The following is a 1,153,433-nucleotide window of genomic DNA, read 5'->3' as shown; positions in this document are numbered from 1 at the left end:
CCTCAAAAAATTTTCTTTTGCTCCATTAGGTGCATATATTCCAATCACCAACACCTTTTTTAAATTCCATATAATTTCCACTGCTAAATATCTGGCTTCCACATCGCTCACTACTAATTTTGGCTGTAATTCTTCTTTTATATACAACACCACACCTTTTTTCTTTTTTTTTGAAGCAGCCACAAATTCACTTCCCAATTTTGCAAATTTTAAATACTTTATATCTTGCTTTTTAATATGGGTTTCTTGCAAACATACAATGTCACATTTTTGTTTTAATAGCCAGTGGAAGATATTTTTCCTCTTATTAGGTGAGTTAAGTCCATTTACATTCCAAGATATTATTTTGCACTCCATAATCATAATCTTGTTGTTGGTAAGTCCTTTACATTGTCCCTAATGAACTTTTCCATCTCCAATTCAGATCTGATGCGCTTTTTAGCTCCTCCAAATTCGAAGGACAGCCCTTCTGGTATTTCCCATCTATATCTTATCTTCATGTCCTTCAAAATCTGGACTAAATCTTTATATTTTTTACGATCTAACAGCACCGACCTGGGCAATTCCTTCATAATAATCACCACCTTGCCGTCGACCTCCAATGGGTCCTGGAATTGTTTACTCACAATCATTTCTCTTGTGTTTCTAGTCGTGAATTGCACAATCATGTCTCTTGGTAATTTCCTCTGGGTCGCAAATCTTGAATTTATTCTGTATACCACATCTAGGAAAGCCGCAATTTCTTCTTCCTCTTTCCCCAGGTATCCAGCCAAAACTTCTGTAATCTGTTCTTGGGCAGATTTTCCTTCACTTTCCGGCAAACCACGAAATCTCAGTTGTTTCTCCATATGTTTACTTTCTGCTACAGCCATTCTGCCTCTCATCGCCCTCATCTCAGTTCGTTGCGTGTCTGCTAAAGTGTCCATTGCATTTTCTACTACATTAACTCTTTGCTGTGTGGCTTGCAAATCGTTTTGTATTTTTTCCATACCTTTCGTCAGTTCCGCCAATTCCTTCTTAAGTGTCTCTTTAAACTCTTTTGCCATCTCTTGTATCATATCTTTAACTTCTTTGTTTCCTTCTGAAACTTTTTTATCCAAACTTTCAATTGCAGCTTGCCACTCCTTTTTCGACATCGTGGGGCTAGTTTTGCCTCGCTCCCACGAGTCCGCTCTTTTTCTTAACTCTGTGGCGTTTAACTTTATATACTTTTACTTTTAAAAGTCCCAAATTTGATCTATTCCTTTAAGAAAAAAAAACACATTTACACAGTCCAAAATGTCGGGCGTCTTTTCTCTATGGTTATTTCAACTATACTTCTAATCCAAGATGGCCTACTTCCTCTTCTGCTGAAGCCACGACCTTTCCCTTCTTCAAAATGGCGATTTTCTACTTCCTGTCACATAGAAAAGGCCGCTTCTCTCCAGCTTCTCTATCGTTCTGACGTACTTCCTGTTCCTCTGCCACACACAGTTCTCGCGATGTTGAGACTTTCCCACAGTCCACTATCTCTTACTCTCCGCAGGTATGTAAACAATAATCAGCTTTCTCTACTAACTCCATTATACATAGTCCTTTTTTAAAAAAATTTCTTGCCGGAACTTCCCCTCGTTATAATCAATCTGTGGCAGTTTTTAAATTTCCTTTAGTACTTTATTTCTTAAAGCAATCTGTCCCGTTTCAAGAGATAGTAATCTTTACCTTCTTAGTCGTTTTCGCGGGTTGTAATCACTGTTTCTATATTCAATTCACTTCAAGTCCCCTTGTCCCTGTATGAAGCTTGGGCATGCAGGTCTTATGCCAACCAAATTGGCTCCAAAACTGCTGTAGAGATCTTGGCAAAACCTTTCTTCGGGTGGGACCTCAAGGGACGGGAGAGAGTCCGTTGCGCAGGACCCCCCCTTGCCCGAGATCAACGCACCCTCAGGTTCTTGAGCGTTCTACGCCTGTTCTCCGCCTGAGAACAGTTGGCTACGGGCAAATCCTCGCCCCTCTAGCCTCCAAAACAGCAGCCCGGACAGCTCAGCTCTTAGAGCTGCGTTAGACCTTCATGGATCCCAAACCGGAAGTCCCACCTAGCTCTATTTCTCCTTAACAGCTAAGCCCGGTGAGTCTGTGGAAGTCTTAAAGTGCCTGGAAAAGGTAATTGGATGGATAAACTGAAAAGGGATCTGTTCAGTCAATCCAAATAAGATTCAGGTGCGATCAGCTAATGGAGAAGCTGTTTTGGGGCTGAGGTTCCATCTTGTCCTAGAGAGGGGTGAAGTTCCCCCTGAATAAGCCTGTTCATAGGGGGTCCTACTAGATCCTGGTCTACTTTGTGGCCTGTAGCATTATTTATCAGCTACAGCTGTTTTGTCAGCTAAGGCTGTTTCTTGAAAAGCATGATCCAGTCACTGCGATTCATGCTCTGATCACATTCAACACTCTTTACTTGTGACTGCCTTTGAAAATAGTTCAGAAACAGCAACTAGTTGAAATTGCAGTAGCCAGGCTACTGTCAGGAGTTAGTGAAAGATCTGGCTACCAATCCGTTTCTGGGTACAATTCAAAGTGCTGGTTCTTTCTTTTAAAACCCCAAATGTAGCAGCGTAGCGTGCCTGTAGAGTGCCGTGGGCTTTGCATGCACACGCTCCCAGGCCCGCACTTTCAGTGCAGGACATGGCTGCCCCATCCACCACAGCCACCCGTGCCCTTTGGGAGGCCACTTTCGCCATTTGCAGCTGACGGGGCTGCTGATTCACTAGGCGCTCACTGGGTGCCGAGAGCCGGCTGCCCCATCAGCCAAAAGTGGCCTCCCAAAGGGCACAGTGGTGCAGGCGGCTGCAGTGGAGCAGAAACTGTGCCACATCCTTGGGGAGAACACCCGCACTGCCTGTGTGCTGCCAGGACAGCCGGCTCACTGGGCACTGAGCCAGCCTTCCGGCAGCGGGCTGAGCTTGCTGCGGTGGCGCAGGCGGCTGCTGCAGAGGGGGACGGCTGCATCCTGCACTGCCTGCTGCAGGAAAGCCAACTCAGCGCCCAGCGAGCCAGCCACCCCATCAGCACGCTGGCAGCATGGGCAGCCTCCCCAAGGGCATGGCGCAGTCTCTTGCACCCCCCACAAATTTTGCACCTGGGAAACCGCCCCTCTTGCCCTCCCCACACTATGCCACTGCCCAAATGGCTTGGGGCCAGGATGTCATGCTTAAGATATATCAAGCAGGCCTTCAGATATCAAGTTGGCCTCTAATTCAGCTTTCTACCAAGCCTGGGAAAGTGGATCTCTTCTCAGGAAGGCGGGTACAATAAAAGCTGGCAGAGCAGTGCATCATTTGCTCAAACTGTCAACTTAGGATGGAGAAATGGTTGTTCTTCTATCCTTTTGGTGCCATCATAAAACTAGCTCTCTGGCCTATGTGCTCCTACATGTCTAAGGGCAGCCTGGGCGTGCCCAGCCTAACTCTCTTGAAGGCAGGGAAATTCACTCCTTCAGGGGAGGTTTAAAAGGCTCCACATGCTTTTATGTGTGTGTTCCATCTGCAAGGGAGAAGGGGGTGGTGGTAGAGAAGGGCTCCTCTCTACTCTCTTCTGACTCTCCACCAAGAGATGTGCATACATCCTTAAGGGATGTCCAAGTTTTTGTTTTTCTAAATCTCAAGTGTTACAGCTAGACTTAGTAACTTTCTGTTCTTTTCTTATTTAGCTGCTAGCCTACTGTATCCTAGCTTCCTGTATATTGTGTGCTGTCTGTATTTTTATATTCTTCTGCAATCCAATAAAGATCTTTCTTTGGACATGTAAAAGCTGTATCAAGGATCCTCCTCACCCATCCAGCTACCCTCAGCCATTTGCTAGTACTTTGCACATGATCAGAAGTTCACCACTACCCAAATGGCTGGTGTGCAGTTAAGCCTATACATTTGGTGGTAGCAGAGGAAATAAAGGGACTAATGGCTAGCAGGGTGTGAGAAGCCCACTCCAGTTGCAATACCGGGTACCTGAAGGAATGTCTCTTTCCATGCTATCCAGCCTACCAGTTAAGATCTGCCTCTCAAACCCCACTCTCTGTGCCCCCACCTTCAGAGGTGAGTCAGATGGTGACTAGAGTCAGGGCATTTTCTGTGGTGGCATCTTGCCTTCAGAATGCTTTCCCCCTTGATGTTCATCTGATGCGTATGTTACTCTTTTATTTTTCAAAATATTTTTATTAGTTTTTCCGGTAGGGGTATGTTACTCTTTTTTAGGTGCCAAGCTAAAACACAACTTTTAATTCAGGCTTTTCATTAGAAATTTTATCTTATCAGCTTTCTAATGATTTGTTCTGTTTTATGGGCAGTTTTTATGCAATCAAAAATAGTTCTATGCTTCTAGATGCCACTGAAAACAATCCTACCTCCAATCCCTTCTGGCAGAGGCAATGGGACCTCCACAGATCAGCATTCTGTGGGTGCACATACTTCATGAACCAAGTTTTGCTTGTTAGATGCGAAAAATGAAATATTTTCAAACTTTAGAAATGCTATTACATATTTCTCAGTGCGGCTAGGCAACACATAAAACTCACATATATGATAACATATATGTAGGATAACAAACGGCCAGTGTTCTCCAGTGGTTAGCATATCAGGTTACGGTCGGGGGTGGGGGGCAGGCTCAAATCCAATTTCGGGAGTTGTGCATTTAAAGTAATTATTTGTTAGCTGAAAATGATCTTAATATTCCTTCACATAATGTATTTTTTTCATTTCTAAGTAAGTGGATCTGTTGAGAATGTATGCAGACTCATTTATTAAGAACTCCCCTTTGTTTTCTTTTCATAGGTGATCTTTTTCCTAAAGGTGAGTGAGCTTTTCTAGCCATTTTCTATAGCATCCTATTCACTTGTTTTAAATTTATTGGAAAATGCCTTGAACTCTGCTAGGGTTTCTAAGGCACATTTTGAAAACTTTTTTTTTACAACATCTCATCCCCCTTCCCCATTATCAGAATCTTTTCCCCCTTGGTTTGGCTTTGTTTCTTTTAAGCCAGCTACAGTCAAACTTTGTTTCTATTCACTGTGAAGCCACATCATGAATTTTAAACCTGGCCTCTTCACCAGCTCCCCTCTGCAACCTCTTCCGCTTCTTCTCTGCTTGGAAAGGAGACAGGCCTGGGTTTAAAAGTTTATTTTAGCTTTGATTGTGTGTATCTGCTAATGCATGTTAATTAGCTTTCACAATGCATCCTTGTGAGACACCAGAGAATGCAGACTTGGGTTGTGGGGGCTTTTTGTTCTCAGGTAATTGTGATGGTGAAGGGGAGCTTGCTCTAATTAATTTAGTTAGTGTATGTTTTGGTGAGGGAGAAAAGGGGGTTGGTGATTTATAGTGCAGCACTTTTATTCTCTTTAACAAGCAAACTCTGAAGTGCATATAACCATATTATAGCCAGTAGGTGAAAGACTGAATGCATGAGCCAGGGCCAGCAGCACCCCCTGTTCTTTTCTGTCCTATTCTGAGGCTGATTTCTGCAGGAAGAGGAGAGCATTTGCATTACCATGCATCTTTGGCTGCCTTCAATCCTGTATGCAGTGTGTGTCTGAATGACCGTGACTCTATTTTTTTTCTCCTTCTTGTTTCAGCTTAATCCCAAAAGAATGCCCAGCAGATTCAGGTCCCCTTTGGCTTCCTCAGTAGTGATTTCACAAGACATACTAAATTTTAAAAGGATCAACAATAACAAAGGGACACCCCAATCTCAGAAGAAAACGTTTAAGTATTATTTTTATTCTTTCTTAAGGGGAATGCCTTTAATATTCAAATCCTTGTAACATAGCAAGGAATAGAAATTTTTTAGCAGGGACAGAAAGTGGAAAATTTCAGGCTGGTTTATAAACTTCTGAGTGATACCAAAGTGGGTTGCAAATGGATGCATTCAAGGCTTCAATAAAGCCAGGGCTACTTTGATCGTAATCACAAATTTACATAAATGGCTGATGGAATCAAAAGCAGAACCCTGCTTAAGTAAGGGATAATCTTTCCTTTACCCTGAGCCAGTCTGTCTGAGAGTGATGTGTTGTTGGTTATAACATTTGAACACCAATATTCCACAAACACTGTAAAACCTCTGGGTATGCATTAACTTAAAGCCAGTGAGATAGTGGTTAGGGTTGATCCATCAAGCTCTTTAACTGACTCTGAACCAGTCACTTTCTCAGGCTTACTTACCTCACAGGGTGGTGGTGAGGATAAAATGAAGGATCTTACTATATAATTGAGTAAGCGTGTTTCAGAAGACTTACTTTATACCCTGGTGCACCACCAGAGGGCACTGCTGCAGAGGAAAGCCCAGGGCCGTCGTCACACGGGCTTTTATTTAGCGCTAAAATGGTGCTATTTCCCAGCAAACACCCACCTTATTCTAACACTGTAGTGATTTTCTCTCTTCTGCTTTGTGCTTGATAGTCGCGCTATTTTGTGCCTCAGTGTGAATGCCTCACATCGATGTATTTCGCCTCGCAATGCCCTATGCCCTCCCTTCAATCCCAGAATCCATTTCTTCCCGCGACTCTCCTTTTTTAAATTTTATTATGTCCTTATAACGCCATAATGACATAACACAATGCAAACTTTCTGCTGAAGTAAAAATGACTCAATCGCCGTGGCAGAGTCTTCAGCGATGGGGATCACGTCAGACAGGGAGTTTTCTGTGGGCAAAGGGCTATTTATATAATTTCAAAGTTGGAAAAACAAAAGGGTCGTAATGTTTTGCTCTAACGGAATGTTTATATGCTGTTATTCCGTTATAGCGGAATTAAACGCCAGAAAAATAAAAAAGAAGGGGGGAGGAGCTGCTTCTGTGCGGTTAGAGAGAACAGAACAGAGTGCTTCGGTGTGGACAGCTGGTGGTGCGAAGAGCCGTTAGGTGACCCAAAGAAACGTTACTGTGCCGATAACAGGTAGGACGCTATATGCTGTAAATTTAACGGAAGAGATGCCCGTGTGACGATGGCCCAGGCAACTCACCATATGGCTCCAGAAAACATGCCGTGGTGGGAAGCCCAGGCTGGGAACAGGAGCAGAGCAGGTGGCAATGCCTTCCCCGCACCTTAACCCAGCTGGTATTAGGTGCGGAGCAGGTAGCAATGCCCACCCCCACCTTAACCCAGCTGATATTAGGAGCAGAGCAGGTGGCAATGCCCACCCCCCTTCAGCCAGCTGGTATTAGTAGCGGAGAAGGTGGCAATGCCCACCCCCTGCCTTAACCCAGCTGGAATTGGAAGTGGAGCAGGTGGCAATGCCCACCCCCCAACTTAACCTAGCTGGTATTAAGAGCGAAGCAGGTGCCAATGCCCATCCCCCTTCACCCATCTGTGATCAGGAGCGGAGCAGGTGGCTATGCCTACTCTCCGCCTTAACCCAGCTGGTATTAGGAGCAGAGCAGGGGGCCATGCCCACCCCCTTCATCCAGGTGGGATCAGCAGAATAGATGGCAATGCCCACCCCCTTCACCCAGCTGGGATCAAGAGTGGAGCAGGTGCCATTGCCCACCCAGCGCCTTCACCTGGGTGGGATCAGGCACAGAGCAGGAGGCAATTCCCTTCTTCCCTTCACCCAGCCAGGATAAGAAGTGGCACAAGTGGCAATGCCCGCCCCCTTCAGCCTACTGGAATAAGGCACTGAGCAGGTGGCAATGCCCACTGTCTGGGGTCTGAGCCCCAGCCCCCAGATTTGACAAGAGGGAACAGCAGGTCAACCGGGCTGACGGGCAAACAGAGGGGGCAGCCAGCAGCCAGCAGGTCAACTGGTCAGCCAGCAGACAGCAGGTCAACTGGTCAGCCAGCAGACAGTAGGTCAACCGGTCTGTCTGGCAAGCAGAGGGGGCAGCCGGGGGACAGCAGGTCATCCCCTCCCACGGGCAAATGGAGCCAGAACCTGCCTGTGCCAGGGGCAAGGGGCAAAGGCCCAGGGCCTCAGGAGGCAGGGGGAGACAGAGAGAGGCCAGCGAGTCCCACTCCCCTGGGGAAGGAAAGGGGACTAAGCAAGGCAGAAGGGGGCAAGGGCAGAGGGATTGGGGGCCCAGCAGTCACCCACCCAAAGACCTTACCTGAGGAGGAGAAACAGCAGCAGCCCCAACAACCCAAAGCCACGCCCCAGCTAGAAAATAGTAGCCTGGTCCAGGAGTTGCCAAAAGCCAAGCCACTCCAGGTGGGGCTATTGGAGGCACTCTGCAGGAAGCCCTGGGCAACCAGCCAAGGAGCCGCAGCTGGACCCACCTTCAGCCATCAGCTCAGCCAGGGAGGCCGGGCTGCTAGCCAGGGGACTGCAGCTGGACGGGCCTTCAGCAATCAGCCAAGGCAGGGAGGCTGGGCAGCCAGGGAACAAGGCACAGCTGGTGCTGGTCAGTGGGGCCAGATCAGCTACCCCAGCTGCAACTGCTTGGTGCAGCCCAAGACCAGGCTGGAAGAGGGGTGGGGCAGTAGAAGGAAGCCCTATAAAAGCTGGCTGGGAAGAGCCCTGTGGTGGTGGGTGTGAGTGAGGAGTGATGATGTGGAGTGAGAGCAGTAAGATGCAGGGGTGGAGGCTTGGAGGAGAGTTTGGGAAGGAGGAGATGAAGGAGGATGCAGAGGGTAAGCAGGCCAGGTTGAGCAGGCCAGCGAGTGGACTGAGAGGGAGTCAGGGTGAGGTATACCGCCCCTCCTTCCACAGAGCAGGGTCCTGCAAAATCCCTGGACCCCCTGTGACATCAGGAGCAGACTGCCCAGTGCCACGCCCAGCGGCAGCTGCGGCAAGCCCTGACACCCACCCCATCTTCACCCTGTCGGAATCAGGTGCCAAGGAAACAGCAATCTCCGCCACCCTTCAGCTTGCCGAAATCAGGAGCAGAGAATGTGGCAGTGCTCACACCCCCTTCACCCAGCTAGGATCAGGCTTGGAGCAGGCAGCAATGCCTGCCCCCTTGCACGTAGCAGGAAGTAATGCCTGCTCCTCCCTTCACCCAGCTAGGATCAGGCTTGGAGCAGGCAGCAATGCCTGCCCCCCTTCACCCAGCCGTAATCAAGTGCAGAGCAGAAGGCAATGCCCGTTTTCCCTTCACCTGGCTGGGATCAGGAGTGGAGCAGGTGGCAATGCCTGCCCCCCTTTATCCGACCTGTATCAGGCATGCATCAGGTAGCAAAGCCCACCACCCCTTCAGTTGCTGAGATCAGGTGTGGAGCAGGTGGCAATGTCCACCCCCTTCCTTCACCGGCTAGGATCAGTGACGGAGGAGGAAGTAATACCTGCCTGCCTGCTCTCCCCTTTCTAGAGCCCGTTGTATTTTTTTCCCACAACGGGCTTTGTTTCTAGTGACATATAAAACCAAAGCCGCTGAGCATGGCTCCTCAGTGAAAGGGTGCAATTCAAATGGATTTACAGATAAACAGTCAAATTACTTCCAAGTAAATCTCAAGGAGTTCAGTAGGAACTACTGCCACAAAATAAGTGTTGATAATATTAGAGGCACAGTTTGAGCCATGGTCTACCAATTCAGCCTGGGAACTCTTTGCATTTGCCACATCCACAAGTCTCAATGCCTCAGCTCTGAAATACATGAAGAATAGGGTTGCCAGCTCCAGGTTGGGAAATTCCTGGAGATCTAGGGAGTGAAACCTGGAGAAACCTGGAGAAAGTGGGGTTTGGGGAGGGAAAGGACCTTTGCATGGCATAATTCCATAGAGTCCACCCCCCAAAGTAGCCATTTTCTCCAGGTGGACTGGAGACCAGTTGTAATTCCAGGAGATCTCCAGCCACTACCTGGAGGCTGGCAATCCTAACGAAGAAAGATTATGGAAACATAGGTCATTGAGCCACAGAATCATAGAATTGGAAGGTACCTCCACGGTCATCTAGTTTAACCCTCTGCACAGTGCAGGAAATTGCATTGAAACTACCTCCCCCCCCCCACACACACACACACTCAGTGACCCCTGCTCCAAGCCCAGAAGATGGCAAAATACCCCAAGATCCCTAGCCAAACTGGCCTGGAGAAAATTGCTTCCTGATCCCAAGGTGGCTATCAGCATTGCCCTGGGCATGTAAGAAGGAGTCACAAGAACTAAGACAGTTTCTTTCATTACAGTTTCCACACCCCTAGGAGCAGGTGACAGGCTACCAGACTACAGGACATGAATTCTAGTCTGGCTTCCATCTCCTTATTTTATCACTGGCTTTTCTCATAAGAGCAGATTAGTAGACTGAAGGAACCAGTTTCAACTGGCAAAATGGAATGGGGGGAAGAATTAAGCTGCTCCTTGCTCACTACTTTGCCCTTATTCACCACTAACTCCCATAGAGTTTAAAAAAAAAACACATATGGAGCCTGTCACAGATCTCCAATGTAATATGACCCAAAGAGAAATCAACAATAATTTAGGCAACGCAGATAAAAGATTTCATATTAAAACCATTGGAAAAGTTATGAGTACACACAGTGTTTTCTGTTTGACTGATTGGGAACTGGCACCTTGGATCATTTGGCATGCTATATGAATGTAAGCAAAATGGTCTATATTTTGTTTTCAAGGTCACACTCTTCACTGATATATAATCCTTTCAGGAATCCTCTGCTTAAGTCCTGCATTGCTAGGGGAGGATCCTGCTTGGAATTACATTTTCTATCCAAAATAAATTTAACCACTGTTAAAAGGAGGGGTGGAAAGATGAGGTTCTTCTTAGAACAAAGTTTCAATGTCATAATTCAATAGGATTCATGACAGTGTGCACCCAATAATCTTGCTAATTGCATTTATGAATTTGTTCAAAAAATTGCAGGATATTCTCACCACAGATGCAGATGTATATCCTTGAAAAATATATTCCCTTCAGCAATTACTTGACCTGTTAACAGAGTAGAAGCTTATTTTGGGAGGATACAGTTTGGTGTATGGGAGAGCCAGTTTGGTGTAGTGGTTAAGAGTGCGGGACTCTAATCTGGAGAGCCGGGTTTGATTCCCTACTCCTCCACTTGACCTTGGGCTAGTCACAGTTCTCTGGAGCTCTCTCAGCCCCACCCACCTCACAGGGTGTTTTGTTGTGGGGATAATAATAACATACTTTGTAAACCACTCTGAGTGGACATTAAGTTGTCCTGAAGGGCGGTATATAAATAGAATGTTGTTGTTGTTGTTGTTACATTTTTCAGTTGTTTTTTATTTTAATGGCCAGTTCACCAATATTGGCACGTATAGGAGAAAAAACACTGTTGCCCAATTACTTCACTAGATATTAGGAGTGAACACTTGCATTGTTTCATTTACAACAATTTCAGTTGTTTGAGTTTTATTCAGAATTCATTTGTTTTTGTTTTCATTTTCCATTAGCTATGTAAAGAAGTATTTTCCATCCAATTTGAATGAAATGTTCAGGACCTGTAATAGTTGCTGAAGGGAACCTGATGGCAAAATTTCAGTCAAGTAGAATAAGGATTTCACTTACGTAGATAATTTCAGTAAAACCATATGCCAGAAAAAAGATCTGTTTTGATAATTTATGGACTGGTTGGATGATTTCTATATGTCAGTTTCATATCTCTTGATCTGTCTTACATCTCTTTCTCTCCCTCCCTTCTTCTAACCACACATACCAGAAATAAAAGATCTATTTACTTTGATGACTAACTGAATGCTTCCTATTTATGCAAGAATCCCTTGGGGTACAAGATGTCTAAATTTCATGGTAAGACCCATGATATGATCATAAATTTATCTTGAATATTAGATCAACATTGGCTAGCAAATGTATTGGTAGATTCTAGCATAAAAGATTCCCATAAAAAAGATGCAGAGGAGTTAGCCGTGTTAGTCTGTAGTAGCAAAATCAAAAAAAGTCCAGTAGCACCTTTAAGACTAACCAACTTTATTGTAGCATAAGCTTTCGAGAATCACAGTTCTCTTCGTCAGATGCATGGAGGGCAGAAAGAAACTGGCCAGATATGTAGGTGGAGAGGGGAGGGAGGAGTAGGTGGAGATATGTAGGTGGAGAGGGAGATATGTAGGAGATATGTAGGTGGAGAGGGGAGGGAGGAGTAGCTTCTGATATGGAGATCAGTTTGCTTCTGTTAAGGAAGTCAGTTACTTCTGATAATGAGATAACCATTCATAGTCTCTATTCAATCCCAGCCTGACTGAGTCAAATTTACATATGAATTCCAATTCAGCAGCTTCCCATTGGATTTTGTTTTTGAAAGGTTTCTGTTGAACTACAGTGACTGTTAAGTCCTTGATGGAATGTCCTGGTAGATTGAAATGTTCTCCCTCTAGTTTCTGGATGTTGCCATTTTTAATGTCAGATTTGTGTCCATTTATTCTTTTGCGCAGAAGATTCCTTGTGTTCCTTTGCTGATTTTGATGCTTTGTAGAGACTATAAAGCTAAATCCCTTGTTGGGCAGATACCTGGATATTGAGATCAACAAGATCCTGCAATAATTTGTTGATAATGTTCTGTTATAAAACTACTGTGGGCTGGTTTGGCTCATACACAGGCCTATGCGTGGTAGGGATCCACCTGACTCCATAACAACGAGCCATCCACCCAGTGGAATAACATGCAGATCAGTTCATCTCCAGTACACATAAATTCCATACGCATTGCTGAAAAATATCTGTAAACTAACAGCTCAGAGTTGGACTAGATGTGATGTGAGAGGTACTTAAAAAAATCATACTTGTATGTTTTCCTTTGAAGGGGAAATATCAACCAGGGGATTTCGACTGAGAAAATTGCTCCTCCCAAGTGCTGCTTTCTCAACCTGATTCAGCCTCCGCCACCCATTGCTGCTTTAAACTTGCAAAAGTATAAACAAAAGCTTCTTGTCACAGATATCCTGCATCATATTTAGTTAAGGCCTAAGCCTACTGTAACCAAGTGCAGGTACACTTTATACCAAAGGTATAAAACCAAGTAAATGGCATGATCAGCTACTGCTGAGATTCAGGCCTCTTTGTGCACTCTGGCTGGAATTTCAGGAAAAATTGCAGAACCTTTAACAAACTAATTTTGCTACAGGACTGTTGGACCTAGTTAGCTGTGAGCATTAAGACAGAAAACCCTTCATGAACTTACTGATTAAAATCTTGCAGTTGATCCAATATTTAGGCATATGTTTCTAACTGATTCAGTTTTGACAAAGGGCAACTCGTATCCCATATTAAATAAGGGTCCTCATATAAACTAGTTGGCTAAACTTAATTTCTAAAGTGAGTTTGCTGCCACCTGCAGGCCTTCTTCAGAAAGGACAAGGTAGAACAGGCAACTTGGCAGTTTGGGTTTAAGCAGATGCTTACAAGAGAGATGGAGCTGCAACTTTTCCACTGTTCCATATCTTGTTGCCTGTTTTCTCATAATTTTTAAGTAAATACAATTCACATTTTCATTTGGAGGATGCCATGTCTTTCTGTTTTTCAGAATGCCCACAGTATAACCTAATAGCAGCTCTACACAGTATCAACTTATCTTTTCAAATCTACTCAGAATTCTACAACGGATGCAACATTTTGCCAGAAGGGTTGATATATGGGCATTTATTTAGTTAAATATATTGACTTAAATATCTTTTCCACAAATGGATAGTTCTGAAGCCTGAACGTTGAAGTCTGTGCAAGGGCTGCTCAGCACACAGTTCAAGGGGGCATTTTTAAAAAGGAACAAGGGCTCTAATTTGTATCACTAGTTATTGTTTGTATTTACTGGATTGCATTTTTACTGCATTGTTTTATAATTTCTGTAATCCAAGATTTGCATTTCTTATACCTTATACTGTTTTTATTGCTTTTTCCTAACTTTGCAACCCAATCTTATTATATTATTTATTTTTTGTCTTTATACTGCTCCTACTGCATTGTTTTCAGTTTTGTAATCTGCCTTGAGCCTCAGTGAGAAAGTCAGACTATAAATAAAATAAATAAACTCTGATAAACTGTTAAGTCTCATCTATAGCTGCAATTTAACTAAGGAGCTTTTGCAGCAGCTTGATTGAAGAAGCAAATGGGATCTCTTAGTCTCTGAGTTCCTCTAGTGGACAAAGGGAATTCAGATCTGATTTTCTTTTTGATTGCTGTTACTGTAGAATTTATAGGGAGGAATGAAATGGAAGGACAAAAATGATTTATATACCTCCTCCCCCAATTTAAATGTTTTCTTCCTAAACCATTGTCAAAAGCAGTATATTCTTTATTATGACCTCACCCACAGCCATCATATATTTGATTTGCTACAAAGGAAAAGAGCTTTTCAAATGTATAAGAATTTTATATAATCAGATTTGCATTCTCATATTTTGACAATGTAACGTTAGCATTCATTTGCTACAAATGTTTCATCTTAAGTGCCCACAGCAGCAAACCATCCTATACAACTAAGGTAAACTATTTTATAATGCATTATTATGACATGCAAAGGAAACTACCTTTGATCATAGCTGTCCAGAAGGGCCAAACTACGCATGAAGCTTCTTCTGTGATGCTGGAACAATGGCCTCCACCTCTCAGGCAATTTGCTGTGACTACCAAGATGTGAGAGCTGGAAATAGTACACTAGGATCACCAGCAAAATGTGATGCTCAGTTATATGTAGTTTGCACTCAGTGGGCCATCTCACCCCAAAAGGCAGATTCCCAGCACTGAAAAACCAAAGTGGTTCTTGGTGCTTCCTCTTGTGCCATTTTTCTTCTAGAAATCATAGCTCTGTAGTTACTTTTTGCCTTACATAGAGGACATTCTCTGATGACTGCCAAGTATACCCTTAGTGAGATCTAGTTCCCTGCTTGGACTTTCTGTGAGAGTGGGGACTTTAAGCACATTTCTCATGCCAAGAAGAAATAGTCAGTTGGGTTTTAAGTTTTCTTTCCTTATAAAGTTTAGTCAGTAGAAATTTAAAAAATGGAAAAATAATGGTCTCCAAAGTTTACACTCTGTATCAGTTTTTGGACCTGCATTCAGTAAATATTGCGAAGGCAGCTGACTATCACTTTGCGGGCTAATGGCTCAGAATGATCTGCTAATGGCCCTAATTGTTAGGAGATGGTTCCCCAATAGCTCGTGAAGCATCCATTGGAGCTCGTAGGAGTTGATTTCTCTCAGATGAAAGGGGAGGACAGGTGTGGGTATGAAAAAAGAGTGTTTTGAGTTTGGAAGAAACAGTAAGAACCAAAGCAGTCTGAATATTACAAGTTGACTGAAACACTTTGAGAGCGCAAGAACTCCTTTCCATCTCTGCCTCTCTCAGTGTGTGTGTGTCTGGATTTAATGTGAGGGTACAGATCTGCTGCTCTGTAGGAGTGCCTCTGTCTCCATCTGTGCCCTACTTGTAAATTTGTAAAGAAAGCAAATATTACAAAAATGCTGTACGTTTCCAATAGTCTCTCTTTCAAATGACCCTTCCCCCCCCCCAAAAAACGTATTCCTGAATTTTCTTGTTGCTCATAAACATGAGAAGTACATAACAATATTCTAATTTTTAATGCCATCTCAGGGAGCTGTGATCCCCAGTGTCTCTTGTGATCATGGAAGGAATGTACTATAGCAGCCAAGATGTGTGGCCTGAGATTTCTGTCTGCTATATCAGAAGGGATAATGGAAAACACCAACCAAACTGTCTGCAAGGCTCAGTCAGGCACTACCAAAATGACTTTGCCTTTTCTCTGGCCACAATCCCTTTCCTTGCTCCCATCCTTTCTTCTGTGCACCTCCATCTGATGTGCCAGCTTCCTTCTAGAAAATGCCAAAGGTTATAGATAAGCAGTTTCTAGGGTTTTTTCCTTTGTATTTGTATTTGTGACAGATAATATTTTTAATGCATTGGGTCCTTTTTACAGGAGAAAAGATAGAGATGTTTTTCCCTGAAAAAATAAATACACAAATTAATGTTTCCTCTAGTGATTTCCACTGTTGAAAGAATGTTTTAGCTGTAACTGAGATTCATTTGAGTCTTGCAAGTTTTCAGGACGCAAATTTGGAAGATGGAGCAACACCCTTTCTCATACTTGCAGTCTGTTATTATGAAATCCAGTTTTGCTTACTGTATTTCTCATCATAGACATGGTTTGGTTTTGTGCCTTCATAGTTCTCATTCTTCTTTGGTTTATTTATCATGAAACCAAGGCCCTTGCCTTGTTCCACATAAGCTCTTGCTCTTGTATTTGTTAAAGATGTTAAATAAGTTCTTGCTCTCATATTTGTTAAATTGATCCATGGATGGACTTGTTTTCTGACATGAGGAGGTGGCTAGTTCTCCATCAAAAAACATCAGGCACTCATAACCCCCTGTCTGACCAAATTACTCCCATGTCAAATTCAGGCTCTAGTTCGAATGATAACCCTTGGACAATACCACCATTCAGCCCACAATTTAGACAGGGAATATAATAAGGTCTGCAGCAGTATTAGAGAATTCCGTCTCTTGCTTCTTCCTGGATAAGGATCCAGTATCCTGTTCATGCTTTGTGGTCACTTACCGCTTTGTCCTGACTTCTCAGCTATGACCTTGGGCTAGACCATGCTAAGTGCCATGTTCAAAACTTTCTTCCAAAGAAGCCTCATCCTGCCACACTTTGACAATCCTGAAAGTAAGTTTTCAGTCCAAAATATTTGTAAGTCCTTTATTTGACAGTGGGAATATACATCATGTGAATCAGATCTAAATGTATAGAAAGAAAGAAAGAAAGAAAGAAAGAAAGAAAGAAAGAAAGAAAGAAAGAAAGAAAGAAAGAAAGAAAGAAAGAAAGAAAGAAAGAAAGAAAGAAAGAAAGAAAGAATCCCAGTACTTGATTAAATATGTCTGTAACACCAAACAATGCAGCTGCAGCCTTTTTGAGAACACTCAAATGAAATTGAGAATGTTTTAGATGTATCATTAAAGAGTGTATTCTCTTGGAGAAGCATAAATGTAAATTATTAGTACAAACTTTAGAAGCAACGTTACAGGACTACATTTCCCAACATGCAGTGATGCAAGCACTAACTGAAAGCCAACCCTTCTCAGCAAAGTAATTTCCAGTAAGCAGCAAGAAGAGGAAGGCATGGGACAGAAATGCTGTTGGGTCCAGGCTACCAAGTGCCAACTGCTGGTGGCCAGTCTTTTTGTCATGGTAAAGAAGTGGGGAACTGTGCAGAAATTGTGTTGACTAAACAGATTATCTGTATTATTCATAGAGGTGTTAATTTAATTTTCTTAACAAACATTTTAATTTCAGTTTTGCAAATGTAGAATGTTACACGGCAATGTGTCTTGAGCTGTTATCTCTCCGTTGCAGAAATGTCTTTTCTTCTCAAGTTGCACTATCTCTCATTCTCAATATGCTAAGGGGGTCCTTGAGAACACCACAAGACCTCTTTTGCTTAGAAAAAAATGTGTTGGAAAAGCTTATGGTGACCTTTACTTCTGAAATATTTTTCCTGATATCTGAGGAGGTACAGTCTTAGATTATTTGTTTTGTTTTGTTTTAAATCATCTAAAACAAAACTTTGTCCTGCATGCATTTGTTTTGAATAGGAAAGTGGACCATATTCTAATCTTAGTTTTTCTATATTCTTAATGTCACTATAGTGAAATAATTTGATGATTTTGTCAAAGTGTGCAAGATAAGCCTGTCCCAGGATTGTGCATTGGTATGGGAGAGAATACACACTCCTTCCTTTTCTCCAGGGCTTTTTTTCTGGGAAAAGAGGTGGTGGAACTCAGCGGGTTGCCCACACAGTGGGCAACTCTTGGTGGGAGGTGGTGCCCCTAGTACCACATGTGCGCATGCAAAGTGCACACACGCTCCCAGGGCCAATGACGTCACTTTGGGTAAGCTGGAACAAGGAGGGAGTTTTTAAAAGTTTAAATCGTCCTCAGTGAAAATGGTCACATGGCTGGTGGCCCCACCCCCTGATCTCCAGACAGAGGGGAGTTTAGATTGCCCTCCGTGCTGCTCCAGCAACGCGGAGGGCACTCTACCTCCCCTCTGTCTGGAGATCAGGGGGAGGAGCCACCAGCCATGTGACCATTTTCAAGAGGTGCCGGAACTCTGTTCCACCGTGTTCCAGCTGAAAAAAAGCCCTGCTTTCCCCTAATCTTTACACAAACAATAGACAGCCATGCAGGTAATTAAGGGACTAAAAGATGTTGCATTAACTGGCAAGGAAACATAGTTGTCTCCTTTATCCTCGTGACCCACATCCTTCGTAGAGCTTAGGAAGAGTCCCATTATTGGTTCAGTTCTGCTAGTCGGCACACACACACACACCCCTAGTTGTGACAGGCAGCAGCACAGGATGGAGAGATCAGACTGATCAGGCAGAAGCTCCAACTTTGGCTAGTCTTTCAGGTCATGCAACTGGGGCTTCCTTTGATATGACCTGCAATTTTCCTTATACTTGCAGGGATTCCTGTTTCTCCAAGTAACTGTGTTTGGGGCTAGAAAGCTGGAGTATGTTCATATGTTGCATAATGGTTCTGCTCCAAGACTTCAGGTGTGATTAGCATCATATTAGCATAGCATGAAATAGGTCTGGAAAATACTCAGGCTAGACCAACACTGAACTAGTTAGAAAGTGGAGTAACAGTCCAAGTTTGTGTAGGTTTACCTGTATTTACTCAAAAGGAAGAAAATCTGAGTGTAAGAAGATCCCCCTAAAAAGTTTCTACACATAACTGTGTAAGTTGTATGTTAATTTTTCTTTCCGGTAAATAGATAGTCTGAAGAAATATATTCCCAAATACGTATCTATGAGATTGCAGCCTGTAATTCTTGCTTTCCTTTCTTTTTTCAGCTGCTTGGGCTATCAGCAGCGATACTGACCATTATTACCTACTATGAGAAGCGCTTCATTGTCATAAATGAAGTCTCTTTGGAAGCAAACCCCATCAGAACGTTCCACAGTTTAGGTAAGTGCTGGAAATGCTGAGAAATCATAAACCTAGAGGAGCGTTTCTATTTCATACCATGGAGGAAAGTTGTTGGATGCTGAGACAGGAAATGGCAGTGCCATTGGTATGGGGGTGACAGATATGACATATGCCAATAATTACCTCCACAGAGCTGCCAGCCAGGTTCTGGGCCTGGCTTGCTCCCAATGCGGCTGGCTAAGTTCTGCCCTCATCTCTCTCCCCTGTTTCTGATCCCTGGCACTCCCAACGACTCCACATGCTCCTGTTGTGGAGTTTTGGGCACGCAGGTCAGAAAGGTTACCTAGCCCAGTTTAAATGAAATTCCTGGATGTATGGATACAACATGGGGCAAGTCTTGGATATTCTCTGTTTTATCTCCATTAGAGTTGGTGTATTACATTAGTTTAGAGGATGTATTATGATGTAGCAAGTTACTGGTTCAAATGTCATCTCAGCTCAAACACACTAGGTAGTAACTTCAAGCTCATCTCGGTCTCAGTCCCCCGCCTGCAATATGTGAATAATAATACTGGCCTACTTTACAGGGCTGTTGTAAGGTTAACTGTGACAATGTAGATGAAGTGCTTTGAACACTGAAAGTGCTATATTAATTAGAAGTATTATTTTTAGAGCAGCAAACTTTAATCCCTTTAACTAATAGATTCATCAGCTGAAGTTTTGACTGATTGATTAATGCAGTCCAATTTTAATTCATGGACATACATTTTAATTGGTGGAGTTGAGATTTATTTTTAAGACTATTTTGGATTTGTGGTTCACTAATATAGGGAATGGGAATTAATAAAATCATCTTTCCTTCTAATACATAAGTAAGTGCCATCAAGTTGCAACCGACTTATGGCAACCCCGGCAAGGGGCTTTCAAGGCAAGCAAGAAGCAGAGGTGGTTTGCCTTGGGGGTTGCCCATCCAAGTACCGACTCTGCTTAGCTTCCATGAACTGATGAGATCAGGCTATACCATGATGCAATCCCGCCTTTCGTTCCAATACAGAGTGGCAATTTTCTAAAGTCTCAGAAAGACCGCCACACTGAAGTTTAGTAATATATAAATATACTTCAGTTGAATCAGCTAAAATCCTTTAAAATTAAACAATCAGTAGGCAGCGCTAATCTTTTTTTTCCCTTTCATCTACCAATTTCTGTAGGCCAAAAGACCATAAGTGAGAGGAAACCACAGTTAGCCAGGTGCAGATCTGGGAAGTAAGGCGGGGCCTTTCATTTGGTAACTAGAGCGCACTCTGCCACACGTCCTGTGCAATCATTGTTCAGGGCATTCCTCTGTTTACAAGTGGGAAAATATTCAATTTCTTTCTCTCCACTGCAAATAGAATGATTTTGTTGATAGCTTCACTATCTCCTCATGCACCTCAGTTAAGTAGTAGGTTGTCTTTCTCAGAGAGTCAGAGTATTAAGAAATTAATCTCCCTTATATGCAACTGTTTCTTGGGCAGTTATGCTGAGGATTGGACAAGACAATGGAAACAAAACAGGCTGTGACGCCATAGGGGGAGTCTTTCTGTAATGTAGCTCTGTCTTTGGTGAAGGTAAAAGTTGCAATAGGATAGTAATCTAATTTTTCAAATATGCCAGTGCTTTGGACATTTATTTGTACATTTACTCCACTCTTCAGTTTTGTATGCTGGAATATGTCTGAGTAGCATCCTGGTCATTGCTGCTATATTGAGTGTTGTTGCCACATGGAGAGACCTGGAGAGTGCTATGGCAGTGGTAAGTAGGCTTAACGTGGGTCAGAACTGGGGACTGGCAAACTTATCAGGTTAGGACTTGTATTTGTTTGCCATCGTGCACAAAATAGAATTTCAGTGTTCTGGGAAATTCTAGTCAAGCCTCCTCATTAATACATGCAAATTAAAGGTGCATTGCACAGTACTAGTGAGGAACAGCCAAAATATTAATTAAAACTGTTAGAAGGATTTATGTTTTACATCTTTAAAAATTCTTCAGTGCATAAATGCAGATGTGTCCAGATACTTGTCTAGATCCTATCAGTTCTACTCCTCAAAATCCCATTATAATAATTGTAAGTTTTCAGACACAGGTGTACATATATCACCCTGTGCAACCTGTACTGTAACTAAAAACAAACTGCTTCTTATAGAAAAATTACACACTACAAATTAATTTATGCCTGTTAAGGCATAGTAGAGGCAAGCTGGAAGGAGCTTCTCCCCCCACCCCAAACATTTCTAAAACATAACCTTACCTATTAATGTAAGCTTGTGTGTTATTAGAACAGGAAAAATAAAGGATTTTATATACAAGAGTCTGGGAAAGTTTCTTGTGCTGCGTATACAAAGGTGCTTGCATTGCTAAGGGACTGCTAAATTTTGTGAGTCAAGGAGTTCATCCAAACTGCATGGCTGGTTTCCAGTTCTGCCTCCTAATGCCTCATGCCAAGAAGTTATTTGGATGCTTTAACAAGTCCTTCCGTTTTATTAACATCTGCCACCCAAGATGTAAAGTTTTAAACTGCATATAAAACTTAATAAAATATGCCTTTGGTACATCTTGCTTCATGTCATTCATACTTTTTATGTAGGTTTAGTTTTTATTCTTATGTCCGTCCAGCTCTGATCATAAACTTTCTAAGTTCAAATGATCTGAGAGTTGGGCTTTTTCATCTGATCAAATCTGAATGTGTTTTTGTAAGATAAAGGTCTTCTCAGTTGTTTTAGGCATCTGGGAAAATGTTTGCTATCCATTTTCACACACCCTTAAATCATGATAAGCATGTGCCGATAGAGCCACTCATCAACATCCATAGATGGCAGAGTGCAGAGGCCTGTGCTGGCAAAGAGATACTCAGGAGGACAGGGTATGTAGTGCCACTGGCACCCATGTGCAGCCCTCCCAAAGCAGCATGAGTGGAGCTTCTGCCTCCCCACCCATGGTTATGTGTGACACAAACTTTTCCAAACATTTGTGGCACATCAGGGAAGGCTCACTGTGCCTCCCAGCCAAGCAACAAACAGGTCATACCCAGGCCTGCCCTATCTTACCTCCTGCCGCAGCTTGGACAGGTGCAGTAGTGGCAGAGGGGAAGGAGGGGAATCTGTGCCAGGAGAGGCAACCCTGGGTTAGGGGACCCTTGACCACAGCAGGGAGAAAGAGATGGGATGTTCTATGGAAAGTCCAAGAGTGGCCCTAAAGAAACCAACTGGCACGACGTTTTATTCCTACATTTAAATCTTCATATTCACAGGCATGCGAAACTTGTAATCACAAATTTTACATAGACTTTGTTAAGATGTAGCAGGAACGAACTATCAATTTTTATATATTTTAAGAAGTTGTTTCAAATAGATAACCTTGTATGATGTTTGAAGTTATAAGATGACTTGTCAGCCGAGAATGTGATCCCATCTCAAGAGGGACAGTTGCTTAGTGTTAGGAGATTGTTTTGAAACACTAAAATTTGAGGAACTGAATCAATCAGGAGCTTCTTTGTGGAAAGGGCTCCTTGCCTTTGAGTAAGATACTTTCTTGACTGTCTTTCTTGACTCATGTAATTGCTCTCCTTTAATGATCTGTGTAGTTACAATGGATGGTATGATCTTCTGTTGATTTTAACAAATTATGAGCCACTGCCCCACCCGACACCCTGCAAAGACTTCCACCGTCTTGTCACACCCAGGAAACCTTCCACCACCTGGCTTGGGGGCTTGAGGAGTTCGCCCTAAGCCTCAGATATGAGGAGGGGAAGGGGTTCTGTCACTTGTTCCTCCTCCAACCCACTAGGTCATGACACACCACATGCCAGGTCATGCCAGCACTCTCCTCCCTGGCCTCACTGGGAGAACTCCATTTACAGCTCTCTCCCCTACCCCTTGGCCAGTGCTTCCCCACCACCTTCCCCATCCCCACCTGCCATGTGTTGGTGGGATAGGCTCATGGCCCATTGCACTCCCCCATCCAGCCTTTCCCCCAAGCCCCATGGCCAATCACCTGTCAGCCTGGCCCCTAGGCCCTCCAACTGCCTCCACTGGGGCTCTGCCCTTAGTCAGGGCTGTGCCCATCCGGACACAACCTGGGATGGTCATTCCTGGCCTCCCTCACCACCACCATGGTCATCATGACTGGCTGGCCCTTCCCCAGCCAGTCAGTGGTGGAGGTTGCCTCCAGCCGCACCTGAGCCCTCCTTGCTTCCACCCTTCCCTGTCTAGGGAGCTGGTTCGGCAGTGACAGCTCTCTCAGCCCCTGAGCTTGCCAGCCAGCAGACTGAGCTGGCGCTGCATCGGTTGGGCTTGGTTGGATGCCAGGTTGGCCCGTGTGGGTTTGCTGCAGTGGCGAGGACTTGATTGGCGGGTGGAGGGCAGATGCACTCAAGCACATTCCCTCTTCCTGCGAACAGTTAATTTATAACTTAAGGTCTCTCTCCCCTTGGGATCTGATTGGCACTGTTCAGGAGAGTAAGCCGCTGGGCAAGCCTGCAAAGCAAGCAAGTCCAGCGCCAAACGTATGAAACAAAATGAAACACACAGACTTTTTAGTGGAAGGGACTCATTTCACTTTCATTTCCCAGTTTTGGTTCACTATTCCAGAAACTGCTTAAACAAGCCAAACTAGTGAGTTCTGTGTGTATTTTCAGTTCATTTTTTCCATTATGCACCTCCCCACCAGCGCTGTTTCACACAAAAGCCAACCAGATGCCACCAGAAAGCCCCACAACCGGGACAGAGATGGTGTCTTGTCCTCTTTTTGTCCCCAGCACTAGCATTCAAACATTTACTGTCTCTCAACATGGAGACATCTGTCAGGGACTGCCAACTTAGATCCCAGGAACTTCACTGCATGAGCCCTTGGATATATGAGTTAAAGCTTTATTGAGAATCTAATAGTACAGCACTGCAGACATTTCTTGTCAGGAATAACTTTTCCCTCCCCCTACTAGGCATATTAAACCTTTCAAGCACAACCCACTCTACTCTAACCTTCCCCTTTAGCTAGGTTCCCATCTATGCAGAAAAGGAAAGTAAAGAGAAAGAAAGTAGAATTGTTATGACTAGTTCAGTTCTTCTCAAGCCATCTGGCCACATCTCCTTAGCAACGCTGATAACCGCATTCTTCTTGGCAAAACTGATAACCGAACTCCCAAAGTGCTGCTTCTCCAGCATTCCCAAAGTATGTCACAGAAGATCAGGTCTGCAGCTCAACAGAGAGCCCCAAATCCCCAGAGTATGGCAGGGACCACAACCCTGACAATATCATGGCTAACAGCTATTGATGAAATTAGCCTCCATGATTTTTTTCTGATCTCCATGTAAAGTCAACTAAATTAGTGGCCATCAATACATGCTATGCTGCTGAATTCCACAAGTTAATTAGATTACAAGTTAAGAAGTACTTCTTTTTGTCTGTCCTAAATGTACTAATGATCAACTTCATTGGATGCCCATGAATTCAAGTATTATTCATTTATTTACATTATTTATAGTCTGTGACTCAAGGTGGGTTATGCAGAGTAAATCAATACAATCAATGGGATTCTAATATCCGATAAACAAAGCAATAGTATTTTTATAGTTGAGATTTAGAGCCCGCCAGAGAGAAACAGTTCTCTCTCTCCAAATTCACCACCCTATGCATAAAAAGAGGCATTTCTGGCACAAAACTTTTATGAGGAGTACACACACAAAATCCCTTTTGCCAGAATACAAAATCTACACGAGTTTTCTTTGAAAGACCCAAGACATGCCCATTCATATTTATGTAGCTTTCCAACAAAAATGGAATCCAAAATTGGATTGAGCACTCTGACATGTATTTTGTCTTCCAGTGAGGAAAGTCATGATTTTCCCTTCCCTATTCTTATATTGGCACCTGAAACTTATAGGTAGACAAGTAAGGGATCTATTGCTGTGGCAACTCAAAATGGCACTCAAGCTCTGGTTGCTTTTTAAAGTTTCAGGATGTGTAGACATTATTATTGAGTTGGGAGGGTTCCCCTAAATTATGCTGCTTTGCTTTTTCTGAAAACCTGAGAATTTCCCCAAGTTTTCAGAATCCCCACTGCATAGATTTTGATATCTGCATGGTGGCCAGACATTAAAAACGATGATACTAGTGGAATTTTGTTCTGAAATTCCATAATTTCCCCCCATCACTCTATTCTTGTATATTTCTATCCAGTTTAACCATCTTATGAATTCTTCCATGGAGGAAAATATTGTATTTGGGAACCAGCCATCAGAAGATGGCAAGCATGTTGTAAGAAAGTAGCTACAGTATAATTTGATTTTTGGAAAGTGGCTGCTATTGCAATCTGCAATACAATTTGAGTGGGGAAGACAGTTATCTTTTTTGCTAGTCATAAGACAGTAAAACTGGAAAGGGCCTGAATGTTATTGAGTCCTATCTCTTGTTCTGTAGCAAAATACTTCATATCTAAAATATTTGTCTACAACAACCAGACTTTAATGTACTGCAAACAGAAACCAATGGGAATACTGCCCACAGGATAGATTAGTAGACATGCATGTAATAAAATTGGCTATTGAGACAGATGACTAAGATTTAAATCAGTCTTTCCCAGACTGTTGATGCCTGGGGCAGAAGGATATTTTTACAGAATAAAATTAGAAGCACACAAGAGACAGACAGACAGACCTCAAATTCAAACAATGGATCAAACCCTTCTTGCAATTGCAGGATAGCTCATTTAACATTGTTCTTGGCATTTCCCATTCCCTTTTTACATGGTCAATTAGAATAAGAGTGGGAATTAGGGATTATTGCAGAATCTTGATTCTTGTTCCCCCACCCACCCACGTTTCTCCATACATGATGATTCTCGAATGTATTTTTTTTTAAAAAATCACATTAGATAATCATTTCAAATCACTATATATCAGAAATCTTTATTGAAAATTTGGTGTTCTGATTATCTCTGACTCATGGAATGACACAATTAAAAGAAAAATTTCCTTGTGTCTATATTGAAGAACTTCAGTAAACGATTGGGTGATTTTGTGGGAACCTGAAAGAGTATGCTAAAAAAATCCATTTGGGCCTGTAGTCTGCCTGGATTGTGGAGAGGTGAGGGACAATCTTCACTGGTATGAAAGAGACCTTTTTCTTCTAACTCAATTAATTCTTCTCTGAAAAAAATCCTCATAATTCAGTGTAAATTTGTGGAATTGAATCTGCAGGAGTCGAGAGAGAGTCAATCCCAAATGGGATGAAATTAGGAGAATCTTCTCTTCCTTTGTGAGGTCCTGCTTTCTGGATAATGATTATGCTTTCTGGATTCACTCATGTCTGTAAGCTGCAGTGCATCTCTTATTAGGGAATCCAAGTGCTTCCTTCCTTACATCATCATCCTCACCTGAAACATACACGTGCATTTTGTATATTCATGCCCAGTTCTTCATTCCTTTCTCTCCCTTCCATTGAAATTTAGATTATAAATTGCATAGAAAGTGAAGTTTTGCTAATGTTATTTGTTACAGCACCACATACATTGATTATGCTATATAAATAAGTAAATCTTACTATATAGTTGAGTAAGCGTGTTTCAGACGACTCACTTTATAACCTGGTGCACCACCAGAGGGTGCTGCTGCAGAGAAAAGCCCAGGTAACTCACCATATCGCTCCAGAAAACATGCCATGGTGGGAAGCCCAGGCAAGGAACGGGAGCGGAGCAGGTGGCAATACTCTCCCCATGCCTTAACCTGGCTGGTATTAGGTGCGGAGCAGGTGGCAATGCCTACCCCCCCACACCTTAACCCAGCTAATATTAGGAGCGGAGCAGGGGGCAATGCCCCACCCTCATCCAGCTGGTATTAGGAGTGGAACAGGTGGTAATGTCCACCACCACCTTAACCCAGCTGGTATTAGTACTAGAACAGGTGGCAATGCCTGCCCCCTTCAAGCAGCTGGGATTAGGAGTAGAGCAGGTGGCAATGCCCGCCCCTGCCTTAAACCAGCTGGTATTAGGAGCAGAGCAGGTAGCAATGCCCGCCCCCTACATTAACCCAGCTGATATTAGGAGCAGATCAAGTGGCAATACCTGCCCCCCTTCAGCCAGCTGGGATCAAGAGCGGAGGAGGTGGCAATGCCCACTCTTTGCCTTAACCCAGCTGTTATTAGGAGTGGAGAAGGTGGCAATGCCCACCCCCTCCTTATCACAACTAGCATTAGGAGTGGAGCAAGTGGCAATGCCCACCTCCCACTGTAACCCAGCTGGTATTTGGAGTGGAGAAGGTGGCAATACCCGCCCCCTTCACCCAGCTGGGATCAGGAGTGGAGCAGGTGCCAAGGCCCTCCCAGTGCCTTCAGCTGGGTGGGATCAGCTATACAGCAGGAGGCAATTCCCTTCTTCCATTCACCCAGCCTGGACAAGAAGAGGAGCAGGTGGAAATGCCCACCTCCTTCAACCTACTGGAATAAGGCACTGAGCAGGCGGCAATGCCCACCCCATCTTCACCCTGTCAGAATCAAGAGCCAAGCAATCTCTACCCCCCCTTCAACCTGCCAGAATGAGGAGCAGAGAAGGTGGCAATGCCCCCACCCCCTTCACCCAGTTGGGATCAGGAGTGGAGCATGTAGCAAAGCCCACTGCCTGCCTTCATCTGTCGGGATCAGGTGAGAAGCAGAAGGTAGTGGTCACTCCTCCCTTCACCCAGCAAGGAACAGGTGGCAATGCCCACCCACCCCTTCACCCAGCTGGGATCAGGCTTGGAGTAGGCAGCAATGTCTGCCCCCCTTTAACTAGCTGTAATCAGGTGCAGAGTAGAAGGCAATGCCCATTTTCCCTTCACCCAGCTGGGATCAGGAGTGGAGCAGGTGGCAATGTCTGTCCCCCTTTACCTGGCCTGTATCAGACCTGCAGTAGGTAGCAAAGCCCAAAACCCCTTCATGATGCTGAGATCAGGTGTGGAGCAGGTGGCAATACCCATCCCACTCCTTCAACAGCCAGGATCAGTGACAGAGGAAGAGGGAATGCCTGCCTGCCCACTCTCCCTTTTCTAGAGCCCGTTGTATTTTTTCCCCACAACGGGCTTTGTTTCTAGTAAATAAATAAGTCAAGAGCAGGTCTCCACAGAGAAAAATGGATCTGAATTCCTGCACAAGTATTCTCCATTCGGTCACTAGAGGGCATTTTAATTCCTTTTTTTAAATGTCTACTGTATCTTTTCCTGCCCTCTGCCACCACTAATTTCCTCTGTTTACTGTAACTTCCAATGTTAGACTTGGTTATACTCTGCAGATGGAAATTTATCTGTGTGCATGGAGAAAGACTACATATTACATTTTAACATGGGAGTTGAATTTGCAGACAGATGAAAAACAACATTTAAAACCTTTTTGGAACTGCACTTGTTGGGCCATTGAAATAAGAGGCGCCTATGGAGCAATCCTAAGCATGTCTTCTTTGGAGTAAGTCCCATGTTGTTAAATGGGGCTTACTTAGGGTTGTGGGTTAGGAAATAACTGGATCTCTGGAAGAGGAGCATGGGGATGGCAGAGTTTGAGGGAAAGAGATGTGATCACAGCAAAAAGGATGTGGTGCTAAATAGAGCACCTTCCAAAGCGGCCATTTTCTCCAGGGGAACTGATCTCTCTAGTCTGGAGATCTGTTGTGATTCCAGGAGAATTCCAGGCCCACCTAGGCTTACTCCAGGGTATGTGTCATTAGGATTTCATTGTAGGGGCACAAAATTCTGGGGACCCTTGTGTTGGGAGGACAGAGAGTTGAACAAGACGTGGCTGAAGAAAAGTAGAACAAGGAGAGAGAATCGCGGTGAGAACTGGCAAAAACCAAATAACCCGCGATATACGGACTAAGATGTAATAGGACACAGTCAATAGAACAATAAAGCGAAAAAGACAATAAATCCTTCTGTGGAAAATATTCTAATATAGAAATGTTTAATTCTATGTCTGTCTCATAAGGTCTCTGTACCCAAAGTGAGTTAATTCTTAAAGTGCAACTGCAAAATGGTGAAGGATATACACACTGGAAACACAGAAGGATTTATTGTCTTTTTCGCTTTATTGTTCTATTGACTGTGTCCTATTACATCTTAGTATATCGCGGTTATCTTGTTTTTGAAGAAAAGTAGAAGCATACCTGTAATCAAGTAACTTATGTGTGTTCTTCTGAACCTTGAAGGGGTATAGAGAGCACCTTTCTCTGGGGGTCCATGGTGGCTCTTACCAGTAGTGTGTACTAGCATTGTGGTTATCAGTTAATGTATTGCATTTTACAGGTAGACAGGTGGATGATTTATGCCAGGGGTCCCCAACATTTTTCAGCCTGCAGGCACCTTTGGAATTCTGACACAGGGTGGTGGGTGCAACCACAAGGCATCAGGGAGTGAGGTTATACATAAGTCTCATTGTAAATCTTCAAGATTTCAAGCAGAAGCCCTGTTAAATGGGATACCTTTTAGAATTAACATGTTTAAAAGTATTTTTTTGCATACACACAAAATAAGTATACATATTGAACTAGCTAAGAAATCCTCATCTGGCAACATCCGTCTTCATTTTACAGGTATCTAACATACTTATGCAAACAGAAAATTTTAAAAATGCTTCTTCTCTTGGCTACCATTTATTTGAGCCCATCTCTCATAAGCCCAGCCATTTTTAACCTTAACTGTTACTTGTAACAATGACAGCCAGTACTGAAGTACTGAAGAGCTAGTGAGAGTTCCTTGCACATGGGTACCGTATGAGAGAGATTCTGGCTAGATTTTGACATATTTTGATGTATTGATGTTATTTTCAACTTCCACCTAAATTATAAAAATATATTAAAACTGGGAAGATCAGATGGTTTCAACAGCAGTTCCAGTTAGGTACAGTAAGCGTTTTAGCTGTGCAGCCCTATTGTGTTTAGTCAGAATCAAGTTTCACAGTGTTTATAGAATATTATTCGGCTATTTGCACAGGTAAAGTACTTTACATAAAGCCAATGTCTGTAATATACCATAAACATCAGAAACTCAAAAAGTGACACCTGTCTCCACCCACTTTCTAAAAACACTTGGTGAGTTCCAGGAAAGGTACCAGTGGGTGCCATGGCATCCATGGGTACCACATTGAGGACCCTTGCTTTAGACAGTTGCAATTCTTTATTTCTAACCAGCCCTACAAAGACCAAGTCTGAATTAGAGGCACGTTGTTTGAATATTCTATATACAGCAACATGATTAATACTTTTCTTGGGAGGCTGCAGTAAACACAGCTCACATTCTTGTCCACAGTGGTGTGCAGGTAAATCCCATTAATTTCAATGAGACTAACAGTCCCATCCTAAGAAGAGATACACCCTTCTGAGGTTCTTGACTTCAATTGACTTAGAAAGATATGACCATGCTTAGGATGGCACCATTAGTTACATATATCCCTATGCAGGTTTGCAGGGACCTGTCATCTTCACAGTGTAGGATTGCCAGCTCCTGGTTGGGAAATTCCTGGAGATTTGGGGGGAGGGGCTGGACAGGGCAGGGCTTGGGAGGGAGAGGGACTTCAGCTGGCTATAATGCCATAGAGCCCACCTTCCAAGACAGCCATTTTCTCCAGGGGAACTGATCTCTGTCACCTGGAGATCAGTTGTAATTCCAGCCACCACCTGGAGGCTGGCAACCCTATCACAGTGGTGTGACGTGTAATTCCAAGCTAACAGATCTAAGGTGGCTAGTACTATTAACAGCTGTCACAGTCAAGTAATAATCCAGATCTGGAACATGAGGGGCCAAATACTGGTTTGCATCAACAGGCCTCTTCAAGACCGTGCATAGATGTTGTACCTGCCCACATGCAGAGGGGGGGAGGCTGCTGTTCCCTGTCCTTGCAGTCCTTGTTGCCCACAGTTCTGATTAGAGAAAACTGGTTCTTGACCAAATGGTGTTCAGTGCTTTCTGTGCACAGCTAGTGGCAGAACTGCTAGCTTTGTGAGGGGACCCTTTGTGTACTTATTGTTATGCATTGCTGGCATTAAATGAGGATAGATGTACAGAGTAGCAATGTAAAAAAAAACCCTCAGGGTGACCATTTCAGCAGGCGATTGGAAGTATGAGATTGGGATAGGAAGTGGCTGTCTTTCTCATGTGTCTGGCCTCAAGCACTGAATGCAAGTTATGGAAACCCTTCAGGCTGGATCTACCTGTGCAATAGAATGAGGTAATTTTGAAGCCGTAGAGTTCTGAGATGGTTGGATGAACAGTAGGATTTTAGGCTGCAGAACCTGAAAATTCTCTGATGTAAGAAAACTAGCACAATACTGAGAGGGCTGGATTGGAACCACGTTTTAAGGTATGTTAGTTTTTATATCTGTGGAGAGCTGGTGGGGTACACAAAGAAATGTTTTTTAGAAAGTTCTTATCACCTACAGTCTGAAGTGGTACTAAATTTTTAGAAAGCAACTTCACTCCCGTTACTCAACGTGTTTGTAGACAGTTTAAAATCTTTTCAGAAGAATTGTGCTGTTTGAAAAATCAATTCTATTTCAGTGATTAAAAATTAAAATCCACAATGCCTAACTGTTGACAAAGTATACCTCCTGGCAGATGATTAAAGCAAGCTGTCTTTGCTTTAGAGCTCCCAGAGGTGTAACTGGCGGTAAATGTGTCAAGCATTGGTAATGGCATAAGAGCCTCCTTCAGCATGTCTTATGTATGAGAAGTGTTTCTCAGGCTGCCTGTGTTCACATTAGTTATGCCACCCTCTTTGTCTGTAAGAAAATCAGCCTGCCTGTGTGCTTAAAGCAACAGTTTTGAAAACAGCTTGTGTGAAGATAGCTCTAATCTTGTTCTCTTTCTATGGATAGTTTGAGACTGAGCCATCTGATTGATTGATTGATTATTTATTTATTTATTTATTTATTGATAGTCCACCTTTCTCAGTGACACTCAAGATGGATGGCACAGTTTAACTCAATATGATTGTCATGATCTAGCTGTGCCAGTAAGGCCTAGCAAGGCCTCAGAAGCCTGTTAGCAGTGGGAGTAGGCCTGCCTACAATTCCCAGGAGCCCCAGGGCCGTTTGACACCGTTTTTGGCCAATCAGAACACAGGGGGTGGGTGCTATATAAATCTGGGAGGGAGAACAGGGAGCAGGCCAGAGGAGGTTTCTGCTAGGTGGTTTCTTTTAGGGAGAAAGGCCTTCATCCAGGTAGGGTGAGAAGACAGACCTGGCAGACAGAGGGACAGTGAGTTCAGTTGCGCTAGGGCCTTTTGTTTATTTTGCTTTCACCCAAGGCACCTTGCTTGTTTGTTTGGTATTAACTGACCTCCTTGTAAATAAACCCTTTTGTTTGTTGTTACTCTGCTGGGTCCTCACGCCTGTTTATTGGCCATGCTACGGAGGTCAGAAGGGTTGGGAGGGTACTCTGGGCCTTCCCAAGGGTCCCTAAATCCCAGAGTGGTGGCAGCGTATGGTGGCTCACCCTACCTGAGGCATGACAGTGATCAACAGCTGGGACATTCACTAAACAGTGCAATAGGGTGTGTAAATGCAAATTTGCAGAGATTCAAAAACAAGCAGCAGTTTGATACAGAGCTGTTTCAGCTGAAACAGAGCATAAGCAATAAAAGCTGACATATTAAAAATGTGGAAACTGTTTAGTAGAAACATATTTACCACAACAGACAGTACACTGTAGTATAGTCCTTATCCTTTTACCAGTGCATTGTATAGCTTGCAGAATGCCAGGAGAGTGGGAGCCCTCCTAACCTCATCAGGCAGGCTATTCCATAAGTGGGGGCCAGAACAGAGGATGCCTGCATACAGTGCCTGTTCAAGCTGTTGTTACCCTGTGCAATCAGGAAGACACTCGTATACTAGACACATGTCTGTGTGAATGATGCCCACTTCCTACCTAGATCCGAATGTGCTTTGAGGGAGCCAAGTATAAGAGAGGCTGCTTCCACATGGAGATTTTTTTTTCATCTTAAGCATCCAAACTGGGGCATGTAGGGTTGGGAGACATCCACACAATATTGTGCTTTAATTGTTTTCCACTCATCCTTTCCCCATCTTCAGTGTACTCTCCCAAGGCTGGTTTGCTTCAATCTTTTTGGAAAGATTATCATACCATCTGGACAGGAAAATGCACATTTTCAAAGGTCCTGCTCACCTCAGATGTATTTTCCTTCTGTCAGCCTCTCATGGCTGCCATTTTCCCCATCATGCAAGAATTTTTTAGAGCTTTTTAAAAAAAAAATGGTTGCCCTGCCCTGGATAACCAAGGCAAGCCCAAACTTTTCTATCTCAGAAGCTAAACAGAGTTGGCCTTGAAATCCCAGCAGGGGTCGCCATAAGTCAGATAGGACAACACTCACCATCACTTCCACCCCCCCCTCCAAAAATAGTTAACTGTTATAGTGCTATAACAATATGGCAGTTTACAATTTACTCATTTTTTTACTTTTAAATATAACTTTATTTAAATATGGATACAGGAAAGGTATACAGCACATATAAAAATACAGATAGTAATTCAACTTATATGATATAATCATAACTTGTTGACTATGATAACTGTACATTATTCCTGACAAAATAAATTCAATACAAAGATCTTGCCATTAATAAACAATTTGTTTGGATATGTAGAGATGACAGTTAGTTATTATCTACATATTAAAAATATTTTGATATAGTTGGTTTGGAGGTTGCAGCTCTTTACTAGTAATATATTCAAAAAAGGCCATCATTTGTCATAAAATTGTGTTGCATTTGTAGATATAGTTTTTCGTTGCAGATTTTTCATTAATTTTTCAATTATGAATTGGTCCAAAACTTTTTAAAACCACTGACTAGTAGTAGGGGGTATTTGTTTATTCCAATGTGAGGCTATTAATGTCTTTGCTACTACAAGCAGGCTGTTTATTAGATCACATCTTATTGTTGGAATGTTGATATCTTGCCAGAATCTAAAAAGATTATCTGAGGTTTTAAAGGGATTTTATAATTTATTTGTTCAATTTGTTGTAAAACTTCTTCCAAATTATATATTGATTATGGGGCACTGCCACCAACAATGTGCAAATGTACCAATGTTACCACACTTCTTCCAACATGTGGGTAGACTGGATGAGAAAATTGCAGATAATTTTTTGGTGTGAGATACCAACGTGTCATGATTTTGAAAGTTTGGAGCTTCATGTTTATTGCTTGAGAATTAATCAGATTTGAAGACCAGATTCCTTTCTTGCATAATAGTTATATTGCAGTCTTGTTGCCATTTATTTTGGAAGCTAAATATTTTGGTTTTATTAAGATGTATAAAAATTTTAGAAATTAACCCTTTTTTCTTTGTACTATTCAAGTCTAAGATTTCTTCAAATTTTGTCTTTGGTTTGCGTAGTATTTCTGTTAGTTTAATTTGGTTTGCCATGTGTGATAACTGAAGATAAGTGAACCATGAAATATTTTTATTCAATTTCTTTTCTAACTCATTTTTAGTTAAGAGGCCTATATGCATCATTATATCAATTAATCTTGTAGTATCAAATAGATTCCACTGATTACGAGTGGATTTTTTGTTTCCTGGAGGAAACTATTCCTGTGATAAGATAGTGGAGAATTTACTCATTTTTAAAGCCCTCGGTAGGGGAAAGTACAGGGGGAATGATGGCTGACGAAGAAGAAAGAGTCCACAACATTCCCATGTGGAATCTGCATTGTCAGTGCATAGGCCTCTGAATTTGCAGCTATGATAAATGCAAAACAGTAACTCCTCACCACATGGCTGCAGCCAGAGAATCTTCATCCTGCACCTTTCTTTCCTGTCCTAACACCTGGTGTAAGAGGAATGACACACATGCTTCTAAAGGAACTCCAAATGAAAGGGATGCTCTGAGACAGGTTTGAAAATGAAAATGGAGGCTGGAATTGGTGCCCTCACAGATCTGTTCATTCAGCTGCCATCCAAAGTCAGGCTTCTGCTATCGTTGGACCAATGTAATATATTGAATAGCTTGCCTAAGTAGATGGGAAAAGCACTTTCCTGGCTGAGTTTCAGAAAGGCCTTGAAAACAGTTCAAGAGCTTGCTGTTCGTATTTTAACTGTTATGTTGCCTTGGAAACAGTGTGGTATGGATTCATTGAGTTCTGGTTATATGATTTTGATCATTCCCCCCCCCCCATATGTAAAACATCTATAGCTGCCTTATCTCTTCAGATTCAAACCTATCAGACATAGGTGCTATAATAAATTTGTATTTCTAAGCCTTTGATTCTCTTTTTAGATTCCTTTGTAGAACCCCACTTTTTCTTCTATTCCTGGCCAAGGCTATGAAAATGAATAGATGTAGAGAGGCAGATGGAAAGTGAGGAAGAGAGAGGGAGCAGCTGAGAGCAACACACCCAGGACAGCCTTCTTATTTGTAGGGATGCAAGATTAACCCACTAAAACATTACTGGTTGAGGGAAATTGTCTTGTGATTCATTCTCACTTCTCTGTATGGCAAGAACTGCCCAGGACAGTACAACTTTCATGGACCAGGACAGGCTTATCAACTTCATGTGGGGCCTAGAGTTTTCCTGGAAGTACAAATGATCTCCATACTATAGAGATCAATTCTCCTGGAAGAAACAGCAGCTTTAGAGCCTCTCTAAATGTGACGAATTTCACAAGGACACTCAAGTGAAGAGAGGCACAATGTTAACCTGGTAGATGAGTTTTAAAAGTCAGATCAGAAGGCTCTGTCAATTTCCCCTCTCTACAGAGCCAGCGAAGATCTTCAAAGGGTTTGTTTATTTCCTCTTGGGCTCCCAGAAAGGCTCTGTCAGTTTCACCTCCTTTTCTGGGAGCCTAAGTGGAAATAAACAAACCCCCTGAGCAGAGATATTTGCAAGCTTTGTAGAGAGGGGGAACTGACAAAGGCTTCCATTCTGTCTTTTAGAATTCATCTTCCTGGTTAACATTGCACCTCTCTTCACTCAAGCATCCTCATGAAATTAATCTCATTTAGAAAAACTCTTAGAGGACAATAGCATCACTGAGTTCCCTCCCCTCTCTGAACCCTGCTCCCCAAGCCCCTGCCCCTAAATCTTCAGGAATTTCCCAAGCCGGAGCTGGCCTCTCTAGCCAGGACATTGACAATGTGCTATTAAGAGGGGAGGGGAGAGAAAAACTAAAGACCGAGGTAGAGGATTCCAGAAGGAATAGCCACCCTTTCAGGCACACATGAAGCTACCTTATACTGAATCAAAGCATTGGTCTTTCAAGGTCAGTATTGTCTACTTAGAGTGGCAATGGCTCTCCAGGGTCCCTGGCCCTTTGAAAATGCTAGGGATTGGACCTGGGACATTCTTCATACAAAGCAGATGCTCTAAAACTGAGCCACAGTCCCTACTTCTGTAGAAGACCACCAGGAACCCCCAAAGGCAGGTAACATTGGACAAGCCAGTTCCAAAGGAAATAACTCTGCCCTCTTCCTAAGGAAGAGTCTCCAGAACCCCCTGCTTCATCAGCAAGGCTAATCTCTGAGACAGCCTTGTTGGAGCATGCACTTTCATCACCATCCGTGGCTCTTTCATTCAACAGTAGCCCTACTCCTTTCACAATCAGCAGGGTCTGAACTATCCCCTGACCCGCAGAACTATTTAATCTCTCTCAGCTAACTCCAGATTAATGCTGAAGCAACACTTTAAGCTTTCTGTTGTGAGTGATTTTGCATCCAACTTGTATTCAGAGCTAGCTGTGGCTCTCACCTTACCTTTAAGTTCATTTGTTGTGTGTCATTTTCACCTGTGCTGCCTTTTCCTGCATAATTTGATTTACCTTGTTTGCTTCCTTTTGCTGACTGTTCTCTGCTTGACTTCAGCTGCTGGATGTAGCATTTCTCCAGGGTCATTAGTCAACCAGGAGATCTGGGTCAGTTCCCTTTGGAAAAAGAACACTGGAAAATTATCAGGATGGATCCAGTGGGAAAGTACACAGGAGGGGCTGGTATATCTTCCCCCATCTTCTGCTCCCACAAATGCCTAAGAGAGCCTTACAAACAAACTGCATGACAGTATGGGGTGCTGCAGCAATGAAGGGGAATCAGATAAAATTACCAGGTGTCATTGTTTACCTTCATGCCATGAAATGCTTCCACTGTCCGTTTCCACACATGAAACCTCTTCTCCAGACTGTTTGCAACCCTATTGCTTCAACAGAGGCATCAGGAAAACGTCTTCCAATTTTCCCCCACTGAGGAAACATTCACAAATAGTTCAGGAATGTAACCTTCTTTTCTTCTTGGCTACGGTTCCAGTCTTTTTCGACCAACCCCATAACTCTGTTAAGTGAGACTATAAACTGAAGCATCATGTGTTTAGTTATGAAGCTGTTTTGGTTCTACTATGTCAGTTAGGATTGCCAGGATCCTATACCCTCCCACCTGGAGGAGGGGGACCTGGCAGTTACCTCATGCCAGTAGCAAGATCTTCGCACACACACTCTAGTGCCTATGTGATGACATCACTCCCAGAAGTGATGTCGTCATTCTGGCCACAGGAGTGGTCCCACACTCTGTCCAGAGCTGATTCAGCCCATTTGGGGCCCAAATTGGCCCCAAATGAAGTGTAGGAATGCTCCTGCAGCCGTCGCGACATCATTTCCAGAAGTGACGTTGCTGTGCCTGTTGGGACCATGCACACAACGCACATTCCTGAGGTGACTGCCAGTGGTGTGCAACCTCTAGGAGCTTGCTGCCTCCTACCAACAACTGGTGGGTCAGTGGGCAAGGTGGCAAATCCCCAGGAGTTTGCCTGCCATTGGCAGGCACCTGGGAACCCAAATGTCAATCTATTCAGGAATAGTAAAGAAAGTGTTCAAGTTGTCCTTTCTTCCTAGTAATCAAATGGCAGCTTTTGTTTATTCAATTATAAATTACCATTCACTTTTTGCAATATTTCCAAAAAGCAAATTGAGGTTTTGTTAATCAGCAAAATTATTTAAATCTGGTTATTCAATCAATTGATTGATAGGTAATCAAAATAACATTCATTAATTGGTTGACAGCGCTAGTTATTTGATATAGATGCAGAAGAGTTAGCCGTGTTAGTCTGTGGTAGGAAAATCAAAAAGAGTCCAGTAGCACCTTTAAGACTAACCAATTTTATTGTAGCATAAGCTTTCGAGAATCAAGTTCTCTTCGTCAGATGCCTGATACAGAGACTGGTCAAATACAGAAGAGCAGGAGAGAGAAGAGGCAATTAGGGGGGGAGGGGGAGGGAGCAATCAAAACATTCCTTTGCTAGTATATGTAAACATCTCCTTTTAGTGTGTGTATCAGTTGGCTTCAAAGGAGTTTGCCCTGTTAGTTTGTAGAAGCCAAACAGCTAGACCATCCAATTCCAATGCAGTATGGGCCTTCGAATTTGGTGACAACTTATATCTACAGATTAATGGCACAGCCATGGGCACACGCATGGCACCACAATATGCTAACATATTCATGGCGGACTTGGAACAACGCTTCCTCAGCTCCCATCCACTGGAACCACTACTATACTTAAGATTCCTGGATGACTTCTTCATCATTTGGACCCATGGGAAGGAAGCCCTTGAGAGATTTCATCAGGACTTCAATAACTTTCACCCTACTATCAACCTAAGCCTGGACCACTCTACACAACAGGTACACTTCTTGGACACCACTGTACAACTACATAAGGGACGAATAAATACCACCTTATACCGGAAACCAACAGACCGATACTCATATCTACATGCCTCCAGCTACCACCCTAAACATACCACTCGGTCTATTGTCTACAGCCAAGCCTTACGTTACAACCGTATCTGCTCCAATGCTCTCGACCGAGACTCACACTTAAAAGATTTACAACAAGCATTTTTGGGACTACAGTACCCACCAAATGAAGTGAAGAAACAAATCAACAGGGCCAGACTAGTACCCAGACACAGCCTACTCCAGGACAAACCTAAAGGAACTAACAACAGAACACCACTGGTTGTCACCTATAGCTCCCAGCTCAAACCCATCCAACGTATCATCAGTGAGCTACAACCCATCCTGGAAAATGATACCGCTCTCTCAGAAGCCCTGGGTGGAAGACCTTTCCTTGCCTACAGACAGCCCCCCAACCTTAAACGACTTCTCACTCACAACCATGAATCGGCCAGCAGAGTCACCAGCACAGGTACCAGGCCCTGCAACAGACCCAGATGCCAGCTCTGCCCCTATATCTACCCAGGGAATACAATTACAGGACCCAATGGCATCAACTACACTGTCTCTGGCTCTTACAGCTGCTCATCCTCCAATCTGATATATGCCCTCATGTGCCAACAATGTCCTTCTGCTCTGTACATTGGACAAACCAGCCAACCTCTACGCAAAAGAATAAATGGACACAAATCTGACATTAGAAATGGAAACGTTCAGAAACCAGTGGGAGAACACTTCAATCTACCAGGACATTCCATCAAAGACTTAAAGGTCACTGTAGTTCAACAGAAACCTTTCAAAAACAAAATCCAACGGGAGGCTGCTGAACTGGAATTCATATGCAAATTTGACTCTGTCAAGCTGGGACTGAATAGGGACTATGAATGGTTATCACATTACCACAGGTAACAGATTTCCTTTACAGAGGTGGGGTCTGGGGGAGCTCAGTGGCACCTGGCGTGGGCTTTCGGGAACCACAGATCTCTTTGTCAGATGCATCTGGCAGGGAGAGCTGTGGTTATCGAAGGCCCATACTGCATTGGAATTGGATGGTCTAGCTGTTTGGCTTCTACAAACTAAAAGGGCAAACTCCTTTGAAGCCAACTGATACACACACTAAAAGGAGATGTTTACATATACTAGCAAAGGAATGTTTTGATTGCTCCCTCCCCCTCCCCCCCTAATTGCCTCTTCTCTCTCCTGCTCTTCTGTATTTGACCAGTCTCTGTATCAGGCATCTGACGAAGAGAACTTGATTCTCGAAAGCTTATGCTACAATAAAATTGGTTAGTCTTAAAGGTGCTACTGGACTCTTTTTGAGTTATTTGATATGTGAGTGATATGATTAGGAAATGATTTTGAAGTGTGTTTGTCTTTGTGACAGTATATTAAACCAACGATTCATTGAATGCTGAACCTTCTCGTCTTAAAATTCATGAAACTGCACCTAAGTACAAATATCAGAAAACTCAAAGCCAAACTTCAAGTGACAGCAGCCCCAAGTCCACCCAGATGCCATTTTAGAAGCATTTGTAGTTCTTTTAAGATTGCCATGAGGGCCTGACCTAGGGAGTGTGTGGTATGGCTGCCCCAGAAGCTCCTGTTCCTCCCACCCTGCACTTTTCAGGTGCCAAGGCAGCAATGGGGAGCTATGTTAGAACTTGAAAAGATGTGGAGGTGACCTCCTGGGGTCACTACGGCAGACACACATACTCCAGATCAGGGCTTTCGGGCAAATTTAAAAGAAGTACAAATGCCTCCCAAATGGTGCCGGCTGCGACGGGATGGATCTGTGGCCTCTGTCACTTGTAGTTTGGCTCTCAGTGACAGCATTTTCCAGTGCCTAAGAAGGAGCAGTACTTGCTGTAATGATGACTTCTTTTGTCCTTAGGGGTTCCTCTGTTTCGCTGTGGTGTTCCTTGCATCCGTTCAGGCTGCCTACTGGACAATAACTAGAAATACTGAGGTATGCTTAGCTTTAAACTTGATTGAATTTGCTGAATTATTGATAGTGACTAAAACATTGTGGCAAAATGTATTTGCAAGGATCCAGAAGTTGAAAACTTTGCACTGATTTCAAGAATTATATGTATTCTCTTAGAAGGGACCCCTTCCTTGGTGGATGAACAGATACTCTCTTGCATCAAGGACATGCCTCCAAGAAGAGGGGGCTTGTCATGCTGGGAGATCTGATCATTAGACATGTAGACCGCTGGTTTTGTGACAGGCATGTGGACTGCAGGCTGAATTGCCTGCCTACTGTGAAGGCTGGTGACATCACTTTTCATCTAGGTAGCTTGGTAGATTGTGCTAGAGAGGAGTAAATCATCATGGTGCATGTTGCCACCAATGGTGAGGGGAAGTGTAGTTGTCCTGGTAGCCAATTTTAGGTTGATAGATAGGGACTAAAAGCCAGGAGCGCCAAGGTAACTTTGTTTGAAATGCTGCCTGTTCCACATACAGGACCGTCTAGACAGGCATAGTTGGGGAGCCTCAATGCATGAATAAGATGATGGTATAGAGAAGGGTCCTTTAAATTTGTTAGGCACTGGGGATCATTTCAGACAAGCTAGGCCAGTACCAAAAGGATGGGCTCCACTTGAATGGGACCAGACTGCTGGCATATAACATTAAAAAGGTAGTTGAGCAGCTTTTAAACTGAACCTGGGGGAATGCCAACAGGAGTTGAGAAGTATCCAGTTCAGACAGATTCATCCAAAAGGGATGAAGAGGGAAATGCTTCCAACTGCCCAAATGAAAATGGAGAAAAGGAAGATAAGATGAAGCAGGATAGCAAAACATGGCCAGAAACTGGACTGGAAATGGCTCCCACCAGAGATGTCTAGAGACACACTATGTGACTTTGTTTCTATACTAATGTCAGAAGCCTCTGAGCCAAAATGGAAGCATTGGAGTGCTTGATTTTAAGGGAAAATATAAATATAGGAAGCATAATAGAAGCCTGGTGGAAGGGAGAAATCCATTGTGATACGGTCACCCCTGGATACAGACCTATAGGTATGATGGGCACAGGCATACTGGAGGGGGTGTTGCTATGTACATCCTCCGCAGAATCACTGTGGGTAATAACACGAGGGCCCAAAACTAATTGAGTATTAGGGATGTGCTATTGGCACCATGACCAAAATGCTCAGGGTAATCTTGAGATGGAGAATTCAATCAGGGATGCATGCAAATGAGAGGAAGTTGTAATAATGGGCATCTTACCTTTGTATTGACTGTAAAAATATGTGTTCCCGGGCAGCGCAATCCTGAGTGGGAGGTGGAAAGCGCTCAGGGAGAGGTCTAAGGTTTACGCAGGTATAACTCACACTTACATGAGCGTAACCCCCCCTGCCTGCGGCCACCCAAGGCATGCTAATGATGCCAGCGGTCATGCTTGGTAGCTGGATGGAGGCGTAAGTGCGGCACAAGTTCCTGCACCAGTGCTGGAGGGGGTGGGGCGGGACGCGAGTTAGTTGGCTTCGAAAGCTTCTCCAGGTCTGGGAATGCCCCCTGCAGTGGCAGAAAGTTACACCATGAAAAAAGGTGGTGTAGCCCGTATGCGCCCATTGAACAAGAAAATTTGGAGCCCTCTCCTGGCGTCCTGCCCTGCCCAAACAGTCTGATGAAGTATCAGATGGCATTTAACGCGGGGACCAATCAGTGTGCGCCCCTGTGGAGGCTGAGCCCCCCCCCCCACATGCCTAATCAGCTCCCCAGATACCCTACATAACCTCTGGCTGCTCTGCCCATGAATCTAGGTAAGTAGGGAGGCAGCTGGAGGCTTTGCCTGGCAGACTACTGCCGCAGGGTCTTAGAGAACAAGGCGGAAGAGTCGGTGCTTACAGTGGCAGGCCACAAGTGCACTGGGGGTACTTGGCGGAAAATAGGGAGTACTTTACACTCACTCAATGGAAGCAGAGCCCAGAATGTCTGACTAACAACAACCATTCAAGTCCCCTTGCAGGTTATCTGACTCCAGAGTCTCGGCTCAGGAAGGGACATGGGAGCACTGACGGGTAAGAAGGACCTGGGACGGTGGCTACCCTGGCTTGTTGATTTGTGCCAGCTGCCCCCCTCATCTGAACCCTCCTGAATGCCAGCCTCTGCAGGTGAGGCTCGCCGTTGGGGAGGGTGGTGGCATCACCTGCCTGCCATGGAGGCAGTTGCCCAGAAAACTGCTCTTAACGCAGCCATTAGGAGGGCCACCAGCTACCCATTTGGGGGCTCTGTTCAGACTCCCTCAGGTGGGGCCTCTTCCGGCAGAGAAGGAAGTACGGCCATAGGTCAGGTTGACTGGGTGTTCATAACTCCCTGTTGATGGAGGGCACTCAGCCCCTTGACTCTCCCTCACAGGATAAGACCATCATGATGTAGGGCGCTTTCTCACCAGAGGGTCATGCATCATCTGGTTGCAGGCTGCACCTGTGACACTGGAGCTACCACCGCGGTCACTCCTCCCAACCATGGACACCCTCCCCGAACGTTGCAGACTGGGCTTGGCCTTAGACCAGGCTGGGTCCCTTGCAACACATATGTCTGTTTCCCTTGCAGGCAGGTCACATCTCATCCAGGAAACCATGCAGCATGGCTGTTCCAGCCCCCAGTGATCCTCCACAAATGCCATTCAGGTCTAGCCAGGGAGCAATTCCCCGAGGCAGTCTGCATCTCAAAAGGGCAGGACGAGGAATGGATTTTGCGGCTCTGACTGCTGCACAAACTGCCTTTTGGTCCCTTTCCAGCTGAGGGACATTGGTAAGATACATGTCCAGACAACCTCTTCACTTTTTTCAGTTTAATAAAATATGTGTTGAAAAACAACAAACTGTCTGTCTGTTTGCTTGCCGGTAGCTGACGGTAGCCCCCCCCCCCACTCCCCATGGGGATGTCTTTTCACACATCCCAGCGAATGATTCCTGGCTCAGGGCTGGGATGGTCGGGGCGGGCTCTGCTGCCAGAAGGAGCAGGAGTCCAGTGGTGCCTTGGGGCCCCATCCAGCTTCCCTGCCCCCCTCCCCCCCTCAATATAACTTCAGGCAGTGGGGTGGGAATTGTAGTGTGGCCCATGTATGTTTGGCAGGGCAGGGGAGCACCACTGAGGACTCTCATTCTCTGACAGACAAAGCTGCTGGCATCTGAAAAGCCAGGCAGATGACTGCTGCATGAGAGGGAAGGGGGAGGTTGCTGCCAGGAGGTGGAGTGACCTCTTGGGATCTCTGGGGCTCCTCCTCTGGGAGGATGGACCACCCTCCTTTTCACTGTTTGCGGAGGCAGAGATGGACTTGGCAAATCTGGTGTGCGGGGGATTGAACACACACACACCCCACCGGAGCAGTTTCTCTGGTCCCGCAGGCTGACTGCCCACTCTGGGAGGCGTCACCCCAGGACTGGGGCATGGCATTCAAGGTCCAATCCATGTTCTCCTTGCATCTTTGTGATGCAGTGATGTGTTCAAATGGCTCCGCTGCAAGTCCATGGGTGTTTGTTGCTCCCATTGCCTCCAATGGGCCTTCTGGCCTGTCGTGTGGTTTCCAGTGAGCATTCCTGTCATTCATTAAAGAACACGCCCCCCACCTGCCTGTCCGGGACCTGGGGGCTCATCCTGAGTACTGCAGGCTGTGAGTGAGGCCCTCACTGTGTCCTGCCACCTTTCTGGGCTGACTTTTCAGCAGGTGCATGTTCCTGGGGGCAGCAGCGGTGGTGGTGGTAGAGTTTGCAAGCAGGCAGTTTTTTTGCTTCCAGCCTGCCCGTTGTTGGGAATGGGGTTGGACAAGCAGATGGGCGAGCACCCTGTCTGCACCATTAGTGTGCCACCCCCTGGGGCAGGGCTCCTCTTAGGGCAGGTGCTGCTGTTAGTGTGCAGCAAGCCCGATCATGGGGGTCTCTCCCTGTGAGGTGGGGGCATGGCAGCTGGTGACAGGAAATGCAGCCCGGGCCTGCCACTCTCGGCACTTTCAACTGCTGCCACCCTGCAATTGGTCGATCCTGGCAGCATTGCCTGGGCAACAATGGTGCATTCACTCCTAGCTGTGCCTTGCTGGGCTTGGCTGGCTGGCCCAGCTCTTCCGCGAAAGTCTTTAGGAAGCAGACGAGTGGTGATGTATTCACATTGACACGCGGCCGCAGGCCCAGATGGGGCCTTGGGGTTGCACAGTAAATCAGGGGTCCCCAGCGTGGCATCCATAGGCATCATGGCGCCCACTGACAATGGTGCCCGCCATTGATTTAGAATGTAGGTGGGGTCAGGTGGGGCTTTTGCCCAGCAGGGCATCTTATTGACAATTAGCGATCACATTGGCTGCACAGATTTCTAAAAATCTTTCAGTGGCAGATGCCACCACAGTGTTAGTTTTATTTTTTCTCTCAATTCTCTTTGCTAGTGCTTTTTTTTTTAATTACCTCTCTTCTCCCCTGGGCTTGGATGTCCTCTGCATGTGTATGTGTGTGTACATGCACTTGCATGTGTGTGGTTCTACCTCTTGCAGCATCCATTTTGCGGCTGGCTCTGCCTCCCGTGAAGCAATTTGTGGTTCATCCCACCACCTGTGTCAGAATCCAAAAGTGCCCACAAGCTTAAAAAGATTGAGGACCCCTGCCCTAAATCATTAAGCTCTAGAACAGCTGGTCACAGAAAAGACTGGAGGGGAGGCCATCCTGGACTTAATTCTTAGTGGTGCTGCCCAGGATAGGATTGTCAAGTCCCCATACCCTCCTGGTGGGAGGGGTGAACCCATTACATGGGTATTCTCATGTGTGTGCTAAGTGCACGCACGCTCCTGGCACACAGCAATGACATCACTTCTACAAGTGATACCATCGTGCAGGCCCCAGAAGTGCTCCTGGGCTTCACACCGCTTGGGGCCCAAATCAGCCCAGTGCAAAGCATGGGAGCACTCCCAGTGTCTGTGCAATGACATTACTCCTGGCTAATGATGTCATCACACCGCACCAGGAGCACACCCAGGAGGCCTGTTTCCCCACCTTTTCCCCCGCTGGCTAGGTGAGTGGTGGCGGGGTGTGTGTGTGTGTGGAGACTGGAGCAAGGGATCCCCTCTCCCACCAATGACCAGCAATCCTAGCCCAGGACCTAGTGTCATGGATTTGGTTGAACTGATTGGTAACAGGGACCACAATGGCATCAAATAACAACAATCAACAACAACAACAATAATATAGAATCATAGGGTTGGAAGGGACCTCCAGGGTCCTTGTCCAAACTCCTGCACAATGCATGAAATTCACAACTACCTCCCCCCACACACACCTCAAGTGACCCCTGCTCCATGCTCAGAAGATGGCAAAACACCATCAGGATCCCTAGTCAAACTGGCCTGGGGAAAATTGCTTCCTGATCCCAAAGTGGCAATTGGCAATACCCTAGGCATGTAAGAATGGGCCACGAGAACTAAGCTCTGATGTAACCATTCATGCCCTCACGCTCATGATTTGCCCAGGTTCACAGAATCAGCATTGCTGTCAGATGGCCATCTAGCCTCTGCTTAAAAACCTCCAAAGAAGGAGAGCCCACCACCTCCCAAGGAAGCCTGTTCCACTTAGGGACCACTCTGTCAGGAAGTTCTTCCTAATTTTTAGCCGAAAACTCTTTTGATTTAATTTCAACCCGTTGGTTCTGGTCCAACCTTCTCGGGCAACAGAAACCAACTCTGTGCCATCCTCTATATAATAACAACAACAACAACATTCAATTTCTATACTGCCCTTCAGAACAACTTAACACCCTCTCAGAGTGGGCGTTGTGTGGTGTTGTTATCCTCACGACAATTACCCTGTGAGATGGGTACGGTTGAGAAAGCTCCACAGAGCTATGACTCGCCCAAGGTCACCCAGCTGGCTTCAAGTGGAGGAGTGGGGAATCAAACCCCATATTAAAGTCCTGCCTCTCTTACCCACTACACAAAACATAGAAATTTATATGTATGTGGGGACATGCCAGGAGGTAATATTTGACTTTAAAAAGAGAAAACTTCTCTAAAATTAGGAATCTGGTAAAAAGGAAGTTGAAAAGAACAGTTAAGAGGATAAGATCTCTTGACAAGGTTTGGGGGTTATTCAAAACCTCAATACTAGAGGTCCACTCAGAAAGTAAGACAATACAAAGCCAAGAGGTCAGCTGCATGGCTAAGAAGCAGGGTGAAGGAAGCTGTTAGACAGAAAAAGACTTCCTTCAGAAAGTGGAAGGCTAGCCCAAACAAGACAAACAAAAAGGAGCACAGACTTGCACAAAGCACATGCAAGCAGACAATTAAGCATGCAAAAACGGAGTTGGAGGAACATCTCTAAAAGCATCAAAACAAACAGTAAAGATTTTTTATTAAATACAGCATGAGCAGAAAAATCTTGGTCTCTAAGGTGCCACTGGACTTGAATCCTTTAGATCTATTTACAATCTGCAATTGTATAGAATATTTTTTATCTTTCCAAAGAGCAGTGCAGCTGAAAAAGGAATAACTAAATGACAGCCAATAGTGGTGGTTAGCTAGGCAAATGTAATTAGAGATTGTGCAGGCAACTCATATAGTTATGCGGAAAACAGAAGCTTTCCCCCCCCGCCCCCCCCCCCCGAAACAATGGTTTCTACTGCAGGCCAGGCTGCAAACAACTTTATACAAGCATACAACTTTACCCATTTTTATATGAATGCAACACATTCACATTTGTAGATACATATCATTCAGGTACCTTTCCCAGGGAACCTGATTAGCTCCAGCTCCAACTACAACAAGGGCTGGGCCTCCTTGCTCTTACTGTATTTACATGCTGTTTTTGATGTGGCGGACCATGTTTGTGCCCCTTCCTAGCTGCAGGAAGTGAGAAGGGGAAGGAGGGAGGGCTGTGACTGCTAGTTCTCCCCACTCCCTGCTCGGGGTTCTTGTCTGCTGCAGCATCCTCGGAGGCTCCACCTCCAGCACCACATACTGTGTTGGCTGGGTGTCCAGCCAGACTGCCACCCTCATTGTGTGCTGTAGCCATAGGATACAAGGCTGCCATGCTGCTGATCCCACCATGCTGCCTTCCAGCTGTCTAGTAGGTTTTGTTCCATAAATGCATGGATTCCTGCAGTTGCATCCCGTTTAGGATTCAATCCTGCTCCACTCCTGGGGATCCAGTTTGAATATCTTCCTTTGAAGAGGGGGGATGGCCCCCCTGCTTCCCCTTGCCCCATTTTACTAATGTTTTTCTTCAGTGACTGTAAAGATTACAGATATTGCAGGCGGGGGATTCTGATCCAGGCACAGGGAGATCGTTTTGTAAGTTTATCTCAGGATTCAGAATTGCCCACTTGGACTGGAGAAGCAAACCAAATACTTGCAGAACAATCTCTTAGGTCCATCTTCCAATTTGTCATTGAATTGCTCATGAGCAGAACTTTGAAACGGGATTTGAACTGATAAGCAATCTGAGGAAGTGGGAAGCTTGTTTTGATTGTGGAACCCAACCTAATCAAATTTTGCAATTATCTCTAATCAGAGCCACAGGTTTTTTATTGATATAAAAATAGCTCCTGTAGACACTGTAGAGTGCTGAATTTCAAAAGGCTTCAATTTGCCTACTTCAGCCATGCAAATATCCAATGGCAAGTTCTTTATTTTTGTGTAGACAGAAGACTAAATAACTATGCTTTAGAAGTAAATCCCACTGAAATCAACAGCTTCCAAGAAAGTACGTAAGATCAAGGTGCTCCTATACCTATGCCCACCCCTTTTGGTTTGTGGTTTTCTCTGCTGCTAATAAAATATCTGCTACTTGCATGCTTTCTTTGAGAAGTGAATACAGTATTCTTATTTCACACGTTTAAAAATTAATCCTCAAGAACTGCAATAGTCTCAGATGGTCATTCGAAGATGCATGTTGTTAAAAAGGTTCCAAATACCTTTCAAATGTGTGATGTTGTTAAATGGTTCAAAGTGCCAAGGAATCAATAGAATTCACACTCAGCCTTGTAGTTCAGTACTGAAATGGGACAGAGAACCTCCCTATACCTCTTTATCATTAGCTCAGGTTTTCTTAGCAACAATGCAGCATTAAAAATGACAAATCCAGTATTAGTACACAATGCATTTATGAGTTATTAAGGAGCGAACTGGCTTGAATCAGTGTTTAACTGTTTGGCAAAAAAATTATCTAGATACATACAGGGTACAATGAGAATGTGTATACGTTTTCGTAGCACAGTATGAGATCTTCCCCCAAGTTCTGTTTAGAAGCTGTCCTTATACACCCACTTACAAATGTATAAGAATTGGCCAAGCATTATAAATCTGCTTCTAGAAAACACAATCTACACTTATCAGAAGATCTTAGTATCCTGTAATGTAACCATGTTTGTTGGTTAATATTTATATCAAGCCTCTGGGAAAAGCCATTCAGAGCTTCAATGTGGTGCTATCCATGACAATCAGCACCACTTCAATTTCACCTTCAACCCCAAGTCCTGCTGTTCTAGTTCTGGAATGATGCTTGGAGAAGAGCTAACAAATCAGGAGATAAATCAAGGCCGAAATGATAACCATTGATGGCCTGTGCCCCCATAAGGAGATGGGTTTGCTTGTGTCTTCTTGAATTCAGATTCATAGTTTGGGTGTGTCTGGTAGATAACCACGTTGATCTGTAGTAAACAAGCAAGATTTGAGTGCAATAGTGCCTTAAAGAGATTTTCCAGGGTATAAGCTTTCAAGAGTCAGTCTTCCTTTGTCAGGTTTATTGGTATATTGGTTGTATTTCTGCACCCAACTCTGGTATGAGACACATCTTATTAAATATGATTTGCTAACGGAGCCTTTTCCTGGAAGACAAGGGCCTTGACACTGCAGTCCAGTCTTTCTGACTGACTGCTATATTACGGTCTATGGGGAGCTGCTATGGCTGGTCCAAAATGGAGCTGCACAACTGTAGATGGAGGCAGGTCACAGGGAATACATAACAGTAAGTTGTCGCTCAATTGCTTTGCTTACCATTTGGCTTGCAATCACGTTTCAAGTAGCTGGTAAATTATCTTTTCAGCCTTAATTCTCTAACAGCCCAGTCCTAAATTGGGTGGTTGTGGAAAGTGCTCAGGGAGAGGACTAAGGGTCACACTGTCATAACTCACACTTAACATGGGCATAACACACACACCCTTTGCCGGTGGGGGCAGGCCGCGAGTTAGTCAGCTTCCAAAGCTGTTCCAGGCTGAAAGTTACTTCAGGAAAAAAGGTGGCATAGCCCATAGATGCCCATTGAATGGGGAAACTCAGTTCCCCCCTGGAGCCCAACCCTACCCACAAGGCCCAGCAGAACATAGGATGGCAACTACTGCAGGGACCAATCAGCATCCACCCCCATAGCAGCCGACCCCTCCCCCCTCCAGGTGCCCAATCAGCTCCCAGATACCCTACATAACTTCCAGCCGGGACACCCATGAACCCAGGTAAGTAGGGAGGCTGCTGGAGGCTCTGCCTGGCTGCCCCCTGCCACGGGGACTTAGAGCACAAGATGAGAGAGGGTGCTCAGGGAAGCAGGAGACGAGTGCATTGGGGGGGACTTTGAGGAAATCAGGGAGTACTTGGCACTCACTCAAGGGAAGAAGAGCTAAGTCCAGAATGTCTGGGTAACAACTATCACCCAAGTTTCTTTGCAGGTCATCTGACACCTGAGTCCCAGCTCATGATGGGGCGAAGGAGCACTGACAGGTAAGAAGGAGCTGGGGCGATAGTGCCACAACTTGCTCATTTGCACCAGCTGCTCCCCTACCGTCACCCACACCCTCTCAAACACCAGCATCTTCAGGTGAGGCTCGCTGGTGGGGCGGGGGGTGGCATGGAAGCAGTTGTTCAGGGAACCACCCTCGACACAGCCACTGGGGGGGGGGGAGTTCCAGATTCCCATTTGGGGACTCTATTCAGACCCCCTCAGCCAGGCGTCCCCCCACCCCCGGGAAGAGGAGGAAGTGCAGCCACAGGACAGGGTGACTGGGTGTTCATAACTCTCAGTTTGTAACTTCACAGGATCAGACCATCCCGATGCAAAGTACTTTCTTGCCAGAGGATGATGTACCACCTGATTGCAGGCTGCACGTGTAACACTGGAGCTGCCACTGCCACTCCCAACCATGGACACCCTCCCAGAATGTGGCAGACTGGGCTCAGGCTCGGACAAGGCTCAGTCTCTTACCACACATGTTTCTGTTTTCCTTGCAGGCAGGTTGCAACTCATCAGGGAGACCAAGGAGCATAGCTGTTCCAGCCCCTGGTGAACCTCCTTGAGTGCCATTCCCTTTCCAGCTGAGGGACATTGGCAAGACACATGTCCAGACAATCTCTTCACCTTTTCCAGTTTAATAAAAAAAATGTGTTGAAAAACAACAGACTGCCTGTCTGTTTGCTTGCTGGTAGATGACAGTAGCCCCACCCCCCAACTCCCCATAGGGTTGCCTTTTCACACATCCCTGTGAATGATTCCTACCTTAGGGGTGGGAGGGATGGGGTGGGCTCTGTTGCCAGAAGGAGCAGGTATCCAGTGGTGTCTTGGGGACCTGTCCAACTTCAACATCATCATTATTATTATTTCACTTTTCTCACTGATACTCAAGGCTGATTATACCAAGTCAATATAATCAGCAGCTAGAACATTCAGTGAACAAATAAATAGAGCACTGTTTGCAGAAATTTGAAACAAACATAAATCAGACAACATAGAGATGAAACAACACATAATTAATTTACATAGCATGTTTAGCAACTTGGAAACTCCCTAGTAGGTGCATGTCTACATCAGCAGATAATACCCAGCTTAGTATCAAATAGTCCCTGTCCCTAACGAGGCATCTCTCTGAGCTACTTCTTGTCAGGGCTTGCCGCCGCTGCCGCTGGGCGTGGCACTGGGCGGTCTGCTCCTGACGTCACTCCTACCAAGTCTGGGGGCTGGGACCCAGACCCCGGACACACACCCCCACTTAGCTTTGAGTTGTGGGGGTCAGGGTCAGACTCAAACATGCGGGACATGAAGTCCGCATCCACATGCTGTGCCCCCTTGCGGTACTTGATGGTCAACCGGAAGGGGAGGAGGGAGAGGTACCACCGCAGCACACGGGGGTTGTGCGCCTTCATGCAGTGGAGCCACTGCAGGGGCGCATGGTCCGTTAGTAGGACAAAGGGATTATTGGCCAGGTAGTATTGCAGGGCCCCCACTGCCCACTTGACCGCTAGGGCCTCCCGCTCCACTGTTGCATAGCGCCTCTCTGCGGGCTGCAGCTTCCGACTCAGGAAGAGGATGGGGACGTCGGTTCCGTCACGTTCCTGAGTCAGGACTGCCCCAAGGCCGGTGTCAGAAGCGTCTGTGGCCAGCGTAAAGGGTCGGTCAAAGTCCGGGTTCCACAGGGCTGTGGTATTAGAGAGGGCTGACCACAGGTCCTTGAAAACTGCTTCTAGTGCTGGGGTCCACCGGACTTGGTGGGGCAGCCCCTTCTTTAAGCAGTCTGTCAGGGGGGCGGCTCGGGAGGCAAAGTGGGGGATGAACCGCCCGTAATACCCCAGTAGTCCCAGGAAACGTCGGACCTGCTTCTTGGTCCGGGGCTGGGGGGCATCAGCTATCAAGGCCACCTTGTCTGGTGGTGGGCGAACTCAGCCTCCCCCGACCACAAAGCCCAGGTACTGGAGTTCCTGGAACCCCAGGTGGCTCTTCTTTGGGTTAGCCCGTAGTCCGGCTCGCTGGAGGGCCCTCATGACAGCTTCCAAGTGTTGGAGGTGGGTGGGCCAGTCCGGGGTGAAGATGATGATGTCGTCTATGTACGCCATTGCATACGCCCGGCACTCTCCCAGCACTTGGTCCACCAGCCGCTGAAACGTGGCAGCTGCCCCGTGTAGACCAAACGGCATCTTCTTGAACTGGAAGAGGCCTCGTGGGGTGGCAAAGGCCGTCTTCTCCCGGTCTGCTGGCCGCACGGGCACTTGCCAGTAGCCCTTCGTCAAGTCTAGGGCCGACAGATAGCGGGCGGACCCTAGGTGGTCTACCAACACATCTGCTCGGGGCATGGGGTATGCATCGAACTGGGCCACCTTATTCAGTTCGCGATAGTCAATGCAGAATCGGATGGTCCCATCCGGCTTGGGCACCAAGACTATCGGGCTCCTCCAAGCGCTTCGCGAGGGCTCGATTACCCCAAGCCTGAGCATCTCGTCGGTCTCCTTCTCCACTGCCTCCCACCGCTTCCTGGGGATGGGGCGCCAGGTAGCCCGGGCTGTCTGCCCCGGGTCCGTTGGAATGGCATGTTGGATCAGGCTCGTGCTGCCCAGCCTGCGGGAGAAGACCCCGGGAATCCGAGCCCAGAGGTCTTGTAGCTGAGCCCTCTGAGCTGGGTCGAGCTGAGGGTCCACCTTGGGCTCCTCGAACTCCGGGGCATCAGTGGTCCAAGGCAGCACACTGTCAGGGAGCTCTAGCGGGTCCTCAGCCACGCCGCACTCCTCTTTTGGGCGCTCGTGCCACTGCTTTAGGAGGTTCACATGCAGGGTCTTCCGCCGACGCCGGCCGACCCCACACTGGACTTCGTAGGTGGTGGGGCCCAGCACCCTTCGAATCTGGTAGGGACCCCTCCATGGGTCCCCTTCCTCTCTTGGGAACACCGAGTGGTGCACGAGGACCTTCTCTCCGGCCTGGAAAGTCCTCATCCGCGCACCCCGGTCATAGGCGGCCTTTTGCTTTGACTGGGTGCGAGTCAGTCTGCGATTTGCCTCCGCTTGGGACTGTTGCACCCGGTCACGGAGCCGGCTCACGTACTCCTGTATGGGGGGCGCGGGGCTGCTGGCCCGGGGCCCCCAGCGTTCCGTCAGCCGGGAGAGCATCCCCCTTGGCTTGCGCCCATATAGCAGCTCGAATGGGCTGAAGCCGGTGGAGGCCTGCGTGGTCTCCCGGAGGGCGAACATGAGCGGGTCGATGTACAAGTCCCACTGGTGAGGCTTGTCCCGCGTCATCTTCTTCAGGGCCTCCTTGACGGTCTGGTTCAGCCGCTCTGCCAACCCGTCTGTTTGAGGGTGGTAAGCCGAGGTGAACACCTGCCGGATCCCCAAATTCCGGCAGAGCTGGCGCATGGCTGTGGCACGTAACGGGCCCCCCCGATCCGTCAAAATTTCGTCTGGCAGCCCCACCATCGTGAAAAACTTGGACAGGGCCCGTACCATCCCCGGGGTCTGCATGGTCTTCAGCGGGATGACCTCGGGGAACCGCGTGGCATAGTCCACAATCACCAGGGCAAAGCGATGGCCCCGGGGTGTGCGTGGCAGCGGTCCGATGAAGTCCATTGCGATGCGTTGGAAGGGCATCTCCATGACGGGCAGCGGGGAGAGGGGGGCCTTCGGCAGGCAGCGGGCTGCCACCCGCTGGCAGGTGGGACATGAGCGGCAGTGGGCCTTCACGTCTGCATTCACGGAGGGCCAGAAGAATTGCTCAAGAACCTTCCTCAGGGTCTTGTGGTGCCCCAGGTGCCCGGCCCAAGCGTGCTCATGGGCCGTGCGGAGGACTTCTGCCCGATAGGCTGCTGGCACAAGTAGTTGGCGGACCTCCCCCTGGCCATTTGGGGCACGAGCTATGCGAACCCAAACCCCTCCTTGCTTCTCGATGCGAGGGAGTCGTTGGGACCTCCGTTCATCCCGCACTTGCTCCTCCTCACGAGCGGCTGTCTCTCGCAAGCGCTGCAAGGACTCATCTGCCCCTTGGGCATCACGGAATGGGCGGTCTGCCAGGGTTCCAGCTGGGCCTCCAGTCCATGGTTCTGCCCCTGGTCTGGTGGAGGGACCCTCTCCTGGGTCGTTGGCTTCCTCCACTTGCAGAGCGGTGGCAACTTGTGGGTCTGTCAATTCTCCTGCCGCCTTCAGCCGAGACCCGGCGATCCCTGGGGTGTCTCTTCCCAATTTCTTCGCTGCCTGCTGGAGGAGCCTGAAGAACCCCGGGGCATCTCTTCCCAGCAGTATTGGTACGGGTAGGTGAAATAACTGGGCAACTTCCATTTGGTGGCGGACCCCTAGGTACTCTATTGTGATTAGGGCCGTAGGGTACAGCTGGGTGCGGCCCATCACATCCGTCACTGGGATCCAGCGGTACACTGGGGTGGCAGCTGGGAGGAGCTGGGGCCGAATTGCTGAGACTGCACTCCCAGAGTCCAACAGGGCTTGTAGGATCAGCCGGCCTATCTTCACGGTGGCGCATAGACTCTGCACCTGCTTGCCAGGCGGTGGGTTATTTTCCCAAACGAGGGCGCAAACCCTTGGCAAGGCCTCAGTGAGCGCGCCGGCTTGCATCTGCAGCTCCGCTGTCTGTGCTAGTTTCACTGGAGCAGTTAAAGAGAATGGCCGTTTCCGTAATGAAAGCTGAGCAACACAGAGGGGAAACCCCCACAGAAACCAAACAAAACACCAATCAGTATATAAACTTTGAAAGTTCTTAAAGTGCCAGTGCAATATACAGTGCAAACTTTTAACATGAAAAGTATCAAATTCATTCAAATTACATTCATATACAGAAACATAAACATTCAGATAAACTCTACAGTAGTAGTTATAAACATTCAGATAAACTCTACAGTAGTAGTAATAGCAGCATAGACAGAAAGTGTCCAGAAGTATGCACAGACTACAGAGGTAAACCCCTCCTAATGACGATATTCTTGCTGTCCTTTATTCCATATTCTTCCAACAGGGATATATAAGAAGCTAAGACCTTTTTCCTCCACGCTCAATCTGGGGCCGGCTGCAAATCACAGATTTCGTGCCCACTTCATCAGGAGCGTGATTTATATCCCATCCATTATTCTTATTCACAATAAAGATTGCTAATTAGTCAACCTGGAGTCTGGCTGCTGCCTGTTCTTTAACGCGTGCATAGTCCCCTCATTAGACCTCATTAGACAAAAAGGTCTAATGAGGGGACTATGCAGCTTTCCCCACATCCTATCCTGGCATTCCTCCAGCCACAGTCCGAGCTCCGCTGGGGCGGCGGCCTTGGGAGGCTGCCCCTTGACTGGCACCTGCGTCGGAACGTCTCTCCCCATACGGGCCACCAACTTGTCAGGGCTTGCCGCCGCTGCCGCTGGGCGTGGCACTGGGCGGTCTGCTCCTGACGTCACAGGGGGGCCAGGGAATATGCAGGACCCTGCTCTGTGGAAGGAGGGGCGGTATACCTCACCCAGACTCCCTCTCAGTCCACTCGCTGGCCTGCTCAACCTGGCCTGCTTACCCTCTGCGGCGTCCTTCATCTCCTCCTTCCAGGACTCTCCTCCAAGCCTCCACCCTTGCATCTTACTGCTCTCACTCCACAACATCACTCCTCACTCACACCCACCACCACAGGGCTCTTCCCAGCCAGCTTTTATAGGGCTTCCTTCTACTGCCCCACCCCTCTTCCAGCCTGGCCTTTGGCTGCACCAAGCAGTTGCAGCTGGGGTAGCTGATCTGGCCCCACTGACCAGCACCAGCTGTGCCTTGTTCTCTGGCTGCCCAGCCTCCCTGCCTTGGCTGATTGCTGAAGGCATGTCCAGCTGCAGTCCCCTGGCTAGCAGCCCGGCCTCCCTGGCTGAGCTGATGGCTGAAGGTGGGTCCAGCTGCGGCTCCTTGGCTGGTTGCCCAGGGCTTCCTGCAGAGTGCCTCCAATAGCCCCACCTGGAGTGGCTTGGCTTTTGGCAACTCCTGGGCCAGGCTACTATTTTCTAGCTGGGGCGTGGCTTTGGGTTGTTGGGGCTGCTGCTGCTTCTCCTCCTCAGGTAAGGTCTTTGGGTGGGTGACTGCTGGGCTTCCAATCCCTCTGCCCTTGCCCCCTTCCGCCTTGCCTAGCCCCCTTTCCCTCCCTAGGGGAGTGGGACTCGCTGGCCTCTCTCTGTCTCCCCCTGCCTCCTGAGGCCCTGGGCTTTTGCCCCTTGCCCCTGGCACCGGCAGGTTCTGGCTCCATTTGCCTGTGGGAGGGGTTGACCTGCTGTCCCCCAGCTGCCCCCTCTGCCTGCCAGTCAGACCGGTTGACCTGCTGTCAGCTGGCTGACCAGTTGACCTGCTGTCAGCTGGCTGACCAGTGGACCTGCTGTCTGCTGGCTGCCCCCTCTGTTTGCCCATCAGCCCGGCTGACCTGCTGTTCCCTCCTACCAAGTCTGGGGGCTGGGACCCAGACCCCGGACACTTCTTACAACATAATCCTCTCATCTGGGTAGAAAGCCTTCCTAATTTTTTTGCATAGTTTTCAGAAAGAGAATCACCTGCCTTTAGAGCATCTTTGCATTAGTCTCTGCTTTGGACAGGCCTTTTCTCAGTCTGGTGGCACACCCAGATCAGTGATTCCTGCAGAAGCACTTCGGAGGAGGGGTGCTCTCCTGAGAGCAAGTAACTCATACATTTTTTAAAAGGGGAAGTGTGCCTCTGTTTTTATTTCACAAAAAATGTGCAGCGTGTCAGATAGCTGGTCCTTTGGGACTGCTTGCTGCCTGCCTACCATTCTGAGGGAGGTCTTCCTTGCTTTGCATTCTGTTTCAAGAGGTTCACCTGTTGCTGTTTGTACCAACAGCATTTACTGTTGGAACACTGTGGAAGTAAATCCACTGGTGCTTATCTCATCCTTTCAGGCAGCCAATCAAAACTTTCTCTTTTACTAGGGCAAGACAGCTTTTTCTGTGTTGTTTATCATTATTTGTATCTTGCCTTTTCTGCAAGGAGCTTCTTGTGGAATGTGCATTTTAATGTACAACTGAATGCACATCTCCCATTCAAATTCTGCACCCACCCCAGTCACTTTCATATGACTAGACTAGCTCCAGAGCCCATTTTGTCTTAATACAATGGGCTCTAGCAGGAGGACCCTGCCCATGGATCAGCTGGGCAGAGGGAAGGTGGCGCTTTGCCCACCTTCTCTCTGCCCAGCTGAGGTGGGCTCCACTACCCCCCTTGTCCACCTCAGCGAGCACTCCCTGCCCAGCTGAGTAGCAGGCAGGCAGGCTCTGCCAGCCCCCCATTACCCACAGATCAGGTGGGCAGGCAGAAAGTGGCATTAGCCCACCTTCTCCTTGCCCAGCTGAGAAGCCCCAAGGCAGCAGGAAGGCCCAGCGCCACAGCACTGGGTCTTCCCACAACCCCACAGTGAGGAGGCAAATGGTTTTGCCCCACTCGCTTCTTATCCCAGCATTCTGCGCATGCACTGGGATAAGAAGAGAGTCATCAGAAACACGGCTTGCCTTTTATATAGTAGGATTTGGACATAAAAGTGTCACAGATGCCAGAGTCTTCTATGAGCACCCCACACAAGATCCCTCTTGCTCAAAAGAGGAGGGGAAATTAGGAATGCTGCAAATTTCATGTTGAATGTGGTTAACAGTCCAACTTAACTTGTTCAAATGGCAACCAGACATGAGCCAATCAGCAGGTCTGTTCACCACTGAATAACTCAAAGTACTGCTGAACAGATTTGTATTGGTTTTTTTCAAAACTGTGCATGTGCCAAAATATTGGTAGATAACCATTACTTGTAGTTGCTTATGGCTTTGCCCTCCTGAATCCTCTTGCAAGTACAGAGGACTTGGGGAAGGAAAAGATCAGCCTTTCATTTCATACCAGAATAAGAGAGACTCTATGAGCACCCCACACAAGATCCCTCTTGCTCAAAAGAGGAGGGGAAATTAGGAATGCTGCAAATTTCATGTTGAATGTGGTTAACAGTCCAACTTAACTTGTTCAAATGGCAACCAGACATGAGCCAATCAGCAGGTCTGTTCACCACTGAATAACTCAAAGTACTGCTGAACAGATTTGTATTGGTTTTTTTCAAAACTGTGCATGTGCCAAAATATTGGTAGATAACCATTACTTGTAGTTGCTTATGGCTTTGCCCTCCTGAATCCTCTTGCAAGTACAGAGGACTTGGGGAAGGAAAAGATCAGCCTTTCATTTCATACCAGAATAAGAGAGACTCAGAAGCAGTGCAAATCTCACTGCTATGGAGTTACTAACTACAAAGCCTGGGGGAAAATGAAGGAAAGACCTTGTCCTTTCCCCAAATTCCAGGAAACTAAGGTGAGAAGCATGATTATTCCTTTGCATCACACTAGGCATTGGATGCAATCAGAAGTGGCAAGGGTTCCCCCCCACCCCCATATCTCACTTGTTTCCCTTCTTACTGACAAAAACCAAGACTTGAAGACTGGTAATTAGATTTATTGATAGGAGCTTGATAAACTGTAGCTTTTGGGACTGAAGATTGAGATGACACATTTGACTAATGAGAAAGTATAGCTGATCCAACCAGGAGCTATTACACATTCTACAGGAAGAGAAGGAAAAGGAACTGAGGAAGCACCATTTCATGCCCTTTGTGTTCCCATGTGTCAGTTTCTCACTTCTACTCCAGTATCACAACTTTAACCCAGTCTGTCAACACAACTTCATCATAACCCAGAACTCTCTTGAGAGGAATATGCATAGCTGTAAATAATCAGGCCATTTCCCCATAGGCGAGGACATAAATCTCCAGATTAAAGTACTATCTTTACAACCCAGATCCCTAAACTGACTACTTTTGGCAAAGCCAGTTCCTCAAATAGTGTTCAGTCACTACTTAAAAGAGGAAATGGTGTAAACACGGAAACCAGCAAAGGATTACCTTTGTTACCCTTTGTTACCAAAACAACTGTGAGCTGCAGTTACAAATGAAAATTGTTTTGCATTGATCAGTTATATTAGTAAATACTAACATATTTTCTCCTAAGCAAGATCAAGTTGGTCATATTTTCCCAGGAAATGAAAAGCACTGTTTTAAGGAAAAGTTGAAATATTGCCACAAACATAGTTATCATTTTACTACCGGTTTACTACTACAGAAAGAAGTATTCACTGCCCAATCTCATTTTTGTGAAAAATATATAAAATGGGGTTGTATGTACTTCCACATTGGAAGTAGAGTAATAACGTAAATGAAGTGTCCACATATGAGGAATTGCAAACAATTCCACATATGAGGAATTGTTAACAATGAGAGCCTAATGCCTTTCAAACTGCAAAAGCAAAATCTACCACCTACCTCCTTATAGTTGCTTTTACATTAATACCCTTGTTAATACATTGAGATTTTCACTAGATTGCCTTACTGATGTATCTTTTGATGGCCTCAAATTACTTTGAAATGCTGTATTAGGATATTACTCTAAGATCTGTTGTGTTCAGTTCACTTCAAGTACTCATCCATAGCTCATAGCTGGCTGATTTAAAAACAAAACACCCAGACAAATAGATTATCTGGCATTCATCTCTCACTGACAGATGCTAGTACAGAGAAGTATTTATGAACTGTTGCTTGATCATCTAATGATGACTGTTTTGGCCTACACAAGCACAGTTTTGCCACAGGGGAATTTGTTATCAGAAAGCACTCTAACTTAATAGATTATGAAAAACCCCATATAGTCAACAAAATTACACCTGAAATCAACCACATTCAATAATGCCATTACACCGATAAAGACCAGCAAAGGTCAGTGGGCTCACCTTGCATAACTCTGTACATTTATTTATTGACAATTAGATTTATTTCTTATTTGTTTACTTTGTTTATAGCCCACCTTTCTCACTGAGACTCAAAATACAGAACAATCATTCAATCAAGACAGCAAAAAACATACAAGAAACAATGAAGCAGGACCCAGTTTACAGAATTGGAAAGCAATGCAAACACAAACCTATCTAAAGTATGGCATACCATAATGTAGAAAGTGAATTACAAAGGTAGAAGATAACACAAAGTAGGGCAACACAATGCAATAGTCTACAATCGGTTCCTTATAACAATGTCCTCCTGAGCTGTTACGTTATATTACAGTTCTAATCCCTTTATAATAATTCCCTCCTGAACATTTATCAGTATCATGTCTACTAACTGGTTCCCAAACCATGGGCCTTGCAGGGAGAGACCCTTTGAGCATGGCAGAAAACTTCCAGGGGTTGTGATGGGGGATTCTGCAGAGACTCTTTCCTTCCAGTAGCGGATAGCATAAACATAGAAACATGGAAGGGATCCCAAGGGTCATCTACTCACAAAAAAGTCTCCAGGATCCCTGGCCAATCTAACCGGGAGGAAAATTCTTTCCTGACCCCAAAGTGGCAATCAGCTTAGCAATCACCATGTTTACCGTTTTCCTTGTTGGGGGCACTGCAAGTGAACACTTTTCACTGCTGTTCAGAGGGCTGGTGCGGGGTGTGTGTGTGGTGGTGGTAGGGAAATGGGGGGACATCAGGAGTGTCCCGACACACTGAAATCATTTCCTCTACACATGGAAGTAATGTCAGCACATCACCAGGAGAAGCGCTGGTATTTAGTCAAAACTTTATTGTTAAAGCATATCAGGTAAGAAAAATATTTTATAATATAATATTAAGTTATCTGTATCATCAAATTTTCTGACCACTTTTCTACTACCTTTCCAGACTTGAAATTTCAACTGTTACATCTGCTATACTGTCAAGCAAGATGATATCTGCTGCATAGTTAATTTGTTACAGGAAACACTTAGCACTTTAAAATGAAAAAGCCAGAATGGAATTGTAAATAATGCATATAGTCAGTTGAATACATTAGCTGATTTTTACTATTTAGATCCAGGAAAATTCAGATGAAAAGCAGAATAGAAATTAAAAGAGATAAGTGGGGGGGGGGGAAGAAAATGGTCTTAAATGGAGGAGAGGCACAACTAGCAGAAAGACAGGCACCTTGAGTTTGCTGCCTCCTCATCCCAGTATCTTCTACAAACAATTTTTCAGGTTTGCTCTTTCTAGGGTGGCAGCCATCCCATGTTGGGACAGGCAACTTCTTTAAGAATTCTTCTTCAGGGTTTTTCTTCAAGGGCTCCTTTCAGTGCTTCACACACTTCAGTCTACTCTTAACACCTTTGCTACCCTGCTCAGTGTTTGGCTGGGGCTCAGTGAGAGAGCATCCACTTTGCACACAGGGGTAGCCCAAGCATTTGTGGTTCCCTCCTCATCCCTCAGTGGCTGAGTGGGGTGGCATGTAGCAGCTCCCACCCTCCTACCCACCCCACCATGGTAATAAGCTGCCATTCCTCAGTGGACAGTAGCCAGGCAAGGGAGGGTGTGGCAACACCCACCTCACTGCAGTGAGAAGTCACTGTCCACCCCCCTCATCCCCTAGTTGTCTAGCAAGGTTGCCAACCTCCAGGTGGGGCTCAGATTTACAAGTGACTCTCCAGACTACAGAGATCAGTTCCTCTGGAGAAAATGGCAGCTTTTGGAGGGTGAACTGCTGAGCTCCCTCTCCTAACTCTGACCTTCCCAGGCTCCACCCCCAAATCTCCAAGAATTTTCCAACCAGGAATAGGCCTGGTGGCACACCCCCCCCCCTCTTCCTTGCCTTCCACTGGGCCATGGAGAAATGGGAAGACACCTGCCTTCTTCTCCCCCATACCATAAGCTGCTGCCCACGCCTTCCTTCTCCCTCTACAAATGGAAGGGAAGGCGGGAAGAGGGCTTGGGCCTGCCCTGTAGCTCTGATGGAGGGAAGAAGGAGCAGGGTCCCTGGTGGCTGGGGGCCTCCCAGGACAGGCCTTGGTGCCATAGGTAAGCAACCGGTGGGGTGTGACAGCGTGCAGCTGCCAAGGGCAACCTAATGGATAGACCACGCCTGTTTGCTTTCAGAAGGTGCAAAGTTTAACTCCTGGCATCGCCAGTTAAAATGATCTGGTGGTGATATGAAAAGAGCTCTATGCGAGACTCTGGAGAGCAGCTGTTGGAAAAATCATTGAGAGCCCAATAGACTGACAGTATAAGGCCATGTCAAATGTTCATTGTTAATGGGGGGAAAGAATTAAGTTCATGAGAATTTTTTTACCTCCTTTCCCATTAATTACCTACATTATTTATATCTTGCAAATACTTTTAGCATTTTATTTATTATGCTATCTAATCCATCCTGTCACAAACAGCAGTGGAAATTTTCTTGCCAGTGCCACTCTTTACAGTTGCATTACAAGGGAGGCGTCCTTTAAGAATGTTTAATGCTTTTGAATGTTATTCGAGAGAAGGAAGCCGATAGATATCCTTCTCAACCTACTGCTGACTGAGCTCCTTGTTGGTTTTTACAGCCTTTCCTTTGGGATCTGAAAAGTACTTTTAGATAGATAGACAGTTAGACAGATACCTCATTTCACTGTCAAAGAGAATGATAAGGGTGACTGCATCTAAATTGACTGCATCTAAATAGAATACCGTGGTGCAGAGTGGTAAGCTGCAGTACTGCAGCCCAAGCTCTGCTCACGACCGGAGTTCGATCCTGGTGGAAGCTGGGTTCAGGTAGCTGGCTCAAGGTTGACTCAGCCTTCCATCCTTCCAAGGTCGGTAAAATGAATACCCAGTTTCCTGGGAGTGAAGTGTAGATGAGTGGGGAAGGCAATGGCAAACCACCCCGTAAAAAGTCTGCCAAGAAAATGTCGTGATGTGACGTCCTCCCATGGGTCAGTAATGACTCGGTGCTTGCACAGGGGACTACCTTTACCTTTAAATAGAATATAAAAGTACATCAAGGCTTTTATTTAAAAACAAAGAAAGTTAAACCGCTCAGTCTGTTAATGTGAATAAAAATATAACTCTTAAAGAGGAACATCCAGTCATGACTCATGCTGTAGTTCCCCAGAGGTCTGCCAGCTTCCAAATAGGGAGATCCAAAAAGATGGCAGAAGCCAGCAATGTAGACACTGGGGCTTCTGTCACAGGATTGTGCAGGTACACAGCAGCTGAGCAGCCGTTACTATTGTGCATACAGATAATAACATCCATACCCATCCTTCAGTAAGGGCCCAGCATCCTCCACATTCAGCACCAATAAATAGTCATCCTGTAAACCATCACATGAGCCACCATGGCCATTAAGGTCACCATTTGGCCTGCAGAAAAATGCCTCGTCCCTTTAATAGAGGCTTAATAGAATGTAATTTACCAGGTGACATTATTTACCTCCAAGCCAGATTCAGATGTATCTCTGTGTATATATTTCATCCACTTTGTGAAACGACATGGAGCCGACAGAATGGACTGGATGGGAATGTGCATCTCATGCTCATAAATGGAAGTACACATTCCTATCCTGGGGCACTAGTTCTAGTATGAAACTAATTATGGATGATTCAAACTGCATTGTGTCCTAAGTGTTTAGAAAATATCTGAGAAAAACATTGGAGGGTTTGAGGTCAAGGAGTTTGATCCAGACTAAATTTCCTGCTGTCCTGACTTGGGTGGCCCAGGCTAGCCTAATCTTGTCATATCTCAAAAACTAAGCAGGTTGGTCTTGGTTAGTACTTGGATGGGGGACCACCAAGGAAGTCCAGCATTCCTGCACAGAGGCAGGCAATGGCAAACCGCCTCTGTTTGCTTCTTGCCTTGAAAACCTTAACAGAGTCACGGTACCTACCTGGCCAGCGGGGGGGGGGGGGGACGCCTTCCAGGCGCGCGCCCCTGCGGGGCTGCGCGCCCCCGCGCACAGCAGCTGCCAGGATCAGGCCTGGATTGGGGCGCCTGTGGAGCGTGGGAGCTTTCCTGCGCTCCACAGGGGCCCACAACGGACCCAATCTGCGTCAAAATGGGACCGATTCACACCCAGTTTGGCACAGATCAGGCCCGTTTTGGCACGGATTGGGCCCGTTTTGGCGCGGATTGGGCCTGTTGTGGGCCCCTGCGGAGTGCAGGAAAGCTCCCACGCTCCACAGGGGCCCACAACAGGTCTGATCCACACCAAAACGGGCCCGATCCGCACCCAGTTTGGCACGGATCGGGCCCGTTTTGGCACGGATTGGGCCCGTTGTGGGCCCCTGCAGAGCGCAGGAACTCTCACGCGCTCCACAGGGGCATAAAACGGGACTGATCCACGCCAAAACGGGCTGTGTTGACGTCACAGAACGCGCGCACACCCCCTCCCTCAGGTAAGAGCCAGGTCCAATCTCCCGCTGGGAGATCGAGGGAGCCTGGCAACCCTAGTCACCAGTGACTATTCAGGAGAGAGGGACATGCACAGAGTTTAACAGGAAGATTGGAAAAATAGAGCAAGGTCTTTCCTGATGAAGGATTGAAATCCCTTTGGCTTTTCAGGATAAACAGCACACCACAGGTGTCAAAGGTGCTGATCTAAGATTTGTAGTATTGGCAGTAGAAACAATGGATATTATGAAGCTGAACATGCCCAACATGATCGAGGCAGTTGAGCCAAAGAAACCACCTCAGGCCAACTTCCAACAACAGGCCTCAAGATACTATGAGTTGTGATTTAAAATGAGCATAGCCATCTGCCCCTCCATATAAATAACATTAATATTTTGCTGGCACTTAGAACATATACTGTAATTGTTACCAGAGACAGCATTTTTATTATGTCTGTTTTTTTATTTTTGCCTCATTCACCATCTGACCTTTTATAAGCACATGGCCAATTTCCCTGTTTTTCTAACAGCACCTGCTGTGTTTCTGATTATATCTCCTGTAACCATCAATGCCACCCTAGGAAGATTATAGGTATGTCCCAAGAAGGAGCAAGATATCAGTTGCTTGGAATGCAGTTGTGCATTGTTCACCCACGCAGAAATGCGCACACTGAGAACATTCTGATTGATTCTACCATTACCATTATGTACCATTAGCACTACAGTACTAAAACTAAAGGTCCTCTGGCAATACAATGGCTTCCCAGCTCCCCTTTTTTATTATTCTGTGTTGACTCATTCAGAACCTTAAGATCTGAAACATGAAAATCAATCTTGATAAAAATGAATAGGATCAAATCAAAGTAATCTCGCTTCTGTTTCCTACATATTCTCCTCCAGAAAGAGAGCTGGTTTCTTGGGCAGCAGTACTGGCCAGAGGTCAGGTAGAACAATCAAAGACAAACACACAAATTACCTGGGAATGCTCAAGTGCAGGACTTTATGTGTAATCCTCAATTTATATGCATGCTGCTTTCATGGGAGCTCCTTTTTTTGTGATTGTATCTTCAAGTGCAAAACAGTGCGGCCAGACTGTTGAACATCACGCCCATTCTGCAGTCACTCCATTGGCTACCTATCAGTTACCATGCTCAGTTCAAGATGCTGGTTATCACATAAAAAGCTCTTCACAGCCTTGGCCCGGCAAACCTATGGGACCGCCTCCCTCCCTATTAGAGCTGCCAATCCCCCACCCAGGGAGGGATTTCACCCATAGATTTCACCACTATGTTGCCTTACGTACTATCTGTTGCTTTAAACATGTGCTCCTATGTCAGCCCTAGAATTGTTTATGTTCTGTTTCAGCATTTCTTCAACTCTATATTTGATTCTTGCTAATGTTATGTCTTTGTAAACTTTGTAAACAATGCCACAGGTGTTTATTTACCCTGTGGCATTGTTTATAAAATTGTTCTTGATACTTGCTGTACTAATCTCACACTGTGTAATCCGCCTTGAGTCTCCGTGAGGAAGGCGGACTATAAATGACATAAATAAAAATAAATAAAAATAAAAGACCACGGCAATACAGCCCGGAAAACCCACAACAACCATGAATCCACCTCTGTTTTCATTCTGTTTTCACTGCCAGGCTCTTTTGACTTGTCCGTTTGCATTTCTTTAAGGTATGAGAAACTGTCAAGATATGCATTTCAATGAATAGATGTGAGAGGTGGGGGAAACTGGAATACTTTTAGCAGTTGAGGAGGAACTGATATAGAACAGGTGAATGTACTCACTGGGAGCAAATTGAAGTGTGACTGTGCCAGGGAGTGCATGGGAAGTTGGAAGGGGGACACGTGAAATGAGGTTCACTTGAGCATCTCTAGGTACTTTGTAATGTGGAGAGACTGATAGAAGGGAGGGCATGTGAAAAGAAGGCCCTTAGAGCTGAAGTCTGCAGCTGTGGATTGGAAGAACAAATACTTATTCCTTCAAGTTATACATGGGTAACAGATTCTTTTAATGTTTCCAGGAAGAAAATATCTGAGAACTCACAGTGCAACCTTGTGCATGTTTACTTAGAATACCATTGTATGCATGGAGTTTATTCCTCTGTAAATAGGGATGCCAGACCCCTGGTGGGGCGGGGATCCCCCGCTCCCCACCCCCACTTACCTAACCAGCAGGGGGGCGCACAACTTCCCTGTGTGCTCCCCCGTGGTGCTGCGTGCTCCTGTTCGCAGCAGCCACCGGGATCGGGCCCATTTTGGCCCAGATTGGGGCCGCTGTGGAGCGCAGGAGCGCTCCTGCGCTCTGCAGCACCTCAAAACAGGCCCAAGCCACAGCAAAACAGGCTCGTTTTGGGGCACTGCGGAGCGCAGGAGTGCTCCTGTGCTCCACAGCACCTCAAAACAGGCCTGATCCATGGCAGAACGTACCTGTTTTCGGGTGCTTCAGAGCGCAGGAGCACTCCGGCGCTCCACAGCGCCTGAAAATGGGCCCGTTTTGCCATGGATCAGGTCCGTTTTGAGGCACTGCGGAGCACAGGAGCGCTCCCAGGGGCCGCACAATGACATCACTCCTGAAGTGACGTCATTGTGCTTGTGGGGGCATGCACACCCCCTCTCCCCCAAGGTAAGTGCCAGGCCCCTATCTCCTGCCGGGAGGTTGAGGGAGCCTGGCAACCCTATCTGTAAACATATACAGAACTGCAGTCTTAAAGGGTCTGATTTCATGTGTGGTAAATGTAAAGTGTGTGGGGGAAACAAGAGTGCTTTTGCCACAAACTCCTGTTTATTGTGTCATTGCACTCGCCTTCAAAATGTGTGGGGGGGGGAATGGGCAAACACTATTTCATCAGCAGAGTTAAATTTGTGGGACATACAGCTTCTACTACATTTTAATATAAAAGCATAGGCCTCTGTGGCCTACCTGTGGAAATGTACAGAACACCATAGAGTTAAATAGATTTATCCAAAGTTCAGAGTGTGTTTAGAAATTTATATTAGTGAATATAAGTCTTATTCCTGTTTCTGTAGCCAATATAAGTCCACTTTAGTTTAAGCCTTTTTGCCTTACCGTTTGACTTGGCTGGGAAACCGAAACTAACTTGAAGAATGTAATTGCTCTGTTAAATGCCTGGTAAAGTGTCAATTGATAAGATAATAGGCACCAGGGCCCCTGGAGCAGCAACAAGCATATGAGATAACACAGACTTGACTTCAGAACTCTAGGCAATAAGTTATGCATATCCTGTCAGAAATAGGGTACCTTTGGTTGTAAGAGAAGAGATATCTAACACCTCCTTTCAAGAAATGGTCAGAGAATGCCCCCTCCATCAGCATATAGACAGGTTTACAATGGGGCCATAGTTGGGTTAACATATGAAAGAGGATGAGAACAGATAAACACTGGCCTTGAAGATGGCACATATTCGCTGTATGATTACTTTTGTTGCTGTAGAAGGTGCCAAAGGAAGAATTGTGTGTCTTGTTGGTGTCAAAGGCCTTGGGGAGTTTATTTGTAGCTGTGTGACTTCATTAGTTGCTATCTTGATTTATTCTCAACAGGGTTATTATGAGCAAGGATGTGTATACTCGGCACTAATTCAATTACAGTTCTGTGCCCAGGCAATCCAAATTCTGCACCAAGAAACACAGGATTTTACTACATGTATATTTTAATGCTGATTGGGCCATTTGCACGACTTCTCTGATTTTACACAATTTATTCTTGTTTGTTGGTCATAGGAAGTGACAAAGAGCTGTGAAATTACATCTCCAACCTCTGATGACATCATTCTGCCATCTCTCTTGCTTTTAATTTCAGCTTTTAATTTCAGATAGCATTGTCCCATACACATATTTGCAGCCATAAGGGCTAAAAATACAGTTCTTGATAAATTAAAATCTGTATCCAGTACTCTATTAGCACTTTTTGGCACTCTTGTAATATCATGGCATATTCACTGTGATTGCTTGTGATATGAAAAAATGGCTAGCACTTGTGAAATCTTCTTAATGGTGTGTCCTCTTTGTAGGCTGAAGATGCCATGATGGATGTGTATGACTTTGTTTATGAAGCCGTGAGAAGCAATTCTTCTAGTAATGGGAGGCAGGAGCTACTGACCATCCACAAAACGGTAATCAGCTTGTATGCTGGCATGAGCAATTCCAAAGAAAATTGTTTCTATAATTTAGAATCTGAGACATTTTTCTTCAGTAGGATTCCTTTCACATTCCTGATATCTACAAATAAACATTTTGAGCTTGATCCATCCAGATTTAAGCACGTTGAAGGCCCATTGATTCCTGTCCCAATGAAAATATATTTTAACTTTGACTAGATTGTGCCTTTTTGTTCCTTAGAATAGGGAGCACCACTTTTTTGTTATTGGTTCCTTTCAGTTTATCACAGTACTCTGGCATGGCAAATAGGTTAGCAACCCACAAAGGGAATATATCTCCAGGCAAAAAAAGCAAAAACCACACTAAATACAGGAGTGCTGAGATTCTCCTGCATTCATGTTATGAAATGATGACATATGACAAATGTGTCAACTTTATTATTTATGTATTTAGATAATTTCTATCATGCCTTTCCAAAAAAATACTGTAGGTGGCTCACAGAGTAAAACAGATAAAATATTCATTAAAAGCCTTAAAACCAATGGAACATAAAACCGATACTGATAAAATCCAACGATGAACAATTCTACTCAAAGGCCATCTGCAGTAAGTATGGTTTCAAGTGCTTCAAGTGCTGCTGGGAGGCCTGCAGTGAGAGGGTTAAATGAAGTGCCTGGGAATAGGAGTTCCATAATGGCAAGGGTAGCTGCTGAGAAGGCCTTTGCAGAGGCCCTCACTAAACACACCGGAGGTCACTGCAACTAAGTCCCCTTGGCTGATCATTTGTTTGTTTATTTTTTAAATTGCATTTATATTCTGCTCTCTCCACAAGCAAGATCACATCAGAGTATAAAAACGAGGTAGAAAATAGGTAAAACAATTTCAGTTCATAAAACTCAGCAACATTCATATTGCACAGTCCCTTAACAACCAAAATCCTTTGGCTTTAAAAGCCAAAAACTTAGACTTGAGCCAGGAAATATACTGGAAGCCATCATAATTGATATCGTATTGGCTTAATATGTTCTTTACATTTGGACTGTCACAGTTAACGTTTTTGGACCATCTTCAAAGGCAAGTCCACAGACAGCACATTACATCAATCTATTTTGGATGTTACCAATGGAAATGTGGCATAGGCCAGGTCTGCTTTCTCCAGGAATGGGCACAGCTGTAGTATCAACCTGGTAGAAAGCATTCCTTGTCACCTCAGGGAGAGAGAATAACTAAAGCACTACCAAGCGATGTATCCATTCTTCCAGGAAGAGCATAGCTCCATTCAGAACAAACTGTATAATTATTCCCATGTCAGTTTTGCTTCATCCCTAGCTCTTGCAAGTTATCTGGATTACATTCACCTTCATCCAGTAGTTTACCACTCCTGGGCACTGATTTAGCACATTGGATATTGCCATCAAGTCATAGCTCACTCATAGCAAGCTCACGTGGGGTTTTCATTTTCAACAGCATGGGGAACAAGATGGAACCTTGCAGTACTGCATATAGGCAAATGGCCCTGGGCCACAACAAAAATTCCCCAGCAACAATTTCTGAAATTGATACTCCAGAAAGAGCTAGAGCCTCTGTAAAACAATAGAACTAAGGCCCAGTCCCACCAGACAGTCCTGAAGTATACTATGGTTGACTGTACTGAAAGCTACTGAGAAGTCCCTGAGAATCAATAGGAACATTCTCCCGCTGTCAGTATACTGTCATAGATCAAGGCAGCTTTAGCATTTTCAGAGCATACAGCAGGGCAACTTTTCAGAATAATGTCAAGCACAAAAACCGGATTGAAGGGGATCTAGAGAATGCCTGGTTCAGAAATACAAGGAGTTGCAAAGACTTCATGTACCACCTGACTTCCAACATTCTGCCTTCGTTAAGACTATAAACCGCACAAGTCCAAATGTACAAATGAAATCAGTTTGCTTCAATATTGATTCTAACTCAGTGGTTCCTATTATTTCCTAACCTTGCAGATATGTTGCCTTGCTCAAAGACATCTAAATGTGAGGAGGAAAGGACAAATTTCTTTGGAGAGCATAATGAGGGCTCACTTAAGAGGAGAAGAGCAGAAAACAGGTGTAGTGGCTTGAACCTGTGAAAGAAAGAAGTGCGAACAGGAGCAAGGTCAGAATAGAAGGGCTGCCTGGGGGCCTGGGCTTGGTAATATCCCTTCCAGTGGGCCCATCCAATAAGTATGTTGCTTCCATAGATAGCTGCAACTCCTTGCCCTCCACTAGCTGTTCCTCCAGTGGAAGGGCAGTGGCCATGTCAGCTTGTCAACACCATTGCTAATGGTTCACCAGGTACCCCTTCCCCTTCAAGAGAGAGAAAAATGAGACCTCTAGAATTAACTTTTTATTTAATTTACTTGGCATTTGAAATGAACAATGTAAATATAAAAGTCAGTATTCTATATAAAAGTCAGTATAAAAGTCAGTATAACTTTGGATTAATTCTAACAATTTTTGAATTGTATCTATTTTACACTACAGCCCTAGGCTGCTTCCACACACATTGGATAATGCACTTTCAATGCTCTTCAGCGATCATTTGGAACTAGGGTTTTGTGTGTGAAACAAAAAATCCACTTCCAAAGGATTGCTAAAGTGCATTGAATGTGTATTATCCAACATGTGTGGAAACAGCCTAGGTTATCAGTCTGTGTGTAAACAAGTTGAACTTTATGTGCTTTTGCATATTAGATAGCAAGCTGAGACAAAATGTTGAAGCTATTTTATATTCTGTCGAGACAGTGGCCAGTTCAACAAATCTCTTCTGCAAAATGACATAAAACAGTGAGTAAGCTTTTGAGTTCTTTAGAATTCTTCATCAAGCATAGGTCATAATCTTAAACCTGATGAAGAGTTTTGGATAACATAAAAGCTTGAACTCAGTGTAGTCATTTTGCAAGACAGACATCTCCCCCCATCCCACCTCCCAGCAAGGACTGGGTAAATGTTTGGGGCTCTTTAAAGAATACAAAACCAGGAACAAAGCACAAAGGAAGGCACAAAAGTCATTGCTGGATTAGGAATATAAGGCTGAGGAGAAAAAGGAAAGGAAAGAAGAGCTCATTTGCAGAAGTGAAGTGAAGCCTCCTCAAAGGCAGCTGTGTCCATCCCACCCACCCCACTTCTTACCATTTGCTAACTCCAGGGAAGGAAACAGACCCAAAGCAAGTTCCATGCATGTATCCTTATCTCCCTCTTGTAATTGGGAATGCTCTGCCTATTATTTCTGCTTTACTCTTCCATATCAACCTGCCCTAGTGGTCAATGAGGAAGCAGCAACAGGTGCTTGTCCTTTTTCTATGGAGAAAAATTTGCTGCAGATTATTTATTTATTTAGATACTTATACTCTGCTTTTCTCCTCAATGGGGACCCAACAGCATTGTTCTTTCCTCTGTTTTATCCACATACAACCCTGTGAGGTAAGTTAGACCAAGGGTTGTGACTAGCCCACGGTCACACAGTGAGCTTCCATGGCAAACTGGAGCCTGGAAACTGGGTGTCCCAGATCCTAGTCTAACACTCTAACCTCTACATCATGATTGCTGTTTGTTGTCAAAGGCAGCAATACAGTGCCACAGGTGGGATAATATGGAGGGGGGGGGTTCATTAATAAGGAGCAGCTACCATTCACCTCCTCCATGTGGGCAACAGTTGCAAACCCTCTAGGGAGGGTTGAACACTCTCCAGAAGCTGATCAGGCAAGTGGCAGCAGCCAAAGGGAAAGGACACCTCTTGCCTTCCTCCTACTCAATGCAAATGAAGGAAGGTGAGAGCAGAACAGCATCATGGGCAAGGCAGATCTGAGGGGGCCCAGTCTTCTCAATGGTGGAAGGAGAGCTGGTGGAATCTTGCAGCCAGTAGCTATTCAGAATAGTCCAACTGTCCTTAAAAAGTAATGAGGAAGGAAAGAAAGAGCCATGGTGCAGACAGGGCACAGCAGTGCACACAGAACATTTGCTGGAAAGGCAGAAAGGCCTTCCTGTCCTCCCACAGATAGCTGACTCAAGGAAATACCAGACTCCTGCACAGCTGGAGCTGCTTTTGATAACAATCTGATCAGAGCCATAGCGGAAGACCAATGTTGTTTGCTTGTTTAGTTTCTTTCTTGATTCCTCAATTCTTTCTTCCCTGTTTTTGCACAAAGAACTCAAAGCCATATTTTAAATTTTTAATATCTTTCAGAAAGTTGTTTCCCAGTAACTGCATGTCTTATATTCTGATGGTAGAAGCACCAGAGATATAAAGGAAAAAAAAGAGATACTTACTTTGTGGGTTGCAACATTCAAGCTGCCATTGTGAAAAGAATATTCCCCTAGGCATGCTAGAAATCAGATCAAGTAGAGGAATCCTTGATATAGATTTTAATCTCTTTGAAAACTATTGTCACAATGCTAGCAGTGATGAGCAGAAAACCTATGAGAGCAATTAGGAAGACTTCCCTTCACAGTCTTGAGAAAGCAGGAGACAGACAGGTGTGTTATTAAGCATAGAACTGATACAAGTGAAGAACAAAACATAATTTCACCGCTATCCTCGTGAACTGAAAATGTGTACATTTAATCTCATTGTTATTGCCATCTAATATGGCAAATATCGCCCAAGTACTTACCTCTAATAATGTTGCACTGACACTGAGGAAGTAAAGCAACTAGTGGTACCATTAACACACCTCTGCGTAAAAAAACCCCACCCACTTCTGGGGGAAGTGTCTACATATGAAAACAATGAGAATAATAATAATGAGAGGGCGGTGATGTTTTCTTCTTTCAGTTTCTCTGTTGTGGAAAGAAGCTACCCTTTGAAGAAGCAAGCCATATTGAAAATGAGATGTGCCAATTAGAAACAATGGGAACAAAAGAGGTACTATTAAATTAGAAGGCTTTCTTGGTTCACTACAGTGCCCCCCATGGAAGTGTTTACCTGAGTCAGTCCCCCTTGGAAGATAGAGCAGTGGAAACTTAGGATACTTGTGTAATACTGTTTGTAAAATTTAGGACATTTTAATAATAATTGCATTATTTACTAATACATAAATAGAGGGCAGGTGGAGGCAAAGGGGCACCACTACTTTACTCAAGAAAGATCCTCAGAGATCCCCAAGGTGCTTTAATCAAATCACACCTTCTTTCTCTGTCTCCGAACTCATAATTGCTGTTACTTGCACACACATCTGTCCATTTCCCCCAGGTGGGAGGGGAAACCCTCAGAAGAAGCTCAGGTGGGTACTTCAGAAGGGGCATTGAGGAGCCATCCCCTAACAATTACACTCCATTGAGAAACATTAGCCCACCACTCAGGGACATTGTTTGAACAAAAGGTCAGGTTGCAGTCCCAGGGATGTGTGAACCATTTTGCTCTGCCTTTTTCCCAGCGTGTAAAATGTTAAAAGTGTAGCATCATGTGAACAGGATTGATCATACAAGTTCTTGTCATAGGAAAAGTTCAGGGTTACAGAACTGCCAGGCTGTTTTCTTCTGATGAAAGAGAGAGAGAGTGACTTTATCCGGGAAAGGCTCACTAAACCCTGCAGTATCTGCTCCCTTCACTACCACCTTCACTACTATGCAGATAAGAGATACTGGAATTGTGGACCTTATCTGTTTAGTCCCTGAAGCATCCCTTTACTCAGACCCTGAAGATAAGGTTAGCTGGTGTCTCAGGATTCTCCCTTGATCTTTTTACCTATCCCTAAACTACTGCCTTCCTAAAATGAACTAACCTAATACAGGCTATCTGGTCCTGTCTGTATCCAGGATCCCTACTCCACTGTATATGCGGATGAGCCTTAACTGATAACTTGACCAAATCCTTCATCTTTTTTTTCCCCCTTCATCTTTTAACCCCTCCTCTCTCGCAGAGGATTCACAACCTCTCATTGAATGAAAACTTTTTCTTACTGAGACTCAAGGCGGATTACATAGTGTGAGTTTAGTACAATCTCACACTAATGAGTACAAGGACAAGGGCAGGCATTTCCATACAGCATCAAGAACATTTCCATAAACAATGTCATAGGGTAAATGAATACAAGTTTACAAAGACACAGCATTAGCAAGGATCCAATATGGGGTTGAAGAATTGCTGAAACAGAACATAATCAATTCTAGGATTTACTTTAAACAACTTGAAGCACAGGTAGTACATAGGAGTACATATTTAAAGCAACAGATAATACGTAAGGCAACATAATGGTGAAGTTTATGGTTCCTAACTCATTAGCGAAACATCTGGGACCCCTTCCTACAATACCACCCTCCTAGCTGAGAAAAAAGCCTTTTTGAATCATTTGGTTTTGCACTTTGTGGAAACCTAGGAGTGTGGGGGCTCTTCTGACCTCCTCAGGCAGGCTGTTCCATAGGGTAGGAGCCACCACAGAGAAAGCCCCTGTATGGGCTGCTGTTGATTTCACCCATGTACAGGCTGGCACCTACAAGAGACCCTGTTCAGATTAGTGAAGCTGCCATGGAGGGACATAGGGAGGGAGGTGGTCCTGTACGTATGCTAGACCAAGGCCGTGAAGAGCTTTGTATGTAATAACCAATACCTTGAACTGAGCACAGTAACTGATAGGTTGCCAATGGAGTGACTGTAGGAGGGGAGTGATGTTCAAGCTCCTGCTCACTCCTGATAATAGTCGAGCTGCAACATTTTGCACCCATTGGAACCTCCTAGTTAACTTAGATGGGAGACCAATGTATAATAGTACAATAGTCAACTTTTGATGTTACCAGATCATGGATCCAGGTGGCCAGGTCAGCTGTGTCGAGATAAGAAGCCATTTTCCAGGCTAGAGTGAGATTGTAGTAAGCATTTTTCCCCAACCTGCGCTGTTGTTGCCTGGGTCAGAGCATGCTTGGCTCATTCCTGCTTCAAGTGGCAGGCCTCACTGCTTGGGATGGCAAAATACCTATGTAGTACCAAGATATTAAACATTACTGCAGTGGCTTCCCCACCAACACTGTAACATATAAAAGGCACCTACAACTACATTCTAACTCCAACAAATTCTTGTTAGTATGTGGCAGCGGAAGTGTGAAAATCTTGTGACATCTTCAAGATTAACAGACTGCGTAGTCTTTATGGTGCTGTAAGACTTCTTTGGGGTTCTACTTACAACATGCTCCCCCTTTGACAAGGAGGAAGGATAGTGGTGAAACCCCTTGTTCTTGAGAAGGGGAGGGGAAATGGCATCTGCTTTCCCCTAGAACATTTATATTGATTTTTATTTAATTGCTTCATTTATACCCTACCTTTGTCCCCAGTGTGGGCCCAAAGCAGCTTATGTTATTCTCCTCTCCATTTTATCCTCACAACAACCCTGTGAAGTAAGTTACCCTGTGAAGTGTGTGACTGGCCCAAGGCCAGTGAGTTTCCATGGCAGAGTGGGGATTTGAACCTGGGTCTCCCAGACTCTGTGGCTGTGCTCAGGCCACTTGTTTGATTAATCTGCTTTCTCTTTATGGCTTACATAGAGTCTAGAACATTTGTTCAGAGACTGTACATAGATAGGCGATACTTGTCTGTATTTAGAAGTTAAACAACATGGCTTTTTAATCCTTTGCAGTGGAAAGTTGTTCCTTTTTGTACAACAGCAAAGTGGCACTCAACCCTCATTAGGACAAAACTATCACAAGTGATTCTGAAAGCAATAGCTATGGGCCTCTGCCTCCTTTCTTCTCCATAATATTTAATGTAAAATGTGTAATGAAACGTCACTGAATTGTGAGTTCCTTGTTCCCACAGCAGAAGACAATAAAGAGAAGCAGGAACAGGGAAACACAATGCAGTTACAGGGCACCATATGTTTTGCATTACTAAATGTCAGAGAGAGAGAAAAAACAGCAAGAGGAGACTCAGAGCAGCTGCTGTGGAAGCTACGTGTCAATAACATGGCTCTGCTGGTATTTCATTGCTGAGAGAATACATGGTGGTATATATCAGATCCCATATATTAGAGGAAGCAACATTGAATGCTTAGTATCTAACACTGCAATCCTATATAAATTAGTTTATAAGCTAGCCTATGTCAGTGTTTCCTAATGTTGTTTCCATGGAGGAACCTCTAAATTAATATTTCAAATCCTGAGAATCCCCTACCTACAGGCCAGAAAAAGTTGATGGAGAAGAGTGCAATTCAATTGCTGCTAAATTATTGTCAAGGAATTTATGTGTAAAGAGCTGCTATGTTTTGCATGTGTTCGTGTTTGTTAGCTTATTTATAACTTAAAAGTGAAGCATTTCCTGTCTTTTTTGTATTACCTGTCTTTTTTTCAAATATCAAAATATCAAATCAAAATAAAGTTTACATAAACATCAAAATAAAGTTCATATCCAAAGTCAATATAAGGTTTACTTTCTGTGTGATATTTGGGCTTACATGTTTGTACATTTTTCACATTATTTCAAAGGTTTTTATTTATTTATTCCATGATTTCTTGCAGAACCCCTGACAATATTTTGTGGAACCCCACAGAACTCTGGTTGGGAAACACTGGCCTGTGAATTTCAGTAGAGTTTAACAGAGATTTACCAGAGCTTCCAAACCATTCCTTAATGGTTACTTAGTTCACCCAAGGCTGGTTAACAGTTAGTGATTCTGCACACATTGGATAATGCACTTCCAATCCTATTTATAGATCATTTGGAATGGATTTTTTCATGTGCAGAACAAAAAATCCACCTCAAACGATTGATAAAGTGCATTGAAAGTGCATTATCCAACGTGTGCGGAATCAGCCAGAGAAGCATACTAACAGTGCAATTCTAAAGAGATTTCTATGTCCATTGATTTCCAAAGGTTGTAACTCTGCTTAGGACAGCACTGCAAAGCTCTGAACTTGTGAAGGGCTGGTATGATCATAAAGTGAAAGGGGAAATTTCACATATTAAGGTTCTTTCTGTCCTTAAAGCAGTTTCTCTCAAATTGCAGGATTGCCTCCAAGAGATCCACAACTTCCTGAAAAAACACATGAGTTATGTCTCCATACTGATGATCATTACGACTATCATCATGGTAAGTGTGTGTGTGCTAGCACCTTCCTGTTTACTGGAGCAGTTGGAACAGAGATGCTGGCATAGCAGCACAGTTCTGGAGAATGTTCAGCATTCAGAGTAACTGAAAGAAATGTTTCTGATCCATCACAGGGTTTGGGGAGGGCAGCATAGTCATTAGATGGAACCGAGACAAAAAAGTTTCTCAGCTGCTTCACTAAAATGAAGGCTTTTTACTCTGTGATGCCAACTGTACTCCCATGCTTTATGGGCATGACCGTCTGGACAGTAATAGTAGACACCAGTTCTCCAGTTAATTAAACAAAATCTTATTTTATGATACATCTCAATTTCCTTTGCTTTTGATCATATAGAAAAACAATTTTAAAATAAAACAGATGATGAAGATCACAAATGTTGGTGCATCTGTAAAAGGTAAATTGCATGGTGTATGGCCCTGATTTGGATTTTGGCCACATGGGAAGGGGGGGGGGTGTTAACCCTTCAACCCCTAGTGCTTTTTTAAAGGAAAAAAAAGATGTCCTTTAAAAGCTTGTCTTTTGCCCTTTAACATGCCATTAACAGCAGAGGGGGCAGTTTCAGGACTGAAGGGTTAAATCCCCTCCCCTTCCCATGCAGCCCCAATTCAAACTACTTCTGTGCATGCAAACACAATTTCCCTTTTACAGACTGATGCAGATCTTTGTCTCGTCTTTTTATGTCCTAAGACAGATGAACAGATGGTTATCCTTCAAGAAAAGGAAATATATATTTATCCCAGTTCATCCCACACTAACATTGAGTCAGCTGCAATAAACCATGACAGCTTCCACAAAACACTTTATGGATAAAATCAAGCAGGTGTACCTCAACAGCAGTATCTATAAAAGAGATGCCATCAGCTCCATACTGTCAATGATTACTTGAATAGATTACAGTGTGAGCTGTATGTGAATAACTTACAGCTTGAATCTTGTGCCTGTTGGCTTATTAAATCTGCCTTGCAGAAGTTGGTTGACCAGGATTATGAAATGCATTTCTCCAAGAGGACCAGATGCCAGCTCCATTGATAAAGGCATATATTCTGCCACACCTTAAGAAACTATTATTAGACAGTGATGCTCCACATTGGTTCTATGATACTGTAGTAGGCATTTGCATCCCAGCTTCAGCATCTAGGCATTCCTGGGTTAAACCTTTTTCATAAGTACAGAAGAAGAGCCCTGCTGGATCAGACCAGTGGTCCATCTAGTCCAGCAGCCTATCTCACACACTGGCCAACCAGTTTCTATGGAGGGTCAACAACAGGGCATAGAGGCTGAGCTCTTCCCTTGAAGTTGCCTCCTCCCAATGGTATTCAGAGGTTTACTGCCTATGAATGCAGAGGTTCCCTTTAGTCACTGTGGCTAGTAGCCACTGATCGACCTATCCTCCATGGATCTGTCTAATCCCTCTTTGAAAACTATCCATGCCTGCAGCCATCACTACATCCTCTGGTAATGAATTCCACATCTTAATCATTTGTTGTATAACGAGCATCTCTGTCCTGAATCTACTGCTCTTCGGCTTCGTTGTATACCCTTGAGTTTTAGTATTATGGGAGAGGGAGAAAAGGTGATATGTGTCTGCTGTGTCTACCCCCTAGATAATTTTATAAATATCACATCCCACTTTATTATTATTTAGTCACTTCTTTTTTTTTGTACTAGTGGGTCATAGGACTAAAGGTTTAGCTAGATATGATAGTGGGGAGATCAGTGAGTACATTTCCTGCTGTTTCTAAAATCTCCTAAATACTTTCATCACAAAAATACATAAGCACTAGAATACTAATACTATACATTGAGTATTCCATGGAACTTACAAAAATTCTTAAAACTTAATTCTTCAGAAGATATATTTTAAAAAGTGTCCAATGTTTGTCACTATGTAAAGAACATTGTATAACCAATGGTGATGCTTAATTCCCTTTCATTTACTTTCCTTCCCCAGGTGTATGGGATGATCTTAACTTCATTCCTCTGCTTCTCAATTCATTTCAAAAGCAGTCTGGATCGGAAGGACAAGTATGTTCTGGCAGGGCGATAGGATGGCCTTTGAGCTCAGAAGAAAAGTTCAAGACCACTGCAGACCAAGAGAAACTGAACAATAGATTGTGGCTGTGAGTGGATTATCACTGGCCCTCCAAGTTATTATTCAATTTACTTGTTTTCTTTTCACAAATATAAAATTCCAAACGTCTACACCAATGTTATACAACCAAGAAAGCTAGAGAATCAGTACGTAAAGCATGAAAAAAGTGTTGGCTGGAAAGGACATGAGCAGCATGCAGTGTTGTGTAGAAAAAAACATGACGACAGGAAATATAAAAGAAACCAAGAAGTTGCCCAACCCCAAATATGATTTCCACTTCATAGCCATGATTGAATGTCCTCCAAATAGCTAGTCAGAACAGAACAACATATTGCAGCTAAAAGGAAGTTGCTCAGCCATAAAAAAAAATCAAAAATCAGAGAGGAGAGGAGAGGAGAGGGAGAAACTTCAGCCTGTCTTATATGATTCTCGTCAGTTATATGGTTACTTCCATTAAATCTGAATTGCATTTTGTATACTTTCACAGTTTAAATCAATTAGATACTGAGAATATCTTATTTGTATAATAAAAAATAAAACCAGTTGTGACAGGAAAGAGGTACAAGTCTATTAAAATGTGTCATGACTACTAACACAGTGCTCCTATACAAGCTTGTCTGGAAGCAAGTTCTCCTGAACTCAGTGGGACTTAGGGCCAACCTAGACATGACAGTGTCTTCAGGGCTGCCATGAAGACACCACGGCCACCATTTTAAAGTGATTTTAAAATACCTTGTGGGCCTCATTAGCTGCAGTGCAGTGCTCTTTTACTTGTCCCCGCATCTTTCTAAGTGCTAACAGCCATGGGAGAGGGGTGTGGAGCCATTTCAGTATTTAATAAGGCATGAGGGGAGACAAGGGAGCCTCAGTTCTCCATGCCAATGGACTTCATGGTATTTTAAAATCACCTTAAAATGGCATTGGCAACCCTGTGATAGCCATGAAGATGCCATAATGTCTAGGTTGGCTTTTAAGTATGAACAAACATGCACAAGATTTCACTATAAACATTACTGAAACAAAAAGAATAATGTAGTCGTTAAGTCCCATTGAATGCAATGACATTTTATCATAAATGCTATTGCATTCAATGGGACTTAACGACTGATGCTCTAATATTCTGAGCTGCAAACATATAGTTCTGATGGCAAATGCATGGCTATGATTTCTCTATTCCACGCTCTTTCTTGTTCTATCTAATCTGTTCTAGTGCTGGCAGGTCATCAGCTAGGATTCCTTTGAAGGGCTTTATTTCTACATCATTTGGCCATTTCAGTAACCTTTCTGTGGTAAGAGATGGTCTTAAATACTTTATCTCCAGTGGAATTTCTAGCATTTATTATCTGCATAACTGCATAAAATTGACATTTTAATAGACTTTGATATTCGTTGCACCCTGAAGGAGCATGGCTTGACTGGCTACAACTAAAGCAGCACACTGGATTCATTGAAAAGAAAAGGTGTGGCCACGGACCAAATGATATTAGAATTGGCAAAAAGCCAGTTTCAAAATTCTCAGATTACTACTAGGTTGATTCCAAAGCTTACATATTCACCTTTCAATTCAGACTTACAAGAATGAATATGTACTGTAGTTCATACTTGTTTCCTCCTGAATTTGGATTAAACATGCTGTTTTGGAGGAAGTGTCTTTTGGGAACTTGCAGATAGTAAATCTGCAAGCAGTGTACCCTTTGCCTCTAGTTGTGTGTGCGTGCAGGTATTTGTCTTATTTTAATACCAATGCCATCCACTTTATACTACTATAACTCCTTGTAAATACACTTGCAAATAAAATAATCTTGGGCCAAAAAGCTGTATTCATCTTAGATTTTCTGTAGCATTTCAACTATCCATAATAAAGCTCTGCTTTTCTGTTCTTGCTGTCCAAATAAAACAGCAACTCTGAGCTAGTCTTCTCAAAGGTAAATAGTGTTTAGTCCCAGAAAGGTGTTTTTAGGATTGCAGTCTAAATTACAGTATTCTAGATTATGTGAAGGAAACAGAAAGTCCAGGGTTGAATGTAACCATGAGAGTTAGATTCCTTAACAGAATCCTAGTTACTCCTTCACTGTTTGACTAAGAAGCTAACTGGTTCCCAACATGGTGCCCATGGGCACAATTGTGCTCTCCAACACCTTTTCTGGTTCCTGTCAAGTGTTTTTAAAAAGTGAGTAGGGCCAGGTGGGGTTTTTGCAAAGCATGATGTTTGATTGGCCATTGAAGTATTGATTGGCTGGAAAGATTGTTTAAAAACATTGCTTTGGCATAAGCACAAGGATCTTCACTGTGTGACTGAAGGTAAGCTGTAGTGGCCATTTTGTGGCTGGCTCCATCTCCTGCAGCAGCCATTTTGTGGCAGCCATTTTGTTGCTGCACCCACCATATTCTGTCAGAATTCCAGATGTGCCTGCTGCTCAAAAAGGTTGAGGACCCCTGAAGTAGCTATTTGTCTAGATAAAAATAAACAATAGCTGATGGTTACCCTAAGGCTTGTGTTTATTTCAAAGTGAAAGAGTCATTTTCTGACATGATTTTAAACAGTCACATCTGATATATGCCAAGACAAGGTACAGATGTTCTTCCCCAGGTCACCGTGTCTCTGTATGATACAGCAACAAATACTTCTCAGTTACCAGTTTGGCTATAAAACACCTGTGCCAACAAGAAAAGTCTTTCTTAACGGCTTATTCTACCCCTGTCCCTTCAATTAATAATTCAGCAATTTTACAGTTTAAAAAAATTATGCAAAGCACACAGCTAGTCTGGCACACATTAATAATATAGCTTGATATCAGATCCTTTAACCTTTTCATTCCAATAGCAACAAAAAAGATGGTTTCTATAGATGGAACAGGCGACTCGGCATGCCTTGGACACTGGGGGGTGCTGCATGTCTCTCTCTATTTCTCAAAGCTCTTGCCATGAAGGCCTCATCCACAGACCCACTTGCAGCCTTGCTTCCAAACTATCTGGCCATGGTACTTACAGGGGAAGTGACTCTAAAGAGTCTAAAGATATTCTTTCTAGTCCAAGATATTGCCATGAACGAGATCTACCTCAATAAACTCTATGTTCTATTTGTCTACAATTTGATTGCCTGAGGATTAATTACTGTATGTTAGGGAAAATGCTTCTTACTAAGTAGCTCTGCTACCAAATGAAATAAAACTATTTTTAATATCTGTTATCTTTTCAAGAGAACCCATAGAATAGAGCATCCAACCTCCTTCCTCATATGCTTCAATATTTCCATTCCCCCACTCCCTCATACGTCATAATTACACTATAGACTCTCTGTCATAGGGCTGCCATGTCACTACCCTCAAGATCATGTTTTTTTATCGTTTCACAGCTATGCGCTAATGAAAAGGGATGCAGAACTCTCAGGTCATTTCTACAACAATCCCTTCATCCAGTATTACAGCATTTGTAGCCAGATCAAGCCTCTCACAGGTGTGATGAGGTTTCAACCCTGGAGAGGAGGCCAGCTGAAGAGCAGACCAGCTCAAAAACATGTCCAGAGCTGACCTATGGACCCATAGCAAACATCCAAGCCCAGTAGGATCCATGGTGTATGTGGCACCAAAGCAGATGAGTTTTGTTGGCCAGATAACCTGACTCCCAGAGCAATTGGTCAAGGGCATAACTAGACAAGGGTAAGAGAGGTGCTTGCAGCTGCCCTGGATGTCTCAGGAAGGGGCACAAGGTGGGCTAGCTAAGATTTAAAAGCAGTCTAATCAGAGCCAAGGAGGATTTTCTTGTGGTTGGAGTAAGCCAACCATGATTCTTAGATGTTTTGAGGAAATGAAATTAAAGTGCTTTTCTCTCCCTCATTTATGCAGACAGAGCTGTTCTAGTTGCAGAGGCATTAGCATATGAGTTCGGCAATAAATCTTCCAGAATGAGAAGACATAAGCACAAATGGCAATGGCAGCCACAAAGAATCAATAATATTGCACATGGTGAGCTTTACATAGAAGTAGAAAGCCAGTGTAGTGTAATGGTTAGAGTTGAATGAGCATCTGGGAGACCCAGGCTCAAAGTCCTATTCTGCCCTGGAAACTTGCTGGACCCCCTTCAGTGACCTTGGCCCAATCACACCCCCTTGGCCTAACCTACTTCACAGGGTTGTTATGAAGAGAAAGTGGAGGAGGGGAGAATGTTGTAAGCCCAACATTCCCAGATGTATTTTGGGTACCCACTGGGGAGAAAAGTGAGGTATAAATCAATAAGTAAATAAAACTTACAGGTATAGTGACTGTTTTAATACAGGAACCTAAAAACAGTGATCTGTGGGGGGGGGGGACTTTTATTTGACATCAGGAGCAAGCTCAAAATAACCGAAAAGTCACAAAGAGACAGAGATATACACAGACAAAAGTTACAGCTGTGGACCTACAACTTATATCGCATGGGTGAGTTGTAAATGCCATACTCAGTTTCAGCAAACATTATATACTTAAAGGAACATTGACTAACAACTGATATAAGGGCAAAGATAACCCACTAAACTTGACTATCCCTTGCACTCAGATTATAAACTCTGAGTTCACTTGTTTATCTAACCACACTGTCTGACTCATCCTGTACCTGGAAACTCTGTGTCCCTTTCTCAGGACTGAACAAGAAATTGCAACCTCTGGTGTCAATTGTGACAAGCATTTTACAGAACAAAGAAATGTTACAAAGAAAGAGAAATGCATTATAATAAACTGGTTATGTCAATGGTAAGTATACAAGTGCATCTGCTTTCCCCCCTGGGCTTTGGTTATGCTTCTCCCATTTTCCCTTCTCCCTGTAAGTTTATTAGAATTAACAACCAATGGGCAAAAGTGGACAATAGTGAGAACATCTCCCAGATGTTCCAGCTAATGCCATTTTTAGAAATATAGGATTTGATCTTCTTGATATGGAACTTGGGATTCATCAGCAGAGCTTGTAACTTTGGCCATGACAGTCTTGATGCAAGTAAAGACATGGTTCAGAGGAAGGGAAATATTAGACATTTTCAGTCCATATGACGAAACCCAGAAGAGATTCTACACTGTGCAATTTGTTCTACATGACAACCATTTCTACAGCTGCATTTCCTGTGGTATCCCTTCTGGACTATCTTCTTCACTAGAACAAAAGCTGCAGCTCCTTCTCCTTTCTTCAGCAGTCCTAGAGTACAATTGTTACTGCAGCCTATTAGATCTTTTCACTAAGCTAATATTCCAGGACCTTTTATCCAGGTCATGTTGCCCAGATCCTTTATTATGGCTCTTACCTAAATCCTCTTCGGTGTATACCTTCCCTTTCACAATATAGGGATCAGAGCTAGATAGAACTGAGGTTAGTGAGTGCTTGATAGAGTGGCAGTGTTATTTTTTACATATTGTACTTAATGCATCCCCAATGGGATTTGCCATTTTTCCAGCAACACATTTTAAACTCATATTCACATATACTTCCTTTTGCAAGGGCAGAAGAAGAGGAGGGTTTCATAGTACAAGCCTGTAGGGAGTACAGCCTTCGACCCAACATAATCTTGTATTGATAACCTACAAAGTTCTTTCAGTTTCTTCTTTAAACAGCCAAGAGAGGAGAAATGACTGGCATATTGAGCCTGCTGCCACTGGCTTTTCCTACTTAGTGCGCCAACATATTTTTCCTATTTTGTGATTCTCCCTTTACATAATGTAGAACAAAAGCAACACATAAGTATTCAGCTTGTGCATCCAAATGTTGATGTTCCAGCCAATGTTTAGATTATGAATTGCGCTCGGGTTTAGCACCCCATGTTTCAAGATATTGAGGGAGGGAGAGTTGCATCCCATAATCTTCTGTTATAATCTTGCTCGTTTGATTTATCCTCTGCAGCATCTGCACTCATATGTGAATATACATGCTTTCTGTTCTTTCTTCTTCATGTGTCTGGCACAAATTTATATAACCTGCCTTTATCACTGAGACTCAAGGTCATGCCTTAGTTTGAATGGACCAATTGTCTTCATGTTAAAAAGCAAAATATTATTTATTTATTTATTTATTTTCGACTTTTATTCCGCCCTCCCCACATTTCCAGCAGGCTCAGGGCAGATTACAGACACATAGAGGTTAAAATATATAAAAAACAGTTATTATAAATTAACAATCCTAAAAGCATCCAAATTTACACAGATTAAAAAACATATATAATATAACTTATCTCAATATCAGTTTTGGAAGATGAGATATGAGGTTCAATTCCAATGTTTTGTTTTCTTATGCCTCAAAGGAAAATATCCAAGGACATGCGTCTTCAAATATTTCTCACCAAATGCAGATCCCAGACTCATATTTAAACTTTCACACATCCCAAAGATGTTTATCTTATGCCATTTTCTAGCTGCTGCCCCGGCCCCTGCTTTTGTTTTCAAAATGCAAGATGGAGAAAAGTAACATTCAAAGAACCAGACTTCAATAATAAGTGGACTTGAGCAGAAACATGATCTTGTTCATTTTCCCAAGGTTCTTATAGCACCTGGAAATTGGATAGTGTTGCAGTTGTGAGAAACAGAACAAAAGAAATAATTCCAGGAGTTCAGCTGTGTTCTCTTGGAATAGCAACTATTGTTCCTGTTTCCCACCAATCCTGGGCCGATTCCAGACGGGCACAAATAAAGCGAGTGCTTTCGCTTTTCAAGTGACAGCACTTGTAAAAACCCGCAATTTCCCGTCCCGGCTTACCTGCGGTCCATGGCGCTCAGTCGCGCTATAAAAGTGGATGGTGTGAACATGGTATGGCGGGTTTGGCCACTTCATGACGATTCGTCGCGGCGGAGAGGCACTCCCCTTTCCAGACCTTTGCCGGGTGGCCAGCCACAATATCGCCATTTTTTAAAAAAAAAACAGGTGCCATTTGCGCACTCGCGCGTCTGCGAACATAGAACTGCGCAAATGTGCACAGATGCATAATCAGCATCAGGATGCGTGGCCAAGTTTTTTTTCAATCCATTTTCCGCTTGTGCGCAATTGCATTGGTGTGGTCCTCCTGAAATGCGCACTTGAGGCTTTACTATCGGCCGCCATTTTGTCACCCTCAGAGAATCCAACCCTGAGACGTATCGCTAACCTTTGCCCTGCAGACTTGTGCGCCGATTGGCGGGGCATTTGGGGGGGGGGAATCACAGCATGCAGGCACAGGCACACACACTTGTGCTCGTGCAATATCGGCTTGTCGGGAGCAGCATGGCCGGCGGAGGGGAAGTAGCTGGGAAGCGGGGGGTATCCTGGCAGCATAGAGAGATAATGGATCTGCTACACTTCTGGGGGGAGGAGAAGATACAGGAAGCTCTCCGAAGCACCCACAGGAACCTGGACTACTTCCAAAAAATCTCGAGGCAAATGGCTGAGAGGGGCCACAAGCGGTCGGCTACAGAGTGCCGCTCCAAGACCAAAACCATGCGGCTGGACTACAAGAAGGTGATGGCGCACAACGGCCGTTCCGGGAACGCGCCAACAACCTGTCCCTACTTCAGGGAGCTAGACAGCATTTTGAGGGGGGATGCAAGCGTTAACCCCAAGCGGCTGGCGAGAAGTATTGTGCTGGAGGTGGAGGGCAGGGCTCAGGAAGGGCCTCTGGAGCTTCTGGAGGGCTCGGAGGAGCTTTTCAGCCATGACCTCGTCACCATCAATGCGGACCATCTAAGGACATCGACCCCTTTTCCATCAGGTAGGTGGGAGGCTGGGTCCAAACGCAGTTGGTATGGGGGTGGTGAATCGGCCGGGTAAACAAAAGATAACATATGACGAGGCAGGTCCTCTTTCTGTTGCCAGGGCACAGTGGCTTCGAGGACGATAATCTCTTGGACAACGGTGGAGATCCTGAAGCGACCCTGAGTGGACTTGCGGGAACAGGTGCGTGGCAGGGGGATTCTCGGGGAAAGGGGTGCTGTGAGAATCTGCTGCAAGCACAGGCCAGACATTCCCTGGCAGGGGGTCCTGGGGGGGGGGGAGAAGGGTGCCAGCCACTCTGCGGGGCAGGCCAAAAACCCTTGGAATCTCGGGGACAGGGGTGCTCTGGCTGTTTTCCATTCATTACTGTTATGTGCTTTCCGTCTTTCCTTCATCTCCCATGCTGTGCTTCTGAGGATACCACCCCATTGTTATTCTGGACTATAAAGCCTTTTCTCTCTTCCTGACCCACTGTATCTTAAGGCGGAGACCATCATTCCGTGTTTGTTTGAGAATCAGGAGTAAATCGGCCATTTCATTCCAATATGGCTTTGCAAGTGATGGCAAGTCTTGACTTTAGGGTGTGTTGGGGAGGGGAGAGGTTAGATGTGGCCTCTGCTGGCAAGTTTCAGCTTTGCATGGTAAAAATGCTATGCCACTTTAAGGTGGGGGGAGATGGCATGGCTGACAGTCTCTCCCTCTGTATAATTTTTAAATGCCAGCACACAGCGAACTGGATCTTTGAGAGATGCCTCTTGGGAAAGCACAGTTTTCTCCTTGACATTGGTTTTTCTACATGCAGAACCCCCGATGCCCACGTGAATGCGGGGGGGGGGGAAGCATTCCGTAATGCCATGTCCTCTGCCAGCAAGCCAAAGTGAGGTCTAAGAATGTTGTCTCATTTGCAGATGAGAACGAGGCCACCTCTGGAAGCAGCACGGAGGACAATCTTGATATGGAGAACAGCCTGCCCTCACCAGGCAGCGGCTCTCCAGGTACCGCACACACCCCGTGTCGCACGCCTGGGCCTTTGGGGGCCACAGGCACGACGGATGGCCCATGGCTGGGAAATGGTGTCGCCTTGAATTGACCTTGGTGCTGTTTCCTCTCCCCCATGCAGCCCTCCCCCAAATGTGGCCCAGCTGTCCCCCGGGACACGTCTTTCGGCTATACGGAACCGCAAACGGAGGGCCCAGGGTGGTGCCGAGGCCACGGATAGGATGATGAGCCAGGCGGACACTCAGCACCGCGAGGATATCGGCGAGCGGTGGAGGGAGCATTCCGAGGCTCAGCGGTGGCGCGAAGAGTTCATGGAGGTGACCCGTCAGGAGCAGGCGATGTTTCAGAATGCTTGGGGCCAGAACCTGGAGGTGATGCGTGCCGCCGTCAACACACTGCAAACACTTGGAGAGGCCATGCTCAGGATGCAGCAACCGGTTGCGCCGGCTCCAGAGTGGCCACCCCTTGCGGCGGAATCAAACGGCCCCGCGACTCCAGCGCTGATTCAGGGAGAAGTGGAAGAGGGGGCAATCATCCGGCCTCCTTCCCCCCGTCCTCAGCCAAGGCAAGGTGTTCCCAAACGCTCCTGTGTGGGCAGGTCCCGGGATCGCCTCACCCTGTAGACACCACTCACCATTTCCTGCGCTCACAATCACCCCCCCCCCCCGGGGACCACACACACCCCCACCCCCACCCCAGGCACACCCCCACCGAGCAAGAAAACAGGGACAATCAGATCTTTGGTTTCAACAATAACTTTAACTAACCAACAAAAATCAACCACTGTAACAACCCCCCCCCCAAAGTCCTTTCATTCTTCATCGGCCGCAGGCTGCTGCTGTCCGGATGCCTGCCGCTCCAAGGCCCGCACACGCCTCTCGAGCGCCCGGTGCTTCCTCCCCTGGTACAGCAGGAGGCGCTCCACGGTGTCCACTCTGCTCTGCAGCGTGTTCACTGTGGAAAAGACAAAGATATGAGGACCGCCTCAGTGTGAGCATATGCCGCCCCCAAACCCAATCAGAGACCCACTCACGGGAGAGCATGATCCGCCCCTCCAGTGCCTCGATAGCTTGCAGGACGCTGTCCGTCCCCTCCTGGCTCCCTGATGTCTGGGCTGGCCCACGACTGGTGGTTGGCTCCTCCAGGATGGCGGGTGTTCCCTCGGCAACGGCCAACACTGTGGACAGTGAAAAGACGGTCACAGCTGTGAATCCAGTGCGGGGGATGAACCGCCGTTTGAGGCATGCTCACGTTATGTTTTGTCTAAATTAAACCCGTTGGTTTAAAAATAATGCTTTCTGCATGGTAAGGTTCTTGGACCGGAGATTGGTGCTGTGGCGGCCCCTGCTTGCGGGGTGCCGAGCAAAACGTTCTCTCACACACGTTATCGTTGCACAATAAAGGTTTTCAATGATTGCTCAGAAATCCCTGTGCAGTGATTTGTGGTGCCGCAGAGGTGGCAAGGAGGTCAGTGGGCCATCCACGCTAGTGTTCCCTCACCAGGTTCGTCTGCAGGTTGCTGCACGGTGGAGCGTGGTTGCCTGCTCCGCCCGTCACCGTGTGAGCCGCCAGTGTCTCCCTCCACTGCAGCCTCTGGGATGCCAAGGCCCGTGTGCCCACCAGTGTCTGCAATCAAGTTGGGAACAGAGGAGTTGTGAGGGAGACCACGTCCCCCACCCTGACACCACACAAGCCTCCTTTTCCTTTCCCCCCAGCACCCCCCACCTCCGCCCCATCTGGGTCCAAATGTTGCCGCACACTAGCAGCGTGCCCTTGGACAGCAGCAGCAATGTTGCCAGCACCGCTTACCCTCTGGTGCCTCCACCACGACCTCCAGCATCCACTCCTCTCCATGCGGTGGTTGTGCCTCCCTCTCCTGTCCGGCTTCCTCTTGACCCACCACCTCCTCTCCTGCTGGCAGCTCTGCTGGCGGAACTCCTCTCTCGCCCTGCTCTGCTGCAAGAGATTGGGGTGGGATGGTTGTGACTCCTGCTTTCTAGAGTGATGCCCGGGCCATCTGGCGTGGCACCCCACCTCACAGCAGACACACACTGCGGCAAGGCCGGAGGGCCTCCGCGTGGTGTGATGCGTGGTTGCCACTCCAGGGTGGAGCATCTCTTGCCCTGATGTGCCAGACACCTCTCCCTCTCCCAACCTTCCTCCAGTCACGGCCATCATCTCGGCAGCACCCCTCACCTCCTGGCGCCTCCTCCAGAGTCTCCGCCTGTTCCTCTCCCACGATGGGCCGCCGCTCATCCCCCTCCGCCTTGGCCGTTCCAACCTCCTCCTCCTCCTCCTCAGCTGGCCATTCTGATCTGGGGCGCGCTCTCGCCCTCATCACAGCTGCAAGAGATTTGGGCAGGTTGTCGGTTACTCTGGTCTGCAATCTGTTTGGGCGTAGGGGGGAAGTTTGGCCGGTGCCTGGGTGTCCCCACATTACAGCCTCCAGTTTCATCAATGGCCACAAAGTACTGCCCGGCTGCCATGCCATGACACAAGGGTCGCCCCCACCTCCCAGCATCCTGTCAGTGTGGCCGATGCTCTGAGGGGGGGGGACATTCGTGACTTTGTGGTGGACCCCCCCGCAGCACTGCCCCTCAGGCAGCGGATGTTTGGGTGCCACCTAGGCAGCATTGGCCTTTCTCAATTGGCTACTGGGGATCAATGGCATAAATGGGGGCCTCATCGAAGCATCCTTGAAACCCCATATTTGGCAGGGCAAATAATGGTTATGGGGGGGCAAGACTGTTAGCAGTCAAAGAGCCATTTCACCCCACCCCACCCCGGCCCCCCCACACCCCTCGCGACCCCCCCCACGCCACCTACCTGCGTGCCTCTGGTCCTCCCAGCTAGGCCGACCAGCCGCCTCCCAGAGTCGCCTCATCTCAGCGAAGAAAGGCGGCCTGGCACTCATCCTCGGGATGCCCTGCCACCGCTCAAGGGTCCCGAAGAAGTCAGCCTTCACACGTTTGAACTTGGACCGGCACTGGTCCGCCGTTCTAGGCCAACCCCTCTCACCCAGTTGACAGGCAACCTGAGCGAAAATGGCTTTGGTGGGCAGGTGGTGGCTGCCCATAAGGCGGGAAGCCCGCCCACTCTGAAGCAGGAGGTCAAGGAGGGCCTCAACCTCCTGATCCCGCCAGTAGCGGCCCTTACTTGCGGCCATTTCAGCAATCCGCCATTCACAATATGCGCAAATGCGTGGCAGTGTAACTGCGCATGCGCGGATTTGAAAGCGGCGGTCCGCACCGGCAACCACAAGTCCGCTTCGCGGGCATGCTTTCCCCCCCCCCCCGCCACTGTTCCGAGTACCACTGTTCACCGGAGCACATCTCCCTGACCGCAATATTATGCTATATTTAGACCCAATGCATGGCCGGGCTCCCCCTCATCCCCTCCCGTTTCTTTTTCGCGAGGCCTGACATTGGTTGCGAATAACTGCGTTTGCGCATTCACGCAAACCCGGATCCCTAATCGGCTCAGGGACCGTAAGCTTCTGCATGGGGCACCATTCTGCGATAACATGTTTGTGTTTATATTTCCTCAACAGTGGAACAGTGCCATAGTAAAGAACCCCCACACACCACTCTCCATGCAGGGATGTTTCTCGCGGCGGCCCGCACGAGACGTGGAGGGGTGGGCACGCCGCACAAAACCCTGGAATTGTGCGTTTGCGCTTTTGCGGGTTAATGTTTAACAGTGCGCAAGTGTGCAGAGCGCAAATGCTGCCCAGTGTGCAATCCCCCTCCCCCTCACCACACGCCCAACCAACCCAGAAACGGACAATGAAAGCCACAAATAGTCCACTGTACAATGCCAACAAACTTTATTGTGACTACAAATTGCTCCTGGCAAGAGCTGCAATTGATTGAAACGAGTTTCCCGGCCCCCCAATGAAGCCCAGAGCATCACCGTCTGCATCTGGAAAACATGAATGCCGCCATCGCATCACGAACCCCCTTCCCCTCCTCAAGCATCCCCCGGTCATTCTCCCCATACTCCAGACCTTCCCCGGGCATTGTCAAGGGTGTGGGATCCCTCAGTGAACCAAGCACGGCATGTCCCTTGGCCTCACACAAGTTGTGCAGGATCACACATGCAGTAACAATGGTCACCACGTTCTCCTCTCTGGCCTTCAGCCAATGCAGGAGGCACTGCCAGCATCCCTTCAGATGGCCAAAACTGCATTCCACCTTGTTTCTGGCCCGTGCCAGGCAGCGGTCGAAGTGTTTCTGTTCCGGCGTGACAGCAAATTTCCCGTAGGGTTTCATCAGCCAGCGCCGCATCGGATAAGCACCGTCCGAGATCATCAGTGGTGGCACTGAAACACCGTTCACTCTCAAGGATGGATTCCCAGGCACAAAAGCCCCAGTGTCCATTGCTGCACAGAGAGCCGAGTTGCAGAACACAAAGGCGTCGTGGTTCTTGCCACTCCAACCCACCTCTGCATCCACAAAATGGCTGGTGTGATTGACTGTCCCCTGCAGCAAGATGGAGGAGTAGTTCTTTCGATTCCCATATTGGTCTGGCTTACCGCGTGGCTGACCAATGAGGATGTGAGTGCCATCTATCGCCCTGACACAATGAGGGAACCCCAGCGCAGCAAACCCATCCATTATCTGTAAAAGAGACCAAAAAACAACAGGCTTGACCGAAAATGTGGACATGCGCGTCATCGGAAATCCGAACAAACGCCCCCGACTACCACTGTGTCCATGCCTGTGCAAACCTTCTGGCCCGCCTCAATAACAGTATCTCGCAGCAGCGCAAATCAAGAACAGCCCAAAAGTTACCATCAGGCACATGAAGTGTCCGCGTGCAGCCATCACTCACCTTCCCGACCTGGTCCCTGAGGCACACCATCTTTGAGAGCAGCTCCTTCTCAATTGCGAAGCAGACCTCCAACACAGCATCGGATACAGTGGATAACCCAAGACCGAAGTGATCCACCGCAATGCGGTAGCATGCACCAGTAGCAAGGCACCATAACGTCACCGCCACCCTCTTCTCCACGGACACGGGCTCACGCATGTTGGTGGACTGCCGCTCCAAGGTTGCCCTAAGCACATCCACCAGCTCATTGAAGGTCCCCCTGCTCATTCGGAAACACTGCATCCAATGCGTGTCGTCCCAAACACGTAGTGCTATGCGCTCCCACCAGTCCCGGCTGCGGGGGTATACCCAGCAGTCTCTGTGCTCTCTGATTTCCGCCAGCGCATACCATCGCTGCCGCAGACGTATTCTTCGCAAAGTGAACCGACGTGAAGCCGAACCCGAATTTTCGCTGTGGAAAATCAGCTGGGCAGCCCTTCTCCTCCTCAAAATGTGCCGCAGATGCGCATGGCAAAGTGACATCGTGTTCTGCAGCAAGAGAATCACCGCCTGCGCCATCATGAGAAAGAGCTCTCTCCCGGGCGCCATTTCGGGGTCCAACACTCACCACGAACCAAATTAGCAATGGAGACTCTCGAGTATAATCTTCAACCAATGTACCTTGCGAGACGCCCCCTACCAATCATCGAGCGCATCGTCGACGCCGCGTATTCGCACACATGCGCATTTGCGCGTTTGCGCAAAACAAGGAAAAAAACCAAAAAAAAAAAAAACCGAGATGTGAACCAATGAAGGCCCCCGACGTCAGTTGTGGCGGGGAGGAAAGAACCAATCCCGGGTCCCTCAGTTGGCCGTGCGAACATCCTGAAGCGGGATGGCACGGCACAAAGCAGATGGAGACGAGACAAAGTGGATGGAGGCGAAAATACACGCGTGGCTGGTAAGCGATTATTCCCGCGGAAAAAACGCTATTTCTGGCCGTCTGGAATCGGCCCTGCTGTTATGTGCAACTCTCAGTTTCCCCAGATAAGTGAAGAATCCCATGTATTGCTGAGTCTGATAACAAGCCCTTGACAGTGGCAGGGTAGAGGGGTTCACAATTAATTGGTTCATGGTTGGCAGGACTAGGCAGGACTGGCTATGGGCTAGTGGTTGGTAAGACTAAGTGACGATGGCTAGTGATCCTTTTGGAATGTCCCCTCTATGTCCCCATTTTTAGATGGGAATTGCTCCCTTCACCATCCCATTTGAATTGAACTATTCTCAAGTATACCTTGTAAAGCTCAACTCATTTTTAGTCTCTAGTTTTAGCTTCTAAGTTCCCTAAACAGCAAGAAAAATGTTATGTGCAACCAAGATCAGGTTGTGGGCCAAAACCCAAAATGTTTAAAAATAACTAACTGAGCAAACAACAGTCAGTTTCGGTGTGTAGTAGTAAAGTCAGAGCTCTATTAAAAATCTGCATTCTATTTAGTCCATTAACATTTAACATGCTGGTTTTATCCAAGCAGGCTAACATATGATTTGCTTAGGATGAATCTGACAGCAGCAGCATTAGAACTGTTAAACATAAAAGGGTTTAGTCTTCATATGGTAGCAATATAAAACTTCTGCTTAGCCTGTGTTCCCGTCTTCGAGGAATGCTTTCAAATGTGCCCAGAACTGTCCAGCCAGAAGAACTTGTCTGCTATATAGATGCAGAGCTTGATGGAACTCAGCCAGTGCTTAGTCCTGGAAACAATTTTCAGTGCTAGTACTCAGTTCTGGAATGTGAGAAGGACTAAAAAAAGGAGAGACTCTGAGATCCAAGCTACAAGTGACTCCTGACACAGGTTGGACACTTGTCAGCTTCCCACAAGTTTTGATGGGAAATGTAGGCATCCTGGTCTTACAGCTTGGCTCTCCATTTAATTGAAGTTTACAGAGTGGCAGTTTATGGAGGGAGAACATGCAGTCGGGAGGGGAGGGCAGGCGTTTGGCTCTCCCCGGGCGCCCCCGTCCCCTCCGCTGGTTGTGTGCATGTGTGTGTGTGGGGGGGGGGGGGTGTTCTGTAAACTTCAATTAAATGGAGAGCCAAGCTGAAAGACCAGGATGCCTACATTTCCCAGAACTTGAGGTAAGCTGACAAGTGTCCAACCTGTGTCAGGCGTCACTTGTAGCTTGGCTCTGAGTATACAGCCCATTGAGAGTAATCACTGTATATATCCATGTACAATCATATGAGGACTAGCTGTCATACTGCCAAGGGAGAAGGCATGGCTTCTAGAAAGACTTGGGTTCCGTATCTACTTGCTAGAAAAGAACCATCATAAAGAAAATTCTCTCTTGAATTTCTGTGAATCCAGTGAAAAATTGTTCCTTAGTTGGGAGCCTGTCTCCATGGCAGCATTCTTCCCAACCATTCCTTTTGCAGCCTTCAAGAATTATGGCCCTTTCCCTTATCTTTTTAAACCACATGTCCCTGCCACTCATGTTTCTCAAGTTTACTTGAACCTTAATTCACCCATTTTTTCTAGAGGAGAGAAATGGGATTAAACAGATTGCAGTTGCTTAAAGGAGGCAGAGTGGCCATGACTCAGGCCTGAAATGTAGGATGGATTTCAGAAATATGACCCCACATTTTTGTGTGTCCTGTTGCGCTCTGTTTAACTGAAAGGCACATATCTTTTCCTTGCAAAAGGAAGGAGACGGGGTGGACCTACAGGTATATTACTTCAAAGATTCCTCTTTCCCTCTCTCCCTCTCCTGGCTGTCCTTTATGAACAAGCTCATATTCTATGCCCTAATCCTCATGTAATGCTTTTTTCAGCTGAGTGAACAAACAAGTGGACAAGGGAGACCCGATAGATATTGTTTATCTTGACTTCCAGAAAGCTTTTGACAAAGTTCCTCATCAAAGGCTCCTAAGTAAGCTCAGTAGCTATGGGATAAAGGGCCAAGTCCTCTTGTGGATCGAAAACTGGCTAATTAATAGGAAACAGAGAGTGAGCATAAACGGGCACTTCTCACAGTGGAGGGTGGTGAGCAGTGGGGTGCCACAGGGGTCGGTATTGGGTCCAATGCTTTTTAACTTGTTTATTAATGATTTGGAATTGGGATTAAGCAGTGAAGTGGCTAAATTTGCAGATGACACGAAATTGTTCAGGGTGGTGAAAGCCAGAGAGGATTGTGAGGCACTCCAAAGGGATCTGTCGAGGCTAGAAGAGTGGGCATCCATGTGGCAAATGAGGTTCAATGTAGCCAAGTGCAAAGTAATGCACATTGGAACCAAAAATCCAAAATATAAATACAAGTTGATGGGGTCTGAACTGGCGGAGACTGACCAAGAGAGAGATCTTGGAGTCATGATAGATAACTCACTAAAAACGTCAGCACAGTGTGCGACTGCCATAAAAAAAGCTAATGCTATGCTAGGGGTTATTAGGAAAGGGATTGAAAACAAATCAGCCGGTATCATAATGCCTCTGTATAAATCGATGGTGAGGCCTCATTTGGAGTACTGTGTACAGTTCTGGTCGCCACACCTTAAAAAAGATATCATAGCACTGGAAAAAGTACAGAGAAGGGCAACTAAAATGATTAAAGGGTTGGAACACTTTCCCTATGAGGAAAGATTGAGGCGCTTGGGGCTCTTTAGCCTGGAGAAAAGACGACTGAGGGGAGACATGATAGAGGTTTACAAGATAATGCACGGGTTAGAGAAGGTCGAGAAAGATGTGTTTTTCTCCCTTTCTCACAATACAAGAACTCGTGGGCACTCTATGAAATTATTGAGCAGTCGGGTTAGAACAGATAGAAGAAAATACTACTTTACACAAAGGGTGATAAACACATGGAATTCGTTGCCACAGGAGGTGGTGGCAGCTACAAGCATTGCCAGCTTCAAGAGGGGACTGGACAAATATATGGAGCAGAGGTCCATCAGTGGCTATTAGCCACAGGAGATAGATGGTATTCTCTTTGTGGGGAGGTGGTGCTCTGTTGTCTTGGTGCTGGAAGGAAGGCAGTGGGAGGGCTTCTGGTGTCCTGGCCTCACTGACAGTCCTTTAGATGGCACTGGATTTCTAGCCACTGTGTGTGACAGAATGTTGGACTGGATGGGCCACTGGCCTGATCCAACATGGCTTTGCTTATGTTCTTATGTTAAAGAATGTTTGGCAAATGAGAAAGATGGCCACTGCCTCCATGGCTCTGCTCCTGCTTGTAGCAGACAACTCTGTCAGGAGGGAGATTAGGAAAGTCAATTAATTGCTGGGTTCCATCACCTTCACGCATGAAGCCTTGCCCAATTCAGCCTGTCTGGCCCTTGCAGCAAACACAGTCCTGGAATGCTGATGGGCAATCTGGTCAGTTTGGTGTAGTGATTAAGAGCGGCAGGACTCTAATCTGGAGAACTGGGTTTGATTCTCCACTCCTCTGCTTGAAACCCTCTGGGTGACTTTGGATCAGTCACTGCTCCTTGGAGCTCTCTCAGCCCCACTCACTTCACAGGATGACTTTCTTGACAATAATAATAACACTTTGTAAACCACTCTGAGTGGGTGTTAAGTTGTCCTAAAGGATGGTATGTAAATCAATTATTATTATTATTATTATTATTATTATTATTATTATTATTATTATTATACTGGGCTGTGGGGGTACATTGACAATCAGCTGGAAAATCCTAGAGCATCTGCCTGGATAAGATTTGGGCTAAGGACAGATGATGTGCAGGGAAGGGGACTAGCAGAAAATAATGGAGATGGGACAGGGCAGGAACAGAGGAGCAGCCTCGTTTACATAGGACAAGGCAGCAGTATTAATTTGGGAATACTGTGGTGAAGGTTTAATATTGTAGAAACAGATACTACTGGAATAACTACTGGCTGGTGTTTTTCATGGTGCACAGAGATCATAGTTCATTATGATGGTGAAGGGAGCACATTCCAGATATTCCTAGAAGAATATGATGGCCCACCTAATAGCTAGCACCTCTTTCATTATAATGATGTTGTTTAGCAAGCTGGAGTTGCTGATGCTGATGAAACATTCTTCCCCTTCAATATGTTGCACTACTGGAAATTTAACACAGACAAAATGGAAGGTTGTCTTGGAAAAGAGAGGTTGGGGGTGATGATGAGGCTTATTTGGGGATCCTTTTGGCAGTCAGAGGTCCTTTTTGCAATTAGAGGCCCATAGGACCTGTTTGAGCTTCTCTTTTTTGCACAGGTAATTTAGGGGATAAACACACTGGATAAATCATGATACAAAGCACATGATACAAAGAAGTACCAGGTGAGGCCAGGGAATTGTCAGTCCTAATATTTATCAAGTGGTAGGGCCAGTAAAGCAATGCCTGTACTCTATCTTGTAAAATAACCTTCTGCCTACTAAAAGTCCTTTGTGGGTGATGTTCAGGCCTCAGATATACATTTTTGAGTCGGCAATAAGAGATTGCTGATAGCAGTATCTATCTTTCCAGGTGCAACTAAAGATGACTTAGTCTTTGACATAGGCCAAATGTTAACCAGACATTAGAAAGTGTCCAAGGGCAGCCAACAGCGTTTGAGGATTGCCTTCCATGTGACTTCAGGGTCAGATAGTCTGTTGTGCACTGCCAAAGGTATCATGAAATAGGAGTAGGCTCCCAGTAGATTAAGAAAAGAATCCTAAGCAGGTCTGCTCAGCAGTAAATCCCCTTTAATTCAGTGGGGCTTAATCCCAAGGAAAGTGTTCTTAGGATTTCAGCCTTATCTGCTCATTTCTAAGGCAGAGCCTTGTGCCGCACCCCTATTTACTGAGTTTATGGGTGCCCCAGCTAGGGTCTATGTAGGGTGGAGGGGCTGTGATTGGGTGCCAGGGAGGGGTTTAGTTGGCATCTTGTGTTCTCCGGGCCATTTGGGCTGAGCCATGCATGGGGGAAGGGGAGTCGTCTTTTCCCATTACTTGAGTTCCCATGGGCTACGCCACCTTTTTTTATGGCGCAAATTTCTGCTGCTGTTTGGGGCATTCCCAAGCCTGGAGCAGTCAGGAAGCCGACCACTGCACCCCCTAGCCTACCCGCTTCCACAATGACACAGGGGTTTACACTTCAGGTTTGTCAGCATCAGGACATGGCCGCTTCCCACCATGGTGGGGCACCACCACCGATAAGCTCTGCCAACATAACTGAAGTTTACAATGATGTAACTTTCCAACATGCTGCTTTCGGGCTTGTCTGCTCCTGAAGTACTTTCATACACACACACCCACATAGTATTGCGCTATTAGTGTATTATAGAAATTTTCCCAGCATGTTTTTGCACTTTGACAAGTGTTCTGAACTTGAAGATACAGAAACATGTTTTAGAGTAGAGCTTTTTTTCTCCAAGATGTTTTCTGCATCATCTCTTTACAGCATTTCAGAATCTCTTCTGCTTCCCGTGTTCTCCAGAGTTCTGCACATGCAAGGGAGTCATGGGAAGCAGAAATGTTTTTTGTCCGTCTTTTCCCATCCCGCCCCCCCGTGCATATTCCACGATTTTTTTAAGGCCACTGCCCATTGCTGCTGGCACCTGTTCTGTCAGTGCAAAATCAAAAACTCCAGTTCTGCTTCTCATGCCCCATCTTCCTTTCCCCCAGAAGCTGATTGGTCTGTCTGCTGGTAACCACTTTTACCCTCCTCAGCTCTCTGAATGCCTTTTCCACCATTTTTGTAAGTAAAGCGAGGTAAGGGTCATAAGGTCGTGCAGTGTGGCATGATGGGACTCCAAGCCATTTCAGCACTGATAGGCGTGAATGCTCAGCATTGCTGGCTTAAAGTGTGCTATGTAGAATGGGCCCAATTGTCATTATTGTAGATCCAATATTCAATAGCTGCTACTTTTTGTGGTCAAAGGATCTTCTGAAGGGTTCAAATTTCAAAAAAGTCAAGTCAGATGCTTATAATCTCCTTCACACCATATAGGAGACATTCAAAAATTCATTTAACCATTTGAGAGAATACTGACCCTAAAATGTATTTTTGAATTATCACCTTTTAAAGTAGTAGTTAGTATTGGACTAAGATCAGGGAATCCATACTCTGTCGTGGAAGCTTGCTGGGTGTCCTTGGGCCAGTCACATACTCTCACCCTAACATACTTCACAGGGTTGTTGTAAGGACAACATGGAAGAAAGAACGATGTAACCTGCTTTGGGTCTCCTTTGGAGAGAAAGGTGGATTATAACAGAATGAAGTAACAGAAAGGTGGGTTATAAATGGAGTGCAGAAAGATAGTATGCTTGGTAAAGAGCAACGGTTCAGACTATCCCAGCTCATTGACTATAAGAAAATGATTTTCCATATCCCTTTGGATAGGCTCCTTCTTTTTTGTATGTTTACAATTTATATATTTAGACCTGATTAATGATGAACTTGGGTCAGAACTGACAGCAGAGAAGACTGTTACAGGGAGGGAACCTTGATAGGTGTTGTTGACAGAATACTGCATGGAGCAGATCTGCAGATCTGTGATTGCAGATGGAGAATAGCTAAACGGTTGCTATGGGGACTTAAAACCAGGCTCCCACTGGCTTCCCATTAGCTCCCATCCAAAGTACTCATCCCCATTATGCACCCCACCTACACACTCCAAGAAACAAACAACTCTCTAAATGTACCTTACCTGCCATATTTCTGGCCATTAATGAAGGCATACACATCTGGGAACCTAATCATTTGGTCCCAGTAAGATAGCCATCACTACATCACCCAGACATTATAGCAATCAGGCAATTCCATCATCCATGATCAGCTCCCCAGCAGATGAACAGGGAAAGCACCAATCTCCTCGGATCAATGTCTGGCATATATACCTTATTCTCTCCATCTCCAAATGCGGCAAGTGAGGGCTTTGGTGACATAGCAAATTATCCTTCTCTCGCACCCTCATGCTGCCAGCCAAGAAATGTAGATTGTGGCAAGATTTGAAAACAGCATCACACATGACTTTGACTGTACGACCAGTCTCAACTGCAAAACATTTCACTGGAAATACGTCTTCTAGCATCATTACAATATGAACAACCCGACAGGATATCAATATTTGGGCTATTTAATTAGGCTTTTCCTTTCCCATATTCTGATGTGCATCAGAAAAGACAGAGATGAGTTCACATATGATTTTAATTTCCATTGTGGTCAAATTGAAGTATTTCAGGTTCAGTATAGTAAGTCAAACCTGGCCTTTGTGGGCACAGCACTCTTTTCAAATCCTTCCCCATCTATTTGAAAATGTTCCCATGTTGTGTGTGATGTAATTATACCTTCAGATGGGGACTTTTAACTGCACCCACCTTCCTTGTTCTCCATTGTGTTCTTTAAAATCTTGATTGGTTTACTGAAAGCTACATGGGTGTAAATACTGAAGTCTGGCAAGAGGTCACAAATGGGAGCCATCTGTAATTTTTTTTAAAAAACCCTGAAACCTCATGCAGCAGCCCTTTCCCAACACAATAAAGGACACAATCCAGCCAAAGGAAAGAATTTTTAAGATCCACTGATTTAAATAGGAGAGTTAAGACAGTTTTAAATGGCTTAATTTGAATGGACTATGTTCAGAGAGGGAAGGAGAGGTGCATGCGTGCAAAGGGGAGCTGAGATAAAAATAGTAATTCTGTTAAATTCAGAAGGGGCTTTAAAAAGTCAAGCTTCCTTCAGTGAAGAGGAAGCAGATGCTCTCAGGGGATCAGACAACAAACCGTGGAAACTCCTTTCAATTAGACATTACCAGTTTTTTCCACACTAAAGAACAGTTTCAGCTAGATTATGACAGCTCACACATGGTGCATGATAAAGCCATACCTATGGTTAACTCCATATTGCTTTCATTGCCATAGGCAGGCTCTTTGTTCTTGTCTGGTCCCACAAACTTGCATGAGCTCTGGTTGTAATTTTGAGGAGAAATTTGTTCCATAGACATTCATCTGCCAACTCTAGTGAAGTTAAATATTCTTTTATTATGATTATTTGTTTCCTTGGCTTTTATTTTAATGTAACATGTATTATATATCTGTAGATTTTCTTTGCAAGAGCCAGAGTACTTGAGTAGCCCCAGTTTTTTAGGAAATGCAGGGGTTCCTCCACACTTGTCACCATTTTGGAAGAGTTTCCAAACACTAGATCCTCATTATGCTGAGCAACTGAGTTGCCAATATTGCAAAAAAAATAAAATGGAGATTAGAAGCGAATCACAACTGTGGACATTCTCAAGAATGCTGTTAAGTGAGTCTTGTTTTCAATGATTTTTTAACATTTCTTGAAAAATCTTTCAGTTCAGTCATTTACATTTGCCTCACAATTCCCCTCAATGCCCTTACAGATCTTGTCCTTACAATTACAGATACCCTTACAGATCAATACCCTTACAATTTTGCCCTCCAATGCCCTTACAAATCATGACTGGTTTACCAAAAGCTGTATGGGTGTAAATACTGAAATCTGGCAAGAGGCCAAGGTCACACAGGTCCTTACAGATCAATGGCCAGATATTGTCTGGGGGGTTAAAAATGGATCTAGAGTTGCTAGGGCCCCAGGGCCAAAGCAGGAGTGCAGGGGACAGGGGTGGGGGTGGTCAGCGAAGCACTTGCCTCCAGACAGGTGATTTTTAATGAACTGGGCTTCAGTGCAACCTGCAGCGCCCTTGTGCTGGAAATGACATCATTCTCCAATGGGATGGGAGAGTGTGGGAGTGTGCGCACTCCCTCTCCAGTGCCTTCCCCCACCAGCCAGGTTAGCAGAGCCACAGATTGGTAGATAGGAGTGGAGTGGCAAGCCTAAGTGGAACCCAGGTCTGGAAAAGCTGAGGACTACTAGTTTAAACTTTTCTTCCCCCGTCATTTTTGCTTTCCCTTAGAGAGGTCCAGTTGTGTATTTACTCTTGTAAGCCCTCCCTCCCCACACTGTTCATAATTTCAGCTTCCCAAAGCTATTTTTCACTTAAAGAGTTGTTGTGTCATTATACTTGCATCTACTCATAGACCTTCCTGGAACAGAACACAGTTATCTTCTGCCAAATCATACATCAAAGTTTTACTGTTCTCTGATGAAAAAGACCATATTATTAATTTTACAGAGGATTAACTATGGGACCCTATTAATTTATTTAAGCAATGTATCTATCTTCAACCCATTGTGTTGTAAATGGTCTACAATGCTTTAAGAACAATAAAAACGCAAGGAAGAATCAATGAAACCATCCTAAAGTGGCAGATATACAACGGAAGCCATTGAACACTTTTAAAGAAAGCATTTGGCAACGCATTTTAAAAATGTGCAGGCCAGGCCGACAAGAAGTGAGCCACTTAGACTACGCTATGAGTTTTCTTATTTTTTTTACATTGCAACAATATGTGAAAACTAAAATACTAGATGGTTTTAGTGACAGTCACTGTGCTGGTCCTCTGATACACTGCTGATGTCCTTCTGGGGCTCGAATAGTCTCTCCTGTTTTTGCGTGGTTCCATTTCCTTCCTTTCTTTTGCGGGTGGGCTGAAAGAGTACATCAGATTCTTACTGAAAACTTGCCAGCGAGTCTGTTCCCCCTCCCGACCAGGCGGCATTTGTTCTCTGCACTTTCTCTCTTGCGGCTCGAAGCAGGCTTGAATCCCTTACTGTTAAGACGCCTCAGCTCCCAACCGGAAGATGGCTTCTTTGACGTGTAGCGCGATCCTGACCATTTATTCAGAAATTAAACTCACGGCTTGCCAGAAGGTTTGCTCCCTAGGAGAGCTAAAGACCTAGCCCCAGGCACTCTAACTTCGCGGAGTCAGGCGCGGTCGGTTCAGCACGGGTTTTCCCTGCGCTTCACGCTGCAGCAGTACACAGACGCCCTCGAATCTCACGGCGCGCGAGGCTGGCCCGCGGTTGACGCAAGAAGAGGCGCGATGCGCCGTAGACCCCTGTAGGGGGCAGCGGCTCCTCCTCTGTTGCGGCCCGCCGGGCGAAGGGAAGGGAAATCTGGCAGCGCTCCAGGGTCAGAAAGAGGGTGTCTGAATAAGCAGAGGGAGGAGATATAACGGGGGAAAGGAGAGCGAGCGAGCAGCCTGCTTAGTGCGGAAAAAACGCTCACAAAACAAAAACACGCAGACCCCGCCGTCTGCAACAGCAGCTGCCCCTGCAGCTTCTCCTCCTGCGCTGCGACCACAGGCCAAATCCAAGCAGCCAGCAAAAAGCCGCCGCGATGGGAGTGGAAGGCTGTACCAAATGCATCAAGTACATGCTGTTTGTCTTTAATTTTGTCTTCTGGGTGAGTAAGGCGTTGCATGTTTTTCGCCCGTACACCTTTCGCCCTGCATATGGCTTTCGGAGAGAAGGCTGAGCATCAGGAGGGCGCCCGGGCTGTGCTGCTGCTTTCCCTCTTCTGCCTGCCTGCCTTCCCACGGTGACTGCGGCCGCTGTTGCCGCCGCCTCGTCAGATTCCCCGCAAAACAATAACGGGGGCGCAGAATGGAGCCCGGGCGTTTCTTCCCTCGCCTTCCAGCCTCCCGCGCTGGAAGGCGAGGGAAGAAACTCTCCATCTTTCCCTCTCTCCTCTCCACCTGACAGTTCTGGGAAGCTGCGTGACCGAAGATGGAAAGCAACCCCCCTTTAGGTTCTAAATACGGCCCTCCTCTCATCGAAGCGATACATAAAATGGTTGCTGCTTTGAAAGAAGCACAGAATCCGGCTTGAACTGCATGGTCTTCGTTTAGAAGGAATTGGGGCGTGTGTGTGTGCTTAACTGCACAGTCTCATTCAACAGCCATCTTTTAAAAAAAACTTTAAATAACATTTAAAGCAAACTACATCGGAAGCCTTATCTGGGGCTAACCAAGACATCTCCACAAGAGATCTTGTATTCTCAATATTCTATCTTTAAAGCTCAGCTTTACCAACTTTGGTTAAGAGAAAGCGTTTAAGAGGTGGTGCTTTTGCTGCTTAAGCAGGTTGGGTGTTTTGCTGTGGAGGGAAGAAAATGTTGAAACTACTGTGAGAGGATACTGAAAGCACAGCCTGTATTTTAGAGTACATGTAGTACTCTACCCAAGCACATGTTTATGGACAGAGGGAAGCATTTCCTGTCTGGTAAACAGCTTTAGAAGGGCTTTTGCACCATGTGGGGCTTTTGGGTTGTAGATTTTGGGGGGAAAGGCTGTGGCAAAAGTTCTAGAGATCCATCTAAGTAAACTTTTGTTTTTTAAACAAACTAGTTAAAATGATGTAATTATTTGTCTTTTGAGTACATTCTGAAAAGCTCTGTCTTTCCCAGCCTAAAGTAGGTTTTTGGGGGGAGGGGGTATTTCTGGGTGTGGATTGTACTTTGGGATGTAAGGAAAGAAGCTTTATTTGTGAGAAATAAAGATGTTTTTAAAATGGATGACTTGCAGTACTTTTCATAGTGCCTTGCATGATCTCATCTTTCCTCTTTGGCTGGAGAGTTTTGCAGTGACCACACCCCACATCTTGGGAGAATTTAGGCATCTCTGAGTTCCCTTGGTTTTGATCTGTGATTAGTTTGGAGGCTGCTGAAGTGACTTGTGCATATGTGAAGACTTTTAAAAAAAAATACGAGACTGTAGCTCTTAATGAGTAGGGAAGAGGGGACAGAATGGCCTGCTAAAAAACAGCTAATGTACAGTGCAATCCTATGCAGAGTTACCCCAGTCTAAACCTAGTGGGTTAACTTTAGACTGGAGTAACTCTGTATAGGATTGCACTGTTAGTCTCCCTCCTCCTTAACATTGTCAGTGGAAATCTCTGATATTTTTGTTGTACCAGACTGCATTTGAGTTCTGATTCTTGCCTGGAATATTTCTGCTTCCTTAATAATTTTTGCTACAAATTTCCCCGTCATAAGAAGTACAAGAGCCAATGGGATGGAAGGCTCAAGGCCTGCCATTTCTAAGAAGGTACCTTGCATGCTATTTTAATGGTTGAAAAGTGGGATATACACTAAATAATGCATCCTATATCCATTTTCTAAAACCTTGAAACAGCCTTTTCTGAACCTGATTGCTATCCCTCCACTCTTAATATGCTGTAGCATTAGTGCTGCACGCTATTGCTGACAGTCAGTAACTGAAGCACTGAATTAATAAAATGATAATTTTCAGTTCTGTATATTACAAGTTCCCTTCTGTTGATACTAGACTTTTAGACAGAGAACTAAACCTTTTGTACTTGACTCTCCTTCTTTTCCATGTTTTTGTGCAGAAATTAACACTTCTTAGAGTTAAGGCTCCTGGTCCTTCACAATGATTTTCCAGGCAATGCCAGATATTTTCCAGCTCTTACAGATTTGAATAAAATAACCTTTAATGATTTTTAAGCTATTCTTGTTACAATTAATATTATTTCTGAAATTCTCTTAAATCAACATTATATATTTTTACCGTGATACAGAAGTCTGTATTCTTGGTGCTTTTTTATGTTGTGGAGTGGGGAATGAAGATGAAGAAAAGCTTTCATGGTAGGGGAAGGTAGTTTGTATGTCTAAATCAGAAGAGAGCAGTCTCGTCTGCAGTTCCTTTTAAGTCTTGCTCTACCGTTAACAGACATGCATGGAAATGAGAGTAATTCTATGAAGCTTCATCTGCATTTTTTAAAAAAACCTCTGGAGTTGTTCTTAAATGTGAATACTTTAAAATCTAAAATTATATTATTCCAGCCACTTCCATCTTCTCTTCAGTCACTGAGGGATTATTTAACTGTTTGGGCACATAATGAGGTATTTAGTTTAAGAATGTTCTGTTTAGGGATTTGGTGGTGGTGTACAAATGTGGTGTGCTTTATTGTCCACTACTGGATTTATTAGGATTCACAAATGATTTAATTACATTATTTGCTTTTAATCCTATTACTTTGAACTGAGATGTCATACATTGGTTTGTTCTCCTACAAATACCACAAACTTTATTACCCAGTGATTCCAAAGCCTTTCAATAATTTGTTTTTATTTAGCATAGTTGAACATAGGGTTAATTTGATGTTTCTTCTTCAATGTCTAACTAACAGCAGTTTTACAAGCCAGGTGCTTTATCTCCTTCCATGTTATGGTCCTTTCTGATTGACCTCAAATATCAAACCATATGGAGATATGTGATGCATGTTTGCACAAAACAGAGGTCCTACTGGTGGGAGAAAGGATTGACCCAGGAGTTAAAGTGTGTATTTTTTTGCATGAGGTTGTACTCGCCCTAAAGGAACAAGTTCATACCTTGGGGGTGCTGCTAGATCCAGGCCCTGTCCTGGAAAAGCAGGTGGCACTGGTGGCCTGGAGCCCCTTTCATCAGTTTTGGCTGGTGAGCCAGCTGCAGACTTTCCTTGGCAAAAAAAATCTTGCAATGGTTATTTATGCTCTGGTGACATCTAGATTAGACTAGTGCGATACCCTCTATGGGACTGCCCTTGAAGGCAGTCCAGAAGCTACAATTGGTACAAAATGCTGCAGCCAGAATGCTGACTGGAGTGGGTCATAGGGACCATATTGCTCCAGTCCCATTTCATATACACTGACTTTCAGTTTGCTTCCAGACCCAGTTCAAGATGCTGATATTGACCTTTAAAGCCCTATACAGCTAGGGACCAGTATACTTAAAGGACCACCTTCTTCCATATGAATCTTCTCAATCACTAGGTCATCTTTAGAGGACCTGCTTCAGGTGTCCCACCATCTGAGGCCAGATGGGTGGCAACCTGAGAAAGGACCTTTCTGGTCATGTCACCAAAATTTTAGAACTCCCTCCCCAGGGAGATGCATCCGTTTGCTTTTGTCATTACCTTGCACCAGCTGCTGAAGATTGTTTTGTTTTGTTTTGTCTAGCATTCCCTCACTGATTCTCATTGACCTTCCCTCCTGCTTGTGTGTATTTGTGTTCTGTTTTAATTGTTTTTGTGTTTTTAAATGTGATTTTAATGTTTTTATTGTTTGCCACCTTTGGGACCCTAAATTGAGTGGAAGGATGGCCTAAGAGTGTGATGGATGGATAGATGGATGGATAGATAGATGAATAAATGTTTCTAAATGGAAGCATTCTGCTTTGATTTCCCTGACATTTTGATCATCTGCGATTCCAGAAGCTGCAACGGTCATATGTATACTTCTCACATTTGCTTGACATCCTGTGTTTGAAGCTGGAAAGGGGAAATCATATGGGGAGATGGAGAGGTCTAGCCTACATGTGTGAATCTTGTTCTGACTCAGTAAAGACCATTATGGCAAAGTTTTGGAGTTCTTGGATTCTGCTACCTGAAGAGTGAGTGCAAAGATTCCTAGATGCAAAGGAGTTGGCTGTGTTAGTCTGTAGTAGCAAAATCAAAAAGAGTCCAGTAGCACCTTTAAGACTAACCAACTTTATTGTAGAATAAGCTTTCGAGAATCACAGTTCTCTTCATCAGATGCATGGAGGGCAAGAAGAAACTGGTCAGATATATAGGTGGAGAGGGGAGGGAGGAGTAGAGGCAAACAGTAGCTTTTGATATGGAGATCAGTTTGCTTCTGTTAAGGAAGTCAGTTACTTCTGATAATGAGATAACCATTCATAGTCTCTATTCAATCCCAGCCTGACTGAGTCAAATTTACATATGAATTCCAATTCAGCAGCTTCCCGTTGGATTTTGTTTTTGAAAGGTTTCTGTTGAACTACAGTGACTTTTAAGTCCTTGATGGAATGTCCTGGTAGATTGAAGTGTTCTCCCACTGGTTTCTGGATGTTGCCATTTTTAATGTCAGATTTGTGTCCATTTATTCTTTTGCGCAGAGGTTGGCTTGTTTGTCCAATGTAGAGAACAGATGGACATTGTTGGCACATGAGGGCATATATCACATTGGAGGATGAGCAGTTGTAAGAGCCAGAGACAGTGTAGTTGACGCCATTGGGTCCTGTAATTGTATTTCCTGGGTAGATATAAGGGCAGAGCTGGCATCTGGGTCTGTTGCAGGGCCTGGTACCTGTGCTGGTGACTCTGCTAGCTGATTCATGATTGTAAGTGAGAAGTTGTTTCAGGTGGGGGGGCTGTCTGTAGGCAAGGAGAGGTCTTCCACCCAGGGCTTCTGAGAGAGAGGCATCATTTTCCAGGATGGGTTGTAGATCACTGATGATACATTGGATGGGTTTGAGCTGGGAACTATAGGTGACAACCAGTGGTGTTCTGTTGTTAGTTCCTTTAGGTTTGTCCTGGAGCAGGCTGTTTCTGGGTACTAGTCTGTCCCTGTCGATTTGTTTCCTCACTTCATTTGGTGGGTACTGTAGTCCCAAAAATGCTTGTTGTAAATCTCTTAAGTGAGAGTCCTGATCAAGAGCATTGGAGCAGATACGATTGTAATGTAAGGCTTGGCTGTAGACAATTGACCAAGTGGTATGTTTAGGGTGGTAGCTGGAGGCATGTAGATATGAGTATCGGTCTGTGGGTTTCCGGTATAAGGTTGTATTTATCCGTCCATTATGTAGTTGTACAGTGGTGTCCAGGAAGTGTACCTGCTGTGTAGAGTGGTCCAGGCTCAGGTTGATAGCAGGGTGAAAGTTGTTGAAGTCCTGATGAAATCGCTCAAGGGCTTCCTTCCCATGGGTCCAAATGATGAAGATGTCATCCAAGAATCTTAAGTATAGTAGTGGTTTCAGTGGATGGGAGCTGAGGAAGCATTGCTCCAAGTCCACCATGAATATGTTAGCATATTGTGGTGCCATGCATGTGCCCATGGCTGTGCCATTAACCTGTAGATATAAGCTGTCACCAAATTTGGAGTAATTGTGAGTGAGTACGAAGTGGCAAAGTTCAGTGGCGAGGTGTGCTGTGGTTTTGTCCGGGATAATATTCCGTATGGCTTACAGTCCATCTGCATGTGGGATATTGGTGTATAGAGCCTCCATATCCATGGTTGCTAGGATGGTGTCATCTGGTAGGTTGTCAATGGACTGTATTTTCCTGAGGAAGTCAGTGGTGTCCCGTAAATAGCTGGGTGTGCTGGTGACATAGGGCCTGAGGATAGAGTCCATGTATCTTGAGACTCCTACTGTGATAGTGCCTATTCCTGAAACAATGGGGCGTCCCGGGTTACCTGGTTTGTGGATTTTGGGTAGTAGGTAGAATCTTCCTGGTCATGGTTCCTGAGGTGTGTTCGTATGGATGCATTCTTGTATGTCCATGGGGAGTTTCTTAATATTTTATTGAGTTCTCTTTTGTATTGCTCCGTAGGGTCAGAAGGTAGTATTTTATAGAATGTTGTGTTGGAGAGTTGTCTTTCTGCTTCTTGTATGTAGTTATGTTTGTCCATGATGACAACTGCTCCGCCTTTGTCAGCTTCTTTGATTACGATGCCAGAATTATTTTGGAGGCTGTTTATGGCATCTCTTTCTGCACGGCTGAGGTTCTGCTTTAGGTGTTGTTGTTTGTCAATTATCTTAGCCTGGGTACATCAATGGAAACATTCAATGTAAAAGTCCAATGAGGAGTTGCGGCCCTCAGGGGGTATCCATGTGGAATTCTTTTTTCTGGAGCTTTGTAACGATGATTGTGCATTGCTGGGTTGGGAGGGTGATTGCTGCTGTGATGGTGTCTGTTCAGTGCTTTGTTCATCGTTTTGTTCAGCAGAGTGGTTGAAGAATTCTTTCAGTCTTAGGCGTCTAAAATAGGCCTCCAGGTCTCCACAAAGTTGTATGGTTTGTGTGGGTCTGGCTGGGCAAAAAGATAGTCCACGTGAGAGGACAGATTCCTTTGCTGGGCTCAGTTTGTGGCTGGAGAGGTTGATAATGTTGCTAGGTGGATCCAAAGTGGTCTTGTTCCCTGTTGCATGCAGGAGTTTTGAGAATTTCTTCCTAGTTCACTTATTTATACAAAGGTTAAAGCATGCTAACATTCATACCATGTCTTGAATAACAACAACAACAACTGCACTGTCTTCTAGACAGATTAGTGCCCCACTTAGAGTGCTGAACTAGTTAGTGTTATTATCCTCACAATATAGCTGAGGAGCTGGGGCTGAGAGGAGTGGCTTACCTAAGGCCACCTACTGAGTTCATGGCAGAGTGCTAATTCGCAGTCCAACTATTTACACTCTCCTAGTAGTAAGGGAATAGGAAAATACTGTATTTCGACCTTTTTCTTTTTAATTTTTTCCATTTTCTCCATATGAAGGGATCCTTTTCCTTTCTTTGGTATTAGCTTCCTGTTAACTTGAAAATGGAGCTGGTAGAGAGTGTCCTCAAGTCACAGCTGATTTATGGTGACCCCTGGTAGGGTTTTCATGGCAAGAGACTATCAGAGGTGGTTTGCCATTGCCTGCCTCTGCAACCATGGTCGTCGTTGGAGGTCTCCCATCCAATTACTAACCAAGGCTGACCCTGCTTTGCTTCTGAGATCTGATGATCTGAGGAGACCAGGCTCACCTGGGCTATCCAGGTCAGGGCTAACTTGAAAAAAGGGATTTCTTTATGGAAATGGTGTCATTTTCAACAGGAAGGATATATAGAAACAATTAAGAGTATCTACCTGTTCACATCAGCTCTTTACTGAGTCAAAAAGCCTATAGTTTGTTAGTTATGTTGTCCTTTCTGACTATTGTCTGGTATAGTGCTTAGAATATCAGACTGGGATCTTGGGAGGCCCAGGTTTGTATCACCATAGAAATTGGCTGACCTTGGGCCATCACACACTCTCAACTTAATCTACCTCACAGGGTGGTTGTGAGAATAAAATGAGGGAAGGGAGAACAATGTAAACTACTTTGGGTCCCCATGGGGGTAATAAATGGGGTATAAATAAAGTAAGAAAATAAAGGCATCATTGCTATTAACAATGTTGCTTTAAAACAGTGGAATGCTTCTGTTATTTCTACCTCTTCTAGGCTAAGTGCATATAAAGCCTCATCCATGTTTATCACAGTGAGAAATGGTTGCTTGCTGTTTCCCACATGCAAATTGTTGTTTGATGTTGCAATAATCAACTAATAAGCCTGCATGTGTGAATCAGACCATGGAATGTTGAAAGTTGGGGCCATCTCTTGTTCTGGAAATGTAATTGCAGGGATGTAGGAGGTTTTTGACCAATTGCCTCCCCAATTTTTTTTTTTGATTCATCTTTAAAAAGCCATAACTTTTATTATTTATTATACACTTAGAATAATAAATCATGGCTCCCAAATTACTAAATTGGCTTATCATTGACTCAAAATAAATCCGATGTTTGGGGCCAGTGATAGTTTTTCAGTGTTAATTTTTTATACTAAAGCCTCTAATAGGGCTTGACTACACATGTATTATGAGTTTGGGGACTTTTATCCCAGGCACACACAGGCCAGATTTGCTTTGGGACTCTGATACACAGGGAGAGGGACCTTCAGACCTATTACCCTGGTGCCATTTTTGTAACTTGAAACAGCACTAGTATACACTGTAACTCTTTGCTCTACTGGGGGCTCCATGTGCCATTTGCAATGGCACAAACAGTGCCCCTAGGGTTATTTCAGGGCAGGAGAACATTGTGTGTGGTGGGAAAGTTTAAGCCACCCTCGTGTGCCAACTCTTCATTTGAAATGGACCCTACATGCCTGGGGTTGAGTTCCCAGTATGGAACTTGCAATACAAATTTGATTATGTGGACTCAGGGGAAATGGAATGTATAGTTAGACCCTAAGAAACAAGATACGTTGGTCACAGATACTAAACACACTGGCATATGTGCAAGTCCCACTAACTAGATTTTTAGCTAAAAATCAGGGAGAGAAGGCAGCATGATATAGTCCAATCTCATCAGATCTCAGAAGCTAAGCAGGGTTGCCCTTGTCAGAACTTGGATGGGAAACAGATTGCTCGCAGAGGAAGGTGATGACAAACCACGTCTGCTTCTCACTTCCCTTGAAAGCCCTTTGCCAAGGTTACCATAAGTCAGTTTTAACTTGATGGCACCTACACAAGTACATAAAAATCAGCACTATAGAATAGCTTGTAGAGTGAAGCTGTGGGTTTTGAGGATACTGCTCTGAGTGTTCATTTGCTAGAAAGGATGTCATTGGGACATAATGTTCTTGAAGGTGGCTGGTATGTAAAAGATACCATTACAGTCAATGTACATATGTAGGAGAATGATATATTTCAGCTTTTCCTGGTCTGTGTTTCTGTTTGGACTGAAAATGGATCTCATCTCTTAGCACCTGTGCATTTCTAAAGGAAATATATCACACCATGAGTAAGAAGAATGCTTGCTCAGTTGCAAAAAGCAGCAGGGTCGGGGTGGGGGGGTGGATTTGTGTTCATTGTTGCTTATCTCACAGCAAGAAAGAATCAAGGAAAGGTTTCTTGTTAGTGTAATTTTGCTTTTAATGAGCTGTCTTGCTCTTACTCCTATGAATGTTTCCTTTGATTATGGCTTTTATGGGCATGACTTGTTGTCTTTACAGATAAGTTGTCATAGCTATGATGACCATGCTGGGAAACTTTTGTAAATTTGGGGGGAAGTAGACACAGCTTCTTTAATGACACTGTCCTGTAAATTATTTATTGATTCAGTGTATTTTTCCAGTCCTTTCCTGCAAGGAACTCAGGGCAGAGTGTTCCCATCCTCCATTTTATCCTCACAACAACTCTGAAAGGTAGGCTGAGAGGCAGCGGCTGGCCCCAAGACACCCAGTAATCTTCATGGCAAGCAGGAATTTGAACAAGGATCTTCTCACTCCTAGTCTAACTCTTAGCCAATACACAACACTATCTTAATGTATATATATTTATGTTTTTTATAGTCTCCTTTCTCACTGAGACTGAAGGCAGATTACATATTATAAGTCAATATGAACATTGCTCGGAATATTCAGTAAACTGTACAACAGGATATGGATAGCAGAAATTTGAAAATGAGCAGAGATCTGATACAGAGCTGAAAAACGATGCTGAAACAAACCTGAGCAGGTTGATATAGCATATAAAACAGAGCAGAACTATCCAGTATAAGATCGTCTTTACTAGTGTTCTGCCTGGAACAGTTGCCATAATCCCTGGTTAATCTCTTGCCTTTTGTGGATGTATGGAAAAACTTCTGCCCTCACAGTTCTGTCTTAAGATTGTTTTTAACTAGAGTTGTTAGGGGATGGGGAATTTCTTTTTCCAGAATTCACTTTTTAAGATATAGCCACTGATTCCTCTTATTCTTTTTTTTCTCTTTTAAAAGCACGATGTCTCCTTCCTTTCATTTTTCTTTGAAGAGAAATCAAGGTGCTCTTCTTTAACTTCAGTCCTTACAGATGTTTTATGTTATACAGTCCAGGATGGTGCTCTAGCAGAAAGACAGGAAGGGTTGGGAAGGCACTGCCTGCCTCAGAACATCTACAGAGAGAAATTCTGAATTTTGCAGGACCTCCCTTCTTGCCCCTACTCTCTTCAAGTTTTTCTTTGATCAAATAGGAATTGATTAGAAACTGACTCCAAATTCCTAAAGAGTAAAAGAAAAGGATTATTGAATTTCAGGAAGAAACTGGGTAAAGAGGAATTAAGAAAATTTCTCTTAACAACCCTAGCTTTAACATACCATATAGTGTTGCTCTGATTTTGCCGATTGTGTTGCTTGCGTGGTATGATACACCCTTAGAGCAGGGGTCCTCAACGTGATGTCCATAGACACAATTGTGCCAATGGATTCTTTTTCCGGTGCGTGCCAAGTGTTTTTAGAAAGTGGGTGGGGCCAGGTGGGGCTTTTGCAAAGCATGGTTACTGATTGGCCATTAAAGTATTGATTGGCTGAGCAGATTTTTCAAAACATTGCTTTGGCAGAAACTGCTTCCACAGCACAAGGACACAGACACTGTGTGTCTGAAGGAAAGCTGTAGCAGCCATTTTGTGGCAGCCATATTGTTGCTGCGCTCATCACACTGTCAGAATTCCAAATGTACCCATAGGCTCAAAAAGGTTGGGAACCCCTGCCTGAGGGACCATGTGGGCAGAAGCCTTCACACATACCACTCTGGTTGTGAGGACTGAGGAGCCTGCATTTTTTTTGTAGACTAATAACATTTTGTGTAGACTAGTAACTTTTTTTGTAGACTAATAACATACTGTAAGACTATGTTAAATGGAAGCTATGCAGTGTTGCAGAATATTTTTTCAGTCGTGGAGGCAGAATCCTTGAAAAGAGGCCCCTGATACCAAGTGGTCTGACATGTTCTGTGGCTTCCAGGGATGCAGAAAGTCTGCGGGAGCCAGAAGAATCCTCAGGGCAGACACTAGACTGGCTTGTTAGTATGCAAGGCTGCTCTCTTTCCTGCCCCTCCACCACTCCCCACACTCATTTGCTTATCTGTAGTCTGGCATTGTTGGCAACAAGTGTGAAGCAGAACAAAAACTTTGGCAGATTTCTACAGCACCCTTGGCATGTCAAAGAGAGACTTGTTTGGAAGCTTTAGAAGAAGAAATAAGCCCTTTAACTGCTTGACGATATTCACAAACAAGACAAAACCCTGCTAGACTGGGGAGGGGGGAGTTTATATCTCAAATTAATCTTCAGTATAAACAAGTTTGTAGCTTCTCCTCCTTTTACTGCTTTTTAAAATGCAACACAGCTACTCTAGAAGAAGCTTTTCTACCTTTTTACCAGTATTTCACTGTTCTGCCTTAAACAGGGAGAAATTACTGAGAGCCAAGCTACAAGTGACGAATTACACTTGTAATTCATCACTTGTAGCTTGGCTCTTAGTCAGGTTAACAGAGAGTTAATCATGGAACTGAACACACTTTGTACCACAGTGCGAAGTAAGTCATAACGTTGGATGGGACTTGATGGCTGATCTAATCTAATCTGTTCTAAAACAGAATGATTTGTCCATAAAGCATCCAAGAAGCACCATTTCTAATATGTAACCTAAATCTATTTCCATGTGATTTAAAATCATTGTTTACCATTAGAACTGTAATGGATAGGGTAAACAATTGCACTGCTTCTTTAAGATGCTGTTAAATACTTGAAAACAGGCACCATTGCCTACTAATCCTTTTGTTCTCTAATCTAGGTATTCTAGTTCATAAGGCCTTGTGGAATTTGCCTTACACCTTTTTACACCCTTTCCCAGCATTGTAGCTTAATGGTAAGTTTAGCGACTATTTGCCAAGTCTTTGGTTGCTTCCACATCAGAGTGATTTTCTGTGGTCGTCTAGTCGCTGATGTGATTTCGTGTGAAGTTGCCCTTTGCGGCCCTTGCAATGGAGATTACAGCCCAGGGTAATCTGTTTTCTCTCCATTTTTGTGGTGGCTTCCCTTTCACTCCTGATGTGCACTGAAGGGCACCCCCTTCACTGTGATCTCACATGACCCTCAGGATTCTCTACCCATCCTGTTTCATTTTTTTATTTTGAGGAGCATGCACTGTATAAAATAATGCAATCTCTTAGCTCCGCTTAATTGCAGACACCTATGATGATCCCTTCCTTCTCCCTAAAAGGCAAGCTGAGCTGTGGGTGATTTTCTTCTGTTTAACAACTTTAAAAAAAAACCTTTTTGTAGTTGCAGAGCCAAAGCTGTTAGGCTAATTGTTGCCAGGTAGTGGAAAGTGTAATTGACTACCTTTTCACCCAAGTCCTGCAATTGCACTGCTCCTGCTGATGACCTCTTGCCCAGGAAATAGCATTTTTAAAACAAAGCAGGATTTTTTTGTGTGTGAAAGAATAGACTTTTAATGGTATGCGCACAAATAGAAGACAATGTCACATGAAACCTCTCAGCAGTTGCCTGACTGAAATGTGGGAAATCCTTGGTGTGGAAGCAGCATTGGAAAATATTCTCAGAACAACTGCATTGGCATTCTCTACTGTGCCATCTTACTGTTGATCTCTAAGCCCACTGACATCTATTTCATTCTTGTGGATTTGAAGGAAAATATTACATAAATGACTACAGTTATGACTTGGTAACATTCAGAAGAGAGCTTAGAAGGTTTAGTTGGCACAAAATGCAGCCACAAGAGTCCTTACTAGGATGTAACGTAATGATCATGTAAACCCTATGTTACTCCATCTGGCCTCAGTTTGTTTCCAGGCTTAATTCAAGGCTTGGACTCAGCATATCTAAAGGCCTACCTCTACTCATATTGCCCTGATGAGTCTTGGTTCATACAGGGTGCCTTTCTGCTGGAAGCAACTAACATTAGGACCTTCAGGAGAGCTTTATTGGCTGCTGCCCCCAGTCTGTGAAAATCTTTCCCTCATTGAGTGAAGTTGGCACCATCCCTAGGACTGGATTAAAAACTTCCAAATTTTGTGAGGCTTTCAAACTGGACTAAAAGATGGATAGTATCTGTTGTTGTACCCCCTGAACTTGTTTTAGATGGCTTTATGGGAATTTTGGGTTTATACTAACTCTGTTACAAAACATCTTAAGAACCTTTGTGCGGAAAGGTGGGATACAGGAGTGAATATCCTTTTGGCATCCTTTGCTCAACTCAGCACTGGACGTTATGTTACTGAGGGCTTAAGTGCAAGTCAAAAGTGGATGAAGGATACGTTGGAGTGCACATTTTCCATCTTTGAGAAAGGGACTCCAGAAACGGGTCTCTACACCGGTTTCCCGTCAGATGGATAGTTCTACATGACTTGTGACCTACAGTGCCTTCCTGGCCAGCTATATTGTTGCATTAAATTGCATTGGACTGAGTTATTCTGTTTGGATTCATGTATTTAGCTATATAGCTGTGGTTATGGACTATTTGTTATACCAGCACTGAGCACTTTTGGGTCTTGTCACAAAGACTGTATGGATCAGTATAACTTTGCATTATGAATGGATTTTGAATATTGAGTGATCTGGCAAATCGTAAGTGTATTGAATAATTGTATTGAATATATGAGTGTTCACTTTTGAAGTGGTTGTCGTTAGGTTGTCCTGAATTCTTTTGTTAACTTACTCTGTCAGAACTCTCCAGTTTCTGTTAAACATGATGAAGACAAAAAATATAAGCTTCAGGAATGTACAGTATTTACTTATCTTGCTTCATGTGCTGTATGCATTCTTAATGGTTATTTGCAGTTTCTTGGTCTCACACCATGATTAGGGTCCTTGTTTACTACATCTGATGGTGAAATAATTTTTAAGTTAATGTGTTTCCATTTTGGCTTACTTAATAGGTTGGAATTCTGTATTACTTTCTGCATTAACTGTGCAACTGACTAAGGGAACAATCCTAATGAAGTCTCATCTCACTCAATGGGGCTTACTTCCAGGAAACTCAGTGCTGAAGTCTGTGTCATCATGTACACTACAAAAATATCATTGTTTTCATTTGTATGTTTGCCAAGCTTTCATGGCTACACAATTTTTGAAGTAAAGCTCTCAAATTCTGGACTGGGGAGGTAATGATAAAAAGAAATTGGAACGTGCAGAAAAATGTAATGGGGAAGGGAATAGGTGAATGGATTTGAACTTGAGGGTCAATGGGTTGGTTAGGGCAGTGTCACCTGATACACTTGCAGTGGGACCTGATACACTTGCAGTGGGAATCACGAGTTAACTTAGGTTTTCCAGATAACGTCTAAAGAACTAGGTCCATGCATATTATCCTTTGACACTCTAGCACATTTCCTGTGGAAAACCTAATAGTAATACTAATGTATTCTAATACTATTGTAATATGTAAGGATATCTAAAAATTTGTGAACTTAAAAAACTCCATTGTTCCTGACATGAGAATGTCATGCAGGCTTCTGAACACACTTTCAGATTTGTCTTAGTAGCTGCAAATAGAGTTGCCAGCTGCATGAAGAAAAAATTCCTTTCCCCTTAGTAGAGGCTTAATGGAATGTTATTTATCAGATGATATCATTTAACCTACATATCATGAAAACCTAATTTCCACACATTAACCTTCTGTTAAATAGAGGGGACATTTTTCTCCAGGCCTATTGGCAACCTCATTGCCTCAGGGGGGTTACAAGCTTGCTTTTCCACTTTTCATTTTCTTTATTTAAACTATACACTATAAACAATAACATAAAAATTATTAAAAAATAAACATAGAAGATAAGAAAAACACAACATTCTGAAAGGAAGACACACTAACAATAGATAAACAAAACAAAAAGACCCTAAAAACTAAAATACATGTTGAGTTCCTATTTCTCCACAACAAATATGTATCATTACTAATACATCACTTATTATAAGTTAAACATAAGAGCCCTCTTTTTTCCATTGTTCATAATTCTTAATCCATAAATCCAGATATCATCAAATCCTTATCCATTTCATGTAAAAAGTCTGTAAATGGTTTCCATTCAGTCAAAAAATTAACAAATGTCCTTTCTCTAATCAATGAAGTAAGTTTTGCCATTGACGCAAACTCCAAAACTTTTGTCCACCATTCTTCCACTGTAGGCAATATTGAAGTTTTCCACCTTTGTGCCTAAAGTACTCTTGCTGCTGTGATAAAATACTGGCTGTCCAACTGGCTGTCCATTATTCCCAACAAAAAAATCTCTGGTTTCAACTGGATTCTAGGCTTCAAAATCTTCTGAATCAATTATTGTATCTGCAACCAGAAACTCTTTGCTTTCTTACATGTCCACCACACATGATAAAATGTCCCTTCTTGTTTAGCACATATCCAACATACATTTGAAGCACCCTTATACGTTGTGGCCAATTTTTCAGGAGTCATATACGAATGATACATCATCTTGTAAAATTTTTCTTTGATGCTAGAACTTAGTGTAAATTTCAAACCCCTTGTCCACATATTTTCCCATGGCTCCATTAATATGTCATGTCCAAAAAAATTTGCCCATTTTATCATACATTCTTTTACCTGCTCTTCTTCCGTTTCAAACCTCAATAAAAGTTTATACATTTTGGAAATAACATGTTCATCATTTGTACAAAGGGCACTTTCAGATTCAGTTTTAGATTGCTCAAAGTCATATTGACTCTTGTCTGGTTTAAATCTCTCCAAAATGTGCATATAAGGAAACCACTGGCAAGCATGCCCTTCTGCTGCTAAATCCTCTCTTGATTTAATTTTAACTTGACTCTGAGAAAATGCCAATAAATCATGATAAGTTAACCATCTAGGTGGATTCACCATTTCCTTTCTAAAATGAGCTTCTTGCGATGACAGCCAGAGAGGTATTTTCGAACAGAACCTAGGTTTGTTTTTGTTCCATACCCTCAAAATGGCACGCCTTACAAAATGATTATTAAACTCTGCATTGGCCTTAACTTTGTTATACAATAGATACCCATGCCAACCAAATTTTAAATCATGCCCTTTGAGGTCCAATCATCTTCTGTTTTTTAACAGTATCCATTCCTTCATCCAAACCAAACAGTTAGCCACAAAATACAATCTCAAATCTGGTAGACCCAAACCTCCTCTTTCCTTTGCATCCTGTAGGACCTTAAATTTAACCCTTTTTTTGCCTTGCCATATAAATCTCTATATGTCCTTCTGCCATTGCTTAAATGGTGCCTCAGTTGTCAGTACTGGAATTGTCTGAAATAGGAATAACATTCTAGGTAAGACATTCATTTTAACTATAGCTATTCTTCCCAACAACGATAATTGAATCTTATCCCATCTTAACATATCCCTTTTAATTTCATTCCATCTTAATATAATTATTTTGGAATAATAATATTATTATTTTGTTCATATTTGACAAAGTAATACCCAAGTATTTTACCTTTTTCTCAATTTTAAACCCTGTTTTGCTCTCCAGTTTCATTTGGTCCTGTATTTTCATATTTTTAGTTAACACTTTGGTCTTCTGCTTATTGACCTTAATACCAGCCACTACACCAAATACTTTCAATTTTGTCATTAAAGTTTCAATTCCCTTTAAAGGGTCTTCCAAAACCTTTCCCACTTCTAATAAAAAATGAGACGGGATTTTGTTCAGTGCCCTGATTTCCATTCCAAATGGAGAGTGCAGCTTTCCAGAGCCTGTGCTTGTAGAGCCTTTCCTGTTATGATGATAGTTGAATGCAATGTGCTTCCTTTCACATCTGCTCTTATGCTGGGGTCTTGATTCTCCTGCTTGTGATCATGTTATAAGATTATAACTCATGCACATAAGCACATGAAGCTACCTTATATGACTGACCATTGGCTTATGATCAATGTCAGTAGTGTCTATTCAGATTTGGAGTAGCTCCTCAGGGTCTTTCATATTGCCTGCTATCTGATACTGGGGATTGAAAGTGGGACCTTCTGCATGCCAAGCAGAAGCTCTGCCACTGAGCCACAGCTCCTCCTCAACCATTAGAACATGTCTTTGATGAGTAAAGCCACTGGGAATAAGGATTGTGCTGTTGTATTTTCATTTGCTTCTTCAATGTTTGAGGCTTTTTAAAGTGGTTATTAGTGCAATCTACTTTTTTCTGTTTGTATAAACATAGTTCAACCCATGTCAGAGATCTTTCAGTACTCTGCTCTTAAGATGAGTGGCACCACATGAATATCAGATCACTTTGCTGAAAAGCAGAATAGTATTTAAAACTGAATAGACTGTTATGATGTAGTCTTGTATCCATTATAAAAATTCCCTCCTAAACAATTTTGTTTAACGTTTGCAAAATGCCAGGAGCATGGGGGCCCTCCTGACCTCCCCTTGCATGCTTCCCAACCAGTATTACTTCCGTTTTGTCCGGGTTCTGTTCCAATTTGTTCACTTTCATCAGCTTAACCACAGCAGTCAGGGGCTCAAGATGTCTACCTCATCACCATGGAATTTGGATAGAGAAAGATAGAGCTGGGTGTCATCAGCCTATTAACGTCATCCAGTTCCAAAGATAGAAATGATTTCTCCTAATGGCTTTGCATAGAGGTTGAATAACATGGAGGATAAGATTGTGCCCTATGGAAGCCCACAGGACAGTTCCCACTCTAAAGATAAAGTGGTCTCCAGAGGCAACAGTCCTATTGGGATTATATCCCCCGTCCAGGATTCTGCCAGTTTTGAGAGTGTGTATCTAGTACTGAGAGTATAAGATAGGATTGGGATTCTCTTGGTGTAGCACGCACGCCACTGCCCAACCATCTTGCTACCTGAGCTGTTGAAGGTGGTCTCAAGAGGTGGTGTTGAAGACTCCTTGGCTGTTTTTTAGGGGGTACTCCAGCATCTATACCAGAGCTACATTGTTGGGAGCATCACAGGATTTCATGACCTCCATGACAACCATGAGTCTATCTCAGGCAATAGGAGACCCTACACACAGTGCATGTCACACTGTTGATTTGGTGTTCTGCCTCAAGACAAACACCATGTGCTGTTGAATTTCTAGTTAATAGATTGTTTTTGCCATGGATAAAACATTGTCCAACTACAGTCAGTCATATCGTTCCATTATTTAGTATAAATCTGTCACAGATTTCTGAATAAAGTGCTGACGATTGCCAGTGCAGTTGCAGCTTTGGCTGTGATCCTAACGTAGAAGGTCAAATTACTTCAGTGGAATTATTTCCCTGTAAAGTTGTGTTTGGGATTCAAGTTGTGTCTTCCTGTAGGTCTTCCCTTTTTCTTTTGTTTAGAAAGGGTGAGTTTGTAGGCGGGGGATGCCAACATTCTAGAAGAAAATATGTCCCACCCCCTTAATAGAGACTTAATGAGATATTACATTCCTGGTGATGTTACTTATTTCAATGCCAAAAAAGGTTAACCCACTCATTTTCACACATTAAACCTCTATTAATGGAACAGGACTTTTTTTCCCTCCAGGTTGTTGGCAACCGTAATGAAATGCTGAGAATTTCCTGAAAATTCCAGTCTTTTCTGTCAGATGAAAGGATGGAGCCTCTTAAATCTTAAATCTATATTTCTATCAGATGATTTGAGGAACAGGCTGTATCAGGGATGGCCTACTTCATGTTCATCATACAGTAATCCAACAAGAAGAACTATATTTTTCTTCTTTCATTCATCTCTTTGAGTATCTGTAGCATCATGACGTTTTCTTGGCAGACTTCTTGTTACGGTGTGGTTTGCCATTGCCTTCCCCAGTCGTGATGCAACGTCCCCCCCCATGGGTCAGTAATGTCTCAGTGCTTGCACAGGGGGCTACTTTTACCACTTTTACCACACATACAAACCAGCAATGCAATCCTATGCATTGATTTAAATGAGCTTAGACTTCAGTAACTCTGCATAGGATTGCACTGTAAAAGAGATGTAAATGAATGTCTGTTACACACTTTTGGGGAGGAGGACAGCTTTTGTCGACAATTTTATAAGGGCATAAGGAGAGGCTGCTGATCAGACGAGTGGTCCATCTAGTCCAGCATTCTGTTTCATACAGTTGCTTTGGAGTCCTAAACAAACAGGACATAGAGGCCAAGGCTCTCATGTAATGCTGCCTCCCAACATTGTATTTTTTAAAAATATTTTTATTTCAATTATTAACAAAACTGTTTACAATATGAAATACAACATGGGTAAATTGTTAAAAACTACATAACAGAGAAAGGTAAAACATGGAAAGACAAATTCAAGTTGAATGATCTGATATATTTTGGATTATAGATTCAGGATTGTTTGGTATATTTTATTGGGAGGATATAGATTTTCTTTAGGAATGTATTCAAAAAAAGGGAACCATTTTTCCATAAAATTTGTTGTTTGGGGGAAATTTTCAGCTTGATAGATTCCATCATTGATTTTTTCAAATAAAAAATGGTCCCATATTTTAGAATACCAACTGGTAATTGTCAGTACAGTATGTGATTTCCATTTTAAAGCAATTAAATTTTTTGCTGCCATTAAGAAGATATTGATGAGGTCTCGTCGAATTGGTGGGATCTCTATATCATCCCATTGATTCAGAAATAGCAGCTCAGGTTTCTTTGGTATTTTGTAGCCAGTTAACAAAAAGATTTGGTGCAAGATTGTATTCCAGAATTCTTCTATGTAATGACATTTCCACCAGCAATGTATATATGATCCTGTATCCCCACATCCTTTCCAACATAAAGATGAACTGTGAGAGTAAATAGCTGCTAATTTTTTGGGTGTAAGATACCATCTTGTTAATATCTTATAGGACTGTAGTTTAATATTAATTGTTGATGAATTAAATATTTTAGAGGACCATAATATTTCCCATTGTTCTTTTGATAATATTTTGTCACAGTCTTGGTGCCATTTTGACTGATATGTTAAGGTTTTAAGTTTAAGGTTTTGTAGCAAAATATTATAAATTTTGGAGATTACTCCTTTATTTGAAAGGCCTTTCCTATCTATAATTTGTTCAAATGCAGTCTTTGGTTGTTTCATAATGTCCTTTAAGTTTATAGAAGAGGCTAGATTCTTTAATTGAAAATAAATAAACCATGATATATTACTATCCAACATTGTATTCAGAGGTTTGCCACCCCTGTATATGGATGCTCCCTTCAGTCACCATGGCTAGTAGCTATTGAAGGATCGCTCCTCCATGAATTTATGTTGCCCTCCTTTAAAGCCATCTGCGATTGTGGCCCTTACTGCCTCTACTGGCAGTGAATAACACAATTTAATTACTCACTGAGTAAAAAAGTATTTCCTTTTTCTGTCCTGAACCACATTACCTTATACTTATCTATGTTGAACTTCGTTTTCCATGTTGCTGTCCACTGGCCTAATTTAGAAAGATCCTCCGGTAGCTCTTCACTATCCACCTTGGGTTTTACCATCTTGAATAATTTGGTATCATCTGCAAACTTGGCTACTACACTACTCACCCCCAATTCCAAATAATTCATGAACAAATTAAATTGCACCATCTTGAAAACTGATCTTTGTGGGACCCCATTGCCTACTTCCCTCCATCAACAGAACTGTCTATTTATTCCTATTCTTTGCTTCCAATTTTTAATCAATAAAAGGACTTGCCCTCTTATCCTATGACTGATAAGATTACTCAGAAGTCTTTGGTGAGCTACTTTGTTAAAGAAGTCCAGGTATATTTCTAATGGGTCACCCTTATCCATATGTTTACTAACCCACTCAAACAACTTCAAAAGGTTGTTGAGGCAGGACTTCCCTTTGCAGAAGCTATGCTATTTTCCTTCAGCAGGGTTTGTTCCTTTATATGCCTTGTTTACATTTCCTGCTAATTTACTTGGAACAGATATTAGGCTAATTAGCCTATAAACAAATTCTCTCTGGATCCTCTCTGGATCCTCTCTGGACCTTTTTTAAAACATTGAGGTGAAATTTGCTACTTTGCACAGAGATGAATTTTTTAGGGTCAAGTTAAATATTCTTACACAGTTTCCTGGGAGTAAAGTGTAGATGACTCTGGAAGGTAATGGCAAACCACCCCGTAACAAAATCTCTGCCAAGAAAAAGTCATGATGCGACGTCCCCCCATGGGTTAGTAATGACTCGGTGCTTGCACAGGGGACTACCTTTACCTCTACCTTTACCTACGTATTCTTAAATTTCACATTTGAGTTCTTTAAGAACCCTTTTGTGTGCCATGTAGACCTATAGACTTACTAATTTTCAGTTTCCCTAGCAGTCTTAGAACTTGTTACTGCAATTTGACTCAGTTCTTTAAACAGTGGCTCCAATGTGGGTATATGTCATAGTGAAAACCAATGCAAAGAAATCATTCAATTTCTCTGCCGTCTCCCCATCTTCCTTAAACAATATCCAGAAACCAGTAGGAGAACACTTCAATCTACCAGGACACTCCATCAAGGACTTAAAGGTCACCAGAGTTCAACAGAAACATTTCGAAAGCAGAATTCAACAGGAAGCTGCTGAATTGGAATTCATATGTAAATTTGACTCAATCAGACTTGGATTGAATAGAGACTCTGGATGGTTATCTCATTATCAGAAGTAACTCCCTTTCAGGCGTTCCATTCAGACTCAGCTATGGAGGGATAGGTCGCGCACAGCCTGAATTGTGCACTCCACCTCTTTCATGACTTTTGCAACTGATTTGCATCTACTCCCCCCTCCCCTCCCCACCTATATATCTCTGGCCAGTTTCTTCATACCCTCCATTCATCTGATGAAGAAAACTGTGGTTCTCAAAAGCTTATGCTACAAAAAAGTTGGTTAGTTGTAAATGTGCTACTGGATTAGGGGTATGAGCTTTGGGTATCCGATTCAGGAAAAATGCCCGAATCAGACCCGATCCGTAAGATTCAGAAACCCCAAATCAAAGCTTCCTGAAACGATTCGGGTCGCTTCGGGAAGCTTTGGAGCCTTTTTAAAGGGGCTCCCTCCCTCTCACCACCCCACTTCCCTGGGCCTTCCCGGAGGCAGCAGTGTGGGCGGCAGAGGCGGCAGCTCCGGCCTTCTCCGCTGCCCAGCTGGCCGCTGCAGAGGCGGCAGTGGTGGCGAGGGCAGAGGAGGCACCAGCTCCAGGCCTTCCCTGCTGCCTCTCTGGCTGCTGTGGCTACGAAGGCAGCAGAAGCATGCCCTCGTGCAGCCCAACTGGTTGCATGAGCGGAGCGGGTGCTGGCTCCACACCTTCCACGCGCCTTGCTGGCCGCCACCGCAGCAAAGGCAGCGAGAGTGCTCTATCGCGCTGCCCAGCTGGCTGCGGAGGTGGCGGTTCCAGGCTTTTCCACCTCCCAGCTGGCTGGCACATTGGTGGAGGCGGCAGGAGCACACTCTTCTGCCACCCAGCTGGGCATCCCTCCTGTCCCAGACAGGAAAGTGGGGGGGGGGGTAAGTGGAGTGGGGCTGGGATTTTAAGTGGGGAAAGGGTGAAGCGATTTAAAGACACGAACCCCAAAGCGGCTTGCTACTTTGGGATTCGGGTTATTCCAGATCAGTTTCCCACTTTGGGTAAACCCGAAGTGGGAAACCTGAATTTTTCCCCAGTGCATACCCCTACTTCAGATAGTAAAACAAAACTACAGTGTGCATCTTTCAGTGTTAGATGACATTCATAATTTTGTACTTTGTGCTTTTCATGCTGGGTAGGTATAGTTTTGGTGTATTTCACTTTACATTGCATTAAGCTTTTATATTTATGTCAGTTATATGAGACTTCTTGTTTTGTCATTTGGTACAAATGCACTTCTTCTTGGACCAGGATAGTAATTGAGAGTTCAGTTATGGGAAATCAATAGACTTCTTGTAAGGAATTGGTGATAGTTTATAGATGTCACCGATTACTTTTTTTTTTAGCATTTGGGCAGTATCTGTTTATTTTTGCCAATGAACTGAACCACAAAGCATATTTGTGGGGCTGCACAAAATGTAGCTGTGCACTGTATATGTTAGTTATTTGCATAAAATAGGGAACTTATGCTGCTTTATTGAAAAGTGGGGAGTGATCAGAAGGGGCCAGCTGCAGTTTCACAATATGATATTTTTAGCATTTTTACTGTTTCCAGTAGATGAGATCAGTTCTTGTGCTGTCATTGCTATGTGTCAGAATGTGTCCTGTTGCTCACAGTCCAGAGTATAAGAAGCATAAATCTTGTTTTGGGTCAGAAAGATTTTGTCCTTGTTCATATTTTTTTGGAAACTGACAGTGCAATCCTAAGCAGGGTTACTCCAGTCTACGTCCATTGATTTCAATGGACTTAGATTGGAGTAACTCTGCTTAGGAGTGCACTGTGAGTGTTGTGTGTGTAAAGGAGAAGGAAGAAAATAAACACTTTGTTGTTGTCAGTATCTGTTATTAAAGCTGTCTTCTGTATCCCAGAAGGGGAATAATGATAGAATTCTTCCATAGTTAGAAGTCCTTGTTACTTATGAAGCATAGAAGTAAAATGTTTAGTTTAACAACTTCCTCTTAACATTTGAAGTACAGATGACTGTGGTATCCTTTTCTACCAGACTTCTTCTCTGATTTGGATTGCTCCCCTGCCCCAACAGATTGCTTTTTTAAAAATTAAACACTATTTTATTTAACTAATTATCTGCTGGTATTTTGCATCTCCATATTGGTATTACTTGTGTGTAACAGGGGGAAACATTGGTGGGGGGGGGGGGTTGGAGGTTTGTAATTTTGTCATTGTGGGATCAAAAATGCACCCAAATCCCTAAAAAGGGTCTTTGGTGCCTACCAAGTTATAGGCACTTGGCAGCATGGGAATATGCTGCATAATTGTGGGCTCACAGCAAGTACTCCAATGGCTGAACTAAGGTTCCCTGGTTGGATTCTCTAATAAGAAATAAAAATATATTTCTAGTTTCTCTAATGTGTTATATAAAATTATATCACAGTTTAAACTCAGACTCATGATTAAGCCACTGGAGCACTTCTTGAGACTGCAGGATTGCAAAACCAGGAACCTTCCCAGTGTTTTTCCTTTATGGATTTCTTATGGCAGATACCATGAAATCTTTCCCCAGGATTCTGGTATGCTTTTCCTTTGACCCCAGGATCATAGAACTGCATACTCACGAACACTGCATCATATTTTTTCTTGTAGTATTCACAGATACAGAGGAGATGAAGACTGTGCAATACTATTGAGTACTAAATGGAAGATACATATAATTGGACAGACTACGGTAGTGGAATCCACCGATTAACCATAGAATGAAATACAGTTGTAATAGGTGGATTCTACTCAATCTTGACTTCATTGTGATTTAGGAAGTTATGCTGCATGACATCAGTCTTTCAATTGTTCTGTCCCTATTATCTGCATATTCTCATCATACTGATACAGACAATATAGGACACTGAGCACAGTAGCTTGTGTTCCATTGTTTAAGATATAATCAAAAGCTCACCAAAGTGCACAAATAGTGACATGAAAGGTTGGCACATGAGTGTGCATTGTTTCTGTATTTGCCACAACTCTTGGCAAATGTAAGGATTCTTGTGAGTGGCATAGAAAGCTTGAGAGAGGTTGTTGTTGGGTCTTTCTTTCTTTCTTTCTTTCTTTCTTTCTTTCTTTCTTTCTTTCTTTCTTTCTTTCTTTCTTTCTTTCTTTCTTTCTTTCTTTCTTTCTTTCTTTCTTTCTTTCTTTCTTTCTTTCTTTCTTTCTCTCTCTTCAGCATTCATGCCTCGGCTATATAGCCTTGCCTATGTTGCAGCTTGCATGGTTTGCTATAGGTCTGTCTACAAGACTTTTTCCCCCATGGAACAAGGTGGCTATAGATCCACATTAAAATCTGATGGAATTTTTTTTTAAAGCAGTAAATCTCCCACATTATCAGGCTGGCTTAACATATATCTTAATTCCTGTACTCAAAATTAGAATCTTCATCAGTGGGATATAAAGCATGATCTTTGAAAATGTAGGGCATAACTTTCTAGTATAACCATGAACACATTAAAGCGCCTTATACTGAATCAGGCCATTGTTCCATCAAGGTCAGTATTGCCTACTCAAACTGGCAGCAGTTTTCCAGGGTCTCAGGCCTTTTAAGTCACGTACTACTGATCCTTTTAACTAGGACCTTCAGCATGTCAAGCAAAGGCTCGGACACTGAGCCATGACCATCCCCAAGATGTACCTTGTAGCTGGAGTCAGTCTTTAAGTTAATTTTAGCCCCCAGTCCCTGTGCAAAGACACTGGGAAATCCCCCAAATGATTTGTATTGATCCAGTTTCTCCTTCACAGTAGTCAGTGCTCCTTCATGAATATTACATCAAGAACATGACCTTCCTCTATTCCCATATAGGCTTGCACTGTATTTCAGCAATTTCACATGCAATGCTCCTTCACAATTAGTTCTTCAGATTTCCACAGCTATTCTGCAGTAGATAGTGTATGAACATTTTCAATAATCCGCGGAACTTCCAGTGAATACATGCAAAGTTACTGATACATAAGAGACCTCCCATTTGTTTATGTACTTAATTTCCAAGGGGGTATGTGAGAAAAAAGAGCCACACATAAGCCCTGGAGTACCACTGGCCCAGCTGAGCTTAAAAGCAGCTAGGTCGGGGGCAGGGCAGGGCTGCAGCAGATGGGGGCAGCTTCCTCTTCCCCAGGCTGGAACCTGATAAAAAGGCAGTCCCAGTTGGGAGAGAAGGGAGGATAGACTGCAAAGAAAGAAGATTACCAAGGGTAGGGAAAGGAAAGACTTCCTTGCAGGAAGCTTGCTCAAGGGAAGAGCAGAAAGAGCCCTCAAGTAAGGGAAGGGCACTGGGATTGGAGACAGAGAGGACCAGGCAACAGAGGACAATGCTAAGCAGAGCTGCTCTTAGGTGAGACAGAGCCAGCAAATAGGCTCCAAACCTATGGAAAGTACTGTGGACTCTATTTATAGGAACAGCAATCTTTAGTTCTGTGGAAGGGAATAAATATCAGACTCATGATAGCTAATGATGAGGATGAGTAAAGGGGGGGATAACTTTGTAATGAGTGCCCTTGCCCCCTGAGGCACCATTAAGCCCATGTGTAACATTGTAGTGGCCAGTACAGGGCCTTAGCCAGGAACGGGCATCAAACATGAGTGTACTAGAGGTACACCTGGCACCATGCAGTCTCCTCCAGCTTCTTTAGATTTAACCCAGTTTGTGGAATGACTGGCACAGTCTCAAGCAGAACTTTTTCAGGATGTAATGCAGTATAAAATGCAGGTCCAGGATCAGTGTATAGCAGAATTAGCCTGCAGTATTCCTTCCAGGCCCATGGGAGATGCCTTCACTGAAGCCTCAGTGGGATGGTCCCTCTTGCATGACCAAGATGGCACCATCAGATGACATAGAGTCCTATATTGTGGCTTTTGAGTGAGTAGCTACAGCAGCAAGACCCAATGGGCTACCATACTTGAGGCCTTTTTTTGACCAGTATCTAGGGTTGCCAGGTTCCCCGCCTTAAAACTGGGGGACAGGTTTGTGGGGAGGATGCACTCCCAGAGTCCTTAGCACGCTCTGGAATCTTCCTTGTCACACTGGGAATGATGTTGTTCCAGTGTGAGGCCTTCATTTCTTTTGTCATGCTAGGAATGACATTCCCGGCATGACAAGAAAGGCCGTACATGCCGGAACTCCTGGGCCCATTCCCAGTGCCTTTTCCCTCTGCTGGCGGAGGCTGGAAACGGGGTCCCCCATCAGGGGACTGACAGCCCTAGGTGTATTGCTCATTAAATTGAAAAATGTCTTGTTCCAAAAATTTCACGTCTGGAGACCTACCTACAGAGGTTCCACAATTACATGAGAGCAAAAAAGTGAGAGCCCTTCAAAATGTGTGTGTGTGTGGGGGGGATTTTATAAGTGCCTCTTCCCCCTGAGGCACATTAAGTCCAAGTGTGATGGGGAAAAGACTCGAAACCAAAGCACTCATGGCAGAATGCTGAGAGTAGGGACAAGGCAAGATTTTTTGGAATAACATTGAGTCAAGGGAAAGATATATTTTTTTAAAAAACTCCTTCATTCAAAAGAGATGTACTGAAAGAATGATACTGAGTGATCATATTTAACTGTTTAAATGTCCTCATTCCAAAGAGTTGTCTCTGTAGAAAAAGGTTTGGTCTGTAGAGCTAGTTGTTTTAACTTGCACTAATTCCACCATAGTAAAGATTGTGTAAATTAGTCATTTAGAGAGATCCCAAAAGCAGCTTACTGTTTACAGAAGGCCACATGAATTAATGGATTAATGTCTCTAAACCAAAACTTAATAAAAAATACTACAGCATTGTAGTAATGAAACTCTTCAGCCACTATGTAATTATTTTGGTTTTTCTCCCCCCCCCCCCTTTGGATCTTTAATTACAGCTCTTCCTTATGTTACCTTACACTTTTACTTCAGGAGGGCTCTGGTCACAACTAACACTCCTCTCCCACCCCCCGCTCAAACACTGGTTCACGTGTTCTCTACTTTACCAAGGCATATACTGTGTGAGAAGCTTCTCTTTGGGGTTTGAATCCCATTGCTAACACCACCTGTGTCATTTTGCCCGTTTGTGTGACCTATATATTGCTGCCTTCCTGACTCCCTCAAAAGGGTTTTGTTGCCAAAAAAGGCTTTTGCCTTAGACCTCCTCTGTTTAACTGGTACTGCAGGAAGGCTTTGTTATTCATGGGAGTATGAAGAATAGTCAGTACATGAGGGCAGTTGTAGTCCTCTTACCCTCTGGGCACCTGGCACTTACCTTAGAGTTGTCTCTGTGCACATGCTCCTCAGGGGGGGGGGGCACACAATGATGTCACTTCCAGGAGGTGACATCATTGTGCATGCCACATGCCACCCTGGGAGCGCAGGATTGCCCCCAGGGCAGTGTGATGAGCCCTGGAGTGCTCCTGCACTCTGCAGAGGGCCCATTTGGGGCTGAATTGGGCTTGATGCAGGCCGAATCGGGCCCATTTCAGGTTGAAGCTGGCCCACTGCAGCACGCAGAAGTGTGCTGTGCCACCCAGGAGTGTGCCCCTGGAGGCACATTCCCCTGCCTTTTCTCCCACCGGCCAAGTAAGTGGGGGCAGGGGAGGGTGGGAGCAGGGAATCCCCCACCCCCAGCGGGGGACTGGCAACCCTAGACAGTTGTGAGGTAAACATAGGATCCTTCCTTGCTTAACCAAAAGTAGAATGTATTTATAAGTACATAAGTGTGCTAGTTGCAGAGTACTGATAAGTGTATTGGTTTCAGAATAGTTCTTAAACTTGGTGGTTTCAAAAATAGTTATATATTCTTAAAGATATATTCACAGACCCAGTCACAAAGACTAATTTTTCACATATTTTCACTAAAATAATAAACACTTCTCTCATCCACAAAGACATAGATTCACTCAGACTGAACGTATTTTCCTCAGCAGACAAAACCACAGCTCACACTGCCTCCTCCCCTGCCCCTGGATGCAGCTACCATCCAATCAGCACACTGCATTCACCCATGTAGCCCCCCCCCCATTTCTTTCTCCGGAAGCCTACATTGAAACCCACAGTAATCAATCGTCAAAATTCCCATAGTAATGCACACAAACTTATCTACATGCAAAGCATTACACAGCATGATACATTACTGAGCAAGATAACAGTTGTTTGTCTTTTGTTGTCTTTTATCAGGATGGATTTGATTTTAACTAGGAAAAATTGGGCTCTTTTCTGTAGAAATTAAAGGTTGCTTTCTTTGCACATATAGAGAAATAACATCTAAGAATGCTACATCAGATTTTCTAAGCATCTATGGAAAATCCAAATTAATTTTCTTATAATTATGGTAAGTAAACTGATTCAGTAAAAACTATCCTTGAACTGTTTCCCTAAATCTAAGCAAAGGCAGGTTTGCAATCCCAAACATATTTATGTTGATATAGTGCTATTTGTTATTTGTTTAGTAATTGGGGTATTAGTGTACTGTAATGAGTCGTTGCATGCTTTAAAGATGCAAGGGCATTCTGTTCTTACTCTAGTTAATACATATTTATCCCCCTTTTCCTCTAAGAACTTCAAGATGCCATGCATGGTTCTGCCTTTCCTATTTTATCTTTACAACAACTGTGTGAGGTAGATTAGGGTGAAGAGAGAATGATGGTTCAAAGTCACCCAGCCCCAGTAACAACATGAATGTCAGGGAGGTGGCTGTTTCTTTCTTGGAAGTTGACTTGGAAAAGTGGATAAGAAAATTGATGTTTCTTGGACAGGGAGTTTTATGGTAACAGCTGAAACTGCCCACCCCCACCCCCCATCCTTCTTACCTGCTAACCTTCCCTCGGTTAATTCAGGCATGTAGAGCAGTGCTCCAGAAACTGATCTCAGAGTGCAGAAAGAGTCGTGTGGGTAGCGGTAGTCCTTCAGGTACATCCCACCTTAAGTCATTTAGACCTTTAAGAGTTAAAACCTGCATTTTGAAGTGTGTCCAGACTGGTGTCATAGAGTTCTTGTGGCAAGCTCCAGTTAAACCATCAGATGGTGTTGAGGACTGATTGAAGTCTTTAGACATTACTTAGAGTATCTCTACACAAGACATCTTACATGGGGATGCTCAAGTGAAAGATCTTGTTCTCCCAATGTGGATACACATGCGCTGCTAGCGAGACAGAGTACATTTAAATATAAGACCACACAGAAAGTAAGTCACGTGAGAGTCCCCATGTAAGATGTCTTCTGTAGAGAGACTCTCAGATGCATCTCCATGTAGAGCCTACTACAGTAATATGGGTGGGTGGTGGAACTGCTACTTTCACTAAATGATACCACACTGTTCTGATAACTGATTCCCCTGCTGGGGCAACTCTTAGTGCCTTGTAACCCAATTATTTTTTCTCCCATTGTTCCACAGTCTAGGGGAATTATTTCTTTGTTTTGCATGTGCACAAGAGAGAAAGAAACTAAGAGCTGTTGCTGTTCTCTCCTGGAAACAATAAATCTTTGGCTTAGGAAACAGGAAAAAAGCGATAAAGAAGGCATATGAGACACAGCTTCTGTCTTGCATACACAGGAACTCTCATGCAGCCAGGCATAGCTTGAGCTAAGTTTCCAAGGTCAAACCTTTCTTTACTTTGTCTCTGAGACTATGTCATCTATACATTGTAAACCCAGTTTCCTTCCTTTTATTAAAAAAAGGGCGCAGAGTTTTTCCCCTTCTGTGGTCTTTCAATATGATTTCTTCATGGAATTTAGTAAGAACTCCTGTCTCAATTTCTCCCTCTCCACTAAGGAAGACATTCTATACCTAAAGTATCCTTGATTGAGTAATGGAACAACTGACTAAAGCAGATTTTTATAAAATGGTACCCCCCCCCCCCCCGTTAAAGAGCTCTTACCGTTCTCTCTACCTCTGACAGCCACTTCTCTTACATCCTCAGTGGAATGAAGTTACCCTTGTTCTGGTGCCTTTTAAAATAGTACCAAGAGACTGCCTATTCTAAGCTAACATTGACTGTTTTCTCTTTCATGACATGTTGAATTCTTTTCACATTTAATTCTTCCTCTAGTCTAAATTCAGAGCCATTGGAGCCAGTGCAACATGTGGCTGACTATTTGGAAAAGGTTAAAGTTGGAAATAGTTCACAGGATTGCACTCAAGAAAACACAGGAAGTCATGTGTTCTTCCTCTACCACACTTCGTCTCTCACACAGTGAACATGCTTAGTCTGTATTGCATTTCATGTTGGATCTTTTAGGTCCTGCCTAAAAGAGAAAATTTGGTAGCCATATATTTGTTCTGGGTCCGTTCAAGGTCCTGCCAAATAAGATGTGCACTGGGAGTTCTGTGCTCAGAGCTCCCAGTAATTTTGCCGTACTAAAACACATGGAAGTTAAATTTGTCTTATTAGTACGTGCCGGTTTCCCCAAGAGAACAAAGAGCAGCTTCCCAAGGCAGTTTCAGGTTGGGAAAATGGTTCCTGGGTAGGTGCGTGGAAGCTTGAGCCTTCTCCCCATGTACTAAAGTCCCAGTTCAAATAAGGCACCATGTACTGAGAACAAGTTTCAAAAAATTGCTTAGATCTCCAGCATGGAACTCCCAGAACATTCCTGGTTTAACAAGACCCAGATGGACCTGAAAACAATGTAATGTATAGTTAGGCCCTTGGGGTGCAACTATCTTAATGAGAAGAGTGCTTAAAGAGTGCTAGGCTTGTTAGCCCCCCACTCCCACCTGCCAACCCCTGGCCCTGCTAACTTGGCCGGTAGGGGGAAGGCCGTCACAAGGGGGAGTGCGTATGTGCCTATGCTCCCCTTTTGCACCAGAAAATGACATCAGCACCTTGGGGGGATTTCCCAAGTCCTGAAGGGGGAATTGGTGGAAATCGGTGCAACCATATATATGAGTACTAACATCTTTTTTAAAAAATGAGCACTGTGAGACAGGTTGAATAAACAATATTAACTTAGAAGCTGGAAAGGTTAGGAAAGGATGCATGGGTATTTTTCCCTCACTCAAGAAAACATATTGTTGTTGAATAGCTGACAAATCTTTGGAGTAAAGGGATGGGCTTGTGATGAACCACAAGAAAAAGATAGTTCCGACCTGCTTGGCAAGAAAGGGTTGGCATAAGCCTGAGAAAACATGAGGGCAGAAATACAGAATTTGCATCTCGCTTCCTTTGTGTACCTGCATCCAGGCACCAGGATACATGAACATTCATACATGCCAGCAGATGGATTGTTTAAAATGGGAAAGGGGGGCTTAGAAAGCCACTTTGGACTGTGTTTGTCACATTCAGTCATTATAAACATTGGCTTTTTTACCCCCTCTTTTTAGATGTTCTTCTTTTTGGATGTTGTACACTCAGTCTGCAGTGCTCAAGCACATACTTCCTACAGTTTGAGAGGGGAGACTGATCCCATTCCATTACATGGAGGAGCAGGAGATATCACTTAATATGATTTGCTCTAGCAAAGCACTGGTAGAAAGTCATGCATTCTCTTTAAGAGGGAATCTTATAGCTGAACTTCATGTTATGTTTGACATGTAACCACCATGAAGACTTCCAGTCAAATGTCAGTTTCCTGTGGGAACTCAGTTGTCAAGCAGGAGATCCCTTGACTGGCAACAAAGAATGTAGGAGGAAGGAATTTCTCCCCCCTCACCCCCCCATTTTCCTAATCTGAAACGAAGGGGGAGGGTGCTATTCAGCCTGTTGGTAGCTGCATGTGTTGTCTGTCATTACTCTTACATCCACCAATATTGCCCCCCCAGTACCATTTTGAGTCCAGAAAATAGTATATAGGGGAAGGCTCATTCCCGCTGTGGTCCTGATCTGAACCAGAGCCCTGAATGCTTGAGAACTAAATTCCTATGGGGAATTTGTATGACAGCAATGCTTAATGGCAGTAATGTGTCAAATGTAACATGTAGTTCAGCCTTAAATAGACTCTAAAATGGTATCTCATGTGGGCTTCCTCCTAAAAAAAATATCTTCCCTTAATCGCACTTGGATATCATCATCTCCTTCATGTTGGGTAGAAGTATTCTCTTGCCAAAGCAGATATTATAAAGGAGGCTCATGGACAGTATCCCAGCTTCTATTTTTAATTAAAAGCAGCTGTGGGAGACTGCCAGTTTGAATGCAGGAGTGGCAAGAGGAAGAGCTCTGAAGAACCCTTTCCTGTGATTTCTTCAGTTAAAAGATACAGCTTAATAAAACACCTTGCTGATCAATTGTGGCACACACCCCACATACAAATGAATGAATATTGACGCAGTGAAATCCCAACATCATTTAAATTGCTTCATGTGGAGCTGCTTGCCAAAAGTTGGATCAGCTAATTTTTGGTTATGCTGCCACAAAACTTACTTAGCAGTGGGATGAAAATTGATGTGTCTGTGATGCACCACAGGAAGTCCTCACCATATAGCTGTTTATATTATGAAACAAGCTTTTATCTTCTTGTAATAGGATTTTTTGAGTGAGGGAAAAATACCCATGCATCCTTTCCTAACATTTCAATTGTGTAATGGAGCCTGGGCTTTCAATTATGAATTTCAAGTAAAAACTTGATTTAGCTTTTACAATAGATATTTAGCAGCATAACTTGGCACTTAAGTGATTGAAAACACACACATGCACACCTATAATTCAAAGATTGAATCTAAAATGCACTTAAAACTGGCACAAAATCCAAAATGCTAATGAGCACCACACTGTATACACTGTTATAAGAAATTACGTATATATCAAAGACAGAATATACAAAATGTAAATGGTATATGTAAACATTAAAACATATACATGTTGTATAATGTGATGCATATTCATAATCATAGCGTAACAGAGCACATAACACAGTACAATATATATTGTGTGACAAACTTGTGACAGGAATTGGGTATTGTATGCTGTTTAGGGTGTCTTCATCAGAAGACTACAAAATTGAAGTAAACAAAATTATTTGTGACATCTGAACATTTAAAAAAATAAAATTGATTTAACCTGTAAAGTACAGATATAATAAATTCAGATAAACAAACATAATATAGTCATTAATCCATATGATTATTAAAGCTAATAATTACCTATCAGATCATAAATATCTAAAACATCAATTAAAATGTGAACTACCCATCAATGAAGATAACATATAATACAATCACTTAACACAAATACAACAATCCATTAGCCAAATCAGAACAATAACCATTTTTGGTAAAAGGGATTGCTTGGAAAAACTTCATATTCCATCAAATATACAATACCATGTTTGCATAAACTTTTCTACTGTTATTATTATTATTATCTGAACATTTGTGACATTGGTTATTAGCTAGGATTGTAGTGGTTACAACATATTCCAGGGACAGTGAACAGTGCATATGTATGTTTTTGTCACTTAACATAGAATTTTGTCTGGATCCATTTTAAAACTTGTGAGGCAACTGTCCTTGAAGAGTTTCACTGTGAGGCAATTAGCTTTTAGCTTGAATTTAGCTTCTATATACAGCAAGTTTTAGGAACTATCAAGTCTATATTACCATTTCTGATTTAAGTGATCTCATCCAGACAGAAGTTTCTGTTAATGCAAAACAATATAATATACAGTACATTAACCTAGGATTGTATGACTTTTGAGAAATTTCCACTGGAAAATCGTATAAAACAGTATTGCCGATATTGGCAATGGTAGGTCATTCACCCATCCCGTTTGCCTGAACTAATCCTCTTGTCCCTAACTTGCCTGAAGCTACTTCCCCTAAGTCAGTGCCTTCTTGCACTGGTCATAAAGACTTTTTAAAAAAAGCCTAATACAGTAATTTTCTATAGTGTTGTGTGTGGATGCTCTGCAAGACTGACCTGGTCGTTCACTAGAAAGATGTTCAGGAGTGTTTTGCTACTGCACGTTGTCTCCTTTACTTATTGCTCTCAGTTTGAGAAGCAGAGACAAGAATGGTGATTTTATCTTTGTTTGGAACTGTCTTTCAACCACATCTCCTTGGCAGTTATGTACCTCTGAAAGATTGTTAACCCTACACCTGCTACCGGTACTCTCAAACTTCCCATGAGGCTCACTAGTTTGGACACAATGTTGAATTGTTCTTTCAACACTACTGAAGTAAAGCAACACAGAGACGTTAAGTGAAAAATGTTGCTAGGCAATTTCATGGCATCTTTCCTGTGTTCTGAAACTGTCAGTGGCCTTAAAGATCCAGATGCGTATATGGCTTTTGTATCCAGGTTTAGCTCTCAGCCATAAATTCTTTGTCTTCACTGTTGTTCAGCATGTGTTGTTGTTCTTACATTCCAGTCTGAAAGTTTTCCACTCCTATTGCAAAAGTTGATGTTTGGCATGGGTGGGTTAACATCTCTTGTGTGATTTACTAAAAAATCAAGAATTTCTTTATTAATTGAGTAGAGTCTTTAAAACAAGTAGTGTCTTGCTAAGCAAGTATACAGGATTTGATATGATTACTAAACAGCAATTAAAATTTGCAGATGCTGTTGAATTAAATGACTTGCTCAGGGTATGTCTGTGTAGGGCTGTTGCAGGAATCTAAAACACTCTGCTCATGGTCCATATTGAGAAAGCACAACTGCGTAGAAATGAAGCCCCAAATGATCCAATTTGGCACATTTTTTCAAGTAGACCTCTTTTTCTTTTGATGTGGTTCTGGTTAGGAAAGATGATTCAGGCCCTGTGTAGATAAATTATTTAGGCAGATGGATCTGGAATAAACCTATGGTGTTGGCTTTGGTGTGCTCACTGTCCTTTAACTTGGCTTCATCAAACAGCTAGTCCACTTAAAACAAGGCAAAATAAGGAGGTTTTGTAACTGCCTTTCCATCTGACTGCTGCTGTTGTCAATTTCTCCTTGCACCTGCTGAATTCCCTCTTCTTCTACACCACAGTATTAATGATACAAGAGCTCAGTGTTCCTTTTGCACATATTTATGTGTGCGTACACACATGCACATGTATAATAAGCTGCTGTGCTCTTGTTGCTGGCGTTTTCTGTTAAAACAGCTGGGACATATTTGAAAAGTTGGATTGTTTATTCACGCAAAACTTCTACAACAGGGAGATGTTGCATTGTACTGACGAATGCAGACAAGGGACAGTCTTCTCTCCATTAAGATTATAAGGTGTTCCAACATATAAGAAATATGTATTAGGGAGTTTCATCCATTTCGGGACCAAAATCATAGAGCAGTGAAAAATCAGAATGGGAAAATTATCCAAGGCCTTAAATTGAGCATTGTTTGACTTGTATTTAGTAAATATAAGAAGTTTCTCATGTTACTTTTCTGTCACAGTAGCAATAAAGTATTTTTTTGCATCAGTTAATTTCACCAGTTCATTCCCCAAACTGCATAAATTAATTTGAAGCGCCCTACACCCTATTTTGTGCCATTAGTAGCGAGTCAGGTTTTTTTGTGATTTTTCCTTGGGTGTTCTGGGAGTACTTTTTCCCTGACTTTTTTTTAAAAGCTGTTTTCCAGACTGTTCTCCCCCTTCCCCCTGCCCCACGCATAATCTTTATGCTGGTTTTTAGTGTTCATCCTTCTTCTGCCTCTTTTCTGCCCCCTCCAACCCACTTCTTTGTGATTGCTGCTCTCGTCTATACAGCCACTCTCTTCTCCTTTCCATCCGCAGAGGTTACTCGTTTACCTCAATTTCAGCCCTTGTTGGTTCATATCAGATTGGTGATTACATATCTCTTCTGCCATGTGAGAGGAGAGATATAAATAAGAATTTTAGATTGGCTAAGAAGAATGAATTGAGTGATTTCATGACTTTTTAAAAAAACGGAACGTTATATGAATTTGTGGTTTTATCTCCCCACCTCTAGTTTACAGATCTGCAATGGAAATCCCCCCCTAATTTATGCATAACAACTTTGTCTAAAGTATTGTAAAATAATAGAACATATACTACATAATAAAACATATTTGGATTTATTAAATTTATTGATGAATACATTATATTGATGAATGTAGCTGTCATAGTTGTATATATTTCTTCAAATATTTTTAAAATAGTCAAACTTTTAAAAAAGGCTTCTGGGGAAGTCTCTTTTTAAGATGCACAGGCACACCTTCCTCTTTTAGTGGCTGTGAAGTCTGTACAAGAGCTCCAGTCTGTACAAGAGCTCCATGTACAAACACCGCTCCCCACCCTCCCATGAGAAAATGAAAATAGCTAGCACAGCTGTTTAACCGTGTGTTGTGTGTAAATGCTGCTTGAACAGGCACTTGAATCTCTATCTTATTCTAGACCATAGAACTCTTAGATGGACCCCTGGAATGGCAACTGTAAAAACAGCATACTGGAGAGCAGAACCAATGCAGCGGGTTTTCAATTTGTCAACATTCTTGCAAACTCTGAGAGGAAAAATCAAAATTGTAGCCTGCGCCAGTGTTTAGCTTTCCTCTCAGGTTTTATGAGCAGCTCTGGGCTGTTTTCTTATTTGTCTAACACTAAAGTGGAAGCCAGAATTTGTGGACTGGCAATACCAGATGCTTACTTTAGGCTCCAAGAAGATTCTAATTCCTATCTCAGCGTTAACGTTTCTGATAATTTCATTATATTTTTGCAAAACAGGACAGAGCCCCCACAAAGAGGGATGGGTGGAATCTGACTTACCAGCTTGCACCTCCTCCCCAATTGCTGTAGGATCATACCCAGACCCTTTGGGAACCTGAAACTGAACTGCCTTGGGTGCTATGCCCCAGGGTCATCTTGGTTGTCTCTACCATTCACTAACTTTACCTTTGATGTAACAATGGCATGGGCAGCTTGCAGTCATATGATAAAGTGTTACATTATCTGACCAGTCTTTCTCAGACCTGTCTTATGGTCCAAACTTTCAGATTCCAAAGGGCATTTTTGACATAATTTCCTCCTGTTTTTATTGTAGAGTTGGTGTGGTGTGGGTTGGACCCAGTCTTACTATGCTATACCACTCAATCAGCTTAATGTGACTTCTTTCTTTCTTTGGAAGAAGATACTCAGCATAGCCAGATAGGATATCTCCAGCTAGACAACTTGACAAAGACCTTTCCCATATCTAGTGAAGCCCAGAGCATCCTTACCTCCCCCCCCCCCGAGAGTCTTGGTCCTTAATGTTCTGTTCAAAATAGGCCTGTAGATTCCTCTCTCATAAAACCCTCCATACCACAAAGTTTGCCAGGGAATTCTCTGTACAAGCTGTTGTCTGCTCAATTCCTATGAATACTAATGAGAAAGTAGTAGTAGGTTACATTGCCCAGATTTTGGAGTTGAGTAGGGTTTGCCTGAAGCCATTTCTTCCTAATGTTTCCCTGTTCTACTCTATCACTGAAAGTGTAATGTGCATATTATCATGTCCATCTTAATTTTATTCCATGTTTTCTTTCTTCATTAACATTATAAAGTCTCTGATGCTCAAACTGCATTTGAATTTTTAAAATTTTGCTACGGTTCCATTCCTGCAATAATGGCTGGTGGATGTTGCTTCCCAAGTAAGAGAGTTACTTTACTTAAGCATGTTCATAACTTGGTTCAGTATCACACCCTGAACTTTTATACAATACTGTATTTTTCAGAAATGTTCGCCACACCTTACCCCATCTATACTCTTTTCTATATTGTTTGTAGTCTCTCCCCAAGAAAGTTTTATTTATTTAAAGTCTTTCTAGGCCCACCTTTCTCCCAACATTATTGCTAAGAGGAACGGTGGAAGGAAAATATAAATAACTTCAGAATAATATACATTGATGTTTATGGTGCCTATCTCATGACAAGAACTCTAGGAGGGAGATGGGAGGGGGGCAAGGAGGCATGGTTGCCACAAGGAGAAGCTCAGATTAGATGTTCTGCTGCCCAGTTGGGCAGTTTGGGCAGCAACAGGAAAAAAGGCAATTTAGGGATTCGGTTTCGTTTTCTCCGCCGTGTCGGACGCTCCTCTTCGCTGGCTCGAGAGGAAGCGGCCGAGCACCCTGTCCGGGCGGCTGATCTGCGAAGATTAGCCCCCAAAACTCCCAGTGAGGGAGGCTGGGTCCGGGACGCTGCGGGAAGAGCCCCCCGGAACCAATGCGGGGGGTTAATTGCCCGTTTGTCCCTACGGAGGCCGGCGGACGTGCGTGGCGCCTCGAGTGCTGCCGGGCCATGAGAAACGGCAAAGAGCAGAACTAGGCGAGAGCCTACAAGTAAGCGAATTCCTTCTGTTATTACAAGCGTACGTGAAGGAGAGGTGAGATCTGAAGCTAAGAAGACTCACTCTTCCCCTTTGCTGAGTCTCAAAATTTGGTTGGCGCCCCCCCCCCCAAATGGCAACAAAAAAACAAAGTCCTGCCCTTGGCAAGTCAGTTTCGGCTGCCTTAAAGGGAGAATCGCTGGAGGAAATAGTACGGAGGGCGGTTGGTGAAGCTATAAAACCCTTTGTTGACAAGCTGAATGAAACAGATCAAAGGGTGGGCTTAATTGAGAGCGAAGTGAAAACCATCAAGGAAGCAGCGGGGGGGGGCAGAGAAGTCTGCTCGGGAAAGTGCGTCACTCGTGAAGGCTACGAATAAAGAGCTTAAACTGGTGGAGAATCAGTTGATCGGGCTACAAGTGGAACGAACACAGACAATTTTGCGCCTCCAGAATGTGAAAGAGGAGGAAAACGAGGATTTACGGGGTCTTGTCTTGGAACTATTGGCAACACCCGCGAGGGCAACTAAAGAAGAAGTAAAAAGCGCCATTTTGGAAGCCCGTCGGGCTACTTCAAAATATGCAATGAAGCGTCAGTTGCCGCGCGAGATCATCATCGATTTTTCATCTAAGAGGATCCGGGACACTATCCTATACAATTCATACAATGCGGATTTGGACTTCTTGGGCAACAAAATTAAGATATTGAAAGACGTCCCATTTCTAGTCCGGAAAAGACGTTTTAAGTATAAAAAGTTCGCAGCTCTTCTGAGAGAACGTGGAATAAAGTACAAATGGTTATTCCCGGAAGGAATCTGGTTCACCCATAAAGATCAAGCCTTTAAGATATTATCAGAAGATCAACTAAGGGATTTTGAGGACAGGAACCCAGAATTCCAGTGCACCAAGCAAGACGAAAAGGAGAAGTCTGAGGGGGAGGGGGAGGAAACGAGCACTGCGGCTGCAGCTGCTCAGAGAGAACTGCGTCCGGGACCCAGGAGGGGAAGAAAAATTTAACTTGAAATTAAATTGTAATTTGCATTTAGTAAGGTCAACCACTCCATCAATATAATATAAAGCTTTAACTTTTGAATAATGGCAGTATGAAGGGGAAACAGAAATGTAGTGTTTAGTGTTTAGTGTTTGTAGGGTACCTTCCCCTTTTTTCCACCCCTCCCTCCCTCTCTCTTTTTTCTCTCCTCTTTCCTATCCCTTGTGTTATTGTAGTCTTTTGTAGTTACTGTTTTGTAGGGTATGTATGTATGTAGTAGTTGTATGTTAGATATTGAAAAATAAAAAATATTTTAAAAAAAAAAGGAAAAAAAGGCAATTTAGGATTGCATCAAAGCCTCAGTGAAAGTATTGCCACTTTGTAGCTCCAGTCATGCCAGGCAAAGCATATTTTGTAAGTATGAACCTAGTTATTACTTTTGAACAGGAAGGTGACAGCAGCAGCAGGGAAAGCATGCAAACCCATCTCCATGTGGAAAACATCTCAGACATGTTAGAAACTGACTCTGAAATAAATAAAACTGAGCATGTAATATGTGTGTAATTAGATACTTCAAATACTGCCCTCACAGTAGGGAATACGTTGGAAATGTTGTGTTGCCTACTTTTAGGAAGCCAGTGTGGTATAGTAGTTAGAGTGTTAGACTAGGATCTGGAAGGCCCACGTTCGGATTATGGAAACTTGCTGGGTGACCTTAGGCCAGTCATTCTCTCTCAGCCTAACCTACATCATAGGGTAATCATGAAGATAAAATGGAAGGATGATGTAAGCTGCCTTGGGTCCTCATTGGGGACAGAGGTGGGGTATAAGTGAAATAAATATATAAAATACTTTGCAAATATTTGCTAATGTGGGTTCCAGCTGAGGAAACGGGCTTTGGTTCATTTCACCTGCTCAGCATCCTGCTTAGGTAAGTTTTCTCTCATCAGTTTGCCCTTCTAAAGGATACTGGCTGGGCATTTTTGGATGCCTAATGTGTATGACTGCCCTGACCTAGATAGCCCAGGCAACTCCAATCTCGGAAGCTAAGTAGGGTCAGCCTTGGTTAGTAATTAGATGGTAGACCTCCAAGGTAGACTAGGGTCACTATGCAGAGGCAGGCAATAGCAAACCACCTCTGTTAGTCTCTTGATTTGAAAACCTCAGCAGGAGTCGCCATAGGTCAGCTATGACTTGATGGCAGTCTCTGCTACCAATGTGTCTGACTAGAGGGCTTAGTAAAGTTGCTGGATGAACTTGTAAAGAGATGGGAGTTGTGTTAATCTGTTGTTTTTGCTTCTTTTCAGCTGGCAGGAGGAATCATTCTAGGTGTGGCATTGTGGCTTCGCCATGACACGCAGACCACAACTCTCTTGGGAGTATCACTAGATGGCCAGGAACCTCCCAATACATTCTATGTCGGTAAGCAAAGAGAGAACAGAGGGAAAGGATTTTGAAAGCGGGTGGAATTAAGGACTGGTTTGGGCACAACTTCTGTAAGTGGGACACCTCTACAGCTGATTCTCAACAGACGTTGAGGGGAATTAACTGTCCTTAGTAAAAGTAACACAAAGGAAGATGCATGTATAGAATATGCATTTGATGACATCGCTATCAGAATACATTATTAGTACACTTTCTGATAGACTTAAGCAGGATTTTTTTTCTGGGAAAAGAGGTGGCGGAAAAGAGGGAAATGAGGAAGAGAAACACAGGATTCTTTGAAATCATATTATTTTCAAGCACTATTGCCGAGTATTTTCAAGAGGTGCCGGAACTCCGTTCCCCCGCGTTCCCCCTGAAAAAAAGCCCTGGACTTAAGTAAATGGTGCATCTTACTGGCTCTCTCCCTATGTTTTGGGCACAGTCTATAGTCTGGATAACTTGAGCTGATTGGCAAATAATGTTTTGGAAATAAAAGATATTTTGCTAATGACTGTAGAGGATCTTCTGGTTCTTTTCAGATCAAGGATTCAATCACATTCCATGTATTAGGGCTGTGCAATACTCATTGCGTGAAATTTCCAAATCTCAGAACTTGGAAATTACAATAAAATGTATCTGTTGCTGATACTGTTTGAAGAGCTATAAACAAAATTTGAAATAGCTGTTTTACTAAAATCACCCTCCTCTCTGCAGTCAGTTTCTTGACACCTATTTGTCGTTTCTTTTCGTCTTCTGGGGGCCAGTTCATTCCTGCAGCAATCAAATCTTTAAGGCTAAAGATCTTACAGGTTTTATATGGGGCGGCTGTTTGGATTACCAGAGTTGATAACTCTATTGATCAACCCTTTGAAGCTTTCCTTTGGAAAATTAATGGAGTTCTCCATTGCATAACCTCTGTGTTCTTCCAACTGAAATTAAGTCTCGGATCAGTGGAATGCCAGGACTGGAAAATGACTTTCCACCTTGACCTGAAGGTTTTGTTTTCTAGTGAAGCTTCTTGTTTCTTTTTAAAAAATATTCTGATTGCTTCGTTTCAATGGAGACTCAGTCTTGAATCTAAACTCTATATTTGGGGCCTGTTCCCTGCATTTCTGTTAGCCTTGTGGCCTGAGGACCAATCGATATCTCGTGACAGAGCACTGGAGGCCGTCGATCATCAGTTGACCCTTGGTAGGGCTTATAGAGTGTATGCTACAGTTTTTTGTGCTTCGTTCTACTCTACCACTTTATTTTTATCGATTGACCATTCCTAAATATTGAAGGGCTTTTATTCTGGCTACGTTAAATTCTTTCCCTCCACTGTTTTGTTGAGCACATTTCAAAAAGTGGCCTGTTCAGATAGTCTGTGTCCTTGTGGATCTGATGCAATTGAAATGTTGGCATGTATCATCTTTATGTGCTGGTGGCTTCTTTGAGAGATCTTTGGATTCAGCCAGTGATTGGTTCTGGTGCTTTTGGGGGGGAGGGGAGACGGTACTTCACTTCCCCCTGTACCCCCTTCTTCACACAATTTCCTCTTTCCCTCCATCTGGCAGCCCCCATATGCTTACCTTTCCCTATGACTTTCCTTCATATCCATTAACTTGCCTTTTATTTATCCCCCACCTTCATCTATATTTACTAACTTACTTCATTTATATACTGCCTTTCTCCAAAGTGGGGACCCAAAGCAGCTTACATCATGCTTCTTGCCTCTCTGTTCCCACAACCCTGAGAGGTAGGTTAGGCTGAGTGTGTGTGACTGGATCAAAGTCACCCAGTGAGCTTCCAAAGCAGACTGGTGATTCAAACCTGGGTCTCCCAGATCCTACTCTGAAACTAACCACTATACTACACTGGCTTGGGGGGGGCGGGGACGGAGGGCTGCTGTTGAGCAGCAGCAAGCAGCCTGGCCTGGATGAGTCCTGCAAGTTATGTGGTATCAAGTCATCCAGTGTTTGTTTCTGGTTTGTTTCTGAGACCGCTTGCAAAGAGAGCAGAATATAAATAAATAAATAAGTCCTCCTTCAAAGGCCCAAATAGCCCTGGAAAGGACCCTGCCCCATTCCCCTGCCTTTTACTGACAGAAACTAAGCCTGGAATATGGACCTAATTGTTACTTGGTTGCCTAGAAACAGCCACTGTGGTCATCTGATTAAAGCTACAGGAGCCCCTTTAATCATTTGGGGGGGGGGTTAACCCCCTTTTTTTTTTAACTTTCAGGTTTTTCGGTAAAGCTGGGTTATTTTTCAGGTGTGTTGGAAGATCTGTCTTGTCTGTTCATGACTCCAGACCCTGGATTTAAAACATCCTCAGATCATGGCCACTTGGCTATTAGTATGTAAGACAAGTGGGGCCCCACAAAGACTTGCAGGTGGCATCTTATTTCCCACCCCCTCCCCCAGCATGTTTTCTCTCCTGCCCATCCTATACCCTCTCCCCTTTTCCTGTTTCCTTCTCTCCTTCCCACTAGGGTTGCCAGCTCCAAGTTGGGAAATTCCTGGAGATCTGGGGAGTGAAACCTGGAGAAAGTGGGGTTTGGGGAGGGAAAGGACCTTGGCCTGGCATAATTCCATAGAGTCCAGCTGCCAAAGTAGCCATTTTCTCCAGGTGAACTGATCTCTGTGGCCTGGAGACCAGTTGTAATTCCAGGAGATCTCCAGCCACTACCTGGAGGCTGGCAACCCTACCCACCCACCTTTGTCTGTCTCCCTATCTTCAGGTCTCCCCCCCCCCCCCGGCTTCTTCTCTATGGCCCAGTTGCATGGTGCCAGCTGAGCTGGGACCAGTTGTATCATGGGGAACCTGCAAGGACTTGCTGGAGGATGCTTCACTTCACCGGAATCCCCTTCCCCACACTATTTTCTTTTCCCTCCTCCTCGCAGACTCCATGTGCTTACTTTTCCCTACATCCTTCTCTCCTTCTGACCCACTAAACTACTTACCTGTTATCTGCCCCCTATCTTCACCTATACTTCTTAATTTACTTAATTTGGCTACAGCCTTTTCCCAAAACAAGGACTTTAAGCAGCTTACATCATTCTCCTCTCCTCCATTTATCCTCCTGACATTTTGGGGGGGGGGGTGTATTTGCTGCGGTTGAACAGTAGCAAGCAGCCAGGCCTGAGTGAGTCATGCAAGTCATGTGGTATCATGTTTCTCAGTGGTTGTTTCTGGGCCTGGCCTCAATGAGTCCTCCCTCAAAGGCCCAAACTGCCCTGGGGAAGGGCCCTGCCCTGCTTCTTCCCCCTGCCTTTTCCTGAAAAAAAACCCAAGCTTGGAATACTGTCTGAATTCTTATGGCTGCCTAGCAACAATCACTAAGGGCCATCTGGTTAAAGTTTCAGGCACTCCTTTTATGATTTTGGATTTTTTTAATCTCCCAATTTTTTTCTTAGATTTCAGATTTTTCTGCAAACCTGGGGCATTTTTCAGGTGTGTAGGAAGATCTTTCTTGTCTGTTCATGGCTCCAATCTCCTGATTTTAAGTATCCTCAAATCAGGGCCGCTTGGCTGTTAGTATGTAAGATATTAATGTGATTTTTTTGTTCAAGATAATTGGTCCATTGCTGATTATTTGAAATAAATTAAAAAGTCTTACTAAATAAAAATAACAACACTGCCATCAAACTTTGTATCTGAAAGTCTTGCTCTCTCCTTTTTTCCCTTTGATCTCCTAATTCTTACAGTCTGAATTCTCTGCCTTTCTCAGCCTGTTAATATTACAGGTTGATCTGCACTGATGTCGAGCCCGGGTTTATAGGCAGGGTATCCGCTCCTCTGACTGCCATTGGCTTAGCTCCATTTCTGCATTCTTGGTTAGATATTGGAGTTATTCATTTTTATGGTGCCATGGGCTTTCAAATGACCCGTTTCAAGGCGTTTCAGAGCTTGCACCCAGAAATTAACAGATAACATTTAGTGGTTTTGTATTTGACAACAGAGTAGAGAAGGGGTGGGTTGTGAGAAGGGTGGGTTCTCTATTGCAGTTTTCTCGAACTTGAACTAGGCAGGAAAAAAATTACATTACCATTTGAGGACCCTCAGCCTAGCACCAGTAAATCTGTTCTATAGGTCACTCTGCAAGGATGTTACTTGTAGCACAGCAGCACATTGGCATTAGAAGAATAATAAAGGCTATATACTCCCAAAGAAATGATAGGTTAGAATAGTACAGTTGCCCCCACAAATCCAGTACAGATCAGTGGGGTCTGCTGCATTTAATCCACCTGGTTTGGCTAGTAGAGAGGATACTACCTGCCTCAGAATCCTGTCTTTTCCTTATCATTTTGTGTGCCCATTCCCAGTGCGCCAAACCTCCCCTCTACATGAGACCACCCTATAGTTTTAGGACCATATCTTTCCTAAGAACAGTGTAAAGTAGCTGTCTTCCATTGAAAATAAATTATGATGATCATCATCATACTCTCCAGCACTCTGTGTGTGTGCACATGTGTATATGTGCGTGCATGTTTGTAATAAATGTATTGAGGCTTAATATGATCCTCTTTCTCTCACTTTAATTTTACAAGCAAATCATCCAGCTTGCTGACCTTCTTGAAAGCAGAGAGCCTTATTTGGTCATGTTTATCTACATCAGCAACAGTCCAAAACTATAGCACATCAAACTGCATTTCCTTCAGAGCCCCTGTTTCCCTCTGAGGCTTATAAGTGAGGCTTCTCGCACTTTGTTAGCAGCTACGTCCCTTTTTTGCATACACAACTCATGAGTTGCTGGTGGCGGAGTGTCTCGGTGCCCTTTTCCAGGGCCTTAATAGTTCTTGCCTTCTTACTGTTTCCCATTGAATGGGAGTGTTGTAGGTGTTGATTTGCAAAAAACTGAACCTTTCAAGTCTTTAAAATTTCCCACATAGAGCTGGGTATATAATAATGCTCAGAACCTCTCTGTGAAGGTTTTCAGAAGGCAGTCATGATTAGCTCCTGGTGGTCACCACTTCTGTTGTATATTGTGACTGAACAGCTTGGGCTGCCACTGATATTATTTGTGGCATAGCCTTGATGTGATGGGGGAAGGAAAAGGAGGGAGAGCGAGGGGGAGACTTCAGAAGTAAAAGGCTCTCTAGTCTGAATGCTGCCCTGTTACCCCACACCTTGACCTCTACTTTCCTTCCATTTAAACCCCAGCCAGCACAATATAAAAAAAGGGGGGGGAGGCACAAGCTTTTATTAAGTGGATGGTAAAGTGTAGCTTGGTGTTCCCTAAAGGGCTTTTATTTGTGACCCTTATAATGTGGTACTTGATAGTGAGGTGATTAGAAACCCCCTTTCTTGCAGCTGTTTTGATTGGACAGACAGCACACTGTTGGAACAGAACAACCAAAATTTATTTACAGAAAGTAAATTGTAGAAACTGTTAAAGATTTCGTGTGGAATGAATAGTAAGTACAAAGATACATTTGGCTTGCAACCCCACTCCCTAGAGGTTATGCTTGCACATGCGCTGAGGGGAGAAACTAATGCTTTCCTTCCAGTCAGGGCTCTTCAGTATTTAAGATTCATTTGCAACATCTTTACCACAGCTGACAGGATTCTACTCCAATACGAGGCCACTCTTTAAAACTTTCAGAGAACCTTGTGTCAGAATCAGTACCAGAAAAGCTAGATTTTGGACTGGCCGTTTACAGGGTGCTTGTTTACTTCCTTAAACAAGTTTCGTACAGAATCCTACCTAAAAAGCTAACTCAGCTTAAACTCTTATCCAACGCTGCAATGGTATATATGACTATCTCAGTTATATAGAGAGGTATATTACTATGTTAATATCCACATACAATTGCAATATTATGTCAATAAATGGTCATCAGCTTGCCACTTGGTTATTTCTGCTTTACCAAGTGAAGACAGTGGATACTACGCTTTGTTTCACTCACACAAGTAGCACTTTTGGTTTGTTGCACTTAGCTCAACTCTATTGAGTAGGTGCCCCTTCAGAACTCTAAGGAGAAGTATACCATCATCAAGTTAGATTTACTGTTTATTAAGCACAATAGTATACTATACTAGCAACAGCAAAAAATCAGGTAGTTAAAGCATACAGAACATGCAGTAATACCTCACCCATGGGAATAAAGGTATCAACTGAAGTTATAAGATTGCCAGCAAGTCACTTCAGAGGCTAAGAGTACATCTAGGCTTGGCAGGGATGGGAAGGAGAAAGCTAGTACTCATCGTTGTACTTAAATTTATTCCTGCTGTGGGTTGAGAACATAGAAATGACCCTGTTTTCTTGGGATGATTCCTTTGTCTTATTTCTCCCTGGATTGCTCTGAGCTCCCATTGGCTAGATTGTCTGTTTTTAAAGAGAAATGTTTCTACTGCTTTCAATGAGGGGGTCAGAAATTCAATTACACCAGGGATCCCTAGTGCCCAACTGTGCCCACTGACACTGTTTCTGGTGCCTGCCAAGAGTTTTGAGAAAGTGGGTGGGGCCAAGTGAGGCTTTTGCAAAGCATGGCTTCTGATTGGCCATTGAAGTATTGATTGGCTGTGCAGATTTTTAAAAATATCTGCTTTGGCAGAAACTGCTTCTACAGTACAAGGATCTTCACTGTGTGTCTGAAAGTAAGCTGCAGCAGCCATTTTGTGGCAGTCATATTGTTGCTGCGCCCACCACATTGTGTCAGAATTCCAAATGTGCTTGCAGGCACAGAAAGCTTGGGGACCCCTGAGTTACAACTTCCCCTTGCAAACTGTTCCTTGTCTGAGGCAAGCCTATGTTCACATGCACATGTACGTCACATGTGAAAAAAGGCTTAAGCAAAATTTAGAACTCCTAATCGTTTTTTTCCAGACTCTAGACTTCCTCTACTCATTGCATGTTGCTTTCAACAGCAGTTTCTATTCTGAAATCACTTTGCCTAAGCTGTTCCCCAGTTTTCTAGACATTCATGCTGGTGACTCTTCTAAACACTTTGGCCAGTTTAACCACAGCTTCTCTTCTGTCTTGCTTCCAGATAACTCGCCAGAGGGTTGTTCAGTGGGCACTGTCTCTTTCTTAACCACAGCTTAGCCACATCTCCTGTTTTGACACAAGCTCCTTTCTAGCTGGCATCTTCCTTTATCTCAGCTGCAGCCTCTGAGACTTTTTAAATTCCTTTGCCAGTGTTGTGAAAATTTATGGGGGGGGGCCTCCTCCTTTCTCCCTCTGTGGGTCCCTGTGGGCAGCCCCTCGGTTCTTTATTCTGGAGAGCCACTTACCAAGGCCTGTGTGTGAGTGCAACCCTTAACCTAAATTCACTTTCCCTATTGCTGGTCTGTGCTAGTGATGTAGACAAACACCTCTGTACAGAGAAGATCTGAACCAATATCAAAGGTTTATTTTAGAATTTAGAAGATACAATTCCAATGGTTAGTAAGACCGATAATGACACAGTCATACAAGCATGCAATTAGTAGTATTATAACCTATAATTCTTATAGAGACGTAAAGAGAATACTTAACCTTAAGCAAACCTTATAAGTTTGCAGTTCTAATAATAAAATCCTTATGACAACCTATAAGCATGTAATAAAAAACAGTTCTATAATATAAATCCTTATACCTAAAAGCAAGCAATGATAGAAACCCACTATAAAATAAATCCCAATTCCCAACAGAGCTCTTCCTACTCCCTGTTGGAAACCCCTGGACCAAAGGCAGGTCTCTCTGGGTTCCCAAGAGGGAGCACATTGAGTGCCAATGGTGGGCACAGTACCATGCAGGTATCAGTATCCCATCAAGAGGCAGCCATATGACCACTTGTTGGCAGACACAGGGTTTCCTTTGTCTCCCCAAGGAGCAGTGGAGAGCATTCCTGCGGCTGCTACTCTTATAGAGAAATCTCTGGCTCTCTGACATACATGGTCACATGGTTCTCTGCTGTACGTTTGCTCTCAGGTACTTCTTAAGACAAGGCTGTTGGATGGTCCCGGATGGGACCTTCACTTGTTCTAACATAGAACTGTTTTTAGAACACTCTCTTCTCACATGATACACAGTTTACTTGATATACGCTATAGCTGTAAATACATTGGAATGTAAAAGGAATGTGCACTATCACTGCCTATAAGCATTTATTCTGGAGCCTAATGAAATGTCCAGCTTTAGTGTGCTTGTAGAGGCCAGAGGGGTCTTTGGCCATTTGTCTTTGCCTGGGACCCTCACTGGCTTTTGTTGTTAAAGCCAAATACCTTTACTCAATGTAGTGCTCTTTATGGCCCCTCCTGGGTTTTGTCAGGGGAGAAATGCTGCAGACTTCTGCCGGCTCTCTCAAGAAACAGGCAATTCAAAGAGAGAAAGTGAGAGCCTTAGGAAGTTGCTCCTCAGGGCAGGACTGGTTCTATGCTATGGGTTTGGGTCCAGACTGATCCAAACTTCAAAATTCTGACCACAGCCAGGTTCACACTTTGGTGAGGGGAGGGTTTTTTTCAGAACATAAATTCAGGGATTCACCTATTACAGGGTGCTTGGAGTTTTCATTGATGCCTCCTGCAGGATCTCCCATGGTGTTCCTAGGGAGCCATCTCCCCAGGAGCAGGATTTTTGAGAGCAGCAAATTGCTATGGGAATGTGTGAGTGTGAAGAGAGAGAGACTCACCTAGCCACCACCACTAAATAATCATTAATGCCGAGAAGTGCTTTCATAACTGCATTATGTTTTGTGAATCATTAATCATAAGCTTTTAAATAGACCAGTTACTGTGCTGGGCCTTTGCTGGTGGGTATCCCTTTCATTGGTTTTTGTAGAGGGCATGCTGGGCATCCTTCTGGAGGCAGGACAGGGGGCACAGGTAATGAGAAGCACCTTGAACTTTCTCCTCACCCCAGATTGATAGCAAGTCAATGGTTTCCCCATCTCTCCAAGTCACCCCACATACGCCCATGTTTGCCTTTCTCTTTAGATTATACGTTGAAAAGGAACCCAGCACGCAGTGCACATAGAGCTTAAAAATGGCACCCAGGCATGATGCTTGGGTGTGCTCCTAGAAGGAATTTTCTAGGCAGCAGTGAAGAGAGGACTGACTGCTTGTTTTCAGCATTATGATGGGCCATTGCTGTTTCATTTAGCACATACATGGTATATTGCTGTTTGGATAGCAACATACAGCCCACTATGAACCAAAACAAAATGGCAAGGTGGGTGTAGCAATGAGAAATGGGACAGGCATTACAGAGACGTGAAAAAATGAAATCAAGGCATTTCAGAAGAACAGATCAGGGAAAACAGGTTTCAGGAGAAGTGGAGGAAAAAATGGAGAAAAGCAAGACGGCAAGGGATATGCAACAAAGCTGTAAGGAAATGATTTAAAAATGAAGGGAGCTGAAACCAGAGCAGTAAGGTTGTCTGGAAGACAAAAGACAATCCTTTTGAAATTAAGGATTTTCTACAAATTTAAGGAATCCTCCAAGTATGTAGAAATGTCTACTTTGCCTGTGGGTAGGTTCCTTTCACTGCCTTAATGGTAATCATGAATTTCTTTGTTAGAAAGACTTCCGGTTTGGGATTCATGAAGGTCTAACGCAGCTCGGGGAGCTGAGCTGTCTGTGTCGCTGTTTGTAAGGGCTGGAGGGGTGCAAACTGCCTGTAGCCCCCTGTTCTCAGGCGGAGAACAGGCAAGTACGCTCAAGACCTTGAGGGCGCGTTGATCTCGGGTGTGAGGGGGGTTCTACCCAACGAGCCCCCATCCACCCTTGAGGTCCCACCCGAAGAAAGGTTGCCAAGATCTCTGCAGCGGCTCTGGAGTCAATTTTTTTAGCATAAGACCTACATGCCCAAGCTTCAGCAAACTAAGAAGGGAACCTGAATCGATTGGATAATCGAAGCAGCGATTACAACCCAAGAGAAACATTTAAGAAGGTAAAGATTGCTATCTCTCAATACGGGACAGATTACAATAAGAAATAAAGTGACAAAGAGAATTAGAAAACTGCAAAAGATTTGATACATAACTGAGAAAACTCCGGTAAATAAATTACTAAAAAGTGACATTGTAAAGAAAAGTTAGCGCGGAAAAATGATTATTGTTTACATACCTGCGGCTAGGAAGAGATAGCGGACTGTGAGAAAGTTTAAATATCACGAGAACTGCTGTGAAACGGAGAGATAAGGCTGTTCCCGATTACAGTCACTAAATAAAGGTGGTCAAAAGACCATCGGGAAGGAAAATTCTACAATACTATAGTGCAACAGTTTATAAACCTTTTCAAGTGATTTTAACAATAATACATAATTACATCATATTACATATCATCATTTTTCAACATTTTTCAGCAATCTTATTCATAATACATAGAAACAAGAGTCCTCTGCAAGAGGACCTGAGGGTGTGACAGCAATGCAGCAGGAAAAGTCTTTAAAGACTCAAAATAACGTGTCTTCTTTAGCTTTTTTCTTTTTTTCTTTTTTCAAATTTTTCAAATGCCAAGATGGAAAAGTACGTGGCTGGTCCAAAGATGAAAGTTGGAAAGCCCAGCGGTGCCCGGAACTAAGACCGGCAGATTTTCCTATAGTTCTTCGTCCATAAGGACTTCCTCAGGGGCATCCAGCTATTTCTATATTTCAAAAAATAAATGCCATACAATATAAGCCACTCCTGGCTTTACGTGTATTTCTTTACAATGATAATAGCAAACATAATACATGAACATCCAGCTTACCCGTACACAGTTGCATCATATACGCGCCGAGAGAACACCCATGGACGTGGAGATAATCCTACGTACTATGAGTTTGGGCATTCTAGCTTTTGTACATTAGAACCATCCTGATTCTGAGAAAACTTACAGCATATTATCCCCAAATGGCAAGTATCCGACTATACCAAAAAACATTTCAAAGACAGTTCATTGTTCAAGCCCCGTGGGTGCATGGTATTTAAAGAATGAATCCATCTTGCCTCTTTCTGGAGGAGATGTAATTGCAAGTCAGATCCTCTAATGGTAGTATAGAGACCTGCCACTCTAATGTCTTCTGTGTTATGCTTCTTGTCCAAAAAATGTTGTGTGAGTGGCGCTTCTAATACTCCATTTTTAATTCTTGATATGTGTTCCAGGATCCGTACCCGTAATGGGGGTGGTCTATTTGATTATACGCCTGTGCCCTAAATTATATGTGGGTAGCACTACGCGTCCATTACGGGTGAAACGGAGAGAAACAGGAAGTGTGTCAGAACCATAAAGAGTCTAACGAGGAGTGGCTTGTAAACAACGGAAGTGGAATATCGCCATTTTGAAGCAGGGCAAAGCTGCGGCTTCAAGGAAAATGGAAGTAGGCCATCTTTGATAAGGGTAAGGGTGGCTGCCTCAAACAAAAACCATAGAGAAAAGACGCCCGACATTTTGGATTTCGTAAATATTAGTTTTCAGAAAAATAACCTAAATTTTGACTTTTAAAAACAAAAGTAAATAATAAAGTAGTGCCACGGAGTTAAGGAAAAGAGCAGACTCGTGGGAGCGAAGTAGAGCTAGCCCCACGATGTCGAAGAAGGAATGGCAAACGGCGCTGGAAAATTTAGACAAAAAAGTTTCGGAAGGAAACAAAGAGCTTAAAGATACGATGCAAGAGATGGCAAAAAATTTGAAAGACTTTAAAGAGGCACTTAAATCGGAGATGGCAGAACTTGCTAAGAATATGGATCAAGTTCAAAAAGATATGCAAGTCACACAGCAGAGAGTTAACGCAGTAGAAAATGTGGCTGACACCTTGGCAGATGTGCAGAGAATGGAGTTGAGAGGCATGAAGGGAAGAATGGCCGTAGCTGAATGTAAGCAAATGGAAAGACAAGTTAGATTTCGCAGAATCCCGGAAGTTTTGGAAAAAACAGCCCAAGGGCAGATTACTGAAATTTTGGCGGGATGCCTGGGAAAAGAAGAAGAGGAGATTGCAGCGCTTCTGGACGTGGCGTACAGAATTAATTCAAAATTTGCAGCTCGAAGTTACCAAGAGATATGATTGTGCAATTTACAACTAGAAATACAAGAGAGTCAATTGTGAGTAAACAATTCCAGGATCCATTAGAAGTTGATGGGAAAGTGGTGAGAATCATGAAAGAGTTGCCCAGATCGGTGTTGTTGGAGAGGAAAACGTATAGAGAGTTGGTCCAGATGTTAAAAGACTTGAAAATTAGATGCAGATGGGAAATACCTGAAGGACTGGCTTTCAAATTTGGTGGAGTAAGGAGAAACATCAGATCTGGACAGGAGATGGAAAAGTTTATTAAGAACAATGAAAAAGACTTACCAAAAGGAGCTAAAATTTGATCATGGAGTGTAAAATTATATCTTGGAATGTAAATGGACTAAACTCACCTTTTAAACGTAAGACTATTTTCCACTGGCTTTTAAAACAAAAATGTAATATAGTGTGTTTGCAAGAGACACATATTAAAAAGCAGGATGTAAAATATTTGAAACTTGCAAAACTTGGAAATGAATTTGCAGCAGCTTCCAAAAAGAAAAAGAGAGGAGTTGTATTGTATATAAAGGAGGAGCTGCAGCCAAAATTAGTTTTAAGCGATACAGAAGCCAGATATATAGCAGTGGAAATGATCTGGAATTCTAAGAAGATTTTGGTGATTGGAATTTATGCGCCTAATGGGGCAAAAGAAAACTTTTTCAAGGATTTACAGAAACAATTAGATGAACTGATCTATGATCAAATAATTTTGACAGGTGACTTCAATGGAGTTACAAACTTGGAAGAGGACAAGAAATCTAAAAGTGCACAGAAAAAAAGAGGACTTTTGCCAAAATCGTTTTTTGCGATTAAGGAACAAGAAAGTCTGGAAGATGTATGGAGGAGACAAAATCCTAAAAATAGACAATATACACTCTGCAAGACACTTTACGCTATCAGAAAATGGATGTGATCTGGGCCTCCAAAGAATTGGTGGTATGGACTAGAGATGTGGAGATAATGCCGAAGGTAGGCTCAGACCATAACCCAATTATGTGGAGATTTGGGAAAAATACTAAAAGAAGAGGATGGAGGATAAATGAAGATTTGCTGCAGACGGAAGAAAATATTGCATTGTTACGAAGAGAAACCAAATTCTTTATACAGTACAATTTGAACAAGGATGTACCAACTTACAAGGTATGGGACACATATAAAGCTGTGATTAGAGGAATACTAATGGATTTGAATGCAAGAGCTAGGAGGAGAAGGGAAGAAAAGAGACTTGAAATTATGGAAAAAATTAAGGCCAAAGAGATACAACTTAAAAAAAGACCAGGGAAAAAGAAAATATATCAGGACATGAAAATCCTGCAGGAACAATTGACGGCAATGGATAACAGAGAATTGGAGTGGAATTTTAAAAAAATGAAACAGAAGTCGTTTGAAGGTGCAAATAAACCTGGGAAATACCTAGCGTGGCAATTTTAAAAAAAAGTGGAGAAGAAAACCATAACTAAGATTCGAGAAGAAGATAAAACATTGATGGATCAATCAGCCTTTAGCAGAGCCTTTTTAAAATTTTATGCAAAACTGTATTAAAAAAAGGAGGTGAATAGAGATTCATTAGCGGAATATTTGGAGAAAGTGAAGCTTCCAGTAATTTCAGAGGAATGGAAAGAGAAGTTAAATAGGGAGGTGACAGAGGAAGAAATAAAAGAAGCCATACAATCAACAAAATTAGGGAAAGCGCCAGGACCGGATGGAATAACAACAAAGTTTTATAGAATGATGGCCAATGATCTGACACCGTTTCTAAGGGAGGTAATTAATGGAATATTACAAGGCCAAAAGATTCCTGATTCATGGAATGAAGCTAATATATCATTGATTCCAAAAGATGGACAGGACTTGACTAACGTTAAGAACTATCGGCCAATTTCGTTGCTGAACAATGATTATAAAATATTGGCGAAAATTATGGCGGAAAGATTAAAGGGATGGATGTCGGAATTTATTGCAGAAGAACAAGCTGGATTCCTACCTAATAGACAAATTAAGGACAATTTAAGGACAGTAATAAACGCTATTGAATACTACGACAAGCACTGTGATAGGGAAGTTGGTTTCTTTTTTGTGGACGCGGAAAAAGCTTTTGACAATTTGAATTGGGACTTTATGTTTGCCACTATGGAAAAGCTGCAAATGGGAGAAAAGTTCATACAAGCAGTTAAAGGAATTTATAAAGACCAGTGTGCAGCGATTGTAGTTAATGATGACTTGACTAAGAATTGAAAATAAGTAAAGGTACAAGACAAGGCTGCCCATTGTCTCCATTGTTGTTTATTTTGGTTTTGGAAATTTTGCTGATTCAAATTCGAGAGGACGACACAATCCGTGGCGTAAAAATAAAGGAATTTTCCTACAAAGTCAGGGCATTTGCGGATGATGTAATGTTGATAGTGGAAGATCCAATAGACAACATGCCAAAAATAATAGATAAAATAAAGGAATTAGGTGATTTGGCGGGATTTTATGTGAATAAAAAGAAGTCGAAGATATTGTGTAAGAATATGACGAAGCAAAAACAGCAAGAATTAATGGAGATAACAGACTGTGAGGTAACTAATAAAGCGAAATATTTAGGAATTGAGCTGACTGCGAAAGGTATAGACTTATTTAAGAATAACTATGAGGAACTATGGCAACAAATAGAAAGAGATTTGATAAAATGGAATAAATTAAATTTGTCATGGTTGGGAAGAATAGCAGCAGTGAAGATGAATGTGTTACCATGAGTGATGTTTTTGCTGCAAACAATTCCAATTATCTGAGACTTCAAACAATTTGACAAATGGCAAAGAAAAATTTCAGACTTTGTGTGGGCAGGCAGGAAACCCCGTGTGAAAATGAAAGTATTACAAGACTCGAAAGAAAGGGGAGGACTGCAATTGCCAAACATAAGATTATATTACGAAGCAATTTGTCTGGCCTGGTTAAAAGATTGGATAACGTTAAAAGACCGTAAATTGCTGGCCTTGGAGGGGCACAAAAAATTGTTTGGATGGCATGCCTACTTGTGGTACGATAAAGTTAAAGCGGACTCTACGTTTTTGCATCACTATATTAGAAGAAGCCTTTTCACAATCTGGAAGAAATATAAGAATTACATGGAAAGTGGTATCCCATCGTGGGTGGTACCATATGAAGTAATAGACCCGAGAGCTGTTTATAATGAACAACAATGTTTAACTTATAAAGAGATAACGTTGATGGAAAATAGAATATTAAAAATAAAGACACAAGAAGAGTTATCTCCTCAATATGGATGGTTTCAATATAGGCAAATTAGGGATCTTTACAACTCGGACTGTTCAAGAGGAGGAATAAGACTGAAAAATTTGGAGCTAGAAGAAGTGATTTTACAAGAAGGTAAAAAAGACATTTCGAAAATATATAAAATACTTCTAAAATGGCATACGGAAGATGAGACAGTCAAAGTCCAGATAGTGAAATGGGCAATAAATTTTCATAAAGAAATAACAATGGAATCATGGGAATATTTGTGGAAAAATACTTTGAAGACTTCAACTTGTACCAATATTAAAGAGAATGTTTATAAAATGATGTATAGGTGGTATTTAATGCCTAAGAAGATTGCGCTTGGAAATGCAAATATGTCAGATAAATGCTGGAAATGTAAAAAACACGAAGGATCATTGTATCATATGTGGTGGACTTGTGAGGTAGCTAAGCAATACTGGGGAGATATAATTAAAATAATAATAATAATAATAATAACATTCGATTTATATACCGCCCTTCAGGACAACTTAATGACCACTCAGAGCGGTTTACAAAGTGTTATTATTACCCCACAACAATCACCCTGTGAGGTGGGTGGGGCTAAGAGAGCTCAAGAGAACTGTGACTCGCCCAAGGTCACCCAGCTGGCTTTGTGGAGGAGTGGGGAATCAAACCCGGCTCTCCAGATTAGAGTCCCGTGCTCTTAACCACTACACCAAACTGGCTCTCAATAATTAATGAGGTGTTGCAAACCCAAATAAATAAGAACCCAGAATTGCTGTTACTGAACTTGGGAATGGAAGATGTTCCAAAGCAGCATAGAACATTGTTATTTTACATGATTACAGCAGCAAGACTTTTGTACGCGCAGAAATGGAAAGTGCAAGAAATACCAACTACAGAAGATTGGATTTACAAATTGTTGTACATGGCAGAAATGGACAAAATGACAAGAAAATTGAAAGATCTTGATCCAGGAGAATACATTGCAGATTGGGAGAAGCTGAAACAATACTTAGAAAAAAATGGGATGTGAAAGGAGAACTGTGGCAGTTTGAGAATTATTAATATGTGACTTTATAAAGGGGAGAGAGAAGTAACTTTACCATTAATGGGGAAATTTAGTTATTAATTAATCTAAGCTAATATTAGTAATAAAAATTGTATTAAAAATAGATAGTTTAAACAGTGAAATGTAGATTGATATATTAGAAAATTGGAGATATAGAAGAATTTGAATATGCTTAGAATAAGTGAGATAATATATATAAGATTTAGAAAAATTATAGTTAAGAGTAATTTAAATAATAAGATGGGTTAGGGGTTGGAAAGCTGTTGGAAGTCAATAAGGAGGGGGGAAGGGGGGGCTGATATAATTTAGATAAGATGGGGAATTTGTGTATTTAATAATACTTTATGTACTCACCAATAAAATTTTTTTTTAAAAAAAATGAATTTCATTGTTAGAGGACCTGTGAAGAATTAGAGGAGGGGAATCATTTAGAAATTTCACCCTACTCAGTTCAGATCTGCTTGTCCAGGATATTCTCTCTCTCAAAGGCTTGAGCATGCCAGTTTTTCCTGTGTTCTCCCCTTTAACAGTTCTCAGCATTTTGTGAGTCTGGGGTCACACTCACTAGGGCATTGGGAACAAACTTCTATGCAAATAAAAAACAATAATTTTATGGCATACCTGGAGACATGTAGCAATTCCTGCCTTGTAAGTGGGTGGCCCAGCTTTGCTGCTTTCATGATGGGCACAGGCCATCCACTTTACTATTAGATTTAGTAATTGATAATGAAAATGATATGGCAAAACTGTAGATACAGAGAGAGCTCAGTTCGTTTCCTAATCAAGATGTCAGATTCTTAATAACGTCTTGAAATGATTTATTATTTGAAATGAGCAATGTCGAAGCACAGACCTTGACATAGATTGACTTATTGTTGTCCAAAGCTTGACTCATCCTCTTATGGAGCTGCTTGTTTTTTATTATCTGAAGTACTTTCAGAAAAGGCTCTGCTTAGACTGAAATATTTGCAGTTTCCCTTTCAGTAATAATAATAGCCCATCATTTTCTTCAGCTGTCCCCAGCTCAAGTCTAGATCATCTGATGTCTCGTCATGATTGAGACTGAGATTCATTTCCAGACTCATCCCACCCTGCTTAGCTCTAGTGGTTCTTCCCTATACTTCCTGCTTCATGGAGAAAAGGGCTTCCTGATATCTTGAACTACATATTGCCTTTATAGTGTAGTTCTGCCTCCACATAACCCTTATGCCATTTGGGGCTTTCAAGAATATGCTAGAATATTTCAGCTATATTAAAACTGCGGCTGTGATAGGTAAGGGCTTTCATAAAGAATTCTCTGTTCTGCAAATGGAACCCATCTGAAGGATTTGCACAGGTTTTGCTTAACTATACCCTATATATCAATTTGTGTATGGGTAAAATTCGAATGAGAGGAGATTGCAGGGTGTAGAACATAGTGCTTAATTTTTCTGTTGAGGGTTTAAAAAGGAAATGTTTGGAACTCTTAGTGTGTTTCAGGCCAAGAGACGTAAACTGTTCCAGCTGTGGAAAGTAGCTAATACTGGTGTTAACTGAAGAAGTATATCTCCCTTTCACACACACATCTAGAATCTCCACTCAACTATAACTAATGCTGGGGGGGGGGGGGGCGTTATTTTGTGTGTTAGTTTGGCTACGATCCTAAAGAAGCTGTCCTGGGACCAAGCTCCATTTCATAATATGGTGATTTCTTCTGAGCAGACTTGCTTAGGCTTATGCCCTTGATTGTGAAAATGCAATCCTCTTTAATTCAGGCAAGGGAGAACAGGGAGACTAACAGAGCCATCCAAAGCAGAGTTAGTCTTCTAAGTCAGATGAAGTCAATTTAACTTAGGATGGCACAAGAAAAGAGCCTTGTTAGAGTTGTGCTGCTGTCCCAAGTGAGAGTTGGAATATCACCAATTAATTCCTGAACTCTTTGAGTGAGAGATCCAAACAAGCAACCAACCAAAATACGTTCAAAATTTCAATTACTGAACATAGTATCCCCCTCTCCTCTTTCTTATGCCCTCCTACCTGAAAATAATCTTTCTGTTGGTGATTTTATTTGTTCCTGCCTATATGGAAGAAAATCCATGCATGGGCATGTTTGTGGATGCACGCTGGAGAAATGCAAGATAGGCTGCTCACTATGCTGGATAGGTTGTTAAACATAGGAGCTCTGGGGGAAAGGAAATAGTGGCTAAGGACTGTTTTCCTCCAAAGCCCATCCTTCCCTTGTCCAAGGAACAAATCAGAGGTGGTGGTAATGAAAAGTGCTGTGTACTTGGCTGATTTTTTTTTCTCCTGATACTATACCTGCCTGAGCTGTGATCCTGCAATTGAAGCAGCTGAAACATCATGGGGCTGTTGCCTTTGAGGTTGGAGCCAAGGAGACATTAATGAGATGGCATTCAGGCAGCATTATAGACAAATGAGATAGCATAGGACGTCCCTTGATTACACCCTGTCAGGCTTTCTCCATTTAATTATTAGCAAAAACTGCCAACTCTCTAAAGTGACTTTCCCCCTCTGCAACCATCTGAAAGCTAAGATTTCCAGAATTTAGTCATGTTCCTTGGTTCTGTGTTAGAGGCCACCAGAGCTCCTAGTTACAGGGCAACAAAATTTCCCAGTAACCACAGCCTGTTCCCTGCCACCAAAACTGTGCTAAGAATATCCAATAACTGGTTTAACTACAAAGATGGAAGAGACCATTTCATGACAGCTGAGTTTGCAGTGTTCAGACTGACATACCAGGAAGGAAATAATAACTGGGTAGGAGCAGCAGCCCCCCTACAATTACTTTACCAAAGTAGTGATAAGAGCTTGAGCCTGTGACTAGAAATGTGAAGCACGATGAGTGGGAAGCAATAGGCAGCTGTGGGGATTAGGAGCAAAGGATGGGCAGCATTTCTGCCACACTTACTGGGTGTATTTATGTTGAATGGCTTCATCTCCCTCTCTAGCAATGAAGCTGCCTGCCTTGTTGCAGAGAACTCTTCTCCCTGCCTCCACCCTTGTGTTTATTCTCCTGCAATCTTAATTCTGTCTTGGCAGAGTGAGTGGAGCAGCTGGATTTCTTTTTTTCCCCAATGCTAGTTAAAAGAAAGGTTTTTTTCCCCTGGCTGTCGAGGTTTGGCCTTGCTGCCATGGCGCCTGCTTACTGTCAGCTAGAGACAGCACACTTCAGAAAGTAGGGAATGGAAACCATACAGTGATGTGAAATTGAGGGCAACGGGTGGGGGGTAGAAAAGAGAAAACATATCTTCCATCCAGAGGAGAAAACATATCTTCCATGATACATTCCTGAAGACTTTGCCATTGGTACCATCTGTGGCTACAAATCTGTAGCCAGAGAGGACAGCTGTTGCTATCCTAGTTTTCATTCCTTGCTCAGAAGAGCTTGCGGTCAGTTTTTTTCCACACAGAAGACCCTCACATGGAGGGGTTTTCCCCTCCAGTTTTGGCAGGGGCTGGCTGTTTGAACTGACATTGATACCTTTGCCTTTAATAATTATCCTGCACATCCATGCAGCTTGCTAGGACTGATTCAGACCAATACAAGCTATGCAGTCTGTAATGGTTGTCCCGCTTTAAAGAGAAGCATATTCTAGGATTGGTGTCTATTTTCTTCCCAAGGTTTTCAAGTGCCATCTGCAATATTATGGTAACATAACAGTTAGTATTTGACTATTTTAACTGGCATTTCTTCATTCCGTGGATCTCCAGACTGCGACAAGGGCCTGGACATGCTGGCCCATGAAAAAATGTGACAGAAAATACAAAAAATGTTTCAATGCCGCGTGCTTCAAGGAAAGGGGACAAATCATCACCGAGACAGGTGCAGTTATATTATGTCACTGTCATCCTCAAGAAGATGCTATTTCTTGTGTAGAAGATGAGGAGTGTTTCTAGAGTGCCATTCCTTCCCCATTTCATTTCTCTGCAAAAAAACTTCCCATCTAATAAACTTGTAAAACAGATCTTAAGGTGTGAAACCTGCAGAGGATAAAGTGTAAGAACAGCACACTTTCAGCCTGATTCTAAACATGCATAAAAGCAAATTGATAAACACTTCACGCTTTAGTCTTGGGTACAAATGTGCTGTCAAATCACAGCTGGGGTTTTCAGGGCAAGAGACTTAACAGAGGTGGCTTGCTATTGCCTACCTCTGCATAGCGGCCCTGGTCCTCCCTGGAGGTCTCCCATCCAATTACTATTCAAAGATGACCCTGCTTATTTTATGAGATCTGATGAGATTCGGCTTGCCTGAGCTATCCAAATCAGGACAGTTAAAATATAGTGATGATGGAAAGTGCCATCAAGTTAGCTGACTTATGGTTACCCCTGCTGGGGTTTTCAAGTCAAGAGACTAACAGAGGTTTGTTTGCCATTGCTTGCCTCTGCAACTCTAGTCTTCTTTGGAGATCTCCCATCCAATTACTATCCAAAGCTGACCCTGCTTAGTTTCCAAGTTCTGACAAGATCAGGCTCGCCTGGGCTATCTAAGTTAGGGCAGTTAAAATATAGAGGCAGTTAAATATAGTACAGTTTCATCAACATGATCTACAAAGTGGCTTACATTAATAAAGTGTAAAAACACAGCTGAAACACATTAAAACTAACTCCAAACAGAAAAGAATGACAATCCTCTTCAAAGTAAAAGCAGTAATTAAAAATTAGTAGAAGAGCAGGGAATAAAAAAAGATTTGGAACTTCTTAGGCTGTGCAAAATGTAAACTATTTTGACCCAATGTTTTTTTTTTTAATTAACAAGAAATGAGCCAGGCAAGATTTTTTTGTTCAATCTTAAATCCATTATCCATCAGAACGTACCATTTTAATTGGAAGTTAGGAATTCTTATAAGATTAAACACCACCAAATAGTGATCTACCCTTGACAAAGGAACAGTGACTAGACCTCTGTCCAGTGCAAACTGCAGAGAAGATAGACTCACAGCTCTTCCAGTTTGTAGGTTCATATGTGCATATCTGTTACCTAATGCCCAAATGATTGGCAAAACCAATGTGGTCCCACTTCACATAGAAACCAAAACATAAAACTACTCGAATGTGATGCCTCCTTGTTGTGCCCTTGTGAAATACAAGCATAGAGAGTGTCATGTTTTGTCGTATAAACAGCTTGTGTTTTGTTTCTACTAGTTAATTGAGGGGGGGGGCGGGGGTGAATGCATGTTTACCGTAGTGAAAAAATGCAGGCCTCTAAAGCAAGGAGTGTGGCTACATGGGTGAATGAAGTGTGTTGTGATGAGACGCCAGCTGTACCCAGTTTTTAACTCGGAGTGCTGAGGGAAAGTGTTCAATGTGTCTAGTTCCGGGAGTCAGTTTGGGTCAATCAATTTGTGTGGAAGTCTGTGTGCTGAGAGGCGAGAGTTACTGTGTTATTCAGTAAATAAAGTACTGTGGGAAATAAATCTTTTTAACTGAGTCTGTTTATTATTTCTACCCTAAGTGGCAACTTCGTAGAAAATTACTCTTTGTGGCTAGGTCTGTGAATAAACATTTAAGGATCTGTACCTGTTTTAAATTCACCAAGCTTATGAAGCTATTCTGAAACCAATACACTTAAAAATTCTCTGCATCCATTACCCATTTGTTCTTATAAATACATTTTATTTCTGTTTAAATAAAGCACCTTTTAAATTGGAATACAGCTACCCCCATACACTTGCCATTCTGTCATACTACCATCTATGACTAAGCCTTCCTATAATACAAGACAAACTGAAGAGATCTAAGGTGAAAGTCTTTAGTGGCTAAGAGAAACACAGTGATCTGAAGAACATGAGAACAAAGGGGAAGTGCAGGCTGACAAGAGACTTTCTGGTGCCTGTAACTATATATGAGAATAATGTCATGTATGGTTAGGCCGACAGTGCACACAAGTGCAGGGGGATTAGAAGAGGAATCACAAAGCTGCTAATTAGGTCCCTCAAGACACAAGTTGTTTGCCCTAACTTGGATGTTAATGGGAAGCAGATTTTTTTCCTGCTTCCTTACAGTATTGGAGTGCTTCCCTGCACCTTCCATATTTCTTGTAATCTTTACCAAACCTGCAGTGTTGCAAGATTTTGGGAAAGATTGCAGCAAGCCAGGGCAGCATCCATGTGCAAAGGAAAGTCTAGATCTTCCCAGCCATGTCCACTTCAGCATTTTCTGGTATCCTCCTTGCCACTGGAGGGCTTTTTAAAATAATTGGCAAGTGACTGTTGTTACAATGTTATAATAATGTGTCTGTTGGATTCTCTGAATTCCCAGCTTTCATTTTAAAAAAACGCCCTCCCTTTTATTTCTCCTTAACAAAAGGGCTAGAGGAGCAACTTTTTCTGAGGTTCATTGGGATCACCTGGGAAGTTTCTCAGGATGCTTTTGATAGGAATGTGAGGTGTGTGTGTGTTCTGTTTCCCATAGTGAAAAAAGGGGTGCTGTCATTGATTCACTAACTGGAGTATTTTTAGCCTGGATATTCCTGCTAGTAAAATGGGTAAACATGTTCTCTGCTGTACATGAATGACTTAACATGTGATCTGTGGCTTAACTCAAGGCATGAGCCATCTGTTCGGCATGCAGATTATTTCCTGCTCTCTGACAGAACAGTTGTCTAGATTGTGTTGTGATGTTATGCTTTCCCTAATTTTTTTAAATTTGAAAATAAAATAAAATAAGCTGCATACACAAAAGAAATAAACATATGACAATAATAGTGAGAAATCTACACATAAGCATCCATATAAGGTTTCTAAATATCTAAAAATAAGTCCACCTGCAGTTGTCATCTATATGCCATACTTTCAAATATAGATAATGTTTTAAGGCCCTCCATTCACTGAATTATGGGAGGTGGGCTTTTGTCTCTCCAATGTTGTAATGTCTGGAGCCAAGTTTCCCGCCCGGTCCGGACTTGGTGCAACCCTCCCTTGCCGCTGCTGACACCCACCTACAGCAGCCAAGGGGCAGCGGGGAGGTTCCAGCCAGCAGGGGTGGCAAGCAAGCTGCATCACACAGAGTCTTGCAGGTGGAAGAGCTGAGAGAGCTGCCACGACCCAAACAACAGTGCAGACGCTGCCCACAAGCTCAGATGGAGCTCCCTGCAGTGGGCAGCACAGCGTGGCTCAGAGGAGCATCTCCGCCAGCCAGAGCAGCAGCTTGGCAAGCAGCTACAGGCACCCGGGTCTGCTGCACAGTGGAGCCATGCCCCCCAACGGAGCCAGGGGACCAAAAATGGCCAGCAACCAATTGGCTAGCTGCTGAGCAGCCCGCAAGCAGATCTGCGAAGAGTTCAAATCTGTTTTTGATGGAGGCCTGGGCCTGTATACTGGGACCCCAATTTCGCTGGCCCTGGACCCCACGATGGCTCCTATCAGATTGAAACCCTGGCATGTCCCTTTTGCTCTGAAGCCTAAAATCAATGTTGAACTGGATCATTTGATTAACCAAGGAATTCTAGAGCCAGTTCCCCATGCTCGATGGGAAACCCCTATTGTGATTCCAATTAAGGCAAATGGAGACGTCTGCATTTGTACAGATTATAAGTGCACCATTAACAAGGCCCCACAACAACATGCATTTCCATTCCCCATAGTCAGCCACATCTTAGCGTTGCTGGGTGGGGGAAATGTTTTTACAAAGCTGGACCTGGCCCAGGCGTATCAACAGTTGCTGGTGGATGACGAAACGGCCAATGCCCAGACAATAGTGACACACTGGGGGGAGGCATTTAAGGTGAAATGCCTCCAGCTTGGAGTGAGCATAGTCCCTGGCATTTTCCAGAGTTTCATGGAAGATATTTTAAAGAATCTTGCAGGAGTTGTCCCTTATTTTGATGATGTACTCATTGTGGCTGAATCCAAGGTGGAACTGGAAGAGCAGCTACATGAGGTCCTCTGTCAGTTTGCTGTCTCAGGCCTGAAAGTCAAGCATGAGAAATGTGTTTTTGGGGCTCCTCAGATTGAGTACTTGGGGTACATGATTGAAGCAAGTGGACGTCATCCTACACCAGCTAAGGTTAATGCTATCCACAACACGCCGACACCACAGTCAAAGCAAGAACTACAGACATTCCTAGGCTTTTTGAATTTTAACCATTCCTTCCTAGCACACAAAGCTGCCATAGCAGAACCCTTACAATGTTTACTGGACAAGCAGGCTGTGTGGCACTGGGGCCATTGTCATGATCAGGCATTCCAAGCTATCAAATGACTACTGTCATGAGACAGTGTACTGGTGCACTTCAACGAATGGAAACCCTTAATCCTGGCATGCAACGCGTTGCCCTACAGCGTCACTGCAGTCTTGAGTCACCATCTACCAGATGGCCAGGAGGCCCCAATTGCTTTTTACTGAGAACCTTAACTTCTGCCAGACAGAACTATGTCCAGATCGGCAATGAGGCCCTGGTCATTGTGGCAGGGGTGAAGAAATTCCACAACTGTGTTTATGGGCACCATTTCATAATAGTCATGGATCAAAAGCCTCTACTGGGTATATTTGCGCCCAACTGCCAAACACCACAGATTTTCTCTCCCTGGGTGTCCCGTTTGGCGCTTTTCCTCAATGCGTATCGGCTAGGCAAGGGCCTTAGTCATGCAGATGCTTTGAGTCACCTCTCTCTCCCGTCCACTGAACTGTACCCCTCCCCAGCTGTTGGACATACATCGGACATCGCTGCTAAGTCTTCCAAGGACTCTGTCCTCACTCACGGGCTCAACTGGATGTGGAGGGGGTGGCCATCGAATCAGCTGGGTGGAGAATTAGTACTGTTCACATCCAGGCAATGTGAGATATCAGTACACAAAGGTCATTTGCTGTGGGGCACCAGGGTGGTAGTCCTGACAGCGTTGCGATTCCAAATCAGGGTGCTGGAAGCACTTCATGTCAGGCATCCCAGCATAGTGAGAATGAAGGCATTGGCATGACATGGAGCTACGTTTGGTGGCCGAGGATGGACAGTGCAGCGGAAGAATGGGTCCAGAGATGTGAAGTATGCCAGATGTCGAGACCGCTATTGCCTCAGGCCCCAGTACAGCAATAGGAGACAACGACGTCACCATGGTAAAGATTGTACATTGACTTTGCCAGTCCGTTCCAGGGTTACATCTTTCTGATCGTCATAGTAGACTCATATTCCAAATGGTTGGAGGTTATATCAGTCAGTTCCATAACCTCCTGCACTGTCATATGGGTGCTAAGGAGGTTGTTCGCCACACATGGAATATTGTCAGACAATGAAGCCCAATTCACATCAACAGAGTTCCAGTCGTTCCTGGTGAACGGATTGATACAGCATGTTACATCTGTCCCATAAATACAGCATGTTACATCTATCCTATTCCACTCATCGACAAATGGCCAAGCTGAACAGATGGTGAAAACAACCAAAGATACCCTTACTCGGATTATCGATAACAAGTGGAACCAACAGTTGGCAAATTTCCTCCTAATGCAACATATCACCTGTTGTACAACAACAGGAAGGAGCCCTGCTAAAGCTATTGATACATCGGAGGTTGACAGCGCTGTTGGACTGACTGCACCCCGACTTGACAGAGGAGCGGCCTATAACAGGATGGAGAAGCATGGGGGCACCTTGCTCATTCTCACCATCAGACCCAGTGTACAGCTGTAACAATGGGACTAGTCTAGCATGGATCCCCGCCAAGATCACATGGGCAACAGGGCCAGTATCGTACAGAGCAGAAACTCCTGATGGCCGGGAGTTACGCCGGCACATGGACCAAATGAGGCGATTGCCCAGACCAGTCCTTTCCAATACCTGTGCCAACAATGAGTGCTATTGCCTAGGGGCCACAGTAGAATCGAGGGACTCAGAAGGATCTGCACGAGTAGAGCAAGAACCAAGTGGGACCAGGCCAGAGTCAGGGGATGAACCAGAGGGTGTAGGTCCACATGAGCAAAACCTAGGGGCATCAGGACACCGTGGCCCAAGGACCACGTTGGTCACAGTGTATCAGATTCCGGTCGAGACACCTGTTGGACTGTTATGACTAAGGGGAAAGGGTTGTTTTGTATTTGGAGCCACTGTAGTTTTGGGGGCAGAGCCACAAGTTCTCAGAACAGAGAGAGCCGGTGGAGAGACAATTACAGCCAGTTAGGGACAGCTGCAGTCATTGTTCCTTGTTCCTGGTTATTTCTTAAATAAATGTTGATTGTTTGAAGCACTGCAGTTACCTTCCTGTCTCAATACATATTACTAGTCCTAGGCTAGGCTTTTATTTTCAGCTTTTTCCTAATAGCCTCACAATACTGAATCCCTTGGAGTCTCTCTCCTTGTGCTTCGTTAGTTGTTGCATCTGGAAGTCATCTGTGGTCACAAAGTAACAAAGGTCCTTGCAGGAAAGAGGGAAGAGGGATTTTCCAATTTTGTTTACCAAGGTCAGCCAAGGAAGAGGAGGAAAAGGGGGAAGGGAGATTTTATATGTTTTTACTACTAGCTGAGCCTCAAAGCATGTGTCTTAAAAATCATAGTATGAGTGCCTAGCTAGGTCAGCCCTTTGGTGAAATGACTTTCCCCCCTAAGTATCTGTGTAAAAAATTACAACTTTGCAAGGTAAATGTTGGATTTGCACCTTGTGAATGCTCAGAGGTTAACCAAAAATCTCCTATAGTGGTGAAAAGTATCATCAAGTTGCAGTTGACTTATGGCAGCCCTGTAGGGTTGAACATCACAGAGGAGAGGAGAGAAATCTGAGATTTTGTTTTATGGGAAGGGTGAGTCAAACTTCAAGGAAGGAAGGAAGCAAAATGGCCAAGAGGATTTGAACACAGCCTGAACAGAAATCTGGAATCTTTTAAGATTATTCGGCCTGCCTCTCAATTCACCGTCACAAAGAAGAAACTGCAAAGAGAGGATTTATGTATTATTTCATTTCCCTTTGCTCAGATTTGATTAGTCAATTTTTATTCTGCTCTATTATTTTGTAACAAATTACTGCTTATATAGGTAAAGTAAACATTTTCTTTTTCTGAAATTGGGGTTATGGTAGTCCCTTGTTTCCACATAAAAGCCTACTTGGTTTATTTTTACCAAGAAACAAAGAAAACAAAGGGAGATGGCTGCCCAGGTCTGAATTACTCTTAAGAAGCAAGTTTCAGCTGGGTAGCCATGTTGGTTTGCAGTAGATGAGCAAGGTTCGAGTTCAGTAGCTCCTTAAAGACCAACAAAAAGTTTCCAGGGTTAAGCATTTGAGAGTCAAGCTTCCTTCGTCAGATACTGGAAATTCTTTGTTGGTCTGTAAGGTGCTACTGGACTCAAATCTTGCTCATTTAAGAAGTAATATTTCCAAGCTTTCACTTACATCAATGGTAGTTTGGAGTAGAAAGGCAATTCTTCATTTGAAGAGAAGTCTTTGAAGAGACAGACATGTTTGTTTATCCATTTGTTTGTTTATTTTCTATGTCCTGGCTGCAGGACCTCTTTTACTACAATTTTGTACAAAGCCATGTACCTTTTTCTAGCACATTCACTCTCTTTGCAGTTTCCATCTCCTATTTGTACATTCATTTTTAGATTTTCTTTTATTAATATAGGCATATATTTATAAGCTGATCTCTATAAACTTTTGAGAGCAGAAACTTCTAATACTGGAAGTGCATTATGAATCTACAACACAAGGAAATCATGTGCATTTACCTAACTCAGAAATTAGCCTTATTTTATCATGAAGATATATGTATATGTGGGTAACTTATAAGAAGGATAAGATTCAAGATATGAGACTTTGCAGAGAACATCTGGAATGACTTCCTGTCAGATGCATTTTTCAGATACCAGTGACTCTCCTCACTGTATTAACCTTATGTCCTGTCAGCATTTGAACTTGGGATGATCTGCTTAAAATAGCTTCCATATAATGGTTGTGATGTGTAGAGGAATAAACTAAACACATCAGTCTTCGTGTAGAAGTTTTTGTGTAAAAAAATCCCCCCCCCCCCGATTGTACTACTCACAGGAAATGTTAAATAGAGGGAAATAAAGTATTTTGACATTTTTATCCTGCTTTTCTGTCAATGGGAACCTAAAGCAGCTTACAAAAACACTAACATATAGTTTAAATAAATGGACAACTTAAAGCAGGGGTCCACAACTTTTTTCAGCCTGTGGGCACATTTGGAAATCTGATACCTGATGACAAAATAGCTACTGCAGGAGGTGGAGCCAGCTGCAAAATGACTGCCTCAGAAGGTGAAGCCACACACACAAAGGGAGCTGAAGTACAAGGGAGAAGAGGAGTAATTTTTTAAAAAATGCTCTGGGAAAAAGGAGCAAGAGAGAATAAAACCAACAGTTGAAACATTATTTTAATTTGCAGAGCCAATCAGTAGCCAATCAGAAGTTCTGCTGGGCAGGAGCCCCATGTGGCCCAACCAGTTTTCTAAAAACTTTTGATCAGTGCCAGGAAAGGTGTCAGCTCCCATGCCACCATGTTGGGAATCGCTAATTTAAAGATAGAAATAAAATTTAAATAATAGAAAAAAGCAAAAAAAAGTACATCCTGGGCTGGTCCTGGATCACTTGGAATGGCTTACCCAGGGGCACCAGCTGCAAGCTCTGGGCGAAGAGCCATGAGCCTTACAGCTCTTACCCTTTAGCTTGTGCCTCTGCAGAACCATCAAGCTCAGATCTTTTTCAATTGTTGCTTGCCTAGGCTTGCCATTCCCCCACCCAGGGTGGGGATCCCCTGCTCCTACCTCCCACCCCTCCCCCACTTACTGAGCCAGTGGGGGTGGCGTGCTCACCCCAGCAGCACACAGCACTCCTGGGCAGAACGCTCCTGCGCCCTGCAGCGGGGCCCATTTCTGGATGAATTGGGCCTCGTGGGGGGGGGGATTCAGCCTTTTGGCGAGCGGGAGTGCTCCTAGTTGCCCTTTAACCCGCGTGATGACATCACTTCCCAGAAGTGACATCATCATGCCAGCTGGAAGCACACACATGCGAAAAGAAGAAGAGGGGAAGTAAGAGCCAGCATCCCAATCTCTCACCGGGCAACCCTATGCTGGCCCTTCTTGTTACATCATTTTTTCCTTCTTGCCCATTTGGAGTTTGAATCCTCTAAGAAGAATTAAACATTTTACTCTGTTATTGCTAAAGGAACCATTCCATTTATCGAAACAAAGCATAATCCTTTTTAGCCTAACTGGAGCACATAAGGGCATTGCAGGAGAATACGTACAAGAGAGTCCACCAACAAGAGGGGGCAGGGACATAACAGATCCTCAAGCAGACAGCCCAACAATACCATTGAAATAGGGCAGTTAAATTGTGTATGCATAAAGGTCCTACATAACTTTAGGCTAACCAAGGATTCTGAAAAGGAAGGGAGTTTACCCTTAGACAGAAGGCCCAAGGCAAGCAGAGAACATGTCTTCCTAGCATCAAAATGGATATAGTTCTTATCTCTAGCATAAATCAGTTTGGTCACCTGATTTCTACATTGTTTTACTGAGGAAGAAAAAAGATCCTCCACCTTAAGGTTTATAAGCGCTAACATATGTTCAAAAAGCTGGAGCAGGGGAGCCTTATAAGAGTCCCTGAGGGTTGGGCTTACCAAGCTACCTTCAGGGGCCTCAGAAATAGATGAAACCAAAAATTAAAGGCCCATAGAGAGGCACAGACTTCTTTATAGCTAATACCAAATTCATAACAAAAAGCCGATGATGAAATGCACCTAGGGAACCCTCCAATCGCCCAAAGGAATAAGCACTGTAATCTATTTATAGAGTTGTCTACAGCAGAAATCCATATAGGGACACTGTACAAAAGTTGAGAAATCACCACTGAGTTGAAAACTATAATAGCTGCTGGGATGTACTGTGCCACATTAGAAAAAAAGAAATCCAAAATTGTGTTCATAGTAACCATAGATTTCTGAGTGACTAGTTGTTTATGACATCTCCAGGGGCATGGCCCCTTTAATATCACACCATACTCCCTCTCAGAATTTCCATGTTTCAGCTTTTAAAAATCTCTAATCTTTTTGCTACAAAGCATGTAGGGAAAAGTGTGTTCTTGCTATAGTGATCCATGTTCTGATTACATCCAAGTTACATTGCCAGAATGCATTCTATATGGGCTCCCTTTAAAAACTGTTTGGAAACTTTAATTGGTCCAGAATATGGCAACCAGCTTATTATTAGGGGTTGGATTGTATCACCCCTGTGTTGAAATATCTACAGGAGCTGCCCATCAGTTCCTGTAGCACTATTCAAAATGCTGATTCTTGTAAGGCCCCAAATGGCTTAGGACTGGGGTGCTTGAAACACCACCTCATCCCTTATTGTCCTGCCTGCCTGTTAAGATCTGCTCACAAGCCCTGCTTGCTGTGGCTCCACCTGCAGAGGTAGGAAGGTAGCAACCAGACCAGGTGGTGGCACCTAGTCCTTTGAATTGACCCCCCAGTTGAGCCTGCCTGGCGCTTACTTTACTCTCTTTTTAGGTGCTAGGCCAAAACATTTCACTTAATCCTATGGGATTCCATCTTCTTTTTTAGCTGTTATATGGTCTGCTGCAAGCTTGAAGACTGTTTTATCAATATCATTCTAGATTGTTCCATTTATTTGCTTCTATAGTCCAATTTATTTTTATTGGCATTTTTTATTATTGACTTAGTTTTTTAATTTTTTTAGTGTTGTGATTATTTTTATTCCCTGCTTGGTTTTGCTTTATCGTTGTACGCTGATGAGCACAACAAGGGAAAATGCCCGGATAGTAGAAACTGTAAACAACGAGTCCGGGAATACACAATAAACCATCAGTTCTTTTTTTCTTTTTTCTTATAAACACTGTATTAGTGCAAAGGTGCAAAAGTGCAAAGTGCAAATGAATAAATAAAATATGCAATAAATACAATAAGCTCTCCTGTTTCTTCTGTCCAAGTCGTTATGGAATAATAACAATGTCCAAAGGGAATGCCGTGAAAACACACAATGGGGACTGAGCAATATAAAAACGGAGAGTCACAATATTAGAAGGGGGAGCAATATACAAACGGAGAGTCACAATATTAGAAGGGGGGGTGACCCCAGTCCAAGCTGAAGAGAAATCCAAATGTGCCGACGGGATTATGCATGCATGTTATACAATTCCCATTTCGTATAGATCATACTTCTTCCTGGGCACAATTAATCCTGGATGGTCACCAATTTGCTAATTACTCCGATGTGACTACTCATAGTATTCTTCCCAACTTCAGTGCATAACGAACATAAATTCAACAACTATAATAACACAGACCATGATTGGTCTGTGTTATTTTTGTAAGCTGTCTGTGTTATTGTTGTAAGCTGCCTGGAGCAGGTCTGGAGAGGCAGCATGCATTTTTTTATAAATAAATAAGTAAATAAAATTTAAGGGGAAATGTGCAAGCTGTTTTTGACATAATTGTCTGGGGAAGAAACAGGACCAAATAAACTGCAAGTTGGCTTTAAAGTTCGCATGTGTTCTGAGTTAGTGAACCCATTAGATATTAACTGAAATAATTACGTTATGATCTGTGGAATAACCTTTCCCTTTTTCTTTTTCCTCCTGGATTGCTTTCTCTACCCCATAGTATCTACAACAAGACAGAAAATTGACTTATGCTATTTGAGGGGTTACCACCTCAAAGCGGGGGATTTGCCACAAGAGTAATTTGGGCTGTGGAAGAAAAACAGGAGAGAAGAAGTACCCAGTCTGACCCAGCCTATGATTGGGTTTTTAATCATTCATCTGAGGCCATCTTGCTGCAATGTGCTTGCAAAAAAAATGTGTAGATGTGGGAACAAATCCTTTGGCTCATCACAAATAATTTTTGACGAGATTTCTATCACAAAATCTAGTAGCTGGAGCTAAAGGACCAAAGAGTATATAATGCTCCAGCAGACCGATACACCAAAACTTTTCACTACAGTACATGAAGTACTTTATTATACAGGGGCAATATATGTAAGTTTTCTTAAGTCCTTACTGTGTCTCATTACACAAAAAGAAGATCTTTGGAGTGGAAACAAACTAAGAAAATCTAAGCCAAAGTTAAGTTCTGGTCCCAGTGCCAAAATACAGGTTAAGAGCATTCACACACTTCCCAGGAACTGCACACACTTACCTAACTGAAATTAGGGAATGGAAGCCAGTGATGTGACATGGTTAGGATCAGGGAGAACTAGGTTCAATCTCCACTGAGAGTTCAATTGCACACAATACTGGAAGTTCAAAAGCGTCTAGTATTTTTTTTAATGCCAGGCACACAAGGGGCCAATTCTGATTGGAACCACAGTATGAGGGCGGGTTACCCTCCCCCATGTACCAGTTTCCCAACCTAAAATTTCCCCAGAGAGATACTGTTGAATATGGGTACTGATATGGGTATCTGTTTTCCACAAGGAGGCAAATTTAAGATTGCTGGGACCATTTCAAGTTGGGAAAATGGCAAGGAGGGAAGGCTTAAAGACCCTCTCCCCGCACATCAACGTCCCAATCAGAATTGGGGCCCATGTGCCAGATTTATAAAAATTACCAGTGTGTCATACAGTTTGAGCCTTAGTCATGAAGATTAAACATTGTCCTGGGTCTAGACAAACTCTCACAGCATTCTTCGGACAATGTACAGTTAACTTGAGCAGAGAGGGGAGGGACAGGAGGAGCCAGCTAAGTACACATACCTGGAAGCAACTGGGGTACTGGCTCAGACCCAGGCACTGATCCCAAAGACAGCCTGTCCACCCCCAACTCTCCTTTGCAGGCCTGCAGGCAGGCAAGAAGACCTGGAGGTGCCAGAGAACCCATACACATACTGCCTGACCCAGGCAGGCAAACAGGTGAGCAGGGAAGGGGAGTGGTGTGGAAGCTGCCACTGCCTCCCCCTCCCCCCACTGCTGAGGCAGCAACATTGTGGGCAAAGGAGGGAGAACAGGGGTCACTGACCCTCATCTCTTGAGTTAGGCAGGATCTTCCGCAGGCCCCTCCACTGTCGCCCCCACTACATCAGCCAAGAAGCTGGAGGTAACAGTGGTGGTGCAGCTGAGAGGGCTGGCAGGCAAGTGGCCAGCCCGCTGTGAGGGGGAGGATGGAATTCTCCTACCACTTGTGGCATAGGCTGGGCATAGTCGGGGAAAAGAAATAGAGAGCCAGAGACACTGCCGCAACCACATTGCTTGTGGCTCTGTGAGGAGAGGGGAACAAGCAGACGATGGGTCGGAGGGACAAAAAAGGATGAGATCCTCTCCGTGAATCATGTGTATCGATACTATTCCATTTATTGCATTAAATGATTTTAATCCTATTGGATTTGTGCTTAACTTTTGCTATTTATCTTCATTACCATAAAATTTCTGGTCAAGCCTCCATTTGTTACAGAAAGGTGGCTCTTCAGTAGGTGACTGGAAAAAGTTTAGAGGGGAGAGTTGGAATTAGAGATAGCCATCTCTGCTATAGAGCCAAGGGATACATAGTGACAATGATAAGAGGATTTCTAGGAAGGGGTGTGTTTGTTCACCTGTGTATTTTGGATATTCATGTTTCATCAATACCAGTTACCTTAGTATTTTTATAGTATTACAGTTCCATGTTATAGGAGATTTTTTTTTCCTTGCAAGAGTGCATTCACTTCCACTTGCTGTCTTACATGGACAATTTGCAGGCCAACAAAGGGGACTTACAGTTCATATTTGTGATAAGTCTTTGGTAGAAATTACTGACATTTCTTTTTTTCCTGTGTAATCAATTCAGATCTGAGAAGAAAATTTCTGGATCCCTTTCTGAATAAGAAGCCTGTTCGTTCTTTTAACTATCATTTAATAACTCTGTTAAGCGGTCCTGAATTTTAATATAACATTAGATGTATGCAAATATATAACTGCTGCAATTAAATGTTGCTTGTTTTTAATGAATATTAAGCAGCAATAATTTTTTAGTTACCTTGCTGTCTTTTTCTGGACGAACAACCTATTGGCTTTAAGAGCTAGATGGGATAAGGGATATGGGCTAAGGATCCCAGGTCCCCCAATGGGGGTGGAAGATCCCCCGCTCCCACCCTCACCTGGCTGGCAGGAGGGAAATGCGAGGGAACAGGCCTGCCAGGGGTACTCCCGGAAGTGTCGTCATCATGCCGCCCCAAGAGCGCTCACACACTTTGCAGCAGGCCAGTTTGGACCCCAAATAGACCAGATTGGCCCATTGCGAAGTGCAAGCATGTGAGGAGCAACAAAAAAGTGAGTGCTGCCCCCCCTCCTCCAACCAGGAGGGTAAGGAGACCTGGCAACCCTAGCGCCTGCCTGGCCCCTCAAGCCATTTTCCCAAAATGCAAGTGGGGCAGTGTGTCTGTTTTTGCTCTCCTGATGGAGTATTCTATGCACGTGGAGCAGTAACAACAGGGAAACACGCTCCTCCTGTGCTATTTTGACACGGGAAATGGCTTGAGGGGGAAGTAGGAGCCCTTCCTCCTCCCATAATGGAGTTCTGAGGCCTTTGGGGCGCTCCTTTATTTTTAAACAGCCATTCGCCACAGCTGCTGTATGGCTGCAGGAACCTGAGTTGAGTCTGGGTCAATTCTTTAAAAAACTTTAAAAAAAAATTCTTTAAAATTGATCCAAAGACAGTTCCTAACCGTGTGGCAGAGGGCTAATCCTAAGGAAAGGTGCTTCCCTAGTTTCTGAGGGTATGTGCACCATAAAATGCATAAAAAAAACTGAACAGTACATTGACTAATGCATGACTCATTTTCTTTTTTCTTTTTTTAAGAAAGGGAATTGCTAATTTGCTTAATGAAATGTTGTCAGACACAGAGGATCATTGTCTGCTTGGGCTTTATTTTCCATTTTAAAATAAACTGCGGAAAGGAGTCCCACTCTGTTTGCCTCCAGTTGTCTCTTTGGCTCGGGCTGTCAGGCAGGGACAAAGCGTAACTTCATAAAGCTGTCTGTTGTCTTAAAATGAATCTAGCTTTCCCCCAAAGGCTGCTTAGTCAGTTTCTGGCTGCAGTTCTGTTATCACACATCTTTCTCACTCTCCAGGGCACAAACACAATGCCCCTCCCACTTCTTTTGATGAATACCTTTTGCCCTTCTGAGTACTGGACAAGAAAATCAGCTTAAGATGTGGGGTTATTTGTACTGGAAAACCCCTCTAATCTGCTGCCTCGTTTCTTTTATTTTGTGAACTGGGCTGAACATTTGTGAGGAGCTGCATACTCTTTCCATATGTAAACTAGGTTTGCCAACTCTGATAGGGAAATTCCTGGACATTCAGGGTGGATCCTAGGAGGGGTGGGGATTGGAGAGCAGAGAGAACTGAACAGGATATAATGCTATAGCTTCCACTTTCCAAAGCAGCCATTTTCTCCATGTAGACGGATCTCTGGAGGCCAGTTGTAATTCTAGAAGAGCTACAGGCCACACCTGGAGGTACAGCAACCCTAGTGTAAACAATCCTCAAAAATCCTATTGAATACTTTTGGTCATCAAAATAAACAGCTGACAATGTATTGCTCATTTTTCCTCATGTACTTCCTGGTTCACATACCGTCTAAGCCTATGGAAGTACCAAAATATTTGCCCCTCTCTGCTGTGACCTCTTTGTTCAGCTCTTTGCAGATTAAAAACTGGCCAGATTATCTGGGATCCTTTTCAGTGTATTCAGTCTGAAGATGAGGACAGGATCCTTGGAAATTTGAGGCTATCACCTGTTTGAATGACCCTAGCATTTCCTGGCTACTTAAATCTGCAGGGGAGAGGGGTGCTAGCTGACTGGGTTGAAGAGGTAGTGAATGCCTCCTTGAGAGATGGGGCGGTCACCCCAGCCATAAAACAGCCTGTAGTGTCCACTATTAAAGAAACCTATTGTGAACCCAGGGGATTTTAAGAAGAGAACACATGATGGAGAGGTACCTGGCTGCACTGTATGAATACAAATCCCCTGGGCCGGATGGAGTGCACCCAAGAGTACTCAAAGAACTTTCTAGAGAGCTTGCAGAGCCTCTGTCCATCATCTTCAAGGCCTCTTGGAGGACTGGGGATGTGCTGCAAGATTGGAGAAGAGCAAATGTTATCCCAATTTTTAAGAAAGGGAAGAAGGATGACCCGGGAAACTACAGGCCAGTCATTCTGGCTTCTGTTACTAGGAAGATATTAGAGCAGATTTTAAGGGGCTCGATCTGTAAGCATCTGAAGGATCCAGGGAAGTCAACATGGTTTTGTCCTCAACAGATCTTGCCAGACCAACCTGGTTTCCTTCTTTGATCGAGTGATGAGCTTACTGAATCGTGGGAACTCTGTTGACGTGATTTACCTGGATTTCAGTAAAGCTTTTGATAAGGTTCCCCATGACATTCTAATGGGTAAACTGGAAGAGTGCAGACTGGATTATAGAACAGTTTAGTGGATAGGGAACTGGTTAGAGGACCACACCCAAAGAGTGGTGGTCAGTGGCGTTTCATCAGATTGGAGGGAGTGTCCAGTGGGGTGCCGCAGGGTTCAGTTTTAGGCCTGGTACTTTTCAATATTTTTATCAATGATCTGGATTAAGGGGTAAACGGGCTACTCATTAAATTTGCTGATGATACCAAATTGGGAGAAGTGGCAAACACCCAAGAAGATAGAGTTAAAATTCAACAAGACCTGTATACTCTGGAGAAGTGGGCGGTTGTGAACAGGATGCAGTTCAACATAGATAAGTGCACAATATTACATCTGGGCCACAAAAATGTGAAGCACAAATACAAGATGGGGGATACGCTTCTGGGTAGTAGTGTATGAGAAAGAGTTCGTGGGGTAAGAGTGGACTGTAAACTAAGTATGAGCAGTCAGTGTGATGCAGCAGCAAAAAAGGCAAACACAGCCTTCGGTTGTATCAAAGGGGCCATAGTGTCGAAGTCACAGGAGGTCATAATCCCTCTTTATACTGCCTTGGTCAGGCCACAGCTGGAGTACTGTGTGCAGTTCTGGAGGCCTCACTTCAAAAAGGATGTGGACAAAATTGAGAGGGTGCAGAAGAGAGCAACGAGAATGATCAGGGGTCTGGAGACTGAGCTCTACGAGGAAAGGCTGAGGGCCTTGGGAATATTTAGTTTGGTGAAGAGGAGATTGAGGGGGAACATGATTGCTCTCTTTAAATATTTGAAAGGCTGTCATTTGGAGGAGAGCAAGGAGCTGTTCCAGTTGGCAGCAGAGGATAGGACCTGAAGCAACGGGCTTAAATTTCATGCAGAAAGGTACCGGCTAGATATTAGGAAAAACTGTTTCATGGTCAGAGTAGTTCAAAGGTGGAATCGGTTGCCTAGGGAGGTAGTGAGCTCCCCTTCACTGGCAGTTTTCAAGAAGAGGCTAAATGAATATTGGTCAGCTTTAGGCTCATCTTGCATTGGGCAGGGGGTTGGACTAGAAGGTATGGCCCCTTCCAACTCTGTGATTCTGTGATGAGGGAAAGGAGTTGCAACATAGGAGAGGCATAGGGGTGGTACATTAATCCCTAGCTTCTTTAAATGAAACCAAGTCCTCAGAGCCAGATTGCATCCTAAGGTACAAAAGGAACTTGCTGATATAATTTCAGAGCCTCTGTCTATAACATCTGAGAATTCTTGGAGAACAGGCAATGTGGCAACAGGCAATGTGCCAAAAGGCAAGCAAATGTCCCCAACTTCAAGAAGGGGGGGAAAAGGATCCAGGTAACTACTGACATGTCAGCTTGGCATCTATACCTGGAAAGCTTCTAGAACTAATCATCAAGCAGTCAGTCTTTGAGCATTTAGAAAAGAAGTCTGTGATTGCTAAGTACCAGCATAGGTTCCTCAAGAACATGTCAGACTAACCATCTCTCTTTTTTATTAATTACTACTCTGGTGGATCAGGGGAATGATCTGGTCATAGTTTATCTTTATTTCAGTAAGTATCTAGGTACCCCTTGGCAAAAAGCAGTATTCAAATTAAAAAGAATTGGTTTGGACATTGTGGATGAGAGAGAAGAGTTGCCTACAAAACAGAAACTGGATGGGGAATTCAGTAATTCTGCTGATCTGTAAAACTTCTTCACCGATCACTGTTCTCATCTTCCAGTATTTTTTTCTTTTATGCCCAAATGATAATCATAATAATATTTAGCATTTGTATAGCCCTTTCAAGGATTCAAAGTACTTGTATTGAGGACTGAATTAGAGGCAGATGGCCTTGTGGTTTTGTGACATTAGGTGGTACCCACATATAGCTCCAGCATCCTAATTAGTAACAAGTGAACTCACCACTAAGTTCTGTATTCAAAATTGGCTTAACTATTTTTCAAATGTATCTTTTGATCCCAGCATGTTCTCAGTGTCAGGAATGTGAATTCTTCAACAACAGTCCCCAAACATCCTTATCTTATGGCTGTAGCCAGAGGATATGCCTACTTATAAGCCTAACTTAAAAGCCCCTCAAAATTATTTTGCAATCACCTCCTTGTCTCCTGAGATATGAACTTCTTGTTACAGGGTTCTTTCTTAAAAAAAAAAAAAAAAGGATCTCCGCCCTTCTAAATGGTGATTAGATAGCCTCTGAGAACATTCATACCCATTTGGCTTCCTGCCGGTCTACCTGACAGAATGTATTTGCACCATTCCTATCAAATCTTTCTCCTCAATGTATCTTTGGTTCCTGCGGTTCTGATTGGCCAGGTATTTTTTTTCCCAATTCCCCTCTAGATTTAAAGTAGAGTTCTTTTCCCTCTGGAAAAAGTTACCTCACAACAATCTTACAGAAAACTATCTCTGTCCTATAACAAGTCACCAGGTTTATAGTACTGTAACAGTCTGTTGGCTTCCTCTGTTTTATGGTAACCACCACCAATGCCCCTTCCAACTTTTCAACATTCATATTAGGTGCATAGTCAGTGTGTCAGTTTTGGCATCTTGTGCCATTGTTAACAATTGACAATGCATAAGTAGGTCTGAGAGTTTCTTTTCAAAACTTTGCTACCTAATAAACTTTGATTTCAACCAATAGTACATCATCAAAATATATTAAAGTATGTTAATACTTCCTTCCATTGCTATCTATAACCAACCAATGAATATATCTAATTCTCATTGTCAAGGCCTCTTGTATGACAAGAAAGCCAGACTGGAGGTCAAGAGCAAAACACACTATGGGGAGATGAATCCTCACCTCTCAGGATAAGGGGAGCCACCACAAAGCCTCTGGTCCTACTGAATGTAAATCAAGATGTCAGGCTGAGTTCCACAAAAACTCTTACTTAGTTGCTGTAGGCAAATAGGCCAAAGTAGTGGGTTTAGCCCCCAAACCCAAATAGCACTACAGAAGTATAATTAATAAAACTTATTAAGAAGTGTGCAAAATATTACAATTATAGAAACTGCAAGATTAGAAACAAAATAAAACTAAATAACTACTCTACAATACTGTACAGACTTTGGTCCCCTTACACAATGCTACCTTGTCAGATTAGAAGCTCAGAAGTCCAGCTAGAACTCTGTAGTCCCAAATCCAGAGACAAGCATCCTAGACTGACACCTTTATTAAGAAGTGTGCAAAATATTACAATTATAGACTGGTAGTCAAGTCCAGAACTCAGAATAGCATGTAATGGCAGGAATTCCACCAGCAGTCACAACAGCACCCAACCAGAGCATGACAATGCACAAAGTAGAATGAAGAGCATTGCTTTATGCCAGGCTGCCCATAGCATGGCCTAATTTTGCGTGACCACTCATAAGGTATTGCTGGGACATGTGACCATGTTCCTCTGTAGCTGGAGCTACAATCACAATCAAAACTGCTTACTCTCCCCCAGGGTTCCTCATGCTAATGAGGTGGAATGCGAGTGCAAAACGTCCTCCTGGTCTCTGGCCTTGAAGTTCTCTGATCCCATGATGTCATCTGCACCTCTGCTTCAATTCCAAACTATCCCGTAACTTCTCTGGGAACTACAAAGTCATAGTGACTGTAATTTTCCATAGATTGGCCTTCTCTAGCTTAACCAAGCCCAAAAACCTGAATCAAAGATTTGAAAAGCCAAAAAATGGACTGAGAGAGGCCAGTTTCTTGACACTCAATATGGCCAAATCTAGATATTTAAATCCAGAGACTAGAACCATGAACAGATAAGATGGATCTTTCTACAAACCCAAGATCTGCAGAAAAATCTGAAAGCTAAAAGTAAAATGAAATTAAATAAAATTTGGTTTAAAGAAACAAAATAATATAAGATTATAGCTTAAAAAAAATTTCTCAGTAGCCACCACTAGGCCTCCATACATTATAGCCAGTCTTCAAGCCTTGGTTTCTGTCAGTAAAAAGAATGGGGAGGTGGCAGAATCCTTTCCAGGGCCGTTTTGGTCTTTGAGGGACGATTTGGAGGGGCGGTACCTGGACTGTTTGCTATTGTTCAATAGCAGCCACCCCTTGAAAACCAGTGTGGTGTAGTGGTGGGAGTTTCTGGGAGACTCGGGTTCAAATTCATACTCTGGAAGCTCACTGAATGACTGAGTCATTCACATACGCTCATTCTAACTTCTGTCATAGGGACATTGTGAGGTAGAATGGAGGAGAATGTTGTGTCAGGCTACGGATGACAGGCTATGGTAGATAGACCCCTGTACCATTACAGCAAGAATCCAGGCTCTTGGTTAAAATGTTTTATTCAGGAATCAGATCATTTCCACAGATATGTCCATAGGATTGCTAAGAAGCAAGGTAAGCAACCAAGCCGTAAAAACAGGTTGACAGGAATGGCAACATATGGGAAAACCATTCCTCTTAAAGAACACAATTACTCCTTTCCCCCCTCCCATCAGTAAAACATAACTTTTGGCGTGAACCCATCCTGAGAACTTCTCACATATTTTAACTATCAAGTCTAGACACTGAGAAAGCAGGAGATTAAAGTTACAACATAGTAATTCATGGGAGCGAGCAGTGTACAAGGTCAGAAGCACGGAAAGCTCCCAAAGCCGTTAGATAAGACACCTGCAGCTTCAGTAAGCCTGTGAAAGCAAAGCAGATATGGCATTGGCAATATGACAGTAAGGTACATTAAACACTGGTTCAGAATAACAAGTCAGCATCAAGCAATGGTATGGATGGGGCACAGACATGACAGTAAGCTGCTTTGCATCCCCATTGAGGGGCAAAAGGGGGTATAAATGAAGTCAATAAATAATAAATATAGCTGCAAACAGAGGCAGATAAAAGGTGCATTGTTGGGTGGGTGGGAAGGAAACATGGAAGCACGGAAAGGTGAGGTTATGGGAACTGCCAGAAGGCTGGAAAAAGCTAATAGGCTGGGGATGGGATATAGGCAACCTTAAAGGTTGCCAATCTCTAGGTGAAGTCTGGTGATCTCCCAGAATTCATTTGATCTCCAGGTTACAGAGATCAGTTTTGAAGGATAACCTCTATGGCATTATATCCTGATGAGGTCCCTCTCCAGCCCCCCAGGCTCTTGAGAAACAGCTGATGAATATCAAAGGAACACAATTTCTCAGAACACAATTTAAAAACTTCTGGTGTGTATAGATAAATATGACAGACCATTCCTATGTGAATGCCTGGGTCAGTTTGAAGACTACAGCAACATCCAGTCAGCTTTCAGAAAGCTGAGGGAATGTTGGGAGAAGTGCAGGTACTTTACAGTGGAGGTCTGGCACTTGGAAAGAGTGTATGTGTTAATTTGGTGTCTGCTTGTTGATGAGAGAAGATGAATTATAAAAAGAGTCTGTCTCAAGGATGGAGCAGAATGGGCAGCTTAGAAACCCTGGGTTATCAATGGGTCTAACCTGGTTCAAGTCAGTCCTTCAGAAAGAGGGAGAGTAACTGGAAACTGTCAAGGCTGTGCGAGTCTGACAGAAATTCAGTGACTCAAGAAGTCCCCGAATAATTTCTCACTGAAAAGTTATCATTCAATGCTGAAATATGACTTAAAGTCCCTTTGGGCTGTCAGATTAAATTGTATATAAAGCTTTCTGACACTATAACCTGTGAATAAAGAAAATATTTACCACAGCCAAGGCTGCATCATTACTTCGTTTTGTAACCTGTTCACTGTGTTTGTGACTACTTAAATGTTTCCAGAAGAAAGATAAAACACCATTGCTGTTCTTTTTTAAAAAATCTGCTTCAAGAGACTCAGTGTCCTGAAAGAAAAATAAAATTTACCCCACAATTGGGAATCCACTATTCTACAGCCATGAAAATAAAGCCTTAAATACACTACCATAGAATACTACCCTTGAAGGGAAGGCTTATAATAACATACCTAAATTCCTGTGAAACTGCAGGAGGTCAGTGCAGTGAACTTCCCCATTTAGACCTGCTTCAACTCTTATTTGATTCAACCCATTGTGAGCAGTTTTCTGATCAAGAAAGAAAATATATCAAGTGTTTTTTAAAATGCTCATAAAATTTTGTCATCCTCAAATACAACTTAGAGCTGACTTGCACAATTCAGTGCAAATCCTTAAACTTAAATGGCTTTAAATGAGGGTTTAACAAATTCATGGAAAATAAGTCCGTCAATGCCATAATAGCTAAATGGACCCTCCAGGTATAAAGACACCATCTTCCTGAAAGCCAGGTGCAGGAGATGAACCACAAGGGAGAACTGTTGCCATTACACTGTGTTGTTGGAAATATTTGGTCAACTACTTTTGGAAATAATGTTATAATGAGATAGATGGGCATTGGATGTGATTTAGCAGGGGTCTTATTTATGCACTGAGTTTAAAGTCAGGTTCCCCACCCACCCACCAAGTATTTATTATCAGATCCAATAAACTGGCTTTCACAGGGAGCCCAGACCATTTGGTCACATGACAAGATGATCCTTTTTTAAAAAAAATAAAAATTTTATTGGGTAGAGTGAAATAGGTATTACAAATTTCATAAAAAACATTCATTTAGTTTCCCCTCTTACAGATTAATTATCTTACATTTCTCCAATCATCATTTCCCACCCTCTTCCCCCTTACCCTTGACCCCCCACAGCACTAAAACCTGTTAAAGTCTTAATATATTGCTCTGTTCCGGTATCTCTAATTTTTCTAATTCTTCAAGGTAAAGTTCTTTTTTTTCACCCACTCTAATCTCTATCCTAAAGACATCAATAGTTATCCATCGACCATAATTGTCCTTTTACATCCCATTCATTTTCCAAATATTCATTAAATTTTTCCCAATCCTTTAAACATTCATTTGCATTTTGTTCTTTCAGCTTTCTAGTTAGTTTGTTCATCTCCACCATGTGTAGCATTTTACGTATCCAATCTTCAGTCTTTGGTATTTCCTCTTGCTTCCAATATTGTGCATAAAGTAATCTTGCTGCCTCCGTCATATACCAAATTAGTATCCTATCTGTTAGTCTCATTTTCTTCATTTTAAGTCCAGGTAGAAATAATTCAGGGCTTTTTGGTAAATTGCCTTTTATAATTTTCAACATTTCTGCATGTATTTTGGACCAATATTGTTTAGCTTTATCACAAGTCCACCACATATGGTAAAAAGAGCCTTCATGTTGTTTACATTTTCAACATTTATTTGACATAGCGTTACTCATATTTGCTAATTTTTTCGGTGTTAAGTACCATCTGTACATCATCTTATATCCATTCTCTTTTAAATTAATACATGTAGATATTTTCATGGTATTTTTCCACAAAAATTCCCATTCATCCATTGTGATCTCTTTGTTGAAATTCAAAGCCCACTTCACCATTTGTGTCTTAACCACTTCATCTTCTGTGTACCATTTCAACAACAATTTATAAAGTTTAGCAATTATCTTTGTTCCTTCCCCTAGTAAAAGTTCTTCTAGCTCTGAATTTCTACTTCTAAAGCCTGCTTTCCTTTTATCTACTTCAAATAAGTCTTTAATTTGTCGATATTGTAGCCATCCATATTTAAAAGGTAGGTCTTCCTCTGTCTTCATTTTAACAGTATCCCTCTCAATCAACAATAAGTCCTTATATGTTATCCAATCATCCCCTTGATAGTCTGTATGTGGTTTTATCACTTCTGCTGGTACAATCCACAGTGGTCTTTTCTCCTCAATGTATTTTTTGTATTTTTGCCGAACTAAAAAAATATTTCTCCTTACATAATGGTATTGAAACATTCCATCCATTTTATATTTCTCATAACATAAATATGCATGCCAACCAAACAAATTATTATGACCCTCCAACGTTAACAGCTTGTAATTAGATAAATTAACCCAATCTCTTAATCATGTTAAACATATCGCTTCATGATATAATCTCAAATTTGGTAGTTGCAGCCCACCTCTTTCTTTTGCATCACATAGTACTTTCATCTTGACTCTTGGCTTTTTCCCGGCCCTCACAAATTCTGATAATTTCCTTTGCCATTTATCAAAGTACTTTTTGTCTTTTACAATTGGGATAGTTTGTAACAAGAACATCACTCTTGGTAATACATTCATTTTTACAACTGCTATGCGCCCCAACAATGATAAGTTCAATTTGTTCCACTTTATCTAATTGCAACCACAATTTTTCATAATTGTTTTTAAATCTATATTTTTCATTGTTAATTCAATTCCCAAATATTTTGTTTTTGAGACCACTTCACACTCTATAATGTTCATTAACTCAACCTGCTTCCTTTTCGTCATATTTTTACAGAGCACTTTAGATTTTGCTTTGTTAATGTAGAAACCGGCCAGATCTCCAAATTCCTTAATCTTATTTAACAATAACGGTAACGTCTGGACCGGATCTTCCATGATGAACAGCATGTCATCTGCAAATGCTCTGAATTTGTAAGAGAAACCTTTAAGTCTTACGCCTTTAATAGTATGATCTTCTCTTATCTGCCTCAACAGTACTTCCAGAACCACAACAAACAGTAAAGGTGAAAGTGGACATCCTTGTCATGACAAGATGATCCTGATCAAACCGTTGTTAATATATGTGGTCTTCTTTTGTCCTTCTCTGCAGGAATCTACATCCTGATTGCTGTTGGAGCAGTGATGATGTTCGTGGGTTTCCTGGGATGTTATGGTGCCATCCAGGAGTCACAGTGCCTTCTAGGAACAGTAAGAAAATGACATTGTCTTCTTACTTTTTCTGAGCATTAACAAATCCTCTAACAATCCTTGAGAGCAGAAGTCATAGTTCATCTGTTTGGCTTCTGTGCAGGTGCACGGAGAAGATTTCCAGAGCTTTCTAGAATACTAGGAGAGCCTCTCCTCCTTTTGGCACTTTCCCACCAAAAACATCACATGACCAGGAGAAGGGGCACTATTCCCACAGTTCTGTTTTTGCTGCTGCAGAGAGAGGATCTCCATTGCTGTTCTCTGCTTTCCCCTCACCTCATCCTTGTAGCTGAGGAGAATTATTTCTTTTTTTAACCGTCAGTAGACATCTTGTGAAGAATACAGCAACATTTAAAGAAGAAAAGTTTCTGTCTTTCCCTTCATCATTATGGCTCAAGAAAGGCTTCTTCAAGATGCTGGAGGGCTGCCAGGGAGGGACGCCTCTCGGTTCCAAGAGGCTTTGCCTGCATGGCTGTCTGGATAAAAGCCCCTCCCCTCCTTGGCTGGGTCAGCTCTGAGGGGAGACACCTGGAGGTGTAGCAAAACCGATCTCTCTGGAGGCTTTTTTTCTAAAGGTGTTGGCTGCCTGCCATCCTGAAAAGGCCCCTCTTCTCCCTTGGCTGTCTAGGCTTTGAGGGGAGACACCTGGAGGTGTTAACTTAAAAAGCCAAGGATCTGAGGCTGGGAGTCTTTTCCTCAAGGCCTTTGGAGATGTGCCTGCTTGACTCAAAGAATCCATCCTCCTCCCAGGCTGACCTTGGTTCCAAGCTGCAGTCCCTGGAGATAGAAGTTAATACAGCTAACACAGTGACATAGCAGCCTGAAACCTTCAATTTAATTATTGGGGTAGAGGTGCACCCGAAAAATATTCAGGTTTCCTGCTTCGAGTACCCAAAGTGGGGAAACAATTGGGGTGTTTAAATGCTTTGGTATGCTCCGTAAAGATTTGGGAATCTTTACAGAGCACACCAAAGCTCAAAACAGCACTTTTCCTGCCGTTTGCAAACGGCAAGAAAAGTGTTGCTTTCAAACGCCAGCCGCTTTACAACTGAAGGGAGGGGAATCCCTCTCCTGTCAGCTGAAAAAAGCTGCTGGAGATTGAAAACAGCAACACTTTTCTTGCGTGGCAAGAAAAGTGTTGCTGCTTTCAAACGCCCCGCTTTTTTCAACTGAGGGGAGGGAGAGAAGAGACCCCCTCCCCGCTACCCTCAGCTGAAAAAAGCAGAGTATTTGAAAGCAACAACACTTTTCTTGCTGCGTAAGAAAAGTGTCGCTGCTTTCAAATGCCAATAGCTTTTTTCAGCAGATTGAGGATCCCCCCCCCCATCAGCTGTAAAGCTAATGGGGAAGTTTTTGCCCAAAACTTCCCAAAGCAATATGAATCACTTTGGGAAGCTTTGCTTCAGGATTCCCAAATCAGCTCAGCAATGCTGGGGCCAATTCGGGAACCCTGAATCTTTCCAAATCTGGCCTGATTTGGGTTAAAACCCCAAATTGGAAATCCAAAGCGCACACCTCTAGCTTGGGGTTCCCCAGCTGCTTCTGTTTTAACAGAGATTATAAACCTGCAGCTCTAAGCCCAGTGCTTTTTGAAGGCAGTTTTTTCCTGTTATTTGCAAGTAAGTCCACATTCCCCTTTTCCTACCAGAGAATGGTGCTGGCTCTTCCCACAGTTCTCAGTCTCATTACTGTATGATTCAGCAGTCATTTAGGAATGTACAGAGGGTCTCTTTTAGTCAACACAGAGTAAGTTTATTCAGCAGAAACAAAGAAAAGAACACTAGGCCTAGCTCAGGCCTTTCCTCGCAGGCCTTTAGCCACTTTATACAGACATGAGTAAAACGTGGACTGGCACTGCTCCAGATTTTAGTATCCTGGGACTAACATAAAACATGAAAGAGACTCCATAGCATTACAATTGCCACTGCTAGGAGAGAGTTCTTGTTACAATTGTGTTCATTCTGTCTCTGGGGTCATTCCTGTATGACACCATTTCCTAAGGTTGCCTATAAAAATATTTTTAATGTTGGTAACCACTATACTATAGAACTATTTTTTAGAAAAATACTAAATCAATTTTACCTCTTATATTTAACCATATCCTGGGGCATAAAGGGTATTGGCCAAAGAGTTATAAATTGAGCCTGTTGAACATCTCCAGTAGCAGATTGCATCTTTGTAGAATAAAATAAAAGCACAGTTGCTCTATCAGGGCTTTTTTTCTGGGAAAAGAGTTGGTGGAACTCAGGACTGCACAATGTGGTCACTTTGGGTCAGTTGGAACAAGGGGGGAGTTTTTAAAAGTTTAAATCACCCTCAGTGAAAATGGTCACATGGTCAGTGTCCCCACCCCCTGATCTCCAGACAGAGGGGAGTTTAGATTGCCATTTAGATTGTTGATTGCTGAGCGGCGCAGAGGGCAATCTAAACTCCCCTCTGTCTGGAGATCAGGGGGCAGGGACACTGACCATGTGACCATTTTCAAGAGGTGCCAGAACTCCATTCCACCGCGTTCCAGCAGAAAAAAAGCCCTGGGCACTCTAAGGACTAACATTTATTTGCTATGAGCTTTTGTGAGTTCACTTTACTCCTTCAGATGTATGGGTGTTTCATAGTCTATAACTGCAGTATATGTGACGAACCTGTTCTTTTATTCAAGAGCTGGATTGCCCTAGTCCATGCTTGGACTTAAAAAAAATAATGGCTGTTACTGTGACTTCACACAGAGACTGAATTCTTCAATCCCAGATAGACAACATGCTATGGGGAGGAACAGACTTTCTGTTGAATGCTTTATATTCATTTGTCTATCCTTATTGATGATACATACATGAGGGAGTAAACATTTGGTGGTCTGCTGCCATGTCCACCACTCACAGGTTTCCTACCAACTTTTTCACATTTGTGTTGCTTCGTGGGCTCAAAAGACCCAAGGTCTTCCCCACCTCTCCTCTTAGGGAAGGTCGCCTGTCCTCCCAACTATTCAGTTTAGTATTTCCCCTGAGACTGAGAAAGGGTGTTATTTTTGAGTGCTCCTTATTTGTTAAGGAGGACAGATGGAAAAGCCTATTTTAGGTCCAGGTCATCCAATTTTGTGTATTGTAGTCTTTACAGTTGTGCTTGGATATCATATTCACACCTATCTCTCCTCTTCCTGCAAAGAGTCTCTCGGCTGTTGAAGGTGCAGACTGCTAGTGGCAGAATTCCAATACCTTGGATGTTTATAAAATGCATGACAACAAGGGTATCCCACTTGAGGCTGCAATATAGTTTCCCCCTCTGTCCTACTAGTTGAAAAAGAGTTTCCTTTGCCTTTTCAGTTTTAGTTGATCCACATTTTACTAAGATTGTTCAGTGTTTGCACTTTCACAGTGCAGTTCTGTGTTCTTATTTACCTGTATGTGTCACCTTAGCAGAATGTGGTCTTCAGTTTAAGTTTCACACTTCAAGGGATACCCAAATTTGATTTCTTCTTTCCTAGACAGAGCATATGTGCACCATTCTCATGCTTTCAGTGCTCTGTTCTTCCCAGGGCACTCTCGTGATGCTGTGAATCTGAGATTTAGTACCATCTCAGGGGCTGTCCTGCAGTGTGGGGGCCCTACTATGCCTGTGGCTCCTGGTCTGCAAAATGATTTTGTCATGCTACTACTACTTTTACTTAGAGTATTGGACGTACCTTACCTTTCTTTGACTTTTGTTTTGCTGCAAATGCTCCATGTCATTGCAGTGCATTGCAATAATGTTTCCTCAACTAACTGGCACCAACTCCTAGCGATTTGGCCTTGCAACACACTGTGATGGTCCCTGGCCTGCCATTTTGTTTGCTCTTTTGCTGCCAGGGACCCCCAACACTGGGGAATGCCCTTGCTAATCCACTAGCAAGGTAATTTCTTTTTATGTTTTATCCCCTGGCTGTTTTTGCTGTGCAGGTTGTCCTGCTAGCAGCACAAGGTTCATTGATGGCACATACTGTCTGTCCTTTCTTTGGCCCCATTACTCCTACCTTATTATTCTGGTGTGGCTCTGCTATGTTTTCTGTCCCACTGATTACTTTGGCAATTTTGTTCAGCTTCTTTTCCAGCACTATAGCAGTAGTCTCATTTTTTTCTGAGTGGCAACTACTGCTCCTTGATTACCATATCTTGTACTTCTAAGTGGGCAAGAGTCTCTACTGTGGCTATAGCCTGGCCTGGACCCTGCTTTTTGTGATACTGATTATGTTTGGGACTCAAATACTCTAAATTTTCCTCTTCCTTATCAGATCTCCAAAGACATTCAACATAGGGGGTGTACCCCCTTGCTAACTTTTTGCATGTCCCTATTTCTTCATTTTTAGTGTACAGCACTTCCACCTGTGGAATGAGGACATTGTATGTTCTAACCTATGTCCCCCCCATTCATAGTAGTTCACAATGTTAATGTGTCCAATGCCTTAGCCAGGATTCCCTACCTGGAGTTGGTTTTCAGCTCTAATGTTGTGCAACACTGTCGTATTAGTCATTCAGGCTCCAAGAGAGACCTGGCAGTATCCTCATACAATCTTTCCTTTGTGGATTGGTAGAGACTATCACACTATCAATTCAATTCATTACGGTCATAGGACCAGCAATTACAAATTAACCACCGAAGGTTGAAGTTTAAAATACATTTTAAAAAAATAACAGTTACAAGTTATAAAATCAAACTATACATCTGAAATCTTTAAAAGGCACACTAATTCAAAATTCCATCAATGAAGGATTTTCGTTTCCGAATTGCTAATGAACAGAATTTAGCTACCGTATATAAGAGCCCTGTGGTAAGCGGCAGTACTGCAGCCCAAGCTCTGCTCACTGAGTTTGATCTTGGCAGAAGCTGGGTTCAGGTAGCCAGCTCAAGGGTGACTCAGCCTTCCATCCTTCTGAGGATGGTAAAATGAATACCTAGTTTCCTGGGGATAAAGTATAAATGACTGGGGAAGGCAATGGCAAACCACCCCGTAAAAAGTCTGCCAAGAAAACGTCGTGATGCGATGTTCCCCCCATGGGTCAGTAATGACTCAGTGCTTGCACAAGGGAGTACTTTTACCTTTTACCTATGAGACAGATTTATGAGTGTCTTCTAAGAGATATTCCCACAGAGTTTCGGTCTTAACATTCATAAAATATTGCAAAGGCTTAAACCTAGTGAGAAGTGGAATAATCAGTTCTTTCTTCTTGGTAAAACTCACAATGCAACAGGATATGTACAACTGACTCAACCACATTTTCAGAGCAGGGACAACAACGCTGCTGTAATGGTAGATGACAGAACCTGCCATGTAAAACTGCAGAGGGAAGTGCATCAGAAAGGCCCATCTGTTCCCCTCATATGTGATATCCAACAGGTATGATGGCACTGAGAGGTATGGCTGCCTTTTTAGGATACGATACTTTATAGGAATCATTGCTTCATTATTTTGGAACTCTGTATCAGTCAGTCTTTTAGAGATTAAGACTTTTGCCTTGCTCAATCCCACAACAAAGAGCTCTTCTGGGTTTAAACCACTAGTTCTGATTTTATCTATTATCATCGTAGACCAAGACGGGTAGGGCTCAGCAGCGAAGAGAAGGGGAATTAAGCCCTTCGGATTAAAATGGATCTTTAGCCAGTACCAAATTGCATGTTCCCAGATTATTAGCTCTGCGATAGGTAAGCCTGCTTCCTGCCTAAGTACAGCATTTGAAGTGCATCTTGGTGCATTAAACAGGGCTCTCAGAAATTTAGACTGAACCCTTTCAAGGATCTTAATATTAAAAACTAAGCTAATTTGTGCCCCGTACAGGAGTTGAGCTAGAGATTTTGCTTGAAAGAGTTTTAGGGCTGCCGGTATAAAACCTGAGCCCTCTTTCTGGTAAAATCTGAGAATAGCATTAGCACTCTTTTCTGCGGCATTAGCTGATGCGACTGCATGTGCTGTGTACTTGGCATTGTGAATGAAAGCAACTCCTAGGAGTTACAATGTTTTTACCTGGTCAATGGCATTCCCATTGATTTTCCAGTTAACCCTTTTATAATGACTGCTGAAATGTAAGATTTTGGTTTTCGATTGTGAGTAGTTCCATATCGCATAGGTCACTAAATTTTTTGAGAGCACGCTTTAGGCCAGTTCTGGTTTGTGACAGAAGTACACCATCATCTGCGTACATCAGAACTGGTACCTTTTTCCCCTCCAGAAAGGCTAGGCGCATGAACATCCACCGCATGAAGGACCTGAATTAAATTATTAATATAGATATTAAATAGGAAGGGGGCAAGCAGACATCATTGTCTGACTCCTTTCTGCACCGGGATTCTTTTGATAACTTGCTATCTTGCATGTATCTTATCTGAAAGGAGTTATTCTCATGAAGTTTAATCATTAGATATAACAACATTTTATCAACGTGTCAGGCTATGGATGACAGGATACAGCAGACAGATCTCTGGACCATTGCAGCAAGACACAAGGGCTTGGTCAAATGGCTTTTATTCAGAAATCAGATCGTTTCCATATACAGGTCCATAGGACTACTTAGAAGCAAGGTAGACATCTAAGCAGCAAGACTAGAAGTTGACAGGAATGACATCATGTGAGAGAAACTTCTCTTTTAACATTCTAGTTTACTCCTTTCTCCCCCCTCCTAACCATAAACAATACTTTAGCGCTCTCTTGGTGTGAAAATGTTTCACATATTTGTGATATCACATTGAGTTACTAGGAAGCGAGGCACAGCACTGTCTGGGAATACGTACAAGGTCATAAACACTGGAAGCTGTTACAGTCCAACAGATAAACACATGTGAAAGCCTGAGAAAGGAATAGTTATGACACTAGCAAAGTGATATTAAGCTACAGCAAGATACCTTCTGTTCAGCAGAACAGAATCAAAATTGGCATGGATGGGGCTCAGGCATGACACAATGGATGTACCTCCCAACTTTGCCCGTAATCTTCCACGTGAGATAGTATCAAAAGCTGCCCTGAGGCTGCATATGTTACCCCTGGGAGATTTTGTGTGCTTATGGATAAGATAATCCAGGACTACAAAATGATCTAACGTTGAGTGGCCTTGAGTAAAACCTGCTTGCTCAGTTTTCAAAAGGTTCTCTTGATCTAACCATTTGCACAGCTTCAAGCATAAATGCTTGGTGTATATTTTACAAATAATGTTTAGGAAGCTAATAGGTCTATAACTGCTTGGATCTAATTTATTCCCTTTCTTATATATGGGCACTATAATAGCTAAGCCCCAGTCCTTCGGTATTTGCACTGTTGCATCTATGTACATAAAAAGGTTGGCCAGTATCGGAGCCCACCACTCTATCTGTATCACACTCTTATCAAGTGTATGATTGTTCAATGCCCTTTACCTAGTACAGCTCTCCTCACCCAGAGTGCTGTTTTTTCCTTGCTGCATTCCTGCTTGTTCTTTGGCAGGGACACTTTTAGAGTGCTCCCAGCTTCTTTAGAAGCACCTCTGGGTGAATGTCAAGTCAAGTCACGTTTATTATTACAGTCTGCGACCAGCACATATAAAACCATTTGCAAATCAGTTTAAAAACAGTTGAGACTGGATACAGGGGAAGAACGATGAATAAATATAAGAGTACAAAAATAAGATCATCATAAATTAGTTGTTTAAGAGGTTAAAATACATTCAGTCTGAATATGCGATTTATGTTGCTTGTAAACCTGGGCATAGAATCTTGCTACTTGACGTGTTGTCTGGTGATTCCAATCAGACAAAAGATAATCAAGTTTGATTTTATTTGAACTTCCAGGGAATCTTTCTACTAATGGACTGATGGTTTCCGCTCTAATTTTACTGTGACTTGGGCAGTTAAAGAAGATGTGCTCCATTGAGTCAGTTTCTCTTAGGGAACAGGAGCAAAGCCTAAGAGAGTAAGGGACTGCTTTGAACTTTCCTTCCAGAACAGCAGAGGGTAGAGTCGAACTTCTAGCTAAAGTAAATGCCCTTCTGGAGTTACTGGATTCAAGAAAGTAAAAATAGGCTGCAGGAGCGGCAATATATTTGTGAGTGAATGTCAATGAGACTCTAAGTATTTGCTGGGAAAGTGGTCCTCCATTGTCTCTTACTTTGAGAGCTTCACATCCACCTCCTTCAGTAATTGAGCTTGCTACTCTCCCAGTGTGGGACTGCACAAAAGCCACAAAGATGAAATCAGAGTTGCACTTACCTGTAACTGTTGTTCATTGAGTGGTCTTCTGTGCAGGCACACATTCCTCCCTCCTGCCCTGTAGTGAACTCTCTGGAACCTTAGTTTCTGGGGGTCTCTGGCAGCAGCATGGAGAGAACGAAGGGAATAGGGCCTTCCTCCTGGTCATATGATGTTTTTGGCAGGAAAGTGCCAATGGGAGGAGTAGGCACTCCTAGTCTAGAAAGCTCTGAGAATCTTCTCAGTGGCCAGCCTGTGAATGCACAGTCCCATTGTGTGCCTGCACATAAGACCACTCCGTGAACAACAGTTACAGGTAAGTGCAACCCTGTTTTCTCTTTCTTACGTTATCATGACTGGCTGTATCCCACACAACCTCTTGTCTGCTCCTCCCAAGTGTTTTACCATGCAGCTTCACAGATCTGGAATAAGTTCCCCTGCTTTACTTAAAGAAACTAATCCAGTGTTTACAGAAATATGATTTTACTATGCCATAAGATTCCTAACCTATACCTCTTCTTGCAGTAGCTATCATTCTCTTTTCAAATACCCCATCCTAATCCTCAAAATGCTGTCCTTCCCAATTTTATATATGAACCAGATATTGAGATGAATGAAACCTTGTGGGAATATCACATCAAGATCATAACTTTATTTATTTGTTGAAATTTTTATCCCACCTTGCCTTGTGGTTCAAGGGTACATTGGTATTTGCATTCCCTGGTCCTCTAGTCCTGGTCCTCTACCGTTCCATTTCCACTATTTTATATGTGAGTTCGTAACTTCTGTCCAATTCTTGCCCTGCTTGTCTGTTTTAAATTGTAAATCCCCTAGGATGGACTCTCTTTCCTTTATACTTGTGCATTACGTAAAATTCCATTGGCACTAACCAAATAGCACAATTCATTGTAATTAATTCCTGAACATTTCAGACAAGTGTGTAAGGCTGTTTCAGAACACCTTCAGAGAGGGAAGGAATGAATACCTGGGGAACATCTCCACACAGAGCACCATATGGTCTTTTAGCCTTAAGGTTCTTCAGCCACATTTGATTGTTGGAATAAGAATTGAATGCTGTTTTGATTGAACTGCAAGAGTTGCTATAGTGCTTCTGTTTCCTCATGGCTTCCTGCTCTCTGTGGATGCAAGGGGAGGGACAGAGATAGTTTAATGGTAGATGGAGATGCAGGACATAGTCTTTTTGAATTATACACACTGGGAATGGGTAATTCATATTGATTTGTGTGCTTTTCATACACGTTGTTATAAAATTCTTGTTGACACTTTTTAATGCCATGTTATTTGTCTACCATACTGTAATACAGGTTTTCAAGACACACTGGCAGTACTGCTACCTTCTCTTATCTGATCTATATTTTGTCCACAGTTCTTCACTTGCCTTGTTATCTTGTTTGCTTGTGAAGTGGCTGCTGGAATCTGGGGATTTGTTCACAAAGATCAGGTAAGGAATTTGTTGCTCATTAGTTTACAATTATATGGAATTTTAGGTTTACAAAACAGCTGGGTCCTCTGGCACCTTAAAGACCAACTTTTGTGGCGTGTTTCAGAAGACAGAGATTACTAGAAAAATTAAACAGACGTCCAGGGGCACTTCAAAGACTGAAAGCTTTTGCTTGTACATCCATAGTAGATATTTGCTATACATATGTGCTGTATGGTGGTGGTGGAAACTAGGGGTGTGCACCAAGAAAAAATCCGAGAAATACAGGTCTCAGGGATCCTCAAAAAAGTCTGGGATTCCTGAAATCCTGGAAAAATTCTCTGATCCAGTTATGACAGATATCTGGGGGCTCTCTGGGGTGACATTTTTCAAGCAAACTCTGCCAAATTTTCTGGGAACCTATTCCTGGCTATCCTCTAAATATCTGTCAAGTTTCAGGAAGATTTGACCCTGGGGTCCAGTTCTTTGGGCCCCTGAAGAAAAGGCCCTTAGCTACTCTCCATTGTTTCCTATGGAGGAAACATTTCCAAGCAGGCTCTCAGGCAGAAACACACAGGGGAAAGGCTGCCAGTAGCCAAGGCACACTCCCAAATGCAAGAGGAAGCCCAACAGAACCAAACTGAATTAAAGGAATGGATGGATTCCCTCCAGAACCAAAATGAATCAAGGGGACCAATATCAAATCAGAATCATGTCAAAACCCAGAATTTCATCCAAGCCGAACTGAAGGGACACTGTTGCAACTTAGCCGAGCTGAACCAGTGTCACTCACAGAAGCAGGCAGACAAGAGCTCCAGCACTGATTGGCCACTCACTCCCCCCTCCCTGCCTCACTCCCCTCCTGCCTCTTGACTCACTTCCCCGTCCGTCCTCCCCATCCGCTCTTGGAGAAAAAGCAGGAGAAGCTCAGAGAAGGAGCGAGCCAGATGCTGAAGCCGTGTTTCTTGTATTTACCGAGATTTACCCAAGGGTCTGGATCCAGATCTGGGATCCTCAGGTTTGGCTCGGGAAAGCTGAATTTAGCTGGATCGGCAAAAATCTGGTTTTTAGCTAGATCTGCATTGCACACTCCCAGTGGAAAATATGAAGTTGTAGCTGACTTATGGTGAGCTCCTACTGGGTTTTTTAAAGCAAGAGATTAACAGAGGTGGTTTGACATTGCTTGCCTCTGTATAATGACCCACCTACCTCAAGCTGTGCTTAATAGTTGAGACTCCTTCACTTGTATATAACAAAGGTGCTTATGTATGTATGTATGTATGTATGTATGTATGTATGTATGTATGTATGTATGTATGTATGTATGTATGTATGTATGTCTTCTATAGTCCACCTTTCTCACTGAGACTCAAGGCAGATTACATAGTGTGATGTGTTTTAATCATAATTTTATTGTTTATTCATCTTTTACTTACTTGTTTTATTTGCTCAATTGTGAAGGCCTTTGGCTGCATGCAGTAAACATTATTCTGGTTCTGACTAACCAATGCCAATCCTGCTTAGCTTCTGAGATCAGGCTTGCCTTGGGCTATCCGGGTCAGGGTGTCTATTAAATACAGACAGATATACAAGACACCTGCAATAGATTAATATCTGCTATGGATGTACACTTCTTGCATCTGGTGAAGAGAGCTCTGACTCACAGAAGTTTATGCTTGAATAAATTTTGGTAGTCTTTAACGTGCCACAGGACTCCTGTTTAATTTTGCTGCAAGAAGAACATGATAACCCTTCCGGAGCCTGCTAGGTTTGCAAAGTGGTTTATAACTCTTATTTTTCCTCATGAAAGCTCTGTGAAAGTAGAGTAAGCTGAGAGTCAAGCTAGACAGCATAAGAGATATGGTGGTGCTGCTCTGTCTGTTTACTCTCTTTTTGGGATCACATCTCAGGCACACCACACGCAACATGTTCTCTCCCTGCCTCCCATCATTGCTGCAGAGATGGAACAGTAGAATCTCAGTCTCTTACAATGTCTCATGTGACGTGATTAACAGTGATGTTCCAAAGACTTTCCAGTGAGCTTTATGGCTGAGTAGGAATTAAATTTTTTCTATATCCTAAAAATCTTTAAAAAATAGTTTAAAAGTACATTATTATCCTCAAAAATAAATGACTATTCTAATATAAAATTAATATGAATAATTACTTCCTTCCAAAAGGGCCAAATAACTGGACATGTCCAAATCATATGCTTAAGAGACACATCTTGTAAGTTACACCGCCAGCAATTAGACAGTGTACTTAATCCTTTAGTAAAAATGTGCTGTGGTGTCCAGTATACCCTAAACATAATTTTTTGCTGAATGTTCCAACTTAATGTTGCTGAATGTTCCAACTTAAGATCCATAGGAGCAACATGTATAAGGCTTAAAGCCTTATCCCATTGCTTTGGGATAAGCTCTAGCACATTATTCTATTCATCTCTGAGACAATGTGTATCATATTTATATCAAATATTTATATACATACATATATAAATACATATATAAATATGTATACATTTATATACATATTTATATCAAATATTTATATACAAATATTGTAGGTTTTATTTTTTGTGTTGATTCAATAAAAGTTTCCAAAAGTGGGGTTGATTCTGAAGTACTCTAAAGCAGTCTGCAGGGCCATATTTGCACACCAACAAATATTGCAATTGTAGATAATGCCTTTCTGCAGAAGTTGGCAAATCATATCTAGACCTCAGCTGAGAAAATGACAAATACTCATTATCATGGCCTATCAATTGATATAAGGTAAAAATTATTTGTTCAATCCTTTCATAAAAAGATTTCCTCCCATTTTTAAAATCTAGATTGGACCATAATGTTAGTTTAACATGTGAGACAGGTCAGACTGATATAGTTGCGATATTGTGCGCTATCCTTCTCCCTCTGAGGAAAGGAGGACATCTTGGGTGATTCCCACCATCCAATCAGGGAGGCAGGAACTAATTTTCTTCTTCTTCCTGTCTGGCATGTGGGACACCCTCTCTCTTCAGTTCAGGTGACTCCACAAAGTAGTAACATTGAATTTATCATTCGGCAACTGTCAATACTGAGAGAAAAAACACCTGTTGTGTTAACATGTACTGTAAATAAAGCATAACCCAGAGGAGGTAGAAGAATGAGGCAGCAAGGTAGAGGAAGATGAAGACCCAGGGAGGGCAAGATGTCCTCCTTTCCTCAGAGGAGAAGCACCCTTCACGGTACGTGTCCAAAGGTCCGTTCTCCCTCTGAGGCGGAGGACATCTTGGGTGCTTCCAAAGCAGTTTCTGCTTTCTGGGTGGGATGTGGTCTTCGTCTGAGATAATGCGCTGCAGTACTTTTCTACCGCAGGTGGTGTCCGCAGAATAATATAGATTCAATTTCTAGTGTCTCACCAAGGTCAAGATCGACGACCATGTTGCTGCCTTGCAGACTTCTTCTACAGAAGTGTTCCTCTGTTATGCTGCATTGGTAGCAGCGCTCCTCACAGAGTGAGCTGTTATTCCATTAGGAACCTCTACGATGAGAGCTTTGTGAGCTTTGATAGTGTATGTTTTGTTATTGGCACCTATGGCTGCTGAAGGCATTTTCTTCCCCAAATTGAAGGGAGATATACTGATGAACAGTAAGTCTGACTTTCTGATTTGTACTGTTTGGGACAGACAGGCCTTGAGCTTCCTTCTGATGTCTGGGTTGTGTCAGAGCCTCTCCCTAATATATTTAGGGTACAGGTAGAAATATGGTAGCCTTATCTCTTGCAACCTATGGAATTTGGAATAGACTTTTGGAAGAAAAGTGGGGACAGTATGAAGTATCACCTTATCGTTGTGAAAGATACAGAGTTCAGATCTGACTGATGGTGCGCTTAGGTCTGAGATTCTTCTGGCAAATGTGACCACAATAAGGAAGATGGTCTTCATTCTCAGCCCTCTCAGGGGAACATCCTTGACCAGTCCAAATGGATGTTTGGTCAGGGCTGTGTAAAATGTCCAGTGCTTTCCTCCTGCCCCACTGAGTGAGGGCTTTCCAAGAGGAATTGAAAATTCTGACCGTGAACTGTTTTCTGGATGCTAGGAGAGTGTCTGCCAAAGGTCCATTCTCTAGCTGCAGAAATTGTAGGAGGAACAAAATCCATTTTAACACAAGTAGACCCATTTTAAAAGTGGCTCCAAAAAAGAAGCCCCGAAGAGAGCCCAAGATGGATAATCTGACTGAGAAGAGCGATCCCAGTAATTTGTACACAATAACAAATAAGCCTGATGATAAGCACTAAGGTCCGTAAAACCAAATCCTCTTTCATTAATTGAAAGTTGCATCCTCATTAAAGAAATCTGAGGTGGTGCTGAACCCCACATTAATTTCCAAAATAAAGTATTAATTTAATGAATATATCTACAAGGTATATGAAAAGGGATTGCATGCAAAAGTATATACTTCAACGTACAATAGGAATGTTGATGTATTTACTTTACCCTCTAGTCAAGAATTTAGAGTCACCCATCTGTCCAGATCTAAGGATATAGCCAAAATCAACATTAAAAAACAAAGAAATCATGTACATAATATTTATTGGAATCAGTATTTCAGGATAAGTAATAACATCTGGACACCATCAAAAATGTCCATCAGCAATTATACTTTGTGATATATTGGTCGTTTCCACACTATTCACCTTCATCTGGAATGCTGTGGAACATCGCACAACTCGTGCAAGAAGACTCTATCTTCCGCGGGTTTTTTGCGACGTTCTGCAGCGTTCCGGATGAAGGTGAGTAGTGTGGAAATGGCCATTGTCTCCCAAAGGCATCAGTTCTGATTTTGTCCAATTAATTGAATAACCAGACAAATCACCAAAATTATTAATCTAGCTCATTAGTTCTGGAATGGAAGACGGATGTTCTGAAATAAATAGTAAAAGATCGTTTGCATATAAAATAATTTTGCATTCTAAAGAGTTATATGTAAAGCCATGTACATTATTATTTTGTTTAGAAGAAGCTAGAGGTTCCAAACATAGATCAAAAATAAGAGGAGAAAGAGGACAACTTTCTCTAGTACCCCTTTCAAGAGGAAATGGTGCAGAAAAGATACCATTGGTCTGTACTCTAGAGCTAAAGGATGAATAACAAATTCTAATCCATTTCAAAAATTCATGAAGGAAGCCAAATATAGTCAGTGTTTTTCAAAAATAAATTTCCAGTATACTTTGTCAAAAGTTTTTCCAGCATCAGGTGAAAGAACAGCAACTTTATCAGATCTCTTTCTATTTAATGCAATCACATTAGCAACCTTTAAGGCCTTGCATGGCTTGGGGCTGGTGTACTTGGAGGACCGCCTTGTCCCATACTGTCCAGCCCATCACAAAACGTCCTCCTTACAAGCCTTGCTCTCTCTGGGTGGTAACTGATGAGGTGGGTGGTGACTAGGGGTGTGCAGGAGGGGGTTGATTGGGGTTTCCTGCAATTGGGGTTTCCCGCACTAGCGCCGCAGCGGCCATTTGAGGGGCGGGGGGGCTTTCTCCGCCTCCTCCGGCCCTTCCTGCCCCTCAAATGGCCGGTGCGCCGCCAGTGCGCCGCAGCCATTTGAGGGGCAGGAAGGACCGGAGGAGGCAGCTCCCCAACGCCCCACAGGCTCAGGTGGCGGCGGCTGCTGCCAACAAGGTAGGTGAGGGTGGGGGTGAGATGTTGTTTAAAGGGCCCCGCCGCTGCTTGCAAGCAGCAGCGGGGCCCTTTAAACTCAGCCCCAAAGCTTTCAGAAAGCTTCAGAAAGCTTTGATTCGGGATTTCCTAATCTGGCCCCGATTCGGATATCCAGAATCTTTCCGGATCGGCTTCACTTCAGGTATTTTTACCCAAAGCAAATACCAAAGCACACAGCCCTAGAGGTGACTAGAGGGACAGAGCTTTTTCAGCACTGGTTCTTTGACTGTGGAATGTACTCCCCTTGAGGCTTGCCTGGTGCCTTCCCTACTCTCTTTTAAGTACCAGGCCCAAACATTTATTTTTACCCAGGATTTCAACTGAGGGTGTGGTCTTCTAAAATTGTTGTTACAATTTGCTTCTAGCTTTAGCACTATTATAAGGACCATTATAGGACGATAAATGTTGTATGTTGTTTTTATAGTCGAGCAAGGTTTTTATTGATTTTTAATTGCATGCTGCATGATTGCCTGCTGTTTTTATTATTTTATCATGTGAAACACCTCAAGCAGGACTTTGGAGTGGTGCATTTACATTTTCTAAATAAATTAATAATGTGGTTTCTTGAAGATGGTGACTGTTTCTGAATCAAGAGTTGGGAACCCAGCTGTAAAAATGCTCTATCTTGAACAATGTGGGCTGCTAGATTTAAAGTGTTTTACAGTGAAATCCTAAGAAGAGTTACTCCAGACTAAGTCCATGGGAGTAACTCTGCTTAGGAGTATGGGAGATAGGAAATTGTTTTGTTAAAGTGTACAGTTCTTACATATAGTTGAAGTCCATTTTTAAGGATTCTGATCTTACCAAATTGCAGCTTTGAAAATATTCAGCCAGTGAATCACAGGCACAGTTTTACTTAATAAATGCTAGCCCTCTCAGTAGCTGGTTATGTGGAGGAAGGATGCTGTTACTTAGAAGCCAGTGGGAGTGAATGGTTCCTTTCTGAGGCTGCATACATACTACAGTTTTCCCAAAGACTTGAATGCTGCATGATAGTATTGCTGGCTGAAGGTACGTGAGTTCATTTTTTTCCCATCTCCCTCTGGTATCTGAGCAAACCAGGTTGCATGTTCTTTTGTAATTCTTTGACAATGGGTCTGTTCCAAGACCACAGAAGATAGAAAAGACGAACATCTGTATCCATTGGCATAAATCCTGTGTCATACCTTCTTGATTGTCTATTCACCACTGTATGCAAGACACAAAAATTTTATTAGGCTTTCTGAGTAAACAACGTTGTAACTTAATACTATTCCTTGGGAGAATTAACATAGGATGCAAAATATGGGAATGTGTACAGTGTACTAATGCATAGATTTGAAAAGATTGTGGAACACATTGGGGGGGCGGGGGTAGAAAGCCTGTAATATAATGCTGTTTCTGCTGCATTATTATAAAGTAGCTTAATTAGTGGTCTTAATGGCAATAAAGAAATCCCCTGACAGGCAGAAAGTAGTAGGTAATACAAAGGGTTATTACAGCAATGCATGGCTAAAAATAAAGAACACTGGGATTATTTTAATTGTGAGGGTAGTGATTTTTTAAAGAGACTTCTAATATAATGGTGGAGTCTCCTTGGCAGATTGTGTATAATGTGTTCTAAACCATGATTTAGATACAAGCCTGTTACATTGACTACTGTAGCAAAATGTACATGGGGCTGCTTTTGAAGACTATGGAGAGTTCAGCTGGTTCAGAACTGACATTCATATTGTAAACTGGGACTCACCAGTCTGAACATCTTTTGCTTGTGGGGACAGGATTGAGGTGGAGCGGTACAGTTTAGAGGCAGAAGCCTAACCTCATCTAAATGGCAACAGGCATAGGACTTACTTTGTGGTGGCAGTGTCCTGCTTGGGGTGTACCTTCCATAAACGGTCTCTTAGCACTGACCTTGCTGTCTTTTAGTCATCCCCAAAAGGCACTAGCCCTATATATACAACATACTTCTGTACAGAACCACTGCACATGGAAGGGAAGCAAAAGCTAATGCACAGACCCACCCCCTGCTATGTGTGTTCACCTCACACTGGCACGGTGCCCCATGTGCATGTACACATGTAGGCTTCATTCCTGTGATCAGAAGTACTGTATTTTAATGTTCCTAACTGCAAGGATGGAGCCTTAGCATATACAGTTTGCATGTACGTAAGTACTGTACCTAGATGAGGAAAGCACAAACCCTAACCCTCTACAAGCATTGGCTCTGTGCATAGGTATGTCATGTGTATAAAACTGGTGCTCTTTTTCTGCATACTTTGATTTCCTTCTTATGTCTGCCACTTTCCAGCTCTCTCTTCCTCCTTGCACTTAAAGCTAACTATACTTGTTAAGAGATCCAACATTATAAATGTGATTTCAATTGAATGATATAGACATCTTTCAGATTTTCATTCATCCTGCCAGTCGGAGGTGTTATTTCCTGGCAGCTGTGAAGGCCACTACTTGTACACTAGATTTAATATGCAGATGATACCTAGCTCTGTATCTCTCTATACAAATATTTGTATAGAGAGATACAATACTGGATTTGTATAGAGAGATACAAGGGCAGGCAGCATTGCTACCTGACAGTTGTGGTCAGTTGGCTAAAAGCAAACAAATTGGGGTCTTTTCTGTACTAGGCTTTTTTGTTGGTTCTCGCCCCATACAGCATCGATTTCTCTCCAGAGTTCTGCACCCATGGTCAAAGTACCCCAGTTCAGTCTCCAAACTGCTTCCCAGGCATGGTTGAGTTCTGCACAGTAAAAGGCTGCATCAGCTGCAGAAACAATTTTTCACCTAGGTTTTCTGTGGTTTTTCTCCCTGCACATGTACCTTGATGCTTTTTTCCCAGCAAAGTCAAACCATGGCTTTTTTGAAGTGCAGAATGTTTTCTTCAGTGTGAGGCCTGGCCCTGCCTTTCGCCATCCCCTTTGTCCCCCTGCATCCTGACTGGTTGAACAGCAACCAATCCAGGTTTTTTTAAAAAAAAAATTCAAACAACAGTGTTAAAACATTGCAATGTTGCAACATTGGTGCATTTTTTTTAAAAAAACTTGAACGTTTTCTCAGATGATCAATTGAGGGAATTAACTTAATTAATCCAGTCCTGTCCTCAACCTATCAACTGATGAAACAGAAAGCCTACAGAAGAAACAGGACATTTTTCTAGTGCAGAAAAAGATAGGTGGTTTGATTCTTTCAAGTGCAGAATTAGAGAGACCCAAAGAGGATCTGGTATAAGTGTACGTGTGGAAAACATCTGAAAACTAAACACAGAAAAGATTGAAGTGATGCTGGTTGAGAAGTCAGAAATATTGGAGGATATTGTGCTCTCCACTTTTGATAAGGTTCAGCTGACCCTCTGTAGACTCTTTCAAGAGTCTAGGGGTTATACTGGATCTAGCACTGCTGTTAAAAAAGCAAGTTAATACAGCTGCAAAAAATGCCTTCTACAAACTCAGTCTAGCCCAGAAGATGGTTCCCTACCTGGCCACCTGGATCCATGCCATGGTAACATCAAGACTAGACTGCTGTAATGCACTCTCCATAGGTCTCCCCTCAGAATCAACTCAAAGACTCCAGTTGGTGCAGAATTTCCCATGGCTCAATTATTATCAGGAGCTAGGTGAAGCATGCATGTTACTCCTATTCTGCACTCACTCCATTGGCTACTCATCAGTTACTGGGCTCAGTTCAAGGTTTTAGCTATCATATAGGCCCTTCATGGCCTTGGCCCCTCATATCTGCAGAAGTCCTTCTGTGCTCCACCACAGCAGCTTTGTTCATCTGAACAGGGCTGTCCCATTTACAGACTCACACAGGCAGCAGTCGGGGGGGGGGGAAAGTTCTCAAGTTGTCATAGCAGGACAAATCACAGTTCCAAGGTTCAGGCATAGGTTAGACAACATTCACAGCTTGGAGTCCAAAGGGGATATTCCAGAATCAAGTCCACAATAACAGACCAAGGTCAGAGACACCGGAACCAGTTCCAAACACAAGCAGCCAAGTCAGTAGTAAGCAGGCACATTGCTTCCACACAGCCACTCCCTTCTCTGCTGCTTTTAAGCCTCACGCTGCTCAGTCGCTTGTGCTGCATCATGCACCTGCCAGCTGTCTCAGTCCTGCTCCTGCAAGCACTCATCATAACTCTTGATGCTGGGCTAGTGCTGTGCTGCTAGCCTGGCACTGCGCCTTCTGGCTTGGAGGGCTCTCCTTGCCCTCCTCTGATGGCACTCCCAAGGCTATGGTGATGAGGGAGGAGAGCTGGCTGGTGCCTGGTTCTCTGTTGCTAGCCCAGGGCTGGGAAGCTGAGGGACCGATGTGCTGGGACCTGGCTATGGGTCTATGTTTGATCCTTCAGAGACTGCCTCCTCCTGCAGTGCCTCTGCCACTGGCTGTGGATGCGGGTCAGGTTCGCCAGATGCCTCTTCCTCAGAAGAGTCCTCTGTGTCTCTCTGCTCTGCTGGGCTGGTCTGGTCCACGACAAGGGCCTGCTGCAGGTGCCACTATACACAGGGGCAAACTCAATAGTTGCCCATATATGCTCATTCTCTGTAGTGGCCCCTACATTATGGAATAGCCTGCCTGAAGATATTTAGGAAAACTTCCATTCTCCTGGCTTTCCACAAACTGGAAAGAGATGCTTTGATAAAGGGTTAGGGACAGTAGACTATACTACTGTATACAGTCTGTTGCTGCAAGTATGAGCTTGCTAGGTAGTTGTGTTGTTTAATATGTCATGTTCAGTTGCTTATGTCCTGTTTCAGCATTGTTTCAACTCTATCAGATTAGTGCTTGCTCTCAAATTTCTGCAACCCATACATAACCTGTTGTATTATTCAGTGAATGTCCCAGCCATTGATCACGTTGACTTACACTGTGTAATCCTCCTTGAGTCTCAGTGAGAAAGGTGGACTATAAGTAACATAAATATAAAATAAAATTTCTGATAGCTTTGCTTGAACAGAAAAAAAAGAAGCCAAGCACCAGTATCAAACTGCCCCAGTGTAGGAACCTCAGCATCAAGTGACCACTTATTGTCATTAGCACCAGTGTCATTTGAGCCCTTGTATATGCTGTAGACAGTGTGAGAAAATTCTATTACTGGTATTTTATCCACTAGTCAATTCCAGGTGGCAATGAAGAAATGGAATAGGGGCATTATGTTTGTAGCCTTTAATCATCTTCCCTCAGGGACAATTATCCCCTAATAAAAAAGCTTCCCATTCTTGCTTTTTCAAATGAAATCTGACATGCTGTTTTTCAACTTCTCATTTCCCAAGGGTGGCTTAGTTTGGAATGAGAAGTACACATTTCCCTCTCTATGCTAGCAAGTTGCTGGCCCAGACTTCAAATTGATCTTTCAGGGAAGAGCAGCACACAGAACAAGATTTTTAATCCACAACCCAATTGCTCCTCAGCAGCCCCAGGATTACAGTAAAGTTGCTTTGGTGGTGTATAGTATTCATTGTGCTTTATTTAGTACTTTAAAGACAAAACAAAACCTGCACCAAGAGTATTATTGATATCTTCCTTCTGCTTCTGAGCCAGGAGTCAGACCAGTCTCTCAAGTGCAAGAAGAACCCTCTCTCCCAGTTCATGATTTTATTTGTTTTCCGTCTGTCTTATTACTTTGTCAGTATGACTAGTTCTTAAGACCTACATATACTGAAGAATGCCTCTTTTGTGCTATCATCGTTTCAGTAATAGATAGACACATGGGTCTGGAACCCAGGCAAGGGGTAAAGTTGCAATGACAAAGTGCATGTGTATGTTTGTACACTGATATTTGAACACAGATCTCAAAGCATGTCACAGTATGAAGCAGTTTAAATTTGAATTCTTAACAACATTTAAGTTTTAGCATCAATATAAAAGAGAATGCAACATTTAAACCACAGTTCCAGCTATGTACAGGCCAAAGTCTGTCTTTTAATAGTTGTTTTTACAGCCCTTCTAAAGTGGCCAGCTAAGTTGTTCTAACCTGATCATCAGAAGGGGAAGTTGCATATTTGGCAGTGGGACTGCCACCAAAAAATTTTTGAATTTCAGTAGGGCAAATCTCACCTATTGATGGTAGTGGCACCTTCAAGAAGGCCTCGTTGCCAGATCTCAAAATACAGGGAAGAACTCCCTCACATATTGCAGGCCCAACCTCTAAAGAATTTTTCTGAACTGAAGCCAGCATCTTGAATTCAGCCTCAAAATGCTGATGGGTAATCAGTGGAACTGCATTAGCACGATATGTGCTGTTTGGCTTACCATGGAGAGCCAGTGTGGTACAGTGGCTAGAGTGACACACTAGGATCTGAATGACACAGGTTCAATTACTCACTGTGCCATGAAATCTTACTGGATGATCTTGGGCCAATCACATACTCTCAACCTAACCTACCTCACAGGGTTGTTGTGAGGGAAAATGTAAGAAAGGATAATGATATAAGCTGCTTTGGGTCTCTGTTGAGGAGAAAGTTTGGGTATAAATGAAGTAAAGTTGAAAATAAAATAAATAAATGGCTCCATGATTATGTGCTATATTTTGAACCAGCAGACATTTCTGAATTACCTCCAAGGGCAAGACTACACAAAGTGCTTTACAGTAGTCAAGAAGAAGTTACCAGGATACGCACAAGTAGAACAATTGTAGTTTCCTGGAAGGGGCACTTGAAGTGTCAAACAAAGCTGACAATGGGGAATCCAGGTGTACTCCCAAGCTGAGAACCTGTTCCCTTAGCAGAGAATAATGCCATGTGTGTCAGGTATCCACTTTGCTAATATATACCCCACCTTTCTACCCAATGGGGACCAAAGCAGTTTACATCATTTTTCTCTGCTCCATTTTTTTCTCACACCCTCCCTCTCTCACCCTACCTCCCTGTAAGATAGGTTAGGCTAGGAGCATGTGACTAGCCCAAAGTCACCCAGCAAGCTTACACGACATTGTGGGAATTCAAACCTGGGTCTCCTAGATCCTAGTCTGATACTCAAATCACTACACTGTAGTAGTTCTCTCTATATATACATGTGTTGGCGGGTGTAGAATTAAGAAGGGATAAATTAGGTAGCAGAGTTTGGTAATAGCACAGTGGAAATAAGTAGACAGACTTCTGTGGTTCTAGCTCTATAAAAATACTTTACTACATAACAGTACATTTGGTAGGAAAACAATAAACAACTGATTGACTACATCTTGATGGATAGACTAGGAGCTTAGAGAGAGAAAAACTTAAGAGACTGAGACTGAATTTAAGACAGCATGAGAAGACATACTGGACTGAAACAAGGAGCAATAAAACCTTAGTATATGTTGCCAGATAATTCCCCCCCCCCCCCAATAAACTGGCTCATCCAATAGACATTCCTAGATTCCTTCATTAAGACTAAAGACTCCCATTTTCTCTGGCGGGAAGCCTAAGTGGCCCTATGCTAACTAGCTATCTGACTAAACAAACAAAATAACAATTTAACTCTTTCATGACTGAACGTAAGACACTTGCAAAAGAAACCCAACAACATATTTATATTGAGCTTCAGTTAAAGCACATCTCTTGTCTGTTTGCTGTTTCTCCCCTATAAATAACTCTCTCCCCAAATCATTTTGTAGTAGAATACAACAACTGAACTTTTAGAAACATGGAGTAGCTAATAACATGTATTTCCCAACTCATTAATTCTTAATAGCATGCTCTGTACATCAAGAATAAGTGCTTAGAATGCAGATCACATGCGCACACACACACACACACTGTCATTAATGTTTTCTCCAAATTAGGATTTACAAGACTTATTTATTAGGATATTCTTTTTTCCTGATAATTGTGTCATTTTCCTTTGTCTTTCCCCCTCTCCTTTTGCAGATTGCCAAAGATGTCAAACTTTTCTATGATGGAGCATTCACCCAAGCACAAGGACAAGGTGACAAAGCACAGATGGCAAAAACTGTTGTGAAAACCTTCCATGATACGGTAAGCTGCTCAGAGCCCTTTGTAGGAAATCTATCATAACTGAAATGTAACTTTTCAGTAATATATCTGTTGATTGCTTTGACTTTTTATTCAAGAAAGGCCTCTCCAGCCCCCATAAAGTGTATACTGTATTTTCAGAATGTGTTTGTGCTGTACTGTAAAATGAGCCTTCAAGGGGATTTTCCCCATTAGTACTCAAGAACTAGTGGTTTCTCTAAGAAGAATCACTGTGAAGTAGTCAGTCGAGATCAGTGGACAGGATGCAAGAGAGACAAGAAATGGAAGCTGAGAGGAGAGGATATCGGACCATTATTGGGCCAGGTTTTCCATCTTCCAAAAAATCTTCACTTGAAAAGAAATGGGTGGGTAGAAGAGAAATAGCACAAGAGGAGGTTTACAGAAAAATCCTGTTTTGTTTCTCCTTGAAATGGACTGATGAGAAGGTGTTTGGGATATAACACTTCTGAATCCATTTCTGCTGATCTTTTTAAAAGCTCTTAAATATGACATAGAAGGACTCTTGCTAAAGCTTTATGCTTAAGATCGTCTTCCAGAATAGGGTTGCAACCACTAACCCAACCTCAGAACGTTTTAAGACTTCCACTTCAGCAAAGAACTGGAAAGCATCTCTCCTTCCCTCGATTACCCAGTCTGAAGGAACTTTCTGTTGGGATGCTTCCCCAGAGCCACTTCAGAAAATAGATAAGATGAGAGAAGAGAGGTTCAGGCATTTTGATTGCCATAGCTTATCCCATCAGCAATAGACAAACGTGGTTGATCTTCATCCTTACAACTTCCAGGTCAGGAAAGAAAGTCTTGTCTGGATTGCTTTTACAACTTGGTCATCTTTAGTAATTGTTAAGGAACCAACTTCTCCAGTAATTACTGTAAGGATGAAACAAGACATCGTGCTTGAAATCCATGATCTGATTTTAAAATGCAATTAAAAGCTTGGGGGGGGGGGGAGGACTTGAATTGAGAGGAAAAGGGGGTATTAACTTCCCTCCTCCTCCTCCATTAGTTCTCAGAGGAAAAAAAGATGAGCAGCCCATCTCCCCCCCCCCCCCCTCTGATAGCAAATAGGAGCTCAAGGGATTGGCAAAACTACACTTGATGGGGAACAGGTAATCCTACTCACATGCATACACATTCCCACTTCAGATTGGGTCTCTGCACAACTTCTACTGGTACAATAGTTTTAAAGTACTGAGAGGATCCTATCATGGAATTCCCAGCATCTCATCTCTTTTGACCGTAAACGTCCACTTTGCTGCATTTATGTCAGAATCAGCATTTAGGAAGTTCTAGGTGGATTGTCAAAAGAATGCAAACTAAAATCTTTAGAACAGAATGTCTGTAAGTCTGTTAACTTCTCTACTTTTTTATTTGCTTATAGTTACAATGCTGTGGCACAAATGCCTTTTCAGCTGCAACTGATTTCCTGAGAGGTGATAACTTGTGCCCGGATAACATCAAAAACATTATTTCTGTAAGAAAACCTCTGTATTGCACATCCACTGTCTACTCTGCATGCACTTTTTCTAGCCAACAAGATTCTAGAGAACTGGAGATACTCAGACTGTGTGTTTAATTGTATAAAGTAGTAACTCTAGTGAAGAAACTTCTTGAAAAAAATGTTTCTCTGCAGCATTCCCAACCCTTCTGGAAATAAACTGCAGACATAATATTGAAAGAAAGGTTGTGCCCATGATATGAATGTAGCTTTTCCTCCTTGCTTCACAATTTGCATGACTTGACGCCAAACTGATGGTAGGAGATCTATAACCTGATCTCCTGGGAGGGACAGATAAGTTGAAAGGATCTGTCAAGGGGGAGGCTGTCAGGGTGAACTAGTTATTTTCAGAGCTGGAAAGACAACGTTACATTGAAATGAATGCAGCGACTGTTTTGATCAAGCCATCGGTCTTCACCTAACGGTGTGATTGGATATCCTTTTTTTTTTTTTTTTTTTTTGAAAAAGCACAAAGGTATTAGGAAACCTGCACAAGAAGAGTGAAATACCTTTCCTTTTTCCCACAGCAGCCTAGCTCTGATCTGTTGGGGGGGGGGTCTATGATAGCCATTATTTTGTTTTAGATCCCGTATAGGACAGTGATTGGTATGTTTGACCCTAATAACCTGCCTCACCAGATTGTTATGAAGATAAAATAAAGGAGAGGAGAATGATAAACGAATGCAGTCAAAATGGACATTGAAGAATTGATAGATCAGCTGTGTTTCTCTAGTGGTTTGGAGGGGCCTCCTTTCCTCATCTTTCTGAAGAGCTGTGCAGGTCCTCACTTGTTCTCATTCTAATGTAGAAAATCTGTTCTGACCCTAAACATTTTACTGAATAAAAGCATACTTGGGGTTGAGATAGATATTGAAGGAGTGAGATTCGTGATTAACTCTACTAGATTTTATTAAATTCTATTCAAATACATTTTTATCATACTGTTCTTCAGGGAACTCAGGGAAGCATATATGATTCCGTCAGCTGCTGTGTACAAGTAGCCTGACTGACTGAGTAACCCTCAATCTTTGTGATGTTTATATCTATAGTGAAATAAGTAAGTGTTCTCATATAGGGTGTTGACTTGCTACATACATTTTGTTCACCTCAGGGACAAGACTGTCACTCTAAAATTGATGAGCTGTTCTCTGGAAAGCTGTACCTGATTGGTATTGCTGCCATTGTGGTGGCTGTGATCATGGTGAGTTTCTATTTTTTGGCTGAGGACAAGGAAAAACTTATAGTACAGTAGGCTGTGGGGCTCTCCCAACAGCCTGGATCAATAAATCTACTGCATGTTTGTGGGGTTCATGGATGAAGCATCTGTTGGCAATTTCAGAGGTGGTGATTGAAAGAATGCCTTGCTAAGGACCAAATTAGATGTTCGCTTTTTAAAGAGTTGGATCCAGGCTCCACATAGCAACTGAGGATAACAGCTATTAAAAAATAAAGCAAATCCCATTTCGGCTCAAAATGGTGCTGCAGGGAGAGGAATGGCTCCTGCCTCCTCCCCCAGCTGTTGTCAGTGCCAAAAAAGTGCTGGGAGGAGTTATTTCTGCTTTTGCTGTTCCACTTGGAGTATTCTGTGCATATGGAGTAGCAAAAACGGAACCATTCCTCAGCACAGTTTCAGCACAGAAAATGGCTGGTGGGAGACTCGAGCTCTTCTTCCCCATGCAGCAGCATTTCAAGTCCAAACAGGCTCTTCTTTATATTTTAATAGTTATTACCCACAGCTGCTATGTGGCTATGGAGAACCCAGATCCAAACCTTTAAAAAAGTGAACATCTAGTTTGGCCCTGAGTCTCTGTAGTCTTGTACATAAGGCCTCAAATGGGTTAGAGAGCGCTTGGCCAGTGGAATGTTTGAAGTCCTGGGATAACCAAAGTGGAATTCTTGCCCAACTTGGTGAACAGCATAAAGGGGTTGGAGAAAAGGGGGGGCAACACTAGTGTGCCTCCCTTTCTTTCTCCTAGTTTCTATGCAAGAAGACTCCGCCTTAATTTAATTTATTATATTTATATTCCGCCCTCCCCGCTTTCGCAGGCTCAGGGCCTTCCATACCACCCTGATGTTCCTGGAAGGGGAGATTTTGGACCCCCTAGGGAAGCCATTGTTCATTGTCAGTCTTCTGTGCAGTCCCACATGGAACTCCTCATGTGCAGGCCTGCTGACTGGAGAAGTCTATTGCTTTGAACCTGCAGAGGAGATGTCCCCTCCTCCCAGAACACATACACAGCTGTTTCCCACCCAAAGAGTGTGTGCTGTGGGTGAGGAGACGCCCCCAGAGGAGTCCCCAGAGGGCACTCTCTTCGACTTCAACACCAGGTGGACTTCACTCAGATCTGCAGCCAGAGAGAGCTGGATCCCCTGAAACCTGTGGGCAAGCACAGAGCACCTCAGAGCCCCCTTCAAAGAAATGGACAAAATCTAAATTCTTTTCCAAGCGTAAAACAGCTCATCATTTGAGGGCCACTGAACTGGAGCCCACTTCAGAGGAAGTGGAGATTGTTGAGATCCCACACACACCTTGAGCCTGTTCCATGTCTCCCTCTTTATATTCCTTGGAGAAGGAAAGCGAGCTGGTCCACCTGAGACCAAAGTCAACTCAGGAGAGAGCACATAAGATTAATATACTAGTGTCCTCTCTATCTCAGAAAAAGTTGCAGTCAACATTAAAGATACAAACATAGCTAGACCTTATGGCTTCAACCATGATAGTTATACCATTTTCTAGATTAAATATAAGATGGTTGCAAATTTTCCTTATTGCGTTACAATCTCGCCATGCACTCTCAGTTTAGAGAATATTCTATCTGGGGATCCCTGTGGTGATAGCCAAATGTTACACACCTGTTAGGTGAAATAGAATTTAGTTCCCTGAGCACTGATGTAACATTACCACAGATGCATCACTAGAGAGATGGGGTGTGTGTGTCATTTTCAGCAGATGTCCACCCATAGTACCTGGCTGAGGAGAGAAAAGGGTTTGCACATCAGCATACTTGAACTGAGAACCATACATTATGCCCTTATCTCCTTGACAGATCTTGTAAGCAAAAAGATGGTCCAAGTGCTCACAACTTGGAGCTGTACAGCCATGTTTTACTAAACAAACAGAGGAGCACAGTGTCACCAACACTGTGCAGAGAATATAAGCTGATATGGGACTGGGCTGTCCAACAAGGAGTATCTCTACAAACAGTTCACATTGCTGCAATATCATTGTGGACAGACTGAGCAGACTGGGGTATAAAAACCACTAGTGATCCCTGGGAGCCTGTTTTATCCTACCTATATTCAGACAGTAGGGATATCCAGAGGTGGACCTCTTTGCTACAATCAAAAAACATGAAAACACCTGTGTTCTGCTCCCCAGGAGGCATGGACTGAAGGTCTGTGAGAGATACGTTCCAAACTAGATGTTCAGAGGTTCTGTTTTATGCCTTCCCACCCCTACACCTGATCCCTCAAGTGTTTGGCAAATTGCAGAGAGAATTAACCACATGCCTAGTAATAGTAGCCTTTTGACCCTGCCAGCCATGGTTCCACCGTGTTGGCCAAAGGTCGGTATATTCACTTATCTGTAGCTCCAGATCTTTTAATCTGTGGGCAGGCAAGACATCCCAATATACCCAAACTGAGTCTCTCTTTACATGAAACATCTTACATGAGGATGCTCAAGGGTAGGGAGACGCAATGTTAACCAGGAAATGTAGTTTAAAAAAACAGAGCTGAAGGCTATGTCAATTTCTTCTCTCTACACAGCTGGTGGAGATCCCTTCTCAAAAGGTTTGTTAATGGAAGCAGAGGTGAAATTGACAGAGCATTGGGAGAGGTGAAGATTTAATTAACAAACCCTCTGAGGAGAAATCCAGCTATGTGTAGAGAGATGAAATTGACAGAGCCTTCAGCCCTGTCTTTTTAAACTATGCTTCCTGGCTAACATTGCATCTTCCTACACTTGAGCGTTCTCGTATAAGATGTCTCGTGTAGAGAGGCTTTGAGACTCACAGCTTGGTTAGTCTCTTGTTAGAATTGGGTTTTTCAGATGGGGTGGCTAAAGTCATCCTAAATGTGATAAAACCCACCACTAGAGCAACTTATATGAGAAAATGGAGCAGATTCAAGAAATGGGCATGATCAAGAGACATTATACCACATTCCTGTCCCTTGGCTGTGGTGTTAGAATACTCAGACAGGAAGGATTATCTACATTATCTGTCAAGGTTCACTTGGCAGCTTTTTCAGCATTTCATGTCCCTATCAATAGAAAAATGCAGTTTTCTCACTATACCTCCAAATTATTCATGAAGGGCCTCTACAGTATGTTCCCTTCCAACATCACCAGTAGTACCACAGTGGTCGCTGTCAGTAGTACTCTCCAGACTAATGTCAAAACCCTTCAAGGCCTTCGCTACCTGTCCTCTAAAACTTCTGTCTTTAAAAATAGCCTTCTTAGTAGCCAACATTTTGGAAAACTAGCAGTGAGAGAATAGCCAACTATTTTTACCCAAGGTGGTATATAAGTTCCACACATATCCAGGGGTGGTGCTACCTGTGTTTTTTTCCCTCACCTTCTTCAGAAAAAGTTCTCCTTAAATGTGTGAAGAGCAATGCTATTCTACTAAGATCTCATACAGGGCAGTTTAGGTCAGAGGCCCAACTGTTCATAAGATTTGCTGGAAAAAAGAACTGATTAAGAACGTCATCACAGATTATTTCCCATTGGGTGGTTTAAACAATTAAGCTGTCCTACAAACTAGCAAACTTACCTTGTATGTGGGGAGTGCACACACCCACTCAACCAGGTCCCAGAAATCCTCAACAGCCTTCATCAGGGGAGTCCCCTTGCAAGACATTTGCAGGGCTGTGACTAGGTTTTCTGCAGATACATTTATAAAGCACTGGATGTCAACACTAGGAAAAATGCTGTTGTGGGTCAAGCTGTTTGACCGTCCCTATTTATGGGAAGAGCATCTCCCACCTCCTTTGGTAAGTGGCTTGCTAAACTCCCTCGTGGGACTGCACAGAAGATCAACAATGAAAATATGGTTGCATTTACCTGTAATTTGTTCATTGAGGTCTTCTTTGCAGGCACACTTATCCTCCCTCACCATCAATATTTACCTAAGACGATGCAGCAGCTTAGGAGAAACTGAAGGTAGGGGCATCTCCTCTCCCAGAGTGAGGTCTGTTTGAGTAGGAAACAGCTGTGCAAATGCTCTGGGAGGAGGAGATGCTATCCAGATTTAAAGCTATAGAATCCTCTGGTTGGCAGGCCTGTGCATGCGCAGTCCGTATGTGCCTACACAGAAGATCTCAATGAACAACAGTTACAGGTAAGGGCAGCCCTGTTTTCATGGGCTGTAACCATCCCGGGCTCCAACCAGCTTTTCTTAGCCATACCTTTTCCAGGCTGGAGCTGCTTTGTCCTTTTCCTCTGCTGAGCTTCTGAACAGCAAAGGAGAAAGCAAGGAAGCTTCTGAGTGAGCCTGTGCCTCGGCCTCAGGCAGAGGATATTCCTTGTCTCTCTGCCTTTCTAAAGAAGGTGAAGGATCACTTGATTTTTGTAAAAAATATATATATATTCGATACTATCCTACTGATGCAAAAAATTGGCAGAATTCCAATTTCATAATATTAATTCTTCTGGCTAACATGGTTAGATTACATTTTCTTGACAATATCATTTAGCATGAACATTAAATGCCTGCAGAATTCCATCTAAAAGTGGTACATTTAGTGTTTGTTGGAATTCTTTATTATTTACTCCTGCAAATAATGAAAATACGGATTGAGGTTGTTTAAAGTTGCAATAGTTAAAAAGTGAACAATTTATCTTTATTCCCAGCCTTGTTTGTTTCTCAGGGTTTTGGGGGTTTAAATTGGAATGAATGGATGGGTAGTGATGATGAGTGTAGATGGAACTCCATAGAGATGCAGCTTAAAACTGTGTGGGGTCTCCCTGATATATCCCTATGTTCCCTCTTCCCTGCAGATCTTTGAAATGATCCTGAGCATGGTATTGTGCTGTGGCATCAGAAGCTCTGTCTATTGAGAAGTGGAAGGGCAGGGGCAAAGCGATGGTGCCGAAGGGACTCCAAAGTGCCACTGTCTGACCAGGCGATGCTTCCAATGAAAGACAAAGAAAATTATGTATATAAACATTTCAGATATTACCACACAGTACTTATCATTCTTACTTGGAAGTCTTTTTTAAAGTGTGTGTGTGGGGAGTTTTCTGTGTGTTTGTGGTGGAGTTAGTTTCACATCAGTTTGTGTTGTTGGAAAGCTGCCACACCAGTAGTTTCAGACCTTTGGCCATTCTCTTCCTTTCGCCACTGTTCCTTTGCTGCCAGCAAAGAACTAGAGGGTGCCATTCACAGGCTTCACCCTCTTAGAAAGAATATGGATTTTTGTGTCTTTATTCCCCTCAGTAGTTTTTTTAAAAAATCTTTGTAAACTGAAGCAGTCGCTGTTATGAAGAGAAGCCAGCATTTCCTTTCCCACCATTTGGTTTCAAGCTGTTTGTGGTCTATATCTGTAAGTCTGGAAGGGTACAACAAACCCTTGGCATAAGGTGCTGCTTCCAGTCATGCTGTTTTGTTATTATATATGCAACTTGCCAGTATTTTTACCCCTAAATAAGTGAAGAGAGTTATTTCATAAACTGTATAAACGTATTAGTCGTGGTCAGTACAATCCCAAGAACACTTTCTTGGGAGTAAGACTCATTGACTATACTTGTATAGGATTCTTATTCAGTTGAAGTCAGTGGGCTTCAAAGGATATAGTTCTGTTGAGGATTGCACTGTTAGTCTCCTGAGGCCATATAGATGTGAATGAAGACCAAATTGCAGTTCTTAAAATATCAGTTAATACCCAGCGATGCCTTTTTTCATAACATGTTAATTTAGCTCCTAATCTGATCTTTATTTTTTCCCTTTTAATCTAAATTGTTCAGAAGAGAAAAAAATTAACAGGTCTGATACTGGAATGTTAAAGCTTTCTGTATGCACTCCTAAAACTAAACTCCAATGTATGCTTATGAAATTGGTTCTGAAATACAAGTACTGTCTGATGTCATTTACCTGGTAACTGTGTAGTATTCTAATGATGCCAAAAATATAGAGTTAAATCAGTTAAATAGTTATAATGGCTGGAAAATTATCATTAAATATGCATTTTTTAAGGATGCACCTATTCTTGTGCTTTTTTTAAAAACTTGGGGCAATAGAGTTGGATAATGAGCAATCACATATATAGGGGTATGATACTGTATACAGAATTGGGAAGATGTCCTCAAAGAATCAGAAGTATAACTAGAATGCTGTATACTTTTTTATGCAAAGCCATTTTCCCAAAACCTTACCCTTGCTTACCAGTACTAGACGTACAAATAGTGTAGCATTTTTGATGTTTAGCTTTAAGTGACCATTCAAGGACTTTTTCCTCTGACATAGCTGAGATGTTAACAGCAGTTCTCCCACCTGTAAAAAAGGTTATAAAACATGTTAGGAGAAAAAGTCTTGTTGTCCTGTCCAGGTCCCACTAACCTCTTCTCTGTTGTTCAGTGGCCATATTCACAGGACAGTTTGATATTTTCTTTTGATTTTGTAACACAGGGTTAACTGCCACTCAGACTAGTCCTGTAAAAGCAATCCCACTAAGTAGTTCAGTTTCTTTGTTTGCATTTTTGCAGTAGTATTTATTCCTGGTTTTGCTTTGCTGTCCCTTGTACTGTACTGGATTCCAGCAAGAAAGAGGGAGATTGCATAGACAAGGGAATAGACGCAAACAATGCTGAAATATTCCAGCACTATTTGGAATGTTTTTAGCACTCATTTAGAACCAGACTCATATGGACTTTCTAGCATTACTTGCACTCTTCTAAATACACCAGTCAGAGCAAACTACAAATTCAGTGCAAATATATCTTTAAGGTACTGAAAATACTTCAAAACACTGAATGAAAGGAATAAATTGATTAGGTTTTCCTCATTTGGGCTTAACTTGCACAGATTGTTCTACATCCTTATAAAGCAACCCCAGATCAAATCATGGCGTCCCCCCCAAAAGCAGTATCTCAGTCTTGCTGGTTTGGGGGAGAGGGAAAGATGTTTGTAGCCTTAGGAAAAGCCTTAAAGCAACACCAGCCTGAATATTGGACTTTGCATGCACTGGGAACAGGAACTTATTTTTTCAATCCATCCACCCTTCAAGGATTTGGGATCACATGCTCAATAGTAATAGGCTATGTGTTCAATTTTAAAATATCAATAGTGCATACACATTCATTTACATATATGTATGCGCACTGGAGTTCCCAGCAAAAAGAATGGATATGTAATTTGCTGCCTTGTTCCAAAAGTGACTGAAAAGTATATGTACAGTATTCAGCATGGGGGGGGGGATTCCCAGTTCTATATGTTTACTATTGTTCAGTATTCACCTGATGATTTGTAAACAACCAGAGCTCTGTTTCATTGATCTATCCTTCATAAACGTAATGCATACTATTAAGGATAATGGTACATTAAGGAAGGGGAGGAAGAAGCCTTAGACCCAAGGTCTCTGCAGTTTTTTTTAACAAGACTATACACAGTTACACATAAATGCATTCAGTGAAACCTTGACTCTTCTTTAAAAAATAATGAAATGGGGTCTGGGGAATGGTGCAATTTTAAGTGGGAAAGCAATGCCAAGTGTGGGGTGTGGGGCATGGTGTTTAATACTTTATCCACTGGACATTTTTAGGGTTGACAGCTGGCCTGGAAAAAAATGTCTTGCTTCTTTAACAGAGACTTACTGTGTGGAAATGGGCAGTTGAAGTTTTTCAAAGCATGCAGATAAAGAACATAACCTGGTAAATAACATCCCATTAAGTCTGAGTCTCTACACAAGACATCTTACATGGGGACGCTCAAGTGTAGGGAGACACAATGTTAGCCGGGAAGCGTAGTTTTAAAAGACAGAGTGGACTGAGATCACTCCTTAGAGGGTTTATTAATTTCATCTTCGTCTCCCTAATGGCTCTGTCAATTTCACCTCCCCTTTGGGGAGGCAAAGATGAAATTAACAAATGCTCTGAGAAGCAATCTCAGCCTGCTCTGTCTTTTTATACTACTTCTGTAGGGAGGTGAAATTGACAGAGCTTTTGGCTCTTGTCTTTTTAAACTACACTTCCCAGCTAATATTGCATCTCTCTACTCTTGAGTGTCCCCATGTAAGATGTCTTGTGTAGAGAGACTCCATGTTAAAGGGATGGGATTTTTTCTCCAGGTCACTTGACAACCCTAATCTTTCTGCTCAGTGTTGCCCTCAGCTATTCCCCACGTAGTGTTTTGGATGCATATTTAGATATGGGGAAGGTTTTGAGAAACAATAGGGACATTGGGAAAAGCTTATGCAGTCTTCTCCTCTTTGTGCTCTTGCATTCTTTTACTGCACCTGCTCTTCCTCCCCAGGCTGTGTTTCATTTTCAAAAAAGAAAAATAGACATGCATTTGCATGCAATATTTAGTTAGGTAAAAAAAATACTCAGAGTGATCCATAAGTTGTGACTCTTGCCATTCCAAGAAGACTAAGTAGTGTTAATGCAGTCAAAGCACTGAAGGCCAGGAACATCCAGTGACGGCACTTGTCGATATAGTGGAAATCTAGAGGAGGGGAAAAAATGCTTTTTTTTAAGAGCAGAGAGGGTTAGCTGAAGTAGATTACAATGTAATGAATTGTCTTCAGAAAAAGTAGATTGCAAAACTACCTGCAGATACAGAAGTTGCATGACAATATTCTCTCTAATTTAAAAATATATATTCTGCACACAAGTATCTAGCTATCAGCAAGGATACGATCTTTTCCTTGGTCCAATTGTTTTTCTGTGTGTAGGATCCGCCCCACCCCCTCCATGGCAGAGTACACAGGTTTACCATATAAAAAGTTTACAGAAATTGGGCATAAGGCTTCTTTCAGTGCCAGTTCGGATAGTCTGTCCCTATCTTTCTCTGCTTACTGGAAGAGTGTCAAGGAGCTAGAAAGAAGTTGGCAGATGTTCTGGGATGCGCTTAATATGGTGACATCTGCCATTAATATTTTCTTTTAAAAATTCCTAAGTGGGGTTGATGATTTGGAGAATCTGTACTTCAACTTGGCTCATAGGACTTGTGGAGGCCCATTCCTAAAGCTATGTGAAGAGGGAAGAAAATGCAGAACTCATACAAATGTTCAGTGTGAAGCATAGGATCAGTATCAGTTTTATTGGTACATCCAGTAGGTTATCTAATAACATATTGAATCAGTATTCTGTGAAGCATGACTGCCACAAAGGTATGTGACTGGATCCAAGAAACGTTTTTTCGAGACAGCTCCAAAAGAATGCCAATTGGCAGAGATGAGGAATGAGTGTGCACAAAGGTTGAACTTGTGAAGTTTCGGCGGGGTGGTGGTGTGGGAATGATTGTAAACCAAGGGATGAGCAGCGTTTCTCCTTTCTTTGAGATTCTGTACTAGGCTGAACAGCAAATTACATAAGACTGGTATGAAGGAGATCTTAGGGTAAGGCCGAACAGAGCCGCAGGTCACATTGTGCTTAACACATAAGATTGTTTTATACTGTGGAGCATGCCACAAGCTATATGTGTGTGTGTGTGTGCTAACTACTATTTCTTCTCTGCCTTTTTGTCGCTTTCTATATTTTTAATAAACATTTCTATTAGTGTATTGTGTGATGAAGCTGTTTCTTACAATGATAACATCTGAATGCTTTACCCATTAAGTCTCCATAGCATAGGCAAAGCCAGCCTTAGAAATGGAAAATAAATTGAGCATAGCTTCAAAGTCAAAGTGAGAGGTCCCAGTACCTTGCCAAGTTGATGTAATTGACCAGTTGCATCTTGCTCTGGGAAGATCAATGGTTCCAAAACAGTACAGATGGGTCTTAGATTAGGAGGGAAATGCAATCAACAAGCCTAACAAGTGGGGGTCCTGCAAGGGCTTGTGGGGGCCATCTCATTTCTCCCTATATCCTCTTCCCCACTATTTCCTCTTCCCTACTTCTGGCAGCCCCCATATCTCTCCCCCCTTTCCCTTTACTCCTTCCCACTCACCAGCAAACTTACCTTTTATTTGCTCCCCACCTTAAGCTGTATTACTAATTTATTTCATTTATTTCCTTCATTTATACTCTAACCACTACACAACACTGGCATTCATGCAATGGCTGTTGTTAAATAGTAGCAAGCAGCCAGCACTTCCAGTGGTTGCTGCAATGCCTGGCCCCATTGAGTCCTCTCTCAAAGGCCAAAACAGTCTTGGAAAGAGCTCTCCTCCCTTCTCCTGCCATTTACTTACTTAATTTTATTTATTAGAACACTTTTACTGAACCTATCCTTGTGGTTTAAGGCAGATGACAAGGTTTACCGACAGAAACCAAGACTAAAAGGTTGGCACAATTGTGGTTGCCCTGACAACTGCAGAAGGTATTTGTTTCTTAAAAGTGTAGGAGCTGCTTCTATTATTTGGGAGGGTTAACTCATCTAGCTAGCTAGCGATCCATCCATCCAAAATATATATAGATTTCAGATTTTTTTCTGCAAACCTGGGGCTTTTCTCAGGTTTGTAAAAAGATCAGTCTTGTCTCTTCATGTCTCCAATCTCTGAATTTAAGTATCCACATATGAAGCCATGTTGGTAATAAAAATCTACTGATAAGTTTTTTAGCAAACCCACTATTATGAGCAAGAGCAGACATACTGGGTTGTGATCCCACAACAGCTTCATCTTTCTCTCATTGATTTACAGCCAACTATCTGGCCTTGCAAATTACTCCTATGGTTGTCTCCAGAACTGGGAAGAGAATTATACACTGGCTGAGGAGAATTATACAGTACTGTTGTCTCCCCTCACCTTCTTCCCTTTGGTTGCACTTATGCTCAGAAATCATGTCCTCTTGGTTGCTTGTTTATCTAATGTTAAGGGAAACTGTCAAAATATTTTTTTAAAATGATATATGAAAACAATTAAACAGCCAAAAAACTAGTGGTGTGCTTTTAGATTTATTCCTTCCCCAGTATTATGGAAGTGTGTGCTCTTCGTGAACTATTTTCTTAATAACGCTGGTGGGTTTTTTCCCACTTCCTGTGTAAAAGAAATGGTCTCTTCCTGTTCCCAAAATACCTATGAAAGATGCCACTGTTGAGGCTGCTAAACTCCATCCTGTTATTGTGTGACAAAACCCCTGCATCTCCTGTGGCAAAAAGCAGTTGTAGTATGTGTTGCTCAAGAAGTCTTTGAAAGCAAAACTAAAAGTCCAGATAAGTGGGAGCGTTTACTGAGAGCTTTGTGATAGTCATTGTAAAAAGTCTGAGAAACCTGAAATCTAGAAGCCTGAAATTTATTGCTGTGCAGAGCTGCTAATGATAAGAGACTAGTATATAGAAATGTCATTCTTATAATACCCTAGGTACAGACTGATATTGCAAATGTGGCAAATTTTTCCAGATGTTCTCCTAGTACTATCCTTGCTGAGCTGTAACTGCATTGGTTAATTACATTCCAGGGGTACAGAGCATTTTTCTCACACACACATTCTGTCCTCATCCCTCTCCCTCTGTTTATGCACTGTCCTGCCAGTGGATCCACAGAGTTCTTTAAAAAAAATGTAAGCAGCTATTTTGGAGGAAGAGAATTGGGCTTGAATTAGTTCCCCTTCCCCACTAATTCTCAGAATGTTAAAAAAATTAAAAGGGCTCCACACTGTTTCTGATTCAAGCAGCGAGTATGAGATATCCTGTGATGTTCAAAGAGGGAGGAAAAAGCAGAAACTGACAAAGCATTATGACATTGACAAGAATCAAGTTTTGTGTTGCTAGGGTCTGAGGGATATATGGGCAGGTAGGCCGGCAAAGCTGAGAGGCCACTGTTGCCATGACCATTCACCATCCATTTTTCTGGCATTAGTCTCCACCCCATGGCCTATCACTAGCATACAAGTTCTGCTTAATTCAAAAAGGTCTGGCAAGCCTATGACTAAGAGCCAAACTAGACATTACCGTGTCCTGATGTCTGCCACCATGCTACCACTGCCATTATAAAGTGATTTTAAAATGCTGTGAGGTCGTCTTGATCCTCACTGGATCTGCATCATAGTGGGCTAGGGCACTCTTACGCTCGCACACATACCTTTTCAAGCACCAAAATAGCTGCAGGAAGGGGGCAGCTGTTTTATTTAAAATTTATTATTTATTTTATTTAACAAGATTTCTATCCCACCTTTCTGCCCTTATAAGGGCCACCAAGGCAGCTAACAAGTTAAAATATATATATTAAAAATCACAACTTAAAACCATTAAAGCCAACCAAAACAACAATAATACATCATTAAACATTAAACCAGTGCTAAAAACATACAAAAACATAAAAATAATTTTAACATTTTTTAAAAAAAACAGCTAAAAGCATTGGGCACAAAAGAGGGTTCACTGAACGCATGCCAAATGCAACAAAATTCTTCAATCACTGGCAAAAAATGGCAACAGAAGGCAAATCTCCCTGGGGAGAGAGTTCCAGAGTTTTGGAAATGGTAGCACAGTTCCCATGGCAGACATAAGGATGCCGTCATGTCTAGTTGGCACTAAGACCCATTTACCTAGAGATCCTGTGAATCTGGGTCAAACCATATTTTCAGGACAAAGATGATGAAGAGAAGGCAGAAGCAGCCCATTTTAAATGATTTAATTCTAGCATTTGTAGACAATGGCTAACGTAGAGTCAAAGTAGACATTCATTTTTTAGAGTTGAGTCTGGGTTCCCTGGACCCAACTCAGGTTCCACATGGAGCAGCAAAACCAGGGAAATAGTCCCGTCCCATCCCCACCCCCCGCAGTGTTGTTTCAATGTGGAAAATGACTGGTGAGAGACAGGAGCCCTTCCTCCTACCATAGTGGTGTTCTAAGCTCAAACATGCTCTGCTTTATTTTTCTATAGGTATTCCTTGCAACTGCTGTGTGCTTGTGAGGAACCTGGACCCAACTCTTAAAAACGGAATGTCTAGTGTGGCCCTTACAAACCAAGAAAGGTGATCGGGCAGAATGGAAAAAAACAGAAAGTGTGTGACTCAGTCAATCTGATAAGGTGCTTCTTGGCACAAGGCTCTGTTGTTTTGTACAGACTGATTTCAGCCTGTCACTTGAACACATGAAGCTGCCTGACACTGAATCAGACCATGGGTCTATTATATACTCAGAGTGGCAGTGGCTGTCCATGGAGTCAGGCAGAGATCTGTCGTATCAGCTATTCCCCAATCTTTTTTATTTGGAGGTGTCAAGGATTGAACCTGTGACCATTTGAGTGCCAAGTTGATGCTCTACCAAATCTAAGGTAACAAAAGAGCTGTCCCAAGGGCACCAAACAAGCAGAAAATACAAAGAGCCCTTAGGAAAATGCAATCAACAATTATCCCAAATTCACATATTTAAGGTGTTAAAAGTGCTCAGTGTAAATAAGTCCATCATATGAATTGTTCCATCATACCAATTGTCATATATAACAAATATCAGCGATGGTATGAGATCACAAATTTCCTTTAGACATCAATGGTGGTATACAAGTCACAAAATTTCTACAAGCAGTACATGTAAACAATACATAAGGCGCTTGGAAGCCGTAATAGTCCAATATAAAGCCAGGATTTCCACAAGAATGTAGCGTCCAGATTATAGAAGTCTTCTCTTGAGTAATATACACTGCCTACGGGGTTCACTAGATTGACTGGAAGGAATTGCAATGGTGGGATGAGATTGACTGTTATTTGGTCTAAATCTTGCCTATGAAGAAGACTTTGGGGTGAAACGGGACTGGACTTTTTGCATGCCGGCGAACCCCTGTGCAATCCATATATGACAATTTGTATGATGGAACAATTCATATGATGGACTTATTTGCACTGAGCACTTTTAGCACCTTAAATATATGAATTTGGGATAATTGTTGATTGCATTTTCCTAAGGGCTCTTTGCATTTTCTGCCACTGTGGGGTTAAGAGGTGAGGGATGGTGCTGTTAGGACTCTTGCGGGTTCCAAGCATCCCGTCGCGGCCACAGGCTGCCCCACACGCCCGTGTCCCTCCTGTTGGCAGGACTCACATGGTGTGGCTGCCGGGGCCTGCAGGAACGCCCCATGCACCTGGTCCATGGCAGCCATCCACCTTTCGTTGATGGTCCCTGTGGAGGAGAAAGGGAGCACGCCCGTTGGTGCCAGCCTGGCGTGTGCTGCGGGCACATGTGGGCTGTGCCTCGACGGGAGCGGCCAGGGGCGCATCCGAGGCCTTGCGGCCTGCCCTCTGCGGCAGCAGGGGAAGCACCCCCCAGGATGGCGCCCTGGCCCGGCCTATGCGGAGGACCCCAGACTTACTGCGCTCGGGGCCCGCAGCCACCTCCTCTTCTAGGAGGTCGTGCTCCGCCTCGCACAGCGCCTCGTCTAACCACGCTCGCACAAGGCGGGCCCCCTCCGCATGGTCCGGGAAGAGCTCCTCCAGGTACACTGGCCACACAACCATCGCGCCCTTCTCTGCCAGGAGGTCGTTCCTGGCCGCCTTGGCGATTAGCTGGGCCCCGAATCTTGCTGCCCACTGCTCCCGCCACCCGTCGTCCGCCATGCAGCTGGGACAGCTGTGGGTATTGTGTTCCTTTGAGGCCCACCGAACAACACAGCTCGCCGGCATGACCTTGGAGGGTTTGAAATGTAACAGATCCCTATCTCCTGTCTGGCCGATGCATAGACCCCAGATAGGTTTACCAGTCCCCTTCCAGCTTGGACCTGTGGGTTGCAAGGGAGGGGAGTGGCCGAGGGTGTCAGATCTGTATGTCCCCCATGCCCCTATCCCTTCTGAGGAAGTTGTACTGCTCAGATGCATTCTTGCCTCTAGGCAACCCTATGGACCTGTGCCTATGGTGTGCACCGGGCTTGGGAATAAAGGTCATCTACCCATGGACCCGGGTCCTGCTGTGATGATCCAGAGATCTGTCTGCCATATCCTGCCATCCATGGCCTGGCATTAAGGGCACATGCCCGATCCTGCGATGTCAGCGCATCCCTTGTGAGATGGGGTGGGCACAGGATGTGGAGGCTGCACTAGGAATGGGCTGGGGTTTTTCTTGGCATGTCTCCTAGGCCGGCCTTGGACACCCGCTCCACCTGGTGCGCTGCCCTGCACTGGGATGCTTCCGATACTTGCCAGTGAAGAGGAGCCGCCCCGCAGCCATGGGCGGCCGCCTGGGCCGTGTGCCCCGGGCGAGGGGTGCGCACGGAGACCGCTTGCTGGGGGGCCTCAGGTACCCGGGTTTCAGGCAATCGGGGCAATCGGGGCAGTCGGTCACTACCTCTGTGGGTGGAGCCTGCGGCCTCCACCACGGGAATGGTGGGGCCAGCGGCCTAGGAGTGGCTCCCACGCTCCAGCTGGGTAATGCAAGCAGTCCGAGATGCTGATCATGGTAGGCGGTGCCAGGCAAGGGCAGGGCCACTCGCGGCCTCGCACACACCCCACCCCTCCCAACAACCACGCCTTAACCCCGAGGCCCAGCTGGCGCCCTGCAGGTTTGGATGCTAGGCGGCTCCACGGTGTGATGGGTCTGGGAATGACCAATGGGGCGGCCACAGGCACCCAGGGGGCGGGCCCACTCTGGGGGTGATTGCCCATGGGGCTGTGGCGCTGCGGCTTCAGCTGCAAAGGGAGCGCCCCTCCCCGAGCCCGCAGGACCTCCTGCCTGGTATGTGGCATCTGTCTACCGCCGCCCTCGCTTATTCGCTGATGGGGCCAGGGTTCATGTGAGCAGACCCTATCCCCTGCCATCTCCCACCCCCTGGCAGCGGCTTCCCACCTGCAGCGACCCTCTTCCTGGCTTACCAGGGGCCAGCAGCTTAGCCTACCAGGGAATGAACGCCCTCAGTGCCTCCCCCCTTCCCGCAGACATTCATGGCCCACGGTTCAATCCCCCACCTGCCTGACGTTACATTGGGGGGCAGAGGGGGGCAAAGAGGCTGAACAGGGTCTGCCTGATACATTTGTGGAAATGTGCGAGTGGAAATATGTGACGGGGTGTTGGAGGAGGGGCTACGGACAAAGCCAGGCATGCAAACAGAAGCTTGTTGTTTTTCAACTCGTTTTATTAAACTGGAGAAGGTGCCATCGTTTCTAGGTTGGAAAGGCATTTCACACGGCCCTCCTTCCTGCTCCCAGGGGCGAGGCTGAGATGCGGACTGCTGAGAGATATTGCTTCCTGGGCTGGATCCAAATGTCACTCGCAGAGGATTAGGAGCGGGGCGGGGAGGAGTGGACATGCTCGGGACGTGCCTGCAAGGGGAAGACACATATCTGGGCTTCGCCTCGGTCCACGGCCAAGGCAAAGCCCACGCGCCAACATCTGAGAAGATGCACAAAGTAGAGAGCAGCAGCAGCAGCAGCGACCAGCTGATGCAAGATCATCTGGCGGGGATGCACTCTGCCTTGGGGTGCTTTTACCTTTAAGGGAGGAGACGGGCAGGTAGTTACAAACACCTGGTCAAGGGTAGTTTTCTGGGCAACTGCCTCTGGGGCGGGCAGGGGCTGCCGCCATCGCCCCCCCCCCCCGCCGAGCCTCACCTGAAGAGGCTAGTGGTCAGGTGAGTTCAGGTGATGGGGCGGTTAGCACTAATCGATACGGGTTAGCTGTTGCCCCATCCCCTCCTTACCTGTCATTGCTCCCTCGCTCCGTACTGAGCTGGCACTTCAGAGTCAGGACACCTGCAAGGAAACAGGAGTGGCTGTTGTTATTTAGCCAGACATTCTGGACTTTGCCCTTCTTCCCTTCAGCGAGTGCACAGTTCTCCCACTTTTCTAGCAACGTCTCCAAAGTGTGCCCAGTGCCTGCCACCGTGAGTACCCTCTCCCCCGCCTCGTGTTCAAACTGGCCACAGCTCACGGTAAATGGGCAGAGCTTCCGGCCATGTGCTCACTTACCTGAGGAGTGTGGGCAGCGCTGGCAGGATGTTTTATAGGGTCCATTTGCGGGTGATTGGGTGTGGGGAGGAGGGCTCGTCCACACCGGGAGCGCACGCTGATTGGTCCCTGGGATAGTTCCCATCCTATGCTCCAAGCCATGGGGGCGGGGCGGGGCACTCAGGGAGGGGGCCGAGTTTTCGCCGTTCCATGGGCACCTATGGGCTACGCCTTCTTCCGTGGCGTAGCTCTTTTGCGCTGCTGTGGGCGTTCCCACTTCTTGAAGGGCTTAGGGAGCGAACTGTGGCTCTGCCCTCCTCCCCACCCCCTCCTGTGCCGACGCAGGGCTCTACGCCGCTTCTCCACCGCTGCCCAGCCGCCTCTTGCTTGCGACGGCACTGGCCCGCTAGCTGTGCGGCGCCTCGTGCCACCGTCGACGGAAGGCCATTTACGCGCACGTAAGGGCCAGTTGCATCGTCCCAAGCCTTAGTTCAGTTTCTATTCACTTTCCCCGCCCCTGTTAGGATTGCGCTGCCTGTGTATTATTTGAACACAAATAAAGAGAAGGCCCTACAGACACGTCTAGCATACACATGCCTTCTCAAACACACAGAGTGACATATACAGTGCAATCCTAAGCAGAGTTACTCCAGTCTAAGCCCATTGATTCTTGAGTTACTATCCTATTGTTCATCTCTTCCTAGTTTGTGATTAAGCAAAACAGCTATCATTAAAATAGTCTTATTATATAAAATCTTATTTTTATTTTGAAATACTTCTCTTCATAGGGACAGTGACCAGTGGCAACAAATTATTTTAAATTTTATATGGCAAAGAAAACCTCTAACAGTAGCTGCAACATTAAGTATAAATATATTTCTCAAGGAGCACTAGGAGTTCCACTCTATATTATAATGTAACAAGGCTAACTTTTTTGGAATGGTTTCTTCTAGAGAGAGTTCTATAGCTGTCTCTAAGTAATTAAAATGTGAAACTATGGATTTGCTATGAAATGAATAAAGGAATTTTCATTGTGAGATACCTTCCCTTAATAAAGATTTGAAGATAATGTATAAATTTAAAACATATGTAAATCCTGGATTCTTCCGCATTGACCTGTTTTTTGGAACAAGAAGATGATTAACCTTTATATATGAGCAATACTACTCCATGGTGGTGATACAACCTTTACAGAGTATAGAATCTTTTAAGCTGAGATGCAGCATTATATTACAAAGAGATAAGTCATCTAATTAATGGTTTAATGCCACCTTTTACCTGGTTTCTACAAATTGTAGGCTTTACTGTAATATTTTCCAAAATTTCAGAGCAAAGCATATTTGAGAAAGAATGGAGAAAATCCAGGGAAATCCCCAGAGGTACACAAATGCACCACAATGCTGTGGGAAAACAGGAAAAAATTCCATTTCCCAAAAGAATTGAACTTGGAACAGATAAACTGTGCGCAAGACCCCAATGTGTTTGAAGTTCTGTTAGAAATCTTCCATGGTTACCCGATATTAAAGATTGACTGTTCAGAGTATAAGAAATTGCTCTCATGTCTACACTGCTACATCAAATTAGAATTTTGATGTCTCTTTCTAACAAAGGGAGCTTGATTCTCAAAAGCTTATACTCTGAAAATCTTGTTGGTCTTCAAGGTGCCACTGGATTCAAATTTTGCCAAATTAGAATTAGAAATCAAGAACACAGGAGGAATGATAAATTCATGGAAAGATGAGTGTTGTTATATCATGGAACAATATAGTTAACCATGTTTTTTCTCCCTTTGTATTTTTTAGAAACTCTATAATGAGTGATCTTTTTGTACTTTTGTATGTATTTTTCTCTTTTTTTTTTCTTTTTTCCTGTTACCAACATGTCAGCATTTGGAGAGAAAAAATAGTGAAAAATGAGGCATGAGAATACAAGTTTAGGATGAATGCTTTCTGCATTCAAGACTAAGTAAGTGCAGGAGAAAAGGACCACCATTCTTAGGTTTGCAGCAGACCTCAACTGATTACTAAATTGGGGGGTTGGTGAGTCTTGTGAAAATGAAAGGGGGAAAAGAATGAAACGGGGATGGTAATGTCAGTTCAAAGGTTGTGGGGTATCATATGCTGACCAACATTCTGAAAACCCCAGTCACAGGCCAATAAATGTATGTCACATTAGTCATCAACCACATACAAAAAGTGGACTCAGGTCAATACATTAAATATGTACTGATGAGTATACTATTATGCCAGTTTATTCCCATCCTATTCTGTGTTCCTCCCAAATCATCCAAAGTACAGAGAATTCTGTGTTTCCTGCCAGTTAGACTAACTATATTTCCACTTTTCTCCAGCTAAGAATTTGGTTGCTGCTCTTCTGCCTCGTTACAGTTTAGACTAGAGTATAGCAAGCTTTCCAAACCTCAATCTCATTTTCTTTTCTTTTTTTTTATAAAAATTTTTATTGGTGAGTACATAATTAATACACACATTCCCCATCTTACCTAATTTATATCGACCCCCCCTTTCCCTCCCCCCTCCTTGTAGACTTCCAACAGCTTTCCAACCCTTAACCTATCTTATTACTTAACTTATTTTCCATTAAATTCTTCTAAATCATATATGTATTATATCTCTTACTCTAAGCATATTCAAATTCTTTTATATATACTCTATCTAATCCACTAATATATCTATTCTCTACATCACTATTTAAACTGTATATTTTTAGTAAAGTCTCCTTAATAATAATACTAGCTTAGATTAATTAATAGCTAAAATTTTCCCATTAATGGTAAAGTTACTTCTCTCTTCTATTTTTTAAAATCACAAATTAATAGTTCTCAAACTGCCACAGTCCTCCCTTCACATCCCATTTTTTTTCTAAATACTGTTTCAATTTCCCCCAATCTGCAATATATTCTCCTGGATCAAGATCTTTCAGTTTTCTTGTCATTTTGTCCATTTCTGCCATGTACAGCAATTTGTAAATCCAATCTTCTATAGTTGGTATTTCTTGCACTTTCCATTTCTGCGCATATAAAAGTCTTGCTGCTGTAGTCATATAAAATAACAATGTTCTGTGCTGCATTGGAACATCTTCCATTCCCAAGTTCAGTAGCAACAATTCTGGGTTCTTATTTATTTGGGCTTGCAAAACCTCATTAATTACTTCAATTATATCTCCCCAGTATTGCTTAGCTACCTCACAAGTCCACCACATATGATATAGTGATCCTTCATGCTTTTTACATTTCCAGCATCTATCTGACATATTAGTATTTCCTAGCGCAATTTTCTTTGGTGTTAAATACCACCTATACATCATTTTATAAACGTTCTCTTTGATATTGGTAGAAGTTGAAATCTTCAATGTATTTTTCTACAAATGCTCCCAAGATTCCATTGTTATTTCTTTATGAAAGTTTATTGCCCATTTCACCATCTGGACTTTGACTGTCTCATCTTCCGTATGCCATTTTAGAAGTATTTTATAAATTTTCGAAATTTCCTTTTTACCTTCTTGTAAAATCACTTCTTCTAATTCCGAGTTTTTCAATCATATTCCTCCCTTTAAACAGTCCGAGTTGTAAAGATCTCTAATTTGCCTGTATTGGAACCATCCATAATGAGAAGATAACTCTTCTTGCGTTTTTATTTTTAACATTTTATGTTCCATCAACATTATCTCTTTGTAAGTTAAACATTGTTGTTCATTATAGACAGCTCTCGGATCTATTACTTCATATGGCACCACCCATGAGGGGATGCCATCTTCCATATAGTCCTTATATTTCTTCCAGATTGTGAAAAGGCTTCTTCTAATATAGTGATGCAAAAACATAGAGTCCGCTTTAACTTTATCGTACCACAAATAGGCATGCCATCCAAACAGTTTTTTGTATCCCTCCAAAGCCAGCAGTTTACGGTCTTTTAACATTATCCAATCTTTTAACCAGACCAAACAAATTGCTTCATAATATAGTCTTATATTTGGCAGTTGCAGTCCACGTCTTTCTTTCGAATCTTGTAATACTTTCATTTTCACACGGGGTTTCTTGCCTGCCCACACAAAGTCTGAAATTTTCCTTTGCCATTTATCAAATTGTTTGAAGTCTCGGATAATTGGAATTGTTTGCAACAAAAACATCACACGTGGTAACACATTCATCTTCACTGCTGCTATTCTTCCCAACCATGACAAGTTTAATTTATTCCATTTTATCAAATCTCTTTCTATTTGTAGCCACAGCTTCTCATAATTATTTTTAAATAAGTCTATATTTTTCGCAGTCAGCTCAATGCCTAGATATTTCACTTTGTTAGTTACCTTGCAATCCGTTATCTCCATTAGTTCTTGTTGTTTTTGCTTTGTCATATTCTTACACAATATCTTCGACTTCTTTTTATTCACATAGAATCCAGCCAGGTCTCCAAATTCCTTTATTTTATCTATTATTTTTGGCATATTGTATATTGGATCTTCAACTATTAACATTACATCATCCGCAAATGCTCTGACTTTGTAAGAAAATTCCTTTATTTTTATGCCTTGAATTGTATCGTCTTCTCGTATTTGAATCAACAATATTTCCAAAATCAAAATAAACAACAATGGAGACAATGGGCAGCCCTGTCTTGTACCTTTACTTATTTACCTCAATCTCATTTTCTCACAGCAAAACTCGATATTTAAACCACAGCAGGTTTTTGGAAAAACAGCACATACATTTTCTAAATAAATGATTAAAAATAAAATAAATTTGGGGCAAGCCAAAATCATTCAAATATTTGGCATGGTAGTTAAATAAATGCACAGCCGAAGCCTAGTGTTTTTATGGCCCAGTAATAATTGTCATGCTACTCTCTAGTTTTGACAGTTCCTCCTCAGGATTCTAGTTTGCTTCCTCTCAAGCCACTTCAACATTTTGTTAGCAGTAAGAGCTATGACATTTGCTCTTACCTGGGATTCCCCATAGAGTTTTTTTTTAGTTAGTAATCCCCCATCCATTAAAAAACCACCCTGAATACTATCACTTCTGCTACCTGTTTATCAAACTAGACCCATGATTCTCTTTTATATGTTAAACAATCTTTCAGGACAGGCAGCTATTAACAGCTTGCGTTCACTTCCGAACTACTAAATCAGGTTCAAAAATGAGTGAACACTCTGGTTTAATTCTTTGTTAAGAAAGAAAGAGGGTTTTTTTGTTTAGAAAGATTATCATCCAAGTAACTTAAATGACCTTGGAGGTCCAAGAATCTTTAAACATCCTTGAAAACAAAATGGCACTGAATAATCAGTTCATCACAAGTGTACTAGTAGGCCTGGACAATATTTGAATGAGCAAGAATTCAGATTAACAGCATTGCTCCTCTGATGAAGATGAGCTCCCTGAGACCATTGTGGCCAATGTGCCCCCCCCACACCCACTTTCTGGCATGCAGTTCCCAACACTTGGCCTTTAACAGTTGCAGGGGAAGAGAAAGTTAGCTAGTTCCAATCCTTGTAGAACAATTCTTATGATTCTTCCCACATTTTCACCCTGTGTTGTTTTCCAGGATCCTTCTAGAACAGGTGATTATCATAATTACACCTCATCTCTTCGCAAAACACATCTTGAGTGGCTGCCATAATGAGCATCATCCCATTTTTATGCATTTTTCAGGAGTTATCCAATTTATTACTATTCTGTTTGTCCTCCTTGTAGCCATTGTACACATGAAATTATTGGCTTAAGGATAATCATGGTGGCACAACTGATGCCCATGCTGAAGCACTGATGCTCAGTCCTGCCTTCAACCAGCACTTTGGGAACTGTATGAGAAATAAATTGCACCCACAAGGCCCAAAGAGAGTTCATAAATTGAACTAAAAATTAAGCCCACACAAAGCTTAAGTTCTAGTTAGACAGTAGTTACAGAAGAAATTACGGAAGAAAGCAATTACAGAAGAAAGCAAAATTGCACTTACAATCCAAGGCTTACAATCCATAACTTGCAGTATAGGTGAGCCTTATGTGACATATCAGGATCTTAGCATCTGTCAGGGCAAGCGCAACCCGTGTCTCTGCACTGCTTCTCTGTTTCCATAGTAATACCATACAAAGTAGAAAGAGTTGATTTTTAGGTATTTTGTATTTCAACTAAACCCATTCCAAACATTTGAGAAGAATACTTTTATACCATTGTCCCTCCAAGAAGCTAAAGACAATCAGTGCACACAGTTCTCCACCCCCAGCCTTGCCCAATCTTCCTAATGGTGTTCATAATATAAATAGCCTAGTTCAGTGATTCAGAACTTATGGGGGCTTTCAGAATTTTAAGCAGCCCCCTTGCCCTACTTGCAGTATGGAGAGCTGTTTTATACTGCTCACTCCACTCTATATCCCACATTTTAAAATTCTTCCACAAGCTCTTTCAGGCAGATATAGGAATCAGAGCAAACATTAGGCAGAGTCTCACAACATATGCTGTTTTGTATTCTAGTTTTCACTTGGGGTTTGGGAGGCATTTGATCATAATGTTGCACACTGGTAATAGTATCTTAATGGTTAAGAACCACACTGGCCTACTTATCAAACAATGGTGGAAAGAGAGTGTCTCTACACGAGACACAGGGGCATGTGTCCATCAAGCGTTGGAAGATACAATGTTAGCTGGGAAGCATAGTTTTGAAAGACAGAGCCAGCGGAGATTGCTCCAGAGGGGACACATTCTTTCACAGCCTTCCACCACCTCTGGCATGCCAGACTGTCTCGCTTTCTGGAGCTTTTACCCTGCCACCCTCACTGCTTAAAACTTTGAATTAACCAAGCCTCAGCAGAGCAAAGGCTCCAGAAAAGAAGACGCCAGAGGCAGAGGACTGAGAGAGAATCCGTTCCCTTGTGAGCAAACTCTGCGGGCTCTGTCATTTAAAACTACACTTCTGGGCTAACATTGGCCATTTCCTCACACCTTGAATAATGCACTTTCAATGCACTTTCGCAATCCTTTAGAAGTGGATTTTTTGTTCCACACATGGAAAATCAGTTTCAAATGTTCACTAAAGAGTATTGAAAATGGATTATCCAACGTGTGTGGAAGCAGCCAGTGTGTCTTCCAACACATGAAGAACACATGTCAAAAGTACGGTGTAGAGAGACTCTGAGATATGGAAAAGTCTGGCAAAAGTTTCCAAGCATTTAGAAGTTTATTTTGGCTTAAAGCAAATATTTAAAACAACTCAGGGTAGATTAATTAAGAACACCTAATACTTTTAGGCACTCTTTCACACCCACCAGGAGTGTAATTAAATATTGGCTAAAAGCTGCTAGTGAAAATAATTACCTGAAGAAGGGAGCTTTGACTGATCTCTAAAGTACTACTGGACTCAAATCCTACTGTTCTACTGCAGAGCAGCAACGCTACCTACCTGAAAAAATGCTAGCGAAAAGTAACCACCCTCCCCAGTTCCCAGCTACTTTGGTTTTCTAGCAAAGATATCCTACGCAAAACAAAATTTCAAGTGCACCAGCGGCCTTCTGGCGATGAGTCACACTCAGCCCGCCCCGAACAACCCCAAACCAGCGCTCTCTGTGCGCTCTGCAGTTCTAACAGAGATTGCGCGAGAAGCCATATAAGCTCAGAAGACGGGGGGGGGGGTGCGGTGTCGCTCGGTTTTTTCCCCTCCTCTATCTCTATGGCTAAAACACGCGCTTCGTTTCAAGGCCGGATCTCCGTTTCAGCAATAATAGAAGCACTACAGCTCCCGGCATGCATCGGTCAGAAAAGTCAAAAGGGAAAGTCTCTTTTCTTTCTGAGGCTCTAAGTACAATGGATCGTCGGGATATGTAGTTCTGCTAGTTTGACGAGACCAAGCGGCTTCAACGGAACTTTGCTTTGAGGAAAAACGACAAGTCCCAGCGTGCGCTGGGTTGTCGTCAGAGGGGATAGTGGGCCGCGGTAGGAATCGGTGCGGAGTAGCTGAACCTGCGTTTGTAAGCTTTTGCTGCACCAGAGGTAAGGCTATTGTAAAGGATGGTGTTCATTGTCCGCGGAAGGAAAGCGGGGTACACGTAAGAAGAGTACTGCTGGATCAGCGCAGAGCTCCATCCCGTCCCCTTTTAGGTTTCCCACAATGGCCAACCCGAGAAACCCTAAAATTGGGCACGCAGGCGCCAGCCCGCCTTTGCTGGTGTTCCCAGCGGCTGGTACACTGCTCTGAACGTGGAGGTTTCACTCGGCTGTCGCCGTGTTACCGCGAACCTTCTTCCATGAATGCCCTCTAGGCCACCTCCAGAAGCGGAGTGTTGGCTTTGTGCTTTCTTTTGTGCTTTCGGAATCTGCTGCCCCTTAGTTTCGTGGGATGACTCTGAGCTGGGGACGGGGACTCTTCTGCTTCTCCGCCACCGGTTCCCCCTCATTTACTTCATGCCTCACAGCGTTACCAGCTCTTTTGTCTTCTAGCCTGACCTTTCCCAGAGCTTTGGGACAGGTAACAACGACTTTTGATAAAAAGAAGCATTTCTGCTCCTGAAGAGAATATCTGTATTCACAATAAGATTAACCTTTATATTACAGTTGAGAGAGTTCCGAACGTTTCAGAGATACTGATTAAGTGATGACCCTCCTAACAGGCCTTGTATCACCTATAAACCTGCTAGTGCAAACCCATTAAGAGCTCCTTAACTAACTGTAAACCGCCTCAAGCACTAAATATGGTGGAGAGGCAGTATGTAAGTTAAATAAATAAATAACTTCTGGACTCCTGCTTTCCCTGAAGGTGGATGGAGGTTTGCTTATACTCAGAGCTGACTGATTTGTACATTTGGAATTGAAAAATAATTTCCCCATAGTAAATGGTGGTTTATAAACTTGAATGGGGAAAGGGAGATTGTCTTTCAGCTCCCGTCTCAATAGAATTCTCTGAAGTTATTTTCTCTGACAGGTATCTCTCTCTCTTGCATCTACACTCTGGTTGTAAACTTGGTGGTTTTGGTTATGTAAAATATGTGGAAGTGGAGCAACTGGTGAATGGATGGTTTTGCTTTAGATGATGGATCCAAGCTAGTGTAACTGCCCAGTGAGTTCCCATGGAGTCAAGCTGTCTAGAAAAGACCAGTATGTAATAGCCTACCTTGGCCAATGTTTTGGACAACCTACAGAAATATAACATTAAAAAATGGGAAACCTCCCCCCCATTTGTACTTCAGGCTGAAGTATTACCTGTAAGTTAATGACAAAAAACATAATCTTGACTTGCTGAAAGAAGATGAGCTAGGAGGGAAGAAAGTAACATATTCTTTGTTTTTCCCACAGTTGCGATAACAGGGACCAAGATTAGTATGGAAGATTCTGAGGGGAACCTTTCCATTCAGAGAGAAGTCATCCTGTCTGAATTCTGTTGTCATCTGATCACTACAAAGAGCCAGTGAGTCTTTCTAGATTTTTTTGTTCTGTTTATTGCCCAGTTAAGGGCACCTAAAGTCTCAACTTTGGGGGGGGGGAATCCTTGTAGGTTTTTTTTCTGAGCTGTTGGATTTGCCCACTTACTTTAATTTAGTGCTTGAGAAACAAAGTATTAACTCAATCTAACTAGTGTCTTCCCATTTCTTTCACAAGCATTTCCTGTAACTGAAGAATTATACTGGATAGCTTTCTTATTAGCTCTACGGTTAGACATCCATTTAGGTGGTTATTATTTAAATGGCATTTTTCTAGTCCCTGCAAATTATATAGCTGTGCAGTTTGCAGAGTGAATGAATCTCACTACCTGATTAGCTACACTGGCATCTTTGAGGATTTTCTTTCCAATTTAAAAAAGAGCAATAAGTTGCAGGTGTCTTATTGGTAAAAGACTAGAGAGCCACAAATTATCAAAATGGCAAGTACTGTTGACATACCAGAAAGTTGCTATTCCACACTATTGCTTTGTGCTGATGACATGTCCGCCCTCTTACTGCCAGGGTACAAGATCTAAGAACCTTGGTGGCTTTAACTGACCCAGAGGATGAGATACTGGTTCAAACTCCAGATGGTGAGTGGCTAGTAGATTTTTACATGCCTATTTACTATCACCATAAAATAGTACCTAAATTGATTTCTGTCCAGTACAATTTTTATATTTTAGGAAATTGGTCATTAGAATCTAAAAATCTGCTTAAAACCAGTGTTTTGGGGCTACTGAACATGCTTTCAGCAGCTGAATAAATGCAGGAAAAAAGTAATGCGTGAAAATGATCCTTGAAAGGTAGTGTATGCTTTGTTTTTGTTTTTTTTTTTTTTATGAAAAATTTTTTATTGGGTTAGAATCCATTATTTTTACATTTACATTCAATTTTCCCCAATTTTTTCATCTCTAACCCCTTCCCTTTCCCCCCCTTTTTGTTGACTTCCAACAGCTTTCCGACCCTTTGTCCCCTTTCCCTTACTTCTATTAGATTCCTCTATCTAAAACAAATATATATTCTCCATTAATCTAAGCAGTACATCCTTAACTATTTTTAACATTATATGCCCAAACTGTAAGTCTTTGTTTCCATCTTAGATAAACAATTTATCCCATTTTTCAATTTCAAATGTTTCTATATATCATAAACCATATAAATCATACATTCATTTAGATCAAACAATTTGACTTATTCTCTATATATTACTCATTCTATCTTTTTGTAATAATTCTATATATCTCTCATCACGTAGTCAATCAATTTGACTCATCTGTATCTTCAGACATTCAGTTTGGTACATTTTACAAAACTTACCAAAAAAAAGAAAATATTATTAGTTAATCAATCCTTATATTTAATCCTTATAGTTAATTATTTTCTATCCATATTCTGTTTGTTAACCTATATATATCTATATATATGTCAATCTATTAATCTAACTGCTTATTAATTCACATTTATCTCTTCTCCCCCCGGTAAAATGCTTTGTTTTTGTTTTGTTGTATGTATTTGAAAGATTTATATTTCATCTTTCTACCATAAATGGCATTCAAAATGGCTTACAGTGTAAAATGTAAAAGATTAAAATATATAAATAGCAAATCTAAAACAGAACAAGTAACCGCCTAAAAACTGAAAGCAGCACCACCACCATCCCAAAAGCAGAGAGAAAAAAGCCAATCGAAGCTTAACCCCAAAAGTCAGTAATAAATTCAGCGGTATTATCAAAGACTATAACAACACATCAGGGAAAACAAATAACACAACCTAAATAAGATTGTTTTATTTGGATTCTGAATGGCTAAGACTAAGGGAGGCTGATTGAAGCGAAGAAAGCCTACGTTCTAAGGGCCATATCTGAAAAAGACACGTCTTTTGTAACCATTGGCCTTTCTTTGTCAATACAGTCACCCATAGCAGGGCACCATCAGTTAATCTCAGAGTACAGGCAGGTGGGCTTATATAGGCAAAGGCAGTCTCCTAGGGCCTCTGGTCCTAAGCTGTTTGTGGGTATTTTGAATTGAGCCCAGAAACAAATTGACAGCTAATACGCCTGAGCCAAGGCTGGTGGTATATTGTCTCTGCAGTAGACTCCAGTTAGAATCCTTGCAGCCATATTTTAGACCTGTTGAAGTTTAAATGCAGCCCAAAATACGGAATGTTGCATGTCAAATACAAGATGCTGGCATCTGACATGCTCAAATATATCACAGACATTCAGCAAGATTTGAGGGCTCTGTCATTTTAAAAACCGTTTTAGGAGGGGAAAAGGCTTAACCATTCATGCCACATTTCATAGTAGAGCACAGTCTTGACAAGCATGGCCCCTACGTCAGTGCAGATGGTTACAATAAGAAATCATTGCATTACAAATGCAGAGAAAGGAATATTTTTCATGAAATGCCAAGAGCCTCCTGATGTGTACTGGTTTGAGCATGGATATATACATTTGGGAGCAGGGGGCAAACGTCTAGATGTTAATTAATTTGCTGGATATGTCACCAGTGTGATTGATTTGTAAAAATTAATCTGGAGTTAGTCACATTTCTCTCTGCTTCTTCTCCATCTTTTGCAAGTGTTTTTTTTTTCTTGCCCATTTTAAAGCAACTGATCTTTAATGTTGGAATTTGGATGCTGTCTTGTTGAGTGTTCTTTTTAAACAGAAAGGTGGGATATAAATAAAACTGTAATTCACCTGTTGGTAGATCTATTCATTGGGACATTCTCAACACAATGTTTAAAAATCCTCATTTAGGCTGTGAATCTATATTCAAGTATAGAGCTTGGAAAATTGGTTAGCTAAAATTGCTTTTAAAAATATACTATTACCTAACCATTGCACTATGTGGGAAGAGGTTGTTGTGTTCGCTTTGTTTAAACAAGTCAAGGAATGACAGAACTAGTTTCTTTTCTGCACTATACAGGATTACAGTTTTATTAAGGTCTTCATCTCAAGAAAAGAGATAAAATCCTATAGTAAGTAAACAGAGTTGATGGCATATTGCAACATCCTTGTAGTTTATAACAACAAAAGGCTTTTTAAGAGAAACTATTTAGTTGTGAATGGCACAGTTGGAAGTTTTATGCTTTTATTGGTGTTTTCAGCTTTATACTCTCTTGATGTGAATGGAAGATTCTCAGGGCAAGCTGTCATTGTATTTAGTTTATTTAATAGATTACCTAGCTTTTTTACTTTTAAAACATTCAAAGTAACAAAATGATTGAAAACAATAATTGTCCAAAATAAAATAGTTAAAACAAGCATGAAAAATACATTTAAGAGAGTGGAGTCAAAGAAGTTCTTTCAGGATTATGTTCTGCCTGACCAACCTCAGTTAACAGTCTGGCTGCTGCATTCTGACTTACTTTTCATAGCTGAACTGAATTGTTCCTTTTTGTTCTAGGATTTAAACTCCCTGGACAACTTTGGAAAACTTCACTGCAGCAAGGCCCATTCCAAGTTAGTATAAACAAGTCATTGCCCAAAGATGGGAGATGAAGGTGCAGGTGAACCTTTTGTTGGTATAGTGGCTGGAGAGGCCAAAGATTATGAAGGTGCCCTTCCCTCAGACACAGTGTCATTGAGTGATTCAGATTCAGATGACTTTGGGTTGCCAGATGAGGCTGAAGTTGACACAGTATCCCCTGAAGAATCCCTACCCTTGGATGACATGAGAAGTGAATCAGATGAAAGTAGTGGCCCTCTGCACGGCACTCGTAGGTCACCTGTCCAGCCATTTCACCTGAAAGGCATGAGCTCCAGCTTCTCCCAGCGCAGCCAAAGCATCTTTGATTGTCTGGAAGGGGCAGCCAAACGTGCAGTACCCTCACTGGCTGAAGACAACGTTATTGATGGAAGGTTTAAGCGCCCCCTACCTCCACCCAGCCTTTCAAACAAGATGCCTGCAGAAAACCTTGGAAGACCAAGCAGGCAACCACTGTCTCCTAAAAGCTCTCCTGCAGTACCTGACTATGTGGCACACCCAGAACGCTGGACCAAGTACAGTTTAGATGGCGTTTCAGAGACTAGTGATAAGGCCAACAGATCAATTGCCATGGAGTTTCTGGAGGGCTTGAGGGAGAAGAAAGGAGAGCAAAGTACTACCTGTTTTGAAAGCTACGCCCCATCTTTCAACCAGGATCCCTCCAGCTCTGGGGTTGGAAGGATTGTCTTTACCAAGCCTTCAAAGGCAAGTTTAGATGGCTCAGAAAGGAAAAGAGCAGCTGTGGAGGAGGAAGAGGAGGGAGAAGAGGCCAAGACCAAGCCTACTGAGACAAAGCAGGAGTTCAGAGGAAAACCTCAAAAAAGATCTAGCAACCAGAAGGAAGATGAAAAGGTTGGACTAGATCACTTAGGTAGCGGTATAAAGGGAGTGGAAGATCAGAAGCCATTGAAGATGGACGAGCTGAGTGTTCAAAAAGGACCCGACACAGATTCTGCTGAGGCACATGAAGATACAGTCATGGGAACTGTGGGATTCCATGGCAGCAAGAAACGCAGCAGGAAACATTTCCGACCCAAAGCCAGTTTGGACGAAGAGGAGGAAGACAGCTAAAGAAGCTGGAGAAGTGACACATACATGTGTGTTTCAGTGATTTTTAGAGGGTTTTCTTGACGTGTTTTCTTTATTACCAGATTTGCATAAGTTGGGCAACTTGTTTTGTTTAGTATTCTTCAAACTACGACTTAAAGTATCCATTATGTTCTATTGCCCTCCCCAAAGCGTCTGCCTGTGCTATAGAATCCAACCTAGAATAAATTTTGTTTGAGATGTTATAGAGATACTTTTAAAAGATTCAGTGACAGTATAAACTTCTGCATTTTGAGGGAGGGTCCTTTTACATAGGATATTTTCATTTATAGAACAGATCTTATGGTCTCGGCTTGATTTTTCTCTTACTAAGGTTATTGGTGAAGTGTTGCTTTGCTTCAGACATTTGTGTACCATCTTTTCATTTGTTGATTAGTATCCAGTCCCTGAATATCTTAACCGATGAAACGTGTGGATGAGGTCCAAAATGCTTAATTGAGATGACATGGAGGAAAGGCTTAACCTGTACTGTTCCATACTACCTGTGGAAGTAAAAGCACAGCAAAGGACAAGCTATATCTTGGGGAGCAGCAAAAGGGAAGATGTACATGTACATGAAATGGGGGAGGGGGAGAGAATAAAGGCAATTGGAATTTTACTGTGTTTCTTCTTAATGTGGTATTTGTTGAAAAATTAGGCTAATAGAAGAAAAGGTCAACGAGGGGGGACATCTGAACTAAAACATACTTTGCAACCAAATCCAACTCACAGTTTATTCAATTGCGAAAGATGGGGTAAGGTCAAATCCTCTTTCTTTCCAACTTCCTCACCTGCCTAACTAAGAGCTGTTAGCTAAGGTTTAAGGACTTTGTATTAGCCTAAGTGGATTTGTTTAGAAATTAAGGGCCTTAAAATGGGCTTTCTATAAATCCTTCCTGAGATTCTTTTAGTATTTCTAAGTCATCAAAGCAATGAATTGCTCCTTGGCCTGTGTTTCCAAATAATGTATGCTAGCGTAGCAAGTAGTAATGATCCTTTGTCTTGCTCTGTTAATTGCAGTATCAGCTGTAGGGATTCTTTTAAGGAAAACATGGAACTGCACAGATGTATGTGATTCACACATATAACATGTTACTACAACACACTTGCATTTTCCTTGCATGTGCAGGCACATGCTTTGTTACTCAGAGTGATATACAATGGCATTTAAAATCCAGATAGGAAAAAATACACAGAACAGGGAATTTAACAGCACTGATATAGAAGTATTGAATATCTGAATTGCCCAGGTAGTCTTTTGGGCCTGCACATTTTTTCCTGGAGGTATACATTTTATTCCTGGTTGTACATTTTTAAAAGCCCTGATCACCTCTCTTCCATTGCTGTCTCTTACCCACCATGCTGCAGATAGTGGCAGGTGTTCTTTGTTCTTTAGAGGCTGCAGTGGAAGCACTTGGTCAGGTTGACTGTGGGATGATTTAAATGGGAGCAAGACTCTTTCTCTTCTGCCTAGAATTCAGGCATGTGGGAACTTTAACAATCAAATAAAAAGAGGGAAAGTGGCCACACTAATTGCATAAGGCCATAGTAAGTCTTCCAAACAGGAGTTTACTTTAAAAAATATTTTTGCTACTATCCCATATGTATTGACAGGTGACAGAGACATGCATATGGCTCTCTCTGGGTGTCTGGAAGAGCTGCATTCCCCCCACCCAGTTGTCTGAAGTACTCGTGTGTCCACTTACCAGCAGTTTCCTAATATTATCTTTTCTCTTACCAACAGTCAAGGGAGCAGACATCCAGCTCCTTGGCTGCCAGGTCACATCAGGTACTCATTGTGGCTGTATGTGATGAATATAACAGTGCTGTTATTTCAGTTGCTGGCATCATCTCCAAGCAGATAAGACAGATAACTAATAAAAAGTAGCTTGTACAGTTTTTCTAGTACATCGGAAGGAATCTGCATACATTTGTATCCCTATGTTTTTTATTTTTTTCTTATATTCTTCCTTAAATATTGGAATTGCTTTGCAGAGCAGACTGAACCAATCACAAAAGAGTACTGTTCAGGCTTAACTGAATGCTTCAATATTCTTTTGTTGTGTATCTACAAGAGTTAATTCCTCTAATTATGAAGAACATTTGCACTTAAAAAAAAAAACAGTGTTTGGGTCAAGAGCAATACCTTCATGCTCCTCTTGTCAGGCTGTTTTATCAGTGACACTTCTAGCACCTTTCCTTTTATTCCCTTAGAAGCTCATTGATAAATCTTGAGCAGCAGAAAGTTTTTGTTCATCATTTTTTGGACTCAAGAGATAGAAGATCTGAAGCAAATTTTGCAACCACCAAAGTAATCTTAGGATGGTTATCTCCAAGCAGATAAACAGTGTTTCTGAGGTGCAGGGGGGTGATTGATCAGTAATAAGTGACTTATTACAATAGTCTCTGGTATTATCATACAAACAGCATTCAAACAGGATATGTAAAGATGTATTGATCCTCTTAAGACCACAAGGGCAGATTCTATTAGAATAAGGCCTATTTAAAAACCTTCCTTCTGAGACCATAGAAGGTATAATATTCAATCTTGCAAATAAAAAAGCTCTACAATACCATGGAACAGTCAAATAATATATACCGGGAGGTAAAGATTTTGGAGGAGTAATGCTGAAGGACAAGGGGGAGCAGATACAATGAACTCTATATGTCAGACTTCGATGGTTGATTTCTAGAACGCACTGTTTAATCACAGAGAAAGCTTTTGATATACCCTCCTCAGAAATAAGATTAGTTGTCACATTGACTAGTGCCAGTTTCTCATCCAAAGTTTTCATCCAAACTGATTTGAAAGTATCCTGTATCCCCATAGGTCATCCTTAGCAAAAAAAAAACCCCTATTTTAATCTTAATTTGAGGGTGGAGAGCCACACTCATGCTTCCAAAGATGTTTGATTGAATTCCACCCACAGTGCAACCTTTGAGACAGAACAGGGTACATTCAACAGTTTTCTAAGATACTGAGCCAGGGGCTAATCGGTATTTTCGGATACAGCTTTAATCCAAATAGCTGAACCATAAAGAATTAGGGGAACCACTTTCAAGATTGAAGCCTGCACAGTGCCAGGAAGGTCTCCCTCTCTCTTATTATAGAAAAGGTTAAGGTTCAGTTAAGTCCCCTGTGCAAGCACCGAGTCATTACTGACCCATAGGGGGACATCACATCATGACATTTTCTTGGCAGACTTTTTACAGGGTGGTTTGCCATTGCCTTCCCCAGTCATCTATACTTTACCCCCAGGAAACTGGGTACTGATTTTACCGACCTCAGAAGGATGGAAGGCTGAGTCAACCTTGAGCCAGCTACTTGAACCTGGCTTCCACCAGGATCGAACTCCGGTCATGAGCAGAGCATGGGCTGTAGTACTGCAGCTTACTACGCTTTGCCATGGGGCCCTTACAGAAGAACCTGTTTATAGCGTTTTCACAGGCTTTTGCTTTGTTAAATGCCATTCTAAGTTGAGGATTCCAAGATAAGTCTGCTAAAAAAAAGAATCCTGAAATAAGGACCTAACTCATTTCCAGCACCATTAATTGCAAACAAGCTTGTAAATGTCTGGACAAGAAATTGGCTTGCAGGGTAAAACAACATCTGTACATACGTACCATATAGAGAGAATTGTGGGTATGTTGCCCAAAAATGGCATGGAGTTCATCTGTGTGATACTGCCTAGGTACATACATGTCTAATCCATGTATTTCTTAATGAAATAAACATAACCTACTAATACCCTTTACCAAATATATTAACTATTGCTTGTGAACCCAGAGGCACCCATATACCTTTGTTTATTTTATTCACTGTCATTGCCAAAAGGTGGACTAAGAAAAAATGAAGGTGGACTCATGCCACTGATTTTGGAACATAAACAAATTCCAGGCATGATTTTGAGGATCTGCCTCCATATATGGCTGGTTTCTCCTTGAAGCCATTGCCTTTTTGGTTTTTGTTTAAAGCTGATAGTGAATTAGGCCAACAGGCTTTCTGTTATGTGACATTTGGTCCATTGAAGGAATCAAAAGCCTCTACATTTCTGAGAGAGAGAAGGTTGCCACCTATTTTTTTTTATCCCAAGGCAGGCATGGCAACTGCATCACTCTCAGAAAACAAAACATTTCCCATCACTACATTTCTATACTAAGAAGAGTTTCATGCGTTGAATTTCTATTTACCATGCCGCTGTTAAAAGCAAGAGGTGCCAACATAGTCTGGTGATACTTGCAGAGGATGTCTTTGCATATGTAACAACAGTACTGCCAAGTTAGTTCTATTTCGTTTAACATTTAAGATGGATTTTGTAATAGTGAGAGCCAGTTTAGTGTAGTGGTTAAGAGCGGCAGGACTCTAATCTGGAGAACCCAGTTTGATTTCCCACTCTTCCACTTAGTCAGCTGGGTGACCTTGGGTCAGTCACAGTTGTGAGGTTAATAACATACTTTGTAAACTGCTCTGAGTGGATGTTACTATTATTACTACCACCACCACCACCACCACCACCACCACTACTACTACTACTACTGGGTTACAATCAATAAATATGAATACAGAGGAAATCTTACTGCTAGGAAAAAAACTTTCACAAACAGCTCACTTCAGCTTTAATTGCATAGACAGATTTAATGGCCAGTGGTTTATTTAGGGTAGGCATACATGATATATCGAAGCCTAAAGCTACAGCTGTATATAATAAGAAACCATCTATAAAAGAAAATCTGATCAAAGCCCAGTAGCTCTTAGCTATATTATCAAACATATCTTTTGGAGTAGCATTTTGGTTTATTTCCATATTGTTGTACATTATAATGGGTTTCCAGCTGTTTCACACGCAAAACCTCTTGAGAATTCAGACCACTATCTACTAGCAAGTGTTGACATTCACTTTGCTTGCTCTCATCTACTGTTCTAAAGGCCTAGATGACCTTGTTCATGATCTCAAACCAACCTTGAGAGAGAATTATAGGTAAAATGGGGGAGGGGTCCTTCTTCAAATCACTGAGAATTTATTCCAGCTTTTGATAACTTGTGTTTGCATATAAAAGAGACCTGAACTTCTATCAGAATAAAATAATCTTGGTCTAAAGCAGTTCCTTGGTGGCAGAAATGCTGTGATCATAAAGACAAAGTAACAGGATTATTTATGATAGGTGATAACCATGATGGGTTTTGAGGATATTACCAGCAAAACTTATATGAACCAAAGTTTGAGAAGAGGACCAAGTACAGCAGGAAGCAAAATGTACTAATGTGGTATATTGCCACTCTGGGAAGAGTAAGAATCAGGAATTAAACAGTTAAGGTACTTGGTACACTTTCTAACTGCTGCCCCCAGTATGGAAAGAAATGCTTTTAAGATTACTACATTAGATGCAGTGCTAAAAGATGGAAGGTATTGGGTTGGATCCATGCAGCTTTTTAGTTTAATCTTCCCCAGTTTCCTCTTTACTACAGCTCCCACCAATTGTGGCTTTTGTACATGCTGATCTCCTGGTCCCTTTGGGGTAAGCCACTCTTCAGCCTTTTTCATCAGCTGATTTGTTCTAACTATTATATGTCTGTTACAAGGAAAAAAGGCATGTGCTGCCACGGAAAAAATTCTTTTAAGAAATTGAAGAGCATGTCAAGTATGCCAAAAACGCAATCAGCAACACAACTAATATTTCAGCTTTGGTAGTGTCAGTTATCAATATACATCATGTCATCTTGAAGCGGATCTGTGGATTCTCCATCTTCGTTCCTTTCTGGTGCAGGCATTTGATGAGAGTCATTCTCTATGAAACCTTATGGAATGTTCAGAATGAAAACATTAATTACAGGAGTTACCAGGGTAACACATCAAATGAAATAATTCTCTGTAGAAGTGCTTCCATATAGTCTAGTTCATCTTTTTTAAAATAATCAAAATTAATTTTGTTCCTCTGTGCCTGTTACTGGACAGATTTAGAGAATCTACAAGTGGAGGACTTTGCAAGAGAGACAACTCATTTTCCTCTTCCCCTACTATTTCCTCTTTCCTGTTCCTGAAAATGCCCATAGCCTTTCCCTTTTTCCTGCTTCCTTCTCTTCTTCCCACCCACCAGCCAATCCATCTTAATCTGTCCCTGTCTTTAGCTTTCCCTCCCCCAGGAGCCCCTCCCTAGGAAAACTCTGGTCTTTGCTTGGTGCCAATCTGGCCACCAGGGTGAACCAAGTGGTATGCTGCTGGCTAGGCTGGGCCCAGTTGCACAGTGGGAAAACTTGCAAGATTTCCCCCCACATTTGCAATGTTCAGGCTGATAGACTAATGTGGTAAAATGATATTCCATGTTTTATTTCTTGGACTTCGTTTTACTTTTACTGCTAGTTTTCTCTTACTTTGAGGTACAACTGTCAGTATCTTACTCACATGTGTAGTTCAGAGCTGGTCTTTTGCAAAATAAGCTGTTTGGGGTATCTACCACTGAGGAAAGGATTACTGTGCAATAGTTGATCTGCAAAATAAAGCATCCCAAGATCAAACAATGATTTGTCCATTACCATTCAATAATAAAGAGATATATGAAGACAAAACTTCACATTTTCTTAAATGTATCTTTTAAACCCTTTTGCCAGTGCCAGACTCTTTTTCTCTGAGTGGCTATGTAAAGACAAGGTCTCACAGAAATGAATTCAAAGTGCCATTTCACTGAAATATAATGATTTTGAAGGCTAGTTGATGGACTTGCACTTCAGTTTCAGCAAAGGACAAGAATCCTTACCAAGGGCTAAACAGAAAATAAAGACAGGGAAAAAATAAAGACTAAACAGAAAATACAAAAATCACTACGAACAATAACTGTAATAGTGAAGGAATATCAAAAACAGTTGACTGTATGACAGGACCAATAAAGTCTACGTGTCCCACTGTGTCTTAAAGATAGATTCCTAAACTGTCTTCCTCACTGTTTTAAAGATGGATTAATAAAAGCACATTATGAGGAGATATTAGCTAATCAAATTTTTAGCCTGTTTTGTCCAGAACAAACAAGCTGCCACGTAGGATCCTACAAACACCTATGCGCAAAGAGAAAATCCTATCCTTCTCCACCAACATCCTTCTCCATATGGTCTCTGCTTCCCCTCTGCCTTGCTGGATCCTGCATTTTTCACCTTTCCCTCCCAGCTTGCTCTAGCACGCATTCTTCCCCACCACACTGGCCCCCACTTCACCTCTGCCACTGGCTCTCCTTTCCGCACTTTCATAGCTGTTGTAATCTTCCTCTTCTATTCTGCAGCCCACAAAGCTTCTCTGCCTCCCCCTCTTGCCCCTTTTGTCCTCTATCACCTACAAAAAGGATTAAATAAAATACAAAGTTCTCATGATACTAACTTGCAATATCTTGTGTTGCCTGGGCAACTCAAAATGGTGGCTGAGATTTTATAATGTAGTTTTACAGGATCTTGCCACTTCTAAAGTATTTTATTTAATCCTCCCTTTTAAGATTTTTTTTTTTTGCAAACCTAGGGGATCTCCTGAGTTTGTAGAAACATCTATCCAAGTCCTTGGAAGATTTTAGGATCTGCCTGCCTCTGAAATCCTGGTCTTCATTAGAGGTCTCCATTCAACTACTAACCAAGGCCAACCCTGCTTAGCTTCTGAGATCTGACAAGATCAGGGTCACCTGGGCTATCCAGGTCAGGGCAAAATATTCAGTATGCATGTTTAAAATGAAGAAACATATTACTGAAGCAAAAGGAGTAGAATTCTTACCTGTGATTCCAAAGATCTAAGCCGTTTATCTTGTTCTTTTAGACCATTAAAATATTTTGAAAGACTGTTCACCCTATTTTTAAAAAATTAGTACTCAGTGAGAGAAGAAACATGGTTATTAAATCAGGTTCCACGGATCATATGACATGCTTGGGACAATACACTGCAGTGGTTTTACTCTGGTGAAAGTTAAATCTAATACTTTTTTTTTTTTACACACATACTGAATTCATCCAACCATAACCAGGCCCACCTCACGTTTGTCCGTTCTGTCTCTGTGAGTCCAACCATGTGACCTGCAATTTTTTTCCTTCAAGTTCTACACAGCCATTATTGTGCAAATTGTGGCAGCCACATGTGCAGAAACCACATGGAGGCATCACTTCAAATGCTGTCATTTCCATTCAGTCCCTGCTGAGTTGCCGGCCTGTGACTGATCTCAAGTGCTCCCTCAGGTGATCATGTTGGGGCCACTAAGTGTCTGAATCAGTCACTAGGAATCCGCCTCTACTTTAACCCATGGGTAGTGAAATATGCACAACAAATTGATCATATTATTGTTTCATTCCCATGGGGCTCATACAATATGACTTTTCTGAACAAACATGTCAGGTAATTTTGAGCTTTATCTGTTAAGCTTAGGGAAGGGTCTGCTTATCTAGTCTTGACTCCCAATTTCAAAATGCAGTTTTAAAGGTCTTTAACTCTAGACATTTACTTGTCCGACATTTTCTTTAGTCTTTCTTCATTACTTTCTTTTTTCTTCTTTTCCAGATTTGCCAGGTAGTTTTCTTTTTGTAGTGCCTCCCAGGTTATGATTTTTTGATCCAGGCCTTCTGGCAGATCTCTTTCTATAGAGAAGAAACAAAATGACAGAATGTGATCAAACACCAGGCAGTGCTGGGAAACCTGCCAATGACTGTGGGTGGGTCGCATGAAAGCTTGTGCATCAGACAATATAGTCATTACTCTTATTTGTTTATATATGGGTTTCAGTTCTCTGCCATGATATGGGGGAAGTAGAATTGCCAGGTCTTCCTAGCAACCAGCAGGAGGGGGTGGAGGATCCTGGTACTTACTGGTGTCTCTATTCTTCACGTGCAAGCACTCCCGACTGAAACACAATGATATCACTTCCAGAAGTGACACTGTTGTATCAAGCCAGGAGCACACACATTTCCTGGGCTGCCTGCCAGTGGCAGCTGAACACTGAGCAGCTTACCACCTTGGAAGTAAACTGCCAAGAGTTTGGGGCTATTTGCCCACCACCAACGGGTACTTGGGAATAGACATCGGCATGAACCAAAAAAATTTAACGAACCGGTGGTTCGTGGTTCTGTGCCGATGATGAACCCGAACCAGCAAACCGCAATGAACTCTTCCCGTTGCCGAACCAGTTCGAGGTTCGTGGGCGTCAGAACGGCCCCCATTGCACTTAGAGAGCCCATATTCACGGGGAGTGTTTAGCAGGCTCTCCTCCAGCCAGCACCCAAGTTTGGTCAAGATTGCAAGAGGGATCTTGGAGTTATACCCTCTCCAATCCGAGGCCCCCTGGAAAGTCCTACTCGATACAATTAGAGCCACCAGTTGATGTTGGCCCAGTGTACAAGGGGTGTACTAGAAGGCAGGCCACCTCCCCTCTAGGAGGTGGGGGGTCTGGCCACTCGCCGGCGGCACCTCCCATGTACCCACCCGCCAGGCCTCAGAGGAGCGTGCTCTTATTCCCGGCGCAGGCCGGAAGGTGGGTGGTGATGGTGGCTGCCGGGCCTGGTGGGCACAGGGAGGCGTGGGGTCTTGGAAGTGGGAAGATCCCCCAGCAACCACGGGGCCTCATCCGAGGGTCCCACTGAGGGACATCCACCCTGAAAGAGTGCGCAGACTGCTGTGGCAGAGGCTTGTCCACTCCCCCTGTATCACAGTGGAGGCTGTCACCAACAACACTCACCTTCCTGCCTTCAGGGAAAGGATGTGACTGGTCGTGGCATTACTCATTCACCCCTGCCCGGAGGGGACAGCCACAGCTGTTGACGGGATGCTGCTCTGTACAATTTTATGTACAACAGCAGCGGAGCTGCCCCTCATGGCCAAAACCACCACTGGCAGACATCACCCACCTTCCTGCTTTCGTGGAAAAGACGTGACTGGTCGTGGCATTACCCATTCACCCCTGCCCGGAGGGAACAGCCGCTGCTGTTGACAGGGGATGCTGCACAACTATACACGCAACAGCTCCTGAGCTGCCCCTCATGGCCAAAACCACCACTGGCAGACATCACCCACCTTCTTGCCTTTGCGGAAAGGACGTGACTGGTCGTGAGACCCATTCCTCCCATGCACAGAGAGGACAGCAGGTGCACATGGATAGGGGTGCACCATGCAGCTCAAACCTGTCAAGCTCAGCAAAAGCTTCTGAGCTGCCCCTTGGGGTCCAAAGCAGCGGCAGCAGACAGCATCCACCTTCCTGCCTTCGTGGAAAGGGTGGGAGGGACTCATTCCCCCTGCTCAGAGGGGACACCAGGTGCCCTGGAAGGGGCGATACTGTGCAGTGCCACTCTAACATCAGCAACAGCAGCAGAGCTATTCCTTGTGGCCAAAAGCAGCATCAGCTGGCAGCACCACACCTTCTTGCCTTTGCTGAAAGGATGAGATGGGAAAGACAGGAGAGGTTGGGAGGCATCTGAGCAGATCCAGAGAGGGAGAGGTTGAAAGAGGGACCATCGGGGAAATGTCAGGGAGACAGGGACAAAGGGTTACTGCCGGCTGCATCGCAGAGTATGACCGGGAAGACCCCTTAGTCGGCGAGCCATGAGCCGAGAAAACCACTGAGTTGTGGGGCAGCGGCATGCAAAAATATCACCCACCTTCCTGCCCTCGCAGAAAGGACGGGAATGGACAGGACCAGGGAGGTCGTTGGGAGGGGTCGGAGCGGTCCCAGAGAAGGCAAGGCGCGAAAAGGATCCGACTGTGAAGTCGGAAGATCCCAACACTTGCAAGGCCTCCTCCGAGGATCCCACTGAGGTACCCTGTGGCAGCAGCCAACATCACCCACCTTCCTGCACTCTCGGAAAGGACAGAAATGTACAGGACTGGGGAGGTCATTGGGAGGGGTCGGAGCGGTCCCACAGAGAGCGAGGTGTGAAGAGGGACTGGGAGCTTGACAGGAAGAGGAGGACCAAGAGGCCCCAAACACCCACCATGTCGGATTGCGCAGGCTGCTGTGGCAGAGGCTTGTCTGCCCCTCCTGTGTTGTAGTGTGGGCTGTCGCCAACATCACTCACCTTCCCACCTTCATGGACAAGAGATGAGTCGAGGGACCCATTCCCACCATGCTCAGAGGAGGCAGGAGCCTAGGATAGTGGGCTCTGTGCTGTGCAATCATCTGTGCCACAGCTCCGGAACTGCCCTACATGCCCAAAAAACAGCATCAGAAAACACCCACTTTCCTGCTTTCACAGAAAGGACGGGATGGGCAGGACAAGTTGTGGGGAGGGGACGTTTGGGCACCATCTGGAGAGGGAGAGGTTGAAAGAGGGAACAGGCACTTGTCTGGGAGAAGACGGCAAAGGGTCACCAGCCATGGAAGCAGCTCCGAGAACTGAGGGAGGCTTGAGCCCGCTGTGGACGAGCTGGGCCGGCTATAACCCCAGGGTGGCTCAGAGCCCGGGTAGGTCCAGGTCCACAGGAGGGTGCCCCAGTAGGTTGAGGTTCACCTTGATGAACGTCAACATGTCCACCAGGTCTGGGTGCAGACGTGCGCAGCAGGGACGGAGGAGGTCTCCCAGGTGGGAGAACACCCACTCACTCTGCACACTGGTGGGAGGGCAGGACAGGATGTTTGTTGCCACGATGGACAGGTCCAGCCATACAGCAGATTTCCTCACGCAATACTCCAACGGGTTGGCATGGGGAGGCTCGGTGGGCTCAGCAAGGTACTCACGCACCATGGTCCCTGCCGAGTCCTCCACTGAGAGGGATGCACCCACCGTGCAGCGGCCAACCATGTAGCCCTCCAACGAGGCCCAGAGATCGAATGGGGCCGTTGGGGTGGTTCTTCCCTGGCGTGGCTCTCTTCCCACCTCCTCCCCCTAACCCTCCTCCTCCTCCTCCACTGCCTGCCCCTCACCCCTGCCCGGTTCCTTCTGTCCTGCCTTCTCTCTCTGGAAATGGACCACCGCTGTGCGGAGCTCCTTTTTCAAATGCTGCATCTGACCCACCTGCATGGTGATGCTGCCCTTGATGCAGGGGTCACAGAGGGAGGCCAGTTGGTATGGCACCTTGCGGCGTAGAGGATGCAAGCGCTCAGCCACGCAGGCCTGGATCCTCCAGACAAAGTCCCGGACCCTGGGGAGCAGCTCTTGCTCGTGCTGGAGCTCCTGGGCCAGAAACCGGTCGAGGCCATGGATCAAAGGGAGGACCTGACCCAGGCTGGCCTGGTAGGAGCACAAGAGCTCAGTGGCATCCTTGAAGGGTTTCATTATCCAGGACATCTGGGAAAGGACTCTCCAGTCCATGGAGCTGAGGCTCAACTCCTCTCCCCTCCTCAGCACATCCGAAGAGGACAGGATGTCTTGCAAAGGGCCCTTCAGCTCCACCAGACAACATATCATGTCGTAGGTGGAGTTCCAGTAGATGGGCAGGTCCTGGAAAAGTTGGTGCTTGGGGTCCCCTCCCTCCCCCTGCTTCTGGAAGAGCTTCCTGGAAGAGTTTATGCTGTGGGAGAAGTGGGAAGCGATGTGCGCGTCCACAATGTTCCCTTGTCCCAGCTGTCCCTCGGCTTGCTCCCCAGCCCGAGCACGTCCCACATCATGAGGTGCAGCTTGTGCGCCATGCACACCAGGCCCGGGAGGGATGCCTCTTTCAGGGCTGCCAACATGTTGGCTCCCGCGTCCGTCACCATGAAGCCACGGACAAACCCTTCCACCCCAGATGTCCACTCCCTCAGAGCCGCCTTTACGGTGGCAGCGATGTTCTTCCCAGTGTGGACCTCGTTCATCCCCGGGCCTGAAGAAGAACTGCCCTGTAGCCCGGGGATAAGTTGGGCACCTTTTTACGGCTGCCAGGTCTTGGCCTGGGGCAGCGTAGGTCCTCTGGTTGCCACCAGTGAGCAGTGATGGCAAGGTACCCATGATGGCAGCCGCTCCACAGGTCGGCCGTGAAGTGCACTGTTCTGCCTTAGGCGGTCGACACCTCTCTGCGCACCATGTCTCGCACTGACTCGTAGAGGGCAGGCACGACTTGACGCCCAACGGTGTGCCGTGACAGCATGAAGAACCATGGGGCAAAGTGCTGGAGCAGCAGTTGAAAGCCCACACCCAACACAACCGATAGGGGGAAGCCTTGCAGGGCAATCATCTGCGCCACCACATGAACGCCCGCCTCCTGAGCCCTTGACCTCACCCTTTTCAGCGGAGCCACCCGACCCCAATGGAACGACTTCCCCCAGGGTGGCCTGCCTGACCCTTCCGCTCCCACCAGCCGCACCCTCGAGGCAAGGTTTCTTGCTCGGGGTGCATTCTGGAGACCCTCCCATCGATCCCGGATCAGAAGAGCTGGTGGCCCTCTGTCTCCCCCCGAGGACAGAGACCACAAGCTCGAGTGGTGCCTCTTCAGGTGCCTAGTCAGGGTCGTCAATGAAAGGTGCTTCGGGTAATTGCCCCCGCACACCAGGCCATCACACACAAAGCACCGCACCACATGGAGGTCAGTTGGAAGGGCCCGAAAGTGCCTCCATACACTGAGGTTGAACCGTGGCCCGCTAACGGTTCCAGGGGAGGGAGGACGAAGGGTTACTGGCTGTGCCACAGAGCTGGCAATGGAAGACGGCGTGATGGGTGGACTGCAGGCAGGGACAGTGCCACCGGTAGTTTGGGATGGGGACGGGCTGGAGGTTTCCTCGAACCCCAACCATTCCTCCAAGGATCCCTCAGCCTCCTCCTCCTCAAACATTTTCAAGAAATCCTCTTCTGCCAGCGGCAAGAGCTCTTCAGCCTCCTCCACAGCTGCAACAGGTGATTTTTTAGGAGTGGGAGTCTCTGCTGCTCCAGAGCCCTATACAGCACTGCTTCCCATGGTGCAACCGGGACAATCTCTGAACTTCCCCCCACGACCACTCAGGTCCCCCACACGAAGCCTCATAGTGCTAGCAAACAAGAATTGAGGAGAGAAGAGATGACACTGAGCCCTCACCCGAGGTGCCCACTGAGCTTGGCTCCAGGGCCTGGCAGCAGCCCTGGCACCAGAGGGAGGGAGGACTAGTGCCCTAGCCCACCACTCCCACAGACCTGACCTGATCAGGCACTGATCAATAATCAATGTGAGCCCTCAGCCGAGGTGCCCACTAAGCTTGGCCCCAGGGGCCTGGCAGCAGCCCTGGTACCAGAGGGAGGGAGGGACTAGAGTCCTAGCCCACCACTCCCACAAACCTGACCCGATCAGGCATTGATCAATAATCAATGTGAGCCCTCAGCCGAGGTGCCCACTGAGCTTGGCCCCAGAGCCAGGCAGAAGCCCTGGAACCAGAGGAGACAGATGTCTATCCCCAAAATCCAAGCTCAATTAAACTCTGTCTCTCTCCCCAAAGGCTAGCTAGTAGCAAGCAACAGCTCTGTCACACTCCACTGCTCGCTGAAAGTGAAACCCAGCCTGGGAGCCCAGTGCTTTTTATAAGCTGAGGTCCCATTCAGCAACGCAGGAGGTCTGTGGTTGGCCATCAGAGCTGCCTATCAGGGTTTGCAGGGATGAGATTGGAGTGCCCATGGCTACAGAACACCCCCTCCCCCCTCCAGGTGTCTTCTCCCAGGTTGTAACCACTTTGCAGTTCCATGGTTGGAAGGAAGACCTGCCGATCAAGGTAAGCTGGGCTTCCATTCGGGTTTCCAGGGTGACAGAAGGAGTGCAGACAGAGTCCAGGCTTTCCCCCAGCTCCGTTTCCAAGGGAATTGATTGATGGTGCCTGACTGTCTGGCTTCACGAACCGCAGAAGAATGCACCGAACCGCGCCTCTAACGAACGCTGGTTCGTTGGACTTGGATGCTCATGAACTGCCGGATCGCGAACAGACAATTGGGCGGTTTGTGGGTTTTTTTGGTTCGTAATGCAGTTCGTGCCCTTGTCTACCTGGGACCCCAAATTGAAATGATGTGTGCCCACATTATCAGTCACAAGATCCCCACTCAGCCAGCCATTCACTTATTTTATTTACTGTATTTATGGTCTACCTTTCTCACAGAGACTCAAAGTAGATTACACAGTGTAAATCAATAACAGGCCGTAGAAAGAGACAACTGAAAAGTACAATATAGGTTGACACAGTCAGTAAGAGGAGACATCAAATGAGTAGTGTGCTAGAACTAGGGTTCTCAAAATCTGAATAAGCATAGCGTATTAGGCATGATACAGAGTGTGAATATAATGAAGAAAACTGGTATTGTACCTGGAAAACAATGAAAGGACAACAAAGTGATATGTATAACAAACAGATAGGTCCTGTACACAGTCCATTTCACTTCCTGCAATATTCTGTTATAGTATAGCCATATTGCAGGTGCCAGCCTGCACATGGGTGAAATCAACAATAGCCCATACATGGGCTTTCTCTGTGGTGGCCCCTACCCTGTGGAACGGCCTGCCTGAGAGAGCCCCCACAATGCAAAACCAAATTATTCAAAAAGGCTTGTTACTCAGATAGGAGAGCTGTATTGTAGGGAGAGGGTCTCAGATGTTTCGCTAATGAGTTAGGAACCATAGATTTCACCATTATATTTCCTTACATATTATCTGTTGCTTTAAATATATACTTCTATATACCACCTGTGCTTCATGTTGTCTAATGTCAGTCCTAGGACTCATTATGTTCTGTTTCAGCAATTCTTCAACATTGTATTGGATCCTTTGTAAAATCCTATGACATTGTTTATGGAAATGTCCTTGACTCTGTATGAAAATGTCCTTGATATGGATTGTACTAATTTCACACTATGTAATCTGCCTTGAGTCTCAGTGAGAAAGGCGGACTATAAATGACATAAATATATAAAATAAATATTTCCTTTACAGAAAAGGTCTCCTGAACTTCTGTTTTACTTAATTTGCAGAATGATGGGAAAGTAGGTTTTGATTTAATGTAACATTTTTACTGTTTAAATTTTTTTTATTTACATTGAACTAATATCTTAATAAGTATATATTAGCCTTGGCCAAAAGCGTGCTAATGTGATCTAGGATATATGCTGAATGAGAGCATGCAAGAACTGAAATAATCTGTCATTCTTATTGTGTCATTCACACAGCCATATGTTCTTACTTATATGTTCATCAGTGGACTTTCAAGTGGTGATGTGTACATATGACTATTCCGCCACTGACAAAAGCTTTCAAATTACTTCACATTAGTTCATATGCAATGCTATTCAATGGAAATAGTTCACACAATCACTGATGAAAAATCAAATTCTGAAAAATCAAGTAATGTGCGTGCATATGTGAACCAGAGCTCAGATTGTTCTGAATTCTTCATTTGCTACATCTTACCCATGTGCTCTTTTTTGTGCTCCATTTTCTTGAATATTCGTCTAAGAAACAGTTTAATGTGGTCAATAATGATAAAAGGTGGGGCAAATGCAGGTCGACCATGGTATTCCACAATCAAGTTGTAACGCTGAAATTTCCAGAATATGTCTGCATTTCCCTGAACAACCTGAAAAGTGTAACTTAAAGGGGGGGGGGGGCGGACAGTCAGACCAACATTTATTTAATACAATTCAGTTTCTCAGATTCATATTTTTGTAATTTAAGTTAGAGATGGCCACATTTTTTTAAGTCAAGACATAAGCGCAGTTCACTTTGACAGTGAACAAACTGGTGTACAAGTGAAGACAAAATGAAATGGGTGATTATACTCTGCTTGTACCATTTGATTTTGATTTGGTAAGGAAATGTCTGGACACAGAGATGCACATCATGCCCCAAAGTGATAAAATGTGAATGATTCCACCCTCCACTTGTAAGATATGGAACACAAGATTGAAAACAGGGCATCTGACCATCTTGCCTGTGTGCCCCCATCCCCTCCTGCATCCATCCTGCTTGCTAGTCTTTTTGTACAACAGGGGCAGCTTTTCTTACCCCATGTAAAAACAGCTTGTTTTCATGGACAATCCTGCTAAGTTTCCTGATCATATAACCAAATCAACTGGTACAAAATACATGGCATCCTCATTAAAAACAGGGACCCTGCTAATTTCAAATACTGTCCTTGAATATATTGAATAATGTATTCTAATATTGAATCTTGATAGTATTAAAGAGACATCCATCCTAGCCTCTGCCATACTGTGCGCTCTACACTCTTAGCAAAGAGGGTGTTTCTCTTTTTGCCTTCTAAAAATTATGTACATGTGAACTGAACTCTAGTACAAATTTCCTCCTTTGACATTTTCTGGATCTAATCAGAGAGAGTGAGGATGCGCTCCCCCCGCCCTTTTTTTTAATAAGCCTGCTGAAATGCAACTAATCTATTTTAAGTCACTTCTGAACCACACCACCTGTGTCAGCACTTTTCAGGCATCATCTAGAGAAAGTTAGACACACCTAGGTTATAGCAAAAGCAATGGAAATTACACAGCATATATATGTTTCAATGGTACTAACTTTTCCCTGATTGCATTTGTTGTATGCAAAATGAGTTTCCATGACAGTATCATTACAGCTTGTATATTTTAAAAGTCATGGTTGTACAGATGTTTCGTCTGCCCTCCTGTTATAACAGCTGATGTATTACTTACCTGAACATGGCAATCAGTAGATTCATAAGCAGTACATTTGTAACCAGGAGGAAAATGACCAAGAGAAGGATGACAAGCCAATTAGCATAGTTATTAGGGCATGATAACACATTGCCTTTGGATGTGCAATTTTCCAACTCCATGCGAGATGCTATAATAATAAACACAAAGCAATTGGTTGCAATTCTGCTAGGGATTCAGAGTGAAATATTAACAAAGAGCTTCTCTACACTGTGAGTTTAGCAAGGGATAGCTTGAACTTGACTGAGCCCCGAGGTGAGGTGCAGCATCTACCATTATGTCATTTGGGAATCAGTGGCTTTCAAGAGGAGAAAGTGGTCCTACTAAAACTTAACAGGAAATAATAACATGCCAGAAGGGCTAATTAACCATATCTTGACCAGTGGGATTGGAATGATCAATTTTTCAAGCAGCCACTGTAGTTTTGCCTTTAAAAGTATCTTGATATCCAGAAATTAGCAGGTGATAATGTTTATTTCCGTGTTGTGAAAATTTTCACCTGCTGATTTCTGTGCAAGAGGTGGCTAGGTCCTTTTCTTTTTTTGTTTCTTGGTTGCCATGTGTGGGATGAAGCTCATAGTGGTTGAGCAAGGGGTATACCCGTACTCTTGCCCAGTCCTCATCCTAGAGAAGACGTTTCTTCATAGATCATGCCTTGCTTACTTTCTCTTGGCATCCAAACATAAGGCAATAATACTACAGGATATTTAATCGCTTAAACTCACAATCTATTTCATCCAGTGGAATCTGTCCAAATATTTGAAGGTAAGGACGATAGAGCACCCTTCTGAAGATCCACTCAGCTCGACTGTCATCAGGATGGAGTAAGGCTTGGGTGGTCACACCATAAGCAATGAGCCACACGCTCAAGAAAAAGAGAAAGAAGAAAACATCCTTCATCTGTAAAAGAAACATAAAAATGAAGACTGAAACCACTATATAGATTAAAACATAAAGGAATGTTGTGTTTCCTTGCCTGCACTTTGCAAAGATGATTTCCATCCTGAACAAGGACCTAGCCTTGGTTAGGGGGAGGAGCAGACAATCTTGTGCTAATGAATGCCTTAAAGATGCAGTGAAATGGCAACTATAATGTAGAAGTGGCACTAGTGCCTGAGCACCGTGGGATTTTTTAAATCCAGCCCATTGGATCATGGCACTTGGTATTTAATATTGCTCTCAGGCACTATGTGGAAACCAAGCATATGTGAAATAGCCCTTGTTGTGTGGGCTTATAAAATAAGGTGGATGAAGAAACAGTGAAGACAGAAGAGAGCTTCATAAAGTAGCGGCAAGGAGGGGATGTAGAGATTAACAAGTAGTGAATGAATAGCCCATAGATTTGAGGTGACCCAAATAAATGTTTGTGGAAGAATTATTATTTGAAGAAGATCTGAAACAAGTCTTAATAGTTAAAATGGAAAACCATTTTGCTTCACTATCTGGTGGAAAGAAATATTTTGTGGCCTAGATATCAAGGATCAAGAGCTTTTGCCAGAAACTTGTTTTCAGTGCCAGGGCTCAATCCTGAAACAAAATAATAATAAAGAAGAGGGTTTTTTTTGAGAAGGCACATTTACTTATTATTGGGTAGCCACATCTGGTTTCCAAACAGTAGTCATTTGAAGTCCTATCTTTTAGGGAAACTGTATCTTATGCAGGGAAAGAGCCTGACAATGAGAGTCTATCTGTCTATCTAACAAAGAGAACTGTGGTTCTGGAAAACTTATGCTACAGCAAAGTTGGTTAGTCTTAAAGGTGCTACTGGACTCTTTACTATTTTGCTACTACACAGTAACATGGCTAACTCCTCTGGATATCTGTCCATCTGGTACTGCTCATACAGCTATCAGCTTAAACAGAGAAACAATGACAGTCTAAGTTGCCCGCACACAGTATTTTAGCCTCATGCCATTTGTGCAAGTGAATTTCCAATTGCTGCCATTATTCATGCAGCACAAACAGCCCAGCCTTAGGCCTTCTGAAACTAGGCTTCCGTAGGAGAGCACATTAGGGTTGTTAAGAGAAATTCTCTTAATTCCTCTTTACCCAGTTTCTCCCTGAAATCCAACAATCCTTTTTCTCTTTTTAGGAATGTGGAATCAATTTCTAATCAGTTCCTTTTTGATCAAAGGGAAATTCAAAGAGAGGAGGGTCAGGAAGGGAGGAGCTGCAAAATTTCAGAATTTCACTAGGTAGATGCTCAGAAGCAGGCAATGTCTTCTCAAGGCTTCCTATCTTCCTGCTGGAGCCAGGGCCGGTGCGCCCATTGAGGTAGGTAGGCCCCCGCCTTGAGCGCAGGGGGCTGGAGAGGGCGCTGGGGGCGGAGGTGCGTGCCGTGGAACTGGCGGTGGCAGCACTGGCAGCTAAGCAGGTGGGATGGGAAGCCACAGCTGCTGCAGCCTCCCAGCCCTCCTGCTGCCGCTGCCACCACATGCACCCCAGCCGGGCGCAGCAGCCCCAGACCAGGTGCGGCAGGCATCCAGAGCGGTGCAGGGCACCCGCGCACTGTCCCAGCCACCCGCTGCACCAATGGGGTCAGCTGCAGTGCACACTGTGTGATGACGCCACACGTGATGTCATCACGCAGCTCGGGTGCGCGCGTGTGCACACACGCGCACCCCCGGCCTCGGGCGCCAGAAACCCTGGCGCCATCCCTGGCTGGAGCACCACCTTGAGTTGTGTAACATGATTTATTTATTTATTTATTTATTTATTTATTTATTTAATTCGATTTATACCCTGCCCTCCCCACAAATGGGCTCAGAGCGGCTAACATAAAACAACTACAAAGGCTGAAGTTTCAAAAGGACACCTTGACTTATCTTCGGAAAGAAATGAAAGAGAAATCCTGCTCTTAAAAGAGTAAAAGAGAATAAGAGGACTCAATGGCTATATCTAAAAATATCAGAAAAAGAAATTCCCCACCGCATAACAACCCTAGAGCGCACCATGTCTCATTTTATCACTGCTGAGACTCACTTCAAGGCTCAACAACAGCCCTTGGTACTACTAAGCTAGTGAAACTACCTTGTACTTCTCCCCCACTGATGACTGGCTACATTGCAAGGATATCACACATGTAGAGGGGGGGAGTGGGTACAAGTGCGCTTGAGAGCACAATGCCTATGCGTGGCATTCACTCCCTCCCCATGATGATAATTCAGAAAGCAGTGTCTCCAGTTACAGGAGATGACTCCTCTACAACACATTCACAAGCTGGTGATCATGTGGGAGAGGGCTAGCATACTTATACCGACTCACCATCAATGCACATTGACTGAATATGAGGAGACATCATGCGCAAAGTGCTAGAGAAGAAAGCATGATCTAATACCCCATAGCTCAATCATGATCATAACTGTCTATTTTTCGATTACTTCTGCTCCGTATAACACATTTGAGACTGAAACATATTAGTGGCGCCCATTGATATATAATTTGCCATCATAAACTCTCCATGGATTTATAATTATAAGCACATTTGTGTGTGTGTGTGTGTGTGTGTGTTATGTGCTGTCAGTTTATGAATTAATGAACTCCAAAGCTGTCCTATCATTAACAGCTTAGCCCCTGTCTTGCAGAATGAAGGCTGTGGCTTCCTTTATTGAGTCAATTCATCGCACGTAGTGAGTGATTGACAGTGCAGATAAATGCATTATTGGCATGCTATTTCTTCTTTCAGATGGGCCAACTAATAAGGTAAATATACTTTGACAAGATATTCATGGAACATATAGATGGCACCTTTATAGCTAATGTCCCCTCGATTTCAGTTCTGATTTGCTCCTTCAGACACAGTGGCACAAACTGCTGTTTCTTCTGCAATAATTACACCTAGGATCATACTATAAAACATATATGGTGGTGGCAGAAAATGCCATCAAGTCATAACTGATTTATGGTGACCCCTGGTGGGGTTTTCATGGCAAGAGACTTACAGATGTGGTCTGCCTGGTTCTGCAACCCTGGTCTTCATTAGAGGTCTCTCAACCAATTACTAACCAAGATTGACCCTACTTAGCTTCCAAGATCTGATAAGATTGGGCTTGCCTGGGCTATCCAAGTCAGGGCATAAATCATGTATATGTGGTTTCAAACAGGCAACAATGATATTCATTGCAGCAGAAGTAGCATCAGGCATTTTCAAAGCTTTCAAAATAATATGTGAATCCAATGAACACCTTTTTGTCATGTTTCTCTGACAAATCTTGTACTTACCATTCTCTCTACAATGATAATCTTTGGGCCCAGCTGCTTATGAATGGCAAAAATATGAATCAGTCTGAGAGTGAAAACCATAAAATCAATAGCTAGTATTGTTCGTCCATCTTGAAAGGTAGAATTCAACATTCTGGAGCAAGAAAATAACAAGAAATTAATTAAACTGCCCTATAGCTTTGATTAAGGGATCTTATATTAAAATGAAATTTACATAAGGAAACAATATCTGCCATTGCACTGGTATTCTGATAATCCACCACTTATTTAGTTCTTTGTAAAAATGAAATGTACTATTGGTTACCGCTGTATCTAGTAGTAATAAGGTTACAGATAGAGTGTATCTTGTTCTATGGTTTTACACTTATTAGCAGTGCAATCCTATGGAGAGTTACTCCAGTCTAAGCCCATTGAAGTCAATGGGCTTAGACTAGAGTAACTCTCCATAGGATTGCACTGTTAATTTGTTCAGGAACATTACAGTTTCTGTTTCATATGAATGGTAAATAATCCCTATTAATTTTTTCAAAGATTGATACATTTGAGATGTTGATCTTTTTAGTGTCCATTTTGACTGTGGAAGGCTTTCCTCCCTGGCCTTTCTAGACCATTTCCTATTATAATGGTGCCATTGCATAAAAAGAACTCTTAAAATCTGCAAACCTGCAGGTGACTCCAATGATAAACAGGAAGATGGCAACCATATCACATTTGTTCCAGTTATCTTCTACATATAATTTGAACTTCTTCATCAAATTCATATCCTCATCGGTGAAAAAACTCTAAGTGAACAACAAACAATATTATTACGCTAAACATTTATACAATCATTAACATATGTTGCAAAAGCAATTTAAATTATAAATGTATTGTAACAACGTTATTGTGTTTTATCAAGTGAAATAGGCTTTTGTCTATGGCACTGGTTATCAAACTCTTTGAACTTCTAAATTTACTATACTTTCCGGAACCAATTTATAAACTTGCTGTACTTTTTGGGATCCCCTTGCAAAGTAACTCCATACTACTTTCCAATACAAAATGCAGGAATCTTGCATCAGTTAATACTAAACTAATTTATATATTTTTATTTTTTAACATTTACAAATATATAGTATTATTTCACAGTAGGCTGCATTTTTTGGCCATTTCACACATTACATGGAGGCAAGCCCAAATTTGCCATTAAACTTTCCAGAGCTCCTCAGACCCTGTTATACCTCCTTCCTCCTGCAACTCACCTGTAAGATACTGTAACTCACTGGAACGTGCCTCATAAATCTCTACTCCAATATTTTCTTCTCACAAAGAAACTAGCCTCTGTAGCTATGTCTCATGGCAGTGGTGGGAAAGAGCAGTATTCAGCTCCCCCTTTTTATAATTTGAATATTTTAGATAACTTTAGGCAATCAACCACTGTTTGATCATTGGAGATTACTTTTGCTGAGCTGAACAACTTTTAAAATATTTATTCCTAGTTTTCTTTTATTCTGGGTCTTCTTATGCTTATTTGTTCATGACATTTTTTCATTTTAATTCTGTCCATGACAGCTTTCTCATCACGGCAAAGGTTCTGATCAGACCAGTTTACTACAAGGGGAAATTCAGTTTTGCATGTTTCACCTTTCAGTACACACTGAGGAGGCTTTTGGAGACACAACCACGGCATGCAAATCATGGTGAGAGAATCAGATGAGTTATTCTCTACATCTGCTGAACTGCTACAGAAAGGTTAGAACAGTGGTTGTCATAAGCAGGGTTGTTGTGTGCATTGGCCCTGAGAAAGATTAACTGTCATACTTTCAAAATGGGGAAACAGATTGTCTGAATAGATGGAAGCTGAATAGATGGAACCACTAACACAGCCATTGTAAGATTGGTTGCTGGCAGAGCTGCTGTGGAATTGCAGTTACATGCCAAGGAACAGCACAAAACCATATGAAAGACAGACAGAAGTATGCTATTTCAAAAAGCCTGTCCAATCACAAAACTAATCTGTTCGATTTAAAACAGAGCTGCTTAAAAATATAAAGTACTACTGACCTGCCGGATTTCTTCCAAGACCAATGTAAAAACCCAAAAGTAAAGTATAACCTCATGGATGGATGGACCTTTAGGTGGGGGTGGTTTAAAATCCACCAAGAGGACATAGGAAAATAGAAAGAGGAAGGCAAAGTACATTATAACATTCCCCATAAATACTGTGACAGGAGCAGTCCAGAATTTTTTCCATCGAGTAAATACAAATGTTGCATATGCTACATTTTCCGAAGTATTCTGTGTTTCTAATTTGGTATCTCCCCTGTAAACAAGACAGAAAAGAAATATTGTTTTGTTGGCCTTCCTCTTAACAGAGAGGATGTTTACAGCAGAGACTGACTAGAAGAATGCCTTCAAATAAAACCTAATTTCTGCCCATAAAGGTAATATTTCCCCCAAATTCTTCAATAACTACACATATTATATGAGGGGTGAGAGCATGTTACCCACAGGATCAAAAGCCAGTGAGGTAAAGTTGTTACAGCATTGGTTTAGGATCTGGGCAATCCATGTTCAATTCCCCACTCTGCCATGAACGCTTGCTGGGTGATCCCGGGCTAGTCACTCTCAGCCTAACTGATCTCACACAGTTGTCATTGTGATAATAAAATGGAGAAGGACAGAACAATGTTGTAAGCTTCTCTGAGCATTCTGAACATATCATCTCAAGATTGTTACACTGACTGCCAAGTTGTTTCCCTGCTCAATTTAGGGTGCTGATGTTAACCTTCAAAGCCCTTCACCACCTGGCACCCTCATAGCTACAGGGCCACCTCTATCCGTATGTCAGGAATTACCAGTAATTCCTCCACACAAACTAGTAGAACTGTGGTTGCTTGAGTTTTCTTGGTGGCTGCACCTGCGGTATAGAATGGGTTCCCTGCGAATGTGAAGAAGATTCTGACCTTGCATAGATTTTGGAGGATCTGTGAAGCATGGTGTAGACAAATGCTTTTTATATGTCAGATTGGATTATATCAAAGTCTTCACTCATAGTTTAAAAAGTGTCTTTTAGCTGAGAACAGGCAGGATGGGGGAGGGGATGCTAAATCTTTCTAAGCTGCACCCAGATGCCCCACCTGGCAAAAGAGAAAGAGGTGGCCAATTAAGATTTTCTGCTGAAAGCTGCCCCTTCTGGGTGTGGGGGTGAGGCACACAGAGATGTGGAGGACCAAAATGCCAGAAAGGATTCTTCCTGGAACTTTCAGGAAAAGCGTCTCTGACCTGCCCCTTTGATCTGCCCAGTGTGTGAGCAAAGGAAGATGATAAAATCTCCTGGCAGAGAAAGAACGGTCTGTTTGCTGACTTCGTCTGGAGGCTGAAGGAGCTCAGACACCTGGCTCCTTGCAGGCAGCCATTGGCCATGTGGAGACTGGAGGCAGGCACGCTGAACCAGGACTGCAAGGTCCTGGATTTCTCAGTAAGCTGGAACGTTCTAAGTTAGAGAGCCACTTGAGGATAAGATTTAACTAGGCATGTACAGAATGAGGGACAGAGGAATTACGTCTGTACACATTTCTTTGGGGAGCCCTTGCTCAAATCTGTTGCTGTGGTTAAAAGTAAGAGTATGAACATTTTTCTCTTTTTTAAAATAATGTTTTTTTTAAAAAAAAATCTTAAATGCTGGTAGCTGTTCTCTGTACCAGATAGACTATATAAAACGGTCACTACAGAAAAGGGGTGATCCATTGGCAAGTTGCTAATCCCTCAGTGGTGCACAAGTGCAGCATGCAATCCCTGCAGTAACCAGGTGCTGTGTACAGGAAACTGAGCATAAGGCAGGGCCTCAGAGTGGCAAACATGCACAGGTGTCCTTCTTGGCAGTCTATGGCAACAGGGGAGTGGGGAGTCTTGGCCCTCCCTGTGGGCAATTCCTACAAAGGCCAAGTGGTAGTACTGTGGGTACAAGAGAGAAGGAGCGAAAGCCCTTCTGAGGGCTAGGAAAAACCAGGTAGATGGCACGTACAAGGCAGAGACTTGGACTGTCAATGGTTTTAATCCTCAAACACCTCAGAGGGCCAGGATAGTGCTCAGGGGTCAAAGTGGCTGTTCTACCATGCAAGAGCTTCCCAATAATCTTTTGGTTAACCATGAGTGAACGCTATGGTTTGCTTCTTTTTATTTCTACTAATGGGGGTATGCAGGCTAATTCTGAATAAATGCTGTTCTGGGGGAGGGTGAGTCTCATGCTTGCTGTGGTTCAGGAAGCATTTTGGCCTACAGCATGAAGGGAGAAGCAAAAAAAGTCAGTTCTACTGATAGAAAGTGTTCTGTTAGTAGAAATTTCCCATGTGAGCCAAGACTTTATTTTGAAATTTTGGACTCCAAGTGGTGTATTCTTCATTGAGAAATATGCACACAAGGGAAGCTTTCAAATATATGCCATCTACCCCATAAACGTTTGACTCCTTATATAGTTTTCATTTCCCTTGGCACTCATACTAATTAATACATTTGTTATAAAAAGGCCTTTTCCTCTGAGTCAGCATGACCCTCTGCTTGACTGCAATGAAGTCATTATAACATTTAGCTTTTGTCATAATCCCAGCCATTACTATAGCAACAAACTAATACCATAAACATGCAATTATAATTTCACTGCAGGATTCCTAGAGGAGGACAGGAGAGTTTCTTTATTTAAAATATTCCACCACCACCACCTCAAAGTCAGCAAAGCTAGAGGTATGAGATCATGCTGTCTCAATGCATTAAAAAACCCTTTATACATATGAATGACACCTTCTAGCTTCCCTAAGAAATGGGTATAGATGTGATTTACTAGGAGGAAATTAAACTGATGTTGAAATAACATACATTTTTATTTATTTACTTACGTCATTTATACTCTACCTCTCATTGCAACGGGGACCCAAAGTAGTAGTCTTTTAACCAAAATAAGAACTATTCAGAATGAATGCTAGGAATGGAGCTCAGGAGCCCAATTTTAAGCATTTTTACTTGGAAATTACTTCTATTGTCATCAGTGGAATTTACTTGTGTTTAGCACTGAAGCTCAAAAGTTTTTTGTGCCCTCACACAATCAAGGCTGAATCCACACATTTCTGACATCATCACACCAGGAAGACGCTGGCATTCCAACAGTTTAGCACTATGCGGGTATGTGTGGATTCAGCCAAATTTTACTAGAGCCAAATTAGACGATAAGTGTGACAGAAGTTGGGTTAGGGATCTCTGACGCAGCATACAATCACATGTAATGTTGGGGTTTCCAAGTACCCTAATGGATTCGGAAGCACAGTGCAGGGGGAGAAAGGGCTTCGGCCTTCCCTTCCACATCATTTTCCCAAACTGAAATGTCTGCAGAAAGTCCGTTTGCCCCAGTGTGGAGTTCTGTGTGTACTGACTTTAGCACATGTCTTCCAGTGGGGCAAACAGCCCCAGTTGGACATTTCAGCTCAGGAAAATACTATGGAAAGGAAGGCTGAAGCTCCTCCCTCCCCACCCCCCATGTTTCCAAATGATTTGAGTCCCAGGGTGCTTGGAAATGTTAGCTTTCCTGACATCATGAGCAACTGCTAGTCATGTCACATTTATCAACTCTGCCCTTAATTTGTCTTGAAGAGAGCACTGACTGGGCTACTTATAAATTTCCAAAAAAAAATCTATGCAATTGTTGTAAACATATTTCTGCAAAAACAGAATTACAATCTAAAGGAAAAGTCCCCCCTCCAAGCTCTCCAATATTTAAGGAAAGAGGAAACAACATTGTTAGTGAGTTACTGATGCCTATCTTCTTCCTTTTCCCCTGTGGCAATTGTGCAAGCAGGCTTGCCTACACAGCCAATTCTTTCTGCTACGTTATTAGGGGACCCAAAGGTTGAATTTTAACCTATTTTTTTTAATGTAAAAACCATTTTTGCTGACAGTCTTGATTAAACTTTAAGATCCTTGGCGGAGGCTCATTGCTGTTACAAGAATATTTGCTTTGGGCATTTGTAGAGGTTACACTTTAAATTCGTTATCAGAAGGATTTGGTTGCCACCTCAGTGAGTTCTGTTCATGCTTCTGGCAAAACTAAAGAGAACAGGGTTTTGCTCTTGGGCTGCAACCTAAAGCAAACTTACTTCTAGCACCTCCTTCAGACAACACCTACTTTTATATCTATGCTGCAATCATATTCTTTTGCCATAAGAAGTCACCACATGCCATGCAGATCCCAAAATTGTGGTTAATTTTAAAACTTCTTTAATCAAGGAAGGGTTATGATATCCCCATTCCCCACATTATTTAAGCTGAAAATGCCCTAACTCTCAACTATTTAATGTCATTCCCACAATTAAACACTTTTCTTTGTGTCAATAAAAGATGCTGCGGACTGCTAGATCTATCCTTGACCTCAGTGTGGAATTAACTGTGAAAAAATAACTAGCTGTATTAAGTGGATTCCAGCTAAAGTTGCCCAATCTTTAAAATTCATATTCCATAACCTTTATAATAAAAGCTGTGAACTTACTACTAGACACTAGGGATGTGCACTGAGAACATTTTTGTTATAATTTCTGATCTGGACTTCAAGGGAAAATGTATACCATGATTGCTTATTTCCGGGTAGGATATCCATTCTGGAGTCAAATCTGTGTTGTTTTTCTTTGGGACCATTATTTTCAATGGGAAATCTATTCAGCTATCTGGGGAAGCTGTTTATAAAGATAACGGCACAAAGTTTGCATAGAGCACAGTCCTCCCTCTAATCTAAAGACTTCTTAAATTTCAAGCAGATTGAACAAAAGGGGTTGATTTTACAGAGCCCCATAGTAAGTCTCTCTCTGCACAGCCACACATCTATTGATTTCTAAAATGGCAGCAGCCTAGCAGAAGTTTCAAACTGGGCATAGGCATAAATGCACCCTGCCCCAACATCTGCATTCATTTCATTTTTCAACTCTTACAGTGACTGACTGCCAATAAAAAAAACTTTTACCTTCCTGCTGAGAACTATCTATTTGCCCTGCTTCCTTGTTGTGGTCTATTTAACAACAAGGCAGTTTTTGAGACAGGCAGCTTTTCCATTATTCTCTATAAAAGACTTTTGGGGGGGAGCGGGATGTGGAATCATTATTTTTCAACCAAATATCCCCATAATTGCAGCACAATGTCTTTTGTCTTTCCTTCAAAGAACCCTTAAGTTTCAAGCAAATTGGACAAAGGGTTTAAATTTAACAGGCCCCTGAACAAGCCCACACCAGCCATTGTAACTGTATGTCCATTATTGCCTAAGAGGGAGTTTTCAGGGGGGGGGCTGGAGTTGTTGTTTTTCAACCACATCACCAAAATTGCAGGGGTGCTTCTTCTGTCTTTCCACCGAAGAACCTTCACATTTCAAGCAAGTTGGACAAAGAGTTTGAATCTACGGGCCCTCAAACAAGTCCAAGCTTTCTGCTGCCAGAGGGAAAGAAAACTCTGCAATGCACAAAGGAGTGGAGCAGGGAGGAGATTGAAAGCTCTCTGCAGCTTGGGATTAGCTGGGAGTGCTCTCTGCTTCTTCCTTGCAAGGGTCTGATTGGAAGAGAGATATGTCATTGCCCAGGAAATCAGTAGATTGGATGGGAGTGCTCTTTTGTTTATCCTCTGCAAGGATTTGACTGGAAGGGAGAGACACCATTTCCAGAAAATCAATATAATCAAAGGGGAAAAAATATGCTCGTACTGCATGGCTGGTAAGCATTGGATCATGAAAAGAACTGATTTTTTTCAGAGAGGGCTTTGTTATTCCAAGCTTCTTGGATTTTGTGTTACCATTCCGAACAACGTAATGATATGAAACAGAGAATTCTGTGTATATCTTCAGCTCAGAAGTTTTGTTTTGCAGATCCCTAATAGACACTACATAAGAATTAAAGACCATTCCAGATCACGCAGCTGCTCTTCCCACTATCATTTCTCCCTGTGACTATTAATTCCCAAGAAATATCTCCTTTTGTTACTCTGTTTTAAAGCCCCCAAATTCATCAAATTTTGGGCCTGTGGTCCTACCTCTCTACTTCCTTGTGAAAAAGCAATGTCTTTTCTGTATCCAAGCTGTCAAGCTCTTTAAATGATTCTGGCTTTTCCATTGATTGGGTTTCCTCACTGCAAAGAAACAGAGTTATTAAACAATACTATAAGGTAGTTTTTCAGTGCTGAGTTGAGGTCTGATTTTCCTTACTGAGGTGAGAGTAACATATTAGCCAAGCTAAGGAAGCATATTGGGCTGCCGTCATGTCAAAGAGATAATCCCTATGTACATAATAGGCCAAAAGCTGAATTTTGGGGGAAATGGAAGGATTTCTTTGATTACCTAAGCAAAAATTAACATTAATTAAGGCAACTTAGTATAAAAAGATAAAACACAGGTAAATGACTAACTAAAAGTTGACGATATAGTTTGTACAAGTATAAGTAACCAAGGAGGGGGGAAGGAGAGCCATTACATAATTAAGTTTAGTTATGACAAATTTTGAATGTATTTTTCTATTAGTTTAATGTAATTTTAAATGCAATGCTTGTATAAGTCTCAAACTAATTCCAAATGTAGTGTTTATATAAATTTGGATAAGTCTCAATTTAACTTCAAATGTAGTGTTTGTATAATTTTCTTTTCTATGCACTTTCTATTGTTACATTTTTCTTTTTAAATAAAAATTCTACAAAAAAAGCGATAATCCCAAAATAATTTATAGAAATGAGAGATTAACAGCATAGTCCTAAAAAGAGTTACTCCAGTCTAAGCCAATTCTTAGAATTACACTGTAAAAGTACTAAAAGGTGCCAAAGGATGCCACTAGAGGTCTATATACAAAACTAAAAGGGATGAAAAAATGGGGGGGCAATAATTTAAAATAAATAATATATAGAATTTAACAAAATGACAACATTACCCAAATTTCTCCAGTTATGGAGATAATTCCAGTAAGTCAGTTGGTTATATTTTATATTTATATTTATAAACTGAATATTTTATTTACAGTTATTAACTGCATATATATTCATAAACTGACTGCTGCAAAAATTATTACACAAAATTGCTTTATTGAAAATCCTATAAATTTACTGGCAGTGAAAGAAAAGTCATCTGAGCCTATTTATTTATTCAAGTTATTTATAGTCCATCTTTCTCATTGGGACTCAGGGCCTATACAATCCCAGTGATAATTCCAGAGGGCAAAGAATGTTTGTTGCAGAAAAATAAACTGGAGTCTTGTATTCTAAAAACATACTCCAGCATAAAATTTGGGGGACTAGAGGCATTCAGATGCCATCTGTTGGTCTTTAAGATGCTACTGGGACCAAATCTTGCTCTTCTGTCTGGGTTTTAGTTCGTAAAAACTGGAATAAAATGTTATTACATCAAAGTGCCAAAAGACTAATGTTTATTTTTACACAAATGTGGGAAATCTCATCCATGATCCAGTTAAAACTTTAGATAAACTAGTCCAGATTCATTTTTGGTTCATCCAACTACTGTTGTTTAAGTCATTTGTCAGATTGAAATCAAATATTTAAAAGAAAGAACCGTGATGGACATTGTTGTGTCATACTACACAAACAAATGAGATAATGGCTGGTTTGTCATGTAGTTTGCTGTTAGGAGAGAAAAATAGTTACCAATAGAATAACAGAAACAGAAAATATCCATCTTTTCCCCCTTTGCATTGTATAATTATGTTCCTAAAACATTTGGTATTAGATTTCAGTCATTTTTTCAGGCAAAGACCCTGCATCTAAAACAGCGACTGTGTAGAAGTTGCACTAGTTCATGTTTCGCCCATGCAACCGGTGCAACTTCCCTCCAGTTGCACCTCTACGCCAGCAAATATTCACCAATGGAATTTCTGCATCTCATGAAGTTCTTAAAAAGCATAAGCTTCTGCTAGGAGAAAGAATGACAATATTAGCTTGGCTTAAGGGGCTAGACTTTTACAAAATAAACTTTTTTATTTTCTTTTATAGTGATCTGAGTAACACATTTTACCACCTCTACAATATTTGTAATCACTTGTAACATCTTTTCTTCTTTGAGTCTCTAAATACAGAATAACTGTATATAACATACCTGAATGATATCAAATTAGTATATATCAGAAAAGGACACCAAAATCCACAAATTAGCTTCAGGATAGGGGTTGATGTTGACATATCTCCCCACCAGATTTTTGTCAGAAAAGCCTGAATTCAGAGGATGCAAAGTTGACATAAGGAGAAATATCATCAAAAAGCAGGTTTTCTATGCTAGGAACTTAATAATAGGAAAAAGGATTAGAGCCATATAAGGAACCTGTTATGTGATCCCATGTGTAACAGCCAGAAAAACAGAAGCAGACATTCAGTAGTTCACCAGCTATTTGAGCTTGTAAGTATGGGCTTCCTTAATACAATGACGCTGTCATCTCTCCTTTGTTTTCATTGCCCAATACAAAAAGGAAATGTGCCCAAGGGACTCTGTCACCTATGCTGACATTAAAGCATGATATTATTGGTGTTTATTATACTATTCCGCTGAGTGTTAACCCTATAGCCAGAAAATAATCTCAATGGGATATCATTTGCTTCTTATTCCCAAACATCATAGGTTAAAAAAAACCCACCCACCCCTATCATAATAGCATGAATATAATTAGGTGGACAATTTCATAAGAGAATATATTTATATCATGTCATAAACCAGAATTCCAGATTATGTATTTAAAATGTTTCTAGGAAACCTCTCCACTGAAGTTTCTGCAGTGGTTAATTTATACCTTGTACTCTGAAAATATAATGCAGCGACCTTAACTTGTGGCTTCATTTGCTCACCTGCACCCCATCATGTGCAAAGAAAGACTTGGTATCTGCTTCTGTGGCTAAATGGAGACAAGTGGTTTTGCTCCAGAACCAGTTTCTCCTCACCAGCAAAGCAAATGCTCTGTCTTCACTGTTGTGGTAGCATTCACTGAATAGCTCTGCCAAAGGAAATAAACAGATGACCAAATGCAAGGAAACAGAATGTGCATGTGGGAAACTAAATGAGATTAACAAAATAAGTTTAATAAATTATATGTATTTGGAGTTGTTTATTCAGACACAATGGGAGAATCCATTTATAGCCTTTTATGTAAATCTTGGGTCACCACTAGTGTCTTCTTTCTTAAGACGGCAAAACTCTGAAAAAGTATTTATCTGTATTTAACAACATTTATAGCCCACCTTTCTACCCACATAAGGGCCACCAAGGTGGCTAACAAATTAAAACATACATAATAAAATCATATTTTAAAATGATTGAAACCAACCAAAACAACAACATTAAAGGAATTAATACCAGAGCTAGAAAAGATACAAAGATATAAAAACAACAATTAAAACGTATTGTCGAAGGCTTTCACGGCCGGAGAACGATGGTTGTTGTGGGTTTTCCGGGCTGTATTGTCGTGGTCTTGGCATTGTAGTTCCTGACGTTTCGCCAGCAGCTGTGGCTGGCATCTTCAGAGGTGTAGCACCAAAAGACAGAGATCTCTCAGTGTCACAGTGTGGAAAAGGTGTAGGTCATTTGTATCTACTCAGGAGGGGTGGGGTTGAGCTGAGTCATCCTGTAAGAGTTTCCCAGGGTGTGGAATGCTAATGGCGGGAGGCTTCACTGTGTCCTGAGGAGGTTCTTTTGCATATGGATTGGTACTTGATGTGCTAATCTTCTCTGCAGGGCTATTGTCGGGGATAGAATGTTTTGTTAGCCTGATGTTTTTCAGAACTGGAAACCATGCTCTGTTCATTCTTAAGGTTTCTTCTTTCCTGTTGAAGTTTTGCTTATGCTTGTGAATTTCAATGGCTTCCCTGTGCAGTCTGACAAAGTAGTTGGAAGTGTTGTCCAGTATTTTGGTGTCCTGGAATAAGATACTGTGCCCTGTTTGCGTTAGGCTATGTTCAGCCATTGCTGATTTTTCAGGTTGTCCAAGTCTGCAGTGTCTTTCATGTTCTTTTATTCTTGTCTGGATGCTACGCTTTGTGGTCCCGATGTAAACTTGTCCACAGCTGCAGGGTATACGGTATACTCCTGCAGAGGTGAGGGGGTCTCTACCGTCTTTTGCTGATCGTAGCATCTGTTGTATTTTTTGGGTGGGTCTGAATACTGCTTGAAGGTTATGCTTTTTCATAAGCTTTCCCATCTGATATATGGCAAAAACACTTTTCCTGTAGGAGACTGTTTTTCCTTGGTTGTTTGATTCATCCTGGGTTTGATTGCTCTTCGGATTTCATTTCTGGAGTAGCCATTTGCCTGAAGTGCGTGGTTTAGATGATTAATTTCCTCATTGAACATTCGACAATACATTGAACACCTCTACGGGGAGGAAACATTCCAACAGACCCGGAGATTGGAAACACTTCGGAACAAGAAAGCACATCTACTCTGTTCTTTAACCTTTCTCCTACGCTGCAGGGACACAAGAACCATTCCATCTTTTCTCACAACTAAAAGAATCTTCAAAACCACACAGGCGAACCGCATTTATGACCGTCTAGAACAGGCCCTCTTACGTGAGAGAATCCACACTACCCACAGAGAACTTGCTGCCACAGACAAGGAGCTATTTTGCTTGCATATCAACACCAGCCATAAAATGAGAAGTCAGGATTGGGACAAGATCGATAATCTCACCTACAGGAAGATGGAACAAGTTTTTACCAACCACACATCCAGACAGAAGCAGAAGTTTAGCAAACTACAGGAAAAAAGACAGACTAGCCCAATGCTCGACAATGCACGCATTGTCATCAATCTGACAGACCGTCAACTCTCACCAGAAGAAACCTCCATCTTGGCAAAGGGAGGAAACTTTGCAGTCACCCCCACCAGAATTCCTGTGGAAGACATCATTGCAAATGTAGAAGCTGCCATTTGTCATCTACCTGAAGAGGAAGCTGAGGAAATAAGAGGAGAAACAGCCAGGATTCTACGAAAGGCAAAGCTTCCCACCAGCAATATAACACGCAAGGAGAGAAATGCCATCAAGACCCTCAATGCAGATCCAGACATCATCATTCTACCAGCTGATAAAGGCAATGCTACAGTGATCATGAAAACAGAGGAATACAAAAAGAAGATTAAGGAACTCCTGGACCCCTCCACCTACAAAAAACTAAAACGAGATCCCACTTGCAAAATCACCAGGCTAACAAATGCTCTGATCAAGAATTCCTCACTACATCCCGACACGCACAGAAAACTATGCAAGACTGAAGCACAGCCACCTAGACTATATGGACTCCCCAAAATACATAAGGATTCAGTCCCACTCCGACCCATTGTGAGTGCCATTGGTTCACCGACATATGAATTAGCTAAACATCTGGCAGATCTCCTGCAGGACCACATCGGGAAAACCTCGTCTTACATCAAAGATTCAGCAGATTTCATCAACAAAATCAGTTCTCTGAAACTCAATCCACAAGATATACTTGTCAGTTTTGATGTTGTATCCCTGTTTACCAAGGTTTCAGTAAAAGACACTATTGCACTTATTAATCAGATTTTCCCAAAGGATGTAACAGCCTTATTCCACCATTGTCTGACAACCAGTTACTTCCAATGGGACAACAGATTCTATGAACAGATGGATGGGGTGGCCATGGGGAGCCCACTCAGCCCAGTTATAGCAAACTTCTACATGGAACATTTTGAAAAAACAGCTCTAGAATCAGCACCCCACAAGCCTAGTGTATGGTTCCGGTTTGTGGATGATACATTTATCATTTGGAGCCATGGGGAGGAAGAATTGATGGGGTTTTTGAATCATCTCAACAACATCCACCTGAACATACAATTCACAATGGAGAAAGAAATCGAGGGAAAACTCCCATTCCTGGATACCTTGGTCATTCGCAAAGCAAACTTTCAGTTAGGTCACAAGGTCTACAGGAAACCAACTCACACTGATCGGTACTTACACAAAAACTCCAATCACCACCCCTGACAGAAAAGAGGCATAATGAAAACATTAATGGATCGTGCAAGACGGATATGTGAGCCGCACTTTCTCAATGAGGAAATTAATCATCTAAACCACGCACTTCAGGCAAATGTCTACTCCAGAAATGAAATCTAAAGAGCAATCAAACCCAGGATGAATCAAACAACCAAGGAAAAACAGTCTCCTACAGGAAAAGTGTTTTTGCCATATATCAAAGGAATTACTGATCAGATGGGAAAGCTTATGAAAAAGCATAACCTTCAAGCAGTATTCAGACCCACCCGAAAAATACAACAGATGCTACGATCAGCAAAAGACGGTAGAGACCCCCTCACCTCTGCAGGAGTATACCGTATACCCTGCAGCTGTGGACAAGTTTACATCGGGACCACAAAGCGTAGCATCCAGACAAGAATAAAAGAACATGAAAGACACTGCAGACTTGGACAACCTGAAAAATCAGCAGTGGCTGAACATAGCCTAACGCAAACAGTGCACAGTATCTTATTCCAGGACACCAAAATACTGGACAACACTTCCAACTACTTTGTCAGACTGCACAGGGAAGCCATTGAAATTCACAAGCATAAGCAAAACTTCAACAGGAAAGAAGAAACCTTAAGAATGAACAGAGCATGGTTTCCAGTTCTGAAAAACACCAGGCTAACAAAACATTCTATCCCCGACAATAGCCCTGCAGAGAAGATTAGCACATCAAGTACCAATCCATATGCAAAAGAACCTCCTCAGGACACAGTGAAGCCTCCTGCCATTAGCATTCCACACCCTGGGAAACTCTTACAGGATGACTCAGCTCAACCCCACCCCTCCTGAGTAGATACAAATGACCTACACCTTTTCCACACTGTGACACTGAGAGATCTCTGTCTTTTGGTGCTACACCTCTGAAGATGCCAGCCACAGCTGCTGGCGAAACGTCAGGAACTACAATGCCAAGACCACGGCAATACAGCCCGGAAAACCCACAACAACCAACAATTAAAACATTTAAAACATTAGGCACAAAGGAGGGATCACTGAGAGAATGCCAAACAAACAAACAAAAAGGTCTTCACTGGCTAGCAGAAGATGGCAACACAAGAGGACAGGCAAAGCTCCCTGGGGAGTGGGCTACAGAGCACTGGTGCCATGAGAAGACCCTCTCCTGGATCATCACTTATTTAATCTCAGAAAGTGGAGATGTCTGAAGCAGAGCTTCAGAAGATGACCTTAGTGCTCGGGTATGTTCATAAGGGAGTCAGTAGTCCTTCAGATATGTTGGCCCCAAACCATATAGGGACTGCCCCCCTCCCCCAATTTATAGTACAGGCAGGAAATCACATTTTCAAAATCACAGGTTAAAAACTCTGCAAATAGATTGACAGCAGATTCTACTCCTACTCCTCTTTGCTCACTATGCCAGTTTTCCATTTACAGGGAGCTTTTAAGATCAGGGAGCTTTCTCAAGTGTAATCCTCCACCAACAATCTGCAGTGATAATTTAGTCTGCTACCTCAGGTTACTGCACAACAACAGCAAGAGATCATTAGTGTTGCACAAGCAACACACAGGGTCAGAAGTAGGAGGCTGCTCCTCTGAAAACATATTTGCATCTCCCACTTTTTCCATTTCCCTTAAATAAAATGTTTCATGTGAGAGATCTAGCTTCCCCAGAAAAATTTGCCCTTTTCCAAATATTTGTTTCTAATGTTTGTACTGGAGGGGAACCCTTATGAATTTAAGACTTGCCATGAAAAATATATGGTAGCGACGCTGAAGCCGAGAGCAGCTTTTCTAATGTATGACTCCACCAAGATGCTTCTCCGCTGCATTACTTGCTTCCTCCTTTGTGGTATCTCTCCATTCGCCACTTTGCGCATGAAGTGCAAATACACATTTCCTCCTTCCATCATTATTTGTAAGATGTATTTTGAGAACAAGCTTAACAGTGTGTGTTTATTTTAAATTAATGCTAAACAGGCACACAAATCTTCATACCCCTAAAAATAATGGTAACAGTTAAGAGGTACAAAGTTTTCAAAAGGTTTTTCTGTGGGTTTGCTGTAGGCAAGTTATATATACAGAAAGAATCTATCGCAGTTTTATCTTGCCCTTCCTTCAGGGTCTGGAGAGGACATGCATTATTCTCCACCTCTCCATTTTATTCCTATAACAACCCTATGAGGTAACTTAGACTGAGAGAGACTAGCCCAAGATCACTCAATGAACGTCATGGCTGAATAGAGATTTGAACCATACTCTTCCCAGTCCTAATCTGATACTCCAACCACTACACCACCTGGGTTCTAGAAGAGGTATGAAATGTGAAGAATAGGAGAGTTATGTTCAATTAGATTCAAATTTTGAAAAACCAGCCCTCTTAAGTGTAAAGGAGGGGGCAAAGGGATAGTGGTTTTTCTCTGTTCAAATGACTGTTCATAATGGATTTTAACATCTGGTTAGCATATGTTACTGATTTAGTTCTAAATAGCCTGGAAGATAAACAGAATAGGATCTTGTATATTTTCTGCCATAGAAGCTTGCTAGGTGAATTTGTTTCAATCACAAACTCTTGGCCTAGCCTACCTCACAAGGCTGTTATGAAGATAACATGGAGAATGCTGAAAGCCACTTTGGGTTCCTATTGGGCAGGTGGGGTATAAATGAAGTTAGTATGCAAATAAGCAAATAAGGCTTGTTCTAATATATGCAGGCATCATGGGGACATGCCTTCTCTTTTATTGCCACAGACCAAAAAAGATAAATGAAATCATCACAAAATTGTAAGGTGGATTCCTGAGGTGTCAAGCTACTTAATTCAACATGCTAAAACACATGGCAAACCTTATAAACAAACAAATATATCGTAAGAAAGAAGAAATGTTCCTGTGATGCTTATATCATCTACATTAAGCCCAGCACATGGGAAGAAGGCAGTAAACAACTGATGGTGTTTACTGAAACAAACAGCATGAGAAGCCTTCTTAGAAGAAAGGTCAACACAGAAATCCAGTAATAACTTGTATGAGATGATGTCCTGCTATTCAGAATTTCCTTTAGGTTGGCCATGAACAAACAATGCTAAACAATAGGTATTCAGATAGCTAGGGAGGTCACATGAAAAGAGAAATGTCTCTGAGAGGTTTGGGTAGAAGCTGAAGCGGATTTTAAATTTGTTCTGAGAGAGGAGGAAGAGATGCAAGATTTGTTTTTTTTTAGTTGGGGCAGAAAACAGCCCTAGTGGGATGCAAGCATACTCTGTAGCTCTTGGAGGACTGTTTTAGGACTAGTTCTGCTCCTACAGTAGCTCAAATCTTACTTGTTAAAAGTAAATCTATCACAGTCATACCAGAGCAAGCCCTCTATATTTTCTGTTTTCACTAGGTAGCTAACTAACCCTGAAAAGCTGCCTTTGAAAGTCTTGTCATTTGGAGGAGGAAGAATGCACACACACACAAAATGTAAACAATTATTCTTTTTGTACCTGTATTCCATGCAGTAATATTTGGGAGGAGGAGTTTGAAATTAAAAACTATAGAAAATTTTAATCCGAGCTGTTGATCTTCAGTGTCATTGCTAAATCTGAAATATACCTGGCTGCCTTGAAGAAACTACCACATTCACACACTTTTTTATTTCTTCCTTTACCTAAAGGAGGAAGTTCTCAACATATCTGCATTCCAACCTGCATAACAGCAGGAAAAAACACAGACCTAGTAGGAGGGTTTTCTCTTTTGTGAAAGAATACAGAAGAAAGAACAATGACTAAGCTGAAGTAGAAGAGAACATATGGGTGGCTTCTGCATCGTATACATGAAAAAATGGGAAAGTCCCCAAATGTGAACTAACGCTGCCCCATTCCTCCCAAGGCAGCAAAGCAAGGCCATTCAAAGTGATTATCCTACATAATGCATTAAATGCAAAATCCAGAAACATAATCCATGTAATACCTTTTTTAAGACCCACCAAAGCAACACAAAACAGTATACAAGCTTCTGAGCTCTCCAGAACTCTTTATCTGGCTGGATGATGGGGGCAGGTGGGCAGGGAGATGTTGTAAGCTCTCTTATTAAGGCCTCTTCTCTGCATCTTCTGTAGCATGCCAGATAGTGGTTCTGGCTGTAGCTAGTATAAAACCTGTAGTTGATCAAATATCTCCCTAATGCTAAACAGAACACAAAGGTTCCTTAAAGGAGAAGAAGGATTTGTTTGAAGAGAAAGCAAAAGAGTGGCAGATAGGGTATGCAATTAAGTACTCATATAAAGGATATATAGCCAAGTGTGCCTAAACAGCATAATCCAGCTATATGGATTTAAACTAGATCACATCAGAAGGCTAGATACTAATAGATTGTTTTTTCCTGCTGGGGGCGGAGACGGAGACTGACTGGCCTTGAGTAGGGAGGTGGCAGGATAACAGGGAAGGAGCAAGGTTTTCTTTAGGCAAAGTTTAATAACAGCTTTTGCTGTATTTTGAGGGGGTCTTTTAGTTTTGCTGTTAAGAGTCACTTGCTGTTCTGGTGGGGGGAGAGAGAGCTTTCGCCAGTTAGTTTAAAGAGTTGCTTGCTTTGCTGCTTGCTAGTGTTTTTAAGACTTTGTTGCTTAAGCAATTACTTGCTGTTATAATTTACTTGTTGCTTCTTGGGGGGGGATTGCTTAAGAAGTTGCTTTCTAATTTACTTGTTGCTTCTTGTGGCAGGGAATTGCTTTTTGCCTGTAGGTGTGTTATTCTGCCTCTAGTGGACTTTTGGGGTGCTCTCCTGTTGGACTTTCTGAGTACTTGTAAATAAACTTTTCACAAGGTTTTTAACATAAGTTGGGTGCTGTAGAACTTCCTAAAAAAAACTTTTAAAAAATTCAGCTTAGGGACCAACAGAATTTTCCCCTTAAGAAGCTTGTGTCGGCATAAAAAGGGCTCAGGTGTTTTCTTTTCAAACAGATAAATAGGGCACCCATAGTAAAAAAAAAAACTTTAAGTAGGCTGCTGCTCAGTCACCTTGTTCTTGGACTCTTGGCCATGTGTTTTAGAGAAGAAGTGTTTGTACTGCCAAAGGCTGACTTGTAGTCTGGGTTTTCAGGAAGTTGGCTGTTTCCACATGCTGTTAAAGCGACGGGCTACTTACAGAATGCTGGCGGGTTTTTTTCACAGATTCCAGACACCTCCAATTTCAAAGTGGAAGCAGGCCGTTTCACTTTCGTTTGTTCAGCGTCTTTTGTGAGAACGGGATTTCCCACACTCCTGTGCCAGGTAAAATGCTGAACACACGAAAGCCAAACTGCCTGCTTCCGCTTTGAAATTGGAGGTGTCTGGAATCTGTGGGAAAAAATGCCAGCATTCAGTAAGTAGCCCATCGCTTTAACAGCATGTGGAAACGGCTGTTGTTTGATTCCCAAGTAGAACAAAGCTGATTGGTAGTGTGTAGTTAGTTAATAACACCTACCTAAATGAGGCTTTTAAAAAAAGATTTTTCCATCTCCAGGTTAGAGCCGCAACAGTTATTAAGCTTTCAGAGTAGGTACTAGTCAGTTGCTTTTAAAAAAATCTGATTTTTGGCTAGGTGTTTTGGGGGGATTGGTAAGTTTTTGTGGGTTAGTGTGCTGTGTTAGTGAGGGCAGTGTACAGCTAGGTTCACACCAAAAGTAACACTATTAGTGGGGGGGGAATGAGTGAGAAGAGAGTATAGTGGGGGCCTGGGGGAAAGGCAAAGGCAAAGAGTAGCAGGGTAGAGAGCAAAGGGAGGACTTCAGCTCTCCCTCCACCTGCATGGAAGAGGCCTGCCCCAGCGTAGCCACCTTCCACCAGCCTGGACTCCGGCTTGGATGGCGACAGCAAGAGGGCTTACAAGGTCATCTTCGCTGAGCTGGCTGCAGAAGCGCTGCCCCCACAGGTTCCTGAGGCAGGAGTCAGCTGCTGCAAGGCTTTGCTCCATGCCAAGGTTCTCGATGAGCTGCCCATGGTGGACAACACTGCAGCTGCCATCAAGGGGCAATTACTCGAGTGGATAGGCAGGAACATGATGACTGATGGTGGCACCAACATTCAAGCACAGCAGAGCAAGTGAGCCTCAATCACATTTACCGTGCGGCCCACAACCTTCACATCATGGTGAAGGGCACTCTGTGTCTGGGTTCTTCTGAGGAACCTGGACAGGATGTGTCAACTTGAGAGTTCCAGTGTCTCATCATGAGATGCCACTGCATCACGCATCACTTTTTGCACAGCGTGAAGCAACTCACCAACTGCGCCAGAACCAGGTCCTCACAAGCACGCTGGATCATCACCTGATCAGCAATGTTAACACTCACTGGATCTCCACCCACGATGTCAGTGCTTGATTCTGTTCTGAGGTGTTCTTCCATTGGCCCTGGGTTCTGCTTGGATTCTGCAAGTGACACCGTTTTGGGGCTTGCAACAGTGTCCCTTGCTTCACTTTGGTTTTGGTGGGATTCGGTGGTTTGACATGATTCTCTGGTTTGGTGTTGCTTTAGTTTGGTCGTTAGGGGATACCCGTGCTTCATTTTGGTTCTGTTGGGCTTTGCTGGTTCAGCTTGCATTGCCCCTTTGCCTACTGTTTCTTTGCCTGGAAAGCCTTGGAAATATTTCCCCCATAGGAAACAATGGAATTCAGGGGCCCATAGAACTGGACCCCAGGGCCCAATCTTCCAGAAACTTGGGGGTCTTTAGTGGACAAAGAAATTTGCAAATTTGGTGGAGTTTGCTTGAAAAATGCCCCCTAGTCCCCTGGGATATTTTCTCCCATAGGGATTCTCTAATTTTACTGAATTGGAATAAAGAATCTGACTCGGATATCAGGGATGGCAAATATTTATGGCATTCCTGATACCCAGATCTGGTGCATATTTGCAGATCTGCCCACTAGTGGCAGAGTTGTAAAGCCCTGAATGTCTTAGCAAAGCATCAGCTTTTACTATCAGGGTATCATTTTAGATGTTTCAGTTTGAGAGTTGGGACAGGGAAGAGCAGGGGGAAATCATATTATGATTGGGAATGAAAGGGAATAGGTTGTCCATAGAATACCGTCTGAACACCTTCCTTTTAACAATCAAAAAAACTAATGCTTCTTTCCTCAAATTACCTTTTGGGGGCTGATTTTCTGTTTTACAACAGATTTAATCTGGTTTATGGTATGATTAGGATTTGGTTTGTTTTAGGTCTAACTTTGTTTTGCAGTGTTATTGGAATTGTTTGCTGTCTGGTTATAGAAAAGGGCAGGGTACTATTTTATCAGGGATGGCCTTAGACCAAGGCAATTCCTCTTTAAAGAGGATTCCTCCTCACACACACCCTAACACTTCTGATGATTTCATGTTACAGGGGAATAATGGCGGATAGGCCAGATGGAGCGTTAACTGATATGCGACATGTTCCCATTGGTTCCACTGCTTCACCTGTACAAGACAGGTGATGGATTTGGGCTGTTGCTTTACTCCACAAGGTTTTAAAATTTTCATACTGTATACACTTACCAACAGCAAGCTGCTCATATTTTGCTTCTTTCATTCTTCGGACTACTTCTGCCTCTGTCTCCAGATGAGACATCTCTCGGAGAATTTTACAAGCTGCCAGGGCTGCAGCAACACCTTCCTGCCCCTGGGAAAAATATATGAAAGTAATCATCAGTCAATGTCTTCAAATACATAAGCAGTAAGAAAGAAAACTTCAGAACTATGGGAAGAGACCCTAGTTCAATGGCACAGCTTGTGCTTTGCAAGAAGGTCCCAGGTTCAGTTTAAGCTTCAGATCTGAGATGAACTCAGACATAATACTGTAATTTCTCTCATTAGGTTGCAACAATTATAAATTAGGGAGTAAGTATTGCAATGTTCTTGGGAGGGGGGGTGTTTCTAACGGATTAACATGATTGCCTGCAATTTTTAGCTAAAAGGTGAGTTGGCATTTCTCTCAGCTGCTGCTCACATGGATAGAAAGACACAATCAGTGTGATGATGGTTAGCCAACCCCCTTTCCCCAGTCAAGAACCTTAATGCAGAAGGCACACCATATGCCTCATCTATAATAGGAAACGTGACAACTTTGGTTCTTGTTCTTAGTTGTGGGGAAACCAAAATGCCAGATGATTTCCTGCTTGGCAATCATAGGCTGACCTTCCCCACCTTTAGTCAAGACAAGAGGGACTCTAAAAGAATGCTTTCAAAATTAAGAACTTGTTCTGTTTCTCTTTCTGTTTTTCTATAAGATTTTTGTTTCTGCAGTCCCAAATGTCCGTAAGCAGTACCTAGTTTCACAGGGGACAAGAGAAAAGCAAGAAGTTGTAGTGCTTTCTTCAAGCAACAGTCTGTGTCTCCTGCCTTCCTTTTTGTGGCCTGTGGTGTTAAACACAAAAAGCACCCTCTAAAAATGTGTTTGAAATAGCTACACCCTGTAGCTTGAAGCATACCATAGCCCAGAAGTAGTATGCCATCTTGTGCCGGTTTTGAAGTACTGCCCATAGAAATAAATCTCTCCAAGGATTTTCACTTTTCTGATTCATATCCAAAGGACCTGGTATCCTTTTTGCATGTAACTTATCCTAAAGAAGCAGACAGCAACACAATCTTATATCTGGAATTTGCATAACTGGATCTTTCTATATGCAGATAAGTATTATGTTCTTCCCAACTGTTAAATAAGTTAGGGTTTCCCAATCAAATGGTCCCTTCTTTAGCAATCCTTCGCAGAAGTAAATGAACCTTGGGACTTTCCACCAGCAGCAGCACAATGCTCCCTCCCCCACTCTGAAACAGAAGATGTAGTCCTACATGCCCAAGGACATGCACACACCGAACTGTTGCTTCCAGGGAGGGAACTGGGATGCTGCAAGTGAGTGTATCACAGCAGACACTGGATAACTGCATGATGGTATTCTCAGTTCCATGCAGTTGCTATATGTAATAGCATTGACAGTCCTCTAAAATAAGATGTCCTTTAAATTAGGGAACATTTGGCAACCCTCCAGATATCTATATGTTTTATATTCTCCTTTATGCTAAAACCTCTCTAAAACAGTAAACTTTTATGCCTACATAATACCTGGATAAGCTGATAAATTCAAACATATAAGCAAAGAAACTAGAGATTCATATGCAGTTTGTTTTCCTCTCTACTTGGTGTAATAAGGAATAGATGCCCTTTAAGGAAGGACAGTGGGAAAACCCTTAGTAACTGCACTGATTTGCATCCTTGGGGAATTAGAGAGTGCTCTAGAACTGGTCTTTTTGAGAACTGGCCACTTCAGTTTGAGGAACCTAAATCCCCCAAGTTCTTCTTTAACGTCTCTTCCAACTGCAAGTGTTCACAAATGTATCCCATGCAGGGGAGAAGAAAGAAAGGCTCTTTAAAACGATCCGCTTGAAATCTACTATCTGGCATTTTAAACATGCCTGAAGCACATTCATTGGTTTAAGTGGCAGATTTTCCAACAGTGGTTCTACTTGAATTACTGAAGCCTGCCATTTATGGTGTCCTGGCATTGAAAATGATGGAATTAGGTAGAGTGCCATAGGCCAATGGCTGTCAACCTTCCCAGGCCCAGGACCCGCCCTACATGGGACTTACTAGTTACATGGCGGCACACAGCACCAGAGCCATGTGACAAGCGGATAAGAAGCCAGAACCATGACCTCACTGGTGTCAAGGCCAGGATCCTGGGCAGCAGATCAAAAGAGCTAGGGTCAGGGTACTCTAGCCAGGAGGTGTATTGTAGAGAGGAGCATGTCAAGGGTCAGAGCCCTAGAGGACTCTTTTCCACCACCAAGTGGCCTTGCTTGCTGCTCCTCTTGGGTGTACAGTCCAAAGAGGGGCAGGCGATCTGGTGACCTTACTCTGTCATGTGTACTAGCAGTAGGTGTGTCCAAAACTTTCATAAACTTACAGCTTTCTTCTTACTTCCAGACTTATGTTCTTGATAGAAACCTCTGCATGCATCATGTAAAAAATCCTTCAGCACCCTGGAAACTTCATGAAGAGTGAAAAGTGGGCAGGTATCCATCATTTCCTTGTGCTGCTGACCACTCATTCCTGCCAAAGTGAGTCTGTTTTCTTCATGTTTTTTAAGCAAAAGTGAATAGAGGAGACACTTCGGTGAGATGGTACAGTAGAGTCTCTGAAGCCGGCTATAGGTCAGGAAGTCATATATGTTGGCCCCATTATCAATAAATAACTTGACAAATTCTGGCTTATCATTCACCAGGGCATCCATCATCACTTCCTCTAGGTCACATGACTGAGTACACAAGAAATACAAGAGAAAATACTTTCCATTGAGCAATACTGTTCATGCATTAAATCAGTGTTAGGAAATGATGCTATTCTTTTTGGCCTAACATCATATGGAAAGCATTAGCATGAACAGATTAAAACAAGAAAAGCTTTGTCCTCCCATGTTTCAGGGCCAAGCTACAAGTGACGAATGACACTTGAACGGCAAGTGTATTTCTCCCTGTTCACTTGCCCTCCACTCAATCCACTTGCCGTTCAAGTGTCATTCATCACTTGTAGCTTGGCCCTCAGACTAACACAGTACACACAGCTTCTAGATTGGACAGAACTACCAAGTAGCAATTTTGAAACAATGGGTCAAGAGACAGACAATCTTATGACATATTTCAAACTTTCTTCCATATCACTGACTATCCACTAGTCAAGTTAAGTTAGCTGGCTTACCATGCTGCTCCCATGGTCTAGATGCACTACATCAGCCAACATCCCCATGATGATTCTTTGGGTGTATCTTCAAGAAGACCTGATATTGTGATTTGGGGCCATCCCATAGCAAGTTCCCTTATCCCCAGTTCACATCAAAGGCAGTAAGTGACTGGGGCAAAGAAATTCACTACATGATAGCCCCAACTCAAGGAGTTAGTTGTATTTGGGTCCACCAGACAATATAGCTGGGGAGAAATTGCCATAAGGATGCAGTCCCCATGATGAATGTTAATAAGTCTAGCACCATGGTTCATACCATTGAAGAGTCTTGAGGATGAGATAGGAAGCCAACCAGCTCTACATATGTAAGTTCTGGAGTTAATCCTAGATCTTTATGGACAATTGACTATCTACATCACAAAACATCAATGAATTTCTATGCAAATTACAATCAGAGAGGCTGAAGTGCCTTCTGATCTGATCTACTTATTATACATTGTTTAATTTCCATATTGTGATTGATATATCCAGGGCTTTTTTTCAGCAGGAATGTGGTGGAACGAGTTCCAGCACCTCTTGAAAATGGTCACATGGCCGGTGGCCATGTGACCATTTTCGCCAAGGGCGATTTAAACTTGTAAAAACTCCCCCCTTGTTCCAGCTGACCCAAAGTGACATCATTGTGCGGTCCTGAGTTCCACCACTGAGTTCCACTACCTCTTTTCCCAGAAAAAAATTCCTGGATGTATCCTTCTCAATTTCCTGGAACCATCATATCTTCATTATTCCAACAGATCTTTAAAATAGTGTTATCAGCAAAAGTAATCTAGCACATTAAAGAGCCTACCTTCCATTCAACATCTCCATTGAATATTTCACTCTTAGCTATGTCCACTCTGTTCCAGGCCACAGCCAGCTTCAGTTCATCCAGGTATTCCTGAGCTTCTTGACTATGACTCTTACAGGCTATCACAAATGTAACATGAACATTTACATGGAATTACGGCACGTTAAGTCTCTCAAAAGCATGATGAACTCAAAGGTTTAATGAAAGAACATAGTTCAGATAAAGGGTAACATCTTAATTACTGTGAATAATACTGTTTTAGGGATCTAATATTGCTCAGGGATCTCCTTTCCTACTTGTATCTGATGAAGGGAGCTTGACTCTCAAAAGCTTATACTCTGCAAATCTTATTGGTCTTTAAGCAGATACCGGACTTGAATCTTGCTGTTCTACTGCAGACGAACTACCTGAAACTATTCAAAAAGTTTCTAGTTTTTAAGAAACATAGTTCTTTTACCATTTCACATGGCACTCAGTCACATATGCCCTGAGCATGATCCATCCAAACTCAAGCTCCATTGATTTCCACGGAACTGAGCAAGTGCTTTGCCCTGACCAAAATGGCCAGGCTAGCCCAAACTTATCAGATTTTGGAAACTAAGTAGTGTTGGCCATGATTAATACTTAGATGAGAGACCACCAAGGAAGTCCAGGGTTGTTAAGCAGAGGCAAGCAATGGCAAATCACCTCTGAATGTCTCTTGCCTTGAAAACTCTAAGAGGGGGTTGTCGCCATAAGTCATCTGTGACTTGACAGCACTTTCCACCACAGGCAAGTGCTTTACTTTCCATTGAAATTAATGGGACCTAAAAGCATTTAACTTGGAGGAACTGTGCCCATTTTTATTTCATATGAGTCCTTCTGTTACAGAAAGTGTGATTTTTTAAGAGTACTTGAGTGGCAAATACCTTTGCTCAAACTGCAGAGAGATTTTTGGTTTACATGGCATTAGTGTGCCAAGAGAGGGGATCCAGAGCGCATCCAGGTTCGTCACTCGAAATAACGAGATGATCACCATAGTGGCTGAAGGCACCTTGTTCAGGGGCCCACAGAATTGGACCCCAGAGTTCAATCTCCATGAAACTTGGAGGATCTTTAGAGGACAGTGAGGAGTAGGTACCTTACAAATTTGGTGAATTTTGCTTGAAAAATTCCACCCCCAACCCCTGGATAGCCCTCAGGTACTTTTCCCCATAGGGAATAATGGAGATTGGAGGTGGCTGGGGGCACTGTCTTGGGGGGGGCATAAAGTAGCCCTCCAGGGTCCAATATTTATGAAACTTGGTGGGTCATTCGAGGATGGGTAGGAGTAGATCCCCTGAAAATTTGGTGAAGTTTGGTCAAAGAATGCCCACCCAGGTCACCAGAAAAAACTTGAATTGAGTTTCTCATAGGCCGAATTTTACTGAATCTGCTCTGTAATACCTAACCAAGGGAGATAATGAATTCAGTATTTGGGGAATACTGAATTTTTTTTCCAGTTTAGTATTACCGAACTGAATTTACTGAACTTTTTTCCTGTGCACACTCCTAGTTTTTAGCACTGTTTTAACATTTCATAATTATTTTGTATGTTGATGGTTGTTATTTTCTATTGGTCACTGCTCTGAGTATTTATATTAAAAGCTGTACATAAATAATGTAAATGAGGTAGCAGTTGGCAGTGAAATATTTTTTGGAATAGGCAATACTGATTAAAATACAATTACCCTTAACCAGAGCTTTCAAAATGACCGTATCCAATTCTTCAGAACCTTCTTGCTCAAAATCATGTACTGTTAAAAGATGCTGCTGGGCGACAATGCTCTGAATCTAAGAATTAAATCAGGATTTTAAATTAAAAGAGAAATAAAACATATTAAACTCTCCATGACTTAATTATTATTCATTCTTTCCAGGGGGAATAAGTATGTCAAGAAGTCCAAAACAAGGATATGGTAGTTTTATGGACCCAGCTATATCACAGTCAATAGATTGCACCATAGAAAGTTAGAGAACCAGCTAGATAGAGGCTAGGTGAATGACAGAATGGAAATTGTTTATATTATCAGGCATACTATCCAAGCAGACTTCCCAAAATGTGAAAATTTTAAAATGTTATTTTACTTTCCTTATAGTTTGCCTTTCTTATGGAGACTAAAGGAGTAAGATTACAAGATAAACAAACAAACCAGTCTAGACAGATTACATAAACCAGCAAATGAACAGTTCGATAGAACTAGGATTACAGAACTAGGAAACAACAAGTACGAGACTCACAAGGACTTGCAGTCGGGGATCTCATTTTTCCTTCCCTCACTACTTCCTTGTTCTCTTCTCTGAAAGCCTCCATAGCTTTTTCCTGCTTCCTTTCCTTCCCCCAGCAGCTTCTGCACGGCAAGTCACCAGGCAGAACCCAGTGGCATGGTGGGGAACATGAAAGAACTACTGGGGGAACCTCACTTTTCCTTGAATCTCCTTCCCATACTATTTACTTCATTTATATCTCACTTTCCTCCACCATCGGTACCCAAAGCAGCTTATATCTTTATCCACTCCTCCATCTTATCCCTGTGAGGTAGGTTAGGCTGAGAATGTGTGACTGGCCCAAGGTCATGCAGTGAACTCCACAGCATAGTAGGAATCAGACCCTGGGACTCCCAGAACCTAGTCTGAAACTCTAACCACTACACCACATTGGCTTTTGTGCAATGGCTTCTATTGAACAATAGCGAACAGCTGGGCCTGGGTGAGTCATGATGATAATAATGTGGTAGCAAATTCACCTAGTAGCAATTTGCCCAGTAGATTGCTTCTGGCCCTGGCCCTGATAAGTCCTCCCTCAAAGGCCAAAACAGCCTTGAAAAGGGCCATGTCCCCTCCCCTTACCTTTTACTGACAGAATCTAAGGTTTGCAGGTTTGCAGAACTGTTGAGTTTGCCTAGCCACAGCCACAGACAGCACTGATTTCTTAAAACTACATGTGCTGCTTCTATTACATTGGTACTTTTTAATTCCTCTTTTCTTTTTTTAAAAAGATTTTTCTGTAAACCTGTTCCCACCCACCCACCCCCAGGTTTGTAGCCACATCTGTCTTGTCTGTACATAGCTCCAAACTCCAGATTTAAATATCCACAGATTTGAGCATACTGAGAATTAGATATATTAATGAGAGCTACTGCTATCTAAACTATCTAAAGCAAGGTATACTATAGAGAATACAAATGATGGCTTACAAGATATAAGGCAATTCATTAAAATCAGATAACTCCTACAATTATAATTGTGGATTATAGTCTTATTCCATTATAATGGTGCCTTCCTGGGCTGTTCCATTCTACAGCAATTCTAAACCCTTTATATAAATGCCCTCCTGTTCTGTTTTACATATTCTGCAGAATAATAGAAGTGTGGGGGCCTTTCTGACCTCCTCGGGCAGACCGTTCCACAAAGTGGGAGTCACCACCAGTCGTAATGCATGTGAACAGGCCAAGTGATGGTCTTTTCCATTTGCAGTGTGATGCCTTTGGAGGCTTTGCTCAAAGGAATGAAGCTGCTGCAGTGGAGTATAGCAGGAGAAGTGATCCTGCAGACATGTGGGTCCAAGGCCATTAAGGGCCTTGTAGGTGATAACAAGAACCATGAATTGAACTTGAGGACTGGTTGGTAACCAATGGAGTTTAAAGGGGCCCTCCTAATCAGAAATTAGCAATGAAACATGTGTGTCTATATGAACAATACATTGTGCACCATCAAGAATGAAACTTACCACTGTTGTCCACTGAAGAATGTCCTTACATAAGAAATCTTCAGTGGAGAATTTCTCTTTTAATTGTTTTTCCACTACCTGTGGCACTATTAAATGTGGCTCATTCATGAGTGCTGCTAAGATATCAGCTATGCCACCAGATCCTGCCAAGATGAGCCAGGGGGCAGAATTTTCCAAGCCCCTGTAAATGCGCTTTTAAAAACATAAATGCATGTTAGACTCAAGATATTCAAAAACAAAAAACTTTAACCATTCCAGGTGAATATCAACATTTGAAACCAAAACCTGTAAGTTAGCTCAACAAGTAAACATATATGCTACCTTCTCACATATTTATCCATTCATTTGCTCCATTTATACTCCCATCTTCCTTCACAAGGGGGGGGGGGTCCAAACATGGAAGTGTATTCATGAAGAAACCAATGTCAATAACAATTGATGGTTTTAATTTAATTTAGATTCATCGGTTTATTAAAACTGTTTCTTTACCTCTAGCCAGATTTTCATAATTTACCCAATAATTTACCCAGTATGGCTTTTTAACCAGCCTACAGACGCATGAAGCTAGAAACAATTAAACTGGCAATAAGAAAGAGTTTTAGTAAAAGTATTTAGCAACTGAACTGAAGATTTAAAAATGCATTTAATTCTCTGTAAGAGCTATTATAGTATAGTGACTAAATATATAAGCAATAAGCTAGGAAACTCCCTGGTTTAAATTTCAGCTCTGCCATAATCTTATATTATGAATTATATATTCATAATATTATATTCATAATCTTATGAATCACCTTACACAAACCACTTTCACTTAGTTTCAAGTGTCTGCTGGTTCTAAATGTACAACAACAAGTCTACAAAATCCCTCCAGACCACAAGAGCATAAACAGAGAAAAACTGTATATGAGTAAAAGAAATGAAATTTGGTGGGAAAATATCGAAAAAAGTGGGCTTTTGGTCAAGAATTCAGAGCTCTTCTTTACTGTCTGGTTAATGTAAGCTTGTGCTACAATATGACACTGAAAAGCAAATGAAACAGTATATGTTACTGATCACATTATGCCAATTACCAACACATTTACACAGGTCCCTATTTTGTGTCCAGCCAAGTTTTCAGCAAAATAAGCACCAGAATATGTGTTTAAACAGCACTATAATTTGTTCTTACATAGGACAGAACTACCTTCTTACCTCAAGTATTTTAGGTCTTCCATTCACAAGTAAGCAAAGCACAGGGATTTCAATACTACCTGTTCCTAGGAATAGATGATTAAACATTTCAGTTAATCAAAGTTTTGAAGTATTACTTTTCTTCCAACTTTTGGAAAATTTCTTATTTACCTCAACTATTTCACAGGTCACATAAATACCTTTTATTAGGGCCAATCAAAATGACACAAAACAATGGGCCCGTTCTGCACGGCACACTTTAAGCCGGCGATGCTGAGCATTCATGCCGAACAATGCTGAAATAGCTTGGGGTCCCATCATTCTGTACTGCACGACCTCAAGGCAATTTGGTGTCTGCTAAGGAGTTGAGATGTGTCTGTTTGGAGCCGCATTTTGTGGGGGCTGGAGCTGACATCATTTTTTTTTAAAAAAATATTCACGTGTTGTAACATTGCAATGTTGGAGCCCATCCCCCCCCCCAATCTTTGTATTTCCTGATTGGGCTGTCCCTTGCCTGCTGAAGAGGCAATTGGTGAGGGAGTTCTGGGGTAAAACATGTACTTGTTGTGCTTGTTCCACTCTCATTTATTTTTTTTTAAGCCAAACCAGGAAAGGGTTAAAATGCTGCTGCTTCATTCCTTTCCAGAAGCTTCCCTGCCACTTTGTTTCTCAAATGGCTGTGCAAAATGCTTGTGCTTTTTTTCCTCTTTGGCATTTGGAAAAGCAGCCATTTAACCGTTTCCTGGCTTTTAAAGCCGGTTACTACTCATTCCTGACTTTGAAAAAAAATAGAGAAGAGTGTGTGCATACCCTCAAGGAAGGAAGGGAAAAGCAACCATTTAACTGTATCCTTACTTTTAAAGCCAGCAGAGAATAAGCAGCAATGTTAGAACTTGTTCCTGGCTTTGGGAAAAAAATAGTGTGTGTGCATACCCAGGAGGAAGAAAGCAAATGGAGAAGCAGGCTTATGACCCTTACCTTGCTTTACTGATAAAAATGGTGGAAACGGAGTTCAGGGACCTGAGGAGGGTGGGAGTGGTTACCAACAGACAGACCAATCAGTTCCTGGGTGAGAGGAAGAGGGGAGCACGAGAAGCAGAATGGGAGTTTTTGATTCTGCATGGACATAACACGCACTAGCAGTGTCTTAAAAAAACAGGAGAATATTTGCAGGGGGAAGAAAGCATTCCTGTGGAAAAGTCCAATGTGTAAGCTGGTAAATTCACCAAAACTCTTCATCAAACAGGATGTTACAAAAATAAAATAAAATATAAAATAAAAGGGTGTGAAGCAGATGTCTCAGGCCATAATCTTAAGAACTGGTTGTGCCAGCATTTTGTGCTTAATGCTGAGCAGGCATGCAGACTTAACATATTGCTGGTGTCAGATGACTGCAGCCTGGTTTTCTGCAAGCAAGATATAGCGAATGGTTTCTCTCCACCATCCTAGATTAATAGTCAACCTTTTGCACATTTAAATCTGCACTTCTGCTCAGCATTAAGCACAGGATTCTGGCTTTCCCACACACCTGACTTATTCCTGATTCTGTTAGTACCCAGGGCTTTTGCAATTTTAAAAAATATCATCATTTCCATAGTGTTGTTGCTGCTGCTGCTGTTAGTCTGCCAGTTTTACCAAGACCCAAGGCAGATTACACAGTGCAAGTGAAATACAATATAATCAACAGCTAGGATATTTGCTGAGCAAAATGCAGTAATGAACAACAGTTAGGACATCCAGTGAAGCAGAATCGCATGTCATTTGACCATGGAACCATTTTAAATCAAACTATGCCCAGGCACCAGTATAATACCCAAATTTCCTGTACAGAGGCAGCCTATTAAGGGTCTTCAGATAAGAATCAGCAGAAGCTATGGCTCCCTGGAATCCACACTTAAAGTTCTGCCAAGAGGGCAGCGAGTGGCTAATTTCTGTTACAAAATAGCTTGCCTTTGGCTGTGGTTCTTTTGTAAGAGATACCTACCTGCCTCTATTAATTAGGACAAGTATTAGAAGCAGGGCTTTTTTCAGCGGGAATATGGTGGAACGGAGCTGGAGCAGCGCAGAGGGAAATCTTAACTCCCCTCTGTCTGGAGATCAGGGGGCACAGCCACCATCCATGTGAACATTTTTGCCGAGGGACATTTAAACTTTAAAAAACTCCCCCCTTGTTCCAGCTGACCCAAAGTGACATCATTGTGCGGTCCTGAGTTCCACCTCTGAGTTCCACCACCTCTTTTCCCAGAAAAAAAGCCCTGATTAGAAGCAAGAACAAATGTTTTGTTCTGTTTATTTCCATGACTACAAGTCTATGCTCTTTGATAAATAAACCTAATTAGGCAGTGGTGGACTTGGTAGAAAGACTGGTGTGGAGGCAACAGTGAGAGAGGTCTGAAGGGGCAAGACTGAATGTGCACCATTTAAACTGCTGCCCCTACTTAGTGTCTGTGTATAGCATCTTGCCACATGGATCAGGCATTTTATCCATGTTGTAGCCATAGCTTTGGAGGCATGGAGACCCCTTTCCTCTAATCAATATGGCAAGCTGCTGTACATCAACACCTTTCAAAACCTGGTTCTTTATTCAAGTTGTCTCATATGCAGTTGCCCTTTAGTGGTTGTACACTTGGAATTCTGGTAGAGAACTAATAAGAAATGCAGAGTTTTATTGCTTCTGCTTGAATATATAACCACCATAAAATTTATTTACTATATTTGCGGTCTGCCCTTCTCACTGAGACTCAAGGTGGATTACAGAGTGTGTACTGATGCAATAAATAGGCTGTCTAATAAGCAACATACCAGGATTAGATTTATAGAAATCTAAACAAAGCAGAGTATTAGACATGATATATTAAACAATACAGAGAAATGGTATGAGTTACAGAATTGTTTAAAAAATCCCACGATCACTATTCTAGCAAATCACTGTCTCGAACAATTAGTTATTAACAAAGCAATAATTAAGATTCTGTCATTCATGCATTCATTTCTGCCCACCTCCATAGCCAGTGCGCTGTTCTGAAATGTGTTTCTCCAAGGTAAGACGTAGACTTGTAGTCCCATCGGGTTCTTTTTCATCCACCAAAATAAAATGGGAGTGATTGTTGTCAAGGAAATATAGAGGACCCTGGACTTTATGGTCAGATTTGTAGTTGATAAGATTGTCATTCTGTTAAAAAATGAGAAATTACTCTTCACACAATAAATATTTTTATAACGTGCTTGGATTTATTCCACCCAAATAAATTAACTTCCAATCAAACACAGTAAGAAGCATATCTTTTAAATGATAAAAGGAGAACTTGTATCCTTGTGGAAGATGCATGATTTGATAATGCAACTGTTAAGGGAATTTTTATAATTTTAAAGTTTTTAGTTATAAGCTTCTTAAGCCTGGTTTCCTTTCTTGGGCATTAGGGGAGTAAGGCTTAACTGCCTACTTCCTAAATTGTCCTTTCTCCTACTTTCACTGTTTCTCTCTAGGAACTGCAATATAGGTAAAAGTTAAGCAATCCAAAATCCTTGGACACTATGGCTTTGATGTATCAGCATTCTCTTATCAAATCAAGGATGTACCCCTCTTAAAGATAACAGGAGGTGCCAGATGGGTGTTGAAATATCATCCTTCTAGTTTATATGACCTGCCAACTTTTTAGAAATTACTGACTTAAGCTTATTTTTATTTTGTAAACTATTCTGCTTTTGTAAAAAATTTTCTGATGACTTTGTAAGAAGGTATAAGAATGGATGATTTCCTTGTGAGATATGTGCTTTGTTTGACCTGTCATTCTTCAGTTGAGTCGTTTCTTCAAAAACTTTTTCTCTTTCCCCCATTTAAATCTCCCATTGTAACTGAAAGTTTACAAGCTTCAAAATCATCTCACACTGGTACATGACACCAAAAAAATTAACCCACATCATGCCAGCCACCCGTCCGACCTGCTGGAAGCAATGTGGTGAGATAGGAGAATACCTTCACTGCTGGCTATACTGTCCCAAAGTAGCAACATTCTGGGAAAGAGTTCTAAATGAAATCAAAGCAATCACAGGCATGCATTTTCCCATTTCGCCAGAGACCTTGCTCCTAAACACATAGACATTAACAGGAGGTACACAGATTAAGATACTAACTACGTCGATTCTGTTATCAGCTGCCAAAGCAGCCATTACCACCTGCTGGAAAAATGTGAATGCTCCAGATCTTTCTCTATGGCATAAAAAATTATGCGGCAATTATACTATGGCTGCCGTTACAGATAATCTCTCACGTACAGACCCCCAGGTGACATCAAGAGACTTTATACCTAGCTGGTACCTAATCTTAGAATTCCTAATGAAACAACAAGAAACCCCCAAAAGACTTAAAGATCTAGATCTGTGGTAAACTGGAAGTATATAATTCCTCTATATCTCCACTACTGGTCATACACATCCACTTGCACATGCTCAGATACAATAGCACATAACAGTATGGATATTCAATATAGTAAGATATAATCATTGCTATATGATTGTATATGAATTGCAAATATATGTTATTTATGATTGTATGAATGTATAATAATTTAGAAAACATATACTGAATGTAATAATTGTTTATAGATACCTATTCTTGTAAAAGTTATTTGTATTGTTGGTGATTTTGAAAACAATAAACAGAATTTGGAAAAAAAAACTTTCCCCCAGCTTTCACCCATGCTTGCTGCCTTAGTTCAATTGAGCTCTAGTGACTTGGGTAGGGGACTCTCCTCACAGCAACACATAACATTGCAAATACATGGCATTAAAAGTTGTTTATGTGTTTTTAAGAGCCACATATCAAGAAGGCCAGCAAGTGCTATCTCTTTCATCACTCCAACATTATAACACGTTTTCTAAAATTCAAAGGAAACATCTTAGGGTTTGTTGATAATATTAAGAAGACATCAAAGTTATATTCTCCTCCTCAGCATCTTTAAAACAGAGATACTCTTTTTTATTTCACAGTAATGGGATTTTTGAAACTTTTTGAAACTGTTGTTTATGAAACTTTTCAGAAGATACATCAATTAGCCATATATCAACCCAAGAAATACCTCTACTGATCCTAGTATGAGGATTTTCATGTCTAGTTAGTTGTGATGGAGAAATGCATTATTCCTTTTTTTAAATGCTGCATAGCTCCAAGTACAGTCCAAAACAAGGTATCCCACCTGATAGCCAGCTCAGTCCCTATAGTGTAGAGGCATTCTCCTCATTGTGCTTCTCCAAGCAGTTGCTTGGGGAGCATGGCTAGATAGCCATCCCTAGGTCCAATAATGTTTCATTACTAATGATCAGAAAAATACCCAAATCTGAATAGCATGCCTGAATCTAACTTCACTGTCCACTTCTAATAATTCTCAGTTCTCAGTCAGCATGGGCATTACTGAAGAAAGTTGGGCTTTCACAGGCAAATCACTAATAATGCCATCCTAAGCAGGGTTATGCCCTTCTAAGCCCACTTGGGTCAATGAGCTTAGAAGGATTAAACTGTCCAGGATTACCCTGTAAGTGTCAGAATCTTAAATTCACTAAAACATTATTAGTGCCGAAAACTCTTTGGCATTCTCAGATAAAAGATCATGAAAGTTTGCTTAACAGACAGTGACCATTGTTTCAGATGTTTGTTGACTGTTGAACTGTCCTTGTTCAGACAGGCAGGGAAAAGTTGCACTCCCCCAATCATCATTTGTGGCAATTTTGAGACCATTATCTGTTTGCAAAGAATGCTACACTTCAGCCACATATAGCAAGCTGGAAATAAAGTGTCGGGGACTTAGCCAAAAGGTGCAGTCGTGTGAGCAAGTTTGTCTCTGCAGGCCAGCTGCTAAGCAACAATGCGTCCATATAGAACAGCCATGCTAACTCCAGCTCTATGGCCAAACTGGCTGGACCACACCTTAAAGGTATGAGGAGGACTGAGAGCCAAGCTACAAGTGACTTATTTCACATGGAGAACACTTGATTGTTTTTGCAAGTTTTTGCCCTCATTCCAGTTTTTCTCCAGGAGCTCAGGAGCAGGGGAAGGGCATGTTAGAGCAGCAGCAGATTCTTCCACTGTCACTGTGGCTGGAACTTCACCGACATGGCGCCTTTCTCCAGAGCAGCTCCCCGGGACCAGGACGCCCAGGGAGAAAGTAGCAGCTGCCCACCCCCAAACTATCGTTGAGAGCCCTCTTGTCCAGCAGGCTTGTGACTGGAGGAACGATTTGCAAAAGCTGCTGCTGCTGCCGGCTTTCTCTGGCTCTTCAGGCAGCAATTCTAACAGAGAGAGGAAGGACACTCGGACTTCAATTCCCAGGAAAACTTGTGAAAACAATCAAGTGTTCTCCATGTGAAAAAAGTCACATGTGGCATGGCTCTCAGTGCAGCCAGACGTGGAGCAACAGCTCTAAAATCAGCTACTAAGGAGGGGCAGAGGATGTGGAGTCCTGGCTATGGCCGGAGCAGAGGAAGCCTCCAAGGACTGATTGGCCCAGGCAATGGAGCGGGGGAGTATGCAAGGTCTGCAAGGGCCTATTTAAATCCTTGCAGCCCCAAGCAGAAGAGGAGGTTGCTGGGGCTGCTCCTTTCCCAAAGCCAGCAGAAAGATCCTAATGAAAACAGCAGGGAGCACTCTGATGGAGACCTGGGTGAGCCCAATCCACTTCCCTCCAGGAACCTGGAGACCAAGATCCCACCTCCAACTGGAAACTAGGAGGAGGCTTCCGCAATTGGGCTCAGCTCTCTCCTTCTCTACTCAAATGCCCCGTCTCACCAAATTGCCTTTATATGGCTGCCCTTCTTCGCAGCAGTCTAGAGCCACCTGATCCTGCCAGATATCCCACCACCTAGACAACAGGACCAAGAGGTTCCAGTTCTCCAGTGTCCTCACTGTATCTTCTCTGTAAATTTCACAATTTAAAAAGCACGTACCTTTACATTTTCCAGAAGTTCTTTGTGCTGAATTTTCCCCAATGAAGCTATTCCTATTGCAACTACTTTCACGGTGGATGAAGTACTTGCCAACATGTGATCTCGGACTGCTTGCCCTATGTGCTTTGTTATTCCAACACGCAAAGCACTGGTAAAGATCCAGGCGCCTGAAATTAATTTTTAGAACAGTAAAGTGATCAATAATGCTGCACATTTGTTTATCTCTCAGGATATAATTTATTATGAATTTAGATATATTGAAGGCATTGTGCAAGTTTCCACTAGGCACAAATTTCAGTTTTGAACGTAAAATCACAGTTCTGTTCATCTGGGTTCACCATTCTCATATTCCTGCTAATTTTAATCTTAATTGACTAGAATCCATTGAGAAGAGTAGTATTGCTGAGACCCATGTTTCTAGAGTCAACAAAGGTATCAAATAAATATATCCTAGGTAAGAAAGAATTCAGGGATTATCTTGGCCATGCCAAAACCATCAATATTTGAATTTATTTGTATTGTAGATTTCTTAGCTTTATTAACAGTATGAGAATTTATGACGAGTAGTTTCAGTGGTTTAGAACAGTTGAACATGAATACACAGCTAGTTCGTGACAGTTATCTCTGTCCTTCCACCTTCATATGTCCTTGGAGTGGGAGGAGCCTCTTTTGGGAAGCATACGGCTCTTCTCCACCCTTTCTTCTCTCATTTCCTCTCCCGCAAGACACTCTGAAAACAGTATGTTGAACTGCATTGTCTGAAGCAGGCCCCTCCTGCCCAGGACTGGGCGCGTATGCTGGCCTCCCCGCCGCCCACGGAGCCCGCGGGGAGCAGGGCGAGGGGGCGGGACGGAGAGCCAGCCACGCCATCCCCTGACTGGCTGGACGGCTCCTGGGAGGGCTCACCGGTGTGAGCCTTGGGCAGGGGTTGGCACGCGGTCAGCACCGACGGGCCATCAGCGGGGAAGGGGAGACAGCTGGCGAGACAAGGAAGAAGGGAAGGGGGAGGATGACGGACGGGCACCACTGGGAGCAGGGGAAAGCCGGGGAGAGCAGAGGGTAGAGGTAGCATGCACAGGGATTGGTGATGGGTCCAGGGGCAGGAGGAGAGCCGCTATAAAGGGGGAGGTCCCGATGACGCCGAGGAGGAGTAGCTGACTGAGAAGTGGCTCAGAGAGAGGGAGAAGTTCTCGGAGACAGCTGGCTGGAGACAGAGGCCGCTGGTGCAGCCACGGTCCCAGCCCAGTCTGAGGCAGAGGGAACTCATCCCTCCCCCTGGAAGCGGAGGGAGGGATGGCGGAGCGCGAGGAGGGCGCGGTCGGGGGCGGGGCCTCACATGCATATGCCCTATATTACTTTCCACACTCCTGGCAACTGAAATGATGGCTGATGAGTTTGGAATCTGCATAGTATTTGTGGTTTTAGAGAGGTTTGTATGAGCCAAAGCACAAGAAGCTCCCCTGGCCCCGTAGAAGGGGGTGGAGCTAGCAAGGTACAAGCCAAGTGGGGAGAGTAAGAGAAGGGGCGGTAGCAGTGGTGGCTTCATAGCAAAATGCCCCAAGTCACCATTGAATCTGATCACATGAACTTGCATTATACTAAGTCAGATCATTAGCCCATCTGATTCAATATTCATGTACTGTAACAGGCAATGGGTCTCCAGTGACAGAGACAGAACAAGCTCTTTATGTCTGCTGTCTGAGAACCTATGCAGCAGAAGATGTCAGAGATTGAATATGGGATCTTATGCATGTAAAGCAGGTACTCCAAGCTCCAGCACCTCCATGTTCTTGAGGATAAGGGTGGCACCAACCCAAATCCTTTAAGGCCTATTGTAATGTTTTGCAGGTAATGTACTTAATTTGGATTTAATTTCTGCTGGTTAATGTGGGCTTTGTTATAGTTGTTACTGTGGGTTTAAATATAGGCCTCCGAAGTAAGAAGAAGGGAGGGTGGATGGGTGAATGGGGACTGATTTGATGGGACAGTAGCTGTACCCTAGAGGGAGAAGTAAACTACAGATTTTAGTTAGTGCTGAGGGAAAGTTTTTCACTCACCCTTTATATATCTTTGAGAGAATCTATGTTTCTGAGAGAGAATGAACCAGCCGGGAGATTCTGGTTAAGTCAGTCTTTGGGTGTCTCATAGCTAAACTACAAGCAACGAATTCCACGAGGACACACACATGAAGGGAGTCGCAATATTAGCCAGGAAGCTGAGTTTTAAAAGACAGATCGGACAGCACTGACAATTTTCTCTCTCTACAGAGCCAGCAAAGTTCGCTCCTCAGAGTGTTTGGAAATTTCCTCTTCACCTCCCAAAGGCTCTGTCAGTTTCACCTCCCCTTCTAGGAGGCGAAGAGGAAATAAATCCTCTGAGGAGTGATCTTTGCAGCTCTGCAGAGAGGGGAAATTAACAGAGCCTTTTGATCTGTCTTTTAAAACTCAGCTTCCTGGCTAACGCTGTGACTCGCTTCACATGTAATTCGTCTCTTGTAGTTTAGCTCTCAGAGAAAAGATTCTGGCTAAATCAGGCAATGGAAGCTGGAGAACCTAATTCTGAGTCAGGCAAATTGTGTGCATGCCTGGGTCAGTTTGTGTATATCTGAGAGGAGATTATCTAAGTCAGGCAAGCTATGAGGAAAGATTTGAGTGAATCTATGTCTGTGTGGATGAGAAGAAAATTTATTCTGTTAGTGAAGACCTGTGTGGAAAATTGCTGTTTGATGGAGTCTATGAATATACTTTTAAAAAGCTATAATTGTTTTTGAAACCACCAAATTTAAGAACTACTGTGAAACCAATATGCTTATCAAAACTTCAACCATCCTGGTTATGTTCTTATAAATAAGTTCTACTTTTATTTAATCAAGGAAAATTCCTTTTTTCCTCACAACTACCTGCAAACGCTGATTGTTCTTTCAAAACTACCATCTAAAACAAGCCTTCCTATATTATCAGTTAAACTGAGGAGGTCTAAAGAAAAAGCTTTTGATAATGAAAACCTTTGGTGGGAGTCAGGGAAGCAGCAGTATATAGATCACACATACACACACAGAGAAGTATATACCCAGGTAAAAGCCTGGGTAATGTAGAGAATACCTGAAACTCTGAGTGGAAATATAAAAGGGTGTGACCAGACCTTCCTGAGGTATAAATTTAAGGTAACATAAAGAGGGGTTGAATTAAAGGTCCAAAGACAAAAGTATATCAAAATAAGGAAATTATTATACCTATTAATCACAAATGATAAACTTTAAGCTTGAATGAGTTTTAATCTGTAAAAAAAAAAAAAAGGAAAATCTGCCCCTTTGTCTGATAGGAATCTTCTTGGACAGGCATGTAAAAAAAACCTATGCCCTCATTCTAGGAGCTAGGAATACAACTAACCAGTGCTCTGTGCAGCCTTTACCAGTCCTTTTCTTAAAGTGTCACGTAACCAAGGTTTCATCTGGAAGTTTTCCTCTTCTCCAACTAAAGAGACAACCAGGTTAGGAGCAGGAAGGTTCCATTTGTTGCTCATAACATCAAAAATTACTCTGGGATGGATGGCACATGGGACCTTAATAAACTGTAGTAAAGAAAAAAAAGCATCGGACAAAACAGCAACAGAAAATGTATATGGACAAAGTCTACTTTCATTGATAAATATACTAAGCAGAAAATATCATGGGTGACTGGAAAACAGGGAGCAAAACGTTTTAATCACATATAAGCATGTATAATTAAAAGCATTTTCTTTCATTTAACTGAATGAAATATGAAAGGCAACAAGGCATAGAATCTACAAACTTCTTTAGACACAAAGAGACAGAACTGTGGAATTTCTATACAAGACAGAGTTTCTATGTACAAATATCAGCTGGGTAGGAATTTTGATGAGTATTATATAAAGATTATTGTACATGGTGATCTTTTATGTGTGCAGTTCTCTGAATGCATACATCGTCCCTTATCCAACTACAAATCAGGGTAAATAGTCATTTATAACAATTGGGCATCTCAAATGCAGTTGTTAATCTCAATTCTTACCCTAATATACATCCAGCCAGTTTCTTGCATGAAGACTGTGCTTTAAGCAGGGATAGACATCAATAGTTTTTTGAAATATTGGAATTTTTCAAGATGTTTTTTTACAACTCTAAAAACTCTTTATATTAGGAAAAACAGTGATTAAGGGGAACATGACAAACATTTTATAAAATGATGCATGGTGTGGAGAAGTGGAGAGAAATAATGTTTTCTCCCTTCCCTAAATACTAGAACTCAGGGACACACAATGAGTTGATCAACAGTAGATTGAGGACAGATCAAAAAAGTATTTCTTCACGCAACACAATTAATTTGGGGGACTCATTGACCTCTTGCACTGGCCTCTTGCACAATGAACTTTTGAGAAAAATCAACAAATGCATGGAAGAGAGATCCATAAATAGCTGTTAGTCATCGTTTAAATGAAACCTCCATATTCAGAGGTAGTACACCTCTGCATACCAATTGCTAGGGGCAACAACAGGGGGCAGCTTTGCTTAAGGGCCTTCTGGGGCATTTGGTTGGCCACTGTGGGAAACAAGATACTCCAGATACTCAGACCATTGGCCTGATTTAGCAAATGTCTTCTCATTTTCTGCTCATTCCAGATCTTGAATGTTACCACAAAACATAATCAATTCTAGCTGCTGTAGGGGGATGTTGGTGGAGCTAAGTACCTCTCAGCACAATTCTGGGCAGGAAATAAATAAATAAAGTAACACTGAACTCTCGTTTTTAAGAAAAAGAACAAAGTAACTTGAAGGCCCTCTAAAAAAGTAAAAGAATCGTTTAAAAAGAAACTTGGAAATATCTGGTTAACTAAACCATTTTTGCATAGTTATCCCTGTTTGAGTAGACCCAGCTTCATCAAACACAATGAACCTTGAATGGGGAAACTGCACCTATGTAAATGGTAGTCACAAAGCTGCCAATGGAACAGACCTTCTGTCGTGAAAGATAGATGGTGACCCTAGAGCACAGGAATTGCTCTGTGTTATTTTCTGTTGGATAATTTTATAATGAACAAGTAGACAAGCATATAAAAGCACTAAATACACACACACACACACACACACACACACACACACAGAGTCAATGTAAGATTGGTACAGTGAAATCCAAAGCAGAGTTGCTCCAGTTTAAGCCCACTTGACTTAGCCCAGTGAGCTTAGACTAGAGTAACTCTGTTTAGGATTGCACAGATAGTGTATCAGTTTACAAATTTTAGAGTAATGAAAGGCAATAGAATTAAAACTGACAGTTCTTAGTATCTTTTATTGCACAGATTTTATTGCACAGATAGTGTATCAGTTTACAAATTTTAGAGTAATGAAAGGCAATAGAATTAAAACTGACAGTTCTTAGTATCTTTTATTTAAGAAGTTTCATGCTACCTTTCCTCGTTTCTTTCCGGAAGCCATGAAGTCAATTTCTCCTGTACAATATGGCAATTCTCTTCTAAATGTTTCTTCTTTGTCATTATTGTAAGGTTTAGTTGGTGTTTCTTCTATCAGTGCCACTGCAGGATCATTGGTTTGATTGCATTCACTGAAATAACTGGATTAGAAGATCATTGACTTGAACTAATTGGCTAAAACTCTTAGAATTAGATCAAAGGAAACATTTTAAACATTGTAAATGCAAGAACTTAAATCTTTCTTCCTGTAAACTAATTTCAAGAATGCCACATTTTAGTTTAATCTGGAAAGCTGCCTTATACTGTTCTAGTTGTGTGAATGATCAACTCCACACGTGAGAAATTCGAATGATACTTTCTCTTCCTGATACTCTCTCACAGATAATCATAAGTTGGGTGGAAAGGTAGCACACAAATATTTTAAATAAAATAAAATAATTGAACTTACACTTTACCACTTAAGATCGCGTTATCATTTGCGATACTTTCTCTTCTTCTAAAGGCTTGAAGGACAACTCTCTGGGTAAGGATTGAAAAGTCAAGATAATTTAGTTTACAACATTCAAATATTATTTATTCTGGCAATCATTATTTCACATTAATATTTTATTATTTTGAAATAAACATCTGAAGAGGAGAATCTGTTCACAGAGAGGAGTTAGCCGTGTTAGTCTGCAGTCGCAAAATAGTAAAGAGTCCAGTAGCACCTTTAAGACTAACCAACTTTATTGTAGCATAAGCTTTCGAGAACCACAGTTCTCTTGGTCAGATGCATGGAGGGTATGAAGAAACTGGCCAGAGATATATAAGTGGTGAGGGGAGGAGGGAGTAGATGCAAATCAGTTGCAAAAGTCATGAAATAGGTGGAGTGCACAATCCAGGCTGGGTGTGACCCCTCCCCTCCACGGCTGAATCTGAATAGAATGTCTGAAAGGCAGTTAGTTGCCATCCAGAGTCTCTATTCAGTCCAAGTCTGACTGAGAGCGGGACCACAAGTGATGGCTGACACAGGTTGGACACTAGTCAGCTTCCCTCAAGTTTTGATGGGAAATGTAGGCATCCTGGTCTTGCAGCTTGACTCTCTGACTGCTGTCCAATGGACTTTTCAACTGTCACTTGTCCAACATTCCGCCAAGCTGCCTACATTTCCCATCAAAACTTGAGGGAAGCTGGCAAGTGTCCAACCTGTGTCAGGCGTCACTTGTGGTCCCGCTCTGAGTCAAATCGTGCACTCCACCTCTTTCATGACTTTTGCAACTGATTTGCATCTACTCCCCCCTCCCCTCACCACTTATATATCTCTGGCCAGTTTCTTCATACCCTCCATGCATCTGGCAAAGAGAACTATGGTTCTCAAAAGCGTATGCTACAATAAAGTTAGTTAGACTTGTTCACAGAGTGCCTATGCAGTTGTCAGGACATTGAGCTGATTTAGAGTAACAACAACTTTATTTATGGAACTAACAAACTAGATAGGAAAGATAAGAAAATAAACTTAGGGACCTAGCTAGAAGAGAGAGAGTGCGGAGCTCTAGAAAAAAGGCCTAAGAATAACATTGACAGACAAGGAAAAGCCCTTTTAGAAAGAAGATACTCCCACTACAGACCGGTCTATCTAGAGCTTTCTGTCACCTGCAGGAAGTTTTTCTCTTAGGGTTGCCAGCCTCCTTACCTTAAAAGAGGTGGATGGGGGTCACAAGTCAGGTAGGGGGCTCTGAACTAGTTTCTTCATGTGCATGTACTCCAGCAGCCCCAATGATGTCATTTCCAGTTGAAAACCAGAAGCTACAGGGTCTCCGCTGGGCCAAAACCAGCCCTAAACATAGTATTTTCACTATGTCTGTGCTGATTTGGCCCTGCTGAAATCCCATAGCTTCTGGTTTTCAACCAAAAGTGTACCATCAGGGGTTCTGGAGCACAAGTATGTGTACCATTTCATTGCATGCTCTGGTAGCTCTCAGCCTGTCTCTCCCCCCCCCCCACCGGCAGCCAGGTTAACAGAGCCAGGGAGGGAAAGGTAAGGGCAGAGAATTCCCCCTCTGGGGGACTGGCATCCCTAGCTATCCAGCACCCACTCCTCTGTTCCCTCCCCTTCCTTAGGACAAATTCATATGTGGCACTTAAAGTGCACATGTGAAAAAAAGAAAGGAAGTTCTAAACGTGTATATCAGGGTTCTGAATTAAATGATGGTCATGAAGGATTTACAGCTGCATTTCAGCCTTCCTGTACTTTACAATGCAGCTGTGGTTTTGGTTTTAGCATAAACAACCACTAGGTGGCACATAGAACAGCCTTTGGCAAAGTGAGTGTGGCTTCTCTATTACAGGTGTGCACTGAAGTGACTTTCCTTCACAGCGGAGCTCATTTTCCTTCTGTCCAAGGAGCAGGGCTCTTGAAAGGATTTAAGGGCTCAAAATAGGCTGTTGGAGGATGTTTTAATTACATCTGCTATTTACTACAATTTATTACATTTGCATATTATCAGAACCTCAAAATGGGAGCCTTGTTGACCTACTGAAGGAAGTATGACACAAATCATAATTTATTACACAAAAAGTAGTACATGATATTAAAAAGCCATCATTAATCCTTTATTTTTCATTACATAGGTAGCTGCCTTCTATGGAGTCAGAATGTTGTTCCACCTACTGAGTAGACTAACAAGCAGCGGTCTTCAAGGGTTCATGCTTTTCCCAATCCGGATCCCATCCTGATATCTTTTTTAAAAAAGCAGATGCCAAGGATTTGAATCTGGGGCCTTGTGTATGTACCTGTGGTCCTCCACTGAAATACAGCAATTCCCTACTGACCCCCACTGCTGACCTCCATATATTCATGTCGTGATATGAATAAGCGGCGCACAAACCCAAGGGAGGCTCCTGAAAATGTGCAGATCTTAGTTAGTTAATGTTAAAGTGTTAAGGTAAATATTTTTTTAAAATGGCTAGCATACAGTGTTTTTTTTAAAAAAATATTCTGTACACGACTTAAATCGCCTCCTGACTTGAGGTGTGGTTCCAGTCAGAGTACTTATTCGTTTTTTTAACAGGAAGGTATTAATAGTAGCCACACTGCCCTAGATACTCACAGCCCATCAATTGCCTTTAATGGGAAGTAAACACAAATACCCCTAGAAAGAATGTACCTGTGTAATTATGATGTAACTATAACCCAATAAACTACAGACTCTTGTAAACTAGTCTAACAGGTCAACACCAATCAGAAAGAGAGCAGCCAATGCAACCTACTTATAACGACATGTCTCAACATTGCTTATATCCAGCAATGACCTCAATATGTGAACCAACCTTTATGTAATGTGCTTATATAATTTGTATGGCAACACTTAATAGTAGTTACCGTAGTGGATTCCACTCTCTATACTTAAAGGTCTCCTAACTGTGTCACAAGTTAGTAGCAACTATATTGATATACCAAAGAAAAGGTTGGTGCTATCATTGGGGCTCTACCAAAGTTTTCCATGTCCCTCAAGATATAGAGCCTTAATATGATAGAACCTAAATTAATTTAAGACAATTCTAAACTACCTCCCATCAGAGGTAATCTTGGTTTCACTATTTAAATTATTATGTTTTGTTAAAATTGTATAGACAAGTTTAAGCATTAAGCCAGAAAGCAATTTGGAAGAACATTCCATCAGCATTTTCAGATTCTCTTTTAAAAGAGCTGATAGGAACCCTATTCATATGTTACAATGAACATGTATGTGCATTAGGATTGCCAACCTCTCAATTTAACTTCAAATGTAGTGTTTGTATAATTTTCTTTTCCAGGCACTTTCTATTGTAACATTTTTTTTCTTTTTAAATAAAATTTCTACAAAAAGGATTGCCAACCTCCAGGTGGGACCTGGGGATCTCCCGCAATTACAACTGATCTCCATATTACAGACATCAGTTTACCTGGAGAAAAGGGCTGTCTTGGAGTGTGGACTCTATGGTAGTATACCCATTGGGTATACTACCATAGTATACCCTTCCCTCCCAAACCCCACCTCTCCCAGTTCTACCCCCAAATCTTCAAGAATTTTCCAACCCAGAGTTGGCAAGCCTAGTGTGGGTACACCTGTTTGTGAGAAAGAGCTAACACATATTCACTTTACAAATAAAACTGGGGACCAGTACCTGGATAAATATGAGGTGTGCGTGCACTGAATATAACATCACAGTTACTCAATTCCCACATAAAGAAAAATCAAGTGCACACTGTACACAGATTATACATGAGTTCACTGTAATTTGTGAACAGAACTCAGGATATTTGATTAATCTGGGAATTATGGACCCAATCCAAACAAATATAAACATTTTGATATCCCTTTGATGTCAGTGGGAGAGACTTAACCCTGTTTAAACACTTCAAAGCCCCATTGATTTTACTTTCATTGGATTGTAATCTATGCTTTCTGTGATTGATTAAAAGGTGATCATTACATGGACTATCATTTCACTGGATGAGAAAATTTTAACTGATTTATGGTTCAAACCAGATCTAATAAAGCCAACAGCAATTAAATGTTGAATTCTGAATCAAACTTGAGATTGTGATCTGTGACTATCCAAACTGTCAATTCACAAAACACAGTCTGGAAATATAATGCATATTCTTTGCTGTTTAAGTTGCTCCCATGCAATCCAACTTGGATGTTGCATTGACAGGTTTGGAAATTGATGTGTCACAGTTGCTTGAATCACAATTATAGTCTTGCTAGGATATTATCAGAGCTTCTTTGACGAGAAAGATTAATGACTCTCTGAAGAAACTAACTTTAGATAAAGTTGATTTGGCAATGAGGTATATTAACCTATCTGGGTTTCTTGTGCAAGAAAATTGAGGGCCAAGCTACACATGACGAATGACACTTGAACGGCAAGTGGATTGAGTGGAGGGCAAGTGAACAGGGAGAAATACACTTGCTGTTCAAGTGTCATTTGTCATGTGTAGCTTGGCCCTGAGTGTCTTGGATCTTAAGGCCAGCACAGAGGTTTAAAGACTCCATTTTCAGTAACTGGAAACCCAATAGATTGATATTACGATTCATTTTTTTCAATGTATCCAAGGTTCTCTGTGCACAATAGTACAACAGTAGTGTAAAGAAATGTTATCACTAGGATCTCTACATTGATTTCCCCCTTCAAAATTTTTGCAGAAAAGTAAAAGTATACCTAGTTGGTCTATTGCAGTCACAAGGGCTGGAGTGTTCTTTCATGACACTCTGGAACGTGTTTTTTACCTAGGAAATACTTCAACTTGTTTGAAAAATGGAGTTACTCAAGTCACTGCATGATTTATGCTCAGATGGATTTATGAACAAACTAAGCAAGGTAGAAGTTAGGGACTCATTATGAGAGACATCTAAATACTAAAAAAGACTAAAAATGACTTAATTGGCATTTTTTTGTAATGTTATAGGGCCTCCTACATATGACATAGCTTAGCGCTTTGTATGTTTTAATCTGGCTCTGATGGAGTTGTCAGGTAGTATCTGGCAACTGGCGGGATCTGGGGTGGGGGCATGGGGAGTGCACAGAGCATTACACAAGGTGTGAATTTACTTACAGGGAAAAACCAGAAGTGACATCATTTCTGTCTAGGAATTGCCAGAAACTAAGTTTCTGATTAACTAAGTTTCTGGTGATTATCAGTTCCTGGTGATTCCTAGAGCTATGTGACATCCCTGGAAGTGATGCAACACTGTGCATGATGTAGTTTTTTAAAAAAATTCTCCTGCTGCTCAGGTCGCCAGGTGTCCAGTATTTGGGGGGACTGTCTGGAGAAAAGGTTTCCCAAACACCTGACACCTGGTCCCTCCCATTCCCCCCTGCTTCCAAGTAGCTCCATGCTTGCCAGCCTGCTCGGTCACCCAACCTCCTGCACAGTGCCAAAGGGAGTGGCCAGGTGGAGGGGCTAAGCCTCCTGGCCTCCTGCATGGTGCAGGGGGAGTGGCCAGTCAGCCTGGCTGGCCTCCTGTGGCACCCAGGAGTGGCCAGCCAACCCACCTGGAAGTGGCGAGGAGTGGTGACTTCAGTCCCAGTAGTGACATCATCATGCTAAGCCAAGAGCATGTGCACACTTTGTGTGAGAGTAAATAAAGTCAAAAATAAGTCCTGCCCCCCCTCCCCAGGGTCCTGTATTTTTCCAGACCCCATCTGCCAACTTTGCCTGCCACTGCTTGGGAGGTAAGACTGCCAAGTTCCCACTAGTGGTGGGAAATCCGCCGCCCCCACCAAGGGTTACCAGTCCTCTGTCTCAGATCCCTCGCTTCCACCCTCTGCCCCCGCTTACCTAGCTGGTGAGGGGGAAAGATGGGAACACGCCTCCCAGGGCACACTCCCAGGCATGCTCCCAGGGCCGGTATGATGCCCTATGTGGTCATGTCACTGCTTGGAAGTGAAGTCATTTCACAGCCCAGGAGGAAAGTGAATGCCAGGTCTCCCACTTCCTGCTGGGAGGGTAAGGGTACCTGGCAACCCTACCCCCATCAATGGGTTCTTCCTGCTGCTGCTCAGCTAGCCAGCAGGAGAAAAAATGGCAGGAAACTGAGGGGACATCGGGCAGCATCCCAACATGTTCCCTATGCTCCCAAAAGTAATGTCAGTATGTCACCAAGGATTCTCAAGCAATTGGGCAAAACTCTATAGTTAAACCTATGGTCATTATGTCACTGGCAAGGCCCTACCCCAGCATGGTAAGTCCCTGCTGGTTGCAAGAGGGACTTGGCAACATTATCAGGAGGCCTAGCAACCCTAGGCCCTGCACTTCTCAGGACACAGTGCAGCACCCGTTAATTTACAGACCCTAACTGGGTAAGACTTCCTCTTGCATAACAATGCAGGCTGTAAGCCTGTTCTGTCCTCACCTCCAGCAATAACACCATGACATGGGAAGCTGCATTCTCCCAAGTAATTTTTATGGTCTCAGTAGCCACACTGGGTCACATTAGATTCTCCCCTGCTTGAAACTTCCCATTGCATCCTAGCCTCTTTGCCCTACCCCAGCTGAGGTTGCCTTACCCACTCATGAATGAATTGGGACAGAAATGTAAAGACATGGACTAACTCATTAATCTTTTTTGTTAAAGTGATATCTATTTCAAATTGTGGGTAAAGGAACTTTCATTATCCCTTTTCCTCCCTGTTTAGTACACATAGAGTCTCCCCCCGCCCATTTAGCACACATAGCAATGCAGTATACATCTACTAATGCAAATAAACTCACTTTGCCTCTTCATTTCTGAGCTTCAAAACAGTGTCTGTAAATATTTGAATACTGTCATTTTAGCAAGTTGGCAAAAATTTGCTTATGTCCTTTCATGAGAATGAACAAAAGGTGAAGGGAGAAGAGAGGAGCTTGGAGATGGAGTCAATGGAGCAAATAGCTCAAGAGGATCGAATAAATACAACTGGAATGATAGAAAAGGCAGGGCTTCACTTGGAAATGTATAACTGAAGAGTTGTGAAAACTAGATTAGTTCCCTGTCCTCATCTCAAGCATAGTGATAGGTGGGGCCTCCTATTTCCCTCATACTTCCCAGCCTTTTGTTTTTAGAATGCTTTGCTCTTTTTATCCCTCCAGGGTTCACCACCAGAACTTTTCCCCTTCTAGTTTCTGTTTCATATCACCCTCTATCTGGGATTAACTGTTATCTTCTTCATCTCCTGAGTCCTCTACCTACCCAGCTCTTAATTCTCTGCTTGTTCTCTTCTTCCCGCCACATGAGAAACACACAGTTATTGCTGCCTGAGGAAATACACAAGTTGCTTAGAGAGGTTCAGACTACTACCTCTCTGCTCAAACTTTACCCATCTTGGTTTATGTGTCTTGCTCAGGCACAGAATTTATCCTTTGAAGGAGGGGAATGTTTTGACCACCTTGAATAGTTATGAACTCTATGCTATGGCAGTTATGAATTCTACTGAAAAAGTCCTCCTTGGATCCTTACAATATTAACTACCACTGGAAGGTCCCCTTTGGTGGCATAATGCTCAAGCAGAATGTGCAGGATTTGTGGAGTAGGTCTTTTTCAACTTATGTATTTATTTATTTATTTACATTATTTATAGTCCGCCTTTCTCGCTGAGACTCAAGGCAGATTACACAGTATGAGGTTAATACAGTCAGTATCAAGTACATTTCAATACAGTACCATAAGGTAAACAGATACAAGTTTAAAAGACAGCATTAGCAAGGATCCAAGACAGAGTAGAAAAAATACTGGAGCAAAACATAATCAATTCTAGGATTAACATTAGACAACATGGAGTGCTAGTTGTACATATTTGAATTTGATGTTGCAAAGCTAAATTCTATAGGGTTTCTCTACATAGTCATTATAAAAACTGATGTGCATGTTTGGCCTCACTTTTCTCAACAGAAGTTTATTTGGAATTATTTCTGTACAATGGTTACACAATGTTTTATCATCAACACTAAAAATCCATGTATGTTTTTCAGTAAAGACCACAAACAAGAGTATCCCCCTTGGCTGTTTCCTGGGAAATCAACATGGATTTACTGTAACATTTCAAAATTTTCTACCTGTATGTCTCCACTAGAATTATTCCAAAAGTAGACTTATGGAGACAAACACTTTGATGTACCTGACGTTGGGGTTGTCCCAGAGTAAGAAAAGAATAGAGCAATATCAAATATGATATCACATTTTTTTATATAAACTCGAGTTGAGAGTGCCCTCAAGTTACAGCTGACTTATGGCAACCCCTAGTGGGGTTTTCATGGCAAGAAACTATCAGAGGTGGTTTGTCATTGCCTGCCTCTGCAACCCTGGTCTTTGTTGGAGGTCTCCCATCCAATTACTAACCAAGGCTGACCCTGCTTTGCTTCTGAGATCTGATATCAGGCTTACCTGGGCTATCCAGGTCAGGGCCTTCATAAACTACATATAGAAAACTACATATAAAAATCCCAGAAAAGAATAAAATTATAGTACTATGGCCCTTATCAAATTTGCTACAAATTTTCTACTCATTCTGTGAATAGATATTTGTATTTTCAACCATAATCCACAGGTGCATTGGGGGAAATTGTATGACGAGCCAAGTTTTCTCTTTTTTGTTCTAGGTAACTTTCTAAACAATTACTTTCTAAACAATCCTAAATGTTTTAAAAAATTGGAAAAATCTCTAATTTACAATCAGAAACTTATGTGCAAACACAGGAGGACTTACTGTATTGTGTGACTCCCTAGTTTAATGTGACAAACTTATTGGTTTAGTATGGGTCCCCTTATCATTAGTTTTAGGCGAGTAGTCATGTTAGTCTGCAGTAGAACAGCAGGATTCGAGTCTAGTGGCATCAATAAGATTTCCAGGGTGTAAGCTTTTGAAAGTCACAGCTCTCTTCTTCAGAAACGAGTAGGAATGGAGAACCCTGAACCTTCATATATCAGTCTAAACATGGGTAGGGTGTTACAAGGAAGGGCATTAGGATGCAAAGGTACAATGTATAACAAAGGAAGATGTCAAGATGTAAAGGTACAATGGTACAATGCAGCTTGATTAGAGCAGAAATTAGTGTCTGTAGTGAGATAAGTCCAGAGGAGTTAGCCGTGTTAGTCTTTAGCTGCAAATAAAGTCTGTAGCTAAAGCTGGTTAGTCTTGAAGGTGCTACTGGACTCTTTACTATTTTGTAGTGAGATAAGAATCTCAAGTCTCTATTCAGTCCCGGGAGGTCCATTGTTCTGAATTTGTGCATGAACTCAGTTTCAGCAATCTTGTGTAGTAATCTCCCCTTGAAGTTTCTCTGTTTGAGGACAGCCACTTTTAGGTCAGCAATGGACTGTTGTGGAAGATTAAAATGTTCTCCCTCTGGTTTTTGAGCATTGTGGTTTTTAATGTCAGATTTATGTCCATGTACTTTTTTATGTTAGTCCAATGTATAGAGAATCTGAAGAAGGGAGCCTTGACTCTGGAAAGCTCATACCCTGAAAATCTTGTCAGTCTCTCAGTCTCACCACACAAGACAAAATACACTCGAATTACACGTGTAATTCGAGTGTATTTTGTAATTCGAGTGTATTTTGTCTCATGTGGTTTGACACTATAAAGTGCCATTGGACTCAAATCCTGCTGACACCCAAGGATTAACACTTCGAAAAATATTTGCCACACTTACCCTTCCTTCTAGAAACTCAAGGTGGCTTATGTAGGGTTATCCCTTTGCTTCTACATGACAACTCAACAACCTGTGCCAGAGACAAATCACTCAGTTTGCTTCTTGGTTTATCAGGGACTTGAATCCAAAACTCCCAGATTGATATCCACCCTCTATCTACTAACACCACACTGGCACCTTTGGAAACCCAGACTTTAAAATGGATAAAAAGTATATGTAAAACAGTCCTAGAGTAATGATTATTACATTCAATCGCAATAATGCCTGCCTTTACTTTTATAAAACCTTTTAAACAAGGCTCCATGTTTCTGGATAGTTTATGAAGAAGAACTAGGGTGGTTTTTGATGTTAAAATAATTCCATAACTCATTCATCATATGGTGTTGTATATTAAATTTCACATGCAGGTTCAAAGAGGAAGTATATACAAATGCAGATACCTCTTTTGCATGATGCAGAATAGTTGTGTGCTTATAATGACAATCTTTGAAGAAGTACCTTCATCTGTTTTGTTTTTAAAATTGGACAAAGCCACTGAAATTTGTGAGGGTTTTTTGCACACTACTCTTGAGATGACATAATGTATTTTGGAGACATGGTAGTTTAGCATGCTTTTGACAGGCTATGAAAATATTCCAGTAGCCCAACACATTTTTTAAAAGAGACGTATTGGTGAAGTATTGGTGAGCTTGTGATTTTCAGAGTTGCTACGTGCCTTAATGCAAGTCGCCTTGTTGTTTGTTTAATTGACAACCCAGAAATAAAGAGAGAGATCCAAAGTACTGCCGGTGGGGTAAAGCTGGCAGAGTGAGATGCACCAAACCTACTGAAGCCCACTGAGAGCCAAGCTACAAGTGACGGATGACACTTGCCTGGCAAGTAAACAGACTAGGGGCCAAGCTACACATGACGAATGACACTTGAACGGCAAGTGGATTGAGTGGAGGACAAGTGAACAGGGAGAAATACACTTGCCGTTCAAGTGTCATTCGTCATGTGTAGCTTGGCCCTTACGTGTATTCCTCCCTGTTCTCTTGCCATTCACTTGATCTCCACTTGATCAAGGCCAAATCCACACTTCCCTACCTTCCGCTTTTCAACAATTGCTCTGGATTCTATCCCGCACTGTCCCAATTTGTGTTCACATCCCCTCTCTTACTACAGCAGCATTGCGCTGTACGTTGTCCACATCCCTTGGAGAATCGCGCATTAGGGGGCAGGTTTAGATCCGCCGTAGCCGATGACAACATCACTTTTTTAAAAAAAAAAATTATACTAGATTTCCACTATAGCGATTTTTTGCTAAATTGCAACGGCGAGACCACATACCTCTTTCACTGATAAACCACACAATGAAGCATCGCATACTCAGGCCAAGAGAAGCAGTGTTTTCTGATAGTCATAGAGCCCCAGGAGAGAACAATGGGTCACTGGTAAAGATTGCAGGAGGTTGGTGCTGGCCACTTAGCACAGACTACTTATTTAATGCTGAAATGTTATTGTAGAATAGTGGATTTTCGCTATAACAGTAATTTCAACATTTCTTTAAAAAAAAAAAAAGGACAGTCAAAAGGGGGGTGGTCTCTTTGTGAACTGCTTCTATTTGTTCACATCCATGGTGAGAACTGCACAAAAGAAGCATTAGAAAGCGCGCCAAACTCATCTGAGGCACAACGCAACAGATGCAAAAGAATGGTGGGATTGAGGTAAGAGTATGTGAACAGCCCTCTGAGAAGCACATAAATGGCGGTGGGAAAGCGGCAAACTTGAGACGTGTGGATTCGGCCCAAGTGGAATGCAAGTGAATGGCAAGTGAACAGGGAGGAATACATGTGAGGGCCAAGCTACAAGTGACGAATGACACTTGAATGGCAAGTGTATTTCTCCCTGTTCACTTGCCCTCCACTCAATCCACTTGCCATTCAAGTGTCACTCGTCACTTGTAGCTTGGCTCTGAGCCTCCCAAAATTCTGCTCCTGTGGGATGAAGGGACATTCAGGAAAGTGTAGGAAGCAAAGTAGGGACCTGCAGTGGATGAGAGAAGTTGGCAGAAATCACAATCCTTTCCTCTGCTAAGGGAAGTGCCACTCAGGTGGTGTGTCTCGTGTTACACCAGTGAAAATGGCACCTTGGATTAAATGCAAAAGAAATGAACGCGTTTTCTAAGGGCCTGTTTTACCTCTTTACGCTGTGATGTTTTTTAGGGTGAAGAGAGAAATATAAAAATAAGGCTGAGTGAATATTCAGCTGTAGGAAGAGTTCAGCTTGTCTCTCAGTCAACACTTCATTCTTTTTTCCCATCATAATGCATTAGGAAAATACTTCACATAGAAAAATAGAATATTTATTGTGGAATACAAACAATAAACATATTTTGCAATTCTGTCCACCTTTTTTTTAAACTGATAAATAAGAATCTGGATGGTAGTAAATATTTCTGTGGAGACAATTCTTATCTGTATAGTCTTTGTACAGGTAAAATAAAAAGTTTTTTTGAGAATAATAAAACAATATGAAAATGGCCTTTTCCCTCAGATTTTGTGCCTCAATAGTTGCAAAATGGCCTTTACCATTGCTGCATATTTTGAAACTCCCCATATCCTGAGATAAATAATACTTTAATGAAGTGTTCCAAACAAATGCCTTGTCTAACTGTTTTACCTGAAAATACCAAACGAAAAAGAATCTATAACTCCCCAACCCCAAACTATGTTCACAGGACAAGTGAGATGGATTCATTCCAACCCTCACAATTCTTTATTGACAGTTCTGAATGAGAGATTTGCTTTCCACTATATTCTAACCTTTTAACAGTGTTACTAAAGTTTTGTCAAGATCAAAACAAAAAAAGTGAAACAAATCTGGACATAATATCGTCAAATAAGTATAAACTAATTTTGTTCTTTGGTGACTATATTTACTTATAGTTACCTGTAACAAATGATTACCAGTTTTTATCCAGTAAGAAGTGTGATTTGGAGAGTGTAAATGAAGCATACCAAGCATGTAACAGATGTCCAAAATAGAGACATCAGCAATCACACACAACATCTGGCAAATGTATGAAATATACTAGTGAATATTGACAGTGATGATAAAGTGACTGGCTACATCCACTGATCTATCTCGGCGTTTTCAGACATCCAGCTGATAACAATTTCAAATGATTGTTCAAATGTCTCAAGGAAATGATTGTTACTATTTCCTTGAGACAGCTGACGGTCTCCAGTTTTGGACATTCACTGAAACATGTTCTAAAGAATTCAAATGATATAATCACTTTGAACTGCAGAGACATTTTGGCATTTATGGTAACCTGTATAATTAAAATGTTTAATACTCTTACCTGTTGACTGTCCTCTGCAGTGGACATGACTGTATACTTGGAGTGCTGAAGTTACATTAGGTCATCAAGACGTTGTTCAACCCGCCCCTCTTTTATTACGAAGGCAGTTGTTTCTGCTTTATCCAAAACAGCCTTCCAACTGAACTTTAAAAAAAAATAACAAGAACCAACACTAGCACCTGGCTGGAAACTAATCGCTGCCTTTAGGGCGTAAGCGGAAACCCCATCAAACAAATAGCAGGCAAATATTCTATTACAGACCCTATTGTGGAGCAAATGACCATCAGAACCTGACATCAAAAACCCAGAAACATTTAGTATGGGCTAAATGCAACATTGCAGAGGAGGCATCAACATCTGAAATCATTTTTGGACTGAACACAAAACATTATCAATTCCCTCAAATGCCTTGTATTCTAAAAACAGATGCACTGTTTACTTTCTATAAAGAGAATTCTCATCATCAGTAGGTAGGCTACATTCAACATTTTGTTTTTTCAAGAAACCAGAACACTGCTACCTGAAGTAACTCTTAGCCATCAACAGTATCCAAATTACACTGGGGTGTGCTGATTCATCCCTCGGTAGCTTGGTCAACTTTATCATCCTGCCGAGAGATAAGAAGAATGTTACTACATATCTCATACACATAGTTAAAATGGTCACCTGTATCTGTCCTCTACTATTTAAATATATTTTTTGTGCATGCTTATATCATTATATTAATATAAAGGCTGAATTAAAAAAGATTTAAATGAACATGCACCAGCTTCTCTGAATTTCCAGCTTTCATTTTTTTAAAAAGTAAGTCTAGAGACTTACCCTGTTCCCTTCCAGAGATGTAAAGAAAAAGGCATATCTAACTGACTTTTTAAAAAATGAAAGCTGGGAATTCAGAGAACCTGTTAGACCTGTTATTACAATGGTAGGGTGATATATCAATTTGAAAATAATGGGGAAAAAAGATGAAGGGGAAAACCAGGAGGAGGAGAAAGGAAGGCGGGGGAGGAGAGGTTCAGGTACTTTTCACACTCATACTTTACAGCGTATCTGTACCTGTTTTGCTTCCCATGTTTGTAGAGGTTTCACACTTGCAAGCTAGTCATGGGATACAGTGCTGCTCGTAGCCCACGGTATTCCTGATTTTTCCCCCTGTGGACATACCGATTTTGAAGCTGCTGCCGACTCGCGGGTGACCCGATTCATGCCAATGTGAACACTTTGTCCCCTTTTTGCTTCTTGTCCCCCTCTTTTTCCTCAGGAGCTGATTGGGCTGTGCAAATCTGACCACACCCACTCTCCTCAGCTCCTGCTTTGTTCTCAGCTTTGTCCACTTTATCTGCTCTCTTTTTTAAAGATTTCAGCAGTGCAGGAAAGTGTCCCTGGCCACCCGGCTGGCTGGCAGCAGGGACCTGGGCACCCACCTGGCCTGGGCACAGGCGGGAAAAGCAGAGTGCAGAGCAGAAGGGAGGCAGGCATGCTCGCCCTCTGTACCCCGGTGCCTCCGTCCGAACGATGCCCCTGAAGAACTTGGGCTTGGCTTAGTGGGCAGCCCTGGGGGGGGGGCTTTGGCTGTGCAGCATGCAAGGTGCTCGGTGTGAGGTCTGGGGCTGAGCTGACTTTATCTTCGCTCATCTGCCTCTTACCTTTGCCAAATCCTAGCGAGTTTGTGAATCAAGGATTATCTGCAGCCTGGAGCGAAGGAGGGCAGAAGGCAGGGAATGAGCAAGGGCCGCTGGGGACTCTCCCTCCAGCGAGGCCTCCACTCAGCCTCTCCTCTCTTCTGGCTCCCGTCCTTGTGCCCCCCTCCGCTCCTGCATCTTGCTGCTGCAACTTCCTCTTAAGCTTCCTCATCACATTTGAGCTGTTTGCTTCTCTATACCACCTTCTCCTTTTCCTCAAGCTGATTAGTCTGTGTGGATCTAATAAAAAACACTCTCCTCAGCACCCCGTCTACTTTTTCTGGGTTTTTTTTGTATTTCTGAAGGACAGTAACGTTTCAGCATTGTGCGTCTTTTTTTTTATCGATTGATAGGAAGCAACGTTCTTACATTACTGCTATTTGGGGAAAAGGTGCCACGGGAAATCACCACCAGTAGATATGCTTTCTGGCTTCGCAAAGAAACACTTCAGTTCATTTGAACATTGGACACATTTCCCTTTTGATTTTTAATGCTCAATATAAATGATAACGATGGCCTTAAAAATAGCATTTGAAAAAGCATGAGGAGTCTACATTTTCTCCAAAAAGATCACCCCACCCCACCCATTTAGGGTTCATGTGATTGCGTGAGACCAATAGTGGCCAGAAAATTTGCTCGGCAGGGACAATCAGCTCTCAACACCCCTTGGTGCTATTTTCAAATGTGAAAAGTTATGGTGCGAAAATGGCCACACAGAAAGGCAGTATTGATGTGCATAGGGAGGGATGAGGTTTCAAGTGATAACATCACAACGTTACAATGCATATACAAACTTTTTTTAAAAAAGGAGACATGAATTCCAAAGCCCACAAAGCCAGCAACAAAACTGGAGCTTTGAAGGGAGTGTGAAAAAAAATGCAGGATGCCAATTTGAAACTTCTTGGACAGTGCGAAATGCATGGGAGCTGAGCCGAATCTGTTGCGATCATGGCAACTCCTCGGAAATGGCGTGATAACCTGTGAGTGTGAAAAGTACCTCAGTGATGATGAACATCATCATCATTGGGCTGAAAGGGATGGCAATGGGCAGGACAAACAAAATTGAAAGAAACATTACTCACGAGGAAAAATAACTCAAAAATCAACTTCCAGAAAAAGACTGGAGTAAAAGTGATCTCAAACAAACAAACAAACAAACAAACAAACAAACAAACAAACAAACAAACAAACAAACAAACAAACAAACAAACAAACAAACAAAAACTAAAGGCAAAAAAAAGTGCATGGAAATCAGGGTATAAACCGAAGCAGTATGAAGCCAGAACTGATGGGGGAGGGGTATGGGAAAACTCGCAGTCTATTCTTGAGGGAAAAGAGTAAGCTGGAGAGTTTCAGTGCAATGATCTGAAAGTACGCCATCAGAACGCATGAGTTGCTCCCGCAGGTGACTAACCACTGCGTCTCTCTCATCCCTGTCCCATCCTGAGACTATCTTGGCATTAATAGTTACATAAGATGAGCCTGTGTCAAAGGAAGCCTTTCCGAGACCCAGAGTGTTACAGTTTTACTTCTGAGTCAATACAATTAATTTCTTCCTGTTGCTGTTCTATGTGAATTGGTTTGGTACATATGTAGGGAATGCTTTTTCATTTTTTCCCCTCTAATGTCCATGGATTAGGATTTGTACTTAGGTGTTATTTAAATAGTGCTTTCTTATTTTAACTGTTATAATCAGGGCTCATTTTGAGGGGGAACACGCTGGAACGCCATTCCGGAAGCTCTGAAAAAAGATCATATGGGTGGTGGCCCCGCCCATGTGATTCCTTTTCCTCCTGCGCTGCCCACTGAGGAAGGAAGAAAAAAGACCCTTCACCCCAACTCACCATCGCCACCTTGATTCCCTGGTAAGTCAGGAAGCCGGAGGTGGGGGGGCAGCCGTGGCATTAAAAGGTGGTGGTGAGTGGGGCCCACGTGTTCTCTCCTCCATGCCTGCTGCTTGGCTGCTGGAAGCTGGAGGCAGCATGCCAGCAGCGGAGGCAGCACTCGCTGCGAGGTGGAGCCACTCAGGCCTGCGCGGGCTTGCCTCCCAGCTTGCAAGCCAGTGGAAGCAGTGTGCAGGCCTTGGAGCTGGTGCCCACTGCAAGCCGGGGCCGCTCCGGCCTGCACGGGCTCTCCTCCTGGCTTGCAAGCCAGTGGAGGATGCACCAGCCTCGGAGCCAGCACCCGGCGCTGCTCCAGGCTCTCCTCCCGGCTTGCAAGCCGGTGGAGGACGTGCAGGCCTTGGAGCTGCTGCCCGCTGCTAGTCGGCGCTGCTCCGGGCTCTCTTCCCAGGTTGCAAGCTGGTGGAGGATGTGCAGGCCTTGGAGCCGCTGCCCTCTGCTAGCCGGTGCCACTCCAGGCTCTCCTCCCAGCTTGCACACCAGTGGAGGTCATGCCGGCCTTGGAGCCACTGCCCGCTGCTAGCCGGCACTGCTCTGGGCTCTCCTCCTGGCTTGCAAGCCTGTGGAGGTTGTGCAGGCCTTGGAGCTGCTGCCCACTGCTAACCGGCACCGCTCCAGGCTCTCCTCCCGGCTTGCACGCCAGTGGAGGAAGCGCTGGCCTCGGAGTCATTGCTGCTTGGGCTTTGTTCTCTGTGGTGAGTATAGTGACACTGTTGTTGTTGATCTCCCCCCTCCTCAGCTATACAGTGGGCACCTTTAACACTTATTTTTAAAATCTGTGTGTTTGCTGGCTTCAACTTGGCAGGCCACCTTCTTTACCGCAGAAGTGCCCTTTATGCCAGGTGTTTGCAACATGCAAAAGCATACCATTATAACCAGATTTAATAAAAATATATAAAGTGTGTATGTGTGTGTGTGGGGGGGGTATCTTTGCAATACAGGGGAGCATGCTTTATGTTAATTCTCTTTTTCAGCTTCATAAATGGTATGGAGGGCACACCTGCTCCAGAAATAGATCAATATATTGTCTAGCTTGTTCCTTTTATCAATTTACTTGTAAACTGACTGTGATTTATGACAGCTGGGGCAAAGAGAAAGCCTATCACAAGCCTTGGCAGATACCAGTTGATTTTGTTATGGGCAATTCTTCCCTGACTTTAATGAGACTTCTAAAATGTTTCTGCACTTCCTTGAATATACACACTCTTCCAGTGCTTCATCTACAGCTCCAATTGTTTTATGGGCTCAGTGAATTTTTCTTCCCTTTCAAGCTTCAGTCATTAATTTCTTTCAAACAAGCAGTTTGGCTGCTTACCAAAGCATAAAATTAGATTCCCCCCCACCCTCTTTCATTTCTGTCTAACCATTAATTTCATCCACTATCTGCATCCTGAGAAGTACGCTATTATTGATTGCCTGGTGCTTCATAATTTTTTTAAAGCTCTGGCATTTAGATTAAGAGCCACACTGGCATAAAAATTATATTATTTACCAACACTTGATTTATAGACACAAATACTGATTTTCTTCCATGAACAGATCTGTCCTAGAAAAAGATTTGACTAGCTGAGAACATATAATCATTTTAATTCCTGCACAGTCTCCTCTGTCTCCACAGCAATGCCCACAAACTGAAGATCTGTAATAAAGTGTAATGACTTTTCATGGAGCAACAAGGAAGCTCAGACACAATGTAAGAACATTCTTTGCTTCTTCCTGGTTAAAGAGAGGGGGGTCACCAAGCGCGTCTTGCCTAACTTCTCTCATACTCCAGTTTTTGGATTGGTGTTCTCTTAAATACTTTTCAGAATTAATTTATCAGTTTTGCGACAGCTGGAGTCAACAATGTGGTATAGTAGCTAAAGTTGTGGACAGCCGGATCTAGGGACACGGGTGCCCAGTGCAACCCTTGTCAGGGTCTCCGTGCACACATGCGCTCCTGTCATGGCGAGATGATGTCACTTTTGTGACATCATCATGCAGGGCAGGAGGTGTGTCCACCCGCACAGCAAGCTGGCCGCCCCAGCGCCCGGTGAGCCATGGAGCTGGCAGCGGCTGCGGCGCAGGTGTGCGCTGGGGCGGCTGGCTGGCTTGCCGTGCGCACAGGACCTCCAAGCCCTGCACTCAGCCACCTCCACGGCAAGCCAGCTGCCCCAGCATACACCCTCGCCGCCACCGCCAGCTCCGCAGCACACTGTGCACTGGGGCAGCTGGCTGAGCACAGGGCTAGGAGGCCCTCTGTGCAGTTCATGTTCCCCACTGCCCTGTGCCGCCGACGGTGCACCATGGAGCTGGCGGCAATGAGGGCGTGCGCTGGGGCAGCTGGCTTGCCATGCGGGTGGCTGAGCGCAGGGCTGGGAGATCCTGTGCGCACGGCAAGCCAAGTGCCCCATCGGTGGGGCTGCCGAGGGCCTCCCAACCCTGTGCTCATCCTCCCATGCAGCAAACCGTGGCACGCTCCCGGGCAGCTGGCAGCCGTGCCCGGTGCCCCCTCTTTGGCAGTGCCGGAGGCAGGCTACCCCCCTGCCCCTCCTCGATCCGGCCCTGGTTGCGGACTAAGATCTGGGCAACCCAGGTTTGATTCCGCGTTCTGTTATGGAAGCTTGCAGGGTGACCTTAGGCCCATCAAATGCTCTTAGCCTAACCCAACTTACAGGGTTATTATGAGGGAAAAAATGGACAAGAGGAACATGATGTAAATGGCTTGGGGGTTCCCATTGGAGATAAAGATGGGGTATAAATAAAGGCAGGGCTTTTTTTCTGGGAAAAGAGGTGGTGGAACTCAGTGGGTTGCCCTCAGAGAAAATGGCCACATGGCTGGTGGCTCCACCCCCTGATCTCTAGACAGAGGGGAGTTTAGATTGCCCTCCGCGCCTGCCAAGTGGAGGCTTGGAGATCAGGGGGTGGGGCCACCAGCCATGTGACCATTTTCAAGCTGTTCCGGAACTCTGTTCCACCATGTTCCAGCTGGGGAAAAAAGCCCTGAATAAAGGTAAAAAATAAAAAAAATCATTTTTGAGAAGTCCCGAAGAAAGAAACAAAACTTTTTAATGTGCCCATTCAGCTAATTCTCTTTACAGCCTTACTTGATGTCAATGATCTTCTCATTGCTTATAGAATTGTGCAATAGAGAGCTAATTTTCCTTATGTAGGGGAGAATATATTGTGATTTTCTTGTTTTTCACACAGGATGCCACACTATCCTCTATACAATTTACTCAGCTCTTCTCCAAAGAGTCCATTTTATAGGAATATTTCCCATCAAAAAATGAAAAGTAATGACTAGTTGGATTGGTAAGACCATAAACACCCATTTTGCACTGATAGTTGCTAGAACAGGGTAGGCAACCCTTGGCACACATACTGAATGGAGGCACATCAAACCATTTTGCTCAGCAGAGCATCTCCCATGCTCCACCTGAAAAGTGGATTATAGATTAGTGAGGCCAAGCCAGGGCATAGCTCTGGGACTTTGGGGACAGCCTGGAGTAGTGATGTCATTAACCAGTTTCTTCTGGCCCCACCCCTAGTAAAGACTAGCAGCCCATTCCAACAGTGGGTGCTGTTTCATGTGTTCAGAGTGTGAGGCAGGCATGGGAGGTTGCCAAATGCACGAGCAGCCGCCACTCAAAAAACAAAAGCCATTGCTGCTGCAGCCCCTCCTTTGGGTATCATCACACCAACATCTTCACAGGTAGTCACTGTATTTTATTTGACATTCTGGACAAAAACATTATCTCCACCTCATCCTACAGCTTTGTATATGTTCCTTCTGCCTCCTTGTCCTCCTGTGAAGGTTCCCCAGCACCTTCTAATGAAGCTCCTTGCTCCTACTTCAAGATAATCGAGGTTCCTCTTCTGGAAACCTCTAAGCACTGCATCATCATTAAAGACCTGGAGTTTATGAACTTTATAAGACAGAGTTGTTCCGCCAGGCATATGGCTGAGGCTGGGCCTCCGCCGGCCTGGAAAAAGGGGGTGTATAAATCTTAACCCTCCCTGTGAAGGCTGTCCACCATCCTGTTTTAAATGTGTTGTTTTTCATGAACATAAATTTTTAATTGTATTTTTAATATGTTGTTATCCGCCCTGAGCCCGCTCACAGGGAGGGCAGAATACAAATTTGAAATAAATAAATAAATAAATAAAATAAGACAGAGCTTCTAATATTCTGAAATAACTAGTTAATGTGGCAATTATCAATTATCAGCAATTAGATGCATTAGTCTGTTTTGAAAGAAAACCTGAATAATAAGAATATATAAATGCATATTCTGTCATCATGAGAAAATCTTGCAAAAATGCTCTGCGACCAGCCCTGTAAACAAAAGGATCCCAAGCCCACTAGATGCAATTAAGCAAAATGTTTTGCTTTCAGATTAGCCACTAGAGGGATCTCCAAGAATATGGTTTATTATAAGTATGCTGAAAAGACAGTTTTCAAATATCAAGAGGAGTCCAAATAACATATTTTCTTTTCTGTCAGCTATTCTGTAAAGCAGCACAAATGTTTATTCTTTCTTTATGGAAAATATATTTTCCTCTTTATAAAAAAAATGTAATTTTAAAAGAAATGGGTCTGCCACAATATGTGATTGTTTTGATGCGTAATCTATACTCTGGACAAGAGGCTACTTTTAGGACACAATATGGGGAAACAGAATGGTTTCCAATTAGCAAAGGTGTTAACAAGGATATATTTTATCTCCCTATCTGTGCAGAACAAAAGAAAAGCTGGATTAGATTTAGATGAAGGAGGAGTGAAAATTGGTGGAAGAAACATTAAAAGTTTGAGATATGCAGATGACACGATGTTACTTGCAGAAAACAGTGAATACTTGAAATGACTGCTGATGAAGGTTAAAGGAGAAAATGCAAAAGCAGGATTTCAACTGAACCTTAAGAAATGAAAAGTAGTGACTATGGAAGAATTACATAGTTTTGACAATGAAGAAATTGAAATTGTTAAAGATTTTCTATTCCCTGTCTTAATCATCAACCAAATGAGAAACTGCAACCAAGAAATTAGAAGGATACTGAGGTTCTAGAAAGAGGAGGGTGGACAGGTGGGCATTCCCTCTTCCTCTATTACTGATCCCAGCTGGATGAAGGCAGGAGAGCGGGCATGGCCACTTCCTCTGCACCTGATGTCGGCCGGGTGAATGGGGGACAGGCATTGCCACCTGCTCCACTCCTGATTTTGGCTAGGTGAAGGGGCGGGCCTTGCCATCTGCCCCATGCCCAATCCTGGCCGGGTGAAGTGGGGATGCATTGCCATCTGGTGTTTACCAGTCCTCTCAGTTCTCCTGTGGAAAATGCTTTTATTTGAATGAGTAGGATAACCCCAAGGTGGGGCCTGGAGATTTTCCAGAATTACAACTGACCTCCAGAGGAGTTAGCTGTGTTAGGCTGTAGTTGCAAAATAGTAAAGAGTCCAGTAGCGCCTTTAACACTAACCAACTTATTTGTAGCATAAGCTTTCAAGAACCACAGCTCTCTTCATCAGATGCATGGACGAAGAGAGCATCTGACAAAGAGAGCTGTGGTTCTCGAAAGTTTATGCTACAAATAAGTTGGTTAGTCTTAAAGGTGCTACTGGGCTCTTTACTATTTTGCAACTGATCTCCAGGCAACAGAGATCAGTTGCCCTGAAGAAAATGGCTGCTTTGTAGGGTGAACTCTATGACATTATACCCCATTGGGGTCCTTCTCCCCAAACTCCACACTCACTAGGATCAACCCCCAAATCTCCAGGGATTTCCTAACCTGGAGCTGGAAGCCCTATAAGCTGTGCCATACAATGGCTCCACCCACTTTCTGAAAAGCTCAGCAGGCACCAAGGGAAGTACTGGCAGGCACTGTGGTCAGGGTCCCCTGCTTTAGGGTCTCAATACAAAGACATATGTTTCTGGCCTTCTTGTGTTAGCGCCTATAAGTCACTGTCTCTTCTGGCACAACACAGCAGGGAGGGTTGAATTTGTTTAATCAATGTATTTATTCAAACATTTCTCATCCATATTCCTCCATTTAAGGACTCGAGACAACTGACAATAGTATCAAAAAGTACATTACACAATATAATATTTTTTAAAAACCCAAATCATCAGTATTCATTAGAAACTATATTCAGTAGGGATGTGCGCTTTGAAATTATTCTGTTTTCATGTTCTTGGCTGTTGAGTGAAATGTTAATCCTGATTGGATAGTTTTTCAGTGGATCACTGCCAGGTTGGACTAGAAATTACTTAGTTTTCTTTCATTCTCATGAGTTTCATGGTCATTATTTTCAATGGGGAAGGGGTATCAATTGAAGGCTCCTGGGCAGCTGTTTTTGCACTCAATGGCACCAAAATCACAAAGAATACAGTGCTTCCTTTGAACCATCTACTCACGAGCTTTTAGCACACACAAATAAGAGGGTCAATGTTAACTGACCCTGAAGGAGGCAAGTGTCAGTAGCACAGGCTTATCATTTCCCTGACTCTTAGGGCGGGAAACTGCAAGCAAACTATTAGTGATGGGCTGGTGCCCAAGCAGGAGAGCAGCACCATCAGCTGCTCTCCTGCGTTATGTTTACTTTTTTGTTTTTGAGATCCCTTTAAGTTTACTCTCATTTGCATAATATGATCCTTTGCTGTTTTGCAGGAAGAAGAAAACCTTCCCGATGCCTCATGGTGCACAGAGACACCATCAGCGCCTCTTTCCTTTCTGTGCATAAAGGGTACTTTCTGTGCGTAAAAGCATTTCGGGGATGGGCCCGCTCTATGCTTTATTACCACATTGGAAGGAATAAATTTGGTCAGTTGCCTAGGGGGGAGGGGAAACCTGCAAAACCCAAGAAGCACCTGCATGTTTCTGTGATGAGGCAGCACTGTCGAAAGCACTCAAAATAAAAAAATATCATGGAATGTCAGAGGCTTCCGTGACTACCAAACAGCCCAGACCATCATCCATTCAGGAGAGACAGAAGGCTCAAAAGCAGTTTTTTCTGTTATTTTTACAGCTTGGAATTTTTATTCCACACAACTCTAGTATCTATATCATTAACGACAAGGCCTTCTTTTTTAAAACTTAAAAAAATATATAACATTTAACATATAAAAACTTAATAACGATTCAGCCATTAAACTAGAGGGCTATTTACAAAAATATATATATAGTATTCCCATATTGAGAGGCAAATGCTTTACAAAGTTTAATAAAATACAAAATCCAAGTATTTTTTAAGTAGCGCAACCCCTAATGATGTATAATTTGAGATGTGGTCAAAATATGGAAACCATTTTTCTAGGAAACTGGATTGAAAAGATGGATTGATCATTTATTGTTAATTGGTCTGCTATTTTGTCATTGCTATCATGTCCCAGATTTTGTTTTTCCATTGTGTTATAGTTGGTATTTTGTTCGATTTCCACATCTGTGCTATCAAGAATTTGGCTACTGTCAATAGGAGTGCTGCTAATTCTTTTCTAGGAGATGGTAACCATGAGGCCTTCTTAATAACACTGCCTTACACAATTTCTGAATCTTAACAGTTTGGGAGCCTTCCTGACAGTTTCAGAAAGGCCATGCTACAGTGTGGGTACTACCCCTGAAAATGTACAAGCAGGCACAGTGTCAGATTTCACTCATCTGCTGGATAAGTGAACTATAAGAAGCAAGCAACTGATCTGAAGAACAAAGTTGATGCACGGGATCACATCAGAAGTGGCAGTCCTTCAGGTATGTTCCAGGCCAAGAAGGCATCTGAAATTAGATCTAGAAACAAAACACAGTTCAATGTTCTTCGCTCAGACATAAATATGCATAGCAGCTTGCTCCAGATAACAATTGAGAAGTCAAATTTTGCACTAACAGAACTTTCTGATTCATCTTCAAGGGCAGCCCCACATATAACATTGACACAAATAAAGCAGAGCTAGACAGTTCACCCTCCTTCCTTGGCTTGGAATCCTTTATTAGCCACTTAAGACCAAAACAAGTTATAGTAATAAAGCAGCTTGTTTATTAGGATTGGCTTGCTTGGGTGCAACCCTAAATCAGGCACCTGTATACATGGTCCACTGAATGAGACTTGCTTCCAAGTATACACATTTAGAACTGAATGGTAGGCTGTAATCCTAAACGAGTTACTCATTTCCAATGGAATTGAATTAAAGTGAATTAAAGAGTGCATTTGTAGTTTCTCAGGTGCCCTTTTAAAAAGTATCCTTAGAGGAGCCTTTGCTGATAATGAAAATCACTGGATAACTAAGTAAACAAGCCAAAGTGGAGGAGGAAATGCAGCAACAAAAAAAAAACATTTGTCAAGTGAAGGTCCAAGATGCAAACAGAGCCAAGGATATTTGGCTGTCTTTCTCTCACCTTTCCAATCCCTTTATGTTAACTATCTAAAGTCAGACATCCTCCATAAACCTTGAGTGCATAGCCATTCTGTTTCCTTTATTTCCTTTCAAAAGCTTGGAGTCAAAATGAAAACAAGTTCAACTGGAACTATGTAAATACATCAGGATTCCTCCCCCCCCCTTTTAATAGTCATAATAAGCAGAAAACATCTATAGTCATAACACTTATAGTAGCATTTACATCAGGCACTTTAAATGCATTATCTCAATAATAAAAACTACCTTACTGTAAATTGGTATTATTAAAGCCTAGTGAGTTTGTGGGAATGGTTAGACTGAAATGGGGCTTTCTCGCCCTGTACATCAGGCCATTGTTCAGTACTCACCATAAACAGTACTAGATATGCAGTAATTACTTGGATGCAAAATTACTGGCTCAGTTTATTTAACTAAAACAGAGAAAAATGCAGTTTTATGACATTGCTTAATTGGCAAGTGACATTCCTACAAATACTGACTTAAACAAAATCTAAAAATTGGCACAATATAATAAATACATTTAAATAATAAATTTTGACATTAAGGGAGGTTAGAGGTACTAAAACTAAAAATTTGCTGTAATTGAATTTGTACCACAGTAACAATGGAAAAAACTCTAGATTAATTGTTCCCATTCTCTGTGTTGTTCATTAAAATCCTTTATGGCTATATCTGATAAATTGATGAAATTATTCATCTTCTTGTGATTTACAGCACAGTCCTCAGTCAGGACTGGAGGGATAGGAAAACGCATTAGGGAACTGACTAGCTGCAACCCAGAGATATGCCAGCACAGGGCCCCAGCCTCGTTACTTAAGTGCTGAGGCACTGCCACGCGCCCCCTGGTGCCAGAAGGGTGGCAGGAGTTAGTCAGCTCCCTAAGCCACCACATTCTGGGAATGCCCCCCCCCCAAAGAATTACAACTACAAAACCTGTGGCATAGATCATAGGCATCCATGGAATTTGGGAAAAGCAACCTCCTGCCATCTGTCATGCCCCAGTCCCCTAAGGATCATAGGAGGCCAAAAACCACCATGGCCAATACCAACTGGTCCCTATCCAAACCCCACCCTCCTTCAATGGCCAGTCCTGACACCTGACAGCTAATATAAACCGCAGTCTTCATGCAGCAAGGCCAGATGCCAAGTCACGTGGCACAGGGCTACATCAGTCAGCATCTCACACCACAGTGGTAGCTCAAACACACTCGGGGAATGTGTGCACAATATAAGAGCACAACTCATAGGGCATGGGGGGGGGAAGCAGCTGATAAGGGCCAGGAGACCCCTATGGATCTGTTTCCTTCCAACCACAAGGTGAATGCCACCACAAGGGTTCACCCTTAGTCTCTCCTGCAGGTACACCAATCCAGAGCAACCACAGCAGGAGACTGCCATGCAACAGTAGAGCTCTGGCACAGCAGCCACAGCATGGACACCCCAGCACAGACCAAGGTCTATCTGACACCCACACCCTCCTTTGTTGGTCTCCCATCCACATTCCTGCCCCCTCCCAGCCAGGGGCTGTGGCTGCAATTAGGCAGCCACAGCAAATAGTCCTGGGACAGAAGATGGCACAGTGCTGGTATGACTCCAGGATCCCAGGGGGCACCACTGTAAGACCCACCCACTGCTGAGACCAGACCCCAGCAAAGCCTGGGGTGCCCCATTTGGGTGACCCCCCCCATTCCATGCTACCTGGGTAGCCATGCCAGTTGCACACCTGCAGCCCTTCCCCCATCCTGCCAGCAGCAGGAATCTTCCTTGGTGCCCCCAGGGTCAGCCTTCTCCTGTGGTGTTGGGAGATGCTCCCTCTGCTGATCACTGGGACTCTGGCTAACTCCATGTTCTTTAGATGTTGCATGGTGGGCAGGGCCCAAACAAGTCTAGGGATGTGTGGGCGTGCTTTGAGTTACAGTGCGCAGTAGGGCCCTTCCCCCCTTTTCACACTGCTGCCTCTGTCCTGTTTGGCAGAGGCGTATTCCTTTGAGGGTGTGTGGTGGAGGCCATGGGTGTGGCCTGATGCTGCATGGTCCCAAACCTCCCTCACCTTGTCCTCACATGTCTGCAGAGCCAGGTGCCCACGGCTGCTGCCCTGTAGTTGGTTCCACCTTGTCCATAATGGCCATGCCACCACATCTCTGTGACATCTTGTGGGTGCAATGGTGCATTTACAGGGAATACCAGTATGGTTGCAGCCCATGCTGCTCTGCTATGAGACATCTGCCTAGTCCCTGGACTGCAGTTTTTCTTTAGGAAATGCACCAATGGCACTGTTGGTGCGCCAGTGGCTGGTTGCCTCCACCAAGATGGCCCTCAGGATTGCATTGTCAGTCAGTCTCACCTCTGGGCATTGCTAATTTTATCATAAGTAAAAGTTAGAAACCTAGGGCAACAATACAATCCATTGTGGTTTGCTTTTTAAAAATCTGGCACAAACTTGTTACCTTGATTATATGTTTGCCATGAGTCTTAAAGTGACCCTAAGATCCCACGGTTGAAGCTTTTTATTGCTGTTCACTTGACATGGGAAAGCAACTTTAAATTCTTGGGATGTTCCTTCCCATGTCAGAATGATTCATGAACTTACTGGTCAGGCCTCATTTTCACATCTTACAGCACCTTTATTTTAACAACATTATTTTGTTTTCTTCACTCAATCCTATGCAGCCTATAGAATGATTATTCCATCCTGATCACTTCCTCCCACCTTGAATTAAACCTGACTTCATTACCGTGGCTTGATATCAATGCACTAATCTTTGATAACTTTTTTGTGCTGATATTCTTGGGAATGTCTTGGCCCATGACCTGGAGCTAGCTTAACCTTGATCTTTAAAACTGGGAAACTGTCATCAGACTGTTTCCTGACATCCTGTAGAACAGAGCTGTTTTTGTGTCTTGAATGGTGAGAAATTCTAGAGAATAAAAAATTAATAGTGTAGAACCAAGAGGGTGAGGTTCAAGAGATGTGGACTGTAAACAAAAAACTAGCAGTACATCGTTATGTACATAATATGGATTGCTGGCAATAATATCCTCCATAATCCATTGTCATAGTGTTAGGTAGTGTGATGAGTCATTCCCAACCTAATAGTAATAGGAGTAGAACATCAGTGGTGTAACCTTGTTCAATTACAATAAAATGGCTAGTAAGAAAAATGTAAAGAAATGAAGCATTCATTTACCCTGGATGAATGCAGTGCAGTGATTTCTACACAGATTCTGAACTGAAGAATGCAATCCCATTAATACCCGGGATTAAGTATTATTTAACTAGGTGATACTTCCTTCTGAGTAAATATGCATAGAACCAGATTGTTAAAATAAAATAAGTAAAAACGGAACCAGCCTGTATTTGTATTGTCCATGTTTGCCTGTTTGTTATGTCCATGTTTGCCTTGTACCTTGGTATATCTAGTTATGTGCTGTATGTATTCAGTGTTTTATGTTTTGAATTTTGTACTTGTTCATTCTATATTATTATGTTTGATTTTCTAATTATACAATGACAATACAACTTTTCTGTTTTACCTTTACAGTTATTAGCTCCCTAGCACTGACACCAGCATCATTGTTGCACAGAGAATTTGGTCTGGAATGAAAAAATCACTCATTATAGAGTCAAGGGCAACTGAAGCACCAGCTGCCTCCCGTCCTTACAATGGCAAGCTGGGAAAAGGTGCAGACAGCAAACTTTCCCATAATTTGGTAGGTGTCTCCCAAGTAGAATAATGTTGCAACCTAATGCATGTGTGCTTGGTCTTAAAATGTTCATTGGGGGTTTTCACCCAGATAAGTGTGCTTAGGATGTAAATAATTCTTTGCTACCCTTTAATGGAATGGCACAAACTGAAACCTGGGAGAGTGAGTCAACTCATCTTGCTTAACAGTAGGTAGAGCCATCCCTGACATGGTGGGGCCTGGGCCATTTCACATAGGCCCAAGAATAATAGAAAATGTATGTTACAAGGATTCTAGGAAACCTGGGTACTGGGGCAGGGGGAATTGAGGCTCATTGATAAATTGTGGTGTGTTGGTGGTAGGAAAAGGTGTGGAGAAATTAGACAGGGTGAATTTCATGTATCATTTCAAAATGACCAGCCAAATCTCTGCATCTAAGTCTTTAATACTTACAAATTTAGGCTGTTAAAACTTTCCCTGGCAGATTATTCCTTTTGTTTCGGAGCACAATGTTCTACCATGCCCTGGAACACTGTCTTCTGGAGATCACAATGTTTCACACACTTCCTGCACACTATTGCCTTTGCTTGTTCTCATTCTTAGAGTCTCTCCTAATTGTTGGGATAGTCTTTGACAGTAATTGCTGCCTATACTGATAGTTTTTATGACACTTGGCTAACTTCTCTAAGTCCCTACTTTCTTCATTAAATGACAGAGTAAAGTCAAATAGTACTCCCATTTATGGAACTCCATTCCAAGGGATGTTTACCCAGCACTAGAGATGGGCACGAACCGAAATATAAACCAAAATTAAGCACGAACCCGGCCAGTTTGTGGTTCACGAACCAGCAGTTCATCAGATCCCATTTCTGATGAACTGCCACGAACTTTAGGCTGGTTCGTTTGGTTTGTTTTTTGGTTTGTCACTGCAGACAGCCTGGTGCCAATCAATCAGTTTCCTAGGCAACAGGGGATGGACTTCCTGCAGACCTTCTGCTGGCCCGGAAGTGACCTTCTGCTGGCCCGGAGGTGATGATTTTCTGACCTGGATGTGGCGTTTTCACGAACCAAACGAACCGGTTCACGAACCAGGGGCAGGTTCGTGAAAGTTCATGGTTCATGAAATTTGACAAACCACGAACCACATGGTTCAGTTTTTTCCTGCTTCGTGCCCATCTCTACCCAGCACCATCTTTTGTCATATTGTAGGTGCCAGACAGTATATGCCTTCAGTATGTAGTTATTTTTTTCACTAATTTTTCCTGAGCTGTTGTGTTGCCATTCTTAAATTATGTTCAGATACTTGTTGGTTAACCTGGTACAGCCATAGATTTGAGTTAGTGAATCTTTGGTTTTTTAAATTGTTTCATTGGTGTTGTTTTAATATCAGTTTTAGTATTATTTCATTTCTGCCAGTCATGTAAGCTACCTTAATGTCATATTCTGGCAGAACAAAAACATAGATATAAATAGCATTACTGCAGCAAGCACAAAAACTAGTGATGATCTGGGTACTTTACAAACATCTATGGAACATCTGTGGAACAATATGCAAAAACATTATAAAATGAGATAAAACCAAAACAAAAATACATATGTAACAAAACAGAAAGAGAGATGTTTATATAAACACAGAAACATTAAAATATAGAGCAAGATGGAGGAATCATGGAGGGGTCCTGGTCTTGCAGCTTGGCTCTCCGACTGCTGTCCAATGGACTTTTCAACGGTCACTTATCCAACATTCTGCCAAGCTGCCTGCATTTCTCATCAAAACTTGAGGGAAGCTGACAAGTGTCCAACCTGTGTCATCCGTCATTTGTAGTTTGGCCCTAAGTTATGCGTAAAGTATTAGTTAATTTCCTTCTTATAAGAGTATGCTGATAAGTGCTGAGGTTCTACAAGAAACTTAGGCTTGTCAATGTTTAGGCTAGAGGGTAGCACCATATTTTATATACTATTATGTTTGCAGTTTGTATAACAGAGTTTCAGCAAATGTGTAAAATGTAATCAACGGATATACATCCTTAAACTTCTTAAGCAGCAGTGGCTCAATATGGGCCCAGGTGTACAGTATAAATGGCCTGAAGAAAAATGCCCCTTTAATTAAGATTTAATGGGATTCTGTTTACCAAGTGATATTATTTATCTCTGTGCCAAGTAAAGCTGCAACTGCCAATTTCTACACATTAACCTCTATTAAAGTGAGAGGAAATTTTTCTCCAGGCCAGTTGGCACCCTAATAGTACACAGCAGTGGCTTTCAGACTTTTTATGGGGGAAACCTTCTAAACGTACTGTATTTTTCAAGCTGCACTTGCAAAATAACTCCATGCTACTTTCTTTCTTCTCAGCATAAAACACAGAAATCTCACATCAAGTAATGCTGAATGAGTTTAGATTCTATTTTTCATCTTCAGTATTTATACATATATAGCATTGCTGAGCATATGACCATTTCACACAGAAAATTTGCCATCAAGCATCCTATGACATTCTTTCCCAGCTCACCTTGTTCCTCCTCCTCCCTCCTGTCCTCACAACTTACTTGTGATAGAGTTACACGATCCATTTGCGGGGATCTGACCCCCAGGCTGTGAACTACTGTGGGATCTGACCCCCAGGTTGTGAACTACTGCTGTCTATGATGGCTCAGGGGAACACCAGGATATCTGTGACAAACATAATCACCATATAAATCGTGGAGTTTCTTTGGCTACTGTCAGTTGTTATGCAGGGATTTGTTAGTCACCATCCTGAATGTTTATTCTGCTTAAATTTCCTGAACCCTCATATGGTCAGCCAACGCAGATTCTAACTGTTTGATTTTACTTGAGGTTTCTGCCAAAGTAATAATTTGAAAGCCTTGTTTTACAAATATATGTTTAAAAAAGACACCCTGAGTTACATGATATAAACCTTCAATGTTAATTTAACTCCTAAAGAGGTTTTATACTACTTTTCTGAGCTTGTGACCACCTTTAGAATTCTGACACAGAGTAGACGCAACCACAAAATGGCTGCCATAAGAGGTGGAGCCAACCACAAAGTGGCTGGCACAAGAATCGGGAGAGGAGATAAAAGTAGATGGGAAGATGAAAAGAAGGCAGGAAAAGACAAGACAGATGTTTCTACAAACCTGAAAAAGGCCCAGGTTTGCAGAAAAACCTGAAATCTTAAAAAAAAAAGAGAGGGAGAGATGGAGGGGTTAAATCCCTCAAAATAATAGAAGCAGCACCAATAGTTTTAAAAAACAAAAGTCCTCTATGAATGTTGCTAGGCAACCTCAACAGTATTGCCAACCTTCAAGACTTGGTGTCTGTCAGTAGAAAGTCAGGGGAGGGGACATGTCACTTTCCAAGGCTGTTTTGATCTTTAAGGGAGAACTCAGTGGGTTCAAGCCCAGCAGCAATAACTGGGTGACTTGTTAACATGCAAACTGCATGACTCGCTGAGGACTGGTTGCTTTCTACTGTTCAAGAGCAGCCACCCTATAAAGGCCAGTGTAATACAATGGTTAGAATTTTAAAATGAGATTTGGGAGACCCAGGTTCAACTACCCACTCTGTCATGGAGAGGCATTGATTGACTTTGGGCCAATTATACATTCTTAGCATAACCTAGGGAAAATCTGGATTGGGAAATTCCTGGAGATTTTGAGAGTGGAGTCTGGAGAGGGCAGGGTTTAGGAGGGGCTAGAGCTAGGCTTCCCAGTTGCCTGCCCATAGCTGTTAGCAGTCAGACCTAATCTCATGCTAATAGAAGGCTTATGAATATGGCAATATCGTAAGCCCCTCTGTGTAGCAAGGCAAGAAATGGCTGCCAGATCCCAGCTGGGAGCTGGAAAGTTACTGACATGTGAGTCACCATGAGCTTTCAGCACCCACACCCCCAGAGATGTGCACAGATCCTAAGACAACAGGGTCTTCCAGGAGTTCCTGAATTAATCACCATAACACACCCTGCCAAGCTTCTCCTTATCCACTCTCCCATTCTGATAGCCTCACCCATCCAACAATCGTAGGTCATTAATAATCACTGATAACTTCAGCTTCACCCAGGAAGGCTTAATCAAACCTTTCCAGTTTCATTGTCTCACCCTGTAGATGGTTTCCCAATTCTTTGTCTCACCCCAGAGACAGCGATCAAGTTATTGTTTTAGGCAAAAGACACTATTCTGCCCCAGGGTATGTTCCACAGTACAACCATAGTTGTATGAATGCCCCTGGATCCAGCATCCACCCTCAGACTCCCATCTGAACCTCTTGCTTTTCCTGCTTCCAAGCACTGGTTGCTAAACGATACTCTCTCACAGACACCCTCATTTTGTCTGATAGGTAACTATCACCCGATCCTACAATTCTCTCACCAATTCTGCCCCCCCCCTTTCTAGTTAGCTCTCTCTGTGTTGTGTGTTTTGTGTGCAATTGATTGGTGAGGAGACTACACCAGGTAAGTCCCACCCCCCCACACACACTGGGAGGGTATAGAGACCTGGGTACACTAGCTGGAGCTCAGCAGGGTATAGTGCCATAAAGGCCACCCTCCAAAGAAGCCATTTTTCTCCAGGGGAACTGAACTCTATTGCCTGGAGATTATTTGTAATTCTGGGAGATCCCTAGCCATCATCCGGAGGCTAGCAACCCTAGAACATACTTCAGATGGTTGTTGTGAGATAAAATGGAGAACAGAATGATGTAAGCTGCTTTGGGTCCCAGTTGTGGAGAAAGACAGGGTATAAATGAAGAAAATAAATAATAAATATAGTTGAATATGGGGGAGCAGATAAAAGATGGATGGGTGAATGAGAAGGAGAGAAAGAAGCAGGAGAAAGTGAGGATATGAGGCATGCCAGGATGAAGGAAAGAGAAAATAGTTTGGGGAGGGGGATAAAGGGGAAAGTTTTTGCAGGTGGATTGAAAGGAGAGAAGTAAAGGGGAGAGGCTATGGAGGTTTTCAGGAAAGGAAACAATAAATAGAGGCGAGGAGATATGGTGTCCCCCACTTGTTATATCAAATCTAGTAAATAATTTACAGTAACATTAAAGAAACTTTTGATTTGTCCCTTATTTTGGTTCCACGCTATATGATTTACTGGCCATGAAAGTCAAGGATAGAGGAGAAGGGGAAGGGATAAGGTAACTTTTATGGAGGCTTTTGTCCCCACCATTTACTGTGATAGGGTTGCCAGGTCCCCTCGATCTCCCAGCGGGAGACTGAGGCCTGGCTCTTATCTTGGTGGAGCTCATGCGCGCGCGTGCGCGCGCTCCTGCAAGCGTGATGACATCACTTCTGGGAGTGACATCATCACGCAGCCCCTGTTTGGGCGCTGATCGGGCCCGTTGTGGGCCCCTGCGGAGCGCAGGAACGCTCCCATGCCCCACAGGGGCCCACAACGGGCCCAGTCTGCGCCAAAACAGGCCCAATCCGCACCCATTTTGGCACGGACCGGGTCCGTTTTGACGCGGATTGGGCCCAATTTGGACCCCTGTGGAGCGTGGGAGCATTCCTGCGCTCCGCAGGGGCCCTGATCCAGGCCAAAACAGGCCTGATCCTGGGGCTGCTGTGCGCGGGGGAGCACAGCACCGCAGGGGGGCACGCATGGAAGGTGCGGGCCCCCCCGCTGGCCAGGTAAGTAGGAGCGGGGGTGGGAGGGTCTGGCAGTCCTATACTGTGAGGACATATTGGTACTGGTGCCAGGGCTTCTGTAACTGCTAGTCTATTCAAGTTTAGACTCTGTAGTCCAAGCAGGAGACAAGACCAGGATGAAATTCATTTGTATTTATTTATGTTATTTATGGTCAGCCTTTCTCACTGAGACCCAAGGCAGATCACACAGTGTAATTCCATGTGATCAACAGCTGGGACATTCAATAAACATTATAATAAGGTATGCATGGCAGAGATTTGAAAAGAAGCATACAATTCAAATACAGGAATACAGCAATGAAACATTGCTGAACCAAAACATAAGTAATTTGACATGACCTATTAAATAATACAGAAACTATCCAGTAAGATCATATCTACATCTACAGATAGTACCCAGTAGAATAGTCTGAATATCTTGTTAGTTTGACAAAATACCAAACCTTGATCATATAAAAGATTTAGGGAAATTAAATATACATTCAAAAAGTACTAGATAAAGTATAATGGAATATTTCCCTCAAATGTACTCTGCAAAACACCTGATGTAACAATGATGAAAGATAGATCTATCCTATGAGCCTGAACCAATTTGTAACATACACTGGGTTCAAAAGAATCCTGACTGACCCCAAAGGGAGCAATGTGCATTCTAGCATTCCAGCAATGAAACAACCAAGAGAGTGTTGGGGAGAGTCCAAGTATCCATCAAGAGCGACATAGAGCAGAGGAATATTAGATTTAGTCTCTTTGGGCTAGGGGCCTTGCTGGCTGAGAGAAGGGCACAAATTTTACCTAAGAAACCTTTAGGCCTTGTTGGGCTCTCTGCTTTGTGAAGATCCATAACTAGGGATTAAATAAATGACCAAATGCCTGAAAGTTCCTTTTGGCATAAAGGTAACAGCAAGAGGATAGGTTCTAGCCTTAAACAAGATGAGACCCTTGTGAATGTACTTTTGTAAATGTGGAGACAAGGCAAATTGGTGCAGAGATTTCAAATGGCAAAAAGGTGTAAGGAATTATCCACCATGCATCATTGTGATCCTCCTGTGCCATCTACTCAAAAAGCCAATTGATATCCCTTCCCTGGAGGAGATGTTGTTCGGTAAGCCTAGCATTGTGTGTGAGTAGGGATTGGGAAGGGTATTTTCTTTTTTGGATGCCACCTCTCAAAAGCATAGTGAGAACAAAGGGGAAGAATAGTACTGCTGCAAGGAAAAGCCTCTCCTTTTCCCCATAATGCAAAACATTCTGTATGTATAATTTGTACAGTACACTGTAGGAACAGAGCTGGGGATGTGCTAGTGGGAGGAGATAGACATGTATTTCATTAAGGGCTCCCTATGCTTTTCTCCACAATTTGAGCACTGGATAAAAAATCAGCTGACAATTCTGGACTATTAGCTTGACAAATAAATTGTCAGCCATAACAGTATCTAAAATACAAGTTTAGATCCTGTTTGTTTGTTAAAAAGTTAATACTTCATCTTTCCATATAGATCAAGGAGGTAGATTAAAAACATTTATAGTTAAAATAAAAACAATGACCTCCAAATACCTGCCTCCCTCATGCCTGCCTTTCAAACCTCCTTAGAAACCCTGACAAACAGCCAGGCCTTGCAGTGCCTCCTGAATATCTCCAAGGAAGGGGTTCCCCTCACCTCTTCAGGGATCCCATTCCACAGAGCAGGGGCAATGATGGAAAAGGCCAGGCTCTGGTTGATGCCAGACAGGTCACCTTAAATGGTGGGACAACCATCAAATAGCTGCCTGAGGATCATAGTTGATGTCAGGGATATATGGAAGACATTCTTGAGAATGAAGATATGTGAAGATATTCTTGATAGTATATAGGGAATAGCTTAGTGCTGTTCTGAAGAGCTTTGGCGGAAGGAAGAATGATTGCAAGCCACTCTGCCAACACTCTGGAATGGATAACAGCATCTGAGTTGGGCAAGGTTACTACCAGCCCTCCAGTGGGGGGGGCAGGGATTCACCTGCTCCAAACCTCTGCCCACCACCACCTCTCACCTGGCTGGTGGGGGGCACAGGAATGGGACTGGAAACTTTGGAGCACATGGGAGAATGACGACGTAAGACTCTGCCAGTGGTCCCAAATGCCTTCCCTGTGCCCTGCTTTCAGCCCTGGGAGACCTGGCAACCCTACGATTGGGTCCAGCCTAATTCTCCCTTCCCCTTGCAGCCCCCCTCATTTCATTATCTGGATCCCCTATCAATAAGGAGCAGCATTTTGTGGAAATCAGTGAGTTGCAGTGGGAAGGGGCAGGCAAGGAAGTCCCATTCCACTGATAGAAAATTTAGTTTGAATTAGGTTTGCCAGGTCCCCTTACCATTCTGGCAGGAGGTGGGAGACTTGGCACTCAACTTCTGTGTTGTGCTCACATGCACGCTCCCAGGCTGTGCAATGATATCACTTCCAAGAAGTCAGGGCATCGTGCCACCCCTGGTAGTGCTCCTGTGCACTGCAGCAGGCCAATTTTGGCCAGTTCGGGGCAGAATTGGGCCCTTTTGGGGCCTAAATTGTACCTCTGTGAAGCACAGGAACTCTCCAGGGCCCTCCTGGCAGTGCTCCCAACTCTGTAGCGGGCTGAATCAGGCCCATTTGGGCCCAAAATCAATCCACTGTAAAGCATGGGAACAGTTCAGGGCCCTTCAGGACAATGTTGCACTGCTCCAGCAGCACTCCCACACTCTGCAGTGGGCCAGTTTTGGGCCCCAATGGGCCTGATTCAGCCCACTATGGAGTGTGAGAGCACTACTGGGAGGGCCCTGAAGAGTTAGGGTAGCCAGGGACTTGGAGTCCCTCGATGGGAGATCCCTAGGTCCCTGTGCTCTCCCGGTGGGGGATTGGGAGCCGGCACTTACCCCGGCTTCTTTCTTCACTCCTGGCTTGTGTGATGATGTCATTTCCTGGAGTGATGTGATCACACGGGGGTCAAAGGGCACCCTTGGGTCACAGATGCCCTTGTCCTCACCAGTGTGGGCTGCTCTCACTGCCGTGGCCACGGCCTGCTCTTGTTTGGCGCAAAGGGGCAGTAGTGAGAGCAAGCCGTGGCGGCAAGAGTGGGCCACTCTTGCCACTCTGCCCACTCCCACTGCCACTGCTGCCTGCTCTCATGGTGTGGGAGCGTGCCCACCAAACCAGGGAGGTAAAGCACCATCCGGGGAGGGGGCACCCAGGAAGCATGCCCCCCACCAGCCAAGTAGGTGGGCGTGGGGGGAAAGGTTGGGATCAGGGGATCTTCTGCCCCGGGTGGAGGAATGTAAACCCTATAGAGAGTTCCTGTGCTGCTGGGGTGGTGCAGCAGCATCCTGCAGGGCCCTGGAGCAGTGTGCTGATTTTGGCCCCAAACGAACCTGATTTGGCCCACTGAGGAGAGTAGAAGTACTTCTGGAAGGACTCTGGAGAGCTCCTGCACTTCACAACAGGTCAATTTAACCCCCAAGTAGGCCCAATTCGGCCTCTTTGGGGCCCAAATCAGCCCACTGCAGAGCACAGGAGCACACCATGCTGCCCAGGAGCATGCCCCATGAGGCGTGTTCCCCCACTTTCCGCCCCTGCCAGATAAACAGTGGGGGGGGCAGAGGGTGGGAGTGGGGGATCCTCCACCCCCAGTAGGGGACTAGTAACCCTAATCTGAATCCAGTCCTTTGAAATGGATTCAGCAATCCATTCTGGACATGTTCAGAGAGACCTAGGATGCTCCTACATTTCTAGCATGACAAGGTATCGAGCAGGTCTCTGGAAACAGCATATAAACAGATATATAAATAAGGAAATAGTAATGATAACTTTTTACGTTACTGTTCAAGACAGTGCTTTTTGGAGGGAAGGAAGGAAAAAGGAAGGAAGCTGCTGCTACTGTTATACTGATTTCCACCAATTCCCCCTTCGTACCACCCTACTCCCCAAATGCCCTGGTGCTAGAACTTTGAAAATATATGAGGTTAGGCCCCTGGCACAGCAGTTGGGTAGGGACAATAATGCCCAATTGTCAGCATTTTATCTCGGTTGAGATCTTGCCTAGGAGAATGCATGGAGAGGCAAAGCCACACTCCACCTTTTTGTGTATGTCCAGAGTAGATTGCAGAATTTATAGGTTAAAAAAACAACAACACTTGGACTGTATACAGAAGACAATAAGAAACAAGGCAGATGTCTGGTGCAATGCTTAAACAGAACAGGGGCAAAAGACAAAGATAATTTATGATTCAGAGGGAAACAGGAACTGGAACAAAATGTATTACATAAATGTTTGCATTTGAAGATACTACATTATGTAAAATTCCAGATAATTAATAGCCTCCTCTCATTATAATTAAACAAATTATTCCCTAGATTGTTAATGCTTATTACCTCATCATTTTCGTCGTGCCGTTTGATTGAATCATTGCCTTACATTGCAATAGGCCAGAATTTCCATCGTTTAAGCTGTAATAATCAATTCATGTACTCTGGAGAAATCACTTGACCTACAGAATGATGGCTTTGGTATTCCACCCCAAATATAATGTTTAATGTTTCCTTAATCAAAAAGAGTCCAGTAGCACCTTTAAGACTAACCAATTTTATTGTAGCATAAGCTTTCGAGAATCACAGTTCTCTTCGTCAGATGCATGGAGGGCAAAAAGAGAAACTGGTCAGATATAGAGGAGGAGAGGGGGGGGGGCGGGGTAGATGCAAACATCTGTAGTAGCAAAATCAAAAAGAGTCGAAGGCTTGTGCTGCAGTGGAATTGGTTGGTCTTGGAGGTGCTGCTGGACTCTTTTTGATTTTGCTACTACAGACTAACAGGGCTAAGTCCTCTGAACCTTTACAGAAGCAAACTGATCTCCACATCAGAAGGAGCTGTTTGCATCTGCATATCAGAAGGAGATGTTTGCATCTACCCCGCCCCCTCTCTCCTCCTCTATATCTGACCAGTTTCTCTTTTTGCCCTCCATGCATCTGACGAAGAGAACTGTAATTCTCGAAAGCTTATGCTACAATAAAATTGGTTAGTCTTAAAGGTGCTACTGGACTCTTTTTTATTTTGCTACTACAGACTAACACGGCTAACTCCTCTGGATCTATGACCATGGAAATGTTTCCTTAATTATTTACTGTATTTCCACCACTTGTTAATGGAAACAATAAAACAATAAGTAGACCTATTAGCTTACAATTTTAATTTATGTTACTTATTGTCCACCTTTCTCACTGGGATTCAAGGTGGATTACACAGTGTAAGTCAATATGATCAACTGCTGGAATGTTCAATAAACAATACAATCAGGAATGGATTGAAGACATTTGAAAACAAGCAGAATTCCAAATACAGAGCTGAAACAATGATAAAACAAAACACAAGGAATCTGATATGACATATTAAATGATGAGGAAACTACCTAGTAAAAGCATACTTGCAGCAACAGAGTACACAGAAATATAGTCTACTGTCCCTATCCCTTTACCAGAACATCTCACTGAACCTTTTCCTTACAGCACAGCCCTCCTACCTGTGTAAAAAAGCCCTCCTGGATAATTCAGTTTTGCATAGTTTGTGGAAAGCCAGGAGGATGGGAAATTTCCTGACCTATTCAGGCAGGACATTCCATAATGGGCGGCGGGGGGGGGGGCGTAATAAGTATAATAAATAGGCTTATTATGGATCTTTACCTTTCTGCAAGCTGTTTCACCAGGAGAAAACTCAGTGTAATATTACTATTTTACACTTTTCTTCTGACTGGGTTGCTCTACCCCACTATACAGAATGCCTTGATATGTTCCTTATATGGATTTATTGTCGAAAGCTTTCACGGCCGGAACTACAATGCCAAGACCACGGCTATACAGCCCGGAAAATCCACAACAACCACCTTATATGGATTGCTTCTCTAGAACTTAACACAACATTAGTACAAACTAAGGGTTGTATCATAGCAAATGTAAGTAATTATAAAAGAAGCAACAGTTACATGTTGTATTGCAGGTCATTCTAACCTATACAGCAGCTCAAAGCCTTTGATTCAAAAGCCAGCCTGTGCCTAACAGCATGAATGTCAGACTGTGTTGAAACGTCAGTTATTAAATAGAATAACAATTTATCAGTAACCAGAATAAAAATTCTTAGCTATATCGAAAGCAAATTATTTATTAATATCACTATGTTGAGAAGTATCCGCAAGACAGCAATCTAACTGCAAAAATACTTAGCATTTCAGAGTCACAGAATGCAAGACAGCTGTACAGGTTTGAGTAAAGGTGCTTCTAAATACAAGCACCTGACTTGTGCAAGCTGACTTTCCCGCTGATCTCTGCTAATCTAAACAACCAACCAGGCCTTAGGCACCTATACAACTGCATGCTGATCATGGCACAAAAATATCACACAAGTTGGTGTCTATCTCAGGCATTTCCACAATTTTCTGGTTGAGTGCTGTCATAGAAGTTGTCATTTAAGCAACTTCTAAGTGCCACTACACATATTAAATTATTAAATCTTATTGATCAAGCATGGTATAGTAGTTAGTGTGTCAGACTAGGTTTCGAGCTAACCTTCTCAAATCCCCAGGCTGCTATGGAAGCTTTCTGGGTGACCATGGACTAGTCACAAACTCTCAGACCAACCTACCTCACAGGGATATTGGGAGAATAAAATGGAGAGTGGTGTAAGCTACTTTGGGTCCCCACTGGGGAGAAAGGTAGGTATAAACGAAGTTTTAAAAATTGCCAAAGATGATCCTTCTGGAAAAGAGCAATAATACCCCGAGAAGAAGAATTGATAGCGAAGAGAATGGAAAATGCAGAAATGGACAAACTAACTTCATTAATGAAAGGGCAAATAGAAGAAGATTTTGCAGCCCCATGGGCACCATCCCTGCTTCCACAAACACATCCCCTACCCCCTGGCAGCAGCTTTCCACCTGCAGCGACCATCTTCCTGGCTTATCAGATGCCAGCAGCTCATACTATCAGAGAATGGAAGTCCTCAGCGCCCCCCCCCCCGCAGACATTCATGGGCCACAGTTCAATTCCCACCCCTCTGTCTGAAGTTTCATTGAGGGGAGGAAGGGGGCAGGGAGACTGGACGGGGTGCCGCTTGATACATTACGGGAGATGTGTGAGTGGACATGTGTGACAGGGTGTTGAGAGAGGGGCTAATGACAATGTCAGTCAGGCATGCAAACACAGATGTTTGTTGTTTTTCAACTCGTTTTATTAAACTGGAAAAAGTGCCACTGTCCCTCGGTAGCCAACACATTTGAGCAGCCCTCATTCTGCACTCCCAGGGGTGGGGCGGAGATGCTGGCTTCCTTGAGATATTGCTTCCTGGGCTGGATCTGAATGACACTTGCAGAGGATTGGAGGGGGGGGGGGGCTGAAGCAGACATGCTTGGTTGTCTCCCGGACAGTCACGACATGCCTGCAAGGGAAAGACACAGACGTGCAGCAAGGAATTCAGCTGAGCCAAAGCCCACACTCCCAACATCTGAGATAATGCACATAGTAGAGAGCAGCAGTGGGAGCTCCACAGGTGCAGCTAGCAACCAGCTGATGCAAGACCCTCTGACAAGGAAGCGCTCTGCCTTGGGGTGATTTTACTTTTAAGGGAGAAAGTTAGCAGGTAGTTACAAACACCTGGTCAAGAGTAGTTTTCTGGGCATCTACCTCTGGGGCAGGCAGGGGCTGCCGCCACCATCCTCTCCCCTGCCAAGGCTAGCTGTCAGGCGAGTTCAGGTGATGGGGCAGCCAGCACAAATCAGCGAACTGGGTTAGCTCCTTCTTAGCTGTAAGTGCTTCCTCGCTCCTTACTGAGATGGAACTTCAGAGTGAGATATCCTGCAAGGAAACTTGAGTGGTTATTGTTAGCCAGACATTCTGGACTTTGCCCTTCTTCCCTTACGCAAGTGCAAAGTTCTCCCAGTTTTCTCGCAAAGTCCCTAAAGTGCACTCAGTGCCTGCCCCCATGGGTACCCTTTTTCCCGCCTTGTGTTCAAAGTACCCATGGCAGAAAGCAAACAGGCAGAGCTTTCAGCCGCATGCTAACTTACCTGAGGTCATGAGCATTGCGGCCAGATGCTTTGTAGGGTGCGTCTGCAGGTGATTTAGTGCGAGGAGAGGGGCTCGTCCACACCAGAAGTGCATGCAGATTGGCCCCCGTGATAGTTCCCATCCTATGCTCCTTCAGGCCATGGGGGCGGGGCTGGGTGCTCGGAGAGGGGGCCGAGGTTTCCCCATTCAATGGGCACCTATGGGCTACGCCTTATGTTTTCGTGGCATAGCTCTGCTGGGGACATTCCCTCAGCTGGAAGGGCTTAGGAAGCAACCTAACTCCGGTCCCACCCTCCACCCCGCCCCCTCCTATGCTGGCACAGGGCCCTGCGCTGCTTCTCCACATTTGATCTTCATAACTAATTATTATTATAATGAACTGTAAATCAAAGTATATCTGCAGAAAGCAGTCATATTCACACAAAGTATCTGAAGAACTTCCAAAATGTCTTGGAATAAAGCAGAAAATAATGAGGCTGTTTTTAAACTTTATATAGCACCTTATCTTGCCACAACATTTTTGTCTAAGCACCAGTATCACCCTTGAACTCAGCACCACTCTGAGAAAGAAGCTTGTTAACTAGTTCTATTTTATATTAAGCTCAAAAGAAAACACAGGGCCTGATCAAAGGAAATTTGCTTATTCAGCGCTGGGAAAAGAACTTGTTAGTTAATTGCTGCTGTCCTGGAGTACACTAAGGTGTGAAATAATTTGTCCTATTAGAAATGGCCATTGCTTGAAGCATGTGTGGAAAAAAAATTAACACTGTGCCAAGCCTGGCATAACAGCTTAACCAATTAGCCAGTGGTTTCCACAAAAGAAAATACTTAGGAAAGATTATGAGCAGCCAGATTTGGTATAACAGCATTTTAAAATTATTAAACAAGAAAACAAGGCCTTATCTCAGGCAAGCTATCGCTATAGCCAACACACTGGATGTTTATTTAAGCACACCTATATCACAAGATTTGCACTGTTTGGCAGCTCCATGAACCTTAGGAATCTACATGGGAAGTAAAATGAAAGCCAAGAGGCTCTGTAATATATAAACATAAAAATTCAAGTGGAGCTTTCCTGTTACAAAATTCATGCGATTTTTGACCATGGAACTTTATCAAGTTAGTTAATTTTGAGAAATAATTCTCTAATTTTCATATTCAGTGTACGATCTGATTGCTTTGCTGTAAAAATCTGAATGCTAGAGGATTCTTGCTTTAAGAGGACAGGAGAATTATTTTCACTACAATGTGTAGATAGTGGGATGGAATAATACCTAAATAGATCAGCCAAGTATGACATTGTTACATATTGCCCTGTTGACTTCCACATTGAAATGTTGCAATCTGCTATTAGTTCAGAATATGGCTACTGATCAGTTGACAAGGGTTAATGACTAGGATCATATTATGGCATTCCAAATTAACTGGCTTGCAATTAATGTAAAGGTTTTTGCAGATAAAATACCACGAATGCACTCAGATCTGGATGCCAGCTGTAATATAGGTGAGGTGGAAGAAATGCTTAATACACCATATGGACCACTTTGACCCAGTTACAGTGACAGGATCCTGGCATCTGTGAAGGCCATTACTTGTGCACTGGATCCTTTCCCATCTTGGCTGTTAAAATCATGTAAGGACTACATAACTGAGCCCTTGAGGTTTATCATGAATCAGTCACTAATTCAGGGCACCTTCCCTTGGCTGCTCAAACAGGTAGGTTATCTGCTCGCTAATTTAAAAAAATCTCTAGACAAAAATGACATGGCTAGTTATTGTCCTGTCTCTAATATACCCTTTCTGGGTACAGTAATTGAGAGAGCAGTAGCTGAACAACTCCAGTTCTTCTGGTACTTTGCACCCTTTTCAGTCTGGATTCAGGACACACTGGTGGCTCTAGTTGATGATCTCCTCCTGAATGTAGACAAAAGCTATGCTTCTTTGTTGCTCCTCTTGGATCTAAACATTTGATACAGTAGACCATGCCATCTTGCTGAGGTATTTGGAGACAGAAGCAGGTATCAAGAGATGTGCCTTGAACTGGTTCAGACAGCTTCTCATGGAATGGACTCAAAGGCTTGCTGTTGAAGACCACGTAGAGTGGGAATTATCTTGTGGGATTCTATAGGGGGCAATCTTATCCCCCATGTCATTCAGCCTCCATGTAAAGCCTTTAGAAGAACTCATTTGTAGCTATGGAATTGGATGCTATCAACATTCACATTATACCCAGACAAGATGGAAGTGATGCTGGTTGGGAAGGGGAAGATCTGGAAAGACATTATTCTCCCCACTTTTGATGTTCTTCGTATCCTTGTAGACTCAGTTAAGAGCTTAGGGGTTATACTGGATCCGGTACTACTACAAGAAAAGCAAGGCAGCTGCAAAAAATGCTTTCTACAAACTCAGTCTAGCCTGGAAGATGGTCCTGTATGTCAACATGGCCAATCTGGCCAGCTGGATCCATGGCATGGTAACATCAAGATTTGACTACTGCAATGCACTGTCTCTCCTCTATGTTAACTTGGAGACTCAAGTTGATGCAGAATGCTACAGCTTGGTTACGGTTATTATGAGGCACTAGGAGGAACATGAATATTACTCTCATTCTGCAGTCACTCCATTGGCTACCTATCAGTTACTGGGTTCAATTCAAAGTATTAGCTATCACATACAAAGTTCTTCACAGCCTTGGTCCATCATTTCTACAGGTCTGCCGCTCTCGCCCACCATGGTAGCTTCACTTATCTGAGTGGGCCTTTTGCAAGTGCCACCTTATACACAGGCAAAATCAAGAGCTGCCCGTACATGTGCATTCTCTGTGGTGGCCCCCACCTTATTGATTAGCCTACCTGAAAAGATCAGGAGAGCTCTCACTCTCCTGGCTTCTACAATCTGTGCAAAACTGAATTATTTAAGAGGACTTTTTACTCAAAAAGGAGGGTGACAGTGTAAGGAACTGGTCTCAAAGGCATGAATCAGTAAAGAGACAGGGACTATCATATATACTATGTACTGTCTGTTGATGAAAGTATGATGCTACTGGGTAGTTTCTATGTTGTTTAACATGTCAGTGTTAGAATTGCTTATGATCTTTCCCCTCTTTTCTTCAACTCTGTATTGGATTTCCTTTGGCTTTATATATTTGCAAATTTGTCCTATTAAATTCTATATTGAAATGTCTTTGAAATTGATTATACTGACTCACAGTGTGTAATCTGTCTTGTCTCAGTGAGGAAGGGGGACTATAAATAACATCAGTCATTTGATCAATCAATAAATAATGTCCGAGCTCAATTCAGAATTCTGTTTTAGACCTTTAAAACCATTAATGGGTTGGGACTGGAGTAGTTCAAGGATTGTGTCCTCCAATAGGAGCCTTCCTATATATATTTCTTCATGGAAGGGCCTTCTCCATGTCCCACCATGTTCAGAAGACAGGCACACCTTACTGGGCCTTAATAGACACTCTTTGTGAGATGTATGTGTGGCCCTATATATTTTAGAAGACACATTATTAGCAGTCAGACCCCTCCTCACTGCTATGAGGGCAATTTATAGAGGGAATATCATAAAAACCCTTCCCCATTTGTCATAAGTCCAAGGCACTGCCTGGCCCAGAGCAGATGCCAGCCAGGTGGAAGCTTGGAAAATTATCAGAGTGTAAGTCAGAGCAGCTGACTGACTAATGCCCCTCCACAGCCCAGAAAGAGATGCATAACTTAGGACAATGAGGTCTCTCAAGAAACTCCTGACTTATCTCGTCAATGCCCCATCTCATTTCTCTGCACCCACTTACCCTAATCAAAACTATTCTGCAAACTTGGTAGCTTTCCCCATCTGGTACTCAAAGAGACTCATCAAGCATTTTTTCACCTGTAGTCCACCTCAAATAGGAACCATCAAACTTCTCCCAACTTATTGTCCAACCTCTGGACATTAAGTTATTATTTTTGAAGCAAATATGTCAGCTTGTCCCAGGGAGTATTTTGCCCTATAATTGGACTCCCTGGCTGCCAGTGAATGTGTGGATCCATCCTCATGCCCCCAAATTCATTTGGGCCTCTTCTCCTCTTCTCCTCATGAAGCGCTGGTCATTTTGTTGCTGCCTTCATGAATTGGTAAATATTGCCTTCCCTGAAACTGCTTTCCCCCCTTTCCTCCCTGATTTTCTTAGTTAACTTTGTATGTGGGCTGTGTGCAATTTCTGTATGTTTGCCCTTTTATTTCTCTTTACTTAATTTTTTTTTTCTGGTTGAAAATTGGCCTGGCTTATTTGAGAATTCTCTAAAGGAATAATCCTCGTAAACATAGTTGGAGAATCCCAGTTACTCCCTCTCACTTGTCTCCTAAGCTAGTGCCCCCAACTAATTAGGAGACCAACTATTTGGGTAACAACATCAAGAATATTCATTTTCATTGGGCATTTGGAATGTAGTTATGATGGTTATTTTTCTTTTGACTTTGGTTTTTAACTCAGTTTTTTACACACTGGTGAAGAAGCTAAGAAGAGCCCTGCTGGATTAGACCAGTGGTCCATCTAGTCCAGCATCTTGTTTCATGCAATGGCTAACCAATTGCTATAGAGGGCCAACAACAAGGGACAGAGGCCAAGGCCTTCTCCCAATGTTGCCTACCAGCACTGGTATTCAGTGCCTCTGAATGCAGAGATTGTTGGTTATGGTGGTTTATTGGTTCTGTTTTTAATCTGTATCAATTTAACTAGTATGCTGATTTTTGTATTTTGTGCTTTTAAAAGTTTTCTCATAAGTTGTTATAAAACTGGGTTTCCTTTACAATATCCATGAAAGGCAGGAGGTAAATTTTAAAAATAAACAAACATCTGCCGTTATCAGCTGTGTCCATGTTTTTATTTTCCATATTCTCAGCTCACTGAATCCTCTGGCTCAAAAGGTAACAAATTGTTCTTCAATATATATTGCAGGGGAATCACATCAATAACGTCTAACCTAATAAATGAATTAAGGACTTCCTTTACAAAGGTTCCCAGAGAAGTTTTCTGGATGCAGATAGCAGTGTTGAGCAATTAAACAGAAAAGACTTCATCAGGATGTTTCATCATAAAAATAAACACGAAGAAATGTCTATTGCCGCCTCTTGAAGTACAGAAAAAATATTCACAGATATTTTGAATGGATAGCTGCAAATACTAAACAAAAATGTGTATGTATTTATCCATAGATGGCAATGATTTGAGCTGCTTCAAGTGTACAAGAAAGAATTTCATGTATACCATAGCAGGGAGAGGGGGATGTGAATCATGCTTTTTCTTTTGACATATTATTTTATAGCATATGAGGTATGTGAAAAAGTTTCCATATACTGGGTAAAACAGTGCAACAGCTATAGGATGGCTTCTCACATTACTGTTTTCAGGCATGGTGATGTCTATCTGTCATTCCCATGATTAAGGCAGCATCAGCATCAGCAATCCACCTGGCATTTCTTTTTGTTTGCCTCTTAGCTTTGTACATTCCAGTACTACTCTTTACATACTTTCAGTTCATCTGTTGTGAACAGCAGTCCTGGAATTGCTTGCAAATGCCTTTACCTGTCATATTAGATAACCACTGCAAGAAAATTCACTTGTATGCAAGTTTTCCATGCATGGTACCCCATACAGTTGGGGCACTTACTGATGAATATACCTGGTAACAGGTAGATGTGTACCTGCAAATAGATCTACAGAGGAGTAAGCACTCCAGCTTCAACTGGCACATGGCACAGTACAATGTCTTTTCAATGTAATGTTGGCCCATATATTAAAAGGAAGGTAGTGTTGATACTAGGATATCATGAATAAGTTTCTGACTGACCTGCACAGTAAAATGGTGTTTCTCTTCTACACAGGATTCTTTGGGTGGTGCACATGAACAACCATCCACAGCTGCTGTTTTTCCCCTCAAGCCAGGCCAGCTCAGACTTTTAGCTTGTTTCCCTTGACAGGAAGCTGCAACTTTGTATGTTAAGTTGCTAGTATGTGAACCTCTTCACTGTGGGTTGAGCATGGGTTGTACAGAAATTGCAGGTTCTTCTCACAACAGACAAGCAGATGAACTATTACGATAGAGAGAAGAAAACTTCCATGAGCAAATAGCTGGGTTCCTCTGTACAGTCGGAGGAGAAAGCAGAATACTGCTGCTGCCATAGGCAGAAATCATTGATAATGTAATGCTTAGTATTTAGATGGCACTTTAGTGTATTCAGAATGCTTCAGTAATGTTACAAAAATCTGCAGTATGTCATTATCCACTCTCTGCAACTGAGATAGGGTAGCTTTGCCAAACAGCTTGTTAGGTATGCTTCATTCATGAGAGGGAATTATTGGGTTTGGGACTGTGAAGAAACTAATCTGTTTCTAAAAATATAAGAAAAGCCCTTCTGGATCAGACCAGAGGGACCGTCTAGTCCAGCATCCCATTTCACCTAGCTGTCCTGCAGGGCCACCAAACCCCGTATAGAGGCCAGGCCTTCCCCTGGGGTGGTCTTGCAGCTCTGATAATACAGAGATTTACTGTCTCTGTATGTGCACATTCCCTTTAAGTCATAATGGCTAGTAGCCATTACCTTTCTTCAACAGAAACCGCCCTTCCCCCAGTGCCTTTAGAAGTGGTGATAGGGGAGACTCCTTTTTTTTGGCTTTTTGCCTGTGTATTGTTATAATGCCTAGACTGCTGGGCTGGGAAAAGTAAAAACTTGTTTCAAAGCTCTCTCCACTCCCCTCGCTGATGCCGTTTGGTAAATTCTCTGTCAACCAAAGGTACTTCAGAGGATTGCTGCGAAGATGAATGCAACAAAACCAACACCGTGTTTTTATTTAGACTGCACTCCTAGTGGTAGAGGTTGTCTTCTGGGTAATTTGTGTGTAGGACGCATTAACAGAAATCGTAGGAGCAGCTACACCTGTTGAGTTTCTGGGTGTCCTGCAGCGCCCCCCCCACCCGCGTGGAGCCTCGGGGGAGGGGGAGCCTTCGCCGGCGCTGGCTCGAGGAGCACGTTGGGCAGCTCCCGGCGCTGCCCGGACTCCTCGGGTGGCTGCTGCCAGCGAGCTGGGACCTTCCCCCTCAGTGGGCAGGGCCACGAAGAACTCTCGGGGAGCTGAGCGGGCGAGCGAGCCAGGGGTGTGTGTGATACTCTCCAGCCGCGCCTGCCCTTGTCTCCCGCCCGCCCGCCAGCAGCGCGCAAGCATCTTCCGCGTCGCCGCGCCGCTCGGCCTCGGCTTTCTTTTCCTGCTGCCGCTCTTGTCTTGGCGGGACTATGTCGTCCTCGTCGTCCACTCCCAAGGCGGAGAGGAAACAGTGGAGCTTGGGGCGCCTGGCCGTCGGGGCCAGGAAAGGCAGCATGAGGCCGGCCTCCCTGGAGCTAGACGAGAGCGCCCCCAACGCGCGTTATGCGCCGTTCTCCTTGGCAGCGCCTGGAGGACCCCAGGGGGGCGGCAGCGCGCCTCAGCCGCGGCACGGCTGCCCCGAGGCGGGAGCGCCGGTGGTGGTGAACGCCGACTACCCGCGCCCCCCGGTCAGTCTGGACCCGCGCGTCTCCATCTACAGCGTCCGCAGACCCCTGCTGAGCCGCAGCAACATCCAGGGCCGAGTTTACAACTTCTTGGAGCGACCCACCGGCTGGAAGTGCTTCGTCTACCACTTCACGGTGTAAGTTAACCTTTGCTCTCTCGGCTCTGGCCGCCACCTCCCCGCTGCCCTCTCAGCTCCTGCTCTCTTCCCCAACGGCGGAGCAGCCGGCTGGGGTCAAGGAAGGGAGACCGAGGAGACGCGAGGGGAGAGCTGGCGCGCCGGAGTCCCCTCCGGACTTCTCGTCCTCCCTGAGCAGCCTTAGGCGGCCGCAGGCTCTGGCGCGCGCTCGCCAAGGACGGAGTGCCTGCGGCTACAGCACCTCTGCTCCCCCCTCCCCCCCGCTCCCCGCTATCCTACTCACCTTAACTTCCCTCGTAAGAAATTTGCAGCCTGCAATTGCCTTGCCTTCAGGCTCTCTGTCTTGGGGAACAGCCTTTAAAAATAACTCTAAAACTAACAAAAACGCACATGTGCACAAATGGACCGTGCAGTCCCATGAGTATTTGCTGGGAATTTAGTGCTGTGTTAGTTTTGTAGCTTTGAGTGCCTGCACTCTCTCTCTCAGTAAAATGTAATCATGTAGATTCATACAGATTTTTAACATATAGAAGTTGGCAGATTTGGGGGTATGTGTAGTGCTTTCTTTCTTGCATATACAGCCAAATGTCTCATTTCTTGTAGCAACATGAAAACATGCCATTGAAAAGTGGATCCAGTGGCTGACATCTGTAGGAGTGTTACCAGAAATGACCTGTATGCATGCTGGGGAGCATCACTGTGGGCCTCTTTGTGCCAGAGGCCCATATGAATTCACTTTGAACATCTATTTAATGAGCAGTGTTCTACCTTCTCTCTCTGTGTTCCATTCATTCATAATGTTCTCAGCAAAGTAAGGCATTGTGTTCTGAGAACTTCTGGTTACAGTTCCAGAGCCCATATATTTTTTGTCCTTGATAACTGTTCTTCAGAACAGTCATCTGTCAGCAGCACCTGTCAATTCATTATTCAGTGCTAGGGTGTAACTACTTGTTGCATGCAAACAGATATAACTCAAGCTCAACTCTCTAGGAAAACGCAAGATTTAGAACAGAGGGTGGTCAACGAATGCTTTTATTTCCCTGTGCACTGCTTTTATTTCCCTGCCCACTTCTCCTTTTCTCCTAGTGGGATTTTAAGTGTATGTTTAGAAGAAACAGAAATTTGTTTTGAAGTCACAGTATGGAAAGAGGGGATTTGGAGAGGAGCAGAGAAGGGGTTAAGACTCAAATCCGCCTACTTGCTCTTCACAGCAATGCAGTTGAGATAAGTCTGACTACATAGACCGTAATGCTGTGATCACTAAATAACTTCAGAACAAATTGTATGTGTGTCATACCCCAAGGCCATGAATCAAAGCATGTTTTGGTAGGTTCTGTTGACATTTTTGATATATACAATATTTCAACAGAGCTTAGGCTTGGGACATAAGGCTGTCATGTGAAATACACAGTAACTTAGAGGCAGGTTCCATTGAGCCCAGTGCTATATTATTCTTATAAATTATTGTAGGCATTGAATGTGGGCTGATATATGAGAAAGAAAATTGGGGACAAACACCATTCTTGGCTGTTTTTTGTTTCTTTTGGAAACTGAAATGAAGAGCATTTCATAGATCTGATTTTTTTTAAAGGCTTTAAAAACTAAATCTGTATGTGTACATCTGCACAGCTGTACTACTTCCTGCTAATTAACTGTTCTCTGGCAGCTGTCATATGATTATTTGCTAACATTAATAAGTGTTGAGCACATGTTGCCTTATAGGCATGCTGAAAGGAATGTATTCTAAATACACAGATTATGCACTTGAGGCAAGAAAGTGAAGACCTGAGTATACACTGGAACACAACATGGCATTTGCTGCCTTTAAATAATTTGGCATCCTCTTTAGAGTTGGCATAAATGATTTATTTCCTCATGTTGGTATGTTTAAAATAACACTGTTTTCAAGTGCAGCAAAGCACTTCTGAATCATAGTTTAAAAACCAGAAAGCCATCAAGAGAATAAAATTAACAGCCTCTAAAAGTAGATTTTTTTGTATTTGTCTAACCAGGCCCACTTTTCAAGTTAGATATATCATAAGAACATAATGTGCCCTTGGGGGCCTGTGAAGAAAAACGTGGGAGTAGGAAATTGGCCCAAGTAGGACAGCACTGCAACATTGCTAAGAGAACTGGGTGGCTTCTTAATCCTGATGCCGATGCTGTTCGTTTAGCCCTGAATCTGAGCACAACAAAGCAGTGTGAGGTAGTTTGGGGGGGGGGGTAAGAGAATGCACATCTCATACCATGCATTTCCTGACCTTAATTTACCCATCCTTGCAGAATACTGTGTTAGGGTTTCTGCCCCTTTGCAGCTTAGAGGCCTTGCAGCTAATTAGTATAGGAGGAAACACTTTTTTTCCATTCCTAATTAATTATCATACCAAGTTTCAAAGTGATGCGGGCTCTTAAAAGCACTTGGACTGGTAGTAGTGAAAAGGGAATTTGGATTGTTTTTTGGTGTGTCCTCCTGTATGGAGTGTATCCTTGTGCTAATTGGTTGATGCTCCTGAGGTCTTCTTTCGTGGACACTTTCTCATGGTTTGGGAGCTGATCTGCAGCAGTTTTCTCCAAGTTTCTTTGTGTCCTCCTTTTAGATTTGTTTTTCTGTGTTTTTCTCATCATTTCCTGTTTTCTCAAACTGCTTTTGATCAGTTTGAGAAGTCACAGAGAAACACAGAAAAACTATGGAAGAACTATGGAAATGAGGATGTAAGGAAGCTCAGAGGAAAAACAACTCCAGATTGGCACTCAAACTACAGGAAAATAATTACATGGAAAGACCCCAGGTCTCTTGCATGAGGTCACAAGGAGCCATTTAAATATTTGAAGTCACATGCACTAGAATCATATGACTTCCTCTCTCAAAATACAAATGACAGCAACTTTGGATCCCATTTTGAAATATGTGTAGGCCACAGTCCTAAGCATAATTCATTACTCTAATACTGTGCATTCACTGTAATTTAAATGTGATTTAACTTTGTTGATTTCAGTACATTTTCAGCACTCTTGGTTTTCTTTGGATTGTGTGCAACATGTAGCAGCTGGTGCTGCAGAGATAATTGGAACATATGTACAAATATTGGTCACAGTGAATGGCAGAGCTCCCACTGATTTTTTTTAAAAGAGGTATACACTCTGTAGAGTGTGGGGTCCTTCCTTGCCCTCTGGAGTCAAGGTGTTTAGGTTTAAGAACAACATGGTATTAAGAATTTATCTCCAAACCTGGTGCTTTAAAGTATCAACAACTGACTATTTTAAATACAGCAAACTACTTTTGCTAATCAGGCCTTCAAGTAATGTAAAATCTGTTGCATAGTATAGACTGAGTAGCAAGGTTTAGCTGGCTGGTGCTTAACACTGTTTATCCTACTTGGTTTAGATTTTTTAGCTGCCTATGAGGCTCTAGCTAAGTAACATTCAGTGCCAACCTAAGCAGAATTATGCCCTAAGTCGGTGCCATCTTCCTAAAAGCTCTGAGAGGCAGGTCGAAGGTGGGAATTGTGACCATGACACGTTCCTTTGCTTCAAACAGCCCGTTGAGTCCTGGGCTGTGTTTTAAAACCTAGATCTGATTCCTATCCAAAACTCTGGCACAAGTTTATATATTTCAGTCCCATAAAGGAGATAGAGCATTTCAAAAGGCACTGCTTAGTTCTAATTGTGCTGAATGCTGAATTGAATTATTGATATTGAATTAGAACAGCACTGCACCAACACAGTGTTGGAAAGATTGTGTTGTTAAGTAGCAGCTTACAAATGTATACATGAAAAATTGATGTATTGTAATGGAGATGCTAAAAAAAGAGTTCCAATAATCCTTCATCTATTTGCATATGTTGCACTCAGGAAATAAGATCAAGTGGGAGTCTACGGAATGTGTCTGTCTAATTAGGTCAAAAATGAGTCACTGACTGATTGCAAGGTTGATGCCATAGTGCCATTAAATCATTTTGCTACATAATAGAGGATTATCTATCTGGTTTGATTTAACTCTGAACAGGTTATTTAGCATTTTAATGGTGTCAGTCTTATGTTCCTGTTTTCTTTGTAATTGAGGTCAGCCTAATCATATAGATGACACTTATGTTAATCCTGATATGTAAATTGAATGGATAACTGTAACTGTTTCTGGGTGATCCCAGTAACTTCAGTCAACTTCAGTTGTACTCAGGAGTCATTTCGTAGAAAAAGAGCTGGAGGAACTCATTAGCATAACTTATCAGCATAATCCATTATCATATGCCACACCCCTTGCCTTCACCGGAAGTGTGTCATTAGCATAGCTGATTTGCATATGGCACACCCCCTAACAAAACCTATCATGGCTGTTTTGGACCCAATCCTGGCCATTCACGGTCGAAATTGGGCTCAAAATGGCAAAAAAGGGCTGAAATGGCCAAAAAGGGGCCCAAAATGGTCAGGACCAGGCTGCTGCTGAGTGGGAGAGTGATCCACCACCTGTCAGAGGCCCGATCCGGGCCGTTTCAGCCCCAATCCAGGCTGAAACGGGCCCCAAATGGCTGAGAGTCAGGTGGGTGAGGCCACCTGACATGTGACCTCTTTGGGGAACTGCCGGAACTGCGCTCCTGTGCGTTCCCCCTCGAAATGAGCCCTGGTTGTACTACTCCTAAGTGAATGTCACAAGTCCTGTATGGCCTAAAGCTAATAATTCATCTTTACAATAGCAGGAAAAATGCTAACTATCAGCTACCTTTGCAGAGAAATGAACTTGGGTTTTGGAAATCATATTAATTATTTTTACTCCATCAGTCAGAGTGGGCAAAATGAGTGTGTGTAGGGGGTGAGTAGGATCAGGCAAGCTCCACCTTCAACCTTCATGTCCACTGGAATCTATGTGTAGAGTGTACACACATAGAATGCTTTCTGTGTGATCAGGATCCTGGCATTTTTCAGGGTTTCTGATTACATGAAGGCATTTACATATGCATTTGTGCTCTTTAGCTTGCGGGAAGAGCTTGATGCAGTGATCCTGCTCCCCTCCCCAGTGTAGGTATTTATTTATTTTATTTATATCCCATCTTTCTCCCTAATGGGCCCCCAAGGTGGCTCACATAATTCTCCTTGCCTTCATTTTATTTAGAATGTCTTAAAAAAGCCTTATTGTGCTAGGTTTAACTGAGTGAAGCACTTAACCTCTGCATAACTGCTCAAGTTAAAAGCAAACTTTTACCTCTACCCCAGTGCTGCTGTTTATTCTGGAAGGGTGGAAAGACATCACAAGACACTTTTCTTTTTCTAGCGCTGATGACCTCTGGGAGGGGTCTTAGGTTGGCTATTCCAAATCATGTGAGGGTCAAAGGGATAACTCCCTCTACTTCCAGCTGACCCATCCAGCCTTGAACTCAGTTGTGGTCTGAAATGACTACTATTTGCCCTTAAAAGTGATCATGATTCTTTATTTAAAAATAGTGACTGGATCTGAATACAGAGCTTTGTTTTTTTATACTGCTGTTTAATTAGGTTGCTTTACTGATTGTGTGTTTGTTGCTTCTTCAGACACAACACCTGAAGATTTATAGACAAAATAATAATACAATTCAAATCACAAAAACAATAATCAAAACAAATAAATCTCTGAGTGTCTCTAACTTTCTGGCCAGGATCCAAAATCTCCGTTTGTTGCACAAAACCTTTTTGTGTGTGCATAGGGAAAGACCATTTCTCACTTTGCATTGTGGTGGCAGCATATCATGCAGTTGCCACTCCATTAAATTCCCTGGCCTTTGGAAGTGGATTTGTGGGAGATGGTACCACAAAGGTCTTGTGCTTTGAAACTGCAAAGCCCTTGTGCACACATAATAAGTCTGGGCCTTTTGGCTCTTGTCCTATATATTCATCTTAAAAACTGTGTCGGGAACTGGGAACTACAGCATTTTATTTGATCAGATATTTAAAGATATTTATACTTATTTCAAGGGCATGCTGGAATTCCATTTCATTCATGTCATAAGCCAATTGCCATTGTTCTCATGATAAATCTTATTTGCATTTTTGTCTTTGATTGGTTTTTTCAGCTGTATTTGCTTCTCTTCCAAAGTCGGTATGTTGTATTTACATTTAAACCCAATATAATCTGAAAAAATGCCAGAAATTTCTTTATAAAGGTTACGTACACGTGTTAAGGAAATGTTTACTGTTATGATGACTCTGTGGAAAAATGGGTAAGCATTCTCTGTTATACGAACTGCTAAGTACTAAGTATAATTCTAAGTATAATTTAAGAAGTTAGAATAACTTGTTGCTGTGAGATTGATGTGCCTGAAGAGAAGAACATAACTATACCTATGAGTTCTGCTAATGGCAACCCTGTGCAGTTATTCCAGTTTAAATCCATTGATTTCAGTGGACAGACTGGAGCAACTCTGCATAGGACTGCACTGTAATCTTCCTACTGATTTTGAAAAGCCTCTTTTCATAGGTAATCATATACTATAATATCATGAAGTTTTTAAACTGGGAAACAATAGCTATTGCTATAGATCCAGAGGTGTTAGCTGTGTTAGTCTGCAATAGAGTTAAGTCTGCTAAAGAGTTCTGTAGCACCTTTAAGACTAACTAACTTTATTGTAGCATAAGCTTTCGAGAGCTACAGCTCTCTGTGCATTTGACGAAGAGAGCTGTGGCTTCCAAAAGCTTATGCTACAATAAAGTTGGTTAGTCTTAACGGTGCTACTGGACTCTTTGCTAATAGCTATTGCTATTAGTATTGTTCTGGGTAAATGTGATCTGTAGGTGGGCTATGATGGATGGCAGTACAGATAGAAGATATAATAGAGGACACTTTAATTTTGTTTTTTAAAAGGAGAAATAAGGACAGGAATACCAAGAGGGGGACAAAATTCTAGGGGTCCATATGTATCAGGTTTTGTAAATTCCAGCAACTCCTTTCCCCTTATATCATTGGAATTCATAGAACCTGGTGCACATATTTATTATAACATTGTATTGATATATTGATATTCTAGTGCTCATTAAAAAAAATATAAAGCTTCCTTTGGTAGGGGGAGGAAATGACCACTGAAGGGAAATTCTCGGAAAATCCAGAGAACTTGGCTGATTGTGCCTTGATGTTCCATGAAGGATAAGACTTTTTCACATCTTTTCAATTTTCCTTCCTTATTGAACAACTTTACATTGTTGTGAGCTTGCTTTTTTGTTTTGGGTGAGTAGAAATATTTTAAAGTTTTTTTTCAGTTGAGTATTTTTTTGAGAGACTGATGTCAACGTGGCTTATTCTCAGGTAATTTGTGCCTCATCTGTATTAAATTTATAGTGCACTTCAGTATTCTAGCTAGGTTTCTCAACTGGGTGTCTTTCTGATTCTGCTTGCTCTTTTTTTGGCACCATATTACTTTTTGTACAGTGTAAATCATTATTTAAGTAAAATCTATTATTTAATAATCCCATCCCTTTTTCCTTACTGTTTCTTAACAACTGAACAATTATTTTCTATTTATGGTATCAGGAAGCCAAGTGATTTATGGTAATCAGTTTGAATTAGGGGCCCCCAGATGGGATCTTTTTCTGGTGGCCCATGGTGGCTCTCGACAGCTCTGAATAAGGAAGGGAAAGAAGTTTCAGACAGTGGTGTTTTGTTTTTGCCTGATCCCACCTCTCAAATGGTATTTGTTTAAAAGCTGCTGGTGCTGAACTATGAGTCAACTAGCTCAGTGCTATTACATAATATTATAGAGTACTTACCGTAATTTTTTAAATTATAATTTTTACTGTGTTATAATCTGTGAATAATTATATTAGCAGACACTTCTGATCAGTCCCTGTGCCAATATTAGAGTTGGAAGATGTAGGAAAGATATTGTTACTCATGGACTTCTTGTGCCTTTCTGGAATACTTAAAGCACTTTACGTACTTTGTCAAAAATTCTTGTGACAACACTATATAGTAGTCCAGCATTGTTTTTCTTGTATTACAGGTGTGGAGACTTGAACTTGTAACTCATAAGTGGCCCTTAACTGTTGCACCACCTCACTATTTTATTTATTTATAGCCTGTATTTCTCACTGAGACTCAAGGCAGACCACACAGTATTAAATGATGCAATCAAATAGCGTTAGTAGCATATCTAATTGCCTGAATAACTGGTAGCTGATGATTTTTTTTCTTGTTTTGCTTTGGTTTCAAATCTGGTTAGGAATCACTTATGGTATAGCAACTCAGCAGTTCTTATTTTGTGGTCAGTCTGGCAGCTTTTGGTAAATCTCTTTGTCCTTAAGGAATCAAAAATTTTCTAATTGTAGATATGGCATATTTTAGTTTGTCTGTGGAGTGCCCAGCAGAATCCCTGCAAGTGTATGGATACATCTCTTTCCCAACAGTGATTGTACCTGAGCTGCTGTAAGAAAAAAAGTTCTTATTTGAATTAGCTTCAAGTGTTTGTTGGGGTGGCCTTTTGGGGTCTAGGGCCAAGGGCAAAAGTTTAGGATAGGTCCCCAGAATCACTGCTATCACCACTACCGCATCAGTGCTACCTCAGGCTCAAGAAAGGGGTGCATGGTGATTGCCAAGCCAGCTGGCTGCGACCTGAGCCCCAGAGGGGGCGGGTAGTGCATGCTGTGACCACTGAGCTGGCTGGCTGTTGTTTGAACTCTGGGGGTATACCACCTTTTCTTCCTTTTCCACTCTGTAGGGCTGGAATGGGGCCATGGGCAGTCGAGGGCCCTGCCCAGCCTGAGCCAGGTGCCCCAGCTGTCCCATGGCTGTGATCGCCCTGAATTTGTATTAGCCATCAGTTTATTGTAATATTACTAGAGTGCAATACTAGATGATAGTTCTGTGCACACTTTGTGCTTTGTGGACAAAATTGGGTGTTACTGTTTTATCATAATGAATAGACTGACTAAATATATTAGCTGTTGTCTGCTATCTGAGGGGGAAAGCTTTATGTCCATATCAAGCTATCAGATATGTAGTCTAGAAATGTAATGACCCTTGCAGCTTGATTAGGCATATATAATCACAAAAACTGGAATGAATTCATCAGTGAAACTCTTGTGCAATTTTTTGGACATGAGTAAACAGCTGCAAAGCTGTGTCTATTTTGTGAGCACTTCAGTTTCTTTGAGTTACTGTACCTGGTGGAACTGATGAAAAGGGCTCAGCAAAAGAAGCAAAGAGAAGCTAGAATATAGCTTTAGCTAGTATTGGATGGATTTGCAAAAAAGATCATGAACGATATGGCCTTGACTTGAGATATATCATAATTTAAAACCTTTGTGAAATTTTTAAAAAGTATGTGCGACATCCTTTTGTGAAAATGTGTTTTTTAAAAAATAAAATTGAGTTGACATTGATTGGCTGCATCCATTCCATTAAAATCAATGTTTGTTTGTTTTTGTTTTTTGTGGACATCGGCGAGGCAGGATTGCACCCCCCAATCTAACATTAAAATTATAATATTAAATTTTTGAAGTTGGTAAATGTAACCTACTGACAATGGGTGACTTAGGAGCAGAGATAATTTTAGGCTTCATGATAGTTGTGTTTTTCTAGTGAACTTCTTTTCTAGTGAATGAGGGGAGGCTAGGATAGTTTATAAAACTTTAAATCCCATTTAGTACATGTCCTTTTTGTGTCCTCTTGTTTTGCATTTTTGTCACTACTTTTAACATGGCTGGTTTCACTACTTCACTCATTTTTTTTATTGCCAACTAGCTTGCTTTGATAAAATATGTAACTTGTTCTTTCAGCTCTGTTTATACTGACAGCTGCTTTCATTTCACTCTTGTTTTCTTTCTAACAGAATCTAAGAACTGAATTGCAGAGTGTCCAGTTTATTATATTATTGTAAAGGAAACCATACATAGCTATAGTGGGGTAAAAAAACAATATTTGAAGTGTCAGCAGATTGTGAAACTGCCACAAACAAACATAAACCTTGTCCCTTTCTGCCTTTTACAGCTGCAAATCAAAAAACAAAGGAAGAGCAAAAAATACCTCCTGCCCCTCATCTGAAACAAGTTACTGAAAAATTTAAGGAAAAATAAGTGTATAACTGAAATTAAAATATGGCAAATGATATTAATTACACTTGTGTTCCCAACAGAACCTGACTTTGAAATTAAAATTATCTGTCATAATGAATGATATCTTAAATTGAGTTAAGAAACACAATTGTATCAGTCTGTATCACATCTCTCTCTCTCTCTTTTTTTTTATTCGGTTGGTTACTAACATGTTAAATTTATCAGTTTTTGTTTCTCATTATTCTGGGTTTTGCACTGACCACTGAAGAATATATTTCAGGATTTTCATTTGCCTCATTTAAAATTTTTTTCATGGGAAGTATTCAGATACTAATTTCTGCCTATAATAGATGAACCATGACCTGCCTTGAGTTTAAAGCCGTGAGACTTTCCTCTCAATAAAAACTATATATTTAAATGTATCAAAAAGTAAAATATGAAGTCACTACAATTTAGGGAGTTGTCTAAAGTGGACTACTCAGAAGTCAGTCACATTTTTATTCAGAGGGGCTTACTTCCAGGAAAGTGTTTTTAGGATTACAGCCTTCAATAAGATTTAGGGCAGTTTCATAGGCTGTTGCTTTTCTTAGTATTTATTATTATGAATTTTCAGGTCAGGAGCTATATATGAAAAGGTATGGCTGTTCTTGCATTACTTATAATAAATATTTCCAACCCTGTACATGCATCTCTAAGCACAGAGGGCTCTGTTATGGTGTCTTCCATGAGTCAGATTTTTTCACCACAGGGTAGGGAGAACAGAGAATTCCGTGTCACAAAAATCAATGACGATATGGTCACCAAAGACAGGTGACCATATGCACCTGTCTTTAGCTTTGCTTCTCCTACTTGTATGTAAAAACTATGCCTTTAAAGAATGAACTGTTGAACTTCTGAAACAGTTTTCTTTTTGCCAAATAAAAAGTAGAGCTCTCCTTTCCTAGATTTCTGGATCCTCAGCAACCACATCTTTCTCTTTTCCAGGTATAGCATGCTCTAATTTACTGATGATGTATGTAGCCAAAGTTCACAGTGTGACTATATGCCACTAGGCCTTTTTTAAAAAAGAAATCACTAAAGAAACAAAAAAATTCAATTTAATTTCAAGTTCAAAATGTTCAAAATGATTTGTAACCTTCCATCAGGGTGGATTTGATTTAAATCAAACTGATTTAAATCATGATTTAAATCACGATTTAAATCACTAGTCATTAAGGCTTGATTTAAATCATAGTTTTCTACATAAAGACTAATTCTTGCTGGTATAACTTTAATATGCAAGTAGATGCCTGCCTTACCGATAGGTAAAGGAACTTCATTAAAGTATTCCCAAACTGGGTCTCTTTTACGGCCTTCTGCCATTATAGGTTTTTTCCTCCAAGGAAAGAATGTGATAAACCTCAGGTCATACACACAAAAGATCCAAAGACTTGTGCAGTATTGTGCTCAGAAAGTTTCACTTTTATTTTGTACTGCTTGCCCCTCCCTCCTCACACTTAGTTTCTTCTTGTGCAGATCTATTCCACTCCAAACAATCAGAAAAATATTGTTTCTATTCACTGAACTTCTTGAATCTTAGCACTGGAGAGGTTGATTCTGTCTTCATAGGTTTGTAGAACAATAGGATTAAGGTCTTTTTCTCAACTCTGTTCATGTTATAACATTTTTGCTGTGAAGAAGAGGCATGTGATCTCTGCTGAGCTGACACAAATTCAGTTTTGAGAACTGCAAAACCAAGCATCTGTGATAATATCTTGTAGGCAGAGAAACTGCCCAATAATCTTACAAAAACCTCTGGAAGAGCATGACATTGTGAATGGATTAATGGAATTTATTTACCAAAAAAATTAAACATATACAGCCTTATTCTACATAATTAAAAACTAATCTTTATTTCATGATGGAATAACCTTTGGATGGTAATATATTTTCCTCAAAAAGCATTTTATTTAAAAAAATCCGATTTAAATAAAAAAAATCCGATTTAAATCAAAAAATCCGATTTAAATAAAAAAAATCCGATTTAAATCAAAAAAATCATTGATTTTTATCCACCCTGCCTTCCATGGAGAGAGCTTGATTTTTGCAAGTTCCGTCTCCCAAACAACCAAATAAAGCAGTGCTTATGGCTTTCTGTTGAATCCTTATATGAATTTCTTATATGAAGCAAAGAGTTACAAGAAGAAAAAAAGATCTTAGCACAATCTAAAAGTATCTAATAGTAATATGTAGAAATGATCCAGGCAGACTTATCTGGCTTCTGCTGCTGGCTCTGCTCTTGCTGGGTGTTTCTGTGTCTTTGGAGCTCTGGGGATTCTTCAGCCCTCTTGTTAGAAAGAGCTAAATAATTCCCCAGATAAAACTGGCACATGCAGCTTGAAGTGTAAGGGACAGTAAGGGGCAGGTTTCAGGTTGTTTTTCGCAACCCTATCTAGCTATGCAGTTCAGGACCCAGAACCAGCTCAGGAGCTCACCTTAGTGAGTTCCTAGTCAGTCGCCATATTGGATCCCCCTGTGATCACATAGATCAAAAGATTTTAAACAAGTGGCAGAAAGTAATAAATGATTTTATATGAAAAAGGAAGAAACCAAGAATAAGATCTAAAGTATGGATGAAAAAAAACCCAAGAAGGATTGGCAGTACCGAATATTAAATTGTACCACTAGGCAGCAACATTGGTTTGGATAACTGATTGGATTATAAATCTGAGTAGAAGACATATCAAATTGGAGACAACTGATGCTAAAGAGAGTATTCATAACTATTTATGGCTTAAGAAATCAGTAAAATCCATTAAAAAGGAAGATGGTGTTCATATACTAAGAGATGGACTACTTAAAATATGGTTTCAATGCAGAAATAGATTGAGCCCACCAATGTTGCCACCGATGTCATCAATAAACACTTACTGTGATGTCACCACTAGAAATAGAATTGATCAGTTCAGCTATGAATTTATGACAGATAAGCAAAGTAATGTGAAAACGGCAAGAAATCCAAGCTCAAGGGGAAAACATTCCATGGTTGATGTATCATCAAATAGTATCTAAGTTCAAAGAACAAACTCTCAAAGAAGGTGGAAGATTAAGAGAAAAAACAGAATTTGAATTACTAATAAGGGTGACTTGAAGCATTTACAAGGAAAAAATTATAAAATTCTACTGCACCACCACACAGAAATGGAACAAGTTAAAAACTGTATATTAAAATGGATGAAAAACTTGGGGGAAACCATCTCCATGAATCAGTGGAAAGATCTATGAATTAAATATATTAAATGTACAGGTTGCCAATTAAGACAGAACTGGTACAAAATGTTCTTTCCATGGTATACTATGCCCAAAGAAGATTCTTAAACTCAGGTTTGAGCTGAACCTGAAAAATATGCTATTAAATATTTTACTGAATAATGTTAGAAAAGAACAGGGAGATCTTTTCTGGTATATGGTGACAGCCACGAAAGTACTATATGCGGCAGAATGGAAAACAGATTCGTGCCCTGACATGCCTGAGTGGACAACAAGATGTATGAATATGCATCAATGGCTAAATTAACTTCCTATATGCACAATAGACCAATATCAGAATTCTGGAGAAAATGGAAAGATTTCTTTGATTATTTAGGTTAAAACTAAGATAAATTAAGGTAATTATATTATAGAGATAAAATAAGAGATTGACTTTAAAGTCTGGGTATAAACAACCAAGGCAAGGGGAAGAGAGCTATCATATAATTTAGTTGTGCTGTTACATACTTTGAATGTGTTTTTGTTAGTTTAAATCTAGTTCAAATGTAGTGCTTGTGTAAGTTCTATGCACTTTCTATTGTTAATAATGTATTTTAAAATAAACCTTTACTCAAAAAAATAATTTGTAACCTTGATTATAGGTGGTGCTGTGCTCTTTTCCTTCATGATTCAACCTACACTGAATATTGCTGTTTTGCCTCCAGTTAGACTCTTATGAATTCCTTAACAGTAATGTGTCAATATCTCTACTGCAGCAGTGTTTTCCAGATACATAGAAAAGAGATTAGATGTCTTTAAAATCATATGCACTTGGGTATAAAATAATACTCAACTTCTGAAGGTGCCCGAGTGAGCTACAGCTAAATGTAAAATCAGAACTTCATTCACTGCAAGACATATGCATCTTATATACTTAATAGCCAAGTGGCCCAGATCTGTGGATACTTCAGTCTAGAGACTGGAGTCACAGACAGATAAGGCGTGTTTTTCTACGCATCTGAAAAATGCCCTAGGTTTGCAGAAAAATCTAAAATCTAAAAAAATATACATGGGGGTTAAAAAACCACAAAATTATAAAAGGAGCACCTGTAGCTTTAACCAGAGCACCTGTAGCTTTAACTTAGTGGCTGTTGCTAGGCAACCATCACAGTTTAGCTAGTAGCTTTAACCAGAGCACCTGTAGCTTTAACTTAGTGGCTGTTGCTAAGCGACCATCACAGTTTAGCCAGGCTAGGTTTCTGTCAATAAAAGTCAGGGGGAGGGGGCAGAGCCCTTTCCATGGCCATTTTGGTCTTCAAGGGAGAATTCAAAGGAGCCAGCACCATCAGCAGGCACCAGGTGACTTGATACCACATGACTTGCATGACTCATCCAATCCTGGCTGCTTGCTATTGTTCAATGGCCACCCCCTCCCCAAGTCAGCTCAGTATAGTGGTTAGAGTTTTGGAGCACCCATGCAACTGAGCCATAGGGAAGAGGCTGCTAGGGAGGGAAGTGAAGACAGAAACAGACAAATGTGGGTGGGAAGAAGAAGAAGAACCTGGAGAATGAGGAGACGCTATGGGAGGCAGGGCTGGGAAAGAGGACATGGTGGGGGAGGGTAAAATGAGATGATCCCTGCAAGTCCTTGCTGGTCCCCCACTTGTACAGAATCTGTTAAAGGAAGTTTTATGTCAGTGAATTTAAATACAAACTTACATCATTCTGACCCTCCCCCCAACACAAAAAGCGTAGCCAATGTGGTGCCCCAGAGATCCATCTTCTTGGCTGGGATGAGGCTCCATAACTCCCTACCTGCTGCATCCATGGCAGCGGTGCTGTAGCATTGACCTTGGATCCCCCCCCATGCGTTAACAAGATGCCAGCAGTGCTGTGGGAGAGTGTGGGACTCCCTCAAAAACCCTCTTCTCCCACACTGCCTTGGACAACTCTCCAAGTCACACCCAGCTCCCTGCAGTATGTCTGGGTAGGGGGAAGGAAGGAAGTGGGAGCTCAGTCCCTAAGGTGCCACTGGTCCACTGCTCTGTTGTGCAGCAGAACAAAACAGAGGCCTGGTGACACCTGTGGGAGTCACCACAGCATTACCGCCTCTGAGCCAGAGGCCAGTCTCTGGGATGTGTAAAAGGACACCCCTACAGGAAGTGACAGATGGGTGGGAGGAGTTGAGGCAGGGAGGGGTGTGGAACTCATGTCATCCACATACAAGCAAACAGACAGGGAGAGAGCAGTGGAACAATACAGATTTTATTGAACTGCCAGCCATGAAGGGGATGCGTGGACACAGATTGCCAACTCCCTTTGTATCATAGGGCAACTGTGCCTGTGTGCACTGCTCCCAGAGGCTGTTTGGAGGCAGGTTGAGCCATCCCTTGTACTGCTTGCTTGTGAGTGAGGCAGTCTCTCAGGCTGACTAGCTGCCTGAGGGAGGATGCGCCCAGAGCCAGGCTAGAAATGCAGTCTGAGAGGATTGCTGGGCACTGTGATGGCCATGCTGCAGCCATGCTCCCAAGTCTCCCTTTTTGGATTGATCCTGCCTCAAGAAAAACAGAGGCATGTGCTGTGATAGCACAGGGTTCAGCTTTGTGCAAGCCACAGCCAGGTCTGTTGTGCCTTGGGAGAGTCCATGGCCTCACGGGGCGGGGGGGGGGAGGAGACCTCACCGAGGCAGTTGCTGCTAGCATCCAAATGACCCTTACACATCCAGTGAGGAAGTACTTTGTGACTGTGTTGGATTGACTTTGGGGCTTTGATCCTGTGAAGGAATGAATCCAAGTGTTCCTTTGCCACCTTAAGGAGGGAGTACAGAGAGCCAGCTCCCAGGCACCTTGACCCACAGTTGTGCCCTGTCCTCTGCCCAAAGGAAGTCCAGTTGAGGGAGTCTGCACAAAGCCCTGTTATGGGCTGCGAGTATTCCCCCCACCCCAATCTTTTGTTTTTTAAAAACTTTTATTAAATATAAAAAGATAACAACAATGAGCAATAAACAGCAAATGTATGGGGTAATATAATAGTTATACAAGATTGCAGGTTACAAAAAACATTTAAAACAGTTGTTTACTGTTGCCTATAGTTTGCAAAACACAAAGGAAAATTCACAATATGCTGATATAGATAATTTAGCTTGTAGTCCTAGACTTTCAATATATCTTGATAGAGATGATTAGGAGGAAGTGTTTCAGTTTTATCGATAAAATCTAAGGAAGACCACCATTTTTCATAATAATTAGATGTAGAGGAATTAACAGATAAATTATCTGTTATCTATAATGAGCTGATCCCATTGGTATACCAATGGTTCAAGGATGGTGGAGACTGATTTTTCCAAAAATAAGCTATTGATGATTTTGCTATAGCAAGTAAGTTATTAATTAATTCTCTTTGCGGAGTTGGTACATTTATATCTTGCCATAAATTTAAGAATATTAATTGAGGTTCTAAAGGTATGTCGTAGTTTGTTATTAATTTTATTTGTTTTAATATCTCCTCCCAAGGATTCGGTTTCGTTTTCTCAGCCATGCCGGACGCTCCTCTCGGCTGGTCCGGGAGGAAACGACCGGGCACCCTGACCGGGCGGCTGATCTGCAAGGATTAGCCCCCAGGACTCCCAGGGAGGGAGCCAGGGTCCGGGACGCGGCGGGAAGAACTCCCCGAAATCAATGCGGGGAGGGAATTGCCCGTTTGTCCCTATGGAGGCCGGCAGATGTGCGCGGCGCCTCGAGTGCCGCCGGGCAACGAGAAACGGCAAGTAAAAGAAACAGGCGGAAGCCTGTAAACAAGCGAATCCCTTCTGTTCTACAAGCGTTTGTGAAGGAGAGGTTGATCTGAAGAAGACTCGCTCTTCCCCTTCGTGGAGTTCCAGAATTTTGTTGGCGCCCCCCCCCCCAAAAATGGCAGCAAAGAAGCAAAGTCCCGCTCTCGGTAAGTCAATCTCGGCCACCTTGCAGAAAGGGGAGTCGCTCGAAGAATTGGTGCGCAGGGCGGTGGTGGAAGCCATAAAACCCTTTGTTGACAAGCTGAACGAAACTGATCAAAGGGTGGGCTTAATTGAAAGCGAGGTGAAAACCATTAAGGCAGCAGCGGGGGGGGCAGAAAAGTCTGCTCTGGAAAGTGCGTCACTTGTGAAGGCTACAAAAAAGGAGCTGAAGTTGGTGGAGAACCAACTGATCGGGCTACAAGTGGAACGAACGCAGACAATTTTGCGTCTCCAAAACGTGAAAGAGGAGGAAAATGAGGATCTGTGGGATTTGGTCTCGGAATTACTGGCGACACCCGCGAGGACGACTAAAGAAGAGGTTAAAAGCGCCATTTTGGAGGTCCGTCGGGCTTCTTCAAAATATGCAACAAAGCGACAGTTGCCTCGTGAGATCATTATTGACTTTTCAACTAAAAAGATTCGGGACACCATCCTATATAACTCATACAATGCGGATTTGGACTTTATGGGTTTGAAAGTCAAGATTTTGAAGGACGTTCCATTTCTAGTCCGGAAACGGCGTTTTAAATATAAAAAGTTTGCAGCTCTTCTGAGGGACCATGGAATAAAGTACAAATGGTTATTCCCGGAAGGAATATGGTTCAGATATAAAGATCAGGCCTATAAGATATTATCAGAAGATCAACTAAAGGATTTTGAGAATAAAAACCCAGAACTCTGCTGCACCAAGAACGAAGAAAAGGAGGAGCCGGAGGGGGGGGGGGAGGAGGAGAGCATTGCAACAGCAGTTGCACAGAGAGAATTGCGTCCGGGACCCAGAAGGGGGAGGAAAGTTTAATCAGAATTTGAAATGTTTATTCTCTGTATGATTAACCACTCCATCATTATTCTATGGAGCTATTTTTGTATTATGACAGTATGAAGGGAAACATTGAAGTGTAGTGTTTAGTGTTTGTAGTTCATTCCCCCCCCTTTTTCTTTTTCCACTCCCCTTTGTCCCTTCCCTCTTCCCTTTCCTTGTGATAGTCTGGTGTAGTGTTTTGTAGTTATAAAAAAAAAGAAAAAAAAAATAATATCTCCTCCCAAAATGCGTTGATTTTAGGACATTGCCACCAAAGGTGGGCAAACATACCTATGTTTCCACATTTTTTCCAACACGGGTGGATATTTTGATGTGATAACAGATAGCTTCTTTGCGGTTAGGTACCAACGTGTTAGAATTTTAAATGATTGGAGTTTTATATTTATTGCTTTTGAGTTTAATGTGGAAGAAGACCAAATTTCTTTCCATTGGTTTTGAGAGATTTGTATATCACAATCCTGCTGCCATTTATTTTGATAAGCATATTGTTTTGGCTTATGAAAATTATAATAATTTTATAGATTTTTGAGATCAGCCCCCTTTTGTGATGAGTGTTCATGTCTAAGAGTTCTTCAAAGTGTGTTTTTGGTGTTGATATTATGTCTTTTAAATGTATTTTGTTTGCCATATTGACCAGTTGTAGATACATAAACCAGGGGATGGTAGTGTTCAGTTTCTTTTCTAAGTCAATTTTTGTTAAAAGGCCCATATAAGAAGTTATGTCTAAAAGGCGTATATTTTCTAAAAATGTCCATTGCTTACGGTTTAAAAAGTTGCAGCCTGGTGGGAACCATTCTTGAAAAAGAATAGCTGAGTACCATGACAATGGTGGGAGTAGTTTAGATTTATAATGATCCCACATTTTTATTAGATCTGTCCAAAATACGTTATTGTCAGTTTGAGTTGGTCTAAGGAGCCTTTTGTACCATAGTATTTTGTGAATTGGCAAAGGGGGGTGTAATGAGTCTGATACCTATGACCAGATTGTTTCTTCTTTGGATCTTAGTATTTGTAATATAGTAGAGAGATGGATTGAATGTGCATGTAGTTCAGTGTCTGGATATCTGAAGCCCCCATTTTGAGGACTTTGTCGCAGTATATGAAATGCAATTCTGGGTCATTCGTAATTCCATAAAAATTATTAAAGATTGTTTGCCATTGTCTCAGCAATTTGTGTGGTATCGATATGGGAATAGTGCGAAACAAAAATATCATTTTGGGAAGCAAAAAAGATTTAATCAAATGAAATCTGGAATACTAGCTATGTTGTTGTTTACCCCATGTCAGAATTAGTTTCTTTATCTCTTGAATTGTTTGTATGTGATTGTATCCCCCACCCCTCCCCCACCCCAATCTGAGGCAGTTCTGTTGGGTATGCTTCCCTTGAAGCCTCCCCCTTTGTTAACATAAGCTGTGGTGCCTGGAAGGCCATTCCTCCACAACATGCCACTGGCCTCAGTTATGGAGGCCAGCATTTTAGGGACAGCACCCATCCTTGTGTTACAGAAACAGGGAAGATGGATGTGGATGAGCAAACTGAGGCATTGACATGACTACCCGGTGAGGTTGGTTAGGCTGAGTGTGTGTGATGGGCTCAAGGTCACCCAGGGGGCTTCCGTGGCACAATGGGGATTCAAACCTGGGAGTTCCCGGCCTTAGTCCAACAGTCTGACCACTACACCACACTGGCTTTCAGTTGCTTTCTCTTATTGAGGAAATGTTGACAAACTGATATTAGAACATAAGTTTGAATAATCTACCTGTTGCAATTTGCTAATATAAAGCATTTTTATAGAATTGGGTTCAGTGGTCACAACCATTTAGCAGAAAAAGAACCTACATATTCTATGTGTTCACATTCAGAGGCCATGGAAAGAAGAAAAGTGAGGGATTCTATGTTGCAAAAATGAAAAAAGGTATTTTGATATTTCTTTTGAGGCCATTGGCTGGTATCCAAACGGCTTATAAAACACAGAAACCAAAATGTGAAGTAAGTTTCTAGGATATGTACCGTAGCCCTGCATTCTGAAAAGAATTGTCAAAGTTTCCACTTTCTTTACTATTCCACTGAAGTCTCTCACTCATGCGCTGTAATTTTGAACTATAATTTATTCATCAGACAAATGATTCTTCTAGCATCAGCAGTGCATGTTTTGTAGGTCAACTGAAATATAGACTGTGTCAGTGGTCATTATTCTTTAGCTGGACATTTTAAGCAGTGGATGGACAGACCCATCCCATATGCTCTGCATGCTCTGTCACTGCTTCACATCTAGACTTGAGAGTTTCCTTTCTTTCAAACTCTTGTTTTTCATATTCTACATAGAGGTAGACTAGAGCAGGGGTAAGCAACTCCTGGCACATTTGCCAACAACAGTATACGGAACTATTTTGCTTTGCACATAGAACCAAATCTCTTCCCAAATAAATGAGGCTGGGGCCAGTGGCTTATGCCTGTCATGGCCTCTCAGAACTGCAGAGCCACCAGGTGAGACCCTGAGGTTAATGTGACTCGGCTTGCTTCAAACCTATCTGGCTCACCCCCTCCCCCACCTGTTTTGTTTGGTTGCATACCAACATCTTCATAGGCAGATGCAGAATGTTTTTGGAACTCAAGCCAAAAGACTGCCTACCTCAGGACTAGACTTTGCAGTTTTGTTCCTGTAAAAGGGAATTGTCACAGTAGTCCTTGGGGTTGATTTCCTAATGAAGGTACAGAAAACAAGTTATAATTCACTTTTGTTTGACTTACTTTCAGGCACATCTTGCTAGAGGTTTAATATTACTCTTTTCTCATTTTAGAACGAAGTTACAACTGGCATAATGTAAGCTCATGTAGAGAATGTGAATCCAGGACTTCAGTATCCTAGATTTCTAGCAACCAAGTGGTAGAATTTAATGTTAACTTATATGAAGACCTAAGGAACAGTAGCACATGATGCTGTATTACGTGCATGTGGTTGGTTTTGGGTTTTTGGTTGCCTTTATTTGCTCATATAAAAAAACCGTATAAGTAGCCAATACTGTTTCCCAACAGAGAACTCTTCAGTGTATTGTTCATGATGAACACATACATGAAATGTAAAGTGAGCCACTTTTAAATCACATTGATTTCAAAGGGAGAGTTAAGCACATGGGACAGCTCATCCCCCAAAAAATCAGTGTATACTCACAACAGTGCTTCAACCTGCAGTCAGTTCCTGTTGCAACTTCTCATGCTGCAGTAAATGTTGCTCAAGGTAGATACTGGCCTTCAGAAGCAGCTTTGGAAAAAGCAGCTACAGAAGCAAGGGTGGCTCTGGAGCATATTCGGAACACTTGCATAACTGTCCTGGAAAGCTATAAGTGCTTTTTTCATAGTTGAATTGTGCCTTGTATCTTTAATGGAAGATTTCAATTTTGCCTCCCTCTCTTGTTAGCATACTGGTTAGGCTGCGAATCAGCACTCTGCTGGCTTGAATACCACTAATGCCGTGAGCTTAACAGCTGGCCTTGGGTAAGACACTCAGCCCCAGCTTCCCAGCTGTATTGTGGGGATAATAATAACTCTGATTTTGTTCACCACATAGAGTGGGCACTAATCGGCCTAGAATAAGCACACTGTTATTATTATTATTTTAAACCTGGAAGTTCCACATACAGAGAGATAAAACTTAAAAAAAAATTCCCGATGTGATTTTTTTATGCAGTCAGAATGTCCCATATTTGAAAATTTGATATAAATAAAAATATCAAGTTTTTTCATTGTAATAGTGAATGGCAGCTTTTATTAAAGAGAAAATGTTTCATTTGGCATCCTCATTGAAATTTTGCTGTAAGTATTCTTACTATATTTTAATGGAATAATCAAAAGGCAAATGGTTATTTTTAAATGACATTTGTCTTTTAAAAAAATCTTCTAAAAACAAGCAAACTTTTAGCCCTAAAACTTGCCACTGAATTCTGTTATTGCTGCTGCTTCTTCAACAGCACTTTCTAATTTTCTACTACATGTATCACCATCAAAGAAAACAGAGCCGCATTAGCACATGGAAGGATTTATTTTAGCAATGTGAGATTCAATGAGAAAGTAGCACCTCTTTGAAAAGTGCTGGAATGTTCCAGGGTGTCCTTGGGGATTCGTTAGTGTCTTTCACAACAATGAACCCCTTGTCAACAGTCTTGGTCATGGGCAAACACCAGGCAAGCATATATAAGTTCTTATCAGCTCTAGTTCGACTGTGCATTCAAAAAAAGCAATGTCATAAAAACCTTCAGTGGCTGGCAATTCCAGAGCTTGCTGCTAGAGCTGAAAAGAATTCCCGAACAACATAGACCTCTTATCAACTTTAATTGCTAGGCAGTGGAGAATTGCTGTTTGTTCAACGTCATTCAGTATTAGTAGCTCTGTTGTGGGTTATGCTGTAGAGATAGTGAAATGCTTGACCATTTGAGTTTACAGTGGAAATAGGGAGAACAAGATGTTCATAGAAATTTAAGCTACAAAAGTACAGATGTAAAAAGCAAATTGTAGGGTTCTTGGGAAACTAACTGGACTGCTCCCTTTTATTTTTTTAACCATGTAAACAGTTAAGAACATGGAGTAATCATATATTGAATTATATGTCCAACATTACTATGAATTGTCACTGGTCACTGCTGCTACTGTTGGTCCTTTTTATGAGTTTGTTTTTCAGGGATTCACTGAGTTTTCATTAAGGTTTATATGAAGAATTTAGAACAATGCCTGTTGTGCTTCAATTGACATAACATTTATCTCCTTTAGTTTGCTGCAGCAAAATTCTTGGTGTTCAGATGGATACTGCTGCTGAACATAAATCATTCATGCACTAATCCTCTATGAATTTGTGTAACCCCTTTTTAAAGCCACCTATGCTAATTGCTACCGCTGTCTGTGGCAGTGAGTTCCACATATTAATAATTAATTGTGTGAAAAAATACTGTTGCCTGTTAACTTCAATGGGTTATTTAAAAATTTTGGACGAGTGAAAAAGGTTCTTTCTCTTTCCACCACACATTGCATAATTTTATCCTCCTCTTACATTATAAACAGAAAAGCCTGAAACACTTTAGCTTTTTCTGAAAGGGAAGTGACCCCAAACCCTTGATCACTTTGGTTGCTCCTTTCTGTATCTTTTCTATCTTTATGATTATCCATTATTGTTTCTTCAAACTGCAGGAGCTGCTGCTATTATGGGGGGGGGAGGGGGATTAACTCACAGTGTTTTTTAAAAAATGGTTTCAGATTTTTCCTGCAAATCTGGATCTTTTCTCAAGTTTGTACAAGTATCTGTCTTGTCTGTTCATGACTCCAGTCTCTGGTTTAAAGTATCCGTAGATATGGCCATGTTGAGAATTAGATCTTGATATGGGTATTACGATATTAGCTGTTTTATTTTCAGTCCCTTTCCTCGTGATCTGTAGCATAAAATTTGCTTTGTTATACAAAGCTATAATATTTGGCAGACCAAAACTTATAATATTTGCCCCAAAGTTTGGGGGCTGGATTATATCCGGGCACTATATGAAAAATGCTGATGTAGAAGGTGTCTGAAAGGCAACATAATTTACTCCACTGCATTTTCCTTGGATTGGCAATTGTCCTGCATCCCCTCCACCCACAACTGGAAGCTTGATTTTAATACCTAATCTTTGTGTTCTCCTGTTTAGAGACTTCCAAACAGAGAACTTGTTCTAGAATACTGAGGTGGTTCTGCATGTATGACAACATAAGTGTCTCTTTTTGAGTGTGCGCACTGGGAAACCAATGCAACTGTGTATCATAATGTCTAAACATATAGATAGAGCTAGAGTGATGAAGATGTTCACACAGTCATTTATATTAATCAGGTTGGGCATTATCAGCTTTTCTGCTAGTTGAAAAGGGAGGAGACTATTGTGAAAAAAAAGCCAAATGAGTTGAGGGCTGCAGTAGATTGAATTTGATGCAGTTTGATTGAATTTGTTTTCTGGACAACTTTACATGAGAAATGGTTATCATTGAAGCGTATTACAGAATAAATGTGTGTGCCAGGTTGCCTATAAACAGGGTCTGGTGCAGATGCATCTTGCCATTTCTGTTGATAAGGGCATCGATTTTGAACTTACACTCCTCAGTTATTTAGTTGATTATGTCATTATCAAGAGTTCCGCTATCTATTTCATATGCTGGGAGCTTATCACATATTGAAGTCTAGTAGGCAGATTTATTAATAGAAATAAGCTTAGTCTAAGAACTCTGCTTTAAAAAGACCTTATGTTATTGCTATTTTTGTTTTTTCAGAGTGTATTTGCTTGAAAATTAGTGAAATTCTGTGTATTCAGTTTCAGAATTCAGTTTCAGAAACACAATTGTGGGCTCCTTGGAATGGCTGCATGATCAATGACTGGTTGTTGTAATAGATTATATACAAGCAGGGGACCTACAAGGACTTGATGGAGGGATCTAATTTCTCCTCCTCCTCTTTCCCTTCCCTGAAAACTCCCATAGACTTTCTCTCTCTCTCTCTTTTGCTTTGTTTTCTTCTTTCCAGCCACCACCAACCAACCTACTTGTCTTCAGCTCCCACTCCTCCAGGAAAAGTCTGGCCAAGTTGCATGATGCTAGTTGCCAGTCAGGTCTCAGTTGTGCAGTTCTGGCTGGGCCCAGTTGTGCAATGGGGAATCCCCTCCCCACACTATTTCCTCTTTCCCTCTTCTTGGCAGTTCCCATATCTTTTCGCTGCTTTCTTCTCTTCTTCCCACCCATGTACCTTTTATCTGCCCCTCCATGCTTCCATGGCAGAGAGGGGATTTGAACCTGGGTCTCCCAAATCCTAGTTGGAAACTCTAATCACTTCCAGACTTGGGTGAGTAATGCAAGTTACATGATGATATGAAGTTGCCTGATGGTTGCTGCTGAGCCTGTCCTCAAAGAGTTCTTCCTCAAAGGTCAAAACAGCCTTAGAAAGGGCCCTGGCCCGTGCCTTTGGCTTTTGCTGACAGAAACCCAGGCTTGAAGGCTGACAGTGCTGTTTTGGTTTTCTAACAACATCCACAATGGCCATGGGATCTTCTTTCTTCAAGTTAGAGAGGCTGATTCTATTATTTCAGGTTTTTTAGTTTTAGATTTCATATTTTCCTGCAAACCTGGAGCTTTTCTTAGATTTCCAGAAAAAGCTGTCTTATCTGTTCATGTCTGCAAACTTTGAATTTAAGTATCCACAGATTTGACCATGTTGAGAATTAGACATGTTGATTTCCATATATGGGTAGTTCTGACTGTTTGCGTTCATGAATAAATGTAAGGTGTAGGCTAGGCAATTGCAGATGTGTCTGACAACAATTTAAGCAGTGTTGTAATGATAAGTGTTGCTTCAGGCCAGAACTCTGTTTGCTTTGATTTATATTACATTTAGGGATGCTGGAGTAGTCTGTCAGTCTTCATTACTACAGATTGTATATTTTTGTTTTGTTCTTCTTTTAGAATTGTAACTAGAGATGGGCACGATCCGCATTACGATCCAAAAAAACCCATGATAATGGCGATCACGCGATTGTGACTCAGCGGATCGTGATCGGCCACGGCCAACGATCCAGTGATCAGGAGGGGGGCTGGATCAGGGCTGGATCGGGAAGCCAGACACTCAGGCGCCAGTAATCTATTCCTGGGGCAATGGAGCCAGGGGAATGCCTGAGCTGTGTTTCCCCTCCTTCTGTCGCCCTGGAAACCCGAATGGAAGCCCAGCTTTCCTTGATCAGCAGGGCTTCCTTCCAACCACGGAGCAGCAAAGCAGTTACCAGTTGGGAGAAGACACCCAGGGGAGGGAGGGGGAAGGGGGTATTTTGTAGCCATGGGCAATCCAATCTCATCCCTGCAAACCCTGATAGGCAGCTCTGACGGCCATACACAGAAGGCCAAACACAAACACAGATGCCGCTGGCATCACCCACCGTTCTTTTCTCACCAGCGTGCTCCCTTTTGGCCTGGCGGGTGGGCACATGGGGGGTGCTGCCGGCGAGCGGCCAGACCCCCTGCCCCCTGAGGGGAGGCAGCTCGTCGCTGTCTCCCCGTGCCCGGTGGCCGCCGCCAACACTCATCTTCCCACATAGCTGGGAATAGCAGCTCGCCCCGCTTTGGCCTTCGCAATCCACGGATCGGGAACGGGAGATGATCGGTGTGGATCGTTTAGTCGGGATCGTCACCGGCACTGATCCACGATCAGCTGGATTGGCAATTTTTTTTGGATCATGCCCATCTCTAATTGTAACTCAGGCATTGATCAGGACCAAGCTTGCTTAGTTTTGTAATGATCACAGTATCACTTTCAGGTGCAAATTGCAATGTCTGTTGAGCAAAGCCAAAAAGAAGTCTGGTGACACTATAAAGAATAACTTATTTTTATGGACTAGAGTTCATTTCTTCAGATGTACGTGTTGTGCCTTAAAGAGATAGACAAGAGAAAAACAGAGCAGTTTATGAAAACCAAAGCAATTATGTGCGTGCAGAATACCCATGGTGCCCCTGTTTAGACATCATGGCGAGCATGAATATTGGGAGCAGTGTCCTGGTACATGTTGTCTTAATGTCTAAAAGTGTCTTATGTCTGTGACATTTCTGTGCGAATATGTACAAGGTAAGTGCCAGTGATCATTTGCAGCAGCAGCAGTTGGCAATAACAACCTCAGTGTTGCTAAGGTATTTTAACACTTGTAATAAGTAAGACAGTTTGATCTTGATGAGTACAGTCAAACTTCCTGATAATTTCTTTTTTTAACAATTTGAATTTATTTTGATAAATAATGCTTTTGATGAATAAAGGTGACTTTTAGGTCATTGGCAGAAAATCCTTGATGACTTTCTGAATGTTGCTGTTTTGATATCTGATTTTTCTGTTTATTTTGTATAGAGACTGATCAATTTGTTCTATATAGACTGTGGAATGGCATTGTTGGTGCTGGCATTGATGACATATGTTAGATTGCAAATGGAGGCTGTAAGTTGTTCAGTTGCGAGAAAAAAGCATTATGCATACACTTTCTTTCCTTTTGTTATTTTCCTATGTTCAGGCATTAAAATGGATTCTGAGCTAAGTCTTAGTGAGGCCTGTTCAACATTTGTTGCTGAAAGTCTTTCCTGTACTGTCCCCTTTCCCCAAAGAGAAAAAGTAGTTTGTTCTGCTGACAGAACAAGAGCTGTGAGTCTGAAGTTCTGTCTGTGTCCAAAATCTATTAGCAGTGCAACTGCATAAACTATAGGCTATATCAATAGGATGCAAGATAACAAATACAAAAGTGCTTTAGTGAAAAATAGCTAGAACTAAATCGATCATAGGTCTCATCAACATCTAAGCTACATGTTTAATTAAAAATGAAACAAAAACCCTTCTCATGAATATGAGGTCAAGTGGAGGATTTTTTCAAAAGAATTCACTGAATAAGAACATCAGTACTTCAAGGACTTCTTTCTTCCAGGATATTAACCGAGAACTCTGTCAATTTCTTATAATCAATGTCAATGTCAATGTCAATGTCAATTTCTTATAATCTCGAAAAGTTGCTGTACTTCCATGTAGATTTTCAAGCAGACTTCAGGTATCGTATGTTTTACTTTCTGTATTTGATTACTTTGGTCTTCTTAACTGCCTTTGACTTTAATGGGATTTACGTAGATTAATAATATGAAGGATGGCTGATGGTTTATTACTTTTTACTGACAAAACATGATTTCCAGATCAGACAGTGTATGGTTTTCAAAGGACAGCGTGAAAGAGAGACTGTTCTTTGCCTCCTAGACCACAGATTCTTATTATTATATTTTTGATAATTAAGTGTCTTATTTGTTTGATATAGTTTTTCTTCATCTTAGGCTTCTTGAACAAATATGGTTGCTATATGGAGTCTATTTGACCCTCATTTGCATGTTTATTGTCTGCATGGTGATCCTCTCTCTTTTTTTTTTTTGCCTTATTATGGGTTAGCCTCCATTCTGTGGTTTATCTTGTTGCAACCAATAAATGTTTGGTGTGTAGCTTATAGACATGGGGAGATAAACGTATTGTATGGCTGATTTGTGTGGCAAACCAGTACACACAAAATGGCTCACCATGGTCGGGTTGTCACGTCCCTCTATCCTCCTGCTGGGAGGTTTGGGACCTGGCACATACTTCTCCTGGGCTGTTTTAAATCCTCGTGTGCGCACATTGGACACACACGCTCCGGCGGTGACATGATGACATCTCTTCCGCAAGTGATGTCACCATGCCGGCTGTGAGGCAGCGTCACTTCTGTAAGTGATGTTGCACTGGTTGGGCGAGCACTTCTGTGCTTGCATGGAGCCAATTCTGCCAGTTTGGGCCCCAAACGAAGTGTGGAAGTGCGTCTGCAGCGGGTGGGAGCATGTGCACGGCGCGTGCTCCTGAGGTGCCTTCTGGTGGCGGGCAAGCTCTGGGAGCTTGCTCCCTCCTGCCAATCACCCAGTGATTGGCAGACAAGGGAGCAAATCCCTGGGAGTTTGCCTGCCACCTGCGGGCACCTGGGAACCCTACACCTTGTGTAGCTGCTGCCTTATAGACGAACCCTTCCATATAGCTTCTGTATTTCAAATGGTGCATTTCTAAGAATCCTCAAAGGTACATCTTGTCAGGTTCCGCCATGGCAGCAGTGAAGCTCTGAGTGCGAGTATCCACGGGAGGGGCCTTGGGCACGAGCAGGCTTGGGATTGTCTCCTGGATAGTGGGGACAATCTCAGCAACCTACAGACCTATCCTTCTGTAGCCTCTACTCTTCCCTCCTGCACTGTCCCTTGCTAAGTGAACTCCCCCTCCCCCTCCCCCTCCCCCTCCCCCTCCCTTCCCCAACCACTCCTACACAACCCACCCCGACCTCTTGGCTGAGTCTGCCTTTATAGAGCTTCTTCCCCCTTCCCCCTCCCTTCCTCCCAGGTGCTCTCCTATCCCTGGGCAGCCTCCCAGCCCTGGGTGGATTGCTCGTGATGCCATCCAGCTGGGGAAGCTCTTAGATGTTCCTTCTCTCATTCCAGTTCTTCCTTGCTTTCCTATCTTTTCTTGAAGAGTGGGGCTAGATGCCATCCAGCTGAGGATGTTCTCAGGTGTTCCTCCTCTCATTCCAGGTCCTCCATGCTCTTCTATCCTTTTGTGCAGGATGGGGCTAGCGGGGCCTTTCCAGGTGACACGGCTTGGCTACCTCCACCACCTTTCATGTGGCACCAGACTGGCCTCCTGGGGTCTGGCCGGTCCCCTGGGGTGGACGTCGGGCCTGCTGGCCCCACCTGGGGTGGGTCCAGGAGCTTCTAGCCCATCTGGCCAGGTATTGGCATCCCAGGCATGCATGTGCACATCTTGCCCTTTGGAGCTTGGTTTGACAGCATGTGCCTGGCCTGCCACCCAGGCCGGCTCCATTTCCCCTTCACTCTCTGTCGGCTGGGGCTGTGTCACCTCCCCCAGGCTCTCTGTGCCTGCAGCCGGGGTGCCATCGGTCCTCAGGCAGGGGATCTGTGGCAAATCCGGGGGGCTCAGGGTGTTCGTCCCCAGTCACATCTCTCATTATAGGCAGCTTATATTTCTTTATATTGAGACTTTCTGAGGAGCTGTTGCCTATATTACGTGAAGAAAGTGAACAAAGTACTCCTTGGATGGATGCATGACATGGGAGCGAAAATGCTTGAGCACCTGCTGGTTTCTAATGTGTTTGTTTGCATGATTTCATTGTTTCCTCATATGATTAGCCTTTATCACCCCCTCCTCCTTGCCATTTGTCTGCTGCTGCTACCACCTCCGATGTTTAAAAGTGCATAAAGTAAAAGAGGGAAAAAAGATTTTTGAGTAGTGAGTTACTTATTAGTGTATTGATGTCTGCTCATGAGTCCCTTTAATTTTACAGGGTTTTTTTATTGCTTTTCAAACAGACGGCAATAGTTGTGCAGGTCTAAAAGTGGGCAATCTGATTTTGGTCCAGCTGTTCAAGTGCAGAGTGGGGATGAGCTGTAAGTGATTCTGTGCTTTATGCAAGTTGGTCCATTTAATGACTTGAACATCCTTGACCTGAGGGAATTCTGCCCTCTCCTGGAAATTAGATTATTTAGTTCTTGAACTGGGCAAAGATAACTTCAGGCTGTAGTGACCAGACACAAAGGTGATTGGCATGCCACTGTACTCTTAAGAACTTTGCCAGGGAACTGCAAGGTGATCTGAACGGGAGCTTGCCTTGCATATGTAATTGAGGGAGTTGGATCAAAGTATGTTCATCTTGTGAGCAGGGCTTCCATGTCAAGAATCCAGCTGGGGGCAGTTTGATAACTTCCTACATCTAGAGGAAAAGCTAACCGTAAGTGTGGGAGAGGTGGGTGGGGAGCGGCAACACTGATGATTTGAAGCAACAGTCAGTTAGCTGATACATGCATCTGTTATTTCAGTTGCAAAGACCTTGCAGCACAGCTGGATAGTCATTTTACACTACATCTGTCTTCATATTAATTGACTTTATAACCATGTAAGGAGAGTATTTGGCTCAATGAGGTATTCCATAACAGATATGCAAGTCTCTGGTCCAGGGCTTTTTTTCTGGGAAAAGAGGTGGTGGAACTCTCAAGAGGGAAATGTTGCAGAAACATATGGAAGAAAAGTGTTGTTGCTTTCAAATGCCTGCTTTGTTTTTTTCAGCGGAGGGGGAGAAGGAGGAGGGAATCCCTCCTCCCTCTCAGCTGAAAAAGCTGCCAACATTTTAAAACAGCTTTTTTTAGCTAATGGGAGGGGAATCCCCCTCTTGTCAGCTGAAAGAAACCTGCCAGCTTTGAAAGCAGCAACACTTTTCTTGCCTCGCTGCTTTCAACTGCCCGCTTGCTTTTTTCAGCTGAGGGGAGGGGGAGGAGAGGGTCTGTCTTCCCCCTCCCCTCAGCTGAAAAAAGCAAGCGGGCATTTGAAAGCAGTGTTGCTGCCTCCAAGGCTCGCAGCTTTTTTCAGCTGATGGAGGATCCTCCTCCCATCAGCTGAAAAGTGGTGGCCTTTGAAAGCAACACTTTTCTTCCACTTGCAAGTGGCAAGAAAAGTATTGCTCTTTGCTAGAAGCTAAAGAGCTGGATGCCTTGGGCTGCACACAGGACGAAACAAGATCAGGGGGTGGGGCCACTGGACATGTGATTACTTTCAAGAGGTGAAAAAAGCCCTGCTCTGGTCTGTCTAAGGCCAAATGTAGATGAAAGTCAATTTGGGCATGTATATGAACTCCAGTTATTCCACAAAGAGGGGTTTTTATGTACTTCACATGGCATTCTTTCTGTATATTCATTTTCTGAAAAATTCATCTGGAAAACGATGGTAGAATAATGAGTTTTCCCCTTGCCTATAAAAGCTTATTAGGTTAGGATCAAATGAGGCGTGTATAAGCATACATGGGTAGGGTTCAAATGTCCAGGAACAGCCCTTTGCATCACATGGTATAGTGCTGTGGAGGATCCTCTGATTTTAGAATCAGATTTCAGTTGGTGCAAGGTGCAGGAGGGGAAGACTGAAAAGTTCTCAGAAGTCCCCAAGTAAAATTTTCATAGTCCTTGGAATCCTGCCCCTTACATTTTAAACTCTCACAACCCACAACATCTTAAACTGCATCCCCTGTTATATTCCCACATGTTGGTTGTTGCTTTTCATATGGTGGTTCTGAGTAAAAACTACACCAAAAGCACACACTTAGAATTTTTTTCACTAGCAACAAGACTATTAAAGATGTGTCACATGTGCTAATAAAATTATTATTAATGTTTGTGTTTGTAATTTTGCTGTTGTGATATAAACAGTATGTAATATTATTGACTAGCTTTATACCTGTGCTTCGCTATGGTATTTAACTACTTTAAATACAGTTATAATACTTATGGGTATGTAACATTTTTGGTTTGTGTGGGGTTTTTTAAAGTTGGTTTTGTAGTATAATAGCATAGTACTTGAGCTTCACAAAGGTGTTTGAATAAAGCAAAGCGTGTTATCCCTATTCAGGAGTCTTGTACTATCTTTCTTCAATTGTCTGCAGTTTCCTTCACCTGATTTTTACCTCAGAGCACAGAGTTCCACAGCTGACCAATCAGAGAGAGAGGGGTGGGTGCAAGCAGGCAGGAGCCTGCCAGCCACACAGGAAAGCCAGGCCCCAGAGGGAGATTGGTAACCCTAGTGGACTTCGAGGGGGACAGGGAGGTGCACTTGCCTCAGGATACATTCAATGACTCCCAATAGCAACTGCAGACTGTTTAGAATGTGGGAAGTGAGGACCAATCAGGCCACATATGCAAATGACCTCTGTGTTCCAACTGTCTCGGGGGGGGGATGAGGTGTGGAATGCAGATTACTTTGAAAGGCTGGCCCAATCAGGGAAGAGTGGCCGAGCTGGCAGTGGGCGGGGGCAGAAGTAGGCAGTAGCCTGTCAGCCACACAGAGAAGCTGTATTCCTTTGAGAAAACACATTTTACCCATTTTTACCCCCTTAGGGAGTGAATTTCTTAAAATCCCTTCTTAGTGGGTGTTTACATTATGAAAGAAAAGTTCTCCCCAAATTTCATGTTTCTAGGTCCAGGGGTTTGGGCTAGGCATTGATGAGTCAGTCAGGACACATCCCAGGAAGGATGACCCGGGAAACTACAGGCCGGTCAGTCTGACTTCTGTTGCTGGGAAGATATTAGAACAGATTTTAAAGGGATCAATCTGTAAGCATCTGAAGGACCGCTCAGTGATCCGGGGAAGTCAGCATGGTTTTGTTCCTAACAGATCCTGCCAGACCAACCTGGTTTCCTTCTTTGATCGAGTGACCAGCTTACTGGATCGGGGGAACTCTGTTGACGTGATTTATCTGGATTTCAGTAAAGCTTTTGATAAGGTCCCCCATGACATTCTGATGGGCAAACTGGAAGACTGTGGAGTAGACTATAGGACAGTTCGGTGGATAGGGAACTGGTTGGAGGACCGCACTCAAAGAGTGGTGGTCAACGGCGTTTCATCAGATTGGAGGGAGGTGTCCAGTGGGGTGCCGCAGGGCTCGGTTTTGGGCCCGGTACTTTTCAATATTTTTATCAATGATCTGGATGAAAGAGTGGAAGGGCTGCTCATTAAATTTGCTGATGATACCAAATTGGGAGGGGTAGCAAACACCCAAGAAGATAGAATTAAAATTCAACAAGACCTGAATACTCTGGAGAAGTGGGCAGCTGTGAATAGGATGCAATTCAACAAAGACAAGTGTACAGCATTACATCTGGGCCACAGAAATGAGAAGCACAAATACTGGATGGGGGATACACTTCTGGGCAGTAGTATATGTGAAAGGGATCTTGGGGTAAGAGTGGACTGTAAATTGAATATGAGCAGTCAGTATGATGCGGTGGCAAAAAAGGCTAATTCAATCCTGGGTTGTATCAAAGGGGCCATAGCATCGAAATCGCAGGAGGTCATAGCCCCTCTCTATACTGCCTTGGTCAGGCCACACCTGGAGTATTGTGTGCAGTTCTGGAGGCCTCACTTCAAAAAGGATGTGGACAAAATCGAGAGGGTGCAGAGGAGAGCGACGAGGATGATCAGGGGTCTGGAGACTGAGCCCTACGAGGAAAGGCTGAGGGCCTTGGGAATGTTTAGTTTGGAGAAGAGGAGGTTGAGGGGGGACATGATTGCTCTCTTTAAATATTTGAAAGGCTGTCATTTGGAGGAGGGCAGGGAGCTGTTCCAGTTGGCAGCAGAGGGTAGGACGCGAAGCAATGGGCTAAAACTACATGCACAAAGGTACCGACTGGATATTAGGAAAAACTTTTTCACCGTCAGAGTAGTTCAAAAGTGGAATCAGCTGCCTAGGGAGGTGGTGAGCTCCCCCTCACTGGCAGTTTTCAAGAAGAGGCTGGATGAATACTTATCAGAGATGCTTTAGGCTGATCCTGCACTGGGCAGGGGGTTGGACTAGATGGTCTGTATGGCCCCTTCCAACTCTATGATTCTATGATTCTATGACACTTGTCTTTATATATATAGATGATTAAACTAATGCTACATTATTTATTTATTTAAAGTTCTTGTATCCCAACTTTTTTTTCTTGTACTACCAACAAGCTAACAGTGTGACTATTTATTTATTTGAAAAAAAAATATATGCCATCTCTCCAGGGAACCTGCCCAACAAAGCTTACAAACTTAAACATAGTAAAAGTTATTATAGTCCGCCATTCAAACACAACAGAGCATAGAACAACATAAAACATAAAATAGCTTAAAATGGGTCTTAAACATTTCTTAGGCTAAAAACAGACTATAAAATGATGTAAAAATATCAGCCCTTCAGTTAAAAGCCTGGGTAAACAAAATTGTTTGGGTCTGGTGCTTAAAAGAAAGTAGTGCGGGCACTAGGTTGGCCTCAAGTGGAACAGCATTCTACAAACCAGGTGCTAACACTGAGAAAAAATCTGAAGTTGGAGAAACACAGAGCAGGTCTTGTGAAGAAGATCCTAGCTAGCAGTCTGGGCAATAAACAAAACAAAATTCATTAATGGATAAAAATAAAGCACAGATTTAAAACAGACAAAATCAAAAACACTACTAAATATGTTGATACAGTTCGCGCTTCTGCAAATACCAAATGAGATAGAGGTTTTTGCACACCTTCCTAAACATAGCCAGGAAAGATAACCTTTGTATCCACTCTGGTAGGCCATTCCAGATCATTGGACCAACCACCAAGAAAGCCTGTGACTTGGTTGTTGCTGTGTGGACAGGTCTGAAAGAGGGTGCCACCAGGAGAACAAAGTGTAACTGGCATGTGGGCCAGTGTGGTGTAGTGGCTAGAATGGCAAACTAGGATCTGGGTAACCTAGATTCGATTCCCTGCCCTGCCATGGAAGTTGCTGGGTGGTCTTGGGCCAATCACACACTCTTAGCCTAACCCACTTCAGAAGGTAGTTGTGAGGGGAAAACCCTGGAAAGGAGAATGATGTAATCTGCTTTGGATCCCCATTGGGGAGAAAGGCCAGGTTAAATGATATAAAAAATAAAATAAAATAAAATAATGGAAGATGCCATTTGGTAAGTATGAGGGCCTTAGGCCATTAAGGAGTTTAAAGGTCCTTAATAGCCTAGGGCCATCACTGTGAGTTGGGCCTGCAAGGAAGAGCCTCTCATAGGCCAAGAGAGGTCCGGGTCATTTCCAGCTTTTGAGGCCTACCCGCCGGGCCTTGTGCGGCTCCCAGCCTTCACCACTGCAGCTCCTGGCCTTACCAATGCTGATGGAGGAGGAGGTAAGTGCATTGTCTACTAAAGTGAGACAGTGTTATTTTTTCTGGGGATTTAAAACCCTCAGGTTTTTTTTTAGGTATTTTCAGACTTTTCTGCAAACCTAGGGGTCCTCTCATGAACAAAACTGTGGTCCATGTTTACTGATACTTACTTTACATGATCTATTACAAGCTTTTAACAAAGTATGATCTCTAAACAGCAGACAAAGAAACGGTGTATATTAATCACGCTCCCCCTCCCGCATAGTTTTCATATTGGTTGCATGTAGAATATAGGAGTTCTAATGGGTTGTATAAAAACAACTTTTTCCCTCTGCCAAAGCAGTCACAATAATTAAGCATAGAAGGTTACCTCAGTGCACAATTACAGTGAAGTTAAAATGATGTTTGTATGAAGTGACATCCATTGTGCTGGTTTCCTTCCTTATTAGGTAGTTCTCATAGTAATCGTTTACATCTTGCAAGGAGGAAGAAGTAGCCAATGGACTGTGTTGTATGTGATTTTATTTTGATTACCGTAATTAAAACTACACACAGATGAAAAATGACTGAAGATTTGTCAGACCACCCTGTTCAGTGATACAGTGAATGCACATACATGCACATTTGTACATCTGTTTGTAAGAAACAGCTAACATAAATTCACTTTACAAATAACTGGGGACAATTACCTGGTTAAATGTGAGGTTTAAAGCTGTACATGTGTTGAATGTTACATGAGAATTGTTCAACTCACATATAAGGAAAATTCAGCTGTATACTCTATATGGATAGTGTGTTTGCAGCAACTTGTGAACAGAGCAACCATCCTAAGGCAAATCCCACAGAAAATGAGTGTGAGGAGATAGAAGGGACATTATGAATTATGAAGTGTTACAGTCTGCAGCCTTTTTTGCTTCCACAGAATAATGACATTTATATCCTGACTTTCTCCAAATGGAGAACTGAAGCGTCTTACAATATGGTTCTGCCTTCCTCCATTTTATCCTTACAACAGCAACCCCATGAAGTAGGTTAGGCTGAGAGTGTGCGATTGGCCCAAAGTGTGTTTCCATGACAGAGGGGTTTCAAACTTGGGTCTCCTAGATCCTGGCCCAGTACACTGCTTCATACGTGCAGGTTGCCAGACTGGAACGTCTCAGTTAACTTAAAAATTTTAATCTGAAATACCTACTCTGTTCTAAGAGAAGAAGCTACTACTGTCAGGGATGAGTGAGGAACATATTTCTTCAAAAGGAATACAAAGATATACAGATATCAAGATGAGAACTTTGTTTTGTTATATTGCCAGTTGCTCACAAAGAAGATGTTCACTTTTTTTCTGATTCAAAGCCCAGGAAGCATTTTAATGTCCTCTTGTATTCCTTTAAACAAAATAATCTGTAAACTGTATATCCTGGAGAGTAAAGTTCTCAGACAGTTTTGGGCAAATGATGATGCAGGGGATTTCCTTTTTCCTGACTGACTCTTGGCATCTTGCCCTTTAGTGTTGTAACTTAATGGGTAGTTTTCAAGAACAAGTTTGCATAAAGGTTACGGAGAAATTTTCCTACTGCATTCTTGCAAGAAATTGCCAAGATAAGCTGAAGGAAGAAATGTTTCATCTTCCAAGAAAAGATTTATCTTAAGACAATTCAGTCTTTAGCTATGTACATTTTTATTTATTCAAATAATACTATTAATTATTACTTTTACTCATTTTATAATAGCCTTGTAGAAACTGGTGATTTTATAAATGGAAGCTGAGAGAAAATAACTTCTCCAAAGCTACCTGCAAGTCTGTTTGAGTTGGGATGAACCTTGACTTGTCTTTAGCATTCTGATCATTGGGCATCATAGTTTTTGCAACCTAATATCCAGCTAGCTTTCCTGTATGAAGACTACGGTGGAGGGTGGGTTCAATCCTTATCCTGCTGACACCTTTCTTATACACCTACTACTCTTTTTCTGCCTTCTCATTATCTTTCTTTTCTACCTCCTCCCCAAAGAAAAGATGAATAGCCACACCCACTTATTTTTTACTGGTCTTGGGAGATTCCTGCCTGCTTTCCTCTTGCAGCAGACATGTTGTCTATTTTTCTCTGTCATGTTCTTACTTGCTATTTTCAGACGTCACAAACAAATCTTAATTTGTGGTGAAAGCAATCCAAAGTTCCCATATTCAAGTAAAGCTTGGACAGATTTAGGATCCTGGTTTGTAAATGGGAAATAAGTCACAATGCATATTCAGTATGGACAATGCAACAAACAGTAGGTTACTGAAAGTTCTGTATCTGAAAGATATTTGGCATACTGTTTGAGAAAAAAGAGAGAGAAAAGGATACAGTGAATTAGGAATGGCAATCAAGTAATCTATAAAGAGCAAGAAATGAAAGATCAAATCAGAACTTTCTTTTCCAAACTTTATAAAGAAGGACACATAAAAGAAGAAGAGATGGAGAAATATTTGCAAGAGACACCAATCAAAGAGTTTATGACTGAGCATAGAAATGTTCTAAATCAAGCAATAACAATACACGAGATTAATTTTGCAATTAAAAAACTAAAGGCAGTGAAGGCCCCAGGACCGTATGGGCTGACAGCTGCCTATTATAAATGTTTTGAGGATATATTAGTTATACTCCTACAAAAAGTGATGGAGATACAAGACAGGAAGATCCTACCACGGACATGGCAAGAAGCAAATATAACCTTAATACATAGAGGGGAATGATCCATTAATATCACAACCATCCAGACCCATCTCCTTATTGAACGTGGATTATAAGATATTTACATCAATAATGGCGGAAAGTTTAAAAAGATGTATCTCAGAAGTAATTCACTTAGATCAAACAGGCTTTGTCCTGAAAAGATACTTGAAAGACTATGGCCGAATCCACACTTCCTTTTTTTCCCCCACGTCTTTTTCGCAACTGTGGCGCTAAACAAGCAGATACTCACACGCCTTCCCATTCCGTGAATTCTCCGCCATCACCGTGCCACAATTGCGCCGCCTTCCTGTCTCACGTGAGAATGGCGGAAATAGCTTTTTGCCTGCATTTTTTTTTTAAAAACTCGGCATTAATAGCGCAATTGCGCAATTTAGATTTGTCGATATAATGCAAAACTGCCTATTGCGAGCAGCAGTTTGAGCGGGAAAAGAAATGGTCCCCGGAGCATGTGCATGCCACACGGTGACCATTCCCATAGTGTGGCCCGCCATTTTTGAGAGCGGGTGGATCACAATTGAGGGGGAGGTGACCTTGCCATCGGTATAGCGCAAAATAACCCCCCTTTTTAAAAAAAACATGTGCCGTCAATGCTGACGACAAGGAACCGCCCACTATAATGCTTTCCTTGGTGGTGTGTGGAGAACCGATTGTGCCACAAAGACGCACTGGGAGGGTGAATGTGATAATGGACAGCATGATAGTGGAATGAACCCGACTGCCATGACTGTACAAGAAAATCGGAAGGTGAGTGCGTGTGGATTCGGCCAATATTAGATATCTCGTCAAAGCAATTGAATATTCAAGAAGGAAGAGAGAAAAAATTGCATTTAAGTTTCTAGATGCTGAAAAAGAATTTGACAATGCATCTTGGAAATTTCTTATGAAAGCTCTGCAAAGAATGAATTGTGAGACTGAGTTCTTCAATTGGATGCAAAGTATCTGCACCAACCAGCAAGCCACAATCCTAGTGAATGATTCATTTACGGAGAAAATTGAAATAACAAAAGGAACATGACAGGGCTGCCCAATATCACCATGATTGTTTTTTATTGATTTGGAAATCCTGGCAGTGAGAAGCAGGCAAGGCAGTAGGATTGATGGAATAAAGGAGGGGAAAGAGATATGCAAAATTGAAAAGCTATGCAGATGATGTGGTTATTTCAGTGATAAATCCAAACAACTCTCTGATTTCTGTAATGGAACAAATATCAAAATTTGAACAGTACTCTGGGTACAAGTTGAACAAAAAGAAAACAAAGATAAAGTTACTTTCAACAACGACAGAGGCTCGAGAAGAGATTGGAAAAAATAACAGACTGTGCTTTCGCTACAAAGCCTGTAAAATACCTAGAGATAAATGTATCAGCACAAAATGAGAACCTTTATAAGGACAATTATCAAAAAGTGTGGACAAGCATTACTGAAGATTTGCAAAGATGGGAAAAATTGAATATTTCATGCTTAGGAAGAATATTTGCTGTTAAAATGAATATACTACCCAAAATGAATTTCTTGTTTTAAATGGTTCCAATTTGTATAGATCAAAAGATTCTAAACAAATGATAGAAAGTAATAAATGACTTCATATGGAAAGGGAAGAAACCAAGGGTAAGATTTAAAGTATTACAGGATGATAAAAGATGAGGAGAGCGGGCAGTACCAAATATAAAACCGTATTGCCAAGTGGTGGCATTGGTTTGGATAACAGATTGGATTATAAATCATAGAATCATAGAATCATAGAGTTGGAAGGGGCCATACAGACCATCTAGTCCAACCCCCTGCCCAGTGCAGGATCAGCCTATGCAGATGCAAATCCAACTTGGATGCAAATCCAAGTAGAAAGGTCATTAAATTGGAGACAACAGATGCTAAAGAGGGCATTCATAATTATTTACGGCTCAAGAAATCACTGAAATTCATTCAAAATCAGGACAGGATCTGTATGTTAAGAAATGGACTACTTAAAACATGGTCCCAATGTAGAAATAGACTGAGCCCACCAATCTCACCACTGATATTGCCAATAAATGCTCATTGTGATGCTGCCACCAGAAATAGAATTGATCAGCTTAGCTATGAATCTATGATAGACAAGCAAGGAAATGTGAAAACTTGGCAAGAAACCCAAGCTCAAGGGAAAACATTCCATGGTTGATGTATCACCAAATAGTATCAAGGTTTAAAGAACAAACTCTTAAAGAAGGCTGCAGTTTAAGAGAAAAAACAGAATTTGAATTATTAATAAGTGGTGACTTGAAGCATCTGTTAGGGAAAATTTACAAAATTTTATTACAACACCCCACAGAAATGGAACATATTAAAATTTGTATGTTAAAATGGATGAAAAACTTCAGAGAAACTATCCCCATGAATCAATGGGAAGATCTATGGACTAAAGTTATTAAATTTACAGATTGTCAGTTGTTAAGAGAGAACTGGTATAAAATGTTCTTTAGATGGTATACTACCCCCCACAGACATTGTGAGAATTAGTAAGGCCTACAGTGGACAGTGTTGGAAATGTCAATGCATGGATGCAATATTTTATCATATGTGGTGGACATGTAAGAAAGCACAAAGATATTGGATAAAGATACATGAAGAGATGTAGAAGTCTCAAGCTCAGGTTTGAGCTAAATCCGAAAAAATATGCTACTAAACATTTTACCAAATAATGTTACAAAAGATAGGGAGACCTCTTCCAGTACAAGGTGACAGCTGCAAGAGTACTATATGCAGCGAAACAGAAAACTGAATTGTGCCCTGACATGCCAGAGTGGATAGATAAGATCTATGAATATGCATCAATTAACTTCCTATGAGCACAATAGACCATAGCGGAATTCTGGAAAAAATGAAAAGATTTCTTTGACTACTTAGGTTAAAATGAATATAAATTAAGGTAATTTGATACAAAGATAAAGCACAGGAGAAATGATTGTTTAAAAATTATGAGTATAAGCAACTAAGGAGAGGGAATGAGAGCTATTATATAATTTAGTTGTGTAGTTATATACTCTGAATATATCCTTCTACTAGTGTAATCTAAATTTAAATGTAGTGCTTGTATAAGTTCTTATGCACTATTGTTATATCTTTTCTTTTTAAATAAAATCTTTAAAAATAAAAAAAATATCAACTAATGGTCTGTGTTGGGAGAATAGTCTATGGTTAGTGAGGAGCTGTGTGTGTGTGTGTATTGGGTTAAAAAGTGGTTGAGTGAGGCACAATCTGACCACAGATGGCATCATGTGACACCTAAACTTTGTACAATGTTAACCATCAGTGCACAAGAATGGTCTCCAGAATGGTTTAATGAGATGTGTCTGTCCTTGAATAATTTATGGTGGTTGTGTTCCTGTTGCTCAGCCCATGTGCTCAGCCCTGTTGCCTAGTAAAATAAATGGTGTGTGATAAGCGTTGTAGACATAGCCACCCGCATTAAATTCTCCTAGTATGTACTTTTTTATTCTCTAATATAAAAACTATTAAGAACTAAGGAATTAGGGTTGCCAATTGCAACTAGGAAAATTCCTGGAGATTTGGGGGGGGGAGAGCCTGCGGAGGGTGGGATTTGGGGAGGGGAGGGATTCTGTGGAGTTCCTCCTCTCCAAAGCAGCCCTTTTCTTCAGAGGAGCAGATCTCTGTGGCTTGGACATCAGTTGAAATTCTGGGGGATATCCAGCCGGTATCTGGAGATCGGCAACCCTATAAGGAATAATTTACTTTTTGAAAAATAAACCCTCAGGGGGATTAGTAATGGTTGGCTGGTAACAGCTTACAGGCATCATTGTAGTTCTCAGAGTAGTTGTGGTATATTAGCAAATAGTGCTGTGTTCCTGATTCTGAACTAAAGTATTGTAAATCACTATTTGTTAGCAACAAATAGAAATCTGGAAAGAAGCACCTCAACCTTAAGCAGTGGATGGGAAGATCCTTTCTGTATTACAGTTAAACATCAGAATCCGGCATTGTTACCTCTGACCTGACAGTCTGGGCAGAGTCGGACAGAGTCTGGTTCCTAATGTTTTCAGATTCTGAAGTCCCTTATTTGAGTGTTACTTTCTTTCATGTGCCTGGGACTTGGCTGAGAAAGCAGATGACACAATGCAGCCCTTTTCATAACTTTTTCAGGACACACAATATCACTAGGTGTGCAGCTTACCCAGATCAGAGGTAGTCGTCTACAAAGTAGGTCATCTCACGAGAATTAAGTAAACTAAGACAGTTGCTTCAGATTTTGAGCCTTCATAAAGGGCAGCATTCCCCCCCCCATTTTTTACAATTGTTTTTATCAAGGGAGAGGACTCTGTTTAGATATCCTTTCTAGAGAAAGCTATTCATAAATTTAGAAGCAGTAATAATTTTCTGTTGAACTTAAGAAGCAAGATGGCTGTTTAAACTTCTTGTTTCAGGTAGTTGACTTACTGATATTTTATATCAATGTTTTTGATGCTCCATAGAACCCCTCTGGATCTATGTTCATAGAATTTGTAGCTCCAAGCCACCTGGCTACAGATGTCCAGATTGCTACTGTAGTATCCAAGCTGATTAGTGAATCATCTGAAATGGTTGGGTTATATTTAAGCAATGAGTGTAAAAGAGAAATTTAATTATGCTGTTCTGTCATTTTGTCAGCTTCACCTTATCATGTATTTTGCTGTTCTGAAAATTACAGGCTATGTGATTTTCCAAACATGCTGCCAGACCTTTTCAGGACAAAGAAAAGAACACAGCCTTTCCTTGAAATACAAAAGGTGAATTTATGGAGGGAACGATTATTTCTTGCCAGCATGGATGTCTTACTATAATGGCATTTCTGTAAAATAAGATGTTAATTATGGGAGTAGTTAATAAAGGGACCGTGCTACTTTGCATGCTTCTTTGGGAGCACTGTCATGTTTCTTTTTCTGTATGTGAAACTGTAAGTTGCTCAAAACTTGAGTTACTTTTTGGAACATTTTAATGTAGAGGAAATAATAAACACCTAGAGAAAAACCTAGAAGTAGTACATAATTTGTCAGTAAGCTTTCAGTATCATAAAAGAGATGGTGGATAGAACAAGAAATAAGAAGGGGGAAAGGAGAAAATTCACATAGACTTCTTAAACTGGTGCCATTTGGGGATACAATCAGACACCACTTTTAACCATTTTTAAAAGCTTTTCAGCCATTGCATTTTCAAGCAAATTGCTGCAAACTTGAATGATATAAATCTTTATCTCCGAACACATGCCACTGTTCCCCACTTTCTCACTCACCTTTTCACTGCTCTGTTTTTGGATTCGGCAGCAGCAATTTTGTTTTCCATTGCTGCTGTACAATATCCTCCCCCTGCCCCCCACTAACAAGATGACAGAGTAGTGCTGTTTTGATGTGACTATAAGGTCTTCATCCTAGAGCTAAAGTTCATTTGCTACATCATGTTGAAGCTACATCAAAAAACAATGCTCCTGTCCTCCTTTCTGGTCTTGTTTAAAAAAAGAAATGGCACTTGGCAACAGTGGGGATTGCAGCAGCAGATACATGGGATGAAATATTCCTCAACTTTGTAGGCATTGAACATGGAGGAGTTGGGCGTGGGTCCTTTTAAGTTCAGTCAGAATGTCCTGTCTTTTCTAGATGCTGGAGTGGATCATACTATCCATATCTCTTTTATTTCTCTACATGTAACTGATCAGCTCTCTAGCACTTGCAGAGGAAATGACGTTGGCCAGTACTAAATGCTGCAATACCACCAGCAATGATGAGTGTTGTTCAGTATGATCTCATTTGTTGTCCATGTGATGTTCCAAGGTGTTGACATTCAGTGGTGTAACAGACACAGCAGTACCCAGTATGGAAATTCAGTGAGGGTGGAGAAAAGCTGCACCTGTTATCTAGCTGCCTGTTAAACAGCTGTCTTAGTCATAAGGACTGTTCAAGAACATAAATGCTGGCTATCCCATTTCTATGTGTTTGAAGAACTCATTTAATTTTCTCATTGTTCAGTAAATACAGCACCTGCTTCAGTTGAGTTCAGTTCATATGATGGTTAGCAGATGAAGATTCTCTGCCTTCTTATTCACTGAAAAGGGTCATAAATTCTCTACCACCATATGCCATAAAGCCTGGGTGGGGTGAGAGTCCCAGGCTTTGGCCATGGCCTTCCCTCTTAGGGCCAAGCTACACATGACGAATGACACTTGAACAGCAAGTGTATTTCTCCCTGTTCACTTGCCCTCCACTCAATCCACTTGCCGTTCAAGTGTCATTCGTCATGTGTAGCTTGGCCCTCAGAGAAGAAACAAGGATGATTGAGGAGCATCAGAAGCTTAATATCCTTGGGTTTCTCTCTCCTACCTGTTACTAACGAGAGAATAAACCAAACAGAAGGAGAAAAGTAGGTTGTCCTAAGCTTGGGTCTTGGGAGACTATAATGCTTCTGACTGCTGGCTGAGCACCAGATTATGACCATTTAACATCTCTGCAATCCCTATTCAGCTGCTTCCCTGGCAGACCCATAGGACTGGCTCATTAGGGACGCTGAATAAAAATGTGAAGTTGACTTGAGATGCATGTCACAAAGATTCATTTGTGTTCTGAATTTTCAGATTATAAATATCATCTTTTGCTTTATAAAGAGTATGAGGAACTGCAACTTTAGAGGGTACATTCTGCTTCCCAGGACAAGTGTATATTTCATTTTTATTAAGTAATGGAATAAATTATAGCAATAAAACATGTCATTTAAAGACTCTTAATAGTCCTAGAGAAACCTCTCCTGCTGCTCATTCAGTTGAGGGAGACTAAATATAAGGAAGCCATTGGAGAGCTTGTTCAGGCTTAGTGTGTATGTACTTGCCTTTATGACATTCTTTCAGTATATGCTATATAGTTTTACAGCTACATTATACATTCGACACTTGTTGGATCACATGTGTGTGACTGGACTCACAGTCATAGGTACATTGGGAGGACTCATCTTAAACAGCCGTCATCCACTTGGCGCTGTTAGGGAGTGCCATGAGGTGGGAGAGGGAGCTTCTGGTGTACTTTCCCTCTGGTTTTCATAGTATGTACTAGGCAAATCTAATTGGGGGGGGGGTGCCACCATTTCTGCTGGTGAAAACTGGGTGGGAGAAAAACCAGAAGCCCCCTCTCCCTTCTCATAGTGCTCCCTCACAGCACCAAGTGAAGAAGTGGTTTTGAAGACAAGTTCCTCCAAAGTGAGTCTGTCTGACTGTGTCTAGTTGCACACCTGTGACCCAACATGTGTTAGGCATATCGTGTATTTGAGACCTGAGTATTTCAGAAGCTTCCAAGAATAGCTTGGAAAGTATCTATCTTGAAACCTAATTAGTTTACTTCATGAACATGTGTTGCTCAGACAGATAGCCTTGATATGTTGGAAGATCATTTCAATACATTCTACCAACACTGTCTAAATATACACTGTCAAGTAGCAGCTTAATCTTGGGGGCTTTGAAATGAGCCTGAAATCTGACATCTTGTGTTTGCTAACAGTGTGCACATGACTGTTTGGATACCCAAAGGAAGTTTGGCAATGTCTTGGCCACCCAAAGACTTCCTAAAGGGTTTCTGCAGTTTAAAAAATGTGTATGCTTTGTGGCTTAATAAAGACATTTACAGAATAAAGTGCATGGGTTAAGCCACGTCAGTGTTGGTGTATACATAATTATTCCGTGCTTACCATATGAAGCATGCTTGGAATACTCAGACATAAGAAATAGAATTATTCTGGCATGCATTTTTCACTACTTTTATTATTTATTTCATTCAGAAATTAATGTTAGCATAAAACAACGATATTTTCTTAATACTTTATAGAAAACATTAAAATTTCAAGTAGATAAAAATGATTAGAATATAGTAGAGATGTGTCCTATAAATCTGAGTGGTTCTCTTGTCTGTAAGAATATCATTTTAGCCTGAAATATTTACTCAGATCTCTCAGTAAATCTCTGGGCTTCTTGTGGTAATGGTAGCATGGGATATTTCTCCCCTAAATATCTTTTAGAGGAACAGCATGCCTCATAATGATGGCTGCTTTGAATTTTTGTCATACTGAAAGTTACTGCTTTGGTAAGAGAGGACACTTTGTCCAAGAAAGTAGGCAATAGTTGTGAAAAATTTATGGTTGACACTGTTTTTTTTTGGAAGGGCTAGGGTAGTTTCTGAGCCTTGGAGTTGTAAAGTCATCAGCTGTCTGGCCCTTAGAAAGGGGAGCTGTATTCCTTTTGAACTAGTGCTCAAAGGTCCGAATCAGGAAAGCGTTTGATCTGACTGAGACCATTTACCTGTGTATATTTTGTGTATACCAGGTGCTGCTGACAGTTACAGTGTTCAGGGGGAGACCTGTGATACTTGCTCAGGGGTTCGTTAACATTACAAAGGCTGTATAGTCTCCAGTATTGTGTCAGGGTAATCTGACCTAATGAAAGGAGCTATAAAATTCCCACTGCTTGCAGAAGGAGAAATAGGAAACAGTACTATTGTTATAAATGCTGAATTTGTCCTACATTGCAACAAATACATACTTCACAATAAATTATCTTGACTGCTTTTGTTAACCAATACTTAGGTTTACAAATATGTAAAGGTGCAAGCACTAAGTCATTACTGACCCATGGGGGGACGTTGCATCATGACGTTTTCTGGGCAGACTTTTTACGGAGTGGTTTGCCATTGCCTTCTACATTTTACAAATGTTTATAAGTACCTTTAATAAAATGCAAAGCAAAATTCCTGGTATTTCTATCATTTCATAGTAAAGGAGAAATCTGAAACCCGATTGAAAGAAATAAGCTGAACGTTTGACTGTCTGTGTAATGGCATGGTATTACTATTTTCTGCTTGTGTTTCTGCCTTTGTACTTTGCATACTTAATCTACAGTAGACCCTCACCGTTTGTGGATTCACAACTTGCAGTTTCACACATTTTGCAGTGTGTAGCCTGACTCTGTGATGTAGCTAGCCATGTATTTGGAGAGGGAGAGAGGACATGAGCATACTGGCCCGCCCCTTGTTTCTGCCCAATCACCAGCTCATTAGCACTGTCCCTATGTGTGGAGGAAGTGTGCTTGCCCAGTGAATTACATAGTAGTCACTGCTCCAGCCTGGCCAGGCAACTCAAACTGTGGAGTCTGGATACAGTATTGCCACTGTGCAATATTGTAGCAAACCAGGATCTACTTGTGACTTTCCTGGGCTTAGTCTACTTCTTTGGGTGGGTGGAGCCTTTTCAGGGCCATTTTAGCCTCCAGTCCTCCCCTGGAGGCAGCAGACACTGCCTCCTTATATTCACAGATACTGCCATGTGTGGTGATCTCAGGAACAGAACGCCTGCAAATGGCAAGGCTCTACTATGTGTTTGCCTGCCTGTCTGCTGGGTAAGAAAAGAACTGTTAATACGGTTTTGAGAGTGGTGATTTGGAATACAGGATGCTGTGTGTTGCTGCATGTTCACGTCTGTTGTCAACTCAACTGGCATATAGAAGAGTTGTTAGGTAGTGCAGGGGAGTACCAGTGGATGTGATGCATGCTGGCACTAACAACATTGGAAAATGTATGTGGGAGGTTTTGGAAGACAATTGGGAAGAAGCATGTGGCTAAATTCCAGATGGATGGGGGCAGAAGAAACCTGCCCAGGCCAATAAGAGCTTTCCTCCAATCCCCAGGAATTCCAGATCACATGGGTGGGAAAGCAAGTTAATGCAGTTGATGGCCTTGTACCTGGACTTAATCAATCTGGCCACCTGGACCCACATTATGCTAATATTGAGACTAGACTACTGTAATACATTCTACATAGGTGTCCGGAGACCAGCACTTACTTGGGGCGGGCATGCTGTCCCTTGAGTACCAGTATCCCAGGTCTAGGCCATGCCCACCACAACAAACCCCACATACCCCATGGCTGCCCGAAAAATAGGGCCAGAGGAGCAGCACAGCCCTGAGACACTGGAGCCATCAGCAAGCAGTGGCAGGCCTGCATACTACAATGTTCCCTGGCCTTGAGAGGACTTGCACTTGCTGATAATGTTATCAGCAGTGCCCAGGCAATCCCTACGAGGCTCGGCCTTGAAGAATGCCTGGCAAATGGACTGGAGGGAAGGCAAGGAGAAGCCCTAGGGTGACAGTGGCAAGAGCATCTTCCCAGGAGGCCCCAATGCAGCCAAGCTAGAGGCAGAGTCAGTTGCAAAGGGTGGTACAAGGAGCAACACAGCTGCAGACTAGTGAAGGCACCAGCAAGACCTGGCCCAGTAAAATGGGAAGGGTTTGATTATACTTTCCTGAGTGTTAATAAAGGTAAGAAAAGTGATTGATGACCAGTGAGTAGCAGAAGGGAAAAGTTTATCAGGTCTCTGATTAATTCTAATTAGAAAGGGGGAAGGAGATTGGCAGGGTGTGGGTGATCAATTCAGGAACTCCTGGAAGACCTTTTGTCTTTACATTTATGCACATCTACGCGGTGTGGGGCTGCTAGCCATTCCTGCCTCATGACTCACATTTCAGTAATTTTCCATCGCCAGCCAACATGCCATGTGCTTGAAACACCTGGGAAAAAGGCTTATGATTAGGGTTGCCAGGTCCCCCAACCCCCCAGTGGAAGATCTGGGACCCAGCTCCTACCTTCTCATTTTCCTTTTCACACGCGTGTACTCCCAGTTTGTGTGATTACATCAGTTCCAGGAAGTCATGTCATCGCACGGGTCACGGGCTGTCCTGGGAGTGCTCCTGCGCTCCCCAGGGAGCCAAATTGAGTCTCATTCGGCCCAATTCAAGCCTGAATTGGGCCGCTGAGGAGCACAGCAGCACTCCCGTGCCTGATTCGGCCTGAATCGGGCCCAAATCTGGCTGAATCGGACTGCTGTGCTGCATGGGAGCATGCCCCGCTCCCCAGGAGTGCACCCCGCCACCTGTGTTTGTGCTGTACTGGCCAGGTAGGCGGGGGTAGAGCGTGGGAGCAGGGAATTCTGTGCCCCCAGCGGGGGAGTGACATCCCTACTTATGATATGTCCATATTCATAAGCTGTATTAATAGAGTGAGATGTGGCTTGACTGCTAACACATTATGCAGCCACTGCATCGGCTGCCCATCAGTTCAATTAAAGATAGTGGCTATCACATACAAAGCTTTTCATGGCCTTGGATTCTCATATCTACAGGACTGCTTCTCCTCCTATGGTCTACCATGAGATCTTTACTCATCTGAGCAGGGCTTTCTGCAGGGCAAATATTCAAGATCAGCTACATGTGCATTCTCTGTTGTGGCCCCTACCTTATGGAATGGCCCTGCCTGATGAGGTTCGGAGGGCTCCCGCTCTCTTGGCATGCTGTAAACAATGCAAAACTGAATTATTCAGGAAAGTATTTTTACTAAATTAATATAGCTATATTATAACAATGGATTTAGAAGATGTTTTAATAGATTGAACGGGTCTGTGGACTATACTACTCTGTATTGTTACTATCGTAGTATTATTATCCAAGTATGTAGTTTTTCATTGTTTAACATGCCATGTTAATACTTTTGCTTTGTCTAAGTTTTTTTGCTTGGTTTTAGGTTTCTTAATCCTAATCCTGTTACATTGCTCATTGGATGTCCTATTTTATTAGTTGTATTGATTTACACTTTGTAATCTGCCTTGAGTCTCAATGGGAAAGGTAGACTATAAATAACATAAATAAAAATAAATTTAAAACTTCATTGATCACCTAAGCTTCCTTTCTCTGAGTGAAGAGAAAATCTCACTAGCATACTTTCTCATTGGACTTCCTACATCCTTAGGATCAAATCATATAATATATACAGTTCTGTGCAATTTTTTAAAATTAAAAACATTTAAAGAAAATGTTGCATATGGCAGTTGATAGTAGAGGGAAGAGTAAGAGGGTTTCTGAAACCTTTTCCAGTTGGCCATTATTCCTCTGAAAATCTACCTGCATCAAACTGGTGTTGTTTTCCAAGCAGAGGAAAAAGATATGGGGTGTTATATGTTTTCCCAGGAGAATACACACACACACAACTATATTAAGCTGCCTTATATCTGGAGCCAAATACATGTTTTTAACAAGTTGGGCCTGGGTTCCCCTGAACAGCATGTGCAACTCCAAAACAGGGCAGATAACTCCTGCTCAGGCCTGTTTTGGTGCCACCCCCACTGCAATCCCAAACCCAGTTGGGTTCCCACAGGCTTGTAAAATGACGTTTGCTGTAGCTGCTGTGTGGATGTGGGGAAAACGTCCTGGATGTGTTAAAAAAAAAAAGCACTGTGTTGTTTGGCAGTATGATCTCTCCTCTTAAATGGAGGCAATCAGAGAAAAGCCATAGGGTGGCATGGATGTGCCTTCAGTTTGCCTTTGGGTGAGTTGCTGGATAGATGGATAGAGTTTCCTCTACTTGGGGCTTATTTGTTGTTTTCTGCAGCATGCTCGTTTGGATTTGCTTGAATGAATAATTTCAAGCCAGTTGTTTTGTAAACTCCTTTCTTCACTGAACCTTCATGCTCTGTAATGGTATGTTGTGTTCTAAATCATATGGATTGATCTGTGGCATGTTTCAGCTGTATGATTTTGCTTTATGTGCAGTATTGGATTAGGTGACTTTTTGGTCCCTTCTGGCTCAAGACTTCTATGAAAATGCCCTGCAGGTGTGTATGAGCTTCTGAAGCAACAGCACCAAATTGTTTACTCTTGATTGTTTTTTAGCATCCTTCCTTTTATGGAGTTTCTCTTCCCTCTATTTTAATAAACTGAAAAAATATTTGTGCCAAATACAGGTGCTCCAGTATCCCTCCTCTTTTGGTTTACATCCTGTTCACCTGTTGTGAAGAGGGAGCCTATTTTTGACAGACTTTTCACCAGCCAATTTGTTGCTGTTAGGCAGGCTGCTTCAGCCTATTTCCTCTTGACACTGCTGTACAGTTGGCTTCCGTATATGTGTGCTCTCACACATTGCTGTATCACTGTTCTGCTTGTTTACAAATCATATAAATCAGTTACAAATAAATGCTGTTTTTTTTAAGTCCTCCTCTTTATTGTTCATTTAAATAGTCCTTAGTGACATTAGGATGGATCTAACCCGCATTTCTCCTTATGAAAAAGGGGAGAAAAGGATGCCTTTTGACCACCCAAAAGTATACTGGGGATCATGGTATCTGCATGGACTAAAGCCATGCGGGGGGAAAATGGACAAGAGGGAAAACGTACAAGATTGAGTGAAGAAGTTGGTTAGATCCATCTCAGTTATTGACTATCTATTTGAATTGGCAACATTTTTGCACGTGCACAGTTTAGGGGTAAACCCCCTGCCCTTGTGCAAACCTGTTTGGCAGATGTTTGAATAATTTCATGCTGAACTGAATGGATTCTGTGATTGACTCATGTCTTGATCATCACAGTCAAACATTGGAAGTTCAGCTGTCAAACATATCTGACATGAAATTTGTGGCTTGCCTGCTATTAAATTTCAATATTTCTGAAGCAGGATAGATCACCATCCTGTTTTTAAATTTGTATGAATAGAAATATGCTGCTGTTTTAATAATGTTTTAATGTAGATGGAATTTTTATTGTGTTTAAATACGTTGTTATCCGTCCTGAGCCTGCCCACGGGGAGGGCAGAATAGAAATTTGAAATAAATAAAATCAAACACAAACATTATTTCAGAAAAGTAGTATTTTGTGCTATGTGTGACATTGAAAACAACATAGGCTATAGAGCTAGAAGGCATCAGGTAAAGTGATTTAGGAACAGTCTCTTGGAGAGGAAACCATAATTAATCTTTCTGAACAAAGTTTTCAAAATAAGGTAACATCTTTCTGCTCAATTAAACATCTGAGAATATTTTGCTTAAATTACAGTTATCATGTTGACATTCTGGACAAGCATTTACACATAGTCATTAAGAGATTGAAATCATTCTAATTCATATTTGGCATTCAAATAAGAACTTTTGATATTGGTAGTTTTTAGATTTTTGGAGAGTCTGGAAGTCGTCTGCATTGTGTTTGCATTGTAATGCATTGCATTATTTCTAGAAAAACAGTTTTACTGGTATTACAACCCTGGGTTACTTACAGGACGCTCCCAATTTCTTGTTACAATTAAATATGAGTTTTACTTTTGTAAATTATTTATTTACAGTTATTGTAATGTATGGTTTTTCATTTGTGTGTCTTGGTCTCTACTGTTGAGTATCCTATCACAGGGCCAGCCTACACGTACACATTATGGTAATCTCAGGGCTCGACTATTGGAATGCAATGTATATGGGTTTGTCTGTCAAGTCTGAGAAACTCCAGGTGGTACAGAACACTGCAGTTCAGTTATTACCAAGAGCTAGGTAAACCTGGCAATATCACATTCATTCTGCAGTCCGTTTCCGATTCGTTACCTGGATCAGTTCAAGGTATTGGTTATCACCTAGAAAGCCTTGTCGCACATGGCTCTAGGACTGCCTCTCACACTGTGCTCTACCATGACAACATTCTGAGGGTTCCATCCTGCAAATGGCTGGTGAGCTTTCCAGGTTTAATTCTAGGTGCTGGTATTGACCTTTTAAAGCCCTGTAAGCCTTATCTGGTTTGTAACCAGCATTGGATCTCCTACTCTTATATGGAGATGACCATGCTTCAGATGTCCCTGTTATTTAAGGCTAGATGTGTGGCAACCTGAGAAAGGGCCTTCTCAGTCATGGCACCCAAACTATTGAATTCTTTAGCCAGGTAGATTTATCTGAACCCCGCTCTGTCTTCCTTTGTTTCATTTGACATTCCTTTACTGATGCTTCTTCCTATTTATTTTTTTAATTGTTATTTAGAAAGACACATACGTATTAGTTTTAGTCCTTTTTTAACCTATAGGAACGCACTAAATCGGATTTGGGTATCAGGAATACCATAAATACTGGTATTCCCAGTATTTGGGTCCTTAAATACCATTTTGGAATTCAGCCAATTTTTTTTCAAGATTCCGAAATTAACAAGGTATGCTCTTCCCTATGGGGGAATATTTCCCGGGGGCTGGAGGGGCTGCTTTTGGAGCAAACATCACCAAAATTGCAGTGTAAAGAGGGCTGTTTGACCTCTGAACCCCTCCCCCCCAAGTTTCAAGTAAACTGGTTCAGGGGCTTGTAGAATTGGACCGCTTAATCAAGGTGCCCCCAGCTGCTCTCTATTTTTTCGCCAAACACGCAGGAGCCACCATTGACCCAAAGCCTCCCCAAAAGAACTAACAAAGCCCAGCAGAACTAGAATCAACCTGGCAATAGAAGGGACACATTTCAAAAAAAATCTCTCCTTGAAGCTGCAGCCAATAGCAGCAGCTTCCACGCTTTTGAAGGTAAAAGGAAGGAGGATGTAGGCAGTGACTCTCACAGGTGAATGGCATTGTATGTTGTTTGTCCTATCATGTTTAATACATAGCCAATTTCTCTATGAATCTTGCAGAACTTTTCTTTCAGACTTCAATCCTGGAGAGGCATAGGTACATTTGAATTGAATATGGTAGAGGCACTCCTAGAGTGGTATTATGTGTCTGAATCTTTTGGAACTGTTGAGCACTTTGACCTCAGGCCAAGAAAAGATACAAACATATATATATATGTGTGTGTGTGTGTGTGCGTGTGTCTGTATATATGTATGCATGTATGCATATATATGCATATATATATATACACACACACATATATATACACATACATATAAATGTGTATATATATGTGTGTGTGTGTGTATAAAATAAATAAATAAATAAATAAATAAATAAATGTAAGATAGAAATACTTATATAGCTTTGATTGGCATAATGACTTGTGGAAATCCTGAAATCTTTGTAGACTTTTTCTTTACACAAAAGGGCCAAGAAGACCACTGCAGTTAATGAGATTCTAGAATATGGAAGAGAAGGATTTTCTATGTAGACATGGCTTGTGAGAAGTTGGAGGATGTTAATAGCACAAGCAAACAAGGATTTTCTAGACTCATGAAAGCTTATGGAGAATATAACAGAGCTTAAATAAGGAAAAAAATAAAGTCAGACAAATAGTTTGGCGAACTTTGACAGCTTTGTAACGCAAAACCAATTGTGCTACTGAAGCATGTCATTAGAGATAGATGCCAAAGTACAAATATTTTGAAAATGTCAATCTGGTTTTATAAGAGAGGTTCATGAGGAAGTATCTGATTGCAGAGAAATGTTTTTATAGACATAAAGAAAATATTTATGCAATATAATGTAGCAGCGTGCGTGAAAGAGATCATGTGAAATAATTTTAAGTCTGGCACCTGAAGGACAATATTCGTGGAGTGGGCTTCCTGTTGCTTTTATGCAGGAGATGAAATGATCATAGCTTCTGAGAATGCTATATACTTCATGTGGTGGTGGAGAGTGCCTTCAAGTCATAGCTGACTTATGGCAACCCCTGGCAGGGTTTTCATGGCAAGAAACTAACAGAGATGGTTTGCCATTGCCTGCATCTGCAACCCTGGTCTTTGTTGGAGGTCTCCTATCCAATTACTAACCAAGGCCAACCCAGCTTAACTTCTGGGATCTTATGAGATCAGGCTCACCTGGGCTATCCAGGTCAGGAAGGATATATACCTCATACAATTCATTCATTTCCCAATAGGTTTTATGAGTGTTTGTTTAAGGAGAAGGTTTTGAAAACATTACTAAGTATGACTTGATAAGTGGAGCTAGCTACATGTTTTTGTCTCCTAACATAATTACATTTCACCCAGAACATCTTGCATTTTAGGCCCCCTTGACCCTGCTGTTTTTTCCTTCATACCTGTACATAAAAATAACTGCAAAGTGCGGATCCACGAATTGTGTACAGGGAAGTGGGCTCTAGTCCAAGTAAAATTTCAGTCTTTAAGATGCCACAAGTTTTCTCTTCCCCCTGGACTTAAAGATCTATACTTTCCTATTGAGGAAGAACAAGGAATCTGTTAGGTTGCTGAGAGTAATGAATCCTTGTTAATTGTTGTGGGATGACCTTTGGGTGCATTCAGCCGGAGAAATGTGTATCTAGAATTCTCTTGATGAAGTTGGGTTTTGATTTGCTGCCATCTGGTGGTCACATTTGCTGCTCTCTTTTAGTCTTCAGTGGATATATTAGGCTTAAGTAGGTTTTTCTTAGCCCAGTTTTTTACACAGAAACTTTTTGTACATAACTTTGAATATCTGAGAACTAGCGGCCTTTTATCTGAATGGAAAATTGTTAACACACCTGCTTGTATTGTTAATGATTTCTGACGCTCTAAAAGCTTTTCTATACATGGCTTCTCTATACTATTATTTACTGAAGGGTAAAAATGCCCCTGATATTAAAATGGTCCACCCATGGAGGCTCATGGATTCCTCTGGATTCCAAAATGCTTTTAAGAATTCCAAGCATCTTATATACTAATAGTGAAGTGGGCCTCATCTGTGGATACTGAAATCCAGAGACTGGAGCCATGAAAGGACAAAACAGATCTTCCTACGCACCTGAAAAAATGCCCTAGGTTTGCAGGAAAATCTGAAATCTAAAAAAGTACATTGAGGGTTTAAAAAAATTCAAAATGCTAAAAGGACCTCCTGTAGATTTAACCAGATGCCCTCAGTGGATGTTGCTAGGCAACCAAATAACAGCTCAGTATTTCAGGCCTGCTTTATGTCCATAAAAGGCAGGAGGAAGGGGCAGGGCCATTTCCAGTCCTGTTTTAGCCTTTGAAAGAGGTCTTATTGGGGCCAGGCCCAGAAACAACCACAAAACGACTCGAAACTACCTGAATTCCATGACTTACCCAGGCCTGGCTGCTTCCTCCTGCTTAACAGCAGCTCCCCCACCCTGCCTCTGTAGTGTAGTGGTTAGAGTTTCTGAGTAGGGTGTGGGAGACCCAGGTTCGAATCACCACTTTGTTGTGTAAGTTCACTGGGTGACTTTGATCCAGTCACACACTCTAAGCCTAACCTACCTCTTAGGGTTATTGTGAGGATATGTGGAGGCAAGAAGCATAATGTAAGCTGCTTTGGGTCCCCATTGTGGAGAAAGGTAGTATATAAATGAAGTAAATGTAGATGAAGATGGAGGACAGATAAAAGATAAGTTGTTTAATGAGTTTGAAGGACAGAAGAATATAGGGAAAGTTTGAGCATATGGGGACTGCATAGGATTTCCAGTTGCCTGCCGATCGCTGGCCATTGGCAAGAGGTGACAACTTCCCCGGCAATTGTCCGCTACCACCAGGCAACCTAGGGAAGCACACACCAGGTGCGCTTCTGGCGGGACATGACAGTGTCACTTCCTGAAGTGATGACATTGCGCCAGCCATGTGCGTGCTCTCATGCTTCACTGGAACCAATTTTGGCCTCAAATGGGAGCACACCTGTGCCCAGCATGATGTCACTTCCCAGAAGTGACATCCTTATGTGAGTGCTGATGCACTCACAATACCAGGAGATGCTCAGTAAGTGCTGGATCCCCTCCTCCTGCCTGAAGGCTATCAGGACCTGGCAACCCTAGGACTGTCAAGAGAAGGAAAAGAAGAAATAGTGTGAGGAAGGGGATACAAGGAAAAGTAAATTACTCCACAAAAGTCTTTGCAAGTTCCTTACCGTGCAACTGGGCCTGGCTCAGCAGGCACCATGCAATCAGGCCATAGGGGAGCAGCTGCCTGGAGTGACAGGGGGAAAGACAAAGGTGGGTGGGAAGGAGAAAAGGAAGCAGGAAAAGGGGAGAGGCAGTGAGGGGCAGGGAAGGAAAGAGGACATGGTGCTGGAGGAGAACATGAGATGCCATGCAAGTCCTTTTGGGTCCCGCACTTGTGTTCTCTGTTGAGGCTGTGGTAGAGTTTGGAACATGAAACTCCTTGAAGCCATTAACAAGGTGGCTCCTTGTTGACCTCTCTCGCCCTTGGGGTGGAAGCCAGCTTTATGGTTTACCATCGAACTGGATGATCTAAAGAGGGCTGGAGGACATCTTGAAAGATGCTGACAGAAATCTTGCACTGAATCTGATGGAGCATGCTATAGAACCCATTGGAAGACTTATGAAACATTGGTGGTAATGGCAAAGAAACATTATCTCTGCAACTATTGCATCAGCTGCTTCATAACCATCCTAGTTGTTTTATGAAATCTTGATTCCTAAATCTGAATTTTTACTGGTTCAAGAACACTCAGCTTTTGCAATGCTTTTTGTTGACAAAATAGCATGGATTTGTTCCCATCTGGATGCCAACTGCAACAGAGTTGAGGTAGAGGAAACACTTAATACACCATCTGATCTGCTTATGGACCATTTTTACCCAGATACAGAGATAGATATTGAGAGGATTCTGGCATCTGTGAAGGCCACTACTTGTACGCTGGATCGTTGCCCATCTTGGCTGCTAAGGTCATGTAAAGACCACATAAGACTACATAAATGGGCCCTTTATGTCTGACAGAAATCAGTCACTAAATCAAGGCACTTTCCCTTGGTTTCTCAAACAGGCAGTTATCCACTTGATACTTAAAAAAACATGCCTAGATAAAAGTGATGTGGCCAATTATCGACTAGTCTCTAGGCAAAGTGATTGAGTGATCAGTAGCAGACCAACTCCAGGTCTTCTTGGATAGCTCCTGAGCTCTGGGACCTTTTCTGTCTGGGTTATGGGAGGGACATGGCTCTGATGACTTTCGTGGATGACCTTTGTCTGAATATTGTTGCTCCTCCTGGATCTATCTGCAGCTTTTGATACAGTAGTCATACAATCCTGTTGAGGTGTTTGCAGGACATGCCTTGGCCTAGTTTAAATTATTTCTCATGGAATGGACTCAGAGGATTGCTGTTGGGAGACCAGCTATCTTCAGTGTGGGGATTATTTTACAGGGTCCTACAGAGTGCAGTCTTATCCCCAGTGTCATTGTAGCTATGGAATTGGATGTCATCAATATGCGGATGACACCCAGCTCTGTGTCTCCCTATCTAAATCCCCTGGTGGTGCAGTAGAGGTATTGAGTCACTGTTTGACAGCTGTGGTCAGATAGCTAAGAGCAACCAAATTTGAAACCGAACCCAGACAAGACCGAAGTGATGCTGGTGGGAAGGCAGAGATCTTGAAGAATGTTTTGCTTCCCATTTTCAATGGAATTCAGTTGACCCTTGCAGACTTCTCTAGCACTGCTGCTAGAGAAGCAAATTAATGCAGCTGTAAGAAAAATGCCTTTTACAAATTCAGTGTAGCTCAGAAGATAGTCTTCTACCTTGACACAGCCAATCTGGCCACCTGGATCCACACCATAATAGCATTAAGACTAGACTACTGTAATGCACTCTACAAAGGTAGGTCTTTGACTCAAAGTCAACTCGGAGACTTCAGTTGGTGGAGAATGCCGCAACTGGATTATTATCTGGAGCTAGACTGAGCATGTGTATTAATCTCATTTTGCACTCACTCTGTTGGCTACCCATCAGTTACAGGGCTCAATTCAAGGTTTTGGCTATCACATACAAAGTCCTCCATAGCCTTGGTCCCTCATAACTGCAGGGCTGCTGTTTCCATATGCTCTGCCACAGCATCTTTGCTCATCTGAATAGGGATTTCTGCAGGTGCCACCCTGCACATGGGCAAAATCAACAGCTGACCATACAGATGCATTCTCTATTATGGCTCCCACCTTATGGAATGTCCTGTCTGAACAGATCAGGAAAACTCCACTTTCCCTGGCTTTCCAAAAACTGCAAAACCGAATTATTCAAGAAGGCTTTTTAATGCAGGTAATAGGACTGTACTGTAAGGAAGTGGTCTCAAAGAGATGCATCAGTAAAGAGATGTGAACTATAAACTTTACTACTATATACTGTCTGTTGCTTTAAGGATGCTCCTACTTGGTAGTTTCAGCATTGTTTAATACGTCATGTTAAATTGCTAGTTTTATTTCAAGATTGTTTTAGCTATGTATCAGATTTCTGCTTGTTTTTTCAAAGTTCTGCTATCCTTACCCTATTGTATTGTTTATTCAATGTCCCAGCTATTGATCAAATTGACTTACACTGTGTAATCTGCTCTGAATCTCACTGAAAAAGGTAGACTATAAATAACAAATACAAATTACTAGATTCATAATTCCTGTCACAAATGAGTATCCTGTTTGTGCATCTTCTTTTTGTTTTCTTAAAAAGTAGAAAGCTGCATACTGTGTTGTTCAGAGCCTTTTCAGGAAATCCAGTTCAGAAGGGGGGGGGGGGGAGTTCAGAAATCCAGTTCAGGAAATCCAGTTCAGAAGGGGGGGGGGGGAGTTCAGAAATCCAGTTCAGGAAATCCAGTTCAGAATTGTGAGGGGAAAGTCATTTGTTTAAGCAAATCCCTTCTGTTGGTTAAGCTTACATTGTTTACAAGTAGCATAAGGGAGTCAGAATGAGGTCATGATGTATAAACACATTGCACCATACCATGCTAATGGTATCGTTCAGTGCATGGCTGGGATCATAACAATCATACTCTATCATAGTTCTCTTTTGAAAAAGAAAAAGCTTAAGCCATCTCTATTTTTGTCCAATCCTGGAAGTTGTGGTGGGTGGTGGGATGGGGCTGACTCTGTCCTTTCTAGTTAGTGAGATTTACCTTGATTTTAAAAGTAGTGTACACACAGCTCTGGATATTGGGTTAGGAAGGAGAGTTGCACACAGAGTAGCTGTTTCTACAGGCAGTTTCCTATTGAGTCAGTACCTAGTGCAAGTATAGTACCTAGTATATACTCTGTGCAAGTATATACTCTCTGCAAGTATAGTACTTAGCTGGATCAGTATGCATATATGTAGGCTGACTGACAAGTTAGCAAATTTCTTACACATAGAGAGTCCAACTAAATCTACATTTCTTTCTGAAAACAGCATGGGGTTTGAATAGAGCACCCAGTACCCTCTAACAGTGACATCCGATGTAGGGTTAAGCCCATTGATTTTAGAAGGGTGTAACACTGTTTAGGATGACACCGTAAGCTGTCTTTTTCCTGCCAGTGATAGCAGCTTTCTTTCTTCCTCTCCGAGCATGGCTTGATTTAATATTAGAGGATAGAAATATTTTCATGAAGTGTTTTTAATTTAACTAAATCTTTGCTTTACCTATTGACTCATTTTAGTGATTTTAATTTTTGTTTTTATTTTTGTTTTGTATTTTCAGTTTCCTCATAGTGCTGGTCTGCCTTATATTCAGTGTGCTTTCCACGATTGATCAATATTCAACACTGGCCACGGGGACATTATTTTGGATGGTATGAGTATAGATATCTGCTTAATTAATAAGTAACTTTGCTTGTGTGGGAAGTGGGTTGAGGAATTATGATTTCCAATGTATTTGATGCTCAATTGCAGCAACAGAGAGTAGTGCTTGGCACATATCACACAAACAATTAGTTTCAAGTCAACTTGAAATAAAAATTGTACTTTTTGAAATTCTTAGTATGTAATCTTCTCTCATTGTGTTGATTCAAAATTCTCACCAGCGTGAAGACAAGAGATTTAAACCAGAACTGTAAGACCTAATTTAAAGAAGATATTTTTCATCCATGATGAAAGCCTCTTCCGAGTCTTACACTTAAGCTTACAGATTATAGTTCAGAATCTAAAGATAATTACATTTGTTAAGAGCCAGTTTGGTGTAGTGGTTAAGAGTGCGGGACTCTAATCTGGAGAGCCAGGTTTGATTCCCCACTCCTCCACGATGCCAGCTCGGTGACCTTGGGCGAGTATCAGTTCTCTGGAGCTCTCTCAGCCCCACCCACCTCACAGGGTGTTTTGTTGTGGGGTAATAATAACACTTTGTAAACCGCTCTGAGTGGGCATTAAGTTGTCTTGAAGGGCGGTATATAAATCGAATGCTATTATTATTATTAATAGCATAACCTGTCACTAATGTTGTCAATTAGTGGATAAAGGGGTTGGAAGTGAGGACTTACATTATTTGTAGCTATATGTCCAGAAGGAATTCTTGTATTAATTACAATCTTAAGAACCACTCCTGTTTCTGGATGTGGTTAGAGATGTACAATTTCCAGAAATGTTGAAGCCGTGAAAAAAAATCTTCTTTTTAAAAAAAATATAAGCAGTATTCACTTACCTATAAAAAACAAACCTAATTTGCTAATTTACAATGTAAAATGCACTGTTTAAAACTGTTAGCATATGAAATTGTATTAATTGGAATATTTTTGGGAATTTAAAAGTAATTTTCAACAAGCAGGCTCGCAAATATATCCAGTACTCAAGCAAAACCGTAAAGTGTGACATGCTATTTTTTCTTAGCACATTCCTCTAATTCCAAAAGGAAAAATATATTTCATAGGAGTATTTTCAGTGTTCTACAAAAACTCCCATTTTTTTTCAAATAGTTTGAAGTTCTCAGACTTTTTCATACTATACATTTTCGAGTAAAATCTTGTCTTCAAAAGTATTTCAAAGAAAATGTTTCATAGGAGAGTTTTTTCATGCTCCCTCAAATTTCCCAACTCTTCCATTGAAACTATTTTTCCTGAGCCTTCACATCTCTAGGTGTTGTTGCATTTCCTTGAAAATTTGGCTTTCAGTAACTGTTTTAGTTGCCAGTGGTTAGCTTGTGTGTGTGTGTGTGTGTGTGTGTTGGCTCCCTATGAGTATCCCATTAGTATGTGTATGCATTTTAACTTATGACTGTACACAGTAATTCATACCAAGAAAAGAATGATCCTTTGTTTAGTGCATCAAAGCATTCAGACACAAAAGAGTGTTCACTGGATATACTAAGTCCTTCAAGATGAACTGAATAGGAATGCCTCATGATAGCAACAGAAATAGCCATGTCCAAGTCTTACATTCTGTTCTTTGCTAGCAGTTCAGTTGGAGTGACTGGTGTTGTATTACTTGACTTAATTTCTTGGAGCAAGCCAGCATTTATATTTCATTTGACCAGGCTATTCTTTAGGCACTTAATCGTTTAATTGTTATGTACATCGTGAGTTCCTCATTATATGTGTATTAATATTTAACATTGACAAAATCTTGACCTCTGTTTTCCAGAGGGGTCAGCTTTCAGAGTGCATGCTCATGTGTATAATAGAGTCAGTTTTAAAATAGTTTAGGCACAGTTCAGTATGTTTGCACAAGGGTAACTTTTGTGGGGGGTTTGCCCTCTATTGATACAGAACATTTTCTGCGGATCTGGTGGTAAACAGTTGCAAGTGATGAATGAGCAGGCAGTAATATGTTTTTCTGATGTTTACATGAGGAAAGAAATTAGCTGGCTTGCTCCTGATAGTGAGGTTAAAAGGATGGTTCATAAATACAACATTTGGCAAGTTACTTTTGACTGTGAGGAGAGTGAAACTTCTGTCATTCGAGATGGGGCTAGTTACTTCTATTAATTTAGTTTAAATTAATTCAACATTTACATCCTGTTTTTGCCCTATATGGCATTTGTACTTTTTGGTTCCTTTACCGGATACTGTTTAAAAGGCAGCAATCAGTGGCTTGAAGGGCTCTTCTAGGACTTGGGTAGGGGATGGAGGGGTGGGATGGGAATCCATTCTGCCTGATGCCTCCTGTCCCCCGCCAGCCTCACATCACTCTCCTTTTGTGGCACGAAGCTTGCCTCCACTTCATGCCTCTTCTCTCTCACTAGCTGCTGTTCTGTCCCCTGCCAGCCTTTCATCACTCTCTTGCAGTTGCATGAAATTTGCCTCCACTTCCTGCTTCCTGCTTTTTGCTTGCTGGCTGCCTGCTATATCTCTGCAAGCTCCATGCGGGTGAACAATCTGGCCTATCATGGTTAGGCTCCCTAGATCCGATCTGGGATTCTCCAGAGTGATCTGGCATAGCCAGATAATGCCTGATCAGCATAAATCCAGCTATTTTGCTGGCTCACGAGTCCTGTGGAAGCCTGAGAGCCTAATTTGAGTTGAGTCAGGCAAACTGTGTGAAGCCTGAGAGAGAGTCTGTGCCTGTGTGTTTCTGAAAGAAAATTAACCAGCTAGGTGATTTTGGTCAGGTCTGTCTTTATATGTCTCTGAGAAAGGATTCTGGCTAAATCAGGTAAACTTTATGGAAGTCTGAGAGCCTTATTCTGTCTAAGTAGGTAAACCGTATGTGCATCTGGAACCGTTTATGTATATCTGAGAAAGAGATTAATCTCTCTAGGTCAGGCAATCTGGAAAGGCCTGAATGAATCTATGTTTGTGTGGATGAAATGAGAGTTTAGTCTGTTAGTGAAGATCTGTGTGGAAAATTAGTCCCAATCAATCAATCAATCAATCAATCAATCAATCAATCAATCAATCAATCAATCAATCAATCAATCAATCAATCAATCAATCAATCTGGTCAAAACCCAGCACAATCTGAACAATACAGAATACAGAAAATGTCAACCAGAATTCCATTGTACAAAAATGTAACTTTTAAAAAGAAATTGACTAACATTCTAAAATTAGGTTCCATGCACATATCGTCATTGCTCTGGAAAATTAGTCTGTGTGACACAGTCTGTGAAAATATATTTAAGTAGAGATAATTATTTGTGAAACCACCAAGCTTAAGAATTATTCTGAAACTAATATGCTTATCAAACCACCAAGTGCAACCATCACACTTAATGTTCTTATAAATTCTATTGTTTAAGAAAAAAGATCCTTTTTTGTCTCACAACCACCCTCACATACTAACCATTCTGTCTATAACAAGCTTTCCTATATTAAATGTTAGACTAAGGAAGACTAAGGCAAAGCTTTTGGTAGCAGTGAAAACCTTTTGAGGATGCAACTGTATTTAGATCACACATTAAAAAGGGAAAGTGTTATCAAGGTAAAATCCTGATTAAAGTAGAGAATATCTGAAACTCTGTGCAGAGAAAAAGAAGAGTGTTGGTTCTGACCAGAGCCCTTATGTGGTACGAGTTTAAGGTAACATAAGGAGGAGCTGAATTAAAGGCCCAAAAATTTAAAAAGATAATAAAAACTAAGCAAATCATTATACCACAAGATGTTTTGAGTCACTCAATTTTGGTGGGTATTCTCCTGCTTTCTCTGTGGACCTCCCACTGAGCAGTGGAGGGAAATAGGGTGAAAAACATGGTAGCATGCATCACATCACTTTCTGTGAAAACTCAGAAATGGTGTCATGGCTACACCGTGATTCTCTAGGAATGCCTCACATCTCTTTACCATGGAGATCTGAGGAATTCATAGAGTGCTGTGTTGTGGCTATGACATCACTTCCAGGATTTTACAGGAGGTGTCATTGTGATGCATGCAGCTCTATCTTTCAAGGGTTCTTCTGTCTGTTGAAGGCTCCCACTTTTTGCCAGGCTGGCAACCATAGTCCAAGCAGTTCTTCCTCCTCACTGCAACCCTTCGGTCTACATGGATTATTTGTCCATATGGGTCTGGCAACCTCCAACACCAGAGTTTTGGGAATCTTATTGTTACTGGGAGATGGAGAGGATGGCAAAGAACACATCCATGAGCGCTGTTGTACTTGTGCTTCATAAGATCCAAGCCAATATCTTTAGGTCAGAGGTACATAACCCTGGGATACAAGACTAAAAGTGGCCATTTGCTGAGGGGCTAATGCAAAATCCTGAGGTGCTGACATTTCATCTGGGACAGAGCTTTGTCCCAGTGTGTCTGGCTAGGTATAACCCTTGTATCCTTGCCTCTTTTTTTGTTTGCCAACATATCATTGTCTTCATGGGTAGATATTGGTTGGCAGTTAAGTGTACGTGAAATACTGGCTATGCGGAATACACATAGTATTTTCCCTGTGTGCCAAGTATCATGTTTAAAATCAGCCTAATTGTGTGTCACCTGCTTCATGTGACTTGAGATTGTAATATGAAACAGCCCACAATCTTTGTTTTCAAAGGGGAAGGGAACTTTTTGTTTCACTTGTGAGATAATGAAAAGAAAGGGCAGAGTCATGTTTAAGAAGCACTTCTGTTCCCAGCTGATTTAGAGCAGAGTTAAACATAAGCATTTCATTAAAATCAATTAGGCTTTAAAGTGCGTAATTTAGACTGGGTAGCATCCACTGTTCTATTGTGATGCTTAATAAACCGTGTCTTTTGTTTATCTTCTAAATAGTGGTTCTAAAACTTTAGCAACCCTCAGACTACCATTTTGATTATTTTTTTCATAGACTTCCCCTCCCCGCAAAGCCCTTGCTGATGCTTATCAAGTGCCAGACTCTTTTCAATGTGTGCATGGCAAGCTGTCCTCCAAACAATATAAGTGATAATGATACCTGCAACAATTTTAAAGCAATCTTAAATAAAAAGTTTTAATGTCAATCATGGATTTACATGGTCAAGTCTCAAAAGCTCTGTAGGGACACAGCTCAAAAGAGGCAGACCTAATCAGTTTCACCTCTTGATTGGAAAGGACTTCGTAGTGGAGAAAACAAGAAACTCCAGTATTGGTTCATAACTCCCAGATGCCAGCTGAACAGAGTAGAAAAGAACAGGAAAACTTTCAGAGCTGCCATTAAAAATAGAAAAAAGGCCAATAAAAACCTGAACTTCTGGCATTTAATTGAGAAATGCTAATAACTGTTATTGTCTGTGGGTGCAGAGGGGCATCTTTCTGGGGTGAAGTAATTTGCATTGGAACATAATGTGAAAACTTATTCAGTTTTACACCTGAAGCAACTGTGATGACTCTATGAAGCTGTTCCTCCTTCTTATATCACTCAGCCACTAATGGGCTGAGCTATTGGTTCCAAGCAACCAATCAGCATGTTTTCTGGCTAGTGCTCTAAAAGCTAGGTGATTGCAGGAGATAGTAGCTCTATCAGCTTTTAACCTTTGACAGATGGGGAAGCTGGTTCTGCCTCCTTCCTCGGGTGTGTGTGTGTGTGTGTGTGTGTGTGTCTGTTTTTGCAAAAGTGTGAGAAAGGTGAGAAAGGTTCACCTTCTGCAAAGGCTCATGGATACCTGGAGTTCTCTTTTGGACTGCTAGGCTCCCTAGATCCCAGTATGAGAAATGCTGACCTAGAACAAAAAGGTGTCTTATAGCACCTTAAGATCTCATGATTATTAAAGGACAAGTCTGTTATGTCAGATGCAGTTTTGAGCAGTGGTTTAAAAAGCCATGAAACAGAAGAGCTATTGTTTGTGACATTTGTTGTGGCACAACAACAAGGTGAGATTTGCTAATTATATTTTTAGTAACGTGAGATAAACAAGAGGCTGCAGGATTAATTGTGTGCCACTAGGTGGTGGTGGTGGTAGTATTTTGGCTCTCATTTCCCTGCTGGCAATTTCTCAACACAAGCTAAAGTGAGTGGATCATCATACTGTAGAGTATATATACACTTGGCACGTTTAAAATATTGGTGTAAGAGAATTTTGGCCATGACTCAGAAGCAGAATGAGGCGTGTTTGTGTAAAAATTGTTTCTGAGAGTTCAATATTTAAACTATGGAAAAAGTAAATTCAAAGACATATTCTCCCCGTGAGACTATATTTTTCTTTTATTTTCATAAGCAAGGGCTTTTATGGTGCCAAGACACAGCAGAATGTTGTTATCTCAGCATGATCTAAGAAAATCCAAGTGCACGATCCAAGTGGATTAAACATTCTTCTGAACTACGGGATATTTAGTATGCCTGAAAAAGCTATTTTCTCTAAAGAATCTCATTTTGTTGTCAGTTTTGGTCCCAGAATTATAAGGGTATTTTTTTGTAGTGAGTATATAACTTATGTTCAACATCACATGTGTTATATTACTTTTCTTCTCTTCATTTTTAACTCTTGCTAATACTGGGCAGTATATTTAAATACTGATTTGAAAGTGCACATTTATTTTACTTATTTATTTGCATCATTTATAGTCCACCTTTCTGATTGAGACTTAAGGTGGATTCTACAGTGAGAGATAATTTAAATCAACAGGAATGGGGCAGCCAATAAACAGTACATTAGAGGTTTGGATTGCAGAAATCTGAAAACAAGAAGAAAATCTGAAAACAGAACTGAAACCAAGCTGAAGCAAAGCATTAATTTTATTGTGACATGGTAAACAATGCACGAGTTACATAGAAGGATCATATTTATTTTATTTTTTATTTATATCATTTATAGTTCACCTTTTTCACTGAGATGCAAGGCGGATTACATAGGGTGAGAATAGTATAGTCAATATCAAGTATTTTTCAATAAATAATGCTATAGGATATGTAAATGCAAATTTACAGAGACATAACTTCAGCAAATCCAATACAGAGTTAAAGAAATACTGACACACAGCATAAGCAATTCTAAGACTGACATTAAACAACATAGAACTACCCAGTAGGATCATACTGTGTCTGTTAACCAATGATGAGGTCTCCTTCTGAGTTGGGGGAATTAACATGCAAGGAAAGGCAGCAAGAGGCAGGTAACTGCGAGATGTCCACCTATGTATGCAAGGGTCCCTCTAGAGAACTCTTTAATAAATAGGCAGATATTCAACCAAAAGGGCTTTTTTATTTATTATTTATAAAATAATAAAGATCAATGGCATAAAATACACCCAGCAAATACACATACAGAAACAATGAGGAAAGTGGGAATAGAAGTTCAAGGGTTGGGTGATATTTACTAGTTCCTGGAGAGCTTGGAGAATGAAGAAGTTTCCATGGAGGAGCAGCATCTCATGAAAGGGGATTTACAGGACCCAATGGCGTCAACTACACAATCTCTGGCTCTTACAGCTGCTCATCCTCCAATGTGAAATATGCTCTTATGTGCCAACAATGCCCCTCTGCTCTGTACATAGGACAAACCAGCCAACCTCTGCACAAAAGAATAAATGGACACAAATCTGACATAAAAAATGGCAATATTCAGAAACCAGTAGGAGAACTCTTCAGTCTCTGGATGGTTATCTCATTATCAGAAGTAACTGCCTTTCAAGCATTCTATTCAGATTCAGCTATGGAGAGGAGGGGTCATACTCAGCTTGGATTGTGCACTCCACCTGACTTTTGCAACTGATTTGCATCTACACCCCCTCCCCTCACCACCTATATATCTCAGGCCATTTTCTTCATATACCCTCCATACATCTAACGAAGAGAACTGTGGTTCTCAAAAGCTTATGCTACAATAAAGTTGGTTAGTCTTAAAGGTGCTACTGGACTCTTTACTATTTCATGAAAGGGGAGAGAGAGGACTCAGATATGTCTGAGGGTGCATGGGGGGGGGGAGATTCTAGAACACACACTGAGCACATGGCAGGACAGTCAGATATACTGTGAAATGTCCTGAGGCAGGACTGAGAGTCTCTGCCGTAAGACAATGATGGCTTAATTGCTGTCTCTGGAAGTGGGACTTGATTGTGCCTTCCTGTGAGGAATGAAAGGTATAAAAAGATGATGACTCCTGATGGCTGGATGGGTGAGACTTATCAGTCCCTGAGTGACTCAGGTGGGAAATGGGCTCAAGAAAAATCAGCAGGGTGGATGAAAAGATTTACTCAAGAACTTCTGGAGATCTTTTTGTTATACAGTTCTGCACATATCCGGGGTGTGGAGCTGGAAGCTTCTCTTACCTCATTACTCACATTGCAGTATTTTTCCTGCCTACCCAGGCAGTTTGTCTACATTTAAAAAACATAAGGGGAAGGACATGATATCGTCCTATTCATAAGTATATCCAATATTGTGAGAGCAGGTCTGACCACTAACAATACTTAAAGCAACAGATGGTACATAGTAGCACATACTTAAAGCAACGGATAGGAGATAAGGCAATGAATAGTACATAGTGTTGGAGTCTATGGTCCCTGTCTCTTTAGTGAAGCATCTCTTTGAAACCACCTCCCTACAGTACACCTGTCCTATCTGAATAAAAAAGCCCTCTTGAATAATTCAGTTTTGCATCATTTACAGAAAGCCAAGAGAATGGGGGCTCTCCTAACTTTCTTAGGCAGGCCATTTCATAGAGTGGGGGCTATCACAGATAAAGCAAATGTACAAGCAGCTGTTGATTTTTCCCATATGCAGTGCGGCATCTGCAGGAGACTGTGTTCAGATGAGCAAAGCTGCTGTGGAGGAACATAAAGAGAGAAAGGGTCCTATAGGTATGCTGGATCAAGGTTATGAAGAGCTTGGTACCTTGAATTGAGCCTGGTAACTGATACGTAGCCAATGGAGTGACTGCAGAATGAGAGTAATATCCATGCTCCTGCTTACTCCTGATAACAGCCAAGCTACAGCATTCTGTACCAACTGAAATCTGCTGGTTGACTTAGATGGGAGAGCTATGTATAGTACATTTCAATAGACAACTCTTGATGTTACTATAGCATGGATCCAGGTGGCCAGATCGGCTGTGTCAGGGTAGGAAGCCATCTACCAGTCTAGGTTTAGGTTGTAGAAAGCATTTTTTGCAGCAACAGACAGTACATACTAGCCACTATAGAACAGACCACAGTCCTTCTCTCTTTGCCAGAATATCTTTCTGAAAACATTTCATTACAGTATAGTCCTATTCAAGGATTGAACAGTGAACTTTCCCTAAATTGTTTTCTTTAGATTGTCTTCTTTAATTTACTGCAGTCCCTTTAAGGTGTTGATAATGGTTAATTAAGGAAATGATAAAATGGAGGACAAAATGTAAGCAGGGCGTGCATGAGAATACACTGCTGCCCACGCCCAGATATTGAAGCAAGTATTTTTGTATGAAGCAAGTATTTCTGTATGAGGATAACAGGTCAGCCCTTATGATATATTGCCGAAATGATTTTGTTTATGTATAGTATTACAGGTGTTATGCGTGTGATATAATTGTGTTTTACAGCGGAGTACCACACCCCTGACGAAGCAAAGGGACGAAATCTGAGCTTTTCAGCCGGCCCCCAGATTGGGCGTAAATACTCTGTTTAGCTCCACCGCATTTCATACCCTTACGGATGCTAAAGAGGATCGGGTGAAAAGAAAAATTCATTTGGACGCTGTTACTTTATTTTGGAAGTTTACAAAGAAGATACATATATAACATATTGTCTGGACTTTGGACTTTTTCATTTCATGCTTGGGTCATTTTGTATACCCATGAGTTTTGTATCTAGTTGGTATATAGTATTGTGAGACTTGTTGTAGCATTGGCACTAGAAAATCAATCTTTATACAATTTAATTTTTATACAATTTGATATATATTGTTTTACTCCTGTGAGTATTTCTCTAATTGGTCACTATTTCATTACGGGAGTAGCCATTTTTTTCAGCAATGCCAATTAAGCAAGTGAGCCTTCACTGGCTCTTAGCTGATAGAGTAACATTGACAGGCCTGAAAAGATGGCTCCCTGCTTCACGCTGGGCCCTTCTCTAAGGCATTAGTCCTTTACCATCATGTGACAGAAAAGATTGTTTCCATGCCTCTTATCACCAAAATGCCTTGATGTGCATGGCATGAAAATGGACTCCTCTACCAAACCTAATGGTGAGAACCTACCAGCTAGAAGTTGCATCAGACAAGCTTAGGTAGCAAGGTGTCTTTAGCCAGATAGGTATAGTTAGCAATAGTAAGGTTCGTTTGTTTTCCTTTGCCTATTGTCTAAGAGTGCTTTATGCTTTGCAAACACTCTCTGTAACTTTAATAAACTACAAGATATTTTATTTTAGCCCGTGTCTGGAATCACTTGTTGCATGCAGGTACAGCTTCAGAACCAATCCTGAGACTGAAAATTCTCATAATTAAACTGAACAGGCACCTTCCTGTTGCCTTGGGAGTCTGGTATGGCTCAGCACCCCAAGTTGGAATTTGTGGGAGGTGCCCACTTCGTACATCACTTACAACAATACTGAGATTGCACTCATCTGTTAAATAGTAAAGAGTCCAGTAGCACCTTTAAGACTAACCAACTTTATTGTAGCATAAGCTTTCGAGAGACACAGCTCTCTTTGTCAGATGCACTCATCTGTTGTGCACAAAGGAGGTGGAAATTGTTTAAAATCAGAAACTATGGACTAGACCACTGCGATGCACTTACGTAGGCCTTCCCACAAAATCACCTCAAAGACTCCAGCTGATGTAGAATGTAGTTATTATCAAGAACTAGATGGTGCATGCATATTACTCCCATTTTGCAGTCACTCCACTGGCTGCCCATCAGCTACCAGACTCAGTTCAAGGTATTAGTCATCACATACATGGCCTTGGTCCCTCATATCTGCGGTGCTACCTTTCCCTCATGCTCCATCATGACAGAAAAATATCTATCTTATCTTTTGACTATCTGCAGCATTGGGAAAAGGTGACTGTACAGTTATTAATCAAGTAACTTCTGCTGAAAAGGTAGAGTTATCCACCAGGAACGGTGTTAGTAGATAGTACTTAAAATGGTTTCATTTAACTCAGCAATCCTTATTTAATGGACTTGAAGATTGTATATGCAAATTTTTATGTGAAATAATTTTACACAGATAACTACCCTGATATTTTAGCTTCTAGTGTGTGCTCTTTGAACATGTCTGAAATTAATCACAATATAGTTCAGAAGGCCGTGACTGATACTGTGAGATGTGATTTATTGGGGTCAGCAATGTCTTGCCATTTAGGTCAAGTTTATCAGCAAAACTATTGATCCTAATGAATGGTCCAGTGTTTGCATCTAAAATGGAGAGCTTTTTAAAATGTAATTTTCATAAGGCCTTTATTATTTGCTCTTCGCTGTTGCTTTTAATATTAACATTTTCTTGGAGGAGGTGGGTGTTTTCAATGTTGTACTGAAGAGAACTTGGGGCAGAATCCACATCAAAGAAAACCTGAAGGCTCTTTCTTCTCTTTTCCAGCATTGGGGAGGTGGTAGTTTGGGGGAGGAGTGTAGTCTGAATGGTTTCAGCTAACTTGCATAATACGGGGACAGCTTCTATCTTCCTCCTTCACAAAATGGAACAAGAGTGGTAATGTAATGTATGTTTCTTATCAGTATTGGAAATTTTGCGTCTTGCTTATTTCATTTAATTTAAATGCAGTCCATTGTTCCTTATGCAGTTGAGCCTGCATATGCCTTAGTCAAATTGCAGAGATTTAGCTAGATTTAGAGACTGTTTTACATATTCATGACATCTGTGCAGGAATTTCCCTGCAGAAATGAACAGAAACCTGAATCTTGACATATGACATTATTTACCACAACTTTCCTTTCCTTTCCTTTCCTTTCCTTTCCTTTCCTTTCCTTTCCTTTCCTTTCCTTTCCTTTCCTTTCCTTTCCAACTTCCCAGGAATCCAGACCATCTGCAGATGATAGACAGGGAGTATATGCTTCTTTCATCCTGTTGTTACAAGGTGTATCAATAGTTAATAATAGTTAATAATATTAGTAAGCTGTGAGGTCATTATTGTTTGTCTCATTTTCTACTACTTACAGTGTAAACATGCCAGCAGTAGAATCCTAAGAAGGGTTATAATCTTTTAAACCCACTGATTTCTGTGGATTTAGAAGAATATAAGTCTGTTGTAACTGTACCACAAGTGTGCTAATAGTTGTATGGTGTGTATTATGGCTGATCCCTGTTGTCTTCATCCGATAACTGTTTGGCTCTATAACTTGTTGATGAATTAATATTTGTATTTCAAAACCTCAGTGAAGGTTTGTTGATGATTTCAGGATCTTTAAACAAGAGAATAATTTCTCCCTAAAGCAGTGCTATTTTTTTACGTGCAATGAATAGTAATTAGAATGTGATATTACAAGTGCTTAAGTCAATACATGACTTTTTATCAAGTGACTTTGCTGAATATAAAAGATTGGACCTATTGATCTGCCAGCAAAAGGCACTGATGGTTGCAGATCTTTGCCACATCCCCCCCAGCAGTCCCATTGACCCCAGGAAAGTTGATTCCTGATTGGTCCACTTGGGCCAATGGCCATGCAGGCATAGGATAGGTTGCTGTGTGAAGGGGAAGGGGATGACAGCTACCTATTCTGTCAGCAGAACTGAGCTGATGAAGCAGTCTTTTTAAAGTGAGGAAGACAGTGGTATTTAGATGGTAGATTCTTTTGTGTAGTTGGGGCCTTGGCAAATATCTACCAACACCACTGTTTGGAATCAGCCCTGTGAAATGACAGTGATGCTGTAGTGTCCTTTCCGAGGAGAATTCTTACCTTCTTCCACCATTCTCCTGGCATAGATTCTCAACAAATGTATAATCATACTTCAGAGAAAGTTGTGAAAACCAATCCTTTCTAGGCAGTAGTATCAGAGAGGAGGATATGTTGGGGTCCATATTAAAAATCATAGAATTTTATAGTACCTCTATGCAGCCTGTAATTTGGCACACTTTATGAATGGGCTCTTGCTGTTAGAAGAGAATGAGAATCAAGAGGGAAAGTGTTAAGAAGACCAGATGTTTGGGGCAGCTGTCCATGGACCCTGGCACCTTTAAGTGGCAGCTTTCCAGAGACTACCACTGCCTCCTGTTATTTGGCTGTGTATAGATGAACTCAAGGTCCTACTCCAATTTCAATCCTCTTTTCTATAATCCTGTGTCTTAGATGCTCTTTGCAACCTGGGGTCCACATATCTGAAGACCTTCCTTTCCCTATACTAATCCACATGCTATCTTGATTTAGCCCACCATTTCCTCGTTACTGTGCCTTCATAGTAGGCATCGTATATTGCTGTGGCTCATGCAGGAAGGATTTCACAGTTGTTGCTTCCACTTGTTGGAATGGGTCCTGAAATCAATCCAGAAGTTTCCATTCCTCCCAGCCTTTCAACGGGTATGTAAAGCCATCTTACTTGAAAGGGCCTTTTGTAGAGAATATGGGATTTATTGATGAGTGAAACTTGTGGAAATGATAAATGAGAGAGAGAAGAGTCTCTCACTTTCTCTCTGTGGCAAGGTTTTTTGAATTTTTTAAATGGTTGTGATCACAGAGTTGGAGCTTCTTTCTTATGAGGCAAGGCTAAAACATTGGTGATGTTTCGTTTAGAAAAAAGATGGGTGAAGGGTGATATTATAGATGTACACAAAATTATGCATGACATGGTGAGAAGAAAGTTGATAGAAACTGTTCTGTCTCTCCCATAAAACTCAGGGTCACTCTGTGAAATTGGATTGCCAGTAGATTTAAAATAGATAAAAGGAAGTCTTATACTGGACGTTTTCTGCTAGCTATACTTTCAGAACTGTGGTTTTCCTGTCCATATTATGCTACTTATCATGAGTCCCTGAAAATTGACTTAGCTTAGTTTAGAGAATTTAAATGTGAGGTTAAAGCTACAAATATATTTATTTTAGCATACACACGTTCTTTAAGACGATGCAATGTGTTTTCTGATTTAGTTTCTGGATCATAGATTACTTTTGCAATATGTCATAGATATTTCTCACACAGCATAGGGTGCTTCTGGTTTGTTTTAAGCATTTTCTAGTCCTTCTAATGAAAGAACTGTCTTCACTGGCCTCTGAGATTAATCTGTTTATTTATTTATATCCCACTTTTCTCCCTTACTGAGGACCCAAAGCAGCTTTTCATATCATTCCTCCCTCCACCACACAATCCTTACAACAGCTTGTGAGGGGAGGTTAGGCTGAGAGATTGTGATGGACCCAAGGTCACCTGGCACACTTCCATGGTTGAGTAGGGGATTCAGATCTGGTCTGCCTGATCCTAGTCCAACACTCTAACCACTACACCATACCAGCCCTCATAGAGACATAAAGTTGTATATTGTAGTTAAATTTTCCCACATTTTAAGGCACTCCATCTGAAAAAAAATTGCATAAGATCATGCACACACATACACCAAGCACACCATTCTCAGAGATTCTATTGTATTGAGAGTGCTGGAGCAATGAGTGTTGATTATTCTTAGTCACAGGTGCTGCTATTGTCTGAAGTATTTTATCCTTATTTACCCCTCCAGTTGTATGGACATCAGTAATGGTAAATTCAAGGTAAAGGGTTATTTTGTCCAGTGCCACTGATTCTGAATATGTTGTCCCTAAGTATTGGTTCCTGTGAGACTTACAAATTTGGATGGGAATACTCAAGTACAAAATACAGAAACAGCAGATAAGCTGTGCCTGCACATATTACAGCCATTCCTCCCTAAAACACATATTGCACAGGGTGCCCTCATTGCTGTTAATGTATATTTGAAGGATGAACAGGAATAATATGTGCAGTTTTATACTTATATGAAAGCTGAAAGTCTTCTAGGTATTGTTCCTGAGACTATTCAGTTGTTGAAAGAAGGTGTCAGTAATGAGACTGTCTGAATACTGGAAAAGAGGAGGGACAGATATGGGGCAATATAACTATCATGAGAAACAAGTTGAAAAATCAGTGTAAAGGCAAAAATATAAAAGAAATGATAAGTGAAGTCAATGTAGAATTTCTGTAAACCACACTGTAGTTAATGTAAGATGCTGTTATGTCTAAGATACAATTTGAACAGTAGGGAAATATTTCATGCTCAAAATCTATAGGGGGCAGTGTTGACCCATATTGCAATTCGTCTGAAATAAAATAAACAGCTAATTTTATCATTAATAAACGATATTTCAAATAGTCAAATATAACTATGTAAACAAATGAAGAACTCTGTGAGAAGAAAGGAATAGGGAAAGGTATAATAGCATTTGTAATTACAGAAACGTTTGTATCTCATTATTTATGCTACAGTTTCAGTACTTGGATTTTACAGTGCATTGGCAAGGAGAGGAGGGAACTGGTGGTTGTTTAGGAGAGCAGAGAGAGACAAAAGTGGCAGATTTGTACGTCTGTAAAATCAGTGTCCAGAGTGTTTATGTGCCCCCTGTGGTGCCCAGTTAGTCCCTTCAGAGCTCTCTCATAACTATGATTCCGGTCTTTACTGAGAAAGTAAGTCATGCATTATTACAACAAAATAAAAATTTCCCCCAGGAAAAGTAGCCATACAAATAATAGTATCTAAGAGATGCACCAGTAGGGAAAAAATGTGATTTATCTTGTAAAATCATGCTTCATTTGTAATTCACCACCCAGCTTATAATTAGCTACCTGTTTTCTTAAAACAGAAGAATGGTAGATTGTAAATGTAACAATAATAGATGCCCTCATTGCATATGGTACTAACCCTAACAATCTTTTATTAAGCACACTGGCCAGAACCTTATAATATGACAGATTGCAATCCGGTACAGACTAACAGTGATAAATTGTTGCCATCTGCTGGCTGCTTCATAACCCATATGACAATGATGTGGTGATCTCACTAGAATGACTGTAATGGAGCATCTGTGTATCAAATATCTACTACTACTATTTAGTATCAATGTTGACGATCTCAGTTGAAGGGATGAAGCCTGCGTGGATGGAGGTTATCTGCTACTGGAAGGGACAAAGGGGGCAGGGTAGGCCATGCTGGTGTTCCTCAGGAAGAACAATTGTGGGTAGTAGGATGGGAAAATAAGGCAGGAGTAGTATACAGTTCCTGTGCTGTACCTATATATGTGAGAGGATTTCCTTTAGCACCTGTTGAGAAATGTTTCTCATTGGTGTAGAGGTTTTTCTTCATCTTTGGTTGCAGCTGAATATGGGCATTTTCATTGTACTCTTTCACAGAGGTATTAAAGCTGCTTTCAGTAAATAAAAATCCAGTGAATAAGTAATCTGAGTTTTAAGAAAGTTTTGCCACACACTGGGCTTATATCTGTACATAGCATCTGTGGATGCAGATCTTTTCTTTTTAATGGAGCTGTGTTACTTCAGAGCAGCAGAAAAGATGGCCATGCAAGCTGAACTCAATCTAGTCGGTTTTTGTTGAGCCAGATTTTGTAACATTCTTTTTATAGAAATCGTTCTAAAACCATATTTATTTAGACCTCTGAAATTCACCTTTTTGCTTTTATTCTGGAAATACTTCCAGCACTGTAGGATTATTTGAGGTTTATGATAGATTGCTGGCTATAAGTTTAGAACATCAGTTTCCATATTGCAAAGAGCATCTGGATGAGTGTTTATATTGTGCAGAAATGGTTTCAAAGTTGTAACCTGATTATATATTAAGCAGAAGACAGCAAAATATTTCTGTTCTTGGCAGGGAGGGGAAGTCTAAGCTTGTTAAACACTGGCATACAGCAGAATTGAGCACTGAGAAGGATTTTTAAACATATCGGGATTAGCATGTAACACTTGCAGTGACAGGTGTTTCCTTTATGTCTTGTCCAAAAGTCTGGGAAGTAGTTTGTCATTAAGTGCTACATTCAGTGTGTATCTCAATTTCAGTATAACTGGAGGGCCTATGGCTTTGTTAGGTCCTTGTTTTTACATCTGACCTCAGCCAGCTGGAGTCTATTGTCTTAAGCGTAATGTAACAGCTGACATAACATAACGGATATCAAGCTGAAAAGCCAGAGCAGCGTAGTGAACTGATGAAAATGAGAGGAGAAAGGAATTGAAGGGTTGGGGCGGGTATTACAGCATCCTGACTCAAAGTTGAGGGCTGATTCTTGTTTCCCTTGGGAGAATTAGCCAGGAAATAATGAGATGAGCCTGCTGATGCTCTGTTTGCAATTGATTACATATGATAGACTACTGAAGGCAGGTTTGGGTTTGCCAGCTGTCACTAGCTAGTGGCTATTGAGTTGCTTTAAGTGGCCCTTGGTGCAGAAAGAGCACCCAAGACTGCAGGTGTGATATAATTACTTAACTGCAGTGAATATTGATGAGTCTATGGAGAAAAATGAAGTGCATAGTAGACTTTAAAAATAGATGGAATGTGTTTAAATATTTTGATATTTGAAAGCTAAGTTGTTGCTATTGAGGTTTTTTTTAAGTAAGTGCCTAGATTATAATGACTTCCCTGTGAAGAGAAAATAATAATTATTTTTTTAGAGCCCTGCTAAATGTGACAAGGGAAAAAAGGACTTTACCTTATATGGCAAGTGTTTGTGTGTGTGCATGTGCATGCATGTGTGTGCATGAGCAAGAGAGGGAGGGAGGACTTTCAGTGAGAATCAGTGGGTTGGAGGGGAGTGCTTAACTCTTTCATAGCTGACCAATTTTTCTGTTAACAAGGCCATTTTAAATAATTTTTTCCCTTGGAGGAGGGAAATCATCCTAAATCAGAAAAAAAAAATCTTCTTGAGGGAGAAACAGCTCCTTCTCCTTAAGTACTCTGTTTCCTGCAGTCACATTACCCCAGCAAGCACATATTTGGGAACATGTATATCATGACACATGAGCTTTGGCATGATCCAGCATCAGTTGAGAACCATTTTATTTCAAGGAGAGAATCTTGAACTCTTGCTTATCTTGCTCTCCCATTTAATCACAGCAACAGAAAGTTGGATATATCCTTGTCCATCCCCACTCAGTGCAGGAAATCCAAACTATTCTTAACAGATGAATGTCCAGCTTTTGCTTAAAGACATACAGTGAAGGAGAAATCATTTAAAAGGCTAAAGTTAAGCACTTTTATTATTAAAATTTCTGAAATAGGTTTGGAATGAAAACCATTCATCATAACACGAATGTTCAGTTTAAAGCCAGAACTTTCCACCTATCCCAGAAACAACCAGGCAACCAGTATGGATTGCAGGTAATGTGCCCTTGACTGATTTGGATTAACAGTTGTGCTGCCACATTTTCTGTGTTGTATATCTGAAGATTTTGTTTTAAAAGGACATAGAAACACCTATGAAAATAAAAAGGAAAGGCTTCATACTCGTTACTTTCTATGTGGAAAAGACGTAATTTAGAGATGAAGAAATAATGGGTTTGAGGAGACCCAGCACTAGTTGAGAAAGGATGGATGGTGCAGGGTGGGGATGAACAGTAATGAGGACAAGAGATATAGTTTGAATGAGGTGGAGAGAAATAGGTTGAGAGCCAGTTTGGTGTAGTGGTTAAAAGTGGCAGGACTGTAATCTGGAGAACTGGGTTTGATTCTCCATTCCTCCACTTGAAGCCAGCTTGGGTGACCTTGGGTCAGTCACAGCTCTCTCAGAGCTCTCTCAGCCCCACCCACCTCACAGGGTGATTGTTGTGAGGATAATAAAGACACACTTTGTACACTACTCTGAGTGTGGCATTAAGTTCTCCTAAAGGGCAGTATATACATCATTGCTGCTGCTGCTGCTGTTATTATTATTATTATTATATTTAAACGATACAATACCCACCCATAATGATCCTGGAGCTAATAGAATCCAAGCATGCAAATAAATTGTGAGTATGTCCCAATAGAAGCTATGAGGCCAGCTGACGTTGTGCATATGCAAGACCACCTGACATTTTGAACTATCAAGGCAGTTATCTGTGGTGCTCCATTTGTCAGGAAATCGGTATTGCAAACAAAGTATGTTTGATTTTTGAATACTTGTTTTAGAAACGTTGAATCACGTTTAGAAACGTTGAATTTGATTTACAATCTCTGTGTTGTGCGTGACTAGAATGGTTGTAGCACTAGCTGCAGGAATAAATACAGCTGAATACACTGCTTGACATTGCTGTTGAGCTCAAAGCTCTCTTGCCATAAGCAGATACTTGTCTTCCTTGACTTCACTAAACTAGGGTTGCCCGCTCTGGGTTAGGAAATTCCTGGAGCTTTGGGAATGGAGCCTGAGAAGGGTTTGAGGAGGGTCCTCAGCAGGTATAATGAATACCATAAAGTCCACCCTCCAAAGCAGCCATTTTCTTCAGGTGAACTGACCTCTGTGGTCTGTAGATCACCTGCAGTTCTGGAAGATCTTCAGGCCCCACTTGGAGGTTGGCAATCCTACAATGAACAGCTGAGCTAACACCCAAAGAGTTAAACATTTACCTGCAAATAGCTGGGAAAAGCCTTGTTCATTTTGTAATTCTAATTGTAATTCTAATTCTCTTTCACATTTTGATTTGAGTGTTTCTTTGGAGTAGCTTCTACAGTCAGTGCATTAGTTGATATTGTGTCACTTAAATCATTAATCTCCCATTCACGGAGGGAGTCTTATTACATTGTGATCATAAATCCACTTCTTTGTCTGTTCTCTGACATTGTCAGAGGTGTTTCTCTGTTATTTTTTCGGTTTACCGAATTAATGCCATTAAATCATAACAGTATGTCAGTACCCGCCCCCCGCCCCGCCCCCCGCTGCCGCCCTTAGCCCTATCTGCATTTTCTCATCAGAAACTACACAGTGTTGTCCTAGATGTCACAGCTTTTGGTTGTCTATTTTCAGTTGAGCCTGCAGCACTTTAGCCTGGTGTGGCATTTCATAGCAGTTCTTGTATGATCTTAGGCAAACATTTCTTCAGAGAAGTATTGAAAGTAGTCCATATTTTAGTGTGTGCTTTGGAAAATTTGGTGCCAAATTTTCTTCTCTCCTCAAATGTCAAAGCCCTTTGAGCTGCCAGGACAATTGGGAACAGTGGGATCAAAAGACAAATCTTTGACTTTTCTATATGCTTATATTAAGAATATACTTAATGCATCTGGTGAAGTGGGCTATAGTCTGTGAAAGCTCTTGCCATAATCTGTCCATTTTTAAGATGCTGTAAAATTCTCCCTGCATTTGTAAAATGATTCTTGAATACAAAATACATTGACTTATATGAGTAATAAATATTCTTTAATACAGAAATAAAAATCAGGTGGTTTGTTTCAAAGGAGGAATTGTTAGGAAGAATTTTACTCCAATCTGAAATCATTCATGGTGTTTCATCCACCTGAATCAGACCGGGAGCCCTACTAGAAGGAGTGGAGCCCAAGTCTGCCATCTGAACCATCACCAGATGAGGCTGTGGGAGACAGAGAACCTGCTTCTCCCATGGATGACTTTCAGCTCTATGCCAAGCAGATGCTCCAAATGGCAAAATCCTTAGATGTTGCTTCTTCTGAGCCAAAACCCAAGGACAAAATATTGCAACACCTCTATTCTGAGAACCTGACCAACATCACGTTCCTCATGATTGTGGGGTTCATAGTTTTAATGTCAAAACTATGCTAGAAGCCAGCTTTTCAGCTTTTTCTAAGAAGGCTGAAGGGCTTTTATAAGACCAAGGAAGACAAATGTGCCTTTCTATTTACCATTCCTCTTCCATTTTTGTTAGTTACAGAGGAGATGAAATCAAGACACAGGCAACGTCATCATTCTGTGCCTGCTGACAAGGAGAGAAAGAAACTGGATAGCCTGGGACGAAAGGTCTATGCGATTGCGGCATTGCTAATTATGCTGCTATTATGGGGGCTTTCCAGATATTCCTTTGGAACAAGATGGTGGTATACAATGAACACCTGCCAGAGGACCAAAAGGTCGTAGTCAGAGTGGTCCAAGAGGAGGCAATCAGGCTTTCAAAGCAGCAGATAAACGCTAGAAGGCATGTGGCCGATTCTTCCACCAGGACTGTAGCATCAGCAGTAGTTCTTTGGAGGCATGCATGGTTCTGCTCCAGGGCAGAACCTATCAAAGTGAAAGGCAGAAGATTTACCATTCAAAGGAGAGAGATTATTCTCTTCAAAAATGGGTGAATATCTCAAAAGTGGAAGAATTGGCATACTGCGAGGTCCTGTGGAGTGTTAACACCCTCTCAGCAATCAAGTTCTCGACCTTTCTGCAGGCAGCAGCAGCAACAGCAGTACAGAGGTCGCTATGCCAGATATCATCCTTACCAGCATCGGTATCCTCACAATTGGCCAACATCCGCTGGTCAAGAGCAATATCAGAGGCATGTTCGCTCATAAGAAGAGGTTGCTCATTAATGGGGAGCAAAGATCCGTGCCAAAGTCAGAAACACAAGAGAAACCTATTGTTTTCAGTGATAGACTAACCTACTTTTACGCATCCTGGGTGTCCATCTCCACAGATGTTTGGATATTAGAAGTTATCGAGAGCAGTTATAAAATTGAGTTCAACAGTTCACTGTGTCTGAGTCTTCCTTGTAAATCTACTCAAGATATGTTACCTGGGCTGGCGAAAGGGTTGTCAGTGCTGCTAGAGAAGGGAGTGGTACAACGAGTACTAATATATGAACCTAGACTGGGGTTTTACTCAAGGTTCTTCTTAGTCCAGAAGAAGGATAGGGTTTAGACCCATATTAGACCTGAGGGATTTGAATAAGATTATCAGAATACATAAATTTAGAATGGTATCACTCACAATGGTATTGCAGTTGCTATGCCATGATTCTTGGTTTGCAGTCTTGGACCTTAAAGACACTTATTTTCATATTTCTATCTATACATCCCACAGAAAATTTCTAAGATTTCAGTTTGGGGAGACCACATATCAATACCAGGTCCTACCATTTGGAGTAGCTATGGCCCCAAGGGTATTCACCAGGTGCATGGTTGTAGTAGTTGCACACCTAAGAACTAGAGTTTGTTCTTTTTACCCATATCTGGACAACTGGTTGATTTCTGCCCATTCTGAAGAAGCCTTACAGGAGCACATAAACATGGCTTTAGAGATGTGTCAACATTTGGGTTTAATGGTTAATTTTAAGAAATCCAACTCAACCTCTCTAGAATAGTGATAGATTCCTCTTTAAGTGCTTTTTGCCCACTGGAGAGAGCACGAAAACTAAAGAACCTAGTCAAATCTGTGATAAAGTGTAGATTCTAATCAGCTCTGAAAATTCAAATGCTACTTGGACTGATGGCTGCAACTATGGCTGTAATTTCTGTAGTAAGGCTGCATATGAGGGGCCTACAACTATGGTTTCTATCTGTCCACAACCCGTCAGTGCACTCATAGAATAGAAAGTATTCTATTCCCAGAGCGGTAGTTAAGTTGCTATGCTAGTGGTTGTTAGATCCCCATCTACTTAGAAGGGCTCAGTTTGGTTCTCCAAAAATCAAAGCCATGGTTACTACAGATGCTTTGATGGAAAGTTGGGGGGCATGCTGTGACCATCTCACAACCCACAGTACTTGCTTGAAGGGTGAGAAGTTTACATATCAATGTGTTAGATATGAGGGCAGTTCTTTACACACCTTATCTCCTTCACAGGTATCAAGCAAAACAAACATGTCCAAATACTTACAGACAACTGTACCACCATGTTTTACTTAAGCAGGGAGGCACAACTTCTAAGACTCTTTGTCTGGAATCCATGTCAATCTGGGATTGGACAGTGTGACACCATGTCTCCCTCCAGGTCATTCATGTTCTGGAGAAATCCAGTCTTAGGCAGACAAGCTGAGCAGGCTAGGTTTTTCCACTCATGAGTGGTCATTGAAGGAGTTATGTATACGACCGATTTCACAACAATGGGGATTTGTAGACATAGACCTGTTCACCACAGAAGAGAACAAAAAAGCTCCATTGTTCCATAGGGGAAATGGACTCAGGGTCCCTGGGAGATGCTTTTTAGTTAACATGGTCTGGGTGCCTGTTTTATGCCTTCCCACCCATCCCCCTCATAGCTTGCACCATCAGCAAAATACAGATGGAAAAGATGAATTGCATGGTAATAGCACCGTTCTGACCACATGAAGCATGATTTTGAATTGTTTCAAATGACCAAGGGCAAATTTCAACACTTACTGTTTATAACAGACCTCCTACTGTACTGAGGTGTGAGGTATCACGACATACCCAGATTCAAACTGATGGCATGGTAGGCAGTCTCCCTCAGGAAGTAGTAGAAGTTATACTGGATTCTAGAAAGCCTAATACTAGGAGATCTTGTGCCCATAAATGGGATAAATTTGTAGGATAATCCAAGAGTAGAGTCCTTGATCCATATATGTGCCCTTTAGTCTTTATCCTGGAATATCTTTTGAGTCTTAAACATGCTGAACTTTCTTCATCTTCTGTCAAGATATATCTGACTGCAATTTCAGCATTTCACTCACCTGTAGACAAAAAGAGTTTTTTCACATCTAAACTGTTTCTTAAAGGTCTTCAGAACATGTTTCCTCTTACAGCTTGAATAGTGTCTTAGTGGTCATTGCAGCTGGTATTGGCAAGACTGATGAGTAAGCCATTTGAGCCCCTGGCCACTTGTCCCTTAAGACTCCTTTCAATTAAAATAGCATTCCTGGTAGCCATCACATCCACCAGGAGAAAGTGAATTAGTGGCAATATGCAGTACAAGCCCAACAGAACCAGTGTCACTCAAAGATATCAGACAGAACCCAGGGCCAATGCAAACCCACCAGAATAATGTCAAACCGAGAATTCCACTGAAACAATGTCAAACTAGAGAATCTCAGCTAAAATAGACTCACACATAGTAATGCTGTCTCTCTCTCCCCGCCTCCTGTAGGCTGGGAAGCCTGTCATAACTGGGGATGGGACAAGCAGCTGCAATGCTATTCCAGAATATACCTGAATATATCCAGATAATTCAGTAATGTAAATGCTGGTTTATTTGAAATATCTGAATATGATGGCTATCTGGATATACCCTAATAATTCCAAATAGTTATTTTTCAGTTATATATTCAGTATTCTCAAGCCAAATTGCACATCCCTAGTTCTTGCATATAATGTTAGTTATTTGAAGACTACACATGTATACATTGTGGCTTTTTCTTTGTGAGTGTGTGTGTGATCTATCTAGGTGTCTTTTGTAGAGAATGTGCTTCTGTTCCAGAACATTTTCCTAGCACACAAAGTAGATTGGTGGGAAAATGCAATTTGGAACATGTCTGTTATATAAATTATGACAAGGAACAGGAAGTCTGAGATAAAGGGGGGAGGGGAAAGGGTGGGGGAATATGGAAATGAGGGTATTAATAAAAAAATTGTAATATTAAATTCTACTCACCCAATAAAATTCTTAAAAAAAAAAAGATACTGCTTGTCTCTATGCAAGAGACTCTGAAGTCATTTGCACCTATATGTTTGCCTTCTGAAACTACTGTAGATTGTGTAGATAGAGCTTATTGCTATGTCTTTGTTATTTTATCCCCACAATCTTTTGAATATCTTGTCTTTTTGAATGTATTTGCACTTAATAATTATTTTTTTTTAAAAAAAATATGACAAGGAACATTATTCTCCTCCCTCCTGTTTATGCCATATTTTTAAAAAAATAAAATTGAAAATGCTCTTGATGGGAAAGAAAATGAAGGGTGAGTTTCTCTTCTCCTGAGCCTGTGTGTTCACCTAGCCCCTTCCCCTTTTAAAGGGATAGAGAACAGTAAGGCTGATGTCTGTGTATCAGGCATCCATCTATCCCCTTCCCATTTAAACACCAAACAATATTTTATTGGAACATGGACAAAGTAATGTGGAGTACTTCCAGGAATATCATGAAAGAAAATGATTCAGCTAGTGCAGCCTGCTTTGCAAGATTTACAGTGCAATCCTAAGCAGAGTTACTCCAGTCTAACCCATTGATTTCAATGGGCTTAGATTGGAGTAACTCTTCTTAGGATTTCACTGTTAATATATGAGCCCGGAATGAGCACAAGGACTGAAAATCATAAGGGAAAACAACCTTGGAAATGATCTACTTTTCAACGCTTGTGCTGCATGGGACTTAGAACAATAGAATGCAAATTATTGGTTATTATCTGTTATTAACTGTTTCATATCATTCTACTGTTCAGCAGACAACCAGATAAAATCAGAATAATGTTGTCTATAAAATGTTAATATTTTGGGACACAAAACTATCTATGCCAAGTAAACTGTTAGAGGTAAACTGTTCAAAACAACATTGGCTTTATTTTAGAGTTACGTTTATTTTAGTCTCTTGAGCCTTGGAGCCACTGTGGGATAGTTTGATACTGAGTTTTACAAAAAAAATCTCTTTGTTATCAGTTATTTAACCATGATGGTGCCATGTTCAAATTATAGCATCTGGGTTCCAGGTTAGGAAATTGATGTGGTAGGTAAAGAGTCTCTTATTTCAGGGCTTTCTTGCTGTTTTCTTCCCAGCCATTTCCCATCTGTGTGCTGACTGTCCCTCTGCCCGGGGGTTGGGCACTAGTGCAGCTGGTGTTGCCAGCAGGCCTTTTCCCAGGAGAAAATATATCTTACTGTATCACAGTAAACTGTAATAAACCACTGGAGATGTTGCCACCTACTAAATGCTGCAATAAGTGTGTGTGTGTGTTGGGGGGGCATTCCATAAATCACAATGCTTATGAGACAATGGCAGATGAATTTTTTATTACAGGTCTCAGCATTTATGTTGCTCTCACAATCTTTCTTTTGTTCTCAGAGAACAAAAGCACACATTTTCCGTTTGACAGCTAAGTCTAAATGCAGACAGATGTCTAAAATACCTGTAAAATATGAGACTGTTCGTTTTTAAATTATTATCATAGAAATGTAGTAGAAGGTGGTTGGTAGTTTTGGAAGCATTATGTTTTCTTTCACTATTAAATATTATCAGAAACTTGGACTGTGTTCCTTTTGAACTCATATTTTATCTTTGAAGTGAGAATATCATGTGAAAGCATGCTGGGTAGCAACTGGTTGTCCGAAGGTATGTCAGCATCAAGAGCGTATATATTCTACAAGGACTGACACTTGATATCCTGCCATCTCATTTTTAGTTATTGTTTATTTGTAGCAGGACAGAAGTTTTTAAAATATATATGGATGAACTAAGTAAACTTAGACTGAGCACTTAGGTTTGGCTTCATTATGTTCGGTATTGATGGCTGTATCACAGAATGCCACAGCTTGTTATTATCAGGAGCTAGACAAAGCATGCATATTACACCCATTCTGCAGTCATTCCATGGGTTGCCCATCAGTTACCAGGTTCTGTTCAACATACTGACTATCACATAGAAAGCCCTACATAGCCTTGGTCCTTCATATCTGGAAGACTGCCTCTGCTCCTGTGATCTGCCACAAAAGCTGTGCTCATTATATCAGGGCCTTCTGCAGGTGCCACCCTGAAAATGGGCAAGATCAACAGCTGCCTGTACATGGGCATACTCAGTTGTAGCTCTGTCTTGTGGAATGACCTGCCTGAAGAGATCATGAAGGCTCCCTTTCTTCTGTTAATCAGCAAGCTTTCTAAAACAGAATTGTTCATGAGCGCATTTCAATAAAAATAATAGGCTGTACTATAAGAATAGGTCAGAAAGGTGCTTATAAAGGGAAAGGGACTGTGGACATTACCACTGTGTATAGAATCTAGTGTGTATTTGCTGTCATTGCATTATTTTCTACTGATGTAATACTGTTTTCCTACATTGTATCTGCATTCTGAATCATGTCTAAGCCATGCTTGTTTCCAGTTTCTGTAATTCTTGGCCTTTTACATTGTCAGATGTTTCATGCTGTTAATCACGCTGATTTACACTTGTGTGATCCATACCTGAAGTCTCTAGAAGAAAGGTGCACTATAAACATAATAAAATAAAATAACAATAAAACATAAGTGGGGAACAAGTGAGGAATGATGGGGGAGGGGAAATCCCATTTCCTCCCTCTCCTCATTACTGGCAGCAGCTTGGGCTTCCTTTGTCCATTGCCACGGCCACCTCCTCCAGGTCCTCACCAGCCTTTACTCATCATTATGAATTGCTATGGCCCTTTGTGTAATGTTTTGCAAACAGAGATGTTGCTATTACATTTGTTTAACACCCAGATTAGCTTTCTGTTTTTAAAGTAATGTAAACTCCTGAAGGACAGTTGTGGCTGTTCTCATTGTGATGATTTGGCTGTCTGCATGGAGATTATCTCTTCCCTATTAAGTTTAGGTGTCAGGGATATTTACGATAGTTGTTGCCTCTAACAGACCAAAACTGTTCTGTAAGAAATAAATGTTGTTTTATTAGGATCCTAACTTTGTATTTATTTTTAAAGGTAAGCTATATCTACATTTTTAAAAACAGATTGATAGATTGTAGCTGCTATATTCATGGACATGGAGACCCAGTTTGGTGTAGTGGTCAAGAGCGTGGGACTCTAATCTGGAGAGCTGGGTTTGATTCCCCACTCCTCCACTTGAAGCCAGCTGAGTGACCTTGGGTCAGTCACAGCTTCTAGGAGCTCTCTCAGCCCCACCCACCTCACAGGGTGTTTTGTTGCGGGGATAATAATGACATACTTTGTAAATCGCTCTGAGTGGGTGTTAAGTTGTCCTGAAGGGTGGTATATAGATTGAATGTTATTATTGTTGTAATCATCATCATCAACATCATCATTATCATCATGAATACAAGCAAGTCATAAACATTACAGTTTAGTCATATGGCCTTTTGGAATTTTTGAAGTTCTTGTGTACATCATATCTCCAGAAGCCATACACACTAGACCAAAAACAAAAGGCAAAAAGGCACTGCCTATCAGAGGGAAACAACAATCTATAATTTATATACTTTTTTGTTTTAATTTATATAAAGTGCAAAAGGTATTCAATAGTGCAAATTGTCACGGTTATGATTCAATTCAATAAATATTCTTGAATTAATATATGAATTAAATAGAATACATCAATTTTAAAATAAATAATAGCAGTTAAAATAAATAATAGCACTAAAATATAAAACAGCAGGAATTAGCCCATTACAAACCACTGCAATAAAATCTAAAAAAAAAAATCATTTTAAGCTATATAAAAAATCCACCTCTGCTACAGTGTTTATCTCTGTTATCAAGTAAAGCAGAATAGCTTAGACCTTCCTGCCATAAGTCAGATCCCATTCTCTACCACTCCACTGTACATGTATTATACAGTTCCCTCAGAAGCGACTTTTTAGTGAGCACAGTGCTGTGGTACTGGAAGGAGGGAGCATCAGACAGTGAGCAACAGTCCATGAAAACTTATGATGGAATAAAATTTTGAGAGTCTTTAATGTGCCACAAGACTCCTGCTTGTCAAGAAACTATAGGAGAGGTGCTGTGAATTTCTCACTACTTAAACAGGTGGCATAAACAGGATGTTGCTTATTGGAGATATCATAACAATATTTTCTTAATCTTTCCTAATTCAGTACTGCTGTATTGAGTATAGAACAAACACAAAATTTTAATGGAAGTCTACTTGCCTGACACAATTCTTTTTTCTAGATAATCTAACGGTGAGTTCTTATAATCAAATTTACTAGAATCAAGACAAATATTTCACAGATTCTGGGGTCAAGAGCTCAGTTATTTTTTGGAGCACTTCTGTGAATGCATGGGAAACTGTCATAATTAATTTATCCCCAGAAAAATCATATGGATCATGGTCATAGACTCATATTGGTTCCCGTTCCCTCAGGAAACGTATATGGATCTACCATTCTGCTATATTTTATTTTTATTTTACTTCATTTTACCTAGCCTTTGTTCCCAGTGGGGATATAGTCCTTCTACGGGTTGTTTGAAGTCAGGAAAATAGAGCAGGTGGAGAGACTCATGTCCCTGCTCCCCACTTGCCATGGACCTGATTGAATTGGGCCCATGCATACCTGGGAGGCATGGATTCTGGAATACTTATGCCAACCTGACCCAGGGATGTAGTGAGGGAAAATATATAAGGGGGTTAGGCCATGAGTCATGCCTGATATTTATGCTGTAAGTCTAACCAGGGTATGGCTGCTACCATTTATAGATAATCTGTAAGGTTTCCTTGTCTATTCTCACAATATACCATCAGTTAGCTTTTGTTATAGTAGCAACAGTCAGGCAGAAAAGATAGTTTCACAAGCCTGTGATGGGCTGCAATACAAGACTGATCTAATGTGCAAGTTGTGCAAGCCTGATCTAAACTGAAAATTCAAAATGCCATTTGTAGGAGGGGGGGGGAATGAATTTTGTGCAAAAATCTGGGGAAATTTTCCATTTAGATTATGCCACTCTCACAGATTCCACTATTCCATACGATATGCCATTTGGACAGATCCCATGAAACTTGCAACTTTTGAGAGTTCTTAATCAGTACATATTGATAAATTAATCATGAAAACAGCATAGACAAAAACAAAATAAAACAGATGTCCACCTTTTAGTCTCAGTGATAAAGGCAAACTGTAAATAACATAAATAAAAAGAAGCTTTCATGAGTCAGAGCTCCCTAAATCTGATGCATATGAGTGTAAATCCACCAGGCCCAATTTATACTCATAACAGAAGGGCGGGGTGTGTGTGTGTTACAGACTAACATGGCTATCCATCTGGCATCTAGAGAAATACAGTTAATACTGTCAGGTTGGTGTGTGTCAGACTTCAGAGATAAAACTCAGTTTTTTGTTAGATCATGGCCAAGCCCAACGTGTGTTCACACATATGAGCATATGTATTGAGAGCTCTGCTCTGGTTGATCTCTGCTGCCCATTTCAAGCATGAAATCGTTGCTTGTTGTTCAGATACTGAGTGACAACTGTGCTCGTATGAAACTGGAACTATATCCTAAAATATCAGTAACTGTTTAGGAGTGCTCAGAAAGCCTGACAGAACTCTGCCTATTTTTTTCCAATTGCATTTAATTTGAATGTGTTTTGATATGTTTATTATAATTATTCAGATGTAAGTATGAAATATGAGAAATTATTTTTAAAATAAACTAAATAAGCTGCTAATGGAATTAGAACTCCAGTTTAAGATGAAATTCCAAGTATACTTTCTGCTTCTTGAGATTAAATAGACTTCCACTTGTGGATTAGAGGCCACAGCACCAATTACTTGTAGTTGAGTGTAAGACACTGTCCTGATTAGAAAGCACTTCACCAGTCTCTTAATGGCATGCAACTCATGAATAGTCTTGGTCAGTTTCTCACCACCAAGGAACCATCACCTACCTCAAGTGAATTATACACCTGTAATGTTGGATTACAGGGCTGATTTCAAAGAAAGATCCACCACCCATAAATCACAAACAGCTCCTCCCCCACCAAGCCATTCCATAAATCAAAGATCCTTGCAAAAATAATATATCCCTTCATCAACTTAAAATAGAATGTTTATTTTTAAACATGATTTTTAGACTCTGCTACCTTGAAGCAATGGCTGTTTTCAAGTGGTTTTTATTGAAAAGAAAAACTGTGCTCATCTGTCTAGACATATACATCGCAGAGCAGACTAATAGAAATGAGTGCATCTTTCATAAGATTTATTTTTATAAACAAGGGATAGACCACCAGTTATATTAAATAAGTATGTTTTCATGTTTCAACATTCTTGCTCACCACACAGCTCCCCTCTCCCCACAGCTCTTCTTTTGATCCTACTTTACTGCTAGCATTAATCACCTCCCCCCAAGGAGAATATATACATGGAGAGTTCAGCTCCGCCAACTGTGCAAGGGAACTGTTGCCAAGCCAATCCTCTCCATGGATAAAAAGAGAACCAAGATGAGAGCTTTACATTCACATCAGACAGGCTACATATTGGTACACAAACAGCAGCAATACAAGGTTTAATTTACTAAGAAGGAAGGGGGGATGAAGCACTACACTAAAGACATCCAGCTATTTTGGGAATTGTGGAAGCATGTAGTCAATATAATTCACGTGTTGTTGATAATAAAAATAAGCCAGCTGAGAATGGGATCAAGGTGTTTCTTTTTATCCATAGTTATCATCCAGATTTATTATTACTGCAATTCAGAATAAATTCACTGAAACGCTAACACATCGTGGTGTGTTATTTTGATTGATCTTAAGAAAAGGTGTTGTAGGGCTTTTGCTTTTGAATTTACTTGTGGAACAACTCATCTGTTTACTTTTTTTGTCTCAATCATTCAACATACATATATGCCTTTTGATTACTCTGGTCTATGCATGCAGCAGTGGGGATAACCATGTTAGTCTCTTGTAGCAAAAACAAAATGCAGTCTTGTGGCATTTAAAAGATTCACAGATTTATTGTGGCAGGCTTCTGAGATGACAAAATGGATTATACCATATAGGACTGCAGGTGGTAGCTCACATTTAATGAATTATTCTCTTTATAAAGAGGCTCCTTGCATGTAGAAACCTAGTGTGACATGGAGTTCACTTGATCAGAGCATTTTCATGTGATGTCCTAGTGTTTTTACGTGCAGTGCATTTTTGTATGAGAGCATTCAAAATCAAAACTGGAATATCCCACCTACAGTGGAGCAGTGTATTCTGTTTTGCCCCCTCATTCTGCTGCATGTGTCAACTAAGTCTGACTCACAGTTGAATATATCCTGCCTCCACTAAAGGCCACTGTGTCACTGAGATGAGTGCCCTGTTAGTGTTTTGAGATATGATAGCTTTTCACACACAGGCAATAATTTGGAATTGCAGCCATTATGTTTGCCCTATCATATCATGTGAATGCAGATTTTTGTTATATGCATTAATATATTAAAACAAATAATGGTGGCACCAGAATGACCAATAAATTATTCAGTTTTGAAATTAAATACTTTATTAAAATATGCATGTATTTATTTCCTTTATAGCTGTAAAAGGATGGCTTAAATTAGTTTAAAGGGTAGCTTTTAGTTATCACTGAATGTCAAAGCATCACCCTTAAAACTAACAAACACTAGGACAGCTTAAAATAGCAATCTGCTTCACCTGCTTGGAAAAAAAATGTCTTGACTAATTTCCAGATGATGGGGAGAGATGTATCCTGGTGGCCATCCCAAGAAAGGGATCAAAAATCCAGAGGTGCTGCTACTCTGAAAAGTTCATGGTTCTTACCTTTGCCTATCTGACAGAGAAGGTACTCAGAGTATGATATCCTCTGATAATCTGAATGCAAGTAAAGGCTAGTAAAGAAGGAGGTATTCCATTTGGTAAGTTGTGACATGGCCATGTGGGACTTTAAAGTCTAAAAACCACAGTTTGGCTTGTGTTCGGAAATAAAGTGGGAGATAATGCAGCTCTCTTCAATAAGTGAACTCCTTTTTGTTCACCCTCATCCAGTCTTCACTACTTCCAAATATCTGTTCAGAACCCTACTGTGTCACCTGGCTCTGTTGACAAAGGAAAATGAAGGAGAATGTCATCAGCATACTGATAATACCTCACTCAAAATTGCCAGATAATTTCCCCCAGTGATTTTATCGTTTAGATGTTAAAAATTCTGGGGAACAAGATGCAGCATTGCAGAAGCCCACAAGATAAATCTCAAAGGGTAGAGTGATAGTGTCTCAGTATTGTTTTTCAAAGATTTGCTCAACAGGTAAGTGCAGAACCATTGCAAGACAGTGCCATTGCAGCCTGGTGTCCTAGAGGGATGCCAAATAAATGGTATTGGAAATTGCTGAAAAAACAGCAACACCATACTTCCTTTGTCAGTCGCCCGCCCAGGGCAACATAAGCATAGCTGTGATGTTCATTCAGTTGACTACACTTCAGTTAATAAGATAATGATCAACTGTACTCAGTAATAAAACATAATGTTGGCCATCCTTGTGTGTGTTGTGCTGCATCTATGCTGTGCAACAGGACTTGCCTAGTTTATTAACTAGAAGGCATAATCCAACCTCTTCACCTTTACAGCCTCCTTTCTGTGTTCCCTGTGGAGTTAAATACTATAACCTCACCCCTCCATCATCTTTGGCTTGTTGTTTTGACTTCAAAGACATTCTGTAGTCTTTGTTCAATTGATCATTAACTCTACAAAGTTATAATTAGACATTTGAACCTGAGTCTGTTTAAAAAGAATACAAGAATGAAAGTCATAGCCAGAATAGTTTCGTTTTCCCTGTGGCTCATCACAGTAGCAAGGGACATAAGTTGGGAATCCACAGTATTGACCAGCTTTGAAAGATGGAGTGCTGTCTTTAAAGAAATCCAGTGGTACTTCAGAGACTTACAAAAATTATTACAGCATGAATTCTAATAAAACATTTTTGCATTGGAATTTCCCTTTCTTCAAAGAGAGTTTTTTTTAAAAAAAATTATTTATATGAAACAAAGACATAGTAGCTTCTTATTACAAAAAATATGATTAGCACTTTAACTCTGCAAGACTTGTATCCTGCTACGACCATTGATTTGAATGGATATAGAAGGGTATACGTCTGTTTAGGAATGCAATATAAATCTGTTGCAGAATGTATATAGTATTGTCTACATATATTGTAAAATTTGATTTCTTGAATTTTCTTGTGGAAGAATTTTAACCCATCTCCTTCAAGGTATTAAACAGCGGGATTTCCCACTCAGTGTAGGTGCTAATATCCTGTTTATCCCACCTCTACACATATTAATAAGTTCAGCTAAATGTTTATAAGTTTCTAACTGAATCTGCATCTCAAGTTTCATCCTGCACTTTCATAGATCAGATTTTATATTAATCTTACTATATTAGGTCAACAGTTTGGCCCTCATCCTCTCTGAGTGAATTGGTTAGTATTTTGATTAGATCTGGTTTTAGACCATTCTCTTTTTGTAAAACCCCTCATCCCTATGTTTTTTGCTACCTTTAATATAAATTCATCAGTCTTAATGAATGAACATGCATCTGATGAAGTGAGCTCTGATTAACAAAAGTTTGTGCTGGAATAAATGTTGTTAGTCTTTAAGGTAGCACTGGAATCCTGTTTTATTTTGCTGCTGCATACTAATATTGGCTACCCATCTGAAATTACCATATCGAAAAAGGAGCTTTCCCTTTTGAAAGTATAGAAAGAGAATATAATTCTAAGAGCTTTAATCCAACATTACATAGAAACTAAGAACTAAGGGCATGATTTAGCACAGCACAATGCATGCTGTATTTGATGATTTTCAGTAGATACAACCAATATTGATTAATAGGGGGAAAAGACCCACATGGCTGAAGATTCTGTGTTAGAAAAGCTGGGAGAAACTTAGCTTTATATATCTCCATTTTTCTAATGGAGCATTTGACTAGACAACAGCTGTTAGCTACTATAGCACGGCTGCACAGTGGATGGGAAAACCTGTCTCTATGACAACAGTGAAGGCATTGGATGTGCCTCACCCTGCTCAGTCTGGGGAATAGTTGGCTAAAGACATCTGGTCAATGTGGATAAATCTCAAGGGAAATTAGTTCATTTCACCTGATAGTAACTACAGAAACATTTTATTCTATTTAATATTGTGGTGATGAACATAGAAGATTGTATGCCAGCTCACTACTACTAAAAGTCAAAGCTGGTCTAAATTTTTAGCTGTCATTTCTAGTTGGGGTTTTAGGCAAAGTCTACTCAAGTAATCTTTTCTCTAATTTTATTTTTTAACTAATAAAATGTATTTTAACATAGTAATTCTGTTTCATTCTAACAAAAGAAGGAGGGTTGCTTGCTTTTTAAAGATTTTTTTTAAAAAGTGTGAATTTGTTGCTTAAAATGTTTGTGTCACAGAGAAATATTAGTTGGGAGGGAGGGAATAACTTTAGTTTCCGAAGCAGAAGTAGAATATCTAAGGATACATGCACAGCTGTAAGGGTGGCACTCATTCTCAGTTTGTATGCTGGGTATGCTTGTTAACAAATTTTGCCTCCTGTTTCTCCAACGAAAATTCCATGTGGTTCACATTATAAGAAGTTAAAGAAAAAAAAAACAAGAAAACAATTGTTGATTATGGCAGGAGGTGATTTGCTACATTGTTCTTTCCCAGGCAGTACCATTGGAAAAGTTTAGTTGTGCAAATTGGTAATGCTTGAAACCAAGGAGGTGAAACTTCTTTATTTTTCCAGTTATTTAAACACAGTTATATAAAACACAGGCATTGGATCCAGAGCTTTTCCATATTCCTCTCTCACACAAACTTGAGACACTCTTTTATGGTAACATGCAAACATGAGAGCAAAGCTACTCCTTGGCTTCTGGCTTTGTGGCATTTTATGCTGAATTAACATGGAACAAAATTCAACTAAAATCTACTTCTAGCTCTGTCATGAACCAGTGGGCCACTCCTCCCTCCCTCCAGAATTTTAAACGTCACCACCAAATGCATAAAGGTGGTTTGGGGCAGAAGGGGGCATTCAACCCAGGAAGATGGTACAGAACAAGAGGATGAATGTATTAAACTCTTTCTTCCATTCACATGCCATTTCCTGGGTTGAAACTGTCTCCCTTCCTGGGCTGCCGTTAATCCAAGGAGGTGGGGAGAAATGGAAAACAGTATACCTGTATTATTTTTTCTTACTGGAGCTATCAGCACTCTGGATGTGATGTTAGTTTTTAACTAGAAAAACAGCATGTGCAGAGAAAGTGTTAGGATTTCACTTACTTTGACTCCTCCCCACCCCAATCTTTACCTATTCCTTCCCCTGCAACAGATTCTTCTGTGTTCTTTCTCTCACATCCACAGATCCTTCCTGGTTCCTCCCCCTGCCCAAGACCTTTCTTGGTTCCCCTCTTCCATCAGCACCATGCCAGTTCTTTCTCAGGTGTTTTTAATTTGGACATAGATCCAGAGGAGTTAGCCGTGTTAGTCCGTAGTAGCAAAATCAAAAAGATATATGCCCATCTGCTCTGTACATTGGACAAACCAGCCAACCTCTACGCAAAAGAATAAATGGACACAAATCTGACATTAGAAATGGAAACCAGTGGGAGAACACTTCAATCTACCAGGACATTCCATCAAAGACTTAAAGGTCACTGTAGTTCAACAGAAACCTTTCAAAAACAAAATCCAAGGGGAAGCTGCTGAATTGGAATTCATATGCAAATTTGACTCTGTCAAGCTGGGACTGAATAGGGACTATGAATGGTTATCTCATTATCAGAGGTAACTGACTTCCTCAACGGAAGCAAACTGATCTCCATATCAGAAGGAGCTGTTTGCATCTACTCTGCCCTCCCCTCTCCTCCTCTATATCTGACCAGTTTCTTTTTGCCCTCCATGCATCTGACGAAGAGAACTGTGATTCTCGAAAGCTTATGCTACAATAAAATTGGTTAGTCTTAAAGGTGCTACTGGACTCTTTTTGATTTTAATCTGGACAGGTCATTTGGAGTGCCTTGCCTCTTTCTCTTTCCCTCCCCCCATCCCCTCAGAACTCACCTCCTGGCAGCTGCCATTGCTTCACCTGGAGATGCCATTTTACAGATATTTTTTGCTGTTTAAAAATTGCCATGAGGCCCTGATCCAGATTGTTTGTGTGGCTATCTGAACTGAGGCCTCATGGCAATTTTTAAACAGCTAAAGTTTCCTGTAAAACAGTATCAGTTATTGGAAGGTCCACGAGAATTGTGGAGGGGAGGGGGAGATTCCAGAGAGCATCTCCTTCTCCCCTCCCCACCATTGGCTGACTCTACTGCCTCCATTGCCAGAAATGTTGGAGGAAGAGGTGTGTGTGTTTTCTGTGCATACGCAGAAAATGCTTTTGTTTGATTAATTAAATCTTTGAGATTTTTTCTGCAACCCTGGAGGGTTTTCCAAGGTTGCAGAAATATCTAGTTTTGTTCCCAAGTAGTCCTGATCTGTGGGTTGAAGGATCTGCATATCGAGGCCACTTGGCTAATAGTATATAAGATATTGTTATGATTGGCAGCAGGTTTTTTTGTGATGGTACTTATGGGTACCTTTTTCAGAACTCTCCCAAGTCTTGATCCTTGTGCACTAGCCTGCCTTACTCTGCCAGAAAAAAAAAGAGTGGATTCTCAAGAACAGCCTAGTGGGGATCTGTGGAGGGGAAGGAGAGGAGAATTAGGAGAAATCGGTGCAATCTTATATATGAGAACTCACACTTTTTTAAAAACAAAAAAAGCACTGATGATTGGGAAATGTAGGATGCCTTAACACCTTGATTAACACCCCAGAAGGCGCTGGCCTTAGAGAAAGCACTCTAGTCTAGAAACTTTGTCATAAAATCGTTGGGTCTTGGGGCTGAGAGGAACTGGTCCCCCTTTATGGAAACAGGCAGAGAATAATCATTTACTCACCTGCCAGGAAGAGGCAAGATAGTTCATTTTTTAGATATTCTGCTCTAGAGCTATAAATGCAGAAGATATGCTCCTGATTATGACTGGGTAACTGGAATGGTGGGGAGCATGTACAGTCAAGCCCATTTCAGAATAAGTCAGAGAGGAACCCTTCCAGCTGGGAGAGAAAGAGTTAAAAAATTTAGCACACTGTGTGAAGTTGTGCAAGCCAAGAACCAGGAAAGGGGGAGAAATGGAGTTAGGTCTGCTTTAACCATCCTTTATTTCAAAGTTCCAGTTTTTCTTGTGCCCATTCCTCAGAAAGGAATGTCAAGGTAAAAACCAGTGACTTGTACAACCTAATTAGCCACATGATTTTGTTTCTTTTGATTAGTTTCTGTAACAATTCTGCTAACATCCTGATCTAGTTTCCTATGCTCCTGTGCTCCTAGAAAAGTAAAGGTAAATGTTAGTAAAGAATGACTATATTTCTGCTAAATATCACAGCCTATGTTCAAAGCTCTTACTTAGTTACCTGGCTGCTTGTCTATGCATAGACCAAGACTCCGGACCTGGCTAGAATGAGTTAGCAGGCAAGATGAAGAGAGGAGTATGTGGCAGCTAACACACACATGCACATACATATGTTCTCCCTGTCAGCTCCTCAATCCGCTGATAGCGAGGGATGGGCAAAGTTTGAGTGGTGGCAACCTACGCGAATGATAGCAAGAGGGATGTGTGAGAACGCTAGGGAGAGTCCAAGCCCTCTCTCACACACACAGATCCCCCACCTCCTCTCAGACACTTGTGGGCAAGGAAAGTGGGCAAGGGCGAGATGGTGGTAGAAGTGAAGTGGAGAAAAGACAGAAATGGCTCTTTGCTTTGTGGAAGAGATTCTTTGAGGAAAAGCTGGTGGGTACTACCTCATTGAAGACCACTGATATAGATAGTGAAATCCTAACACTTTCTCTGCACATGCTGTTTTTCTAGTTAAAAACTAACATCACATCCAGAGTGCTGATAGCTCCAGTAAGAAAAAATAATACAGGTATACTGTTTTCCATTTCCCCCCACCTCCTTGGATTAACGGCAGCCCAGGAAGGGAGACAGTTTCAACCCAGGAAATGGCATGTGAATGGAAGAAAGAGTTTAATACATTCATCCTCTTGTTCTGTACCATCTTCCTGGGTTGAATGCCCCCTTCTGCCCCAAACCACCTTTATGCATTTGGTGGTGACGTTTAAAATTCTGGAGGGAGGGAGGAGTGGCCCACTGGTTCATGACAGAGCTAGAAGTAGATTTTAGTTGAATTTTGTTCCATGTTAATTCAGCATAAAATGCCACAAAGCCAGAAGCCAAGGAGTAGCTTTGCTCTCATGTTTGCATGTTACCATAAAAGAGTGTCTCAAGTTTGTGTGAGAGAGGAATATGGAAAAGCTCTGGATCCAATGCCTGTGTTTTATAAAACTGCAAAGTACTTTGTGTCAATTTATGGATTGCAATGTGCAGTTCAGGAATAATAAAAATAAAACATTACAATATAGAAGAACACACAGGAAATGTGCACTTTCTCCTTTATCTGAAGTTTTGATTCTCTAGGGAATTAAGGCTATTTGGTTAGAGAGCTTGCGTACTAATATTCAGAGAGAAATTATATATCTGTGTTGGGTTTCTGGTATTTCTGTAGTTCCTGAATGTTTCATCATATATGTTGTTTTAACAGTTAAGTGAAGTTGAAAGTTAGCACGAATTAGCATTTATTGCACCGACGAATAAAAATAGATGCACAGTGTGAGTTAAAGGTAAATAGAACTTTAGATATGTTTATAGTTTCTAAAATTAGTCTAAGCTTGCTTCCAAAGCCACTGCAGCCAAGATTTCCATAGAAAACATCGGTGTAGTTATATATAGCTGGCTTGAATATACAAATATCTCAAGTTTTGCTACTTGAAGTGTGTTTGTTTATGTGTGCGCACATGCATGCACACATGCATTCCACTTCCTTCCTGCACAAATCCATAGTGTATGGAGAATATAAAATTCATTTTACTAGGCAACTTTTTAGCTTTACTCTTACAATTCTGTCTAGCAAAGTAAAATAATATATGGAATTTCATATTAACCACTTTTTATTTTTTATTTATTTAATTAAATATTTATATCCTACCTTTCCTTTTGGCTAAAGACAGCTCTGCATACTGCTGTATTGTCTTCTGACTGTTTAGAACACTTTTATGCTGCCTTTCCAAGGAACCTACCCAAAGTGGCTTACAAAATAAAACATCATAAAAACATAAAACATTAAAGTTTGTTAATTAAAACCCAGCATTAAAAACACCGCCAAATGCACAAAAACTGAAATGCATTTAAGAGTTTTCAAGTTAAAAAAAAATGCTGTAAAAATGGCATTTTAAAAAATCAACCCTTAATTAAGAGCCTGAAAGAAAAATGGTTTGGCTTGGCACCTAAAAGAAAGCAACATCGGTGCCCAGAGAGCCTCAAGGGGAAGGGCATTCCGTAAGAGAAGTGCCACCACTGAAGCATCCCTGTATCTGATTGTTACCCGCCTTGCCTCTGAAGGCAGGGGACACAGAGAGCAGTACTTGTGAGGCAGATCTGAACTGGCAGGCTGGACAATATGAGATGAAGCAGTCCTTTAAGTACCCTGGCCCCAAGCCATTTAGTATTTCTGATTCCAGAAATCCTAAAATTTTGTTACATTTTGTTACGTATTTTTATTTTGTTCTGAATGTCTTCAGGTTTTGCAACTTTCTAAATGACATTAGCTTATTGTTCATTTATTTGTATACCTGCAAAGAAGCATGCTTTGCATGCAGTGTGTTTGCCAGAATTGTGACTTCCTAAGCAACAGAAGTGGTGTTGTATATAGGGATGTAATGTTTCTAGTCCTAGGAATCTGACCTTTTGAGACAAGCATCGTGACACCACTTTAATGGAATGTGATGATGTAACATTGTGACCTCTGCCAGGGCAAAGGTTAAAAGCACATCATGATGTGGTATGTATGACTGTTCTTCAGAAATGAGCACAATGTTTGTTTACTACTGCTAGCATCAGCATTAAGTGTTTGGAATTACTTGAATCTTTCAAGCCTGGAGTTTGTCTCTGAAATCTACTCACACATTACTTGTTACGTGTTTTTAAATGGCTTTGTTTATTCACATACAGAGAACCTACTGCTGCTGTGCAGTTCTCACTTCAAACTCAGACATTCTCTGTCACTGAAACTTTATATATCTCCCAACGCTGGACCCCTCACTCTCCAATCTCCTCCCGCCCCCATCCAGCCTGACTATTAGAATTGTCTTCCCACTCTTCTACAGAGCTAATCTCTGTCTTCTCAGAAGAATTCTGTTGTTCCTCCCCTTTAACTTATTTCTTACTCACTATCTAAGACTGTCAAGCCCATTAACATAGGTAAAAAGCCTTTTAGCTGCCAAACCTGCCCTTTTTGACATTGCTCAGTTATGTTAGAGCCTCAGCAACACACAGGAGGAGGCCAATGATAATTAGAGCAGGAAAGCAGAGAAGGAGAGAGAGAGGAAGACAGTAGATTGTAGAGCATTACACTTTATTTGTTTGAGAGATGACATGATAATATTCTCTGAAAATAGACTGATACTTGCATTTTCTTAAAGTAATTTTACAATGTAATTCAGAAAATGAGCAATTAGTTTAATCCACAAAAACTGTATTTGATTAGATTCTGTTTAGACTGTTAGGTACAAATTTGGAGGTAATTCAAATGTTTTGAGTTGTATGTCTAAGAAAATTGTACAGGGTAAAGAGGCTGCAGTTCTTTTACAAGTACAATATTGAATCTAATCTTTACACTTTAAGACTAACAATATGTCCGTAGGCTATAATCTTAAACACAAGTAAAATTGAAGGTCTTGCTGAGATTTCTTTTGGCTACTCCAGCAGAGAGGCTCACTGTGCAATCCTATGCAGACTTGAATGGACTTAAGGCTGGAGTAACACTGCATAGGATTGCAATGTCAGAAATATAATATAGATTTAACCTTTTTTCCTTAACTCCGAGTTTACTTTGGTTCTCATCATAGAAATTTCACAAAGAGGATTTTTAAAAGCCATGAATGGCTGGTTTGTCTTACTCAAATGAGAGAATGTGATTGTGAATTCGAGGAGTTCAACCAAACTAGCATTCTCATTCGATAACTCTGATTTTTGCAAAGGCCTGCCTCTGTGGCACCATTTATTTATATTGAATCATAGAATCATAGAGTTGGAAGGGGCCATACAGACCATCTAGTCCAACCCCCTGCCCAGTGCAGGATCAGCCTAAAGCTTCTCTGACAAGTATTCATCCAGCCTCTTCTTGAAAACTGCCAGTGAGGGGGAGCTCACCACCTCCCTAGGCAGCTGATTCCACTTTTGAACTACGCTGACTGTGAAAAAGTTTTTCCTAATATCCAGCCGGTACCTTTGTGCATGTAATTTAAGCCCATTGCTTCAGGTCCTACCCTCTGCTGCCAACTGGAACAGCTCCTTGCCCTCCTCCAAATGACAGCCTTTCAAATATTTAAAGAGAGCAATCATGTCCCCCCTCAACCTCCTCTTCTCCAAACTAAACATTCCCAAGGCCCTTAGCCTTTCATCATAGGGTTCAGTCTCCAGACCCCTGATCATCCTCGTTGCTCTCTTCTGCACCCTCTCGATTTTGGCCACATCCTTTTTGAAGTGAGGCCTCCAGAACTGCACACAATACTCCAGGTGTGGCCTGACCAAGGCAGTATAGAGAGGGGCTATGTCCACCTGCGATTTCGATGCTATGGCCCCTTTGATACAACCCAAGATTGAATTAGCCTTTTTTGCCACCGCATCACACTGACTGCTCATATTTAGTTTACAGTCCACTCCTACCCCAAGATCCCTTTCACATGTACTACTGCCCAGAAGTGTATCCCCCATCCAGTATTTGTGCTTCTCATTTTTGTGGCCCAGATGTAATACTGTGCACTTGTCTCTGTTGAATTGCATCCTATTCACAGCTGCCCACTTCTCCAGAGTATTCAGGTCTCGTTGAATTTTAATTCTATCTTCTTGGGTGTTTGCTACTCCTCCCAATTTGGTATCGTCAGCAAATTTAATGAGCAGCCCTTCCACTCCTTCATCCAGATCATTGATAAAAATATTGAAAAGTACTGGGCCCAAAACCGAGCCCTGCGGCACCCCACTGGACACCTCCCTCCAATCTGATGAAATGCTGTTGACCACCACTCTTTGAGTGCGGTCCTCCAACCAGTTCCCTATCCACCGAACTGTCCTATAGTCCACTCCACAGTCTTCCAGTTTGCCCATCAGAATGTCATGGGGGACCTTATCAAAAGCTTTACTGAAATCCAGATAAATCACGTCAACAGAGTTCCCCCGATCCAGTAAGCTGGTCACTCGATCAAAGAAGGAAACCAGGTTGGTCTGACAAGATCTGTTAGGAACAAAACCATGCTGACTTCCCCGGATCACTAAGCGGTCCTTCAGATGCTTTCAGATTGATCCCTTTAAAATCTGTTCTAATATCTTCCCAGCAACAGAAGTCAGACTGACCGGCCTGTAGTTTCTCGGGTCATCCTTCTTCCCTTTCTTAAAGATTGGGATAACATTTGCTCTTCTCCAATCTTGTGGCACATCCCCAGTCCTCCAGGAGGCCTTGAAGATGATGGACAGAGGCTCTGCAAGTTCTCTAGAAAGTTCTTTGAGCACTCTTGAGTGCACACCATCCGGCCCAGGGGATTTGTATTCATCCAGTGCAGCCAGATGCCTCTCCACAACCTCTCTGTCAATGTCAATTAGCCACTCAGGTGTCCTGCCACATTTTCTACTATCTTTAGACATGCCTGAGTTCTTCAGGGAGAAAACAGAGGCAAAAAAGTCATGTACCAAACCTTCAGGGGACCCTCTTCCAACCCTACTCCCTACTCCCTACTCCCATGACCACCCAAGTCCCAGGGAAACTGGACCTCAGGGGCCACGCCATGGTCCCCCAAAGCAGGTGCCCCTATCCAGTGTCAATCTCCATTATTCCCTATGGGGAAAATGGGGGAGAGATTCCTAAGTGACTGAGAGTGGCATTTTGCAAGCAAAGTGCATTAATTTTTCAGGGGACATATATCTAGTTTTTAAAAGTCTTTGCACATAACAGTAGCCTGGTTAATGAGGTATGCTACAGAGATATGGCATAAATAATTTCTTTGCAGGTTTAAATGCAGCTTAGCCTGTTGGAAGCTTCAAGGAAATTGTTCAGTATTTGGATTAATAAAATTAACTTCTTGCCAGTTTTGTGTAGTGGTTAAGAGCGCGGGACTCTAATCTGAAGAACCAGGTTTGATTTCCCACTCCTCTGCTTGAACCCAGCTGGGTGACCTTGGGGAGGGGGGGATACTCTAGAGAAAGCTGAGAAAGTTGCAGCTGCCTGCCCCCAAAGTTCATTGAGAGCTGGCTTGTGACTGGAGAAACGATTTGCAAAAGCAGGCTTTCTCTGACTTTTAAGGCAGCGATTCTAACAGTTCTAACAGAGAGGGAAGGACTTCACCGACATGTCAGCTTTCTCCAGAGCATCCCCCACCCCCCAGCAAGACGATTTGCAAAAGCTGCTGTCATAGGCTTTCTCTGTCTCTTCAGGCAGCCATTCTAACAGAGAGGGGAAGGAACAGAAGGAAAAGGGGTGTGGGAGACGGACTTCAGTACCCAGAAAGACTTGCAAAAATGATCAAGTGCCATTCGCGTGAAAGATGTCACTTGTAGCGAGGCTCTCAGAGGCTCAGTAGATCACAGCCACTCATCCCCACCCACCAGACCTTGACTGATGCTGCACAAGGAAGCCTTGGGGGCAACATCAGGAGAGAGCCAGCTCTCCCTCATCACCTACCCAGTTCTCTGTGATATTATAAAGTCCTGGATGATAGATGCTTTGTTTTGAACTGACCTGACATTCAGCAGCACGTTTAGGCTTTGTGGGTGATCAGCAACATTACTGAGGTTCCTTTGATTTAGAAAAGGACCTGCCAATCCCTTTCTCCTCTTATCTGTCCTATTCCCACTGTCATGACCTTTGCAGCTCTTGGCCCTCTTATTGAAGTGCTACCCAGGCACATGATAAAATACACACAACCAGAAGAGGCCTGCTGTTGCTGAAGAATCAAAAGTTATTAAAAATCTGTCCAGAAGGCTTGGCTGTGTCAACCACTAGATGTTCACTCCTGGGAACTTTGTAGATGACTGTCAGTCCTCCAGTCTATATTCACCATTCTTCTACTTTTGCTGGTGTATTGGCTATCCAAGGAGAGGAGAACAGGAATGGCTAGGCTCCAGTACCTGCCAGACTCTTTTCTCTCCCTGTCACCACAGTGGTGGTCCAGTCACACTCTTAACAAGTTGGCTTATTTAAAAAGACGTTACCTATTAAAAGAAGAAAAGGCAGTCACTCCGAGTAGGTCTTATAGCTGGCCAGGTGTTCTCACTTGCAGTCCCTTCTGATGTTACAGCTACTCTCCTTAAGACATTAAATTGTCATATTGGTATTTAAAACTGCATTTGTCATGCACATTTCAAGAAACAAAACAAAAAAGTGTTACAGGTTTTTTGAAAAACACTGTTCATACTCTTCATTTGTAATTTACTCAGTAAATAATATAAAGTGTTCAGAATCTGGATTGACTATAATAAATCAAATAATGTACACAGTTCTGTTGGCACCTCATCTTTCCCTTTGAACGTTATGTCTGAAATGTCCAGTTTCCAAAGATGTCTGGCATCTTGTTATTGACCACAGACTGTGTTTCCACATACCTCAGTTTCATTAGCTAATCAGCTGAGAGCATGTCAGTTTCGTTAGTAGATGGGCTAAGGACTGGTTAGTTTCCTCAGTTGATTGCTGGGGAAATTTACATTTTTTTCTTGTCTTTTTTAGTGGCACCAACATTGCAACGTTGCTATTTAATTTTTTTAAACTCAGGGGGGAAAGTTGATTGGTTGCTGTTCAACCAGTCAGGATGCAGGGGAATAAAGGGGCAGGTGAAAGGCAGAGTCAAGGCCAGGCCTCACACCAAAGAGTGCACTTCAAAGAGCCAGTTTGGTGTAGTGGTTAAGAGCGTGGGACTCTAATCTGGAGAGCCAGGTTTGATTCCCCACTCCTCCACTAGAAGCCAGCTGGGTGACCTTGGGCTAGTCACAGCTCTCTGGAGCTCTCTCAGCCCTACCCACGTCACAGGGTGTTTTGTTGTGGAGATAATAATAGCACACTTTGTAAACCGCTCTGAGTGGGCATGAAGCTGCCCTGAAGGGCGGTATATAAATTGAATGTTGTTGTTGTTGTTATAAAAAAGCCCCAGTTTGATTTTGCTGAAAAAAAAAACATTTGTTATATGTGCAGGAATAAAAACTGCAGAAATGCCAAGGAAAGATTGATTCTGTGGCAGCTGCAGCCTTTCTCCATGCAGAAATCAAAAAAGTCTGAGAAGCAATTTGGAGACTGAATGAGAGTATTTTGACCATGCATGCAGAAGTCTGGATAGAAATCAATGCAGTATGGAACCAGAACTGATGAAAAAGCCCCATGCGGAAAAAACCTTTGTAATCACTTAGTATCAGGTGAAATAGAAGTGTGGTTTTATGAATCTTAAAGATCTGGCTGGCAAGAGAAGAGAAAGTGGGAAGGATGTAAAAGGATCATTGCTTTTTCAGTTTTGTATTGTATTATATTTCTGCTCGTTTTCAGATCTTTGAAAATTTGCTTTTATATACCCTATTACATTGTTTATTGGAATGCCTCTGTATTTGATTGTATTGACTTACACTGGGTAATCTGCCTTGAGTCCCAGTGAGAAAGGTGGACTAGATTTCCCCTTTCACAGCAGCAGCTCTCGTGTCTTCTGAAAAGCCCATTCTAATGATGGGAGCCTTCCAGAAGGTCACCCTATGTGGCTTGAGAGCCAACGTGGTGTAGTAGTTTAGAGTGTCAGACTAGGATCTGGGAAACCCAAATTTGAACTGCCACTCTGCCGTGGAAGTTTGCCAGCTGACCTTGGGCCAATCACACACTTTCAGCCTAACACACCTTACAGAGTTGTTGTGAAGATAAAATAGAGGATAATGTTGTAAGCTTCTTTGGGTCCCCACTGGGGAGAAAGATGGGATATAAATGAAGTAAATTTTAAAAAAGATGGATTGCCACCGGTCAAAAATATTACTTTCTCATGAGTGCACAGAACTGCTTTCCACACACAGAGAATTGGGTCACATTTGTACAGGGCAGTTTCTTTGAGCCATGTGCCTTTAGGGGCATTGAAAACATTCACAGAATTGTAAATATGAATTAGTAGTAACTTTCTTTACTGGTAGAGAGCCATGTGTCAAATGAAATATGAATTTTGATCATGAGATGGTTCTGAATGTTGATTGATATCTGATGGATATCCTACTGTAAAACATCCAGCATTTGTTCCCTCAAAGTTCTGAGCGTTCTGTTGCAAGAGAAATGTTAAAAGTTTGGCACATATTTATGAATGTTGAAATAGTTCCATCCATTCAAGGGAGAAAGAGAGCTGAGCCATGGCTGAGAGTGACCAGGTACTGAGGCCACACTTCTCTGTGCCTGGGGCATTATAAGACTGCTTGCCTGCTGCTTGAGTGGGGAGAGAACAGTCAAGGCTGAAAGAGACCAGCTGCTCAACCCTGCTCTCCTCTGTGCAGGAGGCACTGAAATAGCATAAGTGTATTGCGTGAGAATTTTCAGTGCTCTTTATTGTAATGTCTGATTAGAATGACTTTTATTGTAAGCTACATTGGGTCTTGTTTGTAGAAGAAACATGGCATAAAATCCTTTTAAAGTAAAGAAATAATTATTTATCCAGCCAAATGTTTGGTTACTTTGCTCGTATGGAACTTTTTGGTAACATCAACCATATAATGATTTCCCCCCCTCAGCTTCAGCAGAGGTTTAGATTTGCATTGATTTCATCATTTTAGTATGAAGATATTGATGCTTCTTGCATCTTGCTAAATACTCTTAAAAAAACATTATATTGGCTAGCCTTATAGTAAAACAGAGGACTCACTATAATCCAAAATAACTTCGTCTATTTTATCCATAAGTTAAAAATATAACTTAGTAGATCTTTGCCAGCAGTAACCACATGTGATATTTGTCAGGCCAGGTGTGCTTATCTTAGATGCAAAACTTCTCTAGAAAACATTAGTCCAAAACTTCTGAGTGAGGAAAGTGACTCCAACTCTTATTTGTGAATTGATTTCAGTCCAAGTTGAAGTTGAAAATAGCATGCCGACTTCCATGTTCATGTGAATTCAAGAGACTCTGGGAGTTATTAGCTTACTGTATTCCAGGTGTTTTTCACAATCAGGTTCCTGTGTCATGTGGGATAAAATGCATCTTTTTTTTAGCTTGGGCTTCTTATTTGTATAATATGGGTAACTTTATATATTTATCCTTGGTGGGTACAACACGAATTTGGGAATGGGAATGATCTGAGCATTGCAAATTGTGGAAACAATCCTCAATAGGTCTGCTTAGAAGTAAGGCCTATATTATTTGGTAGGCTTACTCCTAGGAAAGTGTATTTAGGATTGCAGCCTGTGTCTAGGTTCAGCTGTACGTTGGCTGAGGACATAGCTAGGTGAGACACTGAAGTTCTGTGATCATATCTTCAGTCTCTTTAAATTTCTATAAACAGGAATTACCAAGTGGGCAGAATTTGACCAAAACAGCAGCACTGGGAGAAGGGGAGGGTTCATGGTGCAGTTTTCTCAGTACAATTCTGCACACCCATATCCTGGAGCTACTATTTGTCCTGGTAGGGAACACACATGTGCATGTGTTTCCATATAGAAGCATTTAGCAGAAAATTAGAAGGGCGAAAAAGAACTGTGATATCTCCCCCACCCTCTTCCAGCACAGCAGTCCTAATCTGGTCTCTCCTCTCACCTCCCAGTTACAATTTGTAGAATGTTAGAAATGGAGATTATCAGGGTCAGGGAAAATGGCTGAATTTCCCCACCTGCGCAGCAGCCATCTAAGCTTTATTGCCATCTTTCCCGAAACATCCGATCAAAGAAGGTTTGAGAAAGATCAGAGAATAGCCAGGGAAACCCCAGGAAGTGCACAAATGCTCCATAATACTGTGGGGAAGCAGAAAGACTGCTTCTCAACAGCATTGAATCTGGGGCACATAAGCTGTGTGGAAATGGCCTATGTTTCTTTTTAAATGGTTCAGCCACAGGCTTGCAGTGTGTGATGTATTTTTCATGGTTACCTCACTCCTGATAATTTCGCTTTATTCAGATCGATTGATCCTGTTGTACACTGATAAGAATTTAAACCAGTCCTGAAAACTTATTTTTGCTGCTTGTAACATACATTCCCATCTAAAAGACTGCAGCTTCCTGAGGAATGGCATATAGGGTATGGTGAAGTAGTTCATGAAGATGTGTTTGTTTGCCTTTCTGATGACTGTTCCAAGTTATTTTAAATGTAAATAGCTTATCCTTTTGCCTTCTGAAACTTCTCTGACATCCGAATCTAAATGTAGTGGCAAAAATCAGTCTCCACTCCCTCCCCTGGGATTATTTATTGGGCTTATACAAGGCAAGATATTTTTTAAAAAATGTTTTGTCTGTCACCTAGCCACGGGCAGGGGAGGGAGAATTTGCCAGTTGCTAATGGATACCTGGCATTTTTGTGTATGACCATGAAGAACAGCTTGTGCACTTTCACCCCTGATGTTTCCTGAATAACATGGGGCTCATTTAGGTCAATAATCCTTTATCAAAACGTCAGGAGTGAAAAATGTGTCTTGGTGTAAGCCGACTGGTCGTTCTCTCCAGTTGCAGGAGTCTATAGAACAATCAATGTTCTCTAAGCTTGTCTGCATGTCATGCAAAGAACTGGATGACAGTAACCATTGACTACATGTCTTTTTCATTGTCTTTAGAGCAGTTCACATTTGCATATTTGTCAGTATTCCTGTTATCCAATGAACCATGGAGGGTCTTAAAAATACAGAACTCTCATGCAAATCTACTCATAAACTTCCCCCCACAAACCTGCAGGTTGCAAATCAGAAAGCATCCACAACCTAGCCTTTTGTTTCTGTTTTCTTGCTCGTCTTACAAAATTAAACTCTCATTTGCATTCGTGGAGTTTTTGTTCAGTGCAACCCCCTCCCTCCTCTCTTTGCCCTTCTCATACTTTGAATTTAGTTATTCACTGTTTTCTTATATTTTAGTATGTTGAAAATGATGGGGTTTTTAAATTACTTTTGAACCATGAAGCTTTCATAACTGCCAAGCGTTTTTTAAAATGATTCAGCTTCCCTGTTTACTTATCAGATGTATTCATTCATAGTATAAGGAAAGATAAGATGGAGTTTTATTTACTTAGTGATAGAAAAAAAGACATGAAAATTCTAGAATGTTAGAACTTTTGTGAAAGCTAATGAAAGATATTCATTTGCCTTAATATTTTCACAAGGAATTTCCATGGGGGGGATCACAGCAGTCTTAATAACCTTTTCAAATAAATATTGTACTAAGTTGAATAAAATTGAATGAGTTGCTTTGCATGAAAAAAGCTGTGTTTCATTTTGTTTTTAAATTTTATGAAGCAAAAAACTCAATATATAAAATAATAGTTTCCTGCTTCTTGCACATCATAGGGTGGTCATCTAGTATAAGGCCTTTGTGTATTGTTTGAAAATGACATCCTTGTTTTATTTGGCAAAGTCAAATTAAGGCAGAAATCCTAAACATACTTGCTAGGAACTAAGTAAAATTGATCTTGGTGAGACTTTGAATAAACATGATTAGGATCAGCATTCAAGATTGTTTTTATTTTTATCACATTTTGATGGTCTAATAGTGCTCTCATCCTAAACAGAGTTACATCCTTCTACATCGATTGAAGTCAATTGGCATGGAAGGTGTAACTGCTTTTAGGATTGCACTGCAAATTACATATAATTTTTGAGCTCTTGATTTTTTGTTCCTATGTATTTTGATGGTATATATTTTTACTTCCAAATCTCATATTTTGTTTTCTTTTGCTATCTTCTGAAAAGCATTAAAAGCATGTTAATCTAGCTCCCTATCTCTTTCCTGTAGGAAATTGTATTAGTGGCATTTTTTGGAACAGAGTATGTGGTTCGATTGTGGTCTGCAGGATGCCGCAGTAAATATGTTGGCTTTTGGGGAAGGCTTCGTTTTGCTAGGAAGCCCATTTCTATAATTGGTGAGTATATGTGGTTATGAATAATTATTATGTAGCAAATTTGTAGAGTGCTTTCTTTCAGGTTTCAAAAGGAGGATTTTTCTGTTTCATATTATGTAAATAAAATTGATTATGTGATTATCAAGTTCTCCTGTGATGCAGTCATGTAGATAGTAGAGTGAACCTAGAAGATCATCATGCAGCTAGGCCTTTTGTGGTGGTCAGGAAGCAGTGTTATAATAAGAGATATAAAAGTGGGGGTTTCTGCACTGAAGCTGTAATAGGACAGGAAGCAGTTCCAGTCCTAGCTTCTGGCTTAAGCCTCCATTCAGGAAAGAGGGAGTTGCTAGTATTGAAACTGAACTTCTGTTCTTTGGCCCTTAGCTGCATAGCAACCATAGAGTGCAGTCCTAAACAGAGTTAATTCTTCTAAACCCATTGATTTAAATGGATTAAGAAGAGTGTAACTCTGCTTTGGATTGCACTGCTAGAGACGAGGTGAAGCACATAAGCGCTGAGAGCTCTGGTGAAAGCTTCAGATCTCCTACAGTAGATTTGTTGATTAAAAAAACTCCCTAGAAATAATTCCAGAGGGAAGGATGTTCCAACTAAATAAAACAGAAATCTGTCAGCACTGTGAAGATGATTATACTTTATTCCAGTATAAGTTTTGTGGGGCAGAGTTCACTCCATGCATCTGATGAATTAAGTTCTGACTCATGAAAACTTATGCTGGAATAAATTTTGTTTATCTTTGGAGAGCCACTGGACTTCTCTTTAATTTCAGTAGAAAAATGATTTCTGTAAACTTGCACATCCAAAAGGTTTATATAATTCAGTTCTTATCATGTTTCCATTTAGAAAAACAAATATCCATTTTACATCTCGCACCCAATGCTAATGAAAACACAACCTACTCCTTTGGAGGTCATATTTAACTATATTTGGAATCCCATATCTCATGCAATGCTTCAATAATTTCATTGTCACATTCTGTGTTGGATTTGTTGATGCTATTTTCAGATGCTGCTAAAGGCTTGATATAGAAGGGATCTGAAATAAGTTTAAATTTCCCCTTTCCCACCTTTGGGGTGGGGAAGGTTCTCCCCACCACTGCACCTTGTTAATTTGTTTTATTATTTGTATATTGATTTTAGTTTTTGTTTTTATCGATTTTAACTGTTCACCGCCCAGAGCCCCTGGGGATGGGCGGTATATAAATTGAAAAAATAAATAAAAATAAAATAAAATAAATAGGTGAGGTTGGGGGTAAATATGCATACCAGTGTCTTCTATAATAAGAACTGAAATTTTAATTATATGCCACCAGTCTTATGCATGTTTATTTGAAAATAATTCTTCTTCCCAAATTAGTGTCACAGGATTGCAACCTTATAAAATTTGCAAATTGTAATTGCCCCGCCTCCAAGTTGGAATGAAAGGCAGACACAATATTTGGGTTCTAAAATGGGCCGCTTTATTAAATCACAACAACTGACAGAAACTACAGCAAGGGCCTAACTAGCGGAACACGTCAGGCCCTGGGGTCACTGCTGGACCTCCGCCCTGACCTGTCTGGGCGAGACATCTGCTGTCCCGGGTGCGAGTCATCCATTGCATGGCTGGGACCCGGCCTGGCCAGGCTAAGTGGCTCAACCCTTTAAAGCTCCCCCACCCGGCTGTACAGCAGCGGGGGGAGACTGGCTTGTCTAGGGGTTCCCCACCAGGGTGTCTGTTCTCGCAACTGGGCCGTACAGCAGCCAGCCGCTCCTGACAGACCCCTATTCCCTACCAATGGGGAGGTGCCAAGGGTGCTCACCAGCCCGCTCATTTCCCCCTAACTTCAAACCTGCCTGAGGCGCAGACTGAGATGCTGTGGGGCGGAGCAGCCTAATAAGGCTGCCGGCTCCGCCCCCAGGTGAAGACCCAGATGACCAGGCACGCGCCGTCTGCATTCCTCCAAGGAGGAGGCAAACTACGCCCCCACCCGGTCTGAAGTGGCTGTTGCCACTGGCCAGGAGGGCCGGATAGTTCTGCTATGTCAAAATGTCAAAAGAGTCAGGTCAGCTAATACTGTACTGGATGAAACATGTGATGTAGTGATTTTAACTGCTTCCTACAACTTTTCTAAAGCATGCATTAGGGATACTTATTTATTTTAAACAATTACATGCCATCTTTCCATCCAAATAGGGTCCCTATTTAAAAGCATCTAAAACATTAAAACAGCATTTAAAATGTGTATGTAAATATTTAACAATAATAATGTTAAAAACAGACACAGCCAGGGAGGAGGGCAAATAAGAGTTTACTGGAGGTACATCAAATGAAACAGAAAAGTCTTCACCTGCCATTGGAAGACAAAGACAGACAAATCTTTCTGGTGAAAGGCTACTTCAGTTGGTAAAAAATGCTTTGTACTGTTTAGCGGCATCAAATATCAAATTGTTACTTTTTGGAAGTAGTAGAAAAGAGCAAGAGTCCAGTAGCACATAAGACTAACAACATTTGTGGTAGGGTATGAGCCTTCGTGAGCCACAGCTCACTTCTTCTTCTTGGATCACTCTTACACATAATGTCTCTGATTCATTATTTTTTGAGGGTTGATAAATTATTACAACTCTTTAAAATGTACTATTAAACCTGTAAGTCAAATTTTCTGCAAACTTGAGAGCTCCCCAAGCTTTGTGTAAACACCTGCCCAATTCCAAAGTGGCCCCATTGCATAGATTTTTTTTAATCTGCAGTGGAGCCAAATTAGTAATTAGCAGGGCTTTTTTCCAGCTGGAACACAGTGGAATGGAGTTCCGGAACCTCTTGAAAATAGTCACATGGCTGGTGGCCCTGCCCCCTGACCACCAGACAGGGGGGAGTTTAGATTACCCTCTGAGCCACGACACAGAGGGCAATCTAAACTCCCTTCTGTCTGGAGATCAGGGGGTGGGGCCACCAGCCATGTGACCATTTTCTCTGAGGGTAACCCACTGAGTTCCACCACCTCTTTTCCCAGAAAAAAAGGCCTAGTAATTAGATATATAATTAGATACTTGGCAAGGGTCTGAAAGATGTGTATGCCAAAAAATTTAAAGTGGTTTGATTTATTTAATAATTGTACTTATATCAGTCAAATAGTAAATAACATTTTTTTTAAAAGCTGTCAGCGCTAGCTGTTGCTGCCACTGGGCAGGGTGCCAGCTGGGCCGGCCCTGACATCAGAGAGGTGCCAGGGATGCTGCAGGACCCTGCTCTGTGAAGGAGGGGTGGTATACCTCACCCAGACTACCTCTCAGTCCACTCTCTGGCCTGCTCAACCTGGTCTGCTCACCCTCTGCGACCTCCACCATCTCCTCCTCCAAGCCTCCATTCTCGCACTGCTCCACTCCACCTCAACACCATTGCTCCTTACTCACACACACCACCCCAGTGCTCTGCTGAGCCATCCTTTATAGGGCCTTCTTTCCCCGCCCCGCCCTCCTTGGCCTCCCAGCACTGGCCTGGGCTGTGTTAAGCTGCCGCAGCTGGGGTAACTGGCTTGGCTGTGTAGGTCAGCAACAGCTGCGTCTTGTTGGCTGGCTGCCAGGCCTCTCTGGCTGAGCTGATTGCTGAAGGCGGGTCCAGCTGTGGCCCCTTGGCTGGTTACCCAGTTTTTCCAGTAGAGTGCCTTCAGCAGCTCCACCTGGAGGGGCTTGGCTCTTAGCAACTCCTGAGCCAGGTTACTGTTCTCTAGCTGGGGCGTAGGCTTGGGCGTGGTCCTAAGCTGTTGGGGCTGCTGCTCCTTCTCTTCAGGTAAGAGCTCTGTTTGGGCGACTGCTGGGTCCCTAATCCTGCTGTCCTTGCCCCCTTCCTCTGCTTTGCCTAGCCCCCTGTCCTCTCCCTGGAGGGTGGGACTAGCTGGCCTCCCCTTGCCCCCTCTAGCCTTCTGAGGCTTTGCCCCTTCCCCCTAGCACAGGCAGGTTCTGGCTCTGTTTGCTGGCCAGGGCGGTTGAACTGCTGTCTCCCGGCTGCCCCCTGCCGCTGCCTCCCGGCAAGTCCGGGGGCTGGGCTGCTGACCCCGGCCAAAAGCAAATGCAAAATATTTCTCAGTAGAAAAGAGCAAGAGTCCAGTAGCACCTATAAGACTAACAAAATTTGAGGTAGGGTTTGAGCTTTTCTGATTCACAGCTTACTTCTTCATATACTTCTTGAACTTCTTCAGTGCAATCCAAAACAGAGTTACACTTCAGGTATCAGAAGCTGCGATTCATGACAGACAGACACAGTGAACCCATCTTGAAATATTTCTCAATAACCCTTGTACCTCTGTGCTCTTTGGACAGAACATTAGACTTATTTCTTCCTGAGCGATTGGTTAGAATACTGCTTGTATATTTCCCCCTATATCTTCCTAAATAAAAGGCAATTGACTTAAAAAGAAGAAAGGAAGTTCAGTATTCAGGGAAGTTTCCCAGAGTATTCAGGGGGCTAAACAAATAAGCTGTGCAGAAATTGCCCATGCCTATATCCGAGATTGTAATCTGAAGGCACGTGATGAAGCATCCTTGATGAAGTGAAGCAGATCTAGGCCTGGTAAGTATCTGGAAGAGAGACTACATGAAAATCCCCTATATACCATCTTGAGGCTTGCAATAGAAGAAGATAGGGCATAAATGTTATAACGTTCTTTTTACATGTGTTAGAATTTTCTTGCAATTCAAGGAATCACTAAGAAAAAAAGAGAACTCCCCTAAACTGTAGTCCTCATGCTGGTAGAGTTCATGCTGAGGGGGTGGGGGTGGGGAGTGCTCAGCAAATAACCTCTGCTTTATAAATAGTGGAAAACTGAAATGGGTGGTTTGTGTGTGTGTGCAAAAGACTTTGCTCCCCATCAAAGGCCAGCTTCTTTTCTGCAGTCTTCTTGCAGGGGGAGCCATCCTATCAGTGATATGTACTTTTTAACTTACGGTGTTTTTTTATCTTCCAGATTTAATTGTAGTTGTTGCTTCAATGATAGTGCTTTGTGTGGGTTCTAAACAAGTTTTTGCAACCTCTGCAATCAGGTAAAAAAATTAACAGTAATAAAATCTTTTCTTTTTTATGTCAAAAAGTGTTTAATTGTTCAAAACCATACTTTTTCATTCTTGTATATTCAATCACTTCTTTTAATTATCTGCATTTCAGAGGCATTCGGTTTCTGCAGATCCTGCGCATGCTACATGTAGACCGACAAGGTGGCACGTGGAGACTGTTGGGCTCAGTAGTTTTCATACATAGACAAGTAGGTAGAACTTTACAGGGGGAAATGAAAAACACTGAGACCTATATTTTATTCTTGTATAGCCTATTCTCTAGACCAGGGTTCCCAATCCCAACCTTTTTGAGTCTTCAGGCACCATTGGAATTCTGACAGGGTAGTGGGCACAATCACAACAGGATGTGGCAGGAAGCAGCACCAACCACAGAATATTAGGGAATGAGGTTATGTAAAACTCTAGTAACTCTTCAGTATTTCAGGCAGAATCTCTGCTTCAGGACGCCTTTTTAAATGAACAGTTTGTTTAAAAATATTTTCTTGTATGAGCACAGGTTCTCTTTAGATCCTTGTGCTGTGATGGCTGCTGCTACAAAAGCAATGCTTTTTTGAATCTACACAGTCAATCAGGTCTTCATGGGCCAATCAGAAGCCCTGCTGGACAAAAGCCCCACCTGGCCCTGCTCACTTTCTAAAACCACTTGAAAAGATACAGGAAAATGTTGGTAGGCACCGTTGCACCCTTGGGTATCACATTGGGGTCCCTGTTCTATATTGTCCCTCTGTTCTTGCATTGTCTAGGACTGAGCAAGTCCATCTTCCCTGTGCCATAACTGCATCATAATATTGTGTTGCCCAGATGTCTCTGATAGAACTTTGTGAAGTGCAGCAGGAAGAAAAACCCATTCCTGATTCTTTATTTGACATATTTTTATTGTTACAGGATGTTTTTAATTATGTAATGTCGGCTGCCTTGAGCTATGACTAAAAGCCAAGTATAAATAATTTTTATAAATAAACTAATTATATAAACTTGAGGTGGTCATCAGAGCCATGGAGGCTAGTGCCAGTCTGTACTAAGAATTTTATGGTATGTTTTGTTTGGAAGAAGAAGAGTTGGATGAATTTTGCCTCCCTAGATACAATTGAAATAAATAGTAGTTTAAACAAAAATCAATTTTAGAAAGAAAACAAAAAACACAAGACTGCATCTTTTATAGGTTTTGAATCCTGTGTGGGGTGGTTCACGGAATGTCTGTCAGCCAAGAACCTCTTTCCTAGAGTCCTTGGGCTTCCACTGAAAGACTTATGCCTCTAGCCATGACAAGATTCGTTTTTACCATATACTGAGGTTAAAAGGTTCCTACAACACCAATTGTCAAATGAATCCAAGAACAATTTGCTGAGTTTTAGTCATTTAGGAATGGAATATGACACTCAAAAACCCCTCTCTGTGCAATGTCTAGTCATTTAGATTTCAGATTTGACATAGCACTGAATTCACTGTGGTGACTGAATACTAGAATAATTTTTTCATACACCCCATCTGTAAATAATTTGCTATAAATAGCCATTTAATTGAATTTGTTTTTATTCTTCTTTTTAGGAATTAATAACCACCCTGTACATTGGCTTTCTAGGCCTGATTTTTTCTTCTTATTTTGTGTACTTGGCTGAAAAAGATGCTGTGAACAGTGATGATGAAAATAAGTTTGTCAGCTATGCAGATGCCCTTTGGTGGGGAGTAGTAAGTACAATCAATAGTGGAGAACCAAATAGTAGCGAATATTTTGTCCAAACGGAATGCATTTCTAGAATGCAGCACCATTTAAATAAGGGGGGGTGTACTATGTATTTTCTCTATTCTGATTATATTTGGGAGATAATAGGCCACTCATGGTGCAATCCTTAACAGTTATACCATTCTAAGCCCACTGAAGTTACTGGGCTTTGAAAGGTCTTACTCTCTTTAGAACTGTACTGTTATTGGCTATCACATTTTCAAATCTGAGTCATCTTCCACCTCCTATATATAAAGTCTGTGGTCAACAGTGAATTCTGTACACATACATTGTTGTGTACATAATTGTTGTTAATTATTTCTGTAAATGCTTCATTTTATAAAGTTTGTAAATTTTTGACATTACTTGAACAGTGTACACTGAAGGTTAAACTGAGAGATGGTGACTTGTCCAAGACTGCCTGGTGAAAGCAATGGTAGCTACTCTACATAATGGTGTACCATTGGCATTTCCTGTGGCAGTTATAATGCATAGAGCCGAAGATCATGCAGGACTGCAACCATTTTTTCTTTCATGGTACTGATAAGCATCAGTCCATAAAATGGTGCATGATCTAGGCTTTGCTGAGCACAACACTTCAGGGTGTATTTGAGAAATTCCGTGTAGGCTTATTTCAAGATAGTGAGAAATAAAGACACTTATTTAAAGAATGCCATTTATATTACTATAATGGGCCAAATAGTGTTTGTTGCTGTAGATCTTCAGAATTCACTATTCAAGAACAATCTTCCAGATAATTTACATCATATTTATGGTAGATGGTTAAAGTTCCACAGGCAACAATTCGGAAAGACCATTGATCTAACTTGCTAGTGTCTACGGATGTGTTGCAGGACAGCAAAGTAACTTTTAGATTCCTGTATGGACAAAGGTGTAAGTTTACCCAGAATGTACCAAGACACCCTTTCTGTTACCTCTTACTAAAGGCTGGATCTGCACAGGTGCAAAAATGTGCTGCAGCAGCTTGGGAGCAGACCAGAATCTCATTCACATGCTGTGTCTGCCCTCAGTTCCTCCCATGTTTCCCTATCATAACTGTGCAGATGTTATAGTGATTTTGCTGCCTCTCATTGCCTGGAACCTCCCCTTTCCCCTCATTTTCATTTTCTCTACTAATCCACACTGTGCCCTTCAGAGGACCAAAAGGATGGGAAATGGTGTGCAGCAGCATGTAGACAGTTGCTGTTTTGAAAGCAGACCTGAGTTCCTCACCCCCTCTGCTCTGTAGTGGCAATGAATGAAGTGTCTAGATGGAGATTTCATCCACAGCCACCCTGCAGTTCTCCCTTTGAACTGGATTAGTCATGTGGATGTTGCCATTTAAATCAGGGGCATCCAATGTTTCTTATGGGCGGAAATCCCCATGTGGAAAGCAGCAGTATGCTAGATAATTACGGACATAAATAAAGAAGAACATAACTGACAACTCATGTCCTGCCCCTTAACTTTCTGTAGCCTGTAAGTGGTGCCAAGTGGATGCTCTCTTGGGCCTCAGAAATACTTGATGGCTCAGATGACCAGTCCTTGAGAAGGATCACTAAAGATGATTCGTTTTCGTTTTCGCAGCCATGTCGGACGCTCCTCTCGGCAGGTCCGAGAGGAAGCGGCCGAGCCGCCTGGCCGGGCGGCTGATCTGCAAAGGTTAGCCCCCAGACTCTCAGGCAGGGAGTCTGAGTCCGGGACGCGGCGGGAAGAGCCCTCTGACAGATCGAGGCAGGGGGTAAATCGCCCATTTGTCCCTATGGAGGTCGGCAGACGAGCGCGGCACCCAGTGTGCTGCCGGGCTATTGAAAACGGCAAGGAGCAGGATTAGGCGAAAAGCCTGTAAGTAAGCGAATCCCTTCTGTTACTACAAGCGCTGTGAGGAGTGGTGGGGTCTGAAGGTTAGAAGACTTGGATTTTTCCCCCCTCATAGAGTCTCGGAAGATTGGCGGTCCCCCCCCCCTAAAATGGCAGCAAGAAAGCAGAGTCCTTCTCTTGGCAAGTCAGTTACGGCGGCCTTGCAGAGGGGCGAGACGCTTGAAGAACTGGTTAAAAGAGCGGTTAAGGAAGCCATAAAACCCTTTGTTGACAAGCTGAATGAAACAGATCAAAGGGTGGGCTTAATTGAAAGCGATGTGAAAGCCATTAAAGAAGCAGCGGGGGGGGGCAGAGAAGTCTGCCCGGGAAAGTGTGTCACGAGAGCAACGAACAGGGAATTAAAGTTGGTGGGAAACCAGCTGATCGGATTGCAAGTGGAGCGAACACAAACCATTTTGCGTCTCCAGAATGTTAAGGAGGAGGAAAAAGAGGATTTATGGGATCTCGCCTTGGAACTTTTAGCGACACCCGCGAGGGCAACTAAAGAAGAAGTGAAAAGCGCCATTTTGGGAGTCCGTCGGGCATCTTCAAAATATGCAACGAAGCGGCAGCTGCCTCGCGAGATTGTTATCGAGTTTTCATCTAGGAGGGTCCGGGACAGTATCCTATATAATTCATATAATGCGGAATTGGACTTTCTAGGAAATAAAGTCAAGATATTGAAGGACGTTCCATTTCTAGTGCGGAAGAAAAGATTTAAGTACAAGATGTTGGCAGCTCTTTTGAGGGAACAGGACATGAAGTACAAATGGCTACTCCCGGAAGGAATCGGGTTTAGTTATAAAGATAAAGCTTACAAGATTAATTCGGAAGATCAGCTAAGGGATTTTGTGGATAAAAATTCAGAATTTGGACCAGACACCAAGCAAAGAGAAGAGGATCCGAAGCCTGAAGGGAGGGGGGAGGCAATGAGCGTTCCGGCGGTAGCTGCGCAGAGGGAATTGCGCCCGAGGCCCAGGGGAGGGAAAAAGATTTAATTTGAACTGTAATTTGTAATTTGTATGATCAACCACTCCGTCACTATCTTATTAAGCTATTTTTTTACTGTGGCAGTATGAAGGGAAAGCATTGAAATGTAGCGTTTAGTGTTTGTAGATTGCCTTCCCATTTTTCTCCACCCCCCCCTTCCCTTCCCTTTCTCTTTTTTCTCCTTTCCTTCCCATCCCTTGTGCTATTGTAGTCTTTTGTAGTTACTGTTTTGTAGGTTATGTATGTATGTAGTAGTTTTGTATGTTAGATATTGAAAAATAAAAATATTATAAAAAAAAAAAGAAGGATCACTAAAGATCTTGCTCCTGAAACTGTTTGTGCAGGAATAACTACATAACAGGTACATGTAAACAGTTTCAGGAGCAAAATCTTTAGCAAATAGACAAGACCAAAACCAAGCCTATAGCTAGAGAGTGTAAAGCAAGTGTTAGAGATTGTGCAGGAATAACTACATAACAGGTACATGTAATCTCTAACACTTGCTGTACACTCTCTAGCTATAGGCTTGGTTTTGGTCTTGTCTATTTGCTTCTGGTGTGCAGGCTTACAACTTCCATTCCAACCCACCTTAGATCCTGAGCTGTTCAGGAGAAAGGTGGGTGTATAAATATTCAAAAGAAAGAAACCTATGTTCTTTCAGAATAAATATACTACTTTCACATGGCACCATCTGAGTTCCAGATGAGGCAGATTGCAAGCCTGCATATGATCAGGTTTGGGACTAGCATGGGCTGATGGCCCAGACATATCTGGAGAACAGTGCCTTTTTTTAATGAGAACATCTGTGCCTGCAAATTGTGCAAGCGTACCTTTTGTGTTAGTAGTACATTCAGTTAATGAGGATGCAATTTGCAAAAGTTACCTATTTTCTGTAAACTACTATGCACACTCCATAAGTATTTTTCCTGTTCCTGTATGTTGAGTAAATACAGTGTAATCTCTTATGGGATCAGAAATCTTACTTTAAAATTTTTTTTTAAATCCCCCTTTTAAGGGGTTAAATGGCACTACAATGTGCTGAGTGTCTTCAGAGGAATGACTCACATGGCTTCTTAATTAAAGGTGGCAGATGCAACCTCATGCAAAAAAGACACTGCTCTTAATTTTGGCAGCCAAAGTATACTTTTGTCAGGCATGAGCAATGCTTTGTAAAGAGCTGTAAAGCTTTTCTCAAAAGGAATGAGAAAAATTAGCCTATAAAAAGAAGGCAAATCCAAGGAGATAAAATACAGTCTCTTGCTATATGCATACTGATATGCATACAATCTGAATACAATCCCTTGCTACTACTTAATCAACCAATCCCCTTACCAACAGAGGAGGTTGTCAGAGCCCAAATATTTAAAACAGAAAGGCAAGAACCAAAACAGCAGTATATGAGCCCTTAAAATAGGAAGATTCAAGCTAGCCACAACATTGATCATTATACAATGTTGCAGAGAACTGAAGATACTTAAAAACTATAGCAGATTTCACTTTAAGTTTGGTACCGTTCAGTGTTAGCAGTCACTTTGACTATGCATGTTACGGGGCTGCCAGGATGAAACAGCTAATCTAGGGCAAAGCTTTCATATGAAGGAATGGTTAGAGATGATTTTCCCCATTCTAGCCCAAATATTTTATTTCAGATATTTGGTCAGATAGCAGTTAGAAAGGATAAAGCTAAGCCCAAATCAGGAAAGTTAGTAATCGATGTGATAGGAGATGATGAAATTGTGCAAGTAAGGAGTGCTTATCAAAATATGTAGTTATGCAGAAGGCACTAGGAAATTTTAAGGGATGGTAAGACTGTGGAGAGAATGGCAGAAGTATTAAGCAAAATGAGGCATGTTTTCTGAGGCGACTTTTGCTATATGATGTTTCTAGTTAGCTTCTTGTTAGTTTCTTGTTAAACCTGGGGGTTTCTGAAAGGGGGAAAATATGAATGTCATTTCTTCTAAAATGTAAAAGTGAATGCTTTTAGTAAATATTATGTTTCTGCCTGTCTTCCTTTTCATTTTTTCTTTTAAAACATTTTATTGTACAAAGGAAAGGTACAGATGGAGCACAAAAGGAAAATAGACGGTTGTTAACCTTATTGCTCCATGACATTATAAACAAAGCCCATCTTTCTGCAGACCTATCAGACCGTAAATCTTCTGGGTTGTATTTCTACTTCAATATATAATTTTAGATATGAAAGCAATTTTTCACACTCTCATAATCCACTCATTAATATTGGGAGCCGTGGAGAATTCTACGTATTGGATTCGGTTTCGTTTTCCCGGCCATGTCGGACGCTCCTCTCCGCAGGTCCGGGAGGAAACGTCCGAGCAGCCTGACCGGGCGGTTGACCCGCGAGGGTTAACCCCCAGGACTCCCAGTGAGGGAGACGGGGTCCGGAGCGCGGCAGGAAGAACCCCCTGAAAGCAATGCAGGGGGTAAATTGCCCGTTTGCTCCAACAGAGGCCGGCAGACTTCGCGTGCTGCCGGGCCATGGAGAACGGCAATAAGCAGATTTAAGGTGAAAACCTGTAAGTAAGCGAATCCCTTCTGATTTCTAAGCGTATGCGAAGGATTGGTGGGAGTTGAAGCTAAGAAGGCGCGGATTTCTTCCCCTTCACGGAGTTTCGGAACTTAGCTGGTGCCCCCCCCCTAAGATGGCGACGAAAAAGCAGAGCCCAGCAATGAGTAAATCGGTGATGGCGACGTTACAGGGGAAGGGGGAAACTTTGGAAGAGATGGTGAGACGAGCAGTCTTTGAAGCTATGCAGCCCTTTGTAGCGAAGTTAAATGAAATGGGGCAAAAGGTTGATTCAGTGGAAAGCGAAGTGAAAACCATTAAAGAAACAGCGACCGGAGCAGAGCAGTCTGCACACGAGAACGCAGTACTCATGAAAGCAACAAGTAAGGAAGTGAAGCTTTTGGAGAATCAAATAATAGGATTACAAGTGGACCGTGCCCAAACGGTACTGCGTCTTCAGAATGTAAAAGAGGAGCAAAGTGAAAATTTAAAAGATCTGGTGTCTGGACTTTTGGCGCCATTCGCAAAGGCAACTAAAGAAGAGTTAAAAAGCGATATTTTGGAAGTCCAGCGGACATCTTCAAAGTATGTAATGAAGCGTCAGCTGCCTCGCGAGATTATTATTGACTTTTCATCTAAGAAGACTCGGGACACCATCTTATATAATTTGTATAATGTAGACTTGGATTATTTGGGCAACAAGGTTAAAATATTGAAGGATGTTCCATTTTTGGCTCGTAAAAGAAGATTTAAGTATAAAGGACTTGCGGCTTTCTTGAGGAAATGTGATGTAAAATATAAATGGTTGTTTCCAGAAGGCGTTTGGTTTAGATATAAGGATCAAACCTACATCGGAAGCGCAGCTGACAGACTTTTTGTTCAATCATCAGGAGTTCCAGCAAGAAGAAAGTCCAAAGTCTGAAGGGGAAAGTGGGGGGGGGGGAGGAGAGAGCGGGCGCAGCTGCTCCAGCTGCGCAGAGAGAACTGAGACCGAGACGCGGGGGGGGGGGGGGGAAGAAAACCTGATCCTGAATATAGTCTGTATTGTATAAGATCTACCAATCTGATAGCATATTAGAAAGTTAACTTTTAAGAAAAATTGCAGCATGAAGGGAATACAAGACATGTAGTGTAGCGTTTGTTGTTTGTATGTTGCTCTTCCCCTTTCCCCAGTCCCCCCGCTTCCCTTTTTTTTCCTCTCCCCCTTATACTTTTGTAGTCTTTTGTAGTTTTTTATGTTAGATATTAAAAATAAAAAAAAATTAAAAAAAAGAGAATTCTACGTATTGGTTTGCAACAGTTAACAAACTTATTATAAGTTTTCTTGTTCATCTTCCAATGTTATGAATGGTATGAAGTGTCAGCAGTGCCCTTCCACTCTCTCCATTGGACAAACAGGTCAGTCCCTACATAAAAGAGTAAATGGGCATAAATCTGATTTTAAAAATCGCAGTACTAAAAAACAGTGGAAGAATATCTTAATCTTCCATGATACCCCGTTGGTGACCTAAAAGTGGCTACCCTTAAACAGAGAAACTTTAAGGGGAGAGTACAGTAAAATTGCTGAAACTGAGTTCATTCACAAATTCAGAGCAGAATACCCCCTGGGTTGAATAGAGACATAGGATACTTATCTCACTGCAAAAGCTAGTTTCTTCTGTCATCAAACTGCAGCATACTTTTCTATCTTTACATCCTGATACCTCCTTTGCTATGCCCCTCCCATCTAATCAAGCTGCACTGTATCTTTGCATCCTGCTTCCCCATCTTTTTAACATCCTTCCCTCCTTTCTGCTGGAGTATAGAGGCTCAGGGATCTCCATTTCTACTCCTATCTGAAGAAGGGAGCTCTGACTGTTGAAAGCTTATACCCTGAAAATTATGTTGGTCTCTAAGGTGACACTGGAATCAAATCCTACAAAAAAAGTTTATTTTGTTTGCATTTGCTTATTAGAGTTAACAAGTAGCCCAGCTTAGAGGAAATAATTTATTTTTTCCTAATTTTAAATAAATGACATTTAGAAAACTTCATCTTTATTTTCCTTATTATGTGTCTGAACTCCCACAAAAATTCACTCAAGATGTGATCTATAACTTTTGGAGTCAATGTAATTATTTCAGTGGCATTTAGCATTTAATCAAGCACTGTACATATTTACCTGAGGGCAAATTCCAGACTAGTAGCAGCATTAAAGAGCCTTAAATTCCTAATTATTTTGCCACCACAAATACATTTATCTATGTTCACAAACTGGAGCCTACTTTACCAGATGTTACTTCATCTGAGGATGTGGGTCCATGAAATCTTATGCCACAATTACTGTGTGAAACTCGAAGGCTCACAAGATTCTTTGTTCTTGACTTGAGTTGTCAAAATCCTGAAACATCAGACTATGACATTTTTATATAACATCATCATTTGTTTACAAATTATTCTTTATCCCATGCGTGGCTTCCTTTGTTGTTCTCGTCATCATTTTTCATATAACTTTCAACTTTACCGTCTCTGCTGGGAAATGATATCATCAAAGTTTCGACAATGTCAAATGCCCAGCCGTAATGTCATGGGGAGAACATGGCTGTAGAGACTATAGTTGCTGGATAATAGTGCTATAAAACTATCCAGCTGATCAAACAAACTTATTCAAATATTGTCTCCTCTTTTAGTATTATGTTACAGTTCAGGTTTTGAAGCTGCAAATAAAAATGTAGTAAAGAGGTTTGCAAGAGCAAATAACTTTATCTATATAACCTCCCCCTCTATTTTGTTGAGTAAACATGCTTGCATAGTCCAGTACAATTTATGTTGAACTTATCTACAAAAAATTACATAGCTAATTTAGTGTTATGATAACTTATTTAAAGCAATTGAAAACAAAGTAATGGCTTGCCCTGTTTAAAGATCTAACTGTGGAAAATCTTGGAATATTTTCTATCATTAATCCACTGAAACAAATAAAGAAAGAGAACCACTTAAGGGGAGACTTTTACACATTTTGATAGAACTTTCTTGGGGACGTACTGGTATCTGGCTGCCCACTGGAGACAGAATCCTGGGCTAGAAGGATCTTTGGTTTCATCCAGTAAGATAATTCTTATACTTCTAAATACAGGTATGCTAACTAGAGATTTGTGAGAAGCTTTTCGGCTGCTGTATAGGTGGCTGCCAACAGAAAGGGGGGCATCAATTGCCCATTCATGAGAAGAAGCAATCTTAATTTGTGTTTTTTGGGTGGTTCAAACTATTCCAAGATCCAGGCCAGTGTTAAAGTAGCCAAGTAAATTTAATTTGATAAGAAAGTAAATGCTGCAATTATATCAAATTTCTCCCAGATTTCTATTTTTAGCATGCGCGTGCGCGCGTGCGCACATACACACGTGCACAAGAACACCCCTACCCAGCCATGGATTCAAATAATATGGAATGTTTACAGACCTAATATCAGCTTATTTTCTGGTCAGAGCAATTTGCTTCCTGCCTATTAGCCTATGACTAAAGCCCTTTACGCACAGACTTTGTAAAATGTTGTAACTACTGGTTGCTAGTAAATTTTTGTGCCATTTCAGACACAACCGGTTTGGCTGCCAGCTGCTAACAGATTTTTAAAAACGTTTTCAGACAAAGCCACTTGTATCCTGTTTGTAGCGTGGGGTTGAACCATTTTTAAGAAACTCTTTTTCTCAAGTTTTCAGTGTGCTTCCCATTCACTGCGGAGTATTGTTTGAAATGTCCGTAATGCTTCTGCAGGTATGAGAGGCAAAGTTCTTGAAGGGCTTTGTGTGTGATAACCAGTGCATGTGCATCCATCCTCTTTCCATGACAAATGTAAATAATATTTTAATTGCTTTTAAAGAAAAGTTAGGGATATTTTATAAGTTTTTCTTTTGTAATTAATTGTCATGACTGAATATAAACTTACTATGCTGGTATGCTCAGCTGTAGAACTGTTCAAAATCTTAGACTTGCAGTTTTGTTTTCCTTTCCTGTACAGGCAAGAGTAGGATGAAGACAGATGTAACATTTTAAGAGAAGCAGAGGGACAATTAGAAAACCTCATTGAGCTCTATACAGATATAGATAAATAATCACTATAGTTTATTTGATGAAAAGCTGATTACTGGTTACTGGCTTCTCTAGTTCAAGGATCTTACAGTATGATGTGAAAGACATCTGCCTGAGACCCTAGAGAGGCACTGCCAGTCTGAGTAGACAGTACAGACTGTGATGGGCCAATAGTTTCATTCAATATAAGGCAGCTCCATATTTTATTATTTTTATTAATATTATTTATAGTACACTTTTCTCACTGAGACTCAAGGTGAATTACACAGTGTAATTGGATGGGATATTCAATAAACAATGTAATAGGACTAGGATGCAGAAATTAAAATCGAGTAATCTTGAATGGCCCTGTCCTGGATAGGCCAGGTGTCACAAACCCACATCAAACTCAGGCTTGGGTTGACCTTCCCCTACCCTGAGGTAAAGCTTCTCCTCTCTAAGCCTATGAAGCTGTATACTGGGCTGGGAAGCTTTCCATAGTGTGGTTGATGTTAAGCTTCAACTTTATTTCTTGTCCCACTCTTCAGTAACATATAAGTATTATGGTTACCCAGCCAAGTCCAAGTAGGGGAAAGATCAGGGGTTTGCGCTTCCCATAAACAGAAACTGGCACACAAGGCTTGGGGAGATTCAAAGCGTATGTCAGGCTATGGGTACAGATCCCTGTACCATTGCCACAAGAAGTCCAAGCTCTTGGTTAAATGGTTTTATTCAGAAATCAAATCATTTCCATATATATATCCATAGCCAACTCAGAAGCAAGAAAGCATCTAAGCAGTACATGTTCCTTGACAGGCGTAGGAACTTGAGGAAAGTACATCTCTAAATACCCAATCACTCCCTCCTCCCAACAAAACCACAGGTTTACACAGGAAATGTTCTGGGAACTTCTTCCAGGGTTTATACATCAGCCTAGACAGGACAAAAAGCATAAGATTAAACTGTAACATTTCAGACAGTGCAAGGTTGCTTCTGGGAGCTTCAAAGGGGAAGGTGGGAGGAAGGAGATAAGCCAGCTGTGTTCTCAGGATGCCTGTGAAACAAAAGCGATGGGTATGGCATTTGCAAAATGATATTAAGATACAGCATTAGCAATGGTTCACAGCAACATACAGAATGAAACAATGGCATGGGTGGTGGGACAAAGACATGACAGCATAACTAAAGGTTTATTTACAAGAAGGTGAAATAAGAAGGCAGGTAGGCAGGTGTTTAAAACTGAAAATAATGTAGAGGTTTTTAAACAGATCACTGATGTAAGACACAAAACGCTTGTTACTGTTCTTAAGTTGCTGGCTTGTATTCAAGAGGTTGGTGTTCTTAGATTTAAAGATGTTAAAGTGATTTCTTTCAGAGGCTGGCACTGCTTCACAAATGCTCCACTTTTAACACACAGACCCAGCACGACTTCCCATCCTCTCCAGACCTTAGGGTACTCCACTGAGTCAAACCCTTTAAAGATACTGGGCAGGCGTTATAGTTATGAGGTATAACCTTGTTCCTGGTGCCGAAGGGGAGACTCCTTTCTACCCACTTCCTTGGCCCACTATAATTCCCAGATCTCTTAAGTCTAAGGAGGAGTGAGTGCTGGTTTTTCCCACTTTAGTTCAAGGACTAAAAGTGCTTCATAAACATTACTTCCTCACACAGAGGGCTCTCTGGCTGACCCTTTCTGGTCAGAAGCCAGACTCCAACTCCTCTCACTCCTTTGTTTACTCCAACTGTCAGCCCCTCAACATTCTATCACCAACTGCCATTTCAGGCCAGCCCCAAAAGGGGGGGGGCATGTCAAACATCCTCTTTACTGTCTGGCAATCCCAGCTTTTGAAGCTGAGTCCATTACATCAGGCAAGCCCAATCTCTTAAGATCTAAGTTAAGCAGGGTCAGCCTTGGTTGGGAGACCGCCAAAGAAGACCAGTCTCGCAGTGCAGAGACAGTCAATGGCAAACCATCTGTAAACATCTCTTCCTAGTCATTACATCCTACGGCCCATGCTGGATTGTGTCACTTCCCTCAAACAGGCACCGGGGGGCCAACCTTTCCTTGCTTACAGACAGCCGGCTAACCTAAAACAACTACTCGCCCACAATTATAAACTGCTTAACAGTAACATAGACTCTGGTACCAAGGCCTGCAACAAACCAAGATGCCAACTTTGCTCTCATATAGATCCTAGCAACACCATCAGTGGATCCAACAACATCAACCATACTATCTCAGGTTCATACTCCTGCTCATCCTCCAATGTGATTTACGCCATCATCATTTGACAGCAATGCTCTTCCACCCTCTACATTGGACAAACTGGCCAGTTCCTTCAACAAAGAATTAACAGACGTAAGTCTGACATCAGAAACCACAACATTCAAAAAACAGTGGGGGAACATTTCAGCCTTCCAGGATATTCAGTTGCTGACCTAAAAGTAACAATTATCCTGCAGAGAAATTTCAGAGGGAGATTAGAAAGAGAGACTGCTGAATTGCAACTAACAACAAAGCTCAAGACAATACATCTACCTGGATTGAATCAAAACCTAGGCTTCCTGTGTCATTACCAATGCTGATTTCTCCACACCCACTACCCCTCTGCATACCACCCCCATCCAGTCATGCCTGCTGTTGTGATTCACTGGCTATTGTCATTTGGCATCTGAAATCATTTTGCTCTCCAAGATATAAGGACAGATGGAGTCACATACTAGCTGTATCTGAAGAAGTGAGCCGTGACTCTCGAAAGCTCATACCCTACCACAAATTTTGTCAGTCTTATAAGTGTTACTGGACTCTTGCTCTTTTCATCATACGTAAATGTTGCTTAAATTTTTTTTGTTTAACCTAGTCTGCTTGAAGGGGGTGCTGCTTGGAGGGGCAAGACAGACTGACTTCCTGGTATGCTTGCATGTAAGGTCTGAGCTAGAGATTATGTCTGGCATGACCCTGACCCAACTCTGATATTAGCATAGTCAGAGGTGGCATCAGGGAACTGAAGATTCCTAGTTTGCCAGGTCCCAATTTGTTGTGGGACTGTGGCTCAGAGGCAGGAGGGGCTACCTCCCCATGCTGTATTCCCTCAGGATATATAATCTAGTTTGGACTTAAGACAAGTTACAAAGTTGGGACCATGCTGTACTTGAAGGAGCTGCTGTGAGTTAAAATCTTAAAGCTGTCTTAAACCTACCAAAAATATATGGGTAATAAATTATCCAAAAGATCCACAAGTTACTAAGCCCTGTGTCTGCTGAAAATGTTACCATTTCTGAATACCACATTCTCATCTATTCCACTTTTGCTGCTGAAATCCGTTTCTGTAAGACCTTGAATAGAGCCTGTCATTGCAAGAGTCATGCCTTATAACAATCCAGATAAGCTTCAGTCTGTAATAGAAATGTCTCCTTGCTACCTCAAAAGCCCAGTTCCCAGGTGCTTCTTTTTCATTTCACATTACTTTGTCTACATCACTACTGAATTATGAAGTGAATCAGTGATTGATTAAAAGATCCATTACTGGCTTGATTTCTATCCTTTCTTCACCATCTTTGTATCATTGCAGTATTTTATATTACCATACAATTGATTCCATTTGCATTTTCCAGATGCACTGTTGCATGTATTAGACTCAGAAAATATCTTCTCGCTATAAATAAAACCAGAAGTTATACAGTTGTCATTTTGAATTAAGCTAGCAATGTTTTCCTTAAAGAGAAGAGTGGGAAATGGGCACACTGCCCACTGTCCTGAAATCTTATGTTCCATAAAGTTTTCCAAATCATGAAGGCTTAAATTAATGCTCTGAATTTACAGCATATTAACATGAACTTTGTTGTAATTCAATTTCCTGACCTCTTTTCCTTCTCATGAATTAAAGCCTAGTTTAACATGTTAAGCTTCTTCCATATACTGCACTATGAGAATAGGGTCTCTTTCTTATTTCACATGTTTATACAAATATGCAAATAATCTTGAAGCAACAACTTATTGGTTATAGGTGCCAGCTTGTCCAATTGTGTGGAATAACTTTCAGCTTGTTGTCTGAGGATTCTTGGAAGTGCTTGTACAACCCTTATCCTCCTGGCTGCTTAAATCTGTGTGGGTGGAGGGGTTTTTTCATTGACTGGGTCCAAGTAAGTACATACTTGAGAGAAGGGTGGTCACTCCTGCCTTGCAGCATGCAGTAGTATGTCCACTCCTAAAAAAAACCCTTCTCTGTATCTAGGAGATATGAATAACTACGGTCCAGTCAAATATACCATTCCTGAGCAAAGTGATTGAACGAGTGATGGTTGAGCAACGTCAGGGATTCCAGACTGAAGTTCCTTGTAGGGATCAGTTCCATTCTGGTTTTGGGCCTGGTTATGGGACTGAAACAGCCTTTGCTGGCCTGGCAGATGACTTGTGCCAAGAGATGAACAGGGACAGTGTGATCTTTTTAATTCTTCTAGACCTCTCAGAAACTTTTGATACCATGAATTATGGTATTCTTCTGGACAGGCTTTTGAGGTTGCAAGATGGAGAACACTGTTTTGTGGTGCTTTCAGTGCTACCTTGAAGGTAGGATTCAGAATGTGGGGCTGGAAGACTGCTGCTTGGCCCCTTGGCCTCTGGGGTTCTACAAGGTTTCATCTTGTCTCCCATGTTTTTTAATATCTATGTGAAGCCACTGGGAGAGATCATCTGGAGATTTTGACTAAGCTGTCACCAATATGTGGATGACGCTCAGCTCTTAATATGTGAATGGTCACACTTCCAGCAAGTCCTAGGGAGACTGTGGAAACTGTGAACCGGTGCTTGAAGGCAGTTTTGGAATGGCTGAAGGTTAACAAGCTGAAACTTAATCTTCACAAGATGGGGGGAAGGTCTAACCCAGGAGCTGGGGTATCTCCTGTTCTAGGTGTGGTTGTACATCCCCTAAAGGAACACATTCATAGCCAGAAGGTGCTGCTGGACCCATGCCCCCCATTGCATAAACAGGTGGCAGCAGTGACCAAGGGCTCCTTTCACCAGCTTCAGCTAGTGAGTCAGCTGAGGGTATTCCTGGGCAAGAAATATCTTGTCACTGTGAGTATACACTGGAGTGGGTTGTAGAGACCATATCACTCCAGTCTTGTTCTTATGCTGGTTCCCAAATTGCTTCCTGGCCCAGTTCAAGGAGAAGGTATTGTCCTTTAAAGCCCTGTACAGCTTGGGGCCAGCATACTTGAAGATCCTTTTACTCCCAGATGAACCTCCTTGACTACTCCAGTCATTTTTTGAGGCCTTGCTTTTGATAATCTCACCATCTGAGGTTAGACAGGTGGCAACTTGAAAAAGGGCCTTCTCAGCTGTGACTCTGAAACTTTGGAAATCCCTCCTCAGTGAGATTTGTTTGTCTCCCTCTATCATTTTCTTCTGCCAGCGAGTAAAGACTTTGTTTGGTATTCCCTGTTCGTGGTTTTTTTTTATATGTATGTGTTTATATGTTTTATTTAATTTTATTAAATATTTAATATATATTTGTATTTTAAATACATGTGTTGTTTTAAATATTTTAATGTTAGAAATGTTTTAATGTTTACTGACGTAGGGAACCTGAATGAGATGATAAGGTGGCATAGAAATGTTCTAAATAAATAAATAAACTTGTTTTCACTTATTTACTTAAATTTGGATTGGGGAGACCTGGATACATATCTTGGGTCAGTCACTAAGATCTTGGGCCAGTCACTCTCAATCTCTCAGCCTAACCTAGCAGTTGAACTGATCCTGTAAAGGATCTTACAAAGGATGTGCCCTGAATTTCTCTCTGATAGGGGAGCATAATTTTTTTTAAAGTGTCCTCAGAAAACATGGGTTTGGATCCAAAGTCCACCTTTCACAAGTGGAAGGGTACATCAGTGAATATGAGATGAGATTTTTGCTATTCTCTTTTCCATCTGCAGTCTATGTTGTGAGCAAAGAGTTGAAATGGAAAGGAGAAAGCATGAAAGATCTCCTTGAGGTTCTTTGGATCTAACTCCGTGCGAGGTGGCATATTTTATATCACATACTATCATCTCAAAAGACACTAAAAATATCATTCAAGCTATATACCTCTTTTTCTCATACTGTTTTCTTAATTTCAGGTAACTGTTACAACTATTGGTTACGGAGACATTGTGCCTCAGACGTGGATAGGAAAAACTATTGCATCTTGCTTTTCTGTATTTGCAATTTCATTTTTTGCCCTTCCTGCGGTATGCACTTAGAATTATTCTCTATTGAATTGCGTCTGGGACCTAGAAGGGGGAGGAAAGTTTAATCAGAATTTGAAATGTTTATTCTCTGTATGATTAACCACTCCATCATTATTCTATGGAGCTATTTTTGTATTATGACAGTATGAAGGGAAACATTGAAGTGTAGTGTTTAGTGTTTGTAGTTCATTCCCCCCCCCTTTTCTTTTTCCACCCCCCTTTGTCCCTTCCCTCTCCCCTTTCCTTGTGATAGTCTGGTGTAGTGTTTTGTAGTTATGAAAAAAAAAAAAAAGAATTATTCTCTATTGAGTAGTATGGCAGTGCTTCTTCTTCGTCTTCTGAATGCCCAGAAATGATTCAGATTAATTTTACATATTTATTTTATGGAATGCTTTCATCTTAAAAATGCTTACTTGTGATTTTAATTTTATAGTAGTTCCATATTGTTGTTGTTGGTCAGTGAGTTGAATAGAATGAGCTGATGGAACAGATCTCTCCCCTGCAATCCTCTGTCACGACAGATGCAGTTCATAAGAACCTTTCGTAACAGAACTGGCACGGTGAGGGTACAGTCTCAATAGAGAAAGGGGAGATAGAGAGAGGGGAGATCAGCACAGCTCAACACTACACTGTTGCTTTCTGTTTTCATACAAATACTGATACAAGAGTAGAAGGGTGATTTCTGATGTTTTCTTGTCATTCTGTACTCCCAACCTCATGCTGCATCCCATTCTGTTGCTGAAGATCCCCTGATGGTTTTTGGTTGGGAGGGGGTGAATAGATCTTTAGAGAGAGGGCAGAGATGTCCACTGTGTGCACTTACTGCATTACTAAACCAATTATGCAGACTAACAGCGCAACCCTAAGCAGAGTTGCTCCAGCTTAAGCTTGCTGATTTCAATGGGCTTAGACTAGAGTTACTCTGTTTAGGATTGCACTGTAAATCTGAGCAAAAGACAAATATATGAAAGTGTTTAATTTCTGTAGATTATAAACAATTAAATATAGGATATGTTACCAGCCAGAGTGTGACATATGATGCTGGGAAATATGTCTTCAGTTTACGAGAACCTCAGTTTATGTTCCAGATTTCATTTCACAAAACAAACAGACAGACAGACAGACAGACAAACCCAGAGAGTCACAGTAAAAGGACAAAAAAAGAAGCAGGTTCATTGTGTTCATTGTACATTGAACAGGTTTTTGTATTTGGTTAGTTATGCGCTGTTTGCTTCTTTTTTTGTCCAGATTCCATTTCAGCTAATTTCTTATTTTAAAAAGTATTTCTGCATCATGATGGTGGATTTTTTTTTGTTGTCTTTTAAAATTACTCTATTTCTTAGGGAATTCTCGGCTCTGGATTTGCTCTGAAGGTACAACAGAAACAAAGACAGAAGCACTTCAATCGACAAATTCCAGCAGCTGCTTCTCTCATCCAGGTGGTACATTGTCTTAAAATTTATATTTCCTGAACACAGTTTGATCCAAGTCTATTTCTTTTTCTTTTTTAAAAAATGCTATTTTGTTTATATTTGTTATGAGTCCAGAAGATGCTGTGGGAGAGTCACACATGGGTCTGGGTGACTGTGAATGAAATCCTAAGTAGAGTTTCTCCCATTAAAATCAGAGGGTTTAGACTGGAGTAACTCTGTGTAGGATTTCACTATGTAATACTTTAATATTTCCTTTGCTGTTACACATACACTATATAGCTTGGGGAGCATTTCCAATCAATTAGGAGCTTTTCTGAGGTAGTATTGTGCATACCTTGTTTATTTAGCTGAGATGGCATTCCAGTCTATTGCATTTTTGCATGTACTTTATCAGAATTAGTGTGTTTCAAGCAATTGTCTGAGGCTTTTATGGTTGGAAATAGTAGTGGATAGACCAATCCATGTCCAGTGCAGAATGGAGTCAATTTTAATTTTGAATTCTTTCTGAACGGAGTCCTTCTCACATTCTGGTTGATAGTATCAGGAATATGATTTGGCCTAGAGGCCTATATACAACCAAGCCCTGCTGCAAACCTTCCTGCTTCTCTCCTTTCCCTGAACTTAGTGAGGTGAGAGGGTAATGTGGAAGACTCATGGCAATTAATATATGTTTGGTAGAGTAAAAATTCAAGCCCGGAAACATTCAAACATTATAAAAGAGAAAATGAAGACGTCATAGAATCTATAGCAAAGATAATTACTGGAAAACATATCACATAGCTATAGAGGTAAACATCTTTACACAGTTAATATATGTGTAAACTTTTGGCATGGAATAAAGAGGTTTTGAAGATATTGAACAGTGAACTGCTGGAATGGAGAAAAGGCACAATGGGTTGGATCTTACCTAGGGGTGTGTACTCAAAAGGATTCGGGTTTCCCACTTTGGGTTTACTGAAGCAGGAAAAAAATTTGGAAAAACCCAATTCCCGCAGTGGCAAGCCACTTTGAGATTGGGGTATTTGAACTGCTTTGGTATACTTTGGAAAGATTTGGCCATTGTTTCCAATGGGAAACGCTGCTCCTGGCTTTCTCGGGGCCTGGGGGTGCATTTTCTTTCCAAATCATACCAAAGGTGGCTGGGACCTTCTCCTAACTCTCCTCTCATGACCACCCAAGCTTCAGAACAATTGGACTTCGAGCTGCCATGTCATGCCCCCCCAAAGAAGCTGCCCCTGTCTGCCTCCAGTCTCCATTCCCTATAGGGAAAAACAAGGGGGCTTTCTAGGTGGCTGGGGGTTGCATTTTACAAGCAAAATGCACCAAATTTTTAGGGGACCTGCTCCTACCTATCCTCTCATGACTCCCCAAGTTTCAGGGAGATTGGACTTCAGAGGGGGCATTCTATAGCTCCCAAAGAAGGTGCCACTATCCTCCTCCAATCTCCATTATTCTCTGTGGGGAAAACTAGGGGGCTAACCAAGGAACTCTTTAGGGGAGCCAAATAGGGAGATGGGGTGGCATTTTGCAAGCAAAATCCATCCAATTAGCAATTATAAATTGAATTAACAACAACAACAATAACAACAACACCACAACCTCCTCCCCCCTACCATTGTGAGTCACTACAACCCCCTCCTCTCCTCTCCCATTGGGTAAAAAAAAGCAGTACTTTTCTTGCTATTTGCAAACTGCAAGAAAAGTGCTGCGGCTGCTGCCACTCTATCCAAAGCTTTCCAAAGCATTGCTTTGATATTGCCAAAGCGGCTCAGCAATGCTGGGGCCAATTTGGAAATGCGAAATCATTCCGAATCTGGCCCGATTCAAGTTAAAAACCCGAATCAGAAACTCAAAGCGCACACCTCTAATCTTACCCCATTTTCCCATTTTCTTAGCAGTCCCTTGTGAGTGACAAAAAGGTGATGTCAGAGTTTGGGGACCTACATGGATAAAATCCTATGCAACAACAATGAGAGAGAAAAAGAGAGAGTGAGCGAGCTGCTGTGTGCTTAGAAGTCCCCCCCCCCAAGCTTTGGTTGTTCTTGTATAATTGTACTTTATATTTTATGAGCTGCTTTGGCTCTCCATTTGGGGAGAACAGCAGGATATAAATGTGAATGAATAAACTTGAGCAGCTGCGGCGAGGAGGGGAAGTAGACAAAATAGCTCCTCTTGACCTTTCTGACAGTAGCATTTCCACTAGCTCAAGAGGCTCTCTTTTTTATGGTTTTCTTCATGTGGGTTCCCCAACATTGGTATGGGCTGTTCAGCGCTAAGAGGGGCATGCTTGGAAAAGATGGAATAGAGTCACCTCTCCTAACAACTTCCATTGGTGGTGCATAGGAACCAAACAATTCATTTTCAAATACTATTAGGTTAGCTAAATTTTTGCCAATTTAGTACCAGTAGTAGAGACTGGATTCTTTGTGACAGCAGTAAAGTGTGTTGTTCTGTATTAGGTAATGTATGCAATCTTGGCTTACTGGCTAGTAGTAATGTACAGTTGTTTTTAGAAACCCTCTTAATTAATCTCTTGTGAAATTCTAACATATTTCAGACTGCCTGGAGGTGTTATGCATCAGAAAACCCAGACTCTTCTACATGGAAAATATACATAAGAAAACCTTCAAGGAATTATCACTTGATGTCCCCTAGTCCTAAACCAAAGAAAACAGGGATGGTATCGGTAATGAGCTAGGTTTCCATTTTCTTTGGATACTTTTCATGGAATAGTGCTAAACTGGACTTCTTTGTTTGAGAAAATAACCGGGGGGTGGGGGGATGGGATAGCATTTTCCATATTGTCTGCAGAGCATTCAGCCTATATTTGCATTGAACCATATTTGCAATGAAAGATATTCTTCTAATAGTGTAAACACACAGTCATGTATATGTGGTTTGCTGGGCAGAGCTGGCTAGCTGATGAAACTGTAGAAGTGGTATCAAGAAACATGGTTATTTTCCTGATCCTCAGTAGCATGAGGCAGGTGAAAATTTCTAGGGGAGAACAAAGTGTCCGCCTCCTTAGTTTCTAAGGAGGTTTCCAGTAGCATTGGAGGATGAAACTATCCTGCAAGGATGTTTTTTTCCGTATGGAAGGCAGAATCGATCAATTATCGATAAAATATGATGAAGACAAAAAATGAAGAGAACTCAAATATGCCTGTTCTAAGACTGTATCAAGGCTCAAGAAAATGGTTGAGCAATAGTCCTTGTCAATAAATTTAATTGTTTGTTTGGTATGGAATGAATGTTTTACTCCCAAGAAAAAATAGCCTGGAGCATACAAGCCATTTAAAAGGATAGGAAAAACTATTGTAAGGCTTCTGTAGGGTTTTCATAATTTTAGGTTCTGTTTGCTAGAATTTCTTAGGAGTTGATTGGTGTACCCAGTACATTGTAATGCTGTGTGGGCCACTTTTGAAGAACAGTTACAGATAAGCAATTTGATTTTATGCAGACTTGCAGTTTTAAATTGAAATTTAATGTCAAAGTTTTGAGATTAAAAAAACCTATCGTTAAATTTGTTGTAATACAAAGCTCTGCAATAACATCTAGTAATTGTTCATTAGTTAATTGTTTTATGTGTTATAATACACCTTGAGTTTCAGTGACAAAAGTAGGCTATATATGAAGTAAATAAATAAAATAAAATGGATAATTTTACCTAGCTTTGGCAACAAGCTACTACTGAATCAAAGAGATGTAAAATACCATGAAGGTTTGACAATATTTATACAACTGTGGGCATATCCCATATGGCAATATGATACTCTCAGTAGCAGCTTCTATAATAAACCAGTATCTTAATATGGATGTAGTGGTAATTTGAATGGTATTTCAGATGTTGCTCTTTCTCTTGAAGAAAACTTTTTCAAGGAATATAAGTGTTTTTCTGGACTAATATAAAATTCCTTACACATTGCTATAGAGGTAAAAATCTTTACAAAGTTAATATACGTGTAAAATTTTGGCATAGAATGAAGAGGTTTGGAAGATTAGCAATATCAACGTCCCCCCAGTAGTAGCACTGTCATCCTTAATTTGACCCCCTTTAGGAGGAAGTCATTGCCCATGTGTTGAACAACCCTCGAAATAAGATTCTTACCTGATACTTGGAAGCTGCTTATTGTCAGTCTCTGTCAGAATGCAGCTTCTTCCCTGTGCTGGTATTAATCAACAGTGGAATCCAGTTGTTCAAATATTAATGAATTCACTTGTAAAATAATTATATACGTCAGTTATAATTTATATGTGCAAATGTAGTAAGTTAAAATGCTTTTATTTATCATACTTTCAAAGGATAATAAATACTTAGCAAAACTAGATTCTCAGCTCATATAGATACCTCTAAAGTCAGTGATAATAAACAATGGTTCATCTTCATGGCTTCTGTGCAGGCACACATTGGGACTACACACATACAAGCCAGCCACAGAGAAGATTTCCAGAGCTATCTAGAAAATTAGGAGTGCCCCACCTCCCTTTGGCACTTTCCCACCAAAAACATTACATAACCAGGAGGAGGGGTGCTATACCCTCAGTTGTCTTTTTGCTGTTGCAGACAGAGGATCTTCATTACTGTTCTCTGCCTTTCCTTCATCTCATCCATGTGGCTGAAGAAAATTATTTCTTTTTTTTAACCCTCAATAGACCTTTATTTGCTATGAACTTTTGTAAGTTCAGTTTACTACTTCAAATATCTGTGTGTTTTGCAGCATATAACTGTAGTGTGTGTGATGAGTCTGTTCCTTTAATCTGGAGCTGGACAACCCTAGTCCATGCTAGGACTTAAAAAAAAAGTAGTGGCTGTTACTGTGAGCTAAGCTACAAGAGACGAATTACACAAGGAAGAGCACATGAAGGAAGTTGCAATGTTAGCTGGGAAGCTGAGTTTTAAAAGCAATCGGAAGGCTTTGTCAATTTCCCCTTTCTACAGAGCCAGGGAGATCTGGACACTGAAGGTTTATTTCCTATTCACCTCTTAGAAGGGGAGGTGAAACTGACAGAGAAATTAACAAACTCTCTGAGCTGCAATCTCTGGGCTCTGTAGAGAGGGGAAATTGGCAAAGCCTTCTGATCTCTTTTAAAACTTAACTTCCCGGCTAACATTGTGACTCCCTTCACGTGCTCCCTTCAGGAGCTCCTCCTCATGTAATTCGTCTCTTGTAGCTTGGCTCTGTGACTTCACAGAGACTGAATTCTTCAGTCCAGATAGGCAACACTCTATGGGCAGGAACAGACTTGTTGTCAAATCCTTTACATACTGTTCTTATTTTTTCACATCTGTGTTGCTTTGTAGGCTCAAAAGACCCAAGGTCTTCTCCACCTCTCCTCTCAGGGAAGATTGCCTGTCCTCCCATTCATTGAACTATTCAGTTCAGTATTCCCCTTGAGATTGAAAAAAGGCTGTTATTTTTGAGGGCTCCTTGTTTGTTAAGGAGGACAGATGGAAAAGCCTGTTTTAGGTCCATATCATCTAATAGTGTATTGTAGTCTTTATAGTTGTGCTTGGCTGTCTTATTCACACCTATCTCTCCCCTTAATGCAAAGAGCTCTTTGCTGGTGAGGGTGCATACTGCTAGTGACGGAATTCCAACACCTTGGATGTTTATAAAACGTATGACAACTAGGGTATTCTTCTTGAGGCTATAATATAGTTTTCCCCTCTGGTCTACTGATGGTTGGCTACAGATCCTTTCTAGGGCAACACCTAAAAAGAGTTTCCTTTGCCTTTTCAGTCTTAGTTGATCCACATTTTACTAAGATTATTCAGTGTTTTCACTTTTTGTGTTCTTATATACCTGTATGTGTCACCCTGGCAGAATGTTTGCTTTAGTTTAAATTTCACACTTCAATGGATACTCAAATTTGTTTTTTTCTTTCCTAGGCAGAGCATATATGCACCATTCCCATGCTTTCAGTGCTCTGTTCATCCCAGGGCACTCTTGTGATGCTGTGACTCTGAGATTTAGTGCCATCTCAGAGGCTGCTTCTGTGGTATAGGGACCCTACTATGATGCTGTGCCTGTAGATGGCTCCTGGTCTTCTGCAAAATGACTTTGCTATACTACTACTACTACTTTCACCAAGAGTATTAGATGTACTTCACATGTCTTTGTCTTTTGTTTTACTGCAAATACTCCATATGCATTGCAATGCAATGCATTGCAATGATGTTTCCTCAATTAACTGGTGCCAACTCCTAGATACTCTGATTGGAGCCATGGGCGATTTGGCCTTGCGACACTCTGTGATGGTCCATGGCCTACCCTTTTGTTTGCTCCTTTGCTGCCAGGGATCATCATCATTGGGGAATGCCACTGGCAAGGTAATCTATTTTTATGTTTTATCTCCTGGCTGTTTTTTGCTGCTTGAATAGTTCTGCTAGCAGCACAAGGTTCATTGGTGGTTCATACTGTCTATCCTTTCTTTGGCCCCATCACGCCTGCTTCACTGTTTTCATTATTCTAGTGTGGAGCTGCTTTGTTTTCATTCTCACTGATGACTTTGACAGTTTTGTTCAGCTCCTTTTCTTGCACTATAGCTGTAGACTCAGTTTTTTCTGAGTAGCAACTGCTGCTCCTTGACTACCGTATCTTGCACCTCTATGTGGCTATAGCAGGACGTGGACCCTTCTTCTTTTGCTGTTGACTATGCTTGGTACTCTTCTTGGATCACCAAGGACATTTAAAGCAGGGTTGTAACCCATTGTAAACTTTTTACACTTCCCTTGTGCTTCATTTTTAGCATATAGCACTTCCACCTCTGGAATGAGGACACTGGGGGTTTCTAACCTGCATCTCCTCCCATTCATAGAGTTTCACAATGTTAATGTGTCCAGTGCCCTGGCCAGGATTCCCTACCAGAGTTGGCTTTCAGCCCTCATGTCTCTCAACACTATCAGTTGCATTAGTTGTTCAGGTTCCAACAGAGACCTGGCAGTATCCTTACACAACCCTTTCTTTGGGGGTTCTAGAGACTATCACACTTTCCCTTGAGTGCGTGACTGTTCAATGCCCTTTACCTAGTACAGCTCTCCCCACTAGAGTGCTGTTTTTTCCTTGCTGCATTCCTGCTTGTTCTTTGGCAGTGACACTTTTAGAGCGCTCCCAGCTTCTTTAGAAGCACCTCTGAGTGAATGTCAATGAGACGCTAAGCATTTGTTGGGAAAGTGGTCCTCCATAGTCTTTGAGAGCTATTCAGTCAGTGAGCTTGCTACTTTCCCACTGTGGGACTGCACAGAAACCATGAAGATGAAAACTGGGTTGGCCTTATCTGTAACTGTTGTTCATTTAGTGGTCTTCTGTGCAGGCACACATCCCTCCCTCCTTCCCTGCTGTGAATTCTTTGGAATCTTAGTTTCGGGGGGGGGGGTGTCCTCTGGAGGCAGCATGGAGAGAACTGCAGGAATAGTGCCCCTCCTCCTGGACATGTGATTTTTTGGTGGGAAAGTGCCAAAGGGGGGGGGGGGCTCTTAGTCTTTTAGAAAGCTCTGGAAATCTTCTCCATGGCTGGCCTGCATGTCCCAATGTGTGCCTGCACAGAAGACCACTTGATGAACAACAATTACAGGTAAGTGCAACTCTGTTTTCATATCAGGACTAATTACTCCAAATCTGAAAAGCTGTCCCTCTGTTCCAAAGAAAATTAAGGACAATTATTTTGTCTTCTCATTTCCCCCTTTTCCATTCAATTCTCATTGCACTGAATCATTAATTAGGGTGAGTCATTGTTAATGTATCAGAGGCTGTTTGCTCCCCCCCTTTTTGAAGATCATGATTTGGATTCTTGCTTTTGTTAGGTGAAAAAGAAGAAGTTTAAGTCAGAAAAAGACAATGGACTTAATTCTTCTGACAGAATGTTACCTGTTCCACAAATCACATATGACCATGTGACAGATGATAGGAACTCTGAAAACTTTCACCTGGATGCATATGAAAATTCTGGTAAGAATTTTGATCAGAACAAGTAAGGAACTGCCATTTAAGTAGAGTATACTAGACAGAACAACCTGCTTGGTACCTGAAACCGATGTAACTGAACTCTCTGACACAGTGATGGGCATTTATGATAACACAAGTCATTCCTAGCTGTCCTAGGAAGCTTGCAAGAGGGTGTTCTGCTTTGTGATCATCAGTTTCAACCCTGTGGAAACTGATTGTGTAGCTCTGTACCAATGCAAATTGCTTCATAGGGGTGAAATGCCATTTCCCTGTCTTTCAGGTTCTAACCCTCATTACATCTTACTTCTTCCCATATCTTTGCTTTCACTTCTTACAGATATAACACAACTACAAACTGTGTTTGTTAATAACATAATGGTACTAATCCACCATAGTTGCAGGTTGTAGCATATCAGTAGGCCTTGCAGTCATTCTGCCCCTTTCTAATAACTCTTTAAAACATGGCACATCAGGTGACAACATCAAACTTTTTATGTTTAAATAACGGTTATGTAAAAACAAAGTGAAAAATATAAGGTAAATCATAAACCTGCATATGGTCTATATAATTTACAGTCCAATCTTAAGGCCCCTTCTGGTGCCATCAGCTGCACGTCAGTGTAAATGCAACGCCGCTCATCTGCTTCCTAAGGACTTTTGCAGGAGAGCTGGGCTAGTCAACCGAGCCTAGGAAGGCACAACCAGGAGTGAATACACCGTCATTGCCCAGGCAATGCCACTAGGATCAACCAATTGCAGGGCAGCAGCAATTGACAGCACTGTGAGTGGCAGGGGAAGGCATAGCCAGTTCCAGGCCACGTTTCCCATCCCAGCTGCCACACCCCCGCCCTACCAGGAGAGATCCCCACAATCAGGCTTGCCGCACTCCAACAGAGGCGCCTGCCCTGAGAGGAGCCCCACCCTGGGAGGTAGTACACTGATGGTGCAGACGGGGTGCTCGCCCACCCGCTCATCCAACCCCATTCCCAACAAGGGGCAGGCTGGCGACAGAAACACTGCTCGCTTGCAAACTCCACTACCACTGCTGCTGCTGCCCTAAGAAACATGTACCTCCTCCCTGAAAAGTGAGCCCAGAAAGGCAGCAGGACCTGACGAGGGTCGCACTCGCAGCCTGCAGGACTTGGGATGAGCCCCCAGGTCCCTGAGGGGTAGGGGGGGGTTCCTTAATAAATGACAGGAATGGCCATTGGAAACCATGCAAGAGGCTAGAAGGCCCATTGGCTGTGATGGGAGCGACAAACGCCCACGGACTTGCAGCAGCTCCATTTGAACACATCATTGCATCACTGCGAGGAGAATGCGGGTTGGACCTCGAGAGCCATGCTCCAGTCCTGTGATGATGCCGACCAGAGTGGAATGATGGCCTGCAGGACCGAGAAACTGCTCCAGGGGCTGTCGTCTACACCCACGTGCCAGATTCCCTAAGTCCACCCCTGCCTCTGCAAACAGTGAAAAGGAGGGTGGTCCATCCTCCCAGAGGAGAAGCCCCAGAGATCCTAAGATTTCACTCCACATCTCCCATCTTCTGGCAGCAACCCCCTTTCCCCTGTATGTAGTGATCATCTGCTTGGCACATCAGATGCCCCCAGCTCTGTCTATCAGAGAATGAGAGTCCTCGGTGGTGCCCCCTACCCCGCCAGACATACAGTGGGCCACACTACAACTCCTGCCCCACTGCCTGCAGTTACATGGGGAGGGGGGAGGGGAGAGGGAAGCTGGACAGGGCCCAAGGCGCTCCTTCTGGCAGTGCCACCTACCCCATCTATCCCAGCTTTGAGCCAGGAATCATTCGCTGGGATGTGTGAAAAGACACTATGGGGAGTTAGTGGCGGGAGGGGGGTGGCTACTGTCGTCTACAGGCAAGCAAACAGACAGGCAGTTAATTGTTTTTCAACACATTTTATTAAACTGGAAAAGGTAAAGAGGTTGTCTGGACATGTGTCTTGCCAATGTCCTTCAACTGGAAAGGGACCAAAAGGCAGTTTGTGCAGCAGTCAGAGCTGCAAAATCCATTCCTTGTCCTGCCCTCGCAGGAGTGAGGTTGAGATGTGGGCTGCCTTGGGGAACTGCTCCCTGGACCTGAATGGCGCTCGAGCAGGATCACCAGAGGCTGGAAGAGCCATGCTCCTTGGTCTTCCTAATGAGTTGGGACCTGCCTGCAAGGGAAACAGACACATGTGTAGCAAGGGACTGAGCCCTGTTCGAGCTCCAGCCCAGTCTGCCACATTTTGGGAGGGTGTCCATGGTTGGGAGCAGCAACGATGGCAGCTCCCGTGTTACAGATGCAGCATGCAACCAGGTGATGCATGACCGTCTGGAGAGAAAGTACTCTGCATTGAGATGGTCTGATCCTTGAGGGAGACAGTCAAGGGCTGAGCACCCACCATCAACCGAGAGTTATGAAAACCCAGTCACCCTGACCTGCAGCCATTCTTCCTCTTCCGGGAAGAGCTCTGGCTGAGGGAGTCTGAACAGAGCCCCCAAATGGGTACAGGTCAAGAGCAGTTCCCTGGGCAACTGCCTCCATGGCAGGCAGGTGCTGCTGCCATCGCCCCACCAGCAAGCCTCACCTGCAGAGGCTGGCGTTTGGGAGGGTGCAGGTGAGGGGGCCAGCTGGCGCAAATGAGTGAGCCACGGTGTCCGCTGCCCCAGCTCCTTCTCACCTGTCAATGCTCTCTCGCCCCTTCCTGAGCCGGGACTCTGGTGTCAGATAACCTGTGACGGGACTTGGGTGGAAATCGTTAGTCAGACATTCTGGATTTAGCTCTTCTTCCCTTTAGTGAGTGCAAAGTACTCCCTGATCTCCTCAAAAGTCTCCCCAGTGCACTCGTGTCCCGCCACCGTGAGCACAATTTCCCGCCTCATGTTCTAAGTCCCTGTAGCAGGGAGCTGCCGGGCAGAGCCTCCGGCCACTTCCCTACTTACCTGGGTTTATAGGTGCTCCGGCTGGAAGTTATGTAGGGTGCTGATTGGGCATATGGAAGGGGGCTTGGTCGCCATGAGTTGCTCATGGATTCATCACTTCAGTAGTTGCCATCCTATGCTCCACTAGACCACATGGGTGGGGCTGGGCATCGGGAGGGGGGAACTAAGTTTTCCTGTTCAATGGGCACCTATGGGCTACGCCACCTTTTTTCCCGGTGTAACTTTTCGCTGCTGTAGGGGGTGTTCCCTGGCCTGAAGCAGCTTTGGAAGCTGACTAACTTGTGGCCCGCCCCCAACCCGCCCACTCCGGTGCAGGAACTTACACCACACTTACACCTCTGTTCAGCTGTCTAGTATGGCCGCTGGCTGCAGTCCACAGCAGTGGTGTGCCTTGCCCAGCTGCCAGCGGAGGGGAGGGTACGCCCATGTAAGTGTGAGTTGCAAAAGTGTAACCCTTAGTCCTATCCTTGAGCACTTTCCACCCCCCCACTTAGGATTGGTCTTGAATTTTGTTTGCTAGATTATGTATAACAAAAGATCTTCTCTTTCTATGTTTCAATGCATAATTGCTATATAAAACTTTAACACTGTTACTGTGAAAGGTAATGTAATCTTCAAACAGGTACTAGCTCCAGTGGAAACAAAGGCTTTCTTTTCCTTCTGACATCTCTTATCTTTCTTCTTTCCTCCCTGTGTTATGTTTTCTCAAAACTTTTACAAGTTTACAGGGCAAGAAGGAATGTTAAATTTGGTAAGTTATAGAAATACATTCACCTACAGCATGCTAGACTACAAAAACTTAACATTGTTTGCAGTGCATTTCATGTGTTTTTACTACTATTAGCTATACATTAAATTCTGCAAGAGACGTGTAACAGGTCACAGTGTGCATTCTTTCATGCAATGAAAGAATTCCATTACTAAAGCAAACAGATCTGAACATATTATAAATAGTTTTTTAACTTACATTATGTATACTTAACATTCTCTTCCATCATTGTAGTATTAAAAATGAGTGAATCTACATTCTTTACCCAGTGCCATTTTTATTGTTTTTAATTAAAATTGTTCAAAGATATCTTACAGAGAATTTTCTAAAGCAAAAAGATTTCAATGATTCAAAGAAAATATAAGAATGAATGCCCTCTTGGCATTTGTAATTACCCAATGATATTTTTAAAACTTGTTCACTAATAATTTTAGAGGCAATTGTTGGCGTCTGCTGGGCCCACTATGCCTGTCTGTTGTTCAGCTGTGCTGTCCTACCTTCCTCCCCAAAGGGTGGGGTCCTCCCTCAGCCTTAGAGTTTGGGGAGGGGAGGGGGTTGCTCCACCTGGTTCCTCCTCCTACCAGGTGGTGTGTGCCTTTCTGCTGCCTAGGTCACACCCACACCATTCATCCCTGGCTTCATGGGGAGGGGTACCTTTATACCCCCTTAAGGCTTTCCCCCACCTCCACCAATCACCCTTCGGGGCTGGCTGGATGTCTGCCCAGCCCTGCCCACAGTGCTCCCAGGCTCTGATGGGCTCCTGGCTTTACAGACAGTCCTGGCTTGCTCCTCCCTCTCTGGGGGGCGCTTCTCCTCACCAGGTGTCCTCGGGCTGCTGGAACTGCCCTCTGACCTGGCACAGGTCTCCCAGCATCAGCCCTGCCATGCTAACCTTCCCCCTGACATTGCCACGCTCTTCGGCCACGGCTCAGCTGGGCTCACAGGTAATGGCCTCTCTGGCAGTGGCATCTGCGTCTGCGGGCTGGCCTCAGTGTCTGCTGCCTCTCAGTGGGCAGTCTCCTCCCTTGGCAGTCACTGCTGCTGCACCTACGGGGCTTCTGGGGATGCTGTCGTCCTCCCCAGTTCCTGTCAGGCCACCTCCTCTCCCGGTGGCCATCCAGGTGTCGCCCCTTCTGTTGTCAGCTGGCCATCGTCTGCTGCCATCTCTTGTAGCCCTCAGCTGATCCCCAAACCCCAGCCACCTCAGCTCAGATGAGTGTGCCTGTGGGCTTGGGGGTGCAGCCCGGCACAGTCCGGCGTGAGTCTTTGCGTCGGACAGCAATATAAATAAACTATGCTGATGTCTTGTGACTCACATGAATTTATATATTCATTAGTGTATCAGATTGTTTTAATATATTTCTGATACTCCTGATTGATCCCACTCTTTCTTCAAATAACTCAGAATGGCATGGATGGATTGCATTTTTTGCCTCAAAACAATTATGTGAGGTATATTAGAGCTACCTCAGGAACACAGACAGTGTAGTCTTAAAGTAAAGTAAATATACTCAGAAGTAAATCCCACTGAGTTTAATGGGGCTTTCCCCCTAGTTTAGTGTGCTTCAGATTGCAGCCTCAGTGATTTTCATGGCCTAAGAAGGAATTTGAATTAATATCTCCGCAAGGCACGTCTGACACTTCAACCTCTGTATCTCAGAGAACATCTTCAGCATAACCTTTCTTAATTTTTTTAAATCTTAAAAGCATAATCTCATATGTTTTATATGATAAGAAGAGTAGGGAGAAAATTGGACATCATGGAGATCGTGTTTCATTGGGGAGAGCCAAGTAGGTTCTGAACTCTCCCATTGAAACCAATGGGACTTAATGTTATTTACTTTTCTCTGTGTTGTAATCTTAGCACATGATTCTTCTAGGATGCTTAGATTAAGTAAAAGTAGAAATTACGTTATCCTAAATAAACAGGTTTAGTACTAGAAGGAGTCACTTTTGGAAAAACTTCTTTTTTCAGATGGCACTGATTCTGCTTGGGCAGGAAAAAAACATTGGGAGGGGAGTAAATAGTATATTGTAGAAGTGTCCTTCTGTTTATGGATGTAGGATTCAACCATAAAAACAACAGATCAGCAGATTTCCCCACCTTTATAAAGATAGGCATTTAATCTGTCTTCTCACATGGGATTTTACTGCAATGAACTTTCATTGTATTCTGTGGAACTTTGCAGGAATGATCTTCCTTGTTTTGATGGTGATCTCTGGCCAAGTCCAGAGATTTTTTAATAGGTCCCTGGGTGTGTATTTCTGAGATCCCCAGAGAAAACACAACTGTGTTTTGCAAACAAAACACAGAAATCGCTTCAAAATTCTGTTTTTTTTTTAAAAAAAAGAAAATTAAGAAAAAAATATTTGGCATAATGAGGAAGGTGCTTTAGTCTTCCCCCTGTGCTGTTTTCCCAACCTGATATGTCCCCAGTGAGCTGCTATTTGCCCTGTTGGGTAAACATAGAACTAATTATCAATACATGTAAGTGGGTCTCTGAAGCTGTTTAAGACTGGGAAAACAGTACAGGTGGGGTAAGAGGTATAAAGCCCTTTCTTCTCTTGTGCCATGGTCCTAATCTGAAACTGGTTCATTTGAACATGGAAATTAAACTCCCAGCTGGAAACTCTCAGTTCATGTCTATACAAAGTCCGTATGACTTTGTAGTATATGTATCAGTCTTGCCTTTAAAACCCATTTTCCTGTCTTTTAAAAACTAAAGTAACAGATGCAATTATGGCCTGAATTGCATTGCTTCCTCTCCACCTGACTTTTTCACTTTCTCTTTATGTGTCCTGTGCACTGTCCTTTTTATCTGTTAACTCAGTCCGGCAGCATTCCTGGACGTCCTTTTCTGCAGACCAGCCATCTTCCAGTTCTCCTCCTTCTCCAGGTAACACTTGCATTTCATTGCTCCATTTCCATTAAACATTCAGACACAGAGACTGAACCTCATTCTGATGCGATTATGGGCACATATATTCAGTAATAGTTATGATTATTTAAATAAAAACACTATTATTGCAAATTGGGGCAGAGCTTTAGCAGTTAAAACTGTATGGTGTAGTGGCTAATGTAGAATACTAGGATCTGAGTAAGCCAGGTTTGATTCCTCACTCTGCCACGGAAGCCTTGGGCCTGTTACATACACCCAGCCTAGCCCACCTCACAGGGTTATTGTGAGTGGAGGGGGGAATGGAGAAGAGAATGATGTAAGCTGCTTTGGGTCCTCACTGGGGAGAAAAGCAGGGTATAAATGAAGTAAAAATTAAAAAAAAAAGTGGTGAGATTTGAAGAAGGGATTTTCCAGTTCATAAGCCAATATGTCATATCAGTAAAATAGCAGTAAAATAAGATGGCTTTCATAAAAGAATGAAACCTAATCAGTATTTTCTGAGATGATGACAATTCATGATAAATGTTTTTCTTCCTCATATTGGAAAAAAATAATTTATATGAAGAGGCTTTATATTGAATCACATAACAGCACAAAAAAGGCGCTCTCTCTTGCAGCTAGATGTTTTCCTGTGCCTAGTTCCCATTCTAAATATGACAGAACCTTGAAAATAAAAAAAATGGGTTGAGCTGCACTTTGTACAGATAAGGCAGACTTTCAAGTACTTCTTTTATCTATCATTTTCATCCCTCTATCCCTTGATCTATCCCTAATACAAATATGAAGGTATACAATATAAATGACATGTGATTTTGATCTGTATATCATTATCCTTACCAATGAGAGTTGGTGTGGTAAGAAGGCTGGGGAGAAGGATTAAGCTTCTACTTCTCTGAGATGAATAGTACTGTAGGAAAAAGAAAGCAGTTCAAGAATGGTTGATTTTATTTCAGGAAAATAGCATGGGGGAAAGGGTACTCCCCCATCACCCTGGCCTCAGTCCAAGTCAATTCATTTCTTCTTCTCTTGGCTGCTTTTAAAGAAAATTGAAAACGCCTGGAGATCTGATCACAGATCTCTAGTGGCTCGTTCCCTCAGAAGTACATTGAATTGTCCAAATGTAGCATGCTATAAGCATATTTGAGATGCCTAAGGTTGTAAAGATCTACAGCTGAATGAACTGTTTTGTTAGAAAATTCATCATTGTAGCATCCCAAAATTCTTTGGTCTAACTGGCCATATAAAATGTAAAGTACATTTAGTGATGAATATTATTTTTGCTTTTTCTTAATATTTTGAGTACACAGAACTGAGTCCCTAAAATACCATTTAACTTACTAGAATTGTCAGCTTGTACAGAGTAAGTTTCAGTAGGCCGTAAAGATTGGGCATTTCATGCCAGAATTGCAGAGGGAAATAGAAACTCAATGTCCTTTTCCTTCTGTGCTATCCATCATGCTCCTGTTGTTTTGATCTAATGTTTGAGTATACTTTTTAATTATTTTCCTTAAATTGACCACTCAAATATTAAAAGTGCATTGAAACTTTTCTGTAGCCTTTAAATATATATAAGTAATACAGCAATTTAACTTTTACCTGCCTGTCTCTTTTCCACAGTGAAAAAAAGCTCTCCATTTTTAGATGCAAACACTGGGCCATTCATTAGGACCAATAGTTTTGCTGATGAACTTGACCTGGATGGCGAGACATTGCTGACCCCAATAACTCACATCTCACAGTAAGTCACAGGCTTCTGAACTATATTGTGATTAATTTCAGACACGTTCAATGAGTACATGCTAATAGAATCTAAAATATCAGGGTAGTTATCTGTGTAAAATTATTTCATATAAAAGTTTGCATCTTGAAGTCTATTTAAACAGTATTGCTGAGCTAGATAGATAGTCTTTCTGCTTGTGAAACAATTTTAAGTAATATTTAGCACTGTGCCTGGTGGATAACCCTACCTTTTCAACAGAAGTTACTTGACTGATAACTGAACAGTCACCTTTGCCCAGTGTTGCAGATAGTCGAAAGATGAGAGAGATCTTTTTTCATCAAGTTGACTGAGGTTGTGTCTGCACTACTGATATCCCATTTAAAAAGTCAGCAAAATACAAATGCAAAACAATTCCATTTTAAGCAATAGTGGCATGATATGGAGAAACCCTACCCCAGTATTATTGTCACTCACAACTATACTGAGGTTGCACACATCTATTGTGCACAAAGAAGATGGGAATTGTTGAAAATCAGATAGTCAAATGTATACTCAGAAACCATGAACTAGACTACTGCAGTGCACTTACATAGGCCTCCCCTCAAAGTCACCTCAAAGACTCCAGCTGATGTAGAATGTAGTTATTATCAGGAACTAGATGGTGAATGCATATTACTCCCATTTTGCAGTCACTCCACTGGCTGCGCATCAGTTACCAGGCTCAGATCAAGATATTAATCATCATTTCTGCAATCCAAACCTCTAATGTATTGTTTATTGGCCTTCCCATTCCTGTTGATTTAAATTGTCTCTCACTGTGTCTTCCTTGAGTTTGAATGAGAAAGGTGGTCTATAAATTACACAAATAAATAAATAAGACAAAGTCTTAATGTAGATGTGGTCTAAGCACAATCAAGTAAAATTCTTGTTCAATTTTCCTGCTGTGTGGGGAAAAAAGTGGATTTCTTACTGAGGGTTAGAGGAGCCCTTGTAAAAAGAATACATTGCAGCTCGGGAGAGCTATAGTGTATAGGGGTAACTGGATAAAATTGTCTTCCCTCCACTCCCTGCTACTCAAGGAGAAGAATGTTTTTTTTATTCCTCATCCTCGCGGTGGGATTTGGTATCTCAAGAAGCTCTGACTTTTGAACTTACACTGTGAAACGTCTTTTTGGTCTCTAAGGTAGCACGGGACTCAAATTCTGGTGTTCTACTGCAAACCAACATGCCTACCTATCTGAAGCTATTCTTACTGCAATCTCTCTATGCTATAGTACGTTTTGTTTATGAGAAATCCCTGACCTCAACAGAGGATTTTGGAGGTATGCAGTGGGCTGCTTGGAGAAGGGCAAGGTGGGGAAGATTGGCTCTTCCAACTCTGTCTGTGAGCTTTTCCACAGAATCCAAACTATATAGTGTGCATAGACAGAAATGCACACTCAGCACCAATTACACAGTTCGTAATGTAATAAAAACAAAAGTGGTTTGTGGTTAGAAATCTCTGCATGAAGAAAGTCTTAAGTTGTCATAATTGACGATGATGATTTATTTCCCAAGGGAATCCACATACAAATGCTTTTTTATGCTCTTGTAAGTTTGGCTGCAAATGTTTCTTTCTTTTCTTCTTTAAGCATTCCACTTTGCTAGAATTATGAAAACCTCTCGCATTTCAAAGTTAATAGGCAGCATCGGTATAGAATTTTTCATGCAAGTATTCTAAAGTGCTCTATGGTATATATCAAAAAATATCTAGGCAATCTTTATAAACCAATTAGCATGTAAAAGCCCTCTCAAATGCAGTTCCTATTCAGACTATACAAGTGATCTATGCTCTGTAAGATACTCATCAGCATAAAGAATATTTTATAGCCCAGCTGCATAGTATGGTAACTCTTGGTCCGAGAATGAAGGGTTTTGGAATCAATAAGAATAATGTGCTGTTGAATCTTGGACTGCAGTGCTGTATATAAATTAATATGCCCCAGGGACCATGAAAATGAGTGTGTATGAAAGAAACTGATTCCATAACCACAAAGGCGTGAGTAAAAGTTGCTGCATGAATTGGAGGCATGTGCTTGGCAAAAAAATACCTGCAAACAGATTTCACCTGAGAGCATAAAATTACCTCTCTTTGACAGGCAATATAAATCATCTGGCAAAGATATTGGTTACCTACTGTACTATTAGGAAACTTGCCTGGTAAAAGTCAGATTAAAGAATGTGTTTAAAATCTCTGTTTCCACTTAGTTGGGAAGGATGGAAGAACTTTTGCAACTAGTTCTTGTTTGTTTCATCACAAGCATCAAGCCGGTAACAGCCTTATGAAAATGATACTTAAGGATATCTCTGGGATATTCCTAGATCAGTCGTGAACTAGCCACATTTCTGACGTATGCCCTCATTTAGAAAAGTGAGAGGGGAGGTAGCTGCATGACCACTGCACTGCCACAGCCAGGATCAGGGCCTATAAATGGTTCAGTGCTACAAATTGTGAGGCCAGCGTATGATGTTAGAATTTGACATGGTCACAGACATAGTATGTTCTGTTCACACTGCTTTGCCTAAGCTTAGTCTCTGGCCACAACACAGTGCAACAGTATTTCTATAGAGTGGTTACTTGGGGGTGGAGGGGGAAACCTCTTCGGGGTGGAGGGGAAACCTGGAGCAATTTATTCTGTATCACCTCAACTAGCAGTATCTTTTGACAGGTAAATAGAGCAGAACATATGAACATAAAAAGAGCCCTACTGGATGAGATCCATGGCTTATCTAGTCTAGGATTCTGTTTCTTACAGAGGCCAACTAGTAACTCTGGAGGGCCAACTACAGGGTATAGAGGCCAAGGCCTTCCTTTGATGTTGCTGCCTGGCACTGGTATTCAGAGGTTTACTGCTTCTGAATGTGGAGGTTCCCTTTAGTCACCATGACTAGTATCCACTGATATCCTCATGAATCTGTCTAATCCCCCTTTTAAAACTGCCTATGCCTGTAGCCATCACGAGATCTTCAACTTCAACTTCATTGGATGCCCTTGAATTCTAATATTTGGGGAGAGGGAGAAAAAGTTCGCTGTCCACTTTCTCTACTCTGTGCATAATTTTATAAATTCTATCATGTCTCCCCTTAGTTATCTTTTCTAAACTGAAAAGTTCCTGACTGTTTAACCTTATAGGAAAGATGCTTGAACTCTATAATTATCTTAGTTGTCCCCTTTTGTACATTTTCCAGCTTTGCAATGTCCTTTTGTTTGTTTGGCATTTCAGGGTCGCTTTCCCTCAGAGCCAAAACACACGAGAAGAAATACCTAGATTCAGCACGTGTTCTCTTACCTCAAGGTTTGCCGGGATCTGTAGGCATCCTGGAAGCTTAAAGTTTAGCATTTATAGAGCAGCAGGAAGGGAAATACAGGCGCCTGTATTTCCCTTCCCCTTCCTGCTTCTCTGTAAATGCTAAACTTTAAGCTGCCAAGACACCTACACTTCCCAACAAACCTTGAGGTAAGAGAACAAGTTTAGCATTTACAGAGCAGCAGGAAGGGGAAGGGAAATACAGGCCCTGTATTTCCCTTCCTGCTGCTCTATAAATGCTAAACTTTAAGCTTCCAGGACGCCTACAGATCCCGGCAAACCTTGAGGTAAGAGAACATGTGCTGAATCTAGGTATTTCTTCTCGTGTGTTTTGGCTCATAGTCTCAGCAAGTTCAGACCCCATTAGGATACAGTCAAAAAGCTGGGATTTTTGTTCGTTTATTTGTTTGTTTGCTTAAACATTTGTTAGCCACCTTTTTACCTTACAGCACTCAGAGTGGCTTATAGCAGACATAAAAATACAATAAAATCTCAGTTTAAAATCAGTGTATAGAACTATCCATAAACAGTAAAATTAATAGAACGCAGTTCTAAATAAGTATGCATCACCTTACATCACTTCCCTACATTGAACTTTGCCATTTAATTGCTCACACACCTAATGTGTGGATATCCTCCTGGTGCTCTTCTCAGTTGGTCTTGGTTTTCACCATCCTGAACACTTTTGTGTCATCTGCAAACTTGGCCATTACGTTACTCACTCCCAGTTCTAGATAATTTATGAACAAATTAAATAGGATCTAATCAGCCCTAAAACTGATCCTTGTGGAACCCCACTGTTTCCATTGAGAGAACTGTTCATTTATTCCTACTGTCTGCTTACTGTCATTTATCTAATGTCTGCTTACTGTCATTTATCTAATGTTTAATCCTTAAGGGAATGTGTCATCTTATCCCATGACTGTTCAGCTTACCCTGGAGTCTCTGGTGAGAAAATGATTTGTTCCAGTCCAGTATCACCTGTGTATCTCCTTTACAAATGCATTTGGAGTCAGGAACGCAATCTGAATTACCTTTTTAACTTGGAGGATCTTATTCCAGACACAAGATCTGTGGGCTGCACAATGGGAGAATTTTGTGCTTTTTTCCTGATCTATCATGATCAGGGTAAGAAGCAGCGCAGAACTTCAGTACTCCTTGTGGCTGAGTATCTGTCACACTGTAGCTGGAGCCTCAGACAGATGGGAGAACCATGAAAGGGAGTGCAGATATGTGTCTCCTTTCACATCTACTCCCCAGAATAATGTGATATCCAGTGGAAGTCCAGAAGAGAAGAGATTAGATATTCATGTTCCCTGCCCCACAGTAATTGGACTTTACTTGAACAATAGCAGACCTAGCATTTCATGAAAAATAAGGAGATGGTGGATAGCATGCCACCAACATTTCACACCTTCCCACTGTGCTGTCCCTTCCACCTCTTTCCCTGTGGCCTGGTATTCACATATAGCAGAATGCTGAGGTGGTAGAATGAAGTATACTACTTCAGATTGCAAGGAGCAAATCACATTTTAATGTATCCTGTGTATTAAAAAAAAACTTCCTTCAAATAGAAAGCCAGCACAACAAACAAAGAACTGGACTAGAACCTTTTCTAGATTGGCCAGTTCTCTGTTTTAATGTGCTTTTTACATGATAAAATGGTGTCTTCTGCTGTTGTCTAAGTTCCTGGGACCTTAGTTTTAAAGTCACAGGTTATCTAAAGCAAACTTTTGTATATTTCTCTGTGATTCAAAGAATTCTTATTTGTGTTGACTAGATGGCTCATATTGTGAACGATTTGTGCTTTTATCTTCCTCTCATTTTCAAAGGTCCTTGTAAAGTCTGAGCAAATACAGCTTCTTCACTTTAAAGTGGTGAGATATGTGACCTGCTGTCACCAGAACTCTGCAGTGCAGCTAACATTTAGAATGTGATTTGCACACAGACAACCTTACTATTAATTGCAGAGGGAATTTAAACAGCAGCAACTAAAGGAAGCATACAGTCAAAATCTTAATGATAAAAGGAAAGCACTATCTGTTCCTAAAGGGCAAGGCAGTCCTTCTCAGTGCTATAATTGTATCCCTTGGAATCCAGTCTTTGACAGATGTTTAAATAATTGTCATCATTATTTCTGCTGCAGAAGTAGGAAAATGGGCAACAGTAACATTTCAGTCTTGCATATACATAGTAGTGTTACAATGTCCTTACTATTGCAGATCAACAAAGTGTGTGTGTGTGTGTGTGTGTGTGTGCGCGTGTGCGGGGGAAGAAGTAGTTGTGAATTTTCTGCACTGTTCAGGTGTTGGACTAGATGATCTTGGAGGTCCCTTCCAGTCCTATGATTCCAGTCCTATGATTCTATGATATGTTACTTTTCATTTTATATTTGTGACACAGGAATACAGTAAGGACAGCATATATTACATATAGTGTAATCTACAGTACCTCACATTTTTATTGCATGTCTCTTAGGTAGTTTTGGAAGATATATTATAAATGTCGACTGATGCAAATAATTACTGTTGATGCAAGTGCCTTATTTGTTCAGAAGCCATGGGCTCCTCTAAGGCCAGGACTGTGAGCAGCTGCTTACTTGCTGGCTATCATTGTTTGTTTGGTACATCATGCGGCAAAATAAGTGCAAACGTTAAAGTTTTGGGATGGCAGGAGAGATGGGGAGATGACATGATACCATAATTTGCTATTTTATCATTATTATTATTAAAAGCACATAGATGTATCTTTTTATTTTGTTCCATAATAAATACTGGATACAATACATGCAACATTTGTTTAAAATACCACGTTACAGTTGATAGCTTGTATCTAAGAAGCAGTTTGTAATGATTATGATGGATCACTTAGATGCTGTGTAGGATTTTAATGTATAATGTTTCTAAATCAAACAAAATTGATGCAGTCTATGAAGATGGCTAAATGTTTCGTGATGCATTTCAGGTGCTGTTTTCCATGCTCAATTTGGTCAAATGTTTCTTGAAGCTAGGGCATGATTATTTGCTAAGCTGCATCTCAGATTGTTCTTTAGTGCAGAGAGGTATTTAGTTCTTTTGAAGCAAGATTTTTATAGTTTCTCCTCCTGGAAAAAAGCTTTTGCTGAGAAATAGTTGCTGGTTGTTTATCTTTAGATATCATTCGTGAATTTGGAAAATTAGAGGTTTTTACTATAATAAAAATGTATTTAAAATGTTGATTATGCTAGCACCGTGATTTGAACTGGCCATGTTTGCTCATGCCAGTTTTTTTATATTCCTCCCCCAAGAAGTTTGCTATCATATACCTATTTCTTGACAATCCCATGCTTCTTAAGAGCATTCTTTCTTGTTAGATTAAATGCCATCCCTTCTATGATTATGAAAGGCAGATATAATAAGCTACCCTATTCAGAAATGATCTGTTTATGTTCCTCTGGTTCAATTGATTCTTTAGTGTGTATGCTATTTGAATGTCCCTTTTATGAGGATCTTTAATTGCAATACATTACTCAGTTAAGAGCCTAGGGGCTATACTAGACCCAGCACTATTGCTAGAGAATCAAGTAAATGCAGCTACAAACAAGGCTTTCTCATAACTCAGACTAGTTTGGAAGATGGACCCTTACCTTTGACATGGCCAATGTGGCCACCTGGATTCATGGCACAGTAGCATCAAGACTAGATTACTGTAATACAGTAGTCTACATTGGCCTCCCATCAAAGTTAACTCGAAGACTTCAGTCGTTGCAGAATGCTGCAGCTTATTTACTCTCGGGAGCTAGATGAAGCATGCATATCTATTCTGGAGTCACTCCATTGGCTTTCCATCAGTTACCGGACATCGTTCAAGGTCATGGCTATCACATTCAGAGCCCTTCATGGCCTTGGCCTCTCATATCTGTTTAACTGCCTCTCTCCCTGTGTTCTGCCATGGCAGCTTCGCTCATCTGAACAGGGTCTTCTGAAGATACCACCCTACAGTTGGGCAAAGTCAACCATTGCCTGCACACGTGCTTTCTCTGTGGTAGTCCTCACCTTACAGAATGGCCTGCCTGAGGTGGTCAGGAAAGCCCCTACTCTCCTGGCTTTCCATAAACTATGGAAAACTGGATTATTCAGGAGGGCTTTCTGTCCAGATAATAGGACTATGTCATAAAAAATAGCTGAGAGAGATGCCTTGGTAGGAATGAAAACGGTACACTTTGCAGATATGCACCTACTAGTGAGTTTCCCAAACATGCCATGGGAATTAGTTATGCCTTGCTTCAGATAGATTTCATCTCTGTGCTTGGCTTTATGCTTGTTTAAATTTTTTTCTGCTACCATTCCCTGTTGTATCTGTTTCCCTGAATGTCTTAACTGTTCTTCACTACTATGCTTTACTTAGTGAATGTTCTAGCTGTTGATTATATTTTCACTTGCACTGTTGTAATCCACCTTGGATCTCAGTGAGAAAGGCAGACAACAAACAAACAAACAAACAAACATGGATTTACCTGTGACATCTTTGCTGCTTATATTGCAAAAAAGTTTTAAGATTTGACTCAGCCTTATGGGTCTATGTTGTTTCATTGTGGCTTGATTCTGCTTAAATATTCCCAATTTATTCAGCACACTCTGTTGCACATACATATTTCTTGTGTATGTAGGGTTCTACATTCATTTCAGTTGATAGACTCAGACCATTTATACGCTCCTGTACTTATATGCTGATCTGAGCTAAGAATGAATCACTTCTTTGAAATAAATGGAGACAATGTTGCAGGAGTACAAATTCATGAGTGTATTGGGGCTCACATAGTCTTAAACAATATCTAAAGTTGGATGCTAAACCAGATTTGCTTAGGTAGCATATTATTTAGATGGTGTTAAAAGTGGTCACTGCACTGTTGCATATAAAGATACAATATAAGAAATATAGAGGAAATCAAATGAATAAATGTCAGGTTTATGCTACCTTTCATGAATATGTTATGCAGTCAGAATTGCCTATCCAACCCAGTCGATGAGCTTACAATGTCTGTTTATATAGCCAGCTTCTGACACAGAATCCTTCACTGAATTTAGCAGGAAAGAGCAATTTGCTGCAAAGAGCAATGGCATTTTTGGCCCTAAGTAGATGAGGATAAGAAGAACAACAACAATATGCTTATATACCGCTCTTCTAGACAGATTAGTGCCCAAGTCAAAGCAGCAAACAAAAGTCAGTATTATTATTATCCCCATAATACAGCTAGATTGCTGGGGCTGAGGGGTAGCTTACCCAAGGTCACCTGCTGAGCTCATTCCAGTTGTGGGAGTCAAACCAGCAGAGTGCTGCCTCGAAGCCCAGCCTCTTAACTACTATGCTACAGCATCTCTCAGCAAATGTCTTCAACAAATAGATGGGTGCAGCTACTAAGGGGTAATAAAGCTTTAGTGATTTTAGCAGGTATTGTGAAACAATCTGTTTTTCATTTGAGAAATCATACACACCCACGTCTGATTTTAGACATATAATAGTATTGGATAGTATTTTACCCACACTCTTTGGTTTTAAGGAAATAGCTCTTTTTCTTGTTTAAAAATATCATAATTGTTTATAATTGTTTCTTTTTTTAAAAAATGAAGCATACTAAAATATTTGCCAGTCTTACATAACAATCCTTGGAGGGGAGGATCTTGGGCATTTCCCTAATAATATGTTATCTTGTGACCTTCTTCTTACAGAATTGTGGTGTTATATAAGAAGAGTTTTAGTTTTTAAATACGCAGAACAAAAATGTTTCAAATAGAATGCTCTGACATTTTGAACCATTTTGGAATTCTTCAGGGACTGTATGTCACAGCTGGAAATGAATTGTGCTATGCAGCTGTATACTGGCAAAAACTTAGGCTCATGTTCAGAGAAGAGCGAGAGCGAGAGACCCATGTGTGCAGCAGGATTTTTGTGGCCATGTTTTGAACAGTAGTTAAACAGCGGGCTGCTGTTTGGAAAAAAGCAACAAAAGCCTTGTTGTACATGCACAGTCCCAAGCACATCTGTATATTGGCTTAGTGGATAGTGGTCTTAATATTGATGCTGGCCTATGCTTGTGCATTGTACTGAAATGAAAGAGTCGTTGTTTCACAACTAATCTTCTATAATAGAATCCTACACCTCTGCAAGTCTGTCTGCTTGTCTGTTTAACACCTGCTCCTGAATGCTTTGCTGAGTGTGATGGGAATGTAATAGACTATGTTTGGGTAACTTGCAGCTTTTCCCTCTAAGGAATGCACAGGGAAATAGCGCTGGTTTGTCTTGGTTAGGGAAAAAGTCTTTGTAATATCAGCAACCATTGCATAGTGGTGTGATAACTCTCCCCCCCTCCCATCCTTGCTGTTTGCATGACTAGCAGGCCTTGATGACATCTTGCTACATAGTCACAGGGATGATCTACAGATTACTGAAAGAAGGTAAAATGAATAAAAAAGTAAAAATGCTAAGGGCTCCACTATTGAGCAGTTTAACTCTATCTATCAAAAGCCACTCCACACCAAAAAATGTTTTAGAACTTCTGAATGATGCTCTCAGGTTTTAGTAAATTCTTCCAAGAAGAATCCTCTGTAGTTGTACGTTACTGTTTTCATTGTCCATGGCTGAAGCTGAAGGGTAGGTGGTGAAGAGGACACACCATGGTTCAGGAAGACATGAAAGGTAATGGGGAACTAGCAGTTTCTTAGTTAGCTGACCTTAGGGCTAACTATAACTGTGCAGTGAACAGTGAACTACTTAATATTTCATTGCAAAACTGAAAACTCAGCAAGGGAAACTTTGTATTTAATATACATGTATGGATAGCATAAGTTTACACAGATTTAAACCTGTAGTCACATATCCCCTAATAACTGCCACTTTTTGCAAGTTGCTTTGGGCAGGTTCCTGGAGAGGCAACATAAAAACCTTCTAAATAAATAAACAGAACTAATAAATGTTTACATAATTTTCTGGACAAAAAATGTTAGTTTATGGTGTTTGAATTCTGTACTGTGCATGTAACGTAGTATCAGTGAAGACACAGGCTAAATGTGGCAGAAAGATTTACAATTTATACAAATTCTCTTAATCATATGTTTAATTTCCAGAAAAAGTCATCAGATCTTAATCTGTTTTTTTAGAGGAGTTGGTTTATGTTCTGTTTAGAGGAGTTGGTTTATGTATCCCCAGAAAGAATTATTTATTGAGTACGAGCATGCATTTATAATGCTGCTAATTTCTTATACATTACATATAACAACACACATTTAAACTAGTGAAGTTCATTTGTTCTGACCTGTGCTCATAGAAAACATGAGTGCATAATGATGCTTTACATATGCTGTTTTCTGCAGAGCTTTTAAAAAAGATCAGAATTATATTGTCAAGTTTGCTACGGAACTGTAGAGTGGGAAAATGGTGATAGAGATTTTGTTTATCTTTTCTGGAATATATGGGTAGGTAGGTATTTACTTCATTTATGCCCGGTCTTTCTTCCTAATGGGGACCCAAAGCAGCTTACATCCTTCTCTTCTCGGTTTATCCTCACAATAACCCTGTGGGGTATGTTAGGCTGAGAGTGTGTGTGACTGGCCCAAGGTCACCCAGTGAGATTCCATGGCAGAGTGGGGATTTGAACTTGGCTGTTTCATATCCTGTTTCTGAACTCTAACCACTGCACTGCACTGGCTCTCTCAAATAAGTTAATACACAGTGCAACCTCTTTATTATTTACATGTGTCTTAATAAATATTTCTGTCCTAAAACACATTTAAGTATGAATATTGGATGTATATAAAAATCAGCATGCTTCTAATAAGTGCTTGTCTTGTGTGTTTATTTTTGTAGAAGTGTGTGTATAAAAGGAAAGATGATTTAACTTAACACAAGGGCATAGATGCAGAGGAGTTAGCCGTGTTAGTCTGTGGTAGCAAAATCAAAAAGAGTCCAGTAGCACCTTTAAGACTAACCAATTTTATTGTAGCATAAGCTTTCGAGAACACAAGGGGGCAGTCATGTCATGTAAGAACTTTTTATGGCTTATATTTTAAGTAAATAAAAAAGATGAATGAATAGGAATCTAGATGGAGGGGATACTTGTACAGCTGTAATATATTCACATGTGTTTATTCTTAGGGCACAACTTAGACACAAAGTTGCAAAAGTCCAGCTTAGTTCAGTGGGAAAGTTAACCAGCTTAATACTTCCCCAGAAAGAAACAACATGCCTTTTGTTGAATCTTGCCTTATTTTTCTACAGAATTCATGGACATTTAAGAATATGACAAACACAAACAAAATGGTGTGAGTGGTTTTCTACTGAAGTCTATTTCTTATGTATTCTCACAGGAGAATATGTGTCATGTTATGTGACAAATTAATAAATATATTTAGAAATTGGGATAGAGAAAAATAGTTGGACAGCTAAATTTTTTTTTAATACAAATCAAGTTAGAAAAAAAGAATGTTGATTCTGTGAGCAGTTGAGCAGAAGATTTTTCACTGTTTATCTTGGATAGAATGCATTATTGCATTAGAAAAGGTACATTGCTTTTTTTTTCATCATTTTTTGGCAGCGTTTTACTTTTTATCACTTTGGTAAGTCCAGTCAGGTAGTGCCAGGTAGAGTGCAGAGAATTCTAAAATTGCTATTTAAGCCCCCAAGTATTATATCTGGAGGCCAGGAACAGCTATAATATTTACCTGGACTGCAGACAATCTATTTTCTATCTTAAATCCTTTCCTAAACCTGGTAAGAAAGTGTGCTTAAAAAATTACAATGCTTTAAGTTATATATAGCTTTCATTTAATAAATCAGCAGGTTTTTTACTCTTAGGTGCTCACAAATTAAACAATGTGTCCCTTATGCTGAATTCCTACACTCATTTTAACATTTTTGTGATATATCTTGTTTAAAGACATTTTGCAGTACTTGGTTGCCAAGCAATGTATAAACGCATTACTTAAAGATTCTTTTCTGCTATGTGTCTCAGACCATGTTTTGCTGGTAAACCTATATTGATGTCCAACTCATTGGTTCAGTATCCTGAGTTGTTATTGTTGTAAGAAATTTAACATTTCTAGTAAACAGTTGTAAATGTGCCTGTATGTGTTCATGCATGTACCAGTGTGCCAGAGGTACAGATTTTACTTGAGTACATTTGCCCCCTTTTGTTCCCTATTGAGATCCAAAAAAGTTAACAAAATACAATTTAGATAAACAAATGGAACCAAACAAATAGATAAGAACATTTTAAAAAATATTTAGCACAAGTTGGTAATAGTAATATAGTTACTTTTGGACATTATGAAACAACTGTAACAAATGCTCATAAAATACGGTATTTTAAAAAATTTAATACTGAGCAAGCCATGAGCAAGCCTTTAAATGTAAGTCTCTCACCCCTTTTGTAGTGGAGAAATGCCTTTCTCATTATATTTATGCAATGAAAGGGTTAGAGGCTTTTTTGAAACAATGAAAAATTGGGAGTTCAGAGAATATATACAATATACAGTTTGTGGTTTTTAAAAAAGCTTCTCAATGGTAGGAGGAGGGAATTATTGCCTTGGGGACAGGGTTAGTAATATTGGCTACCATATGGGTGGGAATATCCAAACTTCTCCATCCCACCCACATGGCAACCACCCAGTCTTTACTGTGATCTATTCCATTTTGCAGCAAAGCAGGTTTGAGAAGATAGGAGAAAAAATAGTGAACCCCTCCCGGTACATGAATACATCATGATACAGTGGAGAAGTGTGAAAAAAGCCCTTCTTCCCAAGAGCATTGCACCTAAAATTGAAATCTCTGGGTTGAAAAACTCCTAAAGATTTGGGAGTAGAGCTTTGGGAGGACTGGGTTTAGGTATAATGCTGTAGAGTCTGCCCTTCAGAGTAGACATTTTTTCCAGAGGAACTGATCCCTGGATTCTGTTTTAGTGCCAGGAAATCTGTAGACCTCACCTGGAGATTGGCAACACTAATTAAACTCAGGACAAATAACTTATGTGAAAATGTCCTGAATGATAGAAATGTGTAAATCTTGCTGTTTGGTGAATCAAACATTTTTATAATTCATCTGTAGATCGCACATTTCTAAACAATAGTAAGAGCATGGTAGTGTCATTAATTCTGTAGCGAGAATAAATAGACCTACCACATACTACCATGTAGTTTAGGCATGTCATCTTCAGAGCACACACACCGGGACTCCACATTTCCTTGTGCTGGAAAATGAGCACAATGGAGGAGGGAGGAGTCGTTCTCCCTCCTCTGTTGTGCTCATTTTCCAATGGGACAAAGGAATGAGTCATGTGTGTATGCACATTGAAGACAAGCTGAGTGAAAACTGCCTCCAAAGGTGTGGTTTTCATTCATCTCTGTTTCAGTGTCCACCGGGATTCCTCTAAGAAGAGGGAGCATGGGAGCATGTGCGTGCACTTTCCCCCATCCTGTGCCTCCCTCACACCCTCCCCACATTTTCTTCCCAATTGCCTAGCAATTGGAGAGGTCACACTAACAAATCAGTTTCCTGCAGGTGCCTGTGAGGCTGGCGTTCCACAGATACATCAAGCCCACATAACATTACCATGAGTATAGACTATCTTCTGGTAACCATAGCTGGGTCAGATAAGCTTAACTGGTTAGAACCCTTGGCCTTGTCTCTAACCTTGAAGGCTTCAGCAACAGCACTTCTGCTGCAAAAAAATCTTATGTAAATTCACTCTCACAATGATATTGAATATGATGGTATTCATACAAACTCTGGCCAAGCAAGCTTATTTCTTTACAAATATTATGTGGGAACCTTTTCTTCCATGCATGTGTATTAAGGCAGCTACAAAAAAAAAATCCTTTTACAACCTCACTCTAGCCTGGAAGATGACTTCTTACCTTGACACGGCCGACCTGGCCACCTGGATCCATGCTATGGTAACATCAAGACTTGACTATTATAATACACTGTACATAGGTCTCCCATCCAAATAAACTAGGAGACTCCAATTGGTGCAAAACGCTGCAGCGCGACTGTTATCAGGAGTGAGCAGAAGCATGACTATCACCCCCATTCTGCAGTCACTCCACTGGCTACCTATCAGTTACCATGCTCAGTTCAAGGTATTGGTTTTCACATACAAAGCTCTTCATGGCCTTGGCCTGGCATACCTATGGGACTGCCTCCCTCCCTATGTTCCTCCATGGCAGCTTCGCTCATCTGAACAGGATCTCCTGTAGGTGCCACCCTGAACATGGGCGAAATCAACAGCAGCCCGTACACGGGCTTTCTCTGTGGTGGCCCCTATCCTGTGGAACAGCCTGCCTGAAGAAGTCAGGAGAGTCTCCACTCTCCTAGCTTTCCGCAAATAATGCAAAACCAAATTATTCAAAAAGGCTTTTGTATTGTATGGAGGAGGTCTCAGATGCTTCGCTAATGAGTTAAGGACCATAGACTTCACCACTGTGTTGCCTTACATACTATCTGTTGTTTTAAGTATGTGCTCCCATGAGCTATTCTTCTTCTTGAGGTCTAATGTCAGCCCTAGAATTGCTTATGTTCTGTTTCAGCATTTCTTCAACTCTTTATTGGATTCTTACTAATGCTATGTCTTTGTAAAATTGTGTTTATTTACCCTATGGTATTGTTTATGGAGATATCCTTGAAACTGACTGTACTAATCTCACACTGTGTAATCCATTTTGAGTCTCAGTGAGAAAGGCGGACTATAAATGACATAAGTAAATAAAATAAATAACAGCACAAAATTAAATGTGCCCCTATAGCAAGCAAGGCTGGAGACTTAGACATCTTTATATGCAACCTTTCCAGAAAACCTGCTCAAGGTTGCTTACAAAGTGAAAACAATTTTTTAAAAAGCAACATTGTTTTTAAAAACTATTAAAAATCCAACAAGAGCCTTAACCTCTTCCAGTTTGGTGTAGTAGTGGTTAAGAGCGTGGGACTGTAATCTGGAGAACTGGGTTTGATTCCCTACTCCTCCACTTAAAGCCAGCTGGGTGACCTTGGGTTAGTCACAGCTCTTTGGAGCTCTCTCAGCCCCACCCACCTCACAAGGTGATTGTTGTGGAGATAATAACATACTTTGTAAACCGCTCTGAGTGGGTATTAAGTTGTTCTTAAGGGCAGTATATAAATCGATTATTATTATTCAAATTATCCAAAACACAATCAACAATAAGCAGAGGTCACATGTTATTATTGATTGGCCTTTCTAAGTTGATACAAGTTTCCACCGGAGATCTAAGTATCAACCAGATATCGGCGTAATATGAATGCTGTTCCAAGTAGTGCTGTCTTTTGCAGTTCTGTAGGTGTTATGTCAGAAAGCTGCAGTTTTTCCATATGAATTGCAAAGTTTTTTGAGACGGTTCCAAGTGCCCCAGTGACAATGGGGAGTACTGTTGCATTCTTCTTCCACAGTCGGGTGGTTTCTATTGCCAGATCTCTATATTTAATCAGTTTGGTGTAGTGGTTAAGAGCGCAGGACTCTAATCTGGAGAACCGTGTTTGATTCCTCACTCCTTCACTTTGAAGCCAGCTGGGTGACCTTGGGTCATTCACAGCTTCTAGCTCTCTCAGCCCCACCCACCTCACAGGGTGTTTTGTTGTGGGGATAATAATAACAACATACTTTGTAAACCACTCTGAGTAGGTGTTAAGTCATCCTGAAGGGCGGTATATAAATCGAATGTTGTTGTTGTTATATTTTTTCTTGTTCTTTTTCTTCGACTCTGGCATCCCCAGGAATTGCAATGTCAATTATCCAGACTTTTCGATTTTCCACGACTGTTACGTCTGTGTATTATGTTCAAAGTGCTGATCAGTTTGAATTCTGAAATCCCACAAGATCTTGACTTGTTCATTTTGTAGCACCTTTTCCACCAGATGTTCCCATGAATTCTTTGATACTGGCAAGTTATACTTTTTACACAATGACCAATGAATCAGCTTTGCAACCCTGTCGTGTCTAGCTTTGTAGTCCATCCGTGCAATTTTGCTGCATTCAGAGATAAAGTGGGACACAGTTTCATCTTTTTCCTGGCAAAGTCGACATTTTGGATTTTAATTGATTTTCTGAATTTTGGCTTTCATAACAATCGTTTGCAATGCTTGTTCTTGTGCTGTGAAGATCAGACCTTCAGTTTCTTTCTTGATTGTACCCATCTTCAACCATACCCAGGCTGGTTGTCACTTTTTCCTTCAATATTTTTTAGATGTTGCCCATGTAAGGGTTTGTTCTTCCAGCCATTTAATCTATTCTCAAACTGTTTCTTCTTGTATTCAGCCTTTGTTTCGGTTGTTTTAGTATGTTCTCTGTTTTCACAGCCTGAAGTAATTTTTCTGTACTTCTACTGATGCATTCAGGCCTCTCTTTTCCTCTTCCACTACCTGATGTACTTGTAACAGTCCTCTTCCACCAATTTTTCGTGGTAAATATAGCCTGTCAACATCACTTTTTGGGTGTAAAGAGTGATGCATGTTCATTAGTTTTCGTGTTTTTCAATCCAATTTTTCTAAATCGCTTTGTGTCCAATCTATTATTCCAGCTGGATATCTGATCACTGGAATTGCCCATGTATTTATGGCCTTGATTGTATCTCCACTATTTAATTTTGACTTCAGAATTTTTTGTACTCTCTGGATATGTTCTTTCTGAGTCAGTTCTTTTACTTTCACATGCAGGATGTTATCTAATTCTAATATTTGAAGATATTTATAATTTTCATTGTTTGATAATGATTTCATAATGTCGCTATTTTCAAGTTCCATTCCGTAAATATTTTTTACTTTTCCACGCTGCATGGTGAGTAATGCACATTTGTCTAAGCCAAATTTCATTTGAATATCATCACTGTACATTTTCACTGTATTAAGCAATGATTCAAGTTCAGTGGAACTTTGCATACAATTTCAAATCATGCACGTACAGGAGATGGTTTATTTTCCTAGCCTGATCAGAAATATAATAACCCATTTTTGTTTTCTCTGGGACCATTGTTAAGGGGATTAATGAGATGTTGAATAATAAAGGCAACAAGGAGTCCCCATGGTAAACTTCCCCAGTTTTCCTGGTTTTCCATTTTCACATATTTTTCTTAAGAAACAGCTTGATGTTTTCACTATTTCCAAAAATTTCCAGGCAGGTATTAATCAAACAGTGTGGCAGTGAATCAAATGCTTTTTTGTAGTCAATCCATGCCATATTCAAATTCGTCTTTCTTCTTGAATTTTCAGTACCATTTTGTCTATTAGCAGTTGATCTTTAGTGCCTCTTGACTTTTTAAAATTGCCTTTCTGATCAATAGGGTACATATTGTTTTCCATTAAATAATCATATACTGATGTTGCTAATATCCTTGTGAAAAGTTTGAATGTTGTTGGAAGGCGTGTGACTGGGCGGTAATTGTCAGGCTCATTGCCTTTTCCTTCATCCTTCACAATCAGAAATGCGTGGTCTTTTGCGAGCCATTCTTTACTGGTAGAATTTTGAAGCATTTCATTGAATTGTACTGCCATACATTAATGAAAACTTGTTAGATGCTTTAGCCAAAACCCATGCAATTCATCTGGCCCAGGTGCACTCCAGTTCTTCACATTCTTTGCTTGTCTGGCAACCATATAACCATATCAATTGTTATTACCACATCATTCATCCGTTTCCCTTTAAATTCTTTACTAATGTCTATAACAATAACAACAACAACAATAATAAAAGACATCATCATCATCGTCATTTTCAAATATGTAAGGAGCAGCAAACCAGTCAGAGAGGTAGTAAGACTGTTGGATGAAAAGAAATGAAAAAATTGCTTGAGGAAGATGGCAGAAGGACTGAATGAAGTCTTACATGTGTTTTTGCTGTGAAAGATGTGGTGTGGATTCCATGGTCACTTTCACATGTCCTTAATGAGACGGCCTGCCAACGGAATTGGCAAGTTTTCTAACTCATTACACAGGTCATCATTTCCTATGTGCGAGCAAGTCATGACGATTCCACTTTTTAAGTATTTTTTGTGAAACTTGTTTTAGTCCATTTTAATTTTTGATGCCGGTTTTTCTGCACGATTATGTAGCATATGAATGCTTTTTTGCACTTTTGAAGTGCCCTACCAGAAATCTCAAACCCCTCCTCTCACCATTACCCCTCCCACACATGCATCTGGCTTACATGCGCAATTGTATAATTCCCCCCCTTTTAAACTTTTTTAAATGGTCCTTGCGCTATTATGATATCTATGTATACAAAAGGAATCATTCTGCAGTGCTTTCTACATTGGATCACTCAGAAATCAGTCTATCAGTCTAGGAACAGCATTGGGAATGGAATGCCATTTCTGATTTTATTTCAAGCTACCAATAAGACCCATTGTTTAGTAGAATACAACGGGCCCTAGCAGCGCTCCCACTCCCCGTGCCTCTCCCCACACCATCAGTCAAGGGGAGATAAGGGAAGAAAGCAGGGGCTCCCTTCTCCTCCAACCCCTTGGTTGCCACTTGGCTTTTGCGCAGCCCTCCCACGGTACATGGAAGAGGCAGCGAGCCCTGCCCCTGTTGCTGTAGGACTTTGGGAGGGCCTCGCCACTGCACTGAGACTTCCCATAGCCATGCGGAGCCCTTCCAGGCCTCTGGAGGCCTCAAGGAGGCAGCGGGGAGGCAAACCGTTTTGCCCCCCACTCGCTTCTTATCCTTGCGTACTGTGCCCCCATGGGGATGAGTGAATGGTGAGGAACATGGTTTGTTGTTTATATAGTAAGATATGGAATCATGCAATCATGCTACTTTACTGTTTGCATATTTATTAAACACTTTTGCATTTAAAACTTTGAGCTGGAAATCAATGGTAGAGAACAGAGTACTGCACATGGCCAGTTTCTACAGAAGCAGAAAGACAGGACAACGGTATAGTGCAATCCCGCTTGTGCTCAAAAAAAAAAAAAAGGAAAGTTGGGCAGGAATGCACCAATGTCTTTTGTGACGAGATGCAGATAAAGAACGCGTTTTCTGTTTTGGGAATTTTTTTTTACGACAAACACCCACAAAACACGCATGAGGATGATGCATGTGGAAGGTAAGTTCTTGAAGCGGGATTGGGCAAATGTGGCTTTGGGACAGAGAAACCCCCAAAAAATTGGCGCATGTGGAAGTGAAGGAGCCACTCTTTGGGAAGAGCGATTGAGGCACTGAGTCAGTGATGAGAAATGAAGTTCTAGGATTACTGGGCTAATTAAAAACTAATATGTTTCCATGTCCAGATGGCATATATCTGGTGGTTCTTAAGCAAATCACATGTGAAATTATTGATATAATTTGTCACTAAAATCAGCCCCATACCAAAGAACTGGACAGTAGCAAATATAGCACCAGTTTTTAAAATGGGATCTAGAGAGGATCCAGGAAATTTCATGCCACTTAGCCTAACTTCTGTTCCAGGTAAATTAGTTGAAACTGTTATTAACCATAGAAATGGCTATTTAACAAGGGCCTTGTGCAGGAGGCATGAGCCTCTTGGCGCCAGCTGAAGAGCGAGAGCACAAGGGCTCTTGGCCCGTGGCTCTTAGCCTGGGGTGCGCAGCTGGGGGACAGACATTGTTTGCATGAGAGGAGAGGAAGAACCTCACTAATTATGTACTGCTTCTGGGATGGATGCAACACCTGCTGGACACTGTTTACGTAGATAGATTGTTAAATAGCTCTAGACTGTTGTCTCAGCTGAGGCCTCCAGTTTGCTTGATATTTGAATATGTGGTTTTGGGATGCATTCCTGAGCTTTCTTGCCTGATACAAAATGTCTGTTGAATTTACTATTCAAATGCAGATGGGAGCTGGTAGATACAGGATGGGAGTTACCCAAGGTGACCAGTATCAAGCAATAATGCTCGCTGTTTATATAACCTCTCTTGCATTACAAGTGCTTACAATGGAGCCACTTCTGTCTCTGTTGCTACACTAATACTATGCAATAACAGATCTGTTAGGAACCTGATCTGGTATTGCTGGAATGTTGCAGGAACATCCCAGATCTCCATTGCTGGGATGTTGCAGGAAGAAGAAATTGATATGGCTTGCATAACAGAGATTCGGTTGCAGGAAAATGAAATGGTATGTCTGACCTAATTAACTCCCCCTGGCTATGCTGTCCTACACCAATCTTGCTATGGTAGTCAGGAAGGAGGGGTTGCTAATGTTACTATTCTTCCTTCAACTTCCGCTGACTTCTAGTATAAGCTGTAGCTGGTTTTGACTACATGCTCCTATCTTTGGGAACTAAAGATAAATTGGGTATTCTGCTTGTTTACAGACTGCCCAGCTCCCCACTGAGCACCTTTTCTGAGTTGGCAGAGTTGCTAGCCGATATGATGTTGGAGACACCTAGACTTACTGATTTAGGGGACTTCAACATCCATGCTGTGTATTCCAAGTCAGGTCCGGCCCAAGAATTTATACCTTCTCTGGCAACTCTTGGTCTCCTTCAAATAATTCAGGCACAACAACCAGGGTCACAAAAATTAATCATGCAAGGTTGATATAAATTTTTATATTATATCCAAAGTGCAAAAGTGCAATATATATCAAACAAGATTTAAAGTGCATATATATACAAGAAGAGGTAGTCTATCAGGTTGACAATGAATATATTTCTATATACAATAAATATTCTGGTGGTGGGAGAGTGTAGACAGATGGAAGCATGCACACGGAAAATGTCCATATGTCCAGAAGTGGAAAAAGGACGTGTCCAAAGACACCTAGCCGACGGGCTATCACATCTTTCCAAGACGGAGACAGACAGCTCCCTGTTGTCAGTATGCTGCGCTGTCTCCGTCTTGGAAAGATGTGATACACCTGCCATGCATGATTGCACCAAGCACCTTTTGCAAGCGGAGGCTAGGTGGATTTTTGAACTCAAGAGCCTGACGCCAGGGGGTTTAAATCTTACAATGGATTATTCCTGTTTCCTCGGATAAACAGTAGGGTGTTTCCATCTATGATTGCCTGACATGTATGTACTATTGGCCACTCTTTGTATTTGTCTGTTATATATGGATTAATTGTACATTTATTGCCTCTCTGTCATATTTGCATATGTTGCTGTATTGGATGGTGACTTTGGTTACATTTCTGTCTTGTGTTCCTGTGACACTGCCCCTTTAAGGGCTTTTTTATTCCTGATTGGATAACCCTAGGCGTGTTATATAAACATGGGGTGTGTCTGGTACTAGTTGTAACTATCGGTATACCTGGAATTGCAATGGTGTGTGGAGTGAGGGGAGATGCCAGTGGACAGTAAGGAAACTTCTATTTGCCTATATTGTAAACTAGTAGCTATATTGGTCAGGCTGTGTATAATGCTCATTACTAATGGGTTAATTTTATTTATAGTCCATAGAGTCTAGCCCAGGATGAAGAAAGACCGAAACGGGAATTGGAAATAGCAAGCTGTAGCCCGTCGGCTAGGTGTCTTTGGACACGTCCTTTTTCCACTCTTGGACATACGGACATTTTCTGTGTGCATGCTTCCATCTGTCTACACTCTCCCACCACCAGAATATTTATTGTATATAGAAATATATTCATTGTCAACCCGATAGACTACCTCTTCTTGTATATATATGCACTTTAAATCTTGTTTGATATATATTGCACTTTTGCACTTTTGCACTTTGGATATAATATAAAAATTTATATCAACCTTGCATGATTAATTTTTGTGACCCTGGTTGTTGTGCCTGAGTTGTCTGTATAGCCAGGGGGTTCCCTTTGTTGGTTTGCTCCTTCAAATAATGACAGGACCTATGCATGAAAGAGGCCACACCTTGGGCTTGATATTTGGCACTGAGCCTTTGAGAGAAAGGCAAAAGTGAATATGGCCCTAACATCATGCAAAATTGGGGGGGGGGGGGTTCCAGTTAAAATGATTTACCCACAAAGGTTCATGGATCCTTCTAGATTCCAAAATGCCTTGGGGGATTTTATAATTTCAGAGACATGTTCTATGGAAACTGCTGTAGGGGCATGGAATGCGAAGCTCCTTGAAGCTATTGACAGCACTGCTCCTTATTGACCCCTCCAACCCTTGGGATGGAAGCTGGGTGACCTAAAGAGGGCTCACATATGATCTGCCTTGAACCAGTGACAATGACAGATCTTAACAAGATCCTGACAGAGTAGCCTGAAAGATGGCTTTCTACCTCAACATGGCCGATCTGGCCACCTGGGTCCATGCTATGGTAATATCAAGACTTAACTATTGTAACGCACTATACATTGGTCTCCTATTTAAGTTAACTAGGCGACTCCAGTTGGTGCAAAATGCTGCAGCTTGGCTGTTATCAGGAATGAGCTGGAGCATGAACATCACTCCCATCCTGCAGTTGCTTAATTGGCTACCTACAGTTACCACACTCAGTTAAAGGTATTGGCTATCACATACAAATCTCTTCACGGCCTTGGTCCAGCATACCTACAGGACCTCCCTATGTTCTTCTACAGCAGCTTTGCTCATCTGAACAGTTTCCTGCAGATGTCATCCTGCACATGGATGAAATCAACAGCTGCCTGTACATGTGCATTCTTTGTGATAGCCCCTGCCCTATAGAACGATCAGCCTGAAGAGGTCAGGAGAGCCCCCACTCTCCTGGCTTTCTGCAAATGAGGAAAACTGAATTATTTAAAAGGGTTTTTTACTCAAATAGGAGGGCTGTATTATAGGGAGGTGGTGTCAAAGAGATGCTTCTCTAATGAGTTAGGGACCATAGATTTCACCACTATGTTGCCTTATGTACTATGTATTTATTTGTTAAATTTATAGTACATTATCACTGCAAGCAGGCTCAGAGTGGATAACATCGTATAATAAAACCACAATAAAATCACATTAAAAAACATAAAAGTGCCGTGGTCAGACCACTCGGTCTTGAAGGCTCAGTTGGATATGGCACTCCCCCCGCAAGGGCGGAGAGCTAATTTAGGCTCTCTCGCTGAGACTTATGGATCCGATTGGTTTCCAGAATGCTCTGGGAACCGATGGTCCATGGTGATTTGTTGGATGAGCTGGAGGAGGACTGGCAAGTCTGGCTTTCCGAAGCCATCGACAAAATCGCACCCTGTTGCCCTCTTCGCCCCCTGCGGTCGCCGAGCTCCTTGGTATACAGCTATGGCAGAAGAAGAGGGAGCTAAGACAACTTAAGCACGTGTGGCGGCGATCTCGGGACAAGAGGCAAGAACATCTTACAGGTTGCTTATGAAATCCTATGGGATGGCAGTGAAAGCTGTGAAGAAAGAATTTTATGCAACTTCCATTGCGTCAGCTAGCTCATGCCCAGCAAAATTGTTTAATGTGGTACGTTCTTTGGTCTCCCTATCAGAGGGAGATCATCCGAAGTCGAATCCGGCCATTAGCTGTGAGGCTTTTGCGAACTTTTTTGCTGACAAAGGCAGTTTCTCCGCCACGATTTACCGGCCATAGTTGATACAGTATGTGAGCTAAAGGCCCCTTGGCCATCTTCTTGGCCGATATTTGATCAATTCAGCCCACTCTCTAGAGAAGAGGTGGAGAGGATCCTGCAGACATTGAGGCTTACCACATGGCTCCTAGATCCGTGTCCATCATGGCTGGTGAAAGCCAGTGCCGACGGACTACGGGATTCATTGGAAACTATTATTAATCTGTTTTTGGGCACCAGGGTCTTTCCTGGTGCATTAAAGCAGGCTGTGGTGAGGCCCCTTTTAAAGAAACCTACATTAGATCCCGCCAACCCACTCAGTTACTGCTCAGTTCCAAATCTTCCATTTCTGGGTAAGGTGATTGAGCGAGCGGTAGAGAAACAGCTGCAGAGTTTCCTGAAGGAGACCTCAGCCCTAGATCACTTCCAGTCTGGTTTTCACCCAGGGCACGGGATGGAGACATTGCTGGTCCCCTCATGGAAATCTTCACAGACGCTTGGATCGCGGTGGGTCAGCACCGATGATATTATTAGACCTTTCAGCAGCGTTCGATATAGACAACCACGATCTTCTGCCCCACTGCCTTGCCGATGTGGTGATACAGGGGGCGGCACTACAGTGGCTTGTCTTCTTTCTCCATGGTCAGGGACAGAGGGTGGTGCTGGGGGAAAAACTGTGATCCTGCCACCCACTAGTTTGTGGTGTGCCACAGAGGGCAGTGCATTCCCTGTTATTGTTTAACATTTCTATGCATTCCCTCACCCAGTTGGTGCAAAGTTTCAGACTTGGTTGTCATCAGTATGCAGACTTGGTTGTCATCAGTATGCAGATGACACCCTGTTATACCTACTGATGGAATGTTGATGGATGGACGGCCTGGCTCGGCCCCAGATGTCCTGGAGCATGCTTTTGAGGCCGTGACTGGATGGTTGAAGCAGAGTCAGCTGAAGTTAAATCCCACGAAGACGGAGATCCTGTACTTAAGTCGTGGGAACGTGGGTTTGGGACCCCAACTTCCTACTCTTGATGGGGCAGTGCTTACACCAACCCTGAGGGTGAAGAGTCTAGGGGTGATCCTGGATGCCTCCCTGGGAATGGAGGCCCAGGTCGCTGTAGTTGCCAGGTCCTCATTTTTCCATCTTCGTCAGACGATTTAACTACAGTGGTCCAAGCAATGGTCACCTCTAGGTTACATTACTGTAATGTGCTCTATGCAGGGCTTCCCTTGAGTCTGACCTGTTGGTTGCAAGTGGTCCAAAATGCGGCAGCACGGGTCATCACTGGAGTGCCGGGAAATGCACATATAACACCGGTATTGCACCAGCTGCATTGGTTACCAGTGGATTAATGCCTCTCCCCATATGAGCCCTGGAGGATGCTTCATTCTAGTGAAAAACAGCTATTAGTGGTCCCTGGCCCCAGAGAGGCCTGCCTAGCTTCGACCAAACCAGGGCCTTTTCAGTCCTGGCTCCAGCCTGGTAGAATGCTCTGTCTGATGAGACCAGGGCCCAGTAGGACTTGTTATCCTTTCGCCAGGCCTATAAGATAGAGCTGTTCAGCCAGGTGTATGGTTGACGCTGGGCAGGGCCCCCCACCGGTCAAATAGGGGGGATCATCTCTCCCTATCAGGAAATAGCTACCACTCGACCCTTTTGTGATATTTTTTAAGGGACGATTGGATGATGGATTATATGAATTGTTTCTGTGTTGCTGCATTTGTACTCTGTATTTTAGATTTTAAATTATGTATTATTGTCTATTGGTTTTAAAGTTGAAATGTTAAAGTTTTTTATAATGTATATGTTGTAATCCGCCCTGAGCCTGCTGATACGGGGAGAACAGAATATAAATAAAATAAATAAATAAATAAATAAAATAACATTCAGTAGACATAAACTCAGGCAGCAGCCCATATTGCTTAACCCAGCCAAAATATCCCACAGGGTGAGAACTGATAGCTAATATGAAGTATTTCAGTGGAAACCAGGGTGAAGGGGATTCAGTCCTCCCTCAATAGCAGGAGATTAGCAAGGGAACTTGCCCAGGCCCCAACCTCAACCATATACCTGGTGGACCATCTCTGTTTTACAGACCCTAACTTCAACAGACAGAGATTTCCACCAGGTTGATGCTAAGACTGAAAAGGCCGTGGCTCTGGTCAAGGCCAGGAGAGCATCCTTGGGGCCAGGGACCATCAGCAGCTGTTTTTCAACTGAATGAAGTATCCTCTGGGGAACATATGATGAGAGGCGGTCCTGCAGATATGCTGGTCCCAGTCCGCTAAGGGTTTTATAGGTTATAGGTTATCTATTGTTTAAGTAAGTGACCCTATGTACTACTTGTTGCTTTAAGTATGACCCTACTGGGTAGTTCTGTGTTGTCTAATGTCAGTCCTAGAATTGCTTATATGGTGTTTCAGCATTTCTTCAACTCTATTGGAATTTTTGCTCATGTTATGTATTTGTAAACTTGCATTTATTTATCCTATGGCATTGTTTATTGAAATATCTTTGATATTGACTGTACTAATCTCACACTATGTAATCTGCCTTGAGTCTCAGCAAGAAAGGCAGACTATAAATGACATAAATAAAATAAATAATAAAATAAAAAATATTAAGCATATAGAGGAATAAGATCTGCTGAAGGAAAATCAGTATAGTTTCTGCAAAGGGGAATCCAGTCTCACCAATCTTTTGCAGAGGTTTACAGAGTTAACAAGCCTATGGATAAGTGTGTTCCAGTAGACGTGATATACTTAGACTTCCATAAGGCTTTTGACAAAATCCTCACCGACTCCTGAGTAAATGTAGCACTTCTGTGCAGGAAAGTGCAAGGTGTTGCATATTGGATCAAAAAATCCTAACTTTAATCTGGTGATGACTGTGAAGAAAAGAGAACTCTTTGGAAAAATATTAACTCGTTGTGTGACAGTGGTGAAAGAAGCCAAACTCCATGCCAGGGATTGTTAGGAAAATACTAAAACAGTCACTTTTGTGATGCCCAGCATTATGGTATGATCACATTTGAAGTCCTATGTTCAGTTCTTATTACCATATGTTAGCAGAAGAGGGCAAGCAAGATGATTAAGGGGCTGGAACACCTTTCCTTAAAGGAAAGACTAAGCATTCTGGGACGTTTTGGTTTAGATTTTAAAAAAATCTTTAGGATGACATGATAGACGTGTATAAGATTATGCAGGTAATGGAGAAGTGGATAGAGAGAACATTTTTCTCCCTCTCCCAGAATACTAGAACTTTGAGACATCCAATGAAGTTGATGGCAAAAGATTTAGAATAAATGAAAGGAAGTCCTTCTTTTCGCAGTGATTAATTAAATTATGCAATTCACTGTCAGTGGATGTAGTAATAGACACTAACATAGATGGCTCTAAAAGGGGATTGGACAGATTAACGCAGGATAGGTCCATCCATTGTTACTAGTCATGATGACTAAAGTAGCTTTCACATTCAAAGGCAGTAAACCTCTGCTAGTATATATAAGTCCCAAATGCAGAGAACAGCCAGAGTCAATGAAGTATACCTTTACATTAGGACTGAAATCACAGGTGTGCTCGCATATTCTTTAATGGCAAATTTACCTTCTCCTCCCATTAACGAGCATTATTCTCATCTTCAAATGTTGTTTTCCTCACTGAAATTCAGTACCATACCCTTCCAGATAATGTAGGAGAATATATTCTCATACCTACCCTGATTGCTGACTACATCTGTTGTGCAACTAGACTTGGACACAGTCTTAGGGCTTGGTGGTAACAGTGTATACTTCCCTGTTGTGTTATCTGCCACTGCTAGTTCCCTCACACATGCATGCACACACACATACTCACACATCCCACACCTTATTTGTCTCTGGTGAAACTTACTTTTCCCCTTTCAGAGGGGCAAAGATTTATCAGTACCACACAAACACCTCTGATTCCCCCCCCTCAGAAAGTTTTATAAATTACCTCCATTGTAATCTACTCAGTAATAATAGATTTTTTTTAAAAAGGAGGTATGTGTTGTGATTGACATGCCGTACCCCAAATGTGCCTGTTTCATCAGACACCAAAGACCCTGATCATGAGGAAATGGCTATGGAGTAGATGCTTATCCACTCGAAAGAGGAAAAGTAATCAGTAAAGGAGCCACACTATTCATATTAATAGTGATCAAAGAGGACTCTATTTGAATAAACTTGTTACTAAGAATTTGGATCCACTCCTACAATTTCTCTGGAAGCTTGTGAACGCCTCCAATTGTGTATTGGGAGGTTGACCAAAAATCACTGGAAGCTAGAGCTTGGCTTTCTGCATTTAATTTGAAGCTTAAGGTGGTCTATAGCAAGAAAGGGCATCTCCATGCATTTGGTCTGGGCTCTTTCAGATGGTCTTGGGTGAAACTTGTAGATGAAAAATTGATGGTCTTTGTTATAACATCAGGTTGGTGAAAAGTCATGGGAAATATGAGATTCTTGCTATGATTAAGAAATGTACTACTAACCTTGATTATCTAAGTACTAAGATCAGAACTTGCCATGTTTGCTCTTCCCAATTTTTGGTATCCGCCCGTACAACCAATCTTCCTTCTTATGCATATTATTTGACTGTCCTCAATATGTGAGGGCTTTCTACCTGGCTAGACTCAATACTATTCATTCTCATGTTCACCAGGGCCTGTTTATGAATATACCATATTCTGATTGTCTTTGTCTATGTCCTTTAGGTAAGATTGATACCTCTTTTCATAGTCTTTTTGGGTGCCCACTTCATGAAGATTTTAGAGCTCTGTTTTTAGCTTGTCAATCTGAATTTTCAATTTTAGATGCACCATCCTTTTTACTTTGTGTTTTTTTCCTCTGTCCTTTCATCCCTTAAGTCCTAATTATTTCTGCTGTTCAAGGGCATTCTCATGGAGCTTCTATGGGAGAAAGAAAACTAAAATCATTAGTGGCCAAAGAGACCCATCCTTACAGGAGAGTCTAAAGAGACCCATCCTTACAGGAGAGGCCTAAACGGACTGGGACCAGCATACCTAAGGGACCGTCTCTCCCTGTATGTGCCCTGGAGAGCCCTTCGTTCGACTGGAAAACATCTACTGGTGGTCCCTGGCCCTAGGGAGGCTCGGCTGGCCCCTACCAGGGCCAGGGCCTTTTCGGTCCTGGCCCCAACCTGGTGGAACTCTCTGTCTGAGAATACTCGGGCCCACCAGGATCTTGTGTCATTTAGATGGGCCTGTAAGACAGAGATATTCCGCCAGGCATATGGTGGCTAATTTTAGCCCGTCATTGCCAAGCTTTCCAGAAGTCTCCCTCTACAAGGGGTATGGAGAGTTCACTGATACTGGTTGTCCTGCAAGGGGTACAATATTTTATCTGTTGCTGTTTTGATGATTGATTTTAAATTGTATTTTAATCAACGTTTTACCCCGCCCAGAGCCCGCTTGTGGGGAGGGTGGGTTAAAAATAAATAAATATGCAAAACCATATTCAATTGTCCACAACGCTAAGGAATAAAATAGAAGATGGGAGACAAAAATGCATTTCAGGTAGACTACATCAAATATTATAGAAAAGAAATAGTTATGTGATCCTAAATCCATCTGCATGCATAACTACCCGATGACAGAAATATCTGATGCGAGCACACTTTAAACTGCATTTCTTTTTTTTTAATTTAAACAAAATTTTATTAATAAAATGCATACAATAAATTACAAGATAGCACAGATTAACAAGTAACAATTGGTAACGAAAACACAACCAATAACCAAATAACAATACTATATACAATGTAAAGTAACAGTGATAAGGCATTTCTGACTTTCACACATTAATACAAATAACCTAGAGGGACTCAAAAGTGTTTTAAGTGGTGAATGTGAATTTTTTCTAAGAATCTGTCCTTGGATCAGCAGTGAGAAAGATGTGAGAGTAGTGTAGACAAGTGAAGATTCAACCAGAAAATATAAACAAGAAATGCTGAAGCACAAATGGTTGGGGAAGCATTAGAACCTCTGGACTTTCTCTGTGTGTGCTAAAAAAAATGTCAGAAGACTGCTGAAAATCTGCACAGTCTTGATTTGGACACAACTGTAACTGGGGAATTCAAGCCTGTCATTCAAGCCTGGCTAAGCATCTCCAGTTTCCTCAGATGATATATGAATTCTGTTTGTTAAGGATACCATTACATATGATTATGCAACTTCTTTCTACTATTATCTCCCTTGTTCTAAGATATTTTTAAAAGAAGTCTTGATGTTTGTTAGGAAACATAATTTTAACCGCCAGGAGTTATCTTTTCAGAAGCTGCTGCTGCTGCTTCTTTTTTTTTTAAATGCTGGGCATGTACTCATTTATAATTCTCTTTGGACAATGCATTTGTTCTCCTTGACAGTTAAATGTGGGGGTGGGGGCTTGAAAAATGTGTTCCTGTCATCTTTATCGATGTGCCTTTCTTTGCATCTGTACTGAGCAGAAACCCTCAGGGTACTTTGGACTATAGCTCCTAGGGAAAAAACAGATACCTGATGAGACTAGTTTTTGCTAAAATTCTCCTGTGGCATGCTATCCTGTCAATTTGTGAGATGTTTGTCAGTTAATTTTAGAGTCTTGGATTGTGAAATTTAACTTTTGATGGGTGATCATCAACTATGCTTTTTACACTGAGCTTGCGCGCGGGGAGAGCAGGGCACAAGTGCAAAAAAATAAAATGAATGAAATAAATAAATACACTGAAATGGAAGTTACGTGTGCATGTGTGCATATGTGCACGCATGTGTGTGCATGTGCATTAGACATTTTTTAAAATTTGCATACGTGCAACTTCAGTGAGAAAAGGCATAGTTGATAAAATGCTTGATGACCACTCATCATGTATTATGGCTTATTCAACAATAGTCAAATAGCTAAAGTTTAATTGGTGAAGAGTTACAGCAAAAAAAAATTGCAGTCATTCTGAAGGAGATCTAGCATGATATTTCTTATCTTTTAAAGCTCATTTTTACAGCCACAATGCTGTAAAAGAACTTTTTGGAAACCTTAAAAGAGCCTTACTTGCCTCTTGCTTAAATATGCAGTTTTGGGTAGAAATTTATTAAATGTCTTGTTGTGAATAGCATGTCTGACCCTTGGCTGTTCATGCTATGCTGTCACATACAGGATACCGTCTTGTCGTTACCCAGTAAATATTCATTAAGGACATGGAATCAGTTGACATCCTTGTCCATATTACTGCAATATGAAGTAATTTGGAACTTCAGATTCAGTACTATTTTTAGGAACTCACTGAAAGTCAATGTTATTATTATTCAAATTTGGTTTGAGGCAAAATTGCAATACTTTATTTCCTATCAAACCTAAACTAATTTTTTTTTCTTTCATGACATAAAATGTATATGAAATGACATAGAAAATTGTACTGTTTGGCATATTTATGGAAATTAAAGGTATAAATGCCTTAGAGTGTATAAGCAGAATTATATACTTCTAAGGTTATTGGCTTCAGAGGACTTAGAAAGATACAACTGTACTCAATATTGCACTGATTTCTGCAAGCAAAATGTATCATTAAACCTAGCGTATCAGGTCGCCGGCTCAAGGTTGACTCAGCCTTCCATCCTTCCGAGGTCGGTAAAATGAGTACCCACTTTCCTGGGGGTGAAGTGTAGATGACTGGGGAAGGCAATGGCAAACCACCCCGTAACAAAAAGTCTGCCAAGAAAATGTCATGATGCAACGTCCCCTGCATGGGTCAATAATGACTTGGTGCTTGCACACTTTACCTTTTATCAAGCTCAGAATTCATATACAGCCTTTCCTTTCCCTTTCCTTTCCAGTTTGGTGTAGTGGTTAAGAGTGCAGGACTCTAATCTGGAGAGCTGGGTTTGATTCCCCACTCCTCCACTTGAAGCCAGCTGGGTGATCTTGGGCTAGTCACAGTTCTCTAGAGCTCTCTCAGCCCCACCCACCTCACAGGGCGTTTTGTTATGGGGATAATAATGGCATACTTTGTAAACCGCTCTGAGTGGGTGTTAAGTCATCCTGAAGGGCGGTATATAAATCAAATGTTATTATTATTAATTATGTTATTATTCCTTTCTTTGCTGAGAGTACTTCCACCATCTTCTGCTTAATAATAATCAGAGTGCATGCAGACACATTCTCAGTCTTAGTAAATAGATTGTCTTGGGAGCAGTATTTAAAAGAAGATACAATAATGTGTTAAATGTCTACTAGCAGGCATTAAAAATTGAGTTTCAGCAGCTGTCTTTTTCAGAAAAATGTTTTCTGCCACAATGTGTTTACAGTTTTATTCTGTGCATATGCACCTTGCATATGAAGTTGATGTATATTTTTTTCTTGGTTGATAGGTACACGCAGGCCATTTATAATGTCTGTATATAATTCTCTAATAGTTAATCCTAGCAACTGTAAAATAAAACCAGACAATTCAGAGCAGGACATTATTTTCCAGATTTAAAAAAGGGGAAAGTTTTTTAAATTCCTTCTTTGATTTAAGGAAATATGACACACTACTAAACATATTTAGTATGCTGCCCGGGAGAATGACGTAGGGAGTAACTGAGAAATTTCAGTTAGTGCAGAATGTGGTAGTCCACTTCCTGGGCTGGCTGGTGCAGGTGCAAGACTCATTGCACATAAAGCACCAGTATTAGCTGCCTGTTTGTTTCTAGACACAATTCAAGGTGCTGCTTTTAAGCTTTAAAGCCATTTATAACCTGTACCCACTTGTTTGAAGGGCTACCTCTCCTCATTTGAGCTGCTCATTCACTTAGATTTGCCCAGAATTTCCATTCAGTAGGTTTAGTTGGCCTCTGCAATTTTGATGGCCTTCTCAGTGGTGGTACTTATCTTGTGGAATGGCATGCCAGTTGAGAGACATGGGATGCATTCTCTGTCAAGATTTAGATAACTTTGTTTGGCAGTTTGTTTCCAGTGTGTATTTGGAAATTAACCCCAACTGCTCCTGAGCTCTTTTGTCAGCATTGCACTTTGGATACAGTTTCAGCTCTGTACTGGATTTCTGCTTGTTTTCAAATCTTTGCACTTTTGCATTTGCATACCCTATTGCATTGTTTATGATATGAGATTATATTACTTAGTGTATACCCCACCTTTCTCCCCACTCAAAACAGCTTACATCATTCTCCTTTCCTCCATCTTTCCTCACAATAAACCCTGAGAGGTAGGTTAGGCTGAGAGTGACTGGTCCAAGATCACTCAGGAAGCTTCCAAGACAGAGCAGGGATTCGAACCTGTCTTCCATATCCCAATCCAACACTCTGACCACTTTACCTTACTGGCTTTTTTCTGTCTCAGGCCTTGCATGGTTTTCACTCTCCTCCTTTCTAGGAATGGGGTGGGAATCAGCCAGATACATATAGGTGGGGCCCCAGCTTTCTTGGGAAAACAATCTTTTCTTTGGCTCAGCATGGTGAAAACTTCTCCTTTTGGTCTTATCAGAAGGTTGTGATTGGCTGATTCTGGCAATTTGGTGGGTCCACATTCAAGGGCTTCTTCAGTATCTTGGCCAGAGATAGTCAAAATTCCACTGTAGAAGGACTGAGGTGAGGGAGGCAATCATACACACAATATCTCTGAATTCCCTGCAAACTGGAAAAGTATCTTCTGCTTTTGTAGCTTGTGTTCACAGCAAACAATGGAGCAAACTCGTCTGCCTGTTGCATCTGTCTTTGCATAGCCTTAAAGTGGACGTAATCATACCCAGCCACATTCACCCACACATTTATGCCTTCAGACTAGCATTCTATGAAACAAAGATAAGCTAAGAAACAGTAACATTGCATGTTGGTTAAAAGAAAGCATAATTATATCAAGCACAGATAATTTCAGAAATTCGGTAAACCATCAGTTCAAAACTCCTAGTTTCTCACACTTCCCAACATAAGGCAATGCTTCCTCTTCAAGCAGGCAGAATGTGACCTAGTTTCTCTCATTCTGCTTTCCTTCCTGGAATCCAACTTCCATGTATTGTCTTCTTTTCTCTCCTGCTTCTTAGTTCTCCTAACCCTAGCCAACAGGCTTCTTTGAGGCATACACATACCTTTTCCCATTCCCCAGGTAGTTTTCCCATGGACTAGCCATGAGGGAGGTATGCATTTTGGGGGTAAAATCTAAAGTGGACATTAAGAATTTATGTCTGATTATTCTGCTTAGAGTTGTTCTTTCAAAATTATTTCTGTGTAAGATGTGTGCTTGTCCTGACCTGGATAGCCCAGGCAAGCCTGATCTCATCAGATTGGTTAGTAATTGGATGGGAGATTTCAAGTGAAGACCAATGAAGACCAGGGTTGTGGAGGCAGGTAATAGCAAACCACCTCTATTAGGCTCTTGCCATGAAAACCCCATAAGTCAGCTATGACTTGATGGTACTCTCCCACACCAAGGTGTGTGCTTACTCTTTTTCTACTCTATCCTTTTAGCTAGGTCAATAAAGATAAAACTGGTTTCTGTCTCTCTCCACTTCTGTCTTCTTCTAAAGAAATATTAAGCCAGTTATGTTTATGCCTAAGATTCCAGGACTCTAGCATCCAGAATTGCATGTGTGAGAACTTATGCCATGGCATAGGTATCCTTTGTAGTACAAGCCATCGCCAGCTTGGATACCTTCACTGTAGAACTTTTTTCACCCTTTCTATAGGAATTTACATGTGTAGTCGTGCAGCTGAATGCTTAGTTATCTATGACAGAAAGGTGCAAAGATAGTAGTCATAAATCCAGTTATTTAGGCTGTGGGATATAAAATAATTTTATGTATCTATTGTTCCAACCACAAAGTCCATCACACTCTCAACTCTCTTATAAGTAATCTGGACAAGACTGGATACAATTGAATAGAATAAATTATGTTTTTATACATATGGTTTATTAGAATCCCTCTTGCATGAGAGATCATACTTAAAAATCATTGAATGAAAATTAACATTCTAGCTCAAGGCTATGAAGTATAAGGCAAGCAAACTTTTTTTTTAAAAAAACAACTCTTTTATCTGATAATGACAATTATTGCAAAATCCATCAAAGGAAATTGGAAATTGCTAATGGCAAACTGTCCAAAGTTACTTTGAGTTTTTGCTTTTGATAATTAACATTTGATGTTTGCCGTTTGTTGTGTAATAGAATTTGATCTTGTAGTCTCCAACTACCTGAAGCTTTTCATGCACATTGAAACAAATTATGCATTATAAGTGCACTGGGTGGGCTACAGTCAATTTTTGTAAAATGATTCATATGTGCAAGGAAAATAATCCTGCCAATTGAATCAATAGGTCTTAAAAGTTCATAACTTTGCATGGATCTTACCCATTCTGATTTATTTTGACCAGCTTCTGCTGTATTCTGCCGAAATTACTACTACTGCAAGTAGAAGATGGTCTATAATGGTCGTAAAATTCTTCAAAGATCACTTAATATTGCTGTTCATTCTTACCTCACTTGAAATACTTTTTAAACTTTCCCCCCTTTCCTATCTAGACAGTATCTTTGAGCTTTACTGAAGATCTCCACCAGGGGTGTGCGATTCGGGTTTCTGAATCGGAATGAATATCAAAATTGGACCCAATTCGTAAAGATTTGGGATTTCTGACTCAAAGCTTCCCAAAGTGATTTGGGTTGCTTTGGAAAGCTTTGGGGCACTTTCAAACCCCGCGACTGGCTTCAGCCGCTTGCAAGTGTCACGGAAACGGGCACTTTAAACTTCAGCTGGGAAGCGCTACCCCCACAGGGAGGGGGTGAGAGAAGCCCCCTCCTCCTCCTCCTCCCATTGAGTGAAATAAGTGTGTGTATGTGGGGGGGGGGGAGTTTCAGTGTGCTCCAAATCTTCACAGAGCATACCGAAGTGAGTTGATTAGTGATTTATTTCTGATTCTTTTTCCAATTCTTTTTCCCGCTTCAGAAATTCTGAAGTGGGAAAACTGAATCTTTCTAGCGTACATACCCTTAATCTCCACTCTCTGCTTATGTTTAGCCTATAATAATAAACAAGTTCTATCATAGGGTTTGTCAAAAATTATGAACCCATATCTTTTTCTAAATTAGTAGATATTTCACATACACCCAGACACACCTCAGAAGAACCTTCTTGTATATACCCTTCTGATACTGATTGCACATCTTTCTTGCTAATTTACCTTCTAGTTTATAGTTGTTTTCTTCTGAACTGTAGCAGACTATACTGTATTTTAAAATAATAGTTCTCCTGAAGAAAATGGAAGCATTAGCAGGTGGACTCTATGCAGGGGCTGCGCAAGGGTTTGCTGCGCTTGCGGCCAGATGGCTGGGTGCCCCCCCGCGGACACACAAGTGCGCACGCACCAGCCTCCTTGATGACATCACACATGACGTCATCACGGGAGCGCGTGCACTGCCACCACCTCGATCGCTGCGGCGGGCAGCCTCCGAGCTCTCCCGCTCGGTTGCCTGCACCGCCGCAGATGCCTGCCCATGGCAGCTGCGCCCAGCCAGGGGCTTGTGCTGGCGCCGGCAGCGGCGTGGGGCAGGAGGGATAGGAGGCTGCTGCTTCGTGGCGCGTGCTCCCGCCCTCTGCGCCTCCTCCGGCGCTCCCTCCGGCACCCCGCGCCTGAGGCCACCGCCTACCTGGCCTCAATGGGCGCGCTGGCCCTGACTCTATGGCATCATCTCCCTGCTGAGCAACAGTTCCCAGGCTCTGCCTTGAGATCTCCAGGAATTTTCTAAACTAGAGTTGTCAACTCTACCTAAGAGTGGAGGCTTTCTCCATTGCAGGGAACTGAAAAGGCCTTGCACTGGTGGAAGAGGTCTGTTTTGCTGACAGGAGGCTCCTTGCACTGCATTAGCAGAATAAAAATGTTGGATCCAACCCATTTTGTTTTTATTAAGGTATTTTAAACCCTGTACCATAGCAGCAATAATGAAAAAATAAATGTCCACCAAGTTTATCACTCTGAGACAATCACAGGAGTTCTTAACTAAAATGCAAAGGCACTGTATCATTCATTTGACATAAAGAGAGCTGAAAAGCTAATGTAATAGGTAGGTGGGGATTTCCCCTTGTTGAGAAAGAAAGATCTATCATCATTGCAGGCTGTCATTAAGAGTTGTAGCTTGAGGGTATGATGCATTCCCTTACATGCAGTTTAGAATGGAGCTGGGGAAAACAGAAACTACTAGCAGTGAAAACCTATGCGGAGATAGAAGGGTGTAAATCTTCTTAGGATTACAGCGTAAGTTTACTTTCATACAATGACCTTTTTCGGCTGCTCACTCATTTGATTTCTTTTTGATGATCAGCTGCAAGTAGAATTGAGATTCCATGAAGTACTTTACATACATGTTCTATAACATAGGACGGATGAGAGTTAACAAAATGAAACTTAACCCTAATAAAATGGAGGTGCTACTGGTGTGGGGAAGTTCTGATACAGGAATTAGGATGCCTCCTGTTCTGGAGGAGGTTGCACTCTTCCTAAAAGAGCAGGTTCATAGCTTGGGATGCAGCTGGACCTGAGCCTCCTGTTAAATAAACAGGTGGCAGTGTCGGCCAAGGATGCCTTTCATCAGCTGTAGCTGGTGAGCCAGCTGTGACCCACCTGGCTGGGGAAAATCTTGCCACTATGGTGCATGCCCTAGTAACATTTAGATTAGATTACATCTGTATGCTCTACAGGGAGAGATGCCCTTGAAGACTATCCGGAAGCTACAGTTGGTACAGACTACTGCAGCCAGGAGTGGGTCATAGGAACCATATCGTTAGTCTTGTTCCATCTACAATGGTTCCCAAATTGCTTCCTGGAGCAGGTATTGGCATTTAAAAACCTATATGGCTTGGAGTATGCATACCAGAAAGACTGCTTATTCCCATATGAGCCTACTCGTCCACTCAGGTCACAATTAGAGGCCTTGCTTCAGGTGCCCCACAAGTGACAATCCCAATACACGAAATATACACGGGGAAGAACAAGTGAATAACCCAGAACTTATATATGTACAAATACAAAATTTTTATAAATGCATTCACATGGATATAAATAAATGCAAACGAAATTAGTGCTCAGTGCACCATATGTGAGAAACGAACAGCTCAGTCTACAGCATCCTCCAGTCTCTTAAGTGCCATACAAGTTTCACTTAGGTGCTGAAGAAATTGACAATTGGAAGTGGGTATTTGTCAATTTCTTCAGCACCTAAGTGAAACTTGTATGGCACTTAGGGACTTTACTCTGGAGGATTCTGTAGACTGAGCTGTTCGTTTCTTGCATATGGTGCGCTGAGCGCTAATTTCGTTTGCATTTATTTATTTGCATATGAATGCATTTGTAAAAATTTTGTATTTGTACATATATAAGTTCTGGATCCCTCCAAATGAGGCATTTTCTCCAAGATAACTGATCTCTGTTGTCTGGAAATCAGGAGTAATTCTGATCTGATCTCCAGGCTACACATGAAGGTTGGCAATCCTAAGAGCCCTGGGTTCAAATGTTCACACTGTCATGGGTGTGGCCATGAACCAGAATCTCTCAGACTACCCTACAGGGCTGTTGTGAAGATAAAAGAAAGGTGCAGACTCATGTACACTACACTGAAGTCTTTGAAAGAAGGCCAGATAAATCATCAAGTAAATAAACAAGATCTTATTATGCTTAGAAAAAGATTCTATTTCTCTATACAGTTTCCCTCATGTTCCTTTAAGTAGTTGCATTTTAGAGCCAAGATTTTCTTGAAGCAATGATTGATTATTAGCTCTTGTTCAATGGCAGTGAAGCATAAATACAGCTTTTCATTTGGCAGTTGCATCAGTTGCTCTTTATTTTTCAAAAATTATCAACATAATTTTATAGTACCACTGTAATGAGCAGAGTAAATTAAGAAAACTACCTTAGCCCAGGTACGTTTTTCTTGTAAAATCTGAAAATCAGGTTACTTTATAAAAGAAATGCAGTAGTCATTTGTTGTATTATGTGCCATTAAGTTGCTTTCAACTTATGGTGACCCTATGAATTAATGACCGCCCAAATGTCCTGTCATTAACAGCCTTGCTCAGGTCTTGCAAATTGGAGGTCGTGGCTGCCTTTATTGAGTCAAACCATTTCATTTTGGATCTTTCTCACTTCCTACTACCTTCTACCTTTCCTAGCATTATTGTCTTTTCAATTGAGCCTTCTTTTTTCATGATGTGACAACAGCCTCAATCTCATCATTGTAGCTTCTAAGGATAATGAAGGCTTGATTGGCTCTAGAACCCACTTATTTGTCCTTTTTGGCCATCCATGGAATCCGTAAAACTCTCCAACAACACATTTCAAATGAATCAATCTTCTTTCTAACAGCTTTTTTTATTATCCAACATTCATATCCATACATTGTAATGGAGAATACTACAATATGAATTATCTTATTGAACAACATATAGGTCCAATGTATACCACAAAACATAATGATACATGTGTGTGTGTGTTTGCAGGATATGTGGTGGTATACAGTACGTATTGATTACCCATACTGATTTCTGCTGTCAGACTTAATTTGAGGTTCATTAGTAAACACTACAAAATCAAGCGCCCCCCCCCCAGCAACAAACATTTTCCTGTTTCCATAAATTGGAGTAGCGTTAGGGAGAGAGGGAAGCACTTAATGCCCCCCAATGATAATTAAGAATTGATGCATGAGTGTGTGGACATCCTGCCGAGGAGATCAGACAGGATGTAAATAAACAAAGTAGAAGGAAAAATAGAAAATATAAAGAGACAGTATCCCTAAGAATCTACAATGAGGCTTTAATTGTCTGCATTGGGCTGCTTTCACACATCTTTGGATAATGTACTCAATATAGCAATTGTTTGCATTTCAACTGGATTTTCCTGTGTGAATATTTGGCTAGGCATTGTGATTTTAAAAATCATTAAATCAGGTTTCAAAAAAGATGGGAGGACAACAGATAAAACGCTGAAGTGCAATGAATTTCCTGTGATATAATCTGGATTTTCTCTTACATTTAGAGAATATATTACTGGCAATTCCACACTGAACAGCTAGTGTAGTAGCAACCATGATTTTCCTTTTCTAAGCATATACTAATATAGATCCATTAATGAGCAAGTGGAAAGAAGTGAAGGTATGCTATTTTGGGATCAACAGAATGTATCTTTGCCACTTCTGGCTAAATGTATTATCCTGTAATTTTGGAAAATCTGCATGAACTAGGAAGGAAGAAATCATGAATTAATACTCATTTTTTAGTGCTCAGAGTGACAAATACTAAGAATTAATTAATTGTCCTTGAATGCTCTTCAGCCACTTTGCCTTGCTTATATTTTAGAGTTTGTGGCTTGAATGGTGAAGCTGACCTGAGTTCATTAGGGCCACATTGGGTCCCATTTTTTTTCTGGAGAAGAACAAAAAAAAATCAGTAAATCTTGGGCACTGCTTCATTACTTCAACCTATATTTTGAAGGCCATACAGAAGTGTCTGAGCACCAACTGAAACATTTGGGGAAAGTCTTCCAAATAAGTAAGTGCCTGAGCCATGTTGTAGCACTAACATACCTGATGAAATGCTGGCTTACATTGTCTTTATCTTATAATGATTGCGTAGAAGGCTGATAGGTGGAAGTGAATAAAGTTGCTCTTGTCTGAATCATTAATTAATAAAAAAGAGAGAGAAAAGCCATTATGTCCAAAATAGTTTATTTTATTTATTTATTTATATTTAATTTATATTCCGCCTTCCCCACATCAGCAGGCTCAGGGCGGATTACAACCCAGTTTAAAAACATATTTCATCATATATACAATTTAAAACCATGAAACATCCTAATACATAGATTAAAATACATGTAAGCATATTCACACACACACACATATACACATGTGTATGTATGTATGTAAACACAGCAGCACATAATCCAGATGACCCCCTATTTAGCCATCCAGAGTATTTTGCCAGTGTGCTTCTTTTTTAAAAAATAAATATTATCATCATGCTATAATATAAATATTATTATAGTTGATAATCTTCATATAATACACAATATATGTCAATATATCTAAATATAATACAACATTTCTTCCTTATTTAGGCATTCATCAAATTTACTTTTGGGTAAATTTTATTGACAAAATAATCTTGTGTAAATTGTTTACCATCCCATGAATTAAAGTTGGCCATATCCATCTTCAGTAAATCTGGCATATATACTAATTGTTGCATTTTCAGTTCAGTCTTACATTTATTCCATACCTCTATCATAGGGTTGCCATGCCTTCCATTATAGCAGGAGTAATTTGCTCTCTGGTGAAAAGTAGAAGTGATATGGTGGATGTTCTAGCATTTTATAAAAACTCTGTGGTAAAACCTCCCAGAAGTGACAGGGTGGATGTTCTAGAATTTTGCAAATACTCTGTGATAGTAATACTCTGTAGTAACATCTTTTGATGTCTGGGGATGATAAATCCCATTCCCCCGCATTGTTTTATTCTAGGCATTTTACTAAACCATATAAAACTATTACAAAGTATGCTCCTATATATCATAAGGCACTTGTGTGCTGATCGAGTTGTCCAAAAGCAAGAAGCACCAAGGTGATTCCCAACAAAAGATTTTAAAATGGCCTTGAATGAAAAGGACTTGAAAATGATTGATGACCATGCAGGAAAATCATTTTCTAGATGTGAAAATCCCACTTTTGGAATTGATTAAATCTAGGGACATTAAGAAATCAAATGCAAGCAAGAAAAAAGAAAATTGAAAATATAATATGGAGAAGCAAGAGGTGAACAGGGGAAAGAGTCATTGCCCTAATACTCTTTTGACAGGAGTTTCACCTCTGGCTTCAGCTGGAATGCAGTCATACTGACCCTGAGCGCTGAGAAAAAAAAATTAGCTCTACTTTTTATGACTATTTGGGGAATGAGTGTGTACTTAAGTACTGATTTTTCTACAAACTATTCTTTCTCTGTGACATAGAGAAAGGGAACGGGGTCCACTGTGGTGCTGGTTGAAGGGAATATTTTGATAATATTATAACCTCAAGGGCAAATGGGAGAACATGGTACACTTTTCCTTTTGTCTTGAATCCAAATCTTGGCTGAAACAACTCATCATAATTAGAAGCTTCTCAACAGCTGTGGATAACCTTGAAGGTTGCACTGGGTCCCTTTTTATTACCCTTGGCTCTCAGCTGCATTGTAAATAATGTCTCATTAAAAATGAAAAGCTTTGTCTTCCAGAATTAACTTTTTAAAAGGTTACACTCTACATCCTGAAATGTATCTCTGGCTGAACTTGGTGCTCTCTCCCTGCCTTTTAAAAAAATTCTGAGGAATTTGTCAAAAGCTTTTAGTGGGATCGCTGTATTTGGCTTAGCTGCTTCAGTTTTCTGAAAGCTAGTCAGCACTTATACTTAATGACAATAATGTTTCTGGAGGGAAAAAATCAGAAAGCTATTGAAATTAGAGTGGAGAGGAAATATTTATTCAGGAAAAAGTGCAAGTCTGCATGGGCTGAGCACGTTAGAACACATTAATTGTGAGTCACTGTGCTCATTACTACTTGATTGCGGCTAACTGCATATTTATCAGTCCTGTGCATTTTCTGTGGATGTGCAGTTCTAGGAGATGTGATCAGATACTGAAGAATATTTGAGGTTCTCTTTATTTTACTAGAAAGTTGAACCACTGACAAATTAACCCATGCTCCAAAAAGCATAGAAAAAGTAAGTTAAATAAACGCATTGTACAGTTTGGCTTATTATGCTTATTTGCAAATGGTTCTTTATACATCTACACTTTGCCTTTGTCTTTCAATATCAGGTTTGATGATCTGAAAAAATTGAGCAGATGTAACTAACAACAACAACAACAACATTCGATTTATATACCCCCCTCAGGACAATTTAACACCCACTCAGTGTCTCAGTGACACTGAGAGATCTCTGTCTTTTGGTGCTACACCCCTGAAGATGCCAGCCACAGCTGCTGGCGAAACGTCAGGAACTACAATGCCAAGACCACGGCAATACAGCCCGGAAAACCCACAACAACCATATATTATTATTATCCCCACAACAATCACCCTGTGAGGTGAGTGGGATTGAGAGCTCCGAGATGGTGTGACTGATCCAAGCTCAAGTGGCTTCAAGTGGAGGACTGGGGAATCAAATTTGGTTCTCCAGATTAGCGTCCTGCCACTCTTAACCACTACACCAAACTATCCCACACCCTTGCTAATAAATTGCTGCCTGATACATCCATAAGCCACATTGAAACCCAGAAATAAGTGATTATTAGCCCAACACTCGGTGAATCCATGCCACTTCACACAGCTCTCCCTATTTTGTGAACATGGGTTACACATACATTCTAATTTGAATTGTCCCATTTTATAGATGGGGAGCACCAAAGTTTTACATAGACCTTATCTGCATATTACAAAGTACTCTGCTGGTGGGTAGCATAAGGACTTTTTATCAGATATGCAATGAGAGTTTTGTATGCTGGCTTTCTTCTGCTTGTGATTGTGGCACACGAGATATAACAGAGCCAGACCCTGACCAAAATTTATAATGTATAAATTAGCCATTAAACATCCAAATTCTGTGCTTAAATAGATTGTGCATGAACTTGATGTTCTAAAGCCATTGTATGTACAACTTTTTCCTCGTCTCCTTTCATTTTTATATGGAACATGATGAAGTAATAGTGGTTTAAGAATAACTCTGTTTTGCCTTTGGGGTACCTGTGCAGTCCCACATGGGTACTGTATGTGTGTCTGCAGGCCTACTGTGAAGAAGTTTTTGAAACTCAAAACCACCAGAGAGCTCTCCTTTCCTATTCTCCACACTGCTTTCCTGCCTTTTTCCAGAGAGATAAGGAGTGTGGGAGTAGTGCCTTTCCTTCAGTTTTGTCTCTACAGCCATTGAGAGAAGTTCCCTTTATTGATGCTCCTTTGTTAAGAACTTTTCCTGTGAAGAACAGCTGAGAAAAAGACCATGAATTAGTCTACATTTGTAGAACAACTAGAAAAATATGTATTGTAGAGCAAACAGCCTTTAAAACATATGGCCCAAAATGTTCTTTTCAAAAAAATGTATGTCCTACGTGGCAAAAATCCAAAACTGATGGAGAGGAACATGCTGTCTTCAAGTGCCCTGAATGTAGACAATTTACTCCTAAAATGAAACATAAGAAAGTTCCATCTGATGCTGCTCTGAAAAATTGTCCAAGCACATCCCACTCTGGAGCGAAAAGCCCAGTCGTCTTTGGTTCCAGTTCAGAGACTGATTCCAGTTGGTTGCAGTTATGGCTGTGACAAACGTTCAGCATCCCACTCCAGTATTGCCTAGCCAAAGTACCTCAGAGCCACCTCCAAAAAAGGCTTGGCACAAACAGCTTTGGCAAAATTGTTTAAATCTACTCAGCTCCAATGCCATCTTGTTAATGAGAATTGATTCTGGACAAACTAGTGTTCAGACCTGCCAAAGAAGTCACATCAGTTCTAACAACATCTTCCCCTTCAGGCCCTTCTCTGATGTAGATACATTCAGTGTCTGAAGGTGAACTCATCAATTCCAAGCCACTGATTCTTGTTAGCTATCATCAGTAGTTTGTCTCTTGGATCTGTCATGTTAGTCAGATCTGACAGTGTATCATGATTTGGGATCTCCGTATCAAGATCCATGTTACAATCATTACAATCAACAGAACTGGGACACATATGCTCCCCTTGTTTCTGACCCAGAGAACGTGACCATGGATCTTTTGCTGCCCTGGGAAGAGATCCCAATCTTCCTCTGCAACAGCAGTCCAAGTTCTAATTCTATTCAGATCCACATTTTGATTATAACCAGCCCTACTATGCTGAACTTGACTTTGATTGTTCCTCATACCCTTTGCCAGAGGACATTATGCCCAAACCTTCCATATAATCGCCAAATAAGAACTTGCTTCTTTACAGTGAACAGTTAACATGAATAAAATCTTCACCTGCTTGCAGAAGACAGCAATAGAGTAGGACAGACAAATCTTCCTGGAGAGAGTTCCAAAGTTTTAGTGTCATGACTAAGAAGGCCCTTTCTTGAGTTGCCACCCATCTAGCTTTATATGGCAGGGACTTCCGAAGCAGGGCCTCTGAAGATGTCTGGAGTGGACAGGTAGGTTCACATGGAAGAAGGCAGTCTGTATCATCTTTAAAAGTCAATGCCAGCACCTTGAATTGGGCCTGGAGGCAAATAGACATCTTCAGAGACCCTGCTTCGGAAGTGCAGATGGAACAAGACTGGAGTGATATGGTCCCTACAACCCACTCCAGTCAGCATTCTGGCCTCAGCATTCTGTACCAGTGAAGCTTATAGACCCTCTTCAAGGGTCTACTACAGTGGCAAGATCTTTCCTGCCTAGGAAGGACCGCAGTGGCTCACCATCCAAAGATGGTGAAAGGCATCCCTGGCGTTTGCTTCCACTATTTTTGCAGCGAGAGGCCTGGGCCTAGGAGCACCACCAAGCTACAAACCTGCTGCTTTAGAGAGAGTGCACCCCCATCTAGAAAAGGAGATAACCCATTTCCTGGGCCAGACCTTCCTCCCATCAGTAGCACCTTTGTCTTGTAGGGATTACGTTCCATCTGTCCAGGGTCTGAGTCCCAGCCCCCAGACTTGCCAGGAGGGAACAGTGGGAGGCAACTGGGAGGCAGCGGCCCTGCCACCACAGCCAGCAACCAGGTCCAGAACCTGCCTACTCCAGGGGGAAGGGGCGAAAGGCCAAAGCCTCAGAGGGCTGGAGGGAGCAGGGAGAGACCAGCTAGTCCCACCCTCCAGGGGGAGGAGAGGGGGCTAAGCAGGCCAGAGGAAAAGGACCAAGGCAGGGGGAATAGGGACCCAACAACAGCCCAAACAGAGCCCTTACCAGCCAAAGAGGAGAAGCAGCCACTACAGCCCAGGCCCAGGCCCACACCCCGGCTAGAGGACAGTAGCCTGGCTCAGCCTGGCTCAGGAGTTGCTAGGAGCCAAGCCCCTCCAGGTGGAGCTGCCACAGTCATTCTGGGGGAGGAGATGGGTAGCCCTGCCCAGCATCAATGAGCAGGCAGCCCAGAAGCTGGCCAGGGCAATTCCTCACGAGCAAGGCCAGGGAAGCGCAGCAGCACAGAAGTCGGCTGGGGCAGCTCCTCGCAAGCAAGGCCAGGGAAGCTCAGCAGCACAGAAGCCGGCTGGGGCAGCTCCTCGCGAGCAAGGCCAGGCAAGCTCAGCAGCTCAAAGGCCTACTGGGGCAGCTCCTCATGAGCAAGGCCAAGGAGTCCTCAGCTGGGGATGGCTCGCATTCAACCCCACACTGCCAGCAAGGCAAGGGAGCCTAGAAGGGGTTAGTGATAGGAGGGAAACACCTGAGGGAAGGCACAGCTGGGCCCAGTCAGGAGAGGGAACAAGCCTGGAAGGAGGGCGGGGCGGAGAAAGGAAACCCTATAAAGGGTGGCTAGGAAGAGCTCTGAGGTGGTGGGTGTGGGTAAGGAGTGATCTCATGGAGTGAGAGCAGAGCAGTGCGAGAGTGGAGGCTTGGAGGAGAGTTCTGGGAGGACGTGATGATGGAGGACGCAGGGGGTGAGCAGGCCAGCGAGTGGACTGAGAGGGAGTCTGGGTGATGTATACCACTCCTCCTTCCACAGAGCAGGGTCCTGCAGCATCCCTGGCGCCCCTCTGATGTCAGGGCCGGCTGAGCCGGCGTCCTGCCCAGCGGCGGCAGCAACAAGCCCTGACACCAGCTTGTTAGCCCTCGTGCATTCCAAAACTGCACCTGTTCATAGTTTCTATAGCCTCCCTGGGATCTGCTGGTAGAGCAAGATAGAGCTGAGTGTCATTGACATATTGGTAGCAACTTATTTCAAATCTAGTTTCAAGCCTGGCTATGGGATTGAAATGGCCTTGGTTGACCCAATGATGACATCTTAGTGCTCATTCACTTGAGCACAGTCAGCTTCTGCTGTGATTTGTCATGGGCGTTCTATAAATGCAGCTTGCAAGGCTGCTATCTGGTGGTCCTGCACATTTGCAAAACATTAATCCATGGATGTTGATGCCATGAAAGATGTGGAAGTCAGAACAGCAGTGGTTCGGGCCTTATTCAATTAAGAGGTCATGCCTGCTTTCAAGGACTTGGTAAGTCAGCTTGCTATTCTCCCATGTGGGGCTGTACAACTACCGCAGTGATGAAAATAATGTCATTTACTTCGCCTGTGCAGTCACACAGCTGCGTATTCTACCCCACTGTGAGCTTTCTGCTATACTGAATGAATCTACCTCTCTGAGGCAGCAGCAGTGAGGAAGTGAGGGAAGGGCACTCCTCACCCTCCTTATCACACTGGAAAAAGATGGGAAAGCGACACTGAGAAGAGGAAAGCAGCATCTTTTCATGTTCTTGAGCTTCAGAAACCTCTCTGCAGTAGGTCTGCACATGTGCAGTGTCCACTCAATGACAATTTGCTGAACAACAGTTACTGGTAAATGCAACCATATTTTATCCATGTCATATTAATATGGACATAGAGCTTAACTGGAGATGATTTCCTTTCTACTAACCAGGATCCCAAACCAGAATTAATCTTGGAGTGTGTGTGCACATGCATGCAAGCTACGTTTGGTCAAACCACTTACCTATATTTATATATTTGTAAACATGTGTAGCCAGAAAAAGAGTGCCATCCTAAGCAGAATTATACCCTTCTAAATTAATTGAAGTCAATGGGTTTAGAAGGGTGTGACTCTGTTTAGGATGACACTTAATCTTAAACTACCATAATTTTTTGTATTTCATGAAATACGGAAAGTGGAAGAGGGAGGAGCCAGGTGAAAAAGTGAGTCTGGCATAAGCAAGGGTCATATACAGTTTTATTTAACCACTGTCAAATTTGATGTCTGGATGATGCCTGGGCAATAGAAAAGTAATTTGCCTAAGGATAGCCAAGGACATCTTTATCTGAACATCAGCATTAGCCAATATCCCATGGAAGCAGATTCTTAAGTATAAACAGAAGTACCCCTTATTCAACACATATCTTGTATCTAAGGTTTAATTTACATTTTCAATGCTGTTAATTTGTAAGCAGCTTTTTTGTCTTAAAGTTTTTGAACCTGGAATTTCCATGAGTTTTTGAAAAGAAAACTACTAAAGTGCACCTCCTGTTATGCAATTCCAATCTGTTTAAGTAATTTTGCTTTTATCCTGTGCATTTACAGTTCTTTGTTTGATTTTTCTTTACACTTGAAAATAAACTGTACATTTTGAAAAGCTGGCTAATGAAACAATGTGAATACCTATGAGATTCCATCTAACTCAGTTGTTTTTCTCATAATGGTAAACATTAAGTCAACTCCTAGCAGAAAAAGTTTCATTCAGGTATTGAATATTGCTAAATCCTATGTGCATATTACCTCAGAAGTTATGTTGCACTCCCAGATTTAAGTGTGTGCATATAAGATTGCAGCTTGAATGACATGTCCTTGCATTGCCTAGTAATGAACACCTCCCCCCCTTTCAGTGTAGTTACAAAGTATATTTCACTCTTTTACTGTTCTCTGCTTCCCTCTCCCCCACATTCTCTTCTTCAGCTCTCAGCTTTCCTTGCTCTTGCCCTTCCTACTGCAGCAAGAGAGTTCCTGCCAGGTTTTTTTTTGTTTTGTTACAACTATCTCAGAGGAGCACAGATTCTTAGAATCCACCATGATCAGAACAAAAATATTTCTTTGGAGTAAATGCTGTTTGTTAACAGCATGTGCCATGTGCTCCAATATCTGCCCCTGTTACATACTAGGAAAAGTAACCAGTTAGTTTTAAAAAGAGAAGATACAGATCTGCAAGGCACTGAAAACCCAAACACTGATAGCTTATTTAAATCCCTTTGACTTCAGTTGTTCCAAATAGGCTAGGGAACCATAAAGTACAGGGGGGTATTGGCTTACAGTAAATGGGAGCTTCTGGAGATCATTACAGAAAGGAGAGGAGATAAACAAAGGGTTACCAAGCTACATGAAATTTGTGAAAATGTTATAGAAAGAAACAAAGCTAAGTGGACCTGCTTAAAATTAGAATGGGAGGGTCATGGGTCTCCAATTTGCTATTGGCAGCATCTGGGAAGGCTGCTGCAGCCACATAAGAGATGCTGGAAGTCCCATGATCAGAGCTCCTACCATTAAAAAAAAATCTTGCATAGGGGGTTCCAGTTGGGACTGTGAGGCAAGGGAGGGTTAGCCTTTTGCTCTGTGATATTTTCCCAAACTGAAGCTAATGTTTCCCTTTGAAGTTAACATTTGCTCTGTACTCTATGTGGTCATTTCAGATTGAGAAGCATAAATCCCCTCCTCCCTTGCTTCTCTAATCAGAATCCATCCTCCCCTTCCATGCTTCAGTTTTAAAGATTGCTAAGCCCTGTTTCGGAGTAAAGAATGGCCATCAATAAAGGGAGAGCTTGCAAGAACCCATGGGTGATGGGTGCCAAAATGCAGAGAGAATATTACTGAGAGAAGGCAGCAGGTAAGTTCCTGGATTTTGTACTGCACGACTATAAGCCAAGTGAATACATTGCCCTTGAAGTGGACGCATACCACTGAAGTGTCTTCAGCGTTGAGTACTATAATATAATGCTGAATCTATCATTTGCTTCCCTTTCTGAAACTGTATGCAAGCGTTTATCTTTGGCAATAGACACTAACAAAAAGTAGACAAGTAGGATTTGAGCCCTGTTGCCCCTTAGAGACCAACTAGACTTCCATGGTATGAGCTTTCGAGAGTCAAAACTCTATTAATCAGATACAGGAATCCAGGCAGAGTGTGGGACTAGAGTGTCAGGAAGATAGCTGTAATAAATGTTACTATACAGTAAGTCAAATATTTCTGTGGTGAATAAAACTTGTTTAAAATACATATTTTTCAAATCTCTGCTGCTACTTATGCCTTGGTAATATCCATATTAGACTGCTGTAACATGCCGTGCATGGGGCTGGCATTGAAGAATTTCTAAAAGATTCAGCTGGTGAAAAATGCAGTGGCTACGATATTAATTGGGACTTGCCATGATGAGCGTGTGTGTGTTACGTGTCATCAAGTTGCTTCCAACTTAAGGTGACTCTATGAATTAATTGTCTCTAAAATGTCCTATTATTAATAGCCTTTCTTGGATCTTGCAAACTGGAGGCCATGGCTTCTTTTATTGAGTCAAGCTATTTCATTTTGGGTCTTTCTCACTTCCTACTGCCTTCCACCTCTCCTAATATTATTGTCTTTTCGACTGAGCCTTCTCTTTTCATGATGTGACCAAAGTACAATAGCCTCAGTCTCATCATTTTAGCTTCTAGGGAGAATGAAGGCTTGATTGGCTCTAGAACCCACTTAGTTGTCCTTTTTGGCCATCCATGGAATCTGTAAAACGCTACAACAACACATTTCAAATGAATCATTCTTCTTCCTGTCAGCTTTCTTCATTACAACTTACAAATCATAGTATGAATTATGGTTGTTGTGGATTTTCCGGGCTGCATAGCCGTGGTCTTGGCAAGACCACGGCTATACAGCCTGGAAAATCCACAACAACCATCGTTCTCCGGCTGTGAAAGCCTTCGACAATATGACATATTGTCGAAGGCTTTCACGGCCGGAGAAAGCTTATGAATAAGCACAACTTACAAACAGTATTCAGACCCACCAGAAAAATACAACAGATGCTATGATCAGCAAAAGACAGTAGAGACCCCCTCACCTTTGCAGGAGTATATCGCATACCCTGCAGGTGTGGACAAGTTTACATTGGGACCACACAGCGTAGCATCCAGACAAGAATAAAAGAACATGAAAGACACTGCAGACTTGGCCATCTGGAAAAATCAGCAGTGGCTGAACATAGCCTAACTCAAACAGGACACAGAATACTATTCAAGGATACCAAAATACTGGACAACACTTCCAACTACTTCGTCAGATTGCACAAGGAAGCCATTGAAATTCATAAGCCTCCCTCTATTATTCATAAGCTCCCTCTATTATTCATAAGCACAGTGAAGCCACCCTCTATTAGCATTCCACACCCTGGGTAACTCTTACAGGATGACTCAGCCCAAACCCACCTTCCTGAGTAGATATAAATTACCTGCCAACTTCTTTTCCACACTGTGACACTGAGAGAACTCTGTCTTTTGGTGCTACACCTCTGAAGATGCCAGTCACAGCTGCTGGCGAAACGTCAGGAACTACAATGCCAAGACCACGGCTATACAGCTCGGAAAATCCACAACAACTATCCATACATAGTATGAATTATCTTGATCTTGGTCCCTGGCGAGACATCCTTATCCTTAAGGATCTTTTCTAGTTCCTTCATGGTTGCCTTTCCAGGTCTCAGTCTCCTGATTTCTTGGTTGCAATCTCCCTTTTGGTTAATGATTGAGCCAAGGAACAGAAAATATTTAACAGTTTTTAGCCTTAAAATTGTCTAATTCATCTATAGTCATTACTTTTGCCTTCTTGATGATCAGCTGTAATCCTGCTTTGGCACTTCCCCCTTTAACTTCATCTGTTGTCATTTCAAGTCTTTACTATTTTCTGCCAGTAATGTGTCATCTGCATATCTTAAATTGTTAATGTTCCTTCCATCAATTTTCACTCCACCTTCATCTAAATATAATCCAGCTTTCCTCATGATATATTCTGCTTATCAGTAGAATAGATAGGGAGATAATAGCCCACCCCTGAGCTTTATGATTTCCTTCTGTCTGCATTTATATAGAAAACCATAAAATGTTGGCCTCATAGTGAGAGAACAAATGTTATCAAACTTCTTCATTCTACACTAAGCCACACTGTCAATTAATGTCTTGCTCATTTGGATGACAGCTGCTCATTACTGACAAATCAAATTGCCCTCCCCCAGCAACAGCACCCCTGCTTCTCACTGATCATGAAGAAAAAAAAGGGCTCCACATTGGTTCAGGAGAAAAAAATCCCACTGCTGTGACATTTATGTCATTGCCCCATGCCACCACCTAAAGGATTATATTACAATCTACAGAGTTGCATACATGCTGAGAGATGAGCTTAAACCTGTCAGGATATCACCCACAGTATGACTCTATTACGTCCATCTGAAATGGAATCTAACTGGGAACTGGAAAACCAAGAATTGTGTGTCTGACGCTACTCAACAAGGAATGTCAAAGATGAAGCCACGAGGTCCCCATTTTAAACATTATATTAACAGCATTCGTTTTATTTTTCTAAATCTAGTAAGTGTTGTCTTCAATGACTCTCCAAGTCCTGACTTCTATGCCTTCATAACATATGGCTACAGTTATATGATTATGATTTCAGGAGAATGTTTTTTTTAAAGATATAAAACATCTGGGTTGGCAAAACTGTAAATTGAAAAGGATTCTGCTCACTAATTGACCATAATATTAAAAGGTATAAAATATTTTTTTAATGGAAGGGGCTTTTTTAAAAAAAAACTTTTGGACTGAAGCTTCTCCCTTTTTGTTTATTTTTACTGTTTAAGCTTTTAAAAATCCTCTAAACTGAGTCATCTTAACACATAAATAACACTTCCTAAATATTTTGAATATAAAATTGGTTTGATACAAGTAGTATATATGTTGTAATTTAACATATTGTTCGACTTTTTAAATTCTAGTGTCAATTAAGCAAAATTATAGTTGATTAGCTAATTGTCTTTTGAACTAATAATCAAAGTTGCTTCTAAACATTCATAATGGGGCAGCATATTTGACGTTCTGGCTTTTGGGAACTCATTGGCCAGAGGTCTTAAGGCCATTCATAGAATCATAGAGTTGGAATGGACCTCCAGAGTCATCTAGTCCAACCCCCTGCACAATGCAGGAAATTCACAACTACTTCCCCCGCACACCCCCAGTGACCCCCTGTTCCATGCCCAGAAGATGGCAAAACACCTTCAGGATCCCTTGCCAATGGGCCTGGGGAAAATTGCTTCCTGACCTCAAAGTGGAGATCAGCATTATCCTAGGCATGTAAGAAGGAACCTTGAGAACTAAGCACTGATGTTACCCTTCCTGCTCTCCCTCTCATGGTCTTCCTAGGTTCACAGAATCAATATTGCTGTCAGATGGCTATCTAGTCTCTGCTTAAAAACCTCCAAATGACAGACCACCACCTCCAAAGGAAGCTTGTTCCACTGAGGGACCACTCTGTCATGAAGTTCTTCCTAATGTTTTACTGAAAACTCTTTTGATTTAATTTCAAGTTGATGGTTCTGGTCCGACCTCCTAGGGCAATAGAAAACAACTCCACACCATCCTCTATATGATAGCCCTTTAAGTACTTGAAGATGGTTATCATATCACCTCTCAGTCATCTCCAGGCTAAACATTCCAAGCTCCTTCAACCTTTCCTCCTCATAGGACTTCCTCATAGGACCCCTCACCATCTTTGTTGCCCTCTTTTGGACACGTTCCAACTTGTCTATATATTTCTTAAATTGTGGTGCCCAAAACTGAACACAAGTGATGGGCTGTTTGAAGGGGCAAGAGGGGGTCTCGTGTTAAAAACTTTGTTTATTCAGGGCAGATTGATCCTTAGGAGATTAAGAACCATCCTTTGAATTGGTTCTGAAATACCTCCTATGAGGTTGAGCAGAGGTAAAGGATGCAGGCCGAGAGCCTCTGGAAGTTGAATGTATCAGTTGGGAATTGAACTGATGATATCTGTTATACGGAAGATACAGCCAAGGGGGATATCTTTGTCTGAACAGATGTAGTTATAAAGGTGTGATACCAAAGGATTTAGCTATCACCTTTTATCTTTTTTAGGACTTTGTCTGTAGTGAACGAAAACAAATTGATCCTTCAAAGGGAAACTCTTCTGCCCTCATCCTATGATGAGGAGCTAGTGCTGTGTATGACTATAGCAGAGGCTATAGCTCCCAATATATCTAGCCATGCTAATTTGTTCTTTTGAGAGTCTTAAAGCTTCTCCTTGCAAGATCTTAGCTAGCCTTTGTTTGTCATCAGGAATTAAATTTAAATATGAGCCTATCTTTTCCCATAAGAAAAGCTGGTAGTAGGCAATGCGGACTCCATAATTGCTATTCTAAAGGCCAAATCTGCAGAGGCATAAGCCTTTCTACGTAGTATGTCAAGTTTCCTTCCTTCCTTTAATAATTGGAGTTGAATGTCTGGTGCTTTTCTGGAGGTCAATTCCCTTGGAATTGGCCTGGGGGGGAGGAGTGAAGAGGAAACCTGATCCTTCCTGTTTGGCTTTATACATATTATCCAGCTTTTTCGACGTCGCTGGAGTTGAAGCTTGTCTTGCCCACACATCCTTGGTCACATCAGGTATTCCCTGAGAGCTAGTTTGGTGTAGTGGTTAAGAGTGTGGGACTCTAATCTGGAGAACTGGCTTTGATTCCCCTCTCCTCCACTTGAAACCAGCTGGGTGACCTTGGGTCAGTCACAGCTTCTAGAAGCTCTCTCAGCCCCACCCACCTCACAGGGTGTTTGTTGTTGTGGGGATAATAATAACATACTTTATAAACCACTCTGAGTGGGTGTTATCCTGAAGGGTGGTATGTAAAGTGAATGTTGTTGTTGTTGGAAATGCTATAGGGCCAGTTGCTTCCAAGTGTATCACTTTGAAGACGGCATCCAAACAGGTCAGCGCAAAACATTTCTCTTCAGTCTCCAAGAATGTCTTCATATGAACCAACTATTCTATGTAGAAGCAAAGGTCTTCTGTAAGGAATTCTGGTAGAAATGGTTCTGAGGCAAAATTGGAAGTTACATCGGAGTCATCAGTTCGTTGTTATTGTCAGATGGAACTGAGAAATCCCTACAGTTTTCTGTCAGGCACACAGGAGATGGTGGCAGTGGGGAAATAGCTGTGACTGGTTCAATGTCTTCAGGAATTTCCCCCTCAGAAAGAGAAGGAACCAATACAGAACAGCATCTTGGTGTTGGGGAAGGGGTTCTCAGAACACTGGGAGAGCTTGAAGGATCCGAAGTAGCTGGGCCTGAAGATGAAGATTTTTCTCTTATAGCCTTTTGACATAGACGGCTTTTCAAGTGCTTGGACTTGAGCTTTACCTTTTTTGTAGGTGGTGCTGGCACTGAGGTAGAACCAACGAAGACACCACCAAAACTAAGTGGTTCTTAGAAGCCGAGTCAGATCCCGAAGAGCCAAGAGGAACTGAAGAGGCCCACTCAAGTGCTGCAGTTCATCTGAGGCTGTCTGATCTCTTGGTAGAACCCTTCTGGACTGACTCCCAAAGTGTTGCTTTGAGCTGTGACACCTTTTCATGGCTTGCTTTCTGTGTGAACTTCTTGCATACCACACACTCTAAGGTGTCAAGACCTTCGCATAAACATATTAGGTATTTGTTATGTCCATCAAATTGCACCATCTTTGTTCCACAATGGAAACACTTCTTGAAGAGGGCCTTCGGCGCCATGGAACTGAAGGCCCTAACTGGCATACAGAAGACAGATCCAAGGAGCAGAGAGGAGAGATACCCTTTTTCAGTGGCAGCAAAAGAACAACTGAGGGAGGGAGCCGCTCGCCCCACCTTTTATAGCCACGCCTGGATGAAAAATGCTCAAAAAGGCTAGGTGAGCATTTTGCACCTCTAGAAGCTCTGAAATGTCTACAGGTAGCCTGCACTTGTGCCGATCCAGTTTGGTGTAGTGGCTAAGAGCACGGGACTCTAATCTGGAGAACTGAGTTTAATTCCCCACTCCTCCACTTGAAGCCAGCTGGGTGACCTTAGGCTAGTCACAGCTCTCTGGAGCTCTCTCAGTCCCACCCACCTCACAGGGTGTTTGTTGTGGGGATAGTAATAACATACTTTGTAAGCCACTCTGGGTGGGCATTAAGTTGTCCTGAAGGGTGGTATATAAATCGAATGTTGTTGTAGTAGTAGTAGTAGTAGTAGTAGTAGTAGTAGTAGTAGTAGTAGATGATACGAATATGAACCTGAAGTTCAAACTATGTGGGATGTTGGCAGACATGTTTGTTAAAAACCAATTATTTTAATTTAATTTATTGCATTTCTAGCCCTCCCCCCCCCCCCCCATGAACAGGCTCAGGGCAGGTAGCAACATTAATAATATTAGAGTAACAATATAAAATCGATAATACAATACAAGATATAAAATTAAAACTAAATCCAAGTGACAATGGGTGATGTTAACATACCTCATCAGGAATTCATTAGGGTAGAGAGGGCAGGTTGCAGATGTCTCAATTAAACAGCGAATCAAGGCCACAGTTACAATCAAGTAGCCCACCCAAACCTCAACCACTGCCATAGTCTTGATGGAACATCTGCATTTTACAAGTCCGGCAGAACTGTATCAAGTCCTGCAGGTCCCAAGTCTTGACAGAGAGGGAGTTCCACTAGGCTGGTGCCAGGGCCAAAAAGGCCCTGGTCAAGGCTAGGTGAATGTTCTTGGGGCCAGGGACCACCAAAAGATGTTTGTTGGCCAAACGAAGGACCCTCTGGGGAACATATGGCAAGAGGTGGTCCTGTAGGTATGTAGGTCCAAGTTCATTTAGTCATAGTCAAAACCTTAAACTTGACCCGGAATTCAATCGGTAACCAGTGCAGCTGGCACAGGACAGGTTGTATATGTGTCTGAATTGGCATTCTAGTGAGGATGCGTGCTCCTGCATCCTGGACCAACTGTAGCTTCTGGATCAACCTCAAGGAGCTTCTGGATCAACCCTGCGTAGAACGAGTCTGCCCCAAAAATGTATAAAGTGGGCAGGGTAAGAAATCCATTTTTAATGCAAACAGGGCACACTGGTGGAGATGTCCCCACACATTGCTTGCCTACTAGTGTTTCCCCAAGCAATTTTCTTCTTCACTTGATACTGGTAATGAGGTAATCTGAGTGAACATAGGGTAGGTTAAGTTCTTCTTACCTAAGCATTCCTACTGTGAAAATCATTCACACACATGCTTGCTCCACTTTACACATGATTTGGGCAGAGCGAGGTTTATATAAATAAGCCTACCATCATCAGATATAGTTTGAGCCAAAGACAGATTGGTGAATTGGAATGGTGAGAGCAATGAAAGTAAAGCATAGACCTTAAACACTTTGTTGAGAAAGAGCTGAGCAAAGGACAAGGAAAAAGAGACAGAAGGTATGCTTGCTCTAACCCCTGAACAGAAAGACCTGTTGTTCGCAGGCTTCCAATTCAGTAAACATCTTTTATATGTTGACTAAGCAAGGATTAAAAGCCAAACTTTGTTGCTCATATGTGTCTTGTCTGATATAGAAACCTCTCGATTTGAGGTTCATACTGACAGAGCTCCTACTGAGGTGAGCATCATTGAGCACCTGCCTGTGCACTCACAGGGAGTGAGAGTGCACCATGCCTACTAGACTCCCTTGTGATTGCAAAGACAACTGCTGTTGTTTCTCCTTGATGATTCTGCCAATCTGTCTCCCACCTTGTCTGTTTGCTTCTTTTAGCTCATCTAGATCACCATGTTGGGCTTCATTCTTATTTATTTTATTTGTCTATGTTTGTCATTTATAGTCCGCCTTTTTCACTGAGACTCAAGGTGGATTACACAGTATGAGATTAGTACAATCATTATCAAGTACATTTCCATACAGTATCAAGGACATTTCCATAAACAATACCATTGGGTAAATAGATAAAAGTTTAAAAAGACATAGCATTAGCAAGAATCTAGGACCCCAAACCCCCTTTTCTTGACCAATGGGCCTGTTGTTACCAAGCTCATGTATACATTTAGTGTGAATACTTTGATTGGGGAATTTGATTGATAGAGGTTGATTTATATATATATATTTGAAACATTATAGTGCACTGTTAGTGATATATTTTTGTTTCTGCACATGCCATTGTGACATGTGTTCACTACCATTAATGATCTTTTGTTTGTCCAGTATTTATGGGTCTTGCAAACAGCTTTTTGCCCTGAGGGCTATCAGTCTGGCTATTTTATCCATGTTTTTATTATCAGTAACTGAAAAGATAGAGTAACAGTAGTGCTATTGTACTGTAGTAGAGCTATGTATCCATCTGGACTGATCTGGCAGGTGTGGTTCAGTGTTCCATTTTTTGGAGGGGGTGGAGAATTGTGGATACATAGCAACTTTTTGTAAGTAACATTAGTAGCATGGTTGTCAAAGGGGCAATGCTTTGGGAGTGGAAATGGTTTCAGCTGGAGTTTGATGGTGCTCTCCTCCTGTTAACTTTCTGCTGAAAGCCCCTGCCTCGGGCTGAAGACAAACAATAGGTTTAGACAGCTGAAAATGGTTGAAGAGACTTCACTTCCTGTAGCATGCAGAGGTATATTTCTTTTGCCTCACTGTTTCTTCTAGCTAAACAGGTTAGGCAAATGTTTGAAAAAGTACAAAAACCTTCCAGACTTGGTGACTAAAATCCTAAGTGGGATGGATGTACACACCATAAGCAACATTCCCTCTTTCATATTTCCTTCAGCTCTCTGATAAAAATGATTGAACCATCAACAACTGTAGTTCTCAAAGCCATGATTTATTTAAAGAGGGTTTGTAGAAAAGTGGGACAGGCAATATGTTCTATCGTGTAAGTTTGATATAACAGTCTAGCACTAGTAATGAGGAAGAGGCCATCAGTTTAGGTTGTATTTTCATTTTGAAATTTTAATTGATTCTGTGTTTCTATATTTGCATGCAAGCTGCGTTTATGTAAATGAAAATTATTAAGTAACAGTTAAATAGAAAGGCTGGCCATTTTTTAAAATCAGTATATATGTCACTAAAAATTCGTTGTCCTCTTACTGCGTTGTTACATTTTGTTTGTTGTAGACAGAGCCGTATCTTGGGTTGCCAGCACCCGGGGCAATCCAAGTCTGGCAGCGCCCCTGTCCCCACATGTGTGCGCACTTCATGCACATGTGCTCCCAGGAGTGAGTGATGATGACACTTCCATGACATCATCATGCAGGGCGCCTCCAGAAGTGTACCCGCCATTCCAGCTGCTGCGGATCTTCAAGCCCTGCTGCGTAGCCATCCGTGCTGCCACTGGAGGGCTGGGAGCGTGCGGCAAGCCAGCCACCCAGTCTGCAGAGAAGGCTCCAAGTGCAGTGTGGGTAGCCTCCCAGCCCCCCCTGTGCAGCCACCTGTGCTGCTGCTGGAGGGCTGGGAGTGCGTGCTCCCGGCAAGCAGCTGCTCCAGTGCCCTTTGTTTGGCGGCACCCGGGGCAAGCGTTCCCTTCCCCCCCCCCAAGATCTGGCCCTGATTGTGGACCACTTTAGTATGCTCCTGGTATAAACAGGTGAACACCACCAAAGAAATAGTTGCAACTGAGAAAGCAAGAAATGCAACCATAACAAAAACCACAATGTAATTCTGTTTCTATCTTGGAGAAGACGTCCACATTACGTGGTTTTCTTGTAAATATATATATATATATATATATATATATATATATATATATATTTACGAAATGCTTCTATTTAGATTTCAGTGTGAATTGGAAGACTGGGGTTTGTTGGGGGATCTTCCTTAACTTTTTCTGCTTATGATATTTTGATTGAAAATTACCCGTGTTGTTTGTCCCGCAAGGCAATTTTCCCCATCCCCCAGGGAAAATGTGAAGGAAGTGTTGCTCTAAGCCAGCCACAAGTTGTATTAGCTTATTATGGAACCATCATGTCTTGTTGTTTTCTAGAATATAGTAGTATGTGCCTTTGTTTCAACTATTTTTATAAAAGTAAATGCCCAATTCTTGTTAATCTAGAGTTCTCAGCTAATTTAATTTGGTAACCAAGATGTTGGTGACTTTTTTAAAAAGCCATTGTGAAGTCTGAAATTGGCAGGACATTGCTTTCATTTGGTGTTAGGAAAGGATCTGTATTGTGTGCCCAATGTTCTTCTTCCAGATTGTAACTAGATACATTTTGTGTTGTGTTCTGTTTCAGGCAGCTGTTCTTGATGTACAGCCAAAGAGTAGATGCTCACAGGCTTAACTGCTAAGCAGAAATGGGACTTGCATTGAGCCTGGCAGCCTTTACTTCACACAGAATAATTAACTGTATTAACTATTGAGGCATGAACTAGTATTTAGTTGTAAATATTTTGACACTTGCTGTTTACAGAAACTTAGGTTATCAGCAGCAGCTTGAAACCCAGAAAGGGATTATTTCTTTGGAGCAAAATTCTCCTGATTTTCAGGGATTTTTTTGTACACCCATAATCTTCCTTTTCTAGAGAGAATCTCTTTTCAAAGATTTCTGTCTTTTGGAAGGACATGCAGATTAGAATTATTTTTGTTTTACAGATAAAACTAACAATGTATGGGTTTTGGCTTCTTTCAGAACTTACTAAGGGGAGGCAAAACTAAAATTGTTTTCTTGCCAAAACTGTGAGAGTTGGCTGCTTATAGAACTGCTCCCTTGGGAAGAGCTGGAGAGGCAGGAAGAGCACATGATAGGCTGCGAAAGTCTCTCACTGGAGATGCAGCACTGGGATTCGTAGAAGCCAGATGTATGGGTTCTTTGGGGCTCCATTTACCCAAGGGAATAGCGAGACAGCAAAAGAACCTGCTACTTGCAAGGAGAGATAAGTTTCCCCCTAGTTTTTTTATTGAGGGCATGGATGAAGTAGGTTTTGCAGGTCTTCACACACACACACTCAGCAAAGGAAAGCTACTGTTGCTGCTGCACAGGTTTGCTTTTGCTAATCAGCTGAAGTAGCACTTATCTCAAGAAAACAAAAAGCCTCCCCTGTACTGCCTGGTTAACCCTTTTTTGACTGTTAGCCTGGAGAGAACAGCAGTGAAACTTGAGAGTGTAGGTGTCCATCTAGGAACAAACAGAATGTCAGTGTCTGAAGACTGGAATTTTTGTTGTCTTTCCCCCTGTTCTGAATACAAGATTCTTGAATGCAAGATTATTGGGAGTGCAGCCTGGAATCCCTTTCAGATTTTTAGTCTCTAATTATTTTCAGCTTAACATCACGGCCCATCGCTGGAACTCATAAAGTAATAATAAATCAGAACACACTTTTGAGTGTGGACAAAGCACTAAAGAATGACAGAAACTACCATATCATCATCATAGGAGCATAGACAAGATACCAATTGGACAGTTGCAAACAATCACTTCTATTTGGAACATGCCATATACTAAGCCTCACTCCTAGATTTTTGGATAAAATCCAAGTTGGTGAAGGACCAAAACATTCCAACTCAAACATCTGCTGGACTGTGATAATGTCACATAATAATACTGTACATAGCATTTATATAGCACTTACAGTGTTCACATGCCCTGATGTGGATAGCCCAGGAGGCAGATCTCAGAAGCTCAATGTCTTTTAATCACCTTACCTAAACATCCATGACCCTGGGGTTTGTTTAATTTTTGATACCATTCTGTAATGGTTTGCCCTGTTTTTAACCTTTTAAATCTTTGGCTTTGGACCTTAAATACAGCTCCTCCTTACATTACTTTAAATGTATCCCTCTGGAGGGCTCTGATCACAGCCAACACACTTTTAAATTACATTCACACAGAGGTTAGGTGTTTTCTACTTTACTCAGACCTTTACTTCAAAAACACCTTCCCTTTTGTGTTTGAGTGACTAATTTATTGCTGCTTCCCTGACTCCCTCCAAAAGGCTTTTGCCTTAGACATCTTGTTTTTTTCTTGTAATATAGGAAAGCTTGTTCTAGATGGTAGTTTGACAGAACAATCATCACGTGAGGGTAGTGGTAAGGTAAAAAAAAGGATCTTTTTTCTTAAACAAAAATAGAATTTATTTTCAGGTCATCATCAGAATGTTTCTTGCATGTGGCCAAAGGCCATCACAATCAAGCAAATAAAACATAAGCATGATGGTTGCAGAGTTTTGATAAGTGTATTGGTTTCAGAACAGTTCTTAAGCTTGGCAGTTTCAAATAAAATTATGCTTTCTTAAAGGTATATTCACAGACTCAGTCACACAAACTAATTTTCCACATAGGTCTTCACTAACATAAATAGCTTTAATCTAATTCACAGAGACATAGATTCATTCAGGTCTTCCCACACAGATTGCCTGAACTAGAGAGATCAGTTTCTTCCTTAGATATACACAGACTGCCCCAGGCCCACAGACAGTTTGCCTGACTTAGACAGAATTACTCAGAACACTACACAGATTCACTGAACGTGACAGAATAATACCACTTTCAGGTTTCCACACAGGTTACCTGCTTTAAATAGAATGAGTATTTTCTCTCAGCACAGTAACTAAAAAAACCTGCAGTTCACTGCATCACCTAGGGTACAACTGCTGTCCAATCAGATTGCCCTCCACTCACCCATCCAGCCCTCCTCTTTCTTTCCTTAGAAGTCTGCAGTTAAACTCACAGCAACAACTTTAAATAAAACACATTAGCAAGCAGAAATAAAATCTAAACTATTTAAATGCAAAACATTACAGATACTTACAAGTAGCTCGTGCCTGCGAATGCTTACAAACAAGTTGCAGGCAACTGAATAGTCCATCAATTAATTTTCTGCCTCGTCACCACTGGTGCTGACCAAATGGAAGAGTTACGGTAAACTAACAAGGCACATGAAAAACTCCCAAAACACTAACTAATGACAATAAGACTCATAAGTATGCCACTGCTGTATATGCAAAAAGCTTCCTTCTTTATTAAAATAAAGAAGTCTAACATACAAATACAAAGCATCAGTTCAATATTAAAGTATGAATTCGTAAACCACAATTGCATACAATTTACATACCAGTTAGAGTACCATTGGTTATCAATCAATGAATGTACCTAGGGAAAATCCATAAATACAATAAAGTGACTCAGTGCTTCATTGTTTTTTTGTTGTTAGAGGAAAGAGAAAATGAACATGACTTGGTCCAACAAGGAGCTGGCTTGACAGTCTCGTTTCCAGATGTTCTTTTTTCGAGGACTTGCCATTCTTAATGCATTGCTCCCATGCTAAAAAGATTCATACCCTCATAAGAAACATTCTTTAACATAATTTAAAAGACATGCATAGAGTACAAAAATAACTTACATCATCTTTCCAGCCATTGACATGTATTAAGCCATGTGTATGTTCTTAAGGACCACCCTTGGTACAAACACCGAGTTTCCAAAAGCCTATATACAGCAAACATACCTCTAATTATGTTCTATATCCCTCTTAAAGGGGCAGGTCTTATGTTACTCACAAAGGCAAACGATTCCCTTTTCTGAAACTTAAAGAAAACAAGAATAATCAATTTGTAAATTCAAACCTCTGGACAGAGTGTGTTCAAATGAAATGTCCAAAAAGCCTCCTTCCTGAGTAGTACTTTTTGGAGTCACCAATTGCACCTGACCTTGCAACATCCAGAATAGAGAATCTTAACTCATTTTCATTTCTGTGATGTTCTAAAAATTGGCTGGCAAGGGGAGCTTCTGTTATTTTATTACAGATTTTGGACGTATGCTCAAGAATCCATTGCTTTACTAGGTGGTATCGTGCTGCCCACATACAGCAAATGACCACTGGTGAACAGGCAGTGAGCTGAACTGGCAGGTATCCAAGCGTCGTGAATCATGAACAGCTCACCCCTCAAATGTCTTTTAATTACTGTACCCAATCACCCATGACCCCAGAGGAGAATGAGTTTCACCTGATATACAGATGCAAGAGCAGCTGCAGGGCAGAAGGAAGTGAAACTCCACCACAAAATTATTTGATGTGCTGCTCAAGTTGGGCAACTGAAAGGTGAGGAGATCTATGGTTCAGCTCCCAAGTGATCATGGGTGCCAAAAATAGTATGTTCACTATAAATTTTGCAGAATCCCTAGACAATATTTATGTCTTCATATAGCTGATGAGCAATGGAGGTTGAGATGAAATTCGAACCGTGATCTCCAGGATCATGGCTCATTCCATTAACTATTATTTATTGATATGGAAAATGTATATACTATCTCTGCAGAGACCTGGTTGAGGTGGTTCACAAAAGTAAAAACAATACAATAAAATCATAAAAATATCAACCATAAAATGCCATAAAAGCTTTAAAAAACGAGCTATGAGACTAGCAGGGATATAAAAAACATTAACAATGATATCTTTATGTGATTATACCCTTCTAAGTTGACTGAAATCACCTAAAGGACATTAAAGAAGATGCCAGACAAGCCTCAAGAGGGAGGGATTACAAAAAATTGCCATCACTTAAAAAAAATCCCCATCTCTAGTCACCGCCTGGAAAAGAGAATTTTAACTGCACCAGCTCCCATTTGGGATTAGGGAATAAGACTTCCAGAGTAAACACCATGACTTCCCCACAAGTTAAGTTATGAGTATCTTTAATTTTAGCAATTCAATATCATATCGTTTAGAGTATTTGCAGAATGGATTTCCTTCACCACTGCATAATCACAGCCAAACAGAAGTATCTGGCATTAAGTGTAAGTTCTTTTTAGAGTCTCAGCTCAGATTCTGAAAATCCAGTAAAGAATCATGGTGCTTTTTAAAATCAGTAGGGGAGTAGCATTGTGCACTTTTCTCAAATAAGTATAGGAGATTTCAGGCTTTCTTGACAAACTATACCTCTGGAAACCAGAGTCTTCCTGGTTGGCTGAAATTTAAATCCAAAAATCAGAAGGGGTGTGTGTAACTCAGATAATTTTCCCTGTTGAAAACTTCTTTGTCCTGAGTATTTTGAAGTCTGAAACTGTTTGCCTGCTTGTTTGTTTTTGAAAATAAGAAACAACTGTAGTTTAAAGTATTTTGCCCGTTTTAAATCTTTGCAAAAACAATAGCAATGAAGTAAGCATGGAGTCTTCAAAGTATGTCACAATGTCATCTAGAGTTAACAGCTAATGTTTCAGTATTTGTATCAAAGCTCCAATATTTTGAACCTTTGAAGCATCCTTAGAGAAAATTCTTAAATCACATACAAAAATAAAGTCATAGCAAGAATTACTAGAGATAATTCTGGTCGTTCTTTATCATAATGTTCTTCTATGTGGAACCCAGTGATGTTAACTACTCTAGTTTTGGAAATGAACATCTAGATAAATTTTTAAAAATATATTTTAGAAAAGTAACTTAAGTGTTAGGATTTGTTGCTTCACAATTTCTCTATAATATATATTAATAAAAGTAAAAGAACATGAGAAATATTTTCTGTGGTTTCCTTAATGTGGCAAAAATGCTAAAACAATTTCTTTTTGTATCAAGAAAAGACACCTAATTTAATCTTCATTTATTGAAGGCAGAGCTGTGTGTTACTTTGTACAATATTTATTTAATATTCATTTATACCCAATCTTTCTCCCCTATGGAGACCCAAAGCAGTTTACATCATTTTCCTCTCTACCATCTTATCCTTACAACAACCCTGTGAGGTAAGCTCAGTTTATGTGACTGGCCAGAGGTTGCTCACTGTGCTTCTATGGCAGAATGATGCAGATCATTTGGAGGGAAGTGGATTGTGGAGTAAATAGGACCCTTGATTGCCCTGCAGATTCCTCTGTGCAAATGCCACCTCAATCAGCACCCCCCTTTGGACTTACTTCCAGTCTCTGACTCAGAAGAAAATGGATTGCAAATGTCCTGGAGACATTTGCAGGGAAGAATTGACATGTAACAGAAAGGCTTAAGACTTCTTCACTCTTGATTATCCACAGTAGATGTCCTATACACCCCAACAGTATTATACCGCAGTCGTGTTGTTGGACTCCCTGTGTTTGCCTCAGATCTGGTAGTTTCACACTGAAAGATATATTTCTATATATATCCTCTTATTGATATTAATGTGGGATGGTTGGGAATGATTCCATAAGGAAAATACTAAACATCTGAGGCTGATGAAAGTTATAACCGTTTGAAGGGGAGAGTGCTGCTGAGTAGTGGATGAGATGTTTTGCTGGAAACTGTCATGATAATTTTGAGCCAAAAGCTTAGTTTAGAATGTGGGCGATGCTGTTTGCTGTCATTCTGCTTGTTTTTCAAGCATTCTGTATCTGCCTGTTGTACACTTAGACAATTGGTACTCACTAGCACAAAGCAAGGTGGTGTTTCAGAATATGGCACAGAGGAAGAAAGTCAAGACTGAGATTTGGCTTTCCCAGTTCTCTCTACTGATGAGGATAATATTATGGTCATTCTTTTGCACTTTCTTTAACATGTGTTGCAAAGTAGTGCTTAGAGACAACTTGCCTTTAAGTACTGGAATTTTTTGTTTGCTTACAAGAAACAAAAGAAAGCAGGTGTAGGGAAGAACTGCAGAGTGATACTGGAGGACCAGAGAGGCTGGGTAAGTGTAGACTTTGCACCTTAAGAGCAGCAGGAAAGAGATGAGGTGAGCAAATGGGCCTCTGGAACACTGAAAGCAAAGCACTACCCTGTGAATTTTTCACTGGAAGCAAAATCCTTGTCTTCATTTAATGTTAGCCTAATAATGGGTGGAGAGTTTAAAAAACTACATGGAGGACCACAATGGGTAGGGGTCAGTAATGAACACTAGAACAAAAGCAAAAGGTCTGACATTGGCATGCAGGGAAAATGACTCGAGGGCTCCATAACAGCCCATTCGTGGGGAGGGGGGGGTATAAATAAAATAAAATAAATAAATAAATAAATCAAGGAGTGTAGAAATTGAAATGTGGCATCACATTTATGGGAGGAAGTTTGGGGGAGAGGGTAGTTGTGCTATGAAACACTAAAGGGATAAAGTTAAAGTGTTGCCTTACTTCAAATGTCACTTTAAAAAAAAATGCAACTACCAACAGAAAAGCTCTAAAATAAGGGCGGCTGTGAGACTGCAAGATAAAGATGCATTACATGTGTCAGAATACTATCACCACATTAAAAGAATACACTGTCCTTGTAATATATTAAATTAAAATGGTTTTTTGCAGCTTATGCTGCATCTTTTTCATGATTATTCCCATATATATTAAATAAGGAACAGGTGGCAAGCCTAATATACAGCTTTCATTAAGGATTTGAACAAGCTATTTTCCATTCCACCCCGGGCAACAAGAGGCACACAGGAAAAAGGGAGATGGTATTGCTGTAATGCTTGAGGGAAAGTGCCTATATTTTTGTGTGACTGTGTGAGTGAGTGAGTGAGTGAGTGAGTGAGTGAGTGAGTGAGTGAGTGGGATTGGAAATGGTGGTCTCTGACTCTGTAAAAAACTAGTTTGTCAGTGACAGAAAGAAGATGAGAGCCCTTCCCTGTATCTGAGCTCTCTGAAGGCATATTATCTTCACAAGCCCTTGAGCTATAAACAGAGCACGCATAATAAAAAGGGGAAAAAATCCTGAATATGTTGAAAGCAATTTTGAAAGCTTACTATACCAAAACTAGACGTCATTACAATGATTTGCACTTTTCATTAATATCTTAGATATTTGAAATGGTTGTTTTGGCCAACACAAAAGCAGGGAATTCAATTTCTGACTGAAAAGAAACATAGTGTAACCTGAGATCCATGGTTTGTAAATTTGCAATGGTTTTTGAAGTCACATCATTTAATTCAGTGAACTTGAAATCAGATGTAAACGAATTCACCAGTTTAGAATCTTTATCAGACTTTTAAATATGGCAATCAAATTATGTAAGAGCTTTCCTCTTAAGGGATCATTCCAGAGCGGTACCTATTTTAGTCTGCTACAGAAAAAATAAATGGGAATCTTATAGCATCTTAAAGATTAACACAATATTATTCCAACATAAGCTTTGGTGAACTAGAACCACATCATCAGATTCAATTAATGGATCCTAACTATGGAGACATTTTATGTAGGAAGTTTAACAAAAATCACAAACAGGGTCAAGGAGTCACAATATATAGGACTTACAAGGTGAAATATAATTATGTAAATTTTAAATATAATCAATAAAATTACAAAGATCATTCACAAATTATGATATGCTAGTTAAGGACTGTAATGGATGGGGAGTCTCAAGTTTTGATAAGATTGTTAATACTTGCCGTGAGATAAAAATCCACCCCCAATGTTCCCTTGATCCTTTCTTCTCATACATCTTATATAAAATGACAGCACAGTGATAATCCACTCATTGCATCCGAAAAAGTGAACTCTTCTAGTCTAGGAAACCTTATACTGGAACAATATTTTTGTGAGTCTTTAAGATTCCACGAGACTTACTTTCCCTAGAGGCAGATGGCAAAATAATTGAATCTGTACTTCAAAGTCCTCCCTTCCCCACAATTTACATGGCATAATTTGAACAAAGTAATGTTGTGGCCACAGTCTAGTTTAAGATGTAATTCATTATTACTGAATCTGTTAGGATTTCTAGCTGTCTGAGGAAAAAAATTCCTGTCACTTTAACAGCAGCCTAATGGGATGTTATTTACCTTCATGTCCATGAAAAGTTTCAGCTGACTTTTCCTATACAGTAAGCCGCTGTTAAGGAACAGAACATTTTTTCTCCAGGCCTGTTGGCAACCCAAAGACACACAATAAGACTCGCTTTTGAATAACACTTTTTTCCTGGAAATGAAGGAAGTTTGGTAAGGTTTTTATATTTTAAGACTTCTAAAACACTCTAGAAATTTATTGTGACATAGATACATCACTTAGGAACTTCAGCCAGCTGAAATGATGCCATGTTTGGTGTTAATGTATTTCAGTCTGTCCAAATTCTTCCTTCCTTCCCTCCCTCCCTCCCTCCCTCTCTCTCTCTCTCTCTCATTACCTCAAGAGGAAGAGTGGCAACTGTGATGTTGGGTACCTAGCAAGGTGTGTAGGAATTGGCAGGAGGGAGTATGCTATCTAACTTTCTCCTCCTTTCTCCTTGCAAAGAAGGCCCAATCTAGGCCCATTCTGCACGGTCAGTTTATGGCGGTTCAGATTTCATGCTGCTTTCCTTGATCTCCATGAAAAAGTTGCACATATGGCAACTTTTTTTAAAGCCGCTGTTGAGTTGCCACTGATTGAGCTTATGTGTGTGCAGAATTCTTAGTACTGTACTGCTTCTCTCCCTCTCCCTGTCCAGGATGGTGGTCACTCACCCTGGACTTGACCCCAGTGCCACCCTCCTGGCTGGGAAGGACCCTGGGGGAACCCCACACATCACTCCCCCAGCCCACCTCAATCCCCGTGGACCCACTCACTAGGCTTGGGGACGCTGAGGAACCTGTCCATGGGGCTGGAGGGCAGGGAAGCATATGAGGGAGCTGGCTGCAAGCTGGAGCCTGCTCCAGTAGTGCGGTGGCAACTGCTGCCGCAGTGCCAAGCCAGCCAGGCAGAGCAAGTACAGAGACTGCCTGAGGCAGTGTCACTCTGGCCAGTGGGAGAATGGCCACCGGTATCTCCAGTGTTACTGCAGCTGCTTCTCACACCCTGCAAAGGCGGGATGTGCGAGAGAGAAGCCTGGGAGCCACCAGGGATGCCCTGCACCAACAGCAGGCCAATGAGGCCCCTCCAGGACCAGAAGCCTCAAGCTCCAGCGGCCAGTGAGTGGGGTCAAGGACAGCCACATCTGATGCCATTGGGCCAGGTGTGGTCGGGGTGGAGGGTGGGATCCAAGGGATGGCGGTGGAACAGGGCCCGATCAGCCCCACAGGGTGACCATTAGCCATGAGGCTCAGAGTGAGGGTCAACCGCGATGGAGCGACAGGCTGGCAGCCTGTCGCTCCTGTCCTCACTAAGTGGGCACAGTGAGGGTGATTAGGGAAGACAAAGTACCAAGGAGGGATTGGCTGCCTCTAGGGGGAGGGACATGGATGGGTGCTATAAAGGGAGGCTGCCTAGTGAGGCTGAAGAGGAGAGTGTTGGCGTGATAGAAGGGTCACTGTGCAGTGGGTAGGAGGAGAAACCAGGTGATGCAACCTCCTCTCCTACCCAAATCTGAGATTTGGAGCACCTGGCAAGATGGCAAAGGGCTTTACCGGCACGGTGGGATGTGCTGCAACTCACACTTCCTTTCCTTTCCCTGGGCGCTGATTGGTTGGCCACCTGGTGGAAACCAGTCCCTCCCCAGCTCTCCACACACACTGTTTTTTTTAAATGACGGAAGGGTCATAACACTGCAATGTCATTTCTCAAACTGCTGTATTGTGCAATCAAGACTGCAAATTCATAACCTTGCAAACTGTGCCTGCAAATCCAATTGACTCTTTGACATTAAGAGCAGCCCGAAACAAGCTCCAAGCAACTGATCATCCAACTCCCCCTTTTTTTAATTAGTTGAGAGTCACAATGCTGTGACGTTCGTACATTCTTCCCTTTTAAGCACAGTGTGTGTCCCGTTTCCTGATGGCAATCCACATCCCCCATTGATCATTTCTTGGGTTTACTTTTTTATTTCCTTTCTTTACAACCGGGGCTCATGTTCATGGTGATTTGAAAACAGGGTGGGGGACTCGTCTGAAGAATTTGCCTTCCCCATCCTAGAACATGGCCGTGTGATATGAATAGGCCAATGAGAACATCATTTTGTTTGGGCAGCAGCATTCTAACACTGTTTTATGCCAAGCAGAAAATTCAAACCACTCCAGAGCAATCTGTTAGCAGCTAGTGGAACAAGCACGAAAAGTACTTTGTAGATTTCCCCTTGAACTCCACCACCAATTGCCTCTCCAGAACTAAAAAAAAAAAATTGGTCGGTATGGGACTGCCCAGTCAATGAGTACAGGGACAGGAGAGGGAGGAAGATGGTGGACACACTTCATTCCAACATTACTACGTTATGACACATGCGCTGAAATTTAAAAAAATAGTGACATTGGCACCAGCCCCTACATAAGGCAGCTTCAAACAGATACATCTCAATTCATCTCAATAAAAATGCAGATGCAAAATTTCCTCAAGGTTGTACAGTGCAGAATGCCAGGAGCCCAAGCTGATTCAGCACCAATTGGAGTGAATACTCAGAAGCTCCAGCTTAAAGTGTGCCATGCGGAATGGGCCCTAGTATGCTCCCTCTCCCCATCTCTTGCTCAACTGTGCACAGAAGTCTTATACCTTGACATTTAAAACATTTTAAAGAAGGTGAGCAATCCAGAGAAAATCAGACATGATCCAATCCTATTGCAGTCAGTGGGACTTAAGCATAAAGTTAAACAAGGTGTGATAAGCATATCTGGTTTCGCGTTCTCTTCCATGGAGAAAAATGTTGTAATCATACATGGGGATTTCCTATTGTGTGCACATCAGATTTCCATCACTTATAGTAAAGGGAATTCTCTGCCCATTAATGTTCCCTGAGTATATCAGTGCCATTACACTATAACCAATCTTCAGAGGATTGAGCAGAGTATGTTCTTTCAAGCACCATTTGCCCTTACGTTGCTAAATGCTGTGCATTTTACTAAACAGTAAATCTAGCAGAATTTAGTGGGACTTGCTTATAAATAAACATGCATAAGATCAGACTGTAAATCTCATAAATTTCCTTAAAATACACCTTACAATCTTTATTAAAATTGTGGATTTGAAAGCAGTTAGCGCACCCCCCCCCCCAATTCTCTCCACTTTTATTGGTATCTTTTCTTGGCATGCTCACAGAAAGAGCTCAGGTCGTGGTCAGGGCATGTTTTTTGTCCAAGGAACACATTGCAAATCATATCATTTTTTTTAAAAAAAGGAAATACTATTAGACACATAGTTAATTAAATTGGATTAGCCACGCAGCAACTCTTCCCTATTTGATTAATTTTGCTGTATTGCTAGTACTTGAGATAAACCAGGCTGGTTAAAAAAAATCTCTACCTACAAACCAAACCTCTAAAAAATGTGTTATTTGTTTTCCTCTCTTTTTAGATGGACAAAATAAAAATACTGTGAGAAATGATCTGGCAAATTTAATTATGTCCACTTTCTGGGAATGGATTGTGATGGGTGCAGGATCCAAATGTATTTCCTGTGGCTTGTATACAAGCACTTCATAGGTTTGTGTTGCCAGTCTTATGCAGTGTTTTGCTGCACCCATAATTAATATTTTTTTAAATATTTAACATTTTGAATCCAGGTCTGCAAGATCTTTCCATCAATAGACAGTCAATATCCAAAGCATTCACCATGAGACCCTCAGTGGATTGAATGTTCAGAGCTGTGTTGGCCTCATTTCAGCAAAGCACTTTAGATATGCTATTTAATTATTCCTGTTCAGCAAAAAGGTAATTATTGGTCTGCTGTTGAGTGAAAATGGGCTTTCATATTCATATCCATGGATTTTAGGTTGGGGCCAAGAATTTCACTTATTTACTTACTTACAGCACTTTTCAGTATGTTAATGAATCAAGTTTTTCCAAGGAAGGAGATTAACACAAAGTCTGCAAAACAGCACAGAGTTAAATATACTTAAACCCATTGATTTGAATATACATAAACATGCCTAATCCTATTCTGGATTGCAGTCTATGGAAGCAGAACTAATACACATCCCCTAGAAATTCTAGGGAATCATCTCTTCTTGGTCACATATAGTGTCTTAATACAAACTGGCACCAGTGTGAGGGGTTTCCCCACAGCTCCTAGACAAGCCTTGCCTTAGCAGGCAGAAGAATTTTTCAAAGTAACATGAAATGTTACTTTGATGGTTTTATTTATTTTTTAGTTATTTCGTTCTTGTATATCTTTCTAGCTGGGACAGAAAGCAGACTACAGTTATGAAAACAATGGAATACAAAAAGCAATATATGTATGTATGTATGTATGTATGTATGTATGTATGTATGGATGTATGTATGTATGTATGTATGTATGTAGTTTTCTCCACTTTGATCCGCAAAGGATGGTAGCAGGCTGAAGATAATCTCTGGTATTTCAAGAACCGAACCATCTTCTCAAAAGATCTTCTCTTTTGCCTGATTTGTGTTGCTAGCTAGAGTTTCTGGAACAGGTAGCAGGTGCTGCTTCATAAGAACAAAGGGGATTTTGATGGCAGGCTTCTATATTTATGTCTGATTTATACATGTGTCAGTAGTGCTGAATTATCTTCATGGAAATCATTCTCATGTATGTTTGCACCTGCAGTCAAGTCACAGAAGCACAAAGGACTTGTGGGTAGGGAAGATCATCTGGGGTGTGGAGCCCTACTTGGTGGGTCACAAGCTGAAGTGGAGCTGTCATTTTGTTGCTTCTCAGAACGACCTGCTGCTAGTGCTCATGCACAGAGAGCAACGGTGCTTTCTTCCCATTAATGCTGGGAAGAGCAGCAGAATGGCAAGGCAAGTTCATTCAGCAGTGCAAAAGAGTTCTTTTTTAGCACAGAAAGGCAGAGGCATTTGTTCCTTCTCTTCTTGTGGCATACTTGCCCCTTAGTGGATCTCTAGAAAGGTTGGATATCTCTGCACTAGCACTTTTGGGTAATATCACAACACTGTGTAGCTGTGTACTTTTAGTTCACATGGCATTTAGCTTCACAAGACAAGAGGGCACAAGAAAGCTCAAAGACAGTCCTGTGGAGAGGTACCATTACATGTGCAAACAGACTCGTAAGCTGTGCCAAAAGGATTCCTCATTGTTTCAGGTAACATTGATAGCCGGGGTAGAACAAAAGGCAGCCCTACCAAATAGTTCTGTAATGGGCTTGTCAAATTATGGCATCATTCATGACATGTTGACACTGAATACATGTTTTTAATAACAATTCCATCGTTTTAAAGCGAGTTTCTCTTTGCCAGCACACAGACTAATAAAGAATTCCTGACCTTGCTCTCATTCTGTCACCCTTGGATATGAGTTCCTGACATTTTGCAGCATGTCAAGGGTGTTCACAGCAGCATTCTTCGTCTGGCAGATTCTGAACGATCTCTTTTGCTATGATATACTGGGCTCACAGAAACTCATCACTGAAATGCAGATGTTGTATCTACACTGTTATAAGTAAATTACCAGGGAAATCTACCATTTTCTTTCCAATGGGATTAAGTAAAATATAAGATTAAAGTTGGTCCAGAAACCACGTTGTTATGTAGGTGTTCTTCACATTAGCCCTTCTCTCTTAGGATTTTTCTTTCCCATAGGCATAGGGCAAGTGCACATCTTTCTTGAGGCTGTACATTCCACCATATCTCTAGGTAGGAGTCCACCTAGTAGAGGATCCAGACAAGAGCCTGGCTTCTGTCCACCCAGGACAGAAGCAACAAAATTATATAGTTTGATGTATGAGCTTCTCAAAGTCCCTCATGTTGCATCATGCTCACAATTAATTAGAGAGAGAGAGAGAGAGAGAGAGAGAGAGAGAGAGAGAGAGAGAAGATTGTGAAACAGGCAGGAACTTTTCAGTGGCATGAAGCTTGAGGATATTTTTGTACTGTGTAGTCTGAGGGGACAGTTCTGTTTTATTTTGTAGAGGGCAGGTTTTGAATATTTCATGTGCAAGCAAGTGAAGGGTCAGATGCAGAGGGGAGCATATTGGGCCAACTGCCTCTCTCCTTTCCTGTTCTCCCTCCTTACTTAATACTCAGCATGCTCTGCTGAGTTAACAGCCTGGGCTAACCCAGTTCATGCCATACTTCTTGCCCCGGACAGCTGCTAGAGAAATTAGCGTATGTATTGCATTTTTATTCTGCCATTCCTCCACGTAACTCAGGCCAGTTTACATAATTCTTCGCTTGGTAAAATAGTTTGTGTAGTATAGGATGATTCCTGCCCCTGGCATAGTGTACCATGTGGAGGGAGCAGAGGATGTCAGTGTATATCTCACACTCCTGGAACCGCTGTTCATTTCCTGCTGCACACAGAGACCAGGACTTCACCTGTAGAGAGTATCTTTGAAACTGCAGTGGAAAGTTTCTATTGCTAAATGTTTTAAAGCTGTTTTAATCAACAATATGTTGATTGGGACTAGTTTTCTAAATAATTGCCATCTAGTGTTCTCAAAATTAGATTCGCAGCAGTATATAGTGAAGTTTCATGATTCTAGCTAATAGTATGTCTTAGGTTATTTTATTATTCTGTGAATGTAATCCTTTTTTGGAAGTGTATCTGGAAAGATTGAACCTACTGTAGTACATCAGCTGTTTATAATCAAAGAAACATATGTTTAAAAGAGCTACAGGGTCTTTATAAACTATGTGTGCAAATTACCTTTGGAACTGGTTTATTACATACAGTTGTTGAGACCATTGCTTTGGGTATTCATACTAAAGCATCGTTATGTATTAATTACAGCCTTTTGATAAATTTAGCTGTGCTTAGACCAGCTAATCAGAGGTGCATGCACGTTATGTGCCCAATGAGCCTGCAATAATTAATGCTTAATGTTGCCTTGGTTTCCCTAGTGAATGTTGTTTCTAAAAATAAAATAGATCTGGTTTAGTAATAATAAAATAATACTGTTTCAGTTATTTTAGCACTCTTCTGTTCTTTCTGTTAACTCCCCCCCCCCCCCAACAAGCACATACTTTTAAAAATGAAATATTTGAACTGTCCAGGAGAATTTGCTAAGGAGATGCTAAACTGTTAATCAATGATCTCCTTTCCCTAGGGATTATGTCAATCATTTGTTAATATGCATAACACATCATTTACATGGAGAACATCATTTCTTACTGTTTTCTCTGTTTTGCTTCCATTCACACATAATCATATGAATAGGTGCATTGCAAGCTTAATTATAGTTATCTCCGGACATGGCTTCATATTGTTTTTAGTCAATTTAGCTAAAGAGAAGAATCTGCATTATGTATGCAGATGTGTGTGAATATAGAGGCTCTGCTGAGGGAGGAAAGAAAAGTGTTTGAACAGTGCATTATTTCTACTCCTTCCCTGAATATTTGTTGCTTTTGCATTCCTCTGTGTTTTTATGTATCCTCTCTTGCAGTGTAATGCTAAACAGAGTTATACCCTTCTAAGCCCATTTACTTCAGTGTACTGTTGGGAAGGAGGTTGTGCCACGACACTACTGACTATTCACAACCTGTGACAATTTCTATACACGGTAATAATTTTCCTAGAAATACTAGATATATCATTCGGCATTTTGTGAATCTCTTTTGTATGGAAGAAGATAGGAAAAGGAAGTTACACCCTGAACTAGGTACTACATTGAAGTTAAATATCTTAATTACTGTACAGATTACTTATGAAGATTGATTTTCCTCTTCACATCCTTTTAATTTTTCCTCCCCTTTTCTTGCTTGATGTTTAACTTTTATCCTCTTATTTGAAGCCTGTTTCCCTTCCCTTAAGATCTTGTTTGGCAACTTCTTAGACTTGTTTTCCCCCCCACTTCTTAAGCAGGCACATTCTACATGATAGATTGCTGGTAGATTCAAACCTTTTTAATATAAAAATACATCATAATACTGCCAGACAGCTGTTCTGGTGAGTCACTTGAGTGACCATTCATGAGTATTGCAATGGAAGCTTAGAGCCTGGTGAGACTCCTGCCATCTGGAACAATCCTGAAATTAAATAATTGCATTTTCTCCTTGAAAGGTAGTAGAATACGCTGTTAGCTGCACCTTTACCAAGAAAAAAAGTATACCAGAACTTCTAGCTTTGCAAACATTTGGGAAAAATGCTTACTCTCCAACTGCTTACGTGGCAGCGTATTCTTGAGTTCAAATTTAAATTTATTTACCCAAGGCCAAAAGAAAAGAGCTGAGCAAGGGTTTTTCTAAGGGGCATTGTATCTAATATCAAAAACATGAGCTAACTCTGGCTTATTTACATAAATGATACAGCATGTCATATAAAGTTAGCATCTCATATTTTAGACTCAGGCTTTTGGCTGTATTGTGTGGCATTTAAAGTAAGTCTTCAAAAAAATTCCTCCCTTCAGCAGGATCACTCTTAGGCTAACAGCAACTAATATAGTACCAGAATCAAAAAGGTTTGATTAAAAAAAAAAAACCTGGCACACTGAGATAAGACCTGTATAAAACCAAGGTACAACATCTGTAGATCACCAGAAGGGACATTGAACACATAATTAATGACCTTTTAAAAATGCATTTACATGTGATTCTGGTATTTGTTTTAACAAAACAACTATCAAGGCCTGCCTGGGGCACCAACTACATACATTTGTGCACATTTCAGCTGTTGGTGCCCATTTTGGTCTACACTACTTTTATTTATTTTAAAATAATGTTTATGTTTTACTGCCTTTGCTTCAGAAGTCCATTATCTTTTGTTCTACCAGAGCAGCTGGTGTGAAAGTAGCTTCTGCCTCATGGCTATTGCATTGGCCAGGGCCAGAAGTTCACTGGACATGATGCAGTTCAAGGTCATTAGTGGCCTAATAGTGCAATAACCAATGCATTGATTAATTAACAATGAAATATTTAACATACCATAGAACCAATGGATCATCCACATACCGATGCTCAATGTTTGACCAGCTCTTCAAAAAAGTCTTCTTCTGATCATCTACAGCTTTTGTTAGAGAGTGTTGTTGGCTAATTAAAACAAATCTTGTTCAATTTATAGGGTACCAAAAGAAATAATATCTGTATGTGTAATGTTATTGCCCAGCTGCCAAACAAATCTGCCTGGCAACTGAGAGAAAAAACAGCCTTTGTGCTACTAGTAGAGGCTCCCCTTTAAATTCAGGTAATGGTTGTCTCAAGAGAACAGTTTTTCCAGTCTGAGTTCCCCATCTGTATATGAAATGCTCCCATGGTTCACATCGCAGGAACACTGTGAAGCTGAGCATGTTAAAAACCAGAGAGAGAGAGAGAGAGAGAAGATTGGGGGTTATTGGGATTATAGGGGTTACGCTGTGTCTAGAGCAGTTAAGCTTGCCTTTGGCATGGTTGAATTTGAATCCTTATTGTCTTATATTAACCTGCCTGAACACTCAGCATCAGAAACTCTGTTTTGTATTCTCCTGAAATCTGAGACATGAATGGTTGCCATGCAAGGCAGGGCCATTTTAGTAGTAGCACTCAAACAATGCAGTTCATTCCTGTGAAAGTCCTGGCTGCCTAATCTTCATTCACTTCCTGATGGCTAGTGAAAATCTAGTTATTTTGGAAGGATTGGGTTACGTGGAAGATGATTAGTAGGTGTGTGCACCAAGAAAGTTTTTGTTTCAGTTTTGGTTCCAGTGGGTTCTGGAATAATTCCATTCCATTACCACTCTGTTCGGGTTGGAACTGATCTGTTTGGTTTTTTTCCCTTCATTTTCACAAGCTTTGGTCCATTGTACATGTGTTAGCAGCATATGTGCAAATGCACATTGTTCTTTTCAAGGAGGTGGGGGTGGGGAAATGACGCTCCGGGGCAGCTGTTTTGATGCTTAACCATAAACAGCATCAACCATTAGTCCTCCTTCTAGTCTAAACCATTGATCCACTGAGTTGATCCACTGCGTTTTTCAGTAAAGCGCGCGTGTGCACGCACGCGCACACACACACACACACACACACACAAAGCATGTGTCAGTGGATGGAGCAGCATCAGTGTGGCATTCCCAAGTAGGAGAACACTCCAACAAGGGCAGTGCAGCAACATTAAAAACAATCCTGCTCCATGTTTACTTTTTTCTTTTTCTGTACTGCCAATAACATACTACATTCGCATTCTACTGTTTCCCTGTTCTTTGTAGTTTTGTTTCCACAATGAGGGGCGAATCCAGATCCTTCCTTCTGATGCTCAGCATTCCACTGCAAAACTGGGCATTCTTGCTGCCAATCTTCTCCATCGTCCAAGTGCAGGCAGGCAGGCAGGCAGGCAGGCAGAATGATTGCCTGACCGCCCCCTCTCAAAGAAACCTATGTTTCCCCCATAATTTTTCATTTTGTTGTGAGGACCAGCAAGATTGTTTTTGTAAGCGGGGAGTAGGTACACATTTGCCATTTAACTCAGAAAAAGAGAGAACCTGAAAGACTATGGAAGCAATCCTAAACAGATCAACTCAGATGTAAGCCCCATGTTATTCAATAGTGCTTACTCCAGGGAAGTGTCTTTCGAATTGCAGCCTATGATCAAAGTCTCCCTTCCAAGCATTTCCAAAGCTGATAGGAAGGAAGGGGAGAGGTCTCTGCTTACAAAGACTCGATTAGCAGGAAGGGAGAGAATGCCATTTCCTAGGTAGCTACGGGGTGGGGGCACTCATGCGTATTGGTCTCATTCCCCCTTCCCACCAACAGAGTTAATTAATAATGTAAGGTCTTTCTCCCCACGAGATGTGATTGGTGCTGTTCAGGAAAACAAGCTGCTGCCCTATGAGGTGAGCCCAGTGCCTGCCTGCTGCTGGAAGATATAAACCCGAAATGAAACACACAATCATTTTGGTGAGAGGGACTTATTACAATTTAATTTCCTAGGTTGGTTCAACATTTTGGAAATTTCTTGAATGAGCCAAACCAGCAATTTTTGTGTGTAATTTCAGCTCATTTGTTCCATTATGCACACTCCTAATGCTTAGTGCTCAGTGCTGTTATTGCTTAATGAACATTTCGTTCGTTTGGATTGCAGGATTTGTCATTTTTATTGTTCAACTTTGTTTAGTGATGTATTTGTTTTAAAATTCATATTAGCTTACTTGGAGTTGTATTTTTTAGATTCAAAATCATATACAAATTTTAATTAATCAATTATTATAAATGCATTGTGTGATCTTGGACACATTATTCCCTCTTAAGGCAAAAATAAAGGGATGGCTTAAATTTCAATAATGGTTTTAGAGCAAGCATTATTGAAGGGTATGTAGAAATCCACTGAATGGTTACCAAGGAGCAGAAGTTAACTGATAGCCTCTGCAGAGTCCTTCTACAGTTTTCCTTGTTCATTTTATTCTAGAAAAATATCATGTACAGTAAGGGTGATGGTTGTGTTCTGCTCTGAGTATGTAAACACTATTTCCAAAGTTTTATACATTTATTGGGATTGGGATGACCAGGGGTCATTTCCTAGAAAAAGAACTGCAGGAACTCATTAGCATAACTCATTAGCATAACTCATTAGCATATGCCACACCCCCGACATCACCGGAAGTGTGTCAGAAGGCAACATCCACCCCTCAGGCCCCTTTCTGCAAAAGTCTCCAGGTATTTCCTTAAAGCAGAATGAACTCAAAGCAGCTTACTCTCCTCTGGAGACTCAGCCCTGCTTGCACTCATGCACTCTCTCTCTCTCACAAGTCACAAATGAAAATAAAGCAGCATGAATTCCAAGCAGCTTATGTTCCCTTGGAGCTCAGCACCACTCGGCTTGCACTCACTCACTCATTTTCTCTCCCCCCCCCCAGTCACAAATGAAAGTAAAAGAGCAGAGCAGAAGGAATCCAAGCAGCTTACTGTTCCTTTGGAGCCCAGCACCACTCGGCTTGCACTTGGAAGAAAAGAAATCACGTGGGCGGGGCCAAAACCCACATGACCTCTTTTTAGACCTACCGGAACACCGTTCCTGTGCGTTCTGGCTCCAAATGAGCCCTGGGGATGACTACTTTGGATCTAGTTTGGGATGACTTTCTTTGAATTCACTCACATAATGCAGAATACTTTATCAAGTATGACTTAAATGCAAGGTTCTGTTGCACTAACGTGGAATCTTTCCCCAGTATAATAACCCACCAGTAGAGCATACATTGTCTGCCAGAGCAAAGTTTCTTGTATTAATGAAAAATATGATCTAGAAGAAATCATATATTTATTAAGTCCACTTCTCTGCACTCCCTGAAGATCCAGTACTGAGGGTAAATCGTCTTCTCATCAAAACAAACTATTTAGGATGACATTTTGAACAGGAATCTCTGTGTTTCCTGAGAGCCAGTTTGGTGTAGTGGTTAAGAGTGGCAGGACTCTAAACTGGAGAACTGGGTTTGATTCTGCACTCCTCCACTTGAAGCCAGCTCTCTCAGCCCCACCCACCGCACAGGGTGATTGTCATGAGGATAAAAATAACACACTTTGTAAACTGCTGAGTGTTAAGTTGTCCTGAAGGGTGGTATAAAAATTGAATGTTGTTGTTGTTGTTGTTGTTGTTATTATATATTCAGTTTCTCCCCAACATGGTTGTTTAAATTTTTTAAAAAACCTTGCAACATTGTGGGAAAAAATACTGTAATGACTAACAGAAAAATTCTGCAGAGAGCCCTGAATCCTGCTTAATATTTTAAAGTTTCCCCCCAGAATGCCTCAGCCAATAAACACACAAAAATATTGTCATTATTTGTTATGTGCTGGATGTGCATGCTAACCTTGACAGTATGAAGTAAATTATCTTCTCACCAACACAAGCTATTTAGGATGACATTTTGTGTGGGAGTCTGTGTTTCCTGTATTTAATTTTTTTCCTGAATTTAATTTTTTTAAACAACTTTGCAGCATTTTTGTTTTATTTTAAAAAATTTAATCCTGCTTAATATTTTAAAGTTTTGCTCCTGAATTTCTCAGCCAATCAACATTCAGAAATTTTGTTCAATTTGGAGCTCAAATAACAGCATCCAATTATTTACAGACAGGGTGAGGTAGAGGTTAACCTCAACCCCCTCTAATATTCAAACATTACAACGTTGTAATGCATGCACAAAAAAACCCCCACACTGATTAAAACATTGACGTCATCTTCCACCATAATTCCTGCAGCTCCCCTATTTCTGACAGCAGAAATAAAGCCCAGACACCACTTCAATTCAATTGCCTCAAGTGTGGAATAACAGTGCAAGGAGGTGAAAATTTCTGTCATTCTTGTTGCTGCCTTTTTTGAAGAGACGATTTTCTTCAAACTGCTAAGGTTAGTGTGCACACAACATATTACAAACAATGACAACATTTTATTTTTTTTAAAGAATGAGGGTAGAGATTGGTGGGGGCAGAAAGGAGAGAAGAGTTTGCTCCCCTATTTGGAATGAAGAGGCAGACAAAAGAGTTGGAAACTAAAGGGCCGCTTTATTAAATTACAACAACATAACTGTCAACACGGCAAGGGCTTAACTAGCGGTATGGATCATGCACTGGGGTCACTCCTGGACCTCCTCCCTGACCTGCCTGGGCGAGCCCCCGCTGCCCAGGGTGCGAGCCATCCATGTACACGGCTGGGACCTGGCCCGGCCAGGCAAAGTGGTTCCCCCCCTTAAAGTTCCCCCACCTGGCCATAAAGCTGCAGGGAGAGACTGGCTTGTCTAGGGGTTTCCCACGAGGGCATCTGTCCTTGCAACTGGGCTGTAAAGCGGCCAGCCGCTCCTGACAGGCACCAATTCCACAACAATGGGGATATGCCAAGGGGGCTCACCAGCCTGCTGATTTTCCCCATCTTCTAACCTGCCACCTCTGAGGCCAAGCCTCTGCTTAGGCCTTCACGCCCCACAGATAACGTAAAGCCACCTGAGCCCTTGCCGCATCTCCTCCAGAATGCTGTTCCTTCTGTCTCCTCAGTAGAGGTCAGCAAATGCAGCCCTGATTTGCAGACGCGGGGACCCCCTTTCCCAACACCATAGGGTTCTAGGGCCTCTACCCAGAGGGCTCTAGGACCTCTGTCCAGCCTTTCAACCAATTCCAAGCTCCATGTGCACCACAGGCGGGGAGACTTGAACTAAAGTCACAAATCGGGGCCCAAGCTTCTGGCACACACCCGGCAGGGAAGCCTTGGGCCCAACAAAAAGTTCCACCTTCCAGCAACCACAGGCAGGGAAGCCTTGTGCACCCAAGCACACAGGCCGTGGGCCCAAAACAAAACCTCCAAGCTTCTTGCACGCACCTGGCGGGGAAGCCTTGGAGTGAGTACATGTGGGAATCCCAAGCTTCTTGCACATACCCAGCGGGGAAGACTTGGGCCCTGCCTCAAATTCCAACTTTCTGCACCACAGGCAAGGAAGTCTTGCGCACCCAGACACAAGGCCTTGGGCCCAAAACAAAACAATTCCAAGCTTCTTTGCACACACCCCACGGGGAAGTATTGGACCAAATACCATGGAAATATATAGAACCACTTAGCCCCTGAAGCACATGCTGCATATAATCCATGGGTCCTATCCTGCAACAGTGGTAAACCAACAAATCTCATTAGTCTCTGGTGAGAACTGGATATGTCATGGGTCATCGCCAGCACCAACAACCACACCTAAAGAGAAAAAACAACCAATAACTGCCTTAAACAACAAGGCCATAAAACTTAAACAATAACAGTCCACTCTGTCATTGCGGCAAAGGCCCTTTGCCTGCCTGTTGCTGGGCACCCCCAGTGCCATATGTATCATGCCTTTTGCCCTGTCCTGAACGCTTACATGCCATGAAGGTGTGAGGACCTGCACAAACTGGGCACATGTGGCGAAACTTGCAAGTTTCCCTGGAGCAGACCTCCAGTGAGCCGAACTCCCAGCAGAGCGTCTGTGGCTGTGTTGACTGCTCACTTGGCCATGCCCTGTGAGCCCAAGGTCATTTCCACATGGTGAATGACTAAGACATGAGGTGGAGGACCGCACCTCTCTTCAAACCATCAGGCCACTACTTGCCTGGGCGCTGCAAGCCCTGTCTGAGCCTGTAAGGAAAGGGGCCATGCCCTGTGAGTCACGGTCATCACCAGCATGTGAGACTGAGGCTGTGTGAGCCTATAAGGAAATGGCCATGTCCAGTAAGCCAAGGCCATCACCACATGGTGAATGACCAGGATGTGAGGTGGAGGACCGCATTTTGACCATGCGTGCAGAACTCAGGGAATACAATGAAGTTGTCTGGGGCCAGAAACGGTGAAAAAAACCTGTGCAGAAAAGCCTTCAGTCTTGTATAAGCAGAGCAAAAAGCTCACTCAAGAGGATGAAGATTGCTACTTACTGCCTTCTTGCTGCAATATACACTCTGCTGCATTATATACTCTTCTGAAGCTCCCTTCTCCCCAACCCTCAGTAGAACTCTTACAGGAATGTAGCAGGCAACATGGGGGAGAAGAAAGCTGCAATTCCCACCATCACCCCACAAATTCACTCTGTTCACAGAAGACTTGGAGCCAACCTTAATTGTCCATTCTGAGTGTAGGGTTCTAAACATAACAATTTATGGAGCTTCAGAGTAAAATACTCATTTTTATTGGTGACCTATTAGGAAGTCTTTCTTTTCTTCCATTGGTAGCCTTTCTTGTCTTACTGGTTGCTGCTCTGAACATTCACAGAGGCTGCATTGGCGGGAGGAGGGGAGAGGTTACTGCTACTGGAAGGAGAAGCTACAAATCTTCCATGTACATGTGGTATATTGCACATAACAGGTCAGGATCTAGTGTCTCGACATCAAGAAGAGGGAGGGAGCATTCAATTGTTGAGGCAGCTAAACTTAGATGTTAATGAAAATAATGAAATAAGTCGTGAGCTCTTTGAAGGATTTGCTCTTTGCTGGAAATACAATTTCCCACATGTTCTATGACCAATTAGTCTGTAATAACTCTCAATAACGGTGAAAAAAATTACATTTTACAATATGAAGTGAAACAGGCCTATTTTATGATTGCAGCAGACATCACTGTTAATGCCACCTCAGGAAATCCAAATTTCAGATAATTTAAGCTGTCTCTGGGGCTTGTTAAGGACCTGGCCTTTTCATTCCATGTGTTTACTAGAATATATGCTGTCAACAGAGCTATATTTCTTCATAAGCCTGAATATACTAAGCAATAAACGTTGGTCTAATTTCTGAGAGAGAGCTATATTTCAGAGACCTGTTCTTTCTGGTTTCTTATCACAATGCAATCTTTCACTTTTTGCAAGTCTTATATTTAGTAGATAATTGAGTGTCTTTTAAGGCTAGAACAAAAACAAAATCATGTTACCTGAGAGTTAACGTTTCTCACCTCATTTAACAATTTTCACCAAAGGTGCAGTTGACAGGTCACTGAAGGTCTGTGTTTGGATCTCTTAATGTCTTTAATTTTCTTTAAAAGCAGTGATAGAAACTACCTCCCCAATCTGGATTGGGACTACAGTGTTGGGGAAATTCTTTTTCTTCCCCATGCCATTTCCCTGAGAGAAGTCCTTCTCAAATGGCTCTTAGCCCTGTCAGGGGAAAAAGACACTACCAAGAGTAATATCAGCTGGGTTGGGTTGTTTGGAGGGTAGTTTTCCTCAGGGAAATAGCATGAGAAGACAGTTTGGCAAAGGTAAAGATAATCCCCTGTGCAAGCACCGAGTCATTACTGACCCATGGGGGGGACGTCGCATCATGACGTTTTCTTGGCAGACTTTTAACGGGGTGGTTTGCCATTGCCTTCCCCAGTCATCTACACTTTACCCCCAGGAAACTGTGTGGGAAATGATTTTACTGATTTTGGAAGGATGGAAGGATGGAGGCAACCTTGAGCCGGCTACTTGAACCCAGCTTCCTCCAGGATTGAACTCAGGTTGTGAGCTGAACTTGGGCTGCAGTACTGCAGATTACCACTCTGCACCACAGGGCTCTATGGTTAACCCACAATAAATTCTTCTGATATAAACCAGGGGACTATGCAGCTATTTTTAAAAAATGATGTGGATTTCTACAGTCTGTCTCATCCAGACATTCCCTAGGATTTAAGTTGGTAAGATGAGAAAAACCTTCAAGGGCTATTTCATCTGTCAGGGTTTTAGCATGACCATGTGTTATACATGCTAAAAATGTAGTCTTTGTGTTCAAAAGCACATGTGTGATGTGTGCATATTAGAGCATGTCCAGCTAGCTATAACTTCTAGTACAAGAGTACAGCCTGTGTAGGAGAACATGCTTTCTAATACACAATTTTAGTAATTGACATATATTGGTAAATTAGAGTTAGTTACTTCACACATTACGTATTTATGTGTCTACTTAAAAATGTAATGCATATTCGTAACAGATGTATTTTTAAACCTATATTTTGTTCTCTCTGAAATGCAGTGACAAACTTATTTGTACCATAAAGTAAAGTAGTTATCAGAAATGGGCTTTTTGTACCATGTGTTTACAGGAATAAATGCCTTGGGTATCCAGTAAAGTGTTTTTTACCGAGCGCTTGAGCTTACTGTCAGCATTCAGAGTAGGTGGGTAGATCTATTAACTGTTGGATTCAGTGTGCTGCTTATGCAAGATCATTTTTTAACATCTAGGTGTCATATATGTATTTATGATTTTTTTAACGTGAAAAAAGCATGTAGGATTTCACCATTTCCAGTCAAATATAGCTTTTAAACACTTCATGATTTGTGCAAAATAATGTATTATTTGTTATTCCCATAACTTTAGAGAGAAACAGGGAATGTTTAAAGAGACAGGGAATGAGAGTAACTGACTTGAGCAGAAAAAAAGTGTGTGTTTGTTTTAGGATTTCAGTTTCATCTGATCCTGATCAAAAGTTCCCAGAAGCTTTCAGTAAAACCTCCAAAGAGATCCATTTGCATCCCTCAGTAATGCCCCAGTTTTTTAACATTGTCATTGCTCTCTCTCTCTCTCTCTTTTTTTTTCTGTGTGTTTGTATGTGTGAGTGTGTGTGTGAGAGAGAACAAACAAACAAACAAACAAACGTGTCTGTTTGTTTCATGGATGGTAGAAGGTAATTAATCTTCATTGTGTGGTCATGAATGATCCAAGATAACTGACATGGTTTCTTTCTGCTGTTGGCTGGAGCAATTTTAATAATTTTTAAATGGCCATTCCTGAATAGGGCAGCTGCTAAGATTACAATATGGGAGATTGCCTTCTGGCAAAAGCATTGAAGGGACCCTTACAGAGCCAAGATTACATCACATAGGCAGTATGTTATAGAGATGTATTCCAGAATCAACATAGTGTATGATGCCATATCCTACAGAGAATTATCTACTATAAAATAAAAAATGTTATGTTATTTACACACAAGAGGAAAAAGTCTGAATTGGGAGAACAGACAAGGACTGGTTGTTGGTTATCTGATATTAAACATAAAGCATGGTTTTGTCTGTGATGCTAAGCTAGGTTAATAAAGGAAATAATAAAACATATGTTCCATATTAAAGGATTGTACAAAATATTTATCATTCTCATGGAGTTGGATGTACAGGGATATAACATACAAGAAGGAATGCGTTAGAAGAGGCAGGATTGTTGAGCCAAGTGGCATTTTATGCCAGTGTAAATAAATGGAGTTATTCACTTATTTTTTTTCTCTGTCTCATAATTCATAAAATATTCTACTTTGTGCATCCACGAGGGGAGAAAACTTAATTCTAATTACACTATGTGCTCCCACTCATAAGTAACATTCTTTACTAGACATTGATGACTGCTAATGTTCAACATGAGTCTCTCTTCAACTTCCAAATCTCAAATTGTCCTGCTATGAAATCATAGCAGACTTAATTAAAGTGAGCCTGATGTGGAGCACAATTGTACCTGGTCTGCCTACTTACATCCTACTCTATTTCTTCTTATTATCATGTTAACACTTGCCCATGAAAAGCGAGCAAAGGCTTATTTGACGGTGAACTTTTCCCTGCCCACTAGTTGACTTGAACTTTGGCAAGATCAAGACATTGGGCAATATTGCAATGTCACAAATGGGATTTTGGAAGATTCTTTAAATGCCCATTATGCTATTACAAAGGGCTCTTTACAGTTTTTGGAAATTAGATTGTAGAAGGGTTTAATGAATGAACAGTATAATGATTGTTATCATTATGCTAATGTTTAAGCATGGTGTTTTTATAATGTATGTTTACGTGTAATAACAGCCCACTAAGCAAGAGCTGCAGTGTTTTAGGCCAGCTTAACACAGGGAAAAATTCATTCAGCATTCCTCAAAACTGAAACAATTTACCAAGAAATGTATATGTGGCAAAATTATCAGATTATATTAGAAGTTTGTAAGTGTTGCACATCCTACCACTCTGACCATGGAACAGAGTTTTTGTTCCTGCAGTCTCTTCCATCTCCCAGAAAAATCATATCTAGTCATAGGACCTATGTGGAGGAATAGCTTGGTGGGGAGGAAGCTGCGGTGATGAAGGAGAAGGGAGTGAAATTGCTTCTTCTTCCTCTTCTGTGAGCACATCTGTGTTTAGGAAAGGGGATTAAATTCATCCCCTTGTTCTTCTTCACTCCAGTCCACCAACCTGTATAGTTGTTCCTGCACATGGATCCTACAACTACAGGAATAATTTTTCTGGGGGTTGGAAAAAGTTGCAGGAATGGAGAGGAATATGGAAAAATGTGTTTGTGCTGCCCTTGTATTTTCTTGGTATTAATGCAATTTTATGGATTAAAATGTACAAGTGGGGACCTGCAAGGACCTGTGGGGGGGAATTTCATTTCCCTTCCCCCACTATTCTTCTTTTCCTTCCCTGAAAGCCCCCAATAGCCTCTCCTTTTCCTGCTTCATTGTCTTCTTCCCACCCAGCACTGAACCTTCCATTATCTGCCCCCTGTCTTCAACTTTCCTTCCTTCCCTCCCTCTGGTAGCATCCTTTCCCTGGGAAAAGTCTGGCCCAGTTGCAAAGGGCCAGCTGCTGGGCTGGACCAAGTTGTGTGATGCTGGTCAGGCTGTGCCCAGTTGCATGATGAGGAACCTGTTAAGACTTCACTTTCTGCCATATCTCCTTCCCACATTATTTCCTCTTTCTCTTCTCCCGGCAGCCCCCATATCCTCACCTTTTACAGTTTCCTATTCTACTTCCCCCCATCTTCAATGATATTTATTTCCCTCATATATTTCCCATCTTTCTCCCCAAAGTGGAACCAAAGCAGCTTACATTGGTTGTTGTGGGTTTTCCGGGCTGTATTGCCGTGGTCTTGGCATTCAAGACCACGGCAATACAGCCCGGAAAACCCACAACAACCATCGTTCTCCGGCCGTGAAAGCCTTCGACAATACAGCTTACATTATTCTCCTCTCCTCTGTTTTATCCTCATAACAACCCTGTAAGGTAGGTTAGGCAGACAGTGTGTGACTGGCCCAGTATCACCCAGTGAGCTTCCATGGCAGTTTAGAATTTGGGTCTCCTAGATCCTTGTATGAAATTCTAACCTCTACGCAACACCGGCTTTTGTGAGGTGGCTGTTGTTGAAAAGTAGCAAGCAGCCAGGCCTGGGTAAAGCATGCAAGTCATGTGGTAGCAAGTTGCCTGTTGTTTTCTGGAAGGCCTGGCCCCAATGAGTCCTTCTTCAAAGGCTGAAATAGCCTTGGAAAGACCTTGCACAAATACATACACATAACTTTTACTGAGAGCCAAGCTACAAGTGACGCCTGACACAGGTTGGACACTTGTCAGCTTCCCTCAAGTTTTGATGGGAAATGTAGGCATCCTGGTCTTGCAGCTTGGCTCTCCATTTAATTGAAGTTTACAGAAGCCCCCCCCCCCCCACACACACACCCAGCAGAGGGGAAGGGAGGTGCCCGGTGAGAGCCCGATGCCTGCACTCCCCTCCCAACTGCATGTTCTCCTTCCCATAGATTGCTGCTCTGTAAACTTCAATTAAATGGAGAGCCAAGTCGCAAGACCAGGACGCCTACATTTCCCATCAAAACTTGAGGGAAGCTGACAGGTGTCCAACCTGTGTCAGGCATCACTTGTAGCTTGGCTCTGACAGAAACCAAGGATTGAAAAGTGGCAATACTGCTGTGGTTGCCTAGCAACAGCCACAGAGAGCATGTTTCTTAAAGCTACAGGCACTGCTTCTTTCATTTCGGGAGATTTAGTGCCTCTGTCCATTTTTTATTTCATATTTTTCAACAAATCGGGTTTTTTTGTCAAGTTTATAGTCAATCTCTGGACAGACATATTGGGCCATATTGAGAACTAAATACATTGACAAACAGGGAACACATGAGAAACTCAAAGGGAATTCATTGCTGCTGCCTATTCACTCGCTTGCCTGTCTCTCATCCCTGTGCTCTGTCTTCATCCTCCCAATCTGCTTGCCTATCTGCTTGCTGCACCTGCAGTGCCACTGCTATCCCACCTTCCTCAGCAGGAGCTAGAGGGGGCAGTGGGGGATTCTGAGACTCTTGCTCATCCTCCCTCTCCCTTTGCCCTCACTAGGGTTGCCAGGTCCCCTCACCCTCTGGGTGGGAGGCAAGAAACCTGATATCTCACTTCCAAGAAGTGATGTCATGATGCAAAACCTCATGCTGCCCCTGAGAGCACTCCCAAGCTCTGCAGTGGGCTAGTTTTGGCTCATTTAGGGCCAAATTGGGCCCATTAGGGGCCTAAATTATCCCACTGTGAAGCTCAGGAGCACTCTAGGGCCCTTTTGGCAGTGCTCTGTATTCTGCAGTAGGGGTGTGCACAGAGAAAAGATTCGGGTTTCCTGCTTCGGCATTTCAGCCGCTTCGGTATGCTCCGTAAAAATTCCAAGCCAGAAGATCACAGCAGGAGTTCTTGGCTTTTTCATTTGATGGGAGGGGGGAAGAGGGAGCTCCCTCTTCCCTCATCCCATTGGGTGAAAAAGCCAGCCTGGCTACTTTCAAAGCTCAAAGCAGTGCTGAAAAGCCCTGCTCTGAGCTTTGAAAGTAGCCAGGCTGGCTATTTCATCCAATAGGAGGGAGGCAGAGGGAGCTTCCTCCTATTGGGTGAAATAGTCAGCGTGGAGTTTTACAAAGCTCAGAGCAGGGCTTTTCAGCACTGCTCTGAGCTTTGAAAGTAGCCAGGCTGGCTATTTCATCCAATGAGAGGGAGGCAGAGGGAGCTCCCTCTTCCTCCCTCCCCTTGGGTGAAAAAGCCAAGGGCATTTCTCTCCCCCCTTGAATCAGCTGTTTGGTGGGGATTTCTCCACCAAACAGCCGATCCTGGGTTTAAATGCCCCTTTCCCTGTTGCTTTGCAGGGGCAAGGAAAGGGGCATTTAAACCCTTGACCTGAAGCTTCCTGAAGCAATATCAATTGCGTGACAGACCCAAGAGTACTGTGGTGCCTGTTTCTTTGCCACCACTGGTTTCCTCTGTTCCCCAGCTACTTGTAGTACTAATATCTCCCCTCCATTTCCTCCATCTCCTACAGTTGGCTGCTGTAGATGATGGCAAGCTGACAGGCATTGGGAGGGATTTCATCCCCACCCTCCATTTTAAAAGAAGTTTTTAGATTTTTTTGCAAACCCAGGGGGCATTTCACGCAAGTTTGTAGAAATATATATTTTCTCTGTTCATCGCCCCCGTTTGCAGGTTTAAGTACCTGCAGATTTGGTCATGTTGAAAATTAGATATATTGATGATGACTTGATGGGGGTATCATTTTCCCTCCCCCACCGTGTCCTCTTTCCCTTCCTTGCCACCACATATCCTTTCCCTTTTCCTGCTCCCTTCTCTCCTTCCCACTATCTGCTCCTGTGTCTTCAGCTTTCCCTCTCCTTCCTGGCCCTATTTTGTGATGCCAGCTGAGCTGGTCCCAGTTGCATGGTGGGGAATCTGTAAGGACTTGTGGAGAGGGGTATTTCACTTTTTCCTGTATCCTCTTCCCCACACTATTTCCTCTTTTCCTCATCCTGGCAGCCTCCATATGCTAACTTTTCCCTACATCATTCTCTCCTTCAAACCCACTAAACAACTTACCTTGTATCTGTCCCCCGTCTTCATCTATATTTATTAATTTACTTCAAGCCTGGGATACTGGCTGAACTCTTATATTGCCTAGCAACGGAAACTGAGGGGATCTGGTTAAAGCTACAGGTGCTCCATTTTGGGTTTTTTTTTAAATCCCCTGTTATTTAAAAAAAGATTTCATATTTTTGTGCAAACCTGGGGCATTTTACAGGTATGCAGGAAGCTCTGTCTTGTCTGTTCATGGCTCAGATCTCCAGATTTAAGCATTCTCAGATCAGGGCCATTTGGCTATTAGTATATAAGATATTAGTATATAAGATAACAGGCAGACTGCCAAGTCTTTGGGCGTTACACCATCTGAGCATCATATCTATAAATCTAGGTACTTTCCATGTCACCACCATCCCTACCAATAGTATGGGAGGTAGCACTGGCAAATTTAGCAGACCCAGACAGCACTAGGGATGTGCACTTCGGGTTCGGGATCCAGGTTTTTAACCCGAATCGGGTCCAGTTTAGGATGTTTTGGCATTCCTGAATCAGCCTCAGCATTGCTGAAGCAATTCGGGAATGCCAAAGCAAAGTTTATGAAAGCATTTTGGAATGCTTTGGTAAGCTTCAGGTAGCATGGAAGCAGTTTTTTCCTAGCTGTTCCTTGCTGTTCCTTCCTAAAGAACAGCAAGAGGAAACAGTGCTTCTGCAGCTAGTGGGGCTTTCTAGGTGGCTGGGGGTGGCATTTTGCAAGCAAAATGTACCAGATTTGCAGGGTACCCTCTCCTAACCATCCTCTCATGACCGTCCAAGCTTCAGGGAGATTAGACTTCGAGGAACCATATTATGACCCCCACCAAAGAAGTTGCCCCCGGTGATCTCCATTATTCTCTGTGGGGAAAATTGGGGCATCCAGGTGGCCAGGAGTGGCATTTTGCAATCAAAATGTACCAAACCTGTAGGGGGCTCTCTCCTGACCCTACTCTCATGATCACCCAAGTTTCAGGGAGATTGGTGCCCCTATCCAGCGCCAATCTTCATTCTTCCCTATGAGGAAAATGGAGGAGGGATTCTTAGGTGGCTGGGGGTGGCTTTTTGCAAGCAAAATGCACCAAATTTGCAGGGGACATAACCTTCCTATCCTCTCATGACAACCCAAGTTTCAGGTAGATTGGACTTCAGGGGCAATATTATGGTCCCCCAAAGAAGATGCCCCATCCACCACCAATTTCCATTATTCCCTATGGCCAATGGCGGGGAGAAGAGGGGGTTGGAGTAAAGTTAGTCAAGAGGGAGGAGGGAGGGGGAACTGGGAAGGGAGGGGTGAGTCTGAGAGTGGCCAATCCTGCAGCAGCTCTCTTTCCAGTCAATGGAGATTCACTGGAAGTAGAGCGCCTTTTAAAAAATGCTGCAACGATTTAAATTGGAAGATAGGGGCACCTTCTTTGGGGGGCTATAATATAGCCCCCCGGAGTCCAGTATTCCTGAAACTTTGGTAGTCATGAGAGGACAGGTAGATATATGTCCCCTGAAAAATTGATGCACTTTGCTTGCAAAATGCCACTCTCAGTCACTTAGGAATCTCTCCCCCATTTTCCCCATAGGGAATAATGGAGATTGACGCTGGATAGGGGCACCTGCTTTGGGGGACCATAACATGGCCCCTGAAGTCCAATTTCCCTGAAACTTGGGTGGTCATGAGAGTAGAGTTAGAAGAGGGTCCCCTGAACGTTTGGTACATGACTTTTTTGCCTCTGTTTTCTCCCTGAAGAACTCAGGCACATCTAGAGATAGTAGAAAATGTGGCAGGACACCTGAGTGGCTAATTGACATTGACAGAGAGGTTGTGGAGAGGCATCTGGCTGCACTGGATGAATACAAATCCCCTGGGCTGGATGGGGTGCACTCAAGAGTGCTCAAAGAACTTTCCGGAAAAACTTTTTCACGGTCAGAGTAGTTCAAAAGTGGAATCAGCTGCCTAGGGAGGTGGTGAGCTCCCCTTCACTGGCAGTTTTCAAGAAGAGGCTGGATGAATACTTGTCAGAGATGCTTTAGGCTGATCCTGCACTGGGCAGGGGGTTGGACTAGATGGTCTGTATGGCCCCTTCCAACTCTATGATTCTATGATTCTATTTTGCTTTCCAAATGCCACTCCCAGCCACCTAGGAACTCCTCCCATTTTCTCTATAGGGAATAATGGAGATCGGCTGTGGATAGGGGCACCTATTTGGGGGGAGCATAACATGCCCCCCTGAAGTCCACTATCCCTGAAACAAGGATGGAAGATAGAGAAATGTTAGTAGAGGGTCACCTGAAAATTTGCAATTATTTGGTAAGAAATGCCCCCCTCCTGGCCCCTAGATAGCCGGTAACGGCATTTCCCTTTGGAAACACTGGCTGAATCTTACCTAATAATCCCAAAGCAGTTAAAATACCCAAAGCTGAAGTGGCTTGCTGTTTTGGGCTTTGGGTTTACCTGAATTTTTTCCCCTCTTCAGGAAACCAGAATCTTTTTTTGGTGCACACCTCTAGACAGCACCTCACCACCCATTTAACCCTTCACAGCAGTCAGGAAGATGTACTGGCCTAAGTCCTCACATTCTACTCCACAGCACAAGGACACACATTTTATTTTACTTATTTATTTATTTCAGATTTCTATTCCGCCCTTCCCGTGAGCAGGCTCAGGGCAGATAACAACATATTAAAAATACAATTTAAAAATTCATGTACATTAAAAACAACACATTTAAAACAGGATAGTGGACAGCTTCCACAGGGAGGGTTAAAATTTATACACATCTTATACATGGTTCTGCTAAATAATTCTAAATGGATCAGGCCACCTTTAACCCTGATTGCTGGTACTCAGAGAGGCTGATACCTTATCTCTCTGAATGGGAGCCAATAACATCTGACTCTTGGGTCTTAGTTATAGTGCGTGAGTTAAAGTTCATAGAATTGCCAGAATATACACTATCTATTGATGTGGTAAATAACAAATAACTTCATGCAGGAATTAGAGGGAGAAATTCAGTCCCTCCTAGCCAAAGGTGCCATCCTAGAGGTCCAGGCCACTGATACCAAATTGGGGTTCTTTTCCAAATTTTTCTTGGTCCCTAAAAAGAATGGTAGTCTCCATTCTATTTTAAATAGGGATTTAAACTTTTACCTCAAAATGTCTAAATTTAAAATGGTCACCCTATCGTCTGTGCTCCCCTTTTTAATTCTAAGGACCTGTTTGCTGTCCTGGACCTCAAGAACATGTATTTTCATGTATCTATCAGAAAAGAACACAGAAAATACCTCTGCTTTAAATAACAGAACAAAGTATTCCAGTATACTTTTATTACCCTTTGGCCTTTGAACTGTATCCAGGGTGTTTACCAAGTGTATGGCACCTGTTGTAGCCTACCTTATAGCCTAGGGGTGCTCTATATTTCCATACCTGAACGATTGGCTGATTTCGGCTCTGTCTAGACTTCAGCTACTGAATGATGTTTCACTAGTGGTGAATACTTGTCTGAGGTTGGGGCTGGTGATCAATACAAAAAAGTCAAAGCTTGAACCTACCCCGATGGTTTCATACACTGGGGCAATTTTGGACGCCATGTGTGGGAAGGCTGCCCTGCCACAAGATAAAGCACAGACCATGAAATCTTTGGTGGCCATGTTCTCTAGAAATTGTTTCCAAACTGTTTAGAGGATACACAGATTGTTGGGCATCATGGCAGCCACCATGTGTGTAGCACCATTTGCAAGAGTAAACATGTGCTTTACAAAATTGGTTTGTAAGGAAATTCAGTGTGTCATTGTATTCCCTTAGCCCCAATTCTCTGTTCAGAGACAAATATCGAAATCCCTACAAGGTGGAGCAGGGATGACAACTTAATCAGAGGTATTTCCTTCGGCACAAAGCATCATCAAATTGCTTTAATGATGGATGCTTTTTCTCAGGGCTGGTTCAATAGCCATACAAGATAAATAGTCTATCAGAGAAAAATCTTTACACATTAATGTACTGGAACTCAGAGCCATTTGCTTTGCTCTTGTCTCGTTCACAGCTTTGCTTTGAGACAATAAAGTATAGATTCAAACAGACAACACCACAGCTATGTATTATGTCAACAAGCAAGGAGGCATAGCATCGTTAGCCCTTTGTGCAGAGGGTACGACCATCTGGAATTGAGTAATCTCCAACAATGTGTCTATGCATGCCATCCACATTGCGGGCTCGGACAACACCAGAGCAGATGTACTGAGCAGGGTTCTGAGTTCCAATCACAAATGGACTGTGAACGATACTTATCTGAGTCCCATTTTTGTTCAGTGGGGTGTTCCCAAAGTAGACCTATTTTCTACTGCTGTCAGTGCCAAGACCCCAGTATTCTGCTCCATGGTAGAAAGTGACCCCCTCTCTATTGGGGATGCATTCCAGCATACTTGGACTACTTTACATCATCCCACCTGTTCCACATCTTTCAAAACTAATTTGCAAGATAGAGAGGGACAATTCAGATTGCATCCTCATAACTCCCTTTTGGCCCAGACAGATTTTGTTTCCAGAGTTACTCACTCTAGCCAGGTGGACTTACATCATACTCCCCCTAGTGCCAGACATTCTTCTCTGGGTAATACTACTTCATCATGACTCCAGCACCTTGTGCCTAATGGCATGGTACATTCACCCCAGGCCATGAATTTTTCTGTGGAAGTACAGCAGGTCCTACTAAACACTAGAAGACCTTCAACCAGGAGATCTTACAATGCCAAATGGAAATTTTTTAGAGTGGGCACATAGTAGGGGTGTCACTACTTCAGACTGCCCTTTACCCTGTATTTTCAATTACTTGTACACCTTGAAATCTAACTGTTTAGCTGCAACATCTCTAAAAGTGCACTTGGCATCCATCTCTGCCTTCCATGTGCATGTTGAGGGCAGATCTGTGTTTTCTCATCAAAGGTCCCACAAATTTCTTAAAGGAATGTTCAACCTTTATACTCCAGTACCACCTCAGTGGTCCCTCTCATTAGTACTTTCACGACGCATTTTAGCACCCTTTGAATCTATGGCCACTTGTTCTCTAGAGTTATTGTCACTGAAAGTGAGTTTTTTGATGGCTATTACCTCAGCAAGAAAGGTAAGTTGTTTCTTAAATTTCATGATAACAGGGTGGTTTTTCAGCCAACCATCATTTTTTACCGAAGGTCCTCTCCCCTTTTCACATGTCTCAAGACATTTCTCTACCACTGTTCTTCCCTACTCCTCAATTTAAAGCAGAAAGGGCAGTTCACTCTTTAGACCTTAAAAGGCGTTGTCATTTTATTTACATAGGACAAAGGAGTTTCCTATTGATCCACATTTATTTGTATGCTTTGGGGGCCCAAATAAAGGGAATAGGGCTTTGGCTCAGACCATGTCTAGATGATTATTGCCATTCGATTGGCTTATCAGTATGCTGATGTTCAGAGTTCATTGTACATAAAGGCCCACTTGACCAGATCTCAGGGTCACACTACAAGTGACGAATGACACTTGCCTGGCCAGTGAACAGACTCATGTGTATTCCTCCCTGTTCACTTGCCATTCACTTGTGCTCCATTTGATCAAGTGGAGAGCAAGTGAATGGCAAGTGAACAGGGAGGAATACACGTGAGTCTGTTCACTTGCCAGGCAAGTGTCATTCGTCACTTGTAGTGCGACCCTCAGACAACCTCCTCGGCCTTCTTAAGAGGCGTTTCAGTGGCTAACATTTGCTAAGTGATGACATGGTCGTCATCTGACACCTTTGTCAGACATTATGTAATAAACATCAACACCACACAAGATGTGGCAGTACTGAGAGCTGTATTACAATCTCTTTTTGCATTAAAAAAAAGAGAGAGGAGAGATAAGGTTATGTTTATGGTCCTCCCTGTAACAACATAATCTTTGAGCACTTTATAACATTACTGTAATGATGTCATGATTCGATATTGCAATTATTGATGTTAATGTTAACATATCTTGGAGAGATTTACCCCACCTCCTTAATTGTTTGTAGCTTGGTAATCTCCCAGTGTGGAACTAAACAGAAGAACGATGATGAAAACAGGTTTGTACCTACCTGTAACTATTGTTTGTCGAGCTCTTCTGTGCAGGCACACATCACCTCCCTCCTGCCCCAATGTGAATTATCTGGCATGGTACAGTTTGAGATCATGGCGACTCAGGAGAACTGAGGGGAAGGGGTCACTCCTCCCAGGTAGTCACATGCTCATTTAGGTGGGAAAATGAGCCTCTTTGTGACCTAATGGAGCTCTAAAGAACCAATTTCCATTAAGCAGCCTCTTTGCAAAGTATTTCATAGTAAATTTTCTTTGAAAAGCTAGGCCTATGTTTCCACATGGATTTTAGATGATTCTGCAGTGCTTTTTCATCTGATCCCTAATACCTACATTATGCTTATACTGATCTCTCCTGGTAGGTTAAGCTAATCACAGGGAAACAGGTGATCAGCACAAATTGACAAATGAGAAGTACATTCCACTTCTTCCTCAGATTAATGCTGTTTGGGAAGAATAGAGATAGCAAAAGATACTTCTTTTCTGAACCATCTTCTATCAGCTGAGGAGAACAGGGAGATGCAGAGGCAAAGATGAAACAAGGCAGAAAGGAGGTGAAGGTGGAAGTAGAATCCCTTCGTTGTTCAGACTGATCAGCAACCTTAATCATAGAGTACTACATATCCTGGCTGTGGCCAGTTGCTGCTAAGAAGCTTCCATGCAACTCTGGCTGAGTTAATTGTATTTCTTCCATTCAATCAGAGATAGTTTGTGGCACACACGCAGAATACCTGTTTATCAGGTTCAGAATCCATAGAAGACTTGCATCCTGACATCTTCCCATTTTGTGCTAAAGAACGAAAATAACACAGAAATCTTCTTTAAAGATACATGCAGAATACAAGACTCTATGAAGAAAGATATGGCTGTAATCAAAGTTTGCAATACACAAATGCAATGGAAGGAGTGAAAATGTCATATTCTTTTAAATAACGTATCTTCTCTTATGTTTTTATCATTACATATAAGGAGAAAAAATAAAGCTTTTCTTGATTAAGAAAACTATTGAAACCCCAGCAGTTTTTAATCCATGAATTGCAGGCTGCAGTTCATGCTTCATTTAACGGATCAATTCCAGTACTGCACTGCCAGACCAAAAAAAAGTATACAGTTTTAAGAAAAATTAACAATCACACAACAGACAATAATCTTGCCAGTTTACACATATGACCCCATAGAATCTCTTCATACGTGATGTTTTTCCCATGTAGAAGAAAACATGGATTCCTGATACATGGGCAAAATAGTGATTCGGTAGGTAATATAAGGGGTAGCTTTCCAATTGGTACATATGAAGCAAAGGAATATGTGAATTGCTTCAAATGGTAAAAAATACATTCTTATTTGTAAAAGTTATCTCTAAACTGAAATAAAATGAGTGACCTTATTTGGCCTTATTTTGTTGTTCTGGCATAGTTTTCAGGGTGTCTGTGATTCTGTTGTAATAACAAAATGGATTGTGTGCTTAGTAGCATTTTGGGAAACAGTGGCAAAGATGCAAACATTAATAAATGGAAGGCATTGTAGTCTCCTGATGTGGACTGTAGTCACTCTTTTAAATCTGTTATGACATTTAGCAAAGCCCGATGATGTTCAAAATTCAGAAGCTGAAGTGATTGAAAACTCTATTTTGAGAGAGGGGCTCTGGTGGAAAAATGCAGAAACAGATAAATTCTCAAGACCAGTGGTAAAATGCTTAGAGATGGCGAATATATCCAGATTTTTTTCTATCATCAGTTGCTTCTGATAATCATCTGAGAAGGGGACGTGTCCGTACAATGTTCTGGTGTCCATCAGTTACTGCTGTGTACCTTACCACTTTGCTCTGAAAAGTTTGAAGCCTTCCTCCACCCCAAGAAGCCTTCCTCCAACTTGATCCACTTAAGTTAAGGAAAGTTTCCAATGTCACAGAGCAAAGTAGTAGGATACAGGCTATTACTCTGTGTAATTCTTTTCCCAGTAACTTTTGTTTGTTTTCAGTTTATACTCTGCCCATTTCCAAAGATTTCAGAGTGGATTTTCCACACATTCTAAGTAGAAATAAGTAAAAATCAGTATAATTGTCCCTTCAAATCACCTTCATTATCTGAGCTTCTTTTTAAATATGAAATTTGTACCATGGTAACTGCTACATGTATTGGTATTAACTCACCCCAGTTCCTTTAAAACTTTCTTTCACGGGCAATAAACTCAGGGCCTATTCATGTGATAGTTTGCCTTATGATCTTCAGACTTATTCGGGAACCAAGATTGGGGATTAGTTCCCTGAGTTTAGCACCCTGAAGTAATCTTTCACACAGTTGCACTGTTGCTGTTATTCCTAGAGACAATTTGACTACAATATGTTCACCTTCCTCTCCTAGACGGGGAGAGGGGTGGGGAGGATGTTAGAGCCAGAAAAAGTTAATTGTGAGCTCTTTGGTGCTAAAATATATATTTGAAAGGTTCAGGGTAAGCCAAGCCCAGGGACAGAATTGTTAGGGAGCAGTATGAAAAAGACAAAGGGTGCCTGGAGCTTGTGTGAGTTACTGTTAGTAGCCATCTCAGTATGACCAGCAAAAACTTGTTCGTTGCACTAAAAAACATTGCCTTTTAGCGCATATCCAAATTCACTGATTGTACGAGTTTAGAAAAGGACACTCACTTTCTTATGGCACATGTTCATTTACTGGTGAATATGTTCTAACCATCTTCCTTATGAATTAAGTCAATGAAACCTGGCAGGTAATTTATCTCCAGGTAAAAGCACTAAAATGTTTAGCAGCGAAGCAGTATAATTTAACAGATTTCCATCAAGTTTCATATTGGGGCTTCAAATTGCAGTTATGAAGTTGAACAATTTGGATTAATATCCCTTTTGGACCTTTTGGACTTTCATGAATTGAATTAATATTGGAATATTTATGAATTTGTGTGATAACTATGACTCTTAACTTCTATTATTGTAATTCTTAATGAGGCACTGACACTTTAACAAGCAAGCACTGGTCACTTTCATCATTCCAATATTGTTGAATATGTATATAACTTTGATTTTGTAATTTGGCACTTAGCACTTCATTGGCGTTATGTGGATTAACTTGAGTATTCTGTATAATCTGTGACCTATTTTTGCTGTTCTGTAAGGTTTGAATTAATTGGTGACTGCCTCTTTGGCATCATTATGTAACTATAGACTTGTGAATTTATTTCAATGAGTATTCTATAAACATTTTCATTAATAGTTTGTGTTGTAGATTTTGTCTTAGTAGCTTGTCATGGCGCTCTTGCTTTGCTTTTCTTCTTGCATTATTTACTGTGACTCTCTCATTTCTGTCTTGTCATATTGGGGCTTCAGCAAATAAGAATCTGGAAGAAGATTTTTGAATTTTCTAAAAAAATCCCAGTTGTACTTCATTTTCAGTACAGGATCTCTGTAAACACATGTTCCAAAGCACAGTTTGCTGAGGTCACTCAAGCATGAGGGATGTCTGTATGTGAGGGGTGCCTAAGCCTTTCCTGTCAGCAGATTCCCACCTCCACCTTGGAATTTTCTCTCCATTTTTGGTTTAATTCTAGCTTTGGAATCTGGGGGGGGGGGGGACAGCTTGAAAACTGCATTGGTGAGCCATCTATAGGGGTCAATTGGTGGGCATAGGAAAGGTTATGCAGTCCCCTGTTGCCCATTGTTTCTGCCCTGCAAATGTAGCCCCAGACATTGCACAAGCTTTATGAAGAGTACATGAGGATAGGGGGAATCCCATATTTGGCTTGCAATATGTTTCATCCTCATGAATATTGACATTTTAAATGCCACTTTTAAAAGGTGGGGAGCAAGATTTGTGTGTGCATGCGTGCATGTGCATATTGAAAAAAAGTCTTCAGTTTACTCTGCTTTGAATGTGAATTTTTTTTCACAAGGCAACTAGAGAGACAACCATAGTAAGCTACTAAGCCTCTAACATCGTCTAATTACTTTTTCTTGTTTGTCCTTCTAAAATGGAAGATTCAAAAGACAACACTCGGGGAGCTGAAAAGCTTCATAATAGAGCTTCTCCCTAAAAGGAGGCAGAATTGTTTTGCAGCCTTTGTTTTGAAGCCACTAATAAACCACCTCATGCTGTGAAGCTTTGAGTTCACTCTTTTCTGCAGTTTTGGTTCAAGCTTTCAGCAGGCTTGGTTTAATTGCCTTTTATATTTTTAATATGTTCTTTTTGACAAATAGGTAGGCATCATATATGCCTGTGTTTCTCTCCTTTATATATATGCTATATAGTTCAAGTCATTGCAATATACTATCAGCTGGCTTTTCCATTCTGGGATCCTGGAAAAGTATTTGAATGTTTGAGAATCAGCAATGTTTATATTGGCAAAAACAAAATTTAGAACTTTCACTGAATACACATTAAGCCTTGAGTTAGTTTTTTTTTAAGTAATGCCATTTGTATTTGAGTCTTAGCAATGCCAGTTTTCTTCCTTTCTTTTCTTTTATTGCCTACCTCTTAAAAGAGCGAATGGTTTATTGTTCCTCTGTAATATGAAGTGTGATAACGGATTGCTTCAGAATTTATTTACATGACATTAAGTATACTTCAGTGCCTTAGAAACCTTTTAGAACAAACTGTACCTTCTAACAAATGACAAATGGGAACAGACTACACATAGAACTGTGAAACAGGTCAGATGCGTATATTGCAAGTTCCAAGATAATACCTCGGATTTGGAGCTCTGGATAACTGCTGTAATAAAACTAAATGAAAACTCTTTTTTACAAAATACAAAGCTTGGCACATTTGTGAATGTTTCTAAATTTCACATAAGTCTGAACTGATATGTGGTTCCAGTTGAAATCCCATTAAGTTCAGTGGCTTGGCAATTTCAAGTTGTTTTTTTATTCAAGGCTTGGGTGTTTTGAACCTGAAATTCAAAGGTTGTGATTCTGGAAAACTGAATTGGGAGGGAAAGATTCGATTTAATCCTTGTGCACTGAAGTTGCCAACATTCATTCCCAGTTAGGAAGTTTTGCAAATGGATAACCAGTCAAAAGGAGACTTCTGGCTGTTGGTTTGGCTAGGCAGTGGAGTCAGCATCAGCGCATATGTTTCCCATCTGTCTGTGCTTCCCTCCCCCACAAAACATACCTCTCAAGTGCCTAATTTTCATTTCTCCCTATAAAGCTATTTTTAAACTGAGGGTAAAGAGATGGCTCCAGCCTTCCTGCAATAGATGCAGTGACTTCAGTGGTACAGCCAAAAAGTCAAAATTGCTTTCCAGTAGGAATCAGAATAGCTTTGGCAGTGCCCTTTACCATTGTAGCCAACTCTCCAGAAGTGTTTGTGGTCTAAAATACAATACAAATGTGCCCCCACCATAACATAAGCAGAAGTCTGGTTATCCTCATCTAGGTAGATTGGAGGAAGCAAAGCACTAAACAGGCAGAGGGGTTGACTGTCAAGCAGGTCACTTGGCAAGCAGTCAGATAGTCCTTTAGTTTGTACTCAGATGATACGATGTCAGAGTGATGAGCTGAGCCAGAGTCTGATGCTTCATTGGCCCCTTGTGTCACTTGATAATAGCAAAGTCAGTGAGTCGTGAGTATTTTGGGTTGCTTCCACACTAGGTGTTATGTTTGAAATTGGCATCGTTCATTCACACAGTTTTTACAGAGAATGCAGATGACATCACTGCCAAACTGTAACCCGGTATTTTTTCCCACATTGGCCTATTCTTTTGCCTATAACAGCTATCCAAGCGTCCAGCTGCATCTGTCTTGGTTCTGAGCTGGTGCTTTGAGGCCATGGTCAGGTGTTTAAGGTGGAACAAGCTGAAGCTGAATCCAGAAAAGATAGAGATAGTGCTGGTGGGGAATGTTGATGTTCTAGAGGGACTAGATCCATTTGTCCTGTGTGGAGCAAAGTTGGCTTTTGTAGAACTGGTAAAGAGTTTAGGGGTGTTCATGGACCCAGCCTTGCAGTTGCCAAGAGCACATTCTATCAGCTGCATCTGGTTTGCCAGTTCCAAACCTTTCTTAGACTCAGATGCTCTCGCCTTGCTTATCCATGCTTTGGTGCCCTCACGGTTGGATTACTATAACATTCTCCATGTTCTTAAAGACAATCCAGAATCTGTAGCTGGTCCAGAATGTGACAGTTCAATTATTGTCTGCAGCTAGATGATGGGAACATATCTTGTCTGTTTTGAAACATCTGCATTAGCTGCCAGTTTGTTTCCGAGTGGTAGTTATGACCATGTACTAATTATAATAACAACAGCAACAACATTTGATTTATATTCAGGACAACTTAATGTAACACTCAGAGTGGTTTACAAAGTGTGTTATTATTATCCTCATGATAATCACTATGACTCTGAAAACCCTTCAAAACTTGGGGCCCAAATATCTGAAGGACCTTGTCTTCCCATATGTACCATGCACCAGCCATGGTCTTCAGGCTACCACCAGCTACCTACACCCCTCCCCAGTTAGGATGGCTTGCCTGATATTGGGGGAGGGGTTGGGGAGGCTGATTGTTTGACCTAATGATACCAAAATTGCAGGGGAGTAACTACTTCCTGTCCACTAAAGACCACCCAAGTTTCAAGTAAATTGGATCAAGCAATGTTCCAATTCTACAGCTACTGTCTCCTCCAGACTTTCTACTTTCAGAGGGAAAAAACTCTCCACCCCACAAAGGAGGGAGAAGGAGAATAGCAGGTCTCTGCTGCTTTGCATTGGCTGAGAGTGCCGTATGCTCCTCTCTTGCAAGGATCTGATTGGAAGCGAGAAATGCTATTGTCTGAGAAATCAGTAGAATCAAAGAAAAACACATGTTCATGCTGCATGGTTAGTAAACATTGAAACTTGAGAGGGAAAGGTATTTTTCAGGGAGTGGGGTATAATGATTACCAAGCATCTTGCACTTGTGTTACTGTTCTGGAAAAATCAAGGTAAATGGTTCCCAGATTATCACTCTCCTAAATTGGCAAATAAGCATATTTCCATGTTACTTTATGCAGATGATGCAGTGCTCCTCTCGAGGACACCAGCTGGACTAAAGAGAGCACTGCGTTCACTTACTAACTATTGTCAACAAAATCAACTGAAGATTAATTATGATAAAACCAAAATAATGGCCTTTGCAGAGAGACCTAGGAGATATTCATGGTATCTAAATGAGACCTGCATAGAACAGGTGCACTGTTATAAATATTTAGGTATGATTATACAGGAGAATGGGAGGAAAAATACACATATAAAATATGTTTCCTCTAATGCACAAAAGAGTGCTGGGGCGATACAAAACTTTTATTGGTCCAGAGGGGGTCGCAATGTGGAAGCGGCCATTAGATTATTTTCGTGCAAGTCTCTCACGCAGATGTTATATAGAGCTCCGCTAAGTATTACAGCGAAGAGGACATTGATGGAAAGAACACAGTCCAAATTCCTAAGAGCAGTACTTCAAACACCTAAGAATGTGTCAAATGCAGCTGTAAGACTGGAAGTTGGAACAGTGGAAGCTCGATTATGGATAGCAGTTATATTATACTGGCTAAAACTGGCTTCTACCGTAAATGGCCTGGCACATTTAGTTTTGAGGGAAAACTTTGTTCCTCCCTGGTTGAGATTGTTGGGGAGCAAATTAGGTCATCATGGTTTCTCCCAACAATATCTATTGTCTATGAATATGGCACAGGCCAGGGTCCTGATTAAACAGAGAATCCTAGATGTGGAAAGACAACATGATCTGATCAGAGTTGAGAACTATTTATTGGAAAGAAGTATTATGAATAGGGTTGCACCAATGCCCTATATAAATAGCTTGGAGAATCCTTATAGAATCCTTATAGAAGAGCTTTTACACTATTAAGATATGATGTCTTACCCACTGCTGTCCTGGAAAGCAAATATAAGAAGACACCTTATGAAAAATGTTTGTGCCCATGTGGAGATGGGAGTGTCGAGTCCCTATTACATGTTTTCTTTGAGTGTAAAATATATGATCATATTAGGGAAATATATATATCGAACCTATAATTGATAGTCTTCCGAGGAAAGAGAGAAAAAATTATATTATAATCATGTTACCAGACAGGAATAGGAAAACGATGCTCCAAGTGGCAAAATATGGCTGGATGGTCATTAATAGGAGGAAATCCTGGCTTAGTGTGCAGAATCCTAGATAAATATTGTTATAATTTGATAATATAAGGTAATTTGAATTTTAGGTATTTATATTATGTAAATTATAGTAAGCTACAATTTTAATGATTGCCTGGATATTTTAAGTTTATATTGTTGCCAAATATGCTTTTAGGACTGATTAATTTTATAAGTAAATTTTTAAAGGTGGTAACTTGTGGAAATATGTACCTTTTAAATATTTATTTTAAAATGGTGTGTGTCTCGCTGATGTGCAATCGTGTAATTTTTAATTGATTTTGAGAATGTGATGGCCTCTGGCTAATAAACTTTGTTGTAAAAAAAAAAAAAAGGTAAATGGTTCAAACAGCAATTTCTGTGTATATCTTCATCTTGGGAATTTCATTATGCGCACCTCTCGGGGTAAATCCAAAGGAACAGATGAAAGACTGGGTTAGGAAAACTTTACAAGAGGAAATAAATCTACCTGGGCTGATGGTGGAGAATAACATCATAAAAGTACTCCAGTTAATTCAAGAATACTGCAGAAAGTTAAACTGCACTTTGATCTATTGTTTTCTTTTACAAAAAGTGTAATGTACCATGCTGAAAACAAAATAATTGTGTACATATTTTGAATTACTAGTCAACATAAATTAGATACAGTATTAAGCCCCACTATAGTCAGCATTATAAGCCTGACTCTCTAGCTTTGGACCTAAAGTGCCATTCAGTGGTCATCCTTACATGGTGCTGATCACATGTTAACAAAATCCACAGGCTTGCACACATAAATGTGATTCTGCAGCCTTGCTGCATGGCAAAGAGAGTCCAATTATTCCCAAACCAAAAGTCTCAGCAGGACCCCTGACCATTGTCAGATGGATGCTTTGTGCACATCTGCTGCACTGCACAATGCTTAACTTGATTGCTCACCCTTTCATTGACGATAGGGGCTCCCACGTGTGTAACTAGATATAAAAGCATTGGCACTGTAGCCTTGCTTACAAGAAATATAGAAGAACAAGACATGTCTGTTCTATACCAGGTAATTTATGCAGTGCAAGAATAAAGCAAAAAAGAAAGACATTGAATGCTCTATTGATACGTCTGTTGTACTGAGTAATTTGACCATTACTCTTTTCATGACACCTTGCAAAAATATACAATCAAATGCCAAAGCTTTTGGGGAGGGTTGGAGAAACAATAACTAACATTATTAGTAAGTCTATAGTAATTAACTTAAAACTGAAATAAAATAAAAGGTGTGGATTGTATGGGAACCTGTTTCTATTATGTGTGAGGCACTCAATACACCGTAAAAGATTTGAGCTGTTTTGTTTAAAAGCTCCAAATTTGCCAGAGTTAGAAAAAAAATGTAACCATAACTGATACAACTCAAAAAGCAGCTTTGCACTAGACTGGGATGGGTAGCAGTTGACTGTACCATTTTCCAAATCCCATTGCACATGACACCACATATGAAGTAAACAGCAGTGTGTGGGTGGCTAGGGGCTTCTTTTTAACAAAAGATGATTTAAATATGAGATTCACTAGAAACAAAGGAAGGTTTTCAACACTATAAGAGAGTTAAAGCATGTTCTATCATTTTCAGATGTTAGGTATTGCTGAGTACAGTGGCTATGGCTAATAATGTTAAATGATTAGCTTCTTCAAAAGTAAACCTCCCCTCCTGATTATTTTATGGGATATGATAGTAATAATACATCAGTGAAAACAGTTAATCAAGTTTACTTTAAAGGAAACCAGTAATGATTCAACAAGACTATTTTAGAGTAACTTCAACAAATACAGCTCAGCTCTTAAGAACGGGATGATGTATAATTAGTTGGGAGAAATAAAACACTCATTCAGAACTTGGCAGGATTTAGAGTAAGCAGTATAGCCTGCCAATTCTCAGCGAAGGGGAAAGGGTAGCCCATCCCTGCTCTATGTGCTGCCAAAAAGGACCCTTTTGTTTACCATATTATGCTGCTAGTCTCCTTTCACAGAATCTTTCCTGCTCTGACATTCAGAGACCCACCATTATCACTTACCCTTGCCACGTAATGTGGCCTTTACTTCTGATCATCCTTTGGTTTGTATGCTGGGTCTACAGGAAATTTTATAAAACATATGTTAAATAAAACCTATCATATACTGAGAAAGATACAAATATGGATCTCTGAACTGAATCTTAGTCATGAAGAGAATTATTTCTCCTGTATTTTTTATTCTTTTGTGCTCTCGCTTGATCTGTTATCAGTCATACTCACCCTTCTGCTATCCCCCCCCCGACTTGTTTGAAATCCATGAAGACAATATGACAACAGTGTTGTTTAAATGTTGTGTGAGTGTTTGCTCTCGCAGATAATAATAGTATGGATTACCTGCTGACTGGAAAAAGCCTTTTAGGACCGCAGAACAGCCTATATGCCTAATGAATGGCTGAGGCAGTTTTGGAGAATTAAGAGCTATGTGCATGTAGCATACACATGATACACCACTTTTGTCCATGTGCTGAATTCATGAGTGAAGGCAAATTACCATACTGCAGCAGTGAGATGGCCCCCTGTAACATAAACAGTGATTTCAATTGCTTTAGACTGGAGTAACTCTTAGGATTGCACTGTTAGTCCTTTAGAAATCAAGCACCAGGTTGGGATTTAGACAAACTTGTGCTGGCAGACCATGCCGGCATTGTCCCGTTGGACCGCAACAACTGGTTGTAGTGATTTAGCACTGTGAGACCATCATAACATCATGCCCGTGAGGAAGCGTTTTTCGTGAAACGGAGATTGACAAACAGCTGGCATAGACCCGTAGGCTGCTTTGGAAGGACGACTCACAGTTCCCTTCAATTTGGAGGATGGTCTACACATATACGAAAATAACATCTTATTCATTGTAATCTGTACCAGTTGGACTGTTTAGAATTGGTATGGTATGTTTATGGTCATTGTAGCTATTTATGGTCTTTGATAATTTGTATGATCTTATAACTGTATCGGATTTGTATGTTCACTATGCACTTTATCCCCTCAAGACTCAAGCAGATTGAACAAAGGGATTTGATTTTATAGGCCTCAAAGTAGGTGCCTCTTTGCACAGCCACACTTATTTCTATTTATTCCTATAATGGCAGTCATGTGGCAGCCTAGCAGCGGAGCACCAGCCAGCCCACGGCATTAAAAAAAAACCCTGTCTGCATTTATTTAAGTTTCCTACTCTTACAGAGACTGAATTTTTTAAAAAATTACTTTTCTGCTAAGAACTCTGTATTTGCCACCCTTCCTTGTCATGGTCTGTTGTTTGTTTCCTTCATAAAGTGAAGAAGGAGGAAAGGAAGGAGAACCACAGCTCTGCCATTGTTCCCTATGGGGGACTTTGTGGGGGGAGGTACTGAGGGGAATGACTACTGCCTCTGTAATAAAGAACCCTCAAGATCCAAGCAAACTGGACCAAAGGGTCCAAGTCTACAGGCTCCTGAACAAGGTTTCCGCAGTAGGGTTGCCAGTCCATGTTGGGAAATTCCTGGAGATTTGGGGGGTAGAGCCTGGGATGGGCAGGATTTAGGCAGGGGAGGAGCCTCAACTGGGTATAATGCCATATAATCTACCTTCCAAGTCAGCCATTTTCTCCAGGGGAACTGATTTTTGTCACCTGGAGACCAGTTGTAATTCCAGGAGATCTCCAGCCACTACCTGGAGACTGGCAAACCCATCCCCCAGCCATCCTTCTTGCAGAGAAAAAGACAGCCCTGGGCCCACAAAAGAGGGAAGAAAAAGGAGTAAGCCAGAATTGCAGCTCTGTTGGGCTCTGCACCTGTCTTATCATTGTCCAGGATCCACCTTCCACAGACCACTGCCTGGGAAAGTCAGAGAATCAAAAAAAAAAAAAAAAGATACCTGTTGCTGATGGTGAATACCCAAACATAAAAAAACTGCATGGATTTTGTTGGGTGCGTGTGTTTTTCGTACTGCCTAAGAATCCCAGATTTATCTAACTGTTCCCAAAAATCATAGTAACAACTCAGAACAGTGATTTTGTGCATATTCTTGGGAATTCCGAATGTGCACTCCTAAAGAAAGGATTTGTTTTGCTCTTCAGTTGTGTTCATGTCTAAAATGTTTTCTTGGGCACAATATTGGCTTGAATTGAGCTATGTTTCCTGCTTCTTAAATGAAGAGATGCATATTTTCCCCATGCCTGTTATGTGTGGCATATGATCATTTTTATGATAAAACATCAGTTTAGATTGAAATACAGAAATTAAAATCATTTGCAATTTTTGTGATAAAAATTGTCCAATAGAAAGCATGTGGCTGTTTTTCCTGGCTGCAAACAAAGCAGCACAGGTTTATCAGGGCACATGCCTGAGTTTCCTGGCTGTGCATCCCCACCCCACCCCACCCCACCCCACTTCCAACTGATGTTTCTGGTCCTGCTCCATGTACCTGTATGGCAAGGTTGCTGTGTTTTTTCTGGCTGGTCTCCCCAACCCTAGTCCATTAATTCAAATATCTGTAAAGATATTCGCTCATATAGTTCTTTCTAGAGGGGTAGCTGTGTTGTTCTGTTAAAGCTAAAATAAACTTTCATGGATCCAAGCCCACTTCATCTGATGCAGTGTAGTGGGTTCTCTCCAGGCAGACATTTCATGAATGGAAGGTTCATGAAAAAAATAAACAACAAATTTTTAAAGTTCTTATCCCCTCCCCACCATACCTTCATATATAAATGTCTGCCTAGTGAGGACCCACTACACTGAACCAAATCTTGTAAGTTTTTAAGGTGCTACTAGACTTCTGCTGATCACTTTTTTATCAATTGTAATGACATTTTAATATGGTGGACATTGAAATTAATTTGGATGACAGTAGTACAGTCCTTATTTGAACTGAAGGCATGAAATCATATTGGTCTCCAAATGATTTTTAGATTATTAAGGGCAGTGTTATCAAACTCTGTAAGTTTTGTGTCTCTTGTTTATTTAAACATCTAAATGAATCCTATAGAAAACAGAGCAAGTTTTATCAGTTTACTAGTGTCTGATTATTATATATCCCACATTTTGTTTAAATCTGTCTGGTGTCAAATTCATCAAGAAACTCTGACAAGTGTAGGGGTGAAACTAGCAATGGTTGAGGTACAATTAGGGAGTAGGTCATCCCCCATGTGAGCCCAATCAAAAGACAGTGATATCCCCAATTTTAATAATTATCTGATTTTAAACATAATCATATTAGCTTATGTTACATAAATGGATGATAAATGTCCGGTGTACTTATTGAAACATAAGCACAGAAAGCTTGTTGTTTATGAGGAAGTTATTCTAATGGCAGTTTTAGGAATGGCCTTTGGCTTATGTCTGAGTGCTATTTTAATTGTGTCTCGCTGTCTTCTTAAGCTTCAGAGCTTGACCTTTAGAGTCAGTTGGTCCAATTTATATGAGATGAGACCTTTGTATCACAGCAGGGGCTGGGCTCTTTTCTAATATACAGTGGTCCCAGCTGTACAGAACTGATGTGTTCAGTTTAGCCATTATGCTTTTTCACTGTGGTTAATGCACAGGAGAAAACTGGTCCAAAAAGCCCTGAGATTATGGCAAGAGTGAAACAAAACAGATGCCTAAGGAGTGAGGTTTATCCAAATAGTTCAGCATTGACCTCACTTTCCACCCACTGAAATTACAGTACTGTTAAAATTACAGTTGACTTCCAGTTTTGATCTGAACACTATGGAAAGTAACAGGAATATCCAACTGTGCTGGCATTCAGTGGTACCAAACATTTCTCAAAGAGTTTCAACATATAAAAAAGTCTGGAGCCCCACCTATTTATCTCAGCTTTAAAGCAAGATCTTTGCATCCCCATACACTCCTTCTGCAACCTGGAAATCCATGTTAGAGCAGTGATCCAGTGGAGGTACCTCCCTAATCCTGGGTGGGTTTTTTAAAATAATCCTTGATGCAAATATAAGTAATGGTTAATAATTTTAATATTCCTTCTGATAGTGATTGATACAATCATAGGATTTTGATGATAAAATGGCTCCAGTTAATGGGATAAAGCTGCCATATAAATAGGATCAAAATCACAATGAACTGAAGGATTAAGGTAAATTTAAGAATTAAGGTATTCCATCTTGTCCCTCATGCTTTTTAACCTCAAATGAATGTGCTGGGCTGAGTCACCCAGAGATTTATAGTGAAATCATCACTATGCTGATGAGCTATCACTCTCTCTCTTTTCCATCTGAATATAGGGAGACAGTAAAAATTCTGAAGTAGTCTGGAGAGAGTGAAAGGCTTGATGTGGAAAGCAACCACATTTAGTCCAGACCGAAAGAAGTGATTTTAGTTGCAGGGGTGGGAGACCAACTAAAAATAGGGTTACAGCTGGAAGAGGTGGCACTCCCCTGGAAGGTACTCCTTTTGGGGTTGCTCCTGTGTCCTGCCCTGCTGACTGAAACCAAACTCAGGAGTGCCTTTTTCCAGCCTAGGCTGGTTTGCTAAATGCAGTTGGTCCTGGAAGTGGTAACAGCAATACAATGAGGGGGATAGTCTTCATGAGACGATAATGAAAAAAGAGGACCAATCAATCCAAAAAGACCATGCAGTATACTTCATCACATAAATTCTTATTGTCAATCAATGTACAATCAAAGAATCTAATCCATCGAACAGTGACTACAGCACCTATGGTCACAGTGTTTTCCCATTACTTTTCATTATTTACAGGCGTAGAACCTCCATAGCTGCAAAAACATTCATACACAGCAACGCTGTTTTAAACACCGTGTTGCCCCCAAAGGAGCTCCTGGCGGGAGAATGGCAACGGGTATGCCGGCTTCGATGGTTCCCCGTTTCGCTATACCCTGCTTCTTCATCAGCCTCTATAATGTGCCTGAAAAGTATACAAGCATTCATATACTTAATAAAGAACTAATAATAAAGTGCATAAGTGCATACAGCAATTCATTACAGTAAAATACATGTTATGTACTTATAATCCTTATGTTAGAAATCTCAAGAAATGTATTCAATTCATCACAGACATATTACACCTAACAACCAGCCTACTTACAGTATAATGGTCCATTTCACAATTCTGTAGTAAAGATGTCTTGACTAGCTTATTTCGCTGCATCATGAAGCCCATCTGTTTTGGGTTTAAATATAGAATGGCAAGCAATTAGGCTTCCTACATTTCCACCTCCACCCACGTTAAAGGGACCTGTGCTGTCATAAGAAAGGGGTAAAATCCATCTCCTGATTCAGACCCTTAGGGGCAACGGTATTAAGCTTAAAGATCCACTCTGTCTCTAATCGCAGAAGTGCTTTCCGGGCATTTAACACCCGTTTGTTATTAATTACCTTGAGCACGGAGAATCGAAGTTCTTGCTCATTCGAATGGAATTGGATGAAGTGCTGCATGAGGGGCACCTCCATTGCTTTGTTTTTAATTTTAGACAAATGCTCCTGTATTTGTAGTTCAACAGGTCGAGTCGTGCTACCCACGTACACCAAGTCACAAGGACACACAATGATATACACCACAAAGGGAGTTATACATGTAGAAAAATCCCTTGTATACAGATTCTTTTTTGTTATAGGGTGCACGAACTTGTCTACGTTCACTGAAAGGGGACATACATTGCAGTGGCCGCAGGGAAAGTGGCCAATGGGTGCAGTCCTAGGGGGGCACCTATCTCTAAAATCAGAATGTATTACTATGTCCCTAATATTCCTCATCCTTCTGTAGCCCACTACAGGTGGATTCTCACATCAAGTTATACTACTGACCACATTCCAATTACGTTTGATTATGTTGACTATATGTGGTGCCAACGTTGAATTCTCTATAGACCAAATGATGTTTCCAGAAGTCTTCCTATTAGAAGGGGCCAAGAGGGATTCCCTCGATACCCCCAAGGTCCTTAATCTTGCCCTTTCCACCACCTTGGGTGGATAGCCCCTGCTGATAAATGCCTCCCTCATTCTCCTTCTTTCATTATTAAAGTCCCTGATGTTGGTTGAATTGCGCTTAATCCTCAAGAATTGCCCATAAGGAATGTTGCGTTTTAGGCTAACGTTGTGAAATGAGGTATAGTGCAAGTAAGACCATCTATCTGTTGTTTTTCTGAAGGGTCTAATCCCCAAACTATTGTGGGATTTCTTATAGATGACCACATCTAAAAATTAATGCACTGTGGGTGCACCTGCCATGTAAACTTGATGTTATTATCTACTAAATTCATCCAATTCCCCAACTCGTCAGCGTGTTCGTCCCCCTTCAGGATCAGGACCACATCATCAATATACCTTTTAAAGTAAATAATTCCCTTATGAGTTCACGTCAGGGTTTTTATAATATTTCATTTCTAAGTCTGCCATATAGAGATTAGCAATACTGGGTGCGGCCGGGCACCCCATGGCAACTCCCTTACGTTGGTAATAAAACGTGTCCCCAAATCTAAAATAATTCCTTTCTAACACAATGTCCACAAGCTGCATCAATAAGTAAGTTGGAGGACTATTTGAGTGTCTAGCACACAGAGCGTTTTCAATCACCAATATTGCCTCCAGAAGGTGGAAATGTAGGAAGCCTAATTGCTTGCCGTTCTATATTTAAACCCGAAGCAAATGGGCTTCATGACACAGTGAAATAAGCTTGTCAAGACATCTTTACTACAGAATTGTGAAATGGACCATTATACTGTAAGTAGGCTGGTTGTTAGGTGTAATATGTCTGTGATGAATTGAATACATTTCTTGAGATTTCTAACATAAGGATTATAAGTACATAACATGTATTTTACTGTAATGAATTGCTGTACGCACTTATGCACTTTATTATTAGTTCTTTATTAAGTATATGAATGCTTGTATACTTTTCAGGCACATTATAGAGGCTGATGAAGAAGCAGGGTACAGCGAAACGGGGAACCATCGAAGCCGGCATACCCGTTGCCATTCTCCCGCCAGGAGCTCCTTTGGGGGCAACACGGTGTTTAAAACAGCGTTGCTGTGTATGAATGTTTTTGCGGCTATGGAGGTTCTGCGCCTGTAAATAATGAAAAGTAATGGGAAAACACTGTGACCATAGGTGCTGTAATCACTGTTTGACAGATTAGATTCTTTGATTGTACATTGATTGACAATAAGAATTTATGTGATGAAGTATACTGCATGGTCTTTTTGGATTGATTGGTCCTGGAAGTGGAAGCCTGTGGCTTCAGTCATGCATGTGTTGGTAGCATCAAGATGGGACTGCTGTATTGCACTTTTTGTGGGGTTGCCTTTGAAAATGGTTCAGAAACTGCAATGAGTATAGAATGTGATACTCACCGTGCTGACTGGCATGCTCATGAGGATCATAATCTTCCCTACATTAGCTTCATTCAGTTTCTAGGCCCAATTTGAAGTGTGAATGCTTTAAAACCCCAAACAGACTGGGATCTGAATACCTGTGGCACTTTTTGCTCCCATATGAACCTGCCCATAGCTTGAGATCTTCTGGGGCTGGTATCTCCATGTGATGTCACTGCAAGAGATAAGGGTTTTTTTGTTGTTCAAGAGATAAGATTGATGGCCTTCTTTGCATTTGCCTGTAAGCTCTGGAACTCTCTTCCTTGATTTTTGTTCCTAGAAATGTACTTTTTAAATTTTTTTTATCATATTGATCAGGGCTTTTAAAAAAATTATCATATGAATGATGAAACATGAAGGTTCTATTTTGTGATGGTATCATTCTTGTATTCTAATCTGATCTGTTACTGTACCAAAAGATCTGTTGAAGTCTGAACTGTCAAGAAGTGCTTGTTTTATCTGAAGGATTCTAGTGATTAATGTTAATGATAAGGTGTTGATTGCTACATGGGTAACCTGTTCATGGAAACTGAATAGTTCAGTGTTCACAGTCTTGTAAAATTTAATTTGATATCAAAATACAGTATGCTACTAGCCATATTAAGACAGACTCTGTTTCTCTTTGTATAATATGCTTTCTTTTCTTCAGTACAAAATTTGTGTTTTCCATCTTCAGCATTTATTTTTCCTATCTTTCTGGTTCCTGAATGTTGCACAAGGTACAGCAGTGTACACCTCGGCTGTTTCCACATGGCCAAAGCCTCCAGAAGAGTGCGCAAAATTCACGGAACAAAGCGTCTTCCTAGAGCGATTTCTTGGCATGATCCTGTTTAATGGTACGATTTCTGATGTCATCGTGCCATTAAAGGGGTGCCGGGAAATCACACTAGGAAGCTACTTCATTCCCTGAGTTTCGCACGATCTTACGGGTGCGTGTGAAAATGGCCCTCTATTTCTTTAGTATTAGATGTATTTGCAAATTTGCTTGTAGAAAATAAAGGATGTGATAAATTCTATAAATATTTCAGTTGCTACTATGTTGTATACCAAGTTATTAATGATGCATTGATGGCTGGAATCTTTTCTTCAGGCTGGAACCTTTTCTTCAGTTTCCATGGCGTGTTCTCCATTGTGGAGGTTCCACTCTAATGCAGTGCTAGGTGCTTTATACTTATTGCAAGACATTTTTCAGAAAGTGGCTATTGCTGGGGGAATATGCACTGCATTGTAACACCACCTCTACAATGTAGGACATTGTGGAAATGGAAGAAACAGGATCCAAGCCTGTGTTATTAAAGCAGCAAAATGTTTGGCCTTGATAAGTAAGCATTGCATAGTTCTTTTTTTTTTTTTAATTTCGGCTGTGGGGAGGTGTTTTCGAGGCTTCAAAATTTCTGGATGCCTGAGTGGGATCACTGTTGGTGATGAGGTTGCTTCCAGATGGAATGTATTGTTTTTGAATGAGAGGCATCCTGATTCGTTGTGCCTGAAACATACAAGGTGGCAGGGTGTGTTTTTGTAGCCTATCGCTATTTTGATCCCTGCAAGTCCAAAATGCAGACCAGGAACAAACAGGATTTGGACCAGGGTTGCCAGATCCCTATCCCCTTCTGGTGTCTCTCATGGTTGTTTGCACACATTCTTGGTACTTGTGTGATGATGTCACTTCTGGGAAGTGATATCATCACTGTGGCCACAGGTAAGCTCCTGCACTTTGCATGGGGCTAATTCTGGTCAGTTTGGGACCAGGAAGTGACATTGTCATGCCCCACCAGGAGCCCACGCAGTGTGTGCTTTCCCAGCTTGCCTGCTGGTGGCAGGCAATCTCCGGGGAGCTTGTCACTGCCCGCCAATCAGCAGCAGTCAGCGGGCAATGGAGCAAATCTCTGGGAGATTGCCCACCATTAACGGGCAGCTGGGAAGCCTAAGTTGGACTGAGTTGAATTAAGGCAAGTTAAGACAATTCTTGCCTTAAATCTGGTGTGGTGTTTGGTGACTTTATTGTTGTACCTTTTCTCCCACTTCTGGTTTAGCCATATAATATAAAATCTGCTTTTGTTTGAAAGCTGCCATCTGGATGAGACCTTTGAGAAGTAGCTGTTAGAAAGTTATTGCAACCTGTTCATCTGCCTTTTATCTCAAATAACTTGGATATGTGGACCATCAGGACATATTGAAAAACATGCTTCTTATTACTCCAGAAAAGGAAGTGGCCATTGGTTATATCGTGTGTGTTTGGGAAGATGGGGGGCGAGCATTGTTTGAGTTGATTTTTAAGCTTGTTAAAAATGTTATAGTGTAAATGTGTAATGCAGTTGTGGTCTCAGGCTGTTTTTGCCTTTCTTTTGCACAACTGTCTTATTTGATGACTGAGGCATCAAATATGTGAATGTATACATGGGAGGCTGAAATAACAAAATTAATGGGAATTTAACAATTTGAACCTCTTGAACCAGAACAAAACAGATTGAAGTAAAAACTAACTTACTCTCCTTTTTAAATAAAATAAAGCAGTGGCAGGATTTAAATGTCATGACAAGCTTTCATTAAACTGGGTCTGTAGGTGATCATAGCTTGTTGCTCATTCCCCTTGTTCCTCCCATCCTCTCCATCTTATCTACTAGTCATTTTGATTAAGCTCCAATTTGCAGGCACCTCCACAAATTGGAGTTGGTTTCCCCCTCAAAAGCCAGATCTCTACATTCTATGTACCAGTTTAGCTTACTGCATTCACTTGTACTATGCTAGCAATACTAAGCTGTTTATCTTAGCTCTGGAATCAGCACCATGTGCCGCCAAGTTGAACTGAAGGAGCTTTTTTCTAGCTGAAGTGGGAATAAGTCACTAGAGACCATCATGATAGAGAGCCAAAGCTCTGTGTGTGTAGTGAAGTCCAGTTGGAGGAAATCCAGGGCAGAATGGAAAAGATTCAAAATAGCAGGGGTAAGATGACTGCTCAGGAAATGCAGAGATAAGTGGGCAGTAAAGAGGAATAGATTGTATGCTATTGAGACTGATGGGAAGTTCTGTTAATATGAGAGAGAGGCTTAGGTTCCAGCTTGATAACCTGGTTACAAACAGATTACTGGAAAGAATGTTTGGTTTGGGTGTTCAATTCACATGTATCAGCTTTGGGACTAACAGCCAAGAATCTGTATTTGTGCTTGGAGAATTCAGGCTGAATTTGAATGTGTGCCTGCAAGCATTTGCAATAATGTAAAAGAAATTAAGAGCTTAGAGTTTAGATTGACCTTTTAAAAGTGGTTGGTAAGAGTGATGTGAGGACATTAATTTTATTTTTATCAAATTTCAGCTAATATTGGAAATATTAGTTGCTTATATCCAACATCTGGGGAATTTAATTAATTGTGTTGCTGACCATAAATATTTTATTTATATTAATCTAAAATAAGTTTGTTTCAATGCTATGCTATGTTTCATAATTTGGATATAAAATTAAGGCATGGTTAGAGACATAATAAATTACTTGAGTGAGTGATTTCCCCCCCTGTAATCTACAGTGGAGTGACCATTTCATTTCATTACAGTTGCCTCTTCTCCCTGGAAGGGGGAAAGGAAGGATCAGGATAAATATTAATTCATTTTAATGTATGTAAACGTTGCTGTTGTTTAACACTGAAATACAATTTTTTTAAAAAAATAATAAAACCTTGTTTTAAATTAACAAAATTCTTCCTTAAAGACAAACAGACTTATTATGGCATGAAGCTTTCATGGACTAGGAAACACTTCTACAGATGTGCGAAATGTGTCCTCAGCTGGCAGATATTCTTGGTATAGAGAAAAAAGGTAAACAGTGGTATAAAAGCAATTAATTGCAAATGTCTGATGTTTCAAGGTACAACTCAAATATATACAAGATAAGCACAGTGACTCATTCACCACAGCAGAAACAAGCGACAACACAATCTGATTAGACTGAACAGCTATAATACAAGAAGCAACCATCGTCACAATTGAGTCCTAGCTGGATAGTGCAGTATTCCTGATCAGTTCTAATTTAGCAATCTCACAAAAGTCTTTCGTTGAAGTACTTTTGCTGCACAGGGTGACTTTCATATAGAGATGGGCATGAACAGAAAAAAACCCGAACATGATGTTCATTGTTCGTTGCCATCCACAAACAGGGACTCACGAACAACCACGAACACGGCCCTGTTCATGAACATGTTCGTGGTTGGCTGTTCGTGGGGGCTAGCAGGCTCTCCTCCAGCCATCATCCAAGTCAAGGTCCCTACTGCACCACTCCCAGAAACCTGACCTGAGCAGGCACCAGGAAAGGTACCAATAATAAATAATAGCTTGGCCCCAGAGCCTGGCAGCAGCCCTGGAACTTGAAGGGGTAGATCCCTACCGCACCACTCCCAGAAACCTGACCTGAGCAAGCACCAGGAAAGGTACCAATAATAAATAATAGCTTGGCCCCAGATCCTGGTAGCAGCCCTAGAACTTGAAGGGGTAGATCCCTATTGCACCACTCCCAGAAACCTGACCTGAGCAGGCACCAGGAAAGGTACCAATAATAAATAATAGCTTGGCCCCAGAGCCTGGCAGCAGCCCTGGAACTTGAAGGGGTAGATCCCTACCGCACCACTCCCAGAAACCTTACCTGAGCAGGTAGCAGGAGAGGTTCCAATAATAAATAATAGCTTGGCCCAGAGCCTGGCAGCAGCCCTATCCCACCACACAAAGAAAATTCAAGCTCCAATGCACTCTCTCTATCAAAATGCCAACAGCAACTGTCTCTCCACTACCTGCATAGTCAGAACTGGGAGCCCCCCTCCCCCCTGCTCTTTGCTCCCTTGTTGTAACAAATTTGGAGCTCCACACTTGAAAGGAAGACCTGCCTATCAAGCTAAATTGGACTTGGACTGGGGTTTCCAGGGCAACAGCAGGCGTTCAGACAGAGTTCAGACAATCCCTGCCTAAGTTGCCAAGGGAATTGATTGCAGGTGCCAGACTGTCTGGCTTGACAACAGCAACGAAGGAGGCTTGCAATGACCATCTGTTCATTTAGAATGGGGCCTCACGAACAGTTTGTTCGCGAACAGCAGATTGGGCTTCTGAATGTTGCCTTTTTAACAGATTCACTTTCCTGGGTATCTATTTATTCTTTTGAGCAGAGACTGATTTATTTGTGCTGTTTAGACAAATGGAGCAGTTGGCAAGACTTCCATTAGAGGATGAGCAGGTAAATGAGCCCCTAAGAGTATGGCTGTGTTATTAGGTCCTGTAACCATTCTACCTGAGTGGAAATAGGGATAGAGTTGGCATCTGGCTTTGCTGCAGGGCCTAATTCCCAAGTGTATGTTCAAATCAAATGGCTTGTTGTTGCTGAGTAGCTGTTTTAGATTAGGATGCTATCTCTGTTTCCCCCCTACACCAATCCATCCCATCCCACTGGAATGGCAAATATGGAGCTGTGTGAAAACCACTCTCTGATCCATTATTTCTTGTTCTAATACTCCAAGGAGCTGTAATTTTAATAGCATATTATATTTCATCCAGATGGGAGGGGCTAAAATGTTGAACCATGGACTAACAGCCATTTAGCTAGTATCCAAGGAATCACACCCATGGCCATGCCCAAGTATCATGGGTACCTGCAAGCAGGAAGGTGATAAAAACTATGCTGAGATGTTGTGCAGCTGGCTAGATGTGCTGTCCCCTTCCTGTGCTTTCCCTTTCCCCATCAAAAAACAGATTTGCAGCCAAATCCTGTGCTTGTTTGTTTGAAAATAACTCCTACTGAGTTCAGTAGGACTTACCATGTGTTTAGGATTTCTGCCTTAACCACACACTAATGTGCGTTCATACATATGTGTGATCATACAGTACTGTTCAGTAGTCTTTAGCTAACTATGCTTACTGAAAATTGAAATGTGATGACTGATTATGCTTAGAAAGAACTGTATCCTTTAGTTCTGCCTGCCTGTACACAGGAAGTTTATTTTAAGGAAGTTATTTATCCTGACTTTGAAATAATATGGGACTCTTCTTGTCTGTAGCTGTACAAAATTTACTGTAATCATATTTAACTACAGCTAGAGTAGAACTTTCCTATACATGAATATGTAGTATGCATGTTAGGGTAGATGTACATAAACCTTCCTTCCTCATCATAGTGTATTTTGACTTGTCGGAGAATAAAGAACTGTGTGTTTTTAATTTTCCATGCTAGGTTCAGTTTTTGTTTGGTTTGGTTCAGGTTTTGTTTGATTTTGGTTCTTGGGTTCACAATTTGGTAAGTTGTAATTCAGTGTCAGAAGTTTTCTGCTGAATGTCATCACAGTATTCATAGAACAAATTTCAAAGGTGTTAGAGTGATGTGATCATTTCCTGTCTTTCTAAAGCTCAGGCAAAGGGGTGTATGTGTGTCCCCTTTTATCTTGGTAACTTCACATAACAGCAACAGGTCTTTTGAGACTAGACAATTGAAAGACACTACTGGTTTTTTTTCTTTAGCTAAAGGAGGTAGCTTAAGATGACATCACTCATTTAAACTAGACAGTGACTCATAAGCATTTGACCTCAGGGTGGAATTCAGTAACAAGGGTTCACATGATGTCATTTGTGGTCACACAGTGCTTTTCACAATTCCCCTTTTTACCATCTAAATAATTATAGAGAGCATGAGATATCAAAGTGCAGCAGTATATGGGCAAACATTGTCCTGTTTATTTTCTGATCAAAAGATTTGGATTTTGTACTTGGATTTAGAAGCCCAATGTTTGACTTGTGTGTACAAAGGATGGGAGGAAAAACTTTGACACTGTACCTTTTTCAGCTTCTCTCCATCAGCTGCTTTGCTACTTTTTATTATAAAAATATAAAATGCTTTTAAAAGTTTTTAAGAATTGTACTTCTGCAGACAAATGTCTATTGATTAGCTGACTTTTGGACTGATTTGGTCATCCTTTAATTCATCTACAGTTTTTTGCTTCATATAATTTATGCCTCATTCCCCCTTCATGCTATTTTGTAGATTTCTTTCCTTGTCATCTAATGGCAGTTATATGTGTTGGAGAAAATGCATAATTTCTGGAAACCACAAATTAAAAAATTGCATATGATACGGAAAATCTTATGAAGAAAATAACCTGTCATGTTATTTGTTTTATACAACTATAGGCCTTTTCAGATGCTTAGTTTTGGTACTGTAGCTGCATATAAGAGGTGTGAATACTGCACTTGATCCTTCCATTGTATATGGTCAACACTTGGTGTGAATGGAGCCATCTCCTAGGAGAATGGAGTAATCTCATAGTAGAAGCTTTTTCAGCATTGCCTTCTCACAGGTGAATGCTCTTCCTCTTGAGGTCTACAGAGTTTGACTTACCTTTCAAGCATATTATGGCCATTTCCTCTCAAGCCACCTTTGGGAGAATACTTTTAATTCTGCATTTTGTTTGTTTGTTTAGTTTTTCATCTCATCTGAAGTATTTTTCAGGTTGCTATTGAATTTAGTTTAGATATCATCCTTTTTATTGTTTGCAAACTGCCTTATGGACCCAGTTGTGAATGGAAAGGCAGGTCAAAACTTTTTTTAAAGGTGGAGGATAGGAACCCAATACTGTCTCCTGGAACTTTGATTGAGCAATAATTCCAGAGAGATAGCAGTGTTAGTCTATTGCAGCAAAAATGAACAGGAATCTTGTGGCACTGCAAAAAGAACTTGGATTTGTGGTGGATAACATGATAAAAATGTTGATTGAATATTCAGCAGCAGTGAAAAAGGCAAAAGAAATTACCAGGAAATATGCCAGAAGGCACTGAAAATAAGGAGCTCAGTATTGTATTGATCTGTGGTGTAGCCATATTTGGAATACTGTGCTTGGTTCTGGTTAGCATGTCTTATAAAGGAGGTGCTACAGAAAAGGGCAACTAACCAAGAGCTTGGATCATTTTCCTGTGCGGAAAGACAGCTGGGAGGGGACATGGTAGATGTTAATAAAATTATGCATGGAATGAAGAAAGTGATAGAAACAACTAAAATTATTACTAGAACTACTCCTGAAACTTGTTGGTATCCAATGAAGTTGATGGGTAATAGCTTCACAACAAACAATACTTACCAAATACTTACCAAAAGATTATTTAACTTGTGGGATTTACTGGTGAAGGATGATGGAGGATGATGTGATTGCCACTAGATTATTATTAGTCTTGATTATTAATGGAACTTAATGTTAAGCAGCAGTAATCCTCTGAACTCTTGGTGCTGGGGGATAACAACAGGGGAGAAGCTTTGACCTCTCTGTCCACAGGGGCATCTGGTTGGCCACTGTATGAAGCAGGATCCTCTAATAGATGGACCATTGGTTTGATCCAGATGGGTGCTCTTGTATTCTTACATACAGCTTCAACCATGAGTACATGTTTCCATGATCATGCACTGAAAATAAAATAGTTTGGGGTAGATTATTAAAACTATAACAAAACTTTACAGAGTGTTCACATTTATTGGAAAAACAGAAAACTTAGAGTCTCTCTACATGAGATATCTGACACTTGAAGAATGTGTGTCAGGAGATGCAATGTCAGCTGGGAAGGATAGTTTAAAAAGACAGAGCTGGCAGCAGGGCAAAGATTTTGCTATACAGTGGAGCTATGTGATGGAGCTGTGAAATACCAGAAGGGAAACTTCAGCCTATTATAACCTCTCCAGGACCAAGTCTGGCTCTGGAAGGCAGTTCCGGCCCATTTCCATTCCTTGCTGCCCTTTGGTTGTGATCTCACACAGTGTTAAACTGGAGAGGTGAAATTGACAGAGCCTTCTAGAGGCAAAGATGAAATTAACAAACCCTCTGAGAATTGACCTCTGCGGGCTCTGTCTTTTTAGACTATGCTTCCCAGCTAACATTGCGTCTCCCTACACTTGAGGAACATGCCGAGGCATCACGTGTAGAGATACTCTTAGTTTCCCCCTTTTGTGGTATGGTGAGAGAGATTGATGAGGAAACTTTTTTCTTTCCTAACCAGCGTGGGGTAAAGGGAGAGAAATGGAAGAAAAACATTTGTTCTGGTATTAGAATTTGGATGTGAATGTGAACTTTAGATTTTACAACAAACCTTTCATCGCAATGTTACATGGTTTAATATTAAGCTTTAAACAGGATTCTAGATAGACAACAGTAATCGACTAGCACTTTCTATTATAAATACTTGGCATTTAGCCTATAAATTCTGACATGCCAATGTGAATTTATTTTTAGAAAATTGAAGGAAAACCTCCACTTAGAAGATTTCAAGTTACTGTGTTGTAAAATTGAACTAATTAATCCAGGTTTTTTGGGGGGGGATGGATTAGACAACCATAAAATTGCTAAACTAGATTACTAAATTACTCTTCTCATCTAAATTTCAAGTGTATCATATGTGTCAAGTGTCATTTATTATTAGATCAGTTTATATATGTGTGCTGTTAAGTCGCAACTGACTTCTGACTCCAACAAGGAGCTTTCAAAGCAAGCAAGAAGCAGAGATGGTTTGCCATTGGCCTTCCTCTGCAGTCTTCCTTGGTGGTCCCTCATCCAAGTACCAACTCTGTTTGGCTTCTGAGATCTGATGAGATCAGGCAGCTATACCATGGTGCTTTCCCTCCATGATGAGATCAGTGAATGACACACTAAATGCAGTTTTGGATTATATGATGGAACTTTAGAAATAATTATCAAGGTAATTATCATAGGTGTTATTGTTGTCCATATATTTCTCCAGCTACATATTTATGTGCTAGTAAATGCAGCTTCTAATACAGTTTGGGGAAAAACATAATTAGATGAAAATGTATTACTGAAGGAATAAGGTCTGTTGTAAATCCAGATGTGACCAGTTTCTGCCCCAATACTATCACTTCCTTTCTCGGGATTACATCATATGTTGTAGTGGTGAAGTTGTTGCCACATTATTGTGATTGGCCCACCACATTGGTGGAGCTTCCCATAAATGTATGTTGCACAGAGCACCATGAGAGATTATTGTGACAATACTCTACATCTGTGGCTCAGAACAACATGTCAGTCAGCTGTTGCTGCTGTTTCAATTAAGAAAAGCATTTTTTAAAAGTTGTAATACATTCTTTAGAATAGACTTAAAATAAACAATATTGTTAACTATTTTGTGGAAATGTAGATGAAGACAGACATAAGATGAAAATAGTGCACAGAGTAAGTTGGCAAGCTGTGGTCCAAGTCTGGCTTTCTCTTAGCTTTGCAACTGAAATGTCAGGAACGCACACAATAAAATCAAACCCTGGCTCAGCTGTCAGTCTTCTACTTTTTCCCATGTGTTTATCTGTTAATATGTTAACTTAATAATATTTTTAAGGAAGCTATTTTTAAAGTGGAAAACTACTTCAAGGATGGATAGAGGAGGTTTCTTTTTTCTTCTGTAACATCAAGGGGCCAGTCAGCATACTGACTGTACTCAGCCAGCCTCTGTTTGATATTTGTGGAACCTTTTCTGGTGCTCAAATTTAGAAAAGAATACGGACATTTGAACCAAACATAGTAATGGCACTGCTACTGTAAAAATGTTACGCATATCTTTACGTCTTTAAACACTCACTTCTGTATGAATTTTGCAGTATATTTAAATTCTACTGTCTAATTTATTGAAAAATCCAAATATTCTAAAAGTAGTCTCAGAAAATCAGTCATGAATATTATATATCTCTTTCTCCCTCCTCTCATTTTTTACTGCCTACAGAGGATGATATAGTGATCAATTATTCTTGAACATAAAAGTTATAAACGACTTTCTGAAGTCGAATTTGACTACAAAATAAGGAGAAATAAAACGTCCTTTGCATAAATGTAAGCTGCCTCCAGGCATTACTGATTCCTTAATGGAAATAAATCTATGCACACCGTGACCTTAGCAGTATTATGAGGGCAGTCATTACGTAAGCATGAACAATTTTTCCAATGTATTAAAGGCAAACAGGCTCTTCTTTGACGTCAGATATGCAAGTTTTTGTTCCAGTTCTGTGTTTCTTGAACAAATAAATTCATTATAGGCAAAGCATAGAAACGTCTGCCACAAATCACAACTTTGTATATATTCTCGGCAGATTTTCTTGCCAGGGTAATCTATTCTTTAAATACTGGTATTTTCATTCATTCCGTTTATATACTGCTCATGAAAGCTCACAGCTACTTCATAGCACTCCCAGGAAGTCTCCCACCCAGGCACTTGCCAGGGTAAGACCTCTCTTTTTAAAAAACCATATAACTGGATCATGTGATCTCAGACCATTTTTCCCCTTCACATTTAAAAACCCATATTGTATAGCTATTGTTATCATTTCAAGCAATAAAGTGGTACATCCACTGGACAATCATACCAACAGTAACATAACAACATGCCAACAAATAGCATAATAACACACCAACAAAATATCAGTCATCTCAAAGACTTCTTAGATAAAGCAAAATATCTAGATCTGTTTCAATCTGGCTGACCTGTTACAGAAGGTGATGATGGGAGACTGTTGTTTTACATTGTGGCATCTTAAATAAAGTAAATTATGTCGTTTCGTACAAATAAACCACAGACACTTTTACAGTTGGTGCCCCCTAAACCAACCTTTGGAATATGTACTCTACCCTTCCACCCCTCCTTAAAGCAAATTTTTGCTTTATCCACATGTAGGAGAAACATTAGTACTAACTTTAACTACAATCAGTGGTAAAGACAGTTTCCATTTAATCACGATATAAAATTGCAGATTAAAGAGGGCTTCAGATGGAGAATCCTGGTTACATTTCTCTTAAGAGCAGTTAAACTTGCTCTAGACAAGGGAGAAGGGGAGGAGAAGGAAATGTGTATTCTCTACACTTATTTCTATTCTTTCAGCCCAGGATAAGAGGGAATGAGTATTATATTTACAATCCTATATAGATCTTAGTCCCAGTGTAACCATTGCGAAGGCACCTACAAGAATGTTAGTTCACAGAGGTGGAAAAGTACAAAATGTTTAAATGTAAAATCTTGGATAATCAAGTGTGGGAAATTGCAAGATCATTTAAATTGACTGAAATAGTTAGGCTAAGGGATAGATGATCTAATAGAGTTTATTGTTCTGAATGTTTAGAACCTTTTTATGATTTTTGGAGAGAAAAGTTACATTTGTATATTAATATGTATAATTGTGCAACATTTTTATAATTGGGTGATTAATTTATAATTGTATAGAAACCTGGAAGATGATATAGTTGGAGATTTAGTAAACATTCAGTAGGTACTTGTTTAATAATAATACATGTGGCCAGGTGCATCCTATTTTCCCCTCTCCACTATTTCCTCTTTTCCTTCCCTGAAAGCCCTTGTAGCCTGTCCCCTTTTCCTGCTTCCTTCTCTCCTTTCCACTTGCCATTCAGCCCGCCAGCCAATCTACTGTTATCTGCCCCCCATCTCCTTCACTCACCCTGACAGCCTTTACCCTGAAAGACTATGACCCAGCTGTTCAGTGCCAGGCACTGGTCTGGGCCCAATTACATGGTGGGGAGCCTGCAAAGACTTGTGAGGGTACCTTATTTTCCTCTGTATATTCTTTCCTCCGCCCCTTCCCCTTGGAACCCCTATTTCCTCATCTTTCCATGTTTCCTTCTCTCCTTACCACCTACCAACAGACCTACCTTTTATCTGCCCCCCGTTTTCAGCTGTATTTGTTTTTTATTAATTCATTTATAGTATACCTTTCTCCACAATGGGGACCCAGAGCATCATTATCCTCTTTATTTTATCTTCACAAGAGCCCTGTGAGGTAAGTTAGGCTGAGAATCTATAATTGGCCCAAGGTCAACCAGGGTGCTTCCACAGCACACTGGGGATTCACACCCGAGTCTCCCAAATCTTAATCTGAAACTCTAGCCACTACACCACAGTAGCTGTTGTTGGGGAGAGGCTGCTGCTGAACAGTAGCAAGTAGCCTATCCTTGGTGAGTCATGCAAACCATGTGGTAGGGAGTTGCCTGGTGGTTGCTACCAGGCCTAGCCTTAATAAGTCCTTGCTTAAAGGCCAAACCAGACCAGGAAAGGACCCTTCCCCCTCCCCCAGCCTTTTAGTGACAGAAACCGAAACTCAAAGCCTGGCAGTGTTGTGTGGTTGCCTAACAACAGCCATTGAGAGCATTCAATTCTTAAAGTTACAGGTGCTGCTTCTAGGCTTTTGAGAAGTTTTAACCCACTTCCCCTTCCTTTAATGTTTCATATTTTTCTGCAGACTTGAGGCATTTTTCAGGTTTGTAGAAATATCTCTCTTGTTTGTGCATGGCTCCAGTTTCTGGAGTTAAGAATAGATATGACCACATTGAAGTTTAGACATATTGATAATAATTATGATGGTACATGATCCACAAGAATGATGGGGGTGATTCCCCATTTTGCCTGCCCCTAACTTTGCCGCCTCAGCTGCAGTAATTGCTCTCCCCCAGCCCACCTGACTCCAGGTGTGCTCCCTCAGTGGTGACAGCAACTTTCTTACCCCACCTACAATGGAGGAGGAGATATGTCTGTGCTTGTGTACACAACACTCTTGTATTTGGGGGGATTTAATCCCCTTTCCCCCCCACCCAGTTTTTAATTTTTCTGTGAACTTATGGAGGTTCCCCCATGTTTGCTGAAAAATCTGGTTTCTTTCTCCATGGCCCTGATATACAGGTTTAAATATCTGCAGATGGGACCATAGTTGACTATTAGAATATATGATTTATTACCTGTTATATGGGGTGGAAAGTGCTGTCATAATCAATTTATGGCAACCTCTGCTGAGAGCCAGTTTGGTGTAGCAATTAAGAATGGCAGGTCTCTAATCTGGAGAACCAGGTTTGATTCCCCACTTCTCCAAGTGAAGCCGGCTAGGTGACCTTGGGTCAGCCACAGCTCTCCAGAGCTCTGTCAACTCCACCCACCTCACAGAGTGATTGTTGTGGGGATAATAATAACATATTTTGTAAACTGCTTTGAGTGGGTGTTAAGTTGTCCTGAAGGGGGGCATATAAATCAACTGTTGTTGTTATTTTCAAGGCAAGAGACTTAACAGAGGTGGTTTGCAATTGCATGCCTCTTCATAGCAACCCATCTAATTAAGGCTGACCTTGCTTAGCTTCCAGGATCTGATGAGTTTGGGTGAGCCTGGGCTATTCAGGTCAGGGCAGCTTTTTTTGTGTGTTTCGTGTGTGTGTGTGTATGTCTGTGTCAGTGAGAAGGAGAGAGAGAGAGCATATATATGGTTTTATTTCTTACATATTCAGATGTAAAACACAATGAAAGTTCCTGGCTGCAAAAACATTTCATTGTACAGGAAGAATAGCTTTGACAACCATATTTGCAATGTTGATCATGTAATACTCAAATATTTAAAAAAATATTAGATGATGTTTTAGCCTGTTTAAGTCCCTTTAAGGTCAATGGTAAATAGATTGTTAACTTTCTCTCGAAATACTGGGAATAAAATGTGCTTAACTAGCTAGATTATGGCCTAGAAGTTCTGAAATTTCATTCACAGTAATTTCAGATAGCAATTTCCGATAGATACTCTGAGTGAGTATCTGTAGTTATGGAAAGCAGACCAAACTGTTCAGTGTCTGAAAATAGATTCTCGTTGATAAAGATGCAGGGGATTCTCCAGCGACCCAGGGCATTTGTTAAAGAAAAATCTGAAAATACCTTTACTAGTTTCATTTTTGGTTTTATAGAACAATAACCTTCAGCCTGTCTTGGAATTTAGTATCTCTGGTGTTCTACATTTACTTTATTAAACAAAGGACATTGGAAGTCTAACAACATTTTGCTATTAGCTTCATTAAAATCTGGATATTAAAAATTCTTTGCCATATAAGTAAGGGCTGTAGTTCCAAGTTCCTTTCTGGGTCTCTTCCTACAGTAGAACTCTTACATGCCATCCTGTAATTTTGTCAGATTGTAAAGCAACTGTCTAGGTATAATTGCCAAAGAAAACAAAAGTACAGACAAAACTATTTTAAGAGCAGAACTCCCTCTCCAAATTGAGGAGTATAAACCTACATTAAAATTCACCATATATTTGGATGTAGTTTCAGCTAATGAATACCTTCATTTACAGATTATTTTCCTTGAATTTAAAAAATGAAATTAATGATGTAGCCCAAAAGCATTTGCAAGGATTCTTGTTTATCATTGCAAATTCAAGTTATTCTTGCAGGGATTCTCGGTTATAAACTGTTGCAAATGTGCATTCTTTGTGGAAAGATATGCAGTTCCTAATAACAGCATCATGGTCAGTACATATGTGCAGTATATTTTGGTAAATTAAGATGTTCATTCTAGATAGGATCCATAAAACTACTTCAGGCACATCCAAATGAATTTTTAATTTCTTTTAATCCAATGGCAGAACCATCAAATCACGAATAGAGCCCTACTGGATCAGACCAAAGGTCCATCTAATTCAGAATGTTGTTTTCCCACGGTGACCATTCTATCCTATAAGTCCTATAATCCAGGCATGGAAATCACAGGCTCTCCTATTGTGGCCCACAAGAAACAGGTATTCAGAAGTGCTCTGCCTCTGAATATGGAGAATCTATTTAGCCATTGTGGCTAACAGTATGAATTTGTCCCATCCCCTTTTAAAGATTTCTAAACTAGTGGCCATCACTGCATCCTGTGGCAGTGGGTTTCACAAGTTAATTATGCATTATATGAAGTGATACTTTCTTTTGCATTGAATCCATTACCCATCCATTTCATTGGGTGTTCCCAAGTTCTAGTATTTTTGTGAAAACCAGTTATGTATGTTCTTTCCATCCACTTTCTCCACATCATAGCCTCATATCCTGTATTTTCATCATCTGTTTTCTGAACTAAAAATACTTTTTGCCTCTCCTTGTAGAAAAGGTCAATTCCTTTGATCATTTTGATTACTCTGTTCTGCGCTTTTTCCAGTTCTATGATGTCTGTTTAGAGTGTTGAACTAGAATCTGGGAAAACACGGGTTGCTTCCCTACTGTGCCATGAAAGCTGGTTACATGACCTTGAGCCAGTCACACACTCAGCCTAAGTTACTTCGCAGGCTTGTTGTGGGGATAAAATGAAGGGAGGAGAATGATGTAAGCCACCTTGGGTCCCCGTATTCTAAATGGCCAACTTAAAAAGCAAGGTTTATAGACTTTCCTAAAAGCCAACAAGGCCAGGAGCGTCTTGATTTCTTCTGGTAATACATTCTGCAGTTGTGGAACCACTACAAATATGGCCCATCTCTGCATTGAGTGTAATTGATTTACATCCTTGTTAACGATTTCAAGGTCCTTCAAAGGGTTTGTAAGACAGAGCTTCCTGTACAGAAGCCATGTCACAAACTACTTTGGAAACTGCCCTCAAAAGATGTCCAAATACAAGTTCAAATTCCCCTTGGATTTCTGGAACTAACAATATAATTTTTTTTCAGTCCACATATCTGTGTATGTATTTTATGAAGCAACAGCACAGTATAAACTAGACAGTTGTGTTTTCCATATGCATGGTTTTCTGGATATTCGATTCTCAAGGATCAGATATACTTTGGACCTCTGTAACGCTTCACTTGAGGGGGTTGAAACCCCCCCCCATAGATTTTTAAAATAAAAAATGGGGAGGTGGTCTCTGACCTGCTTTGAATGGAAGAAAGAGCTATATTTTGAACAGATTTTAGAAGCATTCTTCATTAGGGCCCGTTTGACATAGTACTAGATAATATTTTTGCTTCATAAATTAGATATATTTAGCATAATTTTAAAGCTTTTACACATATAGTGTAGAGTATTTCCTATATGTGAGCAGAGAGGCTTTTTCATAGCTGTATTTTCCAATCAAATCGGAGGTCCGGGGACAGAATTTCTCAGAATTGTGCATTAACTAAAATCATGTGTAGTCAGTTAGTGGAATCTGGTCATCACCTGTAAAACCTTTGTCAACAGACATCTGGATTTAATTGAGCTTTCCCAATAAAATGTGTTAAAACTGACAAGGCTTATTCTACATGATTCATAAGGATTTGTATATAAGAGCCTGACAAGAGAGCTTTAATAGCATTTTCAAAGTTTGTCATCTTAGCTAATGAAAACTTTCTTTCCAAAGACTGTTAAATTCTGTAGGACTTTGTCCATTGTGTTATGGATTGGTAGAAGATTGTGTAAAAAAGTTGTAAAGGAAAATCAAATCACCTGTGAGTAGGTGAGAATATGTGGTATAAAATTGTATATCATCATAATAAATGTTTTATCCACACAAACAAAAGAAATCACTGTGAAAGGATAGGCAAAATAAACACGGATCACATCCGTGTATGCTAGAGATGCCAGGTCTTCCAGCATCCTGCTCTTTTGCCTGCTCACCCCCACCCCCCGGCACCAGAGAAGGGAAATGTGGGGAGGTAATGGAGCATACACTAGTGTCCCAATATAATTTCTGGTAAAAACTGGAAGTGATGTTACGGATGCTCTAGGATTTACCATAGACTTCTTATGAAACTAAGGACATCACTTCTGGTTTTTACCAGAAATTACATTAGCATGCCAGCAATGCACCGGTGTGTCAATCCAATTGTGTCCATAGGTTGCCAGCTGTGGCCTGGCAACACTAGCATACACTTGACAGTCTTTAAGATAGGAAAATACTAGGAGATAATCCCCTACAATCATTTCTACTAATGGGAAAGGGGCAGTTTTCACCAGTTCCCCAGTCAGAATGGGCCAGTACAAACCTATATGTTGGGGGGATTTCATCACTTGGGTTTAGGATTGTAAGTTACCACAGGTCCAGTTCGGCCTGTCCTGAGAAAAGAATGTGTCTGCCTGTTAATTAGTTTCATGTGGAGCCTGCTTGTTCCCAAGAGAAACATCCTTGGGCAGCAGGAAGAAACACTTTCTATCTACCCTCCCTAATTTCTCATGCTAGTGTTGCCAATTAAGCAAGTGTGCCGTAATTGGTTGAGAGGACTTTGAAAAGATGGCTGCATATAGCACTGGAGATCTTCTCTAGGGATTTTCACCAGCATGTGAGAGAGGTGTTACTCCATTCCACATTCCCAGATGACAAAAACTGCTTAGCTTGGATTGGACTTCCTTTTCTAAGCCTATGGGTAAGAACGATTCCCTGCAAAGTTACATCAGAGATGCAAGTTAACAAGCTTTTAATGTGTTCATGAGTTAGTTTCTAGCCAGTCTAGACAACTGTTTATTATTTACCTTTGCCTATTGCATGTGCTTGAGTGGTTCCTGCTTAGCATACACTCCTTATAATCTGAATTACTTAATAAAGCTAAATATATTTTATCTTCTTGTGTCAAGAGTGACTGACTGAAGATGTACTGTACCCTCAGAAATGAACCCTGTGGCTGAAAAGTCTAAAACTCAGGTGAAGACCCCTGAAAGGCTTCTAGGGGTCATCATGAGTGGCTGTCATTCAGCACCTAAGAACAGACCTTTTGCTGGGAGTTCCTCAGAAGCAGCATTTCAGGGAGAGGAGATGCAAAGAGTGCTTTGTTGACAAGAAGCCTTCTACCAGCTGATATTTTGTGCAGACTTCTAGACACTGATGGCATTAGAATCAAATCGTAATGCATACTTTTTATATCTGCAGAAGGTATTTTTTCATCACATTCAATATCTGCCACAGTGCTGCATCCTTACAGAACAAGAGAAACAAGGTCATCAGGAATGCTTTAAGACATGTGGCACCCCTCAATGTCAAAGGTGTGCTGCTGAGTAACCTGTTGCAGCGTTCCATCCCAACTCTGTATGCCATCAGTGTTCACAATGTGCAGGTCAACTTGCAGACTTTGGTACATCTCTTAGTAGAAGCTTGATGAGGAGGTCCACTGTCATTTCCAAGCTGGGACAGTAGTGCAGCTTGAATACTCCTTATCACTGCAGACCCCTTAAATGCTGATATTGGATTCCTTCTGCTCAAGGTGTTCCCTTCTAAAAGACAGAGAGCTATACAACTCTTATTATCATTAGCATTTTAACTGGTAAAGGTTCTGCAATGCCAAAAATCTTAAGTAACATTAAAAGCATTTCTAACTCTCTGCATGCTTCTGAAGCTGGTACAAGTTCTGCTTTATTAGAGAAAAGATCAAAACTTCCTTGTGTATGATGTCGCAGTTTATACCTCCACCTCCAACCATTAGTAGATCTCCAGTCTGAATTTACTTTAGCCCCATCTGCATCAATGTACCCTAATAGTGTGGGATTTGGTGTGGCTGGGCAGTCTTAGTTTAGAGTCTGCAGCACGCTTTATATATCTCATTATTACCCTTTTAATTGCAGTCCATTCATTCATGATGGGTTTGCTTACTCTCCTGGATAGTAAACTTACAGCTGTTGTAATATCAGGGCTTGTTGTCATCACTAAGTAAAGCGATTTGTACCTCTTACAGTCTGGTAGAGGTTCTCTTGCTTCTTCTTTGAAAAAACCTGTTGCATTGGTGTGGGGAATGGGCATTGGATTAGCATGCTCTAGGCCAAAACTTTCCAGAAGTTCCAGTATCTTTTGTTTTTGGCTAAAATGGTAACTGCTGTCTGGTTCTCATTCAATCTGAATTCCCAAGTAAAAGTTAGCATTGCCCAAATGTTTCACCTGAATTTCCTTGTTTAGATGAGATATAATTTCAGCACAATCATCTTGATTTTCACGACGATCAGATCATCAGCATAAGTCAAAATAAATGTCCATCTCCCATTTTTGTGTCCATTGTAAAGACGGAGGTCAGCTTTGCCTCATTTAAAGCCTAGATCAAGTAACATTTTGCTTAACTGGTAATTTTACAATCTGGCAGTTTGCATAAGCCCATAAAGTTCTTGAAATTTACTTATTCTTTTCATCTATGAACACTGGTGGTTGTTGCATGTATAATTTATTCTCTGTTTCACTGTGCAAAAATACATTTTTTATATCTAGATGTTTTGTTTGCATGTTTTTTGATGCTGCTATGCTCAACATCCTGATTGTGGAATATTTTTCATCTGGTGCAAAAGTTTGATCATAATCTGATCCATAAATCTGAGAATATCCTTTGCCTGCTAATATGGCTTTTTTTTCTCCCAGCTTGACCATTGTCATCCTCTTTAGCTTTAAAAACCCATTTACCTCCAATAACATTCTTACCCTTATGTAGTTTAGTGAGCGTCCATATCTTGTTCTTGAGTAGAGCATCCATTTCCTCTTGTGCTTCTGGTTCAGGCATTTGCTGTACTTCAGCACATGATGATGGTTCTTTTAGTAATGACAACCTTATAAGGTAGGCCAGTCTTTTGTCTGGAACTCCTCTGTTGGTGCGTTGAGAGAGCCTGAAGTCTTGAGACACTTCTGTGCCTGCAGTGGGTGACTGACAAATCTGCTGTCTCGAGAATTTCTGCCTTTATGTCAGTTCCTGAAAGATAGATCCCTCAGCCCCTCTCCAGTTAACACACATTGATTCCAGTAGAAAAGCTTTTATTAGGATCTTTACAGTTCAGGTCTGAACTCCATCACGAAGTGACATGGGAAAGCATATAAGCATTGTTATACTTGATTTTCCCGCTCTCAAAAAACTGTCAGGATTTTGGCGCGCAACTCTACACGAGTCCTGTGAGAACCCTTTATAGAGTTTCTCCCAACTTCACCGTTGTCATCCTTTTTAGCTTTAAAAACCCATTTACCTCCAATAACATTCTTACTCTTACGTAGTTTAGTGAGCGTCCATATCTTGTTCTTGAGTAGAGCATCCATTTCCTCTTGTGCTTCTGGTTCAGGCATTTGCTGTACTTCAGCACATGATGATGGTTCTTTTAGTAACGACAACCTATATGCTAAACAGTGAGTACACAATAATAGATTCCCAGCGTCTGGAATCTCCAAGGTCGTCTCTAGCTCGGAGATTCATAGTTCTGTGAGATAACATGAGAGGCCCCTCCTGGCTAGAGGGCCTGGTGAAATAACAGTTATAATATGGAAAGAACATGGCTAAGGAGAGAATACCTCAGGCTAGCATTTTCGGTCCTGGCCCCAACCTGGTGGAACTCTCTCTGAGGATACCTGGGCCCATCAGGATCATCTATCATTTCGGTGGGCCTGTAAGACAGAGATGTTCCACCAGGCGTATGGTTGAGGCCAGCATGAGATCCTCGCTGAGCCTCCCACCAGCCTCCCACTAAGTGTGGGGTTATACAGTGTCCACTGGCCAGCTGTCCAACATATGGGTACAGCACAGGGCTATGTAGTGCCCATTCATTAGTTGACCCACGTATGGGTTGCAGTACATTATCTGTTCGCTTCCATCCCCCTGTATGCTGATGGGCAGGAATCTGGAATTGACCCCATCTTGAGACAGTTATTATCTGTTGATTTTATGATGAACTGTTGTTTTATGAATTGTTTTTAATATTTGTATTATATTTTTATAACTGCTGTACCTTGCCCTGAGCCCGCTTGTGGGAAGGGCGTGTTAGAAATGTAAATCATCATCATCATCATCATCATAATGTGACATCAGTGCCATAACAACCAAACTATCATGGCATGGCTGTATGCAGACATGACATTTTACTTCCTTACATGTTTGGGCATCTGATTGCAGCAGCTGGTTGTCATCTCCACCTCTCACTGAAGGGTCACATGTGACAGCACTCTGGTTGTTCCTTTGTCACTTATCAAATTGCACAATCCGTTTATAGTAACATTTTTAGTATTTGGGTCTGAAATTCTGTATCCCTTCAATCCTGGAGTATATCCTACAAAAATGTCTTCTAAAGCTCTAAGTTCTAGTTTGGATCGCTTTTCTTCTGGTACATGAGTATAGGCCTTACATCCAAAGACAATATATAAAGGTTATTTCCTTTTGTTGCTGGTTTGATAGTTCTTCAGTTGTGTTAAAGTTGTTCTTCATACACGACACCATAAATGCCAGAAGACCATGCCTAGTTTAAAAATGCTGATGATCTTTTAGCAGTTGCTCATTATTTTTAGCTTTAGATTTTGTTAAAATCATGTACCAAGAATTTTTTTAACAGGCAGCACAATCCTGAGGCCCACTAGGCCACCAGCAGGCATGCACCCTCATAACTGTGGTGCCAGTAGACCACTCCCAAAGGACATTGGCAGGAGAGCTACACCAGTGGCTGAACCTGGCAAGGTACAGCAAAGCAAGACCATTGACAAGCATGACTGCCCTGCCATTTTCCAGGCAACTTTGCCGGCATCCCCCAATGGCCACACTGCCCTCCTGACAGGCACAGAGGTCCAATCACCACTCCTGCCTCCCCTTCTGCCGCAAAGGATCTCTCCATGAAGATGAGGAGGCCATCCTGGTGAGAACCAACCTCGATCATGCCCTGTCGGGAGGAGCCCACAAAGACCATGCTCCAACAGCTGCCATTTTTACTCCCCCCCCCCACACACACAGCTGCAGGCTGGCATCCCCACACCAGGGCAAAAGGGCCACTTGCCATGACCCTGAAGACCACCCCCCCCCCAGAGATGGTGGGCGAGGAGGTCGCGAGCAGGAGGCTTATCCTGCTCAGGCAGCCTTTCGGCTACCCAGGCCAGTCCGATCGGTACTATTAACCCTGAGTACCACTAGGGAGTTGGTGTGTGCCTGCAGCACCATTTGTGTGCTCCCTCCTCCCTGGACTGGCATTCCATGTGAAAGCGCAAATGGCCCTCCATCATCTTTCTCTTTCCTACAATCCTCCCTGGGTTAACACCCTCCCTGGGAGTTGAGGAGCCCCCCTGTGGCCATGTGCATGTGGCTGCCCCCCTCCCATAGATCATTCACACCACCCAAACAGCCATGTCTTCTGCCTGATATCCTGGACCCAAGCTGCACTTTAGGGGCCTGTTGAGACCCCCCAAGTCACGCCCTCTTCACTCCCAGTCATGTAAGGGGGGGCCATGTGTGGTGGCAGCCCCTTTGGGATCCACAACCCCCTGGTCTGGGGAGGCAGGCCACCCAATGGAGGAGGCACTTGGTGGGTCCTCACAGCCACCACTCCCTTGGTGATCCAGGGCTTGGGAGTTGGGACCATCCCCAGGGATGAGCTGTGGGGCTGCCCCAGGAGGGGAGGAGCCTCAGTCAGGCACAGGTGGAGAAACAGACAGGTAGTAAGTAGGTGTTCGACATAGGTTTTATTGAACAAAGAAGAGGATGTTTCGCCATGTGTTCCCAAGTTCCCTAAGCCGGGATGGGAGCTCCTCCTGTTTGGCAGTTGAAGCCAATAGGGCCATTCCTCATGCTGTCTTCCTAGGAGCAGGGTCGAGTCACAGGCTGCCTGGGGAATGGAAGATTTTTCACTCACCGTGAAGCTTCCTTTCTTGGTGGTCCAGGAGTGGGGCAGTCAGGACTGATGGGTAGCTCCTCCTCCGTCTCTTTAGCAGGGTCGAACAAACACGCGATCCTGAGGGGGAGGGGCTCCCAGGCTGCTTCAGTTCCTTTTCAAGCCCATGACGATTTCCCCCGGAGCTCTTTCCAAGACTGTAACTGTCCTGTTTGAAATAACTGCAACGGAAACTCGAAACTTGTCAAATTTATAACAACATAACTACACCATAGTCCAATGAACTAAAGAGGGCTACTCACTCCTGCCTCACACCCTTGCTTATAGGTCCCTGCCGTCTGGAACATGTCTTAATAGGGTGGGATTGTGACTGCCCCACTCCTGGACCACCAAGAAAGGAAGCCGGGCTTTTCGCGCTCCCGCGGCTCCTGCCGGCTGTTCCTGCTGCTGTGCCTCTGCAGACGCCGGGTCCTAGCTGACTAGGATCGTCGGCACTGCTGCTCGCCTCCGCGGCCGTCCGGCCGCCCTCAGAACCAGCTCGGATTGAGTGGGGAGAAAACAGGAGGGGGAGGGGGGGTGGAGGAAAAACCTTCCTTCCCCCGGCGAGCACGCGCCTCGTAAAGGTCTTCTTGCTGTTACTTCGGATCACTGCTCCCACGGAGCAAAGAAGTTCGTTCCTTCCTGCAGAGCAGGGCCGAAAAAACTGAAGCAGCCTGGGAGCCCCTCCCCCTCAGGATCGCGTGTTTGTTCGACCCTGCTAAAGAGACGGAGGAGGAGCTACCCATCAGTCCTGACTGCCCCACTCCGGACCACTAGAGAATGGCCCTGTGGGCTGGTCTTAGATAGCATCTGGGAGGGAGCACTGAGACCTTGGACAGCCATGCTCCTTGCCCTCCCTGATGGGTCATGACCTGCCTGAAAGGGAAACAGATACATGTATGGCATGGAACTGAACCTCACACAAACCATAGCCAGGTCTGCCACATCCTGGGAGGGTATCCATGGCTGGAGGCAGCAGCAGTGGCTCCATCATTACAGGAGCTGCTGGAAACCTGATGATGGATGCCATCTGGTGGGGAGATGCTCATCCCTTGCAACTGGCTGTTCCACTCCCATGGCTACTTGGACCTCTGATCCTGTGAGGGAGACAGTCAAGGGACTAAGCACCCACCATTGCGGGGATTTGCCACAGCCAGTTACCCCGAATCACAGCTGGGACCTCTCCTCTGCCCTGGGGGGAGACAGCCAAGGGGTCTGAGCAGAGCCCTACCATGGGCTGCTCAGAGTGCTCCTTTCCTAAAACAGATCCGTTGAGCATAGCTTCCATGCGCCTCCCTCTTTCCCAGGCATGGGCCATGCCCCCCCAGTGAACCTTGAGAGCAGAGGTCGGTGTTGGAGGAGTGTGTGTGTAGGGGAAGCTGAGGTGAACAAGTGAGCTGGGCAGCTGCCTTCCCAGCCTTTTTTTACCTGTCAGTGCGCTCTCACCTCTCCCCAAGCTGGGACTTAGAAGATGGGTAACTTGCAAGGGATCTCAGGTGGTAGTTGTTAGCTGGACACTCTGGCGATGAGTGCATGGGATGACACAGATTTCGCAAAGTCCCCATGAGCACTCTTGCCCCACCACCATGAGCCTTCTCTGCCACTCATACTCTGTCCCTACTGCAGGGAGCTCTTCGGCAGAGCCTCCAGCCACCTCCCTACTTACCTGGGGTCATGGGCACCCCAGTCGGAGGTTATGTAGGGTGCTCAGGGAGCTGATTGTGCACAGGGGTGTGAATGGATTGGTCCCCGCAGTAGTTGGCATTCTATGCTCTGCTGGGCCACTTGGGCGGGGCCAGGGGTGGTGGAGGCGGTCAACTTTTTACGTACAATGGGTGCCTATGGGCTACACTGCTGTTTTTTGTGGTGTAACTTTCCACCAATGCTGGAGGCATTCCCAAGCCCGAAATGGTTTAGAGAGCTAACTCACGCCTCACTCCCCAGTATGTTAGTGCAGGGACTTAAGTGTGGTTACGCCTGTGTCCAGCCACGGTGGCCAGGCACCGGTGGAGGTCCTGGGTGGAATGGCACCAGTCCACTGCACTGTCGTAGGGAGAGTTACACTAGCATAAGTCTGGGATATGCCTGCGTTACTCCTGGTCAGCTCCCAGAGTGCTTCCCCCCCGCATCAGGATTGCGCTGTAACTTGCTCATCCATCCTATTAAGTTCTTTTCGGTGTCTCAGTGAAACAGCAGAAGATTCTTCATGATCTGATCATTAAACTGCTTCATTTGTACCTTCTTTCTTGGCTTCTCCAATTATCTATCATAGAAACGGTTAATTTCTGCTTGCTGCATCCATCTGTAACATTAGTTCTTCAATAGCAATGCTTTCCCACTACAATTTTTATTTTTCTGCCAAAGCCTCTCTCTTTGGCCTTTATTTCTTGTTTCCATAAATCATGTTGTGGTTTCCAGTGTTATTGACAATATAAAAGCACAAAAGATATTGGATTTCATTAGGCATTCTGCTCATAAAAAGGCTATCATGGAAAGTGGTATACATGTCCCAAACACTATTCAGAAATTAGCTTGCTTTGAACACTGCTTGCAGATCACTTATGAAATGTGTACAGAAAAGGACTACTAATAATTACAAGGACACACTACTGACAAATGTGTGAATAAGAATTTCAACAGCTATGGAGCCAGATGACAAATTATAGCATTATTTCATCATACTAGATAAGTGTCACAGAGATAAAGAGCTAAATTAAACTCTATGATAGCCTCAAGGTTTTATGCCTTGAATGAAACATAGTATGGGGCAAACACAGATTCTGGTCTGTAAAATGAGAATTTTTATTCAGCAGAATAATACTAAAAAAGAATAATTACATATTTTAGTTGGAACAGGACCAGAGAATATAGGGGTATGCACCAAGAAAAAAAATTGTTATACTTTTGGATCTGGGTTTTACGGGGAGAGTGGGGATTTTTACTGTGATCACTTATTTCCGGTAGAATATTCCCAATTCAGATTCCAGTCTGTGTTGGGCAGGTAGGGGTTCTGGAGTTCAAGACAACTATTTTCAATGGTGAATGTATATAAGGGTCTGGGACAGCTGTTTATAAAGATAATGGCACAAAGTCCACACAACATAGTCTTCCCTCTTATCTAAATACTGTTAAATTTCAAAGAGATTGAGAAAAGGAGGTTGATTTCACAGACCCTAAAATAGGTGCCTCTCTGCATAGCTGCACTTCTCTCTACAGCAGTGTTTCCCAACTTTTTTTCCTTGGAGGAACCCCTAAATTCATTTTTCAAATCCTGAGGAACCCCTGCCTATGAAAACATTTGCAGAACCAAAAAGAGATGTCTGATTTTTTAGAAAGAAGTACTTTTGAACTAAAAGATATTTGCAAATTTAGCCTGAGTATGCATGTTACACCACAGTAAGAAGCAGCAAAATAGGTGTAATCTGTTGAGTGCCCTTTGTTGTTATTTCTCATATTTTCTTCATCACCAAGATAGTGTGCCTAATATTGTAATAGCATTGGGGAATGCAGGTTGTCAGTTAATTAAATTTGTTGAATACTAATGTTTATTGCTCTGTCCCACCCCTGTATGAAAAGGACTCTTCAGGGACCAAACCCCACTCCATTGCGAAAGACTCACAACTGATGAGACTCTATCCCTGGGCCACAGAGCCATCCTGTGCAACAGGTAGATAAGCAGGTCAGTTACCTGGGAGCCCTCCAGCAGAGCTGGCTCCTGACAGCTTAAGGCAGGCTGAAGGAGAAGGAGGTACCCATGGATGACAACAACTAGCAGCTCTGGCTGTCAGAAGTCCAGTGCTGGCTGGAAAAACGGGAGTGGTGTGTTTATGTGGTGTGAAGATCTAAGGATATGGCGGCTGAGGAGAGAAGAGCTTGCCCTCTTGGCAAAGCCAGTTAGGAAGGACCCCTCCTCTCCCACTTGCCCATTGAATAGCCTCCTTTTGTTGAGGCAGACCATTAGTTCATCTAGCTCAGTATCATCTCCTCTGATGGCCTGCAGCTCTCCGGGGTCTCAGACAAATAAAAGACTTTCTTTCATCTGCTCCAGAGATCCTTTAATAGGAGATAATGGGGACTGAACTTGGAACTTTCCCCATGAAAAACAGGTGCTTGGCCAGCCAACCTCCTCTCCCAGTCTGCAACTGCCTCTACTCCTATATTAGTATTACAAACCCTGTATTTCCTTTAATGTTGTTGTCCTTTGGCTGGAGAAGCGCAACTGATTTTAAGAGCTGAACATATTTTGGGGAATGGGTCTGTTCTCATAGTGTTCATGAAGAACGTGCACAAGATATTTAGTTGTGTTTTCAACTTATTTTTTTCTTTACAAACTTCCTTCTGTTTCATGAAATTCTCTATCAAGTTATTCAATTCAGTTTTTTCCTCATTCGTTTCAGTTGGGGGCACATTTCCACTTCTAAATTTTGCTCATCCAGTTGCACTAACCTTGTGGTTGGCAAGTTGTTCCCACTTCAGAACTGCAGCCACTGATGCATCTGGAGAATGGGTAAGCCACAAGTCATCCTGAGCTTGCAGACCTTCTACCCAGCAGGGAAGTAAAGGGCCCTTTCTCTCCAACAATCCCCCGTAGCTTCCATGCTCAGAGCTGTGTCATCTGGGCTGGGAGAAGGAACACAGGAGTGGGTTGCTGGCAAGATAAGTGTTTTTCCTTGCCTTTCTTAAGCTACCAGGGTAATAATTGACTGAGACTGGCTGTGTGAGGGGGCTGGTGCTTTTGGCCTAAGGGTGAGTGGTGAGTGGTGCAAGAGAGAGGTTTTCTCCTTGTCTGTCACTATGTGTAGTATGGCTAATTGATGAGGACCTGTCTGCAGGAAGTGATTGAGACCACACCATAGTCAGGCAGGAGGAGTAGGCTATTGAAATTTAAAGGCCTTCTCCTTGCTAGAGGCATGAGCCTTTGACATGAACCTAAGAGCAAGTGCCAAAGGGCTCTTGGCCTAGGTATCAAGCCTGGGAACACTGTAAGGTTTTCTCTCTACATTTTTGTATAGATTTCCCTTGTGGTGTTACAACTTTACTCTTAGGAGATATTAGACCAGGTCTTTTGGGGCTAGGGAGGGAAATGATGACTAGTGAAGAGCCATTTCCAGTTACCTGCCAGGGATATGCTATGTTTGTCTTCCTCTCTGAGGACAAGAAGGCCTTCATTAGTCACAAGTGCAAGCTGATAGTGTTACTGGGAAAAAAGTGAAGAGCCTGGAGGAATGGATTGGTACCTTTCAAGAGATCAAAGGAGGACAGGATTTCATCAACAAAAGTCTTCATGACCTATAAAGGGATGGGGTGAGTGGTGGAAGGGACAATAAAACAATATTTTCCTAATGAACTTCCTCAGAGATTGAAAGCACGAGCCAAAAGGCACAGAGCAAGACAGCACTCAATGCCACTGGAGCTGAGAAATCAATTCTGGGCCCTTACTGATGTGACAGAATCACATGTACATCTGCCAGTGATTCTGTACTTGTACAACAACAAGGACCAGAAAGAACTAGGGGTGCGTGCCATGGATCTTCAAGCAAATAACATTAGAAGGAAAAGGAGTCTTGGTGATTGGTGACTCTCCATTGAGGGGCATGGAATGTCATGTGTCCAGGCCTGACCCAAGAGGTGTGTTGCTTGCCAGGAGCGAAGATCAAGACTAGCTATGGGCACGAACAGAAAAAAAACACGAACATGGTGTTCGTTATTCTTTTAAACTACAAGAAGGAAGGGTTCCAAAAGTAATTATAACGGCAAGCAGGGAAACACCCAAGAACCCACGTACACTACTCGGTGTGTCTTATCACATTTAGTAATTAAAGTGACAATGCTCATACACATTACAATATTACACGATAATTACAAAATAATTTAAAAACTTATTGATTGTAAAGTGCTCAGTCCCATGTTACACTTCCAGTTTTCAATATGTAGGAGTGTTCCGTATAAGTCCAGAAGATTCACTGGGATACAATGAAACTCGTACACAAGCAGCAGACAGCTCTCAGTTCAACAATTCAGGGGAGTAATGAAAGCTCCCAGAAGCTGAGAACCTCTCGTTAGTTGGCTGCCATTCAAACATAAGCAGCAGATAGATCTCAACTAGCAATTCCAGAGAGCAATGAGGCTCCAAGTAGCCGAGAACCTCCCGTTGAGTGGCAACGAGCCTGCCAGCAATTAAATGTGCTCGTTTCGATATCTCTTCGTCTTGTCCAATTTTCTTGAATTATGAACTCCTGGTCCTCCTAGTCAAGTGCTATTTTCCCAAGTTAGTTGGATTTCCACAGCATGTAATTTTGTAATTATCATGTAATATTGTAATGTGTATGAGCACTGTCACTTTAATTACTAAATGTGATAAGACACACCGAGTAGTGTACGTGGGTTCTTGGGTGTTTCCCTGCTTGCAGTTCGTTATTCTTTGCCATCCATGAACAATGAACACTGACGAATATGATCCTGTCACGAACATGTTCGTTGTTCGTGGGGGCCAGCAGGCTCTCCTCCAGCCATCATGATCCCTACTGCACCACTCCCAGAAACCCTTCCTGAGCAGGCAGCAGGAAAGGTACCAATAATAAATAATAGCTTGGCCCCAGAGCCCGGCAGCAGCCCTGGAACCTGAAGGGCTAGATCCCTATCCCACCACACACAAAGAAAATTCAAGCTCCAATGCACTCACCCTGTCTCTCTAACAGCAGCTGTCTCTCCCTGAAAGCCAGAGCTGGGAGCCCCCCTCCCCCCTGGTCTTTTCCTCTTGTAACAAATTTGGAGCTCCAGTCCACACTTGGAAGGCAGACCTGCCTATCAAGCTAAATTGGGCTTAGATTGGGGTTTCCAGGGCAACAGCAGTAGTTCAGACAGAGTTCAGATGATCGCTGCCTGAGTTGCCATGGGAATTGATTGCAGGTGCCAGACTGTCTGGCTTGACAAACAGCAACAGCAATAAACGAGGCTTGCAACGACCACCTGTTTGTTTAGAATGGGGCCTCACGAACAGCATGTTCGTGAACAGCAGATTGGGCTGTTTGTGGGTTTTTTTAGTTCATATTGCTGTTCGTGCCCATCTCTAATCAAGACATCATAGACCAGATGGCCAAGCTAGTCAAACCAACAGACAATTTGTGACAGTCCACAGGGAACAAATATCATGGCCGTAAACACTACTGAACGCATAAGGGCTGACTATGAAGTTATCAGGAGGCAACAGAAATGAATGAGGGCACAGGTGGTATTCTCTTCAGTCATGCTGGTCGAAAAAGAGGACTGCACCAGGAACAGTAGATTAGGGAGGTGAACCACTGACTGCGTTTATGGTGCCTACAAGAGTAATTTGGATTCTGGGACCATGGTGTATGTTTTGTTGAAGATGGCCTGCTTGCATGTGATGGACTCCACCTATCAAAGACAAGGAAGAATGTGTTTGGAAAGGATTTGGGGAGATTCCTTGGGAGGGCTTTAAATTGATGTCTCAAGGGAATGGAGATACCTGACATAGGAAGAAGGAGAGCAAATACCAGAGGTCTACCTGGGAAAACCAGGTCAAGGAAGGGAAATGTTGCAAGGCTTCCAATGATACTGATATCCATAGCTTGGGCAATAAAAAGGAGGAAGTTGATCTACTAATGCAGATGGAAAGATATGATTTACAGAGACGTGGTGGGATGATTCCCACAACTGAAATACAGTAGTATATGGGTATGAGTTATTCAAGAAGAATAAGAAGTGTCGTAGAGAAGGTGAAGTGGTGCTATATGTGAGAAAAGGGCTTGATTGTCAGGAAATACTGGAGGAGGAGTGTTACAAGCCAGTGGAAAGTGTCTGGGTGAAGATAAGGGTGAGCAGAATGAGTAGTATAGTGGTTGAGGTATGTTATAGACTGCCTGACCAAGGATATGAGGTGGATTCTGCCCTCTGTGAGCAGCTTAATAGGGTATACAAGAAACATAACTTTGTAGTTATGAGAGACTTCAACTTCCCTGATGTGTGTTGAGAGACCAGCTCTGCTAAGTGTCCAGGGTCATGCAACTTCCTGACCTGCCTACCAATAATTTCCTTTCTCAAATGATAGAAGTGGCAATGAGGGGTTCGGACATATTGGATTTGATATTAACCAACAAGAAAGAGTTAGTTGATGGGGTAAAGGTGGTGACAACCTTAGGGAGAAGTGATCATGTCCTCCTAAAATTCCTTTTGCTGTGGGGTAGTAAGGGCGATTATAGCCGAGCACGCAGATTTTAGTAGGGCAAACTTTAATAAACTTAGAGATATGATAAGAGTTATTCCGTGGACAAGAATGCTGGAGGGGAAAGGAACAAGTGAAGGGTGGGCTCTCCTAAAAGAGGAGCTGTTGCAAGCTCAAGCTAACGCCTTTCCAGGAAGTCAGAAATGCAGTAGAGGATCTAAGATGGCAATGTGGATGAACAGAGAGCACTCTGATGAGCTAAGGAGGAAAAAAAGAGATGTTCAAGAATGGAGGGAAGAAAAGGCATCCAAAGAAGAGTATCTAGACACTGTAGGGCAGCCATCAGAGAGGCCAAAGCTCAGAATGAGCTTAGACTATCCAGAGGGGCTCACCACAACAAAAAGACATTCTTCAGATACGTAAGGAGGAAATGGAAGGTGAAGGAGCGATACTCCAATTGCTGTGTGAAAATGGAGAAACTCTGACAGAGGACAGAGAGAAGGCTCAGTCCCTACTTTGCCTTGGTTTTCTCTCTGAAGAAGAGAACAGGTCCACCTAGAGATAGCAGTAGGGAAAGCATGGCTTTGGGGCTGCTTGTTGTCATAGACAGAGCAGTTGTGGAGAAGCTCCTTGCAGCACTGGACCAGATGGGGTGCACCCACCCAAGAGTGCTTTCAAAAGAGTTGCAGCCTCTTTGTTGATCATCTTCCATACCTCTTGGAGGACAGATGATGTGCCAAAAGACTGGAGGATGGCAAATGTCATCCCCATCTTCAAGAAAGGGGAAAAGGATGAGCCTGGAAACTACAGGCCGGTCAGCCTGACCTTTGTCCAAGGGAAGATACTGAAACAGATATTAAAGGTGTCAATCTGCAGGCATCTAATGAACAACATGGTGATACATGGAAGTCAGCATGGATTTGACTCCTACAGGTCCTGCCAGACCAACCTCATCTCCTTCTACAATCAAGTTACAGGGCTTGACATCACGTCAGATTGGAGGGAAGTGTCCAGTGGAGAGCCACAGAGCTTGGTCCTGGGCCCAGTGTTTTTTGATATTTTTATAAATGATCTGGATGAGGGTGTGAAAGAATTACTTATTAAATTTGCAGATGACACAAAACTGGGAGCAGCAGCAAATATCCTTGAAGACAGAGATAGAATTCAATGAGGTCTGAACACACTGGAAACTGGGCAGATTTGAATAAGATGTGATTTAACATGGATAAGTGCTAGGTTGTTCCCCTGGGTAACAAAAATGCAAAGCGTGTCTACTGGAAGAGGGATACACTTCTGGGTGGCCATGTGTGTGAACACGTTCTTGGGATATAGGTGGATAGGAAGCCAGTTTGGTGTAGTGGTTAAGAGCAGCTGGATTCTGGAGAACCGGGTTTGAGTCCCCACTCCTCCACTTGAAGGCAGCTGGATGACCATAATAATAACATACTTTGTAAACCACTGAGTAGCTGTTAAGTTGAATGTTGTTGTTGTTATTATTATTATTATTAAATATGAACTGTCCTTGTGACGTAGCACCAAAAAAGGCAATTGCAATCTTGGGTTTTATTAACAAAGGCATAACATCCAAATTGCCGGATGTCATTATCCCACTATATACTGTGTTGGTCAGGCCCCACCTGGAGTATTTTGTGCAGTTCTGGAAGCCTCTAAAAAGAATTGGACAAATTGGAACATGTGCAGAGGAGAGTAACCAGGATGATCAGGGGCCTGGAGATCAAGCTCTGTGAGGAAAGACCAAGGGACCTGGGAGTGTTCAGTTTGGAGAAGAGGAAGCAGAAGGAATTCTTAATTGCTCTCTTTAAGTATTTAAAAGGCAGTCACTTAGAGGAGGGAAGGGAGCTGTTCCTGTTGGCAACAGAGGACAGGACTCGAAACAATGGGTTTAAACTATAAGAGAGAAGGTACTGTCTGGATATTAGGAAAAACTTCACATTAAGAGTAATTCAGCAGTGGAAATGGCTGCCTAGGGATGTGGTGAGTTGGGTTCCCCCTCATTGGCAGTCTTCAAGGTGTGGCTGGATGAGTACTTGTTGGGGATGCTTTAGGTTGTTCCTGCATTGCACAGGTGGTTGGACTAGATGGTCTGTAAGGCCCTTTCCAGCTCTGTGATTCTATGACTCTGCCCTAGCAATTACTGGAAGGAGAGCATACTGGCTGCAGATAAGAGAGTAAAACCACCAATCCTGAAGTTAGTTGTGAAAGGAGCAAGCTGGCCTCAGTGAGGGTGGGGTTTTTACTTCTTAGTGGCCAGCTTGCTCTCAATTGGGACCTTGGCGCACACATACTCTTTCTTTCTCTCTTGCTTGAGCTGCATGTTGAGGAGGAGAGAGCAAGAAGAGAGGGAACTCCCTCTTCTCATTTCAGATATATAAGGGCTGGAGATTCAACACTGGTGGGGAGAGAAAACTATATTGACAAAGAACTGTATTAATATATCTTATATTATTGTATGGGCATGTTCGATGTTTTGATATACAGAGCATACAGTCATCATGTGGCTCTTTTGGTTGATTGCAACTGTGAAAGTGGCTCTCTAGAAGCCATGGAGTGAGTACCACTGATGTGTACTTTGTTGCTTTATGTAACTAATTTTAAAAGGCTGCCTTTTTTTCTCTCTTGCTAAGGCTAATAACAATTTTGGAGGTAGCTTTTATGGATGAAATTGTAAGAGGGGAAAGTAATAATTCTCCTCCTCCTCCTCCTCCCTCTCCTCCTGACCTCCTTGTGGCCAGGCACCAGAAGCATGGCCATATCCAATGATTTCCAAAAATTAGTCTGTCATTCATTTTTCAGTTGGTATAATAGCTAATAGGTATGAGCGACCCTCGTATGCACAACAAAAAATCCAGAAAGGGGGGGGGGGCGCCTAGGACTAAGGTATATGTTTTGGTGAACCTGGAGTAATCTCCCTGTTTTATGAAAAGTATAGAAATATGTATAGGGAGTTAGCCATCCCACCATAGTAAGTTGAAACTTCTGTGCATAGGCATATGTAGCAAAAAGAAACTGTATAAAAGGGTTTTTTTTAAAAAACGAAGATCAGTCAAGGTGAAGAAGGAAAGCACAGGACTGGGAAGGGTTCAAAGCAAGCATGGAAGAAATGGGAGCAGCAGGGTGGATGGGATTTCCCCTCTTCTATGAAGCATCATATGTTTCTCTCTAGTTAGATATAAATAAATTAATGGGGCAACATTTTTGATTTGGGTTTTGATTAGATTTTATCTGAGTGCTTATTCTTAATGTCCATTGAATTTTATATTTTAAATCAGTATCCCAAAGCACCACAACACTGACAAAAATAAAATATGAATTACAACATTAATTAAATTATGTTTAGGTTAATGAGAAATATTTGAATATGCGGAAAAAAGTAAAGAATGTCTCCTCTATAGACGTAGACCCACACACGCTCCTCAAACATGTTTTGTTTCATTTAACTGGAAGAGAAATGTCATTCTGTGCCTGAGCGGGTGCAGGTGTGCCTCGTGAACTGCTTAAATAAACTGAATAAATAGATACTGATGTCAGTTGACACAGGTGCAGACATCATTCAGTAGAATGCTATTTGCACACAAACACTCCGGTGTTTACTGTCTGTGCTGCAATCAGAGCAGTGCCAAAGAGGCACAGAGACAAGACTGAACACAGTTCCCTTTTCAACTCTTTTGCTGCCAATGGATTTTCCTTTAATAAATTGCCTTCTCAACCAGAGACCAGCAGCCACTTTTCCTTATTGGAGTAATAAGCAGTCATCTAGTTAAGGAAACATCTCTGAATAGATCTTCAGGGAGGAGGAGGGAATATATAGCAAGTTAACATGCTGTCGTCACATAGTGATCTTTTACAATTATGTTTAAGCAAGAAATTCAACCAGTGAAAGGCATACATCCTATGAAATGGCACCTATTTTGCCTAAGGGAATATACTCAACCAAGGTTACTTTATATTTTACATTTTCCTATACTGAAAGATCATCTCTATGTAGCTAAACATGTGGCTACTGTTATGAAAGGTGGCAATGACATTCCTTCAGTTACCCTTCAAAATTATGACTAGACATGGGCCCGATCCAAAAAAAAATTCCGATTCAGCCGTTTGTGGATCTGGGCTGCTGCCAAACACAGGCCACCGATTCTAAACGATCAACTCTCGTTTCCGGTCTGCAATCGGGAATCGGGGAGGCCAACGCCCAGGGCAACCGTAGTCAGGCTCTTGCACGCGCGCACTCCTGAGTCACCCCCGCCCACGCAGCAAGCCGGCTGTCCCGGTGCGCTGCAGAGCTGGCGGCAGCGTGAGTGGCTCGGAGGCTGCCTGTGGTGTTCACCTGCTCCGCAAGACAAGGGGCGGCCGGCTTGCCCACATGCCTCTTGTCCTGGGGAAAGGCGAACGGCGCAGGTGGCCTCCCAGCCACCTGCACTGCCTTTTGCCTTTTGCCTTTCCCCAGGACAAGGGGCGGCCGGCTTGCCCACACACCCCTTGTCCCAGGGAAAGGCGAACGGCGCAGGCGGCCTCCCAGTCTCCCGTGCTGCCTTTTGCCTTTCCTTTGTGCCCACCCCCTTCCCCCTCCCTCCCCTGGGTTGCTGCTCCATGGTTGGAAGGAAGCCTGCTAATCAAGGAAAGCTGGGCTTCCATTTGTGTTTCGAGGGCGACAGAAAGAGGGCAAACACAGCTTATTTCCCTGACTCCGTTGCCCTGGGAATAAATTACTAGCGCCAGAGTGTCTGCAATTCCGAACGGAAACTGACCCATCCGATCAAGTCCCGAACAAGCAAACTCCCAACCGCTGAATGCCATTTCTAAGGGTATGGGGTCAGCAGGCAAGGACCATTCCTTTCTTCCGTCCTCTTAACATACATTCACACAGTCAAAGAAGCAGTGAAAAAGACAGTTTGAATATTTAAATACTTTTCCTAATCTGAGGTGACTCATGTGGCAACCAGGGAAAGGCATTTCTAGTGATGGCACCCCTCATTTTGGAAAACTTTTCTTTTTGAGTCTCACCTGTGATCCAATTTACTGTGTTTTAGGTGCCAGCCCAAAACAGTTCAAGTTACCCAAGTTTTTAATTGAATGTTTCAATCTTTTTAGGTACTGTTTTTATGCCCTACTTTTAGCGTGGCTGTTTTATGAGTACTAATTTATGCTGTTGAATACTGTTTTAATACTGTTTTTATGTATCTAATGGGTTCCTTACTTGTGTTATTGGTGGATAGGGTTGCGGATGGCTAGCAACTGCCAGGTGACATGGGGACATGGGGGAGCTCTGGTATCATGCACAGCATGATGTCACTTCTGGTGAAAACTGGAAGTGATGTCATATTGCTCTAGTAGTCCAGAAGCTCTATGGTAAAACCATAGTTTCCAGCAATTCCTTGATCAATGTGGGGCTTTTCTGCATGTTAAGCTTATTTCTGATTTTTTTAGTAGTCAATCCAGAAGCACTGGAATTGATTTAGGTGCAGTTCTTCTGCACATCTGCCCTTCTTCATTTTAACAATTGTGGAGTTGGTTCATTTTCTTCCTCACAGCCCTAAATATTCAGGATTTTTAAGCAAGGGTGCTGTCTTCATCAGTGGCATCTTCGGTGATGTCACCACACCCCTCCCCTTTCAAAAAATCTTCTGCATGCTTAAGCCCCACCCCCAGTCCCTGGCTTTTAGATTTTTTAAAGAAATTCATACTGTTATAATGACCTGGCATTGTAATAATAGATGCAGCAGGTTCTCTGAATCCTCAGTTTTCATTTTTTTTAAAAAAAGTAAATCCCTTCCTTTGTGGAGATATGCACTTTTCCTTACATCTCTGCAGTAGAAGAGGCTAAAGACTTACTTTTTAAAAAAAATGAAAGCTGGGAATTCCGAGAACCCGCTGCATCTATTATTAAGGCTGTTATAAAGTTATGAAACTGATTATTGAAAGCAAAACCAGGAGGAGGAAGAAAAGTGGAGGGAGAGAGGAGTGGTTTGACTATGATAATCTACCAGTCATCAAGAATTGCATTGGAGATAGGTGGGAGTAGGCATGACAAACAAAACCAAATGAAACATTCCCTAAAAGGAACAAGGGCGACTCAGAATTAACTTTTTTTAAAAAGATTGATGTAAAAACGGTGTTAACGATTTGCTTATTTTTAATCTCACCCTGTAATTATTTGCCTTGTTTGTTTTTATATCTTTTTAAACCTCTTTAACTTTGGAACTTAAATTCAGCTTACTTAACCTTAACTGTATAACTCAGGAGGGCTCTGGTCACAACCAACACTCTTTTTTATTTCCACTCACACATAGCTTAAGTGTCCTTTACCCAAGCTTTTATTTTATTTATTTTATTCTATTCTATTTATATTCCACTCTCCCTGCAAGCGAGCTCAGAGCGGATCACAGAAGGTAACCTCGAGAATACCTTTCCTTTTGTGTCTGTGTGACCTGTACATTGCTGCCTCCCTGACTCCCTCAAAAGGTTTTCACTGCTACCAAAGGCTTTTGCCTTAGACCTCCTCAGTTTAACTGATAATATAGGAAGACTTTGTTATAGATGGTTGTTTGACACAACAGTCAGTACATGAGGGTGGTTGTGATGAAAAAAGATATCTTTTTTCTTAAACAAAAGTAGAATTTATTTATAGGTATATAAGTGTGATGGTCGCAGAGTTTTAATAAGCATTATTGGCTTCAAAATCGTTCTTAATGCTTGGCAGTTTCAAATATAATATCTTCTTAAAGATATTTTCACATACTCTTCACTAACAGAATAAACTCTTTTCACATTCACACAAACACAGATTCATTCAGGCCTTTCCACACAGCTTCCCTGACTTCCATAGAATAATCACTTGGAAATATATCCAGACAGCCCCAGGCGCACACAGTTTGCCTGATTTAGCCAGAATCCTTTCTCAGAAACACAGACTCTTAAGAACACAGTTTCATGGAACTTGGCAAAATAAATATTTCTCTCAGAAATACATAGACATAGACTCTATTAGGCTTCACACAGTTTGGCTGACTCATCTAGAATAACTTCTGTCTAAGATATACAAAGGGTGACTGAAAAACTTTCTCTCGGCACACTGACTAAAAAAACCACATTAGCAAGCTGAATTACGTAGTAACTTGCAAAACATTACAAGCAGTCACAAAAGAACTGACAAAAGCCTGGGGGAGGGGACTGAAATGAAAACCAAAGGCAAAAAAAAATGCCTGTGGAAATCAGGGGATAAATCAAAGTTGTATGAGGCCAGAACCAATGGAAAAAAGCCGTACAGACAAGCCTTTGGAAGTCAGTTTCAGGATTTTCACAGAAGTGATGTCACACTGCACAAGACACCTGCAATTTAAAAAAAAAACAGCAGTGGGAAGCATAGGTTGCAGGAGGAGGTCTCTAGCTCATGATGGCCCTGTTGTTGGCCTTAATGTTGATTATTTTTATGTTTATGGTTTTATGATTTTGTTATATATTGTTTTCACTTTGTGAGCCACTGTGAACAGGCCTCTGAAATGGCAGTGTCACAAACCCTCGTTTAACTCAGGCTTGGGCTGACCATCTGCTACCCTGAGGTAAAACTTCTCCTCTCTAAGCCTATGAAGCTGTATACTGGGCTGGAAAGCCTTTAGTAGCATGGTTGATGTTTAGCTTCAACTTTCTTTCTTGTCTCACCCTAACATATAAGTGGAATGGTTACCCAGACAAATCCAAGAGGAGGAAAGATCAGGGGTTTGTGCTTCCCATAAACAGAAACTGACACATAAGGCTTGGGGAGATTTCAAATGTAACAGGTTTATTTACAAATTGGTAAAATAAGAAGGCATGAAGGCAGGCATTTAAAACTGAAATAACGGAGAGGTTTTTGTACAGACTACTTCACTTGTGTGAGGCACAAAACACTTGGTATGATTCTTAAATTGCTGGCTTGGTATTAGAGATGTCAGACTTAAAGATGTTAAAGTGAGTTCTTTCAGAGGTTAGTACGGCTTCACAAGTTAGGTGCTCCACTGTTAACACACACACAGCATGACTCCCCTCTTCTCCAGACCTTAGGGTACTCCACTGAGTCAAACCCTTTTTAGATACTGGGCAGGCATTACAGTGATGCCCCAGCTATAACCCTGTTCCTATGCTGAAGGGGAGACTCCTTTCTACCCACTTCCTTGGCACACTACAATTCCCGGATCTCTTGTGTCTATGCAGAAGTTAGTGCTGTCTTTCCCACTTTAGTCCAAGGACTACAAGTACTTCATAAACTAAGGGGTCATTTCGTAGAAAAAGAGCTGGAGGAACTCATTAGCATAACTTATTAGCATCACTCATTAACATATGCCATGACACAGAACTGTGTCATTAGCATAACTGATTTGCATATGCCACACCCCCTGACATCATCTATCCTGACTGTTTTGGACCCAATCCTGACCATCCAGGGCTGAAATTGGGCCCAAAATGGCAAAAAGGGGCTGAAAATGGCTGAAAAGGGGCCCAAAATGGTCAGGATTGGGCTGCTGCTGAGCGGGAGAGTGATCCACCATCAGAGGCCCGATCTGGGCCGTTTCAGCCCCAATCCAGGCAGAAACAGGCCCAAAATGGCCAAGAATCAGGTGGGCAGGGCCACCTGACATGTGACCTCTTTGGGGAACTGCCGGAACTGTGTTCCTGTGCATTCCCCCTCAAAATGAGCCCTGCATAAACTTAATGTTTTTACTCTAAGGATACATTTTCTCCTTTCTTCCTCACACAGAGGGCTCTCTGGCTGACCCTCTCTGTTCAGAAGCCAGACTCCAACTCCCTTCACTCTTCAGTTTACTCCAACTGTCAACCCCTCAACATTCCATCACCAACTGCCATTTCAGGCCAGCCACAAAGGGGCGGGGGACATGTCAGTCATCCTCCCCTTTTCACTATCTGGCAATCTCAACATTTGAAGCTGAGTCTGTCACAGCAGCATACAAATTTTCAAAATAAATAAACATTTTGAAGAATGAGAAATTGTAAGCAGCAGGATATGTTAACTTTACCCAGAGTCATCATTTTCTGTTTGTATATTTAAACAAGAAGTACAAAATTAGGGAACAGTATGTGCTGTACAAAATTGCACCAGTCTTTCCTTTAGAGGCCTGTTCCATTGCCTGCTTTATTGGATATGGTTTCAGATCACCACTGTGTTCCAGTACCCTAGCATATATACTCATTTGATATAGCAAGTAGTGAACCATTCTTCGGAAAGCAATGGAGTTGCTCAGGGGTTTGCATGCAAGATAATCCCAGTGTCCCTGGTGTGATCCTCTTACACACTGCCACCCACCACAGAACCTCCCTGCACAGGTTTGGGGCTTCACAGACAGTTCAGGGCAGTCACCATTCTCCACCCATCTAATCCTTAATTATGAGGCAGAGAGCCCTGACTCAAATCCACACAGCATCCCTCTCTCCTCTTTCTAAGGACTTCACCAGATAGGCAGCCCATAGCCTGTTCCCTGTATTCTCTACTCCTCATCCAACTACTGCCCAGAGCTATTGGGGAAAAGGAGCTCAGTGGATGTTTACTCTCTCTCTCTCTCTCTGCACTGCCACCATTTAGGCCAGATCAGAATGATTCATGCTTGTGTCTGTGTTGTTTCTCCTCAGCCAACATCTTCAAACCTGCCAGTGTTAAAACCAAAAAAAGAATAACTTTTATTTACAAGATGTATAATGCTTATTGTTAAGAGTTGAACTTATAACTCCCACACTCTTATGACAGTGGATGGTTAGAATATAAGATAACTGACATCAACAGCCAGCTGTTTCTGCTGCTACCCTTCAATAGCCCTCTCACTAACTCCCCTAAAGGATGTTCAGCTGTTGCCAGCTCCAGCATTCTACTAGCTTTCATTGGCTGTTCTCCAGGAGAGGCAATCCTGTCCATCACACCTAGTTAAAAGGAATTAGATGGACTAACAGTCCGATTCTACATAAGATATGTTCAATTTTATTCAAACTACTGATCAAGTTGCATTCCATACCTGAGTGGTACCCAGTGATTAAGAAACAGCATTTAGATGAGGTTTCTGAGAACATGTCTGACCCCTCCACAGAGGTTGGGTTGGGAATCTCTGCCATCTCAATGGTTATAGGTCTCTCTCTCTCTCTCTCTCTCTCTCTCTCTCTCTCTCTCTCTCCATCTCTCTCAGCTCAAGCATCAATTATACAACAGAGAGCATATAAATATTTTCCTCTTATGTTTACAATTATTCTGCCTGCTTAATCCCTGTCCCCAAATGTACAATTCCTCCTGTACAAAGGCCTATGAAGTTAGCATATTGACTGACAGCAGCAGAGGTATATTTGACTACTGAAATATGTAAGACCATTGGATGTTGCAACTTAAAGGGCTCTAGTTACAGGTAGGAGGCACAAGGTGCCTAAACAAAACTAAACAAAAAGTATGAATTAAGAACAGATGTTAACATAGCAGAATTTTAACAAGGGAATCATAATATTCTAGAATGGGTTGCCATGAAGGTTGTTAACACTGACAATGGGGTCATTTGAAAAGTAGTTAAGTGGGTATCTCAGGAGATGGAAGTGGAAGGGATTAAAGTTTGATGAACCAAGTGGATTTTGTTTCTCATTCCACCCTTGCCCTTCACGTAAAATTCAAGATTCTCATGGATCAAAGAATATTCCCTATTGGAGAATCTGAAATGCACTTGAAGCAATTAAACATCTACTCTGACTTGGCTGAGAAGGGGGCGGTAAAAATAATATTGGTCCCCTCCACCCATTTTTGAAATTCAGTGATCAGTGTAAGGTGTTCATGGAGAGGATTGTAAAATAAGACTGATTTCCACTCTTAACATTTTAAAGAGATTTTGGGAATCTTCAGGATCACTGAATTTTACACTCCTTGTACATAGAGAACACTATGTGTCAAACTTTAAGTAATGGTACTTTTTCAATAAATAACTTCAGTGCCCAGCAACAATACAAAGCTTTCATTAGGGTAGCATTGTTGTTCTTGGTGTTGTTCTAAAACAAAAGGAAAGTCTATCCTTGTTGTTGCCTATATCCCACTGCATACATCAGACCTGAACTTTAACCTTGTATGTTCTCATTATAAAATATCTGAATGACTAAGAGATGTGGGCTTTTGTTTATCACAAAGTCTTCTGAGCCTAGGAAAACATTAAAGATTTTTACTTGGAGTCCTGACAGTTTATGATATATTTCAATGACCCATTCTATTGCTAATGGCCATTCTTGTTAAAGATGGCACAAAACAAAGACTTACAAATTACTTAAGGGCTCACCAACAAAAGAACATGCTGGAGACCACCCGTATCTATAATAAGGAAAAGAGTTTTCAAGGCAGTTTGGGGCGGCGGGGGGGGGGGGGAAGCTCCTTTTCTCAATGCGCTATCACCTAAAGATAAAGCATATAACTTATCTAATAAACACAACTGTTTGTTTACACATAGGCATAGGCTAACTTTTTTCTGACTGCAGCAAAAGTGAACAGCTAGTAGCTGTTAAGTCCTTATGCTGGGTGGGGTCTGTGGACTTCTTGAAGGAGTTGCTCCATCTGCCAGGTGTTTTGTTGATCTCCTTAACTGAACCAGAAACCCTACATGGTAGGCCATAAATTTCACTAGGTTGGACTAAAGTCTGCTGGTGAGGGTGAAAGTGGATTAGTGCTTAATTGCCTTGAGTTTGCAGTTCCATAAAAGTTGTTTTTTTTCCAAAACAGGGCTCATCATGGCTCAGTACTAAATTAAGCTGCAAAGCTACAGTAAATTACAATATTTTTGCTGCTTTTAGTGCCCTGTCTAATTGGAAATTAAGAGATGGTTTAGAATATATTCTATACCAAGTGTAATTTGGAGAAGCTATACGGAGGTATTTAAAATGCTTTTCACGAACACTTCTTAAAGAAAAACTGTATCTAAAATATATTTGATGTATTTAGATGGTGTTGTTTAAATAGTTGTCCTGCCAAACACTTAAACTACTTTTAAAACTTATTGGAGGTTAAAGGGGCCACTGATAATGTTTTGAGTCTTCTCTAGGACACAACATGGGAAGCAGTCTGTCTGTAAACAGAATTATTGGCCTGGACCTCCTACCAAGTAGCATAAAATAAAGTCAAGTACCGTAAAATAAAATCAAGAGAAACTTTGTCTTCAGTTTGCCTTGACACTGTGGCTGTATACAGTCATCACAACAAACCTCTGTTTGTTTATGATAGGTATGAACCTTTCATGTTGTACTCATGCCTTTCCCTCCCTTGTCCCCTAGCACAAAGGCAAACAATTGAAAACTTCCTGATTTTGGAAGTCTTGAAATGTCCAAATAGAGGGGCCTGAGCAAAGTGAAGTTTATTTCCTCCCCACAACATGGAATTCTAACCCATGGCTTAATCTGAATTTAGAATTATGGGAACTCTAAAACCCCATGTAGTCTAGTGCCTACATTTGGACATCACAGTTAACTGGAGTTTTCTTAAAGAAGAAGAGTTCATGCATGTTATTCAAGGATGGAAGGAGAAGGAAGGAGTGTGTGAATCTGGCAGCAAGCCAGCTTCATGCTTGTCATGAACAACCTCTGTTTGAATAGTTTGAATTGATCCTGTAGGTGAACTTACCTCATCGATGAAGCTGACAACCTAAAAAGACATTCAAGTAAGTGGAGAGACAACATATACATGTTCTAAATAAGCAGCTACAACTAGATAATTCCTTAATGCATTGATAATATGTATTCCATCCTGTGGTTTGCTTTTATCTCTGCAACACAAGAGTATTTAGAAAGTGTATGTTTGCAAACATTTGGCTGTTAAACGGAACAGCAATGGACTGACTTCTCTGCTTAAGCAATACTGCGGGTATGTTTGCACTAGCTGTTTTTAATGTAATTCACAATTTTTGCTACGATGACTTTGCACTGTTCTTAGCATGCCACATGCCTGGTCTTTAGCCCAACTTTTACTGTAAAGTGTGAATTTTGTTACATTTTGTATTTACAGTCTTATCCCCCTTTAAACAGGTATAGCAGTATTAACCTGGAAGCTCCAAGATGTGATAGTTTATTCCTAGCATGGAAGAAAATGCTTCAGTGTATGGCCTCTCTTTGTCAGTGCAGAGAAGGTTAGGAAGACTGCAAAAAGAAACACTTTACTTGTTTGTTACATGAGCAAGAGGGAAAACATAGCACTGTAATGTACAAAATATGAGTCCATTAACACCTTAAAAGATCAACAAGATTTTCCAGAGTATAATAATAATAACAACAACATTCGATTTATATACCGCACTTCAGGACAACTTCATGCCAACTCAGAGCGGTTTACGAAGTATGTTATTATTATCCCCACAACAAAACACCCTGTGAGGTGGGTGGGGCTGAGAGAGCTCCAGAGAGCTGTGCTTTTGAGAGTCGAGCTCACTTCATCTGATGTGCTACTGGATACTAGAAATATTATAGGTGAAAATTGAGTGGAAAAACAAGAGCTACAGTAATGTCTGTAGTGATGGTTGTCTCTGAATCTATGTTTTAATTGCTCAGTCCGGTTGCTCAGTTTGTCCATGTCTACAGCTTTTCTGCCATGCAGGTTCTTTTTTTCATCTGTGCTACAACAGCTCCAAGCGCAAGCACTGGTTAAACTCTCACCCTTCCCTCCAAGTATAGTTTACTTGTTGCCAGGCATCCAGACACAGTGGAATTAGAAGCACTAATGTGGAGTTCCGGGATGCTCACATCCCTGCCCTCAGTAGCTCCCACATCCATTATGCCCTTTTCTGTCCTGTTTGGTTTCATAGAGCCTCAAAAGCACCTGGTATCTCCTCCTCTCTACTGGGTCCCTACTGCACAGCCTGGAGAGGAAACCTAGCCACCTCCTCACTGGTCTGCTTCTAAGCAGGTGCCATTGCAGCATAAAAGGACAGTACAGCAGGCCGCACATGCTCAGATGCTTCCCTTGAAGCCTCACAAGAACTAGCAGTCTCATGATACCTCAAGCTGCACCTGCAGCCTCCCCACCACCACGCCTTGCTGGGTTAAATAGATTGTGATTGAATTGGAGCCTTGATGGGCCCATACTTTGTTGCTTCCCTGTTGCTGACACCATGGGTTCCCAAATGAGTGTCCAGTGGCTCTGGCAATGGGAGTAGGGCCACTTCCAGACAACGAGCATAGCTACAGTGGTGTTCTCTGCTCAGGAAATGGAATTTGATTCAGGGTGAGGTCCTCCACACCACTGTGTCCCTGAATTAAGAGGGTATGATCACCCTCACAGAATTTACTTGGGAGGGTATGATCACCCTCCCAAGTAAATGCTTCCACACTGGGAGTCAACAACATCATAGGATACTAATATGTTGGCCTACGTTTGCAACCTTCAGCTGCCTCTGCTTAAAATTATTTTTTCTATAAGTCATTGATGTGTCTTTATAAGTCATTATAAGTGTTTTTTTATGGCATTGCCATGAGTGCCCTTTTGGCAGAAAGACAATAAATATTAACTTTCCCTGTGGGTAAATATATGATCATGTACATGCAAAAGAATGATATATGAAAATTTAGTCTGTAAATGTAGTTATTTGTGAGCGGGTGGTTATTGTGCCTTTCAAGAATTCCTTATTAGTTGTTTTGCTTATTTATTTTTGTTATAAATGATTTTTTTTAGAAATAATTAGTATTCTATATATAATGAAAATACCATGATCTGTTGATAATACCATGACAATTGTCTTCATTGGTGTATCTAACACAGATATTGTGAATGGAAAACATCTCTACCCTGATCTTGCCATTTACAGTCGAGACACTTAACACCAATTGTTTGTAAACATTATAAACAGAGCCCGATGATAACTTTGATTTTGTTTTCTTTTTCGTGCAATTTGTTCTGCTCCAGGGCATCCTGAGAATAGGAGGAGATTGCTTTATTCAGTATGCATTTGTGCATAAAGATCATTAAGACAAGAATCAAGGAAATCACACATGCTGGACAGGACTGTGTGTGCACGCGCACGTGCGTGCGTGTGCATGTGTTTTATATTATACTATCATGGGCACATCACACAAACTGCTTTGTTTCTCAGAATGACTTTTGTTTAAGAGAGACTGCATGTGTCTTTGGTCATTCCCACATCCCAGGCTACTGTAGATGAAGAGAGTTTCAGTGGGTGTCTTAACTATAATCTCGCCAGGAGCTGCCTCATTGTGTGCGAACGCTCTGGTAGATGTCTGGCTCGTTGGGAGTTTACAATTGGAGGAAAGGATGGTGGCATTACCTCGAGCATACTAGGCATTGTGCCAGTGTAACTGAGCAGATGGTGACCCCTTGGGTCATGGGACTATATTTCAGAGATAGATGGGAAAGGAAATTCTACAGTTTGCAGACCAGATGGGGAGTTCTCACAGCACCGGCTAGAAGGAATGTATACACATACATGTGTGTAAGAAAATGTCAAGGCAAAGCAAGAAAGTAGCATTGTCAAATTAAGTAAAAGTTAACTGTGGTTATAACACATGATGTGTGATGTTCTAAAGGTGTTTAATATGCGTACTAATCCTAATATGCTGCTATTAATATTATACATAGTAAATTTAGCAGATGGAGTGTGAATCTAAATATCCATCTAAAAGTACTCAGCATTTTTTTCAAGCTTTGCTTGCTTTGAAAATGCTACTTGTGCTCAGGGTAATTCTTAGTTACTTTTTCTTTCTTTTAGTTATGATCCCAGAACAATCATTTGTGTTCTTAAGACTAAAGTAGATTTGTGAAGCATTGATTTTGCTGAAATATATTGGTGAGAGACAAAATGAAAAGATATTGATAGCAAAGTGCAAAAATAACTAGGTGTCTTTCATCTGCATACGTATTGCTGGGCTTAGTTTGTTAACGTGTTACTGGGCTCCTTTGATAAATTATTTCTAAACAATTGGTTTGCCTTGGATGATAAAAAATACTTAACTAACAAAGATCCAGCCGTTGTAAAGTTGCTAATTCAGACTATGTAGGCGTATGAAAACTATATGCTGAAAGTGTAGAAAATTGCAAATTTGTAAATACAAACACTCTAATTGGCAGCGCACAGGATTTCCAGGAGAGAAATTACATAAAGGAACACAAAAAAGTTTTTTTCTGAGGTTTTTCAATTAATACTTGTAGTAAGGTTTTGATGGCAAAAATATTAACCATCTTTATCGTATTATTGAAAATCAGTGTTGAGTAGTGGTTAGCGTGTCGTATCCCCGCTATGCCAGGAAAGCTTGTTGGGTGACATTAGGGCCAGCTACTCTCTCACAGCCTAACCTGCCTAACTAGGTTGTTGTGAGTATAAAATGAAGGAGAATGATGTAAGCCACTTGGAAGAGAAAAGTTGGATAGCAACAGAACAAGAAAATAAGTAATTGAATAAATGAATAAATAAATATTCTTGTATTTCTAAATAATATAATATAGAATATAGTTTTTGTTATAATAGACATTGTTATTTTCCCTGTCATAAAATTATATAGCTAGCATGCAAGATACATTGAGTGACAAAACAGGAAAAGGACAAGTGGGAGTGGTGGGGATATGGGAGGGGCTTTAGCGCTATAGAGAAAAATGTAGTAGTTGCTTTTTTAAAAATCTCCAAATCATTGGTGGTCAAGAGCTTTTCCTGCATTCTTCCCTTATGCTGGTAACAAGAAGCAGCTTGTGGGCTCAGGCCCCCTCATTCTATGGAGCTGGGAGCTGTCCTTGGCAGTTCAGTCCCAAAGCCCCTCACAAGCAAGCAAGCAGGTGTCTTGGTTAAGGTAACTTTATTAAGGATCTATCAGTACAAGGTCTTTACTCTAAGATAGTCGTTGGCAGAAGTGATCATTCAAACAGAGACTAACTGGATATAGGTAGATTTTCCTGCCCTGGGGTCTGTTGCATTCTGGCACGAACATCCCAGAGCTTTGTGAGAACCGATAAGAGCATTTTAGACACAGCACAGTGTTAGGTCATTTTTGTCTGTGAGAATAGATACATGTTTCATTACACATCTGGCCTCCAAGGCCATTCCCTATTAAAATGAAAGTACATATTTATAACTGATAACCAAACCCTCCTCCATCCAGCACAGTGCACATTAGTAACTCTGTAGAAGTTGCAAACCAAAACAGCAGTAACTCATTATAGCCAGCAAAACACATATGCATTAATGGCAGGGATGTATGCATTCCTGACATACTGCCCAGCCTAAGATCTCCCTCCACCTCCCTCATGTCGGGCCAGGCTTATCAGGGTAGCGTTTGTGGAACTTGTTGATTAGTCTTGGAGCATTCAGGTTCGAGTGTTTCACCCACTCCCTTTCACCCTCGGGGAAATCTTTCCAACGCACTAAATAATACAATGTCTCACGTTTTAGTTTAGAGTCCAAGATGTCTTGTAACTTGTAATGTAATTGTTCACCTACCATGATGGGGTGAGGGGCTCCCCTCTCTGGATGCCACTTGTCAGGGGGAGGAGCCTTTTTCAAAAGACTGAAGTGGAATACCAGGTGGGTGCTTTTTAGGTTCGTGGGTAATTCCACCTCCACAGTCACTTCATTTATCAGTCTCTTAACTTTAAATGGTCCCAGAAATTTCCATCCGAGTTTTTTGCTGGGCTATTCTGCCCATAAGTGCTGGGTAGATATATATACATAATCTCCTGCTTGTAACTTCCATGAAACAGTTCATTTCTTGTCAGCAAATTTCTTATAGTCCTCATTGGCTTTTTCCAGAGTCTTTTAGATGACCCCCCATTGGGTCATTAGTTTTGTCCACCACTCCCCTAGGTCTCCTGTTTGTTGAGATTTCAGATTCTGGGTAAATGGGATTGCTGTGCCTTCATAGCCTTGAGCAATCATGAATGGGGATGCACTGGTGGAACTAAGTATTGAGTTATTATAGCTGTATTCAGCTCACATTAGAAAATCAGTCCAGTTATCTTGATGATAATTGATGTAGCATCTTAGGAATTGTTCTAGCACTTGATTAATGTGTTCTGTTTGTCCATCGGTCTGTGGGTGGTGGGTGGAGCTAGGACCTTGTTCAATTCCTGTTAGTTTCATTAGCTCCCACCAGAAGTTGGCAACAAACTAAGATCCCCTTTTGTATATCACCTTCTCTGGAAAGGAATGGATCTTGACCATGTGCTGCATAAACATTTGGCCAGTCTCTTGGCCGTAGGAATAGTAGTACAGGGGATGCAATGGGCTTGCTTAGAGAATAGATCCACCGCCACTAGGATTGTAGTTTTCCCCTGTGATGGGGGAAGATCAGTGATAAAGTCTGTTGAGACCACTGCCCATGGTCTAGAGGGGGTTTCTAATGGCTTCAACAGTCCTGGGGTTTTTCCTCTCCTGGGTTTCCCCATTACACGTACTTGACAAGAAGATACATGTTGTGAAATGTCTTTTCTCATATTTGGTCACCAGAATTTCCTCTGTGTTAAATGCAATGTTTTAAGGAATCCGAAATGGCCAGCCAGTTTAGAATTGTGACATTGTTTTAACACTTCCCCTCTCAGACTGGCTGGAACATATAACTTGTCATTTCTGTACCAGTTACCATTTTCTCCTTTAGTCAGTTCATTGTTTGGTACAGTATCTCCCGCTTTTTCAGTTTCTGCTTTAACTCGTTCCTCCCATCCAGGGAGTTCAGATGCCTTGGAATCTTTTGCCGCTTGGCTACAAGTGCATACTGCCCCTCCCAACTGTAGGGGGGGGAAACATTGTATCCACCACCTCCTCCCTCTGGCTGTCATGTTGGGGCATGTGTGAAAGTGCATCTTCCAGGAAGTTGGATTTGCCAGGGAAGTGCTTCAGAGTAAAATTGAACTTGGAGAAGAATTCCGCCCACTGCAGATGTTTGGCACCTAATCTGCGGGGGTTACGTAAGGTTTCTAGATTTTTATGATCAGTTCATACTTCAAATGGCACCTTGGCCCCCTCTAGCCAGTGCCTCCACGTAGTTAGTGCTAATTTAATAGCCAAAGCCTCTTTGTCCCATATCGCCCAGTGGCATTCAGATTCAGAAAATTTTTTGGACACATAAGCACAGGGGTGCAACTTTCCCTCATCATCTGCTTGCAAAAGTACACCCTCCATGGCAACATCACTTGAGTTCACTTGCACCACAAATTTGCGGCTCTCGTCTGGGTGTTGTAGGATCAGCTCTGAGGTAAACAGTTTTTTAAAGTGGTTGAATGCCCCTTGACATTCTTTGGTCCAGCTTAATTTAGCACTAGGTTTCTTTCCTTGCTCACCTTTCCCCTTTGTTTTTAATAGGTCAGTTAAGGGGAGGGAGATCTAGGCAAAGTTTTTTATGAATGGTCTGTAGAAATTAGCAAGACCTAGGAAGGATTGTAATTGTCTTCTAGTCTTTGGGGGGATCCCACCCCATCACAGCCTGTACTTTAGCTGGATTCAGTCCGTGCCCAGACACACGATATCCTAAGAAATCCAATTCCTCCTTATGGAATTCACATTTCGACAATTTCGCAAGTGATTAGTTTTCAAAGCTGTCAGCACCTTTCTGACTAGCTATACATGCGAATCATAATCTTCTGAAAAGATCAACACGTCATCAAGGTAAACTACTACACCTTTGTACAGGTATTCATGCAATACTTCATTAATTAAATTCATTAAAACTCCAGGCGCCCTCTGGAGGCCGAAAGGCATTACCTTGTGTTCGAATTGCCCCAAAGGGGTACTGAATGCTGTTTTCCATTCATCCCCCTTCCTTATTCTTACTCTGAAGTAAACATCTTTTAAGTCCAACTTAAAAAATTTTCCCTTGCGCCACTACGCTCAGCAAATCCCTGATGAGTTGGAGGGGTATGCATTGGACATTGAAACTGCATTTATTACTCAATCATCAGTACACAGTCTTAGCACGCCATCTTTCTTTTTCCGGAACAACACTGGTGCTGCATGGGGGGAGCTGGCTGGGCGAATGAATCCTCGCGCCAGATTTTTGTCAATGAACTTTCTCAATTCTTTTCGCTTCCCCGGACTCATGGAATACAGTTTTCCCTTTAACAGCTTCTGGCCTGGAATCAGTTCAATGGCACAGTCTGTAGCCCTGTGAGAGGGGAGTTCATCAGTTTCCTTTTCTCAAACACTTGTTTCAAATCTTGATACTCAGGGAGAATCTGTTCCACCTCCTCCTGCATCAGCAACACAGTCCCTAAGAGGGGAGGGGCAGTCTTTCCCCACTCGGGTTTCCATGCATGCTCTTGGCACTCTTTTCCTGTGAAACACAGTTCCCCCGTTTTCTACTTAATGAACGGGTCATGATCCCACAGCCATCTGGTCCCTAACACCAAAGGGAATTCGGCAGCTGTACTAACCATGAAACCCCTAGACTCCCAATGCTTTCCCATGCCCATTGGGATCGCTTCAGTTTGATGGGTCTCCTTTCATATTGGACCCATCCATCTGTTTAAACATAATGGGGTGCTTTAATTTATTCACTTGCAACCCCAATCCCATTACTAACGCTGGGGCAATTAAATCATGAATGCACCCCGAATCAATTAAAGCACACACTCTCATATGTGTTCCCTTCTTTGAGTTAACTAGAGTCACTTGCATATACAATAAGGTCCCCTTTTCTCTCATCTCCATAGGCGTTGACTCTTTTGGGACCTGCTGCTGGGACCTCTTTACAGCAGGTCATTGGGGTTTGCCACCGGCTGGGCAGGCTGATCCTCATCTCCCGCTTGGGAGTCTTCTCCTGAGCTGTCTCGGGTCTCCTCCATTTGGAGGCCTGAATCGGTTCTGCTTCTCTTTCGCTGTGCTTTCTTGGGTGCCACTTTCGCTGGCAGCTGCATTTTCTTTACACCATGGTTCCTCTCCGGCTCCCCCTTCCCGGGGCATTCGGAGGCAAAATGTCCCACTCCTCCACACTGCAGGCAAAGGACCCTTCTCCAACGTAGGGTTTTTTCTGCCTCTTGGGAGTAGGTTTGGGTAGGTTTTCTCTCTCTCCCGCTCGTTTCTGAGCTTGGTTTTCGGGTTTCTACTTGCTGCTGCATTTTCAGGAGCTTCACCACTTGGTCTTGATTCTCGACCTCACACGCAAGCTGGATGCATCCCAGCAGTGTTCTAGGGTTGTCTTGTATTAAAGCTTTAGCCATTAGCTCCAGGTTCAACCCGCCTCAGAAAAACTTGATTTTCATCCTCTCAGTCCAGTCACGCACCTTTGCTGCGTACTGTCTAAACTTGGTGGCATATTCCTGTATGGGCCAGTGCCCCTGCCACATTGTTTTCAGTTTCATCCATGTCCTCTCCTCCTCAAGGGGGTCTTCAAACTGGGCCTTCAATGCCCTCGTGAATGCTTCCAAAGTCCATAGGGCTCCCACCTCATACAGGGTCACATACTATTTGGCTGCTGATCCCTCAGCCACGATCCCAAGTGGCTTACTTGGCCATGCTCATTGGGAAACGTATGCTCCCACTCTTGAAAAATTCCAGGGCTTGGACAATTAAAAATCCCAGCTACTCTGGTTTTCCGTCAAAACAAGCATCCAATTCGTGCCATCCTTGTTGGGGCCTCCCGCCTTGGGAATCCATCCCCCAGCACTAGTTGGGAATCCAGCCCCTGGATTCTGCTGGTGGTATGGCCTACCACATGCCCCTTGGACCCGTGCCTGTCATGGCTGGTGAAGGCCAGTGTTGACGGGCTACCCGATTCCTTGGAGGCAATTATAAATCTATCCATGAGCTCTGGGTTTTTTCCCAGGGCGCTGAAGGAAGCTGTGGTACGGCCTCTTCTGAAGAAATCATCATTAGATCCTGCCGACCTGCTCAGTTACCGACCGGTTTCTAACCTCCTGTTTTGGGGGAAGGTGATTGAGCGGGCGGCAGAGAAGCAACTGCAGAATTTCCTGAAGGAGGCCTCGGCCCTAGATCCCTTCCAGTCTGGTTTCCACCCGGGACATGGGGTCGAGACATTGCTGGTTGCCCTCACAGACGACCTCCGCAGACATCTGGATCAGGGCGGATCAGCACTGCTGATTTTATTGGACCTGTCAGCAGCGTTTGATATGGTTGATCACGAGCTTTTGACCCACCGCCTTGCCGATGTGGGGATTCGGGGGTCAGCATGCAGTGGCTGGTCTCCTTCCTCCATGTTTGGGGACAGAGGGTGGTGCTTGAAGAGAGAATATCATCTCGTAGGCCACTGGTACGTGGTGTGCCTCAGGGAGCAATACTCTCTCCATTATTATTTAATATCTATATGCGCCCCCTCACCAGGTTGGTGCAGAGTTTCAGGCTTGGGTATCACCAATATGCGGATGACACCCAGCTTTATCTGTTGTTGGGCGGACGGACTGGATCGACCCCTGATGCCCTGAAGTGTGTTTTTGCGGCTGTGGCTGGTTGGTTGAGACAAAGTCAGCTGAAATTGAATCCTACAAAGACGGAGATCCTATACTTGAGTCGTGGGGAGATGGCTTCGGGACCCCGGCTTCCTACACTTAATGGGGCAGTTCTTACACCAGCCCCGAGAGTTAGGAGCCTGGGGGTGGTTCTGGATTCCTCCTTGAAGATGGAGGACCAGATCATTGCAGTTACCAGGTCTTCCTTTTACTATCTCCGGCAGGCCAGGCAGCTCGCTCCCTATCTATCCCCCCGCGACTTGTCTACAGTGGTCCAAGCAATGGTCACCTCTAGGATGGACTACTGTAACACGCTCTACGCTGGGCTTCCCATGGGCCTGATCCAGCGGTTACAGCTGGTACAGAATGCAGCGGCGCAGGTCATCACTGGAGCACCGGTGTGGGAGCATATTACACCGGTGCTACGCCAGCTGCATTGGTTACCAGTGGAGTACCGAATCAGGTTCAAGGTTTTGGTGTTAACCTACAAAGCCATATGCGGACTGGGACCGACGTATCTACGGGACCGTCTCTCCCCATATGAGCCCCGGAGGCCTCTCCGTTCAGGCAGGAAACGTCTCTTAAGGGTCCCTGGCCCTAGGGAGGTCCACCTGGCGTCGACCAGGGCCAGGGCCTTTTCAGTCCTGGCCCCGGCCTGGTGGAATGCTCTGTCTTACAAGACTAGGGCCCAGCAAGATTTGCTTGCATTTCGCGGGGCCTGTAAGATGGAGATATTCCGCCAGGCATATGGCTGACGCCAGGCAGTGCTCCCCCCCCGTGGAGGGGGGGGTTAAACCATTGCCCTTATGTGAACTCAGATGCTGCTGTCCACACCCAACACTGTATATATTAGCTCTGGAAGAACTGCTGTGTAGAACATCAATCTAAACTATATGCTGCTTTTAATTATTTTAATTATTTATGTGTAAATTATATGACACTTATATGCTTGCATAGCTGTTATTTAAATGATTGATGTAGTGTTTTAAAGTTTTAATGGTTATTTGATGTTTGTGTTTTTGTTATCCGCCCTGAGCCTGTGAAAGCGGGGAGGGCGGAATATAAATGTAATAAATTAAATTAAATTAATTAAATGACTTGCAACTCTAGCAGCGGTGCCGCTCTGGGGGGTAATTGTGGATATCTATCCGGTCCTCCCATGTGTGGCAGTAAAACATAGTCTCTAGGGGGTGGAGGGGCTACTGCGTGGCGTGGGTCTCCAACTACTTCTGGAACCTCCCTCCTAAAATCCCCCAGTCCTTGGTGGGGATGCCCCTGTGGCATCCTGGCCCCATACCCACCGCTCTGTTGCCCATGCAGCCTTCCTTGGTCTCTGGCCATAGGAAGGGTGGGTGCCGGTTGTTCGTCTTGCCCCCCTCTTCCTTAGGGTAAAATCCCAAAGTCCCCCATGGGACCATGATTGATTGGTGCCACTTGCACGGGGCCTAGCCCCATTGCCCCTCTTGTCATTTGTAATCCAGTCGCCTGCCTCGGCAAAGAGTGGGGAATGTAGCCCGGCACATGTCCCTCGGGCACCAGGTACAAACTCCCTCTCCTAGGAGGAACGGGAGGGGGAATTTGATCACTTTGCATTCCTCTTCCCCCTCTTGATTGGGGTAAAATCCCACTGGCCCCGAAGGGGGTACCTTTGGTTGGGGCGTGTCGCATCATTTGTAATCCCATCTCTATCCTCGGAGTTATCCATCCCCGAAGGGCGCTGTGAGGTGGAGATGGAGATGACTCTCCTTCAGTCACTGCTTGATCTGCGGAAGCTTCATCTCTCCCAGCACCAGTAAAGTCCTTCCCAACATACTTTTGGGTTCCATACGGTGCCTTCTCTCCCGTGGCCACTGTCGTTCTCCAATGAGTAGCCTCCTGTGCAACACCTCTCACCCAGCCTTTAGTGAGGCCCATTAATGCTAGTTGGTTCTCCTGTCCTTTGCTCAATCCCATGTCCTCTCTCATTTCCAGGGATCCTCTGTCGAGGAGTAGGCTCCCTTGACACTTGGGATTCCATTCCCTCCATGCCCATGTCTCTCCTGTGAGGTCCTCTCCCCCTTTCCCTCGCTTTTGCTCAGGGGGGTTCTCACTCCCTTGGGGTAAGTAGCTGCCCCTCTTCTGTGGTGAGTTCCAGTATTGATCAAAGCTGGTGTCCCACCACCATTTAAATCGGCTCCTAGTTGTTGCTGTTGCATCAAGCCCACGCTATCCTGCAGGGTCTTGATTATGGCTTCCCTCTGGGGGCACTCCGTGACCCATCCTGGCAATGAACATCTTTTGCAGGGTTTGTTAAAATGAAAGTACATATTTATAACTGATAACCAAACCCTCCTCCGTCCAGCTCAGTGCACATTAGTAACTCTGTAGAAGTTGCAAACCAAAACAGCAGTAACTCATTATAGCCAGCAAAACACATATGCATTAATAGCAGGGATGTATGCATTCCTGACAGCTGACCAGCTGGGTCAGGGGAGTTGGTATAGTGACATAACTGTCACCAACTGCAGCAAGGCCCACTGCAGCAGGGCCTTTGCTTGGGCTGGCTGTTTCCCAGCAAGAACAGGGAGATTGCAGTGTCTGCCCCAAACTGAATTCTATACAGTCCAGGGACCATGGTTGAGGGATACAGAGGGAAGATAAAAGGGAGGGGACCTCCAGATCTCCGCATCTTTATCCTGCCCTCTTCTTTTCTGCAGAAACGTCATGGGTCCCACACTTTCTGTGTTTTTGTGATCTTAGTCTTCTCAAATTAAAGAATCACAGTAGTAATGATAAGTAAACAGTAATATAGTACACAGCCACATACCAGAGGTAAAATAGAATAAAATAAATAGCATACAAATGTAGGGATAGACTTGCAATGATTTGGTACTCAGAACAGCTCCGGCATGTTCCACAGTTCTAAGAACAGGTGAAAAATGCCCTTAATGGCTTTTTGCTGATGTCCATAACTATCAGCAAATATACAGAGCAACACGATAAGTATCAGTACCAACGAAATGAGAAAACACCTGCCATGTTAGAAGGTACAGTGTTTACATGAGCATGAATCCAGTCATCAGATGGCAGATCTGGAAGGCTGGAGGCCTTTAAGTAAGATGCCTTTTGTAGTTTTGGAAATAATTGGTGCTGTTCTTTGTTATATTTCCTACCCATTGTGTTATACTGCTCCCAGAGCCAGTGTCCTACCCCACTTCTTCATACTGAGTAGAAGTCCAAAGCCTGATTTGGCAAGTGATGAACAGCTACAGCAGCATGCCCTGAGCCAGAAACAAGGAATTTCTGAAAGGTTAAGACTGAATAGGGCTAGCTGTTTATGGAAATGGTGTGCATGTTGTTCAGATAGGGTTGCCAGCTCTAAGTTGGGAAATTCCAGGAGACTTGGGGCATGAAGCCTGGAGAAGGCAGGGTTAGGGGAGAAAAATGACCTCAGCAGGGTATAATTCCATAGTGTCCACTTTCCAGAACATCTATTTTTCTCCAGGGGAACTGATCTGTGTGGCCTGGAGATCAGTTGTCATTCCAGGAGGCCTCCAGCCACCACCTGGAGGCTGGCAACGCTATGTTCAGATGTTTTCAGGATACTTGTTAGAGAATATGTGTCTAGAAGGCAAGGGGAAGGACTGGAGGACCCTAACTACTTTCAATTATTTGTGAGAAATGTTTATGGAATACTTTTTGGAATATTAATAGTTTCCTAATCACAGACATAACATACATGTTTTCTTCCCTATTGCCTGGCTGAAGGGGAGGTTTTCAGGTGAAATGAGTGATGTTGGTGTATGTGCACCTCATGTCGTTTCTGGAATATTGTTTGTATAGGAAATAGCCTGGCCTCAGTGCCAGTGCCTTATACATTTTTGTTTACGTCTGAATGCATCGGAGCCTTTTGCTGCTGGCCATCTAAATTGAATTTCTGGTTGTTTCCAACTACGTGGCAACCATATTTCTGGACCCCTGTTTTTAGACCCTCCAGAGAAGCCAAGGAATAGAATCCTCCATCTGAGAAATGATAACAGCCCTTGTTTATGGGTATTAGCTTTGAAGTTAATGGGCAAATAAGGACATAAAAGTAGCCGTGTTGGACAAGACCAGTGGTGCACTCCATGCAGTTCTGTAGTCTGTTGCAGAAAAGTATAGTCTACAAAGCCATGCAGCCACTATATCTGTCTATCCCCCTGCTCAAAAGCTGAATGAAACATGTATAAACATCTCAAGTATTAAAAAAAATAAATCTGCCTGCCTGGATGAAATATTATTACGGTATTCTAAGGAAACAATCTCAAAGATAGATCATACTCTTAGAACTCTTGTGAAAGAATAATTGCCCACAACTACTGCATGAATAGCAATCCCTTAAATAAAAGTATTGCTTATTAGTAAAATAAAAACAGCTTCTGAAATAGGTTCAGTAGTTCTTTATGACTAATGTATATATCTAATCAGCCTGGCTCTGAACCTTTCTAAAAATTATAGAAACATTTTCAATGAAGAAGCAAACTGGATAGTGACATAGGTTAATAGTGGTAGCTTTATTCTATTAAAACATGGTGATGTGGCAAATTATGAAAGAAATCATAATTGTACTTCATTTACACTTGATTTTTTTAAAAAAAACTGTATTTTTAATTTTTGTAACCAGTTTCTCAGTGTCATATTTGATTTCCTTATACAGTATGCTATATTTTTAATATAATTGTGTTATTGCTGCTTATTTATCTGGCATTATCCTGAATTTCATCATAAGATAAAGTATGACACTGTCAGTTGTATATCCTAACAACTTCATGTACAGTATTGAGTGTGTGAATAATAATGTTAACATAATAACATTTGATTTACATTCTGCCCTTCAGGACAACTTAATGCCACACTCAGAGTGCTTTACAATGTGTTATTATTATCCTCACAACAATCACCTTGTGAGGTGGGTGGGGCAGAGAGAGTTCTGTGAGAGCTGTGACTGACCCAAGGTCACCCAGCTGGCTTCAAGCAGAGGAGTGGGAATCAAATCCGGTTTTCCAGTTCAGAGTTCTGCCGCTCTTATCCACTACACCAAAATGATTACCCGTATTCAGAGAATACAGACAAACTGGAAGTTTATGCTGGTTTTTTTTCCTTCAAGAAGAGTGAACTAAAGACACAGCCAACTGACTTGTTTTTAGTTCCATCACCAGAGACAGGTGGTAGAATTAGGGCTTTGTGGCACAATGACATTTTGTACTAGTACTGTGTGATAAATTTCCCCCCACTGGAACCTCACGGAAGCTATTCCTACTCAATGCAAAAAGAGGGAAAAAATGACAAAGAAGTAATGGTTTGTTCCAGGAAGAAAACAAAATAACACAAGAAGTTACTCTAAACAACATAGACTATAACAGTTAATCTTTGGCATGGGTCAAGGACTGTATGTCACTTTCCACGTTGCTGTTGAGTTCTCATAGCTTTCTTGCTTTCTGGAAAGGCCAAGGAACTCAACAGGCAAGAATGATTGTCTGCAGTTAGCCAAAACCTCCTGAAAATATTATTCCAGCTCAAGGACTTTCAAGTGTGGGTGACAAGGCTAGTTGTGCCTCAACCAGTTTTTCAGGCCTTTCATTAAATTCCTCTGGCCATAATCTTAAGAACGGCTGGTACACTGTCTGGCAAAACTATGTCACACTTTTCAACATGCCTTGTTATGCAAAGCAGAAACATCAACTATTTTCTGTAATGAAATTTTCCCAAGCTTCACACAGGTTAAAATAAGTAATGTCAGCACAGTTTTTAATCTCATTTCCTCTGGAGCAGCATTTTGGGGGGTATTTTGGACTGTATCAGTAAAAATCACCCTCATTCATCCACAGAAATTCAAGCCAATAAATTTATATAATACATGTAGCCAGCACTTTACAATGTGCAACACATATTTGTGTCTGAATGTATTCCTCTTAACTTATTGTGCTGTATTGATTTTCCAAATGATTAAAATGTTTACATAAAAATTCTGTTCAATCATGTTCACTTAGTATCATTGCACACACAAACACCTGCATAGTTGCCAGTGCAAAGAGGATAAATAACACAGCTATTTTTTTTAAAAAAAAATCTGTTTTGCTTGGAAACAAAATGGGAAGGAAATTTGTTTCCAAGTGGAAATGGATGAAGTCAGTATGAAAATAGTTTATTTATGAGATTCTAAATTTATGATGAGAAATCAAAACAGAAAGGTAGATGAATGTAAAAAAATACATCCTGGTAGGAAAGAGAAGTTTCTGCTGTTGTTGGGCAGTCAGTATATACAAGACTTTGGATCCATTCTAAAATGACAGTATGTAAGCTGATGTTTTTGTATGAATTCATTCATTTTTTTCACAGAAATATTTCTACCTCATCTTTCAGTTGTGATCTTCAAGGTATAACATGAAAGACAACACAAAAAGAAAGCATCTATGATCACTAGGCCTGATGTTAGAGAGAACAGAAAAAAATCTAAAATTCTGTGTTTGGGTTATGACTTCTGTATGAGAATAATTACTACATTCCTACCCACTGTACCATACAGATGAGCCTTGCTATTGTCCATAACAAATCACCTATTCCAAGTTGCTTTTTCCTCATTGAGGAACCTATGCATTATACCATATCTTGATCACCTTTCTTTTTGCAATTTGCTGCAAATTCCAATCAGCACCCTCAATCATGGGGTCCACGGCATAGTCTATATTTCTTAAAGGTGCACACTATTACCATGAAGAAAATCTTGGTCAGTTTCATTTTAAGTTCCTAGTTTCCAGCTGTGCTGATATTCAAATTAAATTATGAATGCAGTATATGGATAATGAAATGCACCAAGATTTAAAGGAGCTTTTTAAAAACTTGGCAAATTTCATTTTCTTCCCAGTTTCCTCTGCACCTTCTCAACTAATGCTCCTAAATGTGCTCAGCTAGTGAATTGAATACGAAATTGACAAAGGCCAAGTACTTTAGAAAGCATCGGTCAATTTCATTTTCATTACTTTGGGAGAGTTGGTATATTACTTTGAATTGAACCATAGCTGCAACCACTTGAAATTAATTTGACCAGTTTTTTAAGCTGCAGAAATGCACATCTTTGAGTTAAATACTAAACCAAGAGAACAGAAGCAAAGGAAAGAATCCCTGCTGTGGAGAACAATGGTAAAGAAGGAGATGTGATACTACCAACACTGCAGATACAAAAAGAAGCACATACAGCTCACCTTAGCTGATTTTAAAAGAGTCATCCAATGATGATCTAGGGCATAGTTCATCAAACGTGTGTTCAGCAGCTACCTGGCCTTGCTGAATGCTGCTGCTCTGCAGATGTAAAACTAATTGCTCATTTTAAATTGTGATCAAATTCAAGGTAATCAAAACAGAGGCTGATTTTACAGGAGAAAAATGGCTTATGAAAAATTATTGGTTACATTTTTTCAAAGTTTGCAGCATCCCTGATTAGGATGTCTATGTCTGTTTAGTCAAAAGGAAATTTATGGTGTTACACACTTCTAAGCCCACTGACTTCAGTGGACTTAGTAGGCTGTAACTCTGCTTAGAACTGCACTTTGACACTCTTGCTGCTCCAGCTCTATATTGAAAGAGTTTCATGTTAGTGCAAATGTGTGTAACTTTTGGTTTAGCTAGTTACTGGAGTCAGCTTGTTTTACCCTGAAATCTTAGTAAGAGGATAAAGCTTTCATTCATAAACAGAGAACCTGATGTTTACTTTTTTGGAAGAATTCACAAATCAGTCACCAGTAATTGCAAAGTAAAAGCAGACATGTACAGATATAGGGTGTGGGTGGGAGAGGAATTTGGCTCAAGAAATTGCTAGAGTATGGTTCTGCATAAATTATCTTTCTCTGGTCAGTAAGAAATGAAAGTCTCTAGTAGCTAAATCAGCATTGATAAGAAATGAGATAAGCAGAATTTTCAAGATGGCACTTGTCCATGACATATATGTGTCCATCAGTGATAGCATTGAGCAGTGAAAGGCCTTTGAATAGCTGCTGCTGTTTTTTCTGCTGTTAATCCTTCTGAGTACTGAAATCCCCATATAAGCATATTATGCTTTCTTGACCTTTAACAGATGGAGTCTTCATGTTTCATGCTTTTTCTCAAGGCTAGAACTTTGTTGCAGCTTTATACATTATGATTTTTGCAGGAAACAATGTTTCGCATTCAAACACACAAAATGTGGATTTGAATCTTGAATACATATGTTTCTGAACCTTGCAGAATGAGAGTTCTGAGTTGCATGTATACTGGTTTTTAAATAAGTGTATATGCATTTGACACCTGTACTTCAGTTGTTTGCTATGTAAAACTCTGATATGATATTACAGGGGTGTGTGAAAGCATCTTAAAGCCAGTGAAGTGCTATAATCCCCCTAAAGTATATCACCACCATTTTCACATGGGGTGGGCTGTTTGTTGAAAAAAAAAACTCTTGTGAATGGCCCCTTTGTTAAAATGTCTAATATATATCTTTTTCCCAAAGAGATAAATTTTGTCATTGGAAAGTATTGATCTTCTCCTTTTTTTAATTTAGATTTTATTAAAAAGAAAAGAGAGAGTGGACAATATTATAGTAACCTTAAGAGTAGTAAACCATGCACGATTTTATATTATTATGAATGGTAAACAACAAGTAATAAACAGTGCAAAGAATAATACAAATAAAATGAAAATCGGTTGCATAAGTGTAAAGAGCAAAGGATATAATATGTGACTATAAACTACCTCTTCTCTCCTTCTTATTGCTTATGTGTACTCAGCATTTTCTGTTCAGCATTCTAAAATTTGACTTTAATATTAATCCCTTTCATGAATAGCCATTCTTCATTTTTCTAAAATTTCTGTTACTCAGCGTTTTCCATTCAGCATTCTAAAATATTAACTTTGGAATTCATCTATTTTATTTATTTATTATATTAGATTTTTAGTCCCCCCTCCCCACCTGGAGGGCTCAGTCATCTAGTTCAACAATAGGCATTTTAAATTTTCCTTAAATTACTACCACTTATTCTAGAAAATAAGTCTTTCTATTTTTTCTAAAATTCTAAGATTATTATATGGAAAGGAAGCTAATTTTCCATAGACATCTATTAATACTTTGCCACTACTCAGTAAAATAACGTATTTTTATGATTCAGCACTAGGCGAAACTTTAAACATTAGGAAATTATTGACCTTCTCAATAAAGTTCATTAGATGTGATATATAGAATTATTCCATCATTTTATATCCTGAAATAATTGCATTATCAATTATAGAATATTTTTCAGAACACAATTAATGAAGAGATTTTTATTATGTTTTCCTGGAAACAATTTTGCAAGTATATTTCATAAAAGTATTCTTTTTGTGTGTGTGAATAGCTGTTTATGTCAATAATGTTTGCCTCAACCCACTGATGTTAATCAGTTGAAAAACAAAAACAGCAAGATTGTAAATAGCTGGTAGGTTATAACTGAGGATGGAGACATTTTACTATGTTATCCTGTCTCTTCCTTTGCCAAAGCAAATACTTGGCAGGGGACTGTATTGTACATTCACCCTGGTGAGCCCATGTAACATTCTGTTGCAGCTGCCATTCCCTTAAAGTAGCAGAGCAAGGACACCCATCCACTCCAAGGAAGAAGAACTGTTGGTGAGAACCAAGTTCTCTATTGTCAAGAATCTGCCTCTGCAGCAGATCCCTTCTTGAAAGAACAGTCTGTAAACATGGTCTATACCCATTGGGTGAAAGTTGACAAGCTGGGGTACATCAATGTAAGTAAACACGGATCACATCCAGTCCCATAGAAAGAAGGGGATGAGGTCCAGTTTTAACAGGTGAATAGGCACATAAGAGAAGAGTACAGGATTCTCTTTTTACCTACATCTAACTTCTCTGCAGCCCCTCTCTCCAAATATTTTCTCTTCAGATGATCATACTGCTGAGAAAAAAGTACATGGAGGAGAGATTGCAAAGAGGCTGGCTAAAGGTAGGGAAGAGTTCTGCACTTCTCACCTGCACAACCTTTTTTACTATTAAAATGGCACCTTCTACCCACTTTTTCTGGGTGTTTGGAGCAGACCTGTATTTAAACACACAGATATACTATTTTTATATCTAGCCGGGCCCTCAACGGATTTGAATATTATACAAATAAGGCTGAGTATGAACATGACTCCGTAACTGTACTTCTGTTGCAATGACCCAATGGGAGGATCACACAAGTCTTATGGTTATATCCATGAGCTCAAAATGTGAGTGCAGCGCAAATTGTGAGGAAGATGTTCAAGTTCCTTCTTCATATTATGCATCGTAAGGGGGAAGGGAAGTTGCATACATCTCTCTCTCACACACATCTCTTTTGCTGCTTCCATGTAAAGTCCAAAGCACCCATTTAGTGAGGTACCAGCTCCCATGGAAGAAGGGAGAGCAATAATGTCATGATCCAGAACATTCTACCCTGGAGTAGCCAGATTTTGTTATATTTAAGCAGTTAAAGCTTTATGTGGTATTGAACTTCTGAAATGTGATATGAGTTTGTAAGCTCCACCTTTGCCCCAAATTTCTGTACTCCATCATTCTTGTCTTGCCAAGTTTATGCTTTGATGTGTTTTCTAAGTTTCTTGCCCACCTGTTGACTCAGTGTCTAGCTGGCCATACTGCCCCTTCAAGCCTAACATCACAGTAGCAGTCACTCATAAATGTGAGGAGATAGAAGGAAAGAAAGAAGGACAAGGGTCTCTCCCTTTGACTACAGGGAAATGAAAAAACAAATGGCAGGCATTCATTTATCCCGCCCTCCACCCCCATTCATTTCATAGTCTCAAGCACTCAGTCATTGTATTTCTTAAATCAGATAATCCAGCACATAGAATGAAGAGGAATTGTTTTCAGTTGCTCCAGAGGTCAGACCAGAACCAACTGGTGAAAATTATATCAAAAGAGTTTTAAGCTAAATATTAGGAAGAACTTCCTGACAGAGCAATTCCTCAGTGAGGGGGCATCCTTGGGAAGTGATGGCTCTCCTTTGGAGGTTTTTAAGAAGATGGCCATATGACAGCAGTACTGATTTTATAGTATGAATTTAGGCAGATTGTGAGAGGGAGGGCAGAAGGGATGACTCAGTGCTCAGCTCTCATGGCCCTTTCTTATATGGCCAGGGTAATGCCGATTGCCACTTTGGGGTTAGTCAGGAATTTTTCTCCAGGCCAGATTCACCAGGAATCGTAGAGGTGTTTTTTGTTTTTGTTTGTTTGTTTGCTTTCCTCAGGGCATAGAGAAGCAGTCATTGGGGGAGTAGCTGTGAATTTCCTGCATTGTGCATGGGCTTGAACTAGATGACCCTTGGGGGTCCCTTCCAGCTTTGTGTTTCTATGTTTCTATTTGGCTCCCAGCTCTCAATATATCCTATGCCTCCTGTTTAATACTTTGGAAATGGAAACTTTTAATTGGAAAATATGCAAACTGAGGGCATTTCCTAGATGAAAATGTATCTATTAAATAATCAATTTGTTTTCAAATTTTACTGCGGGGTAATGAGCAAAAAATGTAAGGGAGGGCCCCCCGGAAACAGAAAGGACTCTTTAGAAATGTGCTAATTCATGTCAGCATTTAAGCTGTAGCATCACCATGGAATCATAGCCAATCTAGAGCACTTTGATGCTAAAATCAGTCACGTGTTTTTGTAATTTATTACAACAGTTAAGATTTTGATCTGTTCTCCTTAATTTGGCCCCTCATTTTAATTAAGAAGTATTGTATTAGAATGATTCATACATTCATTTCTATCATTTAAAACTTCATTGCTTAATAAGTGTACGTATGCCTCCACTTAAAAGAATTTCTTTTGAGAAGATGTCAGGTAATACAGACCTGTGTATGTATTTTTTATACTTGAAACTCATCATTTGATATAGTGATTCGGAAACGGCAGCTGGTTCAGAATGCTGCTGCACGGGTGGTTGCCAGAGCACCAATCATGGCTCATATAACACCTATCCTCCGTCAGCTGCACTGGTTACCGGTTGAGTACCGGGTCCGGTTCAAGGTTTTGGTGTTGACCTATAAAGCCCTATGCAGACTGGGCCCAGCATACCTTCGGGACTGCCTCTCCCCATATGTTCCCCGGAGGTCGTTTCGATCAGCCACTAAGAACTTGCTGATGGTCCCTGGCCCCAGGGAGGTCCGCCTGGCCTCTACCAGAGCCAGGGCCTTCTCAGTTCTGGCTCCGACCTGGTGGAACTCTCTGTCTGAGGAAACTAGGGCCCGGCAGGATTTGTTATCTTTCTGCCGGGCCTGCAAGACAGAGATGTTCCACCAGGCATTTCGTGGGGGCTAGGCTGTCCTCTCGCTGGCCATACCACTGAAGACCCTCCACCACCCATGCAGGACAATGCTGTATTTTAATATTTTATACCCACCAATTTTAATTGTTTTGATATGATGTTTTAATGTTTTTATAATGTTTTTACTGTTTTAAGCTGTTGTTAAACCGCCCTGAGCCCGTCTGACGGGGAGGGTGGTCTAGAAATGTGATTAAATAAATAAATAAATAAATAAACAAACAAGCATGTATGTTGACCTAAGTCAATTCAGTGCAACTACTATTTATAGCCAATAATTTTCTTGAGCCACCAAAATGAAATTGAATCCCCTTTACTTTTTAGCTGTGCTGGCAAGGAGCCAGTTTAGCAATTATGCTTACTTGGTGAGGTCTGACAGCCTGCAGCATATTTTCTCATAGTCTTTCTAGGGTTTAAATTTGGTACTCCAAAACCATCTGATTAGCCTTTTAACTCATTGTGTTCTTACAAAAAAAAAATTTGGTCCTAGCAAAATACAGGAGCTGGAAGGGTTTTTAAAAATCTTTTTGTTTGTCTTTTGATTTTTTTAAAAAAAGTCCTATTCAGTGCAATTGATATTTGAATTGTTAAATCACTAACAATGAAATCCTAAGCAGAGTTACTCCAGTCTAAGCCCATTTAAGTCAATGGGTTTAGACTGAAGTAAATCTTCTTAGGATTGCACTGTAAATATATTTAAAACACTAATACCATCAAGTAACTTCTACATTACATTTCAGACATAATTCTGAGTGATTTTAATATTTTAAACAATGTAACATCATTTGGTGGTGGAGAGAACCCTCAAATCATAGCTGACTTATGGTGACCCTGGCGGGTTTTTCATGGCAAGAGACTAACAGAGGTGGTTTGCCATTGCCTGCCTCTGCAACCCTGGTCTTCATTGGAGGTCTCCCATCCAATTACTAACCAAGGCTGACCCTATTTAGCTGAGATCTGATGAGATCAGGCTCACCTGGGCTATCCAGGTCAGGGCAACATCATTAACTCTTAGAGAACTTTAATCGCTGATTATAAAACCTAAATAATTCCATGGATTGCAAGCTTATATAACATGATTCACTTTTACAAAATGTGCAATTAGTTGCTCAGTTACTCAGCACACAATTATAAACTTTGTTTTAATTCTGTCATCTATATATAGTTTCACATAGCAAGTCAGTATTAATAGACTTACTCAAACTTCTTCATGTCTGTTTTATTGTAGTATTAAAAAGAGTTAGACTTCTAGATAGAACATTTATTTTGGAAAAGAAAGATGGGTTAGTTCATGGGCTGGATCCAAAGGCCTGATTGCAAAAAACATAATTGGCACAAGGGAAGGGGCTCTATGTTTTCTGCAGATCCTCTCCTTCAGCTGTAGTTCCCTGTGCCACATTTTATGTCAGACCCTCAAAAGTGGCTTTGTAGGACATGGGAAAGTTAGCTAGAGAGAAAGGTGTGAAAGACCATTATTGTCTGGTTCCAACCCATGTGTTTCAATGTTCTCTCTCTCTCTCTCTCTCCTTTACTTCAGAAGATGGTAGTGTCTTTTCTATAATGTAAAGTTGTTATATCCCTCACATGGACTTTCTACAAGCATGTTTAGGAAGTTCTTAGCTGGTAACTAATTTTCCAGGCATCTGCAGGCCTGGTTTGCCTTGGGACTGGCCCATGAGGACAGAGAGGTTCAACCACCATTCCCCACACACACTTTTCCTGACCTGCAGTACACCTGGAATCTATTGTTGGCTCCATTGGGAAAACTTACATGTACAAATAATTATATGCAAGTGTTCTCAGTGTGGGGCAAATAGTAGCTCACTGGGCCATGTAAGATCACAAAAATGGTGTGTGTGTGTGTGGGGGGGGGAGACTGAAGTCCCTTCTTCTCACATCTATGGTAGTGATCCAAATCAAATCAGCTCATGCTTGGGAATCAGGTTCGTGGTATGGAACTCAGGTGCATGTCTGACCCAAAGCCTTTGTAGCAGCCATATGTTAGTCATGGATCTTTGTAATATGTAAACCAGACCCCAGATTAGAAACATAGGGGATCCACCTTTGGTGCTCCGTATGAAGCAGCCCTATGGATCATTAAGGAAACAATCCCAAGCATAACTACTCAAAAGCATATCCCATTTTATTAATAGAAAAATATTCTTTGAATTACAGCCTTAGATACATCACTCTACTGCACAGTATTGAAGGATGGGTGGATTATATACATACGTTCTGACCATTATTTGATTTTGCTGTTACCATTTCCTTGTAGCAATTGCACCTTTATCCTACAACATCATACATACAAAAGATGAGAATAATAATATTAAAAATGGGAAGGACATAGTAAAATAAGGCATATTCCAATGTATACTTTTAAAGAATTCTTGGCTAGGAATAATAATGTTTAATTAGCTTTGGGTGGTAGCCTTTTATATATTGTAATTTATTTACTTTATAGCAATCTAAAATCAACCATATATTATTCTTTAACCGTGAAAAATCTCAGGCCAATAATAATATACCCTTCTGAAATCTCTCAAATGCAACAGTTTGGATAATGGTACCTCCCCATTTTGTCTCACACTGGAGAGAAAACTTGAGAATTTGACCTCTTTGTGCCACATCCTGACATATGAAAATTTATACCACAATAAATTCACTAGAGTTTAAAGTGCTACATTATTTGTTGTCGTTTTGACTACAATAGACTAACATAGCTACTCCACTGGGAACTTTCCTATCAAAATACTGTCACCAGAATCAACTGGGACAAGAACAGAAATATTAGAAAAGGAACAATTAAAAAAAATATTGCTCCTCTCTGTAGAAAAATGTTAGGTTTTTTAAAGGTATCCTGTTATGAAGCTTGGTTATGAAGCACTTCAGCATTTGGACGTGAATAATATTTATTAATGTCAAGTCAAGTCAAAAGATTTTATTGTCTATAGCCATAGGCCGTCACAATTCACCAAACATTGACTTATAAACAATTAAGTCCCTTATCACAGTTCATACAAGTTACTAAAATTAATTAAAACAATACAGTATGCCAAACTATCCCAGGGATCACAAAGCAGCCTCATTCAGTACCACCTTAGAATATTTATTAATGATACCCACTGAAATACAAGAAATCTTGTAGAGCAGTCAACTTTGAACTAAAACTGTTGGCCTATTGTCTGTTGTTGTCCTTCGCAAGTTTTTTGTTACCTTCCAGTGCCTACTAATCTGGAACATGGGCCATGGGCATTTTCCTTTCAAAGGAGGAAGATCTTTAGTCATGGGGTATGGGAAGGTGGTAAGCAGAGCTTCGGGTATATATATTAAGCTTACTATACAAGATAGTGCTATCTCAATTTTCTGCAAAGGCACTGCAGAATCTGGGTCTATCACCTAGTCTCAATTCAAATCAATGTCATTTTGAGTGGAAGGGATCACTAATTGTTCCCTCATCTGCAGACCCCTACCTCCTCTAAAGCAGCTCTGCAGGGTTCCTAAATCTTCAAGTAAATTATTAGAAGGGCAGAGAGCTACCATTAGGAGGGTTAATGATGCCCTATTCAAGAAAAGGTTCCTTCTACTCATGCAGCCAATCTTTGGGATCCAAGCCAGCAAATTGAACTCTGCACATATGTCTCAGGAATTGGTATTTCTAAACTCTTAAATTTTGGGCAGTTGCTTATTTTTTGAGGTCCTATAATTTACAGATTCTTCACAATAACATTGCTACCAGAATGCATCACCAACGATTTTGTTCCTGTACATTTAATTTTTTTAATGAATCATACTTTGTTGATTTTTGGTTTATAACATTCAGTCTTCCAATGTATCACTCACTATGATTCTCCAAGCCACTAGTTTTGTTTCATTAAACAATGTCAGCTGTATATTTGAATTCTCCAAATATGTTCCCTTAATTCCTTCTGCTCCTTTCAAGCTGGTAAAGGAAACTATTGAACAGTATATAACAAATCTCAGGGGCTGCTAAATGGTTTCCTTCCCTTTGTTTAATTGCTGTCTGTTGACAATGTCCAACCTGTTCTCTCTCTATTTAGTGTAATTCCATCTGCTTAGTGTATTATAACTGATACAAAGAATGTTAATTTTATATGCCATTCCAGATGCCTTACTGAAATTGGGATATATTAAATTAATGGAGCTGTGACATCCTTGGATTTTAGTAGTATGCAGGAGAGAGCACGATGTGTATGCTTAGAGGCCGCTCATTGCTTAAACCCCTCCAGTTCTATTCCACAATATGTCTGTTTCTTAAAGGTGCCCCACTATAGAAGGGTGTTTATGCTAGCTAGGCTAGATGCCTTTCCATCTATTGTTACAGAGAGCCATTATGCTGGTATACCTTACTTGGATAGATTGTATAAATATGGAGATGGTCAAATTGAGACCTTGGAAATTTTTGTTGTTTTGTTGCTTTTCGGAGGACTTAAGGAAGAAATATTTAGGGCAGTTTATATTTTATAAACTATCTCCTTTGCAGATATTATTATTCAGATATTATTATTATATAATGATAAAAGGACCACGTTGTTGGTTGCAAAATTTTTGTTGGTGGTAATTAAACATAAAGGGGGATAAGGATGTATTCAGTGTGATGCTGCTTGTTGGCCATTAAAGCAATATCATTTAAGTACTTAAGTATGTCTTTGGTAGTCTCCTTATTAATGAAAGGATGAAGTGACAGAGTGTGTCAAAAATCTGCCCATCTTCAAGTGTCTTCTCCATGTGTTCCACCCTGAACTTAGTCAGCACCCGACAACTGTATACCTTCTGGAGGGAATGAAGTAGATCCAAAGTGGATTTTTAACTCTACCCTACTTGCCCATAAACCCTAACAAACTGCTACTAGGAAGAAAGGATCTCCCACATCCCTTGGATACAGCCTCACCCCCATGTCTGGCTTCCTTTCTGGTCTGGAGAAGCTCCTTGCACCACATTGCTTTGCCTCATGGGGAATTCCCCAGCAAGGCAATAGAATAACCAGGCTAACACCCCATAATCAACTTGAACCTGGTCTTTTTTTTTTAGGGTATCGTTGTCAAACACTCAGAGGTTTAGTGAGTACACATTTACACACATGGATAAGTGTGCCTATCATCCTCCCCTGACCTTACCTTTCCAAATATGCCACGGAGCATGTCTGTTTAAGCCAGAGTTTAGCTCACTCCAAGGCCTACCTGTCCTATAAATTGCTCCTTCCAATCTTCCTCAGCAATTTTTTCCTTTGAGGTCAGTGAACACTGTAATTTTTGCAGCCTTTCAACTTGAATTGGAAGGCCAAGAAAACTACACTTGCCATCAGCTCGACCAACTTTAGAAAATTCTGATCATGCACAAAACGTGTTGGCATAACCAGCTGCTTATGTGATAATGAATGGCACTGACTTCATAGGCACAAATATACTCAATATGCTAATTGATCCTTTTAAATTGTGAACAAATCATATGGGATGTTCAGCTCAAGAGAAACAGGCATTGTAAACAGGATAGATTTGATTTCTGAATGTGCTGTAGCAACATTACTAGGCAGTACCCAGTGGCTTCTGCTATTTCCTCAGTTCAGGGAGTAGAGTTGCATTCAGATAAGAAGAAACATTTGGGCTCTGGTGCAAGTACTTAATATAGCATAAGTGTGAAAATTATTTGGATTTATTTCATGATTTTAATGTGTTCAGTGGAAGCCCACAAGCTCCCTTTGAAAAGAAAGAGCCTTTCCCAGAGAGAGGTAATCGAGAGCTGAGAAGTATTACGTCTGTTCCCTCTTGCATTTCCCTCACTCCAAAGGCTAGACAGCTTTTTCTCCCAGGAGGTTTCAAATGTGTGATTTCCCAAAAAAGGATTGTCAGGGCTTTGGTTACAAACATTTGCATGTATTGTGTAGTTTGACCTAGAGTTTCTGAAACTCTCCACTGTATTTTTAAATATATCGTGGTGAAGGGGCCCCACTGAAAAGCCCAGATAAAAACTCAGGATAATAGGATGGGAGCTTTCAAGACAATAAACAAGCTGTCTTTGGATCATCCATAGTGCCAGAGGACTTATCTCTAATGTGTTGGCATTAGTTCTCCAGTTGCCTGATAAAGATTATGTTGAGAGAGCATACTGCTATTAAGATCCCCCTTTCCCCGCCTGCACTGAAATATGGCCTGACATTCAAAACCAGAGATCTGCTTTTACCAGGTATTTCTTTATAAAAGAGATCCTAATCTTAACAAGATAAACTGCTTAAATAAAAGTTGGTGAAAGAACAGGCTGAATAGCGGATTATGCTCTAACTATTTTAAAATACTCTGCATTAAGACAATTCTGTACTTGTATCTTAAAAGAAGAAAATAAAGACTGCTGAGGTTTTTAGATATTTCAGTGATGTACTGACCTTGGAAGGTGTTTATTTATTTTATTTTATTTACATTATATATAGTCCACCTTTCTCACTGAGACTCAAGGTGGATTACACAGTGTAAGTCAATACATTCAACAACTAGAGACATCTAATAAACGATGCAATAGGATTTGGATTGCAGAAATCTGAAACAGAGCTGAAATAAAGCATAAGCAACCATCAAAATACAAACAATTCAGAAATCACATGGTGGGATCATACTTACAGCAGTAGTGAATAAACAGTAGTATAGTCTACAGTCCCTATTCTTTTACTAAAGCATCCTTTTGAAACTTTCATTATTGTACTGTTACCTATGTAAAACCCTCCTGAATAATTCAATTTTGCATATTTTGCAGAAAGCCAGGGCAGTGGGAACCTTCCTGACCTCTTCAGGTGGGCCATTCCAAAAGCTAGGGGCCATAGCAGGGAATATGTGTGCACCCACAGTTGTTGATTTTGTCCATTTGCAAGGTGGCACATGCAGAAGGCCCTGCTCAGATGAGCAAAGTTGTCATGGCAGAGCATAGTAAAAGAGGTGGTCCAATAAATAAGAGAAACCAGGGCCATAAAGGGCTTTGTATGTGACAGCCAAAACCTTGAATTGAGCTCAGCAACTGATGAGCAGGCAATGGAGTGTCTATGGAATAGGATTAATATGCATGCTATACCTAGCTCCTGATGATAACCAAGCTGCAGCTTTCTGCACCAACTGAAGTGTCTGAGTTGACTTTGTGGGGAGATCTATGTAGAATAGATCAGATCGCATTACAGTAGACTATTGTGATGTTACCATGGCTTGTATCCAGGTGGCCAGATTGGCGAGGTCAAGGTAGGGGGCCATCTTCTGGGCTAGATTAGAGTTGCAAGAAAGCTTTTTTTGCTGCTGCTGCTGCTGCTGCTATTGCTACTGCTGCATTAACTTTCTTCTCCAGTAGTAATATTGGATCCAGTATAACCACTAGGCTTTTAACGAAATCAGCAAGCATCAGCTGAATCCCATTAAAAGTTTGGAGTACAATGTCCTTCAAAATCTCCATCTTCAAGTCCAGCGTTACCTCTGTCTTTCCAGGATGTAGTTTCAATTTGTTCACTCTTAGCCACAGCAATCAGGCAGTGATTCAGGACCTGTACCACATCACCAGAGATTTGGATAAGGAGACATAGAGCTGAGTATCCAGTATATTTATGACAGCCAACTCCAAAACTTCTAAGGGCTTTACATAGGGATTGAAAAACATGGGGGATAGGATTGTCTCTGTGGAACCCAACAGGATGTCTCTAACTGATCATAACAGGCCTCCAGTGGCAACTGTTTGAGTCTGGAGGAATGATTTAAACCTATACAACCTTATATTTACTTCTGCCTCCAAATGCCTCAACAATGCATGGTCCACTGTATCAGATAAATCCAGTAGGAGCAACAAAGAGACATGGCCTTTGTCTACATTCAAATGGAAGTTATCATGTCAACTAAAGCCAAAAAGGCCATCTCTGTCCCATACCCCAGCCAGAAGCTGGAGTCCAGAGCAGATGAGTTACTCCGTTCTAAGACCATTGAAATCAGTGAGCTTAGACTAAAATAATTTGACTTAGGATTGCACTGTAAGAGCTTGTTGACTTGGACTTTACTTCATTTTAGCACCCAGGATGGGCAAGATTCCAGGGCACAAGAAATGGCCTTCACAGATTCCAGGATCTTGTCAAGTTGGGTAAAAAATGTTCATAAATAGACCAGGTATTAGGCATTTCTTCTGACTGACCCATATTAGAATTGGCATGCAGATCAATGAATTCACAATATTTTATCATCATAAAACCTTGCAAATGTATCATATCTAATTGCTTGTTCCTGAGTAGACATGGACACGAGCGGGAAAAAAACCTGAACACGCTGTTTGTTGTTCATTGCCAATGACGAACACAAACAGATTAACAGTAACGAACATGTCCCGTTAACGAACATATTCATGTTCATTGTTTGTGGGGGCCAGAATGGCCCCTGTTGGACTTAGATAACTCATATTCACAGGGAGTGTTCAGCAGGCTCTCCTCCAGCCATCACCCAAGTTTTGTCAAGGTTACAATATGGATCTTGGAGTTATACATTCCCAAATCTGATGCCCCCGGAAACTCCCATTCGACACAATTGGAACCACCAGTTGACTTTGGCCCCGTGTACAAGCAGTGGACTCGAAGGTGGGTCGCCTCTCCTCTAGGGGGTGGGGGGTTTGGCTGCTCACCAGCGGCACGCCCCATGTGCCAATCTGCCAGGCCTCCCAGAGGCTAATTTCTGCAAAGGTATAACGGTGGGTTATGTCGGTGGCCACCGGGGGCTGGTGGGCTGGGGGAGGCGGTGGTGAGCTGCCTCCCCTCTATGGGGCGGGTTGTGTGGCCGCTCACCGACGGCACACCCCATGTGCCCACCTGCCAGGCCTCCCAGAGGTTACTTTCCACCAAGTACGGAAGGTGGGTCAGGTCGGCGGCCGCCGGGCCTGGCAGACTGGGGAAGGTGGTGGCAGGCCGCCTCCCCTCTAGGGGGCAGGGTTTGGCTGCTCGCTGGCAGCACCCCCTATATGCCCACCCACCAGGCCTCCCAGAGGCTACTTTCCATCAACATATAATGGTGGGTCATGTCAGCGGCTGACGGGCCTGGCAGTCTGGGGGAGGCGGTGACAGGCTGCCTCCCCTCTAGAGGGCGGGGGGGGTTGGCCACTCGCTGGCAGCACCCTCTATGTGCCCACCCGCTCACTGGCAGCACCCCCTATGTGCCCACCCGCCAGAGGCTACTTTCCACCAAGGTATAATGGTGGGTTATGTCAGCGGCTGCTAGGCCTGGCAGGTTGGGGGAGGCAGTGATAGGCTCAGCTCCTCTCCCCTCCTCAGAACATCCATGGATGACAGAATGTCCTGCAATGGGCCCTTCTCCTCCACCAGACATCATATCATATCGTAGGTGGAGTTCCAGCAGGTGGGCAGGTCCTGAAAGAGTTTGTGCTTGGGGTCTCCCCTCCCCCTGCCTCGGGAAGAACTCGCAGGAAGAATTGATGGTGCAGGAGAAGTGGGAAGCAATGTGGCGGCAGCTGTCCAGCAGATTGCGCATCCACAATGTTCCCTTGTCCCAGCTGTCCCTTGGCTTGCTCCCCAGCCCGAGCACATCCCTCATCACTAGGTGCAGCTTGTGCACCATGCACACCAGGCCCGGGAGGGATGCCTCTTTCAGGGTTGCCAACATGTTGCTTCCCGCATCCGTCACCATGAAGCCACGGACAAACCCTTCCCCACCCCAGCCGTCCACTTCCCCAGTGCTGCCTTTACAGTGGTGGTGATGTTCTTCCCAGTATGGATATTGTCCATCCCCCGGGCCTGGAGAAGAACTGCCCTGTAGCCTGGTGTCAAGCATGGCACCTTTTTCCGGGTGCCAGTTCTTGGCCTGGGGCAGCGGAGGTCCTCTGGTTGCCACCAGTGGTCAGTGATGACAAGGTAACCGTGATGACAGCCGCTCCAGAGGTCTGCCGTGAAGTGTACTGTACGGCCTTTGGCAACCGACAGCTCCCTGAGCACCATGTCTCACACAGACTGGTAGAGGGCAGGCAAGGCTCGATGCCCAATGGTGCGCCGTGACAGCATGGAGAACCACGGAACAAAGTGCTGAAGCAGCCTTTGGAAGCCCACAACCTCCACGACGGATAGGGGGAATCCTTGTAGGGAAATCGTCTCTGCCATGACACGAATGCCCACCTCCTTAGCTCTTGACCTCACCCTTTTCAGCAGCACTAGCCCGACCCCAATGGAACAACCTCCCCAAGGGCAGCCTGCCTGACCATTCTGCTCCCACCAGCAGCACCCTCGGGGCAAGGCTTCTTGCTTGGGGTGGATTCCAGTGACCCTCCCACTGATCCCGGCTCAGAGGAGCTGGTAGCCCTCTGTCTCCCCCTGCCAGATGTTTCGCTGGCCGAGGACGGAGACCACAGGCTCGAATGGCACATCTTCAGGTGCCTAGTCAGGAACGTCGATGACAGGTGCTTCGGGTCATCGCCCCTGCACACTGGGCTATCACAGACACAGCACTGCACCACATGTGGGTCATTCAGAAGGGCCCGAAAGTGCCTCCATACAGAGTGTTTGAACCGTGGCCCACTAACTGTTCCAGGGAAAGGAGGATGAAGGGTTACTGGCTGCGCCACGGAGCTGGCAACGGAAGACGGAGTGAGGGGTGGACTGCAGGCAGGGACAGCATCGGGAGTTTGGTATGGGGACGGGATGGATGTTTCATCGAACCCCAGCCATTCCTCCATGGATCCCTTGCCCTCCTCCTCCTCAAACAGTTTAAAGAGTTCCTCTCCCCTGGCAGCAAGAGCTGTTCAGCCTTCTCCACAACCCCCACAGGTGATTTTTGGGGATCGGGAGTCTCTGCTGCCCCAGAGCCCTGCCCAGTACTGCTTCCCATGTGGCAACCGGGACAGTCTTTGCACTTCTCCCCAAAGCCTCATTGTGCCAGCGAACAAGAATTATGGAGGAAAGGAAAGGAGAGAACACTGTGAGCCCTCAGCCAAGGTGCCCACTGAGATTGGCCCCAGGGCCTGGCAGCAGCCCTGTAACCAGAGGGAGGGGGTGGAGCCCTAGCCCAGCACTCCCAGAAACCTGACCAGATCAAGCACTAATAATAATGTGAGCCCTCAGCAGAGGTGCCCACTGAGCTTGTCCCCAGGGCTTGACAGCAGTCCTGGAACCAGAGGGAAGGGGCTAGAGCCCTAGCCCAGCACTCCCAGAAACCTGACCAGATCAGGCACTAATAGGTAGTGTGAGCCCTCAGCCGAGGTGCCCACTGAGCTTGGCCCCAGGGCCTGGCAGCAGCCCTGGAACCAGAGGGAGGGGGTAGAGCCCTAGCCCAGCACTCCCAGAAACCTGACCAGATCAGGCACTAATAATCAGTGTGAGCCCTCAGCTGAGATGCTCACTGAGCTTGGCCCCAGGGCCTGGCAGCAGCCCTGGAACCAGAGGGGATAGATTCCTATCCCACCACACAAACAAAAATTCCCAGCTCCAATGCACTCTCCCTGTCTCTCTCCCAAAAGGCTAGCAACAGCTCTCTCCCACTCCACTGCCTGCTGAAACTGAAAGCTAGAGCTTTGAGCACACTTCCTTTTATAACCAGAGGTCCCATAGAGCAACACAGGAGGTCAGAACTGCCTAACAGGGTTTTCAGGGATGAGATTGGAGTTCCCGTGGCCACAGAACACCCCCCTCCTTCCCCCCTGGTGTCTGCTCCCATGTAACCAATTGTATCCAATTTGGAGCTCCATACTTGGAAGGAAGACCTGCCCATCAAGTTAAGTTGGGCTTAGATTGGGGTTTCCAGGGCGACAAAAGGAGTGCAGACAGATTTCAGGCAGTCCCTGCCTCCGTTACCAAGGGAATTGATTGAAGGTGACTGACTGTCTGGCTTCACGAACAGCGGACGAACACAATGAACGAGGCTTGTGACGACCACTTGTTCATCTAGAATGGGGTCTCATGAACAGCTTGTTCGTGAACCACCAAATGGGCTGTTCGTGGCTTTTTTGCGTTCATAATACTGTTCATGCCCATGTCTATTCCTGAGACAATAAAGGCTTAGATTTAGGAACTAACAGATGCCAAGCTACTTTGAACAACTGAATGCAGCAGAGAGGTAATTTTTTTTGCTGCAGTAACCACCACTTCATAGGTCTTCCAATGAACTCTGTAGCATGATCTGTTATATTCAGTATGAGTACTGTCTTCATGTGTATCAATTGTGTGTGGAGACAGGGCTGTTTGTTTCATTTCATAAATGCCTGGAATGTAAAGGAAAGAGTAAATAAGAGTTTATTTGGTAGAGCTTGAATGAGAATACTAGAGCTTGTGGATGAAGCCTGTAGGTTGCCAGCACTGACGTCATAAGTGTTTGTCTTTATAAGACACATAAACAAACATACGGGCATGCGTACAGTTTTTTAAAAACGACACCGCCCCATTCTGACATCAGAGAAGGGAAAAAAAATGTTACTTTGTCAAGTATTTAATCGTTAAATGCGTCTGTTATGCCGTAGGGGTGTGCACTAAGAAAGTTTTTGTTGTAACTTTGGATCCAGGCTTCAGGGGGAAACTCTTATTGTGATTGCCTATTTCTGGGTAGGGCATAACCCATTCAGGAGTTCTGGGACCACTATTTTCAATGGCGAATATATATGAGGGTCTAGGACAGCTGTTTATAAAGATAACAACACCAGATTTGCACACAACACGGTCCTCCCTCTAAATGAAAATTCTCCTAAGTTTCAATCAGATTGAAAAAAGGGGGTCAATGTTACAGACCCCCAAAGTAGGTCTCTCTCTGCACAACCGCACTAAGTTCTCTCTACTAATTCATAAAATGGCCGTCAAGCATCAGCCAGCAGGAGAGCTCCAGCCAGCCATCAGCGTTAAAAAACTAAAGCCCTGTCTGCATTCGTTTCATTACAGTGACTGATGATAAAAAATTACCATTCCACTGAAAATTCTGCTTTTGCCATCCGTCCTTGTAGTTTGTTGTTTATTTCCTTTAAGAAAGTGAGGAAGGCTTCCGTTGGGAGCTGGAGTCATCATTTACGAACCAAATGTCACCAAAATTGCAGAGGAGCTTCTTCTGCCTGTCTAGCAAAGAACCCCAAAATTTCAAGCAAATTGGATCAAGGGTTTGAATTCTATAAGCCCCTGAACAAGCCCAGCTTTTTTACTTTCAGAGGGGAAAAAACTTTCTACTCTCCATAAGACAAGGGAAGGAAAATGGCAGCTCTCTGCAGCTTGAGTTTGGCTGGAAGTGCTCTGAATGTATGTTTGCGCATGTCCTCTTCCCTTTAAAGGGTCCAATTGTAAGGGAGAAATTCCATTGTCCAGAATATCAGAAGAATCAAAGAGAAACTCATATTTATTCTACATGGCTGGTAAGCACTGGAATTTGAAAAAAAATCATGGATATTTTTTGTGAGGGTGTTTCGTTATTCCCAAGCATCTTGAATTTGTGTTACTGTTCTGGAAAAGCAAGGTAATGATTTGAAACAGCAATTTCTGTGAATATTTTCAGCTCAAGAATTCTGTTATGCACAGCCCTATTTCTTACATTGTTATGCTGAGTATGAGTAAGGTTTACATCTCAAGAAAAAAGACCTAAATCTCTTTGTCCCATCTTTCTGTAGCTGCTGTAGAATAGTGGTTAAGTGGTTGAGCTGACAACACTCTGCTGTTTCCAATCCCATGACTGCCATGAGCTCAGCAGGTGGCCATGTGTAAGCCTCTCAGCCCCAGCTCCCAAGCTGTATTGTAGCGATAATAACAACACTGATTTTGTTCACCAATCTGAGTATGGCACTGATCTGTCTAGAAGAGTGGTATAGGCTTGCCAATCCGTCGCCCAGGGTGGGGGAACCCCTGCTCCCACCTCCTCCCCCCGACCCCACTTACCTGGCTAGTGGGGAGCACCCCCATGCCCCGCAACAGACCTGTTTTGGGTCAAATCAGGCCCACAGGGGGTGACTCAGCCCTTTGGCGAGTGCAGGAGTGCACGCCAGGCCACCCTTTGACCCATGTGGTGACATCACTTCCTGGAAGTGATGACATCACGCACACTGGGAGCACACATGCACATAGCACATGTACAAGGAGATACAAAAAAGACTACAGAGGGTAAGTACCAGGCTCCCAATCCCCCGCCGGGGGGCTCAAAGGACCTGGCAACCCTAGAGTGGTATATAAGTGCAGTTGTTGTTGTTGTTATCTGACTGAGCCAGTTTAAGCCAGCTCTCCCTTGAATAAAAGAAATACATTTTTGAACACAAGTTGGCCTGTATTCAAATAAAACTTAAGTTTAATTAATGGCAGTTAAGTTTTCTCAAGCAGAGCAGCAATTCCTGCCAACTCAGCTTGACTCTGCAGAACCCCACCATGCTGTTCCTAAGGGTCTCTTGACCATCCCAAGGAGCAAAATTTCATGAGGCAAAATGGGCTGCAATTCAAGTTGGCACCCTCCTGGTGGTGCCTGGCGATCTCCCAGAATTAGAATAGATCCCCAGACTACAGAAATCAGTATCCCTGGAGAAAATGGCTAATTTGGAAGATAAACTCTTCCCCAGGCTCAACTCCAAATTTCCCAACCCAGAATTTGCAATGTTAGCTGCAACAGGAAGGGGAATCAGTGGAAATAGCACTCATAACAAAACTTAGGAGCACTTTAGTTTTCTTAACTGGATGGGAGTATACAGGCCTGTATTTAATATAAGGTGTTACACAGACAGGTATCTTTAATGCTAAGGTTTATCAAAGCTTTTATTTGGGACTGAAATTAATCTGATTATAGTTTTTTTAATTGGCAACAGCTGTTGTTGGTATTAAAACAATTACATTTTATAGGTAATACAGTTTAATCTCTAAGAAGCAAAGAGTCTCCAGAAAGAAGTCTGTTTTCATAAACATCTGAAATCAAGTGGCCAGGTTCCAAAAGAGAGTCACAAAAGGAAAGTAACATAGCATCTATACAATTCAATAGTCAGTTTACTTTGATTTCAATCCTCCTATATTGTGGTTACTCATTTCCTGTTATGTAATATCTGAAGGTGCAACTTAATCCACTTCAGCCCATCACATGTAAACCACAGCTCAGTAATGAGAGACTCCATCATGAATACCTCTCTGGGAATGACAGAATGTGTGAAAAGATTAGACTAACCTTGGACTACAGCAAATTCTATACCAAAATTCTCAAGAGACCAAATGCTGAAAGATTTCATTAGACTTAAATGTACTAGCAAAATGGCTTAATGTGGGTGTTCCAGATCTCTTCCACCAGATTTTGTTACAAGGGAAGATGAAAATCCCTACAGAGAAATGCCAGCTCAATTTCTACATATTTATCATTAAAGTGTGGAGCTCTAAAAATAAAATAAAAATATGAATAAGGTTTTTTTAATTATTTCATACAATTTCTGACAGAATGGACTGAACCCAACTATAATAAAAACAACTCTTTATGCAATTATTGTATTTTAGAAGTCTATAACTACATTAAATATTCAAGGTAAATAAGCTAAACATCAAGCCAAATGATATTCTAGCATTTCATCTAGTTTGATCCCATTCAAATGCCTGGTAGAAAAAGAAAAAATATATATCAGTTTTTCCAAAAGTCCATAAAAATGGGTTTGGCCCACCTGGTTTGGGAATTCAAAAGGGTAGCAAGGTATCTTCTCAGGAATGGCTCTGCTAAGTATAGATAAAGATGATACACAGAGAAAGGTCTTTCCACATTCCTTTAAGGAATTTGAAGGGTGGGTATTCATAGAATTGTAGAATTGGAAGGGGCCCCACAGACCATCTGGCCCAACCCCCTGCCCAGTGCAGGAACAGCAGGCATTCTACAGGAACAGGCATTCTCCAGCACTTTGAATTGCACCTGTAGGAGCCCAAACAATAGCCAGGAATGAGAATAAGCTGGTATGGGCAAGTACCAAGTTCCAATGAAAGTGGCCAAAGTTGTACTTGTTAACTTTACTTTGAGTCCACCCATCCCTTGAGAGACAGTAAGAATTTATAGTTACTTTAACCCTTGACAGCAACTAACTTCTTCCATGTTCTGTGCTTTTATTCTGTTTTAGCTCTGAAATCCAGAAAACAATAACAAGAGCAAGCATATTTATTTATTTACTTCATTTATATACTTCCTTTCTCACAGGGTCTGAATACATTTGATTGCTTAGCGGTAACAGTTATTCATTTCTTTGTTGATGCTATAATGAAAGTAACACATGGGCTTAAAATTAATGTATTGCAGATATTATGATCAGAGCATGTGTAAAGATGGCAAAATTCATTTCTAGCACATATCACTGGTACACCAGTATCAATACAAAATAGCGATCATCATCTTAATTTACTGTACGTGGTAATATTTACTTGAACTAGCGTGCAAAACATCGTAAAAAAAAATAAATGTTTCACATTCAGTTAAATTGTTAAACAACCTATATAAAATTGGAAAAGTCTTCAAAGCTGATGTTTAATGGAAAAACAAAGTAACAAAACTGCAAAAAAGTAAAGCCACAGGTAAAATCCATGTGATTATTACATTCCATGATGTCTCAGTATAGATCAATAAAAGGCAGGGAATTCAAACTTTAAGCCAAGGATAGGGCTGATATTTGGCATTTCCTGCTTTTGTATTATAGTAGGTATAGCTAGTTGATGGTGTGAAATGGGAATTAACAGTATAAGAAATCTGCTATTTAATTTAAACAGGAATCTGTGGTGCCTTAAAAATTGACAAAACTGTATTCCAGCATCAGCTTTCATGGATTGGAGCACACTTCTTCAGGTGCCATTTGAATCTTCTTTGCATCTGAAGGAGTGGGCTCCAATCCATGCCTGCATTTTAGGTGTGCAGTGGAAAAGTTCTATTTTCTGTATCCCACATGTTAACTATGCATCTGTAACAGAGACACGAAGTAGTTGTAATATCCCTAGGGAAGTGTAGATATATGAATTGCTTTTGCTTCCTTTTTACCAGACCTTCTGGTTAAGGAGCCTATTACTCTTATCTTCTTAACAGTTTATCCTTGCCCTGTTTGGAAGCTGATAGTTTTACTCAGCAGCAAAAATCTTGTCACTAGTGACACTACACCCATTATATTCAACAGGAAGATCCTTTAACTTTGGTAATAGCTGGCATGGGTGTAAATATCTGCCAGATCAAAACTTGCGTTAAAGAAATGTGATTATGACTGTTAGGTTCATTCTTGCTTTGTATGTAGAACAATACTGTCTTGGTCTCTAGGTTTTTTCAGACTTTGTCCATTACATTAGATTAGTGACAATAAAGTGATTACACAGAAGAATGACCAAAGAGCTGTTTAACATAATGGACATCTCCTTTCTTCAACTGACCGCCATACTTCCAATGGGATTTATAGTTCACATTTACAGGGACTGAAAATGTCCACAGTTGCAAATAAATGGGTAGCCTCTGTCCAAGCTTTATAAACTTTCCAGCCTATGGGACACCAAATAGGACAGTGTTTTCTTCTCCAGCTCTAGGGCTAAAAGATCTAATGCACAAACTGCTGTCGCTGTGTCTGTTGAATGGGTACAGCCAAGCTCTTGTCTTTCACCAGGATTAAAATGACTTTAGTGAAACCATTAATTATTACCTGGAATAAACAGCAAATCCTGCTTGATGCACATTCAGCCAAATTCATGCTTAAATCCAGCACGACTTTTCTTAGAATTATTTTCTTTTACTTTTTATAATGAGCTAACAGTTCACTTGATGACTGGATTGAAGAACTGGCACAAGATGAATGCAGAATGAACTGGGAGGGTCAAGCTACCATATAAAAATGTTTAAAATGTTTTAAAATTATTTATTACAAATTGTGTACACAAACATCATTAAAAATATAAAGGAATAAAAGTAAAAATAACAAAAGATGAATGCAGTCTTTAAACCACTTACAATGAAATCAGTGGACTGAGATTTGGGTCAAATCCACATTCACCCATTACCCGCATGTTTATCGGATATCTTCCTTTTTTTTAAATTTTTTTTTATTGGATTAGAAATATTTTAATATCCATTACAATCAGTTTCCTTTAAATATTCCAATTCTAACCCCCTCCCTCCCCCCCTTTTGTTGACTTCCAACAGTTTTCCAACCCCTTATCTATTTTCCCCTACTCATTTCAAACTTATTGTACCTATTAAACATATACTTTCACTCTCTTCTAAGCTTATCTATTATATCACAGTGCTATCTCTATTTCTCTTCCCGTTTAACTTAACAACTAAATAATACATTTCTGGCATATATTCTTCAATAATCATTTTAGTAGCCTATACTCTATCTTACTCATTCTGGTCTCGTCAATATGGGACAAACAATTTGTCCCTCGTTATACATAACTTTAAGTACATTATAAACATTGCATGCATTCAATATAAGTCAATCAATTTAACCCATACTCCATATATTACTCTTTGCTTCCTTCTATATATCTTATCTTCGTACTGTTTTAATTATCTAATTTCTCCATTATGCAACTCTGTCAGAAATAGTCAGTCACTTTAACCCATATACACATTCAGCATAAGTCAATCAATTTGACCCATATTCTGTATGCTACTGTATATTTTCCCCCCCTTTCTTATATTCATTCATTTTAATTATATAAATTCTCCATTATACCATTATCTGCCAGCAATGAAATTAATTAGTTTCTGTCCTTATAGATCTTATAATAACACCACTATTACTTAATACTATATATAGTAGTTAAATAAAATAATTGCTTAGAAATTTTCAATTGACTCTCCACCCCCCGGTATAGTCACTTCTCTCTTCTTTTGTTGTATTTCAGTAATTTTCAAACTGCCACATTTCTCCTCCCACCTCCCATTTTTTCACCAAGTACTGTTTCAGCTTCTCCCAATCCGTGTTAAACTGTCCTGGATCAAGGTCTCTCAATTTTCTTGTCATTTTGTCCATCTCCGCCATGTACAGCAATTTGTAAATCCAATCCTCAATAGTTGGCACTTCTTGTACTTTCCACTTCTGCGCGTACAAAAGTCTGGCCGCTGCTGTCATATAAAATAGCAATGTCCTGTATTGTGCTGGAATATCCTCCATTCCCAAATTCAGTAGCAGGAGTTCTGGGTTCTTATTAACTTGAAATTGTAAAATTTCACTTATTACTCTTATTATTTCTCCCCAGTACCACCTAGCTACCTCACAAGTCCACCACATGTGATACAAAGATCCCTCATGCTTTTGTTTATCGGATATCTTCCGTTTGCCTCCAATCCGCGATTTTTTCCTCTTCGTTCACATTCCTGCTTCCAATCCGTCTTTCTCGCGCGTCCCTCCGGTCACACAGCCGCTCGAAAACCGCTTTTTTGGGCGGGACCTTTTTTCCCACCCATTTTTTTTTATTTTTTTGAGCGCACTTTTCCGTTATTTCGATCTTGCCTTATAAAGAAACATCATTGAAGATAATGATGCCTCTCTTTCCCCCACTGACAGCACTGATGGCTCTCTCCCATTTCTTTTTTGGAAATTTGGAAGCATGTGGGAAGCTTTTGTGGGCATTTCCTATGCAGGACAGTTCAGTGCCTGAATTTTACTGAAGTGTCACTTCCTTGGAGTGTCATTATTTCGATATTTCGTAATTTCGATATTACAGTAATATAAAATAAAAAAATAAAAAACAATTATAAAGGAAGTTTCGCAAGTCCATTCTGAGGATGGATTCACCCCAAAATGATTTTTCAAACTACCAGATTTGATTCAGAAACAGCATAATCAATAAATCCAATGCTATGAAGTCAAAAACAGTCTTTTGCAGACTACGGAGCACTTACAAGTTGAATAAGCCAATAGGAACTCTCGGAACGGCCGGAGAGACAGGAAGGGGGGTGGTTTTTAAAAAAACCGCATAAATTGCGCATTGGCCCGTTCATGGCCACCGTGAAACTCCCGTTGAAAACCTGTGACCACATATTCGGGAGAAATGCGAATGAAATGCGTCTGCTTAATGAGATAATGTGACCGGCACTCGGGATTGCATGGGGAATGCAGGGAACATGCGACTTAGAATGAGTAATGTGGATTTGCCCTTGGTTTCAATGGACTTAGACTGGAGTAACTCTGCTTAGGATTTCACTGTTAGTCTGCAATCCTAATAATGATTTCCTTGGAGTAAGAATTTATTTCTGAGTAGAACTGCTTAGAGTAACTCTCTTATCATATCCGACAAAGTGAACTTTGACTAATGAAAGCTTATACCCTGGAAAATGTTGTTCGCTTTTAAGGCTCTGTTGAACTTGAATTTTGTTCTATAATTACAGACTAACTCAGCTACCCACTTTAAACTCTTTTACTCATAGAAAGCTACCTGAATTTAGTGTCAATGGTTCTTTATAGCATTCTTATCCTATGCTTCTACACTACTTTTTCAAGAAGAATTCCCAAAGTAGCCTTTTTCTTTCTCATGATTATATTCATTGTAAAAAAGCTCTTGCCAAATATTTTGCATTCTAAGCCTACTTTTCCAGCATACTCAGATTCCAAATAAATCAATTTGGCCTTATGTTAATTTGCCTTTCACTTGGTGATATGCTTCATCATGATTGCATATGTAAATGCTGTATTGCCTTTCAGGTGACCATGCAATCAACTAGACTGATACGTATTTTTGGAAAATAATGAAGGGAAGGAAGCTTTTTAGAACTTGTGACTCCCCCATCCCCTTTTGGAGGGTATTTGTTCCATCTAAAATGCAAGTTTTCTAGAATAATGTGTATCAGCAAGTACAGAAATCTGAAACGTATATCTCTCATCAGGAATGACTGACTTTTGAGGGATAGAGGGTGGGAAAGACAACGGGGTTGATTCCGAGTAAGTTTCATACCCTCCTTACTGCTTAATGTTGTGAAAGACAGTAAGTACTAGCAAATTGTAGAGATAAAACTTTGTATCTTAGTAGCTTTTGTCCTTTGTCACAATAATAGTAGCATGTTGTGTCCACAGGAAGAATTGTTGCCCTTACTATAAACATTCACTTGTTACCAAAGCACTTACTGAGGGTCATTATCATTATTATCTGAGCAGAGATGCTCTTTTTCACCTGTCTTGCCCTTCTCATTTTCCCCCCAGCTTGCGAGAACATCATCGCGCTGCCATTAAGGTGATACGTCGGATGCAGTATTTTGTGGCAAAGAAGAAATTTCAGGTGAGTTGATGAAGAGAGAGCTGCTTTTTCTAAATAAACCCTTTTATTCTTCTGGCTTATTGTTTCTTTTATGGGCTTAAGAAAGAAAAGACCTAGGCAATTCATTTTAGTAATGGTGAGTTACACCCACTATTCTCTTCCTTCTTGAATGGGGTAGTTGTTTAGCAGCAAGTTAGTCAACTGTGGATGCTCTGGGAACAGGCTAAGCCCCTGAAATGCAGCATGAATTAAAATGTTATTTTCTGCTAATGGACTTGACCTTTTACCTTTTGTTATCTCTGTCTCCTTGCAATGCAAACATTCTCATATGTCTTCATTAATTCTGAATTGTATATAATTGTCAGGCTGATTCAGTGGACCTAGAGATTAGAACACTACCTTAGACGTATCTCTGCCATAGCTGCTGAGATCCTGATAAGAAACTGGGATAGAAATTTGCTAGCATACTAGAGGGTTTCTGCCATTTTTTGTACACTCATTAATGGGAAAGCCCCTTACAAGAAGGCCAGCTATCTGTACTTTGCAGTCTACTGTTTGTGTCATTCCAGTGTCCTTTCCATTGAATGATATTCTAATATCTCAGTAGGCTGCATCAGCCATGGGGACTTCTTAAGTGGCTTCTTTCTTTCTGTACCTCTTGCACACTTTTTATATGTAGAATATGCATTTCATTATTCTCCACCAAAGAAGCATAGTTCCAGTCTTGCTGTAGCATTGCTATATACTCCAGCACTGCTGTTTTTTCTTTCTTCTTTGCAAACCTCTTTTGCCCGTACACTGGAATTGACTACCATTAACAGGATTTGTAGGGTTGCCAGTTCTGGTTTGGGAGGAGGTTTGTGGGGTGGGAACTGGGGTGGAGTTCAAGAAGGGAAGTCCCTGGGGAACAGGGTCTATGTGTACTGCAGTATTATTCATGCATTGACTAAGTGTAGGATAAAATTTCTTATACAAGTACATCAGATATTTATTTTGCTTTAACTTCTTAATTACTTCATCATATGCTTGAATAATTTTATTAAATGTTATTTCCCTCAGATAAGGTTGGACTACAGTAATGTTCTCCACATAGGGCTAAATTTGAATGCCTTATCTGGATTCCCTGTACTATTTTCATGAGGTGTAGCAATTGCATTTTGAATACCTTCTAATATTTTACCATCATTCTCTCTTCTCTCATAATATGAAGGACTAGGCTACTGCCAGCCAATACAACCAATACAAAAAGTAAATGGAAGAATCTAGGTTCAAAAAAATCTCACATTCTCATGACTGGTACTGGTTTTAGCATTCACTGCAAGGTCAGATTTCATTCCGTGAGTCTCCCAGTCCCACCTCGAGGGTTGGCAGATCTGTCTTGTGTCTTCTATGCTATTCTCATGCAATCCAAATTACAGTTCTTATGTCACATAATTTATTTCATTTTTAAAAAAATTGTAATTATCAACAATTAATCAATTATTTGTTTTAGCCATAAGCCACAATCTACAAAGCACAAAATACAACTGGCATTCCAAATATAAAGACAGAACAAAACAAGGATAAAAAAATAACAAAGATTACATGAATAATCCACTTAGCACTCTCTACAGTCATAAACAATAATCATGCAACACTTTTAATATTTTCTGGTCTGATCAGTCATTTGGATGGGGGGGAAGGAAATGGAATTTTCTCTTAGAGTAGGGCAGGGCCAGACCCCTACTGGTGGCTTCCAGGCATGGAAGAATCCAAGGGCCTCAAGCTACTCCGGAAAAACAATATGGTTTGAGGAGATTCTCCCCCTCCCAATTTCAGCTTCTTTTTTTCATTTCATTCAAGTAAATGGAGCAAAACTCCCTTTTCCATTTGCTTGTATGGAACAGAAAAATCAGGAAAATCTTTGAGGATAAAGCACAGTTCTCTGAAACCACATTCAACAAGACTAGGGGAAGAACAAAAGTACTTTTTGCCTAGTACAGCGAAATAGCTTGTATGAATCTGGGCCTAAGGTCTGGCCCTTACATTAGCCTTGAGGCATAAGAGCTACATTTGCATAGCTTGGTCCCCATAGCAGCCAAATGTTGATTCACACAGCATCATTTTTTAAAGGCTACTTTTTATGTTAATGGCACCAGTAGTTTGTAATGAGGTTTTCTTGCAATCATATATTCCTGTTATGTAAAGTGAATAATAAAAACTGCCGAACATGGCGAACAGGACTAAAAATATAGTTTGGGGTTCCAGCAATGACAAGGGAAACAGCAATGTCTATTGTGGCTTACAGTGATGTCATTAGATGCTCTTGATCTGTTTATAACTTTATATTTCAAAGCATTACCACAAACTGTGCTGTGCTTTATACGTAATTCAGTTACCTTACTATCAATCAGGAATTGTGTGTGTAATTTTCTGTAATCACTTCAGAGGATTTTCTGGCAAACAGAAAAGTTCAAGGTTCTTTGTACTTCAAAGAATGTTGTACACACTAGTACTTGGCTATTGTTTGGTTATACTTCTCAGAATTTCCTGTAGGTTGAACTTCTCTTTCTCCTTTCTTGACTCAGAGGGAAAAGCTGTTCATATGCAGCTGCTGCACACTCAACCAAATGAGGAACAACCAGTATGCAGCAGCTGTGTACATATTTAATGCGTGCCATGCATTCTATGTACCTTCTGCTAACACTTTCATGCTTAATATTCAGAATATTCCAATTTGTTTAACATAATCAGCAATATTCCTAATTGTTGGTCAGGGAGAGGAAGTTAGAATGGGAAATAGTAAGATACAGCAGATGAAGTTTGTTTTCATCCTAGTTTGCAGCTGCAGATCACGAAGTTATGCACTCTTTTGTATCTTAATGGTGTTTAGCTCAGGAGATGTTCCTAAGGAATTTTGTTCTGGGGGTCACTGGTGTGCAGTTAACATATCACATATCTAAAGAAATCATTGCACTGACCTGGATAACCCAGGCAAGCCTGATCTCATCAGATCTGGGAAGCTAAGCAGGGTTGGCCTTGGTTAGTAATTGGGTGGGAGACTTCCAACAAAGACCAGGGTTACAGAGGCAGGCAATAACAAACTACCTCTGTTAGTCTCTTGCCATGAAAGTGCCACCAGGTTTTAATCATAAGTCAACCATGACTTGACCGTTCTCTCCATCACCGAAATCATTACATTTTCTAAGATACAGTTATGATTTTACAATATTTGGATTCAGTCACATATCAGTCCACAAAAAATGTATGTGGGAGTGGTGAGTAGCAATCATGAGGTAAATTATGGCTGTGTTTAGGCATCAGATTCAAACCTTGCTTTTGCCATGCTTACACGCTCCCCACTGTCACACACCCCTGCATCCCCACACACAGAACACAAACATGTCTTGTGATATCCAAATGTGGTCAAATTGGGATTTACTTCCTCCCCTCACCCTGCTTAGAAAACCTTTCCTTAGTGCCCTGGCACCTCCTATGGTTACTTGTTAATGCTAAAGAAAATGCTTCAAGATCTAATCATGGATTTCCCACCTAACTTATAGGTGAGTTGTAAAGCTATGCAGAAGCTGAGGTACAAAAGTGAATACCAAAATACGCCATTCTTCTTTCACTTAAATGTTAGGATTTTGTTTTTTAAAAAGCTACATATATATGGGATTTTTTTTCTTCCAATTTTTCTTTGTTTGATTAACAGATAGAGATCACCAGGATCATAATTCACCAGGCAATACTATTACACTGAAATAAATATTTGTAAAAATATATCACAGCAGTATTTGGTGAATTACAGCCAACATGTTAAACTAGTTTTACAATGGTGAAATGAGAGCTGTTTCATGCATGTCGATACAGTGTGCTCCGGCAATAAAAAAGGCCAGTGCCATGCTGGGGATTATTAGGAAGGGAATTGAAAACAAATCAGCTAGTATCATAATGCCCCTGTATAAATCAATGGTATGGCCTCATTTACTGTGTACAATTCTTGTCACCATACCTCAAAAAAGATATTATAGCACTGGAAAAAGTACAGAAAAGAGCAACTAGAATGATTAAAAGGATGGAACACTTCCCCTATGAAGAAAGGTTAAAGTGCTTGGGGCTCTTTAGCTTGGAGAAACGACGACTGAGGGGGTGACAATAGAGGTTTACAAGATTATTCATGGGATAGAGAAGGTAGAGAAAGAAGTATTTTTCTCCCTTTCTCACAATACAAGAACTCGCAGGCACTCAATGAAATTGCTAAGCAGTTGGGTTAGAACAGATAAAAGGAAGTACTTCTTCACCCAAAGGGTGATTAACACATGGAATTCACTGCCTCAGGAGGTAGTGGCAGCTTCAAGCATAGACAGCTTCAAGAGGGGATAGGATAAACATATGGAGCAGAGGTCCATCAGTGGCTATTAGCCACAAGGTATAGATGGAACTCTCTGTCTAGGGCAGTGATGCTCTGTATTCTTGGTGTTTGGGGGGGGCAATCAGTAGGAGGGCTTCTAGTGTCCCTTCCCCAATGGCAGACCTTCTGATGACACCAGGTTTTTTGGCCACTGTGTGACACAGAGTGTTGGACTGGATGGCCCATTGGCCTGATCCAACATGGCTTCTCTTACGTTCTTAAGGCCTGAAACTGCCTTTGCCTCTCTTTCCCAATTTATGTGATTCTCTGTTTATTAATACAGAAAAGAAAACAGAATAGAGGCATTTATAATAGGAAAGTGCATTCTGGCTACTGTTGGCTTTGAGTCACATTACAAGCAATAGAAGTAATTACTACTTTAAGCCACATGTGTGACAGCATCCTAAGAACTACAGATATGGGTAGCTTACTTTAGGGAATGATATTCAAGCAAAGCACACTAACCATAAATGGTTTAATTAAACTGTGGTTCCATGTGACATTTGAACCAAACACTTGTGTTTGGAAAACCAAACCCTAATAGTTTGGAAGAGGTCTGAACTATGACTCCAGTAGCTAAGACACCACTGCCAGAACTGTACATTCATATTAGAAGATAATACTAGGGGTGTGTGATTCAGTATATCTGGTCCATAAATTACCAAAATAATACCTTATCAGTATTTTGGGAGCATATTTGGACATCCCGATCATATCTGGAATTCTCAGATATATTTCTATCTCAATTAATTTTGGAAATATCGGGGATTAACAAAGGCTTCCATTTCAGAGGTCACCGCAGCTTGTTTTTCTTAGTTGTGCTTGTTTCTCAAGTTAAAAAGGGAGGGGGGAGGGAGGCAAGGGAGGCGATTCTCACAGGTGAATGGCATTGCACATTAGTGGTAGCTCATCTATCCAATCATAACGATTCTCTCATAGACCACATGAGAGAATTATCATGATTGGATAGACAGTTGAGCTCCCTCTAACGAGCAGTGCCATTTACCTGTGAGAACCAACCCTTCCCCCCTCCTTTTCCCCCAGGAAACTTGCAAAGGGAGAAAAAAACAAGCTGCCACTACTAGCTACAGCTTCAGGGTGACTTTTTTTTTGACTGAGTGCCTTTCATTGCCTGCCATCAGGTTGGTTCTATAGGGATTCTCGGTTTGGCATTGATTCTGTTGGACTTCATTGGTTCTTTATGGTCAGTTGTTGCTCTTGTGTGTTTTATTGAGGCTTGTTTGCTCTGGAGAAAGCATTGGATCCCCCCAACAGGAAACAATGTAGAGTATTGGGAGCACCTTGTTCAGGGACCTGTAGAATAGGGGCCTTTTACCCAATCTTTTTGAAACTTGGAGGATCTGCTTGAAGTGGATAGGCAGCTGTCACTCTGCTGCAATTTTGGTGTAATTTGCATGAACAATGGCCCCTCCAACCCCCCCAAATAATTTGTAAACTGCTCTGAGTGGGCGTTAAGTTGTCCTGAAGGGCGGTATATAAATCAAATTATACTATTGTTATTCTCCCATAGGAAATAATGGACCTGGTTAATTTCAGAACACCCCTCCTCAAATGGATCTAAAAACAAAACTGATATGGGAGGACCCAACTATCAGGAGTACTGATATTTATGGCCTTCCTACTGCCTGAATCATTTTTTTAATACACACCCCTGTATCATACCCATAAGTCACCTCTTCCCTCTAATGTTTTAAAAAGGCTAACTTCCAAGCATCCCTGATATTTTCATTCTCATCCCATTAGTTATGGTATGTTATATATTATGGTATTTTAACATTTTTTTTCATTCTTCTAAATTTTTACAGCAAGCCAGAAAGCCTTACGATGTACGCGATGTCATAGAACAGTATTCTCAGGGTCATCTCAACTTAATGGTGCGAATAAAAGAGCTTCAAAGAAGGTACGGTACAGAATTTCCGTAGGATTATCTTTAAAATAAGAGCAGGAAACAAGGCTGACAGCAACGTCAAATTCTAGCATGTGCCTACTAACCAGGAAACAGAGTCATTATCAGTTGCTCTGTGGAACAAAATGTAGTAAAGAACAGAAGCTGTGGCCATATAAGGGAATACAGAGTTGAGTAAGGCACGGAGGAAGCAGAAATAGAGAGGTATTTGGGGTTAGGGAGACTATGCCAGAGCATCCTATTAGATGGTTAGAAAAGAATTGTTTTGAACGGCTACTTAGCCACTCAAGGTGGAACTACATATTAGGCCATTTTGATGTTAAGGAGAAGAATTGCCAGAGATAATTGGTAGCCAGAGAGAGGGCTAGGCATTTTCTGCCTGCAAATTCTCTCATGAATGCCTTCACCCTATGTTACTGCCATCTAGTTCCATCCTCATGGAAAAGGAACAAAGTTGAACAAAGACAAAGTTGTGCTGAGTCAAAAGACAATAGAAATAGGATTTAAAAATGTGAATTGAGCTATTTTCTCACTTCTGCCAATACTAAGGCCTTTTTTTCCTTTTATGTACCCTAAGTCATTTGGATATGGCAGGAAATAATTACCAGAAATCATTGTGGAATTGGCTTGTGTAAAAGTTACTACAAATACTGCATTTTTGGCTAAACTGAGTGAAGGATGCCCTGCTGAGAGATGGAAGACAACATGCTAAAACGTTTGAAAGAATTTGGCCTTCTTGTATCACACACAAATACACACACAAGATGTTAGATATTAACATGCATAAGACTTGTTCAGTATTATAAATATTACATTATGTAGGCACTATATATTACAGTAAAAATTGCAATATTGCTGCCAGTAGACCTGTTTTTACTTAGGCGTTTGAGTTCTGCAAAAAAGAAATTCTTTCTATATGAAGCTGAATTCCTGCCAATGTATGGTTTTAGGAAGTTAGCAGACTGCAGTAAGCAGTAGTGAGCAGATGGCTTCTTCACTTGGATCAGACACTCTCCTTAACATTCACAGTAGAAAGTTTAAAAATTGTTACAAGTGAGCCAATAACTATGTAAAAGTGTCTGTGTTCATATACTGTGACTGGAAGGGCAATAATTGTCATTATTCTGAGAAAGCTTTTATCCTGTTTTCGACATGTTTTTTATTTCTAACAGGTTGGACCAATCTATAGGGAAACCATCTCTGTTTATTTCTGTCTCAGGTAAATTATCATCTGTCAAAAATTACAAAAGATGGGTATATGCACTGTATGTTAGTTAGTGTTTTTCTGTAGTACACAATGGAAGTAGATAGGACTCCATATCAGATTACAATGTGCATGAGAAATTGTTAGTAATATTTACAGAGATATCTGAAGCAGATATCTGAAGCTTGCACCATTAGTCTAATTTTTTTCACAGGAAGATGTATAGCTGCTCTAAACAATTGGAAACCTACAGAGTACCACCTTTCTGGAGAACTCAGTCAAAATTGTTACAACATTATTATTCCAATAAGTTTATATATAAAGTGCAAAGACTACTCAGTTTCATCAGTACATAACAATAAATATACCAGACAGTCTAGATCACAATAAATAACCTATTATTACAACATCCAACTGGTGGGAAGAGGTCCAATATAAAAAGTTCACTCTCAGTACAAAGTCAGTACAAAAATAGTTTCTTCTAGAGTACACACTGATATTCAAGGCTAATCTACCAATATTTGATACTATGCACATTCACTATAAAAATAAATCAATTCAAAAATAATTCATTCATCTAAAGTTTACTTGAACATTCAAGTCAATTTCATCAAACAGTAACAAGGTCAATCATTTGATGCCTGCCAATTTTTGGCAGGATCCAAGCCATTGGCTTTGATCTAGTGAGGAAATGCTGCAAGCGGGTATTCTCTTATGAAATGGTTTGTGCACATTTTATCTTCTGTTGTTGACAGTGAAACCAGGCTGCATGTATGCTTTCCTTATATATAAATTAGCAATCGTGGTTTTTATTTTATTTACTTATTTTATTTACTTCTAAGCTGCCTTTCCAACTAAATAGGGTCCCCAACGTGGCAAACATCAGACATTAAAATATTTCAACATTAAAAACATTTTAAATAAAGTATATATACAATAATTCAATAAAACTTAAACCAACATAACACCAAAATCCAGGGAGGAAGTCCAATAAGAGTTTACTGAGGGTATGCCAAACAAAGCAAAAAAAAGTCTTTACCTGCTGGCATAGGACAATGGTAGAGCCTGAGCCTGTCTAATGGGGAGGGCGGTCTAGAAGTGTAATAAAATAATAAATAATAAATAATAAAAAATCTCCCTGAGGAGGGAGTTTCCAGCATTTTGCCGCTATGACTTAGAAGGCCATTTCTTGGGTTGCCATGCATACTTGGTCTCAGATAGCAGGGGTACCGAAAGTAGTGCCTCCAAAGATGACTAGAGTGGACAGCTAGGTTTCTGTGAGGGATGCTGGCCCTTAAGGTATTTTGACCCCAAGACATATAGGGCTTTAAAAGTTGATATAACCTTGCCTTGGAACTGGAAGCAAATTGAGAGCTCGTGTAGAGGGAACAGGACTAGAATGATACGGCCTGCAACCCACTCCAGTCAGCATTCTGGCCACAGTATTCTGCACCAACTATAGCTTCTGGACAGTCCTGAAGGGCAGCCCCACATAGACTGTACTGCAGCAATCTAATCTAGATGTTACCAGCTCATATACTGTAGTAGCAAGATCTTTCCTCCCAGGAAGGGGTACATCTGACTCACTAGCCAAAGCTAGTGAAAGGCACCTCTGATCATTTCTTTCACTTCTTTATCTAACAGGAGGCCTGGGTCCAAGAGCACCTCCAAGCTACAAACCTGCTCCTTTGGGGAGAGTGCAACCCCATCCAGAGCTGGAGCTATCTCCATTTCTGGGACAGACCTTTCCCTCACCCATAGCACCCATTAAATTTCAGTTTGTTAGCCCTCATCCATCCCAAAACTGCCTCTGGGCACCTGTTCACAGTTCTACAGCCCCTTTGGTATCTGCTGCAAGTGCAGGATAAAATTGAGTGTCATCTGTATATTGATGGGAACTCAGCCCAAATTTCTCCCAGCAGCTTTACATAGATATTGAAAAGCATGGAGGAGAAGATGGAGCTCTTAGGCCAGAGCCAAGGTGTGCAGAGCAGCAGCCCTCCAGAACCACATCTGAAACATACCATCGGCATAGGACCAGAACCACTTCAGAACAGTACCTCCCAATCCCAAAAGGCAGTCCAGAAGGATACCATGATAGATGGTCCCAAAACCCACTGAAAGATCTAGGAGACTTATCAGGGTTGCACTCTCCATGTCCATCTCCCAGCACATGTCATCCACCAGGGCAACCAGGGCCATTTCAGTCCCATAACCTGGCCTGAAACCAGATTGGAACAGATTCAAGGAATCTGCTTAATTCAGGAATTCATAAAGTTGGCCAGACCCTACTCATTTAGTTACTTTTCTCGTGATTAATAACATTGGGCCTGTACAGTAGCTACTCAATTCTCCTGGGTCCAGAGTAGGTTTCTTTAGGAGTGAATGAATCACTGCCTTCTTCAAGGCAACAACGGCCACCCCTGTCTCCCAAACCCTGTCTGCCATCCCCCTGACACATTTAAATAGTCAGGAGGGGCAAGGGTCATACAAGCAGGTGGTAGGCCTCAAACCTCCAAGGATCCTGTCCTCATCCTCGAACTGGACAAACTGAAAGCTATCCCATAAAACTGGGCAAATCCACATTCTGGGATCACCCAATCCTGTCTCTATTAATGTAGAGTAGGGATGTGCGTTTCGGCATTCAGAATGCCGAAAGAATGCCGAAACAAAAGTGTTTCGGCTTCTTTCGGGGAATGCCGAAACGTTTCGGGGAATGCCGAAACGTTTCGGGTAGCCGAAAGAAAAAAGCCGAAACGTTTCGGGATTCTTTCGGCTTTCTTTGGGCTTTTCAATGGGAAAATGCCTCCGTCTTCCCGGACGTCTGGGGGAGGCATTTTCCCACCGAATAAGCCCAAAATTGGTGGGGACCTTCCTCTAACCCTTCTCTAACAACCACCCAAGTTTCAGACAGATTGGACTTTGGGGGGCCATGTTATGGCCCCCCAAAGCAGGTCCCCCCATCCTCCCATAAGAAAGCGAAGGAGCAGCATATTGTTAGCATGCTGCTGCTCATCTTTCTTCATTATTTCCTATGGGGAAAAAATGAAGAGGCAGGCTTCCTTTGCCAGGGGTGGCATTTTGCATGCAAAATGCCCCCTTACCCTCAGAGGCCCTTCTCCCACCCCTCCTCCCACCCCCCACCAAGGCTCAGCCTGCTCCCACTTGGGGGGGCCATTTCATGGCCTCCCCAAGTAGGTGCTCTAATCTCTACCACTGACAGCTGGGGGAGGCTTGTGTTGCCAGGGGTGGCATTTTGCATGCAAAATGCCCCCAAGCCCTCAGGGGCCCTTCTCCCACCCTTCCCCCCACCCCCCACCCAGGCTCAGACTGCTCCCACTTGGGGGGGCCATTTCACGGCCTCCCCAAGTAGGTCCTCTCAGCCTCTAAAGTCCACCCCTTACAGCCCCACACAAACCCAATTCCCCCCCAGCTGCCACACACAGACCCAAATCCCCACATTAGCCCCTCACAGACCCAAATCCACCCCCACCTGCCCCACACCCATAACCCCAGGAACAGGCTGGCAAAGGCCAGCCCTCTCCCTTTGTTCCCTATGCTGGGAACTTCTAAACTCTCTTTCCCTGGGCAATTCTGCACAGCCCAGGGGTGCCACAATGGTGGGCACACTTCTGAGTGCCAGCTGGTCCCTGTGAAAGAGCACCTGAACCACAGACACCCTCCCTCAAATTCCCCCGCCACCTACAGAGATGGCTGGCCAGCCAGCTCCATTGTTCCCTATGATGGGAACCAACTGCACAACAAAGAATAAAACAAGAACAACACAAAATAAAGTTTTAAATTTTTTTTTTCTCCCTTCCAAAGTACAAGTAGGCAAAGCATTATGACACATTACACCAGCAGTCCCCCACACAGAAAAATAACACAACTCACTTAACATCAGAGAATCACAAAGCACGATTCCTGTCAAAAACACTTTATTTCTTGAACAGCTTTAGGTTACACAGCAGGGGGGAACACCAAAGGGCATGGCAGCACTATTACACAAACATAACACAACTCACTTAACATCAGAGAATCACAAAGCACAATTCCTGTCAAAAACACTTTATTTCTTGAACAGCTTTAGGTTACACAGCAGGGGGGAACACCAAAGGGCATGGCAGCACTATCTTACACAAAAATAACACAACTCACTTAACATCAGAGAATCACAAAAACACAATTCCTGTCAAAAACACTTTATTTCTTGAACAGCTTTAGGTTACACAGTAGGAGGGCACAACAGGGCATGATAGCAATGTACTACAAAAAATAATACAACCCACTTCACCGTTTTTGACAGCAATTGTGTTTGTGTGATTCTCTGATGTGAAGTGAGTTGTGTTATTTTTGTGTAGTACACTGCTTTCCTGCTCTGTGGTGCCTTCCTACTGTGTAACCTAAAGCAGTTACAGAAATAAAGTGCTTTTGACAGCAATTTTTGGGGTGATTCTTTAATGTGAAGTGAGTTGTGTTATTTTTGTGTAAGATACTGCTTCCATGCCCTTTGGTGTTCCCCCCCTGCTGTGTAGCCTAAAGCTGTTCAAGAAATAAAGTGTTTTTGACAGGAGTTGTGCTTTTGTGATTCTCTGATGTTAAGTGAGTTGTGTTATTTTTGTGTAAGATAGTGCTGCCATGCCCTTTGGTGTTCCCCCCTGCTGTGTAACCTAAAGCTGTTCAAGAAATAAAGTGTTTTTGACAGGAATCGTGCTTTGTGATTCTCTGATGTTAAGTGAGTTGTGTTATTTTTCTGTGTGGGGGACTGCTGGTGTAATGTGTCATAATGCTTTGCCTACTTGTACTTTGGAAGGGAGAAAAAAAAATTTAAAACTTTATTTTGTGTTGTTCTTGTTTTATTCTTTGTTGTGCAGTTGGTTCCCATCATAGGGAACAATGGGGCTGGCTGGCCAGCCATCTCTGTAGGTGGTGGGGGAATTTGAGGGAGGGTGTCTGTGGTTCAGGTGCTCTTTCACAGGGACCAGCTGGCACTCAGAAGTGTGCCCACCATTGTGGCACCCCTGGGCTGTGCAGAATTGCCCAGGGAAAGAGAGTTTAGAAGTTCCCAGCATAGGGAACAAAGGGAGAGGGCTGGCCTTTGCCAGCCTGTTCCTGGGGTTATGGGTGTGGGGCAGGTGGGGGTGGATTTGGGTCTGTGAGGGGCTAATGTGGGGATTTGGGTCTGTGTGTGGCAGCTGGGGGGGGAATTGGGTTTGTGTGGGGCTGTAAGGGGTGGACTTTAGGGGCTGAGAGGACCTACTTGGGGAGGCCGTGAAATGGCCCCCCCAAGTGGGAGCAGTCTGAGCCTTGGTGGGGGGTGGGAGGAGGGGTGGGAGAAGGGCCCCAGAGGGTTGGGGGGCATTTTGCATGCAAAATGCCACCCCTGGCAACACAAGCCTCCCCCAGCTGTCAGTGGTAGAGATTAGAGCACCTACTTGGGGAGGCCATGAAATGGCCCCCCCAAGTGGGAGCAGGCTGAGCCTTGGTGGGGGGTGGGAGGAGGGGTGGGAGAAGGGCCTCTGAGGGTAAGGGGGCATTTTGCATGCAAAATGCCACCCCTGGCAAAGGAAGCCTGCCTCTTCATTTTTTCCCCATAGGAAATAATGAAGAAAGATGAGCAGCAGCATGCTAACAATATGCTGCTCCTTCGCTTTCTTATGGGAGGATGGGGGGACCTGCTTTGGGGGGCCATAACATGGCCCCCCAAAGTCCAATCTGTCTGAAACTTGGGTGGTTGTTAGAGAAGGGTTAGAGGAAGGTCCCCACCAATTTTGGGCTTATTCGGTGGGAAAATGCCTCCTCCAGGCGTCCTGGAAGACGGAGGCATTTTCCCATAGAAAAAAGCCGAAAAAATGCCGAAATAATGCCGAAAGAATCCCGAAAGTCGAAAGCCGAAAGAGATTCTTGTTTCGGCTTTCGGCTTTAACGATAGAGAATCTTCTTTCGGCTTTCTACTTTCGGCTATAGCCGAAAATTTTTGGCTTGCACACCCCTAATGTAGAGTCTAAGTCAGAATGGTTGTGAAAGATTTTATCTACAAAATGGTTAGCACAATTATTGCAGTGGACTGCAGAGCAATCCACCTCCTCCTATAGCTGAGAACCCAATAGGCCTCTGATTACCTGGTAGAGTTCAATGGGTTTACACTGTACAGATGCAATGGTGGCAAAGGAATATTGTTTCTTTACCACTATTACTGTCACAGAGTAGGCTTTAAATATGTGTTCTAGCCCATACCTTGTCACATTTATTGCAAGTCTTTCTCCACGGCCACTATAACTATCTCTCTTCTCTTTTCATCATCCGGAGGCCTTCAGTAATCCAAGGGGTTACCTTGGCTCTTAGCCCTGAAAGAGGGCTCCTAAGAGTGATTGTGTCAATTGCCCAGGTCATTTCCTTATTCCAGAGGTCACCCAAGTCATTGACAGAAGCGCTCACAGTATCAGCAAGAAAATTTCCTAATGTCATCTGAAAACTGATTGGATCCATCAAGTTATGGGGACAGATCATCCTAATCAATCCCCCAGCCATTCGGAGTCTTGGTATCCCTATAAATCTAAACCCCGGTAACTAAACCCCAGTAACTAATGATCTGTCCATGACAAGGGAACCATCTTCAGCCCCTCCACCTTCAGATCACCTTCTCCCTGCCCAGAGCAGAACAACATATCAATGACCTGCACACTCTTTAATGACAGACCTATGAAATTCTTGATTAGGACCCCAAATCCCATTGTTATTTTTCTTTATATTATCTGTTTATACACTGATTACCTGCAGTCACACATATGTTGCCCATGAGCTGTGAGTGTCTACTGCCTGCTATTGTGCACATTTTTAGCTAAATTTAATTGACATTTGTTATTTTTGGTGTAGTGTTGTTATTCAGATATTAATTATAATAGGAAATGTTAATGTGCTGTGTACTTGAGAGCCATTAAGAGAATATGTTTAAGCTACTCATACACAGTAAAATTATACATCTGTAAGTGGTGTTCAATTAAATGGCTCTGGTGGGCTAGTTAAATGCACAGTCATGGTTAAATTCTATATTGTTATCACTTGATACTCATCTGAAAATGTTCTTTTTGGGTAGAAAAAAGCAAAGATCGGGGAAATAATACAATTGGTGCCCGGCTGAACAGAGTGGAAGACAAGGTAGGCCTAATGTAGACCGGAATTGTGCGTTTCTCAGCATGGAACAATACTTAAAGTCTGTTAGTATCCACTGATTTTGAAATAAGTTGTTAAGCTGTATCTTGGGTGAACACTGGATCAAGTAATGAGACCATTTGCATGTGAGCATACGAGCAAAGAAAGTAAGCTTAAGAAGAGCCAGTGTGGTTTTGTGCAGTGTGGATAATGGATGGGAGATAATTCCTAAGACTCTTAATTTTAATGATAACATGACAGATTTTATTGCACCAGTGGGTGCAATATGCAGTATTTTTACTGCAGCTGGAAAGTGGGTTAATGACACTGTCGAGTGCACTAACATTGCTTGTGATTTTCTTGTATGTGATTTTCTCATAGGTTTTATTTATTTATTGTTATGCCCTGCTTTTCTCCGTGTAAAATGTTGGTCATTGATAAAGTGAGACTACTATGTTGTGTATACTGCAGAGGGGAATTGTAGTAAGTCCTACTACCTGCATCTGTTCATCCATCTTGGTTTGTTTTGGCTTAGCTCTTGGATTCCTTCTGATTATGGTAAGGAAAGAAATACACATTTCACTAGGGCAGCCAGACAATTAGAAGAAAGACAGTCAGTGCCAGTAGGCTTCCAATCAAATATAAACAAAACACCAGAGGGAGAAGGAGGAGGGAAAGGATAACAACAGACTTAACCAAAGCAACTAAAAATTACTAACAGTGAAAAATCATAGTCATAAAGGTGGCTGGAATTTGAAAGGAGCTTTTGTTTTAGTAAGAGCTGGTTTTTCCCCTTCACTTATCAACACCACTGTTCTGCAGTCTTTTTTCTGCTTTCCTGCCCTGTTTCTTTCTCTTCTCTCTTCTGTGTTGTTACAATGTAGCCCTGTAAGTGGAAGAGACAGGTGGATTATAGCAGCACCAGCTGGAAAGAGGAATACCTGCCAATTGGAATTTGACACTTCGTTTTCAATTTACAAAAAGTATATTGGTAACACCCTTAAAAGGTGTGAAATGTATTGGTCATACAGGACTGGGTGCACAGTATAATCTGCTTGTGCCTTAATTCTCATGATAGCCTCTTTTGGAGCTGATTTCTTGGCATATCATTTTAGTACTATTTCCCTGAAAATTTCAGATTGAACATTATTTAGAAAATAACTAGCAAAGTCTGAAACCTTTTTAGTCTCAAATGGTAGTATAAGGCAAAGAGCTAAAAAAAATAAAGTAAATATCAGTTAACTTAAATCAGAATTTGAATATATTTTAGATAATCCAATGCTAGTTCGTAAAGGCTTAATTTCAAAAATTTATAGTGCAATCCTCCTTACCTGTAACAATAAAGTTCCAACGTCAAGTTAAATGGCAGCAGGAGTGCACAAATCTGAACTCAAACGATCAATAGAAGTCTATATGGGCCTTAAATCTTCTCAATTTGCCTGTGGTTAACACCAAGCTACAAACTTATAAAATAATGCATCATTGTTACTGCACACCTAAGAAATTTACCACAATATCTTCAACAAAATCCCCTCTATGTTGGAAAGAATGTGGAGAAATGGGCACCTATGCCCACTGCTGGTGGGAAACACATTGCAAACACATTGAAAAAATCTGGAAAGAAATCTTGGAACAAATAACCCACATAAATGGCTACACGTTCACAATAAGCCCTGAAATAATCTTTCTGGACCAATGGCAGAACTCAGCTATACCATATATCAGGCGTGATGTCATAAGGATCTTCTTGATGGCAGCGAAAACTGCAATAGCTTCAAAGTGGAAATCACAGAAACCTACACTAGAAAATTGATACTCTAAGTTATGGGACCATTACATTATAGATAAAATCACAGATGCCCTCCTTCAAGCTGAAATATATCCCAGAACAACATATTTTACAGAAAAATGGCTCCCCTTCATTGAACATATAGCCAAGAACAACATACAACCAAAAAATCCAGTGTACCAAACAATAATGTTATGAAAATTTCAAATCTATGAATATTCATGACTATTCATCCTTACTTGGACCTTGCACAACAACAAATGACATGTGCAAACTACTTATTCAATAGTTTGGTTCATCATGATACATGTTATCCTTCTGAACAATCTACAACAAAATAAAGCTCTCAATCTCGTGTAATGTCGAAAGAATCCATGCAGATAACCTAAGTTATTGACTCAACAGACATATAACACAGGAATGTCAATACTGTACCTTGCAGCAACTGGTTTTATTGTTTAATGTTATTGTTGTTTATCTTTAATGTTATTGTTTATAAGAAGTTAAAATTGATTTTAATAAATGTTTTTTTAAAAAAAATTAAATACCAGTTGAAGTCTTCATAGCATGCAAGCTATGAAGTTTCTCCTTGCCTCATGTACTCTACCATCCTTATAAAGCCACTGGCATATGTGGTGTGTTCTACACATGGAATCAGACCAGAAAATTGCTTTTGAGTGGACATTGACAGCCATCTTTTGGAAGCCACAAGGGGGATGGAGAATGACTAGCTTGTGGCATGTGTGTTTCTGTCACATCTGTGTTTCTGGGTAACCTGGTTTTTACCCATAGACTTTGATCTGAACATTTGTACAAGATGAAGACTTGTGCCTTTGGCCTCTTGATGGAAAGTAGCATCACGATTGTCTTGTTGCTGATGCTAGTATCAGTAAGATAGATTTTGTGATTGTGATTCCCTCTGTGCTGATTAGAATATGAGTTAATTTTTTTAAAGGAGGGCTTGCACAAAAGTGCATATCTGTAAACAAAATCATCTGTTTTAAAAGTGTATCCCAAAAAATTGTGGAGCAAATCCTGAAAACAAAGTTGAAGTGGAAAATGTTAGGAAGTCACTAGTTAATCAAATAAACAACATTTTAAATGAATGGCTATTCTGGGAACTACGTTTGGTGTTTATAGTCTTTTAGATAGGCAAGTGAACAGAATTCTGAGTCGATGAAATGAGATGAGTCGATATTCTCTTAAACAACACAATTCCTGTTTTGTCTAGAATTTTAAAAATAAACTGATGATGAAAGTAGGATTTGAAACTAAACCTGTACAATAGTTGTATGCAATCTCCTTATATTTGAGGTGGAGTAAAAAAAAATGCATCACAAACATGCAGGAAAAAAATAGCACATCTATAGGACCATTTTTTAAAACATCCAGGACAGCTTTCCCAAAGTATATTTTTGTAATCACTATAAACTGACAGATCATTTTATTGTAAAAAAAACGATTCAAAAAACAATTGGATTCATATTTAAATGTAAAGCTGTACAGTGAATCATTAAAATAAAATTCAGTTAAGTTGAATTTGGACAACAGTCAAGATTTGAGTGGAAGAGAATTATCATCTGTGCCTAATATTTCCATTTAGTTATTTCGCAACTTCTTTTTATATATACAGCAGGCGGGGGAGGGGGGAGTTATAACATTCTTCATTCTTGAAAACAAGAATGAAGACAGACAGGCTTGGCACTTGGTAGAATTATGGGAAAGCAGCTTCTTCAGAGCCTCTCATGCGTATCATCATTAATGAACTGAGGCAGAACTCTTCAAATTTGAAGATGGTATATGACAACCTCAGTAGATAAAGAACCCTACTGGATCAGGCAAGGTTTTATCTACCCCAGGATCCTATTTCCATTACTGGCCAATCAGAAGCTTCCAGTCTCAGCAAAGAGAGGTTAAGAGGAGTTATAACCTGGAAAATACGTTTTTCATCCACAGAAGTCTCCTGCCAGTTTCCCTTACTAATCAAGTTAAAAGTCAATAGGGCAAGATGAATTAAGGCATAAAGAAAGTGATCATTATAAGGTTTGTGAAGTGCTAACAGAAAACTGGGAAGGATTGGGAAGACAGTCAGTTGTTGTTTTAACTGGTCAATTGATGTCAGTTTAACACTAAAATATTGTCATTTATTCAACAGGCCTGCAAAAGACTCTCATATATCCTAGGCTTTTGTTCTGGCCTACTTTATAACAGGACCAGGCTGCCATTTGTTAGCAGCCTTGGAGATCTCTGCCACCAATCTACTAGTGTTGCAGGTCTCCTGGGGCTGAAAATGGGGGATGGGGGTTGTTGGGGGTGCATGCCAGCAGATGTGCATGCTCCAGACGCTCCTGCATTGTGCTGGGAATGACATCATTCCCAGTGTGACACAAAAGCAATGGGTCATGTGCAGGGAGGGGTTCAGTAAAAACTGGCCCCAAATTAAGTGTTTGGGACTGATTTTTACTGAAACTGTCCCAGAATGATGTCCTTTCCCCATGCCTTTTGATGCCCCCCCCCCACCAGCTAAGTGAGTGGTGGTGGGAGGCGGGGGCTGGGAGCCGGTGATTCCCTGCCCCCACTGGGGATGGTGGTAGTTGGTAACCCTAAACCCAACAGTGTGCATATGTATAGTATGCCACATGAGCAGGCTTCCTTCAGCTGCTTGCCCTGTACTTCCACATGCATATACTATATGGGCATCATAATGCTGTTCTCTCCTCAGTGTAATTAGGGCAGTCTGAACTGTTTCCTGTTTCTACTGGGAAGAACAAGAATTAACTGGTAAATTTCAGATTCCCTTTTAATACATGAACAAAACAAATAATATTTTCAGATTTTTATATAAATAATGCCTACTACTACTGGGCAGGGGAGGGGAAGAGGCTGGAGGCAGGATTTGTACAAGGTAGTGCATTGGTCTTCTCTGATTTTTAACACTGTAGTCTGCTTTGAAGCCTGTTAAGCAGTTCTTTCCCTTTTGGCAACAAACTAGGCTTCCAAAAAAGGAAAGAGAAGTGAAATCCACCACGTGCCTTGCAAAGTGAGTTTGAAAGAACACTTTTACATTCCCATGAATATTTGTCAATAACTTTGAATATCTCATGCTGACAGTGAGGAAAAAAAGCAGAAAGAATGTGAATTAGCAATAGGTCTCTTAGCCATCTTTGTTTACATGTGTGTTCTGGTTTTGCTTATTAGGGAATAAGTGTCTACGGTCTGTTATTTGTATTGATGAAGTGATAATGGCTTGCTGAAGGGTGTAGAAAATATTTTCTGTTAGACTATATGTTACTTTTTATTGCCAGTGAAGCAAAGAGGATAAAAGCTGCTTTTTGGTCATGCTAGGCTTGGTGTTTCCACTTTCCATTTTCATGTATATGTGAATTAAAGAGAGTGGATAGGAAAATTTTGCTGTAGAAACATAAGCACTGTAGTTATGCTCAGGGAAGCAAGTTAGAAGTGGCTTATAGCCCCTTTTTATTCAACGTCTGGAACTTTGCCAATACGTTTTAGGTTTCATATATAAAAAGCAACCTGTATTCATTCAGGAAGTAAGCAACCAAGCTTGGTATATGGAATCTGCGGGGAAAAACCAAAAAAAACCAGGAACACACCACACTCTTTCAACAATTAAATCAATTTTGTTTACCTAATTATACAAAATCCCACAAATTGTTAAATTAGCACAAACATTTTAGAACCAGAGAAATTTTCACAGAAACTACTGAAGGAGACTCTGAATGTAAAATTGTCATATTTATTTTTTAATATTCATGTAAAATAGTTTAGTTGGGACATCTGTTGAGATTTTAGGGGCTGTGATGGAACCAAACTGAGCTGCTGAAACCAATGGAAGGGGTTTCCAGATCCGTGCCATTATTGCAAAAGGGGTGACATGGCAGAGCCTCTTTTCTTTTTCCTCTAATTTAGGTTACAAAGATTTATTCTGAGGACAAAATAGGAAAGATTCCAGTAGCACCTTTAAGACTAACTAACTTTATTGTAGCATAAGCTTTCGAGAATCACAGTTCTCTTCGTCAGATCCAACATTAAGTTCATTAGTCTTAAAGGTGCTACTGGACTCTTTGCTATTTTGCTACTGTAAACTAACACGGCTAACTCCTCTGGATCTATACTCTGGGGACAGAGGGTGGATAAATCATGCCTGGTTGAAGAAAGTCATGCATTGGGCTTTGGGTCTGTCCCAGCTCTGATTCTATATACAACAGCACCATTCAGCTTAAATCCTGGTCTGTCAGCAAGTTCTTGTGTCTGTTCTGGGTTTTTTTGCTTTAAGAATCAGCAGGGACTGTGTGCTGCTATGAAGTTTTCTCTAGAGAGGGTGAAATCTATCTCTTTTTAAATCTCTCTTCTTCCCTTTCCTTCACTGATTCTTGACACCTTTGTATCACATAAAAATTAGAAATGCTAGCCTTCTGTGTGAGTGACTGATGCTTTTGTTCTGGTACACATCATCTCTGTAAAACGAAGCTGTTTTTGTTATCCTTGGGCAAAGCAAAGAGTGAGGTGAGAACAAAGTTAGAACTTAATTGTATCTTAGGTAAAAGGTATGATGCAATGTTAAGTGGTGTCAAATGATCCTCTTTCAGTAACATAAGCTATTATCTAGTAACATCATCCAAGTGCGCTGCAGACCTGTCTCTAAGAACCTGCCTGATTTACAACGATTTTGCCAGCCACAGTCTTTAACAGTTCATTGTCAGTACTTTAACTTTTATATCAACGACACTTAATCTGGCTCTTCACATTTTTTCTATTCAGGCATTTTAATTGCTGTTTATATAGTTTTGCTATATCCAAATTTATCTCTCTACTGGAAAGCAAGAATAACTTAAGAGAACTTACTCATTGCAGCCTTTTCATTGCTGATGCTAAAAAGGAATAGTATCTAGGAGGAAGGAGAAACAAGCAAAGGGAAGTATGGCTCACATGTATTTTCTTCCTTGAGGAAACCATATCCAGATATGGTTTTGAAAGGAGGAAGATGTGTGTCTACTGCAGGGATCTTCAGCCCATGGGACAGGACCCTTGGAGGTTTGCAGTTCTGCCTGCTTGGACTTGAGCCCCTGTACAGCTGTCATGTTGTTGCTATTTGGAAGGACCAGCTTGCTTGTAGTAGGTATGCATAGAGCACACCATGGACCCCGCCTCTCTTTGCATAACCCTGAGAGGAGGAGGAGCAGCAGGGCAAAGTGAAGCTGTCTATTGATGGAGAAGATTCCTTTGAAGCACAGACAGGATCAGAGACCTTGGCTCTTTTTATTCGTCATGTGACCTCCTGTTACATGCTTGTAGCTCATTGTGTACAATGCTGTCATCGGAATTAAAGTTGGGTCCCTGTTCTAGAAGGGATGGAGGCCAATTGTGTAGGGTATATATGTATGCAACAGTCACCTCCAGGTTAGACTACTGAAACTTGCTCTATGCAGGGCTTCCCCTGGGTCTGATCCAGAAGTTACAACAGGCACAGAATGCTGCTGTGCATGTCCTAACTGGTACTCCATATAGGACACTTACTACTCCCATCTTGCAGCAGTTACACTAGCTCCCCATGGAGTTCTGGATCAGATTCAAGGTTTTGGTGTTGACCTACAAAGCTCTTAGCATCCTGGGACCAGCATACCTGCTGGACCGCCCTGGAGAGTGCTTAGATCAGCTGATAAACATCTACTGGTGGTCCCTGGTCCCAGGGAGGCTTGACTGGCCTCGACCAGAGTCAGGGACTTTTCAGTCCTGGCTCCAACCTGGTGGAATTCTCTGTCTGTAGATACTCCGGCCCACCAGGATCTTTTATCCCTTCGGCAGGCCTGTAAGACAGAGATATTTCACCAGGCATATGGTTGAGGCTGGCCTTGTATTAATCTAGTGAGTCTCCCTACCAGTCTCCTGTCATTCATCTCCTGTCAATCATCTCAACCTCCCCCCCCCCCCCCGGAGTCATAATGCGATCAGAATGGCTGTTCCCCCTTCTTTCCCTTCTCCTCCCTTTAAGAGCTCCCGCCTCTATGCTCTGTTGGCTGGGGAAGTTGGTAGGGGCTTTGGAATCGTATTTTATTTTATTTATCACAATTCTCACAGTATTTTATGCTTGCTAGATTGATCTAGTCTTGCTATGTTTTAAATGTATTTATACCTTATTGTGATCTGTCCTGAGCCCACTTGCAGGGAGGGTGTGCTAAAAGTCCAATGAATGAATGAATGAATGAATGAATGAATGAATGAATGAATGAATGAATTCTGCAGGATATACATGGATGTTTCTATCTGGACTGGTCCATGTATCTAAAACTTCAGGTTCTTCTTCGTTCTTCTGTGCCTCCACACATGGGTACTGCGCACGCGCAGGCCAGCCGCCGGAAGATGCTTCACCGCTTTCCTAGCTCCGAAGGGGCCGTTTGCCGCGCGCCTCAGCAACCGTTTCCCGCCCAAACGGTCACATGCTCCTCCAGCGGCCAACGGCCCCTTCCCTCAGTTCTCTTCTTGCCGCCGCTTGAGGAGAACGTTCGCTTGTAGCTCCGTGCTTGTTTGTGTCTTTGGATTGCTTTTTCGTGACTTGACTTGGATTCTGGATTTGACTTCTCTTCTGCTTAGTGATTTGGACGGACTGATCTTGGTAGAGTATTTGACCCGGACTGTGTTTGACTTCGCTTTTTGGTTTGCCCCTCGGAATGGCTTCTACAGCCCTGTTTAAGCACTGTGCCCAGTGCCGTGCTAAAATGGCCCAAACGGATGGGCATAGCCTTTGCCTGCTTTGCCTGGGGGAGGAACATATAGTCCCCACTTGCAAGGTCTGCCAGGGGTTCACGCATAAAGCCAGGCAGGAGCGGTCCGCCCGCCTCAAGGCTTCACTGTGGCAGCGGGTCTTGGACGCCCCTGGGCCCTCCGAGGCGGAGAAGCCGGGGGCCGCGGAGAAGGCTGGCCGAACCGCCACCCATGCCGGGGGCCGGTCTCGAGCGGGCTCTGTGGCCTCTTCCAAATCAGTGGCTACATCCCGCCCGGCAGGCAAGCCGGCGTCAAGGGCAAGCTCGGTGGCGAAGTCGTCGAAGTCTCCGCATAAGTCGGTGTCGGTGAGGTTGGAACCGGGGAGGTCGGCTCCGAGGCCGGAACCGAGCGAGTCGGATCCGATAAGGTCAGCCCCGGCGTCGATCGGAGGGCCTGCGACAGTCCCGGGACCGGAGGCTGCGCGGAAGGCATCGACCAAGAGGGCGTCGGTTCCAAAAGCTTCCTCCGAGTCGGTTCCGAAGAAGAGGGCTAAGAAGTCCAAGCATCGCTCTCGGTCCCCTCGGCGCCGGTCTACGGAAGAGGTGGTCCTGGTGTCTCCACCTACGCCATCACCTCACCTGGACTCCCCTGACCGTCCCCTCCTTGAGGAAGAGGTGCCGGATCCGGGGGCCTATGTGGTCCTGTCGAGCGGACGGCGTTCGCCAACACCGGAATCGACCCCGGCTCCGCATCGTCGGATCCGAGAGGCGACTAGGGATCCGTCGCCTGCACAGTCTGTCCGTAGCCAGCGGTGTTGGTCTGAGGGGAGTGTCGGATCCGAGCGGGTCGGATCCGAGCGGTCCGTGGCTGCGCGTCACCAGCAGGCTTCAGGTCTACCGGAGGCCTATCGGTGCCTGTGGAAAGGGGCTCCACCTGGCTTCAGGTCATCGGATCCGGGGCCGTCGTCGTCTGGCCATCGTGAGTGGTTGCCTCCACCCTTCCCAGAAGGGGAAGTGTCAGCACCAGCGTCTGATGAGGATGACGAGGATGCAGGGTCCGGCTACCGCTCTGAGTCGTTCTCCGAGCCATCCCCGGACAACAATGTTGGCCCTTCCACCAGCTCTCCCTTCGAGGACCTGCGGATTTATGCAGACCAAATGGCCCGCATGTCCAAGGCCTTGGAGATTGACGTGTCTTCTGTGGTCCCGAGGATGAAGGACAAGTTGTTGTGCAGAATCTATGGGGAGAACCCGGCTACAGTAGGTTTTCCTATGTTGGAGGGCTTGGAGGAGATCATCGACAAGGTCTGGAAGTCACCATCTGACCTGCCTGCCACGTCCAAACGCATCGAACAGATGTATAAGATCAAACAGGGGACGTGGCAGTCTCTCATCAAGCACCCTCCACCGTCATCCCTGATAGCCGAGGAGATTCAGCACAAGAGGTCGGGGTCCTCCTCCGTCCCGCCGGATAAGGAGGGAAAGAAGATGGACGCACTGGGTAGGCGTCAGTACTCGGTTGCTGCTTTAGCCCTCCGGATAGCCAACTATCAAACGATCATGGCGGGCGAACTATGTCACTGACCTCCCTGCTGGCAAGAAGGCGGTGGTGTCGTTGCTGCAGACGGAGGCAGTACGATTGTCAAAGCAACAGATGAATGCCGGGAGTCATGCGGCTGACACGGCTGCTCGGGGTATGGCGTCAGCGGTGCTTCTGAGGAGGCACTCGTGGTTGCGGTCGACTGCCCTCCCGCAGGAGGTGAAGGCCAAGATCGAACGTCTGCCCTTCGAGGGTGACTCCCTCTTCTCCACCACCACCGATGAGGCGCTTAAAAAGAAGAAGGAGGACCGGCAGACGGCACGCTCCCTGGGGGTCACCCCGGCGGACAGGTCCACGTTCAAGCCTCGGTACTCGTCGAGGTATAACCCCTACCAGTACCGCAGCAGATATCAACCCCGCCCATACTATCAGCAGTACCCTCCCTCGCAGCGCCAGTACACACCAGCGCAACACCAGGGCAGGAGGCGTAGGCCGTTCAAGCCCCGCTCGTCTCAACCTCCGCCCCAGCAAAAAGATCCGCAAGGGGCTGGAAGGCAGTTCTGAAGGCCCGGCCCTGCGGCAGCCCTGAACTTTTCGGACAGACTCAGACCTCTGTTGTCTGAATGGGAGTCAATAACATCTGACTCATGGGTCTTAACGATTGTTGATAAGGGGTACGGGCTGGAATTCACTGAACTGCCGATGTGTACTTCACCACTAAGTGCGGTGAATAATACCTTAGTTGAGCTGGAGGATGAGATTAGGTCCCTCTTGGCGAAGGGTGCTGTGGAAGAGGTGGCCTTTGTGGAGTCTGAGAAGGGTTTCTTTTCCCGGTTCTTCCTGGTCCCTAAGAAGGATGGGGGTCTACGTCCAATTTTGGATCTTAGGGGCCTAAATGCCTTTTTAAGGGTGACCAAGTTTAAGATGATCACACTGCCTGCTGTAATTGCCCTTTTGAAGAGGGGGGATTGGGTCGCTGTCCTGGATTTAAAGGACGCTTATTTCCACGTGGGGATCTTGGAGGAGCACAGGAGATTTCTGTGCTTCGTTTACAAGCAGCGGGTATTCCGTTACAAGGTTCTCCCCTTTGGCCTTTCCACAGCCCCACGTGTGTTTACCAAGTGCGTGGCCCCTGTGGTTTCCTTTCTTCGAGAGCAGGGATGTACCATCTACCCCTATCTCGATGATTGGCTTATAACGGCGGGCTCGGAGGTTAAGCTGCTGCAAGATGTGGCATTGGTGCTAGACACTTGCGAACACTTAGGCCTCCTGGTGAACTTTGAAAAATCTAAGCTGACACCTAGCCGTGTTGTGCCTTATATTGGGGCAGTGTTCGACTCATTGGAGGCCAAGGCTTTATTGCCTCCGGAGCGGGCACGTTCCTTGAAGGGCCTGGTGTCCTTGTTTAAACGAAACCGTTTTCAACCGGTCCGCATGATTCAATGCTTGCTGGGGCATATGGCTGCTGTCACCCCGGTGGTCCCTTTTGCGAGGCTGCAGATGCGCCTGCTCCAGAATTGGTTTGTAAGGAGATACAATGCCTTACAGCATCCTCCGACTGCTAAGTTCTCTGTCCCTAGGACCATTATATCCTCTCTTGACTGGTGGTTGTCGGATATTAATTTGTTTAAAGGGACCCCATTTGGTTTCCATCATCCTGAGTTCTCGGTGACCACGGACGCCTCTCTGCAAGGGTGGGGGGCATTCTGTGGGGAGCTATGTGTTCAGGATGTGTGGTCTGAGAGAGAAAGGGGTCTCCATATTAATGTGCTTGAACTGAGGGCTGTTCGTTTTGCACTTATGTCATTCACAGCGATCTTGCAGAACCATCAGGTGCTGGTGCAGACGGACAACACTACCGCCATGTATTACCTGAACCGGCAGGGCGGCACGGTGTCCATGATCCTCTGCAGGGAGGCCACGCTCATTTGGGAATGGGCAATCAGGAATGGGGTGACGCTTCGCGCCATTCATGTGGCTGGGTCGGACAATGTGCAGGCGGACACTCTCAGCAGGGTGCACATGCTGAATCACGAGTGGGGGCTCAACGCAAAGTACGTTGGGCCGATCTTTCGGAAATGGGGTCGCCCGAGCATAGACGTGTTCGCGACATCGGCGAACACCAAGGCCGAGATCTTTTGTTCTCGGGCAGGGAGCGATCCCCTCTCTATTGGGGATGCCTTCCAATTTACTTGGGCCCGGGGACTACATTACATGTTTCCGCCTTTCCCTCTCATACCCAGAGTGCTATGCAAGGTGGAAAGGGACAACACGGACTGCATCTTAGTGGCTCCGTTCTGGCCACGGCAGCTCTGGTTCCCGAAGCTGCTGGAGATGTCCGGCCATGCTTACGTGGCCCTTCCGCCCCGGCGGGATCTCCTCCTGCACGGGAAGCTCTTCCACCACGAACCCAGGAAACTACACCTGACCGATTGGCGGATTCGACCCCGTCCCTAGGCTTCTCTGAGCCAGTCGAGAGGGTCCTATTGAACGCTAGGAAGCCCTCCACCCGGCGTACCTACAAGTCGAAGTGGAGTAGGTTTGAGGCTTGGGCCACCTCTAGGAAGGTAGAGCCTCTGTGCAGCCCCTTGGGGATGGTCCTGGACTATCTTTGTGAACTGAAGGACCGGGGCCTTAGTGTGGCGTATCTGAAGGTGCACCTTGCGGCCATCTCTGCGTTCCACGACCGGGTGGATGGCTGCACGGTTTTCTCTCACCTTCGGTCCCGCCAGTTTTTGAAGGGGATGCTTAATCTTTACCCGCCTGTGTCACCCCCTGTGCCCCAGTGGTCTCTCTCCCTGGTCCTGGCTAGGTTGATGTTGCCCCCCCTTTGAGCCTTTGGCTACGTGCCCTCTGGACTTGCTCTCCTACAAGGTGGCATTCCTCGTGGCGATCACTTCTGCCAGACGGGTCAGCGAACTGGCTGCTCTTAGGGCGGACCCCCCGTTTCTTCGCTTTCATGCGAATAAGGTGGTCTTGCGACCGTGTCTTTCGTTCCTGCCCAAGGTGGTGTCAACCTTCCACCTTTCACAGGAGATTTCTCTGCCTGTATTTTTCCCTGAAGCTTCTACTAAAGGGGAAAAGGCCCTCCACAGTTTGGATCTGCGGAGGGCACTGGCTTTTTATTTGGAAAGGACAAGGGTGTTCAGGAACAGTCCCTACCTTTTTGTGTGTTTTGGGGCAAAGGATAAGGGTCGCAGGGCGTCTGCTCAGACGGTGTCCCGTTGGATTGTGACAGCCATTGTAAGGGCCTACGCCACGGCTAAGGTGGACTGTCCTTTGGGTGTCAGGGCTCACTCCACACGGTCCCAGGCGGCATCTTCGGCACTGCTTAGGGGTGTACCTTTAGCTAATATTTGTAGGGCTGCAACTTGGTCGTCCGCTGATACCTTTGTACGACATTACGCTGTTGATGTTAATGCCAATGAGGATGTGGCTGTAGCTAGGGCCGTCCTCCACTCCTTGTTTCCCTAGGAGTATGCTGATTAATCTGCTCCGATGGGGAAGGCGGAGTCTCTGTATGTAGTGTATATATATATGTATATGTATATGTTCTTGTTAGATGTTGTGGGGTTGGTATGTTTCCACATGTATATGTGTGTATATATTGTTGCTCTTTTTTCCTGCTGTATAATAAAATTGAGTTGGATTTCACCCCACCTTCCTTATTGTGTGAAGCTTGGTACTCTCCCATGTGTGGAGGCACAGAAGAACGAAGATGAAGACAGGGTTAACATACCTGTAACTTATGTTCATCGAGTTCTTCTGTGCCGACACACAACCCTCCCTCCTGCCCCGCTGTGAACTCCAACGCAGATTGCTGTACTTTTGGGCTATAGTTCTAGTTGCTTAGTCGGAGTTATGGCTCTGTGTATTGGATGAGCGGCGGCAAGGGAGAACTGAGGGAAGGGGCCGTTGGCCGCTGGAGGAGCATGTGACCGTTTGGGCGGGAAACGGTTGCTGAGGCGCGCGGCAAACGGCCCCTTCGGAGCTAGGAAAGCGGTGAAGAATCTTCCGGCGGCTGGCCTGCGCATGCGCAGTACCCATGTGTGTCGGCACAGAAGAACTCGATGAACATAAGTTACAGGTATGTTAACCCTGTCATATGATGGGAATGGAACCAGTGCAATTTGTACAAGAGTGTGGATTCAGAGTGATGCAAACAGTAAAGCTTTCTGTGTATTTTTTTTACAGAGGATTTTTTTCCATTCTAAGATAATCACGTACTATGTTGTCTCCCAGATCATTATTGTGTGCTCTTTATCAATATATCTGGCATAAGTCACATAAGATGAAATTACTGTTAGTGATTAAAGAGATGAGATAGCAAGTCTCAGAAATTACGTTTTGTCAGCTATCCCTCCTTACCTCAATTTTCCATGTTTAAATCTGAAATTGAGGCAATGTATTTTATATTTTATTGCTTTGTTATGAGGAAGAAGAAAATAGGACTCCCCAGCCTCTTTCAGGCTATGAGCAGCAATGGAATTCAGACATTTATTTATTTTATTTTATCAAATTTATACCCTGTCCTCCCGATGAATGGGCTCAGGATGGCTAACAACATGTATTATACAACTGAAATATATACATATTTAAAAACCATAAAAACAATACAAAACAACTAGTGCTATGATCAACTCAGGCTATGATAAATATCTAAAAAAACATGTACATAGCTGCGACAAGCTCTGGACGGCTGCCAGCAAAGTACAGGATGTGGCAAACAGTAAGGGGACAATTCGCTGGTTCTCAACCAAAGGCCTGATGGAACATCTCCATTTTGCAAGCCCTGCGGAACTGTAACAGGTACCGCAGGGCCCATATCTGAATTGGGAGTGTGTTCCACCAGGCTGGAGCCAGGGCCAAAAGGGCCCTGGCCCCGGTCAAGGCCAGACAAATGCCCCACGGTCAGGACCACCAGGAACTGCTTATCCACAGAGCATTTGGCCCTGCAGGGGACATAGTGGGAGAGGCAGACCCACAGGTATACAGGTCCCAGTCCGTAAAGGGCTTTGAACCTAAAATGAGCACTTTGAACTGGATCCAGAACTGAACTGGAAGCCAGTGCATCTGGCACAGCACAGGGTGGATATGTGCCCAAAATGGCATCCCTGGAAGGACATGTGCAGCCGCATTCTAAACCAGTAGTAACTTCTGGGTCAAGCCCAAAGGCAGCCCAGTGTAAAGCGAATTACAGTAATTGCAAGACGGAATTACAATAATTGCAAGACAGAAGCACAGCCACCACAACTATATGGACTCCCTAAAATTCATAAGGATTCAGTCCCACTCCAACCCATCGTGAGTGCCATTGGTTCGCCAACATATGAATTAGCTAAACACCTGGCCAATCTTCTACAGGACCACATCGGAAAAACCACGTCTTACATCAAAGATTCAGCACATTTCATCAACAAAATCAGTTCTCTGAAACTCAATCCACAGGACATACTCGTCAGTTTTGATGTTGTATCCCTGTTTACTAAGGTTCCAGTAAAAGACACAATCGCACTCATTAATCAGATTTTTCCAGAGGATGTAACAGCCTTATTCCACCATTGTCTGACCACCAGTTACTTCCAATGGGATAACGAATTCTATGAACAGATGGATGGGGTGGCCATGGGAAGCCCTCTCAGCCCAGTTATAGCAAACTTCTACATGGAACATTTTGAAAAAACAGCTCTAGAATCAGCACCCCACAAACCTACAGTCTGGTTCCGGTTCGTAGATGATACCTTTATCATTTGGAGCCAAGGTGAGGAAGAATTGATGGAGTTTTTAAACCACCTCAACAATATCCACCTGAACATACAATTTACCATGGAGAAAGAAATCGGGGGGAAACTTCCATTTCCAGATACCTTGGTCATCCGCAAAGGTCACAAGGTCTACAGGAAACCAACTCACACAGATCGGTACTTACACAAAAACCACTCACCACCCTCGACAGAAAAAAGGCATAATAAAAACATTAGTAGACCGCACAAGACGGATATGTGAACTGCACTTTCTCAATGAGGAAACTAATCATCTAAACTAAGCACTTCAAGCAAATGGCTACTCCAGAAATGGAATCAGAAGAGCAATTAAACCAAGGATAAATCAAACAGTCTCCCACAGGAAAAGTGTTTTTTGCCATATATCAAAGGAATCACTGATCAGATGGGAAAGCTTATGAAAAAGCACAACCTTCAAGCAGTATTCAGACCCACCCGAAAAATACAACAGATGCTACGATCAGCAAAAGACAGTAGAGACCCCCTCACCTCTGCAGGAGTATACCGCATACCCTGCAGCTGTGGACAAGTTTACATCGGGACCACACAGCGTAGCATCCAGACAAGAATAAAAGAACATGAAAGACACTGCAGACTTGGCCATCCAGAAAAATCAGCAGTGGCTGAACATAGCCTAACTCAAACAGGACACAGTATCCTATTCCAGGACACTAAAATACTGGACAACACTTCCAACTACTTTGTCAGATTGCACAGGGAAGCCATTGAAATTCATAAGCGTAAGCACAATTTCAACAGGAAAGAAGAGAACTTAAGAATGAATAGAGCATGGTTTCCAGTCCTGAAAAACACCAGGCTAACAAAATACTCTATACCCAACAATAGTCCTACAGAGAAGATTAGCATATCGAGTACCAATCCATACGCAAAAGAACCTCCTCAGCATACAGTGAAGCCTCCCTCCATTAGCATTCCACACCCTGGGAAACTCTTACAGGATGTATTGTCGAAGGCTTTCACAGCCAGAGAACAATGGTTGTTGTGGATTTTCCGGGCTGTATAGCCGGTCTTCGCATTGTAGTTACTGACGTTTTGCCAGCAGCTGTGGCTGGCATCTTCAGAGGTGTAGCACTAAAAGACCGAGATCTCTCAGTGTCACAGTGTGGAAAAGATGTACCCGACAATAGCCCTGCAGAGAAGATAAGTACATCAAGCACCAATCCATATGCAAAAGAACCTCCTCAGGATACAGTGAAGCCTCCCTCCATTAGCATTCCACACCCTGGGAAACTCTTACAGGATGACCCAGCTCAACCTCACCCCTCCTGAGTAGATATAAATGACCCATCTTTTCCACACTGTGACACTGAGAGATCTCTGTCTTTTGGTGCTACACCTCTGAAGATGCCAGCCACAGCTGCGGGCGAAACGTCAGGAACTACAATGGCAAGACCATGGCTATACAGCCCGGAAAATCCACAACAACCATCTTACAGAATGACTCAGCCCAACCCCACTTTCCTGAGTAGATATAAATTACCTGTTTTGCGGTAATTGTGCTTTTTATGTTCTGACATTACCCTTCTCGAATCATTTTTAAATGAGCTTACTGTTTAAAAATATTTTCTTGCATAAACAAAATAAGTATAAGAAACCTCAACTAGGCAGTATCTGTCTTCATTTTGTTGGCTTTTAACACACGCACAAAGAAAAGGGAAGAATGCTTCTTTACCCAGCCATGATATAACAGAGAGGATACAATAAAACTCCACAAAAGTAGTTAACATTGATACATAATGGACAGGTAGAGTTGCCAGACAGGGTATAGAAAAATATCAGACCCTGGGGAGAGGGAGGGAACCAGCACTCACCTTAGTATGCATGTGTGTTCCGGGCCCCTGGCATGATGTCATCACGCTGCCCCACTTCTGGAGTGGGTGGGCTGGCCAGCCACTCCTGGGCAGCACCACAAAGAACGCTGGGTTGCAGGACTGGCCGCTCACTCCCGACTCTCAGCAGCAGTGTGCAGGAAGCTGGGTTGGCTGGCTGGCTGCTCACTCCCTTCCATCCCCAGCAGTGATAACATACAGGAGGCTGAGCTGGCTGGCCACACACTTCCCTAACAGTTGCAGCACACATGCAAGAGGCTGGGTGGGCTACCTGACCACACATTCACACCTACCCTCCATGGTGGCAGCACACAGGAGGCTGGGCTGGCTGCCCACAAACTCCCACTGTGGCAGCAGCATGTGCACACACAGGATGTTCCCCAGTAGGTGGGCTGGACAGGCAAGGTGTGTGCAGGGGCAGCGCCAGGGTTTTTGGCGCCCGTGGCTGCCACTACATGCGCGAGCACGTAGTATGCCCGCGTGCCCCCAGTACTGTGTGATGACGTCACTGCGTGATGATGTCATCACACAGCAAGCCAGCCCCATTGGCCGGCGGGTGGCTGGGATGGTGCGTGGAGGCTGCCTGTGCTCCCAGTCCAGCGCGGCGGGTGGCTGGGGAGGTTCTGCACGCTGCCCCGGACGCCTGCCGTGTTTGGCCTGCGGCTGCTGTGCCAAGCCATGGGCGTGTGTTGGCGGCGGTGGTGCAGGGCTGGCCAGGTGCAGCAGCTGTGGTCCAGGCATGTCAGCTCTGTGGTGCACGCCTCTGCCCCCGGCACCCCCTCCGGTGCCCCCTTTGGCGCCTTGGCACCTGCGGCGTCCGCCTTACCGCCTCAATGGTGGCACTGGCCTTGGGTGTGTTTTTTTTAAATTACATTTTCCCTGGACAGTTTAAAAAAGACTCAGACTGTCTGGGTGAAAACCAGACACCTAGCAACTGTATGGGCAGGAGAAAAAAGGGGTCAATTATAAAAACAAAGAGAAACACAGGGGGCAGGGAATAAAATACACCTTTTCATAAAGAGGATGCCAAAGTTAGCGGCGAGAGGCCCAAGGAAGGGGAAAATCATGCACACATCCTACACATACCCAAGTGCAGGGCCGGGGGGGGGGCAATTTTAAAAATACACATGGAAAAGTAAGAGAAAATAAAAGCAAAACAATGGTATCACACACACACACAGGAAACCACAATGCAGGGACAGAAGGGGGGATTTATAAAAATATGTAACAAGGTGGAGATAAAGGCAACACAACAGAGAATCACACACATGCAGAGAGAAAAGGAAACCCAAATGCAGGGGAATTTGTAAAAATATGCAAGGAAAGGAGGGTGAGAGAAAATAAAAACAACAGGATACAATGGAGTGTAAAGGAGAAGGGTATTCCAGATAAGTGAGAAAGTGGCAAAGGCAGGTTTCCTTTGGACTGTTCAGTCCTAGGAAGCACTGCACCCTGCCCACTCTGCCAGCTCCCCTCCTTGTCCTCTCTTCCGTTCCCATGCCTATTAGGCTGGCCAGCTTGGACCTGGGCTGCAGCAACAGTGCTGGGGATGAGAGAAAGACAGGGAGTTTGGACAGGAAGGGAGAAAAAAGGCTTTTCCTTCCTTGCACATATACGGGCTGCAGCAGGAGCCCTCAGAAGGTGAGGAAAATAGCAGGCTTCACCTGTTGCTGCCACGCTCTCTGAAGCAAGGCTTTTTTTTACAGAACAGCTTACCTGATTTCCAAAGGCTAATCAGAATCCCTGCTAGGAAAGAGTCCTCTTGGCCCTTCCCACTTTGTAAAACCACTTGGCAGGCACCAGGAAAGGTGTCCACATGCGCCCTTGTGCTCATGGGCACTGTGTTGTGGACCCCAAAAGTAGAGGCTATAAAATGTTCTACATAAAATGCTATGAATTATGAATAATAGTTCAGGTACAAGAAGAATTTGATGTCTTTACACTTCAACAGAGCGTTTTATTTTGAATCAGTGAAAGGTCTGCAACATTTGGAAATGACTAAAAGAAGGGAAATGACAAAATATAGCAGAGAAAGAATTTGGAAACTTTTCTTCACCAAATCTTAACTCGAATGGGACAAGATGTAATCCAATGTGACAATACAGTAAGGGTGGTTAAATATCTTATGGGGTGGATTCATGCTTCATTCATGACCTTTTACTTTCAGTTTAACTAGGGTGGAGTTTCAATAGCAATTTTTAATTTTGTAGCCTATAGCTATTAAGCAGCACACAGTTCCTGTGAATGGGGCCTGCTTGTTGTTCCTCTGGGTTGATGACCACAATGAAAGAACTGTGTGTTGTGAGCTATTGGGTATTATGTGGCAAAAAAGAATTGGCAGCATTATATGGAAAATTATTCATTATTTCTAGCTAATTAGATTACTTTTTAGAAAGAGCCAGAGTGTAACTTTAATATTGACTGCTAGAGGGACATACATACATTCTTTTTTGAGCAAATCTGTTACAGTCTCAGATATTGGGCAGGAAGGGTGTATCACTATGCACAACTGCACATTATACCCAAAGTCAAGTACTTATTGCAGTATGTTTTACATTATATAATACTAAGACAAGATGAGATCATGTCAGTAGATGTGGCTGATTAGACAAAATTAACTGAAGTGTCTTAGACACCTAGAGGACATGCTTCAAGATAGATGTGAATTTACTGATAAGATTTTAAAGAAAGTACTAGTCAGGGAGAATTTCCTTTGGTCAGAAAGAATATAATGATCAGCAGCCATGGAAGCTGCAGATTAAGAAGATGAAAGGCAGACCAGAGCTTTATGCAAAGCTCTTTATTAACCAAGAAGCAATGCTGCTTACAGGCAGCTTTGAACATTACAAACAATGGGCAGAGGAAACACGTCCTCTGCATATCAAAAACTCGTGCATCTTCCCCACAGGCAGACATGCAAGTTTCCACTTCACACAGTGTACAGGAAGTGCAAAATAAGGAAGCAAAGGGAATTCCTCCCTTTGGTATGTAATGTCCAAAGTTGACTTTAAGAGTACCTGGTAGCATGCATGGATCATTACCAGTCCACAGTTCCCATCAGCAATGCCAAATAAAACTGATCCCTTTAGCAAAGATCGGAATGAATTAGGTAAAACTGAAAAATGACTGGGCCAACTGGCATCATTTGACTGGTGTACTTTTTGGAATAATGCTACTGATAGAATCAGTAATTAAACAAGATACCTGATTTCGCAATGCATTGTATCTACCCTGTTTCACAATCCAGAGGTTTGCAGGCAGGCAGATTTACTGGTTGATTAATTTAGTAATTATGCTGGCTTTATCAGCATAGGAGATTGGAGGAAGATTAAAAAGACATTTACAACCCAGAAGCTCTAGAGAGCCCATCTAAAATTAGAAAGGCGGGAACGTTCTGAAGGTGAAGTCCAACTGTCTGCATGGAAAACAAATCCTTCCATATCTATACATTCCCTAAAAGATGATCCCATACCCACTGTGTTGTTATATTACTTTGTGAACAAAGAATTAGAAAGGGACCCAAGTGCAAACACAGATGGCTAAACTAGGTGATCCATGCCATGTGTAGCAAAGAAAAGCAGGAACGTCTAAGGGTCACCAGCCTATACAACCTGATATAGAATTCTTTCCAAACATAAATGCAATAGCAATCAGCATGATCGTCAGCACACAGGGTTGCCTAAACCTTTAAAATCTCTCTGAAGAGAGGCAAGAATCAAACAGATGCTTTATAGGAAATTTTTATTCTATCAGAGACAGCATAGTGTCATGATTAGAGTCAAACTGAGTGCCTGAAAGACCCAGGTTTGAATCCCCACTGCCACAGAAACTTGAGTGGCCTTAAGCCAGTCACTCTCTCAGCCTAACTTACCTCATAGGGTGACTGCTGTGAGCATAAAACGGAGGAAGGAAGATGATGTAAGGTGCTACGTACCCCAACACGTTTTGAATAGGAATGTTCCTTTAGGGTAGTGGGATCTGAACTACGTATTCTTAGAGCAAATAACAGATTGAGATTTGGATAAGGAAAATAGTGCTGGAGAAAGGACCAGACACACTTTTGCTGCAGCATTGTTTCCCAGACTCAGTCCAGGCCTTTCCCCACAGCTAACTTGAATTTTTTAAAAAACTAGATCCTGGTTTTTCCATCATCTTGTTAATCTAAGCCCTAAGGCACCTTTCTCCGTTGGAAGTTGGACACTGTGTTGGACACTAGCTTTTGCTCTGCAGAATAAAACATTCCCCCTCAAGTCTGATATCTCTTTGTGTGTGCCTGTTTCTTTGTGTGTGTAACAGATAGACACTAAGATATTTCTTGTCACTCAAGATTTTCAAACATAATCCCTTGACTATTGCCTTTAAGAACCATATGTGGAAAACTTTATGATTTCTGTACAGTACTGGTTTTCAAGGTAAGCAGGAAATAAATGAGCTAGAGTAGAATTACTTTAACAATTTATACATGTGAGAAAATGATGTAGTACTCCTTGAAAGAAATCTTTCTTCTTAAGTACTAAGTAGATTCCAGTTGATAAATGTTAAGACTTTGTTAGAGCTTGTTAGAATTAATAGTTATGGAGAAATATAATGTGATTAAACAAAGTTCATCACCATAACTCCTCACAATTTTTCTCTTCTTTTTTAAATTCTTGGATCTTATAGTTGTCTTTTGGGGGAATATTTCAAAGTAGGCTTGCAATTAAGAAATGTCACCCTAAAACAAAGCCCAACCAATCTCATGCAGGAGTAGAGTTGCATTTGCATGAATAAGAAGGCTAAAACTAATGTACTTCTACTGTATTTCTATAAATATGGAAATACTTGAGAAAAAGCACTGGAAGATATTGATTACTATGGAACTGTCACTGAACAAAAATAAAACAATCAAAATATTGCCATGTAAAGTGAGAATTGTAATGTCTTGGCCCAGATAAATTCATACTTCCCAAGAAATTGCTAGAAGTTTGCCCATCTGTCTTCTTTTCACAGTAAATTTCATAGTTTACATAGTTTAGAGATAGATGCAGTTCTGAAGAGTTCATCTATGACATTCCAGTACAATGTGAGAAGTGGTTTTCCAGTCAGAAGTCATGTGGACAGATACTATTTAACTGGCTGTTAAAGGTACAAGAAAGGAAGGTGGGACTTGTTTCAGGCTCTTACCGCAGATCCTGTGTACCCCTCAGAACAGCCCCAGAGCCTCTGGATCTCTGCATGTGTTTCCAAGATTCTTGGTCTTACTGTTGTGAGGTTTTAAATAATAGTCTAAGCAGACAAGCTCTGTTTGGCAAGCATTGGGAATCACTTTGGCTACTGGGACATGACTATACTGCTGGTGAAATGAAACAACACAATTATATCTCTTGATATAAAGTAGTCTCTCTTTACAAATTAAGCCTAATAAATCTTATAAATATATGCATATTGTACAATAAGATTTACAAAGTACACTTAGTGCATGTATTTTGAGATAATTTTTAAAAGATGGTAGGAAAAAGAATTCTATACTTGGAAGTGCATTGAACCTGTCATGGTCCTCTTGGCTGTGTCAAGTAGCACATTTCCTTAGTTAAGTGCTGTAGTCCATACAGAGTCCTTGTGCCTCTTTCTAACTAGTCAGATAGCATCTTCAAAGAATGAGGATCTGAAGTGCAAGTAAAATGCCAAGGGGAAGCAAAGAGATACAGACAAGGTTACCACATTATCTTGCCTTAGGTAGTTTTAGAGCAACCCAGTTATGGAAAATGGCTAGGTTCTTTCCTGTTTCTTAATGAGGAAGTTCCAGGCTAACTGTTTAAATAGTTCTTAGGATGCTTTTTGAGATTCCTTCTTTGTGTGTTGCAATACTCACCTGTAGTGAGTGAGTCAAATTTACTTACTTACTTACTTACTTACTTACTTACTTACTTACTTACTTACTTACTTACTTACTTACTTACTTACTTCATAGCCCACTTTTTTTACTGAGACGCATAGCAGATTCCAAACTATAGAAAACAACTTAAGCAAACAGCATAAGACATCAATAAACAATGTAATACTACTGTCTAAGGCACTGTACTGTTTAAAACGGTTTATGGCATGACATATCATTATGCAGGAAGTATCTTACAAAAATAATACAATAAAAGCAAGGTGATGCATACAATAAACATTTGAATAGACTACAATCCAATTTGCTTATAAAAGCATCCTCCTGAATGGTTCCATTATACTACAGTTCTGCACCTTTTAAAATGATTGATTGTAAGATTAATTTCCTGTAATCTGTACTGAAGACCAGGCACAAGGAATAATGAGAGTAACGGGGGGGGGCACCCTCCCTCTCCTCCCTCCAATATTACTCATGTGCAATTTTAAAAGATTTCTCCAAAGGATTCAACAACTCCTTTCTTCTTTTTTTATTGCAATGCTGCAAAAAGAAAGCAGGGTACACAAATCAGTGTGATATGGTAGCTAAAAAGGCAAATGCAGTTTGGGGTTGTATCAACAGAAGCATAGTGTCCAGATCATGAGAAGTGATAGTATTGTTTTACTATGCTCTGGTTAGACCTCACCTACAGTATTGTGTTCAGTTTTGGGTCCCCCAGCATCCCATCCCGAAATACGCTGGAGATGGAGCTAGGAGAAGGAACCTCCCTTCGACACTGATGTTGTGCAATGCCAGGTCCATAAATAATAAGACTGCAACATTGCAAGACTTCTTTGCAATGGATAATATGGACCTGGTATGTGTGACCGAGACCTGGGGTGAGGGAAGGCGAAATGGTTGCCCTGGGAGAATTGACCCCCCCCCCCAGGGTATTCAGTCCTTCATCAGTCCCGAATAGGAGGCCGGGGGGAGGAGTGGCAATCCTCGCTCAAGAGTCTTTCTCCTTCAAACCGCTCCCCACCCCTGAGATCTCTGGCATTGAATGCTTGGTGTACCAACCACATAGAGCACCAGCAGATACCCTGTCGCACCTGCTAGAGGTGGTGGTGTTGCGCCTGCTAGAGGTGGGCCTTGAGTACTCTAGAGTGATGGTGTTGGGGGACTTCAACGTCCATGCCGAAGATGCCTCCTCTATGCAAGCTGCGAACCTGGTAGCTTCCATGACTGCGCTGGGACTCTCCCAATTTGTATCGATCCCCACACACAAAGCGGGCCAAATGCTAGACTTGATCTTCGGGATGGGGCTTGATGTGGATCTAGAGGCAATAGAACCAGTGCCATGGTCAGACCACTCAGTTTTGAGGGCTCAACTGGGGATACCACACACCCCCTCGCAAGGGCGGTGAGCTGATTGATGCTTGCCTGCAGAGACTCATGGATCCAGCTGGATTCCAGAATGCTCTGTGGGATCCTAAGCTCAATGGCAGTTCATTAGATGAGCTAGTGGCAATGCCAGCTCTTTGAAGCCATCGACGAAATCGCTCCCTCTTTGCCCTCGTGTAAGACAGGCTCCCTGGTATACAGAGGAGCTTTGAGAGAAGCGGGAGCTAAGACGGCTTGAGCGAGTGTGGTGGTGATCTCGCGACGAAGAGGCAAGATCATTTTATAGGACATTTATGAAAGCCTATGAGATGGCGGTGAAGGCTGTGAAGAAAGAGTTCTATACAGCCTCTATCGCATCAGCTAGCTCACACCCAGCAAAATTGTTCAATGTGGTTCGGTCACTGGTCTCCCTCACAGGGGGAGGCCATCAAATTCAGAATTCGGACATTAGCTGCAAGGCTTTTGGGAGCTTCTTTGCTGATAAAATTTTGTCTCTCCACCATGACTTGCCAGTCACAGTTGATACAGTAAAGGAACTAGAGACCCCTTGGCTGTCTTTAGGGTCAATATTTGATCATTTCAGTCCACTCTCTGGGGAAGAAATTGACAGGACCTTGCGATCAGTTAGGCCCACCACGTGCCCCCTGGACCCATGCCCATCATGGCTGGTAAAGGCCAGTGCCTATGGTCTACAGTCCTCATTGGAGGCCATTGTTAACACGTCCTTGGGCACCAGGGTTTTTACTGGGCCATTAAAGGAAGCCGTGGTGAGGTCTTTCTTGAAGAAACCATCACTGGACCCTACTGACCTGGTCAATTATCGCCCAGTTTCAAACCTCCCGTTTCTGGGAAAGGTGATTGAGAGGTGGCGGTGGAACAGATACAGAGTTTCCTGAAGGATGTCTCCATCCTAGATCCCTTTCAGTCTGGGTTCCAGCCAGGACATGGGATGGAGATGCTGCTGGTTGCCCTCACAGGCGACCTTCGCAGACATCTGGATTGAGGCAGTTCGGCACTGCTTATACTATTGGATTTGTCAGCAGCATTCGACACAGTCGATTACGATCTTCTGACCCACCACCTCGCTGATGTGGAGATACGAGGGACTGCCTTATAGTGGCTTGTCTCTTTTCTCCATAGTCGGGGACAGAGGGTAGCACTTGGGGAGAAATTGTCAACCCCATCACCCATTGGTGTGTGGGGTCCCGCAGGGGGCAATACTCTCCCCTATATTGTTTAACATCTATATGCACCCCCTTGCCCAGTTGGTGTGAAGTTTTGGGCTTGGGTGTCATCAATATGCAGATGACACCCAGCTGTATCTGATGATGGATGGGGCAGCCCGACTCAGCCCCAGATGTCCTGGAACATGCGTTTGCAGCCGTGACTGATTGGTTGAAACAGAGTCGACTGAAACTGAACCCAACAAAGATGGAGGTCCTGTACTTGAGCCACGGAGGACTGGGTTCAGGACTCCGGCTCCCGGCCCTCCATGGGGCACAGCTTGTGCCTGTTCTGAGGGTCAGGAGTCTGGGGGTGATCCTGGATGCCTCCCTGAAAATGGAGGCACAGGTCGCAGTGGTTGTCAGGTCTTCTTTTTTCCACCTGCGGCAGATCAGGCAACTTGTCCCCTACCTGTCTACCTGTGACTTAACTACAGTGATCCAGGCAAGGGTCATCTCTAGGTTAGACTACTGTAACTCGCTCTACATGGGCCTAACCTTGAGCCTGACCTGGAGATTGCAGCTGGTGCAAAATGCAGTGGCGCGCGTCATTATGAAAGCACCAAATAGGGCGCATATTACACCAATACTGTGCGAGCTGCATTGGTTGCCAGTGGAGTACCGGATCAAGTTCAAGGTTCTGGTATTGACCTATAAGGCCTTGTGCGGACTGGGGCCAGGGTACTTGAGGAACTGTCTTTCCCCGTATATTCCCCGGAGGACCCTCCAATCGGGAGAAAAACAACTGTTATCAGTCCCTGGCCCCAAGCAGGTCTGCCTCGCCTCGACTAGTGCCAGGGCTTTCTCAATCCTGGCTCCAACCTGGTGGAATGCTCTGTCTACTGAGACCAGCGCCCAGCAGGATTTGCTATCTTTCCGCCAGGCCTGTAAGACAGAGTTGTTCTGCCAGGCTCATGGCTGAGGTCGGGCCTCCACTGGCTGGAGGATGCAACATCTACCCCCCTCCCCGTGAAAGTTGCCCACCACTGTTTGTTTTTCAGCTGCTGTTGCTGTGCTGATATATCCAGTTGTATTGCTGTATCGTTGGTTATTAGTTGTTTTGTTGCTGCCAGGCAAAAGAGTGCTGGTATTTTTATATGATGTTTTAATGTTTTAACATGTAACATTTTAAAATGATTTTAAGGTTGTTATCCGCCCTGAGCCCGCTTGTGGGGAGGGCGGAATACAAATATGATATAAATAAATAAATAAATTTAAGAAGGATATATACAAGCTGGAATGTGTCCAGAGGAGGGCAACAAAGATGGTGAGGGGTCTGGAGAGGAGACGACTGAGAGGTAATATGTAACCATCTTCAAGTACTTGAAGGGCTGTCATATACAAGATAGCTTGGAGTTGTTTTCCACTGCCCCAGAAAGTTGGACCAGAACCAATGGGTTGAAATTAAGTCAAAAGAGTTTTTGGCTGAACATTAGAAAGAAATTCCTGACAGTTAGAGCAGTTAGTTAAGCCTGTTAGTGGAATAGGCTTCTTCGGGAGGTGGTGGGCTCTCCTTCTTTGGAGGTTTTTAAGCAGAGGCTAGATGGCCATCTGACAGCAATGCTGATTCTGTAACCTAGGCAGATCATGAGAGGGAGGGCAGGAAGGGCTACATCAGTGCTTAGTTCTCGTGACTCCTTCTTACATGCCCAGGGTAATGCTGATCACCACCTTGGGGGTCAGGTAGCAATTTTCCACAGGCCAATTTGGCTAGGGATCCTGGAGGTGTTTTGCCATCTTCTGGGCATGGAGCAGGAGTTGTACTTTCAAAAGCCTGGTTGATTTGTGGTATGAAAAATGACTCAGACAGTCCACAGGACTGCACATGATTTCACATAGGTGCTCCCTCCCACTGATTAACCTGATCACATATGAAGGAGCTTGGGTCAGTGAAGAAGTTGGGAATGATGGCTGTCGAGAAAACTCAAACAAATGTGATCTAGCACAAGCTCATTAAAGACCCTGTGCTGTGTCTGGCAGGCTATGGATGACAGGCTATGGCAGATAGACCCCTGTACCATTACAGCAAGAATCCGGGCTCTTGGTTAAAAGGTTTTATTGGGGAATCAGATCATTTCCACAGATATGTCCTTAGGATTGCTAAGAAGCAAGGTAAGCAACCAAGCAGTAAAAACAGGAATGGCAACATATGGGAAAACCATTCCTCTTAAAGAACACAATTACTCCTTTCCCCCCTCCCATCAGTAAAACATAACTTTTGGTGCGAACCCATCCTAAGAACTTCTCACATATTTTGACTATCAATTCTAGACACTGAGAAGGCAGGAGATTAAAGCTGAAACACAGTAATTCATGGGAGTGAGCAGTGTACAAGGTCAGAAGCACTGAGAGCTCCCAAAGCCGTTAGATAAGACACCTGCAGTTTCAGTAAGCCTATGGAAGCAAAGCAGTTATGCATTGGAAATAAGACATCAAGGTACAGCATTAAACACTGGTTCAGAATAACAGGTCAGCATCAAATAATGGCATGGATGGGGCACAGACATGACAATATTTGTGTTAGCAGTGAAGAGTTTTCCACCACTATAGTGTGGTAGTTATCCAGTGGCAATCTTCTAGTGGTTAAAGACTCAGGTGAATTCAGATATTTGATGACATCTCAAAAAATTCTCAGCCGCCCAATGTAATGTGTTTCCCAGGCACGGTGTGCATTAAAATCTGCTCTGATTTATATTCCCATCCACTGAGGTCATCTTTGCAGGGCCAGTTCCACGCATCCTCTTTTAGAGATTAGGCAAGTGGAGATGGGTCTTCTCAGTTGTGGTGCCCACAATTTGAAAAACTGCCTAAGAGCTGAGACTGACAGAGGATGAAAATATCACTAAATAGATACAAAAAGGTACTGGAAAGGAAGGCAGTCCGCAAAAAACTTGTTGTCTCCCCCCACCTCCATGTAAGCAACTTTGTACGGATATATTCACTGGAGAATATTCAGCACAATGTAAGTGTGAAGTGCTTTGAACCCTCAAAAGAGCCTATTGTCATTTCTGAATACAGGTTCTCTGTACTATGAGTTTTAGCATGATGAACATGCATTTGTTGAATACTGGAAAGATGTAAATCTTTTTCCAAATTCTACTCTCTTTGTGGCTTTGTTCTCAGGCAATGATGCTACCGCATTTTTTACCAGAGATTTGCATTTGATGTGGATTAAAACTCTCCTTCTACAAATAATGTATATGCTACCCAGGGTGAGAAATTAGCAGTTGCCTCACTTGCATGAGCTCGGAGATTATAATAGATTTGTGAAATGTGGCTGCTTGAATATTGTAGACTGTTTCTAGCAGTAGCTGTGTGAGTCTGTTGGAGTTCAAACAATAAAGAATTTTGTTAGCTGCTGGACTCTTATCAATACCACAGATCATAAGGAACAGCCTCACCCTCTGCTGATCCATGGCCATGCCATATTGTGGCTGGCAAAGTATTATTTATGTTGTTGCTGGAAAGACAGAGTGGTCCTGCTGTGTACCATTCCAGGAGTGTTCGTAGACCATGTAGCTTTAAAGAAACTTCCCGTTGCAGCAATGACAAATGCTTAAGCTTTTGTTTCTCATTTGATTGTGATTAATTATTTGAAAGGTGTGTTCCCCCCAACACTAGTACACAAATCTACTCTACTCTCATTTTTTTAAATGGCAAATAGCATTATGATTATGTTTACCCATTAAACTTTGACTGAAATTGTGCTATTGTCTTTGAATGAGAACATAAAGGACTACAGTGCTACTAAATCCAGAGGAGTTAGCCGTGTTAGTCTGTAGTAGCAAAATCAAAAAGACTCTAGTAGCACCTTTAAGACTAACCAATTTTATTGTAGCATAAGCTTTCGAGAATCACAGTTCTCTTCGTCAGATGCATGGAGGGCAAAAAGAAACTGGTCAGATATAGAGGAGGAGAGGGGAGGGCGGAGTAGATGCAAACAGCTCCTTCTGATATGGAGATGCAAACAGCTCCTTCTGATATGGAGATCAGTTTGCTTCTGTTAAGGAAATCAGTTACCTCTGATAATGAGATAACCATTCATAGTCCCTATTCAGTCCCAGCTTGACAGAGTCAAATTTACATATGAATTCCAATTCAGCAGCTTCCCGTTGGATTTTGTTTTTGAAAGGTTTCTGTTGAACTACAGTGACTTTTAAGTCTTTGATGGAATGTCCTGGTAGATTGAAGTGTTCTCCCACTGGTTTCTGGACGTTGCCATTTCTAATGTCAGATTTGTGTCCATTTATTCTTTTGCGTAGAGGTTGGCTGGTTTGTCCAATGTACAGAGCAGATGGACATTGTTGGCACATGAGGGCATATATCAGATTGGAGGATGAGCAGCTGTAAGAGCCAGAGACAGTGTAGTTGATGTCATTGGGTCCTGTAATTGTATTCCCTGGGTAGATATAAGGGCAGAGCTGGCATCTGGGTCTGTTGCAGGGCCTGGTACCTGTGCTGGTGACTCTGCTAGCCGATTCATGATTGTAAGTGAGAAGTTGTTTAAGGTTGGGGGGCTGTCTGTAGGCAAGGAGAGGTCTTCCACCCAGGGCTTCTGAGAGAGAGGTATCATTTTCCAGGATGGGTTGTAGCTCACTGATGATATGTTGGATGGGTTTGAGCTGGGAACTATAGGTGACAACCAGTGGTGTTCTGTTGTTAGTTCCTTTAGGTTTGTCCTGGAGCAGGCTGTTTCTGGGTACTAGTCTGGCCCTGTTGATTTGTTACCTCACTTCATTTGGTGGGTACTGTAGCCCCAAAAATGCTTGTTGTAAATCTCTTAAGTGGGAGTCCTGATCAAGAGCATTGGAGGAGATACAGTTGTAACGTAAGGCTTGGCTGTAGACAATTGACCGAGTGGTATGTTTAGGGTGGTAGCTGGAGGCATGTAGATATGAGTATTGGTCTGTGGGTTTCCGGTATAAGGTGGTATTTATCCGTCCATTATGTAGTTGTGCAGTGGTGTCCAGGAAGTGTACCTGTTGTGTAGAGTGGTCCAGGCTCAGGTTGATAGTAGGGTGAAAGTTGTTGAAGTCCTGATGAAATCTCTCAAGGGCTTCCTTCCCATGGATCCAAATGATGAAGATGTCATCCAAGAATCTTAAGTATAGTAGTGGTTCCAGTGGATGGGAGCTGACAAAGCATTGCTCCAAGTCCGCCAAGAATATGTTAGCATATTGTGGTGCCATGCGTGTGCCCATGGCTGTGCCATTAACCTGTAGATATAAACTGTCACCAAATTCGAAGTAATTGTGAGTGAGTACGAAGTGACAAAGTTCAGTGGCGAGGTGTGCTGTGGTTTTGTCCGGGATAATATTCCTTATGGCTTGCAGTCCATCCGCATGTGGGATATTGGTGTATAAAGCCTCCACATCCATGGTTGCTAGGATGGTGTCATCTGGTAGGTTGTCAATGGACTGTATTTTCCTGAGGAAGTCAGTGGTGTCCCGTAAATAGCTGGGTGTGCTGGTGGCATAGGGCCTGAGGATAGAGTCCATGTATCCTGAGACTCCTACTGTGATAGTGCCTATTCCTGAAACAATGGGGCGTCCCGGGTTACCTGGTTTGTGGATTTTGGGTAGTAGGTAGAATCTTCCTGGTTGTGGTTCCTGGGGTGTGTCCATATGGATGCATTCCTGTATGACCACGGGGAGAGTCTTTAATATTTTATTGAGTTCTCTTTTGTATTGCTCTGTAGGGTCAATATAAGCCCGGTTTTTATAAACTGCTTGCAATTATTTTATGACCTTTCCTACTAAGGCCATTTCCACACAGCTGGTCTTTCCCGCCCTTTGCCTGCATTTTGTGTGTGTTTTGCTGAGTCACTCTGAAAATGCAGCCTCCACACACAAAAGCACCTAACTTGCAGTTTGAGAGGGGAGGCTGGGCACTTTCATCATGGTTGCCTGCCTCCCATTACTGTTTTTTTTTTTGCTCTGCACATGCAGGATTGCCAGCTGAGAACTTTGGGGGAGGATCTGGGCTGTGATCGAATGATTCCTCAGAGCACTTTAACCATTCACTTCCCCAAGAACACAGAAGGAGCGCTCCGTCAGCCCACAGCAAAAGAAAAGACCAGGGAAAGTGCCATCTCAGAAAAGGTGTCAAAAAATGGAAACCAAGTAGCCTGCTAGTGTTTTGCATACAGAGACATCTTGAATTGTGGGGAAAAGCCACCAGCACTCTATGAGTCGGCTGTTCCTATAAAGACGTGTGGAAATGGCCTATGTTAAAAGAACCAATTCAATAAAATGTCTAAAGTGCACTTGATTTTAAATCAAATACAGTTCTATCAGTTATTGCACAAGTTCTTCAGATACTTCCAAAAATTCAGGAACAACACAAAGAAATGTGTCTGAGAGATTTTAGAAACTTTCATTGTGGCCTAGTGAGTTTTTTTTAATTATGGTGCTGACTATTGAAAAGTAGCAAGGTCCCTTATGTCCCATTTATTGACATGTGACACATAAATTTTCCTTCTAACTCTTTTTCACATTTTCAGAAGCTAGTGCTGTTGTAAGAGTGTAGGAAATCAATGATAAATTTAATAGGGCTGGGTGGATTAGAGGAAATGGTGTGATTATGGCTGTGTTTGCAAAGCCTGTATGGTAAATCAGTTTGGGATTATTTTTTTCTTAGACTTCAAAACCTTGTCTTCTTCAATCACATGAAGGGGACTCCACAGCATTTTTGAAAGTAGTCAGTACCTACTAACTAAAAAGATTTAAAAGATCGTCCAGCTGTGTAGCCACCTGGAAAAACAGTTCAAATAACTGCTGCATGTATGCAAGCTCCTTTCTTTTCAAATATGGCATTTGGGGGAGCAGATCCCAACACATGTGATAACTTTAGAGTTGCCAACCTCCAGGTGGTGCCTGGAGATTTTCAGGAATTACAACTGATCTCCAGATGACAGAGATCAGTTTCCCTGGAAAAAGTGGCTCCTTTGGAAGATAGAGTCTATGGCATTACACCCTGCTGAGATGCCTCCCCTTCTCTGCCCTCCCTCAAAATCTCCAGGAATTTCACAACCTTGCTACCCTAGAAAACTCACCCTCTGCCTAACAAAACAGAATTGTAGAAAAAGTCAGATTATGGCATTTGGGGTTCTTACTATGATATTTGAGGTTGACATTTTGAATGTGATAGAACATGACTGTCAACTGGTGATCACGGTGATTTGTTTATGGGAATGTTTCTTGAGCTATCGATGTTTGAGAGGATAAAAAGTCAATAGTTGTTGGTTGAGAGGAGTCTGTTTCTGTTGAATTAACAGTGAGCTACTTTGGATTTTCAAAGAAGAGACAAGAGAGGAAGCCTGGGCATTTCCAGAGGTAGAAGCTGGAGGGCAAGAGCCAAACAGCAACCTAGAACAAGGAGGAAGATCTGCTAATAGAGAGCAGTTCATAGGAATCCATTTTTTGTCTGGTATTTTTGTCCAATTAAATTTTGTCAAATGTTTTTCATTTGCCTTCTAGATTATTTAAGCAATTTTGGCACCCAGAAAGCTTATTATTGTGCAAATATTGTAATGTATAAAATTTTTAAATATATTACAGAGAATACTTAAATTGTAGCTCAAAAAAATCACCCTTTAAAAAAAACCTGCATAGAGTATGTGAGATATTCATAATCCTTTTTGGCCTCAGTATTTAAATATATATCTGTAGTGATGGCAGCTAATTGAGTCATCTCTGTGACAGATACTCAGCTACTCCTACTGATGTAAAAAAATTTCCCCAGACTGCTGAACCAAAGTGATTCATGTTTTAGTAATCTGAGAAAGTCTGTGGGGTGCAGCAAGGCTTTATCTGAAGGGCTTGGATTCAAATCTTCCATCAAGTATGGCTTTGTGGGACCATCAACAGATTAGGTATTATAATGTGCAAACTTGACATGACAAAGAATACAAAAAGAATTAGAGAGCGCTTGAAAAATTGAGAGTGCTTTCTAAATGACAAGTGTCCTGTTATAGTCTAACATCTGCTGAAATCAAGAGTATATTGTTACTTTTGGAAGTGAAATAAAGTTATCTGTAGTAAGTGAACCATACCAATAAAATGCATTATATAGGTAAGAAAGCAGCAGAAACTTTCATGGTATTTATTAACTTTTGGGTTCTTTTTGAGCCATAAAAGGCTTTCTAAAAAAAAGTGTTCTGTAGTTTCAGAAGTGGACCCAAGAAATATAAATGAGAGAGGCATGTCAGCTTTTTCACAGTTTCAGTTTAAACGTACATACAAACCGGGAGCATTTAGCTGTTTTTGTTCTCTTTTCCTATCTCTGTTGTTTAAAATGCAGAGGATTTTTTTTTACCAAGACGAGTGGTTTACTGTCTATCCTCCACCTTCCTATACTCTAAAAAATGTTTAATGTTGGTCATATCCCAAGGCTCTTTAAGCAAGCACAGCTTCTCTCACTTTTTATGTGCTGGCACAGCTAACCTGCAGCAAATCTCAACTCCTAAAGCCTGCCTCTCTCTGATTATAGTCAGTCACGGAAAGTAGTGGTATATCCCAGGACAGCTCAGGCTGTGCCTGGGTTTCTTTAAGAAGCCAGATGGTACGTGCCACGTGCAATTTATGTCAAAGCCAGTTAGTACTGCACTGCTGCAGTAGAATTTCTACTTTACTATTTCCCCCACCCCTCCTCACCTTAAATCAAATAGTGTATTTCAAATAGAGTATTTCATCTTGTAACAGTTAATGTATTCCACAGCTGTTTTGGTTAAAGGGCAGTAAGTGGCTCTTGAGTAGAAGAGCAGATACAGTACTCAGTTACCAAGGTGCAATTAGATAAGCCAGCTGTCACTTTATACTTGCTTCTATGTACTAATACTACTATTTTTGGCTGAGAATCTCTGTATAGAGCATAATAAGAATAGAGGGTAAGAGCAAGGAAGAATGTGAAAAGGAAATTTTTATGGTCTCTGTAATTTTTATGAACAACAACACTCTGCTTTTTTAAATGCCAGCTAAAGAAGTCAGATTATGAAATACTTAGTGGTCCTTAAAGACTAGAAACATAGTTCTCTTTAAAAAAAAAATTAGAGCTAGCAAACAAAGAACATTTAGTGCAGCTGCACTAAATGCACAAGTTGAATAAGGAAAGATCTTAATGATCCAGGTCATTCATGGTCAAAATTTTCATATATTATTATCTCCTCTCGGTCCTTGTTATAGATGGGTGAAAAGTCTCGCATTGTTCATAATAGCTTGTCAAAGTTGGTCAGCAGCACTCATTTACCATTAGTTATTGGGTTTTTAAAAAATCTCTGTTTTAAAAATCTGAAAACTGTAGTAGCTGTTAAGGGCAAAAATCTAAAACAAGCTGGACTTTATTTGATACCACAAAAACAGAATATTATTGATCTTGCTAATAAAAAGATACATTTGTTAAAAAGGGCACACTCTGTCCCTTCTAAATTTTGTTGATCTAAAAAAATGTTTTCTAGAGCAAAAAACATTCCATGTTCAGAATGTTAATGATATTTATTATTTTAAGTGATGGCAATTATCACAATGGCAAGTGCTGGCATAAATCATTTTGTTTAGTACATTATGCAAACACTTGCCATTGTGATATATATTTATATCCTGCTTTTTTTTTTTTACTCAAGGCAGCTTACAAGGTCATTTTAGATGGTAATAGAGTAAGTGATCACAGACAGTTAGTTTTAATTACGGTTCATGTACTTATATGTTCCATTGCACAGAATCTAAACATTTTATGGAATCCAGAAGCTGTTTCTTTAAGTACAGTAATTGGACACATAACTAATGTGTTTGATGAACACAAAGTAAAGGATGTTACCTGCTTTAAAGGGCTATATTATCAACACAGTACCAATATCAGATGTTAAGATGTTTGATATTGAAATAGGCAGCAGCATTCTTATGGTTGGTGTATGCGTAAGCAGAGAACAAAGCCATTTCAGGTGGTGAGTGGCACTGTCTGATTTTGAGCAACCTGAGTTAGTTTTATGACATATACATATAATCATACAATTCAGAAAAAAGTGCAGCTGTTTCAGATCTTCACTTTTTAAAAATCACATTAAATTTGAATTTTTTTACATGCTATTTTGTAAAGTATAGCTTTTTGTGCATCAATCTGTCTTAGCAAGTGGATTCTTCATTTTCAAAAAAATCTAGGCTATGCTATTGACCTGCATACTGCATTGCCCGGAATCATGGTCACTGGTCTTTTAGATGTTGATAAAGAAGTGAATTTTGTTTCTTTGTTGTAAAAGACTGAGCATAGAAATATTGTGTTCAACAACAATGAATCCCCCTCATTTGAATATCATGCAACAGACATGCTGTTACATCATGTCATTAAGTTTTGATATTTAAGTTCTCTCATATAATGTTTATATTAAAACTAATCTACCAGCAAGCAAACATGCTTCTACATTATGGATTTGTTTGCACATATATCACCATGGATAGTGCCATCCCTTTAACTCTCAAACTAGACTTGTAAGGCTAGCTGATAAAAAGTTTCAGTAACAGCACAGTAACTGCAGTGCTGCATGGTTTCTCCTCTCCATGCAAGCCTCACTTGACTCCTATCAGATGCTGCCATCATTCAACAAGCAGCTGGAGATGTCTTGAGCAAAATTGTTGGACATTTTTAGTGTCTATCTCCCTATTTAGAGACTGGGAGGAAGATTCAGCTGTAAATTGGCTGCAATTTCCCCATTTCCGTTCTACTTAGCCAGGAAGGTGGAAATTCTACCATAGGTCCCAAGCAGCCACCATTTTCTAAGATGAGGAAGAACATTTCTATGGCTTTTTTCCAGACTGGCAGGGGAGGTGTGTCTCAACCTCATGTCGCAATGAATATTCAGTAAATGCACAGATGTCTTTTTCAGGGGACATGACAGAATTTCCTGGTTTAAGAGCTTCACACTCAAAAAAGTCCAGGGCCTTTTTTCCTCACATGTGGTATGATTAATAAAAAGGACCTTGGATGAAGAACCAAGAGTCACATAGACTCTGCTCAGCATTAATTCTCCAAAATGCAAGTTAGTAGCTAAATTTAGCCATCTCAGACATTGCAAAGTATATTGCAGCAACCTAACATAGCAAGTTATTAAGAAGAAAATATCTGCTTAATCTACCTATGCTGAGTAGGTTCCTTATTATTCCCCCCCTCTCCAATCCTTCTTTTGAACCCTAGAACTGGATCCGAATTACTTTCCTCAGTTTTCTAGTTTCCTCCATATTTTTGTGATGCTATACTATTGAGGCCGTGCTACCACTGGCTATGGGAAGATTAGGGATTATTACAATGCGAGGACCCTAGAAAGTTAGCTGTTAGTTGCATCTGGCACCTGGGACAAGTGAGGTGTTCATCCATTCAATGAGTTTATATTTACATTTCCAAAATAGAATAATTAATATTTGTGAAAACTTTGCTTTTTAAAAGAATCATGAAGCTCTGCCATTTCTTCCTACATTTTTGAACTGGGATAATTTCAGTGGCATTTTGTGTCATTCTGTATGTCACATAAGTTAAGTATGTACTTTATGAATTATGAGCCTTTGATAAAAGTAACTTTTATATTTGAAGATGTTAGGAAAAGCAGTGAACTGAAAGCAATAAACCATTGAAATTCAGTTCTTGCAGACGCACCTGTGAGCAGTCAAGAAGACAGAGGGTTTTGCCAGTTTTGAACATTCAGTCATAAGGAGAAGGCCACAATCTGAGTAACAGTTCTGTGAAAACCTCCATTCATCTCCCACCAGGTCTGGCCTACTACTAAAATGCTTAAATAAATATGGAATGAAATGTCTTATTGCATGGCATGTCAAGGTAAAACAAACACACTTTCATATCCACTTCTTTCTGCTCGGAGGTGCCCCAGGTCACATGGAGGTATGTTAATTGATGTGGATTTTGAAAATATTGCTTGCCAACCTTTGAGTTGCTACAGGTGCATCTCTCTTGCGGCCAGTGGTTATGTGGTATAGAGGTATTTGCCACACCAAATGAAAATACAGAATATACACAGGAATAATCCTGGTATCAAAAAAACCTCCAACATTTCTCCCTCTGGGTTAACCTCTGCCAGATGTTGACAAATAAATTAAAGTTAACAGCTATTTATGCTCCATATCCAAAAGACAAGTCCCATAGATGGTTTAAGAGAAATATTAAAATATGAAGACAAGATTGTGGAATCTGAGGGTTAAAGTCCTGTACTCAGAGATAACTTTGGCTCTGGATCTGGGACCTCCATTTTACTGGTAGGGCAGAGTGTGGAGTACCACTGAGAAAAAAACTAATATCCTCTCCAGGATGTCTCCTAGAAACTTACAGTCCTGCACTCTACAGGCAGGCTTAGACTTATCAGCCCCCGGCGAGGGTGGGGGATTTGCTGCTCCCAGCCTTCACCCCCACCACCTCTTACCTGGCTGGCAGGTGGGAAAAGCAGGGGAATGGGTCAAGAAATCCCTAGAGCTCACTCCCACGTACTCCAGAAAACTTCTGCATCGCACTGGGAATGACATCATTCCCGATGTGACACCAAAGGGCAGGGTTGCATCAGGAGCCACTTCATTAAAAATTGCCCCCAAACCCTAGATTTAGGGCCAATTTTTACCAAATCAGCCCCTTACACAACCTGTCACTTCCACATTGCACCAGGAATGACATCATTCCCAGCATGACACTGAAGTGTTCTGGAACACACACACACTCACTCCTGTCACACATCCCCACAACCTCTCCATCCCCCTCTTTGAGCCCCAGGGGACCTAGAAGCCCTAGGCAGGCCAGGTTGGGGCTCTTCTGGAGTAAGACCTCAGGCTTGGCTGGCTAGACTTGAGAGCAGCGCTTGGAGCACAAGACTTGCACCTTGATTCAGGAAAGCAGCCTTCTCAAGCCTCAGCCTAAACAGGCTGGGAGTTGAACTGGCTTAGCTGCACTTGCTGGCAGTTGTTGAAGTTCCTGAAATGGTGCTGAGATTTGGTCAGGATCCTGCAAAGAAGTACTGGTCCCAGAATCCTGATCTGGATCCAGGCTGGGAGTGCACATTACCAGTCTGGCACTTCACCTCCTTTGTGCAGCCTTTGCCCAGGCCTTCTGCCAACACCACTCTTGTGGATGAGGGAATATGGGCCCTGGTTCATTGTGGAGGCCTAGTGGCAATCTCAGAGACTGATGACAGTTTTCTTTTTCAGGCTCTGGTAGGGTGTCCTCTGAGTCTGCTGGAGCATGGTCATCAGGTGCCTCTGCAGTGTCAGGCTCTTCTTGATCACTCTGATCCTTTTGGTTTCCCTGGCCTTGGCTCCTCAGAATCTTCCTTGGATCCTGCTGAGTCAGAGTCACTGGGCTGGTAAGATGGGATCATGACACTTGGTATCTTCTTATCTAGAAACTTGTCCATGTTCACATTCATTCCAGCTATGTAGCAAAGCAAGATTACTCACATCCCGTTAGGGTTGCCAGTCCCCCACTGAGGGCAGGGGATCCCCCACTCCCACCTTCCACCCCCACTTTCCCGGCCAGCATGGGAAAAGGCGGGGGAACCAGTCTCCCAGGGTGCACTCCCAGGCAGTGTGGCACATAGTCATGCTCCGCAGTGGGCTGATATTGACCCCACACAGCCCAATTTGGCCTGTTGCAGAGTACAAGAGCCCTGCTGGGAGGGCTCCAAAGCACTCCTGCACTTCACAGCGGGCCAATTTAGGCCCCAAATTTGCCCAATTTTGCCCCAAACAGGCCCAAATCAGCCTGCTGTGGAGCATGGGAGTGCTCCTAGGTAGAGCACGAGGCCCTGTATGATGATATCACTCCTGGAAATAACGTCATCGCATGGCCCCGAGAGCATACACATGATCTCCTCAAAAGCGAGTGCCAGGCCTCCAGCCTTCCACCTGGAGGGTGAGGTAGGGTTGCCAGCCTCCAGGTGGTAGCTGGAGATCTCCTAGAATTACAACTGATCTCCAGGCAACAGAGACCAATTTCCCTGGAGAAAATGACTGCTCTGAAAGGTGAACTCTATGGCATTATACTCCACTGAGGCCTCTCCCTTCCACAAACACCACCATCTCCAGGCTCCATCTCCCATATCTCCAGGAATTTCCCAACCTGGACCTGGCAACCCTAGGGTGAGGAGACCTGACAACTCTACCTCCAGTGCTACTCCTGGTTATAACAACAGCAGAAATAGCATTATGAAATATTGCTTTACCATCTGTAATTCTGAATGTGCACTCAGTTCTTTTTTAGTGTTCAGTGTTTCTTCTCAGTGGTTGCACTGATGACCTCATTAAATTATGAAAAGGGGCTTCCCTTTGGTTATTGAAGGCAAAAATGGACAGGTCAACTAGCAGTGCCATCCGAAGCAGAATTGCACCCTTCTAATTGCACTTGTAGGCAGACCAAACCAAGGGAGGAGTGCATGAGTTCACAGCATGCATGACCTGCGCAAAAATGAAAAAAAGAAGTACAGTAAGATCAACATATATGTGATGCTTGATGTTATGGTAATTTTGCTCTGGCCTTTTTTCTTTTTCTTTTATTTTTTACATGGAGCATCTCCAGTGTCACAAAGAATACTTCTCAACCTTTTTCCTCTCTGCTGGTTTTTCCATTAAAAATACCATTCTTCCCATTTCCAGTCTTTTGGATAACTGGTGTATTGGATAACTGTAAAGAATTTCATGTTCTGGGCTGTGTGAAAGTCCCTTAGGGATGTTACAGTGTGGGTTGCATCCCTTTGGAAGAGCTTTTTAGTAATGAGGGTGCCTTGGATATATTTGTATCAAACTTGTGCTCCTTAAGTCATGTGGAAGTACTCATTACAACTTCAGAATCCCAATGAGTGAGTGTCAGTGCATTCCTAAACAGAAATACACCCTTCTAAGCCTTGTATGTAGCTATTATTTACAATCTTGAAAGTGTAAGAAAATATTTTATGCAGAGGAGAGGCATGAACAATCCCACTTGAAAAACAAACATCTGTCATTCAATGTTGATATTGTGTAGGTTATTGAGTGGTGATAGAAATCTTTTTCTCATAATCCATACACAAGGATGAAGGATTGTTGAAGTATGTCTACAAATGGAACAACTTATATACTTTGGCCTTTTGCTATGAGCAGACAGAATAATCAAATAGAATTCAGCATTTTGACTAAAGGAACTTTCTTTATGCCAGGAAAATCAGATGTGTACCAGGCACAAAAAGTTAATCAGTTTTGCCAAGCTCAGGAGCACTGGAGAGTTGTAATGATCTCTTTCTTTCTTTCTTTCTTTCTTTCTTTCTTTCTTTCTTTCTTTCTTTCTTTCTTTCTTTCTTTCTTTCTTTCTTTCTTTCTTTCTTTCTTTCTTTTTGCATATGCAAAGCTTTTTAACAATGACTATTCATACAGAGTTTAGGTATTGTGTGAAGGAGGAGAGATAGGAGCAGACAGGAAGCAGTCTATACAATGGCAAGAAAACAAATGAGAAGAAATGGCAGAAAGGTCATGAAAGCAATTCTTGTGCTGCTTAGATGATGAAATGCAAAGGAACAAGGTTCTCATATTTCAGTGAGATACAATTATAGTTATTCTTAACATCCTTTTGAATATTTTTTAGCTTACAGTGTAAAGATTTTCACAGGAAAATGGTATAGTCACAGTATTTTGCCACATGAGCTCTGCACCAACATATGGTAGAAGTAATGCAGAGTAATGAACTTGGGTTTCTTCCTACTCCGTTTCCCTCACGTGCGTTTGTAGTTTGCATTTATATGCTACTGGGACAACCAAAGTAGAGGAGGCTTTTCTTGATCATTCTGCTTACTTCCTGTTGTTATCCCAGAGTGGTAAACTCCAGCCTGCTCCATGCAGAATGACATGGGAAGAGAAGGAAGAGAAAGTTCCTTCCTCCCTTCATGCCAAATTCTATTGCAAATAAACTGGAAGGTTGATAAATGAGGCAGCCTTCCTGATGGTGACATGCTTACCTGTTTGCTCCTCAGTAGAAGCGATAAGAAAGTTTTTTCTCGGTACCATATACATCAATGACTTGTATCTTCTTTGAGAAAAAGAACAAGTAGTAGCGTCCACAAATGCTACAGGAGTTAATTAAGGGTTATAAATGTGAATAATTTGTTGTTGCAAGCAAATTCCACATCAAATACCATGTGAAACTTAATCAATGAAGACATAAAGTAATGCCCCATTTAAGGGTGTGTTCTAAGTGCCTATATACACATTATGTCCATGTGTGTCTTCTTTCAGCTTCAGAAGATTAGGGACCATCTTTTCCCATATGAACCTATCCATCCACTCGATTCGTTTTCGTTTTCTCGGCCATGTCAGACGCTCCTCTCCGCAGGTCCGGGAGGAAGCGCCTGAGCAGCCTGAACGGGCGGCTGATCTGCAAAGATTAGCCCCCAGGACTCCCAGTGAGGGAGGCTGGGTCCAGAGCGCTGCGGGAAAAGCCCCCTGAAACTGATGCAGGGGGTAAATTGCCCGTTTGCTCCTATGGAGGCCGGCAGACGTGCGCGGCACCTCGAGTGCTGCCGGGCCATGGAAAACAGCAAAGAGCAGAACTAGGCGAAAGCCTGTAAGTAAGCGAATCCCTTCTGTTATTACAAGCGTACGTGAAGGATTGGTGGGATCTGAAGCTAATAAGGCTCGGGTTTCTTCCCCCTCACTGAGTTTCAGAACTTGGTCGGTGGTCTCCCCCCCCCCCCAAAATGGCGACAAAAAAGCAGAGTCCCGCTTTGGGCAAGTCAATCTCGGCTGCCCTTCAGGGAAAAGGAGAGTCTTTTGAGGACTTAGTGAAGAGGTCGGTTATCGAAGCCATAAAGCCCTTTGTTGACAAGTTAAACGAAACGGATCAAAGGGTGGGCTTAATTGAGAGCGAAGTGAAAACCATTAAGGAAGTAGCGGGGGGGCAGAGAAGTCTGCTCGGGAAAATGCGTCACTCGTGAGGGCAACGAACAAAGAATTAAAGCTGGTGGAGAACCAGCTGATCGGGCTACAAGTGGAACGAACACAGACAATTTTGCGCCTCCAGAACGTGGAAGAGGAGGAAAATGAGGATTTAAAGGATCTTGCCTCGGAATTATTGGCAACACCCACGAGGGCAACTAAAGAAGAGGTAAAAAGCGCCATTTTGGAGGTCCGTCGGGCTTCTTCAAAATATGCAACGAAGCGTCAGCTGCCTTGCGAGATCATCATTGATTTTTCATCTAAGAGGATCCGGGACACTATCCTATATAACTCATACAATGCGGATCTGGACTTTTTGGGGAACAAGGTCAAGATACTGAAGGACGTTCCATTTTTAGTTTGGAAAAGAAGATTTAAGTATAAAAGGTTTGCAGCTCTTCTGAGGGAACGTGGAATAAAGTATAAATGGCTATTTCCGGAAGGTATCTGGTTTAGTTACAAAGATCAAGCTTACAAGATAATATCAGAAGATCAGCTAAGGGACTTTGAGGGCAAAAACCAAGAATTTCAGCAAGAGGCTAAGCAAGAAGAAAAGGACTCGAAGTCTGAAGGGGGAGGGGAGGAGGGAACAAGCACGGCGGTTGCAGCTGTTCAGAGAGAACTGCGTCCGAGGCACGGGGGGGGGGGGGAGGAAGATTTAATTTTGATTGTAATCTGTATTTTGCAAGGTCAACCATTCCATCAGTATTTTACAAAGTTTTAATACTAAACAATGGCAGTATGAAGGGAAAGCATTATTTGTAGTGTAGTGTTGTTATATGGTGCTGTTGTTTTTTCTTTCCTTCCCTCTGCCCCCCTCCTTCCCTTTGTATTGTTAGTAAAAAAAAAAAAAGAACCTATCCATCCACTCCAGTCATCTACAGAAGACTTGTTTCAGGTTAGATTGGTGGAAATCCAAGGAAGTGCCTTCTCGTTTATGGTGCTGAAACTTTGGAATTCCCTCACCAGGGAAATTAGTCTTTCTCTACCTTTGTCTTCTGCCAGTAGGTGGAGACAATGTTTTGTTTGGCCTACCCCCAGTAAACTCTTATTAGCCTCCTCCCTGGTTTTGTTTTTTGTATATTTGTCTTTTACTGTATTGTAAAATGACATTTTAAATGCTGTTTTAATGTTTCAGAAGTTTCTAGGCTTGCCATTCCCCCGCCCGGGGTGGGGGATCCCCTGCTCCCGATCCCCTGCTCCCACCTCCCCCCCCCCCGCCGCCACTTACCTGGTCAGCAGGGGGTGCGCACCAGCACGGCACACCCCCAGGTGGTGGAGCTCCACTGCAGTGCGCCCCTGCGTCCTGCAACAGGCCATGGGGGGGGGGTTCAGCCCTTTGGCAAGCGCAGGAGTGCTCCCGGGCCGCCCTGTGACCCGCGTGATGATGTCACTTCCCGGAAGTGACGTCATCATGCACACGAGGGGACAGACAATAAAGCCTCTGCAAGGTAAGTGTCTGGCTCCCAGTCTCCTGCCAGGGTACTCAAGGGACCTGGCAACCCTCGATGTTTCAGTGCCTTGATAATATCCATTTTGTGGACCTTCTTTGGGTAGAAAGGCATCATATAAATATTTTAAATAAAATAAATAAAATTATTATTCAGTTCTGCTTGCCACTTTCTCTTTCTGTCACTGGACCTTTCCAAATCACTCATCTCAACTACATTTACACTATGGGGGAACATGTGAGTGGTATTGAACTTCTACTGACCCACTGCTCACACATTGAGCTCACACATTGGTTTCCCACTGGATGGAAGTTACACCTTTTTAGTGTAAAGTTTGAATTATAGATGTGGGGTATTTTTTTTTGTAAAAACAGCTAACCAGCTGTAAACATATGATCCTCCAAATATCTGCTAGAGTGAAAAAGAGAATAACAACATTGCTTAAATTGTTAGAATAATTCACTTTTCTATTATGGCTGAATATTTGAAAGCTGTAAAAAAGATGATAAATGCTTAGAGTATCAAGGGAATGAGTAACATTTTAATAACATTCGATTTATATACCGCCCTTCAGGACAACTTAATGCCCACTCAGAGTGGTTTACAAAGTATGTTATTACTATCCCCACAACAAACACCCTGTGAGGTGGGTGGGGCTGAGACAGCTCCAGAAAGCTGTGACTAGCCCAAGGTCACCCAGCTGGCTTCAAGTGGAGAGGTGGGGAATCAAACCCGGCTCTCCAGATTAGAGCCCCACACTCTTAACCACTATTCCAAACTAGCTTAGAAGTAGAATTAGAATTAGAATTAGAAGTAAAAATGGCTAGAGAGTAAAACAGAAAGTTAAAACCTGTCATTACGTTCAAGATGGCTGAAGATTGGCATTAACTGTAAGAAATTCATTTGGTTAGCAAACCCCTTTCTCATTGGAGAGCCAGTTTGGTATAGTGATTAAGAGCACGGGACTCTAATCTGGAAAGCCGAGTTTGATTCCCCAGTCCTCCACTTGAAGCCAGCTGGGTGACCTTGGGCTAGTGAAACAAGTGGGTGGGGGGTTGAAATTTAAAGCATTCCAGGGCGCTTCCAACCCCCGTGCTTGCTTGCTTCAGCTGACAGGCAGGGAAGGAGCCTCCTTCCCTCCCCATCAGCTGAAGCAAGTGGGTGGGGGGTTGAAATTTAAAGCATCCAGGGGCGCTTTCAAACCCCGCGCCCACTTGCTTTAGCTGACAGGCTGGGAAGGAGCCTCCTTCCCCACCCATCAGCTGAAGCAAGAAAGCACAGGGTTTGAAATGTAAAGCATGCTGGGGCACTTTCAAACCCCATGCCCACTTGCTTCAGCTGACAGACGGGGCAGCCTCTTCCCTGCCTGTCAGCTGAAGCAAGCGGCACAGGGTTTGAAAGTTAAAGTGCCCTGCTGCTTACTTCACCCAATGGGAGGGGGCTTGCAAGCGGCTAGAAAAGTGTAGGTTTAAACTGCCCCGCCACTTATTTCACCCGATGGGAGGGGGATGAAGGGATTCCCTCATCCCCTTCCCATCGGGTGAAATAAGCAGCGGGGTGGGAAGTTTGAATGCAACACTTTTCTTGCCACTTGCAAGCAGCAAAAAAAAGTGTTGCTTTCTGGTGTGCTCTGAATCTTAAGCAATAAGCAATTTCCGCAGCAGCTTGCCGAATCTTAAGCAATGAGCAATTTCCGCAGCAGCTTGCCACTTCAGAAATCGCTTATTTCAGACTCTTTTTCCTGCTTCAGAATTTCCGAAGCAGGAAACCTGAATCTTCTTTTATTGCACTCCCCTAGTTCCAACATATCCTCTTTAGAGAAATCCTGGGTGATAAAGAGTCCCACATAAATTTCCATAACAAAGTATTAATTTTATGACTATAGCTGCAAGGTATATGAGAAAGAATTGCTCACGAAACGTATATAATTCCAGGTATAATATTCATTATGAGTGTATTTACTTTATCCTATGATGTTAGGTTTAAAGTTGCCCATCTGCCCAAATCCAAGGATATATCAGCAATCAACTTATTAAAATTCAGTGCAATCATATACTTAATATTTCTTGGAATCAACATGTCAAGTGATGACATCCGGGCACCATCAAAATATCCATTAGCTAATACACTCTGTGATATATTGTATCCCAGTGGCATCAGTTCAGGTTTAATCCAATTAATCAAATAGCCAGACAAATCTTCAAAAGTATTAATCAGATTAATTTACCATAATTTCTATTATAGTTTCTTAATAGGCCAGTGTACTCTTGATAGAGTGTATAGCCTTGAAGCTGACCATGGGATTATATTTTCTGTTATTTTGGGGTCTCGGAGATTGCGACTAGAAGACACACAGGGCAATCAGAAAGCATTGATTTAAGTGGGCTGGGGTAACACTGCATAGGGTTGTGTTGATGATTCCTTAGGCCACACGGAGTTGTGCACAATAAAATATCATTTAGTTTACCCAGGATGGATTTTCTTTACCATATTTAGTCACAATGAACTGTTCCTTCCTAGTAGATTGGCCAGGTAATAGCTTGCTTTAGTTGCTTGGATCATAAGGTCTATTTGATCTTCAAGCTTTTCTAATGGTTTGAAGGATATTGTGGTCTTGGACTTCTTAGGGATATCTTTGGAGTTTGCCTCTGGGTAGCATTTTAGATGGGCTTTTCATCTTTAACCATTCTGTGATAATCAGATATCAGAAAGCTTCCAAAATGCAAGCAATAACAGTTTGTGCGAGCCACACATCAGTTTCATTTCATCTGCCTCAAACACTGGACACAAATTCTAAATAAATAAAACAAATATATCTACAAAGGAGAATATCCTTGGTAATCAACTACTCGAAATCTAAGATCTTAGTTTTCACCAAGACTAAGTAATTGAATGCGTTCCAATGGGTTCCAATCAATGGGTCCAATACTGAGCAAGTGGAGACCTTCTCCTACTTGGGAATTCTGTTTTCAGCAGATCTCTCCTGGACTCCCCAATATAGAACAACACTTAATAAAGCAAAACCATGAGCAAATGCTATAAATAGGTTTTTCCACAATAGAGGAGGGAAGTGTATTCCTGGAGTGGTGCAAGATTTTAATCTGAAAATGGCTCCCATTATTCTTATGGCTCAGCTATTGGGATTAAAGCTATCTCTGATAATATTGACCAACACTTAGCACAATTTCTTAGGAAAATGTTGAATAGCCCCTAATAGGGTTAGGGTTAGGGTTAGGGCAAAATTTGGACAGCTATCACTGGAAGCAAGAGCATGGTTATAAGATGAGATTAAAACTGCTCTGTGCTGAAGATGGTTTGTTAGACGCTCTAAATAGAGATGCCCACCAATCAACTTGGATGAAGGCCCTGGATGAGAAACTGATTATAGTTGGAATGTCGATTGATGATATTTTTGAGATGGGCAAATCCAAAGCATTTTCTCTGATTAAAAACTATGTCCTAGAAATTAACCATAGCAGTTTGATTTTGAGAGCCCGCAGAGTTTGTTCACCCCTATCTTTTGGTCTTTCTTTCTTCAAATCACTACCCCCTATATGTACTATCTTACCATCCCATGATATTGCAGACCTTTCTTGTTTGCAAGACTGAATATTATACTCACAATGGTTTTACAGGTGAGATTTTTTAATAGGCCTTATTCCGACAGAATTTGTCCTTGTGGCCTTAATAGGAATGATACATCCTGTCATGCCCTGCTTGTTGTACATTCTTAAAAAATATAAGGGATTATTATATTAAGCCCTTAATTAACCAACTGTCTCCTTATACTCCAGAAACCCTAGTTCTTTTGCTTAGCAATCCTAAATTTACCTTAGCAATTACAAAATATGTCTCAGTCCTTTTAGCCCTTGCATCCAAAAAAGATAAGGAAAAAGTATTTTCTGCTGCTTAAGATGTATGAATCAATGAGCTTCTAAGGGAAGGAAAGGAAAGGAGAATATCCACTTCCCACATTTGCATTTGAATGTGTGTTGTAGGTGTCAGGTGTGTTCCATGGACTGGATGTATTAGGATCAGCTTGCAATATATGTTACTTTGGAACAGTAAGTGGCATAAGATGGGACTCTTGGATATCACTGCTAGATAGGGTTGCTGGGCCTCAGTGGGGGTGGAAGAATCTCCTACTCTAAGCCTCTGCCCCTGCCACTACTCACTTGGCCAGCTGAGGGGAAAGGTGTGAGAACAGGCCTCCCAGGGAACATTCCCAGTGCAGCAACTTCACTTCCAGGAGTGACGTCATTGCAGAAACCATGGAAGTGCTCATGCACTTTGTGCAAGGCTGATTTGGGTCCCAAATGACGCAAAGCGCTGGAGCACTCCTGCAACCTGTGTGATGACATCACTCCCGGAAGTGATGTCATTGCATCAGCATCAGGAGTGCATGCATGTTTTGTGTGCATGCAAAGACTTACTAAAGGTGAGTGCTGGGCCCCCCCTCCCCCCAGGAGGATAAGAGGACCTGGCAGTCCTACTGCTAGAGCAATATCCACTTCATATATATTCTAGTATCAATTGCTATATCTTCTTCCTGTAAATTAATTCTGTGTTTGAATGTAGTTTCATCCGCAAAAGAAACCGAAAATATGTTTTGTTCAGAATTTTAGGGTACTCCGATATTAAGAAGGCCAGTATGGAAGCAGCTGTAAAAAATGGTATGTCTGTGAACAGAAGAGTGGAAACTTAATCCAGAAACTTTTCTACTGCAGGCATTCCCCTCCCCAAATGTTCTTATGACTTAGATAATTTCCATCAGTTAATTCTGTCAGGATAACAGAATATTCATCTGCTAGTTTTGTGCAGGTCTTCCTCCATAGAGATGGGCTATGCATCTGCAGCATGCTTTGATTGCCAGATAAGCAAATAGTTAACAATAGACATATGAATTGCTGTGGTTGAAGATCTCCCCCATAGCCATTGTCTTCCAAATAAATACAAAAGAGAATGAAGCAAGAGGGGCTGTAGCTCAATTCACACTTGATGTGTGAACTAACGCACAAACTAAGGGATGTTTCCGTGAAAAGCTAGAGATGCTGTTGCTGTGCATCCAGAATTGTGCCACTATGGAGATGAAGAGAAGGAGAAAGGATGTTTTGATTTTCCCAGCACAGTGCTTAGTTTATGACAGTGAATCACAGGAAAGTGAAGTGTTGACAAAGGGCCCAAGTGGAGTGCAAGTGGACGCAAGCAAACAGGGAGGAATACATGTGAGTCTGTTCACTTGCCGTTCAAGTGTCATTAGTCACGTGTAGCTTGGCCCTCAGAGACCGTTCCTCCACCTTCCAAACACCCACTATATTTTACTGAGACAGCCCAAGAAACTAGTACATATTGATTGTCATTTCAAGGGACTGTAATGAAAGGAAATCAGCAACAATGTAACCCTACTGTACTAGTAATGTAATACATTCCAGGTCTCTAAGTAACTCATTTATAATCCAAGACCTAAAGTGTTTGTTAAAGTTTCATGAGAGACACCCTTCCTCACAAGCTTATTTTATAAATTCCTAAGAAATCACTGGCAACAGAAAGGCTCAACTCCAGTTACAGTAAGTTCTAACGTTGTCTTATGGCTTAATTTTCTGAACTGTCATGCCAAAAGTCAGTGCATGAGACTGAACTCAAGCTCTTATATATTAATAGCACAGTCACCCTGATCTGTGGATATTAAATCAAGAGATTGGAGCCGTGAATAGACAAGGCAGATCTTCTACACACCTCAAAAAATTCCCCAGGTTTGCAGAAAATTCTGAAAACTTAAAAAAAAATGGGGAGAGGGCTTTAAAAACCCAAAATAATAGGGTTTTAACTTCAGTGGCTGTTGCTAGATAACCTTAACAGTTCACACAGCATTCCAGGCTTGGTTTCTGTCAGTAAAAGTCATGTGGAGAGAGCAGTGCCCTTTCCAGGTCTGTTTTGGCCTTTGAAGGAGAATTCAAAAGGGCCAAAACACCAGCAAGTGCCAGGTGACTTGATACCACATGACTTGCATGACTCATCTAGGCCTAGCTGCTTGCTGTTGTTCAACAATACCCCCCACCAAAGCTAGTGTAGTGTAGTGATTAGAGTTTCAGAGTAGGATCAGAGAGACCCAGGTTTGAATCACCACTCTGCTTTGGAAGCTCACGGGGTGAATTTGATCCAGTCGCACATACTCAGCCTAATCTACCTTTCAGTATTGTTGTGAAGACAGTATGTAGGCATTGAAAATTATGTGAGCTGTTCTGGGACCCCTTTGTAGACAAAGGTGGAGTATAAATGAAGTAAATTAAGAAATATAGCTGAAAATAGGCAGAAGATAAAGGTAAATTGTTTAGTGGGTTTGGAGAGAAGAATGTAGGGAAAGGTGAGCATACAGAGACTTCCAGGAGGAGAGAAAGAAGAAATAATGTGGGGAAGGGGATACAGGGAAAAGTAAAGCTTCCTCTCCACCAGCAACTGGGCCCAGCTCAGCTGGCACCACACAACTAGACCACAGGGGACAGGCTGCTGGGGGAGGAAAGGAGAAAGATGAAGATGGGGGCAGACCAGAGTGAGTTGGAAGGAGAGAAGGAAGCAGGAAAAGGGGGAAAGGATATGGGGGGGCAGGGAAGGGGAGAGGAAAATAATATGCCCTGGCAAGTCCTTTCAGGTCTCTTATTCATTTCTCCTATTTCATTTTGTTCACCTTCTTATAGACCATGCCAGCATATCTGCATTTTTGTTCCTATCAACATACTGTTATTTAAAGAAATAATTTCCATTATATAACCATGCTTTCTTATTATTTTGGAATGGATATTAAGAACACTTGTAAATGCTTTAAATCATTGTGAAATCTAAATGCCAGCAGCTCAAAAAACAGCAGCAAAATAGTCTGTCTCACATCATGAAAATGCTGTTGTAAGTGTTACCAAGGACACATCCTAAGTTTATCAATAGCGGAGGGCACAGACCAGGAAAGTCCCATGGCCCACCGGCCCGTGGTCCTTCGATTTTCATGGACCATGAACTTTTCATGGACCAACCCAGTTCATGGACCGGTTCATTGGTCTGTGGCCCATCACTTCTGGCAGCCCTGGCTCTGCCCCTTCACACCCAGAAAGCCCAAACTTGCACAGAATCTTCAGCAGCCTCTCATCCAGCCATGCTCCAAGTTTGGTGAAGATTGCATTTCTGATGTCTGAGTTACAGACCCCCAAAGCAGCCACCCCCAGGAAGCTTCCAGTAGATACTGGAGTCGCAAATGCCAATTGATTTACATTGGCTAGCAGCACCCAAAAGTTGCAGTGAGGCAAAATCAAACTGAAAAGGGTGGGGGGAAAGCCCCCGCACCACACAGACACCTTCCCAGCCGTGGTCTAGGGAATTAATTCTTGCTCTTTGCTTATCAAGGGCTAAGATTGGTGTTGCCATGGCTGCAAAACATCCACCCCTCCATTGCCTAGGGAATTAACTCTTCCTCCTTGCTTGCATAGAGCAGAATGAGAGCTCTCTGGTTGGCAAGCAGAGCTGCCTATCAAGGTTTTGAGAGTGAAGATTGGTGTCGCCATGCCTGCAGAACGTCCACCCCTTTATTGCCTAGGGAATTCATTCTTGCTTCTTGCTCCATAGAGCAGAATGGGAGCTCTCTAGTTGGCAGGCAGAGCTGCCTATCAAGGTTTTGAGGGCTAAGATTGGCTGCAGAACATCCACCCCTCCATTGCCTAGGGAATTCATCTTCCTCCTTGCTGGCATAGAGCAGAATGAGTGCTCTCATCTCAGCAGGCAGAGCTGCCTATTAAGTTTTTAAGGGCTGCAAAAGGTCTGTGGACGTCCTCTCTATTGCCTAGGGAATTGATAGATCAGCTCCAGGATGTCTGGACTCACGGACCGATGGACTGGCCCAAAAGGACCAAAATTCGTGAAAAAGGTGACTCCCACAAACTGTGTGTTCGCTAACCATGAACCGGGCCGGACTGTGCAAAATTTTAGTCTGTTTTCCAGACCATGCCAATCTCTATTTATGAGGCATCGTGATGACTATTGAAAAGGCCCTGTTTCTGAAGGATGCCCACTTTGCTTCCATCCAAGAGAGAGTCAGAAGCACTGATAGATATCAAAGAATGGAAGTTCATATGGGAGAAGATGTTCTGTCATGTATTTTGTACCCAAATTATGTAAGATTTCAGAGGTTTATACCAGCCCATAGAGGTAATCAGAGTATTTCACAGAACAAGGGACTTCCGGTTTGGCTAATGGCGGGCTGAAGCGGTCCAGGGAGCTGGACCGTCAAGAGTGACTGTTTTGGGCAGGCCAGGTGCTCAGATCACCGGCTGCCACTCCTCTCCAGGTAGGAGAGGAGCCAGAATGCTACAAGTTCCAGAGAGAGTGATCTCAGTGGGGGGGGAGGGTCCAGGACGATGGATCTCCCACATCGCTTTGAGGTACTCTCGAAGAAGGACGAGCTAACATCTCTGCAGCACTCTTTGAGTCGTTGTTCAGCATAAGCCCGCCAGGACCCAAGCTTCAGAACCAGATTTGGCTAATGGGTAACGAATGAGGCAGCACGAAAGACCCAAACGGAACAAATCGAGGTGAAAGATTTTTATCTGGCTTTCGGATTTAAAAAGAGAAGGAAAATCTCTACTAAAAATGAAAATTGTGAACTGAGATGATAGAATAAGACAGGAGCAAGACATCTTGAAGGAAGATTTGAAATTTGAAAGATTATAAAGCGTAAAAGAAGAGAAAATAACTTTTGTTTATGCATACTTGCGGTTTGGAGAGAGATAGCTGGCTGTGAGAAAAGGGGAGGAGGTGGAGGAACGGCTGAGTAAATATCGCGAGAGAACGGAATGCAAGAAGAACACCGAGCAGAACTGCCTAGAGAGGCTTGATTTGGAAAACAGGAAGAAGGAAGCAAAGCAGCAAAGAAGTCCCTGAAGAAGCAACGCGAGAAATAGCAGCGAGAAGGCAAGAGGAAGGGGATATTCATCACTTTGAACTACCTTAAAGTTGCCATAGAGACTCTCCGCCCAATATCTGGTGAGATTAAAATAATACGAATATTTAAAGCAAAAGATAAAGAAGATGTCGGGGGGGGGAGAAATCTAGTGTAAATTTGAAGAGAGTGGAGAAGAAACGGCAGGCTGCTATGCGATCAGCTATAAAATCGTTGGGAGAAAAAGTTGCAGAGGGACATAAAGTGTTGATACAACTTATTCGGGAAACAAACGAAAGTTTAATTAAAAGCATTAAGGATATATTTAAAATAGTTGTGGAATTGAAAGATGAAGAGCAAGCAACTAGGCAGACAACTCAAGGAGACGAGCAGGCGGCAGAAATTGATTACAAAACAGCAGGATGTAAACAACAAAAACGCGAGGGGCGAGGAGAAACGGAGCAGTACTTGCAAGAAGAACTGAATGAAGATTTATCAGGATTTTTAAAGATTCAAGTGCAAGGATTAACAACAAGCATGAAAGAGAGAGCCATCCCCAGTTACTTCAAGTGGAAGAAGCTACCAAGTGATAGAAGAATTCAAGTGAAGAAGAAAGCCGAGAAAAGTAATATGAATACAAGAATCAAGCTACAAGTGGGAGTTACTTAAAAGACTAAGGCCACAGTTTAAAGTCTGAAGAGTTTATTTTTTATTTCTTAGAAGTGGGATGTATGGGGTTTTTAAGGTTAAAAGTCAATTGAAGAATTAGTAAATTAGGATAAAGTGAATAAGGGAAATGTAATGTATAGTTAACCTAGGTAATTGATACTAAATAAATTTATATATAAAACGGTAGAAGGAATTAAGGGGAAGGTAAAATTGTTAATAGTTTTTTTATTGTTTGTTTGTCTATTTGTAGAATTGGGATGTATGATGCAAATGAAATGTTGTGAGCTAAATGAAGAAATTAGCAAATTAAGACAAATGGAAAAATTGGGAAATGTAATGGAAAGTTAACTATGCAAATTGATACTAAGCAAATTTACATATAACTGTAGAAGAAACTAAGAGAAAGGTTAAATTGTTAATTTTAATCTATAGTGCTATTTGGGAAAATATTAAGCTAAATGTATTTAGATTAAAAAATGGGAATTATAAATGAATGGTTTGAAGAAATGTATATGAGCAAAAGAAATATGTTCTGATGGCTTTTTAATAGCTTATTAATAGTTACAGAATTGTATTAAGTAATGGTAAGTTAGGATTTTACCTCTAGTTAGTAGGGATAAAGGAAAAGTAATATAGAACAAATGATAAGAAAATACGGGACCGTAGTGCTGTCGGGAGTCTGCACAGAAAAGGGGGGAGGGGAGGGGTTGGGATGCATCTAGGGACAAAGGGGGAAATGTATTTGTAAGATATGAATGAATTGTATGTCAACCCATCCAATAAAATTGTTTTTTTTTAAAAAGAGTATTTCACATAACAAGAGTGTAACATGCTCCTTCCTGCTCTCACCTGAAAAGCAGTATTTGGAAAGTTGAACTTTCTGGACATTCTTCAAGGACAGCTCCACATGTAGTACATTGCAATAGTCTAATCTAGGAATTAGGAGAGGTGAATGATAGTGGTAGTATGCACTTGTGCCTTGAACAGACTTCTTGAGTCTGACATATTACATTTTTCTGTTCTTTCAATCTTAAAACTACATTAATCTTCAAACCAGGTGTCTGTTGTGAGTTTCCCTGTGCTACCTCATCATCCCCCCAACAGAGCAAGATGCAAGTCCAGTTGCACGTTTTAGACCAAATTGATTTCCAGCTATGGATGCTTCACATGATAGCAGCCAATTTGTTTTTCAGCCCAAAGCAGCTCAATGGATTTATGGTAGTCTGAAAAACTAGCTCCAGAGGAGTTAGCCGTGTTAGTCTGTAGTAGCAAAATCAAAAAGAGTCCAGTAGCACCTTTAAGACTAACCAATTTTATTGTAGCATAAGCTTTCGAGAACCACAGTTCTCTTCGTTAGATGCATGGAGGTCAAGAAGAAACTGGTCAGATATAGAGGAGGGGAGAGGAGGGGAGGGGAGGAGGAGAGGAGGGATGTAAACAACTCCTTTGATATGGAGATGCAAACAGCTCCTTCTGATGTGGGGATCAGTTTGCTTGTGTAAAGGTTCAAAGGAGTTTGCCATGTTAGTCTGTAGTAGCAAAATCAAATGCATCTGGCGGGGAGGGCTGTGGTTATCGAAGGCTTGTGCTGCAGTGGAATTGGATGGTCTTGGTGGTGCTGCTGGACTCTTTTTGATTTTGCTACTACAGACTAACACGGCAAACTCCTTTGAACCTTTACACAAGCAAACTGATCCCCACATCAAAAGGAGCTGTTTGCATCTCCATATCAAAGGAGTTGTTTACATCCCTCCTCTCCTCCTCCCCTCCCCTCTCCTCCTCTATATTTGACCAGTTTCTTCTTGCCCTCCATGCATCTGACGAAGAGAACTGTGGTTCTCGAAAGCTTATGCTACAATAAAATTGGTTAGTCTTAAAGATGCTACTGGACTCTTTGATTTTGAAAAACTAGCAGCTTCTTTCTATGGAGAATTAACCAGGCAACCCATATATCATCAGCAGGTAGCCACCACAGGCTTAATAACAACTTGGCCATAGCAAGCTTGGTGGTTCTCCTTTTGTTCAAATCTTCGGGCTAGGAAAGAGGAGTTGTGTTATGGTACAGCTCCCAATCCCTACAATTTACATGGTACCCTATACACAGTTTATGCTGATTCCTGACCCGTTCCCTCCTCCTCCTGCCAGTAACTAGAGACAAATAATCGGTTGCCATCCTGTTTTGCATAGAGGCAAATGGAAAATGTTGTTCAGCCTCAGTCTAGTTTCCAGTGAGTGCAACCATAAGTTTAGCTGCAAAGATTTGAATGGGCAGTGTCCAGAGACCATGGTAAGTGCTTGTCATGAAACTGAATGAGAAGATCTGCAGTGGCATTGCCTGGGCTGACTTTCTTCTTTGGCTTAATTCAATAACTTATTTCAGTGCCATAAGCCCAGCACATTTAACAGCTTATAGATTCATTTAAGAACAGGTGCAAGCGCATTTGCCAAAAAGTAGAATTGATTATCAAAGATGCAAATTCCATGGAAGTCAATTAAAAGAACTTTCATGAATTTTAACAGGGTTTCCCTTGACTGCAGTGGGATTTAGAACCGGGACCAAGAAAGGCGGGGGGGAGAGGTATTCTGATTCTTAAAAAAAACAGAATGGCACAGTGTGTATGATATTTATCTGTTGTTTTTCATTCTCATGAGAATATTACACACTTTGATGTCATGGACTAATAAAGGCTGCCAAAAAGATCTGGTAACTAAGAAGTGCTTTTATGCTGTAGTAAGCAAATACTAAGAGCGTGTTTGGCCTTTTTTCCCTCTGGGAATGACTCCAAGTAGATGTCATGGGGTAAATGCACAAACAGTACTGACTGGGAAAAAATAGGCCTTTGTTTCACTAACAAGCTCAGCTTCAGAACAATGGCTGCAGCCTCCCAATTTTCCTTACATCTGACAAAATAAAGAGGCAAAAGTTTCATTTTAAGGGTGTGCAAATTAAAACAGCAGAAACTGGGCTTGTTAGCAAAATATATTTGTTGACTAACATTGTAGTTAAAGCACACTTTAAGAATGTTGCTGATCGTATTGCAATTCTTATTAAATAAATTCAAATCGTATAAAGCTACCATTTTCTCTCTTTTTGTGTGGGCAGCAGTGTAAATTCAATAGCATTTTGTCTTAAAATATTCTAGAGAGAGAGAATTGTGCATTTTGTTAATGAATGTAAGACGTTAATACAGTCTGAGAGTTCTAATGATGGAAAAGTCCAGCAGTGTTGCTCGCTATTCATATTCTATCATCCTAAGCATACTTATGTGGAAATCCAAATGAACAGAGTAAGACTATGTAATTTACAACTATTTAAATTTCTGAACTAGCTTACCAAAAGTCTTCTTACACACACACACACACACACACACACACACACACACACACACACACACACACACACACACACACACACACACACACACACACTCATTTCCCCCCTAGAAAGCAATTGCTTCTCACCATACTGCTTGTTTACGTGGAAAAAAAGGAGTTTTCTCTCCGTCTTTCCTTATGCAGCAACCACTTGTCCACTTTTCTTTTTTGTCTTTACTGCCTTGTTTGGAATGACTTCATGACACTTTGGTGGCAGAGGTGCATCAGCGAGGCCGTTGGAGAACCCAAATTGGCAGAGCAGGGTACAGCCCATCCTAGCCATGAATTAATAGCTATGGGTGTAAGAGAATTGTATGTGAACACCATTTTTTAATTTAAGAGGGGTTGTATTATCATCTGGTCGTCCTCATGCCTTGAGCAGAGGAACCCCTGCCCCCCACACCTGCTGCCCCTCAGCCCCAGTCACCTGGCCAGCAGGGGAGGTGATACATGGAGAGAAGAAGCTTGTTGCATACACACCTGCACTCCCCTAATGCACCAGCGATGGAGAAGCCACAGGGTGTTCTGAAGCCCAGTTCAGTAAAACTCAACAGGCAATTTTTACTGAACTGGGTTTCACCATGACCCATGCTTCCCCATTGCACCAAAAATGATGTCATTTTCAAGCACATGGTTGCTGCAGGATACACAGCATAATTGCCCTTTTGAAGACTGACCTGAGCTTTAGCACACCCCACTGATATCATTTTCTGGCGCAACACAGTAGCACTTGCACAGGAAGTAAGTACCCCACTGCCCCCCCTCAGCCCCCTACATCCTTACTTTGGCCTCTGGGACCCCTGGCAATCCTATGTGGACAAGAGGTAATAAGACTTTAAAAATGCAATTTGAAATGGTATACTTGGACTGATCTATGGTAGCACTCTTGAAGGCAATCTGTACCTTCCATAAATTACATTTATTTCTCTAACGATGTTAGTGGCTTGAATCCTGTGGTGCTCTTCCATAGGTACAGCAGTAGCCCCTATGATACAACATCTTTTCCATTTCTGGAGGACAGGAAGTCAGTTTTGTCAAGTCCCCCCCCCTCAAGCTGCAGACTCCCAGTTTGCTCCCTGCACTGTATCTTGGGGTCCACCAAACTGTAGATGCACAATTTCAGAGGGAAAAAAAGGTTACAGTGGGGAGGGGGGAGGTTTCAGGGGGCTGGAGAGGCAGTGGGGTACTTACTTATGCTGTTTAAGATTCCAGCCCCAGTTTTCACTGAGGTCTTAGCTTTGCTAAATTCACTATATTTATTTCAAATATGTGGACTAGCAGGGATAATTTATCAGTAAGTGTATATGTTCAGTATTCTGTTGCTGCAGTCAGCTTGATTGTTCTAACCCAAAACACACTGTGTTAAAATAAGTAACAAATGCCTTATACCTGGTGTTTGTTACAACAGGAAAGACTATAATTAAAGATCATCTTGCTAATAAATTGTAATCTGACTTCTGATATATAGTTCCTTTTTCTAAATGTTCTAAAATTGGAAAGTTGTATCAATGGAAAACTGTAACTGGATGATTTGTTTTTATTGCTCATTTATGGGTAATTTCCTGTACTGGTAGTACATGGGGAAAATGGATTTAACTGAGACTGTAGTGTGAATTTCTAGTAAGAAACCAAAAGATAAATTCCCTATTGCTTAAAGGTTTGAAAGTGTAAATGAAAACTCTTTTCATAAAATGTCAGAAATCTTCCTGTACTATAGTAAGAGAGCACAATAGCTTTGTTCTGCAGGTTGTGTACACTACACATTCTCCACACGTGTACACCACACATTCGCTACACATCCCTTAACAAACTAACAACCAAATGTTATAGATCCTCCATTTACAAAGTTTGCTCCTTCTCTGAATCATAGTTCTCAGAATTGTTTCAAGGTCTAAATTTGTGTGTTATGTGCCATCAAGTGCCTTACAACTAATGGCAACTCAGTGACTTCTGAAATGTCCTCTCATTAACAACCTTGCTCAGGTCTTGCTAGCTGAAGGCCATCACATCCTTTATTGAGTCAATCCATCTCATGTTAGGTCTTTTTCTTTTCCTACTGTCTTCAGCTTTTCCTCGAATTAGTGTCTTGTATTTATTTATTTACATTATGTATATTCCACCTTTCTCACTGAGGTTCAAGGTGCGTGAGTCTTGCTTTTCCTGATGTGACCAAAGTACTATAGCCTCAGTTTAGTCATTTTAGTTTCTAGGGAGAATCCAGGCTTGATTTGATCTAGAAGCCACTTATTTGTCTTTTTGGCAGTCCATGGTATCTGTAAAAGTGCCCTGCAACACCAACACCTTCTCTCTATTATCATTTTTTCAAAACAGAAGTCTCTCATATGATTCCAGTGTCAAGAAGGAGAATATTATTGGGCAAGTTACCTTCAGTTTGTTAAAAAAAACACCCTGTCTGCTTATAAAATTCTTTACAGAGCCAGTAGAGGGCTGTTGTCTTTGTGCAGTTCTTCCTTGGTTCAAACAATACATACAAACAAAAACAAACACAAATTAATGAAGAAAACGCTTGTTGCTGATCTTTTTCTTTTATGATTCCAGGCGTTTGCCAAATCTTCCATGCAATACCACAGATCAAATGTTATTTAACTTGTTGATTTGAATACGGCTGGTGTATTTCAATAATGATCATTCCAGTAGTTTTAGAATGTATTTCCTTTCACTTAACATGGCTCAAGAAGAGTCTCAGATCAGTTCTTATCTAACAGCCATCAACTTCACTAATATTCTCATAGTTGTAGTCAAATAGTAAAAATAAAAAACAAACCATGATGTCGCCTCCATGATCCCCTGATGCCACACAGCCACAGAAAACAAGGGAAGAACACAGCAGAGCCAGCATCCTGTGCTGTATAAAATACCATGACATGCCCAGTGGGGAGTCCGGTGGCTATCACAATCCTGGATGCTCTGCGGATGGAGGTTTGAATTCCCTCTTCCCTTTTGGACAGGCAAACACACAGGGAGCAAAGCGTGTCCATTCTAGCCACATGATTCAGATACCTCTGCAACTTACTTAGTAGAGGAAACCTTTCCATGGAAAGGCCACAGCTTCTCCCAGGCTGGGATTCAGTTCAATGTGGAGGAGCTAGGGGGCAAAATTGCTCTCTTTTCTTTTTTCCATCAGTGGAGCTGTGCTGTCAGAAGAGGCAAAAAGATTAAATCCATCCTTCCTTACAGGAACCTCCAAATCCATGTGGCTGTTAGGACTCCCAGAACCCCAGGCATAACCTTTCCCAAGGTTGGAAAAGACTGCTGGGGGGATAATAATAGGCTATATTGATTGTTGATCTGACTTTATGTGAAGTTTTGATATATGCATTATCAGGGTAGAAGAGGTAGATTATTAGGAAGTATCGACTAGGATCTGGGAGAACCAGGTTAAAGCCCTGTTCTTGCTGGGTAACATTGGGCTACTCACACCCTCAGCGTTACCTACCGCACAGGATGAAATAGAGGACAAGAGAACAATATAAATCACTTTGGGTTCCCACTGAAGTAAAAGGTGAGGGAAGTTAACCGAATAAAATTATCAAGGTAAGCTTGAACCTCTCAGAGAACCCATAGGATTGCTTTACCTAGATACCAGTTCTGTCCTCTTTTGTAGTATAGTAACTCAAGAAGTTACACAAGTGTAAATTAGAATAGGATTTGGCATCCCAAACTCATTCTCATGGGTAATTAGAGCGAATATGCAGTAACAATCTTAGAATAACATTTTAAAGATAAGTATTAATTTATTTCTAACAAAGTGTGGAATCTAATTTTCTTTGCCCAGTAACAATGATACCAACACATATAACACAACGGGGCTTCGTATGCCACGGCTTAATCCAAATTCTCTATAGCTGGCTGAAACAATGGAAATATCTTTCTGAATACATTGTGGGTTAAATCCAATATAGTTAAAAACATCTGAGTGCAACCACAAGTATGCTGGTATTCAGTTGTGCTATGAAAACAGTTTTATATCAAATTCAAGTGGGACTAATACAGTAAACTACTAGTGCAGTTAACCCTTTAAATAGGTTGTCCTTAAAAAGCCTATAAAATTTTCTAAATTCAGCATTATATTTTATTATGTATAGCCAGAAAAGCACATATAGAAGGAAAACAAATTAGTTCCTATTAACATACTGTTTGACATTTATACATCAATTTCCACAAATAGTACCATAAGCATTAAGTAGACTACAAAGGAATATAATATAATGTAAGTAGTTATACAACACTCCACATAACCTGGGTTCTGGATCAGTCCTCCCTATGTGTGGCAAGAGGTGGAAGTACTTGGGAATACTTTGAATCCAACAGGTATACACCTGTTTCTGGCAGGGGCCCTGTGTCATTAGAAGCTTAATGAGAAGCAGAAATAAAATAGAGATGCACTGATATGAAGAGTTTCATCTGATGAATTTCCATATGTCATCAGATTGCAAAGGCACAAGTTACAGGTTCTATTCCTTTCCAGTGCTTTGAAACCATTGAATCCTGTACCGAAAAATATATCCATGCTTCATGCAGTTGGGACATGTTTTGGCACAGTTTCTGTGCCATCAAAGAAAGCAAGACTCATGCTCCCCCATGTGGTACATGATCCTTTTGCCCATGATCTGAAAAGTGATACTTCATTCTCATCTTTTTCGATGCGGATACAAGACAGCGGACCTCTCATGCTAATTTCTTTCAAGGCCATTGGTCTACTCTCTTTTGTTCCACTTATTTTAGGCTTCCTCCTGCTTCTTTAAATTAAGTTTCAGTTCAGCTAGTGCTTTCATGTGGGATACGAAGTTTTCCCTATTATCCTATTCCAGTGGGTGTGGACAATGTATGCAACCAAAATGGAGATTCCACGAATCAGAACAATATATCTTCCCCTCTTTGTTCCCTGTTTGATAAGTCTACTGACTCTATGTTAATTACCTGTGTGCTTCCCTCCATTGTAAACAGGTAAGAGTGAGGAAGTCCATTATACTTCCTCATTCTTTTCCCCAGACAATTAAATCTTCATTTATTAAGTGAGCTAGAACCATGGTTATTGTTTCACACTCTGCTATAGCACAAGTGTAGGATGTTCTATAGGCACATTTTTACAAGATCATTTCCTCTGAACATGGTTGGAAACAGATGGCCAACCAGACAGACAGTGTTAGGCCAGTACATCTTTCTCAGCCTAAGCTGCCTCACGGGGTGGCTGTAGTGAGGACAAAATAGAAGAGGGAAAATGTTATAAGCTGCTTTGGAGAGAAGCAGGGTATAAATATCTAAATAAATAACTGCTCTTGTACATTCCTGCAGTTCCTTTAGGCTGCTAAATGTACACACGTTAGTGGAATGAAAACACATTTGCTTCTGTTTGTCCCCAACCCCATCTCCTTCCCATCCATTTGTTGTCTCCATTATATTAAATCCTAGACTGGAAGCTCCTTAGGAGAGGGATCTGTCACCAGGTCTAGCTCATTCATGAAGTAAAGTAAATGGGCTGGGGGGGGGAGCATCTTCTCTCCCTCTCTATTGCCCCAGCCTTTGCCCCTGCCAGGACAACTGAAATGATAGCTAAACTTTTACAAGAGGGATGAGCCTCATAAGAGATCAGGAAGCTCTATAGGGCATGTGTAGCTAGCTCTTCATGTTAGCTTTAGAGAGTTAAGAAGCATTCTTCCAAAGGGGGAGGGGGACATGGTATGGGGGGAATGGTATGGGCAGTGAACAGCAGCAGTGAGGTAAGGGGAAGTAGTAAGTAGCAAGGTAGAGTTTTCTCTTCTGTTAAGACACCAGAATTGCATTCAATGTGACTCGCTACTGCATTGTTCCACTGAGTATGGTTGCTTTAGATTAAAGAATTGTGCCAATCTTGCTTTAAAAAAGAATGAGAGTACTGGAGAATCTTTTGCTAGCCAAGAATGCTTAAAACATGCTTAATGAGAAGCATTTCTCCCAAATGAATATGAAACTTGTGCCGAACATTTGCATTGAATTTGTACTTAGATTTAGGCACAATTGAGGGATGGATTTGTGGATTGTTTATTTTTTCTTTCTGATCATCCTGTTTTCAGCTTAGAGAGAATTCCAATACCATGCAAATTTTAGTGTAGTAAGCTGGTATTTCGCAATGTTTACTGACACAGTGCAGCACTATGAGCGGAATTTCTACACTCTGTACTCTTGCATGCTAGTTGTTTGGCAGTCTGTAATGGAAAACAAGGAGCAATTAGGTACAGACAACACTGTAATGGAAAAAATGGAAGACAGTAATATTTTTTTAAACAGAGAAGACCAGATTTTACATGGGAGTCTTCCCCTCCCTGCTCCCTCCTGTTCCTGGAACAAATTCAACCCACACTAGTACCTAATATGAAACCACAGTTCTGGAACTTCATCTTCACAGCCAGCTGGAAGTGACCAAAACAACATCTGTTGCATATAGAATTTGAAAGTGTTTTCTCACTTTGTCAATTTTTTCCCTAAACCAGATAGCAGCAATTTGACCTCAGTACAGTTATTGTTTCTTGTCATTAGTTAGGACAAACATCAGTGGAATTATATGACAATTCATTATTCCTGTAGTTGCTGTGTGATTCATTATATTGTGCATTTCATATATGTCTGTGCACATAGATATATTGATTTTACATATGTGACCATGGGATTCATCATTTTCCTTTATGGCCATTCCTTGTCCTTGAATAATAAGATTCCCCACCCGTGGACAGAGCTGAAAAGTGCATCTGCACCATTGCTAAAATACAAGGAGTCATGGAGATGGTGAAGCACAAATATAATGGGAGAAGGCAGGACTCAAATATTTCTCTGTCATTTTTTTCAGTGCCTTCAGTGGAACTCTTTGATCATATTTCATCACCATGGTCATGTTCAATCATTGCCAGTTCCCAGGTTTCAAATTGTCTGATACGTGTTCCAGTACTTTCTAAAAATAATGTGTTTTTAAAAAACAAATTAAATACTTCTGTTCTTCTGGAGAATGTGTTGCCAGTATTGTGTAATGCTGGACAAGCACACTCTACCCAGAGAAGAAGCTGAGCCTGTCACCTTACTCCTTTTTTGCTTCCAAACACTATTGTCCAAAAAAAAGGCTAAAAGCAAAATTTTTATGGCTGCAATAATCAAAAGGAGTATGGGATAGACACTGTTACAAACTTTTTATGGGACTGCTCGAAATTGTTTATGAACTCTACTAAATAAGCATTATATTGGGTTGAGAAGGGTAAAAATGTCATACTCTCTTATCTCCTGTAGAATAATCTGATTGATTCTCCTTAATGAAGCAGTAATAACTGCAATAAATGAGAAATCTGGCAACTTGCAGCCTCCCTGTAGGTGTATGGTTTTGTTTATTTTCCTTCTCAATGGGGAACTTCATGTTCGACACCAGTCAATTCTGTGTTCTGGATCATAACCATAGAAAGGATGGCAGCAGAGGTGATAATGATGTCTTCATTGCATCAAGGAAACAAGCCAACAATTCTGGGCATTAGCTATTCAAGCATTATTGGCATTAAGTTTGTGGACACAGTACAAAGCTGCCAGATGTCTTGATTAGTAGAAGTGTTCAGCAATTGTTTTCAGGGGGTGTTAATTAGAGGGACTATGAAAATGCACATGTAAACGAAAGCAATAAGAGGTGATTTATCATCATATATCTTCTAACGGTCATGCTTAGAATATGGTTATATTAGCAGTTCACCTCTGAAAGCAACAAATACGGTTCCAAATGTGTCAGGGTGGATTTGATTTAAATCAAACTGATTTAAATCACGATTTAAATCACGATTTAAATCACTAGTCATTAAGGCTTGATTTAAATCATAGTTTTCTACATAAAGACTAATTCTTGCTGGTATAACTTTAATATGCAAGTAGATGCCTGCCTTACCGATAGGTAAAGGAACTTCATTAAAGTATTCCCAAACTGGGTCTCTTTTACGGCCTGCTGCCATTATAGGTTTTTTCCTCCAAGGAAACAATATGATAAACCTCAGGTCATACACACAAAAGATCCCAAGACTTGTGCAGTATTGTGCTCAGAAAGTTTCACTTTCATTTTGTACTGCTTGCCCCTCCCTCCTCACACTTAGTTTCTTCTTGCGCAGATCTATTCCAAACAATCAGAAAAATATTGTTTCTATTCACTGAACTTCTTGAAACTTAGCACTGGAGGGGTTGATTCTGTCTTCATAGGTTTGTGGAACAATAGGATTAAGGTCTTTTTCTCAACTCTGTTCATGTTATAACGTTTTTGCTGTGAAGAAGAGGCATGTGATCTCTGCTGAGCTGACACAAATTCAGTTTTGAGAACTGCAAAACCAAGCATCTGTGAGAATATCTTGTAGGCAGAGAAACTGCCCAATAATCTTACAAAAACCTCTGGAAGAGCATGACATTGTGAATGGATTAATGGAATTTATTTACCAAAAAAATTAAACATATACAGCCTTATTCTACATAATTAAAAACTAATCTTTATTTCATGATGGAATAACCTTTGGATGGTAATATATTTTCCTCAAAAAGCATTTATTTAAAAAACTCTGATTTAAATCAAAAAAATCCGATTTAAATCAAAAAAATCCGATTTAAATAAAAAAATCCGATTTTTTAAATTTTTTTTAAAAAATCATTGATTTTTATCCACCCTGAAATGTGTGGTTCTTCTTTGTGATCTCTATGCTGTCCATCAGTGGGCATGTGCCTGTACAGATACCAGCTGGGAGCTTCTAGAAGTATCTGGGAGAGACTGGGAGCTCTGGCTCCCTCCCCTGCTTCCATGTCTTGTGCTGGAAGAAATGATAGTGCCAGTGTTCACTTCTGATCTAAGCACACAGAAAGCATCAGCAAGGATGAGCAATATCTCTATGGGTTTTTTTAAGAAAGAAAACTAGTTGCCTTTTTTCAGCTTTCGTGCCCAATTGTCAGAAAGTATCTTTACTGTGCTAGTGTAATTCCCAAATCATACTCTCACACAGTCTCTCTTTTGTTGTTTTGGAGAGGGTTGCATCCTTAACTGTAAAATCAAAAAGAGTCCAGTAGCACCTTTAAGACTAACCAATTTTATTATAGCATAAGCTTTCGAGAATCAAGTTCTCTTCGTCAGATGCCTGATCAAAACTGATCAAAAACCCCAGTTTTGATCAGGCATCTGATGAAGAGAACTTGATTCTCGAAAGCTTATGCTATAATAAAATTGGTTAGTCTTAAAGGTGCTACTGGACTCTTTTTGATTTTGCTACTACAGACTAACACGGCTAACTCCTCAGGATCTATGATCCTTAACTGTGTGTGCAATCCTAAGCAAAATATACTCCTTTGAATTCTATATATATAAGTATATAAAATATACTCCTTTGAATTCTTTGAAAATATACTCCTTTGAATTCTAACAGAAAAGGTTTTCTATCCAGGCTTTCCAGAGGCAGATTGCACCACAGATGAGTGCTCTGGAACACATCCTAAACAATATCTGAGAGACACAGTCCTGTCTTGATATTCCGTTAAGTTGCACGGAGCTGCCACTTCAGCCTTTCATTCTTCTATGGAAGGCATTTCCCTCTTTACCCACTCCATGGTTAAGCAATTTCTTTGATGATTGGGAATGTGCTACCTCACCCTTTGCCACATGTTCCACATTGGGACTTGGTGTTTGTTTTGGCTTCTCTTCTGAAAAGACCTTTTGAGCCCCTGGCAACTTATCATATCCACTGGTTGTCCTTCAAGGATGCTCTTATACTAGCTCCCATTTCAGTGCCTATGTTGGTTAGCTCATGGTGCTTCATGTGGATTAACATTATTAGCAGTTCTTAAGGAATAAGGTTTACTGTTATCATTTTAAATCTCATTTTCACGCTTTTTAAAATGTAGTCTTGTTCTTCTTTCAGTAGTTATCATGGTGAATGACCAATATGTACTTTGGATCTTCATCATGCACTTACCTTGTGATGACTGGAATACTACATGAGATTTTAGCAAAAATTCTAAATCCATTTTAATGCTTACTATAACTTTGTAGCTCTGCCACCACCTACCAGAAAACAGAGTAGCTGGGCCTGCTGTGATGACAGGGATTAATTATTTCAATTGAGAGTCTTACCTGAATTAGCAAATTATGACTGTCTTAGTTTCTAATCTCTAACTCTACTGGGTGATGCTGTCCTCTTTTCTTCCCCCTCTCCCCAGCAGTACAGGGCAGGCACCTTCCTCAGAGCCAGCTCCTCAGCTATAGGCACCTCCACAGAGCCCCAGGCTGCCTTCCCCAGAAGAGCAGTGGATGCCAACACCTATGCCAAGCACTGGGCAACAACCCCTGGCTGTGTAGCCAACTCACCTTCTTCCTACAGCAACACAGGCGGCTCAACCTCAGCCAGGCCAACAGGAAACCTTCAGCAGCCCAAGCAGGGCATGTGCAGGCCACAGGCTGCTAAGGGAGCAGTAAGAGATGCAGCAGAGCTGAGCCTGACAGATGGCAGAGCAAACATCTCACCCTGGGCTGGGTATGCAGTGGGAGGGGCCAGGAGACTGCAGAGTCTACCCAGCCCTCCCACTAGATATGCTGAGAAAAGGACCACTCAGAATTTTCAATATTTAGGTATAACTTTCTCCTATAATGCCAAATTTTCAGCACATTTATCCTGATCAGCTACTTCGGCTGAGAGAAGTGCAAATGCCATCCTCAAACTATTTAGAAGGAAAGGCGCTGGCTTCCTTCCTATGGCCTTAAAAGTTTATCAGGCAAAATCTTTGGCCCAACTTTTATATGTATTGTCGAAGGCTTTCACGGCCGGAGAACGATGGTTGTTGTGGGTTTTCCGGGCTGTATTGCCGTGGTCTTGGCATTGTAGTTCCTGACGTTTCGCCAGCAGCTGTGGCTGGCATCTTCAGAGGTGTAGCACCAAAAGACAGAGATCTCTCAGTGTCACAGTGTGGAAAAGATGTAGGTCATTTGTATCTACTCAGGAGGGGTGGGGTTGAGCTGAGTCATCCTGTAAGAGTTTCCCAGGGTGTGGAATGCTAATGGCGGGAGGCTTCACTGTATCCTGAGGAGGTTCTTTTGCATATGGATTGGTACTTGATGTGCTAATCTTCTCTGCAGGGCTATTGTCGGGGATAGAATGTTTTGTTAGCCTGGTGTTTTTCAGAACTGGAAACCATGCTCTGTTCATTCTTAAGGTTTCTTCTTTCCTGTTGAAGTTTTGCTTATGTTTGTGAATTTCAATGGCTTCCCTGTGCAGTCTGACAAAGTAGTTGGAAGTGTTGTCCAGTATTTTGGTGTCCTGGAATAAGATACTGTGCCCTGTTTGCGTTAGGCTATGTTCAGCCACTGCTGATTTTTCAGGTTGTCCAAGTCTGCAGTGTCTTTCATGTTCTTTTATTCTTGTCTGGATGCTACGCTTTGTGGTCCCGATGTAAACTTGTCCACAGCTGCAGGGTATACGGTATACTCCTGCAGAGGTGAGGGGGTCTCTACTGTCTTTTGCTGATCGTAGCATCTGTTGTATTTTTCGGGTGGGTCTGAATACTGCTTGAAGGTTATGCTTTTTCAGTTCAAATCAGTTCTCTGAAACTCAATCCACAAGATATACTTGTCAGTTTTGATGTTGTATCCCTGTTTACCAAGGTTCCAGTAAAAGACACTATTGCACTTATTAATCAGATTTTCCCAGAGGATGTAACAGCCTTATTCCACCATTGTCTGACAACCAGTTACTTCCAATGGGACAACGAATTCTATGAACAGATGGATGGGGTGGCCATGGGGAGCCCACTCAGCCCAGTTATAGCAAACTTCTACATGGAACATTTTGAAAAAAACAGCTCTAGAATCAGCACCCCACAAGCCTAGTGTATGGTTCCGGTTTGTGGATGATACATTTATCATTTGGAGCCATGGGGAGGAAGAATTGATGGGGTTTTTGAATCATCTCAACAACATCCACCTGAACATACAATTCACAATGGAGAAAGAAATCGAGGGAAAACTCCCATTCCTGGATACCTTGGTCATCCGCAAAGCAAACTTTCAGTTAGGTCACAAGGTCTACAGGAAACCAACTCACACTGATCGGTACTTACACAAAAACTCCAATCACCACCCCCGACAGAAAAGAGGCATAATGAAAACATTAGTGGATCGTGCAAGACGGATATGTGAGCCGCACTTTCTCAATGAGGAAATTAATCATCTAAACCACGCACTTCAGGCAAATGGCTACTCCAGAAATGAAATCCGAAGAGCAATCAAACCCAGGATGAATCAAACAACCAAGGAAAAACAGTCTCCTACAGGAAAAGTGTTTTTGCCATATATCAAAGGAATTACTGATCAGATGGGAAAGCTTATGAAAAAGCATAACCTTCAAGCAGTATTCAGACCCACCCGAAAAATACAACAGATGCTACGATCAGCAAAAGACAGTAGAGACCCCCTCACCTCTGCAGGAGTATACCGTATACCCTGCAGCTGTGGACAAGTTTACATCGGGACCACAAAGCGTAGCATCCAGACAAGAATAAAAGAACATGAAAGACACTGCAGACTTGGACAACCTGAAAAATCAGCAGTGGCTGAACATAGCCTAACGCAAACAGGGCACAGTATCTTATTCCAGGACACCAAAATACTGGACAACACTTCCAACTACTTTGTCAGACTGCACAGGGAAGCCATTGAAATTCACAAACATAAGCAAAACTTCAACAGGAAAGAAGAAACCTTAAGAATGAACAGAGCATGGTTTCCAGTTCTGAAAAACACCAGGCCAACAAAACATTCTATCCCCGACAATAGCCCTGCAGAGAAGATTAGCACATCAAGTACCAATCCATATGCAAAAGAACCTCCTCAGGATACAGTGAAGCCTCCCACCATTAGCATTCCACACCCTGGGAAACTCTTACAGGATGACTCAGCTCAACCCCACCCCTCCTGAGTAGATACAAATGACCTACATCTTTTCCACACTGTGACACTGAGAGATCTCTGTCTTTTGGTGCTACACCTCTGAAGATGCCAGCCACAGCTGCTGGCGAAACGTCAGGAACTACAATGCCAAGACCACGGCAATACAGCCCGGAAAACCCACAACAACCAACTTTTATATGGCTCACAAATTGGACTTTCTGCCAACTTTAAGATCCTTGAAACAGTCCAATCAAAATTTCTTAGATCTTTATTCGGTGCTCCTAAGAGTATATCTAATGTAATACTTAGACAAGAGGCAGGATTACCCAGAATTGAATTAAAAGCCTGGGAACAGGCAATATTCCTCTGGTTGAAAATCCACTATAACCCAAAAGGAATGCTAACCCATCTCCTAGCTGCAGACCCCTATCCACCCTGGTTTACACAAATTTTTAACAAGATCAGGCAAATTGGCCTAAACCCTGAAGATCTCTTTAATGGAACCCTGAACAGGGCAAAAACAGCTATTACTGAGAGGCTTCTTGACATTGAACTACAAAATGAAGAAGCTCTGCTTCCCAAGAACTACAGATGTTTAAAATCTTGGTCCAATTTCTCAGCTGCCCCATACCTATCCAGTATTACCCATGAGTCTTACAGATGGGCATTTTCTAGAGCCCGGTTTGAGGCAATGCCTTCAGCTGTATTGTACGGTAAATTCTTGCGGACACCAATGCATGAGCGCCTATGCCCATGCAAGTCCAACATGGTGGAATCTGTTACCCACATACTCTTATTTTGTGAATTCTGTTGTGAAGAGCGGTCCCACCTCATATTACCTCTCGTGTCTAGATTTAACCCTCTGCAATCCTATCTGGATTTTAGACCAGAAATCCTGCGTAAATTTCTTCTAGAAGATTCTCAGAGCTCAGTAACGTATGCTATGGCCAAATTCTGTTCTCTAGCTATCAGAAAACGTAAACTTCTTTTAGTGGAAAATGTAACATAACTTTTTATTTCTATTATTGTTATTTTATTTTAACTTTTATCCCTTTTATATCCTTGATCTTTTTGTAATGATAGTATTTATCTATTATCTGGAACTGTATTGTTTTATACTGCTGGCTTTTGCTGTAATGAATGAATGAATGAATGAATGAATGAATGAATGAATGAATGAATGAATGAATGAATGACCACTCAGGGAGGCTGGGTTAGGATTTGGAGGTAACCTAGGGAGAAAGGCAAGGGAAGAGGAAGAAGGAGTGTGCTTGTCCTGGGCAGGGGAAGGAACAAAATTGTGCAACCAGCTTCCCTGCTTGTTTAAGGTTCAAGGACACTACCTTTGGCAGCCTGCTAGATGGCAGATGACTGGACTGGGGCATTCGTCTCAAGTCACAACAACTCTCTCATAACAGTTTAATCAAACAAGTACAGGCATCATTGTAGGGTTAGGTGAGCCAGCTGGGATACACTAAAATCAAAACACATGAATTCACTTAAGCAAAAGTGTTCACTCACTATATATGCATAGCTTTGCAACTAAAGAATTGTAATGGTGTTTCTAAGCTTAATACTGCCCTATACAATACAGTAAGGAGGCAGGTTTACCTGGTCATATGAGATCCATAGCAAGATTGTTTTCAAACTCACTCTTGGGTTTTAGCAGAAGATACAGGATAGAATTAATAGTTTTTGCCTATTGTAGACAGAAGAAAAAGCCTTTCCTGTGTTTTTATAGCAGGGAACTAGCTCTAGAGCATGAAGTGATTCTAGGAGTGGGGAAGCAACGAGCTGGCAAAAGGCATGGAGAGAAGTAGTTCTTTCTAAAGTTGAATATACATAGTATCTTACTCACCTAATACAGAACATAGGGTCATGCAAACTCAAGCTTGGCCTAGACAGAAGGTAAAGACACATCTAGGAAGATTCACAGATGTTTGGCAGTATCAACAAATAGCAGCTAATAATCTAATACTCTACCTGATCCCATCATAATGGAGGCAGACATGCTCAGGCAGATACAAAATGAATGTAAATAAATAACTATTAAAACCAAGGACAAGGTATAGTTTTATAGTCCATTGTCAGTATGATATTTTACCACATGACCATAAATTACAGCATGGTTCTCCTCCTAAGATTGCTGTAACATCTGGAATAAGAGTTAGTGATGGATAGTTGTGGTTAGGCTGTTGCTTACCTTTACTTCGTCATGATAATATGTTCCAAAGGCTGCATGGGACATAAGTCCTGGAGCCATACCTGTGAAAGAGCACTGTGCAGTTAGCTGCCAATTCAGCTTGTACCATCTCTATGTTTTAGTAACAGCAAACCACAAGGTTGAGGAGAGAGGGGAAGGGGAAGGAAACACATTGTGGCTGATAACAATTACACAGTACACTCTTCTGACTCACTTCCAGGGTAAACACAAATATGAATGGAGAGTGTGTCTTGCAGTGGCTTAGAGACCACAAAGTACATCCTTCCCTCTTAAGCACTCTGGAAAAGGTCTGGCTGAGATTATGAGCCAAGCTACAAGTGATACCTGACACGAGTTGGACACGTGTCAGTTTCCCTCAAGTTTTGATGGGCAGTGTAGGTGTCCTGGCCTTGCAGCTTGGTTCTCCGTGTAAAAGCCCATTTAATTGAAGTTTGCAGAGTGGTCAGTCTAACACATTAGAGTTTTACTCTAATGTGGACCAATTGGAATGAGATGGAGAACATGCGGTTGGAAGGGGAGTGCAAATGCCAGGCTCTTGTTGGGCACCCCCCTTCCCCTCCGCTGGGTGTGAGGAGGGTTCAGGGTCCCTCTCTTGCCCCCCCCCAAACCAAGGCCACATTCCCGGTGCTGCTGATGGCTGGGGGGTAAGTGCTTCCCCTTCCCCACCACCTGGCTGAGCATGGATGCCTGCTGTTCTAGGGCAATGCAGCCAGCCAGAGAGTACAACCCTTTCTCCCCCCTCCCCACACCGCAGCTCCGGGCCCAGCTCAGCCTGGCCAAACTCGCACACCTGGCCACTCTGGGCCATGCTGCAGTGGACAGAGCGAGCTGGAGTGTCGCCTCCTCCCCATCCCCGCCCCCACAGAGCAATGCAGCTTCAAGCTGCTTCCCAGCAGCTATTTTGGCGTCTCTTGGCCCGGGAGGGTGAGGTGGCCACTGGGCCACAGCCCAAAGCCGCACCAAGCTGCAGAGACTGGGCAGGGCCCATGCATGCAGCAGCCAGGCCGGGCTGCAGCCTGAAGCCACATCACCTGGCAAGGCCAGACAAGCGGAGGGGAAGAGATAGCGACGCTCCAGCCAGGCTGAGCTGGGCCCAGAGCTACAATGCAGGAAGGGAGGGGGGAGCAAGGGATGAATGCTCTGGCCAGCTGCCACGCTGCCCTGGTTTGGAGGGGGAGGAGTGGGGCACTGAACCCCCCCCCACACACACACCCAGCGGAGGGGAAAGGAGGTGCCCGGCAAGAGCTTCCCCCTCCCCAGCCCGGCCCCCACAGAGTGATGCAGCTTCAGGTCACAGCCCAGCCTGGCCACCTGTGCACATGGGCCACTCCGGGCCATGCTGTAGCATACAGGGCAGGCTGGAGCATTGCCGCCTCCCCAGCCTGAAGTCCCCGCGGCTTCAGGCTACATCCTGGCAGCACTCCCGGTGTCTCTTGGCCAGCAGTCTGATGGCCACCTCGTCTTGCCGGGCCAAGAGACGCTGGAAGAGCTGCTGGGCCGTGGCCTGATGCTGCATTGCTCTGCAGGGGCCGGGCTGGGGAGGAGGCAATGCTCTAGCCCGCTCTGTCTGCCACAGCGTGGCCGAGAGTGGCCAGGCATCCCTGCTCGGCCAGGCTGAGCTGGACCCGGAGCCGCAATGTGGGGAGGGGGGGAGCAAGGGGCGAACGCTCTGGCTGGCTGCCGTGCTGCCCTGGAACAGCCAGGCATGCATGCTCAGCCAGGCGGTGGGGAAGGGGAAGTGCTCCCCCCCCGGCCATCAGCAACACTGGGAACGCAGCCTTGGTTCAAGGTAGTAAGAGAGGGACCCTGAACCCCCCCCCACACACACACACACAAACCCAGGGGAGGGGAAGGGAGTGCCCAGCAGGAGCCCAGCACCTGCATTCCCCTCCCGACCGCATGTTCTCCCTCCCATTCCAATTGGTCCATATTAGAGCAAAGCTCCAATGTGTTAGACTGACTGTTCTGCAAACTTCAATTAAATTGGCTTTTATATGGAGAGCCAAGCTGCAAGACCAGGACACCTACACTTCCCATCAAAACTTGAGGGAAATTGACATGTGTCCAACTCATGTCAGGCGTCACTTGTAGCTTGGCTCTATGTATGGGTCATTTTCATTACTTGGAGATAATACTGGCAACCAGTCATCGCCCATAGTGTACATGTTCACGGTTAGAGTGTTGGTGGTTTTCAGTGGTCTCTGGAGAAATCAGTTTTGCAAATCTTGTTATTTAAAACTCCATTCTGGGATAGGTGAAAGTCCACAGAAGCTGTGGCAAATTTACGCACGCGTGCACACACACACATATTGGCACAGCTGTTATACTTTTGCCTATTAGTAATTAGTAATGCTTAATTAATTAGTAATGCTTAATTACTAATTAGTATTAGTAATGATGGGTAACACAGTTTTCCTTCTACGCCCAGAGAATTTTCAGAACTTACATTTGAAGGTTTTTAGTACATGAAATGGTTACCTTTCCATGCACAGTGAAATTTCTTGTGACCTGAAGTATTTAGTTTCATATCATCTTAATTCTTGGGATTGGGGGAGCAGCTTCAACCAGCTTTGTGGGTGGAGAAGAAAGGCTGAAGAGCTTGTGTCTGTTTCTTAACTTGTACAGAGACTCCAGAAAACTGGATTCAGGTTAGACAATGTAAGGAGTAGTTAGGCGGCTAAGCCCTGAAGCAATCAACTTACATGTTTTGTGTCATTTGTGAACAGATGTGTTCCACCTAAAGCACATTTTTAGTCCTCCATGCATATTTTTCCATAGAGTTGTACGTATTTAAGAAGGGCTTTTGAATCATGTTTTAACCTTGCTTCCCTGTACAGAAATGTGAAGCTCTAAGCAGCAGAACTTGATCAAATTAGAATCTTGGCCTTTTCCTCAAGTAAGGGGAAATGTCTGAATGAAAAGCAAATGAGACATGGGATTCAGAGAGTTAGAGAAATCAGTCTTGCCAAATAGTGCCCTTGGAGGAAGAAAGAGGGCTCCATGATCTAGATCTAGCAGAGTTGTTTTCTGTATATTTTATGTAATGACCCCAGTCATCATCCTCCCTGGCCCAGGTAGAGAATGTACATGGGACAGCAGAGAGGATAGAATCATAGAATCACAGAGCTGGAAGGGGTCTTATAAACCATCTAGTCCAACCCCTTCCCCAATGCAGCCTAAAGCATCCCCAACAAGTATTTGTCCAGCCACTCCTTGAAGACTGCCATCACATCCCTAGGCAGCCGATTCAACTGCTGAATTACTCTTAACATGAAGAAGTTTTTCCTAATATCCAGCCAGTACCTTCCCTCCTGTAGTTTAATCTGCTATTTTAAGTCCTATCCTCTGTTGTCAACAGGAACAGCTCCCTTCCTGCCCCTAAATGACAGCCTTTTAAATACTTAAAGAGAGCAATCCTGTCTTCCCTCAACTTCCTCTTCTCCAAACTGAACATTCTCAAGTCCCTCAGTCTTTCCTCATAGGGTGTTGCATCCAGGCTCCTCCTGACCATCCTGGTTGCTCTCCTCTGCATATGTTCCAGTTTGTCCACATCCTTTTTGAAATGAGGCTTCCAGAACTGCACACAATACTCCAGGTGGGACCTGACCAGTGCAGTATATTGTGGGTTATATGTCCTGTGATTTGGATGTTATGCCTTCATTGATTGCATTGCCTTTTTTGCTGCTGCATCACAGTGACTGCTCATATTTAGCTTGCCATCCACCTGTACTACTAAATGTTGTTCACACACTGCTACCCAGAAGTGTATCCCTCACTAACTATTCATGCTTTGCATATTTTTTACCCAGGTACACTTATCCATGTTAAATCACATCTTATTCAAGTCTGCCAACTTTTCCAGTATGTGCAGATCTTGTTGAATTCTATCCCTGTCTTCAAGGGTGTTTGCCACTCCTCCCAGTTTGGTATTATCTGAAGATCTAATGAGTAATCCCTTTACACCCTCATCCAGAACATTTATAAAAATATTGAAAAGCACTGGGCCCAGAACCAAGTTCTCTGGCACTCCATTAGACACCTCCCTCCAATCAAATGTGATGCCATTGGCAACTACTCTTCGAGTGCGATTATCAAGCCAGTTCCCTATCCATCTAGTCATCCTAAAGTCTAGTCCACAGTTTTATTTTTTTATTTATGCCATTTATAGTCCACCTTTCTCACTGAGACTCAAGGTGGATTACACGGTGTGAGATTAGTACAGTCAATATCAAGAACATTTCCATAAACAATGTCATAGGGTAAATAGATACGTGCACAAAGTTATAGCATTAACAGGGATCCAATATAACATAGTGGTGAAGTCTATAGTGGTGAAGTCTATGGTTCCTAACTTATTAGCGGAGCATCTGAGACCCCTCAGATTACCTTGATTACCTTGGCCAAGTCAAGGTAATAAGCCATTTTCCAGGCTTCGGAGAGGGAGTTCTCCAATTAACCCATCAAAACACCATGGGGAGCCTTGTTAAAGGCTTTACTGAAATCCAGACAAACTACATCGACAGCATTCTCATGATACAGTAAGCCTGTCATTCTGTCATAGAAGATGAGGTTGGTTTGGCAGGACCTGTTGGAAACAAATCCTGCTGATCATAGGCAGCACTGGGATGCTGGCAGAAAGACCAAACAGCTGCCCTCCCCCTCATATGCTTAACCCTGTCTAAACTGTTTCTGCCCCTTAGCTTGTAGCCAGTTCCAAGGAGACTCTAGAGTGGCTTCAATTAAAGCAACATCTCTCAATGTGTGCATGCTCTGCTCCCAGTTTGGCTGCATCCACATGGATGTTTTGTTCCACCTGGGCAGTGTTTTTCAGAGAATTCACCTAATATCCCCCAAGTGTCCACTTTCCAGCTTTCCTCTGATCTTGTCCACACCTGCTTTGCTACAGTATTTCCTAGAAAATTGCAGTCTAATTGGGTTTACACAATGTGTGGATGGGAAGGCATGTATATTTGAGTCTCCTGCCTATATCAGTACCATCTTACTGCTGTCATTCCCTTATGGCAGCCATTTTCCTCAACATGAAGGACTTTCTTATGACTTTTTAAAATAAATGATAGTTGCTATATTGCTATAGCATCAAAAATAGTACAGAACTGTGTGGCTCTTGATTTCTCTTTCTCTTACCCCAAACATAGTGCGCACATCTTGGAATTGAATCAGAGTCTGGTCATAAAGCAGTATAAGTTAGCATCCAGAATGGACTGAATGTTTTCTCCTGTACAAGCTGGAAGAGGTTTTAATTATGTTGAACTGAGAAAAGTGTAACTTGTGAACAGTAGTAATGTACATTTGCTGAAGGAAGGGAAGATCTCCTGAATGATAATTAAAGAAGTTTAAAAGAAATATGTAATTCAGTATCTAAATTTCCAGATAACTTGGTGGTATATCTGCTTTCTAATTACAGAATTAGTAAGTAGCTTCTTTTATGGGACTGAATTGGAGTAAAGGGGCGGGGGAACCCTGTAAAAGCTAATTGTTACATACTGCCATGATTGAAATTGAAATATGTCCTAATATTTTAAGTGTGAGTGAGAGGTCAGCAGGCAAACCATATTGTAAACACACATGCCAGCACAAAGGCAGGGTTGACGATGAAATAAGAACCATGTGCTGTTCTATTTCTCAGAAGGTTTTGAGGTCACAGCCCCAGTGTCTCCAGGTTCCTCTGCAGGAAAAAAAATAGTTACATTGCTTGCCACGCAGAGAGAGACAGCACTCATACATTCAATAAGGTACATTCAATTCCTAAGAATAGTGTTTTCAGCTGAAAAGGAACAGCTTTCTTTTAAGGACATCTGTTTTTTATCAAATAAAACTGCTTTTGAGTCAGTCCTTAACACAATGCATGGAAATACAGTTAGAACTTACAGTGAACTGTAACTGATCCATCAAACTGAAGGATCAGCACAAAATCACCAAATATGATATCTGGGTCAAGTAATTAAAGTCATCTGATAAAAGCTTGCAAAAGCTTTTTCCCCCCAATTAAAGGACTGTATATAAGATATTCTAACTAGATATTGTCCCCAAAAGAGATCTGGCAACTACAAGCTTCTAAGATACATAGAGCCAGCTTTCTCTCCCCAACTCTTGCTGGCTAAAAAAAAAAAAAATCTTTTACCAGTGAGATTTATGTGGCCACTGTGCTTTGTGTGTCTTGGATGGGGAGTATAAACTTGGACCCTGAACCTGCAATCAGATTTGAAATCTGATCTTCAACTCAAGTAGTATCCCTTTGAATTCAGGGTATGGAGGCATTGTTTTGAAAGAAACTTTACTCTTCTCTGCCCTTGTGTATGTTTGTTGATGGGTAAATAAGCTAGAGCTTGAGCCATTTTAAAGTTTCACACATAAAAATATATTGTTTCTAAAACTAGACATGGTATGGCACAACCTAAATTGGATAGGGCAGAGAAAGGAAGTCAAACTCTTTCCCTGCTCATGCTTTTCCCTGAAGTCACTATTTTCACCTGGTGGGTGTTACTTCCAATCCTAAAGCTGCACTGGGAGAAAAACACCTCTTACATTCACATACCACATAAGCATGCTTTTTAGAGATTTGGTGGTGACTTGATCCTGACACACACAACTGCTGCCATCAAGTCTAATTTGAATGCTTTCAACTTCTGAGTTGAGGAAGACATACCATACTCTGGAGTATACCAGAAAAAATTACCTGTGTTGTTGTAGTAGTAGTAATAACAACAACAACAACAACAACAACATTCGATTATGATACTCCCTAACTCCTTCTGTATATATTCTGATGTAATGTTCGCTGCTTTGGAGCCAAATAATAAGCATAATGGCATATATCCAATCACGTAGTTCCGGCAATTTCTGCCAATTCCCCCCTGACTTTGTTTCCCATGCTGTTGTGATAGCTTGCTGATGCTCCCTAAGAACAAAATTAGGTGGCTCAGTGGACTGCACTAAGAGAGGGAAGTGAGAAAGACCCACTTTGCAAAGTCTATAGATAGTAAGATACTCCCTGTTTACTTGTAAATACGCCATATTGATTTCAATAAGATTTAGTTCCTGATAGGCGCTGAGGAGGATTGGAGCTTTAGTGTTAACTTCTGCATTGAAGATGTGATTCCTTCAAGCTCCCATCCTGTTTTCATCTTTCAGGTAGTAACATGAATACCCTGAAAGAGTTGTCCAATATGAAGGGTAACTTTTGCTGTCCTCACTGCTTAGAACAGTTTTTAAAAAATAAATCTCTTGTTTATTTTCCTAATACTTCTTAATCTTACATACTAATAACCAAGTGTCCCTGATCTGCAGATATTTAAATCCAGAGACTGCACCCATGAATGTTCAGGTTAGATCTTCCTACACCTGAAATATGCCCTAGGTTTGCAGAAAAATCAGAAAACTAAAGAAGAGAAAAGTATATTGAAGAGTTTTAAAAAACCTAAAACGATAAAAGGAGTGCCTGTAGCTTTAACAGATGCCCTCAGTGGCTGTTGCTAGGCAACCATAACAGTTTAGTCAGTATTCCAGGCTTGGTTTCTGTCAGTAAAATGCAGACCGGGGTCAGGGCCTTTCCTAGGGCTGTTTTGACCTTTGAGGGAGGACTCATTGGGGCCAGGGCCAGAAGCAACCATGGGGCTTGATACCACATTGTTGTTGTTGTTGATTTCTAGTTTGCCTTTCTCACTGAGGTCCTTAGTGGATTACATACTGCAAATGAATACAGTGTAATCAATAGCTAGGAAATTCACCTAGGCCTTGCTAATGTTTAACAGCAGCCCCCACCCCAAAAGTCATTGTAGCTTAGTGTTTAGAGTTTCAGAGAAGAATCTGGAAGATCGGGTTAGAATCTCCACTCTGCTGTGGAAGCTCACTGGGTGACTTTAGTCCAGTCACACACTTCTAACCTAGTTTACCTCTCAGGATTGTTGTGAGGATAAAATGGAAGAGAAAAATGTAAGCTTCTTTGTGACCCTATTATGGAGAAAGACAGTAGGGGTGTGCACTTCGGGTATCTGATCTGGTAAAAATGCCCGAATCAGACCCGATCCATAAAGATTCAGGGGTTCCTAATTGGGGCCAGCATGCTGGCCCCGATTTGGAAACCTCGAATCAAAGGTTCCTGAAACGATTCGGGTTGCTTTGGGGGCTTTCCTGGGCTTCCACTGGTCTGCGGGGGAATTCCCCCATGTGGACCAGTTTAAAGGGCTCCCTCCCACCACTCCACTTACCTGTGCCTTCCTGGCAGTGGCAGAGGCAGCGGCTGCAGCCTTCCACACTGCCCAGCTGGCCGCTACAGTGGTGGAGGGGGCAGTGTGGGTGGCGAAGCACCAGCTCCGGCATTCCCCGCCACCCAGCTGGCCACTGCAGCGGCGGCAGAGGCGCCATGGGTGGCAGAGGCGCTGGCTGCAGCCTTCCATGCTACCCAGCTGGCCACTGTGGCAGCAGAGGCACCGATTCCGGCCTTCCCCGCTGCCCAATTGGCCGCTGCAGCAGCGAAGGAGGTGGCACGGGCTGAGGAAGTGCCAGCTTCAGCTTTCCCCACCGTGCAGCTGGCTACTGCAGCAGAGGAGACGGCGGCGTGGGCCACAGAAGCACTGGCTCCGGCCTTCCCTGCTGCCCCACTGGCTGTGGCGGAGGGGGCAGTGGAAGTGCCCATTCCGGCCTTCACTGCCGCCCAGCTGGTCTTCTTCCTGGCTCCACAGCCAGGTGAGTGGAGTGGGGTGGGGGTGAGGAGGGCGGAGAGACTAAATGAGGGGAGGACGGGGGGACTAAGTGGGAGGGTGGGAGCTGGGAGACAGCTTCCCCCCTCACTGTGGTATGCTCTGAATCTTTATGGAGCATACCAAAGCAATTTAAATACCCAAAGCAGAATTTTTCCCCGTGCACACTCCTAAAAGACAGTATATAAATGAAGTAAATAGTAAATATAGATGAAAATGGAAGGAGAGAAGGACATAGGTAAAGGTGAGCATATGGAGGCTACCAGGAGGAAGGGAAAAGTATATGGAAGGGGATATAGGGAAAAGTGAATTACCCCCTGAAAGTCTTGCAGGTTCCCCACCCTGCAACTGGGCTGAGCTCAGCTGGCACCATGCAGCTGGGCCATTGGGGAGAGGGTGCTGGGAGGGGGGGAGATAAAGACAGGGGGACAAACAAAAGTGGGCAGGAAGGAGAGAAGCAAGCAAGGAGAGAAGAGGCTATAGGGGGCAGGAAAGAGAAAGAGGACATAGTGAAGGAGAGGAAAATGTGATGGCCCCTACAAGTCTATTTGTGATGAACATTAATGTGAACAAGTACTGGCCGCACAAGCACAAATTTTGGTTCTCAGTGGTTTTCATTTGCATAGTACTCATCATCTTTCAATGAATGAGGCCTTTATTCAAATGCAATATTCATACAAACAATTTGTGCTAAAATAACCTTAGTATGATATAGCAGATTAATTATGTTATTTTGTTTGCAGGTTTTGATGCATTGCTGCTTTGTATTAGTTGTTGTGCTTGTTTGTTCTGCTGTTTTTTATTGTTGTTGTTGTTGTTGAACGGTATCTATCCTTCCTTCCATTCTTCCTTCCTTCTTTTCCTTTCTCCAAGGAGCTGTTGGTGGTGTACATTATTTATTTTTTTCTTTCTCTAACAGCCCTCCACAAGGAATAAATAACAGTATGGAAGAAGGGGAATTACTGGGAAGAACTAATTTGGCAGTTTTAACTGCTATTAACTAAGAAAGCTAAAGTGGCAGCGGTATGCAGAAGATAACTTGACAGAATAAGAGACAAAACAGGAAAGGCAAAAAGTGATCTGATCAGTTTAATTGTGCATAAGTACAGATCCAAGCAGAAATGACTAATGTGAATTTAAATTAAATGCTGATCGAGATGATAAATAACATAATGAAGCCTTAGGGACAGTATGATTTTGCCATACTCAAGCTCTCCAGAACACTCTATAAATCAAAACCTAGGCTTTGTTGATCTTAGCATAACCCAAATCTGTGAATCTTATGAAAGATATAATCTTATATTTCAAGATACTTTTTTAAAAAAATAGGTTCTTTTGATCACTGTGGAGGCTCTAGATCATTTTCCATGCTCTTACCTTGGCTTGGTGTTTTATACTTATACAATCTTCTCTCCCCCTTTTAACTTGAGTATGTTAAGTTCAACACAAACTGGAGACAGGCATTAGGTTTTAAGACAGTTCAAGGTGTTAAGAAATAGGCTGCTTCCACATGGCATTGATTCTTCATGTTGCTCTTATTGCTGCTGCAATGTATTGACACAATCTGCTTGCTCCTTTGAAGTCCCAGATGGTAGCAATAGATTGCTACAACTTTATTGCACTGTAATTCTAGCAATTACTATTTTTTAAAAGAAAAGTCCAAAAAGTTCTTTGGGTGGCAGGGGGGGAGTGATGGCTGCAGGTGGCTGAAGCAAGGAAAATGGTACCAGTGTGGGTGGGACCAGCAAAGATATGATCAGGTTCGAGAAGCAGAGGAAAACCCAGGAAGTGTATAAGTAGTGGACAATATTGTGTTGATGCTCAAAAAAACCCTGCTCTAGTTTGGATGCCAAACCAGAGCAAAACATCTGTGTGGAAGACAACATTAACCACATTGTGAACATTTGTTTCTTTTTGTCAGTCTCTTGTCTCTCTGATCAAATGGATTTGCATACTTTTGAAGGTTTATAAAAAACCTGCATATAGCCAGAGGTGAAAGTCAACCCATCAATCAGTAGCTGACAGTCTCCAAAAAAAATCTGCTCATGTGAGTCATATACTTACATGAATACTGTAATGATGGATCTGTAAATCCATGCAAGATCATAATTGTCCCCTAGTGAACTGAATCGTTGCAAGCTGAGATTTTCCAGTTCACTAGAGACAATTTTAGTTACTCAAACATTTCACTGGCACCACAATTACTTGCCTAAGTGGGCTGTTGTTTGGTGTTTTACAAAAAATCTAGCACTGACGTATCATTGGAACTGACTCAGACGTAAGTATAGGAAGGACGTTCACAATGTAGGCAATGGTACCCTTAGCACATCACCTTCAACTATTAAAAAAGAGATCTTCTGTGCCCAAGCCCAGCATTAGACATAGCTTTGGCACCTTGTGTTCCTTTCAGTAATTTGGGTGATAAAAGTAATGTTGAAAAGTAAGTTTTAGAAGAACTCTTCACTGTGTATCTGCAGACTGCCCATAAGATATCCTCCTGATTTGTGAGGGCACAAAAACTTCCTTTATAGAATTGGCTTTGTAGCCTGATAATTTCTTTTAAGTACAACAGCACTGAAATTCTGCTCTAGGCTGTTTTTCCCCTTAAGCAGAGTTTCAAAGTTTATAATGTGCCATCATTCTGTGCACAAGGTTTCTTTGTAGGTTAAGTACAGCTAAGATCATTTGAGAAAATATTGACATCTCTGCAGACCCACTTAAGCACTCCTGATTCCTGCAGCTTGTAGTAAATATGATTACAAGGTCCTATTATATGATATTAATAGCTGTGTAAAAATAGCTGCTATGTAAAATAAAAGGTAATTGTCTCCTCTTTCATAATTTCTAAAGCAAAAGGTGCTGGTATGATACCAGTTACACTGGTTTTATGCTTCAAAACAATTAACATAATTATATATTAAGAACTTGGTCCTAAGTCTACTATTGATTAGGAAAAGTTTATATATTTACAAAAAAAAATTACAAGAAAGACTATTTCAAAATGTTTGGCAAGTTTGGGAAGGGACCCCAATCAAAATTTACTTGCAGGCTCCATTTTAACTACAAAACCGTTAGCAGAAGGACCACACACTGAGAAAAGTTTCAAAGGAACAGAGGTAGGTGTCCGCTCCTTGATCCTGTTTTAACATGTGAAACGTAATGTTAGCCACAGTTGGGCAAAAGGGAGTGAAACACACACACACACACAAGCGCCTTCCCACAGGAATAAGGCAGCTCTATGTTCTTGTGCCCCACCCTAGCCAATTTTAGACCTGTTTGAAAGCCAACTCAAACTACACATTGATTCAAAATCAAGCCACAAAGTGACTGCTGGCAGTTTAGATTATTGTATATTTAGGTGCCACCCTCTAGAGATGGAGACCCCACAAAACCAAGCCTGTATTATCATCATCATTTATTTTAAATTTATTGCTGCTCCTGGCATCACACAGAACACAGCAGGTTGAAAGGCAAATAGAATTTAGACTGAAATAATGTCTTTTGGAGACCCTCACATTTCTCCATACTTTAAAGTTAGATAAAACTTTCCCTTGTAAATCCACCTCCATCCACTCTCCTCTATATCTCTGTCACAGAAACTAATTCATTTTCAGATACAATCCCTATGTGTGCCTTATGCTTACAAGAAATGTTAGTAATGGAGGTAGTAGAGGTTGTAATGAAGTGACTAGATCTTTTGATGGAAATCCCCACAGCATTAAGCAAAAAAAAAGTAATTAGCCTTGAAACTCAGGCCTTAACATTTTAAAATATAAATCCAAGCCTAGTTTTGTTAATTTTGTTGCTATGATGATGCCCATGGATTTTTACCATAGCAAATTTGCATCCAATAATAAAATACAACACAGACACACACTTTAAGATATGGTCACTGCCTTCATACTCAAGAAAGAAATATCATTAAAACACTTATATTCTGCCTTTCCCTTAGCAGCTGAAGGTAGCTTAAAAATTGTTTCATTAGATCTATAAATAATTGGGGGGTTAATTTTGGTAGAGAATGGGGAACAAAAAGCTTGTGCCAAATGCTTCACCCAAACAGGGTGAAGAGACCAGGGCAGAAGACCAGTTGATATCACAGGAATTCCTGGAAAATAACTGGCCCCAGATAGAGAGTGACATCAAACTTTACCTATGTGGTCTTGCCTCCTGTGGTTGAAGTATTTTATAAAGGATATAGCGAGGACTCAGGACAGCTGTTGACAGAGACATAATAAGCGTCAAAGTGGCCGCCATCTTTAGCAAGAGCTGCAGCAATACCTCAGGAAGTAGGCATTTACCCTAATACCACTGTGGCTTAGCCAGTTGCAGTTGGAAGCAGGGGAAGTAAACACCCCGCACACACACACACCGACTGGGGTGGTGGGTAGTAACATTCATGGGAGACAACATAGCAAGGAAGGTTCCTTCCTGGCACTCAGAACTGAGAATACAGTACAATGAAGAGGTAAGCTGATCAGGAGGCCAGTAGATAAAAACCTATTGTGCTCATATTGCACAGTAAGTTAGGGTTGGTGGCTGGGATGTGCTGTCTGAGGCTTTTGACATATCACAGAGGGATTTGAAGAAAAGGAGAGAATTAGCATTGCACAAGTGATTTGGGAGGAAATTTCAAGCACAGGGGCAGTAAGTGTTAAAGGGGGAGCTGTTTTGCAAGAGTAGGAGACCTTTAGATATTGAGAGTGTTGGAGTCAGAGGATGATGTTTGAGCATATATTTGTTCCAGCTATTCTGCTTCCTCAAAACCTGGCTAAACAGGTCATCTGATCATCATTCAGTTGAATTACTGGCCTAAACACATTTTTCCCTGGAAGTGGTTCTTTAGGATGTGTAGCATTTATTGTAATGGTCTTATATAATCGATTGTCCTGTGCTTCTTTTGACACTCTGAATGCAAGGACATAACTTATAAGTTAGGCATTGATTGTCTGTTGAGGGGATCCATGCAGAAATAGAAGGCAAAACTACTCCTTGAATCCTGTTTTGAAAGTTGTTTCAAAGGGTACAGTTTTCGTTAATCTGAGCCTTTACTACACAATTAAGTGACAGAGCCAGTTGAAACGTAAGCCAGTTGGCATTCCCAGCTTTTCTTCTTTGATCTGAAGTATTATTTGCTGTGGTTTGGTGAAAATCTAAAGCAACTTGAAGTGTTTGTAGCAGTTGTCCTTCTCTGTTGTTTTCCTCTTTTTCCTTCAGGTCTGATCACAGCCACTCACTGCTGGGGTGGAAGAGGATCAGGTTCATGTCTGCTTCAGTAACTGAGTGTACCACCCTCTTTGAGAACCTTGGTTTGGAAGCATGTGATGTTTCATACTGAAATATATCTTTCTGTATGGATTTTTTGGATATTTGAGGTTAGTTAAGGCCTGCAGGACAAATTGCTGCTGTCCTGCCAGGTTCCTTGCAGCTTTATTCTGGGGCTAGTGCCAGATGCAGTCTGTCTAGACCTAGTTCCCACTGCTCTGTAAGGTTCTGCACTTGCTGGACTTACCATTTGTTAGCAGTCTTTTCTTATCTTGCTTTTGAATCATTCTTAAACGAGAATTAAAAAAATGAAAGATCAACCAGTTACAACCCTGATTAAGTTGTAAACAACACAATATGAACATCTGTTTACAGCTTTCTATTCTCACTCCCCACACCCACTGCTAACTCACCCGTCACACAAAGAAAACCTACATGGTTTTTTGAGCTAAAAATGCACATACCCATTCAACGCTTCTCCAGATGTGGGTTTGGTTTAGCTTAAGAGTTTTTTCCAGGCAGTGTTGTCTGTGCAGTGGTAAATGTGCACTGTAAATGTGCAGTGGTGTCACTAGTTCTCACAGGGGACTCAGGATAACGATAACAACAACAGATTTATATACCGCCCTTCAGAACAACTTAATGCCCAGTCATAACAGCTTATCCTCACAACAATTACCCTGTGAGGTGGGTGTGGCTGAGAGAACTCTGAAAGAGCTGTGACTGACCCAAGGTCACCCAGCTGGCTTCAAGTGGAGGAGTGGGGAATCAGACCCAGTTCTCTAGATTAGAATCCTGCTGCTCTTAACCACTATACCAAACTGGCTCTCAGACATCCTCTCTCAAACAGCACTGGCTTTGTGAGGAAATTATGGTTTTCCAAGTATTTAAAAAGTAAAAATGGTTCTGGGGAAATACCATATTTTCTCAGCAATATCTCCTCTTGCCTGACAAAGTATAAAGTGCTTGGCTGCCTGTTGGATGGTGCCTATGACATGTTTGTTGACCCAATTTTTTTCCCCTCAATATATCTTGAGGATGTATTGAGAGATATTAATTTACTTTATTTAATCTTTAGTTCATATAAAATCAGTAGTGCAGATCCTAAAGTTAAACAAAAATAAATAAAATGATCCTACATCACCAAAGTTCCCTGTAACAAGGCTTCATATATGCACATTTATACATTCCTAGTCTGGATTAGTTTACAGTAGCTAGGCATAGCAACATTTTCCACAGAAAGAAATTTAGGAGTATTTTCCCCGTCTTCACATATAGAAGTGTTTTGTCAATTTTAATTTAGACAAGTGAAATTGTCATGCTGTGTAAACTTATTTATATAATTTATTTGTATTCCTCCTGTCAATAGAATTCTTGAGGCAGTTTCTAATTAATAAAATACAAATATAACCACCACCAGCATTAAAATGTAAGTAAAAATTGTACCTTACTTTTGCTAGCAAGTTAAACTGAGGAGGAAAACAAAATGAAGTAAAGCAGCGTTATATACAGGCTTGATATAGCTCTGCAATTGCCTGCAGAAAGGAAAACATACAGACTTTTAAAGATCATATAGATAATCTCTCACACAAAATAGGGGTTGCAGTTCTCATAGCCACTTCCTAGGAGCCTGCTGGCCAGCACAGGACGATCTGGCCAACAACCTATGGCCATTCTGCAGTGAAGGAAGTGAGTGCACATGGTGCAACTCCACCCATCAAGGAGCAGCATGCATCTGGCATTCTATGAGTTGCACACATTGGGGCAACTAACCACTACCTGGTGTTATGTTGTCCCTGGCCACTGGGGGAATGCCAGGAAGAATGTCACATGATCTGGAATGCAATGAGTGATTTCTGCCTGCACATATATCAAAGACAGACATCAGTGGTAATGTATAAAGCCCTAGACTTCCAGCAAAGAAGAAATGACTGCTAGGTTTTGCATGTAGTAGCCCAGCAGGGATTGTAGTTCCCTCTTCCACCTTGGAGGGATGCCCCCACATGGTGGGTTGCTCCTGTTGGGGGTCATGTCATAACCATTCAGCCAACATATCCATACCCTATGGGAGGTTGCACTGGAATAATGCCTGCATTGAATTCTGGGGCTGCTCCACAGGACTCTGATCCTGCAAGGGAGTAGATCCATGGGTGTTTGGCCAGCAGTACTACAGAGCACAGTGGGGTGGTTGCTAGTCAGCTCAGACTGCAGTTGTGCTTTCTGTGCCTGTTAGTTGCTGCTTCGGAGGGGTGTGATTGGCTGTGGACTTAGTGGGCATCCTAAGCTATGCCAGTGCACAGCAGTGGAAGAGAGGTGTGGGGGACACTTAGAACTTGTCCTTGCATGTGCATTTCAGAGCTACTCAGGTGTAACTATACCAGCATCAGGGGCAGGCCCAAGGCTGTGGAGTAGGGTTGCCAGCCTCCAGGACTAACAGGAGAACTTGAGAGGATTGAGGCTTTACACACGGTATCAAATAGAAGAAGGAATTTTGGATGACTCCTGTCTATTGATTGTTACAGAATTCATTGGCAATTTCACGAAGGCTTTTGAAGAAGCGTGTTCTCAGCGAAACAGGATATCTAGCCGGGCAAACCTGTTGCCATTCTCCCGTCGGGAGCAGTCCCCGGTGGGTGGACGCTCCTAGACCTTTATTTTTGCTTACAACTACAGTTTTCTGTGATTGTGCCTGGAAAAGAAAACGATACTGAGTAAAATAACATTTCGCAAATACAACGGTCTGTGTGGCTTTGCCTTGGTTCTTAGCCTCCAGGTAGTGCCTGGAGAGCTCCTGGAATTACAACTCGTCTCCAGGCCACAGAGATCAGTTCACCTGGAGAAAATGGCTACTTTTGGGGTGTGGACTCTATGGAGTTATGCCATGCCAAGGTCCTTTCCCTCCCCAAACCCCACTTTCTCCAGGTTTCACCCCCCCCCCAATCTCCAGGAATTTCCTAACTTGGAGCTGGCAACCCTACTGGGAAGGTTTAGAGCCGACTGAGTCCAGCTCCACCTACGGCACCCCCTCCTGGCACCTCACATTTCAACACTGGCATCACAGTTACAGTGGTGTGGCACCTCTGCTGGCTGCTGGTATATCGCTAGACATACCAAGTGCAACTTTGAGATGTGTTGGTGTAAGTTCAAGATATTCTGGCATAGGTTTTAGTTATCATCCGAAACATTTTTGGCTCAGGGTTTAGGATTGCACTTTTTGATTAGGTTCAGATGCCAGCATTGAACCAAAGATCCCAAAATTGAGGGCAGAAATACATGTTAGTTTAGCAGATGTGTATCAATGAAGCAGAAGGCATTAAGTCAGCTCTCTAGGGATGCCAGTCCCCCTCCGGGCTGCTTTCTAAATTTCTTTGGTCAAGGAGGCATGCAAAATGCTTTCTAACATGTAGAACAGAAAACTAAACCTTTGAGATGTCCGTGTTATATGTATATAAAATTTGTACAAAGTGATAGTGCTAATAACAAACCATAGCAAAATATAATATTCACCTTAGAATTAATGATGATGATGATGATGATGATTGCCTGTTCTTTCTACTAAGTAGCCAAGAAAAACAGAGCTCATTTCTCTGCTATTAGCTTTTTAATGATTGGGTGATTTAGGAAGGCCTGTTCACCATGATACTGGGTTGCAAATATATCCCATTGAAAAAAGGAAATTAACAATATTACTGCTTTAAAAAAGTTTCCTTTCAAACTATTTTTGTCATCTTTGAAAATAAAATGAGCATTATTTTAAAATACTATTTTCCTGTACTCTATGTATATTTACAGCTCTTGGTGTCTGTTTCCTGTGTGGTTGGATTTTCTAGCTGATTCTTTCCTGTGCCTCAGAACACTTGATGTCACTATACTTTACTAAACCCAACTCTCTCTTGTAAAGAACACCACATGATACCCACGCGTTTCACTATCAATTAGAAATGAAAGTAACGTGATAAGCAGAACAGTATTGGAGAAATCCTGCTGGGTGCTTGGCAGACAAATGTCCTGTGCGAGACTGGAATGTTAGATAACTTGTGAAATCCTTTATGCTAGCACTTAGCAAGGAGTATATTGCTAATAGATTCAGTTATCTACAGGTGGAAAGCCTCAAACAAGTGAGCAATTGTAAGAAAGGTTTTCAGAATAGCAGAGATTGTTGATGTATCTAGCCATAAAATCTTTCCATATTCATGTTTGTTTTTTGGCTGAAAAAGTTAAACAGTGGTCTGGCTGCTAGTACAAAGTGTTCTCTCTCTGTTCCCTTCCTGGCTTCCTGTACTTCGATGGCTCAAAAGGGAGGGAGGAGTCAGAGTCTGAGCTGAATCAAATGCAGGTGGAGAGTTTGTACAAAGTAGCCAAGACAAACAGTTCTCATTCCTCTGCTATCAAGTTTTCAAAAAGATTGCCCTACTTTTTGAAGCCATCTCAGTATGTGCTGGCCCTGTTGCCATGATACTTACTCTCAATGTTGCATGTTGAAACAATGTATTGCATTCCAAACAGGGAGTAACTGACGAGCCTCCAGCTCTATTATAAATCCTAAAAACTCCTTCCAAACTTGTGGAAACTTTCATTATGGTTCACCAATGTCTCAAGCAAACCTGGGCTTGAATCCATTCTGACCTTGAAATTATTTTTGATTTTTATATTGGAACAAGGTGAGATTCAGTTTTAAATGAGTTTTTTGCTTGGAGGTGATGGGTCTAAACCAAGATTCTGCATAGAAAAAATAAATGGCAGTTCTCTTCAAAGGTCTGATGCCCAGCCAAGGCTGTGTTCTGGGCTGAGACACCTAGACAGAATTTAGAAAGTGACACCAGACATTCTCTTGGCTGCCACTGATGTCTGATCACATAGGAGTCCTCTGAGCTCTGTTGCTGAGCAGCCACTCTTGGGGCATGTCCAACATTCCTTTACAAGGTCCACTGAAGGGTGGTTATCCCAGAACAGTGATGAGTGGATCATGTCCATAGATGGTATGTCTGAGCACAACCCTCTTCTTCCCAAAGGGAGAGAGAATGGTTCCATCTCCCTCAGTCTGAAGAGGGAAAACAGGGATTAATCAAAACGTCAGTGATCTATGATAGTTGTCATCACTTCTGTGGAATGTTTATTAAAATAGTAACAACATAGGAGAGGGACATATTCTGCAAATTCAGTTATATCTGTGTGGCCTTGTTTCTAAAAATGAACCTATTGTAATTATCATGTTTTTTCAATATTGTCATTTTCTTCAGTCAAGTTTAAGGAAATTTTAGAAATAAACCTCCATCTTTCTTTTAACATTAAATGGGAGAACCATCTGGGAAACAGACATTATTGTCAAAGTTATGGCCCAGACTTTTTAAAGGAAATATATTTTTTAAAAGAAAACATGCTTTTACAACTAATAATACAATGGGTCTATTTGAATAAAATTTGTTTAAAACTAGTTTTTAAGACTTTGTATGATTTAGAATTAGGGAGATGTGATTCAGATAATTTACATTTTGTTTTATACATCAGCAGCTTGCAACAAAATTAACATCTATTTTCATTAATATTTAGTAATACTGTTTTCTTGGCTGTGTGCTACAGCTATTTGTAACCTCCTTAAATTCCCTTTCTACTAGCTAGCTGCACTATGCGAGCTTAATTGGTTTCCTGGCAACACTTTAGAAAGTATTTCTATTTACTCTTTCCTGTCAATAACACTGTTTTTCCTGGGAAGTTCTTTAGATACAGAAATTAGGTTAAAGAAAGAAAGAGAACATTGCTTTGACTGTGTCTGGATTAATCACTATAAATGTCAAGTCAGTAAATAAATTTGAGAGGATTTGCATTAGGAAATGCTCAGCAGTGGCATATATCCCAATTTTCTGAAATATATAATTAGCATTATACTCAAAGGCCACAATCCAATACAGAGTTAATGTGAAATCAGTGGGATTAAAGTACACAAATCTATAGTGGATTGTGGGTACTTATATATATATATATAGCAACTTTAATACAATAACCACATTTAAGAAAATATAACAGGACAGGGTAGTTTAGTGGTTAGAGTGTTAGACTAGGATCTGGGAGCCAGGTTCGAAATCTCACTTTGCCATCGAAGTTTGCTGGGTGACTTTGGGCTGCTTAAACACTCTTTATGTAACCTTCCTCACAGGCAGGGCTCATTTTGAGGGGGAACGCACAGGAACGCAGTTCTGGTAGTTCTCCAAAAAGGTCACATGTCAGGTGGTCCCACCCACCTGATTTTCGGCCATTGTGGGCCTGTTTCGGCCTGGATCGGTACTGAAACAGCCCAATTTGGGCCCAAAATGACCTGGAACAGGCCCAAAACAGTCTGGATTGGTCCCGAAATGGCTAGGATTGGGCCTCTGACGGGTGGTGGATCACTCTCCTGCTCAGCAGTGGCCCAATCCTGACCACTTTGGTCCCCTTTTCACCCCTTTTTGCCATTTTGGGCCCAATTTCGGCCCTAAATGGCCAGAATTGGGTCCAAAACAGCCAGGATAGGTGAAGGGGCGTGGCATATGTAAAACAGTTATGCTAATGACACACTTCTGGTGCTGGCAAGGGGTGTGGCATGTGCAAATAAGTTATGTTAATGAGTTATGCTAATGAATTCCTGCAGCTCTTTTTCTACTAAAGGACCCCTGCTCACAGGGTTGTTTTGAGGATAAAATAGAGGAGAGGAGAATGATGTAAGCCACTTTTGGGTTCCAAATAAGGAGAAAGGTGGTATATAAATGAAGTGAACAAATAAATATGTTGAGCTGACTTAGTATATTTTAACTTTCATTCATGAGTTACATAGAAAGTATATTTCATTTTATGTTTTATATTTTAGAAGTTGAGATTCTGCAGATACATAGCCACTTCTAAATATTTTAATTATAAAAATGGAGAATGTACTTTTATATTCTGCAAAAATGAAAGTGGAACTCAGATTCCCCATTTTTAAAATATATTAATTATTCTCTTCAAAAATATGACCATCAATGCCTACTGGAAGATGTATTCCTTAATCACCACCATCAAAATCCATGGTTTATTTGGCTTTCACAGATTTGTTAAACATCTTCTGAAAGTTAAAAACAATCTTCAGCCCTGGCTAGGGTTGCCAGTCAGTGTCTGGCACAAGGTAACAGACTGGAGGAGGAGACATGGGAGGTACCGTCATGTTGGCAGTTTGACATCATTTCTGGGGCAAACCTGGAAATGACATTAGATATGGGTTCACTGCAGAAATAGAGGGTGGCTAGGTCACCTTGGCAATTGGTAGGGGGCAGAGGAGACAGCAGGCACTGGAGGGGATTCATACCCTCAGCAACATAATGATGTCATTTTTAGTAATGACGTCATCACATTGGAACCTCTCTGGTATTTGGACAAATTATGTTTTTTGCCCAAATACCGGTTTCACCCTGCCATATCATGACATCACTTCTGGGTTTAAAGGAAATGATGCTGTACATTTTCAGCTGATCAGTAAGATTATGTAGCTTTAAAACCATGAAGGGGGCATTCACCCTTCCCAGAGTGCCTGTGCCACTGTTTCCTGCCCAAACAGCTCCCTCTACAGGAGGAGAGGCACCCTGTTCCCTCTAAGAGGAATTAATATAACATTTTTGTTGTTCAAAGGGCCCAACAGCGGACTATTACTTCTTCCTCCTCCTCCTCTTCTTTCCCAAGATCTGTAAGAGAAGGAAGAATTTTTATCATGGCTAACAAAGCCTTCTTTTAAAAGTCCTCATGATGCTGCACAAATATGACAAAGACCGACAGGCCCTCTCTGTGCTTTACTTAACTGGGAGAAGGATGCAATGTGAGGGCATGCAAACATTGCCAGATTTTCACCCCCAAAGCCCATGCAGAGAGACCCACTCACCTGAAAGTAATCTTATGGGAGAGGGCTTTATCCAGCTCCAGCAGCCTGGTAGCAAAGTCATCTGCTCCAATGGAGCATATGGAGAAATCAGGCCTGCAAACCTTGGAACTGAGCATCTTCCAATGAGTTGGATACAACCTTGATCATGGTTGAGAGGATCTTTGAAGCCAACTTCCAGAGCCCCTTCCCTGACTTCAATACAAGGAGGCTTATTCTTTGATCTGCACCAGGGTGCTCTCTCTCCCCCCCCCCCATTGCTGGTAATCGTATCTGCAGCATTTGGAAACCTTCTGCCAAGAAATCCAAATCAAAGTCAAAACACCTTAAGAAGCAGAAGGCAGTGGCACATCGGGATCCTGAGACCTTGAGTGAGGCCTTAGAGCTAATAGAAGTCCCCAATACACCTTTGGTTTGGTCTCAGTTCTCTTCACAGTCATCTTTGGAGGACAAGGTGAGATGCTTCTTGCAAATTTAGATCCAGCTTATTGAAGCCGTAAGCACCCCATGCACCAGGGTCCTTGTTCTCACCAGTGTCCTACTTGGTGTTCCTACTATGGACTGCCACATAGCATCCCAGACTGGGGAGAAGTATATTGCCCAGCTTCAGTTGGTTCTGTTGCAAATGTAACCTTGGCAAAGGCACACGATTTTTGCTGTCCTTCAGCTCTTAGACTTGGAGTCCCAAATGGTCAGATCCTAACTGAGGCCGATTCCAGATGACTAACCTTAAGTCGCTTCATGCCGCCCTCTTCCGGATCGCGACGGGGAAAATGCGAAATATCGCGTTTCCTCGCGCGAGTTTTGCGCGTCATCGCGCAAAACTCACGCGAGGAAACGCGATATTTCGCATTTTCCCCGTCGCGATCCGGAAGAGGGTGGCATGAAGCGACTTAAGGTTAGTCATCTGGAATCGGCCTGAGTCTGAGTATGCCTTCAGATCTGTCCTCAGACAAGAATGTCGGAGACAGGGAATTGGTGTCTCATACTGATGACTTCAAACTTTACTCTGAGCAAATGATGAGGAAGGCCAAGTCCCTAGATATTGACATGTCATCCTCATCACCTAAACCTAAGGATAAGATTCTACAGCACCTATACTCAGGAAATCCATCCTCTATATCCTTCCCCATGATAGAGGACTTTATAGAATTTAAGAATAGCCTCTGCAAGAAATCAGCCTTGATTCCAGTGACATCCAGGAGGGCTGAGGACATATATAAGACAAAAAAGGATAACTGTGTTTTCCTCTTTATGTATCCCCTTCCTTCCTTACTGATAGCAGAGGGGATCCAAGTCAAACAGAGGCAAGGTGTTCAGTCCACCCCAGCCGACAAGGAAGGAAAGGAGTTCAATGTCATAGTTTGAAAGATTCAGTTTATAGGGGCCTCCCTGTACTCAGCTCAGAACAAAGCTTTTTTGCCACTAGACAGAGCATGTAGGATAAAGTCTGTGGTGGGCTCTTTAAGAGTGGTTAGATACCAGTCAACACTGATTATTCAAACATTACTTGGTCTTATGGGTCCAACTATTGCAGTAGTTTCTCTGGGGAAGAGGCATATGAGGACAGCTTTGGTTTTTAAAAGTACACAATCCAAGGGTGCATTCACAGGCCAGGAAGTACACTATTCCCTGGGCCATAGTAAAATCTCTAAAATGGTGGTTGGAAGATGCTCACCTGTTTCAAGGTGTCATATTCAGCTCCCCATGGATTGATGTCACAATGACCACACCCTGCAGGTGTGGGGGGTCCACTGCCAACAAACTCTGTTAATGGGACTTGGTTAGGGTATGAAATATCCCTCTCAATGTTCTGGAATTGCATGCCATCTGTTATGCCTTTACCTCCTTCTCAGATATGGTAGACAAGAGGGTAGTCCAAATTCACACCAACAACTGAACAATGTTTTATAGAAACAAACAAGAAGGTATGACATCACAGACTCTGCTTGGAAGCACTGGAGGTTTAGGAGTGGGCTGTACAGCACAGAACCTCCGTCTAGGCTGTTCACATTACAGGGTCTGTCAGTGTGGTAGCAGACAGGCTGAGCAGAGTAGGGCCATCAAATTGTGAATGGTCATTGAAGGACTGCTGTCTCCATCAGGTGTTCAGTCACTGGTGAACACCCAGTGTAGACCTGTTTGCCACAAGATACAATGACAGCTTCCCCTGAACAAAGCCTTACACACCGCCACCCACCATAAACCTCCCTTCACATGTTTGGGGGCTTCCCAGGCAATTAAGGGCAGTCACAATAATCCACCTGTTTAACCTCTAATTTTCAGGCAGAGAAACCTAACCCAAATCGTCTTTGGGTCCCTCTCTCCTCTCTCAGAGACTCCACCAGACGGGCAGCCCATTCTCTATAGTTACTTCCCTTCACCCAGCTACTGCCCAGAGCTATTGAGGAAAGGGAACTTAAAGGTTACTTTCCCATATATGCGCTGCCACCATTTACTTTAGATATATTGGCTCATTTGTCATAAACAGAGTGTTTGAGGTTTGTATGTGTACTTTAATTCCCCTCAGCCACCAGCTTCAAGCCAGCCAGGGTTAAAACAAGAATAAACCTTATTTACAACATAGCATACTGGAGTGAATTATTTTAAAACTCATAAATATACTGTGGTTAAAAAGGGAATGGTTCAGTGTTTCTATGATGAACCCCCCCCCTTCACTCCCCCCACTCTGAAGCAGATTTTCTCACTAAAATCTAAGTTTGCCTGCTTTGGCTGAGCCGCCTCAAGTAGCATATCTCTAGTTGTGTTTTTAAAGTTCTTTCTGTGTCCCACCCTGATAAGCAGTTATATTTCTTACTTTATAACCCAGCCCAGAAACTTGATGGGGGGAAAGCACAAGCCCTCTTCTTCTGTGTATGAAATGGCACTAGAGGATGAATAATGTTCAAAAGTAACAGAAACTGTATTGTACAGGCAGGAATAGAATAAGGGCAGTCAGGGGTTGAAAGTGCTAAGGTAAAACTTGCTGGTAGAACAGAATACTCTTTAAGTTTCAGGCAAAACAGTTTCCTTTAAGCTTAATTTCTAAATGAGAAGTGTTTGGTTTAGTACTTTGGTTTCAGTAACAATGTTTCTTCACAGAGTTCTCTCTTTAAACTTATAAACTTAGGTTTCCAGACATTAGTTCAACACGGTCCTCTCTTTACACAGATCCGGGGTCCTCCCTAGAGCCAAACCTCCTTTTAGACACTGGGCAGGAATTATTCCTCTTCACCTAAGAAGACTTAACCCTACTTCTCATGTTTCTGTTCAGTGCTGGCTTTAACAAATAGTACCAACTGAGGCCACTATCCCTGTTCCCTGCCGCTTTCATAGAGAATACCTAATCTTTCCCTTCTCGTTCAACCAGTCCTCTTTAAATACAGTGCAAGAAACTGGACATTCCCTACAAGCTCTCCCCCGTCACCACTACAACTGCCACCCCTGCTGATTCCTAATATCTCTTGAGATTCCTTCCTTTCGTGAGAAGTCAGACATTGCCTTGGTTGCCCTTCTTTTACAGAGAATTTCATAGCTAACACTGACAACATTCCAGGCCAGTATCTGATGCTTGTAAATGGCTGCTCTGAAATAGCCCTCTGATGTTTAGATTGTAAACATACCATCAGGGTCTACTCTGCTTTTTAATATTTTGTGTACAGTGCTTAGTTTTAGAAGTTTTAGATGTTAGACAAACAATAAATATTTTTTACCAAACAGAAACATACAATTGGTTATGAGACAAAGATTAAAATTGTGCTGGAAACATCTAGAATGAATTCATAACTGTTTGTGCAGCTGTGTTGTGTTTATTATAAGCCAACTATTTGAAGATGTACAAAACTAACCTAAGTTATATTGCTGCTGGGCAGGGAGTGTCATGGAAACTGCTCTTGGGCTTTAAATTAAAATGGATTTGCTACAGTTGGAATGTGAGCTGTCCCATAATTAATATAACCACTGCCCTCAATATGGCATTGAGAGACAGATTAACTAATGGCTGGCAATTGCTTCCATAAGCAGTCTTCTGTGTAAATGCCAAGCTGCTGCTACTTCACCATTCCATTCCACACATAGGCATGCTTTCACCTGTTGGTGAAAGCAGGCATTAAATTGTATATCCCTGTCAGTAATACTCAAAATAATAACATATTAGCTTCAGAGGTCTCCCCATTTACTCTCTGACCAACTTAGCACAAGCCTCCACAATAGAAGGCTCTAGGGTCAAAGATGGCTGTGGGTGAGCTTCCTTCCTATGCCCACATGCAGTTGTGGAGGCTTCAGCACTTTTAGTTCAGATTTGTTGTGTTCATTCCCTAAGCCCAAGTCAAAGTGGGGGATGGCTTTAGAGCTAAAGGAGATGGAAGCACACACATCTCCCCCCTTACCCAAATAGCTTCCATTGCAGGAGCTATGCCTTCACCACAGTGCCACCTACTCAGGCTAACTGGAGCAAAGGGGTGGCTGCAGCAGCAGCAGATATCTCTGGAGCTGGCTCCATAGAGGCCTGTGGAGACCATCAAGCAGGGCACTTCCCTGCTGTCCTCTAAGCCAACTTCACAGAGCCAGGCATCCCACTTCAGCTGCATCTCTTTACTTAAATAAGGAGAAGGTATAAATTGGGTACCCCCTGGCAGAACTGTTTGCCTCAATCAAGAAAAATGCAGGGAAACAGAGAAGTCATCGTAATGTATATTGGACATTGTGTAGATAACCAGTAGGCTCTAGTTCGTCATTGAGTGAGATCATTGGTCCGTCTAGCCTAGTATGGTCTGTTATGACTGACAGAAGTTCTCCAGGGCCTTAGGCAGAGAAAGGTGCTACCTAAAATCTGCTACCTGAGATTCTTTATTGGAGATTCAACTGAGAGACGAATTACACGAGGAGGAGCACGTGAAGGGAGTAGCAATATTTGCCAGGAAGTTGAGTTTTAAAAGAGATTGGAAGGCTTTGTCAATTTCTCCTCTCTACAGAGCCAGGAAGATTGCTGCTAAGAGGGTTTAGTTCTTCTTTGCCTCCTAGAAAGAGAGGTGAAACTGACAGAGCCTTAGGGAGACAAAGAGGAAATTAACAAACCCTCTGAGCAGCAATCTCCCTGGCTCTGTAGAGAGGGAAAATTGACAAAGCCTTCCAATCTCTTTTAAAACTCAACTTCCCTGCTCCTCCTCGTGTAATTTGTCCCTTGTAGCTTGGTTCTGAGAATCTTTTGCAGCAACAGCTTGTGCTCTGAGACACACCGAGTTTCCTGCTTGCAGTATGGAATTTCTGCCCAGAAACAGAAATACACTCTTGTATATTCATGATGATAATTTCTATCATGTAGTGAAGTGAACTTTTCTCCTACAAAAAGGTTACAAATCTCTGTGCCTGGGTCTATCTCTGCCTGCCTGCCTCTCTGTCTTGGCCTTGGCTGCCCTGGAAATATGTTGGGATACAAAGAGACAACAAAAGACTTTGAAGGTCCTCTGTCTACACAAGTGTGTATTTCAGTTCCCCTATCCTGAAATAGAGCAGGATGGCATTATGAAGTGGCAGAATAGACTCTAAATACGAGACCAACATCCACAATGGATATTGTATGGCCTTTCTTGTTACCAGCAGCTTCTATCTTTAAAATGAGAACACTAGAGAGCAAGAATGCCTACTCTGAAGTAAGTCCTATATTATTCAAGAGGACTTGCTCCTGGAAAAGTGTCTCAGGATTACAATCCTAGTGATCAATCTCCCAAGATTATTGGCTAACAATATAGAACATTTGATTCGAGTACTAATTTGAAGAGATATTTCCCCTAACTCTTTGTCTTTTGTTATAGAAAGAAACTGTGTACGGGTTTTTGCGGGTTTTTTCCCTTTAATCATCTGTGGGAGGGGAATGTATTTTAGTATTATAGTTGTAGGACTAGCATTCAACCCCCATGATGCAAATATATCAATGTAGAAAACTTTTTCTTCATCAGATCAGCACAGAACTGTTTAGAAGGAGATTTCTTGACAGAGAACTGAAAGTTAGGCAGACCAACTTCACCCTACATTTGTCAGATGGTCCACCAAGACATGGACAGAGAAAGAGCTATTGCTTCCTGAAGCTCTCTGCCTTGCCAAGGAGGAACTGCTTAGATAGCTGCCTTGCCTGATTGGGCTCCATCTACGCATTACAAAGAGCTCATGTTTGTTGAGGAACACACAGACTTCATTTCATACCTGTGATGGAAGTTTTGTTCCTCCCAAATGCACACTGGCTCTTTTCTGTTTGTGATCAAAGCTTGCAAGGAGAAGCTGCTGTTCATGACTTCTCAAACTGTCCCATGGAGCCACTTTTGGCTCCAATGTAAAAATCACATTACTTACTTGGCTATGTGAGTTTCACAGTGGATCCAATAGCAGCTCTATGCGGTGGTTTGAGGATGAGAAAACAGTTACTGGGCGGGGGTAGTATAGTTGCTTCTCCCTGGGTGCTGTGGTCGCAAACAAAAAAAGAACCAGTGTGTATGTAGGAGGCACAAAATTACTATTGTACTTGTGATACAAAGTGATGCAAAGTCCTTATGTTGTTTCTCAACATAAAGTAATGTCTAGATGGACTCTACCTTTTTTATAGGAAATAAAACTTTATTCTAACTGCAGATAACAAAAGGGCGGAGGGCATCATTTGATTCCACTAAGCATGTTTTATTGTAGCATTCAGCAGTAAAATCTGACAAATCTGACTTTGACTTGCTGCACCAGTGCAGTGACGGGGGGTTGAGGCTAAATAAACCACCAGGTATGTTCTAGAACAGAAGACTTCAAAAGTAAATGGGCAGTAGTGTTAATAAATGCTCACTGGATTTAATGCTCCTTTTGGTGGAGCAATCCAGACAAGAAGTTGGAAAACTTAATAAGGAAATTGACAAACTAGAAACCACTACTAAGTCACACCAGTCCAAAGATGCTTTTGATTCTAAACTTGAGGAACTAGAGGTACAAGTCAAGGATTTTGAATTAAAAATGAAAGAGGTTAAAAAAAAACCATCAAGATTCTAGGGATTATGCCTCAGAAAGGTCTTGGTGGGGCAACAACACACTTCCTAAGAAAAAGGTGTACTGGTCTGACCGTATACAGGTACCTTCGGAATTAGAGACTACTGGGGGAGATGAGACTGACACCTCAGTTGAGGAAGGCACTACAACAAGAGTTAAGGGAAGTCGTAATACTAGATATAGAGGATGAGGGGTTTTTTATGCCCCTCCCCCACAGGGGGAGAAAGACATAATAGTCCGTTTGTCTTCCTGTATCTTGTCCCCTTTGGAACAACAAGTACTTAACAAAGGTTTAGGCTTTGTCCCCACCCCTATATACAATAGTTTCCAAACCCACATAGATCTATTTAAACTCACACGCCTACTCAAACTAAGGGCTATTTTTGGAGAGACTCCCCAGAGTGAAGATATAGCACCAAATCTTCATCCCCATTTGAACTTTATTCCCAGTGTTTCAAATCATAACATCTTAACTTTTGAGTCAATGTTATTTTAAAAAATTAATTCTTTAGAACCTAATTTCCAGCCTAGATAGAGTAATTTAACTAAAGAAGAACATAGGGCTCTAAATACCTTGGCAACAGACCCAGACATTATTATAAAAGCGGGAGATAAGGGAGGGGACAATTGTGATTCAAAATAAAACATTATGTGAGGGAGGCAGAGCGCCAATTACAGGATACTCAGAGCTATAAACCTGTTACTGGAGATCCAATAAAGCATATTACTAACTTAATAAAAACAGCTATAAAGGAGGCACTCTTATTAGGCTTCATAACTGGAAATACTCACAGAGCCTTGTACAATAAATATCCCTGCACCCCAGTTTTTTATACCCTCCCCAAAATCCACAAACGGCTTCCCCCACCACCACCATCAGGCAATCCAATCATTTCTAGATCAAATTCAATTTTAGATCTATTGGACCAGTTCTTGCAACCAACAGTAAAAACTTTAGACACATACATACAAGACAGAAGGACTTTTTTTCTTTACTAGAAGGGATGTATTTATCCCAGGGTCCTTGATGTCACCTCTTTGTATACAAATAACCTGCACCAAGAGGCAAGGGACACAGTTGAACAGGTACTAGACCAACGAGAAAATTTATTACCACCCACTCATTTTCTACTGTCCTTATTAGAAATTATTTTGGAACAGAATTACTTTAGATTTAGCAACTAGTTTTATTTACAGATGAGAGGAGTGGCAATGGGCTGCTCAGCAGCACCCAGTGTGGGCAATTTAGAAAGAAATTTTTTTTGCAACCCGTTAATCCTTTTTTTGGGTCAATTTTGGCCTTCAGGCGGTATATAGATGATTTATTTTTAATTGCTAAAGATCATTTGATAGTTTAAGAACTTTACACCTGGGTGAACTCTGTAAATTGTAATATCCAGTTTACATGGCAAACCAGTGAAACAGCTATTAATTTTTTAGATCTCACAGTATACCTCACAAATATCAACACCCTTGCAGTCTGCCCCTTTCGTAAACACACAAACAAAAACGCATACTTGCACTTCCGTTCTTTCCATCCCTTGTACTTAAGGAGAAATCTGCCTTACAGCCAATTTTTAAAATTTAAGCAAAATTCCACGCAATTAGCTGATTTTGTGCATAACAGTATACATTTAGAAAGGGCTTTGGGTACAAGAGGTTACCCTAAACAAATATTACAGGACTGCAAGCAACGAGCTTATAACAAAAATAGAGACGACATCTTTCAAGGACGACCGAAAATCAAAGATGCATGCATGACTTTTGCCTTAGAATATTTTCCCCTCTCTAATGCCTTCAAAAGAGCAGTATATAAATATTAGCCATTAATACAAGACTTGCCAGGGTGCATGACTCCGCTTAGAGTGGTGTTTCACAGAACCAAAAATTTTAAGGACATGCTTATCCATTCGGACCTTAGATCTGAGATGACAACCAGGGTCTCTCCCAAGGGCCACTTTCACTGCAGACATTGCTCAGTCTGTAATTTAGTCATGAAAGTTGAAGAGACCAAATCACTGGGATTGCCAGATAATTTCTTTTCTACCTGTAACACTCATGGTATAGTATACTTGATAAGATGTTTGTGCAGGAAACTGTATGTAGGTAGTACCACTAGGTCCATTAAAGTCAGGATCCAAGAGCACCACCCTCGTATTCGAAACAAGATCCTTGATGCCCCCTTGGTTGAACATTTTATTGAAGCACAGCATACTGACAGGTATTTCAAATACAATGTACTGTATGTTAACCAAGATCACAATCCAAAAATAAGTAAAAGGGACCTTTTGAGAAAGGAGGCATGGTGGACTTTTAACCTCCAGTCTGTTGTTCCAAAGGGGCTCAATATCAATTGGGATTTATCATGTTATTTATAAGACCCTTTAAGAGAACGTTCCGAGGCAGACTTTCTGGCCCTTTAAATTTTCAAACCACATTCAGCTGTTTCCAGATAAGACTTTTGGGCACACAATAGTATAGATATGCCTTACTGGAGACTCCATGTGAGCAACCTGAGCGTCAATATGACTTTATACAAATAATTGCTTTGGATTACTGTTTTAAGTATATGGCCTTAATAATTGCTTTTAAAATTGTAATTTAGAAATGGGATTTTTACTTTGTATATTAATGTAATGTTCTCCGCTTGTGACAACTGTGAGGAAGACTTGTGAAATGGGATTGACTTCTGCTAACTACCCCTTTGTAGCTCTCAGGTAGAGAAATCCAGAAAATATATCTCAAAATTGGATTGCACTTTATCTCTTTGTATGAAATGTATAGCTGTATCTACATGTAATTCACTCTGAGAATTGTCCTACACTGCTGGGCTGGTTTACCAATATGATTTAAATATGTTCTATGTATTCTGTTGATGCCTGAATGACTTTTGTGCTCAATAGTTATTATTTTTGTTTGCATGCCATAATAATTGATTATAAATGTCACTTCATAAATGATTGTAATGATTCTTTATTGTTATTATATCACAGCTGAATCTGTTGTTTGAGTAAGTTGGTCATGGTACTTTTCCCCTTGGCTATTGCTTCCTGTGATTCTCTCTTCTTTACATTAGCAATGTTGACAACAGTCTGAGGCATATTTGAATATACTTATGGGGAGGAGAATTACAAGAGCTGTTGGATTCCCGTGTTAGATTAAGCCTGAACTTCCTCTTTTATTTTTAATTGTTACTTAGCCCATGTTAGATCTGCCAACAAAATCTTAAAAGCCTTTTGAAGGTTGTCTCTTTTAATGTAGAAATGGATTAATTCTATCTCTCTGCCCAAATGCTTTTAAAAAAATAATCTATGGACAACTACAATTATCCCTAAAAATATACACCATCATTTTATTTCCATCTAAAATACCAATGAAGGGAGTTCATTTTTCCAACAGAGGGATTTCTTAATGCTAATAATCACCCTTTGACAGAATTCATCAACACTTCTTTCCAAGTAATAGAGCCTAGTTGGAGACTAAAATTGACCAATGCATCAATGATTGGTTCAGTTCAGTAACTAGGCTCACTGGTGAACTATCTTCTGTTGGGCCTGCTAGTTGTTTAAGGCTGTACAACCTTTTCAAAGCTACATGGTGGTTCTTAGATCAAAGCCCAAAAATAAAGGTGGGAATTGCTGCAATAGGGGAAAAGTCACACTCCATCTGTGATAACTTTGTTTATGACACAGCTCTAGTGTGATTGGCTGCCTGAAGTCACTGTGTTGTATAGGCTTTTTAAGTGCACAGGTGCTGTAATAATCTTGTGTCATGCCATTGCTTCAGTAGGCTTCCCATACCAGAAAAGAATGGACCACTTCTACCCCAATCATTTCCAGTTCTACTCCTGCAGTAAATGCAAGTACCAGCAAATAAGCACTTCACAGTATACAATAAATTCTTGCCCAAAAGGTGAGCTGAAAAAGTTCTGCATGTACAGAACAACTATCTATAAAAATAGGAGTTGCTACCTTATTTTCTGGGTGGTTTTAGCAGGGCACAGCATATAAAAAAATATTCACTGGCTGTAAACCATTGAAATACTGATTTATTTGATTCAAGAGTTGAATCAGAGGCTGGACTGAACTGAAAACAGGTAAATAGTCCTTGTCAAAATATGATTTGTGATTATCCTCTTTTTTCTGGGATAAATAACTGTAGCGCTATGATCTCTGATATGCAGGAATAGATACAGTGCAGAATTTCTTAAAGAAATTGTTTAGATCCTATGAACTGTGAATGGAAGAAGTTCACAGAGTAGGTCTGCCCCCGGTTCTTTCTTCAGCCTCCAAACATCTGCTTCTGAGAATCAGGGTCCCATGGGAACAGAGTAGGATATGCCACAGAAGCTGCAGCAAAAAGGGGAATTGGCAGAAATCCTTCCCCTGTACACACATACCCACTTGTGCAAGTTCTCACTCCATCTGCAAAAAAACTCACAGAAGAGGAGAGGATCTGTGTGATTTCTGCTGTTTTCCCTTCAAGTGGCTTCCCCTGTGCTGCATTCCACTGTTTACTCAAGGGTCCCCAACCCTCAGGAGCTGCCTTTCATGGGATCCAGGGGGATGTAGGGAGAAAAGAAAAAGTTCCGATCCATGAACTCAATCATTCCTGGTTCATAGTATGTAACATTATGGATGTAAGACAATCCAAATTAATCAATTTTATAACAACAACAACAACAACATTCAATTTATATACCACCCTTCTGGACAACTTAATGCCCACTCAGAGCGGTTTACAAAGTATGTCATTATCATCCCCACAACGAAACATCCTGTGAGGTGGGTGGAGCTGAGAGAGCTCCTAGAAGCTGTGACTGACCCAAGGTGACCCAGCTGGCTTCAAGTTAAGAAGTGGGGAATCAAACCTGGTTGTCTAGATTAGAGTTCTGCGCTCTTAACCACTACACCAAACTGGCTCTCTTGTTGTTGTAGATGTACAAATTACTGTAACACATGGCTTTGCATTTGTTTCTTTAGTTATGTTCACATTTTATAGTATAAATCTCCCACAATTAAGCTCCTGAGGAATTTAAGTTTAACAACTCAATAGTGTGACGAGACACATGATGAAATTTCTTGCTGAGATCAACAACCATTGATCCAGCTGGTGAGGTCATAACCTGTCTTGACCATATTATGATAAATTATCTTTAATACTTTCCTTTTCCTTTACCTTGTAATGAACATTTATCTCCTTTTTTGGCACCTTAACCATATTTTTCCATTAGTTATTTCCATGGCTTCTCATTGAGTATCACAAGTCTTTTTTTTTTTTAAAAGCCCATTAAGAGATTCTGCAATAAACACTTACAAAACCTTTATTATTACTTCTGAATTTCAAATGCAGGAAACCCAGTAAATTGGCATAAAATGAAACATACACATCCTCTGCATTTTAAACCTTTTCAATTACAAAATCAGGCCAAATTATAGTTTCACCTTTGGTCCAAGGTACTAAACAGAAGAGGAGGTATGTCACCTTCTAGCAGAAAAGAAGGAATGTCATTTTCTTGTTTTATCATGCTGTCCAATCCTAAACACTTTTATCAGGAAGGAAGTCCTGCTGAGTTCAATGGGACTTGGTTTCTGGAAAGTGTGCTGTGAGGATTGCAGTGTTAACTTGTTCCTTCCTGAATCTCTGCCTCCTTCCTACATCTTTATTGACAGACGCAAGAGAGTGTAATAGGCCCTCACCAAGTGAACTCCCATGGCAGAGTGGAGACTTGATCCTAATCCAACACTTTGACCACTACACCACACTTAAGTGTTGGTCATCAAGGAACTGGGGAAGGTAACTGTAGTCCCTTACCACCAGAATGACACAGTCAGTGTACTAGACCATTTGCTTTTGCTGGTCAAGCTTTGTTTTTTTATTTAGAACACAAATATCACATCACCAGTAAAAATGATAATATGGGAAGAAAAGGAGCTGCTGTATAATATTGCTGCACTTTTCTAGAGTATAGTAGCCATTTTTTTTAGAACAAAAGGATCTGGATACATAGAGAGCATAAAGATACCTGGGTTTGTTTTCCTGAACCATATAAACATTTCCAATTGATTATAAGTCTGAGGTCAATCACAAAAATCATTACTTTGTTGCTAAATCTTTTCTAGGATAGCAGTTTTCCCAAATTAAATTTTATCCTCATTCATTTCTTGGTTGCTCAGCTTCAAACAACATCAACACACTGGCAATGAAAATGGAGTGATGAGAATGCTACATTGTAGATAAAGACTGAGGTTCAATTTTTCTCCATCAGTTCTCCTCCTATAAAATGAGGAACAGGTACAGGTTGCAGCCTTAAATGGGGCATATTGTGCAAATGAAAACAGTTAACAGTTGTGTAGACATTGGGGCAACAGAAATTCATATACATTTACTTGATGGTTGTGAGCTGGCATAGAAAGTATAGCCTAAAGCATAATGCAGTTAGAAAGGAGATGGTTAGTATCAGATTTCTATCACTTCTCTGACTTTGTGAACATCCCCAAAACTAACATGTTCCAACAGAATTGTTCTAACGCTTCCCAGCAAAAGAGAGATCTTTGCCTTTCTTTGCTTCTCTTCACTATCACCGGAATGCTGCTGATTTCAGCCACAGCAGTTCCAGATTTGTCTCTGGAAGCAAACAAGCTGGAACAGGTTCATGAACTTATAGAGAGAAGGGGGGAAATTCCTCTGGCCACATAAACTGTTCATGTTGGGAACATGCTTTCCCAGTGTAGTAACTCAAGCCAAGATGCTCATATTATATTTATTTACATGGGCCATGGAATGAATACATGCTAGCCTATTTTGTTATTTGTTTAATTCTTCACACTTGAAAAAGAGACTACACACTGAAAGAAGTGCGTAATAAACATTTGCAGTGGAGTAATGGCCAACTGAGAGTCTTGCATGTGGATATGAGGGAGGAATTTTGCTGTACAGGCTCAGCTACACAAGAATTGTACTAAGTAATTGGATCTTATGCTTTTATTGGAATGGTACTCTTCCCCTGCTTGTACAACTGGCAGTCATAGAGTAAATAGCATCAGAGTTGTGGGTGGAGGCACATAGCATGATTCTGTATGCTGGACTGCAAATCTGTCTAAAAACATGTAAGCTGCTACTTTTGAAAAAGAAATAGAATACAATCAGTAGAATAGCACCATGGGTATTATTTCAGCTCAGCTACTCAGTTTACTGTCCAGTAATTTAAGAACTATTGGATGTAAGTATCTTCGCCTGTGAAATGCTGCTACTGTTACCTCTCTAATTTAGCATTTCTGTGGTTTTCAAGAGAATGCTAAGCACTGTACCGAGCAAGTAAGTAGGATTTCAAGCATCATCTAAGTATCCAATAGAGAAGGGGGAGTTGTGAACTGATGAAAGAAAAAAGGACCGACAGGGAGAGCGCAGGAGAGAGAGTCCCCTCACCCAGACCCCTCTTTTATGATTAAAAGAGGGGCCTGGATGGCCCATCCACATTTGTACATGAATAGGTCAGACATGTGAATCAACATGTACGACTCTTCATCCTGACTAGACATGGGCACGAACAGAAAAAAAAAACGAACATGGTGTTCGTTTGTTGATATCCACATACAACGAACACTGACGAACATGTTCCTGTTCACGAACATGTTCGTTGTTTGGGGGGGGGGGCAGCAGGCTCTCCTCCAGCCATCAAGATCCCTACTGCACCACTCCCAGAAACCCTACCTGAGCAGGCAGCAGGAAAGGTACCAAAAATAAATAATAACTTGGCCCCAGAGCCCGGCAGCAGCCCTGGAACCTGAAGGGGTAGATCCCTATCTCACCACACACAAAGAAAATTCAAGCTCCAATGCACTCACCCTGTCTCTCTAACAGCTGCTGTCTCTCCCTGAAAGCCAGAGCTGGGAGCCCCCCTCCCCCCTGGTCTTTTCCTCTTGTAACAAATTTGGAGCTCCAGTCCACACTTGGAAGGCAGACTTGCCTATCAAGCTAAATTGGGCTTAGATTGGGGTTTCCAGGGCAATAGCAGGAGTTCAGACAGAGTTCAGACAATCCCTGCCTAAGTTGCCAAGGGAATTGATTGCAGGTGCCAGACTGTCTGGCTTGACAAACAGCAAGACGACAGCAACGGACAAGGCTTGCAACGACCACCTGTTCATTTAGAATGGGGCCTCACAGACAGCTTGTTCACGAACAGCAGATTGGGCTGTTCATGGTTTTTTTTAGTTCATATTGCTGTTCGTGCCCATCTCTAATCCTGACCCACCTTTTCCTGGAGGAAAAGTGAGGTAAAAATGTACTAGATAGATGGAATTTTGTCCATAAAGGTATCACGCAGATAAAATAGAATGTCAAAAGCACAGAGGAAGGATTGGGAAACAAAAACAAAAAGGACCACTGCCATGGCCAGTCACACACTGTCTGCCTAACATTCTTTGTACTGTCATACTGTCGAGAATGTAAGGTGCTTTGAGTCCACTTTGGGGAGAAAGGTGAAGTGTAAATAAAATAAAAAATAGCAGATAACATGCAAAATTATCCATATACATTTCTTCTGACATTTCCATGTCTGGTAACTTTTGCAGGGCGTGGCCTAATAAACTCAAATGTTTTCAGTTATGATGGTTTTAGGCTGATTGGTTCAAAGTAGGATGGGTCCCTGGATCTTTTTGTGCCCCTCCTTGACAAGCAGTGCCTGCAAAAACATCTACTTCTGCAGAATCTTGTCCTCCTTAGCATCAGCTCATTTGAAGTAACATATTAATGGTTTCAAAACTACAACCAAAAAAGATGAGTTTCCAAAAATAAGTGACTCCCAAACCACTGACACAGAGGTGACTGATGCCTTTTACTGAGATTTCACCCCAGCTAAGGAAGCTAAGTTTCCTTCCAAGTTCTTCTATACAACTTATCCATCTATATCTTTATAATAGTAAATGGATCTGATTTGACACACCCAAAGAAGTAAAAAAAGATCCTTTTATTACATTTTGGGATGACTGAGAGAACATAATTACTCAAGGACAAAATTGGGAACTGTGCGCTCTCAGCACAAAAATTAATGAAAATCAGCTCAATGGAGAAAAGATTGCCCTTATTTCAGGGAATGTACAGTTATCTGGTAACTTAATTCCAAATAGTTGGGTTGTTTTCCAAGCCTCAGATAAATCAATATATCTAATTTCAATGTGGTCAAATCAGTGGATGCTTAGATATGGAGACTGGAGTCATGAACAGACAAGACAGATCTTTCTACAAGCCTGAGGGGAAAAAACAGGTTTGCAGAAAAATCTGAAATCTAAAACAAATACATGGGGCAGTTTTAAAAAACACCAAAATAATAGAAGGAGCACTGGTAGGTTTAAGAAACAGATGCCTTCTGTGGCCACTGCTAGACAGCAACAGTAAATGCAAACTTGGTGTCTGTCAGGAAGGAGGAGGGAACAAGGCCCTTTCCAGGGCTGCTTGGCCTTTGAGGGCCAGGGCCAGCAACAACTATTGGGCAACTTGATACCATGCAACTTGTATGATTCATCTAGGCCTTGATACTTGCTACTATTCAACAGTAGACACCCACAAAAGGCAGTATTGTAAAATGGTTAGAGTTTAAAACTAGGATCTATGACACCTGGGTTCAAAACCCCAGTCTGCCATGGAAGCTAACTGGGTAACCTTTGGCCAGTCTCACACATTCATCCTATTCTACCTTGCTGTGTTGTTGTGAGGATAGAATGGAGAAGGGGATTATGTAAGCTGCCTGGATCCCTTTTGTGGTGAAAGGCAGAGTATAAAAGACATTAATAAACAGGGTTGATTTCTGGGAAAAGAGATGGTGAATCTCTCTATTATCACATGTGTGCCGCCGGAAACACTCAATGTCACTTCTGAGGAGTGACGTCACTTCTGGAAGTGACCTTGCTTCCTGAAAGCGAGGTCATCATGCAGGGTGCAGCTAAACCCTGGAGCGCTCCCTCAATTCGGGCCCGCTCGCCTCCCCACCCCTTACCTGGCAGCAATGTTCCCTCTAAGCAGTGTAGTGTTGTGAGCCAGAAATCTACTTTGTGAGAAGCAAATTGCAAGTTTGGTCACACCTTTTCCAAAACCAGAATCCATTTGATTAAAAGACTTTTGAATTAGATTGTCCGAGCCATTGGTATTGGGTGCCATCAGTATTTTGATGACACTCACTTATGCATGTGGTTCTCAAAAGCTTATGCCCCAGTACAGTTGGTTAGTCTTAATGGTGCTACTGGATTGGAGTGAAGACTGGCTTCTTCACTGCTGGAAGGAGCGAAGAAGACTTGAGACTCACCGCCCCTGCCTCGCTCCACACGGCCGCTCTCGGCTTGCAGATGCTCTTGGCTTGCTGCCGCCGGGCACTGTCGCCTTGCCTGCTGTGGCTCCTGCTGCTGGGCTCTTTGCCTGGCTTTGCCAGGGGTGGCAGTGGCGGTTGTCCCTCCAGGCGCTCCTCCCTCTCGGCGAGTACCTCCACCAGCACCACCGTGAAGTTGGTGGGCAGGATGGGGACTCTTTCCCTGCAGGATGGCTGAGGGGGAGTGCCCCGCCGAGCTGCTCCTTTGCCACTGCCTCTAGCCAGCCGCGTGCCTCCTTCCTCCTCTCATCTCTTGCTTGGCACGGCGGCAGCAGGAAGAGCAACAGGAGGGCGGCTTTCTCTTCCTTTCTTCTACCTCCCAGCCTGGCTCTCAGCCACCCAGGTGGCGGCAGTGCCTCAGAAAGGAAGGTAAAGAAAGGGAAGAAGAAAAGACAAGGAAAGAGAAAGGGAGGGAGGGAAAGAAAGACGGAAGCAAGGAAAGAAGGAAAGAAAGAGAAAGGGAGGGAGGGAGAGAGGGAGAGAGGGAAAGGCCGAGGAAGAGGCCAGGGAAGCAGGCAGCCCAGGAGAAGCTCCACCCGGGGAGACAGCCCATGGGTCTTTGGACACTGGGGGTGGGGCCACCAGTCATATGATCTTTTTTCAGAGGTGCCGGATCTCAGATCTAGGGAGATCCTGCTGAAAAAGCCCTGTTAAAAAATAATAAATGTAGCTGAAGATGGGTGCAGATAAAAGTAGCTGGGTGGGTGGGAAGGAGAGAAGGAAGCAAGAAAAATGAAGATATGTGGTTTGCCACCAGATTTATGGGGGTTGAGGCAGACAGATCATCTAACCAGCCCCTCCCAGTGGGGGGGGGAATATGTGCCCAACCCTACTCTGGCTGAGTTTTAACCGCCCTGCCCTGAAGGCTCAAAGTGCTATGTGGTGTGCAATTATGAGCTGCCTTGTTTGTGTTAAATGCTGTATTTGCTACCAATGTTTTTAATTGTTTTTAACTGTTTCTTGTATCTGTGTATCTATGATGTAAATCCACTCTCAGCCTGCTTGCGGGGAGAGTGGACTATAAATGAAATAAAATAAAGTAAAAAAGAAAATAGTGTGTGGAGGGGGATAGCAGGGAAATTGAAGCGTCGCTCACAAGTTCTTTGGGGTTCCCCACTGTGCAACTGGGCCTGTCCTGGTAGCCAGCACCATGCAACTGAGAGACAGTTTCCTGGGTAGAGGTTACCAGAGAAGAGAAGGAGAGAATGCTGAAGATGGGGCAGGGGCGGGATTAAAGGTAGGTTGGCTGGTGGGTAGGAAGGAGAGAATAAAAGAGGAGTAGTTTGGGGGCTTTCAGGAAATGTGAATGAGGAAATAGTGGGGGAGGGAAAATGAGATTCCCCCCCCCCCATAAGTCCTTGAGGATCCTTCACTTGTTAGAGTTTATTTAGCACTCAGCCTGAAACGGCAACTCATGTTTTAAAACCATGGGCACCATTTTTCATCTGATTTTTAAGAGAGAAGTGGCAGGTGGAAGGAATGTGCTCAACATTTACCCTCCTTATCTCTTTTCCCCAGCAGCACTCCATCTCTGGTTGCTTTTTTCCATACTTTCCTCTGAGGCAGATGTGTCTGTTGCCAAGAATGTAATGTGAACAGACAGTCAAAATCTTGGGGATATTATTTTTAAAATAATAAATATTATTTTGGAGAATTTTATAAGTTCAGCTTAGACTGTGATCCTACACACAGTTGTTGACTTAAGACCAGTTTAGTCAGTGGAGCAAAAACGTTATTTTGTGTATGATAGTGGTTTCTTATTTCCTCTTAGATATGAGGTAAATTAATCTTTCCCTTTAACAAAACCATTTAATACAGCTGAACTAGAGCTAATAGTACTTCTGTTTGGTTCAAATAAAAATGAAATGCCAAGGCTTTTTGGAAATGTGAAAGCAATTCTGTTACCTGTTTTTCCATTAACTCACATCTATATTTGTAAACTCAGATAAAGAACATAAGTGCTGAAATATCATAAGAAATCCAGGTTTCCCAATAAGATCTAATTTCACAAATTTTAAAGAGTTTAAAAAAAAAACAAAAAAAGCTTTCCAAGCCTGATGGAAATGAGTACGGCAGAAGTTCCCAACAAATTGTGCTTGAAAAGAGTGGTGACTTCTGAATTCGCACTTAACACTTCAGTTCAGGGCCCAGCTGGATGTGGCGGCAGCCACAGGTTCATCCCTGTGGCTGCTGATGCCATGTTTCATGGGAATTGTAATTTTTTAACACAGAGGCAAGTGTGCGAGTTCGCTCGCCTTGCCACCCCTCCTAAGTAGTGTCGCCTTGCCGCCTTGCCCCAGTGTGCTGGGGGAGATGAGCAAGATTCCCCCACAGCCTTCTGCCAGCTGCTTGCTGAGCTCCCCGCTTTCCTCACACTCAGGATGGCAGTTCGGTGGGGGCTGCACATCCAGGAGTTCAGGCCTTTGCCCACCACCGCACTTTCCTCTTGCTTTCACCTGGTTTCCCAGGAAAAAGGCAACAACCCAGGCAGTGAAACCAGGTGAGAGCAGGAAGAAGGCAACAGCAGCAGGACCCCCAGACACAGACACACTGTGACTCTACCCAGAGTGCAGGAGAAGCAGAAAGCCAAGCAGAGGCAGCAGCAGACTTGTTTTTAAAAACCATAAATCCCATTAAACATGGTGTCAGTGGCTGTGGGGATGAAACCATGGCCACCATCACTGCTAGCTTGGCATGAAGAACACTAACCAAGGGTGGTACTTGTTAGCTGTTGTGCAAAAGAGCTAAGACTTGTCTGAACTATCTCTCCACCTGCTCCAGCTTCACCAAGGATGGGACTGTATATTTATTTGTGATTACGGCCAAACCAGGTGAGATTCAGGGAGTTCTGTGCATGGAATTTCCATTGGTTCTCTTCTTTTAAACATGGGACTGCAGTTTGACCCAGTGAGGCAAATGGCAACTTCTTGGAGTCATTTTAGGTCATGAAAATTGCACGGGGAGAAAAATTAACCCACCTTCCCCCCTATACTGCAGTCTCAATTTAAACTGTAGTCAATGAAAATAATTGAGAGACAGGCGAGGGTTTTTTTCTTCATACAGTGCTCATTGTGAGCCTGCTGGAATGAAATGAGTTTACAGTACATTGTAAACACTTAGTTCAAACCTAGACTAAACCAATTCTCTTTGTCCAGCCAACCACACAGGGTGCTGGTAACTCATATCTAATTTCATACTGGAATTCAACGGCATTGTTCCAGTGGTGGATAGAAAGTGGAAAATATATTGTCAATTTGTTCTTTCTTTTAACTGAAGCATGAAATGTTGCTTGCAAGTACATAGCCTGCATAATGGATGGTGGATAGATAGCCACAAAATGTGTTGTGATGTTGTGTGGGCTCAGCCTGCCAAAAATTCAGGTCCAGTGGAGGCAGAAGATTTTGTACCATCACAATTATTATACTGAATACTAGGCAGAATCATGGCCAAGTCCATATTTATAAATACAGTATTGATTAAAGCATAGTAATAATAATAATAACAACAATAACATTCAATTTATATACTGCCCTTTAGGACAACTTAATGCCCACTCAGAACAGTTTACAAAGTATGTTATTATTATCCCCACAACAAAACACCCTGTGAGGTGGGTGGGGCTGAAAGAGCTCCTAGATGCTGTGACTGACCCAAGGTCGTCCAGCTGGCTTCAAGTGGAGGAGTGGGGAATCAAACCCAGTTCTCCAGATTACAGTCCCGTGCTCTTAACCACTACACCAAACTGGCTCTCTGTATTTGTGGTATCTGAATTTAATACAATACAATGACTGATCTTTTGTTAGTTTTAGAAGGTTTTTTTAAGGTTTTGATGAATATTTACTGAGTCTAATGGCACCTTAGACACCAACAAAATTTCCGAGTATAAGCTTTCGAGATGGATCTTTGACTCTCGAAAGCTTAAATTCTGAAAATCTTTTTGGTCTCTAAGGTGCCACTGGACTCAAATTCTACCTTTCTACTGCAGACCGAGACAGCTACCTACCTGGAACTATAGCTTTTTTATTGGGTGGGTGCTGCTGCTGCTGCTGCAGTTTTCTGTATCTGTGGAACTTTGCAACTTTCCTTCCAAAAGACCTTTCCCCTTTGCCACCTCCCTTCATATAAGCCTTTCCCCTTTGCCATCCCCAATTCCAAACACCTTTCCCCTTTGCCCTCACCAAACACCCTTCTCCTTTGGACCCTCTCCCTCCCCAGCCCCCTTACTCTTTGCCCCTCCCCAGACCCTTGCACTTTGGAGGGAGAGTGCAAAGGGTGTTTGAAACGGAGATGTAAAAGGGAAAGGCTCTGTGCGATTGAGTGGGGGCAAAAGCCTGGCACAGCTCCATGGAATCCCTCACACACACTTTTTGTGGGACCCCACTAGTAGCTCTCTAATAGTGGTTATCATGAGCCATGACACTATGCTGCCATTTTGAGCTGTTTCAGAGAACATGTATAGGAACAAGCCATTTGGTCTTGTTCTGCCCTGCTTTCACAACTGTAAGGTAGTCTTCTCATCCTGTATCTGATAAGCCATCGGGCTGTGGATGACTTTTGCTGCATCTTTGTATATATCTTTCACAGTGAGACTAATCATAGCTTTGACACCTAAATATTACTTTACCTAAAATAATAAATAATACATCAAATAAATAGTTTTAGCAATCATTGCAGATCTTGGTGCTGTTATCTCCAGAGACTGACAACATGGGAGGCACTATGTGTGATTCTCTCTCTACTATCCCTGATTCCTTCCCATTCCTGCCTCCCTTTCCTACATTTCAGTTTGACTGCCAGTACTATCAGAATGGTTCATTATAGGATGTAGACTGCTTGAAACAGAGCTTAGAAATCTGAAAATGAGATTTCCTTCATTGACTGAGAACCAGCATACTGTCTACTTGATATGAAAAATAGTCCAAATTATAGTGGTATTCAGAGTCTGCTGGAATGGTGAGGTTGTTTGGGAGGGGAAAATTGTTTGCAAAGGACTCTGGCCAAGAAACCATTCTCTCAGGAAATGATAAATGACAGTTTTGAGACTTGAGTGGCCTGCACTGTACGTCTTCATAACTGCTGACTCAATCATGTGTATTCCTGATGTCTGTCACATTCTTAAAATAAGGGATTTATGGTCCTAATTCACAAGCCCATTATTGTTCTGCAGTTTGGGGCCTTTATATGTCATCTCCAGAGTGTTTGTTTTAAATACACTGCAAACAAAATTTTAAACAACTCCTCAAATAAGCATATTAATTTAACTTTGTGATCCATACATTCTCTGCAATTTCTTCATAGAGCTTTAGCCGCTATACAATTATTCAGCCAACTTTCCCCTCCCAGGGTTCATAGCTTACTCCAGATATCTGTGGTCACCCTCCAACAAGACACTTTTCCCTCCCCCACTGAGAGCAATTTAACTTCCTCTCTAGTAGTTGTTGAAGACCAGGATAGATGGGGTGAGGGGAGAATAGCATCCAGACAATGAACCCTGCTCCAGGGAGGGAAGGATTCTTTACTACCCTTCCTGCCAGGTCTGAGTGTCAAGAAAAGAAGTGGAAAGGTTGGTAGAACAAACAAAAATATTAGTGTACATCTCCAGTTTAAACCTGAAACCCTGCATGGCTACTGAATTTTATTTGACAGGTTGCCAAGCAGTTTATACTCCTTGTCCTTTTAGTAGTTTGGAAATCTTTTCAGATTCAGGAGAGGAGTGAATCTTCTTAAATGAGTATCTGTCAATCATTTTCAGTCAGCCAGTTTTGGATCAGTTGGCTGCAATGTTTGTTGCGTGATTAAGTATCATTCACGTGGGCTCTACATCACTGAATGCCTTTCAGAATGACTATGGGTCTAGATCTGGGCTCTTTAAATCAGCTAAAATATATGAATATCCATTAGAAGAGCTCTGTAACTAAAGTATGGAACTCTGTATAGTTGCATCATTAACTCATTGATGTGTGCCTTGGTATATGTAGACTTCATTGTGCAGAACAGACCACATCTGGCATTTTGTAAATGTCCCAGCTTCCCCATTGGTTTTCGTATTACTCTTCAAGTATTCCTGTTCTCTTGGATTTGCCCTCAATAGGCTGTGCTTCATTTTGAAAATATTTCTAAGGTTGAAATGCAGGCACTGAAGCCCTTAAGGATAGTTGCATTTTTGATGCATGAACAGTTCCGTGCTCACACATGATGTCAGTGGGACAACTCACCTGCTGTGCTTGATCAAAGCCTTATTATAAAGCGCTTTCCTATGGCCAGCATAGTTCATAGGGATAATTTGTTTTTCCTGTATAAAAGACATAGTTTAGAATAATAAGCAAAAATAGTTGCTTAATCTTCCATTTCTTTTAAATTTCTTTTGCATTTTTCATTTCAGTTTTCTCTGCATTTTTCTGTGCAGCATTGCACAGGGATATTGCAAGCCATATCTGTTCAACAGTTTTCTCTTTTAATAACATTTTCTGTTTGCCATATAGTTTGTATGGTTTTTGTTTTTCTGTCCAGTTTCTGAAGCACTGCAGTAGTAATATAATACTGTCTGTCTCCTGTGGTGGCTGATTTAAAACTTTTGCCATGAGTGGTGACCCCCAAGTTAGCAGTAGGCATGATTAGTACAGGTGTTCACTGTATGCACAAAAGCACTTGAAAGCTGTGGGTCTCTTGGCAGAGGTCAAGTTCATGTCATCTTCTACACATGGAAAGCTTCTTTGTCCAGCTCTGATATACAAGCCTGTTCCAATAATGAAATTAGCCATAGAATTGTAAATAGGCTTCGGTTGGGGAGGGGAGAAGGAAACCTCATTTTGACCTCTTCTATTATGTAATCACTTCTGTGCATAGGAGTTGTAGGCTCAGCTTCGATTGGCAGCAAATGCATTGTTAATGCGAATTTAGCCTATATATGATCCAAAAATGTTCTGGGAATCTAGACAAATGATATTAGAAAATCCTAAAAGTAATATCTGCATTGTGAAAACAACCTATTTTAAGAGTCTTTAGAAATACCAAGTGAAGACACAGTTTAGAGATTAAATCGGGTTCAAAAAAAATTCCATATTTTTCTCAAACAGGTTTTTTCTCATTCAACAACAACAATAATAACATTTGATTTATATACTGCCCTTCAGGACAACTTAACACCCACTCAGAGCAGTTTACAAAGTATGTTATTATTATCCCCACAACAACAAACCCTGTCAGGTGGATGGGCCTGAGAGAGCTCCTAGAAGCTGTGACTGACCCAAGGTCACTCAGCTGGCTTCAAGTGGAGGAGTGGAAAATCAAACCAAGTTTGGAGCCTACATCTGCTCCAAAACTACCATCAGGCACTGGTCCAGGGTTTCTGCAACCTCCCTGGGATCAGCTGAAATCACCGGATAGAACTGAACGTCATCTGCATATTGGTGACAAGCCAGCCAAATTCCCGGATGACCTCACAAAGCAGATTCATGTAGATGTTAAAGAGCATTGGGGACAAGATTTTGGGACCTCTCAGGCCAAAGACCAAGGGTCTTTGCATCAGTTCCCCAGCACCACCTTCTGGTAGGGCCAGAACTTATGCACAACAGTGCCTCCCAGTCCCTGCCCAGAAAGGCAGTCCAGAAGGAAACCATGATTAATGGCATCAAAAACTACTGAGAGGTCCAAGACAATCAACAGATATGCAGTCCCTCAGTCTCCCAGCACAGGTCATCCACCAGGGCAGTCAAGGCTGTTTTAATCCCATAACCAGGTCTAAAACCAGACTGGAAAGTATTTAAAGAATCCACTTCATCCAGGAAAGCTGGATGTTGTCCAGCTGAAGTTGTCCAGTCACCATCAATTCAATTACCTTTCTCAAGAACGGAACATTTGAGACTGGTCAATAGTTATTGAGATCTGTTGTGCCCAGGATAAGCTTCTTTAGAAGTAGATGCACCACAGCCTATTTCAAGGCTGGGGCAACCACCCCCCTCTCTCAAAGAGGTATTCACTGCCTCTTGGACACAGCCAGCCAGCACCTTTGGCAGGAAGGGCTAGGGTCATACAAGCAGGTGGTCACTCTCTGATCTCCAGAGATCTTGTCCACATCCTCAGACTGAATAAACTGAAAAGTATCCCAAACAGCTGGACAAGTCAGCACTTCAGAATTATCTGGCCCTTTCACTGTCATGTCATATCATGTCAGAACAAATGCAATAGATTTTTATCTGAAAAATGTTGATAAAAATAGTCACAGTGGACTACCAAGCAGTCTACTTCCTTCTGCAGGCCAGTTCCCAAAAGGCCTCTGACTACATAGAACAGCTCCACTAGCTTATACTGTGCAAATGCAATGACAGCAGGGAAGTGTTGTTTGCTGCCTAGCGTTGATGGGTGGCAGGACGGGAGGGAAGCAACCGTGGCAACAAAATGAACCACAGACACAGCAAATGGAGTGAAAGAAAGGCCACAACTTTATTGAATTACAGCAGTAGGAGCATTGGCACGCATTGAGATCGGATCCCAGAATTGGCTGACCTGCCTGTCAGGCGATGACCTCCAGCCCCCACAGACACCACTGTGGAGGGGAAAACCCAGGGATGGCAGTTAAAGGGGTACACATGGGTGAACACCCCTTCGTGTCCCCCTGCCACCTAGGAGCAAGCCTCTCCAGGCAGCCCTCCGGGCAGGGCCTGCTCCCTCGACTCGCTCCCTAGGTTCCTTATGGGAACCCCCTAAAATGGGAGGTAGATGGGGCAGGCAGGCCCCATCTCACCCCCCAGAAGGATAGGATCCCAATGCCACACCGCCACAAGAGCCCCAAAGCAGCTCCCGCCAAATGCCCCAATGCTGCAACCAAACCTAAAGGCAATCGCGAATGTCCTGTAACCAGATGTCGTGGCCCCAGCTGGACAGGTGTTCACTGTTTGGGTGAAACAGCACCTCGATCCGAAAGGAGATATCTGGGTGCATGATAAGGGCACCCCCCGCTGCTGAAATATACTGCCCCATGGCCCTAGCGAGTCTTTGTCGTACACCTTCACAGGACACCGTGCCCAGCGCCAATGGTGCCTCTGTAGCAAGTCCAACCACAGGAAATGAGTTTTCGGAAAAAGTCCCATCAAGTGGTCAAGATCCACTGCCATGGCATACCTCAGCTCAGGCCCTTCTTGTTTCCCCAAGTCATTCTCGCCCAGCTGAATCACCAGCACATCTGGAGGGCCTTGATGGTGAGCGTGGTGGAGCACAGTTGAGACCAAAGATTCCCACAGCATTCCATGCTTGCTGATCCAGGTAACACGGACACAGTCCTCCAGACCAAGATGTTTGCCCCAACCGGATGATGCCACGTAGATCCCAGCCCAGTGCATAATGCTATGCCCACAAATCCACACTTGCTTGTGACGACCTGCCAGAGCTGGATAGTATAAAGAGTAATTAGTGACTATTATCGGCTAAGGGGTGCACATAGGAAAGGTGAACCCCTGACTTCCATCGCCTGATGGCCTGAATCTGCAAAGCTCCCAACCCCCATGCGGCCACCACACTGGCTGCCCCGATCCTGAAGGAGTGAATCCCAAAGTCCCCCGGGTTAAGGCCATTGGCTTACAGGCAAGCCTGTAGCACCGCTGTGAATTGAAAGCACGATACAGGGGACCCATCGGCATGTAGGAGGAGTGGGCCCTTGCGACTGGGGCGGATGGCCAGATAATCCCTGGTGGCTTTTACTGGGCAGAGTTGGAAGATGGGTGGAGAAGAATGCTAACCCCCCGCCCCAGCTGATCAGTCTTGGAGCAGCAGATCCTGATGCACACTCCATGTGGTGATAAAGTGACATCGCTCCTCCACAAGGCTTGCCCTGAAGTGTCTGAGCACGAACTAGTGACGAGCTCCCCAGCACGGAGAGCCCCAAAGAAGGCCACCGAAAAAGCCGCACGGAAGAGATGAGCCTCAAAGTCAGACCAGCACACACTGCCTGCTAGGCGCATAATTTCCTGCAGTATAGATAGAGTGATGGGCCGTCGGCTGTCTGGGGGAGGAGGGGCCAGGCGCTTCCATCCCTCAATGGCCCGCCTGGCCACAAAACAGTTGCATGGGTCAGGGAAGCCCTGGGCCTTGCTGAAAAAGGAAATGGCTGCCAATTCCCTCTGCATGGTTCTGGGAGCCCGCCCCAGATCCTGCAGGTAAGCCAGGTAATGCAGCACCATCTCCTGCAATGTAGGCCAGTTGGGGGGGACGCACTGGCAGAGAAGGCCAGGAACCGCTCAGCTGCTGAAGAGTAAGCCTGGAGGGTTGATGGGGCAACCGAGCTAAGTACTTCCTGCATCACTGATCGTTGCCAAGCTGCCACAGGTCCTCGGGAAAGTCTGCTGGATCAGAGTGAGCATTCGGAACCAGGCTGAAGAACCTCTCCATCTGGAATCGAGATAATGCATCCACAGTGCTGTTATCCACACCTGCTACATTCTGGGCTGAAAACGTAATGTTAGTAGAGAGACAAGACAGGACAAAATGTCGAACCAGACGCATGACCCGCACAGAGCGAGAAGACTGCCTGTTGAGGACACGAACCACAGTTGTCTCACCAGAAGGTCACCCACTTGTCCTTCAGGTGATCCCTCCAGATGACAATGGCCACTAAGATAGGCAATAGCTCGAGAAAAGTAAGGTCCCTGAGGATGTCAGTTCCCGCCCAAGCAGGTGGCCACTGCTAGGCGCACCATTGCCCCTTAAAGTAAACCCTGAAACCGAGACTGCCAGAGGCATCTGACTGGACCTGGAGCTCCAACCCCAGGTCCCAGGTGTCCTGCCAGAGGGAGATCCCATTGAAGCCTATGAGGAAGTTGAGCCACACCCTGAGATCCTCCTTAATGCCCTTTGTGATGCGGATGTGGTGGTGGTGAGAAGAAACCCCTTTTGTGGCATGTGCTAGCCGAGCACAGAAGGCCTGCCCAGGAAAGACCACCCAACAAGCAAAGTTCAGGTGGCCAATGACTGACTGCAATTCCCTGAATGTGCATTTCTGCCGAGTCAATGCCTGAGAAAGCATGCCCCACAAGCAGTCCAACTTATCAGCTGGCAGGCAGGAAAGCCTGGCCACCAAGTCCAGCTCAATGCCCAAATACACCAGATGGGTAGAGGGTCCCTCTGTCTTCTCCCATGCGAATGGTACCCCCAAGTCTCTGGACAGGCCCTGGAAAATGTGCTGCCGGTCAGCGCATGCTGATCCCCCCCCCCCGGGGGCCCTGATATCAAAAAATCATCGAAATAATGTGTGATATGAGGGGGCCCCATGCGTTCCTTTGCTGCCCATTCCAAAAAGGTGCTAAAAGTTTCAAAAGCAGCACATTCAATGGAACACCCCATGGGCATGGCCTTATCCATGTACCACCGATCCTGAAACTTGAACCCCAGTAAGCAAAAATCCTGGGGGTGAACAGGCAGCAATCAGAAAGCAGACTGTACATCACATTTTGCCATGAGGGCCCCGTGGCCACAAGATATTACCATCCTGACTGCATAATCAAAAGAAGCATACTTCACCGAACACAACTCCTGAGGGATGGCCTCAGTAACAGATGAGCCCTGGGGGTAAGAGAGGTGGTGAATTAGGCAGTATTCCCCAGGGGCTTTCTTTGGGACCACCCCCAAAGGAGAGACTCTCAGGTTGGGCGGGGGGAGGAGGAGAATGGGCCTACTATGCGCCCAGCAGAAATTTCCTTGGCTAGCTTGGAAGCAACTATATCAGGCATTTCTCTGGCAGATTTTAAATTGCCTGCTGTGGTGGGAACCTGGGGGCCAGTGAATGGGATGGGGAAACCTGAAGTAAAGCCTTCTGCCAAGTAGTGAGCAGCTCACCTATTGGGGTATCGAAGGAGGAGAGGGAGCAGGGTCCTTAGCCTGACCGGGGTGGGGGCCAAGCCCAATAACCCTGGCCCCGGGCTATTTATTGGCAGTAGAAGATTGTGCGGCGTTGGTGCCTGATCCCCCCTCCTTATGGGAGCTGCTGCTTGAAGTCCGGCCAGATTGAAAGGGCTGAGAGCTAGAGACGCTGCGGGGGCACGACAGCCGAGGGTGTAGGCCTAAGCAAGAGTCACAACTGTGTTCATACCTGCACCTGGGCCAAAGGCACTTCCCCTGATTATACTCCCAACAGATTCCCCTGCCTTTTTCCCGCCGGCTCGACACCTGCCCCGCACGAAAGCCATCGCCTTTCTCCCTGATGTGAGGCCCCACTAGCCAGAGCCACAACTTCTGGATAATAAGGTCCCACCTGGCCCTGGGGTTCTGGGATGCCCTCTTCCTAAAGGCCTCATTATATTCAATGGCAGCCAATTCCCCTGCCAATGCCCTAGCCCTGATAACATTCCCCTGGTGATTGGACAAGTGCCAGCCCCGTTCAAAATAGGCTGCCTGAACAACCCCCATATAAACCATATAACCCTCAAGCCAATTACTGAAGGAGCATTCTACCACCTCCCTCCTAGCACCCTTCCTATCCCGTTTTGAGTGAGGAGTGCTTATGCCATCCTCAGCCTCTGGCCTGATCAGGGAAAAGATGTCTACGTAGTAGCCATTTAAAATACGTTCCCTGACCTTGTGAGAAAGATGAATCCCAGGGGGATCCTCATCATCCGTGAAGAACGAGATGGTGGGAGGGGACTGAGGTGAATGGCCTGTTGCCCAGACCTACCGTGGATCCCCCGTGTTCTTTCTTGACCTGCCCTATGGCATAGAGCCCAGCTAGGGAGACCTGGCACATGGGCAGCCACCCCCCAATAATCCTCCCCTGGGGCTTCTTCCTCTGAAGAGGATGTACCTGAGGATCCTTGCTTTCTGAGTCCTCCCTGTGCCGGTGTGACCGCCATGCTCTCTCACGTGTCCTCTTTTCCCTCTTAGCTCGCTGTTGAATCTCAGGGCTGGTGGAGGCCTCCTTGCTCGGGCTCGATGATCCCTTGGCCATGCGGCCCTTCCCCGACCGTCTGCCTTTCGCTGCAGAAGTCTTCCTCCTCCTAGGGACCTCAACAGGCTCCTGGGCAGCCTCAGCCACCCCGTGCCCGGAGTTCCCCATCTGCTCCACCTTGGATGTGAGCAGCTCCAGGGCCCTACTTAAGCCCTGCAGGGTAGGCTCCTCCACCCTATTGGCCTTGCCTCCTGGCTTCTTGGCTGGGCCCGCTGTCCCTGTCCGCCCCCCCAGCAGCCTGTCGGGGCTTGGCGCCCCTTGCTGGGGCACTAGAACCAAGGCTTCCTGATGGGACACTGGAGCCAAGGCTCCCCGATGGGCCAGCCGCAGCTGACGGAGGTCGGGGCTGAGAAGCCGCCCCCCTGCCACCCTTGGACTTGCTTGTTGGTGCCACCGCCACTGTAACTCGGGCCCGCCCCTGGCCCAGCCGGCCAGCATGCTGGCCTGTCAAGACCTGGCCAAGGGCCCAGCCCCGACCCTCCCACGGCTCGCACCTGGCGCCATGTGACTTATGCTCCGGGGATGAAGAATTGGCTGCTGCTTGCCATGCTCCCTCACCGCATCGGTCCCTCGGAACCGCCGACTGTTGTGCCCCGTAAGCAAAGCCCAACCACCCGTGCCATGTGCCGCTGCTTCAAGTGATTCAGCTCCAGTGATTTCAGCTGCAGTGGCACCGCACGAGCGACTGTTGACTTCGCCTGCTGAGACACAACTAAGCTAGGAGAGGGGCCGGCCAGCTTAAATGCCAGCCAGCCAGATCTGAGAGAAGACTGGGTTCCCCAGGTATGGCTCGTGTCCCACCCCCCTGCCCAACCATCCTTGGCCAGCGCTGATTGGCCGGCCGGTGGTTTTGAATTTGATTGGGCACAGGCCGACGCAGAGGATCCTGGGAACAACATGGAGGTCCTGACCCGTCCAGCCACCCCGCAGGCGGCAAACCAGCCACCCAGGTAAGTTGGGCGACCGATGCTTCTTTGCTGCCAACACCAGTACAGAGTATGCTTTAAAATGAACTCTCACCCATGTCTTATTGGATTCTTCCTAAGTTTTCCTCCACTGTCGCTCTAGACATCTCCCTTGTCTTTTCATCACCTGTAGCCCCTCAGTAAACTACAAGGACTCTAAGATTTGAGAGAGGGCACCTGGGAGCGATTGTGTCAACTGCCCAGATCATTTAGTCATTCCAGAAGTCAACTAAGGTGGCACTAGTAGCACCAGCAGGGAAATCTCATAGAGCCACAAAAAGCTATTTGGACCCATTTGGATCCAGAGGATTATTTTATCAGATGCCCACCCCTGCAGAGCCTGTAAGTCTAAACTCAAGCAAATGTGTTTGTCCCATGATAAAGGAACTGTCATCGATTCCTCTACTCTCAGATTGAGTTCATCCCACCCAGAATAAAATACCAGATCAACCTTCACAGTGTATAGGACCAGATGTACACTTCTTCCACTGACTTACTTTTTAGACATAGCTAAAGCTAGGGGCTGATAGTAGTTTAAGTTATTAAGCAGTATGATGTGAGGGTTAGTAATTGGATGAGAGACCTCCGATGACAACCAGGGTTGCAGAGTCAGGCAGTGGCAAACCACCTATGTTAGTCTCTTGCTCCGAAAACCGCAGCAGGGGTCACCATAAGTCAGCTACGACTTGAGGGAACTTTCCACCACATGATAAAGGCATTATTTGGGGGGGTACATATTTCTTTACTTTTGGTTCCATTATTAGCATGGATCCATATTCTGCTCAGCAACGTGTGAAGCCTTCTTCCCACCTCCCCATCTTAAGTAGTTCTTCCTCCAATCCAACCTGATGGTCAAATAGGTTTTAGTAACACTATAAAGACATTTATATAAGACTTTTCATTCAATCATTCATTTTGGTATTATGTGCAATGTTAAGGAAAGGAAACTGGTAGGCACTGTATACTACTCCTGTTCTCCTTTAGCCTGCAATTCTATGCAAACTTTCTTGGAAGTGAGGCATGTTGAATCATTTGGGACTTATTTCCAAGTTGTCATGAACAAACTCGGGCTGTTAATGTGTGAATTATCAAAAGCACCAATGTGTTCCATCTTTGAAACGGGTAATAATATTCAGTATCATCCCAAGCAGGAATGAATGGATATAATCACATATTTCTAAGCTGTCACAAGTTAAGGGATATGAAATAATACAACATGCTATAGAATTGTACTCTTTCTGTAAAAGCTAAACAAGCAGTTAAGGCAACATGAGAAGGTAAATGTTCTCTAGTTTCAGGTACTTACTGTAATAAAATCCAGTAATATGTGCAGAGCATAACAAATGCTGATACTAATCAAAATAATAAAATAGTAAAAGATTGTAAATAATTGCATAAAAGTGAACTGAATTTTTAGTTATGTTAAAGCACGATTTGTCATGCTCGTGGCTAAGGGGAAAGAGTCAGTACTAGAGTTTAGATGTTCCAGCACAGGATGAGGGTGAACTGAGGCCTTAAATACTCCTGCACCAGAAGCAAGCACCAGTTCTTAAGGGTGCCGTGCCTGAATACTATGACGGGGCTGGAATAGTTCTGGGCTTTATAAGGCTTAAGGGGTCAGTTGGGCAGAAACCTCAGGAATTGCTCTCAAATTAGCAAATCAATTAGGAGTTTTATTACCTCCACAACATCTTCAAAAGTGCTATATTCAGAGAATATTTAGATTTTTTTTAAGCATGAAAATTATCTTCACTCAGTAATAATGCTAATGATTGTTCAGTATTCCAAACAGTGCATAAATATTGGCATATTTTTGGAAGGGTGGGGAAAGATGGGATTCTACTTTTGACATATTTTGAAAACATGTGGTATACTACTGAAAATGCAGCCTTGTCAGCTATCATTATGGAAAGAGAAAGTTAAGTTTTCCATACAAAAAGTACAATGTTTCTGATTCTTTTTTCTGATAGTTGTGTGCTCTACATTTTCTGAAGTCCTATAGTATTCCTGCAGCAATTTTAGGGCCCCTTCTGGCATTTTATTTAAGCAGGATGGAAACTGCTGCAGTGTGGCGTCTTCCCACATAACTTGAAGTCACCCTTTTGTAATCATTCATGTTCTCAATATATTGGCCATTTTCACACTGTCCTGAAGACGCTGTCATTCCAGGAGCTTCGCACAATGTTCTATGGCTGGTAAGCAGTGTGAAAACAGCCATTATTCCAGTAGTGCAATACCCAGTGATGTGGCTCTAGCTTTAGTAATGTCAGAACTCCAAGGTCATATGAGGCTCCCTGTGCTGTGGCTTCTTCCCTCACCAGATTTGTTCCTTCTGGGAACTATGGCAAGAAGCCATGGCTTGAGCAGCCTGCTAATATAACCTGACATGAGAGAGAATCAAACTGCAGAAGCTCCACAGCTTATTTTAACATTGCTGGGGACCTTATAATTGTAAAGCACTTTATAATCCTTACTTCTTTCATCCTTGCAACAAACATCCATGATAGAAGTTTGCATTCATAGAATACAAATTATAAATACAGGCAAGTTACAGATGGGAAACTAGGGTTGAAGGAGAGACTTGCTTTTGAAGTTCATGGCTGAGCACTGGTTTATATTGGAGTTCGTGTCTACTACACACTTAGAGTATAGAATCACTTTGGCTCTCCAAAGATGACTGTTTATTTGTTTAAAAACTGCCAATCCCAAACCAGCAGTGATATTTTAAGAATGCTTTGTAAAAAAAAATCACAAGAAGAGATGAATAGACTGAAGCATGAAAGGCTGAACAGCTTTGATTTTTCCTGTCCCCTTCTGTGCCCTTAATTCTGTTTTGATAGTAAAACATAGAAAGCCATAGTCATGTGACTGAAATGGGCTAGCAAACCATCCAATCTAAACCACCACCTTCATGAAAAAGACATTAATTTACATCACATATTAATCATTCTGCAAATTAATGCATGCCACCCAGAATATGATGCACTGGGAGCAGGAAAAAGTGGATGTAGTATACCACAAGAGTCCAATTCTAGGAATAACTAAGTGCCAGCCATTTATTAAATGACAAGCGCAAAGTGGTTGCTTGGGGGATGCTTGCTGACATTGGAAGAAATTATGTTTTAAGCACCTCCCATTTGATCTCCTTGGTTAAATGAAGAAAGGAGAATAATGCACAAATGTAAGTTTGGATGATTCAGAAAGCTTTCAGGAGAGTGCTGAAGGCTGGTGTAGTCCATGGGTGAAGAATGTGTACAAGCAGGTAGTTAATTGACATGAGGCAAGTTCAAACATGCATGCAAATCTCTTGATTATGGCTACCACTTGTGAAAGTGAATTGAGCAATTAAAGGTACGAATAGCATCTACTGGCTGCATTCAAATGTCATGATAAAACACTGGCTGCATTCAAATGTCATGATAAACCAGAGTTTATAAATCATTATTTGATTTATAGGGTGCAAGGTGGGCTGTCTTAATATATTTTATTGCTGTATTTATATAATTGCTACCAGAGTTTAATAGTTTTTATTATATGTATTTACATGTTGTTAATCTGCTCTGAGCCTGCGTGCAGGGAGAGTGGACTACAAATAAATAAATAAACAAAACTCCAGTTTAATATAATTTTAGATGCAGATTGCCCAAAAACTGATGTTTTTTGACGGGTGTTAAAGTGGGATTCTAAAACATAATTCCTATCTGCCTTTTTAACGATGGGCTTTTCCGCATGGTCCAGTTGCAGCAGTTCAGATTCCATTCTGCTTCTTATGATCTCCAGAGTTCCACATGTGCATGGGTGTCATTTGAAGCAGAATCAAATTTTCTCTGTCTTTTCCCCTTGTTTTCCCCCTGCGTACATTCTGCGATTTTTTTTTGAAGCCACTGCTAAGTCGCTGCTGGTGCATCTTATGTGTGTGCGGAATTCTTAGGCTCTAACTGCGTCTCTTCCCCCTCCCCTCTTTTATTTTCCTTGGGCACTGATTGGTTGGCCGACCGCCAGTAACCACTTCCACCCTCTCAGTTCTCTGAACTTCTTTCCCACCATTTTTTAATTTTAAAAAAGGGTTGGAAAGCTGCAGCTTCATTTCTCGACAAGCTATGGAAACTGCTTCCTATTTATTTTTTAAGTGAGGGAAGGATTATAAGGCTGCATCTTCATCCCTCAAATGGCTGGGGAAACTGCTCTCTCCTTCCCAAGCTCTTTACATATTCCCTCTTTATTTTTTAAGCAAGGGAAGGATTGTAAGGCTGTGGCATCATTTCTCGAGCAGCTGTGGAAACCGCTGCCTCCGTCCCCTGCTCTCTGCACAAATCTTAATCCGCCCCCTTTTGGGTTAGGAGAAGCCTGAAACAAGCCCCAAGCAATTGAGCATCCTTTCCCTCCCTTTTTTTTTAATTAGGGGAGAATCACAACACTGTGAGACATTCGTGCATTCTACCTCTTTAAGCACAATGTCTGCCCTGTTACCTGATGGCAATCCACACTCCTCACTGATCACTTCCTGGGTTTACTTTTTTATTTCCTTTATTTACAACCGGGGCTCATGTTCATGGTGATTTGGAAATGGAGGAGGGGCTGTCATCTCAAGAACCCACCTTACCAATCCCAGAACATAGTCATGTGATGTGAGGAGGCCAGTGAGAATGCCATTTTGGGGGGCAGCAGCATTTGAACATTTTGATCTGACAGAGAGGCACCATTTTGCATCGAGCAAACAATTCAAACCACACCAGATCAATCTGCTAGAAGCTAGTGGAACAAGCACTGAAAGTACTTAGGAGGTTTTCCCCCAGAACGCCACCACCTATTACCTCTCCAGAATTTAAACAAAATGGTGGTCACAGGAATGCCCAATCAGCAAATACAGTGAGACAGGGTGGGGGTGGGCATTGCAATTTTATGGCACATGCACTGAATTTTTTTTAAAGTTATGTCAGCTCCATCCCCCACGAACAGCGGCTTCAAACAGACATATCTCAACTCATCTGGAATAAGAAAGCAGACACCAAATCACCTTGCGATTGTGCAGTGCAGAATGCCAGGATCCCAAGCCAATTTAGCATAGATTGATGTGAGTGTTCGAAAGCACCGGCTTAAAGTGTGCCATGCAGAAAAGCCCTATGATTTGTGCTCACTGTAGTTTTTTGTGCCAGCTGGACGCAAAATCCCACTTTGTTCAACAGTATTTTTCCTCTTAGACTCCTGCACATAGAGAGGGAAGCACAGGCCCGCAGAAAACCTTGATGGTGCTTTCCATCTGCCTTCTTACCATCCCTCCCCCACCATTAGTGATGATGACTCTCAGCAAGAGTTTACTTCAATGATTTCAGCCTTTCCAAAGAGAATGTTTAAAAGGCAGTAGAAAGAAAGGTCTTTCTGTTTTTAGTCTCAAGTTTTTATTTGGTTTGCCAACACACTTAATAGAAATTACTCTACACAAAACACTGTTGCAGTCAGAAACATTTTGCAGTCCAACAACTGACATGCCTTCTTCCCCATAAAGAGTGTGTTCCCCCTTCAACTCCCCCACTCCTTCTATTCCTACAGAGAGCAAGTTAATGAGAGGTAGAACAGCATTAGGGAATGTGGTGAAAGGACAAAAGGCAAAGGGGTGTTGAAGGTTGTTAAAGGCCTATTTCGTTTCAGAATGCAGCATTGAAATGGCTGGACCGAAAGAGGGAGGGGAAGGCTACTTCACAGTCAGCAACATAGAATGGGAGATAGGGCCTTTAAAAGGTTTGATTCATAGTGAACTGTTTCCAGAATTCAGTGAAGCAGCTAGACAGGAGTAAGAAAAGGGAGACTGATATATTTTAGCAAAGTGTGTGGAAGGGCAGTCATAGCTTACCCTAGACTTCCCACCCCCATTCCATTCCCCTCCTTTTATTTCAACCAGTCTGGTTGCAGCATCTGTGGTGAAGCTTTGCATCTGCTTGGAGGCAAGAAAGGAGGCATGAAGCAGAATGACTGGGATTTGTGTACAAACTGAGGCCTGTTATATATACCCGGTAGACTATCAGGGTTTAGGCAGCAATCTCTGGTTTAAACAAATCAGTGTTTGTTGTGACTTGAATCATGCTCTCTCTGTCTCTCTCTGTCTCTGTCTCTGTCTCTGTCTGTCTCTCTCTCTCTCTCCCCCTCTCCTTCAATTATACCCTGCCTCTCTCACCAGTAAGCACCCAAAGTGGTTTACATCATTCTCCTCTTCTCCATGCTATTCTCACAACAGTCCTATGAGATAGGTTAGACTGAGAGCGTGCAACTGGCCCAAGGTCACTCAGCAAGTATGCATGGCAGACTGGGGATTCAAACCTCAGTCTCCCAGATCCTAGTCTGACAGTGTCACCACTATACCACACTAGCTCTCTGAGTCATTTAAGAAGTCATTGGATGACCAGAAGCTGTCACCCATTAGATTAGTGCCTCGTTAGATTTGTGATAGCTCATTAATACATAAAAGTCATTGTTTGAAATTGCAATAATCATTTGACGAATGTGCATGTGTAATCCAGATCAAAGACTAGGACAAGAATTTTGGAATTAACAAACAACTTTCCTTTAAACCTATGGTAAATGCATTGCACTGTCAGTTGTTTGAAGGAAGTGCACCCCAAAACACATTTTCAATGAAGTTGTGAACACAGCTCATACAGTGGATTATAAAATGGAGCACCAATCAATCTGAAGGCTTAAATAGATTACTTTTAAAAATTAAACATACATAGTAAACATTATTCATATACTGTTTAAAAGCAACACTGTTGCCTGAGAATACTGAGATGTGAAATTAAAGCAGCTCTGGATGAAACAGACGTGATACATGGCATGTTTGCTTTAAAAGACGGGAACAATCTTCAATCTGGTTTGAATTAAGAAATGTGTGTGAGAGAGACACAGAGGAAGGGGGGGCATTAGGGGGAGCCATTGTCTTAGCCAGCATCTAATAAAATAACTATTTGAGAGAGAATGTCTGCCTTGTAACAGCATAACTGTTAAATGCATCAGATGAAAAAAATGTATTTATAGCACGAGCTATATCTTATATAGCAAGCGCTTTATCTCATTCTGTGAGTCTTTTAAAAATAAAAATCTTGGCATCTCCAGGATATATTATGATGAACCAGAACCAAAACAGCTACTCAACGGTGAAATTATCAGCAGGCACAGGCAGGGGGTTATTAGTCATAGCCTTACTATCACATTGGAATGAGAGCCAAGAATTCAAGAAGCGTAGCAGCCCACTTTGGAAAGGAACCAAGATTTGTGTGCCTGTATGTGTGTAAGAGAGAGAGAAAGAGAGAATCTTTTTATATGTTATTTTATTTCTGCTGGACTTTTTCTTTTTTCTTAACTCTTAAGTATTCCATTGTCCATTCAATTCATAATACAAAAGAATGATTGCAGGGATGCCTCCATTCAATAGGAAACCTCTTGAAGCAAACAAAAACAAAAGGTGATATTAAATAGCTGTAGCTTAATGTTTTTATTAACAAAGAGGGAAGGTATGGGGAAGCATCCTCCACACAGCTGGATATGTCAAGCAATTCATATTGCTCTGCTGAGACAGCACCTGGAATATGTTTCTGTTCCCCGGCAAAGGGCCATTTTGTCCACAGTGAGTGGACTTTTAGCCAGAGGCACTGCAGGTACAGAGAGAAAGATACGATCCCATTACCTGCATTCCCAAGCTGAAACCAAGCTGGCTTGATTGTCTTGGCAACAGTGCAGTCCCAATTTCTCTCCATATATTCAAAAGTAGATATTCAACACACCTGGCTTATTTTGCAAGCAATGTATACATGAATTTGCTAGTCACACTCACATTAAAGACTATAGAAAATACAGAGTCAACATCACAATATATTCAGGGGAAACTAGCAGTTTACTGATGTGCATTCTCTTCTGTAGTTTTTCCACATCTCTTTAAACCTAAGTGTCTCTGTTATGAGGGTTCCAGACAAGGTGGCAATGCACCCTGTGCTGACAGCGATAAGGTGCTGTGCATATTACACAGTCCATAGTGGTGCCGCAATCATTCACACAGATGGGTAAATGTTTACAACAGCTGGACTGTCAAGAACAGATGCAGTGCACACGTTCATATGATCTCTGAACTATGGGATCTGCAAATGGATCCTTTCTCACTATTCATGCAGATCTGAAGTAATTACTTCTCATATAATCCTCGCTGCTTACTGATGGAATATTAAAATGTTCCCAGCTATCTGGGGAATGCAATAAGGAAATATAGATATATAATAGGGGTACGTATGGATGGATGTACATGTACATGTATGCATTGTGGTGTCATCTGTCTCATATGAAATATTGACTGCTAAGAGCACAATAAGAGGCACTTGTTCTTATGTTACTGTCTTTGGAACACACTTAATTCATCTTCTAAGTATAAATGTTTCAGTTGAAAGCATTAAAAATAATCTCTAGCTTTTTGTTTTTCCATGAAACTGGAAGTATCTAGAATCAATGTTCTACCCAGAAATCATAGATGTTGGACAGTGTGTTAGTCTGAGAATTCCCATATGTTTTCAGTAATGTTTGATTTATCTCCCACAAGACTCAACTGCTAGTTGTAATTACTTGAGGGGTCTCTGAATGGGAGATTTCCTTAAGTACCATGCTCTTGTGAGCATTTACTACAATGCTGCAGTGCTACCAAGGTGTGCCTCAGGATGCAGAAAGAGAGGACAGCAAGGTTTCAGAATATCTTTGTTACCTACTAGCTGAATAATTTTTAGTATTTCTTTCTCATCTGCCTTTCATAATTTTCAAGGCTGCTGAAATGTGTTATCCTAAAGGAAACATGGGTCAGAGAAGCTACCTCAAAATTTTGGAGCCAGACAACTTGGGGTGAAGACCTGGAACTCCTTTAGCATGTTTATATGGATTTCTATGCCTGTATGGCATGGTTAGCTCAGCTGTTTTTCATTGGCCATCCCACATCACGGAGATACTGATGTCTTTGCTTTTACTGGGAACTGGAAAATAATATGAACAGTGTTCTGCCTTTAAGTTAAGCCTAGACAATAAAGCTGCTCTTCAGGAGCTGTTAATAAGCACTAGAGATGGGCACAAACCTAAATAAGAACCAAAAAAATACACGAACCAGGCCAGTTCGTGGTTCGAGAAAACCAGTGGTTCATGGAAGCTGGTTTCCACAAACTTCCACATACTGGTTTGTTTGGTTCGTATTAAAAGAGCAGTTTAAATGGCCATTTCCCTGGGGAAATGGCCATTTAAACTTTTCCTGCCCCTTGCAAGTGGCAGGTCCCTTTAAACTATCAGCTGGCAGGTGGTAAGGGGGGATCCCCACTGCCACCTGCCAGCTAATAGTTTAAAGGGACCTGCTGCTTGCAAGCCGTTTTTTGCCTCTTCTGCTGGCGCACGGGCCCGCAGAGTGGCAGAGGAGGTAAAAAATGGCCTTCATGCCCCTCAAATGGCTGCTGTGGTGGCCATTTGAGAGGCGGGAAGGTTGGGTTTGGCCTCCTTCACCACCCTGTGGGCCCGCAGGGCAGCGGAGGAGGCCGAAACGGCCTTCCCGCCCCTCGCAGGAGGAGGCCGCGGGCTCGCAGGGCGGCTGGGCCGCGGCCTCCACCACCCCAGCAACAAGGTAAGCTTGCAAGCGGCAGGTCCCTTTAAACTATCAGCTGGCAGGGGGGAATCCCCCCCTGCCACCTGCCAAATGATAGTTTAAAGGGACCAGCTGCTTGCAAGCAGCAGGAAAGGGCCCTTTAAATGATTACATGCCGCTTTCCCTGCTGCTAAGCAGCCGGAAAGGGGCATTTAAATCCCACGAACCACGAACTGGTTCGTGAACTTGCACCAATTTGTGCAAGTTCATGGTTCGTGAAAACCCATGAACCGCAAACCCCATAGGGGGGGGCGGGGTTTCCGTTCATGCTCATGTCTAATAAGCACCTAGTTTACTGGCTGTGCTCTACGGTAGTATTTGTCCTCTTCCCCCTCCAAGACTCCTTGATTCTAAGACTGCAATCAGTATAGCTTATCAATAGTCCCTAATATCTGCTGGCCTTTTCTGCACAGGCAATTTTTGTTGGTTCAGGCCCCATACTGCTTTGAGTTATCTTCTGAACTCTGCACACTTAATTCCACCATCAGATTTCAGTGCAGTGTTTTCAAGTGTCCTCTTCGAATTTTCTCTCTGTGCTGACTTCCTGATGTTTTTCTCGATATGGTTTTGAGTCAGCTTTTTCAATCATGCAGAATTTTCCTTTTGTTTTTTTTCCTCCTCTTCCCTTTGTTCTGCTGTTCTCCCCACCCTGCAGGCCACTTTTCTCTGATTGGTCTCTCCCTCCTACTCTCAGCTCCTCCCTCCCCTTTCCCCCTCTTCCTTCCTCTAATCCCCCTCTTTTCCCAAGGTGTGTCTTTTTTTGAAGAAAACGTAACGTTATGTCATAATGTTGTTATTGCATTGTATTGTTTTGCCTCACCAGTGTCAGGGTCTGCCTCCCAGCTCTGGATCAGCCCAAGTAGGGCTCTCTGGTTTGTACTGTGGGGGAGGGATCATAAATTGTAAATAAAAATGTCTACTCAGAGCATGGCTGTCATCTGTCGGGGGAATTTTTTTTTAACCAAACTTAACATCATAACAATATAATGAAAGGGCTACTTTGTGTTGTGGTTACAGGAATCTCTTAGGTTTTCAAAGATTATCTATTATTGCTTTTTAATAAAAAGTTCTGTGTTTGGGGTTACTCTGTACCAACACTGCACACACACACCATGTCGTGTTTCCTTTTGTTTTCATTTCTTTTTTGTTTTTCCCTCCACTGCTAACACCTTAGTGCTGGGTGCTTCTGGTTGTCATAATGTAATAACACAATTGGGCATATGCGAACATTTTTTAAAAGGGGTGGTGGTGATGTGATGACACCAGTGATGCACAGTGACACCAACAATGATGTCCACACCTCATCACATAATTCTCTTTATTTTATGATGGCGGGGGGGGGGGGGGAAGGGCACCCAAAGTGGGATTAAAAGTGGTTTGTGGAAAGGTAGGTGGCCAAAATAAATCTGATCCTTGAAGAGCGATTGCTCAAAAAGAAAGGAGTAAATTGCCTGTGTGAAAAAGGCCATTGTCGGGCTTCTCATCTCTGTCAGTTAGGTCATCCAAGTGCTGAATCATGATGTACCTGTTTTGTTACATCCGCAGCATTTTCACTTTTCTCCTCTGGTTCTTGTTTAATTTTTTCTTCTCAGTTTTCTTCTCTGCTTTCGGTGTGTCTCTCCAGGCAAGTCCTCTAAGGCAAGATAAAACAAATCCTGCCACTTACTGCAGAGACACTCTTTTTGGGAGGAAAGAAATCATTAATGAGAGAAACAGGCAATAGCTTCCTTGCTAATTTGAGAGTCTTACAAATGTCTACATAGAGGTGAAGCAAGCATGTTTCTTCCCAAAGGATTTTTCCTTTATTTAGGTAGAATTTTACGTAGCAATTGCTTATGATGGGATAACCTTCATTTTAATTCTTAGCACACTGCCTGGGACGCAGAACTAGCACACTTCCTTGGCCTACTCCAGTAACCCCATAGGGTTTTTTGTTTTTGTTTTTGTGTACCTGAACCTTCAAGTACTTTAAACTGGGGACATACAGTGCAGTCATAAGCAAAGATGCACCCTTCTAAGCCCATCGACACAACTGGAGAAGGCAAATGAATGTGCCTTATCAAGGTCAGTACTACCTACTCTGACTTCAAGCTCTTAGGCGGAGGTCTTTCATGTCATCTCTTACCTAATTCTTTCAGCTGGAAATGTCAGGGATTAAACCTGGGATCTTCTGCATGCAAAGCAACTGCTCTGCCACTGAGCCACAGCCATAGCCTAGCGCAAGCCAACAGGCAGCAGCAATGAGAAGGGAGCTCACATATGGTTCTTGCCAAGCGCCCACCAAAATCTGGCACCAGCACTGTATGCTTAGTAAAAATAGTGAATCCAGCTATGTTCATCTGGGGACAGGAGAGAAAGGAGGTAGTATAAATAAGGCCATGTCCCATCCCACTTCTTTACCACAAAGTCCACTTTACATTAGAAGCAGCAAGTTGAGGGCCCTGAGGAATCATGTGGGGAATGAACAATTATAGCTCCCCAGTAGTACAGTAGTGCAAGCCTCTTGAGCTCCAAAGTTAGATGAATATTTTCTTGCTCAACTAGATCTGAATCTTGGAAGTCTAGCATGATGGTATATTTGCCCTGACTCCCAAAGCATGGAGCTAGGAGAACAAGAAACTGCTCAATTAGTTCTGAATCTGAGCAAGAGGTGCTCAGGAAGAGTGGTATTTTTTTTATCTTGCCTTCCACATGCTGTATAGGACAGTTACAAGGTGAAGCTGGGTTTGGAGAATATGAGCTTCATGACATGCCTACCCTGACCCTAACTTTATTACCTAGTCCCAAATACAGTTAGCTGTTGGGAGTTCTGCCATTTTTGCAGCCTAGAGTTCTGGGAGGAAGTTCATTAAGCTCAGATGATGCATGCAACTCCCTCCCAATACAGGTTTTTGTTTATTTATAATACTCTCCCAGGCATCTCAGTACCCTAGTTCAGTGGTTCCCAACCTTTTTGGTATGATGATTTACTTTGTATGGTGACTCATCCAGGGCTGGTCCAAGAGACTGAGAAGGTGCTGTGGGGGGGATCCAAGTTGAAGATGCAGGAAGATGGCAGATGATGGCAAAGAGGTGGGCTCACTACAGTACATCTTCCATATCAGGTAGAGGGCAGTGAAGCACTGCAGTGGGCTGGAAAACAGGTTGGGCTGCTAAGAAGCATCGCCAAGACAAAGCTTATGCTCCAGACACAACTTTCTTGTCTTCTCACTTTTCCATGCGCTGAACAGCTCCCGCCCACTCTCCAGCTTTTTTTTTACACTCCTTCCACTCACTATGGTAAAGTTAATAGTTGCCATACAGCTCCCCCCTCCCCTGCATTATTGTTGCAAAGGGGGAGAGGGCAAGGCAAGAATGTGAGAAGCTAAAAAGAAGAAGAGGAGGTAAAGAGATGGGTGCAAAGGGCAGGAGCCACAAGGAGTGTGCACTGAAAAAAGATTTGGGTTTTCCGCTTCGGGTTTACTGAAGCGGGGAAAAACTTTGGGAAAACCTGAATCCCGAAGCAGCTTGCTGCTTCAGCTTTGGGTATTTAAACTGCTTTGGGATTATTAGGTAAAATTCAGTCATTGTTTCCAATGGGAAACACCATTCCCAGCTATCCTGGGCATGGGGTGTGTGTGGATTTTCTTACCTAATACTACCAAAGTTGCTGAGGACTTCATAATTCTCCACTCATGACCACCCAAGTTTCAGAAAGATTGGACTTCAGGGGGCCATGTTGTGTCCCCCCCCCAAAGAAGGTGCCCCATCCACCTCCAATCTCCATTATTCCCTATGGGGAAAACTAGAGGGGCTTTCTAGGTGGCTGGGGGTGCCATTTTGCAAGCTAAATGCACTAATTTTGCAAGGGATCTACTTCAACCTATTCTCTCAAAACTGTACAAGTTTCAGAGAGATTGAACTTCAGAGGGGCATGTTATGGCCTCCCAAAGAAGGTGCCCCTATCCACCTTCCCCCGAAGAGAAAGAAACTGAGAGTGTGACTACAAGTGACTTTCTATTTTTTTGGAAAAAATTTTTATTTTTAATATCTAACATAAAAAACTACAAAAGACTACAAAAGTATAAGGGGGAGAGAAAAAAAAAGGGAAGGGGGGACTGGGGAAAGGGGAAGAGCAACATATAAACAACAAACGCTACACTACATGTCTTGTATTCCCTTCATGCTGCAATTTTTCTTAAAAGTTAACTTTCTAATATGCTATCAGATTGGTAGATCTTATACAATACAGACTATATTCAGGATCAGGTTTTCTCCCACCCACCCCCTGCGTCTCGGTCTCAGTTCTCTCTGCGCAGCTGGAGCAGCTGCGCCCGCTCTCTCCTCCCCCCCACTTTCCCCTTCAGACTTTGAACTTTCTTCCTGCTGGAACTCCTGATGGTTGAGCAAAAAGTCTGTCAGCTGCGCTTCCGATGTAATCTTGTAGATTTGATCCTTATATCTAAACCAGACGCCTTCTGGAAACAACCATTTATATTTTACATCACATTTCCTCAAGAAAGCCGCAAGTCCTTTATACTTAAATCTTCTTTTACGAGCCAAAAATGGAACATCCTTCAATATTTTAACTTTGTTGCCCAAATAATCCAAGTCCACATTATACGAATTATATAAGATGGTGTCCCGAGTCTTCTTAGATGAAAAGTCAATAATAATCTCGCGAGGCAGCTGACGCTTCATTACATACTTTGAAGATGTCCGCCGGACTTCCAAAATATTGCTTTTTAACTCTTCTTTAGTTGCCTTTGCGAATGGCGCCAAAAGTCCAGACACCAGATCTTTCAAATTTTCACTTTGCTCCTCTTTTACATTCTGAAGACGCAGTACCGTTTGGGCACGGTCCACTTGCAATCCTATTATTTGATTCTCCAAAAGCTTCACTTCCTTACTTGTTGCTTTCATGAGTACTGTGTTCTCGTGTGCAGACTGCTCTGCTCCGGTCGCTGTTTCTTTAATGGTTTTCACTTCGCTTTCCACTGAATCAACCTTTTGCCCCATTTCATTCAGTTTCGCTACAAAGGGCTGCACAGCATCAAAGACTGCTCGTCTCACCATCTCTTCCAAAGTTTCCCCCTTCCCCTGTAACGTCGCCATCACCGATTTACTCATTGCTGGGCTCTGCTTTCTCGTCGCCATCTTAGGGGGGGGGCACCAACTAAGTTCCGAAACTCCGTGAAGGGGAAGAAATCCGCGCCTTCTTAGCTTCAACTCCCACCAATCCTTCGCATACGCTTAGAAATCAGAAGGGATTCGCTTACTTACAGGTTTTCACCTTAAATCTGCTTATTGCCGTTCTCCATGGCCCGGCAGCACGCGAAGTGCTGCACAAGTCTGCCGGCCTCCGTTGGAGCAAACGGGCAATTTACCCCCTGCATTGCTTTCAGGGGGTTCTTCCCACTGCGCTCCGGACCCCGTCTCCCTCACTGGGAGTCCTGGGGGTTAACCCTCGCGGGTCAACCAACCGGTCAGGCTGCTCAGACGTTTCCTCCCGGACCTGCAGAGAGGAGCGTCCGACATGGCCGGGAAAACGAAACCGAATCTACAAGTGACTTTCTTCACGTGGAGAACACGAGATTTTTCTCACAAGGTTACCTGGGCAGTGCAGTTCGAGTGGTCCTTCCCCTCTCTGAGAATCGCTGCCAGAAGAGCCACAAGAGGGCTTCATTTGGGGGCGGGCAGCTGCTACTTTCTCCCAGCAAAACAACAAAGGGCTGATACGGGTAAGGTAACAAACAAAGACAACGTCCCTGTATAACAAACTATGAAGTGTTTTTAACCATACTTCAAGCAATTCAACAACAGTTTGTTAAGACCTTCACAATCTGTATGCTGTGTATGTAGCTCCTTACAGAGAACTGGAGCTTACAAGCAGAAATTATATAAATAATACACGGCTCCCCACTGGGAACTGAAGCTTTCAAGACAAGAAATATGTAATGTGCTCCTTACAATCTGCTGGAGCTACAACTTATATGCTGATGGCCTGAGCCAAATGATAAACCTTTTCAAAGTCCAGAGTGTCAAATGGAAAAATCCATGCATGAATCTGTGGTATCCCTGATGGTGTCCCGACAGAATTCCGGTTACGTTTCTGTTTCGTAGTCACACTTGATCACGGGAAACAGTCCTTGCCAGCGAGACAAAAGTTCAAGACCACATGCAGTTTGGTCAACAGCTGGCTGCCTGCTCCCAGGGAGCTGCTCTGGAGAAAGTGGCCGCATCGGTGAAGCTTCAGCCGCAGTGACAGTGGAAGGATCTGCTGCAGATTCTTCCGCTGTCGCTGCGGCTGAAGTTTCACTGATGCTGCCGCTTCCAGAGCAGCTCCCTGGGAGCAGGCAGACCGCCGCACGCCCTGGGAGAAAGTAATAGCTGCCCGCCCCCAAACAAAGCCCTGGTAACCTTGCGAAAAAAATCTTGTGTTCTCCACGTGAAGAAAGTCATTTGTAGCTTTGTTCTGACCCTCCTACCAGTCTCCAGGTGCCAATCCAGAAGTCAGCACTGCAGGTCCAGCAGCAAGTTCCAAGCCAAGTCACAGCCCAGACAGAGACAAGCTAGCAGGAAGCAGGCACCAGCCTCATGTCTCCAGGTCAGGACAAAATGGAGGCTGGCTAAAAGGCAAGTCTCCAATTTAAACCCCTGCAGCATTTCCAAAAAGGCACTCTCCTTCCAGAGAGAACCCCCAGGGAAGGAGAGCTGCTGCAGGGATTGAACACTCTCTGAGTTGCCTCTCTCTTCCCTGATCCCCCTCCCTTCTTCCCTTTCTGCCTCTCTCTCATTCACTCACTCACTCACCCCTCCCATCGGGTGAAAAAAAGGCAGGAACTTGCAGGAAGCACTTTCCTGCAGGTCCAGAAATGCCAAATCTTTCCAGATCAGGCCCAATTCGGATCAAAAACTTGAATCCCAGACCCAAAGTGCACATCCCTAGAAGTCACCATTTGGGATGGCTGGCCTGCAACCCACTTTCAGAGGCTTTGCAACCTACTTTTGGTTCCTGACCCACAGGGTAGGAAACACTGCCCTAATTAATTCCTTCCTTGCTTCTTTTGACTTCAAAGTGATCGTAATCTGTAAAGTATCCTGAATTGTTTATACTGGAGTGGGGAGACTTGGGAGTCAATGCACATCCCTCTCTAGGACACTGTAACTGTTAGGGGCTTGACCAGGTCTATTTCTCTTTCTCCTTCTAATTTCTCTTTTTAAAAATAGGAAACTGTTGCCCTTACACCCTCAGCACACTGTGGATCCTGGTATCAATGAGCATACTCAGTACATGTGAGGTGAGAGGATCTCCTATTTTTAGCGTACATGGCACAAGGCCATCAAGTTCATTATTAGAAGTAATGCACTTCAGACCACTCAGCTGCAATTTAATATTGGATTAGGGGTGAAAGGGCTACTGGATTCTGTAGCATTTGAATGTTTGCCTTTCATGTGTCATAAAATATAAAAGGAGGTGTGTGCTATTCACAGCATACCTGAATCAACAGACAGAACTGGATTTATTGGAGGCAATGGGATCGCTTGATATGGTAAGCAGGGCACTCTTTTCAGTGTTGAATCATTTTGGATTAAAACACTGAAATATCACTGAACAGCCAAAAAGAAAATGATGAAAGTTGTAGCTCTCAAAAACCTGGTTGTGTACATGTTACAGGCCCCCTTCTCATGAAACATACATCTTTCAAAAATCACTCTTGAACATTTTACATGAAAGAAACAAATCACTTTGAATTATTTTTATATTTTATTAGTCAAGTTTGCTGTTTTTACTAAAAGGCTCAAAGCTGTCCAGAAGAGCTGACATTACAGTGGAGTCAGCACTTTTTTCCTGCCTGCCTTGCTTTTATTATACTTTTTGGCATTGGAGCTAATTTTCTAATCAAGTAAATGTGTTTGAAAGTTTGATTCATAGAGAAACGTAAGGTACACTAAGTATCATTTAACCCTACTTTGAGAAATATGGCACTGATTCACTTTCTGTACTTTTTGCTACAACAGATTAACACTGTTCTGTACTTGATATTAGAGATGGGCACGAACCTGAATATGATGAACCAAAAAAACCCACGAACCAGGGCTTTCGGCCCTGCCACTTGCAAGCAGCAGGAAAGGGGCACGAACTGGGGCAGTGAACTTGCCCCAGTTCATGGGGGTTCGTGGTTCCTGGTTCGTGAAAATGCCATGAACCATGAACCCCATGTTTTTTTGTGGTTTGTGCCCTTGTCTACTTGATATATTGTGCGGGTCTCCACACTTCTGTTTAATGTGCAACATTGTGGAGAAATCTAATGAATTGATTATCTGTAGATTCAGACAACATATTAGATCAGGAAGAGTTGTTGCTTAAGAAAAATCTACAAAAAGGTGTGAAAAATAACTAAAGAGTCCTGTGGCAGCTTAAAGACTAACACATTTATTGCTGCATAAGCTTTTGTGAGCCACAGACCACTTTGTCAGAAGAAAAAATAAGCTCTAAAAACCCAATGCCAATATAAATACATTAGTCTTCAAGGTTCCACAAGACCCTATTTTGGCAGCAGAAGACTAACACAGCTACCCTTCTGAGAATTTGTTTTAAAGGTAAACAAATTTATGATGGCATGAGCTTTAGCAGGACTTGGTAAATCTGCCAAAGTTAGGCCCATTATGCACAGCCCACTTTAAGCCAGCAATGCTGAGCATACATGCTGATCAGTGCTGAAACAGCTTGGGGTCCCATCATTCTGCACTGCATGACTTCAAGGTAATTTGGTGCCTGCTGACGAGTTGAGACGTGTTTGTTTGGAGCTGCATATTCTGGGGGCTGGAGCTGACAATTTAAAAAAAAAATTGTGTGCATGGTAACATTGCAATGTTGGAACTCCTCCTCCCCATATTTGCTGATTGGGCTGTCCCATGCCCACTGGAGAGGCAATTGGTGGTGGAGTTCTGGGGGAAAATGTACTTTTCGTGCTTGTTCCACTCTCATTTATTTTTTTAAAGCCAAGCCAGGAAAGGGTTAAAATGCTGCTGCTTCATTCCCTCCTGGCAGTTTCCCTGAAGCTTTGTTCACAAATGGCAGTACAAAACACTAGTTTTTTTCCTCTTTGATATTAGCAGAAACCTGAAATGTGCTGGGCCCCCTTATCCCACACCAGCTCAAAGTGCTAAGGGGGTGGCAACGTATGACTTACCATTCATGGCTGTTGTATGGCTAAGTGTGTTGGGCTGGGGAAAGCAATGGTGAACTACCCTGTAAAAACTTCACTGCGAGACTCTGCGGATCTCTCTCGACGCGTTATAGGACAGAAAGGCCTGGAGGGGGACGATCTACGGAGTAGCCAAGGGTCGGACGCGACTGTGTGGCTTGGATCGGATCGGAAATGTGCTGGGAGGGAGGGAAAAGCAGCCATTTAATCCTTTCCTTTTAAAGCCAGGAGGAATGAACAGTAACCTTACTACTCATTCCTGTCTTTGAAAAAACAAAAACAAATTAGATGTGTGCATACCAGGGAGGAAGGAAGTAAATGGAAAAGCAGCTTCATGACCCTTACCTCGCTTTACTGATAAAAATGGTGGAAAAATAGTTCAGAGAGCTGAGGAGGGTGGGAGTGGTTACCAGCAGATCAATCAGCTCCCAACGAAAGGAGGTGGGGGGGGGGGGAGAGAAGCAGAACAGGAGTTTTTGATTCTTCATGGACAGAACATGCGCCAGCAGAGACTGAACAACAGCTTTAAAAAAATTGTGGAAAGTGTACAGGGGGGAAAATGGGGGAAAGACGACAAAAACTGTTTCTGCTTCCTATGACTCCCTTGCAGGTACAAAACTCAGGAGAACATGGGAAGCAGAATAAATTCTGAAATGCTATAAAGTGACCATGCGAAAAACACATTAGTCTCTTACCTACCAAAGCGAACACCACAGTACATTTGTTAACTTTAAAAATGCTGCAGGACTCTAATTTTCCCCAAACTTTTTAGCCTTGTTCATATGTTGAAGTGAATACACTTAACTTCCTACATGTATGTGCATATATATGATTGGAGAGCCAGCACACATTCACATTGCAGTTCAAACCAGGTGCCGGAACCTGGATAAATGTGGGGTTTATATCACATGTTCGGCTGTACATGTGTTGAATGTAACACAAGAATTACCCCATGCACATATTTTTTTAAAATCCTGAGTACGCTGTACACAGATTGTACATGTGTTCATTGTAACTTGTGAACAGGGTACCATTACATACAACTACATGCACCTTTTTTTTGCCCGTTTCTTCTTTTTTTTAAAAAAAAAAATGAAGTCAGCCTCTGAGGCAGAATGCAAGTTTCATTGGAGGAACATCAGTATGTTTGGGGTGGAGCTGTTCATCCCTTTCCCTTCTGACCACTCTTTGCCAAAAAATTTTCACAGGGAGGAGCTTTTTCCTTATGCAGGGAGGGGAAATACAAATGCCTTCGTGGAAAACAGATTAGTATGGCAATTTTCTGCAAAAAAAAAAATGGCCAGAAGGAAAAATGTCAAGCAGGCCCTTCCATGCCATTCTTCCAAGGATACTGGCTGCCTCAGAGGGCTCCTTTCAGCTTTTACAAATTAAATGACAAAAAAAATTCATGTATCTGCATGTAGCATGTAGTTTTGACCTCACTGTATGAGTCAAATTAGGAAAAACTAGGGGCCTGTTCACATAGTACTTTTTCCTGTGACAGTTTAATGTGTGGGCAATCACTTTGTAGCAGAGTCCCTTGAATAGGCCATCTCACCAAAAGAGAATTTCCTGTAATCAAGTTGAAAGGTCTGGTTAAGATCTAATGATTCAAGAGGAATCCAACATATATGTTGGAGGGTAACTGTGGGTGGAGGTCACCATGGCTGCTTGGGTGCCATCAAAAGGGCCCAGTAAAAGATTGCTTCTCCCAGGCAAAGAAATGTACAGTGTGCCTTACAAATGCGTGACCTCCTGGTATATCCCAAAGTACACTCAGCAGTTCATAGTTACACCTCTTTCCAAGTCTGATATTGTGCTTCTTAAATAGATCTTATAATTTTTCCCTATGTGAAAAGTATAAATAATCATTTTTACCATGCAAATAATAATTTCTGTTCAGTTTCACTAGCATTTCATATTACACCGTCTAGGATATTTTGGTCACAATCCTCTCCCCACTTACTCTAGAGTGAGTGGTTTAGGGATAGCAGCCTTCCTTTTGCGTTGAGGCGGGGGGGGGGGGGACTGCAATTCATCTTCCAACACCTTGTATTTTTGTGCTCTCTGTATCTGTTTCCCCAGTAAGTGTCCAAATCGTTTGACAAAAACAGTATTTCTCTTTTGGTTGAAAAATATTTCAGCCGTATTTGAAATTCTCCAGGTTTGTTGACATTCTACTCAAACTTACTATCTTTTACTGTCCTGAATGGTACTTGGACGATAACCAGACATGTATAGGTCGATTCCACTCAAGCTGGATTTCTAATAGCTTCAGTGCCTCTTACGTTTTTTGAGGGGAAGGGCTGAGGTGCTTACTTGTAGACTAAGTCCTAAAAGATTGAGGCTCTTCAATTGTAACTAATTTTTAATGGGCATATTTTCACCTGGGCAAGGATTAGAGACCCAGAAACACTGGCTGCTCTCATGAATTTCTTCTTGTACACAGAAAGACAGGAGTGTTACTTCCACACAGACATATTTCTCCACCTTGTTTCCAAACTGGAGTGCAGTTTTGGGGAGCATTCACATGACATTCTCTGTTCATTGTCGACTTTCAGGGATTTCAGTGTCTTCAATATACTCTTAAATCTGGAAAGATGTAGCCCAAACATGTTAGCATGCTATTGAAAGTCCTGCCAACAACACATTCATTTTGACAGCTTTGTTTAAAAAATCAACAATTGCTTCAATGATGTAGCAAGTACTGATTTTTTTAAAAGCCCTCAGAAAGATCTCTGGTAGCACAGTAGGAGAAAAATATAAGGAAAATGGTAGCTGATGAAAGAAGGTGCCCAGAAAAGAAAACTTCTGTGTGGGTGCTCTATTGCCAATATGAACAACATGAGCAGTGAATGCACAGGAGAGAGTCCTTACCATATGGATGGAGCCAAAGTGTCCTTTCAGCCTCCCCCTTACCCATGAGAATAGCAACTGAGGCTTTGGCAGAGGGCTTCCTTGGTATACCTCTGCTGCTATTCTGGCAAGTCCTGTGTTGCTGTTCACCCATGGGTTAGGGGGTTCAAGAGATGCATAATAAAGGGGAGGGTTCTGCTGAAACCTCTGTTGCTGCTTAGGCTAGGGATGGTGGGATCTGATGGTCTTGGCTTGTTCATGCAGGAAAAAGCAATGGAGGTGCTTGTGATAGGGAGGGGAGAACACTGAGCCTCTGCGCCACCTATTGTTCTTATGATTTAAAGCAAATCTTGGGCAATTATTTCCATTGTCATTCTTCAGCTTTTGCAGTTTGTCAAACATGCAACAGTTTTTACATCTGATTGTGGTATATCCTTGCCATTTTTGATTTCTCCTGTCACTAGAATTCGGCCACATCAGGGCACATGAGCATTAGATGCTCTCGCACTGTTTTCTCTACTGTACCCATTTTGAGATAAAAGGTTTCCTTTCCTATTGATTGGACAAGGAATTAGCAGGGATGTTAGCCTCTCTGCCCCTCACTAAAGTGCCAGCCAGCACATCTGAAATAGAAGAGTAAAATAATCATGCCAAGTAAATCCTGGTACAGATAATTCTCCCATGGCCTTTTATCCCTTAAGAACAAAGGAAGGAAGGGTATACATACTCTCCGTGCTGCTATTTAATTCCTTTGGGACTACAAATACTTTTTTGCTGGAATTGTGAAAAATCACATCTTCTCAGGAGAAATTGTTTCATCAGTACTGAATTCTGTTTCCCAACTACGAGCATTTGTTTTGATGTTGTATATAATTCCTGGAAAGGTCCGTTTTCTTCTCATGCCAGTTTTTACTCTGGTATTGAAACTGTTTATGCCAGGCATGTAACTCCATGTTCTAAAACAATACACTCACCATCAGAATGAGGCAGACTAATAGATCTGGTATAATGCATAAATCTGCCCATTGTACATCACATATTCTAAAGTCCATTAATTAAAGTATTTTTAAAAGCTTCATAAATAATACTGTTTAAAGTGTCATAAATAATAACATTTTCAGTTCACTACAAGTCATGTTATTCCCTCCCCCCCTTTAACTTCTATGCTTATGTTCCAACTTCATCCTATGAACAGTACAATCATGTCATGTTGCCTTCCTTAGCCTCTGAGAGGTGAGAGCAGCTGGAGATTTCTAAGCAGGCCAATAAAAACTTTCATCATATTTTCTTTGTAATGAAATAATCATATGAGTATGTGCTCTATCTGGTGCTGCTCTTTTCGGACAATATTTCTGTTCTTAAATGTAGCAACAATAATGTGTACATGAGCCAAAGGGGATTCAGGCCTGTTTGAACATAAGTGTGTCCTCCCCTCCTTTTTGTCTCTTGCAATGGTGCATACAAGTCCTGCGGGCATGAGACAGCTGTGTACAACCTTCTCTTGTGCTGTGGTGGCTGATGTGTGAGTGGTGGATTGTGGCTGGGACATCCACTCCCCAACACAGGTCACAGGCCACATGGACACTTTCATGCTACACAACACAGCACTGCCATCTTTTTGGTGATGCCATTTGATGTTGAAAAAGAAAGTGAAGTGGGCTCTCTTCAAATGTATATGCAAATGAGCTGTTATGGTGTGGTAGGTAAATGCGGCATCCCCCTCCCTTAATAAAATTGTGTAAACAAAGCTACTTGGAATTTCTTTGAAATGCAGGTCCCTCGAGTTCAGATGAGTATTTTCTAGCAGGGACACAGCTTGTTGATCCAGGCAGGCATTTAGTAGCCATTGCCAACACTGAGCAGGAGTGTATTTTAGCAATTGGCAAAATTTGTTTTACATTTAATAGATCTGTGGAAAGACAAGGTGGATGAGCTTTCCACATGGAAACCTAAGAAGTGTCAACCCACATATGAGATGTGTCCACTCCATACTAACTATTGAAAACCCATTTTTTAAATATATGGCTTAAATAGCTGTCTCAGATTATGACACTGAGTGACCATTTTATTTGTCTTTATAGGTTGTCCAAATGGACCAGAAGCTGAACCTCATCACTGACCTGCTGCACCATCTGGTTTCCAGCCAGGGAGGAAACCAAGGCAGCAACAGATCATCTCAAAGGAATGACATTAATCCTAACCTCTTTCTCTCCAGCAACACTCTCCCTACCTATGAGCAACTGACGGTTCCACGGAGCATCCAAGATGACGTATCTTGATGCAGCAGAGTTTTCTTCTTTTTAAATGACACTGAACATTGTGAATCTTGATGAGGTAGGAAAGGGACAAATCAAAACTCATAATTAGCCATAAAATAATTAAACTTGTCTGCTAAATCAATGTTACTAACCTCAAATGTATTCTTCCAAAGACAATCATTCAGACAACCATGAAACCTTAAAGCCTGCACTGTGTCGTTTTTAATGTGGTACATGTGTTAGTTCTATTTTTTATTCTGGTGTGAATTAATCATAGTAGTGCAATCTGTCGTTACACTGAAAGACCAAAAACAATAAGCAATAATAATAAAACAGGCAGTCTACCCGGTATTGCTGCTGCCAGCGAAGTTGTGGAAGTCTTGCACCAAGCCTCTGAAGTGGTTTGATAACTCTGCAGCAGCTATGCTTGGCGGATTGCATCCTGTGGTTCTTTAATAATAGCAATACTTGAACAGAGACGGTAATGTGTTCTTTCTGTTTATGATTCTGCTGATAGTAATATAGTTTTACTAATAAGATTCTAAAGGAAAATAATGTATGTTGACTGTATTATATAAACTTACCACTGCCATTCTAGAAAATGGTAAAAGCACACATTTGATTGATTTCTTTTCCTGTTTCTTTTTTAGCCTGTTACATAAATCTAAGATAATGCTGTTTTTTTTTATTCTGTTTTTCTTCAGAGAAGAATTAGTGCTTTAGAATTAAAATGAAAAACAATATAAATTTTTGCAAGATGTAATGATTTAATAGAAGCAATTAAATATTGCAAAGATAAAGGGTAATTCATTTTTTAAAAACCATACTACTGCCAAAGAATGTATATATAGTATTTATGGCAACCATCTGAGCATACTTGTCCTGAAGGAGCTTTGAAAGTTCATTGCTTTTTATACTGTTTGTAGGTTTAGTTTGTTTCTTAATGTACTGTAATAAGCACAGATCTAGAATGACTGGATCTTGTGGGTCAAGGTCTTGACCCTGCAAGTGGTGTTATGGGGAGCAGTTGCAGTAGCATTGGACATTGCAGTGCCCCATAGCCAACTGCTTGGTCACCTCCACATTTGGCTGGCACACTCCTTTATAATGTCTGAAAGGGAAGTTATGAAGAAGCACTTCAGCCCTTTGGATCTTATCTGACTTTATAAGTAACAGCACTTCTCTATAGCACTCAAAGTTGTTCTGTACATGAGGCCAGAATTGGTAGCAGGAGTCACTCATGCTTCTGCAAGTTCTGCTCTGCTAATATAAAAGTTAGCTATTATTCAGGAAAATATTCTGCATGCAGGATTATAACAAGGGTGTTTGTGTACTCTCATACATCCCATGGAGAGCAGATTTTGGAATTTGCCTGCTTCAGAATCTCATTTCTTGTTCATTTTTTAAAGCAAGTTTCTGCCCACTCTAGGAAGATAGTTTGGAAATGTATGATCTGCCCATGCAGTAGTTGTTGATGCAACAGATTGCTGACAGAGGACCCATTCCCCCTGCTTATTGCTACTGAATGAAAGTAGTGCATGGGTGTCCCCTTATGAATGGGTGTCACAATATGACAGTGGGGGGGCATAGGGTTTGATACTTCAGTGCTGGTAGATACATGGCTCCTGAGTGGTGAACACTCCTTGGCATGAGCAATGATGGTCTCTTGAATTGGGAAGATCTGGGTTGAAATCCTCACTTGGTTCATGCAGCTCAGTTATTTTGTCTCAGCTTAGTAACAACAACAACAACAACAACAACATTCGATTTATATACCGCCCTTCAGGACGATTTAACACCCACTCAGAGCAGTTTACAAAGTATTTCATTATTATCCCCATAACAACAAACACCCTGTGAGGTGTGTGGGGCTGAGAGAGCTCTTAGAAGCTGTGACTGACCCAAGGTGACCCAGCTGGCTTCAAGTGAAGGAGTGGGGAATCAAACCCGGTTCTCCAGATTAGAGTCCCGCGCTCTTAACCACTACACCAAAATGGCTCTCACACCAAAATGGCTCTGTTAGCCTATGTTGTGAGGGAAAATGGACCTCTCTGTATATAATGTCCTGCATTCCTTGGCGAAATGAATGTATGGTGTCAGTGGCCCATGTCAGGTGCTGCTGTCCCTTTTGCAACCATGCATCTGAATGGTTCAGAAGTAACAGCCCCCCCCCATGCCGCTGCCACTGCATCATGACATCAGGCCTCTCATTCATCATCAAGTGCTGAGTAATCAATCAGTGTGTATGCAGCAATCAAAGAAAACTGACAAAAGAAAGAGATTTTCAACACAATTTGAAGCAAGACCTAAATGTTGTATGAAGTGGCACTCAGTTCTACAGGAATTAAAGGTTTCAGTTGAATAGTCCACTAATAAACTGCTGCTGTGCCTATTCACACATACATGGTCATCACTTGTGTACTACTACATAAGGTAGTGGCTCACATTGTCTGAATTAGCCTTTCGAGATAGGCTTTCTCTGGTGCTTCACATCAGCTCAAACAGAATGCTTTTCAGTGGTAGTCGTACACAATTTCAGCTGTGCATTCAGCTGCTGCATGCACATTACTCACGTATATGCAGAAATTAATGTATATGCAGAAAATGTGTATTAATGTATATGCAGAAAACAAGGTGAAATAGAGAAGGAAAGTTGTTCTCAATCCAGTTTACTGTAAGCCCTAGAAGTTGTATGAATGGGCACTGAATTGTACAGATATCTAAATTCCCATATTACGAACCATTAATTCTGCTTAATGAGCATCATTGCAGATTTTGGCTCTTTCTGATGACGAACTTAATTTTTCCTGACCCCAATTTTTCATTTTTAGTTTTGTTTATTTTATTGTCTTTGCAAAACATGATTGGCCCTAGTATAGCACTTAAACATATATAGATCCAGAGGAGTTAGCTGTGTTAGTCTGTAGTTGCAAAATAGTAAAAAGTCCAGTAGCATCTTTAAGACTAACCAACTTTATTGAGGCATAAGCTTTTAAGAACCACAGCTCTCTTTGTCATGCATCTGACAAAGAGAGCTGTGGTTCTTGAAAGCTTATGCCTCAATAAAGTTGGTTAGTCTTAAAGGTAAATGTATATAATTTATTGTGGGGTCTTGATCCATCCAAGGGAGCTGCATCTCAGAAAAGGAGATCTCAGAAAAGGGATGTCCTTGGCAGATGAGATGGCAAGTGGAAGTACCTCTTCTTTCTTCTCCCTCCCAGCCCCTCTTCTCTTTGAAAACAAAGGTTGGTGGCTGACACTGGGTGTGCAACTGTACAAAGCATCCCTGCTAGGCCCTTCCAACTCTGGCAGTGATCATCTTATGTTATCTTGGCAAGCATGCATGTTCAGCATTTGTTTCTAGAGTAAATGGTGCACAATGGACTATGAAGCCATTAGACTAGAATACCCAGCTTAATGAAAAAGATAAAGGGAAGTACTTAAAATTTTGCATATCTTGGTCCATTGGCCTTTCCCCACCAGCCCTGTTTTACTGTAACAACAAGCAGGAGACCTGGGTCTGTTCATTTCCTGGCTTCAGCTGCCAGGAGAAAGTACAATAAGTTAAATGGCCTTAAGGATAGTTATCAAGGGAAAATTCTAAATCCAGTGGAGAGATATCCTGAGCAACATTTAACCTTGTACAGTTTATAACAAGCAAAGCTCCAGCATATGTAACTGTTAACTGGATATTTTCTAACACCAAGTCCTGAAAATGCTGGACTTCCACACTAGAAATTGTAGTGTTATTGAGGCAATTCTTTTCTACAATAAACTGGAACAGAATTAAAATAATTATGAAGTCCTTAAAGACCAACTAGATTTCCAAGGTATGAGCTTTTGAGAGAAAAGCTCCCTTTGTCAGAAATGAAGAGTGGAAACAGGGCTTTTTTTCAGCCAGAATGCAATGGAATGGCGTTCTGGCACCTCTTGAAGATAATCATATGTCCAGTTGCCCCACCCACCACCACCGATCTCCAGACAGAGATCAGTTCCCCTGGAGGACTAATAGTTTATTAAGCCCCTTCAGTGTGCTCTGTAAAGATTTGGAGCACACTGACAAACTTCCTGCCCTGCCGATAGTCCTCGCCTGACAGCTGAAGACAGGGTTTAAAGTGTTTCCGGACTGGGAGGGGGGAATTCCAGATGAAATTTAAAGCACCCCTTTTGCTTCCCCAGGAGTTGCCCCAGGTGCTGGCAACTGAGTTCCACCACCTTTTTCTCCAGAAAAAAAGCCCTGAGTGGACATAAATCTGATACTAAAAAATCCCAACATTCAAACACCAGTGGGAGAATATTTCAGTCTTCTGGGACATTCTCAAGCAGAGACATTTCAATGAGAAATTACAATGCAAGATTACTGAAATTGAGTTTATTTGCAAATTTGGAACAATGGATCCCTCAGGATTAAATCAGAACATAGGATTTTTCTTGCATTGTAGATGCTAATTTTCTGCACTTTGCATCCTTGCTCTATCAAGCTAATTACGTGTATTATAACTAGCTTCTTGACACTCTAAGAGTCTCTCTTCACAAGACATCTTACATAAGTAGGATCAAGTGAAAAATCTTACACTTGTTCTCCCACTGTGGATAAACATGCTCCACTAGAGAAAGAGTACATTTGAATATAAGACCACACAGAAAGTAAGTCACTTGAGCATCTCCAAGTAAGATGTCTTGTGTAGAGAGACTCTGATTTACAATGCCCCTCCCACTCCCTTAGTGGATTATAAAGACTCCTTCTTTCTTCCACTCCTCATATCTGATTAAGGGCACTTTGATTCTCCAAAGCTCATATCTTGGAAACCTAGTTGGTCTAAGGTGCCATTGGACGTGGATCTTGCTCTTCACCTACAATTTGTGGCAGTGCATCCCATAAGTTTTGCATTGTATGAAGCAATACTTCCTTTTCTTGTCTTTGTCCTGAATCTAAATCTGTCATGATTAGAAATGAGCATGAACTGAAATATGAACCAGAGTTTGGCACAAACTGGGCCAGATTGTGGTTCACGAACCGGTGGTTTGTCGGAGCCCATTTCTGACGAACCGCCACGAACTTTAGGCTGGTTAGTTTGGTTCATTTTTTGGTTCGTCACTGCAAACAGCCTAATTTGGGTCTGCAGTAATTCCATTGGCATCTTAATGGAATTAGGATTCCACAGAGACTAATTTTTGTCAAGAATATACTGTTAGATTTTTAACTGGAAAACAGTGAGAATCTATCAGATGCATAATGAATTGTGATAGTTGCTTCGACAGAGATTGGAATTAATCATTCATCTAATATAAAAATAAGCATTGTAGGAAACTCATGCCGTGTCCTAAAACTGGGAAACATTGCTTTAAAAATTATTCTGTTAAAACAAACTAGCCATTTTAGGACTCATTTGGTATTATATAATGGTGGTGGTAATGGGGGTGATGATGGTGGTGATACAAATCATACATTGGACTTTCAATGCTTTCCATTGGGACAAAACCTAGAGCAGTTAGTATGGTCCGAGAATATGTTTAAAAAAGATTCATATCCCAGGTTTGCAGAGACTACATCCAAGCTACTATTTGTTTCAGAATTTACTAAAAAAAATAAACATGTGAAATAATAATAACTGTCCTTATATACTGCTTTTCTAGACAGATTAATTCCCCACTCAGAACAGTGAATGTCAGTGTTGTTATTATCCCTACAATATAGCTCGAGAGCTGGGGCTGAGAGGAGTGGCTTACCCAAGGGCACCTACTGAGCTCATTGCAGTGGTGGGATTCAACCACTATGCTACAGATGTAGGTAAATCAAATATTATACCATGTTCTGTATGTTTAAACAGATATGAATATTAGGAGAGCATTCATAATATTATTACATTAAATTTCATAATACTATTACATATATTTAAAATGTTACTACTGCATCTGCCCCCACCTTCATGAATCAGTATGAAATTCAATCTATTAGAAAGTTCTCTACTACGGGTATGCGATCTGGAATTCATGAACCAGGTAAATAGCTAGATTTATGCCAATCTGGCATAATCAAGCTATGCCTTATCACATTGGAGAATCCCAGATTGGATTCGGGAAGCCAGATGCTGATGAGCTGGATTATTTGGCTTCTCCAAGCTTTTTTTTTTCAGGCATGAGTGAAAGCAGGTAAAACTGTCTCCCTTGCCCCATGCCCTCACAGCTCCCCATGTTTCTGGCTGGCACCTCTCCCAGCTTCTCTTCAAAGTACATCCTCCTGTGTCTCATTAAATGGAATGCGGAATACATTTAAAATGGCTCACTGTTCCTGTTGTACAGCACATACATTTTTAACGGAGTAGGAAGAACTTTTAAAAACGTAAACAGGGGTTACTCTGGGGCATTATCTTTAATGGAAAACCAAAAGAAAACTGATATGATTTTGAATCTGTTTTTTAAATGAAGTACACTGTTGTAATTTCAGGCTGTTAATTTCTTAATAAAACACAGGACAGAAATTATATGTTTTTTTAATTTGTCTGTGTTTCATTGCTTTGATATATAACTAAGTTTTTATATCATGACTTTATTTTTGTCTTGTGTATATTGTGCAACACAATGAAGGGTGAAGTGTTTCTGTAATGGGCTAGATAGCACACACACACACACACACACACACACCCCAGACCATCAGGTGGTAAAAATGGTGCAGGAGGGAAGGTTGATGTCCCCTTTCCATGTTCAGTGCAGTTGCAATCTGAATTGGGCTTACATTATTTCCATTTTTTTAAACTTTCCTTTTAATGTTCTTTTGGACATTTTCTCTAGGTACTTTGTGGAGGAATCACAAAGAGAGCTAAAGGGTGGGGTCAGCATGACCCTGCAAGACAGCAAAATGTTGCTCCCCTTATCAAAATAGATAGGAGCCACTGACATGGGAAGAAATAAAACTGATAACCTTATTTTTACTGTGGCCATAACTTTGGTTCAGTGTGTTCCAGAGAAACATGCTCAGCCAGGAAAGAACAACTATTAGCAATATAATGTCAATGCAGATACAATCTATATATCTATTTTCAAATCTGTCAGCTTATAAGAAGTTAACATCAATGTTAATAAATGTTTTAAAATTTAAAAAAATCTGTCAGCTTTGGATAATTTTCTATGGCCATAGAAATTAATAGAGTATCAGATTAAAGCACAGAACACATTGAATTTATCCACATAATTAGATAAATTCAGAGGAAGAAACCTAAGGTAAGGTACACTCTGCAGTTTTTGAAACTTCTGGTGTTATTGCTATTCAGATTTCTTGCTTAAGTATATTGAAATGAGTCTTCAGCTACTGGCTCAGATGCTAATATGTTTGTGAACATTCCAATAACTCAAAGGTTTAAAAATCTGTCAACAAACCAAGCCTACAGAGCGTCTGTTTCCTCTTAGTGAGAAGGGGATTCAACCGAGAAGGGGAAAGACAGGACTGTCAAAGTATTGGATAACTGTTAGAGAGATAGAGAGACTTCAAAACCAAATTAACGAATAAACTAGGTAAGATACAATCTTAAGGCTTCACAAGACAAGAGGCCTCTAAATTTTAAAAAGTTACAAGTTTTAGATCAATTATATCATTTTTCTTTTTTGCCTTTTGCAGCTAGAGGAACATTTCAGATCAGGAGTGTAGTACAGGGAGTGAGGAGATCTAACCATTTACCTACACTATTTTCCATGTCTCAATTCCTCCTCCCAGCTGCTATTTGACCTAAAGGAGGAAAACATAAGATGAGTCAGTACATTTTCCTGAGTAGGGAAAATAGTTTGGGGGCAGAGGAATGCATGAGATCAGAAAAGTAGAAGAGTTCCCCCTCCAACATACCATGGACCCATATCAAATTAGCCCCACGGTTGTTTGTTGCCTTTTAAAAAGTCATGTGAGATCCCATGTGATATCTAGTTGGGTTCTGACAGTGTGAATGGTATGTATGAATAAACAAGTATGTAAGCCATTTTCAGGCATTACGTTTGACAAAGAACATACTATACACAATCCTCACAGTATGTGTGATTTCAGTTTTATCATAAAGGGGCAATGCACGTATATTGCAGGTTCCGAACACATGTACCAGAATTCTGGCTTCCCGGGTTTCTGGTATATGTGTACTAGGGCTAAAAGTATGCATGTTGCCCCTTTCAGACAAAATGGCAATCATGTATTTCAGGAAGACGTATAGCATGTTCTCCCCATACTTGCTGTCAACCATAGTGCCTGAAAGGGGCTAGAGAAATGAAATTAACACAAAAAGGTATTATGCATACATTATAAAATTCATAAATGTGCTGAGTCTCTTATATATCTCAGTTGAATTCTTACTCTGGCTGGCAGCTACAATCTGAAGGGAACTATCGCTAACTTGATATTGAACATTTTGCATTATGAGCATGAAAAAAATGGATAAGTAAAACCAGTTCTGAAATCTTGGAGAGTTTGCTGCATTTTTTTTTCTTGGTCTGGCAAAATGCCCAAGGATTTAGCCTGAGTTAATCCAACCTTGGCTTTCCATAGCAGGCACCCAGAGAACAAAGGAAGTAAAGCTTCCACAGCCTCATTGGTTGGATTTCTGCTAAATCACTCAGCCAGGTGCAGCAAAAGTCAGATCAACAACTCTCCAAGGGCTTCAAAGAGAAGCAAATCTTTCAGGAGCAAGCCGCATCACTTAGGAGTGCCATAATTCCTTCTATAGAAGAATGTTAACCAGCGCCACTTTCCCATTTTTAACTTGTTTGGAAAGCTGTTGATCTGATTATTGTATGTCTTCCTGAACTAGTTATCTTGGTTACAGGCAGCTGCTCTAAAATATAATGCTTCCCAAACATGATTATTTACTTATTTATTTTAGAATGCTTTTATGCCTCCTTTCTCCTATCAAGCAGAATCCAAGATGGTTTACAATAACTCACCTACCATTATGATCCTACAATTGAAACAATAATAATAATGACATAAATTTCTCACATACAGAAAGTCTCAGCCAACCCCTCATCCCATGGAGGTACAGAGGGTGAGGCTGAACAGCTGGTATTCCTCAGCCGTGGCTCGAAAATTCTCCCTTGGAAGAAACGGACTCAGACAGATTCTTTTGTCAACCTACATTTTTAGTTTAACTTCTTAACACAGAAAATAGCAGCAGTAATGTTTAAGATGACTTCTCTTAGTTATATAATTTATTATTTAAATTATTTATTGTATGGATCCACAGACAATTTCTGTGAGCAGAAGGGAGGGGGATGGTTTTCACCAATTTCCACCTTCTGTTGCAGACTTCCAGTTCCCCCTCATGCGTTTCCCAGGAGCAGTATTTGGGAGGAGGGGTATTTGGGGCTGCAGGGGAAAAGGAGCAGAAATTCGTTCTGTAAGCAGAAATTACTGCTGGATCCCAGCCATGGCTTTCCCCCGCCCATCCCCAGAAATAATTGGGAAATCTTTTACATGGTGGCATTCAATGATTCAAGCAGGCTGATAGGATCTGGTGAGAGGACAGATGAGTAGTAGATTTAGAGGAACACGTCAGAACTTAAAGACCATCATATTCTACAGCTGCATTAAACTACAAGGATCTAATTTCTGTACATAAAACATTCCTTGGGGACTTCATGCTTATTAATCATTGTAAGACAGCATAAACAGTAAAGGTTCTGTATAAATAAGTAATAAAAGAACGGATGTCTAGAGTTGTCTTCTTTGGTGAATGAACCAGAAAACTCAACTTTGTGATAAGAGTATATTCTTCAAGTTAACTATAATTCTATATGCTTAATTTCGAGTCACCATCTTGATTGCAAATGGAGCCTGTTTGGAAGTATTCTTCAAATGTTCTAAAGATAAATTGACACATTGCACAGTAGCAATGCCAGGTGTGCTATCAAGAATACACATGACAGGTATTACACATGACACTTTCACACTTTTTGGAGCACATGTAAGCAATCCTGCATGGCACACTTGAAGAGGTAATGCATATGGCCCAATTCTCAAGTTACTTTTGATCCGTCAAAATCATTGCAAGTTAGCTTTGCCATGTTTATTTTGTGTTATAAATATTTTTGTTTTAATGTGCTCTTCTGTGGAGAGATCTGGCATTTATCACATTGGATGGGTGGGGAGAAATACTGAAAACCAAGTTTGTCCTGATAGAGTAAATACTGATTTACTCTACACATCATGGGGCATTCAGATTCCACATGACAAAACAGATGTAAAATCATTTCATGGAGACATAAAACCCTGTTTTAAAGTAACTTGAGGGCCAAGTCTTATAGCACAAATTGCTCAGCTGAGACATAATCCACCAGGACGTTTGCTTTCACATTACTGTCATTCATTTTGTGCTGTTTTGCTCCACAATCCTGAAGGCTAGGAACATGCCTTTTTTAAAACTGATGTCTGGTATCTTGTCATTGTAAGTTGCAAGCAAGGCCATGCTGACTTCAAGATTTACCCCAACTCCTTGAAGTATACAGGAAAGCAAGCCTTCAACATCATGAAGTGGGTCTGATTAAAGTTGCTAAAAGGTTTACAGCATTTTGCTTATAATTCTAATATGCTTGGGCCTAAAGCTCTGTTTTATCATGTTGTGAGATTTGACCAATGGAACAACCAAATCCATTTTGTTTTTCAGTTAGCTTGAAAAGCAGTACATTTCTCATGACAAATTACAGCCAGGCAGGCCCTTTGCTCCCTGCATGTAAACTCTCTCTGCCATCTCCTTTACTTATTTGGACAACTAATTTTGTTTCTCATTTTCTTTTTTCCATCCCTGTCATCTACAAAACAAAAATGGCATGAGGAGGAGAGAAGATACAGCTCTTCCCAACTTTGTACAAATATGTGTGAATATCGTTAAAGGGTTGCTGGGGAAGGGGAACTTTTCAGGACCATCTGGTTAAAATTGTTCTGTGGTTTTTTGATGGTAAATGACCAAGGAGGTCTCTGAGGAATTTTATTTCTGAAAGATAGACTGCAGAAAAATAAATAATTGCTAATTGTTCATGCATTGAAATGTAATTCACCTGGAATAAATCCCATTGGTAAGATTATACAAATAAAAACTGAATATAGTGATTAAATGGGGTATTTTTAAAGAGGCAATGTAATAATAAAGAAATCTTCCACTTTCTTATTTTAAAAAGTGCTTTGGTTCTGAGGGAACAGATGGTGCCCTGCTCTCCCTTCTGAAGAGATCTGTAGTGCACATTCCTTTACTCTGTCTTCTCAGATAACTGAGTTATACAGCACACGACCATCTGGTGTATGACACATCTTGTGTCCCACAAACAATGCCCTGGCAAACCTCTTCAGGGGAGAGGTTAGTTTCTACGGTAACAGCAGCATGTGCAGCTCTAGGCCTAATTCAGATTCAGGCCTCCTAACTTGTCTCTATTCTTTGCCTGCCTATTGTTGTCACTTGAGCTTTTGCTGCTTGGTTACTCAGAGAGTGACAATATCCGTGAGTATTTTGTCCCCTCGCCCCAGAAGCCATTGTCTCCACATTTTGTTTCATTATTTATGTTTTCAATATCCAATGGTTGACTGAAGCATCTGCTGGAGAGTGATAAGGCAAGTGCCTTTTTAGAAGGAGGGCTTTGCTGTTGCCTAATGACAAAGCTTTGAATTATTTAGGTTGTGGTTGGACAAGGCTTTCCAATTGGCAGCATTTCAATGAAGCGCTTTAGGGGGGGCAGGGAGCAGCTTATTTATTTGTTTGCTTCATCTTAGTAGAATCTTGGCTCTTGCATGGAAGGAAAACAACAGAAGAAGCATTTGCTGGGAAAGCAGCTTAGCTCTTTGGCAGTTATGAATGCTGTTACAAGTTCCACAGTACCTTTACACTGCTGCCACTTAGCAGCATTTCCTTCAGCAGATGTCCCTCAATTGCTCCAGTCAAATCAGAATCAGTGACCTCATCCTCAAGGGTCATATTTCTTCTGGCAAGCTGAAAGCACAAGTATAATCTTATTTATCTTGTATCAGTACTGGAGACATCCAATGAATCTGAATAATGAGAAAGCAGCCTGGGCATGTGGCCATTCCAAATTAGAATCTAATTCTGCCGTCTTCTTTCCCTCCCCCTTCTCTTCTACCAAAAGCCATATCCATAATGGTCTTCCTCCCTCCCCACAGATCTGCACCTACACCATCCCTGGAATTTTGTCACTACACCAGTCTTCTTAATACAAACTCTTATGCACTACTTAACAACAATGTTCTGAGCATTTTAATATACATTAAAATGGCCCAACTCACATCACATGGCTAAAATTGTGAATATGGATTGTAGCGATGTGGGATGAATGTAAGTTGCAAATGCATTGCATTGGCTACATATTCCATTTGTCCAATGCATGGATTGATCCCAACCCCTACTTAATACTTTATGCCTCCGGTAATATATTGACCAGAATGAAATAGCTAATATCTTACTACAGGTTTGAGATAGAAGCCAGAAGTTTTTGGTGTTTTTTAAAGGAAAAGCATCCACATGAAAGGTTTTCTTCTGCTTGATGTTTCCCAAACTTTTTATTATTTCTGTCCAGAAAACAGAGGGTTGGCATGGTATCATACATGCTGAAGCTCCAGCAAATGTATGTTAACTCATTTATTAACTTGATGGACTTCCTGCACAGAGAAATTTCCTGTCAGCAACATAAATAATTAAATAAAGGGCCCCTGGCTTGGGCAGAGCTGCAGCCATTATGTCTGGCTGCTACAAACGCTCTTTTTAGCTTGGCAGGACTCATTGCTGGATGTTAGGATGACTAACCAAAGGGGGTCCCTCCGATATACAAATTGTAAAGCTCAAAACAACTCGGAGGTACTAATATAACTGCAATATGAAATATGAAATATATTTAATTTAATAAAGTGCTAAGTGCAACCATGTTGTGTCACAATCAATTAAAGCAATATCATAAATATTTCATATACCACATCTCATGAATAACATTCAAAAATAGTTAAGATACACAGAGCTAGCAGCAATATAGCCGTTTATGTAGTTCATACAGTGTCTATTCAGACAGTAGTTCATACAGTGTCTATACAGACAGTAGTACAACCGGTGAAGAGTCCATAATACATATGAAGAGGCAATGACAAGAAGACTCACCCTGCAGCTGCTTGCAGCCTCGGCAGGGAGTCTGTCTTTGCCGCCCCGCCCGGTGGAATGGAGGCAGGCTCCCTTCCTTCCCGGGCATCCGGGGCATTGGCCAGGGGGCGGAGCCAAGGGCCGTTTTTCGGTGGCTCCGTTTTCCCCTGGCCGCAGTTTGCAAGAGCTCGGCCCACCCACCTCTCCCTGTTTTAGTGCAGGACTAGCTGGCTGCTGTTCCAGAGCCGGGTAGGAATTTTTTACCTTTTTTCCCAGATTGGCTGCAGGAAAGGAAGGTTTTTTCGCCTACCTTGCACTAATGGCGGTGTTTGAGGCATTTGAGGTGGTGCCGTAAGGGGTTTGTGTCATTGGCAGGAGATTCTGGGAATAGGGTGCGGGATGGTGAGCACCCTGTGGCACTTCCCCTTGAGTGGGGATAACGCTGCCATTAAGGGCGGTATGCATGCTTGCGGCGACTGTACACTGGCAGAAACCTGCGGGGATCCTCAATACAAGACCTCCCCTCATGCCGTGCAGCTGGATGTGTAACAGGTGCTTCAATGAGGATCCATGGCCTGGCAGCCCGGGTTGCAGCCATTATAAGGATGGCCTACACCCGGGGGCGTGGGGCTCGCCCAGACAGGTCAAGGCAGAGGTCCGGAGTTGACCCCAGGGCTTGACCTGTACCGCTTAGTTGGCCCTTGCCTTGTTTATGTTATGGTCATTTAATAAACGGCCCTTTCATTCCAAGCCTGTGTCTGTCTCTTCCTTCGAAGAGGCAATGACGATGGAAGGCAACCTGGAACTAGAACTCTTTTTTTGAGGACCACCAGGAGTTGGTCAGATAGAAAACGACCTTGAGCTGAATCTCACACCAAGAACAGCCCTACGGGTCTAAACCAGCAATTTCCAATCCCCGTTTCGTGCTGGAACTTCCTCATGGGCACAGTGTGTAGTCTCTCCCAGCCTCTCACATTCACATCACACAGTTGGTAGGAGCCGACGGGACAATGCTTACAGGATGTTAGGATGAGCCAGGGCTTTCCAGAAAGGGGATGTCAAAGGGCAGGAGAAGTGGAGAATTATTTAAATTGAACTTTCTGGCCCTTGGAGATTACTTGGAGAATAAATGCTGAGCATGGTTGCCTTCTCCAGCTTTTATTACTATATTTTAGATTATTTTATTTTCTCAAACACCTAAAACACTAAGAGTGGAAAAGGGTCGTGCTTGCAAGCTTACAGTCTAATCAGACAAGACATGTTAGAGAAGGAAAGGGACAAAGGGTATCAGGAAGGATCAGGGCGGAGCAGCCACAGGGGAAAGAGCCTGAGGCAGAAACTAGATGCAATGTTAATGGCATGGATCTTTACATGTACTTTATAGGCTGGGTAACAGTATGATTGCATGTGTTTCTTCTTTACTCTATCAGCTTGAAAAGTCTGTTTCTGTCTTTCTCTTAACGTTTGGTAGCAGAGAGACAGGTGTCATGCTTCTGCTGTAATCATAGAAAATGTAGTGAGGTGCCTTACTCCAGATCCTAGTGTCTATGTTGATCATAATGTTCTGTCATTCCCCACAGTCATGGACAGTTGTGTACCTGCCTATAACCAAAATTATTCTTACCACTCATATGAATATTCACTGGCGTTGAATTTTGAGGTGCAATTTTCAGTTTTGCTTCTTTTTAATGTGAATGTTACTTGGAATATACTTAACAGCAGCATTGGAATGAAATTAGTATGAGTGCTTGCATGCTCCAGTGATCCTTCAGAATCTAGTGGCCTTTGTCCATCAGGAGTCAATCAAGAACCAAGAGCTACACAGAGAACCAAATGTGATCCAATCCTAAACCATACATCTGGAGTGAAGGAAAGTGATGGTGAGGATTTAAAGAGATATCCTTCAAACCTGGAAATAAGTAACTTCATCCAATATAGAGATGCAGATGGAAGACCTCATAGCCATTACTTCAAAAGAAAAAAATTGATATTTGTTCATTGAGAAATGGGGGGGGGGTTAATTCTAAAGCATATGGAACATTGGGGGGAATAAAAGATGTTTAATATATACGAATATATTAATGTTCTTTTTGTTTCTCCCACTATGGTTCTATTACTATCTTTATTCTTCAGATTTTTAAATATGTTTTTTATTGTTCAAGGAGGTGTGTCTGGGTTAGTGGTTGGATGGAATGATAACTGGGAGATGTTATTGTTGTATGATTTACCCATTAAAAAGAAAATAGAATAGCAAATTTTAAAACTTGCAATGCCCGTATTTGCATAGAATTGAACACCCCATGGGATTTCCTGAAACTAAAAGTGAACAACTATTTGAGTCGTTTTACATTTGTACAATAGTGGCATCCAGGATAGCAGCTGGCCAGAGAGCTGATGATGATGATGCGCAGGAAGTTTACTGGCTTGCTTCAATTACTTATGCCACAAAGTCATCACAGGTAGGGCATGCATCATTTAAAATCACCTATGTTAGAGTGCATGTGTTCTTTTTGCACCCGTGCATTCATCAGCCAGAGACAGAACCAGAGGCATTCATTATTTTGGTGCATGCTCAGAATTTAATGGATTGAATTACCATTCCCAAGCACCAATACTTAAGGACTCATAAGTAGACATGGGCATGAACAGCATTACAAACAGAAAAAAACCATGAACAGGCCGCTCAGCTGCTCGTGAACGGGCTGTTCGTGATGTGCCATTCCAGCTGAACAGGTGGTCGGCGCAAGCCTTGTTCGTTGCGCTCGACCACCGTTCAGGAAGCTAGACACTCAGGTGCCTTCAATCAATTGCCTCGGCAACGGAGGGGAGGAGTGCCTGAACTCTGTCTGCACTATACGATACGATTGTATCGTATAGGGATATGGCATGGTTGCACAGCACGGGGGCTCCTCTGTCAATGGGACTGACTGAACCCCTTTGACCCAGGTGGGAATGTGTCCTGCGACTCCCATCCTTTCCGCAAAGGCAGGAAGGTAGGCAATGGCAGCTGCTGCCACTGCCCTATTTCTCCTTCTCCCTCTCTGGGACCACTCCGACCCCTCCCAACTACCTCTTGCTTGGGGGCTTTTCAGTTCCCAGTCCATACCTCTCCCTCGCAGGTACTGCCAGGAGTCCCTTCCCCACCACTTGTACCACCCTGTCCCCTCCTTTCCGTGATGGCAGGGAGGTGGGTGATGCCTGCAGCCGCCAATTCGGGGTCTTCCCGTCCCCCTTGCAGGAACTTCCAGGTGCGGCTCGTCACCACGGTCGGAACCCCTGGATCCCCCTCTCCCACCCTGACCACTTCGTGTCCCCTCTTTCTTCCTCTCCCCTCTTGGGTACTGCCACAAGTCCCTTCCCCAACACTTGCACCGCCCTGTCCCCTCATTTCCATGATGGCAGGGAGGTGATGGCACCTTGCTGCACAAGTGGATGCATTGTCCACCTCCAACCCGGAGGCCTGGTGAGCGGGCACATGGGGGTTGCCGCCAGCAAGTGGCCAGAACCCCACCCCACCCCCTGAGTGGAGGCAGCACACCAATGCCTCCCTGTGCCCACCAGGCCTGGCGGCCGCAGTCTTCACCCACCTTGCTGCACAAGCGGATGTGTTGTCCGCCTCTGACCCAGAGGCCTGGTGGGCAGGTACATGGGGGGTGCCGGTGGCAAGTGGCCAGACCCCCCGCCCCCTGAGGGGAGGCAGCATGCCAGCATCTCCCCGTGGCCGCCAGGCCTGGCGGCCACAGTCTTCACCCACCTTGCTGCGTAAGTGAATAATTTTTCTCCCACCCACAAGCCTGGTGGGCGGGCACATGGGGGGTGCCGCTGGCAAGTGGCCAGACCCCCTGTCCCCGAGAGGGGAGGGAGCATGCCTTCAGGACCACTGCACGTGACACAAGTGAACTGGGGAAGGTGGCTCCATTTGTGTTGATTGGGAGTTTCCTGGGGGCATTGAATTTGGCAATGTATAACTCCAAGATCCATACTGCAATCTTGACCAAACTTGGGTGGTGGCTGGAGACGAGCCTGCTACACATTCCCCGTGAATATGGGCTCTCTAAGTGCTAAGGGGGCTGCCCTGGCACCAACGAACCCCAAACACCGAACATGTTCGTTAACGGGACATTTTCAGTTCCGGTCGGCTGTTCGTATTCATCATCAGGAATGAACACCGAACAGCCTGTTTGGGTTTTCCCCCCCGTTCGTGCCCATGTCTACTCAAAAGTTCAATTAATAAATCAAACAAAAACATACTGCCTTCTGGAATCCAGTCAGAAGGCAAAATAAGTGAGCTGGAACACTAGAGATATGCATTGAAAGGTTCTGATTGCAATTTTTGAACAAACTGGAATCTGAACAGAGGGATGATCCAGCATCATTAAAGAGAAGAATGAAAGAATAGCTGAAGATTCTGGGGCTGAGAGGAATAAAGGTGATCAAGGACACAAGAAAGAGACATTGCAAGAGGCGGAGAAGGAAAAAAAGCCAGTTCAGTCTTGGAAGAATTTAGCTGGAAAAAAAAACAGATACAAATCAAGCAAGTCTATACTATGCACTTGGAAGAATGGAAGTGATCATTCTGCGTGTGAAAGGTAGTAATAGTAGTAATCCATGCTTGGTGAGTTTTAAAGAAATATTTATTTATTTATTTATTTTCTTTTATAGGCCACCTTTCTCACTGGGACTCAAGGCGGATTACAAGTATGATAGAACTATTAAATCAGTAAGCCAATTACAAAATATGATAACATTTGAATAATAATATTTGAATCTAGCGGCAAAGATTCCTAGTAAAACAACATGATGCAGTACAGTTAGGACTGAAGACATGGAAGAAAAAACACATTGTCCCTAATAGAGGTCACCTCCTGAGTTGATCCATTACACCACAGCTCTATTCCCTCCACAAGAATACCCTCCTGAACAGTTCTGTTTTGCACATTTTGCAACAATAGATGGGCACTTCTTAACAACCTCAGGCAGACCATTCCATGATGTGGGATCCATCATGCATGTTAATGTCAGGGCTTGCAGCAGCCGCCACCACTGGGTGGAGTGCCAGTTTGTCTGGCCCTGACATCAAAGGGGTGTCAGGAATGCAGCAGGACCCTGATCTGTGGAAGGAAGGGTGGTATACCTCACCCAGACTCCCTCTCAGTCGCTTGCTGGCCTGCCCAACCTTCACCACTCATCCTCTTTGAGCATCACCATCTCCTCCTCCATCAACTTCCCTGCTCCACTCCATCACTCCTACTCAACCCACCACCAACACTCTCCTGAGTCAGCTTTTATAGGTACAGAGGAGCTTCCTCAGCTCCCATCCACTGGAACCACTACTATACTTAAGATTCCTGGATGACATCTTCATCATTTGGACCCATGGGAAGGAAGCTCTTGAGAGATTTCATCAAGACTTCAATAACTTTCACCCTACTATCAACCTAAGCCTGGACCACTCTACACAACAGGTACACTTCCTGGACACCACTGTACAACTACATAATGGACGAATAAATACCACCTTATACCGGAAACCAACAGACCGATACTCATATCTACATGCCTCCAGCTACCACCCTAAACATACTACTCAGTCTATTGTCTACAGCCAAGCCTTACATTACAACCGTATCTGCTCCAATGCTCTCAACCGAGACTCACACTTAAGAGATTTACAACAAGCATTTTTGGGACTACAGTACCCACCAAATGAAGTGAAGAAACAAATCAACAGGGCCAGACTAGTACCCAGAAACAGTCTACTCCAGGACAAACCTAAAGGAACTAACAACAGAACACCACTGGTTGTCACCTATAGCTCCCAGCTCAAACCCATCCAACGTATCATCAGTGAGCTACAACCCATCCTGGAAAATGATACCTCTCTCTCAGAAGCCCTGGGTGGAAGACCTCTCCTTGCCTACAGACAGCCCCCCAACCTTAAACGACTTCTCACTCACAACCATGAATCGGCCAGCAGAGTCACCAGCACAGGTACCAGGCCCTGCAACAGACCCAGATGCCAGCTCTGCCCTTATATCTACCCAGGGAATACAATTACAGGACCCAATGGCATCAACTACACTGTCTCTGGCTCTTACAGCTGCTCATCCTCCAATCTGATATATGCCCTCATGTGCCAACAATGTCCTTCTGCTCTGTACATTGGACAAACCAGCCAACCTCTACGCAAAAGAATAAATGGACACAAATCTGACATTAGAAATGGAAACGTCCAGAAACCAGTGGGAGAACACTTCAATCTACCAGGACATTCCATCAAAGACTTAAAGGTCATTGTAGTTCAACAGAAACCTTTCAAAAACAAAATCCAACGGGAGGCTGCTGAACTGGAATTCATATGCAAATTTGACTCTGTCAAGCTGGCACTGAATAGGGACTATGAATGGTTATCACATTACCACAGGTAACAGATTTCCTTTACAGAGTTGGGGTCTGGGGGAGCTCAGTGGCACCTGGTGTGGGCTTTCGGGAACCACAGATCTCTTTGTCAGATGCATCTGGCAGGGAGAGCTGTGGTTATCGAAGGCCCATACTGCATTGGAATTGGAGGGTCTAGCTGTTTGGCTGCTACAAACTAACAGGGCAAACTCCTTTGAAGCCAACTGATACACACACTAAAAGGAGATGTTTACATATACTAGCAAAGGAATGTTTTGATTGCTCCCTCCCCCTTCCTCCCCCTAATTGCCTCTTCTCTCTCCTCTTCTGTATTTGACCAGTCTCTGTATCAGGCATCTGACAAAGAGAACTTGATTCTCAAAAGCTTATGCTACAATAAAATTGGTTAGTCTTAAAGGTGCTACTGGACTCTTTTTGATTTAGCTTTTATAGGGTTTCCTTTAGCTGCCTCCGCCCTTCCTTCCAAGCTCCTTCCCTCTCCTGATGCTGCCCAGATGTGTCTGCTCTCAGGTGTTCCTTTTCTTTCACTAATTTCTCCTGGCCTCCCTTGCCTCTCTAGCAGGGTGGGGCTGAATGTGAATGTGTCCCAGCTGAGGCTTCCTCCAGGAATGTCTCCTTTTCTTCCTCCCCCCTTCTCCTTCAGTATTTCCTGCAGGACAGGGCTGGCAGGGCCTTTCCAGGTGAGGTGCCTTGGCTGTCTCTGCCTCTGCTCACAAGGTGTCACCCCAGCCAGCATCTAGGCTGCCTGTCCATTGATGCTGGGCATGGCTGAGCTTCCCTGGCCTTGCTCTTGAGGTGCCACCCCGGCTGGCATCTAGGCTGCCTTTCCCTTGGTGCTGGGCGTGGCTGAGCTTCCCTGGCCTTGCTCATGAGGTGCCGCCCCAGCTGGCATCTGGGCTGCCTGTCCCTTGGTGCTGGGCATGGCTGCCCTTCCCTGGCTGGCTTACCCCTCTGGCTCTTCCCCTCCCACACTCGCTGCTGGCTGTGTTGCCTTTCCTGGGGCCTGCTGCTGGGGTGCTGTGACTGTTCTACCCCAGACAACTGCCAGTGGAAGCAGCTGGGCGGTTGTCTCCCGAGGGTCTCCCATCCTTTTCTCCAGGTAAGTCCGGGGGCTAGGTTGTGGACCCCGGACAGTTAACAGGTTTTTTTTAAGTTTATAAAAGTCACAGGTTTTATTTATTGACTTTTTTACTATCCCATCTGGCTGCACTAATTTCATTTCCTTTTGGAGTTTTTTTTGTTTTTTGAAATTTTATTGAAACTGTATAACACACAATTACAATAAGATAACAATATATAACAATAAAAAATACATAACGAAATATAACAATAACACAGTTTGTAACTTTCTGGTTCTTTAAGTACAATTTCAGGGAAAGTATGTTTCCTTTGAAAGTTTCTTACAGGTTTTTTTATCGAAATTAATCGGGAGGATGTGTGATTTTAAAGTATTAACTTTCAATTCCAGCAATGTCGCCAAATTCTGTTAAAAGTTGCTATAGGTGGTTAAGAGATGAGTGTGGATTAGTAAGGTATATTAACATGTCATTGGCGAACATGTTGACCTTAAATGAGCTAGGTCCTATAGTAATCCCTTGTATAAACTGATGATTCCTAATTGCTGAAGCTAGTGGTTCAATGGATAATGCAAATAGAGCAGGAGATAGAGGGCATCCTTGTCTAGTTCCTCTCTTAATGAGGATGGAATCTGATAATTGGCCATTTACTTTACTATTAGCTGAGGATTGTGAATAAATTGATTTGATTGCTGTAAGGAAATTGTTCCCAAAACCCATATGTTGGAATATCGAATGTAAGTATAGTGGTTCTAACGAGTCAAAAGCCTTTTCGGTGTCCAGGGAAAGCAAAGCTGCTTTTACTGTGCAATCCTATGGCTGGCCCCAACGCCGGCGTGCCTGCACAGGTGGAGCAGCGGTGCCGCCAGGCCGTATCCTGTGCCAGCAAAGTGCAGTGGCGCCGGCTCTGGCAGCGGTGCAGAGATGCAAATTGGGAGAACCAGAAAGCGTTGTGGGCGGGCCTGATGCGCGGCCACCGCCGGGCGCAGCCAAAGGGTGCTGTTCCCAACAAGCAGCAGGGGGAGGGGCCAGGATAGGCGCAGCCAATGGGTAACACGCAATCCCGGCCAGGCCCAAGAGCAGCAGGCAAACCGCACCCATGCCGGCAGACCACCCCAGCTTGTGCGTTGGGCAGGGCTCGCAGTTGGGAAGGAGAGGGGTGGGCGTGGTCTAAGGAGCCTCTCCCTCGTTTGCCCAATGCAGCACCAATTCCGTGGCGGCTGCACCCAGAGAGGTTGGCATGGGACTAGCAGGCGCCCTGCCATGAGGAATCCATGGCAGCAGCCAGTCCTGGCAGCAGGGAACAGCCACCAAGTGGCGCTGAAGGGGAGGGTTGGCCTGAGGCCGCCACCAAGAGGCAGACACAGCGGGCTGGCCCCCGCCCCATCCCAAGCCAAAGACCACAGACACCCGTTGCACAGAAATCAGTCTTTATTATTATACCATCCCACCTCCCACAGCAGATGTGAGGAAGGGGAGGCATGTAGGAGAGGTAGGGTGTCGAGGGACCATGGGGAGGCAGGGCTGGGGAGAGCCCATTTGGAAGGACAGGCAGCCAGGGGCCTGTCGATGGCCTGGGCGCTGCCTCGCCAGTCCCCCCCCCGCGCTCGCCCCCTGCGCCGTCCGGCGTCTGTATGAGTGCATGGTCAGAAGCAGCTGCCCCTCCACCCAGCCTTCCCGGCTGCAGCGACCAGGTCACACGGCCAAACCCCGCTTCGCTGCCCCCAGCCCCCTCAGGACCCTGCCCCATTGCCTCCAGCAGCTGTATAACATCCTGGGCTGCGGTCCCGCCTGTACAGCAGAACACCCCACCCCCTGGAAGGTGGCAGTGGGGCTCACTGGCGAGGCCAGCGGCCGGACCTCCTTGGCCATCCATGAGCCCGGCCTCTTGCATGCAACTGGGCCCGAGGGAGGGGCGCCTCTGGGACGGGTGGAGCTGCTGCAGTGGGTGGGGCCGGCGGGTCGAGGATGGTGATGAGCCACCCGAGCAGGGCTTCGGCACGGGCTTGAGAGGCGCGGAGCCCCTCTCCCACCTCCAGTACCACGGCCATGAACTCCCGGCCGTGGTTGTTCACCTCCTCCCATGCGGCATGCACCTCTAGCCGCTCCCTCTCAATCGCCGCCCACATTGCAGCCAGTGTCGGGGGAAGCCGCTGGGCAGGGCAGAGCCACGCGCAGCCTCGGACACACCCCACCCCTCCCAACAACCACGGCATGTTGGCGTGGGAGGCTGGCAACTGCCCCGCAGGATTGGATGCGAGGTGGGACACCGCGGGGCGGAGGGTGTTGTAATGACCAATGGGGCTGCCGCAGGCACCTGTGGGGCTGGACCCACTCTGGGAGGAGGCCGCTCATGGGACTGTGTTGCTGCGGCTGCGGCTGCAACGGGAGCGACCCTCCTCCGGTGCGCGGGACCTCCTGCCCGGGATATGGCATCCGCCTGCCGCTACCCTAGTTTCTTTGCTGATGGGGCTAGGGTTCGAGTGAGCGGACTGTTTCCCCTGCAATCTCCCACCCCCTTTCAGCAGCACCCCTGGCAACCGTCTCCCTGGCTTATCAGGTGCCAGCTGCTCGCCCTACCAGGGATTGATCGCCCTCGGTGGCTCCCCCCTCCCCGCTGACATACCCTGCCCCAACCCTCTACCTGACGTTACTGTGAGGGGAGGGGGCGGGGAGGCAGAACGGGGTCTGTCAGATACATTTGTGGCAATGTGCAGGTGGAGATATGTGAGGGGCACATGGGGAGATATGGGGGAGGGGCAGAGGACGAAGTCAGGCTCACAGACACAGAAGGTAGTTGTTTTACAACTCGTTTTATTGCACTGGAACAAGCGGGCTTGTTTTTAGGCTAGCAAGGGAGCCGGGGCATTCTTCACAGCCCTCCTTCCCACTTGGCGGGGCAGGGCTGAGATGCAGGCCACGGCGCGAAAGTGCTTCCTGGGCTGCAGCCAACCGTCCATCAGAGATGTTTGGGGAAGGCGAGACGCGGGAGAGCAGCCATGCCCTGGACGTGCCTGCAGGAGAAAAAGACACATGTGGGCTTTGCCTCGTTCCACTGGCGAGGCAAGCCCCACACTCCGCCATCTGGGAGAATGCACATAGTCGAGGGCAGCAGCGACCAGCTGATGCATGACAGTCTGGCGAGCATGCACTTGGCCTTGGCAAGCCTTTACCTTTACGGGAGGGAATGAGCTGGTCATAACAAACACCTGGTCACAGCGGTTTTCGGGGCACCTGCCTCTGAGGCGGCCAGGGGCAGCCATGGTCGCCCCCCACCCCTGCTGGGCCTCACCCAAAGCGGCAAGTGAGCAGGTGGGTTCAGGTGAATGGGTGGTTTGCACTAATCTGTGGAATGGGCCCCCCCTCCTCACCTGTCAGTGCTCCGTCACTCATCACCAGGCGGGAACTCCAGAGTCAGGGTACCTGCAAGGAAACAGGAGAGGCTGCAGTTAGTTCGCCAAGTGTCATCCCCTTCTGTCACGGAAGGGTTAATTTGTTTGTGCTTAGTTGGAAGCAACTAGCTTGCATGAGTCCAGTTAGATGTTGAGTCGTTCTTCCTGTCAGAGTAAAAAGGGAGTTAGCCAGACATTTGCACTTCTTCCCTTTTACGAGAAGTTCCCCCACTTTTTCACAAAGTCCCCCGAGTGCATTCCGTGCCTGCCACCGTGAATGCCCTCACCCCCGTTCGGTGTTCAAAGGGGCAACGCCACGCAGTACACGGACAGAGGGACAGAGCCTCCGGCCAAGTGCTCACTTACCTGAGGGGTTTGGCCGGCGCTGGCCGGATGTTTTGTAGGGTGGGGTCGTAGATGATTGGGTGCGGAGAGGAAGGCTCGTCCACGCTGGGTGCGCACGCTGATTGGTCCCCGGGATAGTTCTCATCCTATGCTCCTTCAGGCCATGGAGGCGGGGCTGGGCGCTCAGAGAGGGGGCTGGTTTTTCACCATTCCATGGGCGCCTATGGGCTACGCCTTCTTCTTCCGTGGCGTAGCTTTTTTGCGCCGCTGTGGGCGTTCCCGCTTCTGGAGGGGCTTAGGGAGCAGACTAACTCTGGCCCCACCCTCCCCCATGCCCCCCATGCCGGCGCAGGGCTCTACGCCGCTCCTCCGCCTCCGCCCGGGCGCCTAAGGCTTGCGCCGGTGCCGGCCCACCGGCGGGCCAGCGCCGCATCCCAGCGCAGGCGGAGGGCCACTTACGTGGGCGTAAGGACCAGATACACTGTCACAAGCCTTAGTTCGGTTCCTATTCACTTTCCCCACCCCTCTTAGGATTGGGCTGCCTATTTATTTAAATTGCAGTAAGTTATTATGTTCAAAGTTTTAAAAATAAAAATACTTCCACAGTGCAGCATTCAGAGTGGAAAGGAATGAGTTAATAACTGCCTGAAAGGAGAGATTGATTGACAGGCTGCTCCCCCTCTCTCTAATTGGCTAGTCAGAATGACAGTTGGTGCTGACAGCATTTTTCAGTTCAGTTAGGATTCTGAGTTCAGATGAGAGTGTGGAGTCTGACAAGGAGGGTCAGACTGGTACCCCTCTGAAGTGAGGGAAAAAAGAACATTTGCCCTAACTGTGACAACACTGTCTTAAGGAGGACTTTCAGTAATTAGTCCAAGTATAAAAGCCAGCACAAATTGAAACCCATTTACAGAGCAAAGATAGAATGGGGGGGGTGTTTGGCAGAGTGAGTGGGTAGTAAGTGGAGACTCCCATTCAGCCAAGTGAACAAACTTATGTCTTATGAAGAAGAATAATTCCTGCCCATTGTCTAGAAGGGGGGGGGGTGGCTCTAAGGAGGACCCTGGATCTGTTGTAAAGGGAAAACTATGTTGAATTAACATCTAGAAACCTAAGTTTAAAAGGAGAACTCTGTGAAGAAACATTGTTATTGTAACCAAAGAAGTAAACAAAACACCTCTGACTATCAAAATCTAATAAGAAACTAAGTTTAAAGGCACTTATTTTGCCTGTTATTTTTAAAGTAATCTGTTCTACCAACAAATTTTACCTCAGCAATTTCATCCCCTGACTGCCCATATTCCATCCCTGCCTGTTCAATAAAGTTGCTGTTTCTTTTGAGAGTTATTCAGTCTCTAGTACCATTTCATATAAAGAGGAAGAAAGCTTCTGCTTTTCCCCCTATGGGCTGGGCTAAAAAAACTAAAATATAACTGCTTATCTGGGTAGGACAAAAGGAACTTTACTACTTTAAAATCACTAACAGAGACACAATACATTTCCTGCCTTTCCCCCAACTAGAGTGTAACATTTGCAGCTGTAGATTCCTCTGGGGCTTGGTTCTAGGGTTACCAGCCCTACACTGACAAACTCTGAAAGTACTTGGAGGACAAAGCCTGAGGGGAGTGTCACTGACACTGTGACATTACTTCCGAGTAAACATCTGGAACTGACATCGCAGCGTCCGCACCATTGTCTCCCTCATTTTTTCCCTGCTGCTCCATCAACCAAATACAAGAAATGGACCATGTAAGTGGGATGTTGTCCTCTGCAGGTGGTTAACTAGTAAGCCTAGTTGGTTCATACACTCACTTGGCCCCTAATCTTCCTGAACTGAGCAGCCTATGTTATCTTAACATGTCTACATCATAAAGGACTGATCAACCTCTTCAGGTTTCAAATAAGTAAAACTTTTCCTTCTGAGTGGCAAGGAGATGAAAACTTAGAACAAACCCGGAGGCAGCCTTTTATACATGAAGAATTCTTTGCCATGTCATTTCTAAAAAAAAATAGATGGTAGGGGACTGTTGTTTCATAAATCTATGCCGAAATGTTTGAGGTGAAATAAAACTCTATAGGAGAGTCCCTCACAATTGGATCTGCAATTATTTATTTATGACTGAAATGTCTATCTGTGACTGTGAAACTTGGCATACTTCATAACTTTTTGTATGAATTCTTTTCAGTTATGCTGTTTTCTTTTTCAAAATGTACCTTTTTAGTATAGCATGAAGTGAGAAAAAAGAACATTTTTACTGGGAAAGTTTTTACAGGGAGAGAAAAGCCCATTTAGCTGTTCTCTGACCCCATGTGAAAGCATTTTAAATTCTATTCCTTTGCCAAAAGAGAGAGAATACTACCGGAATGTATCAGAGTTCTGATGGTATGTCATTTTATTCTGATCTGATCTGGATGGCCCAAGTGGATGATCAAATGTACTTCAAATCTGATTCCTTACTATATATTCAGCATACTAGATGAGCAATTTTATTATCTCTGGCTGCTTCTGCTATGCCTCATCTGCTACTGACGAGGCAGATGGGGTGGGGGTGGGATATAGAGGCAGAGGTTTATACCTTTCCATGCAATAGGCAAATGGCTCACCTGGACTGTACAGGACAGAAGCAAAGACTTTGCTTACATCCATTGGCATGCAGGCAGGACTGCAGAGATAAGGGGAGGATCAGAGGGAGAGATCCAAGTTTTGAACTGCACCCCAGAAAGAGAGAGCCTACATGCTTTACAAAGTGGGAACAAGAAGTTTCCCTCTCCTGTCACAAGAGTAAGGTGCAAACAAATATAAAACCAAACTTAGGAGACATGAGGGAGTCCATATGATGAAGGATCAGGTCATAGCTGTGCAAAAGAGAACTTTCACTGAGAGCTTTCAGACATTTTTATCACATTTCAAAAGCAATGTTAAATGAAGGGGTAGTAATTTTTGCTGATCCCCTCCTCCTGCTGAGGCCTCCAGCTCCCTCCTTATGCTGTTCCTAGGGATTCCCCATACCTCAGGAGCAGCATTTAGAGAAGCATATCCCACACATTCAAAGACAAAATTTAGAGACTTTATTAGTTATCTCCTGGGAAGAGTCTGCAAGAAGGGGGGAGACATATCTTCCTGGTAAAGGTGACAAGATTGGAGCTATATATTGAGATCAGATATCATTATAGAATGTGCAGTGCAGCAAAACATGTTCAATAGACTCTACATTCCCTGTATGGCATGGGCAGAGCCATTGAGGAAGTGGGACATGATGGTATCTGCCTTCCAGGAGGGCTGAAGGTAGAATGTTGAAGTGTGCAAGGGTAAAGATTTCTGATATTTGGAGATCTCGAGGGATCTAAAATAATCTGCTGGTTGAAAATATTTGACATACTGCAAAATAATTGGATATTTCTGTACTCATGCCCTATCTGATTCTAGGGCATGATCTCAGATCTATTGTTTAATTGTTTCTTTTGCTTTTTGGTACCCAAAAAGTACCTGGTAGTACCTGGTATATAACATCCAGTGTGGTGCAATGGTTGAACAACATGACTGTGATTATTCTTTTTATGTCACAAATATGCCAAATAGTACATCTCTATATGTTAAGAAAGTTATGACTGCTATGTTTTATGTTCTTAAAGCAGTTAAATAAGTTTAGATTTGATAGGAAATTATTCAATTTTCTTCAGTTTCCCCCCAATTTTAATTTTTTTCTGAAAATACAGGAATCTCCCTAGTTTTTTACCCAAAATTCCCAGAAAAGTTACATCTCTAGAGTTTAATGTGCTATGGCATAACTGCTGCTATTCAGTATCTACCTACCTGGGTTAAAGAGAGGTGAGGAGAACTATTGGGTCCACTGGGAAGAAAGGTGGGATACAAATGAAGCAAAATAAAAAAATACCTACACAAAATGTTCAGTGAGGCTCACTTTCTAGCAATGTGCCCAGCTAAGCAGTCTGCTATGTTAAACAGGAGCTACTCTAAACTAAGGCAGAAGTTGCAAGATATACAGTATTTACTACTGTACGGTATGCAAGTGTACTTAGCACTGGTAAAATGTTCTTTGAAGTTAATTTCAAAGTACCGCAGTTTCAAAAAAGCCAAAGTAGAAGTTTGCAAGAAGGAAAAATGGTGAAAGAACTAGTTTATTTTGCTTGTAGAAAAGATTGTTAACAGATGATGGAGTACATTTGGACATACTGGAAACAAGGCAGTTTGCTTTTGTTTACCCCATAAGTGGCCAATCTGAAACACAGGATGCAAAAGTTATTTCACAAATGGGCAGCACTGGATGGTTCTCACATAAGACTTCTGCATAATAGTCCAGCCTGCATGCCTGCCTACTTCTCCATCTAAGGTTGCCAACTCCAGCTAGGAAAATTCCTGGATATTTGAGGGTAGTGTTTGTGGAGAGGGGATTTGGGGAGGGATTTTGCCTATAATCTATAGTATACCATAGAGTTTTCCTCTGGAGGATACTATTTTCTCCAGGAGAACTGATCTCTAGTTTGGAATTGAATTGTAATTCCTGGCCCTACCTAGAGATTGAAAATATGCTCTCCATCCCTGTACACACGTGTTCCCCCTGGCTACTCCAAATCACAAAAGACTGCAAATGTGCTCGCTAGATAGGGTTGCCAGCTCCAAGTTGGGAAATTCCTGGAGATCTAGGGGGTGAAACCTGGAGAAACCTGGAGAAAGTAGGGTTTGAGGAGGGAAAGGACCTTGGCATGGCATAATTCCAAAGAGCCTACCCCCAAAAGTAGCCATTTTCTTCAGGTGAGCTGATCTCTGTGGCCTGGAGACCAGTTGTAATTCCGGGAGATCTCCAGCTACTACCTGGAGGCTGGCAACCCTATCGCTAGATCAGCATTAGAGTAGCAAACCTTAGGATTTGGCATGCAGCACTTGCTTTAAAAAGGTGGTCATTGTTGGTATGAACACTTCAAGAGAATCTAAACCCTAACAAGAACTCAGCACTAGAATATGCTTCCTGGAGAAGACTTAGATTCTCTTTGCTTCAAGAATTTTAAAAGTAATGATGGATAGGCATCTGTTGGGGGGTCTTTTATACAAAAACTTATATAGGTATAGACTATCCTGTTAAATACAGCATGTTGCTTACTCTGCCATTGGTTTTAACAGCAACATGAAAAGAATTAAAAAGAAAAACAAAGCAATATTCATGAAAACAGGGAGCAATTTGCATCTAAATGGACATTAGGGATGAGAAGAACATGCCCAGAGGAAAGCACAGTTATTGCCAGTTCACAAGACTTATTTTCTGATATCATTGTGGGAACTGAATGAATTGCAAAACATCTGCAAGGTCCAGAGTGTCAATTATGCCTTTATGTACATGGGTGAAAACGTCACATGATTGAGTCAGTCATTTGACATGGTCAATTGTAAGTTTTTATCTACTGCCTAGCCTTAAAGCTTCACTCCACAGTCCTGTTAGACAAAAGGACTGTCAGTGAGAGAGATGGATCAGTTTGGCCACTCCTAGGAGTCGCTTGTTGGCATAGACTATGTCCACAATGGTGGACAGCTTTGTCCTTTGGTCTGTTCATATCCTGGCTGGCTGGTGCTTCTAAAAAGTCTGTTTCAAATGTATACATCAATAGGTAATGAAACCAAAAGACCCTCAACACACAAAGCAATACTTGGATTTTAAAAGGCAGTCTCTGGGACAGGCTTTCAGATGTTCTTAATTTTATTAAGCAAATGTTTTGTTTATTCAACCAAATGCCTTTCTAAGTTCATCACCAATAAGTTCACAAAATTTCTTTAACAAAGTTAGCTCTTTGAAGAGGCATATACAGAAAACAAAGGTAGATTATCTACTACTCGTCTTAGAAACTGTTCTATAGAATATATAAATGCTGTAACCATTTGGAATTTTTTAAAATAAAAGCTGAACAAAATGTATTAGTCTCATTTCCCATTTCAACAGACTGGGCAGTTTGATAAATAGAAATTCAAAGCTGGTAAAGATTTAAATTACCTGCATGATACTCTCATGCAATAGTACATGCAGCCTACTAATGGACACACAACATTGCTTTATAAATAATAGGTGAATGCATCTAATTCATGGCTTTCAGTATCTGCAGTATAATATCTGCTCAATAATATATTGCTCAGTATAGATTTTTATAATCCCCCTGAGTTTATTATTAATTTTTGTTTCTAGTGCCAGTTTCTATCACAGTTTATGACCCTATATCTAATGTGAAGGTTTCAAATCACACTTCAAATCACACTGTGCATGTTGAACTCAAATCTTCATCCAAGGCATTTTTTTAAGTGAACAGTGTCCTTTCTGTAGACTTTGCCTAGTAATTTGTATGCTGTTGCTGTAAATTACATATATATACTTGTGGACACATGAGGTTGCCTTATACTGAATCAGACCATTGGCCCATCAAGGTTAGTATTGTGTACTCAGATTGGTATGTTAATTTTATTTTGAACCATTTGTTCTGATGTCGCAAATTCATTGTAACTGTAGATATACAGTGTAATCCTAAGAATATTTCCTGGGAAATAAACCCATGGAATAGATGTGTAGGATTCTGAGCAGAGCTTAGGAGTGCTTTCATAATCATGTAAACAGTAAAACGCTATTTACTATTTACTTCCATTGTTGTGATCTATAATCTTTTAAGAAACTATAATGTCAAGCTGCTTTATAAAATGAATTAAGACTTGATTTAGAACCGATTCTATTCCCATCCAACATTGGCGGAAATAGAATCAGATCCAACAATTTTTTTCTAACCATATAATATACCAAAAACATTGTGGATAATATTGGGTGCCATCCAAACTTACAAACAATGAAAGAATCCCAACAAAGTACAATAATCCATAAGCTTGGATCTCATGGTAAATCTCACCAGTGGAATGGGATTTCCTCGTTTCCACACTTGGTACAGCCCAAAATCTTCCCTGCAATGCTGCTTCTAAGGGACTGAATATCATAAGAAAACACATGACACATAAATGGTATGTGTGGGGGTTGCAGTGGGATAGGAAAATTTGACAGAAAAATCTCCCTTACTATTTGTGGAAATTTGCCATAGGCTCCAAACCATAATTATCTTTAAATCAGAAAGGGAAACGTGAAGTTTGAGAGGTTTTGAACTAAAAAAAAAAAGATTTTGCTCTATCTTGTATGAGAAGAAAGCGACAAGAAAGTTCATGCTACTTGTAATAACATGGGTTTATATCTGGATATCAATGTTCATCTTCGTTCTTCTGTGCCTCTACACATGGGGACTGCGCAGGCGCAGGCTAGCCGCCGGAAAATTCTTCATCGCTTCCATAGATCCTGTTGCCAAGTAGGTCCCCTCTCCTGCTTTAAGGCCTGCCATGGACTGTGTTAAAGTTTCCTGCATTGCTGTTTTACTGCTACACAAAGATTGCCCTGCATGTGTGTGTTCTAATACACGTGTCAGTTTCCTGTCTGCTGTTTAATTACCTTGCTGCTGCAATAGACTGTGTAGTTCCCTGACTCCATGTTTGGTTAACTGCACAAAGGACTCTCTTCCTGGGCAGCCCTGCCCAGACCTATATCTGGATTTCCCAGTGTGTATTTGGACTGTGTTACAAGTGTGCCCCATGCCTGTATTGCCATCTGCCACGGACCGTGCCTGTTCCCTGCTTTGGACTGTGTTTTACGTGCTGTTCCCCCTGCCTCCATGGAAGCCTGCCTCATATGGGCCCAAGCCGCTGCTAGCAGCCGGGCGTCTGCCGGGGAAACCTCCAGCGAGCCTGGCTAGGCGCTCCCTGGTCAGTTCCCGCCTGGAGCCTCCCGCGGGCCGGTCGCCGAGCTTGCCCTCGCTACCGGACAGCCTGCTATCCAGCCCCAGCTATGCCCAGCCAGCATCCATGTTCTTAGGCAGCCAGAAGACCAAGAGGAAAAGACTGCTTTGAGAAGCCATTTCGGCGAAGCGGGCACACCACGTCCGCAGCGAGAGTACCTCGCCCCGCTCTGCATATCTTAGGAGCCGCCCCGGAGAAGGAACTAAGTGCCGACCATCCCAAGCACTTAGAGAATGCATCTCAAAGAAACCTCCGCATTCCAGAGCTGATGACATCAGGACAAGCCCTGTCCGCTGGAACATCCATTCAGCCCACTCGGATGTCCCCCTCCCTCTTTTGTCCCCTCTTCCTGAGGTGTCACTTATCACAATCAGATTCCTAAAGTGGCCCATCCAAGCCATTCAGTAACCCATTAGAACCTTTTGTTTTAAACTGTGAGAACCACCAAGTACAGCACCAGCCCCAGGGTATGTTTTAGAGTATTTAAGCTGGTCTCTCAGACCGCATGGTGCTCAGGCCATTCCTATCCAGAACCCCTTGCTGTCTGTCCGTGGATCCATTGCTGGCATTGGACCACTTCGCTGTTGTGTCTCTGCTCCGCTTCAGGATAAGTGAGTATTTCCCTTAACATCGTTGGGAACCTGCTAATGCGACAGTCTCTATATTTCTTACTCTGTATTTCCTAGTCCTTGTATGCTTTCTTGTGTGTATGTGCAAGTTCAGGCTTACGCCACACTATTAGTAAATACACGTGATTGAACCTATTTGTAGTCTCCCTCTTTGTCACTAGAGTGTCTGGAATCGGGACCTCCGTAAACACTGGTTAGATCCGCGCTAATTTTAGTTACAGACTGCAAAGCTAATTTCCCCATTATAAAAAGCAGTTCTGGTAACACTCCGAAGGGGCCGTTTGTCGCGCACCTCAGCGACCGTTTTCCCGCCTAAACGGTCACATGTCCTCCAGCGACCAATGGCCCCTTCCCTCAGTTCTCTTCTTGCCGCCGCTTGGAGAGAACGTCTGCTTCGCAGCTCCGTGCTTTTGTGATTGATCTAGTGGTTGTTTTGGCTTTGACTTCGGACTTCGGACTTGACTATTCTTCTTCTAACTGATTTGGATCTTGACTGGACTCGGTAAATATAAACTCGGACTGTTTTGACGACGCCTTTTGTCTGACCCTAATATGGCCTCAAAAGCCTTATTCAAGTACTGCATTCAGTGCCACACAAAAATGGCCCAGACCGATGGCCATGATCTGTGTTTGTTTTGCCTGGGGGAGACCCACAACATTCCAGCATGCAAGATCTGCCAGAAATTTACCCACAAAGCCCGGCAGGAGCGTCAGGCCCATTTGAACTCCTCCTTGTGGTGAAGGGTAATGTCCAAGGGTACTCCGCTGCCCTCCCCCAAGGCCGGCCCTAGCCCCTCTGCTGAATGGCAGTCACGAGCGGGCTCAGTGGCATCCGTGAAGTCGGCGTCGAAATCGCGGCCGACGAGTGCTACGGCGTCGAGAGCGGCCTCTCCAGTGCAGGGGCTGGTGAGACCACCCCAAAGCGTTTTGTCGGCTCACTCAGATCCAAAGGCGCCAGGGTCGGAACCGAAGAGCGCGGATCCGAGGCCACCGGTGGAACCGACGGCTGTTGCAGCACCGAGACATCAGCTCGCCATTGGGAAGTCGACCCCCCAGGAAGGTGTCGGATCCGAGGCCAGGATCGAGCAAGAGGCCGACCGCCGAGAGAGCTTCGGTTCTGAGGGCCTCTTCTGAGCCTCCTTCCAAGAAGCCGAAGAAGGCTAAGCGTCGGCGCTCTCGGTCACCACGTCGGGCTTCGACTGAGGAAGTAGTGATGGTGGTTCCTCGCATGCCTTCCCCTCATCTGGACTCGCCAGCTCCAGAAGTGGTGCTGGATCCGGGGGCTTTTATTGTGATCCCTAGTGATCGTTCTCCAGTCACGGATCCGAGCCCTTCTGCCCACCATCGGAGCTGACCGTCGCCAGCTCCAGCTATTCTTCTGTCTCTGGCGTCTTCCGTGCAGAGTCGGCGCTGTTCGGAAGAGGGGAGCGTCGGTTCCAGGCGTTCCCTGGAGTCTCGGCATCGACAGGCCTCGTACATCCCTCCGGCCTACCACTGCCAATGGAAGGGGGACCCTGCCGGGTTTGAGTACTCGGAACCGAGGCCATCCACCTCGAGGCAGGGTTGGCTGCCTCCACCCTTCCAAGGAGAAGAGTCGGTGCCTGGGTCTGATGAGGAGGAAGCTGAGAGTGTCGGGGACTACAGATCGGAGTCGTGGTCGGAGCTGTCCCCAGATGACAACGTGGCGCCCAGTACCAGATCCCCTTATGAGGATCTTCGGATCTACGCAGATCAGATGGCTCGCATGGCACAGGCGTTGGAAATGGATATTTCCTCGGCCACACCACAGACTAAAGACAAGCTCCTGTGTCGGATCTACGGAGACAACCCTGCTACAGTGGGTTTCCCCATGCTGGAGGGTGTGGAAGAAATAGTGGAGAAGGTGTGGAAGGTGCCCTGTCTCAGAACTGTGGCTAGATAATGTCCTTACTCCAGACTACCTTCTGCAATCAGACAAAAGCCCGTTGTTTTCAAAAGTTTACTGAAGAAAGAATGCATTATAGTCCACGAGCCTGAATACAATATTCAGGATGGTACATGTGAATTGTTACCAATGACAGGCAAAGCATGAGGCACAAAGTAACAGATCCCAGCAGGCCCAACCTCCCCCCACAGTTCTCATAACAATCCCTTTGAAGCTCGGAAAGCGAAAGTCCTTCGATGCTGGAACAGCAGTAGCCACAACATTCCTCCTCGGAGAGATAGCTGCCTGGGAACATCCTGGCACCTGTGAAGAAAGCACTCATAATACTGAAAGGATTAAAATGGTGTCTCTTTGGCCCTAGCATACCTGAAAGCATTCTGAACCTGACTTTCTGCCCCTTCGAAGATGCTTCCCCCCCAGGTTTATGTGGATAGCGCTTATGGAATGTCCTGACCAGCCTAGGAGCATGTACATGTACAGAGTTCACCCATTCATCAAACCCAGAGTCAAAGTCCTTCCATCTGATGAGGTAAAAGAGCTGATTTCGCTTCCGTTTAGAGTCCAAAATTTGTTGTACTTCGTAATGGGTTTGATCATCAATTAGAGTTGGAATAGGAGGGGCACGGATGTGCCATTGGTTTGCTGGAGGAGCTCGTTTTAATAAGCTGACATGGAAAGTATCATGTACGTAGCGTAGGTTCTTTGGTAAATCCAAGGCAACAGTCACTTTGTTGATTACTTTACGAACAGGAAAAGGTCCTAGGAATTTCAGAGCTAATTTGCAGCTGGTCTGGGTTACTTTCAGATTCTTTGTGGAAAGATAGACAAGATCCCCGGGTTGTAAATCCCATTCAGCCGCACGTCGGCATACTTTTTGTAATCCTGTTTGGCTTTGTCTAGGTGTTTTCTAATTTGAGTCCATTGTTGAGCTGCTTCCCCCCACCAGTCGGTGACGTCTCGGGATGCTGAAGTAGGAGGGGGGAGCACATCAAACGGAAAAGGTTTGAAGTGGAAGCTATAAACTACTTTGAAAGGAGTTTCTCCTGTGGAAGCGTGTACACTGTTATTGTATGAAAATTCTGCCAGTGGGAGCAAATCGACCCAGTTGTCTTGCTGGAAATTAATATAACAGCGGAGGAATTGTTCTAATATTTGGTTAGTTTTTTCTGATTGTCCGTCAGTTTGAGGATGATGACTTGAACTTAAACCTTGTTCAATACCCAGCATTTGTAAAAGCTCCCGCCAGAAGTTGGCAACGAATTGTCCGCCGCGATCCGAAATCACCTTTGACGGAAAAGAATGTATTTTTACAATGTGCTTTAGAAAGATATCAGCTAGTTTTCGAGCGGAAGGTATATTGGTGCAAGGTATAAAATGAGCTTGCTTGGAGAACAAATCCACTACGACTAAAATACAAGTGTGCCCCTTGGAGGGGGGTATATCAGTAATAAAGTCCATAGATATTACTTCCCACGGTCTGCTTGGCGTTTCTAAAGGTTGTAATAGACCGGGTGGTTTGCCTTTGCGAGATTTGGCACTGAGGCAGACGGGGCAGGACGCTACATATTGGGAAATGTCTTTGTGCATGCCTGGCCACCAAAATTGACGTTGTACTAAATGAAGTGTTTTTAAGTACCCATAGTGTCCTGCCGTAGGGGCATCGTGACAGCGTTGTAAAACTTCCTTTCTTAAACTTTTGGGTACATAGAATCGGTCTCCCCAAAGCCATTCCCCTTGTTCGGATTGTTGCAGTTTGTCTTTGGGTACGTTCCCCCCCTCCTTTTCCACTTCAGCTTTCAGCTTTAGTCTCCACCCCTGATTGGGTTGAGGGGGTTGGGTCGTGCGGCTGCGCGTAGTTACCACTCCCCCTAATTGCGTAGGCGAAAAGACGGTGTCTACTGTCTCCTCCCTTTTGCTTCTGTGCTGGGGCATGCGTGATAGAGCATCGGCTAGAAAGTTAGTCTTGCCCGGTAAAAAGTTTAACGTGAAATTGAATTTAGAAAAGTATTCCACCCACCACAGTTGCTTGGCATTAAGTCTTCGGGGGTTGCGTAGGGCCTCTAGAGTCTTATGGTCCGTCCAAACCTCGAAAGGATGACGGGCTCCTTCTAACCAATGTCTCCAGGTAGTGAGAGCTGCTTTTACAGCAAAAGCCTCCTTTTCCCAAACGTTCCAGTTTCTTTCTGCTTCAGAAAACTTTCGGGAAAGGAAGGCACAGGGCTTGAGTTTTCCGTCCTCCCCCCTTTGTAAAAGTACGCCTCCAATTGCGGTGTTGCTGGCGTCGACCTGCACCACAAAGGGGCGATTTTCATCAGGGTGGTGCAGAACGGGTTCTGAAACAAACTGTGTTTTCAGGTGGTTGAATGCTGCTTGGCATTCTGGTGTCCAAGGCAATTTGGCACTCGGTTTTTTGGCTTGGTCCCCCTTGTCTTTGGTTTTTAAAAGTTCGGTTAGAGGGAGTGTAATCTGAGCAAAGTTAGCAATGAATTCTCTATAGAAGTTGGCAAAGCCCAAAAAGGATTGTAGTTCTTTGCGGGTAGCGGGGGTTTGCCAATTTTGTACTGCTTGTACTTTGCTCGGGTCCATTTTCAAGCCATCTTTGGAGATGCAGTAGCCTAAATAAGTGAGTTCTGTTTTGTGGAACTCACATTTAGATAGCTTGATGGGCAGTTTGTTACACATTAGAGTGGTCAAGACCTTTTTTACAAGTTTTACGTGTTCCTCTTCAGTCTCCGAATAGATTAAAACATCATCTAGGTACACCACAACGCCTTTGTATAAGAATTCATGCAGGACTTCATTGATCATGGACATGAAAACCGAAGGGGCCCCTGCCAGGCCAAATGGCATAACTAAATATTCATACTGGCCGAGGGGCGTGTTAAAAGCGGTTTTCCATTCGTCCCCTGCTCTGATACAAACATGGAAGTAAGCGTCTTTTAAATCCAATTTCGTAAAGATCTTACCTTGAGCCACGACGTTGAGTAGATCTCTGATGAGCGGGATGGGATAGGCGTTGCTGGAAGAGACAGCGTTAAGTCCCCGAAAATCCATGCACAGTCTTAGGCCCCCATCCTTCTTTTTGACAAAGAGTACTGGCGCAGCATGTGGGCTGTTAGCAGGTCGAATGAATCCTCTTTGAAGATTGGTGTCAATGAACTTGCGGAGTTCTTCCCTTTCGTTAGGGCTCATGGGATATAGACAGCCCTTGGGCAGCGAGGCGCCCGGTAAAATTTCCACGGCACAGTCCGTCCTCCTGTGAGGAGGTAAAGTATTAGCTTCTTCCTCTGTGAAGGCTTGGGTGTAAGCTCTGTATTGCTTGGGTATTTGGTTGATTTCTTCCTGGGTGAGGAGAGCAGGCTCAGTGAGGGTAGGATTGTTACCCCAATTCTGATCCCAACGATGACTTTTGCAAGCATCATGGGTGAACGTGATGCTTCCCTCTGCCCAGTTGATGTAGGGGTTGTGATTGCACAACCATCGGCTTCCCAGGATCAAGGGGTATTTGGCAGTGGCACTAATAACGAATGATCTTACTTCCCAATGTTGTCCCATGCCGGTTATGACCGGAGTGGTTTCAGTAGTGACTGGATTCATGTTAGTGCCATCCATTTGCTCAAAAATAGCAGGCGTTTCCAATTCTTTAACAGGAAGTACTAATCCATTCACTAGGGCTGGTGCAATAATGTCTCTAGAGCAGCCCGAGTCTATCAGAGCTTGCACACGGATGTGCATTTTTCTGTCTGGGTTCACTAAGGTTACCGGTATGAAGAGTATGGACCCTTGGGGTCTGTTCGAAATAGGAACTGACTGAGGTTTGATCTGCCGTTTGGGTCCTTTTACGACAGATCCATTTCGTTTCCTGAGGTGGGACTCTCTGGATTCTCCTCCCTGGTTAGAGCTGTTGGGTCATATTCCATAACTTCTTCCAGCTCTAACCCTCTTTCGGGAGGGTTTCTCCGAGGAGCTCCTCTGCCTCTCGCTGTTCTAGGAGCTGGTGTTGGGCGCGGTGGCGCCGGGTAGGCTGCGAGGTTTGGACATCTTAGTTGGAGCGGAGGTCTTTGCACAGGCCGGTACGGACATTGCGCCGCAAAATGACCACTTTGGCCACACTGCAGGCACAACCCTTGTTGCCATCTAGCATCTCTCGCTCCGCGAGTAGCATATCCAGCCCCTCTGCCTCCTCTGACAAGAACTGAGGAGCGCCTTTGTCCCATATGTTGTTGTTGTTCCACTAAACGGACTTCTAGCATGCGGTTTTCTACTTCACAAGTTAATTGGATCCATCCTAGTAGAGTGGGAGGATTATCTTGCATCAGGGCTCTATCCAATAGCCTAGGATTTAAGCCCTGTTTGAACAAAATTGTTTTGGTCAATTCCTCACACCTTGGGCATTTAGCGGCCAGTTGTCGGAATTTTGTAACATAGTCTCTAGCCGACATACTGCCTTGCCTAATCAACTGTAATTCAGTCCGGGCCCTAGTTTCTTCTAGAGGGTCTTCATATTGGGCTCGGAGTGCGTCCACTAGCCCTTGAAGAGTATTCAATTCGGGGGCACCAATATCATAAAGTCCTACATACCAGTCTGCAGCTTTGCCTTGGATTCTTGATCCAAGGTGTTCGATCTGACTGGCCTCACTTCCGAAAAGATGTCCCCATTGATTAAAGAATTGCACCGCTTGCACGAGAAAGAATCCCAACTTGGATGGGTCTCCATCAAAGGTAGCTTCCAACTTCACCCAGCCCATGGGGAGTTCTTGCCTGGGAGCTGGTGCTGGCATTGGGTAAACGTTGAGCAGGGCGAGTTGTAAAGGAGGTTGTCGCGGTGTTGGCGGTGGTAGCAACAGAGGTTGCTGAGGCTGAGGTTGTTGTGGAGGAGGCCCCCCCGGGATCGGCTGGGGAGGTCCTCTAGGTACGGGTTGTAGCGGCACTGGACGGAAAGGTGCTGGCTGGACTGGCGGTGTGCCTCGAGGCGCCGGCAATCTGGGCGCTGGTAACAGAGGAGCGGGAATCGGTCCTTGGGGTGCCGGTTGTAATGGGGATGGGTGAGGAGAAATAGGCTGAAGAGGTAACGGAGTTCCTCCAGGGATTGGCTGACTTGGTATTAGGGTCCCTCTCGGCCCCGGCGTTTGGTGTGGCCGGGGAGTGGTGCCTCTTCCAATCGCGCTCGTCCCCGGGATGATTCGCAGCGTACCCCCTCTCGGTAAAATTGGTGGCTCACTCTCTTGGGTCGTGGGTGGTGGCACTACAGGGGAAGCGGGCCCCGTAGGACGTTCCGGTTCCCCACCTCCTCCGCCGGTTCCGTTGTCACCTGGTACGACCGGATCTTCGGGACAGGGGTCTTCTGGACAGGGGTCTTCTGGACAAGGGTCTTCCGGACAGGGGTCTTCTGGACAGGGTCCTTCCCCGTTATCAGGCTCCGGATCCCCAGGCTGTTGCGGCCACAGCTGGATTGGGCCCTCAGGACGGGGCACAAGGCTTTGTAAAGTAGACAAACTTTGACTGATGTCTGGTAGACCAGCTGGCGGCTCTCGTCCACTGTCCCCCACCACAAGTACAGACAGCAGGTGGACGGCGTGGGCTAAACTTTCTTCCATGCTTGCTAGTCTGGTCTCCAAAACTTGCACTCTATCTGGATTTTCCCCCTCCTTTTCCGTGTACCCAGTAGCCTGCGAGGTCGGCACATATTCGGCATGTGGTCTCATGGCTTTTGTCTGTTGCCAAGGCAAGGTTTCTTCCATGCCTTGTTCTTCTTGTGATCTTGCAGCTAAGATCCCTTTCGCCAAACCAGTGACCGCTGAAATACCACAGTCAATTGCAACAGTTCTGCTTTGAAGCTGCATCCAATGGTGTTCACTTACATCCGGTTGCCCCGACCATGGAGTAACTTCTGAATAATCCCAGCTTAGGACACCATGGCGGGATGTCTCCCACTCCGTTTGCTCGGTTGTCCTGTTCCAGTAGAGCCATGGTTGGCTGCTGGCGTGCTCGGGTATCGACTCTAAACTTCGCCGACTGTCCATCTGTGATTGCGTGAACATCGTACTAGCCCTTTGTTCCCTCGTCTCCCTTGGTCTCGCGCCCCACTGCGTCGGGGTGGGTACGGAAAACAGTGGTTCGGCTGTAGCTCTAGGCCGGGTATCTGCACTGCTGGGAGCAAGGGTGTAGAGCGTAGTAACAGAGGAGCCGTTGCTTCTTGGTACGGGTCCTTGAGGTTCCAATCCTTGAGAGCTGGGGGAGGCATACGGATCAAACAAAGGGTCCCTGACTGGGACTGCTTTGGAGTCCGTCTGATCCGGCCTAGGCATTGGAAAAGCAGATTGGTAACAAAATGTCAGAACTGTGGCTAGATAATGTCCTTACTCCAGACTACCTTCTGCAATCAGACAAAAGCCCGTTGTTTTCAAAAGTTTACTGACGAAAGAATGCATTATAGTCCACGAGCCTGAATACAATATTCAGGATGGTACATGTGAATTGTTACCAATGACAGGCAAAGCATGAGGCACAAAGTAACAGATCCCAGCAGGCCCAACCTCCCCCCATAGTTCTCATAACAATCCCTTTGAAGCTCGGAAAGGGAAAGTCCTTCGAAGCTGGAACAGCGGTAGCCACAACATTCCTCCTCGGAGAGATAGCTGCCTGGGAACATCCTGGCACCTGTGAAGAAAGCACTCATAATACTGAAAGGATTAAAATGGTGTCTCTTTGGCCCTAGCATACCTGAAAGCATTCTGAACCTGACACCCTGTGACCAGCCAGCTACATCTAAAAGAATTGAACAGATGTATAAAATCAAGCAGGGCACCTGGCAATCGTTGGTGAGACACCCTCCACCCTCCTCATTGATTGCAGAGGAGATCCAACCTCGTCGGTCGGGCCCCTCTTCCACACCCCCGGACAAAGAGGGCAGGAAGATCGATGCCATGGGCAGGCGTCAGTATTCCATCTCCTCCTTGGGCCTTAGGATAGCCAACTACCAGACCATCATGGCTGGCTATCAATTATACCTATGGGAGAAGCTGGCTTCCTACGTCGGGGATTTGCCTGCTGACAAGAAGGCGGTGGTGTCCCTGCTGCAGACAGAAGCCATCCGTCTTTCCAAGCAGCAGATGAATGCTGGGAGCCACGCTGCTGACACTGCTGCACGTGGAATGGCTTCAGCTGTGGTCCTCAGACGCCACTCTTGGCTCAGGTCGACGGCTCTCTCTCAAGAAGTGAGATCAAGAATCGAGGGCCTGCCTTTTGAAGGGGACTCTTTGTTCTCCAAAACGACTGATGAGGCGCTGAAGAAAAAGAAAGAGGACAGGCAGACTGCCCGGTCATTAGGATTGACCTCAGTGGACAAATCTGCTTCCAGACCACGGTACGCTGCACAGTATAATCCGTACCAATATCAGGGCAGATACCAGCAGCGGTCCTATTACCAGCAGTACCCTGCCTACTCTCAGCGCCACTTCGCTCCTGCTCAGCAGCCCAGGAGGCGTAAACCCTTCAAGCCTCACACGTCACAGCCCCTGGCCCAGCAGAAAGATCAGCAGGGACCTGGGAGGCAGTACTGACGGGGTGATCCAGCCACATCCTTGAACTTTTCAGACAGGCTGAAGCCTTTCCTGTTTGACTGGGAGTCAATAACATCTGACTCATGGGTCATAACAATCGTTGATGAAGGATACGGGCTGGAATTCTTGGAACTGCCTAGGTGTGGCTCACCCCTAATGGCTGTAAATAATACCATGGCCGAGCTGGATGCAGAAATAGTGTCGCTCTTGGCCAAGGGTGCTGTGGAGGAAGTGCCCTATGCCGAACCTGAGAAAGGTTTCTTTTCTCGGTTCTTCTTGGTCCCCAAAAAGGATGGGGGTTTACGCCCCATTCTAGACTTAAGGGGCCTTAATGCCTTTCTAAGGGTGACTAAGTTCAAAATGGTCACACTGTCTGCTGTAATCTCCTTGTTAAAGAAAGGGGATTGGTTTGCTGTCCTTGATTTGAAGGACGCTTATTTCCATGTGGGAATACGGGAGGAGCACAGGAAATACCTGAGCTTCATTTACAAGCGAAGGGTGTTCCGTTATAAGGTGCTTCCCTTCGGCCTGTCCACGGCGCCACGAGTGTTTACCAAGTGTGTGGCCCCTGTGGTGTCCTTCCTCCGGGAGGAGGGCTGTTCCATCTTTCCCTACCTCGATGACTGGCTCATCGTGGCTGATTCAGAGGCTAAGCTGTTGCAAGATGTGGAATTAGTACTGAACACTTGCAAACGCTTGGGGCTTCTGTTGAATTTTGATAAATCAAAACTGGTGCCCAACCGTAAGGTCTCCTATATTGGGGCGATTTTAGACTCTGTAGAGGGTAAGGCACTGCTCCCCCTTGAGAGGGCTAAATCTGTGAAGGGTCTGGTATCCATGTTTAAAAGGAACCGGTTCCAATCTGTTCGCACCATCCAGTGTTTATTGGGGCATATGGCAGTGGCCACCTCTGTGGTCCCCTTTGCTAGACTGCGTATGCGCCCGCTTCAGAATTGGTTCGTGAGGAGGTATGACGCCTTACGTCATCCTCCGTCTCTCAAGTTGTCCATACCTAGGGCTATTCTATCCTCCCTTGACTGGTGGATGTCAGATGACAACTTGTTTAAAAGGACCCTGTTTGGTTACCTGCATCCTGAGGTTACAGTGACCACTGATGCGTCCCTAAGGGGATGGGGTGCTTACTGTGGTGCTGCATGTGTACAAGATGTTTGGACGGAAAGGGAAAAGAACCTGCACATTAATGTACTTGAGTTAAGGGCTATTCGTTTTGCACTTGTGTCCTTTACAGCACTTCTACAAAACCGTCAGGTGTTGGTGCAGACGGACAACATGACTGCCATGTATTACCTAAACCAGCAAGGGGGCACAGCATCTATGATTCTCTGCAGGGAGGCCATGCTCGTTTGGCACTGGGCGATCCAGAATGGTGTGATGCTTCGGGCTATACACGTAGCGGGATCAGACAACGTTCCGGCAGATGTCCTGAGCAGGGTGCACATGTTGGACCACGAGTGGGAATTGAGCGCAGAGTACATTGGGCCGATCTTCCAAATGTGGGGGCAACCGGACATAGATTTGTTCGCAACTTCAGCAAACACCAAGGCCCAGATATTTTGTTCAAGGGCAGGGAGCGACCCCCTCTCTATTGGGGATGCCTTCCAGTTTACGTGGACCTACAGGTTGCACTATATGTTTCCACCATTCCCACTAATACCGAGGGTGCTGGGCAAAATAGAACACGACAATGCAGATTGCATTCTAGTGGCACCGTTCTGGCCGAGACAAGTATGGTTCCCCAAACTACTGCAGATGTCCAATCGGACATATGTGAGTCTACCTCCCCAGCAGGATCTCCTGCGGAACGGGACCCTGCTCCACCACGAACCAAAAAAGCTGCACCTAACTGTCTGGCGGATCCAACCCCGCCTGTAGTGTTTTCGGAGCAGGTGGAAAGGGTCTTGCTGAACGCAAGGAAGCCGTCCACTAGATGAGCCTATGAGGCTAAGTGGTGTAGGTTTGAGGCTTGGGCACTTGCTAAGGAAGTGGTACCTACCAGTAGCCCCCTGGGGCTCATATTTGACTACCTATGTCAGCTGAGGGACCAAGGGTTAAAAGTTACCTCCCTCAAGGTCCATCTTGCTGCTATTTCCGCCTTTCATGATCGGGTAGACGGTAGCACAGTGTTTTCACACTGTAGATCTCGTCAGTTCCTGAAGGGGATGTTTAATCTTTACCCACCTGTGTTACCTCCTGTGCCTCAATGGTCTCTGTCCCTGGTGCTGTCGAGGCTGATGTTGCCTCCGTTTGAACCATTAGCCACATGCCCTTTGGACTTGTTGTCCTACAAGGTGGCGTTCTTGGTGGCTGTAACATCTGCCAGGAGAGTTAGTGAGTTGTCAGCACTTAGGGCTGACCCGCCTTTCCTTCTATTCCATAAGAATAGGGTGGTCCTGTGGCCATGCCTCAAGTTCCTGGCAAAGGTGGTGTCTGCCTTTCACCTGTCGCAGGATATTACGCTGCCTGCGTTTTTTCCACAGCCATCATCCAAAGGGGAAAGGGCCCTTCATACCTTAGACTTAAGGAGAGCCTTGGCTTTCTACTTAGATAGGACAAGGGAATTCCGTAATAGCCCTCACTTGTTTGTCTGTTTTGGAGCCAAGGACAAGGGTCACAGAGCATCTTCACAGACCCTGTCACGGTGGATTGTTTCGGCCATTAGTAAGGCCTATTCTCTGGCTGGGGTGGTGTGCCCACTGCAGGTCAGAGCCCATTCCACACGGTCTCAAGCAGCCTCTTCGGCACTCATCAGGGGTGTGCCGCTGGTTAATATCTGTAAGGCAGCTACGTGGTCCTCTGCTGACACGTTTGTTAAACACTATGCTATGGATGTCAATGCAGAGCAAGAGGTTTCTGTAGCCAAAGCTGTCCTCCACTCCCTGTTTTCCTAAAGGGATACTGGAGAGTATTATTGTAATAACTGACAATGACACTTTGTGTATATATGTATATATGTATATATATTTATTGAACAAGTTAAATGTTACTGAACAAAAATGTATTTATTCTTGGTCCTTGTACTAGGACTGATGTTATATAATAAAATTGAGTTGGATTTTACCCCACCTTCCTTATTGTGTGAAGCTTGGTACTCTCCCATGTGTGGAGGAACAGAAGAACGAAGATGAAAACAGGGTTAACATACCTGTAACTTATGTTCATCGAGTTCTTCTGTGCTGACACACATCCCTCCCTCCTGCCCCGCTGTGAATTCCAATGCAGAGTAACAACAGGTATGATAACAATAATAAGAATTGGTGATTGGTAAGATTACGACTATATGTATTGGATTGCGGTGGCAAGGGAGAACTGAGGGAAGGGGCCGTTGGTCGCTGGAGGACATGTGACCGTTTAGGCGGGAAAACGGTCGCTGAGGCGTGCGACAAACGGCCCCTTCGGAGCTATGGAAGCGATGAAGAATTTTCCGGCGGCTGGCCAGTGCCTGCGCAGTCCCCATGTGTGTCAGCACAGAAGAACTCGATGAACATAAGTTACAGGTATGTTAACCCTGTTTTATTGATGCTGCTAATTGTGCCACTATTTGCCACATGCTTGTAATCAGGGTATAGGAGATCCTGCAAAGAATCATAATAAAGATAGAATAATTTGGACATTTCTACCTACTCTTGAAAATTCCCCACTTCAGTATTCAATAAGTTCTTAGGACTCTGAGCAGGCTGTTTTCTCCTCCCACACCCTTTTTGTCCTTAAGTTGACACTCAGCTGCTCTCAGCATTCCCTCCTGGAACATATTTAGCCTTCATGAAATTCAGCAGAGAAATTCAAAGACCTGCTTTTATGCGCAAAGAACAAATTGCACAGGCATAGGATGGGAGATATTTGACTTGGCCATAGCACATTCAACAGCTAAACAAGTGTCAATAGTATGATGCAACTGCAAAAAAGACTGAAGGAATTTCAAGCTACATTAATACAAGTCTAGTATCAAAGTCACCTTGACCTGGATGGTCCAGATAGCCCGATCTTGTCAGATCTTGGAAGATGAGCAGGGTTGGTCCTGGTCAATATTTGGATGGGACACTACCAAGAAAGACAAGTGTTGCTATGCAGAAGCAGGCAATGGCAAACCACCTCCAAATATCTCTTGCCTTGAAAACCCTATGGGGTTGCCATAAGTTATCTGTGACTTGACAGCGCGTGGGATTTTAATCCTTATAAGGATCATATTCTGTATTACCGGCGCTACATTGATGACATCATCACAATTGTGGATACACAAGATGTAGCTAAGAACTTTGGCCAGTGGATTAATACCATTAGTGAAGATATTAAGTTTACCTGGCAGGGGAGTGTGGATAATGTTAACTACTTGGACGTGACTATATATAGGATCAATGATCATAAATTGGGTGTACGTCCCTTTAAAAAGACTACAGACAGGTGTTCTTACCTTCATTATACTTCGTTCCATCCTAAACGACTGAGATTTAACATCCCTGTTAGCCAATTTTTAAGACTGAAAAGAAACTCCTCTAACCTGAGGGATTTTTGTGAGAGCAGCACTAAACTTGAGAATGCATTTATAAATAGAGGTTACCCTATGCTTGCAATTTCTGCAGCTAGAGAAAGAGCTGCTAGGACCCCACGGGACAAACTACTCATCCCTAGGACTAAAAGGGGTAACAAACAGATGACGTGGGCAATTGAATATACAGCATTAGCCACTCCAATTTGCAAAATTGTTAGGAAACATTGGCATTTAATTAATAACATTGCGGGCTGTGAAGACAGCCCTGCCATTGGTTTTCGCCGCACTAGGTGCCTTAAAGAGATATTGACCACGTCGGAGTTCAAACAGGAGAGTGAGGTTACCAATTTGAGTAGACTAGCTCCCTGGGGCCATCACCAATGTGGGGATTGCAATGTATGCTGCCTCATGGTTAAGTTTGAAGAAGTTGTAGAGGGTAGATTAGGCAAATCCAAAGGCTTCTCTACATGTAAAACACCTTATGTAGTCTATGTGATTAGATGTAGCTGTCCTTCCATTTACGTGGGCAGCACCACACGCCCCCTCAAAATTAGAATTCAAGAACACATTTCGAGAATTAGGAACAGGGTAGGTGAGGCGCCACTGGTACAACATTACACTGCATGTCAGCACAAATTTCATGAATCTAAGATCACGGTAGTGGATATGATCCAGGAACCTTACACTTTAGATAGCCCCAGAAAGCTGCTCCAATTAGAAACAAAGTGGATATTCAAACTAAAGAGTCTGGTACCATATGGACTCAACAATAAGATTGATTATTCCTGTTTCTTAGGGTAATAAGTCCTAGTGGTTAAATCAGTGTATTTTGCCTCTTTTCATTATGGCCATAGTACAGAGGGTGTTTAGCTATGCAAATTGATTCAATAATATGACTGTTTATTCTGTTTTTTAAGATAGTAAGTCCTAGTGGTTAGATTAGTGTGTTTTGCCTTTTCTCCTAATGGCTGTATCACAGAGAGTATCAAGTCATTCAAACTGAGCCCTTGTTGTATGTTTGTATTCTGATGCTTGTTGGATGATGGATGTAACTGTATCTTTAAGAGATGCTATGTCCTAAAGGGAATCAATTAGCTAGTCAGCTTTTGTATATATTGGAGTCCCCCTTTTGTTGTAATAAATGTCCGTTGCACTGAAATGGTGGTTCATGCCAGTAATGAAAATATCATGTGGTGAGCTGTTCTAATTGAAGACCATTAGGAAGGTGTACAGTGAGTCATATATTTTTAATATGAGATGCAATTTCTGATTGTTTATATGTGATAATATATTTAATACACATTGACTTTATGTCCACAGTCCAATAACTGTGCCCAGGAAGAAGTTGTGTATACGAAACGGGAATGGTATAATATGCAAGCATAATCCCGTCGGCACATCAATATTTTCATTTGATTTGGATTGTGGTCACCCTCCTCTGTGGGACTGTCTGCCTACATTCCTAAGAAGGCTCTACTGCAGCTCTCACCCAGACGTTTCTTTATGAACATTACAAAAACACGGACAAACAACTGTTACCTTGTATAATTGTTACCTTGTATTTATTATAGATTGTATTTATTATAGATTGTATTTATTGTTGACACTTTGCACTTTTGCACATTTTGCACCAATATATTGTTATAAAAATCCAAAAATTTTGACTGTATATTCCCGGTATTGTTTCTTGTAGCTTTTGACTATTCGGGGTTTCCCTGCTTTGTTTCTTCCAGATCTTGGAAGATGAGCAGGGTTGGTCCTGGTCAATATTTGGATGGGACACTACCAAGAAAGACAAGTGTTGCTATGCAGAAGCAGGCAATGGCAAACCACCTCCAAATATCTCTTGCCTTGAAAACCCTATGGGGTTGCCATAAGTTATCTGTGACTTGACAGCGCGTGGGCACACTCATGCATCCACAATCTCTTCTATATATTAGTGAGTTGTAAATCTGTAGTAAGAAAGATATAGACTAATTGGAACATATTCATAGAAAGGCTACAAAAGTTGTGGGGGAGAACAAATCTTAAAAGGAAAGACTGAAGGAACTGAGAGAAGAGAAGAAAGAGAAGAGACATGATCACACTCTTCAAATACCCTAAGGCCTTTCACAAGAACAAGGGCAAAGTCTTAGTCTCTGCTGCTGCAAAGGGCAAGACTAGATATAATTGGCTTAAGTTATAGGAGAGTAGATATCAATTCAATATTTAAGATGGAAGCTCCTAACAGTGAAAGCCATTCAAGCTGAAGGTATGGTAGTGGGCTGTCCTTCACTGGAGGTATTGAAGCACAGGCTGGACATGATGTGGGTTTTATTGTGATTTTAAAATATATTTATACTCTGTTGTAACTATAGATGGGCACAAACAGAAAAAACAACAACCCGAACATGATGTTTGCTGTTCATTGCCATCCACGAACAGGGACTACGAACAACCACAAACATGGCTCTGTTCATGAACATGTTCATGGTTGGCTCTTCATGGGGGCCAGCAGGCTCTCCTCCAGCCATCATCCAAGTTTGGTCAAGATCCCTACTGCACCACTCCCAGAAACCTGACCTGAGCATGTACCAGAAAAGGTACCAATAATAAATAATAGCTTGGCCCCAGAGCCTGGCAGCAGCCCTGGAACCTGAAGGGGTAGATCCCTACAGCTTCACTCCCAGAAACCTTAACTGAGCAAGCAGCAGGAAAGGTACCAATAATAAATAATAGCTTGGCCCCAGAGCCTGGCAGCACCCCTGGAACTTGAAAAGGTAGATCCCTATCCCAGCACACACAAAGAAAATTCAAGCTCCAACGTACTTTTTCTATCAAAATGCCAACAGCAACTGTCTCTCCCTCTCCACTGTCTGCAAAGTCAGAGCTGGGAGCCCCCTCCCCCCGGTCTTTGCTCCCTTGTAACAAATTTGGAACTCCACACTTGAAAGGAAGACCTGCCTATCAAGCTAAATTGGGCTTAGATTGGGGTTTCCAGGGCAACAGCAGGAGTTCAGACAGAGTTCAGACAATCCCTGCCTAAGTTGCCAAGGGAATTGATTGCAGGTGCCAGACTGTCTGGCTTGACGAACAACAAGACGACAGCAACAGAAGAGGCTTGCAACGACCACCTGTTCGTTTAGAATGGGACCTCACGAACAGCTTGTTCGCGAACAGCAGATTGGGTTGTTTGTGGCTTTTTTTTGTTCGTATTGCTGTTCGTGCCCATCTCTAGTTGTAACCTGCCCTGAGCCTGCTTGTGGGGAAAGCGGGCTAGAAGCTAAATAAATAAATAAAACAGATTTCTATTGGGGATGACCTAGCTTTGGATTCCTACATTAAACAGATTTGGATTAGGTGGCCCATACGGCCTTTAGATAAGATAGATATAAAAGTGCATTTGAAACACTGCATGAAGCTTTCTCTATTCTCACACACATTGTAAAACTCAGGGGGAAAATATGCCCTTAGAATGTGTAGCTGTGATGGTACAGAATGGGATAGAATGGCTTGTGGTGCAAGATTGCATGGGATTTTTCTTATCTGTAACAATTCAGTTATTCTGTTGGGGAGCTTAAGTGCTCCCTTGTTGTGACACGCAAGGGCACCAGAAGAGAATCAGTATTTCTGGAAATAATATATTAAGGCAGTCGATCCATAATTAGATAGATTAATAACTTTCAGTATATTAAATGGTTGAAGGGCCTGATGCTATTTCTATAAATGTCAACCGAAACAACATCCATTCCAAATGAAACTATAATTGGTGTAAAAAAAATCTCTGTCATGGAAGTAGATAATGTGTATCATCTTATTAATATTTTTAATACTGACTTTGGAGCTCATATTAACATATTTGCAAAATTAAATATATGAATACAGGTAATAATTGGATTTTTGGTATTGAATTATATTGTCACATATTTTTGCAAAGTAAGAGCTAAAGTTTCAAAGCTAGCATAAAAGTAACATAGAGCCCTGTAGACTAAGGGAATTATGAAAGACAATCAGGGAACCCAAAAGGATTTGCAAGGGGCATCTCATTTTTCCCTGCCCCACTATTTTCTCTTTCCCTTCCCTGAAAGTACCCATAGCCTCTCCTCATTTCTTGCTTCCATTTCTCCTGCCCACCCATCTGCCAACCTACGTTTATCTGGCCAGTTGCACGGTTGGGAAACTGCAAAGGGATCTCACTTTCTCCTGTATCCCTTTCCAACCATTTTCTCTTTCCCTCCTCTTGGCAGCCCCCATATCTTCATCTTTCCCTCCTTCCTTCTGTCTTTCCCTCCAACGCACCCACCCACCAACCTACCTTTTATCTGCCTCCCCATCTTCAACTAAATTTATTATTTATTTACTTCATTTATACCCCACCTTTTGATCCTAATGGAGACCTAATGCTCGGGTGATTGCTGCTGGGTCTGGCCCTGATGAACCTTCCTTCAAAAGCCAAAAGCAGCTCTGGAAAGAGTCCTGTTCCCTCCCACTGCCTTTTATTGATAGAAACCAAGGCTTGATGAATGGCAATATTGTTGTGGCTGTCTTGCATCCTCCATAGTGGCCACTGGGACCTCTGTTTTTAAAGGTACAGGCACAGTTTCTATTATTTTGGTGTATTTTAATGAGGGTTACCAACTCTTAGGTGGGGCCTGGAGTTCTCTCAGAATTTCAGCTAATCTTCACACTACAATGATCAGTTCCCCTGGAGAAAATCGCAGCTCTGGAGGGTGAAGTCTATGGTATCACATACCTGCTGAGCTCCCTCCCCTCTCCAACTCCAGCCTCTCAGGCTCCACCCTCAAATCTCCTGGAATTTCCCAACCTGGAGTTGGCTATTGTAGTTTTAACCCCTTGGTATATTTGTTTTTAGATTTCAATTTTTTCTCAGTTTTGTAGGAAGCTGTCTTCTCTGTTTATGACTCCAGTCTCCAGATTTAAGTTTCCACACATTTGGCCATGTGGATAACTAAATATATGGATTCTGGTTTGTGTTTTAAAATTATCAGGAAAAAAATCAGTGGAAAAACAGCAAACAAACGTCTTTAACCATTTTAGAAAGTTTAAGGTTAGAGTCATAAATCATGCTTTGTGGAAAAGACTGAATCTGCTGCAAATCCTGTTCACCTTCATGTTATTTTAACCTAGTCTCTTGTGTTCACCAGTTATATTTATTATGCTTCAGATGCATTCTGTGACAGATATTATCTTTAGTTGACATCACTGCCCCCAATGAAATTGCCTTTGTCTCCTCACTCCTCCGGCTTCAGTGGGGTTGCATGGAATTTCCAGTTCTCCCTAAGTATGTGCAACAATATAAACAGGCTTATGTGTACTCTGCACTTAAAAACCTGTGAAAATTCTGCACCTGGGCAATACATAGTCTGCTATAAATAAAGCTGAATTCTGTGATATGTGCAAATTGTGAAAATTGCACAGATCAGCATACAGTCTTATTTCTTCTCATAGTTTATTCTGCAACTGTTGCTGTCTTGAATACTTTAAGCTGATTTTCGTGGTCATGACTCATGAAGGAGGCAAGAAGATCCACCCCCAACCACTGGTAATACTGTTCAACCATCTCTTTGACTTGATTTCAGCAGGCATGGCCCATGCTTTCAAGTATATCTTTGTAACCACAAGAGTTAATTATTCTTCTTTCAAATGAAAGCTGGGTTTATTAGGAAGCTGGATTCTCAGTCCATTCAGTGCCTTTTGTGTGTTTCACTGAAATCGTAGTCCTGACTCCTGAGTATAAGCCACAAGCAACCAGAGACAAAATTTCCCATGTAGAAGTCATATGCGAAACAGACTGTAGTTCCCAATCCAGAGGGCCACTTTGCATGGCACACTTTAAGCCAGCGATGCAGAGCATTCATGCCGATTGGTGCTGAAACAGCTTGGGGTCCCATCATTCTGCACTGCGCAACCTTGAGGCAATTCGATATCTGCTGACAAGTTGAGATGTATCTGTTTTGAACTGCATTTTGTGGGGGCTGGAGCTGACATCATTTTTTTTAATTGCATGTGTGCTAATGTTGCAGTGTTCGAACCCATTCCCCCTCCCCAAATTTGCTGATTGGGCTGTCCTGTGCCCACTGGGGAGGCAATTCATGGCAGAGTTCTGGGGGGAAACATGTACTTTTCATGCTTGTTCCACTCCCTTTTATTATTTTTTTAAACCCAAGCCAGGAAAGGGTTAAAATACTGCTGCTTCATTCCCTCCCAGCAGGTTGCCTGTGGTTTTGTTTCACAAATGGCAGTGCAAAACACTTCCCCCCCCCCTTTGACACTAGCAGAAACCAGAAACATGCCAGGAGGGAGGGAAAAGCAACCATTTAATACCTTCCTTTTAAAACCAGGAGGAATAAACAGTAACTACTCATTCCTGCCTTTGAAGACAAACAAATGAAAGTGTGCCCCATACCCCCAAGGGAGAAAGGAAAAAGCAATCATTTAACCCTTTTCTGTCTTTTAAAGCCAGAAGGAATGAGCAATAACCTTACTACTCATCCCTGCCTTTAAAAAAATAAATGAGTGTGAGCATACCCACCAGGGAGGAAGGGGAAAGCAGCCATTTAACCCTTTCCTGGCTTTTAAAGCCAGCAGGGAATAAGCAGCAACATTAGGACTCGTTCTTGGCTTTGAAAAAAAAATAAGAGAGTGTGTGCATACCTGGGAGGAAGGAAGAGAATGGAGAAGCAGCCTTATGACTCTTACCTCGCTTTACTGGTAAAAATGGGGGGAAAGGAGTTCAGAGAGCTGAGGAGGGTGGGAGTGGTTACCGGCTGACAAACCAATCATCTCCCAGTGACAGGAGGTGGGGAGAGAGAAGAAGAATGGGAGGTTTTGATCCTCCATGGACAGAACATGCACCAGAAGCGACTGGGCAGCAGTTTTAAAAAAAATCAAGGAATGTGTGCAGGGGGGGAGATTGGGGAAAAGATGGACAAATACTGATTCTGCTTCCCATGACTCTCTTGCAGGTGCAGAACTCGGGAGAACACGGGAAGCAAAATAGATTCTGAAACGCTGTCAAGTGACCATGTGGAAAACACCAGAGAGGAAAAGCAAGGAAAATAAAGCTTCCTATGACATTAGAAGAACTATGGTTTTAAGATATAAAATTAAATTGTCAGGTAGATGGTAGGCCAACACAATGGGCCAACTGTGACTTGGGAGCCACATGTGGCTCTTCTATATTGTGTGGCTCCCGGTGGTCTCTTATTATCGCCATGGCCATACATTTTATTTTAGTTTAGTTTATTCCCCTCTCTCCCTTCTCCCCCTTTCCTTCTTTCTTTCCAAGTCTTTCCCTCCCTTTTCCTTTTTTCCTTCCTTCCTTCCTTCTTTCCATGTCTTTCATATTTTTAATAAAAATGTTGGGGTTGCCAGGTCTGACTCAGAAAATACCTGGGGACTTTGGGGATAAAGCCTAGCAAGAATGTGACATCACTTTTGTGATTTCACTTCCAAGTCAAAGGTCAGGTGATGGCTCTTCCCAAGCTCCACCCCTTCTGATGATGTCACTTCCAGCATACTGCACCAAAACTCCACCCCTTCCTGTGATGTCACTTTCAGGACACTCCCCTAAATCCACCTCTACAGCTGAAGTCACTTCAATGCATTATGTCTTGTGGCTTTCAAACATCTGACATTTATTTTATGTGGCTCTTACATTAAGCAAGTTTGGCCACCCCGAGCTAGATCCTACATTTTTTTCTCTTCAGTGCCCCTGAGGGTGCCTTGTCCAGAAAAAAAGTTCAAGCATCAGTGGAACAAAATGGTAGGATTAGACCCCCATATTGAGTTATAAAGTCTTCTATGTTAGAAGCAGACTGTGAGGGAGTCCTGGAAAAGACCCTTGCCCTGGCCACCACCCCTCCCCTGACAGAGGAGAGGAGAGTTAGAGTTGCCATCTCAGAAATTCCTGATTTGGGGGTGCAGCCTAGAGAGCACAGGGTTTGGGGAAAGGAAGGACCTCAACAGGGTATAATGCCATACAGTCTACCCTCCAAAGTAACTATTTTTTCCAGAGGAATTGATCTCTGTGGTCTGTAATTCTGAGAGATATCCAGCCACCACCTGGAGGATGGCAACCCTAATGGAGGCAACCCTAAGAGAGGAAAAGCAGATGCCTGCCTTGCGCAGTATGAGGGTTGCCAGTTCACACCTGCATGACTCAGATGAACCTATCACTTACAGTAGGTACTGGCTCACATCTACCACACTGAGCACTGGGGTAGCTGGGAGGGGGGGCGGGCAGACCCCAACACCATTGCCTACCAAGACTTTTCCTGGTGGTCTTTATGGCCAATCCAGCCAAGCTTCTGTGCTGTAGAGTTTTAAAGTTGCTCAGAACATTGTATATTTATATTTATGTATATTTACCTAAATAATCTTCATAGTTAAAACATTAGCGTAAATGGCTTCATTTTAACACAATGTGGTGCAAACTTTGAAAAGAAATATACATTCAACTGAAGTTTTTGATTTTATTATTCTAGTGAGAAGAGTTACTGTGTTTATTAAACATGGGACTATCCTGAGTCGTTTCTCATTCCCTGATAAGTTTGCTGCCTCCTGACATGTGTTGAATTCAGTTGTATCAGCCCAGCCCTCTGCATCAGACTCTACCAGTGCACCAAGAAATTTGTGTCCGTCTGTGTGGCTCAGAAGGTAGAAATCATGCTGTATAATGTGTGCTTTGCAGCCACAGTCATAAACAGGAATGGAAACTCTTTCCATCTTAAGGAAGTTCCAAGCTGCAGCCAGACTTTGACCTCTTCCACCATACCCTAAACTTCTCTCCCTCCCGCCCCCCCCCCCCCATCTGTCTTTTTGGGTTTTGTACTTAACATTTAGCTTGATGAAGAGTTCTGGAGAATGCAAAAGCCTGCATTCAATGTTTGTGATGTTTTGGTTGATTCAAATAAATAGTATTACATGGCTATTTACAATTTTGTTTAAAATAGTAGGTAGTGCAATTAATTAGATAAGAAATATTGTGCTTAAAGATCATGAGCTTCAGAAAATGTTTAATTTTCTTCCCACCTTATCTGGGCTCATGTTTAAGAGAATATAAGCAGAGCTGGACTTCAGCAGATCAAAGTTTCATCCAGTTCAGTGTGTGTTTGTTTTTTGCAGTGGACATCCAGATGCACCTGGGAAGTCTATAAGTGGAATCCTCTAGTATTTGGAGATCAACTGAATGTGGAGGTTCCATTTAGCTGGCATAGCCAATAGCCATGAATAGCCTCCATGAATAGCCTCTAATCCATTTTTAAAGCCGTCTAAGGTAGAGAGTATCACTGCATTTTATGATAATGCATTCCAAAATATGAATGAGGTATTGTATGAAATACTGTGAGTTACTTAAAAATGTACATTTCATATTATTTATCTTTAAAAGTTGGAAATTACAGATCATCAAGCATCAATGCTGAAACTGAGCCAGTAGAGGGAGCACATACAACAGAATGCCTTTGTGGTTCCCATAAAATTATTTGTGACAACTTGTTTTTGATGTTTTAACAGAAATTTTTGAACTAGTTTATACAAGTCTCTGACCTTTATAACCTTGAACTCTCATAACTTTTAATGGTTTGTTTTCTCTGGTTTTCAATGTAATTAGAGTTCACAAGAGTTTTGATTCTTTCCATTAGACAACAATTGATAATGAAGTGCTTTGTGCTTCAGTCTATGCTTTGATTGAAAATCACTTGTTTTTAGCAAACAGAAGAAATACCAGAGCAAACTTCTCACTTTGGTCTCCTGAAACCTGCAAATGTACTGTAGTATATATTCCCATTGATTTCTTCCATTTTATGCCCTTGCCTGTGTGGCGAGATGATCGATGCAAAGCCTCTTCAAGATCAATAGAGCTCTACACCAAGGTAAATATTTGGTTGCAGTACAACTAGCTAGCAAGACTAGCATTATATTCTGCAGGTATCATATCTTAAATTTGAAGCTAAATCCAGGAATGCATGTAAAATATATATTGTAGCTGATGTTTATCATTTAAAATTATTTTCTCAAAGCTCTGTACAAGCTAATTGGCTAACACACAGGGCTAGCTCTAGGTGTGTGGGCTTTCTGGAAGCAGGGTGCCTATGGACCCCGTTCCTTCCCATCACAGGTCTCTTCCTAAGCATAGGCATTTCTGTTCCACTCATTCCCATGACTGCTGCTGCTTTTGCTAGTCTTCCTTCTTGCCCTCCCAGCACCAGTAAGAACAGAAGTGCTGGGGGAGCCCAAAAGATGCACAAGAAAGTTGCACTCTATCACAGCTACAAATGGACAATCAGTCCATGTGTTGGTAAATGGGAGAGCCAATGTGGAGTAGTGGTTAGAGTGTCAGACTAAAGTGTTCGAGAGCCATGTTTGAATCACCACTTTGTCATGAAAGTTTGGTTGGTGACCTTGGACCAGTCACACACACTCAATTTAACCTACCTCACAGGGTTGATAATGTGAGGATAAATGGAGGAGGGGGAAATGATTTTGTAAGCTACTTTGGGTCCCCATTAGTGAGAAAATTAGGAGTATAATTATCTAAATAAATAAAAAGATTGCTCCAGCCGTACAGTTCATCTAGTCCAACCCCTTGCCCAATGCAGCCTAAAGCATCCCAACAAGTATCTATCTATCTATCTATCTATCTATCTATCTATCTATCTATCTATCTATCTATCTATCTATCTATCTATCTATCTATCTATCTATCTATCTATCTATCTATCTATCTATCTATCTATCTATCTATCTATCTATCTATCTATCTATCTATTAAATTACATTTCTAGACTGCCCTCCCTGTCGGACGGGTTCAGGGCGGTGTAACAACATACAATTTATAACATATAGTTTAAAACAATAAAAACATTATAAATAAACATTTAAAACATTATTCCATGTGCAATAAAATTTCTCAAATGGCGGATATATTAAAATTCAGCATTTTAGGTGCAGGGCTAAGTACTTACATAATGACCTGCGCCACACTTTATGAGCTCCTGCATTGGTGGTGGATGGTCTTCAGTGGTATGGCCAGCAAGAGGACAGCCTAGCCCCCACCAAATGCCTGGCAGAACATCTCTGTCTTGCAGAGATTAGGGCCTGGCGGGATTTGTTATCTTTCTGCCAGGCCCTAATCTCTTCAGACAGAGAGTTCCACCAGGTCGGAGCCAGGACTGAAAAGGCCCTGGCTCTGGTAGAGGCCAGATGGACCTCCCTGGGGCCAGGGACCATCAGCAACTGCTTATTAGCTGATCAAAGCAACTTCCAGGGAACATATGGGGAGAGGCGGTCCTGAAGGTATGCCGGACCCAGTCCACATAGGGCTTTATAGGTCAACACCAAAACCTTGATAGGTCAACACCAAAACCTGCACTGGTTACTCAACTGGTAGCCAGTGCAGTTGATGGAGGATGGGTGTTATATGTGCCATGATTGGAGCTCTGGCAACCACTCATGCAGCTGCATTCTGTACCAGCTGCAGTTTCCGGATCAAGCCCAAGGGAAGCCCCGCGTAGAGCGAGTTACAGCAGTCTAATCTGGACTACTGTAACTCGCATAGAGCGAGTTACAGTAGTCTAATCCATTGCCTGGATCACTGTCGTAAGGTCATGGGTCGACAAGTAAGGGACAAGTTGCCGAGCCTGTCTTAGGTAGAAAAATAAGGATCGAACAACAGCTGCGACCTGTGCCTCCATAGACAGGGAAGCATCCAGGACCACCCCCAGGCTCCTCACTCTTGACACCGGCATAAGCAGCGCTCCATTGAGAGCAGGGAGCTGGAGTCCCACACCCATGGACCCTAGACCCACATGCAGGACCTCCGTCTTCATGGGATTCAATCTCAACCAAATCTGCTTCAACCATCCAGTCACAGCTTTGAAGGCATGTTCCAGGACATCTGCGGCAGAGTCAGGCCAGCCGTCCATCATCAGATACAATTGGGTGTCATCTGCATATTGATGGCACCCAAGTCCAAAACTCCATACCAGCTCCCGGATGGAAGCCAGACTGGAAGGGATCTAGGGATGAGGAATCATTCAGGAAGACCTGCAGCTGTTCCACTACCGCCCACTCAATCACCTTACCCAGCAACGGGAGGTTCGAAACTGGGCAGTAACTAGCCGGGTCAGCAGTGTCCAAAGATTTTTTTTCAAGAGAGGCCTAACCACAGCTTCCTTCAATGCTTCCGGGAAAATCCCGGAGCTCAGAGACATGTTAACAATGGCCTCCAGGGCATCCCATAGCCCATCTTGGCCTTCACCAGCCACAAAGGGCACGGGTCCAAGGAGCATGTGGTAGGCCTAACTGCTCGCAGGATCCTGTCAATCTCATCCCCAGAGAGTGAGCTGAAATGGTCTAATATTATCCCAGAAGGCGGCCAAGGGGCCTCCAGTTCGCACACTGTATCAATTGTGGCTGGGAGGTCACGGCGAAGAGACAAGATTTTATCAGCAAAAAAGCTCCCAAAAGTCTCAGAGCCAATATCCGAATTTAAGTTTTGACAGTCCCCTCCTGATAAGGAGACCAAAGACCGAACCACATTAAACAATTTTGCTGGGCGTGAGCTAGCTGAAGCAATGGAGGCTGCATAGAACTCTTTCTTTGTAGCCTTCACTGCCATCTCATAGGCTTTCATAAACGTCCTATAGGATGCTCTTGCCTCTTTGTTGCGAGTTCGCCACCATAATCGCTCTAGCTGTCTCAGCTCCTTCTTCTTCCATCATAGCTCCTCTGTATACCAGGGAGCTAGTTTGGTAGGGGGGCGGAGAGGCGATGGGGGGCTATTTTATCGATGGCTTCAGAAAGACGGACTTGCCAATCTTCCACCAGCTCATCCAACGAACCACCAGGTAGCATCGGATCCCGCAGAGCATTCTGGAAGCCAATTGGATCCATAAGTCTCCATGGGTGAGCATAAATAAGCTCACCACCCTTGCAGGGGGGGATATCCAGCCGATCCTTCAGGACCACGTGGTCTGACCATGGCACCAACTCAGTTATTTCTAGTACCACACCCATCCCCATTCCAAAGACTGATGAAGGACTGAGGACCCAGGTGGGGCCAGTTCGTTCAGAGCAACCGTCTCGCCCTCCCTCACCCAGGTCTCGGTCACACATACCAGGTCCACATCACTTACCACAAAATAATCGTGTAATGTTCTGGTCTTATTATTTATGGACCTGCCATAACACAACATCAGTGTCGAAGGAGGGGTATATTTCCTAGCTCCACATCCAACATGCCTCGGGATGGGATGCAGGTTAGAAGGACACCGAGCCCCACCGTATCTCCATGTCCTTCTCACCCTTCCCTGGGTCCCACCGCCATACCTCCCTTGTCCCCAGAGGACCTGGATCCTCAGCCCCATGCCGACCACTCTCCGTGTCCACCACCCTGCTGCTCACACCGCTCATCCAAGCTACCTGCTCTCTTTCAATTGCAATGCCAGTCACAGTATATAGTCATTAATCAATGGAGAGTACCCTATCAGAAGTTCAGACCAAAGCTTCTCTGCCCATCAATTAATTCTCTTATGTCTGGGTTCTAAACCACAGCCACATTCAGTTCTATTGGTGGAACTACAATATCCCCCCACCCAATATCCTTTCCCACCCAACAAAGTTTTACATCAGTTCAAAATCTCTATTCAATTATACCCACAACTATATCAATTTTTGTTCTTTTAAAATTTGATCCAGCCACTTCTTGAGGGGTAATCTGCCACATCCCTAGTCAGCCTGGCCAATGTTACCACCTGTTACATCCTGTGATTTGGATGTTATGCCTCTGTTAATACACCCCAAGACTGTGTTCGCCTTTTGCTGCTGCATCACACTGACTGCTCATATTTAGCTTCCTATCCACCCATATCCCAAGATAATGTTCACATACATGGCTACCCAGAAGTCTATCCCTCATCCAGTATACATGCTCTGCATTTTTGTTATCCAGGTGGAGAACCTGATACTTATCCATGTTGAATCGTATCTTATTCAAATCTGCCCACTTTCCCAGTGTGTTCAGACCTTGTTGAATTCTATCTCTATCTTCAAGGCTGTTTGCTACTCCTCCCAGTTTGGTGCTGTGATGACTGCACTTTTTAAAAACTTAGAAGTACTGTACAAACAGCTGAAGGACTGTGAAGGGTTAATTCTTCACAGAAACAGAGAGTCTTGAATGACAGGCTACTCCAAGGAATCTGATTGGGTAGCATGAGCTGAACAGAGAAAGACTTCTGAATTGGATCCTGGGGAGAAAGGAGTCTGATTTCAAGTCTAGCTGAGAGAAATTGAGAACTAACAGTTTCGTGATTCAGCCCTGACTGAGAGCAGTTTAACACAGACAGGAGACCTGTGAGGAAAGTTGGCAAGGACATTTGGGAAGTAGGCACAGACTCCCATCCAGACCAAAGAAATAGGATAGATCTTCTAGTGAAAGGAGAATTTCCCTACCCAGTCAAACTGGGAGATAGTTCTGAAGAGTGAAGAGATCCCTGGTGTGGTGAGGTTAGAAACTGTCTTTGGAGACATTAAGTTAAAAACTCAAGACAAATACTGGTGTTTCAAGAGAAGTAGTTTGGGTACTGGAAAGAGGGTACCGGCGTTCTTAAAACCAAAAGAATAAGAGACTATTCAAAGAAACTGTACTAGAGCAATTGGGAAATCACTGGAACAAAAGCCTCTCAACATAAAGATTTTAGCTCTGAAGAGCTTAAGAAACTCTCATTAATCTGAAACATAAGAACTAAAATCTGTGCAGGTACTGATTTTACCTCAGAGTTATGTATATTGAGTTACCTCAGAAATTTTCAACCCCTGATTTCACCTGACCTTTCCCCTCTATGTTAAATAAAATATTTTGTTATTTTTGAATTTAAAAATACCTCTAGTGCCATTTAAGTTGTTTGAGTCAAAAAGGGTGGGTGGGCATCATAAGCACATTTGAAAATTAAATAAGGAATCCCTTCACACCCTCATCCAGATCATTTATAAAAATATTGAAAAGCACTGGGCCCAGGGCTGAGCCCTGTGGCACTCCAGTGAACACCTCCCTCCAATCAGACATAATGCCATTGACAACTACTCTTTAAGCGTGGTTATTGAGCCATTCCCTACCCATCTAACCATCCTAGAGTCCAGTCCACATCCTCCAGTTTACCCTTCAGAACATCATGAGTAACCTTGTCAAAAGCTTGACTGAAATCCAGATAAACTACATGTTGACTTCCCCATATCACCATGTTGTCCATCAGATGCTTGTAGATTGACTCCTTTAATATCTGTTCCAGTATCTTCCCTGGGACAGAGGTCAGGTTGACTGGCCTGTAGTTCCCAGAATTGTCCTTTTCCCCTTTCTTGAAGATTAGGATGACATTTACTGTTCTCCAGTCTTCCAGCACATCATCTGTCCAAGAGGCCTGGAAGATGATCAACAAAGGGGCTGTGAGCTCTTTTGAAAGTTCTTTAATTTATTTTTATTTTATTTATTTTCAGTTTCTATTCCGCCCTCCCCGAACTGGCAGGCTCAGGGAGGATTACATTCTGTAAACAGCACACTAAAATGCTCATATGTTACAATTTTAAAACAGCAATATAAAACAGTACAATATAAATATTTAAAAAGTGCAAGAAGCAGTGCAGGAGTAATCAATTGATCAAACAGTTTGCCACCTAATCCGTTGTATTTAAAATTTCTTGCATGGTTTGTTAAAAAAATTGATGGTGGATGCCTCTAATAGTGAGAGCTTTCACCTCTATTTGGCTGGTGGGGACCCAGCTCAGCCTCAACCATACACCTGGTGGAACAGCTCTGTCTTACAGGCCCAGCAGAAGGATAACAGATCCTGCCGGGCCCTGGTCTCATTGGACAGGTTGGAGCCAGGACCGAAAAGGCCCAGGCTCTGGTCGAGGCTAAGTGGGCCTCTCTGCTTCTCCATAACTTTTCTGCCCATGTCAACAAGTAGCCCCAAAGCCATGCTTTCCCTACTACCATCTCTAAGTGGGCCTGATCTCTCCTTCAGGGAGAAAACCGAGGCAAAGTAGACATTGAGCCTTTTGCCTTCGCTCTGTCTTCTATCAGAGTTTCTCCATTTTCACTCAGCAATTGGAGTATAGGCCCGTTCATCTTCCATTTGCTCCTCACATATCTGAAGAATATCTTTTTATTTTGGTAAGCCCCCCTGGACAGTTTAGTTCATTCTGAGCTTTGGCCTTTCTGACAGCTGCCCTACAGTGCCTAGCTACCCCTAGATACTCTTCTTTGGATACATTTCATTTCTTTCATTTCTTGAACATCTCCCTTTTCCTCCGCAGCTTATCACACAGCTCTTGGTTCATCCACATTAGCATCTTATTTCCTCTACCACATTTCCATCCTCCTGGAATGGAGATAGCTTGAGCTTGCAACAGCTCCTCTTTTAGGAGAGCCCACCCTTCACTTGCTCCTTTCCCATCCATCGTATCTCTAAGTTTTTTTAAAGTTTGCCCTACTAAAATCTAACCTGCCCATTTGGCTACAAACTCCCTTGGAATTCTAGGAGGATATGATCACTTCTCCTTAAAGTTCCTACCACCTTTACCGATCAATCAACTCTTTCTTTTCTTTTTTAAAAATTTTTATTGGTGAGTTTAAATTTTCAAATTTGATACATACGTTCCCTTCATATCTAATTAGCTCTGTTCCCCACCCTTTTCCTCCCCCCTCCCTATTGACTTCCAACAGCTTTCCAACCCTCACCCCCTTTTATTGCTTAATTCTATTTCACTTATATTTTCCTACAACACATAAATCATATCTCTTGCTCTAAGCATATTCTAATTCTTTTATGCATATACTCTATCAAATACACTATCAATATTTGTTATAGTATTTGTTATATACTATACCATCCAATATAGCATAGCATGCATTGTAATATAACATAACATATATTTATCTGCAACACATAGATCATAATATCTCTTACTCTAAACATGTTCTAGTTCTTTTGTGCATATTCTCTATCAAATATACTATCAATATAGTATTTGTTATATACTCTTCCATACAATATAGCATAGCATGAGTTATAATATAACATATCATAACATCCCAATATGGTATGCAGTGTGATATACTAACACCATACATCATAATATATTGTTTATAGTATATAGTATAAATTTTCTAATGTATCAATTTTACTTTTCCTTTGTTAAACTATTTATTCTAAATCAAATTTTCTTAATCATAAAATTAGCTTAGATTATCATAATTAAATTTCCCCCTTAATGGTAAAGTCACTTCTCTCCTCCATTTACAACACCGCCCTTTAAAAATTCTCAAACTGCCACAGTTCTCCTTTCACATCCCATTTTTTCTCTAAATATTGTTTCAATTTCCCCCAATCAGCAATATATTGTCCTAGGTCAAGATCTTTAAGCTTCCTTGTCATTTTGTCCATTTCTGCCATGTACAGCAATTTATAAATCCAGTCTTCTATAGTTGGTATTTCTTGTACTTTCCACTTCTGCGCGTACAAAAGTCTTGCCGCTGTAGTCATGTAAAATAGCAATGTTCTATACTGCATTGGAACAACTTCCATCCCGAAGTTCAGTAGCAACAATTCTGGGTTCTTGTTTATTTGGATTTGTAAAATCTCATTAATTACTTCAGTTATATCTCCCCAATATTGCTTGGCTACTTCACAAGTCCACCACATATGGTACAATGATCCTTCACGCTTTTTGCATTTCCAGCATTTGTCTGACATATTCGTATTCCCTAGTGCAATTTTCTTTGGTGTTAAGTACCATCTGTAGATCATTTTATATACATTCTCTTTAATATTCGTACAAGTTGAAATCTTCAGTGTATTTTTCCACAGGTGTTCCCACGCCTCCATTGTTATTTCTTTATGAAAGTTTATTGCCCACTTCACCAGCTGGATTTTAACTGTTTCATCCTCCGTATGCCATTTCAGAATTAGTTTATAAATCTTAGATATTTCTTTCTTGCCTTCTTGTAGCATCACTTCTTCTAGTTCAGAATTTTCCATTCTTATACCTCCTTTTAAGCAGTCCGAGTTATAAAGATCTCTGATCTGTCTATATTGAAACCATCCATAACAAGGAGACAACTCTTCTTCTGTTTTTATTCTTAGCATTGAATGTTGTACTTGTGTTATCTCCTTGTAGGTTAGACGTTGCTGCTCATTGTCGACAGTTCTCGGATCTATTACTTCATACGGAACCACCCATGAAGGAATTCCATCTTCCATGTAAACCTTATATTTTTTCCAGACTGTGAAGAGGCTTCTCCGATTATAATGGTGCAAAAACATCGAGTCCACTTTTACTTTATCATACCACATGTATGCATGCCATCCAAATATTTTTTATGTCCCTCCAAGGCCAGCAATTTACGATTTTTAACGTTATCCAATCTTTTAACCATACCAGACATATTGCTTCATAATATAGTCTTATATTGGGCAGTTGCAAGCCACCTCTTTCCTTTGCATCCTGTAATACTTTCATTTTCACGCATGGTTTCTTGCCTGCCCACACAAAGTCTGAAATTTTCCTTTGCCATTTATCAAACTGTTTTGAGTCTCGAATAATTGGGATTGTTTGCAGCAAGAACACCACTCGTGGTAAAACATTCATCTTTACTGCTGCTATTCTTCCCAACCATGATAAATTCAATTTATTCCATTTTATCAAGTCTCTCTCTATTTGTATCCACAATTTCTCATAGTTGTTTTTGAATAAATCTATATTTTTCGCAGTCAGTTCGATACCCAGATATTTTACTTTGTTAGTTACCTCACAGTCCATTATCACCGTTAGTTCTTGTTGCTTCTGTTTAGTCATATTCTTGCATAGTATTTTTGACTTTTTATTCACATAAAATCCAGCTAGGTCCCCAAACTGCTTTATTTTCTGTATTACCTTTGGCATGTTTTCAATTGGATCTTCTACTATTAACATTATGTCATCCGCAAATGCTCTGACCTTGTAGGAAAATTCTTTTATTTTTATACCTCGGATTGTGTCATCCTCTCGTATTTGAACCATCAATATTTCCAAAACCAGAATAAACAACAATGGAGACAGAGGGCAACCCTGTCTTGTTCCTTTGCTTATTTTCAATTTTTTAGTTAAGTCCTCATTCACTACAATCGCTGCACTTTGGTCTCTGTAAATTTCTCTGACCGCTTGTATGAACCTTTCTCCCATTTGCAGCTTTTCCATAGTGGCAAACATAAAGTCCCAGTTCAGATTGTCAAATGCTTTTTCTGCGTCCACGAAAAAGAAACCAACCTCCCTATCACAATGCTTGTCATAATATTCAATAGCGTTTATTACTGTCCTTAAGTTGTCTTTGATTTGTCTGTTAGGTAAAAATCCTGCCTGTTCATCTGCAATGAATTCCACCAGCCATCCTTTTATTCTCTCTGCCAAAACTTTTGCAAATATTTTATAATCATTGTTCAATAACGAAATTGGACTATAGTTTTTAACATTAGTCAAGTCCAGTCCATCTTTCGGAATCAGTGATATGTTAGCTTCATTCCATGAATCAGGAATTTTTTGGCCTTGCATAGCTTCATTCATTACCTCTCTCAGAAAAGGTGCCAATTCGTTAGCCATCACTTTATAGAACTTTGCTGTTAGTCCATCCGGTCCCGGTGCTTTCCCCAATTTCGTTGATTGGATGGCCTCTTTTATTTCTTCCTCTGTCACTTCTCTGTTTAATTTTTCTTTCCATTCCTCCAACATCGTTGGTAGTTTCATTTTCTCCAGATACTCTTCTATTGAACCCCTATTCACGTCTTTTTTCTGGTACAGTTTTGCATAAAATTTATAGAAGGCTTTACTGATGGCTGTTTGGTCCAATAATATTCTATTTTCCTCTCGGATTTTAATTATAGTTTTCTTCTCTTTTTTCTTTTTCAATTGCCAAGCTAGGTATTTGCCAGGTTTATTTGCACCTTCAAATGTTTTTTGGTTCATTTTTTTCAAGTTCCACTCCAATTCTTTGTTGTTCATTGCCGTCAATTGCTCCTGCAATATTTTTATATCCTGATATATTCGCTTCTTCCCTGGTCTTTTCTTAAGTTGCATCTCTTTGGCTTTAATTTTTTCCATTATTTCCTTTCTTTTTTCTTCTTTTCTCCTTCTATCTCTTCCGTTTAAGTCCATCAGTATTCCTCTAATTACCGCTTTGTAAGTGTCCCATACCTTATAAGTTGACACATCCTTATTTATGTTGCATTGTATAAAGAACTTGGTCTCCTTTCGCAGCACCGCCATATTGTCTTCTATCTGCAGCAAGTCTTCATTTATCCTCTATCCTCTTTTTTTGATATTTTTTCCAAATCTCCACATAATTGGATTATGATCTGAGCTTACTTTAGGCATAATCTCCACAGCTCTAGTCCACAACGTCAGTTCTTTGGAAGCCCAGATCATATCAATTCTTGATAATGTAAAATGTCTTGCAGAGTAAAAAGTATATTGTCTATTTTTAGGATTTTGTCTCCTCCATACATCCTCCAGACTTTCTTGCTCTTTGATCGCAAAAAATGACTTTGGCAAAAGTCCTCTTTTTTTCTGTGCAATTTTAGATTTCTTGTCTTCTTCCAAGTTTGTAACTCCATTAAAGTCGCACGCCATAATTATTTGGTCATACGTCAACTCTTCTAGTTGTCCTTGCAAGTCCTTAAAAAAGTTTTCTTTTGCGCCGTTCGGTGCATAAATTCCAATCACCAAAATCTTTTTTGAGTTCCAAATTATTTCCACCGCTAAATATCTGGCTTCCACATCGCTTAAAACTAGTTTTGGCTGCAGCTCCTCCTTTATGTACAGTGCAACTCCTCTCTTCTTCTTTTTGGAGGCAGCTGCAAATTCATTTCCCAGTTTTGCCAATTTTAAATACTTTAAGTCCTGTTTTCTAATATGTGTCTCTTGCAGGCATACTATGTTACATTTTTGTTTTAGAAGCCAATGGAAAATAGCCTTACGTTTACAAGGTGAATTTAGTCCATTTACATTCCAAGATATAATTTTACACTCCATGGTTACATTCTTGTACTTTTTGGTAAGTCCTTTTCATTGTCTCTAATAAAAACTTCCATCTCATGGCCAGATCTAATGTGCTTCCTTGTTCCACCAAATTCAAATGCCAGTCCTTCCGGTATTTCCCATCTATATCTAATTTTCAAGTCCTTTAACATTTGGACCAGCTCTCTGTATTTTTTCCGCTCCACCAACACCGATCTGGGCAATTCTTTCATGATTCTCACCACCTTCCCATCGACTTCTAATGGTTCTTGGAATTGTTTGCTTACAATTGTCTCTCTTATACTTCTGGTCGTAAATTGCACAATCATATCTCTTGGTAACTTCCTCTGTGCTGCAAATTTTGAATTAATTCTGTATGCCACGTCCAGGAGAGCTGCAATCTCTTCTTCCTCTCTTCCCAGGTAACCTGCCAAGATTACTGAAATCTGTTCTTGGGCTGATTTTTCTGTGATCTCCGGAATTCCGTGCATTCTAAGTTGTTTTTCCATTTGTTTACATTCAGCTACGGCCATTCTTCCCTTCATTCCTCTCATCTCTGTTCTCTGCACGTCTGCTAAGGTGTCAACTGTATTCTCTACAACATTTACTCTCTGCTGTGTAGCTTGCAGTTCATTCTGTACTTGATCAATTTTCTTTGTGAGTTCTGCCATCTCCAATTTGAGTGCCTCTTTAAAATCTTTAAAGTTCTCTTGCAGCATCTCTTTCAGCTCTTTGTTTCCTTCTGAAACTTTTTTGTCCAAGTTTTCCAGCGCAGTTTGCCACTCCTTCTTTCACATCGTGGGGCTTGATCTACCTCGCTCCCACGAGTCCGCTCTTTTCTTCAACTCCGTGGCGCTACTTTACTCCTTTCTGTTAATTTTAAATGTCCCAATTCAGCTTATTTTTTAAAAGTTAATGCTTACACAGTCCAAAATGTCGGGCGTCTTTTCTCTATGGTTTTATATTGAAGTAATCGCCCTTACCCTCTTCCAAGATGGCCTACTTCCGTTTTCTTTGAAGCCACAGCTTTGCCCTTCTTCAAGATGGCGGCTTTCTACTTTCGCTTTTAGCAAACCGCTTCTCACCGGTCTTTCTATGATTTTGACGCACTTCCTGTTCCTCCTATCTTCATGGCAGTTCTCGTGATGTTAAAACTTTCTCACAGTTCGTTATTTCCTCTTAGCCGCAGGTATGTAAACAATAATCAGTTTTCTGCGTTTATTTCCCTTTATAATGTCACTTTTTTAAAATTTAACTTGCCGGAGTTCTCTCATATATATAACAAGTCCCTTGCAGTTTTTAAATTGTCTTTATCTCTTTACTCCTTTTTATAATCTGTCCTGAACTGAGAGATAGCAATCTTTACCTTCTTAGACGTTTCTCTTGGGTTGTAATCGCTGCTTCAATTATCCGATCAATTCCAATTCCCTTCCTGGTTTACTGAAGCTTGGGCATGTAGGTCTTATGCCAGAAACTGACTCCAGAGCCGTTGCAGAGATTTTAGCAAACCTTTCTTCGGGTGGAACCTCAAGGGTGGAAGGGGGCTCATTGCGTAGAACCCCCCTCACACCCGAGATCAACGCGCCCTCAGGTTCTCGAGTGTACTTGCCTGTTCCCCGCCTGGGAACAGGGGGCTGCAGGCAGTTTGCGCCCCTCCAGCCTCCACAAACAACAGCACGGACAGCTCAGCTCTTTGAGCTGTGTTAGACCTCCATGAATCCCAAACCGGAAGTCAATCAACTCTTTCTTGTTGGTTAATATCAAGTCCAGTATGGCCGAGCCCCTCGTCACTTCCTCCACTATTTGCAAAAGGAAGTTGTCAGCCAGGCAGGTCAGAATGTTGTGTGATCATGGACACGTAGCAGAGTTGATCTCCTAGTCCACATCAAGGAAGTTGAAGTCTCCCATATCTACAAGGTTATGTTTCTTAGATGCTCTATTAAGCTGTTCACAGACAGCAGAATCCACCTCATCTTCTTTGTAAGGTGGAACCCAGCCACACTACTGATCATCCTTCTCTCCCTTATCTTCACTTAGACACTTTCCACTGGGTTGTCACTCTCTTCCTCCAGTATTTCCTGACAATCAAGCCCTTTCTTCACGTACAGCACCACTCCACCTTTTCTATGACACTTCCTGTTAGGGATGCCAGACACCCCGGCAGAGGCAGGGGATCCCCTGCCCCCCCACCCCGCTCCTACTTACCTGGCCAGCAGGGGGGCATGCACCTTCCATGTGAGCTCTCCTGTGGTGCTGCGCGCTCCTATGCACAGCTGCTGCCTGGATCCGGCCTGTTTTGGCCCAGATCAGGGCCACTGCAGAGCACAGGAGTGTTCCTGCCCTACACAGTGGCCCAAAACACTACCATTTTGGCCCAAATCAGGCTTGTTTCAGGCCCATTTTGGCACGGATTGGGCCCATTTTGGGCTGCTGTTGAGCTCAGAAGCACTCCTGTGCGCTGCAGCGTCTCAAAACGTGCCCAATCCATGCCAAAATGGGCCTGTTTTGGGCACTGCAGAGCACAGGAGTGCTCCCGTGCTCTGCAGCGCCTCAAAATAGGTCCGATCCATGCCCAAACAGGACCAAAATGAGCCCAATTTGGGCCAAAACAGGCACATTTTGGGCCGCTGTGGAAGGCAGGAACACTCCCATGCTCTGCAGCAGTCCCAATCCAAGCCCCTGCAGAGCGTGGGCATGCTCCCAGGGGGCACATGATGACATCACTTCCCGGAAGTGATGTCATCACGCTTGCAGGAGCACATATGCTCGCTTCGTGTGTGCAAGTCCCACACACACACCTGAGGTAAGTGCCAGGAGCCAGTCGCCCACAGGGAGATTGAGAGGGCCTGGCAACCCTACTTCCTGTTCTTGAATAACTCAGATGTACCATTGCCAGATGTGCTAACTTTCAAGAGGTGGAATTATGTAAGTAACATAAGCCATTATAAACCAGCTTTTGTATGTGTGTATGTAAAGTGCAGTCAAGTTGAAGCCGATTTATGGTTACCCTGACTGGGGTTTTCAAGACAAGAGATTAAGAGGTGGTTTGCCATTGCCTGCCTCTGCATAGTGACCCAGGACTTCCTTGGTGGTCTCCCATCCAAGCACTAACTAGGGCTGACCCTGCTTAGTTTCCAAGATCTGATAAGATTGGGGTCACCTGGGTCATCCTGGTCAGGGAAAAGCCAGTTCTGCCTGCCATGCAGAAGAATGACTTTTTTTTTTTTACCTGGGCAGGGTGATAGGAAAAATATCACCTGCTAAATTTTTGCCTTTCAAGCAACTGTTCAAATAACCTGTCAGAAAAAAGGTTTGAAAACTTTAGATCTCAATTACATTCTGGAGCACAGAATATGATTAACAGTATGCTTTACTGTAACAAAGAAAGCTGATGTGATTAAGAGAACACATACCCAAAGTCCTGGGTTCAAATTTCAACACATCTATGGTCTCATTGACTGAGGTTTCTCTCAGCCCTAGTCCCTGCCTGTCATATCATGATAATAATATTGCCATACTTTACAGATTTCTTGTAAGGATTACTGCAGTTATGTATGAGAAGTGCATAGATCATTTTTTAAAAATGTGCATTCACCTACTATTTTGTGATTAGATGTATAAAACATATTTTGGCTTGTTCACAAATTACCACTACTAAACAACAGAGTATCTTCATATTACTCTTGGCTTGTTCCATTAATTTAGAATGGGATTAATCAACTAGTCATCACAGAAGATGATCCCTCCCACTGTATGAGACAGTGCCCTGGTCTGTGACATATGATAGTATTTCTGGAGTTAGTTGCCAAGCTCCACAGCACAGGCTCAAGCATCGTATTGTATTGTACTGTACCGTACTGTACCGTACTGTACTGTACTGAAAACATGTTTATGCCATGTTTCTACCCAAGAAAGTTCAAGAGCCCCAAGGCAGTGAACAATCAAAAACATTTAAATGAACTTTAAAAATACGTAGTATAAAAAATTAAAAATAACAAACAGATCACACACAGTTAAAAAACATTCAGTCACCAGACAAAACAGCCCCATATAGCGAGCATTGCGTGTGTGTAATGTGCCATCAAGTCACCTCTGACCTATGGTGACCCTATGAAGGAAAGACCTCCCAAACGTTCTATCTCTAACAGACCTACTCAGATCCTGCAAACTGGAGGACGTGGCTTCTTTTATCAAGTCAATCCACCTCGTTTTAGGTCTTCCTCTTTTCCTGCTGCCTTCCACTTTTCCTAGCATTATTAACTTTTCCAGAGAATCTTGTCTTCTCATGATGTGACCAAAGTACGATAGCTTTAATCTTGTCATTTTAGCTTCTACAGAGAATTCAGGCTTGATTTGATTTAGTGCCAACTTATTTGTCTTTTTGGCTGTCCATGGTTTCTGCAAAACTCTCCTCCAGCACCACATTTCAAAAGAATCAATTTTTTTCCTGTCAGCTTTCTTTACCATCCAACTTTTCATCCATACATAGCAATGGGGAATACCATAGTTTGGATTATCTTGATCTTGGTTCCTGAGCGTTACAGTAGTCTAATCTAGATGTTACCAGGACATGCACCACAATGGCAAGATCTTTTTCACCTGGGAAAGAGTAAAAAAGCTGTAAGTGCTCAAGAGTACAGAACCCACCTTCAGCAGCTGTACCTCCTGCCTAGAAGCTGAAGCAAAGAACAAAAACAAACAAGGAGGCTCCTTCCAACTATAGCAATCACTCTAAGGGCGGAAAACCACACGTGGAAGGTGAAAAAAATAAGTGTCACTCAATAAAATAAGAAACCATGGTGATAAAGAATTATGAATTATGAGTATTTTATGTGAAAAGCTTAGAATTATATTACTAAACTAACATCAATTACTGTATATATGCACATAAACAATTCAAAAACAGTGTAGGATAAGTAATAACAAATCAACAGGTATAGTCTAGGAAGATATTCAGCAGGTAAGTTTCCACAAAGTAATATGCAAAGACTCAAGGTAAGTAGCTGCTGAATACATATGTAAATGTATTTCAAGCTGACTTTCTTCTTTTGTCCTTAAAGGTGGTAAAATGGGACATCAACAAACGCTCCCATATCACCCGACATACAGGGCCGGCTGGAACCTGATGTTTCATTATATCACATCCTCGGGTGCGAAGACTTGATCCACCATACAAATTTAGCAAGAAAACTTCTTGTAGCACCATGAGTCAATAAGTCAGAGACGGCATCCGTGAGCATTCTGCTCACAACAAACTTGCAGAATTGGCAGGTTTGACTTGCAGCAGCTGGAAAAACCCTGAAGTCAGGCAAGCAGCTGTGTTGGTCCAAAAAGGATTCTCTTGAAGTGTGATAGAAGGTTGAATCATGCCAACTTGTTTACTATGAATCTGGTTTCTGAGTGTAGCACAGAGAAAGGCCCTAAGAAAAGAAAGTCAGGAAAGAGCTTATGCTTGGATGTTTAGGGCCATCTGCCACCACAAAAATACAATACTGGATTCTTGAAATGTAAAAATAGATCTTAGAAAGAGACATGTTTTAATGAACTGAGTACAAAGAAACATGGTTTAAATAAGCTGAAAACAGAAGCAAGGTTCAAGGATCTGTTTGTTAAATGAACACCCCAAGCCAAATTGTGTTTTTAGTGCTGGAGAATGTTGGCTGTCTGGTTTCTGCTGAACGTCCCAGATCTCTCTCACTGGGATTCATGTGGGAGAAGCAGGGGGTGAATGAGAGCCTTTGTTTGGCTTTGCTTGCGGAATCTAATTATCATGTATCAATTGATTGCAAAGACCAGAATAGTGACTCTCTGGAAAGGCCTGAGCTGAAGACACTGAGCTCATCTACATGGAAAGGGGGGGGCGAGTTTGAGCGGGTGTTTCTTCCCACTCTGGATAAAACTGTTACAGGCAGGGAGTAGAAGACTTTACTGTTCAGTAACCAGGGGGGGGAAACAGGACTGACCTGCTCTTGTGCCTTTAACAGTAGTTTGTCATGCAAAATCAGCAGGTGAAGTCTCTTATGGCAATGAGATAAACATTGAAAGTGACCCTAAGCAGGTCTCCTCAGAATCCTACTCAGGTCTATTTGATGGGGCTTACTCTCAGGAAAGTGTTCTTAGAATTGCTCTGTTTGTTCTCTACAAAATGCTGCAAATCAAACTGCTCTGTGCTGCTGTGGGGAAGGTTGGCAACTTTAAATAAAACACGAGGCTTGTCCTTAAACCACAGCCACTTGTACTGCACTCAGCCTGACCTCACGCATAACGCAGCGTTTTTCCTCACAGGGTGTTTTCGTTGGTTTTGGCCCCATACATCTTCGATGTATCCTCCGAGTTCTGCACACATAGTCAAAATGTCTCCATTCAGTCTCTAGATTGGTTCCCATTCTTTTTTGCATTCTGCTCAGTGAAAGGCAGCATCTGCTACAGAATGGATCCCCCCCCCCCGCTCCCCAAGGTTTCTGCAGTTTTTCTGCCTGCACATATACCATGATTTTTAATGGCAAGTTAAAAGACAGCTTTTTTTGTAAAGCAGAATATTTTCTCCAGTATCCTTCCTTTCGCTTTCCCCATCATCCCCCTGCATCCTGATTAGTTGAACTGCAATGTGTAACCACACCCTTTCCCCCCTTTCTTTCCCCATCACTTTTGGCCCTCACTGTTTAAAAAAATATGTAGTTGTCATTATGTGTTGTGTGTGCACTCCAACCTTGGTAGTAAAATTATCTTCTCACCATCACAAGCTTGTGCGGGAGTGTGTTGTGTTTCCTGTATTTTTTAGTCCAGGGGTTTTTTTTCTTAAAAAAAAAAATTAAACGTCACAACATTGTTTTTTTTTTAAGTTTTAAAATCCTGTTTAGTATTTTAAACTTTCCCTCCAGAATGCCTCAGCCAATCAAAACAGAAATTCTGTTAAAGTTTGGTGCTCCAACAGGATGAGGTAGAGGTTAACCACAACTTCTTGTCCACATGTCATAGATCCAGAGGAGTTAGCCGTGTTAGTCTGTAGTAGCAAAATCAAAAAGAGTCCAGTAGCACCTTTAAGACTAACCAATTTTATTGTAGCATAAGCTTTCGAGAATCAAGTTCTCTTCATCAGATGCATGATCCGAAATGGTCAAATACAGAAGAGGAGGGATGAGAGGGGAGAAAGAAGGGGACATATATCACAAGGAGACAGAATGCAATTAGCGTGGAGGCAGTCAAAACATTCCTTTGCTTGGAAATGTAAACATCTCCTTTTGGTGTGCAGTCAGTTTGCCGTATTCATTTGTAGCAGTGAAAGTATCCAATTCCTATGTAGTATAAGCTTTCGATGACCACAGCTCTCCCTGCCAGCTGCATCTGACAAAGAGAACTGTGATCCCCGAAAGCCCACACCAGGCGTCACTGGGCTCCCCCAGACCACGCCTCTGTAAAGGGAATCTGTTACCTGTGATAATGTGATAACCATTCATAGTCTCTATTCAGTCCCAGCTTGACAGAGTCAAATTTGCATATGAATTCCAATTCAGCAGCCTCCCGTTGGATTTTGTCTCCTTGTGATATATGTCCCCTTCTTTCTCCCCTCTCATCCCTCCTCTTCTGTATTTGACCAGTTCGGATCATGCATCTGATGAAGAGAACTTGATTCTCGAAAGCTTATGCTACAATAAAATTGGTTAGTCTTAAAGGTGCTACTGGACTCTTTTTGATTTTGTCCACATGTATGCATGTGCACCCCCCCCCCCAAAAATCCATGCTGATAAAACTGTTGGCATTCTCCCAGAAAGCCCACAGCAGAAAAGGGTTTTTTTAGAAGTGCAGAAATACAAACCAGACACCACTTCACTTCAACTCCTTCAAGTGTGGAATTATAGAAGCCTAAAGTGAATCCAATCCTGGTGGGCCAAATACTCAGAAAACCTGGTGTAAGTAAGCATGCGGGAAAGGCCACAGTTCCGATATCAGTAAAATGGGATTGTTAATTTTTATATTATATATTTATACAATTGGCTCACACATGAACCATACTGTTCTTTAATAGCAGCTTTAGAAGCTTTCCTTCAAAGTAAGGCTATCAACCAGCCTGGAGAAAAATGTCCTCGCCCTTTAACACAAGCTTAATGTGTAGAAATGGGAAGCTGAAGCTTTACATGGTATGGAGGTCAATAATATCACCTGGTAAATAACGTCCTATTAAGCATCTAGTAAAGCAACAGGACTTTGTTTCTCCAGGCAGTCTGCTACCTTATAGCAAAAGATGCCCTATAGCAAAAGGGCAGCACTTGGGTAAAGGCCTTCTTTTTGGTAGCACCCTGTTTATGGCGTTGATTCCCCAGATACACTTGTATTGCACTGATCTTATTGCCTTTTAGGCACCTTGGAAAACTATGTTCTCTCCTGAGCCTTTGAAGGTTGGTTTGTTTCTAGAATTGATGCTTGTTACCTGTGTCTGGTATTTCTGGTGCTGTGTCTTTCAACATGAAACTGGCTTCCTTAAGGGTCAATAATCTTTTGTCCTTCTGATACGTGCCCTAGACTTGCTCTTTACACTAGACGATTGTTGAACCAGCTGACTATGTTGCAGAATCTGCCAGGCAGAAGCAAGAGTAACTAATTCTAACTACCACATGCAGCTCTCCACTCATAAAAGCATTAATGCTGTATATGCATTTGATACAGTCTGAGTAGGGTTGCCAGCCTCCAGGTGGTGACTGGAGATCTCCCAGAATAACAACTGATCTCCAGGCCACAGAGTTCAGTTCCCCTGGAGGAAATGGCTGCTTTGTAGGATAGACTGTATAGAATTATACCTTGCTAAGTTCCTTTTCCTCCCCAAACCCTGCCATCTCCAGGTTTCACCCCCCCCCCACCCAAAAAATCTCCAGGAATTTCCCAACTTGGAACTGGCAGCCCTAAGTCTGAGCCTGTGCATGTTTATTCAAAACTAAGTCCCACAGAACTGAATGGGGCAATCATCTAAGTAAGTGTGCATAAGAATGCAGCCCATAGCCTCACATGCAGCCTAATCCCATGTACAATCACTTGGAAATAAGACCCACTGAGTTCAGTGGGAAACACACTTGAATAAGTGTACAAAGGTTTCAACCTCATGTTGTAATCATATACATACCTATCTTGTGTAAGATGCACTGAGATTTACTTCTGAGTAAACATGCCTAGGTTTGGACTGCCAATGTCTGTTAATTAAGTTTCTTTTGCCTTCTTGTTACTCAGATAATATAGCTATCTTTCCATGGTGCCTTTCCAGCTGATTCTGTGGTCTTTGATAAACTGAAACCTTTAAATATAGTGCAGAGCATCAAAAGTCAGCAAAGCCCAACTGGAAATCAGCAGGACTGAACAGCTGTCAATTTATCTTGACTTGCTAGTGTGTTACTTATTCTGTTTGCCGTTATTTCATCCTATGCAATGTTAAGGTGGAATAGATGCATATATAGCCAATATATACCACTCTTTTCCTGAAAGACTGTGGAAGTCCTGGACTAGAGCCATTCCTTGTCCTACCTTTGGAAAGCAAAGCAGAGTTTCCCTTACACAAGCCCTTCTTTTCTATCCCTTCTCTCCCCTCTCCTGAAAGGAGTGGAGCCACGAGCCTCCTGTCAGTCAGCCTTCTGCCCGGCTGATCACTGTGAAAAGAGCTACTCTGATGACAGAAGCACATGAATATTGACTGCCAACAAATACGGGCAGAGCGGCACCTGGAAGCCCTGAACACAGCTCCAGAGTTAGAAACCACAGTGCAGGGAAGCAAACACAACAGGGTTGGAGGTCCCCACACTCCATGTCTTCTAGGTAGCCATAAGACTCCACCATTGTGATCATCTTCTCTGGTGCACTGAATGGGCTTTTCAGACCCTTGCTTTCTCCCAGGGAGACTGCACAGGTACAAATCTGCCCAGGGGGCATTGCCATGTTAAGCACTTCTGTTCTCTCTCTCTCTCTCTGAATCATTGCAACTCTTTATGGGATGTGCAGTCCAAAAATTATTATTTTAATTCCATAACGGAAAGCTGAGAAGGACATGATTATCATTTTCATAAAATATTGGGAATTCTGCTATCAAACTGAGAGAGTTTTAATGAATATCAGAAAAAATATTTCTGCGTGAAAACAACAATCTTATCCTTTTTAATTAAAAAAGGTGAATTCCCACCCCACCCCAAGCAGAAGTAGCAGGGAGGAAGGAGAAAGAAGTATACTCCATCCCCCAGCTGGTCTGCAGCGCATCTGACCTTTAATTTTTAAAAGAACATTTTTTTATGGACAGTAGATCTGGACTCTGGATTCCAGTGGACAGGTCTTCCCATTGAAGAATTGTGGGGGCACTGAAAATAATGAGTATGAGACCTAGCCTTTTTATAGGTGATAGACCTGAGGTCCAGAGATTAAAGGTCAGGGCTACTGCCCATTATTTTAAGCTCCTACAACTAGTCCACTATACTCCTGGCCTTTAAACTATTTTCTTTTCCACAGCCTTGCTGCAGTACTCCCTCTTCCCTAGCTACTCTTGCTGCCTCCCTGGCTATTCCCAATTCCAGTAATCAGGAGTGGAAATATCAGAATTGTATATAGTTGCATTGGTTCTCTAAGTGCCCAGCTATATATTACAGCCACAAAGGCCTGAGCAGGTCCACAGAGAGACCTGCTGTGACGCTCTTGTTCCCTCCCCTATGCCTTACCAAGTGCCAAAATGGCTGCACTGTACGATCTCATGACTATTTTGGTTCTTTAAAAGTGCACAGGGGAAGCAAGGCACCACACTGCGGTCACAGCATTTTAAAGGCTTTTCCCACAGCACACTTTAAGCCAGCGCTTCTTAGAAATGGGCATGAACCGGAAAAAAAACGAACCACGCGGTTCGTGGTTCATCAAATTTCACAAGCCATGAACCACGAACTTTCACGAACCTGCCCCTGGTTCTTGAACCAATTCATTTGGTTCATGAAAACATCACTTCCGGGTCAGAAAATAATCACTTCCGGGTCAGCAGAAGGTCATGTCCAGGCCAGAAGAAGGTCACTTCTGGGTCAGTGGAAGGTATGCAGGAAGTCCATCCCCTGTTGCCTAGGAAACGGATTGATTGGCACCAGGCTGTCTGCAATGACGAAGCAAAGAACAAACCAAATGAACCAGCCTAAAGTTCATGGCGGTTCATCAGAAATGGGATCTGATGAACTGCGGTTCACAAACCACGAACTGGCCTGGTTCGTGCTTCATTTTGGTTCGTATTTCGGTTTGTGCCCATCTCTACTTCAGAGTATTCATGTCAATCAGCGCTGAATCGTCTTGGGCTCCTGGCATTCTGCACTGCACAACCTCAAGGCGATTTGGTGTCTGCTTTCTTATTCCAGATGAGTTTAGATTAGTCTGAAGCCGCCGTTTGAGGGGGCTGGAGCTGATGTTGCTTAAAAAAAAAATTCAGCACATGCATCGTAATGTAACAACATTGCAATGTTGGAGCCTATCCCCTCTCTGTCTACTTGTCCCTGTATTTGCTGATTGGGAAGTCCCATGCCCACCAATTTTTTAAAAAATTCTGGAAAGGCAATTGGTGGCAGAGTTCTGAGGGAAAACCTCCAAAGTACTTTTCATGCTTGTTCCACTAGCTTCTAGCAGCTTGCTCTGGTGTGGTTTGAATTGTTTGCTTGATGCAAAACAGTGCCTCTTTGTCAGAGCAAAATGTTCAAATGCTGCTGCCCCCAAAACCGGCGTTCTCACTGGCCTCCTCAGATCACATGACCCTGTTCTGAGATGGGGGAGGCGGATTCTTGAGACATCCTCCACCCCCATTTCCAAATCACCATGAACATGAGCCCTGGTAGTAAATAAAGGAGATAAAAAGTATGCCCAAGAAGTGATCAGTGGGGAATGTGGATTGCCATCAGGAAACGGGACAGACATTGTACTTAAAAGGATAGAATGCATGAATGTCTCACAGCGACTCTCCCCTAATTAAAAAAGGGGATGGTATGGATGGTCAGTTGCTTGGGGTTTGTTTCAGGCTTCTTCTAATTCCAAAGAGAGGGGGGGGAATAAAGATATATGTGGAGAGCTGGGGAGGGACCGGTTTCCACCACTGTGAGAAACGACTCCACAGCCTTACTATCCTTCCATTGCTTAAAAAATAAAAAGGGAATGTGTAAAGAGGTGGGGAAGGAGGGAATGGTTTCCACAGCTGTCTGAGAAATGAGGATGCAGCCTTTTGATCCTTCCCTCCCTCACTTAAAAAATAAAGAGGGAGCAGTTTCCACAGCCTTTTGAGAAACGAAGCCGCAGTGTTCTCCTTTTTTAATTAAAAAAAAGGTAGAAAAAGAGTTCAGAGAGCTGAGGAGGGTGTGTTACTCTTGTCTGATGCTGCTAGTCTGATGCTGCTAGTCTGATGCTACAAGTTTTTTGATGGTGCTAGTCTGAATGTGTGATGTCTCACCAGAGAGAAAAGTATAATGTTTGAGTTGATATTGAGTGATATGAAAGTTCCCTCAATAGTAAGTAATCTATGATGGCTCATTCACACAAACAAGTCAATGACGGCAAATGTGCATCTATGAGCAAGACCATTGTTCTCCAGGAGATAACCAACTGCCTTTGTAAAATAGCGGCTCTCCTCATTCCAGCAAATATAACTGTCCCTGCAAAAGTCCTTTTCAGGAACGGGCTACACTGTGCTCATGCCATCAATCTGTTCCCAGCACAAGTATTCTTTCTCCCACTTATTTATGCCATTATTAATTTCTTGTGATTTTGAACAACCTTCTTTATAATTTTTATAATACAAAATGCCCTTTTCCTGTCATAGGCTGTGCATTTACCTTCTCCTGTGTTTTAAAGTACATCTTCTACATTAGATCATCCAAAGAGCTACAGCCATCTATGAAACAGGCCTGATCCTTGATTTAAATAAAAATTAAGGAAAGACCTCTCACTGCAAATTATTATTATCCAAGATTTAACTCTGTAATAAATGTTGGCATTTGGTTAGAGTCCATCAATCATTTATGCTAATAGAAGGTGGCAATTTGCCTGTTCTCCCTCTTATTACTGACCTCTGTTTTATCCCTTTATGCTGTTGGGAGGTGAGATCACCTGTCCTCCAGGAGCAGCACTTCAGCGGGCTGTAAGGAAAGCCAAGAAAGCTTTGTTCCACTAAAGGAAGTGGCTTCTCTTAGTAGAAATAATTGGTGGAACATTCAACAAACAAACAAGCAGCCAGGCAGGCAGGCAAGCAGGCAGACAAGCAAACCCTAAATTACTTTATTCAGACCTAAATCTATTTATTTCAGTGGAGCATGCTTCCCAAGTAAGACTGCAACTTTTACATGATTTCTGCTCCTACCAATATAATGCAAATGTGAAACCAGTATTGGCTAGAATGCACCAAGAGAAGTAGCATGGCTGACTCCACTCTAGAAAGTTTTTTGGTAGTCTTGGATTTCTACATCTGGAAAGTGCTCTATCTAATCTTTGTATCAAATGAGACCAATGAGGTCTAGAGTGGCCACCCTTAAAAAGATGTGAAGCAAAAACAACTGCCAAAGAACTGAGGGAAGTGTATGAGTTTTCAGTGTACATAAAGTAAGCTAGCTCTTCATTGACGGATGTGACATGAAACCAATATAAATAATAAAATCAGTCACATTGGTCACACAATCTCATCAGAGTTATAGACTTACAAGTTTTATAGGTGAATAAAAATTACTATCTCTACAACATAGAGCAAGAAGATAATTAAATACATAATGACAGTGAAGACTAATCTATTATTTTGTTTCTTTAGGAGAGCATTAGGTTTTTTTAAATATTCTATTTGATGGTGTGACAATTTGTTGACTTGAATGTGACTGATATCTGTTTGATACTTGTGTGGAAACAGCAACTGTGATTTGTTTCTTGACTAATAAACTCTTTTCTGCACCTGTTGCATGCTTGTTTGGGGACCATGTGCTCCTAAATCACATTCATGAAGTGGCCATTAGAGTATGGATTCTAAACCGGGTGAGCAGAGATGCCCTAGATGAAAGCAACTTCCCCACCTCCCCACTTTTCCTGTAGCCTTCTTTGTTCCTTGAAATAGTGCTCTAGGTTAGTGGATCTGAACTACTGGGTGGGGACTAACTGGGAGTTTGCAGCAAGAGTGAGGCATCTGCTTAAAATCTCCCTCCCTTTCTCCACAAAGGGGAAAGCCATTCAGTTAGAGGAGTTGCTGCTGCACTGACAGAACAGCACCCTAGGATCCAAACCGAGTATAGAGGCTTGTGACAATGTACAGAGGTTTGTGACATTGCAGATTGACAAAATAAAGCTTACGTATAGCAAGAGCCTCTGTAATGTGTGATGCTGCAATGGGTTGATGTCACCACCAAACTTTCTGGTTCTCTTGAGGCCTTGGCACCAGCAGAGCCTTGGAGATGCTGCTCACTTCCATTTGTATTGGAGTTCTGACTGGGGAAGATCATGCATAATTTGGATTTTTCCTGCTTTGTGATGGCATCCCCACTAATGCATATTCAGCCTAAAATGGCTTTTACGCTTCTGTTCCTTATTAAAAATAATGACACATGCACACAAACGGGGGGGGGGGGCTAATTTATACTATCATGTGTGAAGTTGTGTTTCTGTATTGCAGTGGTGACTGTTCAGCTATCAGGAAGTTTTTGCAACTCTGCTATCTTGATGTCTTTTCTTGTTAATGCAGATTTTTCCCCACTGTATTTGTGCTACTTTGTGTATAAGATGAAATAGGCTCCTGCTGATAAGAAAATTAGCCAGCAGAATGTCACAAATTTGTCCTTTTTCTAGGGCTTTGCTATCATTTCTCATCTTTTTTGCTAGAAACACCAGCTGGCTTAGGGGAGACATTTAGTTGAAGACTTTGATAAGAGAGAACAGTCTGTGCTATTCAGCAAGTCAGTCAGGAGCCAGTTTTGAAGGGGTTTAGCATGGGATTAATCTTCCTGTCTGAATTTTCCCCCGTCCATGAAATATGCAGCATCATTTATACACTTGTTTTAGACTGTTTAGAAGAGCAGACTGGGGATGGGGAGACCCAGGTTCACATCTCCCCATAAAACCCATGGAGCGTCCTTGTGCTAGTCACTTTTAGCCTACCTTACAAGTTGTGTGGGTATTATGAAGGATGGGAGCCCCCATCCTGAGCTACAATAAACAACTTCCCTGCCAAATTCTAAGTGGCCAATATTTGGATTTTGGTTTGAAATCCTTTCTATTAATATCAAAATGAACACAGTAATGTCAAAACAGCCAAAGAAATCCCAACGTTTATTCTAGTTTACTTCATATTAGATGGCAAGTCCATGGATATCGCCGGAACTATTTGTGTGGAAAGCACAGTCGTTTGAGAGAAATTCCCCAACCCCATCCCAGCAGACAGAGGAGAGAAACCAGTGGCCTAGGCTGTAGGGTCAGGCATCCACCCACCAACAGCTCCCTCCTTATTTCCTCTGGCCTTTGATTGTTGGGACTGTAACTTAGAGTCCAACGGAGGGGGGCGGGGCGGGGGAGAGGGGTTGTATTCCTAAAAGTAACCTCAGACGCGATCTAGCCTGTATTTCTAGACCTGCAAAACTTGTGGTGGGGGTGGGGGGTGAGGAGAGACTGTCAAACTGGCCTCGAGGCCGGTGAGAGAAGCAAACGTCGCCGATCATTCCAAGCCGCCCACTATTAACTGCCTCTGACGGAGGTGAGGTGGGCTCTTTCGAGTGCACATTTAAAGCGCGCCTCTCCAGTCACCCCGCCCCATCCCCGGCGCAGACAGTTTTGATGAGTGGGTTTTTGTCCGAATAGTTAGTAATGGTGCCTGTTTTGGGGTGTCCCGGGGGGTCCGGGAAGCTTTAATTCGTTCACAAAAGCTCATTTGCAGGTCAATGCCGTGGCACACTCGCCTCTCCCCTCCGCCTAAAACTCTCTTTGTTCCCCATCGCCTGCTCCTCATGCCAGATGGCCGCGGAAAATGCTAATTTCTCTCTCTCTTTTCGCATTTAATTGCGGCTCTTTGCAGATGGGGGTTGAGGAGTGTGTGCTTCATTCAAATTAGATTTGTTTTTGGGTTTCCAGGCACGTTTCTTAAAGTCCTGTCCGAGTCAGGCAAGGATTAGTTTGACAGGGAAGTGATTAGATTGAAATCTGCACATGGGACCTGCTCTAGCCCTCCTGCTCTCTCTGGAGATTCCCCATCCTTGGTGGGAGCTTGAATTTGAAAGCTCATCCTAGCCTGAGCAAGAGTTCACAAGCGCACCTCCTTTCCTTGAGGGCTGCAACATTACAGATCTAGCACCACAGACCAAAAACGCTCACAACACCTCATCTCACCTCAAATAATATGTTTTCAGGGGAGGCAGTTCAGGCATGAGTCAACAGCCGCTCCATAGGAGTGGAGAGGCATGATGAATGTTCAGGTGTTACCGCCATTAGACATAGCCATGTAAAAGTACAAATGTTATTTTACTTCATTTTGGAGAGGATCACATAAATCACAAACACAAATGTCTGTGTTATACATTACTAAATGGCTTGAAGGAATTATTATTATTAACAACAACAACATTCAATTTATATACCACCCTTCAAGACAACTTAACACCCACTCAGAGTGGTTTACAAGTGGAAGAGGGGGGTATCAAACTTACAGAGCAATCCTAAGCAGAGTTACACCGGTCTAAGCCCATTGAAATGAATGGGCTTAGACTGGTGTAACTCTGCTTAGGATTGCACTGTTAGTTCTCCAGATTAGAGTCCTGTCACTCTTAACCACTACACCAAATTGGCTCTCAAGCTTGCAATTATTTATCATCCTCAATAGAAATGTGCAGTTGGAATTTTATTAAGCTTCAATTTGAACCATGCCCTCTCTTTAATATTGTAAATGCTCCAAATCCAAACAGAATTAAGTATGTGCCTAACAGAGGTGATGTTCAAACAGAACAGTTTGCCCACCAACTTGGCAAACAAGATCGACCCAATTGACATTTCTAGGCCACAGCACTTCCACTTTCTGCCATTTAAAAACACAATTATTTCATTCACTCCATTCTCAATAGCCAGTATAGTTCTGCTGTAGTCTTCCATCCTTGTGATCTTACAACTTATCCATTTACCATCATCCTGTAACTAACTGATTAATTCATTTATTTAAAATATTTGCATCCTACCTTTCCAACCAACAGACTATCCAGAGACATACACTTTTCCTCTCAGCCACAAAGAATTATTCCTACTCCATCACCCCAAACTGCATCTCCTCAAATGAACACGGAGGAGCCAGTTGTTGCTCTGCCTCAGGCATGATTCCATTGGTGGGTTCAGAATGGCAGTGGCTGGAATGGGGCACTCTCTAGATCTTTCTTCCAAGGTCTAAAGTTCACAAAAGCTTGTGCTAGAATAAATTTTGTTAGCCTTTAAAGTGTGACTGGACTTCTGTTTATTTCTCCTAGGACTAAAGATCTTTTCATATTTCAGGAGCTGAGCAGGGAGGGGTTAGGTGCTGTTCTGCCTCAGATGTACATAAGCATGGGTCCTCCTATATGTTGTTGAAGGCTCTCACAGTTTGACACTGAGAGATCTCTGTCTTTCAGTGCTACACCTCTGAAGATGCCAGTCACAGCTGCTGGCAAAATATCAGGAACTACAATGCCACGGCGATACAGCCCGGAAAATCCACAACCATAGATCCTCCTGTTTTATGTGAGCTCATTTCATCTCTGACTACTGCCTATTAGGCAGCCTGAAGCAAAAAAAAAATGTATACATTTGGGGAAGATGTAGATGTTGAGCCAAGTAATGGGCCAAAGGAGATGAGATTCAAGAAATCTATGAAGGATCTACTTTCTCTCTTCATATGAGAGATCAGTGATGAAGATCAAACCGTTATGCCCTCAATTTCTGCATCACTTTACTTTCTTGTAAAAACATAAAATCATGCAGCTACATAGTTTCTCCTCCTGATAGCTGCTGAACATCCCTAAGGGTGGCTAGGTTGGGCCTTATGTACTTCAGCTAACTTCTAGGCCATTGAGTGGCACTGATTTATGTCATTTGTTCTATTAGCCTGTTTGGAGTAACACCATTGTTTAGGAGGACTAGACTCTGGAACCTGCCAGAATTGTATCAAAAATGGAGTTCTCAACTGTGCTTTCCTCACCTTGGTGTAAAAAATGGCACCTGCTGAGATTACAGATTCTATACAATTGTTGAAAGTAGAAGGTCCTTTGTATCTATTATCAAGAGTAAACCAAACATGCTTTTTAAAACAACTCAGGTTGGAGCAAGTTGGTTACCATTACAAAACAGCCTTATGCCTTGGATCCGCATAGCAGCTAAACTGTGAGACTTGGATTAAACTAGCACAGTATCACTGAGTACAACCACACTGAGTTCAATTCAAAAGCTCGGGCCTTTCCAGAAGGCCCTGTCTACAATCCTGGACATATCATTGCACTGAGACTGGAGGCAAGCAGTAGAGCTTCTGTAGGAGAGTGATAGTGGATCTGGTTGTGTTACATTCATCTTACTGTTTCCTATGCTTTACATTTCTGTGGCCAATTGAAAACAATTCTTTGTACACTTTCAAAAACCCGTAAAACCTGTTGGAGCAGTGGTGGCAACAGGACAAAAGATATGCATGTACACCGGAAGAAAAAAAGCTACAAATCACTTTCCACGTTTTTAAAAACCATTTTGCACTCCAGCCTCATGTAAACCATGAATGTGTGTAACAAAGCCCCAGCATCATTTTAAAAAAAAACATGCAAAAGCTAATTTCAGGAAGAATAATTTTGAAGCAAGGAAGCAGGGTTGAGGTTGAAGATAGCCTTTTTCCAGCCTGCCACTTATATGCCTCCAAATCACTTTCACTCAAACCACCTTCCCTTTTTAGGATTTCAAATGCATGTTTGGTTTCTCATGGGGGAAAAGCTCCTTGGGGATGTGATTTGAAGTACAAAACTGGCAGGGAAAGACACACACCCTCCCTAATGCTTCTCTGCCTATCAAACCCTTTGCTAAATACCTTATTACCTGCCTACTTATCTATCCACATTGGGGCTTAGCTTCACATGTTTGTAGTTGATTGATCCTGAAGATTCTCCATGTTATCTAGTTAGCAGAAGACTACTGTCTCTCATGGGCTAACTAGAGAAATACTCCTAAGGAGTATTTGTTTACAAAAATGAAAGAATAAACTACGATATTTCATTTAACAGGCTAGTAAATGTTCTCATCGTACTAAATGTAAAGATCTGCTATCTTAGCCTATCAGTTTGAGGTCATTGCTTTTCCTCCATCTTTTAGATGAAAGATCAAAAGGGTAATTGATTTAAGGAAATCAACAAACGAATACATATGAATTTGTAAAAGCCAGTGTTCAGACACCTAACACCCTTTTATAAAAGCATGTACCAATCACCCTGCCCAAGTGTGTGGACAGACATTTTAACCAGAATTTGGAATATGAGGATCTAACACCAAGCAAACGGCCATGCTGGATCACACTAATGGTACCTTTAGGCCACAGTCCTGTTTCTCAAGAATGGCCAGCCAGATTCCCTTGAAGGCCTACAAGCAAGGCATTCCCCTACTGTTGTTCCCCAGGCACTGATATTCAAAAGGTTATTGCCTCTGAACATGAGAGTTCCATTTAGTCATTATAGGTAATAGCCATTGATGAACTTTTCCTACATGAATTGTTTAATATCCCTTTAAAGCCAACTAAACTAGTGGCTATTATTACATCCCGTGGCAGTTGTTTCCTTATTAATTACCTTTTGAGTCCTGAATCTACTGCTTATTAGCCTGGACAATAATTTTGAACTAAAGAGCTATGCAAGACTTTTGTGTGTGTGTGTATAGTAGTACTCACCACCAGTACTGAGTACTGGCACCTTTCAGGGGGGCTCTCCCACATCTTCTGGGGTGGGGGAGCGAGAATTAGTGGAAAACAGTACAACATACATATGGGTACCAGCACCTTTTTTAAAAAAATGCACTGGAACTATGTAAAAATTACACTGGTACTGTATGAGAAGCACATGGCTACATAAGCACTTTGTATTAAGGTACTTGCTTAAAAAAAATCCAACAGCTTTGTATATCACATATTTGTGCTTCCAAAAAATGCTATATACAGATATTGACATGCTTTCTGTTAAAGTTTCCAGCCATATCCAAAGGTTATGTGTAAAGTGTGTCTGATGTTAAACAATGTAATATCACATTTAAGTATTTGGGGAAATGTTTTCTATAATAATAATCTCAGGAAAATCATGCTTATATTGAAAATGTTCATGCCACTGAAAATCAGTAAGATTTCCACAAAAATTTACTTAGAGTGGTAGTTATTACAAAGATTTCTATTCTTATCGCATTTATGAATGATCAGCATCATCAAGGACAATCATTTAAACCCAAGCGTTGCTGAGTTCCTTATTAAAATCCTTCAAATGTATTTGTTTACTATTTCATGGGCTATGCTATATGTTCTTCTTTTAAAAAATTCAAGAACCTTTATTTGCTTAAAGGCTTGCCAGTAAAAAGGTCCCAAGTCTTAATCCCCTTTCTGCTACACACCAATGAAACTTAGAGAGCTCTTTGACTATTGACTTTTTCACATGGAAACCGATCTGCTGAGCCTGGAAGTGAAAAGAGACCATTTCTTGCAAAAAACCTCTGAGGCTCTGAAGGAGTCGTCAGCCTTGGCCCGTGTTGTGGCAGCAGCAGCAGCAAAAGCTTTCTGATCCTCAGATTTGTAAACTTGTAGACATCATAATGCCATTTCTCTCTTGTTAGCAGGTGTCCTGTCTGGAAGTTGCTGCCTCAGCCTCCAGCAGTGCTGGGAATTAGAAAATTGTCTGTCTTTCCTGAACCGTGAAGTGCTTCTCTTAAATAAAGGCCAGGTCAGATGTTAAAGGGACATTCTTGTCTCTTGAAGCCGAAATAATCTACAGTCACATAGAGAAATGAAGGCATCCTCCTCCTCCTCCTGAAATGGTCAGTCTCTTGAGCTACCATTATATTCTGAAGGTTGAGAGAACGAGTGAGCAAATAAATAAACAAAAACTTCCTCCTGTTTCTCTGACATTTCGCTGTATTCCATTTTCAATTTCCATTATGCACAGGTTCAATTAAATGTCTAATAATTTTCCTGTTGAATCACCCTATTTTAGCGAAGACATTTCAATTAATATTATTTCAAGATTTCTGCCCTCCCGCTGCTGCCTTTGATCCTTTCTGTTTACCAGAATTAAAAGCCTTGAAACAATGGGTATTTAAAAATAATATAAGCGTATAATTTATTTTTGTTTCCAATCTCCCTTCTCATTGGAATATAAAAACAAGACAGAAATACTAAACACGTGAAATTAAGTTCTATTGAAATCAGATATCTTTCCAAATAAGGGCATTTACTAGGGTTGCCAGCCTCCAGATGGTGGCTGGAGATTTCCCAGACTTACAACTGATTTCCAGGCCACAGAAATTAGTTGACCTGGAGAAAATGACTGCTTTGAAGGGTAAATTATGGAAGTATACCCTGCTGAGGTTCTTCTCCTCCCTAAACCCCACCTTCTCCAGGTTTCACCCCCCAAATCTCCAGGTATTTCCCAATTCGGAGCAGGCAACCTGAAAATTTAGAATTAAGTTCTAAAACACTTTTCTCGGTTTCTCTTACTTCCATTTGAGAGCATAACATTGGGGTGCATGCCTGCACCTAATAATTTCTGTTTTTGAGGTATTATAGACAACTACGAAGAAACTGTAGCTGTGGAATATTTAAAAGCATATAAATCAATGCTGTTTTTTTAAACTTAAATTTTTAGCCTTCTGTGGCAATCAATTCTACAAATTCTGCCTTTCCTCCTGGGCTGTGAACTAATCTTTGTGATTATAGCTTTAGGCAAATCCAAATGATTGTCAGCCAATCACAATCCCTGCAACTTGATGGGAAGTGGATGAGCAAGACTCAATTTAAAAGGTGGGAAGGAAAAACTTTTCCTCAGATAGGGGCTTGGAGGCTCTGGTTAAGAGCGCCAGATTAGCCAGGATTTTTATTTGGATTTTTTAGGTAGGGTTGATAGGTTTATGGGAGAGGGCTTGTTTTTAGGTGATAAATAATCACCCTGGCAAAAGCCAGAAGCACCAAATCTATCTGGGCATTTTCTGAAAGACAGGGGCTGAGAGGCGAAAGGGAAAACTGCCGTTTTGGTAACCAGGTCCAGTAAACCTCCTAACCTCGGGTAAACTTTGTGAGGAAAGGAAGCAAGAAGCAGAGTTTATTTACTGTAGTTGAGTCCAGTATACAAAGTATTCAGTCTTGAAAAAGAGGGGAAATTTACCTCATAAATACATCCAATATTGTTATAACCACATCTGAGTAAGATACAGTTTACTTGCTATCAGTCATTCAACATAGTGTCACCCATTCTCATGATTGTGGCAGCTGACGATTCAAAGATAGAGGCTAGTGAGAGGGAGCGGCAATTTTAGAAAGGCTCCAGGCAACTACAGAGAACAGTGAAGTGTTTCAATATAACATAATCCCTTAAACCTTAAGCCTAGAGTACAATTGCCTCAGAATTTCATCCTAGTCATCCTCCTGTTGTAGCTTATTAGTAAATGAAAATGATTGGTAATTGAACTGTTGTTGAATATATCTTCAGCCACTATCATCTCATTTTGGTAAGGTGGAATAATTTTTATCTAATATAAACCAGATGAGTGCCACAGTGGTATATAGGTTTGAGTGTTAGACTAGGATGTGGAAGAATCTGGGTTTGAATCCTTGTTCTGAGACAGAAGCTTTCTGGGTGCACCTTAGGGTGGCCTGCCACTCTCTCTCAGCCTAAGCTTACTCACACAGTTGTTGTTATGATAAAATAGAGGGTGGAGAACAATGTTCTAAGCCACTTTGAAAACATATTGGGGAGAAAAGCAGAGTATAAAAGATTAAACAAGACTAGCACATAGGGTTCCCAGATGCCTGCTGGGGGCAGGCAAACTTCCAGAGGTTTGCACCTTTGCTCGCTGATCTGTCCGAGATTAGTGGGAGGTGGCAAGCCCCCCAGAGGTTGCCCGCCACCAACAGGCATAGGGTTTCCAGTCCCCCACTGGGGTTGGGGGATCCCCCGCTCCCACCCTCCACCCCATGCCCCCACTTACCTGGCCAGCAGGGGGGGGGGAGAACGTGCCTCCCAGGGCACGCTTCCAGGCGGTGCGGCATGTTCCCGCAATCTGCAGTGGCCTGATTTGGGCCGATTTGGACATGAATCAGGCCAAATTGGGTCTGCTTCATCCCCCTATGGGTGAGCACTCTGATGGCAGCACGTGTCTTATGTGATGATGTCAATTCCCAGAAGTGACATCATTGTGCAGGTGCAAGAGGGACATTGTAAGGTATATGTCAGTCCTCCAACCTCCCACCCAGGGGTAGGGGGACCTGGCAACCCTAGGAAGGCACCCCAGGATTACACACAATGTGTGCGCTCCCAAGGGGTGTGATGTCACCCTCAGAAGTGATGTGGTTGCGCCTACCACAGGAGCACTCCTGCGCTTTGTTTGGGGCCGATTTTTGGATCTGCACAGAGTATGGGAGTTCACCTGTAGCTAGCGTGATGACATCATTTCCAGGAGTGATGTCATCTCACAGGTGCCAGAGCACATGTGCGCTTTGTGCGCAGAACACTTCCAGCATGAGATAAGTGCCAGGTCCCCCCCTCCTGCCGAGAGGGTAGTGGCAACCCTACTAGCACATGGTTTAATAACAAGAGAACTAGAGCCCAGTGTCACAGTCCATCAGCGGGGGATTCCGGATGATCAATTTTGATCGGACTTTCTGAGCAGTCATGCCGCGGTGGAGTCCTACGAATCCACTTCTCCCCGATTCCACATTAGGCTTTTGTTTCGCACATTTCATCGGCTCAAAGTCCATCATGCAGAATTTTTGACAGGATAAAAATCGATTTCTCATCGCTTTTTCCGGGGGAAGTGTCAAATGATGCACATCTTCATTTTTTTTTATTCCCCCCCCCAAAAAAACGTTGCTACACATAAACATTGCATCAAACCAACACATTAGAAAAAAATTTCTCACAAAAAAAGTTGCTGCACATAAACGTTGCATCAAATAAACATATTGGATAGGCCAGAGCACTTCCTGCCGATATTGTGGAAGAGTATTGGCTATTGACATTTGGAGGGAAAATTGTTACCAATGACCCCGCGTCTATCTTTCCCGCTTTCTCCGTGAGCAGTGTGGTTTAGTGATAGGTGTTGTGTTGAGGACGGTCTCTTTCTACCTCCATGAAATGCCTAGACCACTAGTTGAATGCTGAAGTCCCTCCATCACACTTTCACTCTACCTCAGAAGCTGTCAGCTGTCAGGGAGCAACAAGTAACAAATTTGGCGTGTTGTAAAATGGACCCGTTATTGGTCAGCTGTTGTCATGTGACACAGGATATGTTTCTGCATAGATTTGTAGAAATGTTGCAACGTTTTTTTACATTTTTTTTTTAAAAAAAAGAGGGGAAGGGAAAGGGTAGTGGGTGTAGCTTAGAAAACATGATTGGCCAATCAAATTAAGTTGATTCGAAGGGCGAGAGAAAAGGGCAAGGGTGGGGAGAACATCGAATAAAGAATTCCGCATGACTAAAATCCCTAATCTGCTGCGCATGGACAAATAAGTCGGGGGAAAGCATGCAGGATGGGGAAAAAAACGGACAAAACGTGCAGTGACTTCGAATCTGCTGCTAGGATTGCCTTCCCACATGTGGAAACACAAGAAAAAATCGAGGTCATTTAGAAGCTGAAGCAGGGAAAACCATTCGTGCGGAATCACCCATAATGTCTTCAGCCTGCAATTTAGTACAGTCAGAAAAAGAGCCTGATACTTCAGTTCTAGCTCTCTAAACCCATCTATACCTTGCTTTGTGGAGAGAAACAAATCAGTTTACCCTTTCTGAGATATATCTTGACCTCAATTTAATTTATGTCAGAGTGTCGCTTTCAAATTAAGTGGAAAATAAAACCACAAATGATGTTTTAGTTACCCAGTATGGTTGCACTTAAGAGATTTCAGAAGAATTCCGCTGGACCAAATTAATCAGCAGCAGTCATAAAATACATTATGATTTCAAATCTGAACCTACTGATGTACCTTAGACTCTGCCAGTGCTTACAAACACTGACAGCTTTCTTAAATATCTTTCTGAATATAGAATAGAGTATTATGACTAACTCCATGATATTCTGACATTGTATACAAATAATAGCATTTGGAGGAGCTGTGGTTCAATGGTAAAGTATTTGCTTCACATGCAGGAGGTCCAGGGTTCAATCCCTGGTAGCTGCAGTTTAAAAGATCAGGTAGTAAGTGATGTGTAAGAAACAAAGCAGGATCAAATATTGTCAGAAAATTTGAACTAGAGTTACAAAATGAAGCAGGAGAGCAACTTATAGAACTTTGTGAAGCCAACAATTTGTTCATTGCAAAAATATACTTCAGGCAACTGAAAAATATTATATACGTGGTTGTCATCGGATGGGCAATACAGAAATCAAATAGATTATAGAAGCAGAAGATGGAAAAGCTCTATTCAACCAGGAGCTTGTTGCGCTACAGACTGTGAACGTTGAATATAGAGCTGAACAAAAACACTACATCAATCATATTGCCAAAATACAATCTAAATAACATTCCTGAAGATTTTAATGTAAAGAACAGATTGCATCACTAAGTTTAATTGAACAGAGAAATTATCAAGGAAGAAGGCCATTCCTGAAGCCAAAAGACATGAACAGCCCCTATGAATGACTGATGAAACTCTTATAAATGCTAAAGATAGGCGAGAAGCAAAAATAAAAGGTGACAGAAATTGAATAAGAATTCTAAATGCAGCTTTTCAGTGACTTGCATGTAGAGACAAAGAGAACTATTATAATAACCAATGCAAATAAATAGAACAACAAACAAGGAAGAACAAGAGACCTGTTCCACGAGGTCCAAGAAATGCTCCATCTACATACCAATTCTGAAAAAGGAGACGTCGGGGATTGTAGCACCTATTGCCTTAATTTCCCACATAAGTAGTGATGCTCAAAATTTTACAACAAAGACTCTTACCACATATGGAACAACAAATGTCAGATATTCAAGCTGGATTCAGAAAAGGAAGAGGCACTAGAGAGCATACTGCAAATTTACAATGATTACAGGGCATACTAGAGAATTTCAGAAGAAAATCAGTTTGTGTTTTATAGATTACAGCAAAACTGTCAACTGTGTGGATCATGAAAAGCTATGACTGATTTAAAAAGAAATGGGTGTGCCACAACATCAGATTGTGTTGATGTGCAACCTCTACTCTGGACAAGAGCTTGCTGTTAGGGCAGAATATGGGGAAACGGGATGGTTTCCAGTTGCCCAAGGTGTCAGACAAGGAGGAATTTTGGCCATTTCCACACGTCCTTATTTTAGTGGCACAGTATTGCTATTATGCCACTTTACTCACATTACTACACACATCCTCGTAATCCAGCCATGAAAATCCCGTCATGCTCCCGTTATTGTCGCACTTTCTCTGAGAACGTAGATTTCCCACTTTTTCTGCTTTGAAATGCGTATTTAGTGCTATTTTTGGCATGCATGAGAACACTCAGAAACGCTTTTCCAGAGAATGCTCACTCAGCCACTCCTCCTTTCTTGGTTGGTGCTTCCTTAGAACAGTTGCTCCCGCCCACAAACTTGAATCCTGCAAACCTCTGCGGAATCCTGTCAAACGTTTCCCTCCAACCTTTCCCCCCACCCCAAATGTTAATTGTGCTATTGTGATCTTGCACTTAAAAGGAACCCATTGCATTTCCTGTTTAAAGCAATTTAGATCCTGGAACAGAGGGGCAATGAAACAGAGAGAGCTGGCAGCTAGAGACAAAACACACACACCCTCCCTCCTTTTAACAATGTCTCTGGTGATTTTAATGGAGATCAAGGGAAAGACAAGCGTAGAGCTTGCAATTTGTAGTATAAAAATGGATGCTTAATTCACGGTTTGGGTTTAATTAGGTTGATTCATCAGATTTCTCCTGAACCAAAAAAAAGCGGGGAGGGAGAACTGCTGCTTACTTAAGATTCCCCCCACCCCGCCTCCAATCTTTCCTCTCACCTTCCTCCATCAAATCACAAGTAAACCAGGCAGGGAAGGGGAGGGAAGCGGCTGGGGCAGGCAGCCTTTGTACAGCTCCACCTTTCGGCAACAGGGAGTTACAGAGCAAGCCTGGCTTTCTCGGACACCAAGGACAGAGGGAGAGAGACAAGAGAGAGAGCTGCCAAGCTAACTAGCAGCAAGAGAGCAGAAGGAAGGAGAGCCCACGACAAGCAGTTTAAATGAAATTGGCGGGCAAAATAACAGCCTACCACAGGCTTCCTTTGGGCAGAGCTGATTCCAAGCTTACATATCGAAACTGCGATATAATGCAAATCTGAATATAGGTTTTAAAAAAACCAGAAATGGTCGTGAATGTGCTTTCATCAGCTGTGATGTGAGCTCACCCACCGCCAATCATGGCACTTTTTCTGTGGTATGCGAACTTCTGAAAGTGCAACGCAGCCGCAAAAGTCAAGACATTTCACCCGGCACGTATCATGAAAGCTGCATCATGAAAGCAGGATTGGAAATGGTGCGATACAAATGCAATAATAAGGCAGTGTGGAAACTGCCTTTATCTCGCTATCTGTTCAATCTATATATGGAACATATAATAAGGAAAGCTGGATTCAGTCTAGATGAAGGTGGAGTGAAAATTGCTGGAAGGAACAACAATTTGAGATATGCAGGTGATACCATATTACTGGTAGAAAATAGCAAGGACTTAAAACTGTTGGATTAGAAGCGACTCAGCATGCCTAGACATTAGGAGGGGGGCTCTATATTTTCTCTTTGTGTGTATGTGTTATCTTCCTGAAGAGCGGGAAGCCTCTCTCTGTCTAAATTGGGAACACCTCTCTGACCCATCCTTCTCTTGCTGTGTCTTTTTCTTTCTTAGCTCTCCATGGAGCAACAGAGAGAGAGAGAGAGAGAGAGAGAGAGAGAGAGAGAGAGAGAGAGAGAGAGACCTATCTCCTCGTGGAGCCATAAGGGATACCTGCTGGAAAAGCTGGCCATGTGACTAGAGAATTATTAGAATATGCTTTTCTTTCTTCTACAAGAAATGCTGTGAATTAGAACTAAATAAATGTAAGTATATATGACTATAACTATATACAGAGCAAGATTTGGACCTAGATTTCCAAGGTATGAGCTTTCCAGAGTCAAAGCTCCCTTCTTCAGATATTCATGTATCTGAAGAAAGGAGTTTTAACTCTCAAAAGCCCATACCCTGGAAATCTAATTGGTCTTTAAGATGCTACTCACCCTAATTTTGCTATTCTACTGCAGACCAACATGGTTACCCACCTGTAATGATAATGATAACAATAACAATATACATACATACATACATACATTCCCAATAGAAATGACTATGATGAAGGTTAAAGAAGAAGGTGCTAAAGCACGATTACAGTTAAACCTCAAGAAGACAAAAGGAATTATTTCTGAGGAATTACACAATTTGAAGGTTGACAATGAAATTGAAATTCTTAAATAATTTCTATTCCTTGGCTCAGTTATCAACCAAAACGGAAACTACAACCATGAAATCAGAAGGAGATTGAGACTTGGAAAAGCAGCCCTGAGGGAACTAGAAAAGATCCTTAAGGATAAGGATGTGTCCCTGGGAACCAAGATCAAGATAATTCATACCATGGTATTCCTTATTTTTATGTTTCAGATCAAATTCTCCATAGACATTAAAATGACCAAACAGAGACTATTGTATTTTAGTCACAACAGGAGGAAAAAAGACTCACTGGGAAAGAAAATAATGCTAGGAAAAACTGAAGGCAGTAAGAAAAGAGGAAGATTCAACATGAGATGAATTTACTCAATAAAGTAAAGTAAGAATATTTTGGGTGAACTGTTCAAGAAATGATAGGAATGGAAGAAAGTAGATAGTTGAGATGTGGCAAAAGAGACAGAACATTAAAGGGACCTTTTTAAAAAGGAGAATATTAAGCCATCATAATGCAGAGGTCCAAAACTGACGAGAGCTTGAAAACAGAGAGACTTTAAAATATTAGATGCCCAAACATGAGCATGGTACTATAACATGTTCATAGTAATTACTTGAAACGCCTTTTTCCACTGATATTAGCACTTACAGAAGCCCTTCCATTATTCTTTGAATCACATAAGAGAACCCTATTCAAATAAAAGAAGCTGTAGTCTTGCACATGATTTATTCTGCTTTACTCCTAATGGAATTAATGGAATGTAAGTACAGGTAGATATATGTTTTCCTCTACAAGACAAATAGCAGCTTTTGACAGGGTGCAGTTTAGATCAGGAATATGGCACAGAGAGAAAGTCTGGATATCTCCATCTCAGCAACTACTCCCTGACCCATTTTTCTCCCCTCTCCCTTGCGTTTCTTTAAACTTTTCTTTAAAATATGAGGAATCCTGATCATAGAGGGTCTGTGTTAGTTAAAATTTAGTTACCATCTGATAAGAGGATTGCTCCTGAAGTCCTACCATAGTATGTTTCCCGTTGACCAGAGAAGAGCAAAACATACAGGCAGTGCACAAGGTACAGGCGGTGATGCTGCTGACTTTTCCAATATGATACTGCTGGGATGAGACCAGAGGTGTCTCCGTCAGTAATACCCCATTAAACCTCCATTAAAAAGACATGACTTCTTTCTCCAGGCCGTTGACAACCCTATTTTCTTATTGTTCCAAGGCAGCCTTCCATCTAGGTGGTGCTCAGGGCAGCACAATTATGCCTTGTGCTAGTGACTTGGTTACAGTTTTTACACACACTGGATCAGGGCCTTACAAATTATTGCTATTATATCTGATTATTCTGAGACTGTTGCTCTTCCCTCTAATACATCACTCCTGTTGCATTAGTCTGAGGGAAGTGTGACACCCTCAGAATCTTCTTACCCACTATGAGAGGAATGGGAAAGATCAAAGATGTTGTCATGCCATTGAGGGTTGTTGATATTATCTCTTCTGTAGTTTCATTTAAATTCTGAGGGGAAAATAGCAGATTTTTATAAGGGGTAGCTTTGGTGAATCAAGCCTGAGGAAAGACAGCTGTATATGAATTCTGTATTATGTAGGCAGGCTGGAACAAAATGGTGTTTCCCTTTTTTTCATTAGAGACAGGCCAGCCCAGCTGCAGTAAGCTGATTAGTTCTGTATATATTGGCATGGGTGTTCCACTATATCCAATTCCTCCCCAAAATCAATTCAGTTTCCAAAGAGGCACCAGATGGGTTCTTTGCCGAGGCATTTGATTAAGTGGCATACATATCCAGCAGTCTGTTCCCCAAAGAAAGAAGATCATGATATACTTGCTATGAACTCAAGACTCTTTACAAATGTTCAGTTTCTGATTCTTGAATTCAAGAATAAAATATCCAAGAAGGGATATTTGGGGAGGGCAGAGGAGAGATCATCACCATAGAATTGTTTTTAGTTCCCCATTATTTATTCTCTGCAGAAACTTAATAGATTAATTTAAAGTCAAATTAATATTAACAACGGACAGATGGTACAAAATTTGCCTTTTATCTCACTCTAGATATCTCTGTTAAATGACTGGTTTTGATGTGAAGAAAGCTCCCTATAAGAAAGTAATGCAAATAACTAAAAGCATTGATTGAATAATGGGTGAACTGGTATAATTAACCATTAATTGCTTCTTCACAAATTAAAATATGAGCTTTTAAGAGGACTTTAATAGGAGTTGTCCCCTGCAAAAGAGGAAGCAATATTAAAAATACATTTGTGGTTATCTCTTAATTTATGAATTGATACTGATTTTCAAAAATAAGAGAGTATATACCTGGGGAGAAGTAATAATAACAAGAAGAAATTGTTATCTTCATGAGCCGTCCCTGAAATATTGCCTGTATTGTGATACATTAGTGTTTGATTGAATAATCAAGGAAGGCACTTGATAAAAGTTAAAACAAAACTCAATGAGAATGCAATTGTTTAATTGCATGCAGAAACAAGCATAATAGATACAAATATTCCCTGTCTGGGTCTGACTAGGGCAAGAAAGGAACATTCTGACAGACACATCAATAGAAAAATGAATGAAGATTTCCCCCTAATGAGCTTTCTCTTAATTTCCCTGTATTATGCCTAACCCTTTGGGAAAGTGCTGGAGGATTGTCATTTAAGGACACTCTGTTCTTTCCAATAAAGGAGGGATTTCAACATAAATTCCCTTTCTGAATGCTGAACATGAGGCAAATGTTTTAAATGGTACTAGCCATGTTTTAAAATATTGTTCCAACCAATGCCATTTTTTTATTTTCAGGTAAATCCTACATAAAGCATTTGAGGCTGTAATGTATTTAGTATTTTAAAAAGAAATTCTACTTCCCTCCAAATACAAAGAGACTAAATCTAAGTTTGTACACACCCCTCTTGCCTATATCCTGGTGACAAATAGCACTTTAAAGTCCCTTGACAAATGAAGAAGCCCTGGTGAAATATTTCAAGATCTCCACTACATGGGTTTTCTCTGATGCATGCACTGTTGGGGGACATCTGTCTTCCGCACCTAATAAAGTAGTCTAGGTTTAAAATGAACTTCATAGGATTGCTTTGACACTAAAGGCACATATGGCTCATAATTAGCTGGATATCTTTTATAGTTAAATGATTTCTCTCTTGCTCTCTCCCTCTCTCTCCCATTTGCATCAATAATAGAAGCAAACAAAGTTCCAATTGTTCCCTGTTGCGGGACATTATGTGCCTGAATAAATGGATGTTGGCTGTGTCTACATGGATTTGCCATATGGCTACAAAGGCCAGAAGAATAGGGGCAGTGTGCTTTGTGATGGGAATAAGGAAAAGGCAGTGCCATGCAGGGTGTAGCCAGTCAAAGTCGAGGAAAGAAACAGAGCGGCACACCTTCCAAAGATATCCAGGAGAGGAAAAGTTAGTTATTCTTCTACTGAAGAACAAGGCAAGCAGGAAAACTTTTTCTGCTTCTCCCCAGAGAATATTTGGTTTCCCCTTGAAATATACACATTCTCCAGAATACACAATTTTTTAAACAAGTCCTACAAGGGATGCCAATTCAGATTGCACTGTTAAACAAAGGAGGGGTGAAAGGGGGCTCAGAGATGGCTGCAGAGTAGAATGACCCTCCAGAGATGATTCAGTAAAGACACAAACAATTGAATAAAAGATCCAGTGAGCTTCCATATTTTGTTGACCCCAAATGGGTAGTGGCAGAAAGTGCTGGAGCAGCTGAAGAGATGGAAGAGGCCTTTCTGCAAGATTGCTTAGAAGACAATAAATACACAGCTGTTATTAATTGATTATAGGGTATCCAAAATTCCCCCTTCTTCTGTTACAAAGGAGTTGTATTTGTTCAGCCCTCAAACCACAATATTTGGTCTGTGGGGAAATGAATTGCCCTCCCCATGAGACAGAGAATGTGGTTGGGTACATTAGGCTTCAGTAATCATGGGCACATGTGTCCATTCAAATGCCAGGGACAGCCAAATGATGTATATTGTTTTACAAAAGCAACGCATTTTCTGTTACATATGAGCTTACTGTTATATTGCAGTTTGTATCTTCAGAAACTATTCCAAATAAGAGCATTATGAATTACTGGCAGTCGGTAATATTTACTGGACCACCATATAGATGTATGTAATTCCATCTAGCTGGTGTTTGGTATTTTTAGCATGCAGATTAATACCTGATCCTTCACCACTAACCTCCCATTTCTTACACTGGGGACAGGTTCTTATGCTATTAGAGCTGGGTTGGAGCTACACCAGCACATTGCTAAATATAATGTATATTTATTATCAGTTTGAAAGGCCCTACTGTTTTATTGTGGTATGAGGCTTTTGTAGGCAATAGTGAGTTTCAACAGATGCAGCAGGTGGGTAGAGAAGATGGTAGGAATACAACTGGCTACAGTATACAGTGGAAGACAAACTCAACAGGGTACTTAAAACTGTAAATACCTTCTAGATCTATGCTGGTGGAACTATAACTATACACAGTAAGAGACACAAGTAACAAATGTAAATAAAACATTTGGATCATTGAAGTCCACATCAGGCAGTCTTAGACTTTTATCAGAGCATCCAAGATTCAAGGTTAGCTGCTCTGCTGCTTACCAAGCTCTTTGTGTACTGATAAATAGGATGCTTTGAAAGCAGCTCAGCTCCTAAATCAGTTAACCGCCAGAGGGTGGCTTCTTGCACCTTAGGGGAGGGTGGCAGCAGCAACGGCTGGTCCATCTGAAGTATTTAAAGGCTGGGCGTGTGGATCTTTCATTTTGGAGGCTCCTATTATTAGCTGTGGGGGGGTGGGCTGAGACAATGGAAGCCCCAAAGACACCTGCTTGCATGAAAGCAAAAGAAAATCCCATAAATCCTGGAGGATCCAGCTGCCTCCCTCCATGTATTGTTGGCCTTTAATAAGAAAGGGGGGGTATTTTTTCTCCTTCTCTCCCCTCCTTTTCAAAAGAGAAAATCGCCTTGAATCCGCTCCATTGACAGAGGCGTATGAAATCATCTAGATCTCTGATTAAGTAATCATACAGATTGGCGGTAATCAATGTTACTTTTATACTGAAGAGCGTTTCCTAAACCTAATCCTGGGGCTGAACGCAGATGGAGCCGAGAGAAGCGGAGCTAAAGAGAGGGATTTATTTTAAATCAATACTAAAAACGTCGCTTGCTTAGAAGGTAGAGCAACGGGCTTCTTAGTTTAAAAGAAAGCGCGCCCTTAATTCACGTAGGAGTCAAAGGCCTCACGCTACTGCTGGGGTCTTTCGAGTCAGCTATTCCAAGGGGATGGCGTCCTAGCAAAGCCACAGCCGCGCCTGTCGAAGATCGTTTTGCAGCTGTTTCGTGCAAATCCACAGGTTCCCAACCGTCCCGAGGCAAGCTCTGAACGAGCAAGAATTCTTCCCCACTGCAGAGCTCAGGGAAAGCCGCATCCTACTATGGGATCCTCGCCAGTTTTTCCTTGTTACCTGCGACCTCCTCCCTGAAATCTTCTCCGATCTTCAATGCTTTCTTCGGAAATTAAAATAGCGAGAATCCGCAGTATGTCCTTCCACGTCATGTGGCAAGGATCGGGGCCGCTTCCCAGTGTTTTATCTCCCCTGAGAACAGCCCTTAAACACCTTCCAGCCTAAGGCTACTTTACTATACTGTTTGAGCGCCAAAGGACAGCGCTGGGTTTACCAATTTTCACATTTTCTCCACGAATGGCAAAACTACAACCCTCCGGGGAACAGACCTCCTGCTTCAAAAAGCGCGCCCCCTCCAAGTGGATTACCCTGGGACTGCCTTGAGCGCGCTTGAGCAGGATAGTCGCTCTTGATTTGTTACGGAAGAGAGCGAGTTCTGGAGAAACATTTTAACTTGGCGGGAAGGAGGAGGAGACAAAGATTTCAGGGAGTGCGCCAGGCTCAAAAGCGCCGCAGAGCTGGGAGCGGGAGGAGCCAGAAGGGTCACTACGCTGCCACTTATGAATATTTTAGCGGCACGTAAGCGAGCCTCAGAAGTTACCGTAAAGCCCAGAACATTCCGGACCACCTAAATAACCGTGTCAATTTCACTTCTGTCGTTCCACGGGTAACCTAAAGAGACACTCGTCACTTTCAACATGTTGCGGGCGCTAGCAGCGCCCAGATCCTCCTGTTTACAGCCCGAAACTGTATATTGTTTACTTGGAAGTTCCGCCGAGTTCAGATGGGCTGAAGAATAATGTGCGTGTTTACTTGCAGGTGTCTCACAGAGTTCATAGGACCTACTCCCGGGTGTGTGAGGACTGGACTGCAGCTCTGTACACATCCTATTGAAGGACAACGTGAGAAAACGTGTTTAGGATGGGACAGTACATAGCGCAACCGATGCAGTCTGTGCTTGGTTGTACAACGCTTCCCCGCACAAATACTAATAATTTTTTTAAAAAGCAAATTGTTTACTAATTACCATGTTGGTAGAGGTAGCCCAGTGAACACGACGTCAGGTGATTGTTAAATATAAAGATGCTGCCCATTACCCCCTCTATCTTTTAAAGCACTTTTTGGAAGTCCGAACATCAGCTTGAATTTTTTCAAAGGCGGACTTCGTTGCCCTGTACAAGTATTCGGTGCACCTTCTGAATAATAATTTGGCTGGGACTGTTCACTTTACAGTGAGATTAATCTATTCAATTATATTTTGTTTAGCTGCAGCTTCATTACTCAGGGTTCTCCTGAGAGGATTAACTGAAAACAAACCAAGAATAAACTGATATCTCAAATACAGACGTACTCCAAAGCAACTCTAATTCGTTTCAGCTTGTTTTGATAATCAACACCTGCGTTTAGGGATCCAGATCTCCTCCTTTTCGAATGTCTGTTTCTACGCAATGTAAGACTCTGATCCTAGACTGTGGGAGTAATCCAAAAAATAAAGCCCAGATGTGCCTAATTAAGTCAAAAGTTTTTATAGGACGACCATCAGAAGGCTGGTTAGTGGGAAATGCTCCACTGAAATCAATTAATAAATTATAATCAACAGAATTTGGCCAAATGTATGCACTTTTAAGTCGCATTAATTAATGCTTAATTTCACCCACCTCCCAGTTGAAATGACATTGGCTAGATTATACCTATAAAGTATTTTAGTTTATTTTCTTAGTAAGAATTATTAAGTTCAGAGTGCACATTTCATTGGTATCAGCAGCCAATACTTTTATTGTGCCTTTAAATGTTGAAGTAAAGTATCACTGATATCAATTTATCTTTCTTTTAAGTGTTCTACATACTTTAACTTGGAAACAAATGAAAGTGCCATTAATTTCACTGGAACTGATTTCCAAGTAAGTAGCTTAGGACCATAGCCTTAAAGTGCCTTGTTACACAAGAAAAAAAAACGATAAGGCACATGTTATTAAAGGCCAAGATTTTGAAGCTCAGGAAGATTTAAGGCTGTGCCGATGAGAGGTAATTTTTCAGAGGCATTTGGAAGCACACACAACAAATGCAATATTTTGTAAAGATATAAAATATTGTGGACAAGACCAGAATGGCTCTCAGCTATTGTGTTGAGGATTAAGGGCTCCCTGAGCACATTGACACAGCAGAAGAGCTACTATAGTTTATCGTGTCAATGATCCATAAATAACGGGTCACTAGGAGATTTAATCTGCCCATTCAAATCCTTGCGGTGGTGTGTGTGAGAGGGGTGTGCCAAAGTATGGCACACGTCAATGGAACTGAAGGTACCTGAGGTGGTGGCTCCAATCAGGCCTTCTCTGCGAGGTGAGTTGGTGAATGCAGCAGAGGGGAACATGGGCCATTAAGGTCTCCTGTTAGACCTTCAAGAGAGTTTAAAATCAATATCCTGAGACTCTTCAAGACAAGGCTAATGTAACAACTGAATTTATGGCAACAAATGAACTAATGTTTCTTTAAAATTACTTTTGTCGTTCTGTTTTTTAAACACAATGTGTAACACCATCTTCCTCAGTTTCCTCCAAAACAACAGGTTTCTCATTGAAAAAAGGGTCCTTATAAGTGACCAGAGGCTTTTTCATACTACATCTTTTAATGTATAATTAATTAACAGTGATTCTCTTGTTAACAATGTTGGGATAACAGCATGTAGAATACACCTTTGATAAAGTGCAATCCAAAATTCAATCAAGTCTATAATTATAGTTCCCTGGATCAACACCTCCCCCCACCCCCTGCCCGGAACTTTTCTTCTTGCCAGAAGCAAACTACCTTTTTTGGAAATTAAATTGCACAGTGAGATACTGCACAATTTATGTAGACATAAATGCAAAGAGGAGCTGCAGCCAATGCAAACTCTCTGGCACATGCAATTGTATGAAATATAAAGTTGAAAGCAGGTGTTTATCACATAAACACATTATTTGCAAGTAACATACAAAATGAATTACGGGTAAAACTTAAAAACAAAGGGCACAATCCAGGCAAAGTTAAGTACTTTTTGGTCCCACTGATTTAACTGAGAGTGAGAGAAGCATATGCTTAACTCTCTCCCATTGAAATCAATAGGATGTATAAGTGCTTAATGCATATAACAGCCCTCGTTTCAAGGAGACTTGGGGTAGATTCACATAACCCCTCTGTTCCCAGAGACTCCTCACCCTTATGACAACTAAGTTGCCTGCATTATTTGCTGCAAGAAGCTGTCATTTGAAAATCACTCCAAAACACACAAAGGTTGGTCAAGAGACAGAGTGCAAAAGTATGGAGAAAGATTCCATTCAGCAGAAGCACAGCATTAATGAGCTCTTTCCTCCAGATAGGATACAATCATAACCACATTTTCTTAAAGCCAGTTCCACTGGAATCAATGGGACTTACTTTCAAATAAAGAGTCAGGAGTAGGGTATTAGGTCAGCAGGAAAAAGTGAATCTCCATATAAAAAGAAATGAATTAGAGAGAAGGGCTTCCATACAGATTAGAGAGATTAGAAATGAGAAATGAATTAGAGAGAAGGGCTTCCATACAGATATTCCCCCAGTGCCTCTTGCTTTTCAAAGCTACTAGCCACTGACACTACATTTATCTCGTCTGATGAAGGCTGTAGCCCAGGAAAGCTTACATCACAATAAATCGTTTAGTCTTCAAGATACCAGAAGATCCTGTTTTTGTTCTTACTACACAGGATGCTGCATACTTTCTCCTGCTTTTAAGGTGGCTAACAAAGGAAAAAGGATTTGTGAAGTTATTCCAACCACCATAGCATCTAAATTATAAACTTTTAAGTTTAGGAACATATAAAGGAATAGTGGAAAAGTGCTTTCAGCCATTATCATGGTTCTAATTTTACCATCCTAATTTAATGGCTGTTTTGCTGTGCCTTTGACAGCTAAATAGAAGAAGTCTTGCACCCTAAATCCCAAGCATATTTATCTTCAAGTCAATGCTACTGAAATCAACACTTCTTTTCAAAAAGGTGTATGTAAAACTGAGGTGTTAGAGATACCATTTTTCAACCAGTCTTTTGTTAATATGATTTTAATAGTCTCTTGATGTGGAGCAACCAGCTGGTGGTAAGATTTCTGTATACAAGTTTCTCTTACAGAGGTAAAGCTAGAGGTTAGTTGAAAGTCTGGCAATCCTAGACTGAAATGTGGGGCACAGTAGTCCATAAAGTGGTAGAAACTTCATCATACCTTTTAGAAGTGGGTGGTATATACACCACAGCTGTCCTTATAGCTAACAATTATCATTAGTATATTTGTAGAGTTCCAACAGTGAGTCACAGTAATTACAAGGAGGACTGAGGTTTGCATCAATGGGACTTCTGTAAACTGAGCATTTGCACCCTGGATTCCACTGGAACTTAGAACACCTTGACCTTTTTGGTTTACTCAAGTGTCACACATCTTGTCAGGTAAAGAGTTTTCATATATTTATTGTGACTAAACTGCCTGCATCCCCCAGTTTGTGTATATGGACTATCCCCCACCCCCGCTGCCTTTACTAGCATTTATTTGTTGACATCCCATGGTCATCTCAGAGGGAGTGCCATCATAACCAGAAATATAGATATCTTAGAAGCTATTACAATATATCAGTAACATTCATCTTGTATTTAAAAGCTAGCAAAATACGAGTTTGATTGTTCTAAGCAAGCCACAAAGCACAGAAGGAGATGAATAAAAGCAACAGCACCAAGGTGGCTGACTGAAATTAGATTCCTTTTTATTTTAACATTGTGGCATATGTTTGCAATGGCAGTGGTACAGACCGGCTCAGGAACCATTGTATCAGATTTATTTTCAAGTAATAACTAAAGAAATTTTGATTCATAGCTACATTTTGTGAATGCAAAAAACCCACTATAAAAATAAATTTACATTTTTTTGTAAATAAAAAAGCAAATATAGTGCCCTTTGGCTTAACCAAATAAGAAAAAAAAACCCACACACACAAATAACAGACTACTGGGTGTCAACCAAAGTTATCCGCCTTTTTGACATAAATAGAAAATATAAGTTAGTATAACTTTTTAAGTTGTTTGTTTTTACAAATATACATTTTTTGCACTGAGAAATCAGCAGAGATTAAACATTTTTTTATATAAATGACTTTAAAGCTTTTACACTTCAGGCCAGTGTACTCACATTAGGCATAATACATTTTTATATAAAAATAATACATTGCACAGTTGTAAATTAACACTGCTCCGTCAGGTGGCTTATCGTCAGAGCCACTTTTGCTACATAGAGGTACCAGCAGTTCCTTCTGGGGCGGAGAGTGGGAGAAGAGGCGAAACAAAAAACAGGCAGTTCTTCCCCACTCTGGTCTCTTCTGCCAGTCCCTTGAGTGTATGAGGAAGGCCTCTCAAGCGCTGGGTTTCCCAGCACCAAGGAAACAGGGCTTCTGCGCGGTAGTGCAAAATCTGAAAGAGAAGAAGGGCCACACGTAGTAAACTTGCCCGGAGAACTCTTGGGGCGGACACTGCAGCTCCAGTTGCTGGCTAGTACAAAGGAACGCCACAAGACGCAGCCCCACCTCCCCCAGAACCAGCAGATGAGTCAGCAAAAGCTGAGGAGACTGGGAGTGGGGGATGGTCCTGCCGTCGCACTGCTCAATAACTGACCATCCGGAAGTTGCTCTGGATCCCAAGTGGTGTAAGGGAAGGGGAAACGCACAGCTTTAAGTACAGGCATGAAAATCCAAGCGATAATGCTTCACTTGCATGCCTGTCCCATTTAGCCATTTCTTGCAGCAATCATCCCTGCCAGTTGACAACTAGTCCACATCTTTGAAACTGTATGCTCAAGATCACATCCTTGAACTGAATGCCAACCCACTGGGCTTGCTACCGAATCTTTCGGCCTTGATTCCCCCATGAACACAAAGTAGAGCCTTCAGCCCATTGTCTCCTCCCTCCTTTCATGGGCTGGAAAGATCTGGCGAAGTGTGTCCCAACAGGCAATCTCGGGTCGCACTAAAAGGGGCCATCATCATCCTCCCGCTCACCTCGTTCATCGGAGCCTTTTCCGGGGTGTCTGCTCAGTGGGGACTGCGGAGATAGAGGCCTGCAGCGCGCTAGGATGCTCCCCAGCCGCTTTTGAGTCCACGACCCTTTTCCGCTTGGCAAAGAAATCTACGGATCAAGTCCAAGGAGAAAAAGAGGGGGGAGGGGAGTTCATTAGAAATCCTCGAGCCAAAGATGGGGGGGGAGGGGAGAGACACGCCCCACCGAAGCCAAGTCCGGCAGAAAAACAGCCGAACGGCGCACCAGGGAGGGACCCGCCCTGCCGCAGCCGCTTCTGCATGCGAGCCCTGCCTCGTTGCTCCCCCAACCGGCCAGCCAGGGCAGCTCCGGCTGCCCGGGTTTGTTTACGTCGCCAGAAAGGCAGCAGCGATGTGCTGCGTAAGCGTTTTCCTTCGAGCCCGGCCAAGCCCCGGGGAGCTGCGCAGAGTCCGACTGGAGCCAGCGCCTCTGGCGACGGTCAAACGCCCCCCTCAGGGGAGCGGGAAGGACCCCCCCCCCCACGAGCCCGAGGGGCCCTAGAGCTGCGGGAAGGGCAGGCTGGAGGAGCCACCCTCCCCAGGCACAAGTGCGAGGCAGCGGCTCCAGCGCTTACCTGTGATGTGAGCCGCCCCGGTGGAGGAGGCTCTCTTCAGAGCCGCAGCCGCACACGGGACAGGCTTGAGTATAATCCCTGAGAAGTTGCTGAGCTGAGCGGCCCGGTTCTCCTGGTTGAGGGGCTCCTCGGGTCCCACAGTGGCGCTGGCCAAGGCAGCCGTTCTGCCCTGCGGAGCAGGCGAACGCAGCCCCGGCTCCAGGGGAGAGTCTCTGGGCTCCACCGACACGGGCACCTCTGCGCTGTCCGGCGGCGGAGGCTTGGCTCGGATCACCAGCACCGGGAAGCGGCACCTCCCGACCTGCAGGGTCTCCCGATAGAAAGCGGGCACGGCGCCGCCCTCCACCTCTTCCCACTGCAGCCTGCCCGGGCCAGCCAGCGGCGCCTCGCTCTGGAAGTTGTAGTCCCAGCGCCTCTGGCTGTCCTCGCAGATCTCTCGCAGGTGGTTCTTCAGCTCGCGGTCGAGCTCCTCATGATCCACGGGGCCGAAGAGGTTCCTGCAGACGCCCGTGCGAGCATGCAGCGGAAAGGTCCGGCGAGCCGCCAGGCGCTCCAAAGCCGAGGCACTGGAGAGGTGCACGTTGGACATGGTGGCGACGGGGGTCGAAGCGGGAAGAGGAGCCGTGGCCGGGCGCGCTCGCGGATCCGAATCTCAGCGCCGCAGGACAGCGCAGGGGGTCGGCGGAAAGCAACCTGCTTGCGCCCCCGATCCGCCCGCCCTCCACACCCCGCTCCCTCGCACTCCGCTTCTAACACCCCGCCCGCGCCTGCCTCCTTTTTAAAGCCCTCTCGGAGTGAGCTCGAGCAAAACATCGATTAGCATAATACTACTGCTCGGCAATAACACTCCTGCCATTGGTAGACGCTCCATTCTGCCCAGGGCGTCGCCCCACCTCCTCCTGCCCCTGATTGGCCGAACTGCCGAGAGTGGCCCGGCGCCAAAAGCACCAGCCTCCTTGCCATTGGATCGCCTGGCATGTCTGTCTTGGGCCGGGCTTCGGAGGAGGAAGAAGGGGGGGGGAAGGAGGGCGGTGGCGAGGGGATCTGGCGATTTAAAGAGATGGTGGCGTAACCCGACACCCGGCCCACGTAGAGCTCTCCGCTCCCTTTGTTTGCGCTTAGAGGCGGCTGCTGCTTCTCCGCGGTTACAATTCTGTTGTTGTTGTACTCCTTGCCTTTTTAAAGTTTGGAAGAACCAGTTTAAACGCAGAGCAGCTGGATTTTTTTAATAACTTATTTCGCAGAATTAGATAACTTTTGGCGAAACGTTTGGACAGCTGAAAAGTAAAATTGCAAATAGCTTTGAGTGGGAAAGGGAACAAATAGGAATGTAAGGGAAGAGAGGGAAATGCGGATTTCAAAAGCGGGTGAAAAGAACATGTTCAGCAACGTGAGAGCAGCCGGATAAATTACTTGAATTTCAGTAGAGAGATATAAGGAAACCACAGGCTTTCCCCCTCTTTCATTAAAAGAAACCCACATAATACAAAGGAGGCTGCAATCTTACTAGCTGCCCAGGATTGACTGCCTTGCGCATTACGTTTCAGCAGGTCACTGCAAACTTTTCCATCTGTGTTTTGGTGCTGGGAGCAGAGCCTTTTGTAGTTCTGTGATGAAGTCTGGGGCGTCCTGAGCTCGAGGCCGGGAGCTTTAGCATGGGGAGTTTTCTTCAATGGTCCACCCCAGCCAAGAGGGAGAACAACCTTACAGTTACTGCATATGCCACAGTCTCTCTTGTTTAATGAACTGGGAGCCATTTAGACACTTCTTTTTGTAAATATAGAGTATACTTTGTCAATTTGGTGTTTGTGAGGTTAGATGAGACCAAAGCCCTCACTTTACACAAAAATTAAGAAGCAGGGTGGTACATGCTATAATTTCGCTGGTAGTTACCAGTGATACAACATCTTCCATGGATTTAGACAACGGTTGGCAGGATCACAACGATCCACAAACAGCAGTTTCAACTATAGCTGCATTCTGATACGGACTTACTGTTTACCATTGGTGAACCAAATGGCCTTAACACATAATTGTGGCCTGAGTTTCCACAGTCAGGAGCTTACTTCATTAAAAAGTAGACAAAAAACCTTGCTGGCCACAGGAAGATCCCAAAAACAAAGCTGTGCGTTACATGTTTATTTTTTAAGACATTTCTATCTCCCCTTATACCACTTGACTCAAGGATGCTAACAGCGCAGCAACCAATTTGAAAGTGCACAAGAGTCCAGTTAGTGAGATTAAAATGCACATACTACAAACAGAATGTAAGAACACACTGAATTAAACAAAAAAACCAGAATTAAAATGGATATAGCTAGAAAAGAGGAGAATGATGTAAGCTGCTTTGGGTCCCCACAGGGGAGAAAGGTGAGATAAAATGATATTAAATAAATAAATCTTTTGAAACAATTTACCCTCCACTAGATGCTTTCTGTAATAACAGGTAGTGAGTGATGGCTGCACCCACTCAGGAATCCATTTCAAAGGGCTGGAGCCACCACAGAAGAAGCCTGTGATCTAGCTGCAGCCATATGCACAGTCCTAAAGGTGCAAGGGTGGGCTGGGAGGAAATGACATCCCTGGCAAAGGCCCTGGCTCCCCCAAGGAGTGAGAGAGGGAGGAAGAGCCTGCCTGCTTGCATGCCCACCTGGCTGGGTGCATCTTTTAATGGATCTCGTGAAGCTCAGGCAAACCAAGCACAACCCTTCTGCTACTGCTCCAGCCTGGGCCACGTGCAAGGGAGGCCATCAATCTGCTCTGTAAGGGAGGGACCCTGAGGGGAAGCCTGTCTGAGCAAGTCTTGGTGCCTGGGAGTATGGGATTTCAGTAACTGTGAGGGTACTAGGCAATGAAGGACTTTCAAGCCAATAACCAGCACTTGGGATTGAGCCCAGAAGCAGATGTAACCAATGCAGCTGACATTGCACTTGAGCGACATCTTATATATGTGTATATTTGTATTCTGGTATCCGCCCTGAGCCTGTGAAAGCAGGGAGGGCGGAATATAAATATGATAAATTTAAATTAAATTAAAATTAATTATAAGCACCTGGTCCCAGGCAGGAGCCTTGGTGTTCCATTTTGTACCAACTGAATCTTCCACAATGTTTTCAAAGGCAGGCCCACATAGAGCACATTACAGTAGCACAACCTGGAGGTTATGGTAGCATGGGTCAACATAGCTAGGTAAGCATAATCTAGATGAGCAGCCAGGTAACAAACTAGATGGAATTGAAAGAATGTACTCCTATTAAAACCAAACAAAAATTACACAACAGTGTACAAACTTTTGAGTTCTCCAGGACTCTTTACCAGGCTGGCTAAAATGTTGATACAGCCCTTCATGACAACCACAAACAAGCAAAAAACAACAGCAGGACATTTCCCCCTGTAGATACATGGGGGATTTAGTTTGGGATGAAAATATAACCCAAATGTACTATGTACATTTTTTTTCCAGAGGACAGATGACGTAGTTTCAAATGCATCTGATCAAGTGCATCTATGAAGTAATCTCTTACCTCTCAAAGTGCATGTCACAATAGATTTGTTACTGCCACAGAATTCTTTGGTAGGATTCTTCTCTTAAACACCCCTCTGTTGTTACAAAACCTTTTACAAGAAGATCTTTGATATAGGACATGCAAAGTTTAAATTATTTGAGATTACTGTAGGTGCTACAACCTCTGCAGAGCAGTTTGGATTCTTAAATCGACTAGAAGTAAAGTAACGTTTGGGGCAAATGTCATGACAATGTTGGTATCAGATTGTTTCTGGGTTTTTTCTCATTGAAATTAAACTTACAAGAGGGCACCATATGGCCATTTGCAAGATAGCCTATGGGCCAGAAAGATGCTGTTCAGTGAACAGTTCATAAAAAGGGTATCATGGTTCATTGGCATTAACAATGCACCTCATTAGGCAAGATGCAAACCTCTGTTGGAAAGGTTTTTGATGGGGCAGAATGATGAAAGGTCAGTCATCCAACCAGACCTTCAGCAGAAAACAGCTGATGAAATATTCTTTTGATTTAACAACCTATCAGATCTAGTCCACAAAGGAAATTATGGGTCTGAAGTCAATCTGAGAGTACATAATCATGATACACTCTTATCCTTTTCAAAACTGGTCCTCTGCTAAAAGAAAGCAGAATTCATTTTCTTTCCAAAGTTTGGTAATGATTAACCAATAAAGTCTAAGCCCTACAAGCGGAGCTTTGTTCACTTTGTAGTTTACCTTGGTCTACGGCAAGGACTCCTATCCTATAGATATGCATACCTGCATCCGGGAACAGATAACATCCTGGGCAACGCAAGTGTTGGTCAGTTACTCCATCTCTGTGGCATGTCAGCTATAATCTCTGTGAAATAGTTTATTTCAGTAATATAGACAACTTTGGATTCATGTAACTGGTTTCATAGATAATCGTGAATGAATGCCACAAAGGTGACTTGTTTGCAGTATTACCATCATATTTTATTCCATGCTGTAGGGTTATGCGACATCTGTGGATGTCAGGCTTACAACTAGCAGGATTGTGCTGCAATTTTTCATTGTTTCCTTATGAAACAAACGATTAAATAGTTGAAATACTACTTTCTAATATCTCTCCAGAAAATGATACATCTGTCTGACATCACAAACATAAACTGTATTTCACAAGACAGTGGTTTGGACCCAATCATTTTGCTCAGCTAAGAGCAGAGCCTTCCTCTTAAAAAAGGATCTCCTCCATCAGAGAAAGTCTCTGCCCTTGGATGAGCAGAGTGATAGGATCTAACCCAGTATGTTTCCTGCTCACAGTGACTAGTTATCCTACCATGAAAATATTATGTGCCCTAATTGCTTCATTTTCTTGCTCCATTTTTGTGTGTTGTTGTTGAGAGATAGGCAGTGCCATCATAAGTACAGTTATACCCTTCTAACTCCATGAAATAGACTTGAAATAGTGTAACATGGTTTAGGATTGCACTGTGAGAAAGCCATGAGCCAGGTGGCCTAAGGAGATCTTTGACTAAAGTGCTGCCAATCTTGCAAAAATAAAATGGGGGTGTTTGAGACTGATGAGAGCCAGAGTGGCGTTGTGGCCAGAGTGATGGGTTACACAGGTTAGATTCCCTGCTCTGCCATTGAAACTTGCTTGGTGACCTTGATCCATTCATTCTCTATCACTCTAACTTACTTCACAGGGTTTATTGTAAGGGAAAAATGGAGGAGAGGAGAATAATGTAAGCCACTTTGAGTCTCCAGTGGGGAGAAGGCCGGGTATAAATGAAGTAAAATAAAATAAAATGTTGGCTTCAGCACTAAAGGTCTCTTCAAAATACTGAAACTCCATTTCTGTCATAACTAGCTCTATAGCAAAGCAATCTTAGTTTGCCGGTATACTACCGTCTGAAGCCTGTTGACTTCTACAGTACATTTTACCCATCGTTGCCAGTCATCATAACTGTGTTTAGAACTGTAGCCTAACAATGCAGTCCTAAATAGAGTTACACCCTTCTAAATCCTTTGAAATCAATAGGCTTAGAAGGGTGTTTTGGATAGATAGCCGTGGCTACTTAGAAACCAACAAGATTTTCAGGGTATAAGCTTTCAAGTCAAATCTCCCTTCTTCAAATACAAGGAGGAGTGGAGATTCCTGAGCCTTTCTGTGCCAGTCAGGAAGTGGGAGGGGTGAAGCAAAGAAAAGAGTCAGGATGTGAAGGTACAATGTTATGATGGTTGTGTTGTGATTTTTAATATCAGGTTTATGTCCGTTGATTCTTTTGCATAGGGTTTGTCCAATGTAGAGAGTGGAAGGGTATAACATTGGAAGATGAACAAATGAATGAATCTGAGATAGTGTAATTGGTGAGTTAGGGCCAGTGATTGTGTTGTTGGAGTGAATATGGGGATAGAGTTTGCATGTTGGCTTAACAACAACAACATTCGATTTATATACCTCCCTTCAGGATGACTTAACACCCACTCAGAGTGGTTTACAAAGTATGTTAATATTGATGTTATTATCCATCGTTCTCCGGCCGTGAAAGCCTTCGACAATACATTATGTTATTATTATCCCTACAACAATCTCCCTGTGAGGTGGGCGGAGCTGAGAGAGTTCCAGAGAGCTGTGACTGACCCATGGTCACCCAGCTGGCTTCAAGTGGAGGAGTGGGGAATCTAACCTGGTTCTCCAAATTAGAATCCTGCTGCTCTTACCCACTACATCAAACTGGCTTCTCTTTATTGCAGGCCCTGGTTCCACAGCCTGTGTCCGTGTTAGGGAGTACATTATTGTGAGTGAGAGGTTGTTTAAGATTAGAGGGCTGTCTGTGGGCAAGAAGAGGTTTGCCTCCCAATGCTTGTGAGAGAAGGATGTGTGTTTAGGTTTGCTCTGTAATTGTGTGATATTAATTGTAATTCACATTGATACTCTTTGGCTGTCAGTTTCAGAGCTGTTTATGACAATTTTACTCTAGAGATGCAGTGAACTTTGTAGCATACAGGTTCAGCAGGGAAATATTTTGCAGGCAACAGGCATAATCACCCTGAGACTTGGATCTGCCGTCTGCCTCCAACCGCTTTGCAGGTGTTCAATAGCTTTTGGAGTCGAGTTTCATTTCCTTTGGCCTTAAAGGCAGCTTTAGCATCTGTGCAGTAGGTGAAATTGATTCTCCTCCAGTCAAATGGTCAGGTGAAATTACAGGATTGGGACGGTCCAACCATTAGGTGCACCTAAATGATTGCCTAGAGTGCCAGGGGTTGAGAGGCATCCCAACCAGCTCTCTTGCTGCCCTGCCTGCCCACATGTGGCTTTAAGGTCTGCCATGGCTCAGCCCTAGTGAGTGGCCTTTTGTGAGACTGCTCCTTCTCTCCCTGGGGGGCGGGGGAGCTGCTTTTCAGGACCGTTTTTTGCCACCTGATCCATCCCTGTTGGTTACCATGGCATGCAGCCAGCCACAGCCCTGGTTCCAGTGGGGGCAATTCCCCATGGTGCAGGGAGAAGAGGAGGGTGGTGCAGTTTCCCTATGGGACAGAGAAGGGAAGAAGGATGGTGGCAGCTTCCCTGCAGTGCAGTGAGGAGGGGAATGGGCGGCAGCTTCTCCATTTCCCTGGGGATGGCAAAGTCATTTGACTAGGGTGCTGAAAAGCCTTGGATCAATCCTGATACAGGGGGAACTATGGGGGAACTAAGGCAGTGCAAAAACATCCACAAGATGATGATAACATGGACCAAAGCTAACACCAAATGATAGCACCTTTTAGAAATACCGTACTTGTTCAGAGCCACTGGTTGACTGGTTCATTTTCTTACTGTTTATGTAACTGGCAGCAGAGCAATGAGCAGCGAGAACGGGTATATGAGTTAGAGGGGAAACTAGGACTCCCGTCAGGCTGTGAGAGAACGTGCACGCATGAAATACTGTTGATTGCACTGTAGTGTTTGACTACGCAAAAAACTAATCCAATGAAGAGGCTTGAATTGCTTCTGAACAGCTTCTTGACTGCAACCACAGAATGTGAGCCAAACCTACAGGGGTTCGAGCATCCGTATTCCACAAAGATTTGGCTCCTGACATTGTGTTGATAAAGTAATCCTTGTGGAATATTGTAAACATACAAAGTTTCTCATAGGGCACAGAAGATTTAACAGGAGATTAACAGTTTTCTGGTATGGAATTTTAAAAAATCTGGTATGGAATTAAAAAACATACCTCATGTGCATGACTTAGCATTAATTTTCACAAAATTGGATGGTTTGTTATAATGTGTCAGGTTCCTTCTCAAGAAGACAGAATGAAGCAAAATAATATTTACTTATATTTTTGTTGCTATCTTGGTGGGAAACAAGGAAAGATGACAGAGACTTTCATATCTAACCAACCTGATGCTAATTCCCAGCTGGGGTCAGTGGGGCATATGAAAGAGTTTCAGTCTACCTTTTACTAGAAAATTTTCTCAGACTCTTTACCCAGACTTGAAGTTACAAAACAATGCATTTTGATGATGGATATAGAACAATGGAAGAAACGGTGCAATGCTAAGCAGAGTTACATACTTTTAAATTCATGGAAGTCAGCGGGCTTAGAAGGGTGCAATTCTGTTTAGAACTGCATTGAAAAGCTTTCCACCTCTGCAGAACAAACTATGTTCCCATTCTACAACTCTCGCTCCTCGTCCTCTTTCACCCTTCCACCTCCTCCTCCTCCTCCTCCTCCTCCTCCTCCTCCTCAATTCTATTTCTTAAAATCATGCTTGCAGCCCGTCAGTCTTGGAGGCCTATCCCAGATTAAAGCTGTAGTACTTCCTCAATTTCTATTTTGAGATTTCATCTTAAAACCTATCAGTTCTGTTTAACCTCAATTGGATAAAGGAGTCACATGGCCTCAGAGAAGAGCACTCAGTCTTCTGCAACTCCAAACTCCATATTTTTTAACCATAATGTCAATTGCCCTGTGGTGTTTCACCATCTTCCATTTGTAACTGAAGAGCCTTTGAGTCATTTTAACCCCGATTACACATATAGGGTAAAACCAGACAAAATGTATGCTGACACCAACAGAATGAAATAGTTTCCTAATTTTCTTATAATGCCCCCCCTTGGGGGGGTATTTTTGTTGTGGGGTTTTGGCTGCCTTTTTTGTTCCCATACTATCAACCTGAGGAAAAGGGTTGATTTGTTTTCTTGGCAGCTGGCAGCAAGCTTGTTGCAACCACCAAGGTTTGAATTTCTATGACTTACTTTGGGGTCTATTTGACGCCCACATGAGACTTGTAAAGTACACTTTTTGTTCAGGCTCAGCAATGGTACCTTTTTCAGCAAATGAACTATGTATAAAGTATAGATAGTGCCACTCTCCCAATCAATATGAAGTGCTTTGAATGTGTTTGACCCTAGTCTGCTACACAGGTCTGATGGCTGGACTCTAATCAATCCCCAGGCCAATAAAATGTCCACCACAGGCCGTGTTCCATTCTACAACCCCCTCTTCTCATCCTGTAGCAACTTGGATGCCTGGCTGTTGTCCTTTCCACGCTTTTTTCTCAGTGTCATCCTAAAGAGAGTTCTGGCCTTCTAATCTAAGCACATTGACTTCCATGGGCTTAGAAGGATGTAACTCTGTTTAGGATGGCACAGTCTATCAGGATAACCTAGATGCATTTTCTCTCTCCCTGTCTCCCTTTTAAATTTACAAATGTACCACCTAGCAAGAGTATGGGATGGGAAACATCATTCTGCCTCTTTCCTCAGATCAGATAGGATTATTTTTTAGGACTGCATGTATCTGTGGCCCATCCGTTTATTCTACGTATATAGGGCCAAACTAACAGCTGGTAACTGATGCTAACAGCTCAGCAGTGGTCAGTAATGGCAACAGAGCATCTGACTTCTGCCACATAATTCTAATAGAATTTACCCATCTCTTGAGAATGTTATGTGATGTCAAGACTCAGAAGAGTTCTACTAGACACTGTGGAGGGAGAGAAGAAAGCAAGACACATGGCTGCTGTTTTTGGTGGCCATCTCATGTTTAAGTACTATGCCTAATTTGGCCCTGAATAAGTACTTTTTATAAACAATTACATTGGACTTCTCAGCTAGGCATATGTACACAATGATAAAATGCCTTTATCGTTAAAATAAGGTGCCTTTTCCTCTGGTGTTATTGCCTTAGTGTAGTTCTATGCAGCTAAAACAAGATGATGATCAAAACAAATGCTCTTAAAAATACACTGTCCCCCTCCCTTTTTACTTTTGGATTAGGGATCTCAGATGATTAAGAACCCAGTTCTAAGCCCTGTCTTGAAAAATGCTTACCATAAAATCCTAAGCAGAGTTACTCCAGTTTAAGCCCATTTATTTCAATGGGCTTATACTGGAGTAACTCTGCTTAGGATTTCACTGTTAGGATGGTAACTAACCCCTACTCCTACATTGTTGTAGCTTGAAGAAGGCTTGCTGGCACTGTGCTTGTTTTAAGGGTGGACTGGGAAGTGAAAATGGCCCTGGAGCAAGCCAAGCTGAATAACTTCTAATGTGCTTCAAGCCAGGGCTGCAGGGCCTCTCAGCTCAGTGGCTCCAGCAATAAGTCATTGCCTCACCCCTTGTTTCCTCTTGCAAACAGGTGGCAGCACACGAGGAGGCAACTAGTGAGCTGACATTGATCATCACTGCTACTGAGCCAAGTAGTCCTTGTGCTAACTGCACCAGCTATGTATGAATGGTATATGCAGCTAGGATTGCCAGCTCCAGCTTGGGAGATTCCTAGAGGTTTGGGGCCAGTGTCCTGAGAGGGTAGAATTTGGGGGGGGGGAGCACAGCAGGGATGCAGTACCACTGAGTCTGCCTTTGGAAGCTGCTGTTTCCTCCAAGGGGAACTGATTTTTGTATTCTGGAGATCAGTTGTGATTCCAGCTCCAACAGAATTTGAAGCAGAAGAGAAAACTGGGGAGAAGTTAGCAACTTGCCTTGCTCAAATATTTGATGAGGTTTTTGTATACTATTGGTGATGAAAAAAATGGCACAATGTAGGTGATAACCTCCAGGGTTATCAGTCTCATATAACATTATGCCAGATTTTGAAATTAATAATGGAAAGGACATTAAGATTCTATGTGATGCTTTGATGATAAAATCTATCAATTTGATTCTATTTGGAAGCCCATTTGGATACAGGTTGTGCATCAGAGAGATCAGTAGCATCTGGTCATGTTCAGCTGATTCCTTTTATCTTGATTATTCCGAGCAATGGGGACAGAATTATCAAATCTGTAGGAGTCAGCACCTGTAACCTAGATTCCTTCTTGTCTTGATAAATAAAATTGTGATGGGACAAAATAAGGGCTCTGCTTGCCAGAATTAAACATTCTTCCTTGGTAAAAAGGATCTTTCCTAAATCTCTAAAATAGGCTATTATTAAATCCTGGCTGAAGTATCTCTTCTTGCAGGGGGTTTGAGAAAATATAGGCCTTTTCCAAATCTTCTTTTTAGGATAAAATAATTGAGCAGGTGATGGAACAGGTATTTTGAGCTGATACATCTGTCCTGAAAAAATTTCAGTAAGTTTTCAATCCTGGTTTTAGGAGGGAGATAGTTTCAGTTATTCTGATGGATGATAAGAACATAATATTAACCTCCAATGATCCATCTAGTGCAACATCCTAATTCCAACAGTGCCTAGTCAGATGCCACAGGGAAGACCAAAAACAGAGTCAGCAAACATTTGTCCTCACGGCTGACCGCTCCCCGGCACCCGACAAGCAGAAGCATTCTTCCTCTGAACCAGGGCTTTTTTTCTGGGAAAAGAGGTGGTGGAACTCTCAAGAGGGAAATGAAGGAAAAACACACAGAAGAAAAGTGTTGCTACTTTCAAATGCCCTGCTGCTTTTTTCAGCTGAGGGTAGTGGGGGAAGGGGGTCCCTCCTCCCTCTCCCCTCAGATGAAAAAGCTGCTGGCATTTTAAAACAGGGTTCGAATCCACATTACCCTTTTTCACCCTCTTTTCCCCCATATTTAATCCACATTCCCGAGTGCCGGTCACATTACCTAATCCTCTACACGCATCTCTTTCGGATTTCTCTTGGATCTTTAGTCGTTGTTTTCTTGCGGGAGTTTCATGGTGGACGTGAACGCCTACAAGCGCAATTTTCGCGCCCTTTTTTTAAACAACCCTCAAGTCTCCCCTGCCGTTCCTTGCGTTCCCATTGGCCGATTCTACCATCAACCGCTCATCAGTAATTTTTCTCTTGTTTCTCCTTTTTTTCTTTAGTTCTGTGGGTATCAAAACTCAGATGTCTCAAAAATCATACATGGTTCCCAGTAATGTCTTTTTCGCGGCCAATCTATCCCAATTTCAGCCTCACTTGCCCTCCTTTCTTTTTTATTTTTCTATAGATATCTGTCATAGCGAAATTACGAAGTGTATTCTAGCGCAACAAAGATCACATAATAGTGCCGTTTTTATGGTTCCCACCTCACCCCATGTATACACAGCCCCCAACGATACCTCACATTAGCTTGTAAACCTTGCCGGTTTTTTTTCCATTGGGAATTTTTCCTTTTCAATTTATGCTTCAGTTCTCTCTGAGCTTCGCTTTTACGCAGTTATGATTAATCGAATTAATAAATTTTAATTTTCTACTGCCAGATTCTCCCTATGGATCTCTCATAATTGAAATAGGTTAGTGAGGGTGCTTATTACGGGTGGAGGTTGCCACGACCGAAGGTTTAACATCTCGGGGAACACTGGTTCTGTTACAGTGTCTCAGCGAAATAATGTTTTGGCTTCTGTATAGCAAAATATCGTTACGACAAAGATTCTGTAAAAAAAAAAATTTGCAGACAACATCAAAGAATCGTCGGAACATTTACCTGATACAGAGCCTGAAGATGAACCTTTTGTTTTTCTAACTAACATATTACAAAAAAAAACACTTTGTCTCTAGTGGAAAAACACTGCAATAGCTGTAAAAAAAAAAAGCCACCAATCATTGTGATCATTGTACACCTTATTTTGCTCTTACTAAATTGTTTCCTATTTTATTTTATTTTTTATTTATGTTTCCTATTTTATCTTATTTCCAACATTCAGAAAATAAAGCTTTAAAAGGGCAGAACAGATAACACCAGGAGAGGCAACTGCCAGAGGAGTCAGATTTAGAATCTCTGCCTCACTGTCTGGTGCCACTTTTGTTTTTAATGCTTCTATGTAATGTGGCGGATTTCTCTCTTTTTAAGGCTATACAAATGACCGGTCATATCACATGATTTGGGTCCAGGATCAATTTAGAGACTGTCAATGCTTTCTGGGTATACACTTTAAATAGTCAAAGCTCCCTTCTTCTGATAGGAAGAATAATAGATTGATAATTCACTTCAGCCTCATGACTCAAACTGGACCTCAGTGCTTAGAAAAGTGCCATAGATAGTAAGGACTCTAGTGAGATCTCCATTCTTGGGATATACAACCATGTACTCATTGTAATTTCCCCTAGGAGAAAAAAAATTCAATCTTTTCAGATCTCTGAAGCTAAGCAGGTTATGCCCTGAATAATGCTTGGATGAGAGACCACTACGGAAGTACTGGGTCATTGCACTTAAGCACACCAAAATAAACTGCCTTTGAATGTCTCCTGTCTTGAAAACCTTAAGAGTTTGCCATAAGTAGACTGTGATCATGGTACGTTGCATATAAACATGAACAGGAAAGCAAAGAGATTCTCCTTGCTCTAACAAAAGATAAGAGATTCTCCTTGCTCTTCAAAAAACAATGTTAAACTAATTTTTAAATGAAAAAAAAATTGAGGGATCCAAGTAGAGCTACTCCTTCTCTATTCCTGAAACCTTGTTTCATTGGCACTGCGGTGAAAATGGACACAGTGTTGAAAGGGTGTCAACACAGGTACAGAAGGAGGTGCCTTAGTATCCCACAGACACTAGAGCAGTCTTCCTCAGCATTGCACTTAAGTTTAAATTTGGGAGGAATTGGACAGAGCATCATTCAAGGCTAAATACTTCCATGTTCCTACACTTGAAGCGCCTGTGTCAGGTCTGCTGTACTCATGGGTTGTGTGTGATTGATGGTGACTCACCACGACACCTGGTGAATATTTCATTGGCTGACTGTGTATGTAAGAATGAGGACAGGGGGATGTTTGTGAGGCGCCTGCAGATCACAGTTTTCTACCATTAACCATTGCTGGAATCGGTGGCACAAAAAAAGATTCTGAAAACTCAACAGAAGAAATCAGGCTTTGACACTTTAAACCAAACTTTTGGCGTTAAGGTTTACAATGTTATAACTCGAGTTACATTTAACTCATCACCATGTGTGGGGGGCGGGGGAAGATGAGAAAACAGGGTACATAGACCCAACCGCTACTGATGCAATACTTATTTCCAACCAGGGGTGGGCATTGATCGGAAAGGTGGCAATCTAGTTGACAACTCTGATAACTGTGACACCATCTTATTGTTGCATGGACGTGGACGATCAACACAGGAACATTAATTTTAACAGCTGTAAACATTTTTTTTTTATTTACAGAAATATTTTTTTTTAACAAAGAAAAGAGTCATCAGAAAATTTTTGGGAACTATTAAAAACCTGGAATAAACTGTGGGGGTATGGGAAGCAACAATAAATAACTATTTACAGTTCTCTGCTCAATTGTGAGCCATTCCCGGAGGCAGAGGGACGATGTCTCCATCTCTCCCGGCACTCCATACCGGTCACTCGTCTCCCAAGTCTTGCGAGACAGTCCTCCACAGTGGTCAACCTCTCCTGCATGCTCGTGACAGTATTAGGGAGAGAAATTTTTTTTTGAGATACTGCACCAAAAGAAAGGGTGACAGCACCACTCAGAAAAACACTTACTGGATGATCCAAGCCTCTGCTCCATCCCCTCTATGGTCGTAAACAGATCATCAAGGCCTCTACGTTGGGCTCTTACAGAGGGAGCAAACTGTGTGCTGGCAGAGGGACCCTCCTCTGCCAAGGAGGCTTGGCTTTCTTGCTCACCTGTGTAAGAAATGAGGAAAATCTTTTAGATGTTTGGAACGCTGGTCAGCCAAAGCAATGAGCACATCAAGGTTTCCTCTCTGTAGCACTGACCCACAGATTCTCTGATGTGAGATAAATGAGTAAGAAAAGTAGCAAAATTTGTGATTCTGCTTTAAAAAAAAAAACCATTCAACCTTTGATTCTTCTGCAGGATGACACAATGGAGGAAAAAATGACTGTAAAGATTTTTTTTTTCACACCGTTCTTTAAAAGCAGCAAAAAAAAAAGGGATCACGAAGGCTGCTCTATGCATGGGGTTTCCACTGGTAATGACAACTTCTCCTTCCTATACAGGAGTGTGGATGCAAATGGGGAGCCTCTCAGTGATGTCCACATTCCATGTATGCAGATGGGCAAGAGCACGGTGTGGGGAAGCCACTGATGCTGTTCTGTGTGTCGTGGGGAAACAAAAAAAAAAAGGTTTTTTTGGAGGCTTGGAGGCCTCCAGGCTTGGAGGCTTGGAGGCTTGGAGGCTGCATGTTCCTCAGCCTCCAGAGATGTGTCCAGCACCTCATCAGCTCCAGCCTCCCTTGCAGCAGCGGCAGCAGCTCTGCCCCGGAGAATGGCTGTAAAGTAAAGAAGAAATGATGCCAGACCTCATAAACCCATTTTAATCAATACATTGATCAAATACAAGTACTACAGTGATAACACACTATATAGGCTTTCATTAACATCACGATTAAACACATACTGGATCCAAATACATTGGGTCTTAGCCACTGACAAGCATTGTCAATGATGGAAAAAAATAAAAACTCGTAATAATGTCAAAATGAACTTATGCAAAAATGATTGAGGAGGACCGAAGGGTTCTCTTCTTCCCCCAACCAAAAAATGCTAAGCTAAAAAAGGGTCCTGTGTCACAAAACATTAATTTACACTTATGATAAATTTTGTTTTAAAAAGGAAAATTTATAGAAAAATTTACTTACCGGCATGATGTCGGACTTGCCAGCTCGGCCTTCCAGCAAGATCTCAGAGGTTCATCATTGCTGAGAAATACGGGGGCTTTCCGCTCTGGCGAGGGATCCCCTGCCAGGCTTCCAGCGCCCCGTAGAAGTCCCCCTTCACCCTTTTAAACTTTGAGCGACATTGCTCGGGAGTCCTGTTGAAACCATGGGCACACATCTGCCTAGAAAGCTTATGAAAGATAAGCTTTGTAGGCAGATGCGTGCTCTTCATTACACGCTCCACTTTACTGGAGCGTGCAATGAGGTCCAACAGGGTCTCGACCTCTTCATTCCGCCAGAAGACGCCTTTCACCCTTGCCGCCATTCTGGTCGTCAATCGAAATAATGAAAATGTGCTGGAGCAGGACTGAGCATGTTCACTTAACGGCTCAGGAAACGCGCGCAAAAACAGGTCGCTGATTGGATAAGAAAACATATGATGTCCAATGGGTGTTGTGGATTAGAAATGGGCGTGAAATGCTTTTCACCGAATGCTGTGTTTTCCCACTCTCGTGTAATGATCCTTTACCTAAAATTTATTAAACTTAAATTACTCAATGTTCAAAGTCGCGTGAAAAAAGCATTAACCACAGAAGTGGAGTTGTTCTTTAAAAATATGTGGGTTTTTTTACATCCACCGGAAGGGACCTTTTTTTTTTGAAGTCTGGCATTATTATTGTCGCTTCGCTTAATTGTTTTTTTAATGGCTTACACACACACACCTCACCAAAAATCCACTTCAGTGGTTTCTTTTATTTTTTCACATTCAGGTCTCCATTGCAATGCCTTGTTTGTTCATATATTTGGAATAACGATATTATTGTATTCTAAAATTTTTTTAAAAAATAGAATGGATAGTGGTTTATGCGCATGCTCCGGTGATGGCTTGAATTTCCGGCGGGAGAAAAGGGCTTTCACGATGGTTCACATTGGGATAGATTGCCGTCCACTTGCCTTCTTTCACACATACAGAAACACCATCAACCTAAATTTTGATAGAGCAACACTACCCCGACTAATTGTAGAGGAAAAATGGCGGCCATTGCTCCTGCTGCGCCTCGATCAGCGACATGGAGGGAACGAGAGGTATTGGACTTGCTTTCTTTTGGGGGGGAGGAGAAAATTCAGGAAGCCCTTAGAAGTTCTCATAGAAATTTGGACAACTTTGAAAAAATTGCTAGGATGATGTCCTCCCGTGGTCACCATCGCACTGCTTTGGAATGCTGCAATAAAACAAAGAGCATGCGTTTGGAGTACAAATGTGTCATAGCACATAATGCCACCTCTGGAAACGCTCCCATAACATGCCCTTATTTCCGAGAGCTAGACAGCATTCTCAGAGGTGACGCCAGTGTCAAGCCAAAAAGGATAGCGCGAAGCATAAATTTCGACTACGGACGGCCGCATATCAGCGCTCCCGAGGAAGTGATGGAGGGATCCAAGGAACTCTTTAGTCATGACTTGGTGACCATTGATGCTGCACAGTTGAGGAGCAATTCTCCCAAGCCCATGGGATCTCATGAGTCATGGAGTGGTGTGTTTACTGTGTCAGATCAATTTTTTTAATTTTTTGCCTTCCCTTCCCCATCTCTCAAATGATGACACCAATATTCATTTTATGTTTCTAGAACAGAACTCGTCATCATCCACAGATGCCACCGAAGATGATCTTGACCACACTTTGGATGGCCTGGAAGACAAGGGTGAGCATTGCTTGGAGAGATTGCACTGACCATTGCCAATCTTACTTGTCAGATATGTGTATTGTTCTACATCCATTCTGCTTTTGAGGGCCTTTATACCCAAATTGACATATGCCCGGTAGTGCCTATAAGGAATGTTTTGTAGTGACAAATTTGAAAAGGGTATACTTCACCAAGCCTTAATCGTGATGGGGATTGATTAGTTGTATGTTGATGGGCTAAATTACCACCTTTTGTGGACACCCTACAATTAACACATTGATATTACAGAAAACGACCCCACAAGTGCAAATGCAGTGGAGGACGAGGACAGTGACTCAGACCTTCCCTTGGCTCATCGTTCACGCTCTAACCCTGGTAAGTTCACCCTTCACTAACTTAACACTGTTTCTATAGTTTTCTCTTATGTTAAGCCATGCACTGTCAAAACAAGGGTGATCTTTTCTGTGGGGGTGATGGCATGATTACCCACAATATGGCTGTGATGTAATTTTCACAAGTTGTGGACAAAATCTTTAATTGATATACAGAGCGTGGCCTTTACCAGTGGAACAGCCATAAGGACGACGTCATCTCACCTGACATATCCAGCAGAGATAAAATATTTTTGTTTTGGTCACACAGACACCGTGTTGGTTGACCTTTTTTTGTGAAAGTTGATCCTAACCTATGATTGAAAAATGTGTCCCAATTCCAAAAAAAGGTGTGAGTTGGGACTTTGTTGAAAATGGTGAAAACATGCTCAGGCTTGATCATTGCAAGAGCACCTCATGTAACCAGTGAAAACTAGGGGTCACAAGTTGTTGCATATTTGCTCTCCATTAGAATTGCAGAAACATGTGTTTTCCATACCTCAGTAGTACATGTGACAAGCTTTTAAAATATCAACATGTCTCCTGTGAGATTTGTTTCCTGCCTCTGTGCCAACCTTCACGTGAAAGCTTTCCATCCAGTGAATGATGCCACTTGATGCTCACGCATGCGAGGTGATCCAGACATGGTGACCACATTGACCTTGGTAGGGAAAATTAGGAAATATCAACAAACAGCTGTGATGTGGGTATGATTTGTCATGGAGATGTGTTCAGTCATTTGCCCTACTGTTGACCAAGAAATAACCATATCCTTTCCTGTTCCCAAGGCTCAAATTTCTGACCGGTGAGTGAGATGTTTGTTACTTATTCTTACGGCCTTGACTTTTATCTACACCAGCAGGGGCAGATAACAGATGCCTGGCAGAACTTTATCCTGGAACACGGCTCAGCAACATAAAAAACAGAACACGCAGGAATGCAGCGCTTTACGGAGTGGCCGATCAAATGATGCACCGTTCTCGAGAGGAACATGATGCCCAACTTGCGGAATGGAGGATTGACAGAGAACTCATGTGTGGGTGGAAGGAAGATGAGAATCACATTCAGAAGGAATTTTTGGAGCACACAAAGATAGAGAGTGAGAACTTTGCCGAGGCATGGAAGCAAAACATTGCAGTAATGTGTGATGCGGTACACACCTTGAAGGCTTTGGGAGAAATGCTTGCCCAACAGCGTCAACAATCCGTTCCCACGCTCGAGATTGAGCCAACCTGTCTACCCGCCTCACAGGTGCCCGCAAAGCAGGCAACAGCTAAGCGGTCATGTGTTGGCAAAGCCAGAGATAGGTTGACGCTGTGAGGAGCAAATTTCTGTGTTGCCTTGCAGATGTACCGCATGTCATGTTTTCTAGTATATAAAGTCCTATGACCTGTTCCACTGCAATGTTGATCTTAGAATGTTGTGGTTTTACTGTTCTGGAAAAAAAGAAAGACTTTATAGAGGTGCTGTCACACCAACAATGTGGGTTTGTATATTTATTTTTTCTATTGTGGATTGTCCAGATTCGTCATGTTGAAAAATACTATCCACTCTTTCTACAGATGATAAATTTGTGGTTTTTTATCGTTTGTCTCCATGGTTGATTGATGTATTTTTTCCACCAATACATTCTGAAAGCAGACAGATTATCATATGTTTTTTTTTTGATAAGTTGTATAACTCACGCTGTGACTATGCTAACCAAACTAAATTTAATTTGCTGCTCAGATCACAGCTTTATTGGTGTTCATTCATGTGTCCAGAATTGTTAGTATTCCTTGTGTCCTTGAGTGCATGTCTACAACTCCATCTTCCGCAACCCCCTTCCTGAAAGCAACTAGGTGTCTAAAGGTAATGTGTGTATCTAAAATTTAAAAAAAATTTCGACCATAGTCAATAAAGTGGTGTTTCACCGCCTTTGATTGTTATGACGAGCCTTGTGCATGAATTGGTAGTAATAATTGATGTCCTCTAATTTAAATTTTTTTTTTAGGAAATTAAAAAACAAAGCTTAGAGTAGAAAGAAATATTAGCTGCTTCTCCATGCGATACCATAATTTTTCTATCCATTTCTTCGAGCATTTGATGCACGTTTTTAACATTGGGAGATTTTGGGGCCCAGCAAATATTGTTGATGAATACAGTTGGGGAATGCTTATTTTGAGGTCCTCTCTGTCTTTGGTTAACCATGTTTAAGATTGGAGTGATCGGCCTCTATCGCATTTGGCTATGGGCAGGCCAAACATGCATGGGTTTCGGATCAACTGTTCCCTTACAGCAATTTAGGTGCACATTCCAAATGAAGTGCTAGAAATTATGTGTCACTGTTGTGTAAGTGATTTCCCCACATCTCCAGTGCGGAGATTTCCCAACCTTACATCACTGTTGTGATAGGAATGTGAACTGATTTTCTCCACAAAACTGAGTGGTGCGATACAGAGCCAAGACCAGTGGTGCACCAATAAGAACCTCAGACTGCAACTGACTGTGTGTTTACAGGGGTCCGCTCATCTGTCCAGAAGCATCTTATCTCTATGTGTCAGGCCATGAAGGAACATTCACTGTTTGTTTGAACCCCCCCCCAAAAGAAAGATTCTTTGATGTGAACCATTTTTTTTTATTTAAACAGATAGCAGTCAATTGTGAAGTGCTGATTCACACAGTTATTGTTTTCTGTGCTACAGCCACTTTTTCAAGCAGGTCAGTCAGTGTCCACCATTTACCTCACTGCACAAGGGAACCTCACCAAGTGGCCTCCAGGCGCATATACTTTGCAAGGGCATCTCTAACCATCTTTCCCTCCGCAAGGTGCCTGTGGTTGGTGGTTCCCTCTTGTTCCTCTCCATGTGAAACCAGCATTGTCGCCGGAGGTCCTCCACCACCAATGAAAGGATGCCCCCGGCTTTCACATAGGTTATGCAAAATGACACAGGCTGTCACCACAGCTACGACGTTGTGCTCCCTTACTTGGAGGTGGTGGGAGAGACACCTCCACCTGGTCTTCAGTCTACCAAAAGAACACTCCACCACATTCCTAGCTGTTGATAAGCAGCTGTCCAAACTTTTCTGTGTGTTTGTGGTGGCTACTCTCCCATAGGGCTTCATAAGCCACCTGCGCATAGGGTAGGCACCATCGGCGATCACCACAGGAGGTATTCTAACCCCATCCACCATCATGAACAGGTTTCCGGGGATCAGTGTGCCGGCATCCATGGCAACACAGAGGGCGGAGTGGGCGAACACAAAGGCGTCGTGGTTCTTCCCACTCCACCCCACCTCAGCGTCGACAAATCTTCCCCGGTAATCGACTGTGCCTTGCAGCAAAATTTAAGAGTAGTTCTTCCAGTTCCCGTACTGGTCAGGATGGCCTCCTGGAGTGCAGATTGGGATATGCATCCCATCAATAGCTCCCACGCAGTGCGGGAAACCCATCCTATGGAAACCGTCCATTATCTGGGTGAAATAAAGGGAAGTAAAAAACAAAAAAAGTAATTTGAAGTGTTGTCAGGCACACTGTGCTTCAAAGCATCATCACTAATCAGCAACGTCTCACATATAAAAACCAGAATTATTTTGGTCTGTGAATAGAAATTTTTATTTTGTGCATTATTGACAGTTGGATTGTGTGACATTTAGTCCAATGATTTTTGAAAATAATGCTTGATCTCTCCCCACACCTTCATTCCTGCTGGTGAGATCATCGGAATGCTGAAGCACGTCCAGCTCCAGGTGAAATGAGACTCTCTCTCTCTCTCTCTCTCTCTCTCTCTCTCCATACATATATAGTTATGGTATACATATATAGTTATGGTATATGTGAATTTGAATTCTGTGATTTGGCCAAAAATGGAAACACGTTTATCCATAAAACTTGAGACGTTAGTAAGTTTTGACAGAGATTAATCATATCATCAGGAACGTGCTCCCTCCCACAGTAAAATTAATATGGTGGTCCTCCTCCATGTTCTAGTGCTAATAGTTTTTCCAGCCTCTCACGATTACCAACGATGTATATGAAATCAGAATGCACCTTTGCAAGGTGCTTCTCATTTGTGGAAAAAAAATTTACTTCTATATGTTTAGTAGTTTCATTCACTAGCCAAAAAGTCATTTGACTTCCCTCACAGAAAAAGGGAAATGGACATATACAGACACTGAGAATAAGTGTGTCAAGTAGTGCCCCCCTATTAATCACCAAATGGATGTGTGCGTGGGAAGTCTACACTCTTAAGGTTCACTGGAATGACACGCTTGAGGTGTATCTAGACAATGGCAATTCAGACATAGAAAAGAACACAGCTTCAGAAATAGGCAGAGTGGTCCCAAATTGTCTCATTCAATGTGTGGGAAAAGGGGAACCTAGGCACACCAGAGTGATGCACACATACAGGAACCTTTACTTCGAATGGTAAATCTTTTTTTAAAAAATGATTAATTGTTATATCGAAAATATGATATTTCATCATTACAATTAACTCTCCGATTGTGGCACCGAAGACAACAGTCTTCGATAGAAGTTCCACCTCGACAGCAAGGCAGAACTCTACCACCGCCGAGGCCACAGTCGACTTCCCAAACCCGAACAAGTCGCTCGCCACCTGGTAGCTTGTTCCGCTGGCCAGCCACCAAATTGCAACCGCGACTCATCTCTCCACCAATATTGCAGAGTGAAGGGAGGTATTCTGACGCTGCAGCCTGGGACGCAGAGCCTCCACCAAGTCGATGAAGGTGCTCTTTGACATGCAGAAGCGGCGCATCCACCGGCGGTCATCCCAGTGCACCATCACGATATTCTCCCACCAGTCGGTGCTTCGTGGGTAGACCCAGTGCTGCCGCAGCTCCTCCATCTCTGCAAGCATAAACCACTGTTGGAAGCGCTGGCGGAGCCGTCTTCTGGAGCGCACCCAGGCGACGGTGGAGACTGAATCCTGGAACAGAATCCTAGCGGCAGCTCTACGCTGTTGGGCGGAATACCGCCGGTAAGCCAGCAGCAGCTGCATCTGGCAAGCCATCAAGATCCACATAACCTGTCCGATGAGGGCAATTATGGGATCCATACCAACAACCAAAGCACCAACACTAACCACAACAACACCAAACACACCAACCATCCGCTCACACCCACAAAGAGATTTTGCCGAAAAAATTCCCTTTTTATAGACTGTTTGAATTGCCCGCCCAAAAAAAGGACCAATGGCTTTCGAAGCGTTCAGTTTATATAGCGCTTTGATGATGTTTCCTTATATGGCAAAATCAAAATAACGGAAAAGTGCATTCGAAAAATAAAAATAAAAATATGGGCGGGAAAATAAGGTCCCGCCCACAAAAGCCGTGTGACCGAAGGCTCATGCGAGAAAGACGGATTGGAAGCAGGAATGTGAACGAAGAGGAAAAACTTGCGGATTGGAGGAAAACGAAATATATCCGATAAACAAGCGGGTAATGGGTGAATGTGGATTCGACCCAGCTTTTTTCAGTTGATGGGAGGGGAATCCCCCTCCTGTCCGCTGAAAAAAGCTGCTGGCTTTGAAAGCAGCAACACTTTTCTTGTGAGGCAAGAAAAGTGTTGCTGCTTTCAAATGCGGGCTTTGAAAGCAACACTTTTCTTGCCGCTTGCAGTGAGAAAAGTGTTGCTCTTTGCCTGAATCTAAAGAGCTGGACGCCTTGAGCTGTACTTGGGAGGAAACAGGATCAGGGGGTGGGGCCACCGGACATGTAATTACTTTCAAGAGGTGCTGGAATGCCATTCCACTGTGTTCTGGCTGAAAAAAAGCTCTGCTCTGAACCCAGAGGTGTCATTTGGCTTCTATAGTTAATAGTTAATGATAGGCCTTCCTCCATAAATTTGTCCAATGTGCTTTTAAATCCTAGCTAGTGGCTATCACTGAATCTTTTGGCAGTGAGTTGCACAAGTCAACTACCCATTGTGTGAGGAAGTAGTTCCTTCAGTGAAAATGATCTCCACTTACAAACAGACAAGGGCAGTATGTTCCTGTTGGTTCTTCGTCTTTGGTTGTTGATACAGTGAGCCACTTAATTTTGTTGAATAATTTAGAATCAGGATGAAAAGTGAAGGGTATACTGTTGGTATATTTTCAGTCATTTTAATCTGATCAATGTCAAAAGGTGGTTATTGGGGGTATGGAAACCACAGTTTGTGATCTTTTTTCATCAATACTTTTAATGTCTTAGTTATGCCATTGAGATCATATGGAGTTTTGAGACTGAATATCATTAATATGCTGAGGAAATCAGCTCTTTATTTCTTTAGACAAGCCTCCTGAAGCAGCGATCTCTGTTCTTAGCCAGTGTCTGATTGCTGTGATCAAATGACAGAAGGAGAATAAGCTGGATCCAGATAAGAAAGCAATGTGCTAGTCAGGAAGGCTGATATTTTGGAAGGAAATTACTTTGCTTACCATGGATGGAGTGAGTCTCTCACTGGATGATTCAGGGAAGAGCCTGGGTTTTTATTAGGATTTATAATAGTGTTGAAAATTGCCTTCTATCAATTATACCTACCATAGATATAATATTCTATTCCAGACTCAGCCGGTTTAGTTACACTAATCCATTCTACTATAATCTCAATACTTAACTACTGTGTCATAGTCTATATAGAGCTGCCCTTGAAGATAACTCAGAAATGTCAATTGATGCAAAATGTGGCACCCTGTCTTTTAACAGGAGAAAGCTGATTGGAAAACATTACCCCAGCTTTGAAATATCTTCATTGGTTACCTATTTGTTTCTAGGCTGAATCCAAGGTTCTGCTTCTTACCTTTAAAACACTTCACAGCCCAGGGCCCTGAAACTTCTTTGTGTTCATGGACCTAGACTTCAGCTACAGCAGCTGGAGAAAATGGCTGATGGTGGTAGTATGGATGAGTGGGGAACAAAAAGCCAGAAGGGAGCATGAAGAAGTAAGAACAATACATACCCTCACGCATGGAGTTGTGTGTGCTGTGAGTTGTGTTCCTCCTGGCTGTGCTGAACCCATTCCTGGCTAGGAATGGGAGAGGCAGTGGCAGCTGCTGGACAAGGATTACTTCATGGGTCATACAAGCGCATTTGGCCTTTGTGCCCTGGGGTATGTTTGCCACCTCTCCTGATTCCATGTGGATTTATACCATACCATATTTGTGATTAAGACACATGAGCTTTAGTTCTCTTTCTTATGTGTCATTTTAGCATCATAAAATTAACTTTTGATTAGCCTAACATCAAAGCTATTAGAAGAAATTCTTTAAATAAATAACCATGAAATCAACAACTCTTTGGGTTATTACCTTTTCCTCACTGCTCATAATGTTATAGAATATTAATTCTAGATGGAATCTTTGAGTTGGATGGACCTTGGATTGATTTTGTGATGTAGGGAGCTATGAATATTTTGATTTGACAGTTTTACATGGTGAAGTCACTGAAACTTCATTGCCATTGATTTTGGCATGGTAAAGTAGTATTCAAAATGTTCCTGTATGTAAGAGGAACATGACTGGCCAGGGAGTTAACCCCTGTCAGGATGGATCCTGATTTTTATACTTGTGTACAGCGTTCAAAAGATAATGTAATGCCAAGATAGCCAGTGTATCTTGTGAATTTATGTTGGTTTTATACATAATTTTTAGTCTCATATAAGGTGCTTTAGTTGACTGATATGTCATCAAGGGTGTCTGAATGAGTATGTGATTTCTAGATGGCTACATGGAAATCTAGGTCAATGATACTGATAAAAGAATAGATGGCTTTAGAAGAAATGAAATCTTTAATTAAAAGTGCCACTATTCACGGTCAAAATCTAAAGCACAAAGACAGACTCTCAAGATTCACAGCTGGTGATAGAATTGCCTGAGAAGAAAAAGCTACCAGGGAGGGGGGGAGGCAGATATTCAACCCTTCTTTTCAAACAACAGTCATTTATGCCCAAATTAACTTAGGCCGTAAAGCATTTCAGAACTGTGTGTACTGCCATTCCACTACAAAATAAATTACCACTATTTCTATCTTCTTGAACCCGAATCTGAGCAGAGAAGTAGTGCTATCCCATTTTCCCTTGCAAGTGTGTGATTATTTATTTTATCCTACCTTTCCTTTGTCATCAAGGTGGCTTCAGACTTTGTTGTGGAAATGGTTTTAGTTAGCCTTGCTGGACAATCTACAATTGGAAGTGGACAGTATGAATAACTGTGGAAGGATGTTACAATCAACTGTATCAAAAGGTATGGATAGAGCTAGTATGGTATGGTGGTTTGAGAGTTGGAGTGGGGTCTGGAAGACTCCGGTTCAAATCTCCACTCTGCCATGGAAACTTGCTGGGTGACCTTGGGCCAGTCATGCACTCTCAGCTTGACCTATCTCAAAGGATTGTGGTGAGGATAAAATCGAAGAGGGGAGAAAGTTCTAAACCACTTTATATCCCCACTGGGGAGGAAAATGAGGTATAAATGAAGCAAATAAATAAATAAAATAATAAACCTAACAAGAACCACTCTATTGCTGCTTCTTCAGTGGAGGGAGTTCTGTGCCATGGAACTAGTAGTCAGCAGCTTGAAAATAGGCAGGGATAGAATCCAGATGCCCCATTTCCTATACCTTTGAGCACTGATATTGCCCCCACACTACACTCTCCCTTCCGTACTACTGACACAGCAGCAATTGCACAAGGACCCCCTTTTTCTATTTCCCAGCTGATCAACATCTCAACTGTGATGCTGAGGGGGGGGGGGAAGGCTATTAACGGGCTAAGAAGTGTGGTAGAGAAAGTGCTGATCATTCTAAAAGCAGAACATAGCTCTGTCTCCTTCCCTGTGTTGCCTCTGGGCATAGCATCCACATAGATACTCTTCCCACAGCCACTCTACACTTCTGCCTTTGAGCTGGACCAAAGGTAGTTTTCCCTTGATCTGGCTCAAAATGATAAAAGGAGCTCCTGTAGTTTTAATCAGATGTCCTCAGTGGCTGTTGCCAGGCAACCATAGCCAGTATTCTAGACTTGGTTTATGTCTGTAAAAGGCGGGGAGGACCCATTCCAGGGCTGTTTTGGCTACTGAGGGAGAATCTATTGGGGCCAGGCCCACCAGCAACCACCAGACAACTTGATACCACATGACTTGCATGACTCACTCAGGCCTGGCTGCTTGCTACTATTCAACAGGAGCCACTCAAAACACAGGGTAGTGTAGTGGTTAGAGTTTCTGAGTTGGATGTGGGAAACTCAGGTTCAAATCACCACTCTGCTATGAAAGGTCACTGGGTGACTTTGATCCAATCATTCACTCTCAGCCTAACTTATCTCACAGGGTTGTTGTGAAGATAATATGGAGGCAAGGAGAATGTTGTAAGCTACTTTGAGTCCCCATTGTGGAGAATAGAATAGAATAGAAGTAAATGAGTAAATATAGATGAAGATGGGGAGCAGATAAAAGATAAGTTGTTTAGTAGGTTTGAAGGAAAGAAAGACATAGGAAAAGATGAGCGTATGGAGGCTGCCAGGAGGAGGGCAAGAGAAAATAATGTGGGGAGGGGGATACAGAGAAAAATGAAGTACTCCCTGTAAGTCTTTGCAGCTTCCCGATCCTGTAACTGGGCTAGGGTTGTTGGGACCTGCTGCCACTCACCTGACCAGCTGAAGGGAAAGGCCCAGGGAATGGATCTGGGAATAAAAAAAATCTCCCAGGCCAGCACATAGCAGTCAAGGTCCCAGTGGGTGTGATGACATCACTTCTGAAAGCTTGGGAGCACACTCACCAGGAGTATGTGTGCATGAGAACAGCACCCCAGTAAGTGCCAGTTCCCCCCCATCTGCTCCTGTCAGGCCCGCAGCGGGGGACAGAGGATGAGAGCAGAGAATCCCCCACCACCATCAGGGGAACTGGCAGCCCTAATGGGCCTGGCTCAGCCAGCACCATGCAACTGGGCCATAGGGGAGAGGCTGCAGGGGCAAGGGGGAAAGGTGTATATAGGGGTCAGATGAAGGTGGGCGGGAAGGAAAGGAGGAAGCATGAAAAGTAGGAGAAGTTATGGGGAGCCACAGAAAGGAAAGAGGACATGGTGGGGAAGGAGAAAATGAGATGCCTCCCACAGGTCCTTGTGGGCCCTCCACATGTATTTCTTTTTAAAAGCAGCTAGGACATGCTGTACCTTTCCTGAACTAGGAAATATGGTCAACTGGATGAGGGTGAACAAGCTGAAAGTGAATCCAGATAGGTATGCTGGTAAGAAAACCAGCTGTCTTAGGACCAAACTACATATTAACTGGTCAGGGTACCCTCAACCTCATTGCATCCTTTTTTGCAAACAACATGACATAATAGAACTAACAATCCCAATTGCTTGGGAACATTAGTCCTCCAGTGTCACATCTATCTGCAAAAAAAGAAACCTGCATCTCCCAGGTAAAGTGCCCTCAGGACATTTTTGGTGCTTTTAAGATTGATAATGTCCGTGCCCGTGTCAACACAGGTGAAGAGTGTCAGTGTTTTTAGAGCCAGGCCTGCTCCTTGGAAAGTGGGTGGCTGCTGTTGCCAAAATTGTGTTTCCCCCCAATCGGCATTTTGCAAAGCGGCATTTGCCCATTCCAGACAGAGATGATGTTGCCATACTGACATCTGATCAAAAGTCGTCATGGCTTTTGGCGACCACAAGGACTTTATAGTGTGTGAATTAACCCTTTAGTTGCAGCTTCTTGGTGCGTGCACACCAAGATGCATTTTAGAGTTCAAAATGGAAGCTGAGGAGACTTGAGGGTGATATCTAGTGCTTAATCTAGGAGCTCCCCCAAACCAACCCAAGATCCCAAAATGAAGCCATATTGCTGTATATTGTGCATGCTACAAATATTTCAGTCGCCAGATAAATACATGCTTTTACATGTGAATTTAATAGAATAAGCTGTCAAAACAGAACTACAATAGGCCAGCTTTCCAATGCTTGTTTGGAGGAGCGAATGAGGTACAGTGGCCTGGGATGCCAAATATATGACATGTATTTCATTCTCTGAACAATGGTTTAGCGTTATGATTTTTTAAAAATTCTGGCCATGAGATATAAGAACAACCAATGACAACTTTTGTCCACTAAGAGTGCCTTCTCTGCAAACACTTGTTGTTGATGAGGTGACAGGCAACGCCTGTTCAGAGAGCCTGAAGAACAGCTTGAACTTGTAAACTGCCTCATGCCAAAGAGGTTTCTTGACAGTTACTATATTTGTTGACTGTTTTAGGCTAAGACTTGTGCAAGAAGTCTCCAGTTTTTGCTACAGTGGGTTCTTAAATCAGTAGCTACTTGAATGTATTCATTATTATATCTAGCTGCTTGTTATTGGTCTAAAGAATGGTGAATCCTAGTAAGCAACTAACAATAGCTGAGGAAAGGCTGAAGGGCCAGCAATGTCCGCTTTGCTCAGTTCCTGCATTAACCAAGAGCCAGGCTCAGTGCTCTGAAGCCCCTTCCTCTTCAGTATAGCAGGCATGCCATCACTATGCCTAATGGTTCCTGATTGTGCTACCTATCTGCAGCCCCCAGGATTATTCTCTATTTGCAGGCACATAGCCCTTCCAGCCACTGTTCATTGAAAGGCCCACATGATACAAGGGTTATCTACAGGTTACATTGCTTATGTGTCTGCCCCGGGTCCTGTCAGACACACACAGGAAGATCAATGTTTGTGTGGATCAGGACCATGGTGCACAGGGAAATGAGGCTTAAGCCCTCTCCCCATTTGCCATTTCCTTCACCTGAAATGACTCTGTGGAGCTGCTCTTTGCCCCCATTGAGAACTCTACATTGTGGCCTATTAATATACCTAAGTGTCCCCTGGTGGGCAAATAGCATCCCCAGGGCACAGGTGGAAATGTTAAAACCCTTCCTCCACATGCCATGATCCCCATCTGAACTGAACTCCCACACCTGTTTCGGTTTCAGCATGTAAGGGTCTGGTTGGTCAGCTAGGCTTGCCAGTTGCCTGGAAGAAAAAAATGGGATTAATGGGAGGTTATTTCCCAGGTAGTGTTAGTTATCTGCCATCAATAGCTTCAGCTGTGCCTTTCAATACATCAGTCCTGTATTAAAGGGATATGACATTTTTCACCAGTGTAACAGATAGTGAGGCACACAGTCAGTCCACATGGAGGTCTGAATGCACAGTAGTCTGATTTGTATAATTCTTCTGCATAAAAAAAATGGGAGCGTAAGATAATTTTAAACTGTGACATGATACTTGTGTATGGGATTCTGTGTGAAACAAATCCTTCAACTTTGTAAAAGCATGTGATGGAAGGAAGGGGTACACAGTCTAGAGATGGGCACGAACAGCAATATGAACTAAAAAAAGCCAGGAACAGCTCAATCAGCTGTTCGAATCGTGAACAAGCTGTTCATGAGGCCCCATTCTAAATGAACAGGTGGTTGTTGCTGTTCGTCAAGCCAGACAATCTGGCACCTGCAATCAATTCCCTTGGCAACCGGAGGCAGGGTCTGTCTGAACTCCTGCTGTTGCCCTGGAAACCCCAATCTAAGCCCAATTTAGCCACACCCTTTTCTTCATGTATAGAACTGGAGCATTAGCTGAGGAGTAGCTGTCTGTGCTGGACCATAGATATACCATACCATTCAAGAGAATGTTGGAGGGAAATGCAGCAGCGGATCAGTCCAGGGCCGTTTCCAAACGGCTGACCTGCACCCGGGACGTCGCGCCACGTTTCGGATCATGCTGGGGAAAACGCGATATTTGGAAACAGCCCAGGTCTGCCTCAATGAGAGAGCAGACAGTTTCGTGTATAGCTCTGTCTGGTATTGTTGCAGCAGAGTGGTTTTGCTCTATTTCTGGGAGAGGCCAGAGTTGTGAGGACTGTCTCTGGCAATGATTCTATCTCTTAGGAAAGGATAGACTGGTGTGGGTGGAATCCTATGCATGTGTGAGAGGATCCAACCTGGGGATTAGGCAGTGAAATCCTGTTTGTAACCACAAGCATTAAAGGTATTTTAAATCACAACCTGAAGCCATAACTACCTTGCCTCAGCCAGACTTCTCCTGTAACTGTCTGGAGACCTGGGCTGCTGTTCTGTTCTCTAAAACCAACTGTTTATTTATCTACTTGTTGTTTTGTTGAAGCTCCTACTTTAGTGATTTCTGTACTCCAAAAATATTTACCTCACAACAGCAAACTTGAAGTTTTTACACTCACTGTCATAAGAACATCTAGCAAATGAGAGGAAGGTTTACATTTCAAAACAAACATAGTTCCCAAGATTATAGGAAGCTGAATGAGTTCCCTGAGCTGGAAGAAAAGACTTTGGTTATTGCAAATCATGGTTTCTTCTTATGTGGCGATAGGAAAAAAGCAATTGTATATATTGTATCATTTGAAATGCAGTATCAGTATTTTTTTTCTGCCACAATTATATAGTCTGGGAGGTCAGTGTATATGTTCTAGGAAATGCAATGGAGGATAAGTTGTTGTACTTCTAACAGTTGTGTAGAAGAGGAGATTTTAACAGGTGCAGCTTGACACATTGTAATGCCTGGAGTTAATGTGGCATAGAGAAGAGCAAGATCCAGGTCTAATAGCCCCTTAAAGACCAACTAGATTTCCAAGTTATGAGCTCTTGAGAGTCAAAGCTTTCTTTGCTGCAGGACTTTTTTTGTCCAAGCAGTTTGCAACCCTAAGTAGCTCTTAAGCAACGGTGGGGAGCAGGGGTAGGGCTTTTGAAATTGTTGACATTAGCTTTTTGTGGAGTGTTGGTGCCCTCTAATGCTCAAAACGTCACAAAACTGATGATCACTATTTGCCAGTATGAGAAACAACAAATGGGGGAGGGAATTGCTAACACCTGGTCATGAGAAGACTTCTGCATTTTAAAGAGTTGCACAGAATGGAAAGCTCTACCAGGTACAGCTTTTCCTTTAATACTTAGTTGGAAAAAGCCACACTTGGTACAATTTTTCCTCTCAGAAAAGTTTTTCTCAGCAGACAGTTTCTGGAAGAGGGTTGCCATCCTATTAAAAATAACCATAGAAAGGAAGAGGAGTCACAACACAGATCAGCTTTGGGGAGAACCACATGTACAGGGCTTTTTTTCTGGGAAAAGAGGTGGTGGAACTCAGTGGGTTGCCCTCAGAGAAAATGGTCACATGGCTGGTGGCCCCACCCCCTGATCTCCAGACAGAGGGGAGTTTAGATTGCCCTCTGCGCCGCTCGGTGGCACGGAGGGCAATTTAAATTCCCCTCTGTCTGGAGATCAGGGGGGTGGGGCCTCCAGCCATGTGACCATTTTCAAGAGGTTCCGGAACTCCGTTCCCCCGTGTTCCTGCTGTAAAAAAGCCCTGCACATGTATAACTAGAATATGAAAAAGTCAAATGAATTAAGTGAAAGCAAAAGTCTGACTCGGACACCAAAAGAGAAATGTGTTGCCAATGTTTAGCAGCAGGATGCTTTTCCTATAGCTTTTGGCTAGTAGGGGTGTCAACTAACCTGAAAAATCCACCCCAACTAGGATTGCTAGCTCTGGGTTGGGAAATTCATGGAGACTCTGGGAGTGGAGCCAGGGGAGGGACTTCAGTATAAAGCAATAGAGTCTACCCTCCAAAGCAGCCAATTTCTCCAGGGGAACTGATCTCTGTGATCTGGAAATCAGTTGTTATTCTGGGAGGTCTCCAGCCACCACCTGGAGGTGGTGGCTGCTCTTGTGCATTAAACAGCAATCTGTAGAAATCAGCAGGTGACGTTTTTCATGACATAGAGATAACAGTGATACGCAGACATTCGTTTTGATCAGGAAGAATCTATTGAAGGCAGACAAGTAAAAAGGGCATTGAACATTTCGCAATTCTCCTGGCCAATATTTTTTATGAAATATATATATAAAATAGTTGGGGTGTGTTATGATTTTTCATGCCAACAGACCCTCATATGACATAATGTGAGAGAACAGTAATCTGTGAAAGCAGAACTTGTGCGCAGCGAGATCTATGGACTGTTTCTAAATCTGGTGTTCATACAGGGGGGATGCAAAAGTTCTTACTTTGCATGTTGTACTGGAGAAAAAAAATGTGGAAATGTGTCTCATTCTGTCCCCCTTCCTCCGCTAGTTTATTTTGTAACACACAAGGCTGCACTAAGAGTGAACTGGATGTTCCATGTTGATGAGTGTAATTTGCTCTGATGAATCTGTGGTTTCTTCAAAAGCAAGAAACCCTGGGTGGAGGTAAGTGAGGAGAGTGAAGAAATGCTGAACTTTTTGTTAACTGCTGCCTCTCCTTTCCAGCACTGCCATCATAAGCTCATTGACTTCAGTGGCCTATAAGAGTGTAACTTTGTTTAGGAATGCACTACAAATCGCACAAACTACGCCCCATGGGGTTCCCAAATGTACACTTGTCTCTCCAAATGTGTTTTAGGAATCCCCTGAGGGGAGAAGGTGGCCCAGAAAGGTACATTTTGGAGCAATGAAATGATAGGCAAGGAAAGGGCTCAGTAACCTCTTTCCCACCCCAAATTCTTCTCTGAATCAGGATTTTGTTAATTATATTAATCAACAATAATAAAAAATAACCTGACCAGGCTGTTTTTTGCTAGTTCCTATGTCCTTTGTCACAATCACCATGTGACAATCAAGCCCTGTGATGAGATCTATTTTTCCAGAAAAGTAAGATGAAGGTTTTAATCTCATTTAAAATTTCCTCAAGTGATTGCTTGAGGGTAGCTTTTCTACATCGCCATCTCCATTTCTAGCTTCCAGAAAGATTCACCATGGTCCATCCTTCAAGGTAATGTTTGCTTTACAGGCTCTGCCAATCTCCTGATTATTCTGAATGCTATGGCTACCAAAAAAGGAGATGCAGTTCACCTGGTATATCAATATGGACAGGGAAGAAGTATTTACCAAAGAAAGTGAGAGTAAAGGACAAGTACTGGGGTGAACAACCGTTGCACCATCAAGGTCAGTATTGTTTACTCTGTCTTTGGCAGTGAGGCTCAACTCTTTATTCATCCTTTTATATCTACAATGTGTTTTATTTAAGAGAGATTACCCCTATGCTGTGCAATGATATTTATGGTGAAGCTGTAAAATGCAAGATAGGCATTTTGCTGGTAAAAAATTGTTAGCTTTAATTGTTTGGAGATGGTAGTTCATGGAATAGCTGTGTCCCCAAACCAAAAGATACAAGTTTTAAAAGCTATTGTATCTACTTGTCTGTAGACATGGGCACAAACAACATTACAAATGCAAAAAAGCCCACGAACAGCCTGATTGGCTGTTCACAAACAGGTTGTTCGTGAGGCCCCATTCCAAACGAACAGGTGGTCGTTGGAAGCCTCATTTGTTGCTGTTCCTTACTGTTCATCAAGCCTGACAGTCTGGCACCTGCAATCAATTCCCATGGCAACTCAGGCAGGGATTGTCTAAACTCCCACTGTTGCCCTGGAAACTTGGAATCAAAGAGGAGTTTAAATGCCTGTTTCCCTGCCCCTGCTCAGCGGAACGGAAAGGGGCATTTAAACCCCTGAATCAGCTGCTCGTTGAGGGCTTCCCCTATGAGTGGCTGAGTGCCGGCTGCCTGTCTCCTGGTGCTAGAGGGCTGGGTAGAATCTCACCACCCCACTTAGCACTGGGAGAGCCGGCGCCGCGTGTCTTCTTCTGCTCTGGTACAAGAGGGACAGGGAGAATCTCCCTGCTCCGCTCGCATGGGGCAGAAGCAGCCCTGAGGCGCCAGCTCTGTCGGGTGTGGGTGGGACAGGGAGAATCTCCCTGGCCCGCTCGCACAGGGCAGGAGCGGCCCCGGGGCACTGGTCCTGCCAGGTGCGAGTGGAATGGGGAGAATCTCCCTGGCCCGCTCACACAGGGCAGATATGGCCCCGGGGTGCTGGTCCTGCTGGGTGTGAGTGGGACAGGGAGAATCTCCATGGCCTGCTCACACGGGGCAGGAGCGGCCCCGGGGTGTCAGCCCTGCTGGGTGTGAGCAGAACAGGGAGAATCTCCCTGGCCTGTTCGCATGGGGCAGATGCGGCCCCCGGGTGCCAGCCCTGCCAGGTGCGAGCGGGACAGGGAGAATCTCTGTGGCCCGCTTGCACGGGGCAGGAGTGGCCCTGGGGCACTGGCCCTGCCAGGTGCTAGCGGGATAGGGGGAATCTCCCTGCAGCACTCGTACCGGGCAGAAGCCCGGCAGCACTGGGATGGGGCAGGGGGGGCTGGGGTTGTTTAAAGGGCCCTGCCACTTGCAAGTGGCAGGACAGGGCCCTTTAAACTATCAGCTGGCAGGCGGCAGGTCCCCACGAACAATGAACAACAAACATGTTCGTGATAGCATCATGTTTGTCATTGTTCATTGTTCGTTGTTCATGGACGGCAATGAACCATGAACAGCGTGCTCTTTTCCCCCTGCGTTCGTGCCCATGTCTACTTGTCTGTACCCATGTACAGAAGCCCAGATCCAAATGTAAAGCAGCTGTTTTGCAGGGAGGGTGAGCTCAGGGTTCTCTCACTTTCCCTCTTGGACTGCTGAGTAATGCGAATATTGATTTCCTAGCAGGGCTCCCCACACAGCGACCTCACACGTGGAAGCCTGCTTCGGCTTGCCTATGGCCCTTAGCTGAATAGGAACAATCATTTAAAAGTCTAGTATGGGCCATAATTTTGAGCCTGGCTCATCTTATATATACAGGGTTGTTATTAAGTGGGATTTTAAAAATTCAATAACATTTTACTTACTTGAGATAAGAAAAGAAGCAGCATTGCATCATTTAACTATTGTTAGTGATGGTGGTAGTGACTTTGTATGTACATGCTTAAATTGTTGAGAACTTGAAGAAGGTTGTGGCACCAACATTAAATTTTGTAGATGATTTTTAAAGCAAATGTTGGGAAAATCCCAATTATTTTGGACATGAGAATTTTCTGATGAAGCATCATCTCATCAATGTTAATTGTCGTATTTCTTGCATTTGGAAAAATTAGAAATTTTAGCATCACAGGAAGGATTTTCTTAAGGTCAGGGGGTGGTGTAACTTACAAACATCACTAACGATTTTTGAGACGGTAACAATAAAAAGAGACTGCTATGTTGCAATGCTGCACAGTTTCTTTATTCTCCAGCTAGTGACCTTCGGGCTGCTGATCTCTCTGGGAGTAAAGGGAAAACTACATATTATGCATTGTTCCATGTTTCTTTTCTTTTTCTTCTTTTTTTTTTACATGTGGCTAATGGGACTCTGGTTATTAAGGAAGAACCTATATGAGGCTCTTTAATCTTTTCCTCTCACTCCATCTGCCAACTGAAGATCATCCTCCAAACTTTGCTGGAGAAAACTTGCAGGTACAAGATCAAAAATAGCTCTCAGAAATGATTTTCTGTGAGGAAATGGGTTGAATGAAAAGTTTATTATTAGTTCCTCTCTCTCTTTCTGCCAGTACCATTGTACTGATCAGAAATCCAAGTATCTCCTTGTAAGTAAAAACAAAAAATCAAAATGTTGGGAGACACTTATACAGATGTACTATATAAAGTGTGTAGCGTTGGTGAGTGCCCTCAAGTCATAGTTGACTTATGGCGACCCCTGATGGGGTTTTCATGCCAAGAGACTAACAGAAGTGGTTTGCCATTGCCTGCCACTGCAACCTGGTCTTCATTGGAAGTCACCCATCCAATTACTAACCAAGGCTGACTTTTGAGATCTGATGAGATCAGGCTCATCTGGGCTACCCAGGTCAGCATATATAAAGTGTATGTAGGTCCAATTTGTAAATAAACTTGTTTACATATGAAGCTGTGGTAAGAGGAATGAAAGGAATCAGGCATAAGCAAGCCAAGCTACCTCTCTGAATTCAGAGGGGTTGTTAAGCCAGCTATTGCATGTGTAACAACTTCCAGAGAAGCCAAATTACAATGAAATTCAAAGAGCATTTTCCTGGAAATAAGTCCCAGTGAATAAACCTGTTGTGAGCAGATCAGTTTAGGATTGCTAAACAGCGTTGAAGTCAATGGGCTTAGTCTGGAGTAATTTTGTTTAGGATTGCACTGTTAGTGTGTTTCTGCAAAATAGGTATGGTGCTAGAGGCATCTTTGAATAGGTATGATGCTAGAGCAAATTTATTGTAGCATAATTATTTGTGAGCTTCATTTCATCAGATAACATGGACAAAATATTGAGGGGTCTAAACTCCTTGAAGATGGTACTTAGAAATGCTGTATACTGTACCTCTTATATTATCATAGCCATTTTATTCCTTTTGTGCACATTGTTTCTTTTCTTTATTGTACATGATCTACCAACTCAGGGTGGGGGGGGGGGAGAGTGTAGCTGTGAATTTCCTGCATCGTGCAGGGGATTGGACTAGATGACTCTTGGAATCCCTTCCAGCTCTGTATTTCTAACCATTGGATGAAGTAGGCAAAACTTATGCTTCAGTAAATCTTTGATGTTGCAAGCATCTAGGCCTGTTCATGTTTAAGTCAGGCTTCAGTAAAACACCATATATGATCCACTGATTCTAACTCATTCCTGCTAGGACTTCTGTTAAGTTTGAACTACCAAAGGGCTAATCTACATTTTCTGTTCTAGGAGTATCACATGTAATGCTACAGGATTTTATACACACATGAAACTTATTCCTGATTTTCTTAGCAGTCAATTTCTAAGCACTACCTCAGCATTTTCACATTTGTAGAGTCAGTTTATTTGTTCTGTATGTGCCTTAAATAATATGGATTTTCAAGGGAGAGGTCTGTCATCATTAGTGGCATCATTCATGATGTCACAGAGCCTCCTCCTCCCTTATTTTTGGAGCACGTTTGATTGATATAAGGGCTGGAGTTTTTTTTAAAAAAGATTGAAAATAAACACATGGGGAAGCCTAAAAGGAAAGTACCTCTGCCTCCCATACCCAAACCCCCTCTGGTGATCCAAACCAGAGAGTCTCACCTGGGCTGACCCAGAGGCAGATGGAGACCAGAGCCATTCAACCTCTGTTCAGACAGAGCCCTGAGCAGCACTGGCTATGTACTTGTCAAATGGTGATGCCAAGAGTGCCCCTCCTCGTGCCACCAGTGCATTTTTTTTTAAATTGTCATTTTCATATCTTTATATTTACCAATTGCTGTCCTAATAGATACAGCAGATTCTCAGAATTCTTAGCTTTCATTTAAAAAAAGAGTAAGTCTCTAGCCCCTCTGTTGCAGATATAAAAGATAAAAGGCACAAAGAATAAAATACAATAATACAAATACAAAATTAATTAAAACACATAGGCCATTTTCATATGTTGTTAACGTTGCGCACAACGTTGCGCAACATTGCACAACACTCATGGAATGGTGGCATCTTCATGGCGCACAAGACTCTAGTGTTCCATGAGTGTTGCGGATGTTGCACGATGTTAACAATGTGTGAAAACAGCCATAGTTTAAACAGTAACTAAAACAGTTAAGCTAGAGATTTGTATCTTACCTTTTCCCTGTGGAGCTCAAGGTAACTTACAGGGAATTTTTGTTCAGGCACTGACCAACCCCAGACCTGCTTTGCTATATCATGTGTTTTCAGACCATGCAATGGAACTCCAAAGAAGATAATTCCTGTGGTTTGGCTCAAGCATTCCTCTTCTGAAAATAAAGCAAAGAGATTAACAAAATCACCTCTCCTTTCTTCATATGCAGCAAGTTATAACAGGAAGTAGCAGGAACAGCAACTTCTAAGAGTTCCCAGGTTAGCTAAGTCTCCCCAGTTAGAGAGTAAATTCTTATGCCAGGCGTTGTGGTTCTGCCTGTGCAATTCTAAGCAGAGTTACATACTTCTAAGACCATGGATTTCAATGGCCTTAGAAGGGTGTAACTTTGTTCAGGATGGCACTGTTGGAAGCTAATTCCTAAATATCAGTTTCCTTTCTTCCTGTACTATGAGAGTTGGAATATTTTAGACCTTTGTATAAACTTCATCTGAAGATCTGTTCCAGAAGGCCCAGGAAGTCAAAGGGAAATCCAAACCACTGCTAGGGATGCTGAAAGGTCAGCATGGGAAGATATTATCTGATCAGGACAAAATAAAGAAAGGATAGGAAAAAACACAAAAGAGCTATACAGAAGAAACGAAAGAATGACAGATTCCTTCAGAGAATATTTTTTCTTCTGGAATATTTTGAGTCTTTGTATGAAGATTTTAGGAGGATTTTCAAATTATTATTCCCTCCACTCAATTACTTGTGGAACCCAGGTGGTCACTATTTCAAGTGACTGGCATCCAGGGCCATTATGAAAATTAAAAGCAGCTAAACTGGGCCACTTAAGGGCCTCTGTCCAGTTGGGGAACTCCCTAGATATGCACAAAAACATGACTTTGTATAGTAATCAAAAGAAAATGTTAGGGGGAGGTGGCTGATGAAGACTCTTTCCATACTCAGTCCTTATACCTGATTTTGCTGGAAGTGTAAGCTCTTTTATTTGGCCCATTTTTGCTTGTTTCATATGCACCTTTGTATCAGTGTGGGGTTAGTATACAAAGTTACCTGTCTGCATGGTATTTTCCCCTTATGGAAAGGACAGTTTTGATTAGCTATTGAAGTTCCTTCAATGTTTTTTTTTCACTGCTGTTGTTGCCCTTTCACAAGTCCCCCCTCCTCCCTCTCTTTCCTCCTATCTGCATTTTTTTCTTTTGTGCATGTGCTGAATCACTAGGTCGACTGGGAAATATTTTTTAAAAACATATTGGAAATCATATGGTGGTTAAGTGACCTCATGATCCCAACATAAGATATTTGGCGGGGGGGGGGGAACACTTTTTAAAACTCAAAAAATTGAATTGAAAGGGGAGGGACAGAAGCGAGGAAAGGGGAAAGCAGGGTGAGTGTAGGGTTCCAATCACTGCACAGTGGGCAGGTCAAGGAAAAGTTAATGGAACTGTATGCACTGAACTCAAAGCTGGCATAGAATCACATTAGAAAAAAAACTCGAGGCAACATAATTACATAATGTAACTCATAGTTATATAATTACATTCTTCCTTTGTATTCTTTCTTTCCATTCTTTGTATTACTCCTGATCATAAAAGATCTATGTTACTGATATCTCTGTTTTTCTGATATGCAGTTAATTTCACCAAGGTATAAATCTCTTTAACTTTCAACAACAAATCTTGTAGTTTAAGGGTGTTTATTTCCATTGTCTGGCAAAAACCTTTCTGGCAGCTGTAATCATGTGAAGTAACAAAAGCAACAAAATGTCACGTTTCGTTGCTTTTGTTACTGGCTTTCGTGACTCTCCATATTTTCGTAATCATATGAAGGGCAATTATCTGCTGATCTCTAGGTAAATTAGGTAAATAGTTCAGCAGTAATATCTCTGGTTTCTGAGGGATTTATACCTCCAATCCAATTGAAATAATTTTTGCTACTTGCAGCCAAAAGCTGGAGGTCCATATACATGTCCACCACATAGGAAGGAAATCTGCTATGTCTCCATTACAAAACCAGAAAAGTTTGTTTCTCTCTGCTACAATCATAATAATCAAACCTATAAATACAGCAGATATAAACAATCTTTACTGCAAAGTGCTGTCAGTGAACAAAGTGCTAAGTGCTTCCAATAAATATACAGTCAATACATTAAATACATAAATATATTCAGTCAATACATAAATATTCCAATCAGACAAAAAAATAATCCAATCAATAAATAACAACCAGATTCTGAATTGATCTATCACAAATGGCCAATAGGCTCACAATGAATCCAACGTACATTCCATGTAGAATAACATATAGTTCACAATGCTGTCCTGTGTGCCTGCACAAATCTGTTCTCTATTTGCTATTGAATCTCCAGTATCCACAATGAACTCCCTGCTCCGGTATTACAGGCAAATGGCCCAAAATTCAATGGAGTGGTCACGCCTTCTCCATGGGGAGCTGCCTCATGCAGCTTGCCCTACAAATTACTAGCTGTATTTGTTTCGCGAAGATAGCTTTCTCAGGGGCAACACTTAGAGCACGTCACTTGCACCAGAAGTACCTGGTCTGGTCTGGGTGATACAATGTCCGGAATGTACGTTGGATTCATTGTGAGCCTATTGGCCATTTATGATAGATCAATTCGGAATCTCGGACATTGTATCTGCCTAGACCAGACCAGGTACTTCTGGTGCAAGTGACGTGCTCTAAATATAAATACTGTTGCCCCTGAGAAAGCTATCTTTGTGAAACAAATACGGCTAGTAATTTGTCAGGCAAGCCACATGAGGCAGCTCCCCACAGAGCTGACCACGCCATTGAATTTTGGACCATTTGCCTGTAATACCGGAGCCGGGAGTTCATTGTGGACTGATTTGTGCAGGTACACAGGACAGCATTGTGAACTATATGATATTCTACATGGAATGTACGTTGGATTCATTGGAGCCTATTGGCCATTTATGACAGATCAATTGAGAATCTGGTTGTTATTTATTGATTGGATTATTTATTGACTGATTGGAATATTTATGTATTGACTGAATATATTTATGTAGTTAATGTATTGATTGTATATTTATTGGAAGCACTTAGCACTTTGTTCACTGACAGCACTTTGCAGTAAAAATTGTTTATATCTGCTGTATTTATAGGTTTGATTATTGTGATTGTAGCAGGGAGAAACAAACTTTTCTGGTACAGTTATATCTTCCTAGCGTGCCTCTTGTTGGTTGGTATCCATTACAAAACCAGCATGTGTCTATTGGTTTTATACATCTTTGCAAGCCTTAGAGGGGTTAAATGCCACATATAAATCATTTTCAACAAGTTTTCTGTAAATGAGAGACAAACTATAAAGGTAGAGCTTTGAGTGAAAATAAATTTCCATGCTGAATCGTCTTAAGATGTTCCCTGTATTTTTTGCCATCTACTTCGAAGGGTTTGATCAGGTTTGAACGTTGTTCTTAGTAAGCAAGAATACATACTGGAGATAATACCCTTATCATTTCCTAAAAGCAGCTCCTCAAACTCTGTTTTAGGAATTAATATAACTCTTTTTTTGTATTAGTTCACATAGACACCCTCTAACCTGGAGATACTCAAATACTGAAATACTAGGGCCCAAAATATCTTTAATATCATACAGTGTCACTTGTTTATCAACCAACAAGTTTCTATATTCATTAAATCCTGGTCTGTACCTAACAGGGACAGTATAACAATTATCCATCTAAAGGGTGTTTAAAACTAAGATTTTTCTGCAAACTGAACTGTGGTTTTTTTCTGTTGCATGGATTTGCTTTTCCACTTGAATATTAGATATACCAAGAGCTGGCTTTCGTTTTTAGTTAGATAATTGTTACACAGTCCCTGTTAGGTACAAACCAGGAAGTGAGCTTTTGTTTGCTTTTACCATTCTTTGGTAGTACATGCAAGCAGGGAAAGCTGTTTATGCTCTGCTGAGTATAATGTTACCATTAGCCTGCTTTTCGATTGTAAGTAAAACCCCTTTCTTCAATAAAAATATGATCATCATGAATAATGCTTTTAGTTGCCTATTTTGTAACTGATTTTGCACAATATTTTAGCATTGACACATTTACGAACTGCTTGATTTGAACAGTCTTTCTATATCATGATACCACAAGTGACATCTTGTGGATTCTAAGTGCCTTTTAAAGAAAGAAAGCCACTGCTGTAATGAAAGGGGGATCAGACTTGCAAGGAGATCCGTTGAACCTCACTGCATATATTAACCTAACCACTTCCAATTTTAAAGTGTTCTAATACTGCAATTTGTGCGTGAAAATGCTTGAGCTCCAGTTCTGTTGTTTATATCTAAAACCTTCACTGAGCCTGGCACCTCAAAGAGTTGCTTTAGAGAGGATAGGTTTAAAATGTTGTTTCCCATATTCTGTTTTGACAATTACATGTAAACAACAACATACATAAAACAGTATGATTATAAACTACTGCACATCTGCTGTACGTAGTCAAGATCCAGTGCTAAAACAACTCAATTAACTGAGTGTATTCAGAATTGTCTCCAAATTTCATTTTGAAATACAGATTAGCAAAAATTCACTTTGAACAGGTTTGTGTATAATTGGATTCCTTAGCACAAATTTCTTTACTACACGGAATCCTCAGATTAGTAAGTCATAATATATTTTTTCCCTGGAGAAACAGTTTAATATGAAATGTCTGACTCTCCAAGTGGTTATTTTTAACAAAGCTGGTTATGTAAAAACAGGAGACTTCCTCTTAAAATACTCATTGTAAAGGCACAGTCAAATGTAGTAGTGTGATTCATCTCAAAGTACGAAATGTGACTTTTGAACCTTGCATTTAATGAGTTTGTGTTCCATACTAGCTGGTTGTTCATTGTCATGTTTCTTTGCTCCAGGCAAAGCAGTGTGCTCAATAGTTTCTCTGGTGCAACATGAATTTAGATATCCATTTGGAAAGAGAGCAACAAAATCTGGAAAGGAGAGAAGAGTCTTTGTGGAAACATGATACCAAATCGGTAGATGTGACTTCGAGACAATGGGTTATTCGAGCTACTTATCTGATTACAACCATTGGCCTGACTTGTTTGTTCATGCAATTTGGGATTGTTCCTGTAAGTATGGAGGATAATTTTCTAGTGTAGGATAGGGTAGAGACTGCCAATTACTCCCTTGAACAGTAGCCGGTTAATTTATACAGCCTTGTGGGCTCAATTTGATGGCATAATTTCTATTTCAGTACAATCTTCTAAAATAGATTGTACATGATGTTTAGCTTTCTGAAAAAGAAGTACTTACCTTTGTACTGAGGACCAGTTAATACCAGTAGAGCAAAAAACTGTGCCATTTGTTTGTAACCTTTTTGCTGAATCATTATGAACAGGTTCCATATTCAGGATCTACATATCAAAAGATTTTTCCTCACCTGGTTATGATCCAAACTGAGTTGTGGTTTGAGAATGAGAGAGAGGTTTCACTCAGGTCAACTGTGGTGCGATTGGCATCCATCATATACATTGCTATAATGTTAGCTCCAAACAATAGTGCTGATAATCCACAGTTTTTCTGTTTTTTCTCCATTATACTCCATTACATTCCCAATTTTTCCAGGAGCTGATTTTTTGTTGTTCATTATTGAGATCTCGGTACAGGCACACATGGAACTGTGTGCACACAGACAAGATTTGGGAGCTTTCTAGCGGAAAACAGAGTGCTACCCCCACCCCTCAGCGCATGCCGGCAGTTTCCTGCCCAAACTGGCATGTGACGGGGGATGGGTGCGTGGGCGGGGAATGCTTCTCCCTCAGTCCTCCCTTCGCTGCCTTGGATGGTAGGTGTATTCTTTCTAGCTTGCTTATTGTACCTCATAGTTCCTACGACTTACCTTACTGTGGCTCAAAGATGGCACCGTCTGATGAACACGAGCTCTGCCTTATATGCCTTAGAGAGGGCTACAATGCCTTGTCTTGCAAAGCATGCCATTTGTTCACACCTAAGGTGAGAAACGAAAGGTGGCCAGATTAAAAAACAGCCCTATATGGGAAGGCTGTTGGGGCTCCAGAACAGCCTTCAAAGCTGTCAGCAGAACGGGACAAAAGGTCTCGCATATCTTCCTCAACTTCAGTGCCCCTGGTTCTGACCTTGGATCTGGCCCCCATGTTGGAGCCGAGATCACTTTCGAACTGCAGCACAAAAAAACAAAAAAGAAAACTAAGCACCCTGCAAAAGCCTTACCTTGTTGTAGACTTGCCTTCTTCCAGACGCAAATCCAACAGGTCTCCAGATAAGGATTTGCCTCCCCCCCCCCACCACATACTCTGTTACCTGCACCAAGAGTATTTGTTTCAGCAACCTCCTCTGATGAGGATGTTGTGGATGTTGCTGCTTCACCACCACCGCAGGAAGTGAAGCATCACACAAAATTATGCCACTCTTTTTTAAAATATATTTTTTATTTTAAATCAAAAAGGGAATACAGAAAAGAAGGGGAGAAAAGAGGGCAAGCAAAACAAATACATAACTGTGTGCTACAAGGATTATTAAAATAAAGAATACAAAAATCATAACCTTTATAAATATTAAAATAGTGATTAGAGTAATAATTAAGCCTATTTAGTTTATATTCTTTCAATTGAACTACCAAATTCAAACCTATTTCTGTTCGTTATATTAGTAATAATAAAAAAGAAAAAAGATAATTATTAACGTAACAATGCTTATTACTTGATGTAGCTAGTTGTCATACCATTTAGAAAATGAAAAAAGAAATCCTTATTTCCCTTCTACTTATCATTACTTTTCACTTATACTTTACTTAACAATAGCAACGTTGACTTCTTACCAATATTTTAATATTATACAGTTTATTCTACCAATTATCTTTGTATAACTAGTTATCCTACCATCAAATTATAAAATATATTGATATGCAATCATTTTCAAATTTACAGAACTGAGATAAAATTATGCCACTCTGCAAACTGTTCCAGTGCCTTGGGGCCCTCAGTAATGGTGCCAACACCCTTCCACACCACCTTCTGTCTTCTATCTGCAGTTGGGTCCTTGGAACCCACAACAGTTCATGAACCCACTGCCCTCAGTTTCAACTGCATCTGTTGGAACCGATGCTGTTCCCAAGTCAACCTCAAACCAACATCCCTCGGAGCTGATGCAGTGACCTCTCTTTGACTCCGAGGATGAGGTTCCCCCTAGATCCAATCCTGGAATCAATGTAGCTTCTGACCCATCTCCAGATGAGATGGCTGTTTTGCCATCACAGGACCTGAGGCTTTATGCAGAGCAACTCCTCAGAATAGTGAAGGCACTGGAACTTGATGTGATTGCCTTGAATCTGAAGCCTTCAGATACAATCTGTACAATCTCTAAAGGTTCTCTACGATAGTGATAATGGTTTTACAGGGGTTACGTAAGGTTGCCTTGAACATCTGGCTGAAGCCAATGTTTGCTGCACCTTCTGCCCATAAGCTGAAAATACGTATAGGGCCAAAGAAGGAGGATGTGATTTCCTGTTTACGCACCCACCTGCCAACCCATTAGTAGCTGAATTTCTTCCATCCAGACAGACAGCAGAAAACCACTCACCTCCTTTGGATGGGGAAGGTTGTAAGATGGATGGCATAGGAAGAAAGATGTATTATTCTGATGTACTAATTTTTAAAATTGTGAATTATACAGCAATCATGAGCAAATATCAGATGTTTCTCTGAGACAAAATGACACAGTACTTAGAATCTTGTCAGAAGATAAAGACATTAGTGAAAGTGATTCAGGCTGAAGAAGTAAAATGGACCGAGCAGTAGCTTAATGCATATAAGCATGCAGTCGATTGCTCCAGTAGATCCATGGCTTCTGCTGTGGTCCTCTGGAGGCATTTGTGGCTGTGATCATCTGCTCTTCCACACAAATTCAGGACCATGCTCGAAAAACTCCCCTTTGAGGGCAAAGAGTTATTCAGTATTGAAGACTGATGAATCAGTAAAAGAACAAAACTAGAAGAACAAAGTTACAGCTAAATCAGTGGGCTTGAAAGCCCCACCTGCAGTAACCCACAAACCCAGGTATTTCCCTCAAAATAATGTCCTGCATCAGTAACCAAAACCCATATAGACAGCAACAAATGACGCAGCAACAGACCCTACAGACCTCCCTGCAGTGCCCAGGAGCAGTCTGGTCCCTACCAGGGTAGAAAGAAATCCAAGCATACTGCACAGACATCTTCTGAGCCATCCCACAAGGGAAAACCCTTACTATGACTAGAGGACAGGTTCTTGTCACCCTTCCTTGCATCGTGGAAAGAAATTTCTGAGGACTTGTGGGTTAGCTATAGTGGTGAAGAGGTTCTTCTCAGAGTTTAAATCACTCCCATTGGATATGTTTTCTGATGCCAGTTCATTGTTAGTTTCTCCTCTCTTACAGGTGGACGTTTCTAAACTTCTTCTGAAAGGAGAGGTTCAACTAGTTCCCTAGACAGAAAATTTTCAAGGTTTTTAATCATGTTACTTTGTGATTGATAAGAAAGATAGTGGTAAAAGACCTATCTTAGATCTTAGACAGTTGAATAAGTTTAAGAGTTAGTAAATTCAGAATGTTATGGAGTTGCTTCAGATAAATTCCCGGTCGACAGTTCTGAATCTGAAGGATTTCCATACATGAAGACTGCAGGAAACCTCTCTGTTTTAGATATGGTGATTCCCATTACCAATACACAGTGTTGCCTTTAGACTTGGCTACTGTGCTTAGAGTATTCACAAAATGCATGCCAGTAGTGGTAGCCCATCTCTGACTGCTTAGTGACTGCTCCTTCTAGGCTTATGCTTTCTGTACACATAGATTTAGTCACCTCTACCCTAACCTATTGGGGTTGCTTGTAAATTGCAAAAAAAAAAAATCACACCTGACACCAGTACAGTCCCTGTCATTTATTGGTGTAGTTTTAAATACAACTAAGGTTAAGGCTTTTCTCCCTAAGGAGGGAGTCATCTCGCTCATCTCCATTATTTCCTATGTAGAAAATTGGGGGGTTCCTAGGTGGCTGGGGGTGGCATTTTGCAAGCAAAATGCACCAAACCTGTAGGGGACCCTCTCCTAACTCTCCTTTCACAACAACCCAAGTTTCAGAGAGATTAGACTTCAGGGGGCCATATTATAACCCCCCCAAAATTTGCCCCTATCCTCCAAATTGAATCCCTGCAGCAATTTTAAAAAGGCACTCTCCTTCCAGCAAATCCCCATTGGCTGGAAGGAGAACTGCTGCAGGATTGGACACTCTTAGATTCACCCCTCCCTTCCCTCATCTCCCTCCCTCCTCTTCCTTCTACAACTTTACTCCAACTCCTTTCTCCCCCCCTCCTATCGGCTAAAAAAACACACAAAGCACTTTTTTCTCTTGCGGGAATGGTAAGGGGAAGAGTGCTGTTTGCGCTACCCAAAGCTTACTGAAGCGTTCTGAAGCACTTCGGTAGGCTTTACTTAGGTATTACCAAATCGCTTCAGCAATGCTGAGGCTGATTCAATAATACCAAATTGGGCCGAATTGGGCCCAATTCAGGTTAAACCCCAAATCTCAAACCCGAAGGGCATATCCCTAGTTGCAGTACTGGACATCTGCAGGGCAGCAACCTGGTCCTCACCACCTTTATGAAGCACCATTCACGTAGATTCCAGGACAGAAGCATCTGTGGGAAAGGCTGTATTACACCCATTATTTCACAGATCAATCCACACCCTCCTCCTACATGTAGGTAAGCTTGTGGGATCTCAACAATGAAAACTAGATTGTACTTACCTGTAACTTGTTCATTGAGATATCTTCTGGGCAGGCACAGATTTTCTCTCCTCACTATGGGCTGCTCTGGTAGCTTGACTCCTCCATGGCAGTGAAGGGGAGACTGAGGGAGGAGTGCCCCCCGTCATGTGCTGGTTTGGGCAGGAAACTGTTGACATATGCTGAGGGCTAGGGGGAAGCACTCTGTTTTCAGCTAGAAAGCTCTAGAATCTTGTCCTCTACACCTCCACAGCCAGACTGCTCATGCATAGTCCCATGTATACCTGCAAAGAAGTTCTCTCGATGAATAACAATTACAGGCAAGTGCAAGGCTGTTTTTTTTCTATTGTTATGAAATAGAAATGCAATGTCCATAGTTGTTGCACTATTGTTCTTGTTGATCCTTCCTGTTCATCGTTCACTCTTGTCCATTTCCCAGCTTTCTACCTCCAAGCATTGCATGGACAGCTGCCAGTCTTTTGAATAAAAGTCAGCTCAGTATATTATTAAGAATTAGTGCCATTTCTCAGCACGTGGCTTCTGATAAGAAAATTTGATTTGAGATTGAAATTCTAACCAGAAATTCCTGAAATGTGAGTGCCTTATAGGGTGGGGGTTCTACAAATTGTTCCCTGGGAACTGGACGCAGTTAGTGGTTTTGTTGCTTAATAGCAGCAAAACATGAAGCTGCCTCATACCAAGTCAGATCCCCAGTCCATCAAGTTCAGCATTGTGTACTCAGACTGGCAGCAGCTAGCTTGGTCCTTTTAACAGAGGTTCCAGGCATTAAAAGTGGGACCTTCTGCATGCAAAATAGAGGCTTTTTGGGTGAGCCACACTGAGAAGTAGTGATATACTGCTCCGCAGTTGTCATGTAAATCAACTCACTTTTTAAAAAATCATGGAGGGATACTCTGCCGATGTCAGGGAACACTGGGAGGGGGCAAAGTCATGGGCAGAACAGAAAAAATCAGAAGTTTTTTCGGTGGTCCAGTTTCCACTGCTATGTGGACCTACTATTATAGTTTTGCATGAAGCTGAGTGCAGAAAAGGAATGACTAAGCTACAACAAAGGGTTGCAGTATGGACCCCTCCAAGACTTTTCTGGTAAACAGTGGGGCCTATGTTATAGGATGTCATTAAAAATTAGTTCCAGGCTTGCTTTATTTTGGCTGGAAGGGTGACTGATCACTTGTTATTACTAATCCTGGGCATACAGACTTAAAAGACTGAGCCTTGACTTCCCTGCAGACTTACTTAGAATTCAGTATTTCAAAATATAATGTACATACCCTCTCTTTTTTCTCTTTTAGTATTTAGCAACTAGCCTGGGTTTAGATGCAGTTGGATTTGGCTACTTGCAAACACTCTTTGGTGTTCTTCAGCTTCTGGGAAGTCCTATTTTTGGGAGGTAAATATAACAGCCATAGTTTTGAACCACATGGAATGTCAGAATTATTTGGAATTAACAGTGCCATGTTATTCCTAGGTCATAAAAATAATTTAAATAGCCATCTGGATTTCCTAAAACGGCAACAGAATTATTAGTCCTATATAATGTAATAACAGGCAGACCATATATTCACTATTTCTCACATTTTGATTGCTACTGAGCCTGGATCAATGCAGGAAACAGCAAGGAGGCTGGGCATACGACATAAATGTTCCAGGACAGAAAAGAGAGTAAAAAGATTATAGCATAACTGATGGTCCTTCTTACTTCTTTTGTGTTTTTAAGTTTGTAAATAGTGGATTAGAATGGCCATTGTGGTATCACATTAGAAGAAACGTTAATCAAGCACCTTTCTACTGTTGCAGAAGTAGGAACAGGAAAAAAGGAACCAGGCAAGGGTGTATCAGAATACAAACATGGCAGATCAGGTGCATGTCAGCACTAAAGAGCAGTAAACCTCTTGTCCAGGAGTTCTTCCCATCCATTGAAGCACAATGGGGCTTTATTTGAGAGGTGATGGCATTAGTGAGCTGTGTAAGAGTGTCTAATACAGGCGAGTCACATGCTGGATGTTCAGCCACTAGTTTAGTAGGCAAGGTTGAAAGCCTGTCATGGTGCTCTCATAATAGTTCTTTTTTTGGAAAAGTTGTCTCTGTACTATACATATGGGGGAAGGGAGTGAAAATGGTAGGTGTAGAAAGCTGGTTGTGAATTCTTTCATCTTTGTTTAAAGTGGTTTTTCACATAACCACATTGCTGGCCTTATAAATCGGTATTTGTATAGCTGCTGCCTTCTTGCTGCTGAACGAAGTTCTTATGCACACATTATTCATAATAATTTAGAGCATGATCTAATCAGTGTTAATCCCTGTTGATTTTGGTGCAAATGACCTAAGCGTATGCTTAGTTGTTCCAGCGAGGTGCAACTTTGGCAAAATCATCGTCTAACACTACTAATGCTTGATATTTAACAACTCTCGGGCAACTAAAATGCCAGATAATAAAAATGACAAGACTATACCTGCAGACTTTTAACTACTTTCCTGGCTTAAAACGTAAGTAATTTTAATGCCAAGGAAACAATGTTTGTTACTTAGATGCCAAGGGAGTAATTGATCACTAGCTGTGGGAGGGTCCCTTTTGGAAAGGCCCACTCAATACACCTGGATCATCAGGAGCAGAGGTTTTTTTCTTGGAAAAGATGTGGCGGAACTCTCAAGAAGGAAATGAGGAAGAAACACACGGGATTCTTTGAAATAATATTATTTCCATGCACTATTGCCAAGTATTTTCAAGAGGCGCCGGAACTCTGTTCCACCGCGTTCCCCCTGAAAAAAAGCCCTGATCAGGAGAACCCTTTAACAGAGTCTAGCTGGTAGTAATTTGCTTATACTTGACAGTTTGTCATTTTGTTTATCAGAAGATATTTCAAAAAGGGGACAGTCTTGGCCTCTTCCTCTTGAAGTGAGACTATATTCCACACCATTTTTTCTAAAGGAGTCATTTGTCATACCTCTCATATTCTCTCCCTAGTTGATTCCTGTGAACCTTTTAAAAACATCTGCTCAGCATGATCTGTAACTTATTCGAATGGCACCTCGGCCTTTGTAATTTGGTGGTTCTGTTTTTATTACTCTACAAACAGTTTCATTTCTTTTCCTCTCTGTGTCATTTTCACCAGGTTTTCTGACCAATTTGGAGCCAGAGCTGCACTGACTCTGTCATATGTAGCTTCATCTTTGGTCTTCTTGCTCCTTTCTATGTCCACCAATGTACTGCTGCTCTTTCTGTCCAGGATTCCATTTGTCTTCATGCATGCACTGCCAGGTAATGTCATGAGAACACGCCAGTTTTAAAATCAGTCAACATAAGTCTTGGCTTGAATCAGACCAGGGAATGCTACTGTCACATTTCGTTTAAAGCATAGATTTGATGTTGATGTTGTATGCAAATAAAGGTCTGACTGATATAATCTAGTGTGGGGTGATCTGGAACTGATCACCAAACGGGGGAGGGTAGATTTTCTAGATAGCTTTTTCCTTATTTTTACTTTTTATTGTCTTTATTCTCCACAAACATAGCCTAACAGAAACTTAGTACTACACAGAAATGATCATAACATTCCTTGAAAACCCCAATTTAAAAATCAAAACGACACCACCAACAGATCCTCATGAAGGAGAAAGCCTGTCCCTGTGGCATTGAAGAGGTGGAGTCAGTGGAACATGTCCTGTTCTATTGCCATTTTTATCAGAGTATTTGTTCAAATATAATTACCCCATTGCTTAAAAGCTTTTCAGGCTGTTCTGAAGTTGATATTTTAAAGATGCTTCTAATGGGTGTTAATCAGCAGATTACTATCAGCTGTGTAAAATTCTTTTAAGCAGCTTGCAAAATCTGTCGGGATTTTAAATTTTAGTAAATTTTGACTGCTGTGTAGCAGGATCAACTTTTTGTATCTTTTATTTAATGTAAATTTTTCTGATTCTTCAATTTGTACTAGTGATAGAGTGAATAAATCTGAATCTGAACACACACCCTGAACAGTGGGAGATATTTCTTATCACTATCAAAACAGCAATCTGCCTCACCCTTCACATTCTTGATAGAGTAAAAGCACTTTAAGTGATATTAAATCTGGCCTAGTGAGCTTACTTGGAGAGGAAGCATGGGAAAGGGTACCAGTGCTGAAAAGCCCAGTATCTTGACTAGGGCCCATTCCGCACAGTACACTTTAAGCCCACAATACTGAGTATTCAAGTGCTGGATTGGCTTGGGCTCCTAGCATTCTGCACTGCATGACCTCGAGGTGATTTGGGACCCTTTCACACTTACAGTTTGAAGCGCCATTTCTGAGCAGTCAGAGCATTCACAGTGGCTTTGGCTTGGTACCCACTCCTTTCACACTGTTCGCAGCAGTTTCGAATTGTATGCTAGCCAAGATTTTGGCAGTATTTTTTTAGATTTAGAATTTACAAATTAGAAGGAATATAAGTGCAGTAACGTCCAAGCATTACTGCCCTTTCGAAAAAGAAAAGAAAATTGTGGAAAAAAGTTCATGCAGCTGAGGAGGGTGGGTGTGGTTACCAGCAGACAGACCAGTCAGCTCCTGAGGGAAAGGAGGGGGGGCAAGAAGAAGAATGGGAGTATGGTGTTTCACACAGACCTAACACACTGCAGCATCGACAAGGCAACAGCTTTAAAAATAAATCGTGAATGTGCGCAGGACAAAAAACAGGAGAAAAATGGATAAATGTTGTATCTGCGTCCCATGACTTCCTTACACATGTGGAACTCTGGAGAACATGGGAAGCAGATTGGGGTTGTAAAATGCCATGTGGAAAAGGCCTAGGTTAATATGACCTCTAATAATGGCCCAGTTCTCATTGCGATTTTTACTGATACAAGGGCAGTAGGATTTCAGACTGCAAGTGGGGATCTCATGGGTTCAGCTGTAGAAGGAAACAAACTTGTTAGTTTCTCCTGACTTAGTAGTTTTCAGCGTACAGGAAACTTTTGGGGAGGAGGAGCAGGCAATCATGTGAGTCCACACTGTAGTCTGTATAGAGCTATATCCCAAATAAAAGTTTACTATCTCAATGAGGGCTATAAGAGACATGACAAAAGGGGATCTGCAAACAGATCTCATAGATCTGTGGGTGAGGATTGAGCCGGTCTCCTTGCCATTTGCTTATTGTAAATTGCCCCCTCAAGGGTAAATGGAGGCCAGTTTGGTGTAGTGGTTAAGAGTGTGGGACTCTAATCTGGAGAACTGGGTTTGATTCAGCACTCCTTCACTTGAAGCCAGCTGGGTGACCTTGGGTCAGTCACAGCTCTCTGGAGCTCTCTCAGCCCCACCCGAGCACTTGATGAGATTCCCTAACACATATCCTTGAACAACTCATTTTGGGCCTTTGGTTTTCTGATCTTTGTTCCGTCAAAAAGGATATGGTAGAAACCAAAAGAAGAAAGGACAGAATGAGCCTGCTGCTCAGCTCAAAAGCAGTGCCACTGCTGAAGGAAGTCAGCACTGCTCAATACTTATTTTGTTTCAGTCTCTACTGAGAAGGAAATCTGTGACCGCAAAGTTACCAACACTGATGATTTGCAAAGATGAAAGCTGCTTAGGGTTGCTTAGGACACACCAAAGAAAGCTTTAAGAAACTGAATGGATACAATAAAGCCTAATGATACTCTCTACCCAGCGGCTTTGAAGAAGTTCGTGGGACAAGTCCCTTTGACAAAATTATCATATTTGCAAAGGAAAAGCTTTTTAATCTACATTACTTAGCTGTTATTTTCTATTACATTTGTAGGCGCTCAAATAGTCATAACAGATTTGACAACTCCTGCTGAGCATGCTGATGCTCTAGGCAAGCTTGGATTATGTTTTGGAATAGGAATAATCATTGGTTCTTCGTTGGGTGGTAGTCTAGCCACAAAATTTGGGTAAGTGATCATATTTTGTTTCTATGTTGTTCTGGTTGCTCTTCTGAGAAATACCCGACTCCTCCAAGCTGATTACTCCTCCAAGTAATCTAAGTGGCCAGGAATGAAGGGAATTGAGAATATGGGGTAAACTAGGGCAGAGACATACTCCCAGATGAAAAGAATTTAGATCTGAGACAAAGCCTCTACAGAATTGGAATATATGTCAGAACAAGAGAAGCAATTTTGGCAGCAGAGCCAAAAGAGCTACAAGAGGGCAGAAGAGATCTGCTCTTCTGAAATGATCAGAAGCTTGGTAAGTCTGTCCCAGCAGACAGTGATCTGGGCTGCTTCTACATGGTAATGATTCTTCTTGTGGCTGCTTGAAATGCAGAGGCATTTCCAATGCCAGTGGAAAGTCCCTGTGGCAATTTACCCCATACTTTACTTGCCTCAGCCTCTGTGGCTACCATCTCTGCCACCAGTAGTAGAGGGCCTTTTCAGGTTTTTAAAGCCATTGCTAGCCTACTAGAGCATTATAACACTGTAGCCTTGATTTATTGGTTCTTCTGAATTCTCAGCTTGCATTAAAAAGAAAAAAAGAAGCCCTTTTGTTGTAAGCATATAGAGGGAAACCAATGGAGCAGGGACTTACATTTAAAAAAAACCCCTACGTCTGGTAATTCAGAGAAACTATGAGACAATGGGTCAAAACACATGAGACACACAGGCGAGTGTTGGATCCTGCAAGGATCCCTGGGAATTGTAGTTAAAAACCCCCACAGCCGCTTAATGTGATTCTCAGCTGGGGAGAATCGCAACTGGAGAGACTTTCACACACACACACACACACACACACACACACACACTCTTTCTCTCTTTCAAAAATCCTGTCTTGGGATGGGGGTGGGGAATGATGTAACAAGAGGCAGGAAAAAAGCCAAGGTATTTTGTGAGCAAGAGAGAAATCCAGTCTCTCCCATTCTTCTTCTCTCAGCAGGGTCCTGTTACATCCCCCCTGCTGCCCTGTCTCTCAGCTCCTGAAGGAAAACCAGCCGACTGGATTTTTGAAAGAGAATCAATCTCTCCAGTCTCTGTTTGATAGAATCTCTTTGAAAGAAAATCTCTCCAACTGAGCGACTGTTCTTCCCAAGAAAATCCACTTCACTTGGTTTTCCTCCAGTTGCTTGGAGAGATGGGGGTGGGGGTAAGACTACCATTCCCAGGAAAGCTTGCGGGACCAATCAAGTGCTCTTCATGTGAAATTCGTCTCATGTGTTTCCATTCTATGCCAATAGAGTGGAACATTATAACACTATAGTAACATTATAACACTATAGTAATTTAACAGTGAGGGACCAAAGAAAAGAAAATGGTGCCAGTGTGGGCATGACCTTGTCCCATTCTGATCTTCCCAAAAACATTGAAGAAAAGCAGGTTTGGGCAGGAGGATAAAAAAGGTGGGGAGATGACTGGAGCAGTTATACCACAGCATGGTATGGATACTTAAAAAAAAAGCACTGCCATTTGGTGGCCAAAGCAGAGATAAACCTCCATAAGGAAGCAGCCCTGAGATGGCCTGAGTAAATCTTGAGATGATAAAGTACGCGTATGCTTAGTTCCTGGTCACTTGATATGTAACATTAGACAAAAAAATTAATCTCTATAATAGTAGTTCAAAAGGGGATAGACAGTCTGAAGAGTCAAAAAGAATTCTTGCCCATCAACTTGTTTGGAGTCCCCCAAAAACAAAACTTGTAATTTTTTTTACTTACACTTGCTTCAAAGCTTTGATTCAGAGCTATTGTACACATTCTGTTTGCTGACACAAAATGGGTAATGGCTTTGTGTGTAACATGCCTTCACCTTTTTGTTCCAGTGAAGCTGCTATTCATATAAGATTTTAAAAGCCCTTCCCAAAGGGGAGAGTAACACATACGGCCATGTGTACATCACAGGCTAATGTACTTTCTCTGAGAAGGAGATTAATTGCAGTGTCTAAAAAAAATTCTTGAAGCTTCCATAAAATTTAACATTTATTTATTAAAACATTTCTATGCTATCTGTTTTCCCTGAATCAGAATTCAAAGTGACTTTAAAAAGATCAATGAAAGCAATCCCTTAAAATGGTAATGAAAAATGTAATAGTCCAATGGTGTCAGAATCTGGGGTAGTTGATAAAAATCAGAAGCAGCTGACAAACATCCAAGTGGGCAGCATGGAATAACTGGAGAGGGAAAAGGGGGTTCCATAATAAGAGAGTGGGGGGGGCACCCAGCCTATACTCACGCTACATTAAAACCAGTGGAAGCCTTGACCTTGTCTTGAATTAAAACTGTTAAGCAATATTACGCTTTTTGCATTTGCCACTGTTATATGGACCCACTGTTAAGCTCAGCATTTCTTGTTGTACAATTCTGTACACTTCAGTTCCGTTCATTTCTATGCTCACTAACTTGGGAGTAAGTCTCATTGAACTTGGAGCATCTGTTCAAACATGCATAGGTTTGGATTGTTAATATATCAGATTGACTTGCATACGATTGTGTCATTATTATTTTATTTTATTTGCATATGTAGCAGCCCTGAGATACAAAGTAATCATATGAGTTTTATCATAAAATAAACACACGTTACAATGTGTGTTTGCTTATATGCTAACCCATAGTGTGAAATGGGAGGGAAGGTGCCGTGGCATAGCCTGATCTCAGAAGCTAAGCAAGGTTTGTACCAGGATTGGAGATTACCAAGGAAGACTCTACATAGGAAGGCAGTTGCAAATCACCTCTGCTTCTCACTTGCCTTGAAAGTCCCTTGCTGAGGTCACCATATGTCAGTTGTGACTTTATGACACACACATATGTACATAGTTGTGGAACAGTTGCAGGTGGGTAGTGGTCTGTAGTAGAAGAGCAAGACTTGGGTACAGTAGAACTTTAAAGACCAATTAGATTTCCAGGGGATAAGCTTTCGAGTGTTAATGTTCATCTGATGAACAGAGCTTTGACTCTCGAAAACTCATACCCTGGAAATCTAGTTGGTCTTTAAGGTACTAGTAGCCATAATTATATTATTTGTGTGTGTATATATTATATGAATAAAATCTTGGTTTGAAAATCATGGAGAGGGTTTGGTTGTATCCATCTTACAGTGCAATCCTATGGAGAGTTACTCCAGTCTAAGCCCATTGACTTCAATGGCCTTAGACTGGAGTAACTCTCCATAGGATTACACTGTTTGAGTACCTTTTAAACATCTAGCTATAAATTCTGGGTTGTCCGTCCATGCACACTTACATTGCCCACTAGATGTCGCTGTTTTGCCGTAAAGGTTTGAGCTCATTTTCCAGAAAAGTTGCATCCTCCCTCTCCCCCCCACAATTGCATCTTCTCTCTCCTCCCCTCCTCCCCCCTCCTCTTCTATATTTGACCAGTTTCTGTACCATGCATCTGACGAAGAGAACTTGATTCTCGAAAGCTTATGCTACAATAAAATTGGTTAGTCTTAAAGGTGCTACTGGACTCTTTTTGATCTTCCAGAAAAGGAAAGTCATGGTCTCAGAAGACGTTTCTTCAAAATAAAGGCGTATCTACAGCAGTTTTAGAGGAGTGTGCTATCACCCTCCCCCCAAGAATCTTGCAAATTGTAGTTTGTGAGCATGTTGAGAATTCTGTTAGAGATTTCTGACCCTGTCACAGAACTATAATTCTCTTGGAAGAAGAAATTACTATTAAAGCAATTTAAATCTGTTATGTAACCATGCTTTTGGTACAAGAAACACTGGTTCGTTATTCATTTGCTGTGCATGGTCTACACGTTTTCTGAGATTGTACTTCTGGTGCTGGAATATCATAATTTCTGGACACTGGGTTTACTGTGTTTTTTACCTGTGAAAGCATGATGACACATTCACCCATGCGCAGAAAGAGAACCTCCCATTTATTACATAGTGGTGGAAAAATATGCTTGTGATTTGGGCTACTGGCACTGTACTGCAAGAATATTATGTTAAGAAGATGCTTGGGGCCTTTTTCCTGATTACTAAGCACTTTATTAACACAGAGAAAACATAAATCATTGCTAAGGAGATATAGATGCCTCTTGGCCTCATGTTAAGGACACTGAAAGAGCCATAGTCTGAGGTCTCCTTCACCTAATTAAGGAAGAAAATTATAGAAATACTTGGTTAAAGTTAATAGCTGAGAAGCTGGATTTGCTTGGTCTCCTTCTCTTGATGCTTAATAAGGTAACTCAACAAGAGGCTTGGAGATTGATTAAGCGGGAAGCTTTCAATGTGGATAGAGATAATACAGTTGCCCGAGCTTGACGTGTTTGTTCACCTCTCGCTTTAAGGATTCCTCCTCTGTTTAACCCTCCCCCCTCCCCCCGCGCACGTATTTAACCTATCTTACAATTCCAACTCTTAGGTTTGTTTTTACTCTTGCAAGATTAAATGCTTCCCCAAATTTCTTATTCAGACAGACTCTGTGCATGTGTGTTGGTTATGGTAGAGACTTTTGTCCACTTCTTATTGTTTTTTTCTCAATAGACTGCTCTTAAGTCCTACTGGATATTCCTTATTTTATTTAAATACCCTTTCCCATTGGAGCCGTGGGTGATTTCTTATTTACTGGAGGACATTGATCCATAAACAACGGTCTTGGTGGTGAAATTTTTGGCAATTATAATTTCATTGAAATGCCAAAATTAGTCTTAAACTAGTATTTAGGAGAGTTTCTGTATTATCATTTGCGCTCAGAATCTGAATAAAGATTTTTTAAATTCTCCTTTATATTTAAACTAGCAACTAAGCCCATTTTTTAAAAAAAACAGGCTCTAGAAATCAGAGCGCCCTCCAGAGGGACAGGCTGCCTCTCCTGATCTTTCCATCATGGCAGCAGCCTCTGGAGGCGTACCAGGATAAAAGGTGAGTCGTCACCAATACAGCTTGCCTTTTATATAATAGGATGCTGAATCTTAACTATATGGGCTTTTAAAAATCTATTTTGTAAAGTATTATTATTTACAGTTCACCTTTTACTCTGTAGATCTCATATTTTTAATGTATTGCTATTTGGTGATTGTATATCTGTATCTGATTTTAATCATGTTTAATTATGCTTAAGGCCTATGACCATATATTCAGAATAAATTGATAATAATGAATCGCACAGTTAGGGTTAAAACTCAGCACTCCTGCCTTGTAATATAGTTATTTGCAAGGGGAAAATGTATTTTAATGCAGCCATATTAGCACAAGCTACTTTATTGGGAAATGGAAAAAATGTTCGACAATAAAAGGTAAAGCAATGCTGGGTTTTAGGTATTTTTAAAAACTAGATAAATACTTCACACCATTCATTAAAAAAGAAAGTGCCAAACAAGTTAGTCTGTGTAAGCTGTCAGAAATTCTCCACTTACTAAAATGTTGATTTCCTGTTTTAACAAACTTTGTGCTTCCCTGAATCTCCTCCATGTTAACACGAAAGCATACTCTGATTTTATGTCTTTCCCTTTTCTTCCCATATACTCATGCTCAGGAATCAGGAATAATAACAATGATTTAAAAAAACTGATCAGTAAAGTGACCAGTTGAATCTTACTACAGGATATATGGGATATTTGGTTTAGCAACATATCAGAATGCCACACCATCTCTGTATTTAGCTGGCCATTGCTCAGTTCACTCACATGGTAATAAAACTTGCTTGGAAAAGTTCCTTTAGTGCTGCATCTTCGTGTAGCTTGCTTGGATTGCTGTTGTGCAGAAAGGTAGTGCCCTGACCTGGATTGCTCAAGATAGCTTATCAGATCATGGAAACTAAGCAGAGTCAGCCTTGGTTAGTAAGATTGGTATTTGGAAGGGAAATTGCCAAGGACGACCAGGGTTGCCAAGGAAAATCAGGGTTGCTGTGCAGAGATAGACAATGGCAAACCATCTCTGTTAGTCTCTAGCCTTGAAAATCCCAGCAGGGATCACTATTAATTGCACTTTCCACCACCACCAGAAAGGTTGTTGCTGAGAGATTGCACTGTGTCATACTTTGCTTTAATATACACTAGATGGTGCTAGTGTTTTGAAAAAGTTTTTAGAGGCCTTTTACTTTACAGTCAAGAATGACATAAGTGCTTTGCACAATAATTCTGAATACTTAAAATTATATATAAACTACATCAATGCGCATGCAGTTCTCATAGCTACATAAGCAAAAAAAGAACAAAAATGGTATTCACACATACTTCGGCTTGGCTTAAACTGTGCTTTGGGACTAAATGAGGGAAGAAGCAGGTTTTAAGCTGGGGTTTGAAGGAAAAGAGAGCTGGCAGATGGTTGATGTCTGGAGGGCATTCTAGGTAGACAATGTGGCAAGGGGAGAGTTCTTTTATCTGTGAAACTTCTGATGAATGAGGATGATAGAATTGGAGACCAAAGACACTCCTGATTAAAGAGTCTCAAAGTCAGAATAGACTGGAATGTAGGTAGCTGTGTAGGTCCATAGAAAAATTCTAAACACAAAAGGTGTGAAATACCTTTTGATTAGGACCAACCTAAGCACATAAATTTTCACATTCCTCAAAACTCTTCATCAGGCCAGAAGTTTGGTACAAACAAACAAAAGAGGGGGATAAAAAATGGCATGGTGGGAAAGGCCCAACATGTGCAGCATGTAGGATCTTAAAAGGGAGACCGGGATGTATTGTAGACTAACTGGATCAGATGGTATCAGGCATAAAACAGATTTCAAGATCAGGGGCAGTCTGGGAAGCAAAAATGGCCCTGAAGAGGACCCCAGTCCTGGCATCCCTAATCCTGTCCCTCCAATGGGGGGGGGGGATCAAAACGTGGCTTACTCACAGCAATGGTGGCTGCTGGCCTGCCTTGCATGGAGTCCATGCAGCCAGCATACTACAGCAGCAGCTGAAAGGGCTGCCAGCTTGCCACAGTGGTGGCCACAAGAATGGTCCTGAGCAGGAGAAGAGTGCACCTTGTCTGGAACTAGAGTAGCACCAAGGGCATAAAGGAGCAAAAGAAAAGGGGGCTACAGGGCTGGCTTTTACGTTTTCAAAGAAAATGTTGAGTAGATTGGAATGCATGTTTTATTTAAAGGTAAAGGTAGTCTGTGCAAGCACTGAGTCATTACTGACCCACGGGGGGATGTCGCATCACGACGTTTTCTTGGCAGACGTTTTGTTATGGGGTGGTTTACCATTGCCTTCCCCAGTCATCTACATTTTACCCCCAGGAAACTGGGTACTCATTTTACCGACCTCAGAAGGATGGAAGGCTGAGTCAGCCTTGAGCTGGCTACCTGAACCTGGCTTCCACCAGGATCAAACTCAGGTCGACTCGTGAGCAGAGCTTGGGCTGCTGTACTGCAATTTACCACTCTGAGCCACGGGGCTCTTATTTTATTTAGAAATGATTATTCTGTTGAACAACATTAACAACACTTAAAAGTTACATGATAGAGCCCACAAATAGGCTTACATAAAGAACCATTGGTCATGTTGCTTGTGTATACCAATTCACTGTTGTATACCTTGCAAATCTCTTACTGTACAAATGTGGGTGTGCAGTAGCCAGGTGAAACCCAGGGGTTTCACATGAACACGCATGCCTACACAGCATAGCCTCTATGCCATGGGATACCAAGTGACCACTCCATAGCCACTTGATCATCTGGGTCAGTCCTTAGTATCCACTGTAAATGTGCTTTTCAGCCCCTTTGTCTACTGTTCCTTTTGCAATATTCATAGATGGCGTAGCAGTCTTCAGTATAGATTATGATCTGCAATAACATTTGTATGTGGTTTTCTTTTTGCATGTTTTAAAAAAATAAATAAATGTTTGAATTGCCTTTTATGACAATATTCAACAATAAATAAAATCATAAAAGAATAAGAACACAATAAGCCTACACACTAAGAAGAAAACAGATAGTACAAACAACTGATGCATTAAAAAAAAGAAAAACTGTTAGTCTTGGGAAGATATTCACAAATGGCCTTTATTGCATTTAATTGATAACATACAAATAAATTTCCGTATTTATTCTGTGTTTCCTAAACTATCCTGTCTCTGGGAAACACTGTGAATCAGTAGAGATATTAAGTCACTCTTCACAATTCTTGATTGCCTCATGATCCTACAAATGAAGATGTCTTAAAAGCAAATTTCCTTGATTGCCCTGTGTGTCTTCTGATATATATACTCATGGAACTCTTTCAATGTGCAAATAGTCCCAATTCATGTCACTGGAAGGGATCAGCAGATCTATGCATGCAAAGAATGTGCATGAGGTAGCCCTTATACTTTGGAGAGCTCCATGTTCATATGAGCATTCTTGTGCCTGAAAGAAAACACAAGATCAGGGTCACAGTATGTCCTCCTCCTAACACATTCCATACAAGAAGGGCCTTATTTGTATTTATAATTGCATAATTTTCTATAAAGTCCCACAAGAGTTCTAGATTTTTTTTTAGAAGAAAAAACAAATTCACCCTTTGCTGTTCTGAAACAATTTTTATTTTTGTTTGTATTGTTGAAGGCTTTCACTGCCGGAGAACGATGGCTGTTGTGGGTTTTCCGGGCTGTATTGCCGTGGTCTTGGCATTGTAGTTCCTGACGTTTCGCCAGCAGCTGTGGCTGGCATCTTCAGAGGTGTAGCACCAAAAGACAGAGATCTCTCAGTGTCACAGTGTGGAAAAGATGTAGGTCATTTGTATCTACTCAGGAGGGGTGGGGTTGAGCTGAGTCATCCTGTAAGAGTTTCCCAGGGTGTGGAATGCTAATGGAGGGAGGCTTTACTGTATCCTGAGGAGGTTCTTTTGCTTATGGATTGGTACTTGATGTGCTAATCTTCTCTGCAGGGCTATTGTCGGGGATAGAATGTTTTGTTAGCCTGGTGTTTTTCAGAACTGGAAACCATGCTCTGTTCATTCTTAAGGTTTCTTCTTTCCTGTTGAAGTTTTGCTTATGCTTGTGAATTTCAATGGCTTCCCTGTGCAGTCTGACAAAGTAGTTGGAAGTGTTGTCCAGTATTTTGGTGTCCTGGAATAAGATACTGTGCCCTGTTTGAGTTAGGCTATGTTCAGCCACTGCTGATTTTTCAGGTTGTCCAAGTCTGCAGTGTCTTTCATGTTCTTTTATTCTTGTCTGGATGCTACGCTTTGTGGTCCCGATGTAAACTTGTCCACAGCTGCAGGGTATACGGTATACTCCTGCAGAGGTGAGGGGGTCTCTACTGTCTTTTGCTGATCGTAGCATCTGTTGTATTTTTCGGGTGGGTCTGAATACTGCTTGAAGGTTATGCTTTTTCATAAGCTTTCCCATCTGATCAGTAATTCCTTTGATATATGGCAAAAACACTTTTCCTGTAGGAGACTGTTTTTCCTTGGTTGTTTGATTCATCCTGGGTTTGATTGCTCTTCGGATTTCATTTCTGGAGTAGCCATTTGCCTGAAGTGCGTGGTTTAGATGATTAATTTCCTCATTGAGAAAGTGCGGCTCACATATCCGTCTTTGAATCATCTCAACAACATCCACCTGAACATACAATTCACAATGGAGAAAGAAATCGAGGGAAAACTCCCATTCCTGGATACCTTGGTCATCCGCAAAGCAAACTTTCAGTTAGGTCACAGGGTCTACAGGAAACCAACTCACACTGATTGGTACTTACACAAAAACTCCAATCACCACCCCCGACAGAAAAGAGGCATAATGAAAACATTAGTGGATCGTGCAAGACGGATATGTGAGCCGCACTTTCTCAATGAGGAAATTAATCATCTAAACCACGCACTTCAGGCAAATGGCTACTCCAGAAATGAAATCCGAAGAGCAATCAAACCCAGGATGAATCAAACAACCAAGGAAAAACAGTCTCCTACAGGAAAAGTGTTTTTGCCATATATCAAAGGAATTACTGATCAGATGGGAAAGCTTATGAAAAAGCATAACCTTCAAGCAGTATTCAGACCCACCCGAAAAATACAACAGATGCTACGATCAGCAAAAGACAGTAGAGACCCCCTCACCTCTGCAGGAGTATACCATATACCCTGCAGCTGTGGACAAGTTTACATCGGGACCACAAAGCGTAGTATCCAGACAAGAATAAAAGAACATGAAAGACACTGCAGACTTGGACAACCTGAAAAATCAGCAGTGGCTGAACATAGCCTAACTCAAACAGGGCACAGTATCTTATTCCAGGACACCAAAATACTGGACAACACTTCCAACTACTTTGTCAGACTGCACAGGGAAGCCATTGAAATTCACAAGCATAAGCAAAACTTCAACAGGAAAGAAGAAACCTTAAGAATGAACAGAGCATGGTTTCCAGTTCTGAAAAACACCAGGCTAACAAAACATTCTATCCCCGACAATAACCCTGCAGAGAAGATTAGCACATCAAGTACCAATCCATATGCAAAAGAACCTCCTCAGGATACAGTGAAGCCTCCCGCCATCAGCATTCCACACCCTGGGAAACTCTTACAGGATGACTCAGCTCAACCCCACCCCTCCTGAGTAGATACAAATGACCTACATCTTTATTTTTGTTTGTTGTGATGCCATAGGGGAAGAATGTGACTGAAATTTTCTGCCCACTTTACAGTGTTTTATCAATTGCTAGCTATGTATACTGTTGTTCGAGGGCATGTGATAACTGTAAAGGAAAAGAACTGTTTTTTCATTTAGACCTTTACTGTCCATTTTGTCCCTGTTAGTAAAATTCAGGACAGCATGCATGGGAGCTTTTTGCTTTCCCGGGAGGGAGGGAGGGAGGGAGGGAGGGAAGGAAGGAAGGAAGGAAGGAAAGAAAGAAAGAAAGAAAGAGAAAGAAAGAAAGAAAGAAAGAAAGAAAAAGAAAGAAAGAAAGAAAGAAAGAAAGAAAGAAAGAAAGAAAGAAAGAAAGAAAGAAAGAAAGAAAGAAAGAAAAGGCAGCTATGCCAGAAAGAGGAAAGGGGAGCAGGATATTCCACATTCCAGCATAGTTGTCTTTCCCATATCAGCTATAACATTCATTCACAGTCTCTTATTCTGGTGCTGTATAGACAGGATCAGCATATATCTGCAGAGACTCTGGGCATTCTGTGGGGCTTGCTGTGTCAAAGTTATTTGTGTGAGTGAATATAATTTTGAATAATCCAGATCTTTTTAAAAAATATATATATAAAAATCTACAATCAATATAAAATCAATTGCATGTTTATGGCAAATGTGTGACTATTAATACCAAGACAGTTAAAACAAAGCACATTGAAATGAAATCCAGGAAGGAGCCCTTGGTATGAACACCCTTTGTCTCATTCAAATCCATTATTATATCTAAATGTCTAGGTGCAGTTTTTATTCATACTTTCCTGGTAAAGCCTATTTTAGCCCAGTATATTCTGTATTTTGTCATATTCTACTTCTGTTGTAATTATTACTCAACACTGCAATTAAAGAATTATCTGGTTAGTTCAAATCAGAATGTGAAATTCAATATTCCACCCTACCACTTTGTCTGTACTGCCTCCTAAAGCTTGCTCGTTCATAGTGCTGCAGTAAATGGTAGAAACAACTGGTCAAAATCTCCCTTTTGCAAAGACCTCTCAGTGTCCAGACCTAACAATCCCATGCCTCCTTGGGTCCCTTGGACACAATTCCCAAGGCACAGTTCTTTCTCACCTGTTCTTCCTTTGTGCTCGTTCCTTCTTCTTCTGCTTGCTCTGCCCCTTTCCTCAATGCAGCTCACTATCCCCATGCACTATCCCCATGGTACTGTTAGATCTCTCAGCAGCATTTGAAAAGGTTGACTATGATTTGTTAACCCACTGCCTCGCCGATGTGAGGATACAAGGGATGGCCTTACAGTGGCTTATCTCCTTTCTTCATGGTCGGGGACAGAGGGTGACATTTGGGAAGAAGTTATCAGCATGCCACCTGTTGGTGTGTGGTGTCCTGCAAGGAGCGATTCTCTCCCCTCTCCTATTCAATCTTTATATGCACCCCTTCGCCCAGTTAGTATGACATTTTGGACTGAGTTGCCATCAGTATGCTTATGACACCCAGTTGTATCTGCCAATGGACAGCTGGCCCGACTCAGCCCTGGAGGTATTAATTAGAGCTTTGGAGGCCGTGTCTGGATGGGTGAAACAGAGTTGGCTGAAGCTGAATCCTGTGAAGACAGTGGTCCTGTACTTGGGCCGTGGGTCGTTGGGTTTGGGGATTTGGCTCCCAACCCTTGATGGGGCGCCACTTGTGCCTGTGCCAACAGTCAGGAGCCTGGAGTGACACTGGATACCTTCCTATCAATGGAGACCCAAGTCACTGCAGTTGCCCACTCCACCTTTTTTCACTTTCAGCAGGTCAGGCAGCTTCCCCCCTACCTTTCGACCCATGACCTAACAACAGTGATCCATGCAACAGTCAACCCAGGTTGGACTACTGTAACTCGGTCTGCGCTGGGCTTCCCTTGGGTCAGACCTGGAAATTACAGCGGGTCCAGAATGCTGCTGTGCATGTCCTAACTGTAACTCCACTCAGGACACACATTACTCCCACCTTGCAGCAGCTACACTGGCTCCCTCTGGCGTTCTGGATCAGATTCAAGATGTTAGTTTTGACCTATAAAGCCCTGAGCGGACTGGGATCAGCATACCTGCAGGACCACCTCTCACCAGATGTACCCCAGAGAGCACTTAGATCTGTGGATAAACATCTGCTAGTGGTCCCCGGCCCCAGGGAGGCTTAACTGGCCTTGACCAGAGCCAGGGCCTTTTCAGTTTTGGCTTCCACCTGGTGGAACTCTTGTCTACTGACACATGGGCCTGCCAAGACTTTCTATCTTTTCAGCAGGCCTGTAAGACAGAGATGTTCCGCGAGGCATATGGTTGAGGCCATTATTTAGGTTATCTGTCTTCCTGTTTGAATGTTGCGCCCCCTTTCCCCTCCCTTTCCCCCCATTTATAGATGGGGGACTGTTGTTTGGCGAAGACCATCTTGGGGACTAAAATCTGTATTTTATGATTGTATGTTTTTAATTCGATTTTAAATTGTACCTATATTTGTTGTAACCCTCCCTGAGCTCACTTGTGGGGAGGGCGGGATAAAAATTGAATAATAAACAAATAAAGTGTTTGTATAAGTCCCAGCCACAGTATTTCTGTTCCTAGAAGGGGGACCTTTTGGTGGTGACAGCTTTAGTCCCTTAGTAGCTGGAATTTTCTGTAGTTATAGCTGAAATCGATGCAACTTCTTTTCCCTGTTTATCCACATATCTACGTTCCTTTGTTGTCTTCTTTATGCCAAATTTTTCGTTGTTAGCTCCTTAGGGCATGGATCTGTATTTACAAAGTGTTTTGTACATTAAAGAACTATATAAATAAATCAATAATCACTTCTCTCAGCCAATTGATGTTGTCTTTATTACCCCAAGTACAATACAATATATATTAGAGGTGGGCACGGGCCGAAAAACGGATTAAAATTTGACACAGACTCGCCCAGTTCAGCATTTGCAAACCAGTGGGTTGTGGGATGGCCGTTGTTCACGAATGCCACTACTTTTGGGCCAGTCTGTTGGCCCATGAAACCAGACATGCCAGTGCTGAGCAATCAGTTCCCTAGGCAATGGAGGGGACATCCACAGAACTCTGGCTGTCAAACAGAGAGCTCCCATTCTTCTCCACAAGAGCAGAAGAAGTAAGGCAAGTGGTTTCAGTTTCCAGCAGGCGGTAAGACCCAGAGAAACTGCAGGGTGGATTTTTCAGTCACAGAGGGAGGTATTTGAAGCTTTTGCTTGAGATTCTAGCTGCTTCTGTTCCACAGCCAGGCTGAGGGGCTAAGACTGTGAGAACTCACAGAATACTTTTATAAATTATACTTATTAACAGTATTATTTAGAACACTTGTCCTGGCTGGGAAGGTGCCTGAGTGGGTCGGAGCTCTGGACCATCCCCTGTCCTTGCCAAGTGTGAATGCACCCCCCTCACAAGGGGAATTTTAACATAAGAACATAAGATAAGCTATGTTGGATCAGGCCAGTGGCCCATACGGTCCAACACTCTGTGTCACACAGTGGCCAAAAGCCAGGTGTCTTCAGGAGGTCTGCCAGTGGGGAAGGGACACTAGAAGCCGTCCCACTGATTGCCCCCCCCCCAAACACCAAGAATACAGAGCATCACTGCCCTAGACAGAGAGTTCCATCTATACCTTGTGGCTAATAGCCACTGATGGACCTCTGCTCCATATGTTTATCCTATCCCCTCTTGAAGCTGTCTATGCTTGAAGCTGCCACTACCTCCTGAGGCAGTGAATTTCATGTGTTAATCACCCTTTGGGTGAAGAAGTACTTCCTTTTATCCGTTCAAACCCGACTGCTCAGCAATTTCATTGAGTACCCACGAGTTCTTGTATTGTGAGAAAGGGAGAAAAATACTTCTTTCTCTACCTTCTCTGTCCCATGCATAATTTTGTAAACCTCTATCATGTCACCCCTCAGTCATTGTTTCTCCAAGCTAAAGAGCCCCAAGCGCTTTAACCTTTCTTCACAGGTTAAGTGTTCCATCCCTTTAATCATTCTAGTTACCCTTTTCTGTACTTTTTCCAGTGCTATAATATCTTTTTTGAGGTGTGACCAGAATTGTACAGAGTATTCCAAATGAGGCCATACCATTGATTTATACAGGGGCATTATCATACTAGCTGATTTGTTTTCAATTCCCTTCCTAATAATCCCCAGCATAGCGTTGGCCTTTTTTATTGCTGTTGCACACTGTATCGATATTTTCAGTGAGTTATCCACCACGACTCCAAGATCTCTCTCTCGGTCAGTCTCCGCCAGTTTGGACCCCATCATTGTGTATTTATATTTGGGATTTTTGGCCCCAATGTGCATTACTTTGCACTTGGCCACGTTGAACCTCATTTGCCATGTTGACGCCCACTCGCCCAGCCTTGACAGATTCCTTTGGAGTGCTTCACAATCCTCCCTGGTTCTCACCACCCTGAACAATTTAGTGTCATCAGCAAACTTAGCCACTTTACAGCTTACTCCCAACTCCAAGTCATTAATGAACAAGCTTACCACCCTCCACTGTGAATATTGACCATTTATACTCACTCTCTGTTTCCTATTCATTAGCCAGTTTTTGATCCACAAGAGGACTTGTCTTTTTACCCCATGACTATTGAGCTTACTTAGCAGCCTTTGATGAGAAACTTTATCAAAAGCTTTCTGGAAGTCCAGGTAGACAATATCTATTGGTTCCCCATGGGTTCTCCTGTCCCCTAGTCCACCAGTGCCTGCTGCCCTTTGGCTGCATCCCAGCAGAGGGACTTGTTGTCCATAGCTGGATTCGTTCCAGGAGGATCTGAACCCCCCCTTTGGGAATTCCTTGCCTCTAGACCATGAGGATCCGTGGTCTTGAAGTACGTTTTTGCACCGTGGTGGGGCAATGAAGTGGTGAGTGCATGTTTTTTTGGGTGCAATTTGTGGCAATAGACATGATATGGGATCGTGTGGTGAATTTTGGGTGGCCCCATGTAAAAATCAAGAGGATCCATGAGGATCCATGCTTTTGAAGCATGTTTTTGTGCCGTGGTGGTGCCATGAACCAGATGGTTTGTGATCGTTTCAGTGCTTTCTGTAGATTAGGACATGATCTGTGTTTTATATTGTTTTCTTTCAATATAAACATCATATGAATTCATGAGGATCCATTTAAAATAATCTAGATCTGACTTTTACCCACTTCCTTTGATCTGTTTCCAGAGACTTGTTATTCCACTCTGGTAGCTGTCATTCCAGCCCCAGAGCAGTTTAGCTGCTCCCAGGGACTCTCATTCCACTCTGGGGTCCTTCATTCCAGCCCCATAGGGTTACCAGCTCCAGGTTGGGAAATTCCTGGAGCATTTGGGGGTGGACCCTGAAGAAGGCAGGGTTTGGGGAGAGAAGAAACCTCAGCAGGGTGAGTGTGAAGGGGGCCATCCTAGGGCCCCTGAAAGTGATGGACCACGGACTGATGAACTGGTCTGCTAACAGGGGTAGGTCCATGAAAAGTTTGTGGTCCATGATCCTTGAAACATGACAGACCGTTTTTTTCCCGGTCCATGCCTGCCTCTAATATATATGATACATTAATATAAGCAGGGCTTATTTGGAGGGGGATTGCACCAAAACACCATTCCAGTAGTTCCCCCAACAATCAGGTGGCCCCGCCCATTCGGGCCATTTAGGCCTTGATTGGGGCCAAAACGGCCCAGATCAGGGCCAAAATGGCCTGTATCAGGTTGATGCCAGGTGGGGGAATGTTCCCCCGCCTGGCAACAACCTGATCCTGGCTGTTTAGGCCCCAATCCTGGCCAAAATGGGCCCAAAATGGCCATTTTGGGCCCATTTTGGCCAGGATTGGGGCCAAAACCATCCGGATCGGGTCTGTGCCTGGAGAGGTAAGCCTCAACCACCTGGCATTGACCTAATCCTGGCTGTTTAGGCCTGATCCGTGCCAAAATGGGCCCAAAATGGCCATTTTGGGCCCATTTTGGCCTGGATCAGGTCCAAAACCATCCATATTGGGTCAGTGCTGGGTGGGGGAAGCCTCCCCCACCCGGCACTGACCCAATCCCATTTTTGGCTCATTTCAGCCTGGTTTGGGGCCTAAACCATTCATATCGGGTCGGTGCCAGGAGGGGGAAGCCTCCCCCGCCAGGCACCAACATGGAAGCCTCCCCCACCAGGCACCAAGCCATTTTGGCCCTGATTCCAGAACAAAAGTGTCCAAAATGGCCATTTTTGGCCCATTTCAGCCATGATCAGGGCCAAAACCATCTGGATCAGGTCGGTGCTGAGTGGGGGAAGCCTTCTCTGCTTGGCATCAACTGGGTCCCAGCCGTTTAGGTCCTGATCTGGGCCAAATCAGGATCGGATGAAACCATCCTGATCGGGTCGGTGCTGGGTGGAGGAAGCCTTTCCCGCCTGGCACCGTCCCAGTTCTGGCCATTTCAGCCCCAATCTGGGCCCCAAATGTCCATTTTTGGCCATTTTAGGCCCCTTTTCCACTGGGATCGGGGCTGGAACGGCTGGGATTGGGTCGGTGTCAGGCGAGGGAACCCTCCCCTGCGTGGCACTGAGTTTGTCTGGGCTGTTGCAGCCCTGATCCAGGCCCAAACGGGCCCCCAATGGCCATTTTGGCCATTTGGGGCCTGTTTCAGCCGGGATCAGGGCCAAATCCGCCAGGATTGGGTCGGTGCCTGGTTGGGAACTCCTCCCCTGCCCAGCACTGACCCAATCTGGGTTGTTTGGGGCCTGATCCAGGCCAAAATGTGCCCAAAATGGCCATTTTGAGCCATTTTGGGCCCTTTTCGGCCTAGATTGGGGCCAAAATGGCCCTGATCGGGCCACGGCCAGGTGTGGGAACACTCCCCTCTCTGGCAGCAGCTGAATCCCGGTAATTTCGGCTTGGTGAAGGGGCGTGGCATATGAGAATGTGTTATGCTAATGAGTTATGCTAATGAGTTCCTGCAGCTCTTTTTCTATGAAATAACCCCTGAATATAAGACTGGAAGAAGTCTTTGCTTACTGAAGGCAATTCTCATTTCAAGTTTTTTCCCTGTAATCCAGCTAATTTAGCCTGTAATTGACTCAAACTCTAGAGAGTTTCTCTGCCATTTCTCACTTCTCCATCACGTTGGTGAAATGGAAAATCAGTGGGTGTTTAAAGAGGCACTTATTGGACCAGGGCTGGAGTACGGCAAAGTGTTAGCAATCTCTGCTCTATTTCCAGACAATTTGCCATTGCTCTCACTGTTTCTATTTGGCTCTCACACAGTAGAAATTCTGGTATTTCTCAGCTTGGAGCGATTATGCTGATTAGCCAAGCAGTTTGCATTGGTGACACAGGACAAAAAACTCTTTTGTTCTTGATGACAAGACATTTTGGAGGATGAGGTTCCCATGGTTAATGGCCAGATTGTCCAAACCTGTACTTGGATCTCAGAAAGCTGCTGATGATTGTGCAGGATTATACTCCACTCCAGGTCATTTAATCTTGAAGGGGTGCCACTCACCCTTGTCACTTAATTACTGTCCGTGATAAAAACCCCATTGTGAAGCTGTTATTGGTAAAATTAAGTATTCTTTTTGCAGCACAGATTAGGGTTGTGGCAGCTTTGAACATGTCACTGTTTGCTGATTTCAAGGAGGCAAGACCACCAGAGGTAGCTCCTGCTCACCTCACGCTGGGTCACCCCAGGAGTGGGGTGGTTGGGGTGGGAGGAGGGAGTTCCTGAGGCTATCAACCCAATAGAACTTTCCCTGGTGGCTTTAACGAGCAAGCCACCCCTGTCCACCTGGAGGCTGGCAACCTGGGGGGGGGGGGGCGCGTAATTTTGACTGCAAAAATAGTATGAAGGGGAAAAAGCTAAACAGCCATCTTTCCTATGACCACTGTAATCAAATTGACAGCCCCTTCCTTGGCTCTGTTTCCTCCTAAAAAACAAATGCTGTTATGGAAGTTTGCTGGGTGACCTTGGGACAGTTACATAGTCTTAATCTGATTTACCTTACTGGGTTTTTATGAAGCTAAAATGGAGGTGATGAGAAGATTATATACTGCTTTGGGTCTCTTTGGGGAGAAAGGCAGAGTATAAAAAAGTAAAGAAATAAAATACAGTGCTCTTTCAACTGCGTGCAGTTTGCCTAAGACGCACCATAACTCCAGTTCCTCAATGTGTTGACTTCCTGAACAATTTTCTCAGAGGCTGCCTAGATGCTGCTTCACTCAACTTCTTCTCAGTAGCTGTTCCAGTGGAGCGAAGAGAGAGAGAGCTTGTCTTGGACTTTGGGGTGAGGATCTTAAGTCAGTATTAGAGCACCTGCTTTGCATGCAGGAGGTCTTAGGGTTCCATCTCCAATTTAAAAGATCATGTATCAGATGATGTAAAAACATCTATCCAAGACCCTGCAGAGCTGATGTCAGCAAGAGACCTTTTTAAACCAATTTTCTGACTTGGTATAAGGCATCTTCATGTGTGTTCTGGTGTGACTTTGGATCAAATCTCTTTACAGCTATGGGCTCACCACATGACCTTGGCCACATCAGTTTCTCTCAGCCTGTAAACTAAGAATAATAGTTATCTAATCTGAAGACAAATAAGGTAAAGACTTTAAAGCAGGATGTACATTAACCAACAAGAGGCCAGCCAGTGTTTACTGTCACCTAATTTAACAGCCCACTTTCCTCCATCATTGCCAACATCTCAGCCTGGCCTAGAGCTGTGGATGAAAAATTATTGTATGAGAGCCACTGCTTTCCTCCTCCTCAAGACTTACCCCTCTGCCTCCTCAGCTCCCTCAGGGATGACTAGAGTTTGTCCGGTTAAGGCAGTAAATTCCTCACAGGGTTGTATTACTGCACATAGGCATGTATCTCTATTTGAAAAACGTGTTCCACATCCAAACCTGTCTCTCCAGAACTCCAAAATGATGGATTGCATTGTGGAGTTTTCAGTCAAGTGAACCCATTGTGAAGACTCGGGCAGTATGATCTCAAGAGGGAATTCTGTGCTTTATCCAGCAGCCTCTGAACAAGGGCTCAAAGCTGGTTTAGTCACTACTGCTCTTGTGTGCAGATCACCAAATGGTCCTTTCATGCGAATGCACTTCAATGTTCCTTGCTCCTCAATCACCCAGTTGAAATATTTGTATATTTTAACATATACATCCCACACTTCCATCCAGAGGGATTCACAGGGCAGCTTTCGGCAAATGAAGAACATTATATAAAACAAAGCAATCAAAAAGCAACCACCAGCATAACTCTGCCAGTGCCATGTCGTCATTGCCACAGGGTATGAGCCAGCTCCTTCTGTTGGGGGCAAGAGCTGTTGGGGCGAGTCTGAGAGCCAAGCTACAAGTGACGCCTTACACAGGTTGGACACTTGTCAGCTTCCCTCAAGTTTTGATGGGAAATGTAGGCGCCCTGGTTTTACAGCTTGGCTCTCCATTACAGCTGCAAGACCAGGATGCCTACTGTTACCAGAACTGCTCTATTTGAATGGGGAATTAGCTTTAGCAGTCTGTAACTTAAAATTAGCGCGGATCTTAACCTATGTTTACGGAGGTCCCGATTCCAGACACTCTAGTGAAAAAGAGGCAGACTACAAATAGGTTCAATCACGTGTATTTGCTAACAATGTGGGGTAAGCCTAAACTTGCACAAGCATACAAGAGAAAACACAAGATCTAAGAAATACAGAGTAGGAAATGCAGAGACTTTCGCGTTAGCTGGTTCCCAACGATGGTGGGGAATACTCACAATCCTGGAGCGAAGCAGAGACACAACAGCGAGGTGGTCCAATGCCAGCAATGGAACCACGGACGGACAGCGAGGGGTTCTGGATAGGAATGGCCTAAGCACCGAGTGGTCTGGGAGACCAGCTTAAATACCCCAAAACGTACCCTGGGGTAGGTGCTGTACTTGGTGGTTCTCACAGATTAAAACAAAGGTTCTAATGGGTTACTGAATGGCTTGGATGGGCCACTTTGGTAATCTGATTGTGATAAGTGACACCTCAGGAAGAGGGGACAAAAGAGGGAGGGGGACATCCGAGTGGGCTGAATGGATGTTCCAGCGGACAGGGCTTGTCCTGATGTCATCAGCTCTGGAATGCGGAGGTTTCTTTGAGATGCATTCTCTAAGTGCTTGGGATGGTCGGCACTTAGTTCCTTCTCCGGGGTGGCTCCTAAGATATGCAGAGCAGGGCGAGGTACTCTCGCTGCGGACGTGGTGTGCCCGCTTCGCCAAAATGGCTTCTCAAAGCAGTCTTCTTCCCTGGGTCTTCTGGGTGCCTGAGAACATGGATGCCGGCTGGGCATAGCTGGGGCTGGTTTGCAGGCTGCCCGGTAGCGAGGGCAAGCTCGGCGACCAGCCTGCGGGAGTCTCCAGGCGGGAACTGACCAGGGAGCGCCTAGCCAGGCTCGCTGGAGGTTTCCCCGGCAGGCGCCCGGCTGCTAGCAGTGGCTTGGGCCCATATGAGGCAGGCTTCCATGGAGGCAGGGGAAACAGCACACAAAACACAGTCCAAAGCAGGGAACAGGCACGGTCCGTGGCAGATGGCAATGCAGGCACGGGGCACACTTGTAATAAAGTCCAAACACACACTGGGAAGTCCAGATACAGGTCAGGGCAGGGCTGCCCAGGAAGAGAGTCCTTTGTGCAGTTAACCAAACATGGAGTCAGGGAACTACACAGTCTATTGCAGCAGCAAGGTAATTAACACGCAGGCAGGAAACTGACACGTGTAACAGAAAACACAGGTGCAGGGCAATCTTTGTGTAGTAGTAAAACAGCAACGCAGGAAACTTTAACACAGTTCAGGGCAGGCCTCAAAGCAGGAGAGGGGGCCTACTTGGCAACACTACATTTCCCATCAAAACTTGAGGGAAGCTGACTAGTGTCCAACCTGTGTAAGACGTCACTTGTAGTTTGACTCTGATTCTTCCCTCCCCTTCTTTGAGGGGGGGGGGAGCAGGGGAAATTGCATTCCTGCTCCCTCTGTTAGGGGGTCGAGGCTGGGGATGGACCCTCTTTTTCTGGCCCTTTCCCAGATCCATTTGCTTCCCAATCTGCCCCTGCAGGTGGGGCTTGGAGTTCTCCCAGAATTTCAACTGATATCCAGATAAGTTGCCAGGAGTCTAGTTTTCCCCCAGACAGTTTTTTTATTGGACTGTCTGGAGAAAAATACTGGACACATAAATGTCTGGTATTTTGGCATGTGGGGCAGGAGTGGCTGGCTGCTAGCCTGCAGGAGCTGGCCATAGCACCAGCAAGCCTCCCAGCGTCGCCTCTGCCTCCCCTTCATCTCCCCCCAGCTTGAAACATTTCTGGGGGAATGGCCAGTGGGCCTGCTCAGCCTTGTGTGCTGCCTCCATCTCTCCCCCGCTTGCTTCCAGCCCACGTGGTATTCTGCATTCTGGGAAAGTGACCAGCTGGCCGGCCCACTCAGCTGGCCTCCTGCATGCTGGGGATGCAGCTGGCTGGCCCACCCAGCTGCTGGCGCCACTGATGATATCGCTTGCGGAAGTGGCGTGATCTCTCCTGGAGTTGGCAGCAATGTGCACCAGGACAAAAGCCGGGTGAGTGTAGGGGGCCCCATCCATTTTTTGTGGGAAGGCCATCTGACAATCCTGTCTCCAGTCCAGACTACAGAGATCAATCCCCCTGAGGAAATGGCAGCTTCGGAGGGCAAGGTTTATGGCATCACATCCCTGCTGAGTTCTCTCCCTTCCCCAATCTCTGCTCTCCCTGGCACTGCCCCCAGATGTCCAGGAATTTCTGAAGCTGGAGCTTGCAACCCTACCCAAGCTGGTCTTAAAATATAGGTTCTTGTTGGGCCCCCGCCCTCACAGGATAGATAGCTGTGTGTGTGTTTTGATGTAGCACACAGGGTTTGTGGTCATCCAACATGGATCCTCTGCTCATATGTACTGGAAATGAGAGGGCTGGGGAAAACTTGGGTTCAAATTCCCGCTCAACCATGAAGCTTCCTTCAGCCATATGCCTATGCATACACATGTTCCATCATCCTGATTTACCTCACAAGATTATTGTGAGGATTTAATGGAGGAGGGGAGAACCATATATGCTGCCCTGAGCTATTTGGAGGAAGATAAAATGGTGATAGATAGGAATTGTAGGCTGAGCACATGAAAAGGAGTCCACACAGTAAGAGGATAGATGTTGGCATAGGAAGCCATACACATTCTGTTAGTGCTCCCCACTTTCAATGGGATCCCACTGATCCCTGCTGACTCAGTAAAGAGCCTAGGGGTTATACCAGATTCACCATTGCCGCTTGAAAAGTAGGTTGCAAAAAATCCTAGTCTAGATGCTACAGTAGTCTAGCATCAAGACTAGACTACTGTAATGCATTCTACATAGGTCTTCCCTCAAAAATCAACAGTTGGTTCAACACTGAAGCTCACTTATTATTCCACTCTCCTGACTTTTCACAAAACATGCAAAACTGAATTATTCAGGAGGACTTTCTTACACAGGTAGGAAGGCTATACTGTAAGGAAATGGTACAGACAGAGAAATGCTAGGTAAAGGTATAGGGACAGTGAACTACTGTGTACCTCCTAAGCATTTCTGCAATGTCTAATATGTTATGTTAAATTGTTTATGCTTTGTTTCAGCATTGTTTTTCATTTCTGTATCAGATTCTGCATGTATTCAAATTTCTGTAATTATACCCTATTGCATTTTTTAAAAAATATTTGATCGTATTATCCTATACTATGTCTCAGTGAGAAAGGTGGACTAAAAACAATGTAAATAAATAAAAAATAATACATTATGCAAGTGTTGGATCAGGTGTGTGGGAAGCCCTGTTGCAGATGTCCCCTGAAGAGACCAAACTATTTTTGCAGGCTACTAGGATAAGACAAACGAAGTAATAGAGGCCACACTCTGCATAGGGCTAATGCACCTTGAGCATTAGCCAGGCAAGAAGAAAATGCTTGTGCCATTTTTCAGAGCAACCTTAAAAGGGAAATTGCAGGATAAGACATGTGTGCTGTGCCCCAACCAAAGCAAACAGAGCTCTCTTGTAAAGGGAGGCGGGACTATGGAATGGAATGCTTTGAAGGCAGGCAACAACCCAGTGCAACTCCCACAACTGGTTCCAAGTCTTTTGATTATATAAACTCCAGAAAACAAGAGAAATAGAAAAGGTAAAGCCGCATATCTTACTGATCACATTTCAGGCTGCCTTTAAGGTACATTCATAGCAGCTTTTCCCCAGGATACATCCCAGTGCATATCCTGGTGTCAATAAAACCAAATCATCAGTCATTGAATAGTGTTCCACTTCTTGGCTTGGTTGTGGGAAAACAGCACTTATGTGTATGCATACAAAGCTGTGTTTGACTATTCCTGCTTACCTGTATTCTTCAGAGAATTAAACTGAGCCTGACCTTTCTTTTGCAGATTTTCTCACATAAAGCAAGCATCTTCTAAAAAATCAGATTTCTTCTTTTTGAATACAAATATTACCTAATATACTCTGATAAACTAACCACAATCCACTTCTTCCTTTCTTTATCACCCTCACTATTTCTGTTGTCATTTTAACTTTTAAAAAAAAGACGATCTGTGATCCAAATGTTAAATGTATGCTGTCTGCATGGCTCAATTTTATCACACTTTGTATAATTCCTGTCAATTAACATACCTTTGAGTGTGAGAAGGCCAAAAGTATGTGAAACATCCAGACACTGAATATGTTCTTTGCAGCTGAGGCCCAGTGTGGTTTCTGAATGCAAACCAGAGCATACAGCTCATGTCCGAACTTGCTTTTACTCAGGCAGTGATGTGTCATGGCAACAGGGTAGAAAAAGTCATCTGAATGTGTGAGGTATGAACTTCCCTAACGCCCGAGGTTAAATCTTGTTGAGTCAGTGCAATGGAGAAAAGGATGCCTGAGAACCCTACGTACCCTCCACCCTTTCATATGGTTATTCATTAGGACAGGAAGATTACCATATGGCAGATCTGACAAAGGAAGCTTGACTCTTGAAAGCTTATACCCTGAAAATCTTCAAGATGCTACCAGACTAAAATCTTGCTGTTCTACTGCAGACCAATACGTTTACCCACCTGAAACTATCCAAATGGCAGGTGCCTTCTCTGAGAGCCAAACTACAAGTGATGCCTTACCCAGGTTGGACACTTGTCAGCTTCCCTCAAGTTTTGATGGGAAATGTAGGCGCCCTGGTTTTACAGCTTGGCTCTCCATTACAGCTGCAAGACCAGGATGCCTACATTTCCCATCAAAACTTGAGGGAAGCCGACTAGTGTCCAACCTGTGTAAGACGTCACTTGTAGTTTGGCTCTCAGATACAACGTGCCTTCAGTGCCTCAAAGCAGCAATTCCCAATATGGTGCCTGCCAAAGTGCACCATGGTAGGAAAGCACTGAGCTCACCTCAGGTGGGCACATCCCTAGTACATCCTTGGCTTGGCTATAAACACAGACTTCCTTACATGTCTGAGCTTAGAGATCTCTCCCTGTGACCGCACAGGGAGCAAACTCTTTCTCTAGAATCTAAAATGAAACAGCATTTCTCCCCCAAGGCAAACAAATCAAGCCCAGATTTCCTCTGCCTCCTTTGTGCAAGAAAGGCTTCAGGACAGGAGAGCCTAAGAGGCAGCTCTTTTGCATCTGCAGGGAGCATTCATTCAGGAGCAGCTACCTCCATCATAACTGAAGGCTTGGCTTGAAACCCTCAACATTTTCGATTGGCCACACTCTTGGCAGCCACTATTTGGTAGTGGCCACTACCCTCTCATACTTCAGCTTCCTGTAAGCTCAATAATGTTGGGGGAGTGCTACCTTAGAGGGAATTTTTACATACAAGGCTGAAATTTATTTGTAATGTAAATGTAAAATTGACATTGGACAGAATGCTCAATGAAATCTCAAATGTTTCTCTTTTGTACATGATGATCAGGTACTGAAATCAAAAAGTAGAGGAGGTAATCAAGATAACCCATGTAAACATGCTCAAGTCTAACGGTATCATCAATATTAAAGCAAGAAAACATCTCCTTGAGGCCAGAATACCCTTATATTTTGCCAGAAGAAATAATCCATGTTTTTCCTCAGTGCAGGTTATTTGGGGGTGACTTGCTTGTGCCACCCTAAGCAGAGTAACACTGCTTAATCCATTTAATTAACGGCCCTGAAGATGGATCTCTGCTTAGGATGCCACTGCATCCATATTGGTCCATAGTTACCTCCAAAAACTAAAGCCTTATAATAACTTTTATTAACACCAATCAGAATGACACAACACAGTGTGCAAGTTTTGGAGTTCTCCAGAACTCTTCACCAGGCTAGATGTTCAAAAACAAAAAAGGAAAGAAGCATCTAGCAGCCCTTCTCGCTTTTAAATTCTCTGCTCCCCTTTCATTTCTAGCCATTTGTTAAAATCTCTGAAGTGCTGAGGCTTTGGACATTCTTGACTCTCTAAGCAATTGTGACACAGTTCCTCCATGCCTAATTTACCTTGAAAGAGGCAAAATGTGTATTAGTACAAGATCCTTGAATAAAAAGCAGGAAGTAATGAATAAACGTCTGCTCAGCTGTGGGTATTCAAGATCTGTCTGTGCCATCACACTTCTGTATTAGGTTTCTTTCTCTCTGTCTGTCTGTCTGGTCTGTCTGTCTGTTGAGTTGCCAACAGGCCTGCAGAAAAATGTCCTATCCCTTTAATAAAGGATTAATGGGCAGTCAACACTTTTCATGGCATGGGGGTAAATATCTGGTAAATAACATCCTATTAAGGCCCTGTTCAAGGGACAGGACATTTTTTTTTCTCCAGGCCAGTGAGCAACTCTGTTTATAGGACACCCTCCCCCATGGCTCCATGTGGCTACATAATTGAAATATAAATAAAAAATAAAATTCCAAATCCCTCACCCAAAAGAACTAATACAACCCAGCAAAGCCTAATAAAATGTCCATATCCTACACTCCATTAAAACTCTGATTAATTAGTTTAAATCACATGTCCTTGCAGATGCGAGGTGGGCTACCTCCAACAAGGGAACAAACAGAAAGTAATGATTTCCCCCACCACAGTGCCCTCTCAATGTCCCAATACTACTCTTCAGTACAAGTAATACACACTTCCTTCTCTTGCAACTGTAGGCAGGTCTTTAGGTTGGAAATTTTAAAATGTGGTATTTACAGACAGATGGCTCCAATTTTACAAGAATATGTGAGTTGGCCATTCAAGTGATGAAAAATGCTGATAGGAAGAAAATTTATTAATTTGAAATGTGCTGCTGGAGGAGAGTTTTGCAGATACCAGGGAGAGCCAAAAAGGCTAACAAGTGGGTTCTAGATCAAATCAAGCCTGAATTCTCTCTAGAAGCTAAAATGACAAAACTGAGGCTATGGTTTGGTCACATCATGACAAGACAAGACTCTCTGGAAAAGTCAATAATGCTAGGGAAAGTGGAAGGCATAAGGAAAAGAGGAAGACCCAAAATGAGATGGCTCGACTCAATAAAAGAAACCATGTCTTCCAGTCTGTAACAGCTGAGCAAGTCTGTTAATGATAAGACGTTCGGGGGGAGGTCTTTCATTCAGTGGGTCGCCATCGTCGGAGGTGACTTGATGGCACATAACACACATATGTGAGTGGGAGTTGTGCAGGTTTTTAAAAAAAAGATTGGAGACATGTCAATAGGTGTATCTGTACACAAGAGTAAGAGTTACAAGATAGATGGAGTGATGGGGAGGAGAAGTAGCCAGAGGAGCAGTTGGGTAAAGGGCAGTGGAGGCTGTAAAGGCCACTAACTTTCATGCTGAATGGCAGGAGAAAGTAAAGGTGTGGGCTCCGGGACAGAAGTGGTGTGGGTAATAAACCCGTCTCTCGCAGCCAATTGCATTACCCCAGAGTTGGCTGTTGTCACCAGTTCCTGTGTTCTGTAAAATTCAGTGAGATCCATAGATCCTTCATATCGGTTGTCTCATGCTGCTTTTGGTTTCTTAGTCAGGCTCCAGTGTGACAAACAGAGTGGATGCTGGGAACTGGCTGTCTTCTGTACAAATGCTCCAGCAGCAACACTTCACCTTAGATTTGGCCTCCAAGGTGCTGGAAGGCCTGATTTTGGCTCTTTCCTGTGATTCCTTAAATGTGGCAGAAAAGCCTCTGCTTCCTTATATTTTCCGAATATCAAGTTTAACTTCTTTAAAAAGTTAGACTGATATGTAACGATGCTTACTAACCAACAGGCAATTGTATCATTAGTGTAAATAAGTTAAAAGTTTGTTTTTAAAAGTAATTTGGATTGAAGAACTGAGTCCGAAGACCTCTCTGTTGGATTGGAAGTCTTCCATTAAAGTACAGATGAAACATCCTAAGTGTTAAACTCTCTGTGAGATTTTGATTTGTTAGGATACCATTTATCAATTGATTCCTTGTCCTGTGGTGGGGTATTTAGTTTGACGTAAAGAAACGAAGGTCTGATTGCAAATACTAGCTCAGCCACATATACTTCCTGCTTTAGAGTATCTTTCAAAGCTACAGTTCTTGTAGATTGGCAGTGTTGTGTATATAATTTAGATGTGGCATTGTTTAATCCACATTAGCTATTGAGTATTTTTAAAGGTTAAACCTAATTAATGGTATTTTAAATGGAATTTTAAACTTCCTTCATCAATAGCTGACTCTTGTAGGAGAACCAGTGTGATAGACTTCAGGAGCAGCCTAAGAATATAAAGGGGTTTTTGTTTGCCATATTCTTATGTCATTGCTTAATGATGCAGTTCTATAGAAAGACACAGAAGAAAGGCCATTTGCTTCACTCCCTGATTCTGGAATATTCTCTCTCAAATTTTTGCTGCCAAATAGCAGAAAATTTCTATAATATTACAGAAGACAAAGCCCAAATCAAAGCAAGAAAATTGTTTCATCAAATTGTCCCAACTTTATTTATTTGGCCACAGTGATGGATAGCTGTGCATTTCCCCAGCAATCTCACATCAGAGTTCATTCTAGGGGAGGAAATGATGCCCTTGATTTCATAAATAGTGCATACTATGATTCACTCACTAGCAGTGTGTTACTGAATGTGCGAAGGGGGAAGGAAAATGAAAGTCATCTCTTCTCTAGTACTGCCGTTTGGGTTGAGTGTTAATTTTGACAAGGGGATGTGCTAGAACTGGTAAGCAGTAGAGACCGTTTCCCCTCACTTTTTGCTCTACTTCTGTTTCTCAGCTAAGAAGCTTGAATCTTGGTCTGAGAGAATCCTCTAGGATTCATTGCTTTCACTTTTGCATTATCTGCCTTTGATCTCCTATAATCTGGTCCCATATGTCTGGCACCTTCCCTTCTAGCGCTAGGAGGCAACACCAGGAGTACGCCTTGGTTTATTGCCCTGTTTATTGGCTATGAGGTCAACTAGTTGTAACAAGATGCTAGATTAGTTGGACAATCACTGGTCTGATTAAGCAGGGCACCTCTTATAGTCTTATGTTCTGATGAGATGGCTGGTATAAACTGAATTAAAATAGAAAGAGGCACCTGTTAGTTTACACAGGTACATTTTTTTCTTTCGTGATGTCTTTTGTTCTAAGTGCATAAACTAAGGGATTATACATCTTCCTTGTGATAAAGTTCTTGAGAGTTAAAATCCTTTTCCCTACAGCATTGCCATCTTAATATCCATATTTGCTTATTATAGGTACTTTGCAGGTATTATATGTTGTACGCATAAAGGAAAATCCAGTAGCTACAATGAGGTATCAGATGAGGTTAATTCAACTGGATCAGAACAGACCATTCCCCAGTTTTTCAGCATCTCTAAATAGATTCTTCAGAGGAAATATATAAAGCACCATGACACTGCGCTGAACACTAAACTGTGTTCGTTCTTAGATTAATGGATTTAGTGTTAATTTAAGCATCATGTGCCCTGACCTGGATAGTCTAGGCTAGCCTGATCTAGTCAAATCTCAGAAGAAAAATAGGGTCAGTTCTGGTTAGTACTTGGATGGGAGACCACAAAGGAAGACCAGAGTCTCTAGGCAGAGGCAGCCAATGGCAAACCACCTTTGTTAGTCTCTTGCCTTGAAACCCCCAGCAGGGGTCACCATTAGTTGGTGGTGATTTGATGGCACTTTACACACAAACAAATATCATGCTGGATTTCTCTAAACCTAGTTTATTATAGGATCTGATATATTCATACAGCTGTCCTATGTGTTTGCCTAATTTTTGTGAGTCCAGTTAATCTTGATATCATTCGACTCCCAAGAGTTCCACAGGTTTTTGCTATTTCATCTAATCTTACATTGGGGCTGAAAAAGCACACCACTGCTCATGGACAGCATGTTCAAATGGGTATTTTGCAACCATGCAGTGAACCCTACTGAGCCATTTCCAAAGACAGTGTCTTTATATTGAGGATGGCATATGCAGCATTTCTACATATGCAGCATTTCTACAAAGTAAACAGACATTTCTGGCTTACATCATAAAGCAATCACTCATGCCTAACTGTTCTATAATGTTAAAAATTGTTTCCAAATTGGAAGGGATAGAGGGGAGTGAAAGGAAACCATGATTGCTGGAAAAGTGAGAAAGGAACGGAGCTTGGTGAATTTGTATGTCTGTATGTCATTACCAGAGCATTTAAAATGCTATGTCTGGTAATGACTCCACCAATGGAAATGATTTGGGGTATGCAAGGTAAAATTTTGCTAGATTCTTCATGGCAAAATATACTATATAACTGTATCAATAGTCCATTTATGTAATTGTTTGTCCTGTACCGAAAACATTGCTATAATTATTTTTAGGTATAAAAGTAAGCATAACAAATTCTGTTAAAATCCACTGATTTGGGGGAGAGAGAGGCAATTACATTTTGATGTATGAAAGAATGCATCAAAGAACTTTAAAGCATGCATAGACTCTTTGCCTCTCCCCTTTCCACTGAAACCTGAAATGAGGTTCCTTATGAAATTACCATTAAACTATGCAAGCTGTAGTTGTAAATCTAATGGAAAACTGTGGTTGTAAATACTCCTCAGAATCAGTGACTTCAAAATCAAGTAAATCCCCAGTGTGACGCTGATACATTAGAAATGAATAACTGCTTGCCTTTCTCTAATTTCCTCTTCACTTTATCTTTTGGAACCATTTCAATGCAACTGCTGTGGGCATAAGACTTTCTTTGACTCTGAACTTTATCTCAGACCAAGAGGAATGAGGATGTAATTGTCCTGTTGCTGTGGAGTTTAGATAGCCTGCAGAAAGGAAGCTGGACATGTCCAGGCTTGCATTTCTGTCTTTGCTTCCTTTTTTTTTTTTTTTGCAGTAGGAGAGATTTGTCACTGATAATACTGACAACATCCTCCCTCCAGAGAACCAGTGATGACAGGAATTTTTTAGTGGTAGACACTCCAGTGCCATTAATGGTAGCACGGATCCATTCCCCATCATAATTTGTTCTTGAGGAAGTGACCTAATTTATTTTATTGGATCTCTGAACCATTACTGCTTTTGTTGGGCCTAAAATTAACTGTATGCTAATTCTGTCCTCATTTTACCTATATCATACCATTCTAATATTTTCTACTGACCCACTAGGGTGAAGTGAATACAAGACATAGCCTAATTTACTATACTGTGAACACAGAAACTTTTAGTAAACCAGTCATTGGTATCATCCTGCCAATGGTAAGAATTTTTCCTCTAGCTTCTAGGATGAATAAAAACTACCATTTCTGTGCTGTTATTAGGAAAGGGGTTGGGAAGAGCTTCCCAGCATGCTTTGGAGCTCTTGTACCCTTTCAGAATTGATTGAGCCTCCGTGCACACAGCTCCTAAGCCATGTGTTCTTAAACAGGACCCTAAAAGCACAAGAGGCTGCTTTTAAAGTCTCTTGATATAAGGCAACTTTACACACCACAGCATCAGAGAAAGTGCCAGAATTTTAAAAATAATGACAGAAGATGCCCATAATGGTTATAGCATATAAAGCCTGGCCACGTAGACTTAATTAATAACTTCAGCTCGCTTTCGGTGTTGTGATTCATTGAGCCAATGTCAAGGACTGCTGTGTTGGGAAATATACTTAATTAAAAATATTATTCACTTGAATGAAGATATTTCAAGGGACCAATCAAAAATGTCAGATGTGAATGATAAAGAGATTTCTGTGCGCCTTGAACCTTCATAGCGGTTTTAATCTGTGTGTACATTACTTGATTACAAAACACTTCATGATTCTAATCTGTTTATAACTGTCTCTATTGAAAAATGTTGTTCTTGAACAGCCATTGGCTAATATTTTAAAAAGTGGTGATTAGTTGGTGGTGGATTATTTACAGCATGGGATGATACAGTAAATTAGGGTCTCAAATTCATGTGTGAACTGGCTTTCTGAATCCCAGCCTCTTTTTCTTCTGACAGGATCACCCAGGTGGGTCTGCTTTCAGAAGTCCTATCACGTAGGGCATTTCTTTTAACGGCTGACTCAGTGCATATGACTGGCTTCTTCTCCCTTCACAGTTGTTCTTGGATAAGATGCCTTTCCTCTAGATAATTCCTATGTATCCTGCTAGGTTTGCCAGCTCCTGGTTGAGAAATTTCTGGAGATCTGGGAGGTGGAATCTAGAAAGGGTAGGATATGGGGAAGGGTAGGGCCTCAGCTGGTTATAATACCATAGAGTCCACCCTCCAAAACCGCCCTTTTCTCCAGGGGAACTGTATGCACAGGTAGTTCTTTTTTAAGTCAAAGCAGAACTTGCTAGGGAAAAATAGACTATTACCTTTTAGCAGAGTTATATTCTTGCACACTCATTATTTTGCCTGAATCCTGCATATGAAAATAGTTGACACTCCAGATGAATGATGCTGAGTTATTTATGGATAAGATGCACAAATTCTCCCACAAATGAGATAACAAATTTATTGCCTGGTGAAAGATCAATCTCCCAGAGCTTGGCAGAAATACTCAGTTCTTTTAATAGGGTTATGTTACACTTGAGCTGGAAATGGAAAGCTTGTTTTGCTGTACTGCCTCCATCATGTGGAAGCAGGGCTGGCGCATCCATAGAGGCAGGTCCGACAGCTGCCTTGAATACTGAGGCGTCAGAGGGGGTGCCAGGGGTGGGGGCGCGTGCCACGGAGCTGGCAGCGGCTGCACTGGAGGGCTGGGAAGCCACTCACACACCACCCCGGCCACCTGCCGCGCCTGGCCCACAGCTGTTGCAGCCTCCCAGCCCTCCCATTCAGCTGTGCCATGGTGCTACCGCCACCAGCACGTGCTCCTGGCCGGGTGCAGCAGCTGCGGGCCAGGCACAGCAGGCTGCCAGGGCGGTGCGCAGAGCAACTGAGTGGGACGGCTGAGAGGACGCATGCACACCGTCCCAGCTGCCTGCCGCGTGACATGATCACGCAGTCCAGGTGTGCGCATGCGCACAAAGCACGCGTGCACGGGGGCAGCAACAGCGCTGAAGCTGGCCCCAGCCTCAGGCACCAGAATCCTGCCACCGGGCCTGTGTGGAAGAAAGAGATGGGAGCAATTTCTCTTAATTCCTTCACTTTAATTTTGCAGACCAAATTCTAAGGTTTTGTAGCTGGCTGGCAAAAAATGTTGTGTTGTACTCCAGGGAAACAGTGTTTCTTTTGAGGAACCAATCGTGTTTTAGAGATTAGCACTACCCCACTGCCTGTTCATTTCCTCATGCATAATTTCTATATTTGTAAATCAAGGCATTACCAAATTATTAGAAAGCCATCATAAGTATCCTCTACTCCTTCTTTACAACTAAGCTGATTCTGTAAAAGCTGCTTGGGCTTGGGGAAGTGGGGAAAGCACAATGGAATCATGAAGCAGCTGGGCCATGAGATCATTAAATAATCATGTTTAAATTTCTGCTAAAATAAAGTAAGTGATAAATTTAACAAGGTATCTTGGAGGTACCTGGATTCACATATTTGCAATTAACAAAAGATTTCTGTCCAAACTACTTTTTGTAAATAGCTTGTAAACTGTAACTCTTGGATAATGGGCAAGATTTTCAGCGCAATCCTAAAAGGAGTTACTCCAGTCTAATCCCATTGATTTCAATGGGCTTATACTGGAGTAATTCTTCTTAGGATTGCATTGTTTGTGTAGAAACCAGCCAACTAACTAGTAATGTAGACTAGTTATGTGAATGTTAGCAGAATATCCCCTTAGTTTAGGTTCATGATCAAGAGCTAGTTGTAGTAGTTGTATATATTCCTTAGGAGTGAATGGGACTGTATCTGCCCTTTAGCAAAAAACAGCTGCTTTTTGTATTTTACAGACTTTGTCTGGTCCAAAGCAATCCATTCTTTTTCTTTTGATTAGCTGCACTAGTTCTGAGCTGCAGATCTCTTGTACCTACATTTCTAACTAAAGACTTACGCAGTTAAACACACAACCAGTGCGGTACTTGGAAGAATCTGGTTTTGCAATGAATGGAAGCTTTGTGTAGCTTTGTTTTGAAGTAGGCATGAATCATGAAAATGTAGTTTGTACTTTCTCAGACATCAACTTTGACTTTATGGAAGTAAAAATGGAAATGAATCATTCTTTAGATCAGTTTATTGCGACAACACATCTTGTTTGTTGAACACAGAACATGGAAAAGACCAACAGGAAGAGCAACCTCTTTAGAAGAAAAGAAATTAACTGTAGCTGCATAGTTTTCTCCCTTCACTTTGTATCTAATATATATTTAATAAAGTATGTAGTTGTGGGATCCATATAAATAAATATTTTTTCACTTAAATTATAAGCAGCTAACTGCAATGAAATGGCTGAAAGCGTGATTAATATATAAGTATATAAACAAATTACTGAAGACATCTGGAAAAATTACACAAAACGTAATGACATTCAGACAAAAAGATATATGTTCATCAATATATAATTACATATACTGCCATAAAGAAACTTCAAGGAAAATTAAAATATAAAAGAAAGTAACAGTAGAAAAGAGCAAGAGTCCAGTAGCACCTATAAGACTAACAAAATCTGTGGTAGGGTATGAGCTTTCATGAGCCACAGCTCACTTCTTCAGATACTTTCTTCAGAGGAAAGTAAGTCAGACAGCAAAGCTATGTTTTAAATCTATCCATTCTGTATTTGTACGGGTTATTTCCAATGTTCAGTAATGAATCCTGCACCAGGGCTGACAACTCTGGGTCAGGAAATTTAGGGGGATGGAGCCTAGGAATTATGGGGTTTGGAGAAGGGACCACAGTTGAGTATAATGCTATCAGGGCCGGATCAATGGGGGGGCAGGGGGGTAGTCTGCCCCCGGTGCTGCCAAAGAGAGGGCACCGGGCGCAGCTGCCACCCCGGGAGCACATGAGTGGCAAGACAGGGGGTGCACATGTCATGCACCCCTGTCCTGTGGGGCAGGCAAAAGACAGCGCATGCGGCTGGAAGGCTGCCCATGCCATTCACCTGCCCCGCAGGACAAAGGACGCGTGGCAAGCCGGCCGCCCCTTGTCCTGCGGGGCAGGCGAATGGTGTGGGCAGCCTCCCAGCCACTCACGCTGCCGCCGCCAGCTCTGCAGTGCGTTGGGACAGATGGCTTGCCAAGGGGCAGCATGCGCTGCCTGCGTGATGATGTCACGGAGCAACATCATCACGCAGCGCCAAGAGCGCGCGCGAGGGGTTGGACTTCGGTTGCCCTGGATGCTGGCAACCGTAGATCCAGCCCTGAGTGCTGTAAACAACACTTTCCAAAGCAGCCATTTTTTCCGGGTGAACTGATTTCTGTGGACTGGAGATCAGTTGTAATTCTGGGAGACCTCCAGGCCCCACCTGGAGATTGGCAGGCCTATCCTCCACTAGAGTTGTCAGATCTTGCAAACTGGAGGATGTGACTTCCTTAATTGAGTCAAGCCATTGCATTTTGAGTCTTCCTCTTTTCTTACTACCTTCCACTTTCCCTATAATTTCTTTTCCAGCGAGTCTTGTCTTCTCATGATGTGACTAATGTACGATAGCCTCAGTTTTGTCATTTTAGCTTCTAGGGAGAATTTAGGCTTGATGTGATCTAGAAACCACTTATTTGTGTTTTTGGCCATCCATGGATCCGCAAAACTGTCCTCCAGCACCACATTTCAAATGAATCAATTATCTTCGTCTCAGCTTTCTTCATTGTCCAACTTTTACATCCATACATAGTAATGGGGAATACCATAGTTTTGGTAATCTTGATCTTGGTCCCCAGAGAGACGTCTTCTTGATGTTCAGCTGTAATCCTGCTTTGGCACTTTCTCCTTTAACCTTCATCACTAGTTGTTTCAAGGCTTCACTATTTTCTGCCAGTAATGTGGTGTCATCTGCATATCTTAAATTGTTAGTGTTTCTTCCACCAATTTTCACTCCACCTTCTTCTATATCGAATCCAGGGCCCTTTTCACACTACATACCTGCTTCCAGAACATTGCAAAATGCAGCGCAAAACCCACAGAAGATAGCGTCTTCTCACAAGAGTTTTGTGCGGTGTTGCGCAAAACTCACGCTAGAAGATGCTATCTTCCGCGTTTTTTGCACTGCATTTCGCGATGTTCTGGAAGCAGGTATGTAGTGTGAAAAGGGCCCAGCTTTCCTTATGATATGTTCTGCATAGAGTTTAAACAGGTAGGAAGATAATATACATCCTTGTCTGACACCTTTGCCAATTGGAAACCATTCTGTTTCCCCATATTCTGTCCTAACAGTAACCTCTTGTTCAGGGTACAGGTTGTGCATCAAAACAATCACATGTTGTGGCTCTCCCATTTCTTTTAACACTATTTATAGCTTTTCATGACCCACACAGACAAAAGCTTTTCTGTAATCTATAAAACACAGGCTGATTTTCTTATGAAATGTCCTGGTATGTTCCATTAGCCATCATAAATTTTCAGTGTGATCTCTAGTGCCTCTTTCTTTCCTAGATCCAGCTTGAATATCTGGCATTTCTTGTTCCATACATGGTAAGAGTCTTTGCTGTAGAATTTTGAGCTTCACTTTGCTTCCATGGGAAATTAACACAATGGTCCAGTAGTTGCTGCACTCTTTGGCATCCCCCCCCCCTTTTTTTTTTTTGGAATTGGAATTGGAATGTAGACTGAGCATTTCCAGTCTGTGGGCTATTGTTTTGTTTTCCCTATTTGTTGACAGATTTGTTGCTCTTTTCTATTTCTTTGCATTCATTATTATAATGAATTTCTTTGTCTCTGCATGCAAGTCGCTGAAAAGCTGCATTTAGAATTCTGACACTATTTCTGTCGCTGCTTGCTTTTATTTCTTGTCTGTCTAGCAATTTTAAGAGTTTCCTCAGTCATTTACTTAGGCTTCTCCTTTCTTCTGGTTTTAGGAATAGTCTTTGCACATTTTTCATTGATAATATATCTGGTTTCAGCCCATAGTTCCTCTGGTTCACAATCAATTAAACTTAGTATTGCAAATCTGTTCTTTATATAAATTCTTCATGAATATTATTTAGATTATATTTCAGCATATATTTTTAATGTGAACATCAACTAAAATATCTTGCACAGCAGTAACTAAGCCTTGATCTCAAGCAAAGTATGATAATGCCCCCAGCTCCTCGAGGTATAATCCAGGAGAACCCCAAACTGTGAACCTGTTCCTATTGGCCCAACTCCATCAGTAACAATTGGGGAATCTGAGTTTGGTTCATCAAGGAATGATATGGCTAGTATGTCTTTGTTTATGTATGTAAAGAGAAGGCCAGGAAAACAATAGGAATTTGGTAGAGGAAAAAAGGAGGAAGGGTCGGGAAGACAGACTGTGTAGGAGAAGAAGGGAGTTTCATTTATTGCTTGCACTGAGGACAGAAAGCAAGAAGAACAAGCCTCATCCAGCAGCTTCTAAGTGAGTTTACTGGGGTCTGATAATTCCTCCCACTTCGCTTTCTAGTGTCTGCATGTATTTATGTTGCAGATTGATGGGATGTCATTAACTCATATCTGTGATTCATTGAAAAACGGCACAATAATTAGTATTCTTCATAATATGAACTACTCAGTTCTAAGACTTACTGTCATCCTCAGACGTTTATAGATTTGATTTCAACTTTGAGTTGAAAAAAAATGCGTTCCAGCCAAGACTGGTATTTATGTTCTCTCTATATAGTGGCTAGTATTTAGATGTTGCTGTCAGGTTTGTGTTGGAACTGTTCTGAGATCACCAGGGAAGGCACATTAAGTAGTGTTGATTATCTGCAGAAGGCAATGTGCAATAAATAGTCGCAGAGCACAAAGGAAATTTTGCAATATAAATGTTTATGGCAGATTGTTTTAGGGTCGCTGGTTTACACAGTACAGAATGTGTTGTACGTGCCTGCTGAAAGGCACTGCCATGAGAGTCAACCCCTACTTGGCTTAAGCCTGTATGTATCATGTCCAATTTTTCATTGAAATGCTTGTGACTCAGACACCACAATTTATCCTTTAAAGATGTTAGCCAAGGTTGTGAGGTAGGATCTCTTCTCTAGTTGTATACAAACAGGACAGCACTTGATAGCATCCATAAACACAGAATGCTCCAGGAGATTAATGGGCAGGGGAGAGAGGCGGTGGGCAAGTGTCTAACAGGGTAAGACTCTTTGATACATCTCCAGATTCATGTAATAATGGGATAATTACAGGAAACAAACGGGGGTGTATCTCCCTGCAGGGAGGACGAGAATAACTTGAGTTTTCCATCTCAGCCTTGAAGTTCATTAGGTGTCCTTGAGCCAGTTGTTCTGTGGGAGAGGCAAATCCACATATTTTATTTATTTATTTATTCATTCATTAATTTAGAGTCCCTCCCTGGGGCCAGGGACCCTTAGCAGATATTTATTACTAGAACAAAGAGCCCTCTGGGGTTCATATGGGGAGAGGTGATCCCGCAGATACGCTGGTCCCAGTCCACATAGGGCTTTATAGGTTAATACCAAAACCTTGAATCTGACTCGGTACTCCACCGGTAACCAGTGCAGCTGATGCAATATCGGCGTTATATGCTCACACATCAGTATTCTTGTGATGACCCACACCATCGCATTCTGCACCAGCTGTAACCACTGGATCAGGTTCAGGGGAAGACCTCCATAGAGTGCATTACAGTAGTCTAACCTAGAGGTGACCATTGCCTGGACAACTGTAGTTAAGTCGCAGGACGAAAGATAGGGGGAAAGTTGCTTGGTCTGTCGAAGGTGGAAAAAAGAGGACCTAGCAACCGCAGGCCTCCATTATCACGGAGTGTCGCGCCCCCTGGCACCCTCTAGCAGCTGCGCCGCTGCTCCTCCTGGCTCCAGAGGCCGGCTGCGAGGCCTCGGCAGCTGCAGCAGCAAGCCCTGGCTGCGCTGGTGGGCTTGCGGCCAGGCTGCCAAGCACGGCAGCAGCTCCTCTTCGTCCCTCATTGTCGGGCGCTCCAATGGGGTAAGTGCTGTATGGCCGGGGCCCCGGGTCACTGGGGGGGGAGCGGCCAGTCCGAGGGTCACTGGGGCTGCCCTTCGGACAAAGAGGAATCCAGGATCACCCCAAGACTCTTAACTCTTGGAGCCAGTGTAAGCACCACCCCATTGAGTGCGGGGAGCCGGGGTCCCAAATCCATGTTTCTGCAACTCAAGTACAGGATCTCTGTCTTCACAGGGTTTAACTTCAGCTGACTTTGCCTCAACCATCCAGCCACAGCTTCAAAAGCATGCTCTGGGACATCCGGGGCTGATCCAGGCTGGCCGTCCATCCACATATTGGTGACACCCAAGCCCAAAACTTTGCACCAACTGGGTGAGGGGGTGCATATAGACATTAAACAATAATGGGGAGAGTATTGCCCCCTGCAGCACACCACATATTAGTGGCCAGCGGGATGATAGCTTCTCCTTTAGCACCACCCTCTGTCCCCGACCGTGAAGAAAAGTGACTAGGCGCTGTAGTGCTGTCCCTTGAATCCCCACATCGGTGAGACGGTGGGTCAAAAGATCATAATCGACCGTATCGAATGCTGCTGAAAGATCTAATAAAATCAGCAGTGCCGATCCACCTTGATCCAGATGTCTGCAAAGATCATCCATGAGGGTGATCAGCAGTGTCTCCACCCCATGTCCTGGGCAAAAACCGGACTGGAAGAGATCTAGGGTCGAGGTCTCCTTCAGGAAATTCTGCAGTTGTTTTTCCACTGCCTGCTCAATCACCTTTCCCAGAAACGGGAAGTTCGAGACTGGGCAGTAACTGAGCGGGTCAGTAAGATCTAACGATGGTTTCTTTAAAAGGGGCCTCACCACTACCTCCTTTAGTGCTCTTATATGCCCCCATAAGCCCCTTGGAGGAAGATAATAAATAAAACCATTTTTTTAAAATGAGAAACAGGCTCAGTAAGGCATTTTAAAGTATAATATGTGGAAATGTCATTTAACAACATGGCTTTCAAGGCCTAATATAACACAGCAGAATGAGCATCATGTGGTGTGCAGGCATACACATACAAGGATGGCTCCAAGACAGACTAAGCCTTTTTTAGGACTCAAGGCAAAATGGATTCTTTGTAACATAATAATAACAGTATGCTTATATACTGCCCTCTGGGCAGATTAATGCCCACTCAGAGCAGTGAATAAAGTCAGTGTTATCATTAGCCCCACAAGACAGCTGGGGAGGTGGTACTGAGAGGAGTAACTTACCCAAGGCCACCTACCGAGCTCATGGCAGTAGTGGGATTCCAACCAGCAGAGTGCTGATTTGCAGCCCAACCACTTAACCACAGTGCTACAGCAGCTCTCTACAAACTGAAGATTCATTCCACACCTAGAAGTCATTTCCCTGTTGGCTTTGCATAACTGGCTCTTCAAGAGATAGTAGGATAATGGCCAAATCCACACATCCCTACCTTCCGCTTTTCATATGCAATAATTGCGCTGGATTCTATCCCGCAATGTCCCAGTCTGTGTTCACATCCCCTCTTTTACTGCGCCAGCATCGTGCTATGCTCCGTTCACATCCCTGGGAAAATGGTGCGATACGAGGCGTGTTTAGATCTGCCGTTGCCGATGATGACATCACGTAGCCTTTTTAAAAAATTTAATGCTAGATTTTTGCTATATCGATTTTCTGCTCAATTGCAGTGGCGGGGCCACACCCCCATTGAGGCCTGTGATTGGTTAATGTTACCACTCAACTATAATTACAGGATAGTGATTTTTCACTATACTGATAATTTTAATTTTTAAAAAAATACCCGGAAAGAGTCAACCTTTGCAGGCACAGTCCACTTATCAGAAATTACCTAGGCTCTCCTTCAGCAGTGAAACATTATGTACTGTAAAAAAAAATGGCAGTGCCCTTCCCCCCCTTGATGCCTCCACGGACTTTTTACAATGCCACTTCTCAAACCGCTTGTGGGTGATCTTCATGAAAGGGATTGCGCAATAGCACTAGGAATGCCCCCCTTTAAAATAAATAAATAAACAGGACCAGGGGGTGGGTATGCCTCGGACAGAGTTGGGAGAATTGCTTGGCAAAGAGGGATGGTGTTCCGGAAAGGCAAAAAACAAGGAATGGAGGGTGGTTAAGAGGGGGCGGTCTCTTTGGGGACTACTTATATTTGTTCACATCCATGGTGAGAACTGCGCAAGAGAAGCATTTGAAAGCGTGACAACCTCGTCTGAGGCGCAGCGGAACAGATACGATAGAATGGCGGGATTGAGGTAAGAGTATGTGAACAGCCCTCTGAGAAGTGCATAAATGGCGGGAAAATAGCGGCAAACTTGAGCCGTGTGGATTTCGCCAATAGATTACAGTGAGACAGTAAGAGCTATGTCCTACCTCCAGCAGATTGCAGACCCATTTAACATCTGTTAGTATGTCGATTTCATATAGAGACCAATGTGCGGCAATTGTAGTAAATGATGAGCTAACAAAAAAATTGGAAATAAGAAAAGGTACAAGACAGGGGTGCCCATTATCTCCATTGTTGTTCATCTTGATTTTGGAATTGTTATTGATTCAAATAAGAGAAGATGAGGCTATAAGAGGCATAAGGATTAAAGAATTTACCTACAAGGTTAGAGCTTTTGCAGATGATGTGATGGTCATAGTGGAAGATCCAATACAAAATATGCCAAAGTTGCTTGATAAGATAAAAGAGTTCAGAGATCTGGCTGGATTTTATGTTAATAAGAAGAAATCAAAGATACTATGTAAGAATATGACTAAACAAAAGCAGCAAGAATTAATGGAAATTACCGATTGTGAAGTAACACATAAAGTTAAATATCTTGGAATTGAGTCAACTGCGAAGAATATTGATTTATTTAAGAATAATTATGAAAAGCTATGGCAACAGATTGATAGAGATATGACTAAATGGAATAAACTAAATCTATCATGGCTGGGAAGAATAGCGGCAGTTAAAATGAATGTGTTACCACGGATCATGTTTCTATTACAAACAATTCCAATTATTAGAGACACTAAACAATTTGAAAAATGGCAAAGGAAGATCTCTGACTTTGTGTGGGCAGGCAAGAAACCACGAGTAAAAATGAAAGTTTTGTGTGACGCTAAAGAAAGAGGTGGACTGCAGTTGCCAAATATTAGACTATACCACGAAGCAATATGTTTAGTTTGGTTAAAAGAGTGGATGTCACTGAAAGATAGTAAGCTCTTAACATTGGAAGGTTATAAGAAGCTGTTCGGATGGCATGCCTACTTGTGGCAGGATAAAATAAAAGCTGATTCTATGTTTTTGCATCATTATATCAGAAGGAGCCTCTTCACGATCTGGAAAAAATATAAAAAATATCTGGGTGAAGGCATCCCCTCTTGGGTGGTACCATTTGAAGTGATTGATCCGAGAGCTATCTACAATGAAGAACAATGTTTACCATATAAAGAGATATTGACTATGGAACAGAAAATGATAAGAATTAAATCGGAGGAAGAGTTATCTTCTTGTTATGGATGTTTCCAATATAGACAGATCAGAGACCTTTATAATTCGGATTGTTCAAAAGAAGGAATTAAATGGGAAAATTCAGAGTTGGAAGAGACTATACTACAAGAAAGCAAAAAGAAGATATCTAACATTTATAAAATACTTTTGAAGTGGTATACAGAGGATGAGACGGTCAAAGTACAGATGGTGAAGTGGGCAATTAATTGTCATAAAGAAATAACAATGGAATCATGGGAATATTTATGGAAAACTACACTGAAGATTTCAACTTGTACCAGTATTAAAGAGAATGTTTATAAAATGATCTATAGATGGTATTTAACGCCAAAGAAGATTGCGCTTGGAAATGCTAACATAGATAAATGCTGGAAATGTAAAAAGCATGAAGGATCATTGTATCATATGTGGTGGACATGTGAAATAGCCTGACAGTTCTGGGGAGATATTATAGAAGTAATAAATGAGATATTGCAGATTCAAATAAAGAAGAACCCAGAACTATTGCTATTGAACTTACGCATGGAAGATGTTCCTACTCAATACCGAACATTACTATTTTATATGACGATGGCAGCAAGACTTTTATATGCGCAAAAATGGAAGGTGCAAGAAATACCAACTATTGAAGATTGGATGCATAAATTGCTGTACATGGCGGAAATGGATAAAATGACAAGGAAGTTGAGAGATCAGAATCCAGCGGAATTTTTTACAGACTGGGGAAGATTGAAAACATATTTAGAAAAGAAGTGGGACGTAAAGGGGGAATTATGGCAATTTGAAAATTATTAGAATGGATTTGTTATTAGAAGAGATAGAGTCTTTACCATATGAAGTGAAGTGTTAGCTAATTGTTAGCCCAAATGTAAGAGGACTTAGAGTTAATAGATATTGTTAGAATTACTAAAGTAGATATTTTATCCGACTGTTAGTTTAAATTTAAATATATGTGGAGCTAATATAAAGTAATAGATAATAGATTTTAAGTTCATAACAATATTTTTGAAGTTAATAGATAGGGCTTAGTTGAATAAAAGAGTAAGTAAACATGAGATAAGGAGTTACAGAAAAAGGGGACAGGTTGGGAATAGATTAGGCTATAGGGTTGAAAAGCTGTTGGAAGTCTTGGAAAAGGGGGGGAGGGAAAGGGTGGGGGAAAGGATAATGAGATGCTATTTGAAAGTTGTATATTAATATTCTCACCTAATAAAAATTTTCTAAAAAAAAAAAAGTATGTCGATTTCATGTTCAGGTAATTTTTTGTTAAGGTAATGTTTTGAGAATGTGGAACTTATGCTGATAGGGATATGTTGTTTTACTAAGGGTTAAGCCTCTAAGATTGCATGAATCTTCCTTCTAGAGAATGCTTTGCTACTATCATAGAACCACCCCAATCTCAGGTCACAGTAACAAACATCTACAATGGTTTATTCAGTGACTGAGCCACATAGCAGAGCCTCCCAATCCACCATTTGGAAAACACTTAAAACATTGAACTGGCAAGGTGATGATTGTGTTGAAGTAAAAAAAAAAGTGATAATTAGTCATTACATGTATTCTTAATATGTGTCAAAACGGGTGCAATCTTTTTAACTCCAACCCTGAAATGTCTGTAGGAGTTTCTGGTGTCTTCCACACAGGGACAGGATTTTAAGGTTTCCCCACTGGTGGTGCAGCTGCAGATAAAGCACAGCATAGGGGTCCCAAGTCCCCTTGTGGGGGCGGGGGATCCCCCACTTCCACCCTTCACCCTGCCACCAGTCACCTGGCCACCAGGGGGGAAAGTGGGGGAATGGGTCTCCCAGGTGTGCTCCCTGGGCGGCGTGATAACATCACTCCCAGGAGTGACATCATCATGCCACCGAGAGTGCTCTGGTGCTTCGCAGCAGGCATATGCTCCTGCACAATGACCTCACTTCTGAGAAGTGAGGTCATTGTGCAAGCACGGTGGCATATTAGGAGTACACAAGGAGTGAAGAGAAGGTGAACTCTGGGTCCCCCCTCCCGTCAGGAGGGTAAAGAGACCTGGCAACCCTAGCACAGCAGCAACAGGGCTTCTGCATGGCAGGTTTCCTTGCCCCAATCTTCCAGGAGTGGCCACCCCCTCTTCTGAGTGACCAGGGCTTTTGCAACTTATTTTTTTTAATCGGCACTAGAATATTATTATATTAATATATCATTTGTAACTATAGGTATAGCCATTTCTCTGAATTCCCAGCATTCATTTTCATTCATAGCTTTGGGCTGGTTTGTCACCAATATGTGGTTGACACCTAGCTCTATCTTTTTATGGATGGCCAGCTGAATTCTGCAATGGATGCCTTTACCAAAGGTCTGGATGCTATGGCAGTATGGTTGAGACAGAATTGCCTGAAATTGAATCCCTTGAAGACAGAGATCCTGCATCTAGGTCATCATGGGATACTGAATATGGGGATCTGGCTCCCAATCCTTCATGGAGTGCAGCTCCAGCCTTCATCGATGATGAAGAGCCTGGGCATGTACCTGGATGCCATGCCCTTGCCCAGTCAGACTTTTTCATCTTCAGCAGGCCAGGCAACTGGCACCCTACCTTTCAGTGATCCATGCAACAGTCATCTCCAGATTAGACTACTGCAACTCGCTCTACTCTGGGCTGCCCTTCAGCTTGATCCGGAAGTTACAGCTGGTCCAAAATGCAGCAGCATGGGCAGGGCCGGATCTAGGGTTGCTGGTGCCCAGAGCACCCCAAGTCTGGCCCGCTGTGCATGCGCGCAGCGAGTGCATGCTCCCAGGACTGCGCGATGATGTCACTTCTGTGACATCATCACACAGGAGTGGAGCGTGCCACCAGTGGAGCGGCGGCAGCGCAGGTGGCTGGGAGGCTTCCCTTGCTATTCACCTGCCCCGCTGAGGGGGCGGCTGGCTTGCCACGTGCTCCCTGTCCTGCAGGGCAGGCGAATGGCGCAGGCAGCTGCTCAGCCCTTCATGCCACTCGCCTGCCCCACTGAGGGGGTGGCCGGCTTGCCATGCACTTCCTGTCCTGTGGGGCAGGTGAATGGTGTGGGTGGCTGCGCTGCTGCCGGCATGCTCCCAGCAGCTGGCAGCTGCACCCAGCGCCCCCTCTTTGGCGGCACTGGGGGCAGACTACCCCCCTGCCCCCTGTCAATCCAGCCCTGGGCATGGGTCCTTACAGGAACGTCATTTAGGGCACATATTCATCCAGTGCTGTGCCAGCTGCACTGGCTCCCAGTTGAGTTCTGGATCCAGTTCAAGATGTTGGTCCTAGCCCTTTACTGACTGGAGTTGTCATACCTACAGGATCATCTCTCCCTTTATGTCACCCACAGGGCCTTGCACTCTGTGGATAAGCAATTACTGGTGGTCCCCAGCCCGAAGGACCTTTGCTTGTCCTCAGCCAGGGCCAGGGCCTTTTTGCCTCTGGCTCTGGCCTGGTGGAACACACTCTCATTGGAGATTCAGGCCCTGCTGGATCTGTTGTAGTTCTGCAGGGCCTGTAAGACAGTGATATTCTGCCGAGCCTTTGGTTGAGGACTGGCATCTGTCCCCTCGTCCATCTTTCTTCCTGACCTCCATGCCCCTTTTTCTGTCCTGCTCTGGGTGTCATTCCACAGCTAACCCTGTAGAATTTGAGTTTATACCTTTTATAGTGGCCTATGGATTTTAACAATGCCTGGAATTAATCTACTGTGATCGGTGATAACACTTATAGTTTAATGTGTTTTTAAGCCTGTATTTATTGATGTTTTGTTGATGTTAGCTGCCCTGAGCCTGTTTATGCAGATAGCAGGATATAAATCTAACAAAATAAAATAAGTAACTGTCTATCTGCTTCCCTTGTGAAGATATGCCTTTTCCTTTATATCTCTGCAAGGGAAGGGGCTTGAGACTTATTTTTTTAAATGAAAGCTGAGAATTCAGAGAATATGCTATGCCTGTTGTTACAATGGTATATCAAGATAATGACATTCTCATCCTGATTTTTATTAAAAAATTTAAAAGCCCCCCATGACAGAGGGAGGAAGGGCTACAACAGGGTCAGGGTTAAGGAAAATGGCTGTCATGTGCCCCCCCTCCAAATCAACATTCCCCACCCACACAGCAGCCATCTAGGCTTTACTGGGATCCTTCCCAAAACTTTGGAGCAAAGCATGCTTGAGAAAGATCAGAGAAATCTGAGAAAATACTCTGAGGTGCCTAAATGCACCACAATGTTGTAGGGAATCAGGAAAAAACCTCTTTCCCAAAAGCGTTGAACTCAGGGCAGATAACCCATGCAGAAATGCCTTCCCCTTGTATGCCTTAAACACACATAAGGAAAAAGAATACTGGGACTATTTTCACACTGAGAGCAGAACTACAAGTGACAAAAGGCACAGATTGGACACTTGTCTGCTTCCCTCAAGTTTTGATGGGAAATGTAGGCATCCTGGTCTCGCAGCTTGGCTCTCCGACTGCTGTCCAATGGACTTTTAAACTGTCACTTGTCCAACATTCCGCCAAGCTGCTTACATTTCCCATCAAAACTTGAGGGAAGCTGACAAGTGTCCATTCTGTGCCTTTTATCACTTGTGGTTCTGCTCTCTGTGCTAAGAATTCTTACATTACAAAAGGAGGCCTTCTGGTATGTCCCTAGTCAGTCCTGTTGCACTTAAAGCTTTTCTGTCTTTACATACATAATCTCCAGAACAATCATCACAAGACTGCAAACACAATAATCAGTCATCATGGTGGATTTTCTTGCACAGCTGACAGAGAATGGAATGCACCAGTGGCATGAACGCTGCGTCAGATGATGTGAGAAGCTTTGAAAAGTTGTCAATATTAACTTTCCCTGAGTATACACAGCAAAATGTGTCAACACAACACAATTATTTTTCTCTTTGTATTGGAGTGGATGCAATATGTCATGCTCCAGTACACACAGGAACTCACCAGCATTCTCCTTCAGATCCAAAAGAAACAGGAAGGGGAAAAAATCCCAGACAAAACGTTTTATGTTCTCTTTTCCTTTATTCTGATTTGGATATTTTACACATTTCTAGGTCTGCACAAAGAAGATGCTAGAGACTGGAGCAAAGCAGTTTAAAAAGTGTTTGTTTTCTTTAAAAGGAGTGGTGATTTCTGCCCCGTTTCCCCCGCAGCCCACTGATTGCATCACATGCACCAAGAGATACATTCCAGAATCCTTTGCAGTGTCTTCTAGGACACTAGGAGCCAAGTTGCAAAGTGACACCTGACACAAGGTGGACACGACATGAGTCAGTTCCCAAAAGTTTTGATGGGAAATGTAGGCATCTTTTATTACTACCACAGCTCAGCTCCTTCCCAGCCACTGGGAGCCGGAATTTACCAAAGGAATTCACATAGATAACAACATAAAACCCGTTCAACTCGCAGAGTTGGAGGGAGAGTGCCTGCATAGAGATTGCTAATATTTATAACATATGTTTATAACAAGCAAAGCCCGCTGGTGGTGGAGTGCAGGGAGCTCACCTTCTGCCAGCCCAAGGGAGCCCCTAGCAGTTGCTGCCGCTCCAAGTCCCCTTACACCGTTTCACCGGTGGCTGGCAAAGCTGCCAGCAGCTGGGACAGTTGGGAGTGTGCCTGCCGGCAACAGCGCAGGAAGCTTCTCATGCCTCCCACGCCCCACACCTGCATCGCCTGCCAGGGGGGTGTCCGGCGAGCCAGGCACTGGCAGAGAGAGGCAGGCGGGCAGGCGGGTGGCAAGAGAAGTGTTGGAGAGCTGAGGAAGAGAGCCGAGGGCGTGTGTCAGTCCCTGACTGTTAGATCCCTTAGTTCTCCACAGCAAACACACAGGTGAATTGGTTGAAGTAACATTTATTAGAGATCCATCAGTTCAGGTTGATCAGACAGTGGAATTAGCAGAAGTGATGTTTAGAGGAAAAGCATGGTTAGTTATAGGTCAGGGGTGGCCAAACTGCAGCTCGGGAGCCACATGTGGCTCTTCTAGACATATTGTGCGGCTCCTGGTGGTCTCTGAGTATTGCCACGGCCATACATTTTAGTTTATTTCCCTCCCTTCCCTCCTTTCTTTCCATGTCTTTCCCTCCCTTTTCCTTTTTTCCTTTCTTCCCTATTTCTTTCCATGTTTCATATTTTCAGTAAAAATGTTAGGGTTGCCAGGTCTGACTCAGAAAATACCTGGGGACTTTGGGGGTGAAGCCTAGCAAGGATATGACATCACTTTTGTGATGTCACTTCCAAGTCAAAGCTCAGGTGATGGCTCTTCACCCCTTCTGATGATGTCACTTCTAGCATACTGCATCAAAACTCCACCCCTTCCTGTGATGTCACTTTCAGGACACTCCCCGAAACCCACCTCTTCAATGCATCATGTCTTGCGGCTCTCAAACACCTGAAAGTTTATTCTATGTGGCTCTTACATTAAGCAAGTTTGGCCACCCCTGTTATAGGTTAAAGTCCCGTCCCCCCCGCAGGTTAGTAACCTGTTCAAATTCTGGCATGAATGCCAGAGACAAAAAGTATCAAAGTTTAGACTATGACAGGAAACAATAGCAAGTGAGGAATGAAATCATCCTTGTTCTCATGGCAGATACAATGCAGTCTAGCTGCATCCGGCTCCAAGGCCATCGGCTACAGAAGTGAAAGTTTTTAGTTTCAAAGGAGAGATAACACAGTGAACTTCTAACAACAGGCACTCAGAACTCTTTACAGTGTCAGGGAACTACTGGGCAGCATACGACACACCCATGGCATGTATTGCAGGCTGGCACACATGACAGCATGTGAGGCTTGGGAAGAGAACCGAGGGCGGGGAGAGAGCCAAGGGCATGCAAGGCATGGGAAGCTTCCTGCACTGCCCCGCCTCCTGCCAGATCTCGCGCAGCTTTCCAGTCCAAGACAGGGTGGGAGGGGAGCTGCAGAGGCCAGAAGGGGTGCGCTTACACTTCCCATCAGACGCCTACACTTCCCATCAAAACTTTCAGGAACTGACTCATGTCCACCTCTTGTCAGGCGTCACTTTGTAGCTTGGCTCTGAGACTGACAGTACAAACTGTGTGCAGCTGTGAATGAGCCTGCCAAAATGACCTAGCATCTTTTTTAGCATTGAAAGGGGTTGTGAGGTACTGCTCTCAGGTTGAACGTGTTTCACTGGTGCCCCTGAATGGATCATTTCCTACAGCAACAGCTTGGGTCAACAATGATGCTGGTCCTACACCTGTGGCACATTTTAATCTGTGAGGGGAGAGGTAGTTAAAACACATTTCAGCTTTTGGACCCTCTGCTGGTTTAACTTCACAAACCATAAGAAATTTTTGCAAGAATAGTAGTCCTTATCTAGTCTGCAGGTAGGTCCCAGTGAAGAATGGGGCCCAGTTCAGTGCTGCATTCTGTGACAGTGAGGTTTTCGACATAGCGATCCCATTACCATGGTGGGGGCAGGGGATTCCCCCCCCCCAGCCTCCATCTCTCCCTACCTCTCACCCGGCCGGGAGAGGGAAAATTTGCGGGAACAGGCCTGGGTCTCCCGTAGCATGCTACCATGCTCCAGAGCACTTCCTTGTTGCACTGGGAATGACATCTAGTGTTTGGGGTAAGTCCTCCTGGTGTGCCCCCTGAAGACCTGGTGTGCCCCCTGCTATTACTTCAGACTGTCAACTCCATAAAACCTCAGGAACACATATATTTGAAAATTAAGATGTGTATTTGTAGCTGACTGCCAAATTTTTGGATTTGTGCATGTATGAAGTTTTAAAGTGATGTTATACCATGTTTTTGAAAAGCATATAGCAATAACAAAAAGTGTATATGTTTTTTTAATCAGCTTCATTTGCAATGCTCAGTCCCGTGGAGTGAGGGTCTTGTAATGCTGATGTGTGATCATAGAATCATAGGATTGAAAGGTACCTTTAGGGTCATCTAGTCCACCCCCTGTACTGTGCAGGAACCCCCCCCCCCACACACACACACACACATCCCCAGTAATCCCTGCTCCATACCCAAAATATGACAAAACACCGTCAGCATCCCTAGCCAAACTGGCCTGGGGAAAATGGCTTCCTAATCCCAAAGTAGTGATTGGCAAGATTTGGCATTACCCTAAGCATGTAAGAGGGGGTCACGAGAACTAAGCACTGATATAACCCTTCCTGCCCTCCCTCTCATGATCTGCCTAGGTTCACAGAATAAGTATTGCTGTCAGATGGCCATCTACCTCTGCTTAAAAACTTCCAAATAAGGAGAGCCCACCACCTCCCAAGGAAGCCTGTTCCACTGAGGGACTGCTCTGTAAGGAAGTTCTTCCTAATGGTTAGCCAAAAACTCTTTTGATTGAATTTCAACCTGTTGGTTCTGATCCGACCTTCTGGAGCAACAGAAAACAACTCCATGCCATCCTCTATATGAAAGCCCTTCATGTACTTGAAGATGGTTATCATATCACCTCTCTGTTGTCTCCTCTCCAGGCTAAACATACTGAGCTCCTTCAACCTTTCCTCATAGTGTTAGAACAATAGGACTTGGTCTCCAGACCCCTCACAATTTGTTGCTCTCCTCTGGACAGCTTCCAGTTTGTCTATATCCTTCTTAAATTGTGATGCCCATAACTGACACAATACTCTAGGTGAGGTCTCACCAGAGCAGAGTAGAGCGATACCATCATTTTGTGTGATCTAGTCACTAGCCCCAAATCACATTTGCCTTTTTAGCTACCACATCACACTGCTGACTCATGTTCAGCGCATGGTCTACTAAAACCCCTAGATCCTTTTCGCACATACTACTGCCAAGACAAGTCTCCCCCATCCTATAATTATACCTTTGAATTTTCTTACCTAAATGCAGAACTTTGCATTTATCTGTTGTAATTCATTTTATTCGTTTTAGTCCAGTTTTCCAGCCTGTCAAGATCCTGACTCTGTCTTCGACCATATTCGCTACCCCTCCCCCATTTAGTAACGTCTGCAAATTATTTTGTAACCAACTTGTAACCATGTGCCAACTTTAATTCACTTTATGTGGAGCAGCCCTTAAAGAATTATTAGACACTTCAGCTCGTGCAGTTTGTATCGAATGAATATAAGATGCAAATATATTCAGCCTGTGCTATATTAACTGCTCTGGCTAACTGTATTCTTTGGAGCCCTATTTATTGTGCTGGTGTTAATGTTTAAAGCCCTTCATGGCTGGATCAAACACATCTTAGGGGCCTCATCTGCTGGAATCAGCACTCCAGACCAAGGGTCCTCCAGTTAGACCTCACTTTCTGTTCCTGCCTCATGGAAGATAGGGTCCCCAAATCTTCTCAAGAGAAAAATGAATTATAATCTAAGTAATATGATGCTGTGTTCACTTCCCCCTTCCTCAAATAAGGCACATACTCATACAGATCTGGGAAAGAGTAGCATTTTACCTTACTCTGCACACATTAGGCCATAATATTTTAGCCACTTATGATTTCTGCATTGTTAAGAGGATGCTAACATACTAAGAGGAAAGAATAAGTGGCTGTCAATCAAGACATAAGCTTTAGAATACATTGCAGAAGAAAAGGCCAGTGCTAAAGAGACTGGTTTCTCACAGCCTTTTGTGCAAGATTTGGCAATTGGCCCTCTTTCGGACTTAGAGTTGCCAGGGACCAGGTCCCTATAGTCTCCCTTTGGGAGACTGGGAGCCAGCACTTACCCCAGCTTCCTTGCGCGTGCGCTCCCGGCTCACATGATAATATCACTTCTGCATGTGACATCATCACGCAGGGTCAAAGGCCACCCCCGGATCAAAGGGGGCCCTTGTTGCTGCCGCCACTTGCTCTCGCCGCCACCGCCACCACCACTACATGCTCTCATTCAGTGCACAAGGGCCACAGCAGCAAGAGGAAGCAGCAGCGGCGAGAGCAACTTGCTCTTGCTGCTGCCACCACCCACTCTCACAGCATGGGAGTATGCTCCCTGCTCAGCCAGCCAGGTAAGTGGGCACGGGGGGGAGGGGAGAGTGGGATCTGGAGATCCCCCACCCCGGGTGGGGGAATGGCAACCCTATTGGGACTGCAGGATAAAACTGAGGACTGAGCCTTTCCTATTTAAAGTTCTTGGCTACCATATCATAGTTTGCTTTGTTTTAGTCTAAAGCATAGAAATGTTTGCTTCTTTGCTGAATTTTTCATAAACAATGGAACTTTTTGTTGAAACGAAGTTAGAAACATGCTTGAGTATTAGTAGGAACCGGAATAGTTCTCTTTCCAAGATATACATCACAAAGTGGGATATGATGTCAGAACTCAGAAATTGTCTTTCATCTTGGAAGGCTGGGATTGGGACCATAGCAAGCTGTGTTTACCTGAAGCTGAATTAAATACTCATGACCAGGACATGTTAAATAAAATGTAAATAAAAGAATAGCATCCATTTGAGACTTCTAGTGAGAAGAGGCTTCACAATTGCTTAATTTACAGTTCATAATAATTATGTTTTTCTTTTCCTGTTTATAGAATTTATTTTCCTTGCTATGTTGCACTGATTGGGGAGCTTACATGCCTTTTGATGGTCCTCCTCTTTATTCCTGCTCAGACAAAGTCACAGACGAAAGAAAATGCTACACAACACAGTAAGTGCTTGTAATGCTGAGATGTTTTAATAGAAAGAGGGAGTCTGATTGACTTGCAGTGCAATACAAAGCAGAGTTATACCCTTCTGAACTCAGCAATTTCAACAAGCATAGAAAGGTATAATTCTGCTTGGGATTGCCCTGTAAAAAAAATTATTTTTTTTAAAAAGCCTAATTATACAATTCACATTCCTTGGGTTGGTGTAGGTGCACCATGAAAACTGTCAGATGTGCACTTGCACGTTTTCTTCTAGGAACACAATTCCCAGGCATGTGGGGCTCAACAGTGACTAGGGCTGCCAGATTCCTGCTGCCGGAGGGTGACCTTCCATCTTCAGCAGGCGCTACGTATCGCTACTCAGCTGTACAGTGGGAGAAAATTGCAGGGGTTGCTAGGGACCTGATGCAAAGTTATCACTTCTGGCACAACCAGAAGTGACATTCTCTTATTTTCAGCAATGTTTGAGCATTCAGTCAATGCTTTATGATTAAACCATAGAATTTTGGCCAAATGCTAGAGAGTCATCAGTGGTGCTGCCCTCTACAGATCAATCTCCCACCCGCCAGTTGCCAGCCTCATGCTGGCAACTTTATATTGTGGGCCAAAGTTGCTCCTGCTGTTCCAGTACCTCTCAGTCTTGCTTCTTTCCACTTCGGCCAGATCTTGTGCACAATTACTTGGAAGCAAGTTTTACTATTGTCAAGCAAGTGTGAGCAGAATACCAGCTTTTTCTCCATGAGCAATATATGGGCTTCATTCTAATGCATCCTTCTACATCTGGTCTTTGCATGCACAAACAAAGTACCTACATCAGATGAAAGTAGTACCTACATCTGATGCATCTGACAAAGAGAGCTGTGGCTCTCAAAAGCTTATGCTACAATAAAGTTGGTTAGTCTTAAAGGTGTTACTGGACTCTTTGCTACTGCAGACGAACACAACCGCTGGATCAAAGTACCTCCTGTATGCTATCTTTCACCCTGAGAATATTTACTTTTTTACAGAGATCACAGGGGGGACGGTTATATCTAGAGCATCATTTATGTAGAGAGTTTAGTTTCAGGTAGGTAGCCATGCTGGTCTGCAGTAGAACGGCAGAATTTGAGCCCAGTGGCACCTTAGAGACCATCAAGATTTTCAGGGTATAACCTTTTGACAGTCAAGGCTCCCTTCTTCAGATCCAGGGTTATGCTGAATAGTAAACCTGTCTCTCTCCTAAAGGCTCAGAGATCACCACTCCTTGTATCTAACAGACTGGTATTCCATGTGGGAGCACTGATGCAGGAGGTGTCATAGCCCCCCCCCCTCCACCACTTTCTTTTCTTTGGTACTCTCTGGGTTAATGATCCCAGTTGGAATGAGGGAATGATGGGTAGTCTGCCACTGCCCAGACCCCCAGTTTCACCGGTGGAGAACCCCTCCCCCAAGGGGCAGAGTGCTCCTCCCTTGCAAGCATGTGCACATGGTGCATGGACTGTCCCCCCTCCCACAGATAATCCTCCTCCCCCCAGTACACCACAGCCATAAGTTCTGGATGGGCTAATGGCCGTTCCCTCCACACACGGGCAAGACCTTGCTTCCTATCCCATTTGCCTTGCTGCCATGTAAGGGGGAGCCAGGCAGGATGAGGGCAGTGTGCAGTGGAAGCCCTTAAGGGATCAACTTTGCTCTGTTTGGGGGGCCAAGCAACCCAAAGGGGCAGAGGCGCCTGGTGGATTTTTGGGGCTGCTGCTTCCCTGGTGGCCCAAGGCCAGGGACCATCCCAGGGGATGTACCATGGGGTTGCCCCAGGGGAGGTGGGAGGAGAGGAGAAGCTACTGTCAGCCACAGGCGAGCAATGAGGCAGGGAGGGACTTTTTGTTTGACACAGACTTTATTGAATTGCTAATAGTGAAGAGGATGTCTAGCTGTGTGTTGCTGACTTCCCTTGGCTGGAACGGGAGCCTTGCCTGTTTGTGCAGTAGTCAGAGCCATAAGAGCCATTCCTCATGCCACCTTCTTAGGAGCAGGGTTACATCACAGGCTGCCTGGAGAATGGCTCCATGGGCAACACTTGGATGGCAGCTGGGAAGGATCACCAGGGGCTGGGACAACTATGCTGCCTGGCCTACCTGAGAGGTCGCAACCAGCCTGAAAGGGAATCAGACCCATATGTGTCAAGGGGCTGGGCCTTGACAGGCCATGGCCAGGTCTGCCACATCCTGAGAGGGTTCTATGGCCAGGGGCAGTGGTGGCTCCATTGCCACAGCAACTCAATGATGGGAGCACCTCTGACAAGAAAGTGCTCCTCTTATGCATCCAGATGTTCTGCTACTGTATGTCTGCTGTGAGGGAGATGGTCATGGGCTTGCGTGTCTGCCATCACAGGAGAGTTACAAGAGCAAGCACTCAGTTGCTACACCCCACAGCCATGCTCTTTCGTCTGCCCAAGGGGGGAACCTGGCTGAGGGAGTCTGATCAGAGCCCTGACATGGGCTGCTGGAAGCCTCCCCGAAACAGCTGTGTTGAGTATGGCTCCCTGGGTGATTGCCTATCTGGCAGGCATGGGCTGCACCAGCTCAGGAGCAGGGGCTGTCCCCCCACCCACCCAATGAGCTTCAACTGCAGGGGGCAGTGTTAAGGGAAAGTGGGTTGGGGGTAGGGGATGCTGGTGTGAATGAGCGAGCTGGGGTAGCCACCTCCCCAGCTCCTTCTTACCTGTTGGTGCGTCCTCGCTCCTCCCTAAGCCAGGCCCAGGACTCAGGAGATGGGTAACCTGCAAGGAAATTTGAGTGGTGTCAGTCAGGCATTCTGGATGTGGCTATCCTCTCACATGTGAGTGTGCAGCCAGCCGCAAGATTCACTAAATTACCCCTGTGCACTCTTGCCCTGCCACTGTGAGTACCCTCTCCTGCCTTGCATACTAAGTCCCCACTGCAGAGGGTTCATGGGCAGAGCCTCTGCTTGCCTCTTCACTTACCTGGAATCATGGGCACCCTGGCTGGAGATTATGTAGGGTGCCCTTGGGGCTCAGCTACTGTGCGAGCATGGGTGGATTGGTCCCCACTGTAGTTGGCATCCTGCACTGTGCCAGGCCACTTGGTGCAGCAGGGCAGGGGGGATTGCATTTTCCTGCATAATGGGCTCCTATAGGCTATACCATCGTTTTTCATGGCATAATTTTCTGCTGCTGCTGAGGGCATTCCTATGCCCAGAATAGCTTAGGGATCCATCTAACTCATGCTCAGCCTGCTGGTGCAGGGACTTACGCTCCAATTACACCCATTACGCTAGTTGTGACTGAGCACTGGTGGACGATCTGGGCAGAGCAATGCTGGGCTGCTGCACCATTGTGTGTAAGGGGGTACGCTTCGCATAAATCTGGGATGCACTGGTGTAATTCCTAGTCTAGTCAACTTCCAGGGCACTTTCACCTCCCCCACTCCCCGGATTGCTCTGTAAATCAATTAAGTAACATTATGAATTAGCTGATTTCATTTTGAAATCTATCAGTACTAAACAGCATTCACAATGCCTCTGTTCATCAGCATCTTTTGAGTCGACAAGCCAAGAACAAAGGTGGGGAACTGGTTTCTGCATGAGTGCTGAGTGCTCAGCCCTTGCCTGAAGCTTGCCTCATGTTTAAGAAAGTAATAGACTTGCAGACTTCATAGAGTTAAAGCCTTCAGTAAAGAATGCAGATTTAACAGGGGCATGCTGGGACAAAGCATTGTCCTTGGACAATGTAAAAACGAAATGTGAACCATGCCTTTCTGTCTAACATGCCAATGGGTTCAGGTTTAGATGCTGAAGCTGAGGGACCTTCTGCAAAAAACACAAACACGTATCTCTCGTGCCTAGCTCAGAACATTTACCACTGCTTCAGACCTTGGTATGGTTTTCGGTAGGGTTGCCAGCTGGCTGCTTCCACTGGCACGACTGGTTTCCCCTCCCCCTTATGGATGGTGGGCAGATGCATTTTTTCATATATTGGAGGGAATAAGAGAGAGGCAAGTTTACTATTAAGTGTCTTTTATAAGAGAGAATTTGCTGCTCTAGGCTTGTTGCCAAGTTTAACTTTCATTTTCATCCCAAGCTTTTCTGTACCTCAAGAACAGATTCTTCAAACATTACAGATATCTTGGGGTGCGTTTTTTTGTCTCCCTTTTCCTCCTGAGCCAAAAAGACAGAGGGGATGGAGAAAGACAGAGAGGAAGTGCTATGAACCTTAGGTGAATTAGTATTTTCATCAAATGAATCCCTCGCTTCACCTTTTGACCCACTCAACTCTGTCCCTGGACACATGTACTATACCACCCTGACTCCACTGAGTATCACTCTTTGACCCCACAGGCCCTACCCCTGCATGGTGCTCTGCCCCGAGTGTGTTTTACACTTTGCAAGATTTGTGCCTTCCAAGAGTTGGCAATCCTACTACCCAGCTGGGGAACAGGAACAGGAAGTAATGTAGCACTGTACAAGCAGGCAGCAATATAGGCTTTACTGGCTGCTGAGCCAGGCCCATGGCCCCTGCTGCTCCTATTCAGAAGTACTGTAACGTTCCACTGCTTGTTCCAGTTGTGGCATTTGTACTGCAGGTTGCTCACTCTCCTAAAATTAACAGCCACCCACTGTGTTGTGTGATGGGAGTTATTGGAATACAAATTGAGGAATTCTATAAATGTCAAGTTGAAGTCTGTTTCCTATCTTGGACAATATGACACAGTTGTGGGGACTGAAGTGAGAAAGAGCAGAGGGATAAAGGCTGTCATTAAAATATGTAAAGAGGTGGGTGAGAGAACGGATTCATTCCCAGTGCTCACTACTAAATATTCAGCATATGCTGTTCTCCCCTCACCCCACCCCCTCAACTGAAGAATTCACACTCTCTTGAGCTTAGCATTTTAGGAATCTGAAGATGCAAACATTCATATATGGAGTTGGAGGTGGGGATATTGAAATTGTACTACGCAAAAATGATACCTCACGTAAACGCTGATTTGCGGTTTAACTGGAAAAGCAACTGTGGGTAGAGGGAAGGCACCAGAGGATGGAGAATTAGCTCTTTTCCCTGCATTGGTTGCCTGATTGAAATTCACTCTTCCCTCACATTTTTATTAGCCTTGGTGGGGGGAAAGATAGGCAGAGGGGAAACAACAAAAGAAGGAAGATTTCATATCCTCCCAAGCCTTGATCCAAATTGGGAGCTTCCTCCCCTGGGTGCTTTTTAAAGCTAAACTACAGAAACCCCTTTGGGACTGTTTCAGGTCAAGAAATTGGTGTGTGGGAATTTGAATCCCCTTCTTTCCTCACAACACTTTACTGAGCTGAACTGGGCCCCTGTGGCACTTGGTCCCCAGCAGCTACTGAGTCTAAAAAGAAATATCTAATATACCCCTTAGACACATAATTTATTTTTGCATGTACTTTATAGGAGATGCAGCTGTAAAGCACATTATTGTTCTATGCCTGTGTTTTGGGTAGAGGAGGGTACATGTTATAGAGAGAAGAGAGTGTATCTAAAGAGCAGGTTGCAGTGGTAACAGACTGTCTTGATTTATGGTAGGCATCTGAGTCAACAAACTTAATTTACTCTATATCTTTCTAGGCATTCCCCAGTCCAGCAGTGTGTTTAGCCTCAAAGAAATTACGAGACTGCTGACACTTCCAGGCATAATGGATATTTTCTTAATTAAGGTGCTTTCCGGACTTCCTGTAGGTAATGTAGACTTATTGTACAGAATAAAATTCCAGTCAGGTATGATTTTTTTTCTATAGGTGGCTGAAGGCTCTCAGCTGTTAGTTTCAGCAGAAAATTTAGCTTCACATATAACAGTTAATATTGCCTAGACTAGCACAAATGATCATGGGGCCAGGTCATGCACGATGGCAGGCACCATGCAATCTCTTTTGGGGTGGATAATAGGACCATCATGTGTATATCATTCCCATCAAGGTGATGGTTCATTCAAATGGCACCTCCATATGAATCTGGTGCTGCCAAGAAGAATGCTGAAATCTGCTGCCGCATGCAGCCATTTAAGGCAACCTTGAGAAAAATTTCCTGCCCCTTTAATAGAAGCTTAATGAGATATTATTTACCAAGTGCTGTTATTAACCTCTGTGCTATGAAAAGCTTAACTGCCCATTCCCACAAATTAAGCCTTGACAAGGACAGCCAGACATTTTTTTATTTCCAGGTTTTTGGTAACCCTAGGCAGAAGAGGAGTCATGTCTATTGAATATTGAATCTAGCAATCTTATTTATAATGGGGAAATTGTTTAATTTATTTATTTACAAAATTTATACCCTGCCTTTCTGCCTTCATAAGAGCTGGCAAGGCAGCTAACAGATTAAAAACATATGTAATAAAAACACATCTTAAAACCAAATAAAACCAAACAAAAAACGTATCACTCAAACCATTGAAACCAAGTTTAAAATACACACACAATGCAATAAAATATACATACATTAAAAACAAAAATTAAAAACAGTGCAGGAAGAAAGGATCACTGAGGGAACATCAGACGAAACAAATAAGTCTTCATCGGCTAGCGAAAACAGCATCAGAAGGGGACAGGGAAAAAATTCCAGAGTCACTCTGGGGAAGGAGTTCCATAGTTTTGGTACCATAATCAAGAAGGTCCTCTCCAAGGTTTCCAACCACCTAATCTCAGAATGCAGGGACACCTGGCCTTGGAAGAGGAATGTAGTGATCTGGTAGGTTTGTAAGGGAATAGGCTGTCATTCAAGTATGTTGGTCCCAAAGCATATAGGGCTAAAAAGGTCAACCCCAGCAGCTTTAATTATGCCTGGAAACAGATTAGGAGCCAGTGTACATAGGCCAAGACTTGAGTGATATGGTTCTTATGACCCACTCCTATCAACATCCTGGCAATAGCAATGTGACTCAATTGACCTTTCCAAGCACTTTTCAAGGGCAACCCCACACAGAGTACATTGGAATAATATAATTTAGATGCAACTAGGGCATACAACACAGTGGCCAGATCATTTCTGCCCAAGAAAGGCCACAGCTGGCTAACCCGTCAAATGCACTCTTGGCCACAGTTGCCGCTTGCTTATCAGCAACAGGCCTGGACCCAAGATCACCCCCAAACTATGGACCTGTTCTTTCAAGGAGAGTGCAATCCCATCTAGAACAGGTGACACCTTAAATCCTGGATCAAATCTTCCACTCACCAATAGCACTTCTGTCCCATCAAGATTAAGCTGCAGTTTGTTAGCCCACATCCATTTCAAAACTACCTCCAGGCACCAGTTCAGTTTTCTGCAGCCTCCCTGAGATCAATTAGATGTGCCAGATAGAGCAGAGTGTCATCCACATATTGGTTACAACCCAGCCCAAATCTCTGGATGACCTCATCCAGTGGTTTCATGTAAATGTTGAGATCTAGCAGACATGTTGCAGCCTTGCAGGACCTCACAGGCCAAAGGCCAACAGTCCCCCTGCACTACCTTCTGAAAGCTACCCTCCAGTTAGGACTGGAGCTACTGCAGACTGGTGCCTCCCAATCCCAGCATGGAAAGGTGGTCCAGAAGGATACCATGAATTATAGTACTGAAAGATGCTGAGGAGAACTTTTGAGTCTGATTGACGGTCATTGAAATCTTCTGGGTCCAGGGTAAGCTTCTTAAGTAGTGGCCACACCACAGGCTGCTTCAAGGCTGGGGTGATCACTCCCTCTCTCAAGGAGACACTCATTACCTCTCAGATCCAGTCAGCCAGCACCTCTCCTCCCCTGCAGTATTAAGTAGCCTGGCAGGACTAGGGCACCCAAGCAGGTCATAGGCCTCAAGCTTCCATGGATTCTGCCCACATCCTCAGACTGAATAAACTGAAAAGTATCCAAAACAGCTGACCAAATTGGCACCCTTGCATTTTCTGGCCCTGTCACTGCTATCATAGAGTCCAAGTCAGAATGGGCATGAGACATTTTATCTGCAAAGTGCTGAGCAGAATAGTCACAGTATGCTGCCAAGCAGTTTTCCTTCTCCTACAGGCCAAATCCCAACATGCCTCTGACCACCTGGAACAATTCCACTGGCCTAAACTGTGCATTGGAAAAGTATTATTTGCTGCCATCACTACCATAGAGTGTGCTTTAAAATGAGCTTCCCCCACCATTGCTCTAGTCATCTCCCTTGTTTTTTCATCACTTGCAGTATCTCACTAAATTAAGGGGCTACCTGGGCTCTAACACTTGAAAAAGGGTACCTGGGAGCTATCATGTCAACCACCTGGGTCATTTCCACATTCCAGTGGTCAACCAGGGAATCAAGAGTAGCACCATTCACATCAACAGGAAAATCCCTTAGAGCTGTCAGAAAGTCATTTGGAAAAATCTGGCTTTGGAGGCCAGTCATTTTAATAGATCTTCCACTCCTGAACAGTCTCAATATCCCTGTATGTCTAAACTTGAACGGATAGTGATCTGTCTATGATGAAGGAATCATTATCAGTTCCACCACCCTCAGATCACATCCCCCCACCCAGAACAAAATACCAGATCAAGAGTTTGACCTGCACAATGTGTAGGGCCAATTCTTACCAGAGGCAGGTCCATGTATTTCATACCATGAAATCCTGCACTGCTCCTGAAAAACAGCCTTGGCATGACTGTTCAAGTCCTCCATGTCAACTGGATTAGGGGCCCTCAACTCCACCTCTAAAAGCACCTCTGTCAGCTCAGGCAGGGAGACTCTTGGGGAATGGGGTGGGCAGCACATCTGTAGAATCCCAATCCTGTCTCTTAATGATACACAGCCTCAAAACCAGAAGTATCCTGGACGGGGCACTGTCTAGGGAAACAGAGTCCCTGTAGACTACAGCAACATCACCTCTCTGCTAGCCAGACCTATGCTGATATATTGCCAAGTACCCCAGGGGACATAGTGGGGAGAAGTTAACCCCTCCCCCAGCCAAGTCTCTGTGATACATGCCAGGCCAGCCCTCTCATCTCGGATTTAATCCAGGATTTTATCATCATGAATAGTTGCTGCTTTTCCTGTGACTGTCTTGGCATTTAACAGCAAGATTTTGTAGGCTGGCAAGTTGCTGATATGGTTACCAACATCACCTTGGATGGAAAAAGAGCCAGAAAGGTCAACAGCCTGCAGATGTCTGCTTGTCTCTTCCCCTTATCTGGCCAGCTCTTCTCCAACCATCATATATCCCCCTATACTACCAACACTATGAATTGTGACACCATCTCCCATCCCATCAGTTGTGGCCCCATCTTTCAAAATTAGCACTAAATATTGTGTATATGTGAAAACTTCAAAAGCAACCTGGCATCAGAAGCCTGACAGTGCCATCCTAAGCAGGTCTATTCAGAGTGCTACTCAAGGAGAACACTTAATGGGGCTTACCTCAGGAAAGTGTCCTTAGAATTGCACTGTACTCATATAATCATGAGCAGTGCTGTGCCCTTCCAAGCTCATTGACTTCAGTGGATTTCCAAGGGTATGCATTCTGCATAGGACTGCATTGTAAATGGATCTTTCTGTTCATGTTGACCAAAAAAAGAAATGTTCTGGCATTCACCACTAAAATGTTTGAATTAAAGCCCTCGACATGAGATATCCACATATCCTGTGCACCTAGTAAGTGAATATAGACAACTATTACTATACATCTAAACTGGATGTGTGGTCAAATTATTTTGACTACTTGGCAGAATGATACAGACAAGCAGCTTCCCGAGTTACATGCACTCCATATTAGCTTAACACTTGGCGAATAGAATAGGCCAGATGGCCATCTGCATCCCCCCCAGTGTTACTTTTGCAGTCACAAGTGTCTCCCCTTCCTTGCAAAGGCAAGAGTGTCGCTTCAGCACCCTTGCCCTGAACCTGCTTGTCACCTGGGGAATTCCCACTGCGATGCTGATCCAGCTTTCTGTAATAGGAGATTTCAGCTTGAGGTGATTTGGCTGTTCTTCGATGCTGGAGGGGAAACCTCCAAATAAATGTTCTCATTTATTTTCACCTCCCTGTTCCCACCTTATAATTATTTTTAGTAATGTACATATATATGAGCCTAATTATAGTGTTGCATTTATTTATATTATAAGCAGTGTTGTAATGTACACAGATACAGTCCTTTCATTGATGGTGTTCATTAAACAAACTGATTTGGGAAAGCAGGACTGCTCAGCATGAATTATGAAAGCTGGGGACCTAGACTCACTTCCATAGGAGGAAGCTCCATTGAACACCGTGGGTTTTACTTAAGCACACACATCATTTTGTTGCACATGAGATACCTGAACCTCATCAGTGCTATGTTTAAGTATTATCCTGTCTAGAAGAACCCAGTTGCTTAAATCCGTGTGTTGGTAATTATTTTTCTGCAAGTGCAAGTTATATATTTTCATGCAAATAAATAGAAGTGCTTCTCTTTAAAATGTATTCAGATGAAAGAAAACAATTGAGGCGGCAATACTCAGGAAACTTTCCTTGGGAGTAAACCCCACTGAATAACATGGGACTTACTTCCTAGTAGACTTGCTTAGGATTGTTCAGAATCTTACTTGGGTCTATTCAATAAGGTTTACTCCCAGGAAATCTTTCTTAGGATTGCACTGTACGTTCACCATTTTACCAGTGCTTAAAATAATTACTGAATACTCCGGGTTCAGAAGGTGAACTTTCACTTTCTAAAAGAAAGTGAATGGGCCTAGTTCAGCGGGAGAGTGGGTGCTTTGTCTGGATTGACTTCAGTGCTTGGTTTCCTTAATTAGGGGGCTGGGAAAGGCGCTTGCATGAAAACTGCTGCCTGTCAGAGGCCCCCAGTGGTGGGGTTAGAAAGACCAGCCCAAAGCACCCTATTGGTCTAAATTGTCCCACACATACTGTCTATGCTTATGCTATTGGCATTGCATTCTTCTTTGGTCCTCGACATTGTTTGCTTGTGTTTCTTTTTCAGTGTTAACCTCCCAGAAAAATGCATCATTTCACATTCTCAATGTACAATAGAGTTGCCAGCACTGAGTTGTGAAATTCCTGGTGATTTTGAAGGTGGAGCCTGGGGAGGCCAGGGTATAGGAGAGGAGGGACATCAACAAGGTATAATGCCATACAGCCCACTCTCCAAAGGAGCCATTTTCTCCAGGGGAACTGCTCTCTGTCGTATTTGAGATTAATTATAATTCAAGGAGATCTCCAGCCATCACTTTGAGGTTGGAAAGCCTAGCATACAGAAGGGACACAACTGCACAAAGTGCCATAAGAATAGACACAGTAAAGTGCTCAAGGAAAGACACAAGGAAAACACAACAAAAGCAATAAAATGGGATTGGTTGCATGTATGAATAAATTGTAGAGACAGAAATGGCTTTTCTTTAAAGGTAAACATTTCGAACCAATCCAGAACCAGCCTCCCCTATACAGTTCCACAATATTCTCAGTGTGGGTGCTTCTGACCAGCTATCTTAATGTTGCCCAGCTTGTTTCTGGGAGGATTTCTGTGCATTCAAAAGACAACATGGTCTTCCATTTTCCTAAAAGCAGGTTTCCCCCCTTAGGTTTGTTCCTGATCATGTTTTCCATCATAGCTATTAATTTCTTTGATCTGGAAGCTGCACAGGCTGGATACCTGATGTCATATTTTGGAGTCCTTCAAATGGTAAGGAGATTGGCTTAACAAATGAGTATGGCTATTGTTCCCAGTGTCTTTTATGGGAAACAGTTGGGTGAACAGGCAAACCAGTGGAAAAGAGGAGTGGGGTGGGGCCTGTGGCAGCAGCAAATGGAACGTGGATGCCATTCCTGCCTGCTCCCACCGGGGTTTAGAGGTATCCCTAGTTTGTTAAGGAAAGCTCTTCCTCTGTCATGAGGAACATAGTGTGGTCAGCTGCTGCCACATGTGTGTTCACCACTTGATGACTAAAATATCAAGTGATGACAAATTGAATGGAGCATGCTGAAAGATATGATCGGAAAGATCGACCTGTGCTTGAGTAGCTGATAGATTCACACAGTCAAGTCAGTTATTACAATGTGTGAATGTACCATCACAGCTGTAACAGCACAAATAGAACTTCCACATCCATTCAACGTCACCTCAAATGCAGTGTTTTTCAGTGGGATCATTTTGTACGTTCAGCTGCCAGTCACCCCAGTTTTACTGGGAAGCATCCTGCACCTGTAATGCGTGTGCATACATACAAGCGTCAATCGGCACTCAAGAGGAATTCTCTTTGCTCCAAAAGAACTGTAACACTTAATCCACTGCTTTTTGAGTAAAACAAAGGCTAAAGTGAGAGGTACATGTAAGGATCTTCAATTTTTCCTTTTTGAATATTTAAGGTGCATGACTAAAATAAGGGTTTACTGCCACTCTAAGCTTGAAGCCAGGGAACTGGAGGTTTCGGAGCTGTGCACCTTGCAGGATGGAATGCTGGTTTTGAAGGCAGGGGTTGTTTCAAGCATCTTGTTTTATGGCAGGGGTGTCACTGTTTATTTGTTGTGCTAAGGGGAAAAAACCACAGCATGCATGGAAGCCGTTAGGCTTATCTAAAATGGTGCTTTCACTGCTTTGGATCCAAACTCACAAGTGCTAGAAGCTACTTTTAAGATGACATGTTTTACTATTGTGTCATGAGACTTTTAATTTTAGTTTACTAAGGTATAGGACATTAAAGAAATTGTCATAAGATTTGCTAGAGCTGCCTTCAGGTTAAGCTTCTATGTGAAGCTGTCCGAAGATATTTGATACAGGCTGCGGAACATGTAATGCCTTAGTTCTGCTGAAGTAATTTCTATTATGGTGCCTTTTGGGCTTCAGGATATGGAGTGCTGTTTTGCTTCTGTGACAGTGTACTAAAGTTTATTGAACAAAAAGCTTTCGGAGGCTAAATTAATGTGACAGTCAATTTCTCCTGGATATAATTGAAGGAGTGCTACTTGATAAAAAAATACTTTAACAGACTCTCCATTTTACTTGTACCTCATTTATAGCTAGGATTGGCTTGTTTGAGATGAACAAGCCAGAATGTGTTCCTGATAGGCATGATCCAGATTCATTACCAGGCTTGCGTGCTCCTTCCCTCCTTCCCCTTGTTCAGCATGTTCAGATGGAATACAAAAAGTTTTCAGCTAACTCCAATTAGTTCAAATCTGAGTACCTTCATAAATTGTGGTTTCAATCGCAGTTACTGGGAAATAAATTAACCTCAGTTTAAGACACCAGCATTTGAACTTCATGACTAATTAGCACTAGTTGAAGACCAAGCTCAAGCAAAGGAAGGAAGGAGGGCCCCTTTCTTAGTCGGTACTGCTGACCCACATATGGGTTGCAGTACATTATCTGTCCACTTCCCTCCCCCTGTATGCTGATGGGCAGGAATCTGGAATTGACCCCATCTTGGGACAGTTATTATCTGTTTGTTGATTTTATGAACTGTTGTTTTATGAATTGTTTTTAATATTTGTATTGTATTTTTATAACTCCTGTATCTCACCCTGAGCCTGCTTGTGGGAAGGGCAGGTTAGAAATGCAAATAATAATAATAATAATAATGCCCAGGATAATGTTGATTGCCACTTGGGGGTCAGGAAGGAAATTTTCTGCAGGCCAGATTGGGGATCCTGGAGGGTTGGGTTTTTTTTGTTGTTGTTGCCTTCCTCTGGGTCTAGAATCAGCCATTTCTTATACCCTCTATTGAAGAAATTATTGTCAGTCTCTCTTCTGCTTTGCACAGATCTGAAAAAGCTATTCCTCCCCTCCCTGAGACAGGTTAGATAAGCCTTGGGATTATTTGCTTTTTAAGCAATAGGAGAGAAAGGTGGCTGACCTTCACTGAAATGAAGGCAGACAGTACCATGGTCCTGTGTGCTTTAAATCTCACATTCCCCCCCCTCCCTCTGTGTGTGTGTGTGTGTGTGTGTGTGTACACATTCAGATCTGAATACCATGGTTAAATGAAATCTCAAACAGGCACACACCCATTATGTTTCTGAAATAACGAGGCATTTGCTGCACTCTGAAGAGAACACCATTTGTTTGTATGTACTCATAGCACACATTCCACATTAAGAACATGATTGGGAGGGGTTCAAATCATGAAGAGGGGAGAGGTTTTTTTCTCCCTGGAAATAATATTCTCCAATACAACTGTCACTGCCTCTTTAAAATATTAGATCTTTTCTTCTTCCTCCTTAAAACAGTGTTGTTTTCTGCCACTTTTAGTCACTTCCACAGTTCCTTTTCCTTTCTATCTATGCCTCCTCAGTCATTTTTTATGCTCTTTGCATTAGGTGGCAGTAAGAAGCTTTTTAAACCTTGAAGTACTGAATTGTGCCAAAAGATTTGTCTTTATGAGGATGCCCTTCAGGCCTGGAAGAGGCTTACAGTTTCCCAAAGGAAGGAAGTGTGGGCTAATTATGTCCATCAAGACACACACACGCACACACACATCATGTGACTTTCGTGGCTGCACAATTTGTTCAGCCCTGAAGACCACATCAGAAATGAATTATGATCTAGAAAGTGCCACTGATTTCCATATGTAGTTGCACATACTTAAACATAAATTGCTTATAACTTCCCAGGCGAAGGTATATGCCAAGTGAAAGATTATGAGCACACTGTACTTACTCCACAATGTATTTTTATACTGAAACTTGTTAATTTCCAATACGTAGAAAATTTGAGGTGGCCACTGAAAGTGCCACATCCCCTAATGATCTCTTTTCACCAGGCTGCCCTGTCTCTAGTACATCACATGGTTCATACTGTCAATGTAACTCTGCACTTGTGAAGGCTAGAAACATTTTTCCAAAAACTGATGCTTGGCCCAAGCAAAAGTCAGTGAGTGCACAAAGAAACCTGGGGATAATATCTTGCCTGAGGTCTGTATGTTGCCTGTACCTGGGACCAAATTACATAGGACACTTGGGTTACATGACTGGAACTCCAGTCCAGACGTGATCTGGCCCTAAAGAACATCTTTTTTTGCGGGGGTGGGGATAATCTAGACTAGGACTGCAGCTCTAGGAAGGGGTGTGTTTTAATTCTCCTTGTGCCATTTCCCCAGTCAGACCCCCCCTTCCTCCCTGCTGGGGCTTAAAGCAGGCTATGAGGACATTTGCAGTTGTGGAAACAATATGGGCAGGGGGCAATTTTAAAAGGTCCTTTCTCTGTCACTGACCCAGACTGTCCCACTTCCTGTAGTTGCTTCTTCAAGACAGACTACACATCTGGAGCCTCAGTCACAGAACTCTAGTGTCATATGTAGTGTGGCTCTAATTCAAAATCCTCTATATCTATGTACAGAATATCTAATAAATGTACATCCTTTTTCCTCCTTTGACTGGTTTGCAGCATGGAGCCTATTATCTGCCACTTGCTTGTTTTTAGCCCTGCCTAGTTTCAATAAATAAATGGGTTGGATCCAAATGGAAGTGAGTTTGTGGAAAGGATCTTTCTGCCTTGTCTTTCCGAGTATGGTCCCCTACATCCTGACCCCAAGAAGCCATTCTTAAATGTTAGGACTGTTAGGAACACCACAAGGTGAGAATGGTGGATGGGAGCAAGAAGTATGAATTGGCAGAAACTGAGAATTTTTGTTCCATTCATGAAGCTTGATCTGCTTGTACAAGAGTGTGTTTCGGAGGAATTTCTTCTAATTCCACCTTCTTAGTACAGCTTCTCATAGGTTCCCTCTTGAGAATGCCATTCATTAGATTTCAGGGGTTCTGAAATGGGATCATGATTAAAGGCCGTGAAATCTGCCAGGAAGTAAGGTAACAGATATGTATCATCCATAGCAGGAGGGACCCAAATCTCATGGCTAAGAACTGCATACATTGCCCTCCATTGCTATTCTTGATTGCACAGTTGGTTAATGTCAGCTAAAAGAGAAGTCTGGCTCAAACATTTACTGCTTTTGAGTTGTCAATGTTATCTTAAGAATTGTAGGATCTATTGACTAGGTCCCCCACACACAACCCCCAACAAACAATAGTACTAAATGGGAAGTAGGAGGAAAGAAGCATCAACAAGCTTGGGGGTTATTGGTATAGTTTCTGGTTTGCACTCTGCTATGGGCACTGATTCTGCTGGTCTACTTGGATGAGTAATGTTCAGCAGGACGAGTGACACAATTGACATCCCTATGGCTGTAGCTGGATGAGGGCCTTTTCTTAAAAGAACCAGAGTAGAGATGAGCACGAACAGCAATACGAACTAAAAAAAACCCACGAACAGCCCAATCTGCTGTTTGCGAACAAGCTGTTTGTGAGGCCCCATTCTAAACAAACTGGTGGTCGTTGCAAGCCTCCTTCATTGCTGTTTGTCAAGCCAGACAGTCTGGCACCTGCAATCAAGTCCCATGGCAACGCAGGCAGGGATTGTCTGAACTCTGTCTGAACTCTTGCTGTTGCCCTGGAGCTCCAAATATGTTACAAGAGGAAAAGACCAGGGGGGAGGGGGGCTCCCAGCTCTGGCTTTCAAAGAGAGACAGCTACTGTTAGAGAGACAGGGTGAGTGAATTGGAGCTTGGATTTTCTTTGTGTGTGGTGGGATAGGGATCTGTCCCTTCAGGTTCCAGGGCTGCTGCCATGGTCTGGGGCCAAGATATTATTTATTATTTCCTGCTGCCTGCTCAGGTAGGGTTTCTGGGAGTGGTGCAGTAGGGATCTTGATGGCTGGAGGAGAGCCTGCTGGCCCCCACGGACAACAAACAACGAACAACAAACATGTTCATGACAGGATCATGTTCCTCAGTGTTCATTGTTTGTGGATGGCAACAAACAACGAACACCATGTTCGTTGTTTTTTTTCTGTTCATGCCCATGTCTAGACTGGAGTTCTGTTTTATTTCGTCTATTTGTCTAGCCCCTTGACCTTTATTCCCAGATGCCTTGATTTTTTTTTTTTTAACAAAAAATATTTGGCATGGATTCTGGGGCTCAAGCAGAAAGCAAAACAAATGAATGGGTGAGAGGAGACAAGGTTTAATGGCATGAAGGCAATCACAAATATTTTAAGAACACAATGTGTTCTTTAAAGAGGATGATTTCAAGAAAGAGTCCTAACTTGGAGCTGAAGCAATTATGGCATTCAGAATGTGGAACAATTCTAACAAAGTTAGAATTACTCAAGACTCATCATTAAGTGACAGCCGCATAGGCAATCTGATGGAGGAGAGCCAGCAGCTGAGTTAAATAAGGAAATTGTTCAACCATCATGATGATGTGTAAGTATTTGTCTTTATGCCAGTATACATTCTGGAGGAAGCTCCCAATAGCACAAGGGATTAGGTAAGTAGTCTGCCCACGCCTTCCAAGAAGGGGTCAACTTGCCCTTCAGGTGAGGGATCATCTTTATGATGTAGAATGTGTGTAAGAGGTACATGACAGATGAATGAGTGGAGGTCTACTGTTATGCATTTCTTGAGTAGAACGAAGGCTCCTGAGGCCTACAAAGCTATTGGTGTTTGAGTGCCAGCACGGCCAATCAGAACTGTTACCTTATAGTCCAATCGCTGTGCTGAAAAATAGATATTTGTATATAGTTCATGCAAACAAAGGATTGTAGCTGCTTACATTGGATTGGTTGTTGTAAAAGTGGCTATGGTTTCTACAAGTATACATTGGGCTCTGTTGAGCCTGAGTCTTCAGTCTGTCTGCTTCCAGTTTTCATTAAAGATGTTTATTATAATAAAGAGCTGTTAATCTCAATATACAATATCTAATTAGAAGATGCTTGTCTATTATCAAGAGCATGGTACTGTTGCTTACTTTCCTCAGTTCATTCAAATGATGGATCTATAGATGTATGTAGATACTGTTATTCACTATCTGTATAGAAACTTTATTCAAATAACCCAGGCCAGGGACCTTTCTGCACATTTGCAGTACCATCCTAAGCAGAGGTACACCCTTCTCAGTCCATTGACATCAACCGGCTAAGATGGGTGTGTCTCAGTTTAGCACAGCACTAGCAGTTGCATGAGTCATAAATGCAAACTAAGTTCTGATTTCTCTCTCTCTCCTTTAAGTCCTGGAAGCAATTTTACCCTATGGGAAAACTAAAGTTTCAGCTAGTCCTTATAAGCATTGTTTTAAATCCACCACCACTAGATGAAATGAATGCAGTGATTATGGGCTCAAGGCTTATTTAAGTATAAGCCAATCCCTTTCTCTGCATTGAATTTCTGGTTTCTTGCCATACAGCATTTGCTTTCAGCAAAGCATCCTAAGGCAGCCAGGAATTACTGGTTGGTTCTGAGAAGATGAGGGGATGCTTTGTGTTTAGTTTGTCTCCTTTTTCATCTGTGCATCAAATATAATGAGTAGTCAAAGGACTCAGTCCATTAAGAACTGCAGTTGTACAATCTCCATGAATATCAAGGGAGCCTGGAAACATAAGACTGGCAAAAAAACACTGGCAATTGTGCAGACCTGTGCTTGCCCTTCAGGTGGCTATTACAATTGGCTCCTTACCATTTAACACAGGCCCTCTCTTCAGTAATTGACCAGTGCTTACTTAAGAAACAGATCACACCTAAGAGTTATTTCCCCCTTAATATCAGATGTTTTGAAGCTTGTTCTGGTTACTCAAGAGTGTAGGAAATGTATTTGGTGCATGTTCCTCACAAGTGAACAGAGGAAGGTGCCTTATACTGAGACTGTTCATTGGTCTATGAAGGTTATTATTGTCTGCTCTAATTGGCAGTGGCTCTCCAGGGGCACAGGCCGAGGTCTTTCACATCACCTACCACTTGATTCTTTTAGTTGGAGATGTCAAGGACCTTCTGCATGCAATGAAGATGCTCTGTCCCTGCAGTCACATCTCCACCCATGCATAGTTTCATTCTGCTGTGTGATACAATCACATGTTCCCAGAGCTCAGTCATGGAGCTGGAAATATGTGTGAGCCAACTGGAGAGCCAAGGCTCAAATTAATTAGGCAAATAAATTCAAATCCATCTGAGGCTGGATTCAGAAAATTCCTTGGAGTACATTGGCCGTTGAAGGCTGCTGGAAATGTATGAAAGTGCTGTAATAAATGGCTGTGTGATAAGGAAAGTAGTCAGTGGAAATCTGACAGAGCTATCTTGACCTGTACCAGTTTTTTTCCCTACTTCTAAACCTGAAATGGGGAGGGAGATTTTATAATGGAAATGAACACGGTTCAGTATAAAAATATATTGTAGAACAGACAAATAGACAACAGAAACCAGAGATTTATAGACCTTACAGATGAACAAGTCTCCAAGTACAATATGGGCAAGCCCCAGGAAGCCCATGAATGTTGTCTGAAACCATCTATTTGAAATTTAATTGTTTTGCAATATGGAAACCTGTAAAAGGTAGATGTTTTCACCAAAGACACTTCAACCAAATCAACAAATCCATACCACAATTTGGAAGGATAATCCCTGTATTCTGAAATAATTGAGATCTACATGTAACTATTTACTCATTTATTTCCTTCATTTATAGTCCACCTTTCTCACTGCGAAAATGCCCATCTTGCAATTCTTATATTAACGGGAGGGAAGTGCTTAGAAAACAAGCATTTTTCCATGAGCAAACCCAGTGTCAGACTTCGCTACTTTCAGAAATTCTTTTTTCCAAATAATGCTCCATAGATAAGAACTGCTGTTATGGTACCTCCCAATGTGATTTAAGTTTATCTCTCTTGTGTATTTTCCTACCTTCAGATCTAAAAATACCTTATGCACAATAACCATTGTAATGGGCTTGTGAAGGGAAGAAAGATAGATTTCCTTGTTAGAATGTATTTATTGGGAGTTTCCAATTAAATATTTCCACTGAGGGTTCAGAGGCTTATCTGTCTTTGAAAAGACACAAAGACAAAGTTGTTTCACCTGCAGCGTGTGTACACAGTCATGGGCGGCTCTTATTATGTCACTTGCAAACTATTTCCTTCCTCTTTTGTATATTAATGACAGATCAGATTCCAGTTAAGGTAAAGAGCCTTCTGTTCATGCTACTTCAAAAGAGGTCATGTTACAAAGACAAGCACATTACTGGGCGAGAAGAGGCCCCGGCAGCATCCTTATGGAAACTTCGCAATAGGGAAGTCTACAACGAAGTCTCCAAATCCAGAATTGAGGAGGTGGGCGGGTGGGGGGGGGGGAACTGCATGCAGAAGTTCTCTGGTTTGTAGTACGTTCCCATCTGGCATTTCATGTATGCTTACACAAAGCTACATGGAGGTATTTCCCTAGAAAACAGACAATTTCTATGAGCAAACCTAATGACAGACTTAATTTTAATCTGAGTGTATCCGTATAATGTATGTCTTGTTTTCATTACAATGTGGCAACTTTCAGGAGTGTTTGCATGAATGTCAAGTTCCATGATTAAGGTTTTACAACCTTACAGTACCTGCTTCTTCCATTTTATTATAAAGGACTTTTTTGTTTTTGCAAATGCAACCTCAGTGATTGTTTTAGCAAGGAAAACATCATTCTAATAGAGGAAAATGTTAATCCTTTCCTCCCCTGCCATTTTCTTCCTAAAGGAAAAAACCCACATTTAAGCTGCTTTTATTCCTGGATGGGAAAAGTTAACATGACCAGTATTATTTTCCCCATGGGGCGGGGGAATTAGCTCAGCATAAATAAATGAATGAGTTAAAAGGGTTTAAAATAAAATATTATATAAAGAAAATGATTAAAGATTAATTGTGGGTCTTACAGTGTTCTAGTGGCATTGTTTTAAATTTTGTAATCTGCCTGAGTCTCAGTGAAAAAGGCAAACTGTAAAATAAATGAATCCCCCCTTCCCCATGCAGCTATCCTCCTTGATAAAGCAATCCCCAAGGGTGAATTTGCAAAAGTAAAAATATTTCAAAAGAACAGAAGAAACCATAAGAAGTAGTTGAGTCCTTATTAACTATGAAAGCCTAACTGTGCCACCCATTTGAGTGACTAAGTTCCATGTTAAATTTTCTGCAGTTTTTCTATCTTGGGGTGCTGGTATGCTGCACTACTTGTTGTTAAGTGTCAGGAAGTCCAACTCAAAATCCACTTCAGCATGACCTCTCCATGTGGCCTTAGGTGAGCCTCTCTCTCTCTCTCTCTCTCTCTTGTCCGCTCTCCTCCCACACCTTAAAGCTACAGTAAAGATTATTAAGAACACTGGACTTCCGGTTTGGGATCCATGGAGGTCTAACGCAGATCTTAAAGCTGAGCTGTCCGGACTGCTGTTTTGAGGGCTGGAGGGGCCGAAACTGCCCGCAGCCAACTGCTCTCAGGCGGAGAGCAGGCTTAGTACGCTCAAGAACCTCAGGGCACGTTGATCTCGGGCGAGGGGGGGTCCTGCGCAACGGACTCTCTCCCGACCCTTGAGGTCCGACCCGAAGACAGGTTTTGCCAAGATCTCTGCAGTAGCTCCGGAGCCAATGCGGTTGGCATAAGACCTACATGCCCAAGCTTCAACAGGGATAAGAAGAATTGAAGGGAATTGGAGACTGAAACAGTGATTACAACCCGCGAAAGCGTTTAAGAAGGTAAAGATTACTATCTCTTGAAACGGGACAGATTATTCAAAGTAAAGAAACATTAAAGTAGATTGGAAAACTGCAACAGATTGATTAGAAGGAGGGGAAGTTCCGGCAAGAAATGTATTTTAAAAAGGACTAAGTAAAAAGAAGTTATTAAGAAAATTGGACAATTGTTTTACATACCTGTGGTAACAAAGAGATAGCAGGCTGTGAGAAAGTTTCACCATCGCGAGAATTGCTGTGAGAGGCCGGGAAACAGGAAGTACGTAACAGTGATAGAGTTGCTGGAGAGGAGCGGCCCTTTCTGGACTACAGAAAGAAGGGAATTGCCATTTTTGAAAGGGGAAGAGTCGCGGCTTCAGCGGAAGAGGAAGTAGGCCATATTGGATTACAAATAAAGGGGAATAACCATAGAGAAACCATAGAGAAAAGACGCCCGACATTTTGGACTCTTTAATTGACTTTTTTGGAATAAGACCGGGACATTTAAACTAAGAGAACATTAAGTTAAACGCCACGGAGCTAAGGAAGCGAGTGGACTCGTGGGAGCGAGGCAAAGCAAGCCCCACGATGTCGAAAAAAGAGTGTCAAGCGGCGATAGAGAACTTGGACAAAAAACTCTCAGAAGGGATTAAGGAGCTTAAGGACATGATACCCGAGCTGGCAAAAGAGTTTAAAGAGACACTTAAGAATGAACTGGCAGAAGTGAAAAAAGGTATGGAAACGATACAAAATGATTTGCAAGCGACACAACAAAGAGTCAATGTAGTAGAAAATGCAGTGGAGACTTTAGCAGACACGCAACGAACTGAGATGAGGGTGATGAGGGGTAGAATGGCAGTTGCGGAGAGTAAACACATGGAGAAGCAGCTGAGGTTTCGTGGCTTGCCAGAAGTGGAAGGAAAGACGGCCCAAGAACAGATCACTGACGTGTTGGCTGAGTACCTGGGGAAGGAGGAGGAGGAAACTGTGGCTACCCTAGATGTGCTGTACAGAATAAATTCAAGATTTGCGACCCAGAGGAAATTACCAAGAGACGTGATTGTGCAGTTCACGACTAGAAATATAAGAAAAATGATTGTGAGCAAGCAATTTCAAGACCCATTGGAGGTTGATGGCAAGACGGTTATTATTATGAAGGAGTTAGCCAGATCGGTGCTGCTAGACCGGAAAAAATACAAAACTTTAGTCCAGATCCTGAAGGACATGAAAATAAGGTATAGATGGGAAATGCCTGAAGGAATGTCCTTTGAATTTGGCGGAGTGAAAAAGCGCATTAGATCTGAACTAGAAATGGAAAAGTTCATTAGGGACAATGAAAAGGACTTACCAACAACAAGGCTATGAATATGGAGTGTAAAGTTTTATCTTGGAATGTAAACGGACTTAATTCACCCAACAAGAGAAAAAACATTTTCCACTGGCTATTAAAACAAAAATGTGATATTGTGTGTCTACAAGAAACCTATATGGGAGTAGTACTGTATATAAAAGAGGAGCTACAGCCAAAATTAGTGTTGAGAGATGCGGAAGCCAGATTTTTAGCAGTGGAATGTATATGGAACTTAAAGAAAGTGTTGGTGATTGGAATTTATGCACCTAATGGAGCAAAAGAAAGCTTCTTTGAGGACTTGAGGAAGCAATTGGATGAACTTTCTTATGACCAGATAATTCTTGCTGGGGACTTTAATGGAGTTACTAATTTGGATCAGGATAAGAAATCAGCAACTGTACAAAAGAAAAGAAGATTATTACCAAAGACTTTTTTTGTATTAATGCAACAAGAAACTTTGGAGGATGTATGGAGAAGACAGAACCCTAAACGCAGACAATACACGTTTTTCTCGGCGAGACACTCTACGTTATCACGAATTGACATGATCTGGGCCTCAAAGGACTTAGCGCTTTGGACTAAGGATGTGGAAATAATGCCCATGGTAGGCTCAGATCACAACCCAATTATGTGGGGGTTTGGAAAAAGAACTAAAAGGAGAGGATGGAGAATAAATGAGGATCTGTTACAAGAGGGAGAAAATATGGAGACATTGAGAAGGGAGACTAAGTTCTTCATACAGCACAACATGAATGGAGAAGTACCAACCAATAAGGTATGGGATACTTATAAGGCAGTAATCAGAGGCATATTAATGGACTTAAATGGAAGAGCCAGGAAAAAAAGAGAAGAGAAGAGACAGGAGATTATGGAGAAAATAAAAGCCAAAGAGATACATTTAAAGAAAAGACCAGGGAAAAAGAAGATATATCAGGATATTAGAATCCTTCAAGAGCAGTTGACGGCAATGAACAATAAAGAACTGGAATGGAACCTTAAGAGAATGAATCAAAAGTCGTTTGAGGGCGCAAATAAACCTGGGAAATATTTGGCGTGGCAACTGAAGAAGAGAAAGGAGAAGAGGATAATAAATAAAATATGTGATGACAATAAAGTACTCCTGGAACAGACTGCTATTAGCAGAGCCTTTTACAAATTTTATGCAAAGTTGTACAATAAAAAAGAAGTGAATAAAAACTCAATAGCAAGATATTTGGAGAAAATGAAACTCCCAGTAATTTCGGAAGGATGGAGAGATAAACTGAATAGTGAAGTGACGGAAGAAGAGTTAAGAAAGGCAATACAGTCAACAAATTTGGGAAAGGCGCCAGGACCTGATGGACTGACAGCTAAATTTTATAAGGTAATGGTTAATGAACTGGTGCCATTCCTAAAAGAAGTGATCAATAGAGTTTTGAAGGACCAAAGAACTCCAGATACTTGGAATGAAGCTAACATATCATTGATCCCTAAAGAGGGACAAGACCTGACCAACATTAAAAATTACAGACCTATTTCGTTACTGAATAATGATTATAAAATCTTTGCGAAAATATTGGCGGAAAGAGTAAAGGGATGGATGTCCGAATTTATTGTGGAGGAACAAGCTGGTTTTTTACCAAATAGACAAATCAAAGACAATTTAAGGACAGTTATAAATGCTATTGAATACTATGATAAGCGTTGTGACAAGGAGGTTGGATTCTTCTTCGTGGATGCTGAAAAGGCATTTGATAATTTGAACTGGGACTTTATGTTTGCCACCATGGAACAGCTACAGATGGGGGAAAGATTCATAAGAGCAGTGAAAGAAATTTACAGGGACCAGAGTGCAGCAATTGTGGTGAATGACGAGGTGACTAAGAAACTGACTATAGGTAAAGGTACAAGACAAGGTTGCCCATTGTCTCCACTGTTGTTTATTTTGGTTCTGGAAATATTGATGATACAGATTCGAGAAGACGATGCAATCCGTGGAATAAAAATAAAAGAGTTTTCCTATAAGGTCAGAGCATTTGCGGATGACATAATGTTAATTGTGGAAGACCCAATTGAGAATATGCCAAAGGTAATAGAGAAAATTAAGGAGTTTGGAGATCTGGCAGGATTCTATGTAAATAAAAAGAAGTCAAAGATACTATGTAAAAATATGACTAAACAAAAACAACAGCAATTAATGGAGATAATAGACTGTGAAGTAACAAATAAGGTGAAATATCTGGGAATTGAATTGACTGCAAAGAACATAGATTTATTCAAGAATAATTATGAGAAACTGTGGACTCAGATTGAGCGAGATGTGATTAAATGGAATAGACTGAATTTGTCATGGTTGGGAAGAATTGCAGTAGTTAAGATGAATGTGTTGCCAAGAGTGATGTTTCTGTTACAAACAATACCAATTATTCGGGACTCTAAGCAGTTTGAAAAATGGCAGAGGAAAATATCAGACTTTGTCTGGGCAGGCAAGAAGCCTCGAGTTAAAATGAAAGTACTGCAGGACTCAAAGGAGAGAGGTGGAATGCAGCTGCCCAACCTAAGACTCTACCATGACACAATTTGTTTAGTGTGGTTGAAAGACTGGATGAAGTTGAAAAACCGCAAACAACTGGCCTTAGAGGGATACAAAAAAATATTTGGATGGCACGCATATCTGTGGTATGACAAAGTAAAAGCAGATTCTATGTTTCTACACCATTATATTCGGAGAAGCCTCTTTACAATTTGAAAGAATATAAAAATTACCTACAGGATGGAATTCCCTCCTTGGTCGTTCCATACGAAGTATTAGATCCGAGAGCTGTCGACAATGAACAACAGTGTTTAACGTATAAGGAGATAACGCGAATAGAATTTTCTAAACTAAGAATTAAGACACAGGAGGAGTTGTCTCCAAGTTATGACTGGTTTCAATATAGACAGATTAGAGATCTTTATAATTCAGACTGTGTGAAGGGAGGGATAAGAATGGAGAATTCGGAGTTAGAGGAGGTAATTTTGCAAGAGGATAAAAAGGAAATCTCTAAGACTTATAAAGTGTTGTTAAAATGGTTTACAGAAGACGAGACAGTCAAAGTTCAAATGGTGAAGTGGGCAATAAACTTTAACAAAGAAATAACAATGGAGGCGTGGGAATACTTGTGGAAAAATACGTTGAAGATTACGACATGCACCAACATTAAAGAGAACGTCTATAAAATGATTTATCGTTGGTATTTGACACCAAAGAAAATTGCATTAGGGAATCCGAACATGTCTAATAAATGCTGGAAGTGTAAAAAGCATGAAGGATCTTTGTATCACATGTGGTGGACTTGTGAGGTAGCTAAGCAGTACTGGGGGGAAATAATAGAAGTAATAAGTGAGATTTTACAATTTCAAGTTAATAAAAACCCAGAACTGCTGCTACTGAACTTGGGAATGGAAGATATTCCAGCACAATATAGGACATTGTTATTTTATATGACAACAGCGGCTAGACTTTTATATGCGCAAAAATGGAAAGTACAAGAAGTGCCAACTATTGAGGATTGGATTTATAAATTGCTGTACATGGCGGAAATGGACAAAATGACAAGGAAACTGAGAGATCTCGATCCAGGACAGTTTAACACGGATTGGGAGAAGCTGAAACATTATCTGGGGAAAAAATGGGAGGTTGGAGGAGAACTGTGGCAGTTTGAAAATTACTGAAATACAATAAAAGAAGAGAGAAGTGACTATACCGGGGGGAGGGAATTTAAACAAGGAGTTCTAAGCAATTATTTTATTTGATTACCACATATAGTAGTAAATAATAGAGGTGTTATTATAAGAATTATAAGGATATAAGTTAACTAAATATATTTCTGGCTGATAACTGTATAATAGATAAATTATGTTTTAAAAAAAGGGAAAGAAGTATATAGTAACATAGATTATAAGTTAAATTGATTGACATATATTGAATGTATACAGCGGTATAGAAGCATTTAGAAGTATGTGGAGTATGGGTCAAATTGGTTGACCCATATTGACGTGATTAAGTAAGAGAATAGTAAATGGATAAAATGTTATATTATTAAAGAATATATGCTAGAAATGTAATAGTTAGTCTTATAAGGTAAAAGGGGAAGGGAATAAAGGTAGTATTGTGTTATAACATAATATATAAGCTTAGAAGAGAATGAAAGTAGGTTTAATAGTATAAAGTAAGTTTGAAATGAGTAAGAAAAAAGATAGACAAGGGGTTGGGAAACTGTTGGAAGTCAACAAAAGGGGGGAAAGGGAGGGGGTTAGAACATAAATTATTTAAAGGGAAATGATTGTATGGAATATTTACATAATTTCTAATCCAATAAAATTAAAAAAAAAAAAGATTATTAAGAACACTTAACTTTTTGCAGGACAGTCTTGTCTGCTGCTATTACACTGGTAGTACCCTGATGTCTCCTGCAATACTTTGGACATACATGGACATTCTTAAAGGGCACCTTTAAGAAGGAAATCTTACTTGGCCATAACTTCCCAGCAAAGCTTATACCCTACCACAAATTTTGTTAGTCTTACAGGTGCTACTGGACTCTTGCCCTTTTCTACTGCTACAGATAGACTAACATGGCTACCCATCTTGATCTATTCCCAGCAAATGTTTCTTGTATGCTTAGATGTATCTGTCCTTCATGCCTTACATGCACATTAACTATGAAAGCCTAACTGTGCCACCCATTTGAGTGATTAAGTTCCATGTTAAATTTTCTGCAGTTTTTCTATCTTGGGGTGCTGGTATGCTGCACTACTTGTTGTTAAGTGTCAGGAAGTCCAACTCAAAATCCACTTCAGCATGACCTCTCCATGTGGCCTTAGGTGAGCCTCTCTCTCTCTCTCTCTCTCTCTCTCTCTCTCTCTCTCTCTCTCTCTCTCTCTCTCTTTCTGATGCAACTCTGATGTAGCTGCATTACAGTATTACATGGCTCCAAGATTTTAAACATTTAGGGAAAACACTTCCCACAGGCGGCTTCCACCATGCATATAAAAAAAGTCACACACCATGGCTAGGGTATATTTTCCTGCAAATCTGGGCTTTGCTGAAAAATATAAAAATGTAAAAAAAACCCCCAAGGGATTGAAATTCCTCAAAAGCACAAATGTTAGGGGAGGGGAGGTGCTTCAGCCCTGGAGTTTGCTTTCTCCCTTTGGGGCTGTGACTCAGTGGTAGAGAATCTGTTTGGCATGCAGAAGGCCCCAGGTTCAATCCTGGCATCTCCAGTTAAAAGGATCAGGCTGCAGGAGATGCAAAAGACCTCTTACTGAGACCCTGGAGAACTGCAGCCAGGATGAGTAGACAGTATTGTTTCTGACGGACCAGTGGTCTGGTTCAGGATAAGGCAGCTTCAGGTGCTCATCTGTTCACCCCTAAGCCACCACTGATTACCTTTTCAGTGGTCCATGCAGCATGAGACCAGAGGGGCTGTGTCAGGGGAGAGGAGAATGAGATTTCCTCTCTCCTGTGAGTCTTTGCAGGTCCCTCATTTTATAAATATATAGGCATTATTATAATTATTTTTCATGTTTTGGAGATCATCTCCCAATGATCATTTTATTATTAGATATTTGTTCATTGGCACAATAAGGAGTATGCATTGAATATCTCTGAGGAGTGCCACTCTTCATGACATCCAAGCCCTTATATCAGACTGGAGGAGGTAGGTAAGGAATGTTGGCTGAAAAGACACTTGGCAAAAGAGGCTCCAAGCACACCTTCACAGTCAAAAAGACAGCTCTAAGAAGATTTTCAAAATATCAGCAGTCTGGTGCTGTTCTTATGTGGATCAAGTAGAAGGTCTGGGTAACATAGACTGCAACTACAATATACAGGTTTTTGGGTGTATGCTGCTGAGTCAGTGTTCCTGAGCTCATAAAATATCTGGCGATTGGTGTAACCTCCACCCCTTAATATAATACTTGCTGGATTATTCATAGGAGCTACCAGTTCAACCTAGCTGTACCAGTCCTTTATGGCAGTTCTTTGAGGTCTCATTAGGTGAATTGGAAAGTTGCAAGATGTGAGTGCTCACTTCTAAAGAAGTGTTTGATACACTTGGTGCTACTTAACCACTCTCGATGAAAAGGAGCCACAAATTACTTGTCACGCTGTGCTAATGATGGTTCCTGAATATGAGTATGTGTTAGAACATGTCCAGCCTGATTCTGAATAGCCATTATTCTGTCTCATCCCATATAATGACATAGAATTATGCTGAAATAACCAGCGGCCAAGGTTCAGGTATTATGTGGTAATTGTTCTGTGGTATGCTACAGCACTCTCACCTATCTCTGTTCCTTATTCTAGTTACTGTCAGGTGATATGGATGAAAATTTATAAGCTGTTTAAGAGTTCAACACAGAGTTCCCTTTAAGTTCCTATAAAAATATGAGTTTGAAAAATCATTTTGGTTAGTAAGATCTTATTTACATGTGAAAGCTGATGAAGTCTCCTTTGACAGTGGTAGTTTGTGATGAGGGTTTCTTCCCTTTTTCTAAGCTTCTTTTTTGTGGGTATACCAAGCAGAATTCAACAGGTCAAACATGTTCTGCTGTAAGATACCATGATGAAGAACTTTCTTTGGGGGATCTTTGTGATGTTACATGCTCATACACTCCACATTGCAAGCCAATGGGAGGATATTGTGGTAGAAAAATTAAGGTGACAGCCCTATCCTTGCCTGGTAGTTTTCCATTTCTCCCTTGCCATATGCTAAGAAGGTGTATCCATCTCAAAGAATGTGGTATGTGTGGTAATCATGAATTCTTGAACACTGATTCAATTCAGGGGGTTCCTTCTCCCCTCTAATTGTAATGTGTAGCCAACTTTTTTCATGTTAACAGTGATGAAATCAAGTGAACTTAATGTTTTCCCCCAAAAGTAGAGGAAAAGCAACTGATTTTCCTGACCTCTTCAATCCCCATGCATTATGAAATATGGTGTAGCGAGCTACACACACCTAGTAGGGCTTCCTGAACTCTTGTAAAAATCTGGAAAAGTTTGTGGAGAAGCTGCTTAAAGGTGGTAGTAGTGAGCTACAGTCAGAGAACTGTGTGAGGATGATAGCAATGGATACAAGAAAGTGGTGGTGGCAGAGCAGGATGCTGCTGCTGCCCACCCAACCACCTGAGATTGCCTCATCTTGCCTAAATATAGAACTTTCCCTGTCACCTGAGGCTGAAAGGCCTCTACTATTGAATTGTAAACAGATGAGGAGAGACTTCCAATATACCCTGATCAGAGATCACCACCAGGCAACTGTAGAAGCTGGAGAGATGCTAACTGAGCAGTGTGGAGTCATGGCTGCAGAATGGGTAGCGTGAACATCAGCCAACTATGGCTGTTTCCATACAGCAAGGATTCTCCACATCATTTTAATCACCGCTGCAAATGGAAAGGCATGCCCATTGGCAATGGCACGTCCTCACATGGTACTTTTCTGCACATTTCCTTCTAATCTTTCTTAGACTTTTCCATATATGCTCTGCAGCAGCTCCTCATTGGCTGTCAGATCATGGTCGTCATGGATGCTGTGGTGACTCACAACCTTTTGTTGTTGTTTATGTACTAGCTAAAATGGTTCTATTAAAATTTGAAATAAATGGTTATAATGCTATTGGACAATATTGGCATAGCGATAATATTCCACCTGCTGTCTTGCAGCTTCTCCTCCCCATTCATTCTATACAATCAGAATAAAAGCTGCCTGCACTTCTAAGGGCTAGGGACTTTAAAAAAAAATATGAAAACTGGGAATTCAGAACAACTAAAATTTGAAATGGAAATACATAAGGGGCAATAGATCATTATAGTGTAATATCAGTTACTGTGTGTTTTTTTAAAATGCAACAAACCCTGCAGTTAGCACCACAGGAAAAAGAAAGTTGGGCAAATGGCACCCACGAGAGGCCAGTGGTGGGAAAAGGGTGCCAATGAGGATGGGGACTTTGCAGGACAGGAAAATATCCACCATTCTTTTCAGGCTCATGCTAACATGCTTGGCCTGTGTTCTTTCCAAAAGATCAGAGTAAAGCAGGTTTGGGAAAGAGTGTAATGAGGATAGGTAAATTTGTAATTAGTGCATGACATGCAGATGCAACCCTATATCTCTACCACCACTCTCCTGTGAAAGTATTGCCCCCCCCCCCCCGCCCCATAAGTGCTGCTCAGTGGTGGAAGACTTTTTTTTTTACTTCCAAAGTAGTGTCTCAAAAGCGGCTGCTGGTCAGCATGAGACAAAGAAACAAAAGAAGCATTTAGCTAGATTAGGCATCCACATATAGCAGCACTCTGTTTCTAACAGTAGCAAGCAGGATACAGTAATCGGAGTTACGTGTCTTTCAATTATGAATCAGGAAATGGATAATAAAAATAGGAATAAATTTTTCTTCTCCAATGTCTAGGTTATTCTGGGGGAAGGAGGTCTTGTTGAGCCCCAGATGATTTCTTTAATATTTAAAAAGGTGTGTTTTTTGTTTCATATGTCATTTCCTTTTCTGTTTCCTTGCTTCCATCTACTTCTTGACCTTTTTTTTAAAAAAGTATTTTAAAAAACTAACTTCTGTATTTCCAAGGGGCCATGGTTCTTGTGATATTAAGCAATCTTGAGAAGTTAACAGAAAAGAATCCATATTCATGGAAGAATCGATGCAGAAGGACAATACATGCACAGTTCCCTTGAGCTGCTTGGAATCCCTAAAGTATAACAGCAGTCAGGCTTTCCTCTGGCAAAATGCACAGCACTGCACTGCAGCAGGAGTCTGGGCCAAGATTCCCCTGGTGGGGTGGTCTCATGGGTATATAGGTTTTAGGATACTTGTTTCACTTGTGCATGTGCATATTTTTTCTTAACTGGCCTTGAAGAGGAGTAATACATCAAAACCAAGTGATAAGCAGTGATAAGTGGTGAGCATGCTATTCTCCTACAGCTCTCATAAGTTTAAGGAGCATAAGAAGCATACATTTAATGTGAAAACAAACTCTTTCTCGAGTGCCAAAACAAGATCTCCAGGACTGTCATCATGACCCCCTCTGACCATCCCTCTGACCAGGCCAGTGACTCAGACGTGGAGGGCTCAGAGGACGAGCCTTGAGAGCAGCAGGGTCAGGACAGGCCTGGTGCTGCAGAAGCACTGATTGACCACACACCAGAGATCACTCTACCAGAGCCTGCGAGTCCTTGCCGCCTGCTTCAAAGACCACCATTGGCCCCCAACAGGCAGGACAAGATCCAGGGCCCATAGCCTCTCCAGATCATCTACGCTGTAGGAACGGTGGTGGGAAAGGGCCCAGACAGAGGGGGCACAGAGAAGATGAAGTGCAAGTCTTGTAGCTCACCACCTCCTTGGAAACTTGGAATAGGACTCTGGCTAAGATACTTTCTTACAGGACCGTGGCCAGAGCAAAGCCTCCTGAGTCCCCAACACCTGCTGGCAGATGCAGCTGGGCCTATTTAGTCTGAGACTTGGCAGCGTTTCAGTGCTGGAGCAACTGGTTCACTTTGTACAAGCCTTGTGGTCCAAGCTCTAGGCTCTGAGCCCCCTATCTCTCCACTCCCAGCCTCAAGCCCTAAGCCTCCAGCTCCCTTGCAGGCTAGCTGGCCAAGCAACTGACTCCTGAGGAGACTACCAGCATAGGACAAAGACGATACAGACTATTCAGGCCTGGCTCAAAAGGCAGGTTAAGTACAAGATGGAAAAATGGTGGTACACCAATAACTCTTCATATTTACAACTACAACTTTTCATTGCCATGGAACATGTTGGTAAAGCAGATCAGTAGAAACCTCTTTGCAGCCATGGGAAAATAATGAATGATTATACCTTAGCAATTTTTCATAGCTTTCCAGTTGACATGAATAGATAGCTGGAGGTTAACTAATTTGATCGTTCAATTTTACCTATAGTTAGTGCCTGACATCATCGAAGCCTGAAAATCAGGATTGGTATGAGTTGCAGCGATTCCTACAGGAAGCAGAAAGTGGGCCTTCCTCTGAGCTCTACCTCCCCTGTGCCTGACTCCCAGTAGGACATTCAATGCTGATTGGAAGAGATGGCAACAACAGGAATGCACTGTATCATTCTCATATCTGCCTTGCAAGCCTCTTCTCTCCTGTTTATTACCCTTCCTGGAGCACTGCCATAGCCTCCAAATCTGGGCATGGATTAGAAAATGATGGACACAGATCCTCACTCACTTGTTCCACAGCCTTGGCTTTGAGGGCATTTCCAGTCTTCAATTGCTAGCCAGCTGGGGCACCATCCTCCTTTCCACATTACATTTTGTCTGTGCAGAGATAATTGTAGTGTGCCAAGTAACCACTATATGCACTTCTCCTCCTTTTCTCATCTGTCTCTTTCCAACTGACACGTATACAGGCACACAACTTTAGACATCATGCTTTTCTATGGAAAGTTCTTTCTACACAGTCACTCAAAGATGGGGCCTAATTGTAGTGGAGCCATTTCTGAAATCCCAGTAACAAAAGTTCAGTATCCTGTGTATGTACAACTGGTGGCAGAACAACATAGGTAAGCTGTGGATGGATAGCTATACTTCCATTTCTATATTGTGTATATTTGTATTTATAAAACAAGCTGGAAAATCCTCAAAATTTGGACATTTTCTGTTGCTGTTCCCCGTTTAGCATCCCCATTCCCCCAATAAGCATCTCTGGATAAGTAGAATTCACTAGTTATCATACGGCAGAGTAGAGTACAACTTCCAATGATTTGATTTTAATGTTAAATGTAAAGAAATTTTTTTAAAAAAAGAAGGCTCCCCAAAAGATGCCAGCAGATGAGAAGAGAGTTGTGTTTCTCATCAGTCACTGATCACGTCATCACTAAACTGTGGCAACACTGACTTGCGCAACCAAACTCCATGCAACAAGCACAGGCGGCAGCAACCAGGAAGTTCCCCGCGGCCTCCGTTGCCCTTTAAGTATCATCCGCAACTTGGCTTGACTAGCTGGAACGTCTGCCCTTTGGACTCAAACAGTATCCATCTGGATTAGAGTGTGTTTGAAATTTTGTGTAGGGAATGGATCTCAAGGGGGGGGGTTGAATTAAATCAAAAATATGTAATTAAACTATAGTGACATGGTACACCCCACAGGAGATGTGTGCATTTTAATACTATATACCTTATTGTATATGTTGTTCTTCCTCCAGAGAGCCCAAAAAAGCTTACATGTGGTTCCCATCCAAATACTGCTCAAAGCCACAACCGGAGCTGAAGCAACAGAACTGACAGTTGCTTTCAGGCACTTCTCTGGAGATGAGAGCTTGCATTGATAGTCCCCCCACCCTTTTCTCTTCCTCCTGATTGTCATATCTGCCTCCCAAACTTTCTTTGGTAGTATTATTAATCCTTTTGATCTTTTTTGAAGTATTCTAATGTGGCTGATGTGGTTATATTGCTTCCTCATTATTGATTGAATGATGTGTTTCATTGTTATAATTGCAGAAAATTGGCAGCTGCCTCAGTTAGCTACACTTGCTGAGAAAGCAGGTTGTGCATATTTTAAATAAATAAAGTCCCTTAAAGGCATTTGAAGACTAACTAAAAGTTTCTTGCAAATGCATGTAACAAAACTCTGATAACTTTTAATTAGCGGGAAAAGCTTCAGGAGGAGTTTGGAGAATAAACTGATTTGCAGACTTTAGAGTGGAGAAAAAGGGAGAGTGCTTAACCCCTTTATTGCCTGCCACTTCTCTGCTGAAAATGCCCCCCTCCAGCCAATTCCATTGAAGGGCTTTCAAACATATTTGTCCTCACAAGCATGCATTTCGAATCATGGGAAGAAGGAGATGGAATAACTTGGGGAGCAATTTGAACTGGAGAAACAGCACATGTCTGCATACACAGGGCCACCAAGAAAGGGAGACAAAATTCCTGGGGCTCTGTCAACTGTCGAAGGCCCCTGAAGCTGGATTAATCATTCATTTAGCAAATGCATTTGTTTATTTTTGGTACAGTTCTGTCTGCAGCCACTAGGGGATGCAGGGAATGCCAAGCCCAGCAAAAAACCCAACACTCAGCTTCGTGGTACTTGGTGCTAGGGGTGTGCAGCCCAAAAATATTCGGGTTTCCCACTTCGGGTTTACCTGAAGCGGGAAATTTTTTTGGGAATAGCATAATTGCTATTTTACTTGCTTCGGTATGCTCCGTAAATATTCGGAGCATGCTGAAGTGTGTGGGGCAACTCCCTCACCCACACCTCCCACCCCCTCTGGGGCAACCTCTACACCCCCTGGCAACCCTTCCACACACACACCACCCACTTACCTGGTTGGAGGGAGAGCGAGAGGGACATCAGCTGGGCAGCGGGGTTGCCACGGCTGTGGCGGTGGTGGCGGCGGCAGTGGCTGGAGCCTGGAGACCTTTGCTGCTGCCTGAGGTGCAGGCTTAAGTCTGCAATCTCCACTGCCTCCGTTCGCCCAGCGATGTCGGGGCTAAGGAGCTGCTCGGCCCCAACATAGGCAGGTGAATGGAGCACCTGGCGGGGGGGGGGGGGAATGCAGGCTTATGCCTGCATCCCTGCCACCTCCTTCGTCCGCCAGTGTTGGAGCCAAGGAGTTTCCTGGCTCCAACAGTGGCGGCACTCAGCCACTCATTGGGGGAGGTCCCCGATGAGCAGCTGATTCAGGAGTTAAAATGCCCTGTCATGGAGGAGCATAGGGAGCTGTCATGGAGGAGCATAGGGAGGGAGGTAGTCCTGTAGGTATGCCGGACCAAGGTTGTGAAGAGCTTTGTGAGGGATATCCAATACTTTGAACTGAGCATGGTAACTAATGGGTAGCCAATGGAGTGACTGTAGGATGGGAGTGATGTTCATGCTCCTGCTCGTTCCTGATAACAGTCGAGTCATAGCGTTTTGCACCAACTCGATTCTCCTAGTTAGTTTAGATAGGAGACCTATGTATGGTGCATTGCAATAATCGTCTTGATGTTACCATAGCATGAATCCAGGTGGCTAGGTTGGCCATGTTAAGGTAAGAAGCCATTTTCCAAGCTAGAGAGAGGTTGTAGAAAGCATTTTTTGCGGCTGCTTTAACTTGTTTTTCTAGTAATAGTGCTAGATCTAGTATAATTCATAGGCTCTTAACTGAGTCTGCAAAGGTCAGATAAACTCCATCGAAAGTGGGGAGTATAATGTCCTTCAGGATCTCTGCCTTTCCAACAAGCATCACTTCCATCTTGTCTGGGCTCAATTTCAGTTTGTTCATTTTCAGTCGGCAGTGGTCAGGTGCACACAAGGGCAGGAAACAAGCAGCACCAGCCAGGTGCACAAGCAAGACATCGCTTCATTGCCAACTGGTCTGGCACAGCACAGAAACTTAAAAAAAAAAAAAAAACCCTCAGCTTTAGTGACAAAGCCAGTAAGTTTTACCTTTGAATCTTGCTATTATGCCATGTTTCCCTGTGCCTTATAGTTTCATTTCCACAATGAGTGGCCATTTGGATAAATCCTCCTCCCTAGCCTGCTGCAGGAGCCCTGGCTGGGACTCCTGGCCACCCGTCTGTCCTTGTGCTGTGCATAAAAGCACACTGAAAGGGAGGGCTAGGGTTTTTCCTTCACAGGAAGCGAAGTAGAGGGAAGATGGCCCTCTTTTCCCTCTATTTTTTAGTAGTAAAATTGGGAGACGGGACAGGTTGCAATGCTGGCTACCAGTCTCCCTTTCCAACTAAAAACACTAACCCAGAATTAAATGAAGAGGAAAAATGAGAAAATGGGATCATAGAAGAAAGCCAGAAGGCTTTCCAGGCAAGATGAAATGCCTCGTGCTGCTCCTCGACCCACATGAATTTGCGGTGGGAATGAGGGAGGTGGCCGGTTTCTCCATTCTTTCCTCCATTCCCCCCTGACAGTCACCAGAATTTTGTTGTTGTTGTTGAATTTAAACACAACGGTAGCTATATCATAATACTGCTATAATGCTATGGTGATATGCCTACTGCTGATCTTTATAAAAACTCAGCTGAGATGGGGGCAAATGGCAAGTGCAAGGAAAAATGAAAGCAGAATTGGCACCAGATGTGGGCAGGGGACCCAAACCCACTCTGAGTTTCAGGAAAGATTATACCAAAGCAGGTTTGGGAAGAAATACAACAAAACCAGGAAAAATGTAGAAGGTAGGTATGACAATGTCATTTGAAAGCCCTCCAAAACACACTGCTATTTGGTGGGGAGTGTGGCACAGAACCTCTGTGTGGAAGCAGCCATAGTTACAGCACTGGATTTCTGAGACTATGCAAACATTAATCTTAAGTTTCGGCTTGCATTTTGACCATTAAATCATCTGTGTATTTGACATTATATGTCTGCTGTCTCCTTTTTTCATAGGTTTTCCAGGGCCTAGTAATTGGACGTTTAACTCATCACTATGCAGAGCGGACTCTGCTCATGTTGAGTGTCTCTGTCTTCGGTGGAGTGGGCCTTGCTATGGTAAGTTCTCCCATTACAATATACTTGATTATGCTGCCGTTGAAGACTTGAGGACTTGAAGCTATATGATTGGATCAAGGCTAACATTTCTATGTGTGCAAGGAGGCTTGCAGAAACCTAAAGATAAAACTACACTGGTTGATGTGTAGGTGGGAGCTATGAACCAGCTGACATTTTATTGGGGAATAAATTTGCCATTTACACCAAAAGAGAGAGCGCACCCTGAAAGACTATGAGTGAGAGCATGTATTTGTCTCCCCTACACCCACCAGGGACTTGGACAATTGGTCACTGTGAGGAAAAGTGCTGCTGGGAGGAGTGAAAGTGGTGTGTTTGATCAACTGATCTTGACAAAAGCCCTGGAAGACTGAGAGCCTCGCTACAAGTGACATTTTACACGTGAAGGACACTTGATCATTTTTGCAAGTCTTTCTGGGAACTGAAGTCCCTCTCCCCCACCCCTTTTCCTTCTGTTCCTTCCCCTCTCTGTTAGAATGTCTGCCTGAAGAGACAGAGAAAGCCTACGGCAACAGCAGCTTTTGCAAATCATCTTGCTTGGGGAGGGGGGGAATGCTCTGGAGAAAGCTGAGAAGTTGCAGCTGCCCGCCCCCAAAGATCGTTGAGAGCAGGCTTGTGACTGGAGGAACGATTTGCAAAAGCTGCTGTTGCCACAGGCTTTCTCTGACTTTTCAGGCAGACATTCTAACAGAGAGGGGAAAGACACTAGGACTTCACCGACATGTCAGCTTTCTCCAGAGCATCCCCCACCCCCCAGCAAGACGATTTGCAAAAGCTGCTGTTGCCGTAGGCTTTCTCTGTCTCTTCAGGCAGACATTCTAACAGAGAGGGGAAGGAACAGAAGGAAAAGGGGTGGGGGAGAGGGACTTCAGTTCCCAGAAAGACTTGCAAAAATGATCAAGTGTCCTTCACGTGTAAAATGTCACTTGTAGCGAGGCTCTCAGTCTTCCAGGGCTTTTGTCAAGATCAGTTGATCAAACACACCACTTTCACTCCTCCCAGCAGCACTTTTCCTCACAGTGACCAATTGTCCAAGTCCCTGGTGGGTGTGGGGGAGACAAATACATGCCTGGTGCTGCTCCTGAGCGACTGTGGTTCTTCAACAGTTCTTAATGTTATATTATACTCCTTTTGACCAAGAAGTAGGCCACAGTTTTGCATACCAACATCCTTTTCATTGATTAGGCCTCAATCTATTCCTCTTGACTTAATGACAGGACCATAATATATTGTTTCACCCCATACCCAAAATATGATAAAGTGCAGTCAGATGGGTGCCCTCAATAATGGGTGTACAATGTGAAAGGGAGGAGTGGGTGGGAGATCTTTGGTTTTGTTCATAAGAGATAGAGGACAACCCTCTTTCTTTACTCTTTTTTTTACTAGTAAAAGTGGGAGTTTAGACAAGTCACCGATCTGGAAAGATTTGGGTGTGCGTATACACAGCTCTGCCTCTCTCTGTTCTTTAATCCTGGGTTTACAGTTTTAATTTTAAAAAGACCAGAAAAGATTGGATGTCATTCTGGGTTAGATGAAGTTCCCCCTGGTGCTCCTGGACCCGTTATCTTAGGAAGACTAATTTAGTCACAATGTGGCGTCTAAGCAAAGGACAACAGTGCAAGGCCGCTGGTACACAGGTCTGCCCAGGTCCTTCTGCAGGTCCCCTCTAACTGTTTGTTTGTTTGTTTGTTTGTTTGTTTGTTTGTTTGTTTGTTTGTTTGTTTGTTTGTTTGTTTGTTTGTTTGTTTGTTTGTTTGTTTGTTTGTTTGTTTGTTTGTCTGTATATTAACATGAGCCTTTGCAGTCCAGGACTCGGAGTCTAGAGGAAACCCCTCCTTGACAATGGATGATCGTTGGCCTTTCCTTCCATTGTGTGTAAAAGTGCATAGAAAGGAACTGGCTGATGGCACCACCAGCTGCTCCCCTCCCCAGTGCAAAACAAACCTTTTAAGATCCCTATGAGCCACTTTCCAAACCTTCAAGTGGGGGCAGTGAATATGCTTGGGGCACTGGGCTTCGCTAGGACACTTAGTCGTGCAGCAAGCAGGAATGAGAGAGACCTCTCATGGTTGGAATGTGAGGCATGAAAGAAGTTGTTCCCATTTATCTCCCCCTCTTTTCTATCATTGCACTGATAGGTGGAGAAGGTGTAAATGTGCACCTTCTCCCATTGGTGATCCTGAGAGGATAGAGTGGAGAAACTTGAAAGAAGATCGGTAGAGACTAGAGATGGACACGATCCGCATTACCATCGAAAAAACCCCACAACAATGGCGATCGCGCGATCATGACCCGGCAGATCGTGATCATCCACGGCCAATGATCCAGCGATCGGGAGAGGCCTGAATCGTTGCGTTCGGGCTCGGATCGGGGATCCAGACACTCAGGCAGCTATCTATTCCCCTGGCAATGGAGCCAGGGGAAAGCCTGAGCTCTGTTTGCCCTCCTTCTGTCGCCCTGGAAACCCGAATGGAAGCCCAGCTTTCCTTGATCAGCAGGGCTTCCTTCCAACTACGGAGCAGCAAAGCAGTCACAAGTTGGGAGAAGACACCCAGGGGAGGGAGGGGGAAGGGGGTGTTCTGTAGCCATGGGCACTCCAATCTCATCCCTGCAAACCCTGATAGGCAGCTCTGATGGCCAAACACAGACCTCCTGTGTTGCTGAATGGGACCTGAGGGGAGGCGGCTCATCGCTACCTCCCCATGCTCGCCAGGCCCGGCGGCCGCCGCCAGCACCTACCATTCATGTATCACTGGGAATACCAGCACTCTCCAGTTTGCCCTGGTGGGCAGGCACATGGGGGGTGCCGCCGGCGAGCAGCCAGACCCTCCGCCCCCTGAGGGGAGGTGGCTCGTCGCTGTCTCTCCGTGCCCGCCAGGCCTGGCGGCTGCCGTCATCACCCACATTCCTTTCTCGCCTGGAATACCAGCGCGCTCCACTTAGCCTGGCAGGCGGGTACATGGGGGGGTGCCACCGGCGAGTGGCCAGACCCCCCACCCCCTGAGTGGAGGTGGCTCATCGCCGCCTCCCCGTGCCCACCAGGCCCAGCAGCCACCGCCAACACCCACCATTCATGTATCGCTGGGAATACCAGCACTCTCCAGTTTGCACTGGTGGGCGGGCACATGGGGGGTGCCACCAGCGAGCGGCCAGACCCTCCACCCCCTGAGGGGAGGTGGCTTGTCGCCGTCTCTCCGTGCCCACCAGGCCCGGCAGCCGCCGTCATCACCCACATTCCTTTTTTGCCTGGAATACCAGCGCGCTCTAGTTTGGCCTGGTGGGCGGGCACATGGGGGGTGCCGCCAGCGAGCGGCCAGACCCCCCCACCCCCTGAGGGGAGGCAGCTCGTTGCCGTCTCTCCGTGCCCGCCAGGCCCGGCAGCCGCTGTCATCACCCACATTCCTTTCTTGCCTGGAATACCAGCGTGCTCCACTTCAGCCTGGCGGGCGGGCACATGGGGGGTGCCACCGGCAAGCGGCCAGACCCCCGCCCCTGAGGGGAGGTGGCTCATCGCCGCCTCCCCGTGCCCACCAGGCCCAGCAGCCGCCGCCACCACCCACCTTCCCACATAGCTGGGAATAGCAGTGTGCCCCGCTTTGGCATCCATGATCCAAGGATCGGGAATGGGAGATGATCGATGTGGATCATTAATTCGGGATCATCGCTGGCGCCGATCCACGATCAGCTGGATCGTTAATTTTTTTTGGATCATGCCCATCTCTAGTAGAGACCAAAGCTGTGAATACAACTGTCACCCCTAGCCACTGCTCCCCCCAAAAGGCCAGAATAAAAATCATTCCAGTCCCTACAGCTTGCAAAAAGCCACACCCAAACTTAGTCTACCACCAGCCCCTGGCATCACAACATACAGTGGGCAATCAGCAGAACTGCAGAAACGCTAAGAAGACATCCCCAGCAGAGAAGCCTTATAAAAGCTTTAGTCTCTGAAGGTTTATATCTCCTGCAATGAGTATGTGGTGGCCCCTGGACCCTGATTCCCTCCCAAACCCCCACCTTGCCTCCCACTCACTCATGGGAGCAGGTTGTAAAGCACAGAGCACATCAGCCAGGGACTCTGTCAGGCTCTGTGTGCACCCTGTCATGTCCACTTGTGAAGGAGATGGCCCAAGCTGACTGGAGGCAGGAGTGAGTGGTGGAGGCTGCTGAATATCTGGCCACCAGAGAAGGAGTGGCAGGGCAGCAACAAAAGTCAGAGTCAGAGTGATTCCGCACACGTTGGATAATGCACTTCCAATCCTCTTTATAGATCATTTGGAACGGATTTTTGTGTGTGTGGAACAAATAATCCACCTCAAACGATTGATAAAGTGCATTGAAAGTGCATTATCCAACGTCTGCGGAATCAGCCTCAGAATTCTCTGACTATGAGGTTGGTAGACTTGCCATTAAGGAAAGCAAAAGGCTGTCAGCCCACCCAGTGCCTGCCCGCTTGTGCTGCTGCTGCATGGTAAGAACTGAAACAAAACATACAAACTTTTCAGGGGGGCACAAACTTTTCAGAGGGGGAACTCATTACAGCTTTGCTTCCTGAACTGGTTCACTGTTCTGGACAACACTTTAATTAAATGAAACACTGAATTCTGAGTGTATTTCCAGCTCCTTTATTTCACTTTGCACACCTCTAATCCTGTCTAGTTTGGCCATAAGAAAAGGTCTGCCAGACCTCTGGGGCAACCAGAATCTGGAGAGCTGGTGCATCTATCTGTGGACAACTAGGACAAACAAGGTGGATGAACTCATTTATACACCTCAGGAGGAATTTTGCAAAAGTTTACATTAGAAGGGAGGGAGGTTGTAGAAAAGCTAAGGAATGTTTTTAAATGTTTAAAATATAAATGTTACAATAAACAATAACTTTAAACAGTTTACATCAAGGCACTTGGATGACCATCGCTCTGTAATTTCCAAATGTGTTGGTAGGGAGAGCTCCTGAAAGCAACCATTTCAAAAGAGCAATCAAACGTGTACTGTTCACTTAATATTATGGTGTGGGAGTTCATCTAGCCATGCTACTTTGGTTCAGTTTTGATGTTTTTCTGAATTTGCTTACCAATGAACAATTGTCTCATGGATTCCTTCTTAGGTCTCCCCTGACCGTTCCATATACCAGATTGTGACAGCCATAGGTTTCCAAGCTGTCCAAATCAAGCAATTCTGGTTATCGCTAACTACAAAACATTGTTTATAAATCCACTTTGAAATGTGGTTTCAAATTTTGGCATTTGATCAAAGGCTTCCATAACTGTGCTACTTTGAGAATGCAATATTTACCACTTTTGTTTCTCTCCAGCAACATTCTCCGCTGCAATATGCCGTTGCCGTGTGGCACTGTGGAAGGATGCAGCAAAAACAAGGAATAGGCCAAAATCACTCTTCTCACTGTTGCACAAGGTCTGCTTAGCCCAGTCTCCATTTCTACCTGCAGTCCCTCCATGCTGCATAGCTCTGTGCTCTGTCGGGTCCTCTGACCCTCATCAGTGACTTTTAGTAGTAGTTTGAGCTTCATGAGAAAAGGGGAAGTTGCTTCTACAAATTCCATTCCAACCCTTTGTGTGGAGTTAAGTATTAAACATAGTTTGCCTGATTTGGATGACATGGTGTGGCAATCCTCCCTATAAATCTCTTGCTGGGATCTCAACCAATACTTGTGATTTTGGCCTCATGCAAATCTAAATGTTTGTCAACGGATCAGAGCCTATGGAACTCCACTAGATGAGAGGGGGCAAGCAAGCCTCATTTTAAAAAGGGAGGGGGAAGCTTTTCTCAGCCAGAGAATTTGAGGCTTTGGATAAGTGTCAGTTTAGCCAGGGCTTCATTTGGCTTTTAGGTAGGATTTGGGGTTGGCTTAGGGAAGAAAGCTTGTTTTATTGAGACAAGCATCCTGTTAAGGACCACTATACCAAACTGACATGTACTGGTTCTGGAGACAGGAGATTTCTGGGTTGACAGGATATCCTTGAGCCTGGGGAGAATCCTCTTGGTTGTGATAATAGGTCCCAGTGGAACCTATTAAACTGTTTGGAGAAAGGGAACCCAGTCTCCCCTCGGTGATTATTTGCATTAAATTATCTCAGTTACAAAGTGGTCACTCTCACTTGGAAAGTTTGGGATGAAATTGAGAACTAGTTTCAATTTATAAACTGAAACATTCCTCGCAACACATTTAACATGTTAAATACTTAATATTCTGCTGAATAATAACTTCTTGTTTTCCTCCATCTGTGTCTTGTTTGTCCAGCCAAATATCTACTGAAAGTGATTCCTGCTGATCTCATAAATAATTGCAACATCATTCTAACAGGATCCCAAATAAGAAACATGTGGGGCCGAGCAGCTTATATGCTACCAACTGTTTAATCCTAGCTTGTGTCATCCATTTACCTGACTGTGGGTACTTACGCTTTAAAAAGAGACAAGGAGAGTCAAGAGTGAGATGCCGGACATTGTAAGAAAAGGGCCCATGCAGCTGCAGGTGTACCTTAGACATATCACTGCAGTACAGAAATAAAGATAATAAATCCATAAGTCTAGCATGCAGCTGCCTCAGTTACATTATCTCTCTTCTCTCCTCCCGTAGCCACCACAATAGGCAAACTGTTGTTATTGCAACTGAAACATGGAGGTAGACATCAATGCATGTAAAGGTAGGAGGGGTGGAAGAATACGCAATACAAATGGATCCCTTGTATCGGAAAAAGTTTTCTTCCTGGAATATCTGTTATCAGCTTGATTCAGACACCGCCTTCAGTTTTTCTTAAGAGGTTTCTGGGACATCCCAGTTACATAGACATTAAAGGAAAAGAACCAGAATTTGTTTCCTGTGGTGACTATTCATAAGAAAATGCAGCTGCAGTCCTGTTGGCAAAGTAAATGTATTAAAAAGCTGTCTGTTCAAAGAGTTTCCAAGAAAACAACATCCTCTGGGGTGGTTTATGCATTGCAGCTCTTTCTAGGGAAAAGCTGTCTTGACGTAACTTGGCCAGAGCATCAGGAAAGACGCTGTCTGAACTAAGCCTGCAGTTTATAGATCTGCTGACATTAAAATGTTTTTATGTGCTGTGAGATTTTCTATGACGGGAAGATTGAACAAAGATCTCAAGTTACATTTTTGTAATAATCACTTCCTTTCATTGGCCTCCAAAACATGCTGAGCTAGAATTAACAGAAAGACCAGCTGGTCTGAAAAGAAACCCTAGGTTTAGATAGTTGATGAAGGAACATGAGAGACAATAGAGAGAAGTAATTAAGAGGATGCCTCAAGTCTCATATCCAGAGTTCAGCCAAAGTACCTTTCCTGAAATCCAATGGCCTGGTCGTCCTCCAGCTCCAGTCCATGTTTCCAGCACCACTTCCTCAGCCTGCAGACTGGCTTCCTTAAAACGGGAACAATATTCTGAATCCTGGGTGTGGTTTCTCTTTGCATTCTATTATGACACTAGGGTACAAAAGGCAAGCTTCACTTGTCATATTTTAGCTTTGCCTGCATGTACTTTTAGCCATTTGCCTCTTTTAAATACACACGAGGAAGGGGGTCCCAATCTTTTCTTGATCTCCATTTCTTTGTTTTTTAAAGACAAGAGGTAAACAAAAACAAAATGCTTACTTATTATGAGCACATTTTCCCTTAGTTTTGTCCTAAGCATTCATACGCCAAGTATACTAACATTTCATTTGAAGCAGCTCTGCATTTTCTGGAATTTTTCCCATCTAGAGTGTGTGCGCTCCCTTCCTTTTTAAAAATATTTTTATCCTGCTCTTCCTTGAAGGAACTTAGTGTGGCAAGGGAGATGTGGTTCTCCCTGCCTCCACTTCATCCTCGCAGCAACCCTTTGAGAATGGTTGGGCTGAGAGAGCATAACTGGCCATCCAATGAGCTTCATGGCTGATCAGGAATTTGATTCAGGGCTTTCTGTCTGGCGCTCTAACCACTACACCACACTGGTAAGGGCAAGCACAATGAAGAGTGGAAGACACAGCATTTGATTGCTCATCCATTTTCCTCTTTTTTTACAGCAGTATTTAGAATTCTATTTTACACATATTTGCAAAGCATTTTTACATAGATGAATGATAGGTGGAGTTGCAGACACAGTGAGTGAGGGCAGGCAGAGCAGCAATATGAGGGAGAGTTACTACATGCCAGTGGCCCTTGTGTTGCCTCTGCTTTTAACTAGAGTCCATTTTTTATTTTTCATGATCATCCTTTTGTGTACAGAACGTACATTTGGTATTTGACAGTCATGATTTAACAATGTTTCTGGGCTATTTTTTCTTCTTTTTCTCTTTATCATCATTAACAAGCAAGAACATGTCTGGATCTTTTTCTAAAAGGCAGATGATATCACGCAGTGAGTAAAGAATCTCTGAAGGAAAGCTCTGTAGTCAACAGTAAAAGACCATACCTATATCAGGCTGCCTTTAAAAACAGTCTGAAAGCTTAAATTGATTCAAAAGATGATGGACAGGCTTTTTTGAGGGGTTGGAGACAGGAATTATATCACTGCTGTGCTGAAAGATCTGCACTGGGCGTCTGTCCATTACTGGACACAATTCAGAGAGCTGCTGCTTCCTTTCAAGGCCCTAAATGGCTTTGGGCTGCATCACCTCATGGACGGCCTCTTCCTGCACTATCCAGTTTGCAAGACAAGATCAAATTCCTAAGCCCTGCTTGCTATGCCCTTGCCTGCAGATTTGGTTGCCAACCTCCAAATGGGGCCTGGAGTTCTCCTGGAATTCAACTTATCTCCAGACTACAAAGATTAGTTCCCTGGAGAAAATGGCAACTTCAGAGAGAAATCTTTATGGTATTCTGTAGATTCTAGGTGAAACCCCTCCTTAGATTTCCCCTTCTATGGGCACTACCCCAACTCTCTGGGCCAGAGTTGGCATCCTACCTGCAGAGTTAAGGAGACAGCACTTTTTTGGTGGTGGTGCCTGGCCGTCGGAATGCCCTCTCCCTTCAGGTACACCTGGCACCTATCTACTGTCATTTATGCACCAGACCAAAACTTTTCTCTTTGCCTAGGCTTTTAACTGAAGTTTTATCCTATCTCTTTTTGCTGGTTATTTTATTTTATTTATAATCTGCCTTTCTTGTAGAATCAAGGCAGATTACACAATGTAGGTCAATACAATCAACAGCTGGGACATTCAATAATCAATACAATATAGTAAGAACTGCAGAAATTTGAAAACAATCAGAGATCTGATACAGAGCTGGAAATAGTGCAGATCCAAAATATAAGCAGATTGACATGACATATTACATGACATGGAACTATCTGGTAGGGTGTATTGACTGCAACAGACAGCATACAGTAGAATAGTATACAGTCCCTATTTATGTTCTGAATCGCACTGGAGTACTCTTATTGCTTTTTTAAAAAATGACTAGTCCTATTTTATAACTACTCTTTTTTACAGCTTCTTGAAATATTTGTTGCTGTTATATGCTGCTTATGATGTATTTTGCCTTTTAATAAGGATTTTAGCAGTAATTTTATTGTTGGCTCTTACTGATGATATCATGAATCAGTCTTTCAGCTGGGCTTTTTTTGACCAAAGACTGGCCATATAAAGCCAGGGAATCACAGGATTCCACTCTGCTGGCTAGGGGCCAAGCTACAAGTGATGAATGACACAACTTGGACACTTGTCAGCTTCCATCAAGTTTTGATGGGAAATGTAGGCATCCTGGTCTTGCAGCTTGGCTCTCCGACTGCTGTCCAATGGACTTTTCAACTGTCACTTGTCCAACATTCCACCAAGCTCCCTACATTCCCCATCAAAACTTGAGGGAAGCTGACAAGTCTCCAGCCTGTGTCATTTGTCACTTGTAGTTTGTCCCTAGGTAAGCCAATCAGGAAGAACTCTGTGGCCATGGAGCTCCTGTTGGCCATTGCAGAGGAGCCATTTTCCCATTAGGGGTGTAACTTGAACTGAGGAGCCTAATGTAGCTGTGTTGTCCAATATTCTAGAATGGGAAGGGGAAGGAGAATACCACTGTAGGTAGTATATCTAGATTAGGGAAATAATAGATAATCATGTTAAGATTTTCTGTTGTTTTTAATGTAAGCTTCTACATGTATATCTTTGGATTTGAACCCCTAAGTAATGACCTAAATCTCTAATCACCTAAGACCTGTGTAAAATATTCCTTTTGAACTGGCTCCTATTACTTACTCTAATAGAAGTCGGGAGCCCTGGAGTGGGAAGCCATCAAATCCCTTCTTGGACTGCCAACTGCCCTGCCCCCACACCCCCTTTTTTGCTTCCTCCCAGCCCACCCAGCATTACAAACCAGCGGGCAGATGGGGGGGGGGGTTGCCACTGCCACCAACCTAAATTTGGAGGGTTTGCATTACAGGAGAGGAGCAGGTTACCCTTCCCTTTGCTCTTTGATTTCCTTGGTAGAACCCCTTTTTATTACTAGGGGAAGGGGCCTGGCTCAGCTACTGATCCTGAGGTGTAAAAAACCCAACAAAAGTAAGGTCTGGAAAACTTTTATTAACACATTACATTTAAAATAGATAAGGTCAAGAAGTACAAAGAAAAATCAAGCACTCTGATGGAGTTAAAGTTACCAAGCAAAGACAGAGAAATACAAATTCCTTGACACAACTGACCTTAACCATCCATGTCTAAAAGAAACTGGCCTGGCCCAAGCCTACCTGCCGTGGAGGCACATCTCCCAATGGGAGGAATCACTGTGCTTACCCAAACCCAAGTAAAGTGTACACAGAGTCCTAGGAAGGGAGGGTTTCTGTCACTCTCAGATCCCTGCCCTTGATTCAGGATTGGTTGCCATTTATCGCCAAAACTACAAGGACCAATCTTGCATCCTGAGTCTCCTAAAGCTCTGGGCAGGAAGAGCAGAGTTAATCTGTCTCACAGGGGAAAAAATCTCTATTAAACTAATAAAAAGCGTACCCTGTGGCCTAGCAGGGCAACTGGAGCAGAAACATAATGGTGGTGGCAGAAAGTGCTGTCAAGTCATAGTTAATTTATGATGACCCCCGGCTGGAGTTTTCAAGGCAAAAGACTAAAAGAAGTGGTTTGCCATAGCCTGACTTTGCAACCCTTGTCTTTGTTGGAGGTCTCCCATCCAGTTACTAACCCAAGCCAACCCTGCTTAGCTTCTGAGATCTGACAAGATCAGGCTTGCCTGGGCTATTCTAGTCAGGGGGAAATGAAAATGAACACTTCATTTATTTATTATTTTTATTTCATTTATACCCTTTCTCCCCAATGAGGACGTAAAGAGGCGTACATCATTCTCTGCTCTTTCATTTTAATATCACAACAGCCCTATGAGGTAGGTTAGGCTGAGAGTGTGTATCTGGCCCAAGGTCAGTGAGCTTCCATGGCAGAGTGAAGATTTAAACCTGGGACTCCCGGATCCTAGTCTGACATTCTAGGCACTACACTTCACTGTCCTCCAGGCTCAGAGTGTATTACACCTACCCACCTTGTTGAGATTCTCTGTTTCCGATAAAATCCATTTGTCCAGTTCCACATGGTGAATGTCTTTGGGAGAAGTGACCAAGGGAGCGAAGGAGGTCTTGACATTGCTGCCCCAGATGTTTTCTACTTGGTGTAAGCTATTTGAGAGAGTCAGGAGATCCTGGGCCTTTGATTATTTAAATAGGAAGGAGGAAGTCCAAGCAGGCACTGCCTCCTAGCTGAACTCAAGTCTTGGTAGTAGCAGCAGTACTCTGCCACCCCCGGGGCCAAGGGAAGTGGTGAGCAGAGGTTGGAGGGTGCTGGGCTGTGCCTTTCTCACCTATGACACCCTTCCAAGAGGCAGTGCCATGTGCTGCCCACAATGGATGAGATTGTTGTAGATCAGTTTTATGTTTTAAGCATTTATTGTTCTCTTTCATTTTGTTAGCTGCCAAGAGCTCAATAGAGGCAGCCTATACATTTCCTAAGTAGATAATGCTCACAATTGAAAGGAAACATAGGTTTAATAACTTATCCCCTAAAACTTTTAAATGGATATATGAGTGTATTTGCACACAGACAGATACAGACACACACACACACACAAATATCTTTTTTGTGCCCATGCCAAACTGAAAATTGGTTGGGGATTGTGAATACCTTCATGAATTCATAGCCTATACCTAAGCATGTGTTCAGTGCTTTTATTTCAGTAATAAATATTTGGTGGGAAGTCTGAGCATTTGTAGTGCAAGAAAATGAATAATTTGCTAATTATGCTCACTTATTTGCATATACCATTTAGAGACAGTCTGACTTAGTAATGTTCACACCATTCATCAGCAAGTGAACAAGCCAAACAGGTTCCAGAAGTCCCAGGTCCAGAAGTCCAAAATTGACAAACATGGTTTGATTTCATTTATCTGAGCTAATATATCCCCAATAAATATTCCCTAGGCTGCCTCTAGAAACCTGCTCTTGGCAGCTAACAAAATGAAATATGCTATTGTGCCTGTATCATCTGATGTATTTTTTTTTCATTTTGATACATTGTAAGAATAGTGAGATACTGGATTTATTATGATTTTTCTATAATTTTGAATTGTTCCTTAGAATCTCCTATTTTCTCAATTTGTGGATGTCAGTTGGTTAGTCAATATCGTTCCGCTTTTATTTTGTCTCCCTTCATACTTCGGTACTTCTTTTTTGGTATTTTGAATGGGTAACCTTTTCCCCCTTTTTTACTTGGATAAATAATAAACATGCAAACAGGACTGCATAATAGACCTCTCACAGTGAAATGGTTCATATGGAGGCCAAACAGATGTGACGCACAGTTGTATGTTCCTATCAGCTTTAAAAAACTAACAACAGTCTTTGCAGGTTATTTTGGTTTTAAAATATGGGGAACCCGTGGGAAAGGTATACATAATCACATGTGATTTGGTCCTGAAGCAACAAAAAATGAGCCTGGAAAACGATGTGGCAATAGCAGGTTCTGTGAGATATTGAAGAAGGGAAGTTTTTGCATACACTGGTTGTTGCTATAGTATATTACTGTGTAGTTATGTTTTCCCCACATACCAGCTGTAAAGGTGAATGGTCTTAACTAATCAGTAGAAAATGTAAAGCTCGCAGGTCCTGTCCTCACTCAAGGGTTTCTCTTGGCTCATAGAACCATGACCTGCAGCTGAGGGGCAATTCGGCTTGTGTTATCCAATGAGGAAAGGGGAGGGCAATATTTTCTGAAGGAAAATCCTTGGCAGACCTTATGTTTTCCTGCTACAGGTCTAAGTACTATCCTTCAACCACAATACATTCACTCAACAGAGATCCTAATAAAATCAGACAAAAAATCCAGGCAGCTGTGTCGGTCTAGTTCGGATCAGGCATCTGATGAAGAGAACTTGATTCTCGAAAGCTTATGCTACAATAAAATAAAATTGGTTAGTCTTAAAGGTGCTACTGGACTCTTTTTGATTTTGCTACTACAGACTAACACAGCTAACTCCTCTGGGTCTAGTATAAAACATCCTAAGAATAGCAGCATCATACCTTTATTAGAGCCATCTGAAAGTCACAAACCAGTGGGCAAGCTTTCAGGTTTCACAAAAACGTTCCTCAGCCTGGATCATGTTAAACAGAAAGGGGGTAACGGAGACAAAAAGATGTTGCTAGTAAAAGGCATGGTGAAATCTATCTGCAATATGTGATAGTCCTAAAATGGTGATTCAGGAAGCTCATTGCAAGCCAACAGTGCAATCCTATGCAGAATTACTCCAGGCTAAGCACCACTGAAATAAGTGGGTTTAGACTGGAGTAACACTGCATAGGATTACATTATAACAGTGCTATCCTAAAAACACTTCCTCAGAGTAAGCCCCATTTAACAGACTTGAGCAAGATTATGAGTAGATCTACTTAGGATTGCTCTGTAATTTGATTAGATTGTGCCAAGTGCAAAAGTCTCCTGCCTCAAAGTACAGAGGGAGAAAAAAGTAACGAGTCGTCCCTGTTAAAAACTATCAATGGCCAGACCTATTCAGAGCTAGTATTAACTTGGACTCACTGGTCTCTTCTAATAAAACCTAATAACACATTAGCTAATAAAATTCTTACTTAACTAATAAAACTAGTTGCACCTTGTTACAAAGTTTGCCAGATCTGGAACACAGTATATATCCCTTATACAGGAACATTTCCTCTCCATTGTTCTATCTATAATAGACAAAGCAGCAGTGGCTCTTGTACTACTGTCAACTCTGAAAAAGTTTACCACCTTTTTGCAGCCTGATTTATTCAGGCAGAATGGAGCAGAGAATCCCCAGTGTAGTGTTAAGTATTTTGTGGCTCTATTGGTTTGACTGCATTTATGAGAACCAAGCATCTACTTTCCTGTGTTTTCCTTTCTTGAAGTAAGCAGGATAATATTTGTGAATATAGAGTGTTTCTTTTGTGCTGCTCTGATACTTTGCTTCTTTGTCCCATCTCTCAGGCCCTGATGACCAACGTTTTCCAGTACTGCATCATTGCATTTCCCATGGTTTTTGCATTCTGTACTTTAGGCATCATTACTGATGTCCTTCTAACCAAGTCTGTACCTCCTTCTGACACTGGTAAGACTTGCTCATGTGCTGGATTTTCTTCTTCCTATTTTCTAACTAAACCTGTTGAATGCTTCATTCAGTTCTGGTTCACTGCTTTCAATTTAAACTGTCAGCTGGCAAGTGGGTGGTTCTTGTTTTGCCAGGGAACTCTTCTTCTGCCAACCAAGTCTTAAATGCCAGTCCCAGAATGTTGGCACATATCACATAATTTGTTTGAGAACAAAAAGTAGCTTATATTGGACTTGCATATCTGCCAAGAAAGTGAAGACTGGCTAGCATCAAAAGAGCTTGAATTATAATGATGCCTACAAGGAAGCCAATGACCCATATTAGTTAACAAGCCAGGGGCACAGCAAGAGGTAGAACCTTGCTGCATTTCCTGAGATTAATACTCTCATGGATGGCTTGTGTATTCACAGTGCCCTCTGCTTTGATCTACATAATATATTGGTCTCATTTCAGTCAAGCGCCTCAGGAGCATGTGGGAGAATATCAGAGCCAGATCGAGGGGGAGGGGGGGTAGTCTACCCCCAGCGCCGCCAGGGAGGGGGCGCCAGGAGCAGCTGCCAGCTGCCAGAGCGCGCAGGCGGCAGCCTGAGCAGCCCCCCACACTGCCTTTTGCCTGCCCCACGGGACGGGGGCGGCCGGCTTGCCACGCACCCCCTGTCCTGCAGGACAGGCAAAGGGCAGCGCGGCCGCCCATGCCATTCGCCTGCCCTGCAGGAGAGGGGGCAGCCGGCCGCCCCCTGTCCTGTGGGGCAGGCGAACGGCACGGGCGGCCTTACAGCCCCCCGCACTGCCTTTTGCCTGCCCTGCAGGACAGGGGGCGCGCAGCAAGCCGGCCGCCCCCTGTCCTGCAGGGCAGGTGAAAGGCAGCGTGGGGGGCTGTAAGGCCGCCCACGCCGTTCGCCAGCGGAGAAGCGAATGGCGCAGGTGGCTTCCCAGCCCCGCACACTGCCTCCGGCGCCCGCGTGATGATGTCACCAAAATGATGTCATCACGCCGCGTTGGGAGCACGCGTGCGCGCTGTGCGCATGCGCAAGGCCGGACTAAGGTTGCCCCGGGCGCCGGCAACCCTAGATCCGGCCCTGGAGAATACTACCAAATTCATAGCTGTGAAGCACTCAAGCAGAAGTGTTGTTTATGCGACTCCATGTCAGGGTTTCATGCATGACCACCATGATTTGCATAGATTCAGGTGGGTTGCTGTGTTGGTCTGTAGCCAAAGAGCAGCATTCAGGTCCAGTAGCACCTTAGAGACCAACTAGATTTCCAGGATATGAGCTTCCAAGAGTCAAAGAACTGACTCTCAAAAGTTCGTACCCTGGAAATATAGTTCATCTTTAAGGTGATACTGGATCCAAATCTTGTTCATGATATGCGTGTCTGCAGAAGCCTACATATGGAAATATTATTTTTACATTCTGTATCTCCACATGAGTGGCATCCAGCAAATAAGCCTGGCAGGGGCCTTCTCTCTCTCTCTCTCTCTCTCTCTCTCTCTCTCTCTCTCTCACACACACACACACACACACACACACACACACACACATGGATGCTCATCAATGTCTTTAGTTGCAGTCTAATGGGCATGTTTATGCGGTTAGGCTGGAAACAGGCAAAGACCAAGAGTTCTTCAGAGAGATGAAAATACATTGAAAGAAGAACTGCTGCTTGTGGTGTGTACCAAACATTATTTCTGGCTTTTACACTTTATCAAAAGACTAAAAAAACCTTCTTGATCCAAGGTGATGAGTCAGATGAAAGAACAAGGTGTGCATGCCACAAGCGCAAAGTCTCTTTGTCTTGCCCATGTCCAGCATTATCTGGCCTGCATTCTGCTGTATTTCAGGATATTCCCACGATTGTTCCATTAAGGACTACTATTTCTGTGATACTAATTTTAAAAATCACAGCTAAAATTAAGTTTCTAGTTGCTAGGCCAGTTTGAGTTGAGGTCTGGACATCCTCAGTCCCCCTTAGCTTTTACTCAATACAAACCTCTGGTTTTGAAAAGAAGAAATGGAGGGGGAGGGGTGGGAGTAGCCGCTGGAATTCATCCAGTCTTCTTCTCAAAAGAGCTTTTGTCAGGGAAATCCAGCCAGTCCCACTTGCTTCCTGAGCTCAGAGGCCCAGCCTCAGCCACACATCAAGGCTGGTTCATTTGGCTCTGTGCTAAATCTCATGTGCTCAGATTATTAGGTCACAATTCAGAAAGATTTCCAATATCCATTCAAAAACAGCAAAATATTAGACATATGGCTCAGGAGCAAAATGCCCCGGGAAGATTATTCTGGCATCCCAATGGAATGAGGTTACTTGTTACAAATAAGATTTTTTAAAATCAAGTTGTTGTTTGTATACTAAACACCAGAATCAAGGATATATGATCAGGACTGAGATTTAGAGGCAGACGCATGTCTGGAATCTGTTGTATTTCTAACAAGGGACATTTTGGGTTTGACTATAGCAGACTTGAATTTAAGAGTAGAGACTGCATATTCTAGGAGGAAAGGCAAATGCTTTCAGATTTGTAAAAATGAATTGCTAATCCTGGAAGGTTTAAAGGGGCTGAGCTTTAGAGTAGGACCTTAGGGACAACATGTGCCACTGAAGGGAAAAAAGTGTTTAAACTACTTTTCTTAAAGAAGTTTCTAACAATTACTGCAAAGTGGTTAACTCCCAAAGTAACACAGCTATTAAAATGCTTCTACAGTCATTTCTGGTTGTGGTTACCTGACCCACCCATAGGCGTACTTAAACAAATATCCCTGATTCATAAATATAAACCAAACACTGTCCATTGAAATCTTTTCATTCATGGCTTTTTGAATAACCTGTCTTGAGAACAGCTTTTGAAACTTGGTGTGCAGCTATTTCATTTATTGTTTTTCTCATCAACCAATGGGGGATTTCCAGTTAGTAGACTTTCCAGATGACTTAAGGAATATAAATCAAGGAGTTGTCCTCCTGACAGGATGCTCCCAGTTACCAACATAGCTTAGAAGATGCTTCAGAAGGAAAGACCATCAGCCAAAAATGGCATCTTTTCCAGCTGCCCTGCATTGGATGTTGTCTGTGTATCAGGCAAATGTTGTTGAAGTGATCTACAGGTTTACCTCCTTTGAGTGACCCATTCTCCTGTTCCTCTGCCTTCATTTGTCTGCAAACTGTATTTCCAGTGACATTCTTAGTGACCCCTATGTTTTGTATTTCAGAGCAAACTGAAGTAATTAGGAAAGTTGAAGGAACATGCACCCTTGTTGGTTGCTTACTACCAAGGATACTTGTCCCATCATACAAGGTCTGTGAAGGACCTCCAATAATCTTTTTGCAACTCAGCACTCAATGCATATGGCTTCTTTCACAAACAGAAACCATAGCTTCAGTGCTCAGAGTTGAGTAGGATGGATCATATCTCATGTATCTTTCAAAGCCAGAAATTGGAGCAGGATGCAGCACAGAGTAGGGTAACCCAATTATTACACAAGTTTGCGAAAAATGTTTCATGCTCATGCTAGAAACTGGCTCTGCTGAACTGGGGATTTCAGCAACTGGAGGAGGAGGAAGCTCTCTCCAGACAACACTGGGTGGGAATAGCCTCTGTCCTGCTTAATTTGTTCTTATCCAAGCTGAAGCTGGGAGAAACAGGAGTAGGTACTTAGACTGGCAGCTCTGGGAGGCTTCAATAGTTGGAGGGAGCTGGCTTTCCAGGTGCCTGCACCTGCAGTGCCTGCCTGCTTCTTCCAGCTCCACAAACTTCTCTGGCCCAGAATGGCTAGAAGGCAGGCTCTGCTGGGCTTGTTAGCAGTTGAGTTTACCCAGTTATATAACAACAACAACAACATTCAATTTATATACCTAAACTATTTATATATATAACTAAAGGTGGTGAATTTATATATAACTAAAGGTGGTGAATGGACCACATGCTAAATTTAGCCTGGCCTAATCTGAATGAAACAATCTCATTTCTTTTTCCCCCACTTCCAAGAACTGAATAGTTCTTGACAAACATGGTTCCAAACTGCACCCATTGTCATACCTCCCATGACTATTTGAAGCAAAGGATTTCATTTTGAGGTTTTTCATTATTCTTGAGAAAGAGAAATCATTTCTCAAAACGTGGTTTTCTAACCCACAGTTGCAAAACCCCAGTGTTTTTAAATGGATGGATCTTTGTGGGAATTGGCTTTCTAAATTTTAGAACCAACTTGGAAGGTACATAAACTAATTACTCTTGGGCAGAGTTAAGATCCCATAGGAAGCGATTAACTATTCTGGAATTGATGCTGATGAAGAAAAGTCATTTAGGGGCTCATTTGTTTGTAACAGTTTTCTAATGCTTTTCCTTGGTTGCACAAATTGGACAGCAAGCCACGTGAGGGGTGGACCATAAGCTCCTAGAATAAGAGGTTTGAAGAATGAAACTAGGCAACTTTCCTAAAGCTGTTTGGAAAGTATATAACAGAATAAGGATTTGTGGGGAGAGGAAACCACTTACAAACATAGGGTGCCAACAGAATATAATTAAGCTTGTTCAAATTTAACTGAAATTAATGGGATTTTAAGACATCGACTGTAGCACTGGAATAAGTACTAAAATTAGTTTTTATCTATGATCATTAATTTTCTCCAACTTCCTCCTAGGAGCCATACTGGGAATATCTGCATCTGTTATTCCATTGACCAGGGCAATAGGCCCAACAATAGGAGGATTTTTATATGGAAGATTTGGGGTCTCATCCTTCGGTTACTTACAGCTGATCATCAGTGTGGCTCTATTTTTGTATATCTCTAAAAAGAAGATCCCTCTGAATGAAGACAAAGTTAGGTAACCAATTCCACGAGTATGTTAATGAGCAAATGTGTGATTCTAGCCATAGTAAGACTTTTATTTCAATGGCTGTATTTGATTGGAAATAAAAGACCAAGTTAATCCAGCTCCATTGCTTACTGTAACATACTGCAGATATCACTGGGGAACTGTTGATGTTGGATCCATTTGCAACACTAAAAAGCATTATCAAAATTTTCCATGCCACTAGCTGCAACAACTCTAGGAATCATTCAAGGTTCAACAGCTGACAGGGTTATTCTTGTTAAATATATATATTTCTGCAAAAATCTCAGCTGGTATAAAACTGCATATATCTATTAAGAAAGAGACCTTGTTGAGAATATTGTTTTTTATTACCCAAGATCAAGATGGAGGCGTTAGAGTGGTAATCCAGATGCAAAGAAGCACACATCTTTGCCAAGAGATGTCAGCTCAGGCCAGTTTTCAGCTCCATCATTTGGTGATGCAGGGATTATTTGCATGTCACTATCCCCTTCTACTGAATTCATCACAGATCAGCCTTTGGCATGAAAACATAAACATAGTTTTTGAGGCAAAGTGATAGATGAACACTACTCTATGGTGAATCCAACATGCCATGGTGTGGTGGCCATGTTGTGCACATGGGCCACGAGTACAGCAGTCTTGTGTAATATTCATAGTATTGGAGAATATCTTTTATGAGAAAGTAAATAAGTTGCCTGTGACTTGATGGCACTTTACACACGCACACACTAACTTGTTTATCCTGGCAGGGGTGAAGGATAAAAGCATACTGCTCTTCAGCACACTACAGGGAGGTATTAAGCTTTAAGGAATCACAGTAACTCAGAGCCAAAACACACGAGAAGAAATACCTAGGTTCAGCACATGTTCTCTTACCTCAAGGTTTGCCGGGATCTGTAGGCATCCTGGAAGCTTAAAGTTTAGC

At 42.5% G+C, this 1,153,433-nt stretch overlaps 7 protein-coding genes across 10 annotated transcripts; 5 read left to right on the top strand and 2 right to left on the bottom strand.

Annotated features, from left to right (window-relative positions):
• The first annotated feature begins 17,006 nt into the window (after positions 1-17,006).
• On the top strand, positions 17,007-80,102 carry TSPAN32 (tetraspanin 32). The gene is made up of 8 exons (XM_054972604.1): positions 17,007-17,083; positions 18,750-18,864; positions 20,519-20,616; positions 40,445-40,519; positions 68,528-68,629; positions 73,407-73,496; positions 77,566-77,649; positions 79,620-80,102. The coding sequence occupies exons 1-8, from the start codon at positions 17,015-17,017 to the stop codon at positions 79,713-79,715; spliced, it is 729 nt and encodes a 242-aa protein (XP_054828579.1). The 5' UTR covers positions 17,007-17,014; the 3' UTR covers positions 79,716-80,102.
• A 24,187-nt stretch (positions 80,103-104,289) lies between these two features.
• On the top strand, positions 104,290-222,849 carry CD81 (CD81 molecule). The gene is made up of 8 exons (XM_054970846.1): positions 104,290-104,542; positions 145,442-145,556; positions 190,766-190,863; positions 200,432-200,506; positions 214,031-214,138; positions 215,535-215,627; positions 216,763-216,852; positions 221,653-222,849. The coding sequence occupies exons 1-8, from the start codon at positions 104,477-104,479 to the stop codon at positions 221,710-221,712; spliced, it is 705 nt and encodes a 234-aa protein (XP_054826821.1). The 5' UTR covers positions 104,290-104,476; the 3' UTR covers positions 221,713-222,849.
• Positions 222,850-241,533: 18,684 nt separating this feature from the next.
• On the top strand, positions 241,534-248,242 carry TSSC4 (tumor suppressing subtransferable candidate 4). Of its 2 annotated transcripts, XM_054971553.1 has the most exons (4): positions 241,534-241,622; positions 242,922-243,033; positions 243,569-243,639; positions 246,457-248,242. In XM_054971553.1, the coding sequence occupies exon 4, from the start codon at positions 246,541-246,543 to the stop codon at positions 247,606-247,608; it is 1,068 nt and encodes a 355-aa protein (XP_054827528.1). In that variant the 5' UTR covers positions 241,534-241,622; positions 242,922-243,033; positions 243,569-243,639; positions 246,457-246,540; the 3' UTR covers positions 247,609-248,242. The 2 variants fall into 2 exon arrangements, with proteins under 2 accessions (XP_054827528.1, XP_054827526.1); XM_054971551.1 differs by lacking the exon at positions 243,569-243,639.
• A 4,075-nt stretch (positions 248,243-252,317) lies between these two features.
• TRPM5 (transient receptor potential cation channel subfamily M member 5) lies at positions 252,318-355,170 on the bottom strand. Its single transcript, XM_054970001.1, has 25 exons — positions 355,049-355,170; positions 312,170-312,332; positions 310,134-310,314; positions 306,745-306,911; positions 302,806-302,977; positions 299,827-299,891; positions 298,636-298,827; positions 296,597-296,699; positions 294,888-295,006; positions 293,268-293,618; positions 291,795-291,926; positions 290,863-290,986; positions 280,226-280,371; positions 279,486-279,598; positions 277,427-277,522; positions 271,436-271,694; positions 270,056-270,174; positions 269,393-269,525; positions 265,897-266,071; positions 265,151-265,301; positions 263,898-264,076; positions 256,087-256,219; positions 255,369-255,441; positions 254,025-254,109; positions 252,318-253,419 (listed from the first exon to the last, which is right to left on the bottom strand). Exons 1-25 carry the CDS (start codon positions 355,168-355,170, stop codon positions 253,316-253,318), a joined length of 3,657 nt encoding a protein of 1,218 aa, XP_054825976.1. The 3' UTR covers positions 252,318-253,315.
• Positions 355,171-362,239: 7,069 nt separating this feature from the next.
• On the top strand, positions 362,240-883,002 carry KCNQ1 (potassium voltage-gated channel subfamily Q member 1). The gene is made up of 17 exons (XM_054972676.1): positions 362,240-362,719; positions 422,904-422,994; positions 473,529-473,655; positions 478,595-478,670; positions 478,792-478,888; positions 480,249-480,389; positions 495,960-496,070; positions 497,414-497,509; positions 500,061-500,189; positions 505,308-505,452; positions 511,996-512,061; positions 513,682-513,802; positions 715,923-715,998; positions 722,197-722,291; positions 723,470-723,516; positions 730,598-730,659; positions 880,246-883,002. Exons 1-17 carry the CDS (start codon positions 362,328-362,330, stop codon positions 880,441-880,443), a joined length of 2,070 nt encoding a protein of 689 aa, XP_054828651.1. The 5' UTR covers positions 362,240-362,327; the 3' UTR covers positions 880,444-883,002.
• A 104,069-nt stretch (positions 883,003-987,071) lies between these two features.
• Positions 987,072-989,774, bottom strand: CDKN1C (cyclin dependent kinase inhibitor 1C). Its single transcript, XM_054972703.1, has 3 exons — positions 988,988-989,774; positions 988,377-988,503; positions 987,072-987,792 (listed from the first exon to the last, which is right to left on the bottom strand). Exons 1-2 carry the CDS (start codon positions 989,574-989,576, stop codon positions 988,382-988,384), a joined length of 711 nt encoding a protein of 236 aa, XP_054828678.1. The 5' UTR covers positions 989,577-989,774; the 3' UTR covers positions 987,072-987,792; positions 988,377-988,381.
• Positions 989,775-1,030,901: 41,127 nt separating this feature from the next.
• Positions 1,030,902-1,152,606, top strand: SLC22A18 (solute carrier family 22 member 18). 3 transcript variants are annotated; one of them, XM_054971598.1, is made up of 12 exons: positions 1,030,902-1,030,986; positions 1,031,898-1,032,113; positions 1,038,097-1,038,194; positions 1,039,918-1,040,063; positions 1,042,553-1,042,685; positions 1,095,660-1,095,775; positions 1,101,364-1,101,474; positions 1,107,309-1,107,409; positions 1,131,861-1,132,007; positions 1,132,973-1,133,074; positions 1,147,551-1,147,671; positions 1,152,313-1,152,606. In XM_054971598.1, the coding sequence occupies exons 2-12, from the start codon at positions 1,031,934-1,031,936 to the stop codon at positions 1,152,498-1,152,500; spliced, it is 1,443 nt and encodes a 480-aa protein (XP_054827573.1). In that variant the 5' UTR covers positions 1,030,902-1,030,986; positions 1,031,898-1,031,933; the 3' UTR covers positions 1,152,501-1,152,606. The 3 variants fall into 3 exon arrangements, with proteins under 3 accessions (XP_054827573.1, XP_054827575.1, XP_054827576.1); XM_054971600.1 differs by lacking the exon at positions 1,131,861-1,132,007; XM_054971601.1 differs by lacking the exons at positions 1,030,902-1,030,986; positions 1,038,097-1,038,194 and having other exon boundaries at positions 1,032,026-1,032,113.
• The last annotated feature ends 827 nt before the right edge of the window (positions 1,152,607-1,153,433 follow it).

This window comes from Eublepharis macularius, chromosome 2 (assembly GCF_028583425.1).
Source record: "Eublepharis macularius isolate TG4126 chromosome 2, MPM_Emac_v1.0, whole genome shotgun sequence".
Classification (NCBI taxonomy): domain Eukaryota; kingdom Metazoa; phylum Chordata; class Lepidosauria; order Squamata; family Eublepharidae; genus Eublepharis; species Eublepharis macularius.
Note: the sequence above shows the minus strand (reverse complement) of the source record. Positions and strands in the feature narration are given on the sequence as shown.

What these genes read in the sequence shown, in the direction of transcription:
- TSPAN32 (XM_054972604.1), top strand. Translation starts at nt 17,015, where the DNA reads ATGGGACAGAAATGCTGTTGGGTCCAGGCTACCAAGTGCCAACTGCTG. An exon ending in CAGAACGTTCCACAGTTTAG is followed by an intron (nt 18,865 to 20,518) that starts GTAAGTGCTGGA and finishes TCCACTCTTCAG; the next exon opens with TTTTGTATGCTGGAATATGT. An exon ending in TGGAGAGTGCTATGGCAGTG is followed by an intron (nt 20,617 to 40,444) that starts GTAAGTAGGCTT and finishes TTTTGTCCTTAG; the next exon opens with GGGTTCCTCTGTTTCGCTGT.
- TRPM5 (XM_054970001.1), bottom strand. Translation starts at nt 355,170, where the DNA reads ATGGGAACTATCACGGGGGCCAATCTGCATGCACTTCTGGTGTGGACG. An exon ending in CCGGAAAGAAACGAGGAAAG is followed by an intron (nt 310,315 to 312,169) that starts GTAGCATGAAAC and finishes TCTTTACTACAG; the next exon opens with TTTATTAAGGTCCCATGTGC. An exon ending in AAAGGCTGCACAGAGCACTG is followed by an intron (nt 306,912 to 310,133) that starts GTTAGTTGTATT and finishes AATTAATTTCAG; the next exon opens with GCGCCTGGATCTTTACCAGT.
- CD81 (XM_054970846.1), top strand. Translation starts at nt 104,477, where the DNA reads ATGGGAGTGGAAGGCTGTACCAAATGCATCAAGTACATGCTGTTTGTC. An exon ending in CACAGTGCCTTCTAGGAACA is followed by an intron (nt 190,864 to 200,431) that starts GTAAGAAAATGA and finishes TTTTGTCCACAG; the next exon opens with TTCTTCACTTGCCTTGTTAT. An exon ending in GATTTGTTCACAAAGATCAG is followed by an intron (nt 200,507 to 214,030) that starts GTAAGGAATTTG and finishes CTCCTTTTGCAG; the next exon opens with ATTGCCAAAGATGTCAAACT.
- TSSC4 (XM_054971551.1), top strand. Translation starts at nt 246,541, where the DNA reads ATGGGAGATGAAGGTGCAGGTGAACCTTTTGTTGGTATAGTGGCTGGA.
- CDKN1C (XM_054972703.1), bottom strand. Translation starts at nt 989,576, where the DNA reads ATGTCCAACGTGCACCTCTCCAGTGCCTCGGCTTTGGAGCGCCTGGCG. An exon ending in CGGGGCGGCTCACATCACAG is followed by an intron (nt 988,504 to 988,987) that starts GTAAGCGCTGGA and finishes CTTGATCCGTAG; the next exon opens with ATTTCTTTGCCAAGCGGAAA.
- SLC22A18 (XM_054971598.1), top strand. Translation starts at nt 1,031,934, where the DNA reads ATGAATTTAGATATCCATTTGGAAAGAGAGCAACAAAATCTGGAAAGG. An exon ending in AGAAAATGCTACACAACACA is followed by an intron (nt 1,095,776 to 1,101,363) that starts GTAAGTGCTTGT and finishes ATATCTTTCTAG; the next exon opens with GCATTCCCCAGTCCAGCAGT. An exon ending in GTGGAGTGGGCCTTGCTATG is followed by an intron (nt 1,133,075 to 1,147,550) that starts GTAAGTTCTCCC and finishes CCCATCTCTCAG; the next exon opens with GCCCTGATGACCAACGTTTT.
- KCNQ1 (XM_054972676.1), top strand. Translation starts at nt 362,328, where the DNA reads ATGTCGTCCTCGTCGTCCACTCCCAAGGCGGAGAGGAAACAGTGGAGC. An exon ending in TAGTTTTCATACATAGACAA is followed by an intron (nt 478,889 to 480,248) that starts GTAGGTAGAACT and finishes TCTTCTTTTTAG; the next exon opens with GAATTAATAACCACCCTGTA. An exon ending in GGATGCATATGAAAATTCTG is followed by an intron (nt 505,453 to 511,995) that starts GTAAGAATTTTG and finishes CTGTTAACTCAG; the next exon opens with TCCGGCAGCATTCCTGGACG.